The sequence below is a fragment of the Bos grunniens genome, chromosome 2 (assembly GCF_055505025.1).
Source record: "Bos grunniens cultivar Pamir isolate PY7600 chromosome 2, Bosgru_T2T1.0, whole genome shotgun sequence".
Classification (NCBI taxonomy): domain Eukaryota; kingdom Metazoa; phylum Chordata; class Mammalia; order Artiodactyla; family Bovidae; genus Bos; species Bos grunniens.
The window spans coordinates 86,515,719-87,640,018 of NC_141166.1; the positions used below are offsets into that span (position 1 = coordinate 86,515,719).

At 37.0% G+C, this 1,124,300-nt stretch overlaps 2 long non-coding RNA genes, 1 other non-coding gene and 2 pseudogenes across 45 annotated transcripts; 3 read left to right on the forward strand and 2 right to left on the reverse strand.

The window, feature by feature from the left end:
- The first annotated feature begins 55,255 nt into the window (after positions 1 to 55,255).
- LOC147378298 (uncharacterized) lies at positions 55,256 to 208,290 on the forward strand. 2 transcript variants are annotated; one of them, XR_015145866.1, is made up of 3 exons: positions 55,256 to 55,507; positions 191,359 to 191,468; positions 207,099 to 208,290. It is a non-coding gene; the product is annotated as an uncharacterized LOC147378298 (long non-coding RNA). The 2 variants fall into 2 exon arrangements; XR_015145865.1 differs by lacking the exons at positions 191,359 to 191,468; positions 207,099 to 208,290 and adding exons at positions 106,060 to 106,213; positions 117,404 to 119,188.
- LOC147378299 (uncharacterized) lies at positions 207,262 to 884,768 on the reverse strand. 42 transcript variants are annotated; one of them, XR_015145843.1, is made up of 10 exons: positions 883,910 to 884,768; positions 861,012 to 861,107; positions 848,930 to 849,019; positions 797,141 to 797,193; positions 716,363 to 716,508; positions 538,124 to 538,208; positions 356,727 to 356,835; positions 276,872 to 276,931; positions 221,858 to 222,009; positions 207,262 to 207,387 (listed from the first exon to the last, which is right to left on the reverse strand). It is a non-coding gene; the product is annotated as an uncharacterized LOC147378299 (long non-coding RNA). The 42 variants fall into 42 exon arrangements; XR_015145811.1 differs by lacking the exon at positions 848,930 to 849,019 and adding an exon at positions 815,876 to 816,142 and having other exon boundaries at positions 883,910 to 884,763; XR_015145817.1 differs by lacking the exon at positions 848,930 to 849,019 and having other exon boundaries at positions 883,910 to 884,763.
- On the forward strand, positions 392,072 to 397,317 carry LOC147378300 (mitochondrial adenyl nucleotide antiporter SLC25A23 pseudogene; annotated as a pseudogene).
- LOC147378301 (U6 spliceosomal RNA) lies at positions 560,246 to 560,352 on the reverse strand. Its single transcript, XR_015153670.1, has one exon. It is a non-coding gene; the product is annotated as a U6 spliceosomal RNA (small nuclear RNA).
- On the forward strand, positions 675,845 to 676,264 carry LOC147378302 (small nuclear ribonucleoprotein Sm D1 pseudogene; annotated as a pseudogene).
- Positions 884,769 to 1,124,300: the final 239,532 nt, after the last annotated feature.

Genomic DNA, 1,124,300 nt, shown 5'->3' on the forward strand with positions numbered 1-1,124,300 from the left:
TGTTAGATTCTAGAACAACTTACTCTGAAGGTCTGATGGATTTCTCAAGAACCCACAATGGAAAGCTAAAGGGTAGGAATTGTGGTGATGTATGTTGGAAAAAATCAGATTTTATTGAACTATCGACTCTCCAGTCTCTAATACTCACTGCCTTGCCTGCTATGAAACATGGGCAAGATGCCTTCCATGCATTCACAGTTTTTTTTTTTTTTTTAACAGAGCACAGTGACCTCTCATAAACTAGAAAAAAAAGTTAAATATAAACTTATTCCAGGTGAGAATACCAGATGAAACACTGGAAAATATTCTCTGTCACCTGTCCCTTTGGCTAGGTAATGTATCATCCAATGAAACATAGTATGAAGGAATAATTACAGTTATTAATGTATACCATCAGATACCTTTTCTTAGAGCTTAAAGAAAACACTGAGACTCAGTGTATGAAAATGTAACATGTAAGTCTCAGGAAGAAGTTTTCTGTTTTGTTCACTCTAGAACATCATGCTTCAGAAAAAGGGGTACTTTTTCTATCACATGGATTTCAAAAATGCACTGAGATTAGAACTCAAAGACTCTGAAGTACATGTTTGAAAAGAAAGGGCTAGAGTTTACACCTGAGTGACCATTCCTGAGTTTGCATTCCTGAGTGATCATTGTATTTGCAGAGATCAATTTGCATTCAGCGGTGTACCTGAAAATCTTAATTCCATGTAGAATAGAATTATGAAACTGAGACTATGTACAGTCTTGTTATTCTGCACAATTTCACAATTATGTATAATTACATATATGTCTTTGGGCAGGAAGCATCTTTATTTTTTACCCTGAAGTATGTTATTTTGAGGGGAAAGTTGTGCATCAGTGATAAGATAAAAATATGTCCTTTCCAGGCACTGAAAATGGCAGGAAAAAAGTACTTGCTGTGACTGGTTTAATTACTGATTTTAAGAAGAAAGCTCAAAAATATATAATACACATCTTGAATATAACAAAGCTATTATTTTCTGGACATGGTATGAATGTTTTTAGCTTCAGGATGAGCTCTCAGTATTGCTTAGGACTCTATGGTATGAATCACATTCACTTTTCTTTTTTAAATCTTTACCATCACTAAACTATATCCTTCACCCATTGGAAAAAGTAAGTTAGTTATGTATTATAAAAATTAGATCACAGAATACGAAGAGATGTATTCAGTACTAAATAGAACTAAATAGCATATTTAGTTCATTCTTTTCATCTTCTTATGGTCTTACTACTTTCACAAGATGTCCATATACTAAAAGTATTGTACCGTCTAATTCAAATTGACAAAAATGTAGTTAAAAGATTACAAGATCTCTCAATATAGCCATTTTCATGACAATTACTTGCTAATTGTGATTTTTATCATTGTACTATATTTTATCACCAAATCTTGAAAACAATAATGATATGCCTCTTCATTTAATATTTCATACTGCATTGAAAGTTGGTTTTTGTGGAGAAGTCCATTCTTCGTCAAAATATCTATTCTCTTATTATTTTCCCCATTATCACCTTAATCTAGCCTCACTGCATTCTGGACTCACCGGGTCCAAAGCCCTTACTCTAGCTATTCCCTGGGCCTGGGACACTGTTGCTCCAAAGGTATCCACTTGTCTTCTCTCTCACCTCCTTCAAGGCTTTGCTTGTGTCCATGAGGACTGCCTTGAAACTCTGATATCTACATGCTACACAAACCATTTGTTATCCCTATTACTCTGTTCTGCTATTTTATAGCACTTACCACTTTTTGATGGTCTCAGTAACCTATTAATACTTATTCATTATATATATAATTTGTTGTCTGTCTTCTTTAAGTATTTTTCAAGGGTCATAAATTCTGTCTGTCTGCTATATCCTACAGACTTGATGTATCCATGTATCTATAGATTGTTTCTAAGCAAATTATACATGTTCAATAATGTGTTAATTGATTAGTTACCAAAGAGTTTTAATTAAGAGATAAATTTGCCTTGCTGAGAAAAAGTTCAGAGTGATAAAAGAAATTAACTGGATTTGGACACTAACAAATGGCCCAAGCTATCAACAGGCCAGATGTAGGGACCTTTGTGAAACACCAAAAATCAAGTAACCCTGCTCTCTTATTTAATAATTAATACTATTTATAATTATACTATGATTTAACATCATACATGTGCATGCATGCTAAGTCATTTTAGTCATGTCTGACTCTTTGCAGCCTTATGGACTGTAGCCTTCTAGGCTCCTCTAGGGAATCTTAGGATTCTCCAGGCAAGAACACTGGAGTAGGTTGCCATGCATTCCTCCAGGGGATCTTCCCTATACAGGGACTGAATCCATGTCTCTCCTGCATTGATAGGTGTATGTGTGTGTGTGTGTGTTTTACCACTAGTGCCTCCTGGGAAGCCCTTTAACATCATGCTTTATTTTAACAAGTTTACATCATGATATCTGTTTTGTAATTTAGATAAAATGGGTACTGGGTGTTGTTTTTGGGTTTTTTGTTTTTTTGTTTTTGTTTTTGTTTTTTTTTGCCAAACATCTATTAAATGGTTTGCATATGCTAAATTGTTGAGAAACCTTAGCCTACTGCATATAAGAAAAAGCCCTATGAGATGCTGTTAGAAAATAAACTGTAGACAAGGTTGTAGACAGAAATGCTTTTAAATAATCAGTAAGAATTCATGAGAATCAGCTTCAGAAGTAACACCAAGGAGGTGGCTGAGATGATAAAAAGTTATAGTTATTTCCCAAACTCCTAGTCTAACAGGTATTGCAATGGTTTCCCATACAATTTGAACAAATACATGATCTTTTGCACTTCTTTTTGCTTAATCATGTTTATATTCATTAGAAAAGACCCTGATGCTAGGAAAAATTGAAGGCAAAATGAGAAGAGGGTGGCAGAGGATGAGATGATTAGATAGCATCACTGACTCAATTGCCATGAATTTGACCAAACTCCTATTCATTAGAAAAGACCCTGATGCTGGGAAAAATTGAAGGCAAAAGAATAAGAGGGTAGCAGAGGATGAGATCATTAGATAGTTTTTTCACAGACCCAGTGAACATTAATTTGAGCAAACTCCAGGAAACAGTGAAGGACAGGGAAGCCTGGCATACTGTAGTCCATGGGATTGCAGAGTCAGACACAACTTAGTGACTGAATAACAATAACAATTTATATTCCAGGGTTATTAAAAAATAACATGGATGGGTGTAACAGATAAAATGAAAAATATTGGCAATAAAAGACCATATGTAATATTAGACAAAGAAAGAGATACCAATGCCAATATACAGACAAAATCATTCCATTTTGATTGAACTCAGCATCTGACAATCTTTTATACAAACAAACTAAGCAGACGTCTACTACTACAAGATGTATTTGACCTAACTTTCACTCTACTCATGTTAACATATCAATCTGTATTCATCCATCAGATAATTATTATTCAGTTCAGTTCAATTGCTCAGTCGTGTCTGACTCTTTGCAACCCCATGAACCACAGCAGGCCAGGCCTCCCTGTCCATCACCAACTCCCGGAGTCCACCCAAACCCATGTCCATTGAATTGGTAATGCCATCCAACCATCTCATCCTCTGTTGTCCCCTTCTCCTCCTGCCCTCAATCTTTCCCAGCATCAGGGTCTTTTCAAGTGAGTCAGTGCTTCGCATGAGGTGGCCAAAGTATTGGAGTTTCAGCTTCAACATCAGTCCTTCCAATGAACACCCAGGACTGATCTCCTTTAGAATGGACTGGTTGGTTCTCCTTGCAGTCCAAGGGGACTCTCAAGAGTCTTCTCCAACATCACAGTTCAAAAGCATCAATTCTTCTGCACTCAGCTTTCTTTATAGTCCAACTCTCACATCCATACATGACCACTGGAAAAACAATACCTTGCAAAAGATAAACACAATGACTGTAAAGCACAGGTACATAGGGTGTGTGGTGAGAGTGGGAGTGAATGTGGCGAAGGGTCACAAGAAATATGTGGAAGAGACAGCTAGGAAATAAAGGAGATAAGCATTATGTGTCCAGGATAGAAGATGTGAGTAGGCTTAGAAATATACAGGGAAATCTGAGCCTCTGTTCTAAGAAGACCAGGCCTAACTGAGTGACATACCAGAGTTTAAGGCCCCAAAGAGAAATCCTAAACTGATAAGAAAAGCTGTGAAATGATCTATGCCAGATCCGAGATTCATAGCACTGCAAGAATGTAGAGAAACAGGGTTGGTTAATACTCTTGACTTCCAGATCGTCTTTACTTCAACTTGTTATTCCTTCCTAAGTTTTCCACTCTCATCCTTTAAAGATAAGTGAAAATAGCAATCTTGATGGTACAAAGTGAACAAATGGCTCATAAAGAAATAACACCAACGCTATTGGTAAACTGGAGACTTGTTGTATAACAGGGCTGCTGTTCTGGTAGTTTGGGTGAAAATAATAGTTTATTTGCATGTTTGTTGACTGAGATGACAAGTTCTTATGTTAACTAAAAGAATGATTAATTTTTTTAATTGGGTAAGAATTAAACAATTATACATTCCTGCTATGTGCTTGGCACTGTCCCATTCACTGTGAAATGTATCTTATTTCATCCTCTCAACAAATATGAGAGGGAAATTTTATTAAAACCAATTACAGAGGAAGCAAGTGAATCTCAGAGAGGTTAAGTCACCTTTCTAAAACATATAAAAGCTTTCATAAATTACACTGTAGTGTTAATTCATTGGAAAATTATCCTGCGAAACTATGTTAAAGGAAAGAAAGCCACATTTAAAAGTTTCATTGATTCTTGAACAACAGACTGGTTCCAAATAGGAAAAGGAGTACGTCAAGGCTATATATTATCACCCTGCTTATTTAACTTATATGCAGAGTACATCATGAGAAACGCTGGACTGGAAGAAGCACAAGCTGGAATCAAGATTGCCGGGAGAAATATCAATAACCTCAGATATGCAGATGACACCACCCTTATGGCAGAAAGTGAAGAGGAACTAAAAACCCTCTTGATAAAAGTGAAAGAGGAGATTGAAAAAGTTGGCTTACAGCTCAACATTCAGAAAACAAAGATCATGGCATCTGGTCCCATCACTTCATGGGAAATAGATGGGGAAACAGTGGAAACAGTGTCAGACTTTATTTTGGGGGGCTCCAAAATCACTGCAGATGGTGACTGCAGCCATGAAATTAAAAGATGCTTACTCCTTGGAAGAAAAGTTATGACCAACCTAGATAGCATATTCAAAAGCAGAGACATTACTTTGCCAACAAAGGTCCATCTAGTCAAGGCTATGGTTTTTCCAGTGGTCACGTATGGATGTGAGAGTTGGACTGTGAAGAAAGCTGAGCGCCGAAGATTTGATGCTTTTGAACTGTGGTGTTGGAGAAGACTCTTGAGAGTCCCTTGGACTGCAAGGAGATCCAACCAGTCCATTCTGAAGGAGATCAGCCCTGGGATTTCTTTGGAAGGAATGATGCTAAAGCTGAAACTCCAGTACTTTGGCCACCTCATGTGAAGAGTTGACTCATTGGAAAAGACTCTGATGCTGGGAGGGATTGGGGCCAGGAGGAGAAGGGGACGACAGAGGATGAGATGGCAGGATGGCATCACAGACTCAATGGACGTGAGTCTGAGTGAACTCCGGGAGTTGGTGATGGACAGGGAGGCCTGGCGTGCTGCGATTCATGGGGTCGCAAAGAGTTGGACACAACTGAGCGACTAAACTGAACTGAACTGACTGACTTACATTATATGAATCCAGACATTTCTCACAAGTCCATGAAAAGAGAGTTTTCTCCTCATTCTTTTTGTTTGTTTGTTTTTGGTATAAATGTTACTTTCTCAGGCCTTCATGAAAAATAAATGCTCGAAGTCATTTATCATGAGGGGAATGCTAATCAAAACCACAATGAGATACCACCTGACGTATGTCAAAATAGCTCTCGTACAAAAGAAAAGAAGTAACAAGTGTTGGTGAGAATATGGAGAGAAGGAAACCCTTATGCACTGTTGGTGAGAATTTAAATTGGTGCAGACACTATGGAAAACAGGGTGGAGTTTCCTCAAAAAATTAATAATAGAACTACCATGTAATCCAACAATTCCTTATTTAGATATTTATCCAAAATGAACAAAAACACTAATTTGAAAAGATGCATGCACTCCAGTGTTTATTGCTGCATAATTTACACAGTCAAGATATGGAAGTGTCCATCAATAGATGAATGGATAAAGAAAATGTGATACATATACACACACACAACAGAATGCAACTCAGCCATACAAAAGAATGAAATCTTGCCATTTGCAACAAGAGGATATTATGCAAAATGAAATAAATCAGACAGAGAAAGATAACATACTGTATGTTTTCATTCATATATAGAATATATGAAAAAAAAACACAGGAAAAATATAACAAAATAGAAACAGAGGAAAAACTAGTGGTTGCCAAAGGTGGGATATGGGAGAACAGGTAAAATAGCTGTAAAGGATTAAGACGTACGGACAGCAGTTATAAAATAAATAAGTCACAGGGAAGCAATATACAGCACATAATGTAATGAATAATAATGTAATAACTTTAGTGCATTATGTATAAAACAATTGAGTCACTCACTGTGTTGTATACCTGAGACTAATATAATAAGTCAAATATATTTCAATAATTGAAAAAAAGACTGGGTTAGCTAACATGTTTTACACTCCCACAGTATATCTACTTTTCCTTTGTAAAAGAGACCACTTTAGTAATTATACAATCACATCATATTGGTTGATTATCTAACCTTCTCTCACCACACAGCTTCATAAAGCCAGAGACTAGACCTATTTTATTAGTTTATTCCCAGAATTTTCTAGAAACTCAAACTTTACAGAAGGAAAGAAAGGGAGAAGTTTCTACTGTATGCGTCAAGACCATATTCTAGTCTAATCAATTGAATTATCTGGGGAACTAGGCAAGTTGCCCCCTGACATTATCAAATTTATCTGCTGTGCAGTAGCTTCTCTCCTCAGTGCTCTATTACAGTTCAAGGCCCACATAATAGATACTTCGACGTCAAAGAGAAAGATTAGCACGCGTTATTGTTGTTTGGTCTCTAAGTCATGCCTGCCTCTTCAAGACTGCATGGACTGGGGCCACCCCGGCTCCTCTATCCATGAGGTTCTCGCAGCAAGAATGTTGAAGTGGGTTGCCATTTCTTCTCAAAGCATGCATGGTAAATGAATATAATTTAATGTTATTTGTTTATTTCCCCCAAAGTATCCTGTAAATTCTTATATTTATTTTTGAGTACATAAGAAAGTAAAAAAAGAGAACACACATTAGAAATTGAATTCTGTTCATGCACACACATGTGTGTGTGGGTAAATTATATCTTCTTCCCATTTCTACTATATTGTATAGAATAGTAGCTAAAAGATGTATAGCCAAACTACCTGGGCACTATAATGGAATTATAGTGCCATTATTTACAAACTGGGTTACCTTGGGCAAGTTACGTATGCTTTCTTTGTCTCAGTTTTCTTTAATTTTATCAGTTAAGTTGCTCTAGCCTTGACTATTATAGTGATTATTTCAAATAAAAACTAGAAATAGAATAAGTGATGATTTGAAGAAGACCAGAGCATCTTAGCTCCAAAGACTGTAAAAATACCTTGTTATCATCTTCCACTGCACAAGTAAAAATACCTAACTCTAAATTGAATTATAGTGTGGAATGCTGAGATAAAGTAGGATCAGGAATAAAAATACATCTCAATATGTAAAAAAATGCATTTTTATTATCTTTGCTTTTTCAAAACTCAGCCTAAAACTTCAAGAAGAACAAGAGAAATTAAAACTTTTCTTTGTCAAAACTAAGAGACATCTTTAACCATTTAGCCAGGTCCATTTCATGACAGAGTGTGGAAAATGGTAAATGCCTTAGCAGAGTGGGAGAAAGTCATACCTAAGTACTGCAATGGCACCCACTCCAGTACTGTTGCCCGGAAAATCCCATGGATGGAGGAGCCTGGTAGGCTGCAGTCCATGGGGTCGCTAAGAGTCAGACACGACTGAAGTGACTTAGCAGCAGCAGCAAGTACAGCAAAGGGGGGTTCCAAATGGGCAAGTTTTCTCAGTTTGCAGATCTCTACACAGTGTTGGAAGTAATGGGAAAGAATTAGTCTTCCAGTTAAGTTCTTGGACTAAACTGGATCCTTTTGAAAAGTTTTCAGGACAGGCACAGAAAAGTCTTTGGTCCATGGCTAATTTTGTCCCACCACTGATGTGATGTTGTGAAGATTCTACTTGTCTCATTTCTCACAAAATTTTTACCATGATAGCTTGCGAGATCATGACCCATTTCTTGACCAGATGTGTCTGCTCCATTCTGGTGGTTCTTTTTCTGTAGATTCTTCTCACACAGTTATAGATCAGTACTGAGTAAAAAGCACATGGAGACTCTTCTGTAGAATGTGATAATATGAAAAATTCACTACTGTAGGAATTAGACAAAAAGTGTCTCATAATATAAAAAAGGATACATAAAATCCCTTTGATCATAATTTAAGATGTATATTTAGCCTCCAAGAATGATTTTCTGGTTCTTATTCAAAGGCCTTAATACCATACAAGAGAAAAAGAATCAGCTAGCATTTGAATTTTTATCAATAATAAATTGTTCATCCATCAGAAACCTAAGCAAATATCTACTTCCAAATTAATACTTACTTAGATTTGATTTTTTTAGTTAACTATTATGCTAGAAAACTGTGATGTGATTGTGCTAAAAACTGGGTTTTTGCATATGAGTGCATATGTGTAATTTTTCTAACTGCATTCAAGAAGAAAATACCTCTTTTCCAATGAATATACAATACAATGAATATACAATACAATGAATATACAATAATTCATTGGACTACAGGAATTTCTCAACATCTCAACAATGCTAGCTGATATTACTGAGCTCTTACTATGTGCCAAGAACTTTACACATATTATTGTGTTGTGCTGAAAGATAATTGATGCAAAGTATTTCGTTTTATTTCTCAGCCTGTCAATTTCTAAATGTCAATGGGAAAGTTTTCTTAAAGTTTTCCAAACCTTTTTTTACTTATCTATAAAGTAGGGAGAATGACACCAAAAGAATCTGCTCAGAAACAAGACGTGAAAATTCTTCTAAAAACCTAAGATACAGTATTATCTTTGAAAACATGCCATCATGACATTTGCATATTTCTTTTGATATTCACATTATATGCAATAATTTTTTCTTTAATAACATGTTCTATAATATATATGTTTATTTGCATATGTGTATGTATTTCTTATGTTTTTATATACATGTGCTTAGTCACTCAGTCATGTCCAACTCTTTGTGACTCCATGGATTGTATGTAGCAGGCTCCTCTGTCCATGGGGATTCTCCAGGCAAGTATACTGGAGTGGGTTGCCATATCCTCCTCCAGGAGATCTTCCCAACCTAGGGATTGTACCCAGTCTCCCACATTACAGGCAGATTCTTTACCCATCTGAGCCTCCAGGGAGGCTCTTTATATACATATGCATGTATGAATATATATACTCACATTATGTACATATAAGTGTGCACACATACACACAAACATACATATTTCTTAGCATATACATCCAACTAATTTTCAAGAATAGAAAACAGTGACTAGTCTCTTCACTAAGACTAACCTATATGTAAACTCCTCTTTTAATATCTAAATAGCCTGGATATTATATTATTGATAGTTGTATCAGAATTTATTAATTCAGTTAATGGGAGAGTAGATTCCATTTTAATATGACACAATCGTAATTCATCCTTTTTCAATTACTGATTTCCCCTTGTTCCAGTCTTCCAAACTCATACTGAAAAAACATGGTTTATCTGAATTAAAAAGAATTCACAATTTTTCAAACGTCTCTTGAGTGCCAGCAGTAGAATGACAGAGTCTCTTGCATGGCTCAAAAAATTACCTTAAATTCCAAGATCAACCCCCATGAGTTTAATTTTATCAAAAAATAGATGCCTTGTCAAATGCACCCCAACCAACATAATCAGTATCTTTCAAAGTATGTTTGACATTGAGAAGGACTGAAAAACAACATAGGAGTCAGAGAAGCAGACATCGATGGCCTGTCAAGTTTTTTGTAGGCATCATGCTATTATCAAGGCACATCAGGATAAAATAAAATGACCTAGCTGACCACAGGCTTACAAATGTCTTGGGAAGGAAGGAAAAACGGTGAATCAAAAGGTAGCTTTGTTGCATGTCCCCCCAGGCCTTCTTATTGACAGGAATGACAATGGTCCCAAGATGCACCATTATCTATGACCAGCAAGCAGACATCAAATACTCCTGAGCTGTATCTGTCAGAATAGAAAATTCTGCTTAAAACAGACAAGCTTGTTACATTTTGTTCAGCTAAGGTTTGTCAAAAGCCAGGGTCACTTGGATGTGCCCTGCCCTGAAGGAAAATTGTAAAGCCAGAGAAGTACATGATTCCTCAATGTTTCTTCTGCGAGGAGACTTTGAGTCTGCTTGACCAAAATGTTTTGAAAGTCAAGTCATGACTCAAAGGAAGTGGAAAGCAAAGTTAATAGTTTGTCTTTTAACTATTTAGGAATGAGGTTCACATGCTAAACAGGCAGAGTTTAAAAAGATTCCTACATTTAGAGAATTTCTGTGCTATGCTATGTGTGATTTGTTATTTCAAACTCAAAAGAGAAAATTCTACTCTTACTGAAATGAGAGAGAACAAGTTAATGTGTTCAGGCCAAACATTTTATGCTGTGGCATTATGGAGCTTATTACAGTCTGAAATATTTACATTGGTAAGAGATTCCTCTAATTTGCTTCTTTTTGACTAAAGAGAGATTTTTATATACAAATGTCCAGCCTCTGACACTTAAGTAAACTCACTAACTTGGGGAAACATCTGTTAACCACTCATAAGAAAATGCAAGTTGAGAATACTTCTTTAATTGACTCCTTAAAAAATTAACACAAACTTTTTTCCTCTTTTAACAAATTTGAGGGTGAACATGTAGCCATCACACAGACTCTGAACAAAGAGATGTTTTCCTCCCCTCCCCTCCCTTACCTTTTTCTTTCCTTCCCCCTTTAACTACATCTTTTCCTCTCCTCCCTTCTTCTTGTCTTTTTTTTGTTTCCCTTCTAAATTTATAGTTTAGCACTTTTCCTGGGCCCCAAAACAAGTTCAATTATGATCAAGCTTGTTGTAAGTGGCCTGGTTCTAAAGAATATTATCGCATGTTATAATTCCTAAACTTGAGTAAATTTTTGTTTTAAAAAATTTACAAACCAATGGTAATGATTATTTTATTTTACCAAAATGATATTTTTGTAAAAAAAAATCTGATTTGTCACCTTTAGAAATTGAGAGATTTCACACAATAACTTTAATTTTCAGAATATTAGAAAAGCTAGTAATTAGGCAGTACTGAGCTTGAATTTCTGCCTAGCAATACTCTGAAACACAAGTCGGTGAGAACGTGACAAGAAGGGACCTGTGATCTCTGGTGCATCACAGTTCTCACCAGGTTTACTTCTCTCAGTTACCTATAGAGGTTTGAGTTGTGAATTCTGCTCAAAATCAATTAAGAAATTAAACTGATCAGTTATATTCTACATTCTACATGCCTGTGTTCCCAGTGAATTTGAGGTTCGCGATGTTTCGCTGCAGAAAGAACTCAGTGACAAAGATAAGATAAGAAGTGAATTTATTTGGAGAGAAACATATTCCACAAACAGAATGTGGGCCATTGCAGAAGGCAAGAGGTCCCAGAATATAGCAAAGTGAGTTTTTATGGGCTGGGTAATTTCCTAAACTAATGAGTAGGAGGGTTATTCCAATTATTTGAGGGGAAAAGTTGGAGACTTCCAGGAGTTGGGCCACTGCCCACTTTTGGCCTTTTATGATTAACCTCAGAACTGTCTTGGCACTGATGGATTTGTCATTTAGTGCACTATTATATTACAGTGAGCATATAATGAGGCTCAAGGTCTACTGGAAGTCAAATATTCCATCATTTTGGACCTCGTTGGTTCTAACCAGTCTTTGTCATGTCCTAGGCCTGTATCTTTTTTTTTTTTTTGGCTGTGCTGGGTCTTCATTGCTGCATGAAGGTTTTCTCTAGTTGCTGTGAGCAGGGAGCTGCTCTTTGCTTCATTGCACAGTCTTCTCTGTGTGGAGGCTTCTCTTGTTGCAGAGCATAGGCTCTATGCACCCAGGCTTCAGAAGTTGTAGTCCACAGGCTTAGTTGCCCCACAGTCTTCCTGGTCCAGGAATTAAACTTGTGTTTCCTGCATTGGCTGGCAGATTCTCAACCATTGTATCATATATGCTGTGAAGCTGAGAAGCTATATCAATCTTTTAAAGGTTGTACTCTGCCACCTTCCCTCCTGTTTCAACTGTACAGTTCTCCTTAGAAACTCATAGGTCAGAATTTAAGTATCTAATTCTTTAGTAAATGGAAATGATATTTCTATGACTGTACTGTGAACTTTTTCAGGATCTAGATTATATTTTAGACCTGGTTAAGCATCTGCCTTCAAGTCAGGAGACCCAGGCTGGATCTCTGGGTTGGGAAGATCCCCTGGAGAAGGAAATGGCAACAGACTCCAGTACTCTTGCCTGGAAAATTCCATGGACGGAGGAGCCTGGTAGGCTACAGTCCATAGAGTCGCAAAGAATCAGACACGACTGAGCGACTTCACTTTACTATTTATATTCATGCAACAGTGCACAATGTAAAATGGGGATTCAATGCTGGACATGGAACAGCAGACTGGTTTCAAGTAGAGAAAGAAGTATGTCAAGGCTTATACTGTCACCTTGCTTATTTAACTTATATGCAGAGTACATCATGAGAAAATACAGACTGGATGAAGCACAAGCTGGAATCAAGATTGCAGGGAAAATATCAATAACTTCAGATATGAAGATGACACCACATTTATGGCAGAAAGTGAAGAGGAACTAAAGAGCCTCTTGATGAAAGTAAAAGAGGAGAGTGAAAAAGTTGGCTTAAAACTCAACATTCATAAAACTAAGATCATGGCATCTGGTCCCATCTCTTCATGGCAAATAGATGGGGAAAAAATGAAACAGTGACAGACTTTATTTTCTTGGGCTCCAAAATCACTGTGCATGATGACTACAGCCGTGAAATTAAAAGACACTTGCTCCTTGGGAGAAAAGCTATGGCAAACCTGGACAGAGTATTAAAATGCAGAGACATCACTTTGCTGACTAAGTCTATTAGTCAAAGGTATGTTTTTTTTTTCAGTAGTTATGTACAGATGTGAGAATTGAGCTATAAAGAAGGCTGAACACTAAAGAATTGATGCTTTCGAATTGTGGTGCTAGAGAAAACTCTCAAGAGTCCCTTGGACAGCAAGGAGATCAAACCAGTCAATCCTATAAGAAATCAACCCTGAATATCCATTGGAAGAAATGATGCTGAAACTGAAGCTCCAATACTTTGGCCTCCTGGTGTGAAAAGCTGACTCCTTGGGAAAGACCCTGATGCTGGGAAAGATTGAAAGCAGGAGAAAGGGATGACAGAGAATGAGATGGTTGGATGGCATCACTGACTCAATGGACATGAGTTTGAGCAAACCCTGGGAGATAGCAAAGGACAAGGAAGCCTCGCCTACTACAGGTCATGGGGTCACAGAGTTGGATATGACTTAGTGACTGAAGAGTACAGAAGAGGGATATCACAAACTAAAAAAGCTTTCAGTCAATTTTCAAGTGGAACTTAGAAGTACTGGCCAACTAGAAGAGGAATTTAGTTGATATTGTAAATGTGGACTGACAGAACAGAGGCTATCACAAATGGAGGATATTATCAATGGATGCCAACACATGATGATAGCCAAGATCAAGACAGCCCAGCCACCAGGGAACTGAAGGCAATGTGGATGGAGAAAGTCATCCAAAGCCATGGCCCTTTGCTCAATGCAACTGATAGGTAAGCTTCTAGAAATTTACACTGTCCATAGGGAGAAGAGAGGAAAAAGATAGTAGAGAGAAAAATGTTGTATTGATTGAGTTTAAAATCTGAATACATTGAGCCTAATGATAGCAGTAATTTTGTAATATTGAATAAAAATAGAGAATTTTCAGGTGCTAATTGAAAAGGAAATATCAAGAAAATTTTTATTTGTATTAAAAAAAGTTGTAAGGGGGAAAATGTATAAATCAGGAGTTTAGAATTGATATATACACACTACTATATATAAAATACTATATATAAAATACTCTTGCCTGGAGAACCCCATGGAGGGAGGAGCCTGGTAGGCTAAAGTCCATGGGGTCGCAAAGAGTCGGACACGACTGAGCGATTATTGCTGATTATTGCTATATATAAAATAGATAACTAATAAGAATATACTGTATATCACAGGGAACTCTACTCAATACTCTGTAATGACCTATGTGGGAATAGAATCTAAAAAAGAGTGGGGAGATTTTATATAGAATATAAAGAGAGATTTTATATATGAATATATATGAATTTTGCTGTACAGTAGAAACTAATACAACATTGTAAATCAACTATATTCTAATAAAAATTAATTAAAAATATAAAACATGAGGATAATAAAAAATAAACATGATACTTCTGTTTATACTTGTGTGTATACTGTTGCAACCACACAATTTAAAGTGACTACATACACTTCTAAGTATAGTTAAGGGTTTAAAGTGTTTTAGTGGGTCATTTAGAATTATAAATAGTAAATATTTGGTAGGAAAAACAATACTTTTTACTAACGAATAATCCACCCTACATTATTTTTATTTAATTAATAGTCTGTGCTATGTTTTATCATTATGCATGATTGCAAAGTTATAATGCTTTAATATGACTATTTATATATTCCATTTTTATTTATAATGTTTTACAGGAAACAAAGCAACTTCCACTAAGAAAACAGCTATCTCTCTGTTTTGTATTGGGTTTATTTTATTTAAACATTTACATAAATTGAACTTAAGCTTAGACTCAATCACTTACAAACTATGCCTTGAGAAAGCTGATTAAAATGTTAGGACAGCCTTGATTCTTTAGTTCATGAGATAAGGATAAATCTATTTGCCTTAGTTAAATTTCTACACAGTTTCAAAAGACATCATTAGACATACATGACCTAAGAACTACTTCAGTTGAAGATGAGTATAATTTTAACAATGCTGCTGCTGCTGCTAAGTCGCTTCAGTCGTGTCTGACTCTGTGCGATCCTGTGGACTGCAGCCTACCAGGCTTCTCTGTCCATGGGATTCTCCAGGCAAGAACGCTGGAGTGGGCTGCCATTTCCTTCTCCAATGCATAAAAGTGGAAAGTGAAAATGAAGTCGCTCAGTTGTGTCCGACTCTTAGCGATCCCATGGACTGCAACCTACCAGGCTCCTCCATCCATGGGATTTTCCAGGCAACAGGACTGGAGTGGGGTGCCATTGTCTTCAATTTTAACAATGACTACTCTCTAATTCTTAAAAAAAAAGAAAAGAAAAAACCCTAAACTTTCATTGGATACCTAAGATTAGGGAAACCTCAGAATGGGAATTAACTTTCTAAGTCTTGGTCAGTTCAGATAGGCTTTGTTGATGTATGGCAAAACCAATACAATATTGTAAAGTAATTAGCCTCCAATTAAAATTAAAAAAAAAAAAAAAAAGAATCTCCAGAGGAGGCTACAGAAGTACTTGTGCACTGAGAATCTTCAGGAATTACTTTCAATTTTAGTTCAGGCTATACCTACCCATTTTGCCTGTTACGTTCAGTCTATGAAATGGTAATAGCTAAAATTTTTTATAGATACTGAAGTTTGTCATAGAAGTTTTATAGATAGTAAGTTTGTCATAGAACTGTCATTGAAATAAAAAATTAAATATAAAACATCCAGCAACTTGACAGCAATATTTTCATGGTAGAGTCTGAACTGAGATCTTAGTCATTATCATTGTGTATGCAGAAGAGTAATTCTTTTCCTCTTTCCCATTCCCACTTTCAATGAGCCAAAAGAAGACATATGCTATTGCAAAAATTCATTTGAATACCAGAAAGTTAAATCAAAGTTTATCTATTAATATTATCTTCTATTATGTGCAGATCTTACAAACTTGTAGGAGGATGTGCATGAGAAACTGATAAAGTTGAAAGTGTGACAAGACGGGTTACGGAAAAAGTTGGGTTGTATGAAAGTCATTTAGTGACTGTTCTGGGCACTTAATCACTGTGCCTTTATTTCTACGTCTCTGGTATAAGCCTTGTTTAAACAAACCAGAACCAGGAAATGATGATTCTCATGTCAGCTGCCACCAGCCAGAGGTACTCTGGGAAACAATAATTCTACTTTTCATTGGTGGGAAAAGAAAATAAGTGTAGAATTATAATCACTATAAACCACTGTAACTGTGGTCCCTGACCTAGTTTTTCCAAGATATATGAAGTCCTTTATCTCCATTTTCTACTATTTGGTTTGAATTTTATCCATTGAGTAGTTTGCTGAAATTCAATGACTATAAACATTGTTCTAAAGGAAGAGAACTTATTTAAAGTGCAAATTAAAACAATTTTTGAGTTTTAGAGTTAAATTGAAAGATGCCATTAATCTTCCAATGGAGTAGGTTTTAGTAGAAGGCACTAATGAAATTTTTCATACTGTAATTCATCTGTATTTTTTCCATTAAAAAATAAGATATTCTAAAGCTTAGATGTAAGCATTCCAAGATCCTCTTAGTTTGGAAAAAAAATAATTAAAAAGAATATTGGCTCCTGGGACATTGTATTCCTGATATTTGATATACAGCTATAAATGAAGCAGTAGGAGATTATATAAATAAGAGAAATTTGATCTCATAAGACATCTAAAAATGTGCAATAAAAGTTCTTGCCTTTATATTGGATTCTGCAAATCATTTATTGAAAGTATTTATTAAGTGCCTGTTATATATCAAGGTGGTCTGGTATTCTCATCTCTTTCAGAATTTTCCACAGTTTATGGTGAGCCACACAGTCAAAGGCTTTGGCATAGTCAATAAAGGAGAAATAGATGTTTTTTTCTGGAACTCTCTTGCTTTTTCCATGATCCAGCGGATGTTGGCAATTTGATTTCTGGTTCCTCTGCCTTTTCTAAACCAGCTTGAACATCTGGAAGTTCACAGTTCACATATTGCTGAAGCCTGGCTTGGAGAATTTTGAGCATCACTTGACTAGTGTATGAGATGAGTGCAATTGTGCGGTAGTTTGAGCATTCTTTGGCATTGCCTTTCTTTGGGATTGGAATGAAAACCGACCTTTTCCAGTCCTGTGGCCACTGCTGAGTTTTCCAAATTTGCTGGCATATTGAGTGCAGCACTTTCACAGCATCATCTTTCAGGATTTGAAATAGCTCCAGTGGAATTCCATCACCTTCACTAGCTTTGATAATAGTGATGCTTTCTAAGGCCCACTTGACTTCACCTTCCAGGATGTCTGGCTCTAGGTGAGTGATCACACCATCATGATTATCTGGTTCATGATCTTTTTTGTACAGTTCTTCTGTGTATTCTTGCCACCTGTTCTTAATATCTTCTGCTTCTGTTAGGTCTATACCCTTTCTGTCCTTTATCAAGTCCATCTTTGCATGAAATGTTCCCTTGGTATCTCTGATTTTCTTGAAGGGATCTCTAGTCTTTCCCATTCTGTTATTTTCCTCTATTTCTTTGCACTGATCACTGAGGAAGGCTTTCTTATCTCTCTTTGCTATTCTTTGGAACTCTGCATTCAGATGCTTATATCTTTACTTTTCTCCTTTGCTTTTTGCTTCTCTTCTTTTCATAGCTATTTGTAAGGCCTCCTCCGACAGCTGTTTTGCTTTTTTGCATTTCTATTCCATGGGGATGGTCTTGATCCCTGTTTCCTGTACAATGTCACAAACCTCCGTCCATAGTTCATCAGACACTCTATCCATGAGATCTAGTCCCTTAAATCTATTTCTTAAATCCACTGTATAATCATAAGGGATTTGATTTAGGTCATACCTGAATGGTCTAGTGGTTTTCCTCACTTTCTTCAATTTAAGTCTGAATTTAGCAATTTCATGATCTGAGCCACAGTCAGCTCCCAGTCTTGTTTTTGCTGACTGTATAGAGCTTCTCCATCTTTGGCTGCAAAGAATATAATCAGTCTGATTTTGGTGTTGACCATCTGGTGATGTCCATGTGTAGAGTCTTCTCTTGTGTTCTTGGAAGAGGGTGTTTGCTATGACCAGTGTGTTCTCTTGGCAAAATTCTATTATCCTTTCCCCTGCTTCATTCTGTATTCCAAGGCCAAATTTGCCTGTTACTCCAGGTGTTTCTTGACTTCCTACTTTTGCATTTCAGTCCCCTATAATGAACAGGACATCTTTTTGGGGAGTTAGTTCTAGGTCTTGTAGGTCTTCATAGAACTGTTCAACTTCAGCTTCTTCAGCATTACTGGTTGGGGCATAGGCTTGGATTTCTATGATATTGAATCGTTTGCCTTGGAAACAAACAGAGAGCATTCTGTCGTTTTTGAGATTGCATCCAAGTACTGAATTTCAGACTATTTTGTTGACCTTTTTAGCTACTCCATGGTCAGGAAACAACAGTTAGAACTGGACATGGAACAACAAGCTGGTTCCAAATAGGAAAAGGAGTACGTCAAGGCTGTATATTGTCACCCTGCTTATTTAACTTCTATGCAGAGTACATCATGAGAAATGCTGGGCTGGAAGAAGCACAAGCTGGAATCAAGATTGCTGGGAGAAATATCAATAACCTCAGATATGCAGATGACACCACCCTTATGGCAGAAAGTGAAGAGGAACTAAAAAGCCTCTTGATGAAAGTGAAAGAGGAGAGTGAAAAAGTTGGCTTAAAGCTCAACATTCAGAAAACAAAGATCATGGCATCTTGTCCCATCACTTCATGGGAAATAGATGGGGAAACAGTGGAAATAGTGTCAGACTTTATTTTGGGGGGCTCCAAAATCACTTCAGATGGTGATTGCAGCCATGAAATTAAAAGATGCTTACTCCTTGGAAGAAAAGTTATGACCAACCTAGATAGCATATTTAAAAGCAGAGACATTACTTTGCCAACAAAGGTCCATCTAGTCAAGGCTATGGTTTTTCCAGTGGTCATGTATGGATGTGAGAATTGGACTGTGAAGAAAGCTGGGCACAGAAGAATTGATGCTTTTGAACTGTGGTGTTGGAGAAGACTCTTGAGAGTCCCTTGGACTACAAGGAGATCCAACCAGTCCATTCTGAAGGAGATCAGTCCTGGGTGTTCTTTGGAAGGACAGATGCTGAGCCTGAAATCCAATACTTTGGCCACCTGATGCGAAGACTTAACTCATTGGAAAAGACCCTGATGCGGAGAGGGATTGGGGGCAGGAGGAGAAGGGGACGACGGAGGATGAGATGGTTGGATGGCATCACCGACTCAATGGACATGAGTTTGAATAAACTCCGGGAGTTGGTGATGGACAGGGAGGCCTGGTGTGCTGCGATTCATGGGGTCACAAAGCATCGGACATGACTTAGCGACTGACCTGAACTGAACTGAACTGATATATCAAGGAATATTTTAGAACTTTATTTCACAGAAAAATTGCATTAGCCTGAGTTCTGTTCAGAAATCAGAACCTGAGACAAGCACTTGAGTGCAGCCTGTTTATTTCAGAAAGAGATCCTAAGGAAGAAAGTAGAGTGAATACAAGATTCAGTTCAGTTCAGTTCATTTCAGTCGCTCAGTCGTGTCTGACTCTTTGCGACCCCATGAGTCGCAGCACGCCAGGCCTCCCTGTCTATCACCAACTCCCAGGGTTTACTCAAACTCGTGTCCATCGAGTCGGTGATGCCATCCAGTGTTGGGAACTGTGTTAGGCGTTACTGACAAAATGGAGCCACGGCCCCAGACCCCTCTCCTCATTCCGCAGGCACAGTCCAGGGATGAAGGAGTTAGGCCTTAATTCTGACTTGTCTTTTCCTCTCCTCAGCTGAGTTGACTGAAGAGGAATATTAAGGTGCTTATTATTCTTGAGAGGAGCATGAGAAGGCACAAAGCCTTCTGCAGCTGTGCTCAGAAAATAATTCATAAAGTTAATTGACATTTGTTCAAGGACTTTTACAGAAGAGTGTTCCAGGATGAGCACATAGGCCGTAACTTGAGGCCATGGGAGGGATTGCTATCTGAAGCCTATTTGTGAGGAGAATGTTTATGGCAAAGGAGTTTACTGAATTTAGGGCTTAGAAATAATTAAAACAGTTAGAAGTTAAAGATTTAAGGAATGTCGTAAAATTAGCATATTTTACTATAGCTTATAGAAGTTAGGAATTTTTAGAGACACTATAGCTAGAAGCCTTTTTAAGAGAGAGTGAGTTGAGGATGTTAGGGGCAAATAGGATTTAGGAAGATTAGTAGTTAACTGAGGAATGTAGCATGAGTTACAATGTAATCACAAGTTAACTATAGGACACATTAGAGGAGGTAGATAATAGATGATAAGGCTGATTCTGAGAGAATCACTGAAGCAGGAACTCTGTTTGAAGAGCAACAATGATTTATGGAGATAATAAATCTGGGTGAGGGGGAACTGAAAATGTCAAACCTCTGACCTAATGTTTTTGTAAAAATATAAAAGAGAATCTTAAACTTGAAATAAATAGGCAGTCCAAAAGAAAACTGAGAGGCTGTCTCATTGCCGACACCATTCATCTCTTCAGGTTGAATCCCTGGCTGCTGGAGCTGGACTCCGGCAATCCAGCCATCTCATCCTCTGTCATCCCCTTCTCCTCCTGCCCCCAATCCCTCCCAGCATCAGGGTCTTTACCAACAATAACGGGCAAATGTGGTTTGCTGATTCAGTGCACACTTTGAGGCACTGCATGGAATATGATTTAATGGAATCTGGCAGTGGCTGTATCAAGAATTGCAACACCCTGAGGCTGTTCTTTAGGGGATAGGTTTGAGGAACAGGCAGGGATGCTCTCCTGGGATTAATTCTACACATCTTGCTGCTGGCAGAAGGAACAACCACCTCAAGAGAATGGAACAACAAGTCTCGGTTGCTTCAGCGTAGGATCTTGGCACACGTTGGATTTGGACTTCAGGTTTCTGCACCTGAAACTGAGGTATCTGCCCCCAGCCTTTGACTATTCAGCCTGAAGGTGATATATTTTCAGCCCTTGCAAGAGCAGTCCACACCCTACTGCATCCTATTCTGGCCTCAGGTCATCTTACCTCTGCCCAGCCTTTGGGCCAGAGCCATGTCTCCCACAGCTGGTAGAGGCCATGGGGGTATGAGATGGCACTGCACAGTGAGTTAGAGAAGGAGCAGAGCCTTGCCAAGAATTGTGGTTTGCTTGGCAGGTGGCGGTCTTCCTGCCAAAGGTCCTCTCACTACAAAATTTTACGTATCATTTCCCTTTCATGTGTAATGCTTTTCACTTTCTAGTTAATCTATACTCATCTTTTCAGATTGAAATTCAATTATCAGTTCCCTGGAGAAGCCTTGACATCCAGGATTGGGTCAGTTCCTCCTTGCATATGCTCTGACAATGCGGGACATACACATCTTATTCTAGCACCACATTCAAGTATAGATTTACAGTAGTCCCCTCCCCCCCCCCCCAAAAAAAAACTGCATTTTTTCAGTTCAGTTCAGTTCAGTCACTCAGTCCTGTCAGACTCACTTTGACCTCATGGACTGCAGCACACCAGGCTTCCGTGTCCATCACCAACTCCTGGAGCTTACTCAAACTCATGTCCATCACGTTGGTGATGCCATCCAACAATCTCATCCTCTGTCATCCCCTTCTCCTCCTGCCTTCAATCTTTCCCAGCATCAGGGTCTTTTCCAGAATCAGGGTCTTTTCCAGAATCAGTTCTTTGCATCAGGTAGACAAGTATTGGCGTTTCAACTTCAGCATCAGTCCTTCCAATGAATATTGAGGACTGATTTTTTCTAGGATGGACTGGTTTGATTTCCTTGCAGTCCAAGGGACTCTCAAGAGTCTTCTCCAATACCACAGTTCAAAAGCATCGATTTTTTGGCACTCAGCCTTCTTAATAGTCCAACTCTCACATCCATACATGACTACTGGAAAAACCATAGCTTTGACTAGATGGACCTTTGTTGGCAAAGTAATGTCTCTGCTTTTTAATATGCTATCTAGGTTGGTCATAACTTTTCTTCCAAGGGGCAAGCGTCTTTTAATGTCATGGCTTCAATCACCATCTGCAGTGACTTTGGAGCCCCAAAATTAAACTCTCTTACTGTTTCCACTGTTTCCCCATCTATTTGCCATGAAGTGATGGGCTGGATGTCATGATCTTAGTTTTCTGAATGTTGAGTTTTAAGCCAACTTTTTCACTATCCTCTTTCACTTTCATCAAGGGGTTCTTTAGTTCTTCTTCGCTTTCTGCCATAAGTGTGGTGTCATCTGCATATCTGAGGTTATTGACATTTCTCCCAGCAATCATGATTCCAGCTTGTGCTTCATCCAGCCCAGGATTTCTCATGATGTACTCTGAATATAAGTTAAATAAGCAGAGTAACAATATGTAGCTTTGACATACTCCTTTCCCAATTTGGAACCAATCTGTTGTTCCATGTCCAGTTCTAAGTGTTGCTTCCTGACCTGCATACAGATTTCTAGGAGGCAGGTAAAGCAGATAAGATAAGGTGGTCTGGTATTCCCATCTCTTTTGTTTGTTGTGATCTACACCGTCAAAGGCTTTGGTGTAGTCAATAAAGCAAAAGTAGATGTTTTTCTGGAAGTCTCTTGCTTTTTTGATGATCCAGTGGATGTTGGCAATTTGATCATATATAATATATAATGTTTGCACAATGTGTGCATATATGATATATAATGTGTACATGATCAGCAGTGTCTGTTGACCCCGTGGGCTCTCACCCTCTGGGGTTCTCTATCTGTGGGATTCTCCAGGCAAAAATACTGGAGTGGGTTGCCATGCCCTACTCCAGGGGATCTTCCCAACATAGGGATCAGATACCTATCTCTTGTGTCTCCTGCATTGGCAGGCAGATTCTTTGCTACTGCACTATCATGTGTAATCAACCTTGGTCTAAAAGTACTAAATGAAAGCTTCCAGAAACAAACAACTCATAAATTTTATTTCGTGGGCCATTTTGTGTAGTGTAATGAAATTTTGCACCATCCTGCTCCAACCTGCCTAGGATCCACAACTACTGACACTGTCTGCTGCTGACACTCAACCACGGACATCGTCATGAGTCAACGATCCAGGATTATCCAAAGCTGATGACCCTTCTTCAGATTTATTACCAAATGATCAATTAGCTTAACCCTAAGTCACCATGTCTAAGTCATTCACCTTACTTCATCTCATCACATAAACATTGTATCATCTCATGTTATCCCAAGAAGCAGAAGAGTTAGTATAATATATTTTGAGAGAGAGCAAGAGATCAATATATAAAACTTTTATTACAGGATAATTATGATTATTCTTTATGTTATCAGTTATTGTTAATCTCATACCATGCATAATTTATAAACTAAACTTTATTGTGGCTATGTATGTATAGGAATAATGTAGTGTATACAGGGCTCAGTACTATCTGAGTTTTCACGCTTTCACTGGGTGTCTTGGCTTGTATCCCCTGAGGATAAGGGGGGATTGCTGTACATTTCAGAGAAGGCAATGACACCCCACTCCAGTAGTCTTGCCTGGAAAATCCCATGGACGGAGAAGCCTGGTGGGCTGCAATCTATGGGGTCACTAAGAGTCGGGCATGACTGAGTGACTTCACTTTCACTTTTCCCTTTCATGCATTGGAGAAGGAAATGGCAACCCACTCCAGTGTTCTTGTCTGGAGAATCCCAGGGATGGGGGAGCCTCGTGGGCTGCCGTCTCTGGGGGCGCACAGAGTCGGACACGACTGAAGCGACTCAGCAGCAGCAGCAGCAGCTGTACATTTATTTATAGAACCATTTGATTAATTTCTGCCTCCACTATAATACAATAAGCTTCCTAAAATCAGGGATTCCTGACATGTTTTACTCATTCTTATATTCCCAGCACAGTACAAGGCACATAATAGGTACACAGAAATATTGATTGAATAAATGAAAGCATAGGCTAAATGAACGGAAGTGGGAAGTGAGATGTGGGTATGAATTTTGATAAAAATGAATGTATAACTGAGTATGTCTTGATGCTATTTTAAGATTACTCACATTTTTAAAGTAATCCTTAATTAAGTATTAGTTATTAGCATGTTTCCATATTTATAACATGTGCTGGGATGAGAAAAGGCACGTATATTCAGTTGTTTGAATTTTGTGAAAATTTCATCTTTCCTTGAGCTGAAATTTTTCTTGTATCCTTTTCTGACTCTATTGTCTTCTTGCCCTCCCCACCTTATGCATATTTCAAGAAAGAGCTAAAACCTATCTTCTTCATGATGCTTATTACAATATTCAATCGATATTAATTAATAGATTACTATGCTCAAACCCCTAGGTATTGTTAATGTATGTTTAATTATCTTTGCTCACTAATTTCACAGGTAAAATATTCACAACACTAATGGATCTACACAACTACCAGCAGGAAGCCAACTGGATGATTAACAACACATGTAGTCATTTTTCCACTCCCAACAAATAGTTTTGCTAGTGGCAGAATATCTGGATTTCAAATATAATAATAACTGTGTTCCTTGCCTACATTACTTCAGTGACAAAATATATTGTTAAAGTGACTAATTACTTTACAATTTTTATATTGCTCACCTGTAGTCTATGACACCTTGAATTTTTTTCCTAAATTCTATGCAAGAATCAAAATTTTAAATTATAAGTTCAGCATCAACAGCTGATATGTCAGAGCTGTATCACAAAGTCAACAAAGAAAAAAAAAGTTTGATTAAATTAACTAAATTTATTAAATTGTTGAATTGTTATGAACAGTATCTATGTCTCTTCAAATATATCTTATAAATTTTAATAGGATATAAGAACTTAATTTCATGTCATATTTCACCTACTCTCCCTCCTGCTGCTTTTTTTTATGGCATGAAACATTTTTCTCTGTCAGGTGTCTAAGAAGTAGCATTGAATAATACTTGTCTCTCCTTTCTCATTAGTCAAGGACCATAGATATCTTATTAAAAGAATAAATAAAGGGGTTTTTTAAAAGCAAATAAGGCATGAAAAATCAGTAACAGAATATTTTTGTTGTTAGTATTTCTTTTATCTTTATACTCTTAGAAATAGAATTGAGTATAACATCTCAACTTTATAGTTCAAAGGTATTTTGTTATTTTTATTCTTGTCATTTCTGATAAAAATATTTTTATTATAATGAAACAGACCCAATGAAAATATAAAGAAATGAAAAAATGGACTTTACCAAAACAAAAGTTCATATAAATCAAAAGCTATAGTAAAGAACCATAGGCTATTTAATAAACTGAAAGTAAAAAAGGGTTTTATGAGTGTATGTGTGTGAATACTTGTATGTTTTAGGAGGCATTGCACAGTGTATCAAGGAAAGTTTATGAGTACAACATCAAAGTAAAAATTAAGAAAATCTTTTCAGTCTGAGATAATGAAATGAACACAGGTTTCGGTGAGAAATATGTAAATCTTTATATAGACTAAGGCATTTACTTTATTCATGTTTTTCTTCTCTATAAATTGAAGACAATAAAATCTTCCCTTCTAACCTGGATAGTTACTGAGGATTCAGTTAAAAAAAAAATTAAATATCACTGGTGAAATACTTTTTAAATAGGAGGGACATTTGGCACACTAACTATGTGATGTGTTAAATAGTAGAACCAAGTGCTACTATTACTAATATAGTTAGCATTTATAGAAAGCTAGATTTATCTACTCACTAAGCCAGTCACACATATTATTTCATTTAATCCATACAACAACCTTATGGTATACTTACTATTATGTTCCAATGTTTCAAGTTAAGGAAATTGTGATTAAAGAATTAAATTAGGGTTCAGGATGGGGAACGCGGGTATACCTGTGGCGGATTCATTTCGATATTTGGCAAAACTAATACAATATTGTAAAGTTTAAAAATAAAATAAAATTTAAAAAATAAAAAAATAAATAAATAATGTCATGAGAATATAATCAGCCAAGTACAGACTGTAAGAAATTCTCTAGTGTAAATGATCCATGTATTCCATAAATAAATTTAAATGTTCCATAAATAAATGAAAAATTAAGGAATAGAACTGTTAAAGACTCAGGAGACACATCCACCAAATGCAATATGTGGATTTTGTTTGTATCCTGCTATAAATAAATCATTTGTAAAAAGAAAAAAAAAAGAATTAAATTATTTACTCAAGGTCACTTAAGAAGAATTGATGCTTTTGAACTGTGGTATTGGAGAAGACTCTTGAGAGTCCCTTGGAATGCAAGGAGATCCAACCAGTCCATCCTAAAGGAGATCAGTCCTGGGTGTTCATTGGAAGGACTGATGTTGAAGCTGAAACTCCAATACTTTGGCCACCTGATGCGAAGAGCTGAATCATTTGAAAAGACCCTGAAGCTGGGAAAGATTGAGGGCAGGAGGAGAAGGGGATGACAGAGAATGGGATGATTGGATGGCATCACCGACTCAACGGACATGGGTTTGGGTGGACTCCGGAAGTTGGTGATGGACAGGGAGGCCTGGCCTGCTGCGATTCATGGGGTTGCAAAAAGTCAGACGCGACTGAGCGACTGAACTGAACTGAACTTAAGAACAAAGTCAGAGTTACCCCATGACCCAGAGACCTGCAAGCCTAAACTCTTTAACTTCAGTCTTAGCTGCTTCTTTTTTGAACTCATGATATTCTTAAATTTATTCATGACATACATGTTAGAAATGAATGCTGTGTTTGGTACAGCTTATGCTTAGCTCTTCAAAAGAGATTTTGTTGTTGTTGTTAAATATTGTATTTTAAAATCACCATATGAGTAGATAAAAATACAGTTTTGATAATGGACTGGACAGAGACTAGAGGGTGGCCTAAGTGAACAAGTCAAGGATTGCTAGCAAAATTGTAGAAGATGATTTCTCTTAGAGTTTTCTAATGTGCTATATTATGGCATGTGATCAAGAGGCCAGACCTTCAGGCAGTAGCTTTTAAAGTGCAAATTTATACAGTCATATGGGATACCCTTCCCTTTGGCTCAGATGGTAAGGAATCCGCCTGCAATGTGGAAGATGTGGGTTTGATCCCTGGGTTGGGAATCCTCTGGAGGAGAGCTTGGCAACCCACTCCAGTATTCTTGCCTGGAGAATTGCCATGGACAGAGGAGCATGGTGGGCTGCAGTCTATGGGGTCACAAAGAGTCAGACACGACTGAGCAGTTAAGCACACACAGGGTGGGATTACTGGGCTTTCCAGGCGACACTAGTGGTAAAGAATCTGCCTGCCAAAGCAGTAGATTTAAGAGGTGCAGGTTTGATCCCTGGTCAGGAAGATCGCCTGGAGGTGAGCAAGGCAACCCACTCCAGTATTCTTGCCTGGAGAATTCCATGGACAGAGGAGCCTGGTGGGCTACAGTCCATAAGATTGCAGGATTGGACATGACTGAAGCAACTTAGCACAGCATGGGGTTTATAGTTCGTGTCCCACTGGCCACCATCTCCAGGTGTCCTCTGGGCAGCAATTCCCAACACTGGGGCTCCAGATGAGTGTGCAAGATCCTGTCTGGGAGACACGCACAAGATATAGGCAGAGGGAGAGTTGCAAAGCCGATGTGGACTTGCTGCCTGCTGGAAGTACATCCACGTCTATAAGGCCCTAGATATGTGCTTCTCGGGCTAAAGCTCCAGGACCAGCAAAGGCACCTCCCTGGCAGTGAGCCTAGGAACATCTCAGACCGCTGTCTGTGCCCTGCCCAAGGTGAGAACCTGTCCAGAACCCTCTCACAGATTGCTGCATTCCTGTGGGACCCAGAGACGCAAACCCTGCTGGCCACAGAGGGAGTGGACCCAGCAGCCACAAACACCCAATGCCAGAATGTATAAAAGCTCGGATCACAGCCCAGCCCCTGGAGGCAGCAGAAAGAGAGAGAAGATGGTGGCTGCCAGGCTCCCCCAGGAGAGCGCCAGCAGGCCCCCAATGTCCTCACCACCAACACTCCAAGCAAGCAACTGGGCCTTTCCCACACCAGGTTGGGGCACCCTGGATCAACCTGGGCATTGGAGCCGGTGAGTCTCTCCCAGCAAACCCTTTAGGATCCCATGTACCTGAACCACCTGTGGCTTGTGGACAGAACCTTGTTGGTTTTGAAAGTTAGATGTTTTGGGGGCCCATCTCACTCAGGTGCAGATCTTAAAAGTGGAGGGTACCCAATGTGGGGTTCAAATTTTTTGCTGCTCAGCCTGTGGGTCTCCACAGAGGAGTGGGGCAGGTGAGAGTGTTGGGGTTTAAGGCAAGATTGTGTCCCATTCTCTTTTATCCACTTGGATGTGGACATTCTGTCTCTCGAGGCTAGGAGTGGCTTCAGAAGAAGTTGTTCCACAGGTAGCTGTAGACTTGGTGTGTCTGTGGGAGGGGGTGATCTCAGGGTCCTCTTAGGTTACCAACTTGAACTGGAAGCTTCAGCTTATTGCTTATTTTTCTCTTATTTTAATAATCAGTGAGGACCTCCCAGCGCTCTCATTCATGGTGTGCAGATTAACCCTCTGGCACTTCCATATTGTATTGTAATTATTTGTGTACCTATCTTTTTCCTGCACTAGACTGTGAATACATGAAAAACAGTGCTGAAACCTCACCCATTTTGTATCCCCAGAACATAGCTTTATGCCAAGTTCCTAAAAAAGAATAGTAAATACTGGCTTAATGACTGGTTGAACACATTTCCATTTATTGTTTTAATCAAAACCACATCATCTGTAAGTAATAATGATTATCAAAATGCATTGGGTAACTCAAATATGCATCACATTCTTATAAACATTTGCTTGTCAAAAGAAAAAAAATTGAACACATTTCATCCTACTCTCAAAACAAAATATTACTTTAAAAAGTCCCAATACTTGGGGCTGCCTTTGATTCATATTACTTATTTTATTCAGAGAATTAATGGATATATCTGTGACAATGATTCATCATAGTACATAATATTTCTTTAAACCACTTAGTGTTGTGTTTCCCAATGTCAGATATGGATCTATTTATTTGTTGAATCCTTATAACAATCCTATGAAAAAGTCACTTCAGCTATTATCCCTGTTTCATACTCAGCAACTTGCCTAGGACTTGAGGTACTTGGAGTGGAGGTACCAGCATCTGAAGTCTGCAATCTGGTCCTTAGATCTATATTTTTAACTATCACACTATCATTTCTCTGTTTCACGGGGTCTGTATTTCACTTGGCATTCACAGAGCTCCAGGTTTTCTTCTAATATTTTTTGAGATTCCTTTTTCCACAAAAACTTTCCCTCCTTTTGTGGGCATTTTAAAAATAAGGTTCATTGGCATATAATTTACAGTTAGTAAAATTTATCCTGTCTCAATGTCCATTTCAATGAGTTTTGACAGATGTATACAGTTGTGTAATCACTGCCACAAACAAGATAAGGAACATTTCCATCATTCCTTAAATTTCCCTCAAGCCCCTTTGCAGTCAATCCCCAACCCCATCCTCAGGCTTGAAAACCACTGATCTGATGTGTCCCTATACTTTGTTTTTTCCAAAATACCTTATTAATGTCATTAGTACTTCCTTTCCCTATTAGTCTTGGCACCGTTGTCAAAAATGATTTGATGATATATGTGAGGATTATTTCTGGCTTCTCTTTACTATTATACTGGCCTATATATCTGTCCATATGCCAGTATAATATTGCATTGATTACACACTGTAGTTTTGTAGTAAGTTTTGAAATCAGGACGTGCGATACCTCCAGTTTTGTTTTTCAAAATTGTTTTGGCTGAGACCCCTTGAGATTCTGTATGAATATCAAAATGTGTTTTTCTATCTCTGAAAGAAAACAACATGAGAATTTCAGTAAGGGTTGCATTGAGTGTATAGATACTCTGGGTAGTGTTGACATCTTAATAATATTAATTCTTCTAATACCAAAACAGAAAAAGTCTTTATATCGATGACTTTAGTTCTTTGAGCAACATTGTGCAGTTTTAAGAGTCTTTTGTTTCTTGTCTCCTTGTTAAGTTTATTCCTAAGTATTTTTTGATGCTATTTTAAGTGGAAATCTGCTTTTCTGAATCTCCTCATATTATTCATCACTAGTGTAAATGCAACTGATTTTTGTTTGTTGAGTTTGTTGTTGCTGTTCAGTTGTTCAGTCGCTCAGTGGTGTCCAACTCTTTATGACCCCATGGACTACAGCATACCAGGCTCCCCTGTCCTTCACTATCTCCCAGAGTTTGCTCAAACTCATGTCCATTGAGTTGATGATGCCATCCAACAATCTAATCCTCTGTTCCCCTCTTCTCCTGCCCTCAATCTTTCCCAGCATCAGGGTCTCTTTTGATGAGTCAGTTCTTGTCAGGTGGCCAAAGCATTGGAGCTTCAGCTTCTGCATCAGTCCTTCCAATGAACATTCAGGATTGATTTGATCTTCTTACTGTCTAGGGGACTCTCAAAGAGTCCTCTAGAACCACAATTCAAAAGCATCAATTCTTCAGCACTCAGCCTGCTTTATGGTCCAACTATCACATCCATACATGACTACTGGAAAAACCATAGCTTTGACTACACTGACCTTTGTCAACACAGTGGTGTCTCTGCTTTTTAATATGCTGTCTAGGTTTCTTAGAGCTTTTCTTCCAAGGAACAAGTGTCTTTTAATTTCATGGCTGCAGTCACCATCTGCAGTGATTTTGGCTCCCAAGAAAATAAAATCTGTCACTGCTTCCACTTTTCTCCTTCTATTTGCATAAAGTGATGGGACTGGATGGCCATGATCTTCATTTTTTGAATGTTGATTTTTAAGTCAGCTTTTTTGCTCTCCTCTTTCACCCTCATCAAGAGGCTCTTTAGTTCCTCTTCACTTTCTGTCATTAAAGTGGTATCATCTGTATATCTGAGGTTGTTGATATTTCTCCCAGCAATCTTGATTCCAGTTTGTGCTTCATCCAGCCCAGCATTTCTCATGATGTGCTCTGCATACAAGTTAAATAAGCAGGGTGACAATATACAGCCTTGATGTACTCCTTTCCCATTTCTGAACCAGTCCATTGTTCCATGTCCAGTTCTAACTGTTACTTCTTTACCTGCATCCAGGATTCTCAGGAGATAGATAAGATGGTCTGATATTTGCATCTCTGTTAAGAATTTTCCACAGTTTGTTGTGATTCACATAGCCAAAGACTTTAGCATTGTCAGTGAAGCAGAAATAGATATTTTTCTGGAATTTCCTTGCTTTCTCTATGATCCAGTAAATGTTGGCAATTTGATCCCTAGTTTCTCTGCCTTTTCTAAATCCAGCTGGTATGTCTGGTAGTCTTCGGTTCACATACTGTTGAAGCCTAGCTTGAAGGGTTTTGAGCATGACCTTGCTCGCATGTGAAATGAATGCAATAGCATGATAGTTCGAACACTCTTTGGCATAGCCTTTGTTTGAGGCTGGAATGAAAACTGACTTTTTCCAGTTTTATTGAGTGGCCATTGCTGTTTTCCAAATTTCCCTGCCTATTGAGTGCAGCACTTTAAGAGCATCATCTTTTAGCATTTGAAATAGTTCAGCTAGAATTCCATCACCTCCACTAGCTTTGTTCATAGTAATGCTTCCTGAGGCCCACTTGACTTCATAGTCCAGGATGTCTGACTCTAGGTGAGTGACCACATTATCGTGGTTATCCGTATCATTAAGATTATTATTATTTTATTATTATTTTTTGTATAGTTCTTCCGTGTATTCCTGCCATGTCTTCTTAATCTCTTCTGCTCCCGTTACGTCCTTGCCATTTCTGTCCTTTATTGTATTGAGTTTAGTATTGTGCAACTTTTCTGAATTCATTTATTAGCTCTAATTTGTGTGTGTGCGTTGGTGGAGTCAGAGAAAGCAATGGCACCCCACTCCAGTACTCTTGCCTAGAAAGTCCCATGGATGGAGGAGCCTGGCAGGCTGCAGTCCATGGGGTCGCTAGAATCCGACATGACTCAGCGACTTCACTTTCACTTTTCCCTTTCATGCATTGGAGAAGGAAATGGCAACCCACTCCAGTGTTCTTGCCTGGAGAATCCCAGGGACGGGGAAGCCTGGTGGGCTGCCGTCTATGGGGTCACACAGAGTGGGGCACGACTGAAGTGACTTAGCAGTAGCAGCAGCAGTTGGGGAGGTGGTGTTTAAGTATATAAAATCATATCATCTGTGAGGAGAGATAATTTTACTTCTTTGTAGTTTGAAATTCTCATTTCTTTTTCTGGCCTAACTTTTCTGCCTAGTACTTCTAGTACTACATTGAATAGAAGTGTTAAAACTGAGCATCCTTGTCTTGTTCTTGATCCTAAAAGAAAAGTTTTTAGTGTTTAAGAATTCACTATTAATCTAAGATGTTTTGTTCCAGCCCACTTATATATTCCTCCACTGTCTGCCAAAGATTAAAGAGTCCGTCTGTCCCACCTCTCCTCAGAAAGTCTTCTCACCTTTTGGAGTTCAGTTCTGCTGGTTATTTTACAACCTCTGAAAACATAACAATTTTGTAGATTATTTGACCTTTTCTCCTCTGTATATGATAAGAGACACTTTTGAAACTTTCCGTACCCTACTTGGAAGTAGAATCCCGTCTCTTTTTTTTTTGTTTGTTTTATGCTGAAAATTATCCAAATTGCAGTTGATTTAATTTTAGACTCAAACCTGTGCTTGGTGTTAGCAGCATATCAAAGGTTGGAAGAACCATACTTTTCTGGGCTTTATTATTCTATTTCATTCAACATTCAATCAGAGTTATTTTCTCCCCTCTTCTGAGCCTTGTTCTTTTAAAGCTAATCTCAACCAAAAATAAACTGGAGATAGAGGTAATGTAAAAATTATATTTTTTGTTTGCCTTCTCTGCCTAATTCTAATTATTTCCCTGATAGAAGATGCTCAGTTTTGCCTTACTGGGTTTTAAATGGGATATAGACTGTAGTAAAATGGTCTTTTGGTTCTATATCTTAACTCATAATGGGAAAATACTTGAGTTGAAATTAATTGAAGCAGTTTTTGAACTCTTTATTTTCTTATTAGAAAGAACATCAGAAACAGCACTAGAAGTTTAATATAAGATTAGTCACTAAATAATTTACTACTTTTTAGAAACATGAGTACATGTTACAATATAAAATTAAATCATTGTATACATAGTTCCATTTGACTGCTTGTGTGCCTCAGGGTTTTCAGTTGCTTTGACACTATTATGATTCACTTTCTTGCTCTAACTAAATTTAAGCACATACAGTGTAAACATCCTCTGGACAGCTAATTTAATAAAGAGTTTGGATTTTTTTAAGACAGAACACAACTATGAGGACATGACTTGGCTTAATGCGAACACCATCTACATATGTAGATATATACTACCCTATGGACTTTATCATAGAATATAAGTAAACAATCACATAGAAATTAAAGCAAGGCGTTGTTTAGGCCTAAAGGATTAAAATAATAAATCTTGATTTCCCTTTATTATAGTCTAAATACATTAATTTTTATTATCTAAACTTATCCCTCCCCTTAAAGAGTAAAGTAGAGCAAAAGTCACAATCAATTCAGTTTTACTCTTTGGGTAATTTTTTTTTTTCTGACAAAGATTTCCTGACTTTCTATATTATGTGAGTCAACCCTCTGTTAGATATTGGAAATTTGACTATGAACCCATCAGCGTAGTGCCTGACTCCTAAGCTTCATTGTGAGGTGTAATTAAACAAGAAATTAATATAAATTTAGATGGTATTGAATCAGAAGATGGAGAAAGGTTTTCGTAGGTGACAACATGGTAATTTATTTTAAGGCTTTTGGAAAAATCATATTAGTGTTTGACAAATTTGCAGACTTGCTATTATGTTTACAGCAGTGCACATCACATGGAAAACACACAAAAATATTTATAGAATGAAAATGCAGTGCTATAGATTTGCTGGAGGTCAGTTGACCTAAAAGTTCTCTTCAGTCATTAAATAAGATGCTTTTGCTGCAACATTTACCTTCATTTAGTAAATATGACCTTGTTCCTAGACTGTAGAATAAGTCAAATGAAGATACTCTTTAGGCATCTTTCCCAGCTTTACATTTGAGACAGAGGAGCCACTGGGAGTTTTGCAAGGCATTAATGAACGGTGAAAAATTCTGTGGTAAGTCCTTTGACCTCTGCACTCTCTTTCAAGAGTCTAATAACAAAGCAGAATTACTTAGGATAAGAAGGTAATCACTTAGATGTAGTAGGAAATCCATGATGTTTGTAACTATAGCATAACAAAGAACTAGAGAACTCAAAATAGGATTGCAATAATAAAATCTAGATTTTCTGTTAAACATATACATCATTTACTGATTTTCAAAGTGTGTGATCCATGAAACACTGTCAGTCTTAGAAATCACATGATGAGGTTTCCAGCTGGCTTATTGTGTTCAGAAGAAAATAAAAATCAGTAATTGTTTTGTTTATACACATTTTATAAATTTGAAAATCTAGAGTGATTTTCATTTTCATGGAAACTCTTATGTGTTAAAATACTTACTTTAATTTTAACATTTCATATTAGCTACTTAGTGTGTCTCAACTAAAAAAACATTTCCTTAACATTTTATTTGTTGCAGTTTTAAATTTGCATTTTGTTATTCTTTTGTGCTTTATTTTGTCTGTAATTCATTTAAATAGATCAAAAATTTAAAAGTGATTCAAGGCAAAGAGTAATTAATTTTATAAGTACTTGAAAACTGAATTTTGTTAGAAAGCTGATCAGTTTGCTTCTCATTGACTTTAAGGCCAATATATAACAAAATCAAATTCACATAATAGTGACAAAAAGTCATAAAAGATTTTGCAGTGTTTTAAATAAAATAGAGGGTATAACTAAAACTATTTTAGAAAATTAACACCAAGTAAAAAATTCATAATTGATTAGCTTTACCTCACAAGAAAAAAAAATCACACAGCTAAAAAGATCATCCAACATTATCAATGAGATGTGAAAATTCACACTAAAGCTGAAAAAAAATCAAGCCATTGTTAATTTTTAAATCAGATTATTGTAGTAGACACTGTGATATCAATGTCTTTTAATAGAGATTACCAATTATTATCAATTCAACTATTTGTTTTTAGCAGTTTGATTTGTAGGAGAATTAATTTTCTGATGTTCAATCTGTCTATGAGGAAAAAAGCTCATCTACTTTTGTGGAGTACATCAGACAATTATACTACAAAAGAAATATAATTTGGTTTACAGTTATTTTCAGAGCTACATAGACTGAGAAAGGTGTCGGGTTCATCAATGAAGGAATAGCAGCCATGGACATACCTTAATATCAACACACATTCTGTTTTTGCTTTGTTTTTAATAATGCATTGAGGTGAAATTCACATAACGTAAATAGCCATTTAATAGTGAAAAATTCAGTGGCATCTGGTACTTTCAGATAGTTGTATATACATCATTTCCATCTAGTTTCAAAACATTTTTCTTACTCTCAAATCCTTCATCTATTAAGTAATAACACCCCTCCGCCCTCCATCTCTTACAACCATTAAATCTGTTTTCTGTTTCTCTGGTTTTATCATTCTTGATATAACATAACTGGAATAGTATGATATATGAACTTTTGTGTTTGGCTTTCTTCATTTAGCAAAATATTTTGGAGGTTCATTCATGTTGCAGCATAAATCAGTACTTCATTCCATTTTATGGCCAGATAAATTTCCATTGTATGTATGTACTACATGTGTTTATCCATTGATTGACATTTGGACTATTTGGACTACATGCTGTGAATGTGCCATGTACATATTTAAATACCTGTTTCAGTTCTTTTATGTAAATACTCAGAAGTGAAATTGAAGTGGAATTATGGGGTCATACTGTGATTCTAATTTTTTTGAGGATCTGCCAAACTATTTTCCAAAGTAGCTGAACCATTTGGCATTTTTGCTAGCAATGTGCCAGAGTTCCATTGCTCATTTTATAATTTTAATATAGCTATCCTATATATAGTATGTGTAAAGTGGTATTTAATTGTGGTTTTGATTTGCATCCAGTATTCCTATCTGGGAAATCCCATAGACAGAGGAGCCTAGCAGGCTACAGTCCATGGAGTCACAGAAGAGTCAGATGTGAGTGACTTAATGACTAAACACAACAGCAATGCTTAATTAGCTGAGCATCTTTTCATGTGTTTGTTGGAGATTTGTATCTCATCTTTGGGGAAATGTCTCTTCAAGACTGTTGCCTGTGTTTTAATTGATATGTTTAATTTTTTGTTGTTGAGTTGGAGGAATTCTTTATATATTCTGGATTATAGACTATTATCAGATATATAATTTGCCAATATCTTTTCCCATTCTGTAGGCTGAATGAGTTCTGAGTGAGGCAAAAGAGAGGCATTAATGCTTTTGCCTTAATCATTCAGGTAGCCCCCAAACAAGTTAGAACCAATCTATACAGTAATTTGCAAATAAGCTCTGTTCAGCTGCCTCTAGAATCAGGGACCAGGGCACCTTAGTCTAAATGGGGCTTCCTTCAATTAAATTTCATAAAACCTGAAATATAATAGGTAACAAATACAGTTTTAGTGAATTAGGTTAATGTTATCACTGCTATCTTTCCATCAAATCCTGCATATAATGCCTCTGATTTTCTTGACAGCCTGTATTTTGCCTCATCTCCACATCTGTAACCAAGAACACCATTATTCTGAGCCTAAACTACTACAATATTTTTATGACTGGAAACTTGACTCACTAGATCCGTTCACTATACAACTGTTAAAATTATTCTTTTTATAACACACTCTAATCTTTTTTTAAACCATTGAGTATGTCTTCTTTTCTCCTAGGATAAAGTACAACACTCAATATTCTCAATTGATCTTGTAATAAACCTGGATTAAATCACCTAACCTTCTTCTTTGTTAGCTTTAACTTTACTCTCTTTTGGTTTTTGGCCAAACTAACAGACAAAAGCCAAGCTACACTAGGCTTATTACACTTCTGGAAATTGACAAGCTTTTTCTGGTTTCACCAGAACCATTGTATACATAGCCATGCAATGTAGTGTACTACATAACTCTGGGAAGAGTACCAGGTAAATAGAACTTCTACAGCCAATACCTACCTGGGTCCTTGCCCTAGAGTTGTGTGTGTGTGGCAGTGATAACCTACCACATGTTAAATTCTCTGTATGATGTTTCCATGCACCCTTTTCTCTTTATTTAAGTGTCTCCACTCATTCCTCAACTCTTAACTTAAGTGTGACTCACTCAAGTGCTTGATAACATTCTTTTGAATAAATGAACTAATAGTCACGGATATAGAAATTTCCAGTTAATGAAACTCCTGTCATGAATACAATTTAATAAGCTCTTCTCAACAACTTTACATGACTATATACAATTATAATTTTATTCTCATTTATAAATGAAAAATTGAAGTTGAATAAGTTTGTAATATCTCACATCACTGACAGTAGGGAAAGGTACCAAATGCATAATCATTAAGTGTTCCAATTTTAAACAGTTAATTTTTTCCCACCAAGCCAAGATGCTCTTTCATTGTTATATGTGTGTGATATATATATCACATATATATATATATCACATATATATATCACATATATATATATCACATATATATATCACATATATATATATATCACATATATATATATATATGTGATATGTGGCAGTTTGTAAGATTATTGTTTCCCAAACAGAATTATATGTTTTTTTGAGAATATGCATCATGCCATTTTTAATTTAATGGTGGTAATTCTGTTTAATGTCTTAATCTTAGTAATAGCATTGTGTAATAACATAGAATGCAATTCAAAACAAATTTCTTCTATCAATATTTTAGATTGTTTAACTTAAAAACATTGCAACAATCTAATGTGATGAACTTTGAAATGATAAAGTAATATAGCATATACAAAAATAATGTCTTAAAATATTATATAGAAATTTATGCATATTTTTAGTAGTCAGACTTTTAAACGTATAACCAATGCAAATAAGTTTCATTGACTTATTTACTGACAGCCAAAGCTTTTTGTTCATGTTATATGTTGTATGAGTTGTTTTGATGGGTTTATGGAATATTATTTAGAAAACTAGCCCATGGCCTCAATTCATGTGAGGTTATCACCAAAGTATCATTCCACCATCGTTAAGAGTGTAGTTTGTATTTTCTAGTAGTGGTTATTGGCTTCCCTCATGGCTCAGACGGTAAGCCTGTGATGTGGGAGACCTGGGTTTAACACCTGGGTTGGGAAGATGCCCTGGAGAAAGGACTGACAGCCCATTCCAGTATTCTTGCCTGGAGAATCTTATGGACAGAGGAGCCTGGAGGGCTGCAGTGGCAAAGAGTCAGACACGACTAAGTGACTCACACGCATATACAATGAATTATTTAAATGTAAAGCATTGAAATTCTGAAAATACATGACCATATAAGAAAACTAAGTCCCTTCTCATGAACACTCTAAACTTGTTACATCAGTAGTTGAACTACTAGATCTAGCATTTTTAGCAAAACTGGATTTTCTACCTTCTATTTAGGTTATTGGTTTTCAAGAATTTGCACTGTGATATATGCAGAGAATTCAAGAAGTGGCACTCTCTTCTGGTCACCCAACTTTCATGTTTAGAGTTCACTAGGAAATTTAGTCTTTCTGTGTAAACCACAGCGCCTTAGTAAAGGCATCCTGAAGTTGTTTCCTCAGTTTCTTTGCATCTAAGATTTCCACCGATTTCTCTCCTTCTGAAACAACCATGTTCTAACTGATTCCCCTATTCATATCACTGCTGACTTCTTATCTCTATATTACAAACATTAAAAATAAAAAGGCTCATCAAATTGCTTATCACCTATTTTAGTTCTGCCAGGAAAAAAAAATGCTTTATTTTGATAGAACAATATACAGTATCTGTGGTAGAATACAAAAAAACAGAATTCACTGGTTTAATATAAAGTTCTCAGATATTTAATCAAGCATCTAGATAAAAAATACTCTCACTGACTAACAAAGACAAGAGTCTGATTACCTATCTTTGAGGAAAAGAGAAAATTATTTGGTGTGTTTCACTATTGTACCTGTCACACACTTTTAATTAAAAATGTATTGACGCATGACTAAACTGTGAAAAACAGACCCATTTTAGTTCAATGGAAGTAATGTACATGTAGCCCAGTAGAATAAGTCCATGTAATTATAGCAAGATAGCTCAGGCACAGCAAGCCTCTCACACCTCAATCTCAAAGCAGATGTAAATGTCAGGCACCAAATATCACAAATCTGTGTGGACTCAGCATCAGTGATTTTACTAATCTAGTCTAAATACCTATGATGAAGTCATTTTGCTAATCTATGGCAAATTAAATATGTGTAGAAGTGAATGTTGAATAATGAGTAACTTTCCTTTTATTCACCACTAGTATTGCATATCAGAATTCACTGAACTCAGGGCTGAAACTAAATGCATATTTCAAATAGTAGTAGATATGTGTTACCATGAGTTTGGAACCTGGACCTAAAATACTTTTTATATTAACTGATTTTTTTTAAAGTAATTTACCCACAAAAACTTAACACAATCAAGCTGAAGAAATGGAAATCAGAGACTAAGGTCTGAGGTACTGTCCTTCATTGAGTAGTCTTGAAATAGTCACTAATGGCAAGATGTTTTAGAAATCTCAGAAACCATAACCCAGTAAAGAAAACCATAAAATAAAAAATCATACCAATTTGATAGTTCTTTCCATTTTTAAATCAAATCCAACAGTTGCATATTTAATGATGGATTAACATAATTAATTAGGCCAGTAATCACTAATTCACCATTCTCTATAAGATCCACTATCCATGTGTTATAGTAAACACTGGGGAAAAGATGAAAATGCTTTATTTATTTCTTCAGCGGAAAGTCTTCACATTGGGCACTTCCACAGATGGTATCTCAGTTAATCCTAAGGACACATTTGAGAAGTAGGAATTGTTTTACTGATGAGATAAACTGCCACTTTGATAAATGAACCGAATTTTTCATCACACCTAGTGAGCGACAGATTCAAACTTCTTATCCTCTCAAAGCAAAATCTGGTTTCTTTCTCACCATTGTGATTTATTGCTACTCCTCCATTCAAGTAAATTAACAGTTTTAAAAATGGAGTTATCTTTAAGAAAGCTCACTAACTTATGTGACCCTAATATACTCCATGTATTTGCATACTTTACCTTATTTTATTATCTTAAGGCTTTAGAGTTAATAATGCAATCTGCATCTTACAATAAGGAAGTGGGCTGAAAGAAATTATGTGTGTCATTCAAAATTACTAATATGGGAGACTTATTTCAAATTCAGGTGTCCCTAGTTCTCGAAGTCCTGTGTTTTTTTGTTTTGTTTTGTTTTTTTGTTTTTTTGGATTTAATGTATAGAAATGGCTTAAGTGGGAGGTAAAGATGAGCATCCTACCATTCAGATTTTGGGAGTTGAAGTTTAGGTTGAATTATTTAGACTTGGACAACTAACTGAAGATTTTTATTCCTTGGCCTCTCATTATAAAGACCCAGGATAATTATAGGCATATATCTGGCAGCAACATAAAACTTGATTTAAAAGGGAAAAGAACTGACATGGAGTAATGAAGTAAAAATATCTGATGGCCTGAGAAATTGTGCAGTGGAGAAGTGAAAGCTGTGGCATGGGGTGATTGTTAGGGAGGTATGATGGATTGGATCATTCTGATACCTGTTTAATGGCTGAGTGAATGTTTCAACCCTCACTGAAAAGACACTGACATGACAATATGGCACTGAGAATAAAAAGTAGGAGTAAAAGAGTAAAATAAAAACATCAGTTTGAGCATAAAGAACTTAAGAGTCTTTATCTTCTGTGGGAACATGGGATTTGATGAATGAAAAAGAGGTCAGAGCAAGATATAAAGACCAATGAGTATGATTCCATTTGCTCAAATGTGAGAGCTCAAGCTATTGTAAGATAAGGGATGAGAAGGATAGATACGGACTTGGCTTTGGGAAAGATCACTTTTTTTGGAAGAAAGAGCAGTTCCATTAGTGTTCATACTCTCAGTAGAGAATCAAGAAAGGCAATATTAAGAATATCAAGAGATGAGAAAGTTTCATTTCAAACAAACAATGAGAGAGCTCTTATTTTATGCCAGGTTGCTGTCTTATCTTGAGGAACCAGGAATTACAAGGAACTTGTCTTCTCTTCCATAAAAGCATATAGGTTGATGGAAGTAAAAAAAAACACTTAACTTGATGGGATACTGTATGGTAGACTTCTTGAAACATTGCCATTTTGAAGGGAGCAACTGGAAGTGCCTCCTTTTTCAAGCCCTCAGACTTCCAACATGATCATTTTTCCTAGTATCACAGATATAAAATGTTCTCTGCATTCCCTTTATTAAATCATTTATTATTAATTTATCTGTTTTTTAATTAAGCATATAGTTACCAGTAAAGTACATGTTAGATATTATGTAGAATCATAAAAAGTAAAGAGAGAGAAATGCCTGGCCTCATGGAGGACAGAATAACTCTTTCTCATAATGTGTGCCAAGGGAGAAAAGGATGGCAGATCCGTGCTATTTTGTAACCTAATGACATGAAAATGCCGTGCTGTGCTGTGCTTAGTCGCTCAGTCGTGTCCGACTATTTGCAACCCCACAGACTGTGGCCTATGGCAGACATGGCAGACTCCTCTGTCCATGGGGATTCTCCAGGCCAGAATACTGGAGTGGGTTGCCTTGCCCTCTTCCAGGGGATCTTCCTAACCCAGAGATCGAACCCAGGTCTCCTGCATTGCAGGCAGATTCTTTACCATCTGAGCCACCAAAGAAGTAGTGATTTGGAAGATGTCACTGTATTTCTTATTTCTTTTCACTGTCAGACTTCAGTCAAGCTCAGTAGGGTCTTATTTTTCCTCTGAGTCTGCCAAGCATAATTCTTTAGCTGTGGTTTCACTGTTTTGGGACAGTGGAAATTTTATTCATCCAGACATTCACTTGTAATATGCTACAATTTGCCCTCAAACTATGTGTCTTCCATCTAAGAGTCTCTGCTCATTTTTATGGAAGGCAAGATAAAAGAGTGAGATTATTCCTCTAGTAATACGATATATTGAACAGATTAAGCAGCCATTTTCTCATTCATTTCCCTAAACTCAGAGCTCCTAGAAGAATTAAAGGGTTTTTGTTTGGTTGTTTTAAAGGATAAAGTAAAATACTTGGCTTTCTACTGAAAGCATACTCATGAATCTCTAGAAAAATGTAATATAAAAGAGATATGAGTAAAAATTTCCAAACTGATGTTATTATGGTTATTATACTCACTGATTTGTGTAGTCTCTCTTAGAAACAATTATTTTGGAAGAGGTTTTATTAACAAATTGCAACTTCAAACTAACATCATCATAGTAACCAGGTTTTCCAGCTGGAGAATTTGGATCAGGGTGGGTTTCTTTTCTTTCTTTCTTTTTCTTTTTTTTTTAATTATTTATTTGGCTGTGCTGGGTCTTAGTTGAGGCTCTCAGGATTGTCAGCCTTTGTTGTGGCATGCAGGATGTTTAGTTGTGGCATGCAGATTCTTAGTTGTGGCATGTGGGATCTAATTTCTTGTCCGGGGATCAAACCTGGGCCCCTTGTATTTGGAGCATAGAGTCTTAGCCACTGGACTACCAGGGACATCCTGAATCAGCATGGCTTTCTTAGAGTACCAGTGGAATTAAAGGATGGTGCTAGCCCTTTTTGGATGTGAATTGCTTCTCCAAGTACACATGGAACCACTTTTTTTTGTAACCTCTGTGACCAATATTACTCATTTTCACTTATACAAATTACTCAGTAAAAGGGAAACAGCATGTATGAATAGTGAACTTTCAGTGTAGTGTACTGGAAGAGATTTATTGCTGAGGAGAGTTGAGTTCTAGGAATGCTGAGAGCCAGAGGGCAATGCAGATGCAGGCAGAAGGATTCAATCACAGTTTCAGGTGCCTTCCGTCATGAATCTGTTGATGACTGGGGCATCCCTGTAGAAACCGTCTGTTCGACATCTTGAGAGAACATGTGGCATTCAGAGGGACATGCTTAGGATAGGAAGTGTTATTGAACAGCCCCTTTCTTCCTTACTCTTTCATTAATTTCTCACTGCTACTGTTTCAAAAGCTACAGGTTCACTTGGCCACCCCAGCCAATTTTCAACATGCTGGCATTTTGGAAACATTCAAAGATCTCTAAACCAACCTATAGGTAGTTTTGCACTAATGTAGATCCAAACAAATCCTTAAGCAGTATTCCTTTAGTCTCATGAAAACAATTACACACTATAATATATAAAATAGATACCTAGCAAGGATGTACCATACAGTATAGGGAACTCTACTCAGTAATCTGTAATGAGCTATATGGGAACAGAATCTTAAAAAGAGTGGATATATGTATATTACTATGTATAACTGATTCACTTTGCTGTACAGCAGAAAGTAACACAATATTGTAAATCAACTATACTCCAATAAAAATCTTTAAAAAAAAAAAAAAAAGAATCCAACGAGTTGTTTGGCATGTTTGTAATCCAATGTTCAGGTTGGGTTTAATTTTAAAAATTATTTAAAAATACAGAAAACTTTACATGGATCATTATAAAGCTCACTATGTGCATGTGTTTGTAAAGAGATGTTAGGAAGCATGTTAAGAACTTCATGAGTTCTGCTTCCCAAGATATTTCATTCCCAATGTTGCCCTAGTAGAAAGCAAAATGTAAACTTCATAGGCTGCTTCATTTAGGAATCATGAATCAAAAAAATAAAAGACTTAAAGCAAATTTTAATTATGAAGAAAAATTAGAAACATACATATAAAGATATAATATACTTAATGTAGTTATCGTTTCAGTTCAATTCAGTCACTCAGTCGTGTCCAACTTTTTGCAAACACATGGACTGCAGCATGCCGGGCTTCCTTATCCATCACCAACTCCCAGAGCTTGCTCAAACTCATGTTCATCAAGTTGGTAATGCCATCCAACTATCTCATCCTCTATCTTATAGTTAAATAATTATATAATGTATATATATGTCATATAGTTATATAATGTAGTATGGTTATATAATTATAGTTCTCAATTTTAGTAAACATGGATGCTAATACATATGATATATAAACATATACAGTGTAAATATATAGCATGTAATTGCTATTGAGTTTACTTGTCATATTGAAATTTCAGCTTATTTAATCATAATCGGTGGTCATGAAATGTGTAGTATAATTTTAAATACCTGCTGATATGTATTTCTTAAGACTAACTATTTCTATTTCATGCAAAACATGGCTTTTTGGCTTTTTGGCCATTGGCCATTGGCCACCAGGGGCTTCCCTGGTGACTCAGAGGATAAAGCGTCTGCCAGCAATGCAGGAGACCCGGGTTCAATACCTGGGTTGGGAAGATCCCCTGGAGAAGGAAATGGCAACCCACTCCAGTATTCTTGCCTGGAGAATCCCATGGACAGAGGAGCCTGGCGGGCTATATTCCATGGGGTCGCAAAGAGTCGGACACGACTGAACGACTTCACCTTCACTTTCTTTCACTTTCGGGAATTCTTAAACAGTATTTACAGAATATTTATACTGATACTTTCCACTTATCTTGAACAGATCAGAGGCTTTATTGCAATTCCTTGAGAAAATAATACATATTTTCATGTTTCCTTCATTAAACATAGTAAATTATTTCATTCTTTTTTTTAAAAAAGCTGTCAACTTATCAGTGAACTTTAAATTTATGTTTTTCCCTATTTTTGTCAGGTGTGAGTCGAAAACAAACAATTTGAGACAGTTCTCCAATTACTCATTTAGAACAAACACAAAAAATATAGTGTGAGCAATTTATTGTTGACTTTCCTTAGTTTAAAGCAATCTCTGTGTTTGTATCTAACACTTGCCTCCCCATCTTTACCTATTACTTGTTCAAATAGTGGTGAATTGGAAGTATGGTCTTTTGATATGCTAATCACTTTTTCTTAAGAGTATAAACTTTACAAAGAGGCTATGACCATACATAGTCAGAATTTATCACCTACAACAAAGTACAAATGGAACTAAACCTTGAATTTTTAACTTTGAAGTGCAAAATCTTCAAACTCATTTATTAATTTCAGGGTCCCCACAGTTTCTGTCCCGTTAATGAGATCAAATTCTCCGTGGTTCAGATCTTGCTCAAAATTGAAAAACTTTATGGTGCTAACAGGTTTGGGCATATGTAAATGTGTTCTCCAGTTGTCAGCCTGTTTTTCCATCTTACTTTAGGAATAACTCACTATTTCCACAAGCTTCTATGACTTTCTTGTTTCTGTCTCTTCTCACTTGTTACCCAGAACAAATCCATCCTGCTGCAATGGGTAAAACATTCTTTATCTGTCTCAAAACAGCTTTCCCTATTATTTACATTTTCAAATCTTTTTCTAAACACATCCGTGCATCCACTCAGCTGTTTTCAAAAAGATGTACATCAGGGACACCTTCATTGAACTAGCAATGGTAGCAGTAAACGTCTTGCTCGTCAGAGAATTTGCAAGTTCAAAACCTCATGGTATACTTGGAGAGTTTATAAGTTTTCAATATCCCATACTGTACATTTATCAAAAATGAATTTCATCTGCTACTGGGCTGCCCAATTCTCCGGTATGATTAGAACCATCTGGAGCATCTCCCAAACCTCATTAGCTTTTAACTAACCCAAATAGTTTAGTGTCGTCAGAATATTTCACCATCTCTCTGTTTATGTTGTCTTCTTCATCACTAGTAAAGACACACCGACAGACATAAGTCCCAACACCAAAAGCCACGATTCCAACCTTCAGCTTCTCACAGTGAAGAATATGCATCTATTATTGATCTTTGTTCTAATCTCTTAATCATCTCCCACAAAACACATATGTATTCTAATTCATTACCATGACATCTCCTATAGATTAGTGAGAACTAGACAATTAGTATGATGGTAAAGAAGCAGCATTTTATTTCGTACCAAAATTTTGGTAATTAGAAATCAGGAAACTAAGGACACAGTGGAAAAAGAAAGAGAAAATTTGGAAAATATTTAACAAATAATACTTGTTAGTACTTCACACGGAGAAGGCAATGGCACCCCACTCCAGTACTCTTGCCTGGAAAATCCCATGGACGGAGGAGCCTGGTAGGCTGCAGTCCATGGGATCGCTGCCAGTCAGACACGACTGAGCGACTTCACTTTCACTTTTCACTTTCATGCATTGGAGAAGGAAATGGCAACCCACTCCACTATTCTTGCCTGGAGAATCCCAGGGACAGGGGAGCCTGGTGGGCTGCCGTCTCTGGGGTCGCACAGAGTCGGACACGACTGAAGCGACTTAGCAGCAGCAGCAGCAGTACTTCACAAGGTCAAGTCTTCTCGCCTCTAATAGCAAGGCCTTCTGTAAGAACTTTAAGATTCTGCTTAGTTATGACTTTGCTTTTGGAATAGATTAAGTCATCTAAACTGTGTTTATATTTCTTTTAGTATGCAGTTGACAGCTGACCCTTGAACCATGCAGGGTACCAGCTCTCTGTGCAGTCAGAAATCCATATGTAACTCTTTTTTTTTTTTTTCCGGCCAGAGTACATAGCATTCAGAATCTTAGTTTTCCAACCAGTGATTGAACTCATGCCCCTTGCAGTGGAAGTATGGAGTCTAAACCACTGGATTTCTAGGGAAGTCCAAAATTCCATGTGTAACTTTATAGTTGACCCTCTGTACCTGCAGTCCAAATCTGAGTGTTCAGCCAATTATGGGTTGTGTAGTACATTAGTTGATTTATTAAAGATATCTATGTATATAACTAGATCCAAGCAGTTCAAACTAATGTCATTCAAGTGTCAACTGTATCTGTGGTAATGTTAGCCCAAGATGTCATTATATTAGCTATTAAATCATTATGAAATATGTAAACTATTAAACAGAATGTAATAGTGTAATTACATTATTATCAAATGAATAACACATCTGTATCACTAGTATAACATAAAGGGGGTCATGAATGAGTAACTATTTAAATCAACACAATTTCATTGAGCTCAGAAAGGATAACATTTCTCACTTAATTTACATAAATATTTTGGTTCTTTTATTTTCCATAATTTATTTGAAAAAATAGAAAATTGTTATAGTTTTCATTGTGTTTACAGAGGACCTTATATTGTCACTTTTATTTCTTTTTTTCCATAATCGTCATTTTCAGTGATTGGCAGATATAAACAGGTATTTTAAATTATTTGTAACTTCACCTGCAGCATTTGGTTGTGTTAGGATTCATTCTCCTTTTTAAAAATAGTTTTTAATTATTTTTTATAGGAATATAGTTGATCTACAATGTTTATTATCACCTTTCTTAGATTATATTTTTCTGTATTTTAGGAAAAGCATAACTTACTAGTGACAGCAAAGTTTTGCAAAATTTTGTATCAATCCAATATATGTGTGTGTATATATATATATATATGTGTGTGTGTGTGTGTGTGTAATAGTTATATGTAATATTCAACAGTGACAGTTCACACATTTTGGATAACACGTCTCTATGGAATACAGTCTATATGATCATCCCTGTCTAATGTAAAAATCTAAAAATCAAATGCTTAAATGCCTGTTCCCTTTTTATATTCCAGTCAGTAAACTATTTTGTACTAAGAATGAAAATATTCCATACTCCATTGAACATATTCTTTCCTGCCGCTCATTATTTACTACATCATATGTTTTAGAAGTGATGTTTAACCATAATGTAAAAACATTCATAGATAAAAGATTTAAGTACTTTGTGAATTAGTAACCACATACATTTAATAATTGGTTAACAACATGATTTTGCTTTTTAAACAAGTATCATTTAGAAAAAAAACAAGAAAAAAAGTAAAACTGAACATCAAAACCAGCAATGCCTTAGGAGAAGATTTCCTTGTTTAGAAGTCTAAATATAGTTTAGTTGGATTTACAAAAGGAAAGTTTTGAAAGTGCTAATAACATGCCACTTATTGGCATGCACAGTTTAGTCGGATTTTTTCATTTTCATATGCATTCTAATTTCCAGCACATCCAATATGCACTGCTAACTGATTGTCTTTAACTCCTTCATTATAAATCTCTGTAATTAAAAAAGTCAACCTTTACAATGATTAATTTCAATTAATTTAATTTAATCAATGCTTTTGAACTGAAGGATTTAGAATCCCAAAAAAACAACTTTACAGACTACTTCTGATAGTGATGAGTATTATAATAATGAATGCTTAATTATTTGTTTTCCCACCTCTCATATTTCCAAAACTGTATGTTGTAGCACTTGCTCTTCCTGTTGAGTGTGCTTTGTTACTTGTCTTTGACTAGATGGAAGCCACTTCATCATCTAGATAAGCAGTATCTCCTGTATATTATAAAGAAATTGTCTTTCCTTCCAGAAAAATACCATAGGTGACTAAAATTGCATGATTTACCTTTTAAAGTAGCATATTTGAATTGAATTTCCTGTGGTCAAGTCTCTTAACTTGTTAAATAGTGATGATAATAATTCATGCATTATGGTATTATCAGGGTTTTGTGAGGATTAGATAAGAATGCATACATATATGTGTATGTATATATATATACACACATCTATACAAACACACACACACATGTATAAACACATCTTTCCTAGTTTTTACCCTTGGCTTGCTATATATTTTCTTTTCAGGGAGCTTTATTCAAGCAGAAAACTTAGTAATGAGATACAGAGAATTTGATATCAGTTTCCATTTTCTTCTCTTCCCACAAGGTAAAACGTCAATGCTGCTGCTGCTAAGTTGCTTCAGTCCTGTCCGACCCTGTGTGACCCCATAGATGGCAGCCCACCAGGCTCCTCTAGCCATGGAATTCTCTAGGCAAGAGTTCTGGAGTGGGTTACCATTTACTTCTCCAAAACATTAATATTTTACCATAATTTTTTTTTTCTCCTGTAGCAATGTTTGAAAATATGGGTAAAATTACTGAGGGAGATCTTAGTTGACTGGAATCCAGTTAACCAAAATCTACATCAACAAAACTTTCGTGCCCTTTATTTCTAATGTTGCTATGAGTAAGACTCGTAATAATATACAAAATATCCTGGTCTCTTTCATAATGTATATATTCAGCTCAATTATCTATATCTTCTTCATACTAAATGGTGAATATTAGAAAAGTTTGATTACATATAGCTTATGTAGTTGATATGTTAGGAAAAATATATATATATAATATAATGGCAGGGATTATTTTTTATTTTTATTTTTGATAAATAGTATCTTTAAATACATTTTCTAAAAATTCAGTTGACCACATCTTTTTTCTTTACATCTGGTTAGTAGCTTATTTGTTGATGCTATCCATGTAATTTTAACTGTGTTAGAAATGAATCTTTACCAACTAATGCAAGCAGCTGGATTTTCTAGAACTTGAAGTCCTTATTTTTCCTCATTAGTGAAAAAAAAAATGTTAAAGCCACCCACTATTTTGCATTTGCTTGGTAAATTTATGCTTTTATTCCCACTAGGGATTATCTAAATATAATTTTTATTCTTTTTTACCTCAACTTTAATATGGAAATATTTCCAACTCCAGAATAGTACTCTTTTCATAGGTTCACCAACTGTTAATATTTTATAACATTTGTTGAAACATTTGAAAATTAAAGACATGTAGCTATTTTATCCTTCAGTATTCAAGCATACATCTCTTAAGAATAATAGTATTTTTCTATGTGAAATTTTCACACTAAGGAAAGTTACGTTAATACATGATCATTTCTAATGTATGGTCAACATTAAAAATTTCCCAATTGTCCAATAATGCTTTTTTCAGCTTTGTTCTCCTCCTCCTCCCTCTTCTTTTACCCCTCCCCCTTCTTCTCCTTCTTCAGTCAAGAATCAAAAAGTATGTCATTTAAAAAAAACAATTGTCATTTCTTTCATGTTAGAAACTGAAGAAGTGTTCAAAAAGCAGTTAATGATGTTAAAGGACATAGAAGTCATCTAGAAAGGACTTTCTTTCATTGTTTCATTAAGACAACTGGTCATAAAATAAATATTTCCAGAAATTGATTATAATATGTTGGTTTAGCAAAGGATCTATGAACCCTTCAGTTCAGTTCAGTCACTCAGTTGTGTCCGACTCTTTGAGACCCCATGAACCGCAGCACGCCGGGCTTCCCTGTCCATCACCAACTCCCAGAGTCCACCCAAACCCATGTACATTGAGTCAGTGATGCCATCCAGCCAACTCATTTTCAGTCGTCCCCTTCTCCTCCTGCTCTCAATCTTTCCCAGCATCAGGGTCTTTTCAAATGAGTCAGCTCTTTGCATCAGGTGGCCAAAGTATTGGAGTTTCAGCTTCAACATCAGTCCTTCCAATGAACACCCAGGACTGATCTCCTTTAGGATGGATTGGTTGGATCTCCTTGCAGTCCAAGGGACTCTCAAGAGTCTTCTCCAACACCACAGTTCAAAAGCATCAATTCTTCAGTGCTTAGCTTTCTGTATAGTCCACCTCTCACATCCATACATGACTACTGGAAAAACCGTAGCCTTGACTAGACAGACCTTTGTTGACAAAGTAATGTCTCTGCTTTTGAATATACTATCCAGGTTGGTGATAACTTTCCTTCCAAGGAGTAAGCGTCTTTTAATTTCGTGGCTGCAGTCACCATCTGCGGTGATTTTGGAGCCCCAAAAAATAAAGTCAGCCACTGTTTCCTGATCTATTTTCATGGCAAATAGATGGGGAAACAGTGGAAACGGTGTTAGACTTTATTTTGGGGGGCTACAAAGTCACTGCAGATGGTGACTGCAGCCATGAAATTAAAAGACACTTATTCCTTGGAAGGAAAGTTATGACCAACCTGGATAGTATATTCAAAAGCAGAGACATTACTTTGCCAACAAAGGTTCATCTAGTCAAGGCTATCGTTTTTCCTGTGGTCATGTATGGGCGTGAGATTTGGACTATGAAGAAGGCTGAGCGCCAAAGAATTGATGCTTTTGAACTGTGGTGTTGGAGAAGACTCTTGAGAGTCCCCTGGACTGCAAGGAGATCCAACCAGTCCATTCTGAAGGAGATCTGCCCTGGGATTTCTTTGGAAGGAATGATGCTAAAGCTGAAACTCCAGTACTTTGGCCACCTCATGCGAAGAGTTGACTCATTGGAAAAGACTCTGATGCTGGGAAGAATTGGGGGCAGGAGGAGAAGGGGATGACAGAGGATGAGATGGGTGGATGGCATCACTGACTCGATGGACGTGAGTCTGAGTGAACTCCGGGAGTTGGTGATGGACAGGGAGGCCTGGCGTGCTGCGATTCATGGGGTCGCAAAGAGTTGGACACGACTGAGTGATTGAACTGAACTGAACTGAACTGAACTGAACTGATGGGACCGGATGCCATGATATTAGTTTTCTGAATGTTGAGTTTTAAGCCAACTTTTTCACTCTCCTCTTTCACTTTCATCAAGAGGCTCTTTAGTTCCTCTTCATTTTCTGCCATAAGAGTGGTGTAATTTGCATATCTGAGTTTATTGATATTTCTCCAGGTAATCTTGATTCCAGCTTGTGCTTCTTCCAGCCCAGCGTTTCTCATGATGTACTCTGCATATAAGTTAAATATGCAGGGTGACAATATACAGCCTTGACATACTCCTTTTCCTATTTGGAAGCAGTCTGTTGTTCCATTTCAAGTTCTAACTGTGGTTTCCTGACCTGTACTGACACTAAAATCATTAAAATGTATGACTTGAGGTGGGAGCTTTCCTAACAGAATACTGCCTACTCATATATGTGGAAGAAATAATAGATATCAAAAACCATCACCTTACCACAAATAGAGAATTGAAAACTGTAATTGAAAATTGCAAATGGATGCCAAAATTTTTGGTAAGCCAATGGATCCCAAAACTGTTGGTAAAAGACTATTGGAGAACAGAATATTCAAACAATACTGTAATCTGTATAACCCCACAGATTACTTGCTATACAAAAAGAAAAAAGAATAAGTCAGTGGAGAAATTTTGTGGATTACCTGAGCCAAATGATTCAACTTACTAACAACAATAATAGGATAAACTGACTTCATATGCCCTCTGATGTGAAAGGACATAACCACAACTTTATAAGAGATTCATGAAAGAACATCAATCTATTTGGCAATTTACACTAGCATAACAGAGTCCAATAAGTTTATCAGAGATGGTACAACCTGCTGATTTAATTTATTACAGTCACTTTGTTTTGATGTCACATATATGTTGTCTTGACTCATAACTAAAGAGAAAACCTCTCTCTAGTTAAATATCTGACTCTGATTGAAAGGTTTAGTAAAATATCAGGAAATTTCTGAATTTGCATATGTTTCCTATGGAAAGGAATCCAGGTGTGACTCAAATTTTGAATTTCTCTGAATTTTTGTTTTCTTAAAGCCTCAAACACATAATAAAGTTAGCAAGTTAGATGGTTTTTGAAATCAGTTTTCTATACAGAAAAGAATAGAATCTTATGATTTTGAATCCTAAGCAATGGATAAGTGATAGGATGCTTACCGATTTGTTTTATCATGCCTGGCTATTTGCGTATTAACTTTTAACATGATAACATGATACTTGAAAAATAAATTGGTATAATAGATATGTCTCCTTGCTTTTAAAACACATTGACTGGAGACAACTATAATCACATAATACACATTTACTACATGAAGAAAAATGACACAGTTTCAGAATAGTCATCAAAGCATTTAAATTTTGACTTCATCCGCCTTTAAAGGACTTACTTTGTATGTACTCTTTTGTTTTAATTGGAAAAAAAATAATAAAGTCTCTCCTTTCACAGGCTGCCACAGTACTTTGGCAACTTAAAAACAAAACAAAAAATTTTTCATGGCAAAAAGACCATGTAACCCCATGAAAACGAGGGTTTATGATGGCCTTCAGCAACAGTACTATGCATGGCGCCTCTATAATTTTATTTGATCCAGCAAAAACAGCTTAAGTTATATAATGGACATTCCCTTCAAATGTCCTTTTTTTGTAGGCTTGCACATGTATTGTTTTATATATGCCAATGTCAGGCTTTGTGATACAGTACTGCCAAAAATACTCTTTGATGAATGCTAATAAATTCAAATGCCTGATATTACCCTGTAGTTTTTAAGGTTGGGGGTGAGAAAGAACAAAAGCCAAGTCTAAATAAATTATAGTCTACATTTGAAATTGAAATTTGGGCCAAGAACTCAAGGCTTCAAAAGATGGAATCTGTCCAGTGGAATACCTTTTTCTCCCCCGTCGATGTTAATCAATGGGACCGCTTAAAATAAAAGTCTTTATAGCACATACCAGCAAATATGGGATCATATGTTATAATACAATAATCTGTATAGTTAATGGACATGGGGAATTTAGCAAAATTCCATGACATGCTGGGATTTATGTTATAGCCATGTTTCTTACAAATGAAACTTGTAGTACATGATCTTGATTCTGAAATATCCATTCATTTTGGCAACAGAATTCTATCAAGGCTTTGGTCTTAATGAAGAGGGTGGAATTTTTCTATTCTCTATTTTCTGTCAGTTATTTATAAAAAATTATTATAAATTATTATTCAAGTGAAAAGCCACATGCTACATCACAAGTAACATGGTAAGCAACTACTGTTACTCTCCTCAGAGCATTTCATTTCAAAAGTCTGACTTTTTTCCCCCTATTTTATTTTAAGCAATTTATTTGAGCAAAAATCCATCTGAGTCAGGCAGCATACAATCTAACAGATAGAAAAGAGCTCTGAAGAGCTGAACAAAATGAGTTTCTGCAGGCAAAGGAGAGTGGGAACAAAGATGTTATAGAACGCAAAAAAAGTAGGTTGGATACTGTCCTTTAGGGGATTGCAAGGGTGTCTCAGACAGATTACCTAATCAATACTGATCAGGTGGTTCTTGATTTAAGAATCTGGTTTAAGATTCCATTTCCTGGAGAGCTGAAACTAATATTTAAGTCTAGGATGGTTACATGTGGCTTAGTATAGGCTTCCCGGGTGGTGCTGGTGATAAAGAACCTGCCTGCTACTGCAGGAGATGGAAGAGATGCAGGTTTGATACCTGGGTCGGAAAGATCCCCTGGAGGAGGATATGGTAACCCCCTCCAGTATTCTTGCCTGGAGAATCTCATGGACAGAGGAGCCTAGTGGGCTATGGTCCCTAGGGTCACAAAGAGTTGGGCATGACTGAATCGACTTAGTACGGTTTAGTATAAGTGTCTCCATATTAGACCTATTGTTTTGTTTTGAACATATTCTATTAATTTTCCTCAAAAACTTCATGATTACCCCACCAAGTAACAAGTTACCAGAAAGAATTAGGTTGATGAATACAGCTGTCTAGGGTGGTTTTCTTTTACTGCTGCAGATCTCTTTTCGTAACAGTCTGTTCCTTTAAATGAAAGGACCAAACGGGTGTTATTTGGGAGTTGGTCTGGGTGTGAGTGAAACACAGGGGGAGCCAGGATGTGGACCCCCACAACTGGCAAAAGCTTTCCTAATCTCCAGGGAGAATACTTGAGTTTATTCCTGGGTAAAGCTGCCTTTGACATTTTTGTTCCAAGTGTATATATTTTTTCAGCATCTGATAATAAAGTTCAGAGTTTCCTTAAGCTTTGCTCTTTTATCTTGGGCTTGACAGCCCACACTAGTTTGTTACTTAGACAAACCAATCACTTTCTTTTGAGTTTGGTTCTCAAGTTTTATTTTAAAAAGCTTTTCTCTACAGAATAGGGAGAGGCAGTACCCACACGACCAGCTGTGATGAATAAAGGTTAGTTAGTAGGTAACCTACTGATGGGCCTGAGGAATGGGGAGAGGCAACACCCAGGTGGCCAACTGCCATGGATAAAGGTTGTTAAGTAGTTTACCTGTCCGTGGGCTTGAGGTCCACACCTGCATATTATATTGGTGGTGTCTCTGCTTCAGTTTGTGCCCAGCTCTTTGAGGAAAAGCCATGCTTTCCTCTGCTCTCTTGGGTGTTTCCTCTGTTTTTTCTTTCTCCCTAAGTCTGTTTCTCAGTATTTTGTACTGTAGTTTTTTCTGTTTCATGTTTTCCAACCATGTTATGATTTTTCTGCTTACATTTATGTTTTCTTTTTGCTCTTTCATCCGGACTTTAAGAGATATGGAAGGTAAGCAAACATACCGTTTGTCTTTCTTTAGTTCACAGTGTTTATATGGTAGTTTTATTAGAGAAAAAAATCAAATGAAAACAAGAGAAACATGTCAGTCATGCCAGCACAGTTTTGCAAAGTGCTAATAAACTGTTTTAGACTTTATAGCAGCGGTCCCCAACTTTTTAGGCACTAAACACCAGTTTTGTGGAAGATAATTTTCTCATGGACTGGGTGGCAGGGGGGAGGGGGGGTAGTTTCAGGATGATTCAAGTGCATTATATTTATTGTGCACTTTATGTCTATTGTTACATCGACTCCACCTCACATCATCAGGCACTAGATCCAGAAAGTTGGGGACCCCTGATTTCAACAAATATTTAGCTACTAGAACCTTGTGAAATAAGAGTCATTATCTCAACTTTAGAGATGAGGAAACAAAAATTTAGAATAATTGAGTTACTTGGCCTCATCTAGTAACGGACTGCTGGGAGCCAGCATGGGAGTTCCCACCCACAGCAAAGGTCATGCAGAGAGGCCTGATATGCAAAGGTGAGTCAGGACTCGAGGGGCCCCCTCCCCGGACCTGCCTGAGCATCTACCCCAAAACCAGAGTCTGTCTGTTTTACTGCTTCATGACTTTCACCAACTCCTCTGACAGTCACTGGGGGCTATCCCCGACCACCTTTTCTCTGAAGGAAATCAACTTAGAGCTCTAGCTAATTAGCCTCCTGGGCATAATAGGAGTCTTTCAATCCAAACCCCTCAGATGGCTCTCTAACTTGCCTGACAGGTTTACCCGGACTCCTACAGCTACTCGTACAATTGTTTACAGTTTCAAACCGCGAGAGGCACGGGAAGCTTAAGATATTCAAATAGTATAGAGCCTCTCGGAGAGTTAGAAATTGTTAGAACTAGTAGAAGATTTCATTGTTGAGCCAATGCTTGCTGCCAAGTTTCCACATCCCCTGTATTGTATCCTTGGAAGTGTATTAATTAATATAGTTGGTACATAGAAAAAAGAAGTAGTGGCCTTGGTGCTAACAACTTTAGACCCTTAAGGTAATAAATTCTTTCCTTGTTGTAAACCCACTGCACCTCTGCCCTATAGGAATGCAACTTTATCTAACACCTTCGGAGGATGGCGCCAAACTTTAAAATAATTACTCTTAGAGAAAATAAGTCTTATGGTTGACAAACCTTTATCAGAGTCATAAAATGTTAACAGGCCTTCTGGCCAGAAGATGATGTAAATCACCTAAACCATTTGTATACGATAAGTTTGCAGAAAAGAAAGTCTGGTCTCGATAAGGATCAAAGACTGCTGACTTTGCATGATTTCACACCCCCTATTATCCTCTATGCACAATTTAAGGTATATAAGCTCCCTTTGAAAATAAGGCTACGGGCCTTGCTCAAAGCTTGGTCTCCCCATGTCGTTCTTTCTTGTTTCCTTTTCCTCCTTTTCTCTTCTGATCTTCCTTCAGGCCAAAATAAACGGAGTGCGGAGGTCCTCTGAGACCACTTACTGGCCTGGGCTTCTAAGACCCACTCGAGAAGGTGCCCAAGGTGGGGCACCTTCAGCGATTCGAGAGAGCGCCTGCAGCCTCCATGGTCAGAGCAAACCTGGTGTCACAGGTTATATTGACTTTTCGCGTAAACCAGTTATAATGAGCCTCTAAAATCTTTGCTTTGCTATTCTAATCGCCGACGCCGTCATTCTGAGGGAACCCCTGGATCCCACCGGGCTGGACCCCGGTAATGGACAAGCTGGGAGTTGGCCTCTCATGACTCAAAAGGCAAAAGTTTATAATAAATGTGATAAAAACATTACAATATATTAGATGGATTAAAAATAAGAATATATTTTACTTGGAAATATACTGTTTTATTTTTTAAAGTATTTTTAATTGAAGTATAGTTGCTTTACACGGAGAAGGTAATGGCACCCCACTCCAGTACTCTTGCTTGGAAAATCCCATGGATGGAGGAGCCTGGCAGGCTGCAGTCCATGGGGTTGCTAGAGTTGGACACGACTGAGCGACTTCTCTTTCACTTTCATGAATTGGAGAAGGAAATGGCAACCTTCTCCAGTGTTCTTGCCTGGAGAATCCCAGGGACGGGGGAGCCTGGTGGGCTGCCGTCTATGGGGTCACATAGAGTCGGACACAACTGAGGTGACTTAGCAGCAGCAGCAGTTGCTTTACAATGTTGTGTTAATCTCTGCTCTACAACATAGTGACTAAGTTATACACATATATGCATTGTTTTTTATATTCCTTTTCATTATGGTTTATCCCAGGATACTGAATATAGTTCCCTGTCCTATACAGTAGGACCTTATTGTTTATCTGTTCTATATGTAATGGTTTGCAATGGCTAACCTCAAATTCCCAGTCCATGTATCTCCCACACCTAGCTCCTCCTTGGCAACCAGTCTTTTTTCTATATCTGTGCATCTGTTTTTTGTTTCATAGATAAGTTAACTTGTGCCATATATAAGTGATATTGCATGGTATTTGTCTTTCTCTTACTGGCTTTTCTTAGTGTGATAATCTCTAGTTGCATCCATGTTGCTGCAGTTGGGATTATTTTGTTCCTTTTTATGGCTGGGTAGTATTCCATTATATATAGTATTCCATTGTATATATGGGTCACATCTTTATCCATTCATTTGTTGATGGACATATGAGTTGTTTCCAAGTCTTGGCTATTGAGAATAGTGCTTCTATGAATATAGGGGTGCATGTATTTATTTTTAATTATATAGTTTTCTCTGGATGTATGCCCAGGAGTGGGATTGCTGGATAAAATGGTGGCTCCCCCATACTGTTCTCCATAATAGCTGTGCCAGTTTACATTCCCACCAAGAAGAATTCCCTTTTCTGCACACCTTCTCCAGCATGTGTTTGTAGATTTCTTGATGACGGCCATTCTGACTGGTGTGAAGTGATACCTCATTAAAGTTTTGATTTGCATTTCTCTAATAATTAGCAATGTTGAACATCTCTTCATGTGCCTACTGACCATGTGTATGTCATCTTTGGAGAATTGTCTTTTTAGGTCTTCTTTACATTTTTCAATTGGGTTGTTCCTTTTTTGTTGAGTTGTATGAGCTGTTTGTATATTTTGGAAATTGAGCCCTTATCAGTCACATCATTTGCAAATATTTTCTGCATTTCCATTGATTGTCCACTTTATTTCATTTTGTTTATGGCTTCCTTCGCTGTGCAAAAGCAAAGTTTAATTATATCCCATTTGTTTATTTTTGTTTTTATTTATGTTGCCTTGGGAGACTGACAGTATAATTTATGTCAGAATGTTTTGCCTATGATCTCTTCTAGGAGTTTAATGATGTCATGTCTTATGTTTAAGTCTTTAAGGCATTTTGAGTTTATTTTTGTGCAAGATATGAGAGTGTGTTCTAACTTCACTGATTTACATGCAGCTGTCCAGCTTTCCCAGCACCACTTGCTGAAGAGACTGTCTTTTCTCTATTGTGTATTCTTGCCTCATTTGTCAGAGATTAACTGACCATAAGTGTGTGAGTTGATGTCTGGGCTCTGTATTCCATTGATCCATGTGTCTGTATTTATGCCAATACCATGCTATTTTGATTACTCTACTGGGTTGTGTATCATAGCACAAGCATAGCATTTATTGTTTCTTATTTTTCTAGCCATTTGCCTTTGTTTATTTTATGTTTTCTCTATTTTCTTTTTTCTGTGCTGGCTAAGACATTTTGTACATAGTTGAATAAAAGTGGTAATAGAGGTGATCTTACTTTAGAGGAAGTGCTTCAAATATTTTCAGTTGAATAGTATTTACTATGATTTTTGATAGCTGTCTCTAATGAATTACTTTGCTAACAGATTTAATGATAAAGAGTGGAATATTATAGAACACAATTTCTGCTTTTAAAAATTTATCCTTTGGTAGTTATCATATTATTTCTCCTCTTTTAATCATGTTATGTGGCAAATTATCATTGATTTTTCTGATGTTAAGCCAACCTTTAAATTCTGAGGTAAATCACTTGCTCATGGTTGAAACCTTTTTACACCATAGGATGTGGCTTCTGAGTACATGACTTTTGATCTATATTCACAGCAAGATTGGACTCTGGCTTAGTTTTCTCACATACTCATTGTCTGGATTTAAAATTAAGGTTATACTACTTTAGTGGAAATGATTGTGAAGTAGTCTAACTTGTTGCATATAACTGAACTTACCTGTTATTGAAATTGTCTAGAATTTGTCTATGAAATCATTTGAATCTGAGTTTTTCCCATCAGTTCAGTTCAGTCACTCAGTCGTGTCTGACTCTTTGCGACCCCATGAATCACAGCATGCCAGGCCTCTCTGTCCATCACCAACTCCCGGAGTTCACTCAGACTCACGTCCATCGAGTCAGTGATGCCATCCAGCCATCTCATCCTCTGTCGTCCCCTTCTCCTCCTGGCCCCAATCCCTCCCAGCATCAGAGTCTTTTCCAATGAGTCAACTCTTCACATGAGGTGGCCAAAGTACTGGAGTTTCAGCTTTAGCATCATTCCTTGGTCTTTTAAATTACTAGTTCTCTTTCTTAACTAGTTGTAAGAGGGTTGTGGGTATTTTTAAAGAATATATTAGCTTTAGTAAATTTTAGTATCCTATGTATTTATTCATTTTATCTATGTGTTCAGAATAAATTTACTAATAATATTCTTTACTGCAATTATTATAATACATTCCCATTTTGAGATCTTAAGATTATTTTTGCCTTTTTTTCTATACTCATATATATACAAACTTGCTTGTTTTTGATCCTCTATGCTTTTTTCTGTTTTACTTTCTAGTGTTATCTTTATTTTACCTTACTTATTCTTAGAGTTATAAGTTTATTTTTCTGTGTTTTTATTTTCCTCACTACTCAAATAGAATGTTAGCTCATTTAATTTTCATTTACTTATCTTCTAATTCATATGTTTAAGCTATAAAGTTCCATTAATATCTCTTTTGCTTGATTTCCCAAATTCATATACAGCAATTACATAATAATTTGTTACTAAGCACTTATGTTGAATGCAGTCCTAAATATTTCTTAGAAAATACTTGCCATGACGCTATCATAAATGATTTTGATTCCTGTTTCATTTTACAAATGTTCAGTGTTAGTATCTAAAAATAGTTGATTTTTCTTTATTGGCTCTATATCCTTGTATCAAAATATTTTAGTCTTATGGTCTTATTTTTGTATGTGAAGTACTGGAAAATATATTACAAAATGTGTGGAGATTTTTTAATTTGTATTTTAATAACTTCCAACTTAATTGCATTTTGTATCTTTGTGTTTTTTTTCAATTAATGTTGAGGACTGATACATGGTCATTTTATATAAGTATTCTACACATACTCGAGGTGAATGTGTGATCTTTAATATTGTACACAACAGTATTATTTTTTATTTCACTGCCCACTTCATTGCCAATATACATATTCTATTAATAAGTTCTTCAGATATCTTTTTCAGTTCTCTAATTCTCTTTTGAGTTTTGTCTAATTTATTATATATTTCCATCAATACATTTTGAATTTATATATATGCTTTTTAAAAATTTAGTCTGCCTAGTCATTCCTAAAAATTTCCTATTGCCTTAACTGCCAATAAATTTTTTTAACATTATATAATTTCAATTCTATATTGTGAATTTAATCATATTAATATCAAATTGAAGTGGAGGAATATATGTGTCTGTATTTCTGCTTTTGCTAACTCTAGCTCATATGTCTGGCGACTTCTTATATTTTCTTGACTTTTTATCTATAATCATCTTAGTCTGACTTAACAAGATTTTTCTATCATCTTGTCCAAGACATATTATCTAATGCAGATTACTGCATATCAAGAGCAGTTTCCCTTACAGCAACTATATTTCTTCTTCTTGCTCCTAGATATTTTGTGGGTACATAGTTGAATCTGTTTTTACAGGATATCCTTGAGATGTTCCCTCTTGATTATAATCCCAGCAATATATTTAAGATATAAAATTTATCTAGACCTAGTAATTTTGCACAAGGAGATACTAGGGTGTCTTGTTTGCCATATTGCCAGAAACAGAGGACTCTATATACATGCACACACGTATATATATATATATATATTAAGATTCACACATTTAATTTAATCATATTTCTATAGTATGCTACCCCAATACTTTGTAATGCTCATGTGTAATGCTACATTATTTCTGTTTTCACCACAGTATCTCCTTATGTTAGTTATTCTGTAATTATGTGTTTATTTAAATTTATTATTATAGCCTACTATGGAAGTGTATTTTTATCTCATAGTGAAGCATTGTGATTTAAATTAATCTGTTACAAAATTGTGAAAGGTAATTTTTGTACCATATAAACTTTCTTTAAAGGAAGGCTACTCTATTCACTTCTGTATGTCCTGGCTGTTGTGTGCTGCTAAGTTGCTTCAGTCGTGTCCGACTCTATGCAACCCCATAGACAGCAGCCCACCAGGCTCCCCTGTCCCTGGGATTCTCTAGGCAAGAACACTGGAGTAGGTTACCGTTTCCTTCTCCAATGCGTGAAAGTGAAGTCACTCAGTCAAGTCTGACTCTTTGCAACCCCATGGACTGCAGCCTACCAGGCTCCTCCGTCCATGGGATTTTCCAGGCAAGAGGACTGGAGTGGGGTGCCATTGCCTTCTCTGGCTGTTGTGTAGGAGCCATCTAATAAATGTGTATTGAACTAATTTAAAGGTATACAGGAAGGAAAGAAAAGAAAGTATGGAGGAAGGTTGTGGCATAGTCCTCAAATAAATAAAAGTCCTTATTTCATACAATATATGTTATATAGTGAAATGTCTAAGAGTGTCAATTGCTCAGATACAAAAGTTAAAATGACCTGAGAGCATAATGACCTCTCTATTGTGTGTGTATTAATTTTATTGCACAATGAATCATAGTTCTCTTTGGATCTATTGTGGGTTATGTAGGTTGCAAGAAGGTGAAAGATTATATAGTTGAAAATATGAGTAAGGATTCGAAAAATTCTTATTAAAAATTGCTATGTCCCCTGGTTATTAGTAAATCCACATAGAATGATGTTATAGTGGTAGAAAAAGTAGTAAATAGCCATGCCTCTATTTTTCATGAATCTACATCCCATCATTTGTAATTCTAATCTCTTTATTCTCCTTAATTATTCATTATATTCAAAGTTGATAAATAATAGTTGATGATTTGTTTTACTAAATTGCATGTGTCATATCATTTAGGGATTAATTCCTGTAAATCATATACAAGTAGAATAAGAATGTTGAGAATCTTCAAAATATTAAACAATAACACACTTAGCCTATGTCTGTTAAACTAAAACAGAATTTTAAAATTTCTTCAATGCCAAAGGTCAGTTTAACATTTTTTGGGTGATGATGTAACCTTATTCCAGTGCTCACAAAATTATTTTACCAGGTATCAAGTCCTGGCCAATTCTACAATTATGTTGGAGTGTGTCCTGATATATTGTTATTGACTCATATATCTGTTGGTTGACAGTTCTGTACACTTAGCTGGGATCCACCCTACTTTAAATCTAGATAAATCTTGTCAGTGGATTAAGAAATTCCAGATTTTTAAAAGCCCAGATGAAAAGAGGCACTAAATAGATGAGTAAATGATACACAGTAGATAAACTCTGGCATTTCTTTGATGTCTGTAATAATCTATTTCTAAAGTCGTATTCTAAATTATATGCTTTTTGAAGGTAGACACAATTCCTAGTGGAATAATAAGCAATCAATCACTAACAGTGCAATTTTAATTCAGTTCAGGCATAATTTACTATCCTATATACTGTTGCATCAACTAAGAAACACTAACAAATTTGCTTTTAAAGAACATTTTGTTTGTTACCTCCCCCAAAATTATAACTTTATGATCATTAGTCTTAAATATATCTTTCAATATTTTTATTAGAAAGTCTTTTTTAAATGCCAGTAATAAAGACCTACATTTGTAAACTATTTTTCAGCATTTACTAACCTCATTTATTCCTCAATATCAACTCTGTGAGTTGGACTGACATAAGCAACCATTGCTTTGCTAAGGTTACCGACACTTAGAAAAGTTCAATATGTCCAAAGTTGTAGAGCCCTAAAGAGAGAGTGACTTTATTTCAGGGCTTATGATCCTAATCCCCTACACCTTCCACTACAACATGCTTATTACATTTCTCTTATAACCCTCAAGAGCATACATCAGACTACTGCTTATATTTTTTGATCAGGAGTACCCTAATCAAAGTACATATGGCTCATCTTTGGTCTTCCCTGGTGGCTCGGTGGTAAAGAATCTGCCTGCCAACACAGGGGACACCAGTTCCACCCGTGAGTGAGGAAGATCTCCTGGAGAAGAAAATGGCAACTCACCCCAGGATTTTTCCCTGGAGAATTCAATGGACAAGAGGAGCTTGGTGGGCTACAGTCCATGGGATTGCAAAAGAGTTGGATATGACTTAGTGACCAAACAACAACAATGGCTCATCTTTATGATAATCATTATTTAAATATTTTTCAGAAAATCTGTTTTTAATATTTTAAAACCAATTCATTTATAGATTTTTTCCAAGTACACCCACTATATTTATTACTACATTAGAAAATTTATTTCTATAGTCCTACTATCATAACAATTAAGAGTTCAAATGTTTATAAAAAGCATTTATAAAACAATATATCTTCAGTTTTCTCTCTTCTTCTAAGACAAAATTGAGTGATTTCTTCACTGAGTTACAAAATCTGGGGAGAAAATACTGTTTTCCATTCTGTCTTTTTAATTTTTTTTCAAGCATTTGGCTCTAGAGGCTTTTCTGGAATTTTGTTTCTATGGAAGCACTTTGGATCATAATTTATGAGGTAGGTTGAATCAAATAATAATGTATGCCATTTATACTTTATCATACTCACATAGCTTTATGGGTGTGTACCTTAGAGGCACAGAGGCAAATTTTTATTAACACATGTTTATACATAATTGACCGATTGAAAAGTGGTAAGAAGTAATGGCTGTGATTTACATAGACTAAGAAATGTCTTAGAGCACCTCACCCTGTCTGGAGCCCCCACTGTGACAGATGAGACAGTGCCTGTGGGGGATGACAGCATGCTATTTATGGCATTTCCTTCTGAGACAATTAAGTAACATATGCCAAGACCATAGGGATTATCTTTGAGCTACACAGAATGTAACTCTATCTGAAGAGAAATATAATATTTTGCAAATTTGACAAACCATAAGAAAGCTTAAATTGATTCACCCATTTTAATAACTGCAATAACTTTTTTGTGCCTTAATAAGATTTATTTCCTGATAAGGGTATGTTATAAAAGATTAACATGGTATATACATGTATTATTCAGAAAATATGGCATCTTTACTTTGTTAGTGTACAATGTTCATAATGAACTTTTACACAGGCTACTTATTTAACAGCTGCTTTCCCTTCCTATGTTCAAGCTAAACCAAATAGAAAAGTTGGTTCTCTATAGATATAAAAACTTTCTTGTTGTTTATTGCAGTATTATTCAGCATGCTAAAATGGAAATGACACTGTAAAAGATACTTGGGAAAGACAGTGGGTTGACGGGGGCTCATGAAGGGTAAGGAAGGGAGAATTTAGACATCAGGGTGGATACTACTGTTGTAACATTGTCTTTGGTGATGTCTTTGAAGCTGACTCAATGCAGTGCTGAGTAGTGCAGTGCAGTTCATTGAGTATAATTACATGGTCTAGGGCTTCCCAGGCGGTGCTACTGGGAAAGAAAAAATCCACCCACCAGTGCAGGAGATGCAAGAGACACGGTTTTGATCCCTGGGTTGGGAAGATCTCTTGGAGTAGGAAATGCCAGTCCACTCCAGTATTCTTGCCTGAAAAATTCCATGAGCAGAGGAGCCTGGCGGGCTATACAGTTCACGGGGCCACAAAGAGTTGGACATGACTGAGCACACACACACAGACAGGCACTTTAGGTTTATTGTTCCCATTTTTTTATTGAAGTCATTCAGTCCTATGCAGATCTATCTAAAAATTCAGGTTCCAGTGTAACATTAGAAGGAACACAGTAGACAATGCTAGGAATAAAAGGTGGTTAATTAAGGATTAGTAAAGTAATTTGGGATTACACATCTCCACAGCCCAGCTCATATCCTTGGTATAATAAGTAAGTCAAGAAATATTTGTTAGGTGGATAAACAAAAAGAATTTTTCTGTATTTTCACACTTCTTGTCCCACTCAACTTGATTTATGATCTTCATTTCTCCTTGTGTTCCTGAATTTCATGCTGTATTCTATAGGTACAATGACTTTCTATCCTAAAGTAAGGTGTACTGTGAGTAATTAATTTAACTATGACCTAGTTTTAAAAGACTTCTATAAAGACCAGTTTCTAGCAATTGTAAAAGGAGAAGTAGAAAGAGGGAGAGGAAGGAAAACTGGATACAGAAAAAGCAATTTTAATGGACTTTAATACTTTCCTGGCTCCGCAAAAGTTATTATTTGGTCTCTCAAATGGTAACACAATTTAGTAGAGTTACTTTATAGCAGCTTTGGACCCATAAGGATACATAGACTACATTACTCCTTCTGATACTACAGTGACATAGCATTACTATTTAGCCAACTTAACAGCTGAGAGGTCATGAAATTGGTAGTAAGACGATCATAATGTCAGATTCAAATATTGGGCCCATAGACCTTACAGTGAGGTCTGCTAGATGCCTAAGATTTTGACATGTAAGTCTATCTTATATAATGCTTTCATGTTGATAAGTTAGTTTAGAGATATCTTGTTTAATCTCTGTTCCAGTATTTTTGGAGAGCAATTTATGTTAGAATTTATTCAGGTCCTAAAATTTCTCAAAGAACAAAAAAGAAAATTTCCATTTTGATGTTCAAAAACTCACCTTGTATACATTCCTTTTTCCTCCCTTCCTCTTCTTTCCTTTATTCTGTCTTTTGTTTTTCTCTCCTTCTTTCTACAGATGCTTATTGAGTTTCTTCTATGATCCAGAAACTGTAGTAAACATTGCTGTCTTTCATTGGGTTTTTCCTGGTTTCCTTAAACTATACTTTAGAATCATAGCACTCTTTTGGCTCCACAGTTCTAAACATTTTTATGTAAAGGATTAAGGCAAAGTAGCATGAAAAATATTTATTGGCTAAGCTTTATCCTCAATGATTTTTCACCTTATTCCATCTTCTAGGTGGGTTAGGAATGAGAGATAAAGCAGAGGCAGATTAGCTATATTATTCTATGAATTATCTAATATTAACCTACAACACCTATAGTGAAAGAAAAATAGAAGGTTGACTATACTAAAGTCATATTTCTTGAAAATGGATATGTTGAGTAGTTAGAGAACATTGTTGTACTCATTACAGGGGTGTGAACAAGGATCTTTTACAAATGCTCATATATTAGCCACATAAGTGTGTTTCCATCAATTATTTCTAATTATATGCACTTCTTCCAGTTAAAAAAAGCTGACGATGTAGTTTTGTAACATAGGGTTTTATTGTCTCAGCATTTTTACTCTTTATTTTTACTTTTCAGTGGGAATTTTCCTTATTTCCAATAATTACTCTTACGTTAACAAGAATAGAAGTGAAGTGAAGAAGTGAAGTCACTCAGTCGTGTCCAACTCTTTGCAACCCCCTGGACTGTAGCCCACCAGCTCCTCTGTCTATGGGATTCTCCAGGCAAAAATACTGGAGTGGGTTGCCATTTTCTTCTCCAGGGAATCTTCCCGACCCAGGGATTGAACCCAGGTCTCCAGTACTGCAGGCAGATGCTTTAACCTCTGAGCTACCAGGAACCCCTTAACAAGAATAGACTTCCTAAAAAACAAAGACCCAGTAAAGAGGCTAGATATAATACTTCAGAATTCTTTAGATTACAAAGAACAGACAGTAAGTGTAAGTATTTACTGGAAGGGTATTAGGGGTTCTCAAGATTGTTCAGAGTCAGGAGAAACCACTCAGGAAAAAGCAACTTCAAAGGCTGTGAACTGGAAAATTCAGCCATCAATATAATTTGGAAGATCTAGATCAGAACAAAGAGGCTTATGATCCAGCAATCCCACTGCTGGGCATACACACTGAGGAAACCAGAAGGGAAAGAGACACGTGTACCCCAATGTTCATCGCATCACTGTTTATAATAGCCAGGACATGGAAGCAACCTACATGTCCATCAGCAGATGAATGGATAAGAAAGCTGTGGTACATATACACAATGGAGTATTACTCAGCCATTAAAAATAATACATTTGAATCAGTTCTAATGAGGTGGATGAAACTGGAGCCTATTATACAGAGTGAAGTAACCCAGAAAGAAAAACACCAATACAGTATACTAATGCATATGTATGGAATTTAGAAAGATGGTAACAATAACCCTGTGTATGAGACAGCAAAAGAGACACTGATGTATAGAACAGTCTTTTGGACTCTGTAGGAGAGGGAGAGGGTGGGATGATTTGGGAGAATGGCATTGAAACATGTATAATATCATGTATGAAACGAGTCGCCAGTCCAGGTTTGATGCATGATACTGGATGCTTGGGGCTGGTGCACTGGGACGACCCAGAGGAATGGTACGGGGAGGGAGGAGGGGGTTCAGGATGGGGAACATGTGTATACCTGTGGCAGATTCATGTTGATATATGGCAAAACCAATACAATATTGTAAAGTTTAAAAAAAAAAAAAGAACAAAGAGACTTCTATTAATTTATCAACCTTTGTCTTTGAGTCGTTTGCTTGACACACAAAACCCAACTTGGGACATTCAGTTGGCTGATCATGGACCAGTGGTTAGTGTCCTGGCTACCAGCAGTGAGCTATAGGAGGATTTCAGCTTCTAAAGAGGGAAGAAGAACATTGCCTCCAGCCTACAACGGTAGGAAATAGGGGCAGTGACAATCCCTAAAAGAGAAAGGACGGATAACAAAAAGGACTACTTAGAAACTATTAAAAATATTAATATCTTGCAGTGACAGGAAGTTTACTGTAATTTACAGAGTGAAGCTAGAAGAGATAGGTAAGGGAACTGTGGAAGATTGTAGAGATCAGAGATTGCTGAGATCATAGCATCCTAATTCATAGTCTTGGAGCTAGTGGGAACTGAAATGCCATTCACAGTACTAATTTCATTGATTAATCAGTTGTTCAAGATGAAATGATTTAAAATTGTCACTAGAGTGTTTCAAAACAAGACTTCAGTCCAGTTTTTTGGCATCTCTTTTAAAGTTTATTCACATTTCTCCACAATATCAGACTCACCATGATGTAAAGAACCACACCCAGAGTCTCTCCTCACTCAGTCAGTGTTGCTAATGTATCTGTGGTCTTATTTGTTGAATCTTCAAGAATTCTTTTAAAGCAGTGTCTAAAAGGAGAATTGCTGATTGTAATCAATACAATTCTAACGGACTATTTACAATGGTCAGGTTTACACACAAACCCAAGCATTAATCATGTTGATTAACTGACCATTTAATAACATGATATTATATTATTGCTTAAAATCAGACTCATGCTTTTCAGCAGATATGTTGTAATTACATTTTTGGGGGGTATTAAAAAACATTATCTCTTTTACAGTCTTTCTTTATTCCTCTATATAGACATAATCTTCTGGAAATGTCTTATTTTGTTTCTAGTGTGTGTAAGCTTGAGGCGAAGAAGTATGCCTTATGTCTGTATATTTGCATTTCTTTCCCTCTCTCTTTTTATACAACATGTAAGCAAATTACCCAGCACTCCTTTCTACCTCAACTATAAATTAGAGAAAGATGGTTAGACATTGATAAGAATTCCATCAAAACCCCCAATGGAAATGGAAAACAGATATTGGACACTCCTGGAAAGCTAGAAAAGTTCCAGCATTGTAAAATAAAGGGAAAATTTGTATTGTTTGGTAAAATTCTTCATTTTTGACCTCTTATTTGGCCAAAATTTTAAAACATTAAAAATATATGATGTGGAGAAAACATAGCCTCTCCTACTGTTTTAGAACATGCATATTGCTATAACCAATTCAGAAGGAAAATTACTAAAATTAAAAGTTATTATAAATATGCTTCTTCAACTCAGCAAATCCATTTCAACCAATTTATCCTATAGAAATTCTGACATCAGTGCACAAAGATAAAAAAATTAAGGAGACTCACTGAGACATTGTTCAGTTCAGTCTCTCAGTCATGTCCAACACTTTGTGACCCATGGACTGCAGCATGCCAGGCATCCCTGTCCATCACCAACTCCTGGAGTTTATCCAAATTCATGGCCATTGGGTTGGTGATGCCATCCAACCATCTCATCTTCTGTCATCCTCTTCTTCTACTACCTTCAATCTTTCCCAGCATTAGGGTCTTTTCAAATGAGTCAGGTCTTTGCATCAGGTGGCCAAAGAATTGGAGTTGTAGCTTCAGCATCAGTCCTTCCAATGAATATTCAGGACAGATTTCTTTGGGATGGATGGGTTGGATCTCCTTGAAGTTCAAGGGACTCTCAAGAGTCTTCTCCAACACCACAGTTCAAAAGCAACAATTCTTCATCACTCAGCCTTCTTTATAGTCCAACTCTCACATCCATACATGATGACTGGAGAAACCATAGCTTTGACTAGATGGACCTTTGTTGCCAAAGTAATGTCTCTGCTTTTTAATATGCTGTCTAGATTGGTCATAGCTTTTCTTCCAAGGACTAAGCGTCTTTTACTTTCATGGCTGTAATCACCATCTACAACGATTTTGGAGCCCCCAAAAATAAAGTCTGTCACTATTTTCACTCTTTCTCTATTTATCACGAAGTGATGGGACCAGATGCCATGATCTTAGTTTTCTGGATGTTGAGTATCAAGCCAACTTTTTCACTCTCCTCTTCATCAAGAGGCTTTTAGTTCTTCATTCTGTACCATAAGGGTAGTGTCATCTGCATATCTGAAGTTATTTATATTTCTCCCAGCAATCTTGATTCCAGCTTGTGCTTCATCCAGCCCAGCATTTCTCATGATGTTCTCTGCATATAAGCTAAATAAGCAGGGTAACAATGTACAGCCTTGACGTACTCCTTTCCCAATTTGGAACCAGTCTATTGTTCCATTTCCCATTCTAACTGTTGCTTCCTGACCTGTGTACAGATTTTTCAAGAGGCACATCATGTAGACTGGTATTCCCATCTCTTTAAGAATTTTCCAGAGTTTGTTGTGGTCCACACCATCAAAGGCTTGGCATAGTCAATAAAGCAAAGGTAGATGCTTTTCCGGAAATCTCTTGCTTTTTTGATGATCCAACAGATGTTGGCAATTTAATCTCTGGTTCCTCTGACTTTTCTAAAACCAGCTTGAACATCTGGAAGTTAATGACTTATGTACTGTAGAAGCCTGGCTTGGAGAATTTTGAACTTATTTTACTAGTGTGTGAGATGAGTGCAACTGTGTAGTAGTTTGAGCATTCTTTGGCATTGCCTTTCTTTGGGATTGGAGAGAAAGTTGACCTTTTTCAGTCCTGTGGCCAATGCTGAGTTTTCCAAATTTGCTGGCATATTGAGTGCAGCACTTTAAAAGCACCATCTCTTAGGATTTAAAATAGCTCAAGTGGAATCCCATCACCTAAATTAGCTTTCTTCATAGTGATGCTTCCTAAGGCCCACTTGAATTCACATTCCAGGATGTCTGGCTCTAGGTTGATGATCACACCATCATGATTATCCATGGTGGTCCACTGGAGAAAGGAATGGCAAGATCATGAAGATCTTTTTTGTACAGTTCTTCTGTGTATTCTTGTCACCTCTTTTTAATAGCTTCTGCTTCTGTTAGGTCCATACCATTTCTGTCCTTTTTGTGCCCATATTTGCCTGAAATCTTCCCTTGGTATTTCTAATTTTCTTGAGATCTCTAGACATTCCCATTCTATTGTTTTCTTCTATTTCTTTGCATTGCTCGCTGAGGAAGCCTTTCTTATCTCTCCTTGCTATTCTTTGGAACTTTGCATTCAAATGGATATATCTTTCCTTTTCACCTTTGCCTTTTGCTTCTGTTCTATTCACAGCTATTTGTAAGGCCTCCTCAGACAACCATTTTGCCTTTTTGCATTTTTTTCCCTTGTGGATTTTCTCAATCCCTGCCTCCTGTACAATGTCACAAACCTCCGTCCATAGTTCTTCAGGCACTCTGTCTCTCAGATCTAATCCCTTGAATCTATTTCTCACTTCCACTGTATCATCATAAGGGATTTGATTTAGTTCATACCTGAATGGTCTAGTGGTTTTCCCTACTTTCTTCAATGCCGGGGACCAGCCCCGGCTGATCCAGGGTAATCGAAGCGGGGACGGCGTCAGCGACCTATTTATTTAAATATTTTATCAAAGATATAAAGAGTAATAGAATGAGGATAGCTCAGTGAGGAAATTCAGTGGAGAAAAGAGGCTGAATAATTCAGCCAGAAGGTGAGAGAAAGAACGACATGGGGAGACCAAGTTTCGGTGAACAACGCCCGCACTTTATTTTCCAAAGTAGTTTTTATACCTTAAGTTATGCATAGAGGATAATGGGGGAAGGGGTAGAGTCATGCAGTAAGCCAGGCTTTCTTCCTGCAAACTTATCATATGCAAAAGTTTAGGTGATTTGCATCATCTTCTGGCCCGAAGGCCTTTTCCTCTAAAGGTGATTATTATAATGTCAGGCGCCAGCCTCCAAAAAGCATTAGATAAAGTTGCATTCCTACAGAGCAAAGGTGTGGTGGGCTATAACAAGAAAAAGAATTAACTCAAGGGTCCCAGGTTACAAACATTAAAGCTACTATTTACGCCAATTATATTAATCAATACACTGCCAGGGACACAGCAGGTAAGGGATATGGAGACTTAGCAGCAAATATTGGCCCAACAAGTGAAAATCCCTTCACCAATACAATTTCTAATCAATCTTTTGACTGCTCAAAGGAATCTGTATTTAGACAGTTTAGTACATCTCATGCCTCTCACAGTTTGGAGGCTCTGAGCAATCACATGTGGCCGGAAAAACCTATTCAGGCAGGCTAGAGGGCTTCCAAGGGAGTTTGTAGGTTGAAACACTGTCACACCCAGGAATTATTAACTGGAGCTGTAATTTAACTCTTTTTTCAGAGAGAGGTAGTGGGGGACAGCCCCCCGTAAAGTCAGAGGTGTAGGTGAAAGCACAAAGCAGAAAGTAGGCAGACTCTGGTTTTGGGGGTAGATTGCTCGAGAATTTCAAGGGAGACTCCTAAGGCTTGATCCCGCCTTTGCGTATGCCAAGCCTCCTTCCTCATGACCTTTGCCAGGGGCGGAGCTCGCTTCCCGCACTTCAATTTAAGCCTGAGTTTGGCAATAAGAAGTTCATGATCTGAGCCACAGTCACCTCCCAGTCTTGTTTTTGCTGACTTTATAGAACTTCTCCATCTTGAGCTACAAAGTATATAATCAATCTAATTTCAATATTGACCATCTGGTGTTGTTCATATGTAGAATCTACTCTTGTGTTGTTGGAAGACGGTGTTTGCTATGACCAGGGCATTCACTCGGAAAACCTCTATTATCCTTTGCCCTGTTTCATTCTGTAATCCAAGGCTAATTTGCCTGTTACTCGAGGTATTTCTTGACTCCCTACTTTTGCATTCCAGTCCCCTATAATGAAAAGGACATCTCTTTTGGTTTTTAGTCTTAGATGGTCTTTCAGGTCTTCCTAGAACCATTCAACTTCAGCTTCTTCAGCATTACTGGTTGGTGTATAGACTTGGATTACTGTGATATTGAATGGTTTGCCTTGGAAACAAACAGAGTTAATTCTGTCTTTGAGATTGAATCCAGGTACTGCATTTTGGACTCTTTTGTTGACTATGATGGCTATTCCGTTTCTTCTAAGGGTTTCTTGACCACAGTAGTAGATATAATGGTCACCTGAGTTAAATTCACCCATTCCAGTCCATTTTATTTTGCTGATTCCTAAAATGTCGACGTTTACTCTTGCCCTCTCCTGTTTGACCACTTCAAATTTGCCTTGAATCATGGTCCTAACATTCCAGGTTCCTATGCAATATTGCTCTTTACTTCCATCACCAGTCACATCCACAATTGGGTGTTGTTTTTGCTTTGGCTCCTTCTCTTCATTCTTTCTAGAATTATTTCTCCACTGATCTCTAGTAACATATTGGGCACCTACCAACCTGGGGAGTTCATCTTTCAGTGTCCTATCTTTTTGCCTTTTCATATTGTTCATGGGGTTCTCAAGGCAAAAACACCGAAGTGGTTTGCCATTCCTTTCTCCAGTGGACCACGTTTTATCAGAACTCTCCACCATTACCTGTCTGTCTTGTGTGGCCCTACACGGCATGGCTCATAGTTTCTTTTTTAGTAAAGTTAAAAATGGGAAACAATACAAATGTCCAGGAATAAAGTAATAGGTTGATGAATGTGGTATATCCTCAAAATAATATGCAGCTTATAAAAGAAAATGGATATATCTCAATGTACTTATTTGGAAAGGTTACCAAAATACATTGTAAAATAAAAACACACCTTGGTGGCTCAGATGGTAAAGAATCTGTCTGCAATGCAGAAGACACATGTTTGATCCCTGAGATGGAAAGACCCCCTGGAGAAGGGAATGACACTCCACTCCAGTATTCTTTTCTATAGAATTCCATGTACAGAGGAGCCTGATGGGCTACAGTTCATGTGGGCTCAAAGAGTCGGACATGGCTGAGCAACTAACACACTACTGTACACCAGACTAACACACACACCAGCATATATATAACTAGATAAAATCTATCTCTATTCTGCTTTATTGACTATGCCAAAGACTTTGACTGTGTGGATCACAATAAACTGTGGAAAATTCTGAAAGAGATGGGAATACCAGACCACCTGACCTGCCTCTTGAGAAACCTATATGCAGGTCAGGAAGCAACAATTAAAACTGGACATAAAACAACAGACTGGTTCCAAATAGGAAAAGGAGTACGTCAAGGCTGTATATTGTCACCCTGTTTATTTAACTTAAATGCAGAGAACATCATGAGAAACGCTGGGCTGGAAGAAACACAAGCTGGAATCAAGTTTGCTGGGAGAAATGTCAATAACCTCAGATATGCAGATGACACCATCCTTATGGCAGAAAATGAAGAGGAACATGACACCACCCTTATGGCAGAGAGTGAAAGAGGAGGGTGAAAAAGCTGGCTTAAAGCTCAACATTCAGAAAACGAAGATCATGGTATCTGGTCCCATCACTTCATGGCAAATAGATGGGGAAACAGTGTCAGACTTTATTTTTTTGGGCTCCAAAATCACTGCAGATGGTGATTGCAGCCATGAAATTAAAAGATACTTACTCCTTGGAAGAAAAGTTATGACCAACCTAGATAGCATATTGAAAAGCAGAGACATTATTTTGCCAACAAAGGTCCGTCTAGTCAAGGCTATAGTTTTTCCAGTGGTTATGTATAGATGTGAGAGTTGGACTGTGAAGAAAGCTGAGCGCCGAAGAATTGATACTTTTCAACTGTGGTTTTGGAGAAGACTCTTGAGAGTCCCTTGGACTGCAAGGAGATCCACCCAGTCCATTCTGAAGGAGATCAGCCCTGTGTGTTCTTTGGAAGGAATGATGCTAAAGCTGAAACTCCAGTACTTTGGCCACCTCATGTGAAGAGTTGACTCATTGGAAAAGACTCTGATGCTGGGAGAGATTGGGGGCAGGAGGAAAAGGGGACCATGGAAGATGAGATAGCTGGATGGCATCACCGACTCGATGGACATGAGTTTGAGTGAACTCTGGGAGTTGGTGATAGACAGGGAGGCCTGGCATTCTGCTATTGTTGGGGTCTCAAAGAGTCAGACACGACTGAGTGACTGAACTGAACTGAACTGTTTTTAATTTATGGCATTACCCTTATGATCAGAAAAGTTTAAAAACCAAAAAGTCATAGATTATCCCTTTTCCGTTTATAAAGTCACAGACGCATGTAAAGTGGAAAAATCAGATTACAAGACAATAAGCTTAATGTGTTTCTAATTTTGTTAAATATAGGCTTATTTAGAAAAAAAAGATTAGCAAAGTATAATAAAAATTTAACAATGTTTATTCCTAAAGGGAATATGTGACTTTATGCTTCCTTATATTAAAAAAAAAAAACAAATTCTCCCATGTACCTGTGTTGCCTTCATAATCAGAAAAAGACATAATAGCACATCAACTTATAAATAGCTTAGCTATTACTGTTTTATGAAAAGATTTTGATTTCAATTAATTGTAAATCACACCAAAATTTTAGAGAAAATTTGAGGACCTTGCCACAATATAAAAATATATTTTATCAAATATTTTATTTACAATATACAGGAGACAATTTATGTAAAACAAGACAGTCTAAACATCAGATATAAGTTAAGGTACATAAATTTAGATCATTAGTATGTTCAAGAAACTTGAAAACCATACTCAGCAATTTGGCAAAGAAGTTATTCTCATTTTTTATGGAGAAATGGAGGAGTGACAATGTAAACTTAGAATTAGATGGTGAAGTGAATAAAGATGATCTCAGAAAACAAATTTGTACATATATGCCTGTATCACTCACACATATAGCAGTAATGTCAGTATTGTTCTAAGCACATTATAAACATTGAGTTATTTCATTCTTATAACAATCTTAGGAGTAAGGTATCATTAGAATCCCTATTTTAATTTATGAGGAATCTTAGGCAGAGAGATTAATTTCTGAAGGTCAGGATATCTACTCTATACAAAGAAGTTTTAGTCAGAGACTTTGGTGAAACTTGATACCCCAGATTTCTTCATGTGACTATGATGCTTCACAGAATCTTCACTTCGGTCGCTTAAGTGATCCACCAGCTCCTTTTAAGTCCCATAACACAAGCTGATCTGTAAGATGAGAAGCTTTCTAACATAACAATTCTGAAGATCCTACCACCCTGAGCTCTAATCCTAATATAACTTCCCTTATTTAATTCAAGTTTCTGTAATATATGGATTATAAAGTTGAGTAAACACTTTAAGTACTGTGTCTAATGGTATGCACCCAAGTCAGCCCCACTCAGGGGATAAAGATTCCATCTGATATAGCTCCTTTCAATTGCTTTTTTTGTTGTTGTTGTTGTTTCTCCTGTTAAATTCTGGCACTTCTTTTCTTCAGTGTTTAGTGCTACATTTTCTCAGCCACAGGTTTTTAGTTAGAGATTTGCTTGGATAAGTCTTTAAAATATTCATTAATAAGCTGTTTGTTTCTCATATGCATACATTTTTGAAATCATATGTAGAACATTCAAAGATGAAAAGATAACTTCAAATTAATGATTTTTCTAATGATAACACTTCTATGACCATGGAATGTTTTAGTATAAAATGCTTTTCCTGGCATTCCATAAAAACTGCCACACAAGCAAATCTTGATTATATTCTCAAAGGAATCTCATTTCATAATTTTTAATTCCTAGCAGTTATAACATGAATATATGTCAAAGAGGAAATGTCTAACATTTATTCAGATGCAGGTATATTGAAATGAAGTCATGAGATTTAGACTATGTCTGATAAATTCTTTCTCACCTGCATTTGTATTTACTAACTCTTCCCTCATCCCTAATCTCTGCAAAACACACATATTTTATTAATGAACTAAAAAGTACTTGGTTTGAAACCTACTTCCCTTTCATACAGGCTATGTAGTATTAGGCAAGTTCTTTAACTTCTCTGTGCTTCAGTTCCCAACTATAAAAAAGGAATAATAACCCTCCAAAAGATGCTTGTAAGGATTGAATAACTTAATACAGATAAAATACTTAGAGTACTTTGCACATAAAAGACCTATTGTGTTTAGTTATTGTCATTTTATAAAGATTAAACCAGGTATGTTGTAGTTTAATGCCATCCCATAAAACATTTATTTTTAATGATAGATTTAATCATAAAATCAATACATGTTCATTATTAAAGACATAAAAATACACAGGGAATATAAAATTTCCTCTAGTTACATGCATATATGACCCGTATCATGTATAAACATGTAACTGCTGTATGTATTTTCTAAGTAAATACAGCTCTAAGGAGATTTGGTCCAACTTTATAAACTGAGCACTGGCATGTACTTCCCCTTCTTTTATGTTTTTTTGTCCCCAAATATCTCAAAATAATTGAAAAAATGCATTTATATTTAATAATCTAGAGAAATGTGTGACAAGAGCTATTATGGTGAGTTATTATAAATAGAAATAAAAAGGGTTGAAAACATAGAAGAAAAGCACAGCCCTCTACACAGTATACACAGAAAACCTATTGAGAATGAGGGACTATAAGCAAAAAAAATAAACATAAGACATCAACAGATATATAGAAAAAGATAAATCATGAAGTAGAGGAATTGCTTTAAATTCTGTATACAGAAGAATATACAGACTATACCTCTAAAGTCCTGATGCTATCACTAACCAAAGGAGCAGCATTTGATCCTGAGACCTGTATGGACAAAGTGAATTACTTCTCAGGTGGTGAGAGAGAAGCTTTGGTCACAGTCCATGAACAGAAAGCCCTACGAAGGACAGACATACTTGACTTCTTCCAATATCAAGCCAAGACATGGTCACTTTAGAATCTGAGGAAATCTTAAGTGCTAGTTATGTTCGCATCTAAGAATGCTAAAGCAAAACCTGTAGGTCACGATGCCAACACCATCCTTACAAGGAGCCTGTAAGCATCCATCTCATTTATGATGTGGAATGTTATTCAGTCAGGAAGTCATGTCTGACTCGTTCTGACTCTATGAACTGCAGCATTACAGGCTTCCCTGTCTTTCACTATCTCCCTGAGTTTGCTCAAACTTGTGTCCATTGAGGCAGTGATGCCATCAAAATATCTCGCCTGCTGTCATTCCTTTCTTCTCCTGCTTTCAATCTTTCCCAGCACCAGGGTCTTTTCTAATGAGTTGGCTCTTCACATCAGGTGGCCAAAGTATTGGAGCTTCAGCATCAGTCCTTCCAATGAATATTCAGAACTGATTTCCTTTAGGATTGATGGGTTTGATCTCCTTGCAGTCCAAGGGACTCTCAAGAGTCTTCTCCAACACCACAGTTCAAAAGCACCAATTCTTCGGCACTCAGCCTTTTTATGGTCCAATTCTCACAACCATACATGACTATTGGAAAAACCATAGCTTTGACTATATGGATCTTGTTGGCAAATAATGTATCTGCTTTTCAATATGCTGTCTAGGTTGGTCATAGCTTTTCTTCCAAGGAGCAAGCATCTTTTAATTTCATGGCTGCAGTCACCATCAGCAGTGATTTTAGAGCTTCCAAAAATAAAGTCTGTCACTTTTTCCGTTGTTTTGTTATTTGCTATGAAGTGATGAGATTGGATACCATGATCTTCATTTTTTGAATGTTGAGTTTTAAGCCAGAATTTTTACTCTCATCTTTCACCTTCATCAAGAGGATCTATAGTTCCTCTTTGTTTTCTGCCCTAACGGTGGTGTCATCTTCATATCTGAGGTTATTGACATTTCTCCCAGCAATCTTGATTCCAACTTGTGTTTCATCCAGCCTGGCATTTCTCATAAGGTACTGTGCATATAAGCTAAATAAGCAGGGTGACAATATGCAGCCATGGTGTACTCCTTTCCCAATTTTGAACCAGTCCGTTGTTCCATGTCTGATTCTAATTGTTGCTTCTTTACCTGCATACAGATTTCTCCAGAGGCAGGGTAGATGATCTTGTATTCCCAAATCTTTAATAATTTTCCACAGTTTGTTGTGACCCTCAAAAGTCAAAGGCTTTAGCACAGTCCATGAAGCAGAAGTAGATTTTTTTTTTCTTCTGGAATTCTCTTGCTTTTTGTATTGTTCAACAGATGTTGGAAATTTAATCTCTAGTTCCTCTGCCTTTTTTAAATCCAGGTTGAAAATCTGGAAGTTCTCAGTTGACGTACTATTGAAGCCTAGCCTGGAGAATTTTGACCATTACTTTGCTAGTATGTGAGAAGAGTGCAGTTGTGCTGTAGTTTGAACATTCTTTGGCATTGTTCCTCTTTTGGATTGGAATTAAACCTGACCTTTTCCAGTCCTGTGACTACTGCTGAGTTTTCCAATTTTACTGGCATATTGAGTGCAGCACTTTCACAGCATCATCTTTTAGGATTTGAAATAGCTCAGCTGGGATTCCATCACCTTCACTAGCTTTGCTCATAGTGATGCTTCCTAATGTCCACTTGACTCCAGGATATCTGGCTCTAGGTGAGTGATCACATCATCATGGTTATCTGAGTCATCTTTTTTGTATAGTTCTGTGTATTCTTGCCACCTCTTCTTAATATCTTCTGCTTCTGTTAGGTCCATACTGTTTCTGTCCTTTATTGTAACCATCTTTGCATAAAATATTCCCTTGGAATTCACTGAAGTGATCTCCAGTCTTTCCCATTCTGTCCTTTCCCTCTATTTCTTTGCATTGATCACTTAGGAAGGTTTTCTCATCTCTCCTTGCTATTCTTTGGAACACTGCATTCAGATGGATATATCTTTCCCTTTCTCCTTTGCTTTTCACTTCTCCTATCTCAGCTATTTGTAAGGCCTACTCAGACAACCATTTTGCCTTTTCACATTTCTTTTTCTTGGGGATGATCTTGATCACTGCCTCCTGTACAGTGTCACAAACCTCCACCCATACTTCTTCAGGCACTCTGTCTATCAGATCTGATCCCTTGAATCTATTCATCACCTCCTCTGTAAAATTGTAAGGGATTTGATTTAGGTCATATCTGAATGGCCTAGTGGTTTTCACTACTTTCTTCAATTTTAAGTCTGAATTTTGCAATAAGGAGTTCATGATCTGCACCACAGTCAGCTGTTCTCGTTTTCGCTGACTGTATTGAACTTCTCCATCTTCAACTGCAAAGAATATAATCAATCTGATTTTGGTATTGACCATCTGGTGATATCTATGTGTAGTGTCATCACTTGTGTTGTTGGAAGAAGATGTTTGCTATGACCAGTTGTGTTTTCTTGGCAAAACTGTGTCAGCCTTTGCCCTTCTTCATTTTATACTTAAAGGCCAAACTTGCCTGTTTCTCCAGGTATCTCTTGACTTACTACTTTTACTTTTGCATTTCAGTCCCCTATGATGAAAAGGATATCTTTTTTTGGTGTTAGTTCTAGGACGTTTCATATGTCTTCATAAACTCATTCAACTTCAACTTCTTCGGCATTAGTAGTTGGGGCATAGACTTTGATTACCGTGATATTGAATGGTTTGCCTTGGTAACAAATCAAGAACAAGCTATCATTTTTGAGATCACAAACTAGTACTGCATTTCAGGCTCTTTTGTTGACTATGAAGGCTACTCCATTCTTTCTAAGGGATTCTTGCCCTCAGTAGTAGATATAAAGGCCATTTGAATTAAATTCCTCCATTCCTTTTCATTTTGGTTCACTGATTCCTAAAATGTCAGTGTTCATTCTTGCCACCTCCTGTTTGACCACTTCCAGTTCACCTTGATTCATGGAACTAACATTCCAGGTTCCTTTGCAATATGGTTCTTTACAGCATCAGACTTTACTTCCACCATTAGACACAACCACAACTGGGCATTGTTTCTGCTTTGGCTCAGCCTCTTCATTCTTTCTATAGTTATTTCTTCACTCTTCCCCAATAGTATATTGGAGAGCTACCAACCTGGTGTGCTCATCTTTCAGCATCATATCTTTTTTGCCTTTTCATACTGTTCACAAGATTATCAAAGCAAGAATAGTGAAGTGGTTTTTGCCATTCCCTTCTCCAGTGGACCACATTTTGTCAGGCCCTAACTAGCAGGGACGTGTCCTTTAATCACTCCATGTAGCTGAATGACATGCCCAGAGTCCTGGTTGTCCCTCTGCTGGCCCTTGTTGAGCATGTAAACCTTCACTGGCTGTCAGGTGTCAGTCAATGTGCAGCTTGGGATGGAGCCAACCTCACTGCCAGAGTGGCTGGGAAAAGGGTACGGGGGAGGTTGAAACCGATGTTGGTGGACACCCAGGAGCACAGGGCACCCTGGTCTCCCTGCTACCATTGGTGGCCCTGGAGCCTATCCACTGCCCAGGGGTAGAAGTGCCCCTCCAGCCTCACTGCTGCTGCTGGCCACCCTGGAGCTGATTCATTTATGGCATAATCCATTTTGGATCACCTTAATAAACCTTAAAGGAAATCGACTTGAAATACCTATGATAACCAGTTGAGTTTATCATTCATAACTGTAAGTATTGTTGACTGTTGACTTAAAAGATTGCACAACGTGAGTGTTTCAAGTTAAGTTTTATTGGAGGAAAAGTGAGGAGTTCAGCCTGAGAGATAGCACCTTAGATAGCTCTGAGAAACTGCTCCAAAGAGGCAAGGGGAAGATCAGTATACATGTGATTTTGCTAAAGAGGAAGTACATGCAATATGCAATAAGTACATCATTTTTGCAGAAGGTTTCTGTTTTTCTCCTGAAAATTTCTGCTAGGCATGAGGAATAGTTGTCACCATAATGGATTTTCATGCTTTTCTAGATATGAGGAGATACAAGAATTGGGCTCATAAAATTGGCTCCTGAAAATATCTACCTGAAGACCTGTTGTGCCAGTTCTCCCACCCCAACCACAGAGTGTCTCATTTCTGCTCTCCACCTTATACTCCTTTCAGGAGGTGGTTTAAAATCAGCAGCAACTGTAGCAGCACATGATTTAATCCTTGTAGATGGCAAGTGCCAATTTGTGGTTGACACAGCTCCCTCGTGATCATAAATTAGATCATGTTTTGGGAGGCATTTTATGATCATTTTGTCCCATTGTGCTAAGAAGACTTTTTCGTAGTTCTGGCAAAGATTTTGATGATAGGCCACTCAATGTGCTATTACTAGACCAGGTTATATCAACAGCAACCAAAGGGCTCTGGACCACCTGTTTTATTAATCTGTATGTTTCAGAATAAATTTCCTCTTGTTGTATCTTTCCATATCTAGAGTTACACTATTACAACCATTGATCTCATATGAAATTATATATTTTGTAAGAGGTTCAGTCACACATTTGGTAATGTAAGAAACAACAATCTTGTAAAACAGACAAAGTACAAATAGAAATGCTGGCAGTGTTATTAAAGTCATAAGTAAGAATTAAGCTAAGAACTTCCATTATATGCAGCCCAGTATATCCACAGGTTGTTTATTTTAGTCTCTTCTGTACCAATCTTTATTTTTCAGGGAAATCATATTAATATATTAGCACTGTTCATAAGGCTCTGAGCCCAGTTTCCTAGTGTTGGCTAGGCTGGTTATCCTTAGTATAATTTAATTGTTCCCAAGATAAAGGGGGCTTTAAAGCTTAAATTATCAGAGACTGGTATTAACCACATAAATCCATCCCATAATTGTGGGAGGTTTTATTCATATGCTGAATTTTTGTTGTTGCTCTGAGTACTGTAGAGGAAAATTCACATTTATGGCCTGGGCTAGAGCAGGTATTATTAATTGGCCACATGAGAGGATCCTGTCTAGTAACATCAAGACTAGCCTGAGGAAGACTGATTTTTCCTTCTTCTAAAGTAAATTTCCTAAAGAACATCCAATTATAGCCTTGGAGTGGAGAAATCCACCAAAGTAATCTAGAAGTACTGAGCATAGGTAATTAGCCAGAAATCCAACAATTGGATTAATTTTTAAAACTAGCATAGGAACATGCCCATGATAGACAAACAATTAATTTATATACAAAGCTCCAAAAAGTCAAGAAAATATTATAAATGATCAAATGAGTCAGGTCCAGAATCTTGGGCTACCTGTCTACTTCTAATGGTTGTCATCTTCTCCTCCTAGTGTAAGTGTAGTTTCTCCTCTGTTTGAGCATTATTTTAAGGTGATTTTAGGTCAGCAGTCTCTCAAAGACAAGTCTGGTGTAGGGACCTTTGGAAGTAGGAATTAATCCAAGAGTCAGTTTCCCTTCAGTTTGACTGTGCCTAAGATAGTTAAGAATGAGTACTTGATAAAGGTCCATCCATCCAGATTGGAGATAGTCCTTTAAAGTATGTCTTTTCCACTATAAATGATCTCCTGGTTGTAGATCATGGGACATTTGATTTTTACTCAAAGATAGATTACTGAGATAAGCTTCAGAAACAAACTTAGTGTCCTTTAATAATTCAGTTAAACTTTACATTAGCATAACAGCAAGGAACTATCTGGGAAGTGAGTCAGTACAGATTTCCATTAACAAAACTTAGATTTAGCATTTATTGAAACATAATCTTTGCTCTCTAAAATTATCCTAATTTCTACCAAATATATCCAAATTAAGACTAATTTGTTTGTAAAATATGTCTAATCTTTAAAAATTTGGCCTGATAATTTATATAACTGATCATATAGGCTTTTTGCTTTGCTGAAACTTTTAAAAGGAGTCTCAGACTAAACTTTTAAAAGACCTCTCAAGGCTAGGGAAGTCATGCCAAAGACTTATTACAGATTTCACCTTATAGATACAGGTGAATTCCTCCCTCTTAAAATCCCCAAAATACTTTGAGCTTTCTGTACCTTTTAGTGAGTTCCCTTCCTGATTTATCTGATAAAGCTGCTGAGAACTTGAGTTTGCAATCTCTAGAGGGATCAAATAGAAGGAAAAGGTAAATGTTTTAGTTCTGCTTCAGTTCAGTTCAGTCCAGTCGCTCAGTCATGTCTGAACCTCTGGGACCCCATGGACTGCAGCATGCCAGGCTTCCCTGTCCATAACCAACTCCCAGAGCTTACTCAAACTCAGGTCTATTGCGTCGGTGATGCCATCCAACCATCTCTTCCTCTGTTGTCCCCTTCTCTTCCTGCCTTCAGTCTTTCCCAGCATCAGGGTCTTTTCCAACGAGTAAGTTCTTTGCATCAGGTGGCCAAAGTATTGGAGTTTCAGCTTCAACATCAGTCCTTCCAACGAATATTCAGGACTTCCTTTAGGATGGACTGGTTGGATCTTCTTGCAGTCCAAGGACTCTCAGTTCTGCTTACAAAAATATAATTTACTAAATAATTGTACATCATAATTAGTTTGAGGGAAAGGTTTTCCTTATACCTGGAAAACACAGATATAAACCAATACTTTTTCAAATGGAAAACACATTTAAACCAATAATTTTTCAAATTCATAAAGAATTATAACCATATTCAACATTTCACTTGGTTTTATGTAATGCTTTTGCAACAGTTTATGAAGCCATCAAGTTTCTTACTGCTAAGTGTTCTGCTAAGTCACTTCAGTCGTGTCTTTAATTTCTTACCCAGTTCAACATTATGTTCTGAAAGTCAGAAACATATTTACCCAAAAGTTCTTCTTGTTAATCTTCTTGAAGAAGCATTTTTGCAAGGGCATTAAAATAAAGCTATAACTGTCTATAATGACAAGCCTTTAAGAAGGCAGATTTAAATCTGATTACAATGCAACTGACAAAGAAACTTGGTTACTGCTGTGTCACACAACACTAAGATAATATCTAGAATTATGACATAACATTTTACCAGAACATGTCAGGTTTTTAGGAATTTTATATAATTTCTAAACTGTCATTACTAAGCATTTACTTTGTAATATACTTGAGAAGATTATTGCTCAGTTGACAATACTTCCCAAGTAAGTTAATATACCAAATTAACCTAATTAATAACTCTTTGAGGGATGTTTCAGGGGACTTTTGAAGCATCTCAAAGTTAGCTAGAGATCAAATGACCTCATTAAATTTTGATTTAGGAAGTTTTGTCAATAAATATCAAAAAGGTTTAGAACACCCAGTCACATAGGATCATAGGTCACTGTGAAACAATATTCACTTAGCCAAGTAACAATAAAAGATTTCAAAGGCAAATATAAAGCAGATCACTTAAAAGGTAAAGAACTTAAAATCTGTTATCAAAGGTGGTTCAACATCTAGAAAACTTTTCCACAAACCTTTTAATCACTTTCTATATCCAATATTTTCCATTCAGAAACAGTCACTTGTAAGTCAGATCTACTCCCTTTCCCTTAATAAAATACAATTACATTCCTTATGCCTTCTTTACTGAAAACACACATCCTACTTTCCTTAAGTAACTGTGCATTGTCCTTTATATTAGCATTCTGTAGATTGGTGATCATAAATACCAGTGATAATTTCTAGAAACATTTTCTCATAGAGAACATCTCAGAATGGCACCAAACATGTTAATAGTCCAAAATATCTAGTTTCTCTGTAAGAGGAAGCCAGTGTTCAGTAATTAATCTTTCATTATCTTACTATATTTGGGAGTGACCTAACTCTTCAATAAACTTCCGTCACTTAATTTCTCACAGCCCTAAAAATTCAAGTTACCAAAATCCGGAGAGATTATTTTAGATAGACATTCCTAAGCATAATTATTCTTAATAGAGTTTATCTAAAAGCTCTTATCTTATTTACATTTTCTTTCCTTAAAAGTTTCTTCACATCAAGTTACTTTCTTTGCTGACAAATTAGTAACAGTTATAACAAGGTTTTGTTTAATTTATATTAAACCTAGGCACAATGAAAATATTATGCATAATGTTGATGACTCTAAGGCATGCCTATATTAATTAGATCAACAAACTTAAACATTAATACCAGGTATTAATTTAATATTGAATATTTCTCAGTTTATGTGAACCTGAAATTAATTCTGTCCTGTATTTTTTTGATAATTTATATAAACACTTAATTTCCTTTTATCCAACTATAATAAAAGTTCACTTACAAATTAATTTTTGGTATTGCCATTCAAAGGTAAAAAACAAAGATAATACACATGTAAACATATACATACACAATGAGAAATCTCATAGTTTCATTTTTTAAACTTTCATTTTCTAAATGAATCAGCACAGTATAAAACTTACTAGTTGTAAATAACACTTCTAATAAGAAAAACTTTTAAATGCTTTATTCTCTGTTTTTTTCTCAGTTTCAGGTATCAGAGATGGTCTAGATAAGTGATTCTGAGAGCTCTGGTCTCAAGGCACAGGAATAACTTATTCCCTCAGGATCTGAATTCTGAAGATTTTATTTTTTCAAGCTAGTTTTCTCTACTGATTGGAAATTAAGCGGGGGCGCTGGGGAGAAGGCAATGACACCCCACTCCAGTACTCTTGCCTGGAAAATCCCATGGATGGAGGAGCCTGGTAGGCTGCAGTCCATGGGGTCACAAAGAGTCGGACACGACTGAGTGACTTCACTTTCACTTTTCACTTTCATGCATTGGAGAAGGAAATGGCAACCCACTCCAGTGTTCTTGCCTGGAGAACCCCAGGGACAGGGGAGCCTGGTAGGCTGCCGTCTATGGGGTCGCACAGAGTCGGACGCGACTGAAGTGACAGCAGCAGCAGCTGGGGGCTGAGGTAAACTTCAACCGGCATTGTGTACTTTACTGGTACAATTTGAAAGTTCATAATTTTTGTAGATTCCTCCTTTTTTATTTTTAATGATTGTGAAAAGTCAATCAGCCAGTGTAACAAGGGTTTTGTATATAAATCTGACCAGCCTGATTGTCTTTTGACTAAAGTAGCATCTTCTACGGAGAAGGCAATGGCACCCCACTCCAGTACTCTTGCCTGGAAAATCCCATGGATGGAGGAGCCTGGAAGGCTGCAGTCCATGGGGTCGCTGAGAGTCGGATACGACTGAGCAACTTCACTTTCACTTTTCACTTTCATGCACTGGAGAAGGAAATGGCAACCCACTCCAGTGTTCTTGCCTGGAGAATCCCAGGGAAGGGGGAGCCTGGTGGGCTGCTCTCTATGGGGTCGCACAGAGTCGGACACGACTGAAGCGACTTAGCAGCAGCAGCAGCAGCATCTTCTAAAAAGATAGTGGTGGTTGAGCTGCTAAGTCGGGTCCAACTCTTGCCATCCTGTGGACTGTAGCCTGCCAGGCTCCTCTGTCCATGGGATTCTCTAGGCAGGAATACTTGAGTGGGTTGCCATTTCCTTCTCCAGGAGATCTTCCCAACCCAGGAATCAAACCCAGGTCTCCTGCATTGCAGGCAGATGATTTACCAACTGAGCTATGAGGGAAGCCTTCTAAAATGAAAGGTTTGGGGTGTGGGGGGGGTACTTTTAAGAAATATTCTGGCTTGACACATGAATCATTCTCTAACCACCAAAATGATCCTTTAGTTGACTGACTGGATCATTTTGGTGGTTAGAGAATGATTCATGTGTCAAGCCAGAATATTTCTTAAAAGTTTTTTCAAATCTTTCATAATAGTCCAGAATTGATTCATCTGATCTTTGCTTGCAGTGTTGAATCTTTGGCCTATGTTTTTAGAAAAAGCTCTGGGATAAATTTGAGTAATTTCTGAGCTAATTCCTTGCATTCATTGTAAACCTGTGGAGTATGTGATTCAAAATGAATTAAGAGGTGTTTTCATCCTACTTTCTCTATTCATTCCCTTGCTTTTCTTTGAGAAACTGATAGCTGTTCTCCTTGACACAGATCTGAAAACCCGGGCTTGTGGGAGTAGATGGAACTCAAATTCCTTAGCCAAGTCCCAATGAACCCTGACTTGGCTGAAAATATTCCTTAGCCAAGGCTCTAAGTTCTGCTCAGGTCCTGGGTGTATACATAAGCAATAAAGGTGGTTCACTTCTCCCTGTAATAGATTTTTCCTTAAAGGGAACAACTATAATTACTTCTGATTTTTTATCCTTCTGTCCTGGGGAAAGCAGTAGTAAGAGGCAAAGGAGTTGGAAAAGAAAAAAGAGATAGTGTCTGGGCCAGGCAATTCAGATAAAAGAGGATATGTTGGAGGAGCAGAGAGAATCAGAATCAGAGTGCTAGCAGCCTCTTTTAGTTCTGATATAGCTTCAAGAAGTTACACTATTATTGCCTCATTTAGTTGTTTCTAGATACAAATCAATGTAAGCTTTTCATTCAGTCTGTTAGATCTTATGGCCGTTTTTTTCTAACTGTGCACACAAAAATATTAATTTTGGATATCGAAAAACCCCAGTTGGTATTTTAGATTGGTATACTTGATATTCTTTAGTATAATTTCCCCAGTTAAGTAGGTACTTGCAAGTATGAGTTTTGTACATACATAATCCTGGCTAGGATGTTATTTTGAGACTGGCTTTCTGATGCCTTTTGTTTCTGTTTGAAAGGCTCTATTTCCTGTTTTAAATTGAATTTGTCAGGGATAAAATTAACTAGTGAAGTTGTGTGGTGGTCCAGTGTGCTGCTTGGGAACTTAACTCCTCTAGGCAACACCCTAGAGTTGTTTCGGATCTCTTATGTATCTCGGTTTCTCCCCTTGGGTTGGTAGTCTAAGCCCATGTGGATGCTTGGAACATTGAATGGCCATATCGTCTCTGTGACACCTGGATGAGAAAGTGTTTTAATTAATGAGTTGGTTTCCCTATGAGGACTCTGCCTCCACCACTCCCATAAATTTCCCAGTTGTCCAAGAAAACCATAACTGGCCAGGAGGAGTCTTGTCCCTTTTCTTCAGAGCAAAGCTCTCATATACCTTAACTTTTATCCCAACAAATTCTATTAAAGCAGCTGAACTGAGGAAAAGCATCACATCAGCCTCTTACTTAACCACTCAGCACAGACCAGTCAGTCTCCTACACCTGAGCAAACCCTGATATCTTTCAGCCAGCCTCCCACCACTCCAGTATCTTTCACCTGGGTGGGTATTCCCCTATATCATTAAACTGAACCCCATCCAATATCTTTCTACTGGGTGGATATTCCCAGGTAGCTTTCAACTTCTCCTTTTTCACCCCCTACACCCAATACTTTCAACTGGGAGAAGACAAGTTCCTGCTATACACCACAAAATACAACTCAGGATCATCAACTAATATGGAAGATACAAGAATCAGGAAAGACTTACCCAATTCATCTGGACTCTTCAAGGAGGAAGATGGGTGAAGGGGGCTTCTGGTGCCAACACTCTGGTTTCACTTAGAATTTGGGTGAAGGAGAGAAGTCCATTCTGGGTCCCTTCTTCATGGTCGTCATAAAGCTGTCGTCTTGAAAAAAAAAAAAAAGCACTATATTAGATTTGAAAGTTGTTTTATTGGGGCAAAAAGAGCACTTCAGCCCTGGAGACAGCACCTCAGATACCTCTTAGAATCTGCTCCAAAATGCAGGGGGCAAGGTCAGCATATGTGATTTTGGTGAAACGGGAGTATGTGTAGTCAAGCACATATTTTTTTTTTTTTTTTGCAGAATGTTTCTGCTAGTCATGAGGAGCAGTTGTCACCATGAAGGATTTTCTAGATATGAGGAGATAGAAGAACTGGGTTCATAAATTCAGCCCTTGAAAATATCTGAAGACTTGTTCTGCCAGTTTTTCCCCAAGCAAAATGTGCCTCATTTCTGCTCTCCACCCTGAACTCTTTTCAGGGGGTATTGAAAATCAGCAGTTATAGCAGTACATAATTTAACCCTTGTGAATGTAGATGGCAAGTGCCAATTTGTAGCTGACAATTTGATAGAAACAAATCTCTTAGAGAAGGACCGAAATGAGGATATAAAATAACAATATGTGCATCAGGAAATATGTAATAATTAAAATGGGGGAAGGGTGCTATGAAAAGGAAGTGTTTAGAAAGCAAGGAAATTACTAGAAAATAAAAATTAAAATCTAAATCATACAGTGAACCTACTTGACAACAGAAATCTTTGTATTGAAAAGGTTTCTTAAGTGCTGTACAAGCTGAATTTAAGTATGTACTTAGACATCTGAAATTTCTAAAATTACTAAAAGCTCTCAAATAGAAAAGAGAAACAAAGTTTAGACCTCTTATGAAGTAGAAAAGGGACAACAGTATCTCAAAATAAGACAGGATCCTATGGCAAAAGCCACAGGCCTGATTGAAGTTTAATCAAAAGAAAAGGGAAAAATAAAAAAAAATTATATCAAGATAATAATAAAGCATTTTCTTCTAAATATATCTGAAATAACTGTTTAGGATACATTGAAGCAATGTGAAAATTACATACAAAGAAATAATGCATGAAATTCAAGAAACAAAACAGATGTGCAGGTAAAGTACTAAATGATTTTTGCATTTACAACAAAATGATTTCACATTTACAAATAAATGATTATTTCTGCCACAGATGAGGCAAATAAATGTGCCACAAATAAAACTTACTTTTACTATATAAAGAGTTTCCTAAAAGCAACAAAAGATAATCCAATATATATATATTTTTAAATGGTTAATATAGCAATTTACTTGATAAAAAATTAAAATGGCAATATATAAATGAATATATATTAAAATTCAATAGTAACATTTATGCAAACAAAAACTAATTTCATATTATTCCATTAAAACTGACAAAAAATTTATATATGTGACAGTATCCAATTTTAGGCAATGTGGTGGGAGAAAAAAATAAGATTTTCAAAATATCCATTAGTATTCAAAAAACACATATCCTTGAACCCAGGAACTATACTTCTATGTATCTACCTCAAGAAGTATACATGTATGTACCAGGATATTAATTTCTGTATTGATTTCAATAACCAAGCATTATATGCCACCTAATCATCTAACAAGTTGAATTTAAGCATTTACCAAGTTAAATTAATGGTTTCATTAATAGAATTGAATAATAAACTTAAGCTAAAGATAGATTTTCATATGCTGAAGTGAAAATAACCTGAAACTGTCATTGAATAAATAAAAACTATTTGAAATTGATTATCCTATGATGTCATGTAAAATGAGAAACAGAGCTATTGTTTTAAATATACCTAGACACCTTCAACTAGGAATTCAAATCACTTTGCAACAGAAAACATAAATAACATTTGCTTAAGCAAGAGAGGATATTATTATTCATTATTTTGTCACATAGAATGAAATGCAGAAATAATCATTCAGTATTACAGCAATTAACAGCAAGAGTCCAGCTTTTTAGTTTTTTGTTTTGTTTTCCCTTCTGTTTTTAATAAAACTGTTCTGCTTTGAAATCACACTACTATGACAGAAGTGAAATCTCTTGTTATTTTTTTATTAGTTTATTTTCATTGGAGACTAATTAAAATATTGTAGCGGCTTTCACCATACATCAACATGCGTCAGCCATGGGTGTACACATGTCCCTCATCCTGAACCCCCTTCCCACCTCCCTCCCCATTCCATCCCTCAGGGTCATCCCAGTGCACCGGCCCTGAGCACCCTGTCTCATGCGTCAAACCTGGATTGGCGATCTATTTCACATATGGTAATATACATGTTACAATGCTATTGTCTCAAATCATCCCACCCTCAGAGTGGGATCTTCTCCCACAGAGTCCATAAGTCTGTTCTTCATCTCTGTGTTTCTTTTGCTGTCTTGCATATAGGGTCGTCGTTACCATCTTTCTAAATTCCATATATATGCATTAGTATACCATATTGGTGTTTTTCTTTCTGACTTACTTCACTCTGTATAACAGGCTCCAGTTTCATCCATCTCATTAGAACTGATTCAAATGCATTCCTTTTAATAGCTGAGTAATATTCCATTGTGTATATGTACCACAGCTTTGTTATCCATTCATCTGCCAATGGACACCTAGGTTGCTTCCATGTCCTAGCTATTGTAAACAGTGCTGCGATGAACATTGGGGTGCATGTGTCTCTTTCAATTCTGGTTTCCTCGGTTGTATGCCCAACAGTGGGATTTCTGGGTTGTATCATAGTTCTATTTCCAGTTTTTTAAGGAATCTCCACACTGTTCTCCATAGTGGCTGTGTTCCACTGGATGGCTCTTGTTGCATTTGCAAAACTGGCTGCTACCAGCACCCCTCCTCTTAACACCTTGACTAGTCTAGACAGGAAAAAGGGAAAGAGGAGGGGTAGAGTAGAGTAGAGCATGCCTCCCTGGGTGTGCCCAACTTTAAGAAGTTTCCCAAAGCCCAACAGAAGGACTTCTATTTCATAGACCAGAGGATGTCACACTCCTGTCTGCAAGGAAGCTGTAGGAAGACATTTTTTCCTCTGTCTTGAGAGATTGAATAGGAATAGCTAACCTATTCCTATGTGGAGACAATGCCATGTCTCCACACACTTTTTTCCTCTGTCTTGAGAGATTGAATAGGAATAGTTAACCTATTCCTATGTGGAGACAATGCCATGTCTCCAGACACTTTTTTTTTCATTGTCACCAAGAACTGTATTGAACAATGTATTCACCATTTTGTTCCACTGTCTTTTGGCTTCTTTCAGGCAGTTTCATAATTTTATCTTCCCAAAACTTACCTTTTTGAGCAAAGAACTGTTCCAGGTGCCTTTTACAGTACTCCAGGGAATTGAATTTTTTTTCCATTAAGAGAATTTTGTAAAGGCCAAAATAAATGGAATTCCGAAGGTACAATATCTAGTGAATATGGAAGATGAATCAGAACTTCCCAGCCAAGCTGTAACAATTTTTGCCTGGCCAACAAACACACGGTTTTGTAGTATCTTGATGGAAGATTATGCATTTTCTGTTGACTTATTCCTGATGCTTTTCGAGTGTTACTTTCAGTTGGCATAATTGGGAGCAGTGCTTGTTGGAATTAATCTTTTGGATTTCCAGAAGGAGATCATAATAGAGAACTCCCTTTCAATCCCATCATATATACACCAGCACCCTCTTCGGATGAAGACCAGACTTTGGTGTAGTTGGTGGTGGTTCATTTCACTTGCTTCACAGTTTTATCCATTCCACATTACTGTACAATATCCACTTTTCATTGTCCATCACAATTTGTTTTAGAAACAGAATGCTTTCATTACATTTCAGTAGAGAATCACACACAGAAACACAGTTAAGAAGGTTTCTTTCACTTATGTGGAAGCCAAATATTACCACGATTAACATAACCAAGCTGGTGCAAATGACTTTCAATACTCAATTTAGATATTTTGAGTATGTTGGCTATCTCCTCTGTGGTATGATGTTAATTGTTCTCAGTGTCTGAATTTGATTGCTCTCAACCACAATTGGTCTCCCTGACCATGGAGAATTATCCAGTGAGAAAATCCCCAGGACAAAACTTCACAGAGCACTTTTGACACATTCGATCAGTGACAGTAGCTTTTCCATACCCTGCACCAATCTTTCTTCGCATTTTAGCTGCATTTTTACTTTTCTTAAAATAATAAAGCATAATATGCTAAAAATGTTGATTTTTTTCTCATCTTCATATTAAAATGGCTATATAAAAATTGAACAATTTTGCTGTTTTTTTAAAATGCACTCTTATATGACAGCTGTCACAATACAATCTAAAAGTTGTTTCAAATGAAGTTAAAAAGAGCTAAGCACTATTAGAGCCATCTTATGAGAAAGCCCAAAAAGCCTTTTGGCCAATCCAATATATATGAAAGAAAAAAAAAAAAAAGTAGAAAATAAAGGTCTGGGTGGTGCTAACAAACAACATCAGTTACTTCTGGACAAACATCGAGTTGTTGGCGTTAGGGGTCAGAGGATGGGAAATGTCAAGACATCAAGAAAAAGTACTTTAACTTTTTACTCTATATCTTTGAAAAATTTTGAAACAGGTTTTTGTTTTGCTTACATAAAATGAAAATAGTTATTCATATTATGAGAAAATTTGAAGGCTATAGAAAAATCTAGAGGCAATTAAAATCCCACAAAATCCACTGCATCTCTACCAACTCTTTTATGTATAATTTTAACATTCATCATAGGTCTGAGTGCATACTTGTAATGTGCACATTAGCTTTCATTCATAACCACTGCATAGCCTTTTGAAAGAACATAATATATTTGGACTTAAAAATATTCACAACCTAAAAATTGAGGGTTATGTACTATTTGGTAGAATTTTTAGGACTTTGAGCCTGGGAGGCAGCATCTGAAGTAACCTTGAGACAGCTACTCTGAGGAGAAGAGTGGGTGAGGCAGGTTATGTAGAAGTTTTGCAACAAAGGGAAGGTAGTCTGAATGTCAAAAGATGATTGTTAATTAAAGGAAAGCCAGTTATCTCCAGAAATTTAATGCTTTTCTATGTATGGGAAGATGCAACAGTCTGGGCTCATGAAATTATTCCTTTGATATGCATCTCAGGTAAGTGGGGCCAGTATTCCATATTTTCACATCCTGCATTTCCTCAGGCCTCTACATAGTGCGTGGCTGCATTCTGATGGCTGCTAGGTGGCAGGTAGTCTTTTCTTTCCTGAGTTTCCTCAGGACTCACTGGCTGCAATCCCTGATGACTCTGACATCTTTATTTACTGATATGCAGGAAATACTCCATTTTTCATATATCAAGGCAAGTAATCTTGATACCAGGCAATCTTGATACCAGGTAATCTTTCCCAATTAAAAAAAAAGCCTCTATATTCAATGATTTTTAAAGATTTTCAAGTTCCCTGAAATAAGTCATTATGTTACTCTAAGCAATTTGCTTTGGTGGGAGGGATAGATGATACTCATCTGTTTGGTAATTCCATATATAATGCCTCAACTGTGTAAACAGGTAATTTGTAGTCAATAGTTTAATAACTTGGGACTACAATAAATAATTTAAAAGCTAAATCTCATGAAATTAGAATGTAAGACATTCATTATTTAAAAAGTATTTTGAAGTTAAATTTTAAACTTTAAACACGTGTACACCCGTGGCGGATGCGTGTTGATGTGTGGCAAAACCAATACAATATTGTAAAGTAAAAAAATTTTTTAAAAAGTTTAATTTTATATAAGCTGAAAGGAATAAATGGAAGAAATTTTAATTTATATTGTTATGGACAGTTGTGATCACTTTAGTGTAATTTGTTAAAACCAACATTGGGGTATTTTTCTCCACCCTGGTCTACTCATTGGGGCCAGTATATAGACTGAAGGTGTGATGGTTAAAATATAGCAAGGTATTACAAAGTCAGTGTAGACCATTTTCTTTATTCTCTCCTATCTTTGTTCTCTCAAAACTATCTACTAAAATTTATTTTGTTGACTAAAAAAATGCACAATATGAGAGTTGCCAGTTAAGTTTTATTTGGGGCAAAATGAGAACTGAAGCCTGGGTGACTGCAGATAGCTCTGAGAAACCACTCCAGAGAGGTAGGGGGGACTGTCGGTGTATATGTGATTTTGGTGAAGGGGGAGTACATGCAATTAAGTACATGCAATTTGCAGAAGGCTTCTGTTAGTGTCTTGAAGGTTTCTGCTAGTCATGAGGAGCAGTGGTCACCATGAAGGATTCGATTGGTTTTCTAAATATGAGATACAAGAATTAGGCTTATAAAATTGGCTCCTTAAAATAACTATCTGAGACCTGTTCTGCCAGCTTTCCTACCCTAAGCACAGAGTGCCTCACTTCTGCTCTCCATCCTGAACTGCTTTCAGGGGGTGTTGAAAATTAGCAGCAATTTAGCAGCATATGATTTAATCCTTTTAGAGGTAGATGGCAAGTGCCAATTTGTAGTTGACAATTTCTAAATGTTTCTTTTTCTCTTAAGCTAGCCAGTCGTTAAGACTTCTAAAAACTTCATTTAAATAAGAGATGTGAGAGTAGAACTGGAAAGATGTACTAAAACTATCAAATTTCCATCTATCATTCTACCTATTCCACCCCACCTAAGCCTCAGTAAGTAACAAATGGAGTATTAGAGCTCAGCACAAGATTTGTCTTTCTACTATTAACCTAAGAGATGAGGGTGAGCTTAAAGCCAAGAGAATTTGAAGAGACCACATAATGTGTGCAATTTTTCTTCTGGCCATGTGTAGAGGTATGAACCCTCTAGGATTTGGTTAATAAGGAATAGGTATAAATAATAACTGTGTGATCAATTCTTGGCAGAATGAGACAGTAGGCACTTGATACACCTTAGATTAATATGTTCATTAACTTAAGTTTTATTATAGATGTTAGCTTTTTGATTCTTGAGATCAGAGATATGTGTATATGTGTCTGGGTCTGTGTTATGTTTATACAGGAGGGACATAGGAACCTAAGCCATTTCTTCCTACTGTGGTCAAACAAACAACCCACCAAAACCTAGTGATTCAATAGAATTGGAAAATATTTACCACATATTAACCTACTAATAAAAACTTTGCCTATATTTGCATAGAATCTCCTAAACTTAACAACAAATATTTTCATTCACATGACTGCATTTAATTGATATACACAGAAATAGTAAAGATTCTGATAGACTGTCACTATTGTTTTCATTCTGGACTTTAATAATAATGGAATCATTATAGTTCCATGGGGTGGAATCGTTATAGTGCCATGAGGTAGAACATTCCTGAAAAGATATTTGCAAGTGTTTTTATTAGGGGAAATTTTAACTGCCATAGAAATATAAAGTATAAAATTCTTGATAAGAAATAATATATATTTTAACAAAGTATTGATAAATTGAGTTATCATCTGTTCAATATTTTGAAGAGGCATGTGGGAGGTAAAAACATATCATCTTTTTCTTTATCTGATTATTGTATCATTTATGATTTTTAAAATTTACCCAGTAACTTAATGAATCAGAAAAACATTACCAAAAGTGAATTCATTTTTTATCTTTTAAACCTGGATGATGTCTTCAGTATGTATTGTAAATATTGAGTTAATGGTTTTTATCTCACAGGTGAGAAAATGACATACTTTGCCAATACTGTATTTTTAACATGAGTTCAGTTACATCAATATTATTATAATTAATGATTACATCATGCTTTAGAAGGGAAGTACAGAGAAGGTTGGTATTAACATGCACAGCACACCATTGTGATATCAATACTCATTTTACTGTTCAGATTTTTTTTAAGCTAATAGCTGTCAAAAATACCCATTATAGGCTAGTCTATAATTTGTAGAAGTCAAGTAATACATTTTTTCTGAAGGTATAATGGATGCTCCATGGAGCAATTATTTTAGAAAGACAACTTCATCTCAGCTGTCTCATGCCAGCAGAACTATTTAAGAGCCTGAGATGCATAATTCAACATGGAAGGGCTGTCAGAGTTGAGAATACCTTTAAATTATAAAAAGTTAGCACCACAAGTCAGTTATAATTATAATGAAAATGTAGTTTTCTGTCATTTTATCATGGCAAACATCTCTCAAGAAGCAATTTTGCATGTTAAAATATTTTGGCAAAGTGACTTTTGATTCCAAAGGGATACAGATTATCTAGCTTTATACCTGAATATTTTTCTTACAAATTGTTTAACAGGCTGTACTGCTAAGATGGCAAACATAAGAGTATTATTAAAATCCCACTGGAAAATCTCAGGGAAACCATAGACTATAGTAACCCACTCAGGCAGGTTGGTTATGCACAAAAAATATATTATTTTAATAGCAATATATGACAGGCAGTTCCTCATCTGACATCCAATTATTTTACTTGGCAAATATCTGAATATAAAAATGGCTGTCATTTAGATAGTTTTCTTTCCTAACAAGTATTTTCATGATTAAAAATTAAATTGAAAGAGTAATAATTCAAGATCTTCCTGGATTCTTAGATTCATTGCCTTTGATGATATACCTAGCACTCTCTCTTGAGAAGGCGACGGCACCCCACTCCAGTACTCTTGCCTGGAAAATCCCATGGACGGAGGAGCCTGGTAGGCTGCAGTCCATGGGGTCGCTAAGAGTCAGACACGACTGAGCAACTCCACTTTCACTTTTCACTTTCATGCATTGGAGAAGGAAATGGCAACCCATTCCAGTGTTCTTTCCTGGAGAATCCCAGGGACGGTGGAGCCTGGTGGCTGCCGTCTTATGGGGTCACACAGAGTCGGACACCACTGAAGCGAGTTAGCAGTAGTAGAAGTAGCAGTAGCACTCTCTCTCTCTCCAGATGGTAGCTCTTGAACTCATTTTGTTATAAAAAACTTTTATTATTGTGGGAGATTAAAAGAAAGTGTATATAAGTATTTTGTTTAGTTGCTAAGTCGTGTCCAACTTTTTAGTGACCCCATGGACAGTAGTCTGACAGACTCCTCTGTACATGGGATTGCCCAGGCAATAATACTGAAGTGGGTTGCCATTTCTCCAGGGGATCTTCCCAGCCCAGGAATCAAACCCACATCTACTGCATTGGTAGGCAGATTCTTTACCAATGAGCCACCTAGGATGCTATCTATCTATCTATATATATATAGGACTGAACAACAACTATGTTGTTCAATCATCCAGTCGTGTCTAACTCCTTGAGACCCCATGAACTGCAGCATGCCAAGCCTCCCTGTCCTTCACAATCTCCTGGAGTTTTCCCAAGTTCATGTTCATTACCATCCAGCCATCTCATTCTCTGACACCCTCTTCTCCTTCTGCCTCCATCTTTTACATATAATATATATACATATATATTTAAATTATATGTATATATATTTTAAAAATAAACTACAGATTAACATAATAGCATAATCAAACTACAAGTCTGTCAATTCCAAGAAATAAAATATTCACATGAACTCAGAATTCACAGTTGTATTCTATTATTTTGAGCCAGAGTTATACTGAGCACTGAATTTTGCAAATTGCCAATACAAATTGTTCTCTAGGACAATGAGCATATTAAATTTTTATTATCATTCTTCTCATATTGATATATATGCTGCTGAAGCAAGTACAGTCATTCTTCTCATATTGGCATGATGGTAAATATATTTTCCAAATATATAGTTTTAATAAACTTTGCTTGATTCATTTCCAAAAATGAGTAGACTGATAAATTAATTTTCTACTGTATGCATCACCTTTTCCATTTTATGCTTTAAACTAAAATGAAGAAAATTGTATATTATCATTGAAAATGTTAAATTGTCTTTAAAATAAAAAAAATACAGGAGTAAAGTCCATGGGCTTCCCTGATGCTTCAGATGGTAAATAATCCACCTGCAATGGAGAAGACCTGGGTTCAATCCCTGGGTTGGGAAGATCCCCTGGAGGAGGGCATAGCAACCCATTCTAGTATTCTTGCCTGGAGAATCCCAATGGACAAAGAGCCTGGTGGAATACAGTCCATGGGGTCACAGAGTGAGACACGTTGATTTACAGTTTACAATGTTTTGGGTGTACAGTAAAGTGAATCACTTCTACACATACATATATTCAGTCTTTTTTGGATTCTTTTCCCTTATAGGCCATTACAGAGTATTGAGTAGATTTCCCTCTGCTATACAGTAGGTCTTTATTCCTTCTGTATTTTATACCTAGTAGTGTGTATATGTTAATCCCAATCTCCAAATTTATCCCTCTCCCTCTTTCCCCCTGGTAACCATATATTTAAATTGTCCAATTTTAATAAAACCAAGTCAAAGACAGTTATTTCCAATTAAAATGGATTGAGGAAAATGGATAAAACTCAAACTTTATTGTATTTTTAATTCCACAATTATTCCTTGAGTGCCTAATATGTCTGAGCTGTTCTTCTAGCCACTGCAGATCTAACAGTAAAAACTAGACAGAAAAATTCTTTTTATCATATGGTTTACATTACTCATCTAAAAGAAAAAGAGAAAATCCAGTTAGCTTTTCTAAACACAAGTCAGAGATAATTGATATATTTAATATATGTAGCTTACATTATTTTAGCATAACACTTCTCTACTTTCAGAAATGAAGGCATAATTCAGTGGAACAAGAGAGTCTTATTAATGTTCTTATTTTAAGAGTTTTAACAAAATAGTTACCCTAACACACATAAAACCCTTGAAAGTAAGGGCAAAATGATCTACTGAAAGAAGTGGGGGACAAGAAAGAAAGAGAGAAATACGTATTGTATACTCATACTTGTTGCTTTAACTTTTATTATATCCTTTAAACCACACATATCACTGAGGATTGTAATCTCCATGTTTTTAGTTAAAAACTGAGAAGCATAGGGTTAAGCAACATTCTCAAAAGTTTGTAATAAAAGATAATTACATCAGGTATTTCTAACTCTCCAATTTCTATCAAATTATTTTTAGAAAGTTTTCACAGATAAAGCAAAGTGAAATGATATTTAAAGATACATTAATTCATTCCCCTGCCTCTAGAGAGAATCTACCATTCCTAAGGAAAATGAGTGCTCCAGAACACTTTATAAACTATTTCAATATTATTTTTGGTCACATCTGGAATATGTCTTTTTCTATTTTTTGTTGAATTTTTGCTTACACAAACACACCCCTTGAAAAATGTATCATCAAGGACTTGTTAATTTTGAAACGCCAGTCTTTTCCCCTAGTCCTCTACTTTGTGTCTTGTAAGTCAAGATAATACATACTTGCAATTAGTAACAAATTTTTCCATATTAAGATATAGAAAAAGGCATAAATAGTGCATTCTTCTTTTCCTGAATGATACAGTCTTATAGATATTGTAATGCATTGATTTCTTATCATTACCAGAATTAAATGTATTTTGATGAAAAATTGAACATGGTAACTATTATATTATTGTATCATAGAGGCAGTCATTATCTAGAAAATAAGAAAAAATGAATCTTAGTAACGTGCTACACATATGATTGCTTCTAGTACAATGCTTAAATTAATTCTGAGCAAATTCCTAATTTTATTTTAGTTCAACCAGATCACAAGTCATAGAGAAGTAGAATATAAAACTTAACCAAGATTTTATTTGATTCATTTTGACTGAATCATGAACTGCTATAATGCATGAAATTTCTGAAAATCTCAACTGCTTTAAAAGGAAATTTAATAATTTATCTTTGATCATTGTGAATAAATCAATGCATTTCAGAACTGACATAGTAATATTCAAAGTTCTACTTATATAATAGTGGTGTGAAAATAATTTAAAAAGAATAGGGAGAAAGAGGAGTGGAAAAGAAGAAAATGGAGATAGGGTAACAGAAAGAGAAATAGATAAAAACCAAGTAAAAAGTTAAAGGAATTTAGAGAGGGGTACATATGAGGCGGGAAAAGGAAAGAATATGTGTGTGTTCAGCAAATTGGAAAACTAAATAGGCAAAGTTCTCAATTTAATCTTTAGATTTACCTTTGTGTTCTTCTCTAATATAACAGTTCAAATGGAGACTTAAAATTAATGCTATAAATACAGCCTTTTAATACAGTGTTACATTGTGCAGATTATCACATTAGGTCTTTCTAATGAGTCAACAAAATTTTTCCATTGCCCTCTAATACTCTAAAATTAAGAAATTTAATAATAATTAATAATAAATATATGCATTTTAGTGGAGAAAGAGTTGTACAACTTTTATGATGCCAGCTTTGCATTTAGCTTAAACTGTGAGGCAGCAATGTTTGTGGTATGAGATCTTGGTAATAGTATTTCTCCTTTAGAGAATGGAGAGACATTTTGAAGTTGACTCATAGTCACATTAACTACAGGGACAGAGCTTTTGGTCCAGGCGTAAGATTCAGCATCACATTGATAATGTGATTTTTCTGTCTCCTCCTTTCTCTCTCCAACTCTAACTCTGCCTTTCTATCTCTGCCACTCTGGATCTGTCTCTCCCATTCTTTCAGACTTTAAAATTACTAAAATAAAATCTAACCATTAAATTCAATAGAATTAAGTATTTACATTTACTATTCTGTGTCTGAAACTATTAAGTGTAGCTATAAATAATTTTTTATCCTGCTTCACTTGTGAAATTTGTTTTAATGCTATAAGTACGTAGCTAAATTAACCTTAAAACGTGTTTTGCCACAGTTATTTAGTATTGTGGATGCTATATATTGTAGTATTTAAAATGCCAAATGATAAAAATAATAGACATATTATTGATAAGAAAGTAATATTTAATCACAGAAAACTCAAAAATGTTAAAAACTAGCTGATTAGTACCTTGTTTTGGATGACCTACCTGTTAATTATCATAAAGCATTGCCCTCCTATGACCTTATCATTGTACTCTGATATAGTTTTCTGTTAATGTACATACCTGCAAAGTTTATTTTTTCCCAAGAATAATTTTTGAATTTTATGAATCTCCAAAATAACACAGTCAAGAGTAAAATCTGGAAAACATACAGAAGTATCTCTAAGTCATTTGATACCCCACTAATCTCCCAAATGTAATAATATAGTTCTCTAATTGAGTTTTCTATGCAAATGTCATGTGTGGAGATGGGCTTATGCATCTATTATATATCTAAGAGTTTTTTTTTTTTTTAAGTAGAATTCTGAACTGCATAGATAAAAACCATGAAAATAATACTTGTTCAATATCAGCATTTGAATGGGAAGAAGCAGAAATGGTGTTTTATTGTTAAATGGAAAACACTGAGAAGAATTAATACTCAAACCAAGTTTAAAGTGTAGTCAACAAATAGGGCATAATGTGGATGGTAACAGATACAAACCTTGGATTCTTAGTTTTCTGTTTTGGTGGTGGTGGTGGTGGTTGATTTAAAGATATCATTTTGTAAATGAAGCAGATGTGGCAAATGTTCTTTGTTGTTCTTCATGTTCATTATATCCCAGAATTTTCCCAGGCTCAGTATGATGTTTAGAACTTTCTCCCCTCCCATATTCCACTTTCTTTGCTTCTCCCTATCTAAATATACTTCATTAGTCCACATAACTTTTTAATATGAACTGTAACAAAGGCTACAGATATCTGACTCCTTTGTAGCCTGAGGGCTGGTAAAACAGTTTTGTGGGCTGAGTTGAGGGAGCAGACCCATCAAAAGAGAACTGTATGCCAAGCTAATGTTCTAAAATCAGTAGTTTTAACCTGAGTTTCATTTTATTAGACTGATTTAAAGCCAGATCCCATCCCAGCCAGCTCCAGTCTTTCCCTTTCTTTCCCTTTTCAGAGAGCCTTTATGATCTAAAAAACGTCTTGGTCCAATATTCGTGAATTCTATTAGTGAAGGCATTCTTGCACTTATGTCAAGTTATACTGCATATAAATGGAGGATAAAAGGATTACCAGATTATAAATCAAATGAGAGTTTCTGGCAATATAAATCTCAGCTATGTCAGACTCATGTGTTAATGGAATTGCAGAATTCCATTGGCCAGTAAGAATTTAAACTTTGTGTTAGAGACCTTGCTAAGTTTTCACAGGAGTGCCTCAGTAAAGCACTAAAAGGTAAAATGGGAGGTTTGCAAGCAAATTTGTATCAAGTCTTAAAACTGTTTTTTAAGATAGTGCCAAAAATATTATTGGCATTTGAAAATGTATTATAACATCCATATTATACAATTCTAAGACTTGGTCCTTATCAGCACTTAAATCACTCAAATAAATGCAGCCAAACTGTGTTAAATGCAAAATAGATAATATATTTAACTTTGAGATAAATGATGTGATTTGACCAATGGATTAGAATCCAATAAGATAGCGTCTGGGTCAGTGAAATGACAAAACTACTTATATTCAACCTAATCAAGCAATTCAGTCAAATAACTCTGGTGAAATGTGTGTTTATGATTATGCATTTTTTATAAACTCATAAGTGAAAAATCAGCTAGTTGGAATTAACATGGGTTAAACAATTGTGTTTGGTTACATAGTAATTAGCTTTATCTGTGTGTGTGTGTATGTATATATAATATGACATGCATGGGAATATTAACTTGGCTCATTAAAAGTATTATTTAATAGGTGGTGGTTATATATGGGAATGGAATTTTAGGTCATGAAAGCATTCTTTTACATGGTAACTTTAAAACATCAATATAGTTTAGATGTATTCTGTATGCTGAGTAGTGATTCCTTCATGAGAATTTGAGCATCAAGAAATGAACATAGAAATGTATCAAGTGTGGAGTTATAAAGCATTATAAGGTATCAGGTCTGCCTATGAAAAGGGAGGGGCAGATGACTAAGATTGCCTTCAATAGGCATTGAAAGAATTATTCTTTCCATGTAAGCAGTGATGGTCAGAAACAGTGTTTCTTCTACTCAGCTTTTTCATCTGGATTTCCTCTGTGGCTAAGCATGTGACAGACTATTGTTGATTAGCAAGAGGTTAGTCCATATTTTTTTCATTTTGTCTTAAAATATTTCTGCTTTTATCTTCCCTCTGATTCTTGATGCTAGACAGAATGGAGAGGTCCCATGTCATAAGTCTGGCCAAGATGTACAATATAGACCAGATCTTTCAGTGCTTAAGAACGGTATCACTGTTGTCAAAAATTCATTTATCTCAGAATCTTTGCTGACTCTTTGCCTCACAATATTCTGTAATTTTTTTTAAGCTTGTTTTAAAATCTGGGCAGAAAGCATTCATTACTTTACGTCCTACAATGAGTTGTGGATGTAAAATGCTTTCAAAGAAGGGACTCCCTCTGACTTAGTGTTCTTCTACATTATCCTAAGTCCCAGAAGACCATTCCTCCAAAGGTGGATGTTTCAAAATGGTTTCTGTAAACACAATGAATGAATAAATATAGATTATATTTTAGCAGTCTTTAAATGCAACTTTTGGTATGGACTTTCAGAGTATACCAGACATTGAAATTGGGGAAAATATTGTAAGCCAAGGAAAAAAGACTAAGCAACAGCATAGCATGGTGGTAGGTGCCAAATTATGGAAGACTGTAGTATGTGATGGAGAAGACAATGGCACCCCACTCCAGTACTCTTGCCTGGAAAATCCAATGGACAGGGTCGGACATGACTGAGCGACTTCACTTTCACTTTTCACTTTCATGCATTGGAGAAGGAAATGGCAACCCACTCCAGTGATCTTGCCTGGAGAATCCCAGGGACGGGGGAGCCTGGTGGGCTGCCGTCTCTGGGGTCACACAGAGTCGGACACGACTGAAGTGACTTAGCAGCAGCAGTAGTATGTGAAGGAACCATCATGTGGATGGAACAGAAAGGGATATGTTACAGTTTGTAGTTTACTGAGCTGAATCTGGAAATGATGTAAAATGGACAACTGAGGAACTTGACTCAGAAAGAGCAATCTGGCAGTTATTGCAAGAATTACAAAAAAAAAAAAAAAAAAAGCCTGACAGTTGGAGTGCAGATGCAAAGCAGATTTTGAAATTAAGAGGAACTGAGAGTGATGCTTTCACTGTTGTTTTATACTGTTGTTTGTCTGTTGGTGTGAGAATGCACCTGACAGATTTTTGAGGAAGAGCAGAAGATAAAGCTGGAGCGCAAAATCTGTGTGATACCTGAGACTTTCAAAGCTCTAGAGAGAGAGATGCAGGCTTTTACTTCTGATTTAGATAGAAACTTGGAGGGAGCTTTGAAACACATTGAAATGGAGGGCGAACTGGGGTTTAGGAAGATGACTCTGTGGGCAGGTTATGTGTAACAGAGTGAAACTGAGTAGGACCCTGTGGAGCCTTCCTGGGGGCAGAAACCCAGTGTCCACCTTACCTTATTTGTTTAAAAATAAAAACAAAAAGCAAAAACTTTGGCCTCCTAGGCCTTCCCTGAGTTCCAAAGAGCCAAGAAACAAAAACAGTCAAGCGGCATATAAATAGTTGTTTAGCTATAAACCCAAAGAGCCTTTTGTTCCTCCTCAAGGGCTATAGATAATATTCTGAGCCTTATCCTTGAGTTGTTTTACAGATACCAGAACCTCACCAGATGGAAGAAAACAACTACATGCTAATCACAAGCACAGCGCTAAACCCCAGACTAGTTGGAATTAGAAAATAGATGATGATGTATCACTCTGTTACCTCCCACCAACCAATCAGAAGAACATCTGTGAGCTGATCAGGTATCTTGTCTTAAATATCCTTTCCTGGAAGCCATCAGGGAATTCAGGTCTTTTAAGCATGAGCTATTGTTCTCTTTACCTGGCCTCATGTTGGGCACTTTGCGAAAAATGCTGTACTTTCCTTCATCACAACCCAGTATCAGTAGATTGACTTTGTTCTGAGTCCCCTGAGTAGGTTCAAGTTTGGTTCGGTAACAAGAGCTGAAAAATGGAGTAAGGGATGGCAAAGGCAGTCCTGATCCTGAAAAACAAAGGGCAAGATTACAAATGGAAGTAAAATTTTTTAAAAATTATAATAGTTCTAATAATAAATATCAGAAATTGATTTTATGTATGCCAAGCACTCTGCTGAGTGTTACTACTCATGCTGATTATATAATTTCTTTCTTCTTATAGTCCTCTGAGGTAGGTACTATTGTCCCATTTTATTAGCTATAAAACTAAAATAGAAAATGAGTATCTTGCCTAGGATCACAATACCAGCAACAGAGACCTGACTAGTCTGTCCTTTCATTTGTTAGTTTTTCAAAATCACCACACTACTATTCCTACTTTAAAAAATCCAAATTACCATGTTTATAGTTGTATATTGGGTACTGCTGGAACAGTTTAATATGCTGGTTCACAGCCTTTTCAAGTGAATACTGAAACCAACCTCCATACTCGGTAGGTGGCAGGTTTAATAAGCATGAAAACCTGCTTATGAGATTTGGCTTGGGTAGGTGTAAGACTGGTAGATTTTCTCACCTGCCCACCAAATCTTACAGGTTTATATAGAGGCAGTAACTGAGTTCAGTCAGGTATACCACCCAGATGGTCTCAAGAAAATATTGCTCACTCAGTGTACATTCCAAGCACAAAGGAGGGAGTCAGGAAATTTTGAGGACCAGATTTAGTTCTTGGCTTAACTGGTGGTCACGTCCTCATTACTTCCTGCAACACTCCATGTGTTGACTGGCTTTTATAATCTTTATAGTTCGTCCTCTTTTGCAATACATCCTGCGTGGTAAGCAAGTGGTTTCACTAGCATGGAGATGGCTCACTTGGTGGCTATATGGCTGCATTGGACACAGATGCCTCAGCAACAATGCAAAGCATTAATTGTAAGCACGTGTAAGAGAAACCAAAGATTGGGATGATACTTTTAAAATTAGTGACACCTTTTTTTTTTTTTTTTTTTTTTTACCAAGAGCCCCATGAGCCAAACCGTTTATTTACTAAATCCCCTAGACTTGGGCCTAAGATCATTGAGTGTTCACTTGTGTTTTTATGTGATTTAATAAAGATAACACATTAACAGACTCATCAGGTATGAACAACACAACATTTAATTGGCATAATGTTTCAGATGGCTCCTTTTGAAGCACAATAATGTCCAAGGCCATTTTATTTTGGAGGAAAGCTTTCCTTTTTAATTAGAGACATTCCAGTGTTTAAGAACCAGAGAAGGCAATGGCGCCCCACTCCAGTACTCTTACCTGGAAAATCCCATGGATGGAGGAGCCTCTGGGCTGCAGTCCACGGAGTTGCTAAGAGTTGGACACGACTCAGCAACTTCACTTTCACTTTTCACTTTCATGCATTGGAGAAGGAAATGGCAACCCACTCCAGTGTTCTTGCCTGGAGAATCCTAGGGACCCGGGAGCCTGGTAGGCTGCCCTCTATGGGGTTGCACAGAGTCGGACACGACTGAAGCGACTTAGCAGCAGCAGTGTTTAAGAACAGGCTTTGTTGGCCATCATTTAAGCCTTTTTGGGTGAATTTATAAGGGCTAGCATGTCCTCCATGTGAATGGAGGGAACAAAGATGGCAGCCGAATGGTTGTACCTGTGGAAAAATGAATGTGCCTACCTGGCCATGAGGAGAAAGAAATTGTCAGCTTTTGGAACTTGGCTTGGTTGTATGTACCGTGCATGTTGGTGATGGTGGGGGAACCAGCACTGCCAGGCAGGAGGCAATGGGTTGGAGGCAGGATATACCAGGCCAAAATGTCTTGTCCTCTCTTTTAATGATGTGTATTCTACTCCACGTCTAATGTGTTTTGATAGGTCCAACCTGTAGCAGGACAGTGGTATCCTAGTGGAGATTGAATGGTTTCCTTCTCATCCAGGGGTGCCAAGTACTTCATCCATCCTGGCAGTGTAAATTTCAGTAGATAATTCCTTTTCTAGGCATAATGGAATGTGGTATTCTCAGCAGCATAATATGTTGGTCTTTGGTGAAAGTCAGTACAAGTCAGTGAAAGTCAGCTATTTTCCATGATTTTTATATTTTATGGTATTGGGTTCCTCAGCAGAGTCTTCAGTCCGCCATATGGGGCAACAGACCTTATTGGTTGATCATTCAAATGTATTAAAGCCTGACAGTACTTTAGTCTACCCTGTTGAGGTGATTTTTACCTGTTAGTGATTTAATCTGCTGTTTTAATATTGTATTCTGTTTTCCCTATCAATTCTGCCTTTTTCAGATTATAGGAGAGATGGAACCTCTATTTAATGTCATGGCATTTTGGTTTGTTTGTTTTGTCCAGTCTTGCATATCATGACTTTTGAAGTGTGACACTCAATCACTTCCATTTGATGAGAGTATACAAACATGATTCTCCACCTAATACCCTAAAAATGGCAGCCTGGTTTGTACAGTGACAGGGTAAATAAATCTTGGGCTAGGTCAGATTTTGAATTGTACAAGCAAACCAGGTTATATTTAGAACCTTCATTCAGAATGAGTGGGTTGGTATAGTCAGTTTGCCAACTTTTCACTGGTTGGGAATTCCAATGAATGGGCCCAGGTTCCTTTGGAAGTTGCCTTGGGTGTTGTTTAGAACACTCAGGATAGGGAATTCCCTGGTGGTCCAATGGTTATGACTTTGCACTGGGGTCTTGAGTTCAATCCCTGGTCAGGGAACTCTCCCACATGGCTGGAAAAAAAACCCACATACAGAGGTCATATTGTTACTGCATTAACCAATTCGCATATTTTCAGGATAATCTGGCATGTTTGGCAATATGCCATCCTACTGGGTGCTGAGGTGGTTATTAGCTTATGTACCCAAGTTGTTGTCTCCACTGAAGTGTCAGTTGCTAGGACATCAGCTTCCTGGTGGCCAGGGGGTGTCAGTGTCAGGATAGGGAAAACTGAGGCGTGCTCAGACTGTTGCTAACCTAAATGTACCCCATACATCCTGACTCCATAAGAGCCCAATCATGAATCACCTACCCCTTGGCTTCCCATTGTCCCAGCCATAGTGTTAATCTTTTTACAATGGCCCAACTGTTAGTGTAAAGGCTTATGAGTGATCTTCAGCCAAATTGCTCTGAGTTCAGCCTATTTGTTGCTGTGGTGTATGTTCCTTCCTGAGAGGTTCCACCTGGAGGAGTACTGTATATGCTGTTAGGAATTGTTGCTCTGGGGGGTTTATTGGATTTTTGTCCCCTTTCAGAGCTGGGAACAAAAGTCCTAGACTATCTCCCCTTCTGTTGTCTCTGCCACAGTGCCCGACTCATACCTTCCAGAGTCACAGACATACCTAACTCAAATGGGAGCCTGCACTCGGGGTGCAGTGTTTTTGCCTTCTTGGAGTGGCTTGCTGCTTTGATGTTTGGCCCCATATGTCCTTTTTCTTTATCAGGCAGTATAAGGAATGAAGGGTCTCCCTGGTGGTTCAGATGGTAGAGAATCCGCCTGCAGTGTTAGAGACCTGAGTTTGATCCCTGGGTTGGGAAGATCCCCTAGAGGAGGGCATGCAACCCACTCCAGTATTTTTGCCTGGAGAATCCCCATGGACAGAGAAGCCTGGTGGGTACAGTTCAGGTGGTCACAAAGAGTTGGACATGACTGAGAGACTAAGCACAGCATGTAAGGAATGGAGACAGTGTCAGGTGGAGAATAAAATGATTTCTGAAACTTAGGGCAGTGCCTGGGCCTTGAATTTTCTGTGGTTTCACCACCCATCTTCTCCACTGAAGGTGTTCTAGTAAAGTCTGCATAACTTGCTTCAGAGGCAAGTCTTTTAATTTTTTAACTGCTTTTTTTTTTTCCCCCAACTTTTTCAGTATGTTTTTATTATTATTATTTATATATTTATTTTTGTCTGTCCTGGGTTGTCATTGCTGCATGCAGGCTTTCTCTAGTTGCGTGGGCTTCTCATTGCTGTATCTTCTCTTGTTGCAGAGCTGAACTCTAGGGTGCGAGGGCTTCAGTAGTTCTGGTGTATAAGGCTCAGTAATTGTGACTCATGGGCTCTGGAGCATGGGCTCAGTAGTTGTGGCAGATGGTTTAGTTGCCCCGTGGCTTGTGGGATCTTCCTGGACTAGGGATCAAACCTGTTTCCCCTGCATTGGCAGTCAAATTCTTAACGATTGGACCACCAGGGAAGTTTGGGGCAAGTTTTTACATGTTAACATTATATCATCAAGTTTACTGATGTGGTGAAGGAGAACAGAGACAGGTCGCAGGTCACTACCCCATGATATCTAGTGTGGCTGGGCAGGTAACCTGGGGAAGCACTTGAAAGGCCCATTGTTGCCCCTCCAGAGAGAAGGGAAATTTATCTTGTGACTCAGGGTCCAGGGGTGTACTGAAAAGATACTTGTTCAGTCCAGTACAGCATAGTACACTCCTGGGACCATGGCCAAGGTATCTAAGATGGTGGCAATGTTGAGTACAGATGTATGGATGGTGGAGGGTACTACCTTGTTCAGTTCTTGGGAGTCTACTGTTAATATGTCATGAGCCATCTGGTTTTGTTTTTCTTTTTTCTTTAACCAACTGTTGGAAGCACAATGGGAAGGGCATACAATACCCACTTAGTGCAATTCTTAGTTTCTCCTATTTCTTTATCCCACCCAGACATTTATATTACTTGAGAGCTACCGTTCTTCACAAGGGCAGCAGGCTTGCTTGTTCCCAGCTGATGTTCCCTCACAGTACTGGTTTGATTACTTTAACCTGGAGTTCAAAGTCACTGATAGAGGTTCATAGGATATTAATGCCAGTATGTTCTATGGTACTGGAGAGATTTATAAACCTCATATTTTTGGTGGAGATTGGGATAAACCCCCAACTTGCAGTGTCAAAAGGACCTTCTGGCTCTAGCTGTTTGCCCTCCATAACCATCAGTGTTGCTGAGGGGGCTAGAAAACTCTTGAGTGTTACCATGTATTAGGGACTACTCAGCTCCAGTGTCAACCAGTCATCATCTTTTGTGAATTTCTGGAGGACCTGTGAATACTGTGTTCAACATGAGATCTCTGATTGCCTCTAGTGGGCCTTACCTAGAGACAGTCTTGGCCTGTATCCTATACCCAGGGAAAAGGGGAGTGCCCATACTGCATAAGACTGTATACTTGAGGCCTCTGGTTAATAGGGCAGATGGGGAACTCTAAACTACTCTTCTGGTTCTAAAACATTTCTTAAGTTGACCAGCACAGCACTGGGTTTCAGCCTGTCTGTTCAGGTGGAATCCCCACAGCAATAAGGTCAAGCCATGTTTGCTTTTGCATTATTTTTACTGGACCCTTTATAGCCTATTATGGTTCCTTGGCTTCCTGAGCTCCTTCCCTCTCTCTCCCACAGCTCATTCCTGTTTCCAGGATTTATTGGTTTTCCCCAGATCAACAAAGGATTACCCACCATCATAAATATCTTTTCTTAGAACTGGGCTCAGCATGGATATCAGCACCCCACCCCATATCAGGTGTTGGGAGTAGCCTGGAGCATCTTAACTTTCATCTCTGTAGTGAATGTGGCTCAACCAGGGTCTTCAAAGATGGGGTATAATTTGCCTGTTTCATTCCCAATGCTGTAAGGATTTGTTGTACCTTCTCTAGATTTTCAGAGTCCCACACCCAGGGAGATTCCCTTCATTGGGCAAAGCCTCTCTTTAGAAAAGGCTAATGCAATCTACCAGGAAGCGAATGTCTTGAATCCCCTGATCTCCGTAAACTCTGTCAGAGGGTAGGGTGTGATGTTACTTTTTTATTTTTTTTTGCCTCCTGCCTGGTTACAGAAATGTCATTGTCCACTGTGTCTCATAGCCACACTAACTGTGCCTGGATACTTTCCCTGGCCTTTTGTTACAACTTGGCACCAATGTCCATAGCTCAGCTAAGTATATTCTGTCATCATGAATATTTCCTCAGCTGGGGGATGCCTGGCTAGCTCAGGATGTGATTTTGCTTTTCTTTGTATAAGTTGTTGGGTGGCATGCGGCATTTTTGTCCATTTCATCAATCAACATAATAACATTTTATTCTTTTTCATCAACACTCTTTTAAGGATTCTATCTCAAGTCCCTATTAGGCTTTGTCACAAGCACTCTGACCTTAATTCAAGGCAGCAAGCACTGACCTAGTTTTGCAAAATGGCACACTAAGGTCTGTCTTATCTGCAAGCTAGCAAATAATGGGCAAAAAGAAGGTCCTTTTCCAAGCTTAGCTTTTCAACATTTTAATTTGAGTTCAGCCTCTTCTTGGTCTTTGGTGGCAGGTGGAACGCCCACAATAGAGGCCAACCAACTGTGCAGCCATTTGTTGATCTTTTTGGTCACAATGCACTGTGCATCATCCTCAAATAAGTACATTAAACCAGCCGGTGTTCTCAGGGTATCCCCAAATCATGCAGTGCTCCACAAGCATCTAACAAGTGGTGCACCCCTCCCAACATAGAGATTGATTGCCCGCTCGGCATTTCCTGGAGCATGCCTCTTTCCTAAAGCCCATTTCTTTGGTCTCCTGGTTGTCTCCTCCATTGTTGTTTTTCAACATTATCAGGAACTTCCTGGCTGAAATCTGAAACCAGCCTCCATCCTTGAAGGCCAAGCACAAACCAAGAAAGAGGCAGACAATTCTAGACTGGTAGGTGGCAGGTTTAATAAGCACCGCGACTCTGAGGTCTACCCATGTTCTAACATGTTTGAGTAACATTCTATTGTATAAAGATCCACATTAAGTGTATCCATTCATTAGCCAATGGACATTTGGGTTCTTTACACATTTTGGCTATACTGGGAACATTTGTGTACAGCTTTTTTGTGCGGACATATTTTCAATTTTATGAAAATAATACCTATGAGTGGAAATGCTGGGTTATATGATAAACTGTGTTCAAAATTTTCAGGAACTGCAAAACTGTATTCTAATTGGTTGCACTGCTTTACATTCTCAGCAATATATGATAATTCTACTTTTTCTGTTTCTTTGCCAGTATTGCTATTATGTTTTTTGATCCAAGAAATCTTAGTAGGTTTGAAGCATTATCCCATGGTGGTATTAATTTGCAATTTCCTAACAACTAATGATATTGAGCACCTTTTTAGTGATTATTGATCATTTTTAGATTTTCTTTGGAAACAAATAATTATTCAAACACCTGACCCATTTTTGAATTAGGTTATTTCTTTTTTATAATTAAATCATAAAGTTGCTTTATGTGTCTGGACACAAGTTCACTGTCAGATATGTTCTTTATAAATATTTTTTCCCTATGGGTTGTTTTTTTACTTCCTTGGTGGCATCCTTGAAGTACAAAGGGCTTTTTTAAATTGATAAAGTCCACCTTGTCAATATTCTCTTTTATCACTTGTGTTTTTGGTGTCACATCTAAGAAATTGTTGCCTAGCGCAAGGTCACAAAGATTTACTCCTGTTTTCTGTTTGTTTATTTTTTGTCTTATTTATGACATTTATAGTTTTAGCTCTTACATTTAGGCCTGTGATCTACTTTGAATTAATTTTTCAGTATGATGAGAGATAGGGAGAAAGCTTATTTTTTTTTTTTTAAGTTTGTGCTCACAACCTGCTAAAAATGTCAGTGACTTTATGATAAAATGTAAGTATGTTACTTTATTCAAGGGCAAGACTTAAAACAACTAAGTTCCCTAAGGAATGTGTCCTTAAATGTGTACAGTGACCCAGGAATGTGATACTACCCAGAATAAGATTACCCTAAATATTTGATAAAGTGGTTGCAAGACCCAGGAATCCAACATTTTAATGAGAACCCTGTGCAAATAATATGGTATCCCCAAAACCCAATTTAAGTGAATAAATTCTAGTGAATAGTGGGAATTTTAAGTTACTTTGGATATCATTTCTTGAAAAACTTGATAAGAAGGGCTTTAGACATCCTAGCCTTGAGGATTAAGTTTTACAAAAAAAAAAAAACACTTGAAATACACCAAGTGTACCCTCTGACCCCTGAAGCCACTTGCCTTCAGTGGCTATACAGCAAGATTGTAAGCACTGTCATTTTTCCTACACAATAACAGTGTAGGAGCTATTCTGGCTCAGGATCATAGGGAAAATAATTTTAGAAAAAAATGTTCCCAGAGAACTGCAGAACATGCCAGCACAATGTACATTATTTTCATGAAAAAATTCTTTTGGTCAATCCAATTCTGTCATTGAAATGCAATTTTACTATCCAAATATTATGTATTCTAGAGGTTTCCTTGCCATTTCCCACTATTCCCCCGACCTCTTTTTCACTATATGGTCTTAATCAAAGACAACATGCTGAGAAGAACTGTCTTGACAATTGCCATTAGTCTAAAATATGCATGCTATGGATCTCATGCAAAGCAAGTTTATTACTATAACTAACTGCATTTGAGGGATGGGTATGAAAAGGGAAGCAGTCTCCAGAAAGCCCCCTCCCCAAAACAAAGTGGTAACAGCATAAATATGAAATTGGGGAAGAAACTTTCATTTATTCAAAAATGTACGATGTAAGTAAAGACAGATGCTGGCCTAAGGGCTGAGCAGGTGTGATCCTGTGGTGTACTTTGCCAGTTGTAGGATTAGACAATTGTTAAACTCTTTCTTCACTGTGAACAGTTTATGTGGAAACTGAGTAGGATTTTGGTTCTGAAATTTATCCATTATTTTTAGCCAAAAAATGTAAATGTGAAGAGACAAAGCTGACAATTTTTGTCTGTCTCACAGCAGTTATTTTAAAAATATATAATTATTTGAAACTTGAAAACAGCAGAGTACAGGAAATTGTCATCAAACTGTGAGTTATACTTTTCTTGCAACTCACAAGGCCAAATAATATCAGATGTTGAAAACCCCAGAATAAAAGTAAAGGGGAAATCAGTGGATTTCTTTTTGGCTAAGTCTCAGGATGATAAATCTAAGACAGTGTTTCTCAAAATCACACTGTATGATTTTTAGGAAAATATCTGACAGTTCAGATGGTACTTGAAAGAGAAAATAAATGAAAAATATTCCTAGGAAACAGAAAAGGACAAATATAAAATAGACTCAAGGGCAACCTGAAATTATTGCCTTCTGATTTTCTTCAAAACAATACTGTTTTTTTTTTTTTTTTTTTTTTGCTGATTATTATAAGAAATAAATGTCAATGAGACAATATGGCAGAAGTTGATTCTGCTAGGGTGGTAAAAATGTGAAGGATATTTTGTCTCTGAAATGTTGGCTGAGAGTTTATAAATATGGTTTCTGGACAGATTAGAAACAAATAAGCTTCAGTGTAAGATGTTTCAAGGGATGTTTTATGCTTTCTGGATCTATGAACAATCAGCTATTTAATTGAAAGAAAAAAAAAAAAAAAGTGCAAGTCACTCAGTCATGTCCGACTCTGTGATCCCATGGACTGTAACCTCCCAGGTTCCTCAGTCCATGGGATGCTCCAGGCCAGAATACTGGAGGGGGTAATGGTTCCCTTCTCCAGGGGATCTTCCAAACCCAGCAATCAAACCCAGGTCTCCCACATTGCAGGTGGATTCTTTACCATCTGAGCCACCAGGGAAGCCCAAGAATGCTGGTGTGGGTAGCCTATCCCTTTTCCACGTGATCTTCCGGACCCAGGAATTGAACCAGGGCCTCCTGCATTGCAGGAGGATTCTTTGCCAACTAAGCTACCCATGTACTATTTTGGGGGAGGAGAGGAAAAATCAGGTCTTTAATTCTACTTTTATATTTATTTTAAAAAAAGGAATGAGAAATCCCCTTGAGTGTTGTAATATGTACAAAATATTTCCAACAAAAGGGTTTTGGTGTCTGCTTATCAACTTGTGCTACACGTCAGGATATCCTATTTGAAATAATAAGAATGCATTGAGAAGACATTACCCTAAGCAAGCCGAGTGAGGGGAGTGGAAGAAGAAGGTAGCACAGAAGATATTAAATTATATTTCCTCAGTCATTGCCAGTTATATATTCAATTTCCACATCAATGTTTACTATATCATCAGAACAATGTATTATATCAATAATTCTAGGATGGTTGGTACAGTCATAGTAATATCACTCTGATGTCATCTTAGACTCTGGCAAAGAGCCACATGTGCATGAAAGTTTAGCTATCCTGAGAAACAGTTCTTGTATTTTTTTAGTTAATGATTAATATTAAGCCAAACTAAAGAAACAACTCATTTGAAGAAGTGGAGGTCATTTTCCAACTATTACTTCATAGTGTACACTGGCATTGTGCCAGGGAGACAGAAGGGAAAGTCCTGTAATAAAGTATGTTTTAATAAATTATTAATTTTTCATAGCCAGGCTAAAGATTTAGAAGGAGGATGGCATTTTCTAACTAGGGCACAGGCTTATTGAGGTTAAAACTCTTTTTCTTTTGCCCAACATTGCAATATGGATGAGCTTTAGCTCTAGCTTATCGTAACTGCACTGCACAATCAATATTTAAATCCTGAAAGATCAGCAATAATGGATGCAAACTGAACAGATCAATATTTAGCCTTTTGTGGACTATAACGTTTATCTTAGCCCCAATTACTCTATGGCATAGGGGTTGATTTTTTTAATGTCCTGGGTGCTTGGCATCTCACTAATATTATTTTAAAAGTTAAAGAATACACTGTGAGACACCTGTAAAGAGAAGTATTGATAAAAATTATTCTAAGTAGGTTAATTTTTTCAAATCACTTGATAATGATAAATTTCAATTGTGACATATATGTTGGATTTTTTTTTTAATTTATGAGGGAGTAGATAATTTAAAATTCATAAACAGATATTTCCTTGGAATGTTCCTCAGCAGTATTGCATGACCACTTGAGAGATGTTTGGCCAGCTTATCTTTTTATAATAAAAACTAATTATGAATCTGACAAAATATTATCACAGTAACATTAAAATATTTTTTAATTTATTCAGATATCACAGTATAATCAATTATGATAATTTGCCTCTGATGTTTTATAAAGGGTTTCAAGGAAATCAAGATTCTGGGAAAAAATACACACTCTTTAGAAATGGCAATTTCAGTTTATGACTCCTATGATAAGAAGTTAAGTGCTCATAAACCTGAGCTCTGTTCCCAAAAATGCTCAACCCTATGTAATGCTATGCTATGCTCAACCCTATGTTGGAGAAGACTCTTGAAAGTCCTTTGGACAGCAAGGAGATCTAACCAGTCCATCCTAAAGGAAATCAGTCCTGAATATTCATTGGAAGAACTGATTTTGAAGCTGAAACTCCAATACTTTGGCCACCTGATGCAAAGAACTGACTTATTTGAAAAGACCCTGATGCTGGAAAAGATTGAAGGTGTGAGAAGAAGGGGATGACAGAAGATTAGATGGTTGGATGGCATCACTGACTCAATGGACATGAGTTTGAGTAAGCTCCAGGAATTGGTGATGGACAGGGAAGCCTGGCGTGCTGCAGTCCATGGGGTCATAAACAGTTGGACACGACTGAGCAACTGAACTGAACTGATGTAATGCTAACAACAAAAACTGTACCTTTAGCAACTAAATAAATTAGAACGTTTACTCTTTAGAAGTACACAGTAGTAGTCCTTTTTCTCTTTTTTTGTAGAACTCCTGTTTTTATAGTCTGTGGTATGTGTGTTGCCTCAGAATTATAAAGCGAAGAACTAAAACTTCTATTTGCAGTAGGAACACTGCAGTTGATTACTACTTAAAACTTGACAAAATACAAAAAGCAACTGCTTGAGGGATCTGAAAAGTAAATAACAACAAGAAAATTAGGAAAGATGTTAAATCTTGAAGAACAACTAATGTTGTCTTTTTTGTGTTTTGCATTTTTTTTCTTTATCTTCCCACTGTCTGATACAGTAAACTGGATGATGGATACCATCAACAAAATCTCCTATAACCCATCTTTCTGACAACATCTTCAAGAAAAAAACCACCTGTGAGCTCAATAAAATAGGGATAATTTATTTCTCCTTTTTGAAATTTTCCTAGCGCTGCTGCAAAACCAGCCCCATTGCAGACCTACAATACTGCAGAGCCAAAGTGGCACAGATACCTAGAGATGAGAAAAACACTTAGTCCTCTGGATTTAGGAACAAAGGAGTCCTTTTATACAAAGAGTGTGGGAGAATTTTCATATTTTTTTCTATCTCTTCTGTCTTTACCTTGCTCCAGGAATAGGCCCAGATATATGGCACTGCACAAGAACATGAGAGGCCAAGAGACTGAGAGAATCTTACCATTTTTGTCCAGAGCAACCAAAAACAATACCACCCAAAACAAACAAAATGTCAGTCCACAAAAGCTGCAGAGTGTCACGGATATCCCATAGAAGAGTCCTAAATTCATACCCCTTGAGTGTGTGCAGAACATACCCAAGAAGCACAGCCAAGGGTTTGAAAAGTGAACTACCATACAAACCACACTATTTGGAGTAAGACCCTACAGTTGGGTCCCAGTTCATCCTCTGAGTTGCTCATATAAAAGGTATACTCAACATAGTAAACACTTCGAAAACTTAACTTATGTTAGAATCATGACCTGTAGAGGACAGTCTCACTTGCATTCTGTACATGAGTTGATTGCCTATTAAAATAAAAGTCAGTTGTCCCCTTGACTTTAAGAAGACCCAATTCCTGTTTTTCTTATGGAAAGGCATTTTATTGTATTAATAAATATGGCAGTTTGTACATGTCAATCCCAAACTGCCAACCCATCCCTCCCCCTACCTTCCCCCTAGTAACCATGAGTTTGTTCTCTCAGTCTGTGAGTTTGTTTCTGTTTTGTAAATAAGTTCATTTGTATCATTTTTTAGATTCCACAAATAAGCGATTTCATATGGTATTTGTCTTTGTCTGACTTATTTCACTTAATATGATCTCCAGGTTTGTCCATGTTGCTGAAAATCGCAGTATTTTTTTAATGGCTGAGTAATATTTCATTCTATATATGTATCACATCTTTATCCACCCATCTGTCAATGGATATTTAGGTGGCTTCCACGTCTTGGCTATTGTAAATAGTACTGCAGTGAACACTGAAGTGACTGTATCCCTTCAAGCCATGTTTTTCTTCAGATAATGTTCCCAAGGATGAGTGGGACTGCTGGATCATATGGTAGCTCTATCTTTAGTTCTTTAAGGAATCTCCATACTGTTCTCCACAGTAGCTGTACCAATTTACATTCCTGTCAACAGAGCAGAAGAGTTTCCTTTATTCCACCATGTCCAGCATTTATTGCTTGCAGATTTTTTTGATGATGCCATTCTGACTTATGAGAGGTCATATCTCATTGTAATTTTGATTTGCATTTCTGTAATAATGATGTCATGTATCTTTTGATGTGCTTCTTGGCCATCTGTATGAAGAAGACCCAATTTCTTACAGTATAGCTTCCGAATGTCCAGGAAACAATCCAACTTACCCAAAATATCCAAACCCAGGACAATATGACCAAGAATTAGGAAAGTTGGACCAGTTATTAAAGGAAAAGACAGTCTATTAAAGAGAATCCTGAGATGATACAGATGTTGCAAGTACTGCCTTACGACTTCAAAGAAGTTATTATAATCATGCTTATGCTGTTGCTGCTGCTGCTAAGTCGCTTCAGTCGTGTCTGACTCTGTTGTGACCCGATAGACGGCAGTCCACCAGGCTCCCCTGTCCCTGGGATTCTCCAGGCAAGAACACTGGAGTGGGTTGCCATTTCCTTCTCCAATGCATCAAAGTGAAAAGTGAAAGTAAAGTCACTCAGTCATGTCCGACTCTTAGCGACCCCATGAACTGCAGCCTACCAGGCTCCTCCTTCCATAGGATTTTTCCAGGCAAGAGTACTCGAGTGGGGTGCCATTGCCGTCTCTGAATCATGCTCATGAGGTAAATACAAACATTATTGAAATTGACTGAGAGATTAGACACTCTAATTAGAGAAATAGAAAGCATAAAACAGAAGCAAATAAAGAATTTAGAAATAAATATCTGAAATTAAAAAATTATTAGATGAGCTCAATATAAGACTGAAGAGAAGAGGGAGTAAAGAAGAAAGAGACAGTAAAAATGAAGACAGAACCATAGACAGTATTCAGTGGGAACAAAAATTAAAAAAAAAAACTGAACAAAGCCTTAGACACTTGTGAAATAATACTTATATATTTAATATTTTTGTTTTTGGAATTCCTGAAAGAGGAGAATGAATTACGTAAAGCATACTTGAAGAAACAGTAGTTGAAAGTATCCCAAATTTGGTGAAAGGCATACATTTAGTTTCAGAAAAGTCAATAAACTCCAAATCCATGGCAATCTTAAAAGTATCATTATTTGTAGAGAAAGCCAGAATAAAAGAAATACTAAACTGACTTAAAAAGGAGAAATAGAGAAGTCCAGAATTATATTTGAAGATATCAGCACTCCTCTGTAATTGAGAGAGCAGATATAAACTAATCAAGGATACAAAAAAAATCTTAATACCATCCACTAACTAGAACAGAGGTTAACAAACTGTGGCTTACCAAGAAAATCTGGCCTACCACCTTTTTTTGGCCTGGTCCCTGAGTAAAGAATTTTTTTTTAATACCTACAAAATGTCTTCAATATTATCCCTTAGTCTGGATATTGTAAAATATTTACTACTTTTCACTGTAATAAAAAGCATGCCAATCTCTGAACTAGAAATCAATTGATATTTATAGAACACTCTACTCAGCAACTGCAGAACCGATACTATTGCACATGTTCATGGAATATATCCTAAGATAGACCATATTTTGGACCATAAACCAAACGTTAAAAAAATCTAAAAGTATTTGTAGATTGTATAGGAAATTATACAATGTATGTTTTCTGATAATGTCAGGCCTAACATAGAAATTGTCAACAGGAAAATAGCTGGATAATCCCCAAATAGGTTGAAATTAAACACTTTACTTCAGTATAAATAATGATGATAAATGTGAGTCACAAAGAAAAATAAAACATATTTTTTTACTAGAATTACTACACATTAAAATGTATGGAATGCAGCTAAAGTAGTTCTAAAAGGGAAATTTATAGCAATAAATATTTGTATTAAAATAATAAAGATCTTAATAATCAGAGCTTCTGCCTTGAGAAACTTGAAAAAGAGTAACAAATAAAAACCAAGCAAAAGAAAATAAAAAAGAACAAAAATAGTTACATAAAAACAAAACTGAATCAGTGGAGACAATAGATGGTTCTGAGATAGTATCAAGAAATGTATAACCACTTCCTAGTCTGACCAAAATAAGACTGAAATTAACAATAGTATCAATAAAAGAGGGCATTACTACAGAAGGTAAACATATAAAAGGTGAAAGCCTCCTGAGAAATCTGTATGCAGGTCAAGAAGCAACAGTTAGAACTGTACGTGGAACAATGACTGGTTCCAAATCAGGAAAGGAGTACGTCAAGGCTGTATATTATCACCCTGCTTATTTAACTTATATGCAGAGTACATCATGAGAAATGCCAGGCTGGATGAAGCACAAGCTGGAATCAAGATTGCCGGGAGAAATATCAATAACCTCAGATATGCAGATGACACCACCCTTATGGCAGAAAGTGAAGAAGAACTAAAGAGCCTCTTGATGAAAGTGAAACAGTAGGGTTAAAAAGTTTGTTTAAAACTCAACATTCAGAAAACTAAGATATGGCATCTGGTCCCATCATTTCATGTTAAATAGATGGGGAAACAAGGGAAACAGTGAGAGACTTTATTTTTTCAGGCTCCAAAATCACCGCAGATGGTGGCTGCAGCCATGAAATTAAAAGATGTTTGTTCCTTGGAAGGAAGCTATGACCAACCAAGACAGCATATTAAAAAGCAGAGACATTACTTTGCCAACAAAGGTCCATTTGGTCAAGGTATGGTTTTTCCAGTAGTCATGTATGGATGTGAGAGTTGGAGTATAAAGAAAGCTGAGTGCTGAAGAATTGATGCTTTTGAACTGTGGTGTTGGAAAAGACTCTTGAGAGCCCCTTGGGCTGCAAGGAGATCCAACCAGTCAATCGTAAAGGAAATCAGTCCTTAATATTCATTGAAAGGACTGATGCTGAAGCTGAAACTCCAACACTTTGGCAACTTGATGGGAAGAACCGACTCGTTGGAAAAGACCCTGATACTGGGAAAGGTTGAAGGCAGGAGGAGAAGGGCATGACAAAGGATGAGATGGTTGCATGGCATCTCCAACCCAATGCACATGAGTTTGAGCAAGCTCTGAGAGTTGGTGATGGACAGGGAAGCCTGGTGTGGTGCAGTCCATTGAATTGCAAAGAGTTGGACATGATTGTGTGACTGAACAGAACTGACTGATGAATGATTTTTGAAAGAAATTAAAAATCTAAATATTTGCCAAAAAACCCATGTCTGTAGATCAGAAGACTTAATGTTTAAAGTGGCAGTATTATGCAAATTGGTCTACAGATTTAATGCAGTATCTATTGAAATTCCAGATTTCTGTTTTATAGAAACTGACAAGATGATCCTAAAACTCTTATTGGAAAGCGTGGAACCCAGAAAGCAAAAATTTGAACAAGAATAGAGTTGGAGGACTCACACTTCCCAAATTAAAATTTTGTGTGAAGACACAGTAGTGAAAACAATGTGGTGATGTGATGGCATAAGGGTAGATAGATATATACATCAATAGATCAGAACTGAGAGCCAGAAATAAGCCTTCGCATTTATCATAAATTGATTTTGACACATATGCCAAGACAATTTAATTGGGAAAGAACAATCTTCAGAAATTAAGCTGGGTATCCACATACAAAAGGATGAAGCTTAACTATACACACAAATTAATTCTAAATGGAACATACATTTAAATATAAGACCTAAAGCCACGATGTCTTGGAAGAAGATGTAACAAAATTTGTGTCCTCGTGTAAATCAAAATTTTCGCCTAGAGACACCAAAAGCACAAAGGACAAAAGAAAAATACAGAAAAATTAAACTTCATTATAATTGTTATTATTATTATTTTGTTCCAGAAGATACCATTAAGAAAGGAGAAAGACAATGAAAGAAAATACCTGGGTATTTTACATATATGTATCTGATGAAATTTGTAGCTGAAATAAAGAGCTCTGATAAATAAATAATAAGACAAAAGAAAAATATCTCCTTTTTAAAAAGGACAAATATTTAAATATATATTTATCTAGAGAATATATATAAAAAGTACATGAAAGATGCTTTACATCATTAACCATAGGGAAATGCAAATCAAACTACAATAAAATCACTATACACCCAGTAGGATTGTTATAGTAAAACACTCAGAAACAAACCAGTTTTTCGTAAGGATATGGAGAAACTGGAACCATCATACAATGCTGACTTGACTATAAAATGAGGCAACTCCTTTGGAAAACATTTTGACAGTCCTTAAAATATTAAAGATAATGTTACAATTGGGTGATAAAAATGTCCTAAAACTTATTGATGAATTGTTGCATAACTCTAGAAATACACTGAACATCAGTGAATTATACATCTTAATCCATAATTTGTATCTATGTGCATTATATATTAATAATGTTCTTGTATAAAGAAATATGGGCTTCCCTCATAGCTCCATTGGTAAAGAATCTTCCTGCAATGCAGGAGACGTGAGTTCAATTCCTGGGTCGGAAAGATCCCCTGGAGAAGGAAATGGCAATCCACTCCAGTATTCTTGCTTGAAAAATCCCATGGACAGAGGAACCTTGCAGGCTACAGTCCATGGGGTTGCAAGAGTTGAACATGACTTAGCAAATAAACCACCATAAAGAAATATACACAGTTTGCATAGAAGTTACATTTCTAATCACTAAGCCATGAATACAACCCAAATATCCTGGAATTAGGGAATATATCCTTTCTCCTGGGGCCTGGTGCACACAGGGTTCTGTTTGTGCCCTCCAAGAGTCTGTTTCCCCAGTGCTGTGTAAGGTCTGGCGGCTCTATTGTGGGTTAATGAGGACCTCCTCCAAGAGGGCTTATGCTATACTTGGTCTACTGTGCCCAGAGCCCATGCCCCTGCAACAGTCCACTGATGACCCATACCTCCTCAGGAGACACCCAAACACAGTTATGTCTCAGTCTTTGTGGGGTCTCTGGGTCCTCAAACAAGTTATGTTTGAGCCCTCTGAGCATTTCTGGTGGGTATTGGGTTTGATTCTAAATGTGAATTTGCCCCTCCTACCATCTTGCTGGGGCTTCTCCTTTGCCCTTGGATGTGAGGGATCTCCTTCAAGTCACTCCAGCATCACACAGCCGCTGCTCCAGTGACCCCACAAGAGACTGACCCCGACTTGCCCATGAGTGTCCAGGAGTCTCTGGCAGAGGCAAGGGTCAGCAGTGGCCTACTGCAAGGTTGGGGGCACTCAGTGTAGCAGTGCATGTATGGGACATTTTGAAGGAGATCATCATTATTTTCATTACCTTCCCAAGAGTTTGGCCTCAGGTCAAATAAAAGGGAGGGAACACAGCCCCACCCTTCAGCAGAAAATTGAATTAAAGATTTACTGAGCATGGCCCATCAGAACAAGACCCATTTCCACCTGTCAGTCTCTCCCCTCAGGAAGCTTCCATAAGCCTCTTTCCTTTTCCATCAGAGGGCAGATAGACTGAAAACCACAATCACAGAAAACTAACCAATCTGATCACATGAACCACAGCCTTGTCTAACTCAATTAAGTAGGGCAACCCAAGACATGTAGGGTCATGGTAGAGAGTTCTGAGAAAACATGGTCTACTGGAGAAGAGAATGGGAAGCCACTTCAGTATTCTTGCCTTGAGAACCCCATGAACAGTATGAAAAGGCAAAAGGATAGGACACTGAAAGATGAACTCCCCAGGTCGGTAGGTGCCCAATATGCTACTGGAGATCAGTAGAGAAATAATTCCAGAAAGAAAGAAGAGACAGAGCCAAAGCAAAAACAACACCTGGCTGTGTATGTGATGGGTGATGGAAGTAAAGTCCGATGCTGTAAAGAGCAATACTGCATAGGAACCTGGAATGTTAGGTCCATAAATCAAGGCAAATTGGAAGCAGTCAAACAGGAGGTGGCAAGAGTGGACATCGACATTTTAGGAATCAGTGAACTAAAATGGACTGGAATGGGTGAATTTATATTACCATTGTATCTACTACTGTGAGCAAGAATCCTTTAGAAGAAATGGAGTACCCATCATAGTCAACAAAAGAGTCTGAAATGCAGTATTTGGATGCAATTTCAAAAACAGAATGAACTCTGTTCATTTCCAAGGCAAACCATTCAATATCACAGTAATCCAAGTCTATGCCCCGACCAGTAATACTGAAGAAGGTGAAGTTCAACGGTTATATGAAGACCTACAAGACCTTTTAGAACTAACACCCAAAAAAGATGTCCTTTTCATTATAGAGGACTGGAATGCCAAAGTAGGAAGTCAAGAAATACTTGGAGTAACAGGCAAATTTGGCCTTGGGGTACAGAATGAAGCAGGGCAAAGGCTAACAGAGTTTTGCTAGGAGAACACACTGGTCATAGCAAATACCCTCTTCCAACAACACAAGAGAAGACTCTTCACATGGACATCACCAGATGGCCAACACCGAAATCAGATTGATTATATTCTTTGCAGCCAAAGATGGAGAAGTTCTATACAGTCAGCAAAAACAAGACCAGGAGCTGACTGTGGCTCAAACCATGACCTCCTTATTTCCAAATTCAGGCTTAAATTGAAGAAAGTAGGGAAAACCACTAGACCATTCATGTATGACCTAAATCAAATCCTTTACAATTATACAGTGGAAGAGACAAATAGATTCAAGGGATTAGATGTGATAGAGTGCCCGATGAACTATGGATGGAGGTTCCTGACATTCTACAAGAGGCAGATATCAAGACCATACCCAAGAAAAAGAAATGCAAAAAGGCAAAATGGTTGTCCGAGCAGGCCTTACAAATAGCTATGTAAAGAAGAGAAGTGAAAGGCAAAGGAGAAAAGGAAAGATGTACTCATTTGAATATATAGTTCCAAGGAATAGCAATAAGAGAAAAGAAAACCTTACTTAGTGATCAGTGCAAAGAAATAGAGGAGAACAATAACATTGGAAAGACTAGAGACCTTCTCAAGAAAATTAGAGATACCAAGGGAATATTTCATGCAAAGATGGGCTCAATAAAGGACAGAAGTGGTATATGGACCTAACAGAAGCATAAGATATTAAGAAGAGGTGGCAAGAATACACAGAAGAACTGTACAAAAAAGATCTTCATGACACAGATAATCACAGTGGTGTTATCACTCACCTAGAGCCAGACATCCTGGAATGTGAAGTCAAGTGTCCTTAGGAAGCATCACTATGAAGACAGCTAGTGGAGGTGATGGAATTCCAGTTGAGCTATTTCAAATCCTAAAAGATGATGCTTTCAATATGCCAGCAAATTTGGACAACTCAGCAGTGGCCCCAGGAATGGAAAAGGTCAGGTTTCATTACAATCCAAAGAAAGGCAATGCCAAAGAATGCTTATATTACCACACAAATATATGCATCTCACATGCTAGCAAAGTAATGCTAAAAATTCTCCAAGCCAGGCTTCAACAATATGTGAACTGTTAACTTGCAGATGTTCAAGCTAGATTTAGCAAAGGCAGAGGAACCAGAGATCAAATTGCCCACATCTTCTGGATCATTGAAAAAGCAAGAGAGTTCCAGAAAAACATCTATTTCTGTTTTATTGACTATGCCAAGCCTTTGACTGTGTGGATTACAACAAACTGTGGAAAATTCTTAAAGAGATGGGAATACCAGACCACCTGACCTGCCTCCTGAGAAATCTGTATGCAGGTCAAGAAGGAACAGTTAGAACTGGACATGGAACAACAGACTGGTTCCAAATCAGGAAAGGAGTAAGTCAAGGCTGCATATTGTCATCCTGCTTATTTAACTTACATGCAGAGTACATCATGAGAAATGCTGGACTGAATGAAGCACCAGCTAGAATCAAGAAATGCTGGGAGAAATATCAGTAACCTTATAAATGCAGATGACACCACCCTTATGGCAGAAAGCAAAGAACTGAAGAGCCTCTTGATGAAAGTGAAAGAGGAGAGTGAAAAAGTTGGTTTAAAACTCAGCATTCAGAAAACTAAGATCATGATATCTAGTCCCATCTCCTCATGGCAAATTGATGGGGAGATCGTGGAAACAGTGACAGACTTTATTTTGGGGGGCCTCCAAATTCACTGCAGATGGTGGCTGCAGCCATGAAATTAAAAGACATTTGCTCCTTGGAAGAAAAGTTATCACCAACCTAGACCACATATTAAAAAGCAGAGACATTAAAAAAAATAAAAAATAAAAAGCAGAGACATTACTTTGCTAACAGAGGTCTGTCTAGTCAAGGCTATGGTTTTTCTAGTAGTCATGCATGGATGTGAGAGTTGGACTATAGAGAAAGCTGAGCACCAAAGAATTGATGCTTTTGAACTGTGGTACTGGAGAAGATTCTTGAGATTCTCTTGAACGGCAAGGAGATCAGACCAGTCCATCCTAAAGGAGATCAGTCCTGAATATTCATTGGAAGGACTGGTGTTGAAGCTGAAACTCCAATATTTTGGCCACCTGATGCAAAGAACCAACTCATTTAAAAGATCCTGATGCTGGGAAAGATTGAAGGTGGGAGGAGAAGGGGACAACAGAGGATTAGATGGCTGGATGGCATTATGATCAATGGACATGAGTTTGTCAAACTTCAGGAGTTGGTGATGGGACAGGGATGCCTGGCGTGCTGCAGTTCATTGAATCGCAAAGAGCTGGACACAGCTGAGCTACTGAATTGAACTGAGGGAATATATAAATATGGAAAATTGACAAAAATAGAAAGGAAGTAACTATTGATACATGCAACCATATGGATGAATCTCAAAATATTATACAAGATACAAGTCAATCTCAAAAGTCATCATACTGTATGAATTGATTTATTTGACCCTCTTGAAAAGATAAAGCTACATCAATGGAGAATAAATTAGTGGCTACAAGGGTTATAAATCAAGTAAAGTTTTGACTGCAAAAGTGTAGCATGAGGGATTTTGGGAAAGGTTATGGAATTCCTCTGGAGAAGGCAATGGCACCCCACTCCAGTACTCTTGCCTGGAAAATCCCATGGACGGAGGAGCCTGGTTGGCTGCAGTCCATGGGGTCGCGAAGAGTTGGACACAACTGAATGCCTTCACTTTCACTTTTCACTTTCATGCATTGGAGAAGGAAATGGCAACCCATTCCAGTGTTCTTGCCTGGAGAATCCCAGGGACAGGGGACCCTGGTGGGCTGCCATCAATGGGGTCACAGAGAGTTGAACACGACTGAAGAGACTTAGCAGCAGCAGCAGCAACAGCATTCAGATGTTACCACAATAGATACCAGATTCCTAAGCCTTATGCATATTGTCCTTCTATAAAGTGTCTTTTCTCATTTGTTCAGGGGGAAAAAATGCCCATGGAGCAAGTGGTAGAGTAATTAAAGGTTCCATGGACAGGAACTCCAAAATCAATAACAAAATCTGTAATTTTGATAAGTCATCTGAAGAGATTTTCAAAGAAATCAAGTGACCTGACTCTGCCTGAGTGCTTCTCTGTCCAACAAATTGATACAAATATTCAATGAAAAAACAAACATCTATTGATGTGATGCTAAGGTCATTAAATATACCCTCTTTTTAAAAATTAAATGTTTATACTGGAGTATAGTTGATTTACAGTTGTTTGTTTAAGGTTTATAGCAAAGTGATTCAGATATATATAGATATATATAGATATATATATGCTGCTGTTGCTGCTAAGTCGCTTCAGTCCTGTCCGACTCTGTGCGACCCCATAGAGGGCAGCCCACCAGGCTCCTCTGTCCATGGGATTCTCCAGGCAAGAACACTGGAGTGGGTTGCCATTTCCTTCTCCAGTGCATGAAAGTGAAAAGTCAAAGTGAAGTCGCTCAGTTGTGTCTGACTCTTAGCGACCCCATGGACTGCAGCCTACCAGGCTCCTCTGTCCATGGGATTTTCCAGGCAAGAGTACTGGAGTAGGGTGCCATATATACACACACATATATCCATTCTTTTTCAGATTATTTTCCCATATAAATTATTATAGAATATTGAGTAGAATTCCCTATGCTATGTAGTAGGTCCTTTTTGGTTATCTATAAATTCGTGTGTGTATATGTTAATTCCAAACTCCTAATTTATCCCCTCCCCTCACCAATGTTTGCCCTTTGGTAATCATAAGTTTCTTTTTCAAAGATTGCGAGCTTTTTTCTGTTTTGTAAATACATTCATTCATGTCATATTTTAGATTCCACATATAATGATACATGGTATTTTCTTTCTGTGTCTCATTTACTTCACTTAGCATGATAATCTCTTGGTTCATCCATATCACTGCAAATGATGTTCTTTCTTTCTTCTTCTTCTTCTTCTTTTTTTTTTTTTTTTACAGCAGAGAATGTTCCATTGTATATATGTACCAAATCTTTCTCCATTCCTGTATTGATGAACACTGAAGTTGTGGCTGTGTGTTGGCTATTGAACACTGAGCTACATATATCTTTTTGAATTATGGTTTGTCTCCAGATATATGCCCAGAGTGATATTGTTGGATCATATGGTAGTTCAATTTTTAAAGAGGAACCTCAATACTGTTCCTTGTACTGGTTGTACTAGTTTACATTCCCACCAATAGTGTATGAGGTTCCCTTTTTTCCAGACTCTCAAATATTTGTGAATTTTTGATCATGGACATTCTGACTGGTGTGAGGTGATAGCTCAAAGTAGTTTTGATTTACATTTCTCTAATGATTAGCTGGAGAAGACACTTGTGAGTCCCTTGGACTGCAAGGAGATCCAACCAGTCCATCCTAAAGGAAACCAGTCCTGGATGTTCATTGGAAGGACTGATGCTGAGGCTGAAACTCCAATAATTTGGCCACCTCATGCAAAGAGTTGACTCATTGGAAAAGACCCTGATGCTGGGAGAGATTGGGGGCAGGAGGAAAAGGGGAGGACAAAGGATGAGATGGCTGGATGGCATCACTGACTCGATGGACGTGAGTTTGGGTGAACTCTGGGAGTTGGTGATGGACAGGGACCCCCTTCATGGGGTCACAAAGAGTCGGACACTACTGAGTGACTGAACTGAACTGAATGATTAGTGATGTTAAGTATCTTTTCATGTGTGTCTTGGCCATCTGTATGTTTTATTTAGGGAAATGTATATTTAGATTTTTTCCCATTTTTTTGATTTGGTTGTTTTTGAGTATTGGACTGCATGAGGTGTTTGTATATCTTGAAGAGTAATCCCCTGTCAGTCACTTCAATTGCAACCATTTTGGTGTTTGTTTGATTTGCTTATGGTTTCTGTTGTCATGCAAAAGATTTTAAGTTTAATTAGGTCCCACTTGTTTATCTTGTTTTTATTTTCACTACTTGAGAAGGTGGACACAAACATATCAATATAATTGCTGCTATTTATGTCAGACTGTTCTCCCTGTATTTTATCGTATCCAGTCTTACATTTAGATCTCTAATCCAATTTGAGTTTATTTTTGTGTGTAGTGTTAAAAATGTTCTAATTTCATTCTTTTACACGTAGCTGTCCAGTTTTCCCAGCACCACTTATTGAAGAGACTGTCCTTCCTCGATTGTATGTTCTTGTCTCCTTTGTTCATATTGTTGTTAAGTTCCTAAGTCATATCTGACTCTGTGACTGCATGGACTATAGCACACCAGACTCCTCAGTCCTCTGCTATCTTCCTGAGTTTCCTAAAATTAATTTCCATTGAGTTGGTGAGGTTGTCTAACCATCTCATTCTCTGCCGACCTCTTATCCATTTGCTTTTAATTTTTCCCAGGATCAGAGTCTTTTCCATTGAGTTGGCTCTTAACATCAGGTGACCAAAGTATTGGAGCTTCAGCTTCAGCATCAGTCTTCCAATGAATATACAGGGTTGATTTCCTTTAGGATCCACTAATATGATCTCTTTGCAGTCCAAGGGACTCTCAAGAATCTTCTTCACGAACACAACTTGAAATCAACAGTTCTTCAGTTCTCAGCCTTATTTATGTTCCAACTCTCACGTACTTACATGAATACTAGAAAACCTATAGCTTGGACCATATGAATCTTTGTTGACAAAGTGATGTCTCTGCTTTTAAACAGGCTGTCTCAATTCAGTTCAGTCACTCAGTCGTATCTGACTCTTTGCAACCCCATGAATCCCAGCACGCCATGCCTCCCCGTCCATCACCAACACCTGGAGTTCACTCAGACTCATGCCATCGAGTCAGTGATGCCATCCAGCCATCTCATCCTCTGTCGTCCCCTTCTCTTCCTGCCCCCAATCTCTCCCAGCATCAGAGTATTTTCCAATAAGTCAACTCTTCTCATGAGGTGGCCAAAGTACTGGAGTTTCAGCTTTAGCATCATTCCTTCCAAAGAAATCCAGGGCTGGTCTCCTTCAGAATGGACTGGTTGGATCTCCTTGCAGTCCAAGGGAATCTCAAGAGTCTTCTCCAACACCACAATTCAAAAGCATCCATTCTTTGGCGCTCAGCTTTCTTCACAGTCCAACTCTCACATCCATACATGACCACTGGAAAAACCATAGCCTTGACTAGATGGACCTTTGTTGGCAAAGTAATGTCTCTGCTTTTGAATATGCTATCTAGGTTGGTCATAACTTTTCTTCCAAGGAGTAAGCATCTTTTGATTTCATGGCTGCAGTCACCATCTGCAGTGATTTTGGAGCCCAAAAAAATAAAGTCTGACACTGTTTCCACTGTTTCCCCATCTATTTCCGGTGAAGTGATGGGACCGAATGCCATGATCTTTGTTTTCTGAATGTTGAGCTTTAAGCCAACTTTTTCACTCTCCACTTTCACTTTCATCAAGAGGCTTTTTAGTTCCCCTTCGCTTTCTGCCATAAGGATGGTGTCATCTGCATATCTGAGGTTATTGATATTTCTTCCAGCAATCTTGATTCCAGCTTGTGCTTCTTCCAGCCCAGCTTTTCTCATGATGTACTCTGCATAGAACTTAAATAAGCAGGGTGACAATATGCAGCCTTGACGTACTCCTTTCCTGATTTGGAACCAGTCTGTTGTTCCATGTCCAATTCTAACTGTTGCTTCTTGACCTGCATATATGTTTCTCAAGAGGCAGGTCAGGTGATCTGGTATTCCCATCTCTTTCAGAATTTTCCACAGTTTATTGTGATCCACAAGTCAAAGGCTTTGGCATAGTCAATAAAGCAGAAATAGATGTTTTTCTGGAACTCTCTTGCTTTTTCGATGATCCAGTGGATGTTGGCAATTTGATCTCTGGTTCCTCTGCCTTTTCTAAAACCAGCTTGAACATCTGGAAGTTCATGGTTCACGTATTGCTGAAGCCTGGCTTGGAGAATTTTGAGCATTACATTACCAGCATGTGAGATGAGTGCAATTATGCAGTAGTTTGAGCATTCTTTGGCATTGCCTTTCTTTGGGATTGGAATGAAAACTGACCTTTTCCAGTCTTGTGGCCACTGCTGAGTTTTCCAAATTTGCTGGCATATTTAGTGCAGCACTTTCACAGCATCATCATTCACGATTTGAAACAGCTCAACTGGAATTCCATCACCTCCACTAGCTTTGTTCATAGTGGTGCTTTCTAAGGCCCACTTGACTTCACATTCCAGGATGTCTGGCTCTAGGTCAGTGATCACACCATCGTGATTATCTGGATCATGAAGATCTTATACAGCTCTTCTGTGTATTCTTACTACCTCTTATTAATATGTTCTGCTTCTGTTAGGTCCATACAATTTCTGTCCTTTATCGAGCCCATCTTTGCATGAAATGTTCCCTTGGTATCTCTAATTTTCTTAAAGAGATCACTAGTCTTTCCCATTCTGTTGTTTTCCTCTATTTCTTTGCATTGATCACTGAGGAAGCTTTTTTATCTCTCCTTGCTATTCTTTGGAACTCTGCATTCAGATGCTTATATCTTTCCTTTTCTCCTTTGCTTTTCGCTTCTCTTCTTTTCACAGCTATTTGTAAGGCCTCCCCAGACAGCCATTTTGCTTTTTTGCATTTCTTTTCCATGGGGATGGTCTTGATCCCTGTCTCCTGTACAATGTCATGAACCTCCGTCCATAGTTCATCAGGCACTCTATCAGATCTAGTCCCTTAAATATATTTCTCACTTCCACTGTATATTCATAAGAGATTTGGTTTAGGTCATACCTGAATGGTCTAGTGGTTTTCCCTACTTTCTTCAATTTCAGTCTGAATTTGGCAATAAGGAGTTCATGATCTGAGCCACAGTCAGCTCCTGGTCTCGTTTTTGTGACTGTATAGCGCTTCTCCATCTTTGGCTGCAAAGAATATAATCAGTCTGATTTCGGTGTTGACCATCTGGTGATGTCCATGTTTAGAGTCTTCTTTTGTGTTGTTAGAAGAGTGTGTTTGCTATGACCAGTGCATTTTCTTGGCAAAACTCTATTAGTCTTTGCCCTGCTTCATTCCATATTCCCAGGCCAAATTTACCTGTTAATCCAGGTGTTTCTTGACTTCCTTTGCATTTCAGTCCCCTATAATGAAAATGACATCTTTCTTTGGGGTGTTAGTTCTAAAAGTTCTTGTAGGTCTTCATAGAACTGTTCAACTTCAGCTTCTTTTCGTTACTGGTTGGGGCATAGACTTGGATTACTGTGATATTGAATGATTTGCCTTGGAAAGGAACAGAGATCATTCTGTTGTTTTTCAGGTCACATCCAAGTACTGCATTTTGGACTATTTTGTTGACCATGATGGCTACTCCATTTCTTCTAAGGGATTCCTGCCCACAGTAGTAGATATAGTGGTCATCTGAGTTAAATTCACCCATCCCGGTCCATTTTAGTTCACTGATTAAAGGATGAGATGGCTGGATGGCATCACTGACTCGATGGACATGAGTCTGAGTGAACCGCGGGAGTTGGTGATGGACAGGGAGGCCTGACGTGCTGCGATTCATAGGGTTGCAAAGAGTCGGACACAACTGAGCGACTGAACTGAACTGATTCCTAGGATGTCGATGTTCACTCTTGCCATCTCCTGTTTGACCACTTCCAATTTGCCTTGATTCATGGACCTGACATTCCAGGTTCCTATGCAATATTGCTCTTTACAGCATCGGACCTTGCTTCTATCACCAGTCACATCCACAGCTGGGTATTGTTTTTGCTTTGGCTCCATCCTTTCATTCTTTCTGGAGTTATTTCTCCACTGATCTCCAGTAGCATATTGGAGATATGACCTACTGACCTGGGGAGTTCCTCTTTCAGTATCCTATCATTTTGCCTTTTCATACTGTTCATGGGGTTCTCAAGGCAAGAATACTGAGGGTATTGCCGTTTGCCGTTTGCCGTTCCCTTCTCCAGTGGACCACATTGTGTCAGACCTCTCCACCATGCCCATCCGTCTTGTGTAGCCCACAGAGCATGGCTTAGTTTCATTGAGCTAGACAAGGCTGTGGTCCTAGTGTGATTAGATTGACTAGTTTTCTGTGATTATGGTTTCAGTGTGTCTGCCCTCTGATGCCCTCTTGCAACACCTACTGTCTTACTTGGGTTTCTCTTACCTTGGATGTGGGGTATCTCTTCATGGCTGCTCCAGCAAAGCACAGCCGCTGCTCCTTACCTTGGAGGAGGGGTATGTCCTCACCGCCGCCCCTCCGGACCTTGAACGTGGAATAGCTCCTCTAGGCCCTCCAGCACCCTAGCAGCCACCGCTCCTTGGACATGGGGTAGCTCTCTCGGCTGCTCCTGCGCTGTCGCAGCCTGGCACTCTCAGCCGCCGCCCCTGACCTCGGACGCAGGGTAGCTCCTCTGGGCCTCTGCCCCTGACCTCAGACATGGGGTAGCTTCTCCTGGCTGCCACCCCTGACCTCGGAGGTGGGGTAGCTCCTCTTGGCCACTCTCTGTGTGCCGTTGCAGCCGCCCACGCTCTGGGTTTGTCACAGATCAAGTGTTGTTTGATTTCATGGCCGTGGTCACCCACCATCCACAGTGATTTTGGAGCCCAAGAAAATAAAATGTGTCACTTCTTCCACTTTTCCTCCATCTATTTCCTATGAAGTGACAGGACAAGATACTATGATCTTAGTTTTTTGAATGTTGAGTTTCAAGCCAGTTTTCTTACTCTGCTCTTTCACCTTCTTTAAGAGGTTCTTAAATTCATTTCACTTTTTGCTATTAGTGTGGTATCTGCATATATGAGGTTGTTGATAGTTCTAGCAATCTTGATTCTATCTTGTTATTCATCCAGCCCAGCATTTTACATGATGTATTCTGTATGTAAGTTAAATAAGCAGTATACAGCCTTGTCATACTCCTTTGCCAAATTTGAACCAGTCAGTTATTCCATGTCCAGGTCTAACTGTTGCTTCTTGACCTGCATACAGGTTTGTTAGGAAACAGTGGTTTGGTACTCCCATCTCTTTAAGAATTACAGATATGCTCATTTCAAACACTAGCAAAGAAATGCTCAAAATTCTCCAAACTAGGCTTCAACAGTATGTGAACTGAGAACTTCCAGATGTACAAGCTGGATTTAGAAAAGGAAGGGGAGCCAGAGATTAAATTGGCAACATCTGTTGGATCAAAGAAAATTCCAGAAAAGGAAATTTCTGCAAGGAAATTCCAGAAAAATATCTTCTACTGCTTCATGCTGCTGCTGCTGCTGCTGCTAAGTCACTTCAGGTGTGTCCGACTCTGTTACACCCCATAGACGGCAGCCCACCAGGCTTCCTTGTCCCTGGGATTCTCCAGGCAAGAACACTGGAGTGGGTTGCCATTTCCTTCTCCAATGCATGAGAGTGAAAAGTGAAAGTGAAGTCGCTCAGTCGTGTCCAACTCTAGCGACCCCATGGACTGCAGCCTACCAGGCTCCTCCGTCCATGGGATTTTCTAGGCAAAATTACTGGGGTGTCATTGCCTTCTCCGTCTACTGCTTCATGGACTATGCTAAAGCTTTTGACTGTGTGGATAACACAAACTGTGGAAAATTCTTTAAGAGATGGGAGTACCAGGCCAGCTTACCTGCCTCCTGGGAAACCTGTATGCAGGTCAAGAAACAACAGTTAGAACCAGACATGGAACAATGGACTGGTTCCGAATTGGGAAAGGAGTGCATCAAGGTATTGTCACCTTGCTTATTTTACTTATATGCAGGGTACATCAGGCGAAATGCCAGACTGGATGAAGCACAAGCTGGAATCAAGATTGCTGGGAGGAATATCAATAACCTCAGATATGCAGATGACACCACCCTTATGGCAGAAAGTGAAGAAGAACAGAAGAGTATCTTAATTAAAGTGAAAGAGAGTTAAAATTTTGACTTAAAACTCAATATTCAGAAAACTAAGATCATGGCATCTGGTCCCATCTCTTCATGGCAAATAGATAGGGAAACAATGGAAACAGTGGCAGACTTTATTTTCTTTGGCTCCAAAATCACTGCAGATGGTGACTATGGCCATGAAATTATGACACTTGCTCCTAGGAAGAAAAGCTATGACAAACCTATACATCATATTAAAAAGCACAGACATTAGTTTGCCAACAAAGTTCCATCTAGTCAAAGCTATGAGTTTTCCAGTAATCATGTATGGATGTGCAAGTTGGACCATAAAAAGGCTGAGTGTTAAGGAATTGATGCTTTTGAACTGTGGTGTTGGAGAAGACTTTTGAGAGTCCCTTGGACTGCAAGTAGATAAAACCTAATCCTAATGGGTTAATCCTAATGGAAATAGGTCCTGAATATTCATTGGAGGGACTGATGCTGAAGCTGAAACTCCAATACTTTGGCCACCTGATGTGAAGAACTGATGCATTAGAAAAGACCCTGGTGCTGGGAAAGATTGAAGGCAGGAGGAGAAGAGGATGACAGAGGACTCGGTGGCTGGATGGTATCACCGACTTGATGAACATTAATTTGAGCAAGCTCTGGGAGATCATGAAGTATAAGGGAGCCAAGTGCTGTAGTCTATGGGCTCACAAAGTTGAACAGGACTGACTGACTGAACAATAACTACAACAGTTTGTTGTGATCACATAGCCAAAGGCTTTGGGAGAGTCAATGAAGCAAAATTAGATGCTTTTCTGGAATTCCCTTGCTTTCTCTGTGATCCAGTGGATGTTGGTAATTTGATGTCTGCTGCTTCTGCCTTTTCTAAACCCAGTTTCTATATCTGGAAGTTCTCAGTTCATGTACTGTTGAAGTCTGGCTTGAAGGATTTTGAGCATTACTTTGCTAGAATGTGAAATGAGTAGAGTTGTATGGTAGTTTAAACATTCTTCGGCATTGGAACAAAGAGTGACATTTTCCAGTCCTTTGGCCACTGTTGAGTTTTCCAGATATGCTGGTATATTGAGAGCAGCAGTTCAAAAGCATCTTCTTTTAGGATTTGAAATAGCTCAACTGAAATTCCATCACCTCCACTAGCTTTGTTCATAGTAATGCTTCCTATGGCCCACTTATCTTCCACACTCCAGGATGTCTGGCTCTAGGTGAGTGGCCACCCCACTGTGATTATCCAAGCCATTATACTTTTTAATTTAATTCTTCTGTGTATTCTTGCCACCTCTTCTCAATCTCTTCTGTTTCTGTTAGGTCCTTGCCATTTCTGTCCTTTATTGTGCCCATCTTTGTATGAAATGTTTCCTTAGTATCTCCAATTTTCTTGAAGAGATCTCTAGTCCTTCCCATTCTTTCCCTCTATTTCTTTGCATTCTTCTTTTAAGAAGGGCCTCTTATCTCTCCTTGCTGTTCTCTGGAACTCTGCATTCAGTTGATATATCTTTCCTTTTCTCCTTTGCCTTTTGCTTCTCTTCTTTCCTCAGCTATATTTCTAAAGCTTCCTCAGACAACCACTTTGCATTCTTGCATTTCTTTTTCTTTGGGATGGTTTTGGTCAATGCCTCGTTTACAATGTTATGAACCTTTGTCCATAGTTCTTCTGGCACTCTATCAGATCTAATCCCTTGAATCTATTAATCACCTCCATCATATAATTACAACGGCTTTGATTTAGGTCACACCTGAATGGCCTAATGGTTTTCCCTACTTTCTTCCATCTGAGTGCTGCAATAAGGAGCTGTTGATCTGAGCTACAGTCAGCTCCAGGTCTTGTTTTTACAATCCTTGAGGTTTAAAGAGTCAGACATGACTGAGCGACTGAACAAGTCATCTCTTGGGTTAGTGGAAAAGGGTGTTTTCCATGACCAGTGTGTTTTCTTGTCCAAACTTTGGTAGCTTTTGCCCTGCTTCATTTTGTACTCTAAAGACGAACTTGCCTGTTATTCCAGGTATCTCTTCCTAATTTTGCATTTTCCCTAAAATTGCATTCTAATTGCAAAAAAAAAAAAAAGAGAGAGAAGGAAAAGAAAAGTACATCTCTTATTGGTGTTAGTTCTAGAAGGTGTTTTAGATCTTCATAGAACCGGTCAACTTCAGCTTCTTTGGCATCAGTGGTTTGGGTATAGAATTGGATTGCTGTGATGTTGAATGATTTGCCTTGGAAACAGACCAAGATCATTCCGTAATTTATGAGGCTGCACCCAAAACTGCATTTTGGACTCTCTTGTTGACTATGAGGGCCACTCTATTTCTTCTATGGGATTCTTGCTCACAGTAGTTAATATAATGGTCATCTGAATTAAATTTGCCCATTCCCATCCATTTTAGTTCATTGATACCTAAAATGTCAGTGTTCAGTCTTGCCATCTTCTGCTTGACCATGACCAATTTACCTTGTTTCATGTACCTTAACATTACAGGTTCCTATGTAATATTTGTCTTTACAGTATCAGACTTTACCTTCACCACCAGACATATCCACAGTTGAGCATTGTTTCCATTTGGCCAGCTGCTTCATTCTTTCTGGAGCTACATTCTTCCTTACTAATTGCCTCTGCTCTTCCCCATTAGCATATTGGACAACCTTCCAACCTGGAGGAGCTCATCTTATGGTGTCAGATTTTTTGCCTTTTCATACTATTCGTGGCATTCTAGAGGCAAGAATACTGGAGTGGGTTTCCATTTCCTCCTGCAGTGGACTAGATGATGTCAAAACTCTTCCCTATGACCCGGGCATATTGGATGACCCTGCATGGCATGGCTCAAAGCTTCAATGAGTTACACAAGCCCCTTGGTCATGGTGTATGGTCCTTTTAATGTATTGCTGGATTCTGTTTGGCAACATTTTATGGAGAATTTTGCATTTGTATTCATAGTAATATTGGCCTGTACTTTACTTTTCTTGTGATATCTTTATCTAGTTCTGATATCAGTGTGATCATGGCATCATAGAATGAGTTTGGGAATGTTCCTTCCTCTGCAATTATTATTATTTTTTTTTTTTGGTAAGAGTTTCTGAAGGATAAGTGTTAACTCTACTCTAAATATTTAATAGAATTCACTTGTGAAGCCATTCTGTCCTGGAGGGGTTTTTTGGTCTTTTTTGGGGAAGTTGTTTTACAGTTTTAATTTTACTACTTGTTTTTAGTCTGTTCATATTTTCTGTTTATTCCTTGTTCAGTCATGGAAGGTTGTATCTTTATAAGAATTTGTCCATTTCTTTTGTGTTGTCCATTTTATTGGCATATAGTTGCTTATAGAATTTTGTCTCAATCCTTTGTATTTTGCAACGTCCACTGTAAATTTTCCTTTTTCTAATATGTTTGATTTGAGCCCTCTCTCTGTTTTTCTTGAATCTGGCTAAAGTTTTATTAGTTTTGTTTATCCTTTCAAAGTACCAGCTTTTAGTTTGATCTATTTTTTTCATCTGTACTTCATTTATTTCTTCTATGATCTTCATGAATATTTTTTTTCTTTCTACTTACTTTGCATTTTGTTCTTTCTCTAGTTGCTTTAGGTGTAAGGTTAGCTCGTTTATTTGAGAAGTTTTCTTGTTTCCTAAGGTAAGATTTTATTTGCTATAAACTTCTCTCTGAAAACTGCTAAATACCATAGATTTTGGGTCATCCTGTTTTAGTTTTCATTTTTCTTTAGTTACTGTATATCCTTTTTGATTTCTTCAATAATCTATTGGGCTTTAGTATCATATTATTTAGTCTCCACTTGTGTGTGTGTGTGTGACAGTTTTATTCCTTTAGTTATTTCTAATCTGATAGCATCATGGTTGGGAAAGTTGTTTGATATTATTTCAGTTTTCTTAAATTTGCCCATGTTTGACTTGTGGCCCAGCATGTGATCTATACTGGATAGTGTTCCTTGTGACTTGAAAAGAGAGTGTATTCTGCTGCTTTAAGATGGAATGCTCTATAAATATTAATAAATCCCATCATCTAATGTATCATTTAAAGCTATATTTCCTTATTGATTTTCTGTCTGATCTTCCCATTGATGAAGTCCCCAACTATTATTATGTTACTGTTGATTTCCTCTTTTATGGGTGTTACTAATAACATTTGTCTTATGTGTTGAGGTGCTCCTATGTTGGGTATGTATATATTTACATTTGTTATATCTTCTTCTTGAATTGATCATTTGATCATTATATAATGTCTTTCCTTCTCTCTTATAATAATCTTTATTTTAATGTCTATTTTTATATGAGAATTGCTACTCCTTCTATTTGAATACAATAACTTTTTCTATCCCCTTATTTTTAGTCTCTTTGTGCCCCTAGATCTGAAGTTGGTCTCTTGAAGATAGCATGTCTGGTTTTTGTATCCCTTTACAAGTCTATGTCTTTTGGTGGGACCATTTATTCCATTTACCTTTAAGGTAACTATTGGTATGTATGATCTTTTTGGAATTTTGGTAATTGTTTTGGATTCATTTTTGTAGGCCTTTTTCCTCTTTTGTTCACTTCTCTTTTGATTTGATGACTATCTTCAGTGTTGGGTTTGGATTGCTTTTTCATTTTTGTGTGATTGTAGATTCTATTGTAGATTGTTGGTTTGTGTCTCCCATGAGGTTTTTGACATAGCAGTCTATACATGTATACATATACACACACATAAAATGTATATGTACATGTATACATACTTATACATATATACACATACATACCACACACAAGATTAAGTTATTGGTCTCTTATCTTCCAGTGTGTTTCAAATATCTTGTGTATCTAATACTCTCCTCTTATGATGACTGGTTTTCATATCATATTTGTGTGTCATTTCCTACCTTTACTGTATGTATGTCTTTACTGGTGAACTTTTTTCCATTTATAATTTTCTTGTTTCTAGTTGTGGCCTTTTCTGTCTAGATAAGTTCCTTTAGGATTTATTGTAAAGCTGGTTTGGTGGTTCTAAATTTTCCTAGCTTTTGCTTGTCTGTAAAGCTTTTGATTTTTCCATTAAATCTGAATGAGAGTTTTGCTGGGTAGAGTATTCTTTATTGTAAGTTTTCCCCTTTCATCACTTTAAATATGTCAGCCACTCTGTTCTGGCCTGCAGAGTTTATGTTGAAAAAAGTTATCTGATAACCTCAAAGTGATTCCCTTGTATGCTATCTTTTACTTTCCCCCTGTTGCTATTGATATTTTCTCTTTGTCTTTAATGCTTTTGAACTGTGGTGTTGGATAAGACTCTTGAGAGTTCCTTGGACTGTGAGAGATCCAACCAGTCTATTCTAAAGGAGATCAGTCCTGAATATTCATTGAAAGGACTGATGTTGAAGCTGATATTCCAATACTTTGGCCACCTGATGCAAAGAGCTGACTCATTGAAAAGACCTTGATGTTAGGAAAGATTGAAGGCAGGAGGAGAAAGGGATGACAGAGGATGAGATGGTTGGATGACATCACTGACTCAATAGACATGAGTTTGAGTAAACTCCAGGAGTTGGTGATGGACAGGGAGTTCTGGCATGCTGCAGTCCATGGGGATGCAAAGAGTTGAACATGACTGAACAACTGAACTAAAGCCTGTTCCTTCTTGTGTTTATCCTATCTTTGACTCTCTGCTTCCTGAAATTGAGTGTTTCCTTTTTGATGTTAGGGAAGTTTTCAGTTATTATCTCTTCAAATATTTTCTTAGGCTCTTTATTTCTTCTTCTGCTACCTTGTATTGTAAGTGTTGGAATATTTAATGTAGTCCAGAGGCCTCTTAGACTGTTCTCATTTCTTTTCATTCTTTTTTTCTTTATTCTCTTCTGTGGCAGTAATTTTCACCAGTCTTTCTTCCAGCTCACTTACTCATTCTTCTGCCTCATTTATTTTGTTATTGATTCTGTCTAGTGTATTTTTCACTTCAGTTATTGTATTATTCATCTCTGCTTTTTCTTAAAAATCTTCTAGTTCTTTGTTCAATATTTCTTGTATCTTCTTGGTCTGTGCCTCCATTCTTTTTTCAAGATCTTGGATCATCTTTACCATCATTATTCTGAATTATTTTTCAAGCAGGTTTCCTGTCTCCACTTTACTTAGTATTATTCTGGGATTTTACCTTTCCCTTTCTCTGGAACATATTTCTCTGCTGTCTAATTTTGTCTAAATTTCTATGTCTTTGTTAGAAATGGAAAGTTATCTGGGCTTTGTTCTGCATGCTGCATGATTTCTGCCTCTGTTTTGATCTTACCTTATGTTCAGGATTTTTTGAAATTGTACAAATTTTACTTCATAGATTGGGATGCACTCTGCATTGTTTATGAATATTTCTAAGATTATCTTCCTAAGCCATAAGGGAAAAAAATTCTTATTCATAAATATTTAATCTCATAATCTGTATAGATTGTCAGTCAAAAGTTCTTTAAAAGAAACTGGCACATATACTAGCTTTTCATTCTAGATGTTTATACAAGCACAAATTACTATAGTTGAATTGATTACACAGTTTTCCTTAATTACTTAAATAATAGTAACCACTATATCAAACTATATCCTTCTGTTGACTTACCAGTAGTAAGAAGAGATAGTCTCTGTCAACAAAAATTAATGTTTTCAATCATTCAGGGGAAAAAAAAAAATCTGATTCTGTCGTCTGTTAGGCTGAATTGAATGTAGTTTATTTTGATTGTTCATTTACATAAGCCCCTTGTTTCCAGGATAATTTAACCTCTAATTGGACTCAATGTTTGTTGTATTTTTATCTGACATAGAAATATTCAGAATAAATGAGGATCTTAATCAAAGGTGAAGAGAGCAATTGAAAACTTCAGAACTGATATTTATGAGAAGTTTCTGACTTGTGATATTTACCATTCTATTTTCACACTTTTAATCTAATCTAATCCTGACTGAAAAAAATACCAATTGCATATTTTTGAAGACTAAGTACACTGAAATCAAACAAATGCTTATGGGAAAGGTGAATGTTTGTTTTCTTCCACCAAATAAAGTCATTCACATTTTGTCAGCAACATCTTTTTCACTTTGGGGTTTGTATTTAATTTTTCAGCAAGCTTATTTTTGTGTCATTAATGGGCCACTAGCATAAAGTGAAACCCAGTAATTGGTAGCCTTCTTAAATAAGAGAGATGATGCATTTTAAGGAAACAAATTTGAAAAAATAATTCTGAATTTCTTATTACTTTATGGCTTGTAATTTTAAAGGCTTATTTTTAAATATAATTTATCACCAACAAAAATGCTATAAAATGTTCTTGAAGAATTATTATTATTCATTTAATGCTAATTAGATGAGCAGTGCTCTCTCTGTATTCATTTGGTATATTGCAGATCTTTCAAACTTAACTCTCACTTTCTAATATTCTAGTAATTTAACCATGAGTCAATCCATACATTCTTTTTATTTGCCAAAAGAACATAGCTCTTTATCTCCAATAAAAGAAGACTAGTTTCATTTACATACCTTGCCATTGGATTTTACTGGTCATAATTATTTTGTTATGCCTAAATTTGAATTTAGGCATAACATTTATTTTGTGGTAATTTGAAATTTCTCATGCAGTGTAACATCCAAGTATATCATTGATCCTAAGGGAAAATCTTTAATTGTCTTAAAATATACACCTAGTTCATTTAAATGAGAGATATGGACTATTTAAAAAAATGAGCTTGTCTTTAAGACTAAATACTTATTCTTTCTCTGTAGTTACTAAAACCAGGTGAAATCAATTCTCAGAACTTAGTACATTCTCTTTTCTCCTTCAGCAACATATCTAAACGTGTCACCATATTTTATTTTGTGTTTACTCCATAAATTGCCAAAGATATCTCTAACTACCTGAATATCTGAGGCAAAAGGAAGTTATGATTAAGTATGTTTCTCTTATAATGATCAATTCCTACAGAGTCCCTGTTGCCTCAGCTTACTGATGATCATCATTTACATTCTGTTACACATTAGGATTTCCCATTGGGGTAATTCACATTAGGGTTACTGAAAGACTTTCTTGTCTGTATCTCTGAGAGTTCTGTGGTTAGAGAATGTTATGAATCTCTCTCTCCATTGATTACTCCCTTTGTGGTCTAAGCTGGAAATTTTTTGAAACTTGAGAATGTTTCATTCCACAAACCACAACTGTCATTTAAGTAGAATAAATAGGAACCATAAAAATGAGCATTGAGATTTTCTTGAATGTATCTCAGAGTCTGGTTCTTAATATGCTTGTTAGTTTCTTTTAATTTTCTGGACCTTAATAACTTGAAACTCATATACCAGTGAAAATATTAGCAGCATGAAGAAATATTGACTGTGATAAGGTAATTGAAAAGTTGGTGTCTTTTTTGTGTAAGAATATTATATTCCTTATGATGACCTTGATTATCAATATATTTGGCTTATGTAGTTATCCTGTAGTGTATAACAAAACCAGAATTCTGTTCTATATCTCCATCCTCTTTAATTGTCAGAGAGAAATGTAGGCTCAAGTTTCAATTCTTCAAGTTTGAGAACTGTTATGTATTATTTTTAATTTGAGCTACAGTTCATATTACCTTAAGCAATATTCTTTAAGGATATAAGAGGTTTGAGAGACTGCTGGAATGTCTTCCTTGAAACTCTGAAACTTTCTCTATTTCTTTCTCTCCGAAACAAAATCCTTTATCACATTTTCCCAATTAATTATAAAAGTTAAAAATTAAATCTTACTTTTGTCCCCCACATTAATCCTAAGTAGATCAGTTATTTTGTCCATATTAATGGAAGCATAGCACTAGTGTGATTTAATTTCAAACTTTTATAATTATAGCTAAAATTAAATTTTGCCATGGATGAATTGTCCATGTCTTAGATGAAAGCCGACTAGGAGGATTAGCAATTGGACCTCCAGCATGACTTATGTTATCTTTGATAATTAATTAAAATCAATGTGTAGAGGCCTATATTTGGAAATTTAAGGAGTTTCCAAGCAGAGATTTTCAGATTCCCTCAGAAGTTTGGTGTAAGGGGTTCAAGAGGAAGTAGTACTTGGAGGAAACTCCAAAAGATTATAAAATAGTATGGTGAAACCTCAGTCCTTATTCTGCTTACTGAGTTACACAGGATTAAGTGTACTGCACTGGTGTGGTGTACTGCAGAAATCTCATAAAATTGACAGGAATGATTTTTCTTGTTCTTATGGCTAAACAATTGAGAAAACACTGTCAGGAGTAAGGAGGTTGCATAATTTATTCTTAAATTTGAGCTTGTATAGAGAATTACAGGAAAATGGGGAGGAGCCTCATTAATATTCAAGAATCCGTCTAAGAAGGCAAATACAAAAACACATTTCTGGTTAAACCTTAAAACATAAATGTTTTAATTCTAATGCCAAAGTAGAGAAGGGTACAAGTAGTTAAAGAATGTGGATGCCTACTAGCAAAACAGGATATTATTTTAAAAGCAATGCCCAGAGAAAGTTTTTAAAACATTCAAAGAAAAAGATCTTTTAAATTCCCAAAGCAGTAATCAGAGCAAACATTAACAAGTCCAGTGACCTAAGCAACTGAAAGGTTTTCCTGGATTTTTGCTTTTTTATAAAAGCCATACCAGATCTCAGTGCTTTATATAAAAGTGTTACAGTATTAATAAGTCCAGCAGAGCATCTGTTTTCTGTTCCCTGGCAGCCCTGTTTCCAAGTCCAGGGTTGTACTAAAAATGGCAGCTCCACCTTTTTCAGCCAGCTCTGACATGTTCATACGTGTGTCTCCCTTGAAGTGACAGAACCTGTAATGTGGACAAATGTACTCTCATGCTTTTTACCCCAGCATCTGTCCAGTCTTGTAGTACATCCACATCCTGATTGTATCTTTTTAAAAAATCATTAATTAACTTGGCTGCATTGGGTCTTAGTTGCAGCACGCAGACTCTTTCATTGCATTGCACAGACTCTCCAGTCGTGGCACGCAGACTTCAATAGTTGCGGTACCTGGGCTTAGTTGCTTTGTGGAATGTGGGATATTCGCTCCTCGACCAAGGATTGAACCTTTGTCCCCTGAACTGTGGGCCAAATTTTTAACCACCAGACCACCAGGGATGTCCCTGATGATTTCTTAAAAGAGAATGTTTTTGACACTTATAATGAGAAATTGAATGTTTTTTTTTTTCATAAATAGACTATGAATGGCAAAAAGTGTATGACATGCCTTGCCTACAATCTCATAGTAGTGGTGTTTGTGTGGGGAAGGGATAGGGTAAACCTTTATTTTGCTTATTATATCTTAAAACATATTGACTTACTATAGATTTGATGGATTTATTTCCTTCAACTTCTCTCTTAATATTTTCTTAATGTTTAACTCTGATCATTTGTTTTCAGAGTGGCTGAACCACCCTCTACTACCAGGCAGGCTAGCCTTGAGTTTAACCTGATAAACAGGTAAAATGTAATACATTCTACTTCTAAAGCCAGTATTCTGTTAGTTCGGACTTACATTAGGAAGCTTGTCCTGCACTCTTTTGCCTGAGCTTGTGCTCATGTCCATGCTTTCCTTTTTCTCTCAGTTCTGTGACAGTCATAGCCTCAGCCCACTTCCAGGCACTACAGTCTCATCCGCTTTTCATTCATAGCATTTTATGCCATAGTTCTTCAAAAAGAAATTTTATTTTGAATTGCTCTGCAGCCATTCTTGTACTGTTGAGTTAATATGTAATGTTGGCATTTAGTAAGCTTTCCAAATATGTTTAGTTCATCTGTACACCTAGACTATAATGTGTACAATATGCATTTCTATATCCTGCCCATCTTTCCCTTGCCTTCTCCTGTGATACACTAGGACAGTATCTGCACTGCAGTGGTTGCTCAGTATGTTTCTGTTAATTCATATTTTGGTTGCCACTTCTAAGTAGGAAGATCGAATCTAATTTCTCCTTTATGATGGCTCAAATGTTTTAAACAATTTGATCAGAACTAGCAGATATATGACCAAGGAGAATTGAGGGATTGAAAGCTGAAAAAATATTCTGTTGTGGAGGGGTAACTGAGTTAGTGTCTGCCGCTATTTTGTCTGAGTGGATGATGATTCAGTGATCATCTGTCATTCTCGGAAAATCGGTTCATTCATTTTTGTCCTAGAATGTAGTAATAACATAATAGCTTCAATAACATTTCTTTTACCAAAGAAGAAGCAACATGTTAAAAGCCAAATTCACAGTAGAGAGACCATGGCCTTCCATAATTATCATCATCTACAGTGTGATCTAAATTATCAATATTACCACTATTAGGCCACTAATAATCAACAGTTCATAGTCACAAATTTCCTTTTACAGAACAGCATGTCAGACATGTGTTAAAACAGCATGTCATTGCCTCTGCATATTTTTATTAACCTCCTTATTGACCTGATATCTGTCTTTTGCTTCCAGACATAACATAAGGAGGCACTCTGAACTCTGTTCTGAGAGTTGCAAGGCTCACCACCCTGTTAGGCAGCAGTGTATGTCTTGAGAACCTATGCCTATCAGCCAGTTGAATCTCACTTTAGGTTTTATGTCTTATGGTTAGAATTTCACTCAAAAGTCACTGAATGCACTAGAAAAATTACTTTGTTTCCTCTGACTCTAGCAGAAGCAATAATCTAGAACACTGTGAAGAGGCTATGACTAGCCCCTGAGCTTAACAGTTGTAAATAACAAATGACCAGGCTGGCTGTTATGACAGTGTCCAACCCTGAAAGCCCACAGGCTCTCACATTCTTTGTCTGTACAGTTTTACTTGGAGCACACATCTTCTTTTCATTTGTAAGACAGCATTGACTTTATGCTTGTCTTTGAGTCCACAATCCCCTTGGTCATACTAACCAGTCGAATGCACTTTCCCAAGTGCTTCTTCTTTTTTAGGTTTTTCTCTACCTTTTCCAGAGGTTTCTAAATGCTCTTAGATAGGAATGGATTCTACCATGAAGCTTTCATTTACTTTCAAACTTTAGCTCTTATGCTTTTGCTGTCAGTAAGCGAATGTTATATCTATATTTTCAAGTGACCTGTGGAATTTTAAGTATCTGAATAAAATTCCTGAGTAGGAGTATCATTTTTAGCATTGTCTCAGTATATGACCACTCTCTAATGTTTGCCCAGAAATGTATTTAATAAGTGATACCTTTCTGTTCTGTTCTAACTCTGTTACTTCTTCTTTTAACCCACTGAATATTCCCTGAGTCCAAAGGGGCATTCACAGGTTTCCCCTCAGTTATTCAAATTGTATCACAGCTATAGACTGTTTATGTCCATGCACCTGACAGTCTCCCTTCTCTCCATTTCCCAGGCAGCTTCTTCCTTTATGAACCACAGTGTGCCCCCAGATAATGGAAAGTAAAAGGTCAGGGTAAAACCTCCAGACAAAATGTGCAAAGATTTTTGTGGTTTAATGCAATTGTCTACATTCTGCATCCCTAAGACTTATCACAGCTTTGGGATGATGTCAGAAATGGGATGAGACAGAGAAAAACTATAAGCTTCCAAATATAGACACAAAATATTTGGCAGCCATTATCACACTTATTCTGCACCAGTAATTATCACTCTTGTTTAGAGAGCTACTGGGCAAAGAAACATCTGCTTTGTGTCAGGAAGGTGAACACCAGATGTAGGACAACTTTCTGAGTTAAATACAGTGGGAAGGATGGGGGAATATATTATACTTAAAGGTGACAATATCCTCTCTTGGTGAGATAATATAATCATTTTTTTCTAATCATAGGAATTTGGGCAGGGATATAAAATATTTAATAGGAGAAGGATTTTCTAAATTGTATGGATTTTTAGGAGGAACAAGTTTAATAATAAAAGGAGTGCTAACTTAAAACACTTCTATTTGTATATAGTTTATGCAGTATGATATCACCTGATGTGAAAAATTTCTTGGATTTGGTTCAGTTCAGTTCAGTCACTCAGTCGTGTCTGACTCCTTGTGACCCCATGAATTGCAGCATGCCAGGCCTCCCTGTCCATCAACAACTCCTGGAGTTCACTCAAACTCATGTTCATCGAGTCAGTGATGCCATCCAGCCATCTCATCCTCTGTTGTCCCCTTCTCCTCCTGCCCCCAATCCCTCCCAGCATCAGGATCTTTTCCAATGAGTCAACTCTTCACATGAGGTGGCCAAAGTATTGGAGTTTCAGCCTCAGCATCAGTCCTTCCAATGAACACCCAGGACTGATCTCCTTTAGGATGGACTGGTTGGATCTCCTTACAGCCCAAGGGACTCTCAAGGGACTTCCAACACCACAGTTGAAAAGCATTAATTCTTCGGTGCTCAGCTTTCTTCACAGTCCAACTCTCACATCCACACATGACCACTGGAAAAACCATAGCCTTGACTAGATGGACCTTTGTTGGCAAAGTAATGTCTCTGCTTTTTAATATGCTCTCTAGGTTGGTCATAACTTTCCTTCCAAGGAGTAAGCGTCTTTTAATTTCATGGCTGCAATCACCATCTGCAGTGATTTTGGAGCCCCCCAAAATAAAGTCTGACACTGTTTCCACTGTTTCCCCATCTATTTCCCATGAAGTGATGGGACCAGAAGCATGTAATACTGACTCCTTTTGAAACTCTCCTATGGGAGAGGGCCTTGGGACTGTTTAAAAAGATACATATGTACTATGTAAGTCTCATCACAACTTTAAGGAGATGAGTACTGCATTTTAAAGAAGATGAAAATTAAATGGGGGTATGTAGGTAATTCATTTAAGATCACAAAGTTAGTAAGGTGGAGTAAGCCCAGTGCTTTCCCTCGAGCTAATACAATCACACCTTGTGATTTAAAGCTGGCTAACAGCTGTCTGTTTTCAGTTTAACTAGGGTATTAACATATTTTATGTGATTTTTTTGGATTAAAATCTTATAGATAAAACAATACACTTACTTTGGTGCTGACATGGAATTAGATCTTTTATTTCCTCTGCACAGTCTAGGAAGTGTGAAGAGACAGGAAGAGATTTCCCCATGCACTGTTATTAGGTGCACTGTCTTTGGAGACCAATAAAGTTTTTTATGTTTTCTCCAGAGAAGACATAATGCTGCAGGATTTTCAGTTTGAACCATCCACGCACAGAAGAAAAAAACAATGGTTTCCATCTGTATAAACTAGATGACAAACAACTAGAATCATTGGAAACTAGGTACTTCCTAGGTTTAAATCACTGAAAAAGTAAGATTCTGTCAAGTCTTGATAAAGTGTCTTTAAAAAAGCAAATACATAAAGTGTCTTTAAAAATAACAAATACAGTAACCTCTGAAGAGAATTATGTTAGAGGAAGCTCAACAAGGTAGAATCCATACAAAGCCTGAAATCTTAAACCAGGAATGTGTCTTCTGTTGGTTGACAAATACACTGAAAGTTGAGGACACTTTTTTTTTACACTTGCTAAACCTATACGATGTGAGTGTATATATACATCTCAGTTGTATGGTTTTAGCTGAATTTTTAGCCTTTTTGATTTTTCTCCATATTCTGTCTAGATGGATAATGGGTCTGGGTGTGGGTGTGTGGGTGGTCCTAAAGGACCTGAGGGTACACACAGGTTTCAGTGATAGATTTAAATGGCCATGAATTTACATTGACCTTACCGTGTTCCTGTTTATCCTGAAGGGCACATACCATTTTCCCCTTTTGGTGCCTTGATTAATGACTCTTCACTCCTTTGCTGTAGTTTCTCTTAACTTCCCTGTTGATAAGTATGTTTCAACTGAAAGCAGTGTGTCACCCTAGAGTTGGGGTCACTTCCTGTTGGTCTTAGTTACTTGGAATTGCCAGCCCCATGGGTTTAGTTTTTACAGTGCTACAGATATTTCATCTCAGTGATGTAGTCCCTGTGACTGGGCCATGTTGTCTATTATTTTAGATTGAGTGGCTTGTGTTTCCTTTTTTGTATGGTACTTGAGTAACATTGTATGACTGCTGACCCTAAAGAAAATGAGATATGCCTCCCACAGGACAAGAACTGAGCACCAAAACGTCTAAATAATGTTTAAATAGAAGTCAGTACACTAACTCTGGCTTGTAAATTTTCGTGTACTTTCTAAGTTCCCAAACTTAATTTTCCTGACATGCCCCTTGTGCCAGTTTCATTTGTATTCAGTCTTGAAAACTATATGATTTTTAAGTACTTTGTCCCTTTTAAGCATTCGGGGGCACAGATCTGATTTTATCACAGAGTTGACACCACTCTAAAAATTTAAAGCTCAAAGTAAGACTCTAGCCTGGCCAGTCAAGTACTTGGTTGCAGCTGTTTTCCTCATGCATAGCAGAAGCATCACATCCCTCAGGTAAAGCTTGAGGTTTCTGTTATTTTTCATAATCTGATAAAATGAAAATGAACTGCAAGGTCCTGTTCCTTGTATTATCAAATAAAGTTTTTGAAGTAACTTGAGAATAACAAAGATGGCCTGCACTTGCCTATGGAATGCCTCTTTTCCACCCTGCACCCCTCCCTTTCTCCCCTCTATGGAATATGTAAGAAAGCAAATCTCCATTGTGCAATTCGTAACATTTTTTTCCCATGATGCAGTCTATCATTATTTAGATGACTAAAAGCTTTAATTATTTACTTTTGGGAGTCCCTGAAACCCATGTCATTGCAAATACTGAAGAATTTTCTGGGAAAGGTTTGAAACACTTCCAGTTAAACTCTTGAGTTAATATCTCAAGAAGGAAAAAAAAATAATGTTTCTACCACATATTTTATTAAACCCTTTAGGTCCTTTTACAAGAGAGGAAATACCAATTAACATATAATTTAGCAGAACAAAATATTATCCCATTTCAACCAGTACCCACTTCCTTGAAGTTTATTCAAGCATTAATAACCATTTAATGCAATTTAACTACACTGAGGTATCCATTACATTAATATAATATATCCATCAGGAAATTAGAGTTTTGTTTCCATGAATTTTGTATTACAAGAAGGTCTTTATAATTTTAATCTGCATTTGATGATGCTTAATTTCAACTCCTCAGTCTCTGTTACAGTGTGAGATGATCAAAATGTTCCTAATGTTAAGATTACAATTCCTTGATTTATTGAGCCACAAAGCACAAATGATTTGTGAATGTGTGTATATGTGTGTGTGTGCGTGTGTATATGAGTGAGAGTTGCTTAGTTGTGTCCAACTCTCTGCGACTGTAGCCTGCCAGGCTCCTCTGTCCATGAAATTCTCTAGCCAAGAATATTGGAGATTCCCTTCTCCATGGGATCTTCCTGACCCAGGGATTGAATCTGGGTCTCTTGCATTGCAGGCAGATTCTTTACTATCTGAGCCAGAGAAGATACACACACACACACATCTCATATTTAAGGATTTAGCTATTTAGATGTGCAGGGTTATCAAATCTCATTAGGAATGTAAGAAAGTGACTATATTTTTGAGAACGGATCATTTACAGTGATCCTTTTAAAGCATACATATTGTGATGATGTCCATAAAGTATCATCTTCATGATCTGGTGTCCTATACAGTGTTTTCAAAAGATGTTATATTATCTATTTGGACAGCTACATCAGTAGATATGCTATTTTATGCTTTAGCTCAGAAAGTATCTGATCATGGAACTTTAGCTATTAAAACACTTCAATTTGCAAGAAAAATGTAATCATATGATAGCATATGTTAGAATATTAGATATTTATTGGACTTGATAAGTATTTCATTGGCTATCTTTAAGTGCTTAAAGAGCTAAAAGAAAAAACTTAATAATAGCAACTTGACTACATAGTGTCAAGATCAGAAAACAGGGCTCTCAGTGTCCAGGTTAAAGCATTTCCTACAAACTAGTAAGCTCTTGTATGGACCAAGAATAAACATGTACAAATAACAATGGAAGACTCAAGACACAAATTCGTGTTTTGGAGTGTCTCTGCTTTTAGGTTGGGAGGACTGAAAGGATAGTCCATCAGACTTCCTGAACCCTTTGCAATCTCTCTCCATACCACAACAGCACAGAAACAAGTTATTGGATTGGATTGGTCAAAACATTTGTTTGGGTTTTTTCATAACATCTTATGGGAAAACCCAAAGAACTTTATGGGCCAATCCAATACATTGTCAATCAATCACTCTGTCTCCATATAGAAAGGTTTGTGAACCCAGGTGAATCATAATTGTCCTCTCAAGTAAAATTTGAATCTTTACATGAGGATTTTTAATCTTTTTGCCTAAATATTATAACCCACTATTCACTTTTCTGTGATCACATAACATTAGCTTAAATGGTGTCTGTGAAGAGAAGAATTTGAAAGTAATTTTCTGGAAGGAAAAATAAAAGAGTGGGGGTAAACTCCTAGCAAAAAATAAAAATGTAAGGAGGGGACTCTTAAAGGCTCGGTAAGTGAGTTTCTGAGGTCATAATTTGGTTAATTGAAGAAAGAGTTCCTGTTGCTGAGAAGGTCATAAATGTGTTTACTGGGAGAAAGTGAATATAAAGCCAGGCAAATATTCTACAAATTTCAGCACTAACCAGATGAAACAATCTGATCTCTTTATCTGTTCCAAATTTGAAACTTTAAGAAGCAGAATAATTTCCTAGTTTGCCTGCCTTCATTTCCTAATTGATTCAGTTCAGGAGGTTACTCATAAACACTGTTCTGAGTGCTAGAAGGCAAACAAGTGTAAAAAAGATAAATGTATTTTCCCAGTGATTTTAGCTAGTCCATTTGAATAAGTGTTATATGTCCTAAGCTATCTCTTCCTACTCCATCTTTGTTATCTATATGCCTTATAATGAAATAAAATGACGTAATAAACATACGTTGCTTGGCTCTATTCATCTTACTGATCCAACAGTTAGAGTAAGGTCTTTAAGGAGTAATGCCCCAGCGAGAATAGATCAATAGCTTTAAATTCAATGAGTAGGGCTTCCATCCTAGAGGACAAGTACCAAGGACAGAAGAGAATTAAAGGAAGGCAGCCAAGTATTTGCTTTAGCAGAGAAATGGATCCTTGAATGGACTTCTGATGGAAGGTGAGTCTAATCTCTTTTCATCATTCTTTCCCTACTGGGTTACATTTTCTTTCCTTGCTTCCTTTTTTTTTTTTTTTTTGCTACACTCAGATCTAGCTTCAGTTAGATAAGCATAGAATTCCTCTTCTTATTGTTCTTTTTTCTAAATCTGTATTTATCAAAACTATAAGCAGATGTTCATATTCATTCATTCAGTAAACCTTTTTTAGGCACCTACTATGTGATAAACATTGTGCTTTGTGTTTATATTCTGGCTCTGGCACCTCTTCTTGGTCTCCCCATCTGCCTCATGGCTTCCCTCCATCCTGGGGATGCACTAAGATGCTGATGCTTAATACTCCCCATGTAAACTCCTTGTCCAGACATCCAGGCTCTCAGGGGCTGTGCATGACCCAGAATACCCATTTCCAAAATTATTCTTCACACTGTATCAAACTTCTCAGTTGTACAGAAGTTAATCTTGCTGCTGCTGCTGCTAAGTCTCTTCAGTCGTGTCCGACTCTGTGCGACCCCATGGACTGCAGCCTACCAGGCTTCTCCGTCCATGGGATTCTCCAGGCAAGAATACTGCAGTGGGTTGCCATTCCCTTCTCCAGGGGATCTTCCTGACCCAGGGATTGAATCTGGATCTCCTGCACTGCAGGCAGATTCTTTACCATCTGAGCCACCAGGGAAGCCCTAAATGCTACAAATCCTTGTTTATCTTTTCATGTTTTGGCAAGTGGTATCTTAGTTCCCCAACAAGGGATTGCATCCAAGTTTCGTGCATTGGAAGCATGGAGTCTTAACCACTGGACCACCAGGGAAATCCCTCTGTGATTCTATTTCTGTTTTATAAGTTTATCTATACCATTTTTTTAGATTCCACATGTAAATAATACCATATACTATCTGTCTTTCTCTGTCTGACTTACTTTATTCAACATGACAATCTCTGGGCCCATCCTAGAGGATGCTGCAAATGGCATTATTTCATTCTTTTTTTTATGGGCAATTAATATTCCATGGTGTGTGTGTGTGTGTGTGTGTGTGTGTACACTACATCTTCCTTATCCACTCCTTGGTTGATGGATATTTATATTGTTTGCATATCCTGGCTGTTGTAAATAGTGCTGCAAATGAACACTGGAGTGTATGTATCTTTTTGAATTACGGTTTTCTTTGGATATGTGCCCAGGAGTGGCATTGCTGGATTATTCTTTTACTTTTTTAGTACTTTATCAACCAAGGGATTTTTGCAGAAACTAAAGCCTATGGCCAATGATTTGTTATGTAAGTTAATATTGAAACACCCATGTCTGAGTAAATATCAGCAACTTTTTCTGCTAATGATGTATTTATTTGAAACTTTGTACATGTCTGACTAAAGTATCTAATATTTTGTTGGAGTGTGATAGGCCCTATAGCAGGCACCTCTGTGCAGGGGGTAAAAAACATCTATTATAAATACACTGTGTTTCACTGGGCCTTCCCCTGGAAGAGTAGACTCTACTTTCTGGTGGAATTTATTTTAGTCCTATAGGGATTATTTCCTCTGGAATATGTTCCAGTATTTTACCTGGTGGATCTATAAAGATCCTACAAAGGATCTTGTAGGCAACAAGGTTGACCTTTGTAGGTGGCTCTTTTAGAAATGCCACAAGGACCAAGTGCAGGACTAACAAACTACATTCATTAGAATGGTCGGTTTCACATTCGCTAGCTGTTGCTTGTAAGTAATTTTATTCTGTGCATGTAATGCTACAATAAATTGTAAATGCATTGAATAAACTGCAGTTACTCAAGTAAAAACTCATTTTCTTATATCATTTTTGAGTTTTTCAGAAGATATTGGAGATTGCCAGAAATTGATTGGATCAATCCTTTCACATATTTATTATACTCTAATATACAAGTGGGCTTAGTTACCTGATGGCCAGTCCTCCTGTCTTCCTCTCCTGTAGATGCTATGGAGGCATCACAAATAGTTTTCATCATGCAGAATAGCCTCTTATCTTTCCGTATAAGAATCACTTCTCCCTTCCTTAAGAATGTCATTTCTCCCCTCTGTAGATTTTTAGATTTTTCTTTTAGTGTGTTTGGTAAACCATGGTTCTCTTATAGTCCCACAAACTCCGCTTTTATTTTTCAACAATATTTCAGATGCGGACATACTGTTGTAATAATCGTCTTGATAAATATGATATTGTGAATGAAGATAAGGTTGTAGGACCAGTAAAATTGTTTCTTGCACTTTCTTTCCTTCACCTTTGTAAATCTCAAGATGGCATATGTATCCAGTTTCACTTTTGCTAATCATCCAGACCAAAATTCTGTATTTTGTAAGTTTTCCAGGATTGTAGGTTTTGTATCTGAGTCACCCTTGCCAGTTTTATCATTGCCTCATCAAGTGATAGCTCTTGTTTGGGTAAATAGGTCAATAGAAATTTTGGTAGAAAATTATCCAAAAAAGGGTAACTTTTGAAATACTATCTGCAGGAAATGGAATTTTTCAGTCATCACTAAAGTGAAGAAATGTCATTATTTGTTCAAAACTTATCATAATCTTTGGAAAAATAGATGTTTCAAGTAAGGGATCAGTTCACCAATATTCTTTCAAGTGTGACTTTCTTATTGTCCTATAAAAAGTATTAATCCATGAAACTTCACATCACCATTGGTTATATCATCCACTTTAAAGCCTTATCATATTTTTATATGATCTTTCATTCTGTTGGTGATGCAAGTTTGTTTGAGAAGTGCCACCTCCAAAAAGTCAATACCAAAAATTAATTCTATTATTTCACTAACACTTTGTGGGTTATTAAATTCAGTGGTTACATTTGACACACCTGTAAAGCCTTCTAATTTTCATGAAATGTTGTCCTCAATCTACTCTTATGTAGAAGCAAAAGGGCATTCTCCAGTAGCATGGGTTTCATTTTCACTTTTAATATCAGAATCAATCACTACATTTTTTCTTGTTTTCTTCATTTAATATTCAGATTGTCTGAATTAAACTATGTTTCGAAGAACTTTCATCTTCTGAGACACTAGTGTACATGTCACTTAGACAATCAGAGAGAGCATCTGCATAAAATTCACCAAAAAAATCTTCCTCATCCAAAATTGAAAAATTTATGGTAATAGACTTGTGTTTATAATTTATGCAGTGTTGGAACAAAAACCTAATGGGGAAAAATTGTGAATGATAACTACAATCACAAATTGTATAATGATGTTTATATTGATGCTTATGTTGATGAGTTTTAAGCTCTAACAGCTTTGCACAGTGATGTTAATTGTGTCACTTTCTAAAAATGTATTGATCCATCTCTAGTCAGTAACATTTGCGTAACGAAAGACATACTATGTCTGTGGTCAACAATGTGTTAAAGAAACTCCTCCATACTGTTCTCAGTAATGGTTGTACCATTTAGATTCCCATCAACAGTGTAGGAGGATTCTCTTTTCTCCGCAACCTCTCCAGAATTTGCTGTTTGTAGATTTTTTTGATCATGGACATTCTAATATTTGTCAGCGACCTCATTGTAGTTTTGATTTGCATTTCTCTAATAATTAGTGATGTTGAGTATCTTTTATGTGCTTTTTGGCCATCTGTATGTCTTCTTTGGGAAAATGTCTATTCAGATCTTCCACTTATTTTTTGATTAGGTTTGTGTTTTTGATACTTAGCTGCGTGATGTGTTTGTATATTTTGGAGATTAATCCCTTGTCGATTGCTTCATTTACAAATATTTTCTCCCAATCTGAGGGTTGTCTTTTTTTTTTTTTTAATGCTTTGTTTTGCAGAAACTTTTATGTTTAGTTAAATATCATTTATTTATTTTTGTTTTTATTTTCATCAATCTATGAAGTGGATCATAAAAGATTTTGCTGTAATTTATGTCAGAGTATTCTATGTAGGTTTTCCTCTAAGAGTTTTATAGTATCTCTTACATTTAGCCCTGTAATCCATTTTGAGTTTACTTTTTGTATATGGTATTAGAGAGTGTTCTAATTTCATTCTTTTACATGTAATCGTCTAATTTTCTAAGCACTAAGCCTGTTTTTCCTCCATTGTGTATTCTTGCCGCATTTGCCATAGATGAATTCACCATAGTGTGTGAGTTTATTTCTGGACTTTCTATCTTGTTTCATTGATCTGTACATCTGTTTTTGTGCCAGTACCATACTGATTTCATGACAGTAAATTTCTGGTATAGTCTGAGTCATGAACCCTGATTCCTCCAGCTCCCTTTTTCTTTCTTAGGAATGCTTTGGCTACTTGGGGTCCATAGTGATTACATACAAGTTTTAAATTCTTTTTTCTAGTTCTGTGAAAAATGCCATACTTAATTTGATAGTGATTACATAGAATCTGTAGATTGCCTTGGGTAGTATAGTCATTTAGACAGTATTGGCTCTTCCCATCCAAGAACATGCTATATCCATCCATCTGTTTGTGTCTTTGAATTCTTCATCAACATCTTATAATTTTCACAGTACAGGTCTTTTGTCTGCTTAGATAGGTTTATTCCTAGGTATTTTATTCTTTATGATGTTATGGTAAATGGGATTATATTCCTGATTTCTGATCATTTGTTAGTGTATAGAAATGAAATAGATTCTATGTATTAATTTTGTATTCTGAAACCTTGCAAAACTCATTGATGAATTTTGGGATTTCCTATGTGTAGTATCATGCCATCTTCAAGCAGTTAGTTTTACTCTTTGTTTTCCAACTTGGGTTCCTTTTCTTTCTTATTCTTCTCTGATTGCCATGGCTAGGACTTCCAGAATTATGTTGAATAAGAGTGGCAAGAGTAGACATCCTTGTCTTGTTCCTCCTCTTACAGGAAATGCTTTCAGCTTTTCACTGTTGAGAACAATGTTAGCTGTGGGTTTGTCATATGTGGCCTTTATTAACTTGAGGTAAATCCCCACTCAAGAGGCAGATCAGGTGGTCTGGTATTCCCATCTCTTTCAGAATTTTCCACAGTTTATTGTGAGCCACACAGTCAAAGGCTTTGGCATAGTCAATAAAGCAGAAATAGATGATTTTCTGGAACTCTCTTGCTTTTTCCATGATCCAGCGGATGTTGGCAATTTGATCTCTGGTTCCTCTGCCTTTTCTAAAACCAGCTTGAACATCAGGAAGTTCATGGTTCACATATTGCTGAAGCCTGGCTTGGAGAATTTTGAGCATTTCTTTACTAACGTGTGAGATGAGTGCAATTGTGCGGTAGTTTGAGCATTCTTTGGCATTGCCTTTCATTGAGATTGGAATGAAAACGGAGCTTTTCCAGTCCTGTGGCCACTGCTGAGTTTTCCAAATTTGCTGGCATATTGAGTGCAGCACTTTCACAGTATCATCCTTCAGGATTTGAAACAGCTCAACTGGAATTCCATCACCTCCACTAGCTTTGTTCGTAGTGATGCTTTCTAATGCCCACTTGACTTCACATTCCAGGATGTCTGGCTCTAGATCAGTGATCACACCAGCACGATTATCTGGGTTGTGAAGATCTTTTTTGTACAGTTCTTCTGTGTATTCTTGCCATCTCTTCTTAATATCTTCTGCTTCTCTTAGGTCCATACCATTTCTGTCCTTTATCGAGCCCATCTTTACATGAAATATTCCCTTGGTATCTCTAATTTTCTTAAAGAGATCTCTAGTCTTCCCATTCTGTTGTTTTCCTCTATTTCTTTGCATTGATCGCTAAAGAAGGCTTTCTTATCTCTTCTTGCTATTCTTTGGAACTCTGCATTCAGATGCTTATATCATTTGTTTTTTCCTTTGCTTTTCGCTTCTCTTCTTTTCACAGCTATTTGTAAGGCCTCCCCAGACAGCCATTTTGCTTTTTTGCATTTCTTTTCCATGGGGATGATCTTGATCCCTGTCTCCTATACAATGTCATGAGCCTCATTCCATAGTTCATCAGGCATTCTATCTATCAGATCTAGTCCCTTAAATCTATTTCTCACTTCCACTGTATAATTATAAGGGATTTGATTTAGGTCATACCTGAATGGTCTAGTGGTTTTCCCTACTTTATTCAATTTAAGTCTGAATTTGTCAATAAGGAGTTCATGATCTGAGCCACAGTCAGCTCCCGGTCTTGTTTTTTCCTGAGTGTATAGAGCTTCTCCATCTTTGGCTGCAAAGAATATAATCAATCTGATTTCGGTGTTGACCATCTGGTGATGTCCATGTGAAGAGTCTTCTCTTGTGTTGGTGGAAGAGGGTGTTTGTTATGACCAGTGCGTTTCTTGGCAAAACTCTATTAGTCTTTGCCCTGCTTCTTCATTCTGTACCCCAAGGCCAAATTTGCCTGTTACTCCAGGTGTTTCTTGACTTCCTACTTTTGCATTCCAGTCCCCTATAATGAAAAGGACATCTTTCTTTGGGGTGTTAGTTCTAAAAGGTCTTGTAGGTCTTCATAGAACCATTCAACTTCAGCTTCTTCAGCATTACTGGTTGGGGCATAGACTTGGATTACTGTGATATTGAATGGTTTGCCTTGGAAACGAACACAGATCATTCTGTCGCTTTTGAGATTGCATCCAAATACTGCATTTCAGACTCTTTTGTTGACCATGATGGCTACTCCATTTCTTCTGAGGGATTCCTGCCCGCAGTAGTAGATATAATGGTCATCTGAGTTAAATTCACCCATTCCAGTCCATTTCAGTTTGCTGATTCCTAGAATGTCGACATTCACTCTTGCCATCTCTTGTTTGACCACTTCCAATTTGCCTTGATTCATGGACCTGACATTCCAGGTTCCTATGCAATATTGCTCTTTACAGCATCAGACCTTGCTTCTATCACCAGTCACATCCACAGCTGAGTATTGTTTTTGCTTTGGCTTCATCCTTTCATTCTTTCTGGAGTTATTTCTCCACTGGTCTCCAGTAGCATATTGGGCACCTACTGACCTGGGGAGTTCCTCTTTCAGTGTCCTATCATTTTGCCTTTTCATACTGTTCATCGGGTTCTCAAGGCAAGAGTACTGAAGTGGTTTGCCATCCCCTTCTCCAGTGGACCACATTCTGTCAGATCTCTCCACCATGACACACCCATCTTGGGTTGCCCCATGGGCATGGCTTAGTTTCATTGAGTTAGACAAGGTTGTGGTCCTAGTGTGATTAGATTGACTAGTTTTATGTGAGTATGGTTTCAGTGTGTCTGCCCTCTGATGCCCTCTTGCAATACCTACCATCTTACTTGGGTTTCTCTTACCTTGGATGTGGGGTATCTCTTCACGGCTGCTCCAGCAAAGCACAGCCGCTGCTCCTTACCTTGGACAGGGGTATCTCCTCACCTCCGCCCTTCCTGACCTTCAGTGTGGGATAGATCCTCTAGGCCCTCCTGCTCCCACTTAGCCATGGCTCCTTGGGCATGGCCTTGGTTCTCCTGGCCGCTGCCCCTGGCCTCGGGCTTGAGGGCATGGGGTAGGTCCTCCCAGCCGCAGCCCCTGACCTCAGACGCGGGGTAGCTCCTCTAGGACGCCCCACCCCCACCCCCCGACCTTGGACGCGGGGTAGCTCCTCTCATCTGTTCCTGCGCCGTCGCAGCCTGGCACTCTCAGCCAGACCTTGGACGTGGTGTACCCCCCTGACCTTGGATGTGGGGTAGCTCCTCTCGGCCGCGCTTAGTGCGCCGGTCACAGCCGCCTGCAGACATGGAACAACAGACTGGTTCCCAATAGGAAAAGGAGTTCGTCAAGGCTGTATATTGTCACCCTGCTTATTTAACTTTTATGCAGAGTACATAATGAGAAACGCTGGGCTGGAAGTGGTACAAGCTGGAATCAAGATTGCCCGGAGAAATCTCAATGACCTCAGATATGCAGATGACACCACCCTTATGGCAGAAAGTGAAGAGGAACTAAAAAGCCTCTTGATGAAAGTGAAAGTGGAGAATGAAAAAGTTGGCTTAAAGCTCAACATTCAGAAAACAAAGATCATGGCATTCGGTCCCATCACTTCACCGGAAATAGATGGGGAAACAGTGGAAACAGTGTCAGACTTTATTTTGGGAAGCTTCAAAATACTACAGATGGTGACTGCAGCCATGAAATTAAAAGACGCTTACTCCTTGGAAGGAGTATGACCAACCTAGATAGCATATTCAAAAGCAGAGACATTACCTTGCCAACAAAGGTCCGTCTAGTCAAGGCTATGGTTTTTCCTGTGGTCATGTATGGATGTGAGAGTTGGACTGTGAAGAAGGCTGAGCACCAAAGAATTGATGCTTTTGAACTGTGGTGTTGGAGAAGACTCTTGAGAGTCCCTTGGACTGCAAGGAGATCCAACCGGTCCATTCTAAAGGAGATCAGCCCTGGGATTTCTTTGGAAGGAATGATGCTAAAGCTGAAACTCCAGTACTTTGGCCACCTCATGAGAAGAGTTGACCCATTGGAAAAGACTCTGATGCTGGGAGGGATTGTGGGCAGGAGGAAAAGGGGGCGAGAGAGGATGAGATGGCTGGATGGCATCACTGACTCAATGGATGTGAGTCTGGGTGAACTCCGGGAGTTGGTGATGGACAGGGAGTCCTGGCATGCTGCGATTCATGGGGTCGCAAAGAGTCGGACACGACTGAGTGACTGAACTGAACTGAAATCCCCTCTATGTCCACTTTCTGGGGAATTTCTTTTTTCTTTCTTTTTTTTTTAATCATAACTGGATGTAAATTTGGTCAAAACCTTTTTATGTATCTATTGAGATGATCATATGCTTTTTATTTTTTCAGTTTGTTAATGTGGTTTATCACTTGAATGATTAGCAGATATTGAAAAATCATTTCATTCGTGATTAAATCCTTTATGACCCTTTTACATGCTGCTGGTTTTGGTGTGCTAGTATTTTGTTTAGGATTTTGTATCAATGTATCAATGTTCATCATTTGGTTTGTAATTTTCTTTTTTTGTGGTATCTTTGTCTGGTCTTGGGATGAGGGTGATGGTAGCCTCATTGAATGAGCTTGAGAGTGTTCCTTCCTCTGTAGTTATTTTGGAAGAGTTTCTGAAGGATAGGTGTTGACTGTTTTCTAAATGTTTCATAGAATTTCCCTGTGAAGCCATATGGTCCTGGACTTTTGTTTGTTGAAAGTTTTATAATCACTGTTTCAATTGCAGTACTTGTGATTGGTCAGTTCATATTTTCTGTTTTTTATTTCTTCCTGGTTCAATCTTGAGAGAGTGTATCTTTCTAAGAATTCTTCCATTGATTCTAGGTTGTCCATTTTATTGGCATATAGTTGCATGTAGTAAATAGTCTCTTATGATCCTTTGTAGTTCTATGATGGTCATTGTGAATTCTCCTTTTCATTTCTAATTTTATTGATTTCTCTCCCTGTTTTTCTTGATGATAAAGGTTCATCAGTTTTGTTTATTTTCTCAAATACCAGATTTTAGTTAAATCTCTTTTGTTTTCTTCATTTCTATTTCATATATTTCTAGCCTGATCTTTGTGATTTCTTCCCTTTATTTACTTTTGGTTTTGTTTTTTCTTCATGTATTTGCTTTAGATGTAAGGATACGTTGTTTTTGGGGGGGTTTTCTTATTTCCTGAGGTAAGATTGTATTGCTATAAACTTCTTTTAGAACTGATTTTGCTGTGTCCAATAGGTTTTGGATTGCTGTGTTTTAGTTGTCATTTGTCTCTAGGCATTTTTTTTTTTTTTTCATTTTTGCTTTCTTCAGTGATCCATTGGTTATTTAGTAACATATTGTTTAGCCTCCACATGTTTGGATTTTTTAAAGTTTTTTTTTTCTGTGTATTTCTCATAGTGTTATGGTTAAAAATGATGTTTGATATGATTTCAATTTCCTTAAATTTACTGAGGATTGATTGATGGCCCAAGATGTGCTCTGTCTTGGAGAATGTTCCATGTGCACTTGAGAAGTAAGTGTATTCTGCACTTTTCAAATGGAATGTTCTAAAATATCAATTAAGTCCATCTTGTCTAATATGTCATTTAAGGCTTGTGTTTCCTTGGTGATTTTCTATCTGGATGATTTATCCATTGGTGTAAGTGTGGTGCTAAAACCCCCACTATTACTGTGTTCCTGTTGATTTCTCCTTCTATGGATGTTAGCATTTGCCTTATATAATAAGGTGCTCCTATGTTGGGTGCATATATATATTTGACTTATATCTTCTTCTTAGATTCATCATTATATAATGTCCTCCCATGTTTCTTGTAACCGTGTTTAAAGTCTATTTTGTTTGATAATGAATATTGTTACTTCAGCTAACTTTTGATTTGCATTTGCATGTAATAGCTTCTTCCATCCCCTCACTTTCAGCCTATAAATGTCCCTATATCTGAAGTGGATCTCTTGTAGACAGCATATGGGTCTTATTTTTATACTCATTCAGCCAGTCTGTGTCTTTTGCTTGGGGCATTTAATCCATTATATTTAAGGTAATTATTGATATTTATGCTCATAGTATCATTTTCTTGTTTTGGATTTGTTTTTGTAGGTCTTTTATTTTTATTCCTCTTTTGTTCACTTCTTATGATTTGGTAAATATTTTTAGTGTTGTGTTTTGCTTTTTTGCTTTGGATTGTTTTGCTTTTTTCTGTGTATCTATTGTGGATTTTTGTTTTGCATTTTCCCATGACATTTTGATACAGTAGTGTGTGTGTGTATATAGATACATGTATATGTGTGTATATACATACACACACATATATAAAACTAGTGTTAATCACTCAGTTGTGTCTGATTCTTTGCAACCTTATGGACTGAGGTCTGCCTGACTCCTCTGTCCATAAAATTCTCTAGGCAAGAATACTGAAATGTATAGCCATTCCCTTTTCCAGGGGATTTTCCCAACCCAGGAATCAATCCTGGGTCTCCTGCATTACAGGCGAATCCGTATGTATGTATATATATGCAGGTAAATTCTTATGTATATACACATGCATATATATATATATATATATATATATATACACACACACACACACACATACACACACACATATATATACAAGATTATTTTAATTTGGTGACCTCTCATTTCCAATGCATTTCCAATATCCTGCATTTGCACTGTCCTCACAATTGGTGGTTTTGGTATCATATTTGTGTTTGGATGAGTTCCTACTTTTACACCATATTTGCCTTTACACGTGAGCTTTTCCATTCATAATTATCTTGTTTCTAGTTGTGACCATTTCTTTTCCACCTAGGGAAGTTCCTTTAGCATTTTTTGCAGAGCTGGTCTGGTGGTGCTAAATTCTCTTACCTTTTGCTTATTTGTAAAGCTTTTGGTATCAGCACTGAATCTGCATGAGAATCTTGCTGGGTGGAGCTTTCTTGATCATAGGTTCTTCCCTTTTGTCACTTTAAATATATCATGCCATTCCCTTCTGGCCTGCAGACTTTCTGCTGAAAAATTTAGCTGATAACCTTATGGGAATCCCCTTGTATGTTATGTATTGCTTTTAATATTTTCTCTGTCTTTAGTATTTTCAATTTGATTAACATATGTCTCTTTGTTTTTCCTTGTGTTTATCCTGTCTGGGACTCTCTGCACTTTCTGGACTTATATTGCCTATCTCCTATCCATTTACTTTTTGTGTGTGTGTGGATTTTTAATCTTGTTTCTTCCTCTAGAACATGCTTATCTTTCATCTCATTTTTTCTCACTTTCTATATTTGTGGTGTCCTATCTGTAGGCTTCAGGATTATAGCTCCTCTTGCTTTTGGTGTCTGCCCCTAGTGGGAGAGCTTAGTCCTGGGGCTTGTGCAGGCTACCTTATTGAAAGTACTGGTGCCTACCCACTGTCTCATTGTGGTTTATTTGCCATAAATGTAAAATACCTGTTTTAGTAGGTTCTAGTCTTTTTTTTTTTGTCAATGGTAGTTCAGCAGTTAGTTGTGATTTTGGTGTTTTCATGAGACGAGATGAACTCAAGTCATTCTACTCCAACATCTTGTCTGAAATTGAAGGGCTGCTTTTAATTTGGATGCTTGCTGCTTCTTTCCTCAGTGTGTACTGGCTGTGATCCCCTTGATATGGACTATGCAGGTGTGACAGCCTCTGTGCTCCTAGGATGGCAGTGGCAGCACTTCATACTTGCTCGCAGGTCTCTAAGGGGCCACTGTGGCCCACACACTGTTGAACCAGTGCGGGCAGTGCTTTGTGCCTACTCATGGGTCTCTTGCTAGTGGTGGCCCATGCCTACCTCTGGAGCCAACGATAGCTCCTGTAAGCAGTGTCATGTTTCATGAAAGTGCTTATAGGAAATGGAGCTCTTACATCCCACCTCTCTTCACGTGCCCCACGATAATAACACCTTGCCTCTCTAGTGGGCTTAGGTTTCTTCTGAGTTCACTTTCAGTTGCCATAATACAGCCTCTTCAGTCTGTCTCCATACAGTGAACCCCAGTCCTCTCCCTGGATCTGACCTCTGAAGGCTGCACCTTTAGCATGCAGCTATACCCATACCAATGAGTGGGGATTGCAGTGCAGTGGTGCCATCCTACATTGTGGGTTACTCTCCATTTTGCCTTCTGCAAACTGGTTGCCGTACTGTCCTTCTAGGCCCTGAAGCTCCCTCTTTGTCCAGGCTGACCTCCCTGCTGCTAAGGTGACTTGCCAGCATGCAGGAACTTATCCTCCTCCATAGCTCCTTCTCTGGAGTGCAAGTAAAATCCTGATACACCTCTTTTTCTTTTTCCTTTTGTCCTACCTAGTTACATGGAGGTTTCCTTGTCCTTTGGAAAGACTTTGGTCTTCTGCCAGCATTCAGTAGATCTTCTATGTGAATTGTTCCACTTGTACATGTATTTTTAATGTTTTTGTGGAGAAGGCAAACTGCACATTCTACTCCTCTGCCATCTTGATTGTGGGCCTAAAATAGACTCAGCTATTAAGTCATTTTTACAAAACAATAACTTTTATTTATTGAAGTATAGTTGATTACATTGTGTGCCAATTTGTGCTACACAGCAAAGTGACTCAGTTATACAAATACATATATCTATATATCTATATGTATGTATACATATATATTCTTTTCCATTATGGTTTATCCCAGGAGATTTTATACTATTCCCTGTGCTATGAAGTAGGATTTTGTTGTTTATCCATTCTAAATATGATAATTTGCATCTATCTACCCCAAACAATCTGTCCACTCCTCTCTTTCACCCCTCCCTCTTGGCAACCACATTTCTGATATCCATCTGTAGGTCTATTTCAGTTTTTAGGTAGGTTCATTGTGCCATATTTTAGATTCCACATATAAGTGATATCACATGGTATTTGCCTTTCTCTTTCTTACTTCACTTTGTAAAATAATCTTTAGTTGCATCCATGATGCTCCAAATGGCATTGTTTCATTCTTTCTTATGGTTGAGTAGTAGTCCATTGTATATATGGACCACATCTGCTTTATCCATTCTCCTGTCAATGGACATTTAGGTTGCTTACATGTCCTGCCTGTTGTAGATAGTGCTACTCTGAACATAGAGGTACATGCCTCTTTTTTAATTAGAGTTTTTACAGGGTATATGCCCAGGCGTGGAATTGCTGGATCATATAGCAGTTCTATTTTTAGTTTTCTGAGGACCCTCCATAATTTATCCATACTGGCTGCAGCAACTCACATTCCTACCAACAGTGTAAGATGGTTCCATTTTCTCTACACTCTCTCTAGCATTTGTTTTTTGTAGATCATATAATTATGGCTATTCTGACCAGACTTAAATTGAAGAATGTAGAGGAAAATCACTAGACCATCCAAGTATGACATAAATCAAATCCTTTATGATTATACAGTGGAAGTGACAAATAGATTTAAGGGACTAGATCTGATAGAGTGCCTGATGAACTATGGACAGACGTTCATGACATTGTATAGGAGACAGGGATCAAGACCATCCCCAAGAAAAAGAAATACAAAAAGCAAAATGGCTATCAGAGGAGGCCTTACAAATAGCTGTGAAAAGAAGGGAAGTGAAAAGCAAAGGAGAAAAGGAAAGATATACCCATTTGAATGCAGAGTTCTGAAGAATAACAGGGAGAGATAAGAAAGCCATCCTCAGTGATCAGTGCAAGAAATAGAGGAAAACTATAGAATGGGAAAGACTAGAGATCTCTTCAATAAAATTAGAGATACCAAGGGAACATTTCATGCAAAGATGGGCTCGATAAAGGACAGAAATGGTGTGGACCTAACAGAAGCAGAAGATATTAAGAAGAGGTGGCAAGAATACACAGAAGAACTATACAAAAAAGATCTTCACAACCCAGATAATCACGATGGTGTGATCACTCACCTAGAGCCAGACATTCTGGAATGTGGAATCAAGTGGGCCTTAGGAGGCATCACTGCAAAGAAAGCTATTGGAAGTGATGGAATTCCAGTTAAGCTATTTCAAAGCCTAAGAGATGATGCTGTGAAAGTGCTGCACTCAATATGCCAGCAAATTAGGAAAACTCGGCAGTGGCCACAGGACTGGAAGAGGTCAGTTTTCATTTCAATCCCAAAGAAAGGCAATGTCAAAGAATGCTCAAACTAACGCAAATTGCACTCATCTCACAAACTATGGAAAATTCCTCACGAGATGGGAATACCAGACCACCTGACCTGAGTCTTAAGAAATCTGTATGCAGGTCAGGAAAAAACAGTTAGAACTGAACATGTAACAACAGACTTGTTCCAGATAGGAAAAAGAGTAAGTCAAGGCTGTACATTGTCACCTTGCTTATTTAACTTCTATGCAGAGTACGCGATGAGAAACACTGGGCTGGATGAAACACAAGCTGGAATCAAGATTGCTTGGAGAAATATCAATAACCTCAGATATGCAGATGACAAAACCTTTATGGCAGAAAGCAAAGAAGAACTAAAGATCCTCTTGATGAAAGTGAAAGAGGAGAGTGAAAAAGTTGACTTAAACCTCAACATTCAGAAAATGAAGATCATGGCATCCGGTCCCATCACTTCATGGGAAATAGATGGGGAAACAGTGGAAACAATGGCTGATTTTATTTTGGGGGCTCCAAAATCACTGTAGATGGTAACTGTAGCCATGAAATTAAAGGATGTTTATTCCTTGGAAGAAAAGTTATGATCAACCTAGACAGCATATTAAAAAGCAGAGACATTACTTCGCCAACAAAGATCCATCTAGTCAAGGCTATGTGGTTTTTCCGGTAGTCACATATGGATGTGAAAGTTGGACTATAAAGAAAGCTGAGTGCCAAAGAATGATGCTTTTGAACTATGGTGTTGGAGAAGACACTTGAGAGTCCCTTGGACTGCAAGGAGATCAAACCGGTCAATCCTAAAGGAAATCAGTCCTGAATATTCATTGGAAGGACTGATGTTGAAGCTGAAACTCCAATACTTTGGCCACCTGATGCAATGAACAGACTCATTTGTAAAGACCCTGATGTTGGGAAAGATTAAAGGTGGTAGGAGAAGGGGACAACAGAGGATGAGGTGGTTGGATTGCATCACAGACTCAATGGACATGAGTTTGAATAAACTCCAGGAGTCTGTGATGGACAGGGAGGCCTGGCATACTGCAGTCTATGGGGTTGCAAAGAGTCAGACTTGACGGAGTGTCTGAACTGAACTGATCTGACCAGTGTGAGGTGATACCTCGTTGTACTTTTGATTTGCATTTCTCTAATAATTAGTGATAAGTATCTTTTCATGTGTCTAGTGACCAAATATATATGTTTTGGAGAAATGTCTATCAATAAATTCTGCCCACTTTTCAGTTGAATTTGTTTTTTGTTGCATTGCATGAGCTGTTTGTATATTTTGGAATTTAAGCCCTTATCCATCACAACATTTGCAAATATTTTCTCCCATTCTGTAGGTTCTCTCTCTCTTTTTTAAATGATTTCCTTTGCTGTGCAGTAGCTTGTAAGTTTGATTATGTCCCATTAGTTTATTTTTGTTTTTATTTCGATTGCTTTGGGAGACTGACCTAAGAAAACATTGGTATGATTTATGTCAGAGAATGTTTTGCCTGTGTTCTCGTCCAGTTTTATGGTGTCATGTCTTGTATTTACATTTTGAAGCTATTTTGGATATTTTTAATGCATGATGTGAGAGAGTGTCCTAACTTCTTTGGTTTACATGCAACTGTCCAACTTTACTAGCAAGCACCACTTGCTGAAGAGACTATCTTTTTTCCACTAGGTATTCTTGACTTCTTTGTTGAAATTTAAATGACTGTAAGTGTGTGCATTTATTTCTGGGCTATCTATTCTGTTCTGTTGATCTGTATGTCTGTTTTTGTACCAATACTACACTGTTTTTATTACCATAGCTTTGTAGTGTTGTCTGAAGTATGAGAGGGTTATGCTTTCTGCTTTGTTCTTTTTCTTCAGGATTGCTTTGGCAATTATGGGTCTTTTATTGTTCCATATAATTTTAGAATATTTGTTCTAGTTCTGTGAAATACATTATGGGTAATTTGATAGGGATCACATTGGCTCTGTAGATTCCTTTGAGTAGTATGACCATTCACAATATTAATTCTTTCAATACAAAAGTATAGGCTATCTTTCCCTTTCTTTGCTACTGCTGCTGCTAAGTCGCCTCAGTCGTGTCCAACTCTGAGCAACCGAATAGACGGCAGCCCACCAGGCTCCCCTGGGATTCTCCAGGCAAGAACACTGGAGTGGGTTCCCATTTCCTTCTCCAATGTATAAAAGTGAAAAGTGAAAGTGGAGTCGCTCAGTCATGTCCCACTCTTTGTGACCCCGTGGACTGCAGCCTACCAGGCTCCTCCATCCATGGGATTTTCCAGGCAAGAGTACTGGAGTGGGTTCCCATTGCCTTCTCTGACTTCTTTGAATCTTCTTTAATTTCCTTTATCAATGTTTTATAGTTCTCAGCATGTAAATCTTTCATTTCCTTGGTCAGGTTTATCCCTAAGTATTTTATTTTTGCTGCAATTTTAAAGATTTTTTTTTTTTTTACATTCCCTTTCTGATATTTCATTGTTTGTGTAAAGTAATGTAACCAATTTCTGAGTGTTAATCTTGTATCCTGCTACTTTTCTGAATTCATTTATTAGATCTAATCGTTTTTATCCTGCTACTTTGCTGAACTTATTTATTAGACCTAATAGTTTTTGTGTGGAATTTTTAGAGTTTTCTATATATAGTATCATGCCATCTGCCTATAATGACAATTTAACCTTTTTCTTTCCAATATGTATAACTTTTATTTATTTTTCTTTCTTATGGCTGTGATTAGGACTTCCAATACTATATTAATAGAAGAGATGAGAGTAAGCATCCTTGTCTTACTTCAGATTTTAGCAGGAATACTTTTAGCTTTTCACTGTTGCATATTATATTCAAGGTGAGTTTGTCATAAGTGGCTTTATTATGTTGAGATATGTTCCCTCTATATCCTTGTATATCTAACTCTTTGGTAAGAGTTCTTATCATGAATAGATATAGAATCTTGTCAAATGACTTTTTGCACCTATTGAGATAATCATGTGGTTTTTGTCTTTTGCATATGTGGTTTATTGCATTGATTGATTTGCATATAAAATATTTTTTTCTCTGAATGTTTAAACTGTATCCAGAATTGTGGATGATACTGTCAGCAAATTAGCCCACAACATATGAAAGATATTATTATTATAATATCCAATTTCTAGGATTCAAAGATAGAACTTCAGAGATATAAATAGCTTAACCTTGTTTATAGTCTTATAAAATGCATAATATAAAGACTCATATCTGTATCAAACCAATTCTACAGCTTGTGTGCTTTCTATTAAGCCATACAAACTTGGATAATTTGATGGCTGTGGCTATGGAAAGTTAGGTCCTGTCTTTATTCTAATACATTTTTTATTCAGTGTAAATCATGAGTGCACATACAAGCAAGTTTTTCTTTATGAAATTGCAAATAAAAAAACACTAATGCAGAATATATTTTCTATCACTGGAAATCACTTTGAACATCCGTTCAGTTCAGTCGTGCCCAACTCTTTGTGACCTCCATGGAATACAGCACACAGGGCTTCCTGTTCCAACACCAACTCACAGAGATTGCACAAACTCATGTCCTTCAAGTCAGTGATGCATTCCAACCATCCCATCTACTGCCATCCCCTTCTTTTGCCTTTAGTCTTTCCCAGAATCAGGGTCTTTTCCAATGAGTAAGGTCATCGCATCAGGTGGCCAAAGTGTTGGAGCTTCAATTTCAGCATCAGTTTTTCCAATGAATACTCAGGACTGATTTCCTTTAGGATTGACTGGTTGGATCTCCCTGAAGTCCAAGGGACTCTCAAGAGTTTTCTCCAACACCACAGTTCAAAAGCATAAATTCTTTGGTGCTCAGCTTTCTTTATGGTCCAAATCTCACATCCATACATGACTACTACAACAACCATAGCTTTGACTATGGGGACCTTTGTTGGTAAAGTAATGTCTCTGCTTTTTAGTATGCTGTCTAGGTTTGTTATTGCTTTTCCTCAAGGAGCAAGCATCTTTTAATTTCATGGCTGCAGTCATCATCTGCAGTGATTTTGGAGCCCAAGGAAATAAAGTTTGTCACTGTTTCCATTTTTTCCCCATCTATTTGCCATGAAGTGATGGGTCCAGATGCCATGATCTTCATTTTTTGACTGTTGAATTTTAAGCCAACTTTTTCACTCTCCTGTTTCACCTTCTTCAAGAGGCTCTTTAGTTTTTCTTCACTTTCTGCCATAAGGGTGGTATCATCTGCATATCTGAGGTGACTGATAGTCCTCATCAGGTGACTGGATCCAGCTTGTGCTTCATCCAGTCTGGCATTTCCCATGATGATGTACTCTGCATAAGGAGACAATATATAGCCTTGATGTACTCCTTTCCTAATTTGGAACCTGTCCATTGTTCCATGTCTGGTTCTAATTGTTGCTTCTCGACATGCATATAGATTTCTCAAGAGGCAGGTGAGGTGGTCTGGTATTCCCATCTCTTTAAGAATTTTTCATAGTTTGTTGTTATCCACACAGTCAAAGGCTTTGGCATAATCAATAAAGTAGAAGTAGATGCTTTTCTGGAATTCTCGTGCTTTTTTTGATGATCCAACAGATGTTGGCAATTTGATCTCTGGATTTCTATGCCTTTTCTAAATTCAGCTTGAACATCTAGAAGTTCTTGGTTCACATACTGTTGAAACCTAGCTTGGAGAATTTTGATTATTACTTTGCTAATATGTGAGATGAGTGCAATTGTGTGGTAGTTGGAACATTCTTTGGCACCACCTTTCTTTGGGATTGGAATGAAAACTGACCTTTTCCAGTCCTGTGGCCACTGCTGAGTTTTCCAAATTTGCTGGCATATTGAGTGCAGCAGTTTAATAGCATTATCTTTGAGAATTTGAAATAGCTCAATTGGAATTCCATCACCTCAACTAGCTTTCTTTGTAGTGATGCTTCCTAAGGCCCACTCAACTTCACACTCCAGGATGCCTGGTTCTAGATGAGTGATCACACCATCGTGATTATTTGGGTCATGAAGATCTTTTTTCTATAATTCTTCTGTGTTTTCTTGCTACCTCTTCTTAAGAATAGAATATAATCAATCTAATTTTGGTATTGACTGGAGATGTCCACATGTAGATTCATCTTTTATGTTATTGGAATAGGGTGTGCACTATGATAAGTGCATTCTCTTGGCAAAACTGTTATCCTTTGTCCTTCATTTTGTACTCCAAGGCCAAACTTGCCTGTTATTCCAGGTATCTCTACTTCCTACTTTTGCATTCCAGTCCCCTATCATGAAAAGGACATCTTTTTTTGGTGTTTGTTCTAGAAGGTTTGTAAATCATCATAGAACTATTCAACTTCAGCTTCTTCAGCATTAGTGGTTGGGACATAGACTTGGGTTACTGTAATATTTAATGGTTTGCCTTGGAAACGAACAGTGATCATTCTGTTGTTTTTTAGATTTCACCCAAGTACTACATTTCAGACTCGTGTTGACTATGAAGGCTACTCCATTTCTTCTAAGGGATTCTTGCCCATGGGAGTAGATACAATGGTCATCTGAATTAAATTCACCCATTCTGGTCCATTTTAGTTCACTGACTAGTAAAATATCTATGTTCACTCTTGTCATCTCCTGTTTTACCACTTCCAATTTATCTTGATTCATGGACCGAACATTCCTGCTTCTTATGCAAAACCGTTCTTTACGTTATCGTACTTTACTTGCATTACCAGTCACATCCACAACTGGGTGATTTTTTTGCTTTGACTCAGCCTCTTCACTCATTCTGTAGCTATTTCTCCACTCATTTCCAGTAGCAAATTTGGCACCTACCGACGTAGGGGGGGGGTCGTCTTTCAGTGTCATATCTTTTTGCCTTTTCTTACTGTTCATGGGGTTCTCAAGGCAAGAATATTGAAGTGGTTTGCCATTCCCTTCCCCAGTGTACCACGTTTTGTCAAAACTCCCCACTGTTACCCATTCATCTTAGGTGGCCCTACATGTCGTGGCTCCTAGTTTCAATGAGTTAGTCAAGGCTGTGATCTGTAATTGCAGTTTCCATTCTGTCTGCCCTCTGATGGATAAGATTAAGAGGCTTGTGAAAGCTTCCTGATGGGAGGGACCAGTGATGGGTGAATCTGGGTCTTGCTCTGATGGGCAGGGACATGCTCAATTTTCTGTTGCTGGGTGGGGCTGTGTTTCTGGCCTGAGGCCAAACTATGGAGGGTTAAAAGGACTTATGCCAGGACTTATTTAACTTATATGCAGAGTATATCATGAGAAATACTGGGCTGGAAGAAGCACAAGCTGGAATCAAGATTGCCGGGAGAAATATCAATAACCTCAGATATTCAGATGATGTCACCCTTATGACAGAAAGTGAAGAGGAACTAAAAAGCCTCTTGATGAAAGTGAAAGTGGAGAGTGAAAAAGTTGGCTTAAAGCTCAACATTTGGAAAACGAAGATCATGGCATCTGATCCCATCACTTCATGGGAAATAGATGGGGAAACAGTGGAAATAGTGTCAGACTTTATTTTGGAGGGCTCCAAAATCACTGCAGATGGTGACTGCAGCCATGAAATTAAAAGACGCTTACTCCTTGGAAGGAAAGTTATGACCAACCTAGATAGCATATTCAAAAGCAGAGACATTACTTTGCCAACAAAGGTCCGTCTAGTCAAGGCTGTGGTTTTTCCAGTAGTCATGTATGGATGTGAGAGTTGGACTGTGAAGAAAGCTGAGCACTGAAGAACTGATGCTTTTGAATTGTGGTGTTGGAGAAGACTCTTGAGAGTCCCTTGGACTGCAAGGAGATCCAACCAGTCCTTTCTGAAGGAGATCAGCCCTGGGATTTCTTTGGACAGAATGATGCTAAAGCTGAAACTCCAGTACTTTGGCCACCTCATGCAAAGAGTTGACTCATTGGAAAAGACTCTGATGCTGGGAGGGATTGGGGGCAGGAGGAGAAGGGGACGACAGAGGATGAGATGGCTGGATGGTATCACCGACTCGATGGACGTGAGTCTGAGTGAACTCCGGGAGTTGGTGATGGACAGGGAGGCCTAGCATGCTACAGTTCATGGGGACCCAAAGAGCCGGACATGACTGAGCGACTGAACTGAACTGAACTGAACTAACCTTCAAAGTCAAGTTCCCTGCAGGTTCTTAGTCCCTTTGCCGGACCCCCAGGTTGGAAAATCTGTTGTGGGCCCTAGAACTTTTGCAACAGTGCAAGAACATCTTTGGTGTCATTGTTCTTCAGTTTGTGGTTTGTCTGCTCAGTGGCTTTATGGTGGGGCTCACATGCTGCACCTCCCAGGCCCTCTGCAGCCAGAACCCCTGTCCCAAGGGCAGGCCACTGATGATCCATGCCTCCACAGGGGATGCTCAGATACTTGAATGTAGGTCTGGCTCAGTCACTTGTGGGGTCCCTGGGGTCTGTGCACACAAGGTTTTGTTTGAGCCCTCCGAGCATCTCTGGTGGGGGTATGTTGTTTGATTCTAAACTCAATATTGCCCCTCCAGCCATCTTGTTGGGGCTTCTCCTTTGCCCTTAGACCTGGGGTATCTTTTTTTGATGGGATCCAACATTCTCCTGTCAATGGTTGTTCAGCAGTTAGTTGCAATTTTGGAGTTCTCACAGGAGAAGATGAGCACATGTCCTTCTACTCCGCCATCTTCTGTCAGATCCATTTTGAATACAGGTGTTGGGATTTATGCTTTTTAATGAAAATATTAGTGAGAGGAGGTTTATAATTTTCTAGAACATTATTTAGTAAATGATTTTTTACTATTTAGTAAATGAGTCAGTGCATATCTTCTAATTATATTTATTGATGATAAAGAATTTAGGTGACAAAATTCTAATGAAAAGATTATCATAACTCACAGTGGCCAGGTATAGACCATTTTGTAATATGTCTAGCTTGAAAATAATCATCTATGGCAAAAACAATTGCCCTCATGATTTGATGGAAGCAAGCACGTCAAGTGGAAAAGTAATCTTAGAAATGCAGAGATACTATCTATTCATACTTCCCCTGCTCTTTCATTGTGTGCATTTGTTCTGTAGGCTTTAGCAACTTTTACTAATTACCTTTACTACTTAGACAACTCCCCACCTTTTCAGTGCATTTTACAACTGTGCTGTTAATACTGTATCTCATTACTGTTCTCTGCTTCCTACTTCTTGTTTCAACTAGTTAATCAGTTCCTAGGGGATATAGGCTCTGTCTTATCCATGTTAATCCAGTGTAGCCCACAGTTTCCACAGTGCTGAACAAAACACATGCAACTAGTATTTATCTAATAAAAAGATTTCTAGCCCTAGTAAAACCTGTGGGCATATGGACTCTCTGGTGCACTTTAGTGAGAATATAAATTGACAGAACCTTTCTGGAGGGTAATTTTTATTATGTATCAAAATATAAATGTCCAAGCCTTTCAATTTAGAGATCCTTCCCTGGAAAACTTTTCTTAGAGCTTGTGAATCATTTGCCCCTTACCACCACCCCTTATTTCCCACTTCACCATATTTTCAGTTGGCTAACTCCTGTTATAGTTTCTATATCTCCACCTCAAAGCATATCCTATGAAAAGCTCCCCCTGTTCTTAAAAATATTAAATGCCTTATTTTGGATTACCAGAGACCCCAGCATATCTCCAACTAGCTTTTATTTACACAAATGTTGTATCCTGATGCTCAAGAATGTCTGCCAAATTGTATATACTTAGGAAGTGTCCATTAAATAGACTGAGTAAATGAATGAATAAATTGCTGTGTTTGGACCCATAATGTTGAAATTATTTGTAAGCATTTAAAAATTACATCATTAAAATTTACCAGCCACCATAATAATATTTTTTCATAGTAGAATGTCCTCATTTCCTTAAATAATTATCAAAACACAAAAGCAAAGAGAAACCTAATTTTATATTCTCTTTCTATAGTTCCTGCATTTAGGAATGATCTATAAGCTTACTGTAAGCCTCCTCTCAGAAAGTATGATATGGAGCTCTATTAAATAGAAGGTATACACATCTGGGCACTCCATTAAGGAGAATTTTAGAAACTAAGAATGAACTACCCTGTAAGCTCTGAGTTTGTTATATCCATATTCTATTATAGTCCAAATTATCTTCAATTTATTCCTCAAGAACAGTGTATAGTAGCATGACCAAGGAAAGACTTCTCTTGGATCATTCCAGCAAAAAAATAAATTCTACCCCCTTTATCTTACTGAAAATCCTATAATAACTAGTTCTTTCATAAATATGCAATAAAGATAAGGGAGGAAAACAGCTATATAAGAGGAAGTTCATTTTGTCCATTCAATTTGCTATACATATTGAAAAAGGATCAGTTATTTCTATTTTTGCATAAAAGGAATCCAAGATTTGATGTTGCAGTACATTAGTCTGTCAGTCCTCATATACACATGTACATTTATGTGTAGTTTTCAAGCAAAAAATTATACTCATTTCATCTAATCATTAGCCAATACATTTAAATGACTTCAGATATATCCAAACTCAGTATTCATTTCATGCAACAACCTCAGTTCAGTTGCTCAGTCGTGTCTGACTCTTTGCGACCCCATGGACTGCAGCACGCCAGGCCTCCCTGTCTATCACCAACTTCTGGAGTTTACGCAAACTCATGTCCATTGAGTTCGTGATGCCATCCAACCATTCCATCCTCTGTCGTCCCCTTTTCCTCCTGCCTTCAATCTTTCTCAGTATCAGGGTCTTTTCAAATGAGTCACCTCTTCACATCAGGTGGCCAAAGTATTGGAATTTCAGCTTCAACATCAGTCCTTCCAATGAACATTCAGGACTGATTTCTTTTAGGATGGACTGGTTGGATCTCCTTGGAGTCCAAGGGACTCTCAAGAGTCTTCTCCAACACCACAGTTCAAAAGCATCAATTCTTCGATGCTCAGCTTTCTTTATGCAACAACCGAAATACACACAAAGAAATGAATTACAGAGAGAATTTTTGTGTGTCTTCTGCAAGGACTGAACATAAGCACCTGACAGAGCCAGCAGTGGAAATTACCTCTTTTCACTCGGCCCAAGACTCCCAGCCACCTTCAAATCACCTCCTATTTCAATCTGTGTATTACTTTAAAATGTTGTTAATGACATTTTGCACCCTAAACTGTAAACATCAACCCGGTAATTACTATCCTTGAATTCATTCTGCAAAAAGCTCATAAGTTGAAAAATAATATTTTACAATATTCATTATATCTATTTGCCAAAAGTAGCACACAACAGTAACACACACACAGAGAACTAAACCAAGGCTAATAACCATTCCTGTCTTAAAGAAAGAAAACTAAAAAAATACATCAGTGATTTGGCAGGCAAATATTTCCTATAATTCTCTCATGGCATACCCTCCCTTCCTTGGTGAGATTAATTGTATGACAAATGACATGAGATGGCCTTATGAAATTTCGTCTGGAGCAATTTTTACTGCTAATGGAAATTATAAATAATATGTGCCTTTCGTCAACTGCATTCTTCCGTAATCTAATTGTATCAAGCTAATGAGACCTGGGTTAGGAAATATTCTGAGGTTCCCATGCCCTAGGTCAGGGAATGCTGAAAACATCTCTGAGCAGATGTGCTCAGTCTCACACGGATGGCAGCTGGAGCACTTGGTCACTCCACAGAGCGCTGGCTGCTGTGTGGGGGCCGGTGCACTTGACCTTGTTCCTAGAGGTAAAGATCTTTTCTGTTGGTTAGCTGCAAAACCAAGGAGAGAAGGACAGCAGAAGGAAGTAAAAGTCTTTTCTTTACCCGCTTTCCTCCCACCTTTTTTTTTCATTAATGGCGTAGAAGTTTCTCTTCCTTTTCTTCCCAGGGAAATGGCTTTAAATGATGCCTTTTCAGAAACTCTCACATTTGTTAGTATCCGCCTGTGTTGAAGGTGGCCAGAGGGCCAGGGAAGGGTTGAATGAGAATGAAACCACCTCTTTTCACCATTTCTCCAAATCAATATTGTTTACTCCACATTTACAAAGGTTGATGTGATACCACTCCAGGCTGTTATAGACTTAAGCTGCTTCAAAGATGATTTTATATTATGATTGGATGAGAGATGTTTAAACAAAAAATTCTAACATACTCCAAAAGTGGCAAATGCTATGACCATTCCCTCCCAACCTTGAAGTTAGGAACTGTGGATGACAAAGCTGAGATATAATTACCTATGTCCTCTGATGATGTCATGAGAGGGCAAGATGACCTTAGGAGTCTATTGTAATATTTTGGTCAATCTCCAAAACCTAATAGGAAGGAGATTTGTTTCCCCTCAGTTACTCATAAGTTTTAGGGGAAAAAAAATGTCCATTTTAATGCAGCTGGAAAATATTTTTATTTTATCTTTGTCTATTTTTTTTAACCAAAGTTCTATGAACCCCACTCCCCTATTCTTCCCCAATTCCATAAACCGTGTGAGTACACACACACACACACACACACACACACCCACACCCACAATCTGTGCTTCCTATTTTCCCTTGACCCAAGGGACCACTGATTCCATAGCATCACACCACAAAAGAATTGTTCTCTCAGAAAGCCTCCTGAGGTTTCATTTAGGATGTTTCAAATGTCCCAAGAATGAGGCGGCTCACTGGTTTTCTGAGGATGCGATCGGTTCTCACGGTGAGCATTCTCCCCTCTCATGTTTTACTCAGATGGCTTCCTGTTGGTCCTTCGTGCTGTCCATTTGCATCCTGCCAAAGGATTCTTCCTCTCCTGAGGCGTTTACATCTTTCACATATTTGGAGACTCTTATCATGCTCCTCTTACCAATCACTTAGCCAAAATATACATTACCCTGTGCTCTTTTAATCTTTCCACATAAATCAAGGCCTTGGTCTCCTAATCATTTTGTTGTTCTTCTATGAAGTCACTCCAATTTGGCTTTGTGTTCTGCCGTGACAAAAACGGAAGACAGATTTCCCTGCTTATACTCAATTCTGTCATGTTGAGACACCGTCACCTTCTGCTCCTTAATGCGAAGCTCTTTTATATGCCAACAAACTCAACACTCCTCTCATATTGCTGGATTATGTAGCCGTTACATCCTTTTCTCCCTGGAGATCTAATCTGGTGGGAACCTTGAAGTGGTTTATGATGTTATTTTTGAACAATAATGGTAGTAGAAATTACACTTCTTTTGATAAAGACAGCAGAAGCAGGCCTCCATGTCCCCACCCCATATTTCCCAAGCATTTATTAGATCTATGGATTTTTCACATTTTTCCAAGGAGTTTCCGTTAAGAATAAAACCACACATGGAAATTCCTAGGCCCCAAAAGGAAAAATTTTAGAAGAGGAAAGCAGAAGTTTATAATGAAAATACCTCTTACAACTTTACCAAATATGCTTTGATATAGGCACAGAATCAAAAGTAGTTTATTTTATAAGCCCTAGCTAAATTTCAGAAACAAAACCAAATGAAACTTGAATACTTACGAAGTTCTTTGGAAGCATTTTCTTGCAAAAGTGTATCAGATGGCTGCTTTTAACTTTGTGTCATTCAGTGATAATCCTACAGCTTCCTGATTGGCTAAGGTATTTGGAACTGACTGGCCTTTGAATCACTTTTTGTGCTGAAGGCGGGTGTGGATGTTAATCCTTGGGTTATTAACACCTTATATATGTTAGTTCAGAGATCTGGGGTGTGCCTGTGTTTGCACTGCCAACACGCATAGCATTTCTTGGAAATTCAGAGGTTTTGTTTTCTGACGGTTTGATTTGAAATATTTTCCACACAAGCATTTTCACTCTCACTCAGAGTAATCACTTCTTTGGAATTTGGTTTTATTTTAATTCTTCTTTTCTGAACTCATTGATTAGCTGCGATATGTACCAGCTGGAAAGTCAGAAGACGATGTATGAGATTTGCTTAATAGATCTCTGGAGATGATACATTGGGTAAAATAAGTGCATCGCCCTTTCATCTCTATATTAATCCTGATTCCTAATATTTATCTACAAGAATATTTACATTCTTATGAAATTTATAGACTCCTAACTTGATTCTCCTGATAAATCTAGAACTTTCCTTTTCTATTTACATTAGAACACTGAGTAAATTATCTTTCTCATCTTCAGCATTTGACCCAGGTAGCTCAGCTGGTAAAGAATCTGCCTGCAATGCAGGAGACCCCAGTTCAATTCCTGGGTCGGAAGATCCCCTGGAGAAGGGATAGGCTATCCACTCCCGTATTCTTGGACTTCCCTGGTGGCTCAGGTGGTAAAGAATCTGCCTGCAATGAGGAAGACCTGAGTTCAGTCCCTGGGTTGGGAAGATCCCCTGGAGGAGGGCATGGCAGCCCACTCCAGTATTCTTGCCTGGAGAATCTTATGGACAGTGGAGCTTGGCGGGCTACAGTCTATAGGGTTGCAAAGAGTCACTGTTAAGCACAGCCACCTTCTAGGTCATCATTAGTTCAGTTGCTCAGTCGTGTCCAACTCTTTGGACCCCATGGACTATAGCACACCAGGCTTTCCTGTCCATCACCAACTCCAGGAGCCTATTCAAATTCATGTCCATCATGTCAGTGATGCATTGGGTAAAGTGATATATTGTGATATATGATATACTTATATATACATAAAGTGATATATATCCAACCATTTCATCCCTTCTCCTCCAGCCTTCAATCTTTCCCAGCATCAGGGTCTTTTCCAATGAGTCAGTTCTTTGCACCAGGTGGCCAAAGTACTGGAGTTTCAGCTTTAGCATCAGTCCTTCCTAGGTCTTCATACCTTTAATCAAAATATTTTAGGTAAGAAAAAAAAATATATATGTATGTACAAATGTATTCCTTAGTTTGATACTTTCTTATATATGTTTCTGTATGTCTGAATATATATACATATATATACACACACATAGTCTTGTTTTTGTGTCATATGTATGTATATTAATGTATAATTCTTATTTCTCACCAGAATATATGTTCAAAAGCATAATGGTTTAAAATTCTTACCTATTTTGCCCATCACTTTTCAAAAAAACAAATTACTGTGAAAACAGTGTATTAAAAAAACTAAGGTAGTCGAACACATTAGAGAAAATGTTGATCTTGGAATTTTCACTGGCATATTTGCTTTTTATCATGTAGATCAGTTTTATAACACCAAAGGAAATAATACCAAAAAAAGAAATCAAAACCTCAAATCTTCCTTGCAGCAAGGTAGTAAACCCAAGCATTTAGTTCCTAAGGCAATGTTTAATGCCATCAAGCCTTTGTAGTTGCTATTTGCTGTTCCTTCTACCTGAAATATGCTTCCCTCAGACATATGCATGACATCACTTTTGCTTCCATCACATTTTTTAAAATCCTCCTTTCTTCCTTTTTGACCAATCAATCTAAAATTGCAGCATTCATTCAAGGAATTTCTATCTACTATCTGTGCTTCATTTATTTTCCCTATCATTTATTAACATTGAACATGCCAGATGTTTCACATTTTCATCCTGCTCTTTTCCCCTCAACTCTTCTGCTGAAATGTAAATTTGTAAAGGCAAGCATTCTTGTCTCATTGTCATATCTTCAGAAACTACAGTAGGTATTGTTATATCTTCAGCCTAAATGTAGGCATTTAATGAATAAATTAAAATTCCAACAGAACCAAAGTAGAAAGTATCTTGCAGTTTATTATAACAAACTGATATTTGAAATATACCTTCCTAATAAATCAGAATTCAAAATGAGGTAAATGTAATTGAAATAGCAGGGTTGAATTAATGTGTAATAGGAAATTTTTACATCCTATTTATGTTTGCATACATAAACATGCACATACATGTATTCAACTTGCAAATATATCATTAACTTCTAAGTGATGTTGTATTAGAGACATGCAGTTCACCCTTAACGCCATCTCCACCAAGGTTCTATACGATATAAAATAGAGAAGAGTACTGGTTTAATTAGGAGACCTTTCAAAGAAGTAGTGTTTTCCAAGTTCTCCCTGTGCTTCAAGGACTAAATGAACTCATGTTTCTTCCATAAAACTACTGCTAATTGTTCTAGTCCATACACATCACTCCCATTTTTGCATTTATATTTCTAGTTTAATAGTTTTTGAGAATTGTCTTGCACCCTAGTGCTGGAAAGACACAGCTAGGGAGATAATGTCATGAGATAGTCTTATTTAATCCAATTTTGCCATGATCATTAAAAAAATAAAAAATCTCACCTCCAACTCACTTCCTCTGTCCTTTTTTTTTTTTCTCTTTTGTCTTGTACATACTACTATCCAACCACATATTTTACTTATTTATCCTATTTGCTGGTATCTCTTCTACTGCAATTCCATAGCATAGAGGAAAAGGTTAGGCACGCGGGAAGTACTCTGCCTTTCTTTGACATCATCTAAGAAAATAAGTGGATTCCTGTATCTGTTTGAATCCATTAAAAAAAGACAAACCATTCTGAGGAGCTAAAACAAAGGAAATTAAAGGCTGGTTATTTGTTACATCGGGATTTGGAAGAGGCTACATAGGCAACCAGGGTAAGAGAGAAGCCACTCAGATTTTATTGAACCAAAAACAGTGATTTTCTGATCATGAGGAAGAAATTTCTGTAGGCTTACAGTTTTACAGGGAAATTAACAGGAAGTGATGATGAAGAATCCATTTTTTTCCTTTGGCTACACTTTACACTTTATTATTATTTATTTTTAATGTATTAAAACACTTACTATGTTCCCAGAAGACATAAGAGACATGGGTTCAATCTCTGGGAAGATCCTCTGGAGAAGGAAATGGCTACCCATTCCAGTATTCTTGCCTAGAGAATCCCCATGGACAGGGGAGCCTGGCGGGCTACAGTCCATAGGGTCACAAAGAGTTGGACATGACTGAAGTGACTTAGCATGCACACACTATGTATAATATCATGTCATCTGCCAACAGTGACAGCTTTTCTTCTTTTCCAAAATTTTAGATTTCTTTTTCTTTTTTAAATTATTTTTATTGGAATATAGTTGATTTATAATGATGTGTTTCTACTGTACAGCAAAGTGAATCAGCTACGTGAGTGAAAGTCACTCAGTCTTGTCCAGCTCTTTGTGACCCCGTGGACTGTAGCCCACCAGGCTTCTCTATCCATGGAATTTTCCAGGCTAGAATAGTAGAGTGGGTAGCCATTTCCTATTCCAGGGGATCTTCCCAACCCAGGGATCAAACCCCAGGTCTCCCACATTGCAGGTGGATTCTTTACCATCTGAGCCACCAGGGAATCAGCTATATGTATACACATATTTCCTCTGTTTTGGATTACCTTCCCATTCAGGTCACTGCAGAACATTGAGTAGAGTTCCAAGAGCTGTACTGTAGGTTCTCATTAGTAATCTATTGGGTCAACCAAATGTTCATATCGGTTTTTCTTTAACACCTTATGGAAAAACCCAAATGAACTTTTTGGCCAACCCAATATTTTACCTATAGTATCAGTGGTGTATATATGGCAATCCCAATCTCTCAATTCATCCCACCCCACACAGTTCCCCTTTGGTGTCCATACATTTGGTCTCTACATCTGTGTCTCTATTTCTGCTTTGCAAATAAGATCATCTGTACCATTTTTCTAGATTCTACATATATGCATTAATGATATATTTCTCTGACTTACTTCACTCTGTATGACCACCTCTAGTTCCATCCACATCTCTACGAATAACTCAGTTTTCTTTCATATTATGGCTGAGTAACATCCCATTGTACATGTGTACCGCATCTTCTTTATCCATTTCTTTGTTGATGGATAATTAGATTCCTTCCATGTCCTGGCTGTTGGAAATAGTACTGCAATGACTACTGAGGTACGTGTGTCTTTTTGGATTATGGTTTTCTCTGTGTATATGCCCAGTAGTGAGATTACTGGGTCATATAGTAGTTCTACTTTTAGACTTTTAAGGAACTTCCACACTGTTCTCCCTGGTGACTGTATCAAGTTACATTCCCACCAACTAGACAAGAGGGTTCCCTTTTCTCCACACCCTCTCCAGTATTTACTGTTTATGGACTTCTTGATAATGGCCATTCTCACTGGTATGAGGCAACATCTCATTATGGTTTTGACTGGATTTTTATTATTTTTAATATTGAACTGCATGAGCTGCTTGTATATTTTGGCTATTCTCTCTCTCTTTTTTAAATTGATTTATTTTTGGCTCTGATGAGCCTTCATTGCTGCATGGGCTTTTTCTAGTTGTGGTGCCTGGGTTCTCACTGCAGTGACTTCTCTTGTCGTGGAACGTAGTCTCTACAGTGCAGGGTCAGTGTTGTGGAGCATGGGATTAGTTGCCCCATGGTGTTGAACCCATGGCCCCTGCACTGGCAAACAGATTCCTAACCACTGGAGCACCAGGGAAATCCTGGATATTAATTCTTGAAGGTTGCTTCATTTGTAACTATTTTCTCCCCTTTGGTGGTTTGCTTTGTTTATGGTTTCCTTTGCTGTGCAAAAGCTTTTAAGTTTAATTAGATTTCATTTGTTTATTTTTGTTTTTATTTACTTCATTTGAGGAGGTGGATCAAAAAAGATCTTACGATTTATATCAGAGTGTTCTGCCTATGTTTCCTTCTAAGAGTTTTATAGTATCCTCCATTACATTTAGGTTTGATCCATTTTGAGATTATTTTTGTGTATGATGTTAGAGAATGTTCTGATTTTTGTTTTTTTTTTAAACAAAGGAAAACAACCTTTCTTTTTAGGTGACAAATCTATAATATAAAGAAAAGATAAGATACCATTCTTAATAATTCACTTGCTACATGTGCAATATGGAACATTTGAGTAGAAAATGATAATTGCCCCTCCATTCTCTTTAAGTGTCCAAGAATCTATATGCACTGAGGGGCAGTCAGTACAATCAGGGAGTCATTGAGAATAAGGTATTCTATGAGGTTTTAAAGTGTATTAATGACATTCCAATACACTGCCTTCTTAGTTAAGAGGAAAAATGTTTTCCTCTCACTTCTTCAGTAAATTGAGAGTTATTTTTAAAGTTCTCTCCATATTTAATTCTGAGAAAATAGACTCAACATTTTAGATTCAACTTTGACCAGTTAGATACATTTAAAGTAAAGAAGGATGGAAGAAAAGAAAACAAAAAAAAAGAAGGGAAGGAAGAAGAGAAGGGAAGGATGAAGTAGGAAGAAAATGAAAATGGAGGCTTGGAAGTTAGGATATAAGAAGGGGGAATAAGCAAGAGAAAGAGATGAAATAAGTAAGGAAAAATCTTTAAATAAAAAGTGATTACTAAATCAAAGATCAGATTTCACCTAACATTACAACAAATACAAATCTTATTCTAAACATCATATTGCCTTTGTTCCTTTTAGGAAGTCTTGATTTGAAGATCTGGCAGATTCTGATTAAGAAGACTATTTTATTCAAACTTTACTTTGGCTTTACACTATTAGCCAATATAGCCAATATGAAGGCTCTTTATTTGAAAAAAAACAAACAAACCCTAATAAAGTCATTGTGGTAGTTAGTAACACTAAGGATGCTATTGAGACCTTTATTAACTACATTAGAACATACTATTTTTATGAAAACCTTCTGAAGGAATTTCTTGACTTTGCAATAACAAGGTAAGATATATATATTTTTCTTTTTCTTCAAATATACTAAATCATATAAATAATGATATCACCTTTTTTTTGTTCTTTCTTTTTGTAGCTGTCCAGTTTTCCCAATACCGTTTACTGGAGAGACTATATTTTCTCCATTGTATAGTCTTGTCTACTTTGCCATAGATTAATTGACCATAAGTGCGTGGGTTTATTTTTGAGATTTCTATCCTGATCTATATTTCTGCTTTTCTGCCAGTATCATACTGATTTGATGATTGTAGATTTGTAGAATGTGAGCATGATTCCTCCAGCTCTGTTCTGTTTTCTTGAGATTGCTTTGGCTATTTGGAGTCTTCTGTGTTTCTATAAATTTTAAGATTTTTGTTCTAGTTCTGTAATAAAAAAAAGAAAGAAAAAAATGCCATTGGTAATTCAATAGGGATTGCATTGAATCTGTAGATTGCCTTGGGTAGTATAGTCATTTTGACAATACTGATTTTTCCAGTTGAAGAACATGGTATAGCTTTCCATCTGCTTGTATCATCTTCAATTTCTTTTATCAGTATCTTACATTTTTCAGTGTACAAGTCTTTTGCCTCTTTAGGTAACTTTAGTACTAGGTATTTTATTCTTTTTGATGTGACAGAAAATGGAATTGTTTCCTTAATTTCCTTTTCTGAATCTATTGTTACTGTATAGAAATGCAATAGATTTCTATATTAATTTTGTATCCTGCAAATTTACAAAATTCATTGAGCAAGTCTAGTATTTTTCTGGTAGCATGTTTTTGGGGTTTTTTATGTATATTATCATAATCTGCAAACAGTGACAATTTAATTTCTTTCCCAATTTGGATTCCTTTTATTTTTCTTCTTATTGCTGTCACTAGGACTTTCAGAACTATGTTGAATAAAAGTGGCAAGAGTTGACACTTGTCTTCTTTGTGATCTTAGAGGAAATATTTTCAACTTTTCACCATTGAGTATGATGTTAGTTGTATGTTTGTCATGTATGGCCTTTATTGAGTTGAGGTATGTTCCTTCCTTGTTTGTCTACTTTCTGGAGGATGTTTATCATAAATGGGTGTTAAATTTTGTCAAAAGCTCTATATGCATTTCTGCACCATTTCATTAGTGTCCTTTGTAACTTTTTTTTATTTTCAATTTTATTGACTTGAGCCCTCTGTCTTTTTTCTTGATGAGTCTGGCTAAAGGCTTATCAATTTTGTTCGCTTTTCAAAGAATCAGCTTGAATTTCACTGATTTTTTTTTTCCATTGTTATCTTTATCTCTATATCATTTATTTCTGCCCTGATCTTTACCATTTCTTCCCTTATGCTGACTTTGGTTTTGTTTTTCTTCTTTCTCTAGTTGCTTTAGATGTAAGGGTAGATTGTTTGAGGTAAGATTATATTGCTATAAACTTCTCTATTAGAATAGCTCACACTAATGAATATCTGCCAGAACTGCTGCCACTAGCATCTTTGTCCCCAGAATGAGGCACAGCTATCTCCACAGGAGATCCTACAATACTGGAAGGTAGTATACAGTCTCTTATGACATCCCTGCTTTTATCCCTGGGTCCTGGTGCACATGAGACCTTGTGTGTGACCTCCAAAAGTGGAGTTTCTGTTTCTCCAAGTCTGATGGAAATCCTGCAGTCAAACCCTGCTAGCCTTCAAATCCAGATTCTCTGGGGGCTCCTCTTCCCATTACCAGACCCCCAGGCTGGGAAGCCTTTTGCTGGGTTCAGACTGATGAGTCCTGTTGGAGGACTTCTTTGGTATAATTATTTTCCAGTTTGTGGGTCACCTAAACAATGGATATGGGACTTGATTTTTTTGCTACCATTTGACCCAACAATCCTACTCCTGAGCACGTATCTAGAGATAACTATAATTTGAAAAGATTATGCACCCAATGTTCATTGCACTGCTGTTTACAATAGCCAACACAGGGAAACAACCTAAATATCCATCAACAGAGGAATGGACAAAGAAGGTGTGGTACATATATGCAAGGGAATATTCCTAAGCCATAAAAATGAGATAACGCCATTTGCAGCAACACAGATGGACCTAGAAATTGTCATACTAAATGAAGTAAGTCTGACAGTGGAAGACATATCATGTGATCTCTCTCATAAGTGGAATCTAACTTGAAAAAGTGATAAAACTGAACTTACTTACAAAATAGAAACAGATGTACAATTATCAAAAACAAACTTTTGGTTACCAGAGGGGAAATTTGGGAGAGTGGATAAATCAGGATCTTGGGATGAATACACAACACCTCTGTATATAAGATAGATGGCCAACAAGGACCTATTTTGTAGCACAGATAACTCTACTCAATGATCTATGATGACCTATATGAGAAAAGTTTCTAAAAAAGAATGAATGTATGCGTGTGTATGTATATATTGAAACATTTTGCTATATACCTGAAACTAATACAACATTGTAAATCAGCTATACTCCAATAAAATTAAATATTAAATAAATTATTTTATGTGGGATGCTCAAGTCTCAGTAGGGGCCTAGTCTAGGTAGGTAGAATGTGGGGTCTCCAGAAATGCTATCAGGGTACAGTTGGAGCTCTTAGAGTGCACTTTGTTACTGTGGGTGTGTGTGGACAGTAGGTATATTTGAAGGACAAAGAGAAGATGGATTGAGGTACCCTGAGCACTAGAGGTGGCTCAGAAAGTGAAAGAATCAGGCCCCAGGCCCTGGAAGCACTATCATACTTCTCAGAAAAAGCCAGATCTCACAGGATGTACAGGGGTTGCACATACTACATATAAAAACATAAACCCCAATGATGGGGGATGCCTCACCCTCTGCACCCACCCTATTACCTGCTTAGAGAACTTGAGGCTGGGTTAGGTCTTTGGAAGGATTCTGGCCCAGAGGCTATAGAATCCTCTGGTGGAGGATTCTCTGGAGGCTATATCCCCTCTGGCAGGGGAGGGTCCACCTGAGGCCAGAATGGGGCCTTAGCAACAACAGAAGGTGTCCCTCCACCCCTACCCTTGAGGGACAAGGGACCCTGCAGGTCACTGGAACTCATGGTCGCATTCACATGGAGGAAGCTGAAACCATTTGTGACTCTGCTGGTAAGCAATGAACCACAGATGGGTCAATGCTACTGGGAGGGATACGTTTAAGGTCAGAGAAATGAAGTCACTCTGCTTTCCACACTCCTGCCTTCCAACCTTTCAGCAGGCCTGCCACTTGTGAAACCTAGTCAAAAGTTAGCTAAGAAAGGTACCCTACAGGAGTCAGGCCCCACTGAAGACAGAACAGAGCAGAGCAGAGCACAGGGGTGTGGTGGATGCCTCTCAGGGCTGGCAGGCCTGGCAACTGAAAATGCCTAGTAAGAAAATTCTTCTAACAGAACACATTTTTGAACATTTAATTCAATAAAGCTTCCCACCTCTCCCTGCCTTTTTTTCTAGGATTCTGGATAGTGGGACCAGTGTGTATTTTAAGTATGAAACAGTGATTCAAATATGAAAAAGGCTTTAGAAGGAATTCTCTGGTACATGAAGAAGCTTGATTCAAAAAGGTAAGGTTGTGGCAGTAGAAGAAAGGAAATACTTTTGGAAAATTATCAGAGGATAATTTAGAAATTGGGATTAAGAAAGAAATGTCCTATGGTTTATATTCTCATTTTTTTGCCAGCCCAACAATACCCAGGGAACAAATTTGTTTTAATTGGTAGTTATGTTTTCTATGTAAGATAAACAAGGAATAAGCAGAAAGTGATTGCACTCATTCAAGTTTTTAGGTGAATTAGAAATAAAAACGAAATGTTCTTTCTGCTATCCTGAGAAGAAAATGCCCTTCAAATAGAGAGAGATCTGGAAAAAACTGTATCAAATAAGAAGCCTCTGTAAATATAGAAGCTCAGTTGGTATTTTTCAAGCTGCTTAATGCTGCTGACTGGACATCTTTACATGACAAACACCAGATGGAAAAATCAGTTGAGAGTCACAAGCTGAAGATGACTTCATTATAAAATGATCATTTACTCATAATTATCCAGAAAAGCCCAAAACCCTACAGTGCTTTTGTAATAACATTTGTGTTACCAAAATATAGCAAGAGTATACTTTTGCTAAAAGTTTACATTCTAATCTGTGAGAGAAACTTAATTATTCTAATATGATAAACACATAAAATGCTTGTCTAATTTTAAAATTGGAATTTCAATTTCCAGTAACACATTTCCCCATTTATAGTTGTTCTCCTAAACTGCTGTTTACAAAAATACTGTAATAACGTAGCTTTTCTGATTAACCAAACAACTGATGATCAAGAAGACAAAGTGACTGGCTTAGTCTCATCCTATGTAAACAAAAAGCTTATTTTTTTTCTCTATAGCTGTACATAACAATAAGATGCTTTTAATAAGTTTTAAAGACCTAGACCCAAAATCAATTTAGCAAATGCCTCTTCCAGTGACCACACATCATGACATGTTTGCATTGCTATTTGGTGATAAACAAAATAAAAAGATCTATCAATGAAACTTAAATAAGGGAGATTGGTTGCAAAAACTGCAACATTCTAAACTTTAGTACTATACAGTCAACAGTTTGAAACAGCTCTTCCAACTAAACATAGTTGGATTGTTTCTCCAGAGAGGAAAAATTAATAGCTAAAAATCATGACCTTTCACTTTTGACATAAATTCTAAGAAGTGAAATGCAATTGGAAAACTGGTAAAACCTTAAATTATTGCCATAGAGCAGAATAATAACCATAGATCTACAGTAACTAAATATATACACCCAATCTCGGGTCACACATTTCCTCTCAAGCTTATATTATAGCTGACCCAGTGAATGTACCGTTCCATGTTTTTATTCCAACTGTACTGCTGCAAAATAAAACCTCAGTTGCTGACTCCCTAGATAATGCAAATTGTATATATGTATGATTTCCAGAGAAAATAAACCTTAATAAGTATAGAAAATTTGTTTTATCTGACATTTTAATAGCCTGTACTTAGAAGTTACTTTGCACAGGCATTACTTCAAAATATTACAATTCCAAATCTTGAGGAACAGATATTGATGGCTTCCACTATATGTTTGATAAAATTAGAAAATTATCACAAAATGTTGGCATATATATAAGTTTTTTGAAAGAGAAATATGTATCTTTTGTTATAGACCATGACTTTTAGCAACAATTTATCACATTATCACTACTAAAAGTACAAATGAATTTATAGCTTAATTATAATACAACATAATATGATCATATCATTTATAATCCATTTATGATTATAATAAAATATCAGACATATGCAAATACCAGAAACAAGTCAAATCAGTAACTTTTTAATTACCTTCAACCATGCTTCTGATAAAGGAATAATTAAATTAATACCTGTATACCAAATGAGTTTGCAATAAAGAGTTAATGGCCCTTTTCACTACAATGTAAAAATGTAAATCCAAATAGTATTCAGTGACACAGAAGAGCTCATCAGGCTGCACTCTTCATAGCCCTTTAAGAATAAGAGCTATAATGTTATAAATTCAGGAGGAAAAGGATATCCCAGGATGAGAGAACTGATGAGTAACAAGCCAATATACTGATGCATTAATAAAAAACCTTCCTGTAAAAATGAAACATACTTTTTCATAAATTCCATAATCTTGGCTAAACATTTTATATGAAAATTGTCTTTAGCTTCCAAAACAGAGGGGAAATACACACACACACACACTCATTTAGTTCATCTTTATGATCTTCATATTCTAGTCCTGTAACATGCTTCAGCCTTTGAACTTCAAATATCACATCCATTCATTGGTTATGGGCATGTCATCACATCTGTTTATTGGCTATAGGCATGTCTCAGTTTTAAAATTAAAAGAAAATATTAAAGGAGAATTTCTATTTGTTGGCCTTCTCTTAAATTTTATTATTTTATTTGCAAGAGATTTAAGATGCCATAATTCTCTTAGGAAGAGAAATATATCATTAATTTTAAATGTGCATGTTATTAATAAATTATTTCAAGATAATGAGCTGTTATTAACCTGAGTATTTAACTCTCTATTCTTAACTTTCAAGATGATATACTTGAAAATAGACAATTTTCTCCTTCTGAAGCCTATATTTAAAAAATGACACAACATGCACAAAATGAATAAATGCAGAGAACCAAAGAGGACATGTGGATATCATCATAGACATTTCAGTGAGGTTTTGGAAGACCAAAAACAGAGGGAAGTGTGTAAGTCAAAAAATAGAGTAGAATTTACTAGGAGAAGTTTCCTATCTCTGAGAGATGAGTCAACTTTGCCATGAGACCACTGAAATGTCTTTGGGCTCAGAGGTGATTAGATGGAGGGAGAAAGAAGTAACTCTGGGAGAAAGCAATCATTTAAGGGTCAATTTGAAATGGTTGTGCTAAGTTGCACTGAGTCTCCTTACACAGAGCCTAGATAGTCCAGAATTTGTCTTTTGGGGAAACAACAGCAGCATGCTTTTTACTAAAGCAGTTAAATGAGATATCTGGTGGGAGGTACAGTAAGAAACTAATGGGGATATTGAAACCTTGAATAAAGCTCTAATTGTTTTGATGTGTGACATGTAGCTCACACCTTGCTTGGTAAATCTACGTAGATACCAGGTGTTGCTAATGGTAAAGAATCTGCCTGTCAAAGCAGGGATGCAAGAGATGTGGGTTCGATCCCTGAGTCAGGAAGATCCCCTGGAGGAGGGCATGGCAACTGACTCCACTATTCTTGCCTGCAGAATCCCATGGACAGAGGAGCCTGACAGGCCACAGTCCATTTGGCTGCATAGAGTCAAACACAGTTGAAGTGACTTAGCACACATGCACCTTACTCAAATGCACAAGTACTACAGTCTATTCATGGGAGGAGCATAAATAGAACCATTTGTACATTTATAAATTTGCCAAAGAAAACCATATGTGCTAACCATTCTTTGTTCTTAAGTGTGAAAATTAAGATCCTCAGATCTGAAAAAATTAAGAGCCTCAATGAGAAATACCAAGATAAACATAAAAGCTGACTGTGGAGGAAAGAAGATAACAAGTAAGAAAAACATCTGAGGATAAATGTGCTTAGGTGATTAGATTTAAATTTGACACAATAGAAAGAAGAGGAAAAAGAGGAGGAGGGGTTCTGTCCCAGTATGTAGAGTAGAAAGATTAACAAAAACTATGAGGAAAAAATACAGAGTTCTAGAAAAAGAAAATTAGGAGGAAAGCAGGGGAGGAATTATTCAATATCAGAAGGATAAAGGGAGAGAGAATATGAACTAAAGTTAGAAGTCTAGAGTTAATGATTCAACAAATGCCCAATATCCAATGAAATATATTTTCTTCAACTATCTTTGTGAAAAATGTAAAAATGCCAAGGATAAAGTTACTGTAGGTTTCCAAAGAAATGAAACAACTTATTTAAATAAATCAAACTGAGACTGAAATAGAAAATGTCAAATGACCTAACTGACCACTTAAAAGAGTTAGAAAAGGAGAGGGCAAAAAACACATAAAGTCAGCAGAAGGAAGGAAATAATAAAGATCAGAGTAAATCAGAGATTTAAAAAACGGGTAAAAAATCAATAAAACCAAGAACTGGTTCTTTGAAAGGTAAACAAGATTGACTGACAAATCTCTGACTAGACTCGCCAAGAAGAAAAGAGAGAAAACACAAATAAACAAAATAAGAAATGAAAAGGAGACATAACAACCAAATACTGCAGAAACACAAAAAATAAATAAGGGAATACTATGAACAATTATATGGCAACAAATTCACAATTTAGAAGAATGGACAAGCTTCTAGAAACATCATATGTGTGTTAGTTGCTCAGTCATGTTCAACTCTTTGCAACCCCAAGGACTGTAGCCCATCAGACTTCTCTGTCCATGGAATTCTCCAGGCAAGAATTCTGGAGTGGGTTGCTGTTCCCTTCTCCAGGGGATATTCCCAACCCAAGGATCAAACCCAGGTCTCCTGCATTGCAGGCAGATTCTTTACCATCTGAGCCACCAGGGAAGCCCCAGAAACATACAGTCAAACAAAATCAAATCAAGTAGAAATAGATAATTTAAATAAACTTATCACTAAAAATGAAATCAGATCAGATCAGATCAGTTGCTCAGTCGTGTCCGACTCTTTGGGACCCCGTGAATTGCAGCATGTCAGGCCTCCCTCTCCATCACCAACTCCTGGAGTTCACTCAAACTCATGTGCATCGAGTCAGTGATGCCATCCAGCTATCTCATCCTCTGTCGTCCCCTTCTCCTCCTGCCCCCAATCCCTCCCAGCATCAGAGTCTTTCCCAATGAGTCAACTCTTCGCATGAGGTGGCCAAAGTACTGGAGTTTCAGCTTTAGCATCATTCCTTCCAAAGCAATCCCAGGGCTGATCTCCTTCAGAATGGACTGGTTGGATCTCCTTGCAGTCCAAGGGACTCTCAAGAATCTCCTCCAATCTGTAATTTAAAACTTCCCTACAAACAAAAGTCTAGGACTAGGTTTCATAGGTGAATTCTACCAAATATACAAAGAAGAACTTATACTTATCCTTAATTCTCTAATAGATTATAAAGAAGGGAACACACTCAAAGACATTCTCTGAAGCCAGCATCACCCTGATATCAAAACCAGACAAAGGCACTATCAAAAAAGAAAATTATAAGTCAGTAGCTGTGATAAATATAGATGCAGAAATTCTCAACAAAATATTAGCAAAGAAATTTAACAACACATAAAAAGAATCATACACCATGATTAAACAGGATTTATCTCAGGGATGCAGTAATTATTCAATATCTGTAAGATGAAAGCACAATCTATGGAATAAGAGAAAATATTTGAAAAATTTTTGACTGATAGGGCTATACAAATAGCTCATACGACTCAATGAATAAAAACTAACCTAATTGAAATATGGGCAGAAGACCTAAATAAGCATTTCTCCAAAGAAATACAAATGGCCAAGAGGCATGTCAAAAAATGCTCACTATCATTAATTATTAGAGAAGGCAAATCAAAGCTACAAATGAGCTACCATCATGCACTGGCCATCATTAACAACTCTACAAATAACAAATGCTGGAGAAAGAGTGAATAAAAGGGAACTCTCCTACACTATTGGTGGGAATATAAGTTGGTACAGACCCTATAGAAAACTGTATGGAGGTTCCTAAGAAAACTAAAAATAGAATAACCTTATAATCTAGAAAACCTACTCCTGGGCATACATCCAGAAAAAAACTCTAGTTCAAAGAGATACATGTACCCTATGTTCATAGCAGCTTTATTCATAATAGCTAAGACGTAAGCATATTTTAATTTCATGGCTGCAGTCACCATCTGTAGTGATTTTGGAGCCCCAAAAAATAAAGTCTGACACTGTTTCCCCATCTATTTGCCATGAAGTAATGGGACTGGATGCCATGATCTTCGTTTTCTGAATGTTGAGCTTTAAGCCAACTTCTTCACTCTCCTCTTTCACTTTCATCAAGAGGCTCTTTAGTTCTTCTTCACTTTCTGCCATAAGGGTGGTGTCATCTGCATATCTGAGGTTACTGATATTTTCCCGGAAATCTTGATTCCAGCTTGTGCTTCTTTCAGCCCGGCATTTCTCATGATGTACTCTGCATAGTAGTTAAATAAGCAGGGGGACGATATACAGCCTTGACATACTCCTTTTCCTATTTGGAGCGTCTGTTGTTCTGTGTCCAGTTCTAACTATTCCTTCCTGACCTGCATACAGGTTTCTCAGGAGGCAGGTCAGGTGGTCTGGTATTCCCATCTCTTTCAGAATTTTCCACAGTTCATTGTGATCCACACAGTCAAAGGCTGTTCAAATGCTTGGAAGCATGGTTGAAGTGGTTAAATTTTTCACCAATGTCTACTTGCATAATTTGTAACATTTTTTTAGCAAAACTAAGGAACTTATTACATTAGTTGAAATGATTTCACTGTGCAAACTTTGCTTGTCAGTTGACAGAGAAGATTCTGATGATTCTCAAGATTTATGATGATTTCCAAGACATTTAATCTGTTAATTAAAGAGGATTTGGGAGACAGATGGGCCAACTTGGCCTAACTGGTTCAAAATGCACTGCTTTAAAAACTGCTAAATACGGAATTGAGTAAATATAAACATTCTCCACATTGAGCACAAGGCCCATGTGTGGTCCTTGGATCAGGAACATAGTGTCAAGTCAATGGAGCAAATTTTCATAAAGTAAAATATAGAAACTTTATACTATATATATATATATATAAACAGTTAACAAAAGTTAGCTATTGACCCATGTTCTTGATGTACTATTAACTGCTTTAAGCCAGTAATCAGTCTGAACTGGATCCATATAAGCGGTTTTAAGAACTGATCTAACTATGATATTTGGTCAGATACATTGGTCTAGTACATGACAGTGAGTGTTACTGATTCCTTTCAATCTCTCCTGATTTCACCAGTGGTTATAAGAAATGAGATTCATGTGTTAACCATAATATAAATAAATACACACACACACACATATATATATATTTGTAAACATGAAAAAGGTCCTGTTAATCTACTGCAATGACTAGAATCCACACATGACTCTTGAGAACTTATAAAGTAGAGGCTAGTACTCTTGCCTGGAAAATCCCACGGATGGAGGAGCCTGGTAGGCTGCAGTCCATGGGGTCGCTAAGAGTCGGACACGACTGAGCAACTTCACTTTCACTTTTCACTTTCATGCATTGGAGAAGGAAATGGCAACCCACTCCAGTGTTCTTGCCTGGAGAATCCCAGGGATGGAGGAACCTGGTGGGCTGCCATCTATGGGGTCACACAGAGTCAGACACGAATGAAGTGACTTAGCAGCAGCAGCAGCAGTTGCCTAAAAACTGGTGTTCTCCAGAGCAGACCTGCTCATTGCACTTTTGTACTATTTAAAGTATGATAGAAAAATTTTAATCTAATGGTATATTTGAAAAAGGAAAGACATTTAAAAACATGAATTGAGCCCTTATAGAATTTAATTTTTTGGATGATTCTATCAATACAAAGAAATACAGGAAAATAACAGAATGGGAAAGACTAGAGACCTCTTCAAGAAAATTAGAAATACCAAGGGAACATTTCATGGAAAGATGGGCTTGATAAAGGACAGAAATGGTATGGATCTAACAGAAGTAGAAGATATTAAGAAGAGGTGGCAAGAATACACAGAAGAACTGTACAAAAAAGATCTTTACGACCCAGATAATCACGATGGTATGATCACTCACCTAGAGCCAGATATTCTGGAATGTGGAGTCAAGTGGGCCTTATAAAGCATCACTATGAACAAAGCTAGTGGAGGTGATGGAATTCCAGTTGAGCTATTTCAAATCCTGAAAGATGATGCTATGAAAGTGCTGCACTCAACATGCCAGCAAATTTGGAAAATGCAGCAGTGGCCGCAGGACTGGAAAAGGTCAGTTTTCATTGCAATCCCAAAGAAAGGCAATGCCAAAGAATGCTCAAACTACTACACAACTGCACTCATCTCACATGCTAGTAAAGTAATGCTCAAAATTCTCCAAGCAAGGCTTTAGCAATACGTGAACCATGAATTTCCAGATGTTCAAGCTGGTTTTAGAAAAGGCAGAGGAACCAGAGATCAAATTGCCAACATCCACTGGATCATTGAAAAAGCAAGAGAGTTCTAGAAAAACATCTATTTCTGCTTTATTGACTGTGCCAAAGCCTTTGACAGCATGGATCACAATAAACTGTGGAAAATTCTGAAAGAGATGGGAATATCAGACCACCTGACCTGCCACTTGAGAAACCTATATGCAGGTCAGGAAGCAGCAGTTAGAACTGGACATGGAACAACAGACTGGTTCCAAAGAGGAAAAGGAGTATGTCAAGGCTGTATATTGTCACCCTGCTTATTTAACTTCTATGCAGAGCACATCATGAGAAACACTGGGCTGGAAGAAGCACAAGCTGGAATCAAGATTGCCGGGAGAAATATCAATAACCTCAGATATGCAGATGACACCACCCATATGGTAGAAGGTGAAGAGGAACTAAAAAGTCTCGATGAAAGTGAAAGAGGAGAGTGAAGAAATTGGCTTAAAGCTCAACTTTCAGAACACTTAGATCATAGCATCTGGTCCCATCACTTCAAGGGAAATAGATGGGGAAACAGTGGAAACAGTGTCAGACTTTATTTTTGAAGGCTCCAAAATCACTGCAGATGGTGACTGCAGCCATGAAATTAAAAGATGCTTACTCCTTGGAAGGAAAGTTATGACCAACCTAGATAGCATATTGAAAAGCAGAGACATTACTTTGCCAACAAAGGTCCATCTAGTCAATGCTATGGTTTTTCCAGTGAAAGTTGGACTATAAAGAAAGCTGAGTGCCAAAGCATTGATGCTTTTGAACTGTGGTGCTGGAGAAGACTCTTGAGAGTCCCTTGAACTGCAAGGAGATCCAACCAGTCCATTCTAAAGGAGACCAGTCCTGGGTGTTCATTGGAAGGACAGATGCTGAGGCTGAAATCCAATAATTTGGCCACCTCATGTGAAGAGTTGACTCATTGGAAAAGACTCTGATGCTGGGAGGGATTGGGGACAGGAGGAGAAGGGGACAACAGAAGATGAGATGGATGGATGGCATCACTGACTGGATGCACATGAGTTTGGGTGAACTTTGGGAGTTGGTGATGGACAGGGAGGCCTGGTGTGCTGCGATTCATGGGGTCACAAAGAGTCGGACATGACTGAGCAACTGAATTGAACTGAACTGATACTTATCCTGATGTAAAGATGCTAGCAGACCATTTCAGACAAGAAGGATTTTCAAATACAGTTTCTTCTTTTTCGAATCTGTACAGTGCTTTTGAGATAAAGCTTGTAAGGCAGATATTATAACTAGAATTCCAGTTTAGAAATGCAAACTAAGATGTTTGTAAAGATGTTAGCAGACCATTTCAGACAAGGATTTTCAAATACAGTTTCTTCTTTTTTCAAATCTGTACAGTTCTTTGGAGATAAAGCTTGTGAGGCAGATATTATAACTAGAATGCCAGTTTAGAAATGCAAACTAAATTGAGTAACAAGAAGTTATCTGACCACTCTCATGTATGGTAATCTATCATTAAATACCTGGACATCTGAGTCAGGGTTATAAAATAGGAGGAATTATAAAAATGGTCTACAGTTTGCTAAGGAGATTGCAATGCACTTTGAGTGCTTCATCTCATTTAGTCCTGTGCACAAATTCCTGAGGCGAATGGTTTTGAGTATTTCACATATCAGGGGAAAAGGCCACAGACTGGTAAGTGACCACAGACTGGTAAGTGGCTTACCCAGGCCACACTCAGAGAGTGAGTGTCTGAAACAAGATTTGAACTGAGGTTTTCTGGCTAGAGTACATAGTCTTTCCTTAGTCTCTCTCTGCTTCCAGAAATAGAATTTCGAGAATGTACCGGAAACATAATTTCCCAGCATCAGTCTTTTCCAGTGAGTCGGTTCTTCACATCAGGTGGCCAAAGTATTGGAGTTTCAGCTTTAGCATCAGTCCTTCCAATGAATATTCAGGACTGATTTCCTTTATGATTGACTGGTTGGATCTCCTTGCAGTCCAAGGGACTCAAGTGCCTTCTACAACACCACATTTCAGAAGCATCAATTCTTCAAGGCTCAGCTTTCTTTATAGTCCAACTCTCACATTCATACATGACTACTGGAAAAACCGTACCTTTGACTAGATGGACCTTTGTTGATAAAGTAATGTATCTGCTTTTTAACTGTCTAGGTTGGTCATACTCTTGCCTGGAAAATCCCATACATGGAGGAGCCTGGTAGGCTGCAGTCCATGGGGTCGCAAAGAGTCAGACACGACTGAACGACTTCACTTTCACTTTTCACTTTCATGCATTGGAGAAGGAAATGGCAACACACTCCAGTGTTCGTGCTTGGAGAATCCCAGGGACGGGGGAGCCTGGTGGGCTGCCGTCTCTGGGATCACACAGAGTCAGACACGACTGAAGCAGCAGGTTGGTCATAGCTTTTCTTCTAAGGAGAAAGCCTCTAATTTTCTGTCCCCTTAATTTTATTTTTCTTTACAGCACTTTATAGTATTTACACTGATATACTGTATCTTATTCTGCCTTTTTTTAAAAAATGTGTAGTCCCACTAGAGTGTAAACTCCATAAGAACATGGATTGTGTCTGTTTTGTTCACAGATATATTGTGAACATGACATGAGACAGTCATGAGACACTCAGTGGACATTTAGCTGGTGCTGGAAAAACATATTCTGAATGTATAAAAGATTTTATCTTATGTTACCACTTGGATATAAAATAGTTACTTTTACAAAGAGAGCTCAACCTGGTGCTCCGTGACAACCTAGATGGGTGGGATGGAGTGGAAAGCAGGAGGGAGATTCAAGAGGATGGGAACATATATGTACCTATGGCTGATTCATGTTGATGTATGGCAGAAACCAATACAACCTTGTCAAACAATTATCCTCCAATTTTAGGAACAAAAAAAGAAATAGTTATTTTTACACTTGAATAGCCATGGACAGTACCTTTAAAACAAACCAGATGTTGATGCTAAGTAGAAATGGTTGGGAGAAAGTGGAAGGTTCCCCACAATGTGTATAACTTTGGGAAAGAAATACTTGAAGATTATACCCAACAAAGGCTTACAGAGGGAGCAGAAGGTAAACCAATATTTTACAATACAATATTTTAAAATATTAAGTAAATGAGAGTCACTCAGCTGTGTCCAACTCTGCAACCCCATGGACTATACAGTCCATGGAATTCTCCAGGCCAGAGTACCAATGTGGGTAATGTTCCCTTCTCCAGGGGATCTTCCCAACTCAGAGATCAAACCCAAGTCTCCTGCATTGCAGGCAGATTCTCTATATAAAGGTGGACCATTTATTCTAAAGTCTCATGTCTTTGTACATTGTGGCTATAGTAACCAGCAACGTAATCTTGCATTATCATCTCGATGTACAAATGTATTTCAGTTCTCTATACTACTACAAGAGGGATCTACCTCAGCACCAGCCTAATATTAAATGTGTCAGTTTCCTTCCTGTTACCTACTCTTAGATTTTGCTGCATTTTACACTTAATATTAAAAGTTTCTTAGAATATGCTCTTACAATGGAAAACTATATTCTATGCAATTTTTCTTTGCACTGGTGTTTTAAATGTTATAATACTGAAAATACATTGAAAGCCTATGCTAGCATATAAGCACAGGCTGCAAAGTTTTGTTTTTCAAAGATGTATTATACAGCAATGGTACATGGAGGACATAATTTCTCACACAGTACAGACTTAAGGAGTTGAAAGAATAGTGCTTTACGGTGGGGCTTCGAGTAGTGTAAACGTAACTAAGATTACTATTTATTTCACTTGCCCAATTTGATCAACTGGTGAAATTTACTAGCTGATCATAGAGCTAAGAGGGTAATAATGATTATTAACAGCAACAAGGGAGTTTCAGAGAAACTAAACAAAATGAAATACACTTTAATTTGATGTTGCTCTAGAGTCTGGAAAAGTAAGTAGTATATATTTATGCTGGCTAAAAAATGAGCCAAAACACCACAACCTTCAGTCAATTGCATTATAAAATAGAATGTATATAGTTACATTAAGATGGTAGTACATGCCACTTACATGCTACTTAAAATCTCACATTGTTACATGGTACCACAATCCATAGCCTTACAGCAAAACAACTAAATGTAAATAACTAAAATCTCCAAGAGTCAAGATGAAGAATTATGTGGTGAAACTCATGAGCACCTGTATTTTGTCACCCCAAAAGTTACAATTCCATTCCTACTTCTAGGGCTGGAAGCAAGTAGCTATGGATTAGACAACACTGTGTGAATGAGTTTCTTCTGCTAGAGTCATATGTCTCATCTTATAACCAATATGTCAATGTACACAGGAAAGTCAAACTACCTGGGTCTAATTCCTGAACTCAGGATTTACTACAATTAATTGTGTCACTTTGAGGAAACAAAAGAACATTTTTGGACCTTGGTTTATTATTTGTAGGAAAGAGAACATAACAGTTCCTGCTGCCTTGGGTTGCTGTGAAAATTAAGTAACAAAATCTTTGAAAAGTTCTAAATTCTTACCTTGCAGTGTAGTCACTGTAGTAAGCACTCAAAAACTGTTAAATGTTTTTATTCATACCCAAGGCAACATATTCTCAGAGCATTATCACTAAGTTGTATGCTCAACAAATCTGCTTTGTTCCTAATACCTTTGTCCTATTATATAGAAACATGCTTGGAAACTCCAAAAACATTCCATGCTAGGTTTACACCAAATTTAGTTTATATGGGCATTCTTTTTCATATATCTTTTTTAGAATTACTAGTTTTATTGCCCTATACATCTTGCTGACCTATTGTAGAACGTAGAGTGACAAAATTTTAGATGAATGAAAAATTCCAATTTTAGACACTTTTGGTAAGCATCCATCTATAACTAAGACCTGTTTAAGTGGGATATAACCAATCCTTACAGAAGTACTTTTTAAAATTTTTGGTAAACATTTCTCATCTACTCTGTTTCCATTGCTATGGCCATGTTTCCATCTCACTCTTTCTCTGTTCATTCCTTTCAATTCACATATTAACTGAAAACAAATATTACTATATGGCACCCCACTCCAGTACTCTTGACTGGCAAATCCCATGGACAGAGGAGCCTGGTAGACTGCAGTCCATGGGGTTGCTAAGAGTCAGACAGGACTGAGTGACTTCACTTTCACTTTTATGCATTGGACAAGGAAATGGCAACCCGCTCCAGTGTTCTTGCCTGGAGAATCCCAGGGATGGGGGAGCCTGGTGGGCTGCCGTCTATAGGGTCACACAGAGTCGGACATGACTGAAGCGACTTAGCAGCAGCAGCAGCAACCCATAATTAAGACAATTCAGTAACTGCCCATTGATCTAAAGATAAGCACTGTAAGACCTTTCAGGTCTATCTCCTTCCAGTTGCTTTGGCTTCTGGAAACAGGATCACCACTGCTTCCTGCTCTCAGCCTTGCTTGCTCCCCTTCAATCCCTCCAGCCCACTGTGACTTTCCTGCCACCAGATTGTGCAAGTGCTCTTTATTTCTGATTTCTCTCAGAGCTCTTTTCTTCCTCTTCTACAACGTCATATTCCATAAAGCAAGCAGTGGCAACACTCTCTGTCTCTCCTATATATGTATTGTGTGTGTGTGTATAATTGCATCTTGAAAAGAATTAAATACCCCTCCCTAATTAAACTGTAAGCTTCATGAGGGCAGAAACTGTATCTGTCTTTGTGCTGCTTTTTTTTAAAATATAAATTTATTTATTTTAATTGGAGGTTAATTACTTTACAATATTGTATTGGTTTTTTTATATTCAGTGTATGACATAATCCCTGGCATACACTAAGAAAACTATGTTGAATGTCCAATAATATCTGATAATATACATATAATACAATATATGTATTGAATATCTGATAATATTATATCTGATAATATATAGCATGCTGTGCTTAGTCACACAGTCATGTCCGACTCTTTGTGACCCCATGAACTGTAGCCCACCAGGCTCCTCTGTCCATGGGGATTCTCCAGGCAAAAATATTGGAGTAGGTTGCCATGCCCTCCTCCAGAGGATTTTTCCAACCCAGGGATCGAACCCAGGTTTCCCACATTGCAGGCAGATTCTCTACTGTCTGAGCCACCAGGGAAGCCCAAGAATACCGGAGTAGGTAACCTATCCCTTCTCCAGGGGATCGTCCTGACCCAGAGATCGAACCAGGTCTCCTGATTTGCAGGCAGATCTTTACTACCTGAGCTAACAGGGAAGCCCAGTGAAAGTGTTAGTCACTCAGTTGAGTCTGACTCTTTGAGACCTCTATGGACTGTAGCCCACCAGGCTCCTCTGTCCATGGAATTCTCCAAATTACTGGTGTGGGTTGCCATTTCCTTCTCCAAGATAGTAGGATAGCTGCTTTTTTTTTTTTTTTTACATGAAATGTGAACACCTCCAAATGCCTTTTAAATACCTTCACTTAGGAATTCCTTGATCAGAATATATATGTAGTTTACTTTTATTTACTCTACATCAGCTAAATAACATCTTTCATATAGCAGATTTTATTAGATGCCTTAATTATTTTCCAAATAACATGGGGTAAATCCCCATGTTATTTGGAAAATAATTAAGGCAGCTAATTTGCTTATTTAAAGCAAATCAAAACTCAGTGCACAGTTAATTTTGATAAATACACTGCAAATTTGAAGTGGTTTATTTTTGCCACAACCGCACAACTTTTCAAACTACACATATTCCAGAAAATTTTCCTTACCAAGTTCCTTATAGCTGTAAAATTACATTGCCATTTCCCTGGTCAATTAAAATTTTGAACATTAAGTACTTTTTTTTTTTTACTCTTTGTTTTGAATTTGTTTTTAATTTAGCCTCATATTCAGTCAATAGTTATGTTCAAACATGATTTCTTTTCATCACTACTTCATTACTTTATAGATGTTCAACACTAAGGACACAGATATGTCTTCCTCCCACAAGAGATATTCTCTGCCCTTTACAATTCTCATTTCAGTCTCCTGAAAGTTCAGAGCACAAATCTCATTCCATTATATGTTATTATCTTTACAAAAATTTCCCTCTTTTATCAACCATTGATACCCATCGTCATAATATAGACTTGTTATTACCATTAGAACCCATCTGCAATATAAATTTTAAGCACCCAGCCCTAAAACCATCACATCCTATGTCTTAGCTATATCCCATTAATATCCTTTTCCAACAGTTGTTCCACCTCACTGGGAACTAAACGCCATGAATCCCACCAATTTCTCATGGGCAATCACCTTGCTTCTGTGTTTATTTCCTACCTCCCTCTATTAAATTCCACCATTTGCCATTGTAATTTATCCTGAGAATCTGAGAATATACTCTTGTCTTAATCTTCCTCATAGTACTCATCTGGGAAAACCTCAAACCTGATTAAACTCAAACATCTGCTAAGTCTGTGTGTGGTAAAGAGATCCCCATGTTCTTCCCTTTCTTTGAGAGAAGCTGAGTGGTTTGCTTGCCCAACAGAAGTGTCATTTTTCTGTTCTTCTGAGACCAGGCCACAGGACACCTTGCATCTTTCCCCAAGATTTCTTGGAATACTTGCTCTTGGAAACCAGCTACCAAGCTGTGAGAAAGCCCAAGTGATCCTGTAGAAAAGCTTACGTGGAGAGGAACTACTGATCCAGCAATATTGGTCCACTGGGATCCTGGCGGGAGTCACCCACTTCCCAGTCTTGAGTAAGCCACTTTGGCAATGGGTCCTCCACACCACGTGAACTACCAAAGCTGATGCTGCACGAAGCAGAGATGAGCCATACTTTCTGAGCTCTGCTTAAAATTCACATCTGTGAGCAAAATAATCATTGTTGCAATTTTAAGCCATTAAGTATTGAAGTGGTTTGTTCAGTACTAATCAATAACCAGAATATCTGGCCTGCATTCATGCAGATTAACACCACTAGAGAAAAAAGCACAATCATGCTGACTAGCTTTGATTTAAATCTTGCTCACAAAACTGAAGCAGCTTTTAAGCCTTTCCAGCAGTAACACTGCATTGCCTTATCCACTTACTTTTTTAAAAGAATATCACCTATGTGCTTACTTTCTTACTTTCTTAAAAGAATGTATCTTATATTTTCCTCTCTCCTCAAACCTGAAAAACTTTTATTTTCCTTCATTTGCTAACCTCGTTTCCTGTTTTCTGATAAAGAAAAAGCAGTTGGCATGTAATTTGCACAACTTCCTATCATCGCTTCTACCTCCTAGTTGCTTATAGAACAAAATTATTTTCTTTCTATTAATATTCCCACTCCTTCTCAGTCTGCTTTTTTGTCCTACCGCTTCTCCCTTTACTTGTATCTTTAGAATTCCTCAAGGGCAAATCCATGGACTCCTCCATCTCTACTCATACTCACTCTCTTGGTGTCCCCATTCAGTCTTATGGCTTTAAATACCACTGAAATGACACCACTTAATGTATAGACATAACTCAAAGATACTGTGGGGTTTGATTCAGATCATGGAAATAAGGCAAATGTTGCAATAAAGGAAAGCACACAGATTTTTGGTTGCACAGTAATTATAAAAATTACGCTTATACTATACTGTAGTTTATTAAGTGGGCATAAACATTATGACTAAAAATGTATATACCTTAATTAAAAGATAATTTACTGCTAAAAAATGCTAACAATTATTTGACTCGTCCCCAAGTCACAATCTTTTTTTCTGGTAAAGGATATTGCCTCAATATTGATGGCTACTGATTGATTAGGGTGGTAGTAGTAGCTGAAGGTTCGGAGAAGACAATGGCACCCCACTCCAGTACTCTTGCCTGGAAAATCCCATGGATGGAGGAGCCTGGTGGGCTGTAGTCCATGGGGTCGCTAAGAGTTGGACACAACTGAGCAACTTCCTTTTCACTTTTCACTTTCATGCATTGGAGAAGGAAATGGCAACCCACTCCAATGTTCTTGCCTGGAGAATCCCAGGGACGGGGAAGCCTGGTGGGCTTCTGTCTATGGGGTCGCACAGAGTCGGAAACGACTGAAGCGACTTAGCAGCAGTAGCAGCAGCAGCTGAAGGTTGGGGTGATTGTGGCAATTTGTTAAAGCAACAATGAAGTTTGCCAAATCTTCATTTCATGAACAATTTCTGCATAGCATGCAATGCTGTTTGATAGCATTTTATACACAGAAGAACGTCCTTCAAAGTTGGAGTCAATCAGGTCCCATTTGTTTATTTTTGCTTTTATTTCCAATATTCTGGGAGGTGGGTCATAGAGGATCCTGCTGTGATGTATGTCGGAGAGTGTTTTGCCTATGTTCTCCTCTAGGAGTTTTATAGTTTCTGGTCTTACGTTTAGATCTTTAATCCATTTTGAGTTTATTTTTGTGTATGGTGTTAGAAAGTGGTCCAGTTTCATTCTTTTACAAGTGGTTGACCAGATTTCCCAGCACCACTTGTTAAAGAGATTGTCTTTAATCCATTGTATATTCTTGCCTCCTTTGTCGAAGATAAGGTGTCTATATGTGCGTGGATTTATCTCTGGGCTTTCTATTTTATTCCATTGATCAATATTTCTGTCTTTGTGCCAGTACCATACTGTCTTGATAACTGTGGCTTTGTAGTAGAGCCTGAAGTCAGGTAGGTTGATTCCTCCAGTTCCATTCTTCTTTCTCAAGATCGCTTTGGCTATTCGAGGTTTTTTGTATTTCCATACAAATTGTGAAATTATTTGTTCTAGCTCTGTGAAGAATACTGTTGGTAGCTTGATAGGGATTGCGTTGAATCTATAAATTGCTTTGGGTAGTATACTCATTTTCACTATATTGATTCTTCCAATCCATGAACATGGTATATTTCTCCATCTATTAGTGTCCTCTTTGATTTCTTTCACCAGTGTTTTATAGTTTTCTATATATAGGTCTTTAGTTTCTTTAGGTAGATATATTCCTAAGTATTTTATTCTTTCCGTTGCAATGGTGAATGGAATTGTTTCCTTAATTTCTCTTTCTGTTTTCTCATTATTAGTGTATAGGAATGCAAGGGATTTCTGTGTGTTGATTTTATATCCTGCAACTTTACTGTAGTCATTGATTATTTCTAGTAATTTTCTGGTGGACTCTTTAGGGTTTTCTATGTAGAGGATCATGTCATCTGCAAATAGTGAGAGTTTTACTTAAAAGCTTCTGCACATCAAAGGAAACTATTAGCAAGGTGAAAAGACAGCCTTCAGAATGGGAGAAAATAATAGCAAATGAAGCAACTGACAAACAACTAATCTCAAAAATATACAAGCAACTCCTACAGCTCAACTCCAGAAAAATAAACGACCCAATCAAAAAATGGGCCAAAGAACTAAATAGACATTTCTCCAAAAAAGACATACAGATGGCTAACAAACACATGAAAAGATGCTCAACATCACTCATTATCAGAGAAATGCAAATCAAAACCACTATGAGGTACCATTTCACACCAGTCAGAATGGCTGCGATCCAAAAGTCTACAAATAATAAATGCTGGAGAGGGTGTGGAGAAAAGGGAACCCTCCTACACTGTTGGTGGGAATGCAAACTAGTACAGCCACTATGGAGAACAGTGTGGAGATTCCTTAAAAAACTGGAAATAGAACTGCCTTATGATCCAGCAATCCCACTGCTAGGCATACACACTGAGGAAACCAGAAGGGAAAGAGACACGTGTACCCCAATGTTCATCGCAGCACTGTTTATAATAGCCAGGACATGGAAGCAACCTAGATGTCCATCAGCAGATGAATGGATAAGAAAGCTGTGGTACATATACACAATGGAGTATTACTCAGCCATTAAAAAGAATACATTTGAATCAGTTCTAATGAGGTGGATGAAACTGGAGCCTATTATACAGAGTGAAGTAAGCCAGAAGGAAAAACATAAATACAGTATACTAACGCATATATATGGAATTTAGAAAGATGGTAATAATAACCCGGTGTACGAGACAGCAAAAGAGACACTGATGTATAGAACAGTCTTATGGACTCTGTGGGAGAGGGAGAGGGTGGGAAGATTTGGGAGAATGGCAATGAAACATGTAAAATATCATGTAGGAAACGAGTTGCCAGTCCAGGTTCGATGCATGATGCTGGATGCTTGGGGCTGGTGCACTGGGACGGCCCAGAGGGATGGTATGGGGAGGGAGGAGGAAGGAGGGTTCGGGGTGGGGAACACATGTATACCTGTGGCGGATTCATTTTGATATTTGGCAAAACTAATACAATTATGTAAAGTTTAAAAATAAAATAAAATTGGAAGAATAAAAAAAAAAAAAAGTTGGAGTCAATCCTCTCAAACCTTCTCTCTGCTTAAGCAACTGTTTATGTAATAGTCTAAACTATTTGCTGTCATTTCAACAGTCTTCACAGCATCTTCACCAGGAAAAGTTTCCATCTCAAGAAACCAATTGCTTTGCTTATTCATAAAAAGCAATCCCTAATCTATTCAAGTTTTAACATGATACTGTAGCAATTCAGTCACTTTTTCAGGCTCCATTTCTAGTTCTAGTTTCTTGCCATTTCTAACACATCTGCAGTTAATTCCTCTGCTGAAGTCTTGAACCCTTCAAAGTCATGCATGAGGACTGGAATTAACTGCTTTCAAACTCCTGTTAATATTGATACTGTCACCTCTTACCATGAATAACAAATGTTCTTTATGGCAGCTAGAATGATGATTCCTAGAATTTTTTCAGTTTACTTTGCCCAGATCTACCAGAGGAATCACTAGTTATGACAACATAAATACAAAATGTATTTATTAAATAATAAGACTTGAAAGTAAAAATTACTCATTGACCCATGGGTTGCAAAATGGGTGTTTTGTTAGCAGGCATGAAAACAACATTAATTTCATTAAGCATCTTCAGCAGACGTCCTGAGTGTCCAGGTTTATTGTCAAAAAGGAGTCATACTTTGAAAGCAATTATTTTTTTCTGAGCAGTAGGTCTCAATAATGGGCTTAAAATATTAAGCAAATCATGCTGTCAACAGATACTGTCATTCAAACTTTGCTGTTCCACTTATAGACTACAGGCAGAGTAGATTTAGCATAATTCTTAAGGGCCCTAGAATTTTCAAATATCCTACAAACCATGCTTCAACCTAGTCACCAGTGCATTAGCCACTAATAAGAAAGTCAATCTTTCCTTTGAAGTTTTGAAGCTCAGCATTGACATCTCCTTTCTGGCTATGAAAATCCTAGATAGCATCTTCCAATAGAAGGATATTTTGTCTGCATTGAAAACCTGTTGTTTACTATAGCCACCTTTGTTAATGGTCTTAACTGGAACTTCTGGATACCTTGCTGTGGTTTCTTCATCAGCACTTGCTGTTTCACCTTGCAATTTGATGTTATAGAGACAGTTTATTTCCTTAAACTTCAGGAACCAACCTCTGCTAGTTTCAACCTTTTCTTATATAGTTCCCTCAACTCTCTCAAACTTTGTAGAATTGAAGAGAACTAAGGCCTTGCTTTGGGTTATGCTGTGACTTAAGGGATGGTTGTGGCTGGTTTGATATTCTATCTAGACCACTAAAACTTTCTGCATAGCAATAGTAAAGCTATTTATCTTATGATTTGTGTGCTCACTGGAGTAGCACTTTTGATTTCCTTCAGGAAATTTTCCTTTATATGCACAACTTGACTGTTTGGCACAAGAAGCCTAGCTTTTGGCCTGTTGCAGCTTTTGACATGCCTTCCTAATTAAGCTTAATCATTTCTAGCTTTTGATTTAAAATGAGAGATATATTACCCTTCCTTGTACTTGAACACTTAGAGACCATTATAGGATTATTGTAATGAGCCTAATTTCAATATTCTTGTATCTCAGAAATAGGGAGGCCTAAGGAGAGGGAACTCAATGGTCAGTGGAATAGTCAGAACACACACATTTATCAGTTAAATTTGCTGTCTTATATGGGCATGGTTCATGGTGCTCCCAAACAATTATAACAGTAACGTCAGCATAACAAATATAATAATAATGAAAAAATCTGAAATATTGCAAGAATTACAAAAATGTGACACTGAGATAGGAAGTAAGCACATGCTATTAGAAAAAAAATGGTCCTGATAGATTTGCTGTAGGCAGGGTTGCCACAAGCCTTCAATTCCTACAAAAATCCAATGTCTGTGAAGTGCAATAAAGCAAAGTTCAATAAAAGGAGGTGTGCCTGTTTATCTCCAACCCTGATCTTTCCCCTAAATACCAGCCTATTGAAATATATGCACGATATTTACTTTACATCTTCACTTTGATGGAAAACCCACAGCTAAAACTTAACACGCCTCAGATTAAACTCTTCATAATATGCCTCTCAAAAGCTTGTCCACCAGCTTTTCCTATCTCAGTCAACCTCAAATTCTCATTTCTTCGGGTCTACCTATCAACCTTGCCATTATCTTTGAGTCTGCTCTTTCTTTCCTGTCCAATAACAAATCCAGCAATGAATACTATCAACTTGATCATAAAAACAGATCCAGATCTGCCATGTCTGTATCTACAGCTATGACTCTCTAAGATACCATCATTGGTCTCTGTGTTTCCTATGTTAGGCTGTCGGTAGGGGGTTGGGAGAAAGGCAAGGTTTTTCTCAACACAACAGGCCATGAAATCATAAAAACTGTGGAGTTAGATCATATCAGATCAGATCATCAGATCCCTCTTCTTAGCAATACCTTCCAGAGACTCCCTAACTTAGTAAAACCCAAAGTCCTAAAATGTCCAAAGAGTCTCGTGATCTAGCCCCTTCTGAATCATATCCCACTTAGACTTCCTTTCACCCACTCAAGTCTAGTTATTATGTTCACCTTGTTTTTCCAGAATTTCCAAGTTCTACATCTTGAGTTTTTGTGTTTGCTATTTTCTGCCCAACCTAGAATCTTTTACTTGCTATTGGTTTCCTCACATTCTTCAAGTCTTTTTCAAATGTAAATTCCTAATCACCCTATTGAAAATCAAAACATCCTCTGTCCTGTTCTCCGTGGTAGCCTTTATAGGTTAGTTTTCTCCATAAACCCTATCCCCATGTGGTAGGGGACATTCAGTTTTTCATCCTACCAACTCCCTACAATGCAAACACCATCATCTGTTTAGTCTGTTTTATAAACTGTGAAATCCCCATCATGCAGAGCAGTACAGTTGCACAAAAATATCTGCTTAATAAAAGAATGTACATGCATCAGTCTTACCTTCCTCCTAATTACAAATCCAGCTCCATGTGGATCGGTCCCGTGCCACCTGGTTCACCAGTTACCCTCATGCTATCACACACACTTTTAAGGATATGGTAGTTACCAACTGAAGGCAGAATTCCAGAGAATAGCAAGGAGAGATAAGAAGCCCTTCTTAACTGAAGGATGCAAAGAAATAGAGGGGGGAAAAATAGAATGGGAAAGACTAGAGATCGCTTCAAGAAAACTAGAGATATCAAAGTAATGTTTCATGCAAGGATGGGCACAATAAAAGACAGAAATGGTAAGGATCTGTCAGGCGAGTATATGTTCTTCAGTTTTTGTCTCATCACAACAAAGATTTGGAGTGACGGACATTAAAGCCCCTCAACATGTCACAGCTCTCGGGTCTTGGACAAACCGTGTTATAGCTCTCAGGTCTCGAATGGACCATGTTATAGCTCTTAGACAAATCAGTGTTACAGCTCAGTGTTACAGCTCTATTTTATTTAGAAGATGGCAGGAAAATCCATCTTTGAGGTGTGAGGGCACGTCAATCCAATGATGCAAAGAGAAGAACGCCCCAGCGTGCAGGAGAGAGAGAGAGAGCTAGGTTTGGCTCCTCTTTTTATATGTCTATCTCTCCCTGGGCCTGTCCTATGTAAATTGGGCCAGCCAGGAGTGTTGTTTGTTTTACCTGAGGTCCTCACTCTGGTCCCCGGACCTTTGTTCTATTTTCAGGAGCTTTTCCCTTCCTTGTCTTTTAGCCACCGCCATTTTGGACTCCTTTTCCCTATTTTACCTACCTAACAGATCTAACAGAAGCAGAAGAGATTAAGAAGAGGTAGCAAGAAGACACAGAAGAATGTACAAGAAAGGTCTTAATTACCTGGATAACCACAATGGTTATCCTGGAGTATGAAATCAAGTGGGCCTTAGGAAGAATTACTATGAACAAAGTCAGTGGAGGTGATGGAATTCCAGTTGAGCTATTTAAAATCCTAAAAGATGATGCTATTAAAATGCTGCACTCAGTATGTCAGCAAGGCCACAGGACTGGAAAGTGTCAGTTTTCATTTCAATCCCAAAGAAGGGCAATCCAAAGAATGTTCAAATTATGGTACAATAGTGCTCATGTCACATGTTAGCAAAATTATGCTCCAAGTCCTTCAAACTATGCATCAGTAGTACATAAACCAGGAACTTCCAGATGAACAAGCTGGGTTTAGAATAGGCAGAAGAACCAGAGATCAAATTGCAAACATTTGTTAGGTCATGGATGATAGCTACGGAATTCCAGAAAAACATCTACTTATGAATTGAATACACTAAAGCCTTTGACTGTATGGATCACACAAACTGTGGAAAATTCTTAAAGAAATGGGAGTACCAGACCACCTTACCTATCTCCTAAGAAACCTGTATGTGAGTCAAGAAACCACAGTTAGAACCAGACACAGAACAACTGACTGGTTCAAAATTGGGAAAGGAGTACGACAAGGCAATATGTTGTCACCCTGCTTATTTAACTTCTATGCTGAGTACATCATGAAAGATGCTGGGCTGGATGAATTCCAAGCTGGAGTCAAGACTTCCAGGAGAAATATCAACAACATCAGATATGCAGATAATAATACTTTGCTGACAGAAATCCAAGAGAAACTAAAGAGCCTCTTGATGAGGGTAAAATAAGAGAATGAAAGGCTGGTTTGTAATGCAACATTAAAAAAACTAAGATCATGTCATCCTGTCTCATCACTTCATGGCAAATAGAGGAAACAAATGAAAGTAGTGACAGATTTCATTTTCTTGAGCTCTAAAATCACTACAGACAGTGATTGCAGCCATGAAATTAAAAGACACTTGCTCCTTGGAAGGAAGACATTGAGAAACCTAGAAAGGATATTGAAAAGCACAGACATCACTTTGCCTACAAAGGCCTGTATAGTCAAAGCTATGATTTTTCTAGTAGTCATAGACTTGGGCCATAGAGAAAGCTGAGCACAGAGGAATTGATGTTTTTGAATTGTGGTGCTGGAGAAGACTCTTGAGAGTCCCTTGGACAGCAAGGATATCAAGCCAGTCAATCCTAAAGAAAATCAACTCTGAATATCCATTGCAAGAACTGATGCTGAAGCTCCAAGACTTTGGCCACCTTATGTGAAGAGCCGACTCACTGAAAAAGACCCTGATGTTGAGAAAGATTGAAGACGGGAGGAGAAGGGGATGACAGAGGATGAGATGGTTAGATAGCATAAATGACTCAATTGACTATGCTAAAGCCTTTGACTCTCTGGATCACAACAAACTGTGGAAAATTCTTAAAGAGATGAGAATATCAGACCACCTTATCTGCCTCCTGAGAAATCTATAATCAGATCAAGAAGCAACAGTTAGATCTGAACATGGTACAATGGACTGGTTCCAAATTGGGAAAGGAGTACATCAAGGCTGTATACTGTCACCCTGCTTGTTTAACTTATATGGAGAGTTCATCAGGCAAAATGCCAGGCTGGATGAAGCACAAGCTGGAATCAAGATTGCTGGGAAAGATATCAATAACCTCAGATATGCAGATGACACCACCCTTTTGGCAGAAAGAGAAGAGGAACTAAAGAGCCTCTTGAAGGTGAAACAAGAGAGTGAAAAAGCTTGTTTAAAACTCAACATTCAAAAAACAAAGATCATGGCATCTGGTCCCATCATTTCATGGCAAATACATGGGGAAAAAAACAGAAACAGTGACAGACTTTATTTTCTTGGGCTTCAAAATCACTGCAGATGGTGACTGCAGCCATGAAATTAAAAAATGCTTCTTTCTGGGAAAAAAAGCTATGACCAACCTAGACAGTTTATTAAAAAGCAGAGACATTATTTTGCCAACAAAGTCCATATATTCAAAGCTATGGAGAAGGCAATGGCACCCCACTCCAGTACCCTTGCCTGGAAAATCCCATGGACGGAGGAGCCTGGTAGGCTGCAGTCCATGTGGTTGCGAAGTGTCAGACATGACTGAGCAATTTCACTTTCACTTTTCACTTTCATGGATTGGAGAAGGAAATGGCAACCCACTCCAGTGTTCTTGCCTGGAGAATCCCAGGGACGGCAGAGCCTGGTGGGCTGCCATCTACGGGGTTGCGCACAGTCGGACACGACTTAGCAGCAGCAGCAGCATGGTTTTTCCTATAGTCATGTATGGATATAAGAGTTGGACCATAAAGAAAGCTGAGCACCAAAGAATTGATGCTTTTGAACTGTGGTGTTGGAGAAGACTTTTGAAAGTTCCCTGGACTGCAAGGACATCAAACCAGTCAATCCTAAAGGAAATCAGTGTTGAATATTCATTGGAAAGACTGATGCTGAAGCTCCAATACTTTGGCCAGCTGACGTGAAGCACTAACTCATTAGAAAAGACCCTGATGCTGGGGAAAATTGAAGGCAGGAGGAGAAGGGGACAACAGATAAGATGGCTGGATGGCATCACCAACTTGAAGGACATGAGTTTGAGAAAGCTCTGGGAGCTGGTGATGGACCAGGAAGCCTTGTGTGCTACAGTCCATGGAGTCAGAAAGAGTTGGACACAACTGAGTGACTGAACTAAACTGAACTGACTCAATGGAGACGGATTTGAGCAAATTCTTGGAGAAAGTGGAGGACAGAAGATATGACTTCCCTGGTGGCTCAGATGGTAAAGCGTCTGCCTACAATGCGAGAGACCTCGGTTCAATCCCTAGGTTGGGAGGATCTCCTGGAGAAGGAAATGGCCACTCACTCCAGTATTCTTGCCTGGAAAATCCCATGGACAGAGGAGCCTGGTAGCTACAGTCCATGGGGTCAAAAGAGTTGGACACGACTGAGTGACTTCTCTTTCTTTTCTTTCACAGCCTGTGGAGTTACAAAGAGTTTGACAAGATTTAGCAACCGAACAAAAAGTTTTATAGAAACACTTGATGAGTGATTGCAATCAAACAAAATTAGTAGAAAATTATTAGGGCCTACAGGATGCTATTAGTAGGCTTAAAAACATTTATTGCTGCATCAATGCTCATTTCCAAAGAAATTATTATCCAAATTACAAAATATGCTGGCTGATAACATTTCTCAAACACAAGACTACTGTGAATATACAGTTACGATTTCAAAAATCAAAAATTTATGTTTTACTAAAACAATGTGAGATTATGTCATTTGAATTATTGAGACTTAGTTCTTTGACAACATAAAAATACTGGGTAATTTTTATACATATGAAAATCATCTGTCTCATTTGTTTCTAAAACTTTCCATCAGTTGACTTTCAGATTTTGAATTCTATAGTAAATTATAATCCAAAACTTATTTCTCACTAGGGACCTATCAAATAATAGGTGGTGTAGAAGTAGAATTGAGTATTCATAGATACTTTGTGTTTCTAGAGGAATTTTAAAATTCCCAGTGTTCGGGTTTTGGGCAAATATTATTCTGCATGCCCACTCTCCTGTAGAGGCAGAGAATGGATGTGACGGAAAGAGTGGAGTTTGGCAGATTACTGAAAGCTTGGTCTGAGATAACAGAAGTAATTAGTATTACTACTAAGTGCTAACATTTAACTCATAAACACAGACATATTTGTCATTGTGTGTTATTTTGTTTTGCTGTAGTGTTAAAGCACCTGATATGTCTCAATTAATGCTTACTACAACATAGAAGAAAATATTATTCTATGAAATCCACAGATGAAGTAACTGAAGCCCAGAGAGTTAATGTACCTTACTCAAAATCACAGAAAATAGCAAATGGCTAGGTTGGAATATAAATCTAGGGAGTATGACTCCAGAGATAGTGATCTGATATATTATACAGTGTTGTTCCTCTGATAGTAAATACAGAACACAACACACCTCACACACACACACACACACAGAGAAATATATAAATCTACAGTCATCAAAATAGTATAGTATTGGCACAAAAACATAAATAGGGGTCAGTGGAGCAGAACAGAAAGCCCAGAAATAAACCCACACACCTATGGTCAATTAATCTACAGCAAAGGAGGCTAGACTATACAATGAGGAAAAGGTAGTCTCTTCAATAAATGGTGCTCAGAAACTGGACAGCTACAAATAGAAAAAAAATGAAACTAGAACATTCTTTAACACCATACACAAAAATAAACACAAAATGAATTACAGACCTAAATGTAAGGCTGAATACTATAAAAGTTTTAGAGGAAAACGTAGGCAGAACACTATTTGACACAAGTCACAGAAGTATCCTTTTCAATCCATCTTCCAGAGTAATGGAAATAAAGATAAACAAATGAGACCTAACTCAACAACAACAACAACAAAACTTTTGTACAGCAAAGAAAACCACAAGTAAAACAATAAGACAACCCACAGAATGTGATAAAACATTCACAAAGTAACAGACAAGGGATTAGTCTCCAATATTTACCAACAGCTCATGTAGCTCAATATCAAAAAAAAAAAAAAAAAATCAAACAACTCAATAAAATAATGGACAGAAGATCTAAATTGACATTTCTCCAAAGAAATATAGATAGCCAAGAGGCACAGGAAATGATGCTCAGCATCACTAATTACTAAAGAAATGCAAATTAAAACTACAATGAGATATCACCTCACACCAGTCTAAATGGCCATCATCAAAAAATCTACAAAAAATAAATGCTGGAGAGGGTGTAGAGAAAAGGCAACCAAGGTAATCTCCATACATTCTTGGTGGGAATGTAAATTTGTATAGCTCTCATGGAATACAGTATGGAGGTTTCTTTAAACAAACTAAAAATAGAGCTACCTTATGATCTAGCAATCCCATTCCTACTTACATGTCCAGAAAAAAACATGATCTGAAAGGATACTTGCACCCTAGTGTTCATTTTATCACTGTTTACAATAGTCAAGACATGAAGGCAACCTAAATGTCCACCGACAGATGAATGGGTAAAGAAGATGTGGTACATACAGTGTGGAATACTACTCAGCCATTAAAAATATTAACCATTAATATGGATGAAATAATGCCATTTGCAGCAGCATGAATTGACATGGAGATTATAATACTTAGTGAAGTAAGTCAGGAAGAGAAAGACATATGATATCATTTTTATGTGGAATCCAAAAAATGATACAAACAAACTTATTTACAAAACAGAAATAGACTCACAGCCTTAGAGAATGAACTTACATTTGCCAGAGGGGAAGGGTGGGAAAGAGGGATAGATTGGGAGTTTGGTATTAACAGTACACACTGTTATATTTTAAATGTATGTAATCAACAAGATCCTACTGTATATCACAGAGAATTCTGCTCAGTGTTATGTGGTAGCTTGGATAGGAATGGAATATGTATGGCTGAGTCCCTTTGCTGTCCACCTGAATTTTATACTCCAATATAAAATAAAAAGTTAAAAAAATAGTTAACAAATAACGACCTACTGTAAAATTTTTCTAAATATATAGTTTCTAGAAATAAAAATTATATTTATGCATATTTGTTCTAACTGCAGAGTTATTGGCATTTAAGAAGGCACAAATGGTACAGAAATGGCCTATGATGCAGGATAACTTCTATCCATGTTAACTATCCACTGCATGATGGAGTTTTCCCTTCATTCATCATCAGAATTGACAGCCCTCTCACATTTACAAATGCTCCTGGGATGGAAAATGCAACCCCAAGGATGGGAACGAGCTCATTTCTCCTTTCCCTATCAAGAAATTTCCCAAGTGAAATGTACAAGCTGATGTTAGTCTGCATAATTCTTAAAAGCTATGACAAGCAAAGATTTCCCACATAAATAGTACTCAATGTTAAATACGCCTTACATTTGGGAATTTCTGGTATTCTCTACTGAGTTTAGGGATATGATTTAGGTCATATGTGAATGGTCTAGTGGTTTTCCTCACTTTCTTCAATTTAAGTCTGAATTTGGCAATAAGGAGCTTGTGATCTGAGCCACAGTCAGCTCCCGGTCTTGTTTTTGCTGACTGTATAGAGCTTCTCCATCTTCCACTGCGAAGAATATAATCAATCTCATTTCGGTGTTGACCATCTGGTGATGTCCAAGTGTAGTCTTCTCTTGTGTTGTTGGAAGAGGGTGTTTGCTATGACCAGTGCATTCTCTTGGCAAAACTCTATTAGTCTTTGCCCTGCTTCATTCTGTACCCCAAGGCCAAATTTGCCTGTTACTCCAGGTGTTTCTTGACTTCCTACTTTTCCATTCCAGTCCCCTATAATGAAAAGGATATCTTTTTTGGGTGTTGGTTCTAAAAGGTCCTGTAGGTCTTCATAGAACCGTTCAACTTCAGCTTCTTCAGCGTTACTGGTTGGGGCATAGACTTGGATCACTGTGATATTGAATGGTTTGCCTTGGAAACGAACAGAAATCATTCTGTCGTTTTTGAGATTGCATCCAAGTACTGCATTTCGGACTCTTTTGTTGACCATGATGGCTACTCCATTTCTTCTAAGGGATTCCTGCCCACAGTAGTAGATGTAATGGTCATCTGAGTTAAATTCACCCATTCCAGTCCATCTTAGTTGGCTGATTCCTAAAATGTTGACGTTCACTCTTGCCATCTCCTGTTTGACCACTTCCAATTTGCCTTGATTCATGGACCTGACATTCCAGGTTCCTATGCAATATTGCCATTTACAGCATTGGACCTTGCTTCTATCACCTGTCACATCCACAGCTGAGTATTGTTTTTGCTTTGGCTCCATCCCTTCATTCTTTCTGGAGTTATTTCTCCACTGATCTCCAGTAGCATACTGGGCACCTACCAACCTGGCGAGTTCATCTTTCAGTGTCCTATCTTTTTGCCTTTTCATACTGTTCATGCGGTTCTCAAGGCAAGAATACTGAAGTGGTTTGCCGTTCCCTTCTCCAGTGGACCACATTCTGTCAGACCTCTCCACCATGACCTGTCCATCTTGGGTGGCCCCACGGGGCATGGCTTAGTTTCATTGAGTTACATAACCTGTGGTCCATGTGATCAGATTGCCTAGTTGTCTGTGACTGTGGTGTCAGTCTGTCTGCCCTCTGATGCCCTCTTCTCAGCACCTACCCTCTTACTTGGGTTTCTCTTACCTTGGATGTGGGATATGTCTTCACAGCTTCAGCAAAGCACAGCCACAGCTCCTTAGCTTGGACGTGGGGTAGCTCCTCTTTTCTGCCGCCCCTGAACTTGAATGTTTGGTATTTCCTCTCAGCTGCTGTGTGCCGTCGCAAGGCCACTGCTCCTGCAGCCATTTTAGAAAAGGCAGAGGAACCAGAGATCAAATTGCCAACATTCTCTGGATCATCAAAATAGCAAGAGAGTTCCAGAAAAACATCTATTTTGCTTTATTGACTATGCCAAAGCCTTTGACTGTGTGGATCACAATAAACTGTGGAAAATTCTGAAAGAGATGGGAATACCAGACCACCTGACCTGCCTCTTGAGAAACCTGTAATCAGGTCAGGAAGCAACAGTTAGAACTGGACATGGAACAACAGACTGGTTCCAAATAGGAAAAGGAGGATGTTAAGGCTGTATATTGTCACCCTGCTTATTTAACTAATATGCAGAGTACATCATGAGAAACATTGGGCTGGGAGGAAGCACAAGCTGGAATCAAGATTGCTGGGAGAAATATCAATAACCTCAGATATGCAGATGACACCATTCTTATGGTGAAGAAGAACTAAAAAGCCTCTTGATGAAAGTGAAAGAGGAGAGTGAAAAAGTTGGCTTAAAGCTCAACACTCAGAAAACTAAGATCATGGCATCTGGTCCCATCACTTCATGGCAAATAGATGGGGATACAGTGAAAACAGTGGCTGACTTTATTTTTCTGGGCTCCAAAATCACTGCAGATGGTGATTGCAGCCATGAAATTAAAAGACACTCTTTGGAAGGAAAGTTATGACCAACCTACACAGCATATTAAAAAACAGAGATGTTACTTTATCTACCAAGGTCCGTCTAGTCAAGGCTATGGTTTTTCCAGTAGTCATGTATGGTTTTGAGAGTTTGACTATAAAGAAAGCTGAGCGCCAAAGAATTGATGCTTTTGAACTGTGGTGTTGGAGAAGACTCTTGAGACTCCCTTGGACTGCGAGGAGATCCAACCAGTTCATCCTAAAGGTGATCCGTCCTGGGTATTCATTGGAAGGAGTGATGTTGAAGCTGAAACTCCAATACTTTGGCCACCTGATTTGAAGGGCTGACTCATTTGAAAAGCCCCTGATGCTTGGAAAGATTGAAGGCAAGAGGAGAAGGGAACAGCAGAGAATGAGATGGTTGGATGGCATCACTGACTCAACGGACATGAGTTTGGGTAAACTCCGGCAGTTGGTGATGGACAGGGAGGCCTGGCGTGCTACAGTTCATGGGGTCGCAAAGAGTCGGACACAACTGAGCGACTGGATTGAACTGAACTGAACTACTGAGTTTATTAGACAGTAGTTCATTACACTCTCTTCCCTTCTATTTGTAGTAAGGTGTAAACATAAGATGAGGATTGTCCTTTCATGAATTTCATACATATAATACACTATCTATCCTTGCATCTACTATAAATCCATATTTCGTATGAAAACTTTCTATAATCCATCATCCCCCTACCAAAAAATGAAACAGCTTATTAGAATAAAGAATAGAAGTATATTTGCAATTAAGCATCAGTTCAATTAAGTGAGTGAGTTCTGGAAAGAAATATAGTTAACAAACACCTCAAACAGTGCGTAAAACCAATTGGGTTGATAGTTCTTACCACCTTGGTGTCTCATTCCAAGATTTACAATGACATAGGCCCCCTTTTTAGCAAATTAAACCTTATGTCACAGCTTCAAATTAAATCCAAACCTCTTCTTTCCCTACAGAAGAAACAAATTGGCCCCACATGCCAGTAGTTGAGGGGGGCTGATAGGAAACAGAGTAAAATGAGAACTCCCTAACCTAGAAGGCGTCAGATGGCCAAGTCAACTGGGATAAACAGTCAAGCCCACTTAAGGTTTCACATTAAAAGACTGGTAAAATATAGAGAATTTAAATATAAGAATTTTTCATACCACATAAAACTGACCGGGTGCCAAAACTCTACATTTCTGTGCTGTGCAAGCACTTTATGGGGAATGTGCTTTTTATTCCATTTTTACATGTTTGTTATGGGTCTGTTTTGCAAAGATTGCTCCAAGCCTAGGTAATAAAAATAAAAAATGCACACAAATGGCCATGATTAACGCACAGAACAATCTATGCTTCTATATGTATGAAATGCATAATATTCCTGTCTGGATATTTCAATGCAGCAAAATATGTGGAGGTCACTCAACATTTCACAAATTTATTGTAACAGAAGATCATGCTGTGGAATTATCCCAGAATCCTAGCACACAAAGATCTTAGTTTTGTATGCTTATTTTGCCTATAAAATACTATGAATCTCTTTCTCATGAATGTTGCTTGGTATTAATGTCTATATCAAGGATAAACAGGAATTGCTTCCATAGGAATCTGAGAATATGACACACGAATGAAAGATTTTTAAATGTATTGCTAGATTATTATCTTAAAATGAGTTGTAGTATACTGATCACTATGCAAATAAAACACTGATTTTAGAGGACATTGATTACCAAATATGTGTGATGCTTTCCAATGAAACTGGAACAAAATCTGGTTCAAAATACTCTGTAACCAGTGGGTAAAGTGGTGAATTTCTGGATTAGTCATTTTTTGTAGAGGGTTTTATTTTCAGGATGTACTTCAAAATACGAGTGTGTGTTTTATCACCATTAAGATAGTAGAGTTGTTGTTTAGTTGCTTAAGTCATGCCCAACTTTTATGCAACTCCATAGTCCATAGCCCACCAGGCTCCTCTGTCCATGGGATTTCCCAGGCAAGAATACTGGAGTGGGTTGTCATTTCCTTCTCCAGAGGATCTTCCCAACCCAGGGATCAGACTTACATCTCCTGCGTTGCATGCAGATTGTTTACCACTGAGTCACCTGGGAAGCCCTAGATAGTTGAGAGATCATGTAAGCACTTTATGAAAAACTTGAGGTAGACAAAAGTAAACAGTTTAAAGCAACTTGCCACAGGTATGTTTGTCCAAATTAGGTACTGCAGAAGTCTAAGAAACTGTCATACATTTGTATTTTCATCATACCTTTGTATGTCTACTAAGTATCTCATGGAAAAGCTGCTTTTTTGTGTGTGTGTGCACATAGGTAGCACTGAGGCTAGAGAAGGCAGGCATTTCAGAAGTGAGGTAAATATCCTTATAATGTCTAAATGCATCATAAGTAGATGAAATCAGAGAACACAGATTATTTTTTGTTCTCTTGCTTTTACATGGCATGCTTAAAAAAATCTAAACATATTTTTTTCAAAATTGAAATTTCATGGCAATGTACACACACACACAAACACAAATGGCATTTTGGGATTTAAGCTAAATTATAAGAAACTAGTATCTAAAAGTGAGAGTTTAGGAAACAAGATATAGAAAAGAAAAAGGGTTTCAGCATATTATAAACATATATTCCTACTCAGTTTCTTCATTCAGATACTTTTGGCTTTCATTTGTAATTAAATTCCAGGTTTAGTTTATCACAGCTCCATAAACTGACAGTGTATTAAAAAGACCATGCCATTTGCCAATTTATTTGCAGTTATTTGGTTTGGAGTTACACATGGATTGCTATAAAGCTTTATCTCTTTGTGTTAGAGTATGGTCTAAATTCAACTTCTGTTTTACAAACTCTTGGACGGAAGCAATGTTGGATGGAAACCCCACACTGGGTTTCTTTTACTAAAGAAGTTTCATTTTTAACAGATAAGTAGTAAGATATTTGGAGACAATAAATGAAACTTGATTCATCTCAAATCATGCAATTTCATGACAACACACACACACACACACGCATACCATTTTAGGACAGATATTTTAATGACGATATTTTTGTTGTGGTCCACCATTAACATCAGCAACAAAGAAGTTACGCTTTGGGTTTGCATCAATTCTGAATCATTCCTGAATAAGTTACCCCACAATTTCTTTCAGTCATTGCAGGGAATCCTGTGATTGAAACTGTCAGGAGTTCTGTGAATGATTATTTTCTGTGGCTCCATATCACTGTACCCGCTAAGCCAATTTTTTGTTCTTAATATTGAATCAGATCTTTTACATGTGAACCAAAACTTCTTTAAAGCCAATTTTTTTATTTCTAGTATTGAATCAGATCTTTTACATGTGAACCAAAACTGCTTTATATCCATTTCAGTATAGTCCATAAGTTGAAATGAGAAAAAATTTGCTGCCCTAGTTTCTTTTCTATATTTTAGCTGGATAAGTTCTTCTAAAAACTTTCTTCCTTATAGAGAAAGTAGAAAGAATCACATAGCAGAGAATGAACTCTTTACTTTCCAATTAATTGGGTAGAAAATGTAGAGGCTGTGTCCTAGTAATATTAAGAACAGGACATCAAGAGAAAAACAAAAATTGTGAAGTTATGAATGAAATGCATTGTCTGCTGTTTCAGCTGGTTTTCTTCTGGCTGTTCTTCCAAAGCATAAAATTGCCATGTCCCACCAATACAATGCACTGGCAGAGAAAGGACTAGTTCAGTAAATCTTAATTTTGGAACAGATTCTCGTTTGACAACTGCATTATTTCAGGTCATGTTAGTTCTATCACAGAAAGTGAAGCAAAAAGCTGCTTCAAATCAGACACAGACTCTTAGATTTTTTAGTATTGCCAAAAGTCTGTGACTTCTAACTAGACATCATCTGCTTGCTTTCACAGGGTAGTGAGTGATTGCCTACTTAGACTCTATGGATCTGGGAGGGAGTCCTCTAGGAATATAAAACTCATTTAGGTTTGCATTCGTTGTTTGAAGGACATAAAAAGAATATTTTTTCAGAACAATGACAAAAATTGTCTTCCTCTATAAGACCTCAGGAATTAAAATATTTGTTGAGTGTGAATTCTGGTGGACATTTTCTGAAGAAGGCATATCTGTGAAGTAAAAATTTGCATAGAATTTTTCCTGAGACTAGTTGTTTTAGAAGAAACTTCAAACTTCATTGTTATTCATTAGTTCACTAAGATATGTTTTATTTTTTTAATTACTTACATTTGGTTTCTTTGTATAAAGCAGCAAAGCTAATATTGTCAACAAAAGACTAAAAAGAAATGCAATTTATGAATACTATGCAATATATGTAGAATAAGTCTCTATTATTTCTATGAGATAATCTTCATGATTTAACTATAATATTATGCATATATGTATATTTAAAATTTTTTAGTATTCATTCATTCATTCATTTATTTGCTGGTCTGCACTGGGTCTTAACTAAGTTGTGGCATGTCGTATCTAGTTCTCTGACCAGGGAATGAAACTGGGCCCCCTGTATTGGGAGTGCATAGTCTAAGCCAAAAGGACCCCCAGGGAAGTCCTTGTCAGAAATATGTTATAAATTGACATATCAATTGTTATGCTTCCCTGGTGGCTCAGCTGGTAAAGAATCTGCCTGCAATGCAGGAGACCTGGGTTTGATCCCTGGGTTGGGAAGATCCCTTGGAGAAGGGAATGGCAACCCACCCCAGTATTCTGGCCTGGAGAATTCCATGGACTCTATCCATGGGGTCACAAAGAGTCAGACATGAATGAGTGACTTTCACTTTCACTGTCCTTTCATTTTTCATCAGTTATTATAACTGCAAATATAATTTTCCACATATAAAATCTTGGTAATAGGTAACATTCAATAATTTTTCATTATTATCACAATACTTTTTATATATTCTAGTAAATGTTCTACTTTAAAATACATGCACTATATTCCCCAGTTGACAGAGCCCAGGGGATGGTTTAAGAGCTAGTGAGATTTCCACAGCCCCAGCTTGAGGAGTAAAGGGGACAAGGTGGCCACTAGATCTCAGAGCTGGGAGTGTTATGTGGAAAGGATATCTGCCTAGACCTGCTGACCTAAGGGTAGAGAACTGTATCAGCCATGGTGCCAGTGAAATACATTTCATGATCACACTCTTGCCCCACTGGCATGGGCTGACCTCACCTCAAGCCAAAGGGCAGGGAACCTATTAATGTTGTGTGTATGGTCCACTGTCTTCAGCCTTAAAGTAGAGGGGAGAAAAGAAAAGATGGATCAGGAGGAACAAAGACACAAAGAATTGTTTGTTTTAGACTCATAGACATTTATATTCATGGATGTTTTAAGATCACTGAGAGTGACTGTTTCTTTTAATGTACCTATCTGAGGTTGATACGGATGCTTATTTTCAGGTAGAACATGCTACATACAGATACACTTCTGAGAAATTTACATTCATATTACTCTTAAATCTTCAGTCACTAAGTCACACCCGAATGTTTGCGACCCCATGGACTGCAGCACACCAGGCTTCCCTGTCCTTCACCATCTCCCAGAGTTTGCTCAAACTCATGTCCATTGTGTAGCCATGTTTACTTATCCCCATTTTCATTATCCCCATTTGGCAGACAAAGAAATTGAAGCAGGTAGGTCAGATTTCCCAGCTAGGCTGTCCAGTTAGAATGCTTAACTCTTAGATAATAAAGTCCAGTCTATGCTGTGTAGTAGTTGTGAAAGCTCTGTGATTATTGCATTGACCTAAGTAGATCAGGATTCAACATACTAGCTGCACTTTTATTCACTATTAAATATACCTACATATGTTAACACAGTATTAATAATACATAAAAAAACAATATACTTTTATTCAGTAAAAGTATTAATTGTTTTTTTATATCAGAATTTTCACTGGCTAATGCAATTAAAGACTGAAGACATACAAAGTTCAATGACATATTTATAGGAGAGATATTTAATTTTATTGCAACTATTAGCTTTAGTTATAACTGGGAGTATGTAAAATCACTGCATGGGACATTATTATATTAAACTGCAGTGTTTACCTGAAATTCAAATGTACCTGGATTTTTATTTGCTAACTCTGGCAACTTGAAGATGAATAGAAGTCTAACCCTTGGAAAATGTGGGGAAAAAACACTCTAGGCAGAGTGAATATGAGCAAAGAGACCTGCACATAAAAGTGTAGTTGTAGGTATACACTGAAGTATGTATTCAGAGAAGAAGCAGTTTGGTTCAGTGAGGCCAGTTCATGATGTCCACTAGAGGGAAGATGGGAAAATGTGACTGTAAATATGGTTTGAGGTCAGATAATCTAATAATTACACCTTGTCAAAAGGAATCAATATGAATCACACAGAGATTTTTAACTAGTGACAGGCCAAGATCATCTTTGCATTTTTAGAACCATAATATGGACAGAGTGTTAAAGGAATAACCAAAGTAAAAGGGGGAAGACATTTTAGAAGGTTCTTGGAATCATCCAGAAAAGAGATGTAAACAGCCTAAATTGCAGTGTAATGAAAAGAAATATTTATTCTTTATATAAAACATGACGAAAGACTTTCTCCTTTTTAGTATTTCTCCCCCACAGTTTTGTTCACATAATGCCTTATAAGTTCTTGTCTGTTTCTTGGGAATTGGCCTCTAGTGACTATTGTGACCCCTGAATTTTCTTGGAACCATGAAGGAGAAGACAAATGATCCCTGGATAATTGCACTGGCCAAGACACTTAGTGAGTGCCATCTACTTGAAAGACTATCCAGGGGCTACCACAGAAAAACAGGAATCTAAACAATGATCAAATCTGTCAGCAGAGTTTTGTCTCTGCGATTTTATTTTAACTTTTAAAATGACTTCTTATAAATGCATTCTGTAAAAGCTATTTCACTCTCATCAAGTATACCAAAATCAATTCCTCATTATGTCCACCACATGCCTTCTTGAATGGTCAGAAAATAAAAGTGAAGTGAAGGGTACATCTGACTCTTTGTGACACCATGGACTTATGGAATTCTCCAGGCCAGATTCCTGAAGTGGGTAGCCTTTCCCTTCTCCAGGAGATCTTCCCAAGCCAGGGATCAAACCCAGGTATCCCACATTACAGGTGGATTCTTTACCATCTGAGCCACTAGGGAAGTCCAAGAATACTGGTGTGGGTAGCTTATCCCTTCTCCAGGGAATCTTCCTGACCTAGGAATTGAACTGGGGTCTCCAGCATTGCAGGTGGATTCTTTACCAGCTGAACTACCAGGGAAGCCCATACATAAAAAAAAGGATTAAATATCAAGTTGATCATAATAAAAATACTTCTAGAAAGAAATCCTTCACATGAAATGGAGGTGGTTTTCTGTATTTTCATTTTCAGTGAAGTAATCATTCATGCAAAACACATGCTCCTTTTTAATTTCCTATACCAGTGGTTCCCAACCTTTTCAGCACCAGGGATTGGTATTGTGAAGACAATTTTTTCTACCAGTTGGGGGTGGGGGGAGTGGTTTCAGGATGATTCAAGTACATTACATTTGTTGTGCACTTTATTCTATTATTATTACATTAGTTCCACCTCAGATCATTAGGCATCAGGTCCCAGAGGCTGGGGACTCCTGACCTACACAAAGTATGATTTCTTAAAAAAATCATACTTTGATGCAAAATACAGAAGTTATTAAAAAAAACTTTACATACTTACTTCACATAATATTGTTTCACTATTGTTCTGTTTTAAAAAGAATCAGAAATCAATGAAGGTCTTAGTTTTATTTCATGGCATAACAAAACAAGAATCAATGTGAAAACAAATGGATCAAAAGTACCAAATAATACTAATAAAAGCTGCATTCAGTCAATAATGGGACCAAGAGAGTTTGTGTACTGAGAGCAAGTAGAAAGAAGAAGAGTTTATATCCCATTTACACAAGAGAATTAGCTGAGCTTTAACTCTGCATAACCGAAGTCAGTTCAGTGACCTTTACACCTTGTTGAATATATGAATGTTTCCCGCAAGAAAAAAAAGTCCATAGTCCACAGAGACAAAGATCTGTCCATTCATTAAAACAAACAAAACAGGAACATATTTTTATATGATTCCATTAAAAATAATACCTTGTTCTAGCCTGTGAAGTACCCATCTCTGTATATGATGCATAAAAACAGTAAGGATGGATTCAATACTAACTACGCGATGCTTACTTTCCTTCAATGATAATTGTCTTAATGTCTGTTTTAATCAGTATTAACTACGAGCAATAACATGCTTTTAATTATGTTTTAAACGAGTCCTTTATTGGGCTGTTTAGGGAAGCAAATTAGTCAAAAGGAGCTGTTAATCAAAAACGTGTTACTGGCACAAAATAAATGTTCATTTAAGGAGCCATTTGAAATAAACCTGGCTCATTGCCTCTGACAACCTGCAAGGACAGCAGGGCCTCCTGAGGATAACTCCTTCAGTACTTGCCTGGATACGCCTTGCTGCTCAGAAGTTATAAGGAGAAACATTAAGCAATTTAGGTCATTCATCAGCTAACTTTTACTACTGTACTCAAGAAAATGAGCCTCCTAGGAACTTCACAGCAGATCTATTCGTTCATTAGCTAAGTAATATTGAGAGAGATGTTCCTGTCACTGCGAATGGAGAAATCTATTGCACTGAATTTTACTGGTATCCCTTTTGTCTATGAGCTGTCTTTGCAAATTCCAAGGTATTTAGGTTGAAAAACTAGCATAATTATCTCTGAACATTTTTCGTATATATTCATTTCCTTTTATTGAACGATCTCTGGCCGGAATGTACCACTGGGCAAGATTATATATTTTATGTGACTCTCCAGCCTTAATACTGGGCTTTCTCACCATTATCCTCTATTAGCAAGATGCAAATTGTTATGCAACTTTGGAAAAGATCTCAGAGCAATTGTTTTGATGGTTTAATTCCTCAATTTTAAAATAACTTAAAACTATGTGATGTTAACTAAACTATGTGATGTTAACTAACAAAATGATCTGTGGAGATCATTTTGCAATGTATACAGATGCTGAATTATTGTATTTTACACTTGAAACTGTTATATCTCAATTAAAGCTAAATAAAAAGTATTTGAAAAATAAAATAAAAAGTATTTGAAAAAATATGCCATTTTGCACTGAAAAAGTTAATTTTAAAGTTTATGTATGTTTATGTGTTGGCTAGTCCACTTGCCCTGAGGAATTTTGTTTACAATTTACTATTTTATCCTCCATATTTGAAGGTTAAGACTACTAAAAAGTACATGTGTACACTAATATATTTAAAATAGATAACCAACGAAGACCTACTGTATAGCACAGGGAACTCTGCTTAATATTATGTAACAACCTAAATGGGAAAAGAATTTGAAAAAGAATGGATACATGTATTTGTATAACTGAGTCACTTTATACACCTGAAAGTATCATAACATTAATCAACTATAATAGGAAATAAAAAGTTAAAAAATAACTAATAACAGTTAACATAATCTATTGAGTGCTATACTTCTTGAAAATGTTAAAAACATAATTAAAAATGAAAGCTTAAAAAAATCTAAAAATGCAAATAATGACAACAAAAACAACTACTAAAAATTAGATTCCCTCAGTGAGTATTTTTCCAACATATTATATTTTTGGAAATCCAATCTTCAAAGTAGAACTACTCCTTTTTGAAAAGCTTAACTAGGTATGTGGCCACTACAGTGATCTTTGTACAGCTTTAGCTCACCGAGATGGAGAAGGCAATGGCAGCCCACTCCAGTACTCTTGCCTGTTAAATCCCATGGATGGAGGAGCCTGGTAGGCTGCAGTCCATGGGGTCGCTAAGAGTCGGACACGACTGAGCGACTTCACTCTCACTTTTCACTTTCCTGCCTTGGAGAAGGAAATGGCAACCCACTTCAGTGTTCTTGCCTGGAGAATCCCAGGGACGGGGGAGCCTCGTGGGCTGCCGTGTATGGGGTCACACAGAGTCGGACACAACTGAAGTGACTTAGCAGCAGCAGCAGCTCACCGAGAGGCTTGGCATGCAATGAGCAAGAATAAATGTGTTGAATGTTTTCAACACATCCATAAATCAAGCACCTACTATATGTCAGACATTGAGTAAGTATGAAGAATTCATAAGGAAAGTCTAAGACATAGCAAGCTCGTCTCACTGAGCTGTACAGTCTCATGTAGGGTTTAACAGTCTCCTTTCTCAATATACAGCACTAATTCAATATAGCATTAAGCAAGCTGAACAATACTGTCTGAGGGTGACACTGTGGTATCTATTTATCACTTCCTGGTTTTCTAGAAAGTGTTGACATATTCATAGACTTTCCACCATGCACTTTTTCTTTTGTCTCTTTCTTTTTTTTTTTAATGTGTGTGTATGTGTGTGTGTTGTTTTTCTGGTTTGATATTCAGTATTTAAGTGAATGGAGTCAAACAAGAGTGGATGTTCTCTTATACCCCCAGATGTGGCCCAGTTTGCTGACTGGAGAGGGAAGGCTGGGAGTCTGGTGTGCAGATAAAAGCTTGGTTGGTATCCCAACATGGTTCCGTTTAAGGAATATAAAGCATAAGGTAGATTTTGTTCTTTTTTTCATTCAGAAAGGTAGTAGCAATCTAAGGCAAAGATACTCCAAAATGATTCTAGGGCATTAAGATGTAGTCTGATCAAAAGATGGAGCCTGAAATGCTTAACCTCTCTGAAGTGATTTTCCCAGTCAGATGAGGAGGCCAAAAATTAAATAAATAAGAAAATTAACCTGAAAAAAGCAAAGGCAGTCAAGTCAAGACATCCTAAGGTCTGTTTTGCTTGCTCCAGAAATGATATGAATGACAAGGAGAATCACTAACAGTGTCTTCAAAGTACATCATAGTTGTAAAGAATGAAGTTTTTCATATTGACAGTCAGACCCCAGAGGCTTAATGAATATGAACTGGCCTGCAGGGGTCAGGTGCAGAGGTCAGGGGTGGAGTAGGGTCACTGTAAACCTGGATGAAGTTTTGCTTCCATAAATATTAGAAATGAGAAAAATCCTTGAGACGTCTTGAATGGTTTATTATTACCTTACACCCTGGCTGTTCCCAGAAAAATAATGACTCACATTAGTAGAGCCCATGCTGTGTGCCATTTTGGTGCAAAGTACTTTATAAACATTATCTCATTTAATTTTCTCTCTGGGTAGCTCCTATTTTTGTCCTCAGATTAAAGTGATGGAACTGGTACTTTAAAAGATTAAGTGATTTCTCAGTCATGCCTCAGAGATAGGACTTGAACCCAGGTCTCACAGGCAAATTCATAGCTTGGAGACCAGCCAAAGGAAGCTGCCAGACCTGTATCAGCCTGTGACATGAGTTTGTAATAAGCTTTGATTGTTTTATTCTAGTGAGATGTTGTGGTTTTTCTGACTGGAACACAGCCTATCTTATCCTGGATAATGTAGAAACTTTCACCAGGTCAAGTCACATGTACAATATCCTCTTTAGTATTTGTGAATTGAATGGCTGAGTAGATAAATGAGTAAATAAATATAGGCACCTACCAGGATTTTAAATCTTTATTATCTAATATATCGGATAAATTTGGACTTCCCTTGTGGCTCAGACTATAAAGAGTCTGCCTACAGTGTGAGACAACTGGATTCAATCCCTGGGTTGGGAAGATCTCCTGGAGAAGGAAATGGAAACCCACTCCAGTATTCTTGCCTGGAAAATCCCATGGAGAAAGGAACCTGGTAGGCTATAGTCCATGGGGTCTCAGAGTCCAATACAACTGAATGACTTCACTTTCACTTTCTTTGGCTAAATTTAATTATCACAGCAACCCTGGAGGTGCACCAGGCTTCTCCGTCCATGGGATTTTCCAGGCGAGAGTACTGGAGTGGGTTGCCATTTCCTTCTCCAGGGGATCTTCCTGACCAGGGACCAAACCCAGGTCTCCTGCATTGCAGGCAGACGCTTTACCCTCTGAGCCACCAGGGAAGGCCAAACTAGTCCAGACTCTGTCCTATAGAGACTTTTTCTGGTGTCTTGACCATATATTACTTTCTAATGCCTAACATCTACACAACATTTCTTCCTGACCCTGGAATCAAACCGGGGTCTCCCGCATTGCAGGTGGATTCTTTACCAACTGAGCTGTGAGGGAAGCCCCATAAAAATCCAATGATGCAAACTTTACTGTTTCTTTTTGTTTTGTTATTACTGGTGTAGAAACCGAGGCTTTGGTATGTTAAGTAACTGATTAAAGATCACATAATTGTTAAATATCAAAGCCTAATTTTAAATGCATAAATTTTTATCCAAATTATTTTTTGTTAATTTTTTGCACTATTAGAGCCTTTTCCAATTGTAGCACTTGATAATCTGAACACCCTAGAGAATAAATGAAGCAAAGGTTCTCTTTTTCAAGCCTGGTCTCCATTTATTAACTTGCTAATGTTGCAATGTGAATTTGAGTGATTTAAAAATCATTTCTGTATATAATGGACAATTAATATATTGGAGGATTATATACTTAATCTGTATCATAACAGTTATCTTAATGAAAATATATATTCCAATTTAAGTTATGTCTATTTAAATCATGCTCGCTATTGACTAATTGCTGTCATAAATGAGGTACTCCTATCATAAGATGTTTTTTTAATAGTAGAACTCATTTCAAACTGTTTTCCCAGAAGACTGTATTCAGATGTGAAAGGAGGGCAGAGAACTCATGTCAGACCAGTGAGAAAAGGGAGAAAATACCATAAAAACTCTTTTAACACCCTCTTGTTTTCACTGGTCCCAATTCTGACTTGTACATGCCTCCCTCTCTCATAGCTATCAAAAATGTTGGAGAGTAAACCATCTATGAACAGGGAGAAATGGAAAGCTGAGCTATTTTACTGGTACTTTGTAGCTGCTCAATTAATACTAGGAATTGACTCATTATAACAGAGAGAGTTAAAAATGGAAGGTATGGTTTATCATGGGTAAACCGAGAAATACTGCTTTGATTGATTCACACTAAATTCTATCATTGCATATCCAGTTGGAAAATGTCTTTATTAAACATTAGAATTTTAATTCAGCATTAAGAATATCTCAATTTTACTATATATACAAACCCTTTAGAATATCTCAGCCAAATATCTTAATAAAATTTATATGTACTCACAGTACCTTACTATAAGTTATTTAATTTTGATTTTTATGAAAGACCCACAAACATATAAACTAAAATGCCATTTTAAATGTTATCTTTTATTTAATAATTAAGAACTGATTGCTTTGGGGGATGAATACTTGAATATATCAATAATAATGTTAGGGTTGTGTTAGAAGTGGATCTCTGCATGATGATGGAGACTAGCCACTTAACTTTTCAAATGACCATCTTCCTCATTAAGTGATCATTTCGTTGCACAAACCACAATAAGAGATTACTTCTGACCCCACTCCATAACTGAAAAATTTTCCAGTTAATGATACAACCACAGTCTGCCTGTTTTAGACTATTAGAGCTGCAGAAATGTGATCTTTGCAATATAAAGTAATTACTAAACTCCCTGTCTATATCATCTGGCACATTTATTTCAATTAGCACTGATGGTAACTTTCTTCTGGCTTTAAATTTCTATCAAACTCTCCTTTTATTTGTTGTGGATATAGAGTCAAACAATTTTCACTGGAATAAGACAGGAAACCAATGACTAGATCTAGGCATATCTTAAATCAGAACCACCTAGCATCCATTTTTATAGCCAAGTTGAAACAAAACCTTATTTGAGAGTTTTTAATCATAAAATAACATCTTTAGTTTTCTTTTTTTTTTTTCAACCAAGTGAACTTTCTTTTCTTTTCTTTTTTACATTTAATTTAATTTTATTTTATTTTTAAACTTTACAATATTGTATTAGTTTTGCCAAATATCAAAATGAATCCGCCACAGGTATACATGTGTTCCCCATTAGTTTTCAAGGTTAGTTGTTTTGGCCCTTCTGTATGTCACTCTGAATGGAACCAGATTTTGTAGAAATTTGTTTGTGAAAATCATATACAGAACATTTGTTTCAGGCTGAGAAACTAATGTTTAAAATCTTAATGGTATAACTTGAATCATTTTTTAAAAAGTAAACATCCATGGTTTTGATGCCCTAAGAAACTAAATTTAACTTTCAGGTTTAGAGCTGTTTCAGGGATTTTCAAAGAGGGTGGTATTGCCCTAAAGGGGTAATAATTACTTGTCTGGGGATTGGGAAAAGCTCATTTTTTGATGTATAAAGTACAGATATACATACAGTATATAATGGACAGTATATACACTAGAATGTCATGGGAGGATTAGATAAAGATGTGTAAAGGCTTCTAAGGAAAGCAATAATAAACATGAAGCTGAGAAACACTGTGCTATTCTAATACATTTGAAGGTCAGAAGAAAAGTCAACATATAATATAATTTATAGAACAATTCAGAGACATTTTTAGAACTATTCAGTCTCTAGTTGCTGTATTTTATAAATGAAGACAACCATTACTTCAGCCTCTTTCATTTTAAACCAGTTTTTACATGTTACATTCCACGAACAGAAACCAACCAGCTATAAACTATCCATAAATATCTTATTTTCTCCTATAGTACTTGGAGATGTTTTTCTCCTATAGTAAGTGAGATGTTTGTTGTTATTTAGTTGCTAAGTCATGTCCAACTCTTTTATGACCCCATGGACTGCGACCCAACAGGCTCCTCTATCCATGGGATTCTCCAGGCAAGAATACTCCAGTGGGTCGCCATTTCCTTCTCCAGGGGAATCTTCCTGACCCAGGGATCAAAACCTCATCTCCTGCATTGGCAGGAGGATTCTTTACCATTGAGTCATCAGGGAGCCAAGTGAAATGTTTAGCCACTGTGAAATGTTTTGCTCTATCCTAGATACTCTTTTAATTGAGATGTAATTGGCATATTGTGTAATTTTAAGGTATACAGCATGTTAATTTAATGCATGTATGTGTTGCAATAGGATTACCACTGCATAACACCTCTATTATGTCACACAATTATCATTTCTTTCTTGTGGCAAGAAAAATTAAGATCTAGTCTCTTAGCAACTTTGAAGTTCCTAATACAGTATTGTTGACCATAACCACTATGCTGTGCATTAGATCTTCAGGACTATTTTATCTGCTAGTTACAAGTTTATACCCTTAAATATCTCCCCAATCCCTGACCCTCAGGCTCTGGTGACCACCATTCTATTTTTTGTTTTTACTAAAGCAGCTTTTTAAAACTCTCTACCTTTTAATGATAGTTTAGAATTTATAGGCTTTTTTCCGTCACCACCCTTTTCCCTAGATGGGTTACTTATTGACCCCAAATAAACACAACACAGATGCACTTATGGGTACCACTATTCTCTAGCCAGGTGAGATCACTGATTCACTATTCAGTTTAAAGTGATGTGCTTACATGGCCATCAATCTTTCTAATCTTTCCCTCACATCTTTCCAATTCTTAGGCAATAGACCTATGCTTGCTTATTTCACAAAGTCAAATATCAAAATAAAAAATAAAAATATGAAAATTATTCTTAAGTGTCATGGAGACTTATTACCACTAACTCTATCTTTTATTTACTTACTTCACAATGTAAAATAAAGTTTCTATCACATCTCACAACAACATCTCTAGGACTAAAAATATCAAACAAGGAAAATAAAACCTTGTATGTCACTTTGGAAAGGTTACCAATACTTATGCTAAGTCCAGGGATGAAATAGCTTAAATTTTACTCTAAAATTGTAAAAAGCAACATCAAGAATGTCTTATTTTATGGTAATATAAACAGTACAAATAGTAACACAAATATATATGCTGTAATTGATCACGTATAATTTCTATTAAAGTTAAGGACTGAGTAATTATGGGAAATACCTTGAGTTCATCACATCAAAAACATTTACAGTATTCTCATAACAATGCTGATTTGAGGAAATACTACATTGGGGTTGGGGGTGATTCAGAATAAATACCCTAGGGTTTCTAGTCTAAGTCCATATTTAAAATATCTAAAAGTAGATTGGTTGTGGATAAAATAGTATTTTAACTCACAAAAACTTTAAAAGAACAGATTAAATGACTACTAACTGTATGCATGTAACATATAATAACTATGTTAATAGAATAATATTAAATAGAGTAATCAAGTCCAAAAATAATGAGAGTTCTCAATCTAATATGCTTATACCTATTGTTGCATGAAAAAGTAAAAAAAAAAGATTTTTTTTAGACTTTTTAACGTATATTATCAGACTAGGATATGCCATACAGTCATAGATTGAGAAACATGCTCTATTTTTAACCTTTTATATCTATAATACACCATACATAAATATATAATTAACAAATAGGTAATATAATGCTATTTAAAAAGGAGCAATAAATAGTATATCTGAACAATAAAAAATAAAGATGAAATGATTGAGAGAATTCAGTGTCTTAAAAACTGACATGTTCATAGGTTAGTGTGTTTTTTCAAATATCAAATCATATACATGAAATAGTTTAAAAATCTGAAATATAAAATGCATCGTTATCTCTGGACTTTTTAGAAAACAATTTCAAAAAGATGCATATAAAATATTTTGCACCACTTTATGTAGCAAAGCATAAAGTATTTAAAAGTTAAGATAGATAACCAACAAGGACCTACTGTATAGCACAGGGAATTCTCAATATTCTGTGACAACCTATATGCGCAAAGAATCTAAAAAATAATGAATATATGTATATGTATAACTGAATCACTTTGCTGTACATTTGAAACTAATACAATATTGTAAATCAACTATACTCCAATAAAATCAAAATTAAAAAAATAAATAAAAGTTGGGAGAGGAAAGCTATTGATAAGATCAAAAACTTGGCAAGAAAGCAAGAAAATACTTTCTATGAGGTTCAACCTCATTTCATGATAGGCAGTATAATTTCATGACTGTAGTTTTTATAAACACATCCACTCTTTAGAGTTATAATATTGTAGTATCTCCTTTAAAAGAAAAAAATGACATGACAAAATGCTAAGTGACTTCTGGTGTCTTTTGAACTCATTTTCTTCAAACATTCATTACTTACTCTAGGCCAGGTAATCAGGTTCAAGAACTGATGTAGGTGTCAAAGGAGGACAAGAAATAACAATAGAAATCAAAATATCCATGAGTAGTTGTTCTGGGCAAAAGTGTCTCTTTTTCATTATTAAATTCATGTGACTGAATTTTCATGAATGATTTTGTATATGTTAAGGGAAACTGATTAAAGGGAATCTCAATGGAACCGTTAATGATAGCATAAGATTTGGTAAGACTTGAACACCATCCATAGTGTTTTAATGACTTAAATGCCAGAATTGCTCCCACAGTTTGTACTGTCTAATTAGTTATCAGCAATGACTTCAGACAGTGTACAGGGTATTAAGGAAGGACATCAGATCAGTAGGAATATATCTATTACACATATTGATTGAATAAGCAATTTATAATATACCAGAAAAACTACTTTGTATTTGCAAATTTTATTCTTTTGAATAATATTAGAAAATTAAATTGGAAAAATAAAGTGTTAACTTGATAAAAGTACCAGCATACATTCTAGGCTTTATAAAGCACTAATACCTCAAACAGCATTTAATGTAAAACTAAAAAGTATTTCAAGGGATGATTTCTTAAATTATTACATGATACAACTAGTACTCCAAAATTATTCAGGGAAGAGATTTTTAGGGGAAAAAAAACACCATAATAAAAATAAAGCCTCATGTTTCTATGTATCATTAATAATTTAGTTGTTATCATAATCCTAGAATCATATATATCATAATTTTTTAAATTTCTATGGATACACATGATAAGCTGACCAATGCTTTACAGTCCCTGGTTATAGTAAATACTATCAAAATACTTCAACTGTTAAATAATATTATGAATAGGCTCATTAGAAAACTGACTCATCATGTTATAGATCATAGCCATGTCATCTAGAAGCTAGGAAGAGTTTACTCCAACCATAGTGGTGCCATATTGGATTACATAATACTTAGTAAATTTTTCTGCCTAGCACTATTTTCACTTTGTATATAAACTATATTCTAGGTCTTGTTACCATTACATTATCTCATATAAATATTAGGACTAGATATATTCAACAAGATCTCTTTTACTGAATAGCATAATTTTTCAATCAAAACTTAATCACAATTCTGTTTGTTTTAATTAAATAAACTAATGAAAAACTAATTTATTGGGAAGAGATACTGCTTATTTTATTTACCTTGGTTTGAAATGTAATTTCTTATGTTTCTAGTTAAACTTTTAAAGAAAAAAAAAGGTATTAGGGAAAGAGGATAAAGTAAAAGTTAGTTTCTAATACACTAAAGATAAAAATCAAGGTTATCATTCATCATATCTAGTTTAAATTTTGTGAAAACTGAAAAGAATTGTATTTTCATTATAGCAATCTCCATTATTATCCATCTTTAGCTGTACTTAGGTCAAGATGAAAGCCACTCTAATATAATTATAGTTAACCCTTGAAAAATGTGTTTGAACTGTGAAGGTCCACTTATGAACAGTTTTTTTTTTTTTCCAATAAATATATTAGGAAATTTGTGGAAGATTTGTGACAATTGGAAAAAAACTCACAGATGAAACTGTGTAGCCTAGAAACATCAAAAAAGAAACTTAGAAAAAAATTAGGTATGTCATGAATGCATAAAACATATTAAGATACTAGTCTCTTTTATTATTTGCTACCATAAAATAGACACAAGTATATTATAAAATGTTAAACTTTATCAAAACTTAAGGCACACATTTGCAAGTCATCCACGGCACCATTTGCAGTCCCAGAGAAATGTAAAGGTTAATTGTACTGTGGTTATAATTCTGTAGCCATCTCCTGCTGCTATTGCTGCTATTGTTCAAGTGTTGTGAATATCCACTTAAAATGTCTTGTGACTCTCATCATCTCAATGTGACCAGCTTGTTTCTCCAGTAAATTGAATATCCTATTAAAAAGCGATCTCTCTTGGTCCTCGTGTATTTTTCACTGTGTTTAGTGCAATACCATAAACCGCGAATAATGCTACAGGGCCCACACAAATTGCCACTAGTGATGCTGGAAGTGCTTTCATGAAGCAGAGAGAAGTCATGACACTACAAAGAGAAGCCGAACTGTTTGATATGTACCACAAATAGAGGCCTGAAGCTGTGGTTGCCAGTCATAACAAGAAAAATGAAACCAGAGTGAGGACCATTGTAAAAAATAAGAATAATAAATACATAAAAGAAACCCAGGACTCCATGACTGTAGCTATGCCAGCAGGCATGAAAATCTTGCACTTCCTGCAAAATACTTTTTTATCTCACATTGAGAATGTTGCTCTTATATGGATGCAAATTGCTTAAGAAAGTCATACCTATACACTCAAATATGATTTGAGAAAAAGCAAAGTAAAAAAAGGTCAGTTTTCATTCCAATCCCAAAGAAAGGCAATGCCAAAGAATGCTCAAACTACCGCACAATTGCACTCATCCCACACACTAGTAAAGTAATGCTTAAAATTCTCCAAACCACGCTTCAGCAATACGTGAACCGTGAACTTCCTGATGTTCAAGCTGGTTTTAGAAAAGGCAGAGGAACCAGAGATCAAATTGCCAACATCTGCTGGATCATGGAAAAAGCAAGAGAGTTCCAGAAAAAATATCTATTCTGCTTTGTTGACTATGCCGAAGCCTTTGACTGTGTGGATCACAATAAACTGTGGAAAATTCTGAAAGAGATGGGAATACCAGACCACCTGACCTGTCTCTTGAGAAACATGTATGCAGGTCAGGAAGCAACAGTTAGAACTGGACATGGAACAACAGACTGGTTCCAAATAGGAAAAGGAGTTCGTCAAGGCTGTATATTGTCACCCTGCTTATTTAACCTATATGCAGAATATATCATGAGAAACACTGGGCTGGAAGAAGCACAAGCTGGAATCAAGATTGCCGGGAGAAATATCAATAACCTCAGATATGCAGATGACACCACCCTTATGGCAGAAAGTGAAGAGGAACTAAAAAGCCTCTTGGTGAAAGTGAAAGTGGAGAATGAAGAAGTTGGCTTAAAGCTCAACATTCAGAAAATGAAGATCATGGCATCTGGTCCCATCACTTCAAGGGAAATAGATGGGGAAACAGTGGAAACAGTGTCAGACTTTATTTTTTTGGGCTCCAAAATCACTTCAGATGGTGACTGCAGCCATGAAATTAAAAGACGCTTACTCCTTGGATGGAAAGTTATGACCAACCTAGAGAGCATATTCAAAAGCAGAGATATTACTTGACCAACAAGGTCCGTCTAGTCAAGGCTATGGTTTTTTCCAGTGGTCATGTATGGATGTGAGAGTTGGACTGTGATGGAACAGCTGACTGACTCAAAATTAGGAAAGGAGTATGACAAGGCTGTGTATTGTCACCCTGTTTATTTAACTTATATGCAAAGTTCAGTTCAGTTTAGTCACTCAGTCATGTCAAACTCTTTGTGACCCCACGAACTGCAGCACGCCAGGCTTCCCTGTCCATTGCCAGGAGTAAACTCCCAGAGTTTACTCAAACTCATGTCCATTGCTACAGTCATCCAACCATCTCATCCTCTGTCATTCCCTTCTCCTCCTGCCCTCAATCTTTCCCAGCATCAGGGTCTTTTCAAATGAATCAGTTTTTTGCATCAGTGGCCATAGTATTGGAGCTTCAGCTTCAGCATCAGTCCTTCCAATGAATATTCAGGATTGATTTCCTTTAGGATGGACTGGTTGGATCTCCTTGCAGTTCAAGGGACTCTCAAGAGTCTTCTCCAACACCACAGTTCAAAAGCATCCATTCTTCAGTGCTCAGCTTCTTTTTAGTGCAACTCTCACATCCATACATGACTACTGGAAAAACCATAGCTCTGATCAGACAGAACTTCGTTAGCAAAGTAATGTGTCTGGTTTTTAATATGCTGTCTAGGTTGGTCAAAACTTTTCTTCCAAGGAGCAAATGTCTTTTAATTTCATGGCTGCAGTTCACAATCTGCAGTGATTTTGGAGCCCCCCAAAAATAAAGTCTGTTACTCTTTCCACTGTTTTCCCATCTATTTGCCATGAAGTGATGGGACCAGATGCCATGATCTTCGTTTTCTGAATGTTGAGTTTAAAGCCAACTTTTTCATTCTCCTCTTTCACTTTCATCAAGAGGCTCTTTAGTTATTCTTCACTTTCTGCCATAAGGGTGGTGTCATCTGCATCTGAGGTTATTGATATTTCTCCCAGCAATCTTGATTCCAGCTAGAACTTCATCCAGCCCAGCATTTCTCGTAAAATGCAGAGTACATGATATGCAGAGTACATGATGTGAAATGCCAGGTTGGCTGAGTTACAAGCTGTAAGCAAGATTTCCAGGAGAAATATCAACAACCTTAGATGTGCAAATGATACCACTCTAATGGCAGAAAGCAAAGAGGAACTAAAGAGCCTCTGGATGAAGGTGAAAGAGGAGACTGAAAAAACTGAATTAAAACTCAGTATTAAAAAAAAAAGTAAGATCATCACATCTGGTCCCCTCACTTCATGGCAAATAAAAGGGGAAAAATACTGGAGTGGGTCGCCGTTCCCTTTTCTAGGGGATTTCCCCAACCCAGGGATCGAACCCAGGTCTCCCACATTGCAGGTGGATTCTTTTCCAGCTGAGCCACAGGAGAAGCCCAAGAATACTGGAGTGCATAGCCTATCCTTTCTCCAGAGGATCTTCCCAACACAGGAATCGATCTGGAGTCTCCTGCATTGCAGGTGGATTCTTTACCAACTGAGCTATCAAGCTATGACAAACCTAGACACTGTATTAAAAAGCGAAGACAGCACTTTGCTAACAAAAATATGCATAGTCAAAACTATGGTCTTTCCAGTAGTCATGTATGGATGTGATAGATGGACCATAAGGAAGTGAGAACACCGAAGAATTGATGCTTTTGAACTGCAGTGCTGGAGAAGACACTAGAGAGTTCCTTGGGCAGAAAGGAGATCAAGTCAATCAATCCCAAAGGAAATAAATCCTGAATATTCATTGGAAGGACTGAAGCTGAAGCTTCAATACTTTGGTCACCTGATACAAAGAGCCAACCCTTTGCAAAAGACCCTGATGCTGGGAAATATTGAGGGCAGGAGAAGGATGTGACCGAGGATGAGATGGTTCAATGGCATCATCGACTCAACGTACATTAGTTTGAGCAAACTCTGGGAGACAGTGAAGGACAGGGAAGTTTGATGTGCTGCAGTCCATGCGGTTGCAAAGAGTTGGACATGATTGAGTGACTGAACACCACCACCACACAGTAACTTATGAAAATGACTGCTAATGCGATGGAACATCACAAAAGTCTCTAAGGATTACAACAATGGCATCTTCAGTACTGTAACATAAAAGGTTGTGAAAGCCAGTAAGCCCTAAATAATAAATTCTTGATGGAGAAGTGTCCAGATGTATGTGACTTCAAAGTATTTACGACAGAACCAAATAAGGAAATCATGAAAGATACTGTGTTTATGCCAAAAAGGTGGTGGAGTCGTGGTGAAGAGTTTCAAGATATGCATCTTGAACAAATTCTAGAGCTAACCTTCACTACAATAACACACTAGAGGAATTAACAGATGACTTGATGGATTTGAGTGCTTCTGATTCAGTGCCAAATGATGAAGAAGAAGATGTAGAAGAAGTAGTGCCAGACAGCAAATTGACACTGGATAATCTAGCAGAAGCCTATTATTCAAGGCTGCTTTTCACTTCTTTTATGCCATGAACTCTTCTATGATGAGAGCACTGAAACTAAAGCAAAAGGTAGAAGGAGGATTGGTGCCATAAATAAATACTTTTAGAGAAATGAAGAAGCAAAAATGTCAGATAGAAATTATGATGTACAGTTATAACAAGTGTGCCTGCCTCTGACCCCTCCCTTTATACCTGCTCCACCTCTTCCACTTCTGAGACAGCAAGACCAACCCCTCTTCTTCCTCCTTCTCAGCCAGTTCAATGAGAGGACGAGCAGGATGGACACCTTTAGGATGATTTCCACCTAAATTATTATTTACTAATAATCATCATGCTTAAAGTTAATAAACTTATCTGTTATGTATACGTGTTGTCTGTATGAAAATCTAATAACTACATGAGAGGTTTTTTTGCCACCATTATCATCAACATTGTCCAAGTATTCATTGTGTGCAAGACTTGTACTGAAGTGGCTAGCCTATCCTTACAGACATAAAAAGAGTAATAGTTAATATAAAATTAATAATGTCTTAGTTTTCTTACTGTGTAATACTTTGCTTTCAAAGAATTACGTGATTATGCAGTATACCTCTCTCTGTCTCCTAATTGGAGAAGCTGAGTATCAGACTATCATCACAAGTAGTTTCTAAAAATGTAACAATGTTTCCAATACTGTATTATGAGTACAACTGTAATACTGTATGTCATAAAATTCTTATTATGATTCATTCACTAGTGTACAGGCTAGGGTAGCATGAAGTCATGATATGATTTTACTAGGCTATCATAAAACAATCATATTGCTGCTTCTTTGCTCTCAATAAACTAATCAATAAACTATTTTACCTGTAAATAAATAAAATTTTTTTCACATTATCTTTTAACTTTTGATGTCTAGTGTTAGCAATACGTATAACATCTACAATGTTTGGTATCATGTAAGGAGGGGCCTGGTAGGCGGCAGTCCATGGGGTCGCTAGGAGTCGGATACAACTAAGCGACTTCACTTTCACTTTTCACTTTCATGCATTGGAGAAGGAAATGGAAACCCACTCCAGTGTTCTTTCCTGGAGAATCCCAGGGACAGGGAGCCTGGTGGGCTGCCGTCTATGGGGTCGCACAGAGTTGGACGCGACTGAAGCGACTTAGCAGCAGTAGCAGCAGCAGCAGGGCAATATTGATGTAAATACTAATGTACAGACCATTCACCTTGTAAACAGACAACATAAATTTATGGTATGTATAAATACAATGTAGTACTATAACTTTATTTTCTCTTTATTATGGTTTTATTAATAGCAACAAAGCTAGTGGAGGTGATGGCATTCCAGTTGAGCTATTCCAAATCCTGAAAGATGATGCTGTGAAAGGGCTGCACTCAATATGCCAGCAAATTTGGAAAACTCAGCAGTGGCCACAGGACTGGAAAAGGTCAGTTTTCATTCCAATCCCAAAGAAAGGCAATGCCAAAGAATGCTCAAACTACCGCACAATTGCACTCATCTCACACGCTAGTAAAGTAATGCTCAAAGTTCTCCAAGCCAGGCTTCAGCAATATGTGAACCGTGAACTTCCTGATGTTCAAGCTGGTTTTAGAAAAGGCAGAGGAACCAGAGATCAAATTGCCAACATCCGCTGGATCATGGAAAAAGCAAGAGAGTTCCAGAAAAAATATCTATTTCTGCTTTATTGACTATGCCAAAGCCTTTGACTGTGTGGATCACAATAAACTGTGGAAAATTCTGAAAGAGATGGGAATACCAGAACACCTGATCTGCCTCTTGAGAAATTTGTACGCAGGTCAGGAAGCAACAGTTAGAACTGGACATGGAACAACAGACTGGTTCCAAATAGGAAAAGGAGTTCGTCAAGGCTGTATATTGTCACCCTGTTTATTTAACTTATATGCAGAGTACATCATGAGAAACGCTGGACTAGAAGAAATACAAGCTGAAATCAAGATTGCCGGGAGAAATATCAATAACCTCAGATATGCAGATGACACCACCCTTATGGCAGAAAGTGAAGAGGAATTCAAAAGCCTCTTGATGAAAGTGAAAGTGGAGAGTGAAAAAGTTGGCTTAAAGCTCAACATTCAGAAAACAAAGATCATGGCATCCAGTCCCACCACTTCATGGGAAATAGACGGGGAAACAGTGGAAACAGTGTCAGACTTTATTTTTCTGGGCTCCAAAATCACTACAGATGGTGACTGCAGCCATGAAATTAAAAGATGCTTACTCCTTGGAAGGAAAGTTATGACAAACCTAGATAGCATATTCAAAAGCAGAGACATTACTTTGCCAACAAAGGTTCGTCTAGTCAAGGCTATGGTTTTTCCTGTGGTCATGTATGGATGTGAGAGTTGGACTGTGAAGAAGGCTAAGCGCCGAAAAACTGATGCTTTTGAACTGTGGTGTTGGAGAAGACTCTTGAGAGTCCCTTGGACTGCAAGGAGATCCAACCAGTCCATTCTGAAAGAGATCAGCCCTGGGATTTCTTTGGAAGGAATAATACTAAAGCTGAAACTCCAGTACTTTGGCCACCTCATGCGAAGAGTTGACTCATTGGAAAAGACTCTGATGCTGGGAGGGATTGGGGGCAGGAGGAGAAGGGAACGACAGAGGATGAGATGGCTGGATGGCATCACTGACTTGATGGACGTGAGTCTCAGTGAACTCTAGGAGTTGGTGATGGACAGGGAGGCCTGGCGTGCTGTGATTCATGGGGTCGCAAAGAGTCGGACACTACTGAGCGACTGATCTGATCTGATTATAACAATAGAGTATATAATATACAAAATTTGTGTTAACCCACAGTATATGCTATTGTGTAAGGCTTCCAGTCAACAGTGGGCTATTAGTAGTTATTTTAAGGGAGTCAAGTTATATGTGGATTTTTAACTGTGCAAGAGGTCATCACCCATAACCCCTGCATTATTCAAGGGTCATTTGTACTTTGATTACATCATGCTTTCACACTTTTTAAGACACCAATTTCTTTATTTAAAAAATAAATATCTGGCTTGAATTATGCTTTTATGTCCTTTTTGTGCTAAAAAGTCTATATTCATGCAAACTTTGTACAGTCTTTAAATGCAAGATAGTCACCTGAAAATTGGCATTTACTTCATACACAGCATTGAGAAGATTTCAAAAATCTACCAAAACCGTAATATCAAGAATGGAATAGCAGAGACAACAGACAAAAGAGCTTGATTAATTTTTGGAAGACTTAAAGCAGATGGCATATTACTATAGAATAAAATAGAGATGAGAAAGCTGAACTCCATAAAAGAGAAGACAATATAGCAAAGATGAAAATGTGACAACTGGAAAGAAATGTATTTTCTTGAGAAGCAGTGACCTAATCTTTTAAGGTAGGAGACACTTGAACATGTTTAATTATCATTGACAAGCATCCAACTTCAAGAGTATGCCCAAATAATCAGAAGCAAATTGAAGACCATTTGAGATTAGTGTTAAAGATGTTTGTGGTGACGTTAATATGTTCTGTTATACAAATTTCTCCACTTATGCATAGATTCTCAGAAATGAGTGCAGAGAAAAGAGATAGCAGGTTTCATCCAGGTTTGAATTTTCACTGAAGAAATGTGAAATTGGTTACTGGTGGAATGTTCTTAAAAAGATGGATCGTGAGACCAAAATGGATAAGATACACAGATAAAAAGAAAGAGTGGTGGATTTGAACAAGTAAAGGCTTAATTTTAACTGGAGGTTTTGCATGTGTCATTAAAGAATATAGTTACAGAGCAACTGAAAATACAGCTGAGAAGGTTCCATGACATTTTCAATGACGTATGAAGGGAAAATAGTGAGTTTCAAACAAGCAACAATTTAGAAATGGTGCCTTAGCTTTTCCTTGCTAAAAAACTCATTTGATGTCCTCCAGAACATTACACAAGGAATATCTGGAAGTTATTTTGGTAGTTTCCATGAAAAAAATTGAACTCACACACATATACAAAAGGAAAAGAAATTCCAGACTATTGGTTTGGCCATAGATGTGAAATGTAGCCAATATAAACGAGAACAGGAAGCCAGGGGACTCTCAGTTGAATGATTCCATGAAGAAAGAGAAAACAAAAAAATATGCAGTTAAGAATCTGGACTTTCTGGACTTTCCTCGTGGTCCAGTGGTTGAGAGTCTACCTGCCGATGCAGGGGTCATAGGTTCATACCTTGGTCAGGGAAGATGCCACAGGCCACAGAGCAACTAAGCCCATGTACCACCACTACTGAGCCTGTGCTCTGGAGCCTGTGCTCCACAACCAGAGAAACCCTTACTCTCAGCAACTAGAGAAAGCCCACAAACAGCAGCAAAGACTAAGCACAACCACAAATAAATTAATTAAAAAAAATTTAAGAATCCGGACATTCTTAGTTCAATAATGAGGAGGACAACTTTCTTATCTTAAAAATTACAAAATAATTAAAATTACAGTCAAAAGAGTTGTTCAAGATGAATCAAATATGAATCAGATGGAAATATTATACCATTTTAAAACTTTAACATACTACTTATTTCTTCACTGAATAATATGTAGAGCAATAATAACATGCATAATGCAAGTTTTCAATCTCTACAAACTTAAACAGTAACAAAATAATCTGTATGGTATAAAATTTGACACTGTAAAGTTTTATACTAAAATATGTCTGGGAATAAAGAGAATATAGGGAGAGAGATGAAATTATAGTAGAAAATTTTTTAAAATAGAGGTTTGAATTATGACCTAAAATATAGATATAGTTACTAGAAAATTAAAAATAATAACAGAAAAGCAAACATGAAGTAAAAGAGTAATGAAAATGGGAAGTAACATATTCCACTAATCTTTCATGTAGATAATTGATAACATTTATCAACTAAAATTCAGAGATAAGAGAATATTTAGAATTAGTTTTATAACTGACAGAAGAACTAAAACCAGAAAATACTTAAAGCTTTTAACATTTTGGTCACATGAGAGGAGACAAGCTGTGACAAACAATACTATATTCAATTAATAGCTTTTTAATTCTTAGAGGAAAACAGGCAGAACACTCTTTGACATAAATCACAACAAAATCCTTTTTGACCCACCTCCTAGGGTAATGAAAATAAAAACAAAAATAAATAAATAAATGGGGCCTAATTAAACTTAAACCTTTTACATAGCAAGACTTGTTTACATAAACAAGACTAAAGAATACTGAGAATGGGAGAAAGTATTTGCAAAAGAAGCAACTGACAAGGGATTAATCTCCAAAATATACAAACAGCACATATAGCTCAATATCATAAAACAAAAACACACAACCCAAACAAAAAATGAGCAGAAGACCTAAATAGACATTTTGCCAAAGAAGACATACAATGGCCAACAAATATGTGAAAAGATGCTCAACCTCACTAATAACCAGAGAAATGCAAATCAAACTACAATGATGTATCAACTCACACAAACCAGAATGACCATCATCAAAAAAAGCTACCAACAGGGCTTCCCTAGTGGTTCATTGGTAAAGATTCCGCTGCCAAAGCAGGGGACACAGGTTCAATCCCTGATCGGGAAAGATCCCACATGCCACAGAGCAATGAAGCTCATGTACCACAACTATTGAGCCTGTACCCCAGAGACCAGGAGCTGCAACTGAAGCCCACAGGCCCTAGGGCCCACACTTGGCAATAAGAGAAGCCACTGCAATGAGAAGCCTGCATACTGCAACTAGGGAGTAGCCCATTCTTGCAGAAACTAGAGAAAAACCTGCAGGGTAATGAAGATCCAGTACAACCAAAAACAAAAATAAATGAAATAAATAAATAAATAATTTAAATCTATAAACATTAAATGCTGGAGAAAGTATGGAGAAAGGGGAATCCTCTTACACTGTTGGTGTGAATATAAATTTATTCAGCCACTATGGAGACAGTATGGAGTTTCCTTAAAAAACTAAATAGAAATACCATATGATCCAGCAATCCCAGTCCCAGAGAAAACCATAATTCAAAAAGACATATGCACCCAATCTTCATTGCAGCACTATTTACAAAAAGCAGGACATGGCAGCAACCTAAATGTACATCAACAGAGAAACAGATAAAGGAGATATGGTACACATATATAGTAGAATATTACTCAGCCCTAAAAAGAATGAAATTGTGCCATTTGCAGAGATGCGGATGGACTTAAGAGACTATCATACAGAGTGAAGCAAGTCAGAAAAACAAATATCATAGATTATCATATATGCATATATGTGGAATCGAGAAAAATGGTACAGATGATCTTATTTGCAAAGCAGAAATAGAGGCACAAATGTAGAGAGCAAATATATGGATACTAAGGGGGAAAGCTGTGGGGATGAATTGGGAGATTTAGATTTACATACACTATTGATACTATGCATAAAATAGGCAATTAATAAGAACCCGCATAGTACAGGGAATTCTACTCAGTGCTCTGTGGTGACCTAAATGGGAAGGACATTTAAAACAGAGGGGATATATGCAAACATAGAGCTGTTTCATTTTGCTGTGTAACAGAAACTAACACAACATTGTAAAGCAACTATACTCCAAAAAAAGTTAATTTAGAAAAAGAAAATAGTAGTCATTCCTCCACCAAACTATGCCTTGGACAATGCTTACTCTCTTCTAATGACACTCAATAAAAATTAGTATGTACCACTTTAAAAGTTAATATCATTTTTTGTCTTTGTGGATTTGTTTATAATCTATTTGTATATATTTTAGTATAATGATGACATAATCTTTATTTCCTGGTTCCTTAAAATATTTTGATTCTATTTTACATTTATTAAAAGACATTTTCTGTGAGACATTCCCATGAAGACCATCTAAAAGTCAGAGGCAGGAAGGCAGGAAATGGAATGACTGAGTAATTTCTCAATGGTTTAAGTTATGCTAAAGCTCCACATTCTCTCAAAATTGTCCATTTTACTTCAGATACAATTCAAGGTGTAAAACTATGTTCCATAAATCTATAAGGTACTGTGTAGTAATAGCTTTTGAGATTGTGCTCTATAGTAGGCTCATTCAGAAAATTACAATTAACTTTTATGCTGGAAATTTCCAAATTCCATCTTTAGGAATATATATGCATATATACGTGTGTGTGTGTGTGTGTGTGTGTGTGTGTGTGTGGAGGGGGAGAGGGAAGAGAATGGGAGAGAGAATGATTTTAAGAAATTGGTTCATGCCATTGTAGACTAGAAGTCAAAAATCGATGGAGACCAGTTGATGCTGCTTGAATTATTGGAGGTCTGGAGGCAGAATTCTTTCTTACTCAGGGGATTTCAGTTTAACACCTTCAACTGATTGGAAAAGGCCCACCCACATTAAGGAGAGTGATCTGCTTTACAATGTACACTGATAAATTGATAATCCCAGCTACAAAATGTCTTCACAGTGACATCTAAAATAATTGCTTGACCAACTGGGTACCATGGACTAGGCAAGTTGACACATAAAGTTAACCATCACAATGGCAGCTATATATGGCCTACTTTAATTTTCAAATTACCATTTAAAATGTATGCTGAGTCACTTAAATTATGTCTGACTCTTTGTGATTCCATGAACTGTAGCCCACCAGGCTCCTCTGTTCATGGAATTCTGAACAATACTGGAGTGGGTTGACATGTCCTTCTCCAGGGGATCTTCCTGACCCAGTAATCAAACCCTCATCTCTTAGGTCTCCTGCATTGGCAGGCGGGTTCTTTACAACTAGCATCACCTGGGAAGCCCATTTAAAATATCCAGCATAAAAGTCAAAAGCTCAAAGATAACTGAATCATTGCAAATAGGATATTTAATTTTAACAACTACCAGAGACAGTACTAAAATACAACAAACATTCAAGTTACATAAGACTTGCTCTTGGATCTCCAAGAAATTTATTTTTCTCCATCTCCCAAAATTGTATTAGCTGGCTTCTAAAGTATTCTGGATAAATCTGTAAGGGTTGTTTCAATATGAACAAACTGAACAAATGAAAATTTGTTCCACTTTTTATTTCTTATGAATCACTTTTATAAGATTCCCATTTTTGATTTCTCAATCTCTATTTCTAATCTGTGTGAAAAATTACCATAAAAACATGTCCTCAGATCAAGTCTATCTTTTGACTTCATCTCTTCTCATATAATGCCACCTTAAAATGTATGAAAGGCTGAGGAGGCTTTACAAATGGCTATGAAAAGAAGAGAAGGAAAAGGCAGAGGAGAAAAGGAAAGAGATAATCATCTGAATGCAGAGTTCCAAAGAATAGCAGGGAGAGATAAGAAAGCCTTCCTCAGGATCAATGCAAAGAAATAGAGGAAAAACAATAGAATGGGAAAGACTAGAGAGCTCTTCAAGAAAATTAGAGATACCAAGGGAACTTTTCATACAAGGATGGGCACAATAAAGGACAGAAATGGTATGGATCTAACTGAAGCAGAAAATATTAAGAAGAGGTGGCAAAAGAAGAAATATACAAAAAGATCTTCATGACCCACATAATCACGATGGTGTGATCATCAACCAAGACCCAGACATTCTGGAATGTGAAGTCAAGAAGGCCTTAGGAAGCATCACTGCAAACAAAGGTAGTAGAGGTGATGGAATTCCAGTTGAGCTATTTCCAGTCCTAAAAGATGGGGCTGTGAAAGTGCTACACTTAAAATGCCAGCAAATTTGGAAAACTCAGCAGTGGCCACAGGGCTGGAAAAGGTCAGTTTTCATTCCAATCCCAAAGAAAGGTAATGTCAAAGAATGCTCAAACTACCACACAATTGCACTCATCTCACACGCTAGCAATGTAATGCTCAAAATTCTCCAAGTGAGGCTTCAACAGTACATGAACCACGAACTTCTAGTTCAAGCTCGACTTAGAAAAGGCTGAGGAACCAGAGATCAAATTGCCAACATCTGCTGGATCATGGAAAAAGCAAGAGAGTTCCAGAAAAACATCTACTTCTGCTTTATTGACTATGCCAAAGTCTTCAACTGTGTGGATCACCACAAACTTGGAAAATTCTTCAAGAGATGGGGATACCAGACCACCTGACTTGCCTCCTGAGAAAACTGTATACAGGTCAAGAAGCAACAGTAGAACTGGACACGGAACAACAGACTGGTTTCAAGTTGGGGAAGGAGTACGTCTAGGCTGTATATTGTCATCCTGCTTATTTAACTTATATGCAGAGTACATCATGAGAAGCGCTGGACTGGAAGAAGCACAAGCTGGAATCAAGATTGCTGGGAGAAATATCAATAACCTCAGTTACACAGATGACACCACCCTTATGGCAGAAAGTGAAGAAGAACTAAAGAGCCTCTTGATGAAAGTGAAAAAGGAGACTGAAAAAGTTGGCTTAAAGCTCAACATTCAGAAAATGAAGATCATGGCATCCGGTCCCATCACTTCATGGCAAATTGATGGGGAAAGAGTGAAAACAGTGACAGACTTTATTTTGGGGGCTCCAAAGTCACTGTGAATGGTGGCTGCAGCCATGAAATTAAAAGATGCTAGCTCCTTGGTAGAGAAGTTATGACCAACCTAGACAGCAAATTAAAAAGCAGAGACATTACTTTGCCAACAGAGGTCTGTCTATTCAAAGCTATGGTTTTTTCAGTAGTCATGTATGGATGTGAGTGTTGGACTATAAACAAAGCTGATTGACAAAGAATTGATGCTTTTGAACTGTGGTTTTGGAGACGACTCTTGAAAGTCCCTTGGACAGCAAGGAGATCCAACCAGTCCATCCCAAAGGAAATCAGTCCTGAATATTCATTGGAAAGACTGATGCTGAAGCTGAAACTCTAGTACTTTGGCCATCTGATGCAAAGGACTGACTCCTTTGAAAAGTCAAATGATGCTAGGAAAGATTGAAGGTGGGAGGAAAAGGGGATGACAGAGGATGAGATGATTGGATGGCATCACCAATTCAATGGACATGAGTTTGAGTAAATTCCGGGAGTTGGAGATGGACAAGGAAGCCTGGAGTGCTGACGACCACAGGGTCACAAAGAATCAGACATGACTGAGCAATTGAACTGAACTGAAAATGTATGTACTTAAACCAAAATATTTCTAATATAGCTTTACTAACACATTGTTCTAACATACATTGTACAAATAAATTTTCGCTATGAAAATTTTACTTATTAATGTGAAATGAGCAAAACTGTTCCAGTAATAAGTGACCTTTGTTTTCTGTTCATTTTATAGTAAGATCAGCAAAAAATTCCCACTTACCTGCTAGCTTTGTTTTATGTTCTAACACTGAAGCAGTGTTTCATTAAAGACTCTGAATTATTTACTTTTCTTCATTGTTGATTTCTTTGTACACTTAAATGGCTGCCATGTTCATATTCTGGCTCAAGGGAATATGAGTTTTAGCAGAGTTAACTGAAGAAGAATATATGTCCATGTAGCCAATGCATGCACATTCTTTTTGTGTATATTTATATATGTATGAATGAAACACATGCTCAATTATACTTATAATTTACTTAACTACTTTTTCCAGCCTGTATCAGAAGATACATGTAATCTATCTGTGTGCACACATTTGTGAAAAAGTCCACATTCATTGTTCCAATGATACCAGAAAATATGAAATGAGTATGTAAATCTGTGTGAAGAGAAAAGGTGTAACATCAGTTTCCTAATATAGGTATGATATAACTTGTGAGATAAAATTATTCAGTGATACATTTATAAAGGGTGGAAGTTTATACACAAAATGAATGAAAGCATTCATTTGAAGGCCGAAGATTTAGAATAAAATTTGCATGATCATATATGGAGTTAGTGGTAGAACTGAAATTACAGGTATGTTTTCTTGGAGGTTAGTTTAGACCTACATCCTCGTTCTACTGAGACTCAATTTTCATATTATACTTCATACTTGGTAGATTCCTTGTATAAAGAGATTTAGAATAATTCTGAAAGAACTTGGGGAACAAAACAAAGTTTCCCTAAGAAGAGACAGGTTTTTGGTTTTAAAAATAAGAAGCAGAACTCTAGCTACAAAAGTGTTCAGGAAATATAGTTTTCAAATTTCTAAGTCTATGTGGTATAGAAAGGCATCTTAGAAAGTGTATGGAATAGAATGTGTCAATAATTGCTACGTCTAATCTTTTAGTTGCTCAAATTCCATGCACATCCCTCTACTTAAACATCAAAAGAGAAACAGTACAAATAACTGGTTTTACCCAATATGCATAATTATCTAATTATGAAAACACACTTAACCTTTTATCAGTAGAAGAAGAGGCCCATAATACCCAAAACACATAAAATTTTATCCATCTCTATGTGAGATTCAGTATTCTTCTATACATCCTACATTATTATTTTGTATTATAATATGCAGATAATTTTAGGAAAAGACACTATCAACTAGATGAGCTCTGATTAAAAAAAAAACAAATTGGCAAGATATATGAGACATTATTAATAGAAACTGGTGATAATACTTGAGGCATAACTAACAGAAAACATCTAAGTGGACAGATTAAAACAAATCATTTGTTTATGTAGTGTGTTCCACCGTATCACAAAAACAACACTACATTTTCTGACTTACAAAACAATAATACTATCTATTGTACTGAGCAATAGTCAGCTCTTTTTTAAGAGACATGAAGTTTGTAGTTCTACAGCCAAAAACTTAGTCTACAGTCAGAAATTCATTAAAAGGCTGTAAGTGATATGACTGGTTAACAAATATAACTTATATGGATTTCAAGTTCTGGATAAAACTTTCAGGAGTGATTTAATAATTACAATTTTCAAGTAGACAAAGGGCTGTCATGAAGAACATGGTGACCAGGTGTTTTGTGAAAATATATTATAGGACATGGATTTTTTATAAATACGTAACACAATTAAAGATGTTTAAACAATTTCCTGATTGTTTAAACAATGAGTTGAGCTTCATCAGTTATATGAAGAAATTAGTAATGGTGATATGTGTTATATTTTGACTTCAGTGAAGAGAGATGATTCTTCTGAGCTCTTCAAAAATGGAAGAGAAACTTGGTGAGGTGGTATAAACATGATTTGCTGCAGAGTGGTATGACAGATACCTGCTCATAGCCCTTTTGACTTCAGGATTGTGCCATACTTTAATAACATTATGTCTCAAGTAATGCTTTTCAAAGATCTCAAATGGAAATTGAACTTAGTATGAATTCAGGCAAGGTATTAAAGTTTCTAAGTCTCAGGTTTTTCATCTATAAAATGAAGAGACTGAGCTAGACTAGAATTCTCAAAATGTGTCCTGTTTCTCACCAGACTGAGGCATGCCACACAGCCAAATAAGCAAAGTTCTCAGATCCTCTCCCTTACTTTCACAGGCTGATACTTGCTGCTGGAAAAACTGATGTCTGAATTTCGCTTGAGCAAAGACCGCCATGTTCCATTCTAGAAGCAGTCAAGTACAGTGAAATGAGTCCTGACTTCAATTACAGTCACGAGTTCAAATGTGCTTTCAATGGCCTGAAACGGGGAGAGACTGAACCTCTCTAAATCTTGGTGTCCTTGCCTAAAGATATTCATGATAGTGTCTCTTGATGGCAAAATGATGTGCAAACAGAATCTCTTTATTTCCAGCTTTACACTCTATGATGCATCTTTTTTGCTTTTCTATCTGAAAAATTGCTAACATTTTTCTCAAATGTGCCAAGAAGATGTAGTTTTAGTCAATTTTTTAGTCTACTGAGAAGAAATTTAAAAAAATGAAAAGAAAAAAGGAATGTAACCCATTCAATGATTACAAGACTTGGAAAAATTATTTTAGTTGGTGTAAGAGTATATACCCAAAAATGTTAGAACATCTTTAAACACACTGAAGTATTTTGAGGCCATCTTAAATACAATGCAAAGAAAACCTTTGAATTAGCTATTGCAAACATTTATTCAATTGCAATGCAGTTATTATATGTATTACATTACTATTTTATATCTGTGTTTATGCATATATATGTACACATATGTATGCTTCCTTATTATCTTTTACTTTATTTCCCTAATTATTGCTAACTTGCTTAAAATCCTAGACCTCAGCTTTTAAATACCTGAAACAAAAAATAAGTAGACAGAGAAAAATGTATGTTATTGGCAAAAGTGGAAACCCTAGAAGATCTCTGCTCATGCATTCTCTGTGTTATGTTTCTATCTCAAATCAGCTCTTAATCACTAATTTTGTTTCACTAGAAAGTTATTCTGCAGCCTACTGAAGACTGAGTGAGCCCAGAGCAGTGAATGCATCCTCAAACATGAACTGACACTGCAGCGATTTCAAAGTTCTGATCACTCCAAGCATTTTATAGAAAACAAAACCATTCTGAATAACTCCAAAGGATCATCATAAAAAACAGAGTCCAATGGGTTTTTTTCTTTGTTTGTTTCCATGGGGATAGATATTTAACAGAAAATTATGGAGGGCTGAATGAGACAGAATTCCTCTCAAATGTCTCAGTTTACAGGAAGCATAATGGAACCCAGGGTCCTTAGGACAATATACATTGAAATATTTGAGTATCTGTTGACTTGGAATTGAACTATGGTTTTATCTCCCCTATAGGCCACTTCACTTTTGCAGATTGCTGGACTAGGTTTTTTTGTGAATATGTAATAAATATTCTATTTTTTAGTTTTATTTTTGAAGACTGAGTGTAGACAGATTTCATTAAAAATATATGACATAAGACAATTTTAACAGAATAATCTCATTTCTATGTGTTTCCTACCTGGATTTTGACAAGGAAAACTGATGTGAAAGTATTTGCAAATTCTTGCTGACAGTTCAGCTAAGTCATTTCCATGGGAAACAGTACGGAGATTCCTCAAAAAATTAAAAATAGAACTACCAAAGTATCCACCTATTGCCACTTCTAGGTATTTATCTGAAGAATATGAACACTTAGCATGTATGCATGTATGAACACACTAACTCAAAAATATATATGCACCCATATGTTCACTGCAGCATTAACAATAACCAAGACATGGAAACAACTTTAATGTCTGATGATGGATGAATGAATAAATATATATATATACACACACACACATACAAAATGGAATACTACAAAGCCAAAAAAATAAAATAAAAAGGGACATCTTGCCATTTGCAACAACATAAATGGACCTTAAGGGTATTATACTAAGTGAAATGTTAGGTAGAGAAAGACTAATACCATGTGATTTCACTTATATGTGGAACTTAAAAAAATTACATAAATAAACAAAAACAAAATCACAGATATAGAGAACAGATTAGTTCTAACCAGAAAGGAAGGGAGTTAGGGGTTTGGGTGAAGGGGGTCAGTTGTTTGGGTGATGGAAGATAAACTTATAGTGGTGATAACTTTGAAGTATAAACAAATATCAAAATATGTTATAAACTTGAAGCTTGTATAATATTATTATCTAATTTAGCCTCTTTTTTTTAAAAAGGTCACCTTCCTACAACCACGTCAAATTTACTAAACCATGTATTCCTCCTTTCAGCACTGGAAAGCTCAGAACTGGGTATATGTTAAGTGCTTAAAAACATAATTGCTGAGAATATAAGTAATTATTTTGTCAAAACTTTATTTTTCCTTGTAAAGCATTTGAAGCTGATTTTACTGTATAAAAAATATACAGTATATTATATATATATATAAAAACATCAAAAAAGTAATTTGAAATAGAAAAAAGGAGAGAAACCATGCATAAAGTTGTTTGTTTAAAAAAGTAGTGCACTTTTTATTATTTGACTGTCAGGATTTTTTTCACATGCCTATTTCCAGCATTGAAGCAATATTTTGTATTTCTAGTTTCTCATGTTGTGATATAAGAATAATGATTTCTATTATTATCATTTAAATTAATGTATATTAGTTCATTTTTATTATGCTATTGGTGATTACAAGGTTTTCTATTTCACCATTTCAAAGAATATTGCAGTGTATAGGTGTGTCCTTAGTTTTTCCCATTTTTACTGGTTTCCCATTTGATATATTTACAGAAGTGGAATAATTAGGTTAAAATTCTATAAGTTTAATTATATAATTACTGAATTATTTCAAAAATATTACATGATTCATCAGCAAAGTATGGAAGTTCCAATTTCATAGCAACTTCACAAATATCAGAAATAATAAACTTTTCTAACGTAGTTTTTAAAATCTTTTTTCAAAATTTATTTTTAATTGGAGGATAATTGCTTTACAATATTGTGTTGGTTTCTGCCATACATGGACATGAATTAACTGTAGGCATACATACATGCCCTCCCTCTTGAACCTCCCTTCTACCTCCCATCCTAATCCGTCCCTCTAGGCTGTCACAGAGCACCAGTTTGAGCTCCCTGGATCATATAGTAAATTTCCATGGCAACCTATTTTACATATGATAATGTATATGTTTCCATATACATTCTACTCTCAATCTGTTGCACCCTCTCCTCTAACTGTATTGTCTATGTCTGCATCTCCATTGCTGCTCTACAAAGAGGTTCATCGGTACTTACTTTATAGATTCCATATATATGTGTTAATATATGATATTTTTTTCTCTTTCTGATTTACTTCACTCTATATAATAGTCTTTAGGTTCATAGAACTGACTCAAATGTGTCCTTTTTTATGCCCACATAATATTCCATCATGCACATGTACCATAGATTCTTTATCTATTCATCTATTGATGGACATTTAAGTTGATTTCAGGTCCTGGTTATTGTAAATAGTGCTAAAATGAACATTGGGATGTGTGTGTCTTTTTGAATTAGAGTTATGTCTGTATGTAAGCCCAGGAGTAGGGTTTCTACCTCATACAGTAATTCTATTTTCAGTTTTCTAAAATTAAAAAAAAAGTACTTTGTTATTTTAACTGCATTTCTAAGATTACTATAGAAGTGGAAATTTTGTTGTTATGAGTTATACTTTATGATAATTCCTATGAGTGAGTAATGTGTACATTAGAAAACAGTAAAAATTAATGGTTCATGGTAAGAGTTTGGCATGTATTACCTCATTTAATTTTTAAACAACCCTATAAGATTAGCATTTTTAAAAACTCATTTTAATAAATAGATATGGACACTTAGGGAGGTAAAGTCACATAGTTCATAAGTATTGTACCTAAAGTAATTCAAAATTATCCAGTTGTCTAGAGTGAAGACATGCAAATTAAATGAGACTTCTTAAATCCTGGTGGAGTCCTAGAGGTCTGCCAGCTTGACTTGTATTGTTGTTGTTGTATTTGGCTTGTTAGTTGTGTTGATTTAAAATCCCTGAACACTATACAATCATTTCTTGAAACTGATATGTCACTTGATATTTTAAAGAGACCATAATACAAAATTCTCTTTATTTTTATAAGCAATACTAGAATAATCTATAGTGAAGAAAAATGGGATGGTTGAAGGTCAAAATCAACATAATTATAAGTTTTTAGCTGAGAAACAAGCTGGTAAGTGATTGGCTCAAATTTGAGTAAGTAGCAGAGCTGTGACATTTTGTTACCTTACATTTCCTTGTACTGTCTTACTATTAATTTTTATTTGCATGGAAATGTTTGCTTTGAGGATGGTAAACATAATGCCAGAGTCCTTTCTTTATAGTAGGAATTAAATCTTATAATCTCTTTCAAGCAAGGTTTAAAATTCCTACTATTCTAAAGCCTCACCTGTACATTAAATCCTCATGCAAAGACAGAATGTGAGAGTATAGTACATGTGTCCAAGAATACAATTAACCCCATCCCTATTTGTATTAAAAGATTTTATTATTTTGCAGACAAAGATTGTTTGAGGCATACTATGCTCATCTTGAATTATTCATGAACTATCATTATTTATTCATTAGTTCCTGAGAAATCTTGCTCAGTCCAAGTACCTATACTCTTTTGTTTCATATTTGAAGTGTGTTAGGATAATAGCTTTATATGAGATGTACAGTATTAAAAGGCAGCTTCTAACCATTTAACTAGCACAGACATTTAGAGACAGAACAACTCATTGGTAAAGAATATGTAAGAAAATTAAGATATGGGGTGAAAGTCAGAAACAAAGTCAAATCATTTTTCAATAATAAGCAATTGTTCAAATGCTTGTGTCTCACGAGTAGTAGTACTTATTCAGAATCTAAAATCTGAGTCTCTGGAACGACTCAAGAACTGAAAGAACTCAAAACACTACTTTAAGACAATGAGACTATTCAAAAGCCTTAGCTTAGGACATATCTAAATTCTTTCAAATAATGCTTTATCAACCTGTTGATTTGAGAGTAGCAAATCAGGAGTTTTATGAATGGATGATATACCTAGAAGTGGTCTATGTGAATGATGAATTGCGTGGTGAGAAGGAAGAGGATAAAAACATGAAAAACAAGGTGGGAGGGGGCTCATAAAGGTGTTTATAAATTAGAAGATACCCTTGATTAAGGGAATAAGGAAGGACTTAATGATTCACACAAAACTAAGCAAATGAGATTACAGAAGGAATAACCATATCACATATTTTCCAAACTAGCTCCTCTAGGACAAAACACCGGAGAAGGCAATGGCACCCCATTCCACCACTCTTGCCTGGGAAATCCCATGGACGGAGGAGCCTGGTGGGCTGCAGTCCATGAGGTCGCTAAGAGTCGGACACGACTGAGCGACTTCACTTTCACTTTTCACTTTCATGCATTGGAGAAGGAAATGGCAACCCACTCCAGTGTTCTTGCCTGGAGAATCCCAGGGACAGAGGAGCCTGGTGGGCTTCCGTCTGTGGAGTTGCACAGAGTCGGACACGACTGATGTGACTTAGCAGCAACAGCAGGAGGACAAAACACATAAACTAAGACTGTACTGAAGACAGGAGGAGAAGGGGATGACAGAGGATGAGATGGCTGGATGGCATCACCAACTTGATGGACATGAATTTGAGCAGGCTCCAGGAGTTCATGTTGGACAGGGAAGCCTGGCGTGCTGCAGTCCATAGGGTTGCAGAGTCGAACATGACTGAGAGACTGAACTGAACTGAAGACTGTAATGAGTAATTCAGGGAATGCCATTATCCTAAATGAGAGGACACAAATGAATACTTATAAAGAAGGGTATTATCTATTTATCATGATCTTTTGTGATACTGAGAAATAATGCTAAATAGAGTACATTTAAAGTAAAAAAGTCTGAGAAAGGATATATGTGAAATGACTGAAGAAACTAAAAACATACAGCTTAGCAACTTACCACAAGACTAATTTTTAAGTACTTGTAGGCATATCACATTTTCTATGACTAAGACTTACTTTACCTAGCTGCACAGAATAGAACTAGAACCAAAATATGAGTAATGAAGTGAAGTGGCTCAGTTGTGTCTGACTCTTTGCGACCCCATGGACTGTAGCCTACCAGGCTCCTCCATCCAGGGGATTTTTCCAGGCAATAGTACTGGAGTGGGTTGCCATTTCTTTCTCTAGGGGATCTTCCCGACCCAGGGATTGAACCCGGGTCTCTCGCACTGTAGACAGACGCTTTACTGTCTGAGCCACCAGGGTAAGCACCACTTACTGCTGCTGCTGCTAAGTCACTTCAGTCGTGTCCAACTCTGTGCGACCCATAGACAGCAGCCCACCAGGCTTCCCTGTCCCTGGGATTCTCCAGGCAAGAATACTGGAGTGGGTTGCAATTTCCTTCTCCAATGCATGTAAGTAAAAAGTGAAAGTGAAGTCGCTCAGTCGTGTCTGACTCTTAGCGACCCCACGGACTGCAGCCTAACAGGCTCCTCCATCCATGGATTTTCCAGGCAAGAGTACTGGAGTGGGGGTACCATTGCCTTCTCTGAGGGAAGTATTATGGGTATAAAAAAGAGTTTATGAAATGGTGTCATGTTTTAGAGAGTTTGGTTTACCTACATTGGGATCACATCTGTTAATTATTTTGAGGATCTTGTTGTTCAAGTCACTAATTTATGTCTGACTTTTTGTGACCCCATTAATTGCAGCACACATTTCTTTACTTCACTATACTTCACTATATCCCGGAGTGTGATATCCTCCCTGTCCTTTGCTATCTCCTGGAGTGTGTTCAAACTCATGTCCATTGAGTTGGTGATGCAATCCAACCATTTCATCCTCTGTCATGCCCTTCTCCTCCTGCCCTCAATCTTTCTGAGGATCTGGGTCTTTTCCAACAAACCAGTTCTTTGCATCAGGTGGTCAAAATATTGGAACTTCAGCTTCAGCATCAATTTTTCCCAATAAATATTCAGGACTGATTTCCTTTAGGACTGACTGGTTTAATCTCCTTGCTGTCTAAGGAACTCTCAAGAGTCTTCTCTATCACCACAGTTAAAAGCATCAACTCTTTGGTGCTCAGCCTTCTTTATGGTCTGACCCACACATTAATACATGACTAATGGGAAAACCATAGCTTTGACTAGATGGACTTACGTTGGCAAAGAGATGTCTCTGCTTTTTAAGCATAGCTGTTCTTCCAAGGAACAAGCATCTTTTACTTTCATGGCTACACTGTCCTCAATGATTTTGAAGTCCAAGAAAATAAAATCCGTCACTGACTTCACTTTTTCCCCCTCTATTTGCCATGAAGGAATGGGACCGGATGCCATGATCTTTGCTTTCTGAATGTTGAGTTTTAAGCCAACTTTTCATTCTCCTCCTTCACCTTCATCAAGAGGCTCTTCAGTTTCTCTTTGCTTTCTGCCATTAGAATCGTATCATCTGCATATCTGAGTTTATTGATATTTCTCTGGCAATCTTGATTCCAGCTTATGCTTTATCCAGCCTGGCGTTTCACATGATGTACTTTCCATATAAGTTAGATAAGTAGGGTGACAATATATAGCCTTGATGTACTCCTTTCCCAATTTGGAACCAGTCCATTGTTTCATGTCCAGTTGTGGCTGTTGCTGTGTGTCCTGCATAGTGGTTTCTCAGGATACAGGTCAGGTGGTCTGGTATTCCCATCTCTTCAAGAATTTTCCACAGTTTGTTGTGATCCACAGTCAAAGTTTTTAGTGTAATCAATGAAGCAGTAGTAGATGTTTTTCTGGAATTCTCTTAGTTTTTCTATGACCCAACAGATATTGGCAATTTGATCACTGGACCTTTCCTTTTTATAAATCTAGCTTGTACATCTGGAAGTTCTTGGTTCACTTACTGTTGAAGCCTAGCTTGAAGGATTTTTAGCATTATCTTGATAGCATGTGAAATGAGTCCAATTGTATTGTAGGACAATTTGAACATTCTTTGGCATTGCCTTTCTTTGGGATTGCAAGGAAAACACATATTTCAGTCCTGTGGCCATTCTTGTTTTCCAAATTTGCTGTCATATTGAGTGCAGCACTTTACCAGCATCATCTTTTAGGTTTGAAATAGCCCAGCTGTAATTCCATCATTTCTACTAGCTTTGTTCTTAATAATGCTTCCTAAAGCATTATATTTGACATCACACACCAGTATGTCTGGCTCTAGAAGAGTGACCATGCCAGCATGGTCATCTGGGTCATTAAGACCTTTTTCATACAATTCTTCTGTGTATTCTTGTCACCTCTTTTTAATATCTTCTGCTTCCTTTAGGTCCTTAAGGATTCTGTCCTTTATTGTGCCCATCTTTGCAATAAATTTTCCCTTGGTATCTCTAATTTTCTTGAAGAGATCTCTAGTCTTCCCATTCTATTGTTTTTCTCTATTTCTTTGCATTGATCACTTAGGACAACTTTTTTATCTCTCCTTGCTATTTTTCGGAACTCTGCATTCAGATGAGTATATCTTTCCTTTTGTACTTTGCCTTTAGCTTCTCTTCTTTTCTTTTTGCATTTCTTTTTCTTGAGGATGATTTTGGTTACCCCCTCCTGTACAATGTTACAAAGTTCCATCCATATTTCTCCAGGTACTCTTATCACATCTACTTCTTTGAATCTATTTGTCACTTCCACTGTATATTCATAAAGAATTTGATTTAGATCAATCCTAAATTATCTAGTGGCTTTCCCTATTTTGTTCAATTTAAGTCTAAATTTTGCAACAAGGAGCTCCTGATCTGACCTTAGAGAGTTATTTCAGTGTCTCAGCTTTCTCAAGCTAAGGAATGACTTCTCTAAGATTATGCATGTAGCTTTCCCAGCTTCCTGACTGCTGGTTATGTAGTGAATATTGTTACATAAAGAGTAGTAGGTAGAGTATTAACCCCATTCTTGATTAACAAGAATGTTAATGTCTCAGAATGTCTCAGGGAGGTCTCTTTCTCTGATTTCAGTTATCACACCTCTTTAAAACTGTACATACTACTCTTCTTTTCACATGTTATCCTACCTGTATATACATAGTCAGGTGATATAGCTGGATATCTGCATAAAGCCTGAGTAAGGAACAGATGTTAAAACAAGGAAAAGGAAATAACATGAAACAAAGTAATCTAGTTTTTAGAAATGTGGATATAAGTTCAGCTTGGAATCCTACACTAGGAAATTCATGACCTGCCTTTATTGGGCAAGTGCCATCTTCAGCAAGACTATGTCATCTTTTTTTTTTTGGCTGGACAGCAATAAGAACAGGTAGAAACAGCTTCTGAGGGCACTTTTTAAGTGGGAAAGAGACTTCTACAGTATTTTTCAACATAGGTAGGTGCTAACTTGTTTTAGGGAAGGGTGGACTATTCTTGCAAACCTGCGGAATACAGGAAGGTTGCAGAGTCAATATCCTCAGGGATATCCAAACTTGTACCTCCACACCGTATTATAGGATATCAGATTTCTCTCACCCTTCACTTAACAGATCTGCTATGCTGAATAATCAAATGTCTCTAGAGCACTTCAGCTCTTACAGTTAGGTGTTCAGTCTGCTGCTCATTTATGTCAGTCTTTCCATTTTGGGGATAATGCCTTCTGTGACTCATATATTAACTGCTTGTTGAGAGGTCTCAGTCTTTCATTGCTCTCTGCAAGGCTTCAATACATTATACCAGTAACCAGCTCACTCTGCTGTCTTTGAGGGCATTGTTACTCCCACGTTTTTCAACGTTAAATAACTTTATACCTGCCACTGTATTCCCTCTATGAAGAAAATTTCCCAGATTACTGTTGGTGAAATTTTAAGCAATTGAAGGACCACATTTCTCTAGTTAATATGCATGCATGCCTTGCCTATCAACCAAAATGCTGCCCTGCCTGTGAATGAGTCATTTCCAAACCCAATCTTGTAGACTTTTTTCTCAGACTGTCCCAGTAGCAGTGCCATTTTTGTTATATCGAGGTCTCTAAGAAGCAGACATCAAGATGGGATTACACTCACATGCATTTCAATAGAAGAACTGTCTGTCAAAGAAAACAAGGATGAAGCAAAGACTGATCCTGAGTGAAGGAGAGGGAGAAGGAAGGTTTGATGAGAGCATCATATAATGCCAGGAAGTTTAAGAATGGTTTGGCAAGAATTTCAGGAGGGTTCAGGATGGGGAACACATGTATACCTATGGCAGATTCATTTTGATATATGGCAAAACCAATACAATATTGTAAAGTTAAATAAAATAAAATTTTAAAAAATGAAAAGAAAAAAGAATTTCAGGGAGAGTTTGAGACAAAGTTCACCATCAGAGGAGCCTCCAGTTTCCAAGACTGATCCAGTGTTATGATTGTATGATTGCATCTCTGCTACACTATTCATTGGTTGGTAAGAACTTGTGCCCTATGTGAAGCTTGGACTTGTTACAAATGAGGAAATAAATTTCAGAGTGCAACAACTAAACCTTTAGACAGTAATGTTCCCTGGAAGTTACAAGTCTGTAGGTATACTCATGGAGACTCAATATAAGGTATCAGAGTCTAACAATTTTATTTTTTTTAATTGATCAGTTTGGGTTTATCATAAAAATATGAACCTATTTAAAATCTGGGGCTTCCCACGTGGCGTTAGTGGTAAAGAACCTGCCTGCCAATGCAGGAGAGTTAAGAGACACAGGTTTGATCCTTGGGTCAATCAGATTTTAGAAAAGCAAGAAAAGAATTTGTTCCACCATTATTTAGTATAACAAACACTAAGAACAAAGAAAGTGAATATATATGGAAAGAAATAATTATATGTCATTATTCATAAAAGATAAAATCCTCTATATAGATTATCAGAATAGTAAGAAAACAGTAGTTTTCTATTAGGCCTATAGTGAAAAATTAAAAATGCTCCTTCAGACATAAAATAATTAGAAATTTTAATTTAAATGCATGCAGAATTTTAAAAATAATTAAAATATAAATAAGAAATAAATATTGGAAAAATATTCTGGAATTTTATATTAAAAATTTTACACTTATTGAAAGGTATGAAGACCTGCAGAGGAAAACTGTGTTCATTAATGAGACTATTTCATATTTTTTAATTTCCTCAAATTAATCTCTAAATTCAATGTAATTCCAACCAAAATTACAATGAAAAATTTTTGTAAACTAATTTTAAATTCTATAAAAAATAATAGGGTTATGAACCAATGAAACAATGTTTGAAGGAAAATAAAAGGTAAATTTTCTCCATAAGTTACTAACAAATTTATACAAGTATAGTATGAAGAGAATTTGTGTAGAGATACATAAATGGATCAATGAATCAGAACTGAACATTATACATATGTAGAAAGTTTAAAAATGAGCAGTTTTCTGCTTCTGGCTTAAAAAATAGTGCCAGGGACTGGATTTATTCTCTTTGCCTAAAACAACCATAACACTTAAAAATACGTGAGAAAACAACTTTTAGACATTAGGCAGTGCAGGAAATGACCACTGAGAAAGAGGAAACAAGATGAGCCTTTTGATTGTTCAAACTTACTGCCTGGAGAAAATATGTAAGTTATAGAGGCAGTAAAAAAAAGAAAACAAAAAACCCTAGTAGATACTAGAAGTCTCCCTGAGTTGGAGAAATAAAGTTGTGAGTCCAAAGGGACTAAAGCAGTCTGAGTCTATAGATCAGAGGATCAGAAAGGAGAAACTTACAAAAGATAAAGTTCTATAGGTCTGTAAAAGGTCATTCTCAAGACTTCAACTGAGCACTGATTAGAATTTCTGAATAGAAATTTCCTGAGGTCCCCAAAATATTTAACTAAAAACACTAGAGGGAAAACACCCTGGAACTGACTAGGAATAGTTGTTTGTTTCTTTGTTTTTTCCACCAATGAAGATGGAAAAACCTTATAATTCATGAAAAACTGGGGGTTCCACTTCAGTATATGGCTTAAGAGTAGGTCAAATTTAGCCCAAGACTATTTCCTTGATGATCCCAGGAGTAAACTTAAATGAAAGAACTTGAAAGGAGCAAAATATTCAGATAACTTAGCTGCACACCAAATAAAAAAAAAAAGTAATAATTGTAGGAATATGAAAATACTCAGTACCCAGCAAGGTAAAGTCCACATGTTTGAAATCAAATAAAACTTTTCCAGGTATTCAAAGAAATAAAACAATATGATCCATAATAAAGAGAAAAATTATTCAATAGAAATTATTAGCCAAAAGCATTAAAACAAAAATATGAATTCTATACTCCAAATGATCAATAAGTTAAAGATTGATCATGTTAAATTTAGAAATACAAGATACAGAAAATAGGTGCATTCTCAGTCACTCAGTCGTTTCCGACTCTTTGCGACCTCATGGATTGTAGCCCACCAGGTTTGTCTGTCCATGGGGATTCTCCAGGAAAGAATTCTGGAGTGGGTTGCCATGCCCTCCTCCAGGGGATCTTCCCAACCAAGGGCTCAAACCCAGGTCTCCCTCATTGCAGGTGGATTCTTTACCATCTGAGCCACCAAAGCTACAACTAAATCAAATTTCTAGAGGTAAAAAATAAATAACAGAGTAAAAAACAAACAAACAAAAATCAGAGAATAACAGTAGATTAGACTTGTAAACGGAGAAGGCAATGGTACCCTACTCCAGTACTCTTGCCTGGAAAATCCTATGGACAGAGAAGCCTGGTAGGTTGCAGTCCATGGGGTCACTAAGAGTTGGACACGACTGAGCGATTTCACTTTCACTTTCCACTTTCATGCACTGGAGAAGGAAATGGCAACCCACTCCAGTGTTCTTGCCTGGAGAATCCCAGGGACAGAGGAGCCTGGTGGGCTGCCGTCTATGGGGTTGCACAGAGTCAGACACGCCTGAAGTGACTTAGCAGCAGCAGCAGACTTGTAAGAGAACAGATTTGTGAACCTGAAGATAAAGCATGGAAAGTGTCCAAAATGAAACACAGATAAAAAGGACTGAAAGTAAATGAACACATCATAGTGAGCTGTGGGACAACTTCAAGCAGCCTAATATACATATAATTGGCTTCCCAGAGTATAAAATAGAAATTGGGAAACAGAAAAAAGTATATAAAGTAGTTGTTGATGGGCAAAACAGATAAAGATGGTCTTCAGAATGAGATTATGAAGGGACATGAAGAATTTGGAGGTGACTGGTTCTTTTTCTTGACTGTAGTGATGATTTTATGAGTGCATATATATGTAAAAACTGATCAGTTTATATAATTTAAACATGTGCATTGTGTTACATTTCCTTAAAATCTTAATAAAACTGAAAACTTAGTGGGCAATACATGGTCTAACGATTCTTGGAGAGCTTGTCATAAGGAAAATAAAGATTTACTTACTGTCTTAAATACTATACAAAAATAAATACTAGATCTAACATTTAAGATTTAAAAGTAAAAATCAAAGCATCAAGAACAAATGTCTTTAGGACTACAAGATATAGGTGAATTTTGTAATAAACCTAAACTGAAAGCCATAAGATTGATACAGTGAGTTATATGACATTAAGATAGCCCATGGATCAAATGACTTCACAAAAAGGTAAAATGACAGATTATACAAAAACTATTTACAATCCAGAGGACTGATGTATAGAAGACAAATTCTGTCTTCTGACAAATAAGACAAAGAAAACTTATTAGAAAAATGATAAAATATTAAATAGTTGATACATAGAAGAAATTACATTTACAATAAACATAAAACACCCTGCAACCTCACTACTAATCAAGGACTTGTAAGCAGAAATGACACTGAGAAGGAATTTGTGCTTTCAACAATTTTTAAACAAAAGTTAAAAAAAATCCTGATGTCACACACCGTGAAAAGAATTTAGGAAAACTGTAACTGACAATATTGGACACTGTTAGGGAGAATGCAAATTGCTTAAGCAGTTGTAAAGCAATTTGTTCTTATCTAGCATAGTCAAAAATTTATAATAGTTACACTTTAACCTAGACAGCATATTAAAAAGCAAAGACATTACTTTGCCAACAAAAGTCCGTCTAGTGAAGGCTATGGTTTTTCTAGTAGTCATGTATGGATGTGAGAGGTAGACTCTAAAGAAAGCTGAGCACTGAAGAATTGATGCTTTTGAACTGTGGTGTTGAAGAAGACTCTTGAGAGTCCCTTAGACTGCATGGAGATCCAACCAGTCCATCCTAAAGGACATCAGTGCTGAATGTTCATTGCAAGGACTGATGTTGAAGCTGAAACTCCAATACTTTGGCCACGTGATGTGAAGAGCTGACTCATTTGAAAAGACCCTGACACTGGGAAAGATTGAGGGCAGGAGGAGAAGGGGACAACAGAGGATGAGATGGTTGGATGGCATCACTGACTCAATGAACAGGAGTTTGAGTAAACTCTGCAAGTTGGTGATGGACAGGGAGGCCTGGTGTGCTGCGGTTATTGGGGTCGCAAAGAGTCGGACACGACTGAGCGACTGAACTGAAGACTTTAACTAGAAATTCCACACTTAGTCATACACCATAGAGAAAATCTTGTGCATTAATTACCAAAAGACACTTAAGAATGCTACTACAGTAATATTTAGAATAGAAAAAAATTATAAAAACTCAATGTCCATCAGCAAAAATATGGATTTTAAAGTTGAGTTTATATATACAAAAAAATGTTAAATGATAGTCAAAATAGGTGAAGTAGTTATGTATATTGGAGAAGGTGATGGCACCCCACTCCAGTACTCTTGCCTGGCAAATTCCATGGACGGAGGAGCCTGGTAGGCTGCAGATGGGGTCGTGAAGAGTTGGACATGACTGAGTGACTTCACTTTGACTTTTCACTTTCATGCACTGGAGAAAGAAATGGCAACCCACTCCAGTGTTCTTGCCTGGAGAATCCCAGGGACGGGGGAGCCTAGTGGGCTGCTGTCTATGGGGTCGCACAGAGTCGGACATGACTGATGTGATTTAGCAGCGGCAGCAGCAGCAGCAGCAGTTATGTATATAGATGAAGAAGTCTCAAAGACATAACAATGAGTTCTGATAAACAAGCAACATATGGCTATGTAAGCAAAATAACAAATAGTTTTTTGTTGCTGTTGTTTGTTTTTTTTTTTTCCATTTTCCTTTTACTTTTTAAAAGAATTTTGTTGGGTATAGAATTTTGAATTGACAGCTTTTTTCATGTTGGTACTTTAAATATCAATTTACTGTCATTGGGTTTGCATAATTTCTAAGGAGATTTCAGCTGTATTTATTTTTCATTTTCTGACTGCTTGCAAGATGTTCCTTTTATCTTTTCTTTTTTAAATGATTTGAAAATGTGAATATTATATGATATATATGTGCATTTTCCTTTTTTTTAAATTCTATTTTATTTTTAAACTTTACAAGATTGTACTAGTTTTGCCAAATATCGAAATGAATCTGCCACAGGTATACATGTGTTCCCCATCCTGAACCCTCCTCCCTTCTCCCTCCCCATACAATCCCTCTGGGTCGTCCCAGTGCACCAGCCCCAAGCATCCTGTATCGTGCATCGAACCTGGACTGGCAACTCGTTTCATATATGATATTATACATGTTTCAGTGCCATTCTCCCAAATCTTGCCACCCTCTCCCTCTCAAACAGAGTCTGTAAGACTGTTCTATACATCAGTGTCTCTTTTGCTGTCTCATACACAGGGTTATTGTTACCATCTTTCTAAATTCCATATATATGCGTTAGTATACTGTATTGGTGTTTTTCTTTCTGGCTTACTTCACTCTGTATAATAGGCTCCAGTTTCATCCACCTCATTAGAACTGATTCAAATGTATTCTTTTTAATGGCTGAGTAATACTCCATTGTGTATATGTACCACAGCTTTCTTATCCATTCATCTGCTGATGGACATCTAGGTTGCTTCCATGTCCTGGCTATTATAAACAGTGCTGCGATGAACATTGGGGTACACGTGTCTCTTTCCCTTCTGGTTTCCTCAGTGTGTATGCCAAGCAGTGGGATTGCTGGATCATAAGGCAGTTCTATTTCCAGTTTTTTAAGGAATCTCCACACTGTTCTCCATAGTGGCTGTACTAGTTTGCATTCCCACCAACAGTGTAAGAGAGTTCCCTTTTCTCCACACCCTCTCCAGCATTTATTGCTTGTAGACTTTTGGATCGCAGCCATTCTGACTGATGTGAAATGGTACTTCATAGTGGTTTTGATTTGCATTTCTCTGATAATGAGTGATGTTGAGCATCTTTTCATGTGTTTGTTAGCCATCTGTATGTCTTCTTTGGAGAAATGTCTATTTAGTTCTTTGGCCCATTTTTTGATTGGGTCATTTATTTTTCTGGAGTTGAGCTGTAGGAGTTGCTTGTATATTTTTGAGATTAGTTGTTTGTCAGTTACTTCATTTGCTATTATTTTCTCCCATTCTGAAGGCTGCCTTTTCATCTTGCTAATAGTTTCCTTTGATGTGCAGAAGCTTTTAATTAGGTCCCATTTGTTTATTTTTGCTTTTATTTCCAATATTCTGGGAGGTGGGTCATAGAGGATCTTGCTATGATGTATGTCAGAGAGTGTTTTGCCTATGTTCTCGTCTAGGAGTTTTATAGTTTCTGGTCTTACGTTTAGATCTTTAATCCATTTTGAGTTTATTTTTGTGTATGGTGTTAGAAAGTGGTCTAGTTTCATTCTTTTACAAGTGGTTGACCAGATTTCCCAGCACCACTTGTTAAAGAGATTGTCTTTAATCCATTGTATATGCCTGCCTCCTTTGTCAAAGATAAGGTGTCCATATGTGCATGGATTTATCTCTGGGCTTTCTATTTTGTTCCATTGATCTATATTTCTGTCCTTGTGCCAGTACCATACTGTCTTGATAACTGTGGCTTTGTAGTAGAGCCTGAGGTTTCTCTGAGCTTCTTGGTTCTGTGTTTTAATACCTTTCATTATTATTGAATATTTATCAGCTACTATTTCTCAAACCTTTCTTCTTTCATATTCTTTCATTTCCTCATGACGCTCTAATCACATATGTTAGAATATCTGATATTGTATTATAACTAAGTAGGCTTTTGTTTGTTTCATCTCATTTTTGGATAATCCATTTTGTTTTTTCTTTATTCTTTGTGACTACATTTTGATAATTTTATTGGTTAACTTTCAATTTTGATTTCTTTCTTCAGATGTTTTGAGGATGAGCTCTTTGAAATCATGTTTCACTTCTCTTGCCTTTTTCTTCCATTTCTATTGTTTTTATTAAACCCTTTTTCTAGTCTTAATCTCTCTGTACAAATTCTCCATTTGTTCCTTCATATTGCCTATATTTTCTATGGAATCTTTAACATACCACTCATGGTTATTCAGTTAATGAATATCTGGATAATGTTGGCATGACTTTACAACATTGTTCACAGTGGGTAAGTTTTTTAAAAAAATTTCTTTTTTTGTCTTGTAACTTTAAATGTTAATGATAGTGTATTCAAAAAGTATAGAATGAAAAAATAGTATTTGAGCCTGCTGTGGGCATATCTCTTCTTCTATCAGGTTGTTAGTATGGGGTTTTCACTGGTTTGCTAATGAATCTATCTTTGTATCTATGTGTCTGTCTATCTGTTTATGTACCTATCTATATGTCTGTCTGTCTGTCTGTCTATCTTGCTGTGATACCTTCAGTACACATCAAGCTTCAAATTTATTTAGTGTGAGATTCTATTGGTTGAACTTAGAGCGATGGCTCCAGAGTCAGAAGGATTTTCTGATTGTCCTTGCTATATCCTCAGGTTTCACCCTTACCTACATGCTGTGCCACAAATGTGGTCTCCCTGCTCTCTTGCCCCTCCTCTGTTGATACATTTTGCTACTGCTAGTTACTAGATAGATTACTCAGCTGATGTAAGAGTCAGGAGCTTTTATCTGTTACTCTCATTCAATCTCAGTCTTAGGCAGGCCATGTGTTCTTATGCTTCAAAAGGATGTTTATTTTTTTTGTTTAATATACAACATAATAATACATGCTGTTTGTTGACAAATACATATATTTTGATTTATATAGCCATAGGTGAGATGGATTAATACCAAGTATAGGATTATGGTATACTTTTGCAGAAAGAGTATTGAGGATAAATATGAAAAAGGAATACAGAAATATCAATAAATAATATATGTATTGTTTCCTAAGCTAGTTAATCATTATAAGAACATTTTGTAATATTATTTTTATGTTTATTTTATGTGATTATTACACACACACAATTTATGTTTAATAAAATAAAAATCCCTAACTTAGCTTGAAATTTTAATCTGATTAGTTTTATTTTTCCTTTCTGCAATGATAGCCACCCATTATGCACAGACACAATTCTTCTTTATCAAGACCACTCAGATTTTTGTAATGTGACAATTAGTAGAATGTAAGTTTAAAAAATATTTTAATCATATGCAAGAAGAATTATTTCTCTACAAATACTTACAATTGTATTAAACTGAGTTCTATTAATTGGGTAGGAGTCATAATCACCACACACACACAAAAAGGGAATCTATGACTAGTTGAAAGTACCATTTGGAATACAAAAACTAGACCAATCTAAAGGATATATATATTTGAAGAAGAATGGCCTTTAAAATCAGCCTTAGCCAGGTTAAACTCTCATATAACCCCTTGCTAGTTGCATCAACTTGGGCAAGGTAAATAACTCTCAGCTCTTTTTTCCTCAAATGTAAAAATGTAGATAATATGCCTACCTTGGCAGAGGGATTAAACAAACAGGGCACATACTGTGCTTATATATATATTTTTTACTTCGTACAGAAGAAAAATAAGTATTCTTGTAAATAAGAATAACTACTTCTATGATTTTAGACGGTTACATTCCTTCTATGCACCAGTTTCCTTTTTTCAACTAACCATAATAGCATTTTCCACCCACGTACAAAATTAGAAAATAAGGGTAAAATAAGATAACATACAAAACTTGCTCAGAAAAGGTATGATACTATAAAAAATTAAGTTATTATAGTGCTTTCATGTTTACTTTCTTTCAGACAAATTAGTACCAGAAGGGAAAAGTACTAACATGAGTAAGATTAAAGACTTACCATTCTTCGGTGATGAAGCAAGCACATAAAAACATGTTTATTAGTCCAAAGGAAACAGAGCTGTGAACAAAAATTTTAAAAATTGATAATAGCACACAAATCAGAAAAATAGCAAAGTAGCATCTATTTGGGATTTTATTGCTTTTCTTGGCTTTTATTTTTAATATCATGATTTTAGTTTTTGTGAACAGCATTCATATGTTTTTCACTTGGATGACAGTATGATATATAAATAGATCTATAATAAATATAAACCATGGATCAGACAATCATGTGTTATGGAACTGTGAAATACTTTCTGGGTTGCTCAAAAATATGGCAAACTTTACTTTCTTGTGCATCAGAAAAAGTTTTGACTGTATGGAGTCAGTAATAGATTTATTTTAGAAGTAGCATGAATGTACATCCTCCAAATTTTTAATAAACTAATACTTAACAAAATTTGTGATAATTTTCCACTGTATTTCCATTATATTTAGTCCAAACAATATTTAAATTTATCCCATAGACTTTTTTTCTTTTTTCCTACCTAAAAGACTGAAATTATTCTTACAAATCCAAATTAGTGTGTTTATAGAATTTACAGGGCTTCCTTGGTGGCTCAGACAGTGAAGCATCCACCTGTAAAGCAGGAGACCGAGGTTTGTTCCCTAGGTTGAGAAGATCCCCTGGGGAAGGAAATGGCAACCCGCTCCAGTATCTTGCCTGGGAGATCCCTTGAACAGAGGACTGTGGTGGGCTACAGTCCATGGGGTCACAAAGAGTCGGACACGACTGACTAACACACACAGAATTTACATAGTTTGTCTGCTTTGATTTGATGTTTGGCAGTTGTCCACAAGTAGCTATTCTGACTAATCGCAATTCTATTCCATCCAAGATTTATAACAGTAGTGCTGAAAGTGTTTTATGAGGCACATAGAATTGTTTTCCTTTTTCTTAAAGTTGAAAAAAATCAAGACACAATTGTGATTTCACAAGATGATAGCACTGGTCATAACATGAGCTCATAGTTTCTCCTAAATGCAAACAATACATGTAATGACTGACTTGGGTACCATTTTTTAAAGAAGAGATAACATTTGATTGAACCTTGGATCAGATTTCGAACCTATCTGACTTATTCCACTGCAGAAAAAACCTGACTCTTGAGGGGAAGAATTTAGTTTAATTATCTACATAAGTAAGTCAGGGGAAATTTATTATGAAAAATTCAAACCTGTTTCTGAAGTTCACCATGAGGCTATAGTTCTAACAGGAAGAAAGCATTAGTGACTTGAAGATCAACTTACTTAGTTATCACTTATAGTGGGAATGTGAGCTGAAAGTTGAGACATTTTGTTAGCCTTTCAACAAAATAACTGAGGTGCTGGCTTTTTGACCCTATTTAGGTACCCACGGATGGAAAGAAGAAAAAAGATTTCAAATCAGAGCCCCAATATGTGATTTTTTATTTCTTCTTTCCCTTTCTGGTTCATAGCCCTCAGGCATCAAAAGCATAAGGTACCTTGGCCTCTTCTTTTCACAGTTTGAAAGTCAGTAAAGCTTTCAACAATCTTTTGTCCTTAATGGCTTTCTTTTCCATATATATTATATATAATTTTTTCCCAAGGCCCAAAGCAGCCATTAAAAGTCACCATCATCTATCCAGTTACAGAAGCATCACAGAAAAGAGCCAAAGAGAACTATTAGTCATTGGCATATAGCCAGGAATTCAAATCTGATTTTCTGCATCTATTTCTTAAATTTAAGAGAAAATGTCCCAAAGTAATTGCAGCTTAAGGGAAACTCTCAAGCCATGTCATATATGTATGTACAAGGAGAGAAAGAAATACATGTGAAGTGGATTAAAACTACCTTGGTTCTCATAGTTTAAGACCCTTCAACAAAGAGAATGAAATTGCGAGCTCCTTTGTCCTTTCATACTAAAGTTTCACAGTATTGTAGGGTTTGTGTGCATCCGCCACATAATAGGTTAAGTCCAATGATTTGAAGTAAATTCTTTAGCAAACTTCAAGTTGGTAAACAGAAGTTCCTTTAAATTAAAATGCAGTAATCTATACCATCCCTGGAAAATGAGATGAAATGCACTAAGGTTGACAAAGGGTTCCTTAAATATTCCTCAGATTTCCTAAAGATCCATGGTTCTGCAACAAACTTACCTCTATTTCCTGTCAAATTTTTGCTAGTTTTTGCTTAGTGCTGACTTTTATTCCCTCACAGTATGCATCATTTGGACTCCTTGTATCTGATGTCCATTTCTTCAAGTATCATATGCCAGACATGATCTTTTACATTTTATTTTCTTGTATGTGTGTGTGTATATATATATGTATGTGTATGTATGTTGTATTGGCTCTTCCACAACCTACCAAGTATAAAACTATCTTTAACATAAGAGAAATAAGGTATTTCAAAACTCTGGGCATTGATAGATATTTTCCATGTTTTAAAAATAGTGTGATCACATTATTTGTTATAAGAAAAATAATTAATTCTAAGCTAGGTATTTCTATATTAAAGATCAGTTATTTCCCAAGTGATCAGTGATGGTCTGTACCAGAAGATCTCTGGCCGTCCAATCCTCTGAGGATGGAACAATTTTCAGCCCATTTATACCAGCATCTAATCTGATGGTCAGTATATTTTTTCATACCAATTGTTCAATATTGTGATTAATCTCTTAGAAATGGCTATATCTCTCAACAATTCACAATTCTGGGGCAGCTATGGAAACTACTAGTACATTATTTTCTGTTCCAAATAGTCTTAGTGCATTTGCCTCTGGTGGATATGACGTGATGGAAGTAAAGTCCGATGCTGTAAAGAACAATATTGCAATGGAACCTAGAATGTTAGGTCCATGAATCAAGGTAAATTGGAAGTGGTCAAACAGGAGATGGCAAGAGTGAACATTCACATTTTAGGAATCAGTGAACTAAAATGGACTGGAATGAGCAAATTTAATTCAGTATCTACTACTGTGAGCAAGAATCCCATAGAAGAAATGGAGCAGCCCTCATAGTCAACCTAAGAATCCAAAATGCAGTAATTGGGTGCAATCTCAAAAATGACAGGATGATCTCTGTTTGCAAGACAAATCAATCAATATCACAGTAATCAAAGTCTATGACCCAATCACTAAGGCCAAAGAAGCTGAAGTTGAAGAATTCTAAGATGAATGACAAGACCCATCAGAACTAACACCAAAAAAAAAAAAAGATGTCCTTTTCATCATAGGGGGCTGGCATGCAAAATTAGGAAGTCAAGAGATCCCTGGAGTAACAGGCAAGTTTGGCCTTGGAGTACAAAATGAAGCAGGACAAAGGCTAACAGAGTTTTGCCAAGAGAACACACTGGTCATAGCAAACACCCTCTTCCAACAACACAAGAGAATACTCTATACACAGACATCACCAGATGGTCAATACCAAAATCAGACTGATTATACTCTTCACAGTGGAAGATGGAGAAGCTCTATACAGTCAGCAGAAAAAAGACTGGGAGCTGACTGTGGCTCAGATAACAAACTCCTTATTGCACAATTCAGACTTAAATTGAAGAAACTAGGGAAAACCACTAGACCATTCAGGAATGACCTAAATCAAATCCCTTATAATTATACAGTGGGAGTGACAGATGGATTCAGGGTTGAGATCTGATATAGTGCCTGATGAACTATGAACAGAGGTTCATGACATTGTACATGAGGCAGTGATCAAGAACATCCCAAGAAGAAAAAATGCAAAAAAGCAAAATGGTTGTCTAAGCAGGCCTTACAAAGAGCTGAGAAAAGAAGAGAAGCTAAAGGCAAAAGAGAAAAGGAAAGATATACCCATTTGAATGCAGAGTTTCAAAGAATAGCAAGGAGAGATAAGAAAGCCTTCCTCAGTGATCAATGCAAAGAAATAGAGGAAAACAATAGAATGGGAAACACTAGAGATCTCTTCAAGAAAATTAGAGATACCAAGGGAACATTTTATGCAAGATGGGCACAATAAAGGACAGAAATGGGATGGACTGAACAGAAGCAGATGATATTAAGAAGAGGTGGCAAGAATACACAGAACTATACTCAAAAAGATCTTAATGACCCAGATAACCATGACAGTGTGATCACTCACCTAGAGCCAGGCATCTTGGAATGCAAAGTCAACTGGGCCATGAGAAACATCACTACAAACAAAGCTAGTGGAGGTGACGGAATTCCAGCTGAGTTGTTTCAAATCCTCATATATGATGCTGTAAAAGTGCTGCACTCAATATGCCAGCAAATTTGGAAAACTCAACAGTGGCCACAGGACTAGAAAAGGTCGGTTTTCATTCCAATCCCACAGAAAGGCAATACCAAAGAATGTTCAAACATCTGCACAACTGCACTCATCTCACACACTAGCAAAGTGATACTCAAAATTCTCCAGGTGAGGCTTCAACAATACATAAACTGAGAATTTCCAGATGTTCAAGCTGGATTTAGAAAAGGCAGAGGAGCCAGAGATCAAATTACCAACACCTGTTGGATCATCGAAAAAGCAAGAGAGTTCCGGAAAAACATCTCCTTCTGCTTCTCTGCTACTCTGCTTCTCTACGACCAAGCCTTTGACTGTGTGGATCACAACAGACTGTGGAAAATTCTGAAAGAGATGGGAATACCAGACCACCTGACTTGCCTCCTGAGAAATCTGTATGTAGGTCAAAAAGCAACAATTAGAACCGGTTATGGAACAACAGACTGGTTCCAATTTGGGAAAGGAGTAGGTCAAGCCTGTATATTGTCGCCCTGCTTATTTCACTTATATTCACAGTACATCATGCAAAATACTGGGCTGGATGAAACATAAGCTGGAATCAAGGCTGCCGGGAGAAATAGAAATAACATATTATATGCAGATGACACCACACTTACGGCAGAAAGAGAAGAGGAACTGAACATCCTGTTGATGAAAGTGAAAGACAAGAGTGAAATGCTGGCTTAAAACTCAGTATTCTAAAAACTAAGAATATGGTATCTGGTCCCAACATTTCACAGAAAATAGATAGGGAAACAATGGAAACAGTGACAGACTTTATTTCCTTGGGCTCCAAAATCACTGCAGATGGTGATTGCAGCCATGAAATTAAAAAATGCTTGCTCCTTGAAAGCAATGCTATGACCAACCTAGACAGCATATTAAAAAGCAGAGACATTATGTTGCTGACAAAGGTCTGCCTAGTTAAAGCTATAGTTTTTCCAGTAGTCATGTATGGATGTGAAAGTTGAACCATAAAGAAAGCTATGTGCCAAATAATTCATGTTTTTGATCTGTGGTGTTGGAGAAGACTCTTGAGATTTCCTTGGACAGCTAAGAGATCTAACCAGACCATCCTAAAGGAAATCAGTCCTGAATATTCATTGGAAGGACTGATGCTGAAGCTGAAGCTCCAATACTTTGCCCACCTGATTTGAAGAATTGACATGTTGGAAAAGACCCTGAGGCTGGGAAAGATTGAAGGCAGGAGGAGAAGGGGATGACAGAGGATGAGATGGTTGGATGACATCACCGACTGGATGGACATGAGTTTGAGCAATATCTGGGAGTTGGTGATGGACAGGGAACTCAGGCATGTTGGAGTCCACGGGGTCACAAAGATCAGACATGACTGAGCGACTGAACTGAACTGACTCAGAAGTTCTGTTAGTGGACAGAGTCCCAACCTGGGGGTTTTATTCAGTGTTTCATCCAGATGGTGACATTCGAGAACAATTGGTAAATATCACAAAAGAGAGAAGAAAAGGGACAGAACATTATTAAATAGACTAATTTTAAAATTTATCCCTGAAATAGTTTCAAAATTTTATACTCCAGAAAATATAACTTAATTATTACAATCAGGCTCAGCTACTCATGTCTCCCCACATGATATCTGAGACATATGAAAGACTGCTAGTTTAATGGCAATCTGGCCTCTTGGCTGAGCTACAACCTTAGAGGTCACTCTGCAAGATTTTCATATTCTAGCTAACAGGTTTTATTCTTCTTGCATGATGTTAGTGTTGGGTTTCCAGTAGAATAAACTACAAGATTTTTAAAGAATAACAAAACTCCATATGTAGTGTAGGAATTTTTTTCTCAACTACTTTCTTATCATTAAATGTATGCTTGAACCTACTACAAAATATCCAATTACTATATTGTATGTAGTAGTGGAGCTTTAGTTGTTAAGTTGTGTCCAACTCTTGCAACATATCTGAAACTCATATATTACTGTATATCAACTATGCTTCAGTTAAAAAATATGTATATCATTGAAAATATAAATATTTCTTAAAGTATTTATTTAATTGAAAATACTTCATTACATGAAATGACCTTCCATTTACAGAATATTTTCACATAATGAATCTATCATTTGACAATAAAAAGGCAGGAGACCAATTTGATGAACACAAATCCTTGCATACAGAATGATGTTAAAGCTTATTTTTCCTTAGAAATTATGGCTAAAAGTAAACCTTTCTACTCTATTTAAGAAGCCATTGCAATAAGTTGTTAAACTTAACTGTTTTCTGTAAAGATCTCATTTAAATTTTTTAAAATAATTGTCAAAAATGAAATAAACCCAAATTATTATGTAGAACAAATATACTAAGGCTAAGAAATATCTCATCAAAGTCTGAATTTATGTTTTTCTCAGATGTGTGGGATATCTCCAATCTGTGTATTTCATTGCTTTCCAAAAGCTATATGATAAATTTAAAGACTGAAGAAACTAAATTCTAGTGTTATTGTTTTACATGACCTATTTCAGGCACATACTTTTAAGTGAATGAGCTTGAGGTATGGTGAAAACAAATTAGAACAATTTCCTGAACCCAACATTTTCTTATATTCCAACCCGTTATAAAGTTAATGTCTTCTTAGGGAACTGGAGTTCAAATAGTGGGTTAAAAGTTCACAGAAGGAACAAAGTTCAGGGGAAAAATGAAAGGCAATCCAAAGAAGAATGAAGAAGAGAAGGTGAAATATAAAAGTCTAAAAGGAAAGAATGTTCTGAAATACATTACATACAGTTAGAACAAGATTAAAATTCTCCAAAAAGAAAGGAAAATGGGGTCATTTGCCATTGTTATTCATGGCAAGCACTACTGAGGCTGCTTAGCTAAATATGAAAAACTATTATTTTTATTCAAATACCCTCTCGTGTTAACATGAATAGTCACCTCTCCTTAAAAACATTTTAAAATTAATTATATCAGTTCATTCAATTAAGGGGGTGCACTGACCATTTATTTCTTTGATTTGAAAGAGGATAGGGTGAAAATAAAACACTATAATTTCTAACTATTCTTTACACAGAAAAATACACGAGTTTAGAAAATGTAAATTAATAACCTACATTTTAAACTCTACAATTAGCTCTCAGTACACTCCCTCCGCCTTAACTAGGAATGGTTTCATTGATTGTTCTCCTGGGCTGATACTGGCTGCTCCTTTTTGGTTTTTCCTGATGATGGATCTTGATTTCCTGATGGAGTGAAGCATGATGCCATGAGTACTGAATTAAGCCTTGTGTCAGACTTAGCTGTGTCCAAATCTAGTCAAAGAAAATCAGCAACATGTGAGGAAGAGTTCTAAACTGTTGCAAGTAATTTGGAAAAACAATTCATATTTCATATATCCAGATCAGTTAACTTCTTTAAAAGTGTGGTTGTACATTTTTTCCAATTATCTTGCTATTATTCAAATATTCTGGTGCTTTCTTAAGGAATATGTCCTATGCATTTTCTTAAGATGAAATTAATTCCAGAAACTCTAGTCTAAGTGAATTGTGGTAATAAGCATTATTTTTATTTATTTATTTTTAAATAAAGAGACTAATATTCCACGAGACTAAAATCTGTGAATTCTCTGCCTTATAATGCTGAGCAACTGGGGCCAAAACAGCTATATGACAGATGAAGAGAAAAAGAAAAAGTGATAAATGAGATCTAAAGATATTTACAAACGAAGTTATAGCATTTTTGTTAATCTGTACTTATACAAATATACTTAAAATATTTATATTGCAGGTTAACCCTGTCCTAACTTCGTAAAATTTGTATATCTTTAAAAAAATCATTGCTATTTCATAGGCACACCTATTAATATTTAAGAGTCAACTTGATAGGGATTTTAAATGTATATATTGTATCCAGAAGGTAAAAATAACTTAAATTCTCATGAATTAAAATAAAGCAACCTGATTAATATTTTCCCTCCTACATAGTATATGCTGCTGCTGCTGCTAAGTCGCTTCAGTCCTGTCCGACTCTGTGCGACCCCAGGGACGGCAGCCCACCAGGCTCCTCTGTCCCTGGGATTCTCCAGGCAAGAACACTGGAGTGGGTTGCCATTTCCTTCTCCAATGCATGAAAGTGAAAAGTCAAAGTGAAGTCGCTCAGTTGTGTCTGACACTTCGTGACCCCATGGACTACAGCCTACCAGGCTCCTCCGTCCATGGGATTTTCCAGGCAAGAGTACTGGAGTGGGTGCCATTGTATATACCATTTGTTTAAAATTCAGGTCAATAACTTTTTTCCTCAGAACACAATGAATCTAATTTTAAAGTACCATTTTTTACCTAACTTCTGTGAACAACTTCCAATATTACTCCTGCCCACTATAGATCCAGGGAGATTGCAAAGATACAATCCTGGGAGTATCCTTTGAATTTTTGATTAAAAAAAAAAAAGTATAATAGTTTATATATTATCTCAGCCTCTCTTATCCACTTTTCTTATAAAGCAGCAGTTGCTGGGATTATATTTATGCATTTTAAGGAAAATTAGGTACTGAAATTTTTGTTCCTTAACTCTGATAGATTGGTTTACTATCTTCAAATCTTCTTAGTGGATCCTCAATAAATACTGACCCGAAGTAAATTAAATTTCAGCACATGGAATAATGTGTTTTCAGCAAAAAAACAAAAACAAAAAACTGTAAATTTCAAGAGGGCACTGCTTATAATGAAGTACACTATGTAGTCTTAAAGCAATAAGTATAATATGGCAGATTTTCATCAAGGTATGAAGGAAACAGTGAAATTTGTTACTAAACTTTTTAAGTTCAAATCTAGGAAGATTTTAGTTCAAGGACACCAAGTCATTCAGAAACAACCCTGGACATCAGCACATACAAAATAACCCATATGTCACCCAGAAAACAGTCACAGATTTCTAATATTTTATGATCAATAGATGTTATGTTTTAACTGCATGCATGCTCAGTCCAACACTGAGATCTATGGATTATAGCCTGCCACGCTCCTCTGTCCATGGAATTTTTCAAGAAAAGAGTACTGGAGTGGGTTGCCATTTCCTTCTCCAGAGGATCTTCCTGACCCAGGGATAGAACCCATGTCTCTTGTGTCTCCTACATTGCAGGCAGATCCTTTACCACCTGGGAAGCCTTATGTTTTAATTAATTGTGTAGAATTTTCAGAATATCACTTTTTGGAAGTTTTACAGAATACAATATGCAGACCACAGACACTAGGAAAAATTATGCATTAAACAACTCTTTTCATTGCTAGAAATTTATTATGAATGAAAAATAATGTTTACCTACACCCATAAGTTTATTGGTTATTTTCCTGGTTATCTGCAAACTAATTATTATTATAACAGAGATGGCCTTCTATCCCTCAATTCTCCAAATAGCCAGAAATCTGGTCTTTGTAAGACAGAAAAATAAAACACATGGCAGACATTAGGGAGGAAGGTGAGATTCATTAAAAATGGTTATTTACAGGCATGAGTAAGTGTGCCCTAGAACTCATACCCTTGTGATTTGGGGGGTGACAGGGTCCCCCCCCCCCAAATAAATGCATTCATTTAAATTGCAAAGAAGATTAGCCTCTATCTACCTTACTCTGCCTGATAGAATTGTCTACTGCTTAGAAGAATCCATGTACGTACAACCAATATTTATTTCTGATGTGCTGAGAGATGGGGAATTACAAAACTTGTCCCAGATGAAAGCAATTTTCAAGACATTTAAACTCAGTGTTAAATTCTTTATATGTGACTGTCTATAACAACCTGAGTGTTTCATCCTGTCAACAAGGTTAAATAATTTTTTCTCTTTTTTAGCCTTTCAAGTTTTCAGTTTATTTAGTCAATAAAATGACATTTAGAAGCAGTATAAGAATTACAATAATTTTATGTAACATCATTATTAGATTTTAAATTTTATGTTAAAGTAAACTAGGTAAGAAAAATATTTATTTTCAGAATAATTGAAGTATCCCAGTAATTGTTAAAACATTTTTTTCTAAGGATATATATTAAACAAGTGAAAGTTTAGTATTCTGTGAAGAATAATAAGCTAGACATTGACCACATTAAAAATACAGTATGTTTAATATTGTCCTGGAGGTCTCTGAGCAATCCCACTGCTAGGCATACACACTGAGGAAACCAGAAGGGAAAGAGACATGTGTACCCCAATGTTCATCGCAGCACTGTTTATAATAGCCAGGACATGGAAGCAACCTAGATGCCCATCAGCAGATGAATGGATAAGAAAGCTGTGGTACATATACACAATGGAGTATTACTCAGCCATTAAAAAGAATACATTTGAATCAGTTCTAATGAGGTGGATGAAACTGGAGCCTATTATACAGAGTGAAGTAAGCCAGAAGGAAAAACATAAATACAGTATACTAACGCATATATATGGAATTTAGAAAGATGGTAACAATAACTCTGTATACGAGACAGCAAAAGAGACACTGATGTATAGAACAGTCTTATGGACTCTGTGGGAGAGGGAGAGGGTGGGAAGATTTGGGAGAATGGCATTGAAACATGTAAAATATCATGTAGGAAACGAGTTGCCAGTCCAGGTTCGATGCACGATGCTGGATGCTTGGGGCTGGTGCACTGGACGGCCCAGGTATGGGGAGGGAGGAGGGAGGAGGGTTCGGGATGGGGAACACATATATACCTGTGGCGGATTCATTTTGATATTTGGCAAAACTAATACAATTATGTAAAGTTTAAAAATAAAATAAAATTAGAAAAAAAAAAATACAGTATGATTTGTTTCAAAGAACTTTTTCTTCAGTTTACTTAATTACCTGAATATCTATAAATGTTTTTGGAGATGTGAGATTAACTGGATATATACAGACTAAAATAAAAACGTGCGCTGCTTGAAAATAAAGAAGGAAGAAGTTAACATGCCTTGTCTCTTATTTAGCAATTTATCTTGAATACTTATCTACAAGTGATGGCCAGTATCATTCATCAGTTTTTCAGCAGGTACACCAACTTCAGATTCTCAGTTTTGACAGATAAATTTATAAAACTTAAAAAAAAGAAAGAGGAGTATATGGACTTTCATTTAATAGATTAGAATTCTATGCAGCTAGTTCACATTAATTTGGAGAGAGATTCATTTGTGAAATATGTTGTCATGGGTTTTAAATGAAAAGTTTGAGGATGGAGAGTAAAGATTAAAATAGATCTCATATTTTACACTAAATGAAAGACATGTTTCCTACTTATAGGCTACTATTAATTTCCTTATTCCTGATATACCCAAGGAAACTACAGTCTAAAGGAATGTTTTAAAAACTTCTATATCCAATGCAAATGCAGTGCAGTAAGCTGAACACTCAGTGAAAGGAAAGCTCACACCCACAAATATCGCTGAAACTCCAGTTAGTCAAGGAATCAAAGAAATCAAAGCATTTATACAGATTTTATTGCAAATAAATCACTTTATCATGTACTCAAATGCAGGCATGATTTTTGATAGAGATTGTTTTTGATCCTCTGTAGGTTTTTGTAGAGTATCTCCTGCCCTCTTTAGTTCAGTTTTTATAACTACATTTAAGAAAGAGATCTAATTCTACAGCATAATTCTGACTTCAGCTTTTTGTATTGCTTGGTGAAAATAGGTCATTATTTGCCATTTCTGGCAGGAACTGTTAACAGGAAACAGGACAGGAAATGATACAATGATTCCAGAATTGTATATTTCCCCTATGCCCTGGTGTTTGGGGAATGACCCTATAGTTAACCAGGAAATTGTGTGGTGGTACTGAACCTCACTCATATTATTGAACTTTTTTGTTCCTTGATCCTCTTTACTTAAAAGAACAAATTAAAATTCTAGGACCAATAGATAAAGAAACCTTAACAAAGAAAATATTTGTCTGTTAGATTATATTAATATGTTTCTAGATTTTTGAGCAGACAATTCAAAGCCAACATTAATATCCAGTTAGCTAACAAAAATATAGCATATAAACCACCTAAATATTAAAACAACAAACTTCTAAATGCTTTAATATTTATGGAGCTTATTTTCTCATGAAAATGCAACTTTGATGCCATTTATTATTAAATACTTAGTTTTTTTTTTACAGTTAGATCTTTGCATTTAAAAACTGCTTTATAAGATGTGTGCTTTTATATGCCACAAAATGATAAATTATATTAATATGTGTCCATTGTTATTTTTTCTCAAAGATAGACAATATCTCCTAGTAGAAATATACCCAATAAAAATTACATACCTAAAACTCACACAAAAACATGGGCACAGAGGTACCTATTAATAATATAAACTTCTCCATTTAAAATTGTATGCAAATGCAGTGCCAAATAAATTACATTTAGTTTTTGTGTAAAGTTACTTTATATCTTTAAAAATAGATATTTAATTCAAGACCTCAACTAAGATAATTAATTGCTGAGCAGACTCTTTCACAGGAAGTCGGAGGTTCACAGTGTGATTTAAACCTTTTTTGTTACTCCAGTGTGGGTGGAATTAAACCCTTTAATATTTTAGAACACTTAACTATTTTATTTACACTCTTTAATCGTTAACTTCAACCTGTTTTAAATTTATGTCACTGGAGGATTGAGAATAACAAAGCTGTACAAATTTAACAATTAGTCTTACTATGTAATTGCTCAGAATAAACATCTTGATTAGTCAAATCACTATTAAATTTTAATCAATGTGAGTGGGTGTTTCTATTTTTGATTGGGGATTTCACATGGATTTCCTAAGTAATTCCATTTGTCTGTGAAGTTGAGACGTTCCTTCTCTTCATATTATGCCTAATGGATTGTATCTCAATCTTAAATAATGTACTGTTAGTGTGTAGTTAAGACATTTTTCTGTCATATGAGCTTTCTCTTTATAATGTTAATGACACAAATTTTTCTTTTCTAAATATTTATTTTCTGTTGATTTCTAAACAAGGTATATATAAAAATGTTACTAATTGTTTTAATAACATTTTCAAGAAATATAATTTAATTTCATGCAAATATTATGTGTTATTTTAGGTTAAACAATGACTTCTAAAAAAATAACTGCTAAGTATGTGGAAGATGAGCATTTATTTTTAAAGAAAATATGACATGATTTCACCCACACAAAATATAATGTCAGAAGTTAAGAGTTACTGTCTAACAATTCCTAAAATTCAGAAAACAAGTAATTTTTTGCCAGGAAGATTTACTCTATTAAACAGGCGAATGACTGTAGTTTTGTTTTTTGTTTAGTTTGTATACCTTCCTTTCAGAAACAACCAATTAATACAAAATAACATTTTTTGTGTGTGTTTAATATGCTGCAGACTTCCTTTCTATGGATTTCTCAAATGAATGCTTGTGAAGTCTTCAGGTGATTTGAGATGAATAACATTTCCCATATATTGTCTTATGCCATCATTTGAGAGCATTATCCCTGCGTTATTATCAGTGTTCAGCACTACTTCATCTCTTTTAGCATTCTCTGCTAATTCAATATAGTCTACCAGGGGATAGGTACAATGGCTTTTGGAGTAACAGGTTCTATTAGAAATGCAATCAATTCTGTGAAACAAGTTTTTTTGTTTTTTCCCCAGAAATATATTTAGTTAAAAGACTGAAATAAAATCACACACCCACAAACATTGCATTGATGAAAATGAATAAAATATTTTTCCAAAGACAGGAATCATATTTTCTAAATGTAGTCTTTGTGTTTTCTTGCCTTTTATAACCCAACCAGTTCCAAATATGGTATTACTTTGGAACATATCAGAATAAAGCACTGTTGAAATGACATTCTATTCTTTTCATGCTCAATGTACAGTTTGTGTTATACAATTTCCGTTTAGTATGTTTTCCTTAATTAAATAACTATTCTACTTTTTGAGAAGCTACAAACTGAATGTAAGTCTTCAGACAAATATACTTTTACTGTAATTTACCATAACATTTGAATGGGAACAAAAGAAATCTGTTTTTACAGTAATGATGACAAAATTATGAAATTATATTACTTACTAAAGTTATGGATAAGTTTACATGTTCCTTTGCTTTTCTTTGGATCATTAAATGGTTAATCCTAACAAGCATGGGGGAAGGAAAAGAAATTAACTAAAGTAAGGCCCTTGTGCTACAATGACACTTGCTCTATGCTCTTACAGAGAAAAAACATGATGATAAAACAGCACAAAGTGGAGTGTTATGAATTTTATTAATGACTAGGAGACAGTGTGCAAAACATCAAAGGTCTGTGGAAAAGATTAATGACCCCGTGTGAGACTGTTTAATTACCTCCAGCTAATTAGATTCTTGACCAAATTTTTAATATCTGCATTCCTTCTACAGCCTAATTGAGATTCCACATTATTTATCAATCTTTCAAAAAGCCCTTAGTGGACTGCTTTTTTAGTTTTTCCCTTTGCACTTTGACTCCATTTATGGTCAATTATTAAATAAATAGCAAAGTAACTATTCACCACAAATTGTATATGTGGAACACTTTATGCCTGTTTATTTTGACTAGGAGACTATCATTGGCATCTTTTATACATAATGAAGCACTCCAACTAATAAACTGACTAACTCCATTGTAAACAACGTGGATAATATTTTTGTTATCTGGGCTGTGCTCAGGAACTCCTCATGTGGTTTCTGTAAATTAGCCTTTGCAATAGTCAGTAATCCTTATTTCAGTTTACCTTAGCCCAGAGACCCATGGAATGTTATCACACCAACTAGACAGAACAACTCAATTTTTCTTCCTTCCTTTTTTTTTTCCTTTTTTGGTAAATTCAGATTGCCTTTTAGTGTTCAGAAAGTCTTAATTGCAGAACAGTTTGCATTAATAAATATCAAGCTGTTCCTTTTGAAATGATGGAATCCCAAATATATTTATAATATAGTATATTGCATTTTATATATAGCTACATCACATACCATCTCTGAAAGAAGCAGTTGATATAGTACCTCAATGGAAGGAAAGGGCACTATTTTGAACACCTACCAGTAACCCAGAAAATACTGATGACTTGGATTGTCTTTAACACACACTGAGTAAAGCAAGAAGTCCAAACTCAACAAAGGCCAGCTGAACTATCTTTGTATAGACAACAGCTTTGTCTGAATGATTCATAAATCTTAACTTTTAAATTCATTTATTTTTAATATAATAAATTTATTAACATGACAGAACATATATTACTCTATCATTTGTCCACTTGTAGAACCAAGGGGAGGGGGTGGAATCTATTGGGATACAAACACAGAAAATGTCAACTCAAGACACATAAATCTAAAAATGTGATTCTATTGAGGGATTTCAGGTAAATTGCATCTCGGACCATAAAACCTAGAAAACATACATTGGGCTTCACAAAGTTCAACAAATTTTCAACTATTAATAATAATCATCTTCTATGTTTTTTTAGTATTATTCTTGTGTTCCTCATTTCATCCAATATTTGTGAGCCATCGATTCATCCAACATTTATAAAGAGGACAGGGTGATTTTCACTGTTTCATGGGAGTTGTAATTTTATATCACATTTAGGCATGGCCAGAAGAGTCATTCACCTCTTTTGTTGTTGTTGTTCACATTTAGTGCTCACAAAGTCCACTGTGCCCAGTGTTTCACTTACGCATACCATTGATCATCTTTAAAACTAAAAAACAAACCAGACAAGATGATTTCTAAAGTCACTTCCACTTCTAAAATTCTATGATTTCAAAAGATTGTCTTATCACTTCAACTCAGATACTTTCTTCCAGTGTAGTACTGAGTTCACACCAAACGCCAGTCTAGAATCCCTATAAATAACTTCATGTTAGCCTGCCTATACTCATGCCTGATTCATATTTAAAGTGAAGGTGAAAGTCACTCAGTTGTGTCCAACTCTTTGCAACCCCATGGACTATACAGTCCATGGAATTCTCCAGGCTGGAATACTGGAGTGGGTAGCCTTTCCCTTCTCTAGGGAAGCCCATCTTTAAGTTAATATTAATAATAGTAAGAGGAGTACTAACTCCCTATGAAATCTCATGGAAATGAAAACCAAAGCAAAGCCTATTATGCACCCCCAGGGAGAGGGAACTCAGGAATAGTGATGAGATTTGGGGAAGTACAAGGGGGATAGAATACATGAGAGAAATAGCATGGTGACTCAGACAGTAAAGAATCTGCCTGCAGTTCAGGAGCTGCTGCTGCTGCTACTAAGTCGCTTCACTCGTGTCCGACTCTGTGCAATCCCATAGACGGCAGCCCACAGGGCTCCCCCATCCCTGGGATTCTCCAGGCAAGAACACTGGAGTGGGTTGCCATTTCCTTCTCCAGTGCATGAAAGTGAAAATGAAAGTGAAGTTGCTCAGTCGTGTCTGACCCTCAGTGACTCCATGGACTGCAGCCTTCCAGGCTCCTCCATCCATGCGATTTTCCAGGCTAGAGTACTGGAGTGGTGTGCCATTGCCTTCTCCGGCAGTTCAGGAGACCTGGGTTCAATTCCTGGATAGGGAAGATCCCCTGGAGAAAGGAATGGCTACCCGATCCAGTATTCTTGCCTGGAGAATTCCATTTACAGGGGAGCCTGGCAGGCTACAGTCCATGGGTTCTCAGTTAGACATGACTGAGCAACTAACAAGGATGATAAGATACATAACCAAAATAGTGTAAGGCAAGGCTATAAGATCTGAAATCTTCAAAAGCGCTATAAGAGCTGAAATCAGCTCCAGACCCATAAATGAACAGAGAGAAGGTCAAAAATTTACATCAGTTAAGTCTCTGAACTCCAAGACTTCCTCACCCCAAGTCATGAATACCTGGACTTAGCATAAGGACTCTATACTCTGGCAAAAGTCAAACAAGGAAAAAAAAAAAAAAATCTGTTAATGGCAATAATAGCTCTGGGAGGGACAAATCCTTCACCTTATCAGTCATTTCCACCCATAACAAAATTATATTTCCAGATTTTTTCCCCAGAGAAAGTTTCAATCACAGAGAGGCAGCATAAAGAGATTGCCACCTAGATTCAAAACATGAGAAGGGAAGCAAGAGAGAAAGTACAAGAAGCACCAATGTAAACCTTGATTTTTTCTTTATCTTAAGAAGTTTGACTAAGACAGATCCCAGGACTTCCTCACAGGAGCCTCTGGACACAGTCACAGGATAGGAAAGGAATATAAATATGCTATGCCTTAGGCAACTTCCTAAGTTTTTATCATACTAATCAGATGATCTAGTCAGGATATTCCAAAAGGTTTTAGACCAATAGAGAAACCTCAGTAGAGCACTACCTTATTAGTTAATAGAATTCATTCACCCTCTTAGTCCACACTTTAACCCATTTACTCATTGTCTTAAATAAGCATGTTGTATCATCTATGTATGTAATGCCATGTAATGGTAACTAAACATGGCTTCTGTCTTCCAGGAGTCTGCAATCTAGTACCATCTTATGTGAACAAATCTGGGGGCAGTCTATGCAAAAATGCATCCCAGAAATTTCAGAAAATCTTATTTATGTTTTTGTTACTGAGTTCACATTGAAGACTGAGGCTGAGATTCCTATACTTTTATTTATTTATTTTACATCCTATACTTTTAAAATCAAGGCAAAAGGCACCTGGCTAGCAACAAAATTCAGATTACTTGGACATGACAATGAAAATAAAGGTCCCCTTTCCTTAATCCTACACCCATCTGGAAAAAGCCTATGGAGGACTTCATAACTAAACCAGAGATCATCTAAGCTAACTTTCAGATCATTATGGGAACCCATTTTACAGCATCCTTCAAAGGCTTTCCTTCAGAGCCTTACTTCCCAAGAGTCAGGCCACTTCAAGTTACATTTTAACACATATTAGTTATAATGCTACCATTTATGCTTATTTACTCTGTGGCAATTATTTAAGCAAACACTCTAAATTTCTCCATATAATTGTTATAATTGCAAATTCTTATAATTATGTTCTCAAAAGCTGCAGGACTAATCTGGGAATAATTTTTCACTATTAGTTTTCTAGCTGCCGCACTTTTGCTCCACATTAAGTCATTCAATAAATTTTTGGAAATAACAGTAAATTTTGGTGAGGATTAGAATGAAACTCTTAGCAATAAGGCATTTCTTTTCAACCATTGAGTGCAAATTAAAAAGGGAAACAACAGTAAGACCACATAAGTATGAAATTTCAGGAAACAAGTACTCGTATACACTTCAATATAAAGTTCATATTAAGTAATTACTTAATATAAGACAAGAGTCTGAAAATTTCTATGTCCTTTGGTCCAATATTTCCCATTGGTACAATTCAATAAGAAGGAAAAAGGGATGAGGATGATGAAAGGTATTCAAACTGATATTAAAATTACGAAGATACTTATTCCTAAATAGTGCAATGGCCTATTACAAAGTTAAAAAGAATGAAAAGTTTAATAATGATGAGAAATTGTTCTAGCTATAATTTTTTTTAAGTTTTTACTTTGTATTAGGGTATAGCTGATTAACAATGTTGTGACAGTTTCAGGTGAACAGCAAAGGGACTTAGCCATGCATGTACATGTATCCATTTTCCCCCAGACTCCCCTCCCACCCAGGCGGTCACATAAAAATGAGCAAAGTTCCATGTGCTATACAGTGGGTCCATGGTGATCCATTTTAAATATAGCACTGTGTACATGTTCATCCCAAATTAGTTATAAGTAGAAAAAGATGCATATAAGTTAATAAGTAACTATGATTCAATATGTTAAAAATACACATAGAATATACTTATCTATATATTTCATTTTTAAGGGAAAAAAAAAGTTTTGAAAGGACATAGAGCCACTCCTTTACTTAAAAATAACTTGCATCTTGTTATGTGCTTTTAATTCATGGGAAAATCTGTAATTAACATTTACTAGCTCTGAAATCGGAGAAGGCAATGGCAACCCACTCCAGTACTCTTGCCTGGAAAATCCCATGGATGGAGGAGCCTGGTAGGCTGCAGTCTATGGGGTCGCTAGGAGTCAGACATGACTGAGCGACTTCACTTTCACTTTTCCCTTTCATGAATTGGAGAAGGAAATGGCAACCCACTCCAGTGTTCTTGCCTAGAGAATCCCAGGGACAGCGGAGCCTGGTGGGCTGCCGTCTATGGAGTTGCACAAAGTCGGACATGACTAAAGCAACTTAGCAGCAGCAGCGGCAGTTCTGAAATTAAAATTTAGCAATATTTATTTTTCCAGGATAAGTTTTTGTAATGTTCTGTATACATAAAATACATATTTATGAGTAGAAAAATTAAAATACATAGACATTAACTGGGAAAGATAAAAGATAAAATGTTATGGGTTTCTTTATATTTTTATATTTGCAAATTACCTAACATAACTGTATATTATTTTATAATTAAAAAAACAAAATCAATTTTAATTAGGATGAAATTATCCAAATAAACATGCCAAATAGAATTATAAATAAAAATGTAAGTTCAGGAAATAATAGACAGGAAAAACCTTCAGATAAAGCACATATCCACTATTACTTGAAATATAATGCTGACATGAAATAAGCATTTTTCTGATACTGTTATGTATTACTTTTTAAAATGTCTTATCATTAAGTTTTGTGCTACTAAAATGTCAGTCAATCAAATGTGGAAAGATGAGCTTATACATTCATGAAGCAGTCAAACAATTTTAGATCTTTCTTTTTTCAGATTTGCTAGAATTGACATCACATTGAATGTAAATTACTCATAAAATAGAAAGCATTCTATTAATTTAAACTGCTCTTGGTCATGCCTGTTCAACTTACCAACTGTTCCTATATTTTCCCTAAGATATATGTAAAAAAATAAAACGAACCCTTGCAATAGTAGATATTAAGCGACTAATGTTGTTAACATTACTAGTAAAGGATTCAAAGGAAGGTGTGTGTGTGTGTGTGAGAGTGTGTAACATTCCAGGTTTTCTGGTTGTTAGATTAACTGTTTGTTAGATTACAAGGAATGAGTCTTCAGTTCTATAATAGAAAGAACACAAAACCTTAATCAATAAACTTGATAAAATGCATGTCAGTTATTTTAGACAATTTGCCCTCCAGTTTAGATAATTGTTGCTACCTGTAGCCTAAACCATTAACCTCTCAACCTCAGTAAATGGAGATTTCCTAGCAAAAAACCACACTGCCAAAAGGAAACCACATTTCTAACAGGAGAGAGAGGGTAGTTTGTTAATCAAAAGTCTGTACCACAGTGAATTTGATAGTTAAAATTGAGTTGGCATTTTTTATTTTCTTTCAAAAAGAGCTTCTTGTAACTCCTCAATAGACTCTCCTTATCCCCAGCCATGAAAAACAGCAGTGTTTCCAACTTTTCACCTTTCAACCAATGTGTCCCTGTAGTATTCACAGTACTAATGAAAGAGATTCTTGACAATGTCACTACGGACCACCCCAGAAGTGGACTTCTGCCAATGTAAACCATTATTACAGTACTGACCGCTCATCTCTTGCTGTGCGGTCATTCAGAAACTTCCCCTGCTTCCCTATTGCTCACACAGTGTCTAAAGAGTGACATCCTCCCTTGAACCATAGACACTGAGGCCAGCTCCCTGCTACTGATTCCCTTCCAGATCGCTATGGACAACATCCACACTTTGATGCTACTGAATGGACTTTCATTCTCTTGGGGGAGGAAATCAAAGAGCATTCAAAGAAAAAACAACTTGGCGATGACAAAGAAATGTCTACAAACTGATGCAGCCTTTGCTTTGGAATTTTCCTCACATCCCAAGCTTATAACAAGCAATGAAGCTCCTTGAGCATAATTATTTAATAATAAAAACACCAAATAATGTAAAAGCTATATTTTTGCCAGTATCACATTTAACTTCTGGGGATGAAAATGACTTGGATACAAATTTAGCCTACAGTTACTGACATGAGAGTGTTTAAATGATACAAATTATGAGACATGGGGACTATTACACTCTATCAAATAATGGTGACTTGTTACACACAATTTGTGCAGAGTGCACAGGAAGTTTAGGTTGCTATAGGTTTGGAAATTGCTATGAAAGGATAAGGGATAAGCATTTGGTGTTGCTAAGGGACAATACTCCTAATCATGTTCTCCCTAAAATAACTACCAAGTATCAGATATTTTCATATACACTACCAGATATGCCAGTTTTCCCTTATAGAGTTAAAGAAAAATATACCCTCAGTCTTTAATAAAAGTGCCTTCCCCCTTTGCCAGATTGGAGAACTTAGTCTCCCATGTCCCTGTCTTACACCTTTGTCTTTTGATTTCTTGCCTTTACTAACTGATAGTACAATGCCAAGAATGAAGGGTTAGTTGTGTCCTTTACTCATTTGCCAACAGATCAACTTGGTTTAGGCTCAGCAGCAACTTATGTTTCATTTGCAGTGGATAATCACTATGGCGTTGTATGGAAAGAGTCCCTTAAGAATATATCATCAGAAAAAGAAAAATACTTTGTCCTTGTTCTCATGAAAATAAATCGTGATCTAGACAAAGATAAATTAAAAACGTAAGGAAAATAAGACGGGGTAGATGTTGATATAAATTATGAATAATTATTTCTGTCTAAATTTGGAGAAGAATTTACAGGGGAGCTGAAACCAAAAGTAGGGGTTTAATGAATAATTATCAGATTGCCAATGGAGGATTTGGAAGGTGAGTTTCAGTGTGGAAGGATGGCCAACAGCACCTATTAACGTACAAACCCATGGAGGGAAAGTCAGGCCAGCTTTAGTTGGAATTGATTCAGTGATGTTTTAGTAAATGGTTAACAACCAGTTCTTTGGAAACAAGCAAAAAATGTGATTTCAGTGAGTACAAAGTTGGGAAAAGACACACACTCTTTCCTATCATGAGCCAAGAATGAGCCAGCTCTAGCACAATACTAAAGCTGGGTAATATGGGAGCTCCCCAGTCATCTAACAGGCTTCCCCGGTGGCTCAATGGTAAAGAATCTGCCTGCCAATGCAGAAGATACAGGTTTGATCCTTGGGTCGGGAAGATCCCCTGTAGAATGAAATGGTGACCCACTCTAGCATTCTCGTCTAGGATATCCCATGGACAGAGGAGCCTCACCGGCTATAGTCCATGGGGTCACAAAGAGTCGAACAAGACTTAGCAACTAAACTACAAAGCAACAATCTTTTTTTATGCAGAAGGTATAAATATAACTGAGCATTGATATAAACAGTTAAATTTCACCAAGTAAAAAATTGTAAATTTTTAGATTTTATATGTTTTGTTTTAATTGTGTCCTTTTGGTAGGAAGGAGTCTCCTTCAATGTCAGTTTTGTCACTTTTCCTTTTACAACTTGGCTTCTCTTTAACAATATTTGTATTCTTCTCCGGACTGAAGAAAAGACAGTCAAGCTTGTTAAGATATTATGATAAGTAAGTGTCACTAGGACCTCATTGAGGTCAAAAGATTTACAACGCATGACTAAAAGGCAGTGGTTTCTGATATCTTTGCAAGGTCAAGCCTTATTTCTAGATTCAGGACTATGATTTGAAGGGTTAAGGTGTCCTGAATATTAATCCCCTGATGGCTAGAGTTATAATATATGGATAGAAATATCATAAAAAAGTAGGCTACTTTTCTGGTTTAAGCTGCAAAACATCAGTGAGTACGTTCATGTTAGAAAGAAGCAAAGTGAATAATAAAAATGTCTGCTATTATATTATTAATAGAAAAAAAATGCTAGTGAATAATGTTGGCTTATTTAAGTAAATTGCTCATCTTATTTATGCAGGAACCCCAAGCTAAGTCTTTATAGTGTCTAGCAGGTCCTATAAATGGATGCAACAGGACCATGCAAAGTATAGCAGAAGTAAAACAGAGTATCAGGGCCTGGACAGACTAGAGAAGGAGCAGCTACCACTCATGCATTGTGTCATGGAATACAGGCCCCTTTAAGAAAAACTGAGATTTCATGTAAAATTTCCTGATTCTTAAAGGTTGGCAAGTAATTCGTATTTTAAACACACTGTGTGGGCCAAACAAAACATGTCAGCAGGCAGGATTTTGCCTGTTAGCCACCAACTCGAGACCTTTGCTTTCATTCATTCTAAACAGTGCAATGTGGTTTGTATTATGTGGTATTGGCAGGCAGGTAGTATGTGGGGCTAACGTGCCTGGATTTATTTTACTTATTAATTACTTTATATCCTGCCTTGTTCCCAGATGTATTTGAGATAGTTATTTAAAAAATCATGCAATAATATGATAAAGTAATTGAGGTGAAGGGAAAAAGACTAAAATCATAAGAAGAATTCTAGGGAGAGGTAATATAAAGAAACAAAGGACATAAAGTTATTTTGTCCTTAATTTTAAAATTAAGAAAAATCAATAAAAGAAATTATGTAAGATGAGATAACAATGCTTCACTAAGCTTCATAGCACCCACAGTGAAGAGTGAAAAAACAATTTTTATAAAATTTATTTCCATGATGTGTGAGATAAACTATGCTAGATAATCAAGAGAAATGGAGCTTTACAAAGAAGTGAGGTCAGGAAAAAAAAAAAAAAATACTGCAAGGATCTTCATATTTTCCAGCAATAGAAGAACCTTTCCTCTCACACAAATGGTCTGGCCACCTCCTCTCTAGAAACTCTTAGCAGTGAAGTGACAAACTACACTAGAAACACAATATTCACACGTGATTTTTAGGGGCCCTTGTCAAAACATAATATTTCCTTCTTCTTGTTCATAGATAAGCCCTCAAAAAGGAAACATCTCCTGCCCCTATTGACAGATTCACCCATCCCAAACATTAGTAAACTTTTGGTCAAAACTTTAGTTAAAATCAGGAAATTTTTAAAATTAAATTCCATTTGATATTTATTTATATCCATATAAATTTTATATCAATATAAATCCATATTTATTATTATATTTAATATATTCACTTGATGTATTAAACACTGTCAACTATGGTGCTAGATACTTGGTAGCTTACAAAATTGAATAAAAACTTTTTAAAAAGTAGCCTGATGGGGAACACATGTATACCTGTGGTGGATTCATTTCAATATTTGGCAAAACTAATACAATATTGTAAAGTTTAAAAATAAAATAAGATTTAAAAAAAAGAAAAAAAAAGTAGCCTGCTTTTAATGGGTTTCCTATCTAACAAAGAAAACAAACCGGTTTTCAAATAATTATAAGATGCTATGCTAAGTAGTATTTAAAATATATACAAAACACAGAGGTAAGAGAAAGAAGAACAAGATTCTTTCTTAGAGCATGAGAAAAGGTTCCCATGAATATATAGAGAAAATCCCTTAATATCATTTTGAATGATGATTAAAAGATTGCACGTATCTTTGGAAAGGGGAAGTAGTCTCCTGAAGATATGCAAAAATATTTTATTTTTAGCCCAGAGAGTCTTTTCCACCAGTCTCTTTCTAAGGTGTTCACATCATTGGCAGTATCTCATTTTCAGTGATACTTACATGTCTGCATTAAACAAAGCATTCTGATCCCTTCTTTTTTCACTTCCTATGTGTGTCCATATGACTCACAACTGCTGCCCCACATTTAAGTATTCTATTAATTCCAACCAGCTACCATCCCTCTAGTATACATGTAGTTCCAACGAAACTGGAATTTTCTATTCTGATTCCCATATCCTATCCCCTATGGCTTCAAGTTCCTGGCACATGTGGCAGCCATACTCTCTGATATGCTCCAATATCTTGGAAACTTAGACCTGTTGTAACTGTCAATTCACAATTACCTTTCTGGTTGGATTTCCTGGCTGTTTTGATCAGATCCACTGACTGTCTTTTGTTCTCTTCTTACGTTTTTAATTGTTGGGCATTTTTCCCTTACCGATTATACTATTCCTTCTTTATGGTGAAACAAACTCTCTTTTAGTTCATTTAAAGGTCCCTAACTTCATGAGAGGGCTTCCTTGGTGGCTCAGCAGTAAAGAATCTGCCTACAATGCAGGAGACACCGGTTTGATCTCTCGGTTGGAAAGATTCCCTGGAGAAGGAAATAGTAACCCACTCCAGTATTCTTGCCTGGGAAATCCCATGGACAGGGGAGCCTGGTGGGCTACAGTCCATAGGGTCTCAAAAGAGTCAAACACAATTGAGTGACTACACAACAACTTCATGAGAATCCCATTACTTCTTTTCAAATCCTTTCACTTGCCCAATGTGATAGACCTTACTCGTCCTTGAGAAAAATGGCATTAGTTTTTCAGAGAACCTTATAATTTAACTAAACAACTCTGATTTTCCAAAATAGAATGGATTCCAGACACTCTGCTGTTTTAATACACCTGGTCTTCCCACTCTTACTCTGTAGTATAGATGCTACTTACGGACGAAAATGGTCTTAGGAAGAAAAGATTTTCTTAGTGCTCAATTGCATTTAGTGCTCAAATGTATTCATTGCTTTAAAATGCCCAATTGCATTTTAGCTCTATATCCTAAGACAGGGAAATTAGATTTAGCAAAAAAGTACTAGAAATACATCTGTGATTATCTACATATATTAGTTTCTCTTTACATACATACTCAAATCAATAGAGGGAAAAAAAAACATTAGAAGAGAACAGCAGACAAGTATTAGTAGACCAGATAAATAAGTAAATTCAAAGTTTAGGCAGGCCCTAATGTTCAAAAGAATAAAAAGACAATTCTAAAAGTACAAGTTTAATTCTATGATCTCCATTTTTGAGAAACCAAGGTGGTTAATACTTTAAAATTTGGTTATGTACTTTGTTCTCAATAAGAGGGACAAATCTCATAGGTAGGTGTTTTTGAACACAAAGAGACAGAACCTTCTAGGAACTGATATATATTAATTTTTGTCAGGGTCAGCGGTCTAAACTTAATGGGAGTATCTTCCTTCAAACTCAAAACTTATACAGAAGCAGCATGCTTTAATGAATGATAGTACATATTAAAGTTATTAATTTTCACATCTCCTGATTCAAATTTGTGTTCCCCCCTTATACATTGTTTCTAGCTGTCCATTAGTGCACTACAGAACTTTGTCCTGGAATAAAGTTTCCAAATAGAAAATTTCCAAAGAGGAGGAGGAAGGTTGTCAGAAATATTGGGGTCAGGGGGAGAATGGGTAATTTCTCCTACCTCAAAGGGAGAGATCAAGAGAGGAAGAATCAGGAAGTTAGGAGTTGCAAAAAAATGTAAAACTCTTAAATTATAGAGGAACAAGATTTCTCATCAAGTGTTGAATAATAGAACAGTGGAGATGTGAAAGAATTCAAACAAAACTAGGTATTCAGTATTTTTTGATAGCTATTTCACTTTTACTAAGAATTCATTTTCATGCCCTCTACAAAATCATTTATTGCTATCAATGTCAATGTGAGACATTTCCCTATGGAGCAAGAACCCAAGAGGATCATAATCTTTGAGACACCTACTCTCCATGGTCTCAGTTCCTTGATTTTCACCCTCTTGCTGAATAAGTAGAAATACCCGTGCTATTGTTCCAATAACTTCAAAAGGGGGAAGAGGAGCAGGGGGCAAAAAAAAAAAAAAAAAAGATGCTGAGTCAGAGTTAGGAGAGACATGTATGAGGGTTTTATTAACCTGAGATTTTCCATTTTTTTTAATTGGTTAAAAATAAACCCATTAATTTTTGTCTCTAAGAACATCTTTACTTAATAACAGAGTTAGCAAAACTGCACTGAGAGAAACAAAAAGAAATAAACTTGGTTTTCCTTTTACCATACAATTATTGTCCTGTTAAATGTAAATTTTATCCCTATTTGAGACATGCAATTTAAATTGTGACCAAAAATATTATAAGCATGCTGACTACTTCTAATTAAATCAGGTGACCTTATTTTAATGAAGGGAGAATTTGGAGGCAATACCAGTTGTAGTAACAAGCTGATGACTTGCTTTTCATAGTCAACATATCATTAGCATTTGGACCCTAGAAAGAGAGTAATTATTTTTTTTAATAAACTTTTAAAATTAAAGATGATGTATACATAACATAGTCCACCCCCAAGTTTCTTTCTTTCTTTAAGTGCTATTTGAAATAGACATAGACTAAACAAATTAAAATGTGCAAAAACACACCTGGCCCTTATCTGACCAACAGCTAAACCTTGGTGTAAGAACTGCATAAACTTATCAGCTGCTTCTTTTGCACAGTTAGCATTGTCTTCTGGGTTTATTTTTTAAGACTTAGGTCTGCATGGTAACCACTTAAACATTTAAGGCTTTGTTCAGCTTTATGGAATAAAATATAAATTGTTTACTAAATCAGGGTATGGAGAGAAGAGCTAAATTCTCTTACTTTTAATATTTCTCTTTGATATCTGCCCTTCTGGACAGAAAATTCAAGCAACAGTTCCCAGCAAACATATGGGAAAACCCATTGGAAATATTGTAAGGTAAATTAATAATGGCAGATGCCAGCACGTCTAGAGGTTGTTTATGCTGAAGAGTCCTGCATTCTTTATGTTTTGAAATTATTCTGTTGTAACCATTTTCAGATTCGTTTAGTTTGGCAATGTATTCTCCTCTCTAAAGGTGTCTGCATTTATTTGACTACAGAAAATATTTACTTTAGTAAAGGGCAGCTTAACCTTTGTTTAAATTCGAGGTGAGTTAAAGGTCACTGTAATTATTTGCTGTATTATTTGTGTCAGATTTGAATTACTATGAATACAGCCCATGCATTGCCCTTTATTATGAAATAAGCTAAAAGAAACTCAACTTCTGCATCCAGCCAGCATATTTTATGGAACCAATCAGTGTTGCAGAACATTTTCAAGGTTCTCTCTTGGACTGTGATTGACTGAAAGTGCTTGAGGTTAAGGTCCTTTCCCAGAGGGAGGGAAGGAGACGATTTAACATGGCAGCTCAATCCCCTCCCCCACTCCCAGCTATGTTTTTGATGGCTAGCAGCCAGAATATGGACAGAGTAGGGTTCAAGGCTATTAGTGAAAAACTGCAAGCAGTCACATTGGAAAAAATATATAGACAGGGCACTAGAAGGGTTGAACTGCTGAGCAGAGGATGATTTCAGAACAGATACACAGGAACCCTCAGTTTTCACTGAGTGAAAATTCAAAGTTAAAACACGAATATTCAGATAAGAAAAGTCAATAGGAAATATGGAGAAAATGATGGAAAAGTTTTGAACTCCAATAGGTTAAGGCATAAAAGTGTGAGCCTTCATTTTTTGTCTTTACCATTCAATTATGAGATAAAATAATATAACATAACATGGTGACCCCACCTTTAAACACACACCCACATCAACCAAAGATATTTTTGCATAATTCTGATGACAAATATCAAAGTTCAAATAGCAACTGAACTACAGTCATAGGTAGAGTTTGTTTACTCGGCAGGATGCAGAATGGGATGGAGATAGGTAGCACATTCAAAATGTGAAAAGAATGGGGTTTATACTTTCAGATTAATCACAAATTGCAAGTACAGAATATCTTTAATTTCTTCATATAAAGATAATACTACTCATTTGTTCTATGTTCTAAGACTAACCGCTGTATAGGAATACTTCCTATGTATACAGAGGAAGTGCCTATAACATGCAAACATTCAATAAATAATAGGTTGGTGCAAGCATAATTGTGGTTTCAGACCATGAGTTTTAATTAATTTTAACTAGGCTCAATCACATCTTTATTAATCAAAACAGGAACCATTACAATAAACACATTTTTGCCAACAAGAAATAAGTTGGTTATTCCAGTAGCATGAAAATCCATACTTCAGGATTCTACTAACTCTTGGAAAGCATTTTCCTACTCCTGCCAGTTGTGAAAGCATTTCCCCTGCAAAAAGTTGTTTAGATTTTGGAAGACGTGGTAGTCAGTAGGCAAGATGTCAGGTGACTATGGCAGATGAGGCAAACACTGCAGCCCAATTCATTCAAATTTAGAAGCATTGGTTGTGCAATGTGTGATGGGGCACTGTTGTGAAGAACTGGGCCCTTTCTGTTGACCAATGCCTGCTGCAGACATGCAGGTTTTGGTACATCTCATTGATTTGCTGAGCACACTTCTCAGATGTAATGGTTTTGCTTCACTAGGATTCAGAAAGCTGTAGTGATCAGACCAGCAACGGACCACCACAGTGACCATGAACTTTGGTGCAAGTTTGACTGGAGAACTGCTTTGGCGCTTCTTCTTGGCCCAACCACTGATCTGGCCATTGCCAGTTGTCATATACAATCCACTTTTCATCAAACACCACAATCTGATCAAGAAATGGTTCATTGTTGTGTAGAATAAAAAAAGATACTTCAAGAAGATGATTTTTTGATTTTTCAGTCAGCTTATGAGGCTCCTACTTATCGAGCTTTTTCACCTTTCCAGTTTTCTTCAAATGCAGAATGACCATAGTGTGGTTGTCATTGGACATGTAGTTGTAAGAGGATCAGCATGTACAATGTAAGTGTACATTAGACATGTACACTTCTCATGTAGCTGTAAAAGGATCAGCTTCAACGATTGCTTTCCATTGGTCACTGTCAACTTCTTACAGATGCGCAGGCCACTGCACTCCTCATCGTCAAGGCTCTTGTCTCCTCTGCAAAATCTCTTGAACCACCACTGAACTATAAATTCATTAATGGTTCTTGGGCCAACTGTATTGTTTATGTTGCAAGCTATCTCCACTACTTTACAACACATTTTGAAATGGAATAAGAAAAATCATTCAAATTTGCTTTTGTCTAACACAATATCCCTAGTCTAAAATGTATAAAACAAACAGCAAGTGATAAGTCATTAGCAAAAAGAAACAAAAAGTGAGAAATGTGCATTAAAATGATGTATAACATAACTACATTTATTTAAGAATGTATTCCAATATCAAAGAGCATGCAAAAACTGCAATTAATTTGCAACAACCTATAATTAGCTATTATTTATATTCACTATTATTATTATTACTTAAATACTTAGAACAGAAAACATACCTAGAGCAAACATAAACGTTTGACACAAGCTAAAGTGAAGTTGTGAAACTGAAGCCAACTTCATACCTCTATAGCAAAGGCATTCAGTATTGATAAGACATGGTGAAAAGTGTCTTTCAGGATAACCTACATAATTACAGCAGTATGGTAACAAAAAATGGAGACAATAGGGTCAGAGCAGGAAGAAAAGATGCCAAATATTCAAAAGCATCTGTAAGTGTTGGTGATGACACTGATTATCCTGCAATAGCTAGCCAGGATTTTATTTCACTTCCAGGGTAGATCCTCTGTATTCAGTTATAGTCAGAAATTCTGCCTTTTAGATTCTTCATTTACTGCTTCTTAGCACAATAAATAAAGTCTGTAAAACTAAATTAACTGTCATTTGTAGTGCATGTGGCTTTCAAAGAGACTGTTTTGAGTATTTTTTTTAACATACCATAATAGTTATCCCTTCTAAATGTATAATTCAGTAATTTTTAGTAAATTTACAGAGCTGTGCAACCCTTCCCTCAATCCAAACATTTTCAAGGCTTTATTGAGAAGCAATCCTCCTACCATATAAATCCATTCACTTAAATTTTACTGTTTAATTTTTTTTAGCAGATTCATAGAAAGTGTTTTGCTAGTATGAGGACAATCTAATTTTAGAACACTTTCATCATCTTAAAAAGAAACTGGACCCATATTAGTTACTCCCCAGTTCAGTTCAGTCCCTCAGTTGTGTCTGACTTTTTGCGACCCCATGAATCGCAGCACGTCAGGCCTCCCTGTCCATCACCAACTCCCGGAGTTCACCCAGACTCACGTCCATTGAGTCAGTGATGCCATCCAGCCATCGCATCCTCTGTCGTCCCCTTCTCCTCCTGCCCCCAATCCCTCCCAAAATCAGAGTCTTTTCCAATGAGTCAACTCTTTGCATGAGGTGGCCAAAGTACTGGAGTTTCAGCTTTAGCATCATTCCTTCCAAAGAAATCCCAGGGCTGATTTCCTTCAGAATGGACTGGCTGGATCTCCTTGCAGTCCAAGGGACTCTCAAGAGTCTTCTCCAACACCACAGTTCAAAAGCATCAATTCTTCGGGGCTCAGCTTTCTTCACAGTCCAACTCTCACATCCATACATGACTACTGGAAAAATCATAGCCTTGGCTAGATGGACCTTTGTTGGCAAAGTAGTGTTTCTGCTTTTCAATATGCTATCTAGGTTGGTCATAACTTTCCTTCCAAGGAGTGAGCATCTTTTAATTTCATGGCTGCAGTCACCATCTGAAGTGATTTTGGAGCCCCCCAAAATAAAGTCTGACACTGTTTCCACTGTTTCCCCATCTATTTCCCATGAAGTGATGGGACCAGATGCCATGATCTTACTTTCTGAATGTTGAGCTTTAAGCCAAATTTTTCACTCTGCTCTTTCACTTTCACCAAGAGGCTTTTTAGTTCCTCTTCACTTTCTGCCATTAGGGGGGGTGTCATCTGCATATCTGAGGTTATTGATATTTCTCCCAGCAATCTTGATTTCAGCTTATGCTTCTTCCAGCCCAGCGTTTCTCATGATGTACTCTCCGTATGTTAAATAAGAAGGGTGACAATATACAGCCTTGACGTACTCCTTTTCCTATTTGGAACCAGTCTGTTGTTCCATGTCTAGTTCTGTCTGTTGCGTCCTGACCTGCATATAGGTTTCTCAAGAGGCAGATTAGGTGCTCTGATATTCCCATCTCTTTCAGAATTTTCCACAGTTTATTGTGAGCCACACAGTCAAAAGCTTTGGCATAGTCAATAAAGCAGAAATAGATGTTTTTATGGAACTCTCTTGCTTTTTCGACAATCCAGCAGATGTTGGCAATTTGATCTCTGGTTCCTCTGCCTTTTCTAAAACCAGCTTGAACATCTGGAAGTTCACAGTTCATGTACTGCTGAAGCCTGGCTTGGAGAATTTTGAGCATTGCTTTACTAGCATGTGAGATGAGTGCAATTGTGCGGTAGTTTGAGCATTCTTTGGCATTGCCTTTCTTTTGGAATGGAATGAAAACCGACCTTTTCCAGTCCTGTGGCCACTGCTGAGTTCTCCAAATTTGCTGGCACATTGAGTGCAGCACTTTCACAGCATCATCTTTCAGGATTTGAAATAGCTCAACTGGAATTTCATCACCTCCACTAGCTTTGTTCGTAGTCATGCTTTCTAAGGCCCACTTGACTTCACATTCCAGGATGTCTGGCTCTAGGTCAGTGATCACACCGTTGTGATTATCTGGGTCGTGTAGATCTTTTTTGTATAGTTCTTCTGTGTATTCTTGCCATCTCTTCTTAATATCTTCTGCTTCTGTTAGGTCCATACCATTTCTGTCCTTTATCGGGCCCATCTTTGCATGAAATGTTCCCTCGGTATCTCTGATTTTCTTGAAGAGATCTCTAGTCTTTCCCATTCTGTTCCTTTCCTCTATTTCTTTGCATTGATCGCTGAGGAAGGCTTTCTTATCTCTTCTTGCTATTCTTTGGAACTCTGCATTCAGATGCTTATATCTTTCCTTTTCTCCTTTGCTTTTCGCTTCTCTTCTTTTCACAGCTATTTGTAAGGCCTCCCCAGAAAGCCATTTTGCTTTTTTGCATTTCTTTTCCATGGGGATGGTCTTGATCCCTGTCTCCTGTACAATGTCATGAACCTCAGTCCATAGTTCATCAGGCACTCTATCTATCAGATCTAGTCCCTTAAATCTACTTCTCATTTCCACTGTATAATCATAAGGGATTTGATTTAGGTCATACCTGAATGGTCTAGTGGTTTTCCCTACTTTATTCAATTTAAGTCTGAATTTGGCAATAAGGAGTTCATGATCTGAGCCACAGTCAGCTCCCGGTCTTGTTTTTTCCTGAGTGTATAGAGCTTCTCCATCTTTGGCTGCAAAGAATATAATCAATCTGATTTCGGTGTTGACCATCTGGTGATGTCCGTGTGTAGAGTTACTCCCCATTTCTGCCAATTCCCATTCTCCTTTACTACTAAGGTGCTTTCTGTCTCTACAGATTTGAAAATTATGGACATTTCATTGTATATAGATAGAATCACATAGTATGTAGTCTTTGTGACTGACTTCTTTCATTTAGTATGTTTTCAAAGTTTATCCATATTTATCAGTACTCCATTTCTTTTTATTGGCTGCTGCTGCAGCTAAGTTGCTTCAGTCGTGTACGACTCTGTGCGACCCCATAGACGGCAGCCCACCAGGCTCCCCCATCCCTGGGATTCTCCAGGCAAGAACACTGGAGTTGGCTGCCATTTCCTTCTCCAATGCATGAAAGGGAAAAGTGAAAGTGAAGTCGCTCAGTCGTGTCCCACTCTTAGCGACCCCATGGACTGCAGCCTACCAGGCTCCTCCGTCCATGGGATTTTCCAGGCAAGAGTACTGGAGTGGGTTGCCATTGCTTTCTCCATTTATTGGCTAGTATTATTCAATTGAATTAATATATTACTTTTTGTTTATCTGTTCATCAGTTAATGAATATTTAGGTTATTTGCACTTTTGGCTATTAAGAATATTGCTGCTAGCTCTGTCCTCTGTGGCGACATAGATGGGTGGAATTTGGGCAGGATGTTCTACAAGGGAGGGAATATATGTATACATATAGCTGATTCAATTCCTTGTACAACAGAAACACAATATTGTAAAGCAACTATACTCCAATAAAAATAAATTAATTAGTTAAAAAAAGAGTACTGCTGCTATGAACTTTCAAGTATAAAATTTTGTGTGAACGTATGGTTTCATTTTTCTTACGTAGATACCCATAAGTGGAATTGCTAGGTCATGAGGCAAATCTATGTTTAATATGTTAAGAAATGATAAAATTGTTTTCTGTAGCATTTACACCATTTTACATTCCTATGAGTTGTATACGAGTTTTCCAATTTCTCCTGTCAATACTAATTTCTTTGTTTTCATCCATTTTTAATAATAACCTTTCCAGTGGGTGTGAAGTAGTATCTCACTGTAGTTTTGATTTGTACTTCTTTAAAGAGTAATGATGTTGAACAAGTTTTTATGTCCTTATTGGCCATTTATACATCTTCTTTTGGGAAATGTATATTCAAATACTTCACCCATTTTTAAATTGGATTGTTTGTCTTTTTAATGATGAATTTATATATTTTTGTATTATTTAATGGATATATGGTTTGCCAACATTTTCTTTCAATTTCTAGATTGTCCTTTCACTTTTTGACAGTGTCCTATGATAAAAGTTTTTAATTTTGAAGAATTTATCTTTTCTTCTGTTGCTTGTGTTTTTGAGGTCATATCTGAAAAAAAAAATTGCCTATTTAAGGTCATGAAAATTTATACCAATGTTTTCTCCTTAGAGTTGTATACTCTTAGCCCTTACTATTTATATCTATGATTCATTTTGGATTAATTTTTATATGGTGCTTAAGAAGTCCAACTTCATTATTTGCATGTTTATAGCTAGTTGGGCCAGCATCATTTGTTGAAAATATTATTCCCTCCTCACAGCCACTCACACAGTGAATTGTCTTGGCATCTTTATTGACAGTTATTGAATAATGAATGTAACTATTTATTTCTGGACTTCTATTCAGTGTTATCAATCTATACGTTGATTCTTGTGTGACTACCAGATCATTTGGATAACTGTAGACTGTAGCAAGTTTTGAAACTGGGAAGTGAAAATCTCCAACACTTCTTATTTTTAAAGATTATTTTACTATGCTGAATACATTGAATTGCTATTTGAAGTTTATGAACAGATTATCAAATTGTGGGGGAAAAAAATCTGGGATTTAGATAGGGATTGTATTAAATCCTTTCTCAATTTTGGATGTATTTGCAATCTTTTCAATATTGACTCTTCAAATCCATTACATGGAATGTTTCCATTTATTTAACTCTTAATTTCCATCTTTAATTATTGTTTTTTGACTATGTTTTATACTTTTTCACAGAATAGAAAGTTAAATCATTCTTAATTTTTTTCTTTCTCATGTTATTTTAAATGAAATTGTTTTCTTACTTTTATTTTTGGGTTATACATTGCAAGTATATACAATTAGTTTTTGTTATTGATCCTAAACTCTGTATTTGGGCTGAACATGTTTACTAGTCCTAGAATTTTAAGTGGATTCCTTAAATATTTCTATCTACAAAATTATGTAATATATACAAAGGTAGTTTTACTTCATCCTTTTCAAGGATATCTGCACATCTTTTATTTCATTTTGTTGCCTAACAGGCTTGAAGAGAACCATTAATACAATACTGAATAGAACTGGTGAGAGTGGACATCATTGTTTTCCCCTTATTTGGGGTGCAAAGTGTTCAGTCTTGATTAATTATGATATTAGCTGTGGAGTTTTTGTACATGTCCTTATTAATTTGAAAGTTTCCTTCTTTACTTAGTTTGTTAATTGTTTTTATCATCCAAAGGGTGTTAGCAAAATCATGTAATTTTTGTCTTTTTATTTGTTGATAATTTGTATAACACTGACTAATTTTCATATTGATCCAGTCTTGCTTTCCTGGATAAATCTCATTTGATAATAATGTATAGTCCCTTTTATTTGTTGCTAGAGTTGATATGATAGTGTTGTGTTAAGGAATTTTTGTGTCTAGTCATAAGCAACACAGTCTCTCATAAGAGATACAGGGATGCAGTCATAAGAGATACATAAGCTATGACAAACCTAGACAACATATTAAAAGTAGAGATATTACTTTACTGACAAAGATTCCCATAGTCAAAGCTATGATTTTTCCAGTAGTCATGTATGAATGTGAGAGTTGGACCATAATAGAAAGCTGAGAACCAAAGAATTGATGCTTTCGAACTGTGGTGTTTGAAAACACTCTTGAGAGTCCCTTGGACTGCAAGGAGATCAAATCCATCAATCCTAAAGGAAATCAGTTCTGCATATTCATTGGAAGGACTGATGCTGAAGCTCCAATACTTTGGCCACCTGATGTGAAGAACTGACTTATTGGGAAAGACCCTGATGGTGGGAAAGATTGAAGGCAGGAGGAGAAGGGAATGACAGAGGATGAGATGATTGGATGGTGTCACCGACTTGATGGACATGAGTTTGAGCATTCTCCGAGAGTTGGTGATGGATAGGGAAACCTGGCATGCTGCAGTCCATGGGGTTGCAAAGAGTTGGACATGATTGAATGGATAAGAAATATTGGTCTGTAGCTTTCTTGTCATTTCTTTAGTTTTGATATCAGAGAAAAAATGACTTCTTAGAATGAGCTGAGGTATGTACTCTCTTTTATCATTTGGAAGAGTTTATAAAGAAAATGGTAGAATTCACCAGTAAAACCATCAACCTGGCCTTTCTTTGAAGTTTCTTAAAATTACTAATTCAATTTCTTTACTTTTTATAGATCTATTCTTATTTTTTTCTTGAGTTTATTTCAGTGGTTTGTGCATTTTTATAAACTTGTTCTTTTCATTAAATTATCACAAGTGATGATGGTTTCTCATTCATTCCTGATTTTATTAATTGAATTCTCTCCTCTGTCTTTCTCTCAGTCTGCCTAGCTTAAGATTTACTAGTTTTATGAATATTCTTAAGGAACCAAATTTTGGATTTTTTTATTCTTTATTTTGTTAATTTTCTGATCTAGTTTTCATTATTTTCCTTATTTTTCTTTATATAGATTTGGTTTTATCTTCTTTACCTATTATATTAAAATGAAACATTCTTGATTTTATTTCTTTCATTATCTATTTATTGTTTTTTATATGAATATTTACAGCATAAATTTCCCTATAAATCATGCTTTACCTGAGTCCCAAAAGTTTTTATACATTATGTCTTCCTTTATGTTCATTTCAAAGTAGTTTCTAATGCTCTTTGTGATCTCTTCTTCAACTATTTAGTTATTTAGGAGCACATTTTTTAAGCATTACATATATGTGAATTTCCCCAAATTTTTTCTGTTATTGAACTCTAATTCATTCCATTATGGTCAGAGGACATATGCTATATAATTGAAATAATTTTAAACCCATTAAGGCTTGTTGTGTAGCCTAGTATATATTCTGTTCTGGAGAAGATATGCCCTTGAGAAAAAGTTGTATTGTGCTGTTTTGGTGAAGAGTGTTCCCCAGATGTCCATTCTCTTGTTAATCTGCTGCCTAGTTGTTCTATCCATTTCTAAAAATGTAACATTAAAATGTCCAACTAGTATTGCTGAATTATTTTTTCTAATTTCAGTTTTGTCAATTTTTGTTTCAAGTATTTTGAGGCTCTGTTGTTAGCTTTGTATAAGTTTGCAATTGTTATATATCTCTTACGGATTGACAACTTTCATTATAAGTCCCTCATTATCTCTAGAATATATATAAAATCTATTTTGTCTGATGTTGGAGTATAGCCTCTCCAACTTTCTTAGGTTTACTATTTGAAATTTTTTTTCCATTTGTTTTCTTTCAATTTATTTGTATCTCTGAATCTTAGTATGTCTGCTATACACAGCTGAGAGTTGGATGCTTGACTTACAGTTCATAATCTTTTATTGGATGTTTACATTTAATGTTATTATAGATATTTACATTTGCAAATTAACTTTTCCTTTTTAGTATGCTTCATGTTTCTTTATTTTTGCTGTTGTTATTGCTTCTCAAATTTCAGAACTCTCTTATTTTTAAATTTCTTTCTCTTTTTAATAGTTTTTATTTGATGAGATATGGGGATCATATCCTTTTTTAATTCTTTAAACATGTTTTCCTGCATTTTGCCAACATATTTATAACATTTGCTTTGAAATTATCTAATTTGCATATTTTCAAGGGTATTTTCTATTGATCAAGATTTTCCTCTATATGTATCACACTTTCCTGTTTCTTTACATTTTTGTTTTTTTTTTAAATTTCTATTTTGGGCAATTATATAACCTAAACCAACTGTGGCTAGTGATCCACTATTCCACATCAGTGTGTAATCTCTAACATTTCACCTCAGAAGGAAAACTGAGAATCTGTTTAGTCATCTAAGCATGACAATGGTTTTAGCAGGAATCTCTTGCCCCTGTCCCCACCTCTTCTTAAAGTTTTGTGTCTGTTATTGGCATCGTACCCAGAGCCTAATGTCCACTAATGGTTGACTGATTGTTCCACTGTTTTTGATAATGCCCTGATACAGAATTGCTTCATGATCAGATCCATCAAATTTGGGATCCTTTCAAGATGTACTACTGAGTATGGCTCTTATTGGCTATCTTTTTCTCTGGTAATTTGTGGTAAACTTCTCACTGATTCCTGGTTTAGTTTGTTGCTCTAATAAAAGCTAAGAGTCCTCTCTTAATTGCTTATCATATTCTCTATTATTTTTAACAACATACTTAGATCTGAACTTTCCCACACTTTGCTTAGTCTGGTGGAATAATTTGGTTTTTGTTGTTGTTGTTTTAAATAAAACACATAGAAAGTCAGGCAAGAAATTATCATGGGAAGTTACAATCCAGGAGGAGGTAATGACAATGTGATCAGTGTAAAACAATGTTTCCTGCCTCAAATACCAACTTGGTTTGTGAGAAAACTCTAGATTTGACAGGTTTCAGAAAGAGTCTGCCAATCTGCATATTTAAATCAGTGTCCCAGTAGATAATGAATGATATAATCAAAGTATTCAATTTTAAGTACTATGGAATTGGGGAAAAAGTTGAAGATGAAAGAGCTAGATTCAAACATCTATAAGATATGTAAAGGAAAAGAAAAAGTGAGTTAAAAAAGATTCATTTCTAAGAAGACAAGAAAATTGTAAAATGTAGCTAATTATACTTCACCAATGGTTAACCAGCTCTGGAACTCAGAGACTTAAATCACTGGACTGATTTAAGATAACTTGAATTAAACAATGGATTCTAAGTTAAGCTAAATCACAAAGTGTTAGATCTATTAAAAAACAACAACAAATCAGGAATATCATCATTAACCAAGAAACAGGATGTAAGGAACCTGAATTTTGGAAGGTAAATCAACGATCAAAAGATCAGTCTGACAGTAGAAACAAATAATGATGTTAACATAATAGACAAACCAAATAACAGTTCCACATATGAGTTGTTAAACTTAGAAATACAGAAATCAGTGGGAGTTCAAACAGCACAAAAACCTTCAGAATTTTAAAATTGTATGGGCTTTAGATGTTGCTGAATTGTCTCAATATATATGTAATTATATTTATTTAATACTCAATAAATATTTTTTCAGTGGCTACTATGACCAGGTACTAAACTACGAGCTTGAACTATGTCAGTGAACAAAATAAATGAAGGTCTCTTCTACCATGGATTTTAAACCTAAGGTACAGGAAAATACAATGAATTCTGAGCTAATTCTTAGCACCTAAAAAGGTATAGCCCTAAGATTATGAATGTTAATTCACTGTCCTAATATCAGTGAGAATAGATAGATTAAAAAAAAAAGTCATAGAAGTGATACTGGATAAAAGTGGTGAGAATTAAGTCATTTAGAAACTCAAATATTAAGTTAAATAAAGGACTACAAGGAAGAATAATTCAGAACTAAACTAAAATTATTTGCTTCTAGTCACTGTTAGACTGACAATAATAGGTCAAGATCACTTCCTCAATTACATATGAATTAAATGAATAATGGGCCATAGGAGAGAGGCACAACCTCTTGAAAACAAGACAAAATATAAATTCTGTTTTGGCACTCAAAAGTATTTCTACACATAAGAATTGAAGCTTTGTTTTGTTTTAAATTAAAAGGTACTTGAGAAGCCCTGGGAAATGATGATAATTATCTTAATATTTATTGAATAACTACTGTATGTCATACCTTTTTGCCTTTTCATACAGTTCATGGGGTTCTCAAGGCGAGAATGCTGAAGTGGTTCACCATTCCCTTCTCCAGTGGACCATGTATTGTCAGAACACTCTACCATGACCTGCCTGTCTTGGGTGGTCCTATACAGCATGGCTCATAGTTTAATTAAGTTACACAAGCTGTGGTCCATGAAATCATTTTGGTTATTTTTCTGTGATTGTGGTTTTCATTCTCTTCCCTCTGATGGATGATGGTAAGAGGTTTGTGCAAGCATCCTGATTGGAGGGACTGGCTGTGGGGAAAACTGGGGCTTGCTCTGGTGGGCAGGGCCATGCTCAGTAAATCTTTAATTCAATTTTCTGCTGATGGATGGGCCTGTGTTCCCACCTTGTAGTTTGGCCTAATGCCAAAATATGGTAGGGGTAATGGCAGTAATGGTGACCTCTTCCAAAAGGACTTATGCCAGCATGCCGTACCTAACAGACTGCTGCTGTCAGTGCCTCTAACCTGGTGGTAGGCCACGGCTGACCCACACCTCCACTGGAGACTCCCAAACACTCACAGGCAGGTCTGGTTCAGTCTCTTGTAGGGTCACTGCTCCTTTCTCCTGGGTTCTTGGGCACACAGGTTTAGTTTTTGCGCCCCAAGAAAGCAACAGTGCAAACAACAGTGCAAAGACAGAGTGGAACATAATAGAACGGGAGAGTAGAGATCTCTTCAAGAAAATTAGAGATACCAAGGGAATATTTCATGGAAAGATGGACACAATAAATGACAGAAATGGTACGGACCTAACAGAAGCAAAAAGATTAAGAGGTGGCAAGAATACACAGAGAACTAGAAAAAAAAAAAACACCTTAATGATCCAGATAACCATGATGGTGTGATCACTCACCTAGAGCCAGACATCCTGGAGTGTGAAGTTGGGCCATAGGAAACATCAAGACAAACAAAGCTAGTGGAGGTGATGGAATTCCAGCTGAGCTATTTCAAATCCTAAAAGATGATGCTGTGAAAGTGTTGCACTCAATATGCCAGCAAATTTGGAAAACTCAGCAGTGGCCACAGGACTGGAAAAGGTTAGTTTTCATTCCGTTCCCAAAGAAGGGCAATGCCAAAGAATGTTCAAACTAATGCATAATTGCACTCATTTCACATGCCAGCAAGGTCATGCTCAAAATCCTCCAAGCTAGTCTTCAACAGTACATGAACTGAGGACTTCCAGATGTACAAGTAAGATTTAGAAAATGCAGAGGAACCAGAGATCAAATTGCCAACATCCACTGGATCATAGAAAAAGCAAGAGTTCTAGAAAAACGTCTGCTTCACTGACTATGCCAAAGCCTTTGACTGTCTGGTCACAACAAATTGTGAAAAATTCTTAAAGAGATGGGAATATCAGACCATCTTATCTGCCTCCTGAGAAATATCTATGCAGGTCAAGAAGCAGTAGTAAGAACAAGACATGGAACAATAGATTGGTTCAAACTTGGGAAGGAGTACGTCAAGACTATATATTGTCACCCTGCTTGCTTAACATATATGCAGAGTACATCACACAAAATGCTGGGCTGGATGAAGCTCATGCTGGAATCAAGATTGCAGGGAGAAATATGAAGAACCTCAGATATGCAGGTGACACCATCCTAAAGGCAGTAAATGAAAAGGAATTAAAGAGCCTCTTGATGAAGGTGAAAGAAGAGAGTGAAAAAGCTGGCTTAAAATTCAACATTCAAAAAAACAAAATCATGTCATCTGGTCACATCATTCCGTGGCATATAAGGAAAAAATGGAAACAGTGACAGACTTTATATTCTTGGGTTCCAAAATCACTGCCAACAGTGACTGCAGCCATGAAATTAAAAGACACTTGCTCCTTGGAAGAATAGCTGTGACAAACCTAGACAGTGTATTCAAAAGCTGAGACATCACTTTACCGACAAAGGTCCATATAGTCAAAGCTATAGTTTTTCCAGTATAGATGTGAGGGTCAGACCATAAAATAGGCTGAGCATCAAAGAATTGATGCTTTTTAATTGGGGTGCTGGAGAAGACTTTTGAGAGTCCCTTGGACAGCAAGGAGATCAAACCAGTCAATCCCAAAGGAAATCAACCCCGATTACTCATTGGAAGGACTGGTGCTGAAGCTGAAGCTCCAATACTTTGGCAAAATGATGCAAAGAGATGACTCACTGGAAAAGACCCTGATGCTGGGAAAGATTGAAGGCAAAACAGCACGGGGCAACAGAGGATAAGGTGGTTGGATACCATCATTGACTCAATAGACATGAGTTTAAACAAACTCTGGGAAATAGTGAAGGAGAGGGAAGCCTGACATGCTGCAATCCATAGGGTTACAAAGAGTTGGTTGGATAGGCCTGAGTGATTGAACAACAACAACAACTGTATGTCAAGTACAGTGATCCAGACTATACAAATTATACCCTATTTAATTATTACCCTCAAACATGCTATGGAAGAGCATATCTCTACCAGTGGGAAAGTTGCAATTTCATTTCTCCACAGTTATACATAGTCAATGTAGAGGTGGGATTGGCTTTACAGCTCTTCTGGCTTAACCTCTTCCTCAACCTAACCATTGGTTTTTGTGTCCTCGTTGTTCAGTCATATTCAGTTCTTTGCAATGCCATGGACTGTAGCCTGCCAGGCTCCTCTGTCCTTGGGATTTTCCAAGAAAAAATACTGGAATGGGTTGCCATTTCCTCCTCCAGGGTATCCTTCATGCCTGAACCCATAACTCTTGTTTCTCCTGCATTGGCAGGCAGATTCTTAACCACTGAGCCACTGGGGAAGCCTATTCTAACCATCACTACACTTAAATCTATGGAACAAATTATTCTATACTCAGCAGTAGAAAGAAAATGGAATATTTAAAGGATAGAAAGTCAACAAACAAAAATACCAAATCCTTTAAGAAAAATTATTGGGTTTATGTAAAATGACAGAAAGGTTATTGTCCATCTTAGTAAGTGCATGAACACACAGAATATGAGCAGTTTATAGAAATAGTCCTGTGATTTCCTCAAGAGTGAATTAATATTAATTCAAATGTTTAATAATTACAACCTTCAAACTTCCTTATATATCTTATTATACAAAGAAAATGAGAAAGATCTACTTTTATCTCATACTGAAAAATATTCATAACTGATTTATAATGATTAAACATCCACTGGCTTAAGTAAGGCAGATTTCAGATTCCTGAGTCTGAAATCCTTTAGGACCAGTCAATTCTAAAGGAAATCAATCCTGAAAACTCATTGGAAGGACTGATGCTAGAGCTGAAGCTCTAATACTACACAGTTGTCCTGGGTGGGAATGGGATAAAATGCCCACTGAGATAATGGCTGCCTCCTGGTTGAATCTGCCCTTTATAATTTTATTGTCTATGTAAATATGAATTTGAGAGAATGTTTCTGGTTTAGTGCTTGCCATTTATAGAAGGCAGCATTGTACTAAGTAACTGATTGTCCCCATAATAATGCCAAAACAAAAAAATCATACTTAAGGGATGAAGAGAAGGCCATAGGGGAATATGTTAGAATGAGCTAATGGCATTCCTACATCAGTATCTCAGATTCAAGTGATTGCTTAATAGTCAATAGTCAAATAATACTTCTGCCCTGTTAAATTTTAAAATATAGAAGTAAAGAGTAAATTTGCCTCAATGTATTATGGTAGTGGAAATGCGGACCCAAATGGATAAAAAATAAGTCTCCTCTCCTCTCCTCTCCTCAGAAGAGGTCATGGCACATGACAAATATGCTCATCTTTTGCAACATAGCTAAGCAAATGCTTAACTACAGTATGGTTTCTCATACTGTATATCCAGGTTTGTTAAAATAACAATAACAACAAAAAGCAATTCTGCATTATGGATTGGAATTCAGGGTAAAGAATATAAAATAAACATGTTGAAAGCTTTTAGCAGATGGAAACCCATTTTAAATTTATAAGGATGCCCAACTGGTATAAAGGAAGCAAAAATGATAAACTCGAGAGACCCAGATGTTGTTTTATAGCCAATCTAGTGAAGGGAAAATAACCCAGCTTACTTTATAACTGGGGGAAAAAAAGGCAGGGAGGGGGAACTGATAATATTATATAAGTCTTTATCAAATTATTTCTCTAGTGTATAAAAAGGTTGTTTAGTGCCAGGAGATATAATAGGATACACAGGAATCTGTTAGCTAAGCAAATTATTAGCCCTTCAAATACACTCAGTTTGAGAAGTCTGGTGAACTAGAAAAAAGGTCAAAAGGTTATACCAAAAACAAATTATGTCTTAAAACCAATCTCAAACATTTACAGCGCTGCTTAACAGCTCTTTTTTCCACTTATTAAAATTAACAAAAGAGGCCTGCAGGCCGCAGACTTTAAATCAATTTGTCCAGCCTTAAGGAAATGGGTTGCTCCTTGGAAGAAAAGTTATGACCAACCTACACAGCATATTAAAAAGCAGAGACATTACTTTGCCAACAAAGGTCCAACTAGTCAAAGCTGTGGTTTTTCCAGTAGTCATGTATGGATTTGAGAGATGGACTATAAAGGAAGCTGAGTGCCAAAAAGTTGATGATTTTGAACTGTGGTATTGGAGAAGACTTTTGAGAGTCCCTTGGACTTCAAAGAGATCCAACCAGTCCAGCCTAAAAGAGATCAGTCTTGAATATTCACTGGAAGGACTGATGCTGAAGCTGAAACTCCAATATTTTGGCCACCTGATGTAAAGAACTGACTCATTTGAAAAGACCCTGATGCTGGCAAAGATTGAAGGCTGGAGGAGAAGGGGACGACAGAGGTGAGATGGTTGGATGGCATCACTGACTCGATGGACATGAGTTTGAGTAAGCTCTGGGAGGTGGTAATGGCCAAGGAGGCCTGGCGTGCTGCAGTCCATGGGGTCTCAAAGAGTCGGACATAACTGAGGGACTGAACTGAACTGAACTGAAGGAAATGGGACAAGGTAAAATGAGAAAATGAGTCAAAATTCAACTTATATATCAGCAATAATGCCAAGCACTTCTTCCTAGACTTCTAGAGTCGAAGTTGCCAGCTTCCATATCTGTATTTATGTTATAGCAGTTATTTCAGACATTAGAATTATAAAAACAAAACTAATTGAGAACAGCAAGGAATCTGGAAATGAGGATAGCCTGGAAATTCAGGGCCCATTTTCAAAGTTGCTCGGAGTAAATCAGATGGTTGCCTGTCTAACAGTCTTAGCCTTCTCCGGCTACTCCCATTTTTCCTTGCCCAATCAATGAAGACAAACAGAGGCCAATAAAAAGACACAACCATTCTATATTTCTATTCACCTTTGATTGGATAGACATTTTGAGCCCTCGCCCTAAGGCTCTCTCTGCCTGTAACAACTCTTTTTACCTTCTTAACCAGCTATCATCTTAGAGAAAGTATTTTCTGGACTCCACAGATTCTGCTGCACATTCCCATTCCAGATATTTCCAGTGCTATCCCATTATATGAAAATTAATCATTTATATCAGTTTTTAGAAATATCATGGCAATGTCTTAAGGGTCAGGAACTGTGCCTTATTATCTTTGTACTCCTAGGTACCAGTACTTGGCATATTAAAAGGCTTTGATAAATATTTAGTGGGCTGAATTAAAGTTCAGTATAGTCTTTGGGGAAAGAAAAAACCCTATAGGAAAGCTTAGATGAATCAGAAAGACATTTCTAAGAGGCTAATGTGAATTTGTACTTGCTTGATTGGAAACATTTTCGTTGTTGACAAGATGGACAGCATTAGAGGATTCATATTCAGCACCAATGATCACACAGTTACTGTTGCTTTGGACTACCTTTTATTTTGATAAAACCAAATTTTTCAAATAAAAATGCACTTTAATTGCATAAGGAATCAATTTAATCTATATGTGAATATTTTCTAATTTACAATTTATAGAAACATTTCAAAATATGGCTACCAAACATAAAGGTATATCTCTCTAAAACTAGTTATTTTTCAGTAGTTAGACGTAAAGGATTTTTTTAGTTGTAAAAACATGTTTTATCTACCCCTCCCTTTAGAAAAATCCATAGATTAATCAATTTTCTTTTTAAAAGAATGTTATAATATCAACATGGAAAATTTTTAAATAAAATGTTGCTGTTAAAATACCCTAGAGGAATTACTTTCTTCAATAATAAAATCTGTTTTAGTCATAGTTCATAGTATTTACTTTGTGTGCACAATCTCTCAGTTGTGTCTGATTCTTTGAGATTCCATGGACTGTAACCTGCCAGGCTTCTCTGTCCATGGAATTTTACAGGCAATAATACTAGAGTGGGTTGACGTGGCTTACTCCGGGGGATTTCCCCAACTCAGGGATAGAACCAGCAACTCCTGCATCTCCTTATTACCAGGTGGATTATATTATATTAGCAGGTGGATTCTTTATCACGGCACCACCTGGGAAGCCCCTATTTACTTTGCAAAGATTGCTATAAATCCAGTGACTCTGGCATTTGATACTCACATTGTGAGTATTATACAGGACTCAAGGATCTTATCATTGGTTTCAAAGCTAATGGAAAATAGTGATTTTGTGCTTAACTGTAAATTTTTTTGTAATAATCACAATTGCATGTTTCCATCTATCCAGACTTGGAAGATATAAACTTAATGAATTTATATCCTGTTTCCTTCACAAATCAATTTTGCTCCTGAATTTTAACATGCTATTCCTAAAACTATTAGCTGTGTATCTGCTTTATGGGATGTTCCTACATAAGCTGGCTGTTCATCAATTTGGTGTCCATACATTTCTTTGAAAGCTATATTATAATTAGAGTTTAGGTTAATACTACTCAGTAACCATAAAACAGACATAAAATAATTATAACTCATTTAGTGAAATTAGAAAAGGAGCAATTATTAGACTCCCATTGTGAAGCTTTGCTGTGAGGGATAGATAATCTATCTGCAAGATGTACTTTAAGAACACCATTTTCAAAGAAATAAACTAGATAGATTACTGCTTTGTCTTTGTGCACTTGAGGCAGAAGTGGTGGAACTGAAAACTTGTGTTGATATGTGAGTTTCCCGAACTTTCCTAAATGTAGACAGGCAAATTAAAAAAAAAAATTCTACGATGGTAAATGCTTAACACAGATTTCTGCTCATCCTAATATTTGTGAGGCTCAGAAATTACATGTCTCAGAGGCTGTAAATATGTTATATAAATTAATTTTTACTTGTAAATTACATTTCTCATAAATTGATAAAACACACACAGACACACACACACACACTTTTTTAAATAGTCTAAGGCACTCAAACCCTGTCTGAAAACCTTAATGATCAGTCTTTTTTGTGTGTGTGTGTGTTCTCCAGAGTGATTGATTTGCTTTAGTGCTAAGGGAAGTGTATTGAGCTTTACAATTTGCTTTATTATTCAATCATCCACCCCCTGGCAAAGGTATATTCATCCATGCAGAGAAAAATGAGAGGAAAAGATGTCTAAGCTTTGCTGTGCATGTCATTTCATTAAAACATGTTTTATCTAAATAGTTTTACAGTGATACTAGACTTCCAATGTCCAAGAAAGAAATATATATATTCAATATGCATATATATCCATATGTGTATATATGTGACAGAGAAAATAATCCATTTAATAAATGACAATGTTTTATGGCAAATGAATCAGACAGATCTAGTAAATCTGTACATTTCATTTCTTTCCATCATTACTGAAAAGATTGCCTGGTCGCAAGATCTCTAGGCTGGATAAAATGACACATTCAATGAAATGAAAGAACTTAGTGACATAGCTACACCAACCCCAGGTGACAACAAGAGGAAACATAAAATCTCTTGGCATTGGCTTTAAAGAAAGCAAGATGAAGGTCTATTCTTTCTTGTTATCCTTAATGATCTATTAATATTTACCTTATATTAAAATATTATAAAATCTAATGTATAATACTGTAAAATCTAATATATAATGTAAAACAAAAATAAATCGATACATTTTGCAGTTGTTAAGGTATTAGAGAGAAAAAGCAAAAAAAAAATGCATTCACTGTTAAAATGTTGAGTCTATCACTAATTTTAATATGTATAAATTGTAACTTATGTTTTGATTCTTGTTCAATGAAAGTAGACAAACATCCAAAGAATTATCTCTGACAGCTTTGAACAAAAAGAAAGAACAGGTTTTCTTCTGAGAGTATTTTTCTGTCATTTAAGCCGTTTACATGTTTCTTTACTTTTACCTTTCTTGCTTGCTTTCTGACCACTAGGGATCCAGTGTTAGCACAGGGTCACTGGGGTTCTGTCCAGCTCTAGACAGATGTTGCTACAGTCAGGGTTTTATGATGACAGAATGAGATTTCCAGAATGCACTGGTGATTTCTGTGACAATTGTTAAGCTTGTCATTTAGAAGAAATAAAAAGCAAGTCATTGATTACTTTCAACACTCACTACTTTTTCTTGGAGTATGTGAAATGCTTTTCCTTTTCCCATCCAAAAAAATGCTGCAGTTAGACAGCAGCCCCCCAAAATAGGCCACAATATTCATAGTCCAAGACTCTCAGGCATCAAAATCTACATTAAGCCAAAAGACTTTTAAGATGAGTTTGGTCTTGCTAGACAAGTAAGGGGAATTAATTGAAAGAAAATGCAAAATTAAAAGCAAATGATGAATTTGGCTAATTTCTTCCTCTTCCAATGTTCCAGTATATTCCTCTGGCCATTCTCCAGGAACATTGCTTGAACTAACAGCTATGAATTCTAGGTTTCCAGTAAAGTACGGAGGTTTTTTTTTTTTTTTTCTTTCTTTTTAAGAAAATGTATCTGATGAACAGTTGTCTCAAAGATTTAGAGGATTCATTTCAGTTTTTAATAATCCCATGCGGCTTTAAAATATTTTAATACTTTCTCTCAACATGTTTCCCACTATACAGCTGTGAAATTAGTAGGACAATTGAAATGGGAAGAACAGTGCTCTAATTTTCCTGTATCACAAGTATTTTTAGGGATCAGGTAAGAATTTAATAGCAATAAAAATTATTATGCCACGTGTATAATAGATTGGTAATGTAATCAAATTGATCAACGCTTTATTAAAATAAATAATTTGTCTGATTTCTTTGATTTTAAAAATTAAAATCACTACTTATCTGTATTTGAAATGCCAAGTCAATTTATTCAAAAACATCAAACAGATTAAGTGTGTAAGGTACAGCATAGCATTATGAAAATAATTCATCTCTCACAGACTGTTTTATGTTGCTATGGATGTTTTCCCTGACACATTTCTCTTACATAAATAAAATAAATGATGTTTTAATATTGATAAAATTTAATTGTCAGGTGGAGAGGAGTTTAAAAAAAGGAGGAGAGAGGGGATTATATTGATCATCCAAATAGATTTATTAATAACCTCATATAAATCAGTGCAAAAAACCTTTAGTAAGATATCTAAATTTAACTCATACATGTTTCAGGCATTAACAAGAAAAAAAGAAAGGGCAAGCTAGATATTAGAAAAATCAGACTAACAACAAAAAGTTTTATGAAATATCTAAAAGATGATTCTTACTACAGATACGGCATATGTGAACTCTCACTCTACCCATCATTTAAATGATATTAAAAATGAAGAAGTATTAACTTCCTTCTGAAAATGAAAACAATCTTCAAAGAGTTCTATATTGGGGGCAAGCTGTTTTGAAAATTAATATAAGTGGACCTTTCCAAACTTTAGGTAATTTAAATATTTCCAATTTAAAGTTAAGAATATGAATATTTATATGAAAAATTTTTATCTAAAGATTTTAAACATGAAACTGTAATTTTTATGCTGCTTTGATTACATGTTCAAATACAGTGCTTCTCCCTCAGTATAATAACAATTTAAAATATTTTACAGATTGTATCTATAATACTTATTTAGTGTATGATTTATTTATAATCAACTTAACTTTAAGGCACATAGGTGTTCCTTTTAACTATTCATGAAATTTATATGGAAAAATAATGTTTATATGTAATATGTATTTCTAATGAATATAGAACAAAACAATAGAGTCTTAACATACTCTCAACATATTTTGAAATGCTGGTGTTTGTCTTCAGAAAAATCTGAAAGATTTGAGCATAGAACAATCTTAGTGTTTGTTGTAAATATGTGAGAACTGTGCTCTGGATATTTTAACTGTGATCCTAACATGATAAAATAGTCATGGCCTTCTGTCCCTTCCCTCTATTTTCAGACACTTTAGAGCACTCTGGTGCCCTTCAACCTCAACCTGATCTTTTGAAATACTTTTTGTTAATTGTTTTATTTTCATGATTTTGGTCATTTTTACTCTCCATTACACCTCAATAAAATATTTTGAGATATTTTAAGATGAAAAATAAAGCAAACTCATGAGGAAATCTGCAAGAGTAAGGTGTAAAAGTTAGCATGATTTTAAAGTCCCAACCCTTGGATGTCCTTTCAAATCATTAGGAATAACAGCAAGAATACAAATCTAAACCATGCCATGCTTGAAACCAAGCAATATGCTCATTCTTTTGGTGTTAGTGTAAAGACATTTCCTTCTCCAAAAACAGTGCTATTTTCTAGTTTACTTAGTCAAAGTAAAACATGAGACTGGAGTCAAAACTGACCAAGATGTAACTTTAGTCATGAGATGCAAACAAGGCTCCAACAGCATACATTTACCAGTTTAGAAAGCCACATTTTCTATCAGAATAAACTTGGATAAGAATTTAAAATTTAGGAGTTAACCTAAATATAAAACTAAAAGTTTACTCTGGTTAAAACACAAACAAATGAAGATTTTTTTTTACCCACACATCATGAAGATAATACAAACATAACGAAAAATATAGTTAAATTTGTGCACTTGTGGTGAGGCAATGATTTTTTTTTCTTCTGTCCAAGTATGACATTAATTATTTGAATTCAAGTCAGGTCCATAGAAAATTAAAGAAGAGATAGTGAGGTTGGGACTGAAGGAGACATATAAGAAGGGAGCAAAAGAAAAGAGAAAAACTGATAATAAGAGAGATGAAGCAGAAAACGAAACAAAATTTAGCGTTGCTGTACTTTTGTTATATGTTGATTGGTTGGTCAGGTAAACTCTTTTGTTACATATGACTCAGAATGTTAACACTTGTCTTTATAGGATGATAATTCTGATGATATTCAACTAACATCTTTCTCTAAATCAAATTTGCAAACTGTTTACCTTACCATATTCTTTCTATAACCTCTCTCAATTTTTATAGCAGTAAATTAGCACAGACACCAGTAACAGAAGGAGGCTCTCCAAAAAAAATGAAGACATCTGTCTTTTTGAAGAGGGACAGAGAGTCAACAGGAGGAATGGAGGGGAGGGAAAAAAAGATTCCCTTATATAGGCAGAGCAAAGGGAGAGGCTGAAGTGATTGTGACTTTAATTTATTGAAAGCCAGGGTGGTTACTGTTGCATCAATACTATTACGGGACAGCTAGAAACATTAGGTAGCACGTCATATACACACAAACTTTCCAAGATAAGAAAAGTACTGAAGAAAATCCTTTGGTACAAATGTAGAAACCACTGTATATCTTAAAATTACCACGAATTACATGAATTCTATCCAGATTAAAAAACCAGACAAAAACTAGACATTCAGCACTGATAAAATTCCAACAATGTGTTTATGCTAAAAACCAAGTGTTAGGCAGTAGGTAAAACAACTCAGTAAAATTAGCACTGATTGGCAATGTCCAAAAATACTCTGAGCAATAGAATTTCTTTTTTATCATCACATAAAATTCACTTGTAAGATCTAAATATTTATGAAAGTTTGTTGTAGTAGAAACTGTCTTAGATAATAACAGAGTTCAAAGACTTAAAGTGAAAAAGGGCTTTGAAAATCACAGGGCCCATCTTCAATATTTTACATATGAGAAAACCAAGATCCAGTGAAATTAAACTTTCTTAACTAGAAATTTCTTCACCACTGGTATAGATTGTATTTGTAAACAGATATATAAGATGAGAAAGATCTAAAGGGAAGACATCGATATAGATGGGAATGTAGTTACAAATATCACATCTACAACTATATTAACATATCTATATTGTAGCTTTATCTATCTAACTATCTATTTACCTATATGTGTGTGTGCCCAGTCACTCAGTCATATCCAACTCTTTGCAGCCCCATGGACTGTAGCCCTCCAAGCTCCTCTGTCCGTGGGATTTTCTAGGAAAAAATACTGGAGTGAGTTGCCATTACCTACTCCAATTTACCTGTTGGATCTATTATAAAGTTCTTTTAAATATAGTAATATTAGTTTTTCTAATGAAAAGTTTCTAATTATGTTATAACCCACGACTTTTTTCAAAGAAGCTACTTAACCTGTTATGTTTCTTAAATTTTTTTCTATGTCATGATTCCTGAAAGTTAAAATAGCCCTCCTTTGAAATAATTCACCTCAGTCTCTTAAAAATGTTTTATAAGAGTGAATCAGGTGAAAATCTTATCAGTTGTAAGTGTTACTTGTTTTCCTTTTTCCAAATAATTTCTGTATACATATTATATTTTATATCCCAATATCTCCAATCCACTCAAAATTAAAAAAAAATATTCAGAGTGTTTCTTTTAAACTTGAGTTAATGTATTTGAAACATTGGATAGTCTTCCACGTCAAGAATATATTCATCAGGTTACTAGAGAGAGGACTGACTTCCAGTTTTCTGATATTATTCACATTACTTCTAACTTCTGCAATACTTGATCCAATCAATATTCTCTCTTACCTTTTACCTATTAACATCAATAGGACTTTTCTTTTTTACTCTCTTGGTACTCACTGATATTTTGTGCATAATGATGCCTAAATTTAATTGAGATGTAAGTTTCTCTTTATTATGAGACTCTGTGATACCTTCAGCACTTTTAATTCTAGAGTAAAAATTTCTCTATTACCCCTTCAAAATCCTTTATCTATTAAACTACTAGACAAGCCATCTTTAAGAGAAAGACTAATTAGGACTTGGAAATTATGTTAATTTCAGTCAATCAGTTCAGTTGCTCACTTGTGTTCAACTCTTTGCGATCTCATGCATTGCAGCATGCCAGGCAGGCTTCACTGTCCATCACCAACTCCCGGAGCTTGCTCAAACTTGTGGTCATTGAGTAAGTGATGCCATCCAAACATCTCATCTCCTGTCATCCCCTTCTCCTCTTGGCTTCAGTCTTTCCTAGCATCAGGGTCTTTTCTAATCAGTCAGTTCTTTGCATCAGTGGACAAAGTATTGGAGTTTCAGCTTCAGCACCAGTCCTTCCAATGAATATTCAGGACTGATTTCCTTTAGGATAGACTGGTTGGATCTCCTTGCAGTCTAAGGGACTCTCAAGCATTTTCTCCAACACCACACTTCAAAAGCGTCAATTCTTTGGCATTCCGCTTTCTTTATAGTCCAACTCTCATGTTCATACCTGACTGCTAGAAAAGCCATAGCTTTGACTAGACAGACCTTTGTTAGCAAATTAATGTTTCTGCATTTTAATAAGCTGGCTATGTTTGTCATAACTTTTCTTCAAAGGAGTGTTTTTTAATTTCACAGCTGCAGTCACCATCTGAAGTGATTTTGGAGCCCAAGAAAATCAAGTCTGTCACTCTTTCCATTGTTTCCCCATCTCTTTGTAATGAAGTGATGGGACTGGATGCCATGATCTTCATTTTTTGAATGCTGAGTTTTAAGTCACTCTCCTCTTTCACTTTCATCAAGAGCTCTTTAGTTCCTATTCCCTTTGTGCCGTAAGGGTGGTGTCATCTCCATATCTGAGGTTATTGATATTTCTCCTGGAATTCTTGATTCCAGCTTTAGCTTTATCCAACCTGGCATTTAGTATCTGCATGTAAGTTAAATAAGCAAGGTGACAATATACACCCTTGCATACTCCTTTCCCAATTTCAAACCTGTCCATTGTTCCATGTCTGGTTCTAATTGTTACTTCTTTACCTGCATACAGATATCTTGGGAGGCAGGTAAGGTGGTCTGGTATTCCCATCTCTTTCAGAATTTTCCACAGTTTGCTATGATCCACCCATTCAAAGATTTTAGCATAGTCAATGAAGCAGAAGTAGATATTTTTCTGGAATTCTCTTGCTTTTTCAGTGATCCAATGGATGTTGACAATTTGATCACTGGTTCCTCTGTCTTTTCTAAATCCAGCTTGAAAATCTGGAAGTTCTCAGTTCATGTATTGTTGAAGCCTAGCTGGGAGAATTTTGAGCATTACTTTGCTAGCGCGTGAGATGAGTGCAATTGTGTAGTAGTTTGAGCATTCTTTGGCATTGCCTTCCTTTCGGATTGGAATGAAAACTGACATTTTATAGTCCTGTGGCCACTGCTGAGTTTTCCAAATTCGCTGGCATACTGAATGTAGCACAGCATCATCTTTTTGGATTTGAAGTAGCTCAGTTGGAATTCCATCACCTCCACTAGCTTTGTTTGTAGTGATGTTTCCTACAGCCCACTTGACTTCACACTCCAGGATGTCTGGCTCTAGGTGAGTGATCACACCATCGTGGTTATCTGGGTCATGAAAATATTTTTTGTATAGTTTTTCTGCATTCTTGCCACCTCTTAATATCTAGCTTCTGTTAGGTCCATATCATTTCTGTTCTTTATTGTGCCCAACTTTGCATGAAATGTTCCCTTGGTATCTCTAATTGTCTTGAAGAGATCTCTAGTCTTTCCCATGCTATTATTTTTCTCTATTTCTTTGCACTGATCACTGACGAAGCTTTTCTTATCTCTCCTTGCTATTCATTGGGCTCTGTTCAAATGGGAATATCTTTCCTTTTCTCCTTTTCCTTTCACTTTTGTTCTTTCCTCAGCTATTTGTAAGGCCTCCTCAGACAACCATTTTGCCTTTTTGCATTTCTTTTTCTTCAGATGGTTTTGATCACCACCGCCCATACAATGCTACAAACCTCTGTTCATAGTTTTTCATGCACTCTATCAGATCTAATGCCTTCAATCTATTTGTCACTTCCACCATATAATAATAAAGGATTTTATTTACAATATACAGATGTTAATGTATCTTTTGTATTTTAGAAAAATCCTTTATTTTTTTTCTTCTAGCTTTGTTGAGAAAAAATTGACAAATAGCACTGTATAGTTAAAGGTGTAAAGCATAATTATTTGATTTATATACACCACAAAATAATTACCACAGTAAGTTTGGTAAGCAACCATCATCTCATACAGATTGAAAATGAAAGATACACACACACACACACACACAATAAATGCAGTAATGAATAATCTAAACATTGATCTTTGGTGGTCTAGTTTTTACTAGAAAAATCTTTGGCTTGAGGATGATGTTATGTCCTCTCATGCTAGACCATATTTTGAAACCTACACCACTTCCTTTAATCTGTCTAGTTAACTGGATCTTAGGGAGTCACTCTGGCAAAATGTTCTTTTCTATTTCTTCATTAGAATCACCAGTTCCTCAAATATTTTACCTGGAGACAAAACTTGCAGTAAAATGGACCTTCTGGATAGAATCTGAAGATACTATTCTAGTATTGTATTTACTAGAGTATAATTGACATATATATACTACCATGTGTAAAATAGACAGCTAATGGGAACCTGCTATAAAGCACAAAAAGGTCGGCTCAGTGCTCAGCATTCTGTGTCTTTTGCGCCACAGAAGTTTTGGGTATCCACAATTCTTCCTCCACCATTTGGACAAAATTACCCTAAGGATGAATATAAATAAGCATGGGTACAATTCTTAGTGTCTTCAGTTGTGTTTCATAAAAGACAGGGATTCAGCACACATATGCTTTGGGGGAATGTTCATCAGAAAAAACTTGTAAGGAAGAGAGGAAAGCAATGTATAGGAGGGAATAGGGGAGAGGATATCATTTCTGATAAAGTTAAGCCTTGACATGCACACGGTGATAAGGCTTTCCAGATAATTGTTTCATATTTTAGTAAGGATATCTCAGGTATTTGTTGCCCATATAAATTCCTATGGGAAGCCCTGTGGCTCAGTGGTAAAGAATCCACCTGCCAATGCAATAGTCATAGGAGACGCAGATTCGATACCTGTGTTGGGAATATCCCCTGGAGAAGGAAATGGCTATCCACTCCAGTATTCCAGCCTCTAACAGTATGTGAACTTTCAGATGTTCAAGCTGGATTTAGAAAAGGCAGAAGAACCAGAGATCAAATTGCCAACATCCTTTGGATCACTGAAAAAGCAAGGAGGTTCCAGAAAAAAACATCTACTTCTGCTTTATTAACTACACCAAAGCCTTTGACTGTGTGGATCACAACAAACTGGAAAATTCTTAAAGAGATGGGAATACCAGACCACCTGACCTGCCTCCTGAGAAATCTGTATGTACGTCAAGAAGCAATAGTTAGAGCTGAACATGGAACAACAGACTGGTTCAAAATTGGAAAGGAGTATGTCAAGGTTGTATATTGTCACCCTGCTTATTTAACTTATATGCAGAGTATATCATGTCAAATGCCAGGCTGGAAGAAGCACAAGCTGGAATCAAGATTGCCAGGAGAAATATCAATAACCTCGGATATGCAGAGGATACCACCCTTGTGGCAGAAAGTGAAGAAGAACTAAAGAGCCTCTTGATGAAAGTGAAAGACAAGAGTGAAAAAGCTGGATTAAAACTCAACATTCAAAAAACTCAGATCATGGCATCTGGTCCCATCACTTCATGGCAAATAAATGAAGAAACAATGGAAACAGTGACAAACTTTATTTTCTTGGGCTCCAAAATCACTGCAGATGGTGACTGCCACCATAAAATTAAAAGACACTTGCTCCTTGGAAGAAAAGCTTATGACCAACCTAGATAGCATATTGAAAAGTGGAGACATTACTTTGCCAACAAAGGTCTGTCTAGTCAAAGCTATGGCTTTCCCAGTAGTCATGTATGGATGTGACAGTTGGACTATAAAGAAAGCTGAGTACCAAAGAAATGATGCTTTTGAACTGTGGTGTTGGAGAAGACTTTTGAGAGTCCCTTGGACTGCAAATCAACCCAGTCAATCATAAAGGAAATCAACCCTGAATATTCATTGGAAGGACTGATGCTGAAGCTGAAATTCCAATACTTTGTCCACTGATGCAAAGAACTGACTGATTAGAAAATACCCTGATGCTAGAAAAGATTGAAGGTGGGAGGAAAAGGGGGCAACATGGGAGGAAATGGTTGAATGGCATCATGTGCCTGATGGCCATGAGTTTGAGCAAGCTTCAGGAATTGATGATGGACTGGGAAGCCTGACGTGCTGCAGTCCATGGGGTCGCAAACAGCCAAACTGGACTGAGCAACTGAACTGAAACAGTAAACAATATTTATTATCTCGGAGTTTCTGTAGATCAAGAATTTGGGTAAAATTTAGCTGAATGCCTCCTACCCAAGGTCCCTCATAGGCTGCAAGCTAAGTGCCAGATATGGTCATAGCAGTCTCAAGGCTCAACTGGGAAAGGATCTGCTATGGTCTGAAGGTCTGTGTCCCTCCAGATTCACATGTTGAAGTCCTACTCCCCCAAGTGAGATAATTATTAGTATGCTGGGGGCTTTGAGAGATGATTAGGTCATGAGAATGAAGCTCACATGAATGGGATGATTGCTCTTTTAAGAGACTTCACAGAGTTTCCCAGCACCTTCTGTCATGTGGGGATAGAAGAAGTGTGAGACCCAGAAGACGATCTCTCCCATCTTGAGTTTACAGCTTCTAGAACTGGTATCGTAGGCAATACTTTTTTGGTGCTCCTTATCAGCTATCTGGTCTGTGGTATTTTGTTATAATAGCTTGAACAGACTAAGACAGGCACTGCTTCAAACTCTCTTACATGGTTGTTTGCGGAATTTAGTTTCCACAGCCTGTTGGATGGAGAGCTTCAGTTCCTTATATGCTATTGGCCAGAGGCTAGCTTCAGCTTGTTGCTATATGAGACTTCTCCATTAGTGAAGGGTCACAATATATCAGGCTGAAATGGGGAATGAGAGAGAGAGAAAGAGAGAATAAGAGAGATAGACAGAGAGGGGACAGAAAGGAAAAACATACAGTCTTGTATCCTAATCATTGAATAACATCCTATCATTTATACCACATTCTATGCATTTGTACCTTTTGTGTGCAAACTACATTTCCTCCTTCCTCCTCAAATTTGTAAAAGTTTTATCCCTTGCAGTAGCATCTTGAAGTTTAATCACTTATATTAGTTCCCAGTGTGGATGAGGCACCTCAAGAATAGATCCTGAAGTATAACTCCTACAGGATAATACCACTTAATCAGATCTATGAAATTAATGATAAAGGCTATCTGCTCCACTGTCTTTCACCATACAATAGTGGGACATGGATAGAATAACTGCTGGAAAAGAGCATTAGTACAGGAAAAAATAAAGGAACAGCTTTCTTCTTGGTACCATATGTAACAATTAGTTCAAAACAGATCACAGACATAAATGCAATTGGCAAAATACAGAAATTCCAGAAGGAAACAAAGTAGAAAATCCTAATATTATTCTGCTATGGAAAGATTGTTTAGGTACATACATTTACATTTCTTATATTTGCAAGTGAAAGTTGCTTAGGCATGTCCGACTCTTTATAACCCCATGAACTATATAGTCTGTGGAATTCTCCAGGCCAGAATACTGGAGTGGGTAGCTGTTCCCTTCTCCAGGGGATCTTCCCAACACAGGAATCAAACCCAGGTCTCCCACATTGCATTGAAGGAGGACTCTTTACCAGCTGAGCCAAAAGGGAAGCATATAGTCTGTGGAATTCTCCAGGCCAGAATACTGGAGTGAGTAGCTTAATCCCTTCTCCAGCGGATCTTCCCCACCCAGGATTTGAACCAGGATCTCCTGCATTGCAGGCGGATTCTTTACCAACTGAGCTATCAGGAAAGCCACATATATATATATATATATTCAAATATATATATAGACATGGATATATATGTAAATATATATGTGTATTCTTTACTAACTGAGCTATCAGGAAAGCTATATATATATATGGTTTTTCCTGTGGTCATGTATGGATGTGAGAGTTGGACTGTGAAGGAGGCTGAGCACCGAAGAATTGATGCTTTTGAACTGTGGTGTTGGAGAAGACTCTTGAGTCCCTTGGACTGCAAGGAGAACCAACCAGTCCATTCTGAGGGAGATCAACCCTGGGATTTCCTTTTTTTTTTTTTACTTTATTTTTATTTTTATTTTATTTTTAAACTTTACAATATTGTATTAGTTTTGCCAAATATCGAAATGAATCCGCCACAGGTATACCTGTGTTCCCCATCCTGAACCCTCCTCCCTCCTCCCTCCTCCCTCCCCATACCCTCCCTCTGGGTCGTCCCAGTGCACCAGCCCCAAGCATCCAGTATCGTGCATTGAACCTGGACTGGCGACTCGTTTCATACATGATATTATACATATTTCAATGCCATTCTCCCAAATCTCCCCACCCTCTCCCTCTCCCAGAGTCCATAAGACTAACTGGAACCTATTATACAGAGTGAAGTAAGCCAGAAAGAAAAACACCAATACAGTATACTAAAGCATATATATGGAATTTAGAAAGATGGTAACAACCCTGGGATTTCTTTGGAAGGAATACTTTGGCCACCTCATGCAAAGAGTTGACTCATTGGAAAAGACTCATGCTGGGAGGGATTGGGGGAAGGAGGAGAAGAGGACGACAGAGGATGAGATGACTGAATGGCATCACTGACTCGATGGATGTGAGTCTCAGTGAACTCCGGGAGTTGGTGATGGACCGGGAGGCCTGGCGTGCTGCGATTCATGGGGTCGCAAAGAGTCGGACACAAGTGAGCGACTGATCTGATCTGATGCAAATACATATAAAGACATGCATATAACTTTATACATACATATATATATATGAATACAGATTAAATTTTATCAAAGTAAGAAACTTCATACTCACAAAGATACTGTTACAAAAAGGTAAATCCAAGCTATAGACAGGGAGATAAATTTTTATAACGTATATATCTGATGAAAGACATGGTATGCAGAATATTCAAAGAATTTTTACAACTCAAGTAATAGTCAGAGTCCAATAAGAAAGGCAAAAAATTTGATATTTCACTTAAAAACATTAATAGACATTAGGGAAATGCAAATTAAAACCACTACATACTAACTGGCTATAATTAAATGGAAAATATCAAGCGTTAGTGAAGATGTTGAGCAAGTAGAACTTGCTTGCAGTGCTAGTGGGTCCTGTCAAATAATACAGCTCTGCTGGAAAACCGTTTGTCAATTTCTTATGAAGCAAACATATACTTACACACAACAGAGTAATTTCACCCCTATATATCTAGGCAAATGAAATAAAAACTGGCCTACCCAAATATCTATATGTCAATAACAGCTGGAAACAGCCTACATGCCCTTAACCCTCTCCTCAAGGTCTGGAAATGTGTGTCCTGATACAGTGACTTCATTCATAATTACCAAATCTACAAAAATGACAAACGTCTGTCAACTCAAGTAAAATAAATAAAATGTTTTTCAGAAACATTAATGAACTATGGATATATGTAACAATATGGATGAATCTACAAAGACTTAAGCTGAGTGAAAGAAGGCATGCACAAAAGACTGCATGCTCTATGATCCCAATTATCCTGTATTTCCATTGTGGAATAGGCACAAATATAGGAAGGGGACTTAATGTCTGCCAGGGTCTGATAGTAGAAGGAAGTCATTGACAGAAAAATCCACAGGGAAACTTTTGGAGGTGCTGGGAATATTCTACATACTATATTATGGTTTTGGTGGTGATTATATATTTAAATTGTACTTTCAATATATTTGACTTAAAAAAAGGAAAAGATATCTCACTGAGAGCTCCCACTATGAGAAGGATACAATAGATTGTGATGGGAATGCTCTCCCTTAAAGACTTTTTAAAAGCTGAATGTATTTCAAAAAAATATTTTTAAAGACATGAACTTATAAAGAAACTGTGGCGGATTCATTTTGATTTTTGGCAAAACTAATACAATTATGTAAAGTTTAAAAATAAAATAAAATTTAAAAAAATTAAAAAAAAAAAAGAAACAAAAGTACCAGAAAGTAGAGAAAGTCTTCAAGGGGACTTCATGTTCACCAGATATTTTTTCACTTGAAGCATTTACTAAATTGTGGGCATTTTCTAGTCAAATTTGATGGTATAGCTTACCTTCATCTTACATACTTTGTTGGGATAAAGAGAAATCAGTTAAAATCTCTTTTTTTTCTTTTCTTTATTGGAGGATAATTGCTTTATAATATTGTGTTGATTTCTGCCATACATCAACATGAACCAGTCACAGATATCAAGCACCATATGAGTAACAATTTTAAAATTTGAGAGGTCTTATCACTAAGCTAGTGTTTTCTAAAGCACACTGCAGAATTTCAAAACTGCAGAAAGATTGGGAGCTATTTAAAAGTTTCTAAAAAGCAGCAAAAAGACATTCTAGAGTCTTATAGACTGTATTGAATTGGGAAATTCTAGAGGGTAAATCTCAGTTTGCTGTAATCCCATTAGGATAAAGGAAAAGAGAAAGAAAGGAACAAAAACAATGGCTTTCAATCAAATCTCAAGGCTGGCAGGGCCAAGAAACAAAGCAAAGATAGAATGAGTCAGTAAAACTACAACCAAGTTCTCCAACAAATCAGTCATGATTTCATTGAGGTTTCAGCCCTTTCCTATCTGTCTAGCATAGGGAAGAACATCCTCAGATGGAATAACAACATATTGAACTTCTGTGTTTCCTTTATGCATAATATCTGGCATGCAATGAAAATATTATATACTAGATCTGAGAAGAGGAAAAGACTTAAGCAAAAAAATAAAGAAAAAACTGTCGGAAGACATTTAACAGAATACATAGATAACAGAATTTGCAAGCAAATATTTTAAATATTCGACTATTGTTTAAGAAAATACAGAGTCAATACAAAAAAAAATAAGTAAAGAGAAAGAAATTTCATCAGAATATTGAAACATAAGAACACAAAAACTTTCCATAATTGAAAAATAAAATCCTGGAATTTAGAATTAAATGGATGGTTTGAATAGCAGACTGCAAGTAGAAAAACACAAGTTTTGTAACCTGAAAGAGAAGTCAATAGGAAATACAAAATATTATGCAGAGAAAGAAGAAAGTATGAAAAAGAAAAAACAGAGCATGTAAGTCATGTTTCAAAAAATGTTTAAAAATTTTAATATACCTATAATGAGAATCATAGAAGAAGATGAGAAAGAGAATGGGGCAAAATATTTGCAGAGACAATAGCACAGAATTTCAAATCTCCTGGCAGATGCCCATTTAGAGATTTGTGAAGATTAACAAAATCTATGGATAAATACCAAGAAAGCCATACCAAGAAAATGACAGAAAAATATTTTTTTGAAAAAATCTTAAAAACAACTAGAGAAATACTGCTGCTGCTGCTGCTAAGTCGTTTCAGTCATGTTTGACTCGGTGCGACCCCAGAGATGACAGCCCACCAGGCTTCCCCATCCCTGGGATTCTCCAGGCAAGAACACTGGAGTGGGTTGCCATTTCCTTCTCCAATGCATGAAAGTGAAAAGTGAAAGGGAAGTCGCTCAGATCACGAAGTCGCTTCGCAATCCCATGGACTGCAGCCTACTAGGCTCCTCTGTTCATGGGATTTTCCAGGCAAGAGTAGTGGAGTAGGGTGCCATTGCCTTCTCCAGAGAAATACTACATTATCTTAATAGGTGCAACAAGACAGAGAGATGACTAATCAACATAAATTATGAAAAGTAAAACAATGGAATGACATTTTACAGCTCACCAGGAAAAAATGCTAACCTAGATACCCAAGATATTCTTGTGAAAGAGAAGGTAAACAGAGTCAATTTCTGACAAATAGATAATTTACCACCATCAGTGTTTTACTAAAAGAAAGACTAAATTAATTTCTTCAAAAAGGCAAAGGTCCTAAACAGAAACATAAAAATGGGGGAAGAAAAGAAGGATTTTTTAAGAAGTAAAAATGGGTTTAAATATAATTAGAGATTATACAAAAAAATAACTGTAATGCTATACGTGATTTTAATTATAACTAAAACTCAAATGCATGGCCACAATGTAGTATATTGGGAATTTGAGGAAGATAATATTTTGATATTCTAGCAGTATTTTATAGATAAAGAAACTATTTTGATAATGAAAATAAATACTAAATGTTGTTACCAATAGTAACCACTAAGAGAATAATTAAATAGTTAGAATGATATAATTAAAGAAAAAATAAGAAAAAAATGTTGGTGAATCAGGAAGAAGGTGAACAATCCCGAAGTGAAAATTAAATGAGTCACAAAATGACTAGTATGATTGTGGATACATATATAAATAACAACTTAAATATAAATAGGCTAATCACTTTAAGTAAAATTCTTGGATTTTTAAATCTACTTAAAAATATGAATATACATTTAATTTGCTTAGGGCAAGAGGAAGTTTGAAAGTGAAAGGACAAAGAGCATACATATATTAACCAAAGGAAACTTTGTACAGTTCTACTAATATCAGTTGAGCAGTTATATGATGACCTACAAGATCTTCTAGTACCAAAACTTCTAACACCAAAAAAGATGTCTGTTTCATGACAGGGGACTGGGATGCAAAAGTAGGAAGTCAAGAGCTCCCTGGAATAACAGGCAAGTTTAGCCTTAGAGTACAAAATGAAGCAGTTCAAAGGCTAACAGTGTTGCCAAGAGAATGCATTGTCATAGCAAACACAGTCTTCCAACAACACAAGAGACAACTTGACACATGGACATCACCAGATAGTCAATACCAAAATCAGATAGATTACATACTTTGCAGTGGAAGATGGAGAGGCTCTATACAATTAGCTAAAACAAGACTGAGAGTTGATGGTGGCTCAGATCATGGACTCCTTATTGCAAAATTCAGACTTAAACTGAAGAACATAGGTAAAACACTAGACCATTCAGGTATGACCTAAATCTAATCCCTTATGATTATACAATGGAAGTGACAAATAGATTCAAGGGATTAGATCTGACACAGTGCTTGAAGAACTATGGATGCAGGTTCATAACATTATATAGGAGGCGGTGATCAAAACCATATCCAAGAAAAAAATAACAAAAGGCAAAATGGTTGTCCGAGGAGCCCTTCAGAGAAGGCAATGGCACCCCACTCCAGTACTCTTGCCTGGAAAATCCCATGGACGGAAGAGCCTGGTAGGCTGCAGTCCATGGGGTCACGAAGTGTCAGACACAACTGAGCAACTTCACTTTGACTTTTCACTTTCATGCATTGGAGAAGGAAATTGCAACCCACTCCAGTATACTTGCCTGGAGAATCCCAGGGATGGGGGAGCCTGATAGGCTGCTGTCTCTGGGGTCACACAGAGTCGGACACAACTGAAGCGACTTAGCAGCCGTAGCAGTAGCAGTAGCAGAGGAGCCCTTACAAATAGCTGAGGAAAGAAGAGACACAAAAGGCAAAGGAGAAAAGGAAAGATACACACATCTGAATGCAGAGTTCCAAAGAATAGCAATGAGAGATAAGAAAGCCTTCCTAAGTGATCAATGCAAAGAAATGGAGGGAAACAACAGAATGGGAAGACTAGAGATCTCTTTAAGAAAATTAGAGATACCAAGAGAACAGTTCATGCAAAGATGGGCAGAATAAAGGACATAAATGGTATGGACCTAACAGAAGCAGAAGATTTTAAGAAGAGTTGGCAAAAATACACAGAAGAACTACATAAAAAAGATCTTAATGACCACAACGGTGGGATCACTTACCTAGATCACTTACCTAGAACCAGACATCCTGAAGTGCAAAGTCAAATCGGCCTTAGGAAACATTACTATGAACAAAGCTAGTGGACATGATGGAATTCCAGCTGAGCTATTTCAAATCCTAAAAGGTGATCCTGTGAAAGTGCTGCACTCAGTATGCCAGCAAATTTGGAAAACTCAGCAGTGGCCACAGGACTGGAAAAGTTCAGTTTTCATTCCAATCCCAAAGAAAAGCAATGACAAAGAATGCTCAAACTACCACACAATTGCCGTCATCTCACATGCTAGCAAAGTAATGCTCAAAATTCTCCAAGTTAGGCTTCAACAATACATGAACCAAGAACTTCCAGATGTCAAGCTGGATTTAGAAAGGGCAAAGGAACCAGAGATCAAATTTCTATGATCCAACATAAGTTGGATCATAGAAAAAGCAAGAGAATTCCAGAAAAACTTCTGTTTCATTGACTACACTAAAGCCTTTGATTGTGTGGATCACAACAAACTGTGGAAAATTCTTAAAGAGATGAGAATACCAAACCACCTTACCTGTCTCTTGAGAAATCTGAATGTAGGTCAAGAAGCAACAGTTAGAACTGGACATGGAAAAATGAACAGGTTCCAATTTGGGAAAGGAGTACGTCAGGGATGTATATTATTGCCCTGCTTATTTAACTCATATGCAGAGTACATCATTCAAAATGCCAGGCTGATTGAAGTGCAAGCTGGAATCAAGATTGCTGGGAAAAATATCAATAACCTAAGATACGCAGATGACACTACCATTATGGGAGAAAGAGAAAAGGAACTAAGAAACCTTGATGAAAGTGAAAGAGAGAGGAGAGTGAAAAAGCTGGCTTAAAACAACATTCAGGAAACAAAGATCATGACATCCAGTCCTATCACTTCATGGCAAATAAATGGGGAAACAATGGAAACAGTGACAAACTTTATTTTCTTGGGCTCCAAAATCATTGCTGACAGTGTCTGCAGCCATGAAATTAAAAGACCCTTGCTCCTTGGAAGAAAAGCTATGACCAACCCATACAGTGTATTAAAAAGCAGAAACATCACTTTGCCAACAAACTCCATATACTCAAAGCTATGGTTTTTCCTGTAGTCATGTATGGATATGAGAGCTGGACTATAAAGAAAGCTGAGCGCTGAAGAATTGATGCTTTTGAAGCGTGGTGTTGGAGAAGACTTTTGAGTCCCTTGGACTGCAAGGAGAACAACGCTGTCAATTGTAAAGGAAATCAACCCTTCCTTCCAATATTCATTGGAAGGACTGATGCTGAAGCTCCAATACTTTGGCCACCTGATGCAAAAAATGATTCATTAGAAAAGCCCCTGCTGCTGGAAAAGATTGAAGGCTGGAGGAAAAAGGGACGACAGAGGATGAGATAGTTGGATGGCATCACTGACTCAATGGACATGAGTATGAGCGAGCTCCAAGAGTTGGTGATGGACAGGGAAGCCTGGTGTCCTACAGTTCCATGGGGTTGTAAAGAGTCGGACATGACTGAGTGACTGAACTGAACTAATAACAGAAATCAAATTAATTACATCCTTTGTGGCCAAAGATGGAGAAGCTGTATATAGTCAGCAAAAACAAGACCTGAAGCTGATTGTGACTCAGATCATTAGCTTCTGTTAGCAACATTCATACTTAAACTAAAATGAGCAGCCAAATAGAAAGGAGAGACAAGAAGGACTTCTTCAATGAACAGTGCATAAAACTAAAAGAAAACAACAGAAGGGGAAAGACTAGAGATTGCTTCAGGAAAATTGGAAATATCAAAGGAACATTCCCCCTCAAAATGGACTCAATAAAGGACAGAAACAGTAGCAACTGATAGATTCTGAAGAGATCAAGCAGAGATGGAAAGAATACACAGAAGAACTGTTCAAAAAAGAACTCAATGAACCTGATAACCATGATAGTGCGGTCAGTCACCCAGAGCCAGACTTTCTGGAATGTGAAGTCAACTGGGCCTTAGGAAGCACTGCTGTCAATAAAGCTAGTGGATGCAATGGAATTCCAATAGAGCTATTGAAAACCCTAAAGGATGATGCCAGCAAAGTGTTGCACTCAATATGTCAGCAAATCTGGAAGACCCAACAGTGGCCACAGGACTGGAAAAGGTCAATCCTCATCCCAATTCCCAAGAAGAACAGTACTAAAGAAGGTTCTAAACATCAGACAATTGCACTCATCTCCCTTGCTAATAAGGTTATACTTAAAATCTTGCATGTTAGGCTTCAGGATTACATGAACCAAGAGCATCCAGATGTCTAAACTGGATTTAGAAAAGGTAGAGGAACCAGAGATCAACTTGCAACATTCACTGGATCATGGAGATAGCAAGGCAATTCCAGAAAGATACATCTACCTCTGTTTCATTGACTATGCTAAAGCCTTTGACAGTGTGGATCATAACAAACTATGGAAAGCTCTTAAAGAGATGGGAATACCAGACATCTTACCTGTCTCCTAAGAAACCTGTAAATGGGTCAAGAAGGAACAGTTAGAACCCTGTATGGAGCAATTGATTGGTTCAGGATTGAGAAAGGAGTACTACAGGGCTGTCTGTTGTCACCCTGTTTGTTTAACATTATGCCGAGCACATTATGAGGTTTTAGCTAGTGGACAAATACACACATGAAAAGGGAAAAAAAAAAAAAAAAGAAATACTATAACAATTGGAAGGGAAGAAATTAAAATTTCCAGCTTAGGAATGAAATGATTTTGTACCTAGGACATTTAAAAAAAATCTTACAGAAAAACCTATAGAATAAATCTGTGAATCTCATAGTTTTCCTATATACATGATTAATTTAAAAAAATGTACCTCTATACATGAACAAGCAAATTAAAAATAAAATTCTTTAAAATAATAACAACTATATTAGAATCAAAACCATTGCAACCTACCAAAAGTTGTGTTTTATTCCTGTATACTAAAGATACAAAACATTATTTAGATCAAATTTTTAAAGAAAAATTGTAAAAATGAAGCCCCATATAATGAGTATAGATTGGAATGGAAGACCCAATGCGTAAAAATGTCGTTTTGTGTCAGATTAATCTATGATTTCAATCCAATTTTTCTCATATATAATTGAGCATTTTCATGGAAATTAAAACTGACCCATAAATCCATATGAAAATACAAAAGGCCAAGAATAGAAAGGCAATGTTATAGAAGATGAATAAAGCCAGAAATTTTTCACTACCAGCTATCAAGCATTAATGAAAACTTTAGTAACTAATATTAATTAATATAGCAGGGTTTTAGCAAAAGGAAAAAAAAAAAAACAGCTAGTGAAATAGAATAAGAAGGCCAGAAACATATGAATATATATCCAGTCACTTGATTTATGACAAAGGTGGCATGCAATTTAGTGGAGATAAGATGGTATTTTCTCAGTAAATGAAACTAATTATTTATCCATATGGGAAAAAATGAATTTAGACCCTTTCTTACAGCAAATACACATAGATATTCCATATAGATTGTATTGAATATTTCTTAATGGGAATATAAAGCAATTAGATTTTAATCAAAAACACAGAAGAACATCTTCATGACTTTGGGGTAAACAGAGAATTTTTAGCCAAACTCCAAAATGCTAACCATAAAATATTAATTGAAATATATTTAAGAATTTATGTTAATCAAAAGCATTAAAGAGATACATGAATTTGAAGAATGTATCTGCAAAATGTATATCTTACTAGAGAGGTGTTAAATCATGTGCAAAAGATATAAAAGACTAAAAATTTATAAGAAAATAAAGCTCATCTTTTTTTTAAAAAAAAAGAGCTAATGGCTTCAACACTTAATGAAAGAAATACTTCCATATCCAGTAAAAGTAAGAAAAAGTATTAAATTTCATTACTGTTGAAATGTTAAATAAAACTAATGTATCACTATCTACCCACCAGGATGGCTGAAATTAAAAAGATAGAAAATGCTGTGTGTTACCAAAAATGTGGATCAACTGAAAATTCTGATAAACTGCTGTGGGAAACACATTAGCAGAGGCTGCATAACAGTGACATCATCTACTTTAGCTAACCAAACATACTGTAGGATTTAGTTTATCAGTCCACTTGCGCTGTCGTCATGAAACAGTCCGGATGGCTTGAAACAATAGAAACTGTTTTCCTCACAGTTCTGGAGACTAACAGTCCAAGGTCAAGTTGCTAATAGGTGTCTGGTGAAAGTTTCCTTCTGGACTGCAGAGACCTGCCTTCTTGCTTTGTGCTCACATGGCCTTTCTTTGCATGTGGAGACACAGAAAGGTGTAAAGGAATAGCGTTCTCTGGCGACTCATGTAAGGATATTAATCCTTTTGGATCAAGGCCTCACCTTATGACCTCACTTAACCTCAGTAACTCTTAGAGGCCCCGTCTCCAAATACAGTCTCACTGGGGGTGAGGATAGGGCTTCAGCATATAAATTTGAGGGGGAGATACCTAGGAGGCACAAGTGGTAAAGAATCCCCCTGCCAAAGCAGGAGATGCAAGAGACACAGGTTTGATCCCTGGGTCTAGAAGATCTCCTGGAGAAGGAAGTGGCAACTCACTCCAGTATTTCTTGCCTAGAAAATTCCATGAACAGAGGAGCCTGGAGGGCTGCAGTCCATGGGGGTCACAAAGAGTCAGACATGACTGAGTATGCACACACCATACCATACAAACTTTTAGCCTCTAACATTCTGCCCCCCAGATTCATCTTTTTCACATGTGAGTTATATTAATTTCATAACAATTGCTCTAAAATTCTTGACTCATTGCAGCATCAACTCTAAAGTCTAGAGTCTCATTTAAGATGACATCATGGGTTAGACTTGAGATCCAATTCATCTTGAGGCAAAATCCCACTGTAGTTGTGACTTTGTCAAACCAGGCAAGTTATGTACTTCCAAAATGCAATAATGCAAAAGGCACAGACAGTCTCATTCTAAAAGGGAGAAGTTGTGAGGAAAATGGACTCTAAGTATCAGTAGGTCTAAAATGTAGCAAGGCAATTCCATCAGATCTTAAGGCTCCAGAATAATCCCCTTTGGTTGGATGCCCCCACCTTCCATGCCCCACCTCAACAGGAAGATGGGGGTCAAGCCCACATGGCTCTATGGAAAAGATATCACTCATGTGATAAGATTATGTTATATAACACAAATGAAGAAATTTTCCAGTGAAGTAAGTCCTCTCATCAGTTTACTTCAAGTTAATAAAAAGTTAGAATATTAAGTCTGAAAGTGAAAGTTGCTCATTCATGTCCGAATCTTTGTGACCCCATGGACTATACAGTCCATGGAATTCTGCAGGCCAGAATACTGGAGTGGGTAGCCTTTCCCTTCTCCAGGGAACCTTCCCAACCCAGGGATTGAATGCAGGTCTCCAGTCTGAGGAAGATCCAATTAGATGAGCCCTTGTAAAGATCTAGTGGTCAGAGTCAGGAAGAAGTCAGAGAGATTTCACATGTCAGATGTGCTCTCCTGTTGGCCTTAATGAAGAAAACAGTCACATTTTGATGAGAGTCACATGCTAGAGAACAGTGAGCACCTGTGCAGAGCTGCGAGCTTCAGTCCTATAACTGCAATAATTGAATCTTGGCAACAAGATTGGGCTTGAGCTTGGAAGAGGACTCCAAGCCTCAGAGGAGATCACAGCCTTAAATGACACCAAAATTGCATCCCGGTGAAAACCTGAGCAAAGGACCCAGTTCACCAACAGCAGGAATCCTGACCACGGAAATTTTGTTCTAATTTAGCAGATTGTAACTTGTGTTCCTTTAGGCTCCAAAAGGTGTAATAATTTGGGGCACAGCAATAGCAAACAAATACAAATGACTTTCCACATATCTTATTAATAAAGAGATGAAATCTGTTATAAGATGCATGCATATTTTCTAAAATCCCAATACTGTTATGTACAAATATATATATATATATATATATAAATTCATGAAAACAGACTTGCAACACATAAATTTTAAATGCATTATTTATTCCATTAAGAGTAAGTAGGCGGACTTAACGGAGAAGGCAATGGCACCCCACTCCAGTACTCTTGCCTGGAAAATCCCATGGACAGAGGAGCCTGGTAGGCTGCAGTCCATGGGGTTGCTAAGAGTTGGACACGATTGAGCAACTTCACTTTCACTCTTCACTTTCATGCATTGGAGAAGGAAATGGCAACCCACTCTAGTGTTCTTGCCTGGAGAATCCCAGGGACGGGGGAGCCTGGTGGGCTGCCGTCTATGAGGTCGCACAGAGTCAGACACCACTGAAGCGACTTAGCAGCAGCACCAGCAGCAGGTGGACTTAAAGTGTTGACATGGCTTTCCACCCTGCCTAACATAATAGCTTAACTTAAATAGTACAATGAAATTCATTCAAATATCAGGATTCAGAAGAAAGCCATTGCTTATTCTAATGACTAACCAAACAAACAACAACAGCAAATAGTGATAACTGTGTACATTTTATCAGCACTTCATGACCCTAGTAGATTCCCTAAAACATTGCAACAACATTCAAAAAAGCAAACTTTACTCTTGTTAACAATTTGTTCTCTAATTTTTATTAATGCATTTTTCTAGAAATAATTAATGGTATCAAATTTATAGTGATTAACTATTTCTTAATGCAATTTCAAAAAAGATTAAGTGAATGGAATGATTCTTCTGAAATGAATCTGGTAGCTGCTATTATTAAAGTCACCTAAAAATTCACACTTCCAGTAAGTAAAATCTTGTCATAAAATGTTCAAAGGTTTTTTAAAGAAATAGGAAACAAAGTTTGTATTCTTGTGGTACAAACTATAAGTAAGGGTGGCAAGAGTCAGAATATTAGCCTTTCAAAAATATGTATATTTTCTAGATAAATTATTTCATACACAAATTATCAATTCATGATACACACTCCAAAAAGTAAAGCTTGACAAAATACTCCTGTTTGTAGAAATTATAAAAAGTAAGTTGAAGCCATATAGAGATCAGAATTCTTTAAAAGAATAAGAAACACCAGTAATAAACTTGAAGCTTAATTTTAAAACTTTCCCCAGCACAGATTAGATGGATAACCTAAAGCTAAACTATGTCCTTTTTTACTTTTAGACCTTAATTCTGAAATGTGAGCTCATCAAAAATACTTATCTGGTTCTAATAAGAAAAACCTTTTTTACCCTATGTCTAAGTGTTATTATCATGGGGAAGAGCCTCATGGGCTTGTGTGTAGTGTGTGAACCTGTAGCACCTGGGCACTTGGTAGGAATGCAGGCTCCCAGGCAGACTCGTGAATCAAAATATGTGTTTCTACAAAATCCCTAGTAGCTATGCACACTTTGAAGCAGAAGCTCACAATCCTGGTTGTAGGTTAGAACCACCAGGAATCTAAACCACAAAACCAAACGAACTAAAACCAAAATATAAACAAACAACAGGAGACAGAAAACAACAACAAAACACCTAACTAATGATCAAGTCATTAGTTAATGAATGTTAATTAAACTACAGGTTCACTTATCTAGCATTGGATTCTGGGCATCTAGATATTTTAAATTTCTGCCAGATGATTCTAATGGTTAGAAGAGTTGTGAATCAATGTTCACAACCCACTAGTTAGAGAACCCAGCTGTGTTCATGCACATTTCTCTCTAGACAATGGATTTCTGCATCTGAGTCACAGTGAAGATTAGGCCTTCTTACTTTATGGACAGCCCAGATACCAACTGCCTGTTTGAACTTCAAATAGTAAGTTCCCTGGGGCTCACCTTTGATCTATTTTTTTGGTCCATCCAAAAATAAATTATCGCATATCCTTGAAATTAACTGCTATTCTGGAATATAATTATATACTTCCAGTCACTACCTACACCGTGGATTTTTTCTCACTATCTATAAAGGAAAAAGGAGAAGGCAATGGCACCCCACTCCAGTTCTCTTGCCTGGAAAATCCCATGGACAGTGGAGCCTGGTAGGCTGCAGTCCATGGGGTCGCTTGGAGTCAGACACAACTGAGCGACTTCACTTTCACTTTTCACTTTCATGCATTGGAGAAGGAAATGGCAACCCACTCCAGTGTTCTTGCCTGGAAGATATCAGGGACGAGGGAGCCTGGTGGGCTGCTGTCTATGGGATTGCACAGAGTCAGACACCACTGAAGCGACTTAGCAGCAGCAGCAGACCAAATCGCCTGCCTATCCTTCAGCACCTAGCTCAGATATTTATTCCATGTACTAGAAAATGGTTTTACTTTTCCTCTTCTGTGTTTTTGTTTTCTTTTACTATCTTAAATTGCTCAGTATAGGTTATTTATCAGTCATATTGTTTCTTACTATACATGCCTTAATCTCTCCAGCAAAAGTGCCATTGCTATTATTGGTTTGGAATCCAATGCCTAATCATGAAAATCAATCATTCTTCCCTAATCATCAATGAATAAAACACTTTATAATATTTTTTAAAATAGTTTCTCTAGTGAATCCCATTCTTCTAGTTTTCTGCAAGTGTTTATTCCATACCTGTAAGAAAAAGAAACACACTGTATACACTCCAAAAGTAGAATGTTTTGTTTCTATTTCAGAATAATTTGGGCAAACGTGTGATCAGAGGGCCTGCCCTAAGATACTGGATGATTGCATATAGTGCCATATATTGGTCCATATTTGGGGAACAATAACAGGAAGACCACACCATTTCAATAAGTCAAATGTTAGGGCTGACTTAAACTGAAGATAAATGAACCTACATAAGCAATGAGAAGGTGTCTTTTACTTACAAGAGGCTCCAAAGACAGGCATTGATGATAGAGAGTCAGCAAGATAAATAAATCATCCTGCCTACCTTTTAGAAGTACCTAATTTAGTGAGTAAGACCCATAAAAAAATACTCAGTAACTTAAGATAACTTAGGGCAGCAAAACTATATTGTATGGAAAGTAAACACAAACTTTGGCAAACATCTCTATGCAAAATAAAAGGTTTAGATTAGGAACTGAACAACAAATCCCACTAATGAACTTTTCCCTACAAAACTCAAAAGCCTTGTGGTTTATGGCACATTAGCATAAAACGGAGAATATTTGCACGGTAATCAAAATTTTAACACTGGTATTTGTGAACCTATTGTAGTTTAAAAGAGAGGTTCTAGTTCAGATTGCCTGGATTTGATAAATCCACCACTTATTAGCTGTGTATCCACAGTTAAGTTTCTTAACTTATCTGCACCTAAATTTCCTCATCTGTAAAATAGATATATCTATAAAATAGCCACTTATTGGTATTGTTTTAAAGTTAAATGAATTAACATACTTAAAGAGCTTAGAATTATACATGGCATAAAACAAGGGCTATAAAAATATTTGATATTTATCATTGCAATTATTTAGTAGAAATAATGAGTACCAATATTACTATAGAATTCTTTTTCCCACAATCCCCCTTTTTGGTAATCTCTTATGAATTATTTTCCTATTAACATTAAAAACTACTAACACTCCTAAATAATATTAAAATACTGTTTCTCTAAGCAAATAATAGCACAATGAAATTATATTATTTACATTAAAGTTGAATTTCTGTAAAAATTTCATAATTATACTTGCTGAATAGTCTAGCACAGGACTGGTATCACAATGTACAGAAACCTGAGAAGAAAGTGTGAATGAATTGACTGCTCAGAAACATAAATATATGAACATAAAACCAATATAAATAGGAAAATGCTTTAGAAAGTTTAGGGTTTATTATTTCAAAAGATCAGGCTCAACAATAGAGAAGACCAGACTGGTGGTAGTATTTTTTGGCATAATAGAATAAAGGGAAAAAATTCTCATAATTTATCCATGCAGATCTTGCCCTTTCTGACACCTTAAAAGCCTCTGACAATTTTTCCTAATGTGCATTCTTGTGTAATGTTGCAATAGTACAATCTGAATCTTTAGATTTGATGACCAATATTTTATCCTAGTTTTCTTTGTGTCAAGTTCAGTATGGTAGATGAGCTAACCTCATTATATGCTGCATTATCAAAAGGTGAAAATAGAAGGCTGCTTCACAAAATCCATGAGCTTTTGAAATGCCAAAGATGAATTGTGTGGATAACTCGTAAAGCAAGGGTATCTTAACATTAGCTGAGACTGTTTTGGAGAAAACAGATGATAGTGAAAGAATCCATCCCCTGGTCAAGAAAATGGTTGCGCTTTAATACACTAATAAACGTGTTTTTAAATAAATATTAATGTGTTCATTAATATTGATGGCAGTGAGTGTTGTATGAAAGTTGAAAGAATGAAAGCTTTGCTTTGAGACTACACTTAAACATTCTCCCATGTGTCTTATATTGTGGAATTAAGAAACCATTGGCTATATCTTGATTTTGACCTCTTTTTTATTACTTTGCCTTATCATGCTTCCAAACTATTCCTGGTAATGCCTAGCTGTTTTCCTTAATATCTCAGTGGCAAATGCCTTTGCTATCCTTTCACACCCTTGTCAAACAAAAGTGGGAAAAGAAGAAAAAAAGATTTTAAAATATTCACGTACCACTCAGCTTTTCCAAGGTGATCCCTTTGAAGCTTAGCACCTTTAAAGTAACCAAAATCTACTGCTTAACTCCAGTTACATATTGGTTATGTGCCAGATGAGGCCCTACTTTGCTTTTCATGTCCACGTTACAGGATTGAGGCTGCAGAAGCAGCTGCACCCTGAGACATACGGCTCCCATAGCAGAAGAAAATGAGAGAGTCTGATTCACTTAATGGCTCCACTCAGATATGGAGTCAGCATTTCAACCTTTATCCCATTGACCAGATTAAATCAGATGGCTGTGTCTCATATCAATGGGTGAAAGATGGAAATGCCACCCAAGGACATTCACCTTCACTCATATGGCAATAGGAAGATATCTCAATCTCTTATGATGGGAAGCCAATAATTAGGAACAATAATACAACCTATTATATCTCACCCTTTTAATTATATGGCATTCATTCCTTTCTATCTCCATACAAAATAAACACATTCTACCCCAAAGAAGACATCTCAAAAAATCTCAACCAACCATGAAATTAGACTCCAGTCCAGGGTCCATGCTTATCTCTACATCATAACTGCGACTTCTCTTAAATTAGAGCTGTGTGAACCACAAAGACAAGTTATTTCCTCCATGCACACCAACTATTTAGTAGCAGAACAGGAGTGTATTGATCTCAATAAACATTGTGCTAGAAAAGGAGAATGGGAAGCATAAAATAACTGGTACATAAGAAGCCTGAAATTATTTCAGAAACATTTTGAGAGCTCACCTACTCTGGGGATAGGGAACCTTCCAGGATCAGCCCTCAGTTCTCCTGCATGATGATATCACCAAGTTCTCTTGGTTACAGTTCCACCTCAAAAAGGTAGAAAAAGATCCTTTCTTTTTCAACCTCCTTTGACACATCTAAAGAAAGTATTAAATTGCATACCCTCTCTGGAGGCTAACTAGCATTAACAGGTGTATCTTGCCCATAGAAGGTTGGGAGATCAAGTTCTCTTTAATTCTTATATTTTTGTTTTGGTATGTTTTGCCATATTTTGGATTATGGTCCAGTCAAGGAGTTCTTTCAGCCTCTAGAATATTTATGTATATGATCTTAATAAGCTCCATGTTCCACTAAAGATGTGTATGATTCCTTATGAGATGCACCTTTTTCTCCCTAGACTTTACTGTCAATACCTTGAGACTATTAAGCTTCAGCAGAGAACCTGTTGATTTGCTGTTTTTTGTCTTTTCTGTAAGCCACCTTGTCCAAATGGATAGATTTTATGAAAGCCAATTTAATCCCTTTATGGAGCTGGATCATAAAGAAGATCAAGTGCCGAAGAATTGATATTTTTGAATTGTGGTGCTGGAGAAGACTCTTGAGAGTCCCTTGGACAGCAAGGAGTTCAAACCAGTCAATCCTAAAGGAAATCAACCCTGAATACTCATTGGAAGGACTGATGCTGAAGCTGGAGCTCCAATACTTTGGCCACATGATTGGAGCCAACACATTGGAAAAGACCTTGATGCTGGGAAAGATTGAGGGCAGGAGGAGAAGGGGGCAACAGAGGATGAGATGGCTGGGTGGCATCACTGACTCAATGGACGTGAGTTTGAGCAAACTTAGGGAGATTGTGGAGGACAGGAATACAGCCAGCATGCTGCAGTTTATGGGATAGCAAAGAGTTGGAGAGGACTTAGTGTCTGAACAACAACATGGAGTTTAACTACAGCAAGTCACCAACTTTCTTAATTTGATCTTTGCCCTAGGCCAAACATATCGTTGTTATTCAAAGCATTTTTCAACTTTATATTTACTAGTTGAAGAAAATAAAACTGTAGCATCTTCAGAACCTGCAAATCTCTTTCATTATCCTTATATCTTAGTTGTCTAAGCTCTTTCTTTTAATAACTTTTTTTAATGCTGCTAAAAGCAACCAAGTAACTTCGTCACACTTTGTTTATCAACCTCTTCATCTAAAATTGCAAGTTAATTGTTATGATTATTGGGGGTAAAGATAGGGATAAGGGATAGTTAGGGAGTTTGGGATGGACATGTACACACTGCTGTACTTAAAAGGAATAACCAACAAGGACCTCTTGTTTAGCACGTGAAACTCTACTCAACGTTATATGGCAGGCTAGATGGGAAGGGAGTCTGGGGGAGAATGAATACATGTATATATATGGCTGAGTCCACTGTTTACCTGAAACTATTGCAACATTGTTATTTGGCTATACCTGAAAACAAAATAAAAAAATAAAATTGCAAATTTGTTAATATATTATCTGTCTTTCAAGTTATTGCATGAGACAGATTTACCAAATATACCACCACTCCACAAAGTTCCTTCTTTTTCCAGTCTCTTTTAAGAGTTTCTGCACTTCTAACCCTATAGCCCTGAAGCCAAAGCCACGTATTTTAGGAATCTTGCCATGGCTACATCCTGTCTATAGGTACCAATTTTTATATCAGTTATCTCTTTCTAGTAAGAGAAAACCAAACCAAACATGGTTAACAATGGAAAGATTGTGTGCTTGCATTGCATCGAATTCAGAAATCATCTCTGCTTCATTTGTCTTTCTTAAGAAAAGTCTAGGATGAAAGGAGCCATGTGAAGGAGTCACAGAGGCAGAAGGAACTGTCACCGTTATAGGCTTTGCCCCTCTCATGGCAGAAAGAAAATGAGATAACCTAATAGTTCTTAAAGCTTCAGCTCAGACACAATGCATGCCAATTCTGGTCACATTCAATTGGCTAAACTATTAATAAGTCACATGACCAAATCCCCCAAACGGTCCTTTTTGTTTAGATATAAGCAACTAATTTCAAATAGTAGTACAATCTATCATAGCTCATTGTTTCAAAATTATGTGAAACAGTGTTGACACTGGATCCTAAATTTCCAGGCAGGGTGAGTATGTGTATTTATATAATAAATAATATCAACCCTTTAAAAATATTACAATCAAGTTAAAAGCTTAATAAAAACATATTCTTATGTTTGTGAGGAAAAATCAATAATTAAAAAAACCCAACAAATTGTGAAATCAAATACAAAACCTGAGTGCTAGGTGATATTCTTGAAAGGGAATCAGTCATCATCTCACTTGCAATAGATTAAGTTTTATCATTATCATGTAAATATGCAGACATATATACAGTTGAAACTGTACAACTCTCTTTCAAAAAAAAAGAGAGACTCATTCAGAATGAACAAATTTAAAAACTCTGCACCTTTGGTGACAAAGTATGTGTGGATCTTGCATTTGGGGATTTAGTAATTAAATGATACATATAGAAGACTAAGAATTGATAAATAAAAAACATATTTTTCCTACAGAAAACCTTAAAAAATTCAAAATGTTCCAGATGTTTAAAAAAAATGCATATATTGTGTCTCCCAAACAGATGTGCCATAGACAGAGCATTCAGATCTGGATTAAATGAATCTTGTCCTAAGTAAAGGAACTGCAGAACTCTCGTTCCTGTACCAGCTGCCTCAGCCGTTAACAATATTAGCAGCTAATGGAAAAGGTGACTTAGATGCCTGAGCATGGGCGGAGCACCTGTGGGGTTTACTCCACTCTTGATAACCACCACTAAATATAGTCTTCACATATTTAACATAAACTGAATGTAGAATGCAACAAAAGAGCACACTCAATTATATCAAATTAGCATCTGAGTATATGTAATCACAGAGTTTAGACCAGAGTTATTAAGCTGTCCTTTGTAGCACAGTGACAACCATTGAGAATGATCCCACAGTATAACGTAAGGGGTTTTATGAATGCACAGTGGCATCCTTTATAATGTTTGGATGCTGACACTGGATTTTTACAGAATATTTCCACATATGCAGGCCTGCAAGGAAAGAATAGGCTTCATCTTTTCTAGAGTCCTTTCTGATAATTTAAAATGTTGCCGTCTGACAAAGTTTGTATTCTTAGGACAATTTTAGATTTAGAGGAATAGAAGCATCAATGGAGATGAAATTCACACCACCTGCATCTTCAAAGACAATAACAACAACAACACTCTAAAGATTCCAAAGTTAAAGTATTGGTAACCTCCACCAATTTTCCCCAAATGCCAAACAAAAAACTACATTTCAGGACAAAGGTAGCAGAAAGAGAAGGTATGTGACCACGAAGTCTGATTTGCTCTTTCAACCAACGAATGAAATAAATAGCTGCAACATTTAAGTGATGCTCCTCAAGGATGTCAAAATTCTCACCTGGACAGAGGCCCAATTCTAAACTCATTCACAGATTAAAGGAATTGATGGTTCCTCCTTCATCTTTAATAGGGTACAAAGGAAAGCCATGGCCAAGGGCTGCGAAACCCACCTGACATATTGATACTGATGATACATGCATTGTTCTTTTCTCTGCAGATTAGCCTCTTCTTTACAAAACTGCAAGTGCCTTGGGAGCTAAAGGCATTTTTCCAACATTGCTGCAAGACAGAAAAAACTTTGGAATCAGGCAAACTTGGCTCTGCATTTTGGCTCTTCCATTTACCAGTTATGACTTTTCTAGTTTCCTCCTCTGTGAATCGGATACAATCATTGTGTTGGATGTCTTTTTTCCCATTCTTACTCCACCTGTCTTTGCCCTCTGGGGCTGATCTTAAAGACTTGAATGTGGTCCTTTCCCTCTGGCTTCTGGTTACCTTTAACCACTGGGTCTTAGAGGTTGAGTGGCAGAGGGAAGTGCATGAGGAGTGCTTCATAGGGTCAAGAGGCCTGGTATATTTTGGCACCTGAAAGGTGTGTACCTCCACAACAGCCCTTTCTCTGTCTTTAAATTTGTCAACCACTCTCTCCTCTCATGGGCTTCCCTGGTGGCTCAGACTGTAAAGAATCTGCCTGCAATAAGGGAGACCTGGATTCAATCCCTGGGTTGTGAAAATCCCCTAGAGAAGGGAAAGGCTATCTACTCCAGTATTCTGGCCTGGAGAATTCCATGGACAGAGGAGTCTGGCAAGCTACAGTCCATGGGGTCACAAAGCGTCGGACACTACTGAGCCACTTTCACTTTTCTCTCGTCTCTAAAGACTAAGGATGGCAGAGCCACCCATGCCCTTGCAGAGTTTGGATTACCTAAATTCTGCCTGACCCTTTGAATTAATCTCTGTGTTAATTAATTGAATAATTTTAATTTAAATGTGGCATGTTTCCTTTGAAGATGCTGATAGAGCATTACATTCCTCCTGAGATCTTTTAAAGATACTAAATATTTGTATATGTTTTATCCTTAATACCTAGGACAATTATTGACATACATTGATTAATTTTTAATGAATCAGTTAATTAATCAATTAAACCAAGATTGGATAACATAGTTTGGTTTCAGAAATACCAGTAAAATATATATGCTAATGATGGATCCAAAGAACACGGATTTTCCTCCTAAAAAAATAATCATCTGCATGTATCCAATACATGCTTCACATCAAGAAGATTATCTATAGATTCTTAGATGAGCCATAAAGTCCAAGGTCTTTGTCATCTCTGTTTAATAAAATAGTCCAGAATTACTTGTGCAAAATTTACTAGAGAGTATTCTGCCTTTATTTAGAAAACTTACCAAAAGTAATAGAACATTATCAACATCAGTATTGAAAGTTCAAGTTCATATGGACAACCTGTGACTGATTCTCATAAACTTTGAGATCTGTGATATTTTATCCCAGTTTTAACTTAAGAGTCAGAGAACTTTGTCATTGCCATATTTAACTTCTAGTTTGAAAACCTTTTCTCAATTTCAAAAAATTACAAATTTGTTTCTACTCTGTTGTTTCCCTGGATAACCAGAGTTATTACATGATTTCTATCTTATCTTAATATCCTATAGTAGATGCTATGTTAGCTTACTATCAAAAAATTGACTAAGTGAAGTAAGCCAGACAGAAAAGATAAATATCATATGATATCACTTATATATGGAATCTTAAAAAGAATGATACAGATGAACTTATATACAAAACAGAAACAGATCATAGACATAGATAACAAACTTATGGCTACTAAAGCAGGAAGGGGTTAGAGAAATAAATTAGGAATTTTGGATTAATATATATAAAATAGATAACCAACAAGGACTTACTGTATAGCACAGATAACTATACTTGCTATTTTGCAATAATCTATAGGGAACAGAATCTGAAAAAGAATATATATATATATATACATATCACTTTGCTGTACATGTAAAACCAAAACATTATAAATCAACTACACTTGAAAAAAATAAGTAAGTAAATTGAAAAATAAAGAAAACTGAGAGTTGAGTATTGGAACTTCAGTTTTCAGTTTTTAGTATTGGAACTTTAGTTTTTAAAATTTATGTATAATAAAAACTCTTCTGTTAAAAGTAATCCAAATTTTTCACAAGACTTATAGCTCATTCTTTTTTTGTCATTCTGTAACTGCAAATGCATTATAGAAAAGTCAGTAAGATGATCCCTTTTTCTAATATATTTCATTATCTATTTTATAAGTCATTACATGGAAAAATTTTGTCCTAAAAAACCTTAAAGTCAAAGTGAGATATTAAAAACCCAAATAAATTATAAAATAATTACTTAAGTTATTTTTTAAAAGAAGTGATATCCTTAACTAATCATAAGATGACTTGGATCACAGATAAAAATTTTAGATAAATTCTATGTGAAAATATTTCATGACCACATATGAACTGAAAAAATCACTGAGATAATTGACTTGAGCTGAAAAAATTGAAATTTTATGTGTCAATAGACAGACCAATATTTAATACATAAATTTTGCCTTTCATTGATGGAGACCTCCACCTTCAGTATTGATATGTTCCCTTTTGTATGAAAACATGGTATCCATTGCTTGAAAGTTGGATGAAGTTCTTAAAAACAGAAGACATTTAATTCTATAAAAGCAACATCTCTTTAGCAGCACCTAGTCTTTCAAAATTTAAGAAAATATTCGAATTCGTCATATTATAATTGATGATCATTTTCATTGTTTATCAGCAATATGAGTCAATTTTTTTCTGATTATACCCCTTAGAACTTTAACTGAATCTCTGGGACAAAGTATCACCAATGAATTGTATAGAATCCACCAATCAATTTTTATTAATTTCTGGGTCGACTTTCTTGATAGTCTTTCACATTAGAAGAAACGAGCACTTTAAAACCATATACAGTGTTAAGAATATACAGTTGAAGAGGAAACAGTCTCTGTTTTTTAGGAGTAGATGACTTTATGCAGAAAAATTAAAGCAATCTCTATGATATAGGGCATGTGCTAATAAACGTATTAATTTTTTAATGGTGGCAGCAAATAAATTTTAATATTTGTTTTGAGAGAATAACATATTCAGGAGATGGCAGAGTTAAAGAGTCAATAGTTTTTCAAAAAAGTGAGATGCTTTACTGGAAAGGAAAATACAATAATCAAAGTCATAGAAGCTAAAAAATGTGTAGTATTAGAGAAACTCAACAAGCATTTGTTATTTACAGAATGTGTAATAGTAAAGTGGCAGAAATGTAGAACATTTGGTAAGGACTTTCAAAGGTTCACTAAAGAATTTTAATGTTATTTTCTAGGCAATAGGAAGTCATTTGAAGATTTTTGAGCGGAGAAGAAACAAAAGGCAAGTTCACAGAAAATATCACTAAGAAGAAAATTTATTAGAAGAGTATATTCAGTTCAGTTCAGTCACACAGTCATGTCCGACTCTTTGCGACCCCATGAACCACAGCATGCCAGGCCTCCCTGTCTATCACCAACTCCCAGAGCTTACCCAAACTCATGTCCATTGAGTCAGTGATGCCACCCAACCATCTCATCCTCTGTTGTTCCCTTCTCCTCCTGTCCTCAATCTTTCCCAGGATCAGGGTCTTTTCAAATGAGTGGAAAAGTAAACTCCTATAATAAATAGATCCCATAATACTGGCTCAAACACAGTAACATTTTCTTTCTTTTTCCTGTAACAGCACAGGGCAGGCATTCCTGATAGAGCTGAGGAATGGGAGAGGCTCTGCCACATTCACAGACACAGCCTATAGTGGCTCTTCCATCTTCAACAGGTGTCTTTCAAAGACAGAATAATCATCTCTTTCCATCTCCAGGGAAGGGGGAAGGGAAAGCAAGAATCAGAATGCAAAGGAATTTATATGGAAACAGATATGATAGTGGCAGGCATTGCACCTACAAGTATTCCATCCTAGAGTCACATCATCATGTGGCCTGTTTAACTAAAGAGGAGGCTGAAAATTCAGTTGTGTGGCTGGGCAGTTCCATCCCTGGGGCAAACCATGGAAGAAAAAGAGCGCAGATTATCCTGAACAACCAACAGGTGGCATTACAGATAATGTAATACTAGCATTCAGCTGTTAATACTAACAACTCTGCTTTTTACAGTAAAGTGAGCAAAAAGGGGCTTCCCACCTCTTTGGTGATTTCTTTTGATTTCTCTTATCCAATCGTTTTGTCAATAAAATTATCAACACTGCTTTCAATCTCAACTCTCCTGTACCCTCCACATTCCACCCAATCTCATGGTTAGAATAAAACTATACTGGCAATGATTTTTTTGGATATGACACTAGAAGCATAGCCAACAAGAACAAAAACAATCAAAATAATCAAAAATCTAAAAAGCCAGTGTGGAAAAATTAAAAACTGTATTTGTAAAATCTAATTGAAGAGAAAAACTTTGCAATTAGACACTCATTTCAAAGCTTAAATAATATTATTGTATTTACAAATATAACAAATTTTATTATTGTGCAAAATTATCCTGTATTCCCCTAAAAGGGTTATACATTGCAACCCATTCTAGCTGTTTGTAGAATATTCTTGTGGTTTGCCACATGGATATGGCATGGATATCAGGCTTACTCTGTGACTTTCTCTGATTAATAAAATATGAGGTGATTAGACAGAAGGATTTAAGAGTCCTATTAAGGAGTCCTGGGTTCGATCCCTGGGTTGGGAAGATCCCCTGGATAAGAAATAAACTACCCACTTTAGTATTCCTGGGCTTCCCTTATGGCTCTACTGGTAAAGAATCCACCTGCAATGAGGGAGACTTGGGTGTGATCCCTGAGTTAGGAAGATCCCCTGGAGAAGGAAAAGGCTACCCACTCTTTTGGCCAGAGAATTCCACGGACTGTTATAGTCCATGGGGTCACAAAGATTTGGACGGGACTGAGTGACTTTCACTTTCTTTTTTTCATATTGACATGTAAATTTTGCAATGTGAATCTCCTCATGGAAATAACCCAAACTTAAGATATCACTCTTTTGCTGAATAAACATCTCATTGACATAACATTACTATGATACATATTAAATAGAACAGAGATAGTTGATGACAGAAAAACATAAAAGATTTCTCAAAGGAAAGCACAGAAAGCATTCCTCATTATTTCTATTCTTTTTCAAATTCTACCGGCCTTAAAGATGAACCAAAGTCTGAATTTACTGTACCCTTGTCATTTACAGCCTGCCAGGGCTCTTCATATGCTGGTTTAATTGTGGTTTATTTTTCCCAGTGACTTAGCATTGCAGCATCATCGTTAGTTCGATTCACTGACTTTTTTTCTCCCTATTTTTCGTATCTCACCCTGTGTTAAGTATAACACAGACTCTACCAAATCTTTTCCCTCTGCAAATAGTTTGCAGCTCAGTCCCACTCAGGAATGGTTATTTTCGTGATCCTTGTAGTTTCTTCATCTTGTTTCTCATTAATTTCCTATCACTGACTCTTTTTGGTTTTCCTGCAGCAAATTAAGAAATGCAATGAAAATTATTTACTTCATGATTCTGCAAAGGAATACAGACTATCAGTCAACTTACTGTTATGGATGACTACTTCTTTTGAAAGAGGATAAATATCACTTTATCTGAAAGCATTTGAAAATATCACAAAACATCTAAAATACTCAGAACAATATAAGCAATATCTATGAATGAGAAGGTGCTATTAAATAAATCAGTAGCAGATATTTTTCAGATGGGGCATAGTACACAAGCTTATTATCTTATTGGAAGTCCTTTGCAGTTAATTACGGAGAAGGGAATGGGACCCCATTCCAGTACTCTTGCCTGGAAAATCCCATGGACGGTGGAGCCTGGTAGGCTGCAGTCCATGGGGTCGCTGAGAGTCGGACACGACTGAGCGACTTCACTTTCACTTTTCCCTTTCATGCATCAGAGAAGGAAATGGCAACCCACTCCAGTGTTCTTTCCTGGAGAATCCCAGGGACGGGGGAGCCTGGTGGGCTGCCGTCTATGGGGTCACACAGAGTCGGACACGACTGAAGCGACTTAGCAGCAGCAGCAGCAGCAGCAGCACTTAATTAATCTCATTTTAATGATCTTCAATTATCATTCTATCAAAGTCTATATGCTTTCTACTTAGGCACACTTTGCTAAGTGATAACACATTTATTGTTTTTGCCAAAATAATAAGACTTATACATTTAAAAATATATTTCTATAATAATGTATACGAAATAAAATTATATGGCTAAATACATATTCTTAAAAGAATTTTGGAATAGTACATATGAGAATGTTAAAAAGTGGCTGTGTTTGTAGAAAAGTTATATTTTATGCTTGTTTATATTTTCCAATATATTCTATAACAACTTTTACTTGTATGCAAAAATGTGCTTCTGATATTGCACTAACACAAGTTTGTTTTATCTCAGTTTATAACATTTGAGGAGTGTTGCTGTCCTACAACTATGTTTTATAAAATTTGTGTTTTACAACAATTTATGTTTTACAAGTCCTCATCATATTCCCTAAATGTTAAAACAGATTATTAGAAAAAAAAATGAAAGAAAGTTTTTTTCCCCCTTAACTTGGCAAGATTTGAGTTCTACCTAAATAATTATGCAAACAAAGAGGTTTCATTCACAACTTCTAAAACCGGACTTTTGAGGTAAGTCTTAACTGGTAAAAATAATATTTCATCCATAATCTAGATACTCCATTCCAGATTAATATATCCACCATCAATAATTTACCTTATTTACGTAAATAGTTCTATAATGCCCGTTGATAATTATCAACTCTTGCTTTTCTCTAGAGTATAATTTTTCACTAATTTTGTCACAGATCTAGTGATAAAACCTGATTATTTAGTTACAAATTGTTCAATATTCTAAGAAGCCTAAATCTTTTAACAATTTAATAATTATGCTAGCAACATGAGTTCACCATCAGTGTCATCTAAGCAACATTCTGTATTAAAAGCTTTAGCTCCCATTTTATTCTGGACAAGTAGAATATTACAGATGGGTTAATCCCTCTTCTTTGTGTATCATGTTAACTCCAATTGCTAATTTAAAAGAATAAAAGCTAACTGTCAGAAGTCATTATTTATACCCACTAATAGGGAGCAAAGTTTTATTTACCCTTTGAAATTATACAGACTTCCTTGAGAAGTCACACACGTGCACACACGCACGCACACACACACACAATCAAAAGAACGTGTCTCCCCCTGAAAATCTTATCTGATAATAAACTTTCCTAATATTTTCCTGCTAAAGATTAATAAACTTCTCTTGAAACTTATATCTAATTTATGTGACTTTAAGGGTCATGCTTTAATAACAATGATGAAACACGATTATTACTTCCTAATGCTGAAATTACAGTTTTTACATTGTAAATTTTTCCTGCTATGCGCCCTGTGGCACTAACATCTTTATCACTCCATGTGTTTCTAGTTTTAAAACCTTTACCCCTGCTGTTTGAAAAATATTTCTCATTTTCGTCCCCTATGGAGTACAGCAATCCCTAAAGGCAAAGCCATTACTGATTCCTCTGCCTCTCCCAAACACGTATTGAGATCACCAGTGCTGCTCCCACTGCCTCATTGGCTTTTGGTAAAGTATGCAAATGAGATGTTCAAAATACACACTTTTTGCAACTGTGCAAGTTCATACTGATTTATAAAATGGGCAAGCTATTAAAGTGACTGAAAATGTCAGCAAGATTTATGCATGGGTGACAAATTGTATTGGAAATGTTCATTTTTAACATGCTGCCCTAGGTTTTTTTTTTTTTTTTTAAAACAACTTAGATATTCCCTGTGATACATTTGTTTTAAGGCCATTTTTTCCCTCCCCAAACATACTTTTGACAGTGACTTTTTGACTGGAAAAATAAACAACGCTACTTCACAATCACACAATTGTATTTTACCACAGAGAGCAGTATTTGCAAGATAGAATAAATTTCCTTTTGACACCCATTTTCCCCACGTACCATTAGTTCACTATGGTTAAATAGTTTCCCTTTATAACAGATAACTTGAATTGCATACATAAATATTTCATCACTGAGATATAAAATTATGTAACTATCAAAAGAATTACCCAGTTACCTCTGAGGAAAATATTTCATTCATATTAAAATGCACAACCTAGGGAACAAAAGATAGGAGTGACAACTGGCATATGTCTTCTGGAGTTTATGATTCCATCTTTGGAAAATTTCATGTGAAAAATGGGCTAAGCAATATTCACATGGCTTTTCTCTGTTATTTGTGACTCTGTTCCAGTATTCTCCAGCTCTGTTTAGGATTTAACCAGGCAGATGCGGCATTCTTGTCAACCCAAGTGTGGTCTTTGGTCAGAGGTCTTGATATTTTATACCTCTGAATGACAGGCATTCATTCACTAAATGAAGCAAAGGAACAGAAAACATAATAATAAAGCCAGCTTACACAACACTGTTAAGAAATGAACTAGACCATACTGGCAGACTGCAAGACATATATACAAACAGAAAAATCATAAGTGTGATACAGCACTATAACAGAGGAATGGACTATAAAAGTCAAATGCAGTAAACGAAGAACTATCTATGATTAATTTTACAAAGAGCAGATCCTGTCAACAGTATTATGTAGTCTTTCTAGCTGGAAAAGTTTTGTATTAGAATTCTAATTCTACTTTTTATATTCAGATCAGTTTGTACCAATACTATTATTGCAACTGATTTTCCTAATTAGTTCATTAAGTTGCATAACAATTGGTTTACAACTAACAACTCTTCTCAATGTTAAAATGGTGAAGATAAAATTGATTTAAAACCCACTTCTGATCATTCATTCTTGCACGTCCGCACGTCCTGGTGTTTGATGAAGCCCTCCGTCTATGGCTGCCAGCCCCTCTGCCCCGTTTTCACGGAACTGCCATGGCTGTTTTTGCTTATTAAAAAGAGTTAGCATTCTGCACTGTACTGAAAAAATCCAAATGCTCTTAAAAAGAAAAAGAAACAACAAAAAACCATCTGCTTTTCATCAAGGGGCGCCATCTTATAGCTTAGACTAAAATGAAGGTTTTAAGATAAAGAAATAGAAGTTATGAATATGCAAAGATTTCTGAGGTAAAGATGCAGCTAGAAAACACTTGGAGAAATTATATATATATATATATATATATATATATATATATATATATATATGTCATTCTTTCTCCTAAAAAACTATTTCACTTTAATAAAATAAGTGCCAGTTGTCAGACATTATTGTTCAAATATTTTCTGCTTAATGGAGGTAAATAATGTTTTATGTTAATGCTGAAATAACTTCATGTTTCCCCCTAGATTTTTAACTTTGCTTCCATGACTATTAGACTCCATCAGTCTCTTTACAATAGTTGACTTTGCCTTCAAGTTATTATCAAGAAACATACATTCTTGATTGACAGTCGTTCCCACAGAAACAGCTTTACCCCAGAGGATACAAGTGGGAACAGTCAAAAAAGAGGAACAAAGAGTACATTTAAGAACATCTGGTATAACATTGAGAAAATCTGTCTATAAGACAAGCAAAGTCCATCTCCCTCCCTCATCCCTGCACTGAGATGCATTAGAGGAGTAATTTATGACAAGTGGTTCAATCAGAAATTTAACTCATAAAGCCTACAGTTAACAGGAAAAAAAGAAAGAAAGAAACACATATACTTGCTCATATATGCATATGTGTATAAAATATGACTATATGGATATGTTTAACAAGAGATTATTCTACAATCTCATTTGAGTTCGTTGTCATCCTTAGAGATTAAATAGAACAACATGAAATAAAAACTCTATGACACATGTTGAGTATAAAAGGGGGCTTCTGACTTTGCATTCAAGCTATTAATTACATCATCTAATACAGTTGGAAATGTCACTATTTTACTCACTGTGTTGACTCCCCATCCAGAAGGCTCATATTGATTTATTTCCCTAGTAATCACTTTTTATTTGCAGAGTTAGCTTTACTAAATCAAAAACAAACTGGTCTAGTTGAGGAAATACTAACTGAGCATCTAATAAATTGACCTAGGCTGTGGGAACACATGATTAAAAAGGCAGGCTTCCCACTTCTGAGATAGTAATGTGTAACAATGAATAGACTGCCTAGGCCATCACTTAAGATAAAGTTCCACTGCCAAAATGTTACTGCTAAGTGGCTTCAGTCGTATCCTACTCTGTGCGACCCCATAGATGGCAGCCCACCAGGCTCCACCGCCCCTGGGATTTTCCAGGCAAGTACACTGGAGTGGGCTGCCATTTCCTTCTCCAATGCAGGAAAGTGAAAAGTGAAATGAAGTCACTCAGTCATGTCAGACTCTTCCTGACCCCATGGACTGCAGCCCACCAGGCTCCTCTGTCCATGGGATTTTCCAGGCAAGAGTACTGGAGTGGGGTGCCATTGCCTTATCCTACTGCCAAAATAGCCACTGTTTATTAGGGGGTGAAATAGTAAGGGAGCTTACCAAGAGTTAGAGCTTTGGTGCTATCCTTTTCATATCCAAGTGTAGTCTTTTGTATAAACTGGGGGATCTCTAATGAAAAAATCTATTTTATATTTAGACTTCATATTTTTTTTCGTGTAACAAACTTCTACAGCTTATTCTCTAGCGATAGAGGCAAATTTTTAATTTCTGTATAAACTATTCCCAGATAAACAGGCCTTTTAACTAAGTCTCGCCCCCTAACACTTATATCATTCTCATTTATCTTTTGAAATCTCAGCCTTGATGTTATTGGATAGTAAAAAGGCTGCAACGGGACCCCTGTCAAAAGACAATTTTCTTCCTTGAATGATAAGCAATGGAACATGTAAGAACAAAAAGCCAACTGATTAATGGCATGCAATTCATCTACAATTATCTTGCCCATGTTACACAGTCATTGTATAGATTGGACTAGATCATTAAATTATGTGACAGCAATCAGCCATCTAACTTTAAAAGAGGTGGGAAGAGCCAATTTAAAAACTTAATATCTCAGGATGATACAGTAGCCTGAGAAAACCAGCCAATTTAGAGAAAATTACCATATGTACCAACCAGAATGATAGATGTGAGCCTTAGCTAAGCATTTGTCCCTGAACTGATGATGTTTGGAATTCAGTAAAGAACTCTGTGCTTCTTCAATATGTGTTCTATAATCACAGTGGTCCAGGGCAGCAAACACTTATAAGAATACAGACTTCAGGAGGATATATGTTTTCATGATAACTCTCTACTCTCTACAACTTTGCTGGGAATTTAGAATCATATTCTGAGATGTGAAGATCAAGATTGTCTAGTGTTTTTCCAAGCTCAATGCTTAGTTGTGCCTCTTATGTATTGTGTCTTTATTTGATATATGTACATATTAGATACACATTCTACAAAATCCATAGCATGAGGTTCTTTTTCAAAATGGGATCAAGGGGCTTCCCTTGGCTTAGTTGTGAAGAATTCACCTGCCAATGCAAGAGACAAGGGTTCAGTCCCTGATCTGGGTAGATCCCACATGCTATGGAGCAATTGAGCCCATCTGCCACAAATATTGAGTCTGTGCTCAGAAGCTACAACTACTGAGCCCATGTGCAGCAACTTATGAAGCCTTTGTATGCTAGAGTCCATGCTCTGCAACAAGAGAAGTCCTCACAATGGAAAGCCTGTGCATCGCAGAAGAGAGTAGCCTTCACTCTTCACAACTGGAGAAATAGCCTATGCAGTAATGAAGACCCAGCATAGCCAAATACATAAATAACAAGATAAGATCAAGAATTTTAAATAACAGTAGTAAGGTCCAAAGTGAATTGGATGGGGAACACATGTATACCTGTGGTGGATTCATTTTGATATTTGGCAAAACTAATACAATTATGTAAAGTTTAAAAATTAAATAAAATTTTAAAAAAATAATGTAACTATTTATTGGCTGGTGCCTCAGATGGTAAAGCATCTGCCTAAAATGCAGGAGACCCGGGTTCAATCCTTGGGTTGGGAAGATCCCCTGGAAAAGGAAATGTCAACCTGCTCCAGCATTCTTGCCTGAAAAATCTCATGGTTGGAGGAGTCTGATAGGTTACAGTCCATGGGGTCGCAAAGAGTCGAACACGGATAAGTGACTTCACTTTCACTTTTTCACTTTCATTTATTGGCAGACAGCAGATATGACAGTAGTCAAGTGAAATGTTAAGCAAGTAAAATATATGTACCCCATCTCATTCTTTCACATAAAAAACATTATCGAAAGCATAACGTTGTGCCAGACATCATAGTAGGTACTAGGGATTCAGAAAAATGGGGACCTAACAGACCTCAGAAACCAGGGGGGAGACAGAATCTGTCATTTCAGTTGACTCGGATAAATGCTTCACCATGGAAAAGAGCATAGTGGGAGCACCATGATGAAGGGAGCAAACTGCAGGGAAATCTAGCATAAGTTACCTTGACAAAGAATGCCATCGTGTCACATGAAGTATTATAAAAAAGTTCTTGCTAGGTTACAACAGTACGTGAGCCAAGAACTTCCGGATGTATAAGCTGGATTTACAAAAGGCAGAGGAACCAGAGATTAAATTGCCAACATCTGTTGGATCACAGAAAAAGCAAGGAAATTCCAGAAAAACATCTACTTCTGCTTCAACGACTAAGCTAAAGCCTTTGACTATGTGGATCACAACAAACTGCAGAAAATTCTTAGAGATGGGAATACCAGACCACCTTACCTGTCTCCTGAGAAACCTGTATACAGGTCAAGAAGCAACAGTTAGAACTGAACGTAGAAGAACAGACTGGTTCAAAATTGGGAAAGGAGTAGGTTGAGGCTGTATATTGTCACCCTGCTCATTTAACTTATATACAGAGTACACTGAACAAAACGCCAGGCTGGACGAAGCTCAGGCTGGAATCAAGATTGTAGGGAGAAATGTCAAGTACCTCAGATGTGCAGATGATACCACTCTAATGGCAGAAAGTGAAGAGTAACTAAAGAGCCTCTTGATGAAGGTGAAAGAGAAGAGTGAAAAAGCTGGCTTAAAACTCAGCATTCAAAAAACTGAGATCATGGCATCTGGTCCCATCACTTCATGGCAAATAGATGGGGAAAAAGTAGAAACAGTTACAGACTTTATTTTTGGGGGCTCCAAAATCATTGCAGACAGTGACAACAGCCATGAAATTAAAAGATGCTTGCTCCTTGAAAGAAAAGCCATGACCAACCTAGACAGCATATTAAAAAGCAGAGCCATCACTTTGCCAACAAAGATCTGTATTGTCAAAGCCATGGTTTTTACAGCAATCATGAATAGATGTGAGAGTTGGACCATAAACAAGGCTGAGTGCCAAAGAATTAATGCTTTCAAACTGTGAGTCTGGAGAAGACTCTTGAGAGTCCCTTGGACAGCAAGGAGATTAAACCAGTCAAACCTAAAAGAAATCAGTCCTGAATATTCATTGGAAGGACTGATGCTGAAGCTGGAGCTCCAATGATTTGGCCACCTGATGCAAACAGCCAATTTATTGGAAAAGATGCTTATACTGGGAAAGATTGAGGGCAGGAACAGAAGGAAGTGATAGAGGATGAGATGGTTGTATGGCATCATTTGTACAATGGACAGGAGCTTGAGCAAACTCCAGGAGATAGTGAAGGACAGGGAAGCCTGGCACGCTGCAATCCATGGGGTCACAGAGACTGACATAACTTAGTGAATTCACAACAAGATTCCATAGAGTAAAACAGGATATACTTCAATACATACTGTCATAGTCAGCCCAAGCTGCCGTAACAAAACTGGATGTTTTAAATAACAGAATTTATTGAGTTGACCAAAAACTCTGTTTGGGGTTTCCCAAAAGACATTATGGAGACCCCCAACCAAACTTTTTGCCAGATTACTATTTCTCACAGTACTAGAGGCTGGAAAGTTCAAGATCAAGGTAATGGATAATTTGGTTCCCTATTTCTGACTTACAGATGGATAATTTTTCACTGTTTCTTCACACAGTAGAGAGAGAGATAGAGTAAAAGCTAGCTCTGGTCTTTCTCTGTCCACTTCTGAGGATACTAATTCCATTGAGGGAGGCCCTTCTCTTATGATTTCATCTGGTGTGGGAGAAGGCAATGGCACCCCACTCCAGTACTCTTGCCTGGAAAATCTCATGGACGGAAGAGCCTGGTAGGCTGTAGTCCATGGGGTCACTAAGAGTTGGACACAACTGAGGGACTTCACTTTCACTTTTCACTTTCATGCATTGGAGAAGGAAATGGCAACCCACTCCAGTGTTCTTGCCTGGAGAATCCCAGGGACGGGGGAACCTGGTGGGCTGCCGTCTATGGGGTTGCACAGAGTCAGACATGACTGAAGCGACTTAGCAGCAGCAGCAGCAGTGCCATCTGTATCATATTGGGGGCTAGGGCTTCAACATGCACATTTTAGGGAGATGAAACCATTCAGTTCTTAACATTCGGTTTGTGTCATCTCACACAAACCTATCTTGTTTATATTAATGTATGATTATTTCTGTATATGTAAAATGACTACTTTTCCTTTGCTTCAAACATGCACTTGAATCTATTTTGAATGTCCACCATGAAATTATTACACTGAATTAATGGATGTCATAGAACTTCATGAGCAGTTTTTCAGGGTCAGCAAGTATTTGAGATTCCCACTGAGGCAGACATAAGTGCCCCAAGACCATCCAGACTGATGGCCAGTTTCTGCTTTATCCTGGTGAAAGCACATTGATTATTATGTGGTGTGAGTGGGACTTGAGCAAATGTGACTTTAAGTGGTATAATTTTATTCTGAATCACTTTGACAGTCTAAAGGAGAGACTTATATATTATGATATTTTTTCTTCTTTTACATTGAGAAAAAAATCTCTTTTTCTGCCTTGTGAGAATAAGTAGTTGATAACTGATTCAAAAATCACAGATGCTCTTTTTTCTATAATTGAAGAGAACCTCAAATCTAGAAGACAAACCAAATACAATAAGAAGATAACCCTATGAGTTTGTGGATGGTTCGCATTTGGGGCTGCACAGTAAGGGACACTTGTGGTCACCCATCTTTCTTTGAGTTTCATTGTTAAAACCTGTGTATCTTTATGTAGACACGCTCATGAAATAATTTAAGTAATCCATGAGACTGTGAGCCTAATATACTCCCATTTGTACCTACTGCTTTTTAATAAATTACATGGGGTGAATTTTTGGTCTAATCATAACACTGATAATAATGGTACTAATATTGTTCACAATTTATTAAGTCTTCATGTGTCAGTTATTTTTCTAAGTTTTTTTTATCACAATTATCTCACTTAGTTCTAACACTAATCTTATTTATTCTACTGAGGCACAGGTGAGCCAAGCAATTCACCTAAGGTCATAGACGTAAAAAGAGGAAAAAGTTTGAATTGGACACAGGCAATCTGATATCACAGTTAATTCCCAACTATTGAGCCACAGTAGGTGATGTACTTAGTTACTCAGTCATGTCTGACTCTTTGTGACCCAACAGATTGTAGCCTGCCAGGCTCCTCTGTCCACGGGGATTTTCCAGGCAAGAATACTAGAGTGGGTTGCCATGCTCTCCTCCAAGAGATCTACCCAACCCAGGAGATCTACCCAGCCCAGGTATCAAACCCAGGTCACCTACATTCCAGGAAAATTCTTTACCTTCTGAGCCACCAGGGAAGCCCATGAATACTGGAGTGGGTAGTCCATCCCTTCTCCAGGGGATCATCCCAACCCAGGAATCTAACTGAAGTCTCCTGCATTGCAGGAGGATTCTTTACCAGCTGAGCTACCAGGGAAGCCCAATGTAGGTTATAACTAACTCAAAATCATAGTTTTTTTTTTCTTTTTTTTTTAATGGAAAAGAATCAAGATTTACAAAACACACCAAACACAGTATGAAAATAACTCTATGAATCTTTGGATGATGCTCAAGCCATTACACAAAGTCTAAAGCTTTTACAATTTTGAGAATCCTCTTTAAGAAGGAAGCAAAATTAAGAATGCACATATATTTGCTTAGAATGAGAAAACACACCAAAATATCATTTTTAAAGCAGTTAAATAGAGTAATCATCACAAATACTTGAAAAATAATAATTGTATCAATTGGCTACCTGGTCCATCTCTAAAATCTTTTTCCCCTCCAATTTTTGTTCGTATATTCTTTGGCTCTTCATAGAACTATAATATCTTAATATTATCATTTATTATACAATGAAAAGATAATAAAATCTCCCTTATAGTATATCTGATTTTTTTTTTCTATATTGGTAGTTTAGAAGAGTTATTTTCAGGATCACAGGTCATTATTGATAAAAGTATGTGAACTATTAGCACTGTTGTCAAATTTGGGGAAACTTCTGTGAGATTCTTCTTTTTATTTATGAGCTGTAAATTTGAGAAAAAATTTTCACAATATAGCTTCTAATGTAGGAGATTCTGAACCTTGTTTCTCTTCCACCACAGACAGGTATCCTTCCAGTGCCAGGGCAGCACTGACCATGACCATTTTGCTATATGACCTCTGAACCCACACCTTTGGGACTTGATGAGTGGGGAGTAGGCACAGTGGATGAGACGCACACCTGGTGGCCATTCCCCACCAGGACGAATAGCAGAAACCAAACACACGAGTGTGCTATAGTAAGATTTAGCAAAGAAAACAGGGGGTGGCCAGTGAAGCTTGTAATTCATATGAATAGATAATTTTTTGGACATACTTACAACTGAATTATCTATTCATTATCTGAAATTAAAATTTACCTAATGTATTGAATTCTATCTGGAAATTCTGAAAAAGTGGTCGTGAAACACACAAACCTAACCCATTAAACTGAAATTAACGTATCACCAACTTAACTTCCCCTGAGTAAGAGCCCCAAACAGGATATGACTGCTGTAATACCATTTGATAAAGAGGGAGGGTCATACAGAGGAAATTGGAAGGAAAATAGGCAGGAGTTTTACCAAGTGTGGTTAAATCAACTAAACTACTTTTATAACTTTTGATCATAAACACAAATATAGGACCATATAAGCATGTTGTCAGAGCCCGTACCAGTACCAAGGATCCATGCAAGTGAAGAGCCCAAAAGCTTAGGTTAATTAATTTCAAAGTCAACCTGCCTCAGTTCATTGGATCTAAAAACAACTGTTATCCATGTCCATGTTCAATGACTATGCACTGAAACTACCCAGAAAATTCTACCAACTCAGCCTCTGAATTCTGAATTCTTTACACTCTGAACATTCATATATTCATATCATTGTACAGTACCTCGTGCTTAATTGATTATAACCAACGGCTTGGTTATTTTCTGTTTCCCAGCTAGTTATCAGCATTATCTCTCTCTCTTTCTCTCTCTGTCTATTCTATCTGCTACATGTTTTCACAACTAGATTTTATGTTCATGCAATGTATTGTGAAGGCTCCCCTTCTTCCCTCTTCTTACATGTTTTCTGAAAAAGTTAGTGAAAGGGTTAGTTGCTCAGTCATGTCTAACTCTTTGTGACCCCATGGACTATAGCCCTCCAGGCTCCTCTCTCCATGGGATTCTCCAGGCAAGAATATTGAAGTGGGTAGCCCTTACCTTTTTCAGGGGATCTTTCTGACCCAGGGACTGAACCTGGGTCTTCTGTATTGCAGGCAGATTCTTTACCATCTGAGCCACCATGGAAACCCCATATGCTTTCTACGGTTGCTCAAATAAGACTTAAATGATCAGAAAGGAAAAGAAATTAGTATAAGAATACATTGTGCAGTTTTTGTATAATTAGGGAGTAGTATAATAAAAGGCCATGGCTTCTTGTTTAGGAATATTGTTAGATATCTGTGTAGGTGATGAGCCCATCAGTCTGTGATCTTGGCGAGAGGCAATATAAAGACAGAATAGAATGATTCTACATTAGCGTAGGAAAAATCAGCCCAAGACAGAAAGAGTGTGATGATGAAAGAAGAAGATATACACAAGAACCAGGTATGAATGGAGAGTCTGAGTTTTTACATGAAGAGGTCAATGTAAGAGAGAAACAATCAGTGCAATGATTTCCAAGATGGGAAATGGTAATATATGTTTAGGTGTCACAATGCTTAATATTGAATTTTAAGAATTTGTTTTACCTCACTCAATTATAGTAACTCTTTCCTATTTAACATTCTTCAGTCAACATCAAGTACAAACAGTAAATTTAAGTTAGTGGTACATTAGTATATATATAGAGAGAGAGTGGGAAGGCAATGGCACCCCACTCCAGTACTCTTGCCTGGAAAATCCCATGGAAGGAAGAACCTGGTAGGCTGCAGTCCATGGGGTCGCTAAGAGTCTGGCACAACTGAGCCACTTCACTTTTACTTTTCATTTTCCTGCATTGGAGAAGGAAATGGCAACCCACTCCAGTGTTCTTGCCTGGAGAATCCCAGGGACGGGGGAGCCTGGTCGGCTGCTGTCTATGGGGTCGCACAGAGTCGGACACGACTGAAGCGACTTAGCAGCAGCAGCAGCAACAGTATATAGAGGGTGGGTAGTCTATTATAGGGCAAGTTAGCAAAATAAGAAAAACCTGATTTAATTGTAAAGTTGGTATATTCTCTGAAGCAGGCTAGATTTTGGACTCATAATGATTGAAATGTATAATATTTGAAATGTTGATCTGGAGTCAAAGTTTTTGAATATTTTTTAAAAAGAAAACTGGGTGCAAAGAGGTCATGAAGACATTTTCAAGTGGTCAACCCACCTCAGTTTACTGGATCTAAGAACAGCAGCTGTCAGTCTAGGCTGGACTTAGCAACTGTCCATTCTCCTTCCTACCTGCTCCAGCCTTTATCTTGTCCTTTATCCCTCATCCATCAATAACTTGAGTAGAGCAAAAATAACAAGGTATTTGCTAGCTGCATATGACTTCCAGCCATGTCTTCCACACAGTACATTCTTCTCCCAACCCTGCTCAGTATCTTCGGTTTCCTCACTGCCCTTTATTTATAGAACTTCCAGCTACATGCCCACCACAAGTAAAATGTCAGACAATGGAAAACATATCTCTCTGCAGCCCTTTGGCTGTAACATTAAAAAGAAAGCACCTTTAATTTATCATGTCTTCCTTGAGTGCCCACAGCTATTTCACTTTGTAGAGGCCTAAATCCTTGTATGGAGGGCTTGGAGCAAGGTGGCAAGATTATAAAATGAAGGGGTTGCACAGGGTGATCTCTGAGATCCCTTCCAGCTCTAGAATTCTGTACTGCTGTGACTCCAACCTCCACAGAGAAATACTCAGTTGAGTGCAGAAGGGGACAGCATGCTTTACCGGTATTCTGTATTAAGGCCAAGACCACCTGGCAGTCTGCATGCATGATTTCTGGCTAAATATTTTCAACCTAAGCTGCAATATACACTATATTATAATAATTCTAAAGATAAAGTGAAATTTATAGAAAAGTTAATTGTAATATTTAGTATCTATCCTTACCCTTGCTTGAGGGCTTTTAATTGAAGAGGTAAGGGCTAGTGTAAAAGGGAGATATGGAAGGGCTTCCTAAAAGCATTATGTGTAAAAAAGAACTTGAAAAAAATAAATATATTCCAAAGAGTAATTTTATATTTATTGCACTTAATTTAACAAATTATTGCAGGAAACACATAGACAGCATTTTCCCAGTAAAATTATTATACTTAAATGAACTTTTGACAATGTATTAATTACAAGGACATGACCACATTTATTCTGCTGATCCAGTAATTACACACATTAAAGAAATATTTATCCACAAACCATGCAGTGTACTTTAAAACAGCATTTATTGCCAAATTACATTTCCTGAATATCTGTGCCTTATTTCCAGTTACTAGCAATTTTTATTTTAATTTTAAGAGGAAGAAAGTGACAAGAAATTTGAAAAATACTGTATAAATAAATGCTTACTGATGTGAAAAGATTGAAATGTAGATGATTTTAATCATAGACCTCAGAAAGTAATTGTGAGGCACCTAAATTCATGTGTTTTAGACAGAAAGATAAGAACAATCACAGTATGTCAAGGTTCTTCTTTTTTCCCTATCTTTATAATGAATAAAAACATACCATAAACTTAAAACCAAAATGACTTCACACTAGATAATAATAGGAGGAAAATTAATATAAATGGTATCTGTCTGAAAGATGCAAATACACAGTTTATTTCAGAAAGCTTGAAAACTTCCATGAAATACTAGCAGTCATCTCCAATGCAATCAGCATAGTTCTACCTCTGTAACAATTCTCAGAAACTAACATGCTCCCTTTCACTCTGGATGTTATAAAAAGTAGCTGAAGAGAGAAAGATGTTCCTTCTCTAAGGTCTCACAGCTGGTGAGAGGCTGAGTAAAAATCTGAATTGAAGAACTAGCACACTCAACTTAACCAAAGATTACTTTTGCCCCCAGTGGCACATTTTATTAGACTTACCAAATAATAGAAACCAATTTCTATAGCAGGGCATTCAAAGCTCTAGTAGGAAATTAATTTCCTCATGTCTCTAGATGAGCACAGCATCTCCAGTGCTTTAACTGAGCATCCCAAACACAGCTCTTTGAGATTTTAAGCCATTCAGTTTTCTGGAAAAAAGTGCAGAACCTATCTTGAAGTTATGTTTCTTGTAAAAGGAGAACCTACATTATTTTCTAGTTCCTTTTTCCAGGTGAAAAAGGAGGAAATCTTACTAAAAGCTTAGCACATAGTGTGAAAAGTAATAACGATAATACTAATGATAATAATAAAAGGGAACAACTGGAATTCTATTTTGTGAATGTCTTCTTTGAACTAACATTTTACACATGTTAGGTCATATAATGCAATTTCTTAAAATGAGATTAACAGCAAAATATGCATCTAAATAAGATTTAAAGTAGTATAATGCATGTCATGACCTGATTAGATAGAGGGAATCCTTAAACCACAAAAACTACAATATATTGTTTTTTCCCCCACATTTAAACTTTCAGAAAATAAAATACATAATCAAATTGATGTATATACTTAATGTGTCAGTGTCTCCACTCCTAAAATCTCTATAGCAACTGCCAAAAGCAAGTAGCACATCTTAATACTGATAAAGTTAAGAGCTCTTCCTCAAACATTGAAAAGAGACAAGCATGCATAATTTTAGATGATGGGAATCATCATTTGAAATTACTAACCTTTAGACATAATGTGCCGGACTCTGTCAATGTACACAAATCTATCACCTTATTGGTTTGTAGTGGGACTGCATCAGAACATGGCAAAAGACAGAGTAAATACGAATGAGATGATTAAAAGGCCTATACCCAGCAGGACATCTTGGTTTTGATTATCTTTCTGCTCTGGGAGCACAGGTAAATTTGGGCTAGATGATCTTTAAAGTGTTTCTTAGCTCTAAATCCAACAAAGATATTTCATAAATTATAAAATATTGCTTAAATATAAGTATGCCTATCTTTTAAAAACTGACTTTTAGAGATATATGTTAAGAATAGCATTTGCTTTAAGCTGTATAGACAATTCTTGCATAAAATTTAATGTTTTATTAAAACACAGAAGTATGCACTTATAATTGCATGCCTTAAAAATACTTGTAGGTGTAAAACAGAAAGATTGTGCTTGCTTTGGGGAGAACAAAGTAGGGGAACAGAGAATAAAAGTAATATGACTCTCATGTCCGGAACTCTATTTATAAAGATTAGAACACTCTCACACATACCCACCACCACCAAATAAAATGAGAATGTCCTCACTGTATTTTTGCCTAAGCTACTATATAATCCTTTACCACTGTTGGCAGTGACTGAGAAATAATATGCATTAAAGAGTGTTAGATCAAATAGATAAATGTAGGTATGGCTAAAAAGGCAAATGAAAGATTAATACAAATTATGTTCATTTATTTTTAAATGCTTCATTTTAATAGCCTACTTTCTGCAAAATTATGCACAAATGAACACTCAGGGAAAAAGCAAAAGTTTAAAAGATGTTTTAGACTACTTCTTCTTCACATAACGAATTATACATGTATTGTTCCTGAATCACAACTACCAGTATTTTTGGCTTCCAAAGCACTTTGTGAAAAATTCAGTGATAAATGCTTGGTGCTGACTTCACACACCAAAGCCTTCACCATCAGCCCAAAATCTATTTCTGTGGGTTTTGTGGTTATAGCAGTTAGGCTTCCACATCTGGCTGTGTCTCAAGAATCAGAGAATCTGGCCACCAGAAAACATAATTCCTTGTTATATAATGCTTTGTGCAATTAGTTTAGGAAGATGTGCTTCTCTTTCAAAAATAAGAATGTGTTAAGTCTTAGAGTTCTCAATCAAGGAGAACTCTCTCAATCCTCCTTTCTATCCCTCATTTCTCATCAACCATCAAAATCAAAGTGAGTGCATTCCAAGAACAACAGAGTTTAAAAAGAAGAAACTGGTCACTAAACACATGTATATGCAACATCAGACATAAAAAGAAAGCATGCAAAATAAAATATGATAAAATGCTAGTTCTTGAAAAAAGAAACACTATGAAATGCCAGGGTTAATTTTTTGTCTAAAATCTACAGTCTATGCCATGCTGACTGGTAGAACTCTAAATCCAACAACAATTGATCTGATTTATTATACAAAAACTGTTTTGAAAACTGTTCTGGAAATTCTAATTACAGAAACAAACCATAAAATATAAAGAAGCAGAAATACTAGAGAAAATGATGTGTTGTGTTTTATTTTATTTTTTTAAGAAACTTCTCCACATTAACAGTAACTAGTAACTAGTAACAGTAACTAGTTAGATGGCAATAGCAAGGAAAATAAAATAAAAGCTAAAATGGCAAAATTTAATGAATTATTCTAGGAATAATTTTTAACAAAGTTTGATTAGAGTCAATATATTTTTAAAAAGTAAGCTTCTGTAAAATCACCAACAAATATATTTTAATAGAAAATAAAATCCAGATTTTTCCAAATCTTAGAAAAATAAATATATAAAAATAACAATTCTCAAGATTTATAGGCTCAATATGATAGAAATTAAAATCTTAATGGGCCAATATTGTGGATCTTGACAAGGTAATTCTAAAATCCACATGAAAGAAAATAAAAAGTGTGTATGGTGGGAGCACATTTCAATGTAAAGAGATGAACATCCTCTACAGTTCCGGAGATTACAACTGTGAAGTAATAAATTAAGAATCAAAAGACAAACGGTTTGCCTTTATGCCCTAAAGAATGGTAAAGTGCAGTCAGCTTCTTACACTTGAAAAACTGGACACTCAAAATGAAAAGGCCCAGATATAAGTGCTACCAAGAGAGGTATCTACTTTCCTTCCAACTATTCTCTTTATTAAATAAATGAACTTTGAATTTCATAACAATTTTATAAAAATAATAATAATAAATACATACCTAAACTGAGAGAAAAGAAATACCTGCCAGTTTAGAGTAGTTATGGAAAGGAAGATTATAGATTAGATTACCTCCAGTCCCATCATTTCACGGGAAATAGATAGGGAAACAGTGGAAACAGTGTCAGACTTTATTTTTCTGGGCTCCAAAATCACTGCAGATGGTGACTGCAGCCAGAAAATTAAAAGACGCTTACTCCTTGGAAGGAAAGTTATGACCAACCTAGATAGCATATTGAAAAACAGAGACATTACTTTGCCAACAAAGGTTCGTCTAGTCAAGGCTATGGTTTTTCCTGTGGTCATGTATGGATGTGAGAGTTGGACTGTGAAGAAGGCTGAGCGCCAAAGAATTGATGCTTTTGAACTGTGATGTTGGAGAAGACTCTTGAGAGTCCCTTGGACTGCAAGGAGATCCAACCAGTCCATTCTGAAGGAGATCAGCCCTGGGATTTCTTTGGAAGGAATGATGCTAAAGCTGAAACTCCAGTACTTTGGCCACCTCATGTGAAGAGTTGACTCATTGGAAAAGACTCTGATGCTGGGAGGGATTGGGGGCAAGAGGAGAAGGGACGACAGAGGATGAGATGGCTGGATGGCATCACTGACTTGATGGACGTGAGTCTGAGTGAACTCTGGGAGTTGGTGATGGACAGGGAGGCCTGGCGTGCTGTGATTCATGGGGTCGCAAAGAGTTGGACATGACTGAGCGACTGATTTGATTTGATCTGATGTTCTTTTTATATATACTCTTGTATTTTACAAATATTTTCCAATGATTAGGTACCTTTTTACTTAAAAAAAAGAAAAAAAAAAAGTTTCCTTGAAAAATTCCCTTTCTAAACTTAACCCATTCACCTAACCTGACCATGCGCTATAACTAGAAGAAAAGCATTCACCAGTCATAACATGAAAGTGAAAGTGAAAGTCATTCAGTTGCATCTGACTCTTTGAGATCCCATGGACTGTAGCCTTCCAGGCTCCTCTGTCCATGGAATTCTCCAGAACAGAATACAGGAGTGGGTAACCTTTCCCTTCTCCAGAGGAATTCCAAGCCCAGGGATTGAACCCAGGTCTCCCTCTTTGTAGACAGATTCTTAACCAGCTGAGGCACACATACTAATCCCAAGATAAAGATTTTGTTTAAAATCGTAGCCTTTGGCATTCTAAGAATTGTGATATGATCCCACACTGATATGATGTAGCAAAGTCCTAACAAGTTCTGTGATTATGGGAAATTTATGAATTCTTCTGAATTTCTGCACTTTCATCTTTAAAATGGTGTGATCATGCAGTCACTAATTCATTTCTAACCGAGTATGAACTTAATTTTTTAAATACCTTTTCTTAAATACCTATTATCAGGATTTTTCTGACAATGATGATGCTAAAGATGACGATGAAAATTAAGCTTTACTGAGCATTTACTATGGGTCAAATGGTGGCTTCCCTGATGGCTCACACAGTAAAGAATGTGCCTGAAATACAGGAGACCTGGTTCAATTCCTGAGTTGGGAAGATGCCGTGGAGAAGGGATTCGCTATCCACTCCAGTATTGTTGCCTGGAGAATCCATGGAGAGAGAAGCCTGGTGGGCTACAGTCATTGGGTCACAAAGAGTCCAACACGACTGACTAACACTTTCACTTTCATGTGTCAAATACAGTTCTAAGCAATTTTACCAAGTTAACTCATTTAATAATCTCAACAATTGTTTTATAGATTGGGAAACGCAGGCATAATTTCCTCTGTCCCAAGGAGTTTTTTCTTCAGCACCTAAACTCAGAGAAAGGCTGTAAGCAATGATATTGTCTTGGAGTTGCATCAGGTTTTCTGACTCTCCATGGTACTTGAACATAATCAAGATAACAGAGAAGCTTATTCATTGATTCACTTTTAGTGAATTGCAAATACACCCCCTATTAAGTGAATTTCCTGAGTCTATTCTTTTAACTAAATAATCTAAATAGCTAAATATTTTCTGAGTAAGAGAATACTGAAACATCATTCATTGAGCATAATTTTAAGTTTATATATTACTTCTATGTATTACAGAGAGACTAGAGCTTTCGGTCAGGATAATGTAAGTGCTATATTTGACACATTTAGAAGGTGAGAACTGGATGTGTGCAGCGGAGAGGTATGATGCCTGTGCTCATGGGTTCTGCTCATCTGCTAAAATGCTGTCATTTGCCAGGCATTTTCACGTATCTGTGCCCTGATTGTGAAATAACAGTTACTTACTGTGGTTAAAGGTAATAATTTTTTTGTATACTACCATAACAACTTGACTTATAAAACTAGAAACAACACATGGGGCTCATCAATAGTTAAGTAGGTAAACACATTATATGTCCAGCTCTTTCAACCCTGTGGGCTGTAGCCCAACTGGCTTCTCTGTCCATGGGACTTTTCAGACAAGTATACTGGAGTAGGTTGCCATTTCCTCCTCCAGGAGATCTTCCTGACCCAGGGACGGAATCCACATCCCCTGCGTCTCCTGCATTGCCAGGCAGATTGTTTACCACTGGAGCCACCTGGGAAGCTCAAACAAATTGTGGTATATCCAGATAATATAATACTGCTACAAAAAGAACAAAGTACTGATTACAGAATAACATGAATAAATCTTAAAATCATTATGCTTTAATCTGGGAAAAGTACATATTGTATGTTTCCTTTCCAGATAAAATTCTAGAAAATACAAACAAATCTACAGTGAAAGAAAGCAGATCAGTAGCTATCCCCCATCTGGAAATGGGAATGGAAGGCAGGATGGATTACAAAAAGCCTCAAGAAAACTTTGGCGGTGGTGGAGGGGGTGGGTGATAGAAGTCTCTGTTATTGTTGTGATGGTGTTATGGTTAAATACCTATACCCATAATTAATTTAATTAGTTGAAGTTATACTAAGAGCAATAAAAACCAAGACATCAAACTGTGTATGTGCGAGTGCTTTTGTTTTTCAAGAAAAAAGAAGTGTTTTGGCCTAAAGCAGCAGTTGTCAATCTTTTTGGTCTCTGGACCAAAATTATTAAAATTCTCTAAGGATGCCAAATAGCTTTTGTTTATGGGAATTATAATTTTCAATATTTAACTAATTGGATGTTAAAATGGAAAATTAACATTTGTATTTATTGAATTATGATAACAATGATTAACACATTGTCTGTTAACATAAAACATCGTGATACTATTTTGAAAATACTTTTGAACTCTCAGACCCAAGCGAGAACCACTGTCCTCAAATAAAAAGTCAGTTAGTTTTACACTATGAAAAAGACTAATGAAAGAGAAAGCTTGGGAAGCAAATTTTATTTGCAGTGGAATATAATACCTAAGTCTGTAAAGTGAGGAAAGGTGTTAAATAAAAGTCTGTCAAATTTCACTTAATCTCATTAGAATTACTTTCTAGGTTTACTGACTAATGCCTTTGACTACTTTGTGAAATATTATTTTTTTACCTGCTTCACCTGATTTCCTCAGCAGAGATTTCATGTTTTACCAAACACTTTTCTTATGCTTCATGTTGAATTAATTATGCTTTGATATTAAAGAAAAAAGAAAAAAAATTTTTTCTTACATATGAAAGACCTAGGGTTCTTTATACTTACATTACCTTCCACGTGTATTGTTAAATGCTTTCTTCTCACTGTGCTTAAATAGGCATCTTTAGGCATGGATGATCCTTTCTTAATAAGTGTCAAATTCTTTCTTCTGATAAATATTTTGAGTTTGTCTTCTCAATATCAAATTTCAAATATGTTAAAGGAATAAAAGGAAAGTCTCAGCATAACTTTAATATGTAAAACGAACTTTGAAATTTCCCAGAGAAATGCTAGATAGAATTAGATTTCTTTACTATGCTAGTATTGTAAATTATTATATGGGAAAATCTGTCCAATTAGGAGAAACAAGATCTTCCTTTGTTAAATGTGTGTAGATAAATTAATGCACATATTTCAGAATTTGTATGCCACCATAGGAATTCCCTGGAGATGTATCAATGCTATTGCTGACCATACTATGTTTTACCTGCAGAAACACTCATCAAAATTCTTCTAAATTATTCTCTACCTCGAAAGAGAAATGTGATCTTTTCCATATTGATATTTTGGGTTATATTATTAAATAAATCACAGCCATTAAATCTATCATTTAAAATGAGATTTTATTTTAATTTAGAGTTTACCTAAACTTTAATTTAGAGTTTACCAGAGGGCTTTAATATAATCTTCAACCAAGGACAGTCTCAAAGCCTGTGGGAAATTACTGTTCCAGGTACTTTGAACTTTTGATACTTTAAACTCTCAAATACAAGCTTCTGAACTCACATCAGCTATAAAACTTCCATACTGTACTAGTGGACTGAGACAGACTTTCAGAACTCATTTTAGTCCAAAAGCCAAAGGGCTTTATGAAAACAGACTCTTAACCAAAGATCCAATAAGTGAAGACTCAATTAGATAGGACTGAATGAGCTGATGAGGGACATTTGATTATGATTATTTGTCTGAATGTGGTTGATATGGTTTCATTGTCATATTTATCTGGATTTAAAAAGCTGTATTTTCTCTTTCTACTTAACTTGAATGCATAATTATGTTTTTAAAAACTACAATAAAATATTTAAAAATCATGTCTGATTCTAATTCCTAGAATCTCTTACTAAATCTTCTTACTTTTTATTACTTTGGCAAATATTTATTGGGGATCAATAAGAATCTGTCTTCCATTTATCATGATTTATCATGACACAATTTGGGGAATCAATTGCATAACCAAGACCTTATCTGGAGTATTGTATTTGACAATTTAGTTCAGTTCAGTTGCTCAGTCATGTCTGATTCTTGTGACCCCATGGACTGCAGCACACCAGGCTTCCCTGTCCATCACCAACTCCCAGAGCTTACTCAAACTCATGTCCATCGAGTTGGTGATGCCATCCAACCATCTCATCCTCTGTCATCCCCTTCTCCTCCCACCTTCAATCTTTCCCAGCATCAGGGTCTTTTCAAATGAGTCAGCTCTTCACATCAGGTGGCCAAAGTATTGGAGTTTCAGCTTCAGCATCAGTCCTTCCAATGAATATTCAGGACTGATTTCATTTAGGGTGGACTGATTGGATCTCCTTGCAGTCCAAGGGACTTTAATTATGTTGATTAACTCAAGTAGGATAGGTACTTTTTAAGAAAAAAAAAATCGTTTATGTCTGGAGTCAATGTCAAATAAGACGTTAGGAAAATTGGCCTGGTACCTGGCTTACCAGGTCCCAGCCTTACAGGAATTAAGAAAGTCATGTAGGACATGAAAATTAGTAAATTTGCTGACATAGCAAAGGGAGGCATTCATCAAAATTTACATGTATGGCTAGAGAAATCTGGTGGAGTTTCTTAGACTTAGTATTATTCCCTTGGGAGAGTAAATTATACAGGCTTTCAAAAATCTGATCTAAGATCCCTTATGAAAACTTTCAAAGAGAATTTACTTTATGACTTCAGTAATCTCAATATCTGAATGTTATTACTAGGAGAAGTAAGCTTTGAGATTTTATGATCATGATGGAGGAGTTGATTGAGGAAAATGGTGAGACTTGGAAAGAGGCATAAAAGATCACTGGAAGTCATGACCAGAGCACCACTCTAGATTATCTACACTTTTCATTATATTTGAGCCATTTCACAGTTTAATAAGTTGTAGAACACATATTATAATGCAAATGGTTCTTGTCCATAGAAATACAAACATATTTCATCCAGTAGAATACAACTGATTGTTGCCCTGTGGATACTGATCACCTTTACCTAATTTTATAAACTCATCTCAGCATTCTTCATTGCCTGCCTCTCTCCATAAATACACATGTGCAAACAGCTAAACACACAACACTCACAACACAACACACACTCAAACACACACATGTAGAGGTAAGTATGGGTTTCCCAGGTAGCACTAGTGGTAAAGAAACTGCCTACCAATGCAGGAGACTTAAGAGAGGCATGTTCCATATCTGGGTTACAGTTCACTATGTTGTGCTGAGCTTAGTTACTCAGTCATGTCTGACTCTTTGTGACCCCATGGACTGCAGCCTGCCAGGCTCCTCTGTCCATAGGGATTCTCCAGGCAAGAATACTGGAGTGGGTTGCCGTGCCCTCCTCCAGGAATCTTCTCTACCCAGGGATCGAACCCAGGTCTCCCACATTGCAGGCGGATTCTTTACCATCTGAGCCACCAAGGGAAGCCCAAGAATACTAGAGTGTGTAGCCTATCCCTTCTCCAAGGGAACTTCCCCACTCAGGAAGCAAACCAGGGTGTCCTGCATTGCACTTGGATTCTTTATCAGCTGAGCTACCAAGGAAGCCTTGGCTACAGTTCATGGAGTCTCAAAGAGTAGGAGAAGACTGAGACAACTAGTACATGCAGCACGTAGGTGTGTATATATACATGTGTGTTTGGTGTGTTCTTTGAAATCTCTTTTGAACTAGTTACAGTATCTTACTAATGTCTCCATTAGTTAATTAATTAACTAAAATCTTGGGTATTTAACCATTAAAAACATCTATAACAAGAACTTTAGAGTCTATTTATCCAGATGAGAATAGGAAGCAGAAGAAAATAAGATATATTCCAGAAGATAAAATAACATGTGTAAAATCCCTGTAGTAGGAGAGAGCAACACCTATTCAAGAAACTGGAAGAAGGGTAGGTGTATGAGACAGACAGTAAAAGATAAGGCTGGATGGAGTAGGTAGGATCCTAGCCTGTTGGAAACTGAAGCCCATATTTAAGACCCATGCCTATTTTTATCTCAAAAGAAACAAGGTAAATCCATTTAAATCCATTAAAGTGATATGAGATCAACAAAGAAAGGGAGAGAATGAGTAGGAAAAATGTGTGAAGATGATCAAATAACAATGTACAACATGGTGACTATAGTTATTAATACTGCTAAGAAAGTAGATCTTAAAATTTCTCATCACAGGGAAAAGTTGTAACTATGTAGGGTGTTGGATACGAATGTTAACTGGTCTTACTGTGCTTATCATTTTACTATATATACAAATAGCAAATCATATTGCATACCTGAAACCAATACAGTGCTGTATGTCAATTACATTTCAATAAAAAACTTTGAAAACTATTGACATTAATTTCTCCAGTTTTGATATTCATATATTTAAATTAGCTTTATAATATAATACACTAAGTGAGGAATATTCTATAATTTAAAATATATATGGAATATACATTTAATTTACTTTTAGATGTGCATTTGAGTCATTGATAGAGTAGGAAGGAAAAGGAAGAAAAGAGAGATGGAAACATTTGGTAAATTACCAATAACAGGCAGCATTTAGTGGGGATTTTTTTTTTTTTTAAGAAAAAGGATTGAATTAGAGTTACAGGCTATTGCCATCAGCCAGCAGGAAAAAAAAAAAAAAAATTGAGGTTCAGCAGAAAGATGTGGATTGTCTTATTATTTTCTAAGGATCATGTGTGTGGATTGGGGGTATGGTGTTGACATTAGTGGGACTTTCAGTCAGTCAAAGAGATATAAAACAGGCTCCAGTTTCATGTAATTGAAGGAAGTGGGGCTGGGAAAGTTGTGTTTCTAAGTCATGACCACAGCATTACCCATCCCAAAGGACCTTGAAATAGAGCTGCAGCTGCCAGCTTCACTCACCTCCAGCACCAACACTTTGAATCATTTCTGAAAATAAATATTCAAGAACTCACAAATGTATTTGTTTAGAAAGATAAATTTTAAACAAGATTTCACCTCCTAGATACAGAAAATACTCTCATTCCAATTTCTAGTATCTCTATGCAAGAGACTACCTTGGCATTTATAGTGTTCCCTAGTAGAGATTAGGGCTGAAAAGATTACATTTATTCAGCTGGGAGGATGGCAATGAAAGTAAGAGATAATATTTAAACTGACTTGCTTCATGTTTTGAGTATTTTTAAAAATTGTCTTTTAAAGAGTTTTGCAATACCCTTTTTATGAAAAACATATTATCATAGCCATATATTGCTTAATACTTAGAAAAGGCAAAGGTGTAACTGAGAAGGACCTTAAGGGGGTCTTCCCAGGACAGGCCTTCCCCACATTCTCTGCTTTAGCTCCTCTCTGAAGTACCCAGATTATAGTATGTGATGCAAATTTCTTGAGTTGTTTTGCAGCCTTGAACTCCCGGCCCCACTGGAAGATGTTAATGACTTGATGACCCTGAATACATAGCCCCAGTCTTCCTGGAGCCTAAGGACTGAGAATGCTAACCCCTGTGACACCTCACTGCGACCTCACCACCAGCCAATCAGAGAATTGTGCACAAGCTGATCATAGACCCTGTGACCCACCTCCCCTCACCTGACTTCTAAAAGTGCCACGCAGGGGAAATCTGTTCAGGCTTTGGTTCAGGAAGATTCTACATGCGGCGGAATAACAAAGCCTGTCAGCCACAACTACTAATTCTGTGCTCCAGAGTTCAGGAGCTGCAACGACTGAAGCCCACATGCCCTAGAGCCCTTGCTGGGCAACGTGAGAAACTACCACGATGGGAAGCCTGCACCCCGCACCTAGAGAAAGCTCCTGCATAGCAACAAAGACCCAGTGCAGCCAAAAAAAAAAAGGACTTTGCTGAAACCCTTTGGGGAGTTCATGACTTTTTAGGGCAAGAGTCACCCATTTCCTTGCATGGCCTGCAATTAACTTTCTCTGCTCCAAACGTCAGTATTTCAGTTTGTTTAGTCTCTCTGTGCATCTGGCACATGAACTTGCCTTAACAAAAATAACTTTATAATTGAGAAATCTAGCATCACCTGAAATCATTCAGTCTCCCTGATAATGGGACAAACATATTTCTCTCCATGGTTGAAGGACTGAGAAGTACACAATATCTAAGAATGCATTATCCAACCAAAATCCAAAATTCCTATTTGTAACTAGAATCTAATCATGAGGAAACACTCAGATAATCCAAATTGAGAGAAAGTGGGCTTAGAGACTTAAAAAATCAGTGTTATTAATTTGGAAATGAAATTATTATTTATATACTCTGTGCTCAGTCATGTCTCTTTGTGACCCTAGGGACTGTAGCCTGCCAAGGTCCTCTGTCTGTGGAATTTTCCAGGCAAGCTTCCTGGAGTGGGCTGCCATTTACTCCTCCAGGGGATCTTCCCAAACTAGGGATCGAACCCATGTCTATTGCATTGGCAGGTGGATTCTTTACCACTAGTGCCATATAGCAATCCCATTGGAAAATGCTGGGAATCAATAAATGCTGTGTATGATCCTTGATTGCTTTTTGGAATAAAAACAAAGTAAAAAACTGAAAATACAAAGAAACAATTAAAAAAAGTTACAAAGGATATTATTATTGTGATGGGGAAAATTAAATATGGGATCCATTTTAGATAATAAGATCAATTTTAAATTTCTAGAGTATTTTAACGTGTGAGTATGTAGAAGAATATTCTTATTCTGGGAGATGGATGCATCCTAAGGTATTTTAGTTATAACACAATAGAGTTAAAGGAATATGGATATGAGCAAATGTTAAGAATTGAAGAATTTTGGTGAAGAGTTTGCACAGTTTATTGTACCATTCTTTCAACTTTCCTGTAGGTTTGAAACTTCTCAAATACTAACTTGGGAAAATAATTTAAAAATAAAAACCCATTGTATTTTTAGTGCATGGTGGTTGTGGTTTAGTCACTAAGTTGCATCGTGTCCAACACTTATGACCCCATGGACTGTAGCCCGCCAAGCTTCTCTGTCCATGGGATATTCCAGGCAAGAATACTGGAGTGGGTAGTCATTTCTTTCTCCAAGGGATCTTCACAACTCAGGGATTGAACCCAGGTCTCCTGCATTGCAAGTGATTTTTTTTTTTTTTTAAACCACCTGAGCTAGGAGGGAAGTCATTTTAGTGCATAGATGTTCTCAAATAGAAATCAGTGTTAGGTGATTTTATTTGGTTTTGCATGCTAAGTCGCTTCAGTCAACCTCTTTGTGACCCAATGGGCTGTAGCAACACCAGGATCCTCTGTCCATGGGATTCTCTAGGCAAGAATACTGGAGTGGGTTGCCATGCTCTCCTTCTAGGAATCTTCCCGACCCAGGAACCGAACCCGTACCTTTTAAGTTTCCTGCATTGTCAGGTGGGTTCTTTACCACTAGCACCACCTGGGAAGCTCTATGTGGTTTTAGGTACACTGTTTAATCTAAAATCTTATCCGAAAGTTAGATATTCTTTTCTTTACAGATGAAGAAAAAAAAAAAAAAACCTCAAAGGAAGCACGAGTTATTCAGTAAAAAGGCTGCTCTTTGACAATTATCCTTACGACTACTTCTTCAACCTCTCCCAAGATCCAACTTAGAGAAGTTTTTATTCAAGAATTGCAGTTCTGAAAACTACTGATTCTCAAAGAAAAATAATTTGATTTCAGTTCTAAATCTTCTAATTCCTGATCCATCATTTTTATTATTTTAAAAAAGTATTCTTTAAGCCATTTTTACATAAGCAATAAATATCTTTTTCTTAGCATCTGCCTCAGTTCCTCCTAAAATTTCTAACAATCTGTTTCCTAGTATATGAGTCTATGTATATACTCACTCATATGAGTGAGTATACTCATACTAAAATAATATTTTTCCTCAATATCATTTTTCTTAAACTCTACTTCATATATCCTAGTGAGTTTCTCTACTAAAATATCAAATAACTCTCTTTTCAGTTTAAACTTCTCAGTGGCCTACCTAATTGATTTCTCAAATGCAGCTAACAGCCATGTAACCTCTGGTGTCCACCCTGCAGTTATTATTGTGTTATCTATATAGGCCTTCCCTAGGGGGCTGCTCCACCGCTGCTAACATTAGACTCCACCATTCTCTTTCCCAAAGATTTGCTGCACAGACTCACGGGCACTGCAGAAATCAGCACTGTGCAGCCCGCTGGCAGCATGCCTTGTAGCTGCTGTATCTTACCATTTTGTAAATACTATTATAAAGTTAATGTATGTATGATCATCAGGTTTTTTTGTTCGTTTGTTTTTCTTTTTTTTTTTTTTTTTTTTTACTATTTTCAGCATATCACTAGCATTTGCGTCTGTTTCTTCCTTTTTTTTAATTCTTTTGAACTTATTTTGAGAGCAGTTTCTGAAATACAAAGCAGATAGAACACAAATAATTTTCTAAATGTCCTTTGCCCCTCTTTTTCTTTTTTTGGTAGAGATTCAGCTTGAACATAATTTTAGATTTCAAGGAGATCTGCACTCATCTGAAGGCTGGGTCAAATGGGCTCTTTATAGTCAGTTTGGATGGACTGTTTGAATCATGGGTATAGGGACATGGAGGGAAAGAGAGTGGAACTGGTGCAAAAAACAAGATGACTGTGTTCACCAAGAGTGCTTCATAGAGAAATAATATGGCCTCATCCCTGTCTCCACTGGCCTATCTCCTGTTCACTCAGGCCTGACTCTTCAGGAAAGAGTAGAATAAATGAATAAATCTCATTACTCTATCACTCTCATGGACTCTGAGAGCACTGTCTCACCACTGGTGGAAGTCTTATGGCTAAAGCAAGTACGGTAATTGCAGATGGCTGAGGTACAGATGCCTGCAGCAGCTAGGCTGGCAATGGCAGTGATCTCTCTAGGACCAACACTACAGAAAATGTGAGTTATTGGCAAAGGTACCCAAGATTCTGGCCTTAGGCAACGGCAGCCTTCACTTGGCTTCTGCGAGTTTAAGCAGTACACTGGAAACCTAGGCAGACACTGGTGTGATCCCTTTAGTTAATAGGAAGCAGCATCATAATGAGCCACCAGAGGAAAATAGGAGAAGATTTATATTCCACAATTAGGAGCTAGTTCCTAATATGATGTCCCTGTGGAAATCCCAATAATCAGTTTAGAGACAGTTAGAACTTCTAGGGTTCCTACACATGAGTGGAACTTGGGGAAGGTCAGACAGAGAAATACGATGGTTGGCTCTCTCATTCTACAGTTACCTCAAGTAGAGCACTGGTAGGTATAAATGTTAAGGTTTCCTTTACCAGAAAAGAAAAATATATGTATTTTCATGGGTGCCTGACACCACACTATCTTAGGTTGTAATGTCTTTTGACCAATAATTGGAATCACATCTTTCCTGTGGAGAAATTCTTAGAAATACTACAAAATAGAAAGCAATCAGCAGTCATCTGCTATCTTAAAGATTTGAGAGTAAGTCAGAAGAAAATATTGAACTCAGTAGGAGTGATGAAATTTATTATGAAATGATTAATTTAGTTTTAGATACACCAATTATACTATTACCATGGTATTTATTAACATAGCACAGTGATTAGGCAATTGAGGTAGAGGCCAAGGAAGTGCTACTGGAAAGGAAGGAAAGATCCCTTTCCAGTATCTACAGCTGGGAGAAGAGATATTGTTACTGAAATAATAATTTTATAATTCTGTATGCTTCCCTGGTGGCTCAGATGGTAAAGAATCTGTCTGCAATTAAGGAGAACTAGGTTCAGGCCCTGGGTCAGGAAGATCCCCTGGAGAAGGGAATGGCACCCCACTCAGGTATTTTTGCCTAGAGAATTCCATGGACAGAGGAGCCTGGCAGGCTACAGTCCATGGAGTAGCAAAGAGTTGGACACGACTGAATGATTAACACTTTCACTTTCATGACACAAATTATTCTTAGCTATGTATTTACTCTTTGCTAGTTTTCTCTCAACTTTCTTTCTTAAGTTCCATATCTTTCAACTTTTTTTTAATTAGTTTGATGGAATACCAGTTTTAGAATTTCTTTCAGGCACAGCTTTAGGCAGAGAAATTTTCTGAATCTTCACTTTTCTGGAAAATGCTTTGCCATGTTATTTTAATGCCAGTTTGACTATATATAAGATCCTAAGTTTGAGAGAAAATAATTTTCTCTCAAGACTTTGAAGATATTGACATTAAGAATGATTTTCTGACTCTCCTTTATTTATTCAGATTTAATCTCACTTATGCATATTTCCCACATAAGAAAATAGGAGATACAGTGGACTCTTTCTTTGAGAGAGATATATATATATATATATATATAAATATATATAAACTTTCTGTAACTTCCTTGGCCCTCCTCCACCATCCCTTTACTTTGAATGGTAGATACTAACAGAAAAACCATATCAAAATTCTCAGAAATGTTAAAGAAACTTGGAAGCTATGTCAAAACAGAATGGCATTGAAACATGTATAATATCATATATGAAAAAAAAAAAAGTTCTGGAAATGAAAGTGAAAATCGCTCAGTCATGTCCAACTCTTTGTGACCCCACAGTCTATACAATCCATGGAATTCTCCAGGCCAGAATACTGGAGTGGGTAACCTTTCCCTTCTCCAGAGTATCCTCCAAATCCAGGGATCAAACCCAAGTCTCCCTCCTTGCAGGCAGATTCTTTACCAGCTGGGCCACAAGGGAAGCCCAAGAATACTGGAGTGGGTAGCCTTAAAAAAAAAAAAAAATGACTGTTAAAGCTATAAAAAGTACTGTCTTATTGGGATGAGGGATTGGGAAGAACAGAGCCAAATGTTAAATCATAGGACAATCCCACAGGTGGAAATAAAAGAGCTTTTCTTTTGTACATGTGATAGCTCATGGTCTTTTTCTCCTCTATTCTATGGACATAGTGACACTCACATTTGCCTGATCAGGTAAAGAATCATCTGTAATAAGTGATGCACTGTGTTTGTTTCTCCAGCAACTCATTTTCTCTATAGAAGCTTTCAATCTCAACTTTGATGATTTATTTATGGTACAAAAGTTTATTTTACTATGATACTCTAGAAGCTTTACACATGTAAGTAATATAATGATTCATGTTTTAAATATTTTTCTCAAACTATTAGAGGTATCTGTCACTTAGAACTATATGCAGAAAGCAACTTTTGAATTTAAATATTATCAAATATCTATATTTGTTCATTTTTAAAATTTATATTGTTTTTGCTATAATACATGTTGAGTATAGAAACAGTTAAAAAAAAAAAAAAAGATCTAAACAAGAGGAAAATACCAATCTCTGGTATTCTATTATCCAGAAATAGGTGCTACAGTATTTTGGTTTGTATAATTTCCATTATTTCTCTAAACCTAATGTAGTAAGTTTTGAAGACAGGATGCTTATTTCATGGCAGTGTGTTTTAAAACTGCATTTGAAATCATGTTTTCCTTTATGTTCTGTTCACTTCCCTAAATCTAATTTTAGTTTTGGGTAAATGAGTTTTATAGTATAGTATTATATAAGAAAAGGGATTTTTTATCTCATCTACTCTGAATCCAATTTACATCAGGAAACTCTACCCTATATACCGTTTCCATAGGGTAGAGGAGGAAAAGGTTCATCCGCTATTAACACATGGACAAGGAACACTTCTTTTTCAGATGCTTCTCTGCTTATATGCCCTGGATGTGGCAGTTACTAAGTTTCTCTGTGTCCTTGCTTCTTATAGCATGCCCCTAAAATGGAACCCCAATAGCATGGAAATCACTTGCTGCTACTGCTAAGTCCCTTCAGTTGTGTCCGACTCTGTGAGACCCCATAGACGGCAGCCCACCAGGCTCCCCCGTCCCTGGGATTCTCCAGGCAAGAACACTGGAGTGGGTGGCCAATTCTTTCTCCAATGCATGAAAGTGAAAGGTGAAAGTGAAGTCCCTCAGTTGTATCCGACTCTTATCGACCCCATGGACTGCAGCCTAACAGGCTCCTCCATCCATGGGATTTTCCAAGCAAGAGTACTGGAGTAGGGTGCCATTGCCTTCTCCAGGAAATCACTTGAGGTCTTGTTAAAACTGCAGAAGTGAAGTGACGACAGTAAAGTGAAGTCGCTCACTTAAATCTGACTCTTTGTGACCCCATGGACTGTAGTTTGCCAGGCTCCTCCATACACAGGATTTCCCAGGCAAGAGTATTGGAGTGGATTGCCATTTCCTTCTCCAGAGGATCTCCTGGATCACCTGGATCTCCCACATTGCAGGCAGACTCTTTAACATCTAGGCTGCCAGGGAGCTAGATGCTTCACTGCTTATATGTCTTGGATGTGGCAGTGATTAAGTTTCTCTATGTCCTTGCATGGCCCAAGGATGGAACCCCAATAGCACAGGAATCACTTGAGGTCTTGTTAAAACTGAAGAATCTGGGCTTAAATATTATAGAGAGACATAACCAGGACTTTCTATTTAACAGTAACTCAAGGTGATCTTTGGAGAAGGCAATGGCACCCCACTCCAGTACTCTTGCCTGGAAAATCCCATGGACGGAGGAGCCTGGTAGGCTGCAGTCCATGGGGTCGCTAAGAGTCAGACACGATTGAGCAACTTCACTTTGACTTTTTACTTTCATGTATTGGAGAAGGAAATGGCAACCCACTCCAGTGTTCTTGCCTGGAGAATCCCAGGGACGGGGGTGCCTGGTGGGCTGCACAGAGTCGGAAATGACTGAAGCGACTTAGCAGCAGCAGCAGCAGCAAGATGATTTTTAAACTGGAGTTCTGAGAAGCTGTTTTTCAGCCATAGCTTCCATCAGGCCTTTCTTTCTGGAGGCTCTAGCTTTCCCTAAGCTCTGAAAACACCAGTCCTCCCTTGCCTCTTCACCTCAGGGATAGCAATGGTTTCTCATTCTCATTACTCCCTTCCTGTTCCCATTCTTTGTGAATTTCTTTAACTTCACTTATACCACTGTAAATATCTCCTTCAATAAAGTCTCCTTTTAAATTTTGGTTTTCTCTGGGTATACGCCCAGAAGTGAGATTGATGGGTCATATGATAATTCAATTTTCACTTTTTAAGGAACCTCTGTAAAAGCACTATTTACAGTGGAAGCAACCTAAATGTCCATCAAATGAATGGATAAAGGAGATATGTGTGTGTGTGTGTGTGTGTGTGTGTGTGTGTGTGTGTGTACAGTCACTGCCTTCTACAAGTGCCAGGGCCCAGCAGGCAGCGCTGAAGCTGGCAGGGCCCCAGGAGAGGGAGGGGAGGAGAAGCCGTCAAGCAGCGGCTGAGGCCACCGCTGAGCCTCCCTTCCCCTCTGTGGCTAGGCGCCATGTAGGGAGGGGTAGGGAGAGGCGTCAGGGCTGGGGTCTTCTTTTCAAGGAGCTGGACAGTAATGAGCATGATCGCGTGGACATCCGCAAGTTGCTCCAGGGACTGGCCTGCCTGGGCTGGGGCCACCAGGACCACAGCGGCCAACAGGGCATCTCCCCTGAGGGTGACGCTGACCCAGATGATGGCCTTGACCTAGAGGAGTTTATCCTCTACCTGCAGGAGCAGGGACAACGCCTTCTACTTCTGTTCCAGTCTGGACCGCAATCAGGATGGCCATTTCAACATCTCTGAGATCCAGCAGAGTTTCCCAGCCCTGAGCATTTCCATTTAGCTGGAGCAGAGAAAATCCTGCACAGCATAGACACGCGATAGCACCATGCCCATTGACTGGCAGGAGTGGCGTGACCAGTTCCTGTTGCATTCACTGGAGAATGTAGAAGACGTGCTGTATTTCTGGAAGCATTCCATGGTCCTGGATATTGGCGAGTGCCTGACCATCCCGGATGAGTTATTGGAGCAGGAGAAGCTGACTGGGGAGTGGTGGAAGCAGCTGGTGGCGGACGCAGTGGCAGGTGCCATGCCCTGTAGAGGCACAGCCCCTCTGGACCATCTCAAGGTCTTCATGCAGATCCACACCTCCAAGAGCAACCGGCCGAACATCCTGGGGGGCCTCCGGAAGGAGCATGATCCAAGAGAGGGGCGTGCGCTCCCTGTGGTGTGGCAACGGATTAACGTGCTCAAGATTGCACCTGAGTCGGACATCAAATTCATGGCCTATGAGCAGATCAAGTGAGCCATCCAGGGGCAACAGCAGACACTGCACGTGCAAGAGCACCTTGTGGCCGGCTCCCTGGCTGGCGCCACATCCCAAACCATCATCTACCCCATGGAGGTGCTGAAGACGCGGCTGACCTTTTGCTTGATGGGCCAGCAAAAGAGGCTGCTGGACTGTGAGTGGCCGGTTCTGGAGTGAGAGGGGCTCCTCGCCTTCTACAATAGCTTACCTGCCCAACAGGTTCTGGGCATCATCCCCTATGTGGGCATCGACCTGGCCATCTAAGAGGAGACCCGCGTTCAATCCCTGAATCAGGAAGATCCCTTGGAGAAGGAAATGGCAACCCACTCCAGTATTCTCTCCTGGAGAATTCCATGGACAAAGGAGCCTGTCAGGCTACAGTTCATGACGTCACAAAAGGCTGTGACACAACCGAACAACTGACACACACACACACATATGCACACAACAGAGTATCACTCAACCATTAAAGAATGAAACTGGGTCATTTGTAGACGTGGATAGACCTAGAGAGTGTCATATAAAATAAAATATGTCAGAAAGAGAAAAACAAATATTGTATATTAACGCATATGTGCAGATTCTAGAAAAAATTGTACCAATGAACCTGTTTGTGAGGTAGAAATAGAGACATGGATGTAGAGAACAACATGGACACTAAGTGGGGAAAGGATGTTTGGGATAATTTGGGAAATTGGGATTGACATATATACATTAATATGTATAAAAAAGATACAACTTGAGAGCCTGTTCTATAGCACAAGGAACTCTCCTTAGTACTCTGTAGTGACCTAAATGGAATGAAATCCAAAAAAGTGGTGATATATGACACATATAACTGATTAACTTTGTTGTACAGCAGAAACTAACACAACATTATAAAGCAAAGAAACCCCAATAAAAAAAAGTCTCTTTAAAACCCCAGAAGTGGGTGCTTTTTGTTTCCTTCCAGGAACCTGGCTGATCACCTCCAAATAACTGGTCTTGGCAGTTGGGAGTTTCTCTCATTATTTCTGAGGTTTTAAAATTCTGAATGCATAGAACTTCATTTTGTCCATTCTGTCACACTTAGTCTCACACACTTGACTGAGTTTTTTTGAAGTCTAATGTGGCTTGGTTGGTTTCTCTCTAGCTTTTGTTACTTCCAAGTCAGCATGGAATTACTCCTTGTGGACTGAAATTCTATATAGTTTAGACATTCCCCTTCAGGAGGACTTTCTGGTGGATAAGTTAAAATTTACCATGCATATTTTTTGTTTTGATAAAATATCCTACTTGATTCTCATAATAAACTCACATTGTAAATACTGTTAAAGATGAGAAAACTGACAAAGGGATTACATAACTTTTCTAAGATCACACAACTGGTATCTGGCACAGCTTTCTGATTTCAGAGGCCATTCTCTCAACAGCATTATTGTCTGCTTATTTTTCTGCTGACTACTTACAGAAAAATTTGCTCTGATGAAGTCTGCTAATATTTGAGCAAAGATACTATTGTTCATCTTTGAAAATATACTAGATTTCTAATCATTCTAATAGTTTGAGCTATTAAACCCTATTCACGAACGTCACATTCACAGCCAGGCATTCATTCTGCTGGAGGTCTATTCTCTCTTCAGTGGATGTACACTCTGCTCAGGACAACAAAGGCAATTCTAGATAGCCAAAAATGTGACTATAGATCAAACCAAATTTGTCCCCAGAAACTATGTCCTTGGCATGTCCTCAGGATATGAGAGGATTCTGGAATCTCAAGGTAACCTCATAACTCATTCAATTATTCTTGCCTTTCCATCTATTTGCCTGAAGTCTTCTGTTAGAGGACCACCTCTTCTGGATGCTCACAAGGTCATTGCATTTTTATAATTCTGACAGTCTGGCAATCTCATGTTTACTAAGGTAGGACTAGGTTAAAGACTTTTAGGTGATTGGAAGATTATTATTTTTTCCTCTGTCTGTGGAATTTTCCAGGCAAGAATACTGAGGCCAACTGCCATTTCCTTCTCCAGGGGATCTTCTTGACCCAGGGATTGAATCAGAGTCTCTTGTGCCTCCTGCACTATTTGAAATAGTCTTAGGGTCTGAGAACAGCCAGAAGCAGTACTAGATTGCATGAGCCTGTTGTTATTATCATGTTTAACCATAAACACCAATAAAAGGGGGTTTAATTAATTAACACCAAAGATATCACCCTTTCACATATTCATGGGATTCATTATTCATTGAAAGGACTGATGCTAAAGTTGAAGCTCCAATACTCTGGCCACCTGATGAGAAGAGCCAACTCATTGAAATAGACTCTGAAGCTGGTAAAGATTGAGGGCAGGAGGAGAAGGGAGTGACAGAGAATGAGATGGTTGGAAGGCATCACCAACTCAATGGATATGAGTTTGAAAAAGCTCCGGGAGATAGTGAAGGACAGGGAAGCCTGGGATGCTGCAATTCATGAGGTCACAAAGAGTTGGACATGACTGAGAGATTTAACAACAACAACAAAAAATATCACCTAAGGAGACATCTTGATTGATCCAGTTTAAAGCAGAACACTTTGTACTTTTTCACTGCTACTGCTAAGTCACTTCAGTTGTGTCTGACTCTGTGCGACCCCATAGATGGCCGCCCACCAGGCTCCCCCATCCCTGAGATTCTCCAGACAAGAACACTGGAGTGGGTTGCCATTTCCTTCTCCAATGCATGAAAGTGAAAAGTGAAAGTGAAGTCACTCAGTCATGTCCGACTCTTCTCGACCCCATGGACTGCAGCCCACCAGGCTCCTCCGTCCATGGGATTTTCCAGGTGAGAGTACTGGAGTGGGGTGCCATTGCCTTCTCCAAGTACTTTTTCACATTTTGATATAAAATGTTTGAATTTCTTTTGGGTGCCAGAAACTATGCAAAGTGCTTTCATATGGATTTTCATATTTAGAACTAATCACAACTTGTGAAGTAGATAGTATTATTTTACAAATGTGAGAATTGAGGTTTTCTATTTTATAGGTCCAGTATATAATTATTATTTTTTAAGTAGATAAGTTAAGATTTTTAGTTGGAGCTTGAATATCAAATTCTCAAAATGCCCAGGAATTGCTTTCTTCTCTAAAGCTCTAGATGTGTTTCCAATGAGCAGCCATGTTTAAAAACAACTGGATTTTGTGATGGACTTTTACTTTTATCTAGTTTGTTTCACTTTTTCTATTTCATATTCATTTCACTTAGTTTTGTTTTCCAATTTCTCCATCTTGTTTTTTTTTGTTGTTGTTGTTGTTGTTCTTTCTTAAGCCTTTATGAAGCATAGCAAAAAAGCTTTTGTGTGTATGTGTGTATATGCATATATATATATATATATATATAGCATGTATAATATATGTTAGAAAATTTATAAATTTTTCCTAGCTAAAATATTTATGACATTTTGATCCCACTTGTTTGACTTAGTGTGAATAGACAGCTAGATTTCTAATTTATATTTACTGAAAACTTTGATATACTTCCATGTATTTTGGCATCTAATATTACTGTTGAAAGTCTAGAAAATTTATTCTTAGTGATTTAAAAAAATTTGAATGAAGCTTGAAACTTCTAATACAATTCTGAGAATATAAGGAAATACTATGTTGTAAAAAAAAAAATAGGAAATTTATAAGTGATACAGTATTATTAACCAAAGAACAGATTTTACACACATTTCACACAATTTTATGCAAGGAAATTGAGGTTTTCTAATGCAAAACTGGTATTGTGGTGTTGGAAAAGACTCTTCAGAATCCCTTGGACTGCAAGGAGATCAAACCAGTCAATCAATCAATCCTAAAGGAAATCAATCCTGAATATTCATTGGAAGGACTGATGTTGAAGTTAAAGATCCAATACTTTGGCCACCTGATGCGAAAAACTGACTGGTAAAGAACCTGATGCTGGGAAACATTGAAGGGAGGAGGAGAAGGGGACGACAAAGGATGAGATGGTTGGATGGCATCACCAACTCAGTGGACATGAGTTCGAGCAAGCTCCAGGACTTGATGATTGACAGGGAAGCCTGGTGTGCTGCAGTCCATGGGGTCACAAAGAGTCGGACACAACTGAGCAACTAAACTGACTGAATGCAAAAGTATAGGGCCTATCTTACAGAAAAAGAATTTAAAAGTTAGTGCAACGATATAGACAAACAGGAACTCCAATATACTTCTACTAACTGTAAATGTGCAGCCAATAGAAAGAACTGTTTACTAATATTCAGGGAAGTTGACCATGCCCTTACCCTAGTGGGCTTCCCTTGTGGCTCAGCTGGTAAAGAATCTGCTTGCAACATGGGAGACCTGGGTTTGATCCCTGGGTTGGGAAGATCCCCTGGAGAAGGGAAAGGCTACCCACTCCAGTATTCTGGCCTGGAGAATTCATGGACTGTATCGTCCATGAGGTGGCAAAGACTCAGACACAACTGAGTGACTTTCACTTAACCTAGTATCTGAAAAGTCCACTACTATTCTGAGAAACTCCTCAACATCCACCCATGAACGGGAATGTTCATTGCATTCTCTGCTATAATCATGGTTAAATGAAAATGATTTCAAGGCTCAACAAAAGGAACATACAATATGTCATGCTTACATTCAGATGCTATAGGTACTTTATGATACCCTTTGTTCCGAGTCTGACACTTCAAAAACTTTAACATATATTGCTTGTATCTAACTGTATATATGTTGTTGTTGTTCCATCACTAAGTCGTGTCTGACTCATTGTGACTCCATGGACTTCAGCAGACCATGGCTTCCTTTCCTTCACTATATATGTAGTAAAATATTAAAATATTGAATATAGGGTGGTGTTTTCCTCTGAGGGGAGAGGAAGAAGAAGAAACATATAATGACTATATAACTGGATTTCACCCTCATTATTAGAGTTGGATGCTGATTTCTCATATGTTCTTTTAAGTTAGTTTATATTCTCTGATTTTATTATAAAAGAAAAGTAGTACAAAGTGTCAAAAGTGAGAAAGTATATAATAATTGGATACTACTAAAAAATATCATGCACACATACAAACAAACACAGATAAAGTGGGGAAATCTGAAAAACTGTGAACTGTACCAATATCTATCTCCCAGTTACAGTGTGTTACTATAAATTCGTAAGATGCTACCATTGGGGGAAACTAGGTAAATATTTGGGCTTCCTTGGTGGCTTGAACTGTAAAGAATTTGCCTGCAATGCAGCAGCCCTGGGTTCAGGATCTTCTTATTTAATCTCTTACAAATGCATGTGAATTATATCAATAACTATTTCAATTTAAAATAAAAATAATTAAAAATTAAAAATATGATGCTTCTCAAGTATGCCTAAAATAAAATTGGCTTTCATTAAAATTCAAAGAATTTTAAAACTTTATAAGGATGAAGAAAATCTGCCACAACTGTCAATCACAAAACTGTTTGATTTAATTTCCAAGTTGATTTTTTTTCTAATACTGAGTAGCACCTTGGCCCATGTATATAGTGTGTGCTAGGCTTGCCTATAAAAAACAAAATGGTAAAATGTATAGAAAAATCACAGAAAAATAATTTTTTCTGTCTTCTGGGAATTACAAATGTGAACTTGAACATTCCTTATTAAATAAATGAAAAGGAACACATATTAGCTCTCATTCTACATCAGATCAGATCAGTCACTCAGTCGTGTCCAACTCTTTGCGACCCCATGAATTGCAGCATGCCAGGCCTCCCTGTTCATCACCAACTCCCGGAGTTCACTCAGACTCACATCCATCGAGTCAGTGATGCCATCCAGCCATCTCATCCTCTGTTGTCCCTTCTCCTCTTGCCCCCAATCCCTCCCAGCATCAGAGTCTTTTCCAATGAGTCAACTCCTCGCATGAGGTGGCCAAAGTACTGGAGTTTCAGCTTTAGCATCATTCCTTCCAAAGAAATCCCAGGGCTGATCTCCTTCAGAATGGACTGGTTGGATCTCCTTGCAGTCCAAGGGACTCTCAAGAGTCTTCTCCAACACCACAAAAGCATCAATTCTTCGGCGCTCAGTCTTCTTCATAGTCCAACTCTCACATCCATACATACCACAGGAAAAACCATAGCCTTGACTAGACGAACCTTTGTTGGCAAAGTAATGTCCCTGCTTTTCAATATGCTATCTAGGTTGGTCATAACTTTCCTTCCAAGGAGTAAGCGTCTTTTAATTTCATGGCTGCAGTCACCATCTGCAGTGATTTTGGAGCCCAGAAAAATAAAGTCTGACACTGTTTCCACTGTTTCCCCATCTATTTCCCATGAAGTGATGGGGCCGGATGCCATGATCTTTGTTTTCTGAATGTTGAAATACCACTTTGTCAATAATATTATGATTTACAATGAGTTTGCACCAAATAACTTTAATAGCAAAACTGAAAACCGAACTGACTATTTCAAGCCTGGTCATGTGCCAAGTCCTAATAATCTTTGGAGCCTGTGGAAAAGCAGAATCCCAGTAGGCTCAAAATTTCTGAATTGAAATCCCTTACGATTGGGAAGAAGAATCTACATTTACATGAAATTTTAATATACAATTTCTGTGCAATAAAACTTCAGAACTACTAGTTTTAACATTTGCATATTCTTGCTGGTTGTTACCTTTTACAGAATTAATCAACTGTGTCTGCACGTCATATATGGGTTGCACTTTTAAACTATAGAGTCCATTCCCTTTTAATCTGATAGGTTATTTTGTATCTAACTGGGCATGAGTAAGTACTTGTGTGTAGCCAAGTGAGATCATCAATGCTACTATGTAGATCCTAGGTGAGCTTAAGAACAATTAAAGGGACAACAGAATTAGCAGAAAGAAAAAAACAGTCCACTGCATTGTTTCCCATCTTTGTGAAAAAGCATTTTTTTCACATGAAAGAATGCAATCTTTCATTTGCATTACTAAAAGTAATTTGTGCATGTAAAAATATATTTGGTGTTATATATGAGAGTAGAGAAACTCATAATTTTGTTCCTAGCAATGTCTGGTTGCTGGTAAGGCTCAATGAGCACTTTTTTTTTTTTTTTTTCCCCACTAAATGAATGGGATCCCTGAAGCACAACATACCATGTAGACAAAACCTGGGAGATATTTTCTGAAGTACTTTTTAACTAGGCTTTAGAATAATTAGGCTTTCCTACAGGCAACCACACTGATCATCTGAGGTAGGTGTCTAATTTCAGTGTCTTTACACATCCTCAACCTATCTTGAGCTCACCTGATTTTAACCTACATCCAGCGCTGCCTTGCTGGGCTAATGGAGAGTCATGTGGGACACACCAGGGGGTAGTTAAATATGCTTGTTCTTGATGCCTCTCTCATTGTTCAATTACCTGATTCTTGGAAGTTACAGCTCATGGAATCTTGGACCTGGGCACACCAGGGCACTTGATCAAACACAGATTCTTAGACCCAGAAGTCACATTTCAGCTGTAGCTCAGAATGAAGATCTGCCAAGCTCCTGGGATGATTTAGCACAGAAGATTTTAAATAGCTTCAGGAAATGCAAAACTTTCTGTCAATTTGAATGGTTCCTGTCACTTTTTTAGAACACCTGGCACTCTTATATTTAAATTACAGTTCCAATTTTAATTTGAAGGAAACTAACAATAAGCCCCTTTCTGCTTCTATAGTACTTTAGGTCTGGCTTTCCTTTAATTTTCTGAGAAGGCAGATTTGGGAAATGAAATTAGCAATGCAAGGTGAACCTAGTGTGAATTTTACTGAAGATTATGCAAATACAGGAAATTATAATTCTATCAGGATGTCATTACATGTGTCTACTTAGACACACATTTTCTGCTATGTTTAAGTTAAACAAAACACTAAATGACTATGTAGTATGACATCTCATTAATATGTTTCCATTCACATCTGTGCCTTTAGTATAAAAAAAACTGACTGCTTCAGTGATAAGAGATTAGGTCCTTTAATTAGAAACAAATGATAAATCACGGTTAACCCCATGTGATGCTTTCTAAAACTTCCATCAAATATTCCTCTTAAAACATTATTAAACACAAGTTCCCCAGATCTACTTCCTAGAAAGTGCCATTTAACAAAACCCAGGCAGGATGTTAATACTGGGGCCGAATTACAGGTTGCCAAAGCATTTCCTGTGAGGGGATTGACAGGGGATCATTTTGTTATGGGGCCACCTCCAGTGTGTTGTGACAACCACTCATTACACCTCTGCGCACAGCACTCAGCTGTAGGTTCTACAAGATGCAAATAGCTCCAAATGGGTTCAATTTAGAGCGAGTGGATAATGTATCATTCACTTCACTAAGGTAGAAGCTTTTAATTTTCCAAGAACAAGGAAGAGAAGAACACTGCAGTTGCTGGAAATAAACATTTAGTTAACCAACTATGCCTGAGAAATGGAGTCACAATAGCAATATCTGTTACATTATAAATAAAAACAGTTTACCTGCATTGTTTCCCCTTGGCCTAAACCAAAACACCAAGTGGTCAAGTGAGCATCACCTCTCAATATATATAATTATCCACTTAAGAGCTCCATGTCAAAAACTAGTAACCTCTAAGTCATGGTAGGTTTTTTGCTTACAAAAGGAACTGCTTACAAAGCTACTATGGCTAATTATAATAATATTCAAAAAGTGTTTAAAATGCATTTTGATATGGAAAAAAGTACCACAGTAAGCTTTTCACAGTTAGACTTTAATATTTTAGTGTGCTAGCTTTTCTACCCCTCTGTGATTTTACTCCCACTGTTCTATTACTGATTTCAGTAAGTGTTGCTAACAATGGAATGCTGCAAACTCCCTACTACCAGCTATTTACACAAGAGAGTTATGCTAATATGGATTGGAAAAGTCAATAAGCCCATTTAAGATTCCTGTGTTTAACAAAGCCACAGGAGAAGCCAGGGACCTACAAAACAGGCTCATGTGAAAAGATGGCTGTTTTCTGCTATGAGTACATTAATGAACAGAACTCTCTCTGCTCTAAATCATCAGCATCTCTCTGGTCATGATTACTAAAATCCTCTGAATGTTAATGTTCTTTTGTTTTAAGCTAAAAATTAATTATCCACTAGAAATCAACTGAGGTGTGCCTATATTTGATCTATGTGAAAGTGATAATGAATTTATCTAAAAATTTTTGAACTGAAAACAATTTCTTTAACCTATTCAGGATGTAGAACACTTATAAAAGTAATGATTCTTAAAGTTGTTTTTCTCTTCTTGAAAATTAAGCTTTAAAGATTACTTTTCCAGTAGAAAAAGCATGCACATTATGTATATTTGCAAACAGACATATAGAACCATTACAGTTACTGTTTATACGTTGAAGACCTTTAATGTACTTTGTAAAAATTATATATATATATATATATATATATATATGCTTATAGACATATAGACATATGTGTCCATCTCAGAGAGAGAAGTCCATTTTGGATTTGATCCCAGGAATCACTGGTAGGAGACAGTAAAAGTGGCATACGGAAGAGAAGGCAGTCATTAAAGTTGGAATGATCAAGCAAGTTGTTTACTTCTGCTGAGGAAATCTGGGGGTCTGTATAATATGCACCATAGAGTCACACATCAATGTGGCAAAGGAACCTAGCATTTATAGAGTTATTTCCATCAGTCATTGGCTGAGTGCTGTTCCTAGGGCATGTATAATAACTATCTAACACTTAGGTGGTTTAATTAAAATAAAACTCAAGGAACAGGTAATGCTGGGTTTATATTACCATCTCTTCCTTTATAGTAACTTATTTCCTCCCTTTGGGCTGCTACAACAAAATACTATAGACTGAGTGGCTTAGGAACAACAGAAATTCATTACTCAGAGTTCTGGAGGCTGGAAAGTCCAAGATCAAGGCACTGACAGCTGAGGGCCTGATACTGGTCCATAGATAGTTCACTACTTGCTGTGACCTCACACGGTGGAAGGAGCAAGGGAGCTCTCTGGGGCATCATATAAAGGTTTCTCCTAGGAGCTTCACCCCCCTGACCTAATCATCTCTAAGACCCATCTCCTAATACCAACAGCTTGATGATTGGGATTTCAACAGAGGAATTTTGAGGTGTCACAAACATTCAGTCTATAGTATCAGTGGAAGGCAAAATTCTTAGTTGGTCATGCTGCTTTTTGGACCGAGATTATATTTCCTAGTCACCCCTGACCAAGTTTCATTTAATGAGATATAATCAGAAGTGTTTGTGCAACTTCTAAGCACTGATCTTAACAGTGAAAAAAAATTATCTTTTTTCAATATAGACCTAAAGGCTAGAGTTCTAGCAGTCATTTTGGACAATGAGGGTAAAGTTCTGTGTTAATGAGAACTGAGTTCTAAAAAATTTGTCTCCAGACTTTACATGTGAAAGAAATACAATTATATCCTGTTTAGAAATATTATCTTTGGATTTTCTGTTACATGCAGCTGAACCTAATGTCAACCATTACAGTTACTAAACCTATAATATACTTTGTCCAAATTTCATGAAATATATATATATTTAATGTAAATAGCAATAATAATGAAACATATTAAGAAATAGAACGCATTGGATAGGAATGCTCATTATAAAAAAATATCAGTTTTCCCTATTTTAACCTATAGATCATGTACAATTTCAAAGAAAATTCAGGAGTTTTTTTTTTTTTAGCTTTATAGATGTTTTTCTAAATTTAATATATAAGAGAAAACCACAAGAGTACCCAAGACACTCTTGAAAAGGGAAGCTCCACTTAGCAGATTTCAAGAATTCTATAAAAATATATTAATTAAGAATGTTCAACATTAATATGGGTTTAGAGAATTGTACAAAAGAGCTACATTATAAACTTGTGCACTATAAATGTATACATCAATATTTGTATATATGTGCACACATGTGTTCATATGCACACGTGTTCATATGCACACATGTGTTCATATGCACACATATGTAATAAGGTTGCAATTGGAGATCAAAGTTGGAACTGATGCAAAAATGGAAAAACACAAATGAACTCCTACCTTAAAAGATGCTAGTTCAGATGAACCAACTTAAAATGTAAAAGTACTATTTCAAATATTTAGATAAATAATGTATTTATGTCCTGAGCTAAGGAATCATTTCTCAAGGAAGATCAAAGAACCCCAAAACTATAGAACTAAATTTGTACAAATTGTACTTTAATCAATGTGAGAATTGGACTATAAAGAAAGCTGAGCAATGAAGAATTGATGCTTTTGAACTGTGGTGTTGGAGAAGACTCTTGAGAGTCCCTTGGACTGCAGGAGATCCAACCAGTCCATCCTAAAGGAGATCAGTCCTGAATATTCATTGGAAGAACTGATGCTGAAGCTAAGACTCCAATACTTTTGCCACCTGATGCGAAGGATTCATTGGAAAAGACCCTGATACTAGGAGAGACTGAAGGCGAGAGGAGAAGGGGACACAGGATGAGATGGTTGGATGGCTTCACTGACTTGATGGACATGAGTTTGATAAGATCCAGGAGTTTTCATGGACAGGGAAACCTGGCATGCTGCAGTCCATGGGGTAGTAAAGAGTTGGACATGACTGAGCAACTGAACTGAACTGAAAATTACACATCTGTTTATCAAATTTTATATATATTTAAAAAAATGAGAAGATATTTGGACTACCAAACAATAATGGTTAGTATTCAGGTTAATTTTCCATATTAAAAAGAGATTCTACTCACTAGAAAACTTGGCAAAAATATAAAATTACATTTCATAGAAACCAAAAAATCAATAAATATATGAAAAGATGCTTAATTCCATTAGTAATCAGAGTTAGGCAAATTAAAACTTCAATAATAAACTGTTTCAAATTATCACACTGTCAAAATTTTAAATGATCCCAGTCAAATTTTATACACTCTAAGTGGAAGTATAAATTGGGACTACTACTTCAGAAAACAATTTGCAAAACTTACAGACATTTCTGTAATAGCAAAATATGAGGGGTGAACCACTGACAGGATAATAAATAATTGTTGGTATATTCGTATACTATAATATTATAGAGAAAGAAAAAAGAAATATAATGATATGCCACAACATGTATGAATCTCAAAATATAATATTGAGCAAAGAGAAATAGCAGAATAATACAATATAATATGTAAGATCTTGTGTATCTTTGGCTCTGAATTAATGTGAACATGTATGGCATAAAAGCTCACAAGATTCAGGTTGACCTAAAGATTCTTAGCACCAAAAAGCAAACAAATCTCCCCAAATCAAACTAGAAATAATTCAAGTTATCACTAGACAGGATTGTTAAAACCTCACTGAAAAATTCAAACACTGGTTAGAGTCTTCAGAAGAATTTTCCACTATTGGCTAAATTAGTCCCAGAATTGGAGAAGGCAATGGCACCCCACTCCAGTACTCTTGCCTGGAAAATCTCATGGACGGAGGAGCTTGGTAGGCTGCAGTCCATGGGGTCGCTAAGAGTCGGACACGACTGAGCAACTTCACTTTCACGCATTGGAGAAGGAAATGGCAACCCACTCCAGTGTTCTTGCCTGGAGAATCCCAGGGACGAGGGAGCCTGGTGGGCTGCTGTCTATGGGGTCGCACAGAGTCAGAGACGACTGAAGTGACTCAGCAGCAGCAGTCCCAGAATAAATGTTTCACTGTCTTTTCTATAATAAATTTTTAAAAAAGGAGCCTCAAAAGGATAAAATTGATCTGTTAGTAAGTTAACTGCATGCCAGAACAAAGTCTAACATTCTTAAAGAAATGATACAAGTTTTAGCACTGGACAAATGAAATTTCAGAGAGTCTGGCATCCAAAATATATTTCTAGGCATATGAAGTTAAGAAAATAATCCAATTAATAGAAATATACTTGGAATTTGTGGAAAGAATAGAATTAGAAGATAAAATTTTAACCATCATAAAGGTAATGTAAAGGACAACATGGATATAATGAGGTGAGTGAATAAAAATACAAAAACTAAACTGAAACTTCTTGAGATGAAAATAAATATATTAAATGGAAAATACATTGGATAGGATTAACAGATAATTAGATTCTGCAGAAGGTATGAAGAGTTATTTGAATTTGAAGACACCCTAATAGAAATTATTCAAAATAAAGCACAGAGGAAAACAAACACTGAAAAATAATAAATAGCATATTAGTAACCTGTTGGACTCTACTGGTTTTCTATTGTTTCCATACAAATTACCACAAACTAAGTGGCTTAACCAACAAGAATTTGTTATGGTACAACTCTGTGGGTTAGAAGTCCAACATAGGACTTACTGGGCTACAATCAAGGTATAGGCAGGATTACATTCCTTCCAAAAATTTAGAGTAGAATCTATTTCCTTGTCTTTACAGTTTCTAGAGGCTACCCACATTTCTTGGCTCACAGCTTTTTTTCCATTTTTAAGTCAACAACAGTAAATTGAATCCTCATATCCCTTTGACCCTCTAATGGCCATCGCTCTTTCTGTTATCATAATTAGAGAAGGCTCTTTGCTTTTAAGGGCCTATGTGATACTGGACCCACCCAGATAATCCAGGAAAATATTTCCATCTTAATGTCCTTAACATTGTCGCATCTGTAAAATCCTTTTTGTAAGGGACATGTTCACAGACTCCAGAGATAAAGATATATGAATGGCAGGGAAGCATAATTCTGAGAACCATAAAAACCAAAAACAAAATCATCTAATACATGAGTAAATATGATTTCAGGAGGAAGGATGGGAAACCATATATTTAGAGAAATCATTAAGAATGTTTCCAAATATGACAAAAACTATAAATCTACATATGCAAAAATATCATCAAAATTCATATAGAATAAATACCTAAAGGCATAAGAAAATCAAATTCCTACATACCAATGAAAGGAGTAAATCTTAAAAGTATTCAGAGGAAAAAATGACAGAGTATGCACACAGAACAAAGATAAAACAACAGCAGTCTTGTTTTCTGAAACTATGTCTGCCTAAAGGTAATGGAGGAACATATTTAAGCACTGTGAGAGGGTCAATTCCTAGGCAGGTTGATAAGAAGTCCTGGGGTCCCCAAGGAGAGAGAGGTCTGGAAGTTTCAAGGAGGAGGAAAGGACAAATTCCACCACCACCCCCACCACCACCCCCTGCTCTATATTAAGGCCATCCCCATGGAAAAGAAATGCAAAAAAAGCAAAATGGCTGTCTGGGGAGGCCTTTCAAATAGCTGTGAAAAGAAGAGAAGCAAAAAGCAAAGGAGAAAAAGAAAGATATAAGCATCTGAATGCAGAGTTCCAAAGAATAGCAAGAAGAGATAAGAAAGCCTTCCTCAGCGAACAAAGAAATAGAGGAAAACAAAAAAATGGAAAAGATTAGATATCCCTTCAAGAAAATTAGAGAGACCAAGGGAACATTTCATGCAAAGATGGGCTCGATAAAGGACAGAAATGGTATGGACCTAACAGAAGCAGAAGATATTAAGAAGACGTGGCAAGAATACACAGAACTGTACAAAAAAGAGCTTCACGACCAAGATAATCATGATGGTGTGATCACTCACCTAGAGCCAGACATCCTGGAATGTGAAGTCAAGTGGGCCTTAGAAAGCATCACTACAAACAAAGCTAGGAAAGAAATTCCAGTTGAGCTATTTCAAATCCTGAAAGATGATCCTGTGAAAGTGTTGCACTCAATATGCCAGCAAATTTGGAAAACTCAGCAGTGGCCGCAGGACTGGAAAAGGTCAGTTTTCATCCCAATCCCAAAGAAAGACAATGCCAAAGAACGCTCAAACTACCACACAATTGCACTCATCTCACACGCTAGTAAAGTAATGCTCAAAATTCTCCAAGCCAGGCTTCAGCAATACGTGAACTGTGAACTTCCAGATGTTCAAGCTGGTTTTAGAAAAGGCAGAGGAACCAGAGATCAAATTGCCAATATCCGCTGGATCATCAAAAAAGCAAGAGTTCCAGAAAAACATCTATTTCTGCTTTATTGACTATGCCAAAGCCTTTGACTATGTGGATCACAATAAACTGTGGAAAATTCTGAAAGAGATGGGAATACCAGACCACCTGACCTGCCTCTTGAGAACCTGTACGCAGGTCAGGAAGCAACAGTTAGAACTGGACATGGAACAACAGACTGGTTCCAAATAGGAAAAGGAGTACATCAAGGCTGTATATTGTTACCCTGCTTATTTTACTTATATGCAGAGAACATCATGAGAAATGCTGTTCTGGATGAAGCACAAGCTGGAATCAAGATTGCTGGGAGAAATATCAATAACCTCAGATATGCAGATGACACCACCCTTATGGCAGAAAGTGAAGAGAAACTAAAAAGCCTCTTGATGAAAGTGAAAGTGGAGAGTGAAAAAGTTGCCTTAAAACTCAACATTCAGAAAACGAAGATCATGGCATCTGGTCCCATCACTTCATGGCAAATAGATGGGGAAACAGTGGAAACAGTGTCAAACTTTATTTTCTTGGGCTCCAAAATCACTGCAGATGGTGATTGCAGCCATGAAATTAAAAGACGCTTACTCTTTGGAAGAAAAGTTATGACCAACCTAGATAACATATTCAAAAGCAGAGACATTACTTTGTCAACAAAGGTCCGTCTAGTCAAGGCTATGGTTTTTCCAGTGGTCATGTATGGATGTGAGAGTTGGACTGTGAAGAATGCTGAGCACCAAAGAATTGATGCTTTTGAACTGTGGTGTTGGAGAAGACTCTTGCGTGTCCCTTGGACTGCAAGGAGATCCAACCCGTCCATTCTAAAGGAGATCAGCCTGGGATTTCTTTGGAAGGAATGATGCTAAAGCTGAAACTCCAGTACTTTGGCCACCTCATAGGAAGAGTTGACTCATTGGAAAAGACTCTGATGCTGGGAGGGATTGGGAGCAGGAAGAAAAGGGGATAACAGAGGATGAGATGGCTGGATGGCATCACCGACTTGATGGACGTTGAGTCTGGGTGAACACTGGGAGTTGGTGATGGACAGGGAGGCCTGGTGTGCTGCGAATCATGGGGTCGCAAAGAGCCAGACAGGACTGAGGGACTGAACTGAACTGAACTGAACATTCCTTAGTCTCAGTCACATAAAATGTTTTTATATTTAAGCCTGGAACTGATGATTACATAGCATACAACTCAGTTTAAACTCTGTACTAGTGATTATATAACAACAATGTAATCTGCTTGAGGACAGTTTCTCCTTCCTTAAAACCTTGTGGTTAATCCTGTTATCTTAAAATGTAAATTATGGGAGTGAGTCTAGTAAGATCTTTACAACCTCCAGATGTTCTTTTGATTCACTGTAATATCTAATTAAAAGTATATAACTCCCTTGCTAACACTAGCTAATAGGGCACTCTTTCTGCCTGCTTCTGATGTCAGAAGCTTATCTCTTTTATACTTTAATAAAACTTTATTACACAAAAGCTCTGAGCCCTGGATTGAATTTTTCTCCTCCAGAGGCCAAGAATCCCAGCGTCTTTGTTGGTTCAGCAACAACCTTTCAATTGGAGGGAGAGTGGCATGAATGAATATAAACCTTGAATTTTATACTTAGCAAAATATCAAGAGTGAAAGAAATCTTTTCAGAAGATAAAAGTTGAGAGAACTCACCATCAGCTAACTAAACTACAAGACATGTTAAAGGAAATTCTTCAGGCAAAAGGAAACCGATACCAGATGGACATTAGATCTACATAAAGCAATAATGAGGGCCACACGTGGTAAATAAGTTGTAACATGTACAATTTTGTTCTCTCATTTTAATATCTGTGAAAGATAGTAAACTATTTAAAAAATAGCAAGGTATTTTGAGCTTCATAACATCTAGAGGTAAACTGTATGACAAAAAAGCACAAGGGATAAGAGAAATAAAAATGAAGTGTATGTTAAAAGAGCTTACATTCTGTGTGGATTGGTATAATAAGAGTTATTGTTGTCATTAAGTCATGTCTGACTCTTTTGTGTCCCCGTAGACTGCAGCCATCAGGCTCTTCGGTCCATGAAATTTCCAGGCAATATACTGGAGTAGATTGCCATTTCCTTATTCAATGATAATAGTTAAAATGAACTAAAAGTTAAGAATTTCTCATTAAATCTAAGGCAACTACTAAAATTATAAGAGTCATAGATAATATTCCAATAGTGCAGATAAAATGTAATCACAAACCATTCAAATAATCCAAACATAGGCAGGAAAAAGAAGAAAAACATATTGTATATATATAAATTAAATGGCAAATGGTTATTTAAATGCAACATTTGCATTAAATGCAGATGATTTAAATATTCCAAATAATGAACAGAAATGTTTAGATTGTATAAAAAAGTGAGACTAGGCTATAAGCAAAGTTTATACAAAATGTACACAAAGACTTGCTTTAAATATAAAACAATGTTAAAAAAAAATATATTGAAAATGACATACCACACAAATTCTTAGTCAAAAGAAAGGTGAAAACTCCATAATAATATTAGAAACAGAAACTAAGATGGCTGAATTCATCATGGACTCAATGGACATGAGTTTGAACAAACTCTGGGAGATAGTGAAGGACAGGGAAGCCTGGAATACTGCAGTCCATGGGAAAGCAAAGTCAGACATGACTGAGCAACTGAACAACAACAACAATATTAGAAAAATAAGCTTTAAGTAAAAAAAAATTAACAAAAATAAAAGACCTAGTGTAATGAAAAATGGGTAAATTCACCAAAATGGCATAACCATTCCCCATGTTTATGTACCTAGTATCAGAGTAATAAGGTAGAATCAGAGTCATAAAGCAAAAATGGACAGAACTAACAAAAGGGAAAAAAAAGAAAATACATTAACCATTATGGTTTAAGATTTTAGCACTTCTTTTCCAGTAATTGGTAGAACATATTGTCAAAAAAAAAAAAAAAAAAAAGCAGTAATAGAGAAATCTTGTACAACATATCAACCAATTTGACCTAATTGGCATTGCAGAACACTAGACTCATACAGCAGAATACACATCACTAACAAGTAAACATAAAATATTGACAAAATAAACCATATTCTGGGCCATAAAGCAAAGCATATAGTGCATGCTCCTTCAAACACACCAGAAACAAACAAAAAACCCAACTTACTATCAATTAAATAAAGATTTCATGACAACCACAAATATATGGCAATTATATAACACACTTCTAAACAAATAAAAAAATCACGGGTCAAAGAGGAAATTAAAAAGAAATTAAATATAAATAGTTTAAAAAATATCAAACAATTAGTTTGCTAGGTCTGTCTTAAGTACCAAAGACTGGGTGGCTTAAACAATAGATATTCATTTTCTCACAGTCCTGGGGTCTAGAAGTCTGAGATCAATGAGTTGACAGGGGTGTTTCAAGGGGTCTATCTCCTTGGCTTATAGATGGCTATTTTTATATTCACATACTCTTCCTTCTGTGCATGTCCTCCATTCTGGCACCAATTACATGTCCTACAATTCAACACAATTACATCACTACCTGGAGAGATAATGTCAGATACCACAAGTTAAAGGCTCAATCTTATAAGACTCTTCCTGGCCACCCCAGACACTAAATCCCTGTGCTTCTGAAAGACTGGCTACAGATTGGAATTTCCATCATCCCTCTTCTTGCTGCTGCTGCTGCTAAGTCACTTCAGTCGTGTCCGACTCTGTGTGACCCCATAGACAGCAGCCCACCAGGCTCCCTCGTCCCTGGGATTCTCCAGGCAAGAACACTGGAGTGGGTTGCCATTTCCTTCTCCAATGCATGAAGGTGAAACGTGAAAGTGAAGTCGCTCAGTCATGTCTGACTCTTAGCGACCCCATGGATTGCAGCCTACCAGGCTCCTCTGTCCATGGGGTTTTCCAGGCAAGAGTACTGGAGTGGGGTGCCATTGCCTTCTCCAATCCCTCTCCTTAGGGAATTTGCTAATTTGCTAGATCTAATTTGCTAGATCTGCTCACAGAGCTCAGAGAAGCATTTTAGTTACTAGCTTACTGGTTTGTTTTAAATGAATATGGGCTTCCCTGGTGGTTCAGTGGCAAAGAATCCACTTGCAATTCATGAGCCACAGCAGCTGTGGGTTCAATTCCTGGGTAGGGAAGATCCCCTGGAGGAGTTTATGGCATCCCACTCCAGTATTCTTGCCTGGAGAATCACATGGACAGAGGAGCCTGGTGGGCTACAGTCCACAGGGTCACAAAGTGTCAGACATGACTGACAGGACTTAGCACTCACACATGTATAAATGAATATATCTTGCAAACACTCCGATGGAAAAGATACATAGGACAAAGTACAAGGAAATGGTGAGGAGCGTCTATGCTCCTTGTGAGTATGTCACTCTTTCAGAATCTCCATGAACTCACCAGCCTGTAAGTTCTCTGAACCCCGTCTTTTGGGGGGTTTATGGAGGCTTCATTATATAGGCATGATTGATTATATCATTGATCATTGGTAATTGAACTCAATCTCCAGCTGGTTTCCCTTCCCTGGAACTCAAAGGTGTTGGACTGACAGTGCTAACACTCAAATGAGACTGTTGGCTCCCCTAGCAACCAGACCCTGACCTTAAAAGTTTCCAAAAGTCATCGTGTTAACAACAAAAGGCAACTTTATTGCTCACATCCTAGGCAATCCCAAGGGTATTAAGAGCTCTGTGCCAGGACAGGATGGAAATCACTTATACATTCTTAGTATAAATCATAGTATCACAATGTCTGTGTCTAAATTTCCTCTTTTTATAAAAATATCAGTCATATTGGATTGCTGTTGCTTTGGTTTAGTTGCCAAGTCATGTCCAACTTTTTTTTGTGACACCATAGACTGTAGCATGCCAGGCTTCTCTGTCCATGGGATTTCCCATGCAAGAATACTGGAGTGGGTTATCATTTCCTTCTACAGGGTATCTTCCCAGCCCAGGAACTAAACTCACAATCTCCTGCATTGCAGGCAAATTTTTTATCACTGAACACCTGGATTAGAGCCCACCTAATGATACCATTTTATCTTCAGTTCAGTTCAGTTGCTCAGTTGTGTCCGACTCTTTGGACCCCATGAATTACAGCACGCCAGGCCTCCCTGTCCATCACCAACTCCCGGAGTTCACTCAAACTCACGTCCATCGAGTCGGTGATGCCATCCAGCCATCTCATCCTCTGTTGTCCCCTTCTCCTCCTGCCCCCAATCCCTCCCAGCATCAGAATGTTTTCCAATGAGTCAACTCTTCGCATGAGGTGGCCAAAGTACTGGAGTTTCAGCTTTAGCATCATTCCTTCCAAAGAACACCCAGTGCTGATCTCCTTCAGAATGGACGGGTTGGATCTCCTTGCATTCCAAGGGACTCTCAAGAGTCTTCTCCAACACCACAGTTCAAAAGCATCAATTCTTCAGTGCTCAGCTTTCTTCACAGTCCAACTCTCACATCCATACATGACCACTGGAAAAACCATAGCCTTGATTAGATGAACCTTTGTTGGCAAAGTAATGTCTCTGCTTTGGAATATGCTATCTAGGTTGGTCATAACTTTTCTTCCAAGGAGTAAGCGTCTTTTAATTTCATGGCTGCATTCATCATCTGCAGCGATTTTGGAGCCCAAGAAAATAAAGTCTGACACTGTTTCCACTGTTTCCCCATCTATTTGCCATGAAGTGATGGGACCAGATGCCATGATCTTTGTTTTCTGAATGTTGAGCTTTAAGCCACCTTTTTCACTTTCCTCTTTTATTTTCATCAAGAGTCTTTTAGGTCCTCTTCACTTTCTGCCATAAGGGTGGTGTCATCTGCATATCTGAGGTTATTGATATTTCTCCTGGAAATCTTGATTCCAGCTTGATTCCAGATTTTTGTGATATTCCTAAAAAATATTAATTTTGTAGGGATGGAAGGAGGAACACATTTCAGCTTATAATACAACTCTTTTATAAAAAAGAAAATTGTCTTAAACATTGATCTGAGCTTCTATTTTCAGAAATTAGTGGGGGAAGAGCATATCAAAAGCAAATAAGAAGAGGGAAGAAAATAATAAGGGTAAGCATAGAAATTAACACAACTGAAAACAGAAACCAACTAAACCAATGAAACAGAAGTCTGAATATTTTAGGAAATCAGTGAAATTGATAAGCCTCTATCCAGGTGGATAAATTAAAAAGAGAGAAAGACAACAAAACATCAGGAATGAAAGATCTGACATCATTTCAGATTCTGCAGAATTTCAAAAGATATTAAGAAACTAGCATAAAATTTTATACAATAAATTTGACAACTTATATGAAACGGAAAATTCTTGAAAGACACAAATGATCAAACCTCGTTAAAGAAGAAACAAAATTTGAATAGCCCTATATCAATAAAGATTGAAGTCAGAAGGAGAAGAGGATGACAGGATGAGAGGGTTGGATGGCATCACCAATTCCATGGACATGAACTTGGGCAAATTCCGGGAGATGGTGAGAGATAGGGAAGCTTGGCATGCTGCAGTCCATGGGGTCATGAAGAGTTGGACACAACTTGGTGAATGAACAACAACAACAAAATCAATAATGAAATTGAATTTCTAGTTCTAAATCTTATTACAAAGAAACTACCTGGCTTAGATAACTATGCTGGTGAATTCTACAAAGAAAGAAAGTTAAGTCGCTCAGTCGTGTCCAACTCTTCGTGACCCCGTGGACTGGAGCCTACCAGGCTTCTCTGTCCATGGGATTTTCCAGGCAAGAGTACTGGAGTGGGTTGAATTCTACAAAGATAAAAGGTAATGATAATAGTCATACTACACAAATTCTTCCTGAAGACAGAAGTGAGAACACTTCAAACTTGATTTTATGAGACTATCAATACAACTATTCTAAATCAGGGAAATAACTCACAAATAAAGGAAATTATAGATCAATATTCCTGATGAATATGGATGCAAATATTTTAACACAATTATCATAATAAAATCCAGAAATATATATTTAAAAGTATAATATATAACAATGAGAAATCAGGTTTTATTCCAGGAATCCAAAAATTATCACTACAATTTATTAGAACAAAAGTGTAGAACAATAGATGCAAAAGCAAGGATTTGACTAAATAAACAATTTGTTAATAAATAAAAATTCCTCAGCAAACAAGATGTGGAAAGAAATATCTTCAAACTGATGAAAGGTATCTCTGAAAACTTAATAAAATGAAGAGTGAATGAATTAATTAGTACTTTCTTCATAAGAACAAGAATAAGGCAAAGATGTTTTTACTTCTACCACTTCCATTCACAATTGACTTGAAATTCCTAGCATGTGCAACAGGACAAGAAAAATAAAAAGACTAAAAATGAAAAGAAAGAGTAAAACTTTATTTATAGATGACAATAATTGCTATAGAATGTAGTACAGAATCTACAAAAAGATATTAGTCTGTTTAGAAAGTCATTTCATTTCATATAAGGGCTTTTCATATAAGGGCATTTCATATAAGTCATTTCATATAAGGGCTTCTCTGGTGGCTCAGAGCTTAAAGTGTCTCCCTGCAATGTGGGAGACCTGGGTTAGATCCCTGGGTTGGGAAGATCCCCTGGAAAAGGAAAAGGCAACCCACTCCAGTATTCTTGGAGAATGCCTGGAGAATTCCATGGAGGGAGGAGTCTGGTAGGCTACAGACCATGGGGTTGCAGAGTCAGATACAACTGAGCTACTTCACTTTCACTTTCATGTAAGTTCAGTATGCAAATGTCAACTATATCCCTATGTCCTAGCAGTGAACAAATGGCAAATTAAATAAATTAGAAAATTTCTACGATAGCACATAAAACCAGGTTTAACTTAAAGATGGATTTAACAAAATATACAAAAGCCATACACAGAAAATTCCAAAATGCAACTGAGAGGTATCATTGAAAAAGCAAGAGAGTTTCAGAAAAACATCTATTTCTGCTTTATTGACTATGCCAAAGCCTTTGACTATGTGGATCACAATAAACTGTGGAAAATTCTGAAAGAGATGGGAATACAAGACCACCTGACCTGCCTCTTGAGAAACCTGCATGCAGGTCAGGAAGCAACAGTTAGAATTGGACATGGAACAACAGACTGGTTCCAAATAGGAAAAGGAGTATGTCAAGGCTGTATATTGTCACCCTGCTTATTTAACTTATATGCAGAGTATATCATGAGAAACGCTGGGCTGGAAGAAGCACAAGCTGGAATCAAGATTGCCCAGAGAAATATCAATAACCTCAGATATGCAGACGACACCACCCTTATGGCAGAAAGTGAAGAACTAAAGAGCCTCTTGATAAAAGTGAAAGAGGAGAGTGAAAAAGTTGGCTTAAAGCTCAACATTCAGAAAACGAAGATCATGGCATCTGGTCCCATCACTTCATGGCAAATATATTGGAAAACAGTGGAAACAGTGTCAGAGTTTATTTTTCTGGGTTCCAAAATCACTGCAGATGGTGACTGCAGCCATGAAATAAGAAGACACTTGCTCCTTGGAAGAAAAGTTATGATCAACATAGACAGCATATTAAAAAGCAGAGACATTACTTTGCCAACAAAGGTCCATCTAGTCAAAGCTGTGGTTTTCCAGTAGTCAGGTATGGATATGAGAGTTGGACTATAAAGAAAGCTGAGTGCCAAAGAATTGGTGCTTTTGAACTGTGGTGTTGGAGAAGACTCTTGAGAGTCCCTTGGACTGCAAGGAGATCCAACCAGTTCACTCTAAAGGGATCAGTCCTGGGTGTTCATTGGAAGGACTGATGCTGAAGCTGAAACTCCAATACTTTGGCCACCTGATGTGAAGAGCTGACTCATTTGAAAAGACCCTGATACTGGGAAAGATTGAGGGCAGGAGGAGAAGGGGACGACAGAGGATGAGATGGCTGGATGGCATCACCGACTAATGGACATGAGTTTGGGTAGACTCTGGGAGTTGGTGATGCACAGGGAGGCCTGGCGTGCTGCATTCATGGACTTGCAAAGAGTCAGACACAACTGAGCAACTGAAGTGAACTGAACTGAAATATTTGGAGAAATACCATGTGTATATGAATGACAATACTGGCTATTATGATGATGCCATATTTTTGAAAGCTCAACCTATGTTCAGTATGACAAATTGTTAGGAAATATATATCAAAATCACAACAAGTTACCATTTCACTCTCAAAAGAATGGCCATTAAAAAGAAAAGTGTAGGAAATAAGCATGGCAAGGATGTGGAGAAAGTGTAACCCTTCTACACTGCTGGTGGGAATGTAAAATGATATAGACACTATGGAAAACAACAGAATGATTCTTTAAAATGTTAAACACAGAATTACTGTGCAATCCAGCAGTTCTCAGTACACATGCAAAAGAGTTGAAAGAACTCAAGCAAATATTTTTACATCTAGCACAAATAGATGTACAAATAGTACAAAATATTTTGACTAGTGTATCATTATTCACACTAGTCAAAAGTTGGAAACTACTCAAAAGTTCAACAGATGAATAAATAAAGCGTGGTTTATAATACAATGGAATATTATTCTGCCTTAAAAGGATATAAAATTCTGACACATTCTGTAACATGGATGAATCCTGACACATTATTCTAAATGAAACAGGTCTAACACAAAAGTGCAAGTATCTCATAATTCCAGTTACATGAGGTACCTACAACAGTCAAATTTACAGAGGCAGAAAGAACAGTGGTTGCCAGAGGCTAGATGTGGGAAGAACAGAGAATTATTGTTAAATGACACAATTTCAACTTGGCCAGATGAGAAAGTTCTGGAGGCAGATGGTGATGATAGTTGTACCACAATGTGAACATACTTAATGTCACTGAACCAAACACCTAAAATGCTGAAAATGGTAAATTTTATGATTGTATTTCTTAACTACCATAAAAGTATCAGTCTTAGACTTAAGACAATTCCAGTCATATCCATGTATTATCTTTAGGTAGAAATTGAAAAGCTTATTCTAAAATTAGCATGAAAATTCAAAATATAGAGTAGTCAAAATAATTTCAATAAAGATGAATAAATTTGGAGTATGTGATTTATAGACTTACTATAAAGTTACAATAATCAGTTGCTTCAGTCGTGTCCAGCTCTTTGTAAACCTATGGACTGTAGCCTACTGGGTTTCTCTGTCCATGGGATTCTCCAGGCCAGAAATACTGGAGTGGGTTGCCATACCCTCCTCCTAGGGGATACTCCTGACTCAGGGATCAAACCTGCATCTCTTACATCTCCTGCATTTGCAGGTGGAGTCTTTACTAGCACTACCTGGGGAGCCCCTACAATAATGAAGTTAAGGTGGTATTGGTATCAAGATAAACATATAAATCATTGAAATGGAAGAGAATCTAGATATAAATTTCCAGCAAAGAAGGCAGGTAATTCAAAGAAAAAGGAAAATTAAGGGAGCATGAAAGACATGAATGCCTATACAAAAGATATAAATAAATCTTGACCCTTACCTTGAACCATGTAAAAAAATTACCTCAAAATGGGTCATTTTTATATCTAAACAAAAATACTAAACCTGTATAACTTCTATAAGAAAACTAGGAAGAATATCTTATAACTTTAAAGAAACCAAATATTTTTAAGATGTAGAATATTAACCATAAAACAAAAAAGACAAATATGACTTTCTCAAAAGTAAAAACTGCTCTTTGAAAGGTATTATTTAGGACATGAGAAGGCAAGGAAAAGACTGGGGGAAAATATTTGCAGAACACATTTCTAATAAATGACTTCTATCCTGCAATATATAAAGAACTCTTAAAACTCAGTAATAAAAAGATAAACAACATGAGTAATAAATGCAATGTGCAAAAGATTTGAAATTTACAAAGGAGTATATAAACTGTACATAAACATCATAAAATATGTTTAATATAATTTCTAGTTGATAAAATGAAAATAAAAGACTACTAAGACAATAATAATGGTTGGCAAGAATTCAGAGTTATGATACTTTCGCCAATTGCTGATGGGAAAGAAAAATGGTATAGTCTTTTTAAAAAACAGTTTTGTACTTTCAGTTTTTTTAATGTTATTCATATATTTATGGCTTCCCTGGTGACTCAGATGATAAAGGATTAGCCTGTAACACAGGAAACCTGGATTTGGTTCCTTGGTCAGGAAGATCCCCTAGAGGAGGGAATAGCAATCAGCTCCAGTATTCTTGCCTGGAGAACTCCATAGACAGAGGAGCCTGAGTACAGTCCACAAGTCACAAAGAGTCAGTCAAGACCAAGCGACTAACCACACACAATCATATATTTATCAAGCTTTTCATCAAACCCACTTCTAGGTATTTTTTACTCAAGAGGAATAAAAATATATGTCCATATAAAAAGTAGTATGCAAATACTCATAGCATCTTTATTTATGACAACCAAACATTTACAACAACCAAAGTGTCTATCAACTGAAAGGAAAATAGAAAAATGAATTATAGTATATCCATACAATGAAATACTACAGACACTTTAAAAAATGAGCTACTGATAAATACAAATGGATGAATCTCAGAAATGCTGCTCCTGCTGCTAAGTTGCTTCAGTCGTGTCCGACTCTGTGTGACCCCAGAGACGGCAGCCCACCAGGCTCCCCCGTCCCTGGGATTCTCCAGGCAAGAACACTGGAGTGGGTTGCCATTTTCTTCTCCAATGAATGAAAGTGAAAAGTGAAAGGGAAGTCGCTCAGTCGTGTCCGACCCTCAGTGACCCCATGGATTGCAGCCTTCCAGGCTTCTCCATCCATGGGATTTTCCAGGCAAGAGTACTGGAGTGGGGTGCCATTGCCTTCTCCATCAGAAATGTTACAGTAAACAAAAGGAGTTAAGGATGAAAGACTATATACTATACTAGTTCACACATATGATATTCTGCTGCTGTTGCTGCTGCTGCTGCTGCTAAGTCTCTTCAGTGGTATCTGACTCTGTGCGACCCCATAGACGGCAGCCCACCAGGCTCCCCTGTCCCTGGGATTCTCCAGGCAAGAACACTGGAGTGGGTTGCCATTTCCTTCTTCAATGCATGAAAGTGAAAAGTCAAAGTGAAGTCGCTCAGTCGTGTCTGACTCCTAGCGACCCCATGGACTGCAGCCTACCAGGCTCCTCTGTCCATGGGATTTTCCAGGCAAGAGTACTGGAGTATGATATTCTAGATATAGCAAAACTAGAATGACAGAAAGTTGATCAAAGGTTGCCAGGGTCTATGGTGGAAGCAGAGGATTGTTGGCAAAGATGCTCAGGGAAACTTTTCATGGTTAAGGATAAATTCTTCATCTTGACATAGTGATTATTGAATATATTAATACTAATTCAAATTCAAAAAACTATAAACAAGTTGATAAGCTTTTATTATATATAAAACATGCCTTCATAAAGGTGATTAAAAAGTAGACATTTTGTTGCATTTGAACACAGATATCTAATAAAATTAGGACAGATGCAGGGTATTAACACAAAAGCAGAATAGAGGTAACTGGAATGGAACAGGGAGAAACAAGTTCTTCAGAAATCTTGGTAGTTTTCTATTTATGCATCTAGGAACTAGGTACATTTAAACTCATTTATGTGTTTATTCTAAATATTATGCTGCATGGATGTGCTATATATATTCTTTTGTACATTTGATATATTTAACAGTGAGAAACAACAAATAGGGAACTAAAAATAAAATTAAAAAAAGATGAAATAACCTAGGGATGGATTACATGACAAAAGGTCAGTATTCAAGAAACAAATTGTCAGGAAGAGAGCAATACCTCCAAAAGGTGTTTTAGTGGGAAGCACAGTATGGCAAACGCAAACTTCTCTTAGAAAATTGAATTTTAGGATGTTTCCTTGAATTCTGTTTCTAGGAGTATGGAAGAGGAAAGAGGAAGTACAAATCTTACAGAGGTTGCCAGCTGTAAAAAGGGAAAGTAACATACCCCAGGAAAAATACCCAAGACTTTTTGCTTATTCAGAAAATCAGAGGTATAAAAGAGAAATGTATCATAAATCTATAAATCAGCCTGACTACATATATGTAAATATGTTTTATAAAAATTCAGGTTACTATAATTTTGAAGTGTCTGAAATTCATTTTACAATTGCCTGCTTTAGAGTTTTCTTTCTTCCCACCTACAGAAGAATGTATATGTGAATAGAATTTTAAAAAATTCTAGGAATATTAGGAATATGCATGTCTCAAAAACTCAAAGTTATTCATTCAATACATTTCATTTATAACATTTAATGACAATTATCAAAAACATCCAGGTGTAAAAATCTTCAGACCTTTCTGTCTATATTATAGATGATTATTCTACTAAAAATGAAAAGACAGAAAATAAAAACAAAGTCAAAAAATAAAACTATTCAATGATATCACATAGATGAAAAATGTCAAAGCTTTCACAGACCCATTTAGAATGATTGCTTAGAGTTCTGTTTTGAGAGACTCTGGTTCAAGTCTGCATTTAGGAATAAAATTTCTTATTAATAGGTTAAGCATATCTACCCTTGGTGGAGAAAGAGAAAGAGTATTGCATCTGCCAAGCATTATCATCCTTATTTTTGGCAATTATATGACTAAAATCAAATAGCTTAAAAGTAATCATTTAACAAACTCTCCCTAGTTATCCCCTACTTCCATAAAGGAATGTATCCAATTAAATCATAACCAGTAACTTGATGAAAGTTATGACTTTCTTCCTCTCTCTCTCCCTCCTTTCTTCTTTCCTCTTTCCTTCCTTCTTTTTGTCCTTCTCTCCTCTTTCCTTCCTTTCTTTCATTTGTTCATTCACTTAACAATTATTTACAGTACTATGAGGGAGATTGGATTCGGAGATGTATTGGCCTAGCTGACGTGAAGCTTAGAGTGGATATGTTAATAAAATAAACAGCTAAACAAGCAAATGCAACAGAAAAGCAATCTCAAACTGTGATTAGTATTGTGATGGAAAAATGTAAAGGACAGAGATGTAGAATAATGGGGTAGACCCCTCCAGATGGGACTTGAGTGTGAGAAGTAGCCGGAGGAAGTACTACTCCAGTCAGGAGGAATGGTCCCTGTGAAGATCCCATGAAGGGAAGTAATTGGAGGTTGGAGCAATGTAAAGGAGGACAGTGTGATGACGAGATTGTATAAATTTCAGGTTTTTATGCAACTTTTGTAATTTTGGATGGAATGTTGAACTTCTTATGAGTCTCAGTTTCATCACATATAAATTGAGAACAAGGTACTCCTGCTGCTGCTGCTAAATCACTTCAGTCTGTCCGACTCTGTGAGACCCCATAGATGGCAGCCCACCAGGCTCTCCCGTCCTCAAAGATTCCTTGAGGTTAAAAAATAAAATGTCTTGTATACTACTAAATAGTCTATCATCTCTAAATAAACTTATCTAGTAAAAACATAGTCATTGCATGTACACCTGTGGCTGATTCATGTCAATGTATGGCAAAAATTGCCACAATATTATAAAGTAATTAGCCTCCAATTAAAATAAATAAGTTAATTTAAAAAACATAGTCATTGCAGAAGGATTCCATAAAATAATGGAAATTTGGTATAGATGTTTTTCTTGAAGGGAGCGGTGTGTACTTTAAGGAAATTCAGAACATGTAGAAAGGAAATACATTGTTTTTGTCACAGTGAAAATAAGAACCGAATTGAAAAACATTCTTATTTGCCACCCAACCAAACCAAGTTTAAGAATGTGAGGAACAAAATTAGTAATTAAATGACATAGAATTTGGGAATATATTCTCTCATAATCAGAGTAAAAATGAATGCTATAAAAGTATTTGGAACAGAATATGAAAATCAAGCTCTAGAATTTTACTCAAGTGGTCTTACCTGCCACAGTTTATCAGTCCAGCAAATGGGTATAAGCAAATGTATATCTCTTCTTTAGAAAATAATTTGTAACTGTTTTTTTTATTATTATGATTAAGAGTTTGACATTTCCACTGGATTCAGGATAGAAGGGGTGGGTCATTAGCTTTTCTGCCTCAAGGAAAGAGATCTCAGCATGCCACCAACAAAGCTCAAACAGTATTAATAAGGTCATCAATTACCTCGGCCTGGATATACTTTGAAACCCTGGGAGGTGAAACCCACAAAAAGATAAATTACCTTTCTAAGGGATTTAGCAACACCATCATGGAAGACATGGGTTTGAGTGTTTGTCCAGTATGTCTAGGAAAATGTCTCAGAAGAATTAGATAATGAAAACCAACACCCCATCCTCTGAGAAATGAAATTGCTTAAATGTCTTTAATTGCTACTTATTTCTTGGACACCAAAACAAGATTTATTCCTTTTGATATGTATTTTAAAAAATTAATTTGCTTATTTAGGTTGCCTTTATTGATATATAAATAGGTATAACCTGCATGCTAAATACACATGCAAGCACAATTTTAAGGCAAAACAAACAAAACAACTTTTAGAGATACATATAATAAGAAAAATTAAATTCATTAAAACAACAAATTAAAAAACCATCTTCATGAGCCACTACCCTAAGACATAAGCCCTTGGAGACAGACAAATTTAAATAAGTGGGCTATACACTCTGTCCTCCAACTCCTCCAGGACAGGGCAGTCAGAATATTCCATAAGGGTTTGTCAAGAAGGCCAGTTCCCTGAGGATGTACTTTGGCCAGTGGGATTTGTCCTCAGCTAATTAGTTGAGAGGTGGTGATTTCCCAGGGGGCATCATTGGTCTACACACAAACTTTCAATACTTAACCACTTACATTTACCACTTACATTTCCTTGACTGCACACGTAAATGATTTACTTATCCTTTGCATCAATAATCTCTCTCCTTGGAGGGCTGCTTGGTTTCAATTCTGCCTCATATAGCTAACCTCAAAGGACCAGGGACTTGCTGGTAAATATGCAGAGATTCAGTGGAACCTATTGTTGCTGGCTTGTGAGAGTAGAAGAGGAAAGTTTCAGGAATTTTCAAGCTAATTGTTAGACAGCACCATTATTAACTAATAAACATTTACTTAAAGTATATCATATAAAAACAAAAGAATACACACAATTCATCAATTGCTAATTATTTCACTACATTTCACTATTATCTAAATTCTTGAGATTATTTACATCTATTTTATCTGTATGGTGGAAATACTCTAAAATGATGTGCTACTATGCACGTCTTACCAGCTCTGTGTTCAGTGATGTCATATTAATAGCTTATAATTGACTGAGGTGGGTATATTTACATGACAAAAATCAGCTAACATTGCGAAAGAGAGCCCCTATCCTTCATCCCCTTCACCATAGCCTCTTGTTAAAGATTTACCAGCAACATAACTACTTTGCACATTAACTTATGCAGGACAGAACATCAAAAGATTTTAAACACTCCCTGTGACAGCAACACTGACATGTCACTACAAGGTCGTGTGAAACCTCTATCAAGCAAACATGGATGAAGAGTTGACGAGTAGAGAGATCTAGTGTATACAGAGAGCTTGCTCCACTTACATCATCTTCATTAAGCTTCCCTACAATCAGAGGTCAATATTCCCATTCTACAAATGCATAGATTGCAGTTTATAAAGGCTTATAATACTCTGAAGATCATCCAGCTGAGAAATGGCAGAGCCTGGTCCTCAAGCAAGCAAACTTCTTGAGCAATAACTCTTTTCCACATGCCACTCACAAAAGTTCAGGGTACTAGCCTCTCATCAAAGTTCAAAACCTAGGAAATCAGTAACCTAAAATCCTCATTCTACCTTAGAGAATTTGAACACTTGTGTATGTATGCATCTGAAAAGTCAGCAGGGGGCAGACATCATGTGTCCCTCTCAGGAAAGAAAAACAAATTAAGTAATGAGCAAACACTGAAAGCTTCTGAACACAGAAGAGAAATACTAAAGACTTCACCTTTGAATATATTCTGTTACTCAGAGGATTAAATGACAGTAAAAACAATTGTACAGAACTATTGCTATGCAAAAGGGTTTGATAAAAACTTTGCATGCATTTGTAATTTTTCATTTTCCTCCTAAGGCTTTATCATACCTGCTATAAACAAAAGAAAATTGTTCATATTGAAATAGTGCTGAAAATCCCATTCCCCAGGGAGCTGGTACTAATGCCTATCCTTTACTCTTTACAGAATAAGTATGTAGCAAGCGTTCATGCTAAATGCCAACGTACTTGGAAACTGACATGTTGATTATCATCTTTGGATATTATTCATTTTATTTATCTTTGAAACTACAAACAAGCAGGCTCAGTCTATAAATATTATCTCCATTGGAGAGCTCCTGCTAATAAAAAAAATCTACATCTTTTTGGCTACCAAATTCACTGAAACTTGTTGTAAATATACAGTACTCATTATAATAACATTTTTTCAGTACACACCAAAGACTGTTGGGAAGAAGGAAGAGGCAGTATGGGGAGGGGAGTGGATAGGGTAAACCAGTGGAAAGATGCAATTAGAGCTGTGTTGGCTTGGCAAAGTCCCACTGAACAGCAAGCTGGGATTCTTTTTGCCAAACCACTCCAGGCTCCTGAGGGGCGGGGTATGTCCCATGTCTGTTAAGAGGGCTTCATTCCAATAAGTAAAGGGAATCACTAGGAGGGAAATAAAGATGTAAAAGGAATTACCAAACCAAAAACCAAAGTGCAAGTACACACACAGGCATGACACACACAAACTTGGGTAGAAAACACACTCAGTGGGAAATACTTGGCCTCACAGGGAATATTACCTTGACTTTGTGTGCCCCATTTAGGGTAGGTGCAAGTTAAGAAATCATCAAAAATTAGTAACCTGAGATAATGTACACTGAGTTTAAAAGTTGGAAGCACTCAATTGGTATTTTAGTACTCTGTGGTTCCAGCTAGGATTATGGTTCAAAAAGATAGGTTTTCATAATTAGTTGTATGATTGTTTTAGCATGCTCATGGGGGCTCGCTAAATTGTATTTTGAAAAATACATATGCCCAAAATGAAGTAGAAAGGTCAATTTTTACCATTACAATGGCAATATCATCTTTGTCAAAATTGTCATCATCACTATCACCATCATCATCAAGAACATCATCATCATTATCGTCACTAGCAATTACTGAATGTTACTAAGCCAGAAAAAAATGTGGTGTGACATGTGCCTGATTTTTGTTTGCATGTTTGCTTTTTAGGGGAGGTAGAAGTTTTACTCAAGGTGAGGAATGGAGCCCCACTGAACCGGCACAGGGATTGGTCTCAATTTTGTCTACACATTACAGGCGCCATTTCCCATTTAAGATAGCTTGTTTTTTAGCAGCTACATTAAGGAAATAAAAAGAATGGTGAAGAAAATTTGTTGGATTTTGTATTTACTAGCATATGCAACTGAGGCATTTCCCTTAACTTCCCCTTAATGGTACCCAGAAGTCCACTGTACCTTTTCCAAGGGAGTGGCAGGTCTGATTCTTTTTCATTTTTGTTCTGCAACTTGAGTCACAAAGTAAGATGTAATTATTCTGTTATTGACACCATTAGATAAGAGAGAATCAAGAGTAGGAACTCTAGTAATAGCACAATAGAAAGTTTTCTTAAGGCATTTTTTCATATTATGAAACACAATAGGCATGGAAATGAAAAATATATACCTTATATAATAAAGATTTATGATTAGTCACTAAATTATATTAATAATTACAATGAAAATGATTTATTAGTCTTAAGACATAGAGACCATCTAACCAAAACAGTTAAGCATAACATATGTGTGCACAGAGATAGGAGGGAGTTGCAGATGTGATTGTTCAGAAGTTTTGATTTTGTTTTTAACAAAAACTGCACTGGTTTCAGCTAGCATTTTAGTGAACAAGGCTTGGATTCATCAGTGTCCTTAACTGGTAAATGAGTTCTCTAAGTGAATGTTCTTGATGCCCTGACCAAGTGATATTTTTAGATGTTAGTCTGATGCATTGATTAGAATTTCCCTTCTTCAAACTCATTGTAAACCCTCTACTTACTTCTCCCTTGTCAGTGGGTGTTTCTCATCTCCTCCCACAACCTCATCATGTGCACATACCATCTTCATGCGTTGAAATGCTGTTCACTGAACTTGCTCATGATCAACACTTCCAAACAACCCTTGCCTCTGCCTAGGCCTTATAAATATTCACTGGAAAGCTGAATTAAAGAATGTCAAAGATGTACACAAATAATGCATGTGAAAATAATTAAGGATTCAGGAATAGAGGAAGGACATAGGGAGTTATGATTAATTCATGGAATATTATTCCATCACTAATCTTATTAACATCTTCAGTGAAAGACACACCTGAGGGAGATGCTGTAGTCAGAAGTCTAAGAAATTTTAGAATCTAGCTGGAGAAACAATGTATATTTATGTATATTTATATTAAGAAGACATACTGGATAAAATATTACTTAAAGAAAAATTAAGAATACATGTATCTCTTTTTTTCTATGCTTATATCCTTTTCCATTTCACTCTAATGCATTTGTTTACTTAATTGTGGTTAATGTCCACTTTATCAAAGTCAACCACATAAGTATAAGAATAGTAACGATATCACTGTTAAAATTAACATTTGACTAGTTATCCAAATGACATCATTGCTTTTTTTTTATCATATAATATCATGATGATGGTGGATGATAACTTTCATTTTGGAAATAGATATCTAACAAATTATAGGTCAATAAACAAATTATTTGGTTCATTTCTTTTGCTCATAAAATTTCCTGAAACAATTATTTTCTCCTTTTGTAGGAGTGATATGAATCATAGACTCAAATATAAAATGATGACTTTACCTAATCTAACATTCACATTTTACATATGAAAACCTGAAATCAGCAAAGTGACAAGAGGACTTATACAAGGTTACAGAAGGGGTGAAACAAAAGTTAGAACCTAGAGTTCTCAATTTCCAAGTGAATATTCTTTGAATATGTTTAAAGCATTTTAGAATTGAATTCAGTATAATATATATACATATGACTGCAACTAAATCATCTCAGGGTCTTTCACAAACTATCTATTTTGGTCCTATCATTAAGATAAAGCACTAATTTGATGAATTTTCATCCATGTTTTAATCTCTTAAGTCAAATATGATCTTCTTTGGGGAAGGATATTAATATAACAGAGTTTGACATAAAAGGGATGACAGCAGGCAGGAAGTCCACAGTTCCTCACAACCTACTTCTCAGAGATTATGTTCTTATCCTCAGGCCTTCTGCATGGGAGCTGGGCTAGAGAATTCAGTTATTTTGGCCTCAACAGATTTGATCATAAGTGGACATTTAAGGAAAAAAATGTTTTACTGACTAGGTGGAATGAATTGTATCTTTTAATTGATAGTTTAAACTGAGATGATGGTCATGTTCCGGACTTCTGAGGTCCTGCGGAGTTGAACAGAGAGATGGCACCATATATTCATTAACTCAGCAAGTGTTTACTGAGAGCCTGCTATGTACTAGGTACTCTTTGAAGTAAATGGGACACATCAGCATATAAAAGAGAGAAAGATCCAACTCTTTGGAGCTTGTGATCTAGTGGGAGAGACAGATAATAAAATAAAACCTTATTTTTCTGGGCTCCAAAATCACTGCAGATAGTGATTGCAGCCATGAAATTAAAAGACGCTTACTCCTTGGAAGGAAAGTTATGACCAACCTAGAGAGCATATTAAAAAGCGGAGACATTACTTTGTCAACAAAGGTCTATCTAGTCAAGGCTATGGTTTTTCCAGTAGTCATGTATGGATGTGAGAGTTGGACTATAAAGAAAGCTGAGTGCAGAATTGATGCTTTTGAACTGTGGTGTTGGAGAAGACTCTTGAGAGTTCCTTGGACTGCAAGGAGATCCAACCAGTCCATCCTAAAGGAGGTCAGTCCTGGGTGTTCATTGGAAAGACTGACGTTGAAGCTGAAACTCCAATACGTTGGCCACCTGATGCGAAGTGCTGACTCATTTAAAAGCCCCTGATGCTGGGAAAGATTGATGGCAGGAGAAGAAGGGGACAACAGAGGATGAGATGGTTGGATGGCATCACCGACTCAATGGACATGGGTTTGGGTGGACTCTGGGAGTTGGTGATGGACAGGGAGGCCTGGCATGCTGTGGTTCAAGGGGTTGCAAAGAGTTGGACATGACTGAGCGACTGAACTGAACTGAACTGAAGATATGATGAAATAAAGTGATAAATCCTATGAAACAAAGAAAATACAAACTGAATAAAGGGTGGCATAATTGCTGAGTCACAGTTTTAATTTGAAAAGGTGACATAGGAACCAAGACTTTGAAGGATATAAGAAAGTTTTACCCAAGAAAATACATAACGGAAAAAGCTTCAGGCAGAAGGAACTTCCAACAGTAAAAGTCAGGCTGGCATGTCCCAGGAATACCAGCAAGGAGGCCATGGTACCCCAAGTAGAGAAAGCAAGCAGGCAATTGCAATGACAAGACAGGGAGGAAATAGAGGACTTGAGTGTCTAAGACATTCTGTGTAGAATGATGACAAAATATTTCTCAAAGAAGTCAAGAGTGTAAGACTGAAGAAAAACATTTGGAAAAAAAGGAAAATGGAATTGATGTGCAAAGAGAAGTTGAGACGTTGTAAATTAAAGAGGGGAAGTTACTATGAGTCTTGGCAACATTTTCCATAACGTGCATCTTTTAGATTATCCACTATTCTAGTAAACCTCTTTATTTACCAGCATTATCTAGAGACAATTTGCAGCAAAACATCTTGGATTACATGACTTTGTAGTTGTTGTTTAGCTACTAAATTGTTTACCACACTTTTGTGACCTCATGGACTGTAACTTGTCAGGCTCCTGTCCGTGGGGTTTCCCAGGCAAGAATATTAGAATAGGTTGCCATTTCCTTCTAGTTTTAAACAAATATGCCAGAAACAGTTATGTTGGAGTGGATTTTCCACAATCAGTAAATATATATCAAGGTAACATTTTGTATCAAGACAAAAACCTAGAATGACATTCATGTGACTATTCCTTGAATTTTCAAAATAGAGGTAACATATCTTGAATATATATTTTAAAAGTAAAACTTTAAAACTATTTTTCAATGTTAAATTTGGATGGACCATTAACATGAGAGATATGACTGCTTAATGTAAAATAATTATGTATATTAAAATAAGTTTCTGCAATAATACAAATATATTTATGACACAGGCTATAATCTTGACAAAGAAAATAAATTTAGGTAGCTCTGATCCAGAATGCTGGATGGTATTTTTGAAGCTAATGATGATGTAGGAGTTATAATAGGACAAAATGACTTAAAATCTGCATTAATGCTGAAACAATAAAAATAAACACTGGAAAAATCTTAAATCCTCTAAAAGAAATATGAGCCACAGAAATAGTTGCCTTCTGAGAAAAAGGTAAGCAATAAAAGAGAAAAAGAGTTAACTTAGTTAATTGAGTCATTATTTATCTTTCTTCAAAATGACAAATTGGGACTAAATTGTTTTTAAGATCCTGTCTGGTACAGGTATCTATGTGATACCTAAGCATAGTTACCAACTGACTCACCAAAACCTTACATGAAAGTTCTTTTCTAGAACAACCATTATCAAATAGGTAAAGTCTCAAAGAACAGAAAATGGATAGAATCCTGGGGTTAGGACATAATGCTTGAGTGAAAGAGCATTTGAAATACTTGAAGAGCCTAAATACCTCAGCCACTTAGATGACATTCTGATGTGCCACCAAGGAATCTCAGCCTACTGTGTTTAAAGAAAAATGACTGAAAACCATGATTTTTGTTTTTATAGTCCATAGAATTTTTTTAAAATTTAAAGGGACTTAAAGATGGCTGCAGTCCATGAGGTTGCTGAGCGACTTCCCTTTCACTTTTCACTTTCATGCATTGGAGAAGGAAATAGCAACCCACTCCAGTATTCTTGCCTGGAGAATCCCAGGGACAGGGGAGCCTGGTGGGCTGCCATCTATGGGGTCGCACAGAGTCGGACACGACTGAAGGGATGACAGCAGCAGCAGCAGCAGCAGCAGCAAAGATCAGATCAGATCAGATCAGTCGCTCAGTTGTGTCCGATTCTCTGCGACCCCATGAATCACAGCACGCCAGGCCTCCCTGTCCATCACCAATTCCCGGAGTTCACTGAGACTCAACGTAGAGTAAAAACAAGATAACCATAAAACTCTCACTATAAAAAAGAAATCAGTAACTCAGAGAGACTGTTTAAGACTCATGCATACAGTTATGAATTCTTGTCTCCTGACAGTTGAGATGTGAACTCTGTCTCCTGACATTCACTGCAGGATTACCTTCTCTAAACCCACACAGCAATTCCTTAGCTTCAGAGCACACACCTCCCACAAATCCTGATCTCCAAGTACAAATAACCTTTAGCCATGTTTCTGCTCTCTGTAGTTTATACTAAAAAGTTTTCAATGTAAAGGATGGTGAAAAGTATACATTTTAAAATTGGAATTCATTGATTAAAATTATGAAATATAAAATTGCCAAGGTCATAGAAGTAGTCACAGATAAACGAGACACATATTAGCTATAATCCCTTCTTGAGTCTTGGCTTCAAATGAAGGGAGTTCCCCCTAAAATATTGAGAGACTGCTCAGGGATAGAATTTTGAAACCTCCCATCCTTTTTGGGCTGGGAAATTTGCATGTACAATTACTACATTTACATGCCTAATTACCCCACAGGAAGGCACATATGCCAATTGGCATTTGAAAATGTGTTAACTGCACACACAGAAGGGTGGCCCTTTAAAATGTTGGCCCTAGGAATCTAATCATTAAGAATGGGTCCTGTGAGTCAGAGTGGGGAGAAAAGATGGTCCATTTTGCAACAATCTGAGCATTTCCAGTCTGGAAGCACACAAAAATTGACTGATATACAAGTAGATGAAAAATTGAGTTTTCAGAAAGTACTCTGGTAACAAGCAGAATCCACAGGGAACGTATTTCAGGCATTAGCTAATTGGATTAGCTGTGGTGTTTTCTGTGGATCCTAAGGAATTCATAAGCTATAGATTAAAATAATCAAACAACTCTGGTCACAGAGGTAAAGAAGCTTTTTTTCTTATGCTAGTGAGCACTCAGCCCTGTGAACTACAAGTATATTCAGCCCTCTACTTCCTCTAAAGCAGATGGAATATATTCCATGGAGTTTGGAGTCTATGTCTTTTTTTTCCTGCCTTTTGTAAACAAAAGTCCTTGGAGAAAACAAATCATAATTTTGAATCCTTCACTGTGGTAGAACAAAGATGGCCTGTTCTCCCAGAACTGAGTAATTTCCTCTCTTCAGGAAACAATGGGTGTAATCGGTTTCCTTGCTTCCCAAGCCATTTCCTCAGCTCAGGATACCCCCATTTAGCAGTCTTCTCTCTCTGCCATGCAAAAATGAGGATTTGAAGATTCCTGCAGGGCCAGATGCCACCCATGGAAACATACCAAAGATTATGAATCACTAGATCCCTTAGGATATAAGAGTAAAACAAGTTGGAGCCTGAACTTCAAAAATTATATGGGCTGGTGTCCAAAAATACCTGATTCTAAACACTCTCAAATTCCACAGTGGGGAGTTTATTTTGGACTCTTCTGATATGATTCAGAAGCCTATCTAGATAGTTTTTGAATTTGCCTAGGCAAGTCACAGACACAATGAATCAACTAAATCATTGAAAATAAAAAAGGGAGAAACTGAATGGTATTTCAATACTCCTTGCCTTTGAAATACTCAGTGTATTACATAGATAAAATTATATATAAATGTTATTATGTTATAAAAAATATATTTAAAAAGTCACCACCTTTTTGTTGTGATTTTATGTAAACTTTCTATCCTCCTAGAAACCAAAGGTATGTCTTTTCAGATAAAGACACAAAAGTATTGGGTTGGCCAAAAAGTTTGTTCAGGCTTTTTCGTAAGATCTAACAGAAAAACTCAAACTTTTGGCCAACCCAATGCTATACGACCCACATAATCAAATCTTATTTACCTATCTACATTAATTAAACTATAGTAAGTAAACTTAAAGGTAATCAGAATGCTGTTTTTCTAATTTTAAGTACTGCCTGATTTATCTCCAGACAACAACAAGATCTGAAACAAGCACTGAATGCACAAATACTTCCTTTAGCACTCTTACACAAGGGCATAATGGAATGTTGACAACACTGTTCTGGGAATGTAGAGATCTAAAGTCTAAGAAAACCCTGATGGCTAACATTGTGCCTTATTTCAATCCATGTTCAACTCAAAGTCAGTGAACACTTTTTTTTTTTTTTTTTTACCACTTGTGTCCCATGTGTGAATCTCCACTGAGAGATGTTTTCCTGACCACCATATGGAAAGCAATCTCCCTGACTCTATGTTCTTATTATCACTACATCTAGTTCAAGTCTTCCCAGTACTTTTCTTGTTCTCAAATCACCTTTTTATTTTCATCATTTTGTATCATCCAAATCACAAGAAAGTAAGTATCATAAGAATAAAAGGAAAACTAATATGTATTTCTGTAACATCCTCATCACATAGAACCAAATCTGAAACATTTTATTTACTCCATGAATATCTATTCAATGACTCCACTGACCATCTAATATGTTCCAAGTATTTTTAAAAGCATTAGCTCATCAAATCCTGAACAAAAAATACTAAATGGAAAATTTCAGAAATAAACAATTCATAAATTTTAAACTGTATGCCATTCTTTGTGTACACCATACCCTCCTTTCCACCCTGGATGTGAGTTCTATTTTTGGCCAGTATTTCCCACGCATTAGTCACTTTGTAGACTTTTCAGTTTTCTATGGTATCACTAGGCTTCCCAGGTGGCTCGGTGGTAAAGAATCTGCCTGCCAGCACAGGAGACATGGGTTTGATCCCTATGTTGGAAAGATCCCCTGGAGTAGGAAATGGCAACCCACTCCAGTATTCTTGCCTGGAGAATCCCATGGACAGAGCATCCTGGTGGGCTATTGCCCATGGGGTCTCAAAGAGTCAGACTGAACTAAGCAACTGAGCATACATACATCCTATGGTATCACAGTTCTTATGTTCAAGTCACCTTTATTTTACTTAATACTCTTCACAAAGCACAAGAATAGTGATATCAGCCATTTGGAAATGAAAAGAAAAGCCATAAACTGCTTCCTCTGAGTGAAAAAGTGAAAGTTCTCAACTTAATTAAAAAAAAAAAAATGTATGCTGAGATGGCTAAGACTCATGGTAAGAACAAACCTTTCATCTGTAAAATTGTGAAGAAAGGGAAAAACCTGTTCTAGTTTTGCTATTGTACATCAACCCACAAAGGTTATGGCCACAGTGCATGGTAAGTGCTTAGTTAAGATGGAAGAGGCATTAAATTTGTACAAGTTACTTTGAGAGAGAAAGATCACATTCTCATAACTTTTATTACAGTGATCATTATAATTGTTCTACTTTATCATTAGTTATTGTTGTTAAACTGTATAGGGGGAAAAACTATATACATATAGGGTTAAGTACTGGAGAAGGAAATGGTAACCCACTCCAGGACTTTTGCCTGGAAAATCCCATGGACAGAGGAGCCTGGTAGGCTGCAGTCCGTGGGGTTGCTGAGGGTTGGACACAACTGAGCGACTTCAGTTTCACTTTTCACTTTCATGCATTGGAGAAGGAAATGGCAACCCACTCCAGTGTTCTTGCCTGGAGAATCTCGGGGATGGGGGAGCCTGGTGGGCTGCCGTCTATGGGGTCGCACAGAGTCGGACATGACTGAAGTGACTTAGCAGCAGCAGCAGGGTTAAGTACTATCCAAAATTTCAGGCATTTACTGGATGTCTTGCAAAGTATCCCTTGCACATGAGTGGGGACTACTGTACTGTAAAAGGAGGCTGGGGCTCTAAGGTTCTAAGGTGAGCATTGTGTCCAAACTGGCATAGCTAAGAAATAGGGGAGTTGGATTTGGTTCTCAGACCTGTCCTACTACAAAGACTGTTTCTTTCCATTACATGCTGCTGCCTCTATTCTGATCTGTGTCAAGATATTGAAGGTAACCCTAGATAAATAATTACTTTTGGCCAAGTATTAGTTATTTACCTAAAAAAGGCTTTGGACTAGACATTCTTTTAAACTCTCGGATAACTGCCAAACTCCATGACTTTATTATTCCTATTTTTTCCATGATCACTTTCATACATTTATTTTCTAAGGGACAAACATACCTAGTCAAAGTGCAACACATACTTTGTTTTCAAAATGAATTAAACTGAAAGTACTTTAATATAAAAACTCTCTCACTGCATTAAATGTTGTCAGTTCTGAACTATTCTTCTAAACATGATTAAAATAAAAAATTTGATCAAAACAAGCAGACTAAGAAGAGAGGTCATGATTCTGAGAGGTTCACCATCAAACTTTTAAGGAAAACTCTTTCTGAAATTATATGAGTGTCAGAGCCTTTTTTTTTTTTTTTTGGTCCTCTCAGATGAATTTTAGTTGATATCAAACGTAATCCTAGAAGAGCTGTACTATTTTCTTCATTTTTCAAGTATGTTTTTGCCAATGCTGTTTGATCTTTTAATGACTCCAGTTTTTTAAAGAATAGTTAAACTTAAAAAATAAAAATCTCAGTTCTTTTGAGAATTCTATTTGCTGAAAAGAGCTACCAAAATGCAAATCAATTTGCCCTCTTGACTTTAGTTAAACTCTTGTGTAAAGGAAATATACAAATTTCAGTATAATTCATTATACTCTATGAAGTCTGGAACAAAGTTTTTCAAAGTGAATTAGAAGCAATTATTGATTTTAAAAAGCTTACTTTATCCAACAGTTTTCTCTCTCTTGCTCATTTCCTTATGTAAAAGAATTTAACCAAAGAAAGTCAGCATTCTAATTCAATTTCTCCTCCAAAGTATGTAATTTTATTTCGTCATAATGGCTGCTTTTATTTCCAGGGTCAGATTTTATTTAAATTTCAGTCCATTAGGAACAAAAACTTGCCATTTTCTGATAAACAAAATCAGCAGGGGAGCCTCTTCAAACGAGAAATGTATTTCCATCGACCTTTGTTTTATTTGATCTAAATGACAGGTATACACCACTTTTCCTGTGTTTACTTTTAAAGATTCTGAAAAAATGGGGGTGACATTTTTAACAACAAAACTAGCAATCACCCTAGTAGTCCTGTGACAGGCAGATGGAAGAAATGATAAAAAGATGTAATCCATTGCTTTAGACCACCAAAGAGGCCTAATATGAGTCATTAGCAGAAAACCGTTAATTTTCTTTTTTCCCTATTCTGACTGTTGTTTGTAGAAGTGTTCAACCTCTTAGGAATTGGAACATTTAACTGTTTCTTGCAATTTTGCAAGAGGGAGACCAAAGCATTAACAGAAGGGAATTAAGGAATATGTTATTATACAGTTTAAGAAAACTGAGTCATCTAGGTAACATTTTAGAGGCTCTTAGATTGAGCTTGATAATAGCTAATAAAAAGAATGAACACCAGTAAAGCACATTAAAGATCATAAAGGATTTTCACAAGTAGTATATCATTTCCTATAAAACCTCATAAAAATTATGAGTCTCAGATAGTCAATCATGTTAAAATAGAGAACTAGAATCCAGGTATTTTGATTCCAAATTTAAGACCTTCATAATCCATACAGACTAATCAAAAATATGATATTTTTGTCTAATAAGGCTGCAGGCAATCACTTCCCCCAAGTGTTTACTCTGCAAAACATCTGTGTTCTAGGATACTAAATTTGTCAATTACAGGGGAAAGGGAAGGATATATAGATATAGATATTTAGATAGATAGATAAGATGTATATAGATATATATTATGCCATGCTTCAAGTTATAATAATCAAGGAAACTTTGACTCTGCAGTTCTCTAAGACTAAAGTTAAAAAAAAAACTCTTGATTAATGAATGCTATACCAGAATCTCTGCTCTTGTGCACCACTCTCATCCGACCCCGTATCAATACAGATAGTACAGCTATAGATAGATACAGAACAACAGATAAATACATTTATATATGTATACACTTTATATATATTTATAGAGTTACATATAGAGATATATGGCATGCTGCTGTTCAAGGTGTCACAGAGTCACATATGACTTAGCTACTAAACAACTATATATGTGGTGTGTATATATATATATATATATACTGTAAATCTACACACGTTATATATTTATATATTAATGTTTATACATATGTATATGAATGTATGTGTTAGTTTTTTTCACATTCAGAAAATTCATAGATTTATTGTGAACTGGCTTTTTTGTAACCAATTTTGAATATGTGAGTGTTTTCTAGTCACCCTGACATGACAGGTAATTAGTAACAAATACACTTCAAAACATGGTAAATCTTAGTGCTTTTTCAGTCAATAAAATTGTGTCAATTAGTGTCAATGTTTGATTTAAGCATGCTTATTTTAAAAACAAATACAGTAGTTAGCCAAGTCTTTTTTATAATCACATGAATCTCATTTAAAACCATGGTTTTAAATGTGAATATATGAAGGTAACTTCTGTGAGATAACAAATCATTGGTTTAACTATGTACATCAAGATACTGAATATCATGGACATTATAAAAACTCATTCTCTATAGTGTATTACTGGATTTCTCAAAAGATCAAATCCAGCCTCTTTATATCTTTAAGATAGTAGATCAAATAACTTATTCCCATACCTAAGATTGCTTCTTAATATGTATAGCATTTTTTTCTCATTTTATTTATATTCAGAGATGATGCAGAGAATAGAGATGTCTTGTTTCTTGAGGTCAGAATAGGACAAAATGAAACTTTTGTAGAGCATTGTACAGGATTTATCCAATTTGCAACTCTCTTTATCAGAGTCATCTTGTCATCAAAGAGATTATGAAAATTTACATCAAGCATCTAACGTTTGATTTCTACTACCTTTTCCATAGTACATACAGATAGCACTTAAAATATGAATATATGCAACATTAATCATTTAGAGGGAGGTGTGGATGAAATCATGATCTTTTTTCAGTTCCATATGCTCCGATTGTTTTAAAAATCAGTTCAATATTCTATAATAAGTCAGACCACTGCAACTTTTGAGTGATAAAACATTGTTTTGAAACAGAATGTGAAAGGCAACTGGATGGAAAAATAAACTTTCTCTTGAAGGTTTATAATATGTTGTAAACAGGATAAAAGTGGAATCCTTAAAATAAGCTGAAAATAATTTAGAATACAGCATTAAGTATCTAGAAACACTCATAGATGATCACTTCACAACAGAGTCTAAGGGAATTCAGGGACTTGTGAGAATCTACATAGTTTTGCCTTTAATGGTACAAAATATATTCTTGCTAGAAAGACTGCCATAGTTAGGGTAAATACAAAATAATTACTCTTTTGTATTCTATTGCATCTGAATATCCTATTTTACTATCTGGGCCATAGAACTAGATGTGTGTGTATGTGTGTGTGCACGCGCACGCCCGCGTGCACACGTCTGCACTTGTTTAGATCAATAATCAAAACTATATGAGGACCATTTCTGATATTTCTAAATAATTTGAAAGGATGATGTGGTTTCACTAAAAAGGCTTCCCACAGGTAAGTCTGTAATATTTTTTTAATGTAGAGAAAAGTAAACCAAAGCAATTATAAGCATATACAGCTGACCTTTGAACAACAGGAGTTTGAACTGCAAAAATGAATGTGTTAGTCACTCAACATGGACTGTAGCCTGCCAAGTTCCTCTGTCTATGGAATTCTCCAGACAAGAATACTGGAGTAGGTAGCCATTCCCTTCTTCAGGGGATCTTCCCCAGCCAGGGATCGAACACTTGTCTTCTGCACTGTCCGTCGATTCTTTACCATCTGAACCACCAGGGAACCCCTTGAACTGCAAGGGTCTACCTATATGCAGGTGTTTTTCCCACTGATTAGTGCTACAATATGATACAATCAATGATCAGTTGAACCTGAAGATGAAGAATCACAGTCCAGAATAGAAGACTGACTGTAAAGTTATTCATTGATTTTAACTATGCGCAGAGGATCAGTGCCCCTAATCCTCACATTGTTTAAGAGTCAACTGTATTTTCAAAGAAAAAAAAAAAATATTGCAAACAATACAACCCAGTGGTGCGCGAGCAGGTACCATTTTGCCACTTTCCCCACCCCACCCCCACTCAAAAACATGGCATTGTTGGGGGTTTTTTGCTTGCCACTCATACAAACTGCTACTTGAATCTAGTGGGTGGAGACTAGAGAGCTCACTAAACATTCTACAGTGCACAGGACAGCCCTCCACAACAAAGAATTATCTGACCACAAATATCATCAGTGGCTGAGGCTGAGAAACTTTGCCCTAAACAAAGATTACTGGTGAGGTAAATATTTAGTTTAACACAAAAATTGTCCACACAGAAATTAAGGTGTCTTGGGAAAAAATGCATCAGTGGAGTAGAACATACACACACACATATATCACCACCCAAACAAAATACCAATGAGTACTGCCTATCAAACTCAGGACAAGAATGAAGTTAGATGGAGTATATCTAAGACTAGGAGATATCAGTGAGCCCTTACTTAACCCATGCAATGATCAGAATGCCTTATTGTATTAGCCAAAGTGAAGAGTTGAGCTTTAAACAACAACATTTTCTCTGCTAGATATCAGGGAGTCTACATACTTTAGCTTATTATTTTCCCTACCTCAAATAGGAAATGCCTTCCATTCTGGGTGCACTTTGTCGCTGCCATTCACACTTTAGGGTTTTTAATGCAATATGATAGATTTATTTTTAAATGCTTTGAGTTTGCTTTTCAATTTAATGATTTGTTACATTATTTACAGGCTAATTTAGTGAACCTACATAAGATTAATTGCATGGTCTTTTAGGACACGTGGCAAATCATTAAAAAGTGATAAAACCAGGCAACTGAAAAACAAATGGCTTGTGACATATGAATGGAATCCCCAGAACTGTTTATTAATGCATGTTTTGGTGAGACTTGTTGTAAAATTCAAAACAATACTAGCTCAAAATTGAACTTAAATTGTACAATATTTGAAAGTAAGAGATCTGGATAATTTAATAAACCAAAACAGAGTAATTAGCTATTTTTGTAAGTAGGAAAAAAAAAAACCTCTGATATACAAATTAAAAAAAATACTAGTCTTTAACTCATATTTCTTAAAAGAAATAATTGACAGAACTATCTTAAGGGAACTAATTTTTAATTTGAAAATAACAAAATTCTGGCAAGTGTACTTTTTATCCAACTTGTGCTTCCACATCTAGATAAGGTCCATGTTATTAAAAATGAAGGTTGTTTGTAAAAAAGTTAGATTCCACAAGAAATGCTTTGAGCGAAAGAAGGGGTATTTGTTTCATATGGTTAGGTCATCCTGTTTTCTATGTAAATATGGGGAATTTCTTTGGGTAAACTTCTGGCATGCTTTGGGTAATTATTTGGATTGCTGTGCTAGGGTAGGAAGAATAAAATGTCTTAATCTATATGTTTAAAAACTGATGCTGCATTGCCAGTTTTATGTTCAAACTTGTTTGAAGTAGTATATTTAACACACATTTCCTAAACCTTTTCAAAGCGTCTAACAGCTGTGACATAGAGTGACTAACCATCCCAGTATGCCTAAGACTGAGGGACTAACAGGAATGCCAGACAAAACCAGGTCGGTACTGAGCAGCAGCACTGACTGGTCACCCTAGTTTGAGATTTCTTAGTAACTAAATATTATAGACAATTCCTGGCATCATGGTAACTGAAGTTGATTGGAATTAGATATGAAGCCAGTGAGATACAAGGACTATAAGATAGATTAGCTATGTGCTCTAGGAGGGTGTATTAGTAAGAGTTCTCTTGAGAAACAGAACCAGTAGGAGATATAGATGTAAATCTATATAGATAAGGATGATATAGGTACAGGTAAGATAAGATTTTTTTTTAATAGAAATTTGTTCATGCAGACAGTCTGTTGTCTGCAAGGTGGAGACCAGAAAATCAGTGGCATAATTTAGTCTGAAGGCTGTAATTAGGAAGCTGATGATTTAAGTCCCAGTCTGAATCCCAAAGCTCTGGAAACAGAAGCACTGACAATTGACATGTGAGGGCAGGAGAAGATGAATGATGGCTCAGAGAGAGTGAATTCACTCTTTCTCCACCTTTTTGTTCCATTCAGGCCCCTCAGTGGATTGGATGGGTTAGATGATACCCACCCGCATTGGACTGCACTTCTTTACTCAGACTACTGATTCAGAGGTATGGGAAGCCTAAAGTGGCAAGGCGACAGTCTTAACTTTCAGTTCAATGGAATCATTGCTGTGTATTCTGGTGGAAGCACTCCTATCTCTAGTATTAAGATTTCTAAGCCAGCAGACCATAAGGTTGAGCCAACAGAGAGCAAAAATTGTGCCAGTGGATCACTAGTGATAATCGTGAGTAGGACCACTCATTTCCAACCCTTGACGCCTAGACCCATGAATCCAGGCTATTGCAGAAAGAATCCAGGCTATTGGATGCTGATTCAGGTCACACATAGCTTTTGATGGAGTTTACTCCCTGCTTTGGTCTGCATTCTCAAGCAACCTAACTCAGGGAAGACCAGGCCCTGCATGCTAGGGCCCACTACCAGTCTCACCCAGTCCTTGATGGTTTCACACTCTGTTGAACTTTCTCTTAAAGTTCCTTTCAGTGTTCCTTTATCATTGTTATTGATTATGGATTTCCTTCAGGTATTTACACATACTGATAAAGGTGAGTCTTTTTAAACTTTGTCTACCAATTCCCTTGGATTGCCAGGAGATCCAACCAGTCCATTCTGAAGGAGACCAGCCCTGGGATTTCTTTGGAAGGATGATGCTAAAGCTGAAACTCCAGTACTTTGGCCACCTCATGCGAGGAGTTGACTCATTGGAAAAGAGTCTGATGCTGGGAGGGATTGGGGGCAGGAGGAGAAGGGGACAACAGAGGATGAGATGGCTGGATGGCATCACTGACTCGATGGATGTGAGTCTGAGTGAACTCCGGGAGTTGGTGATGAACAGGGAGGCCTGGCATGCTGCGATTTATGGGGTTGCAAAGAGTCAGACACGACTAAGCGACTGAAGTGAACTGACCAATTCAAACAGGGCTTCTCAGGTGGCTCAGTGCTAAAGAATCCACCTGCCATTGAACCTGTGGGTTCAATCCCTGAATTGGGAAGATCTCCTAGAGAAGAAAATGGCAACCCACTCCAGTTTCTTGCCCAGAGAATCCCACGGACAGAGGAGCATGGTAGCTACAGTCCATGGGGTCACAAAGAGTTGGATATATCTTAGTGACTAAAACAACAACCAATCTAAATGCTCATCTCTTCTGAAAACATCCTCAGAGATATACCTAGAGATAATGTTTTACCAGCTATGTGGGCATTCACAGCCCAGTCAATCTTACACATGAAATGTGTATTCTTATCTAGATTCTGTTCTTATACATTATAAAGGCTAAATGGCAGACCTAAAGGGCTTCCCTGGTGGCTCAGACAATAAAGAATCCAACTGTAATGCAAGAGACCTGGGTTTGATCCCTGGGTCAGGAAGATCCTCTGGAGAAGGGAATGGCTACCCACTCCAGTGTTCTTGCCTGGAAAACTTCATGGACATAGGATCCTGGTGGGCTATAGCTCACACAGTCACAAAGAGTCAGACACAACTGAGCAACTAATACACACATTAATATTTGAACTGCAGCCTAGGTTAGTTAGATAACTTTCCTTAGCCTGTGCTCTTCTCACAGATGACAGCTATAAAGTTGATGCAAAGTGTCTCCCCCGAATCCAATGAGTGCTATATTTCTTTCTTAGATGTAGGGTACATGAGGTTCAGCAATTTATTTTTCCCTTTGTCGCAGGAATTCCAATATGACCTAGCCCACTAGATTCAAGAATTCTCACAAAAGTGGCATGCCCCTTAATTCTCATATGATTTATCCCCCACTCTATGGTGCAGAAATGTCTCACTAAGGCATCAAAGGCATGTGCAACTTACTGCCAACCAGCTCCTATCAACATGATAGCACATATTATATTGATATCATGCCATTCACAGCAAAAGCCTCAAGGTCTCTAAGAAATAAACCATGGACCAGATGCACAGTTGAAAAGATAATGAAGGTGTATTGCTGTCTTTACCAGGAGAAAACAAACGCTGTTCTCAGGTGGGAGCCAATGTAGGGATTTTGACACTTGCTAAGAATGTGTGCTTGCTAAGTAGCTTCAGTCATGTCTGACTCTGTGCAACCCTACAGACTATAGCCTGCTAGACTCCTCTGTCCATGGGATTCTCCAGGCAAGAATACTGGATTGGTTTGCCATGCCCTCCTCCAGGGATATTCTGAGCTCAGGATCGAACCCATGTCTCTTACGTCTCCTGCATTGGCAGGTGGGTTCTTTACCACTAGTGCCACCTGGGAAGCCCCAGTAGTTACTCATATAACACAAGAACAAGAGTAATAACCATGGGGATTTAATTGACTCACTGTGAGACAAACCCAGGCCAGACATTCATTTGTTATGCTCATTTTCCCTGTAGATAGCCATTCCAACTGCTATACTGTGGTTATGTTGTGGATCTACAAAGATCATAACAGTTTAGGGAGAGAACCCAACAATCACAGAAAGATAGTGGTGCTTTACTGTCCTTGGTGCATAGGCAAACTGGTAAATGTCTTCAACTTTGTTATTTGGGGATCCTTTCTCATGGGAAATTGATCTTGCCTTAATATAAAGTGCTTTGTCTTTTAAATCACTTAGATCTAAGAAATGGGACTTGGATGTGGTTTGCTACTGTGATTTAAGTCAGGCATCTGGTCACCAGATTTAGAGTTCTTCTGTTACACTGACTAAATTGTACCTTAAGTAGCTGCCTTTTTCTTCATGTATTCAAGGTAAGTTAACCATTACTAAAGATACATGAGTCAAGCAATTCTGTTACTACTTTGCTTGGCTACCTGTTGGGCAACTTCACCTGGCCTCTGACACTTAAGTCTTGTTACCCTCAGATGCCATCATTTTCACTGAAATCAGGACTCTTATCAATATCTACATTTCCTATTTTCACTGGTAGCCTGAATAGACCAAGCACTTTTCAGGAATATCAATGCTCCACTTCTCATTGCTTTGGTGAAAGGAATGTCTTCTAGGTCCTTTAAGGGTACACAGTGATTAGGGAGCAGTGAAATGAACACACATGGTAAATCTGCTCAAAGTTATTCCCATAATTCTGTCTACATCATACCAATGGATTTCAGGTATGTCAATTTCATTCATCACAGGTCACCTTTGAAAATCAGTTTTCATACAAACTCACATTCTGAATCCATAGCACTAAGTTCAGTCCAACCTAAGAGTATATCTTCCTTATCTAGCAATTTCCTTCTGTACATATTCACTCATTTTGTTCTGAAATAAATGAGCATATTTTTTCAATTCTTTTGGTGAAGATACTTTTATTCCAAAATTTGACTTGGTAATTAGACTTTTTACAAGCATGGTACCAAATGTAGGTACAGATCTAGAGGCAGATAAGAGTGGAGGAGTGTTGGTGTTGTGCTAGTTTAGTTGCTAAGTTGTATTCAACTCTTGTGACCCCATGGACTGCAGCCTGCCAGGCTCCTATGTCCTTGGGATTCTTCAGGCAAGAATACTGGAGTGGATTGCCATTTCCTTCTCCAGGGGATCTTCCCGATCCAGGAATCAAACCCAGGTCTCTGGCATTGCAGGCAGATTCTTTACCAGGTGAGGGAAGCCCAGAGGTCTAGAGGCAAATAAGAGTGGAGGGGTGTAGTATAGGAGAATTGGTAGCTTATTAGGTACACTCACGTGAAATCAGCATTAGGTATTCATGTACAGTGGACCAACTTCATTAGAAGAGGAGAACATGAGAGGTTTGCTGGCACAGAAACTTCAGTCAAGTTTCAGGTTTGGTATACATTTAGTTGTCTGAATTCTGCCACTCTAATTCTTGGGATACCTCTCGTTCCAAGTACTATGCTTTATTTTACCATAAGAAATTTGATGAGTGAATTTAGTCTATATGTCTTCAGTAACCGGTAAAATCAGACTTTGTGTCCAATTTTTGACTGTATTAATTCTGGGAAAACAAGATATGAAAAGTTATCATAAAGAGAAAAGCTGGGTTTCCTATTATTTTCTAAACCCAATAATTTAAAGGTGTGATTTAGTTGCTAAGCCATGTCTGAATCTTGAGACCCTGTGGACTGTAGCCCACCAGGCTCCTCTATTCATGGGATTCTCCAGGCAAGAATACTGGAGTGGGTAGCCATTTCCTTCTCCAGGGGATCTTCCTAAGCCAGGCATCAAACCTGCGCTTCCTGCATTGGCAGGTGATTCTTTACCTCTGAGCCACCAGGGACGCTCCTAATGCATATTGACTGTACCTAATATGACAAAAGAATGGTATTCCATGAATGTGGAGTTCTAGCAATAAACATGTAAAAGGTTTTCTATATTATGTTCTAATATATGTATATATTTCCATGTGTTGCTAAAAGAAACCCAACTAGCTAATCACCCTTTAAATTGTAGGTTCTGTCTTAAAATTATTCTTATATCCATCCACAGATTCAATGTATTCCCACAGAGCTTTTTCAAAATGCAAAAACAATCACTGGCCTAGAAAAAATATAGAAAATATGAAAGAGGAAAATATCAAAGATCAGAGTACACACAGATAGTGAAGTAATTAAGAAGCATAGTCATGGAAAGCCAAAGCCAACATTTTGTTAAACAGCAAGAAAAACATGTAAATTACACAAATATCTGACAGAAGTCCTGCTTCCACAATCATCATATTTTAAAATGTAGCACAACTATTCATGGACAAAGGCATTTCCCAGACTTTTTCAATAGTACAAATCGGAACAGAGAGGCCGATGAACTGTGTAGTGACACAGGTGGTACATGACTAGCCAGGCTCCGAATCCAGGTGATTTTACATCAGACACCAGACACCACCCACATTACCACTGCAGGCAGATTTGTTTGATTATATTTCTCAGATATTGTGCGTGTGTTTAATTAATTGAAAGTGGAAGCGAAGTGAAAGTCACTCAGTCATGTCTGACTCTTTGCAATCCCTCGGACTGTAGCCTACCAGGCTTCTCTGTCCTTGGAATTTTCCAGGTCAGAATACTGGAGTGGGTAGCCGTTCCCTTCTCCAAGGGATCTTCCTGACCCAGGAATCAAACCAGGATCTCCTGCATTGCAAGAGGATTCTTTACTAACTGAACTACCAGGGAAACCCAATTAATTGAAGGTTTCTGCCAGTCCTGAGTTGATCAAGTCTATTGGTGCCATGTTTTTCAACAATTTCCTCACTTGTTGCCTTTATGTCACACTTTGGTAAATCTTTTGTATTTCAAACTCTCCAGCAGACAAAAGAAGGCTCAGATGATGGCTAGCACTTATTAGAATAATGCATTTTAAATTTTTATTTATTTAAATTAACTTTAATTTAATTACTTTACTATTTTGTATATAATGCTATTGCAAACTTAATAGGTTATAGTATAGTATAAACATGGCTGTTATATCCACTGAGAAGCCAAAAACCATGTGTGAAGCGCTTTACTGTGATACTTAGTTGTGATGGTCTGGAACTGAAACCCAGCATCTCTGAGGTTTGCCTGTATACTACTTCCTCTGCAGGATTATGTTATACATGTGTAAGGGTACGCATAGTATTCAAAGGACATTTGTGAGCACTTAAGAAAAATATGGTAATTTTCTAACACTTTTTGAAATTATTTTCCTTTCAGCACCTTTCCTCATCACCTAAATTATAATTTCATATGTTGTACCCTCATCTTCTATATTTTACAAAGTATCAAAGACTACTTTAATCCTCCTGCTTGAAACCATTCAATTAGTTCTATTTGGTATCAAAATAAAATTCAAATGCCCACCTTTAAAGCTCTGTATCAAAAGTCATCAATCTATAGTCCCTTGGACAAATCTAATTTGCTGTCCCATTCTGTAAATAAAGTTTTATCGGAACAGAGCCATGCTTATCTGTATATGCATTGTCTAGGACTGCTTTCCACTATAGATTGATCAAGTAGTTATGACAGAGACCCCAGGTCTTCAAAAGGCTGAAATGTTTACTATTTTGCTCTTTACAGGAAATGTTTTCTGACAATTACTCTATATTATTTATATTATTGATACTGAAACTCCAATACTTTGGCCACCTGATGTGAAGTGCCAACTCATTGGAAAAGACCCTGATGCTGGGAAAGATTGAGGGCAGGAGGAGAAGGGAATGACAGAGGATGGGATGGTTGGATGGCATCACCGACTCAATGTACATGAGTTTGAGCAAACTCTGGGAGATAGACAGGGATACCTGGTGTGCTGCGGTCCATGGGGTTGGAAAGAGTCAGACACGACTTAGCGATTGAACAATACCAATCAGCCATCGGCTTATTTTCCCAACCCATCCTTCACTTACTAAGTTCCATTCATGTTTGTATTCTTACCATCAGAAGCAACTATTCCCCCTCCTTGAATGTGTTAGTCCCACCATTTAAAATGAGCCAGAGTCTTGCATGACTACTTTTCTCTTTAGCTTGTAGTCATTTTTCCAAAGGAATCTTTGTTGAATTGCTCTTCTAGTCTCTCAGTCTTTGTTGCCTTCACAGCATTTGTTATAACTTGCAGCCACCTTACAATTGCTAACATCTTGATATTATTTGATCAAATATCTATCAATCTGTCCATTAATTAATCTACCTTATTTTTTAACGTTTATTTTGAAATGATTATTAATTTACAGGGATTTGAGAAAGATGCAGTGAGGCCCTGTGTGGTTTTTACCTACTTTCTCAATTGTTACATATTATATAACTATAGTAAAATATCAAAACCATGGCATTGTACAATGTGTATATAGTTCTATGCCACTTTACAAGTGTAGAGTCAGGTAACCACCACTGACATCAGGATACAGAACTATTCAATCACCACAAAGCTCTACCTCATGATAACCCTTTATAGTCACACCTAGCCCCTTACTCTTCCCTACAACATCTCTAACTGTTGACAACCAGTAACCTGTTCTCCATTTCTATAATTTTTAATATACCATAATTTTTGATGCATGTTTATTTTGATCTATCTCCTCTACCAGATATTATGCTCTAAAATAGTAGGAATGTAGCTGTATTATTTTCCCTGTTTTGCTCTTTCTTCTCTACTCTTTAGAATCCAAAATTGGTCTCTTTTGAAGTTTTCTGATAGATTAATTCCAATGTCCTATTTAAAACTAGGGGTGGTTTTCTTTATTTCCTTTTTTCTTTTTTTTCAGCTGCTGCTACTGCTGCTAAGTCACTTCAGTCGTGTCCGACTCTGTGTGACCCCTTAGACGGCAGCCCACTAGGCTCCCCCGTCCCTGGGATTCTCCAGGCAAGAACACTGGAGTGGGTTGCCATTTCCTTCTCCAATGCATGAAAGTGAAAAGTGAAAGGGAAGTTGCTCGGTCGTGTCCGACTCTTCACGACCCCATGGACTGCAGCCCACCAGGCTCCTTCATCCATGGGATTTTTCCAGGCAAGAGTACTGGAGTGGGGTGCCATTGCCTTCTCCTTCTTTCTTTCCAGAGGGACTTTCAATTCAGGGTCCTGACAAAATTTTAATAGTGGTTATTTTTATTAATAAACATTCTATTATACACTAGCAATAGGCAGTGAACATTTAACTATCATGTCAATCAATGTACTAAAATATATACCATGAATGAACATAAAAGTTAAGGGGGCAGCTGTTTCAATATGCAGAGAATCACACTGCTTTATAAGAAACCTATCAAGTTACAGTGTTTTGGAAGTATTATTTATTTGTAAAACTTGCATACTTTGCGAATAGCTATGTAAAATTAACAGCTGGATGGAGTTTTAGAATCATTTACCAACCAGTCTTGTCTCAAACAATTGCTCCAAATGCATTGACTTGATTTTTAAAAGAGCTGCTGACAACTGTGTGAAGACCTTGAAAAGCATTTTATTCAAAAACAATTCTCTTAGGACTGCATATGATTTCTGTGTTTATTTTATCTGTCTTTTATTGACAGTGTATTTTCGATTCAATTGTTACTTCAGAAATATTTACCAACTCGTGAAAAAATGATTTGCATCACAGCAACCTCTTTAGCTGTTAAGACTTCATCTGCCTTGCTACTTAGTTGTCTCTTGACATCATCTTTTGTGTCTGAAATCAGGGCCATTTGAAATTGGAATGATTGTAACATCATATGCGGTAAAGAATTGGAGAAGGATGCCAATTGTGTTTCACCATCCATTACTTCTATTTCTAGTCTATATGCATTTATAAAGCGCCCATTGCTTTAACCTAAGGATCATTTACAAATTGTATAAGCATCTTTATTTTCCTTAAGAATTCTTGTGCCAAAACTGAAGTTCTAATAAGCAGTTGGATTATAGGCAAGGTCATTTTCTTTTTTAGCAAAACAGGACACAAAAATCTCAAAGTAACTTTTAATCCTTGGCAAAAATAATCATTTTATCTAACTTAAATAATAAAGGAAAAACAAAATACTTTGCATATAAACATATATATATATATATTTCAAGAAAACAATAACATTTTACTTTGCACCTAATTTCACTGAGGCAACTTTGACAAATATTGACACATTAACAAAATTTTTCACTTAGTAAGAACTATGACAAGAGAATGTCTGCAAGTCAGATTCATCATAACTTGATGAAAAGAGCTTAAGTATAAAGTAGGACTGTGTATAAGCCATACCTAAAGGAGATATTATACAGCAAATTTCATTGTCACCTATTAATCATTTATAATAAAAGCAAAAGCATTATAAAATATGTATTAAACACCATTAGGTAACGTTGCTATTACCATTTCTTTTGAATATACAATTAAGTCTTAGGAAGATTTATAAGCCCTATTATTTTCTCCCAATGTGTTTCTAATAAAATCTCATATTGTTTCAGATGAAATATCTGGAAGAGAAATGTCTGGAAGTTTCTAAAGCTAAAGAGAGAAATGAGTGAGAAAAATAACAACTGAAAACTGAATGATATGTCCAAAAAATGTTTCTGAACTGACACCTTATTCAAATATTTTGGCCAATTCTTGTTTAAATATCTATATAAATCTATTGCTTAGTAGTGGTTTTTCAATATAACTTGTGTTTTATCTAATGATGTAGAGGTAAATAAAATTTTCAGAGGCAGAAATAAATGATTTAAAACTCTCATATTTGTCACAAATTTTAGCTTATTACTGACTTCTAACTTGGAATACTAAAGTATGGGTTTGGGGATCATCAAGATACAGTTCAATATCCACTCCAATATTTTCTAGTTAAGTGATAGTGGCCAAATTGCTGATCCACTCTGAGCCATAGTTTTCTTATGAGTAAAATAGGAATATTAAACTGTGCTTTGTAGAAATGATTGATACTTAGATGGAATGACAATATATATATTTACAAATACTAGATGCTCAATAAAATTTCTTTATTTTTCACATACCCTTTATCATTATAACATTATTCTCTGGATGTTTTCCCATCTCTACTTCTTTAATGTTAATATTCCTGAGAATTTTTTAAACCTGTTTTTTACTCATTCTTTTTTTTTAGAAAATTTCATGTTTCCATGATTTCATTACCATTAAATTCCTAAGTGGGCTTCCCTGGTGACTCAGTACTAAAGACTCTGCCTGTAATTCAGGAGATGTGAGTTCGATCCCTGGGTTGGGAAGATCCCCTGGAGAAGGAAATAGCAGCATATGCAAATATTCTTGCTTGAAAAATCCCATGGACAGAGGAGACTGGCAGCTACAGTCCATGGGGTTGCAGAAGAATTGGATACAATTTAGCAACTAAACAATAACAAAGGCCTAAGTTTTCCAAACACAAACATCTCTCTCCCAATACCACCTCTCTCCTAATCTTTACCTCCAACTATCATCTCTAAATGTCAGAAGGCACCTCAAAATTATCATATCCCAACATTCAGAAAATTAAGATTATGGAATCTGGTCCCATCACTTCATGGCAAATAGATGGGGAAACAGTGGAAACAGTGGCTGACTTTATTTTTCTGGGCTTCAAAATCACTGCAGATGGTGATTACAGTCATGAAATTAGAAGATGCTTACTCCTTGGAAGGAAATTTATGACCAACCTAGACAGCATATTAAAAAGCAGAGACATGACTTTGTCAACAAATGTTCATCTAGTCAAGGCTATGGTTTTTCCAGTAGTCATATAAGGATGTGAGAGTTGGACTATAAAGAAAGCTGAGCGCAGAAGAATCGATGCTTTTGAACTGTGGTGTTTGAGAAGACTCTTGAGAGTCCCTTGGACTGCAAGGAGATCCAACCAGTCCACCCTAAAGGAAATCAGTCCTGCATGTTCATTGGAAGGACTGATGTTGAAGCTGAAACTCCAATACTTTGGCCACCTGATGCGAAGAGCTGACTCATTTGTAAATACCCCGATGCTGGGAAAGATTGATGGCAGGAGGAGAAGGGGACGGTAGAGGATGAGATGGTTGGATGGCATCACCGACTCAATGGTTATGAGTTTGGGTAAACTCCGGGAGTTGGTAATGGACAGGGAGGCCTAGCGTGCTGCGGTTCATGGTGTTGCAAAGAGTCGGACACGACTGAGCTACTGAACTGAACTGAACTGAACTGAAGGCACAGTATTGGTTAGATTGTCACTCCCCAAACCTGCTCTTCTCTCTCTAGTCTGCATCTCATGTGGAAGCACCAAAAACATTTCAGGAACGCTCTCCTCTTTGTCCCCTCTTCACTCAATTACCAGTTTGTCCCAATCCCATCTCTGATTATTTTATACAGCCCCGCCTCGGTGTCACAATTTTAATCTACCTCTGCACCCATAATATACTTCCTCTGAACTAGTCATCATAAATGTTTACCTGATTTTTACTCCTTTAACAATGTGTTTCTGTAATCTGCAGAGGAAAATTGAAATGCAGAAGATCACATGTAGTTTCTCTCTCATCTTCATTTGAGAATACCCTATGGACTGAAATCTGCCATATGCTCTTCTATTTCATTAAACATATTGCTCCCATTACTTTGCAGATTATAAGCCCTATTCATTCTTCCAAAATAACTGAAGTATGAAGTATTTTCTATTTCAGAAAGCCTTCGTGATATCTCACAAGCAAAATTATTTTTACTTTTCTTTGTTCTTTAATAGTGGTTTTGACAAATTCAGATTACTGCCCTTTTCCAATCATACTCTATGCATGTGTTTATAGTTTTATGCAGACAATAAATACTATGTTTTCCCATTACCTGGCAAGCTCCTTGAAGTCATGGATCTCATTAACTTGTGAATTACCTTTGTAAACTTTACTCTGGAAAAATAAGAATAACTTATCATGTTGATATACTGAGTGAATGAATGAATGATGAATGAATTATGTATTATCCTGTTATTCTGACACATAGAGGTACAAAATAATGGTTGGTTGACTTTGATTAAAATAAAATACCATAGAGCTTCTACTGCTTCATTGCTCAGTCTTGTCAAACTTTGCGAACCTATGGATTGTAGCCCACCAGGCTCTTCTGTTCATGGAATTCTCCAGGTGAGAATACTGGAGTGGGTAGCCATTCCTTTCTCCAGGGTATCTTCCTGACCAAGCAATCAAACCCAGGTCTCCTGCATTGCAGATGGATTCTTTACGTTCTGAGCCACCAGGGAAGTTCTAAGATATCATGGATAAGATTATTAGGGAGAAATCTAGAAGCTTCTTATTGTGCACAGAGTTTTATGTCCTAGGTGCTGATTTCTGCTTATTTTTCAATGTGTATTTAAGACGTAGTGATATGTTATAAGCCTGTATTTGGGTAATAAATAATTGATTATCCCTAGAAAACCTGGCATCTGTCTCAGAACTACATGTTTCAAAATATTTATAAAATAATCAATATGTTAATTTATATATGTTACATTTATTGATCTCAAGATAGCCTTCTAAACTTGTTTAGAGTATTCATCTTGTGAATTTTTATACATCAATACTTTTCAACTCAAATATTGTATGCAAGCAAACTTTGGAATCTCACATCATTAAGGAAAACAGAAAAATTCCCAGCAGCTACAGAGCTCCAATGCTTAACACTTCTTTCTGCAGCCCACAACTCCTCATATGCTGGCTTTCCGGAAAGAGCTCCAAAAAGCATGACTCTCAAACAAAATGAATAGATGAGCCATTCACTGCTCTAAGGGACCTTCATCTATAACAGATGCTCAGCGATTTCAGGAGCAAGAAATTGCAGTGAGAGGGATAGGCATTTTTAGTCCATTAACTTATCTGGTCATGAGTTAAGTGTGTATCCTTATTATTTTTTATACAAAGTCTTTCTCTGTGCTTTAACTTCTATTTCCTCTTGTACCAAGTGGCAGTCCAAAGCCTTCAATTGAATCTATATTAATCTAGTTTGTTTATGAGAAGATAAGTGCCCTGCAGACATCCATAAATGCATTCAAACATGTCCTGGATAATTTTATTTTCATTATTTCAAAAATATTGACACTTGGTTTTTATTTATGACCTTGATTTTTTCTCAAATATGGATGAATTCTATGAGAACATGACAAACACGTAGGATAACTTGTGCATTATCAAGTAGGACATAGAAACATTGAAAACATTCAGGGGGAAAAAAGTAATCTATTACAAATTACTTACAGCTCTGGGAAAGACAGAACATTAAAAATATTCTTTTATGATATGAATTTTTATTTTATTAGTTAATCCTTTACAATAAATTTGCTTTCTCTTTATACAAATTTCAGAATTCTCTGTATTCATTTTAATGAATAGTGTTTATGAAATGGCATTTACTGTGATCTAGATTTGATGCCTTAGGGATACAAACAAAAAATCTCCAGCTGCGAAGAGCTTGTATAATATTTAGTGTTGATAACAATTAGATAAATAAAGTAGAAAGGATTTTTTTGCTAGCAATAAATGCTACCTACAAATTAGTGTCAGTATAGTCATATAAAGATTTCCCTATATTTTCCAATTCTAACATAAAACTTTTAATATGCTTTCACTGAATTTTTCCTAATTTTCCAAACACTGTGAGTTTTACTCTATGTTCCTTACTTCTCTCTGTGATTCTTCAGCCACTACAGCCTATCTTTGTCTAACAGTTTCTCTATCTAAATGATTTGTGTTCCACTGGCAGTTCTGTACTAAAGAAAGTGATATATCCTGATGAAGCCATTAAGCACGGTACTACAGACATTAAGGGGATGATATAGGCATGATTTCAATCATGCAAAAGGGAACTACCCTAGTTCTGAGAAGGAAAGCACCAGAGAGCTTAACCCACTCTCGTCTACATTTTCATTTCATTAGATTCAGATCTGGGGATGTCAGAACAAATTAACGGTTATTCCCCCCACAAGGCAATCACTGTAAGTGTCATCACTAGCTGCACGGTGAGCACCCACAGGGAGAAGGGTCAGGACTCGGAATATACAGCATACTGGAGAGGCCCAAAGAACAAATTGAGGATGAATGGGTTGATAGTACGGAAAATATGTTTTTAAAAAAATGTTGATCTTTTCACTCTGTGCTGTCACGAAAATTTCCTTTAAAAATCGCTGTTATATGAAAGTCAAAATATTGTTCCCAAACTCTCTTCCCTGAATTATATTTAAGAATCTGTTTAATTATCCACACACTTAAAATACCCTAATATTCAATTTTCTTAGGAATATCACAGTCAGTTGCTTTGTGCAATAGATTCTTAAAAGGAATATGCATTTTTGATAAATCAAGGTTTCAAGGAAAGACCAAAGTCTATGAGGAAATGTGTTTCCCAAATGCAAAATTAGAATAATTATATTTTGAGTGAAGTGAGTGAAAGTCATTCAGTTATGTCCAATTTTTTGTGACCCCACGGACTGTAGTCTACCAGGCTCCTCTGTCCATGGAATTCTTCAGGCAAGAATATTGGAGTGGGTTGCCATTTCCTTCTCTAGGGATTCTTCCCAACTCAGGGATCGAACCTAGGTCTTCTGCATTATAAGCATATTCTTTACTATCTGAGCCACCAGGGAAGGACCAGTGTGAAATAATAGTATTAAAGGCACTTCATTTGTATTATCTCTTTTGCTAAGATTTTGTTTTTCTCACTGACATACTCCTAGATTACACAGTAGATGTTATATGTACCATTTAACATAAATGATATCAAATTAAGTTCTATAAACCATATAATACTTTGATAAATGATTAATAAACCCTGTCTAACAAATCAGAGATGTCTTTAAAGTTGGTTACTCCAAAATGAAAAAAAATAATTGCTTTAATGTCTTTAGCAAATACTTACTAGTATTTTACTAATATCTGTTTTTCATAATGACAAATCCTAGATAATAGAATGTGTATCTTTTAACCATTAAACAATTGTAAGTATTTGAAATTAAAATCATGCCAAAATGTAAAATTCACTTACCTTCTTAATGGTAATTTAAACTAGGTGAACACTGAGCCACAGACTTCCATAACAAATCTCCTATTTTTTCTTTGAAAAAATACTGAAATACATTTTAGTCTTTTATTGGTGCCCTGGGTTCATATTAATAATGCCAATTATTTAACTGAGCTGCATTAGCATGAAGACCCCAGGGCTTGTGGGCTATGAAGGTCCATGTCCCTCTACCTAAAATCACACTGAATTGCTCAGCTTTCAAGATCTGAGGGCCTGCTTTTCTTAGATTATTTTCCCATCTCTTCCTTCTCATCATATGGAAAACTTTTAGTTTTTATTGCCATTTCTGCTCCAGATAAAAGTATGTCTGCTTTGTGTAATTATTAATCTAAATTAATGCGATCTTGAGAAGCAAAACCAACCTCTTTAGAATTATATGTAAACTAAGCATATATAGACCTTTGAGTGAGGTTCTTTAGGTCTTCTATTTTAGATATATAGATATGGTGAAATTGCTTTGAACCAATCATTTTGTGCTTGTGTATGTGTGTGTGATACATTACTAATTTAACTTAATAAAAAAAGAGAGGTCATTATTTAGAAACACGGGAATCAGAAATATGAATTATAATTAAAAATCTATCCAAATTGAAAGCAGCACTAAATTTGGACAATTGGTTGATAGGTCCGACTTATTTTCATATTTACTCTTTTGAAATTATTAGCTTTTTTTTTGATAGGTGATATTCCTTATATAGGTGAGATAAATTTACTTGTGCTTGCTGCCAAATTAAATAATTATTTTTTGAGAGAAGAGGACAACATAGGGAATAGGCTCCTTTGTAATGAACTTAAACCCTAATTGTAGAATGGGGAACTACATAAGTGAAAACTAGAATAATGACAGAATGACACCATGATGAGCTTTGTTTTGGATTCCATGTGTGGGGATTTCCTATTAAAAGTGTGATCTGTGGCCTAGCAGTGTCTGGTTCACTTGACAACTTATCAGAAATGCAGACTGGTAGGCCCACCCTACATCTATCAGAATTTGCACTTTTATAGGATTCCCAGGTTGGTCACATGTACAATAATATTGGGGAGATATTTTCATAGTAGATCATTTATATCTATTCTGATTGTGAATACTTCCCCACTACATGGCAGATGCCATGCTAACTGCAGGAGAAACACACAAAGGAGTACACACCATAAGAGGCCCCGGATCTCAAAACTCATATAGGGGTGATGATATCTAAGCACAGGAAGTACACACCTAGGGAGACTATTTGGTAGATAGGAAAGGAAAGATTTAGACACATGATCTAAATATCCCAGGGGTAAATTCTTTTATTTTTTTTGGGGGGGGGAAGGTAAATTCTTAATAGTCTACTAGGTTTAAACTCTTTTCTCTGAGGATAGAGCTCTTATCATAGTTAATATATATCCTACTGAAGTTCCAGTCCATCTGTCTAAATTCTACCAGTTTTTCAAGGCTATTTATGGTCCTTCTCCTCTTTGAGATCTTCCTTAGGCATGTTGGAAGAGATTCTCGTTACTTAGAAGCCCCAAAGCAAAATTCTATCTGGCCTGGACCACATTTTTGATATTGATTTTCTTTATCACAGTGCTAGGTAGGGTTAATTGCTTGTATAGGATTGACTAAATATGCTTATGTGTATCTAATCCTACAGCATAAACCAGATAGCAAGATTTTTCCTGGAAGTAGCCACAGTATATGATTCTTTGCATCACTGTCAGTTTTTAACACAGTGTCTATCTAACAAAGGCTTGAATAAAAAAGCTGAGAAGAACATGTAATAAAGGACAGTATGAGAAAACAGACACCTGGAACTGGAGGCTACAATGAATGAGAGGGGTTTCAATAATTCTTTATTTTGTGCAGCTGTGCTTAAGGATATTAATAATCACAATATTCAGAGTGCTTTGGAGAATAAGGCTGTGGAGGGAGAACATAGCTGTTGAAAGCAACCGTGGAAGCATTCAGCGCTAAATGTACTTTTTATACCTCTGTTATTGACCTGCTTTTCTTCTCATCCATCCCGAAGTGAACACTTATTTGCTACTCTGGACATTCCCTGTATGCTTTGGCATCAATCTTTGGCATTCACTGGTATTTCAGAAAGGGAATCCTTCTCAAAATCAATTTGAGAACAATTAAGAAGAATCCTGGACAGTGCAGCTTGAACTCGAGTGATTACTGTGATTTTCTAAAGGGAGAGTGGTCAGGCTCTTAGCTAGCCTGGCTTATGGGCCAGATGAGGTGGAGAGAGACCAAGACTAAGTAGGATGAAGGGTATATTTCTTGACAGCAAGACCTCATTCAGCATACCCCTTCCCTGCAGTGGGAACAGGAAAGCATGCAAGCTTAATAACTTCATCCTCCAGAAACAAAAATGAAGTATGTCAGAAAATTTCCTGTTAAATCTAGTTGAATTCTCATTGTTCACATCTTTGTGGACTGTAGTAAAGGCAGTACAATTTTTTATCTTGTTTGACTTTGTGATGTAAGGAGTCAGATTCTGATTCAGACACATTCAAGGTTGGACAAATTCCTGTCTTCTACTCTAGCCAGCACTTAAGTATGCATGGTTAGCACCTGGGGAGTGTATGAAAAAGGCAACCCTTTGGTCCCAAGTGTCAGTCATCAAAATTTCCTAGGTGTAAAACAAAGTGTAGACATGAACTTTAAATGGGAACTGCTTGTCATCCTGCATTGGAGAAAGGCTATCTTATCTGTGTTACAAATGAACGAAGTCAAAAAACATGATTTTAGCTGCTAGCCAACTCTTTAGAAATCAGGTTAGTTTCTTTCTAAATGCTTATTTTTCCTTTCACAACTTTCTCCCTTTTTCCATTACTCCTGAATTGAGCAGCAAAGAAAGTAAAATACACAAATATTCAATCTGTTGATGTGAATTCAAAAACAATTTACTACAAAGGATACCCATATGGTCCAGTTCCCCAGCAGTCCCCGTTTATGCTATCTGTCCCAGCAATGCATTTTCTATCATTCTCAAAGGATCCAAGTTTGAAGAATAATCACATGATTATCCTAATCCTATAGTAACAACTACAAGTGAGGGGCATGGAAAGTGTATTTGTAGCTATACAATTCTAATTTTTCCTTCTCAAAGTGTTTCTTAGGAAAAGATCATAAATGTCATTCAAAAAGTGTTTTTTTTTTTAAATGAGGGATTATATAACTTTTAAAAGGGTTATGGTCTCCAAAATGTATTCTTAATAATAAATTCTCCACTATGATCCTTTTGGAGGGGCTTTAGGAAAACTATCTAATGTCGACAACTAGGATAAAAAAATCTAATGTCAATAAAATGTCAAAACATAAATCTAAAAATAATTTAATTTAAAATAAATGAAACCATCATTTATATAATTCCATTAGGTTTTTCTGCCAGACCCTAATTCAAAAAGTGTAAATTATTAACCACATTACATTGTATTCAGTTCTTCATTTTTCACTAATAGGTGGCTGCCTAAATTTCTACAGTTGCTATAATTTTTCTTGAGAATTTATAGAATTTTAATATTTGATTACATGAAAAAATACTCACTAGTGTTTTTGTTTTTTTTTTTTTAATCCTACGTTTTCACTCAGCCTATTCAACTACTAAAAGTAAATTTGTTAGAAGCATACAAGCAGCCAGAGAAAGCAAGCAACTCTGCTGGAGCTGCTACAAAACCCAACAGAGAAAACTGGAAATCTCTTGCAGGATCTTCATCTTCCACACCTCAAAATGAACAGGGAAACAGACTAGCACTATGAATGTGTACCTTTTCCTCCTAGAAATTCAGGGACCTGCCACGCAACACTGCTGTGATTCTAATTTTACTTAAGAATTTCTAGCAATCCTTGTGCTAGCCTTTCTACCTGCCAGCCTACCTATTTATTTTCACTCCAAATTCACTTACCAAGGATACTGAATATGTCTATCCACTGTCAGGCAAGCCCTTAGGCCTTGGTTCCCCCATTTAAGCTGACTTCATTCCTCTACCCCTTAGCATGAAATCTCATCTTAATCAAATGCCTGAATCTGGCCATCACTCTTCCACTCTGGAATGGAGATTTAAACAAGGTGATACCTGCTAAGAAAATTCTTTTTCTAGAAAATAAAATGTGTTCTTAGAATAGAAGAGGCTAGTTCACTCTGTCTCTAGCACCTCAGTCTCATTGATTTCCAACATTGAAGAATCAGAGTTCATCTGAAGAACAGCTGTCCTCATCCTGCTTTCAGATTCCTCATCCACCTCTTCATCCTGAACACAGAGATGCTACCCTGTGGCCTATATTCAGTCTCAGATTACACTCAAGGATCTCTGGGCTCAAACTCCTACTTGCAGGATGCTGAATCTTAATTTGACTTCCATGCATCACCAGCTTCTTGGACTAAGGACCACACTTAGTTCCACAGGGAACAATGCTGTCATTGCTTCAGGCTTGGATTTTAACTCAATCCACTGATTGTTTTGATTAAAATGCTCAAACCACCTTCTGGAATCTAAACTTCACTGCTGTTTGGTTTAAAGATTATACATACTTGTGGAAATTCCATAATTTCTATAAAAACTTATACCAATTTCTCTCCATAATATTTAAACGTATTGAGTTGAATGTTCCAAGTTTCACCCATATCGGTTAAAATGATAAGATAGAATTCTGTTCAGCCTCATCTTCTGATCAAAGCTTGAGGCAAGTGTAAAAAGGAAAATGAAAAACTATAAAAGGGCTTCTTGAGCAGCCTTGATAAATAGACAAATTAATCTATTTAAAATCCCTGTCATATTTTTAGATCATTAGTTTCCTTGACATGTTAAGTGCTCAATGTAAAGATCCAATGTTAATCTGAATACCACAAGACAAATCAAATGAAAAATCAAAACTGGGAGGGAAGGAAGAAAGGTCATAACATTCTTAAGCAGAAGTTTCTAAAAATATTTTAACAAAAACCTGTTTGAATCTTAAGAATGAATAATATTTCAAACTCATTCATGTTTCATGAAAAACTTTCAGTTGGCCCTGAAAATAATTTTCAGGCAAGTATGAATTGTCAACTGATCATTCTATATGGACTACTAAATTCTGATAATAATATCCATAAGAATCTGTTTAAAAGAGGTGTCAAGAATACACAGAAGAACTATACAAAAAAGATCTTAATGACCCAGATAACCACAACGGTATGATCCCTCATCTAGAGCCAGACATCCTGGAGTCTGAAGTCAGGAAGATCATATGAAGCATCACTACGAACATGGCTAGTGGAGGTGATGGAATTCCAGCTGAGCTAATTCAAGTCCTAAAAGATGATGTTGTTAAGTGCTGCACTCAATACTCCAGCAAATTTGGAAAATTCAGCAGTGGCCAAAGTACTGGAAAAGGTCAGTTGTCTTTCCAATCCCAAAGAAAGGAAGTGACAAAGAATGCTCAAACTATTGCACAATCACACTCATCTCACACGTTAGCAAAGTAGTGCTCAAAATTCTCCAAACCAGGCTTCAACAGTACATGAACCAAGAACTTCCAGATGTTCAAGCTGGATTTAGAAAAGGCAGAGAAACCAAGAGATCAAATTGCCAACATCCATTGGATCATAGAAAAAGTAAGAGAATTCCAGAAAAATATCTACTTCTGCTTTATTGACTACACCAAAGCCTTTGACTGTGTGGATCACAACAAACTGTGGAAAATTCTTAAAGGATAGGAAAACCAGACCACCTTTTCTGCCCCCTGAGAAATCTTCATGCAGGTCAAGAAGCAGTTAGAACTGGATGTGGAACAACAGATTGGTTCCAAATTGAGAAAGGAGTACATCAAGGCTGTATATTGTCACCCTGCTTACTTAACTTATATGCAGAGTACATCATCCAAAATACTTGACTGGATGAGGCACAGGCTGGAATCAAGATTGCCAGGAGAAATATCAATAACCTCAGAATGCAGATGATACCACCCTTGTGGCAGAAAGCAAAGAGGAACTGAAGAGTCTCTTGATCAAAGTGAAAGAGATGAGTGAAAAAGCTGGATTAAAACTCAACATTGAAAAAACTAAAATCATGGCATCCAGTCCCATCATTTCATGGCAAATAGATGGGGAAACAATGGAAAGAGCGACAGACTTTATTTTTCTGGGCTCCAAAATCACTGCAGATAGTGATTGCAGCCATGAAATTAAAAGACACTTACTCCTTGAAAGGAAAGTTATGACCAACCTAGACAGCATACTAAAAAGCAGAGACATTACTTTGCCAACAAAGGTCTGTCTAGTCAAGGCTATGGTTTTTCCAGTAGTCATCTATGATGTGAGAGCTGTACTATAAAGAAAGCTGAGCACCGAAGAATTGATGCTTTTGAACTGTGGTGTTGGAGAAGACTCTTGAGCATCCCTTGGACTATAAGGAGATCCAACCAGTCAATCCTAAAGGGAATCACTCCTGAATATTCATTGGAAGAACTGATGCTGGAGCTGAAGCTCCAATACTTTGGCCACCCAATGCGAAGAGCTGACTCATTTGAAAAGACCCTGATGGTGGGAAAGATTGAGGGCAGGAGGAGAAGGGGACGACAGAGGATGAGATGGTTGGATGGCATCACTGACTCAATGGACATGAGTTTGAGCAAGCTCTGTGAGTCAGTGATGGATAGGGAAGCCTGGCATGCTGCAATCCATGGGCTCACAAAGAGTCAGAAATGACCGAACAACTGAACTGCACTGAATTGAGTGTGATTATACAAATGATATATCAGGGCTACCATTAAATTTGTGTTAGTTCTCAAAACTGCGGTATTCTATAGCATGCACAACCTTGAAACCTACTTCCAAGTGTTCTGTGGATGTATTTACAAGCAAAAAATTAGAGCAACTGAGTGAGTACCTAGAAAGCTTACGTATGGTGAGAGGTTAAGGTGTAAGAAACCTTATAACACATTGTCTGTGGAAGCAGAGAGTGAGAGAAGAGAGAAATGAAAAGTCACTAATCATGTTTAATAAAATACCTCAATGTTCATTGTAGCACTATCTACAATAGCCAGGACATAGAAGCAACCCAAATGTCCATCAGTGGAGGAATGGGTAAAGAAGATGTGGTAAATATGAATCAATGTTAGAGAGACATTTACATTTTTTATTTCATTTCACCTTTGTGAATCATCTATCCTCCACATATGAAGAAAATGAGCCTTAGAGAGACCCTGTGTTTCACTCATAGAGCTGGAATGAGTCAGGCCAGAGACTTGTAATCTAGCTTTACGTGTAATATCTAGGTAACTCATTAGTTAAGCATTTCATTACATACATTTGCATTACTTCATTTACTTGGGGTCTTTGATGCTTGGGAATCTAAGCAGAACAATATTAATAGGTATGTGTACCAGTGCCTATTAGAAACAACAAAAATAATAATAAAATGAGCAAGTGGTGGGATACAAATCAAAGGAAATGTACAAAAGCTAAATCAGAAGAGAAGTATCAGAATTTGCACTCTAATGTATTACATTTAAATATACTAGTTGAGTTTAGTGTAACACTTTCAAAATACCTATTCTAATTCAGGCAAACCTCAGTGACTATGGCTACTAAAAATGTTTTAAAAGTAAAACACTAGACCTTACAATTCTGATCTCTTGTATTCAACCTTGAATTCTACTTTTGTAGGATTTATTCTGTGATTTTAAATATAGTATAATAACCCAGGTTTTTGTTAGGGGACAAATTTATGGAAAAATACTTTTACAGCAGCACTCTCTGACAGGGCTTTCTGCAATAGTGGAAATGTTCTATATTTGCATTGTTTATATTTGGCTACTGAACACTTGATAGATGGTTAGTAGAATGGAGGGATGGATTTTCTAATCTTATTTAACAAATTTCATTGAAATAACCACATGGGGCAAGTGGATACCATATTGGACATTTATGTCTAGAGCCTTGCTACTCAGTGATCTGAGGACCAGAAGCACCACCATCACCAGGAAGCCTGTTAGAAAAGCAGAATCAGGAGGGCGTTGAAATAGAGTATGGAAGAAATGGAAGAACAAGTTCTCCAGCTGATTCTAAGACACTTTTAAAGTGTGAAAATAAGTGATCTGATAGTATTGTCTATGCTACACAATTTCAAAATTTAATAGAGAAAATATTAGCATAAATCACGATATTCCTTTTAAGGGTAAACAGTCTGTGACTATATTATAAATAAAATATCACTATCAACTTCACAACACTAGGCAATAAATTGATTTCCAAATATCCAGATGTATGGCACTGTTTCCAAAACATAAATCCCCACCCACCCTTCATATGAAAATTTGCCTCCAAATGTCTGGCATCTTGTAGGTGCTAGCTAGTATCTCCTTCAGACTAACTTGCTCACTGTATACTTGCAAATTTCCATGATGATCTGCAAAGAAAAACAAGTGCTGTTTTTCCAAGATGCTTCCTATTAGAAGAGGCGATTAAACTTATTAAGGGAAAGTGGTCACCAAAGTATAGAGTGTTGTGCTTCTCTGCTTTTGCCATTTCCTACACAACAGAAACCTCAACTCCCCAGGGATTAAGTATTAGCAGTCTGAAAATGAATAGCAGATTATTTCCATCTAAACCACATCTTTTCCCTCAATGTATTAGTTTGGAGGATTTTAGACACAGAAATCTATAAAGTAGACAATTTGTAATATATTATCTCCAACAGTCCATTGGCAAACAAATAATACTTCTATACCACTTTCATTAATCTGCTAACATAGATTGTTTATTCAGTCAGTCTATCTTACTTCGGGTGGCAGGGGAAACCAAGTGTGCTTCTAATAAAGGTGGAAGTGAGCGAGGAAGCAGTGAAGTTCGAAGGATGGTAGCTACATGACTGGGAAGTGTGCGTGTACCTTGGAGAATGATGAATCATGGGTGAGATCCGTGAAAGACTCAGCCATAGAGATGAGTTGACTGCACACTTGCAGTCACACACTCAGCTGACCTCCAGAGTTGCCTGTGAGTCTTTCTGTTTCCCTTCTGTCAGCTTTTCCCATTCACCACAGGTAAATTCAGAGTTTTAACTCTCTCAAGCTCCTTTCCCCAGGATCACTGCTATCCTACTCTTTAGAAATCATTAGGTAAAAATTCCTAATTTTCCCACCCTTGTCTGGCTTCTTCCCTCTTCCTTTTCTGCATCTGTTATTCCCATAGTGGCTTCTCATAGGAGCATTTCCTTAATAAATCACTTGCATATTAACCTTCTTCTCAAGGTCAGCTTCTAGGGACCACAGACTAACACAAATGCAGCTAGAGACCTTTGCAAATGGTTACCTCCTCTGCCAGAAAACTCTTCCCCTCAGGTTTTGTCCTTCAGATAATTTCTTAGCTTGCAAGTCTTACTTAACATCACTTTAAATATTAAGGATTTCCCTAACTACCTTATTATCAAACACTCTACTTTTTTTTCAAAATTTTTTATAATTAATATATTTTTTTTTAATTTTATGAGGACAGTTAATATATGAAACCACAGCAGATAGTTCAGTACAATAGTGTTGTCATCTCTGGGCCCAATGTTGCCGTTAGATCTCTAGAACTTATTCATCCTGAATAACTGAAACTTTATACTCACTGATCAACAACTCCTCACTCACCCCTTCCCCGGCCTCTGGCAGCCACCATTCTACTCTGTTTCAAAAAGTTGGACTATTTTAGATATCTCATATAAATGGAATAAGACACAGTGCTTGTCTTTCTGTGACTGGCTTATTTCATTTAATATAATGAACTCAAGTTTCATCCAAATCGTTGCATATACCAGGATTTTTAAACAATACCTGAGTTCCTCAAAAAGTTCAAAACAGACTACCATTTGATCCAGCAATCCCACTTCTGAATATTTACCAAAAGATCTGAAATTATACCTCAAAATGATATTAGCACCCCTACAATCATTGCAGCCTTTATGATAGCCGAGATGTAGAAATAACCTAAATCTCCATTGGTGGATGACTAAAGAGAAAGTGGTATATGCATACAATGGAATATCATTCAACCTGACTGATTTTTCCATAGGTTGTAATTACTTTTGGTCTATTTACATTTCTTTTAGTGTCAGTCTTTCACATTAGATACAATTTCCATGAGGGTAGGCACTATATTGCTTTATTCATTCCATCTTGCACAAAATAAGCATTCAAATATTTACCGACTGGATAAATTTAAGACTTCAAATTTTACAGGAAAGAAATACAAGCTGAATTCATAATTCCTAAAGAAAATTGCTGCACAAATCATAAAACTTTTTGATGCCAAAGTAGCCCCCAGATCTCTCTCCCCATTCTCTAGTGGGCATAACCAATACAAGGTACTTACATAAAGGTGACCGTTTCAACATATGCTCACCTAACTCTGCATTTCTGTACAATGAATATGGTATAGTAACGAAGTTTTCTCAATTATTGTCCATGCTAAATTTATCAAGTGACTGATTGGAAAATAAATCTTTTAAAATTTCATATACTTTTTTGATTTTTAAGAGTGGTAATCTGCCTATCTGTTGTGATGGGCCGCTTTTCCCTCAGATTATAATTTCAGGGGAAAAGAGCAATTAATTATTGGCTTTAAATTAAGGGAAAAATATAATTTCTCTTGTAGATTCTTTTAATAAAGGAGAAAAAAAGACTAAGTCAATTTTAAAATTTAGTGTCAGATAATAGCATATGTCATCTTGTGGGTGCCTAATGAAGCACCTTAGCTAGGAAATGTAAGAAGTAAATAATGAAACAGACAACAGAAAATCAAAGGATAATGAAGTATTCCCCACATAAACAATTTTTGGTAGCTTTCTAAGTAATATACAATTTATATTCATATGTATTTCAATAACCTATTTCACCTCTTGTCCCTTACAGAGAAGATGTATTGAATATGTTTCTACTAAACAAGTTATTTTTCATTTCTTGTGAAGTCTAGTCTGTTCTTGTCTTTGCCCTGCCTCTTTTTATTTTTTTCTTTTAAACATTTACTCCAGGCAACTCAAATTTTTAAACAAGTACTTACAACTTCTAAATTTTCCCTCTAATACCATTGCTTATATCTATTTCTAGATCACATTCATGTTGTAGGTAGATTGATTCTAAGTATTAAATATAGCTTTCAGTGCATTCTTCAAAACTATATTTATACAAGAACAAAGACATATTGTACCAAAGACCTTTCAGATTCTCATTGTTTTCTGCAATACAGATGCTTGAAGTGTCTATATTGCAACTTTTATCTTCCCATTAACAAGAAACTTCTGGAAATTGATGTGGAAATTCTACATAAGCATATTACATATATTAAAGCATATATTATATATATTAAACAAGTTATATGTATATACACACATACACATATCAAGCTAAAGTTTTTAATAGGGAACCAAATAATAATTGATGGTACAAGTGTCAATTTTTATATCTCAATATAAGAGTTCATTTCCTTTGCTGATGATGATCTAACATAAAACAATATATTAAGTTTTTAATTAGATTAGAAAATATATTCAAAATCACCTCAAAAGGATATACAGTATTAAATTGCATTAAATATGTTGCTTTCCTACATCTTCTAACCATCAATTTTAGAAAATAAAGCTTATTAATAGTTGAATAATTTTTATTATAAAACCTAATATGATATGAATCACCACTCTGGATCAAATACAATGATCCACCTAGCCTAGTAACTTACTCTAATTACTATCACCACATCTGACCTATGTTACATACTCAATTGATATTAACTAAAATGTTAAAATGTTTCATAGACCACTGGGGAAAAAAACACACAAAACTGTCCTTTATAAGATGTATCATGATTCTTTGGGTTGCAAGTAAACTGAAAAGATTAAAACATGACTGAGATAGGCAGTGATTTATTAGACCACATCACCTAAATCAAGAAGAGCTGGGTTCAATGAAATCATCAGGTCATTGACTCCTTTCATTTTTTGACTCTGACTTCTTCCATGATGTATCATTCTCAAACTTAATGTGGCAGAAAGATGGATAATAACAGCTCTAGGCATATAATATACTAGGTTCAAATCCAGTGAAGGAAGAAAGGAAGGAAGGGAGGGAGGGAGGGAAAAAAACATGTCTTTTTTCCAACAGTCAAAACCATTCGCATTCAATCTATTTTATTTTCTACTCTCAGCCACGAAGGAGTACCCCTCCTGTCATAAACTATACAATTGGACAAAACATATGAAATAATTATTTATAGGAGTTTTAATAGAAGGAGTGCAGGATTATGATTTCTTAGAGAAGGGAAATAAGTAGGGGCAGCCCCACAACTGCTCTTGCTTTCCACATTGTGACACTTTCTGGTCCATGGCATGGAGGACAGGGAAACCCAACACATTAGTATCCAGGAGGTGAGAAAACAAAGAGATCAGAGTTTAAGGTTACTGAGGTGGCAGGGTTTTATGACACAGTGTACTTCAAAGAAGGGAGCTCTGGTGAAAAGGAACTCCAGAAATCTGCAAAGTCTGCCCTTAAAACATGGCTAAATACTGTCTGACATTAGGGCAAAATTCCACAAGAACAACCAAAGAATCACTATTGGTGAAAGAAATGCCACTGGATAATGAACAACTTCCATGACATCATGAGGTGAATAACTAATGAGTTCACACATGCTTGGAAACATTTAGTTTCAAAGGCCAAAGGAAGAGATCTTCTTATATACTCTAGGACCTGCAGTAGAGACCCTGGAAAAGTCACATCTTAGAAGGAGGATAATTTAGTCCAAAGAGAAATCTAGTCTGGATGAACTATAATAAAAAAAAAGAAGAAACCTCAAAATGATCAGGCTAATCTGCAAATAAGTTTACCATATGCTGTAATAACATTCAACACTTCATTAAGGAGGACAACCCAAACAAGTAATAATATAGAATCTATAATATCCAACATCAAATAAAAATATAAAAAAGATATAGATATAAAAGAATATAGATATAAAAAGAGGAAAATATGACAACTAGGTGGAAAAATCAATTGATGAACAAAACTGTAAATGTCAGAGATGACAAAGCTAGAACAAAAGGGTTTTAAAATGTTTGTTATAAATATATACAAAGAGTCAAAATTAAATATTAACATAATAAATGAGAAAATAGCAAATACAAATAGAGAAACATAAAGTATTTACAAAGAATAAATGGAAATTCTAAAACTTCATAGTAAACTATAATGAAAATGTCACTGGATCAGCTTTACACTAAGTTTGATCACAGAATAAAGAGTGGATACATTTAAATAAAATATAAAGATAACCATCCAAACTTAAGAAGGGATAATAAAGAGGCTGAAAAAATTAGCAATGTAAGCCAGTTTAAAAACTCATGTGACTGAACCATTAGAGGAGATGAAAAAAAGAGTTAAAGAATAAAGCATATTTTAAAAGGTAATGGTTGAAAATTTCTGGATATGATTTAAAAAAAACCCATAAATCCACAAGCCCAAAAGACATAATGAATGCAACAGGGATAGTCATGAAGAATAATGTACCAAAAAAAATTTGAAAATCAATAAAAAGGAAGAAAAATCTTTTATATAATATTCACTAGATTGTTTCTTAGTTAGATTCCACATATAAATGATATCATATAGAACTTGTCTAAAAAATAAAACAAGCTAGTAAATATTAAAAAAAGTATAGCAAATAAACTAGTGGTTATCAGTAAGATGACGGAAGCGGGGAGAGGCAATATGAGGGTAGGAAATTAAGCGGTGCAAACTACTATGTATAAATAAGCTACATGTATATATTATACAACACAGAGAATGCGGCCAATATTTTATAATAACTATAAATGGAATATAACTTTTAAATATTGTTAATCATTATGTTGTACATCTGAAATTATATAATACTGTATATTTACTATACATCAATTAAAAAAACACGCAATACAAAAAGGAAGCTGTAAAAGCAGACAATAAATAAAAGACACATAGCTTACAGGGGAACAACAATGAGAAAATCAGAGTTTTCCTCAGAGACATACAAGCTAGACAAAAATAGAATGTCAACTTTAAGGTGCTGAAGGAAAAACATATGACTCTAAATTTGACAAGAAAGAAAACACTTCAAATAAGAACAATTATCTAGACAAACAAAAACTGAAACCATGAGTCCCCAGCAGCTGAATACAATATGATATGCTAAAAATAGGATTTCAAAGAAAGAAAGAATTCTAGACAGAAGTCTGAGACAACTTAAAGAAATGAAAAGAAAAAATAGATGACTAAGCTGAAAGACAATAAATTTTCCCTCTAGTTCCTTAAGTTCTTTCAAAGCTAACTGACTGTTGAGAGCAAAAATAACACTACTCTATGATGTTTACAACAAATCAAGAAGGAAAATGTATAATGTGATAGGACAAAGAAGGGAAGGGAGAAACGGTAGAATATTATTAGGAGGGCAAACACAAGGACACTTCAAAAAAGAATATTTATATACATGGCCACAAGAAATAGTGCCGAATATCATTAGTCATCAAGGGATATGCAAATTAAAATCACAATGAGTTTTATTATATTTGCACCAGAATGGCTAAAATTAAAGAGTGACACCACACCACATGCTGGTGAGGATTGGGAGCATAAGATAACATCAACTCTTGAAATTTGTATAGCTTTTTCTTGTAATCATTTTCTTGTAATTTTCTTGTAATCATACACCTGTCCTAGCAATTCCACTATGTGTCTCCCCAACATAAAGGAAAACACACATTCACAAAAATATTGTAAAGGAATCAGTTCAGTTCAGTTGCTCAGTCGTGTCCGACTCTGCGACCCCATGAATCGCAGCATGTCAGGCCTCCCTGTCCATCACCAACTCCCGGAGTTCACTCAAACTCATGTCTATCGAGTCCGTGATGCCATCCAGCCATCTCATCCTCTGTTGTCCCCTTCTCCTCCTGCCCCCAACCCCTCTCAGCATCAGGGTCTTTTCCAATGGGTCAACTCTTCGCATGAGGTGGCCAGTGTATTGGAGTTTCCGCTTCAGCATCAGTCCTTGGAATGACCACCCAGGACTGATCTTTAGAATGGACTGGTTGGATCTCCTTGCAGTCCAACGATTCTCAAAACCACAGTTCAAAAGCATCAATTCTTTGGTGCTCAGCTTTCTTCATAGTCCAACTCTCACATCCATACATGACCACTGGAAAAACCATAGCCTTGACTAGACGGACTTTTGTTGACAAAGTAATGTCTCTGCTTTTCAGTATGCTATCTAGGTTGATCATAACTTTCCTTCCAAGGAGTAAGCATCTTTTAATTTCATGGCTGCAATCACCACCTGCAGTGATTTTGGAGCCCAAAAAAATAAAGTCTGACACTGTTTCCACTGTTTCCCCATCTATTTGCCATGAAGTGATGGGACTAGATGCCATGATCTTCGTTTTCTGAATGTTGAGCTTTAAGCCAACTTTTTCACTCTTCACTTTCGTTTTCATCAAGAGGCTTTTTACTTCCTCTTCACCTTCTGCCATAAGGGTGGTGTCATCTGCATATCTGAGATTATTGATATTTCTCCCGGCAATCTTGATTCCAGCTTGTGCTTCTTCCACCCCAGCATTTCTCATGATGTACTTTGCATATGAGTTAAATAAGCAGGGTGACAATATACAGCCTTGATGTACTCCTTTTCCTATTTGGAACCAGTTTGTTGTTCCATGTCCAGTTCTAACTGTTGCTTCCTGACCTGCATATAGGTTTCTCAAGAGGCAGGTCAGGTGGTCTGGTATTCCCGTCTCTGAGAATTTTCCACAGTTTATTGTGATCCACACAGTCAAAGTCTTTGGCATAGGCAATAAAGCAGAAATAGATGTTTTTTGGAACTCTCTTGCTTTATCAATGATACAGTGAATGTTGGCAATTTGATCTCTGGTTCCTCTGCCTTTCCTAAAACCAGCTTGAACATCTGGAAGTTCACAGTTCACATGCTGCTGAAGCCTGGCTTGGAGCATTTTGAGCATTACTTGACTAGCGTGTGAGATGAGTGCAATTGAGCGGTAGTTTGAGTATTCTTTGGCATTGCCTTTCTTTGGGATTGGGATGAAAACTGACCTTTTCCAGTCCTGTGGCCACTGCTGAGTTTTCCCAATTTGCTGGCATATTGAGTGCAGCACTTTCACAGCATCATCTTTCAGGATTTGAAATAGCTCAAAGGATTAGTATAGCTGTATTTGATCTCAAAGGATCAAATAGCTGTAAAAGCTTAAAAGTTTATAAAAGCCACAGACAAGAAACGACTTGGATGTCCCTCAAGAGAAATAAGCAATATTTGATCTATACTCAGCAAAAAAAAAAAAAAGAAAAGGAAAGAAAGAAATTGTTAAAACACGCAATACCATAGATGAAACACAAAAATGGTATCATGAGTAAAAGAAGACAGAGAGTAAATAAAGTGTAACTTCATTTATCTGATAAACTAGAATTATATTAACTATTATGTGATGATCTAGATGACTTAGAAACTTGTCAGAATTGTTATTTGGAGAAGACAAAGAACATTAATCCACTGATGAACTGAGAAAAACGGTTGCCTCTTTTGAGGACTTGAATGGATTGACTAGAAAACACAAAAGGCATTTTTCTGGATGATAAAACATTCCATATTTTGATGACAGTATGAAATAAATGGTATATGTAATCTCTCTCTCTACTTTCTCCTCTTCTCCTCCTTTTATAAAAAGGAAGACCAAATTTGACTCCATTTTGGACCTATTTCTTTTACTTTACCCTTTGTACTTTGTTGCTTTGCTATAAGTTCATCATTAAAGGTAAATTGTTTATAGCTTAAATCATACATAATGGTTCTAATTTCAACTGTATGCTAGGTATTTTTCCTAAGTGCTTTTAGGACTGCCATGTTTCACAGGAAACACTATTCACATTTTATTCTATGTATTTGATATTCTACCTAAATAAAATATTCATTGTGACCTTGGAGTCTTCTAACTCACTGGCCTTGATGAAAGCTGTATAGAACTTCTCATTTAATCCTTAGTACAAACCTATGAGTTGGATAGTACTATTGCCTCTCACTGGCTTTCCAGGTGGCGCTAGTGGTGAAGAAACTGCCTGCCAATACAAGAGACGCCAGAGATGTGGGCTCTATCCCTGGGTCAGGAAGATCCTCTGGAGGAGGGCATGGCAACCCCCTCCAGTATTCTTGCCATAGGGTCACAAAGAGTCGGACATGACTGAAGTGGCTTAGCACAGCAGAGCACATCACATTGCCTTTCACTGGAGAAACTGAGGCACAGCCAGGTTAAGTAAATGTCCATGATAATCCAATAACAAGTAGAGTAAAAATGTGAACTTGGTAGTCTGATTCTGGAACTCTTAACTTCTAGTCAATACTACCTCCCTCATGAATTATTATGAATAAATAGGTGTGTTCACTTTCACTCTGCACATATTCTCCTTATCTACATTTAACCAATCTCATGTTTATTTGCCTCTCAATTCTCCATCTGTGTCATTTCTAACTTTAGGGAGAAGAATATACATGAAAAATAATGTTACTTAATTATTTCAGGAATAGATTTCTTAGCAAGGGCTGAAGTGCAACTTTACAGGTTTTTCAGAATTAATACCAATTTTATTTTCTACTTTTGAAAGTTAGTTTATCCCAACAGAACAACAACATGCCTGGCAGTGTTGCACCTCTTCAAGACTGTGCTTTATCCTTTTAGTACAGAGAAGGTGAGGATCAGGAATCTTATAACAGTCAACCATCTAAATTCCCAGATATTTACCTAAACAAATTTCTTATTAAAAATAAGCCAAGCTGGCCAATTTATTGACAGGGGATGATAGGGGACAGAAAAGTGCACAGTCTTCTTGTCCAAGAAGGACACAGGAAGACAACAGAGCAATTCAATTGTTTGCAAACATATTAAAAATTTTGTTGTAATAATGCTAGATGTTTCCTACAGAAAGTGTATTAGCACTCTAAAGGAATAGCTGGATTCTACCTTTGCATTGAACTCCATGTCTCATCCTGTGTAATGTTGAGAATGAAACAGGGCATCAGTGAGGGCATAAAAAGATCCAGGAGAGAAGACATACAGCTAACTTCTTCCATAAATTAGACTACTTTATGGTAAATGTCTTGTTACAAATATTAGAGATACCAGATTGGATTGTAGCTGGACCAAGAGAGGTTCCCCGCCCCACACAGGTTTAAATTAAAGATGGGAAGTTAATAACTTCTACCCGTTCCACTCCTCTGCTTTTCATAAACCAAAAAGGGAAGAAGAAAGTCTATGATTAATAAAATTAATTAATAATTTTAATAAAATTAAAACCAGCTTTGGTTTCCATTTATTTTTGTAATATCATAATTGGCCCAGGAAGTCCTTGTATATTTGAAATTTTGTGAACACCTACACATGTTCATTTCCTATGGAGAGAGGGCATATATTTGAACAGATTCAAGAAATTTTTATCTCAAACAATTTAGGAAAATCTGTATAAATTAAACAAAACTTTAAAGCAAAACAGGATATATCACCATCTAGGAATATTACTTCCACTATCACACTTGCTTTTCTCTACCACAGAGAGAATTAAGTATTTTTTCTACATATTTGATAGCAATTTGTTCATAACTTTATTATAAAAGTTATTATAATTTATTTTTAGTTAGTTCATGGAGTTGCTATCTGCTAGGTTTTCCCATCATATTCAACTCTTAAAGAAAAGGAGGTCTGCATTATTTATTACCTAAATCAGTGTCTAGCACAGAGTTGGCCTCCAAATCTGTCAGTTTATTAAAGGTACTTCATTTAAATAGTCAATATTTTTTAATAAACATTTTTATGAGCTATTAAGAATCAGAATACCTTCCTTCCATTAGGATGCCATTATGAGTCTGTAGGGCACTTCCAATGAAAGGAAACAAATTTTATCAACACTGTGGGCCATAAATAGCACTGTTAGCTGACATACATTATAAGAAAGAAGTCCATTTCATCAAATCTCTTGCTTTGTGAATTATCAAACCCTACTGAGGGTGGATTGCTTCAGGGAAGCCCTCACTCAGTTTATAGTCTAATTGAAACTCTTTTTGTTTTCCTTTATACTATGCCCTCTGCATACTATCCTAGTATTTCCTGGATCCTAATTTTAGGTCTTGTTTGATAGACTCTTCTCTACTCAGTCCTTCAGGTTTAATCCTAAGCTTCTTTTTACATTCTAGGTAATACTGTCTAATTCCTTGACTGTAATTACTATCTACAAGCTGACAACTCTCAAACTTACAGTCTTAACCTTAACCTTTTTCTTCAGTGCTAAGTTTCCACTGCCATTGATTTATAACTTACTCCCAGAACTGCTTCTCCTCCTGTGTCCCTTGACTCAATATTTCCTCCATGACATAGTATCTTATTGAAACCAGACATGGGAGTCATTCTTGAATTCTCCATCACCCTCACCTCCCCCACTCAACAGGTCAAAATTGAATGTTGATCTTCCTCACAATGAGTTTGTTGCTTCTCCTTTACCATTAGCATGACCTGAATACTTTCCTTCAAGATTTCTTTAGGAAAACATTAGGAAACAATCTTAAATTATTCTCTTTCTCTCTGATACATAACTAATTTTTACTAAATCCTATCAACATTAGCTTTAGAATTTATTCTGAATTTGTTTAGTTACTTTCACCTCTGCTAATCCTACCCTAATCAGAACACATCATTTTTCCTCATATAATTCCCCCACAATCTATTCTATGCATATTAATCAAAACTTCTTAAAGAAAAAAAAAATTCTTAAAGAATTGAACACATCCACCTAAAGAAAGAATAAACAGGAAAACATTTTAAGCAGAAGAGAAAGCATACACTAGAATCTAAATTGGCAAAAATGTTCATATTTTTTCAGAACAGAAGATGGGAAAATGTTGGTGTGCAGTAAAAAGTGGAAAAAATGACTGAAGATAAAGCAAGTAATGAGATGAGGGGCCAATTTGCACAGAGAATTGTACAATCACAACCTTATTTATCACCTTAAAATCTCATTCTTGTTACTAGGAAAAATATGGATTATTAATGAGGAAAGAGCAAGAAATTAAGTGGAATTAGTTAACAGGTACTTTGGCCATGTGATGCGAAGAACTCATTGGAAAAGACCCTGATGCTGGGAAACATTGAAGGCAAGAGGAGAAGGGGATGACAGAGGATGAGATGGTTAGATGGAATCACTGATGTAATGGACATGAATTTTAATAAGCTCTGGGAGTTGGTCATGGACAGGAAGTCTGATGTGTTGTAGTCCATAGGGTTCCAAAGAGTTGGACACAACTGAGTGACTGAATTGACCTGAACTGAAGAGATGATGATATCAAAGACAAGGTTATGGATGTTTAAATGAGGAAAAGTGCTGGAATTTAGAAATATTGTGGGGACTGAATAGGGTTGTGTGGTGGATTGAATATAAGCTTTTAGGAACAACAAAGAATGACTATTATAGTCCTGGCTTGAGAGACTGGGAGAATATTAGTGCCATTCTTGGAAGAAGAGATGGAGGAAAAGATTTCAAGTGGGAAAATTACAAATCAATGTTTCAGGGTTGAACACTTTAAAGTTGAGATACTACGAGACATTCAGTTGAAAAGTCATAAAAGTGAAGAGTGAATGAGTTTCCTTCCACTTTCCACAGCCCTCTGGTACAATCCTACTACTAGATAAACAGAAGAACTAAAAAATGTTCTGGTTAGGTTCTGAGCATACGCAGAGATGACATACAGAGCTTGGAGGTAATTATCAAGATAACATATAGTTAACAACCAAAATCCAAAGCTCTAATTGCCTTTCTTAGAAAATAAACCTTCCAATTAAGTAATGGAAATTAATGCATGGTGAATGTTTTTAAGTTAACAATCTAGTAAACAAAACTGACACAGTCAACTATAAGGCAAGAAAAAATGATCATTCTAAAAACACAATGCTTCAGTTGGATAATATGGAAGGCCAATAATATGTTCAGGGTATTTCTGATCTACCCAAGATACGGCCTAGCTCCTCTTAGAACATGATAATGTAGATAATAACAAGAGGTTTTCATCAAGATTGAGGATTCTGGGGCCTAGATAAGAACAAATAAGTTATTTATTTTAAGCAACTGAAAATAATACAAGCAGTATTGAACGAGAGGTGAAGTATTACACTTGAGGGAACTTGGAGATCAGAACCAGTTAAATAATAACATATATTACACTTAGGAGGAGAGACGAAATCACAAACAGAAGAATAAAGTTTGTATCCAGAAAGAAGGAGAAATCATAGCAAATACTCTGTACAGATCACATGAAAGGCAGTAGGATGTTGGCTATCATAGCTTTGACACATACTTTCCCTGCTCCCCAGCAGTCATGGCCATTTGTGGGGCTACAGAAAGCTGGAAAAAATAAAATAAAGTCTGTGCATAGTAATTTGGGACCATCCATTAACTAAATAATACCCATACCCTTCCTCAAGCTCATCTCAAGGGCATACGTTTTGGAACTTCCCTGTTGGTTCAATGGTAAAGACTCTGCTCCCATGCAGAGATCTGATCTCTGGTCAGAAACTAAGATACCCTATGCTGTGCAGTGTGACCTAAACAAGTAACTAGAAGCTCTTTATAAAGAAACCAAAGGGATGTATTTTGATCAGGGTCTATGCTTTATGTGATTAAAGAACTTTTAAAATTATATGCAAGAGAGAAACAAAAGTTCTAATCTAACAGAGCTGCTGCTGCTGCTAAGTCACTTCAGTCGTGTCCGACTCTGTGCGACCCCATAGACAGCAGCCGGTCAGGCTCCCCTGTCCCTGGGATTCTCCAGGCAAGAACACTGGAGTGGGTTGCCATTTCCTTCTCCAATGCATGAAAGTGAAAAGTGAAAGGGAAGTCGCTCAGTCGTGTCCGACTCTTTACGACCCCATGGACTGCAGCCTACCAGGCTCCTCTGTCCATGGGATTTTCCAAGCAAGAGTACTGGAGTGGGGTGCCATTGCTGCAGGAGGATGTCATAAAATAGTGAGATTAATGAGTTTCACTTCTTACAGACTATTAGAATCAATTGGGAGTCTTTTAAAACACATGAGTACTTTGGTTTGATCAAAACAGAATCTGAGTAAATCAGTTTGAGACATCCCACTTTGTTTAAAAACTCCTAAGGGGAAAGTTCATAGCAATACAAGCACACCTCAAGAAACAAGAAAAAAGTCAAATGAATAACCTAACTCTACACCTAAAGCAACTAGAAAAGGAAGAAATGAAGAACCCCAGGGTTAGTAGAAGGAAAGAAATCTTAAAAATTAGAGCAGAAATAAATGCAAAAGAAACAAAAGAGACCATAGCAAAAATCAACAAAACCAAAAGCTGGTTCTTTGAAAGGATAAATAAAATTGACAAACCATTAGCCAGACTCATCAAGAAACAAAGGGAGAAAAATCAAATCAATAAAATTAGAAATGAAAATGGAGAGACCACAACAGACAACACAGAAATACAAAGGATCATAAGAGACTACTATCAACAATTATATGCCAATAAAACGGACAACGTGGAAGAAATGGACAAATTCTTAGAAAAGTACAACTTCCCAAAACTCGACCAGGAAGAAATAGAAAATCTTAACAGACCCATCACAAGCATGGAAATTGAAACTGTAATCAAAAATCTTCCAGCAAACAAAAGCCCAGGTCCAGACGGCTTCACAGCTGAATTCTACCAAAAATTTAGAGAAGAGCTAACACCTATCCTGCTCAAACTCTTCCAAAAAATTGCAGAGGAAGGTAAACTTCCAAACTCATTCTATGAGGCCACCATCACCCTAATACCAAAACCTGACAAAGATCCCACAAAAAAAAGAAAACTACAGGCCAATATCACTGATGAACATAGATGTAAAAACTCCTGAAATGAATTAATGAAACAAAAGAAGAGTCTATGCAGATTTCTGGACATTTAAGATGTTTTGAAATAATGTAATTCAAACACCTTACAAGAAATGGTGGTGTAAGAATTTTTAAGTGTTCTTTCTTGCCTGCTGTCCTGCTATGCAGTGCTTAGTTGCTCAATCGTGCCTAATTCTTTGCAATCCCATGGACTATAGCCCACAGGCTCCTCTGTCCATGGAGTTCTCCAGGTAAGAATACAGGAGCAGGTTGCCATGCCCTCCTCTGGGGGATCTTCCTTCTTGCCTGCATTATGTACTATTTTTAATTTTGGAGTTAAATATCTACAGTCTTAACACATGTTAACCCCGGTCGTTCAGTTGCTCAGTCATGTCCAACTCTGTGACCCCATGGACTGCAGCATGCCAGGCTTCCCTTTCCATCACTCTCTCCCAGAGTTTGCTCAAATTCATGTCGATTGAGTCAATGATGCCATCCAATCATCTCATCCTCTGTCACCCCCCTTCTCCTACTGCTCTCAATCTTTCCCAGATTCAAGGTCTTTTCCAATGAGTTGGCCCTTCGCATCAGGTTGCCAAAGTATTGGAACTTCAGCTTCAGCAACAGTCCTTCCAATGAATAATCAGGGTTGATTTCCTTTAGGACTTACTGGTTTGATCTCTTTGCTCAAGGGAGTCTCAAGAGTCTTTTCCAACACCACAATTCAAAAGCATCAATTCTTTGGCTCTCAGACATCTTTATGGTCCAACTCTCACATCTGTATATTACTATAAGAAAACCATAGCTTTGACTATATGGATCTTTGTCAACAAAGTGATGTCTCTGCTTTTTAATACACTGTCTAGGTTTGTCATAGCTTTTCTTTCAAGAAGCAAACATCTTTTAATTTCATGGCTGTAGTCACTGTCCCCAGTGATTTTGGAGCCTACCTCAGGAACAGGGGCACTGGCAGCAGCTGTCCTGGGCGGGGCATGTTAGCATAAGTCCTCTTGAAGGTTACCATTAACCCCATCATGGAGTCTGTAAACTCTAGGACTGGGTGGCCTCAGGCCAAACAATTAGCAGAGAGGGAGCACAGCCTCACTCATCAGCAGACAATTGGATTGAAGGTTTACTGAGCATGGCCCTGCCTACCAGAGCAAGATAAAAATTTTCCCCACAACCAGTCCCTCCCATCAGGAAGCTTGCACAAACCTCTTATCCTTATCCATCAGAGGGCAAATAGAATAAGCAAGCAGCACAATCACACAGCCTCCAGAAAGAAAACCACAATCACAGAAATCTAACCAAAATGATCACATGGATCACAGTCTTGTGTAACTCAATGAATCTACAAGCTATGCCATGCAGTGCTCCCCCCAAGACGGATGGGTCATGGTGGAGAGTTCTGATAAAATGTGGTCTACTGGAGAAGGGAATGGCAAACCACTCCAGTGTTCTTGCCTCAAGACCCCCCTGAACAATATATAAAGGTAAAAAGGCATGACCCCAGAAGATGAGCCCACTAGGTTGTTAGTGTCCAGTATGCTAAGGAAGAGCAGAGAATTAGCTCCAGAAAGAATGAAGAGGCTGGGCCAAAGCAGAAATGAGGCTCAGTTGTGGATGTGTCTGGTTGTGACAGTAAAGTCTGATTCTGTAAAGAAAAATATTGGATAGGAATGTTAGGTCCATGAATCAAGGTAAATTAGATGTGGTCAAGCAGGAGATGGCAAGAGTAAATATCAACATTTTAGGAATCAGTGAACTAAAATGAAATGGGAATGGGCAAACTTAATTCATATGACCACTATATCTACTACTGTGGGCAAGGATCCTCAGAAGAAATGGAGTAGCCCTCAGTTAACAAGAGAGTCCAAAGCAGTACTTGGGTGCAATCTCAAAAACAACAGAATGACCTATGTTAATTTCCAAGGCAAACTTCAGTATCACAGTAATCCAAGTCTATATCCCAACCACTAATGCTAAAGAAGCTGAAATCAAATGGTTCTGTGAAGACCTACAAGACCTCCTAGAACTAACACCAAAAAAAAAAAAAAAAAAAGATGTCCTTTTCATCATAGGAGATTGGAATATGAAAATAGGAAGTCAAGAGATACCTAGAGTTACAGGCAAGTTTGGCCTTGGAGTACAAAATGAAGCAGGGCAAAGGCTAATAAGAGTTGAGCCAAGAAAACACACTGGTCATAGCAAACACTCTTCCAACAACACAAGAGATGACTGTACACATGGACATCACCAGATGGTCAATTCTGAAATCAGAAATCAATATATTCTTTGCAGCTGAAGATGGAGAAGCTCTATACAGTCAGCAAAAACAAGACTGGGAGCTGACTGTGGCTCAGATCATGAGCTCCTTATTGCAAAATTTGGGCTTAAAACTGAATAAAGTTAACCCCAGAGGTTTATTTTAGTGTTTCAGCTGCATGATCTGCAGGATACAAGTCAGGTTAAATGGGACTATAAATGAATATACACAGATTCTAAATCCCAGATTTAGGTTGTGAGCAAGGGATGAAGGAAATGAAGTTCTTTTCTTCTACCTATTCTTCTTGTCTCCTTTTCCCAATGTGACATAGACAAGAGGTTGGAAATGTTATAACTTGACCAAGAGGAACAGAAAAGCCTGAGTAGAGTACAAAAAGCACAAATAAAAATTGATTTTATATTGAAGACACTATTAAAAGACTGTCTAACATAAGGGTTCCCAAAAGCAATGTAAAAATTAAAATTATTAGATGTGCACTTAACTTTCCAAAAATGGGTGACTGAAAAAGAAATTTTAAGATTAAATAAAATGAAGTAATATAGAATTAGCAGAATCTTCAGAGACAGATTCTTTTACAAAGAATAAGGCATAATTAAGAGAAAAATTCCAGTTCACTTTGATGATCCAGAGCTTCGGGTAAATTTCTTCTTTTAATGAAAGAGAGGAATAAACCCCCACTGCTTTAGGTATTTGCAGGTCACAAGTGTATGATCATGAGCACAGATGTGCCGAAAGTTAAAAAAAAATAGTTGACAGATTACTTTTTTTTTCCAATTGTCATGTACACACAGAAATGATTAAACAGAATGTCACTAGACATATCCTCTCTATGGCCAAATGCAATATTTTTATTCAAAAAAGAAATTGGGGGAATCTGAATAATACAGACTTAGAGAAAGGTTATGGCACCTATATATTCATTTGAAGAGTTAATACTGTGCCCGGGATTTTGCAGGATTTGGAGGGACTATGCATGCTAAGTCACTTCAGTCATGTCCAGCTGCTTGTGACCCTATGGCCTGTGTAACACACCAGACTCCTTTGTCCATGGGATTCTCCAGGCAAGAATACTGGAGTATTAGTGGCCATTTCCTTCTCCAGGTGATCTTCCCAACCCAGGGAGTGAACCTGCATCTCTTGTCTCCTGCAAGAGGGTTATTTACCACTAGCGCCACCAGAAAAGCCCAAAATTACACTGAGCAGAACATAATTAACAGCTAATGTATATGATATAGAGACTACCATAATTTCCACATTTAAGAGAATATGATTGACCAAATATTTAAAGATATGTAATGCTGGAATTTACTATTTTAGCCAGCAGTAAAGTTCCAGGTTAGCATGAACCTGAAGAGAAATACAGTGGACTGCTCATGATACTCTCTGACCATTTGGAGTACACAGCAGACATTTGGTCATGGCAAAAATTCTTTACATTTGGTCCTGTCAAAAACTGCTTGTCACACTGCTATATTTAAAATGAATCACCAACAAGGACCTACTGTATAGCACATGGAACTCTGCTCAATGTTATGCAGCAGCCTGGATTGGAGGGTGGTTTGGTCAGAATGATACATGTATATGTAAGGCTGAGTCCCTTTGCTGTTCACCTGAAACTATCACAGCATTGTTAACGGCTATACCCCAACACAAAGTAAAAAAGTATAAAAGAAAACAAAACAAAACACTTGTCATGGACCAAATGTGCTCATGGATATTTTGATAGGACTAAATTTCAAGGACTTTTTGGCGTGGACCAAATATCTTATGGATGTTTTGGAAAAGATGAAATGTGCTATGAGACATAATAAAACTAGTGTCCTTGTGTTCTAGCTATCTTGGAATTGATGCTACTTTCTTAAGTGTTCTATTCTGTGCTGTTCACTCATTTCCCCCTACTTTTTCAAGACAAAAGTGTAACCTCTATTCAAAAAAGTTTCTAATGTGTCATGTGATCAATAGAGAAGTACCTTCGTTTTTAAAATTAGACTAAGGCTATTTTCCTTTTACTGTTGTATAAACAGGGAATTGAAGGGTAAAATAGTTAAAACTTAATGCTATAGTGCTAATGTGGCTTTTAAATCACGTCAGCTGCAATCACTGCATTATAATTAACAATTTATTGAACCAGCAATAAAATGAACATCACATTACTTCTTAAAGCAGCAGAATAAAATGGCTAATAAATAGCATAAGCCAGACAAATTGCAGAGTAATAGAAATTTTCTTAAGATTTATGGTGTGCAGAAAGATGGATGTGCTATTAGTAGGAGCTCCAATACTTGACAAAATTCTTTTACAAAGACATTGTTACCATGCATGTCAGAGTTCACAAGTCTAAGTGGTTTATCCAAATTTTAGCTCTCTGCTATTACACTGGAAAATACTCATTACAAGGTTTTGAAACTGCAAGCAATGTGTACATTTGCCAACATTCAAACTGCTACTGCCAAAAAGATAGTAAAATATTTTATAAACTGTCAAATAACAAGTCTGCTAGCTTAATTTGAGTCTATTTTATACTATACAGACTGTAAAAACTATTACATTGATTCACTTCCTGCAGAACTTTTAAAGAACAGAGAACAGCCCATATACAGGGTAAACAAAATAACTGACTTTTATCTTTTGAAACCCCCTGACAATGTCATACTTCTGTTGGGGAAGCATCTTTGTTTTCCTGAAATACAATCACAAACCCCTTAACAATCAGCCATAATACAGGAATCTATGAAATCAAGTGAGATCATAGAAATAGTCAAATTAGAATCATGTTCCATGTCTCACCAATACAAAGAGATACTGATGAGGAAATAAGATACTTTCATTGTTTCAGGTGATAATATGAAGTATGAAGCTTTGTTTCTTACGTGGAGTCTTAAATTCATAATTTAGAATAAAATGAAATCTTTTATTTTGTGGCAATATCCAGTAACAATTAACAATACCATTTAAGGAATTTCTTTTTTACGTTTTAATTTAAAAATTAGTAGTAGTAGTCAGGGCAGTAGGAAGCAGGTTCAACTACCTACTAAAAATATGGAGAGAGTTGGTTTCCTAGATTCCTGTCACTAATTAGTCTGTTCAATAATGAGGATCAATTTTTCATATATAAAGTGAATATATTTATCAAATATCCCAGATCAAAATCCACATACTTAAAGTGAAATGTATGAGCAGTACACACAGCACATAGCAATATTTGTCCTAACTACTTGCTACAGATGATTGCTGTCAAACTGCATAACAGTTTCTAATAATGTGTTCCTGTTAACAGCAGAGAGAAAACTCTGATTTGCTCATCTTATTACATTATAATACATAGGCAATTGTATGAGTTAAGGTAAGAGGGCTGATACCGATAAAGAGGAAAATATAATACAATGATAAAATTAAACAGAAAAAATCACTCCACATTCAGAAAACGAACTGAACTCAAATGTGATATACCAAAGCTCCCACCAACTTCATATTTTTTCCAGTTAGATTCTTGGAACAAAGGCCTAATTGTTTGCCTTGTAGCTTTTCTTGATCCTGAGATCTATGGCTTATATGAGTCACTCACAAGATACTTCAATGAATGAATATTTATGAGACAATCCTCTTCAGGCTTTCCATACTTTGGCATGTCTTATGAGCAGAGGCACCAAGTATCTTTCCTCCAAACCGTTTTCACAGAGAGCGGCTCCTGTAGCTGTGATGGACTGGCATGCTTAGTATTCAGTATAAAAGATAAAGTTTGCTAAGCTCAAGGTTCTTCTTCTGTATTGCAACTAAGTGCATATTTTACATCTGGGCCTCTTTACATTTTCCTGTGGAAATCTGTAATCAGGAAACATGTACAAGAAAATTCTGATGGTCTCAGTTCAGTTCAGTTCAGTGGCTCAGTCGTGTCCGACTCTTTGCGACCCCATGAATCGCAGCACGCCAGGCCTCCCTGTCCATCAACAACTCCCGGAGTTCACTCAGACTCACGTCCATTGAGTCAGTGATGCCATCCAGCCATCTCATCCTCTGTCGTCCCCTTCTCCTCCTGCCCCCAATCCCTCTCAGCATCAGAGTCTTTTCCAACGAGTCAACTCTTCTCATGAGGTGGCCAAAGTACTGGAGTTTCAGCTTTAGCATCATTCCTTCCAAAGAAATCCCAGGACTGATCTCCTTCAGAATGGACTGGTTGGATCTCCTTGCAGTCCAAGGGACTCTCAAGAGTCTTCTCCAACACCACAGTTCAAAAGCATCAATTTTTCAGCACTCAGCCTTCTTCAGAGTCCAACTTTCACATCCAAACATGACCACTGGAAAAACCATAGCCTTGACTAGACGTACCATTGTTGACAAAGTAATGTCTCTGCTTTTGAATATGCTATCTAGGTTGGTCATAACTTTTCTTCCAAGGAGTAAGCACCTTTTAATTTCATGGCTGCAATCACCATCTGCAGTGATTTTGGAGCCCCCCAAAATTAAGTCTGACACTGTTTCCACTGTTTCCCCATCTATTTGCCACGAAGTGATGGGACTAGATGCCATGATCTTCGTTTCTGAATGTTGAGCTTTAAGCCAACTTTTTCACTCTCCACTTTCACCTTCATCAAGAGGCTTTTTAGTTCCACTTCACTTTCTGCCATAAGGGTGGTGTCATCTGCAAATCTGAGGTGATTGATATTTCTCCCGGCAATCTTGATTCCAGCTTGTGTTTCTTCCAGTCCAGCGTTTCTCATGATGTATTCTGCGTATAAGTTAAATAAGCAGGGTGACAATATTCAGCCTTGATGTACTCCTTTTCCTATTTGGAACCAGTCTGTTGTCCCATGTCCAGTTCTAACTGTTGCTTCCTGACCTGCATACACATTTCTCAAGAGGCAGGTCAGGTGGTCTGGTATTCCCATCTCTTTCAGAATTTTCCACAGTTAATTGTGATCCACACAGTCAAAGGCTTTGGCATAGTCAATAAAGCAGAAATAGATGTTTTTCTGGAACGACCTTGCTTTTTCCATGATCCAGCGGATGTTGGCAATTTGATCTCTGGTTCCTCTGCCTTTTCTAAAACCAGCTTGAACATCAGGAAGTTCAACTGCTATTTCTTTAAGGAGTTAACTGTCTCCTATCGCTAAATCAGGCACCTCATATCCTTTGCCAGTAACCATGAAACTGTCATAGCCTAAACTGTTAACTTATAATAAGGTAAAAAATCTTAAATCTTTCACAATTGTTGACAATTTCAAAGAGCAGACAAATTAAAATATTTTAGTGCAAATCAGTCCTTACTTAAGGTCCCTACCTTAAGGTCCTTAACTTGCTTACAATTGTAGGTTAGAAGAGTAAACTGTACAAATGGAAATAATACAAAGAGAAAAACACACCCCAGGTGACCTACAAATGCTGCAAGATTGTCAGAAGAGGAAAATATCATATATAGAGCAGTCAGAGGGGCTCCAGAAAAGGGGTGTTAAGTTCAAACTCAAAAGATGTGCAGGATTTTGAAAGATGGCTATAAAGGAGGGGGGGGTAAAATGCCATTCCCTCTAAGCACATGCATGTGAGAAAATTTCCGATAGGAGAATCTGAAAATGTTGGCAATGGCAGGATGTCTCACTGGCTGAAGAGTAGTTAGAAAGAGCGGGTTAAGAGGTTTGGAAATACAGGTAAGGTGGTATATGTAAACAGTAAGAAGAGTTTAAACTGTTTTCAGCAAATTTTGGAAATAATAAGTTTCAAATATGACATGTATCGTTACTTTTTTTAATATAAGATTAGAGAAATATGTAGTTTAGGTACTACAGTGCTAGGAAATCAAGATTAAACTCATGTCTTTTATGTGAAGGTCTACTAATCTATACCAGAAATCTTTAATTTAATTTAATTTAATTTTTTCTTTTCTAACCACACAACTCAGTTCTAAATAAAATGTTAGTAATTAACATAGTAAAAGCTACTGCTTCTCTGATAGAAATAGGAAAGTATGACAGACTCACACACAGTCTTTTCTCTCCACCTTCCACATGACTTTTTGACATCTGAGGTACTTATAAAGAACCTTAGGGTTTTCAGTATACAATTTTAAAATCACTAAGGATACATACTAGGATTTGTCCTAGGATGTGGTTTTGGCCTAAAACATCATGGCAATAAGTTCAGCACATAACATTCATACCAAAACACGTGTTTTAAACCTTGTCCATGGACCTATCTGCCCAGCACAGCTAAGTAAAACAAGGAAAGGCACAACTACATGCAAACACATACACCCAGCCGTTCCGTGGCGGTCCACTGGCTAAGATTCTGCACTCCCAAGGCTGGGCCCTAGATTCGACTCTGGATCAGGGAACTGGATCCCACATGTCACACCTAAACATCCTGCATGCTGCAATTAAGACCCAGTGCAGCCAAATAAATTAAATGCTAAAAAGAAACAGGCTTAATTTGACTTTACACCAACTCTCTAAAATAATGAGTAAATAAATGCATACATCCATGCTAGACTATAACCCTTTTTCTGCTCACTTAAATGTACTAAATAGCCATAACTAAAATGATTTCAAAGAATCTGAGAACTATTGGGATATTCTAAAGTAAATTGATAATGCCCACATATACTTCCCTACATTCTAGATCTATTTTTATTTAGTGTGTAATAATCAATTTTTCAGCAACTTGGAAGTTATATATTAATTCATTGATATCAGTTAAACTCAGTACACTAAATACTAGAGAATTTAACTTCCTAAATTATTCACTTCAACTATTTTGAAAAATAAAATGGCTATTGCATCTTCTACTCAATATTTAAAGGGAATTTTCATTTTGTTTTTTCACTCTTTATTTTGAGATCCAAGCACTACTACTTACTGTTTTCTATCAGACAACATTTGGTAGAGATTTTCTTTGCTAATTAGATTTATCACTTAAATTTCTGATAAAATTTCAAAGCCAGGATATATAAGAGAAACCTACAAAATACAAAAAGGTAAAGTCAACTATGAGATGGTTATTATGATTCTTCTTTTATATTGAAAAACAATTTTAATTATACAAAATGGAGGAATGCAATCATAATCAAATCCCCAAATCTAAGATTTACAATATAATGAGTATAATAATAACGATTCCTACACTTCTAATAAAATCGACAATAGACCTAAGAAACATATTAGTATATTAATACATATCAGATGTTCATCTTAAACTATTAACTCCAAATCAAACTCAGTCATATACTCCCTCAGGGAGTCAGCTACATTGATTTTGCAAATATTAGCTGCTGTTTACCAAAAAGAAAAGGTTTCCTATTTAGGTTGCCTAGCAAAAGACCTTGAAAAATGGGGGAAAAAAAACTCCCCCTATACATAAACACACACACACACACCCTTTCTAATAGTTGGGACAGTTTAGGACAGAGTTTCTCCCCCAGGTTCTTTCACTGATATTTTATGACCCTGATGCTGCTAGGCTTTTCAAAGCTTCACATATTCCAAAACTTCTAATAACATCATTCCCCATTCCCCAGAATAGGGCTATGGTTTACCTGAGAGGGACCAACCCTCCTTATTTGTCTGGGAACAAGGTCATTCCTGGAACAGGGATCTTCAGTACTAACAGCAGGAAAGTCCTGAATAAACTAGAACTACTTGGTAGCATTACTTTTAGACAGAACCCAAAAGCAGCCTCTGGGATACTTAATAAGGCCTAGAGATACATCCATCATGCCAGGAATAACTTTCGTAAATCACCATTTCTATTAAATATTCTGAAAAACTTTCATCTGTTTTCTGCATCTGTTAATACGTTTCTTGTTCAAGAAGTCGCTGATCTTCCTTTTTCACGGATCCTCCTACTTCCAGCTTTCATTTTGCCCAAGTTAGTCCTTTTACGTATTTCTTTCCAGCTTCTAGGAGCTTTCTTGTCATTTGCAAAAATTGTATATTTAGGAAAGCATCTAACAGACTCATTTATAATAAGATTTGTCTGCTCACACATAATCTAATATCTTTCCTAGGAAACACTGAATTTTAAGAGGGAAACCTGATCCCTGGATAAACATGGAAACTCCAATTATACAATTTCACATATAAGAAAACCAAGTATGTTACACTCTTTATTTCCCTGTCCTGACTTTATCAAGTATTCCCATATCGAGGCCCCTTGATTTTCCCTATTTCCCCAAGATACCCCAATCATCAGGCCAACCTAGGCCTTGTTGCTACTATTTAAAGAGAAATCAAAGTCCATTCCTTTGTTTAATCCCCAATGTAGCAAGGCTTATTGCTTTGTTCTCCTTGTTCAGCTGACCCTACTGTGATGCCCCATTGCAGACTTTTGCTGTCCCACATAGTGCTCTAAATGACAATTGACAAATCACACTCATTTGCCTTTTTGGAATTCTCATGAGGAACTGTCTGTGCCCATGTGCTGAAACCCAGTTCACAGGACTGTTACCTAAGGCATATTCATGTTCTCATAACTGATATATTCTTTTCAAAGAGCACATGTCTGCTCATCTTAGTATTCTTTGATATGAATTCTTACCCTAAATACCAGGGCCAATTTTCAAACTTGGGTTTTGTGGACAGATTAAAGAAAATGTTGAATATCAGGTGCTCTTAAGTACCACAAACTTGTATTACCAAATCATGTTTAAGAAACCTCTTATATCACTTTGAACGATTTGGACCAACCAATTATCAGAGTTGTAAAAAAAAATCCTTGAGTTTTATAAGCCAAGCTTAAGGTGTTCCAATGATGAGTTAAACTCCCATCAGTCAGATGTGGATCCTTTCAACTAACTCTAGAAGTATATCTGTTACAAGGATGAAAGACACATTACATGATCTATGTCAATAACTCACGTTTCTGTGCCCATGCAGACTTCATTAATCAATCACAGGACACTAAACTGTTGGGTTTAGATAAGGTCTTAGAGTCGTTTTGTCCATGACTCTCCAGGCAGCCACTATAAATCAAGTAAACTTGGCAACTAAGACAAAACCTATCTGCCATTCTCAATCTAGTGGCATGCTTCACCTTTCTAATGACCTGCCCTACTGTGAATAAATTATTATACCAGGCTAGTGGCTTTAATGGCTCCCTCAATGATGTATCTAAGGATGGAGATATTTCTCCAAAAGTTGCATGCCTACCCTTTTATGAATCCCAAATATTTTCTAAACTCTCTCTTCTACCTTTCACTTTTAATCATCCGACTTACGCAGTGTCACACTTCTGACCAGTTAGGCTTTACCCAAACAGCCTTTATGCCAATTCTATCAGAAGGAGAAATCACCCAGATGGTTTATCTGGATATAAATGTAACTTTTCCTCAAGCCCACCTCCTGGATTTGTCCTTTAGCTTCTTACTCTATAGAACAGAGGGAAGTTAACAGCTTTCCATCAAGTTTGACACACTCCAGGGGAAAAAAACACCAGACTGGTTGTTAATGATGATGAGGAAGAGAGATCAGATGAATGCCAGAATAGGCCAAAGTGGCACTATTCAGGTAACCATATTCACATACTAATAGGGCTGTTGAGCTATTTCAAATCCTGGAAGATGATGCTGTGAAAGTGCTGCACTCAATATGTCAGCAAATTTGGAAAACTCAGCAGTGGCCACAGGACTGGAAAAGGTCAGTTTTTATTCCAATCCCAAAGAAAGACAATGCCAAGGAATGCTCAAACTACTGCATGATTGCACTCATCTCACACACTAGTAAAGTAATGCTCAAAATTCTCCAAGCCAGGCTTCAGCAATACGTGAACTGTGAACTTCCAGACGTTCAAGCTGGTTTTAGAAAAGGCAGAGGAACCAGAGATCAAATTGCCAACATCCGCTGGATCATCAAAAAAGCAAGAGAGTTCCAGGCAAACATCTATTTCTGCTTTATTGACTATGCCAAAGCCTTTGACTGTGTGGATCACAATAAACTGTGGAAAAATCTGAAAGAGATGGGAATACCACACCACCTGACCTGCCTCCTAAGAAATCTGTATACAGATCAGGAAGCAACAGTTAGAACTGGACATGGAACAACAGACTGGTTCCAAATAGGAAAAGGAGGACGTCAAGGCTGTATATTGTCACCCTGTTTATTTAACTTATATGCAGAGGACATCATGAGAAATGCTGGGGTGGAAGAAGCACAAGCTGGAATCAAGATTGCCGGGAGAAATATCAATAAACTCAGATATGCAGATGACACCACCCTTATGGCAGAAAGTGAAGAGGAACTAAAAAGCCTCTTGAGGAAAGTGAAAGAGAAGAGTGAAAAAGTTGGCTTAAAGTTCAACATTCAGAAAACTAAGATCATGACATCTGGTTCCATCACTTGGGGCTCCAAAATCACTGCAATGGTGATTGTAGCCATGAAAGTTATGACCAATCTAGATAGCATATTGAAAAGCAGAGACATTACTTTGTCAAAAAGGTCCGTCTAGTCAAGGCTATGGTTTTTCCAGTGGTCATATATGGATGTGAGAGTTGGACTGTGAAGAAAGCTGAGTGCCAGAGAATTGATGCTTTTTAACTGTGTTGTTGGAGAAGACTCTTGAGTGTCCTTGGACTGCAAGGAGATCCAACCAGTCCATCCTAAAGGATACCAGTCCTGGGTGTTCATTGGAAGGACTGATGCTGAGGCTGAAACTCCAGTACTTTGGCCACCTCATGCGAAGTGTTGACTCATTGGAAAACGCTCTGATGCTGAGAGGGATTGGGGGCAGGAGGAGAAGGGGACAACAGAGGATGAGATGGCTGGATGGCATCACTGACTCGATGGACGTGAATCTCGGTGAACTCCGGGAGTTGGTGATGGACAGGGAGGCCTGGCGTGCTGCGGTTCATGGGGTCGCAAAGAGTCGGACATGACTGAGCAACTGAACTGAACTGAACTGAAGGCTAATATCGATGCCTCTCATTAAAAGTCTTATTTTACAAAGCTTCTTAGATCATGTGGGGGGTGTGTGTGTGTATATATATGTATCCACACATGTACACATGGCCATTTATATTACAAAAATATGTACTCTAGAACTCCTTGCACTAAAATCACAATTCTATTTATATATCATTCTAAATTCATAATTTTAAAAATATATACACTACATAAAGTAAAATACCAATGACATGTCAAGATAATTACACATGTTTTGAACCAGGTATCCCCCTTCTATGTCTCTGTAGTTGAAAAGAATGATGTGAGGTCATTGTCCAAAAGGAGTTTCAATCAAGAGTTTTAATTTTATATTTAAGCTAACAAGCCTCCCGGTGTTTTTTATTTTAAAACATTTCCTGTTGTATATTTGAGTACTGTGATCCAGGTTGATCTGTCTCCTGAGACCTTCATAACACACTTCATATGTGTGATTCTACTAACCAATTCATCTTCCATTAATAGCTCCTTTCACAAGTCTAGTCCAACTAACATCACTTTTTACTGGCTATATTCCAAAACTCAATAGATAATATTTCTTTCCTCCATTGTGTTAAATAATAAATATGATTCATAAGTGATTTTGATGAACCCTCTAGACATATCTTTGGGGAAATTGCAAGTTTAATATCCATTCATAAGGTGGCTGGTATGACTGGCCAGTAGACTTTCTTTTTCTCTTATGTTTAATAAATAATTTGTTATGCATTCTGCCTGATGACCACCTCACACATGTAGATGTACAAAAAGGGAGGTCTTTGTAATTTGCTTTCCTCTTTTTGTGCTAAGCTGTATATCATCAAATGGTGTGAGGCTTACATTAAAAAACAAACAAAACTCAGCAAGTTTATGATTCTGTATGAATGCTGAGAAAACCTGCATAAGCAGAAATTGTTTGCTTGTGAGTGAGCAAGCAACTTCAGTATTCTTCAGACTTATCTCAGGTCAATAGAATCCAAGTACATCAGGAAGCCAGATGTGCTTAGATGATCAAGAAGATGAGGAAATGAGGAGTGTCCCATGTAGCCTTCAAACAATGGAGCCCTATAACCTCTTGAATCCAGAATCTAGGAAGTGGCCCAGAGAAAGCTAATCCAGATGAAAATGACATATTTACTTTGTAATCTTTACATTTTACTACTTTTAGATGACATATTAGAAAATAAGGTAAGAACACAGGGAAGCAGTTATTTTTCAGTTTGGGATTCCTTCTGGAATGCTCCTGAATTTTAAGCAAAAATCCCCAAGGAAAACATGATAAATTTACCAGATTAACACATTTTCTAAAACTGTAAGCATAATTAGTTGTTCAAAATCATTTGTCTAACTGATAGGCAACATGACATGGCTGAAAGTAAACTGAGAATTGAAGCAGAAGCTTGGTTCTGTTCAGTAGACTAATTGTTCTAGGTCAGGCTGACCAGAATTTGACTATCGAATTTGCTTTTATTTTTTCTTCTTTTCTTCTTTTCCTTAACTGTGTAAACATAACATAGCCAACATTTTATTTTTATCTATAAATATCAGAAGTAAATGTGATGATGTAAGTTAAGCATCTAGTTCTCTACATGATATATTTCAGGTTCACTACAAATGTTAGTTTCCTTTCTTTCTCTTATGTCTCCTTTTCTATAAACCACTTCATCTCTCTGAACCTATTTATTTACCTAAAAAAAAAAAAACAGTAAAGATTTAACTTAGATGACCTCATTATTCCTATATTTGAAATTCAGTAATTCTATGATGTAGAACTTTGAAGCAATGTGATTCATTTAAGCAGTGGTTGTACCACACAAATAAAACCAGTGTGTTGTGAGAGACGAGAAATGATGAACTAAAGAACGCGTAGATTGGCCTACAAACAGTAAAACTTTTAAAACTTTGACATGGTGTATCTAGCAAACAGAACTTACTCTTGGCTCAAGTATATTTTTTGGATCAAAATTTCCAATATCAAATCTAAAGCTATTAAATATTGATCTCAGTTATCTTATCAGTATCTCAGGTTTTTGACAGGACTGATAGAGAATGGGTCAATCATAAAATTAGGTCAAACTAATTAGTTACTGTCTGTGTTAGAATTTTTCGTGGAAATCAGTGGGAAAATATAGGTTTGAAATTACCCAGATCAGCCCAGAGAAAGACAGGAGAGCTGGGAAGACAAGATAAGAACAGAACCCATCAGTGTTTCTAGCTACACTGTGTTTCAGCTGTGAAGAAATGACCTCTCAGCATTCCTCTGAGAATCATGCCTTTATGGTGGACTGGTTTAGTTTTGTTTCCCGCCTCTCTGCCATGAATATGTCTGAGAAACTGCAGAAAAAGAATGCAAAATAACACCTATATTTAGACACACTCCCACACAGACTCTAAGGCTTAATATTTCACTGAACACTACATAGAAAGACTGAATTAATATCCGTAACTCTTCCACATCACTCATACTTCAAAGTTCTGTTGTTATAGATTTCTTTGGCCTATAAAGTTGCAAAATTAGCTAATGACAGTAATCTTTCTTTAACACTCAATTGTACTTCTTAAAAAAAAAAATTCATTAGATTTATTTCTCTTTTGACTCTCTATATTCACAGAATTTTCATTGATGTTGCAATAAATGCCAAATTTCTATCCAATAAAAACAAAATGTGAGCAATTTTTAGAACAATTATTTATAATCCAATTCTAAGTATCATAAGATAATCATAAGATCAAAATCACTTATGATCTAGTCTATTTTCAACTCTGTAACTAACCAGTTAGGTCATATTGCACAAATAATTTAACTTCTCTGACTCTCATTTAGTCTTTGTAAAATGTGGGGTTGGTAGAAGTGACTTTGAAGCTTATTGAGTTCTTATATTTTGTGATTCTTAAAGAAATATATCCCCAAATTGATCATTGGCAGAGCCCCCAAATTTTACAGACAGCAACTAGACAAAACTAAGGAAGGTTAAGACATTGATAAGCATGAGAAAGTGTTAGTCCCTCAGTCATGTTCGAGAACTTGACCCTTCATAGATTTGCATCTTCACACTACGCAGATATTATAATATTCATTTTCATTTTTTTAAATGGAAGTCAGAAATATTAAAATATAACTTAAATTGGAAAAAGTATATTTCTAGAATAATATAGTTTAAGTGTTATCAGAGATTATTAGTCGGTGAAGGTACAGAATTGGTTTTTTGCCCTTGATCTTTAAATATCAATTTAAAAATTATACAGGAAGCTTGGGGTTGGTGCACTGGGATGATCCAGAGGGATGGTATGGGGAGGGAGGTAGGAGGGGGGTTCAGGATGGGGAACACGTGTACACCCGTGGCGGATGCATGTTGATGTATGGCAAAACCAATACAATATTGTAAAATTAAAAAAAAATTAATAATAATGAAAATAAAATAAAATGAAAAAAAAAATTATTTAGCCTTGACTACCAAAATAAGTCTCAAGACTAAGGAACATTTAGAAAAATATCATTAATAATAAGGCCTACACTATAATACAAATAGAATGAAATATAAATTCTTACAAATTAAGTCATTTCTTAAGACCATTTTATTATTCTGTATTTTTAAGCTAATGTGAAACAGTAGTAATAACAAACAACGTTGAACAATCTGTTTTCTCTATTATCCTGAGGTCAAATTTCTAAAAAGGGATGAAACAGACTCTAAAATTCTAGCACTTCTAAGGAATAATCTAGAACTGCTTAGCAAACCTCTATGTGGAATTTTATGTTTTTTAGTAATTAAAGCATTGTTTTAAATATACATATCAATTTTTGAACATCAGTGTTTTCTTACTGAATCAGACCTTGTTTTAGATATGTAAACAAAACTCTTAAGTGTAATTTCAAGGAACATATTCATGAATTCATTGATTCATTTAACAAGCATTTACTGAGCATTGGAGGAGGGCAGGGCAACCCATTCCAGTATTCTTGCCTAGAGAATTCCATGGACAGAAGAGCCTGGTGGGTTAGTCAATAGGGTTGCAAAGAGTCAGATATGACTGAAGGCATTTGGCACATGTTACCCTTCACAGCATTAGGTGTGATAACATCCTTGATTTTTCTTAAATTATTGCCCATGAGATTTATAATGTTTTACAAGGAGAGTGCCCTGACAGTGCCCAAAGAGCAATTCATTCTTTCTAAAGAATGATGTTTAAATGACCCTCCCTTTGCCACAGCTCAGATGAGAATTCTAATAAACTGGCAGAGAGAATGGAGCAGCAAACAGTGATGTATCCTAGGATAAAAGGAGACAGCCAAAACAGTTCTCAATTGTCTCTCATTTGTAATGGAGGAAGTCACAATTTTGCACAGAATATTAAAAGAAGGCAAACATGGCATAGAAATCAATCCATTAAAGACCTAGTAATAAAAGATTGTTCTTTAGCAAGTGAATAAGCAAAGCCTAGCCTATTTTCTGAGATTAGTAATAAGGTTCTTAATGCAAGAAGCAGGTATTGCAGCCCAAATGCCATAGAATGACATAAAGATCATTTAGATTATACCCTGGCATATTCTTTTTCTTAGATGATCTTTAGTAATGACAAAGTGGGAATTTATAAGAGAATAAAAATGAATGAATACATGTATATATAAATATGAACTGAAGAAGAGTTTAGGGTCTGTTTTTCTCAAATTATAATTATGTCAACCTCATAAAGTTCCATATTATAGCAATTCTCATGACCTTATAGGCTCATCTGCAAGCCATTTTTAAATTATTATACTCAATATTTTGGTGCCATGAATGAGTAAGTCAAAGGTATAGTACTTCCTACTGAATCCTACAAGTTGGGAAGGAACATTTTCTGGTAACATTAAGGTAACATTTTATGGCATTTGGATGGATGAAGCCAAGAAGTCTAAATCCTATTCTTCCAATCAATCCTCCTAAATGGAAGTTGCTTCTAGGCCTATACACTTGAAAAAACCATAGAAAATTGATAGAGGTATTTTTTATTTTATTATTAGCCTGGCCAAGGCCTGATGATTATTACTCATCTACTGTCCCAAAACCCAAACAAGAGGCCTTCTCTCAACTTAATGAACTGCATAAAGCAAGAGAAAGAAGGAAGAAGGCCTTTGAAATAAATTGATAATACCTGCTAGTTATTATAGTCTACTTGATATCTTACAATATCATTCTCCTCTGGTGATGGGACAAAGGAGTTGAATTCTTTTTTTTTTTTTTTCCTTACTAAAGAGATATATTTATATAGTGATATATTTTAACTAGTATTCAGCTAGATAGCAAAATCATACAAAATAATACATTGTGATATCCTGCTCACATTCTAGTAAATTTTGAAAATTTAGTTACGTTATTATTAATCTACTTTATTAAATCCCTTATATATCTTATAATGGGCTTCCCTCATGGCTCAGATGGTAAAGAATATGCCTGCTATGCATGAGACCCAGGTTTGATCCCTGGGTTTGGAAGATCCCCTGGAGATCTTTCTCCCCTGGGAAAGGGACTGGCTACCCACTCCAGTATTCTTGCTTGGAGAATCCCAAGGAGAGAGGAATTATAATTAAAATAGATAGAGCAGGGGATGCAAGTTGAAATGACCAGACAAGTAATAGAGAATGAGAAGTCTGGGAAAAGCTTGCCAATTTCTTGCCATATTCAAAGAGGACACACCATTACTCAGCTTCAGCCAATTGCTCTCATGTGAAAATATATGCCGAATATTTTCATAACCTTTCACTTTTAGCAGAATCTATAAATCAGTGCATTTTATGTAAGAATCCTATGTTTACAAATATGAACCTAAACACTGTACATGTGAAACAGAACTATAAACAATATATTTAATTTTTTGTTCTCAGGCTCCAAGATAAATAAATCTGATGGTATAACTGGAAGTTTTGTTTTATTTTGTTTTGTACAAATTTCTCATGTGAGTCCAATGAGACCATAATTAGGATTCATAGTTTTAAGGACTTTAGAAGAAATGCAAGGCATCTGCCCTGAACTCATACTTGATACTCCATAGAAAATACGAAGTGAATGGATATCAAAATGTTAGGACACATGCAACCTGTAGTATCACATTATATCACTATGTTTAGCATAGACAAAACTTAGGAATTCAGAGTGAGAAATAATCAGGAATGTCTGCTTGGACTACAGGAAGTTGGGTAGATTTTGTAGGGCTATTTGCATGTGGATATGTGAGATGCAAGCGAAAGAAACTGTCATGTTAAAAAAAACAATATGGCTGAGAGTTTTTGAGCATAACTAGATAATAATATATTTTAAAAAGTAATAAGAAAATCAATCCAGGTGAAGAAAATCTTGTTTGATAGTTTATAGACCTTGAAACTCAGACAATGGTTTAATTATATTAAAAAAGAAAGAAAGGAAACACAGGCCAAAAAAGGAAAAACAGGCCAAAATGGAGTCACTTGCGCTAAGCTCAACATCAGCAAGCCGAGGCTTAATACATGACCTAATTGCCAACAATTTCAATCTGAAAATATCTGGGAAGCACTACTGAGGTAATCTGTCTGACAGACCCCCACCCTTCCTCAAAGAAGGTGACCTTGCCTGAAACAATCCTCTGTTTGCTAAAATAACTTTCTTGATTTGCCTCCTTCTGTCTAAATCTTCCATTTTGTACAGCTCCCTGGAGTTCCTTTCCATATGCCAGACAGGATACTGCCCCATTCATGAATCATTAAATAAAGTAAATTAGATCTTCAAACTTAGTGAATTTTTTTTCTGTTAACAATTATATGGTATAAGGTAGACTTTAAGGACAAATTCCCACAATGATATGTTTGAAAATTATTCTAGTTTGCAGTCTAGTCAGACAATATAGACATCAATAATGATAATGAAAGTATCAGAGGAAACCCAAACCTGAACACACTTCTGATTATGGGGGCTTCTGCAAATTATCTAATCTCTGTAAATCTTAAAGTTCTATCTGTAAAATAGAACTATCTAATTCAAAGTTCTTATTGTATGCATTAGATGTACATTGCATTAGAACCATCACTGTGCCAATGCTGCTGCTTCTTGCTAAGTCATGTCCGACTCTTTGCAACCCTATGGACTGTAGCCCACCACACTCCTCTGTCCATGGGATTCCCCAGGCAAGAATTACTGGAGTAGGTTGCCATTTCCTTTTCCAGGGGATCTTTCCAACCCAGGGATCAAACCCACGTATCCTGCTTGGCAGGTAGATTCTTTACCACTGAGCCACTGGGAAGCCCATAACCATGTCAGCAAAAGCTCACTAAGGGCACCTATTATTCTAGACATATTATGTTAAGTGATACATGCTGCATCAATGTCTGAGAGTGTCAACAATTTCTTATTGAAAAAACAACCTAGTTCAACTGCCTAGATGGCAAAAAATGAAAGAACAAAAAAGACACTGAGTCATTAATAGTGTCTTAATGTAGGAGATTCTAGCTTTGAAGCATTTTTTCATCTTAAGAGAAAACTAAATTAGCCTATGTTGAAGCTTCTAGATATATTTCACAAAATTTCTTCATAAATAATGTCTTAGATCTCTTTTGGAAGAATTTACATTATATTAATTACCTTGAGTTTAAATATAAAGACATTCCATTTACTGTTGATTTTTTTCAATGCTTTGGTCAATTATGCCTGGTTTGCTATTTTCTTACAAGTTATAGAAATATGCTGAACTCCTTCCAAAGAAATCCAAGGGCTGATCTCCTTCAGAATGGACTGGTTGGATCTCCTTGCAGTCCAAGGGACTCTCAAGAGTCTTCTCTAACAGCACAGTTCAAAAGCATCAATTCTTCGGCGCTCAGCCTTCTTCACAGTCCAACTCTCACATCCATACATGACCACAGGAAAAACCATAGCCTTGACTAGACGAACCTTTGTTGGCAAAGTAATGTCTCTGCTTTTGAATATGCTGTCTAGGTTGGTCATAACTTTCCTTCCAAGGAGTAAGCGTCTTTTAATTTCATGGCTGCAGTCACCATCTGTAGTGATTTTGGAGCCCAGAAAAATAAAGTCTGACACTGTTTCCACTGTTTCCCCATCTATTTCCCATGAAGTGGTGGGACTGGATGCCATGATCTTCATTTTCTGAATGTTGAGCTTTAAGCCAACTTTTTCACTCTCCACTTTCACTTTCATCAAGAAGCTTTTGAGTTGCCCTTCACTTTCTGCCGTAAGGGTAGTGTCATCTGCATATCTGAGGTTATTGATATTTCTCCCGGCAATCTTGATTCCAGCTTGTGTTTCTTCCAGTCCAGTGTTTCTCATGATGTACTCTGCATACAAGTTAAATAAACAGGGTGACAATATACAGCCTTGACGAACTCCTTTTCCTATTTGGAACCAGTCTGTTGTTCCATGTCCAGTTCTAACTGTTGCTTCCTGACCTGCATACAAATTTCTCAAGAGGCAGATCAGGTGGTCTGGTATTCCCATCTCTTTCAGAATTTTCCACAGTTTATTGTGAATGATGCTAAAGCTGAAACTCCAGTACTTTGGCCACCTCATGAGAAGAGCTGACTCACTGCAAAAGACTCTGATGCTGGGAGGGATTGGGTGCAGGAGGAGAAGAGGACAACAGAGGATGAGATGGCTGGATGGCATCACTGACTCGATGGACATGAGTCTCAGTGAACTCCAGGAATTGGTGATGGACAGGGAGGCCTGGTGTGCTGCGATTCATGGGGTCGCAAAGAGTCGGACAGACCGAGCGACTGATCTGATCTGATCTGTAATTGTAGGTCATACTAAAGTGGTATGCAACTGATTACTATTAATATCTCTGTTTTTCATATACACAGAATTTATTTCCATCTGTGAAATCTACTCTTCCCCTTCAGTTTCAGTTCAGTTCAGTTCAGTCACTCAGTCATATCTGATTCTTTGCAACCCCGTGAATCGCAGCACACAAGGCCTCCCTGTCCATCACCAACTACTGGAGTTCACCCAAACTCATGTGCATCGAGTCGGTGATGCCATCCAGCCATCTCATCCTCTGTCTTCCCCTTCTCCTCCTGTCCCCAATCCCTCCCAGTATCAGAATGTTTTCCAATAAGTCAACTCTTCTTATGAGGTGGCCAAAATCCTGAAGTTTCAGCCTCAGCCTCAGTCCTTCCAATGAACACCTAGGACTGGTCTCATTTAGGATGGACTGGTTGGATCTCCTTGCAGTCGAAGGGACTCTCAAGAGTCTTCTCCAGCACCACAGTTCAAAAGCATAAATTCTTCGGTGCTCAGCTTTCCTTGCAGTCCAACTCTCACATCCATACATGACCATTGGAAAAACCATAGCCTTGACTAGACAGACCTTTGTTGGCAAAGTAATACCTCTGCTTTCTAATAAGCTATCTAGGTTGGTCATAACTTTCCTTCCAAGGAATAAGCGCCTTTTTATTTCATGGCTGCAATCACCATCTGCAGTGATTTTGGACCCCCCAAAAATAAAGTCTGACAGTTTCCACTGTTTCCCCATCTATTTCCCATGAAGTGATGGGACCAGATGTCATGATCTTAGTTTTCTGCTTACTGTATCAGAAAAATTATCCCCAAACTTGAAAAAAGGCAACACGTATATATGGACACATATACCCCATGTGTTTCTCTGGCATCATAATCTTGATTTTTTATTTTATTTATTTTTCATAAGGTGCAGGTAGCAAAGATGGAAGTTTTTCCTGATATCTGTAATATTTTCTTTATAAGTTGAGTTGAAAACCCATATATATCCATAGCCCAGATATATCCATAGGACAGTCCCTTACTTCATGAGGGTTTCTCCTCAACGTGGAGATTTCTTGAACCACCCTATATTTGTTAAGTAGCCCCGCCACAGCATTTCTTACCTCCTTACTTTGTTCTATTTTTATAAATTCATCTTTTAAAAACAATTCTTCCTTTCCAAGTCCTTTAGTTTTTATCATCTCTTATTTGGTAGTATTTCATTTTCAAGTCACATTTTTCCAAGAAGAAGGGGTATTGTCTCCCTCGAGTTTTCTATTATTGAAAACATCTGAGGATTGCTTTCCATTTGAACAACATCTGGCTAGTACAACATACAGGGAAGCATAACACATTCTAGGATTTTTGGGTTTTGGTCTCTTGTGTCTCTTATATCTATTTTTTTCCCCCAACCAGTATCCAGTTTAATTTTTCGTTTTCGTCATTTTTGTTTTTTAAATACCAGTGACTCTCAAACTCTAATATACATATGAATCTTACAAAGTATGGATTTGGTAGGTCTGAGGTGCAGTCTGAGATCTGCATTACTAATGAGCTCCTAAGTCATTTCACTTTTTGAAAATTCAATTTAACAACAGCAGCAAAAAAGCAGTTCACCCATTTCTCCCAGCCTCCACCCCTCCCCTATGGCAACTACCAATCTGTTCTCTGTATCTATGAGCTCAGTTTACATAGATGTAAATACAGGTATAGACACAGATTCCATACATAAGAGAGATCATGCAGTGTTTTATTTTCCGACATTTCACTTAGCGTAATGCCCTTGAGGTCCTTCCATGTTGTTGCAATGGCAGCATGTCACTCTTTTTGTGGTTAAATAATATTCCATTAATATATTCCAACCCAATTATACATAATTATATATTTCAGTTATATATAATTTTGGTGTTTATATATATATAAACCCCACAATTTTCTTTTCCATTCATCAACTGATGACACCTAGATTGTTTTCCTATTTTGGCTATTGTAAATAATGCTGCAATTAATAGGGAGGTGCATATATTTTTTGAATTAATATTTTTGTTTCCTTTGGATAAACACCTAGAACTGGTATTGCAGGATCATCAGTAGTTCTAGTTTTCAAGTTTTCAGGAATTGTTTTCCATAGTGGCTGTGTCAATTTACATATGCTCAACAGTACAAGAGAATCCCCCTTCCTCTACACCTTTGCCAACACTTATACCTAGACATTTTAATACTAGTCATTCTAACAGGTTTGAGGTAGTATCTTAAATGTTTTGATTTGCACTTAAAGCTCAACATTCAGAAAACGAAGATCATGGCATCCGGTCCCATCACTTCATGGCAAATAGATGGGGAAACAGTGGAAACAGTGTCAGACTTTATCTTTTTGGGCTCCAAAATCACTGCAGATGCTGACTGCAGCCATGAAATTAAGACGCTTACTCCTTGGAAGAAAAGTTATGACCAACCTAGATAGCATACTGAAAAGCAGAGACATTACTTTGCCAACAAAGGTCCATCTAGTCAAGGCTATGGTTTTTCCAGTGGTCATGTATGGATGCGAGAGTTGGACCGTGAAGAAAGCTGAGTGCCGAAGAATTGATGCTTTTGAACTGTGGTGTTGGAGAAGACTCTTGAGAGTCCCTTGGACTACTAGGAGATCCAACCAGTCCATTCTGAAGGAGATCAGCCCTGGGTGTTCTTTGGAAGGAATGATGCTAAAGCCGAAACTCCAGTACTTTGGCCACCTCATGCGAAGAGTTGACTCATTGGAAAACATTCTGATGCTGGGAGGGATTGGGGGCAGGAGGAAAAGGGGATGACAGAGGATGAGATGGCTGGATGGCATCACTGACTCGATGGACGTGAGTTTGAATGAACTCCAGGAGATGATGACGGACAGGGAGGCCTGGCATGCTGTGATTCATGGGGTCGCAAGGAGTCGGGCATGGCTGAGCGACTGAACTGAACTGAAGTGATGAATAGTATAGACCATTTTTTCATGTACCTGTTTGTCTTCTTTGGAAAAATATCTATTCAGATCTGGTCATTTTATACTAGGTCTTTTCTTTTTTGTATTAAGTTCTATAAGTTCTTTATGTATTTTAGGTATTCGTCTATTATCAGCTATATAATTTGCAAAGATTTTCTCCCATTCAATATACTTCCTTTTCATTTTCTTGATAGTCTTTTTAATTTCAGGTCTTATATTCAAGCCTTTAATCCATTTTGAGTTAATTGTGTATGGTGTAAGATAATATTCTAGTTGCATTCTTTTTCATGTGACTGTCCAGTGTACCCAAACACTATTTATAGAACACTTTCATTGTATCATTATATAGTATTGGTTCCTTTGTAGTAAATTAAATGACCATCTATGTATGGATTTATTTTTGAGTTCTCTTTTCTGTTCCATTGATCTTTGTGTCTGCATTTATGCCAATACCATGCTCTTTTAATTACTATTACTTTGTATTATATTTTAAAGTGAGGGAGTATGATGCCTCCAGCTTTGTTCTTTTCAAGATTTCCTTGGCTATTTAAGGGCTCTTATTCCATAAAAATTTTAATACTTTTCTTCTGTGAAAAATGTCCCATTGGAATTTTGATAGAGATTGCACTGAATTTGTAGATCGGTCTGGGTACCACAGACATTTTAACAATGTTAATTCTTCTAATCCAGGAATGTTGAATATTTTCCCATTTATTTGTGTTTTCTTCAGTTTCTTTCATTCATGTCATTTATTTTCCAATTTACAGGTTCTTTGCCTTCTACAGGTTAAATTTTTTCTTAGTATTATATTCTTTTTGATGCAACTGTAAATCAGATTATTTGACTTTGTATTGACTGCCTATTTTATGATTCTTTATGGGCAGAAGTCAACTTGTGTATTGTTATCTAATTCATGCCTGGTGAAACAGGAAACCCCAAAGTTATAATTCCCTGGAAGACATTAGCCAGTTTTATATATAATCTGCAAATGTATTATAGCATTACTTTATATCTGACTGCTCAAATAGTTCTTGAACTAGTTTCAACAGTTTACTGGTTCCTTCATTAATTACGAGTTGAATAAAATCTTTGCCACATACTGTTTCTATATTTGCACAGGTCAAGTCATGGTTTTTGGCCTTTTGAAAATCTGCCTTTAACACTTGTACATCTTCATTACGATGACACTGAAGTCAAGATCTGCAGTTCTCTGCTCTTTTTCAATATCACAGAAAAAAATTTGTCATTGTAACTCCTCTTGAAGCTCAGAGAATTAAGGTTGTGAGGAATTCAAGCAGTCAAATAAATAATAAATATAGTATAAGGCTGCAAAGATACTCTAGCCGGAAAAATCTCATCAACTTATTTTTCTCAAACAAGAGTTATATAAAAGCACAGATTCTGTTATCCAGTTGGCTACCTCCATTCCCATTTTTTTTCCTCTCCAGTGCTATGGACTCTAAATACTAAAAGTCTAGAAGTCATCTTTCTTAATTATCAATTATATCTCAGTGTACAGCTGTTCAAATGTATCTAATTATTTTCAACTAAAAAAGCTATGTTTTCTCAAACTTCTAGATTAATTAAGAGCATCCCCAAATCATTCAATCTAGAAAATATCTCAGCCACATTTGTTCATGAAGAAAATATTTATAGAGTACAAATATGTACAGTGCGATATCTTGTGTTCTATATATATATATTGGCATTAAAAATAGAAATAGATATCCAAAAAATGCTACATATATTCTTGCTATCTACTAATTATTAAAATAAGCATTTTGAGGAAAATACTCAAGACACTAAAATAAAATAGCAATAATTCATGATAGGAAAATAATTTAGGTAAGATAAATCACTCTCTGAGGAGAGAACATATGAATGGAAAACTAAAGTATAAGAAGAAACTTGGGAAGAACATTTTCTCAGTTCTGGGAAAACTGGAGTTTGACTGAAAACTGTATAATGCTTGACATGATGGGAGATGGGTGGATTAAAGCAAAATATTGCTAGGTGGGTAAAGAAGTCTATTAGGTGTGTGTATGGATGCCATACGACTTTAAAAAGCAGTTTATCAGAAAACAACTTTATGAAAATCACCAGTGTCTATGACATGGTTCAGGGTGACAGGGATATGAATAATGAATTCAAAATATATATGATATATTTTATTTCAGATCTCATGCTATGTATAGTCTACTCTAAATAAAACATATCAAAATTCTAGATGTTCAATGATCAAAGCCAAGCAAATAGGAAATGACAAAATTTAGGCAAACAACAAAATTAGCAGGTAAGTATTTATCTCCATTTTACCAATAATGAATAATGTTAAATACAGTTCTTAAGATTGCACACCTAATGAGTGGCGGAGCTGAAGTCAGAATCCAGATGAATCTGATTCCAAATCAGTCCTATGTGCTATGCCATGTTCTTTCCCTAGATCTCACACTTCTCTATGAAATGGATTTATCCATACCAAAGAAAACAACTGAAGCTATTGAAATTCTTAAAAGATAAAATTATGGTATCTCCTACACATTTTTGTGGAATCAAAGGAAGTTTGTAGTTAGACAATGTGAATGATTGCAGATGGCCCCATGCCTGCAGAATTGCTACTCTCATATGTGGTCAGTGCTAGGCATCTAAGTTCATGAAAAGTAAGAATGACTACAGTTGGCACCTCAGGTTTCCAGGATCATGGCCATGATTTTGTTCTATAATTTTGCTCATCTTTTGCTCTAAAAACTTATTTTAACTCAGAGCAGAAAGTATCAGGATTAAAGAAAGTGAAGACTATTGATACAGGAACGGTGGTCTATAGATAGTGAAAGGAAGCTTCTTTAAAATTCAGAGTCCAGATCTTCTGAATTAGAATCTGCATTTTTAGAACTCTTCAGATAATTAGTATGTATGTTCAAGTTTGTCAAAGATGAATTTAGAGATCAGGAAATGGCCTAGTTGCATTCAATATACAAGCTGCCTTCCCCCCGCCCCTGCCCCCCACAAGTCTTCTCTCTGAGATATCACTTACTAACCTCATTTGTAAGGCTAACCTTGATTATAACATTCCTTTGAGAGAGACAGTACACTAATTATTCAAACTGTAAAAATAAAATACAGAATTTAAGGAATACTTCATTTTCATAAGAGAAATACATGAAGCAAACAGGAAAAAAAAATCAATTCTGTGGTTTATCAAATAGTATATTGCCTAGCTGTAAATTTTTTCTACTTTGCACATTTATTTTCCCTAAAATTCACCTTTATATTAAAATTAACCTAAGCATAGGTTAAAATAGAGAGTTTCCTCATTTGGGCCAGCAAAAAAATTTAAAAAAGCAAGAATTTCCCTTTGATCACTGGTGTATCAGTTCAAATCTATAACTAAAAATTAGCTAAGAGATCATAAAAGATTATTATTTTATTTCAACATTTTCTACATCATTGTATTTTCAGAGTAGAATGGAATGTAAATACAACCTCATTTAATTTTGTCATTCAAACCATATTTTTCCCTCAAGACCATGAAAAAAAAATCAACTTTCCACATAATTATCTGTAAAACGATATGCTCATTTAAAAGGACATATAAAGTGTGTGACTTTTTGGCAGAGATTGCCTAAGTGCCTAAATAATGAGATGGGGAGAATAAAATTTCCTATTTGCTCCCCACAATATTGATTTCATACAAGCTGTTTTCAAATGTAGTGTTTCCTGGGAATCAACCTGCAAAATGTATAGAATTATGTATTTGTTCTTTAGCTCTTTAATTTATGTAAATAAAGCATCCTGCTGCTTTTAGCTTTACACAACTTAGCCGACTTTTGTTCATCTTAGAGGTGCATATAAATGTAGGAGACATCACAATTTTACTCAATTCATGGCAGGCTATGATTGCTGGGGGAAAATACTTTGTTAAACCGAATTGGTTGTTTAAAGTAATCAAACCAACTAAATTCCTAGAATATTCCATGAGAGTAAAATTGTTTTCTCGTCTGCACTGTGAACCTATTCAGTAAGGCCATTTTCTTATCAAACTATAAATTTGGGAATACAATATTGTATTTTAACATGGTACTATGAGCATTTTAATTCTGTTAGGAGCAAAATAATGATAAACATGGATAATAGTAATAATAATAATCCCTTTCCCTAAAGAGTCCTAGAAGTCCTAATTTACTGACTGGTAGCTACTTCCACTAAGTAGAAATACAGTAATTTAATAATCTTACCATAGCAGTTTTCACTAAAGAAAATTAACTAATTCATTATTGCTTATAATTTGCTGAGGCATAGCTGCCATATTTGTAAAATCAGCAGGTTCTGAAAAAAATACAAGTTTTTAAATGAATGTTCAATTTTCCCCAAACACATAAATGATACAATTACTTAGCTCCCTCTAGTGCCAATTTCTAATATAAACTTAATTGTAATAACAGTATTCACCATGCAATTTGGGAACAAATTAAAATTTTAGTAGGCAATAATTAACAAACTTTCAAACGTTTAGTAGATTGATATCAGAAATGAGCAAGATTTGGCTGATGATATCGTCATAGGTAGGCTCATGGCTGGTGTTAAAATGATAGTATTTCTTTGCATAATTTACTTTATATGTTTCAATCAAAAACAAATACACAGAGAGTAGTAAAGGAATGTTGATAAGATAAAATGCTGCTTACAATGGGATATCTTTGTACACCTCAATTCAGCTGTAATAATCTCATTTAATTTGTGCGTTGTAATCATCATTTTAAAAAACTAAAAAATACAAGAAGAAAGACACCTCAATGTTTCTATGAAGGTATATAGGAATAAGACAATTTGCAATTATACATGGAAACAGAGTAGGTATATGATACGAATTTTTAAAAATTCTAATAATCGAAATATCAGATTTAATAAAATGACACAAATATTTCCTTAAGGATTTTTCTTAGACTGAAGCATATAAATGAAAATTTTTATTTCTAGGGAAAAGAACATATATGCCTTTTAATAGGTAAATCACATTGTAATGAGTACATTTGAAGACAATGACACAATTTAGAGGAAGAAAACAAATAGTCATAAATAGAATTTCATTCAATAATAATTTCCAATAAAACTAATGAGTTTTACATGGAAACCACAATTTTCACCACAGCTTATGTATTTATATGTTTATCTTTTACTATAGCATAAGGGCTATGATGGACAAGAGCAAGGATTCTGGAATCAAATGATATGTGTTTGATAAACAGAATTCCTAACTGTAAGTATGTGTAAAATGCAGATATTGCTTCCAATTACTAGAGTTGTTACAAAAATTATAACGGATACTTTATATGTGAAACATGCAACTGAACAATGGCCACTAATAATTTTTTTTCAACAGTTGTAAGAAAACATGTTCACAGAATAAAAATAATTTATAATTGAGCTATAGTTGTGGTCACTAAGAACATAAACTTCTCTCTTAATTGCTTAGAACTTTCTAAGAATTAGCATTTTAAAAACTCTCTGATTTTTATTTAAACAAATATTCTTTGTCCTAATAAAAAGAGGAAATTTTTGTTAGAATATTTTTTGATATTTTAACACTAAAATAGGTAAATAAAAATGACAAGATGTCTTTTTTCTAAGTTGAGTGTAGTAGAGTTGCTGCAGAAAAGATTTTGAAAAATGTTTTTAATTACCTGCAGTTTCCTTTGAGTTTGCAAACTCAATGAAGAACATTTTAGATATATTTTTAAATATTTCAGAAATTAGAATAAATAAGTAAACCTATGGTATTATGCCTACAGCTTTCTAAAACATTTTTATTTCTAAATCTTAACAGATAAAGCCTAGTAACTATCTATTCCAATGTAATTATATGAATAATATTTTAGAATCTCATGTTTCCTCCACATCCTTGACTCAGTGAAAAAGATGCAAGTTTCCAGAAAGGTGAGGTTTTTCTTCTTGCTTGCTGGAAAACTAGAGAGTAACTTTCTCTATGTATTTTCAAAGAGGTAGTTATTTTCTTATTTGCTGTTTAGTTGCTAAGTCATGTGCAACTCTTTTATGACCCCATGGACTGTAGACTACCACACTTCTCTGTCCATAGGATCTTCTAGGCAATGATACTCAAGTGGGCTTCCATTTCCTTCTCCAGAGGATCTTTCTGACCTAGGGATCGAACCCATGTCTCCTGCATTGCAGGAAGATTCTTTACTGCTGAGCCACTAGGGAAGCTCATTATTTTCTTACTTATTTGTAGCTATAATCCCTTGACCCATGTCCACTGTTTCTGTTCCTCCCTCCCTTTGTTTTTATACAATAGGATATGGGGAGTGCCTATCAAGAGTGAAACTAAATCTACATTCCCTTGTTTAGAACTGGAAACACAAGTTAGGTTTATTTTCCAGTGGAAAGCTGAAATGTGATCTATAAAAGCTGATATATACACATACACACTCTTGGAAAATTTAACTCCGAGAAGAACCACCAACTCTCTTCAGACTCAAGTACATTGAATATTGAATGTACAAACTCCTAGCAGAAAAAAAATTGATTCATGAGTAAAAACAAAACAAAACATATTTAACATAAGAACAATCTCTTACATTATTTTTGATTTTTAGTCTTAAGAAATTTCAGATCACTTAATGTTGAAAATGAATCATTTAATGTTGAAACTGAAGAAAATACAAAGACCCACAGTGAAAAAACAAGGTCATGTCTTTGGTCAGAGGACTTTAGGAGAATTAACTAGTGGGAAGATAAATCCATGGGTATCTACAGTAAACAAGATTACTGAACTCTCTATCTCAGCAGAAAGTCAGGTAGGGATAGACCAGACATCAATAGCTAATGAAGTGACTGCATTTATTCAGAATCAACCCTTAACCAAGTTTCACTTTTCTTAGTCCACCCACCTTGTATATATAGTTTGGTGCTGCTGCTGCTGCTGCAAAGTCGCTTCGGTAGTATCCGACTCTGTGCGACCCCATAGACAGCAGCCCACCAGGCTCCCCCATCCCTGGGATTCTCCAGGCAAGAACACTGGAGTGGGTTGCCATTTCCTTCTCCACTGCATGAAGTAAAAAGTGAAAGTGAAGTCGCTCAGTCGTGTCCGACTCTTAGTGACCCCATGGACTGCAGCCCACCAGGCTCCTCCGCCAATGGGATTTTCCAGGCAAGAGTGCTGGAGTGGGGTGCCATTGCCTTCACCAATATATAGTATGGTTTTGACTATAATCAGAACCTTTCCAAAAAAAAAAAAGTACATTTCACTTTCATTTACAAATATGAGCCACAAGTTTAGAGTTATCCTTATTATGCAGTAAGTTATTGCCCAGGAAACAAACCTACTCACTGAATGTTTAGAGGGAAAATTATATATTTTCTGGAATAGTAAAGATAAATTTCATTTCACATTTCCATTTTTCTTTTGAGGCCTCTATTATTGAAAAGATAGTTAAGTGTTCTGTATATAAATAAGAATTATGTTTTAAAAACATATTTGGGGAGCCCATTTTCACAGTTTTACTTTTGTCTCTGGCTCAAGCTTACATCACAAGAAGTTGAATGAAACAGAATATGGTTACTCATTTATAGCTGGATTATAAACTAATAATAACAACAGCAATAATGAAAGCAGTAAAAACAGCTTTTCTGCTCATGTTCTCAGAGTTTTCCTTGTATTAATTTATTTAGTCTTCCCAATTAGGAGAAGGCAATGGCAGCCCACTCCAGTACTCTTGCCTGGAGAATCCCATGGATGGAGAAGCCTGGTGGGATGCAGTCCATGGGGTCGCTAAGAGTCGGACTCGACTGAGCGACTTCACTTTCACTTTTCACTTTAATGCGTTGGAGAAGGAAAGGGCAACCCAGTCCAGTGTTCTTGCCTGGAGAATCCCAGGGATGGAGGAGCCTGGTGGGCTGCTGTCTATGGGGTCACACAGAGTCAGACATGACTGAAGCGACTTAACAGCAGCAGCAGTCTTCCCAATTACTAAGGATTTAGGCATTATTATCATCATCTATTTTACAAATAGGGAAAATGAGTCATTCAATCAAGTCTGCAGTCAATAAGCAGAAGAGGAAAGTTGTCAAGAACTTAAGCAATATGATTTCAGAAATGGAGCCTTAATAAAAAAAAAAAAAAGAAATGGAGCCTTAAGCTGAGTGAGCAATGTTCTAACCATGACATAAAGGGCCTGATTAACAACAGAACAATAATACAAATTGACATTTCTTTGACAATTAACAGTTTCAGAGAGATATCAATCTTTTTATCTCATTGATTCTCCCACATAACTATTAGACAAATACATGTCATATCACTTCTCTTAAAAATGAAGAAACAAGAGGTCCTGTAACTTTCATAAATCACACTCTTAAAAGTTCTGAGTAGGATAAACAACAAAGGTGTTTCTACTCTTAATCATTAATAGTTCACCCTTGCAATCATAAAATTGTGTTTTTTGAAATCTACTTTTAAACAAAACTTCAAATCAAATGTTTAACATTTAAATCCTAGTCAAACCCCATAAACCAAATGTTTTCAACATATAATACTTATGTCTGTCCATAATAGTACCCTTTCTAAAGTTACCCCAAAGCAAGATACAGTAAAGAAATTTCCTTCTGAGTCTATGATGTCATGTAATTTTTTCGCATCACAAGCACAACATCCAAAACACATCTTTCTCTAAAATGCTTTCTGAGTAGTATAAAAGTTGACCTAGGTAACAAAACAATGATCTTACTATCAACTAACTGTATTTCCTGTGCTTCCAATGAGCTTACCTAATGAATTGGTAGAAATTGGAACTTAGCTGTTTTATGGCCAAATTATACCTATAATTTCCAAAACATGTACTTTTTTTTTTTCAATACAGCAACAACACTTGCTGCTATGTACAAATGATTAGCTACAAACCAACCTACTATAGAATATCAAAATGTATTTGCCCAACAAAGAACTAATGGGAATTATGCAGATTATGTTTCTTTCTCCAATGAAATCAACCAAGCTTCACATCAATAGTAAAGTGAAATATAACTGATATATGAAACAATATATACACAGAGACATAACCAAATGTATTTCTGGTTATTTTTAGACATTTTTTAATGTAATTATTTGGTAATGAACTGAAATAGCATTTGGTGGGTACCTGAACAGGCTGAAATATTAGTCAACTAAGAATATTATTGTGATATTTCATATCAAAACACATATTTATAATTATAATGTAGATTGTACATGTTAACAGAAACCAATTTTTAATAATACTTTTCATAATTAGACTTTTATTCTGTAACTTTCTTCTAAGTGTTATTCTGCTGATAACAAAGAACTCAGAAAAGTAAGAAAGCAATGCACTTGTTTGATCAACTTAGGGAAGCAAAGTGAATTAATTAAATTTTCTCATTCTGTAATACTAACCACTAAATAAAAATCTACTTTAAAATTACTTCTTTAGAAATTGTGTGATTGAACAATTCATTATAAAGATAACTGATAGTAAATGTCTCTCCTCTGTAGACAACTTTATTCAAAAAAGGAATGAAGAGATTAGACATTCCTTTTCTCCCAACCATCATCTTTTTGGAACATCATATGGATCATATGTAATAAAGTATCTGTTTTCACTCTAAGCAACTGCAAAGGAAAGAAAAAGCATCATTTGAGACTGAAGATCTTCAGCATACATTTACATTTAGATTAGATAACTAAAGTAGATATGTGTTTCTATTGTTAAAGCTTTAGGATATATTTGCAGATATCAAAACAAACACCTAATCATTTTGCTGGAAAAAAACAACAAAACAACAATAGCTAGACATTGCCCAAATCATAAAGTCCCTTGCACAAACTCTGAGAACTGTCTTGTCAAGATAATCTGTCCTTATGCAACAGCAGGGAAAAACAGATGGGCAGTACCATGTTTTTAAATGCCTATAGGTTTGGATTATGTTTGAAAATGAAATTGTTTCTAGAAAAAAGTGACAGGATAATTTCATTGAATGTCTTTATGACCATTTATTTAATAGCAGAAAGAAAATTAACTATTCCCCATCAAGTAAACAAAAAGGGTTATAAGATCAAAACAGCAGAGACTACTAGTCTTTTCCTATTATAAAATCATGAAAATAAATGGGTATAGTGCAAAGGGTTGCTTTTTACAATTAGAAAGACAGAGGACACAAAAGATAACAGAGCAGTGCCTTCTGAAAATATAACAAATAATTTTATTTATTGGCAAATAGTTGTTTATTGTAATTTCCTCCTCTGAACTATATTGAGTAATTTTTTGCTTGTATTTGATACTGAATTCTCCACATTACCTGTACAAATTTGCCTAACTAATATTACATTTAAAAGAATTTGGAAATCTAAGAATTAACTAATTATAAATCACCAACCTGGAAGTTTACAGTTGATTAGTAAGCTTGCGAGTGCACTATGAGGTTCTATTACATCTCACTAATCACCAAAATAATTCATTTGATTGTGAACGATTCACTCCAGCAACAGGAAGTCTTATACTTGTTGTGCAGGACAACTTAGATCGTTTAAATACATTCTTAATAATAAAGGCTGACTTCTGACTAGTTTCTACAAACCAATTTATTGAGTACCAATTGCTACATCAGTGTATTGGCTCTTCAATTTAAACTCTTTAAGCAAAAAGTATTCTTTGGTTTAAGCCAACCCACAGAGGGACAAATCGGCCAGATGGCCATGGTGCCGATTCGGCAAATACTAAACTGCTTACTGGAATGAGTCAACTGCAGAACTGATTAATTGATCTAGTCACATATTCAAAACTTTTGCTTCTTATCCCATTAAAAGTAGCACTAATGAGCCGTGGCTATGACCTTCCAGTGAGAAGCCACAAGTTCCACAACCCCTCAATATTTACCACCCAAATTTAATCTTTTTAATGGACACCTTAAAAGGGATCTGATAGAAAATACTAAGAGCTGCTCAGATACTAAAACACTTAGGGAGGCTTTGATTAATGTTGCATGATTAATCAATTGATTAATATAGTTTTCAATACAGATGTTAGGACATTGTCTACTTTAATCAACCATTCTGAAAATAGTGAAGATAAATGCCATACTTTTGTGTCTGCTTAAAAAAAAATCCTTTCTTTAAAGGTTGTTAATTATGACATAAGCCTTATTTACCACAGTCAAATTTTATCTAATGTTGACATTTTTATACATAGGAACCATTAATGAGATAAGTGGGATCCTTTTGGCAAAGTCATATTTTAATCTCTTTAAAAATAATTTACTTAGCCAATTTATGGACATTTTCCTTAATGAGAACTTATTTTAGAATGACACCGCAAAATGCATTAAAATCTTAAAGTTTTATTATTATTTTCCAAGACTGTTTGTAATTTGTGATGATGCTTTCCACCATACTAAAACTGAAATCTTTATTCCAGTCAAAAATAATCACCCTGTAATTACTGTGACAAACTGCCCAAGCTGTATCATCGTGGCCATTTCAACTAATGATATTGTATTAGAATGCCTAGCAATAGACTTCAAATGGAAAATATAATTATGTGCATTAGTTTGTCTAAGCATTTATAAGATCACATATCCATCAGTTTTCAGGTCTCATAAAGAAAACCATACATCACTGTCACTGTGAGTTTTGTTATTGAAAGCACAGGCCTTTTCAAACTGAGCTGAAGATGTGTATCTTAAATTCCACTTGTTTTGTGGATCACTAAAGTCCCTGTAAGTTAAACCAGCATAATTGAGAAGAGCTTTTCCTCTGGTGATGGAGGAACTCTGTAGCATAGACTCCTTCACACTCTGGCCAAATGGAAGTTTAGCCAACCCAAGACAGCTTAATCTAGCTTTTCTACACCTCTTAAATCTGTGGGAGTCAGATTTGGCATAAAAACCTGTGGAAAGGCTTTTGGGAAAAGTATCAAATTAAGGTTTTATACTGTTAGCTCTACTGACCTAAAAGAAATTAGGAGGGGGAAAAAAATCATACAAAAAGAGATGTAAGTGTGAGTTTGGTGGTGAAGAGAAACAATTTCAATGAATAATGTGCGATAAACTTAAATGTCTTTATAATGAATGATAGTATTAAAAATATTGTTAATTAATTTATTGGACTGGAAATATGGCCCTAACTCTGCATACAAAGTTAGCAATTTGGGAAAGTTGCGCAGACTCTTTATCTCATAGTTTTCTCTTTTGTAAAATGAAAAGATAGGTGGTTCCCTTGATCCTCTCTTGTTTCAGGTTACTAAATGATATGAGTCAAGGCTCAATTTAGAAAATATTTTTTCTGTTAGCTCAAATGAAAATATGCATCCTGATTGCATAAAATAATCTATCAACAGGTATATGACATTCGTCTCCTACCAGGAATAGTTAAATTATAAAATATTAAACCTTCATATGTTCAAATTAGAATGGCTTAACTTCTTATGCTGAGTGTTCATCATCTGTAGTAAGTGTTAATTTGCATGTGATTGCTGCTGCAGAAAAGGCAATAGCACCCCACTCCAGTACTCTTGCCTGGAAAATCCCATGGATAGAGGAGCCTAGTAGGCTGCAGTCCATGGGGTCACTAAGAGTCAGACACGACTGAGCGACTTCACATTCACTTTTCACTTTCATGCATTGGAGAAGGAAATGGCAACCCACTCCAGTGTTCTTGCCTCGAGAATCCCAGGGACGGGGGAGCCTGGTGGGCTGCCGTCTATGGGATCGCAACAGAGTCAGACACGACTGAAGCAACTTAGCAGCAGCAGCAGCTGCCTTGATAGCTCACCAGGTAAAGAATCCACCTGCAATGTGGGAGACCTGGATTTGATCCCTGGGTTGGGAAGATCCCCTGGAGAAAGGAAAATCTACCCACTCCAGTATTTAGGCCTGGAGAATTCCATGAACTGTATAGTCCATGGGGTCACAAACAGTGGAACATGACTGAAAAAATTTCACTTCACACTTCCTCTTGAAATGTGTCACCTGTGCATGGTGCTGAAAATGTGCTCAAATATATTCCAGTATCTTTAAATCAGACTTCTACTAGATCTAAAATGAGAAAACTCACCACTGTATCATATAAATCTAGTAGAAATGAGTTTCTTAGTACTACCAGTATTTAGCTAACCTCAGATATGCAGATGACACCACCCTTATGGCAGAAAGTGAAGAAGAACTAAAGAGCCTCTTGATGAAAGTGAAAGAGGAGAGTAAAAAGTTGGCTTAAGCTCAACATTCAGAAAACTAAGATCATGGCATCTGGTCCCATCACTTCATGGCAAATACATGGGGAAACAGTGAAAACAGTGGCTGACTTTATTTGGGGGGGCTCCAAAATCACTGTAGATGGTGACTGTAGCCATGAAATTAAAAGATGCTCACTCCTTGGAAGGAAAGTTATGACCAACCAAGACAGCATATTAAAAAGCAGAGACATTACTTTGTCAACAAAGGTCCATCTAGTCAAGGTTATGGTTTTTCCAGTAGTCATGTATGAATGTGAGAAGTTGGACTATAAAGAAAGCTGAGCGCCAAAGAATTGATGCTTTTGAACTGTGGTGTTAGAGAAGACTCTTTAGAGTCCTTTGGACTGCAAGGAGATCCAACCAGTATATCTCTAAAGGAGATCAGTCCTGGGTGTTCATTGGAAGGACTATGTTGAAGCTGAAACTCCAACACTTTGGCCACCTGGTGCGAAGAACTGACTCATTTGAAAAGACCCTGATGCTGGGAAAGATTGAGGGCAGGAGGAGAAGGGGATGACAGAGGACAAGATGGTTGGATGGCATCACCGACTCATTGGACATGAGTTTGGGTAAACTCTGGGATTTGGTGATGGACAGGGAGGTCTGGCATGCTGCAGTTCATGAGGTTGCAAAGAGTCGGACACGACTGAGCAACTGAACTGAGACTGACTTAATTTATTGCAGGTACTGTCCTTGGTATTGTTGGAAGTTTACAGCATCCTTAGTCTATATCCACTAGATCCTGGTAGCACCCCTCATTACCCACAGTCATGAAAATAAAAAATGTCTCCAGACTTTGCCAAATGTTCCTGAAGGGAAAAATCTCCCCTGATTAAGAACCACTCTCCTGTTTGATAAACAACTAGACGAAAGCAAAGCAAAATGACCTTAAGCCATAAATACATGGATTCTGACATAATTCTAGGGTCATTTATTTTATTTCACCACTTTATACAAAAGCATATGAAAAGGTTTAAGTAATACAATTATTTTGTGGCAGAAACTTTTTTTTTTTTCCTAATTGTTGGTTCTTGGGATATTCTTTAAATCTTGTCTCTAAGAAAAATTTTAAGTAGGAGTAATTACACAATTTAAATCTAACTGGGAAGAAAAGGTCAGTGTCAAAGAAGACCAAAGATTATTAAATAAGTTAAGATCTGTTCTATCCATGAGAAGGCAGAATTCCTTTTTTTTTTTTTTTTTAAAGCCAATTGACTTTCATGATTACTCAGCTCAGTTAATTAAGGTCCTTATGACCTCATGTATATTTGTGACAGTTGCCAGTTGTTATAAACATATATACATATATGCTTATACTTCACATGCTTTACATCAACACATCATCATTAGAAGTTAGGTAATACCCTTCATATTCTATAGATTAGAAAACTTAGGCTTAGAAAGATCAATACTGCTATTAAACAGTGAAACTAATATTAAAATCTAGGTTTTCTAACTCAGTAACCTGGGATCTTAATCTTATTGTTCTCCTCTAGTTTATTTTTTTAAATGCTGCTGTGATTTTCTACAAATATTAATTATACCTATTCAGTAAGTGAAAATATGAGTCAACTTGGTTTACTTCAGCTGTTTTCATGGCAAGAGCCAAGAAATAAATGGTTTTACAATCTTCTTTTTAGGTATCATGATCTGCTTTAATTCATGAGTAGAAAGTAATAAAGAAAAATTAGATCGTTTTTACTCTTGAGGCCATCCACCAGTTCAGAGTCTATAAAAATGATGCTAAACTCTGTGAAATATTGTAGCATTGAAGCTATTATTATTAAATTCCCAGATGCCAAGATTTCATTTGGCATTTCCCCGAGGTATTTACTCAAAGCTTCATTTTTGACTTCATGAGATCTGGCAGAGTTGTGGGCCACACAGAACATGACTATCCTCTTAAAACTCCATGTCAAAGAATTGTGTCTACCATTGTGGAAGGATATTTCTTTAATAGGAAATGTCACTATTCCTTTGACAATCTCATGCTATATAAACATTAAATAACACTTACCAAAATCCAGTATGTACTGTACTATTTCCATGTTCTGCACTGTATACATTTGTCTATGCTTTCAACTCAAAAGTTGAGCGATATTGCTTGCTGTAGATTGGTGCCAGCATAGATTTAAGCCATCCAAACAAGACTGTGAATTTGAACTGACAGAGAGTAAATGATTTGCATCTGGCATAACTGATGGTGGTGTCAAAACCTTGGAAGATAATTTATTGGTAAACATATTCCTCTGGATACCTAGCCACACATGCCCTATTTCCTATCAAAGGATGGAGCCAGATCATTGCCAGAACAATGTAGAATATGTTATAGAGATAATTCAAGAGATTATTTTGCTGTTACAGAAAACAGGGATGGAGAAACATGGTAGTTTCCCTCATTGATAAAACAAGATAATTTTTCATCCTTCATTGCAGAAATTAAACTTCATGTGAAAATGCCTTTCTGACAACTGTGGGGTTGATGAACTAGTAAGAAAAATCACAAACAGCATGCTTAAAAAGTCTAATCTACAATTCCAATATGTAATTTGTGGAAAAAAAAATACTTGGATCAAATCAGGACTAAAAAATGACAATGAAAGAATAGAGCTTTAAGGCCTTAAAACATATGCTTGAAATACACACACCTCTTGAAAGAAATAGCTGTAACTCCTGATACTGTGCTCAATTCATGATAAGCTTCCAAACCTACCAATAGTTTTATGTTAGTAGCCCTTTGGGATATACAAGCTCAATGGAACCATATATTTTAATCTTTCTATTTCAGTTCTTAAGGAATTTACATGTTCTCATCTGATATTTGCAAATGGTATTTTCTTTAAATGATCATAGAACCAAATTGAATTAAGCATTCCATTAAAGAATATGACCTATATATAGGGAATCAATTTCAAAACAATTCAAATTAAATATATCATCTTACTTTTAAAATACATGCATCATAATTTAATGTTTCTTTGATCATGTAGTTGACCTTACAGGATCTTGTGGCTTAATTTTAAAAAAAAAAGCAATTAAGCACCTCTTCTGGTTTAGACTCTGTGCTAAGTAATAGACATGACTTAAAGATGATAAAGATATGCTTTCTTTCTCTATCTAGCTCATGGTCCAAACAGAACATATTAGAAATTTACTTTAAAGAGAATTATGATAGTTTAACATAATATTCAAATGGATAAGGGCAGAGATTCAGCCTGGGTCATTTCAAAGAATGCTTCACTGTTAAGGTGAAGATCAAGATGATCATGATGGACTGAGCATTTGTATCCTTCCAAAATGTATATGTTGAACTTGAACATATGAAGATAGTCTATAATGTGACATTATTTTCAAGGATCACATGTGTACGGCTGGAATCAATTGGTTATTATGATGAAATTGTAAACAATGATGAGGTAACTTTCTAATGTGGTTATAATTAGAGATGGCATCTATAAGGACATAATTAAGGTTAAGTGGGGCTTCCCTGGTAGCTCAGATGGTAAAGAATCCGATTGCAATGAGGGAGACCTGGGTTCAATCCCTGGGTTGGGAAGATCCCCTGGAGGAGGGCACAGCCATTCACTCCAGTATTCTTGCCTAGAGAATCCCCATGGACAGAGGAGCCTGGCAGGCTACAGTCCATGGGGTCACAAAGAGTAGGGAACAACTGAGCATACAAGGTTAAATGAGATCACAAGGCTGGAGCCCTGATTCTATAGGATTAGTGCCCTTTTAGGAAAAAACACCAGAAATCTTGTCTGTTTTTTTCTTTTCTCTCTTTGGCACACAAAGGAGAGATCCTACAAGGACATAATGAGATGGTGTCTGCCTACAAGTCAAGAGAAGAGGCCTCATATGAAACCAACCTTGCTGACACTTTCATCCTGACTTCTCAGCCTCCAGAAATATGGAAAAACTAATTTTCTTTGTTTTACACCAACTAACCTGTGGGATTTTGTTACAGCAACCAGAGTGGACTAAAGTAATATGTCACATGCAATCTGAAGGATGAGTCAAAATTTATCTCCACAGAGAGAATACCAAATGGAATTAGAAACCAGCAGATGGGGAGAAGAACCATATGGAGAATGGAGAAAAGATAAAGAATGAACTAAGGACCAGGAGCAAGCTGAGCAGAAGAGCCCTAGGAAACAACGCAGGGCCACATACACATACTTAGAGATAGAAAGTGCGGAACATCACATGTAGTTTTTTTTTTTTCCTGAGTTAAGGCAGGCAGGGTTAAATAGATGAAGAAAATTATAAAGGTTTGGCATATTTGTCATGAAGAAAGAAAACGTAAACTGAACACAAATCAATGACAGTTAAATGGCATTATTAAGATAGGCTGAGGTCACAAACAGGCTAATAAGGACCAAGTAGATTCTGGTAGTGGCAGTGGTAGTGGTGGTATTTTTCATGTGGAACCAAAGTACGGAAAGCAGAAGATTGGACTGGCCAGGTATGGAAGACAGGGCAGGGCGGCTGTGGCAGAACCAGGAAGTGGGGTTGCTGACACAGCAGAAAGAGGACTGCTGTCTAACACAGTAACTTGGGGAGAAGAAAACTGAAGTAAAGAAAGGGAAAGTTTAGAGAGAGGTTGGAAAAAAATATGAAAGCAGAAATTTGGATAAAGGGGAGAATGAGAGATATCATTTTATAGAACTGAGAGCCACAGAGAAATTATGAATAAGAATTTAACTTGATTATGGCAGAGACTAGTGAGCTCTTCATCACACCAGTTGCTTTTTCCTTTTGAACGTAACAGGGAAGAGCAAAACCCAACTCCATGCTGGATCTGTTCCTTTCACCCTTACTTTTCACGGTTTCTATTATTGTAATCCCTGAAAGGATGCTATCTATATCTGTAAGCGAATATAATGGCCTGTCTTGAGGAACCTGTCGCTCTGTCTGAATGTTAAAGTTCCTTTGTTCAGCTCACAGGGAGACATTCTGACCCTGCCCACCTGTGAATAGCTTCAGAAAAGAAGAAATTACCACATCCCCTCCCCAAACCTGGCCAAGCAAGAGATATTTTGCAAGACTAATTGCCTTTTTATTTTACTTCCTCATCTCCTCCCCGTCCCTGTCCTATAAAAGAAACTGGCATCCAGACCGCATAAGATGGTACCCGAGGGCCCTAGCCCGCCTACCATCTTCTCAGACTCCTGGCTTTCCAATTAAAATTGCCATTTCTTGCCTCAGTATCTCATCTCCTGATTATTGGCCTATTGTGTGGCAGGCAGACCAAGCTTGGATTCAGTAACATGATTATGGTACACATGTTAATTCTCATCTGACCAGTGTAGTATGGTACAGAATGATATAAGCAACATCCAAGAATGGCACACCCCTATAATGTGATTCTCGCATTCTTTGCCTTGCCATGGTGACCTTGGAAACCATGTGTTGAAGACACAGCAGCACACACTGGAAGGAGCTGCAGAGCCACTTGAAGACTGGAAAACTTCTTTTGATCAATGTTTCTGTAATTAATACAGGAAGAAATACATATTTGATATAGTCAATGGATTTCACTTGCAAATACCATAAGAATACTTTTCAATTTCTACAATAGAAATACTATAAGTTGATTTCTCATGTACTCTAGTGATGCCATGACTAAACACAGCTCATCTGGGGATTGCTACCTATATGATGCTTTCTTATAGGAGATCTTTGGGAGGTTTGAAAGAGGGTAACTCTAGGATGACTGTGAACTGTTTAACCAGGTGTAATGACAAATACTTATAGATTTTTACTCAGAATGCACACACATCTTCCTAAAACAGTCTCCACCTTCCAGGCATCCCTCCAAACCAGGATGGGAGCTAAATTGTGAGTATAGAAGTAGGGACTGAATGAGAAAGAAGTTCTGAGGAGAGATTTATTTATTCAGCTCCACTACTAGCTGCTTCCAGGTAGAATTTCTCCCCTTTCTGTTCTCAGCAGGCCTTTGAGTGACATCAACAAAGCCACTGTGTTAAAAACAAACAAACAAAAACTGCAATAGTCTCACAACCATTCTTCCTTTCAGCCTCTTAAATGGTTTTCTAAGGGTATTTTACAGCTTGTTCTTCCAGATAAAAGGGTAGAACTTTTTTTTTAAGCAGCCTCTAAAGCTCCATCCTTTCTCTTTTACACTTAGGAGACAAAGAATGTTTGTCAATGCTAATGGAGTATCTTTGCATAAACAGAGGAAGAAGTAGTAAAAGGCCTTGTTTATTAACTTCAGAAGTGGTCAAAGTAAGTTTTTACCTCTGCCTCTTCTCATCGTGCTAAACTCTATATTACGCTCTTCCCAACTTTCCACATTCTCCTAAGGAAATGAGAGGGGTTGACCTTCAGCCAGAAGATTATTTGTGAACTTTGGGAGGAAGACAAATTCTGCTGACTAGGGGCCAACAGGCCAGAGCTGAAGATGACAGTGTGCTTTGAAAACAACTGTGCTTTAGAGCCCCTTGGATCCAAGTTATTCACCTAGGTCTACTGTTTAAGAGCTGCTGCCTTAGACAAGCTAGTGTTCTTCCCTGAATTAACATTTGTCCTCTCTAAATTGTGCAAAAATAATACCCCTTTCACTTATTTACTGTAAGAATTAAAGTTCAAAAACATAAACAGTGTGCAGAGCCTAATAAGGAAATTACTGAAAAGAGAACAACTTTATTAGCTAACCAACACAGATATTTAAGCACCCTAGTCTAGGACATCAGTTTCTTTAAGTTAGCAGGAAAGTGTTAAGGAAACAGAGTGATGGCATATGGACATTCTCTGTACTATCTTCATGACTTTTCAGTACATCTAAATATGTTCATTCCCCTGTCCAGTGGCTCAATGGTAAAGAATCCAACTGTCAGTGCAGGAGGCATGGGTTCGTCCTTGGTCCAGGATATCCCACGTGCCATGGTGCAACTAAGCCCATGCACCACAACTATTGAGCCTGTGCTCTAAAGCCTGGGAACCTCAACTACTGAAGGGCTCATGTTCTAGAGCCTGTGCTCTGCAACAAGAGACGCCATTGCAATAAGAAGTCTGCATACCACACTAAAAGTAGTCCCCTGCTCAGAACAAGAGAAAAGTCCATGCAGCAACAAGGACCCAGCACAGCCAAAATATAAATAAATAAAATTAAATATATACCCTCCAATGCATAATAATATATTTGTTGTCCATGCAGTTTGCCAAAATAACTTACTGCTAAATGTGGAAACTGAAGTTAAAATTTTGCTAAGACTTAAGCACAATGCCTCACAGTCAGGCCCAGACAAGCTGGAAACAACCTGTTTGGGTGATGGTAGGGGGAGGTATAGGGGGAAATCTCTAGAATTTACTACCAATCCAACATTCTTTTATCTGAAACTTTTCTGACCAGAGGACCAGATGTGTTTTCAATCTCAGAGTTTTTCAAATTTTAGAATGGAATTGCAAAGCATTCTCTATACAGTCTGGAGCAGCACCTTGCAATTGACCATATTCTTGATTCTGCAGTGAAATTATGAATATTCAGGTAAATGAGTTAAAGAAAATAAATAGCCTCACTTTAGATCAAGTCAGTATCTACTATCCAATGGGCATTTATTTCAGTTTTTAGAGCTTTCAGGACTTGGGTTTCTCAGATAACGAATAATGGGTATATTTACTAAGAAAAATCCCTAATTTACCACTAACCAACCTTTGCTTCTTTCCTTACCCAGTGCCCCACATACAATTTATCAGGCAAGTGACTTTCACCTTGGCAGCAGCAAAGAAATGTACTCTATTTACAAATTTTTATAAAGGAAAACATGAAACATTGAAACAAAACTGGTTCTTTGTGCCATTATGACACTTTTGTGCCTTCTGTCTTTCTAGGATTAATTACCCATCTCCCTCCCTTGCATCTACTTTCTAGATATGTCACAGATGTAGTCAAGCTTCTCTTGCTATAATGAAGAGGAAAAACAAACATACAAAAAAAGGTCACTATATTTTTCTGAAATTAGACTTTCATTGGAGATCATTTTATTTCCCTAACCATTAAAAAATAATGCTTTCTATTCTCAATTTTTTCTTTCTTTGATTTTTGATCTCTCAGTTAAAATTGGTGAGCCAAATGAATATTTCAATTTGAATAATTTTAAAATGTTTGATTCCTGCCTTCTTTATAGATAAAATTAATTTTGAAATAGCATTATTGAAACCAGGCATTCCTTCTAAACTAAGAATTCCAGATGTTTTTAGTTGCTGCCTATGACATTTCCACAATCAGAATAAATTGTGTTTCCAGAGTAATGTAATAGATAGAAGTGCTGAATAAATCTCGTGCAGTTGAGATGACAAAATTAACATGCTGATGACATTTTAATGTTTCAATATAATCAAGGGGGCATGGATCATGCCTCCACCAGTTCTAATATAATTCTATTCTTTAATCTTTTTCCAAGACAAAATAAAATATAGATAGATTTCAGAAAGTATATAAGCAGAGTGTGCTTCAGTCTTCAGGCAAGCTGTTTAGGATGCATCCGAAATGCTATTTAGATTCAGCTTTGCCAGTAGATATTTTACCAAAGCAATTGAGTTATATATAAAAATCCTGGATTGAGAACAAATATTTTGTTGTTCTCTTTCTGAAGGTTGCTGTTGATGCTTCTGCTACAATTGCTGTTTTATAATTTGGCAGAAAATTTGCTGATTTAAACAGCAAAATCAATATATTGTGTTATTGGATACAACAAAAAACTGCTATGCACCTAATCTCACAAAAATATGTAAACAAATAAACAAATTCATACATAAACTTCTTAGATTCAAAATAAGAAAAAAAGAGAACTGGTAATTATAAAAATATGAAAAACACTTTTTTTCTAACAGTGTAATGCAAAAACTGATGGTCATGTTCAACTCTTTGTGTCCTCATGAAGTGCCAGGCTCCTCTGTCCATGTAATTCTCTAATACGGTAGCAAGAATACTGGAGTGGGTAGCCATTCCCATCTCCAGGGGATCTTCCTGACCCAGGGAGTGAACGCAGGTCTCCTGCATTGCAGGCAGATTCTTTACCATCTGAACCACCAGGGAACTTAACTCTTAAAGTTCAGTTTATACCTGGAGGAAACAATAACCTGACTATGTAAGTGGGTTGAAGATCTGTGTTGAAAGTTGAAAACTTGGATAGTCCTTGCCCAGTGGCAATGAAGAGGAGAAGACAAGACAAGGAGATGAAGTGATGGTGGTACTTCTTTTAGTACTTCTTTCCGCATCCTCTCCTGAAAAGGGTGGTGATGCCAGGCTAAATGAAAACAACAACCAATGATGACCTTGCCCAGAATCAGGTGTAGATGGAAATGGATGACACAAGGTAAGGTTACTTGGACACTCATTGTGTTCTACCATAAAACAAAGAATGAAGATTTATTGCTAAATAGTAGTTTTCAATCTAATACTTGATTGCAAACCTCTTTATTTTTCAGGCAAAATCTCATTCAGAGACATATATTAAACTGATAAGAGAAGAACTGCCTGAGTGGAGCAGGGGCATAACGGTTGTCCCCGATGTGTTTTCCTGCTGCTGCTGCTGCTAAGTCGCTTCAGTCGTGTCCGACTCTGTGCAACCCCATAGACGGCAGCCCACCAGGCTACCCCGTCCCTGGGGTTCTTCAGGCAAGAACACTGGAGTGGGTTGCCATTTCCTTCTCCAATGCATGAAAGTGAAGAGTCAAAGTGAAGTTGCTCAGTCGTGTCCGACTCTTAGCGACCCCATGGACTGCAGCCCACCAGGCTCCTCTGTCCATGGGATTTTTCAGGCAAGAGTACTGGAGTGGGGTGCCATTGCCTTCTCCTGTGTTTTCCTAGAGAACAATATGACACTTGCCACTACAGATTCACCTACAAGCATGGAGGAGGCATATTTTCCCCAAGATTGTATTTCCAATGTATTTTTCTATTTCAGTCACTGCAACAAACTGATCTCTCTGAGATATTTATTGAAGTACATACAATTTTTTTTAGTACTTCCACTTTTCTTGCTTCTACCTCAATTCAGAGGATGACCAAAAAGTCACTTATGCCAGGCCTGTGATCAACCTGTTTTCCATGTGTTTTCTGTGTCAGAGTGGATTATTTCAGCTGCAACTAAAATAAATCCTACTCAGAGTGGTTTTACTAATAAGCATATTGATTATTCCTGCCCTCACATTAGAGCATGTCCAAGCAGGACAGGTAGAATTATTTATAGATGTCATCAGTAGACTTAATTATCCCATCTCTCTGGCTTATTATCCCATGACTACTTTTCCTTAGTGGTCCTAGAATGGCTGACAAAAGTAATTGGGGCTTCTCTAGTTCAATTAAAAACATTGTAATTGGGGCTTTTCTTCCTTTAGCAAGGAAGAAAAAAAGAAAGAGAAAGGAGGACAGGACAAAGGAGGAGGAGACACAAGGGAGGGAGAGAGAGCGGAGAAAGAGAAAAAGGAGGAGTAAGAAGAAGAAAAGAAGAGATGAAGGAGGAAAAGAAGGCAGGAAGAGAGGGAGGGAGGGAGGGAGAGAACCAGTCTCCAATGATGGGATATAAATCTTACTTAGTCTCATTACTCCAATCTTAGAACAATTAACAACTGGCAAGAGAAGACCAGAGACAATTGGCTGAGGGAGAGGAATCGGGCATTTTGTGAGAATATCTGTGATTCTACCCTCTCTGAAGTCTGTCCCAACTGAAGTCTGTTCCACAACCTAAATCTAATAGATAATAGACTATCTATTATCTAATAGATAATCCATGGTCTAATAGAAAAATCCATGCTCAACTACCAAGATAAGAACTCAGACAGGCTGAACACTAAAACTGAACAACAGCTCTGACAGCAGAGACCGGGTTAACATGGCTTTTCTTTTTTTTCTGTTTCAGGGGGCTTCATGAAAGTTTATTAATCATCATTCAAAACAGTGTGCTTTAAATGTCACATACAAGGAATCCTAGTATGCAATGTACAACTGTGTTCATTTCTCTCACTCTTTCTCTCTCTCTGTGTGTCTCTTTCCCCTGAGATACCTTGAACAAATGAGTGCATTCATACTTTGAACTTCACAGTAAAGAGCTGAAAAATTTCCAGAATGTATTGTTTTACACTAATAACTTAGCACCTATCCCAGGCAGCTACAAAAGAACTCCAAGCTGCTGGCTGCTTTAGAAGATTGATGGCTCTAAAAACTTGCCATAAGCTAAGATCTGAGGTCCTTTGGTGGTCAAGTGATGTCTCCCTTCCAATCTTGCTTATTGAATTTGAAAACTCCATAGCTTTATCTATTAGGGAAGCTGCCAAATAAGAGAACTGTTACAGAAATGAGTTGGAAGAAAATAATGAAAAAAATTAAAATAAAGATACATGTAAGCTAATTTTCAGTTCAGTTCAGTTCAGTCACTCAGTCATGTCCAACTCTTTGTGACCCCATGAATTGCAGCATGCCAGGCCTCCCTGTCCATCACCATCTCCCAGAGTTCACATTTTCAGTTCAACACATTGACAAAAACTACATATATTTTTACTAAAAAATGGGCTAGGGTCTGTTTTATAAAATTTTTAACCTCAGAATACTTCAAACCACTGTTGCAATCTACTTTAATTTCACTAAGAAAAAAGAAGTAATTCAAAGCAATTTGAGATTATTTCAATAATAACGGTACAACTGTTCACCTTTTTTTTTTTTTTTTTTCCATTAAAAAGTGAGTTATTAGTGCATTTCTGCTCTTAGGGTAAACTCGAGTAGAATTTGTGGTAGGGACAGAATTTCTTATGGTTACTGCAATTCTATAGGGCACTTTCAAATATACTCCCAAACTGTTTAACACTCCCACTGCATAAAACCGTATAGATCTCTGGTATTTCTCAAGCTTCTGTGTCATATAAAATCAATTTATGTGTGTATGCTTTCTACTACCTGATAGTTTAGGGATTAATTATAAACAATTTTAAAATAATAATTTATAAAACTGGTAACATAAGGCCAAGGTAATACATGGCTCTTCTGATAAAATATAAGGCCTAATCAAAACAAAATGCAGAAATTCCTGGATGGCTGCCCCACAATAATATTTTACAGTAGACCTTTTAGAGATATGTTGATAGGAGAGTGAAAAAATATTTCAATAGACACATCCCTTAAATTATGCCACTTAAGCACTTATCTACAGTATCTACATATTAGTCTAGTTTACAAAATAAGATTTCAAGATTATTGCCTTCAATTCATTTTTAGATCTCTTATCCAGAAAGCATTTCAAATACTGGAGGGAGTATTCGATTGAGGGGGTCTCTTTAGTCTCATACTGGAAGCAAGATTTTGGCCAAAGTACTTGAAAATTTTAAGCTGTTTCCTTGTTAAATGGAATTAATGATCCCAGGAAGGTCTTACTGTGTGAATTAAGCAAGACAATAAGTAGAAAATTCAAATAGAAACATGCCTAAAGAGACAAAGAGGTAAGAGCATGTAGAGAAATTTGAGTTGTGGTTTCAGTCAGGAAAGAGATATTAGACACATACTGGGATATTTAGAGAAGGGTTTAGGTGGTACCCAGCCACAATGATCTTTGCCTCACAGTATTCTTGGGCTTGTGTAGTTAGCTCTCATACTGAGCAGATGTATTGTTCATTGAATCTAACATGAGACTGTAGAAATGGCAGTGTAACTTCTGAGACTAGGTCATGGGACACTGTGCCTTCCATCTTGCTTCTCTTGGATTATCGCCTCTGGGGAAACCAGCTGCCATGGTGGGAGGATACTCAGGCCACCTTATGGAGAGTTCCATGTGGCAAGGATCTGAGATCTCTTGACAACAACCAGGATAAACTTGCCAGCCATTTGAGTGAGTCATTTTGTAAACAGATCTTCCAGATCTAGTCAGGCCTTCAGATGACTACAGTCCCTGCAAATACCATGATTGAAAGCTCACAAGAGACCCCGAACAAGGACTACTGGTCAAGAATTGTGGAGAGTCTAAGATTTTACCCTAATTGCCCATTAACATATCAGTCTGCCTCATTTTCATGGATATTTGCAGTTGAAGAAGACTCAAGATTCCTGAGTCAGAAACAGAGCATTATTATAAAGAGCAGGAACAATAATCACAATATTAATATTTTCTTTACTGGTTTGAATTTTAATTCCCATAAAGCAGTGGGAACAAGGCCAGGTGGAACCTACATATAAGAGGACTGCATTATCTGGCAGGAATCTGAATTTAGGAAAAGACTATTTTATTATGGGCAGTAAGGATGTCTATTCTTTGCTTAAGTGATGAAGAATATTTGTCTTCCAAGGCAGGTCACTCTACAAATGTACTTGAAAAGAGAGCTCACAGTAAAGGCAATCGTGACTTTCTCTCAATAAAACAGAAATATGAGGGAACCACAGAAAACTGTCTTTCAAATCTACCCAGCTAAACTACTCTTGAACCTAACTATAGAAACTGTGAAATAAAAACTTGTTTATTACTGTCCTAAGCTTAGAAATTTTGAGGTAATTTGTTACATGTTAAGAGATAACAAATATAATTGGTTTACAGAAGAGGTAAAACAATTGAATATCAGTAATTATCAAGTAATAACTAAAACTGCTAAGTGCAAGCTGGAATCAAGATAACACTTATGGCAGAAAGCAAAGAAAAACTAAAGGGCCTCTTGATGAAAGTGAAAGAGGAGAGTGAAATAGCTGGCTTAAAATTCAACATTCAGAAAACTAAGATCATGGTATCTGGTCCCATCAGTTCATGGCAAATAGATGGGGAAACAATGGGAACAGTGACAGACTTTATTTTGGGAGGATCCAAAATCACTTCAGATGGTAACTGCAGCCATGAAATTTAAAAATGCTTGTTCCTTGGAAGAAAAGTTATGACCAACCTAGACAGCATATTAAAAAGCAGAGACATTGCCAACAAAGGTCCGTCTAGGCAAAGCAATGGTTTTTCCAGTAGTCATGTATGGATGTGAGAGTTGGACTATAAAGAAAGCTGAGCATTGAAGAATTGATGCTTTTGAACTGTGGTGTTGGAGAAGACCCCTGAGAGTCCCTTGGACTGCAAGGAGATTCAACCAGTCCATCCTAAAGGAAATTGGTCCTGAATATTCATTGGAAGGACTGATGCTGAAGCTGAAACTCCAAAACTTTGACCACCTGATGCAAAGAACTGACTCATTTGAAAAGAGCCTGATGCTGGGAAATATTGAAGGAAGGAGGAGAAGGGGACGACGGAGGATGAGATAGTTGGATGGCATCACCGATGGACAGGATTTTGAGTAAGCTCTGGGAGCTGGTGACGGACAGGGAAGCCTGGCATGCTGCAGTCCATGGGGTCACAAAGAGTCTGAGACGACTGAGCAACTGAACTGAACCGAACTGAAGGAATATTAAGGGACTCTAGGAGTAGCAGCGGTAGCACTTTTACCACACCAAAAACTAAAGAGATGATGGAGGAAAAGCTCGCTGGAGTAAGTAGAAAGCAAGAATTACATAGATAAGGCCATCGTTCATTGAGCAAAAACTTAGCTAAGGCAGGGGACCTCCTATGCAGTTCATCCAGAAATAAACACCCTAACCTGTCTGTTTATTTCTCATTCTCCCACTGACTAAAAACAAATAGAAAGAAGAATGGAAGCCCTGTTGATGTCATTCATACAGGTGGACTCCCCAGACAGAGAAGAGTGGACAGTGAACCTGGGGAGCAAACAGAAAATATCTGGTATAATTTGGCAAACAGAGCTCACACATGCCTCTTCTAACAGGGAAAGTTTCTACTCAGTAATAAACAGCTGTTACATGGTTATTCTGTTAGAAATGCAGGAATCTGAGAAGATTCACTGAAGGAAGGAGGTGGAGGGAGGGACCTGAACCACAAGAAAAATGGGTAAGCAACTGCATGGAGACACTGTCTAGGTGAGCAGGTGAAAGCCTTCCTGCTTAAACTCATGGCAGTCAAGCTCACACTTGCCCACTTGGGTTTTCCTGGGGGTCAGAGCTAAATATGGAGATAGATTCTCTGAACCCAAATTTTTTACTAAGTTTCAAATCTTCTCCCTAGCCACAACTTGTAGATAATTAATACTCTTTTGCCTGTTGTAACTGGATGCCAGCACCTGATATTAACTTGTGGTATAGGTAAAGTGCTTTGTATGTTATCACTCAGACCATAAAATAAAGTGAAACACTGTGAATCCTATTTACAAAAAGACCACCAGTCAACTATAAAAGTCATTGTAAGCAATCAATGACTTTGCATGATTTCTAGGAATTCAACCACACTGAATTTTTAACTTGTGTTTAAATTTAATCTAGACTTACTTGTATCTACAATTCATATTCAGGTTCAATGGGGATGATAGATTCATTAAATCTACCAAAATTTACTAAATTTTTATAAGATATACTAAGACTTATTTACAAAATAGAAGCCATATAATTCTCTATGAAACAAACAAATGGTTTTATAATTCTGGCCAGCAATTTAGAAAATATATAACTCCATACATAAAAAGGAGATAATACTTTTCATGTAAAATAGGCTTCAATAAAAAGACTCTTAGATTAAGATAATAATAAGTAAACAAAAGGACATTTTAACTAATATTAGCAATTCAAAGAACAAACCAAAACAATAAGTACAAAAAATGGTCAATACACTCAAAGTCTGCTGCTGAGTCACTTCAGTCGTGTCCAGCTCTGTGCGACACCATAGATGGCAGCCCACCAGGCTCCCCCTGGGATTCTCCAGGCAAGAACACTGGAGTGGGTTGCCATTTCCTTCTCCAATGCATGAAAGTAAAAAGTGAAAGTGAAGTCGCTCAGTCGTGTCCGACCCTCAGCAACCCCATAGACTGCAGCTTTCCAGGCTCCTCCATCCATGGGATTTTCCAGGCAAGAGTACTGGGGTGGGGTGCCATTGCCTTCTCCGACACTTAAAGTCAAATACATACAATAAAGAAAAGACAAAAACTTCAATTAAATAAACTCTTGGTTGGACTCTATAGTGATACAAACTTTCTAGAAGGCTCTTTGGTGCTGTGCACTAAGAATTTCTTAAAAGATTATTTAATTTGAAGTAAAACTCCATTGACAGAAATTTATTTTAAGGAAATAATCAGAGATCTGAGAAAAGATTTATACAGAAAGATGCATGTCTAAGAATTATTTTATATTAGCAAAAATTTTTGGAAACATATCAAAGACCAGTTAAAAATGATATATCATATTCTCATACACCCATAATTCTGAATAACATTTACCCATTAAAATGAGATATTCAAACAGATTTTTATAATTTGGAGATGTCCTTACAACATAATAATGAAATCAAAATAGAGACAAAATTGTATGCAATATGATTGCAAGTAGATTAATTATTTATATATATATGACTGAAAGGAAATATGCCAAAATATAAATATTAATTAGAAGAGGATATCAATGTTGAGAAGGATTATAAGTGATATTATTTTGCTCTTTGTACTTACTTTATTTCCCAGTCTTTCCAGTAATTATGAATACTAACTTTTAAAATGCCCTTTTTCCTTATTTAAAAGTCCACATGAGCAAATATTGGCCAAGTAAATAACATAAATACACAGTCTAATACCTTCTGCATACTGTCAAAACAACATTCTCCTACCCTACTATTAATAAATGGTTTTTATAACAAAAATTATTATGTACTTTTTAATGACTATTTCTAAAAGTCATCAATCATATCTGTGACTTTTCACCATACAAAAGAATATATACATTGAATTCAGGCCAAGTGATAACTAAATTGTGTTTTAGAGTAATAGTTCATGCCAGGTAACTGACGTTTTAGAATGAAAATTCAGGGAATTCAAATTGACAGCTTTCACTATAATTGTACCTTGGCATTTTCTTCCCTGTGAGTATATTGGCCCTTCAGGTCCAGCTTAAACAAAAGCTGAAGAATGTATAATTATCAAAGGGAAGGGCCTGTAGGCAGCACCCTGGGAGAAAGAAGGAAATAAACATGTTTGTCTTAGACAATTTCTCCGTACATCTTTGTTTCTTTGATGAAATGATAGAAATATATTTTTATTTTATATAACAAATGCAATAAAATATGAAGATTGCAGAAACCTTGACTTTCTGTTTAATAATCTTGTTGTTGTTTTTCAGTTGCTAAGTTGTGTCCAGCTCTTTATGACCCCATGAACTGCAGTGTGCCAGACTTCCCGGTCCTTCTCTAACTCCTGGAGTTTGCTCAAACTCATGTCCATTGAGTCAGTGATGCCATCCAACTGCCTCATCCTGTCGCTTCCTTCTGCTGTTAGTCATCTTAGCTTTTTATAAATCTCTAAACACTAGTCATGGTAAACTTTTCATAATACTCAACAAAAAACTACTTGAAAGCGTTCATATCAATTATTTGAGGAATATTTCCTATTTTGTATATTTGATCTACTCATAACACAAAACATAGTTTGATCAACTCTTACCTGAATTGTTTCAATAGATTCTTAACTGATGTCTCATTCCTTGCTTTGTTTCATTTCTTTTCTACATTGACTTCAAGATTACTTGCTGAAAAATAAAAGCAAAAATAAAACAAACATGAATTATGTTTTCCTTACCCTTAAAATTCCTTAATTTTGACATTCAAATTTCCTCTTCAGCTGAGCTCTTTCCCATTTTCTGTACATGCCATGAATATTCCTACCTCCACAAGTTTCTATCTGCTCTCCATTCATATCCCCCCTGGAATTGGCAGGGCTCTGGCTATACTTTCAATGTCAGTCACACTTGGCTCGTTTTTCCATATTTTCCACTCCTCATTCTGTTTTGCCCTTTAGATTGCAGGCAGTTAAGATACTTTTTACTCAGTTCTTTATATTGCAGGATTTTCCATAGTGTTTTTTATTAATTGCTGAATGTACAAAAGACCAGTTGTTACCAAATTCAAACATCTAAAACTATTTCAAATGTGTGTGTTTATCACTACCTGTATGATGCTCCATGTGTCTTGATTCCAGACCATCCCTTTCCCCTGTATCACTGGTACCAACGTGGTATTTATGATGCTACTGTCTTTTCCCATAAGCTTATGATTCTAGCACCTTCTAAGTATGATGCCAGATACTCTAAATATGACTTTATAAAACTATATTAACTGATGGACATTTAAAAAATAATTTCTATGCACCAATTCTTTCAAAGTTGGACTAAAGGAATTGAAAGATAATCATTCTTCATAAATCTCTCTTTTATTTTTTTGTAACAAATAATTACTGTGCAACACCTACGTTCCAGGCATTGTGCTAGGCACCCGGGACATAGTGATCGACAAGGCAGATGCAGTCTTGTGATGGGCCTCTCAGCCATGAGAGAAAGATTTACAGAAAGACTTTACTTCTCATTCATTGCAACTGTGCTAACTTCTAGGAAGAAGCAGATTCTCTTATGGTTGGTTTACTTGAAAAATCTACCAAATTGGGGTAGTTAAGAAAGGCCTTCAAAGAAAGCTCAGGTTTAAGCTGAGATTTACAGGATGAACAATAATCAATGCAATAAAAGTCAAGCAGGAACTATTCCAGCTAGAAAGAACAAAAGCCCCAAGGCCTTTGTAGCAGAATGTGCAAAGGCCTGAAGGTTGGAAAAGACACTAAGAAACAAAAAAATGGCTGATATGGTTAGACTACAAAGAGGGAAAAGGATTTATCCAAGAAAAATACCTCCCTGGGAGTTACTCTATTACTGCTTTTACTGAAGAATAATGGATGCAGTAAAAACCAAGAGGTGTAGCCTAGTGACTAATTTCAGCTGACTTCCACTTCCTTAGCATGATGAATGAGAACTGAGACTTCAGATAGGACATCTCCACATTTCCATATGCTTGACTAATTCTGTGCCAAGTTACTAGACAAGAAGTGGGTGGGGATAGCTTTCAGATATGAATCTTCCATCTTGATTAAAAGACCTTGTTAATAGATACTTAACAAAGCACCCATAGCAATGGACTTAGAATCCTTCATTTGAAATTTCAAATTATTTTCATTAAAAATGGAAGCAGTAGAAAGAAAAAAACTGCAAAGTCAGAGAATTATAAGAGAACCTTAAAAGAGAAGAAGCACTGCAAAATTTAAAATCCAAGCAAGTATTAGCCACCATGGAAATAAGAATGTAACTAAGGCAAACTAAATTTGATTAAAGGATATCTTTTTTTCCTCTTTTTTCCTTACTTGTTTCCTAGTAATCATTTATTTCTGTCACTTTTTAAAAATAAATTCCAGAGTTGTTCATCTTTAAAAGTTTATAAGTATACTAAAATTGGTTTTGCAAAATACATGATGGGAAAGGCTTCAAAGATATATAGAAAAATGTGCATCATTAAAAGATGCACAATATAGAATGTCCTGTTGAAAAGTGAAAGTAGAAGTCATTCAGTTGTGTCCGATTCTTTGTGACCCCAAGGACTATACTGTCCATGGAATTCTCCAGGCCAGAATACTGGAGTGGGTAGCCTTTCCCTTCTCCAGGGGATCTTCCCAATCCAGGGATCAAACCCAGGTCTCCCACAATACTGGTGGATTTTTTACCAGCTGAGCCACAAGGGAAGCCCAAGAATACTGGTGTGAGTAGCCTATCCCTTCTCCAGATGATCTTCCCAAACCAGGAATTGAACCGGGGTCTCCTTCAATGCAGGTGGATTCTTTACCAATTGAGTTATCATAAAACTCATAATAGTTTACATATTTTTACATATAGTTTACATATGTTTACATATAGAAACAATACAATGTAAACAATAGTTTACATATAGAAAGGATGCTTTTTCAAACATATAATTGCTTTTCCATTGAAGTTCCCTTTGATAAATAATTATCCACTTAGCTATCTTTAAAGCACAAACAAAAATCTTAAAGCCCAAACAAAAATCTTAAAGCCATAAATTTTCCTGTATTACATATACATTAACATGTTTGAGGACTCGTTCTTTAATTCATTATTTTGATCCTTTCCAGATCAGATCAGTCACTCAGTCGTGTCCAAGTCTTTGCGACCCCACAAAATGCAGCACGCCAGGCCTCCCTGTCCATCACCAACTCCCGGAGTTCACTCAAACTCACGTCCATCGAGTCAGTGATGCCATCCAGCCATCTCATCCTCTGTTGTCCCCTTCTCCTCCTGCCCCCAATCCCTCCCAGCATCAGAGTCTTTTCCAATTAGTCAACTCTTCACAATGAGGTGGCCAAAGTACTGGAGTTTCAGCTTTAGCATCATTCCTTCCAAAGAAATCCCAGGGCTGATCTCCTTCAGAATGGACAGGTTGGATCTCCTTGCAGTCCAAGGGACTCTCAAGAGTCTTCTCCAACACCACAGTTCAAAAGCATCAATTCTTCGGCGCTCAGCCTTCTTCACAGTCCAACTCTCACATCCATACATGACCACAGGAAAAACCATAGCCTTGACTAGACGAACCTTTGTTGGCAAAGTAATGTCTCTGCTTTTGAATATGCTATTCCAGATAGAATATCCTTTTTAAGAGAGAAAATATAGTCAAGACTAATAATACTCGCTCTCTATTTTTAAAATGTTAATCTTGCAAATAGTTACTGCAACAACATTGACTTTACATAATTTATAGCAATATCATACATGTATATTTGTTGGGTTATATAAAAGTTGCAGATCAGTGAACACCCAAATTGATAACAAGTATCCTTCTGTGTGAAGAGGACTGAGAGAGGATGGAGACACTGTGCTCTAGAAAAAACTCTCCTGTGATATCCTTAAGCTTGCCTGAAACTCCAAGCATATTTGGATAAATCAGGGTCCAGTCATCCAGAGGGTTACCCAGGTTATACCTAACTGGAACACCTCATTAATAACTATGAACTGAGCAACTAGCAATACACTTATTTGATTTTTGTTCACCTCTCTTTCTGTAAGACTTTGTTAGTGTTCCTACACATATAAAACTTGAAATACACAGGTAAGGCCAGGGAAATTCACATATGATGAAAAGTGAGGAGGAAGGGGAAAGCCAAAGCAAAAAAGGGAGGAATGGAAGAAGCAATGGGATGAATAAATTATGGCTAGAAAGACAATGATAAAATATAGCCATGAGGAAGATAAGGAAATGAAGACAGGAAAGTGTGGGGAAATGAAATATAGCTGTTGAATCAGAAGTTCAATTAAATGTATTTCAATGAATAGTCTTCCATTGTCTTCTAGCTCCAAATCAGTCAAATTCACAATAATTTAACTAAAAAAGGGAGATTTTATGGGGCTTAATAAAGTTTTACATATTTTGACCATACTATAACTTTCCAAGGCAGCATCTAAGCAAGTGATATTACATTTATAATACTCAGAAATAATATTGATACAATTCAAATTCACATGTATCATTTAAAATGCACTATAGTTTTTTTGGAAAAAATGATGGCTGTAATAGAAATATTCAAGATAATTCATATTTCCACACTTCAGTCTTCTTTCTCAGAGTCTTTCTCCCTATGCTAAATTATAATATATTGAACATTTTTATAACATTGGTATCTAGAGATCTATTTGTCCCTTCAAGTTACATTTTTTTTTAAAAGTTCAAGAGTAGATTATATCACAAGTTTTAAGATTAGAGTCTAGGTTTTAACTAAAGTAATAATTCCAGAGTTCTTTGATATGAATGAAATTCTTTTCCACCTAAATTGAAATGGGTCGGTATTTAGACAAAGCAAAACAAAAACAGGATCAAACTAAAAATGCAGACTTCAGCTTCTCACAATATTTTCCGACTACACTCTGAGGGATGTGTCTCTAGCACTACTATGTAAATTTAAAAGACAATGTGGGATATATTTTATTTTTGGTGCAAGAACTCCTAAGAAAATCAGAAACAAGTTACTACTTACTACATGGTGATAAGTATGTGAGTCAAGTTCAGCATCCTCTTAGCTTCCAGCCACCCTCATCAACTTCAGATGCAAGTACCACTGCCAAAGTCCCTTCATGGCTGCTATTATGTGTTCCCTATAATTTAATATCTTTTGTACACTGGTTAGACACTGCTTAACACAAATATCTATACATAGTCTAGGGAAGGGACCACAGAATTCAGGGTCAAGCTGCTAATACTACTAAGTACTGCTAATCACTCTGAATATAAAGGTCTGAATTCTGGATTCTAAACCATTGCCAGAATAAATTTATTCTGGGAACAAGTCTCAGAGATATTCTAATATCACCACACTGTGGTTATATGAATAGTTCTGAAGTCGACAGTGGTCACATACTTCTGATTTCCTTTTCAAAATTATGTATAAAATTCAATATATATTGTTCATATATGTGCATATACATTTATGAATATTTATAACAGTATATATTTAAAATCACTTCTGAAAGCGAGATGACCTTGTTGTTGCAGGATACAGCTTTCCTGCAATTTATATATATTAAATCATTATAAATGACTTCTATTCTAGGATAAGGTACACTTTGTTTTGTAACATTTATTGCTAATTTCATTCTTCATATCCCACTCATTAAATATTATTTGTAGCATAAAACACTAGGTGTTTTAGGGAATATAAAGCAACCTCTTTTTATCTTCAAATTCAGCATAAAGTAATTGGGTAAATAAGACTTATGTGAGCTATTTCAGCTATTGTATATATTCATTCATCCAATAACATTTATTCAGTTATAACTCTCCTTTGTATGTGATTTGATGCTAAGGACAAATATAGAGAAAGGTAATATTTACTAAATCTTACTGTGAATGTGTTTTATATGAATTCATTTACCTACTCCTTACAACCATGCTATGAGACTGGTACAATTTTATATTCTGTCATTTTTTTTTTGTAGATCAGAAAATAAGGCATACAATGGTGAAATGCCTAGGCCTGAATCCCTTAGGCAGTAAATAGTGAAGCTGGGTTTCAAACTCAGGAAGTCTTTTCTAAAATCTATACCTTTAGTGACTATTCTTCCCCCTCACCCCCAAATACAAGTTAAGAGGGGACAATAACAGGCCTTCAAAGTTGTGACCTAGTTGGAATTCTGTATCTGCAAATCTAAATAAAGCTACACCTACTTAAGGTAGGAAGTAAACAGTTTCAGAACAGCATAAACACAACTGAATTAGAGAGTGATGTATAGCAGGGGTCCCCAGCCTCTAGGATCTAATGTCTGATGATCTGAAGTGCAGCTGATGGAGTCATAATAGAAATAAAGTGCACAATAAATGTGATGTGCTTGTATGTGTGCTTGCACAGTTGTGTCCAACTCTTTGAGACCCCCATAGACTGTAGACTGCCAGGTTCCTCTGTCTATGGAATTTTCCAGGCAAGAATATTGGAGTGCATTTCCATTTCCTCCCCCAGGGTCTCTTCCCAACCCAGGGATTGAACCTGCGTCTCGTGTCTCCTGCATTGGCAGGTGGATTCTTTACCAACTGTCCCACCTGGGAAACTTGTAATGCACTTGAATCATCCCCAAACCCTCCCCTCATTGAGCCCAGTCCGTATAAAAATTGTCTTCCATGAAACTGGTCCCTGGTGCCAAAAATGTTGGGAACCACTGAAGCATAGTATAGATGGCCCGTGGATTTCTTCAGAACTTGAAAAAAAAACTATTTCTGGGATTAAAACTTGAATTTAGAAGGAAACACCTAAATGTCTAATCCGAGAGGGCAAAACTGTCCCAAAAGTCAAATAAAGGGACACTGTGGCCTAGAAGCCATCCGCACACCCAACAGAACCAGCTGGACTTGTACCTACCGGTAGGGCAAAATTCCTGGGCTGAAAATGAATACTTATGCCCACCAAATTAACTGAACCCACTATTCCTTGCTCACTAGCCTTCTGAGCTGTTGTTTTTACTGGCAAAGTTTGTCACAATTCAAGGACGTATACACTAATCATTAGAGAGCTATAAGTGGATAAATCATGAAAGACTTAGAGAGTAACATTCTAAACTTTGTGTCTTCAGCAAAGCATTTAATTTTGATTTACTAATAGAGTCATTGCATGTTAATTGAACAGTACTATTAGGTATATACAGATATGAGTTAAGTATATGTCACTTAAAATACTTACATTGAGGACACACATTAATGGTTTCACTATTGGCTTATAGCAGGTGTTATTAATGCATCCTGAGACCAAGGCCATTTGCAGATACAACTGTTTGTGTAAAGTTCCAGTGCAGAAAAGGAGTTATGATCTGATCTGAGATCATTTAATGTTCCCCTTTCCTCAATAAGTCAAGGGTTCAGTCTTATGTTGGTGAAACTCCCCTCTTTCTCTAGCCTCTTATAATTCTTATATAGTGTAACTTTATTTTATAATTAAGTGTTTCATGTACTTTGAGAAATTTTCATCTACTACCTTTAACACGGAAAAACAAATACTAGATCTTAAGAATTCACTCATTTATGACTTGGAAAAGGAAGTTCTAGATTTCTGGTATAGCCAGGAAGAAGCCAGTCTCTGGTAGGGTAGCTAAGCAGTTGAATTTTCCTTTTAAACCCAGGACTCAAACTGAAATTCTCCCCAATTACAGTTTATTATAATTTACAGCTATTAAAAATCATATTGCAAAGTAATATTTAACAAAAAGTAGGCTTTATATAGGGCTTTCCCGGTTGCTTAGAGGTTAAAGCATCTGCCTGGAATGCGGAAGACCTGGGTTCGATCCCTGGGTCGGGAAGATCCCCTAGAGAAGGAAATGGCAACCCAGTCCAGTACTCTTGCCTGGAGAAAACCATGGAGGGAGGAGCCTGGTAGGCTACAGTCCATGGGGTTGCAAGCTTTATATATATATATATATATAATTTTACTAAGGATCTATATACATATATATGAAAAAATTACCTAAAACTTTTATGCCACATATTAACAATTATATTTTCATATCACAATTACTAGTGACTTTTATCCCAGCTTGGTCCTTTGGTATTTTAAAAGATTTTGTTTTGAGTAGGAAGTATACTTTTATTTCACTGAAATATTATTCTCAAAGACCTATTAACTTGTTCTCATTTATCTGTATTATTTGTTATGTATTGTACATAGAATTACTGACTTGCAATCTCTGACTTATTTATTCCTTCATATCATCCTCCACCAGTCTGAAGGGATAAATAAGCTAGTATCAAGGTGCTCTTAGCAGAGTTTTTTCTAATTACAGACTTGAATCCATCAGTTTAGTGGTCATCACTATATTAAAATAGTCAAAATTGATCAGAAAAAAAGAAATTAGTATGTATTCTGTATTAAGAAAGTATTTTTGTGAAACTTTTTCCTATTTTACATGTAAAATATGTTGGTATGGGTGGTAAGATGTATTTCTTACCATGGGACCAGATAAGGAAAGTTTGAAAACTACTGCGCTAAACCTATGAAAACAGAAACAGAAGTACAGAAGGATGAAAACAAATTGCTGTAGAGTTCACCTAGGCGCAAAGTGGCAGTATCATGTGCTACTGTCCAGCAGTCACCTTGCTCATGCTGCCATAGGGTCACTGTATAAAGCAAAGAACAGCAGCTAGCTACAGTAGATGTACCCCGTATTTCAGAACTTTTATCCTTATCACTCAACAGAATTCCCTAATGTGGCAAATATGGAGTGCTTTAGAGGAAAAATAAGGAAAATATAATGATTTTCATAATTAACTTGATTATTTTAATAAACATTTTTCTAGTCTCTATAAAAAACCATGATACCAAAAACCTACACTTTGCCTCCATTAGTATCAATTAGTAATATAGTCTTTTCTCAATTATTTCATTGCCTACCACGCATGTATCTAAAATTAAAATCCAGTATGCTGTGCCATTCTCATTAAATGCCGTACATCTAATCTGCTGCACTTGAGCTAGTGAAGGATATTGTTTTGGAAAGGTAATTAGCAATATTATTTCCTACAACATTCTATCTGCTACAGTAGAGAGTTTTAGAAGAAACCAGCAAATATTCTAATTGAACTATTTATTTGACATAAGCATTTGCACTGATACCGTTAATTACTGTCGACTTTAACTGGTCAATTAAAACTGTAAAAAGGATGGCCAGTGTGAAAGCAGTGTTTTTAAAATGTTGTCTCCTCATCATTTAACTCCAATAACTTAATAGTATCACTTTCACCAAGTGAATCAAATGCTTCCAAATGCACGTATCTTTCTTAAAATATATTAAAAAAAAGTAATAGTCTGTGTCATACGGTGACAAGTACAGTTCAAAGTGCTATTATCACTGTTCTCATGGTGATAATTAATCCTTTAGTCATTATCATAATGAGAACCCATGTTCAGAAAACGCTGATTGAAAAATTCAGATATCAAATACAAGTCATTCATTGCCTATCAGCCAAATTGATTCTTACACTTATGGCAGATTAGCACAGAGCCTTCTAAATAATTTATCTAGCCTACTCCAAACTTTTCTAGCCTTCTTATGTTTCACTTCATGATTTTTTAAAAGGCCTGTTCTAACATGAAGTACCAGCGTTACAACTTTTATTTCTTAATCTGTGATAGAACTTTCATCCTAATCAGAATCATTTCCTGATTTTGTTTTTAATATGGTCTGTACTTCATTTCTTAACTGAAATAATTGGAATAAGTTTGCAACTATCTATGGTAAATTAAGTCTAAAAACTTTCAATTGTTTAAGTATAACTTTGTCAACTTCAAAAGAACTAGTAGTCATTTTCACATTGCCCAATGAAAACCACAAGCAAAGTCAATATTTCAAAGGAATCTAACCTCGACTTCATCTAGAAGGATACAGGTACAGAATAAGACGCTGTTTTATTCCAATGTGCAAAACCTCTAAGCATCAAACATTATTAAGTGTGAAATAGTTTTAAATGAATGCTTTCTGATTTTTAGGGCCTGCTGGACATTTCCACAAGGATGTTGTATACTAGCCTGAGGATACACTCAAGTGCCCCAGTTATATCCTAACCCTGTTTGCCTTCGTATTTCATTTCCCCCAAAATTCTTCAATTTCAAAACCTGAGTGTTATATTGAAATTCATTTTTGCCTTTGGCAATCATACCAAATTGGCATGCACGAGAGCATGCACACACACGCACATACACACACACACACACAGTAATCAGGTTACACTATGGCATCCCTTGACCCTTGTTCCTAAGATTCCACTGTGTCATGGGCAGAATAAGAGTAAGAAACAGAGAAAGAGTATGGATTCAGAGTGCAGCACTAATAAGACTAAAATATGGGTGGCTTAGGGCAAGGGGAGGTCATGTTCACAAAAAATTTTCAAACTTTTTCAAAGGAAATTTTATATAACTTTAACCATACAAGTAGTAGTATACCAATAGGACCATTCTAAAAAGAAAAGAAAAAGGAAAAGAAAAAACAAGGTGAAAAAATAAAATTTTTGATCCAGTTATACTTCCAGAGTCAAAGAGAAAGAAAAATTCTGTGGTGTGGTTGACCGATGACTCCAGCATTAGAAATTGTGTGTGTGTGCCAAGTTGCTTAGTTGTGTCCAGCTGTTTGCAATGATATGGACTGTAACCCACCAACCTCCTCTGTCCCTGATATTCTCCAGGCAAGAATACTGGAGTGGATTGCCATGCCCTTCTCCAGGGGCTCTTCCCAATCCAAGGACTGAACCCATGTCTCTTAGATCTCCTACATTGGCAGACGGGTTCTTTACCACTAGTGCCATGTGGGAAGCATCGTAAATCATTGTTGGAAGATTTCATGTTCTTAAGTTTACAATCCTATAAAGATCTCCCTGTATTAACTAAAATTATGATTATCCTATGCCAAAATAACAGCAATATCACCAGTTCAGATAAAGCATCATTCACAGGAATTAAGGACTGAGATCATTGCTTCTCTCTGGGCCATTTCCTTAGGGATATCTTTACAAATCAAAGACTTGTTCAATACGCCTGTTTATTATCACAATCTAATAGTGTTCTGTGTCAGCTTGTGGATTAAGACTGTTATAAATTGCATTTATTATCTTTAATCAAGTTGCCTATGTTATTGATTACTTAATGGTAAAACCTATTTCCTGACTTACATGGGATATTTAAAATCAAGGTTGAAAAAAGTTATTGCTTTCTCAAATATGCTTACTCAACAATGCTGACCTAATTTCTGACCATCCGTAACATTAGAATTTTGAATGTGTGGAAATAAGAATTTGAGAGGGATTCTCTACAAGTTAATAGCAACTTTTCATATTCTAAAGATTCCTTAGTTCTCTATTCTAGCTGTCTTTTGCACATACTCATACATTAATATGGGACAATTTTGACAGTCCTTTGGCGAGGCAATTGGGAACTGGCCATTCTATCTCTTGGGTCAATAAATTGTGCCCAAAACATCCTGTCTAATTCAGCTAATGGATACTTAAAATATGTAGAGCTGAGAAGACTGTCAAATTGGACAGCTGGGGAATCATTATGTACTACTATCATAACTAATCAAAAGTCTGGAAGTGGGGCTCAAATTATTGTCTGCTATTATTTAGATGACTATCTTCCTCTGCTACTATAAAAAAATGCAGACCACATTTCTGCTCTTTATCCAAATAATGTCTTACTCACCTCTGGACATTTTCATAGGCTACTCCCTAAACTGACAATATCTAATGTTCTTTTTTTACTTTACTTGCTCCTTTTCCTTCCAGTGACTTCCCTTGAGCTATTTGACTTGATTTTCTCTTAAAACATTATACCCTATATTTCTGAAGGGCATGGACATACTTAGCATACTCTTACAGGGAGTCAGTGAAATTCTCCTAATACCTCTTAGTGCAAAAAATAATGAACAATGTGTAGGATGACCATAATTAGCACAAATAAATAGATGAGTTGGTGAATGTATAGTGCTTTTACTCGTTTTCTCTCTTTTTATTCTGCCCTCTTTCTTTCCATTTCTCTCTTAGTCTTTCTTCTAAATTAGTTAGCCCTAAAGCCTCTTCGGAGAAGGTGATGGCACCCCACTCCAGTACTCTTGCCTGGAAAATCCCATGGACGGAGGAGCCTGGTAGGCTGCAGTCCATGGGGTCGTGAAGAATAGGACACGACTGAGCGACTTCCTTTTCACTTTTCACTTTCATGCATTGGAGAAGGAAATGGCAACCTACTCCAGTGTTCTTGCCTGGAGAATCCCAGGGACGGGGGAGCCTAGTGGGCTGCTGTCTATGGGGTCACACAGAGTCGGACACGACTGAAGTGACTTAGCAATAGCAAAGCCTCTTAGTGCAGCATAACAACTTACTAGTGAGTGAATGGAGAAGAGATGTGTCAGTTGTGATCCAGAAGAGGTTGTGGCTGCCTAAGTAGAGTAAGGAAAGCATCCACATGGAGGGACAGTCTAATTGAGTGGCTAGATATCAAGGAAGGTAGACTTATAGAACATAAGCTCATCATTGAATACTGAAGCTCAAGCTGAGTCAACAGAGTTTCCATGGCAGGCAGTGAGTGCAATGCAGACAGTAGTTTGTGTACCTACAGTGGTTTAATCAAATAAGTATTTTGAGGATAATAGGAGGCAGGTTTCTCATTGTAGAAGTGATTTACAAATATGGAATTACAAATGTGCAAACAGTGTTTACAAATATGTAAATAGTGACTTACAAATATGGAAAAGTAAAACAGTTAGAGAAAACCCTGTGGTAATAGATTGGAACTGAAGTCATTGGTGGGAATACACATATACACATGCATGTCTGTATGTGCACACACACATATATATATGCCATATGATAGATAGGTATTTGTAGACAATATAGATGCAAATCTAAGAGATATATCTTGGGTATATATATATAATAGGAATCAACATAGTGTATATGAAACTCATACACAAACATTCTTTAGCTTCCTCCACTGAAGGGCCTGAGAACACTGATACCCCAAAAGCAACAAGGAATTACAGAGTAACCAAATCTTGGCTTTTAAATATTACTCACTATTGGAAAAAGCCAGAGCTCCTTGGAAAAAATGGCTGTTTCCAATACTGGATCAGGGAAAGTATGAGATAAGACAAGAAATCTTAGTCTGCAAAAAAACAAAAAAAGAAGTGCTCAAATAATGATGGGACACAGAAACTAGTTTGAAGAGCTCCCACTAGATAAGCCAAGATAAGTGATAGTGGATAATTAGAAGCCATTGAATCAAACAGTAAACAATGAGTCCAAACAGATACTAATAAAGGAACAAACAAATAAATAAGGAGCATACACATACTTTGAAAATACTTCTTCACAAAACAAGTGTTTTCACTCCCAAAGATAAAAATGGTAAAGAGGACTTGCAAGATTTGTAAAGACTCCTCTGAATGATTGTATAAAATCATTGGTGAAATGCATGATGTACACTTACAGTAGCAATTCTGGCAACACTACTTTGGTCAAGTAATAAAGTGAATAGCATAAGCAATGGGACAAACAGGAAAAAAGGTGATCGAGTTGATAGAAAGTAGTGATAAAACATAGCCTTGATACTTTGATATTTCTTTCGGTGATACATAATCTGGTATAATCACGAAAGCCAATACAAGTTGAAAACATTTAGCAAAACAAATAGTTTATCATCTTCAAAAGATCATCAAGGTCAAAGGTTGATGAACTGTTTTAGGCTATAGGCAACCAAGGAAATATAATAACTATGTTTCTTGATTCTAAACTGGATCCTCTGAGAAGTAGCAGTGATATACCAGTGTTAAATTCCTGATTTTGATTGGCCATGTAGGAAACAAATACTAAAATACTTAGGGGTGAAGAGACATCAGGGCATCAATGTACACTCAGTTGCCACAGAAACAACCAAAATGTTACATGTGTCATACTTACAACTTTTCTATAAGCTTGTAATTAAATAATTATATTGAAAAAATTAAATAACTAAACATTATGTTAGGGAGTTGAAGATAATCAAACAATGATTATATCAGTTTCCTAGCACTATTCAGTCTTATAATGTATGCCACTGCCAACCTGTGTGCTATATTGCACTGAAAAACTAGTTTGCCAATACAAGTTGTATTTGCCAATACAATACAAGTAATAGTTCTCCTGCTACCTATCTACTCTGTGATACATATTCATGGCTCTACTGCTTAAAAGAGTTGATAGCTATAGTTGAGTAGGTCATGGTTTGTTCATAGTTGGATTATAACTAACCTACCTTGGTTTGTCTTTTTTTCTGTGAAAGAGAAAAGTTTCGACAAAGAGGTTTCTTCTAAAAAGAAGATTCAGAAACTTTGGAACAACTCTCAGTGCACAAACACAAAACATGCAATTCACCAATGCACAGAGGAAGCACACTGATTTTTTTAGAATTCAGAGAATTCTTTCCAAATCTAGGAAGTTCTCTGTGATATTTTCTAGAAAATATCTGCATAGGTCATTTAAAATTATTTCTTACAAAGAAATCAAACACAATAAACAAATCCTCTAAGCTTATAAAATATGCTGAAAATGTTCTAAGAAGCTTGTTTCAGTTGTAGCATATAGATCAGGTAATGTTTCCACTCTATTCTCTCTACTAATCCTAACTTTACTGTTTACAATTCTTTCTCTTATTTATCTTGTTCAAAACTCTGATTCAACCAAGGTTCAAACTGACTAGAATTTACATACACAGGAAAAATAATATTAATTTCCTTTTGGGACATCACATAATCTCATGGTATAACTAAAAAACAAAATCTTAATAGCTAACTGCATTATGTGTCTTTCCTCAAATAAAAATATAGCCAAATTTAAACATATATATATATATATATATACACATATATATATATGTCATGTATTATCCTACTCCAATGCGTGAAAGTGAAGTCGCTCAGTCGTGTCCGGCTCTTAGCGACCCCATGGACTGCAGCCTACCAGGCTCCTCCGCCCATGGGATTTTCCAGACAAGAGTACTGGAGTGGGGTGCCATTGCCTTCTCCCATTATATAAATACTATACATGAAATGCCAAAACCTGCTGAGACTAGGATAGCCTTCTCTGCTATGCATTACATTTCTCACCTTGAAACTAGTCAGATAACATAGTTTGATAGGTTCAAGAATGGAACAAAGTTTTCTGTCTGTTAGGCCTGTTGCTTATTTTAAGTTAAACATCTTTAGTATTCTAATTTTTTCACTGCAATTGCTATGGGTTGAGGAAGGATTTACAAGCTTAAAACTATTTCTCAGGGCTAATTTAGAGTCAGTTTCAGTTGTTTCCTCACCCCCACCCCCACCTCCTGCATTATCTCTTCTCATTTCCATGGGCTATTTTTTCTAAGATACTGTGTAATATTAAATTACAATAATAGCAATCAAAGTCATGGGGAGCAAAAGGATTTTCGATTGCAGTCCATGCTTGGCTCTCAGTAGCATGGCAGAAAGAGAGCCTGAAAAGCACAACAATTCAGAGAACCTGCCAGCAGACCCCACTGTCCTTTCAGCTTCTAATGACAATGAAGTACTCCCATGATTAAAATTTAAAGGCTTCCCAGTAACCAAGTAATTTGCCCAAAACTCCTTATCTAGCACTCACCAAGAAGACTCTGATTTTAATATACTATTAATCAAGCTCCAGCCAAGTTTACCACTGATACTTTCAATTACAGAGAGACTAGCTTCGTCATTCTCAGTATGTATAGATGTGGGGAAGTTTTTTGTTTTTTGTTTTTTTTTGCTGATTAGTCAGTTATCCCGCAATGAAATAAACTGCAAACTTTATTTAGACACACATTACTAAGACATTAGTTGTAGATTTGCTAACAACAAACCAAAGCATTATAAACTATTTTTAAACTATTAATCATTTATAAGAATGATTACAAGTCTGAGTTCCTTGCTGTTCACTGCTAACAATGAGTTATTAGTATTTTAAAACCTGTGCTCATTAAAAAACATGCTGAAATAGGCTTTACAGTAGAAAATTCAACTAAGGGATTTATTTCAAGAAAATCATAATGGGTAAATGCAAATATGTCCGTTTCAGTGTTGCTCATAACACCAAACTTTTAGAGCAATATAAATATTTAAAATAGAAAATTGATTATATAAATTATGAATCATCCTTCCAAATAACTGAATAATATAAAAGTATATTTAGAAAACTTTTCTAATATGAGAAATATTTTTATTATAGTGAATGGAAAAAAAAGACAGTTTGTTTTGTTAAAACATATGTAAGTACAAAAAGAAAAAAAAAACAGAACTAAGTATACATCACTCAGTGACTGACAATAAATAATCACCTATATATGACCAGCCCTTATTTTTGATGATTATGAATCACACTTATTTCCTTATTTCTGCATTCTTAACAACAAATACACATTGTTTCATAGCTAGGTAAATGATATTAATTAATCTCATTTTACAGTTAAGAATGTACCAACATAGCCAAGGAAAAATGGAAATATGTTGTTCTATCTTTTATCATAACAAACATTACACCAAGTCACATAAGTGTTCACAAAAATAAGATCTGAACAGGTATTGTGTAACAGCTGATGTTTGTGACAATAATGTAGATTATGCACACATGCAGCTTAGTGAATTGTGAAGATGATCATTATGTTGGTAAATTCTGTAAAAAAATTATAATTTTGTTTATTTATTTTTTCCATTCAATTTTTGATGTTCTGTATGAGATAATTATTTTTTAATAACATTAATGCCAAGGAATTTTACTATAGATCGTACATAAAATACAGGATAACTCTATACAGTAACTACATGGCAGTAGCATTTGCTAGTGAAAATATGATGAAATTAAAAATTGGTTGAAGCAGCATAGCTTGATTTAGAAAAGTTCATAATTGCATATTACCTTATATTATGTTAGTGTAAACTAAATTTTGATTATTTCCATTGACAGTGATCCATACAGTAATATGAGAGAAAAATTTTCCATAAAGAGTTTTAGCCAAAGAAATGAACATATAATTCTGGAAGCATACAATCTTATTATTACTTCTATGCTAATTTGGAAAAACTAATGTTTTTACAAAACCAGTATTTTTTAGGTAGAAGTTATTTATTTGTATGTTACTAATAATAGCTTAAATTTTGCATAAGATTTTACAAAGCTCTTTTACGCAAATTATCGCAACTGAATCTCAAAATAAACACTGAACTTCATATTAATAACTATTTTATAAATGAGAAAATTGTTCATCAGCTAGTATGTGAGAAAATGTTCAACTTTAACAATGAGAGGTTAGCAAATAAGAGGGACTTCCCAGGTGGCTCAGTGCTAAAGAATCCACCTGCCAATGCATGAAACATGGGTTTGATGCCTGGATCAGGAAGATTCCCTGGAGAAGGAAATGGCAACCCGCTCTAGTATGCTTGCCTGAAAAAATCCCATGGACAGAGGAATCAGGGAGAGAGGGCTGGGGGTGGGCTACATTTCATGGGGAGTTGGACAAGACTTAGCGACTAAACAAAAACAAGCAAATAAGAACACATCGCTTTTAATTTTAACCCATAATATTAAAGATTTTGTTATTGTTTTGATGCTAATACTTAATACTGTTAGAGATGTGGTAATATAAGTTTTTGTTCATATCTAGGGAAAAGTACAATTGTTTTGGAAAATAATGAACCCTGTAAAATTTCAATATATTCACACCAAAATAATCCCACTTTTGAAAACCAGGCCTAAAGAATTCAACAGAAATAAAGGAAGGGTTGATGAGTAAAGATGTCCACTGCTTTATTATTTATAATTAAAAGAAAAGAATACAACTTATTATGTATGAGCATTAAAACCATAAATGTATTAAAATTATATCAGCAACAATTTTAATAATAGCAAGCCCACTTTTCATGTTATAGAATATTTTGCTATTTATAACATGGTGCTATGTTAAAAAAATATGTAGAACAAAGGTGAAATAAGAGGAATAATATTAACTGCAGTTATTCTGCAAAAGTGATAGGGAACGTGATTTTTACAATATTTCTACTTTGTTGTAGCTTTTAGATTTTCAACTGTAAGAAGAGACTTGTTTAAAACTGTGGGTTTTTTTCTGATTGTGTTTTAAAACTGTAAATCATCTAAATATTCACTGAACTTATTTCTACATGGAGTTGATTTGTTACTATTTAATCACTCCAAAATAATTTACTATCAAGATGACTGAGACCAAAAAAAAAAGGGGTTAAAATAAGATTTTCTATAAAGAATTTAAAATATTTAAAATATTTGATTTAAATTTTTAATTTTTTTCATAATTGTTAGATTTATAGAAATCATATTTGGAAAAATTGAAAGTTCATTATGGAGCAAAAAACTGACAAATAACCATTTTGAAGTTTTAGACATTAATGATGATTTTAATTTGTGTGTACAATGTGCGTAAGTTGTGCATACAATGGTTTATTACCCATTAGTTGCCACTAACTGGGATTTTAGAAATATTCTGCAGTAGGCGATTCATTAGTCCTACTGCAAGTAGACTCACTTCTAAGGTCTATTTAGGCTGAGACAGGCAGCTAAATGAATTTTATTTCCTTTTCAAAGTTATAGTCTGAGATAAATAATTTTCTTTCATAAATAATAAGTAGGAAATACAATGACCCATTTTAAACAAATATAAATATACTTTTCATGTAAGCATTTACACATGTATTTAAAACATGTAAATGTATAGCTGTCAAATTCCTTAACATTAAGGAAACACCATGAAAGATTTCTTGGACCCTTTCTAACTATTCCTATAGAAAGTAAAGAAATTCTTATTTTTCTGTGAGCTTTTGTTTGAAATTATAGCAATACACAAACACCTGTATGTAAATGTAGGTGAAAATTCCCTTAGTTTCAGTGATTAAAAATGTCAAAAATAAAAGATTAGAATGAAATGGAAAACTTAAAATTAAATATACTTTGGGCCACTTCCAAGGAAATGAATTGCAAATTTTACAAGTATTATTTTTATTTTTATTCCTTTAAGAAAGTGGTAACTTCACCTAAACAACAACAAAAAATAGATCTCTGTCATTTCTTAGGTAATTTAATTGTGTATCTTACACTTAAAGTCTGTTTAATCCAGTTATTTCTTGAAAATTTAATAACTAGGTATTTAAATATTTAAAAATATTCTTCATCTCTAACTTCTCAGGTTAGTAGATTATTAGAAAGCACCAAAAGAGGCTATAAATATGTTTTCTATCTACCTTATATAATAATTACACAAACATGAACCCAAACAATAAGTAAGTAGAAATGAGGAACTGTGACCTGAGAAACATTAAAATTTAGTTCTTTATTTTCTATTTCATAATGAAAACTCCTTTCTGATTTTGCATATAGACTCGATTAAGACATATTCAATTTGGATATTTCACAAAAATTTGAATCCCCATATGAACTGAACCTTTGCTAGTATACAGGTTTATTCTTTGTGAAGAAGAATTTTCAAGTTTGTTTTAGAGTGCTAAGTAAATCTTACAATAGAATATTTAAGCAATTGTCTACAGTCTAAAATAACATTGAGCTTCACTCTGCATTACCTTCCCACAAAATGCTCAGCATTAACCAATTCTTTTCTGTCAACTAGCAATTTTTGGCAGATCCCTTTTGCATGATTCATGAAGGACCAGTAAAAGGCTAATTGTTCAAATTAATTTGCGTAAATGACTAAGCAAGAGATAACAAAATTACATCTGCACTTGTTTGGCAAAGATTCAATAGCAGAGGCCCTGTACTGCCAGCTGCTTCCAGACAACACTCTTGCAGAAATTAAAAGCTACAAATATTAATTAATACACTTTTTTGGTACGTTAATTTGCACTGAAAGGTTCCGGAGTGCAAAACTGCTGAGAAGATGAACCATGATAATTAGAATTAATGGGATGGATGCATGTTTTTTGCAGCTGAAGTTTTAAAAACCCATGAATGGAACTGGGAACTTGAAACTGACATTCCCATAAATCTCTATGATAATGCAGCTATTAGTATTAGAAGGATTAAGTACTATGGCTCCAGAGTTATCCATCACATGACATGTTATATCCCATCTGTCATTGCAGTAGCTAAGACATGATAGTCGTCCTTGAGGAGGCTGTATGAAAAGCTTTGGGAATTCTAGAAATTGTAGTGATGACTGTCAGACTACAAAACGAATAGCTCAAATCTCTGACTTCCAAACAGAAATAATGGCCAGCCTTCTGTATTTGTTAGCTTAGTACTTTGCAAATACCCTAACTTTCATATCTATATTTAAGTTTAGTTACGCAATCTGAATTATAGACAGGTTGGACTGGGAAAAAAAGTAGTAAAATATCACAGATTTTATCTTTAACTCATGTATAACTTTCAGGACTGAGTTCCCTGTAGAATAGTTTTTACTGATTGCAGTATTAATTTTACATAGTATGTCTTAAGAAAATCTTGCTGTTGACATACTAGTAAATATGCTGAAATCATTCTTGATGTAAAGTGACTACGAAGGAAAAATTCAATGCATAGTCAACACTGGGCCTTCAGTTTTTTCTATTGATTTAAAAAGTTTCTAGTTCAATAGTTGGCAATTAAAATAGAGTATCATTTTCAAGATAGAAGTTTACAAATATTGCTAATGTATGCTACATTGCTAGACACCTAAATGGAGAAATTTACTCTTTTCTACTTAAAAAATATAAAAATGGAATTTGCATTAAATTGTATTTTTTTTCCTCAAGAAATGCCTGATTGCATTATTATACCTACAGTCTCAAAGGTGTTAATACCCAAGTTTAAAGTCAAGGCTTTGGTTTCTATTATAGTGGATATGTAAACATTGCCAGAAAACAGTGCTTGAAATTGCTGACAGTCATTTACTGTCCTTGGAAAAATATTTCTATTCTTCCTTGATAACCGTTTACAAAAGGACACTGATGTAACAACAGGCAGAAAAAAGTGTCCAGAAGTGGAGAACAAGAATGAAGAATCAGAACCCTGAGAACCCCGGGGTAAACTTTGCCTAGCTCAGGGCTTGTGTTTCTTTTGAAGAATGATAAAGAACACGAGCAATTTATTCAGGGGGATGAAAGGTCATGCCTTAATGTAATAGTTTAAGTACTCGGTCACTCTTTGCCATAAAGGGAGTACAGATTTGACTTTATAGAGAATGTCTTAATGACAAGGCTGATGAAACCAGATGAAACACCTTCAAGTACAGAATTAGAGGATGTTGTTTGGGGGATAAAGTGAAACTCAGTTATTTGCTTTCTCTAAATCAGAATAAAAATATTTCAAGTATTTTTCCCCCAGCAGAGGAGTTTATAACTATAAAACTAGTTTATTCAGTTATACTAATATATTTTTGTAAATTCTTTAAATGAGTAGCTGATAGCAGAATAAAAGCTTTTTGTTATTTGTTAGAATGGAGAAGGCAACATGTCAAAATATTTGTCTACTTAATTGATAAAATCGATGCAATGACTCTAGAATGCGACCACATGGTGCCAATTTATACTGCCCACTGTCGGTTATTTCCAATATTTCTACTGGTTGAGACATATTAATAGAAATATGCCCTCTCCACAGACCTTTATTACCCATCAGGATTCCTGTCTTATGCCAAATCTTTCACAAAATGTAAACATGGTTTTACATACTTACTTGGAAATGCAATAGGATTTGTTCTACACAAAAATAGTTTTTTTAAGACTTTTGGTGGTACACTTAAGATTGTTAAAATGTGTGCTGTTTTCTAATTTCAGAATCAAATGTATATTTTTAAAGGACTTCATAAATTTATCAGTTTGTGTAAAGTTAAGATGCAGTTCTATCCTTAATACTCATAGTTGATTTGAGCCTATTAAAGTACTTGGTAGAGTAGTTCAAGCATCTCATCACAGGGCACACAATATTTCCTTCAACTGGTAATAAGTTTCTACACATATATGTAATTTCAGAACTATAGTGCATAGGCTCTGTTACTTCACAGACAAGCTTTGCACAGTGCTTAATAAGTTACTGTTTTATTAGTTTAGAATTATTGATGCTTGTTGAAACATGACATTACCTGGAAAAATGTTACTTACTTCTATTACTAACTTAAGTAATAAATATTTTAGGACATAGCATGTATCATATGCAATAACACCCCAATTTGAAGAGATACCTATGACACAGAAAAATACCCACAAATATACAAAGAAAGCAAGTGCCATGTAGATACATTATTTCCTTTGAGCAAAGTAACAAAAGCTGAGAGAAAATATCTCTACAACAGAATAAATATAATTTAAAAAATTAAAGTCAGTATTTTTAAATGATCAAATTCCTATTATTAGTATCCAATTTCCATTTTATTTTTAATATCCCATGACAAAAAAATTCATAAGTAAACTTAGGGAAACTTTTCTCTCAAAAATCTTAGAGGTACAACAGTTTTCCTGAGTTCAGTTTTCATATTACAGTTTCATAAATAAAATAAAACATATATACACAGCTTGACCCCACTTGAAAGCTCAAAGGTACACAGATGAAGAGCAGGAAGGCTGGACACTAAACCCCAGAGCTACTTTGGTTCTCTCTTTTCCTTTGTCTTTTTTCTTCCCTGCTCATGATCTGAGTCCCTCTCTTTGCAGGCAGCAGGAGCAAGCCTGTCATCTCAGAAAAATACAGAAGACTCACGAAGTTGCATGTCATTCTTGTACAAGGAACCACACTCATTTTCTCTGTATCATTGCAACTGGCCATTAGTAACTGAGAGGGCAGTTTCTAAACACCTTTAAAACTGAGTCAAATTAAATATCGCATTTAAAACAGAATTCCCATGAAAGCTTCTGACTTTCCTGGATCTGGCTTCTTTGTTCTTTATCTGCTTCTCGGATCTACAAGCTAGCTGAAGTTGTTTTTTCTTTGTTTTCATTTATGGTTTCAGTTACTTATAATTCTAAAAAATAGTAACTAATACACACAGCACTATATTCCCTGGAGTCAGCAACATAAAGCGATTCTCCAAGTTAAAATCTTGGCTTCAAAATAAGAAACATGATCCTTACAACCAATTCTAAGAGCAAAAATAATCATTTCCTGTCAAATTTATCTTCTTAAATGAATAAAAATGCCCACTTTGCTTTGTATAAATATCCTAGGACCAAAATCATGTCAATAAAAGGTGGCGTTTTTGAATACAAGTTGCATCAAGTTTTATTACATGCATTTAGTTAAAATTTTCAGCTGACTAAAAACTAAAATTTATTTCAAGATCCCAGTAACACTTGACTCACTCTTTTGCCCACCTTTACCTCAGAGTTGGTATGAAAGTTTCATTTTTCTTGCTAGAATTTTCAAGCCAACATCAAGATAATGCTATCTCTAGGATGTGATTTTATGATTCCTAAATTCTTTATTGCATTTTCTATGGTATATTGTGAAATGTACTTGGATTAAGCAAAGTCAGTGTCCCATAAGATTTATCATATACACCCCTATAAATGATATCCTAAAAAATAAAGACTCCATTATCCCATTAGTGAATAGGAAAAAAAATATTGTAACCATTAGGAAGTCAAATGCTACCTTTGTGATTGAGGCAATGAAGGTACTTTTTGATGGAGAGCATCTGTCACAAGAGACCATTTCTTTATGTGAAAAACATATAGAATCTACACGGAAGGAAGTTCTTTACTCATAAAAAGGCTGGAAAGAGTATAAACTATTTATGAGTCAATTTCTTGAATCCTTATTGTTTCAGTTTCTTAAATCAAGTTACTGAAATTGGTATTTATAAATAAAAAGATAATCACTAAGGCTATCACAGTGAACTTCCCTACAGCTCAAATGGTAAAGAATCTACCTGCAATGCAGGAGACCAGGGTTCCATCCCTAGTTCAGGAAGATCCTCCGGTATTCTTGCCTAGAGAATCCCATGGCCAGAGAAGCCTGAAGGGCTACAGTCTGTGGGGTTGCAAAGAGTCGGACACGACTGAGTGGTTAACACACACGCACACACACACAAACAAGGCTATCACTGCATGGAAGAAAATGTTTGACATGGTTATGTACAAATTGTATAGCATATTAAGAATTCTGATATTATGTGAAGAAGGGGCATTTTAATGCCTACTAGTTTCTTAGAAAATAGTCTAGTGAAATGATTTAAAATAAGAAGCTTTAAAATTTTCCAAAAACACCTGCCTTTGGCAACTGTTCCTTTTAAGTTCAATTTACAAAAGAAAAATGAATGAATCCTGTTTACCACTTGCTGGTAATAACTCACACTAATCTTACCAAGGAATTATCTGTTACCAGGTTTCTAATAATCTTAGGTTTTTGTCATCCTAACTCCTTTCAAAGCAAAATTTTCATTCTTTCAAAGAACATTTGAGTAAAATTCCTTTGGAGACTGCATTTCTTATTCATAATCCCAAATAACAGCATACCAGAGTAACAGCAGCCACCTAAAAACTTACCACATGTCTGGACACTGATTACCCTTATTCAGAGAAATATAATTAAGATCAAATATAGGTTTCTAAAACCAGGTGGCAAAATGGAAAAGTTGTTTTTCTGGGAGCGGGACTCCTCCAGTGGTTGTTGGGTGATCTTATAAGTCATTTAATTCCCTTAAGCTCAGTATAGGGCTTCCTAGGTAGTTCAGTGGTAAAGAATCTGCCTGCCAATGCAGGAGACACAGGTTTGAACCCTGGGTCAGGAAGATCCCCTGCAGAAGGAAATGGCAACCCACTCCAGTATTCTTGCCTGGACAGTTCCATAGACAGAGGAGCATGGTGGGCCAGAGTTCATAAGTCACAAGGAGTCAGACACGACTTAGTGACTGAACACACACACACACATACACACAAGCTCAGTACATGAACCCAACATATGGGACCACGGATACTGTATATTCTAACTGTATAATCTAAGATCAGTGTAATTAAGAGTGAAAGTTGAGTTTATCCATTTGAAAGAAAAGACAAACACACCAAGCTACACACTGTAGTGTGCCGCTCCATCTACTGGGATAAATAATTTCATTTACATACTGTTTGCTCTTGATTTAGAAGTGAAGGTGGGACTCAAAGAAGCAAATCCAGTGAATAAGTATGCACCCATGTTTTATTTATTTTAACATGCATTAACTATAGTGGTGGCTGACTTTTCCTTTTTGGGCTACAAAAGAGACTTTACACTGAACTGCTTCCATAAGAGACTCTGATACGGTTTATATTTTTATCATTTGGAAAGCTCTCAGAAGTTTGAAATCACAGATTGTTAATGAATGGGAGGAAAGTAAGCAATCTTATATTTTTTTAAAAATGCAGTATGTGGACAATTAAAAGGGGTAATAAAGAAGAATAAAGGTAAGGAAAGCAAAAATGAGGGAAAGTAATAGGACTTTCAGTTACTGCATAACATTCAATTAGATATTTTTAATACAGTTTTTTTTCCCCTAAAGTACAAATAGGTTAAAAAGAACAACTTATTGTTCATATTTATTGATTCTTTTTTTCCCCTCTACATTGGTCCACCATCTTTCAAGGAAAAATAATATATCACTGCCCAAAAGCCAGGGTCTGGCTTTCTCAACAATATTTAAGTCTGGAGATGGTTGCATATTTGTCACATTTAGTCCATTTCTAAGCCTCTTGTAGAAATATAAACAGATATCCCTGAACAAAGCCTTAGCAAGATAAGACTGTGATTCAAATTGTCCTTTTTATTCTACACCCTCTTGTGAGTAGAACTAGCCAGAAGCAATGCAAGCTGGGATTAAGGGGCATGACCAGCTGTCCAATGAAGTCAGACTCTTTGAAACTAGTGGTATTCTCTCTGAGAAGTCATTGAAATAAACAATACATTTATCCTTGCTTCAGCTCAAGGAATGGGAAAACATCCATATTGAGAAGTGAGAAAAAACTACGAACTGGTTTTTAAAAAATAAAAGAGATATTCTGGTAATGGCAAAGGAATAAGCTAAGAGGTTTTAAAGATGTATAGTAAATGTTTTGGTAGTATATTATTATATAGTTTTATTTGATTTGTTTTTCAATTCCTCTAGTCTATCTGTGCTTCCAGGGATGAAGTGATGATGACCATTTATATAAATTCGATTTAAATTTATATGAATTGTAAGATGCTTAATAGCACAGATATTCTAGTAAACAAATAGCATTATATTAGTCTGCTCGGCTGCTAAATAGAACAAAACACTACAGAATGGATGGTTTAAATAACACTAATTTACTTTCTCACAACTGTGGAGGCTGAGAATTGAAGATCAAGGTGCTGGCATGGTTGGTTTTCTTTTCATACCTCTTTCCTTGGCTTGAATGGCCTTCTCAAGGTGTCCACACAGGATCTTCCCTCTATGCACACACATCCCTGAGGTCTCTTCCTCTTTAAAAAGACACCAGCCTATCAGATTAAGGCCAGCCTATCAAATTAGGGCCTCTTATTCATTCTTTCATTCAGCCTTAATTATCTCATTTAGGACCATATCTCAAAATATAGTCATATTGGGAGTTGAGTTTTTAACATCTGAATTTTGTAGGGACACAGTCCAATCCACAAAAAACATTCAGTAACTGTAGGACATTTTTTATGTAATATCTTATTATTATTACTTATTCATCTATCTATAAGATAAGCATCGCTAAGATTTAAGTTTTAATTTCCCTTTTAATGGAATTAATGTAACTATATTTATCAGGGCATTTTTAGAGAATATATTAGAAAAAAATTAAATTCCAAATAAGACATTGATCAAACCAATAATTTTAAGAAAGTCAAGAACACTGTCTACTTTGGTGCACTATAGAAATGCCTCACCAATCCAACCAAGCCACACTGACATGCGGGTATAACTTTCTTCTAGAGCAATACCTTTGAAGGAAAAGACCACAATACAAACATATAAATATCAGAAAAATTACCAGAAGTTCAGAAATAGACAAAAGATTACTAGGTATTCTTTTTTGCCAATACCAATACAAATACCAATACAAATTTGGTATTTTTCAGTTTTCAAACTATGTACAAATAGAGGTTAACTCATAGATTTTTGTCAGGTAGAAATGTGAGTAATTTCTGTCCAGTGAAAGAAATAACCCCCAAAAGTTATAATTTATTGTCATGTAAGATACTACCCAGTTTTATATCTAACCCAAGAATCTTACCCTAATATTTCTTTTTAAAATTAACTCTGTACCTATTCCTTATAAAATGCCATTTGAACTGATTAAACTTGACCATTTAATCACTAATTCATTAATGAGTTAAATAGACTCTTTGACAAATGTTCATTTGATATTTGCCTCAGGGGTATAAATTTATCTTCCTGAAAATAATACTTAAACATAACCAATAAACATGTATTCATTTATTAAATATCCTATGCTGACGTATTTAATAAACAGTCTAATCTGTAAACTGAATCCTTAATAGGAATTATGTGTGTGTGTGTGTGTGTGTGTTCAGTCAGGTTTGACTCTTTGTAACCCCATGGACTGTAGCCCACCAGGCTCCTCTGTTCATGGGATCTTTCCCACTGTAAAGTCTTTCTTAACTATGGATTTAGACAGAATTAGATGCTTCTGAGTCTCTATGCCATTCTTTTAATTGCACATTTCATATATATATATCATTTTATTATTATATTTCCTCTATTCCATGTGCTCAATAAAGAGATTATATTTAAAATTCAACTAGAGTTTGGCATCTATATTATATAAGTAAAATGGGATAAAATATATTTGATTGACCACCCAAAGTCAATTAACTGATGAACTTGAAATAAAAACTTGAGTATGCTCAAAATTAAAAGGACTTTATGGAATACATTAATGTATTTAAGTTGGCTTAAAGCTCAACATTCAGAAAACGAAGATCATGGCATCTGGTCCCATCACCTCATGGCAAATAGATGGGAAACATTTGAAACAGTGAGTCTTTATTTTGGGGGGCTCCAAAATCACTACAGATGGTGATTGCAGCCATGAAATTAAAAGACACTTACCCCCTGGAAGGAAAGTTATGACCAACATAGACAGCATATTAAAAACCAGAGATATTACTTTGCCGACAAAGGTCTCTCTAGTTAAGGCTATGGTTTTTCCAGTAGTCATGTATGGATGTGAGAGTTGGACTATAAAGAGAGCTGAGTTCCGAAGAATTGATACTTTTAAACTGTGATGTTGGAGAAGACTCTTGAAAGTCCCTTGGACTGCAAGGATATCCAACTAGTCCATCCTAAAGGAGATCAGTCCTGGGTGTTCATTGGAAGGACTGAAGCTAAAGCTGAAACTCCAATACTTTGGCCATCTGATGTGAAGAGCTGACTCATTGGAAAAGACCCTGATGCTGGGAAAGATTGAGGGCAGGAGGAGAAAGGGACAACAGAGGATGACATTGTTGGATAGCATCACTGACTTGATGGACATGAGTTCAGATAAACTCCGGGAGCTGATGATGGACAGGAAGGCCTGGCATGCTGCAGCTCATGGGGTTGCAAAGAGTCGGACATGACTGAGTGACTGAACTGAGCTGAACTATGGAATGTATCTACAAACAAAAAGCGGATCTATAAGCAAAAACATTAATAAATGAATCATCAAAAATGTTCCCCAAATAACTGCTTATCCAACAGAATTCAATCATTTTTTTCAAGTTTTATTGGGAGTATAGATATAATCTTAGACTGAATTAGCCTGAATCAATCTAAACTCTGTACCTTAAAGGAGTTATTATTATGATGTAGACTTCTCTGTTGTCACATCACAACTATGATTTTTTAAAGCATTTATTTTTAAATCACAGTGACTTCTTATAGTTATTAGCATATAAAAGTAATGGAAATATTTAAAATATCCCTATAACATTGAGTTTTATTTCAAAAGAATATTTTGTTGTACATTTAAATACCTGATAATAAGGCATATAATGAAGAGCCTGGTAGACCTTTTACTTTGACAAAAACAACTAAAAATGGCTATAAAATCTGAAGGAAACACTGAAAGTTGACCTCTGAAGGGGATGCAGAATCCATTTTATTTTTAAACTGATGCTGAAGGTGTGTCAAAATATTTATAATATCCACAATAAAGAGTCAAAAACATGGCTGGAAGATTTCTCAGACTTGAAGTAAACATTTAGCTTAGTGACTCTACTTATTTTGTGTGATGGGGTTGAAACCAATGTAGAGAAAGGGTCTTTTAATTTTCCTTTACACCTATTAATTGCTATTTTAAACTATGAAAAATCACAGCTAAACTATACAAAAAAGTATTTTTACCTGCCAGTCTAGTTTAGGGAAACCCCAAAGGCCTCCTTCCTAAACATGAAATAACACACACAAAAAGTTAATTTTTTAGTGTTTCAAAAAGAATAGCTCATCTCAACCATATCGCAGTCTATCCGATCTGATCTCCTTCTAACATAAACTAAAATATAAGTTTTTCTCATACCTCAGCAAGGGAGTATTTTAAGAACAGACATGTGAGATAAAAAATGTCAATAATATATTTATTCCTTGTAGTAAGATGTAGCCTTTGCAATCCAATAAATCAATTAGGAAACAGATTATACAATTTAGGTTTTCTGAATGTCTTCTTTTCTAAACTTTATAAAAGCTTGTTTTTAGAGCCTTAGTAGTTATTTTATTCAGATGGAATTAAGTCTTTTCTTTTTCTGTGATGTACTTTTTCTGTTAATTCTCATTATATGTTTATATCTTATTTTAAATGATACATCTTTTCACTTTTCTTAGAAATCAATCTCAGGAAAGATACTCTGGTATAACTGCTACTAAAAGATGTAGACAATTTATTCCTTATTGGAATAAAATATCTATCAACAATTAGCAACTGTTACCAATCTTATCCAAGATGTCAGTCAAAAAGTTTATTCCCTAGTCAAGAAAATACTTTATTATTTATTGGCACTTAAATATTCTGGTGTTTCAAAGGCTTTGGTTGCTGTCTCCTCATAATATTTCAGCCTTTAAGCTGCTTCCCTGCCTCACTGAGTTCACATAAGATACATCTGAAAGCTTTAGTACAAATTTACTTCGAATAAAGTCTTCAATTCATTTTCATGGCACCAAAAAGACAGCTTTAATAACTGCAATGACAAATAAACTGGAAATCATTCCAGGCCTTTTCACTTAACTGACAAGTAGAACACTCTCATAATGAGCCGCAGGTTTTACGTTTTCTCTTTGACCATAATAGCTTCATTTAAGAGCGTCAGACCCTGACACTTCATCATTTATCTACATTATTTCTCATCTTCTTTCAAATAAATTATGGAATACTAGACTGAGCACATAAAAACAAAGTGACTTGTTATCAGTAAACAGCAAGATAAATTGTCCAGAAGTTCCTCATTTAGTTCCCTTTAAATTTAAGGGCAAGTTATTGGGTGCACCTTTTTTAACTTCCAATGTTTGCATTTTTACAGCCATCTTATTTCTCTTGCCACTGGCCTCTGTGCACTCATCCAGAGCCTGATGTGGAAGGCATAAAGTAATCCCATTATCCCAAGGTTGGCCGCTAAAGTACAAATAGGCAGAAGAGGAGAAAATCAAATAAAAAACTTGGAAAGAGATTTCTCCACATCTGTAAAACACCCTATCCATAATACATCTTGTCATACTAGGAAATGTGACACTTCCAAAGTAATGAACAGTGCAACTGTAACTCTTTTAGCCCTTGGAAATATAGCACCGATTTTAAATGGATGGGCGAATGCCATCTCCTCTCATCAAATCAGCCCCATCCTTTTAAGTGTATAGAATGGGAGAAGATAAAATCACTATCAGATTGTATTTCTTTTTAAAACTGTTGAGCAAGTTTATAGAAATCCTCACATCTCTTATTTCCTATTTGTTTGGTATTAAGTTTCAAAGACTTACAGAATCATATCAGATTAATAAGTACAAAACTCAGTATTTAAAAGCATGAAAGCATCAATATTGTAAGTATGGTACATATTGAAGTCTTGGATGTATGCTGTATTTATCAGTGAGGAATGTGTAGTGTCATGGGGTGATTGTGTACTAACAAATTTTCAATGACTTGAGCTATTCTGAAAATAGCTCACAATAAGCATAGTATTTTTGTTAGGCTTTTCCTAGCTATTCCAATTAATTTGATCATAAGATCTTTGAGATTTAATAACAAATTATACAGAAACTGATTCACAGATGACATAACATTTATAGACCCCCTATTCTGAGCTATAGCTTGAATAAGAGAATTATAAGTGAAAGGGTATGTTTTATTATTTGTCCTCAAAGAACTGACAAAAAGGTTTTTCATTTAACTTTAGAATGCTATTTAACTTCTGAGATTCTACAGTGGCAAAAATAATTTAAGGAGTTAATTTATATTTCTCTATATTTATCCAATGAGGAGGGCATGGCAACCAACTCCAGCATTCTTGCCCAGAGAATCCCTTGGACTGAGGAGCCTGGTGGGCTACAGTCCAGTTGGGCTACCACAGCAGACTCAGACACAACGAAACAAATTAGCACATATACATGCATATTTATCTACTGAGGGACTATTCCAAGTTCTAGCTCCTGAAAATACAGTAAAATAATATGGTCTCTGGCTCCTTCTATGTAATCCAATCCTGAAGATGTTCCAGAAGAGGCTGCTGAATCTCTCATCCAGTCAAAATCATAGAGAGGTTGGCAGATCAGTTGGGGGCAAAAGAAGATAATTAGTGCAGTGCATGGGTAGGGGAGTGACAGAGAGGTGCAGGTAGAGGTAATGAGAACAAAAAGCAGAAGAACCTGGAGTGGAAACAGTGCTGTTGTTGTTCAGTCGCTAAGTCATGTCCAACTCTTTGCAACCCCGTGAGTCACAACACGCCAGTCTGCTCTGTCCATCACCGACTCCCTAACTTTGCTCAAACTCATGCCCATTGAGTCAGTGATACCATCCAACCATCTCATCTTCTGTTGCCTGCTTCTAGACTGATAGACATTATTGGGTTTTCTGTTTGTTTGTTTGTTTTTTAAGAAAGCGAAAGAAAACAGGTACGGTGCTGGCTAGGAGAGAAAGGAAGGGGAGGAATACATTTGAATCAGTTCTAATGAGGTGGATGAAACGGGAGCCTATTATACAGAGTGAAGTAAGCCAGAAGGAAAAACATAAATACAGTATACTAACGCATATATATGGAATTTAGAAAGATGGTAACAATAACCCGGTGTACGAGACAGCAAAAGAGACACTGATGTATAGAACAGTCTTATGGACTCTGTGGGAGAGGGAGAGGGTGGGAAGATTTGGGAGAATGGCAATGAAACATGTAAAATATCATGTAGGAAACGAGTTGCCAGTCCAGGTTCGATACACGATGCTGGATGCTTGGGGCTGGTGCACTGGGATGGCCCAGAGGGATGGTATGGGGAGGGAGGAGGGAGGAGGGTTCGGGATGGGGAACACATGTATACCTGGGGCAGATTCATTTTGATATTTGACAAAACTAATACAATTATGTAAAGTTTAAAAATAAAATAAAATTAGAAAAAAAAATAAATAAAATAAAAATAACAGAGTCTGGGTAAATGGACAAATTATCCCATGACAGTTCCTTGACATGACTCTACCCTCTAAAGTCACCAAGGGAAACAAAGGTCAGGAACCCAGTAAAGGTGACTAATACCCCAAGGCAATATACACTTACAAGAAAAGCAAAAAAGACATCTTGAGAGCTCCACAGATATAAGAGAAAGATAACAAACTCCAAACCTACAGAAGGAAGTTGATTCAACAAGCATTTAAGTGTGGTCAAATAGCAAAGGTAGATACTGTAAACATGAAATAGCAACATAAAATAGTAAAACAAAACAGCCGTATCAAGTTGTTATGGGTGTGAAAATATCACAGTTAAAATAGACAACTCAATAAATAGTTCAAATAGGTAAGTATTACCTATTAAACTGAAGAGCTAGTCAGTGAAATGGGACATAATATGAATCTCATTCAGAAGGATTTGAAGGGGAGAGTGGTAATCAAAGAATGAAGATAGAGGTGGAAGAGACAAGTTGCATGTCTTAAAAATCCTATAAAACAGGTGGCAGGCAGCATTTAATAAATTATTGGTATCAGTTCAGTTCAGTTCAGTCGCTCAGTCGTGTCTGACTCTTTGTGACCCCATGAATCGCAGCACGCCAGGCCTCCTTGTCCATCACCAACTCTCGGATTTCACTCAAACTTATGTCCATCGAGTCGGTGATGCCATCCAGCCATCTCGTCCTCTGTCGTCCCCTTTTCCTCCTGCCCCCAATCCCTCCCAGCATCAGAGTTTTTTCCAACGAGTCAACTCTTCGTGTGAGGTGGCCAAAATAGTGGAGTTTCAGCTTTAGCATCATTCCTTTCAAGGAACACCCAGGGCTGATCTCCTTTAGAATGGACTGGTTGGATCTCCTTGCAGTCCAAGGGACTCTCAAGAGTCTTCTCCCACACCACAGGTCAAAAGCATCAATTCTTCGGTGCTCAGCTTTCTTCACAAATCCACACAAATGCACACATATACCTCCATAATAATAGTTACAACTGAGATATAAAGTTCAAAGAAATGAATGAAAAATGGAAACAAAAATTATATCAAGTAATACTCTTGCAACTTAATATACTTAGAATGTTGAGAAATTTGTTTAAACAAAGTTAATAATCCTACCAGCCCCATGTTTGTGAGGTTACAATTCATATTGTACTTATGTTTTCAGCCTGAAGAGTAATGCCTGGCTCTAAGTGTTTAAATATTATAGATTTAAATTCCTCCTAAAGCAGCATTATAGATGAATTGGTATTGTTATCAAAGAATTAACTCCATTTTTGTTTGTGCCAAAATTATAGAAACTAAATTTGTCTAGTTGCATACTTTAAAATCATCTTAATGAAATAATTTATTCCCAATGATTATATAAATGATAACTTTTGGGGGCCAGCTCCTTTCTTCTAGGAACAAAATCTATGAAAATAAAATCTGATTATGTATAAATTGCTTGCATAATTCAGTAAGTTGAATAAAAATATTTCCACATATGAGAGGCACAGATGGAGATCATCTAAGAGAGCAAGATCCAGGACTCCTGGAATATTTTCCAGGTAAGTTAAAACCTAAGCAAATCTTAAGAGTAAATATATATTCATAAATTGGAAGGCTTAATACTGTTAAGACTAAATGAAACAGAATAGAGTCCAGAATGTTTATTGATTTCCATCAAAGGGTTAAGGTAATAAAAAGAGGGAAAAAATTTAACTTAAAAAAAAGATCCTTGAAAAAGTAGGTAAATATATAGCAAAACAAAATCTTTGATTCATACCTCATACCATGCAAAAACCTTAATTATAAATAGGTCATAGACACAAATATAAAAGCAAAAATATAAAACTTATTTTTAAAAGAATACTTGGGAGAGTTAGAGACTCAATAAAAGGAAAAATAAAGATAAATTGAACTTTATTAAAATTAAAAACTTCTCCCTATGAACACACTTGGAGGATATATATATAATACATATATATATATATATATATGTATATATATAGACAGATTTAGACCATGTAAATAACTATTTATTCATGATAAGCAACAAAAAGTAACCAATAAAAATGGGTAAAATCCATTGCTGTTGCTAAAAGAAAGATAAATTACTAGTTAATAAGCATAAGCAAAGTGTTTAACATTGTAGTAATCAGAGAAATATAAATTAAAATGACAATGAGTTTCCACTATCATACCCTCAGTTCAGTTCAGTCACTCAGCCGTGTCCGACTCTTTGCGACCCCATGAATCGCAGCACGCCAGGCCTCCTTGTCTATCACCAACTCCCGGAGTTCACCCAAGCTCACATCCATCAAGTCGGTGATGCCATCCAGCCATCTCATCCTGTCATCCCCTTCTCCTCCTGCCCCCATTCCCTCCCAGCATCTGTCTTTTCCAATGAGTCAACTCTTCGTGTGAGGTGGCCAAAGTACTGGAGTTTCAGCTTTAGCATCATTCCTTCCAAAACACCCAGGACTGATCTCCTTTAGAATGGACTGCTTCGATCTCTTGCAGTCCAAGGGACTCTCAAGAATCTTCTCCAACACCACAGTTCAAAAGTATCAATTCTTCGGTGCTCAGCTTTCTTCACAGTCCAACTCTCACATCCATACATGACCACTGCAAAAACCATAGCCTTGACTAGACGGACCTTTGTTGCCAAAGTAATGTCTCTGCTTTTGAATATGCTATCTAGGTTGGTCATAACTTTCCTTCCAAGGAGTAAGCGTCTTTTAATTTTATGGCTGCAATCACCATCTGCAGCGATTTTGGAGCCCAAAAAAATAAATTCTGACACTGTTTTCACTGTTCCCCCATCTATTTCCCATGAAGTGATGGGACTGGATGCCATGATCTTCGTTTTCTGAATGTTGAGCTTTAAGCCAACTTTTTCACTCTCCTCTTTCACTTTCATCAAGAGGCTCTTTAGTTCTTCACTTTCTGCCACAAGGGTCGTGTCATCTGTATATCTGGGGTTATTGATATTTCTCCCGGCAATCTTGATTCCAGTTTGTGCTTCCTCCAGCCCAGCATTTCTCATGATGTACTCTGCATATAAGTTAAATAAGCAGGGTGACAATATACAGCCTTGACGTACTCTGTTTCCTATTTAGAACCAGTCTGTTGTTCCATGTCCAGTTCTAACTGTTGCTTCCTGACCTGCATACAGGTTTCTCAAGAGGCAGGTCAGGTGGTCTGGTATGCCTTTCTCTTTCAGAATTTTCCACAATTTATTGTGATCCACACAGTCAAAGGCTTTGGCATAGTCAATAAAGCAAAATAGATGTTTTTCTGGAACTCTCTTGCTTTTTTGATGATCCAGCAGATGTTGGCAATTTGATCTCTGGTTCCTCTGCTTTTTCCTAAAACCAGCTTGAACATCTGGAAGTTCATGGTTAATGTATTGCATAATTAATTTATAGTTTCTGAAATAAGGATTATTTATGAAGTAGATGAAATGACTGAAAGTGGATGTGAAGGAAATTTCTGAGATGACAGAAAATAGGTTATATCTTGTTCGTTGTTGTACCAAGGTGTACACAATTTGTCAACAGTCATTGAACTGTATACCACATGAAGATTCAGCCTCTACAGTAAAAAATACTAACAACCTTCTTCACAATTTGGTGGTGATCTCATGGGATGGGTTTAAAAACAGACTGTATATACCAGAAAACAGGATTAATGAACTCAACAAAGAACATCCAAACTGAAGAACAGAGAGAAAAATGAATGAAAATAAAAGAGTAGGTGAAACTCAACCTCAAGATCAGACAAATTTCAGATTCCTAAAACAAGAAGAAAAGGATAATGGCACAGAAAAAAAAAAAAGAATAATCCATGGACTCAAGAATGTCATTGAATTCCATGAGATAATTTCAAAGAAAACTACTCACTTGCTAATGACAATTTGTCAATTGCTAATAATCAAATATAAACAATAAAATAGCCAGCAGGCAGAAGCAAAACAGTACTTGCACTGAAGTCACATCCTAATGGCTGAATGTCAACCAAAATTAGGCAGCTATAAGACAATGGACTAAATATTTAAAGTATGAAAAGGGGAGGGGGCATTATTAATCTAGAAGTATATATTCACTGGAAATATGATTTTAATATGATGGTTAAATAAAGAAGTTTTCAGGCCAAATCAACAAAAGACTTTGTACCCCTCACACTTGCACTCTACAAAATACTAAACAGATTGCGTCACAATGAAGAAACGAGCCCTCAGGTGGATGCTCAAATCTTTAGCTTGTAATAAAGATCAGGAAATGATAAATATATAAGTAAATATAAATGAATGTTAGCTATTTAAAATTACAGTGTGGATCAAGTTCTATCAGGAAACGTAAAACACTCAGCAATTTGAACATAAATAATTTGAATATAAATTAATACATATTAATATAAAGAATTAGTAATTTGTAAGAGATGGTTTAATTACTAAAAAAGGTTAAGAGACCTTTAAACAACATAGGAATAGTAAATGGGAGAATTTTTACCCCAAAGGCTGAGGAAGACTACCAAAGGAAGAAATGCACTTGGAAGACCTCTTGCTAGCCAACCACCACCATGAAGCTGAGATTCAGACCTTGCTGAAGGGGGAAATACTATGGCCTACTGGAAGGTAAGGAAGTTCCCTGGATGTTTGCAGAAAGAGATGGTCCATACCCAGTGGATTGTGATTGATTAGCAGGAAGTCATTTGATTTCTAGTGAAACTATGAAGCTTGAAAATCACCGGACTTTATCCCATATGCTGAGAGCTCTGCCATCAAAAGCAAAAAGAATAGCACAGCAGAATCAGAAAGAGAAGCCCAGTGCCTTGCTCTGTGGTGCAGTGGGTGTCTCAGCCCTTTTACTACAATATATAATATTGAGCCAACTGGCAAAGGAGAAATGTTTTCAGGGCCCATCTCCAGTATCACCAGCAGCTTCCCTGGTGGCTCAGACTGTAAAGAAACTGCCTCAATGCAGGAGACGCAGGTTAGAACCCTGGGGGAAGTTCCCCTGGAGGCGGAAATGGCAACCCACTCCAGTATTCTCGCCTGGAGAATTCCATGGAGAGAGGAGCCTGGTGGGCTACAGTCCATGGGTCTCAAAAAGTAGCACAATTGTGAATAACACAATTTCCAGTATTACCAAGCAGGGCAATGCAGGATAGATTTAAAGATGACAGGTAAATTTATAACTGGCATATAATATAACAATATTTTGTAAGCTATAAAATATTTGACTAATATAGCATAAAGTTTTGGGGAGGATAAACAAATTTATGTGAGGTACTTGTTTTCTTGGAGAAATGGTCAAATCATAAATTAGACTGCAGCTTCTTAGAGGTGCATATTGTCATGCTAAAATAATTAGACAAGGTATAACAGGAGTTTTTTTTTTTAGAGCTCAACAAATAATAAGGATTTTGCGTCATTGTTGTTTATTATAATAAAAATGAAAATAATTCCAGAAATAAGGAAAATTAACTTGGTTTATTTATAAAACTGAATATAGTCACATCCTTTAAAAAAAGAAATTGTAAATGAATATCCACTTACAACAAATGTTCATTATTTGCAGTCTAGTGATAAAAGTAGGGTTAAAAATTGTAAATACTACCTTCTAATAGCTACATTATTGAGTACTTGTGGTGTACCAGTCACTCTGCTGCATGAGCTCATTTAATCCTACTGGCAGCCCCATGAGATATTATCTCCATTACATTATAATCTCATTTTCATAAATATACTCACACATACATAGCTAGGAAAAAAATGTGCTAAATTTGATTCTGATTGGTTAGATAATCAGTAGTTTTAAGTTAACCTCTGCTTTTGAATATTTTCTATTTCTCTCCACAGTAAACATATATTAATCTTCTAAAAATAAAAAGTTAAATACTAATTAAGCATTTAAAATTTTATATGTATGATCTAACCACAATTATTTGCTGCAGACAGTGGACAAATTAACTTATAAATTCAGACATATGCATAAAGATCATAAAACCAAGCACGCTTTATAATCTGTAGTTACACAGTTTCAGCTTCTTTTGATTTGTGAAAAGAATCTGTACAGAAATAGATTTCTTTTCATAATGACTCTACAATTAACAAGAGGAAGTTTGTTCCATTACACTGAATCTGAAAACTACACACATTTACTTTCAAGGAATTAATTAAGGTCTCATAACTTGATCTTTTAATTTAGGTACATCGACATAAGGTGCCCACAGATGGTCCACTCAGTTGATCCATGGTTGGAACTACAGGACATATATTATATGTGAAAACAAGGGGGAAAGTGACATCAATATTCTACTAGCAAAAGATAGCACTCTTTAAAAAACAGTTCTATATAAAATTAATCAAAGAGGAGCAGAGAGACTAGTAAGCAAGATAAGCGAAACTTTTATGCAAGATGTATATCATTTATTTTCTATCACTCCCAACTGTCTAATAAAATCCTTGAAAATCAAACATTTTGAGACTTAGTGGATAAATAAATAAACCAACCCATGAAATTTAAGTGACTATAATATGAAGAACAATTAAGAAGTTTGGTAAAGGTGTATCGCTGAAGTTCTGAGATGTAATTTCAAGGGAGTCTTCCAGAGGAGGTAAGATTTCATCTGGAAAACCTCTATATGTTCTGATGTTCCAAAGATGATAAATACATCCAGAGTTTCAGAGAGGGCATAGATTTATATGCCAAAGCTTCTACGTGATGAAAGATACGAGAGATTTTACAAGGAAAGGCAGCACCTCAAAAAAGCCCAGGCTCAACAACAGGATTGGAAAGCTTTAGACTTCTATTCTCAGTTCACATTCAGGACTTAACTATACTCACCTTGGTTCACTTCTGTCTTATTCATGCATGACTACCCAGCCAACTCCAGTTTCACTAGACAGAAAACTCTTTTGAGAAACATGGATCATAAACATCTTTGCTTTCTTCATATTCCAATTTGAAATGTCTAGCAGGCTACTTGCTGACAATAGGCATTAAATAAGTACTAATGGATTCTGCAGATGATTGAGGCTTCCCTTTTTGTAGTATATAATATAAGAATATGCAGGACAGTATTCATGAACACAATGTATTGATTCTAATACCTAATATAACAACATTAAAGCTCTATTTCATCCAAAATACAGATATATGCAATAATTTATTGAAGTGAAGTGAAGTTGCTAAGTCGTGTCTGACTTTGCCACCCCATGGACTGTAGCCTACAAGACTCCTCTCTCCATGGAATTTTCCAGGTAAGCATACTGGAGTGGGTTACCATTTCCTTCTCCAGGGGATCTTCCCAACCCAGGGATCAAACCCAGGTCTCCCACATTGCAGGCAGACACTTTACCATCTGAGCCAGAAAATATTTTTTTTTCTAGCTTTATTAAGATGTTATTGACATATATCACTGTGTAAATTTAAGGTGTACAAAATGAAGTTTTGATACACTTGTATACTGTGAAAGCCTTACCACAATAAGGTGAATCAACATATTCTTCACTTCACATAGTTACTATTTTGTTGTTATTGTTATGGTGAGAACATTTAATAGCTACTCTCACACCAACTTTCAAGTACATAATACTGTATTATCAACTATAGTCAGCATGAATTTAGTCACCAAGAATTTATCCCTCTTACAAGTGGAAGTTTGTACCCTCTGACCATCATTTCCTCACCATCACTCCTCCTCTATCGCCAGCCTCTGGCAACTACCAATCTATGCTTCTGTGAATTCAGTGCTTTTTTTTTTTTTTTTTAACATTTCACATATAAATGAGATTACACAGTTTATTTGTCTTTATGTGTCTGGTTTGATTGACTCAGAATAACACCCTCAAGGTCCATCCATGTAGTCACCAGTGACACAATTTATCTTTTATCCATTGAGAGATAGGTAGGTTGTTACCATGTGTTGGCTGTTGGGAATATACTGCAATGAACGTTTGTGTGCAGCTAACTCCTTAAGGTAGTGATTTCACTTCTGCTGGATAAACACTCAGAAGTTGGATCGCTACATCCTATGGTAGTTATATTTTTAACTCTTTAAGGGACCTCCATCCTGTTTTCTACAGTGGCTGTGTTGATGGCTGTCCTATCAACAATGCATATGGTCTCCCATTTTTCCATATCCTTGCCAACACTTGTTATCTCTTCTTTTGATAATAACCATCTGGCAGGTGTGAAGTGATATCTTATTGTGGTTTTGATTTGCATTTCCCTGATGATTACTGATTTGGGGCATTTTTACATAACTGTTGACCTTTTTTTTGACCTCTTTGGAAAATTATTTTTACAGGTTGTTTGCCCATTTTTAAATCAGATTATTTTTCCCGTTGAAGTGTATAATTTCCTTATTAATTTTGGATATTAATCTCTTATCAGATGTGTGGTTTATAGATATTACCTTCTACGCTATAGGCTGCCTTTTCATGTTGTTGATTATTTTATTGTACAGAAGCTTTTCAATTGGATGTAGTCCCACTTGTCAGTTTTTGTTTGTGTTCCTTGTGTTTTTGTGTCATATCCAAAAATCCTTGCCACAACCAATTTCTAGGAACCTTTACTCTAGGTTTTCTTCTAGAAGTTTTATGTTTTCAGGCTTTAAATTTAAGTTCTTATTCCATTTCAGGTTAATTTTTGTAAGTGGGGTAAGTTAGGGATCCAACAAAATATTGTTTTACATAGAAGATTTTCTGATATCTTCTTCTAAATTATACTCTAATATGTGACCATAACTGGATCCACATAATATAAATGTGTTAGAAATCCATTATAGCCTTATGCTTGACTCAAAATAATAACTTATATAATACTATTTATATATTTTAAAAATCTTGGTTGAGAAGGAAAACCAAATATTCAATTTATTGCTTATTTTCTCAATTCTATTTGTCTAAAAAAATCTTCATATTTTAATAATTTTTCATTTTAAAAATGTACATTGTAGGTGTAAATATTCAGCAGCCTTAAAAACATTGGACTATTAATTTCTTTCATTACATTAAAAATTCTTTACTCTTATTTCCATTAATTGTTTAGAAGTCGTCTATCATTTATTTTTGTTTTTCCATGTAACTAATCCTTCCTTTTTTTAATTTCTTTTTTCCTCTGAATGGTTTTAAGATTTTATCTTTGTCTTTTGTTTTCAGTAGTTTTTCCTATGAAAATCTAACTGAGTTTCTGTTAGAATCTTCCTTAGGATTTAGCGTGATCCCTTGAATCTATGAATTGGTTTTCAATAAGTTTTAGAAAATTGTCAGCTATCATCACTTGAATGTGGACTCCAAATAAAAGTATACTATGTCTAATGATTGTAACATCTATGTTTCTTACTCTTTTTTCTATATTGTTTATCTTTTTGTCTCTCCATAATACACTACTTATATTTCCTTCTGATCTCTTTTAAATTCTCCAATTCTCTTTTATTTACATCTACTCTTTTGTTAAACTACCCATACACTTCTTTACCCTATCTTTTACAATTTACAGTTCTAGAATTCATATTTGTTTAAGCCTTCTGTCTTTTTGTCATTTTACATTCTCTGTTAACTTGTGCTTTATAAAATAACTTTTAACATAATAAGTGTTGGTTTTTCAGTCTATATGTGATAGCTCCAACATCAATAACTCCTATAGCTCTCTATTTCCTTCTCTGTTGTGCTGATTCTCATTGATATTTTATTTTCTCTTTGGTTATCTTCGAGTTGATACATTACACTGTATTTGATAACTTATCTGTAGACATAATTTGAAGTCTAGGTTCTTGCTTTCCTCTAGTTAGATACCTGGGGGGAAATGACATCCAGAATAACTAAATTCAACTTGAGCAGGAATTTTCTGGGCCACTTAAACAACTAGTAGATGGGCTAACAGTTTCCCTGATGGTTTGGTGGTAAAGAATCCACCTGCCAATGAAGAGACACAGTCCCTGATATTTATTCAAATAGGTTGAAAACATGTACACACAAAAATCTGCAGTTGAATTTTTATGGCAGCTTCTTTCATAATTGCCCAAATTTAGAAGCTACCAAGATGTCCTATGGGCTTCTGAGGTGGTGCTAGTGGTAAAGAACCTACCTGTCAATGCAAGAGACATAAGAAGCATGTTCGATCTTTGGGTCAGGAAGACCCCCTGGAAGAGGAAATGGCAACCCACTCCAGTATTCTTGACTGGGAAATCCCATGGACAGAGCAGCCTGGAGGGCTACAGTCCATGGAATCGCAAAAGAGTTGGACAACTTAGCAACAACAACAACAAAGATGAGCTAAAACATTATGAGGCCTAATTTGCTTCCAGTTCACTTTTATTTCTAGGTGGAGTCATCCTGTACCAATTTAAAGATAAAGGATATACCAGAGTCAGTGTCATTGTGAGCTTGCTATTCTAAACTGGCTCCTGGCCATGAAAGAATCAAAGGAACTACTCAGTCTTCAGTCACCTCTTTGGGAATTTGCACAGGTCCCCAGGGGAAAAGCACCCTAATTCTATAGACTTTCACTTCCTCTAGGATCTTAAGCTGAAAACACTTCATAACTTTTAGCTCTCTGATGCCACTTCCCAGGTGGCACAAGTGGTAAAGAACACACCTGCCAATGCAAAAGACATGTAAAAGACGAGATGCAGGTTTGATCCTTAGGTTGGGAAGATCCCTGGAGGAGGAAATGGCAATCCACTCCAGTATTGTTGCCTGGAGAATCCATGGACAGAGGAACCTGACGGGCTATAGTCCTTGGGATTACAGAAGAGTTGGACAGGACTGAAGTGACTTAGTAACCTTGAGGCAGATGCTTCTAGCAACTACCAACACCCCTCCACACCCGCCCCATCCAGTTTTATTGTTCTCAGAGAGAAGGCTGCTCAGTTTTTACCTAATTTATCACTTTGAGATGGGGAAGACTCTACACAGAATTTTAAGGACATATACTTCAGTTTCTTCTGAAAGAAGAATTTTAAGGATGTACTTGGGTTTCTTCCCTGGTGGCTCAGTCAGTAAAGAATCTGCCTGCAGTGCAGGACATCTGGGCTCAATCCCTGGCTCAGGAAGATCCCCTGGAGAAGGAAATGGCAACCAACTCTAGTATCCTTGCCTAAAAATTCCTGTGGACAAAAGAGCCTGGCAGGCTATAGTGCATGGGGTCACAAGAGTCAGACCTGACTTAGTGACTAAACCACCACCACAAATACTTAAGTAGTTGACAGCAGCAAAAATGCAACAAAGGACAACTAAAAGTTTATGAGCAAAATGTAGGAATTTGAATTAATTGGTGAAAGACATTTAGTTGTTAGTGATAGACTATAACAAGCAAACATATTAAGAAACAAAAAAACATTGATTTTTTTTTTTTTTAACTGACTGTGCAGGCTTCTGAGGACTTAAGAAATTGCAACTCATTTCTGAGGCACTAATATAAACATTATTTCTCCCTGCCAGAGTAATATGTTCTGGTTAGAAATGTGAGTGCCATGCTTACACCAAGAAGCTTTCAAGACCACATTTTCAGTCATTCATTAACCTTAAATATGACTTCCTTCTTAGGCTCATGAATGACACGAGGTTGACTTTCATGGAAAAGAGAATTTAGTTGCTAAGACTTGCTAATTTTAGTGGATAAACACAACTTGTAAAAACATAAGTCTTATTTCTTTTGACTTAAACAGAAAATACAGGAAAATATGGCACTGCTTAGCTTTTTAACTTCAAAATTGTTGTATTTAGATTTAGGAACCAAATATCTAGCAATTGTTAAATACATTCTGAGACACTGTATAATAGTTCCAAGGTTTGAATCATCCAATTGTGTAAGATAATCACATTAAACAAATGATTATCAAATTTTTTATTTTTACCCTGTCTGGATAGCTTTCTATGGAGACCAAAATCATTGTCTAGTTTTGTATATTTTTTGTGTTTTGAGGTAAAAACATATCCATACATATAAATGTCTTTAATATAAATGAAATATAAATTAGCTATTGTTTTAATTTATAATTCAAGTTCAAAACAACACACATGTTAATGTACATTGAGATAAAAAAATTGTAAAGATACACCAGTTTATAAGTAGTGTACGCTGCAATGTATGAGAGATTTTTTTCCTATTGATACCACCTAAACAGTTATTCTTTGGCAATGCCAAAGAATGCTCAAATTACCACACAATTGCACTCATCTCACATGCTAGTAAAGTAATGCTCAAAATTCTCCAAGCCAGGCTTCAGCAATACATGAACCGTGAACTTCCAGATGTTCAAGCTGGTTTTAGAAAAGGCAGAGGAACCAGAGATCAAATTGCCAACATCCGCTGGATCATGGAAAAAGCAAGAGAATTCCAGAAAAACATCTATTTCTGCTTTATTGACTATGCCAAAGCCTTTGACTGCATGGATCATAATAAACTGTGGACAATTCTGAAAGAGATGGGAATACCAGACCACCTGACCTGCCTCTTGAGAAACCTGTATGCAGGTCAGGAAGCAACAGTTAGAACCGGACATGGAACAACAGACTGGTTCCAAATAGGAAAAGGAGTACGTCAAGGCTGTATATTGTCACCCTGCTTATTTAACTTCTATGCAGAGTACATCATGAGAAACGCTGGGCTGGAAGAAGCACAAGTTGGAATCAAGATTGCCTGGAGAAATATCAATAACCTCAGATATGCAGACGACACCACCCTTAAGGCAGAAAGTGAAGAGGAACTCAAAAGCCTCTTGATGAAAGTGAAAGTGGAGAGTGAAAAAGTTGGCTTAAAGCTCAACATTCAGAAAACGAAGATCATGGCATCCGGTCCCATTACCTCATGGGAAATAGATGGGGAAACAGTGGACAGTGTCAGATTTTATTTTTTTGGGCTCCAAAATCACTGCAGATGGTGACTGCAGCCAGGAAATTAAAAGATGCTTACTCCTTGGAAGGAAAATTATGACCAACTTAGATAGCATATTGAAAAGCAGAAACATTACTTTGCCAACAAAGGTCTGTCTAGTCAAGGCTATGGTTTTTCCTGTTGTCATGTATGGATGTGAGAGTTGGACTGTGAAGAAGGCTGAGTGCTGAAGAATTGATGCTTTGGAACTGTTGGAGAAGACTCTTGAGAGTCCCTTGGACTGCAAGGAGATCCAATCAGTCCATTCTGAAGGAGATCAGCCCTGGGATTTCTTTGGAAGGAATGATGCTAAAGCTGAAACTCCAGTACTTTGGCCACCTCATGAGAAGAGCTGACTCATTGGAAAAGACTCTGATGCTGGGAGGGATTGGGGGCTGGAGGAAAAGGGGATGACAGAGGATGAGATGGCTGGATGGCATCATTGACTCGATGGACCTGAGTCTGAGTGAACTCCAGGAGTTGGTGATGGACAGGGAGGCCTGGCGTGCTGCGATTCATGGGGTTGCAAAGAGTTGGACACGACTGACTGAGTGACTGAACTGAACTGAACTGAAACTGTTATAGGTTTCATTTCAGAATGTAGATACATTTTGAGATTTCTTGAAAAGGCATCAAAAAACAAATGAACACATATCTGTTTAAGTGAATGAAAATGAAAGTCGTTGTCATGTCCGACTCTTTGCAATCCCATGGATGATACAGTCTATGGAATTCTCCAGGCCAGAATACTGGTGTGGGTAGCTTTTCCTTTCTCCAGGGAATCTTCCCAAACCAGGGATCGAACCCAGATCTCCCACATTGCAGGCAGATTCCTTACCAGCTGAGTGATAAGGGAAGCCCATATGTATTTAAACAATGAAATAAAACCTGGATCTCACATAAGAAAGTTTAAATGTGCAAAAAAAACACTTAAATGTAGATTGCTTTTGAATGTTCATTATGTATCTACATTATAGTAATTTTTTTATTAAAATATCTATTCATTATTTCAAGCAGGAAGAATCATCTATTTGTGAATTAGCTTTTCATTTGAATATCTCTGTAAAAAGATATTTAAAAGTTAATTTTGACTATCTCTCATCTACAATGTAGATATAAGTATAAATCCTTAAAATAGTGCCTTTATATATGTATCTTTTAAGAAAATGTATCCAGGCATGCAAGGTTTTAAAGTAAATGAACAGAAGAATTTTGTAAGTGAATTACAAGTTACATTAAAGGAGAGTACTTAGTTATGAATATATTAAATCAATTCACTAGTTCTACTCTTTATGACTGAAATTATGTAATGTTCAGCTCTGTGTGTCTGTTTTACTTGATTGATATCCAAATGAATGTTGCATTGATTATATATTATCCTTTCTAATCCTCTTAAATCTAAAAGCAAAATAACACATAAAATTTCTATGTCTCAGGAGTACCTTGGGGTGTGTAATATTTTCAATTAAATTTGGTAAACACAAACATTTTTAAGAGGTCTTTTTTTAATTACTATAAGTTATGCAAGAGTTTAACATGAGCAGTAAAAAGAAATGTAATCAAGCAATGGTGTTATAAAAATCTAGGCAAGCATTATATCCCATAGCTGACATATTTCTATTGCCCCCTTTTTTTTTGAAACTGTAGTTTGAGCTGATACATCAAAACAATGGATGAACTGTATGGGTCTGTCTTTGAAATGATGAGTTAGAGAACATTGCAAGAATTCTTGCCAAATCATAGTACCATTATTAATTCAAGCATGATGAAATTGTTCATTTTAACTATAATCATGTAATTCATCAAAATACTACTAGAGCATATCATTCTCAACTATTACACTGATAAAGCACCTTACTGTAACACCAGCACATGCAGAGAATTATTTTTTATATTGTCTTATCCCAGAAAAATAATTGTTTTGAATCTGGGCAGGCCTTGTCTAATATTTTGATAAAAGGAAAATTTCAACATGTTTTCATGTACTGACTTGAATGCAGTTGTTTTGCATTTGAATAACTTCATCTATTAAGCTTTAAAATAGGTCAGGGTGTCTAGAACTGAAGTGGTATATTTCCTACATGTCAATTTTTTCATTCTCCGTGATGAGTACAGAACAAAATGAGATGGTAAATAAGCAAGCATCCCTTTAATTCACAAATCAAGAAGATCATGCAAACCTACAATCTCATCACTCAACAACTTTTTCTTGGAAGTTCCATTTGCCATCAAAGACTACAAACTTTTCAAAAAGTGTGTTGGAAATCAAACTACACTGGACAAAACTCTCTTTATGATCATTTATTCAAAAGAGCAGAGTAGGGCACAAAAAAGATCAGTTAGTAAAATGATTGTACTTTATAGTCCACTAAGATACCCAACTTTTGTGTATTGCTCATAGGATTGTTTATTTCATAAAATGAGAACAATTAACTACCACTGAAACAATACTGTAATGTGTAATAATACTCACTTATTTGTATGTTGTACTTGAGCACTGGAATATATATATATGAAAATGTTCTTGCTTCCTTCCTTAAGATTGAATTAGCTGCATCAAAGGGCCAGGCATAGAGAACAATGTCATCAGAACAGAGTTAAACACTGGAAGAAACTTTAGTTGCTATTTGTGCCACTGGATCTATCAATCATTTCATTGTATGTTTCTTTTGTCTTGTTTTTAGGTTGTATGCTTGTAAATTAGTGTTCTTCATCTGGGACATCTTATAGCCTTGGAAATCTTCAGCTCCATAGATCCAAGGAAGATGAATTCTACAACTGACAACATTGTCCTTGCCCTCATCACTCCTTTTCACATCACACTTAAGGGTACTCTCTTTTTTGGGTCCTGGAGCTTCATGATAAATATCTTCCAATATCAAAAATTATGACCAAAGTTTACAAAGTGTGAAAATTAAACTTACAAATTGAAATATTAGGACTAAAATTAAACAGCCCAAGTGCATGTTACTCAGCAACAAAACCACTGTCCATATCTGTGATCCGCCCGGTATTTTCTTCTCAAGATTGATTACTGACCAGGAATCTACTACTCATTTCTCATAAAATATGTACTGTCTTGGAAGTAATATTCAGTTCAGTTCAGTCACTCAGTTGTGTCCGACTCTTTGCGACCCCATGAACTGCAGCACGCCAGGCCTCCCTGTCCATCACCAACTCCTGGAGTCCACCCAAACCCATGTCCATTGAGTCGGTGATGCCATCCAACCATCTCATCCTCTGTTATCCCCTTCTCTTCCTGCCCTCAATCTTTCCCAGCATCAGGGTCTTTTCAAATGAGTCAGCTCTTCACATCAGGTGGCCAAAGTATTGGAGTTTCAGCTTCAACGTCAGTCCTTCCAATGAACACCCAGGACTGATCTCCTTTAGGATGGACTGGTTGGATCTCCTTTCAGTCCAAGGAACTCTCAAGAGTCTTCTCCAACACCACAGTTCAAAAGCATCAATTCAAGCATCAACCCCACCTGGTTCATGGGGTCTCGAGTCGGACACAACTGAGCGACTGAACTGAACTGAAAAGAAGTAGGAACACGTGTACACCCATGGTGGATGAATGTTGATGTATGGCAAAACCAATACAATATTGTAAAGTAAAAAAAAATAATAATAATAAAAAATTTAAAAAAAAGAGAAAAAGAAAAGAAGTATTACTGTAAGCTTAATTCGAAACTTTTGCTCTAGTCAATTGTCAGTGTTAGCAATTAAACTATTTGAAAAAAAAAGATCTATTCTATATTTGAAAAACTTGCCTACTCTTATCCTATGAATATTGTTCTTATTTTGTTCAAGATTATCAGCCTGGACTTTTGTAGACTTTCTTTATTTACCTATCGATCTATCCATGGACTGATCAATAATTTCTGGAATTTAACAAAGCACAAACAATTTTCTTATCAATTTGTCTAAGTATACAGTTAAAAAGATCTCATGTGGCTCCAGTTTAACTACACTGTGAATTTCCAGATTCTCCATTTTGAAGCTAACTTAAATAGACTGAAATCTGTAATTCATTTACCCTTGACAAAGCATGACTCCATATGGCCATGGTGAAAATGTTCACCACAAAGGATTGTAAAAAATGAAATATTTTATTCAAAACCAGTAATTTGGCCATTTCCATGCATGGTGAGTGACCTAAGTATTGAGATTTCCTTTTCAATAATTGGGAGAAAAAAAAACAGGAAAATGTGAAAACTATTTGACTATAGGATATGATACAAAATAACCTCAAATCATGGCCTAGTTTATTGTTTCTAAGGGCATTATGCACTGCCTATTTTACCTGTAGAAAAGAGAAAGCATTTTGCTAAACCATTACTAAAAGTTTCTATTCCATTGAGATATTTCCTTAAAGTGAGTTTTCCTATGTAATAACTAAATTTATTTCTATGACCTTTGCATGTAAAAGATGCATCAGTATGCATCTTCTGACTACAGTAAAATTTCAGAATTCTCATCCCAGAATTCTTATTGGTTTATGGTATTTTTATCTTTCTTTTCTCACTCCCAATTAAGGCACATATGTTTCCATAATTTTGAATTAGCAAAAGAGTATTAGCAGTTAACAAAAAAGAATACCTTGTGTGAAAAGATATTTTAAAGGAGACACACATTTTTATCACTATCTCAGGCCACAATACAGAAGACCTTAAGTCTCTAAATATTGCTATTTGTTTTCTTTATGAAATTTGGATGAGGGTGTTCTCTTATATACTACAGTATCTATTACTGTGAAATGTTTAGTACCAGATGCAATCCATTGGCCCTCTGATTTTTCACATAATAGAAAAGAGTATAATATAATAGTAATAATATTTCAAATACACACAAAGAATAAAATTAACTTTTATTAGCATATGGAGGTTTGCTCCATTGGCTAATCATCTGTGAACCAGAAAAATTAGCACAATTTACTAAGCCCCTGGCAGGTATCCTTCTACCCTTATGAGTTAAGGCATTTTCTGCTCATTAAAAGAAGGTGTAAGAGCTTTCTAAGGGCCATTATCTATTTTTAAAAATTCATTTTCCTGAAAATAAATTTTTTTTTCAGTTCTGTCTGGTAAGACAGACAACATTCCTGTCCCTGGGATGTTCACATTCTATTGAGGAGCCAGAAAATTATCAAGTAATCACGTAAATAGGATAATTTCCAGATACTCCTTAAGTGTGCTGAAGGAACTAAACCAAGTGATATGATAAAGAAGCAGTAGTGAAGACTTCTTTGCATATGTTTACATGTGATATGTTAGCTAAGAGGTGATAGATATGAAGCTACTTTTTGTGTAAGGACTAAAGATGCGGAAACAGAGGCTGACTTTATTTTGGGGGGCTCCAAAATCACAGCAGATGCTGATTGCAGCCATGAAATTAAAAGATGCTTACTCCTTGGAAAGAAAGTTATGACCAACCTAGACAGCTTATTAAAAAGCAGAGACATTTCTTTGTCAGCAAAGGCCCATCTAGTCGAGGCTATGGTTTTTCCGGTAGTCATGTATGGATGTGAGAGGTGGACTATAAAGAAAGCTGAGCACCGAAGAATTGATGCTTTTGATCTGTGGTGTTGGAGAAGACTCTTGAGAGTCACTTGGACTGCAAGGAGATCCAACCAGTCCATCCTAAAGGAGAACAGTCCTGGGTGTTCATTGGAAGGACTGATGTTGAAGCTGAAACTCTATTACTTTGGCCACCTGATTCGAAGGACTGACTCATTGGAAAAGACCCTGATGCTGGGAAAGATTGAGGGCAGGAGGAGAAGGGGATGGCAGAGGATGAGATGGCTGGATGGCATCACTGACTCAATGGACATGAGTTTGGGTGGACTCCAGGAGTTGGTGATGGACAGGGAGGCCTGGCGTGCTGCAATTCATGGGGTCGCAGAGTCGGACACGACTGGGTGACTAAAGTGAACTGAACTGAACTGAATAAACCACAACCTATTTTCTCCAAGGAGCCAGGGGACTCTGGCCTTACTAGGTCAATAAATAAGGAATATGTCTATGAGGAACAGCACTGACAAATTTGAGAAATCTGATAATGGTTATTGTCCATCCTCAACCCAGATTATTGTCCATCTCCAACCCCCTTAAGAGATGCCACCATTGAATTAGAATGCTGTATAGAATTGGATAAGGTGGAAGAACTTAAGCAACAAGGGAGTGGTAAATGAAACTAAGTAAACAGCAAGTCATCAATCATCTTAAAAAACAGATAACTTACTTATAAAAGAGAAAGAGATGCACAGACTTAGAAAATGAACTTATAGTGGCCAGGGGGAATAGTTAGGGACTGTGGGAAGATCATGTGCACACTGCTATACTTAAAATGGATAGCCACCAAAGACCTATTATTTAGCACATGGAACTCTGCTCGATGTTATATGCCAGCTTGGATGGGAAGGGTTTTGGGCAAAAATGGATACATCAAGTGTATTGCTGAGTCCCTTTTCTGTTCACCTGAACTACCACAACATTGTTAATTCGCTATATTCTATTATAAAATGTTTTTGGTACTAAAAAATTAAAATTAAAATTTTTAAGTAAAATAAAATGAAGAACACAGAGGAAAAAAAAATAGAAGCAACAGTATTTTGACCAAAGAGATCTGTAACAATGGCTAATATACCCTGATGTTCTGAAGGTTAATATTGATGGATACCCAATAGGATATTCTCGACTTGAATATTAATAAACATAATCTTAATTATAGTAGAAAAGCTGGTGAAGAGAAGGCTCACCTCAAACTAAAATCATGGTCTTATTTCAGTTCTCAGATTTAAGTCACTCCTCATATCTGATTAAAGCCTACTGATTAAAGGGAGGTTGGGATTCCCCTTGAGGAGATTCTGCAATGCAAGGGCAAGATATAAAGACAGAACTTTAATGTTTCCCCAAGAAATTTGAATCTATTTAACAGGGAAACTGTGCACTATAGAAATGGGAATAAACAGACTTGTTAAGGACTTTTAGACACAGATTCTAAGCCGATATAATAGAAGACAACCTGAAATAACATCAACGCTGTTTCTTTTATCTGGGGCTACATGAATGGTGGATTGAGTCCACCTCCTATTGATTTCCATGGGTACTCAGACCAACTGAACTATCAGGGAAGCCACTCAGACCCACGTAGTAGTTATATCTTTAGTCCCTATGCATTCCATCACTCAGAAGCAGCTGCCTGATGGAAGAAAGCAATAGAATACAGAATATTGTGTTTAAAGTTCAGTTTCCCTGCTCAAATGCCTCTGCCAGCACCATCCAAGGTCTTAATTCATTGTTATGGTATCACATACAGTACTGCCTCAGACTCAGAGCTCCTTTTACTACACAAGCATATAAGGAGAGAATTGTGGTTTTTGCCCCAACAATGTACACAGCCACCCTGATATAATAGTGGAATTATATATTGAAGGCTCAGCTGCCAGCTCAAGAACAAATCCTTACAAGACTGAGTGGCAGCCCCATATGACAAGGTCTACACGCTTAACCACTAGCCCATTACTCAACAGGTAGAACATAGAAGAACAAAGAATCTCAAGTAGGAATGTCTCTTTTCATCACTACCCTAAGGGACACACTTGTGGAATTTATATTGTTAACAACAACCTTACGCTCTGTTTTAGAGGGTCTTTAGTTTCCAGAGTCTAGGGGGAGTTGATACACATTTCTGTTGTGTTACATCAAACAAACTGATTAGAACTAGAAGCTATAACTACAGTATATACTTTGGGCTCTTCAAACAATTTGACATGTGAGCAAATAAAAGTGCTGTTGTACTTGTGGGGGTAATTAATCCTGACAACAAAGAGGATATAGTAACAACTACACAGTGGGCATGGGGAAGAGTATGTTTGGAACCCATATAGCTATTGGAGGATCTTGGATATTTCCATGCCAAGAGACTGATTGGATGATGTAGTTGCTTAGTCATTAAATCGTGCCCAACTCTTTTTATGACTCCAGACTGTAGCCTGCCAGATTTCTCTGTCCATAGGATTTCCTACGCAAGAATGCTAGAGTAGGTTGCCATTTCCTTCTCCAGAGGATCTTCCTGACTCAGAGACTGAACTCAAATCTCCTGCATTGGCAGGCAAATCCTTTACTACTGAGCCACCAGGGAAGCCCAGTTGAATGACAGTGTTACTTATTTAGGTGGACAGCACTAAAAGAGGAACAGGTTTGGGTAGAAGGGTCAGAAACAAAATTGTTGTTTAAAATAAATGATAGCAATCAAACACAATATCAAGTGGGTAGTTGAAAACAAACTGTAAATAAAAATCTGGAGTTCAGAGGAGAATGCCGATGTAGAGAAGTACACATTTAAATGATATATAAATGTCATTCAGGGTGAAAGAAAGTCATTAGATTATGATATACTACCTTAGTATATACTAACCTGATAGTAGTCTATACTAACTAACCTGGTAGTCTATGCTAACCTGCTAGTATAGACAGAAGAGAAAGAAGACAAGGCCTAAACCATTGGGTGATTCTAAAATAGGAGGTTGGTAGAAGGTGACAAGATCATAGGACTTTAAGGATACAGCCAACAATGGCAAGTACACTACAATGAGAAGTTATGGGTCCAACTGTATAGAATACTCCTAAGAGGTCAGGCAAGTTTAAGCATACTGGATTTGACCACATGAAGGTTGTTGATGAATTCTTTAGGAATGTTTTCCATAGAGTGATGGTTATGAAACAAGATAGAAAGGGCTTGGTTAGTGAATGAGAAGCAAATAAATGGAGGCTGTGAGAGTGAACAATTATTTCAACATGTTTATTTCAACAGGTTTTACCTCAAAAGGAATGGAGAAATGAGATGGTAGCTAGAGAACGATGCAAGCTTCAAGGTTTTTTTTTTTTTTTTTTTGGTATGGGCAAACACACTTTACTAAAGTGTGTTTAGTATACTCAAAAAATGATTATGGCAAGGGAGGTGGCAGTGTAGGGAGAGCAAGAAAGGAACTGATAATGGAAGAGAGGGCCACTGAAAGCATAGAATGCATGGGATTCAGAGTAACACTAAGAATCCAAATATTATAGAGATAGGCTTCTAGCGAGAATATGAGATAATCTGTTTCTGATTGTTTCTATTTTCTCAATCAGGTGTGACCGACTAAAGGGAAAAGTGGGAAAATTTTGGCAAGAAAGAGGAAAGTACAATTTTCTCTGGGTAGGAAAAATGATCTTGCCTCAGCAATGCAAGGAAATTAGGTATATGGTACCCATTTAAGGCTTATCCATGACTAGCCTTTGGCCAATACTTCTGGTGTCCATTGTGACACTGATCCATATGTGACTGTTTTACTGGTTGATGAGAAAGAAAATAGTTGCTTTGTAGAGTGATTTCCATCCTAAAAATTTCAGTTGTTCTGATGGAGATATGGAGAAATGGGTTTACAATTGGGCTCGGCCTGAGTATAGAGTGGTAAAAGTGAAGTAAATTTTTTTTAGGGTATTTTCAGGTAAGTAGTCATGATAATTGGCCATAGACTCAAAGGTAGTAAGATAAGAAATATGGAAGGAGCTATATGTTGACAGAAAATGGGGGAAAAAGATGCAGGTAAAAGGTATGGAATTATTAAAAGTTGCTATAGCAGGAGTATTAAAGTAAGGAAGTAGAAAAATAAGATATGGTGGTCAGAAAATAAAGTATTTGAAATCAAGATTTTTCTGGTAATGTAGTTATCTGTGATGATAGGGTTTAGAGTAGGATAACTGAAATGAACAGATGAGTATAGCTGAAACAACCAGTGTGATTTTACAGACAAGGAAATTCAAGACCCAGAGGCAAGGTGGTATGAGAAAGATCAAGATGGATGGTATTGAGAAGGACAAAGAGTAGAAATGGAATAAAAAAGAATTACCATTCTTTTTTAAAAACAAAATGGCAGCCATAAAGAGCACAGACGGTAAAGATGATGATATGAGCATCAGTGAAACTGAAGCTGCTCTTCCTGATGCATGTCTTGTGGTGTCTGAGAAGGAATTAGGAGAAAGGGCAATGGGAAACCTGAAGGTACATACTTAGCATGACCTTATATCTTGCTAGCTTGGCACTATCGAGGGTCATGCATATTACACCAGGATAACTATTAGCAGAATCCACTTTTACTTTAAAAACTGTCCTAAATCACACAATATATTATTTGGTCACTCTACATCTACTACATTTTGAACTCCTCTTTCATATGTTCCTCAAAATATTTGTCCAGACTCATCTTTACCTTATGCTCTACAGAAATCAGAGGTCTTCACACTTGTACTCCTCTATCCTGGCTATTCAGACAGGTGAATGCTTGCATTGTTTCTGAATTCTCTCACTGACCAAAATAGGAACTGACTACACAATGACTCCCAAATTTCCATAGGCTAACTGGTATAGGTTTGGTTTATAGGGAGAAACTCCAGTTCAGAACATCTGAAGCAGCTGCTGGGGAACTTACCTACTTTAAAATGTCCTGATATGATTCACAAATCCGACCAAGTTTGAACAGCAGCCATTTCTGATTTTAACAAGCAAAGGAAAGTATGTGTACACCTGTGAGTGTCTATGCATGCGTGTACTGTTAAAAGTCACAGGAATTTCCCTTTGACCAAACGCCACATCACAGTTGCATTCTCTAAGCCCTCACTAAAAAATCCTAAAATTGAATAGGTAGGATTTATAAGATACCTTACACTCTTAGGGCATATTCCAAGCCTGGCCTCCTTAAATTCCCTTTGACAAATAAACCCAGTTATTCCAATGAGACTGCAAGACCCTTTAGGTTCTTTAAAATCCTGGAAAACATTTTGTTCTGAACCTTGCACAGAGCATTTAATAAATAGATAGATAATTGATTGAATTTCTGATTAGATTATACGGAACTGAGCCTTCTGTCAATATTTCTCTAGCCCTTGGACTTCAGTGGGGTTCACAAGGCTGTTTTCCTATGTACTGCTGAATAACACCTGTCTTTTGACACTATAAAGTGGGATTTATGATTCATTCTTAGGACTAGAATTTTCATCTGTGACTGCTTAGTCTCCAAAAAGGAGAGTGTGTTCACCAGTTAATTTCTGAGTATTTTCTTTCTGTTGGCAATTTATTAAATTAGTAAGGAACTCAAAGTCGATACGTATGTCCCTTTATTTTTTCCAAGCAGGATACAACTTTTTAATAAAAGATCCAAAATAAAAGACAGTTTTATAAATGCTGCACATTCATTTATTTAATAAAAATTCACTGGATATGAAATCAAATGCAGTATCATCCATTTGGACTGTATCTAATTTTGGCTTGCATTGTAGATAACACAGTAAATGTAATTTGTCATCATAAACGTATTATTATTTAATCATATGAAAGTTTTGGTTTATCTTGAGCAAACTTTATAGTGGTTTTAATACACAGGAGCCATTCCTGACAGATATGATGAAATAGATTTATCACTCTTGACAAATTATATTGCAAAATGTCCTCTCATGACTGCCCACAATGGAAACCGCACTGCCATATTCAACAGGAATGTCACCTGTGATTCTGATTTTATGACCTTGTTCACTGGCAGTCTAAAACTGCTTTTCTGTGGGACTATGGTATACTTGGAAATGTGAGATGGTTATAAGAATAATTGTATGAATGAAGGAAACCTGTAGCCCTTTAAATCAAACTAAGTAGTGTTTTATTAAAGTGCTCAGCAAATCAATCTAAATTCAAGGGTAATAACATCCTAATCAGGTGGTAGAAAAAATAATAGGTTGTCATGCATGAGAAAAAATAGGCAATCATGGAATGTTTTCTTTAATTAGGTCGTGTAAAGTGGAGGAACTGAGTAGGAACTGGCAAGACATTCATCATGAGCAAGGTGGGAAATTATTTAGATGACAAAGGAAGGAAAATTGCATGTGATATGTTTAGATTTGACTGGACAGAAAATTAAACCTTTTTTTTTTTTTAAAGTATATGTACTATTTTGCTGGTGATAACTATTGACAGGTGTGGGATTTTTCAAAGCAAAATTTAGCCAGTTAGTTATCTAGTTTGCGAAATCCACATATATTAATTGTTTTCTAATGATTTTCATTTCAGTGGGGCTCTGGGGCTCTGAATGTGGTCCTCTGGCATTCTTACTGCAAAACTGTCTCTCACCTCATGTGGAATTTGGCTGCTAATAAACTTGAGTTTGACTATTAAGCACTTCTCATTTTCTCGTTAAACTGAAAGGAGTAATTAATGATTAATACTATCTGAGATAGTTAGTACACTTCTCTGTACAGGGAAACTGTTACAAATGACAACATCAGTAGACAGATTTCTTATTAGACACTGTCACCTTCACAACTAAGATTATTAAATATGTCTTTTTTTAAAGCCTTAATTTGGGGACTGTAATGACATGATTTCAAATATTTGCAGTATTCTGACAACCACCTCATATAAAATTATGTTTGCCAAATGAAATCTGAGAACTCAGCCTTCACCACTCCAAAACATCATTAAACAATAGAAACATTACTGGTCCTTATCCCTCCACTAAATAAATTCATTTCTATGTCCCTAATGATGCAGCACAGCGCATGAGCACCTATGTGTGGCACTCCAGCATTGCCTTTTATGTCAATCAACCATGCAGAGGGAACACATATATACTAAGGAAAAGTTTGGTAAGGTTTAGTTTCCACGAATTGCAATCATGATGTTTCTAAGTTGTGCGTGTGTGCTAAGTTACTTCAGTAGTGTCTGACTCTTTGCGACTCTATGGATTGTAGCCCACTAGGTCCCCTGTCCATGGGATTCTCCAGGCAAGAATACTGGATTGGGTTGTCATGCCCTTCTCCAGGAGATCCTCCCAACCCAGGGATTAAAGCCATGTCTCTTATGTCTCCTGCATTGGTAGTAAGGTTCTTTACCACTAGTGCCACCTGGAAAGCTCCTGTTTATATGTTGCTAATGCTAATGCTAATGCTAAGTCGCTTCAGTCGTGTCGGACTCTGTGCGACCCCATAGACGGAGGCTCCGCCATCCCTGGGATTCTCCAGGCAAGAATACTGGAGTGGGTTGCCATTTCCTTCTCCAATGCATGAAAGAGAAAAGTGAAAGTGAAGTCGCTCAGTCGTGTCTGACTCTTAGCGACCCCATGGACTGCAGCCTTCCAGGCTCCTCTGTCCATGGATTTTCCAGGCAAGAGTACTGGAGTGGGGTGCCATTGCCTTCTCCAGTTTATAAGTTAAGAGGTATCAAATACTAGCAAGTACAGCTAAGACATCTATGGACACAATCTCATTTGTTAAGTTCAGATTGACCTGAGAATCTTTTTTAAGCAGACACTGCTGGTGCCCTGCCCAAATCTCCCTGACCCACTTCAGAGGTCAGCTTAGACTTCGGTGGACAGTTCCAGTACTTACTTTCATCCAGTGGCTTTCTACCTCCAGCACCTATTTCTAAGAAGTCTGTTTTACTAGTGTGTGGGGTAAAAGAAAGCTGAGTACCGAAAAATTGATGCTTTTGAACCGTGGTGTTGGAGAAGACTCTTGAGAGTCACTTGGACTGCAAGGACATCCAACCAGTCCATCCTAGAGCAGAGCAGTCCTGGGTGTTCATTAGAAGGACTGATGTTGAAGCTGAAACTCCAATACTTTGGCCACCTGATATGAAGAACTGACTCACTGGAAAAGACCCTGATGCTGGGAATGATTGAAGGTAGGAGGAGAAGGGGACAACAGAGGATGAGATGGTTGGATGGCATCACTGACTCTATGGACATGAGTTTGAGTAGTTCCAGAAGTTGGTGATGGAGAGGGAAGCCTGGCATGCTACAGTCCATAGCGTCACAGAGTCAGACAAGACTGAGTGACTGAACAGAAATGGGGTAAGAGACAGTGCCAAGTGTTAAAAACCCAAGAGCATGTCAGAGAAGCAACCCTCACACACTGAATGATGAAAGTGGTGTTAACACCTAAACTCCTTACCCCTCATAATGACAGATCTGAGTCACATTCTGCACAGTGTTTTAAGGCGTCTCCAGGAGGACTGAGTCCCAGTGGCCCAAAGCAATAATTTCACATTAACTTAGCCACTGCTACCTTTTCTCCTTTCACTTTCTCATTTAATCTGCCCAATAAGATACTCATCTCTGGGTCTACTTTGGAGTGACTTCTCAACACAGTACTCCGGATAGAGATTACCAGTCACCACTGTTGCCTATGAGATGGGAATTCTCTGGCAATCCAGCCTTGGGAACTGGCAACACTAAATCTTGACTTCTGCTGCCACAGCAATAAACAAAGCATTGCTCTATTAGTTTACTTCCTTCTACTCTTAACTGGTCATTTCTCTATAATTACAAGACCAAATTATTTTGAGCCTTTTCTTTTGGCTAGGCATATCCCCAATTATTCCACTTACGAATTAGATGAAAGGTACCTTATAAAGTTTCACATGACCTTTCATAGGTAAATCCCTGCTTAAAAAAAAAAACAAAAAAAAAAAACCTCAGAGAATAAATTCTCAGAAGGACAAATTTCCCACAACTTTAAATAGGAAAAATGTTATTATTTTTCAATTCAAAAACTGGCATCCATTTTTTAATAACTGGAAATTCTATATAAATGGACATAGTTACTTTAAAGTTCAATATCATACATTCTATTAATTATATATGTTGTTTATCTGTTTTTGTTAAGCACTTTTATGCCTACTATGAATTGTATACTTGAGATTATGCTGAAACATAAAATGAAGACTACATTTATCATCATCAAAAAAATCTACAAACAATAAATGCTGGAGAATGTGTGGAGAAAAGGAAACTCTCTTGCACTGTTGGTGGAAATGTAAATTGACACAACAACTGAGAACAATAAGGATGTTCCTTAAAAAACTAAAAACAGAACTACAGTTTGACCCAGTAATCCCACTACTGGGTATATACCCTGAGAAAATCACAGTTCAAAGAGACACATGCGCCCCAGTGTTCACTGTAGCACTATTTACCATAGCCAGGACTTGGAAGCAACCTAAATGTCCTTTGACAGATGAACGGATAAAGAAGATGTGATACATATATGCAGTGGAATATTATTTAGCCATAAGAAGGAATGGAATTGGGTCATTTGTAGAGACGCGGATAAACCTAGAGTCTGTTATACAGGGTGAAGTCAGAAAGAGAAAAACAAGTATCATATTTATACACATATGCGGAGTCTAGAGAAATGGTACAGATGAACCTGTTTGCAGGGAAGGAAAAGAAATGCTAATGTAGAGAAAGGATGTGTGGACCCTGTGGTGGGGTAGGGGGCTAAGAGGTGGAATCAGCTGGGAGACTGGGATTGACATATATACACTACATACATAAAACAGGTTGCTATTGGGAACCTGCTGGGTAGTGCAGGGAGCTCAGCTTGGTGCCCTGTGATGACCTAGAGCATGGCATGGATGGGATAGGGGGAAGTGGGAGAGAAGTCCAAGAGGAAGGGATATATGTATACATATAGCTGATTCACTTCACTGTGCAGCAGATACTAACAACACTGTAAAGCAAAAACACCTCACTTATAAAAAAACAAACACAGAGATCAGTAAATATAACATAAATTAATAAAATAATGCATTTTGACTGATATAATGTAAAAACTTATTATTTACTAGACTAGCAAAACAGAGTAATCTGAGAGGACTTTGAAACAAAAGACATATCTTTAAAAATGAATTACGTCACAATGTTTCACGAGAAATCCACATAGGCTCTTTAAGATGTAAAGAAATCACTCATAAGCCCAAGGTAAAGAGGGAAAGTTCCATGTACAGTTGGATTTTGGTAAACAATATTTACATATCTGGGGGGGTGGTGCTTTAACTCCAAGATGGGCAGGCTTTCCTGAAACCCACTAATACAGTATAGCTATTTTTGTTTTCCACAACATCTGGCCCTGGTTCTTAAAATTTGGATTCCATCAGAATCACCCAGGAAATTTTTAGAAATGCACATTACTAACCGTAGTCCCAGAAATTTTCACTAATTACATCTGGGTAGGGCCCAGTAAACTGAGTTTCTCTAAGAATTCCATGTGATTCTGAAATGGGAAGTTCACAGATTACATTTTGATAAAATCTAGTCTATTTGGTACCTAATAAATTCTTGTTGAATCTAAATTTAAATGCTCCAACATACTGAATATAAATAATTTTTACCTTGCTTAAGAAGGAAGCCATAATAAAATTAAGATGAATATATTACATAATTTTCCATGATTACACTAAGCTATTGACTGACCATCAGTGAATATAAGAACAATTAAACTACTTCCTGAGGAGCAGATTCTAATTAGCCTACCTGAGATGTGTGCAGACAATTTAAATTGCCTGGTTTGGTCCCAGGAACGTGTACTGCATTCCATTACCATCAAGTAATATTAAATGAAGCTCATACTTGCGTAGCTTTCATATTTCCATGTGCTGCCTGACTGAATGTTAGCCTGAGCTCCATGAGGTCTGTTTGATTTAGTGGTTCAACAAGCCCGCCAAAGAGGTCCTATTGCCTCTCTTCCACCCATGAAGAACCAACCTACAAATCACTTGTCAACAACTTTGATCTACCTTGTTTCAGGTGGTTTACTCTCTGTCTATTATTTCTGCTAAGAGACCCGTGAAAATTAAATACAGACCTTGCTGATGCTTGACTGACCTGGTGCTCCATCATAACAGGAGTGTAATAGCAATAAATCATTTCAACTTTAATCTATTGTTATTGATGAATGTACAATTATTTGTCATCTAATATGCTGAAAATGATGACCAAAAAAAATAGATCAACTTTTTTTCTTCTTCCAAGTGCGGCATTGATGGATTGTATCCCTAAGCTGTTATTACACTTATAATGTACTCCTCGGTACTGACAGCACAGCTAGTTTTTTAATCATTCCATAGTAATCAACTTAAGACAACATAGCAAGACTCATAACTCATGTTCTTTTCTTTTTTGGCAGTGATGGGAAATGAAAATGTTTTTATTCTTTTGATATAATTCTTACCTGACTAGGCTGAAGATTGCTTTAAAATTGTAAATAAATGGCTGTTTATTGAGCTGGAACTGAAACGTGACATATTAAAATGTCTCTTTCTAAAGGGGGGAAAATTATTTAGGCTTGAGTGGAATGAGACAGCAAAAAAAAAAAACAAAAAAACATTTTTTTGTTGTTTTAACTGATTCATTGCTCAGTTGATACATTAGGGAAATATTTTAATAAACTCAATGTCATGGACAAAAATGCTTTGGGGAAAAATGACAATGTTAAAATGAGAAACAATAATTGCCCTGAAAACACTATTCTACTATCTTCCTATAGGATCCTTTCCATTTATGCTTCAGTTATTAGCTCAGGTGACTGGTAATTTGTGTGATGAAACACACAGATTAGAAAGAAAAAAGTGATTTCATCAACAATAGACTCAAGATAAAGTTTCCTCTTAAACCAACAAAATATACATAGCTAAGTAGAAAGCTCATAATCTTGAGGCCAAAATGAATTAGCTTAAATCCCTCTCATAACTTGTTCTTATGACATGAAGAAGTATTCTTGAAAATTCATGCTTAACATTAACCTAAATCTCTGCTGCTCCCATCTATTCATAGGAATGATTTCCCCACAACTAAGAAAAAGAATACAAAGTAGCACTGCCTGGTCTAAATGAACAAACTCTTGATTCTAATATAGGGCCTGGCTTTTTATGTACTTAACTCAGGATCTGGTTCAAAACACAACCACATTCTTAGATTACAAAAGATAAACAGTTGGGATATATTGTAACTAAGGAACAGATAATGACAACTAAATAAAATCTAATGAATCTACATCATGAGAAACGCTGGGCTGGATGAAGCACAAGCTGAAATCAAGACTGCTGGGAGAAGTATCAATAGGCTCAGATATGCAGATGATACACCCTTATGGCAGGAAGCAAAGAGGAACAAAAGAGCCTCTTGATGAAAGTTTTAAAGAGGTGAGTGAAAAAGTTGGCTTAAAGCTCAACATTGAGAAAACTAAGATCATGGCATTCGGTCCCATCACTTCATGACAAATAGATGGGGAAAGAGTGGAACCAGTGACAGACTTTATTTTTTGGGGCTCCAAAATCACAGCAGATGGTGACTGCAGCCATGAAATTAAAAGGCGCTTACTCCTTGGAAGGAAAGTTATGACTAACCTAGACAGCATATTAAAAAGCAGAGACATTACTTTGCCAACAAAGGTCTGTCTAGTTAAGGCTATGGTTTTTCCAGTAGTCATGTATGGATGTGAGAGTTGGACTATAAGGAAAGCTGAGTGCCCAAGAATTGATGCTTTTGAATTGTAGTGTTGGAGAAGACTCTCAAGAGTCCATTGGACTGCAAGGAGCTCCAACCAGTCCATCCTAAAGAAAAACAGTCCTGAATATTCATTGGAAGGACTGATGCTGAAGCTGAAACTCCAATACTTTGGCCACCTGATGTGAAGAGCTGACTCATTTGAAAAGACCCTGATGCTGGGAAAGATTGATGGTGGAAGGAGAAGGGGACGACAGAGGATGAGATGGCTGGATGCATCACCGACTCAATGAACATGAGTTTGAGTGAACTCCGGGAGTTGGTGATGGACAGGGAGGCCTGGTGTGCTGCAGTCCATGAGGTCGCAAAGAGTCAGACATGACTGAGCAACTCAACTGAACTCAAATGAATCTAGTGAAACTGAATATGTAGTCTATAGATCAATAGTACCAATAGGACCCTGGAAAGTTGTGACAATGCAAATGTGTAGGCCTCAGCTCCCTGAATGTGGATCTCTGGGCATGGGGGTCAGGGATTCATTTAACAAAGTCTCCACTGGGCCTGATAAATAAGGAATTTGGGAAGCTTGAATTGAATAAGTCTTTTTTCTCTTTGTGTTACTTATTACCAACAAAATGATCCAAGACAGATACATGGCAGAAACCTGCTTCTACTGTAGACCAGCATCACTAGGTAATGGAGGGTATGCCTCTAAATCTGCATCTTGGCTTAAGGTTCTCTATAATGTGACCCAGGGAAAGTCATTTACCTTGGATCTTCCTCAGTTTTTCCTTCAATAAAATAGAAATAAGAATAGCACCAACTCCCATAATATTGTTGAAAAAAACAATTATTTGACAGATGTGAAAGACTTAGTATCAAGCATATAATAGATACTCAATAAATATTAGCTATTAATATTATTCTTCACCCACCATTCTTAAATTGCTGTTGCTGCTGCTAAGTCACTTCAGTCGTGTCCGACTCTGTGTGACCCCATAGATGGCAGCCCACCAAGTTCTGCAATCCCTGGGATTCTCCAGGCAAGAACACTGGAGTGGGATGCCATTTCCTTCTCCAATGCATGAAAGTGAAAAGTGAAAGTGAAGTCACTCAGTCATGTCTGACTCTTCGCGACCCCATGGACTGTAGCCCCCCAGGTTTAGGCTTGTCAAATTTCTGACTTTCACAAAACAAAAACTGGCATGACATTCCAAGATTCGGATCATTCGTACATGTTGGTTTTCCACATCACTCAAAGGGCACGATATTCTAGTCTTAACCTAGTCATCTGTTTTGCCTTTCTCTGATATACCTGTTCAGTCTAAAACGCTACCTCTGTTGAAGCAAAATGATAAGGGTTTTAGGAGGTAAGCTTTATAGTGACTTGCTGCCATTAATCTACCTTTGGGGCAAACCCAGGCATGTAGTTAAATTCAGCCTCGTGAATCATAAGCTCCCATGTCTTATACTCACAATGTGTGAAGGGGAGCAGAACTGAACAGAAGATTGAATGTTCTCAGAGGAAGTGGAAGTTTCTAACCTGTCAAAACAGAGAAAAGCTGTTTTCTGCAATTGTAGGAGACAACCAAGGTCTCTCATGATAGGGAAGATTTCACAATAGATCACATTCATTAAATAACAGTCATACCTGACTGTTCTTTTATCACCCCATGATAAATGTATAGCATGGTGTAGAATCAATGGCTTTCGGAAGTTATATTAATCATCCTGCAACATTAAATGTTAATTTGCTTTATTCTTTAATAGGCCTTTCTCTTTAATCATTGTCAATTCCATGATTATTCTTTGTGATGTTCCTACTTTGTGGATGGCAAGGACTTGTTTCTGGCACACTTTTAGCGACAGCATAGAAGATGAAACTTGTCTCATGTTTTAACCAAAAAAAAAAAAAATCATATTCCTTCTGTAATCCTAATAGATTATTGTAATGTTGCAATTATTTGTAATATTCTTGGAACTGTATTTTTCAACTGTCAAAACATCAAGCACACTTCCAAATGATTTTCTGTGTCTCTTCCCAGCTCCGTTTTACAATTATTTATGCTAAGTTTTCTCCTAGTCTTGGAATCCTTTGTAAGATTAAGTAATAATTTGCAAATGGATTCCTTTTGACATGTTCTTCCCATACTGATAATATCTTTATTTATCTGACTTCATTAATATAAGCCACACTACTCAGCTTATTATTCAGAAATTTATTAAGATGAAGATCACTGAGAACAACTTGAAAAAAATGCTGTTCATTGCAGTTTTTTCCTGGCACCATTCTTTTAAATGAAAGTCTTTAAATATACAAATAAATATTATGTTTAGAAGGTTAACGAACAGAGACTGTAGGACATTTTCTCTTTCCAATGTCGATATATAATTGCACGATGGTTTTGTTTCAAATAAACTCATTTGGAAACGTAAATTTCTAAAATTTTACTTGATAAAGAATAAACTCAGAATTTCTTTATCTTTCATTTTCAGTATAACAGAAAATATGTCAGGCTAGTAGAAGAAGCATTCAATATAAAAACAGACATCAAGTAACATGACTTTTATCCAGGATAAATTATTGGTTATTTGCCTACATGCTCTTATATCTGGTCTATTCTTAAACTTTTAAATTTTGTTCTTTAGTGATCAAAACAGAAAATGAAGAAACTTAAGTATTAGTAAGTTATCAGATACGATATATATCAATTTATATAAGGATGATGAGGAGTCAGTGAAAGTAAAGGGACTGAGTGCTTAAATAGGTGTTCCTAAATTGTTGGATCCTTACTGAATTTCACCAATGTTTTGGTAATATGCAAAATCTAAATTATTTCCCCCAATTTTCAAAATATTAGAAGTACCATCAGAACACTAAAATTCTTAGTCTTTATAGCCTTCTGCAGAATTCACTCTGTAAACTCTTAATTCACAAAATAACAATAATTTATTGAGAATTTGTTGGAGAAGACTCTTGAGAGTCCCTTGGACTACAAGGAGATCCAACCAGTCCATCCTAAAGGAGATCAGTCCTGAGTGTTCATTGGAAGGACTGATGTTGAAGCTGAAATTCCAATACTTTGGCCACCTGTTGCAAAGAACCGACTCATCTGAAAAGTCCCTGATGTTCAGAAAGATTGAAGGCAGGACGAGAAGGGGATGACAGAGGATGAGATGGTTGGATGGCATCACCGACTCAATGGGCATGAGTTTGAGTAAACTCCAGGAATTGGTGATGGACAGGGAGGCCTGGCGTGCTGCAGTCCATAGGGTCACAAAGAGTTGGATACGACTGAGAGACTGAACTGAACTGAACTGATTGAGAATTTATTTTCTCTGTGTCAGGTGCTCTTCTGAGTGCTTCTTACCAATTTGACACAAATACTCTCAATTAGTATAGCTAGAAATTAATGTTTGTGATATGAATAATTTCCCCATTGTTATTAAGAGGCCTAAAGTGAATTAACAGATGAGATATATGTGTTTCAATGGCTACTGCACTGAAGACAGTATTTGTATGCCAAATACTAAAAGTACTTTTCTACATATGCCAAGCACCCTTGCAGTTAAACTGAGGCCAAATGTCTATCTCTAGTTACTGGACTACGAATTGAGGTGAAGAGTGTAGCTTCTCACCAAGGCAGATAAGGAAGTGCTTCTTTTTGTTAAGGCTAGTTTGGAGACATGTTTCCGATGCTGAAATTACAAAAGTGTAGACACCCACTTGCATTAGTTTCCTAGGGTTGACCTAACAAAGTACTGCAAAACCAAGTGACTTAAAGAACAGCCATTCATTATTGCATGGTTCTTGTGGCCAGAACTCTGTAATCAAGACATCAGGAAGGCTGTGCTCTCTCTGGAGGTTCCAGAGAAGAACTGGGTTTCTACCTCCTTCTAGCTTTTGGTAGTTTCAGACATCCCTTGGCTTGTAAATAGCCATTTTCCCTGTGTTTCTTCACACTGACCACCCTCTGTGTGTACCTGTTTCTGTGCCCAAATTTTGCCATTTTATAACAGCACTGTTAAATTGTACAAGGGCCCACTCTAATGATTTCATCTTAAATTCACTGCATCTGCAAAGACCCTATTTTGAAGTAAGGTCACATTCTTGAGTACTAGGGCTTCAGGTTTCAACATTTTTTTTTTTGCAGGGACACAATTAAACCTTTTGAACTACTCAACCTGCATTACACATGAAACCAAGAAATCAATCTTTAACATTTCAGCACACTGAGATATAAGGATTTTTTTTTTAATATACCATAGGATAGCTTCTGTTCTTATCTTATACTATATTGACTTATTCTATGCTATAATACTAAGATCATGACACTTGGTCCCATCACCTCATGGCAAATAGAGGGGGAAAAGGTGGAAAGAGTGACATATTTTATTTTCTTGGGCTCCAAAATCACTGCAGATGGTGACTGCAGCCATGAAATTAAAAGATGTTTGCACTTGGAAGAAAAGCTATGACAAACCTAGACAGCATATTAAAAAGCGGAGACATCATTTTACCAACAAAATCTGTATAGTCAAAGCTATGGTTTTCACAGTAGTCATGTATAGATGTGACAGTTGGACCATAAAGAAGGCTGAGCACTGAAGAATTAATGCTTTTGAACTGACGCTGAAGCTGAAGCTCCAATATTTTGACCACTTGATGCAAAGAGCTGATTCACTGGAAAAGATCCTGATGCTGGGAAAAACTGAGGGCAAGAGGAGAAGAGGCAACAGAGGATAAGATGGTTGGATGGCATCACTGACTCAATGAACATGATTTTGAGCAAACTCAGGGAAAGAGTGAAGGACAGGGAACCCTGGCATGCTGCAGTTCATGGGGTTGCAGAGAGTCAGATACAACTTGGCAACTGACAACAATACCACCTCTGAACAATTTTCCTTTTCAGCATTTCTATTCTAATATAATGGCTGCTTGACCCAGTTGAATAAAACTATCTATGGGCAAAATAACAAATTCTGATGCATAACCTTAGTTAAACCCCACATCACTCTAAAACACCTGTCCTGTTTATTTGTTACACACTTTACCATTTTCCTCACTGACTATTATTGGTCAATATCCCGTTAAGACTCATAAGCAACCCTAATTTGTTTTCTTTCTATTTCTTAAGAAAATGGCAGTCACAATGATTAAGTGAACCCTATACTTCTGTGAAATGTCTATTAGAATAATCAGCATGAACATAATGCCCTAAATTTATGCATGGAACTACAAGATTCTCAATAATATGGCTCCAGCCTACTCCATACCTCTCTCTTTATAACAGATAAGGCAGACATACAAAATGATGGGAAACATTTCATAGGAAGATTTTTCAGATTCCTATGCCTTTATTCATGCTGTTTTCTACATATAATTGATCCACTTTCACCCCCTCCCAGCTCTTCTATATGTATGCCTTAAAGAAAAAAGAAAAAAAAAAACAAAAAACCCCTCACATATAGTTAAGGAGTCAGCTTTGACGTATTCCCTAATCCTTTTAGGTAGAAATTGGCAATTAGTTAGAGTAGCCCTTTGTTTCTTTAATAAACTTCCTTGTAACATCAGAAAACTGGTATGTTCACATACTTAGTCCAGTGACTATGTTCTTGATCAGTAATGATTTATGGATCGCATCCTTCCATCTCAAGGTACTACTTTCCTTGTTGGCACAGGCAAATGTTAAAGAAAAAGAATAGATGGCACATTGATATAAGAAAATGCAGCCCTTTTATGGGAAAACAACTTTTTGGACAACTCTGTGTTAGCGGTCAATTAACTCTTCTTCACGTGGTACCTAAGTACTTACAGCCCTCACTGCCCCTTACACATCATTTCTTTTATAGGATCTGTTGTACTGAATTACATTATGCATTATTTTTTTCATGATTTTTTCTCCAAATAGATTCTGAATTTATTGTGAGAATACATAAAGCTCTGATAATTGCGTTTTCTCAGAGTCCAGAATTTTACCTGGTACAGGGAAGGAAAAAATAAGTGTATATTTCACTTATTTACTGATGAAGCAAATTTGTTAATTTCTGCTACTATTATTACCTTCATTGTCCTGATTTATGGTATCATACAATCATATATGATCAAAAGCTATCAGATGTATTGGTAATATCTGCTTATTTTTCCTAGCTCTGAAAGGTAGTTGGCTATATTCATAGCTAAGCTTTTTAACTAGGCCTAAAACCGTTAATCAACATCTAACATTGCTAGAGGCATCTAATTGCTCAAGGATTCAAGTAATAGAATGTGGAAACATATTTTATATTAGTAAAGTCTCATAACATCCAATTTGGTTTTTACTATTTCCAATGTTTTGAAACTCAGTGTTATTTCTAGGAAGTTTATATGATAATGAATTTCTCCTATTTTATTTATTGCTCAGAATTGTTTGGGCTACGGCATTCACACTGATCATGAAAAAACTAAAACCAACAAACTACGTGGGGAACTAAACAGGAAGAAGGAAAGTCTGAATATGCAGCTGCATGGAACTGCACATATTAAAATTTATTTTAAAATTTTATGATTGGTTTCAATTTTATTATGTATAGTTCCACATTTTTATTTGTTTCCACATGTGTTAGCTAAAATGAATTGTTGTAATTAGTATAAATTGCTGTATAAGAGAAATAAAGAAGTTAAAGCTATCTTGAGGCCACTATAGCTCAAAATTTGGTCAGGAATGTCCCAATTCCTCTTCACCACATGCCATCATTGTTACACACTTACTGAACAGAATTTTTAAAGAAACCCAACAGCAAAGTCAATAACATTACTTCGGGATTACAAATCTCATCACAAAATTGTATCAAGCAGCATATCTGTTGTCATTAAACCAATAATATCGAAATATTTGCAAACAGTTGTTTTATAAATTTGAATTATAGCTGCCCAAATTCTGTATTCCTCAAAAAAACTCAACAACTCGTCTTTTTTATAATGCTCTAAGTGCCTGAAATCCCAATATAAACTCCATAATCACTTACACATATATGCAAACAAAAGGCAAATGTGGCTTTTCAAGCCACAAATTCTGATGGGTGAAATATAACTTAGTTTTGTATATTATTAAATTCATTTTAATTTTCAGACTCTTTTCTCACTATGGTAGAAAAATCAGTTAGTTAACATTAGATAAACTTGATCACTCTAGTATTTTTTTTTTTCAGTCATTTCAAGTTTAAATTCAGGCAATCAAGATTTCTCTTTTTCTCTCTCTCACTCTCCCCTTTCCATGGGCTGGATAACTTAGGTATCCATGCTTAAACTTATCATGACCTCAAGAGGAAAAGTCTGATGAAGGGTTAGTTTCTGTCTGTGATGGCCCTGCTGAGTTCTAATCTTGTCCTTCCATCCCAGATATCATGGCTCTTCCACACTGCCAACTGCTTTACTGGACACAGTTTCCACTGGCCACCAATTACATAACCCAATCTGATATTTTCTAGCATCCTGGCCAGCTCATTTGAACTCTTTCTCATGCCCTGCAAATGCTGTATTCTTCTCCACTTAATGTGCAATGTAAAAATTCCGTCACTTACTGTCTCAGTCATCCATATAGGAAGTGGATCACACAGCCCTTATAGTTTCACAGTCCACAAAACTACCATGGTGTTTTTTCACACCCCTAATTCAGCCTGGAATTCTGAGCACAGAGTTCCCATTTATAGACCCTCATTCTATGCTTACAAATTCTCAGCAGTTAAACCTGTCTTAGATTTAAACCCAATCATCATCATTATTTATTTGATAAATGTACTTTTGTTACAATTTAAGCGAAACAAAACTTCCCAGGTGGTGCTAGTGGTAAAGGAGATACAAGAGATGTGGGTTCAATCCCTGGGTTGGAAGATCACCTGGAGAAGGAAATAGCACCCCACTCCAGTATTCTTGCCTGGAAAATCCCATGGACAGAGGAGCCTGGCAGGCTACAGTCCATAGGATCACAAAGAGTCGGACATGACCTTGACAGGCATGCATACCTCTGGTCAGTGTTGGGTAGCATCTTCCCTTTGCAAGCTGAACTATCAGCACTCTCATTGTTCTTTTGGTTTGATCAGCGTGATAGCCTTTCACTGGATATGTTACTTCATGCCTGTCAAGGTAACCCAAGAAATCTTGTCTGCCTCAAATACTATACCACCAGGCCTCTCCACACTTGGACCACACAACTGGTTATTCCTATACTTATTTAGACTCATCTAAGGTGATGGCACCCCACTCTTGTATTCTTGCCTGGAAAATCCCATGGACAGAGGAGCCTGGTGGGCTGCAGTCCATGGGGTCGCTAAGAGTCAGACACGACTGAGTGACTTCACTTTCACTTTTCACTTTCATGCATTGAAAAAGGAAATGGCAACCCACTCCAGTGTTCTTGCCTGGAGAATCCCAGGGACGGCGGAGCCTGGTGGGCTGCCATCTCTGGGGTCGCACAGAGTCGGACACGACTGAAGCGACTTAGCAGCAGCAGCAGCAGCAAATAGTATTCTGACAGCTTACCTTAAATTGTACAAGTAATGTACTGGTAGACACTCATACACTTTATTGTATATGAATACATCAGCATATTTTGTGCACCACACTCTCAAGAGTTTTACTTTCTATTTGATGTCAGAATACTTACAAGAAAGACTTTTTTCTGTGTCTACAAGACTGAAAATATAGTGAATTTACTTACGAAAGTGACTTCTTACATGGGGTCCCAATGTCCTTTCCTCAAAATTCTACAGTATGCACATTCCTGATCTATAGTATCTACTAGTATAAACACTGTGTAAATTTTTTAAGTGACCACTTGAAGTAGAGTTGCTCAATGATAACGGATCTTTGACTATAATTCTGGTGTATTTACCCAATTTACTGCAAAACTTGGCTGTTATTGGCTGTTTATAAATATTTACCCAAGGTTTATTGTTACTTGGTCTTCCCTGGGAGATCAGATGGTAAAGAATATGCCTATAATGCAGGAGACTCAGGGTTCAATCTCTGGGTCAAGAAGATATCCTGGAGAAGGGAATGGCTACCCACTCCAGTATTCTTGCCTGGACAATTCCATGGACAAAGGAGCCTGGCAGGCTACAGTCCATAGCGTCACAAAGAGTTGGAAACAACTGCGTGATTAACACTTTAACACTATTGTTTAGCACAAAAATGTCCAAAACATTTAACTGTGCTTAACTTGTTTCTGTAAGTGAGACTCTATTTGCTGGGGAAGCATAGTCAAACACAGACCAAGAGCACCTCACAGAGGAGAGTAATCTGACAACTAGCAAAGCAAAAAAGTTAGGGTGACAGAGAAAGCCTGGGAATCTCTGTACCTGTGTAAGTACTGTGCATAAGTACCTCATACTCAACTAGCACCAGGCAGCAGCCAGTTATTATTGATTCCACACAGCTGAATCACACAGACTTCACTCTCTCTGGGACTTAGCCAGAAACAAGGTTTATTAAGCCTTAGATCACTTTATCATCAAGGTTAACTCCTCACTCTAAGGGCCATTAAGAGCGCTTTATTATTAGTTTGTAATTTTGTATGTTTTAAGTGGAATGACATTATTTTGCCCAAGTGAATAAAATGAAGTACAGTAATTGTAATTGCTATTGCCAGACTCCATAGTGAGCCTCACAGGATTTTCCAAAAGTAAAATGACAATGCATCATCACCAACCTGGCGACCATCCCGGCACGATGATTTCTGGCACATTTCCAACATTTTTCAACAATTCTTGGGTGTCCCCGCATAAGATATATGGCATGTCAAAGTCTAGATTCATTACCTTTCCTCTTTTTTTTCCCTTCTGTACAAGATAATCCTTCATCATTGACTCATTTTTTAAAGGAGTCCTCCAGTTAAAAATATATCAAGATCTTACCACCAGATTTCTTGACACTGTCTCATTATTACAGAAAAGAGTATGTTCGAGGAAACTAATGGGTAGTATAATGGCCACATGACAAAGCACGGCACTATACACACAAGATGGATAGCATTGACATAAGATGATAAACTGGAGTACCTGAACATTCATGGGGATTAAACTGTATTCAGTTAAGAAAAGCGCAATGGAGAATTAAGGAGAACCAACATTATAGAAAATCTGAATATAACAAATTCTTTATGCCTTAGGCCAACATTACCTGGATCCTTTCCTGAGAATCTCATCATGTGATGCTCGTTCTTTTGCCCATTCCCCTGTCTATTCTCTTGCTTCATATCTGTCCATACACATGCAGTACTCATAAGAGACTCATGAAAAGACACACTTGTAACCAGCCACCCTGACCTCCCTCAGTCTGGCTACTTTTGTACACGACCAGGGTTTTGCTCTGCTAATACCCTCCACTTAAAACTTTCCTTTCCTTACTCTTTGCTCTACTAATTTAAGACCAGAGTAGATCTGGTTCTTCCAGAAACATTTGATTTGCAGTGAAAAAGAAACTGAACTGGAACTAACAAGTCATATTGTGGATGCCACGTGAGACAAGCCACTTCTCACAGAACTACGGTACAGCCCAGTGATTAGGAAATAGTCTTGATGAGGCTTTCACAGATGAAGTTCCAGTTCCCTCGCACATGGTGATGAGATTTGAATATGGCCTTACCCAAACTCTGCTAACACTCAGCTGGGTGATCTGTTGCATCTACCTGTGGGGTTGGTATCAATAAATAAACAAGCTTCATACAAGTAACATTTAGAAATTATTTTCAGAACAGGCATGGAAACTTTCTTCATCATTCTCCATAATCCTCAAAGAGAATGTTGAAGAATTCTAAATGTCCTTAATTTGAACATGTCCTCCCCTGGAGAAGGGCATGGCAACCCACTCCAGTATTCTTGCCTAGAAAATCTCATGGACAGAGGACGCTCACGGGCTATAGTGCATAGGGACGCAAAGAGTCAGACATGACTAAAGCGACTTACTACACACACCACACAAAACTACTGATATTTATGAAATATTTACTGAAATCTTCAAACAACAACAACCTGAAAACACTAACTTGTGTCCATTTTGTTTGATTTAAAGTACACTGTGCTTTCAGAATTTCAGAGTTAAACATATCATGTAATATATCTAGATAGCCTCTTGGTAATATACATGAAGAAAATAAGCCTAGGTAGGTTTACTAAATTATTTAATTAAGGATACATTTCAAAAGCAATATGACCTTTAAAGGGGTCCATATATACTAAGCAGACAGAAATTAGACTCCAGAGGCAATTATATAGTTGATTAACCATGGTTAGTCTCTGTACCACCATATTAAATATTCTTACCCTAGTTTATCTTCTTTTAAAATACATAATAATTGTATTTCATAGGATTATTTGAGAGATACATAAAATATCAGAGACTCATAGATCAGTAACTAGCATAGAACAGGCCACCAAATAACTTTTCTCTTTTTACTTAACTCATATTTAGTTGAATTTATGATACGATTCTGGAGAAGGCAATGGCAAGCCACTCTAGTACTCTTGCCTGGAAACTCCCATGGATGGAGGAACCCGGTAGGCTGCAGTCCATGGGGTCGCTACGAGTCAGACACAACTGAGCAACTTCACTTTCATTTTTCACTTTCATGCATTGGAGAAGGAAATGGCAACCCACTCCAGTGTTCTTACCTGGAGAGTCCCAGGGATCGGGGAGCCTGGTGGGCTGCTGTCTATGGGGTCACACAGAGTCGGACACAACTGAAGCGCCTTCAGCAGCAGCAGCAGCATGATACTCTTCATCTCTTTAATGCATTAGATAAATGTACACCATATACTGGGTTTCTCTGGTAGCTCAGTTGGTAAAAAAAAAAAATCCTCCTCCAATGGATCTGGATTTGAGACCTGGGTTTGATCCCTGGGTCAGGATGATCCCCTGGAGAAGGAAATGGTAACCAAGTACAGTTCTTGTCTGGTAAAGCCCATGGACAGAGGAGCATGGCCAACTATAGTCCATCAGGTTGCAACGGCCAGATGTGACTTAGCAACTAAATCACCACCATACCATATACCACTCTTTATTTACTTTTATATTACAGTTGAAAATGTGGAATATTATTTTAGAGGTATGCATGTACATGTTTTAGATACATGTTATGTTCGCTTCTGTACCTTACTGTTCTCTTACCAATAACAAATTATTTCAAAACCTCATGGTTATACACAACAATTATTTTTTTAACTCTTATAGTTTCTCTGAGACAGATATTCAAACAGGTATAACAGAGATGGCTTATGTCTGCATTATGATGTCTAAGGCCTCCGCTGTCTAATAACTAGGAAATGAATCAGAGACATTACTTTTGATGAAATAATGTCATCATCACATTGGGGCAGTCATTTTTGGAAAACCCCATTTGCAGGAAAAGAAAATGAGCATTTACATTTCAGCAGATATTGCCAAATTGTTCAACAAATGGCTTTACAATTTATGCTTTAAATGGCAGTTATAAGTAAGTAAACATTTGACTTTTTAATGTTAAAATATATATATTTTTTTAAATGACAGTTATCCTGAGCCATTTATCTCAACCAAGACAAAGAAACAGAGTTTGTATTCAATTAATTAGAATATTCCTAGTGCTGTTTGTAACAAAGCTCTCAAAACAAGGCTCTCAAAATATAGATAGGTTACTTAACATTTTTATGCTTCAGTTTACTTGTAAAATTGAGATAATTAATACAATCTTCCTCAAAATATTGTTATAAAAATGAAAACAAACTAAAATGTTATATCCACAGTCCCCATTATAAGTAAGTAATGCTTAAAATTAACACTATATATTCATTTTATAACAATAATCAATCTTATGGTCTTCTCTGGTGGCTCATATGGTAAAGAATCCGCCTGCAATGCTGGAGAATTTGGTTCAATCCCTGGGTTGGGAAGATCCCCTAGAGGAGGGCATGGCAAACCACTCCAGTGTTCTTGTCTGGAAAATCCCAATGGATTTGCCTGTCGGGCTATAGTTTATGGGGTCACAAAGAGTCAGACAACTGAGCAACTCAGCACAGACATCAATTTTATAATTATTCTCACTGTTTTTTTTTTCACACCTTTCCATTTCCCCATGCAAACTTTAAAAAAAGCTTTTATCACTCTTCCTTTCAACTGCTTTTAAATCTGCAACATTGTATAATCTGATTTTAGCACTATAAATATTTTACAAAGGATAATTTTACTAAGAACATTAGCAACCACTCATTTTCTAAATTAAAAACCAGTGTTTAGATTTTACAGTAGCTCTGTTAGCTACTTTTGACACTAGTCGTTTACCTTTCTTTTTAATGTATACATATGTATGTATTTATATGTGTACACATGTTTACTCCTTCAAGAAGTATAAAAGACAGTTAAATTCACTTTCTTAAACCAGGAGGTTAAAATTAACATTTAAATATAAAATAATACTTGAAGACTATTAGAATTGTACATGAATTATTTATGTACAATGTTATCATTACTTGATATTAAAATGAGAATAAAGTAATTTATTGCTCATGGCATAATCCAAAGAAACCAAAGGACAATGGAGTGACATCTTCAGTGCTAAACAAATTAGAACAATCAACGCAAAAATCTCTACCGGGCAAAATTATCTTAAAAAAAAAAATAAGAATCCAAAAACTTCTGAGAAGAAAAGTAAAAGAGAGAGAGAGAGTGCATTGCCAGAACTTGCGTAACAAGAGATTGTTTAAAGTAGTTGTTAAGATAAAAGTATAATACTAGGTAGAAATGTGTAACTGGACACAAAAAAAAATGGGAAGTATGAGAAAAGGAATAAATGGCATTTATATAAAGCTATTTTTCTTATTTTAATTGTTTTAAAAAAGCAAAAATAGAACCAATGGTATTGCATATGTGTTACATATATTACAAAGTCTAGTTCATGACATACCTATAAAGGAGGGAAAGGAGAAAAAAGGAGAATATTGCTTTAAGGTATTTTCACAACACATGAGGCAATATGATGGTATATAAATATATAATCTGATCAACTAAAAATAAATATTTTAAATTATAAGGTAACCACTTTTTTAAAAAACTGAAACAAATTTAGTAAGGCCATAGTGGAAACACAATGGAATCAAAAATACAACATTAAGTTTTAAAGTAAGGCAAGAAAATAAAGGACAAAAAGAAACAAAACATAATAACAAATGAAAAATAACAGGATGGTAGGTTTTAATCTGGCATATTAATAAGCACACTATATGTAAACAGTCTAAATATATCAGTAAAATATAGAGATTGCTAGATTGTATACTAAACTAAGGCACACTGCATGTCTTCTACACGAAACAAACTTTAAAAATAAGGATGTATATAAATTGAAAGAAAAAGAGTGGAAAATATACATACTGTGCAAAAACTAGTCAAAAGGAAGCTGGGAGAGCTGTATTAATATTGGATAAAAATATTCAGAACAAGAAATGTTACCACAGAAACACTAAATGATAATAAAGAGGTCAGTTCAGTCAGTTCAGTCACTAAGTCGTGTCCAACTTTTTGCAACCCCATGAATGCCGCACGCCAGGCCTCCCTGTCCATCACCAACTCCCGGAGTTCACTCAGACTCATGTCCTTCGAGTCAGTGATGCCATCCAGCCATCTCATCCTCTGTTGTCCCCTTCTCCTCCTGCCGCCAATCCCTCCCAGAATCAGAGTCTTTTCCAATGAGTCAACTCTTTGCATTAGTTGGCCAAAGTACTGGAGTTTCAGCTTTAGCATCAATCCTTCCAAAGAAATGCCAGAGCTGATCTCCTTCAGAATGGACTGGTTGGATCTCCTTGCAGTCCAAGGGACTCTCAAGAGTCTTCTCCAACACCACAGTTCAAAAGCGTCAGTTCTTCGGTGCTCAGCCTTCTTCACAGTCGAACTCTCACATCCATACATGACCACTGGAAAAACCATAGCCTTGACTAGACGGACCTTCATTGACAAAGTAATGTCTCTGCTTTTGAATATGCTATCTAGGTTGGTCATAACTTTCCTTCCAAGGAGTAAGTGTCTTTTAATTTCATGGCTGCAGTCATCATCTGAAGTGATTTTGGAGCCCAAAAAAATAAAGTCTGACACTGTTTCCACTGTTTCCCCATCTATTTCCCAGGAAGTGATGGGACCAGATACCATGATCTTCGTTTTCTGAATGTTGAGCTTTAAGCCAACTTTTTCACTCTCCTCTTTCACTTACATCAAGAGGCTTTTTAGTTCCTCTTCACTTTCTGCCATAAGGTGGTGTCATATGTATATCTGAGGTTATTGATATTTCTCCCGGCAATCTTGATTCTAGCTTGTGCTTCTTCCAGCCCAGCATTTCTCATGATGTACTCTGCATAGAAGTTAAATGAGCAGGGTGACAATATACAGCCTTGATGTACTCCTTTTCCTATTTGGAAACAGTCTGTTGTTCCATGTCCAGTTCTAACTATTGCTTCCTGACCAGCATACAAATTTCTCAAGAGGCAGGTCAGGTGGTCCGGTATTCCCGTCTCTTTGAGAATTTTCCACAGTTTATTGTGATCCACACAGTCAGTCTTTGGCATAGTCAATACAGCAGAAATAGATGTTTTTCTGGAACTTTCTTCCTTTTTCCATAATCCAGCAGATGTTGGCAATTTGATCTCTGGTTCTTCTGCCTTTTCTAAAACCAGCTTGTACATCTGGAAGTTCACGGTTTACGTATTGCTGAAGCCTGGCTTGGAGAATTTTGAGCATTACTTTACTAGCCTGTGAGATGAGTGCAATTGTGCAGTAGTTTGATTATACAGTAAAAGTGAGAAATAGACTTAAGGGCCTAGATCTGATACATAGAGTGCCTGATGAACTATGGACTGAGGTTCATGACATTGTACAGGAGACAGGGATCAAGACCATTCCCATGGAAAAGAAATGCAAAAAAGCAAAATGGCTGTTTGGGGAAGACTTACAAATAGCTGTGAAAAGAAGAGAAGAGAAAAGCAAAGGAGAAAAGGAAAGATATAAGCATCTGAATGCAGAGTTCCAAAGAATAGCAAGAAGAGACAAGAAAGCCTTCCTCAGCGATCAATGCAAAGAAATAGAGGAAAACAATAGAATGGGAAAGACTAAAGATCTCTTCAACATAATTAGAGATACCAAGGGGACATTTCATGCAAAGATGGGCTCGATAAAGGACAGAAATGGTATGGACCTAATAGAAGCAGAAGATATTAAGAAGAGGTGGCAAGAATACACAGAAGAATTGTACAAAAAAGATTTTCATAACCCAGATAATCACGGTGGTGTGATCACTCACCTAGAGCCAGACATCCTGGAATGTGAAGTCAAGTGGGCCTTAGGAAGCATCACTACGAACAAAGCTAGTGGAGGTGATGGAATTCCAGTTGAGCTATTTCAAATCCTGAAAGATGATGCTGTGAAAGTGCTGCACTCAATATGCCAGCAAATTGAGAAAACTCAGCAGTGGCCACAGGACTGGAAAAGGTCAGTTTTCATTCCAATCCCAAAGAAAGGCAATGCCAAAGTATGCTCAAACTACCACACAATTATACTCATCTCACATGATAGTAAAGTAATGCTCAAAGAGGTCAGTTAGCTAAGAGGAAAATTAATCCTTAATGCATAATACCTTTCTTTAGAGCTTCAAAATACATTAGACAAAAAATGATAAGACTGAAATGAGAATTAGATAAATACACAAATTCAGTTGGAGATTTCAACATTCCCTCTCAGTAAATAATACAGCAAAATAAGAACAAAAATCGACAGAATTCAAAGGAATAACAATTCTACAGTAATAGTTGGAGATGTCAGTACTGTACTTTCAGTAATGGACAGAATGTATACAGAGAGATCAACAAGACAATTTGAACAACATTACAAACCAACTAGATCTAACAGTCACAATTGCTATACTCTACCCAATAACAGGAAAGGATAGTACACATTTTTCTCAAACACATGAGAGACATTCTTCTGGACATATCATGTGTTAGGCCACAAAACGCTTCTCAACATAAAAAAACTGAAATCATAAAAATATCTCATCTAATCATAATGAAATAAAACTAGAAATCAATAGCAGACAAAAAATTGGAATACTAAAAAATATGTGGAAATTAAACAACACATTCCTAAAATAACAATGAGTCAAAGAAGAAATTGAAAGGAAGATTAGCAAATACTTTGTGACAAATGAAAACGAAGGCCCAACATACCAAAAGGTATTACTGCAGAGAAATGTTTAGTGGCATAGAAAAACAGTGCTTAGACGTAAACTTATAGTTGTAAAGGCCAACATATAAAAACGAAAATCTAAAATCAGCAGCTCAAACTTCACATCTAAGTGATCTAGAAAAAGAAGATCAAACTAAACCCAGAGCCAGCAAAAGGAAGGATTACATTGGAAAACTTGCAGCTCGTATGTTGTTAAGAATATACCAATTATGACATGCTGAATGATGAGGCTCAAGCCACCTGAATAAGGGTGGCATGTAGCTTCCTTGGCATCCAAGTTTCAACTTTGGAAAAGTGAAAACCCAGGACTCGTTTTGAATGAAGGTACAGTTTCAACACACTCACAAAAGGAAAATAAAGTCATAGTTACTTACAAATACAACAACAGGGTCCCAGTGAGTGAGCAACCCAGTTTAGACCCTTTGACCCAGTTAGCTGGCTAGCAGGACATAACAGAAAAGAGAGCAAGCAACTATTACTATAAAGTAGTTGGGGAAGTGGTTACAAACTTTTCATGGGCTCAAATCTAAGTGGTTATTTTAAAAGTTTCCTCAAGAAAACCAAGGTAAGAACTTGGGCTGGGAATCCTAAACTTAAGTCCTAATCTAAATGTCCAATTCTAATCTAAATTGTCATACTGTAAAATGACTAATTCATGGCTTTTTCCACCATAATGATATAATAAAGATTAGAGCATATATAAACAAATGAAGGAAAACAATATAATCAATAAAACGGAAAGCTTGTTCTTTCACAAGATCAACCAAGTTTTAGCTAGACTGATTAATAAAATTTTAGCTAGATTCAGTTGCTAAACATTTACCTAGACTGATTAATAAAAAGAGATACAAATAAATTAAATTAGAAATGAAAGTAGGCTCTTTCCTACTGACTTTCAGAAAGAGAAAAGATTATGAGAATACTATGAACAATTATATGCAAATAAATGCTATAACCTGTATTAAATAGACAAATTCTTAGAAACACTCAAACCACTGAAATGAATTTCAAGAAGAAATAAAAATCAGAATAGGGAATGGCCTGGTGGTGCAGGGGCTAGGACTTTGCACTCTCACTGCTGAGGGCCCAGGTTCAACCCCTGACACAGAACTGAAATCCTACAAGCTTTGCAGTGTGACTAAAAGAAAAAAAAAAGTCATAGTAAATTTACAATGAAGAGACTGAGATGGAAAAAAATATTACATTTAAATGGAAATCAGAAGAAAGCTGGAGAGGTAATACACATGTCAGACAAAGCAGACTTCAAAATAAAGACTGTTACAGGACACAAGGAAGGACACTACATACTTATCAAGGAATCAATCCAAGAAGAATATATAATAACTGCAAATACATATACTCCCAATATAGGAGCAGCTCAATAGTGGCAGACTTTAACATTTCACTTACACCAATGGGTAGACTGTCTAGACAGAAAATTAATAAGGAAATACAAGGCTTAAATGACACATTAGAATAAATAAAATGAATTGGAACTTACAGGACATTCCATCTGAAAGCAGCAGAATACACTTTCTTCTCAAGTGCACAGGGAATATTCTCCAGGATATTGTTTAAGCACTTTTTCTTGCCACAGTGTTTTGAGATTAGAAATCAATTACAGGGGGAAAAAACACAAACACATGGATGCTAAACAATATGTTACTAAATAACCAATGGATCACTGAAGAAATCAACAAAGAAATTAAAAATTATTTAGAGAAAAATGACAATGAAAACGTGATGATCCAAAACTTACAGGATTCAGCAAAAGTAATTCTGAGGGAAGTTTATAGCAATAAACTTTATGACAAGAAACAAGAAAAATCTCAAATAAATAACTCAACCTTACACCTGAAGAAACTAGAGAAAGAAGAAACAAAACTCAAAGCTAGTAAAAAGAAATAAATCATAAAGATCAAAACAGAAATAAATGAAATAGGGATGAAGAAAATAATAGCAAAGATCAATAAAACTAAAAGGTGGTTCTTTGAGAAGATAAACAAAAATAACAAAACTTTAACCAGACATATCAAGGAAAAAAGGAGAGAATTCAAGAGATTGTTACCGGCTACTCTGTGCCAATAAAATGGACAACGTAGAAGAAATGGACAAATTCGTAGAAAGGTGCAACTTTCCAATACAGAACCAGGAAGAACTAGAAAATATGAACAGACCAATCCCAAGTAATGAAACTGAAACTGTAATTAAAAATCTTCCACGATCTTCCAAGAAACAAAAGTCCCGGATGAGATGGTGTCACGGGCAAATTCTATCAAACATAGAGAAGAGCTAACACCTATCCTTCTCAAACTCTTCCAAAAAATTACAGAGAAAGGAACACTCCCAAGGTCATTCTACAAGGCCACCATCAGCCTGATACCAAAACCAGACAAAGATATTACAAGAAAAGAAAATTACAGACCAATATCACTGATGAATGTATACACAAAAATCCGCAACAATATACTATTTCAAATGGAATCCAATAACACATGAAAAGGATCATGCACCATGATCAAGTGGGATTTATCCCAGGGATGCAAGGATTCTTTAATATATGCAAATCACTCAGTGTGATAAACCATATTAACAAATTGAAGAATAAAAACTATGTGTTTATCTCAATAGATGCAGAAGAGCTTTTGACAAAATTCAATACCCTTTTATGATAAAAATACTCCAGAAAGTGGGTATACTGTGAACTTACCTCAACATAATAAAGGCTATATACAACAAACCCTTAGCAAACATCATTCTCGATGGTCAAAAACTGAAAGCATTTCCTCTAAGATTAGGGACAAGACAAGGATGTCCATTCTCACCACTATTGTACAACACAGTTTTGTAAGTCGTAGCTATGGCAATCAGAGAGGAAAAAGAAATAGAAGGAAGCCAAACTGGATAAGAGAAGTAAAACCGTCACTGTCTGCAGATGATGATGATACTATACATAGAAAATTTTCAAAAATGTCACCAGAAAAATATTGGTGCTAATCAATGAATTTGGTAAAGTTGCAGGACACAAAATAAGTACACATAAATTTCTTGCAATCCTATACACTAAAACTGAAAGATCAGAAAGAGAAATCAGGGAAACAATCCCACTTACCATCACAACAAAAATAACAAAATACCTAGGAATAAACCTACATAAATTGGCAAAAGACCTTTGGTGAAAGAAATCAAAGATGACACAGAGGCATGGAGAGATATAACATGTTCTTGGATTAGAAGAATCAAAATTGTGAAAATTATTATAATACCCAAAGGAATCTACAGACTCAATGTAATTTCTATCAAATTACCAAAGGCATTTTTCACATAATTAGAACAACAAAAAAATTTACAATATATGTGAAAACACAAAAGACCCTGAAGGCCAAAGTATTCTTGAGAAAGAAAAAAGGAGCTGGAGGAATCAGGCTCCTTGACTTCAGACTATACTACAAAGCTACAGTAATCAAAACAATATGGTACTAGCACAAAAACAAAATATAGATCAATGGAACAGAATAGAAAGTCCAGAAATAAACCCACACACCTGTGATCACCCAACCTATGACCAGAGACAAGAATATACAAAGGAGACAAGAATATACAATGGAAAAGTGACAATCACTTTAATAAGTGATGCTGGGAAAACTGGACAGCTACACAGAAAAGAATGAAATTAAAAAATACACAAAAATAAACCCAAAATGTATTAAAGACTTATATGTAAGGCTGGCCACTATAAAACTTATAGAGGAAAACATAGGATGAACACTCTATGACATACATCACAGCAAGACCTTTTTCAATCTGTCTCCTAGAGTAGTGAAAATAAAAACAAAAATAAACAAATGGGATCCAATTAAACTTAAAAGCTTTTGCACAGCAAAGGAAACCACACACACACAAAAAAATACCACCCTCAGAATGGAAGAAAATACTTGCAAACTAAGCAACGGACAAGGGATTAATCTCTAAAATACACAAATAGCACATATAGCTCAATATCAAGAAAACCAACAATCCAATCAATTAAGGGGAGAAGATCTAGACAGATATTTCTCCAAAGAAGAAATACAAATGGACAAAATGCACATGAAAAGATGTTCAACATAACTAATTACTAGGGAAATGCAACTCAAATCTACAATGAGGTATCATGTCACATCATTCAGAATGGCTATCACCGAAAAGTCTACAAACAACAAATGCTGGAGAGGGTGTTGAGAAAATGGAACCCTTCTATGCTGTTGGTGGGAATTTAAAATGGTAGAGTCACTATGGAGAATGGTATGGAGATTCCTTAGAAAACTAAAAATAGAACTACCATATGACCCAGCAACCCCACTCCTAGGTATGTATCCAGAGAAAACAAAAATTGGAAAAGATCCATGCACTCCAGTGTTCACTGCACCACTATTTACAATAGCCAGGACATGGAAGCAACCGATATGTACATCAACACTGGAATGGAGAAAAAGGATGTGGTATATATCAATATACGATGGAATATTACCCAGTCATAAAAAGAACAAAATAATGCCATTTTCAGCAATGTGGATGGACTTGGAGATACAATACTAAGTAAAGTAAGGCAGACACAAAAAGACAAATAGCATATGGTATTGCTTATATGTGGAATCTCACATAGTACAAATGAACTTATTTTAAAAACCAGAAGTAGAGTCAGAGATGTAGAAAACAACCATGGTTACCAGGGAATGGGAGAGGGGATAAACTGGGAGACTGGCATTCTTATGTGTAAAAGAGATGACTAATAAAAACCTAATGCATAGCATAGGGAACTTTACACAATCCTCTGTAATAGCCTGTATGGGAAAATAATCTAAAAGAGAGTAGATATATTCATATATATGACTGGTTCACTATGCTGTACACTTGAAACTAACACAATATTGTAAATCAACTATATTCCAATAAAAATTTTTAAAAATAGATTGATTCAATAATCAAAAAACAAAACAAAACTTTCTAACAAAGAAAAGCCCATGACCTGATGGCTTCAATGGCAAATTCTACTAAACATTTAAAGAATTAATTAAGACCAATTCTTCTAAACTCTTCCAAAGGAGAAGGGGAGGGAAGACTTTCTTACTCATTCTATGATGCCATCATTACCTAATGCTAAAGTCAGATACAGATATCATAAGAAAAGAAATGTACTGGCCAACATACTGTATGGACACAGATGGAAAATTTCTCAACAAAATGTTAGCAAACTAAATACAACAGCATGCTAAAGGAGTATAGACCAGAGCAAAGTAGAATTTATCTTAGGAAAGTAAGAGTGGTTGAACATATGAAAACCAATCAATGTAATACACCACATAAATACAATGAAGAAAAAACAGGATCATCTTGATTAATGCAGAAAAAAGACAACACCTTTCATAATACAATACTCAGAATATTAGGAATAAAAGGAAACTTCTTCAAATTGATAGAGGGCATTTATAAAAACTGAGAGCTAATAGTACACTTAGTAGTGAATTAAAGAATGACAGTTTTCCACCCTAAGATTAAGAATAACAGAAGGATGCTCCCCATGTCACAGTTACTAAACTTTGCACTGGACGATCTAACAAGAGCAAATAGGCAATAGAAAGTAACAGAAGACATTCAAGCTGGTGGAAAAAAAGTAAAACTATCCTTCACAGATGGCATAATATATATAGAAAATCCCAAAGAGTCCATAAAACTGCTATCAGAACTAACAAATGGTTCTAGCAATGTCTCAAGGTACAGGATCGATGTGCATTAAACAACCTGAAAAGGAAATTAAGAAAATAAGTCCATTATAAGAGCATAAAAATGAAATTATTTCCAAATAATTCCAGAGGCCAGTATTACCCTGATTCAGAAGCCAAAGGCATTACAAGAAAGAAAATCACTGATAAATATACCTCATGGACAAAACTGCATAAATATTCAGGATTCAACAACTAAAAACAAACAAACAAATAAACAAACATCCAACAACATATCAAAAAAAATACATCAAGGTCAAATGTGGTTTATCTCTGGAATACAAGGTTAATTTAACATTAGAAATCATGCTCATTCAACATACTCATTCATTGGATTGCCATTCCCTTCTCCAGGGGTCTTCCCAACCCAGGGATTGAATCCAGGTCTCCTACATTGCAAGCAGACTCTTTACCATCTCAGCCACTAGAGAAAACTAGTCAACATATTACCAACCTAAAACATGACCTACCCAACACAAACACTAACATAAACATGATCATCTTAGTATAAGCATTCAACAAAATGCAGCATCCATTCCTGAAAAAACCTTTGAGCAAAGAAGGGAGAGTATCCTAATACTGATATATGGCATCTAGAAAAAACCTACAACTAACAGCATGTTTAATATTTTAAAGACTGAATGTTTAATTCTACTATCAGGAAGAAGAAAATGATGTCTACCATCACTACTTTTCAACATTCTAGTGGAATTTCTAACCAATGCAATAACAAAGAGAAATAATTAATTAAAAAATAATTTAGTATCTGTGTGCTAACAACAAACAACTTAAAATTTAAATAGAAATTACCATTACAATAGATTAAAAATTATAACATATGCAGAGATAAATCTGGCTGGAAATGTACAAAGTCTATATGTACTGAAAACTGTAAAATTTTACTGAAAGAAAAATTTTAGAAGACCCGAGACCCAAAACAAACTTATTCATTAGTCAGAAGACAAACTTTTTTAACGAGTCAGTTCAGTTCAGTTCAGTCGCTCAGTTCTGTCCGACTCTTTGTGACCCCATGAACTGCAGCACGCCAGGCCTCCCTGTCCATCACCAACTCCCAGAGTTCACTCAAACTCATGTCCATTAAGTCGGTGATGCCATCCAGCCATCTCATTCTCTGTTGTCCCCTTCTCCTCCTGCCCCCAATCCCTCCCAGCATCAGGGTCTTTTCCAATGAGTCAACTCTTCACATGAGGTGGCCAAAGCACTGGAGTTTCAGCTTTAGCATCATTCCTTCCAAAGAACACCCAGGACTGATCTCCTTTAGAATGAATGGACTGGTTGGATCTCCTTGCAGTCCAAGGGACTCTCAAGAGTCTTCTCCACCACCACAGTTCAAAAGCATCAATTCTTCTGTGCTCAGCTTTCTTCACAGTCCAACTCTCACATCTGTACATGACTTTACTGGAAAAACCATAGCCTTGACTAGACGGACCTTTGTTGGCAAAGTAATGTCTCTGTGTTTGAATATGCTATCTAGGTTGGTCATAACTTTCCTTCCAAGGAGTAAGCATCTTTTAATTTCATGGCTGCAATCACCATCTGTCAGTTCTGTCCAAATTGATGTATGGTTTCAACATAATTTCAAGAAATATTCCAGAAGGATTTCTTTGCAGAAAGTGACAAGTTGACCTTAAAATTCATACCTGTTGTAACTTCATTAAATTAACACTCATTAAGTAAATTATTTAACCAAAGAGCACAAGAAATTGAAATAGAAGAGCTTATTATTCACAGGTCTTGGACTCACAGGTAAATGCCATACCTTAAGGGGCCACGTTGGAGACATCAAGGCATTATCTAGGGAAAGACAAAGGCAGAACCTAAGGCAAATGTCTTTATCAGGGTCCATGAGTGGAGTTCTCTGATATTCCTAGGCTAAGGCCAGATTGGTCATTCAAACCAAAAAGAGAAGGGCTTTTGTAAACTTCTCAGGAAGAGGAAGGTCTTCAGTCCATAGACCTGTGAGCAGTAAGTCAATTATACTTCAGTAATAAAAAGAAAAATTAGAATAATTTCTATTTGCATGGCTAAATGTAAAAACATGCATGCCAAGGAAATATAAAGCAATAATCTTTTAATTCCCATGTAGTCTAGAGAAACAGAAATAATTGTTTCTAGAAAATGAAAAAGGAAGCATCCACGTGGAAAAGAAAAATGAGAACTGGAGAGAGAGGATTTTTATGTGTATTCTGTGCTTTCCAGTTTTTCATTTTAGCCTGCTTCTGAGACCTGTCTGCAAGCATCCCCACAAATTCCAAGACACACTCTTTTCCTGCAGCACATCTTCATTACTAAGTCACATACTCACATTCAGTTGTCTGTTTAAGCTGGCATGAATAGGTTTCTGTTACTTGCAGCCCCAATTACACAATTAATATAATAACTATCCTATAACCCAGTATACTTGAAGCTGCACAGTCTTTTTTTTTTTCTCCTATAGGTAGACCTATGGGGGAAGGTAAAGCATAAGTTTTTTGTTTGCTGAAATGTGTAAGCAGCACAATATAAGTTATCTAAACTGAACCATTAATAGTATCAGAATCACATAGCCTTATGCTTTAATGTCATAATAGCGAGGACTTGCCAATGGGATTGTAGTACTTGAATGTACTTCAAGTCCATTTCTTAGGCTCTCTCTTCTGGATGGTGCTTGGAATAATACTTACTTCTAAGATATCTCTTTGTGAATAATTATCCTGTATTCATGACTCATCTATGCCCATTTTGACAAAATTTCTTTTTAATATAGCAATATATTCTATAAAGTTTTGAGTTGAATCTTACAGGTGACTCTGCTCATCTCTTTCTTCATCTAATGTTGATTTTAAAACTACTACTTGGAGAGAGGAAAAGAATATTTTTAGGTTCTTCAGAGACACCCGGCCATTATTCCTAATTACTGATGGCAATAATCATATTACTAGTAGCATCTGTTGTCAGAAATAACTTTGAAAACTTTGTGAAATTATAAACTGAAAGCTTTATTCAAATGTGAAATTTTGTTATTGATAGAATAATCAAAATTATGTTTTAACATGTATCTTGGCCTCTGCATTATATGACCCTTCTTATAAGAAATGTAAATATCTTTTTTCTTTAGTCTTCCCATATCATTTAGAGCTAGAGGCTAAAAGATATTAGCCTGAAATACACATGGATAACTCACATCAATAATAAACAGGAGTCATACTATCTTATTCTGTACTACTGAGCCTATAAATGATGTGTAGTCTGACACAGGTTCAGAAAAAGGGTAGAGCAGAAGTTATTCCACAAAGGATGGATGGAAACATAGACAGAATATTAACAGCCATTCAAAACTTAGGTAGGTAGGTTACAGTCCTTGGAGTCACAAACAGTCGGTTACGACACAAAGTAAAATAGTGGTGGATAATTTGAGAATTAAAAGCCAGCTATCAGTCATCAGAGGTTCAAAAACACAAGTGGGAATAAGAAATACACCTGCTTTAGAGGTCAAGAGAAGGCAGCCTGTCAGTAACCCAGAGATGCACGCAAACCATTGGGAAGCATCAAGAAACCTCAACGACAGTCTGAAACTGAGAGGATATTTGACCAAGTTATAAACTTCATGGATTTCCAAACAGGGTAGAAACTGTTCCTTCTCCAAGAGTTAAAAATTAAACTAGTCTGCAGAGTCAAAAACATAAAAATTAAAGTTTATTCTGCAGGATATGTTTTGTTTGGGGAAATCATACCGGAGTCAGTCGTGGCCTCCGATCCTCTGCCATTTACTGACTGTGTGACCTCGGGAATAAAATCGATTTTGTCTGTTTCCTTATTTGTAAAATAGAGTATTAACCACACATACTTCATAAGGTTGGTATGATGATTAAATAAGTTAAAACTGGAGGCATTTCGACATATGTGTTATCAGACTCCATGTCAAGCAATTTTCATGGATGCTGCTGAACTCTACCAAATTCCATATAAAATCCATTTCAAACCTTAACAGTAACCAATTTATAGTTGGAATTTGAAAAATCCTTTTATCCAACACATTTATTGTGAGCATGCTGAATTTCAGGTATCAAAGTAGATACTACAGATAGATAAGCCAACCACCTAATGAAGGCAGAGGTTGACAACAGATGCAAAATTAAGTCATGCAGGTATTGTACACTCTTCTCTCCTCAGTAGATGATCACTCAGTAATTTTCAACCAACACTGTGAGTCGTTATTAAATACATAACACTGTTTATTGGGCACTGAGTAAAGCCACAGAGAAGGTCAAAATATGGCCTTAGACTTCAAGGGACATAAAATTTAATGTGAAACATAATTACCAATCTTAAACTATATTAAGTAGGGATGTATAAAATCATTGACTTGAAGATGTCAGAGGGAGAAAAAATCACGAAAATGGAACACAGAGTATAGTTCCCAATCACATAATAACAAACAGAACAGTTATGTTTTATTTGTTATTTCATTGTGAATCTAAGTAATATTTGGCTTGAACCAAGAATTTCTTGCCTAAACAGAGTCCAAAACCCATCAGACTGTAAATCCCTCTCACTATTCACAGTTTACAGATCAATATACTGTAACTGAGACAAGTTCTTCCCTCTTTCTATGCCTGTGAATGTCTTTGACATTAACTTCTCCCAGTATTCTGTTTTACAGGGTTTCCTGAAACAGTTTTTCAAAAATTAAGAGACGTTATCCATGGTACTAGAGAAGGAAATGGCAACCCACTCCAGTATTCTTGCCTGGGAAATCCCATGGACAGAGGAGCCTGGTAAACAATAGTCCATGAGATGGCAAAGAGTCAGACACGATGTAGACACTCAAAAACAACAACAACCCATGTATTCTGTACTCTACCTTCACTTTGACCTTTATTCAGATTCCAAATTTGTTCTAAATAGAATGGAACAAAAAAGAATAGAACAAAAAATCTCCTTATTCTTCATTTTTCATCTCTTCTTGCCACAATACCAATCCTATAATCCTCAGTTTTGTAACAAACTCAGAGGAAAGCTCTGTTCAAGCAACAGTGGAAAACTGGTAGAGCAAAAATGAAGAATTCCACTGTGAAAAACAGAAATCTTTTAATGCATGGCAAGAGACAAAAGTGGGTACAGCTATGTAGAGTTTTAGAAGATTATCACTTGACAAATCAAAATGAGAGTATGTGGGCTTTGGAATCAGGTACATCTAAATTTAAGTTATAGATTGTCCAAATAATCTAGAACCAGGCAATTTATTTAACCTCTAATTGAACCTCGGGAATTCCCTGGTGGCTTAGACAGTAAAGAATTCAACTGCAATGTAGGAGACCTGGGTTCGATCCCTGGATTGGGAAGATCCCCTGGAGGAGGGCATGGCAACGCACTCCAGAATTCTTGGAGAAAGAAATGGCAGCCCCCTCCAGTATTCTTGCCTGGAAAATCCCATGGAGGGAGGAGCCTGGCAGGCTACAGTCCAAGGGGTCACAAAAAGTCGGACGTGACCTGAGCTAACGCTTTCACTTTCAATGAACCTCAGGAAATGTGGATAATAATACCTAAATAATATATCAATATGATGTTTAATATAGTAAATCAATAATTATATAGGAAATACATTTTAAAAAATAGATTCTAGTTTCATATTTGGAAAGGACTCATGCGAAGAGTTGACTCATTGGAAAAGACTCCGATGCTGGGAGGGATTGGGGGCAGGAGGAGAAGGGGCGACAGAGAATGAGATGGCTGGATGGCATCACTGACTCGATGGACGTGAGTCTGGGTGAACTCCGGGAGTTGGTGATGGACAGGGAGGCCTGGCGTGCTGCGATTCATGGGGTCGCAAAGAGTCGGACACGACTGAGCGACTGAACTGAACTGAACTGAACTGAATAGTTATCCATCTTATTTTACATAATATCCATCTTATTTTACATACGTGGATACTACAAGTTTTATTCAGCAAGCACTTGCTCATAAACCATTTTTCTTATTGCACTGAGTTATAATTTAGGGCACAGTACAAAGTGTCTTCAAGTAAAAGATCCCCAAAATAGCTAAGGTTGCCTGACTGGAGCAAAGGCTTCCTTTCCCCAAAAATCTGAGTCAGACTTATCAGGGGGATCACCAGGTGCTAACCACCAGCATTCTCAGCTAATTTCCTCTACAGCTGGAACTCTCATTAAAATGATCTGCAAGCTAAGTGCTATCTTTTTATATCCTATATCCAAGGCTGTTCTCACTCATGTACCAAAAGAATGTTGAAGAGCAGGGGGGCTGGGTTCCCTCCTGGAGGATTATTCCACTGAGTATCCAGCAGTGCCAGAGCTCCAATTTGTCTTTCTTTTGGATTAAGAGGCAACAAGAGACCATTTGCCTCTCTTTAACTGGCCGTTGAATTGTATTTTCCCAATAAAGCTACTTACCCACGTTACATGACATTATAATATTTGCTTTTGCTGACTTTGCCATATGCATGGATAATAAGGTATGGCTTCTTTACTAATTAAAATATTTAGATGACATAATCTATAATATGTATTAAAGACATTAACACATTCTACACAGAAAAAAAAATACTCAGCATTTTAATTTCTCAGAAAAAGCAATGCTTGATTTTTATACAGAATCTCAGGGTCCCTTGGTAATAAAATAAGTAGCAAACAACTTGCTGTGGGAGCCGGGGATGAATAAACTATATGTGAACATGGCCAGCATCTCTGCCTAGATAATTTAGATACAATTTAGAAATGATAGGGCTCATCCTAGTACTCAGTATCATGGAAATCCTTGTGACCTAATAATGCCTGCTGGTACTGGAAGAGTGGCATTGCTACATTTCAAGTCCTGCTCAAAGCAGTAGCTTGGGCAAAGGTATATCTTTTACTACACTTCACAATTCTTTTACATTCCACCCTTCTCCATCTCCCCATAGACATAGCAATTGCTGAAATAATCCATATCTTATAAGAAGCAAGAATTTATGAGAAGACATGAGAAGAACAGGTCTTTGAGCAAAACCTTTCCTATAATTTGGAGTTATTTGCCCTTATGAATTTCTATCAGGTGGTTTCATTATCTTTTTGTGGAAACTTGATGTTTTGTAATCTATAGCACTTCCTCCTCAGTCCTGGAAAGTCTTGAACTGAATTCAACCATGTCCACCCAAACATTCAGTATCCTAAAAAAGGAAAACGATAGAAGTATATTGAATTCCATATCCCAGATCTCTCTAACCAATATTAGAAAGGTTTCTCTTGGTTGCTTCAATCCATAGATTAAAAATAATTCACAATGTTAGATGACTTATAAAGTCACTGCCTAAAATGAGAAGAAAGGAATGCAGATATTACCTGGCTAAAATCTATATCTCCATTGAACAATTAATCAGAACATTTTTTTTTAGGGGAGAGCATCCCTTTATCTTATAAAGAAAAAAATGAGAATAAGAGGATTGGACAGAAAACTCCACTGAAAAGGAATCATGTATCTAAATGAAAAGCTAAATGTATGTAAATCCTATACAAAAACATAGGAGTTAATTCTTCATGACCTAGGATTAGGCAGTATTTATTCAACAACAAAAACAAAATAAATTAATTAAACTCTATCAAAATTAAAAATTTTTGTGCTTAAAAGGACACCATCAGAAAGTGAAAAAAACAACCCAGAGAATGGGAGAAAATACTTGCAAATGATATATCTGAAAATGGAATTGTATCAAGAACTGGTAAAGGTAAGTTTTCATTCCAATCTTAAAGAAGGGCAATGACAAAAAATGTTCAAACTACCAGTCAGTTGCACTCATCTCATGTGCTAGTAAGATTATTCTCAAAATTCTTCAAGGTAGGCTTCAGCAGTATGTGAACAGAGAACTTCCAGATGTACATGCTGAGTTTAGAAAGGCAGAGGAACCAGAGATCTAAAAGCCAACATTCTTTGGATCATAGAGAAAGCAAGGGAATTCCAGGAAAAACATCTACTTCTGTTTCATTGACTATGCTAAGTCTTTGACTGTGTGGATCACAACAAACTGGAAAATTCTTAAAGAGATGGGAATACCAGACTACGTTACCTGTCTCCTAAGAAATCTGTATGTGGGTCAAGAAACAACAGTTAGAAACCTACACGGAACAACTGACTGGTTCAAAATTGAGAAAGGAGTAAGACAAAGCTGTATATTGTCATCCCGTTCATTTAACTTATATGCCAAGTACACCATGTGAACTGCTGAGCTGGATGAATCACAAACTGGAGTAAGACTGCTAGGAGAAATATCAACACCCTGAGATATGCAGATAATACCACTCTAATGGCAGAGAGTAAAGAGGACCTAAAGAGACTCTGGATGAAGGTGAAAGTATAGTGAAAGAGCTGACTTAAAACTCAACACTCAAGAAACTAAGATCATGACATGTAGTCCTAAGTGCCTGTGCTTAGTCACCAGTCATGTCCCACTCTTTGCAACTCCATTAACTGTAGCCCGCCAGGCTCCTCTGTCCATGGGGATTCTTCAGGCAAGAATATTAGATTTGGCTGACATGCCCTCCTCCAGGGGATCTTCCCAACCCAGGGACTGAACCCAGGTCTCCCACATTGCAGGCAGATTCTTTACCATCTGAGCCACGAGGGAAGCCCAAGAATACTGGAGTGGGTAGCTCTCCCTTCTCCAGGGTCACTTCCCAGCCCAGGAATCAAAACAGGGTCTCCTGCACTGCAGGCATATTCTTTACCAGTTGAGTTACCAAAGAAGCCTCTTTAGTCCCACGACTTTATGGTAAATAGAAGGGAAAAAAATAGAAACAGTGATAGATTTTATTTTCTTGGGCTCCCAAATCACTGTGGGCAGTGACTGCAGTCATGAAATTAAAGATGCTTGCTACTTGGAAGGGAAGCTATGACAAGCCTAGACAGCGTATTAAAAAGCAGAGACATCACTTTGCTGACAAAGGCCCATCTCGTCAAAGCTGTGGTCTTTCGAGTAGTCATGTATGGATGTGAGAACTGGACAATAAGGAATGCTGAGAGCCAAATAATTCATATTTTCAAATTGTGGTGCTAGAGAAGACTCTTGAGAGTCCTTTGGACTGCAAGGAGATCAAATCTCAAACCAGTCAATCCTGAAGAAAATCAATCCTGAATACTCATTAAAGAGACTGATATTGAAGCTGAAGCTTCACAGGTTTGGCAACCTGATGCAAATAGCCAATTCATTGGAAAAGACCCTGATGCTGGGAAAAATTGAAGGTGAAAAGAGAAGGGGCAGCAGAGATTAGATATCATCATTGACTCAGTGATCATGAGTTGAGCATACTATGAGACAGTGGAAGACAGGGGTGCCTGGTGTGCTGTAGTCCATGGGGTCACAAAGAGTCAGACATGACTGAGTGACTAAACAACGACAATCAAGTATATATAAAGAGCTCTGACAAAACAACAATACAAATAACTACTCAATTGAAAATGAACAATCTGGATAAATATTTCTCCAAAGAAAATATACAAATGGACAGTAAATACATGAAGAAGTGCTATCATTAGCCATTAGGAAAATATAAATCAAAACCACAATGAGGTAACACTTCACATGTATTTACTAGGATAGTTATAATCAAAAAGGTGGGTAACAACAGGTGTTGGCAAAGTTATAGAGAAATTGGACTCCTATTGTTGATGGTAAAATGTTTCAACTGCTTAGAAAAACTATTTGGCAGTTCATTAAAAATGTTAAATGCAAAGTTATAAAACAGACCAGCAATTCTACACTCAATATATAACCAAGAAATGAAAAGACGAGTGTACAGTCACTCTAAAATTTGGGCACAAATGTTTATAGAAGCATTATTTATAATAGATTAAAAAGTATAAGCATCTCAGATATCTATGAACTGATAAATACACAAATAAAATCTGGCATATACATATATTGTAATATTCAGCTATAAAAATAATGAAGTGCTGATAACATACTACATTCATATTTACGATATGAATAAACCTTTTAAACATTATGCTAAATGAAAGAAGCCCATCAGTCACAAGGAACAATGAATTACATGATTCCATTCCAGAGGCAAATGTAGAAAAACAGAAAATATATTAGAGATTGATCGAGTCTAAAGGGTGGTACAGAAATAGGAAGTGACTGCTAATAGATGTAGGATTTATTTAGGGGATGGTGAAAGTGTTCTGAAATTGGTTGTGGTAACGGTTGTACAACTTTGTGAATATAATTTTAAAAAACATGAAATTGATCACTTTAAAAATGCAAATTATAGTTTTAAAATTACATCATAATAAATGTTTAAAAATAGTCCAGGAGATGTCGTTTGCATAAGTGACCAACAACAATCTTACTATTAAATGTGAAGTCAGAACAGAAAGCAGAGTCCAGTTTCTAAGAAGAAACCAAAGTGGTCTAATCTCTCGAATTTGACCTCAGTATTGCTAAACTATTCAGAAGTAACAGAGCTTGAGCAGATGAGGCAGGTTTCAGAGATGATATGTCCAGAATTGGACAGCAGGTCAATATGATCAGCAGATTAACATAATCTTTGTTTGAAGAACTTTAACTACCCTAGACCAAAAATAATTCCCAGATATCTTCCTGTTATGTTCTAGAATAAAATGCAGAAAACCAAAGGGCTTTAAAATTACTTAATTCAGTTAAATAATAGAAGAGCAGAGCAGTCATGCCACTAGAGTTGGATAAATTCACCACTGAAAGTGACAACATGTAGATAAAGCTCAATAGACTTATGCCAATGCATATGCCAATATAAAAGGGAAGCAGATTTTTTTAAATGATCTCCAGTCAGGAGATCATTTTTTTATGATCTCTAGACATTGCTAACAGTGTAGAGAAGGTCACTGGCTGTCACTCTGTGACTCTTAGATGATGGTCATGACTATTATTAAATTCATTTTAACAGTAAGGGGCTCAGAGGGAGTGTGCAAGCATTTGATATAGATACATGTAGAAAGATACCAAGTTGACAGTTATGGAGATGTTTGATGTGCAAAATTAAAAAAAAAATTATCTGTCCTGTAAAGTAATTTATATTATATTGTATAGTATTGTACTTTTTAAGACCTGATTCAAAAGTTAATAGTTACATATTTTCATTACATCAATTACTTGGAAATAAAGGGAATGATTTAAAATATATATTTACATACATATGCCATCAGGAAGTGTATTGAAATGAGCTAATTAAGTGAATACTAATGGAAACTGATTATAAACACTGAAGAAATTATCAAATAGAGCTTCATCAGGAGAATATATACTCAATCTAAAAAGAAAATCTTACTTTTGTTATTAAGCTGTTGGCAAGATTTTAGCATAGCTATTTCACAAGAGAAATTTGATTATTATTCCTTGTTACATTTTAAAAGAGGACCTGTTTAAAGATACAGACTACCTAAATCAGAGTTATTTTTACTCAATTATATGCACTTTTTCTTGGGGGAATTTCAGTAGGCTTTTCAAAAGTAACTTCATTCACTGGGCCCACAGACAACGTAACCAGTTTTCTTTAGCAATTTTCATTTTTCTTAAAACCATGACCCATTTGATATCTTAAAAACAGCAACATTAATTTTAATTTGTCATATTGTAGGATATAAATTGACTAAATGTTAATAGCATTCTTTTTGAGTAATCAGTTCTACATGATTAACCTAAAAATTACCAAAACATTGTTTACTCTTCATTTGTATCTGAAGAAAGAAAACCATGAAGAGTCAGACAGAGTTGGATTAATTTACTTTCTGATTTGTATTAAAACTTGCCACAATGATTCATAATCATTTTACTCGATATTTATCCTGACAAAATAGCTTAATTTTGAAGGCAGCTCATTGGAAAATAATTCAAGGCCAAAGGTATTTTACTTCATAACTATATACAATTAAGTTGCATGGAAAATACCATTCTAATTTTTCTTGCCTCTTCTTCATTGAATAAAAAACGGGCAAAATACAATCTTGTGAGCACTCTCCTTGGAAGACTTTTTTTTTTTTTTTAATAAAATCAAAGTAGGTAGCTTGTGGTTTTAACACCATCTAGCGGGCTTCCTTTGTGACAGCAAGTGAAAACTAGAGACAAAAAGGCAGGACACAGACCATAGAACTGTCGTAACTGAAACTTCCCAGGATTTTCTTTTGAAAGTAATTTAATCTACTGAGGGGGTCAAACTAAAGAAGACACTGAGTTTGTGTTCCAGTTAAAAGAAAAAAAAATATTAATCCCTCTTCTCTTCTTAAAAATGAAGAAACTGAGACATGATCACACAAATACTTTTCTCTCTCATTTACAGTTATTTTGAAAATGCAGAAACATCAAGGTCATATACATATATAAATATATATATATACACACATATATACATATACATATATAAATATATATATATATATAAATTATTTCATCTGATTGATAAGTGTCATTTATAACTTTATGCTACTTCTGTCTTGGGTATTCGTTTGAAAAAGGTGTATGGATTCATTACATATTCTAATGTATTGTCTATAGATTATAAGATAAAGTCAAGCATGTATCTGCTGATACTTTTTAAGTTGACCTGTCTTTACACTTAGAAATGCCTCTTAATTATAGGCTTCCCTGGTGGCTCAGATGGTAAAGACTCTCCTGCAATGCAGGATCCCTTGGTCAGGAAGATCCCCTGGAGAAGGAAATAGCAACCCACTCCAGTAATCTTGCCTGGAGAATTCCATGGACAGAGGAGCCTGGCAGGTTACAATACATGGGGTTGCAAAGAGTCAGGCATGACTGAGCAACTATCACTCACTTATACATACACACACACACACACACACACACACACACACATATACACATATATACATATTTCCCTGGAGAAGGCAATGGCACCTCACTCCAGTACGCTTGCCTGGAAAATCCCATGGATGGAGGAGCCTGGTGGGCTGCAGTCCATGGGGTCGCTAAGAGTCGGACACGACTGAGCGACTTCACTTTCACTTTTCACTTTCATGCATTGGAGAAGGAAATGGCAACCCACTCCAGTGTTCTTGCCTGGAGAATCCCAGGGACGGGGGAGTCTGGTGGGCCGCTGTCTGTGGGTTCACACAGAGTTGGAAATGACTGAAGTGACTTAGCAGCAGCAGCAGCAGCGTACATATTTCCCATTCTAATGAAATAATTTTCCCTCATACTACAGATGAACTTCTGGATATTGAATTCAATAATGTTTTAAAAGTATCATTCTTACTAACTTTAAAATATATTTGATACTTTGTAAGTGGCAAAATTTTTTAAAAAATATTTCCTGTTTCCACAAAAAATATGCTTTTCTGAATCTTTTTAATGTATATCAAATGAATGAATAAATGAAGTTTAGTCATTTAAGAGATTATTCATTAAGAGATTCTTAATCTCACCCAAGTTCTCAAAGGTAGAAAGGGGCAGGGATGAGGGTCAAATCCAAATTTACTAACTCTAAATACAAGTTTCATCTGATGATAGCACAACCAACATTTTAGTGGGAAAAGAGAAGACTCAAGGGTTTTTAATTTCATAGGAGGATCTCTTTAAAATGAATCCAAACAAAGAATAAGAGTTTAATAGGTCAGAGGAGGTATGGAGATGCTATAGACTGAATGTTTATACACTCCCAGTGTTGAAATCTAACCCCTGATATGAAGGAGTAGAGTATCTTTTTTACAGGTAACACACCAGAAAACTCTTGAATAGTTCTACTTCAGCCCACCCAAGGGCTTTCTTTACTATTTTCTGTGTGTGCCTTCCCCTGAAAACATACGGGCTTGCATTCTGTCACCAACAATATCTAGACTGTTTGAAGCCTATGAAAGTCTAATATTCTACTGGTCTAATATGGTAATAAGACAGAAGCACAAGATGATTCACAGTCTTTATGCCTTGTATTATGTTTTGAGCATGCTATTTGGTTAATTCTCTAATACTAACAAGAAGAAATCTACTCAGGGCCCTAAAGAGGAAGGAAAAATATCAGTTATCAAACATCAGTTATCAAAAACAAGTCACCTCAAATGGAAGGCATACTGAGCATAGTGGTCAATTAGTTCTGCTCACTCTGAAATTGTTCAAAGGGAAATAACTATTAGAGGTATGAAGTGACAGTATAAAGCCTGGTATAAACTAAGGTTATCTTAAGTTAATATTTAGCTACTTTTAAGTCCTCCTGAATAATGTTTATTCCTTAAACTTAATTTTCTTATTGTTCTCTATAAAGAGTTACTTAAAAATGTGGTGCCTAAAAAGGAGAAAAATTTGTCTCATATCAACCCATTTTCTAGTCCTTTAAAACATTCAATCAGGAAAGGATTCAGAAAAGGTGATTTTTTAAAATGAATCCAAACAAAGAATGAGTTTAATAGGTCAGAGGAGGTATGGAGGTACTATAGACTGAATGTTTATATACTCCCAGTGTTGAAATCTAACCCCCAATATGACAGTATTTGTAGGTGGGGCCTTTGAGAGGTTGTTAGGTCCTGGGGTTGGGGTCCTCATGAATGAGATTAGTGCCTTTACAAATGAGATGCCAGAGAGATCCCTGAGCTCTTCCACCATGTGAAAACATAGCAAAAAGACAGTCATCTGTGAACCAGAAATATACTAAATCTGCTGACACCAGGATCTTGGACTTCCAGCCTCCAGGACTGTGAGAAATAAATTTCGGTTGTTTGCATGTCACCCAGTCTATGAAATTTTGTTACAGCAGCCCAAATAGAAATTGGAGACCTGAAAAATATGTGAAATTTGCAAAGCTCACTGTTTTGATGCAAAGTACATCAGACAACATTGAGGTTTTGTTTATAGAAAAGATATGAATCATATGGTAGAAATATAGGTTATAGCCAGGATAGGAGGTGGAATATAAGAAAGCAGAAGGATTTTGAAAAGATATCTATAGGTAATTGTCCCTCAGTAAGAGTGTGACATGATCTTAGAAGATATATTTCAGGAAAATTTAGAGAAAATTGATTTGCATGGAGCTATTGCAGAAGGAAAGACATCAAAGGAACAGAACACTGTTACAATCAGTTGTCTAAGTACAATAAGTCTAGTATAAGCAGGTCATAAGTGAGAATAGGGAAAGTCTTTGGGAATGAAATGATGCATATGAGATCTACGGTAAAAAATGAGAAATCAAAAGAGATTGACAACTCTTCCTGAAAATGACAGGTGAAGGGGAGGGAGGAGCAAAAGTGTTCAAGCCAAGGATGAATGGCAGAAAGAAAATTACAGTTAGCAAAACTTGGAATGTCAGAAGTCAAAGAAAGTATTGGAAGAAAAAAAAAGACAAAGATAGAATAATACTTCTTAACCCTGAGATACCCTTTGGACACCCATTTGGAAATGTTCTATAGGATTTGGAATTTTAGAATTATATTACAGGAAAGAGATCATGGATTATAGTGAATGACTTCTTTAAGGGAAAAGAGTAGAAGGATTTAAATAAAGAACAAAAAGAAAATGACCCAGCAAAGAAACTGCTTAGAAAGTTCAGTGAAATTAGAAAACATTCAAAGTAGTACCAGTAGGGAAGTCCCCTTTTTCAAAACATGAACCAGTGACTATTTCAGCAATATAATTAGATCTTCATGATCAAAATTTAAATTCTAAAACTGTCAATTATCTTTCATTAAAACCTGTAAGTAACTGGGACAGTTTAATTAAAAAAACAAAAACACTGAAAGAAAATGTAGCTTTATTTTAGCAATGATTCTTACCAAGATTAGTTCCCTTAGGATTCTAGCTATTCTTGAGCTGTAAGTAACTTACATAGTACAAAAAAAAAAAAAAAACAGAAAACTATATACTCTATCAATAAAGGAAATATATTTAAAGACACTGGATGCTTGGGGCTGGTGCACTGGGATGACCCAGAGGGATGGTATGGGGAGGGAGGAGGGATCAGGATGGGGAACACATGTATACCTGTGGTGGATTCATTTAGATATTTGGCAAAACCAATACAATAGTGTAAAGTTTAAAAATAAAATGAAAAAAAAAAAAAAGAAAAAAGTTCCTAACTTAAAAAAAAAAAAGAAATATATTTGGCTTTTAAAGACTTTTTAATTATATTGTACCCAAAACAAAAGTTTTCAGGAGCAAAATCAACTTCTTGCATTCTAGAAAAGTAATCATATTTTAAAGGTCATGTTTTCTCTCAGATTTACTGAAACATTCCACCAGTGTCATAATATTCTTTAAGTGCTGTGGCCAATGTACCAGGCACATTACAAATATTATTTTATATTTTAGGATATCATGTAAATATAATATTTTTTAATAAATTTTTGCCTAGGTATCATGTTCTTGTTCATTCACTCACTAAAAAATATTTTTTGAGCACTTAGGATGTATCAGTGAATAAACAGAGAAACATCTTTGCCCTCTCATTAAATATGGTTGCAGTTCAGATTACGATGTTGAACCCAACTATAACTTGACCCTATGACATGTGGAGCATTTGCTGTTAAATTTATCAATGCATTTATGCTCCGTATGTGTAAAAATCATCCTCCCCCGCCCTCAGGAAATCTATGTCTTTCAAGTGTGAGGGAAATGAAATGACCTTTACTCCTGTCTACTTTAATAATGCTTGTATTGTTAATTATCAATAAAATGTTCCATGTCCCACTCTTCAAAAACAAACATACTTATACTGTAACTTAGATTACAACAAAAGATAAAAGACAGACAAAATTCCAAACAACTGACCACTGAGAGTGCATGCCTGAACTTTGTCCTTCCTGGAGGGACCATAGATTTTGCACTTAATTAAGTAGTGACTGAGCAATGGATTAGTGTTCTCAATGATTTTCTGATTTAGTTGACTAACTGAAAATTTCCACAGGGCAGAGCACAATTTACTTGTGTGCCCCAATTAGCACTGCTAACTGGGGCACAAAATTGGCATAAAATTGGACCCTGATTTTGTATTAGCCACCATTCAGGGAATGGCAAATAGCCAGAAGACTCAAAAGGAAGCCCTTAGAATCCTTCCTTTTCTTATTTGTTAAACCATACAGTGGTCCAGTTTTATTTTTATAGGAAAGTTTACAGTTTATGGTCTACTGTGGATTATCAAAAGGAGTGTGATTAATTAAGAGGGGCATGAGGATTGAAAGCCTAACTCTGAGAGATATAAGGGCAACCAAGGCACTGGAAATTCTTTTCTATAAGTTCTTCAGTACAAAGCTGAATCTCAATAGCAACTTTTTTTGTAGACAGATATCCATTAAAATGCTGGAAGTAATTTGTACCTGACAAAGAAAACTTGTGTCATATCTCCGTAGATTATTTGTTTGTAAGGTTCATGTAGCCACAATCACATTTTCTATCTGCGCATCACAGGTTTTCTATGTCATTTGTATAGTCTTTCAGAGGCCCAAAGAGCCACATTTAAAGACAAGACTTTTTAACACATCTGTTTGCCATTTGAAAGCCCAACATTTTCTTTAGTCTAAAACTGCATTTTCCTGCTCTTTATTCATTTAATAATAGGCTTCAGTACAAACACATAGTAATGTTACCAAAAGGGCAAGTGCAGTAAGTAGCCTTATGAAGGAAAGTCTGCCAGCTTTTCCTAATGCAAATTGGGAATCTTGTTAAAATATGATTGTCCACAGGACCTTTACTGAATGAAAACATCTCTTCTTCAGAAACCTATCTTGGGAAAAGAAACAATTAAAATGAAAAGGCAATCTACAGAATTAGAAAAAATATTTACACATATATATTTGTGTATAAGTGTGTGTGTGTGTATAATAAGGAGTTAACATTTAAAATATATAAGGAACTCAATAACAGAAAAGCAAATGATCCAATTAAAAATGAGAGAAAGGACCTGAACAGACATTTCCCTAAGAAGACATACAAATGATCAACAAGGACACAAAAACATGCTCAATGTCACTAATCATCTGGAAAACAGAAATTAAGTCCACAGTGATATATCACCTCACATCTGTTGCTGCTGCTAAGTCACTTCAGTCATGTCCGACTCTGTGCAACCCCACAGACGGCAGCCCACCAGGCTCCCCTGTCCCTGGGATTCTCCAGGCAAGAATACTGAAGTGGGTTGCCATTTCCTTCTCCAATGCATGAAGGTGAAAAGTGAAAGTGAAGTAGCTCAGTCCTGTCCGACTCTGAGCGACCCCATGGACTGCAGCCTACAGGGCTTCTTCATCCATGGGACTTTCCAGGCAAGAGTACTGGAGTGGGGTGCCATCGCCTTCTCCGTCACATCCGTTAGAATACTTTTTATCAAACAGACAGCAGATAATAAGTGCTGGTGATGATGCAGAGAAAAGTGAACTCTTGTGCACTAACTGTATGAATGTAAGTTGGTACAACCACTATGGAAAACAACATGTAAATTCCTCAAAAAGTTAAAAATAGAACTACCATATAAACCAATAAGCCTACTTCTAAATAACGTATCTGAAGGATATGAAATCAGTATCTTGAAGAGGTATCTACAGTCCCATTCATTGAAACTTTATTTACAATGAAAGACATGGAATAACTTAAATGCTGATAGATAAATGGATAAAGAAAATATAATGAAGTATTATTCAGCCATAATAAAGAAAAAAATACTAAGATTTGTGACTTCATGGATAGACTGTGGGAGTTTTTTGGTAAATGAAATAAATCAAATAATTAAAGACAAGAACTGTATGATTTTATATGTGGAATCCATAAAAGTTGAACTCACAGAAGTATGAAGTAGAACAGTGGTTTTCAGGAGCTGGGTGTTGGGGGAAATGAGGAGATGTTACTCAAGGAGTACAAATTTCTAGCTATATGGGGAATAAGTTCTGGAGATCTAATGTACAGCATGCTTCTGCTGCTGCTGCTAAATCGCTTCAGTCATGTCTGACTCTGTGCGACCTCATAGACGGCAGCCCACCAGGCTCCCCCGTCCCTTGGATTCTCCAGGCAAGAACACTGGAGTGGGTTGCCATTTCCTTCTCCAATGCATGAAAGTGAAAAGTTAAAGTGAAGTTGCTCAGTCGTGTCTGACTCTTGGCGACCCCTTGGACTACAGCCCACCAGGCTCCTCCGTCCAAATAACAAAACTGTATTGTATACGTGAAAGCTGCTATGAGAGCAGATATTAAATGCATTTGCCATAAACAACAAAAATCTTAATTATATGTAATAAAGGATGTGTAAACTAACATTTTTTTGTTAAATATTTCATAATATATACAAATCATCCCATTGTAAACTTTAAACTTACACAATATTGTATACCAATTCTATTTTTTATTCATTTTTTTAAACCTAAAGCTGCTCAAAAATATTAATTAAAAAATACAACTGTATCATAAAATATATTGTACATGTCCTTTCAATTTTCCATGAAACTTGTTTTTTACAGAATTAGTAAAAGGGAGCCTCTGATTCAACAAGTCCATAAAATGTTCACATAACTACTCAGAGTGAAAGACGAAGAGATAGATTCATGATCTTTCTTCACTCAAAGAATCCCTATATCCTTTACTCTTAAGCCATTCCATCTGAAATGATTAAAACAAAAACTGAAATCTTATGCACAATGAGCTGTAAATACAGCCAGTCATCACATGTATGACAAGAAAATGTGTATAAGTGATGTCTGTATGCATTTGCAGACATCAGTGTTGCATACACAGAATTTTGATTTGAAATTCCCATCTATTAAAAATACAACAATTCAGGAATAAGGACTAGCTATATCCATATGCAAAAACATATATACATACAAACACATATACAAGCTTACAAATACAAAAATTCACACTGTCAATGTCTTTGAACTCAATTTTCCACAGGTGATTTTATCTGAATTCCAACTATATACATGAAAATGGTAGAACTGAAGCTTTCTCAGCTTTTTCTGAGGTGGGATAATATCAATGTCTACTTAACTTTGATCATGAAGCCCTAGGAAAGGGATCATGTCATCTCCCCTATTGAAAATAATTGTAGGAATTTTATCAGTACCTCCCTCAAATAACAATTAACAATAATAATAATGGTAATGTGAGAGCCAGTTTGAGCTGTAATGATACCCTAGATGAAATAAAAATCTGCCATCCTCTCTATCACTACATCCAGCCAGCTTGCTAATCAAATACTGGCAGAATGAACTAGAGTTTAAATAGCATCATTATTATGATTTAAATGTAAGTTCTTGTGAAAGACTGACAACCTTGGAAAGTAAAGTCATCCATTTATCCACAAAATAGGCAGAGCACTTGAAGGGACAATACTTGCTTCCCCTCCACTGACCTGCCAAGCAGTTTGAACTCTTTTCCAAAAGACCACATCTGGTGAGAAGAGAGTCTTAACCATTAGGGAGCAGATGCCCACATCATCATAACTAAAATAATAGTGCTGGCAAATTGGAGTCATAAAGATCCCTATGTGTTGTTCTAAGAAGACCCGCAAACGTTCAGGCCACTGCAGGTGTCAAGAAACTGGTAAATCATACTCCCTGTCTTGGGAAATTTGCATATGATAGAATGTGATTAAAGATGGGAGGTTTATATCAGCCTTCATTCCATCTCCACATGTTACTGTGTGAGAGACTTTGAGAATCTATTATTCTATAGGGGCTTGGTGGGAAAGATCATTGTAATCAATGAGCCTTTCTCTACTCTCTACATACCAGTCTACTCACCTTCTTCTCTACATCTCAAAAGTCATAAGCAAGTTCAAGTACTGATAATCAAATTTTCATTACACTTTCTCTAAGGTATCAACTAACATCATCCTACACTGTCATGTTCATTGCAGACTTCCTTTGAGTTCTCATGCTACTCCATAATTATTTTAAAGCCTTTTATTTTTTGTCTGAATCAGCAATCTCAGAAAGGAGAGTCTCTTTTATTGGGACAAATACCACCTATATATAAAAGACAAATTCTGTTTCTGAGCCCTTTGAGATAGATAGCTCATATTGCACGTTCTTTATTTGGATTAGTTCATTCAGTTCTCAAAATCCCATTTTACTGATGAGACAAATGAGGTCACTGCAGACAGATTGAGGAGATCAAAATACAGAGATAGTAGTCATGTTCTTCTTCCTACTCCTCAACATTTTAAGCAGTATACCACCAAGTCCACAAGATGGCCAATATTATATGAATTGTCATCAAATTCCATTTGAATCAAAATCAGGTTCAAGGGAAACGGATTTTTTACCCATGAGGGTAACTATGTCCATAGGCAGAATCTCACCTTGTACTATTTGGCTTCTCTAAATCCACTGCAGACATGTATTTGATAAATAAGTAAAATCTAGGGAGAATGCCTTAAAAATCATTATTAAAAAAATATTTCATATCTAGAAATACTATTGACATACAACAATAAAATTAGGGTGGGATAAGTCAGAAAGAATCTTCCACATACACACACACAAAAACATGCTAAGTTCCATGTATCAATAATACCTTGTTCCCTCTGCCCTCAGTTCAGTTCAGTTCAGTCGCTCAGTCATATTCGACTCTTTGTGACCCCATGAACCGCAGCACACCAGGCCTCCCTGTCCATCACCAACTCCTGGAGTTTACCCAAACTCATGTCCATTGAGTTGGTGATGCCATCTAACCATCTCATTCTCTATCATCCCCTTCTCCTCCTGCCCTCAATCTTTCCCAGCATCAGGGTCTTTTCTAATGAGTCAGCTCTTTGCATGAGGTGGCCAAATTATTGGAGTTTCAGCTTCAACATCAGTCCTTCCAACGAACACCCAGGACTGATTTCCTTTAGGGTGGACTGGTTGGATCTCCTAGCAGTCCAAGCGACTCTCAAGAGTCTTCAACACCACAATTCAAAAGCATCAATTCTTTGGCACTCAGCTTTCTTCACAGACCAACTCTCACATCCATACATGACCACTGGAAAAACCATAGCCTTGACTAAATGGACCTTCATTGACAAAGTAATGTCTCTGCTTTTTAACATGCTGTCTAGGTTGGTCATAATTTTCCTTTCAAGGAGTAAGCGTCTCTTAATTTTATGGCTGCAATCACCATCTGCAGTGATTTTGGAGCCCAAAAAGATAAAGTCAGCCACTCTTTCCACTGTTTTCCCATCTAATCGCCATGAAGTGATGGGAACGGATGCCATGATCTTCATTTTCTGAATGTTGAGCTTTAAGCCAACTCTCCACTTTCACTTTCGTCAAGAGGCTCTTTAGTTCCTCCTCACTTTCTGCCATAAGGGTGGTGTTATCTGAGGTTATTGATATTTCTTCCGGCATTCTTGATTCCAGCTTGTGCTTCCTCCAGCCCAGCATTTCTCATAATGTGCTCTGCATATAAGTTAAATAAGCAGGGTGACAATATACAGCCTTGATGTACTCCTTTTCCTATTTGGAACCAACCTGTTGTTCCATGTCCAGTTCTAACTGTTGCTTCCTGACCTGCATACAGGTTTCTCAAGAGGCACGTTAGGAGGTCTAGTATTCCCATCTCTTTCAGAATTTTCCATAGCTTGCTGTGATCCACACAGTCAAAGGCTTTGGCATAGTCAATAAAGCAGAAATAGATGTTTTTCTAGAACTCTCTTGCTTTTTCGATGATCCAGCGGATGTTGGCAATTTGATCTCTGGTTCCTCTGCCTTTTCTAAAACCAGCTTGAACATCTGGAAGTTCACAGTTCACATATTTCTGAAGCCTGGCTTGGAGGATTTTGAGAATTACTTTACTAGTGTGTGAGATGGGTGCCAATTGTGTGGTAGTTTGAGCATTCTTTGGCATTGCCTTTATTTGGGATTGGAATGAATACTGACCTTTTCCAGTCCTGTGGCCACTGCTGAGTCTTCCAAATTTGCTAGCATATTGAGTGCAGCACTTTCACAGCATCATCTTCCAGGATTTGAAATAGCTCAACTGGAATTCCATCACCTCCACTAGCTTTGTTCGTAGTGATGCTTCCTAAGGCCCACTTGAGTTCACATCCCATGATGTCTGGCTCTAGGTGAGTGTGAGTGATCACACCATCGTGATTATCTGGGTCGTTAAGATCATTTTTGCCCAGTTCTTCTGTGTATTGTAGCCACCTCTTTTTAATATCTTCTGCTTATGTTAGGTCCATTCCATTTCTTTCCTTTATTGAGCCCATCATTGCATGAATCATTCCCTTAGTATTTCTAATTTTCTTGAAGAGAGCTCTAGTCTTTCCCATTCTATTGTTTTCCTCTATTTCTTTGCACTGATCGCTGTGGAAGGCTTTATTATCTCTCCTTGATATTCTCTGGAACTCGGCAATTTGAATGGGTATATCTTTCCTTTTCTCCTTTGCTTTTCACTTTTCTTCTTTTCACAGCTATTCGGAAAGCCTCCTCAGGCAGCCATTTTGCTTTTTTGCATTTCTGTTTCTTTGGGAAGCTCTTGATCACTGTCTCCTATACAAGGTCACAAACTTCCATCCATAGTTCATCAGGCATTCTATCTATCAGATCTAGTCCCTTAAATCTATTTCTCACTTCCACTGTATAATCATAAGGGATTTGTTTTAGGTCATACCTGAATGGTCTAGTGGTTTTCCCCACTTTCTTCAATTTAAGTCTGAATTTGGTAATAAGGAGTTCATGATCTGAGCCACAGTCAGCTCCTGGTCTTGTTTTTGCTGACTATATAGAGCTTCTCCATCTTTGGCTGTAAAGAATATAATCAATCTGATTTCAGTGTTGACCATCTGGTGAACTCCATGTGTAGAGTCTCCTCTTGTGTTGTTGGAAGAGAGTGTTTGCTATGACCAGTGTGTTTTCTTGACAAAACTCTATTAGCCTTTGCCCTGCTTCATTCTGTATTCCAAGGCCAAATTTGCCTGTTACTCCAGGTATTTCTTGACTTCCTACTTTTGCATTCCAGTCCCCTATAATGAAAAGGACATCTTTTTTGGGTGTTAGTCCTAAAAGGTCTTGTAGGTCTTCATAGAACCATTCAACTTCAGCTTCTTCAGTGTTACTGGTCGGGCCATAGATTTGGATTACTGTGATATTGAGTGGTTTGCCTTGGAAATGAACAGAGATCATTCTGTCATTTTTGAGATTGCATCCAAGTACTGAATTTTGGACTCTTTTGTTGACCATGATGGCTAGTCCATTTCTTCTAAGGGATTCCTGCCCACAGTAGTAGATATAATGCTCATCTGAGTTAAATTCACCCATTCCAGTCCACCTTAGTTTGCTGATTCCTAGAATGTCAACGTTTACTCTTGCCATCTCCTGTTTGACCACTTCCAATTTGCCTTGATTCATGGATCTAACATTCCAGGTTCCTATGCAATATTGCCATTTACAGCATTGGACTTGCTTCTATCACCAGTCACATCCACAACTGGGTATTGTTTTTGCTTTGGCTCCATCCCTTCATTCTTCCTGGAGTTATTTCTCCAGTGATCTCCAGTAGCATATTGGGCACCTACCCACCTGAAGAGTTCCTCTTTCAGTATCCTATCATTTTGCCTTTTCATACTGTTCATGGGGTTCTCAAGGCAAGAATACTGATGTGGTTTGCCATTCCCTTCTCCAGTGGACCACATTCTGTCAGACCTCTCCACATGACTCATCCATTTTCGGTAGCCCCACAGGGCATGGCTTAGTTTCATTGAGTTAGACAAGGCTGTGGTCTGTGTGATCAGATTGGGTAGTTGTCTGTGATTATGGTTTCAGTTTGTGTGCCCTCTGATGCCTTCTCTCAGTGCCTGCCATCCTACTTGGGTTTCTCTTACCTTGGATGTGGGGTAGCTCCTCTTGGCCACTCCTGCGCAGTCTGGCAGCTGCCACTTCTTTATTAACTAGTCTTTTATTAACTACCTTTAGCCTCTTCAACCAAAAACAAAACAAACTTCACCAATGTTGCTATCAAAACACACATACACCTAAAATCAGGAAGTGATAGTTCAGACAAAATTTTTAACATTAAATGTTATAAGTGGCTCTAATCAATAAATTTTCTCATAGAGGGAGGTGAAATAAATGTCATCACTTAACCAAAAATTACCATGGCAAATATTGCTAATCGACTGAACTGGTCTTTCCTTTCAAACTGTTATAGGGTGTTAGAGTCATTCTTAACAAACTCTCCATGCCACAACATCTGGAATTGAACTGTAAAATTAATTTCATTTCTTATATTTCTTGTGAAAATACTGTATCAATTTAACTATTAGTGCCAAAGGAATTAGTATATAATCCCCAAATACAGAAGAAAAATGACATATGTATTTTATTCTGCTGTGCCTCTTTTCAAATCATCTGTCACAATTAACTATGTGGCATATTGTTCTGGGCAGAGGGCTCAACAGTAACCCTCATAGAACTCTACTTTTAATTCACATGGTTTTAAAAGGGTTTATTTAGACTTTGCTACCATGTTCAGCTACTAATCAGCCTTTATTTTACTTTTTGTGTGTTTTCTTTGCTACTTTTCCCTTTGTAGGAGGAAAAAAATGTTAATTCTCATTGAATAAATTTGGCCAGCTTTAATTTTCAAGAAATAAGCTCCCTTCTGGAGATGTACCTTAAAAGGAAGCAGAAGAAAACTTAGGAAACTGAGCTCTAGAAACAGTCTACTTATAACTGCAGAGAAGCAAGGAGGATGCTTGTACTGCAAAGATTCTGTGGGCATCACAAATGCCTAAGTATCTTCAAAACCAGCCTTTAATGAAAGAAGGAAATATGCAAACATGAAAACACAACTATTTCCCATAGGGATCAAAAGAGAAACATCTCAAAATTCAACTCATATTTGTTGAAAATTGTACATATTGTGAATGGAAAACAAGTTGAGAATGGCCTTTATCTTAAACCTCAGACTTGAATCTAAATTCTGCCCTCATGTCATCAGACCCACTATTATCTTGCCAAGAATTATATTACTTTCATTTGGTGCTGGATTAGTTTTAAGCAAAGAAATTACATAGAATCAATTATTGTTCTCAGAGGCTTTTTATTTACACTTAATAACCTTGAAAACTGGAATGAAAATTTTCTATATTAAAAACTTTGATTTTTTTGTTTCCTCTCCATATGAAGCTAAACACATTTTTGTATCCTAACTGACAATAAACTTGGTGAAAACTGGTTAATCAGGAGAGGAGCTTATAGCATAGTTAAATGACTGAGGAAGTGGTTGTGACACTGATATAGAGTCCCAACATCTATTAAATCAGCAATCTCCTTTCTCCCACCTTTCCCTTTAAACTTTAATCACATTGCATTGGGAGAAAATTTAGGGTGAATAGTATTTTTCTTTATTTTCAATCAATTTTAAATCCTTGATAGGAAGCTTAATTCTGTTGATAATTTTCTTATTTAAAGAATTTTAGAGACAAAGACTTACAAGATATCTCATGAATCCTCTCATTTTACAACTTAAGAAACAGAAATAAAGAAGATGAGGGTTTTCAACAATGCCATGCAATTAAATGGATGTCTGACACCAGATTCCCATTCCAGCATAATTTTTAACAATTCCTATTATCACTGAAATATTTTGTCTTCTTTTCCTCGTGAGTTTATTGACTTATCTTCTAATAATTTTTTTTTCCTTCTCCCTTCCCAGTCGGAGAAGGCAATGGCACCCTACTCAAGTACTCTTGCCTGGAAAGTCCCATGGATGGAGGAGCCCGGTAGGCTGCAGTCCATGGAATCGCTAGTAGTCAGACACGACTGAGCGACTTCACTTTCACTTTTCACTTTCGTGCATTAGAGAAGGAAATGGCAACCCACTCCAGTGTTCTTGCCTGAAGAACCCCAGGGACGGGGGAGCCTGGTGGGCTGCTGTCTATGGGGTCGCAGAGAGTCGGACACGACTGAAGCAACTTAGCAGCAGCAGCAGCCCTTCCTAGTACCTGTATGAAAGAGCTTCCAGGCATATATATAGTCATTCACTCATTAAATGGAATCTTTATGGAATATGGCATTCCAGATTGTGAGGACTGAAAAATAAAACATAGCCATGAGAACAATATGTTCTTTAGAGATATCACATAATTTTAAACTAATGCAACATTAACAGAGCCATTGGTTGTCAAGAGAAAATTACCATTAATCTAGACCTAAACATATTAATCAGTTTTCATAGTAGGGAAGACTTGAGAAGAAATGTAGGTACCTTGTAGTACAGTCAATCCAGGTACTTTTGGCTCTGACAAAACTATGGGGGACCTGCTTAGACCTTCTTAAGTAACAGAAGTACCAAGGGGATAAGAAGGATTCTCCACTCCATCCTCAGTGTGCAGTGAATTTGACTTTACCCTAGATATCTCTACTTCAGAGCCCACCTAGAGCAAGAAGAAAACTGTTTACTCAAGCTGTTTACCAAGCTTCAGAAGTTCTAACCAAAGGCACTAATGTTCCCTAATGGCCTCATTTTTAGAACCAACTTCATCTTTCCTCTCAAACCTCAGTTCTCTTTTTATTATATCTTAAATAAGTCACATCTGATGGCCTTCAAACTTTTTGGAACAGACTTTTTCTAGTTATGGATATTTACTTATTTATCAGATAACTTAATCATAAATTATTATTCTAATAATGACTTGTGCATAATTAGAATGTATACAAAATTCAGACACCTTTTAAGGGTGAAATAAGATAAACAATATTTATACTTTGTATTTTAATTTTTTGTTAAAAGTACCAAAAGCTTTGTGTCCTCACAAAAATATTGTCAACCTATTTTAGTGAAATAATGTGGTTGAATTCACTATATTATTTGTGAAAATATTTTTAACACTTTAATGAGATACAATTCTTGATTCAGTTTATTTCAATCACTGATTTTAATGGTTCTCATAGGTTAAAAGTGTATCTTGCAGGAATATATAGACAGAATTGGAATGTCCATATTTTAATTTCTACTTATATCCATCTTTTCAATCTTAACTACCAATTATGCAAAGGTTATATGTTTAAAATTATCTAGTAAATTTCCACTGTCCTTGATGTCAGCCCATTTTTTCCTTACTATTTGTAAATTATAGCATATTGATAAAATCCATTCAATATTCATTGAGCTTTTCACTTGGTGTGTTTTAAAATATTGTAAGTTTCCAAGTATTGAACAGAAAGTGAAAGTGAAAGTGAAAGTTGCTCAGTTATTTCCAACTCTTTGCAACTCCATGGACTATACAGTCCATGGAAATCTCTGGGCCAGAAAACTGGAGTGGGTAGACTTTCCCTTCTCCAGGGGATCTTCCCAACCCAAGGATGGAACTGGGCTCTCCTGCATTGCAGGTAGATTCTTTACCAACTGAGCCATCAGCAAAGCCCTTTAGAAAAAAGTCACTCAGTAGCGTCTGACTCTTTTTGACCCCATGGACTACATAGTCCATGGAATTCTCCAGGCCAGAATACTGAAGTGGGTAGCCTTCCCCTTCTCCAGGGGACCTTCCCAACCCATGGATTGAGCCCAGGTTCCCACAGTGCAGGCGGATTCTTTGCCAGCTGAGCCATAAGGGAAGCCTATCATAATAACTAATAGTAATTGAAAAATTCCCAATATCAGGCAGTCTCTTAAATTTTTCTATCCTGCAATTTTGTGAAATAGGTCCCATTTCTTATCTCTATTCAAACATGAAGATATATTTATAAGAGATTTGATAGGTGAAGCAATTTCCACAGCATGTTCGAACAACTTTCAACATTATCAGGAATTTTTCAGAAAATTGTACTTTCTCAGTCATGTACTGTCTCTTGAAAGAACAGCAAAACATAAGGGAAAGTGTGTATGTGTTTTAAAAATACCTACTGTATACTATAGACTGTATACTGTATACTGTAGACCTGCAAGACCTTTTAGAACTAACACCCAAAAAAGACGTCCTTTTCATTATACGGGACTGGAATGCAAATGTAGGAAGTCAAGACACACCTGGAATAACAGGCAAATTTGGCCTTGGAATACAGAATGAAGCAGGGCAAAGGCTAATAGAGTTTCGCCAAGAAAATGCACTGGTCATAGCAAACACACTCTTCCAACAACACAAGAGAAGACTCTACACATGGAGTTCACCAGATGGTCAACACTGAAATCAAACTGATTATATTCTTTGCAGCCAAAGATAGAGAAGCTCTATATAGTCAGCAAAAACAAGACCAGGAGCTGACTGTGGCTCAGATCATGAACTCCCTATTACCAAATTCAGACTTAAATTGATGAAAGTAGGGAAAACCACTAGACCATTCAGGTATGACCTAAATCAAATCCCTTATGATTATACAGTGGAAGTGAGAAATAGATTTAAGGGCCTAGATCTGATAGATAGAGTGCCTAATGAACTATGGACTGAGGTTCGTGACATTGTACAGGAGACAGGGATCAAGACCATGCCCCAGAAAAAGAAATGCAAAAAAGCAAAATGGTTATCTGGGGAGGTCTTACAAATAGCTGTGAAAAGAAGAGAAGTGAAAAGCAAAGGAGAAAAGGAAGGATATAAGCATCTGAATGCAGAGTTCCAAAGAATAGCAAGAGGAGATAAGAAAGCCTTCCTCAGTGATCAATGCAAGGAAATAGAGGAAAACAACAGAATGAGAAAGACTAGAGATCTCATCAAGAAAATTAGAGATACCAAGGGAACATTTCATGCAGAGATGGGCTCGATAAAGGACAGAAAAGGTATGGACCTAACAGAAACCGAGGATATTAAGAAGAGGTGGCAGAATACACAGAAGAACTGTACAAAAAAGAACTTCAAGACCCAGACAATCACGATGGTGTGATCACTCACACTCACCTAGAGCCAGACATCCTGGAATATGAAGTCAAGTGGGCCTTAGAAAGCATCACTACAAATAAAGCTAGTGGAGGTGATGGAATTCCAATTGAGCTATTTCAAATCTGGAAAGACGATGCTGTGAAAGTGCTGCACTCAATATGCCAGCAAATTTGGAAAACTCAGCAGTGGCCACAGGACTAGAAAAGGTCAGTTTTCATTCCAATCCCAAAGAAAGCCAATGCCAAAGAATGCTCAAACTATGACACAATTGCACTCATCACACACTAGTAAAGTAATGCTCAAAATTCTCCAAGCCAGGCTTCAGCAATACATGAACCGTGAACTTCAAGATGTTCAAGCTGGTTTTAGAAAAGGCAGAGGAACCAGAGATCAAATTGCCAGCATCTGCTGGATGATGGAAAAAGGAAGAAAGTTCCAGAAAAACATCTATTTCTGCTTTATTGACTATGCCAAAGCCTTTGACTGTGTGGATCACAATAAACTGTGGAAAATTCTGAAAGAGATGGGAATACCAGACCACCTGATCTGCCTCTTGAGAAATCTATATGCAGGGCAGGAAGCAACAGTTAGAACTGGACATGGAACAACAGACTGGTTCCAAATAGGAAAAGGAGTATGTCAAGGCTGTATATTGTCACACTGCTTATTTAACTTCTATGCAGAGTACATCATGAGAAACGCTGGGCTGGAAGAAGCACAAGCTGGAATCAAGATTGCTGGGAGAAATATCAATAACCTCAGATATGCAGATGGCACCACCCTTATGGCAGAAAGTGAAGAGGAACTCAAAAGCCTCTTGATGAAAGTGAAAGCGGAGAGTGAAGAAGTTGGCCTAAAGCTCAACATTCAGAAAACGAAGATCATGCCATCTGGTCCTATCACTTCATGGGAAATAGATGGGGAAACAGTGGAAACAGTGTCAGACTTTATTTTGGGGAGCTCCAAAATCACTGCAGATGGTGACTGCAGCCATGAAATTAAAAGACCTTTACTCCTTGAAAGGAAAGTTATGACCCACCTAGGTAGCATATTCAAAAGCACAGATATTACTTTGCCAACAAAGGTCCATCTAGTCAAGACCATGGTTTTTCCAGTGGTCATGTATGGATGTGAGAGTTGGACTGTGAAGAAAGCTGAGCGCCAAAGAATTGATGCTTTTGAACTGTGGTGTTGGAGAAGACTCCTGAGAGTCCCTTGGACTGGAAGGAGATCCAACCAGTCCATTCTAAAGGAGATCTGCCCTGAGATTTCTTTGGAAGGAATGATGCTAAAGCTGAAACTCCAGTACTTTGGCTACCTCGTGCGAAGAATTAACTCATTGGAAAAGACTCTGATGCTGGAAGGGATTGGGGGCAGGAGGAGAAGGGGACGACAGAGGATGAGATGGCTGGATGGCATCACTGACTCGATGGACGTGAGTCTGAGTGAACTCTGGGAGTTGGTAATTGACAGGGAGGCCTGGCATGCTGTGATTCATGGAGTCGCAAAGAGTCGGACATGACTGAGTGACTGAACTGAACTGAACTGATACTATAGTACAGAAAAGTATCTATCTTTCCAGAAAATTACAGCAAATTTGGTATATTTTTTTCTCTACGAAATTGAATATTAGCTTTGAAAACACTGCTACATACTTGGTCATAAAACAATGAATTTCCATGTATAATACAGTTTTTCATGGTCACTCTCAATCTCTTCACATAGATAAGAAAGATTTTATCAAAAACATACCAAATACATAACATTGGCACACGAGAATTGCAAATGATTGCAATACAGTGAGAGCAAACCAGAGAAAGAAGGAGCCACCATCAAGACTACTTCCTGCTCCTCCCTTTCTGGATCTAGAGACAGATTTCTAACACACCAATCCAGTGACAGGCCTTATAGATATGCTGAGCTTTTTTTTTTTTTTCCTATTTTTAGATTCAAATGAATAAAATAAATGCTTTAGTGATTTATCTTTATATTTTATCATACGCTCGCCCCAGCATTTTGAGCTACCCAAGGTGGACTTGCCCTGCACTTGTCCTACCACTGGAGGCGGAAATGTGTTGCTAACATCTATAGTGGATGCTGCGAAGAACTCTAGAACCACATAATCTTTTCTGGAGTCACTAGAGGTTTGCTGAGTCCAGAGTCAATTTCCATCCCCTCAGAATTGCCATGTAATGGAAATTAAACAGCTCACATAGAATTACACTGAAAACCAGCCTTCTATTTGCAGAGATAAAATGAGAGGGGGAATGGTTGGGGAACGATAAGCCCCCTCATCTCATCTTGTGTTAGGATCTAGGGCATTTTGAAAGAAGATTAGACTGAAAATGCATGGCACTCTTTTCTCTGGGAATAAAAATGAATACTGGAAAGATCTATATTTCGAGATGCAAGTATCCCCCCACTTTTATAGTGACATAGAAGAGCTACAGGATCTCGGCAACTTCATTTTATCTATTATACCTCCATTTCCTAAACTATAGATTGGAGGTGTTAGTTGTAGCTCAGTGGTTTTCAAAGTTTATTTGGCCAGCAAAGCCTTTTATTACATGACATCCTAGGTGGCATAATAAACACAGATAAGAATGAGAGCCTCAAGCACCTCTTTCCTCTCCTATACAGCAACTTGCAACAAGGTCACACTGGGGAACCTGAAAGTGTCAAAGAATACAATTTGAAAAACACCAAATGTGGTCTCAAGGGCCCTCTGTATCTCTAAGACACTATGATCGATGAGTCAGGAAACTTAATTCAGCTTTATACCATCTCCTTGCCTCAAGAGATGATGACTCAACATTATAACATGGAAAATTTATGTAACTCTGTCACTTAAAGGCAGAAAAATTTTAGTCCAGACAATTCTATTGAAATATTTTTATCCACATGGAGTTTATCCTCAACAAGCTCACTGAGGTTATTAACTAGACCCTTTGTACTCAAGCATTCCTAAATAAGTGAAGTCACTATTCATTAACCTTCCCTTTTCTTGTTAAATAGCAGCATTAGAAATCATCAATAGATGAGTGCTCAGACTACACTTCTCTTGATGTGTATTCTTATTTTTGCCTTGCTTTTTGAGGTCAGCAAACAAGCCAAAAGCCCAGGAAGGCAAAGAGGCAATGGGGACATAGCTATATAAAGAAAGCTTTCATTAACCTTGCTGACCCCCCATAATTTCAAATGTCAGCAGCTAATCAGAGACTCAACTGACATCATCAATGGTTGGAGAAGAGAGAAATCCTGTGGGATCAATCTTTTCTCTTAGTCTAAAATATATATTTATAACGCCATAGGGTTACTTTGCTCTGAAGTGATGGTGGGAAAATTTCCCTCTACTATTGAAATACATGCTTCTAATGCTGAAGTTAATCATTAATTTTGATGGAACAGTAAAAACATTCATTTAAATGTCACAATCTGACTATTTTATTGGCTTCTCTTCTACTAAATTCTCTCATGGCATTTTGACAACATGGGCAGCTGTAATGTTTGGCTCACTAATCCAGAAAAGAAAAGGTAAGTTAAACTATATATATTTTTTCTTACAAAGGATTTCTGTCTCTGAATTGTATTCATTTCAATGGGAAAAAATACAGAATAAAGTATTTTTTGTTTGTTTTTCTAAAAACTTTTCATTTTATATTGGAGTATAGCCAATTAATAATGTTGTGATAATTTCAGATGAACAGCAAAGGGACTCAGCCATGCATATACATGTATCCATTCTGACCAAACCCCCTTCCATCCAGGCTACCACATAACTGAGCAGAGTTTCTTGTGCTATCAGTTCAGTTCAGTTGCTCAGTCGTGTCTGACTTTTCATGACCCCATGGACTGCAACACACCAGGCCTCCCTGTTCATCACCAACTCCTGGAGTTTACTCACACTTATGTCCATTGAGTTGGTGATGCCATCGATCACTCAGATATTGTGTACCCCAGTTTACTCCATGACATGGTTTTGTTCTTATAAATCTGAAAGTTTTGGCTTAATTTCTTCATATATATCAGACTATAAAGTATTCACCATGCTATTAATTTACTGAAAAAAAGGTCAGTTTAACAGAAAAAAAAATTATTGAAATTAATAATATAATTTACAATATACTCTTGGTATACTTGGAAAAGATAGATTTTACTTCTCCCAGACAACTGTTACAAGCTTAGCGATTTATAGAAACATTTTGAGATAGAACTTGGATGCCCTCAACATTAAAAGACTATTTTAGGGACCAACTTATGAACAATATCCACTTTCCAAGGTTTAACTTAATTTTATTTTTACTTAAGTGAGTGCTATGCATTTTATTTATAATGTGGTCAACTTAAGAGCAAAAAAATAGAGGCTTGGAGCATAGTGCTGATTACCAGAAGCCTTTGCTTTACCATGAATATATCTAATTGTCTCCTATTTCTACATTTTGAGTATCTATACAGGAAAGGCTGCAATCAACCTAAACATCACAGTAAAAGCTAACCAAAAGCTTTTAAGTAGCTAAAAGCTAACTATTTTCTGCTAGTGTATACCATTATAGCTGGTATATAGCAGGAATTTTCTTTTTTTAGTAAATGAATGAATAAATGCATCTGTTTATCCAAATAAGATGCATGAAAACAAAATCTGCCATTTGCTCATGTCCTATTTCCCAAAGATGACTTCCTACAGCATTTATGTATTAACCATTCTCTTTTCTGTTCAATCTCTGAAATCTTAAAATTCAATTAAAATGTCTTAGTTTTATGTTTTCTAAGCTAGCAGTTATTACTCCTTTTCTGGCTAATGTTGGCATTAATTTCTGCCATAATTCATTCTGTCTTCAAAATACCATTGAGAAAGACTCTTATATCCCTTCATTACCCACAACTTATTTGAGCATTAAAATTTCTTAAATTATCCTTTAGTGCTGTTGTGCTGGTGACTCTCATAAGTTTGTAAACAAATACATTTGTTCTCTATATGTTTGTGCTTTGCCTTCTAAACAGAGTGAATATGAACCTAAAATCTTTATCGTATTCTCAACAGGCTTTGATGATACAATTAAAATACAAAGTAACCAGAAGTTAAATTATCAATGAGTCATTTATTTTGCATTTTTATTTTAAAGAATACTTAAGAGAATTGTGATGAATTAGCAGTGACAAACTACTTCTTGCAAGCTGATTTTGTGTGGAGAGTTTAATTAAACATTGCAGCTGTTTATCTCTATGGTGATTAAATTTTCATATGTAAATTACATGTATTAAGATCAAGATACTTATGTAAATGTCACTTGCCTTAATGTTCTGTGTTACTGTTATTAACATCTAACCATCAGTTTATAATCTTCTTGTATTGCAATTTATTGGCATGGCTACATTGTTAAGACAATTAGCTTCAGATTACAAGAACAAACAAGTTTATTTTGTTTTTTTATCTACAGTCTAAAGTTTATCACACAGTCTAAATATATTTAGAGAAAAGCAAACTCTATGCTAGAGTAGGAAATGGCAACCCACTCCAGTATTCTTGCCTGGAGAATCCCATGGACAGAGAAGCCTGCCAGGCTACAGTCCATGGGGTTGGAAAGAGTTGAACATGACTGAAACAACTTAGCCCCCACACAAAATCTAAAGCATTTAGCAAGGAAGAGCACCTGTCTACTTCCAAATTCCATTCCTTAAAGAATGCATTCTATATATTATATAAATGTATATAAATATATGATTAAGAAAAATAGCAACAAATAAAAACTAATGTTTTTTCAGGAAATGTAGAGCATGTAGACAGTGGCAACAAATATAGCATAGAATATATTTTGGAGTTGCTGTGTGGGTATATCAATACTTTAGAAAAAGGAAATCACTTCAAATCCTCTCTATGTAAAGTATCTGCTCAGTTTTAACTTTCAGATTAGTTCTTTACCCACCAGGCAGAGGAAAGGGAATTTTAAAGAAAAGTTGCTAAGAAAATCTTCAAATAACAATGATGATCTTCACATGCTCAACATAGCTCCCACATCTACATCAGCACACTGTTTAAACCATTAGAAATTTGATCTCTAAGTGGAATAAAGAGAGTAGCTTAACAAGTGAAAGTCACTCAAAGTGTCATTGGCAATTAAAAATTGTTCTTTGCAGATACTAGAGATGAGTGAACTGAAGAATGTGTCACCTCTGTGGAAATATTTGTACTGTCTTATTATCCACATTTAGATTCTTCCTACTATAGTATATTAGGCTCTATCATTATATCTGAATTAAAACATATAATCTCTTCTATATGGTTCCAATGACATTGATAAATGAATTTAAAAATGAAAACAAAATAATTTTTTCACCTTTACTTGATGAGTACAGCTATTTACAGCAATGGTCCCCAAACTGTCTAAATGATGACCTCCTTAAAATCATCCTAATATATGCATATTTTCATATATTATAAATGTTTTCCACTTAGTATGTTATGTATTGGCAAAGCTTTATTTTCTGTATGTAATATATAATCCAAATAGATAGAAGTTCTAATATTTTCTTCTCACATTACATCAGATCATTGTGGCTATTCACTTGGGTGAGTACTCCAAATATTTTAGTTCAGAGGGTTAGTATATAAGCAACTTCAGGTCTTATTAGAGCTGTGTAACATTTCCCTGCTACTGACTTTACCAACTCTTGCATCTATATTTTAGGCATAGTATGTTTACAAATTATAAGAGTATAGGAATGAAGAGAAGTGATAGGTTTAGAGAAATAACTCCAGAAAGAATGAAGGGATGGAGCCAAAGCAAAAAGAGTACCCAGTTGTGAATGGGAATGGTGATGGAAGCAAGGTTCAATGCTGTAAAGAGCAATATTGCATAGGAATCTGGAATGTTAGGTCCAGGAATCAAGGCAAATTGGAAGTGGTCAAACAGGAGATGACAAGAGTGAGCATCGAGATTCTAAGAATCAGTGAACTAAGATGGACTGGACTGTGTGATTTTAACTCAGATGACCATTATATCTACTACTGTGGGCAAGAATCCCTTAGAAGAAATGGAGTAGCCATCATGGTCAACAAAAGAGTCCGAAATGTAAAATGACAGAATGATCTGTTTGTTTCCAAGGCAAACCACTCAACATAATGGTAATCCAAGTTCTATGCCTCAACCAGTAACACTGAAGAAGCTGAAGTTGAATGGTTCTATGAAGACCTACAAGACCTTCTAAAACTAACACCCAAAAAAGATGTCCTTTTCATTATAGGGGACTGAAATGCAAAAGTAGGAAGTCAAGAAACACCTGGAGTAACATGCAAATTTGGCCTCGGAGTACAGAATGAAGTAGGGCAAAGGCTAATACAGTTCTTCCAAGAGAACGCACTGGTTATAGCAAACACCCTCTTCCAACAACACAAGAGAAGACTCTACACATGGAGTTCACCAGATGGTCAACACTGAAATAAGATTGATTATATTCTTTGCAGTCAAAGATGGAGAAGCTCTATACAGTCAGCAAAAACAAGACCAGGAGCTGACTTTGGCTTGGATCATGAAATCCTTATTGGCAAATTCAGACTGAAATTGAAGAAAGTGAGGAAAACCACTAGACCATTCAGATATGACCCAAATCAAATCCCTTATGACTATACAGTGGAAGTGAGAAATAGATTTAAGGGACTAGATTTGATAGATAGAGTGCCTGATGAACTATGGATGGAGGTTTGTGACATTGTACAGGAGACAGGAATCAAGACAATGCCCCAGAAAAAGAAATGCAAAAAGCAAAATGTCTGTCTGAGGAAGCCTTACAAATATCTGTGAAAAGAAGGGAAGCAAAAAGCAAAGAAGAAAAGAAAAGATATACCCATTTGAATGCTGAGTTCCAGAGAATAGCAAGGAGAGATAAAGCCTTCCTCAATGATCAGTGCAAAGAAATAGAGGGAAACAATAGAATGGGAAAGACCAGAGATCTCTTCAAGAAAATTAGAGATACCAAGGGAACATTTCATGAAAATATGGGCTCAATAAAGGACCGAAATGGTAGGGACCTAACAGAAGCAGAAGATATTAAGAGGTGGCAAGAATGCACAGAAGAACTGTACGAAAAAGATCTTCATGACCAAGATAATCACGATGGTGTGGTCACTCACCTAGAGCCAGACATCCTGGAATGTGCAGTCAAGTGGGCCTTAGAAAGCATCACTATGAACAAAGTTGGTGGAGGAGATGGAATTCCAGGTGAGCTATTTCAAATCCTGAAAGATGACACTGTGAAAGTGCTGCACTCAATATGCCAGCAAATTTGGAAAACTCAGCAGTGGCCACAAGACTGGAAAATTTCAGTTTTCAATCCAATCCCAAAGAAAGTGAAAGTGAAGGCGCTCAGACATGTCCAACTCTTTGCAACCCTGTGGACTGTAGCCCACCAAGCTCCTCCATCCATGGGATTCTCCAGGCAAGAATACTGGAGTAGGTTGCCATTTCCTTCTCCAGGGTATCTCACGGACCAAGGGATCGAACTCAGGTCTCCCACATTGCAGGCAGAGGCTTTAACCTCTGAGCCACCAGGGCAGACCCCAAAGAAAGACAATGCCAAAGAATGCACAAACTACTGCACAATTGCACTCATCTCACACGCTAGTAAAGTAATGCTCAAAATTCTCCAAGCCAGACTTCAGAAATACATGAACCATGAACTTCCAGATTTTCCAGCTGGTTTTAGAAAAGGCAGAGGAACCAGAGATCAAATTGCCAACATCTGCTGGATCATCGAAAAAGCAAGACAGTTCCAGAAAAACATCTATTTCTGCTTTATTGACTATGCCAAAGCCTTTGACTGTGTGGATCACAATAAACTGTGGAAAATTCTGAAAGAGATGGGAATACCAGACCACCTGACCTGCCTCTTGAGAAACCTGTATGCAGATCAGGAAGCAACAGTTAGAACCGGACATGGAACAACAGACTGGTTCCAAATAGGAAAAGGAGTACGTCAAGGCTGTATATTGTCACCTTGCTTATTTAACTTATATGCAGAGTACATCATGAGAAACGCTGGGCTGGAAGAAGCACAAGCTGGAATCAAGACTGCCGGGAGAAATATCAATAACTTCAGATATGCAGATGACACCACCCTTATGGCAGAAAGTGAAGAACTAAAGAGCCTCTTGATGAAAGTGAAAGAGGAGAGTGAAAAAGTTGGCTTAGAGCTCAACATTCAGAAAACGAAGATCATGGCATCCAGTCCCATCACTTCATGGGAAATAGATGGGGAAACAGTGGAAACAGTGGCAGACTTTATCTTTTTTGGACTCCAAAATCACTGCAGATGGTGATTGAAGCCATGGAAAAGACGCTTACTCCTTGGAAGGAAAATTATGACCAATCTAGACAGCATATGAAAAAACAGCGACATTACTTTGCCAACAAAGTCCTTCTTGCCAAGGCTACGGTTTTTCCCGTAGTCATGTATGGATGTGAGAGTTGGACTGTGAAGAAAGCTGAGCACTGAAGAATTGATGCTTTTGAACTGTGGTGTTGGAGAAGACTCTTGAGAGTGTCTTGGACTGCAAGGAGATCCAGGCAGTTCATCCTAAAGGAGATCAGTCCTGGGTGCTCATTGGAGGGACTGATGTTGAAGCTGAAACTCCAATACTTTGGCTAGCTGATGTGAAGAGCTGACTCATTTGAAAAGACCCTGAGACTGGGAAAAATTGAGGGCAGGAGGAGAGGGGATGACAGAGAATGAGATGGTTGGATGGCATCACCGACTCCATGGACATGGGTTTGGTTGGACTCCGGGAGTTGGTGATGGACAGGGAGGCCTGGTGTGCTGCGGTTCATGGCGTTGCAAAATGTCACACATGACTGAGAGACTAAACTGATACATCTACATTCTCCTCTTAAAGGAGACTTAAAGAAAAAATCAACATCACAATTTAAGAGTGATTCTGAACTTCTCTAATATGACACTAAGAATTTTTCAAAAGATCATATGTCTATTTTATTTGCATTGGTCTAGATTATTTGAAGTACTGATAAATGTTTGTCAGAATACTGCTGAATATTTAGTTCCTATCACTCCTCACACCACTCTCAACTAATTTATTTTCTCTCTCTCTCTCTTTTTTTTGGCTAATCATAATTTTTTTCACAGTACTGGAAATTGAGAAACCAAGATCAAGGTGCCAGCAGATTTAGTTCTTGGTGAGGCCCATATTCCTGACTTGTAGAGAGCTGTCTTCTGTTTCATCTTTACATGCTGCTGAGTTCTGATCTCTCTTCCTCTTTTTATAAGTGTACTAACCCAATCACATGGGCTTCCCTTGTGGCTCAGCTGATTAAAAAGTCCACCTGCAATGTAGGAGACCTGGGTTTGATCCCTGGGTTGGGAAGATCCCCTGGAGAAGGGAACAGCTACTCCAGTATTCTGGCCTGGATATCTATGGACTCTCCATGGGGTCGAAGAGTCAGACACGACTGAGCAACTTTTACTTTAACTAATCCCATCACAGGGACCCCATTCCTGTCATGCTTCATAGCTATATACTTATCCCCAAACTCAACTGAATTGCATACACTAAAACGCTTCACCTTTTTACACATCAATCATACCTCAATAAAATATTTTTATAAAAATGACTCAGGGAAAAACATCCATGATGTGTCTAAAAAAGGCAAGTAAACAAAGGCTTTGGGAATCTGGCCGTCTGTGATTTTATATGTATGTGCATATGTAAATATGGTACAGTTTAATAGTATTATAAAATTGCATCTCTAAACAAAGAACCCTCTGAGACATGGTGGGATGTGGTGGGGAGAGGACAAAAAGGTTATGTGTGGTATTACATAAGCTAAAAGAACAGAGTGTTTCAAGATACAGAAAGTGATCCTGTCAAAAGAAGATTGAAGAGTACGCATCAGCTTAGCAACACAAAGGTCACTGGTGGCTTTGATAACGTGGTTGAGATCAACACTAGGTTGGACAAGGAGTAACTAGAGGTACATAAGTGGAAATTGTCAGTCTTTCTAAATCATAAGACATTTGAAAACCAAATGGAAGAGAAAGATAAGGCAATAAATGGAAAGTAGCATGAGATTCTGGGAAAGATTTGTTTCTGGTTTTTTTGGATGGGAATGATACAAATGTGCATCCATTACAACATAATTTTACTGTGAGACTGTTACGAACTGGATCTTTGCTTTCCCTCAAAGCTCATAATTTTGAAGCCCTAACCCTCAATGTCATGATATTTAGACATAGGGCTTGTGTGACCTTTAACTCCTGCCTGAATACATTCAAACTGTTTCCTTACATTTTTGTCCAGTTTTATAGCTTTTCTTATGCTGTGAAGGTTAGTCCTTAACCATTTATTACATCACGGAGGAACACAGTCTCCTGATGTTGTGTCATCAATTTCTAAACTCAAATGTATTAACATTTTCCATGATAGTTTTAGATTTGCCTATTTATTCAAATAATTTGCCTCTTTAACCAAATTATTTTGTTAGGTTTGATTTCATATATTTTGAGGATATATTATTACTCTGCATACAGCTTCAGAAAAAAATATATTCTATTTGTGAATTAATTTTATTTACCCTATCCCTCAGAGATTGTTTTATTTTGCTTTGATTTTACTCAAGTCTATTTTATCTGGTATGCACAGAGCTACTCTAGGTCCTTTGTAATTAATGTTCACAGGTATAAATCCCTCAACTCTTCAACTTTACATTTTTCTGGCAACATTAATAGTTCAAGTCTTTGAGATACTACAATGATTTCTGAGAAACTGAGGCTGGTTGTGGCAGGGGTTGAGGACAGGCATAATGTTTACAAGAATTGAAGGGGAAGCAGAGTATGGTAAGAGAGGAGATCCCTGGAGCCACAAAGACAGGCTCTCAAACCTTGTCTTGATCAGGTACCAACAAATGGCCTGGGGAAATTCACTTAACCTCCTTGTATCTCATTTTTCTTGATCAGTAAATGAGTGAGTAATAGTAGCAGTACAACCTATTTTGGTTATTATAAGAATTAAATTAATTTATAAAACATGCAGAACTGAGTCAGAAAAATAATAAGCGTTATGTGTTTGTTAAATAAAAACAGGGATTAGACATCATAAGGGAGGGACAAGAGGGTTAGGTCTTCGTCTTTCAAAGACAATATAACTAGATTTTATTTCACCCACCTGAGAATATTTTGCTTTCCCAAGTAAATTTAATTTGATCATACTTTTTGTTATTATTTTTATTATATATTTGAATTTAATAGGAACAATTTCATGATGCCTCCTTTTTTCATCTACTGATTCAGAAGTTACCCATTCTATTTTTAAGTATTTTCCTGGATATTTACTGGATTCTCTATGAGTTACCACATTTCTACATATCCTTTAAGCAGAGCCTAACTTACCAAGGATGTTTGTATAGCAGACAGCCTATGAAGATATACTGTCTCTTTTTGGAACAGGTAGCAGGTTTGTTCTCTGTCCACTATAATTAACATGCTGTCTTCCTCTGGAGTGTCAGACTGGCTTCCTGTCCACTATCAAGATTCAGTTTCTCTAAGCTCGGAGTTCCTTAGCTGTGGACAAGATCCTCTGCCACACATGCAGCATCTACCTGGTCCCTCCATATCATCTTCAAGGGACTCAGGGCAAAAGTGCCCTGATGCAAACATAAAGCTCAAGCTATTGGCTGCACTTTGAGTAAAGAAGTCCTTGGCTTCTCACTCAGGAGTCTCATGTCTTTTTCCAGCATCTGCAAAACAGAATCTGACAGGATTAGGGTAGAACAAGAGAGTAAATCATCTAACTGCAGAGTCAGATAGTATCTTCAAATTTGGTATTTTGTTCACCATGGGGTTTCTGCATTCATTTTCTATCTTTTAAAATACTGTTTTAAAATATTACTTTATCTTGATTGCTCAAGAGTTTTCAGCACCTCCATAAACTTTTTTTGCCCAAAGTGAATGTCATGTTCCCTCACTGTAGTTCCAGAACTTGTGAGTCAAGAAGCCCCCATAGGAGAAATAAGTGCTATCAGCAGTGATGAACAGAGATTCTGGTGAGTAGAAAACATTAGAAATTGATCCAGCTTTGGCTCTGAGCAGCTGCCCAACCACTCAAAACTGAAAATAAATGTCTCCTACCTACCCGGGTGGTGATGTGCTCTCCCCTCCCCACCTGGATAGCTCCCAACACTTTTAGTCTGACCTCAGCTGCTTTAAGGGGAAAGATTTAATAGTAGCACTAAGAGTGCCTTGTCCCCAAAGAACAAAAGTCATCCACATGTATCATAGTATAGTGAAGAGATGTGGAGGAGAGGAATCATTCAAACATGTAGCTTTATTTGTAACAGCTTCTCAAGTTAAAATCTTATCCAGTTTCTCAGGGTAGTGTATGCCCAGAATCAGCTAATGCAGTTTGAGCAGAGTTCACTGTAGGGAAGGGAACCTAATGTAAGCTTGTAGATGAGAATCAACCCCAAAGAGCTAATTCAACGTATTATTGCTGTGGCTTCAACAATTAAATATAAAACCATTGTTAATATTTACATGCTTGTAAGCAGCAGAGGGGACCATCCTGATTGAAACTGCCACTGGCAGACTTGTGCTAGAACCTTTGGGATTCCACAGTAACAATACCTCTTTGAGCCATAAATCTCCATCACTGTCACTGATGATTTGACCAACTGGAAAACCTACCAAATGCAGGGAGCTTCCATGAGAAGGCAACACTTTGGATGTCAGACTTGCTATCCTCTTTATGTGGCTCAGCTAATAGTTTGCCACTGGGCATTTGTGGAAACTGAACGTGTGACACATGGAAATCTGTCATTCTCCATTCTGATTTCCTATTTTGGGCTGTATCAAATGGACTCAACAACTAACAAGGTAGGGAGGACCTAATTAGCCACATTTATCAAAGGGAAATTGCTTATTCAAGTGCATAACCAGTCCTGCCCCAACACCATCTTGGCTCTACATGGAAAACTAGCAACTGTCCTTTGGGAAAAAACTTCATCCTTCACTCTGCAATAGGCTCTTGATTCACAAATGTTCTCCTAAATACCTGTGACATAACCTACATTGATGCTTTAGCTAAATGGAAAGCCAATGTGTGGACTGGGCAACCTCCTATCTCATTGCCAGACATGGAGAATAGAAGCAGGTGTGGTCACGCCCAGCAGTCAGAACTCAAGGCTGTTAGAGTTCTGTTCTTCACTTTAGAAATTTTACAGCTATATTGACTTGGATTATTGCAAATAGTCTGGCTCTTTGATTAGTCACTTGGAAAACTAGACTGTCAGATTAAAACTATTCTTCTTTGAGTCCACAAACTATAGAGAAACACATTTCAGTTGCTGTCAGACTATTTGGGTCACTTACATGGACATGGTAGAAAAGATCCATTCTCTAATGGCACCCCACTCCAGTACTTTTGCCTAGAAAATCCCATGGATGGAGGAGGCTGGTAGGCTGCAATCCATGGGGTCACTAGAATCGGACATGACTGAGTGACTTCACTTTCACTTTTCACTTTCATGCATTGGAGAAGGAAATGGCAACCCACTCCAGTGTTCTTGCCTGGAGAATCCCAGGGACGGGGAAGCCTGGTGGGCTGCCATCGATGGGGTCGCATGGAGTTGGACACGACTGAAGCGACTTAGCAGCAGCAGCAGCAGCAGAATCAAGCTGCTGGCTGAGTCTGCACTCCCTAGACTGTTGCCATTTCTTCCCAGAACCACTGTATAAGAATGGCAACATAGCCACTATCACACACAGGGTATAAAGTAAAGGACTCTATGATTTCTGAAGCTGAGGCTGTCACTCATATTTTTCAAGTTACCATGATGGTATTATAGTCTAATTAGTTAACTCTGGCAATACAACTACGACCCATGAAATTAATTTTTGCTATATTTTCATCTCTCATTTGCATTTTCATCAGATTATTTTTGCATTCACTCATCTTTTGTAATGAAACAATAATGAGCTGACACTGAAAGTTTTTAATGGACATGACACTCTCCCTACCATCCATGTGAATCTGGTATACTTGAGAACTGTATGGCATCCTCAAAAATGAACTCAAGACTGAGATAGAGTCAAAAAATTTCTGACTCTATCTCCCTAACCTCCTCTTGCACTACAAATTCACAAGACACTTAGGTCAAGAAAAAGATCATAGCCTCTCAGCCACTTCCTGGTCAAAAATCAGGACAAAGGAATAGGGAGTCATTTAGATCTATGTTGACAATTTGGGATTTCAAACTGAATATTCCAGAGCATGATGCTTCTTTTCTCTCCTGTCAGAAATGCCTGTTCAGATTACTTGATGCTGTCTATAGGTAGCAACACAGCCAAAAAAGAGTCTAGGAAATGCTAACTTAATTCTAGTTTAGCCATTTGGATTTTCCATTGGACTGAAATGGTCTTAGATCATAAGAATAATGACCACTGATTTGAGTACATTACTCACCATGTACCCCATCACTAGTTCATGAAGGCCATAGTAGAGTAAAACATCAATCCAAAAACTTACTAAGAAAGCCATCTGGCTTTCAAGTGTAGGTTGAGATGGTGTAAGAGGTGCATCCAGCTGTTTGTGGGCATGGTCAAGGTTTACACTGCAGTGGACCACATCCCACTGCTTGCTAGTAAATATAAAATGCTTCATGACATGAACTGAGTAAATTTTTTCTCAGTATTAGTTAGATTAATCAGAGTAGTCAATGGCATGGTGTATTCAGGGAAAATGTTCTGCTGTATAGACATGAAGCATGTATACTCTGGAAGACAACTCTTTCTGCATCTCTCACACTCCACACATTCTGTGCATAGAGGTGACTTCTATCTTTGCTCCAGATTATCTTTTCAAGGCTATTTGTAAAACAAGCAGTATTAGGATATGTAGTGAATCCTTCTGGAGCATTGGGGCAGGCATACTAACTGTAGTCTAGTAAAGATAATGTATCCTCCAAAGCAAAGGGCAGGCAGATTTACAGCCCTATTATAAAATAAACAGGGTACATCTAGGTAGGTGGGTTTAGTAGGTCAGTCGTGTCCGACTCTTGCAACCACATGGACTGTAGCCTGCCAGGCTCCTCTGTCCATGGGATTCTCCAGGCCAGAATACTGGAGTGGGTTGCCATTTCCTCCTCCAGGGGATCTCTCTGACCCAGGGATTGAACTGAGTGTCCTGCGTTGCTGGCAGACTCTTTACTGACTGAACCACCAGGGTAGGGCCCATCTTCGTTATGCAATTCAGTATGCATACAAATGTCATCTGATTCTCATCATGTTGCCCTATGAGAAATGGGTCTCATGAATCCATGATATATATTCCTGATGCACTGTCAACTACTGTTACTATGAGTAATAAAGAATCCTTTATATCTGACCCAGAAATGTCTTCTGCCAGCTCCATGATACTGCAGCAAGCTAACTTGTTAGCTTGCAAATCAGGTAAAAATTTAGAACTTTCAGAGTCTTTGAAAGTAATCCTGAGAGCAACCATTAAAACCTATGCAAACTGGTATAGCTAAAAATCCTAAAGAGGATCTAAAATTAAATTTTTCAAAAGATAAAATATTCTAAAAAGAAGTCAGAAAAGTAGGAATAGAAAAATAAGGAAATAAAATGAAGGGAATAAGCAGGAAATACATGATAAAATGATAGAATCAAATACAATACCTAATATTGCCTTAAATGTTATATAGAAAACACTCTACATTAAAAAAAATAGAAAAAAAATGTCAGCATCAATAACAAGCAAGATCCAAAGACATATTGTATATTAGAATGTTTCTTGGCTTTTCATGCTCTGTTCACTTGCACAGCAATATTGAGATCATTTGCCAAATTCTATTAATCGATCTATTAGGATTTTATCATTACTCTGTTGCTTTATCAGTTCAGTTAGTTCACTCAGTTGTGTTCGACTTTTTGCGACCCCATGCACTGAAGCACGCCAGGCTTCCCTGTCGTTCACCAACTCCCAGAGCTTGTTCAAACTCAGTTAATGCTATTTTTACAATATTGAGTCTTTCCAACAATAAGTGGAAATTGCTCCATTTATTTTTATTTTTTCATATTTTTAAATAAAACATAATTTACAAAACCTGTAAATATGCTGTCTACAAGAGACCCACTTTAGATTAAGGACACATACGAACTGAAAGTGAAGAGATAGGAAAAAATATCCCATGAAACTGAAAATCAACAGAAAGTTGGAATAGCAATACTCATATAAAAAATAGACTCTAAAATAAAGACTGCAACAAGAGACAAGGAAGGATACTACATAAAGATCAAGGGATCGATCTAAGAAGAAGATATAACAATTGTAAATATATATGTACCCAACACAGGAGCACCTCAATATATAAATCAAATAATTAACTGCCATAATAGGGGAAGTTGACAATAACACAACAATAGTGAGGGACTTTAACAGCCTAGTTAAACCAATGGATAAATCATCCAGACAGAAAATTAATAAGGAAACAAAAGTCTAAAATGACACATTAGACCAGATAAACTCAGTTGATATCTATAGGATATTCCATGCAACAGCAGCAGAATATACTTTCTTCTCAAGTGTTCATTGAATGCACTTGGAACATTCTCCAGGATAGATCACATCGTGGGTTACAAATCAAGCCTCAGTAAATTTTAGAAAACTGAAATCATATCAAGCATCTTTTCCAACCTCAAAGCTATAACATGAGAAATTACAGGGAAAAAAAAGAAGTAAAAAGCATAAACACATGGAGACTAATCAATATGTTACTAAACAGCCAATGAATCATTGAAGAAATCAAGGAGGAATTAAAAAAATACCTGGAGACAATGACAATAAAAACACATTGACCCAAAACCTATGGGGTGCAGCAAAAGCAGTTCTAAGAGGGAAGTTGATAGCAATACAATCTTACCTAAAGATTCAAGAAAAATTTCAAATAAGTTACCTAACCTTACACCTAAAGCAACTAGAGAAAGAAGAATAAAACCCAAAGTTAGTAGAGGGAAAAAATAATAAAGATAAGAGTGGAAATAAACAGAGTCAAAATAGAAAACAATAGAAAAGATCGATAAAACTAAAAGTTCATTCTTAGAGAAGATAAACAAAATAGATAAACCTTTAGCCAAACTCATCAAGAAAAAAAGGGGAGGGCCTAAATCAATAACATCAGAAATGAAAAGGGAGAGGCTACAACTGACACCACAGAAATACAAAGAATTATAAGAGATTTCTACAAGCACCTATCCACCAACCAAATGAACAGCCTGAAAAAAATGGACAAATTCTTAGAAACATACAACCTTCCAAGACTGAACCAGGAAGTAACAGAAAATACGAACAGACAAATCACCAGTACTGAGACTGAAACTGTGATTAAAAACTTCCAAAAATAAAAGTTCAGGACCAGATTGCTTCACAGGTGAATTCTATCTTTCATGTTTTTAAATAAAACATAATTTATATTACAAATACCTTCTACTTTTGTTAGGTTTATTATTCAGTTTTTTATATTTTTTGCTAAATATAAACATGACATTTTTGTGGAAAGATTCAGTTTCTAACAATGTTTTTGGTGTATAATGATACTCTACAAGTAATTTTTCCCCAGTTTTCCTCTATAACAATTCTTAATTGCTTAGTTACACTGATAATATCTGAATATAATGGCAATATAGTCCCTTCTTTTGTAGTCTTATACTTTTATTTTATTCTTCTCTTAATCAGCTGTCTATAAGCCCTCCAATATAAAAGCTGTAACAACCATGATTTTAAATATTCTTCTCTTATCCCTCAATAAATCATGACTGTTATTTCTTTTTGATTATCAAAAAGGAGATGTATTGCCAAATTTGGATCACAAATTTCAAAAAAATTTTCTATATATTACCAGAATTTAATTAAAAACCATTTATGGATATTTACATATATCAAATATTTTTCATCAGCCATTTATAGAATAATATATATTTTCTCTTTTAATTTTTAAGTGAATCACTTTGAAATATTTCAAATATTGAAATTTCTTATTTCCTTGGGGAATATAACCCACTTCGCTATAATGTATTTTTACATACATTGTTGGATTTTATTTACATTTTTGTCTCTATTCAGAAATCACGTTGCCTATGTCTTTCTTTGTCACAATTATTTTAAGACAACAGCCTTTTGTAATTATTTTTGAGTACTTTTCTTTCTATTCTCATGAAAATTGATATAAATAACTATTTATTTCCTAGAGGTTTAATGAATCTTAATTTCAAAATTATCTGGGTTTGGTGTTTTGTGGGTACACGTCTGAGTAGGGTGGATTGTGGATTACAACCTAACGATTATGTTCTTTAATTGAGAAATATGTATTTATATTTTCAGTTTCTTCAGAATCATATTTTATTAAATTTTGCTGTTTTCTGAAAATTGCTTACTTGGTCTGAATTTTAAAATATTTAAAATATTTTTGATATATTTGGTCTAAATTTTCAACTACTTAAATTATGAAATTATGTATGATATTTTACTTTGACTATAAAACATCTGCCATAATTACACCTCCTGTCTAATTCCTTCCATATGTATATATGCTTTCTCTAATTTACAGGATCCGTTTAGGCAGAAGTCTTTTTTATTAGGTTTTTCAAACACCCAAATTACAGCATGCCACACATGTCATTCTTCTTTTTTTAATATGATAAAATTTTATATGTATATTCTTATTTTCCTTTTTAATATCCTGGTAAGACTTTTTCTTTAGATGTCCAGTGTCTACTTTTTAAAATAATTTCATTATTGTTTTAGAATTTTGGAAAAATTTCAGGTTTAATACAGAGGCTACAAAACCCATTTTCCCCAATTGTTAATATGTTACATTATTATGACACATTTTGATTAATTAATTTTAGAAACAATTTTGATAACTTAATATTAACTTAAATCCGTACTTTCTTTAGACATCATTAGTTTTTCCCTAAAATTAATTTTCTGTTTTAGAATCCCAATCACAGTACATTACACTAGTCATCATATCTTAGTCTCCTCTGAACTCCGCCAGTTACTCAGATTTTCCTTGGTTTTGATGATGTTGACAGTTTTAAGATATACCCGGGGACAGTGGAGCCTGGTGGGCTGCCATCTATGGGGTTGCACAGAGTAGGACACGACTGAAGCAACTTAGCAGCAGCAGCAGACATGCATTTTATAGAATTTTCCTCAATTTCAGATTTCTTTTTTCATTGGTAGATTAGGGTAACATTCTCATCATATCACATCAAGGATATACTGAATGAACATGAATTATTATTGATGATGCTATCTTGATTACCTTGCTGAGATAGTGTTTGTCAAGTTTCTTTTTTTCCCCCTTTTCCATTCTATACTTTTTGGATGAAAGTCACTGTGTACATTCCACGGTTAAGGGCTGGGAAGTCATGCACCAGTTTCTTAAAGGAGAAATACTTACATAGTTGTTTGCAATTGTTCTGCACAGGAGACTTGTCTATTATCCTCCATTAATTTCTTTATTCAATCATCTATGTATATCATCTGTTTGGGTACATGAATATTTTCCATATTTGGGTTATAATTTAACAGTACTTACTTTATTTGCTTAAAGCTGTTTCAGCTTTGGCTAATGGAATCTCTTTCCGTTGACTTATGTGTCCTTTTGACGGATACCATTTTGCTTTTTAAACACCTTATTTTCTGGAACTACAAGATGCTATAGGCTCACACTGTGTGTGTGTTCTCCCTGCTCGACCCTAAATTCAGCCACTTCTCCAAGGAGCTCTGGTTCCTTCCACTGGAGAATGGTTGTTGTTGTTTAGTCACTAAGTCATGTCCTTCTGTTTTTGCAACCCCATGGACCATAGCACACCAGGCTTCATTGTCCATGGGATTTCCCAGGCAAGAATACTGAAGACGGTTACTATTTTCTTCTCCAGGGAATCTACCGACCCAGGGGTGGATCCTGTGTTTCCTTAATTGCAGGCATATTCTTTATCCCTAAGCCACCAGGGAAGAAGTCAATGGAAATGGTATTAGAAGCCAAATGCAATGTCTTATTTTTTTATTTCTCTTAGAAAGGATTCTAAACTTATACATTTTCAATTATTTTTCCCAGCTAAATGTATTTGAGTCATATTCTACCTTCTGAGAGACTGCTTTATCAATTTTAAACTTTTTATATAGAGTATTTTTATTATCACTAGGTTCTAAATACTCTCTGATAGAAATCAAAAGCTAGAGCCAAATATCCTGCAGTGTGAAGTCAAGTGGGCCTTAGGAAGCATCACTATGAACAAAGCTAGCGGAGGTGATGGAATTCCAGCTGAGCTATTTCAAATCCTAAAAGATGATACTGTTAAAGTGCTACACTCAGTATGCAGGGAAATTTGGAAAACTCAGCAATGGCCACAGGACAGGAAAAAGTCAGTTTTTACTCCAATCCCAAAGAAAGGCAATGCTAAAGAATGTTCAAATTACCATACAATTGCACTCATTTCACATGCTTCAAGATTATGGTCAAAATCTTTCAAGATAGGCTTCAACAGTACATGAACCAAGAATTTGCAGATGTACAAGCTGGACTTAGGAAAGGCAGAGGAACCAGAAATCAAATTGTCTACATCCACTGGATCATAGAAAAAGAAAGGAAATTCCAGAAAAATATCTACTTCTGCTTCATTGACTGTACTAAAGCATTTAACTGATTCATACGCCCAACCTCAACTCTTGGTGGTCGGATTTCATGTACTATCGGCCGAAATGGTGACGGCGCCGCTAGGATGAAGCTCGTGTGATTTTTGACGAAATTGAGTCATGAAACTGTAACCATTGAATTAAAGAATGGAACACAGGTCCATGGAACAATCACAGGTGTAGATGTCAGTATGAACACACATCTTAAAGCAGTGAAAATGACCCTGAAGAACAGAGAACCTGTACAGCTGGAAACACTGAGTATTCAAGGAAATAACATTCGGTATTTTATTCTGCCAGACAGCTTACCTCTGGATACACTACTCGTGGATGTGGAACCAAAGGTGAAGTCTAAGAAAAGGGAAGCTGTTGCAGGAAGAGGCCGAGGCCAAGGAAGAGGACGAGGACGAGGCCAAGGAAGAGGACGTGGCCGAGGACGAGGCAGAGGAAGAGGGGGTCCTAGGCGATAATGTCTCTCAAGACTACTATTTCAAAGTAGTGGGGCAGGAAGACCCATATGTGACAGAGGAAGACTATGACGCCAAGGCAGAAGAATGTGAAGTCCTAAGCGATAATGTTGCTGGAGCTTACTGTTTCACAGGGCTGGATGTTCAAGTTTTTTGTACAGGGTTTGTTTGTTTGTAGCAGTTTTTAAACATAAATGTAACACACACACAAAATAAATAAAGCATTTAACTGTGTGGATCACAACAAACTGGAAAAATCTTAAAGAGACTGGAATACCAGACCACTTTACCTGTCTCCTGAGAAGCCTGTAGGCAGGACAAGAAGCAACAGTTAGAACTGGACATGGAACAACAGACTGGTTCAAAATCAGTAAAGAAGTAGGCCAAGGCTGTATATTGTCACCCTGCTTATTTAACTTCTATGCAGAGTACATCATGCAAAATGCTGGGCTGGATGATTCACAAGCTGGAATCAAGATTGCTGGGAAAACTAACAAAACCCTCAGATATGCAAATGATACCACTTTAATGGCAGAAAGCAAAGAGGATCTAAAGAGTCTCTTGATGAAACAGAGGAAAGTGAAAAAGCTGACTTAAAACTCAACATTCAAAAAACAAAAAGCATGGCATCCAGTCCCATCACTTCATGGCAAATAGAAGGGGAAACAGTGGAAACAGTGACAGATTTTATATTCTTGGGCTCCAAAATCACTGCATATGGTGACCGTGGCCATGAAATTAAAAGACGCTTACTCCTTGGAAGAAAAGCTATGACCAACCTAGAAGCATATTAAAGAGCAGAGATATCACTTTGACAACAAAGGTACATAGAGTCAAAAGCTATGGCTTTCCCAGTAGTAATGTATGGATGTGAGAGCTGGACCATAAAGAAAGCTGAGCACCAGAAAACTGATGCTTTCAAACTGTTGTGCTAGAGAAGACTCTTGAGAGTCCCTTGAACAATAAGGAAATCAAACCAGTCAATCCTAAAAGAAGTCAACCCTGAATATTCATTGGAAGGACTGATGCTAAAGCTGAAGCTCCAATACTCTGGCCACCTGATGTGAAGAGCCGACTCATTGAAAAAGACCCTGATGCTGGGAATAACTGAGTACAAGAGGAGAAGGGGGTGACAGGGGATAAGGTGGTTCGATGTCATGACTGACTCAATGGCATGAGTTTGAGCAAACTCTGGGAGATAATAAAGGACAAGGAAGCTTGGCATGGTATAGTTCATGAGATTGCTAAGAGTCAGGGATGACTTAGCAACTGAACAACACTAATCAATCAGAATATATTATCTGATAAGTTATTTTCAAAGTAGATTTAAACATGTTCTGAAATGTTAGTGCTTTAATTTTCTTTTTTCTCTCCTAATTTATTGTGTCATGGTTAGAGAATGACATTTTCATTGTGAAAAATTAAATATTCGTTGAGATTTGCTTTGTGGCCTACTTTTAAATACTTTTGTTTTACAAATACCAACTTTTCATTGGAAACATGTACATAGAAATACTGAATCAGTATTTCACCCTGGTGAACATTCTTTTCTTTTTTGTTGTGCATTACAGTACAAAAAACATCTTCACTACCAAGATAATCAAGATGGAGTGATCACTCACCTAGAGCCAGACATCCTGGAATGTGAAGTCAAGTGGGTCTTAGAAAGCATCACTATGAACAAAGCTAGTGGAGGTGATGAAATTCCAGTGGAGCTATTTCAAATCCTGAAAGATGATGCTATGAAAGCACTGCACTCAATATGCCAGCAAATTGGGAAAACTCAGCAGTGGCCACAGGACTGGAAAAGGTCAGTTTTCATTCCAGTCCCAAAGAAGGCAATGCCAAAGAATGCTCAAACTACCACACATTTGCACTCATCTCACACGCTAGTAAAGTAATGCTCAAAACTCTCCAAGCCAGGCTTCAGCAGTACATGAACCGTGAACTTCAAGATGTTCAAGCTGGTTTTAGAAAAGGCAGAGGAACCAGAGATCAATTGCCAACATCCGCTGGATCATCGAAAAAGCAAGAGAGTTCCAGAAAAACATCTATTTCTGCTTTATTGACTATGCCAAAGCCTTTGACTGTGTGGATCACAATAAACTGTGGAAAATTCTGAAAGAGATGGGAATACCAGACCACCTGACCTGCCTCTTGAGAAACCTACATGCAGATCAGGAAGCAACAGTTAGAATTAGACATGGAACAACAGACTGGTTCCAAATAGGAAAAGGAGTACGTCAAGGCTGTATATTGTCACCCTGCTTATTTAACTTCTATGCAGAGTACATCATGAGAAACGCTGGGCTGGAAGAAGCACAAGCTGGAATCAAGATTGCCGGGAGAAATATCAATAACCTCAGATATGCAGATGGCACCACCCTTATGGCAGAAAGTGAAGAGGAACAAAAAAGCCTCTTGATGAAAGTGGAAAATGAGAGTGAAAAAGTTGGCTTAAAGCTCAACATTCAGAAAACAAAGATCATGGCATCTGGTCCTGCCACTTCATGGGAAATATTTGGGGAAACAGTGGAGACAGTGTCAGACTTTGTTTTGGGGGGCTCCAAAATCAATGCAGATGGTGATTGCAGCCATGAAATTAAAAGACGCTTACTCCTTGGAAGGAAAGTTATGACCAACCCAGATAGCATATTCAAAAGCAGAGACATTACTTTGCCAACAAAGGTCCATCTAGTCAAGGCTATGGTTTTTCCAGTGGTCATGTATGGATGTGAGAGTTGGTCTGTGAAGAAAGCTGAGCGCTGAAGAACTGATGCTTTTGAACTGTGGTGTTGGAAAAGACTCTTGAGAGTCCCTTGGACTGGAAGGAGATCCAACCAGTCAATTCTAAAGGAGATCAGTCCTGGGTGTTCTTTGAAAGGACTGATGTTAAAGCTGAAACTCCAATACTTTGGCCACCTCATGCAAAGAGTTGACTCATTGGAAAAGACTGATGCTGGGAGGGATTGGGGGCAAGAGGAGAAGGGGACGACGGAGGATGAGATGGCTGGATGGCATCACCGACTCCATGGACGTGAGTCTGAGTGAACTCCGGGAGTTGGTGATGGACAGGGAGGCCTGGCGTGCTGCGATTCATGGGGTTGCAAAGAGTTGGACACGACTGAGCGACTGAACTGAACTGACAGTTCAAATATTGATTTTACTTAAAGGTGTAGTTTTGTTAGTTTATCTCCCTGATTCTTTTCTAAACATAAAACAGAAATTTTATTATTTATTTTGAAATTCTGTGAATTTAAAACAAAACAGATTTACTGCTACTATGTTTATGGTAATTCTTTAATTATGAATTTAGTTACAACTAAATAAAATTTTCTGTATTATACTTGCCGTGCTTCTTCTTGCTCATTTTTCCATTTCCCAGCTTTTATTTATTATTGAAATATTAGTTTACTCTCTCCCCAGTAGTTTGTAAGTTCTGCAGTATATTTATGTCCTTTTCATGCTTAATTTTAAATTTTAACATGAATATTTAACTTAGTCTAAAGTTAGTAAAGATCCCTAAATCTTGCTGAGCAATATTTATACTGTTTTTAAGCTGGTTACTTTATTCTCTCTTATATCTGTTCTCTAAAGTTTTGTGACCAATTTTATACTCTCCAAAGGAGTTGCTACTTCTATTACAAATTCTAATTCAATGTATAATATGCTTATTAAATCAAAGTTGTTCAGAAACACTATTTTTTTATGTTTCTGAATTATATCTTTCCAACATACATGTAATTCTGATAATTCCTTGATTTTAGTCCCCCTTTCTCTCTAGTCTTTCCCACTGGAATGCTACAGATCCATGTTGGACCTTTGGGTTATAGCTCCCATGAATTTTAATATATCTGCTTAATTTTAATTTCTACAAATTTCATTTCTAGAATCCAAGGTTAGTTTCATGTCTTTCTATTTTCCTTAATTTCATTTCTAGACTCAAGATAATTTTTTGTTATGTTTTTTTGATATTATTTTATTATTATTTGTAGATGTCTTTATATCTCAGTCACATAAAACTTACCAGTTTTATTATCTTTCACATGTTGTATCACTATGAATAATCAGCTGTACATCTTGCTGGAAAAATCTAACTCATATTGGTTGGTTCTCTCTTGGAACACTACACATGTTTGTAAGGTTATGTCTCTGCTTATTTTGTTAGTTATGTCAAATGACTCAACTGTATCACCAGCATGAGACGATTTTTAAAAAATATTATTTTGGGTGATTCATGGACAAACAGGTATGGTGAATACAAGCATACCTCAGAGAGATTGAGTTTCAGTTCCAGATGACCACAATAACACAATATTACAATAAAACAAGTCACACAATTTTTTTGATTTCCCAGTGTACACACATTTTGTTTATACAATACTATAGTCCTTTAACTGTGCGATAGCATTATGTCTAAAAAAAAAAAAGTATATACCTTAATTAAGAACTACTAATTGCTAAAAAACAAAATCTAATATTATCCAAGCCTTAATGGAACTGTAATCTTTTTGCAATAGTAACGTCAAAGATCACTGATTACAGATCACCATGACAAATATGATCATCATGAAAAAGTTTGAAATGCTCTAAGAATTACCAAAATGTGACATGGAAACACAAAGTGGACAAATACTGTTGGAAGAGTGGAACTGATAGATTTGCTTACTGCAGAGCTGCCACAAACCTTCAAAACACATTATCTGTGAAGTGCAAAAAGCAAATCATAACAAAATAAGATATGCCTATATTTAATATTTGAAGCCTATACACTGTGAAGTCAATGACTGTGTACTTTCCTACCTTGACAATAAAAAGTTTTTTTTTTCTACCTAGAAACCAGGATATTTATCATTTGACAATTTCCTTTGAACACCTCAGATTTATGCAACACTATCTTGCCTGGAGAATCCCAGGGATGGCGGAGCCTGGTGGGCTGCCATCTATGGTGTCGCACAGAGTCGGACACGACTGAAGCAACTTAGCAGCAGCATGCATTCCATCTCCCTATTTTTACAGGCCCAGGATTTTGTTTTCTCTCCTTCTAGGCACATTTAAAACATATCTTAGTAGCTGTAAACTTTAAAATAAAAATAATGCAGATCAACTAATTCCAATAAAGAAGAAATAACCAGAGTAAAGCAACACTACCATGCCCTCTTAAATACCCCCTTCCCCAGATTCTTTCCACAGTACATTTAATCATGGCAACAGTCTTATGAGGTAATATTCATTAAAACCAATCATGAGATATGGAAATCAAGTCTCAGAGATGTTAATGAAGTAGAAACAATAATAGACCTGAAATTTGAAACAATATCTAATTATGAAGTTGGTCATTTTAAACTATTCTAAATTTCAGAAAGTATTCTGACATAGGAAAAACAAATGAGTATTATCTGTAAAACTTAACAGAATTTGGATTATCTAAACAAGGAATTTCAGTACTTTAGGAGCATAGTGGAGGAAATGAAACTTGGTAAACATAACCTGGAAAACTATTTTACTTGTGTATTTTCCGGATTAGGAAATTAAAACTATTATAAAGCTCAAGATTATAGTTCTTTTTTATTTTCATGACAATTATTTTTAGCAAATAAAGAATATTTAGCATTCTCTTTTCTGGTCTTACTGTGGTTAATCTTTGTATCTTCCTTATATAATTCTGATATTTTCTTTTCTCCTCATGGCTTTATAAGACATTTTGGTACTGTAACATTTTGTTAGGTGTAATAACATCTAATTCTAGATTTAAATAATCCCTTTCACCAGAACTCTTAAGAAAATAATCTGTTGGTCTTCTCATAATTGTACCTTTCCTGGAGTTTCAATCAATATAAACTGCTTACATTATTTATAATTTAAATATTTCAAACTAATGACATTTGTCTCTTTCACATTTTTGTATGTAGATACCATTACATCGATAATGTTGCATTAATGGATGAAAAACTCCTTCATTATGTAATGCACCTTTATTCTAGAATGTTGGCTGGATTCATTCTATTACTTGTCTTACTCTTGATTTTCAAATAAAGATTATTAATTTTTGTTCATATCCTTATTTCAGAAAAAAAAATGGTTACTAAAGTATCTCTAACAATGAAATAGATAAATCAATAAAAATAAACTACTTCTCTACAGTGAAAAATAAGATACGGTAGTAGTTCTTCAACATACATACATTGTTTTGTTTTACAAATTTACTTAACAAAATTAAGTATCTAATATCTACAAAGACATAATATGTAAAATACCCAGCATGACTTTACTTTAAACTAATAATTTTCTATAACTCATGGTTCTGACAACCAATTTTTTTTTCTTAATTGATTCATACAGTCTCTTGCTGCATTTTTTGCTTTACTATATTATATACTACACATCATTAAATGTGGTAAAGGGCCCATAGATGTCACCTCTACAAAATATATCTTCCAAGCCTTGTCAGTCTATTACTAGAAACTAATTGGCTTTGTGACATGAACAAGGCAAATGAACGACACCATGTTGCTTTGTGAGACTGACTGAAGTCAGAATTAATCTGAGTCATTTGTGTAGCTCAGTTCTGTGTGTGTATCTTCACAATTCATGCCCATTATAGCAAGACTGATATGAATTAAGCACCAAAGATAGGAGACTTGTTATCAGTGGAAATGCTATTCTTAGAATCACGTATCTCAGTAATTAGTAATAATAAGAAATGTTCTTTTAAAAAAATCACATACACACACTTGTTTATGCATGTGTGTATATAATACTTAAAAGAATTCCCATATTTTCCTATTGCTATCCTGGAACTTCTGGTTTTCAAATATTTATATATAGAATATTTGCACTGATTTGTATATTCTCCAATGGAAAGAAAACTTAGTTGGTCTGCATTGTTTCATTTCTCACAGGCTTATTTTATTAATTTCTCTGCTGGTTGTTGGAAACTATAACAATGAAAAATAGAAAGAGTTAGTCACTTGCAGATTCTCAGCAATTACCAGAAGTTAATTAGAATTATTAAGATAACAAACACGCACCCATAATGTTCTTGTTGATAAATTTTAACTACATGTAATAAGGAAATCCAAGACTGAGCCAATCTCATAAATTGTTTTATGCTATGTTAATGCTTTCTTTGGCTGGTCAAATTAAATATTGATAGACTGTTCTCTCAGAAAGGGTTAGACAAAGACATTATATTTACCTCAAAGCCTAAATTCTAAAATACAGCCTTATAGAAGCAGCAAGTTGAATCAGTTTAACACTAAAAATGAGCATAATTATTTATTCCCCATTCTGTTCTCATTTGATAAAGAAACAATAATACAGGACTGAGACCACACTGGGTTGTCAGTCATTTCTCATGCTATAAGTGTCAGTAAATATTCTAATAACATATTTAGTTGTCTTTCCAAGCAAATAAGCAAAGTGAAATTTTAATGATAATTAAAAATAACTGAAGTCAAATTATTGTTTTTCCTGAGCATACATTTTATTCTCAACATTGTGTTATGTCACTGAGAGATTTCCAAGGATGTACATGATAAGTTTACTTTCTCCAAGAAGCTTAGAAATGCAAGGACCATCAGAATAACATACCTTAAATAATTTATAGTATACACTGTAAACACATATTAATAATCTGTTTCATTGGCTCTCAAATAAGAAACTATTTTATTATGAGAAACTTTTGTAATAAGAATGATATATAAACATAGATTCTAGATTATGTTTAATTTTTATGAGTATACCCAAGTATTTCTGAAAACATCAATGTGCAATGTATTATTACCATGCTAAAGAAAGAATTATTGCTTCATACACCACCAAGCAAACAAATACATTAATAAAGGCACATTAAGTGAGAAAGTAACTGAATATGTGAATGAATTTTTTCCTAGTATCTATATTTGAATAAAAAAGTTTCAACTCTTCATGTTATTTGTCTATTTCTCTTGTATATTATTGTTCTTTGAACTACTATTCCACTTTCTTGTAATTTCAAAGCTGAATCAGCATTTTAAACCTCACCCAGTTTGTAGAACTTGGTTATGACAGACCTAGGAAACTAGTATGGTTACTAATTTTTATATCATGCATCTTTACTTTTTGGCAAGCTAGTTTAAGACTACAAGAAAAGAGGTGATAATTTATCTCTACCTGAGATTGCTCAAAGAGCTATGACTAAGTTAAAAATCAGCTTAATTAATGATTTTCATCATCACCTCCACCATCGTTGTCATTTTACCTATATGGCAATTTTTAGCTGGAAGGAAATTTGTGATGCTTAAGCTTTACAAATCTCCCATATAAAATCTTAAGTAGGCTTGGAATTCAAGAATTTCTCTTAGTATCTGTGAATCAGACTATACTCTGCTTCATCCTATAGATTTAGATGTTTACTATTTATTTTATAGTTTTGAATCTGCATATTGAGTTTAGGAAAAGGTAATAGAGTCCCAAAAAACTGAAGACTGGAATTTGTCATGTTTTTTCCGTTGTTTATGTGGTCATGTTTTTTCCCTTGTTTTCCTCAGGTCTACTAAGATGTGTATAGGGAAGCTCTAGATAGAGTAATAATAGGGGAAAGAAACAAATCACTATCTCCTACTCTGACCGTCTCTAGTCAAAATTGATCTTTACTTCACACTTGCAACATCATAGGTATTTTATCAGCCTTGTCTCTCATTCTTCTATGGGGATATGTGGTCATGTCTATGAAAATAGGGAGAGGAAGGTTATTTGGGTAGGCAAGGAAACAGGTTTTAAAAATAGCATCAGAACATAAATGTAAGGATGAGACCAGAAATAAAGAGGGAAACATGCATGTGTGCCAGTCCCTCCAGTTGTGTCCCAATCTTTGTGAACCTACAGACTGTAGACTGCCAGGCTCTTCTGTCCATGGAATTTTTCAGGCAAGAATACTGGGGTGGGTTGCCATGCCTTCCTCCAGGGGAATCTTCCTGACCTAGGGATCGAACCCATGTCCTGCATCTCCTGCATGGCAGGTGGATTCTTTACCCTACTGAGCCACATAGCCTGATACTCCCTTACCTTTCACCTTCTCCCTCCCATTGTCAGGTCTTATCTTTAGTCTAGGATTGAAGGTATCAACACCCCACTGTTTAAGAGGACTTCAGACTTTCCCTTGAACCAACCTTTAACAGTAAGAGAATTAGGTAGCCATTAAGGGCTAATGGCCAGTATTTCCACTAAGCTCGTTGGTGGCTTAAAATTTTGAGATTTTTAAAACTATCCTCTTTATCTCCATATGAGTAAACTGTATTGAATTTATTTTATATGAGTTGATAAAGTTCAATAAAACGGAAGTATTTATTAGTACATACTATGGGCCCTCCAAAGCTCTGAAGTACTGGGACCACAACAAAGAACAAGATACAATCTGTACCTTTCAAGTGCTTTAAATACAGAAAAGAAGACATCAACTAAAACAATTCTAATTGAATAACTGTCTGGATAAAGATATTGTTAGATAACTGGGAAAGAAATATCTGAAGGAGGAAGAGAGTTGCTTTTATTTGTAATAAGTCCTATATTGGAAGGAAATGTACATTTGAATGGACTGTAGTAGATGGCAAGACAAGTAGAAGCATTCCAGGAAAAAGCAAGGCAGAGCATCTAGGGAGAAAAAAAGCATAAAAAGATACTCTGAGGTTAAAACGAGACACTCTATATGAGGAACAAAAATCATTCTCAAAGCAGTTCAGAATTAAAGACTCAGGAAAGATGAGTGTCAATAGTTAAGGTGGGATCAGATAGATAAGACAGACAAATTGAAGAGTCCAACTTGATAAAGAACAGTAAAAGGTTAGAAAACCACTGTTTTCTCAGAATAGTCTCTCCAAATTGGGTGAGAAGGTTTAGAGAAAACAAAGGCTCGAATAGTCTAGGGGAATACTCAAAACATTAGAAATCACAGAGATAAAGAATGCCAAAAAGATAGTGTGATCATTAATGCAAATAGCAAGGAAAGAATTAATGTGATAAAACCTAAATTGAAATATTTTAATTGTCTAGAAGAAAATATGTTGATTTTTATTTTAAGTATAAAGAGAATAAGTATTAGATTTCAGAATAAAAAGAAAGTATTGCTAGGGTAGAAGTAAAAAGATGTAATTTCTAAAGAATTTGGAACAGTTGGTGGGGGGCAGTCCTAAGATGGCAGAGGAATAGGAGACCACTTTCTCCCCCACAAATTCATTGAAAGATCATTTGAACGCTGAGAAAATTCCACAAAACAACTTCTGAATGCTGGCAGAGGACACCAGGCACCTAGAAAGGCAGCCCATTCTCTTCAAAAGGAGGTAGGACAAAATGTAAAAGATAAAAAGAGACAAAAGAGTTAGGGACGGAGACCCGTCCCAGGGAGGGAGTCATGAAGGAGAAGTTTCCAAACTCCAGGAAACCCACTCACCAGTGGGTCTGTAGGGAGTTTTGGAATCTCAGAGGACAACATAACCGGGAGGAAAAAAAAAAAACCAGCTTATACCCTACTTAAACCTACTGCTGTTGCTGCTGCTAAGTCGCTTCAGTCGTGTCCGACTCTGTGTGACCCCATAGACGGCAGCCCACCAGGCTCCCCATTCCTGGGATTCTCCAGGCAAGAACACTGGAGTGGGTTGCCATTTCCTTCTTCAATGCATGCAAGTGAAAAGTGCAAGTGAAGTCGCTCAGTCGTGTCCGACTCTTAGCGACCCCATGGACTGCAGCCCACCAGGCTCCTCCGTCCATAGGATTTTCTAGGCAAAAGTGCTGGAGTGGGGTGCCACCCTACTTAAACCCCAGTAGATTACACAGCTAACCACAACTCCTAGCAGAGAAGTATCCCAGATGCTTGCATTGGTCAGTGGTGAGCCAGGGCTAAATGGGGAGGTGTGGGCTGCAGGCTTAGGGTGGGCTTGAATGCCCTGAGAACAATCTGAGAGCTAACGTGAGATATCTCTCTGGAATAGCCAGAGAGAGAGAGAGAAAAAAAAGAGAGAAAGAGAGAGAAATTTCCTGCAAAAAGCTCTAAGCCACAGTTTGGCCCGCTCATAGAACAAAAGGTTGAGTGAATACCAGAGGAGAGCTAGCCCACTGCGGACTGGCCCATTCCCCCACCAGAGACAGAGAGGCAGGCAGGCGACAGCCAGAGCCGGAACATAAGGGGCAATCTCGGCCCCAGAGACGGCATCCTCCACCAAACTGTGAGCAGGTTCCCAGTTGCTAACCAAGTCTTCCTACAATCCTGGATGGGTGACATCCGCCAGAAGGATTGCAGAGAGCAGCTCCCCAGAGGAGACACAGGGCACACCTGAGACAGCACTTTCCCTGCACACCCAGGAAACCGAGGGGCTGGGACCTGGGAGGTGATAAGATGCACTGCCCAACTGGGAGAGTACGCTCACCAAGCACCTGGTTGCCTGAGCTGCTCAGACCTGGGAAGGGCACAAAACGCAGGCCCAGCTGAGTCTGTGCCTTTGTGAAGTACCTGAGAACCTGAACCTGAGCAGCTTAGACCTGAGAAGTGCATCCAACCCAGGGCTCACATTAGACAGTTCCCCTGCAGAGTAACCTGGAGCCTGAGCAGTGTAGACCGGGAAAGCACACACGCTGTGAGTGGGGCAAACCCAGTGTGGCCCAGACATTGAGAGCACTCCCCACACACACCAGTGATATTTGTTTGCAGTGTTCCTCCCTCCCCACAGCACAGTTGAACAAGTGAGCCTAAATAAGTGACCACTTTCGTGCCGTTGTGTCAGGGCTGAAATTAGACACTGAAGAGACTTGCAAACAGAGGAAGCCAAAATAAAGAAAGGAGAGGCAACCACTTTGGAAGTGACAAGTACAACAGATTAAAACCCCATAGTTAGCACTGACTATATTGGAAAGGGCCTATAGACCTTGAGACGAAGTATAAGCTGAAATAAGGAACTATCTGAAACTAAACTGACCCCATACTGCCCTCAACAGCTCCAGAGAAATTCCTAGATATATTTTACTAGTATCATTTTTTAATTTTTTTTAATTTTTAAGTTCATTACTCCTTTAATTTTCATTTTTATAACCTACTATTAACTTGCAAAAAACACACTATTTTTAAAGCAAATTTCATATATATTTTTTTTTCTAATTTTTGTGATATTGTTGGTTTTTTAATATTGTATTTTTGAGAGTCTAACCTCTATTCTAGATTTTTAATCTCTGCCTTTTGTTATTTGTTATCAATTTTGTACCTTTAAGAATCCAATCTGCAGTACCCATTCTTACTTAGGAGTGTGATTACTGGTCTGATTGCTCTCTCCTGCTTTTGACTCTCCTTTTTCTCCCGCAGGTCACCTCTATCTCCTCCCCGCCTCTTCTCTTCTCTACCCAACTCTGTGAATCTCTTTGGGTGTTCCGGGCTGTGGAGAACACGTAGGGAACTGATTAGTAGCTAGATCTTTCTCTCTCCTTTTGACTCCCCCTCTTTCCTCCTGGTCACCTCTATCTCCTTCCTCTCTCTTCTCTTCTCTATGTAACTCTGTGAAACTCTCTGAGTGTTCCAGACTGTGGAGAGCACATAGGGAATTGACTACTGGCTAGACTGCTCTCTCCCCTTTTGATTCCCCCTCTTCTCCCCCTGGTCACCTCTATCTCCCTCCTCCCTCTTCTCTTCCCCATGTAACTCTGTGAACCTCTCTGGGTGTCCCTCACTGTGGAGAATCTGTTCACCATTAACCTAGATGTTTTATCATCAGTGCTGTATGGATAGAGAAGTCTTGAGGCTACTGTAAGAATAAGACTGAAAGCCAGAAGTAGGAGGCTTAAATTCAAAATTTGAGAACACCAGAAAACTCCTGACTCCAGGGAACATCATTCCATAAGAGCTCATCAAAAGCCTCCATACCTACACGGAAACCAAGCTCCACCCAAGAGCCAACAAGTTTCAGAGAAAGATATACCAAGCTAATTCTCCAACAACGCAGGAACATAACCTTGAGCATTAAAATACAGGTTGCCAAAAGTCACACCAAACCCATAGACACCTCAAAACTCACTACTGAACACTTCATTGTACAGAGAGAAGAGATCCAGCTCCACCAACCAGAACACCGATACAAGCTTCCCTAACCAGGAAACCTTGAGAAGCCACTCGTCCAACCCCACCCACAGGGAGGAACCTCCACAACAAAGAAAAGCCACAAACTTCCAGCATACAGAAAGGCCACCTCAAACACAGCAATCTAAACAAGATGAAAAGGCAGAGAAATATTCAGCAAGTAAATGAATATGATAAATGCCCACCAGACAAAACAAAAGAGGAGATAGGGAGTCTACCTGAAAAAGAATTCAGAATAATGATAGTAAAAATGATCCAAAATCTTGAAAACAAAATGGAGTTACTGGTAAATAGTCTGGAGACAAGGACTGAGAAGATTCAAGAAATGTTTAACAAGGACCTATAAGAAATAAAAAAGAATCAATCAATAACGCTGCTGCTGCTGCTGCTGCTGCTGCTAAGTTGCTTCAGTTGTGTCTGACTCTGTGAGACCCCCATAGACGGCAGCCCACCAGGCTCCCCCGTCCCTGGGATTCTCCAGGCAAGAACACTGGAGTGGGTTGCCACTTCCTTCTCCAATGCATGAAAGTGAAAAGTGAAAGTGAAGTCGCTCAGTCGTGTCCAACTCTTAACGATCCCATGGACTGCAGCCTACCAGGCTCCTCCGTCCATGGGATTTTCCAGGCAAGAAGAGTACTGGAGTGGCTTGCCATTGCCTTCTCCGAATCAATAATGAATAATGCAATAAGTGAGTTCAAAAACACTCTAGAGGGAACCAACAATAGAATAACTGAAGCAGAAGATAGGATAAGTGAGGTAGAAGATAGAATGGTGGAAATAAATGAAGTAGAGAGGAAAAAAGAAAAAAGAATTAAAAGAAATGAGGACAACCTGAGAGACCTCTGGGACAATGTCAAATGCCCCAACATTCGAATCATAGGAGTTCCAGAGACAAAAAGAAAGACCATGAGAAAATACTTGAGGAGATAATAGTTGAAAACTTTCCTAAAAACATATGAATCAAATTAATGAAGATCAAACACAAAGAACAAATATTAAAAGCAGCAAGGAAAAAACAACAAATAACCCACAAGGAGATCCCCATAAGGATAATAGCCGATATTTCAATAGAAACTCTTCAGGCCAGAAGGGAATGGCTGCTGCTGCTGCTGCTAAATTGTTTCAGCCATGTCTGACTCTTAGCAACCCCATGGACTGTAGCACACCAGGCTCCTCCATCCATGGGATTTTCCAGTCAAGAATACTGGAGTGGGGTGCCATTGCCTTCTCCAGAAGGGAATGGCAGGACATACTTAAAGTGATGAAAGAGGAAAACCTACAACCCAGATTACTGTACTGAGGAAGGATCTCATTCAAATATTAAGGAAAAATCAAAAGCTTTGCAGACAAGCAAAAGCTGAGAGTATTAAGTACCAACAAATCAGCTCTTCAACAAATGATAAAGGATCTTCTCTAGACAGGAAACACAGAAAAGGTGTATAAACTCGAACCCAAAACAGCAAAATAAATGGCAATGGGGTTATACTTATAAATAATTACCTTAAATGTAAATGGGTTGAATGCCCCAACCAAAAGACAAAGACTGGCTGAATGGATACAAAAACAAAACCCCTATATATGCCGTCTACAGAGACCCACCTCAAAACAAGCAACACATACAGACTGAAAGTGAAGGGCTGGAAAAAGATATTCCATGCAAATGGAGACCAAAAGAAAGCAGGAGTGGAATTTTGATATCAGAGAAAATAGACTTTGAAAAAGAGGCTATGAAAAGAGACAAAGAAGGACACTCCATAATGATGAAAGGATCAATCCAAAAGAAGATATAACAATTTTAAATATATATGCCCTCAACATAAGAGTACCACAATATGTAAAGCAAATGCTAACAAGTATGAAAAGGGAAATTAACAGTGGCACAATAATAGTGGGAGACTTTAATACCCCACTCACACCTATGGATAGATCAACTAAACAGAAAATTAACAAGGAGACACAAACTTTAAACGATATAATGGACCAGTTAGACCTAGTTGATATCTATAGACTATTTCACCCCAACAATGAATTTCACTGTTTTCTCAAGTACACATGGAACCTTCTCCAGGATAGATCACATCCTGAGCCATAAATCTAGCCTTGGTAAGTTCAAAAAAATCTGAAATCACTCCAAGCATCTTTTCTGATCACAATGCAGTAAGATTAGATGTCAATTATGGGAAAAAACTATTAAAAACACCAACATATGGAGGCTGAGTAATATTCCATTGTGTATATGTACCAGAGTTTTCTTATCCATTTGTTTCTCCAAAGAAGACATACAGATGGCTAACAAACACGTGAAAAGATGCTCAACATCACTTAGGCTGCCGTCTCTGGGGTTGCACAGAGTTGGACACGACTGAAGCGACTTAGCAGCAGCAGCAGCAGGCCTCCCTGTCCGTCACCAACTCCCGGAGTTTACCCAACTCACATCCATCGAGTCAGTGATGCCATCCAGCCATCTCATCCTCTGTCGTCCCCTTCTCCTCCTGCCCCCAATCCCTCCCAGCATCAGAGTCTTTTCCAATGAGTCAACTCTTCACATGAGGTGGCCAAAGTACTGGAGTTTCAGCTTTAGCATCAGTCCTTCCAAAGAACACCCAGGACTGATCTCCTTTACAATAGACTGGTTGGATCTCCTTGCAGTCCAAGGAACTCTCAAGAGTCTTCTCCAACACCACAATTCAAAAGCATCAATTCTTCAGCGCTCAGCTTTCTTCACAGTCCAACTCTCACATCCATACATGACTACTGGAAAAACCATAGCCTTGACTAGATGGACCTTTGTTGGCAAAGTAATGTCTCTGCTTTTGAATATGCTATCTAGGTTGGTCATAACTTTCCTTCCAAGGAGTAAGCATCTTTTAATTTCATGGCTGCAGTCACCATCTGCAGTGATTTTGGAGCCCCCAAAAATAAAGTCTGACACTGTTTCCACTGTTTTCCCATCTATTTCCCATAAACTCATTATCAGAGAAATGCAAATCAAAACCACAATGAGGTACCATCTCACGCTGGTCAGAATGGCTACTATCAAAAAGTCTACAAACAATAAATGCTGGAGAGGGTGTGGAGAAAATGGAACCTTCTTACACTGTTGGTCTGAGTGCAAAATAGTACAACCACTGTGGAGAACAGTGTGGAGATTCCTTAAAAAAACTGGAAATAGAACTGCCATACAACCTACTAATCCCACTGCTGGGCATACACACCAAGGAAACAAGAATTGAAAGAGACACATGTACCCCAATGTTCATTGCAGCACTGTTTACAATAGCCAAGACATGGAAGCAACCTAGATGTCCATTGGCCCATGAATGGATAAGAAAGCTGTGGTACATATACATAATGGAATATTACTCAGCTATTGAAAGGAATACATTTGAATCCGTTCTAATGAGGTGGATGAAACTGGAGCCTATTATACAGCATGAAGTAAGTCAGAAAGAAAAACACCAATACAGTATATTAACGTATATACATGGAATTTAGAAAGATGGCAACGATGATCCTATGTGAGAGATAGCAAAAGAGACACATGTAAAGAACAGACTTTTGGACTCTGTGGGAAAGGTGAGGATGGAATGATGTGAGAGGATAACACTGAAACATGTATATTATCATATGTGAAATAGATTGCCAGTCCAGGTTTGATGCATAATACAAGGTGCTCAGGGCTGGTGCATCGGGATGACCCTGAGGGATGGGATGGGGAGGGAAGTGGGAGGGGGGTTCAGGATGGGAAACACATGTACACCCATGACTGATTCATGTTAATGTATAGCAAAAACCACTACAATATTGTAAAGTAATTAGCCTCCAATTAAAATTAGTTAAAAAAAATAAATTAAAAAAAAAGAATTTGAAACACTGTAAGAGACAGAGAAATGAGAACAAGAAATATTTGAACAAATAATGGCTATAAATCTTTCAAAATTCATGACAGAAGATGAGCAAACCTAGAAAGATCAGAGAACAAGAAGTCATTCAAAGAGAAGGAAAATGATAAAATTTTAAAACTCAGATGTAAAAAAAAAAAATATTAGAAAAGATATAAATGAAAGCAAAATTTAACTTTTTAGTTTCCTTATTTCTATTAATAACTGCTTGAATAGATAATTGTTATGTATTATATAATTATTTAAAATATTTTAATACTTTAAAATTAATAATTAGTCACTTGAATAATGATAACATTTGTTTGGGGTTATACCTTAGCTTCTGGATAAGTGAAATAGATAACAGCAATATTATAAGGAATAAGAAGAATGAAAGAGAATTCTAATTATTTCTACTACCTGTGAAGGGATAAAGTGTTATTTGAAAATGGACAGAGATTTTAATAGCATTCTACACACAGGGAATATAGCCAGCATTTTATAATAACTTTAAATGGAGTATAACCTATACAAAATATAAATCACTATGTTGTATGCTTGAAACTAATACAACATTGTAAATCAGCTATATATCAAAAATAATAAAATTAAATTTTAAAAATGCATTCTATAAAGTCTATGGTAATTACTAAAAAGACAAATTAAAGAAAAGTATGTTGTATGTGTGCTCACTCAGTTGTGTCCAACTTTAGTAATATTGAAAGAGGGGAGAAAGAATCATATACAAAATTGCTCAATTTAAATCATAGAAAATAGAAAAAGGGAAAGAAACAAAGAACAAGTAAAATAATAGGAAAGTTATACTAGTCCAGCTATACCAATAATCATGTTAAATGTGAGTAGTCTAAATACAGGAATACAAAGACTGATGAAATGGTTAAAAAAAAAAAGTATGATGCAACTATATGTTGCTTACAAGAAACCCAATATAAAGACATAGAAAAAAATTAAAAGGATAGATAAAGGTATGCCATGCTAACACTAATCAAAACAAAGATGTGGTAGCTATATTTATCTCAAACAAAGCAGACTTTAAAACAAGGAAAGAGGGGCATTAGCTAAAGAAAATGGGTGATCATTTCTCCAAACAGACACATCTTTAATGAGTATGTACTTAAAAACAGAGCATCAAAATAGATGAGGCAGAAAAATGTTAGAACTGCTAGGAAAATATTAAAAATTCCATTATTATAATGGAGATTTCACAAACATCTTTATCAGGAATTGATGGGTACAACAATAGAAGTAAAGATATAGCTTAACTGTATCATACCACCCCTCAATAGGATATAAGAGGGCATGGCAACCCACTCCATTATTCTTACCTGGAGAATCCCCATGGACAGAGGAGCTTGGCAGGCTACAGTGAATGGGATTGCAAAGAGTTGGAGATGACTGAACAACTAAGCACAAACACAAAGATATATAGATAGGCTTCCCTGGTAGCTCAGCTGGTTAAGAATCCATCTGTAATGCAGGAGACCCTGGTTTGACTCCTGGGTCAAGAAGATCCCCTAGAGAAAAGATAGGCTACCCACTCCAGTATTCGTGGGCTTCCCTGGTGGCTCAGATGGCAAACAACCCACCTGCACTGTGGGAGACCTGGGTTGGAAAGATCCTTTGGAGAAGGGCATGGCAAACCACTCCAGTATTCTTGCCTGGAGAATCCCCAAGGACAGAGGAGCCTGGCGGGCTACAGTTCATGGGGTCGCAAAGAATTGGACACAACTGAGTGACTGAGCACACAAGGTATATAGACCACTTCAAACAGCAGCAGAATATACATTCTCCTCAAGGTCATATGAACTGAACGACTGTCTGCCATATCAGTTAACACAGGCTGTCGCAGCCATCAAGTCCCCACATTACAAAGCTGCCCCAACCCCGAGGAGCCTTGAGGGAACTCAGGCTGGAAAAAAAGAATGCCAACTTCTACAGTCACCTCAACATTTCACCCTGAGGAGACTCAGGATGAGAAAACACAAGGTACTGGCCATAGATAGCTGAAGTGCATATCAAAGGAAGGGTTTCAGTAAACACAGACTCTTGCATCTTTCTACATATAGCAAAATGCTAAATTCTTTAATTTGAGATAACTGCTTTTTTTTTACAACAGTAATCTTTTGATGTTCCGATCACCTGGACTTTTGTTGTAAAAACTCTTACATATCCTGGCTCTTCAGAACAGTTATCTGAGATGCTGTGTCTGGGGCTTGAAGTCCTCAGAATATCTGCTGAATAAAAATAAAACTCTCGGCATTTTTTTTTCAGTTGATAGTCACATGAAATATTTACCAAGACAGACCACATTCTCAGCCATAAAGCACATCTCTGAACAAATTTTGCATAGGGGCATCATACTACATATACTCTCAGATCAAAATGGAATTAAACTAGAAATCAATATCATAATGATAGCTGGAAAATTACAAAACATTTAGAGATTATTCAACATACTTCTACATAACACACTGGATAAGAAAAAGTCTTAAAAGAATATGAAAAATATTTTGAACTAAATGAAATGAAAATGAAAATTCAACTTATCATAATCTGTGGGATACAACAAACACCCTGCTTAAAAGAAATACACATTTTATAAATAAGACATAAAATCAGTAATCTAAAATGCCACCTTAGGAAACTAGAGAAAGAAAAATATTATAAATATGCAGATAGAAAAAGAAAGGAAATAATAAAATTTTGGTGTAGAAATCAATGAAATTAAAAATAGAATATATATATATATATATATATATATATATATATGTATGTATGTATAAATTTTAACAGCTAGTTTGTTGGAAAGTTCAATAAAATTGATAAAACCCTAGCCGGGCTAACCAAAGGGAACAGAGAAGACAGAAATCACTAATAGCAGAATTTAAAGAGAGGTGATCACTGCTGATCCATGAACATTAAAATCACAATACAGGAATATTATGAACTACTCTATTTCTACAAATCTGATAACTTATATGAAATGAACCAATTCTTTGAAAGACCCAATCTACCAAAATTCACACAAGGATACATAGATCATCTAAATAGGCCTATATCTACTATAAAAAATTAGATCAATAATTAATAACCTTCCCAAATAGAAAGCATCAGACCCATAAGGTTTTTAGTGAATTCTCCTAAACATCTAAAAAGGAAATAACACCAATTCTTTACACTCTTTTTCAGAAAATGGAAGTAGAGGAACACTTCTTAACTCATTGCATGAGGCCAGAATTATCATAGTATCAAAACCAGATAAGACATTACAAGAAAGGAAAACTACAGATTGTTATCAGCCATTAATATAGATATTAACAATCTTCAACAAAATATTAGTAAATAAAATCTAAAATTGCACAAAACAATTTTGATTTATTAGTTCAGAAAACCCCAAGTAGGGTAAATACAAACAAATCACATAGTCACATATGAGTTAAACTGCTAAATAGTAAACTGCTAACTAGTAAAGGGGTTGTTGAAGCAACCAGGGAATATAAAAGTCATTACCTAGGGATAAATTTAATTATGAGATGAATTTTCAACAGTCCCTATGAAAATCAGGAAACAGTATTTTATGTTTTAAGTTTAAAAAAAAATACCTTGCCAACATATAAACTTATGTTGAATTATTCTTCAAAATGGAAGGCCAAATAAAGACATTTTCACACTCATATACACACACATATTTGCACACACATCATATCACCAGAATGCTTAAATTGTAAGGAATATTGATAGGAATTCTTCAGGCTATAGAAAATTATTCCAGATGGAATCACTGAAATGTAGGAAGGAATTAAGAGTATAAGAAATGCTACTATATAAGAAACCATTGACTCTCTAGAAATTTTCTGAGAGCCAGAAAAAGTTAGAAATAAGGATTACAAATTAGATCCAGGGTTATGTAAAAGAACTAAAGAAAAATATATAAATAAATTCTAACACAGTCTTAATCTAACCTTGACAGAATCAATAGTCTGGCAATAATTTGATACAATTGCCAGAAGAAAACTGAACACCTAAAGTAAAAGAACATATTCCAGATTCACTGTAAAATAACATCTACACTGATCAGAATATACTTTTAAAAATTCCTAGACACATAGCAAGAAATAGACTCATAATCAATAGAAATATTAATTAATAAAAAGAGACTTTAAGGTGACACAAATGTTTTGAATTAACAAGTAAGTACACTAGGAAAGCAGAGCCCTATATGATTTGTCAGTCTTGGCACTATTGACATGTTGGTTTCTTTCCAGTGAATTGTAGGATTTTCAGCATCATCTCTAGCTTGTATTAACCGGATGACAATAATGACTCCGTGGCTCAAGTTGTAACACCTCCAAATACTTCAGACATTACCAACTGCTCTCTGGGAGCAGGTGGATTCTCCTAGTTTTAAGACCACTGCTACATACTGCAAATAAAGTGATTACCAGGATGTATAAAGTGAAAAAAAGCAAGCTGAAGAATAACATGAATCGAATATTCCCTTCTTTGTAAGAAAGAAGAGGATATAAAATTATACATATTTGAATATACTGGAAAGATAATATCAAAACTTATTATGATGTTTACTCTAGAGAGAGAAAGGGAATGAGTTATCAGAGACAGGAATAGAAAGTGTGACTTCTCCGAATATAATTTTCTTCATAGTTTTAACACTGGTAATGAAAGTATTTTATATTTTCAAAAATATAATTACATAAAATGCATAAACTTTTAAAATGGAAGTGAACAAATTTAATCATATATCAGAAAGAGGAATTATTTCAAGTGACTTTACAGCACAGTATTTTGACTATATTTTGCCTGGAGGAATATAGGTTGTAAGCAAAAATGGGCCTATAAAACATCTTAACGTTTATCTTCTAGTCTAATTGTAAATATTAGTAGTAGTAGTATCATTTTGAAATCAATTTATAGTATTATAGGTTGGAGAAGGAACTGGAAACCCACTCCAGTATTCTTGCCTGGAGAATCCCAAGGACAGAGGAGCCTAGAGGGTTAGAGTCCATGGGGTTGCAAAGAGTCAGACACAACTGAGTGACTAGCACACACATAATATTATAGGATAATGAAAAGAAGGTATCTAATTTTCACTCTGAAAAATCACAAATAAAAGGAAATCATTAAACATTAAGCTCATCTTTACTTTTACAAACACTGTTTCAAGGTAACTGATAAGTCCTCATTGAAGACAGACAGTTTTAGCCAAAGAATTCTAGCTAACATATGTTGACTAAATTATACAACTATAAAATCAACATTTTGCCACCCTAATAAAATAATAATGCAGTTCAAAATTACCAACAGTTGAAAATTAGATGAGAAGTTGATGGAAAGTTTTACAATATGGAAATCAGTCTTAAATAGTTGAATATGAAGCTCAAGTTTCTGGCATTAAATTCCATGTATAGAGCATGGTAAACACCACCAGCAAAAGTTCAATAACACTACAGAAATAAACAGATATATCCAAAATGTAAAATATTCTACCAAAAAACTAAATGAATTCATTACAGTTTCAGGATTTTAAAAAAAAATCACTATACAAAATCAGTTATGCTTCTGTACTCTAACAACAAACTATCTGAAAAATAAAGAAAATAATCCCATTTACAACAACAAAAAGAATAAAATATTTATGGGTGTGTGTGCTAAGTCATTTCAGTCATGTCTGACTATTTGCAACCCTATGGACTGTAGCTCTCCAGGCTCCTCTGTGCATGGGATTCTTCAGGCAAGAAAGCTGGAGAGGGTAGCCATTCCCTTCTTCAAGGGAATCTTCCCACCCCAGGGGTCAAACCCGCTTCTCTTTAATCTCCTGCATTGGCAGGGGGCTTCTTTACCACTAGTGCTACCTGGAAAGCCCAAAATATTTAGCAAATTTATCCAAAGTGGTGAAAGATTTATACCCTGGAAAATATGAAACACTGATGAAAGAAAATCGAAGTAGACACAAATAAATGAAAAAAAGGCCCCATGTTAACAACTTAGAAGATTTAATATTGCTAAAAATGTCTATACTACCCAAAGTGATGTACATGTTCAATACAATCACTATTAAAATTCCAGTGATATTTTCCACACAAATAGAAAAAAATCCTAAAATTTATATGGAACCACACACACACACACGCACACACACAACAACAACAATAAATTAAAACCATCTTGAGAAACAACAAAGCTGGAAGCAGCACATTTCCTAACATCAAACTATATTACAAAAAGCCATACTAATCAAAATAGTGCAGTACTGGCATAAAAACAGACTCATAGACCAATGGAACAGACTAGAAAGCTCAGAAATAAATCCATGCATTATGGCCAACTGAACTTTGATGGGGCTTGCCTGGTGCATCAGTGGAAAAGAACTTGCCTGCCAGTGCTGGAGATGTGACTTTAATTCCTAGGTTGGAAATATCCCCTGGTGAAGGAAATGGCAACCCACTCTAGTATTCTTGCCTGGGAAATACCATGGACAGAGGAGCCTGGCAGGCTACAGTCCATGGGGTTGCAAAGAATCATATATGACTGACTGAACAACAATAACAAAACTTTGTCAAGGGCATGATTAATATACAATTAAGAAATAATAGTATTTTCAATAAACAGTGTTGGAAAAACTGGAAATCTACTTGTAAAAGGATGAAATCAGACCCTTATCTTACACCACTCACAAACACTAACTCAACATGAATTAGACTTAAATGTAACATAATCTATAGATTGGGAGATAATATTTGCAAACTATACTTCTGATAAAGTTTTAAAATCCAAAATAGTTAAAACCTTCTACAACTCAATAGAAAAAACTCAAGAATAATCCAATTTTTTAATGGACAAAAGATCTGAACAGACCTTTTTCTAGAGAAGACATACAAATAGTCAACAGGCGTTTGTAAAGCTGGTCAATATCACTAATCATCAGAGAAATACTAATGAAAAGCACAATGAGGTATCACCTCATATCTGTCAGTATAACTATTATCATCAATAAGTCAAGAGATAATTGTTGGCAAGGATGTGGAGAAAAGGGAACCCTTGTACACTTTTGGTTTGGTAAGTACATAAGTGGGTGCAATCACCATGTACAAAAATTCCTTAACAAATTAAAAATAGAACTAACATATGACCTAGCCATCCCACTTCTGAGTATATATCCAAAGGTAGTGAAATCAGTATCTTTAAGAAACATCTGCATTCCCATGTTCATTGCAGCATTAGTCACAATAGACAAAATATGGAGAAAATCTAAATGTCACCTGACAGGTAAATGGATAAAGAAAATGTTATATGTATAATTCTGCCATAACAAAGAAGGAATCCTGTCACTTGTAAAAACATGGATGAACCTAGAGAACCTTATGCTAAGTAAAATAAGCCAGATATAAAAGGACAAACATTATATGATCTACACATGGCATCTAAAAAATGTTGAAATAATAGAGCCAAAGAATAGATAGTCGTTACTGGGGGTAGAGGATGGGGAAAGGGGAGAGATGTTTGTCAAAAGGTATTAACTTTCAGTTATAAGTTCTGAGATCTAATGTATAGCATGGTGATTATAGTTTAAACTACTCTGTTGTATACTTGAAATTTTCTATGACAGTAAACAGTGGCTGACTTTATTTTTGGAGGCTGCAAAATCACTGCAGATGGTGACTGCAGCCATGAAATTAAAGGACACTTGCTCCTTGGAAGAAAAGTTATGACCAACCTAGACAGCATATTAAAAAGCAGAGACATTATTTTGTCAACAAAGTTCTGTCTAGTCAAGGCTATGGTTTTTTCAGTGGTCATGTATGGATGTGACAGTTAGACCATAAAGAAAGCTGAGCGCAAAAGAATTGATGCTTTTGAACTGTGGTGTTGGAGAAGACTCTTGACAGTCCCTTGGACTGCAAGGAGATCCAACCAGTCCATCCTAAAGGAAATCAGTCCTGAATATTCATTGGAAGGACCGTTGCTGAAGCTGAAACTGCAATACTTTGGCCACCTGATGCGAAGAACTGACTCATTTGAAAAGACCCTGATGTTGGGAAACATTGAAGGCAGGAGGAGAAGGGGACGACAGAGGATGAGATGATTGGATGGCATCACTGACTCAATGGACCTGAGTTTGAGTAAACTCTGGGAGTTGGTGATGGACAGGGAGCCCTGGCATGCTGCAGTCCATGGGGTCACAAGGAGTCGGACACGACTGAGCGACTGAACTGAACTTAACTGAACCTGACACAGCTTTTACATCTTTGTCTGCTATGCCACACCTTTGATTATTTTAGCAGAGATTAACTTGTCACCTTCCCATTAACAGAGCTGTCAGAAATTTCACCTTTGGTATTATCTACTCTAGTATTTCAACATGTCTGATTATCATCATTATTAATAATTATAATTTTGTAGAATTTTATAATTTTAAGTCACAACACTATTCATTCAGCAAACATTTACTGTGTCTGGTACTTGCTAGACACTGTTGTAGGCACTGGGGCATGAAACAGTAAAAATTACAGTCCCTGCTCTAATAGAGTACAGTATCTCAGGCTACTGAAGAAAGCAAAGGAAGGATGTAATCTCAATGGTATCTAATAGCAATGACACCTTGAAACAAGGATTAATGACATCTTTAGTCCTACAAGATATCCAGTTACCAACAAAAGTTATATGAAATTCCAACATTCAACAATTTGATCTAGAAAGTGTCATTTTCACGTTTCAACCTACCGATTTTCTCTGACTTTTCTTTTTTTAGAAATGAAGTAGTATTTTGAGGTCATTTGTTTAATTCATTCCTTTCACAGATGATGAAACTGTAGACCAGAAAAATAATGACGTAGAGTCATAAAGCTAGTGAATCAGAAGTAGAAATTAGATATTTGGCATAAATTAAATCAAGGGTTCCCTTTATTTATTGGTAATATAAAGGAAGAACTAGATGAGACAAAAAATAATATATCCTAGAATTGCCATAACTTATAACTCCCAATATTTCCAATATATTATATTTCCCAATATAACTCCCAACATACTGATTCTTAGATCTAGTGCTCAAAGCTGAAGAAAAAGAAACTGAATAACACATACAATGTGTGTGTGTGTTTGTATGTGTGATTGCATGAACCTACATGTATAGGGGGTTGGGAGGAAGGGGTATTTTTGTGTAAGCTTTATCAGGATGCTGTAGGTGAATAGTGTCTAATCACAGAAAGTGCATCGAGGGAGAAGAGGACAGCAGGTAAACACAGCATGTTTGAAAATTGGAAATAGCCAGTTATAGGTACAACGTGCCGCCATAGATGCTACATAACAAGAAATGATAATAACACTGCTGCTGCTGCTGCTAAGTCGCTTCAGTCGTATCCGACTCTGTGCGACCCCATAGATGGCAGCCCATTAGGTTCCTCTGTCCCTGGGACTCTCCAGGCAAGAACACTGGAGTGGGTTGCCATTTCCTTCTCCAATGCATGAAAGTGAAAAGTGAAAGTGAAGTCGCTCAGTTGTGTCCAACTCCTAGCAACCCCATGGACAGCAGCCTACCAGGTTCCTCTATCCATGGGATTTTCCAGGCAAGAGTAGTGGAGTGGGGTGCCATTGCCTTCTCTGGATACATAACACAGTTGAAGTAATTACTGAGTAACAAAATTTTAAGAATTAAGGAATCCACATTCAGATGGCATTAAGTTGTGTGTGTGTGTGTGTTTGGCCATGCCACATGGCTTCCAGGATCTTAGTTCCCTAACCAGGGATTGAACCCATGCCCCCTGTAATGGAAGCACAGATTTCTCATGGGAATTCCCATTTGGTTGTTTCCTTTTCTTAAATCAAATCTTTCCAGCAAAGTCCAGCAGTCATCTCTTACAACCACCCCCAGCATCAACAGGCTGCTGGAGAACATAAGTTTGCAAAGGCTGTAAATGTGACTGTGCTCCATGTCCTTATGGTTTGTATAAGTTACATATGAAAGCAAAAAGCTAGAGACATAGAAATATAGTTGATTAAGATGATAGTTTAAATGCTATTCTTTGAGTACTTGCATGTACAATAACTCAGAATTCTGAAAATTATAAGTTCAAATGCAGATACTGCCAGCCTAAAATGAATCATGCTGCTCAGAATATTGTCCTTTATATGTGAGAGAGAAGGTCAATTGGTGAACAGCCAGCTAGACTGTATCTCCTTTTGTAAGCAAAGCTGCATAGCTAACTATGGCCCCAAGTTGTAGCTATAACTAGTTGTTTCCAGTTTTCAAACATGCTTATGTTTATATTAAATGTTTCATAATACTAACATAATTTTTAAAAGTAAGTTTACTTTTTCTCAAGAAATACTCTTTACTCTAAAAAATTCTAAGTAAAGACCCCTGCCACTTAGAAAGTTATTTTAAATCTCTTTTATTATTGAATTAGAATCAATTAATTCAACAGTTTATTAAATAGCAAGTGTGGAGGAGCATTACGTGGGATGTTGGCAATGCAAAAGTAAATGAGAGACATGAATCCCTGCTTCCCACATATCCACAGACAGTTTCAGACTATGGTTCTCCTTCTTATTAGGAAGGTTTTATGGTAGGTAGATGCTAATGCACAGATTAGAAGGTATTATTTTGCTTCATTCTTCTTTAAAGTGTATGTGATATGTGAGATTAATAGTATTAATTCATTTTATAGATAAGAAATCAAGTAATTATTTTAAAGAACAGCAAGCTCTTGCTCCTGGCAAAGTCAGGAGAAGAGAGGTACCTTAAAACCCAGTTCATGCTATATTGAGTTAATCAGTTTAACATGTCTGTCTGTTTCATTCATCTTATTTCTGTTTAGTCTATATTTTCTTGATGGTCCACAATCAGTAATCAGGTAATTATAAAATTGAAAAAAAATAAAAATTCTAAATATAACATACATTAGAAATTTAGAAAGTGAAAATTTTGTTATATAATGCTAGAAAGAAATTTCAGTGACCAGAAGATTGGGGTTCCAGCATTAACTAAAAAACTGGATTTATTCAAATCTATAGATTTATAAATGTCAGTCTCCTTATATATAAAAATAGGGAGAGACGTACCTGCTTTAGGGCAGTTTTAATAGCCAAATTTGTCTTGTAGCTAAAATATTTGTTTTAAAGGAGAAGTTTAAATTTGCATACATTGTTATAAACTAAGTATGAATTTGAGTATATATCTTATGAACGGCATAAAGTTATGTTTTAACTCAAGTTGAAGATATTTTTTCTTTTAATTTATAAGCTCATAATTTTTACATTTTTGTGAAAATCGATATATTCATCTTTATTTGTTGCTTTAACTCATAGGTTTTTTTGCTCCCATATTGCTTTTTAAATTTTTTATATGATGCTGCCGGTTTTTTATTTGATCTTTTACATAATTTTATATTAAAAGTAATATAATGGCACCTTTTGGGCCCCCAACAGTATCTTCACTCATAGCTCTTAATTTCCATTCTCCTATTTGTCTGGGTTATGTCTTCCAGTAAACTTTTTTTTTAGAAGAACAAATGGCCTGTAAAACCTCTGAGCCTTACATATTTGAAAATGTCTCTTTCCCTTGCTTTGTTATATAGCTTATACGCTTTGTAGCTAAAAAGCTCTTCCACTTGTTCCGTAAATTTTCTTGTTCTTGGTCATTATTAAGTTTTTTATTCTAATACTTGACTGATCATTTGTCTTGTGGATTCAAATCCTTAATAAACCTTTTCTCTAGATCCTTAGAGTATCTTCTCTATGATTACCTTGACTGGTATAATTTTCTTAGGATTCCTTATGATTTTTCTTGATTTGTCTTCTCTAATTATGAGTATTTCCATTCTTTGCTAGTCTAACAAGCTTTAAGATTCTGCCAAGTCATTATTTTTCTTTTAAATTTATTTCCTTGTTTCTTGTAGTTTTTCAGTTTTTGAAATTGCTTTCATTCTTCAAATGCTATTATGACTCCAGACTTTGTCATTTAAAATTGGTGTTTCCTCTAGTAAATTATCTATTCTCTTTTCCTACTTGTATCACACTGTCTCCACACTTTTTTCATTTTCCCTGTAATCGATTGCCCTAAGTTCCATGCTATTCTTCAGTGTTTTCTATTATCACTACTACTACTCCTCTCACTACTACCACTATTATTCAAACTAATATCTTACTCATCTTGTTAGTAAAAATGTAAATTGACCTATTTTTTTAGAGTGTAATTAATGCTCAAACTACCACACAATTGCACTCATCTCACATGCTAGTTAAGTAATACTCAAAATTCTCCAAGCCAGACTTCAGCAGTACGTGAACTGTGAACTTCCAGATGTTAAAGCCAGTTTTAGAAAAGAGGAATCAGAGATCAAATTGCCAACATCTGTTGGATCATCAAAAAAGCAAAAGAGTTTCAGAAAAACATCTATTTCTGCTTTATTGACTATGCCAAAGCCTTTGACTGTGTGGATCACAATAAACTGTGGAAAAATCTGAAAGAGATGGGAATGCCAGACTACCTGACCTGCCTCTTGAGAAACCTGCATGCAGGTCAGGAAGCAACAATTAGAAATGGACATGGAACAATAGACTGGCTCCAAATAGGAAACGGAGTACGTCAAGGCTGCATATTGTCACCCTGCTTATTTAACTTCTATGCAGAGTACATCATGAGAAACGCTGGGCTGGAAGAAGCACAAGCTGGAATCAAGATTGCCAGGAGAAATATCAATAACCTCAGATATGCAGATGACACCACCCTTATGGCAGAAAGTGAAGGGGAACAAAAAAGCCTCTTAATGAAAGTGAAAGAGGAAAGTGAAAAAGTTGGCTTAAAGCTCAACATTCAGAAAACGAAGATCATGGCATCTGGTCCCATCACTTCATGGGAAATAGATGGTGAAACAGTGGAAACAGTGTCAGACTTTATTTTTGGGGCTCCAAAATCACTGCAGATGGTGACTGCAGCCATGAAATTAAAAGACACTTACTCCTTGCAAGAAAAGTTATGACCAACCTCGATAGCATATTGAAAAGCAGAGACATTACTTTGCCAACAAAGTTCCGTCTAGTCAAGGCTATGGTTTTCCCATTAGTCATGTATGGATGCTTTTGAACTGTGGTGTTGGAGAAGACTCTTGTGAGTCCCCTGGACCGCAAGGAGATCCTACCAGTCCATTCTAAAGGAGATCAGCCCTTTTTTTTTTTTTAATTTTTAAACTTTACATAATTGTATTAGTTTTGCCAAATATCAAAATGAATCCATCACAGGTATACATGTGCTCCCCATCCTGAATCCTCAGCCCTGGGTATTCTTTGGAAGGAATGATGCTAAAGCTGAAACTCCAGTACTTTGGCTACCTCATGCAAAGAGTTGACTCATTGGAAAAGACTCTGATGCTGAGAGGGATTGGGGGCAGGAGGAAAAGGGGAAGACAGAGGATGAGATGGCTGGATGGCATCACCAACTCGATGGACTGAGTTTGAGTGAACTCCGGGAGATGGTGATGGACAGGGAGGCCTGGCGTGCTGTGATTCACGGGGTGGCAAAGAGTCGGACACGACTGAGCAACTGAACTGAACTGATGTGTATATGTTTTCTCTATGTAAAACATAATAGTTTGTAAAGATATTTTTCACAAGCATAAAAATACTGGATTCACATAAATCAAGATGGTAAAAACCGTTATTGCAAGAAAGTATGTAAAGATATTGCTGGTGACATGCCATTTCATTTTTATACATCTACTATACTATTTACAATGAGCACATGTGTTTTACTTACATTAAAAATAATATTAATAAAAACAAATCTATATTGTAGAATTATCAAAAAACTTTATGGATTATGTTACATTTGTCAAATGGAAAATATCCAACAGAAATAATGAATTTGAATGCTTATAAAACCCTTGAAAAAGTAACATTTTTAAAAGAAAGATACAATTTTTGAGAAGTTAGTGTTGAATCAAATCAGATTAACCTCAGGGCATGTTCAGAGAAGGGAGATATATATTAATATATATTAAGTGGATTGCCTTCCTTACATAATAGTCATGCCAATTTTGGCACTGGAATGGCAAGCTTTTAATTTTAATTGATTGTCAATTTCTTTGTAAGCACCTGTAAGTATTCCCTTACATTATAATAAGTTTTAATTAAGCCATCATACTTGACTGCAATTTTTTGATGTTTATTAGAGTTAATATTATTCTTTTGGCAAGGGATACTACTTTTGTTTATTAGACAGCCTAGCATTCCACAAACACAGCAGTACCGTGAGCTGGATATTTGTCTTCTATGGCAATGTTTCTCATCTAAAAGACTTTGTGCTGAAGTTCAGGGGTGCTTTCATTTGCAGAAAAAGGTATTTTGTTGTTGCTTATGAGTCATTTAATGTTCATTCAAAAATTTCCCTAATGCCTAGAATACTTTAGATATTTCACTTATGACTTTGAAACAGAGTTAAATTTGCCTCATGGTTCTGGAAAACCACTGAACTAATAGAATATTGTGTTTGGGTGCTGATGAGCCTGTGACCCCAGAAGCTTAAGTTGGTGCACATTCACTATGACTTAACAGAAGCATTGAGACAGGTTTCTTGAATCAATAGAAAAAGCCACAATTGGGGTACCTGAAAATTCGCAACGAGAAGATAACAGCTTTGCAAGGTAACACCTTTGTCGTTAGGCCTAAAAGAAAAGAAAATGGCTCCTCTAAAAACTCTTCAGAAACAAAATGATATAGTGGGGTGGTCATATAGTTACCAGCAATTGTTTTCCTGTGGTTGCTTAAGATAGAAAAGAAAATCTCGGAATATTTTTAGCATCCTGTTACCACATGAGGGTGCTCTCTCCCCAAATATGTATCTGTAACGTAAGCAGGCCTTAGCCAGGGAGGAAAGTTGTTTTGTTGTTTCCTTCCATATGCATTTTGAAAGTTGTGAAAGGATTTTTCAGAATAAACATGTGTGAGGAAAAGAAAAAAAGCCTAGACCTAAACACAAATAGACATATGCTCTATACAAACCTATACAGTATGAATCAGGCATACAAAACAATGACTTTAATTTTAAAATACGGATCTATATAACGGTTACAGTTTGAGTAAACTCTGGGAGTTGGTGATGGACAGGGAGCCTGGCGTGCTGCAGCCCATGGGGTCACAAAGAGTCGGACACGACTGAGCGACTGAACTGAACTGAGTGATAGCAAAGCAGGATCCGTGGACCACCTAAAACATAATGGCAGGGGGAGGGCAAGTGTATGCGCTCATTAAATAAGCATGACTGTATTACCTGACCTATAGATTACAAATATCTGGAGGCCAGGCCCAAAATGTAAATCTATATTTACATTTTGCATCTTGGGTAATTCTCATGTATCTTAAAGTTGAAAAAGCATTCATGATATCATTTTTAAATGATTACTATTGTAAACACTACATATATGTGAAATATAAATCTAATAAAGTAGATAATTCTGTGACCAATATCATCAATGCTTAGAAACAGTTCAGTCAAGAGGGAATTCATTCTGAAAAACAAGTAAAAATTCTCAACCAACATTCTCACAACCTTTACAGATATAATAAATATAATATCTGCTCTCTGAGACAAAGAGAACCTGAACTTTACTCATCTTGCAAGTCCATTGATTTTTTTTTCCTCTTTCCTTTTGACCTAGTTGAGTAAATAAAAGATAACTCCATGTTTCAGCATGTAAACTTCACACCTATAAGATTAACCGATACTTGTCATTTTCAGAAAATGGTCTGAGGTTTAAGAACTAATTTATAAAGTAGATATTTGTGTTATAAGATAGAATTGTAGTTATAATTGTATTTTCTGTGGAAAATGAATTTATATCAGAGAAAAAGAAAAACTTGGGTTTAGCAATAAGTAATGGTTGGCAGAAATGTTTATCAGCATGGTCAACTCTTGATCTTTTAAAGACCCGAAGTTATGGTTATCATCCAAAAGCCTGACCATACATGGAATTTCATGTCAAAGAGGAAAAAGTACTAGAAAGAGACAGGATGTAGTATTTGGGGTCCAGCCTCAGGAAAAGGTTAATGAGTATTACATCCAATTAAGTGATCTCTATGATCAAATTAATGTCCATAGAAATAAAATAAGATATATATGTGCATATATAAATGTATATAATTTTATATAAATCTAGTCATATATATATCTTCACTACAGCTACTCACATATACATATTTGTGTATAGAACTATGCTTATTGGTATTATAGAACATTAGAACTCAGATGGAATCTACCAACTACACCTTTCATCCAGCGCACATCTTATGTTATAATTTTCTAAATAGTTAACCATCTGTGGCCTATGCTTGAGTGCTCCCTAGAAAAGGAAGTTCCCTACTAACCCTTAAGAATCACACTATTTTAAATAGTAGTTATATAGAATATTAATGTTAGTAACTCATTAATATTCTGAATCTATTCATAGTTATTTCTTTCATCTAACATCTCAAAAATATAACGTATGTTAATTGGGTTTAACTCTACCAATTTGCTGCTATATTTACAATCCCTAAATTATTATTTTTTTAATTTTAACACTATCTGTTAAAATTGATGTTTTTTGAGTGCCTTCTTCAAAGACATAAATGCAAAATAAAGTTTGTGATTGTGCAGAAGACAGGATTTTTATCTCTCTTACTCTGGACTTCATTCCTATAAGCCAAGAGGTTTTCCTTTCTAGATGTCTCAGCAATGATGAACATTTTACTTGGATAGGTAAGTTCATCTTTTTCACAGTAGCTTTATTTAGTCATTCTTTAGTTTGTTCCCACAGGCAGACATCCACTCAAAAGTAATTTCTGCACATCTACTATGAAAGTGAAAGTGAAGTCGCTCAGTCGTGTCCGACTCTTTGCGACCCCATGGCCTGTAGCCTATCAGGCTCCTCCGTGCATGGGATTTTCCAGGCAAGAGTGCTGGAGTGCATTGCCATTTCCTTCTCCAGGGGATCTTCCCGACCCAGGAATCGAACCCGGGTCTCCCACATTGCGGGCAGACGCTTTACCGTCTGAGCCACCAGGGAAGCACATCTATTGTATGTCAGCACTATTCTAAAAGAAAGAAAGAAAACTGAACAAAACAGGCAGAAGTCCTTGACAGTGTGGAGTTTTAATTTCAGAGGGGAAGATAAGTAACAATAATAATAAATATCTGTTATATTGTAATGTAGAAAGTAACACATGTCATGGAGAAAAGGTAAGTATGAAGGCAAGTTTGGGATTAGGGAAAATCGAAAATTTTTAAATATAAGAATTAGGACAGTCTCACTGAGAAAATAACATCCGTGAATAAAAAACGTGAAGGCTATGAGGGAGTGAACAACAAAGGTATCTTAGAGAAAAGCATTGTAGGCGGAGTACAAGGCCTCTGAGACAATAGTGGGTCTGAAGTGTTAAAGGAACAGTGAGGGGACAATGTAGGGACAAAGAATCATGTTAGGTAGTTGGTGGTTTAGTCACTCAGTCGTGTTTGACATCTGTGACTCCATGAACTATAGCCCACTAGGTCCTCTCTCCATGGGATTTCCCAGGCAAGAATACTGGAGAGGGTTGCCATTTCTTCCTCCAGGGGATCTTCCTGACCCATGGGTCAAACCCACGCGTCCTGTGTCTTCTGCATTGCAGGCAGAGTCTTTACCATTGCACCCCACTGCAAAAGGGGATAGGAGAGACTTGTACGTTTTAGAGACTTCAGAATTCTGAGTGAAGGGGTTTTATTAGAGGATTTTGAGCTAAGTGACAAGCTTCTATTTAAAAGGATTAACCTGACTCCAGAGTTCAAAGTACACAGGATGTAGCATGGGTGAAAATAGGATGAGAGGAGGCTACTAAAATATCCAGATGAGAGATAACAATAGATGGGATCAGGGTGGCATAATTGAGTTGTTGAAAACCTAGGAATTCTGGAAATCTCAGACACATTTTTCTGATTGATTACATCTGGAATGTCAGAAAAAGTCAAGTCAAGGATGACTTTAATCTTTTGTCTTAATCTACAGAAGAACTGCTGCAGTACCGTTCATTAAGATGTGGAAGGTTGAGCATGTTTGGAAGAAAAAATTAGGAACTCAGCTTATGTATTAGGTATCTGCTGGGAATTCAAGAGAGGAATGCCTACCCAAGTATGCTACTGGATATATTAATATGGGGCTCAGAGATAGATCTAGACTTGAGATTTAAAATTAGAGAAATCCCCAGACATGAGGTAGTCAAAGTTACCAGTAAATGATCCTTCATACTAGGTGGAAGTGAAATAGGCAGCACAGACACAGAAGCTCTCAAATGCTAAGAGATAGGGAGATGATTACCCAGAAAAATAGACCAAGCTGTGGTTTGCAAAGTAGGAGGAAATCAAGGCAGAGGGGTGGGGGGGGGAGGGGAGGAGCAGGAATGGTGAGGGGGCTGTTTCCTGAAACCAGAAGGCATTTCAAGGAGGAAGTGCATCAGCATACGTAGTTTTCTTTTAGCTGAACACAGGGGCATTCGCTGCTAACCACCTTGTTCAATTTAACCCAGAATTCTAGGCTGTCAAGTTAATTTGAATCTTGAGTCTAAAATCCACAACTTCTCAAAGAATGCAAGTGAATGCCCTTAAAAAACTTTTTCCATTAAACATCACCTTAAAAGAAAGCCCTCTTAACTCTAGTTAGAGTCATCAAATCTGTTCAAATTTTAATTTTGACACTGCATATACTAACTTTTCCTCCAAGCTTTGTGTCACCTTAATAAGCTTGCCTTCTATGAGTTCATTCATTCAAGTCATTGATAAAAACATAAAACATGACACATCTCAACATATAATCTTCTGATTTCATGAAATGCCTCAAGAAATCCCTCCTAAGTTGTCATCTATTTAGTAATTATATTTTAAGTAGAGTTATTGACTCAGCAATAAATCCACTTAATTGTTCTAAAAAGCATAGTATTTTTGAACTTAAAGAGACCTTAAAGATCAGCTAGGCAAATCACTATCAGGAAAGACAATAAATGTCTTGAGGTTAACTTCTTTTGATATACTGGTCTAATTAATAGATATTTTTTCCTTATTTGTTCTTCTTATAAGTTGACTCATTATGAAACTATTTTCTTAAGTATTCCTAAACCACTGGAATCCACTGGGGATCCTCTATATATTATAATTAAAACCATCCAAAGGTTAGTAAGTGCCCTTGTATATAGTTACCAGGACATTTCTTTTACCAGGTCTTTCTCATGGAAATCCATCTGTCTATAATCTCAATTGTTGTCAAGGGCAATTGCTTTTTTTCTTTTTTAATTTCATTCCATGTGTAAATACTTCCATTTCTTTAGAATGAAATGTATATGGGCTGGTGTGCTTAACCAAATCTAGGGAAATTTAGATAATCTTTTTAAACACTTCCAATTTCCTGTGATTTAATTCAGTGGGTGCTGGCTGTTTACTTGTTTGTGGTTTTGCATTTTCAATTTGAAATCTATCATCCTTAAATTTTGCTTTTGTCACTGTCATTTGTAAAAATTTTACTATCTATATATTAGTATTGTCCAGTACAACTTTCTGCAATGATAAAAATATTCTCCATTTATGTGGAACGATAGCTTCAAATACAATTAGAAATGTAACTAACACAACTGAGGAAGCAAATTTTCATTTTTATTTGATTGTAATGAAATTAATTTTAAATAGTTACATATGTCTAGTGGTTACTTCATTAAACAGTGCAGATCTATGCTAATTTTGTTCCATCTTTGAATGTAGTTCAGTAAGTCTCTTAAGTTAGTTATAATAATTCAAGGACACAAATCTTGGTGGGTTTAAGACAGGACCTATACACCCAAAAGTTAAAGGTATTACTGGTAGCTCAGACAGTGAAGAATCTGCCTGCAATGCAGGAGACCTAGGTTTGACCCCAGGGTTGAGAACATCCTCTAGAGAAGGACATGGCTACCCACTCCAGTATTCTTGCCTGGAGAATTCCAGGGACATGAGCCTGGTGGGCTACACTCCATGGAGTTGCAAAAAGTTGGACATGACTGAGTGACTTCAGACCAGACAGATCAGATAAATAAGTGAAGGAGTCTAGTAGTGACTGTGGGAGACTAAAACATATATAATCATTCTAGAAAACAATAGTCGCTACTCCATCAAAAGAGCCAATGATTCAGCCAGTTGTAGTTAGGCTAAGATGCAAGAGGGCTTCCCTGGTGGCTCAGAGGTTAAAGAGTCTGCCCGCAGTGCGGGAGACCTGGGTTTGATCCCTGGGTTGGGAAAATCCCCTGGAGAAGGAAATGGCAACCCACTCCAGTACTCTTACCTGGAGAATCCCGTGGATGGAGGACCCTGGTGGGCTACAGTCCACGGGGTCGCAATAAGTCAGACACGACTGAACAACTTCACTCACTAAGATGCAAAATCAGAATTGTCAGACCTAATTTTCAAGAAAAGCACAAATCCAAATTTTAATTATAATTTCCCAAATTTCAACATTCAGAAAACTAAGATCATGGCATCCAGTCCCATCACTTCATGGGAAATAGATGGGGAAATAGTGGAAACAATGGCTGACTTTATTTTTCTGGGCTCCAAAATCACTGCAGATGGTGATTGCAGCCATGAAATTAAAAGACGCTTACTCTTTGGAAGGAAAGTTATGACCAACCTAGATAGCATATTGAAAAGCAGAGACATTATTTTGCCAACAAAGGTCCGTCTAGTCAAGGCTATGGTTTTTCCAGTGGTCATGTATGGATGTGAGAGTTGGACTGTGAAGAAAGCCAAACTCCGAAGAATTGATGGTTTTGAACTATGGTGTTGGAGAAGACTCTTGAGAGTCCCTTGGCCTGCAGGGAGATCCAACCAGTCCATCCTAAAGGAGATCAGTCCTGGGTGTTCATTGGAAGGACTGATGTTGAAGCTGAAACTCCAATACTTTGGTCACCTGATGTGAAGAGCTGACTCATTTGAAAAGACCCTGATGTTGGGAAAGATTGAGGGCAGGGGGAGAAGGGGACAACAGAGGATGAGATGGCTGGATGGCATCACCGACTCAATGGACATGGGTTTGGGTAGAGTCCGGGAGTTGGTGATAGATAGGGAGGCCTGGCGTGCTGTGGTTCATGGGATTGCAGAGTCAGACACAACTAAGCGACTGAACTGAACTGAATGTGTTGACAATATATTCAAATGTTTATTAAATATTACATATATCAAATAAGACATGCCTAGAAGCTGCCTGTTTGTGATAAATTATCTGACATCTTTACAGTACCCTAATAGGTACAGTCTATGCATGAGTGCCCATCCTGATCATGTGCCCTATTTCTGTTTCTTATTACTAATAATAGGATTCACTAATCTAAGATCTCTGCAACCTCACTCATTCATTTCAGAAGACTTCCACTTTATCACTTAACAACAGTTTCTGATAAGGATCTCATAAGAACTCTTTAAAATAGTCAATAAGATGTAAAACTTAATAACAGCTCTCAATCCTGATAGATTTCTCTAATATGATGTGAGGCTCTGAGTGTTAGCCACAATGTTATCAGTCTTGCAAGTCTTCATCTCCAAGTTCCATGATAAATTCAGAATTTAATTTCAGAAATTTGACTCACAGAGAACAAGTATGTATGTAGCAATTATTTTCTTACAACACACAAGGCATACATATATGAGGATTTGTTTTAAGTATTCCTAGGGAACGTTATCAACAAACAAAAATGAAAGAGAAACTAAATTAAAGGCATGTATGACTTCACCTGCTTAATTACTATTTGCTTAATAACCCACCTTATGCATGAACTCTCTTCAACATAATCCTATAATTACTTTGCAAACAATCATAAAACAACTATGTTCACAGAAATGCAGCAGGCACTAAGGAGGAGTACTGGGAAATGTAAAATACTGTTCCTGACCTCTAGGAGATAAAATGTTGAGAGAGAATCTAACACAAAAGCATCAAGGAGCACATGAACAAGAGTACATAATGTGGCCCACAAAATACATGTGAGCCAAGAAGCTTTATATTTCATTTGTCACTTATCTAATAAAAGTAATGGGATTTTCTTATAATAATGGGCAAAATGTTGGCCAAATACCTTTCACCAAAAGGCAGATACCAAACTACAACACAAATGCTTAAAGTGTAAAAACACGAACACTCTGTGTAAAATTTTTATAAACCCCTAGAACAACTGGTAAGTTAAAGCAATTACTAGAATTGTAACATGTAGTTTCCTTCACATATTAAGTGTAAATTAAGTCTCTAAATTTCTTTGCTCAAAACAAAATAGAAAATTTTAAATATGAAAAATCTTCTTATAAATATGGGAGAAAAAAAGTGTGCACACTCTCTACTTAAAATCTCTCCAAATATATCATCTCTATTAAAATATCCATTTTGACTTGCAGTTTATTTGCTTTTACCCAAGACAATCTCTCTGAGCCTATTTTCTCATCCTATAAAATAAAACCAAAAGGATACATGATCTCTAATGCCCTATCCTAGATTTGCTACTGCCATCCTAAAATTCTCCTCAAAACTGAATTTAGTGTGCTTCTTGGGAAAAAGTTAGTTCTATATTGGCACTGTGAAGGAAGACAGTGTTATCACTCAAAATGTCTTTGGCTTTATTTTCTCAATGGTTAAAAGTCTACTGGCAGGAGACAAGGGCACAATTCTGCAAATGCTACTAACACTTACACTTAATTCAAATTGCTCACTTGTTATTTCAAATAGTGTTTGGAAGTATATGTCACTTAACAATATCAGACCACCTTATCTGCCTCCTGAAAAACCTGTATGCAGGTCAAGCAACAGTTAGAACTGGACACAGAACAACAGACTGGTTCCAAATTGGGAAAGGAGTACATCAAGGATGTATATCATCACCCTGCTTATTTAGCTTATATGCAGAGTACATCATGCAAAATGCTGGGTTGGATGAAGCATAAGCTGGAATCAAGATTGCTGGGAGAAATATCAATAACCTCAGACATGCAGATGATACCACTCTTATGACAGAAAGCAAAGAGAAACTAAAAAGCCTCTTGATTAAGTTCAAAGAGGAAAGAGGAAAATGAAAAGTTGGCTTAAAACTTACCATTCAAAAAACTAAGATCATGACATATGGTCCTGTCACTTGCAAATAGATGGGGAAACAATGGAAACAGTGACAGACATTATTTCCTTGGGCTCCAAAATTACTCCAGAAGGTGAGTGCAGCCACGGAATTAAAAGACACTTGCTCTGTGGAAGAAAGGCCAAGACAAACTTAGACAGTGTATTAAAAAGTAACGACATTACTTTGCTGCCAAAGGTCCATATAGTCAAAGCTATGGTTTTTCCAGGAGTCATGCATGGATGTGAGAATTGGACCATAAAGAAGGCTGAGAGCTGAAGAATTGATGCTTTCAAACTGTGGTGTTGGAGAAGACTCTTGAAGGTCCTTTGGACTGCAAGGAGATCAAACTAGTCAATCCTAAAGGAAATAAAACATGAATATTCATTGGAAGGACTGATGCTGAAGCTGAAGCTCCAGTACTCTGGCCACCTGATGTGAAGAGCCAACTGACCAGAAAAGACCCTGATGCTCAGAAAGATTGAGGGCAGAAGGGGATGACTGAGGACAAGATGGTTGGATGGCATCACTGACTCGATGGACATGAGTTTGAGCAAGCTCCGGGAGATGGTGAAGGACAGGGAAGCCTGGTGTGCTGCAGTCCATGGGTTCGCAAAGATTCAGACATGACTGAGCAACTGAACAATAACAAATATAATGCATCTACCTTCACTCTACTTAATACTTAACCTAAAATAGGAAAACATCTCACCAGTGTATAACACCCAAAACATATTACAAAAAAGCTCACATTTTCCCTTCCCTGAAACCATTATATCTTCTAGTTCACTGAGAAAGGGGAAGTCTCAAGTTCAAGAAACAGAATGACGACATGGATTTGGTCACTGAATCTTTATTTTCAAGATAAATTCCATTATATTTAATTCAAAAAGTAACTACTACTGGCAAATCTCTTGAAAATCACCAATTTCGTCACCTCCTAAAATAAGTTTTATTTCTACATGGGTATATACCATAAAAAGCAAGAGAATTCTTTGAATAAGTCACTTCACCGTTCATACAAGGTGGCCCTTTCTAAAGACTATACTGTTTTGCTTGGCTTATTATTTTAATAAATAAATTTTAAATAGAGTCTTACTAAGGAAATTGATGGTAGAATCAATATTTATTATAGCACTGTACTTTAATTAGACTGATCATGTAGAAACTGTTAAAATAACAGTATTTTAATACCATCCTAGATTAAAGTGTTTTTCATTATAATTGTACTTTCTTGGTAAAATAAATGACAAAAGATAGTACTGCAGTGTACTAAATTATTTCATGATAAAGTGATATTTGGGTGTTTCAGCTCTTTTATTTTTGAGTCTTTAAGATTTTTATATACTACTACCATTAATGTAGGTTAGAAGATACACTATGAAAAGTACCTATCAGTTCTGCAAACTCCTGAAAAATTTCAGTGTAACTCTTACTTTACTTTCAACTCTATTCTAAGAGTGTCCTTACAAGTAAATGAACCTCAGAACTCCACCAAGGTGATTTGCCCAGGAATGGAATTTCTATGTCAAGGCAGCATTTTGTTACCTAAATTTTTACTCTCAAGATTAACTCCAGAAGAGTCAGTAACAAATAAATACTGGTGGTGATTTTCTTGAAATGACTCTTGAGTCTTCTTGACATAAGAGTTACACCAGAAATGTATTATATTTTGTAACTCATTCACTTAATTAGATGCTCTCTCTCTCTGAATTTGGAATATAAGACACACAAAGTAGGAGCTATGTAATGCAATGAACAAAATTGAATATGTACAAAAAGAGAAGGCAATAAATAGGATCTCTAAAACAATGAAACCCTACACAAGCCATAAGTAAGCAGTTATCTTAAATAAAGATATATGATGACAAGGGAAAAGAAGTAAGACATTAGTTTCCAAGAATAAGAAGTTGAAACTTAAGTAATTTGACTCATCAAAAAGATGAGACTCTAGAGTAGTGAAGAGTGGACTCTACTGAGGTAGTTGCCCAAGATGCTTTGCATTTAAATACTTCATTTCTCAAGAAGAATGACTACATAATTTGTTTTAAATTGTGTGTCAATATTTCATGGAGTCTAATAAAACAGTTTACTTTTATTTTTTAATTCTATGTCCATCTTATAAACATTTCCAGTCACCTAAGCTAACTTTAGTAGATTTCTGTTCTTTGTCACCACCTGCGTGTCTTAAATTTCCTCTCCATTTTCATCCTTCTTAATCCTTCTTGGGAATCAAATGTTATTTCTTGAAGTGATTTTATATTAATAATTTACATTATTGCTGTCATGATCCTATTTTTAAACACATAACAATATAAATTTGTGGGCTAATTTTATGTTTACACATTGATAAATCTCCTTAAGTAATGCATATCTGTTAGATATTTCTTTGATAATATTTTGAGTGATTTTTTTTTCATCATAGGTAATTAACCTCATTACCAACTAAAGTAATTGTATGCCCAATAACAACCGTTCACCAAATACCTGGATTTGTATTTCCCTACCTGGTTGTGATTTTTTTTCTGCTAATATTCACATCTTTCAGGTAAACAATCATTTGTTTTCGTATTAATTCATTCTTTCTGTATTTAAAAAATGCTTAGTATATACAAGGGGCTGAAACACAGGAAGAAAAATGGTTTGTCATGAACTTTCTTTGCCCAATAGTGGTTCCCTGTATTTTATTACTGCTAAGACAGCGATACAAAATGTATTTTAAAATTTAGGAGTTTGGCTATGGTTTTTCCTGTGGTCATGTATGGATGTGAGAGTTGGACTGTGAAGAAGGCTGAAAGCCGAAGAACTGATGCTTTTGAACTGTGGTGTTGGAGAAGAATCTTGAGAGTCCCTTGGACTGCAAGGAGATCCAACCAGTCCATTCTGAAGGAGATCAGTCCTGGGTGTTCTTTGGAGGGAATGATGCTAAAGCTGAACTTTGGCCACCTCATGTGAAGAGCTGACTCATTGGAAAAGACTCTGATGCTGGGAGAGATTGGGGGTAGGAGGAGAAGGGGACGACAGAGGATGAGACGGCTGGATGGCATCACTGACTCGATGAACAGGAGTCTGGGTGAACTCCAGGAGTCGGTGATGCACAGGGAGGCCTGGCGTGCTGCGATTCATGGGGTCGCAAAGAGTCGGACACGACTGAGCGACTGAACTGAACTGAACTGAAAGTAGACTTTTCACAACATATGTGTATCTAATTCATAATTTAGCTTTTGGGAGAAGAGGGAAAAAGAAAATAAAATATATTGGCTGATTCCATGTAATCCTAAAGTTCCCTAATCTCTTAGACTTATGTTTTTACCTCCAGATCTATCTAGAAATATGAAAATTGGAAAAATAGAGATACTTAAATAGGAAAAGGTTGTAGAACCAACAGGTTGACTATTAATGAGGGGTTATCCAAAATTGTCTTTACACATTTTAATAACAGAAATCAGAATGTAAACCTTAAAAAATAAGTTTATCTCTTTCTTTTTCTCCTCACTTCAAGCTCTGTATTGAAGGCAATGGCACCCCACTCCAGTACTCTTGCCTGGCAAATCCCATGGACGGAATAGCCTGGTAGGCTGCAGTCCATGGTGGGGTCGCTGAGGGTCGGACACGACTGAGCGACTTCACTTTCTCTTTTCACTTTTATGCGTTGGAGAAGGCAATGGCAACCCACTCCAGTGTTCTTGCCTGGAGAATCCCAGGAACAGGGGAGCCTGGTGGGCTTCCGTCTATGGGGTTGCACCGAGTCGTGAAGCGACTTAGCAGCAGCAGCAATAAAAGAAATGCAAATAAAAACAACATAGAGATCCCATTTCCAGCCAATAAAATTGGCACTAATCAATAACATGTGTCATTAGCATAAGGGAATCGGCATTCTGATACATTGTGGTGGGGTGTAAAATGTCACTGCTCCTCTATCAGAAATCTCAAAACACATTTGTTATTTCTTCCAACAATTCTACTTCTAGGAATTTTTCCTAATTATTTGCCTTTTCAATAAAACATCTAGAATCTAGTAGTTAAACTGAGTAAATAAATGGCTGCAAATTTTGCTGGTATTTTTGAAATGTGAATTTTGTAGAGAAACAGCTTTAACTGGTGAGCATGCTTTGGTATGATAAAATGTGATTTCTGAAGTAGTGATTGCATATGGTAACTTTACATTTTTTTTAGCATTTTTCCCTGAGCATCATCTCTGTAACAATGGTTATAACCTTAATAAGGAATTCCACTAGTCTACCATAAGAAGACTCAAAATTCTCTATGTTGGCTGGTAATGATCATTGACTTCAGTGAACTAAGAAATTTCTGAAAGTTTATAGCAGTCTTATTTACAAACACCCAAAATGAAAAACATCTTGATATTTCCATCAAGTAAATCAAATAAATTATGGTATATTCAAAGGATAGAATATAACACAAAAGTAAAACTACAGTACCTAAAAATGAATGAATCTCCCAAAAATTAACTTAAAGGAAATTAATCAGATATGTACACATAGAAATACATACTGTATTCTGTATATACACTTTTTTAAATTGGCAAAACTAATCTGTGTTCTTAAAATCAGGATAGTGTACAGTATTATAAAGTAATTAGCCTCCAATTAAAATAAATAAACTTATATTAAAAAATCAGCATAGTAATTAAGAGAGTGATAATATACCAATGACACAAAATTCCTACAGTTAAAGCACAGAAATTCAGTCTCAATATCCAGAGTTTTCCAAAGCCAAATTGATATACTAAACATTTGAACAGATATTTAGTTGACAAATATCTGTATCTGGGGATTTGATTATACCTCTGAGAGAACACAAAAACTTAGCAAGTGGCACTTAGACTCACACAGTCAATTTCTAGATCTTCGATGAAAATATGCCCCTGTAATTTCCTAATGATCAGAACACCAGAATCACTCCCCCTCCTCCTAATATTTGGTCTTTGACCCCAGTTCCTGACACAAAGCTCCTAAATCTCTTGATATTTCTTGGCTAATAGGTGTATCTTTTGTTCTAATGAAATAACTCTTGGTGGGCTCCTAGTTGGCTTGGAGCTTTTAATCCCTTTCTTCAGAGTAGGCCTGGAAATTGAGCTGGTGAACAATAAAGCCTATGTGATAAAGCCACAATAAAATTTTTGACAGTAGAAGTTTTGGAGAGTTTCTCAGTTCTTGAACACATCTACATGCTAGGAGGGGTACATAATCCAACATCCTGGGGCCAGAAGCTTCTGTGCCTGGGACCTGGTCCTATGTCTCTCTTCATCTGGGTGTTCATCTGTATTCTTTATCATATCTTTTATTAAATATCAAACTGGTAAAGGACATGAGTTTGAGCAAGCTCTGGGAGTTGGTGATGAAAAGGGAAGTTGGGTGTTCTGCAGTCCATGGGGTTGCAGAGTCAGACTTGACTGAGCAACTGAACTGAACTGAAACATAAGAAACCGTTTCTTTGAGTACTGTGAGCCATTCTAGCATATCATGGAATCCAAGGAGAAGTCTGATGAGACCCTCCAATTTGTAGCCAATGTGGACAGAAGTTGTAGGTAACCTGGGCCCTCCCTCTTAAGATTGGCATCTGAAATGGGGGGCAGTCTCATGGTACTGAGGCCGTAACCTGTGGGGTCTACAGTAACTCTGGTTAGTATTAGAATTGGGTGAATTTGTAGGATACCCAGATGGTATCACAGAAAATTGCTTGATGTGGGGAAAAACCCACATATCTGGTGTCAGCAGTATTGTGAATGTGATGGTAGTATGAGAGCAAAGGAGAAACACATAGCAGGGAGAAGGGAGTTTTTCCTATTCACTGGCTAAAAGAACTTGTTGTATACCTTAAAATTGATTTGAGTAAATATTAAATTACTAGAGTAATTAGATTCTACTGGATACACTTAAAGAATATGGCATTTTTATTCTAAATATTGCTAATTGCTGTATACCATTTCATTTTTGCAAGTATTTAAACATGATAAAAAATAAGGTGCCAATTTAAGATGTACAAAGGGATAAATAATTTGTAAATTTATGAAAATAGTTCCTCTATCGTCTATCACTAAATTCAGAGGGAATAAAGTTTCAGCAGGTATGTTAAAAAAAATTTTGTTTCCTTTAGAATTTCCTTCACAAATTTTTAATGTTTTCATTATTACCCTCAGATTATTTTTATAAGACATAATACAAAAAGAATTTATATATAATCTGCAAAAATGTTATGAGACTTGTTATTTATGCAAAGATCCTCTTGACATAAACTTTTTATTGAATGCTAAAGGTATTTTCTTCATTAAATACATTCTAAGTTCCCCTTTGATAAGACTATCAAAGTCAACTAATTAAGGTCATCTTGTTTTTCTTTATGACTTGCTTGTTAGAAAGCTCAGTGCTAAATTTAGTGCTTAACTTTTCAGTATAATAATTTCCTCCTTTATTCACTTTTTGACTTTGTATTTTCTAATTTTTATTTAATATTTTGGGGTCTATCTCTTATTTTAATCTAACTTAAATCTCTTTGAAGTAAATTGCTGCATTGCACAGTGGTAAGAACACACATTTTGGTGTCAGAACTTCTCTGTCCAAACCACAGTATGACCACCTAGTATAGAAGACCTTGGGCAAGTGTAAGATTGCTGTGCTTCAGTTTACTCTCTGGTAAAAGGAAATGATAAGAATACCTAATTCAGAGAGTTGGTATGGGAATCAAATCAATTATTCATTATAAAGCACTTAGAACAGTGCCTGACACATAGTAAGTGCTATTTAAGTGTTTCTTATATAAATATTTGACAAATAATAAACAGGGAGGACTTGAATCCTCTTTGTGAAGGTCTGAAGATCACATATCATATTTCATCATCATGAACTGAGTTCCAGGGTTTCCCTGGTAGCTCAGATGGTAAAGCGTCTGCCTACAATGAGGGAGACCCAGGTTCGATCCAGGGGTCGGGAAGATCCCCTGGAGAAGGAAATGGCAACCCATTCCAGTACTCTTGCCTGAAAAATCCCATGGACTGTGGAACCTGGCAGGCTACAGTCCATAGGGTCACCCAGAGTCAGACACGACAGAGCGTCTTCACTTGAACTGAGTGCCAACTATTTAAACTTTTTTTTTCTTTAGAAGTCTAATAATATGAGAAAAATTATAACCTCTGCAATCAAGAAGCTTTTAATATTAAGTTTATATCAACGGGCTGGAAGGATCCAATGGAGAAGGAAATGGCAACCCACCCAGTGTTCTTGACTGAGAAAGCCTAAAGACAGAGGAGCCTGGTGGGCTACAGTCCATGTTGCAAAAGGGTCGAACATGACTTATTGACTACACAACAAACAATGCATATCAATGTTATAGCATGACAACTTGAATTAAAAGTAGTCAGTACTAAGCAATATAATTTCCATCTCTAGCCAATTAACTAAAATTTTTAGTGTAAATGCTGTGAGTTGTTCCCATATTCATGAATAACCCTATGAGAAAATAATGAGAAAGAGTCTCCTCTTTATTGTGCTTTCTGCCAGGTAGGCTACAACTCTCTATAAGTGTAACTTAGTACTAAGCTTTCCAAATTATCATTCATACTTAATCTACAGAGAAATTGGGACTGTCTCTAAAGTGTCAGATTTTAGCTAGAACTCCAAGTAGAGAATAAGAGATGTAATACACCCTTATGTTCTAAAGCAAAGTAATAAAACACTTACTTAACATCTGTCAAGGTATCTGGACCCCTAAGAGTCAATATGAAAGATAACAAAATTTAAAATGAAAACATTTGAAAGGAATTCCTAGCAAGGCAGAATGCTTTAACTCTTCTCCCCTTTCTGGGAGAAGAAGATGCATGGTCTTCCATCCTCATTTTAAGTCAAGTGATGGACATCCCAAGAGAACTACTTATTAGGATTAGGGTGAGGGTGCTTATAAGAAAGGGAAAGGCACCTAATTCCCCAGCAAGAGGCTCATGAGAGGCCATTCTGTCTCTGTCATCTAGATGGGGTAAGGAGAGGAAGAGAGCTCAAGAATACTTTAGGAGCAAACAACAACATAGAGGATGTGCTTATAATTAATACTGAAAGGTCTAAAAGCAGAAAGCTGGTGAAAGGGCTATCTGCTTGGCAGGATAAAAAATGAGTCAAAAGTTATGTGAACTGTCCCAGGGTTTGGTGAGACACAGATGCACGAGTTTCCAGTGGGCCATGTGTACAATTGCAAAAGGAAGCAAGCATAAAGCACCCTTAATGGACTCTATCAAAGACAGAGCTCAGTCAGGGGAAAAGAACACCAATGGTGCATGAAGACCTCACAGGGAATCTCCCCCAAAACTACACGCTTATTCCAGGTTTCAAATATCTTCCATAATCATCATGATTAAAGACAGAAAATGTCAACCAACAGAAAGCCACAGAGAGGATCAGTGAGGTTCAAACTCTTTGCTCCTCTTTCTCTAATCATTCCTCCCCACTTTTGGCCCCAATCCTAGAAAGAGAGAATATGAAGATGGGAAGGGAAGAGTAGGTTGAGGAAAGTGATGGGTTTCGGGGAGAATGGATTCATGTGTATGAACAGTCCCTTCACTGTTCACCTGAAACTATCACAACATTGTTAATCGGCTATAATCTGATACAAAAGGAAAAGTTTAAAGTTTGGGGAAAAAAGAGGAGACCACCCTCTTCCCACCATGGCTCACTAGTGGGTTGTTTGGTTTTTGTTTTTGTTTTTTTAATTAGACACAGATCATGCCTAAACTAATGAGAGGAAAAAGTTTTTAATTGGATGTGAAATGGAAATTTTAATTTAAACTAGACTGGGCATTTTAATAACTAGAAGTGAAATTATTCTTACAGTCAAAGGAGAGAGTAATGATATGGGATCTTTTTGAAATGCCAAAGACAGGCAGGGGAAATTTGATAGAACTTGTTGCAATGCTCAGTGAGGAGAAAAATAAAGGAATTTCCTCTTTGTACTTACTTTGAGTTCAGTCTGGCCAACGTACTCTGTAGACAAGGTCACGTTACTCATGTCTCAAAGACCAATGACAATGCATTCCCCTGGACAGCTCTTCACAGTTTATGATATGAAAAGTATAGAAAATATGACTTCGGCTTAAACTTTTATAGTATCAAGGCCCACTAATATGAGGCATTTATTCCTTAAGATTTGCCTAGAAATAAAACAAGCCACCCATACAACTTCCCATTAACAATTAAATATTCTGTGATAAGTCCTCTTCACACCCTCCACCAAATTTTGCAAAGTGAAAAAAGAATTTAGCCTTATGTTAATTGTATAAGCCTATCTAATAATTTAAAAAACTATAATGAATTCTGTCAATCATATGAAAAATGACCTCTTTCTGATAAAAAATATTTTATTCAAATTCTTACATTAACTAAGCTATAAAATAAGTTTGGCTTTAGGTCTCTGTTCCTTCAGTCTCTTTTCTGATTTCATGTTCTCCATTTATATTAAGGTAATTTTTTGTTTGTTTTTATTTTTATTCTGTTTTTCCTAAAATTTTTTTTATTTCAACAACCTACCAGCCTAGACACACATTGCTCACCAGTATTCTACATTCCTCTCTTTCTAAGACCTCAAATTGTAGAATCTCCTCATCTCACTGAGTCACAGCTACTGAATTGGGGCTTTTAGTTCTTATCAAAAATTCTAAATGTTTCCTGTATTCTGAACTCCTAAATTCATCCCATCTTTTATCATTTCCCTTGACTTATTTTTAAACAAACTCTGGCATTAATATCAAAAATATACATCAATGTGCATTCACTTCTACTGAAGAATTTTACCATTTCAAATATTCTTTGCCAATCCCTAGGTCTCAGCTCCTACAATCTGCATTCTCTGTTCTGTCTCTGGGGTGGCTGATTGTTAATGGAATAACCACATAACTATATAATGAGATGCACTACAAACCCAAGCTCCCTCATCTCAACTTGGTGCTCATTGCTGAATGATGTCCATATGCTTTATTCGCTGCTTATACTAAAACAAATTTATAAGAATGCCTATTTCAGACTTTTTCCCACTAGTCTTAGTTTATAAACACAACCTTCACTCTTTCATGGTAAGCACATGATGTCACACTCTGCTTTTCTAAGTAGAAATCCTAAATCCAATGTGAAGTATCTCCGTAACTTTATGGGAACTTCCTTTCTTTCTTTCTTTCAATTTTTGAAGGAGAATCTCCCTCCAAGTCTCCTTCTGACCAAATTTCCTCCCATCACTTGTCATTTTGGTGGCTTCTCTTATACTTAAATATAGTGAAAGTAAAAGTGTTGGTCACTCAGTTGTGTCTAACTCTTGGCAACACAATGGACTGTAGTTCTCCACGTTCCTCTCTGTCTATGGAATTCTCAAGGCAAGAATACTGAAATGGGTTGCCATTTCCTCCTCTAGGGCATCTTCCAGGCTCAGGGATAGAACCCAAGTCTCCTGCATTGCATGTAGATTCTTTACCATCTGAGCCACCAGGAAAGCCCTTATATTTAAATGTAAGACTTGCTCTATTCATTGTTTTATTCTCTTGTTCTTCATTTTCTTCTTTGACTTTCCTAAAACAAATGATGGCTCTATATTGCCTCAAGCTATTCTGTTCTTTGGCTTTTCATAATTTTGAAATCTTCACAAATTATTCACTTGAACAGCTTCTAATTCCCCTTCAAGTATACCACAAAAAATAGCAATCTAGTTCCGAAACTTGGCAATCTAACAAAGTATTTCTTCGAAGTTCAATAATGACAGCTTAATCTTTTCATCCCCTGACTTCTCACAGTTTTTTGGTCTTTGCCTGCTTTGGGTTGAATGGTCTCCCCTCAAATGACATGCTAAAATCCTAACACCTCAGAATGTGAGCTTATTAGGAAATAAAATTTTTACAGAGGTAATCAAGTTAAATTGAGGGTAGGCCTTAGTCTACTATGACTGGTTCCTTATAAAAAGGAGAAGGAGCCCTGGTGGCTCAGATGGTAAAGAATCTGCCTGCAATGCTGGGGACCTGGGTTCTATCCCTGGGTATGGATGCTCCCCTGGAGAAGGGCATGGAAACCCACTCCAGTATTCTTGCCTGGGAAATCCCATGGGCAGAGGAGTCTGGCAGGCTACAGTCCATGGGGTCGCAAAGAGTTGGACACAACTGAGCAACTAACACTTTCACTTTGGACATAGGGGAAGGTACATACACAGGGAGGATGATGCCCAGGGAAAAGATGGCCTTGTGACAAGGGATTCCTGCAAACATCACAAGCCAGAAGAGGAAAGGAAGAATTTTCCCTTAGAGGCATCAAAAGACAGTACTGGTCCCACCAAAACCTGATTTCAGACTTCTAGTCTCTGAGTCTGGGCAAGGGGGAGCGGGGAGGGGAAGAATTTCTATTTGTTTGGAGTCATTTGGTTCTTGGTACATTGTACAGCAGCCCCAGGACACTAATACAGTACCTCCCTCAGCAGTCTATACTGTGGACCAACCTGCTTTAAAATCCTCTTCAATCTTTGATTTCAAAGTCATTATGACAATCTGACCCTTTCCCCAATTCTCAACTACACTCTATTCTCTTATTACTCCTGAGATGTCTTCTATTTTTCTTGCTCTCAAATTTCTTACTCTAAAATTCACTGCTTTCTAAAATATTGAAAGTGAAAGTGAAGTTGCTCAGTCATGTCTGACTCTTTGCAACCCCATGGACTGTAGCCTACCAGGCTCCTCTGTCCATGGGATTTTCCAGGCAAGAATACTGGAGTGGGTTTCCATTTCCTTCTCCAGGAGATCTTCCCCAACCCAGGGATCGAACCTGGGTCTCCTGCATTGTAGGCAGACGCTTTACCGTCTGAGCCTAATATTACCCATTTGATTATCTATCTCAAATTTTTATTATTCATGCAGCCTTTCCTTAATATGCCATCCAAAAAGGATCAAACTCTTCTTGGTAAAATATTTTGTTTTTCATCTCTCTGCCATCATTCACATTTTATATCTCTTCTCTAAGTATAGTTATATTTATTACTTATTCTAAACCACAGATCAAACTTTTTTTAAGGTACAAAGACTAAATATTTTAGGCTTTGCAAACCATATAGCAGCTTAGCCAGCTACTCAACTGCACTGCTGTGCAAAAGCAGCATAGAGGCACAAGAGATGCCAGAAAAACCTTATTTACAAAAACTAGGCAGTCATCCACCTGACCATAGTTTACCAAACTCTGTTCTAAGTGATATAGGTACTAAACACAGAAGTTATTTTTTACTCTTTTATGTATTACCTGAAAGATTTCTAGCATTTGTCCTCCATACTGCAAAAGATCTAGAATAAAACTGACACAAATATTTGCATGTACCTCCCAATTCCCTTTCTCTGTATATCAGAATCTAAAATTTTAAGAACAAGACGCATAAAGAAATGTAAAACCAACCAGTTTATAATCTAGACAGATGAATGTGGGTTTTCAAGAACGCTAAATACCATTTAAAGCTTAGGTGGCCCTCACTCTCTTTAAAATACAAGAGTTTATAATAAAAAGAGCTTATATTTTTCTTGAGACATAAAAGAAGTTTCTTAAAATATATGAATAGTACAAGACAACACTAGGTGATACCAGTTCAGTTCAGTCACTCAGTCGTGTCTGACTCTTACAATCCCATTGATTGCAGCATGTCAGGCTACCCTGTCCATCACCAACTCCTGGAGTTTGCTCAAACTTATGTCCATTAGTCAGAGATGCCATCCAACCATCTCATCCTCTGTCGTCCCCTTCTCCTCCTGCCTTCAATCTTTCCCAGCATCAGGGTCTTCTCCAGTGAGTCAGTTCTTCGCATCAGGTGGCCAAAGTATTGGAGCTTCAGCTTCAACGTCAGTCCTTTCAATGAATATTCAGGACTGATTTCCTTTAGAATTGACTGGTTTGATATCCTTGCAGTCCAAGGGACCCTCAAGAGTCTTCTCCAACATCATAGTTCAAAAGCATCAATTCTTTGGCCCTCAGCTTTCTTTATAGTCCAACCCTCACATCCATACATGACTACTGGAAAAACCATAGCTTTGACCAGATGGACCTTTGTCAGCATACAAGTTCCATAATTATTCTAAGAGGAAGTAAATGTCAAGGAATAGAGTATTGAATAAAATCATAAGAGAGTGGATCATGTGTAAATTATCTACTGTTTTACATTACTGTTATTTATTGTTGTATAAGAAGCCATCCCCAGACTTAGTAGCTTAAAACAACGGTCTATTCATTCTCATGATTCTGTGGGTTGACTGGGAAATTCTTCTGCCGGTTTCATCTGAATTCACAGATGAGACTGCTTTCAAAATAGAGGACTAATTGACCAAGAAGGACCAAGGAGTTGGTGCTGCTTGTCTTCCAAGGCACTTTGGTCCTTCTCCACTTGGCCCTCATACTCTAAAACAGACTAGCCTCTTCACAGCATGCAGTTCCCAGGGCTCCAAGAGCACAAGCATATAAACTGCAAGGCTTCTTTAGGCATGGCTTCAGAATACATTCACGATCACTTCTGTTGCATCCTACCACTCAAGGCAATTCACAAGGCCAGTTGTGATACTAGAGATGAAGAAACAGGCTCCATCTCTTAGAGGAAGGAGAGACAATCATATTGTGGAGGAGTGTGGTTACAAGGACGTGTGATTCACTGAGGTCATTACTATAATACTCCGTAACAAGATCCCTAAAGGGAGGCATATTTGACTGCCATTGGGATGTCGCATAGAGAAGTAGTGGGAGAAAAAAGCAGGAAAATTAGACAAAGATAAAATAGTAGAAACTGGCAAGTGTCAAGCTAGGGATTTCATATGTAACCTATTAAATGGCTATTCAAGCAGAGAAGTCTTCCTCCTTCACAAATAATTCATATTATGAAAAAGAAGTCTTCTCTTTGTTTATTTATTAACAAGGGTTAGGGTAGGAGGGGCAAAATGATGATATCTGTCTTCACTAAAAGGACATGACCTTAAATCACAGCATACAGTAGAAATTTCTAGTTGAGATAACATCCTGATGATGAGTATGTAAGTCCGAAGTTACTGAAAGATGTTGAAAGACTTCTTTAAAATTAATCAAAACACGATTTTTTTCATTTACTTGTGATGCCTTTAGCCCATCACAAACCTCAGGAGCATGAGTCTATCATTTGGGAAAAAAGAACGAAAGGGCTTCATAATTTTCAAGATCTTCTTGTGAAATTTTCAGATATTCCTTGCCCTACCCTTATTTCTATTTATTTGACCTTCCATCTTGAAGCTGACAGAAGAAACGAAATAATCTTTCCTTTACTTCACTTTCTATTGTGGACCACCTTTCTAACAATATGTTTAATTCAAACTATCTGGTGTAGATATTCAAACACTCATGGGCAATAGCTTTGTTCTATATGACTCATAAATAATAAATTGCACTGGAGAATGTAGCATAAAGATTAGGAATTCCTGTTTAAGATAATAGCCAGAGCATGCTGTGAATCAACCACTTGGTCTGCTCTTTTTAATCTCTAATTTTACACAAAAGCAGTTTGTCCAATTTAAGTGGCTACTATGGGGAAAAGTTCAAAGTTGTATAATTCAGTGGCTGCTAAGAAAAGAAAAACAAAAGCAAAATCCTGGGTTGGGAAGATGCCCTGGAGAAGAGAAAGGCTACCCACTCCAGTATTCTGGCCTGGAGAATTCCATGAACTAGTCCATGGGGTTGCAAAGAGTTGGACATGACTGAGTGACTTTCACAAGAAAAAAAGAAAATGTCTCCCTGTTTCACACTACATATAAGTGTACTACTGCTTTGAGACAGAAAAGGACCTGATATATTTTTAACTTATTGAAGCTACATGTCAACAATTCAGATATCCTTTTTGAATGGTTATACCAGATTATATACATAAACTCCTGTAGATCACCCCAGGCTCTCTAAACACAGTTTTCTGAGCAGTAAACAGCACCAACAGTGAAAGGATCTGTTGACATTCCTTGCTAGTTGCCACAGGGATAAAACCAAACTGAAAACCTCAAAATACAAAAGACCACAGATATTAACACTTGAACCACTCAGTCTGAATTCAAGACAGACCTACTTCTCTAACCTTCCAGGTGTTCTCAATATGTCTGAATCCTAGTATATGTAACAACACAGAACTATATGTATATGTACAGGGGAATTGGAAAGTTAGCAAGGCTGTCATAAAATGAGGCTATAACTTTCTATTGATTCAGATTAAAGACCTATATTTTTTGGTTCAGTTTTCATGTGGATGTGAAATGAAACTTGTTTACAAAGATTATGCATGCTTTTGGGGCTGTATTTATATACACTTTGTATATATGCTGAAGCAGGATTTACCAAGGAAATACATCCTTGGTTTTTCTGTTTTATTTAATCTATCACAAAGGTACAAAGGAAAAACGCTTGCCCAGCTCATTGCACAGCATGATGCCTTAGAGGCAAAACATTTGAAGCTCATATTATGCTTCTTTTTTATAAGGTAACTAATAAAGCTGGATATTACCTGGCTCCTCTGATAATCCACAATGCTAGAAAACAGAATCATGATATTTAAACAATGCTGAAATTCAGGAGGGGAATAGTGAAATAAAATGAAGGCCATGCAATTATATGATCTAATATCTACTAGGTGTTAAAACCAAAAAAATCTTAAGAAAAGCTTAACAAATTTACCTTGCAAAATACAGTGGAATGAGTAACTTATATAAGACATTAATTAATTTTCCTTCAGCTATCATGCTTAAAAAAAACAGATGTCATTAATCACACATTTTTAATTCCATTAAACTTGTGTCTAAATCAATCTTTTCTTCTAAACTTCAATATCTTGAATGTCATAGAAAGTCAAGTGACAGATTGCTCTGTTTCATTCAGGAGTCAATCTACGAAGCTACATGTGAGAATTTTAGGATTGTGTTGGTTGATCATGTACACATATATATTTATAAGCACTTTCTGGAGTCACATAACTCATGTAGAACACAAAGCTGCAAAAATGAGCTAATTTAAGGACCTTTACCAGGACACACTGTAAGAGAATTTAAAGTCACCATGGCAACAACTTGCCAACCCTTAACAACCTCAAAGATGAATATTTACTCAATCCACTAGATACCTGATATGCCTTCATTGTTGCCAAGGCAGGCAGTTCCTATTTGCCAGTTACATCATACACGCTGCGACTTCTTCAGTTTCTCACATCTCTGTGCTTTGCCCTCATCAACCAAAGTACCCCCTTTTCCTTGCCAAACATTGAAGCATTTCTTTTTGTTTTCTCAGTTCTAGTTTCTGTGCTGCATTACTCTGTGGACTTATTACTCCTCTCTATCCATCTTTAAGGCATAAATTCTTAGTTTATTAAAATAATTGTAATAGTTAAATTTGTTGAGTATTCATACTGTTTTATAGAGTATGCTTATTTTTCACCTTATGTTATTTTGTTTAATTTTCATAACAAACCTGTGAAGCCAACAGTGGCTGGAACCCTGACTCTGTCACTTATTAGTTGTATACTCATGGATAAGCCACTCTATCTCTCTGTGCTTCATTTTATCTGCCATCTGAAAATGAGAGTCATATGCCTACTTGATGGGATTATCATGAGAATTAAGTGAGTTAATACATGTAAATCTCTCAGAAGAATATCTGGCATATAATAATAGCCAGCATATACCAAGAGCATGATAGTATCTCCAGTATATAGGAGGAAATGGGTTGGGAGACATCAGGCAGTTTGCCAAGATCTTATCACTAGAAAGGGGTGGAGATGTTTCAAATGCTGCTAAGTTTCAAACACTTCTAAATCTTGGTGCCTTCTAAACTCTGTTGCAAGTCTTCTATTGGGAACACATTTTTATGGTAATTTCTAGTTTATAAAACTCCTTCATATATTTGTCTAATTTGATCTTCACAACTCCTACAGATAGTACCAGCCCTACTTTATTTTTTTCTTTTTTGTGAAGAAACCGAGACTTGGAGAGAGTATAGGCCTTAAACCTGGTCTCATGGACTTGGTTCAAATTCTGTTACAACATTTAAGAAGCAAAGAGAAATAAATGAATAAATTAGTTAATTTCATTAACTTATCTTTGCCTCATTTCATCATCTGTATAACAGGAATCATGTACCTACATCACAGAGTTGTTATAACAATTAAATTAATCTGTGTAAAGTTCTCAGCATAGTGTCTGGCACACAATAAGAATTAATTAATTACAGGCACTGGGCAGAGGCATGAAAGAAACAGGAGAAAGTGACTTAAAAAACAAAAAAAAACAAAATATTGTTCTATATTCAACAGATTACCTCCTGAGAAACCTGTATGCAGGACAAGAAGCAACAGTTAGAACATGGCACAACAGACAGGTTCAAAGTTGAGAAAGGAGTACATCAAGGCTGTATATTGTCACTCTGCTTATTTAACTTATATGCTGAGTACATCATGTGAAATGCAAGAATGGGTGAAGTTCAAGCCAAAATCAAGATAGCTGGGAGAAATATCAACAATTTCAGACATGCAGATGATACAACCCTAATAGCAGAAAGCGAAGAGGAACTAAAGAGCCTCCTGATGAAAATGAAAGTGGAGAGTGAAGAAGCTGGCTTAAAACTTAGCATTCAAAAAACTAAGATCGTGGCCCATGAAGTGATCCTGCCCCATCACTTCATGGCAAATAGATAGGAAATAAATGGAAACAGTGACAAACTTTATTTTCTTGGTCTCCAAAATCACTGCGGATGCGACTGCAGCCATGAAATTAAAATACGCTTGCTCCCTGGAAGGAAAGCTATGACAAACCTAGACATGTTTTAAAAATCAGAGATACCACCTTGCCAAAAAAGGTCTGCATATACTCAAAGCTATGATTTTTTCCCATAATCATGTACTGTTGTGAGAACTATACCATAAAGAAGGTGCTCAGAATTGATGTTTTTGAACTGTGGTGCCAGAGAAGACTCTTGAAAGTCCCCTGGACTGCAAGGAGATCAAACCAGTCAATCCTAAAGGAAATCAGTCCTGAATATTCATTGGAAGGACTGATAATGAAGCTGAAGCTCCAATACTTTGGCCACCTGATGCGAAGAGCTGACTCACTGGAAAAGACCCTGATGCTGGGAAAGATTGAGGGCAAGAGGATAAGAGGGAGACAGAGGATGAGATGGTTGGATGGCATCACTGACTCAATGGACATTGTGCTCTGCTCTCCCAGAGAAAACTCTGGGAGACAGTGAAGGACAGGGAAGCCTAGCATCTGCATGCAGTTCATGGAGTTTCAAAGAGTCGGATACAATTTAGCAACTGAACAACAACAAATGTCTAGAAAGGGAATTAGCCTCATTGCTTTATCCTTCACAATTTGATCTGCAATTCATCCAGAATCTATTTCTGCATATGATATGAGGCAGAAATAAAAATTTACTTTTTCCTGTGTGGCCATCCAACTGCTGCTGCTGCTGCTAAGTCGTTTTAGTCGTGTCCGACTCTGTGTGACCCCATAGAGGGCAGCCCACCAGGCTCCCCCGTCCCTGGGATTCTCCAGGCAAGAACACTGGAGTGGGTTGCCATTTCCTTCTCCAATGCATGAAAGTGAAAGTGAAGTTGCTCAGTCATGTCTGACTCTTAGCGACCTCATGGACTGTAGCCCACCAGGCTCCTCCGTCCATGGGATTTTCCAGGCAAGAGTACTGGAGTGGGGTGCCATTGCCTTCTCCGGCCATCCAACTAACCTAACATCAATTATTGAACACACCATCCCAACCCTCCTATTCTGAAATTAATTCATTGTCACCAATTTAGTATCTCATATACATAGGTCTATTTCTGGAACTTTACTTCCTGCTTGCTATTTGTTTATCCTTCGGCCAATATCTTGCTATGTAATTTAGGGCAGATTTATAAAAGGTTCTGATGTCTGACAAAAGTAAGTCCTCTAGTTTTGTCATCTTCTTCAATATTGAATATTTTTTGCAATTTGTATTTCCATAATAAATTTTATAATCAACTTGTTAATTTTTGATATAATCTTCCTGATATTTTTATCGGCCGGTCATTGAATTTGATGACACCTCTACAATACTGAGTTTTCCAATCCATGAAAACTACATTAACAAAATGGTATATCCTTGCATTTATTTAAGTTCTCATTTTTCTCAAAATTGCTTTGTGACTTTATGTTTACTAGATTCATCCGTAGTTATTTTATTTTTTGTGTATAGTATTGCATTTTTTTAAAATCTATTTTATTGACAGGAGACAGAAGAAATATAATTTTATATCTAGACTTGTATCCAGTAAAATTACAAATTTTACATATTAAAATTATTCTTACAAGTTATTTTACAGTTTTCGACTCAGGATATCATCTGCTAATTATGACTATTTTATTTTTCTCTCTCATTCTCCATTACAAAGGAAACATTTGCAATTTTAACCATTTATTTAATGTTTGTGGTTGGTTTTTTTGTAGCTACAATTAACAGATTAATGAAGCTTCCTTCTATTCCTAATTTGCTCACTTCTCTTAGCAAATACTGTAGAGTTTAGTAAACAGATCTTTCATATATTTGTTTAAATTCATAAGTAATTGTATTTTTATATTAGTATAAATGGCATTGCTTTATAAAATTTCAATTTTCATTTGTTTGTTCCTAATCTACTAGTACTACGACGACGATGACGACGACGTCACTTCAGTCGTGTCTGACTCTGTATGACCCCATAGATGGCAGCTCATCAGGCTCCTCTGTCCCTGGGATTCTCCAGGCAAGAACACTGGAGTGGGCTGCCATTTCCTTCTCCAAGGCATGAAAGTGAAAAGTGAAAGTGAAGTCGCTCAGTCGTGTCCAACTCAGCGACCCCACAGACTGCAGCCTACCAGGCTCCTCCGTCCATAGGATTTTCCAGGCAAGAGTACTGGAGTGGGGTGCCATTGCCTTCTCCTAATCTACAGAAACACAATTAATTCATATATATTGACCTTAAATTCATTTATTGTTTTCTAGACCTTTCTGGGTAGATTTCTTAGAAGTTTAGAAAATTATTTCATCTGCAAATAAAAGACAGCTTTACTTTTTTGTGTGCTTAGTCATAGAGTTTTCTTGGTAGGACAGTTTTAAACTCTGAATTAGATTTCTTTAGTTGAATTCTTGAGTCTCTGCAAAGATTGCCTCTGTCTCTTCAAGTCCTTGAGAATGCTGGTTTGTTTGAGCCCACTCCCACTGCTTCCAGTCATAACTTGTGCAACTTATGTCTCTTTTCTTCAGAATCACAGTGTTATCTACTGTTCGATATGTGAAACCCATTATAATTTTAATCTTTGTTACCCCTATCTTGAAGCAGAGATATCAAGTACTCCTATATTATCATATGTACTATTTAAAAAAAAAAATAGTTCCTGTACTTAATCTCTCTTCCAAAACCACAATATCACACTGGCTTAAAACAAATCCCTTAAACATTATTTGTTTTCAAACTAAATTTATATAAAGTATCATCTTCTCATCTAACATTGTGTAATTATTTCATTCTTAACTATAAAAATGACTCCATGGTATTACCAGTGGATAGCCTGATACAAAACTTTGTTATTCAATTTTGAGGGGTTTTGTATATGTAAATTTGGCATTCACATACTGTTTCCAAGGCTTATTATCCTTGCATTTCCAGTAACAGTGTAGGTAAAAATGATCTCTAAAAATACCAGTGTTTTTCTTCTTTGGGAGTAATTGACTTCAATAAAGTAATAGTTATTATTTGGTCAAAATATTGATATGTCACTGGATGAAAAATATTTCCTCTTTAGTCTTCTATTCCTCTGATACCAGTAAAGGTGTCATCTATGATGTAGACTGGATGAAAATTAGGACCATAATTTGGATTGAAAATTATAGCTAGCAATAGTGAGTCTTTGTTGACTTTATATTTTTCTTTATAATTTTCACTGGGTCTTTTATGATATAAAGTCTTCATCATAAAGGTTTATTTTTTTTTAAATCAATACCTAGCAAGAAATATAAATCTCCCTGTTCTCCACTGATGTCACCAGTTCTCAGAACAAAGTTCAGCAAAATTTAAGAAAAACTATGTTCATCTTGGCTTCTTTAAACAAAATATACATATATTAGCATAGATAATTGTGGAAATAAAAGATTATATAGGCTGATATCCAAATCAAGTATGTGTTATGTTTTGGAGAATAAAAGCTGTTTAAAAGTCATAACATCTCAGTTCCAGACCTAAGATTACTTCGAATAGGTTGTTTGACATAGAGGGCAATAAAACCTCAGTGATTCTAAGAGGAAAATTTTGTTTTGTGATGGTTAAATAATAGATCTTAAAAGACACTTTAAAAATTATAAAGAAAAATATAAAATGAATAAAGACTCAACACTGCTAACTATAATTTTCAATGCAAATTATGGCCCTAATTTTCATTCAATCTATGTCACAGATATAAGAATAATGTAAGTATTATCTAGTCATTATAGACAGAGAAGTTAAAATATGCTGCAATTCAGAAAAAAAGGGCTTGAATGCTATCTGTGTACTTTAGAAGAGAGAATATAAAGACAGCACCCTCATTATTGACTTAGAGTGATGAAAATATGAGAAAAACTCAGGTGTGTCTTTGATGCCTGCCCAAACATATCTGATGCTTCCTGAGCAAGCACAAAATTAGAAGTATTTTAAGTAAATGGTATATGTAGCAATTGCAATTCATTCTCATCAAACATCAACTAAAATAAACATTAAATATGAAACTTCAAATATGTATACTAAAATCAATATATAAGCAAGTGAAGTCTCTAGATAAAGTTAAAAGACATTTTTCATACTGAACTTTACAGCTTTTGAAACCATACTTTTCCATTTTATCAGCACTTTCTTGAATAAAAGAATTCCATTTTTCAGGGACCATGCTGTCAGTAGAAAAGAGAGAGCACACAAAAATGGGGTCACAACAGTAAAACTCAGGCCCTGAACCAGTTCTAGGCCCTTTCATTTAAGATCCATGAGATCCTTCCTTAGTAAAGACAAGTTAAATGAGATCACAGAGTCTCCTACTTCAATACATAATAAAATAGAAAAATCAAGAGGATTCAGACAAAATTTACTGATAGCACTATCTACAGAAGGAAGCACAATCTCCAGACATATTCTTTGAATACGGCTGGCCAAAAGGAAAAAGGAGAGGTGCTAGTGTATTTAAGCAGAGTTAATTTTGATTACCCCTACTCACAGTAATAGTGGCAGGAAAAGGAGGTGAATTGATAAAATCCTGCCTATTCATACAGAACCTAGTTTTGAGGAAACAAAATAGAGATATAAAAGGAGCCAGAGGAAGTAAATTATTGAATCTGAGGAATAATGTCAAGTATGATGAATACATTTCATTAGACGGGGGAGTTTCCAAAGGGTTTATCAATTTTATCTTTATAGATGGAAAGAAAAATAAGATCATGTCAAAAATTTTCATAAACATAAAAAGATAACTCTTCAGGAGTGTGTTAGTTTTTAAATATGTCCATAAATTCTTGTTTATTCTTTCTCCTTGAGTTATCTACACCTGTCCCACCACTGACTCTTGTGCATTCATAAGGGGAAGATTGTTTTTTTTTGTTAATTCACAGATCTTCAACTCAGAAGACACTATCCATGGGAAACTTTACCTAAAGTGGGCTTCGTCCATATCCCAGCCTAATTTAGATGACAACAACTTGTACTTTAAACTGAGGGTATGAAGGAATGAAAATTTGGGGGGTCTTGTAGAATGTAAGTGCATTTTGCATGTGAGAAAAATATAAATATTACTTGGAGTTCAGAAGCCTGACTATGGTGGTTCTAAATTATGTACACAAATAAATAGATTCTCTTCCATTTATAGAGTATCACTGTCCCTTGAGTGTGGGCTATTGATAATAATTTGCATTCAGTGAATAGACTCTGGAAAAAATGATGGTGTATCACTTTCTAGTGTAGGTCAGAGAGGTGTCATGGCTTCCATAATGTTCTTTTTCAGATTGCCACATGGAGAAAGCTACCTTCAATGAAGTGAGGACACTCCAACAGTCTGTGCAAATGCCCATGTAGTATAAATCTTGAGTTCCCTTTCCAAGGGTCAGCCAGGAACTGAGGCCTCTTGCCAAAATCACATAAGTGAGTTCAAAAACTGATTCTATAGCACCAGTCAAGACTTGGCTGCTCACCAGTCTGAGTATAGAATTTAATAATTCTTTTGAGCATTGGCAAAGTACTTAGAAAGCTTTTGCCTTACTAGAAGGATAAAATTAGCCATAAACATTATGCTGTTACTACTTATCAGTGCTTAAAAGCCATACCTGAGGACTCAAACTGATTTCAATTAATTTAACTGTGTTCCAAAACAAAGCTCAAGAATACAGATAAAAGTGCAAAAATAGAAGCCAACAATGTAAAACTGATGGTGTCTAGAATCTAATAAAATTATTAGACATCCAAAGAAGCAGCTGTCTATAGTCTATAACAAGGAAAAATCATAACTGAAATAATTAAAAGACATCAATGACAGATTTAGTATACAAGGACATTAAAGCAGTCATTATAACCGTATTTGATAAGTTTAAGAAGTTAGGAAATGGATTAAACATGCTAAATACAGATCAAAAAAAAAAAAAACCCCATATCAAACTTTTAGTGTTGAAAACTATAATTTATTTTCATGATGCTCTTGAAACTTTGAAGAAAAACTGTTAATATACACATTGATTTGGGTGTTAAGCTTTCGGGGGGGCACATGTTGAATGCCACATGTTTTTCAAGAGTACCCACAAAATAATACCACATACAGTTGGTTTTAATATAAAGAAAACAGTAATCTTAATCAACTGATTAAGAAAATGATTTGAGCATCAACAAAAATTTCATGATTGCTTGTGTGCAATTTCATCCATGTGAAACCAGGCAAAACAGGAACTCAGCTACATGATAATCCACAAATCACAAACACAGATATGCACATTCAAATCCACCAACTATCTATGACATCTAAAATGAAAAAATACAGTAGACAGGATTGAAAGCCAATAAGATGTTGCAAAAGAAATACTAGAGAACTTGAAAATACATGAATAAAACATACATAAAACAAAACCCAGAAACAAAAAGAATGAAAAATTGAAAAGAGAATCAGTTCTATGAGACAACAGCAAGTGATCTAATCTACATGTGAAAGGAAATCCTTAAGAAGACAAGACAGAGAAAAAAATGTATCCACAGGAAAAAAAGCTCAAATATATCCCCCAAATTTGGTGAAAATAATAAACCCACAGATTCAAAATACTCAACAAAACTCAAGCAAAAGAAATATGGAAAAAGAAACTATACCAAAACACATAAAACCAATGATAAAAGAACAATCTTACATTGACAGAAAAAGACATGTGTACAGAAGAACAAAGGTAAGAATGAGAGATGTCTTCTTACCAGAAACAATCTAATCTTGAAAACAGTGGAGAAACATCTTTAAAGGACAAATGTAAATGTCAATCTAGAATTATTTATCCAGCAAAAAAATATATTTCCAGTCAAATGTGAAACATTTTTCAAAATGCAAAAGCAGTACAGACGAAATCTTGAGATGAGCTTGAGATACATAGAAAGATAATCTTGGATTATCCAAGAGGGCCCCAAGTTATCAGAAGGGTTTTTATAAGTAAAGGAGGAAGGCAGTAGAGTGAAAGTGTCAGACTGATGCAGTATAAGAAAGTCTTGATCAACTATTGCTGAATTCAAAGTGCACTGTGATACGAGTGTGCCAGCCTTTAGGATCTGGAAAAGACAAGGAAATAGATTATTCCCTTGAGTTTCCAAAAGAAACACAGGCCTGCTAATTCCAGCATTTTAGCTTAATGAGACTTATTTCTGGACTCCTCACCTTCATAACTGTAACATAATAAATATATCTGTGCTGCTTAAAGTTATTAAGTCTATGATAATTAGTTAAGCAGCCATTAGAAACTAATACAATAAGCAATAGAAATGCACTGGGGGTTTATAACACATGCCAAAGTAAAAGTGTAAAATATAGCACAAATGCTGGAAGGGAGACATGAAAACATTCTACTGCTAATTTCTTATATCTGAAGTGATATTACATCACTCAAAGTAGACTGTGATAATTAAAATATAGATAATACAAATCCAAAAATAACTACTAGAATAATATAATAAGGAAATACCTAAAAAACAAAAATGCTCAATATAAATGGAGAAAAAAAAAGAGAGAAACAAAGAACAGATGAAACAAATAGACCACACTTTGCTACTGTAGCAAAATCTAGTCTATACTGATTAACACATCGGTTAAACCATCATTTAAGCATAAAACAACATATATTGTCACATAAGCATGAAACTGTAATCTTATATGATTTAGTCATTTAGAAAAGCTTTTTGAAATAAACTCTAACAACTTAGAGATGAATTAAAATAAATTCAATTGGAGACAGTATTACAAAAACATTGAAAGTCACTCAGTCATGTCCAACTCTTTGGGACCCCATGGACTGTAGCCCACCAGGGTCCTCTGTCCCTGAAATTCTCCAGGCAAGAATACTGGAATGGGTAGCCATTCCCTTCTCCAGAACTTCCCAACTAAGGGATCGAACCCAGGGTCTCCTGCATTGCAGGCAGATTCTTTACTAAGTCACCATTAGGGCTCTAAATAAGAAATAGTGCCCTAGAATACCAATATTAAAAGTCTCAAGTTCGAAATAAGAAAAAAAAATCAATAAACAGAGCTGTGGAAATAGAAATATATGTAACTGAAAATGTCTTCATTTTTTCAACAGTGGGAGTTAAACTATACTACACATGAGGTATATTGTGTTTGGCTTTAAAAATGAATTTCTGTGTTTATAATCTTTTTAATATAACAAAATTTAGGTGTTTTTTAATTGCTAATAAATTCTTACATTTTCATACCTAATTATTTTTACATGTTAAATTTAGTTTAATATTAGTTTATTAAAATAACAGTAAAATGTCAAAACCTCAGAGACTTGACTATCCATTTACCTCTCTTGTTACATATATACACATACATTTAAGAGAATGGTCTATACTAAGAGTTTTACATCTTCTAATGAACATAAGAGATACGTAATATAATGTATTTCCAACAGAGATCACTGGGTCTTAGGTATCAGATAAGTTGCCCAAGGTCACAGAGGGGAGTGGCACCATGTATATTGCAATGAGCATCTCTCTTGTCATGAATTAGATGAATAAAGACAGCCTGTCTGGGGAGGCCTTACAAATAGCTATGAAAAGAAGAGAACTGAAAAGCAAAGGAGAAAAGGAAAGATATAAGCATCTGAATGCAGAGTTCCAAAGAATAGCAAGGAGAGATAAGAAAGGCTTCCTCAGCGATCAATGCAAGGAAATAGAGGAAAACAACAGAATGGGAAATACTAGAGATCTCTTCAAGAAAATTAGAGATACCAAGGGAACATTTCATGCAAAGATGGGCTCGATAAAGGACAGAAATGGTATGCACCTAACAGAAGCAGACAATATTAAGAAGAGGTGGCAAGAATACACAGAAGAACTGTACAAAAAAGAACTTCAAGACCCAGATAATTACGATGGTGTGGTCACTCACCTAGAGTCAGACATCCTGGAATGTGAAGTCAAGTGGGCCTTAGAAAGCATCACTACGAACAAAGCTAGTGGAGGTGATGGAATTCCAGTTGAGCTATTTCAAATCCTAAAAGATGACACTGTGAAAGTGCTGCACTCAATATGCCAGCAAATTTGGAAAACTCAGCAGTGGCCACAGGATTGGAAAAGGTCAGTGTTCATTCCAATCCCAAAGAAACGCAATGCCAAAGAATGCTCAAACTACCACACAATTGCACACATCTCACATGCTAGTAAAGTAATGCTCAAAATTCTCCCAGCCAGGCTTCAGCAGTACATGAACCGTGAACTTCCAGATGTTCAAGTTGGTTTTAGAAAAGGCAGAGGAACCAGAGATCAAATTGCCCACATCCGCTGGATCATCGAAAAAGCAAGAGAGTTCCAGAAAAACATATATTTCTGTTTTATTGACTATTTCAAAGCTTTTGACTGTGTGGCTCACAACAAACTGTGGAAAATTCTGAAAGAGATGGGAATATCAGACCACCTGACCTGCCTCTTGAGAAATCTATATGCAGGTCAGGAAGCAATAGTTAGAACTGGACATGGAACAACAGACTGGTTCCAAATAGGAAAAGGAGTATGTCAAGGCTGTATATTGTCATCCTGCTTATTTAACTTATATGCAGAGTACATCATAAGAAATGCCGGGCTGGAAGAAGCACAAGCTGGAATCAAGATTGCTGGGAGAAATATCAATAACCTCAGATATGCAGATAACACCACCCTTATGGCAGAAAGTAAAGAGGAACTAAAAAGCCTCTTGATGAAGGTGAAAGAGGAGAGTGAAAAAGTTGGCTTAAAGCTCAACATTCAGAAAACGAAGATCATGGCATCTGGTCCCATCACTTCATGGCAAATAGATGGGGAAACAGTGGAAACAGTGTCAGACTGTCTTTGGGGGGGCTCCAAAATCACTGCAGATGGTGATTGCAGCCATGAAATTAAAAGATGCTTACTCTTTGGAAGGGAAGTTATGACCAACCTAGATAGCATATTCTAAAGAAGAGACATTACTTTGCCAACAAAGGTCTGTCTAGTCAAGGCTATGATTTTTCCAGTGGTCGTGTATGGATGTGAGAGTTGAATTGTGAAGAAAGCTGAGTGCTAAAGAATGGATGCTTTTGAACTGTGGTGTTAGAGAAGACTCTTGAGAGTCCCTTGGACTGCAAGGAGATCCAAGCAGTCCATCTTAAAGGAGATCAGTCCTGGGTGTTCTTTAGAACGAATGATGCTAAAGCTGAAACTCCAATACTTTGGCCACCTCATGTGAAGAGTTGACTCATTGGAAAAGACTCTGATGCTGGGAGGGATTGGGGGCAGGAGGAGAAGGGGATGACAGAGGATGAGATGGCTGCATGGCATCACCGACTCCATGGACATGAGTTTGGGTGAACTCCGGGAGTTGGTGATGGACAGGGAGGCCTGGCGTGCTGCAATTTATGGGGTCGCAAAGAGTCAGACACAACTGAGTGACTGAACTGAACTGAACTGAACTGAACTAAAGCACCAGAAGTGGAAACTGTGAGGGTTTTGCATCCAGGAGAAAGCAACTAACCAGAAGATAAAGAATCAAGAAGAAACTGAGGGTTACATTTTATGTGGGGGAAAAATTAATTTTTGTTCCATTAAGAGATGTCATTGCATCGAAGTGTTATTTGTTAAACTTACATTACAAACCACCCCACACACAATAAATGTCATATAGTAGACACTCAGAAAAAGTTTCCTGGGTTAAAACAACAGAATTTTAATTTCACTTTCTGTATAAGTACATAGAACTTCTAAATTGTTAATGCAAAATGTCTTTACTCAAGTCTAATAAGGAAAAAGGAAATTAAAATATTGCCTATGTATTCAGTGTAAAACAAGCAGGCAGATATTGTACAATCTAATGCATGGCTTTGTAACACCTTTTCTATAAAAGAAATCACTTGATGTAAACTTGAAAAAAGAATTCACTGGCAGTATTTGACAAAGGAAAGCTGACTTTTTTCTTTTTTAATAACAATTCACACCTACAGTGAAAACCTTTCCAAATAAGTAAATCAGGTATCCACTCTAATCTCAAGTAAAAGAAAAAAAATCACTCTAAGCTAAAATTAATATGTTACAAATTTATCCATAGTTTTACATGCATATAATATACACATATATACACACTCTGACACACATAATCTGAAAGAAATATATTTGCTGTGTAAAACCCTAAAGTAAAAGGCCTTATCTGCTTCTTCGTCCCTTCATGTACCATAAATATCCACAGTTGGGGCTATTTCTTACATATTTTCTAAGTTTAGATATAGAATTTGTTCCCTTATTTCCTGACCTTTTCAAGATAAACAAATGTGTCACAGCTTCTTTGCAGAATCTAGTACTCACATCCATATTTAGGAACTTAACCTGTGCCAACTTAGCTTTTCTTAGAGAGTCAGATTCCCTATGGATAGCGTAGGCAGTCTTCAGTGGCTGTGGGTAACTGAAAGCAGAAGTTTTACTTCCCTTACCCTCACTAGCAGGGAGAATGTTAGAGTGAAAGCAACTTCAGGGCCAGTTTTTCACACATGTAAACACTTTAAAGGCACAAAATATACATAATATATACATAAACTCTATGTAGTTCCCACATTTGACCTTATTCTATAAGCTCAAAGGCAGGTGTGAAACTACACTAAAGAAACAATAAGGTCACCTTCAAATTACACTAGGAGATAGATCCTCTTTTAAGTGAGTAGAATAGGATAGAACTGAGTTTTTATCTAGAGCCCTTCTCTAAAGATTCCCATTTGCCCAGATTCACATAACCTAGTCACAAAGGCTTATGTCCTGGTACAACAGGTCTAATTAACATCAGACATTAACTCCAACATTCATTTGACAATTGAAAAATTGATTTCAATATACCCTGTTAACTATGTACATCTCAAAGACAAATTCAGTGATGTTTGTGGCTTTTGTTTTAGCTACTTCTAGAATGCAGATGCTTAATCAGGATACTTCAAATGCTAACAAACTGCACCTTGACAGCCTAGCCTCAAATATTCTAAAGAATATATAAAGATAGATGTCTCAACCAATGATCAGTGGCCATGGACATTTCACAGGTGTGATTCCTCCATAACCCATGAGTGTTTGGGAGGCTCTTGCCAGACTACCATTAAGAAACTCAAGCCTCAAGGTCCTGCTATGACCAGAAGTTTGATGGGTGGCTTATCTGTGTCACACTTGCCCTGTCTGTGTCATGGTCCCCATCACAGCCAGGTGCTTCTGATGAATTCTCTTGATGAAGCACTTCTCTGATCTCTGCATCAGCCCCACTCCCAGTGACCTCTCCCCAGAACCTCCTAGGCCTAACTATTCCAAGCATGTCTTTGAAGGAGGAGCTCAAATCTTAGCTTTTCTGAAGTCAGAGCCAGGATACTTTCTTTCACTGTCTTCCCACAAATTCCTATTATTACCTCCTGACTTTTAATACCAAAGACCTCTTGCTTACAAATTTATTGGACAGTGAAGCTTTATTGCAAAAAGGGTTAATGTATTTAAAAAGCAGAACAGCTTTAATTACAATTTTTCCCCCAACCAAAATCTTACACTTTTTAGTCAGTTTCTAATTTTTAATCCTTAAATGGCATAAGCTGTTTATTCCCTTTTTCCTAAATAGCAGAAAGTGCTACCAAAAGAGACCCAGATTTTGAAAGGACAGTGAATTGTTCACCCTTTGTGAGCAGAAAATACTAAATGTGCCTCAATGGAGAGAGCTTTTCCTAAAGTTGAGAAACAGAATTCCTGTGAGACCTCTGTTTTGAGTAGAGAAAAGCACAAGTTTATTTCTGAAGTCATTTTCTACTTTGTGATGTAAATGTTTTTAGCTTATATGCTGGGGTATCTTGCCTAAAAGACTAGTTTATAAACTGTACGAAATTAACTCTATATATAATTAGTATAAGAATACACAATATAGACTTGGAACCTTAGGAAGAAGTACAGTTGTTCTGTGCTTTGTTTTTCACAAAAATGCATTCAATATAATTTATTGAAATCATATTTGATGTGTTAGATTCTGTTGTAGAAACTAGATATTCAATGGTGAACAGAGTGACCTGGCTTATGGAGTTTACCCTGGAATTACTCCAACCACACATTGTTCTGTAAATTTTTTTCTTCCTATTAAAAACACATAATGTTAGAGAAAAATTCCAATAATTTGTGCAGATACTTTGCCCTTCAGAAGGGGAGCTTAAGTCATCCCCAACCCCTCTTGATCATGGGTTGCATGTAGTAATTTGATCCCTAACAATAGACTTTGGAAAAGGGAAAAACAAAACTTGACAGTGAAGAGACCTCAAAAACACTACTTCAGCTTGTGATCAAGTTTAACTTCACCAAGGAGTCATGTTGATACTGTGAGGCCTTGATTAATATGATTAAGAGAAGCACGTTAATTCAGTAGTCTTCCTCCCATAATCTAAGTCTAACCATAAGAAAATAATAGGACAAATTCCAATTGAAGGGCATTCTACAAAATATCTGACCAGTACTACTCAAAACTGCCAAAGTCCTCAAAAACAGAATTCAGAAAAACTGTCACAGCTAAGGCTCAGTGGTAAAGAAACCACCTGTTGCAGTCTTTTACAGACCGGGACCTGGGGACTGCAGTCAAAAAAAAGAAAGAGAGAAAAAGCAATATCCCTCAGGTTATGCGGAAAACCAATAAAGCCCATACACAGGACTTGTAACGCTCATGAAGGCACAGGGAATCTTGAAAGTCCTAGTGAGAAAGTGAGCTCGGTAGGTTTCCATGCTCCAAAGAATTAGCCGGAGACAGAAATAAGGACACGGGGGAACCAAGTCTCTAGTGGAACAAGGGTATTTTATTAGCAGAAATGCATGCTTATATACCTTCAGTAAAATGATCACTCAGCCATTAAAAAGAATGAAATTCCACTAGTTGCAACAAAATGGATAGTCTTATTAAGTACAAGTTCGCTGAAGAGAGTCACTTGAAGATAATCCAAGCAGGTGCTCTTTATCATGATCTCAGTCCTGAGAACTGTGTGCAGCTCTACTTATTCCTGTATTCCAGGAACTGATAAGGGACAGAGAGTCCTTGAGAAATGGCACACAAAGGAAGAAAATACAACATATTGGATCCCTTAAAGTTGAACATCCCCTGACAATTCCCCCTTTTTTATTTTTTCATAATTGGGGGTGACTGTAGATTACGTTTGTGAAAAAGGCCCTGTTATGAGTTCCTTCAGTTCAGTTCAGTTCAGTTCAGTTCAGTCGCTCAGTCGTGTCCAACTCCTTGCGACCCCATGAATTGCAGCACGCCGGGCCTCCCTGTCCATCACCAACTCCCGGAGTTCACTCAGACTCACGTCCATTGAGTCAGTGATGCCATCCAGCCATCTCATCCTCTGTCGTCCCCTACTCCTCCCTTCCCCAATCCCTCCCAGCATCAGAGTCTTTTCCAATGGGTCAACTCTTCACATGAGGTGGCCAAAGTACTGGAGTTTCAGCTTTAGCATCATTCCTTCCAAAGAAATCCCACGGCTGATCTCCTTCAGAATGGACTGGTTGGATCTCCTTGCAGTCCAAGGGACTCTCAAGAGTCTTCTCCAACACCACAATTCAAAAGCATCAATTTTTTGGCGCTCAGCCTTCTTTACAGTCCAACTCTCACATCCATACATGACCACAGGAAAAACCATAGCCTTGACTAGACAAACCTTTGTTGGCAAAGTAATGTCTCTGCTTTAGAATATGCTATCTAGGTTGGTCATAACTTTCCTTCCAAGGAGTAAGCGTCTTTTAATTTCAAGAGTAGCCTCCAATTTCTCTTTTATAAGGGGCCACTGCTGTCCAAATAGGCTTGTCATTCTTCCAAGTTATTTTAATAATTGCATTGTTTGTCAAATGAGCAGTGACTTCTAGGAAAAATGTGGAATATGTATTTGAGCTTGCCACTGCATAAGTAAATCTCTTCCTATTAAATTAAGGGGTGCATCTATCACATAAGGTTATAATGTTGCCAGTTAGCCTTCTGGTCCCTCACAAGGATAAATTTGAGTACTTTGATAGACTTCTTGTATTTTTGTTTGAGAAATTCCTATAATTTGGTAAGAAATTCTCTGTATAGGCCAAGATTTGGGCCATAAATATTTGGAAATAGTAGTAATATCGGATACAGTATCAAGGAGACCAGAAAATCTTTTGCCATTAATTTTGATATATATATTTGGTCATGCATTTTCAGATACTATTGATGTCCATAAGGATTGTTTTTGATCTGTATTGCCAAATCCACCTGTCTGTATGCCATTAGAGGAGTTAATAGAAATGTAAGGTAAAAGGAGTAGTTGGGCAAAGGAATACGTCAAGGCTGTATATTGTAACCCTGCTTATTTAACTTCTATGCAGAGTACATCATGCAAAATGCCAGGCTTGATTAAACACTAGCTGAAATCAAGATTTTGGGAGAAATATCAATAATCTCAGATACGCAGATGACACCACCCTTATGACAGAAAGTGAAGAGAAACTAAAGAGCCTCTTGATGAAAGTGAAAGAGGAGAGTGAAAAGGCTGACTTAAAACTTAACGTACAAAAAACAAAGATCATGGCATCCAGTCCCATCACTTCATGGCAAATAGATAGGGAAACAATGGAAACGGTGACAGACTTTATTTTCTTGGTCTCTAAAATCACTGCTTATGGTGACTGAAGCTATGAAATTTAAGACACTTGCTCCTTGGAAGAAAAGCTATGACACACCTGGACAGCACATTAAAAAATGGAGACATTACTTTGCCAACAAAGGTCTGTCTAGTTAAAGCTATGGTTTTTCCAATAATCATGTATGGATGTGAGTGTTGAACCAAAAAGAAAGCTGAGTGCTGAAGAACTGATGCTTTTGAACTGTGGTGTTGGAGAATACTCTTGAGCATCCCTTGGACTGCAAGGAGATTCAACCAGTCCATCCTAAAAGAAATCAGTCCTGAATATTCATTGGAAGGACTGATGCTGAAGCCAAAGCTCCAACACTTTGGCTACCTGATGCGAAGAACTGACTCATTTCAAAAGACCCTGATGCTGGCAAATATTGAAGGCAGGAGAAGGGGACAACAGAGGATGAGATTGTGGATGACATCATGGACTTAATAAACATGAGTTTGAGCAAGCTCTGGGAGTTGTTGATGGACAGGGTAGCCTGGCTTGCTGCAGTCCATGGGGTTACAAAGAGTTGGACATGACTGAGTGACTTTCACTTTCACTTTTTTGTGGCTTAAACAACTAATATCTATCTCTCATAGTTTTTGAGACTGGGAAGTCCAAGGTCAAGGCACTGAAAAACTTAATGTCTGGTGAGGATCCACTTTGTGGTTCATAGATGGGCATCTTCTCACCATGTCCTCAAATGGTACCACGAGTGAAGGAGCTCCTGAGGTATCTTTATAAGGTACTAATCCTATCACAGCAGTTTGCCCTCAGGGCCTAATCACCTCCCAAAGGTCCCAACTCCTATTACCATCACACTGGTGGTTAAGTTGCAACATAGGAATTTGGAGAACCCAAACATTAAATCTGTAACTTTGTGAAGTTTACATTTCAGGTTTTTTTCTTGGTTTTGTTTTGGTTTTTTATTTTTTTAATTCCTGAAATTATGCTTGAAGTTTGTTCTGGGAGGTAATGTAGTTACTTTGAAACAATTTAATATATTTGCATCTCCCTTTTTTTCTTATTTAGGCAGGACTGGAGAAGGCAATGGCAACCCACTCCAGTACTCTTGCCTGGAAAATCCCATGGACAGAAGAGCCTGGTAGGCTGCAGTCCATGCGGTCGCCAAAAGTTGGACAGGACTGAGAGACTTCACTTTCACTTTTCACTTTCATGCTTTGGAGAAGGAAATGGCAACCCACTCCAGTGTTCTTGCCTGGAGAATCCCAGGAACGGGGGAGCCTGGTGGGCTGCCGTCTCTGGGGTTGCACAGAGTCGGACACGACTGAAGCAACTTAGCAGCAGAAGTAGCAGAGTAGCATTTAGTTTTAAATTAATTTTCCTAGGACTGAAGTAATACCATCTTGATACCATAACCAATCCTTCACACATTATGAGGCTTTCTGCTTTGTTGGAAACAGTCATTTTTCTTGGTCTGTGAGACCTTCAGCTACTCTTTCTTCTCATACTTTGAAAAGTGAAAGGGATAGTTGCTTCAGTCATGTCCAACTCTTTGAGACCCCATGGACTACAGCCCACCAAGCTCCTCTGCCCATGGAATTCTCCAGGCAAGAATACTGGAGTGAGTTGCCACACCTTCCTCCAGTGAATCTTCCCAACCCAGGTATCCAGCCCTCATCTCTTACATCACCTGCATTGGCAGGTGGGTTCTTTTTCCACTGGTGCCATGTGGGAAGCCCTTAATATTTTGTATCCTAAAATCAAGAAGTATCCCCCAACACATTCATTGATCAGTGCTCTGCTGTATATATTGGAGGATCGCATGAAAATGAGCTTTCTCTTTGCATCTCTCTCCTATCTGATGCTCTTCTCTGTGATCTCTTGCTGACTTGGCTTCCCTGGAATCATAGTAAAGTCTCCTCAACTTAACAAAGCCACTGCACTTTATTTAGGTCTGTTTCCCCTATGCTTTGGCTTGGAAACTTTCTCCAGGCAGTGAATCGTTTAGTCAGAGGGTATACCTCATTGGTTTCCATCTCTCAGAAAAAGACTGACCTTTGACAGGTGTACAATGTCTTGAGTGCTGCTGCTTCTTATATATTATTCAAATGTTATTGTTGTTTCAGGTGACAGGGTAAACCCCAATCCATTTTACTCCAACTTGAGCAGAATCAAATCTCTCCTTAACTTTTGATTGCACACTAGACATTGTAGATTAAAAAAAAAAAAAAATTGTAGTCTCCAGAGGAAGTTACTTTCCCCAAAAATAAATTTTCCTTTGGCAAGAAGAAAGAGTAGCAGCCCATCACTTTGATGCTGTTGAGGATGGGGATTAAGCTTAATGAGAACTGGTACACTTTATTTTTTTCCCCATTGTTCTAAGGCATAGTATTTCTGAGGTTTCAAAGAAAACCTGGATGTTTTTACCAAACCCCTCTAACTTGGTAGGATATGAACTCCAAAATATCTATGTATGTCTAGAAGCTGCTAAAGTCGTTGTGCCACTCTTCAGCCTCCAAGATTTACTTTTCTTCTGAGTTCTTTACAGCATAATCCTATGTATGCAGTGGGAGTCAGCTAACTACTTGAATGAAATTTTATGCAGATTTTGAGATTACCCTCTCTATGGCTTCCTCTGATATTTTTCTTCTCAGTTTTCAGTCCCTGACAAACTCCAACATTGCTCTCTGTTTCCTCAGCCCAGTGAGACTGCTGCTTACTACAGGATTCATCTGTACCCAGAGGATTTGAGAGATATCCTCACTGGAAGAGTTTAGTATCTACTGAACTTACCTAGTATTTTCCCCTTCTTTCAAGGATCAGACCCTTTTTTAACGTATCCTCCCTGTTTTAGTTGTTCTACAATGCCTTCAAATGCTCGCCTTTTACATTTTGTCCAGCTTTAACCATTGTTATTGGCAGGAGGTTTAGTCTGTTCCTCTGCCATGACAACAACCAGTACTCTTTCTGATATTTGGAAAGCTTTTAAAAATATCAATACTTGGGCCTCACTCCAGACTAATTAAATCAGAATATCTGCAAGTAGAGTCCAAGCATTTGTGTTTTTAATTCTTTCCAATGATTAAAATATGCATAGAGATCTGAGAACCACTGGTCTAGGTTGACTAGTACTGACAGCTGGCTTAGATTCCTTTAATCCAAATAAAAATCCCTGTGGTCCAAGGCTTAGAAACAAATTTTATTGTAAGAGTTTTAGTAAGTGGATAAAGAGCTCCAAGTCTTGAGGAGCAGGAGGAATTCCTTACAGAAGCATTCCTTCTCTCTCTTTAGCTCCAGTGCATTGGTGGCAATTCTACAGAAGCTCATTCCCTTTATTTACACTGAGCTGGACTCAGGATAGGCACCACAGCTGTCACTGAGAGGAGTAACTGGCAGAACTTTTTCCCACCCCTTTAATTTACTCTCAGACTTTCCCACTGCTCCCTTAAAATTCTAACACATGTTCCATCTGATATCAGACTATTTCAGAGTTCTGACCAGAAAATATACTCTCTAGATTTTTTTTTTTAACTACATCAGATTTCAGGTTTCTTGAAAATTGAGAGGTCGGAATTCCAAGCAATGCTTTGGCTTTATTACTTCCAAAATGTTCCTTAATATTAAAGTTTCCTTAATATTAAAGATGGAATTCTTAGTAGTTTTATATCACATTTATAAATTTACTCTTAATATTATATTTCTTGTGCAATTATAATAAGTGTGAGGTTGAATATGAAAAATGATAACTTGGAAGTTATAAAACAAAATATTTGGTTTAGGTCAGATGCACAATTTTTATTTCCATTGAGTTTATAGTATTTCCTCTGCCTCTCCTCAAATCTTAGGGGGAAAAAAAACCAAAACAGGTCAAAGTGGTTAATAGTTTTGAGCAAAGAGTCATGTCAAATAATTTAATACATTTTAATGGTTAAGTCACAAATGCTCCATTGGATCATAGAAACAGCAAAAGAATTCCAAAGAAACATCTACTTCTGCTTCATTGACTACACTAAAGCCTTTGACTGTGTGGATCACAACAAACTATGTTAAATTATTAAAGTGATGGGAATACCAGAGCACCTTACCTGCCTCCTGTGAAGGCTGTATACAGATCAAGAGGCAACAGTTAGAACTGGACATGGAACAATGGACTAGTTTCAAATTGGGAAAGGAGTACATCAAGGCTGTATACTGTCACCTTGCCTATTTAACTTATATGTAGAGCACATCATGCAAAATGCTAGGCTGGATGAAACACAAGCTGGAATCAAGATTGCAGGAGAAATATCAATAACCTCAGATATCCAGATGACACCACCCTTATGGCGGAAAGTGAAGAGAAACTAAAGAGCCTCTTGATGAAAGTGAAAGAGGGGAGTAAGCCGGGTTAAAACTCAACATTCAAAAAACGAAGATCATGGCATCTGGTTCCTTCACTTCACGGCAAGTGGATAGGGAAACAATGGAAACAGTGACAGGCTTTATTTTCTTAGGCTCCAACATCACTTCACATGGTGACTGCAGCCATGAAATTAAAAGACATTTGCTCCTTGGAAAAAAAGCTAACACAATGTGTTTAAAAAGGTCTGTATAGTCAAGCTATGGTCTTCCCAGTAGTCATGTATGGATGTGAATGTTGGACCATAAACAAGGCTAAGTGCTAAAGAATTACTGCTTTTGAATTGTGGTGCTGGAGAAGACCCTTGAGAGTCCCTTGGACTGCAAGGAGGTCAAACCAGTCAATCCTAAAGGAAATCAACCCTGAATATTCATTGGAAGGATTGATGTTGAAGCTGAAGCTCCAATTTTTTGGCCACCTGATGTGAAGAGCCAACTCATTAGAAAAGATTGAAGGCAAGAGGAGAAGGGGCCATCAGAGGACAAGATTGTTGGATGGTATCACCTACTCAACGAACATGAGTTTGAGCAAGTTCTGGGAGAGGGTGAAGGACAGGAAAGCCTGGCATTCTATAGTCCACAGGGTCACAAAGAGTCAGACACAACTGAGGGACTGAACAACAACATAAATGTTTAGGAATACTTCATGCTATTTTGCCAACTTCCTTCTACCAAACTATCTTACTGGGGATAGCCATGTTTTGCCTTACTCTGAAATATCCATTAGATTATCTACTTTATGTGTGACACAAGAAGGCACAGTTTAAAACTTACAGTTTTCTCTTAGCAGAAAGACAAAATCTAAATGCCTCACTGTTAAGTCACTGGCTACTCTTTAATTATTACATTCTGAATTATATGTCTTTATTGGCATTAAGGAACCATGATCTTTGGAGAACACTTCATCTTCTATGAACAGCAGTAAGCCAAAATGCTAGAATTCCCACTTACAGTTCTTAATAAATCATAACTCAATGCTGAAAAGCTTAGTCCTAATAAATATATTTCCTTTTTCATCATTCATATGATTGGCTTAACTTTTTTATATCCTTGTCTCCTTAAAATATAGCTTTATCTTAACTAAGACAATGACTGCTGATTCATCCACTCCATTCCAATTTATATTGCAAAAGCCCAGAAACTTATCAAAAGCAAAAATTTGAGGGAAAAGCCAGAAAGAGGTCATGAAGAAAATAAGATTTAAAAAGATAAACCTATGATGAAATTATAGAAGAAATTCAAAATTATTTAGAAGATAATTCTATTAAAGTTTGGTGACTTCCAACTATTTGAAATATAATTGCAAGGTCATGGATATCCTATACTCCATCTTCACTGAAAACTAAACAGGAAAAAAAATTTTTTTTAAATGAGCCCATAGAGACTTCTACTAGACAAAGGGTATTATCTCTGTTCATTAAGTAATTAGCAAATTAATGATACTTCAAGTTATTCAACATCTGCAGATATTATCAAAGGGGTCTGCAGAAAAATCCTTGCCAGAGCTCCTTTGGCCAAGGGTATCTCAGGTGCCTCTAATGGTTGTTTTAGAAACATTCATGAAACTACCTCTTAAAGACCTTTTCTACTGTGTAAGATAAGTGCTTCATGACTTACAGAGGATGACCTATGTTTAAAAGGAACTTCAATAACACCTGCTGTGCTTAAACCACATTTAGCTGAGAGAAAGTAGAGAGGAAATAGGACTAAAAGGAGAAGAGATAAAAAAGGAAGAAATTTTAAAAGAAAGAAACAAGTAGGGAGGGTGGGAAAGAGAAAATCAGGTCCCAGGCATCACAATCTCTAAATCTGCTGTTTCAGGCACAGACATGGCTCTAAATGAATAGCTATGGCCCTGTCTAATGGATATATTTTAAAACCCCTCAGGGATTTTTTCCTTTCTAATTAAAACACACTTTGATTTTTTTGTAGGCAAAAAAACTCCTTGAGATAAACTCTAAGAAAAAGTGTGGTAAGTCTCTGGAACCTCTTTATCTGAGAAGCCTGACAAATTAAATTTCCACCATCACCAGTCACAAATTGGATGAAATCAGACTATTTGAATCAATGGTGCCAATAAACAGGACCCCTTTGCACTGACTCTCCTGGGATCGTTATACATATATACATATATATATATATATCTATAGCTAAATGCTCTGCAGAGCATTTAGCAATATGTGCTGTCATTCCAATGAAGATAAGAATGATCATTTAAAAAGATGAAACGTTTCTAGCCCAGGGTAATATGTCGAAACTAAAATGCATAAGCATGAGATCAAGCCATGGAAATGTTGTGCCTGCTTCAATAGTGAAAATGATGGATGATGACAAGAGAATTCAAAAGAAAAATAAAGAGTTTATACCAATTTAGAAAGTACCACAGGACACTTGAAGCAGCTAAATTGTGTCCTCTAATCAATATAATAAAATGCCATCAATAAACTAAGTGAGCACCAGCCCTCACAAGATATAAGGCTTATAAGCTAAACCCATAAATCATTTCAAACTCTACAAAGGGCACTTCCCTCAAGAAGCTGAGTATGTGTATTTATTGTAGACATAAGCCTATTCTCCCACCAAAGCTTGATAAAATCTTTCCATCGTTTGACCAAATATAATTTTATTGCTTGTTTTAAATGTAGAGGAAATTTCAGTAAGAGTGGCCCTAGACAGACATCTAAGGCAGTCCATAGGATAAATTAAATGCAATTTAGAAAACAAAAACCACTTGAAATAGTTCCCAAGTAAGGTAGTCATATATGTAATATTTCACACAGCAGATAAAAAGGATTTTATTAGATTGAGTCAAGTCTCAGTTGTGGAAATGCAGTTTGATATGAAAACTTATGAACTCTAATGTAAAAGGTTTCTGTATCTCATTAGTAGAACTCTGGCATGTTAAATCTTCAGTGAAATTTTAAAAAATTAACACAAAAATAAAAACAAAAAATTTTTCTTTGGGAAAGAAAATTAGATTCAGTGTTAGGAGGCTGGGAGTCTCATGCTGCTCTACAATGACTTAAAAACATGGTCTGCATTGGGTCATGCCACCATTCTAAGCTTTAGTCTTCATACAAAAAATGAGAAGGGTGGCATTGTATTTCTTCCAGCTGAGATTAAAAATCACATTTAAATCCATGGTGTTAATAGAACAGCAGAACATGCATAGTCAATTCACCATGGTATACCTGATGTTGCTAGAATCTTAGAAGACTGGGGAGGCAACACAGCAAAGGTGATGCTAAGAGCTGAGAAATTTAAATGCAAGGTTATCCTATCACTTCATAAATTTCTATTCTTATGATTCCATGTATATATTATATAAACTCTCCCCAGTATTGTTTCCTCCCTTGCCACCATCACTGCCATTTAAAGGTTTTAATTTCCTTCCATATTTATTTTTGGCTTTATATTTCCTTCCATATTTATTTATTATGGCTCCATTTATGTCATGAAGGTGAATTAGGATGTATCCTCTATAAAAGGAGATATCCTCTAAAGCTGTAACTGTTCCTTCTCTAAGACATACAGTTGGCCAGAGGAATCACACTGGATTTTCTTTCAGGAAGATCCTAGGGATTTCAGGCTTTGAATGCAGACTTTGAAAAGCAACTTAGAATCCACTAAAAGGTTTTTATGCATTTTGGAGTCAAGCAAGGAATCAATCTGATTCATAGGCTTATTGGTCATGTGACTTTGCTAAAAAAATTTGACTCCCAGTTTTATCATGTATAAAATCTATTGGCTTGGCCTACAAGTTCATTTGGGGAAACAAAAATATAAAATGTCTACTTTACAGAATTACTGTACTTAGTTAATTTTGTAATATATTGTGTTTACTCAATACTTGTTAGTCTCCTAAACCCAAGACAATACCTACTTATAATTTTAAGAACAACCTTAAAGAACCTAAGTTTATGGGAGTGAAGTCAGTCAGTTCTTAGCACTGCCAAATAATTTCATAGCTTTCTGTGGAAAATTCTGTGGATAGTCAAAAGGAAGTTCAACTGAAGCGGCCTTGGAGACTCAGCAAAACCCATCCCTCCTCCTGGAAACCAACTAGAGGTAGACTCAGGAGAGCTGTCTTGAAGCAAAGAACAGTTTGCTACATGTACCCACGGCATTTTGAGAGGCCATCTTCTACAAATCTAAACTAAGTCAAACTGTTTGAGAGGTATAATTCATTACCGTTTTAAAAAAAAAAATCAACTTTTGATGCAATCGGTTCAAATTACCACAAACTGCCTATTCTTCCATTTGAGTTAACATCAATTCAGAGACTAACAGGATGCTTACTTTCAAATTTACAAGTTAACTTTGATCAAAGGTATTTGTCTTTAGAATATAAAAAAAGGAGTTGGCTTCTTCTCCTCTAAAATGTATGAAATCGTATCAAAATCAATGTACCAACAGCTAGCTCTATTCATCAAATTTTTTATGTCAAGATTCAGTCACTTCACTTTTAAGTCAGAGGAGGGACTTATACAAGGCATGTTCCAACAGGCTGAAGCTAATACAAACATCTGAAGCTATCTGAAATTCCATCGTGCAGATGCTCATTCTGATGACTGACATAAAGTGAGTAGTCCTGAAAAATTACTTTCATAATTGAAAAGACATTACAAAGAATGTGCCATGCATACACCAGGAAAACACTCAAGTTACATGGGAGACCGGGGAGAGAATGTTTAGTACCCAATAATTGTATCTCAACTATTTTCAGATAGGATCACATCTTGTGCTTAAGATGTCTAAAAACACTCAACCTTAGGATGTGCTATCATCTTTCCAGGGCTTCCCAGATGGCTCAGTGTTAAAGAATCTTCTTGCCAATGCAGGAGACATGGGTTCAATCTCTGGTCCAGGAAGATCCCTGGGAGAAGGAAATGGTAACACATTCCAGTCTTCTTGCCTGGAAAATCCCATGGACTGACAAGCCTGGTGGGCTATAGTATATAGGGCTGCAAAAGAGTTGGACGTGATATAGCGACTGACTAAGCAACAACAACAACTAGCTTTCCCACATATTAAGGATGAGGATGCATTTTTTCCTGCCATCAAATGCCACACAAGCAATTCTTCAGCCAGAAAGTAGTTAATTTTAACTGCATTATTGTTTATTTGCTAAGATTTATCTGTATTGATCATGTTGTTTTAACAAATGTATTTTTTATATTACATTTTATTTCCACGTAGAAGAAAAACAATTCATATTCAACATTACACAGTATTGTCTCATACTGCACACAAAATAGGCCCACATAAGAGTTTGTTAAATGACACATAATTAGGTAATTAGTATTTTTCATACTTTATATTCTGCATAAATCCTTGGCAGATGTTATGTATGTGTTTAAATATATCTTACTGATATTTGGGGGAATTGGTTAAGGTTTTTGGATGGACTAAGGATAAATTGTTTTCCTATTTGAAAAAAAATACAAAATTCAACAGTTTCAGGAACAGAATAGACTCTGATGATCTAGCTTTCTCAGATCATTGTGGTTAACATTAGCCAAAGACTTCTCTAGATATAATAATAAAATTATTTTCTTAACAATACTAAATTATTTGAGTAGAGAAAGGAACCAAATTCCAGAAAAATATCTATCTCTGTTTCATCAACTATGCTAAAGCCTTTGACTGTGTGGATCATGAAAAACTGTGGAAAACTTTTAGAGAGATGAGAATACCAGACCATCTTACCTATCTCCTGAGAAACCTGTATATGGGTCTAAAAGCAACAGTTTGAACCCTTATGGATCAACTGATTGGTTCAAGATTGAGAAAGGAGTACAACAGGGCTATCTGCTGTTACCCTGTTTGTTTAACCTATATGCTGAGCACATCATGAGAAATGCTGGGCTGGATGAGTTACAAGCTAGAATTAAAACAGATGGGAGAAACATCAACAACCTCAGATACACAGATGATACCATTCTAATGGCAGAAAATGAAGATGAACTAAAGAGCCTCTTGATGAGGGTGGAGGCAGCTTAAGACTAAATATTAAATATTATATATTTAATATTTAAATATTAAATATTAGACTTAAGAGCCAGCTTAAGACTAAATATTAAAAAAAAAAAAACTAAGATCATGGCATCTGGCCCCATTAATTCATGGCAAATAGAAGAGGAAACGAGGGAAGTAGTGACAGATTTTCTCTTCTTGGGCTCCAAAATCACTGCAGGCTGTGACTGCAACCATACAATCAGAAGATGATTGCTTCTTGTCAGGAAAGCAATGACAAATCTAGACAGTGTGTTGAAAAGCAGAGACATTACTCTGCTGACAAAGGTCCATATAGTCAAAGCTATGGTCTTACCAGTGATCACATATGGCAGTGAGAGCTGTACCATAAAGAAGGCAGAATGCTGAAGAATTGATGCCTTTGAACTGTGGTGCTGCAGAAGACTACTGAGAGTCCGTTGAGCAGTAAGGAGCTCAAACCAGTCAATCTTAAGGGAGATCAACCCAAATCTTCACTGGAAGGACTGATGCTGAAGTTGAAGCTCCAGTATTTTGGTCATCTGATGTGAACAGATGACTCATTGGAAAAGTCCCTGATGCTGGGAAAGACTGAAGGCAGGAGAAGAGGGCATCGGAGGATGAGATGGCTGGAAAGCATCACTGATGCAATGAACATGAACTTGGGCAAACTCCAGGAGATAGTGAGGGACAGGGAGGCCTGGCATGCTGCAATCCATGGGTTCACAAAGAGTCAGACACAATTGGGCAAATGAACAACAGTTGCTATTCATATAAGAATGAAAAAAGCTCTTGATTCTTTCAAATGCCACCACCATATTTAATGTATTTTAGGAATGAGTTCCACTCCAGTACACTTGCCTGGAAAAATCTCATGGATGGAGGAGCCTGGTGGGCTCCAGTCCATGGGGTTGCTAAGAGTCAGAGACGACTGAGCAACTTCATTTTTCACTTTTCACTTTCATGCATTGGAGAAGGAAATGGCAACCCACTCCAGTGTTCTTGCCGGGAGAATCCCAGGGACAGCAGAGCCTGGTGGGTTGCAGTCTAAGGGGTTGCACAGAGTCAGACAAGACTGATGCAACTTAGCAGCAGCAGCAGGAGCAGAAATGAGTTATGTAAAACATTGTATAACAGTGGATATTTTCAGTAAAATAATTTCAGAGCAACTATCTTCAATGCCTGCAAAACATACCTGGAGACCCTTTGATGGAGTGCTTAGCTACTAAATAAAGTATATGTGACATCTAGTGTGAAAATCCTTTAATAGCACACACAAAACAAAGTAGAAGTCTAGAGATACAAATCACAAAGCATGTGTTCATCTATTGCATAACCTACTAGTAGAATTTTTGGTATGATAAAGTCATGAATTCTATTTATTTTGACTATTTCTACTAATATCTTTAATAGGCACTTTTATGATAATCTCTTAATGTAATGACTACCTCTAATAAAGCATGCTGCTGCTAAGTAACTTCAGTTGTGTCCGACTCTGTGTGACCCCATAGACGGCAGCCCACCAGGCTCCCCTGTCCCTGGGATTCTCCAGGCAAGAACACTGGATTGGGTTACCATTTCCTTCTCCAATGCATGAAAGTGAAAAGTGAAAGTGAAGTCGCTCAGTCGTGTCCAACTCTTCGCAACCCCATGGACTGCAGCCCACCAGGCTCCTCCATCCATGGGATTTTCCAGGCAAGAGTACTGGACTGGGATGCCATGGCCTTCTCCGCTAATAAAGCATATTATAAATTAAATATTTTGTGAACATATATGCTAATACAGCAGGATCCATTAATTTGCTAACCTATAACTGTACAACAGAGTAGCTTAAATTTACAAATACTACTGGTATAATAACTTCTCATTCTTTTGTATCACTTCAGATGTCTTTGGCTGCAAGTAAAAGAAAAGCTTAATACAAATTATTTCAAATAGTAAAGAAATATGTTTTATTTTAAGAATGTGAAAACATTAAACATTTTCCATAAGCCTTTCACTCACTTAATTGGCCAAAACTGTAGAATATCTCTAAAAAGAGATTCTCAAAGTGTCACCATCAGCAACAGTAGGAACTTGTTAGAAATTAATTTTTCCAACCTCACAGAACCCTATTAAATCAAAAACTCTGGGGCTCAATTCAGTTCTGTTCGGTCTCTCAGTCGTGTCCAACTCTTTACAACCCCATGAACCGCAGCACGCCAGGCCACCCTATCCATCACCAACTCCCGGAATTCACTCAAACTCACGTCCTTCGAATCAGTGATGCCATCCAGCCACCTCATCCTCTGTCGTCCCCTTCTCCTCCTGTCTTTTCCAATGAGTCAACACTTCACATGAGGTGGCCAAAGTATTGGAGTTTCAGCTTCAACATCAGTCCTTCCAATGAACACCCAGGACTGTCTCCTTTAACATGGACTGATTGGATCTCCTTGCAGTCCAAGGGACTCTCAAGAGCCTTCTCCAACACCACAGTTCAAAAGCATCAATTCTTTGGCGCTCAGCTTTCTTCACAGTCCGACTCTCACATCCATACATGACCACAGGAAAAACCATAGCCTTGACTAGATGGATCTTTGTTGACAAAGTAATGTCTCTGCTTTTGAATATGCTGTCTAGGTTGGTCATAACTTTCCTTCCAAGGAGTGTCTTTTAATTTCATGGCTGCAGTCACCATCTGCAGTCATTTTGGAGCCCAAAATATAAAGTCTGACACTGTTTCCACTGTTTCCCCATCTATTTCCCAGGAAGTGATGGGACCAGATGCCATGATCTTCGTTTTCTGAATGTTGAGCTGTAAGACAACTTTTTCACTCTCCACTTTCACTTTCATCAAGAGGCTTTTTAGTTCCTCTTCACTTTCTGCCATAAGGGTAGTGTCATCTGCATATCTGAGGTTATTGATATTTCTCCCGGAAATCTTGATTCCAGCTTTTGCTTCTTCCAGCCCAGCGTTTCTCATGATGTACTCTGCATAGAAGTTAAATAAGCAGGGTGACAATATACAGTCTTGACGTGCTCCTTTTCCTATTTGGAACCAGTCTGTTGTTCCATGTCCAGTTCTAACTGTTGCTTCCTGACCTGCATACAGGTTTCTCAAGAGGCAGGTCAGGTGGTCTGGTATTCCCATCTCTTTCAGAATTTTCCACAGTTTATTGTGATCCACACAGTCAAAGGCTTTGGCATAGCCAATAAAGCAGAAATAGATGTTTTTCTGGAACTCTCTTGCTTTTTCCATATCCAGCGGATGTTGGCAATTTGATCTCTGGTTCCTCTGCCTTTTCTAAAACCAGCTTGAACATCTGGAAGTTCTATGAAGCGACAATTTGCACTTTAACAAGCTCTCCAGGAGATTTTAACACACAGTAACGTGCAGAGCATTTCCATCAACCAATCACGGAAAATGAAAAGTTACTACAATTTGTTTAAACTACCTGAATACATAGCCTGGAGTGTAGGATAAGAGCCTTTCCTGAGAGATAACTGAATACAAAACAAAACAGTATTCTGTTAGCAAAGGGGATATCAGAGGATGGGTGTGTGGAAGGGCGAGTGAATAAATGTTGAAAAACTAACCCTTTCACATTCCTTTGTTATGGAACAGTAAATGCAACTCAGAAAGACCTTGAGCTGTTGAATTCAAACAGTTTGGAAATAAAATTCCTACCTCTGGTGGATAATGACAACTTATTTCATATCTAGGCACCTTGATTTCATCTTAAAATTAGAAGAGCAATGCATTTCTCAAGGAGATTTTTTGACTGGGACATAGGAAACAATAAACAAACTGTAACTTCCAGTCACACTTTCATTAGAGCTTTTAATGGAAAAATTAGCACTTTTGTGCTTTATTTTTAATTCCATTTCTGACTACCCAGTTTAGATGTATTAGCAAGAATGCTTGAAATTGTGTTTCTTTATTATTTTTTTGTACAATAAATGTCCTACTTAAAAACATATAGGATATTCCTTCTGCAAAGGGGTTTTTACTTTTATTAAATGCTGGTTACGTAATGGATTGGACACTAGATTTTAACAGACTTTTGTTTGAATATTTGGAACAGGAACATTTTACTAAGTATAGACTATTTTCCAACACTGTATCAAGAACATTAGTTATTAAGGTCATCAGATTCAGCAAATAAAAATGCAAGGCACGCAGTTAATTTTTAATTTTAAATAAGCAAAAAAATTTTTAGTGTAAGCACAGGCTCACCTAGGAAATACTGCAGGTTTGGTTCCAAACCATCATAATAAAGCAAGTATTTCAATAGGGTAAGCCACACTGGCTTCCCAAAACTTATAAAAGTTATGTTTATACCATACTGTGGTCTATTAAGTGTACAATAGAATTATGTCAGGAAAAAAACAATTCAAACATTACATTACATTATAAAGTTTATTGCTAAAAATGCTATCAACTAAACCTTCAGTAAGTTGTAATGCTTCTACTGGTGGAGGGTCTTGTCTTGATTTTAATGGCTGTTAACTGATTGGGGCAGTGGTTGCTGAAGGCTGGAGTGGCTATAGGGATTTCTTAAATAAGACAATAATGAAGTTTGCCACACTGGGGTGGTTCTTCCTTTTCAAAATGATTCTCTGTAGTATACACTGCTATTCAATAGCATTTTACCCACAACAGAGCTTCTTTCAAAACTGGAGTCAATCTTCTCAAACCCTGCTGCTGCTTTATCAATTAAATCTTTAAGGTCATTTCAACAGTCTTCACAGAATCTCTACTAGGAGTAGATTCCATGTCAAGCAACCACTTTCTTTACTCATCCATGAGAAGCAACTCCTCATCAGTTTGTTGCTCTGGCACACCACACTGGCAGTTACTTCATCTACTGAAGTGTTGAATCTCTCAATCTACCAATGACAGCTGGAATCAAGTGCTTCCAAACCGCTGTGAATTTTTTATCATTTTGACCTTTTCCCATGAATTATCAATAAAAATGCTTTTAATGGCATCTAGCATAGTAGCTTTTCCAGAAAATTTTTAATTTACTTTGCCCAGATCCATCAGAGGAGTCAGTAGTTATGGCAGCTCTAGCCGCAAATAGTAAGACTTGAAAGTCAAAATTACCCCATGAGTCATGGACTGCAGAATCGATGTTGTGTTGGCAAATCATAAAAACACAGTTAAATCTCCATCATAGTTCTTGGGTGACCAGGCACATTATGAATGTGGAGTAACATTTGGAAAGGAATCTTCTCTTTTGAGCAGTAAGTCTCAACTGTGGGCTTAAAATATTCAGTAAACCATGTTGTAAACAGATGAGCTGTCATCCAGGCTCTGTCATTCCATTTAGAGAGCACAAGCAGAATAGATTTGGCATAACGCTTAACGGCCCTAAGATTTTCAAAATGGTAAATGAGCGCTGGCTTAAACTTCAAGTCACCAGCTGCATTAGCCCCTTATAAGAGAGTCAGCCTGTCTTTTGAAGCCAGGCATTGACCTCTCTTCTCTAGCTGTGAAAATCCTAGACAGCATTTTCTTCCAGTAGAAGCCTGTTTCACACGCACTGGAAATCTGTTGTTTAGTGTGTGCGTGCTCAGTCGTGTCTGACTCTTTGCAACCCCATGGACTGTTGCCCACTGGGCTCCTCTGTCCATAGTATTTTTCAGGCAAAAATACTGGAGTGGGTCACCAGTTGTTTGGTGTAGTCACCATAATTAATCATCTTAGCCAGATCCTCTGGATACTCTCCTGTAGCTTTTACACCAGCACTTGCTGTTTCACCTTGCACTTTGATGTTATAGAGACAGCTTCTTTCCTTAAATCTGAACCAGCCTCTTATGGCTTCAAATCTTTTCCTGCAACTTCTTCACTTCTCTCCTCCTTTGTAGAACTGAAGAGAGTTAGTGCCTTGCTAATTCTCCTCAATTTAAGAATTTAAGGGAATGTTGTACTGGTTTGATCTTCTATCAGACCAGACCACTGAAACTTCCTCCATATTATTAATAATGCTGTTTTGCTTTCTTGTTGTTCAGGTGTCCACTGGAGTAGCACTTTTTTTTTTTAGAGTAGCACTTTTAATTTCCTTCAATACCTTGTCCTCTGCATTAACAACTTGCCTAACTATTCAGCATAAGAGGCATAGTTTTGACAATCTTGCCTTTCAACATGCCTTCCTCACTAAGCTTAATCATGTCCAGCTTTTGACTTAAAGTGAGAGACCTGCAATTATACTTTTCACTTCCAATCCCAAAGAAAGGCAATGCCAAAGAATGCTCAAACTACCACACAATTGCACTCATCTCACACACTAGTAAAGCAGTGCTCAAAATTCTCCAAGCCAGGCTTCAGCAATACGTGAACTGTGAACTTCCTGATGTTCAAGCTGGTTTTAAAAAGGCAGAGGAACCAGAGATCAAATTGCCAACATCTGCTGGATCATGGAAAAAGCAAGAGAGTTCCAGAAAAACATCTATTTCTGCTTTATTGACTATGCCAAAGCCTTTGACTGTGTGGATCACAATAAACTGTGGAAAATTCTGAAAGAGATGGGAATACCAGACCACCTGACCTGCCTCTTGAGAAACCTGTATGCAGTCAGGAAGCAACAGTTAGAACTGGACATGGAACAACAGACTGGTTCCAAATAGGAAAAGGAGTTCGTCAAGGCTGTATATTGTCACCCTGCTTATTTAACCTCTATGCAGAGTACATCATGAGAAACACTGGGCTGGAAGAAGCAAAAGCTGGAATCAAGATTTCCGGGAGAAATATCAATAACCTCAGATATGCAGATGACACTACCCTTACGGTAGAAAGTGAAGAGGAACTAAAAAGCCTCTTGATGAAAGTGAAAGTGGAGAGTGAAAAAGCTGGCTTAAAGCTCAACATTCACAAAACGAAGATCATGGCATCTGGTCCCATTACTTTATGGGAAATAGATGGGGAAACAGTGGAAACAGTGTCAGGCTTTATTTTTTTGGGCTCCAAAATGACTGCAGATGGTGACTGCAGCCATGAAATTAAAAGACACTCCTTGGAAGGAAAGTTATGACCAACCTAGACAGCATATTGAAAAGCAGAGACATTACTTTGTCAACAAAGATCCATCTAGTCAAGGCTATGGTTTTTCCTGTGGTCATGTATGGATGTGAGAGTTGGACTGTGAAGAAGGCTGATCACCGAAGAATTGATGCTTTTGAACTGTGGTGTTGGAGAAGACTCTTGAGAGTCCCTTGGACTGCAAGGACATCCAACCAGTCCATTCTGAAGGAGATCAGCCCTGGGATTTCTTTGGAAGGAATGATGCTAAAGCTGAAACTCCAGTACTTTGGCCACCTCATGCAAAGAGTTGACTCGTTGGAAAAGACTCTGATGCTGAGAGGGATTGGGGGCAGGAGGAGAAGGGGACGACAGAGGATGAGATGGCTGGATGGCATCACTGACTCGATGGACGTGAGTTTGAGTGAACTCCGGGAGTTGGTGATGGACAGGGAGGCCTGGCATGCTGCGATTCATGGGGTCTCAAAGAGTCGGACACAACTGAGCGACTGAACTGAACTAAACTGAATATTTAGAGACCATTGTAGGGTTATGAATTGGCCTGATTTAAATATTGTTGTGTCTCAGGGAATAGGAAAGCCCAAGGAGAGCAATAAAGGTGAGAGAACAGCCAGTGAGTGGAGCAGTCAGACCACACGTGTGATTTATGGATTAAGTTCACTGTCTTATATGGGCATGGTTTGTGATGCCCCAAAACATGCCCCAACAGTAACATCAAGGACCACAGATCACCATAACAATCATGCTAATAAGGAAAAGGTCTGAAATATTATGAGAAGTTTCAAAATGTGACTCAGAGACATAAGGTGAGTAAATGTTGTGGAAAAACCGGCACCGATAGACTTAAGATTGATACAATTTTCAATTTGTAAAAAACACAATAGCTATGAAGCACAATAAAGCAAAGGACATTAAAACAAGGTAAGTCTGTATATCCCAAATCTTAAATGAAATGTATTTACAATTTAAAAAATCATTGTTAATCTGAAATTCAAGTATAATGGATGTTCTGTATTTTTATCTTGAACCCTGCTTGCATTTCCGCTTCTCTATGGCATGGCCCCACTGCTGAGATAAGCTATGGGAAGCAATTCAGAAGATTTATTAGTAAGTGTAATCCTCTCACAATCATAAGCACAAAGAGTGTCACTACATTGACATTTGGTTTACTCAGCTGTGAAATTAGGCTATTGGACTAAAGGATAGCTGAAGTCCCTTTTTTTCTCAACATCTAATGTGTGGAAAGTTTCACTGCACTTCTGGGACCATAGGAAAAATTAGATGAGGCATTATTTTAAAAGCTATAAAGTTCTATACAAATATTGCTAATGGTGATGATAGAGCAGCTTATTATTTTAAATTGTATGTCTGACTATTAAGCTATTCAAATCCTTCTTATATATTTATGCTTTGTTAAACATTCTCCCTCACCAAATATTGCCACACGAGAAGTCAATATAAGTGATACCTCTGAATTTATTGTACCTTTATTGCCTATGGATATTTGTAAGTTAGCCCTTGAGAAAGTTTTCTACATTAGAATTCCTCTTAATTTAAAAGTGAAAGTATTAGTCACTCAAGTTGTGTCCGACTCTGTGACCCCAACCAGGCTCCTCTGTCCATGGGATTCTCCAGGGAAGAATACTGGAATGGGTTGCCATGTGCTCCTCCAGAGGATCTTTCCAACCCAGGGATCGAACCCATGTCTCTTGCATTGTAGGCAGATTCTTTACCATCTGAGCCACCAGGGACAGAGTAAGCTACATTTATCCATTACCAACAAATCTACTAAATCTATAATATAAAATACATGTTGAACAAATTGCCTTTCTGTAAAACTGTTTTCAAGGAATAAATAATACATGGTACATAAATAAACAAGAGTAGCTGAATAATCAACTTTTATTAGTTACTTTTATCAAGAGATATATTCTAACAACAATATAATTATGTTGATATATTAAGCTATTTCTTAATATATAAGTGAAATTGTTTTCCTCTATTTATGTTAAAACTTATTTTGATAATATGGTATAAATTGCATGTTTTTCATCTTTCTACTCCTTTAGTAATGTTTACTAAAGCAATGGAATAAAAATAAATTTTACATAATGAAACAAGTATCTGTGTGTATATTTTGTATACTACAAAGACAATTAAGAATAAACAGCTTAGTAAACATAAGGCACAAAAATTATACATAGTTAAAAGACACATGAGCATTCCATGTCTATTCTGGCCATGTGATCTTTAAAAAAATTCACCACACATCTTAATATTCAAAAAACAGCCTTATTTTATTAATATTTTAAGTATCAAATTTCTTCAGTGTTACAAATTGGTTATGTTTCTAAAGCTCATTCACGCCTGCCAACTCCTGGCAAAATAAGGTAAGTGATATAATGCTTATGTATAATAATACTTGATTAAAGAAAACCTTTGGTTGAATACAAGTAATTAAACAAAACAGAAAACAGAAATAAGAAATTGATTTCAGTTTATAATGTACATTTAAGAAAATAGATTTAATTAAAGAGGATAAATTAAGGTGTAAGATTATGAATTAGATTTTATGTTAGACTTATTGATAAATGTATTCATTTAGTTTAATTATGAAATTGCTATTTTTAAAGTCAATGTTATCAAATATCAGTAATTTCATGGGATTCATATTAATGGAATGACTGTCAAATGCCTTTTAATTTGAAACTAGTTCTTTAATTTTATTCCAGATATATAATTTATAGTTTCATACATAAAGATGCTTACTGCAGAAAAATATGATTAAATAATGCGAAGCAGTTTTAATATCCTTTAGGAGGAACATAGTTAAGAAATTTATAGTTCATATATGGGAAAAGAAAGTTAAAACAGAGTCAATATATGTGTATGTATTACTGATTCACTTTGCTAGTACATCTGAAATTAACAAATCAACTATATTCCAATAAAATTTTTTTTTAAATGAAGACTAGAAATCCCCCTTACCAAAAAAAGAGGGAAAACTATAGTTCATATATACTATGGAATATTATTCAGTACTTGAAATTATTTTTATATAATTTTTATAATACTTTACAAGTGAAAGTCTAAAAAAAGAGAAGCAAAACTACATATCCAATACAATCTTAACTGCTACATAATGCATACATCAAAGTATCATCAGTGGACTATGACATTTTCCTGTGTGTCCCAGATTTTGTGCTATAAACATCTGAACATTTTTTATGATGGATTTTTTTTAAATCCATTTTTAAAGCTATGATTCGTCTCCTCTCCGATGGAACACTGACAGAAGTGACCATGTGGTAATCCGACATGGAGGCTTTGCACATTTCTTTTATCTTATTTGTACTTTGGCCTCTACCATGAAGACAGATGCTCCTTAGGATCTCTCCCTGCAGCTTAGGTCTCACGTTGAGAAAACATGCAGAGCAAACCTAAACCTGCACAGCCTGGAACAGAGCAACCACAGCTGACCTGAAGATCCATGGGTAAAAAGATAAATATTTATTGCTGTAAGCCACCAATATTTAGGGCTTAATGTTATTGGATCATTATTATGTTATAGATTAATACAGGAGAAAGAGTAGCACTATTAAAGTTGAGGTTGTCTATTAGACTTTGCAAGTGGGAAGGTGGTATGTAGTTAGATCTATGAGTCCTGCCTCGTCTCCAGGAAACATGCACCACCAACCTCTCTGGTAGCCAAGGCCTCAGATATGGCCTCTACTCAGGATTTCCCTACACCTCCCTTGGCCTTCTCCCAGCTCTCTCAGCCTTTCAACGTTCTCAGCTTTCATTGCCTATTCACTTTTCATCCTTCTTCCTGGACCACCTGCTTTCTCTATATTATACAGGAGTTGAGGGTCAGGTGGCATGCTCTTCTAGTGCCATGCTGGGTGAGATTTCTCTTAAGAAGTTTTCAGGTTTCTTGAGCTATAGCTGGAAAGTGAAGCAGAGGCCATTTTATGCCTCCACAGAAGCCCCTGGGGTTTTACCTCTAGGATTGAGCATGCATGGTGATTTTTATTCCTAAAACTCTTCATTCCATTTGCTTACTGGAATTGTAATTGGGGTTGCAAACCCATATTTATACAGCTACTACTTTTATAATCAATACATTCTAAAAGTCGCCAAGATGCTGAACCTTACAGTCAAACAACACTGGGCACACAAATAAAGCTTGTTTTAGATATATAACCATTGTGTGCTTTAAATTGCAAAGACTTTTAAAATTTAAAGTCAATGACTTAGTTATATATATATATATAAAACTAAGTCATTAACTTTAAATTTATGTTTAAATTTATAAATACATATATATATGTATATATATATATATATACACACACACACATATATATTTAAATTGTATCGTCTTGCTAAGTGTTATGGTCACTTACAGAGGCAGTTGGACTCTCACTCAAACTTTGGTTCTGATGTTTAGACTGAATGTCACACTTACATCCAGAGAGTTTAAGAAGGTTTAGAGCTTACATAATGATGGAATCTCAGAACCTCATTTGAAATGGTTTGTGAGAGCCAAGGAAAAGAGACTAGGCACGTAGGCTTTCTTACCATCTGGTCCAGATGTGGGTGATTAGCTGATCTGGCAAAAGGGAAGAGGGAGGGGTGAAGATTAAAAGCTATTAGGAAATATTTTAAAAGGGCTTCAGCCTTCTCATTACACTGAGGCAAGCATGCAGAAAGGTCTGGAAGCAAAGTGGGAGCAGTGACAATGGGGACAGAGGGAAGGAATTTCTTACTATCACCTTAACATCTCAAATTGCTGTTTTACTTGGTCAGTGATAGCCTTTTTCCTTTAAATTAATCAATACAGCAGATATTAGGAAAATGAAAAAAAATGGAAAAAAGAAGAAGGAAGCTAACATTGTTTGAGATTGTTCAGTTCAGTTCAGTTCAGTTCAGTCGCTAAGTCGTGTTCGACTCTTTGGGACCCCATGAATCGCAGCACGCCAGGCCTCCCTGTCCACCACCAAGTCCTGGAGTTCACCCAAACTCACATCCATCAAGTCAGTGATGCCATCCAGCCATCTCATCCTCTGTCGTCCCCTTCTCCTCCTGCCCCCAATCCCTCCCAACATCAGAGTCTTTTCCAATGAGTCAACTCTTCGCATCAGGTGGCCAAAGTACTGGAGTTTCAGCTTTAGCATCATTCCTTCCAAAGAAATCCCAGGGCTCATCTCCTTTAGAATGGACTGGTTGGATCTCCTTGCAGTCCAAGGGACTCTCAAGAATCTTCTCCAACACCACAGTTCAAAAGCATCAATTCTTTGGCGCTCAGCCTTCTTCACAGTCCAACTCTCACATCCATACATGACCACAGGAAAAACCATAGCCTTGACTAGACGGACCTTTGTTGGCAAAGTAATGTCTCTGCTTTTCAATATGCTATCTATGTGGGTCATAACTTTCCCTCCAAGGAGTAAGCATCTTTTAATTTCATGGCTGCAATCACCATCTGCAGTCATTTTGGAGCCCAAAAAAAAAATAAAGCCTGACACTGTTTCCACTGTTTCCCCATCTATTTCCCATGAAGTGATGGGACCAGATGCCATGATCTTCGTTTTCTGAATGTTGAGCTTTAAGCCAACTTTTTCACTCTCCTCTTTCACTTTCATCAAGAGGCTTTTCAGTTCCTCTTCACTTTCTGCCATAAGGATGGTGTCACCTGCATATCTGAGATTATTGATATTCCCGGCAATCTTGATTCCAGCTTGTGCTTCTTCCAGCCCAGTGTTTCTCATGATGTACTCTGCATAGAGGTTAAATGAGCAGGGTGACAATATACAGCCTTGATGTACTCCTTTTCCTATTTGGAACCAGTCTGTTGTTCCATGTCCAGTTCTAACTGTTGCTTCCTGACCTGCATACAGGTTTCTCAAGAGGCAGGTCAGGTGGTCTGGTATTCCCATCTCTTGAAGAATTTTCCACAGTTTATTGTGATCCACACAGTCAAAGGCTTTGGCATAGTCAATAAAGCAGAAATAGATGTTTTTCTGGTACTCTCTTGCTTTTTTGATGATCCAGCGGATGTTGGCAATTTGATCTCTGGTTCCTCTGCCTTTTCTAAAACTAGCTTGAACATCTGGAAGTTCACAGTTCACATATTGCTGAAGCCTGGCTTGGAGAATTTTGAGCATTGCTTTACTAGTGTGTGAGATGAGTGCAATTGTGCAGTAGTTTGAGCATTCTTTGGCATTGCCTTTCTTTGGGATTGGAATGAAAACTGACCTTTTCCAATCCTGTGGCCACTGCTGAGTTTTCCAAATTTGCTGGCATATTGAGTGCAGCACTTTCACAGCATCATCTTTTAGGATTTGAAATAGCTCAACTGGAATTCCATCACCTCCACTAGTTTTTTTTTCAGTGATGCTTTCTAAGGCCTACTTGACTTCACATTCCAGGATGTCTGGCTTCAGGTGAGTGATTACACCATCGTGATTATCTTGGTCATGAAGATCTTTTTTGTACAGTTCTTCTGTGTATTCCTGCTACCTCTTCTTAATATTGTCTGCTTCTGTTAGGTGCATACCATTTCTGTCCTTTATTGAGCCCATCTTTGCATGAAATGTTCCCTTGGTATCTCTAATTTTCTTGAAGAAATCTCTAGTATTTCCCATTCTGTTGTATTCCTCTATTTCCTTGCATTGATCGCTGAGGAAGGCTTTCTTATCTCTTCTCGCTATTCTTTTCAACTCTGCATTCAGATGCGTATATCTTTCCTTTTCTCCTTTGCTTTTCGCTTCTCTTCTTTTCACAGCTATTTGTAAGGCCTCCTCAGACAGCCATTTTGCTTTTTTGCATTTCTTTTCCATGGGGATGGTCTTGATCCCTGTCTCCTATACAATGTCACGAATCTCCATCCATAGTTTATCAGGCACTCTATCTATCAGATCTAGTCCCTTAAATCTATTTCTCATTTCCAGTGTATAATCATAAGGGATTTGGTTTAGGTCATACCTGAATGGTCTAGTGGTTTTCCCTACTTTCTTCAATTTCAGTCTGAATTTGGCAAAAAAGGAGTTCATGATCTGAGCTACAGTCAGCTCCTGGTCTTGTTTTTGTTGACTGTATAGAGCTTGAGATTGTAATATAATCCAAATGTAGCAACATACATGTCAAGAAATTTATTGAGATATTTATACTTTGCTCTAAAATAATTTACATGTTTTTCTCTTCAACTAACATGGTTATCATTTTTTTTGCATAAATTTGTCCAAATTTGTATGAAAAGTCCCAAAGAAGAGTTGTATGCAAACAATATTCTTTTCCTAGATTTTGCTTTTCAAGTCTAAATTATCAAGATCACCCTAAATCATATCTATAAAATAACAGAGAGAGGTGTATACCCTATGAGGTGCTCAGAGTCAGAAGAAGAGAGGCAAGTCTTCTGGGAGAAGAAGGAAAATAAGAATTATGACATTGGGAAAGAGGCTGGAGATGCTCAAATGTCTACATACCATCACCAAAAATATGTTGGTATTCCAACAGCTCAGTATTTGCAGGTCTTCTTACCAAATCATGACTTGCTATAAATTTAACAAACTTAAAATTACAATAAATATAACAATCTCGTTTTACAGATAAAGGAACTGAGACACAGAGACTATACAAGCTGCCCAAATTAATGTGATTAGTAAGAGTTAGTACTGACATTAAAATTTAATCTGTCTGACATCAAAGATTTTGCCTTTTGCCTTAAACTATGATACCACACAGTAAATTTTTTCTTTTCTTTTTTTTAATGTTACTGGCAAGACATAAAAGAGTTTAAAAAGAGGATTAAAGTGAAAGCATAATGTTATATTAAGGGGAGCAATGGTCTAAAGGAGAAAGAGCTAATCTTAAATGGCAAAGGCAAAGGAAATTCAGTGAAAGCGGGACTGCTGTTTTGTTTTTTCTCTACTTCTGCCCAAGAGGGGTGCCCAGGCAGGATATAGACTGGAGGATGGACTTGCCCTGGGGACTCAAAAGACCAGAATTACATGGTAAATCTGAAAACCTGGAGAAGAAAGAGCCAAGGAATGAATAAAAGTTGGGTTTTGGTCAAGCAGACAACTCAGGGATACGGAAAACAAAAGTATGGAGCCAGCCCCTGAGGAGAAAAGGGTACAAAACCAACGGGACAGGATGGTAGCAATAATTGGAATAAATCAAGGAGTCAAAGACAAGGGAATAAAACTTCTAAACATAAATCAGGTCAATCACTCAGACAAATATATTTCTATTGCTGTCTATTGTCCTTATGACAAAATTCAAATTTCTTATTTTGGTATAGACAGCCCTTTAGGAGCCAACCCAGTGTATTTCTACATCCTTATTTCTGTCCAATCTGCCCTTACTCTTGCATCTACTTTTCTTTCATTGGTTATACTTTGTCCTGGATTTCACAGTTGCTATTTCTGTCATACAGCTCCCTAATCTAAGTTCTACCTTTTCATCAATTATAATAAAAATTGCTCACTTAATCAACTGCTCAGTGCTTTCCAGATGTTATGAAAAGAATTTAATGCATTATATCAGCCTTTGAAGATTGGTAGTTTTTGTATGTTATGGATAAGGAAAGAGATTCAAAGAGGTCAAGTACATGGCCCATAAGTTACAGAGAATGGATTTAATCTGGACCCTCCTGACTCACAAGCCCTTAAATTCATGATAAACCTATTAATGCAGCTTTTAAAGCACAAAATGCTGGGGTCGTTTAATCACTAAAGTATTCCTAACTCTTCTGTAAACCCATGGACTGTAGCTTGCCAGGCTCCTCTGTCCATGGGATTTCCCAGACGATACTAGAGTGGGTTGCCATTCCTTCTCCACAGGATCTTCTGGATCCAGGGGTTGAACCCACATCTCCTGCATTGGCAGGTGGATTCTTTACCACTAAGCCACCAGGGAAGACCAAATCACAAAATAAACTACCTATTCTGAGTAAGAAAACATGAAAACACAATCATCTTCAAGTTGGAGGGTGTGTCTCTCAAGAGCAAAAGCACTAAGCAAACACAGTTCATTTCATCTTTAGAGATTGCCATTCAGATTGCGGAACAAATCTTCAAACCCATGTTCTGAACCCATAGATTGCCTCCAAAAAATTTCCCCTAGGTATCTTAGGAAAGACTTTCCTTTTGTCCATGACCATAATAAAGGAGACTTCTTGTCTACCCTTGGGTGCAGACATTTCATTTTCTAATTTAAATAATGAAATAACTATTTAAATACAGGTATTAGAAGACCATTAAAATTGAGTGATATAAGTCATGCTTTTCTGTTAAAGAGCTATTAAGTTATATATGGAAGTATTCTAGTGTGCCAGATGTTACACTAAAGAGTATGCAAATGCAAACTTTGACGATATCAACAAGCCTCTGAAGAGGCACCTAAAGCACAGGAAGAGAGCCAAATTTTCAATGGTATTGTAATTATTAATAGTGTTTCTAAGACTTCTCATCATGGGATACTACACTCTCTCTTAAAAAGAAATTTTAAAAGCATAATTTAATATTGGGTTCCAAAATAGTTTTCATTTGATCAATGGTTAAATTTTGAATTGTAAATTTCTCTTGAACTTAATTTCAAATTAGATCTCTCCTGGTCATCCTCCCCTGCACTATGCCCCAAAAGTAATTAATGTTTATAGAATCATGTAATTTTTAATATTCATTTACTTAAAAGTCCTTTGTTTTAAATACTGGAAAAACAAGTCCCAGCAGTCGTTATGGGAGAAGTTAAAAGTATAGCCAGGGGCCAGTACCATACTGCTTTAATTACTGTAACTTTATAGTACAGTTTGAAACCAGAGAGAGAGTATGATACATCCAGTGTTGTTCTTCTTATTCAAAATTGTTATAACTATCTGGTATTTTAAAATCATTTGTTTTAGTTCTATTAAAAATGCCATTGGGTATTTAGATAGATGCTACATTGAATCTGGAAGTTCACAGTTCATGTATTGCTGAAGCCTGGCTTGGAAAATTTGGGCATTACTTTGCTAGTGTGTGAGATGAATGCAACTGTCTGATAGTTTGAGCATTCTTTGGCATTGCCTTTCTTTAGGATTGGAATGAAAACTAACCTTTTCCAGTCCTGTGGCCACTGCTGTGTTTTCCTTTGGTATTGCCTTTCTTTGGGATTGGAATGAAAACTAACCTTTTCCAGTCCTGTGGCCACTGCTGTGTTTTCCAAATTTGCTGGCATATTGAGTGCAGCACTTTCACAGCATCATCTTTTAGGATTTGAAATAGCTCAACTGGAATTCCATCACCTCCACTAGTTTTTTTTCAGTGATGCTTTCTAAGGCCCACTTGACTTCACACCCCAGGATGTCTGGCTCTAGCTGAGTGATCACACCATCATGATTATCTCGGTCATTAAGATCTTTTTTGTATAGTTCTTCTGTGTATTCCTTGCACCTTGTCTTAATATTTTCTGCTTCTGTTAGGTCCATACCATTTCTGTCCTTTATTGTGCCATCTTTGTGTGGAATATTCCCTTGATATCTCTAATTTTCTTGAAGAGATCTCTAGTCTTTCCAATTCTATTGTTTTCTTCTATTTCTTTGCATTGACACTGAGGAAGGCTTTCTTATCTCTCCTTGCTATTCTTTGGAACTCTGCATTCAAATGTGTATATCTTTCATTTTCTCCTTTGCCTTTTACTTCTTTTCTTTCCTCAGCTATTTGTAAGGGCTCCTCAGACAACCATTTTGCCTTTTTGCATTTATTTTCCTTGGGGATGATCTTGATCACTGCCTCTTGTCCAATGTCACAAATCTCTGTCAATGGTTCTTCAAGATGTTCAAGCTGGATTTAGAAACAGCAGAGGGACCAGAGATCAAATTGCCAACAACAGTTGGATCATCAAAAAAGCAAGAGAGTTTCAGAAAACATCTACTTTTTCTTTATTGACTATGCCAATGCCTTTGACTGTGTGGATCACAACAAACTGTGGAAAATTCTTCCAGAGATGGGAATATCAGACCACCTGACTGGCCTCCTGAGAAATCTGTACACAGGCCAGCAAGCAACAGTTAGAAACAGACATAGAAAAAACAGACTGGCAAATTGGGAAAGGATTATGGCAAGGCTATATATTGTCACCCTGCTTATTTAACTTATATGCAGAGTACATCATGTGAAATACTGGGTTGGATGAAGCACAACTGGAATAAAGATTCCTGTGACAAATATCAATCACCTCAGATATGCAGATGACACCACCCTTATGGTAGAAAGCGAAGAGAAACTGAAGAGTCTCTTGACAAAAGTGAAAGAGAAGAGTGAAAAATTTGGCTTAAAACTCAACATTCAGAGAACTAAGATCATGGCATCCAGCCCCATCACTTCATGGCAAATAGATGGAGAAACACTGGAAACTGACAGACTAATATTTTGGGGCTCCAAAATCACTGCAGATGGTGACTGCATTGATGAAATTAAAAGATGCTTGCTCCTTGGAAGAAAAGCTATGACCAACCTAGACAACATATTAAAAAGGAGAGACATTACTTTGCCAACAAAGGTCTGTCTAGTCAATGCTATGGTTTTTACAGGGGTCATGTATGGATGTGAGAGTTGGACTATAAAGAAAGCTGAGTCCATGGAATTCTCCAGGCCAGAATACTGGAGTGGGTAGTCTTTCTCTTCTCCAGGGGATCTTCCAACCCAGGGATCAAACCCAGGTCTTCTGCATTACAGGCAGATGCTTTAACAGCTGAGCCACAAGGGAAGCCCAAGAATACTGGAGTGGGTAGCCTATCCCGTCTCCAGCAGATCTTCCTGACTCAGAAGTCGAACCAGGGTCTCCTGCCTGCGTGGTAGGTGGATTCTTTAACAACCAAGCTATGAGGGAAGCTCTAATTATATTAAATTATATCATATTATATTATATATAGTATACTACAGTATATAAATGCAATGTAATATTATACACAAGGTAATAATATATACAATGCAATATGTAATGTGTAATAATATACACAATGTAATGATATAATGCAATTATAGTTATATAATATATTGCATCACATTATATTATATATAGTATTTAATATATATACAATGTAATATGTAATTTAATAATATACACAATGTAATAATTTAATTATAGTATATTATATATATATAAAATGCGTATATTATATATACACAATATAATATTACTCAGGGATAAAAATGAATGAAATCTTGCCATTTGCCACAACATGAATGACCAAAAGGATTTTATGTTAACTAAGTAAGAGAAAGACATATACCATACAATTTCATTTATATGTAGAATCTGAAAAACAAAACAAATAAAAATAATAAACCAAAACAGAGTCCTAGATACAGAGAACAAGCAGTTGCCAGAGGAGAGGGACATAGAGTAATAAGATAAATTAAAATAAGAGGTACAAGCTTCCATCTACAAAATAAATAAGTCATTAGTATGAAGCGTACAATGTGGGAAATATAGTCAATAATTATGTTACATCATTGAATGGTGACAGATGGTAATCAGACTTATCATAGCGATCATTTTGAAATGTACAAAAATACCAAATCACTACATTGTGCACTAATAACCAAAACAGTGTTGTAGGTCGATGAATTCACATCTATATAAGAGGATGAATGGTCACAAAACTTATTATGGTAATCATTTCATGATGTATGTAAGTCAAGTCATTATACTAAATGCTTGAAACTTATACAGAGCTGTGTATCAGTTGCTGCTGCTGCTAAGTCGCTTCAGTCGTGTCCGACTCTGTGCGACCCCATAGACAGAAGCCCACCAGGCTCCTCCATCCCTGGGATTCTCAAGGCAAGAACACTGGAGTGGGTTGCCATTTCTTTCTCCAATGTGTGAAAGTGAAAAGTGAAAGTGAAGTCACTCAGTCGTGTCTGACTCTTAGCGACCCAATGGACTGCAGCCTACCAGGCTCCTCCGTCCATGGGATTTAGCCACCGCCATTTTGGACTCCTTTTTCCTATTCTACCTACTTAACATTCCCCCCTCAAGAATTCCCAGTTCTTTGGGAATAGGGGCATCGAGGTCTTTCTGGCTACTTCCTGCTGAACTGGGACGGCGAGGGGTATCAGTTACTTTTCAGTAAAACTGGAAGAAACAATATAAAGTACAAATTATATTTTAACAAAAAAATAAAGTATAAATGAGGGTAGAACCAAAATTTCCTCATCCTCATCTACTACATTAAGCCACTAAGTACTAAGGGAGGATAAGCTAGCCTGATTTCCTACACTGGGTAACGTTCATTTAAATGAAACTATAAACAGCCCTCAAATTGCTAGGATCTGAATTAGACACAATAGATAATAAACAGTATAAATTTTGCCACTCCCTGCTGAAAATATAAATGGTTATACACAAGCATGTGTAATTTAGGCAAACAGGCTATCAGTTTCTACATGGCATATTTTCCTTATGCAGCCAAGGGTGACAAATTGACACATAGTAAATAGGATCAGTGTTAGTGAGTTGTTAAGCACTGCTGTTTATTTTTTTCCTTTTTGTTGATAGTGTAACAGTTCAATGCCTAGATGATGCTCTAATACTGGAATGCAAGCAGCAATTAACAAGCTGAAACTGAATCACATATAAACAAGCTTGAGCTTGTATTTTCATGAAAATACTGACAATTTTTTTTATGTTTAACTCTTTCTATTTTTTTTTATGCCTCATCACCCAGGCCTTCTTACCCCTCCTACAGATCTAGTACCTAGATTCACCTCTCTCAAAAGAGGCATGGTTTTCTTCTTTGAAGGAAAACATAAGTATAGGTGGCATTAGTTAAGTGCTACTATTTAACCCATTGGGCTTCCCTGGTGGCTCAGCTGGTAAAGAATCTGCCTGCAATGCAGGAGACCTGGGTTCGATCCCTGGGTTGGAAAGATCCCCTGGAGAAGGGAAAGGCTAACCACTCCAGTATTCTGGCCTGGAGAACTTCATGGACTGTACAGTCCATGGGGTAGCAAAGAGTTGGACACACAACTGTGGACTTTCACTTTCATTGTTTCAGTACAATTGTGATAACTAGTACATAAATTAAGCTACTTTCCTTCATGGATTACCTTTACTCTTTCTTGTATTTTATATGCTCAAATATAATTCCACAGATCAGATCAGATCAGATCAGTCGCTCAGTCGTGTCTGACTCTTTGCAACTCCATGAAATCCACAAAATACTGTTTTATTTGGCTTTATTCTCTACCAGTTTGAGAAATTACAATATAATTTTTCACTGCCATGCAATATCATGTGACTAATTCATGCCCTGCTTCATGACGCCTATCAGTGCATCATAGTAGCTAACAAGAACCTGTGACATAGTTTACTGGAGAAGGTTAAAAGAGCTCATGTCTACTCTGACTTGACAATCTAAATTACTATTGTTTTTCCCTGAGAGTGCTGCTCAAACTTTAATGTATCTAAGAATTGTGTGAAAAAAGTGATAGTTGCCCATGGACTGTAGCCAGAAAGGCACTTCTGTCCAAGGAATCTCCATGCCCTCCTCCAGGGGATCTTCCCAACCCAGGGATCAAACCGGAGTCTCTTATATCTCCTTGCATTGGCAGGTGGGTTCTTTACCATTAGCTCCACCTGGGAAGCCCTGAGGGCTAGTTAAAATGCAGATTTCTGGGTCCTATATCTTGAGGTTCTGATTCAGGAATTCCTGGCCTGAGGCCCAAGGTTTTTGCATTTCTAACAAGCCCCCAGATGAAGTGAATACAGCCTACTACCCTGTGTGGCTTCTACCTTCATTCTCCTGGAAGAGCCATTCAGATGTCCTTTTAACATACAAAACAAATGGACACTAAAATCCACCCTTGCATGTTATAAAAAGGGATATCCACCATTTAGCTCACATCATTAAGTCTGTTCAATAAAATATGACATTTAGGAAATGGTAGCATAGTAGTTTCCACCAAACATATCACACAATGATGCCCTCCCCCTTCAACTATGCCTCCTTGCTTAAAATCCGCATACTCATACAAGAGAAAACAATGATTTTTGCAGGAAACAAACCACTAGAAGAGCTTCATCTGTATTAAAACAGACATGTATCTGTGGATTCCCAGTGTTAACTATAACTGCCCCCAAAGCTGCATTGACTCAACTCCTCATTTCTAACATTTTAAAGACGGAGTTGATAGGTTTATGGACAAATCTATAGGCTACAGAACAGCAAGAATAAATAACAAATAAAATATAAAAATATCTATATGCCAGTCAAGTGCATGAGCATTTCAGAGAGAAGGAATTTAAGTGCCATGGCTTAGGGAATGCCTCAGTTTTCCTAGGGAAAGATGATAATAAAGTATCAGTTCTGTCCATTTCTAATCTAGGAAGAGATTAAGGAGAAGCTGAAGCTTTCTGGGTGAGCTTAACAAGAGAGGGATGACTAATGTTGAGGAAAGAAATATATTCTCTGCTTTAGAAAAAGAACTCATTTGTTTTGACAATGCCCATCTACCAGTAAGTAAGCTGAACAATTGATGCTTTCAAACTGTGGTGCTAGAGAAGACCCTGGAGAGTCCCTTGGACAGCAAGGAGGTCAAAACAATCTATCATAAAGGAAATTAACCCTGAACGTTCACTGGAAGGACTGATGCTGAAGCTCCAATACTTTGGCCACCTGATGCAAACAGCCAGTTCATCATGGTCAAGACCCTGATGCTGGCAAAGATTGAGGGCATGAAGACAAGAATGAGATGGTTGGATGGCATGACTGACTCAATGGACATGAATTTGAGCAAACTCTGGGAGATAGTGAAGGAAAGGGGAGCTTGGGGAGCTTGGGAACCTGCAATCCATGGGGTCACAAAGTCAGACATGAACAACAACAATCTATCAGTAAACCATTTTTCAGGACACACCTGATATATGCATGTTTACTTATTTTGAAATATTTGTGCTTACCATTATAACATTATTATATATAAATATTGCAAAACACAAATGAAAGTACATTTTTGAAAACTGAGCTAAAGATGAAATAAACATGCTTAAATGTCATACTTAGAAAATGGTTTATCATTAGCAATCCTACATATAAATTCATATTTAAATGGAATTATTGACAATTTCAACTTTTTGAAAGATAATGTGTCAGTGCAATGGAATAATTATTTTTGTAGCCTCTTAATGTGGTCCAATGTCCATATCAGGAGTAGACGAAACATTAGCTGTGCCAGCTTCTCCCATTTGCCTATGCTTGCATATTATATTGGGCTTCCTAGGTGGCACTAGCAGTAAAGAACCCACCTGTCAATGCAGGAGACATACAAAATAGGGGTTCAATCCCTGGATTGGGAAGATCCTGTGGAGGAGGTGACAGCAACCTGCTCCAGTATTCTTGCCTGGAGAATCCCATGGACAGAGGAGCCTGGAGAGCTATAGGTCATGGGGCCTCAAAGAGTCGGACACAACTGAAGTGACTTGCATGCCCGCATGCATATTATATCATATTCATTTGTATTCCTTTGTCAGAGTCTTTTTTAAGCTTTCCCTTTAAAGCCCTAGATAGAAATTATCTCTTCTTTTCTCCAGCTTGCTTCCTTATCACTCCTGGTATGTGCATCACTCTTTATTCAGTGATCAGTTACACTGCATATTCTGGAGCATCTTTTATTCCTTATTCTTCTCCTTACCTACTATAGTATCTTAGCCATAGAAAGTGATAATAATTATTTATTTATTAATGAGTTGATACAGGGAGAAAACACATCTTTCAAGGAAAGCATACTAAGGAACAGAAGAAGCTCTTCATTTTCAGTTAGGAATCCAACCTACTGTATTTCTTCTTTTATACATAAAGTCTTTAATTACAATTAATTTTCAGCGATAATCACAAAAGAGTGTTTTTCTATGAACCTCCTTGCCATGCCAACAGGATGATTACTCATATTCCACAAGAAATCTGGCACATCACATTACTTTCACTTATTTTTATACCGTGTAAATTGTCTCACATCTGATAAGTCGGCAACAGAACTCCTCCCTAGAGATGGACTAAAATAATTCAGGAGGAGGCAAATGTCTTTAAATCTAAAAAATTTCAGAACATATCTGCTTTGAATGTTATAGAGAGAGGATAATAAATGTACATTAGCTGGTCTCTTTAACCAGTGTTGCAATATATATCTATAATTCTTGTGGTTCATGAAAGCACTGATTTTTTTTTTACATAAATGTATTGAGAATACTAATTCTGCCAGTAGAAAATGTCAACTATTTCTCAAAACATCCCTAACATCACAATCTAGGAAACTTTAATAGAAGTGAAATATTTTAAAATGTTGAAAAAAATACTTAAAATGACTTACGTTGACTCTTGGAAAGTATCAGGAGAAACAATGAATTTATGTAAGCAACATGGCCAAAAGCAAGCAAAGTATTTATTTTAAAAAAATCACAGGGAAAGTACATGTGTCAACTCTTTCCTCTGAAAAATCTTGTATTATGAATGATTGGGCTGGTAGGTTTATTATACAATTTTCAGTTAAAAGAAAGTAGCAAAATTATTTTCCATTTCATAGTTAATTTAGACACACAAACTTAAAGTTCTTCAAAAATGCTTTATGATAGTTTTGTTGAGGACAGCGTGGGACTTTACTTACTTGAAATTCACCTACAATGGTGGTCAAATAGCCACAGATGTCACTTAGAAGTTTTACTGAGGCCTATTAACATTTATTTCTCTTTCACATGCAAGTATTTTCCATTTTTAGCAGATCTGTGGATACACAAAGGCATTCAGTGCAGCATGCACGTCTAAATCCAATTTATATTTAATTTGGAAAAAAACTGAAAAGATTTTATACTCTCCATTTTTAATGCCATCCTAATGAAGAATCAACATATCAGGTATCTGAAAACCCAACTGCTAATATAGGTTGGGAGTAAGATATGACATAATTTATGTTTGCTCTAGATAGCATCTGATGCCAGTGGTTGTGGAGATTAAGGCAGGAGCTCATGAGATCACCAAGGTCCCTGACCTTGGTGCTGTACTGGTAAAGAAGCATGATACAAAGAGATGAATGAAGGACTTTATCCATAGGAATCCTGAATATTCTGGAAAACAAGGACTGGTAGAAGATCAAAGATGTCATGCAACAAGATATGATTCTTTAATTCTAACACCTGCATATAATAACAGATCCTAAATAACACTCAATTGTAATACATACTAAGATTCTAGAGTCTTTTTATTTGGACCCTTAACATCCCTAATGCTCCCAGACAGAATCAAGCAAACTCCTTGGAATTCTGAATGACCCTGAGTTATGTGAGAAAGATACAGTCCCTAGAAGAGATAAAAACCACCAAAGTGTCTGTCTGAGCATGCTAGGAGGCAAAACACAAAGATATAAATCTAAAGACATAACCCTGCCCTTTAAGAGAGTTCCATAATCTACAAGTAGATACCCACATATCATACACTGTGCCATTACATAAAGTAACAGACAAGGGCAGATGACATATTTCTTTAAACCTTCAATCTCAATCTTTTAATTTACTGACAACAATTGTGCTTCTCTTAGAGGAATCACTGATAAGAAACTATCTTAATTATTTGGATAGGCATGTTTAAATGCTGAACTCAGTACCCACATACTCGTGAATACATACAATAGAAGAAAAAATAATCAAAGGTTTTCTTATTTTTTAGAAAGAATATGAAAATGTGAGCAAAGTCTTCACAGAGGATATTTCCAGCCTATTATTATTTCTAGTTAGCTTGGTGTTATCTTTGAAACTCCTCACTTAATCTTGGAAAGCACTTTTTAGAGCTTTAAAACCTATCTGGAATTAACTCAGAAAAGAAAAAGAAAAAAAAAAAAAAAAAAACCCCACAACATCTCCAAAGGAAAGATTTTTATTGTGGGAAAATACAGATAAAATCAAAAATCATAAAACTTATCTTACTGATAAGCATTTCAGTTGTCAACCATACGGCAACTTCTGCCTACATTCAAATGAGATCCCTGACAGCTTCTATGGGGCATACATGAAAAAACTAAGTCATTTGTTCCCCATCCCTGCTAAGAGAACAGCAACTGTGGGATCTCAGGAAGAGGAAAGCTAAGAAGAGCCATAGTAGAGGCAGACCAAATCCAAGAAAGAGAAAGCTTAATTTTCCAATAACCTATTGTGGCTAATATTCACACTGTAATCCCTAGGCCAGCAGCATCAACACTACCTGATGTGCTAGGCAGAAAAATGAACCCACAATAATGCCTATATCACAATCCCTGAAACCTGTGATTATGTTGCCTTACATTAGGGGTCCCCAGCCTCTGGGATCTAATGCCTGAGGGCCTGAAGTGGCATTAATGTAATAATGATAGAAATAAAGTGCACTATAAATGTAATGCACTTGAATCATCCCAAAGTGAAGTGAAAGTGAAGTCGCTCAGTCGTGTCCGACTCTTAGCGACTGCGTGGACTGCAGCCCACCAGACTCCACCGTCCATGGGATTTTCCAGGCAAGAGTACTGGAGTGGGGTGCCATTGCCTTCTCCAAATCATCCCAAAACCATCCCCCTAATCTTAGTCCAAGGAAAAACCATCTTCCACAAAACCATTCCCTGGTACCAAACAGGTTGGGGACAACTGCTACTTGGCAAAAGAGATTGTTGATTAAGATATGATTAAGTTAAGGGTCTTGAGGTGGGAAGATTATGTTAGATTATCTAGATAGATCCAATGTAATCACAGGGTTTTATAAATGAAAAAGGCACAAGAGAGTCATGGGTCAGAATCAGAAAGAAACATGAATATGGTGGAAGACGTTACAGGCTAAGCAATGCAGACAACATCTAGAAACAGCAGATAACAAGGATGTTTTCCCCTAGAGCTTCCAGAAAAATACCTTGATTTTAACACATACAGATCAGATTCTGACTGCTGACCTCTAGAATTAGAAGTTAATATATTCACTTTGATGGTTTTATATCACTAAAGATCAAAGTAAAGTGTCATAGCAGTCATAGGAAACTAAAATATTTTGGAATGTCTTAGCAATGTGAATTGTGAAGAACTCTCCAAAGCTTATTAAATAAAAAACTTAGAGGAGGGATAGCTGTTTTACCAAGCCCTCCAGGTCATTCTGTATACCCTAAACATTGAGCACAGTTAGAACCAGTCATGGAACAACAGACTGGTTCAAAATTGGGAAAGGAGTACATCAAGGCTGTGTATTGTCACACTGCTTATTTAATTTATATGCAGAGTACATCATGTGAAATGTGGGGCTGGATGAAGCACAAGCTGGAATCAAGATTGCTGGGAGAAATATCGATAACCTCAGGCATGTAGATGACACCACCCTAAGGGCAGAAAGTGAGGAGGAACTAATGAACCTCTAGATGAAGGTGAAAGAGGAGAGTGAAAAAGCTGGTTTAAAACTCAACATTAAAAAAAAAAAGATTGTGGCATCTGGTCCCATCATTTCATGGCAAATAGATGGGGAAACACTGCAAATAGTGACAGACTTTATTTTCTTGGGCTTCAAAATCACTGCAGATGGTGACTGCAGCCATGAAATTGAAAGATGTTTGCTCCTTGGAAGAAAAGCTATGACAAACCTAGACAGCATATTAAAAAGCAGAGACATTACTTTGCCAACAAAGGCCCATCTAGTCAAAAACTACTGGTTTTCCAGTAGTCATGCATAGATGTGAGAGTTGGACTATAAAGAATTCTGAGCACTGAAGAATGAATGTTTTTGAACTGTGGTGTGGGAAAAGACTCTTGAGACTCCCTTGGACAGCAAGGAGATCAAACCAGTCAATCCTAAAGGAAATCAGCCCTGAATATTCATTGAAAGGAGTGATGCTGAAGCTGAATCTCCAATAGTTTGGCCACCTGATGTGAAAAAATGACTCATAGGAAAAGACCCTGATGCTGGGAAAAATTGAAGGCAGGAGGAAAAGCGGATGACAAGAAGATGAAATGGTTGGATGGCATCACTGACTCAATGGACATGAGTTTTGAGTATGCTCCAGGAGATGGTGAAGGATAGGAAAGCCTGGCATTCTGCAGTCCATGGGGTCACAAAGAGTCAGACACAACTGAGTGACTGAACAACGAGACATTGAGAACTATTATTCTATACCAAACCCTCTTACACGCTGAACTTTGCCTAAATACACAATAAACAATATGCATTTTGGACTTCCCAGGTGGCACCAGTGGTAAAGAACCCACCTGCCAAAGCAGGAGATGTAAGTGACATGGGTTCGAGCTCTGGGTCAGGAAGATCCCCTAGAAAAGGGCATGGCAACCCATTTCAGAATTCTTGCCTGGAGAACCCCATGAAGAGAGGGGCCTGGTGGGCTACAGTCCATAGGATCAACATAACTGAGTGACTTAGCAGGGACCCAATATGTATTTCTTGAAGACCTCTTTAATAAAGTTGGAAATATCAAAAGAACATTTCATCCAAAGATGGGCACAATAAAGGACAGACATGGTAAAGATCTAATAGAAACTGAAGAGATCCAGGAAAGATGGAAAGAATACAAAGAACTGTACAAAAAAGATCTTAATGACCCAGATAACCATGATGGTATGGTTACTCACCCAGAGCCAGACATTCTAGAGTGTGAAGTTGAATGGGCCTTATGAAGCATTGCTGTCAATAAAGCTAATGAAGGCAATGGAATTCCAGCAGAGCTATTTAAAATCTTAAAACATGGGATGCTATCAAAGTGCTGCACTCAATATGTCAGCAAATTTGGGAAATACAGCAGTGGCCACTGTACTGAAAAAGGTCAATCCTCATCCCATTTCCCAAGAATGGCAGTACTAAAGAATGTTCAAACTACTGGACAATTGCACTCATCTCCCATGCCAGTAAGGTTATGCTCAAAATCATGCATGTTAAGCTTCAGCATTACATGCATGGAGAATTTCCAAATGTTCAAGCTGGGTTTAGAAAAGACAGAGGAACCAGCGATCCAATTGCCAACATTTGCTGGATCATAGAGAAAGCAAGGGAATTCCAGAAAAAACATCTATCTCTGCTTCATCAACTCTGCTAAAACCTTTGACTGTGTGGATCTTAACAAACTGTGGAAAACTCTTAAAGAGATGGGAATACCAGACCACCTTACCTGTCTCCTGAGAAACCTGTATGTGAGTCAAAAAGCAACAGTAAGAACCCTGTATGAATAACTGACTGGTTCAGGACTGAGAAAGGAGTTTGACAAGGCTGTCTATTGTCATCCTACTTATTTAACTTATATGCAGAGTACATCATGAGAAATGCCAGGCTGGATGAGTTACAAGCTGGAATCAAGATTGCTGGGAGCAATATCAACTACCTCAGAAATGCAAATGATACCACTCTAATGGCAGAAAGTGAAAAGGAGCTAAAGAACCTCTTGATGAGGGTGAAGGAAGAGAGTAAAAAAATAGGCTTAAAACTATGTATTAAATAAACTAAGATCATGGCACCCAGTCCCATCTCTTCATGGCAAATAGAAGGGGAAAAGATGGATGCAGTGACAGATTTCCTCTTCTTAGGCTCTGAAGTCACTGTGAATGGTGACTGAAGCCATGAAATTAGAAGATGATTCCTTCTTGTCAGGAAAGCTATGACAAACCTAGACTGTGTTAAAAAGCAAAGGCATCACTTAGCTGACAAAGGTCCATATGGTCAAGGCTATGGTCTTTTCAGTAGTCACATACATTTGTGAAAGCTGGACCATAAAGAAGGCAGAGCACCGAAGAAGTGATGCTTTCAAACTATCTGGAGAAGACTCTTGAGAGCCCCTTGGACAGCTAGGAGATCAAACCAGTCAGTCTTAAAGGAAATCAGTCCTGAATATTCATTGGAAGGACTGATGCTGAAGCTGAAGCTCCAATACATTGGCCACCTGGTGCAAAAAGCCTTGGATTTTGAAAAGTCCCTTTTCATTGGAAAAGATCCTGATTTTGGCAAAGATTGAAGGCAGAAGGAGAAAAGGGTGTCAGAAGATGAGACAGTTGGATGGCATCACTGACTCAATGGACATGAACTTGAGCAAACCCCAGGAGATAGTGAAGGACAGGGAAGACTGGCATGTTGCAGTCCATGGGGTTGTGAAGAGTCGGTCAAGTCTTCGTGACTGAACAACAATATGCATTTTAATATCAAGCCATATCATACTGAAGCAATTAGTCACAAAATGAACCATAAAATTATGATTAATTGGTATGCATTGTTTATCTATTGCTATATAATAAATTACCACAAACAGCAGCTTGAAACAACACATTTATCTTACAGTTTTTATGGGTCAGGAATTTGGGCATATCCTAACTGAGTCCTCTGCTTCAGTCTCTCTCACAAGGCTGCAGTCAGAGAATCAAGCAAGGCTGACAGCTTATATAGAGGCTCAGATAGAGAAATATTTAACTCTAAAATCATATGACATTAGCAGATTTTCCTTGGTTCCTAGTAGGTCTCATTTTCTGGCCACCTGGGATAGACCCAAAGGGTAGGCTGCTACATCAAAGCCAGCAAGTAAATCTCTTTGTATACTATCCAGCCACTGACCACAGACAATAGCTATCAAGATGGAAGTTAGATTTTTTTAAATTTTAAATGAAACAAAGATTATTTTTAATGATAAAAAGGTACAATTCACAAAGCAGAGAGACATCATAAACTACTAGCCACTTTAACAACAAAGAAACAAAGATACATAAAGCAAAAGTCATTAGAAATATAAGTGAAAAGAAAAAATATATAATCATAGTGAGACATATTAACATTTCTCTGAGAATATTTTATCACGTTCAGGAAAAGTAAGATATAATCATCTTGAATTATGTCATTAATAATTTAAATATAAGAGATTTATATTTAATTAATTTATATTAATCATATGCTACACAAATATATTTAAAATTTTGTATCTCATATGTTGTTACTAGATGTCCATAGGACGTTTAGAAAAACTGGCAAAAAGATAAACATTACAAAATTTCAAAAAGTAGAATTCTTTGTGTGTGTGTGTGATTCAGTTATACATACAAACATATATTATTTTTGAAAGTATTTTCCATCATAGGTTATTATAAGATATTGACTATAGTTCCCTGGCTATACAGTAAATTTTTGTTGCTTGTTGCATATCTACTTTTTAAAATTATAAATCTAGCATTCTATTCATACCAAGTCAAAGAAGTGAAATTAAAATATCACAAATTTTTTAGTTAGGCAAAAATTCTTAAGTTTACTTATATATATATATTATACATATTACTTATATATATGTATACAAAAGTTTTTCTTCTATGCTTGATAAAGGCTTGAAAAAGAATCTCAAATAATTCAATATTTTACTAGTCTCCTTAACATTACCAACTCTTCTTCTTCCTGCTTTTAGAGATTATTTTAGGAAAATTTGTGTCAGAATAAAAAATTCCTGCTGTTCTTCCAGCAGCTACATCCCTTTTCTTCCTTGGACCTTCTCTTAGGACTCGGACCTGAAAGTCATCCCTCAAGATACTATGCTATGTCATTTGCGCTTGACCCCATATCATCAGTATATGCTTTGGTGTTAAAAATATCAGCAATAAATGTAACAGGTCTCATGTAAATAAATACATGTATAAATCAAAATATTTATCATCAAGATGAATCTTGTTATACAAAGAATCACATTCAGTAATAACATTTGACTCAATCAAATGAGCCATTACTTAATGAAACACCCTAGTCATTGAGAGTAAACATTTTTAGATTGGTGTGTATTTTCATATGGGACCTCTTCGTTCTCTCGGATTCATATCCTTAAACATTTCCAAACGCTGATAGAATCATTCGTCTTGTATGTAAACCATCTGAATTCTTATTTTCCCCCATTTATATTTCCTCTATATATTTAGTAGTAGCTTTAAAATGCATATAGTTTAGATTGAAATTGAGGTCATGTGCATAAATCATTTTTTAAAAGATAGAGGCACCACCCTTACAGGCTTTATAACTCCCTATCACCTTTGGAAAACCATCCAAGCTTCTCTACCTTTTCTAAATCTTGAAGGTTTACTCTATCTAGAATGCTATCTGAAGATTTCTGTTTGTGGCTTTGGAGGGGGAAGGAGGAAAGGCTGGATTATCCTTGAAGTCTCCTGGTTCCCTAAATACAGGCTGATGTGTGGTCATCAGGTACTTTCTAGACCTTGTAAAGCACAGCATAAATCACATGGTATTCTCAGTCAGCCCATCTACTGAGGTCATGTTTGGAAATCAGGATACAAAGGTTAGTCTCTTGATAGATGCCTAAATATTTGTTGGAAGGACTGATGCTGAAGTTGAAGCTCCAATACTTTGGCCACCTGATGTGAAGAGCTGACTCACTGGAAAAGACCCTGATGCTGGGAAAGATTGAGGGCAAGAGGAGAAGGGGGCAACAGAGGATGAGATGGTTGGAGGGCATCACTGACTCAATGGACATGAATTTGAGCAAACTCTGGGAGATAACGGAGGACAGGGAAACCTGGCATACTGCAGTCCATGGGGTTGCAAAGAGTTGTACACAACTTAGCAACTGAACAACAAGACAGCACAGAAGGGCTTATATCCTGTGTGTATTATGTAAGAGAGGGATGCAGCCCCTTCACCAGGTTGTTCAGTAGGAGAACTGCTTAATTGGTGACTGATTGTAATATTTATGACCTTTTCTCTAGATATTTTGTTTAATACTGGGGCAGAGTTGCCTCCTCCTTGGTCAACAGTCCTGAAATGGTGCTCATGTACCGTATTATTAGAGACCGAGGCAAACTCCCAAACATCACATATTCTAAGAATATTTCTAAGAGTTCTCCACTGGGCAGCATAACTATCAGAAATAAACACACATGTAAATTAGTGTATTCCTCTTTAGCTGAAAAGTTGATGACATTTGGACCTTTGAAAGAGAGAAACAAACCAGATTATTCTCTTCTTTTGATACGAGATATAGCAATCAATTTAACTCCATTAAAAAAATCAAACCTTTTTGATTTAAATGAGTAAAAGTAGGATCACATCTTAACTGCTCTCTGGAAAATTATTTTTATATTATGTGGCAATTATGCTTGGTGGAGAGATTAATTTATAGCATGACGCTTTTAATAGCAGCAGTTAATTTGATCATTAAAACAGGACACAGAGTCAAAACCAAACTACAGAATTGGAAGTTCTTATTTTAGGCATTTCATGCCAAATGAAATACAAAGATCACCTAGAGGAAAAATGCTATAGTCTTACTGCATGCTTTAGTTTTTATAATATAAAAAATCACTGGAAGTTAAAATGATTCCAGCACTTTGCAATTAAGCGAGAAACTTTAGAGAAATGAGTTGTTGGAAAGGAAATACAACTGTAACTATTTATACCCTCTATAATATTGGCACTTCTTTTTCAAATGACAGGACATGTAACACAAGTCAGTCTTCCTCACACAGAAATAAAAACCAAATTGAAATTGTATAACAAGCCTGGCAATATGAAAGCAGTGGGACAGTACACATTTTCCTTCTTCTAGGAGAACAAGTTATAAAGAACTTCAGAGAATGCAGTTCTAGGAACAAAATACTGTAAAACACACACACACGTGCATGCGCATGCACACACAAAAGGCTGAAATGTCTCACAATCCCTGTCCCAGAGGATGTCTAGAATTTTCTCCAATTCTGCTTTCTTACTACTTCTCTGAGGTCCTGTATTATATGCCATGGTAGGAAATGTTTTAGTCTCTGTGACTTGCCACCATAAATTTTATTTCTAATCTGTCCCTCATGTAATATGTTCTACAACTGTTCTTCATGTACTCTTCCTTCCAAGATCCTAGATAAAGAAGCAGCCCTGTCTAGATATTACAATTCCCAACACAGAGAGAAAATAGAAAAGTATCATCTTGCAGTTATGGTTAAGTTCTCTTCTTGAAAGCAGAACATACCACTTCCAAAGCAAGTCATTGGGCCAAGCCTGATGGCCATAGCACATGGATGCAGAATCCAGCAAGAAGGGAACATATTGAAAAATAATCAAACTTATTACAGATCATCACACTCAAATAAATAACTTGATATCAACAGTGATCAGTTTTTGGAGAAATGAGCTAAGTTGTTGGGATTTAGGGAATTTTTTTTTTTTTAATTTTCTTAAGTGATCCACTCAGACTTTCTTTGATTATGACTAAGAGAAGAATTTTAGTTGAGAGTTTAGATCTTAAGTATTCTTCCTACATAGGAACACCTCCATCTTCATCAGAGTGCAGGGTACATTCTAGCAAAAGTAAGTCAGCTCCTCTTGGCTCATTTTCATGACATATATTTTTATTACCAAAGTTTTACTATGATAGTAATATGTGGTCATGATAAAAAAAATTCTAATAGCAAAAGTAAGCAACACAGCAAAATTTTAAAAGCCCACTACATCCCTTAGTCCCACTCTGCACTCTTTGCAGATAGTTCTCAAAATCATTCTAGACATTGTTCATGCATATACTCTTTGTTTCCTCATTTGAAAACTAAGAATAATAATATCACCACAAATGATTTTTGTATCCAATGACTTAAAAAATGTGAAACTTTTAGCAGAGTACCTTACACATAGTAAATTGTTACAATCATTACTTTTGCCAAGCACTGCTCTAAGTGCTTTGCAGGTATTTATTTACCCACACATTCACATCCACACACACTCACATGAACTCCAGCACCAAATCACCCTCCACCATCAAGGACACATGCACTTTAATTACTATTTAAAATATCATCTTAAAATAGTTTACCATGTTAACTCAAATACATCTCACTCATTTTTCAAAGGCTACATCTCACTCATTTTTCATTTTCAGAGACTTCCTTGGTGGCTCAGATGGTAAAGCATCTGCCTACAATGCGGGAGACCTGGGTTCGATCCCTGGGTTGGGAAGATCCTCTGGAGAAGGAAATGGCAACCCACTACAGTATTCTTGCCTGAAAAATCCCATGGACAGAGGAGCATGGTAGGCTGCAGTCCATGTGGTCGCAAAGAGTCAGACATGACTGAGTGACTTCACTCATTCATGAGGTATCCCACTAAATGGGTTGCGCTAGATTTATTTAACCAAAAACCTTTCTTAAGGATTTTCTCTTTTTCCATTATAAAAACACAGAAATAAACATGCTTGTGCTATAGTGTCAGTTCTTAGAAATCAAATCACTCAATCAAATCTACACACTTTTAATTTTGAGTGATTTTTGCCAAGTTTTCCCTGAGATGGTCACTGAGGCTTTTAACAAAGCCCTGATTCTGATTGGATTGCACTTTCCTCCCTCATTGAATAATTTCATGTATGTATGATTTACTTTGGCTAATAACATGAAACTAGTAGAAATATTATAACATGCTACATATTTCACTACAACCCACCTTTCCCTCACCACAGTAAAAGAAAAAGTTCAAATAGCAACTCCTTCATCAGTTTGTTCATTTAGTGAGGACAGAACAGAGGAGAGCTCATCTGAGAAGGGTATGTAGCATAGAAATAACCCTTCCAGTTTTAAGTCCCAAAGAGTTCAAGATGGTTTGTTTTCATAAACAAATTTGTCAAAATAGCAGTAACTATTACAATAGAATTGCTCTTTATAAAGAAATCACAAATTTTTTTTACACTTGGATTCATATTCAGGAAAAATCAAATTGTAAACAGTTGACTGTTCTAGGAAGTAGAAGATAGGTATTAAAAGGTATATCTGACAAAAGTATGCTCCAAAATGAATAGATTATTGTTAAAATTAGTCAAAATATAATAGTTCCTTCTCTGTGATTATTTAAATTTTAAAGAAAACAATTCTCTTGATAAGTTACAAAGGATAGTTTTACGGTTGATGTTTATTTTTCACATGATATTCACTGCATATCATAAAACAGACAAATACTTGTCACTTAAATCTATGTAGGCATATAAAAATCAACTATAAAATTTGACTGGAGTGCCATAATCATTAATGGAACTACAGTCTGGATTCCATTTTCTGAATATGTGGGACAACATTATATACCAATTCTTCCAGTCATATTTATGATATGCTACTTTCTATGTATCCTTCCTAGACAGAACCTTGTAAACCCAAAGGTGATGTGCTATGTATACTGCAGGACAAATTGAGAGAACTCTCAGAGTGCTTCACTGTTTTCCCATCTGAATTTAACTGCCCCCATTCAACACTTCCTTATCTGAGTGGAGAAGACCCAACTGCATATATGTTAGGTCCAGACAGAATTCCAGTAGCAGCTGATTTTTCTTAAACAGAAGCATATTGCTTTGTGCCTTAGATAATTTCACCATTCCTGATTTTTTCCTAAGATTACTTATGATCTCCTTGAGTGCTAGACAGACTTCTCTGCCCTCCAGAGGTAGGCAGCTTGATCCTTTCAATGACACCATCTGTCTCATGTCCCCACCAAAGGACAAGAGCTAGTTACCCTTCATGTACCTTTCAGAACATTTCTGAACAAGTTTTGTTGGGCACTTCTAGGCATTTTGGTTCAACTTTTAAAACTGTTAATTGTTGTCATAGCTCCTTTCCATTACAGCTGAGAGATTAGATGGATGAATTTTTTGAACAAATAAGGATATTGTCTAGATATTGCCCTGAGGAATGCTGTGCTAAGTCACTTCAGTCGTGTCTGACTGTGTGTGACCCCCATAGACGGCAGCCTATCAGGGTCCCCTGTCCCTGGGATTCTCCAGGCAAGAACACTGGAGTGGGTTGCCATTTCCTTCTCCAATGCATGAAAGTGAAAAGTGAAAGTGAAGTTGCTCAGTTGTGTCCGACTCTGTGCGACCCTATGGACTGCTGCCTACCAGGCTCCTCCGTCCATGGGATTTTCCAGGCAAGAGTACTGAAGTGGGGTGCCATTGCCTTCTCCAGGACAATGTTAATCTGCTGGTTGGGCTGAGGCGAGAAGGGAAGCATACCTTAAAGAGTCTCTGCTGACACCACCATCTCATTCAGCTCCTCGGATTCCGTGCTGAAAAAGAAAAGTTTAAATTTTGTTAAAATTCAAATTGGATACTCAAGGAAAAAAAGTCTTACGTTCTAACATACATGAAGCTATATGTTATATATATATATATATATAATGATGTTAAAGATTTTATGTTGAAATACTTTTCATTGTAAGGTTGAACTCATCAATTTTTAGTTTCAAATTCTTATATTCTTTACTGAATGTCAAAAAAAGGCCAGAGAACACATATGAGTGAGAATTTGTAAATCATATGCAACTTTATTTTAGGACTATATTTAGTTCTTGCTAGAAAAAAAGTTAAAAGTTATCCCATACAATTTGGTTTACAAAAAAATAACCATATAATATGGTAGGCTTTACAAAAAAACTGCTGTAGTAATTGTTTCCTTTTTGTATTAAGCATCAATTTTTCTTGTACATCTTAAATTTAAGTGGGTATATTAACAATTCCTGTAATTTATATACCTAGTCATATCTGTTTCTCTCAAATGTATAATGGATTATATTAACACTATTCTAAAGTAAGTGTTGGCTTGCTAAATATTGCATCAGGGGCTATAAGAAAAATACGAATATACCAATATATTGGTTTTATAATACCAACTCTCAAAATTATTGTTAAGTTTCTTAGTATTATAATGGTATACTTTGATAAATCAATTAGAAATTAGAGTTGTCTTCTATTTAAAGTAAGCAAAGGCCAATTTGCATATATATATATATATATTTGCTTGTTTTGTGGTAAAATTCTTATTGAAGCTATCTAATATAAGAGGAAAGGAATACTTTTTATCATCTATATTTTATGTGTGTGTAAACAATAAAGGAATATTGTGCTTTTAATTTGCAAACTTAAAAATTCAAAATCATCTCAAAATTATTTTATTCTTTACGAAAAATAAGAGAATAAGCATTTATTCACAAGTAAATACATTACAGATTTTAAATAGTTCTTGAGAGGTACGCTGTGATTATACTCTTCAACTTAATGAATGTGTGCCCTTGGTATTATTCTGTACCTTGAACTTTGAATTCTTTGAACATTTTCAATTAAATTCTATATTTCATTTGTGGAAGAACTATCTATAAAAACATGAAAGGTAAAAAGAAAACTTAGTTATGACTGGAGAAATTGAGAGCTAAAGTAGTGAAACAACTAAAAGCTGAGTTTGTTGTTGTTGTTTAGTTGCTAAGTCACATCCTACTCTGTGATCCCATGGACTAGTAGTCTCCTAGGCTCCTCTACCATGGGATTTTCCAGGCAAGAAGACTGGAGTGGGTTGTAATTTCCTACACTGCTAAATGCTAAATCACTTCAGTCGTGTCCAACTCTGTGCGACCCCATAGACAGCAGCCCCCCACCCCATCCCTGGGATTTTCCAGGCAAGAACACTGGAGTAGGTTGCCATTTCCTTCTCCAAGGCATGAAAGTGAAAAGTGAAAGTGAAGTCGCTGTCGTATCCGACTCTTAGCGACCCCATGGACTGCAGCCCACCAGGCTCCTCCATCCATGGAATTTTCTAGGCAAGAGTACTGGAGTGGGGTGCCACTGCCTTCTCCAAATTTCCTACATTAATTTATAACAATTTCTGTGTATAGCAACAGGTCTTTGGGCTTCCATTTTTGTGGGTTTGTGTGTGTTTTCTTGAAACAAATAGTTTGGCTCCCAAAGTAATCTAAAAATTTCTGTTAAAATGGCATTGGGTTAGAAGTTCTAGAAATCTGTTCACAAGCAACTTTCTATTAAAAGCCAAAGAATATAAAAAAAGTAATCATTACATAAATTTGCAATCTCTATTATAAAATACTATTTGTTTTGCTAATTTCCCCATAGGGTTAAAACACACTTGGGTTAATTAGTTATCTGATGCTTTTACTTCTGCTATCACACTACTGAAGAAAAAAAAAATCCTACAATCTCACATGTTCATTCAACTTTAAAACCTATGGCCATAATTTCACGGAGAAGGCAATGGCACCCCACTCCAGTACCCTTGCCTGGAAAATCCCATGGACGGAGGAGCCTGGTAGGCTGCTGTCCTTGGGGTCGCTACGAGTCAGACACGACTAAGCGACTTCACTTTCACTTTTCACTTTCATGCATTGCAGAAGGAAATGGCAACCCACTCCAGTGTTCTTGCCTGGAGAATCCCAAGGACGGGGAAGCCTGGTGGGCTGCTGTCTATGGGGTCGCACAGAGTCGGACAGGACTGAAGCGACTTAGCAGCAGTAGCAGCAGCCACAATTTCAACTGGACTTTCACACCTGCCTGATAATCCTTCTGGTTCTCTTAGTCAACTCTTCTTTCTAATTTTCAAAAACACTGTTGAAAACTTCCACCTTACCACCTTTCTCAACATTATCAGAAAAGTTCCTCAAAAATCATGGGATATATTAGAAAGATTTGAGGATTTCTACCATATATGATATGAGGGCTGAAACCATTATTTGAATGTTTCAGCATAGCCTCAGCAGGTTGGAGAGCTCAAAGATGACCTAACAGCTAACAACTAGGTACAACACTAACATGCCAGATGAACATATCCCTGTTCCATTGCCCTCGTCATTTTCATAACTGTACAAAAAGTAAAAGAGAGTTCTCACAGCCATTAAAATAAGGTCAGTTATCTTACAACCTTGGAGGGGGATTAGTAATCAGTCATTCAACAAATATTGAGTGCCTGCTTCTATATGTTACATGTGAAGTTTCTCAGACAAAGTAAGTTTAATTTTCACTGTAGGAGGAAAAAGATAGCTATAAGGTTGTATTATATAACTAACACTTCTATACAGTATACTCTTTTACAGAGTTAATAGCATTGACCTAGCTAAGCATCTATATCTCTTTTCATCATGGCTAGTTTTTGAAGAAAGTGGCTCCAACAAATTTTCCCTACTTTAGTAATTGCTATCACAATGCGGCATATCCATATGTCCTTCAGCATTCACGGGGATTGGTTCCAAGAACCCCTTCAGGTACCAAACTTCAGGGACACTCAAGTCCCTTAGATGAAATTCTGTAGTATTTGCATCCTCCCATATAATTTAAATCATCTCCATATTATTTATTCTTGTTGTTCAGTCGCCAAGTCATAGCCAATACCTTGTCACCTCAGAACTGCAGCACGCCAGGCCTCCCTATCCTTCACCATCTACTGGAGTTTGCCCACATTCATATCCCTTGCATTGGTGATGCCATCCAGCCATCTCATCCTCTAATGCCCTCTTCTTCTTCTGCCCTCAATCTTTCCCAGCATAATGGACTTTTCCAATGAGTTGGCTGTTCACATCAGGTGGCCAAAATACTGGAGCTTCAGCTTCAGCATCAGTCCTTCCAATGAGTATTCAGGGTTGATTTCCTTAAGATTGACTGGTGTGATTCCCTTGCTGTCCAAGGCACCAATTATTTGGCACTCTGCCTTCTATACGATCTAGCTCTCACAACCGTACATGACCACTGGGAAGACCATAGTCTTGACTACATGGACCTTTGTCGGCAGAGTGATGTCTCTGCTTTTCAACACACTGTCTATGTTTGTCATAGCTTTTCTACCAAGAAGCAATCGTCTTCTGATTTCATGGCTTCAGTCACCAACCACAGTGATTTTAGAGTCCAAGAAGAGGAAATTTGTCGGTTTCCAACTTTTCCCCTCCTTTTTGCCATGAAGTAATAGAGCTGGATGTCATGATCTTAGTTTTTCTAATATTCAGTTTTAAACTGGCTTTTTCACTCTCCTCTTTGGAGGCTCAGACACTATTACTCATAATACCTAATAAAGTGTAAACGCTATGCAAATACTTGCAATTACAATTAACCCTTGAACAATGCAAGGGTTAAGGGTGCTGAACTTTTCTCAGTCAAAAATTCTCATACGACTTTAGAGTCAGCCATGCATATCTGTGGTTCTACATCCATATATCAAACCAACCACAGATTATCCATACTATAGTATGTTTTATTGAAAAAATCTGGATATAAATTGACCTGTGCATTTCAAACCTATGTTGATCAAGGGTCAACTGTACAATGCAAATGCTATTTAATTAGTTGCCAGTTCAGTTCAGTTCAGTCACTCAGTCATGTTCGATTCCTTGCGACCCCATGAATCGCAGCACGCCAGGCCTCCCTGTACATCACCAACTCCCGGAGTTCACTCAGACTCACGTCCATTGAGTCAGTGATGCCATCCAGCCATCTCATCCTCTGTCATCCCCTTCTCCTCTTGCCCCCAATCCCTCCCAGCATCAGAGTCTTTTCCAGTGAGTCAACTCTTTGCATGAGGTGGCCAAAGTACTGGAGTTTCAGCTTTAGCATTATTCCTTCCAAAGAAATCCCAGGGCTGATCTCCTTCAGAATGGACTGATTGGATCTCCTTGCAGTCCAAGGGACTCTCAAGAGTCTTCTCCAACACCACAGTTCAAAGGCATCAATTCTTCGGCACTCAGCCTTCTTCACAGTCCAACTCTCACATTCATACATGACCACAGGAAAAACCATAGCCTTGACTAGATGAACCTTTGTTGGCAAAGTAATGTCTCTGCTTTTGAATATGCTATCGAGGTTGGTCATAACTTTCCTTCCAAGGAGTAAGTGTCTTTTAATTTCATGGCTGCAGTCACCATCTGCAGTGATTTTTGGAGCCCCCAAAAATAAAGTCTGACACTGTTTCCCCATCTATTTCCCATGAAGTGATGGGACCGGATGCCATGATCTTCGTTTTCTGAATGTTGAGCTTTAAGCCAACTTTTTCACTCTCCACTTTCACTTTCATCAATAGGCTTTTTAGTTCCTCTTCATTTTCTGCCATAAGGGTGGTGTCATCTGCATATCTGAGGTTATTGATATTTCTCCTGGCAATCTTGATTCCAGCTTGTGTTTCTTCCAGTCCAGCATTTCTCATGATGTACTCTGCATAGAAGTTAAATAAGCAGGGTGACAATATACAGCCTTGACACCAGTATGTGGCAAATTCAAGTTTTGCTTTTGGGACATTTTTATAATTTTTTTTTCAAATATTTTCAATACATGGTTGGTTGAATCTATAGATGAAGAACCAACACTTATGGGAATCAGACCATATGTGGCATGAAATTAATTGCTACCCTAGATTAGGCTGGAGACTACTGTCAATCATATAAATAATTACCACAGCAATTTTTTTAAATGTCTAAGACATTATATGGCTAAACAAGTATATTTGAATACAGGTCCCCTTTGAGAGATTGCTCATAAACCGCCTGGTGCTGGGAGTGTCAAATCAATCTGATTAAATCCTCTTACAGAGCTGTAATACAGGATGAATCACTCAGCTCAGGATGCTTCTTCAAAGAACAGCAAATGACTCTCCTAATATGTTTTTATATAGATTATTGCACCCCTGTTTCTGTGTGACAGGTGGACAAGATTCTTGCAAAAACTTCTATCACTATAAGAAATCATGACACTCTTGTAGAGTGTTGGGAAAACTGATCAGCAATTAGGTCAAATATCACCAAATTAACTATTAAATAATTGACCATGATAAATTGAGTAGTAGTTAATTTATGTTATATAAAATATATAATAAAGGAAACTTTTTTAAGCCCTCTCACCTCATCCTGAGCCAATCCTACCCATGTATCTTCTAAGCAAAAATGTTAAATGAAGGATATTTTTATGTAGGAAATTCACCTCAGCAAAATTCAAGAACCTCAATAATCAAACGTAGACTTCACTCTCCATAGATTATAAAAAGAGAACTAAGTTATATATTTTACATGTTGAGTTCTTCAGAAAACTTGTACCTCATGAGACAAGAACAGTCACTGAGCTAGTCAAAAGGAAGTGTGTGGGAAAACAGGGCACTTTAGACATGTTCACCACTGAGATGAGATTTACAGAGACTTAGCTGAGTGTCCCTTCCAACAATAGGCTAAGCAGTGCTAACAATGATTACAAAGTGGGTGAAGTATCAGAAGCTACTCCAAAGTCAAGTCCACAGGTCTGGATCCAACCTGTTGATGTTGTTCAGAGATGGAGACAGGCAGGCAGGCAAGAGTCAGATTGGGAGATGACAACTCCTTATCCCAGTCTAATGAAACAAGTGGACTACTGAGGGGTATCAGGAGTAGGTTAGTAATAGATACGGGGGTAAGTGAGCTGTGTGGTAAGAAAATCAGAATAAATTCCTAAAGAAACAGAAAAGTTTGGTGAGGCTACAGCCATCCTTTTTTGGAAGGAATAATAATTACTTTGTTGTGTTTCTTGAGAAAACAATAATTGTAACAAAATTTACTGATAGTAAGATACAGGTACAGGGTGTCTGAGGGAACCAAAGCTGGCACCAAGTATACCTCTGGCCAGTGTTGGGCAGCAGGTCCCTTTGCAAGCTGACCTGTCAGTAATCCCATTGCTCTTTTGCTGTGATCAATGGGATAGCCTTTCACTGGATATGTCAGTTCATGCTATTCATGCTAAGTCACCAGTTGTGTCTACTTCTTTGCGACCCTATGGACTGTGGCCTATCAGGCTCCTCTGTCCATGGGATTCTCCAGGCAAGAATACTGGAGTGGGTTGTCATATCCTCCTCCAGGGGATCTTCCTGAACCAGGGATCAAACCCGCGTCTCATGCTTTGGCAGGTGGGTTCTTTACCATCAATACTAATGCCATCGTATTGTACATTGCGTATTTCTCCTACTCTCTATATTTATATTCTTTACAATGTGACTTTGCAGCTTTTCACATCAAGAGCTTGAGTCCATATTCCCTTCTCCTAAATCTTGACTGGCCTGGTAACTTGTTTGGGGCAGGAAAAGGCAACAGAAGTGATGGTGTGCCAGTTCAGTCCAAGGTCTCAAGTGCCGTACTTGCCTCTCTCTGTTCTTTCTCTTGGAACCCTGAGCAGCCACTATGAGAACAATCACAGGCTACCCACTGGATGATGAAAGAACACATGGAACCTAGATGAGCAGCTTCAACAAAAGCCATTCGAGACTAAACAGCCCCCTGCTGACCTGGGAGTTGCCTACAGATGTAAGCTGCGAAGCCCAGCCCATGCTAATGACCAGCAGAACTATCTTTAAAAAAATTTAAATGATTATTATTTTAAGCCAGTAAGTTTTGTAATTTTTTTCTCCATGAGAAAAGCTAACTGATGCAGAAGTAATTGGTTCCTAGAATTGAGGTGCTGCCATGACAAAAATCTAAAATAAGCACCATTGGCAGTGAGCACCGAGCAGAGGCTGGAAAAAATGGCAAACAAACTCTTAGCAAATGCTGGGGGAAAAAATAAAGCAAATTGTTATTGAAGGTTAGAAAAAATGGCGATCTATGCTTTTTAGAATAAAATAATTGGCAAAAGAGCTGCCTACAGGAACTTGAAAGATGGTGAATGTATATAATTAACTTTTGATTTTGGCTAAAGAGATCTCCACAGAATGTTGAAATGTCAGCTGGTTGGTCCTAGCTGCATGTACGTACAGGAAGAAAGAAATGGGCTAAATAAAGACCTGGCCAATTTGCAAGAAGAATTTTGAAGGAATAGAGAGGGGACAAAATTTTCTGGGATATAAAGGAATTTGTTTTTTATCTTTAGTCTTCCCAGCCAGTAAAAATTCTCAAAGTAAAATGAGGCCTGAGGAAAAAGATCTATTCAAGAGTGTAGCTCCAAAACCCTTTCTTGAGATATCTGAAAGAATATGTTGTCAAATAGACTCTCTCAAATAGACAAAACTGCTCCTCACATTCTTAAGAGTGTGCTTTCACAAAAGTCCAATTCCAAAGAGACATAAACAAGTCTATTTGGAGATGCACAAGTCTTAGAGACAATCAAGGGTAAGGTTTTTAACAAATGGAATAAGCACAAATCAAACTCATACTAAGTCCATATGACTTGGATATATAAAAGCAACATTGTCTCATCGAGAATGATTTTGCTCAAATTGCAAAAAACCCTCTGGACTCCAACTTTACAGTCAGGAAGCTGGCTAAGAAAATTCTTCAAAAGGCTAAGGAAGAAAATCGTAAAGGAAAGATGTTCTAGAGGACAGCGCCAGGAGCCCAGAGGGTAGATCCGAGAGCCATGAAAAACAAATGGGGGACCTACTCCCAAGGAACACTGTTGTTGTTTACTCACTAAGTCTTGCCCAACTCTTTGCAACCCATGGACTGCAGCATGCTAGGCTTCCCCCCAAAAAGATGTCCTTATCATCATAGGGATTGGAATGCAAAAGTAGTAAGTCATCAGATACCTGGAGTAATAGGCAAGCTTGGCCCTGGAGTACAAAATGAATCAGGGCAAAGGCTAACAGAGTTTTGCCAAGAGAGCACACTGGTCATTGCAAACACCCAAGGAAAATAATTTTGCCTTAATCAAAGAATATTCATTATTCCAAGTTAAGGGAGCCTGATGACTTTCCCACCTAGATTTTAAAAGTGCAATTGGCCAGTCACTGCTATGCACCTCTCATTTTTTGTTCTTTTGGAATGGCAGATCTATTGAACTTACCCTATTCCTGTATCAATTTATATCAGATGTGTGTAAGACAGATTATTTCATTTTATGAGTCTCTGTATCAGGGAAATTCACATATGTTTCATCTGAATTTTACATCGATAATTTACATCCTAGAATTTAAGTTTGATAGTATAGTTCCATGGTCTGACTTCTAGACATACTCAGATAAGGAAGAATATATGTTGCATGGGGAGGGATATGAAAATTGTAGCCAGAAGGCAAATTGGCAGATTCCAAAACTGGTAATAATCCATCATTCTTCCTTCTAATCTATGTCATTGGCAATGTGACTATTGAGATACAATGAGAGCTAACTTTGGGCACATTATTAATCTTTTCTCAGCTTTTCTTCCTCACTTAAAAAATGTTGGAAAAAAAAAAAGAGTACCTACCTTTTATGTTAAGCACTTAGGGTAACATATATACATATATGTACATATTGTGTGTGTGTATATATATATATATAAATACATATATATCCATCCATATATATACACACATGCATGCATATATACATATAAGTATAATATATATATTTATTGTACACAATATGTAGCATATATTATATATATACATATATATGCAATAAATTCTCAATATGTATGCAATAAATTCTCAATATGTGTACAATAAATGCTCAATCCATATCAATTTACCCTTAGTGCGTCTAAGGAGAAAGCAATGGGTCTTCACCAATATTATAGCAATTAACCTTGTTATGCACCTGTGATTAGGTCACTGTGCTTGGTACTTCATATGTTATGTTTAATCCTTATAACAAAACTCTAAGTAGTTATTTTGACTTCCTTTTTACATATAAGAAAACCAAATATAATGATGTCGATTGTTGTTGTCTAGTCACTAAGTCATGTCCAACTCTTTTGCAACCCCATGGACTGTAGCCCTCCAGGCTCCTCTGACCAGGGGATTTCCCAGGCAAGAATACTGAAATGGGTTGTGATTTCCTTCTCCAGGAAGGAAAATCTTCTCAGGGATCTTCCTGACCCAGGAATCAAACCCACATCTGCTGCACTGCAGGCAGATTCTTTACCACTGAGCCACCAGGGAAGCCCAAAGATGTTGATTAACTACATCCAAATCTATGATCAAGACAGTCATCAAGCCAAGGTTTGAAAGTCATTCTGAATCTTTCTACTATACCATGACCTCTGTGGTAGACTGAACAATGGTCCCAATTCTCTCCCCTGTGCTGTTAACACTCACGCATTCCTTTATGATGGCCTTATGGTAGGTGGCAGAGAAGGCAATGGCACCTCACTCCAGTACTCTTGCCTGGAAAATCCCATGGATGGAGGAGCCTGGTAGGCTGCAGTCCATGGGGTCGCTAAGAGTCAGACACGACTGAGTGACTTCACTTTCTCTTTTCACTTTCATGCATGGAGAAGGAAATGGCAACCCACTCCAGTGTTCTTGCCTGGAGAGTCCCAGGAACGGGGAAGCCTGGTGGGCTGCCGTCTATGGGGTCACACAGAGTCGGACACAACTGAAATGACTTAGCATAGCATGGCATATGGTAGCTGGAATTATCCCTAAACTTTGATGTTGGCCATGTGGTTTGTTTTGGCCAGTGACTGATAGATGTGACATGAGTAGAAGCTTGAAATATGATTAGACACTTCTGGTTGTCCTCTTATGCTCCTGTCATAGCCATGGGAAGAAGATGCCCAGCTAGCTGCTCCCCCTCCAGCTGAGTACTCTAAATGAGGTAAATGGAGCAGAGTTGCCTTGCCTCACAGACATAGACAATTACAAATAATTCACAGGCTACCAGAATGTGCTTTCTTACATGAGCAAGAAGTACTGAGTTTTGTTTGCCATGGAGATTTTTGTTATTGCATGTCACCTAGCAAAATCTGACTGCTACAGCTTTCTAGAGTCTTCAAATGTTGAATTATATAGCAACAACAAAATATTTCACAGACTGAAATGTTCTATAACTTGATAAGTGAATTTATCATAAGAAGAAGATAAGTGGATTTCAACCAGAAATGGGGGAAACAGCTCTTTCAATATGTAAGGTAATATTTTAATCTCAAATTTGAGCTTAAGAAATCTATGCACAGATATCCTGCATGAAATTTAACCCTAGTTTTGAGTTATAAAATTTACTTATATAGGGAGGGATTGATTCAGTGGATGGATATGAGGTTTTCAACCCCCACACTTTTCAAATAGAGTTTTGGTACTTCACTGGCTCCTGGGAGATAACCTCTAAGCCTTTGAAAATTCTGCCTCAAAGAGTGTCTTCATTTATCTAGTGCCTTCAGCTAAGCTAGGTAGTTATGCTAACAATGTAACTTATGTTGGGGGCTTTGGATCACATGGTATTGGTTTGACATTCAGAGGGACTGGAGAGTAAGGTCAACCACATGGGCACTCCATGTCTACATAACCAACCCCAAATTTAAAAAAAAAAATCTAGACATCAAGTCTTGGGTGTACTTCCTGGCTTAAGAAAACCCATATGTGTTGTCACATAGTGTTGCTGGAAGAATTAGATGCTGTGGGACTCCAAGTTGGTGTGAGAGACTCCTAGAGACTTCTAGGAAGGCCAACTAGAAGCTTCAGTCAGTCAGTTCAGTTGCTCAGTCATGTCCGACTCTTTGCGACCCCATGAATTGCAGCATGCCAGGCCTCCCTGTCCATCACCAATTCCCGGAGTTCACTCAAACTCAAGTCCATCGAGTCAGTGATGCCATCCAGCCATCTCATCCTCTGTCATCCCCTTTTCCTCCAGCCCCCAATCCCTCCCAGCATCAGAGTGTTTTCCAACGAGTCAACTCTTTGCATGAGGTGGCCAAAGTACTGGAGTTTCAACTTTAGCATCATTCCTTCCAAAGAACATCCACGACTGATCTCCTTTAGAATGGACTGGTTGGATCTCCTTGTAGCTTACACCTAGTCTATCCTGGATTCTGCCCTACATGGCTTTCACCTTCGTTGATACTAATCTGTATCCTTTCACTTTAATAAACCCTAACAGATTTCAGAGATCCATGAGCTCTCCTTGGAAATCCCTGAAACTGAAGGTGGTCTTCAGGATCCCTATCAATACTATTGGCCTCATACATTCTTAAAACCTGATTACTTGCCAGACAAAGAAAAGAGAGCAAATGTATCATGAAGGCATGTCGCTAAATCCCTAGTGAAGGGTGTCGCAATATCTCTAGGAAATCCCTCCAAGTATCCAGAACTCTCTTGGTAGTCAAGGTCCCCTTTTTCTTTTAAAATATTGGTTCTGAGGAAAGTATACTTCTGGATTAGATAAAGACTTTCCCAGGATTGGACAGCCTCTGGTATAACATTAGAAATATCTGGTTCTCTGAGTACTGTGAAACCTGAGTCATCTAAACATAGTGAACCTGTTTAATTTCCTAAAATGAGACCAATATTTGAATAGCGTTTGCATTCTAAAACATTTGATCACTCAATATTTGATATATAGGACAATCCAATGAAGACAAAACTGAGTCACTGAGTCACATTACATGCCAGGGATGGGGAGTGTGACAGGTAGCTTTCTTTTTGGGAAAAAGTCCAAATCTCTAGATCAAAAGGTGCCTCATCTGAGGGCTTATAAGTCAGAAATGAAAGATTATGAACTCAAAATTTTATATTCTTCTGGAAAGTAGAAGACTGGAGAGGAAGGCTCTCAAAATTATAATGGCATAATTATTTCCAGCAGAGAATTATACACATAACAAAACTATAAAGACAGCTGGGAAAAACAGTATGTGTCAGAAACTACATGTGGCCTTTAAAGCCTAAAATATTTACTATCTGATCTTTTGCAGAAAGAGTTTGCCAACCTCTGTTTTAGAACAGTGCTTTATCTTTGCCAAGGGTGGAAGGGGTGATGACTAGAATGTAGCATAAGGGGGCTTCTAAAGTTCTAATATTCTGTTTCTTCATATGAGGATTAGTTGCATTAGTGCTCAGTAAGGACTTCCCTGGTAAAGTGTCTGCCTACAGTGCGGGAGACCTGGGTTCAATCCCTGGGTCGGGAAGCTCTCCTGGAGAAGGCAGTGGCACCCCACTCCAGTATTCTTGCCTGGAAAACCCCATGGACAGAGGAGCCTGGTAGGCTACAGTCCAGGGAGCCACAAAGACTCAGACACAACTGAACGACTTCACTTTCTTTCTTTCAGTGCTCAGTAAAACAAATTCATCCAGCCGTACACCTATGTTGTATGTGTTTTATATATGAATACTACATTTCAATAAAAAGTTTGGGGGTATGTAAATGTGTGTGTGTGTATACCCCTAGTGAAGGGTGCTGCAACATCTCCCTTTATGATACATTTGCTCTCTTTTCTTTGCCTGACAAGTGTGTTTATACACACACACACACACTATATTGTTGTTTAGCCGCTAAATCGTGTCCAGCTCTTTGCGACCCCATGGACTGCAGCACGCCAGGCTTCCCTGTCTTTCATTAACTCCTGGAGTTTGCTCACATTCATGTCCACTGAGTCAAGGATGCCATCCAACTATCTCATCCTTTGCTGTCCCTTCTCCTCCTACCGTCAGTCTTTCCTAGCACCAGGGTCTTTATCCAATGTGTTGACTTTTCACATCAGGTGGCCCAAGCATTGCAGCTTTAGCTCCAGTAACCGTCCTTTCAATGAATATTAAGGACTGATTTCCTTTAGGATTGATTAGTTTGATCTCCTTGTAGTCCAAAGAACTCTCAAGAGTCTTCTCCAGTATCACAATTCAAACGCATCAGTTCTTCAGTGCTCAGCCTTCCTTATGGTTGTTAACTCTCATAGGCGCACATACCTAACTACTGAAAAAAAACATACCTTTGACTATATGGACTTTTGTCAGCAAAGTGATGTCTCTGCTTTTTAATATGCTGTCTAGCAGAGACATTTTCAATTAAAAAGTTTGTGGGTATATAAATGTGTATTTATATGTACACACACACACACACACACACACATATATACAATGACCACCTTTACAACTGCTTTATTCTATACCACCTGAGTCTTTCACTTGGATTATTACAATAGCTTCCTGTAGATTCTTTACTCCCTAGAGTTTATTCTCCCCAGAGCAGCAAGATAACTCAACCAATCTGTTCAAAAGCTTTCTGTGGCTCCTTATATCTCTCCAAGCAAATTCTGAAGAGCTTGCTTATGACCTACAAGGTTCTTTATGACCTGTGACTTCTCTGCATCCTTGATCTCTCCTCCTATTATTCCTCCCCTGTTCATTTCAATCTAGTCTGAAGTTCATTTCTATCTAGTCCTTGGCTGTCCTTACAAACACCAAGTAGAACATACTTCCACATCAAGTGCTTTGTATATACTGTTTTCTCAACCTGTAATTCTCTTTCCACAGATATTTTAATGGCTCACTTTCTCACTTTATTTTGGTCTCTATTCAAACATCACTTTATTAAAGGGGATGAACAGGAAAAATCCTATTCATCTGCACAGTTACATTATTTCTCTTTATCCTGCTTTATTTTTTTAATAGAACTTACTTCTACTATACATATTATATTTGTACATCACCTGCTCATTCCCATTAGAATGTAAATGGCATATTTGTGACTTAATCAGTTTTGTTCACTGCTTACCTCAATACTTAGAATACTGCCTAAGACTTAATAGGTGATCAGTAAACATCTATTTAATGAAGTGTAAATTTGGATGTTGTCATGGAGTGAGGATCCCTATAAACAGTAAGAAAACTTAGAGGTTTCGATATTTTTTTTTTTCACTAGTTAGATACCCTGCCTCTGTAGATGATAGATCCCTCCTACATAGATACGAGGCTTTTGCAAAACAATAACCCTGGTTCAGACTTCGTTTCTGCCAGTTCCTAGCTTGGTGACCGCAGTAAGCCTCAGTTTCTTAGGCTATAAACTGGAGATAACTGAAGCAGCTACTCCATGATGTTGTTCAAAGAATCCTATGAGCAAATCCATATAAAGCACTTGGCTTAGACTTGGCACAAGTAAGCACTAAATATATACCAACTTTGTCATTATCATTATTAGGATTATTCTAATATTAACTGAAAAGTCAATTTAAGATGGAAGATAAGGAGGCAGAGGATACTTGCTAACACATTCATATTCTAGGCTGAATCAGCTGAAGTAAACTGAGGTCAGTTCTGGAGAAGGGGTGGAATTGAAAGGAAATGAAGAGGAATAATTAGCAGAGATCAGTGGAAGTTTGAGGAAAGGAATGAAGTAGAGTAGAAGGAGGCCATCCAGGAAAAACAAACTTTAGCTAACAAAGTATAGAAAGAACTACTAGCAAGGGGGTTCAGAAAGCTGTCACCAAGTACTGGCACAACCATACCAGAGTGAAAGAAAGAAGCTGACCTGGCTAGGCACGGAAGTTAAAAAAAAAAAATGCCTTTGTGGATTAACTGAGTCAATATTTTGTTGTTTATTCTTAAAGATAGTTGCTCAGTACTTCTTAATTCTGGACAATGAGAAGAGGGTTGAAAAAGACAAAGGGACAAGGGGAGCTCCCCCTACTGTTGACCAAATTCTGCAATTAGTAGATTTTACCACAATCTTAATGTATTCCATTTTCCAAGCAAATTTATTAACAACTGTCAAAAAATGAATTAAAGTTGCTGAATGGATATAGATGTCCATGATATATGTAGAATTTATAATTTACTAATAATTTAATTTAAAACAATTAGTTGTTTTAAGGATGTAGAAAATTAATATATCAAGGAACACTCAATTTTTCTAAAACGATGTTTCATTTACCTATTTCAAAGCTTCTATCTTCCTTGAACTTACTAATATTTAAGAATAAAGTTAATGTTGGAGAAAATTAAAGGGGAAAATCTTACTTTCCATAAAGTCAGAAATAAAAATAATGACAATAAAAGTAAAATATTGTGATTTTACAGTGTGTGAGATACCCAATAAAGTATACTTTTAAAAAAACCTGAAAAAAATTTGCCTCTTACTACCATGTAATATATTCCACTTATGTACTAAAAATACACCTGTTTAAATTATAGATTTTTACATAGAGATATTATTTCAGCATCATAAATGCTGAATTCCCCAATTGTCATTCAGTTATTGAATACTTCTAAATAAAAAGGGCCAATTAACTAACATGGAACTCACTCTCTTCTCAAAGTAATTTTCCATCCTATTAGTTTTATATCACAAGTGATACAGAAAATGCTTCAAACACTATATATCATTCCCCAGTATAGCTTATAAAAACTCAACCTAAGAGAAATTACTCAAAGCTTGGTTAATTTGTTACTTATTTGAAAACCAGAATGTATTTTCCAGTTTAACTACAGGCTACGTTGTATGCAAACTCCTTTCAAATATAGTTGATTTGACAAAAAATAAAACAAAAAACAAACTTGCAATGCTCTCTTCTGAAATAAAATGTGAAATCTGAAGCTAGTGAATTCATCTATAAAAGCTTGAGGATCTATCCAAACACATAACAGCAATCTCAAAAGCTATTGTTTGAGTTTTCCAACTGCATTAGTGACTAATTCACATGGCATGTGACATTGTGGAATCAATAGTCTCATCTGTCCCATGTTTTTTCATATTCTGGAGGAGTAAATTTGATATTTCAACCATAACTCATTCTTATGAGAAAGTGTAATACTATTCATGCCTGCCTGTCTTACACACACAGATCCATAGACACACACACAGCTGTATGTACATGTAACTAATTATATTAAGGAATATGTCTGGGAAAAGGTCCATTTCATGCAAAGAAAAAGATCAAAGCCACCCTATCAATAGCAAAATAGCTTATCAGCTTACCTGGATTTATCATCACTGGTTGTTATCATAAAACCATTGCACAGATAACCATTTTCCCAACACAAATAGCATATTCACCAACCAAAACATCTTTAGTCCAAAGTAAAACTGAACAGATCTTTCAAGAAAATCTGCAACATAGTCTAGGCTTGTGACCCCTAAAGAGTGCAGCAACTGATAGTCAGGGTTACTGAGCAAGAAGCTTAAGGTTTCTGAGTTTTCATCAGAAATACACATACCTATCACACTAACACATTGTGAAGAAAACTAGAAAAGAGTTCCACATGAGTTTGCCCTGATAATTGAAAATGCTATAAAAAAGTATATTTTAGCAAAGAATTGAATACTGTACTGTCTGATCTACTCATGTGAATTTGTACATTCTCATCTGAAATTAAATCTGCCATTAATTCACTGGACTGATATGAAGATTAGAAAACTTTGGTTATATATATCATAATACATAGCTTATTTACTGAAACCTCAGGGTACATTCCTGTTATGAGGCAACATGGTATTTACAGATATTTAAACAGGATCCTTAATTGCCTGTTTCCATGAATAGTTAGCCTTAAGTATTCACATAGACAGGAAGGAAGAAAATTTATATATTAGCCTATATGAATTAAATTGAGCTACAGGGAAATTCAAGAGGAATTTTTTTACTTGTCAGTCACCACCAGAGTAGTTATTAGGCCTGCTTATATTTTAGGTATAGACTTTAGATTTATCTTAAAATTTAGATAATGCTCTGGTTCCTGATACAGTCTGCTTCCAAGGTTAGGCAAATGAATGTCATTATATTTGATTTAACAGAAAAATAGGGTGTCCATTTGTTTTGTTGCTCTTTTTGTTTTAGGTGAACCTGACATGATATCTAAAAAGGCTTAGTTGTATATGAAAATAATCAGAAAGCCTCAGATGAAAATGTCATGCCTTATCTCCATCAGTTATTTCATACTCACTGGATAGCATTAGATGATCTGTAACAGCTCAGGTGGGGAACAGTATATGGAAAGAAACTTCATCTCTACTGCCCATCACTAACTAATCTGGGTTTTTCATTCATCCCACTCCACTTGTGAACATAAAATGTTCAGGAATGTTAAAAACACCTATGAGCAAAAGTGGTGTTCCTCAACACTGCTCCTTACTTCCTGCCTGTGCATCTATAGTTTTATTATATCAATTCAAATATGAATGGTCAGTCTTGCTATTTATCTTTTATAATTCACTCTGCTTTATGAGTTGTGAATTAAAATCTAGAGAATTTTACCTAAAAAAGTGTCACCAATTGCCAAGAAACCCAAATCTCCACAATGAAGTTGAAGAAAAACAGATAATTTGTGAAACATAATCAATAACCAAAAACAAATGTCTAAGATAAAAATTCAAATTGTAATTGTATCTGTCTCACTTCTTACTGTATGTTTTAAATGCACGTGATGTTGCATACCGGAGAAGGCAATGGCACCCCACTCCAGTGTTCTTGCCTGGAGAATCCCAGGGACAGGGGAGCCTCGTGGGCCGCCGTCTATGCGGTTGCACAGAGTCGGACACGACTGAAGCGACTTAGCAGCAGCAGCAGCAGCAGATGTTGCATACATGCAATTTTGTCCAATTACTAAAGTTCTGAAACTCTGTGTTATCAAATTGATAAATGAACTTTAATGAGCAGGATTATTTTGATGACTAAATAAACAAATGCATGTAAATCTCAAAGAAAAACTAATACCTAAGTTTTGGGGGGAAAACTCCAAAATAAAACCAAAAATGGGAAGCCAGGAGACAAATGAGTCTATGCAGAATTTTGCAAGTTTTTAATAACTCTAAAATTGTTGATCACACAAACATGGAACTCTCCAAAACAGCAAAAGAGGTTCTAGGAGCTTTTATACTTTTACATGAAAACATATTTCAACAGAGAGCCTTTCATATCAATCAAGGTTGGAAGTCAACTATACTTTAAAAAAGAGGAAATATGCAAAAAAGAAAAATCCAAAGTAATTAGAATAAGTTTTTAAATAATAGCATACTTATTATTTGTATTCTTATACTTGACAGTAACCTGTTGGATTAATTTTTTATCACAGTATATTCTATGCTACATTTATGCTCAGGAAAATGACACTGATATATATAACCTTCCTTGAGAATTAAGTTTCTGTAACTTTCATTTAAAGGTATCTCAAGCTTTTGCTGCTTAGGTGTTTTATGACTTTAGTTTTATGACTTCACTTTGTTAAAATATTATGTTATTATTTATACTATAATAAAAGACAGAATATTAAGATTAAAAATTTATGACAGACTATCTTCTAATCACTTTTGATACATAAGATTTAAGTAATATATAGACCACAAAGTAAACAAACCTTCTTAAGGACAATATCCGGAGAAGGCAATGGCACCCCACTCCAGTACTCTTGCCTGGAAAATTCCATGGACGGAGGAGCCTGGTAGTCTGCAGTCCATGGGGTCGCTAAGAGTCAGACACAACTGAGCGACTTCACTTTCAATTTTCACTTTCATGCATTGCAGAAGGAAATGACAACCCACTCCAGTGTTCTTGCCTGGAGAATCCCAGGGATGGTGGAGCCTGATGGGCTGCCGTCTATGGGGTTGCACAGAGTCGGACACAACTGAAGCAATTTAGCAGCAGCAGCAGCAGCAGCAAGGACAATATCAATACATTAGAAACCATGAACGATTCACATCCTTAGTAACTTAAAAACACTTTGAGAGGGCTCAGGAGAAATTAGTTTAGGACCAAAATAAAGATATCATTTCATGACCATATTCACAGATGGTAATGAGTTGATAACCATTTTCAAGAATGAAAGCAGGTTCTATGAATATAAGACAAAAATACTAACAAATAAGTAAACAAACGGGATAGATTATTCATGCAACATCCACCCCTGAATTTTTTACCTTACAAGTGAGATATTTTATTGACAAGGCTTAAACACAGTAACATTCTCTTAAGGAAAATCATAGAAGGTATTTCATAATTGGAGGAAATCTTTAAGCAAAAAAAAAAAAATATTTCAGCATCAAATTTTGTTAAGGTTGAATTCTGGAAACATTCTGAAGGTAAATAGTTTTCTTCTAAAAATACATAGGAAACATGAACTTATGGTAAAGATTAACTAATACTAATGAAAGTTTTTCTCTTAAATCCCCAAATAAATTCTTATTTTGAACACTTATCAAGATAATTTAAGAAAGAGGTATCAAACATTTCATTTGTGATGTTCAGGAAGCAAAGTCATTCATTAGAGTGGGCCAGGTCAATAGTCTTAATTATAAGAGATGTATATAAAATGTATAAAAGGCTCCTAGGGTATCCAAATCACCACAAATGAATTGTTGAAACGTGTCTGATTTTCAGCATGTCTTAACCCCAGTGCTTATTTCCATTTTCTCTCTCAGGCAGGGAGCTGGCTGTAACCCATGCTTTTCACAACCACAAGTTCTTTATCCCTAAATAACGGAATCCTCAAGAGAGCAGCAGACAGCCAAAGAAGACAATTTATTTAGAGAACTATTATGTGAGGAAGAAAACAAGTTGCCATTTCCAATTTGGAACTTAATTAGGGAGACAATAGCCTCCTGACTGATGCGCTGTGTTCCCTTTGGATATTTATGTGGGACAGTAATTGGAGTGTATTTTCCTGTTTCATTTCACATTGTCTAGGAAAGGGTTTCTCATGCTCCATGGCTTCCTAGTTAGATTCAGAAGAAAACATCTTGCAGCTACTGTCCTGTGCCATGGCCACACGCCTCTAGACATTGTCAGCTGGTGAAACTTTTCCTTTTAATTCTGCCAAATAGCTGAGATAACAGAACTGTTAGAAGGAAAAGGTGGCACCACGGGACTTAGGAGATTGAGGGCTTTGCATCACTGAGAAACATTGAGAAAGTCACTCTTTAAAAAAAACTGAAATAAATATCCCAAAATTCAATTGATGTGAGTATATGTACATAAATATACAAGACAGGAGAGGTTTTAGAGACAGAGGTTGAACATCAAATGTCGTATTGACAGTTTATTCAATCTAGGTCTAAGTAGCATCATGGTGGGTCATGTGACCCTTGACAAGATCAAGAAAGAAATGTTATCTTTAAGGAGTTGTCTTGCAGATGCTGGGAGAATGTTGTTCTTGGCTAAGCAGTTGTTCCTGCCAATGAGGAGGTTTGCTTGTGCCTAATGCAGATACACCATGCCCAAGACAGTATCAAATAAAAGGTAGTACTGAGACCCATTCGCTTCTCCAGGGGATCTTCCTGACCCAGGGATCAAACCTGGGTCTCCTGCATTGCAGGCAGATTCTTTACTGTCTGAGCCACTAGCATGTCCATCAAATAAAAGATAGTACTTAGACCCACTACACTTCCAAAGAGATCCTTTCAAGTGTGGATGGAGTTAGCTACCTCCATACACATACAGAGAGAATCAATTTTTCTTTTCTCTTGCCTATGAACTGTTCAACTACTCACATGGGAAAAAATTCATAGGCTCTCGTCACATTGTCCAAGTGATAGGCAGTGGGGTAAGGGGAGAGACATATTTATTATTTACTATGAAGTAATCACTAAGAAATTTCTCTGATTTCATTTATACTGAGAATAAATTTTAAATAAAAACCCAATGTATATATTGAACAGCTACTTTGATGCACTGATCAAACCTTACTACAAGTTTATGAAGTAGTTATTATCCTGTTTTTATAAGCTAAAATTTGAATTGAAAACTTAGTATTTAAAGCAAGTAATATAGCTATTAATAATTGTATTGACCCTTTGTTCATGTCCTTATTTATTTCACAGAAGTATATTTTTCCTAGATATGTCAGCCTCAATCTAACACACCCTGGTTTTGAAGAATTAGGAATACTTTGGATTATCTGTAATAGTGTCAATTTTTCAAAACAGTTTGAAAAGTGACTTCGGTATATCTATAAGCACCTAAAACAGAGCTAGGCATATGCCTACATTCAACAGACTGGTTTAGATCACGCTTGTAAAAGTATCAGGAGAGAAAACTGCTGATCAGCAGCACTGCCAGATATTATGTAGACAAATCACCACCATGGCTAATTTGCTAGTCCTCCATGCCCCATAATATGGAATGCGATGAAAGTTTATGAAAAGTTTTATGCTATATAATAAACCATGACATAATCAGAAATATACTAAACCAGTTCAGTCTCCTTCTATTTTCTTAACCGCATGAAATGCTAAGATCATGTTCTAATAAATTTTGCTTTCTGAGTGTTTGACAAGTTGCAGATTTAAAACTTGATTTTATATATATATATATATATAATTTTTTCATATTTAATATTGGATACATTATTCAGAATGGGACATGGCTACAATAGTAAAACACCCCAAGTCTCAGCTGCTTCACACTGTAAAAGTCTTTTTTAAAATACTTTTTTCACTTTATTGAATTATTTGATATATTACTGTATAGAGTCTACAACATGCTGATTTGATACACTTAAATAATTCAGTATGATTGCCATTGTAGCAGCAGCTAGCACTTTTGTCATTTTATGTAGTTATTTCTTTTTTTGTGGTGGGAACAATTTAGATCGAGTCTCTTAGAAAGTTTGATGTCTATAACACAATATTGTTGTCTATCCTATATATACTTTTCTCTTTCCAACACATTATATGCCTATCAGAGCTCTGGTAGAGGCTCTGTTACTCATGATCCTCATTCCAAGATTCAGGCTCATGGAGCAGCTGGTGTTTGTAATATTTCCAGTAGCCATGGGAGAGAGAGCGAGCATGGCAAACCATACAGTGGCTCTCAGAGCTACAACCAGTGTCACATATACCATATCTCTGCTCATGTTTCATCGTTCAAAACCAGTCACATAACCATATCTATTATAAACAAAGGAGAAATACCACACCACCACTTACTCAGATGGACCAGAAATATTTGATAAAGAACTCTAAAACTCATCTTTTGATAAAGAAGAAAAAGCCTGCTTCACTCTCTTCCCTGCATGTAAATATACTCACCCTCCCCAAAGCAAACAATCCATGTAGTCACATCTTCAAGCTTAATATACAGAACCTCTAGATAATCCCTGCTGCCTTTTCATCAAAGCCAGTTCAAATCCCTCTTGATCAATATGAAGTAAAAAGACAAGCCTACTACATTACTTTCTATCATATGGTATGTTCATACTTTGACCCTATAATTTGGTCTTTAAGTTACAGGATGTTAAAGAGGGATTCCACTAGTCCAGTAAAGGAATGAATATCTAAAGATATTCTAGAGATAGATATGGTGACATGTGGGACTTTGTGTCTCCCACACACACACACTTTATATAGAGAAGGTGATCAGAGCTTCCATCATATGAGGGGTATGTGTGTTTATGTCATGTGAACACCATGTTTAGTTGCTGGTGGTGGTAATCAGAATTTAAAATGTGGGTAGAAGAATGTGGTGGGATGCTGAGATGAGATACGGTTGGACAATGCTGGATTAACTGCTGTTAAGTCAATTATCACTATCACCCCCTTTGATGGTCTTCTCTTCATTGCAGAAGAGACTAGCATCACATTCCCCAGAATCCTTCCAGAACACTTTCCTGTGGAGTTAGAATCTATCACTGACAGTCACCCATGTGAGCTTTGGAAAATAAAAGGGAAGAACATACAATTATTTAGTACAGGCAGTTGCAGTCAGACACATGAGCAGGTATCAGTTATGAAGTTTGCAAGCATTTTAGGGTGAACTTTTGCAAAGTCTGCACTTCGGTGCTCATGGCAGCTGGCATAGCTGATAAGGCCCCTTGGGAGTCACTCTAACTTTATTGAAACTGTCTGAGACAAACATAGGGCACGTCTCAGAGGTACCTGAGTTCTGCAGTGGCTCCAACACAAGCTCCTAAGATCCACCACTTCCATTCTGCTACTAAGCAAGCTAGTGGCAGCTTACTGCCTTTCTCTTTTCTGGTGTCCCACAACTGTAGATGCCTCTGATTCTATGTATTATCAAAGACAGGTCGACCAGTTCTTGTTTTTCTAAACAAATACTGACTGACACCTGAGTAACACTGAACATCCTGTGGAAGACATTTGACATCAACCACAGATGGCACAGGAGTGGCCGAGAGGAGCTTCCCCACGTCAAAGGAGCAGCAGCTGCGCTTTGCTGGAGCAGCCGTGAAAAGATACACCACGTCCAAGGTAATAGAAACCCAAGTAAGATGGTAGGTGCTGAGAGAGGGCATCAGAAGGCACACAGACTGAAACCACAATCACAGATAAGTAGCCAATCTGATCACATGGACTACAGCCTTGTCGAACTCAATGAAACTAAGCCATGCCATGTGGGGCCACCCAAGACGGATGGGCCATGGTGGAAACGTCGGACAGAATGTGGTCCACTGGAGAAGGGCACGGCAAACCACTTCAGCATTCTTGCCTTGAGAACCCCATGAACAGTATGAAAAGGCAAAATGATAGGATACTGAAAGAGGAACTCCCCAGGTCGGTAGGTGCCCAATATGCTACTGGAGATGAGTGGAGAAATAACTCCAGAAAGAACAAAGGGATGAAGCCAAAGCAGAAACAACATCCAGCTGTGGATGGGACTGGTGATAGAAGCAAGGTCCGATGCTGTAAAGAGCAATATTGCATAGGAACCTGGAATGTTAGGTCCATAAATCAAAGCAAATTGGAAGTGGTCCAACAGGAGATGGCAAGAGTGAATGTCGACATTCTAGGAATCAGCGAACTAAGATGGACTGGAATGGGTGTATTTAACTCAGATGACCATTATATCTACTACTGTGGGCAGGAATGCCTTAGAAGAAAAGGAGCAGCCATCATAGTCAACAAAAGAGTATGAAATGGAGTACTTGGATGCAATCTCAAAAACAACAGAATGATCTCTGTTCGTTTCCAAGGCAAACCATTCAATATCACAGTAATCCAAGTCAATGCCCTGACCAGGAATGCTGAAGAAGCTGAAGTTGTATGGTTCTATGAAGACCTACAAGACCTTCTAAAACTAACACCCAAAAAAGATGTCTTTTTCATTATAGGGGACTGGAATGCAAAAGTAGGAATTCAAGAAACACCTGGAGTAACAGGCAAATTTGGCCTTGGAGTACAGAATGAAGCAGGGCAAAGGCTAATAGAGTTCTGCCAAGAGAACACACTGGTCAGAGCAAACACCCTCTTCCAACAACACAAGAGAAGATTCTACACATGGACATCACCAGATGGTCAACACTGAAATCAGACTGATTATATTCTTTACAGCCAAAGATGGAGAAGCTCTATACCGTCAGCAAAAACAAGACTGGGTACTGACTGTGGCTCAGATCATGAACTCCTTATTGCCAAATTCAGACTTAAATTGAAGAAAGTGGGGAAAACGACTAGACTATTCAGGTATGACCTAAATCAAATCCCTTATGACTATACAGTGGAAGTGAGAAATAGATTTAAGGGACTAGATCTGATAGACAGAGTGCCTGATGAACTATGGACAGAGGTTTGTGACATTGTACAGAGACAGTGATCAAGACCATCCCCAAGAAAAAGAAATGCAAAAAAGCAAAATGGTTGTCTGAGAAGGCCTTATAAATAGCTGTAAAAAGAAGAAAAGTCAAAAGCAAAGGAGAAGAGGAAAGATATACCCATTTGAATGCAGAGTTCCAAAGAATAGCCAGAAGAGATAGGAAAACCTTCCTCAGTGATCAATGCAAAGAAATAGAGGAAAACAATAGAATGGGAAAGACTAGAGATCTCTTCAAGAAAATGAGAGATACCAAGGGAACATTTCATGCAAAGATAGGCTCGATAAAGGATAGAAATGGAATGGACCTAACAGAAGCAGAAGATATTAAGATGAGGTGGCAACAATACACAGAAGAACTAGACAAACATGATCTTCATGACCCAGATAATCATGATGGTGTGATCACTCACCTAGAGCCAAAAATCCTGGGATGTGAAGTCAAGGCAGCCTTTGGAAGCATTACTACGAACAAAGCTAGTGGAGGTGTTGGAATTCCAGTTGAGCTATTTCAAATCCTAAAAGTTGATGCTGTGAAAGTGCTGTACTCAATATGTCAGCAAACTTGGAAAACTCAGCAGTGGCCACAGGACTGGAAAAGGTCAGTTTGCATTCAACTCACAAAGAAAGGCAATGCCAAAGAATGCACAAACTACCACACAATTGCACTCATCTCACATGCTAGTAAAGTAATGCTCAAAATTCTCCAAGCCAGGCTTCAGCAATACATGAACCATGAACTTCCAGATGTTCAAGCTGGTTTTAGAAAAGGCAGAGGAACCAGAGATCAAATTTTCAACATGTGCTGGATCATCGAAAAAGCAAGGGATTTTCAGAAAAACCTCTATTTCTGCTTTACTGACTATGCCAAAGCCTTTGACTGTGTGGATCACAATAAACTGTGGAAAATTCTAAAGGAGGTGGGAATACCAGACCACCTGACCTGCCTCATTTGAAAGCTGTATGCAGGTCAGGAAGCAACAGTTAGAACTGGACATGGAACAACAGGCTGGTTCCAAATAGGAAAAGTAGTACGTTGAGACTGTATATTGTCACCCTGATTATTTAACTTATATGCAGAATACATCATGAGAAAGCACAAGCTGGAGAAAGCACAAGCTGGAGGAAGCACAAGCTGGAATAGATTGCTGGGAGAAATATCAATAACCTCAGATATGCAGATGCACCACTCTTATGACAGAAAGGGAAGAAGAACTAAAGAGCCCCTTGATGAAAGTGAAAGAGGAGAGTGAAAAAGTTTGCTTAAAGCTCAACATTCAGAAAACAAAGATCATGGCATCTGGTCCCATCACTTCATGGCAATTAGATGGAGAAACAGTGGAAACAGTGGCTGACTTTATTTTGCGAGGCTAAAAATCACTGCAGATGGTGATTGTAGCCATGAAATTAAAAGACGCTTACTCCTTGGAAGGAAAGTTATGACCAACCTAGACAGCATATTCAAAAGCAGAGACATTACCTTCTCAACAGAGGTCCATTTAGTCAAGGCTATGATTTTTCCAGTAGTCATGTATGGATGTGAGAGTTGGACTATAAAGAAAGCTGAGCACCCAAGAATTGATTTTTTTGAAATGTGATATTGGAGAAGACTCTTGAGAGTCCCTTAGACTCCAAAGAGATCCAACCAGTCCATCCTAGCGGGGGGATCAGTCCTGGGTGTTCATTGGAAGGACTGATTGTTGAAGCTGTAACTCCAGTACTTTGGCCACCTGATGCGAAGAGCTGACTCATTTGAAAAGACCCTGATGCTGGGAAAGATTGAGGGCAGGAGGAGAAGGGGATGACAGAGGATGAAATGGTTGGATGGCATCACTGACTCAATGGACATGGGTTTGGGTAGACTCCGGCAGTTGGTGATGGATAGGGAGGCCTGGCGTGCTGTGGTTTGTGGGTTCGCAGAGTTGAAGACGATTGAGTCACTGAACTGAACTGAACAGATTATACTGCATGGCTGTTCAAGAAGTATATCTATTTTTTAATATTTAAATAGCTAAAGGAAGATTTATAAACATTATAATAATAAATAATTATACATTTTGTTCATATTGTTATTAATTTTAAGATAAAATTATTAATTGTATTACATTGCCAGGAAAAATATTCTTAGGAAATCAACCTAAAATTTCCCACTGAATCTTCATAAACTCACAAGAAACAAATGGGTAGATTTATTTTCATTGCTTTTAATTTTAATTCATATGAAGTACAAGCAGAAATAATTTTTTAATTACTTAAATTATAATTTTTTATTCAAACCAAATAAAGTCTGTTAGTAATGATACGAAATTCCACTTTCAAGCATAAGGAATTATAGATGAGAGATATGTAGAGTTTCAAATTACCTATCATCTTTCACAAGTGACATTTCTGAAACTCTAACAAGTAGCTCCCACCCCTAACAGACCATCACATCCCTATTTAGTTTCTTATTTGTCTCTGTCAGTCTGATCCATGGGTTTAGTCCCCAAGTCATCAAAATGAGACTTGGCATTGATCACTGAAATTTATGATACTTTGAAAGATCACACCTGATTAATGGTACAGCCACACTTTATGTATTTTCATAGCCATACTCATTCACAGTCAGTGCTAGGAGCATGTTGAGATTGTGGGAGGACTTTTAGATAAACTGGAGATTGGCATAAATCCTGGCATCTCTACTTCTGTACAATTTAAAAGCTGCTGCATTTCTTAAAGGAGTGTCAAAGATTTGAAGTTATGTTTCACCCAGTAGATGTTTCACTTCGGCCTAATCCTGCAGTCTAAAAGTTAACTTTTGAAATGTTTTGAAATCATTAGACATCTAAAAGTTTAAAAACTGGCACTCTTTTATAGACTAAGTCTGATTCACCTATCCCACACTTTGGCTCCTTTTCTTCCTCTTAGAGCTCCATTTTAATAGATTAGCATCCTTGAGACTTGGTTTCCTCATGTGCAAAATAGAGGTGCATCTTTCAGAAGGTTGTTCTAAGAATAAATGAGATAGTCATTTTCTAAGAGTAAATGAAACAGCCCAGTGCTAGACATTTAGTAGCTATTAATAAATCTTACCTATGAATTTGCTTATTAAGTATCCTATAATATATACACCAAATAAAGAATAAAATGATTCAAGTATAATCAAAGGTCATCAAACCATTTTCTAACTTCCTTGTCTCAATTCCAGATTTTTTTTTTTAATCTGCTTAAGAATCCATATTATTTCACGGCTTTCTTATTGCATCAGTAAATCGGGAGTTAAGTGATCACATGCACAACTCTCCTGGGTGGTCTTTCTGGCCCCCACAACCTAAAGTTGGACTACACTTTGCTCAGTCTAGCACATCTAAGATCACAATCCAGGGTGGTATGCCCCTAGGCAAATGAATGCAAAAACCACAACATCTAATGAGGAGCAAAGTAAAAATCAATTAAGTGAATGTGAACAAAATTCTTGGAAGTGATATCCACATTCCTTGAAATCCCTTTTTTATCAATATTGGTTCCCACATTTATGTGTCTAGTTGAAGTTTTCTTTCTTTAAACTATTGCTTTCCAGAGTAGTATAGAGACCTCCCAAGCATCTTACGTGTGGGAAATTTGAGGTCTGTGCCTACCTGTCTTCTCACTGCATTCCAAAAAATATGAGCTCACCCTCCCCAGCTTTCAGGAGCTTTTGAAGTTCTCTTCATGTATCCTGTCATGCTATTAAATTGTTTTTCCATGTTATTTTCCTTAAATAAACTATATTGTTTTGCCTGTAAGACTGCCAAAGCATAAAGGAATGTTTTTAACAAATTTCAAAGATCCTTATTTTCATCAAAAAGAAATAACTTCAAGTCCTTCTAAAGTTTACAAACTTGAAAAACCTGAGGTGGGAACAGCACCTGCTATGATGTCTAACTTCCACACCTGGAATATTTATTTTAAGGCATCCTTTTCCTGTTCATATCAAAGGTTTGCTTTTTTCCATAATTAATTTTTGAACCTTATCACCTGACTTATTTTTCATGAGAGAAAACAGGTTACCAGACCCTGTGGATAAAAACATCTTACAGTAAAGGGAAACAGATGGTAATTCAAAGTGGCATTTACATGGATACTATGGGCAAGCAAAAGCAAAACATTTCGGATTCATGACTGATCTCAATTAACTTGATGAAGGCGAAAAATGCAAATGACTGGAGATAAAGAGATTTTCTAAACTGAGGGCCAGGACAAGGTTAGAATCCTATCCTTCTTCTAAAATGTATATATTAAATGAGTAGTAATTTTCTTCAACTTATGTAAGTAAAGTAGAAGTGCTGCTTCAGTTTTGTTCTGCCTTTTGTCAGTGATCACAGATCCCATCCCTGAAAACAGAGCCTGCACATATTTAGCACTGTTTAGTAGATAGGTTATTATCTGAAACTTTTCCAATAGGAGTTATTATGGGAGACAAAAAATAAAGTATGAATTTAGAGTTCAGACAGACCTGTGTTCTAATTCTATATATTAACTGTGCTATGCCTGATGTCTACAAACCTCATTTTCTTCACCTTAAAATTAAAAAATGAAATGAAAATAATGATCATTATTTCACAGATATTTAGAGTTGGGATTTTTAAGACAAAGGAAATAATAAAGGTTATTTTCCTTCTATCAGCCTTTCTTAGCTTCTCACCCTTTCCTTATGCTGATTTGTCTGTTACTTTATCCCCTGACTTTATCATTTAGATATTTTATAATTGACTGCAGCCATGAAATTAGAAGACAACTGCTTCTTGGCAGGTAAGCTATGGCAAAACTACACAGTGTATTAAAAAGCAGAGAAATCACTTTGCTGGCAAAAGTCCATATAGTGAAGGCCATGGTCTTTCCAGTAGTCATGTAAGGATGTGAGAGCTGGACCAGAAACAAGGCAGAGAGCCCAAAAATTGATGCTATTGAACTGTGGGGTTGGAGAATACTCTTGAGAGTCCCTTGGACTGCAAGGAGATCAAACCAGTTAACCTTGAAAAGTAAATCTACCCTGAATACTCATTGGAAGGAGTGATGCTGAAGGTGAAGCTCCAATACTTTCACCAACTGATGTGAACAGCCAACTCATTGGAAAAGACTTTGATGCTGGGAAAGATTGAAGGCAGAAGGAGATGAGGGTGACAAAGGATCAGATAGTTGGATGGCATCACTGATTCAGTGGACATGAACTTGGGCAAACTCCACGATATGGTGAGGAACAGGGAGGCCTGGCATGCTGCCATCCCTGAGGCTGCAAAGAGTCGGATATGACTTGGCAACTGAACAACAATCCTCAAAACAGTCCTCTGAAGTATGTAACTTTATCTCCATTTTCAAAGGAGGAAATGGAAGTTTACAGAGTTACATCAAATTAGACTCTAATCAGGAAAATAAATACCACTCTTAGTATTCCCAAGAGAGGGAATTTAAACTTGGGAATTATTTACAAAGTTATGGAAAAGCAGAAAAAGCTCTCAGAGGTAGCTGAGGGAACCCAGAAATTAGCCCCACGAAAAAGGAAAGACTCTCCCCTCAAGGTTGGCAGTCAACAGGAAAGACACTCTGCATCAGGGCCATCCTGTGCAAACTCCCTTTACTCCCTCTTAAGCTGTTAAGAAGGAACTAAAGTCTCTTAGAATTTGCAGCCACTGCTGAAGGTACTGCTGAAGTCAGACTGGATTAGGTACAGTTCCATTCCTGAGTTCAAGTGGCCATTAAGCAGAATATTCAAGATTCATCTCCAGATCCTTCTGACTCCTTTTTATGAAATGAATAAAATTTCACATGTGAAAAATTTTATAAATTATAATTCACAATAGATATTTAAGGTACAAATACAATTTTAGATTAAACATAAATCTTGGAATTTCCTTTAAAAAGAAATCAGAAAGAATCTTTGGAACTTACAGTGAGAATGTTTTCAACACTTCTTGGAGTGATTCCATCTACTCTAATGGCTTTAAGTGAAAACCAGGCCTTTACTAAAGGTTTTTTGGATTAAAGTGAGTCTAATGGGTTTTTGCCATAGTTTTCATTATGTTATCTTCTCAACCAATGAATTTGACCATGAACTTGCATTTCAAAACACAAAATCAGAAGACTAGAGGAAATACAGAGTAAGATAGCAGGCTGAGTAGATCTTTTTTGTTTAGTCTTATTATCTGTGGTTGAATTAAATTTTTGAAAAAAAAAAAATAAAGTAGAAGTGTTTGAAGTGATAGACAGTAAGACTGAACTCCTGAAATATAGTTCACAACTACCTCATTTCCTAAACTAAAATCCTGGGATAATAAATAAAAGGATTTGCAATGAAAGATTGTCAATCCAGTGTGTATCAATTATTCATATATCTCAATTGGCAATGATAACAGCAAATGTGTTCAATGAGTAGTCTTTATTCCTGCAAAGCAGGAAATGCATAATGGATAGAAAAATAAAGAACTCACTTTTCAATATTCAAAACTATGCAGCATTAGAATGTTTATATGTAGATAAACTTTTTCAAGTATTTGTTGAAATTGCTGACCAAAATATCCCAAACTGCAGTTGAACTTCTGCCAGCAATAAAGGGCTGTGCTTCAACTCCATTTCACAGTTTTTGGGTTTCATAGCCTTTAGGCAAGCACAATTCATACTCGTTACTATGCTTGGAAAGATCCATTTCAAGAACAGTTATACAAACAGAGAAACTAGTACACATTGTCCTAAAATGCTATTGTGTTTAAAAACAAAAAAAAAAGACTCTGATTTTTTAAAGTACTATATCATACACCATTTGGGATTTGCATATGAGAAATTTCAAAGCATTGTATCTACAAGATTTGAAACCCTGTAAGTGTTAATATTTTCAAGCATCTGATGTTTAACTAACTTCTCACATTTTTCCAACTAATCTGTGAATAAGAAAGAATATTTTTTCTATATACTTTGTAAATGATGAAAGCAACTGGATTTTGTATAGAAGGCAAGTAGTTGTTTGACTGAGCTATGAATAAAAAATAGATAAAACTAGAAAAAATAAATAGTCCCTTTCACTTATAAATGCAATGGACCAAGAGTTATAATCATGTGAAGTATGATGGCAAAATCTCAATGAAGTAATTTCTCTCCATTGGAAATAATAGGTATGAGTTTCTTCACAACAACTTGACTAAAATATTATTGTTGACATTAAGAAATTCTAGATCTAGATATATAGACAGTTCACCTTGAAAGAATAAAGATTAAAAGACAAAATTGATAGAAAAATCCCTGTGTTCAGAACATTACAGAGAAGAAAAAAATACAATTGGGTTAGGCATAACATACTGTAGGGCCTATAAAATACAAAGTAAGATAAAATTAACTTCTTCCTTGTCAAGGAAGATGATACCAAAAAGCAAAGAACATACAAAAGAATATAATTATTGCAATGCAAATCAACAAGTCCATTACCAGTAACACTGTTTCATTATATAATTTTGCAGGTAAAAGCCAACGTGGGTTTTCAAGTGATGGGAAAAAATCACTGTAAGTAAACCTTCAGTTGTAAAAGAGTATTGGGTGGGGATGATTTTATTCGATGAAACTTTTTTCACTAAGTGCTTGCCCTTATACTTACTTTAAGATTGGCATCTCCTTCCCCTCCCATCTGTATGGCCAATGTGAGTCTTATCCAGTAATTCAAGGTCACCTCTAGTACACAATTCCTTCCCCAGTCTGGGGCATGTGACCATCTTCTTTCTAATTGCAGGTGTAGTGTGTTCTTATTCTACTTACTGTATGTCTCTCCACCTATATAGTAAATCCATATAAAGCAGGAACCATTTTGAAAAACTCAATATATAACATAAGACATGGCACATGAATGTTTACTAATTAACCATGTCAATACTCTGTTTATAGAAGAGACTGATAAAGAATGAAATTTTCTAACTTGCCAGACTCTGTTCTACAAATTTTAGTTGATAAGTTTTGTTGCATTTCAGACTAAATTTTAAAATACTGACTGTTCATGTTAGGAAAAACCCAGCCTCTAGATTTTTTCTTAATAAGAAAACCAAAGTCTATTATCTTTTTCAGTTGTTCGATTTTATATAACTGAGTAGACATCAAGTTTTAATGAAAAATTATATTTTATGTATGGTTTAAAAACTGAATATATCATAATGCTAGAATAAATCCCCTAAAAATGAAAAGCAAAAGGAGACTGCATTGAAAGAAAAATATTCTAATCCTTTACATGTTATAATGATTATTTACTTCTCAAGTTTGAAATTCTAACTTTAAATCTACAGACTTCTCAGTATCTGAGAGCGCCTGATGAATTAATTGTTTTCTTGAAGAACGTTCTTTTGACTACTGAGGATAATAATGCTTAGTTTGTTCAATTCCTTGTGACTCCATCATCTGTAATGCATCATCACAATGTCACCTTGCCTGTCAGGCTCAGCGAAGGAGGGATGAGCATAGGCACTTAACTGCTTTCTCTCTTGCTGGAACTGGCAGCTATTATTAAGAGTTAGTACACATGGGCACAATAAGCCAGAGATGTCTTAGCTTCAGCATATATGCCGAACCTGAAAAAAGTAACTTTGATCTTCAATTCTGCCAACCTGACATCCTTCACAGGCATAATGTTCCCTAAAAATTTCAAAACAAAACCCTCCCATCTGGGATTACTGTCATAATTTCTGTATCTTGCTGGCTTCAAAAGACTGAATCCTTTAACATGCTATTTCAGTTATTTTAAAAATAAGAGGATAGAGACTTGGGATGATTGCCCCACATAGAAACTCAGCTGGACAACGATAAAGCATCTGAATTTTAATAAGGAAGTATCCACGCTTTGCAGAACCACAGAATATCCATTCAGAATATAAGAAAAAGAGAACATTTCCCGTGAGATGTCTCTATAAACTAGCTATTTAGCTAATTAAAGCCTGATGAGAACTAGTTTTCACATAGATTTTGGTTAAGGTTTTACTTGAAGCTTAGAGTTTGTACACCTAATTCTTACTGTGTCATAAGTATACTTGCTCAATGGATTAAAAAGTATATAGAGTTTGGGGGAAAAATGTGACCATCACATCCAAAACCTCAGAATCTATGTCCTAGTAATAACAGAAATTAGCCACGCCTTCACATTTATATATGTCTATGTAGATAAATACCATTAATCAATATGTAACTATAATAATTTTATGACTGATCTCTGTTAGGCAATCCTGTAAATGAAATGGTTCACTTAAGAAGAAGAAAAGATTTGGAAGAGAATTGAGGGGAAAAGAACACTGGAAAGATACCAGGGCAAATAGTCTGAAGATCATGGTTCCAGTCCCAGCTTGATGAGTAACTGATTGACTTTTGATTTTAGTTAAGACACATAACCTTCTGGATCTATCTCCTCATGATAAAATGAAGATGATCATTATAGTCTAGATTTCATATACTTTGACTTGGTGCTAATGAGAAATGTGAGAAAGGTATTTCTCTGTTTATTCCAAAAATCAGTGAACACTAAAGCAGGCAGAAGTGCTCTAGAGTTAAAATACTTGTCTAAATATAAACTATGAACCAGTCACTTCCTCACTGGGTAAGTTGGTAACTTAGAACTCTACACATCAGCCAAATAGGGATAACAATTTCAGCTTCCCAGGGTTGTTTTCTAAGCATAAATAAGAGAATGAACATAAAAAAAGCATAGTATGGTACTAAGTAATAGGAATACTTCAATGAATCTTAGCAACTACTTATAGTAATACCAATGGTAGACAAAGACAGTAGTAGCAGCAGAACCCCAAAGTTAGTCACATTAAGGAGAGAGAATGCCTCTTAGGTTAACAAAACTTAGTCAGAATCTGATTGAATATAGGATCATAATTCAAAAAAGCAGATGTTATCTCAAAGCAAGATTATTCAGCAACAGAAGCACAGATACAGAACAGCCACTGAGAAAGCATGGGCACTGACTAGGTAAGCACTTTCAATGTGGGAAAGTTGTAGCTGACACATGTTGAGTCTAGGTCCATCAGACAAGTATGTTTTGATCAAAGGAAGCGACATATAGAGTTATGAGGTCCTGATGACATTAAAACTCAAAAAAATTGTTAAAACAATACTTCTTGTTGTGATTCCAAAATATTCAAACAAGTGTCTGATAATTTTTCTTTTCAGGTATTTATCTATATAGAGAGAAAATATAACAATCAGGCCAACAAAAGAATTCTTTTTTCCTTCTGTTTAACATATTACTTACTGTGAATCAACAAGCTAACATTCTGGACTTCTACTTCAGTCATTGTGACTATGACACAGCAAGAGACTGCACCTGAGTTCAATCAAGACATCACCACCAAAATGTAGAACTAGTTTACATCATAAAGCCAAACTAGCCTGTATTAAATTCATTTAAGTACCGCTTTGAAAATATTTTACCACTTTCTTTTGACTCCCAAACCTCTTTAAGTGTCATTTTTTCCTAATACAATTCAATCATATAATCCATTAGCCTATGAACTGAAATATAGGCTTATACCTCATTTTAAACACTTAAAAATGCTGAATAAAATATTAACAATTAAACAAAAGAAAAAAATTATAACTGACCTTGATAGGAAAAGAATGATTCTGAGTCAGAAGAGCAAAGCACATAAGACAAATAAGAGATTTAAAATATGGGGGAAATACAATATTAAAATAAGCCCAACATAAAAGGAGTAGGACGTTATTACATGGACAGGGGAAAAGGACATGGTCTTGATACCAGAAAAGCCATAGAGTTGGAACTCTAGTACCTAAATGAGAATTGGACCCTAGGAAATCTTCTCTTAATGAAAACAGAATTATAGAAATTATATCCTCAGGTCCATAAAAGTCCTAAGTCTGTGTGTCTGACTATGATTCCATACATATTTATAAGTTCTCACAGATATATTTACACATATTTATATATGTTTATACATAAAAAGATTACAAATATGGTTATTAAAACTAAGAGCTTGTTTAAATAGTTTAACATCAAATAAATTTTCATTCAAGAAGAATATGTAAACTGGAAAATAGATAAAACTATATTATGTAGGAAGCAAAAGAGAAATAATTTGTAGAGAATATAAAATAACAATTGAGAAGGCTTAAATGAGAGGATCTAATTTATATTGCATAAAAGTTTCAAGGGAAGAGAATATAGTTAATTGGAGATAAACATATTTCAAAGAAATAAAAACTAACAAGCTTCCAGGTGAAAGACTTGAATTAAATAACTAAAATGAGTCCTGATTCTAATAAAAAAAAAAATCAGAACATAGATACATTTTATGGTGAAAATGAATATATATATATGCATATATTGTATATGTCTTTAAATATATATATATACTGAAAGACAGGTAAAAGTTCTAGAAGAAAATAAGGTTTTAAAGAAAAAAACCATTACTTAAAAAATAATTAAAATCTTATAAAAGGTTATTTCTCTGTAAAAGTTTAAGATGATAGTGAAAAAATACCTTCAAAATGTTGGGAATAAATAAGATTAATCTAAAATTCTAAATTCCAATGAAATAATATCAAATATTAATGAAAATAGAGGTAGTTAAGAGAGAAAGTGAGAGCATTTACTTGTGAATGTTTACTCAGATTATGATTGAAAGGTAGGGGTAAACTTATTAAATGTAAACATTAAGACAATATGGCATGTTAAAATTTTAAGGTCAATCACTAAAAAAAAAAATGAAAAAGAAAATTCCATACAAGTAGAATTTGAAAGGGAGGAATAAACTAATAATCCAACAAAAGGTAAAAAGGTGGGAAAAAAATCAAGAAAAGCATGTAGTCAAAAGAAGCACAAAGTAACAGAGGTCAGTCCATATATAGCAGCAATTATGGGAAATCTGTATCAGGTTCAACCCAAAGACTGAAAGACAGATTCTCAAATTAACAAGAACAGAAATTCAATTATAATCTGACCATAAGACTAGTCAAGATAGACTAGTGATACAATAATTCTATAATCTCAGTGGCTTAAAGAAACAAATTGCTATTTCTCTCATGAGTTTTAAATATAGTAGTTATCTATTCTCTATCTATAAGACACAATCACCACACCAGAGATCAGTATGGCCCATTGGCCATGCCAGATCAACTGAAATGAGGCTGGAAAAACTAGAGATGATATTCATTACTTTTTGAACACTCTCCCTTTCATTTCATTGTACAGGAAGCAGTGACCAAAACCATCCCAAAGAAAAAGAAATGCAAGAAGACAAAGTGGTTGTCTGAGGAAGCTTACAAATAGCTGAGAGAAGAAGAGAAGCGAAAGGCAAGAGAGAAAGAGAAAGATATAAGCAACTGAATGTAGAGTTTCACAGAATAGTAAAGACAGATAAAAGGATCTTCTTAAATGAACAGTGAATAGAATGAATGAATAGAATGAGGAAGACTAGGGATCTCTTCAAGAAAATCAGAACTATCAAGGGAATATTTCATGCAAGGATGGGAAAATAAAGGTCAGAAATGGTATGGACCTTAACAGAAGCAGAACAGATAAAGAAGAGGTGGCAATAATACACAGAAGAACTACACAAAAAAGGTTTTAATGATCCAGATAACCACAGCGGCGTGGTCACTAACCTAGAGCCTGACATCCTGGAGTGTGAAGTCAAGTGGGCCTTAGGTATCATTACTATGAACAAAGATAGTGGAGGTGATGGCATGCCAGCTGAGGTATTTCAATTCCTAAAAGATGACACTGTTAAAGTGCTGCACTATGTCAGCAAGTTTGGAAAACTCAGCAAACTCAGTTACAGGACTGGAAAAAGTCAGTTTCCAGTTCAATCACAAAGAAAGGAAATGCCGAAGAATGTTAAAACTATCATACGATAGCACTCATTTTACATGTTAGCAAGGTTATGCTCAAAATCCTTGAAGCTAGACTTCAGCAGTACATGAAAAACTTGTAGATATACAAGCTAGGTTTCAAAATGACAGAGGAACCAGAGATCAAATTGCAAACATTTGCTGGATCATGGAAAAAGCAAGAAAGCTCCAGAAAAGAATCAACTTCTGCTTCACTGATTATACTAAAGCCTTTGACTGCGTGGATCACAACAAACTGGAAAATTCTTAAAGAGATCAGAATACCAGACCACTTTACCTGTATCTTGAAAAACCTGTGTGCAGGTCAAGAAGCAACACTTAGAACCAGACATGGAACAACAGACTGGTTCAAAATTGGGACAGGAATATGTCAAGGCTGTATATTGTCACCCCACTTATTTAACTTCTATGCAGAGTATATCATGCAAAATGCCAGGGTAGATGAATCACAAGCTGGAATCAAGATTGCTAGGATAAACATCAACAACCTCAGATATACAGATGATACCAATCTAATGGCAAAAAGTGAAGAGCAATTAAAGAGCCTCTTGATGAGGGTGAAAGAGGAGAGTGAAAAAGCTGGCTTGAAACTCAACATTCGAAAATGAAGATCATGGCATCCAGTCCCATGACTTCATGGGAAACAGATGGAGAAAAAGGAAACAGTGACAGATTTCATTTTCTTGGTCTCCAAAATCACTGTGGATGTTGACTATAGCCATGAAATTCAAAGACACCTTTGCCTTGGAAGAAAAGTTTTGACAAGCCTAGACAGCATGTTAAAAAGCAGAAATACTTTGTTGACAAAGGTCTGTATATAGTCAAAGAATATGGTTTTCCAGTAGTTATGTACAGATGTGAGAGATGGATCATAAGGAAGGCTGATGCCCAAAGAATTATTGCTTTCCAAATGTGGTGCTGGAGAAGAGTCCTGAGAGTCTCTTGGACTGCAAGGATATAAAAACCGTCAATACTAAAGGAAACCAACCCTGAACATTTATTGGAAAGATTGCTGCTAAAGTTCCAAGATTTTGGCCATCTGAGGCACAGTCAACTCATCGGAAAAGACCCTGATGCTGAGAAAGACTGAAGGCAAAAGGAGAAGGGGTAACAGAGGATGAGATGATTAGATAACATCACCAACTCAATGGACATGAATTTGAGCAAACTGAGAGGTAGTGGAGGACAGAGGAGTCTGGCATGCTGCAGTCCAAGGGGTCACAAAGAGAGTCGGACACAACTTAGTAACTGAATAACTACAACAGCCCTCTCACATACATTTACATGTATCAATAACTCAGTAATATTGTAAGAGAGACATAGAAAAACATACAACTGGCAAATATTAACCAAGAGAAAAGAAATATACTCATTTAATAACTATGAAATTCACTTTCAATTAGAAGAAATCACTCTCAGATAAAAGCAACAATTTACTAGGAAGATATAATAAACCTTTGCATGTATTTAACAAGACAGTCTCAAAATACATATAGATAACATAGAAATGTAAGAAAAACTCAGTAAATCCAGTAACAGGTTAAATACATCTCTCTCAGATAAGTATTAGTAATTATATACACCTAAATTATGCATATTTTATGTATAATAAAAAGGTTTTATTTGAAAGACAAAACATACAGCACAAATGACACAATAAAAAATATGATCTAACAGATGTGAATTTATACATGAGACCACATTTATAGACTATACACTTTTCCCAAACATACCTAAAAGTTACAAAAATTGCCTATGTTCTATCTCATGAAACAAGTCTAAGCAAACCCAAACCAAATTCCTGATCGGACCAAATTCTCTTGCCAAAACACAATGGAATTAGAATTTAGAAGTACATGTACAAATACATTTGAACATTTAAATCATATTTGTAAATATTTCTTTGGTCAAATCACAATGGAAATCAGAAAATAGAATTGAACAATAATTACAATGAATCAAAACTTGTTGGATATAGTTAGCTTAGAATTTCAAGTTTTCAAGAGATATATTTATGATCTAATTACTGGATTAAAAATATGAACACAAAAATGTGAAGAGAGCAAGCCCAAAGAAAGTAGAAGAATTTAAAGAATTAGTAGAAAATATCAGTAAAACTTAGAGACGGATATAGCAATCCACTCCAGGACAGAGGAGCCTGGTGGGTTACTGTCCATGGGGACGCAAAGAATCAGACACAACTGAGCATGCACACATCAGTAAAACCAAGAGAAGTCTTTGAAAAAACACAAGTAAAAGAATGATTTAGAAAGGAGGTAATCCAAGATGGCAGTGGAACTTTCCTTGTCCCACAGACACAAATCTGTGTGTCTACACAACTAACGGAACAGTTTCCTCATCACAGAGGATAAAGGTGCCACATCCAGACAGTTAAGAGAAAAAGAAATGTGATCTCACTCAAAACTCCACCCCCAACCTATAATCGAGAAGGATCTCATGTATATGGAGCTTCTCCCTGAGGAGTAAGGGGGTTGTGCCCCATATCATGGACCCCAGTCCCTGGGTCTTGCACCAGAGACAAGCTCTCGAAACAACTGGCTTTAAAACCCAATAGGGCTTGCAGGCAGAAGAACCTGGGATAATAAGAAACAGAGATTCTGCTCTTAAACGGACTTCATGCTGTCTCATTCACCCTGGGATTCAGCACAGAAACAGCTGTTTAGGAAGAACCTCAACCATATGTGAAGAAGAATTATTTGCTAGTCTAAGAGCATCTGCTAAAACATCAGAACCTGCTGGGACTCTCTCCAGGATGGAAGTGATGGCACGTGCCATTTTTGTCTTCTCCATATATTTTGCTAGCACGGCCACTAGCAGGCACCACCATTTTAATACTCTCCTTCTAGCTTGTTAGAGCCAATGGGTGTGCCCCACCCTCATGCCACTCCCACAGCTCTGTTAAAGCCAGCTGCCCAGTGCCATGGCCCTGAGTCAATGCAGTGTCCCCCCACGCCCAGTCAGCCAGCAAATGCAGCCCACAAAGGGGATGCCCCTTAAACACCTGGCTCTGGACGCCAGAAGTACAGCTTTTCTGTGTACCATGGATATGAAACAAAAAGACAGTTCTTGACACCATCAAAAACTGGGCCCTATCAAGAGAAAAATAACAGGCTGCTTGGGCAGTCATAAAGGTTCAAGAGACAACCAAGAGCTGGGGAAAGGGTAAATGAGAAAGCTCATCCCCTACACAAGGTCACTCTCTGAAGGCCAGGAGAGAGAGCACTTTCATGTAATACATAATAATAAACACAGAGAACCAAGCAAAATCAGGTGACAGAAGAGTATATTTGAAACAAAACCAAGATAATCCACCCCCAAAATAAAAATGTTTATGAAATAAATAAGTTGCCTAATGAAGAGTTTAAAATAATAGTCATAAAGATGCTCACTAACTTGAATGAAGAATGGATGAACACAGCAAGAAATTAAACAGAGACTGAGAATATAAAAAATTAGCAAACAGAAGCCACAGAGCTGAAGAATATAACTGACTGAAAATTATACTAGATGGGATCAGCAGCAGAATAGATGAAGCAAAAGAACAAATCAGTGACCTGAAAGACTGGATAGTAGATCTCATCCAAACAGAGCAACAAAAAGCAAAAAAAAATTTAAAGGTTAAGATAGCTTAAGGGACCTATGAGACAACATCAAGCAGAATAACATTTGCATTTTAGGGATTCCAGAAAAAGAAAAGAAAATGGGGCAGAAAACTGATTCGAAGAAATAATGGCTGAAAATTTACCTAACCTAGAGAAGGAAAACAGACATCCAGACTCAGCAAGCCAGGAAAGTTCCAGACAAGAAGAAGCCAAAGAGATGCACACCAAGAGACACTGTAATTAAAATGGAAAAAGTTAGAAAGAAAGAGAAAAATCTAAAAGCAGCAAGAGAAAACAACTTGTAACATATAAGGGAGCCACCAAGAACAGCAGCAAATTTCTCAGCAGAAAAATGCAGGCCAGAAAGGAGTGGTGTGGATAGATTCAAAGTGTTATAGAGAAAAAGAAAGCCCACCAAAAACACTCTACTTGGCAAGCTTAACATTCAGAAATTAAAAAAGAAATAAAGAACTTCCAAACAAACAAAAGGTAAGGACGTTGGTCACCACTAAATCAACCATACAGAAAATATTAAAAAAAATTTTTTAACTGAAAAGGCCCTAAGTAGTAACAAGAAAACACAGAAAGTTAAAAATTTCACTAGTCAATGTAAATATACAGTAAGGTAATGTATCAATCACATTAAAGCTAGCATGAAGGTTAAAAGATAAAAGTAGTAAAAAAATAACTATAACTATGATAATTAGATAATGGATAAACAAAATAAAAAGATGAAAATGTGACATCAAAACATAAAACATGTTGGGGGTAAAAATATAGAGTTAGAGTACATTCAAACTTAACCTGGTATCAACATAAAATAGATAAGCACCAGCTGTTACATGTGAGCTTCATAATAACTGAAAAGTAAAAAATCTATACTAGATACAAGCCTATCAGAGATATGACAGGTTTAGTTCTACACCACAGCAATAAAGAAAATATCACAATAAAGTCAGTTAAGTGAGTTAACACACATTTTTTGTTTTCCCAGTATACACAAAGTTGTAGTTACACTATAGTCTATCAAGTGTGCAATAGTATCATGTCTAAGAAAAGAATACCCATACCTTAATGTAACTTATTATTGACCAGGGGATTTTTGCAGAAACTAAAACTAAACCTATGGTCAGTGATTTTTATTTTAGCCAGCCAAAATCTAATTCTCTTATTTTGCTAACACTTTGTGGGTTATTATGTTCAATAATTACACCTGATATGCCCGTAGTGTTCTTAGGACCAAGAGTTTCATTTTCACTTTCTGTATCAGAATCACTAAGGTTTTCTGCCTTTTTATTGGTCTAATATTCATGTCATCAGAATCAGAACTATATTCTAAAGAACTGTCATCTTCTGAGACCCTAGTATATATGTCACTCAATGAGAGAAAGTATCTGCATAAAATTCACCAAAAATTTCTTCCTTACTCAAAATTTCATTTTTGAAACTTTTATAGTAATAAACTTGTATTTATAATATATACAAGATGGAAATACTCTCAACATAATTACCTGACTGAATTCATTAATACAATAAAAGGATTATATGCTATTTCAAATAAAATTTATCCCAAGGATGCTAGGATGGTTTAATATCTTTATATCAATGTGACAAGTCACATAAACAAAATGAAAGATAAAAATCATTTAATAATCTCAACAGATGCACCAAAACCTTTCAACACACTTCAACTTTATCATTAAAAACTCTCAACAAAGTGAGTATAAGAAGGAGTGTGTCTCCATTTAATAAAGGCCACATACAGCAAGCCCACAACTAATATCATCCTCAGTGGTGAAAAGTTGGAATTATTTCTTTTATTATCAGAACAAGAAAAGTAATACTTGTTACTTTTATTCAGCATAGTGTTGGAAATTCTAGCCACAGCAAACAGGCAGGAAAAAAGTCATACAATTTGAAAAGGAAAAAGTAAAAGTATCACTATTTGTGGACAAAATTATTTATATATAGAAAATCCTAAATTATTGGGCTTCCCTGGTGGCTCAGATGGTAAAGAATCTCCTTGCAATGCAGAAGAACTGGGTTTGATCTCTGGGTAAGGAAGAACCCCTGGAGAAGGGAATGGCTTCTCATTCTAGTATTCTTACCTGGAGAATTCTATAAGAATCCACCAAAAGACTATTAGAAATAATAAACAAAAGTAGCAAAGTTTCAGGGCAAAAAAATCAATGTACAATAATCAGCTGCATTTTTATACACTAAAAGTGAACCACCAGAACAAAAGGTAAGAAAAATTCCCATTTACAGTTGATCAAAAACAATACCCAGGAATAAATTTATCCCAGGAGGAGAAAGCTCTATACACTGAAAATTACAAGATACTGATGAAAGAAACTGAAGCAAGCACAAATAAATGGAAACATAGTCTGTACTCCCAGACTGGATGAAATAATTGTTATTATGTCCATATTACCCAAAGCAACCTACAGGCTCAATGGCATTTTTCACAGAAATAAAATTTTTAAAGTTCTAAAATTTGAATGTATCCACAAAAGATCTCAAATATCCAAAATAATTTTGGAAAAGAGGGACAAAACTGGAGGCATGATGCACCTGGATTTCAAATTATACGACAAAGCTACAGTAATCAAAACAGTATGGTAATGGCACAAAAAAAGATACCCACACAGATCAATGAAACAGAGTAGAGAGCCCAGAAATAACCCTTTATGTACATGGTCAACTAGGGAGGAAAGAATATACAGTGGGGGAAGCACAGTCTCTTTAATAAATGATGTTGGGAAAACTAGACAGCCATAAGCAAAAGAAAGACTATACCATAGACAAAAATAAATTACTTTCCAAACAGTAATTTAGGGATCATGGCTAACTTGATTTTGAAGTGCTGCTGTCTCAATATGTATATTACATCACTCAGCAGAGAAAATGAGAGGTACTGAATCCATATCTATCCTTAAGGGCCTTGAGTGGCTCATAGCTATCTAGTCATAAATAGTCACCCTGTCATGCTTAATTCTAAGAGGAATGAAAGGTCTTCCCACCCACTAGAAAGGAGATTCAGATAGAGTGAGCACTTGTCTTTTATGTCACGTCTACATGCCACAAATGTGCCTAGAGTTGAACAAATAGTTACAGAGAGAACATCCGTGTACCAACAATGTGAAGAACTCTTCCCATAGCGTCAAAGAGTCCAGGATACTCTTCCCAATCTCAAGATTCTACTTCTTCCATGGGGTGACCAAGGTCCTAAGGGGTAGTCTCAAAATATGTGAATTGACTTCAAAGTTATGATTCAAAGAAAACAAATTAGTGTTAAACTCAATTAAAATTAACCAAGTTATTTCCTCGGATCAGATCAGTCGCTCAGTCATGTCAAACTCTTTGTGACCCCATGAATCGCAGCTCGCCAGGCCTCCCTGTCCATCACCAACTCCCGGAGTTCACTGAAACTCACGTCCATCGAGTCAGTGATGCCATCCAGCCATCTCATCCTCTGTCGTCCCCTTCTCCTCTTGCCCCCAATCCCTCCCAGCATCAGAGTCTTTTCCAATGAGTCAACTCTTCGCATTAGGTGGCCAAAGTACTGGAGTTTCAGCTTTAGCATCATTCCTTCCAAAGAAATCCCAGGGCTGATCTCCTTCAGAATGGACTGGTTGGATGTCCTTGCAGTCCAAGGGACTCTAAAGAGTCTTCTCCAACACCACAGTTCAAAAGCATCAATTCTTTGGTGCTCAGCCCTCTTTACAGTCCAACTCTCACATCCATACATGACCATAGGAAAAATCATAGCCTTGACTAGACGAACTTTGTTGGCAAAGTAATGTCTCTGCTTTTGAATATGCTATCTAGGTTGGTCATAACTTTCCTTCCAAGGAGTAAACGTCTATTAATTTCATGGCTGCAATCTCCATCTGCAGTGATTTTGGAGCCCCCCAAAATAAAGTTTGACACTGTTTCCACTGTTTCCCCATCTATTTCCCATGAAGTGATGGGACCGGATGCCATGATCTTCATTTTCTGAATGTTGAGCTTTAAGCTAACTTTTTCACTCTCCACTTTCACTTTCTTCAAGAGGCTTTTGAGTTCCTCTTCACTTTCTGCCATAACGGTGGTGTCATCTGCATATCTGAGGTTATTGATATTTCTCCTGGCAATCTTGATTCCAGCTTGAGTTTCTTCCAGTCCAGCGTTTCTCATGATGTACTCTGCATAGAAGTTAAATAAACAGGGTGGCAATATACAGCCTTGATGTACTCCTTTTCCTATTTGGAACCAATCTGTTGTTCCATGTCCAGTTCTAACTGTTGCTTCCTGACCTGCATATAGGTTTCTCAAGAGGCAGGTCAGGTGGTCTGGTATTCCCATCTCCTTCCGAATTTTCCACAGTTTATTGTTATCCACGCAGTCAAAGGCTTTGGCATAGTCAATAAAGCAGAAATAGATATTTTTCTGGAACTCTCTTGCTTTTACGATGATCCAGCGGATGTTGGCAATTTGATCTCTGGTTCTTCTGCCTTTTCTAAAACCAGCTTGAACATCAGGAAGTTCACGGTTCACATATTGCTGAAGCCTGGCTTAGAGAATTTTGAGCATTACTTTACTAGCGTATGAGATGAATACAATTGTGTGGTAGTTTGAGCATTCTTTGGCATTGCCTTTCTTTGGGATTGGGATGAAAACTGATCTTTTCCAGTCCTGTAGCCACTGCTGAGTTTTCCAAATGTGCTGGCCTATTGAGTGCAGCACTTTCACAGCATCTTTCAGGATTTGAAATAGCTCAACTGGAATTCTATCACCTCCACTAGCTTTGTTCATAGTGATGCTTTCTAAGGCCCACTTGACTTCACATTCCAGGATGTCTGGCTCTAGGTCAGTGATCACACCATCGTGATTATCTGGGTCGTGAAGATATTTTTTTATATAGTTCTTCTGTGTATTCTTGCCATCTCCTCTTAATATCTTCTGCTTCTGTTAGGTCCATACCATTTCTGTCCTTTATCGAGCCCATCTTTGCATGAAATGTTCCTTTGGTATCTCTAGTTTTCTTGAAGAGATCTCTAGTCTTTCTCATTCTGTTGTTTTCCTCTATTTCTTTGCATTGATCGCTGAGGAAGGCTTTCTTATCTCTTCTTGCTATTCTTTGGAACTCTGCATTCAGATGATTATATCTTTCCTTTTCTCCTTTGCTTTTCACTTTTCTTCTTTTCACAGCTATTTGTAAGGCCTCCCCAGACAGCCATTTTGTTTTTCTGCATTTCTTTTCCATGGGGATGGTCTTGATCCCTGTCTCCTGTACAATGTCACGAACCTCTGTCCATAGTTCATCAGGCACTCTATCTATCAGATATAGGCCCTTTAATCTATTTCTCACGTCCACTGTATAATCATAAGGGATTTGATTTAGGTCATACCTGAATGGTCTAGTGGTTTTCCCTACTTTCTTCAATTTAAGTCTGAATTTGGCAATAAGGAGTTCATGGTCTGAGCCACAGTCAGCTCCTGGTCTTGTTTTTGCTGACTGTATAGAGCTTCTCCATCTTTGGCTGCAAAGAATATAATCAATCTGATTTTGGTGTTGACCATCTGGTGATGTCCATGTGTAGAGTCTTCTCTTGTCTTGTTGGAAGAGGGTGTTTGTTATGACCAGTGCATTTTCTTGGCAAAACTATATTAGTTTTGCCCTGCTTCATTCCGTATTCCAAGGCCAAATTTGCCTGTTACTCCAGGTGTTTCTTACCTTCCTACTTTGGCATTCCAGTCCCCCAAAGCAAAAAGAATACCCAGCTGTGGATGTGACTGGTGATAGAAGCAAGGTCCAATGTTGTAAAGAGCAATATTGCGTAGGAACCTGGAATGTCAGGTCCATGAATCAAGGCAAATTGGAAGTGGTCAAACAAGAGATGGCAAGAGTGAATGTCAACATTCTAGGAATCAGTGAACTGAAATGGACTGGAATGGGTGAATTTAACTCAGATGACCTTTATATCTACTACTGCGGGCAGGAATCCCTCAGCAGAAATGGAGTAGCCATCATGGTCAACAAAAGATTCTGAAATGCAGTACTTGGATGCAATCTCAAAAAGGACAGAATGATCTCTGTTCGTTTCCAAGGCAAACCATTCAATATCACAGTAATCCAAGTCCACGCCCCAACCAGTAATGCTGAAGAAGCTGAAGTTGAACAGTTCTATGAAGACCTACAAGACCTTTTAGAACTAACACCCAAAAAAAAAAAAAAAGTTATTTCCTAAATTGCTATAAAATTTCAGTTTTTTTTCATTACTAAACAAATATGCCACCAAAATTTCTTATTGGCATTTAATATACTATTGTTTTACAAACCACGTTTCAGTTTATATTTGAGATTATAATATTATAGCTTAAAACATGAACCTTATCAAAGTACACCATAAAATTCTGACAATAACTGGATTATTTCTGCATTTTGTTTTAATTAGAATAGAAATATATGTGTAAAATCCAGATGGAAAATGTATGTAAAATCGGGTAAAACTTACATGGTGATTATTTAGAAATTATGTATATTTATGTCTTTTTCTTTCTCTTTTTTCAAGTTGCTTAAACAGTCTAAATTTAGATTTACAGTGTGTTTAAATGAACTCCCCATTATCTAAAGACAGTACCCAAAAATGAAAAGATAAATGATTATCTTATTACTCTCAGAGAAACATTGAAGAGGGCACTAAGTGTTTAGATGGATGTGAGAGTTGGACTGTGAAGAAGGCTGAGCGCCGAAGAATTGATGCCTTTGAACTGTGGTGTTGGAGAAGACTCTTGAGAGTCCCTTGGACTGCAAGGAGATTCAACCAGTCCATTCTGAAGGAGATCAGCCCTGGGATTTCTTTGGAAGGAATGATGCTAAAGCTGAAACTCCAGTACTTTGGCCACCTCATGTGAAGAGTTGACTCATTGGAAAAGACTCAGATGCTGGGAGGGACTGGGGGCAGGAGGAGAAGGGGACGACAGAGGATGAGATGGCTGGATGGCATCACCGACTTGATGGCAGTGAGTCTGAGTGAACTCTGGGAGTTGGTGATGGACAGGGAGGCCTGGTGTGCTGAGATTCATGGGGTCCCAAAGAGTCAGACATGAACTGAACTGAACTGAAGAAAAAAGTATTGATAAAAATAAGTTGAGACACTGTTTCAAATTTCTCCTTTAATAATTTATTTTTATGAACTAAGACTCACTTTACTTGTCTATTGCTGGTTGGTATTCCTCAGCTATTAGCCTTCTCTGGAAATTGCCCTTGCCTGGAGAAAGCTATCCTGTCCATCTCACACTTCTTGGGTCAGTCATCATCCCAAAACTTGTCCAAATGAGAGTATCAGGTCCAGGCCCTTGGCTCAACTGGACAACTCTCAAGGGCCATCTCAGCTTCACAGTCTCGACTGTAATTCTCTATCTGCCAATTCTGTTCCTCCCCCGTTCCTTGCATAGGAATTGCTCTAATGTTGCACCCCCTAATAAACTTCCTGAATGCCCATCTTTCAGAGTCTGCTTCCCAAGGGATTCAACTTGGAATATCCATTCAAAACTGGCAACATTTATACACACACACACATACGCACATGCACAATTTATTTTAGTACCATAAAAATTCTGTCAGAAAAATTTAATGCTTACCTTGAAAAAAATCTGTGTGTTAATGAAAGGGCCAGTTTAGTATATGGTGGGAAGAAAGCTAAACTATGGCTAGATAATTGTGATTAGCTGATATACGTTACTATTTTTACTAACCTAATGTTTTATTTATTTAAATAAACTCATTAATAGAATTTGGCAAGATAAAAGAGAGATTAAAAACACAATTGGCCTAAGGAACAGAAGAATAAATGTAAACACATTAAGCTAGACTGTTTTGCCATGTTAATTAAGAAAGAACCCATTAGTTAAAATAACTACTTCCTATTGAGAAATTTTGTTGGTTAATTTTGTATAGTATGCCTATTCTGTGTATTTTTTGTTGTTGTTTATCTCTGTAAGTTAAAATGAATAAGATCTTGTGAGAGAGTATCAAAGGATATCGAGAAATTGTTCTAAAACACATTTGCTCAAATATAACTAAGCCATCTTTTCAGGTGAGAAAAAAAGCCTATAAAGATCTTCAGTGCCATTAGTCTCCATATGATGTCTAATTCCATGTTTATTTCCCAAGATGGATAGTACTTAAATTGATATCATTAATGACAGTTTCTTTCTGTAGAAATCTTTCTTGAATTTTGGAAGGTAAATAAAATTAACCTGAAAAGGTTTCTAATTCTGCTTTAGTCTGGCTGGTTGTGTGGACTTGGAACCGGCAAAAGGTGAGAAGCCTGGTGGTGAAAGACATGGGAGCAATTCTATAGAAGTTTGGGGTAGTAAGAGTAAAACAGCTTAGTAAAGGGCTAGTGCAGCTGATCAGAATGCACACAGGCCTGGAGTCACTCAAACACCCAACTCTGACTAAAGACAGGAAGAAAGGTGAATGAGTAAACAACTGTCCTCTTGGCTGACTAGAATTAGTTTGCTTTATTGTTATGATTTTTGATTACTGGTCAACTAGAAAAATATGTGTCTCTCCATATCACTGCAGCCAGCTTGATCTCACAGTGGGGAATAAAGAAAGATTATCTACAAATCTGATTGGATTACAAATCCCTGAGTTCAACTCTGCCAGTATGGCTATCTCTCTTCACTGAACACCCTTGCTTCAGGAAAACCATGTGGGTGTCAGAGAAGCCACAAGATAAGCTCTGCACACTACTCCACAGCTGTTGTCAGTGGTGCAGAGGAAAGACAGAGAGCATGCCCATTAGGGAGGAGATGCACAGCATGTTTTACCAGCATAAAAGAACTGCTTTTCATTTCCTGCTGTGCTGACCCTTACACCTCTTCTCCTGCTGCTTCACAGTCATTTTCATTTTACACAGTCTTTTCTGCTGAGGTCAATATTAGAATTTTATTTTTACTTAAAAATCCTGAAAATAATTTTAAAAATTGAGCAATGAAATTTATGAATATGAAGCCTATAAAAAACTATGTATTGATTCCTAGTCTCTTTTCTTCTTGGTATTATTAATCCACAGGTTATTCCAGTTCATAGTGTAAATCAGTGAAGAATCTATGAGGGTTAATTTTATGTCAGACTGGCCAGTGTCAGACTGGCTGGGCCTCAGTGCCCAGATGTTTAATCAAACACTATTCTGTATGTTTCTATGAAGGTAGTTTTTTGAGATTGACATTTATGTCAATGGATTTGGCATGGGCAATTTATCCTTCAAAGTATATACAATTGACCTTTGGACAACGAAGGGGTTAAGGGCTCCAGCTCTCCACAAAGTCAGAAATCAATTTATAACTTGTACTTGGCCCTCCATACATGTGAGGGCCATATCCTGGGATTCCTCCATATCCTGGGATTCAACTAACCTTGGGTCCTATAGTACTGTACTACTAAAAATAAATCCATATATAAGTGTACCCACACAGTTCAAATCCATGTTGCTCAAGGATCAGCTATGCAATTCAGAAGGTAATCTGCTCTTCTCAAACTGGCCTTTCCCAATTAACTGAACACCTTAATACAACAAATACAACAAAATATACAACAAAAAGTACAACCTGTCTCAAACAAGTAATGGAGCCAGTAGACTACATTGGAACTCAAACTACAACATTTTCCTGAGTTTCTAGTCTGCTGGTCTACCCTGAAGATTTTTAGCATTCCATAATCACGTGAATCAATTTCTTAAACTATTCATCTCTCTCTTTCCCTCTTGCCACAGGCATGCCTTTGTGTGCATGCACATGCATGCACACACACACACACACTTCCTACTAGTAGTTCTGTTTCTCTGGGAAACTCAAATACAGAATCCAAATTCAGTCTCAGTTACCTTGAAATTAAATATCTTCTCACCAATATCCTCTTTCATGGAATAAGTACAGGTGGGGTATTTGAAAAGAGCTATGTATAGAAATTCTGATTCTAGACTGGTATCTCTGCAAGATAACAGCAGATAGTAACTGAACAGTTACAAAGATGTGCATCACAAAGAAAAGCATCCCTCAATATGTTAAAAACAATTACATTGATGCTTTTTAAAAAGCTTTATCTTTTTCAGTTAGAAAAATAGTTCAAAAAGGAATTAATAAAAATCTCACTGTTAATCTCCAAATTTAATTATTTTTAAGTTCCTAAACTCTTCAAATTCTTATCTCGTTATATTTAATATGACAAAACTTTTAAAATCAGAACCTGTAAATTGCTCTAAATATACATTTCTTATACATTGGGCAGTTCCCCTTTATCAGTATGATAGGTGGTCTATTTGCAAATCTGCTAGTTTCCCCATAGTTGTCATAATATAATAAAATTAATGTTGGCTATTATATTCTAAAGTTACCTGTCGAATTAATTCAAGGTGATTCCAGGCTCCCAAAATAATTAATCAACACAGGGATTTATGCCCATGTCCTTCTACATGAATTTATGTCTGTAAAATAAAGTAGTTATGAGAGTTATTACTAAGAAATCATGTATAATAATAAATACAAATATTCCATTTTTTTTCTTAATCTGCAATTCTCAAAACCTTTGAGTTTTTTTTTTTTGTATTTATTATTATACATGACATGGGCATTATGATAGTTGATTTTATGTGTCAACTTGGTTAGGCTCTATGGTGCCCAGTTGTTTGATCAAACATTAGTCTAAAGGTCCTTCAGATGGGATAACTTTTACAATCAACTGACATTAAGTACAGCAGATTACTCTCCATAATGTGGGTGGGCCTCATTCAGTTGAAGGCTTTAAAAGCAAAGACTGAAATTTTCCAGAGAAAAAAGATAATTCCTCAAGACTGCAACATGGAAACCCTAACTGAATTTCTAGAGTACCAGCCTACCCTACGAATTTCAGACATATCAGTCTCCACAACTACATGAGCCAATAGTTCCATTGGTTTCCATTGGTTCAGTTTCTCTGGAGAACGCTGAAACACATATAAACAATTCTAAAGTATAAAATCTAATATCCACCTTTTACATTAGTTTCAGATTTGAAAAACCCATGAAGATTTCATTTGTTTTACTTTTTTGGCCAATGACTTTGAAGTATGCACTCCCTTAGGTGATGGAATTCCAATGGAGCTATTTCAAATCCTAAAAGATGATGCTGTGAAAGTGCTGCACTCAATATGCCAGCAAATCTGGAAAACTCAGCAGTGGCCACAGGACTGGAAATTGTCATCTTTCATCCCAATCCCAAAGAAAGGCAAGGCCAAAGAATGTTCAAACTACTGCACAATGGCACTCATCTCACACACTAGCAAAGTAATGCTCAAAATCCTCCAAACCAGGCTTCAACAGTACATGAACCATGAATTTCTAGATGTTCAAGCTGGATTTAGAAAAGGCAGAGGAACCAGAAATTAAGTTTCCAACATCTTCTATATCATCAAAAAAGCAAGAGAGTTCCAGAAAAATATCTACTTTTGCTTTATTGACTACACCAAAGCCTTTAACTGTGTGGATCACAACAAACTGTGGAAAATTCTTCAAAAGATGGGAATACCAGACCACCTGACCTGCCTCTTGAGAAATCTGTATGTATGTCAAGAAGAAACAGTTAGAACTGGACATGAAAAAACAGACTGCTTCCAAATCAGGAAAGGTGTGTGTCAAGGCTGTATATTGTCACCCTGCTTATTTAACTTATATGTAGAGTACATCATAAGAAATATTGGGCTGGGTGAAGCAGAAACTGGAATTAAGATTGCCAGGAGCCATATCAATAACCTCAAATACACAGATGACACCACCCTTATGGCAGAAAGCCAAGAAAATTAGAGTCTCTTGATGAAAGTGAAAGAGCAGAGTGAAAATGTTGGCTTAAAACAACAGAAAACAAGATCTTGGTATCTGGTTCCATCACTACATGGCAAATAGATGGGGAAACAGTGGAAACAATGACAGACTTTATTTCGGGGGGCTCCAAAATCACTGCAGATGGTGATTGCAGCCATGAAATAAAAAGATGCTCGCTCCTGGGAAGAAAAGCTTTGACCACCAACGTAGACAGCATATTAAAAAGCAAAGACATTACTTTACCAACAAAGGTTGATCTAGTCAGTTTAGTTCATTTCAGTTGCAGAGTCATGTCCAACTCTTTGCAACCCCATGAACCGCAGCACACCAGGCCTCCCTGTCTATCACCAACTACCAGAGTCCACCCAAACTCATGTCCATTGAGTTGGTGACGCCATCCAACCATCTCATCCTCTGTCGTCCCCTCCTGCCCTCAGTCTTTCCCAACATCAGGATCTTTTCAAATGAGTCAGCTCTTTGCATCAGGTGGCCAAAGTACTGGAGTTTCAGCTTCAACATCAGTCCTTCCAATGAACACCCAGGATTGATCTCCTTTAGGATGGACTGGTTGGATCTCCTTGCAGTCTGAGGGACTCTCAAGAGTCTTTTCCAATACTATAGTTCAAAAGCATCAATTCTTTGGTGCTCAGCTTTATTCACAGTCCAACTCTCACATCCATACATAACCACTGGAAAAACCATAGCCTTGACTAGATGGACCTTTTTGGGGAAAGTAAAGTCTCTGCTTTTTAATATGCTGTCTAGGTTGGTCATAACTTTCCTTCCAAGGAGTAAGCGTCTTTTAATTTCATGGCTGCCATCACCATCTGCAGTGCTATGGTGGAAAAGACTCATTGGAAAAGACCCTGATGCTAGGAAAGATTGAAGGCAAGAGGAGAAGAGGATGACAGAGTATGAGATGGTTGGATGGCATCACCAACATGATGGACTTGAGTTTGAGCAAGCTTCAGGAGTTGGTGATGGACAGGGAAGACTGGCATGCTGCAGTCCACGGGGTTGCAAAGAGTTGGACACGACTGAACAACTGAACTGAACTGATGCACTCCCTTACTCATAATTGGTAGTCTTAAAATATAGTAGATACTTTTTTGGTCTATTTTTTTTTTCCTACAAAAAAACACCCTGTTATTGGATAAGCAGATTATTTTTTATTTATTTTACTCCAAAGAGGAGTGATTCTGATTTATAGTTGGCTTCAATTTGTCTTTGAAATTATTTGGAAGGACAAACACTTGGACATGATATCATTCTATTAAATAAAAACCAAGGCATAAGTGTGAAAGATATAATCATAATCCATGTTTCACATAGACTAAAACAAAGCCAGGTTACAATCCTGAGAATAGTGAATTTGAAAAGAATTTCCTAAGAACTCAACCTAAAATGTCTTTCCATCTATATTTTATCTATGTCAAATAGATTAAGTATTAAATTCACATATTCATTATTTTCACCATAATGTTTATGTTAGGCAACATAACATCCCTCTCAATGAAGCTCCCCTCATAATCCCAGAAACTTCTGAGAAGTTACGTGATTCCATGCTCAGTCAGTCAGTCATGGATGATTCTTTGCGACGCCATGAATTGTGTAGCCCACTAGGTTCCTCTGTCCTTGGGATTTTCCAGGCAAGAATACTGGAGTGGGTTGCCATTCCTTCTCCAGGGGATCTTCCCAGCCCAGGGATCAAACAACGTCTCTTTTGTCTCCTGCACTGACAGGCAGATTCTTTATCGCTGAGCCATCTGGGAAGCCCTGAGTTGTTCCTTACGCGGCAAAAACAGACTTCACAAACATGATTAAGATATTTAGATGAAAAGAGTACTCTAAGTTATCCAGATGGGCTCAATGTAATCACAGAGGTCCTTACATATAAAAGAAGGAGAAAAAAGATTGAGAGGCAAAGGAGGAGATGTAACAATGGAAACAGAGGTCAAAGTAACATTGCCACATGCCTAGGATTGTGGGCAGTCTCTTTAGAAGCTGGAAAAGACAAAGAACATCATGTCCCCTAGAATATGGAGAAGACATGCAGCTCTGCTGATACCTTGATTTTAGGATTACAAGATCCATTTTGAACTCCTGAACTATAGGATAATATATGATATTTAAGCCACTAAGTTTGTGATAAATTTGCTAAGCAATAGAAAACTGATACACCTTTTCCTAGACAGGTCAAAACTTCTATATCTGTCTTAAACCTGTGATAAAGGGTATCTATGATTCCGTATTTATATAATTACCTCAAGGATAATTTTGTAAAAGATAACTATGTATTAACCGATTTGTGTATTAGTTGTTTTGCTGTATATTCTCATCACAAATATTCTGCATTTGAAAAACTAATCATCAACATATTAATTGCTAATTTGCTTGCTTCTCTTTTCACAGCTGCATTCATGAGCACAGAGACTGTGACTGCTGTTCACAGCTACATCCTTAGCACAAGCTCAATGCCTGCCATAAAGTACATGCTAAATAATCTTCAGTATGAATACTTCTTGCTTTATCCCTAAAGAATATGAGGGGAGTTGGAGCATATATATATATATTTTTAAGTAAATAATGATCTTGGAAAAGAAAGGCTGAGAAACAATCTGGTCAGTGTCCAAAACAGCCTACTCTTAATGTGAGTAATTTCTGCTCACCTAACTTAGAAGTTATCCTTCTCACACTGTTATATGTTATTAGAATTGTATACTATTAGTATTCAGCATAAGTTATTTAACTTTTCTGAAATGGACTCCTTATCTGTAAAATAAGGATAAATGAAATAACAGCATGATTCTAGACTTCCTAGAATCTGTGTTATAGATGAAGGGAAGAAGTTTTAATGTAAGGAAACAAATGATAATCACACTTGGATCATTATACAACAATTGTTCTTACTGAACATATAAAGAAATCAGCACCACTCCCGGAAAACTACAAACACCATATACATGTGTACGTGTGTGTGTGTATCAGATCAGATCAGTCGCTCAGTTGTGTCCGACTCTTTGCGACCCCATGAATCGCGGCACACCAGGCCTCCCTGTCCATCACCAACTCCCGGAGTTCACTGAGACTCACGTCCATCAAGTCAGTGATGCCACCCAGCCATCTCATTCTCTGTCATCCCCTTCTCCTCCTGCCCCCAATCCCTCCCAGCATCAGACTCTTTTCCAAGGAGTCAACTCTTCGCATGAGGTGGCCAAAGTACTAGAGTTTCAGCTTTAGCATCATTCCTTCCAAAGAAATCCCTACACGCATATATACATGAATAAAAGCCATTGTCTCTATTATCATAATTAATATTTTATTATCTTATTATTTTCCCAAGACTATCAACACTAAAAGCTCGACTATACCCACGACAATAATAGCAATTTTAGGTGCCTCTTATGGATACTCTTATATTACTTTACAGTTACCTAGAAAACGAAAATGTCATTGCTATTTAATACACCATTTGCACTCTGACCATTCTCATCTTCAAAAGCTGCAAGGCAGACAACATTCATTGCTATCCATGTACAACCACCTCAACTCAGTTATCAGGTGAGTGTGTAACAGCTATGTATTTCTCCTCATATGTATTCATGCAGCCCTTACTGGGTACACATAAGAGCTTAAAAGGAAACCACATTCCAGGCCCATAGGCCCAGACAGGCCTAGAGTAATCAAGTCTCACAAACAAGCAATCATGGCAGACATGATTTCCAGTTTTCCTCTCTCAAACTATTTGAGGCATCAGTGGTGTGATAGATGGGCTTATTGATATCAAATAAATTATATATGTATATTATGGTGAATTCTTAGTTATATAAATGATATAACCTCTAGAAAAAAGTTCAGAACTTCCATTTCCCCTTCTTTGACACATAACTTAATACTGAAGAAGAAGCTAATTGCTTCTCCACTGCTCAACAACTGCTGTGATGAAGGACACTGAGAAACAATGTATTTAGTTATTTCAGTAAGTGTTACATTTTAAAAAAAGATCCAATGGGCATCATAGAATTCTCAGCTTTAATCATGGGACTGGTTTTTTCCAGGACCTTTCCCAAGAACCTAAGAAAATTAAAACTGAGCTGATGAACAACAACTTCTCTAGCAACAGTGTTTTCAATTTTTTTAAACCACAAGCTCATAACCAGAAAAATCATAAACAGATTTTATCATAGCCAGAAAAATATCATCCTCAAATGGCTTCATTCATACTCTGAATTCATTAACAACAAACCATATCAAATGTCTAATTTTGCTTCATTTATTAAATGAATAGAGGTGGTGATTTTTGAAAGACAATTTTAGTTAGTATTAAAATGAACTATATACCTAATACAGACAATACTCACTAAGGGTACACTACTTCTCTATAATGATTTAATTTTTAATTTTATCATTTTTCTTTTTATCATAAAATTTTAAAGCTATATAAAGTGAGATATTCAATATGATAAGGAATTAGAATCCTCTCTCATATTTTACCCTTCCTGTTTTTGAAATACTCAAAAATACCTATATTTACTATAGCTTTGTTTCCCTAGATTTAGAAAATATTTTATAGGAAGGAGAGAAAAACTACCATTTCCTTTACACTTAATATTTATCTAAGAACATCCATGTTTACTCATATTCTTTCATTTCATCCTTGCAATTACACTTTCACAGAAGTACATGAGAAGTAAAGTAATTCACCTCCCTAATGAAATACTATACCAAGATTCAAATGATCAAAATCGACTATTCCCAAGACTTCAGAGAAAAGACCAGGGCAAGATGAAAATATGTAGCCAAGAGAGAGAGCTGTCAAGTCTGAATTGTCTATTAATCTCCCTCAAAGCTCTGAATCAAGGTTTGTTCACCAGCACTAGACCTTCTGAGAAAGCAGCTGTCCATTCTAAGAAAGGACAGGATGCAGCAGATGGGGTCCTCTGATGAGCAGCTACTCCACAGTGACAGTTTGCAGCCATCATCCTAGACAGCTCAGATTACTCAGTCTGTCCACACGCTGGGTCATTGTCAAGTGAAAGAAGACTACAAGGAAGGAAGTATTCAGACATGCTTACCCAAAGAAGGCAGCTCTCCTGTGAAAGTTGGAGCTCAGGCCCCATGAAGACAGGCTCTGATTAGCAGGAGAGAGCCCCAATTTCCTTCCTGAAGAAGGGGTGTTACTCAGATACCATTTTGTTATTTATATTCTCCAGTTTCTTGAGTCTACAAAACCATTTTGATGTGGCTTTTTGCCACATTTATAGCACAGAGCAGGTTGGCTGTCCTCTGTTCCTCTTTGATGTCCTTTCCTATGTGGCAGTTCCATTTCCTCCTGACTCAAATGTGCTTCCTTTCTCTGGGTAGGAAGTCACAGGATGCCACTGACTCAACCCCAGAAGAATGTGTGCTTTGGGTTGTTTTGCCAGCAGTGGGCAAAGGCGGAGTGAAAGAAGGGAGGAAAGGAAGAGGTAGGGCACTCATTACTGGCTCAGCTTCTCTACTTCCCTCAGAAGCTACATGACCCTGGGCAAATCATGCTGGTATCTCCAACTCTGCTTTTGTACAAAATGAGAGGGGAGGACATGATAAGGTTATACCTCCAAAGCAGAGGTGGCTCACATAATGGAATTCCAGAAGTCTCTTACAAACTAAAGTCTAAAACTGTTTCCTGTGTTCCAAGATCCTTGTTGATCATCTTATGTATAGTATCTCTATTCCTCACAAAACCCTACACAATAGGTCTCACTAGCCATGTTGCACAGAGAAAAACTCTCAGAAGAAGTTTGCATAAATTGCCATCATGGAGCTGAAGATTTTAGTCCTTGGTCTACATAAATCCCAACCTTGTGTTCTTTCCTTTGAGCTCTGCTGCTCTCAGGTCTATGATTTATACTATGTGTGATCAACACTCCCCCTAATCCTTGCAGGCTGAAAGCAGTCGACCATGTTTCATGAGCAATAGTCTTTGATGGTTGAGTATGCACAAGAGGAATTTTGTGTGCAATTAAAATTACAACAAAGTTAATCAGACACATATTTAATGATATGTATAGCAGCTATTGTGCTACACATCATTAGGCATAAATGGTAAGCTGTTCATATGAACGAAAATAATTAGTTTTACACTGCTGAAGCAAGCATGACTATACTCAGACAGGAATTAAGATGGGATGGAAAATGTTGGAAGAAAAATAATTGTTTCCACTTATTAATTTATTAGTAATATCCAAGCCCTGTGCTAGGTGTCTTATATGCATTATGCCATTTAATCCTCTTATTAACAATATGAGAAAGATACTGTTAGTAATAAATACAGATGGGAAGACTGAGGCCTAGAGAGGTTAACAAATTGTGCCAGTAGTGACTGGGATGACAGATTACCAGGAGGTAACCTAAAGGTCCTCCTTTATACATGGGTGTCCCACAGCCACTTCAAAATGGAATAACCAATCCTTCCTCTTGCTCATTTTGCTAAATTTGCTCTAACTGTGAAGCACTGTTTTGTTTTCAACTAATTTGGCCTTAGAATAACAGTTAATTATGCCTAAATTACTAACTGTAATATATAAGCAACTCTTCAATGTCCTAGTTCAAAAGACAAAAGTCCATGGACTTTTCATCAGGAGGGAGAACACTGGGAAATGTTATCAGTTAGGACAGGCTAGTTTGTCCTGAGGTTTTGGTAACAAGCCAAACCAAAATTTCAGTGGCTTGAGAATCATGGATTATATTGCCAGTCCATCACCAGATAGAGGCTGAGAGCACAGTCTCTAAATAGACCAGTACTGACCATATCAGTAGAAGAAAGAACGGACTGCAAAACCTCTGCTCTTTCCTTCTCTACATTTCACAAATGAAGTGCAGGGTCACCCAAAAGCCATTTTTCCATCAGAGCTCCAGGACTTTAGCAGAAAAAGAAGAGGTTTCCTTAGTGATTAAAATAGAGAACCATAAAGGGAAAGTGCAAAGAAACCTTCACTAGCCTTAAAGATTTACTTGAAATTCACTTTCTCTGACATGAAAGGTAAATTCAGGTATCACAGATCTCTGGTCCATTCCCTCTCCTGTCTCTACCATGTCTTCCCCTCCGCTGCCTAGAACCTTGAGACTAAGCAAACAGAGAATGCTGATATATCCTGCTGATCTATATTTTAGTGCCTTGGGTGGCCTCTAGCATAATAATAGAATCTACAGAAAGCCCCCTACATAAGAAACTTCAAGTTGCAAACTTTCAAAGGCATAAACATACTTTCACCTGCCCAATCATGTAAGTTCATTCATGTGTCTGGTGCACATGGTCACAGGCTTGTGTGCATCACATGCAAGTGGTCGTGGCCTTGTGTATGTTCCTGTGCAGCACTGTAAGAGTTCAGTAGTACAGTATCTCTAGCTCAAGCTCAGGATGTCCCAAGCAAGCGTAAAAGCAGCAGTGATGTAGCTAGTACTGAGAAGCACCAGCTGTTGTGTTGTTACTATCGTACTTTTCAAGATACTGTAAGAGTAAAAATGTTTTACTTTTTTAGTTTATTTTAAGTGTTATTTGTGTAGAAAGTATCATAAACCTATTACAGTATAGTGTTACTAAATACATAGCCAATTGTGTTAGTTGGGTATCTAGGCTAACTTTTTTTGTGTACTATGTGCTCAGTCGCTCCAGTCATGTCCAACTCTTTGCAATTCTATGGACTGTAGCCCGCCAGGCTCCTTTGTCCATGGGGATGCTCCAGGCAAGAATGCTGGAGTGGGTTGCCATGCCCTCCTCCAGGGGATCTTCCCAACCCAGGGATCGAACCCATGCCTCTTATGTCTCCTGCACTGGCAGGCGGGTTCTTTACCACTAGTGCCAAATTTTATGTTTATGAACATGCTCTTGGAATGGAACTCACTCATATGTAGGGGACTTAATTTAGTGGTGGAAAATTATCTACAGGTTTGTGAAAACCATGTGTGCCCTGTGATATTTCCAATCACAATGTTTGGCTTAAACCAATGTGGAAAGACAGAGAACTAGACGGTCCATGATAGGTATAAACTCTGACCTGATTAATGTGGTGCATGTGTGTGTGTGCCCGGTTGCTCAGTCATGTCCGACTCTTTTCAACCCCATGGGCTGTGTATCCCACCAGGCCCCTCTGTCCTCCATGGGATTTTCTAGGCAAGAATATTGGAGTGGGTAGCCATTTCCTCCTCCAGGGGATCTTGCCAACCCAGGGATCGAACCCGTGTCTCTTATGTCTCCAGCATCGGCAGGTGGTTCTTTACCACTGCACCCCTTGGGAAGCTCCAGTTGAGTGCATGCATGGATACAAATACCTAAGTACCAAGGGGCCATGAATTTATATGGCAATGTTATTGGACTAATAAAATACTTATTAAGCTTAATACCAAGAAGAATAAGCATCAGGAACCAATTTTCTTTCTGGTCAATCAGCAGTATTTAGAATATGTGTACTGAACACTGCACAACACAGAGGGAGTGGTTCTTAATCAGAAATTTGAGAACTTAAGGTTTCTATCCCCATTAGGTGATATGACATTTCTGAACCTCAGTTTCTTAATAAAACAGTAAGAATAAATGAAGATATCTGAAATCCTTAGTAACCAGAAGCCAGTGTTGTTTCCTCCTCAGGCTTAAGTTACATTGCAAAACCGTCCCTTAATTTTGGTATGTGAAAGCATCCAGGAAGAGGATGAGGAATGGTGGGAGCAGAGAGAAATACTGATGCTCTCATGCTGATACAGAATTTCAGAATTAAATGAGAATATAATGAAGATGGTTTTGTATCACAAAGATCCAACTGACAGAATTCATGTATGCAGAACTGAGTTAAGATGCTTTAAATGTCCCTATAAAAGTTGGGTCAGATGGATGGGTTTGGCTTCAATTTCCTACAAACTGCTTTTCTTTGACCAGGGAGGATGGTTTCAGACTGTAGTTAGAGACAGAGTCGCTGAGACTACTAGGCGCAGGCTCTCCTGACACTGTGGAAGTCTGCCTTCTCTGGTACTGATATATGGGGCCTTTTCTGCTTGAGCCAAGGTCCTTGATATCACGTGGTCTCTCTTTTACCTTCCTCTCCTTGCTTTACTCCAAATTCATGTATTTTCTTTTACCCTCCTGTCCAAGTTTCTAGCACAAAGCTCTTTCTGGCCAATTCTGTTTCCATTCCTGTGTACCATCATCCTGACCACTGGCAGTGAAGTGTGACCATACAGATTTCCTTATGGCCAGCTCAAAATATCAATTCTGCTGAGTCAGATTTCCCAGCCCTAAAACGTTCCAAGCTTAGGAGACCTGAAACCATGGTGGCAAGTGAGACTGGGAACAGCTGGACAAGCTGTTCAAGCACTAATCATGTTTATGCATGGAGGAAAACAGATGGAAGGAGAAAGAGTCCTGAAGAGAGTTGGTGGGGCAAGGACCAAGTCTACTGAAATGAGTTGTAGATATGTAGATGGGAAGCTTGGTTCCATGGTCTACTGTGGAATAACTTGCCGCGCTTATGCAAGATGTTTGAGATCAGAATTTCAATTTAATAATCAGAAAAATTAAGATTTAAAAAACTTACTTCTCAGGGTTAAGATTAAAAGATACAATCAATTTGAAATTATCTATCTTTATTGCTACTATAATTACTATTCTCACTGAGCATATATCTCATTGTCTAACTCTTTAAAATGGAAAGAGTAGAATACTTTCAGTCATAGGTAACTTTCAACGTCTGACATTGACAAGAAAAAAGCAAAAAACTTTCCCAAGGAAAAAATGCTCATATTACAAGGCACAGCACACAATTTCAGGAGCACACAGCCCTTTTAAGGCCAATTGTGGATTTCCAGAATGAAATAAAACAAACAAACAAAAAATACCCAAAGATATAAAAAGTTTAAGTAGGAAACTCCTGGAAAATTCTCTTTAATCACTATGTCTTTATTGCATGATTTATTCCATAGAACATCTACTTATTGCTCATTTCTAACTATTAAAATTTGGAAATCTTCCACAAAATAAATAACAGACAATTAAGTAAGAGTATGGTTGATGGAAGAATAAGATTTGTCTTGATTATTTATTTCTATGGAAATTGTTTGGAAAGCCACATGGCAGAAGCATAGTATTTTTGAAGATACTCCCATCAAGTAAAAATTTATGTGTATGTATGTGTATGTGTGTGTGTGTGTGTGTGTGCATGTAGAAAAAAGATCATTAAGATTATATATAATATATACATATATAAATATATGTATATATATGTGTGTGTGTTTAGAGAGAGGGATATGAAATGTCTAATATGAAACTACCTTACTTGGGCTGAACCTAGAATTCATAAGGAAACTTTGAATTACCATCTTTATATTTATTCCCTCCAGGTATTAAGAAAGCATCATTTGACAGCCAGAAATGCTTTTATTTTCATTGTCTAGAGATAATGAATTGTTTCATAAGTTTTCTGCTCTACTGTCAGAATTATGATACTGGAAATATTTATTTAATTCATTAGATATTTGTCAATCATACACTATGCTAGAAACAGATTAATAGGGACAGAGTAAAACATGAGACAAGCATGTGAAGGAATGAACTGCATTTGAAAGGTAGAATATAAGAGTAGTACGTACCTTTGCTGTACAGAAGTGGGGGTACCTGACACTGCCTGAAAGGGATCAAGGCATTGCTGCCTAAGAAGATGACCTGGAACACAGACATTTGTTATCCTATAAAGACAGAGCAAAAGGGAAGGAAGTTAAAGTCTTTCATAGGGGGAGATTATGTAATAAACAACAGAATTTGGGAAGTACTAGGAGAAGGCAATGGCAACCCACTCCAATACTCTTGCCTGGAAAATCCCATGGATGGAAGAGCCTGGTAGGCTGCAGTCCATGGGGTCGCTAGGAGTCAGACACGACTGAGTGACTTCACTTTCACTTTTCACTTTTCACTTTCATACATTGGAGAAGGACATAGCAACCCACTCCAGTGTTCTTGCCTGGAGAATCCTAGGGACAGGGGAGCCTGGTGGGCTGCCGTCTATGGGGTCGCACAGAGTCAGACACAACTGAAGCGACTTAGCAGCAGCAGCAGCAGGTGAAATAGGTGGAGAAGGCAATGGCACCCCACTCCAGTACTCCTGCCTGGAAAATCCCATGGACAGAGGAGCCTGGAAGGCTGCAGTCCATGGGGTCGCTGAGGGTCGGACATGACTGAGCGACTTCACTTTCACTTTTCACTTTCATGCATTGGAGAAGGAAGTGGCAACCTACTCTAGTGTTCTTGCCTGGAGAATCCCAGGGACGGGGGAGCCTGGTGGGCTGCCGTCTCCGGGGTCGCACAGAGTTGTACACGACTGAAGCGACTTAGCAGCAGCACCAGCAGGTGAAATAGGCAGTGCAATGAAGCTTAGAGTTCTTTCACTTCAAAAAGAGAATTGAATGACTAGCTTTTTATCTTTCTTATTGTATAGCTGCAGAAAGAGCACTTGCTTCTTTAGTTCCTCACCTTGTCTATAATCCTATTCTAAATGAAATAGAACCTCTTTTCTTATGTATCTCTTTGGTTTTATCTCTTTGCTTCTATAATGAACCTTATTGTTAAGACTGGTAATAAATATCTAGTGATAGTCTTCCAATTAATTCATTTAATGAATATTCATTGAACATCTATTTCATGGTGGTTTCTATCTATAATGGTAATCTTTTCCAAGACCCTTTTATTTTTTCTTCAATGACTACATTTCTTTGTGATTCCAGTTCCTCCATATTCTGGGAAATAATTCTCCAAATACTTCTCTATTACTCTAATATCAACGCCACTATCCCTCCAGCTAAAATCGGTGACACTTTGTCTCCTGGTTTCTCCATCTCTACATCAGTACTCCTGTTAAGAACTTACTTCCCTCATCACATTGACATATGCCAAGCTTTGCCTTCATTAAGTCTCTCTTTTCTAACAAGGATGCTTTCCAGAACAACTCAACCAAAAATAACTTTCCCTTTCAAACATACCACCTTGAATCTTAATTACTACTCAAATATTTTCTCATCTTTCCAGCTAGATCTTAGTTATCTTAGGAATTAGAACCCATCTTACAATTCTTTTTGGTAGTCAATGTAGTCAATGGAAAAGGAAATGGCAACCCACTCCAGTGTTCTTGCCTGGAGAATCTCAGGGACAGGGGAGCCTTGTGGGCTGCCGGGTAACACACAGTTGGAGACCACTGAAGCGACTTAGCAGCAGCAGTAGTCAATGTAGTCATGGTAGTCATGACTGCCTCATGATAGTCAATGTAGTACTTGCACGCTCTACTTCACTTTTAATAAATAAATGGTTTAAATTGTAGACTGAATCTACACATTCATTTCTAGCAGAGTTGCTTTAATGGCATGAATAAATATTGAAATACTTTTCAGATCAGATCAGTCACTCGGTCGTGTCCGACTCTTTGCGACCCCATGAATCGCAGCACACCAGGCCTCCCTGTCCATCACCAACTCCCGGAGTTCACTCAGACTCACATCCATCGAGTCAGTGATGCCATCCAGCCATCTCATCCTCTGTCGTCCCCTTCTCCTCCTGCCCCCAATCCCTCCCAGCATCAGAGTCTTTTCCAATGAGTCAACTCTTCGCATGAGGTAGCCAAAGTACTGGAGTTTCAGCTTTAGCATTATTCCTTCCAAAGAAATCCCAGGGCTGATCTCCTTCAGAATGGACTGGTCGGATCTCCTTGCAGTCCAAGGGATTCTCAAGAGTCTTCTCCAACACCACAGTTCAAAAGCATCAATTCTTCGGCGCTCAGCCTTCTTCACAGTCCAAATCTCACATCCATACATGACCACAGGAAAAACCATAGCCTTGACTAGACGAACTTTGTTGGCAAAGTAATGTCTCTGCTTTTGAATATGCTATCTAGGTTGGTCATAACTTTCCTTCCAAGGAGTAAGCGTCTTTTCATTTCATGGCTGCAGTCACCATCTGCAGTCATTTTGGAGCCCAGAAAAATAAAGTCTGACACTGTTTCCACTGTTTCCCCATCTATTTCCCATGAAGTGATGGGACCAGATGCCATGATCTTCGTTTTCTGAATGTTGAGCTTTAAGCCAACTTTTTCATTCTCCACTTCACCTTCATCAGGAGGCTTTTTAGTTCCTCTTCACTTTCTGCCATAACGGTAGTGTCATCTGCATATCTGAGGTTATTGAGATTTCTCCCAGCAATCGTGATTCCAGTTTGTGTTTCTTCCAGTCCAGCGTTTCTCATGATGTACTCTGCATAGAAGTTAAATAAATAGGGTGACAATATACAGCCTTGACGAACTCCTTTTCCTATTTGGAACCAGTCTGTTGTTCCATGTCCAGTTCGAACTGTTGCCTCCTGGCCTGCATACAGATTTCTCAAGAGGCAGATCAGGTGGTCTGGTATTCCATTTCTTTCAGAATTTTCCACAGTTTATTGTGATCCACACAGTCAAAGGCTTTGGCATAGTCAATAAAGCAGAAATAGATATTTTTCTGGAACTCCCTTGCTTTTACGATGATCCAGCGGATGTGGGCAATTTGATCTCTGGTTCCTCTGCCTTTTCTAAAACCAGCTTGAACATCTGGAAGTTCACGGTTCATGTATTGCTGAAGCCTGGCTTGGAGAATTTTGAGCATTACTTTACTAGCGTGTGAGATGAGTGCAATTGTACGGTAGTTTGAGCACTCATTGGCATTGTGTTTCTTTGGGATTGCAATGAAAACTGACCTTTTCCAGTCCTGTGGCCACTGCTGAGTTTTCCAAATGTGCTGGCATATTGAATCCAGCACTTTCACAGCATCATCTTTCAGGATTTGAAATAGCTCAACTGGAATTCCATCACCTCCACTAGCTTTGTTCGTAGTGATGCTTTCTAAGGCCCACTTGACTTCACATTCCAGGATATCTGGCTCTAGGTCAGTGATCACACCATTGTGATTATCTGGGTCATGAAGATCTTTTTTATACAGTTCTTCTGTATATTCTTGCCATCTCTTCTTAATATCTTCTGCTTCTGTTAGGTCCATACCATTTCTGTCCTTTATCGAGCCCATCTTTGCATGAAATGTTCCCTTGGTATCTCCGATTTTCTTGAAGAGATCTCTAGTCTTTCTCATTCTGTTGTTTTCCTCTATTTCTTTGCATTGATTGCTAAAGAAGGTTTTCTTATCTCTTCTTGCTATTCTTTGGAACTCTGCATTCAGATGTTTATATCTTTCCTTTTCTCCTTTGCTTTTCGCTTCTCTTCTTATCACAGCTATTTGTAAGGCCTCCCCAGACATCCATTTTGCTTTTTTGCATTTCTTTTCCATGGGGATGGCCTTGATCCCTGTCTCCTGTACAATGTCACAAACCTCATTCCATAGCTCATCAGGCACTCTATCAGATCTAGGCCCTTTAATCTATTTCTCACTTCCACTGTATAATCATAAGGGATTTGATTTAGGTCATACCTGAATGGTCTAGTGGTTTTCCCTACTTTCTTCAATTTCAGTCTGAATTTGGCAATAAGGAGTTCATGGTCTGAGCCACAGTCAGCTCCTGGTCTTGTTTTTGCTGACTGTATAGAGCTTCTCCATCTTTGGCTGCAAAGAATATAATCAATCTGATTTTGGTGTTGACCATCTGGTGATGTCCATGTATAGAGTTTTCTCTTGTGTTGTTGGAAGAGGGTGTTTGTTATGACCAGTGCATTTTCTTGGCAAAACTCTATTAGTCTTTTCCCTGCTTCATTCCGTATTCCAAGGCCAAATTTGCCTGTTACTCCAGGTGTTTCTTGACTTCCTACTTTGCATTCCAGTTCCCTATAATGAAAAGGACATCTTTTTTGGGTGTTAGTTCTAAAAGGTCTTGTAGGTCTCATAGAACCATTCAACTTCAGCTCCTTCAGCGTTACTGGTTGGGGCATAGACTTGGATTACTGTGATATTGAATGGTTTGCTTTGGAAACGAACAGAGATCATTCTGTCGTTTTTGAGGTTGCATCCAAGTACTGCATTTTGGACTCTTTTGTTGACCATGATGGCCACTCCATTTCTTCTGAGGGATTCCTGTCCACAGTAGTAGATGTAATGGTCATCTGAGTTAAATTCACCCATTCCAGTCCATTTCAGTTCACTGATTCCTAGAATGTCGACATTCACTCCTGCCATCTCTTGTTTGACCACTTCTAATTTGCTTTGATTCATGGACCTGACATTCCAGGTTCCTATGCAGTATTGCTCTTTACAGCATTGGACCTTGCTTCTATCACCAGTCATATCCACAGCTTTAGATTAGACTAAAAAGATATGGAAGGTCAATGCTTAGACCCAGAATGGCTTGATCATTCTTTTACCACTTTTTTCTGAATTATAAGTTTCAAAATGATGTTCAAGATTTCAAGCATGAACCTATCTGAATTTTATTTCTTCTGCATAATTATAGCTTTGCCAGAACCCTTATATTTCCCATTTCTAGACTTCAGCACATTATTACTAATATAAAGAAATTTTCATCTCCAGAGTACACTGCTCCCCTCTGCCCTTGAGAGTGTCTGTTTGCACTATATAAAAATCAGCAAAGAAGTTCTTACTGTTATGTTTTTCTATCTGCTGCAGGAAGAATTGGCACCTAAGGCTATGTCTACATTATTTATACCACTTTGATAGATTAAATCTTAACTGTACCGTAGAGCTTTTAAAGACATGTCTGTAAATGTTTTAGGATTCCACAGGTGTTCATCCTGACTACAAACAAAGACTCCTTTTTGTGGTTGAAAAACAAAATTAAAATGTAACAGTGTCCTGCAAGCCAGGGTTTCTGCTTAAAACAAGTCCTTGACTGGACATGTCAGATAGATTTGTTACTCTTGACACATTTTTGGAGTTCAACAAAGTAACCTACATCAATGGAAACATTTCTGTGATCCTATACTTCTAAAATTAATCTCTCTGATAGTGACATTTCATAAAGGAACTTATAATGTTGGTATTCTACCAATATGACAATATCCTAAAGGACTTTTATCCTGAAATGTCCCCAAGCAATAAAATATTCTTAAAACTGTTCCTTTCTTTTCTCTGTACTGTTACCAACTTTATAGTACAATTCTGACATGTTATTAAAGACAAGAGCTTTAGTTTTAGAAATTATTGTTCACAGGGCCTCTGAGGATTTTTTTCTTCTGTTTATAACTCAAGGGTCTGATTCTATTCTCTGAGATTCAGGACTTGTTAGAGTTTCCTTTCAAAGTAGGTGGTAATTTCATGACTTTTCCCTGAAAATAATTATAATCACCTTTGATTCAGTGAAAGGTAAACATTCTCAGCTAGCTAAGGTCCACATCAGTGCAGAGCACTGATTTACTCAAAATTACAGAAGCTGCGAGATAAGTCACTGAAATACTTAACAAAGGATAAGGAAAAGCATAATGATAATTATAAGGTATAAAGATTGTAATCATGTTTTCCTCAATAAGATAACTGAACTCTAATTGAATTTTAATTTTTCAGGTGCCACATTTTCTAAGTACAAGCTCAGTTATATCCTGAATTCAACCTTTTTCTTTGATCTTCCTTTGTTTTTCAACTTTTCCATCTCTTTTCCTAGGATATTACTATGGAAATTTCCCACCCCAGCGAAGAGAGAAACAAGATGAATGTTTAGGAATGCTTATGAATGCTGAATTTGAAAAATAGGGAGGAAAGACATATCTAAATAAAGACAAGTTTTAAAAATGTTTATCAGTGTTCCTTTTGGATTCATACTAGACCTTCTTCACATTCCTCCATTTTTTCTAAGTGCCATACTTAAGCTTTCTAAATCAGATAATCAGAGCTGTCAAACACAATAGATATTATTTCACTGTATCATCAGAGATCAAAAAATCATCGACTCCATAGTCAGGAGAACGGCCAAGCTAATTTGGGATCAAACAATTTCCATTCTGACTCCAAATCTAACACTCCTATATGGGCTTCAGAGGGTGCTATGCATTCTGCCCCAGATCAGGAGATTTTGAAATATCAGCAGTATCTCATTTTTCAACTATTAATTTCTTTTTAACTATGCCAATGTAGATATTAGGTTGTTTGATGACCTATTTATGCTGTCTAATAGAGAAAATAGTAGCTACATGTGACTATTTACATTTGATTAATTAAATTTTAGAATAAAAAATTCAGTTTCTCAATTGCACCAGCCAAGTATCAAGTGTTCAAAAGCCACAAATGACTGACAACTACTGGACTAGACATCTCAGATGTGGAACATTAACATCAGAGACTGAAAATTAAAGCTGGAAATTAATAAACTTTAACTGCTATTTGTTTAAGAATAATATTGATAATTAGAAAATATTTTTAAATATGTTTAATATGAATATTAAACATCACAAATAATGAATCAAAATTGTAAATACTCTTAAACAAAGGGAAACATATAGTATTAAGTGAGAGTATCAGAAAGTAATTAAATGAAGAGAATCCAGAAAATTATAAGCATATTAAAAAAAAGAAAAATAGTGTAAAATCAGAAATTCACAAGTAGAAAATAAATCCACAATATAATCAAAGCCAAAAATTGACTCTTTGAAAATATTAATAAAATTGATAACCAGCTAGCATGAGATTAAACAAGAAGAAAGGATAACAAAACAAATGACAATGTCAGGAATAAAAGAGGACATCAGCAGAGATCCTATAGGTATTTTTAAAGGAGATATAATCAAATTTATGCCAAAAAATAACAATTTCAGCTTATAATTTACCAAAAATTGATGGAGACATTATAAATCTGAACATTCTACATCTAACAAAGAAACTGAGGTATTTAAAATTTTCTCACAAACAAAAGCCGTGGCCTAAATAGCTTCAACAGCAAACTCTACCAAATTTTAAAAATATCTCTAATGTTTGTCTGAAACAAAAGAAGAGAGAACTTCTCCAACTTTCTATGAGGCTAGCATAATTTTGATACCAAAACCTGACAAAGATATTATAGGGAAGAAAAATTAGAGAACAATTTCTCTCACGGAGACAAAAATACTTTATAAAATATTAACATATGTAATCCAGATGTACATTAAAAGGATAATTTCCAAATTACTACAATCTTATAGATCTAGGTTGGCTTAACATTTGAAAATCAATCTATATGTTTTATCACATAAATAGAAATTAAACTGAAAGTCACAGATCATCTCAATTGATAAAAATTTGTTTGATTAAATTCAACTCTTATTAATGATAAAATTATATTCAACATTTCTTGGAGTTTCTAGCAAGTGTGATACAGAAAAAAAAATTGGAAAGGAAGAAATAAAAGTGATACTCAGATCAACTGGAACTCTCATTTACTTCTGATCAGAGTAAAAGTTAGTGCAAACCCTTTGAAAAACTCTTTGGAAAAAAGAGAAGTTACAACTGATACCACAAAAATACAAAGGATCATAAGAGACTACTACAAGCAACTATATGCCAACAAAATGGATGATCTGAATAAATGGAAAAATTCTTAGAAAGTTTATAATCTCCTAAGACTGAACCAAGAAGAAACAGAAAATATGAACAGACCAATTACAACTATTGAAATTGAACTGAATTTAAAAATTCCCAACAAACCAAACTCCAATATAAAAGAGATTCACAAGGGAATTCTATCAAACATCTAGAGAAGAGTTAATACCTATTTGTCTGAAACTATTTCAAAAAATTCCAAAGGCAAGAACACTTCTGTACTCATTCTATGAGTCCACCACCACCCTGATAACAAAACCAGACAGATATCACAAAAAAGGAGAATTACAGCCTTGTATCACTGATGAACATAGATACAAAAATCCTCTACAAAAGAATAGCAAAGCAAATCCAAAAAGTTGAATTTATCCCAGGGATGCACGGATTTTTCCACATCCACAAATCAGTGTGATATACAACATCAACAAAATGAAGAATCCTAAAGAAAATCCTTAAGACACTGCCAGAAAACTACTAGAGCTCAATGAATTTGGTAAAGTTGCTGGATACAAAGTTAATACAGAGAAATCTGTTGCATTTCTATCAATCAATGGAATAGTATAAAAAGTCCAGAAATACACTCACACACCTATGACAAAGGAGGCAAGAATATACAATGGAGAAAAGATAGTCTCTTCAGTAAGTGGTGCAGGGAAAACTGAACAACTACATGTGAAAGGAATAAAATTAAAATGTTCTCTAATACTCAGAATGGATTAAAGGTCTAACTGTAAGACCAAATACTATAAAACTCTCAAAGGAAAACATAGGCAAAACACTCTTTGACATCAATTGCAGGAGTATTTTTTTTGGATAAATTTCCTAGAGCAATGGAAATAAAAACAAAAATAATCAAATAGAACCTAATTAAACTTAAAGCTTTTGCACAGCAAAGGAAACCATAAACCAAAAGGCAATCTACAGAATGGAAGAAAATATTTGCAAATGATGCAACCAACAAGGTGTTAACTTCCAAAATATATGAACAGCTCATACACTCAATATCTAAAAAAAAATAAATAAACTAATAAAAAATGGGCAGAAGATCTCAATAGACACTCTTCAAAGAAGACATACAGATGGCCAAAGGCACACAGAAAGATATTCAATATAGCTCATTATTAGAGAAATGCAAATCAAAACCACAATGAGGTATCATTTCACCATGGACAGAATGACCATCATCAAAACATCTACAAATAATAAATGCTGGAGAAGAGTATGGAGAAAAAGTCACCCACTTACGCTTTGGTGAGAATGTAAATTGGTATGGCTACTATGGAGAATAGTATGGAGTTTTCCTTAAAAAACTAAAAATAGAGTGACCATATGATCCACCAAGCCCGCTTCTGGGCATCTATGGAAAGAAAACTAATTCAAAATATACATGCACTCCAGTGTTCATTGCAGCACTATTTACAATAGCCAAGACATGGAAGCAACTTAAATGTCCACTGACAGATGAATTGGTAAAGATGCCGTACATACACATACACACACACACATATCCACAAAATGTAATACTGCTGCAGCTGCTGCTAAGTCGCTTCAGTCGTGTCCGACTCTGTGCAGCCCCATAGACGGCAGCCCACCAGGCTCCCCCGTCCCTGGGATTCTCCAGGCAAGAACACTGGAGTGGGTTGCCATGTCCTCCAATGCATGAAACTGAAAAGTGAAAGTGAAGTCGCTCAGTCGTGTCCGACTCTTAGCAACCCCATGGACTACTCAGCCATAAATAAGAATGCAATCATGCCATTTTCAGCAGAATAGATGGGCCTAGAGATTAACATACTGACTCAAGCCAGAGACAAATATCATATGATATTGTTTATATGAGGAATTTTTAAAAGATATAAATGAACTTACTTACAAAACAGAAATACACCCATAGACACACAAAACAAACTTAGAGTTATTTGCTATGAGAAAAGCAGGGGAGAGATAAATTAGGGCTTTAGGATTAATATATATACACTACTTTACATAAAGTAGATAACCAACAAGGACCTACTGCATACCTCAGAAAACTATACTCAATATTCTGTAATAACCTATAAGGGAAAAGAATCTGAAAAAGCACATACACACATCTATTTCTACAGATATGCCTGAATCAGTTTGATGTACACCAGAAACTAATATATTTTCAATCAACTATAGCTTAATAAAAAATTAATGTAAAAAAATTGAAAATCAATCCATGTTTTAAAACATAAATAGAAAACAAGGTGAAAAATCATATCTCCAGTAGATGAAGAAAATTTGTCTGATAAAATTCAACTCTGATTCATGATAAAAAGTTATATTTGACACTTCTCAGTTGTGCTAGAACTCTAGCAAGTGCTATAAAACATGAAAAAAAATGGAAAGGAAGAAATAAAGGTGATATTATTTCAGATCAACTGGAACTCTCATTTACTTCTGGTCACAATATAAGTTGTTACCATAGAACTCTTTTAAAACTCTTTGGAAATACCCACCAAAACTAAATAAACGGAGACCATGCAACTGAACAATTCTATCCCTTCTAGTTATACTCCCAATAGATTCTCCAAATGACATTTATAAGAATGTTTATAGAATACATGTTTAATAGTAATACCTGGACAATTGCTCAATTGTTCATGAATTAATAAATTGTGGTATAGTCACATAATGGAATACTAAATAATAACGAGAACAAACAAATGGCAATGGCATAGCAAAACGGATGGCTCTCAAAACAATGGAAAATGAAAGAATATATACACGAAGGGTACATACTATATAATTCTAGACACATACAGCTTAAAAACCTGCAAAATTAACCTATTAGAAAACAATATGTTACCATCAGGGTGAAGGTGAACGGACAATTACAAAGGTTAAAGCAAACTTAAAAGAGAAACCTCGTAGATGGCACCTTAACTAAATGATCAAAGTTTACCAAATAATAACATTATGTTGCCTCTTGATATGACTTATTAAAAATGAATATGTCACTTCTGTATTCTTTCACCAAAAATGCAAAGCCTAAAACTAATGTTAAGGAAACATTAAGTAAACTGTAAGGGATATTCTACAAAATGCTGTAAAAAAAAAAAAAAAAAAGTTAATTAGAAAAAAAAAAAAAGGCTGGGTGAGGAAATATTAGATACAGCAAAATGAGAAGAAAGATGACTACTAAATATTATGCATTGAACACTGGATCAGGGGATTATAGAATGGGCTGTAAAGGACATTTTGGGAACAATTAATAATTTATATGTGACTATGGATTAGATAATAATGTATCAAATTAAAATGCTAATTTTTATAATATATTTTTATCTGAGAGAAGGTCCATTTTCCTAAGACATACATACTGAAATATTTAGGGGAAAGTAAATATGTTTCTAACACATATTAGAAAAAATATTCCTGTATGCACATATATTTGCACAAATTTGTACTCGTAGCTCAGTTGGTAAAGAATCTGCCTGCAATGCAGGAGACCCAGGTTCAAAACCTGGGTCAGGAAGATCTCCTGGAGAAGGGAATGGCAACCCACTCCAGTATTCTTGCCTGGAGTACCCCATGGACAGAGGAGCCTGGCAGGCTGCAGTCCATGGGGTTGCAAGAGTTGGACATGATTTAGCAACTAAACCACCACCATACAGAGAAAATGATGAAGAAAATGAGGAAAATATAAATGATTTTTAAATCTGGGTAAAACAATATAGCGGGAGTTTCTTGGATTATTTTCAACTCTCCTGTCAATTTGATACATCAAATAAAAAAGATTGAGGGGTGTAGAGCTTTATTAATCTTCTGCAGGTTCCTGTGGATGGGGAAATCAGGTTTCAGAGAATTTTTAAAGGGCCAGAAAAGTGACCATTCAGGATACAATTATGATAATGTTAAAGAAGGCCAACTCATGTTAACCAAGCTCCTAAGACACTGATACATCAACTAGAATGCCAGTTTATTAACAACAGCAACAACAAATGATACTGCTAAATGGGATGTAAGACTTGCATGAGCATAGCTGTTACATTTTTCTTCTTGGCAGATACAGATGGAAAATCAATTATCAGAGGACTGCTTTGTGAGCACGGTTCAGAGCACGCAGAGTGGATGAGCACATCAGGTGCTTAATATTCAGGTACTGAAAAGTCTGATGCATCTGTTTCTACAAACATTCTTTTTAACAAGGAGACATTTTACTTCTAAACTGCTTTTCTTTTTGCCTAGAGTTAACTACACATTACACTTGATGATACAATTAAACTCAGTGTCAGGACAGTTACTTAAATCTAGCCTACAGAATATATATATATATGGCTCTTGTCCAGTCTGGAAAATCAGGACTTATTTTCATGGTTGCTAAGAATGCCCCCATATTTTTTTTATTAACACAAGTAGAAGAAACAAAGTCAAATGTGAAAGCTTGAACTGATGAGTTTTTTGGCAGGACATTTTCACTAAATATAGAATTCTGGGCTGACATTTTCTTCCCATACTTTAATGTTGGGGGCCAGAGTGAGGTACTCCGCCCATGACAAAGGTCATGAGGAAGGAGGCTCGACATACGCAAAGGCGGGATCGAGCCTCAGGAGTCCCCCTGGAACTCTTCGAGCATCTACCCCCATAACCAGAGCCTGCCTACTTTACTACTTTGTGCTCACCTACACCTCTGACTTTACGGGGGACTGTCCCCCACCACCTCTTTCGGAGAAGGAGTTGACTTAGAGCTCCAGTTAATAAAAACTCCTGGGTGTGACAAGAGTGTTTTAACCTACAAACTCCTCTGAAGGTTCTCTGGCCTGCCTGACAGGCTTGTCCAGCCACATGTGATCACTCACAGCCTCCCAACCGTGAGAGGCACGAGATGCTTTAAACCTTCTAAAAACAGGTTCCTTAGAAAAGTTAGAAAACTATTAGTATAAGTATAATGGGCTGATTAGAAATTGTATTGGTGAAGGGTTTTTCATTTGTTGAGCCAATGTTTGTTGCTAAGTCTCCACATCCCCTGCCCTTACACACATTAATGAATATATAGAAGAAATAAGTATTAACCTTTGATATTAATCACGTTAGACCTTAGGCTAAGTAAATTCTTTCCTTAACTAAAACCCACTACACCCTCACCCTATAGGAATATAACTTTATTTGGGTGGTGTCTGTTTTAAGAATAATCACTCCTGGAGAAATAAGTGTCCTGGTTGACTGACCGTTGTCACAAGGAGAGGGTCATAAATTGTCAGCAGGCCCCCCTGGCCAGAAGATGATGTAACACCCCTAAGACCTCTGCATACATTTGTATGAAGCACCTGACTTTGATAAAAGTCAGGACTGCTGACCCCGCATGACTTTTGCATAACATCTCAGTGTATAAAAGTAGACCATGGAAAATAAAGAATTGGGATCAGTTTCTCGAAATACTGGTCTCCCCATGTCGCTCTCTCTCTTACTCTGGTTGAGTCTCCATCTGGAGCACGGAACCCGCCATGCTTACTAATTATGCCTGGGCTTCTAAGATCCGACCAGGGAGGCCTCAGTGTCTCCTCTCCTTCGGGAGAACGGAAGGACACCTGCGGCCTATGTAAGTGGTGCAAACTTCTTGTCTTGAAGTTTTATTGGTCTCCCACGTAAACCAAGCTACTCAGCCTCTTTTCTCCACTGAATTTTCCTACTGAGCTATCCTTATTCTATTACTCTTTATATCTTTAATTAATATCTAATTGAAGCTATTGTATCCTGACCCTCGCCGACGCCGTCCCCGCTTCGAATACCCTGGATCAGCCGGGGCAGGACCCTGGCACTTTAAAACTTTAGTCTGTCTTCTGATATTCATTGTTTCTGAAGATTTGTCAGCCATCTTTACCATTGGTTTTGCTCTGTATATAAAGTATTGTTCTATGCTCCTTTCAAGATAATCTTTTTATTTAAATCACATCTAGTAATACATTAAGTAAATTGTTCTTGCAACTTACAGTAAATATACTAAGTCAAGAATCTCTCTAAAAATTCCATTAATATGACTCCCATATTTGTATTAGATACAAGTAATTCTAAAAATATTTTAGGTCACCTATATACCAAAGTCACAGAACATTTAAGACATATTCTATATTTAAATAGCCAATATGGTAACAGTATTCCTTTTGTGAGAATGCACAACTGAACTGTTGGTTGTACAAACCTTAGATATGTACCCGATAGACACTGATGCTCATCAGCAGCATACAATCAAATTACAGACTCAGATATCTAGCTGGAATTGTGGAAAATTCAAATATGTAAGTGATATAGGAGACACTACAAATTGCTAACACAATGTTTAGCCTACATGTTACAAACATCAGTACGCATGTGAAGTTGCCAGACAGACACTTATGGTATTGTATTAAAAATCCTGCTGCTTAGTAATATCTGAGTTTCTGCCTATATTTTGAACTCCAAGTAGGATGTAACTGTTCCTAACCAAAAGGGTTTTTTTCTTTCTATTCTATTCCTATTCTATTGATTTACACCAATACCATAATTACTCATTGATGAAATTTGATAGTAACTCTTGAAACTAACCAGTATAAGCTCAAGTTTCTGGCTTTCCTATCTGTAAACAAGGTATACCACTACATCACTTATATTTTATTCCATTTCTGTCAGCATGGTCTATTTTTTTTTTTCATTGTACAGGTCTTTTAAATATGCCAACACAGAATTCTACATTTAGTGAAAATATTTTGCAAAAAAAAAAAGAAAACTTATTTCAAACTTTCACCTTTGACTTTGTTAAATAATGTGTTCTCAGGTCTTTCATGTTTTTCTACCAAAAATGGTATGTCATTTCTTGGCTTTTAAGGTTTCTTTGAACTTGTTTAATTTTTACTCAAGTGTAATTTGAACCTTTTAATATCCTACAGAAGCCCTTAATTGACCAAATCTCTTGATTCTATACGATGGAAACTCCCCACTTTGTGTGGCTCTGGAAATTATTTGACTTACAATTCCTCTATATTTGTTGTCTCACAAGGTTTCACACACATCCATCACCATTCAGCAAGAGATTGAAGGCAAGTCTATGAATATTTCAAGAACCTTTTCTTTTCATGGTTTCTAACTCTTTGGACTGCAAGGAGATCCAATCAATACATCCTAAAGGAAATCAGGAAGGACTGATGTTGCAGCTGACACTCCAATATTTTGGCACCTGATACAAAGAGCTGACTCATTTGAAAAGACCCTGATGCTGGGAAAGATTGAAAGCAGGAGGAGAAGGGGACAACAGAGGATGAGATGGTTGGATGGCATCACTAACTCAATGGACTTGAGTTTGAGTAAACTCCAGGAGTTGGTGATGGACAAGGAGGCCTGGCGTGCTCCAGTCCATGGGGTCACAGAGTAGGACAGGACTGAGTGAATGAACTGAACTTTTTGATACTGTTATGCAAATTCAAGCTGATTCAACCTCTTCAAATTCCTGTCTCTCTACCTCCTGAACTGGCCCCCTTGCTTTGATTCTGAAAGTAATTCCATCTAGAAAGCCAGAAATACCTCACGTTTCCTTCTCTTAGAGCTCACAGTTCTGTATAGTCTGTTGTCCAGCATCGAAAATCAGTTCTTGTGTGTTTTGTCTAATTTTCTAGTTGTTTCTAGTGGTGAGGCAGGACTAATGCTACTTAGCTCATCAGAGCAGAAATAGAATTCTAAAAAATGTTAATATATGTAAAAATATTAATTCTATATAACCTAGGATCTTTCAAGCTCCAGAGAGATTATAAACTTTTCTCAATTACTCAGCCCCATGGAAAGAAATAATAAATTATATGATTGAATCTTCAACATTTAAGACTTTTTACTTCACTACCAACAGCTGATATTTTTTCCTCACTACCACTTACTTGATTTTCCTGGCCTATTCTTTCTTGATGGTGTCTTTCAAACCTATTAAATTCCTTTTCCACCCTCACTTTAAACATAGTCATCTTGGGCAACTGCCATGATCTCCTAACTGTTGTTCTTAACTCACATTCTGCTTTCACCATATAAAAAGTAATTTCAAAATTGTAATTTTTTTGGCATTCTTCAAATACCACTTTCATCTTAGCATTAGCACATTCAATCTAATCAACAAGCTAGACTGGCTTTGTGGGCTACTATTGGGTTGGCAGAGTACATCATGTAAAATGCTGGTCTGGATGAAGCACAAGCTGGAATCAAGATTCCAGGAGAAATATCAACAACCTTAGATATGCAGATGATACCATACTAATGGCAGAAAGTGAAGAGGAACTAAAGAGCCTCTTGATGAAAGTGAAAGAGGAGAGTGAGAAAGCTGGCTTAAAACTCAACATTCAAAAAACTAAGATCATAGCATCCAGTCCCATCACTTCATGGCAAATAGATGGGGAAACAATGGAAACTGAGAGACTTTATTTTCTTGGGCTCCAAAATCACTGCAGATGGTGACTACAGCCATGAAATAAAAAGACAATTGCTCCTTAGAAGAAAAGCTATGACCAACCTAGACAGCATATTAAAAAGCAGAGACATTACTTGGCCAACAAAGGTCCATCTAGTCAAAGCTATGGTTTTTCCTGTAGTCATGTATGGATGTGAGAGTTGGACCATAAAGAAAAGTGTTGGAGAAGACTCTTGAGAGTCCCTTGGACTGCAAAGAGATCAAACCAGTCAATCCTAAAGGAAATCAGTCCTGAATATTCATTGGAAGGACTGATGCTGAAGCTGAAACTCCAATACTTTGGCCACTTGATGAGAAGAACTGACTCATTGCAAAAGACCCTGCTGCTGGAAAAGACTGAAGGCAGGAGGAGAAGGGGATGACAGAGGATGACATGGTTGGATGGCATCACTAACCCAATGGACATGAGTTTGAGCAAGCTCCAGGAGTTGGTGATGGACAGGGAAGACTGGCCTGCTGTAGTCCAAGGGGTTGCAAAGAGTCGGACATGACTGAGCAAGTGAACTGAACTGAACTGACTGGGTTGGCCAAAAGGTTTGTTTGGGTTTTTCTGTAACATCTTATGGAAAACCTCAAGTGAACTTTTTGGCCAACCCAATATTTCAAACATCATCTGCCTATCCCATCACAGAATGTGGATATGTAGAGCACAATTTAGCAAACAGGACTAGCAATCATTTACTCCAGTTATTCATTCAGTGTTCCCAATATACCAAGTACTTTGTTATACACTGGAGATCCAAAACTAAGAATTTGGCAGGGGACCCAAATAAATCAATATTTTATTTATAGTGATAGTATAAAGATAAAAATATTCAAAGTTTTACCACCCTATATGTAATCTTCTGTGAAAGCTTCCTAGCATTAATGGCTATGCTCAATCTTAAAATATGATTAGTAGTGGAAAGGGCATCACAGGCAGTGAAAATAGCAAGAGAACAGGGACACAGAAGGGAGATAGAGCATGACGTAAGTGGCAACTGCAGACAGTTTATGTATATCATGAGAGTTAAGTCAAAGGCATGGGGCAAAGATATAGCCAGAGTATAGCCAGGAGAATGTTAACAGAACCAATTATTTACTATATTTCAAAGCTTGGATTTTTAACAACCTGCTAAAGGAAGTTTAATCAAGGGAGTGATGTATTCAGATTTCTGTTTTAGAAAAAGAGATTCTGGATATTTTATTAAAGATTAATTTCATGGAACAAGGGGGGAAGCAGGTCAGTTTTTAAGTGCGAGTCTAAGCAAGTGATGCAAAGTCTGAACTCTGCTAGTTGCAATGACGATAAAGAGGAAAGAATGATGGAACACAACACTGTGTAATGATTTGTAGGACATGAGGGGTGAAGGTATAACTGAAGTATCTAGGGTGCCTTCCTTTCTAGATTTAGTAGCAACTGACTGGATAATTGTATCATCTACATCAGATGACACAATTAACACAAAAAGAAGAGCATACTGAAGGGTGGTTTAAAAATTGATTAGTTCAAGTTTGTTTATCTGGACTGCTGAGGCACCTATGAGATACCCAGGTGAAAACGTCTCCAGGGTGATTAGATATAAACCCAAAGTATATTTATAAAAACTTAAAAAAACTATCATCCACAGAGTAGGCGGCTGAAACCATGAGAGAGTAAAATGCCCAAGAGACAATGTGTGAAATGAAAGAGAAAAGCATCAGCATTCAGAGATCAGGCAAAGGCGTGACAGCACAATGTTTCAGTTGAGGTGAAAATATCTTAGCTGTAAAACCTCATTCGTTTATCACTGTGCATTCTCCTGAGCTAAGGGATATAAAATATGTACTTAAGGTGGCCCTATATTGGCTTTATCCCACCATGTCACAGGTAGCTGATCCACTGATGCCCTTGAAAACTTGGGGACTTGAGGTGTACTTCTAATTATTTCAATTTTACACTCATTATTCATCCCTAAAACTGCAAAATTCTTGTCTCAGATTCTTACTGCTACTGCTAAGTCGCTTCAGTCGTGTCTGACTCTGTGTGACCCCATAGATGGCAGCCCACCAGGCTCCCCCGTCACTGGGATTCTCCAGGCAAGAACACTGGAGTGGGTTGCCATTTCCTTCTCCAATGCATGAAAGTGAAAAGTGAAAGGGAAGTCGCTCAGTCGTGTCCGACTCTTCGCGACACCATGGACTGCAGCCTTCCAGGCTCCTGCGTCCATGGGATTTTCCAGGCAAGAGTACTGGAGTGGGGTGCCATCGCCTTCTCCGCTCAGATTCTTAGTGGTCTGTTTAAATGCCCCCTCTCATGATTTGATGTGGAGTGGGAACACTCCACAGTCTTTCCTCTTGGGAAAAGATGTGACTCAAAACTTGGTGAGGACTTGGAGATGTTCAATTGATTCTTGTCCTCCTTTGAAATTGATTCTTACCTCCTTTATCATGTAGTATATAATTTTTCTTAGTACCTGTTGTAACAGCTGCTATAACATCAAAGTACACATCTGTCTTTCCCAGAAAAGCATGAGTTCCTAAATGAGAAGAGTGAATTGTTTTGTTTTGTACCCCCAGTTTTTAGCACAAGGTAAGAAAACTGAGAAAACAGTAGTGATAAAATGAGCAACTGATAAATTGAGCATCTAGGAGTGAAGCAATGGCATATGAATAGAGTATGACATCCGGTATCCTGTTTGGTAGATTCAAAACCCCCCATTGGTGAAAAAGCATTTTTATTATTTAGGGCAGAGAGACTGTATCTCTCAAATTCAGAGTTTAAATTGTGTTAATAGATATGTATCTTTTAATTCAATGTTTGAAGCTGAAATGGATGGATCCCTAAGGAAAACCTCAAAATGTAACCAAGCAGGACCCTATGTGGCCTTCCCCCATATCTTCTACTTTAGCTTTTGGGCTTCCCAGGTGGCTTAGTGGTTAAGAATCCAGCTGCCAATGCAAGAGACTCGGATTCAATTCCTGGGTCGGGAAGATCCCCTGGAGAAGGAAATGGCAACCTGCTCCAGTATTCTTGTCTGGGAAATCCCATGGACAGAGGAACCTGGTGGGTTACAGTCCATGGGGTTGCAAAGAGTGGGCCATGAATGAGTGACTCGGCACAGAAGTACCCAGACAATAGTATTTGATGCAAATTTCCTGAATTGTTTTGCAGATGTGAAACTCCCTCCCCCATACACACACCAAATGGAAGATATTAACTACTTGATGATCAAGAACATCTAGCCTCAGGCCTCCTGCAAGCCTAAGAACTGATATAATTAACCCCTGTGACATTGTCCTGTTCCCTCATTAGCCAATCAGAGAACTGAGCAGGATCTGATCCTGTACCCTGTGACTCTCCCCCCCCCCCCCGCCCCCACCCCGCCCCGCCTCACCTTTTAAAACGCTTTGCCAAAACCCTTCAGTTTGTTTGGCCTCACTGTGAGTCTGGCACACAAACTTGCATTAACAAAAACTCAGATTTATGAATGGACATTACAAAAAGGGATATGAGCTCAGAGTTGAAAAGGGTGATGGTAGTAATTATACTAGATGAAAAAAATTCATTTGCTTTTCAAGGCATAATTCCAAGAGTCCCTCTTGAATATAGGTTTTTGTTTTCCTATAAAAGGAGATCTTTACAGATTCTTGAGTAAAATTTTTTCAAACAAATCCTTATCTAGGTATCTAGAATCTATCTTTAAATAAATGCTTTGAAATACTGGACCATGTCGAGGGAAAAATATTAGGCAGTACAAGCCTTACTTAGTGAACAAGTAAACAAATGTTATTCCTAAATTCAATTCCCTTCTAAACTTCTAGACTACCACAGACAAGAATGCAGTCTGCTTTTTCACAACTAAACCCTGAAATAATGATATCTTATTCAAGAGACCAACATAGTTCATTTTTCATTCTGATGGGTATCTCATTTATTAAGCACAGAATTCGCAGTGCTCCAGTGCCAAGAATTACTAAGCAACAGAACATATGTAGGCGGATGTGGTGTTTGCATATTCACACAATATGACATTTACACCAAGATCAGAAGTATATTATTGCTGAAAGAGGGTAACAGTAACCGAACAAGAGGTAGTAATATTCTTTTATTTTATAAGATACCATTCACAGAAGTTAACTCCATGATCTTAACAAATAACCCTCTCCTAGAGAACACAAGTGAATCCAGAGGCACATTCACATCTCCCCACATTTAGTTTCTCCTAAATGCTAGAAAGGAAAACATACTGTTTGAAGCAATTTTTGTGCCTTCTATAGTATAACACCTAGTACGGTGTGAATATGGGAACTGCCTATCAGCCTGAGCAGAATACTAACTGTTTTACAGCACCAACATTAGGAAATAATTCTGTTCTACTCAAGACATTTCCCTAGGGACCCAAAACTTGGCAACTTTCTCTGATAGGCAGCTAATTCTGTTCCCATGCTGTCTCTCTGCCGAATACAGGAACCAAAGGTGAAGAGAAGGTTCAATGTCTGGGTAAAAGTGACTATTTCCTCACGGGGGGTGGGGGGAAATAAATGCCCAATGCCAGACAATATGTGCATCAGCCCAGTTCAAACTGATGAGTGGTGTAAAGCAGTGACCTCAAAGCCGTGTCCCTTTGAGGCAACCACCCACATGCCCATTTCAGTTTCACAACTTTTAACACAATTAAAATACAGACTAAGTGAATGAGGGAAAGTTTTCTAAGGAAAATCCCCAGAGCAGTCAACAAAATGGGTCACTCTGTAAGTATTATCAATAATTGTTAGTGAAACATAATATACAGGTTAAAATTCTAAGTTTAACAATAGGTATGTGTGTGTGCTAATTGGCTTCAGTCATATCCGATTTTTGCAACCCCATGGACTGTAGCCCGCCAGGCTCCTCTATCCATGAATTCTCCAGGCAAGAATACTGGAGTGGGTTGCCATGCCCTCCTCCAGGGAATCTTCCTGAACCTAGGGGTCGAACCCACATTCCTTATATCTCCAGCATTGGCAGGTAGGTTCTTTACTACTAGCACACACTTGGGAAGCCCAACAATAGGTATACATTTCCTTAAAACATCGAATGTTCCTTCATCTTCTTTTTTAATGTCCTCAGTTGATACTTTTCATGGTTTCTTGATGGACATCATTAGATTTCTAGAGAGAACAGTTTCCCCTTTTTGTGGCAGTATTTTGCTACAATGATTCATCCACTAAACTTGCTTTTAAAAGGTTGTTGGGACTTCCGGGGTTGTCCAGTAGTTAAGAATCCACCCGCCAATCCAGGGACAAGGGTTGGATCCATGGACCAGGAAGATCCCATAGGCCACAGGGCAACTAAACTCACACACCACAAGTACTGTGCCCTACCGTTGGTGCTCCACAAGAGAGGACACTGTAGTGAGAAGCCCTCACACCACAATGAAGAATAGGCCCCACTCACTGCAACTAGAGAAAGCCCGCACGGAGCAACAGAGACCCACTGAAGCCAAAAAAAAAAAAATTTTTAATTAAAAAAAAAAAAGTTAAATGTTCTTGGAAGAAATACAACCCTCCTCCCTACCTACCCAGTGAACAGATTTTTATCATGACTTTATAATTTGCTTAAAGATTTAAATATGCCGGCTACATCTCTTGAGGGATCATTCCCTGTTCATAACCCTCAGAGAAACTGCAGGTAACTATTGAGGGCAGCTAGGAAAGCAAGCTTTTTTCCTGTGCAAGGAAGATTTGATGTTCATTATAAGCATGTTACTATCCTGTTAGTACACTAGGCCCTAAACTGCAGTTTACAAAATGAATAAGAAAATAAAAACCTAGCAACAATCTCTGACAATTTTTTTTTTCAAAGCTCTGTATGTTTTCAAATCACAATAGTCTGTTGACAACACCCCTATCTGTAGAGATTTCCATCAGTATGGCAGGAATATGGTAGCTATCATCACATGGAAAGCTGAATAGTTACTGGAATTTGTTAGAATGAAGCTCCTTATAAATATTTTCACCACGTGCTCCTTGTTATTTGAATTGATTTCTACAGTTGGGAATAGTGGACCTATAGAAGGATCTCTCATCTCTCCAGAATTGAGATGGACTTTACAAAATTTTATCGCTTCCCAGGTGGCACAGTGGTAAAGAATCCTCCTGCCAATGTAGAGCAAGCAGAAGATGTGGGTTCCATACCTGGGTTGGGAAGATCCCCTGGAGTGGAAAATGACAACCCACTCAAATATTCTTGCCTGGAAAATCCCATGGACAGAAGGAGCCTGGCGGGTTGCAATCCATGGGGTCGCAAAGAGTCAGACACAACTGAGCACATACCACAGTTCTTATCATATAAAAATGTTCAATATATATGAATTTGCTTTTCAGATTATTTTTAAGTAGTAAACGGAACAAATTTCAAATAAAGACCCCCCCACCCCCAGCTAGAAAGGGAAGAGAGTCAAAGTATAATTAAACTACTCTTAGAAAAATGTTTCTATTTTCCAGTTAAATCTCCAGAAATGTTCAATAAAATGATGATATATAATAATACAGGCCCTCAGTTCCCCTAAATAAAGAGTACAAATAAATAAGTAAAAAGGGCCATTTGCGACAAACTTACCTGGACCGCTTATTTCTGGAAAAGCTTCAGCAGAGATTTCCTTAGTAGAAGTTGCAAAGATGAGGCCTAAGTGTCTGCATTTTTAACAAGCATCATACCAACATCTTGACAACAACAAGCTACCATTTTGGTTCACCTTAAATTTTGGAAAACACTTGCTAAAAACTTGGAAACCAGAAATTAATCTTATCACTTAAATTATTCTAATACTAATCACTTGAATTTAGATTCACTAGCCCTTCTGTATCTTTACCGGCTGCAGTAGGGGAGAGAACTTCCTTGTTACTCAGGTCTCCTACTTGGGGAAGAGCAGCCTGATTTTTTTTCCTTCTCCAACCAGCGAAAACCTCATTCAGGAAACTCTCTCCCCAGGAGCCACCTTTCCTTGAAGCTCTGGCATTGCCAGCTCACTTGCAACTTGTTAGAAATGCAAATTACTGAGCCCCTCTGCTGACCTCCAGAATCAGAAACTGTGGAGCTGGGCCTAACAACCTTTGGTTAAAGGAGTCTTCCAGCTGTTACCAAGTGGGCCGATTTTTGAGCACTGCTACATAAGTACTTAGTAGGAGACAATGTATCTATCTATATTAATTCCCGTGTCATCTCTCACAGACTACCTTTGCATTTTTACAAAGGCCTTCCAAGCTGAAGTAAGCAGTAAACAATTAGAGAGGAGTTCAGGAACCACAGAAACTAAAAGGGAGCTACTCTGGATCTCAGCTTTTAAATGAATTTGTGCTTGAAAGCACCGCCAAGAGAAATAGGCTTCAACCCTTATTTACATTGAAATCACATTGGTGTTCTGACTTTGTTTCTGATTTTACCTTAAAATAATGTAATTTCTGGGGCAGGGAATGCCCCAGGTGAATCTAATAAGGGTCTCCTAAATCCATCCTCTCACACTTTAGCCCACATGAGAATCACATGGAAGGATTGTTACACTGTGAGGACAGCCTCCCTCACCCCACCCCCAGGTTCGGAGTCAATAGGTCTAGGGTAGGGCAGAGAATCTGCATTTCTAAACACTGTTTTGGGGCTGGTTCTAGGAGCAAAATCTGAGAACTGCTGTAGTGACCCCAGCGATCAGTTCTATTTGCATGAAGCAGAACAATAGGTAGTGAGTCTAGGCCAGAATATTTTGAAATGTAGTCAGGGTAATATTTAACTTCACAAATTTGCAAGTTGTCTCATTCACTCCTGCACTCCTGCAACAAATGCGGCTACAGTTTCTCACGGCCTCCACTATCTCTTTTTTTTACTCTTCAGCCAGATTTTCTATAAGCACAATAAATATTGAGGTCAAAACAAAATTCAATTTAATAGTGTAACATCTCACTTTTTCCAAGGCAACTTTACCTAATACCTTCACCTTAAAAGTAAAAGAGTTCCCTGGAAAGCAAAATAGATCAATAGGGAAAAGGTGTCCAAAATGGCGGTGGCCCCCGAAAATAGAACAAAGGAAGGTCTGAGGACCAGAGTGAAGACCTCAGGTAGAACAAACAGCACTCCTGGCTAAGCCCAATTTGCATAGGGTAGGCCCATGGGGAGGAAAAAACATATAAAAGAAGGAGCCAAAGCGCGCTCGCTAGCTCGCTATAACACTGATTTGTCTAAGAGCTATAACAGGGTTTGTCCAAGACCCGAGAGCTGTGTTGTGCCAAGGGCTTTACTGTCAGTTGCTCCAAATCTTTGTTGTGACAAGACAGAACCGAAGAGAATACGCTCACCTGACACTACGAAGTACAGAATCCATGCAATCAAGAGAATTTGCTTTGCACACAGCCAGAGCACTCAGATTCTTACTCTGAGTCAGAGTACTCGTTTCAAATTATAGTTGGATTGATAATCCACTTTATTGGCTTGTAGCAGATTGAAATCAGAAAGTTGCAGGCTGAACAATTAATACCAGAAGCAAGACATGAAAGCTAATAGTTTAAAATTAGAAACAAAAAAATGATAAAAAGCAAACAGAAGAATTTAAGATGTGAAGAACTTGAGGACACTTCAATTTAAATGATCCTTTAAAGTAGTACTGAATTTGTTATGGGCTTCCCAGGTGGCACGGTGGTAAAGAATCTGCCTGCTAATGCAGGAGACACAAAGAGAAGAGACGTGGGTTTGATCCCTGGGTTGGGAAGATCCCCTGGAATAGGAAATGGCTACCCGCTCCAGTATTCTTGCCTGAAAAATTCCAAGGACGGAGCAGCCAGGCAGGGTACCTGTCCATGGGTTCGTAAAGAGTCAGACACCACTGAGTGACTGAGAGCACTCTCACACACACACATACACACACACACACACACAGTGTAATTGTAGCCCCTGAAGAGGCATGAAACAAGATGAGTATTTAAAACTTCTTTCCACAAACCCTCATTTATTGCTGGTAGGAATGCTTCATTGTAGCTATAATCAAGAAGTTTTTATTAAAACCACAGTGAAAGACATTCCTACCAGAGTGGCTAAAATTAAAAAGACTGACAATACCAGATGAAGGCAAGGTTGTGAAGCTATTGGAATTCTCATATCTGGTGGACATATCATTTGCTATACTCATTTGGAAAACTGGTTAGCCTTCTGTGCTAAGATTTAACATATTTATAGTCTGTAATATTATGTGGCTAAAATTTCATTGAGAGAAAATATTCCATGGTTATATGGTGTTGATGGTTGCACAATTCTATGATTATACTAAAAATCACTGAATTATACACTTTAAAAGAGTGAATTTTATGGCATGTGAATTTTATGGTATCTCAAGCTGTTATTAAGAACAAAGAAATAAAGTAATACTGAATTCCTAACAAAAACAGGTGAATTTCATGCAAATATAAGCAGCTGGATGGAAATGTATCAGGAGAGAAGCTGCTTGAGGGCAAGAAGAACACCCTCAACTCATGGGATACATTAACTACTGGTTAGGCACAGTTCTGGTGCTTTTCTGTGAAGTAAAATAATCTAATGTTTATATCACTCCTGTGGAGGAGTCACAATTATCTTTATGCTCACTTCATAGATAATAAGCCATGGAGAGATGAAGTAATGTACTCCGGATCACATGGCTGAAAGTGCAGAGAGGATACATGAACCTCTCTGAGAGGGCCATGCCCCAGAGTCCAGGTACCTGACTGCACACTCCCTACCTCCATCCTATCATAGCAGTTTGCTATTAACTACTCATCATCCTGAATAGGGCAGTAACCATGGACTGTGTTTGGAAAGGGGGTGGGGTGGAGGGGGGTACAGGAGACTGGTTAATTATTTTCTATTTTAAAAAAGTATTATACATTAAAGAAGACAATGACTGATTCAAAGAGGAGCCTTAAACGCAACTGGAAGAATACGTGGCCTCTTACATTCTTTAGCTGTTGACCAAATCAGTCTTTACCTTACAATTTTAGCAGTTCTACACACACAAAATGTATCCCAGGAAAAAATCATTTCCAAAAACTTTGTTAATAGTTTTTGAATCTATCTTTTCAGAAACATTGCAAAACAAATTAAAAGATTGCTTTTAAAATTTTCGTTAGAGACATCTAGAGCCAAATAAATACATAGCCATTGTGATTGTCAGCCAACAGCATGCAGACTCCATGGGAAATAAAATAACCATCCAAAGAACACAGGCTTCTGTTTGTTGAATTAAAAGAACAGTTCTATTAGCTCTGTGGCAGAGAAAATTAATAAACATTTGGTCCTGCTCTAACATCCAGCCAGTGGAAAGTCACTTTACAAAGCCTGCAGCATTTCTAACAATATATTTTTAAACTTTTGTTTGGCAAATTAAATGTGAACATTCCAATCGTCAGGACAAATTTCAGTTAGCTTCAAAAAATAAAGTTACAATTAATTAAAAGTTAAGAATTCTGCTGACAATTCTTTAAATTCTTTAAATTTCTAAGAGTGGATGATTTTCAATGAGTATGGGAGGAAAAAAGTCATCTGTGGGGAAACTACTCTTATTTGGAGAAAATGAGATTCCTAATGGACTATCAAGAGAAATGAGAGTTAGATGGCTTAGTTTAACCTATGATTCAGATTTCTCTGAAAGTCCTCATATCTATCCAGTTCATCTTACTGTCCCAAGTGAATGAGACTAATCTTTTGATTATTGCTTAGTGTCATTTATGTGAAAATAAACCCTTGATTTTTCTAGTGAGGCACTTCTTGGAAAATTATTCTGGTCAAAGTTTTCTCTGCCATTCTCCATGCTTAAAGCATTTTTTAAAGTGCCATAGAAAAATCTAAAGACGCTTTCCTGAGGAAAGTTTGTACTATCCCTTTAGTTTACTCTTACTTAAGAATGATTTCCTTCTAGGTGAGAATACTGCTTCGGCTTCTCCTTAACATAATGACAATTCTACCTAATAATTGGTCTTCTAGTCTTCAAAGTGTATGGAACTATAATAAGCCAGTATCACAAGATAATAGAACGTAAGACGTTACAATGATTTTGACTGATAACACGTGAGTTTTAAGCTTTCTAGGGAGGAGATTTCTTATCTTTTAACATATATTATTCATAAGAAGCCTATATATGTGAAGTTCATTGGCTTAATTTCTCATAAAAATTCACCTTCCATAAATTATACCCTTAAATGCTCTTGTATTCATTTAATCCCCTTACTTAAAAAAGTCACAGGACAATCACTTCTATATTTATTTTAAAATGACTACAGAGAGAAGTATTCATTGCATTACTCTGTACCTCTGACATAAAATCCAAAATGATAAGTTTTTTCCTTAAAACCAGTTCTTTATTAAGGAATTTGAATCTTCCCATATTTCTCTTTTTGCCACAGTCATTAGGAAACTAAGAGGCAAAACTAATGTGCAGTAATAGCAAATACATGAGACGAGATGGTTGGAAGGCATCACTGACTCAATGGACATGAGTTTGAGCAACCTCTGGGAGATGGTGAAAGACAGAGAAGCCTGGCCTAGAGTCCAGGGAGTGACAAAGAGTCAGACACGACTGAGCGACTGAACAGAAAATGATCAGAACACTAATTCGTGTCCTTGATATTGACTTAGTTATTGTTACTTACTTTTGGCATTTATGTCTTTAGGTCTTCTCAAAAGGGTTTTAAAAAGTTAGAATCAGTAATTTTTTTTTTTATCATTTAGGTAAAGTTACATGTAGAATGTTTCTAATGTTTTACATGTCAAGTTACTTTAGCTATTATGATGGACCTTGAAAAATGCATTTTTCTTTGTCACATTTCTTTTCATTTTTCCCCCTAAGAGTATAATCAATAAACAAGCCCTCACTATCAATCTGAAAAATATATAGTTATATTTCATCTTCAAAGCTAAACACCTCCTATGATGAATTACAGTCATTAGCAAGATCCTTGTACGGAAACTTCAAACCCCTCGGAAATGACTGAGCAGCTGACAGGAAAGGTGGGCGGGGGCAGAAGAGTTTCTGTTGCCATTACTTTCTGCTTCTCAAATATATATATTTCTGAACCTATGCAGTTCTGCTTGACACCCATCAATGTAAGCTTTTTAAAAGTTTCCAACATTTTTGTGGCTGCTGTTTGATTTCCAAATGAGGCAAGAGGTCAAGACTTCTCTTTCCACCTCCTGCTTTTCCCCAGTACCCAAGGCAGGATACTTCTCCAACACAACCTTATCATCCATGGGTGGAAACTTCTCATCCATGAGAAGTTAACACCATAAGGATGTATTTTATATTCACATACATATTTTATTTTATGAGAAACTATCTCATCCAAATTTAGGTTTTAATGAAATCAATGGCCAGGGTTTAGAAGGGAAGCAAGATGAAATGCTGGTCTACCACCACACCACAATGGATAAGATAAGAAACTCCATATTGGTTCCAATTTTCCACATTGGTTTCAACCAGAGACCTCAAAATTTCTAGCAATAGAAACAGGGTTAGGCAATATACAGAAGCATTAAACTCTGGTTTCCTGATCATCGAATTATCCAAAACTTTTAAGTGCTCTCCTGCTTGGAAAAAAAATCATTCTAATTTCAATCCTTTCTCCATGAAAGAATTTTCCTCTAGCTAACTTATCACCTTTCCCAATCTTTATTTCTAACTCTCTTTCTTCTCATTCAGTCATTTTAAAACATGATGAACATGAGAGTCACAACTGAGGGTTTAGTAAACAGTTTGTTGGGCCCATTCCCAGAACTTTTGATTCAGTAGATCCAATGTGATACCTGAGAATTTCTGATACCACACTTTGAGAATTATTGCTAAGGACTAGAATGACTGGTCATAGCAAACACTCTCTTCCAACACAAGAGACAGCTCTGCACATGGAAATCATCAGATGCTCAATACCAAAATAAGATTGATTATATTCTTTGCAGCCAAAGATGGAGAAGCTCTATAAAGTCAGCAAAAACAAGACTAGGAGCTGACTGTGGCTCAGATCATGAACTCCTTACTGCCAAATTCAGACTGAAATTGAAGACAGTAAATAAAACCACTAGGCCATTCAGGTATGACATAAATCAAATTTCTTATGATTATACAGTGGAAGTGACACATGGATTAGATCTGATAGACAGAGTGCCTGTAGAAATATGGTCAGAGGCTCGTGACATTGTACAGAATGTGGTAACCAAAACCATCCCCAAGAAAAGGAAATGCAAAAAGGCAAAATGGTTGACTGAGGAGGCCTTAAAAATAGCTGAGAAAAGAGAAGCAAAAGGCAAAGGAGAAAAGGAAAGATATAGCCATCTGAATGCAGAGTTCCAAAGAATAGCAAGGAGAGATAAGAAAACCTTCCTCAGCGATCAATGCAAAGAAACAGAGGAAAACAATAGAATGGGAAAGACTAGAGATCTCTTCAAGAAAATTAGAGATACCAAGGGAACATTTCATGCAAAGATGGGTACAATAAAGAACAAAAAGAGTATGGACCTAACAGAAGCAGAAGATATTAAGATGAGGTGGCAAGAATACACTGAAGAATTATACAAAAAAGTTCTTCATCACCCATATAACCATGAAAGTGTTATCACTCAATTAGAGCCAGATATCCAGGAGTATGACGTCAAGTGGGCCTTAGGAAGCATCACTACCAACAAAGCTAATGGAGGTGATGGCCCTCCAGCTGAGCTATTTCATATCCTAAAAGATGATGCTATGAAGGTATTCCATTCAGCATGCCAGAAATCTGGAAAACTCAGCAGTGGCCACAGGACTGGAAAAGGTCAGTTTTCATCCCAATCCTAAAGGAAGGCCATGCCAAAGAATGTTCAAACTACTGCACAACTGCACTCATCTCACATGCTACAAAGGAATGCTCAAAATTTTCCAAGCTAGGCTTCAACAGTATGTGAACTGAGAACTTCCGGATGTTCAAGATGGATTTAGAAAAGGCAGAGGAACCAGAGATCAAACAGCCAACATCTGTTGGATCATAGAGAAAGCAAGAGAATTTCAGAAAAACATCTACTTCTGCCTCATTGACTACACTAAAGCCTTTGTGTGGATCACAACAGACTGTGGAAAATTCTTAAAGAGAAGAGAATACCAGACCATCTCACCTGCCTCCTGAGAAACCTGTGTACAGTTCAAGAAGCAACATTTAGAACCAGATATGGAAAACATATTGGTTCCAATTTGGGAAAGGATTATGGCAAGGCTGTATATTGTCACCCTGCTTATTTAACTTAAACACAGAGAACATTATGTGAAATCCTGGGCTCCATGAAGCACAAGCTGGAATCAAGACTGCTGGGAGAAATATCAATAACTTCAGATATGCAGATGACACCACCCTTATGGCAGAAAGTGAAGAGGAACTAAAGAACCTGTTGATGAGGATGAAAGAGGAGAGTGAAAAAGCTGGCTTAAAACTTAATATTCAAAAAACTAAGATCATGGCATCTGGTCCCATCACTTCATGGCAAATAGATGGGGAAACAATGGAAACAGTGACAGATTTTATTTTCTTGGACTCCAAAATCACTGTAGATGATGACTGAACCATGAAACTAAAAGACACTTGCTTCTTGGAAGAAAAGCAATAACAAACCTAGACAGCATATTGAAAAGCACAAACATCACTCTGCCAACAAAGGTCCATATAGTCAAAGCTATGATTTTTCCAGTAGTCAAGTATGGATGTGAGAGTTGGACCATAAAGAAGGCTAAGCACTGAAGAATTATGTTTTTTAACTGTGGTGTTGGAGAACACTCTTGAGAGTCCCTTGGACTGCAAGGAGATCCAACCAGTCAATCCTAAAGGAAATCAATTCTGAATATTCATTGGAAGAACTGATGCTGAAGCTGAAACTCGAATACTTTGACCACCTGATGCAAAGAACTGACTCACTGGAAAAGACCCTGATGCTGGGAAAGATTGAGGGCAGGAGGAGAAGGGGACGACAGAGGATAACATGGTTGGCTGGCATCACCTCCTTGATGGACATGAGTTTGACCAAGCTCCAGGAGATGAAGGACAGGGAAGTCTATGCTGCTGCCGTCCATGAAGTCACAAAGAGTCAGACACAGCTGAGCGACTGAACAACAACAGTAACAAAAACAACCCAAATCCATCACAGAGAAGACAAATTCCCACCTGACTTTTAGAGGATCAATTCATATGACTTTACCTGCAGTAAGAGGTGACAATTCACTGTTTTTCACCCAATTTTGGCCAATTTGATCATTTTCAATATATGGCACAGGTTTGCCAGATGGGCAGATCATATCCAAAGACTCTACCAAGTTTTTAGGTCTTGCTATTCTCCTGCCATGTTCAGGCTTCCTTTCCAGCGTTAGTTTCTCCGGTAATTCTTTAGATAAAATTCTTTAACAGGATCTCTCTCTCTCATCTGTCACTAACCAGTATCTTAGTCTCTCTTTCCATAGCTATCTCCCTTGACTCCTTTACCAAACTAAAGGAGGTAACAATATTATTCAATGTCAGAAGAATTTATTTCAAACAAAATGATTCTGCATGAGCTGGTGTCATGTAAGCATATAAAATAGTGAAAGATGGAGCTTCCCCAGTGGTCTAGTGGCTAAGACTCTCTGCTCCCAATTAGGTGGGCCTGGGCTTGATCCCTGATCAGGGAACTAGATCCTACATGCTGCAACTAAGGATCTTGTATGCCACAACTAAAAGATCCTGCATGACACAACTAAGGCTCTATGCACCCAAATAAATTGAAAAAATAATTTTAGTAAAATATTGAAAGGCAAGTGCCACATTTTCCGATATGGGACTGGAAAAGACAAAGGTAAACTTTGTTTATCAATACATCTCTTTTTCCTTATTGGTAAATAAGTTTTTGCACTTTTCCTTTTATTCTTTTGAATATTTTATTCACAATTTCAACACTGAGCCCAAATTCAAATCTAGAAGAGTCAAACACAGGTAGAATCTTCTGAAACACATATCTACGGAAGACACATGGTGTATGTTCATGGTATGAAGTATGTTATTGAGTCTGGGGTGAGAGGAAAAGGGGAGCATTTATGGATAGATGTATTATGCAAAAGCAATGACACATGGCGAGGTAAGATAACTGTCATAGAAAGATTAAAAACAAGTGTGCTATGGAAGGCCCAAGAAGAGAAAAATCACTTCTGACTTGAAATGTATTAGGGAGAATATAGTAGTTAGTGCTTGAGATGGTTCTTCCATAGGAGACAGAACAATTCTAAATCTGTAAGGAAGAAACAGAGTCAGAGGGAATGTACTCTCAAACCATCGTTTCAGTGATTCAGTCGCCATTCCTAACATTGTGGACATAGTGTTTTTCAAAGACAGGATTTTGGATCAGACGATTTGAGTCCAAGTCCGTAGAATAATATCAGATCAGATCGTGTCTGACTCCTTGCGACCCCATGAATCGCAGCACGCCAGGCCTCCCTGTCCATCACCAACTCCCGGAGTTCACTCAGACTCACGTCCATCGAGTCAGTGATGCCATCCAGCCATCTCATCCTCTGTTGTCCCCTTCTCCTCCTGCCCCTAATCCCTCCCAGCATCAGAGTCTTTTCCAATGAGTCAACTCTTCGCATGAGGTGGCCAAAGTACTGGAGTTTCAGCTTTAGCATTATTCCTTCCAAAGAAATCCCAGGGCTGATCTCCTTCAGAATGGACTGGTTGGATCTCCTTGCAGTCCAAGGGACTCTCAAGAGCCTTCTCCAACACCACAGTTCAAAAGCATCAATTCTTCGGCGCTCAGCCTTCTTCACAGTCCAACTCTCACATCCATACATGACCACTGGAAAAACCATAGCCTTGACTAGCCGGACCTTTGTTGGCAAAGTACTGTCTCTGCTTTTGAATATGCTATCTAGGTTGGTCATAACTTTCCTTCCAAGGAGTAAGCGTCTTTTAATTTCATGGCTGCAGTCACCATCTGTAGTGATTTTGGAGCCCAGAAAAATAAAGTCTGACACTGTTCCCACTGTTTCCCCATCTATTTCCCATGAAGTGATGGGACCGGATGCCATGATCTTCATTTTCTGAATGTTGAGCTTTAATATAGTGTCATTAATAATAAAAATAAGGGACTTTCTTGGTGGTCTGGTGGTTAAGGCTCCACACTTCCACTGCAGGGGACACAGGTTTGATCTGTGTGACTGACCAACAAATGCATAAATGATAAAATACCAGGAACTGACAGTAATAAAAAGTAGACTTAAAAAATAATAATAATTAACTTTCATAGGTGTAATACATATATATGAATGGAGTTTTGCAATCTACAAAGCTCTATACAAAAGTCTTTAAAAGTTGCAGTACATTATTTGGGCTGTCCAGTTTTGACGTGCACTTTCAGAATAGACCACTCATCGTGGTCCTGCAATTAGAATCTAGAGGCTCAGTTGTCTTTCAGCTCAAGAATTCATGTGATGAGGATCACACTACACTAAGAACAGACTCTTATCCTCCGGCCATAGCACACAGCAGTTGGCTCTGAGCAATTCATACCTAAGAGGCAACATAAAAGAGGAAATAAAACAAACCACTTCATATTTTTAGGTCTTCTGCTTCTGGCAGCTACCCTAACTTATGCTTTGATCCTCCAAAGTCTTTCTGAACTTTCAACCCTTATGGAATTCATGGGTTGGATTTATTGCTTGCTTGAACAGTCACAGCCACCATTTTCTTTACAGAACTCCCTAACTCTCCAGACTGAGTCTAACTTACCCAGCTATGGCCAACTTCCTTCCACAGGCTTAGATTTCTAGATTTCACTCTTAGTCAACTCTGCTGCATGATAACTTCCTTTATTTCCCATCTTCAAACTGGCAGTTTATGATCATTCTCTTGGGGAAAAAAAAAAATTGATACTTTGTTCTACAAGCTCTAGGTGTAATTACATACATATTTTTACAAGAGAAGGATTATGCAAGCACACTCTCCAAATCTATTATCAGTATACAATTTAAAGTAAAAGACATCAAGGCAACTCAGATCACAAATGTTAGGTCACTTAAGTGAGGTGAATATTAAGTTATCAAAAAAACAACTGCTCGTTTGGCAATGCCAAATTAACAGGAAATTCAGTCCAAGGCTTCAAAAGCAAGAGCTGTTTAGCAAGTTGGAATAAAATCAACTAAAAACTGGATGGAACGGCTTGAAATTAGAAAAACCAGCTGATACCAAAGACCTGAAAAGGAAGTAGGATCAAGATGATTATGAAAACAGATGATTTTTTGGTGTGGCTCATCTGCTATTAATGAGCTGTTTAAACTCATCTGTCATGTCTCCACTGGATCAATTCAACAGCAGCCCTCCTTGCCTATGATTTTAGCTTTTCTGAACCCTGTAGCCAGAGACATCTTTGTAAATGCAAATCTGATCATGCATTTCCTGGATTAAATCCCTTTAGAGGTACTTTATCACTTTCAGGACTGAAGCCAAGATTCTTAGTTTGGTCCACAAAACTCTTCATGATATGATACCTGCTTCTCTCTTACACCTCATGATTGTATGTGTCCAATGTGATGATAATCAGCCAGAGATGTTTTGATAATAATTATCTTATTATTATAAGATAATAACAGGTCTAATATCAAATGTTTAATAGATGCCAGTTATTGTTATGCTTTCTAGCCTACAGTCACACAAGATCTGTAATTGTTGAGCCATCCATACACTAACAACGTGCACACATCTAAGATCTGTTCTCTGCCTTACTAATACATTTTGACACTTAATCTAGAATTTGTCTTCTTCAGGATGTCTCTTAAGGGAAAGAAGCTGCCCACTCTTGTTCCCACAAGCTCACTCTGTAGAGAACATTCAAAATATTATCTCTGTGGAGGACAATCAAAAGCTGATTTGCATGTATGTTCCTTCATTGAGTCTAGAGCTATTTAAGGTCAGTACCCTTTCCTGCCTCTGCAAAGCCTCAGTGTCTACCAACTGCTGAGTTCTTGGTAAAAGTAATAAATTGAAAATTGGATGAATATGTGGTCAGAGAACTGATAGATGCCAACAGCAATCTAACCTTAAAATAGGAAGGAAATATGAATCCAAATGTCTTTCTCCTCCCCCTCTCAGACTTTATTAGTATTTCCATGAGAAATCCCCAAATGTCTTTTTTTTCACAGTTTGAAAGGCATATCAGGTTTATAGTCTATATATGTTGGCAGAAGCCATGACTACTCAAGTTTAAACCGGTCTAGATAGTAGAAATTATAGGTAGACTTTGGGGGACAGGACTCTCAATAATGCAAGGGGAGATAATTCACATAATGACAATCTCATGGGACCACCTCCTATAAGTCAAGGTATAACTAACATGACACATAAAATGTCTAAGTTTCATACTATTTTTTGCCTTTCCTTATCAGCAAATTAAAATATGAATTTAGTAGCTGCAACAATGACTTAACTGTACTGCATTCATTTTTACAGGCTTACAGTCAAAACCTTTTGACACCAATACTCAAATTTATGGAAATTTAAATCCCCAGAGTACTTTTTTGATCTGCTCTGAGCACCAGCTAGAATTCCAAATTTTGTTGGTATGTCTGAGAAGTACCTAATCTCCTTAGGGGAGGGACTAAGGTTAAACTACGAGGACTGTGAAAATTTGCAAATCATTCATTGGCAAGCATTTCCCTATTATTTCTTAGAGGAAAAAAACACAGAGGAGGACAAAAAAGAGTATAGGTAACACATTTTACATCTGTGTGATGTGATTAGGGGACACTTGCAGAAAAGAGGCCAGTAGCAGCAGCATCACCATTGGCCCAGGAAACAACATGATGGGAACAAACAGAAATCAGCAGCTGGTGAACAGAATGTGTCTGCACGTGGCATGGGACAGGAGATGTCTGACGGACATCATAAAAACAGCATCTGAAAACTCGTTTCTCAATCTTTCTCATCCCAACCAATGAACCAAATTAACAAGACCAGGATGATCAGGCCTGCCACTGCATTAATAGTTGGGAGAAAAAAAAAAATCCATTTGGGTTAAATGATTGGACTGGAACAGCTCTCCGCTTCACTACCAAAAAGCCAATAATATTTCATATGGGAGACTCATACGTTCATTTATCTTAGAAACATTTATTGAGCACTTATTATTTACCAGGCACTATACATGGCAAAAAGCCTCTTGATGAAGGTGAAAGAGGAGAGTGAAAAAGTTGGCTTAAACCTCAACATTCAGAAAACGAAGATCATGGCATCTGGTCCCATCACTTCATGGGAAATAGATGGGGAAACAGTGTCAGACTTTATTTTTTGGGCTCCAAAATCACTGCAGATGGTGACTACAGCCATGAAATGAAAAGACGCTTACTCCTTGGAAGGAAAGTTATGACCAACCTAGACAGCATATTCAAAAGCAGAGACATTACTTTGCCAACAAAGGTCCGGCTAGTCAAGGCTATGGTTTTTCCCGTGGTCATGTATGGATGTGAGAGTTGGACTGTGAAGAAAGCTGAGCGCCGAAGGATTGATGCTTTTGAACTGTGGTGTTGGAGAAGACTCTTGAGAGTCCCTTGGACTGCAAGGAGATCCGAGCAGTCCATTCTACAGGAGATCAGCCCTGGGATTTCTTTGGAAGGAATGATGCTAAAGCTGAAACTCCAGTACTTTGGCCACCTCATGCGAAGAGTTGACTCATGGAAAAGACTCTGATGGTGGGAGGGATTGGGGGCAGGAGGAGAAGGGGACGACAGAGAATGAGATGGCTGGATGGCATCACCAACTCGATGGACATGAGTTTGGGTGGACTCCAGGAGTTGGTGATGGACAGGGAGGCCTGGCGTGCTGCGATTCATGGGGTCGAAAAGAGTTGGACACGACTGAGCGACTAAACTGAACTGAACTGATACATAGCAGTAGCTGCAGTCCATGTGGGGCATATTCCCTGGTTGCTCAGATGGTAAAGAGTCCACCTGCAATATGGAAGACCTGAGTTCAATCCCTGGGTTGGGAAGATCCCCCAGAGGAGGGCATGGCCACCCACTCCAGTATTCTTGCCTGGAGAATCTCCATTGACAGAGGAGCCTGGTGGGCTACAGTTCACCAGGGGTCACAAAGAGTTGGACACAGCTGAGAGACTAAGCACATATATGGCAGTAAAAACAAAGATGAATAAAATATAATCTTATCTTCTAGTAAGTTAGGCTTGGAGAGGATACTAATATGGAAACACATAAGTGAAATACAGTCTCCCATAAATGATATTATAGAAAGACAAGTGAGTATGGAGCAAAGAAGAAAATGATTATTATAATTGGCTACTGTTGTTGTTGTTTAGTTGCTCAGTCAGGTATGTCTCTTTGAGGCCCCATGGGCTACAGCATGCCATGCTTCCCTGTCCTGATATTGATAGTATTTACATAGACTTTCTTTCTTTTTTTTTTAATTTATTTATTTTAATTGGAGGCTAATTACTTTACAATATTGTAGTGGTTTTTGCCATACATTGACATGAATCAGCCATGGGTGTACATGTGTTCCCCATCCTGAACCCTCCTCCCACCTGCCTCCCCATCCCATCCCTCTGGGTCATCCCAGTGCACCAGCCCTGAGCACCCTGTCTCATGCATCGAACCTGGACTGGCAATGTCTTTCACATATGATATTATATATGCTTCAATGCTATTCTCTCAAATCATCCCACCCTCACCTTCTCCCACAAAGTCCAAAAATCTGTTCTTTGGATCTGTGTCTCTTTTGCTATCTTGCATATAGGGTCATTGTTACCATCTTTCTAAATTCCATATATATGCATTAATATACTGTATTGATGTTTTTCTTTCTGACTTACTTCACTCTGTATAATAGGCTCCAGTTTCATCCACCTCATTAGAACTAATTCAAATGCATTCTTTTTAGTAGCTGAGTAATATTCCATTGTGTATATGCACCATGGCTTTCTTATGCATTCATCTGCTGATGGACACCTAGGTTGCTTCCACGTCCTAGCTGTTGTAAACAGTGCTGTGATGAACACTGGGGTACACGTGTCTCTTTCAATTCTGGTTTCCTTGGTGTATATGCCCAGAAGTAAGATTGCTGGGTCATATGGCAGTTCTATTTCCAGTTTTTAAGGAATCTCCACACTGTTCTCCATAGTGGCTGTACTAGTTTGCATTCCCACCAACAGTGTAAGAGGGTTCCGTTTTCTCCACACCCTCTCCAGCATTTATTATTTATAGACTTTTTGATAGCAGCCATTCTGACCAGCATGAGATGGTACCTCATTGTGGTTTTGATTTGCATTTCTCTGATAATGAGTGATGTTGAGCATCTTTTCATGTGTTTGTTAGCCATCTTTACATAGATTTTCTACAGGAGGTGAGCCTATGGGTCTTGGTAGGTGAGTGACAATCTTTAAATGATATAGAATAAGCCATGAAAGCAAATATCGGGAGATATTAAAAACAAACAAGAAACTGAGTTCAAAACAGCTTCCATTTATCCCACATCTAATTTCCAGTGATTTCTCAAGTTCTCAGACTATTATTAAATCAGTCTCTTTTTCCCACCTAAATTCTGAGGCACAAAAGTCACAACCTTGGCATGAAATATATAAAATAAGCTTTAAAACATTCCAAATAAATCTAATGCTTTTTTGAATTAACACATGTAATGTTTTATATAAGCTTAGATTTCAGTCTCTCTTAGATATTTTATGCTTATTTATGAGGTTGGGCTATTACTTTCTAGCTATTCATGTGATACTATTCTGACCCTTCCAATACCACAGTAAGCCTAGAATATATGAGCCACAGTTTCAGTCACTTTCTAACCCTTCCAAAAGCTTGTTCAGTTCTATGTACACTGTAGAAACTCATTAATGAATGAATGGAGTTTAAATGAATGAAAGAACTATGCATAGAATGAATTAATGAACCAAGAAATGTGTAGGGGGAAAATCAAGGTCCAAATAAAGGGAAAGAGGCCCAGGACAGCTTCTTTCTAAACAGTTGGCAGAATGATTAATAAAAAGAACTGTAAATACCTTCAATTTGTCCCCCATGAAAACCAGTCTTGAAAAATTGTCTTCCTGCACATTATAATCTCTATCTTAAAGATCTGCCTTCAGACAAGCAAAGCAGTCGTAATATCTCCCCCATATGCATTTTTAAGAATATATCCACCCCCTGCCTTTAACCATTTTAGGTGTTGTCTGCTTTCTACATGATCACTAGAATGAAAACCTTGATTTCTACATATCCAAATTAAACTGTAACCCAAACTGGCCTGGAGAGAGAGAAAAGAAAACAGGCCAGTCACAACAGAATACTATCCACAAATGATATTCTGGGAAAGATATTCAACTATCTCACATCAAAAAGGGTTAGTTTCCTAATACATAAAGAGCTCCCAAGACTCAGTACAAAATAAGACTAACATCCTAATAGGAAAATAAACAGGGAAGTCTTGTTCTTCCTTCCTTTTTTCCTATATTTCCTAGCTTTGTCTATTGAGAGGACCTAAAAGCAGTGATCCTGAGTAATAAAGAGGTCAAGTGTCTTCCAGTTCTTGGTTTCTAAATGCCATTTTATACTAAAAGAACCAAAGCTCTTTGGAGAAAGGATTCATTCTGGGATTATGACAGGAAAAATGTAAGATGATCCTGCAACATCTTTTTGAATCTAATAGTAATTAAATACCCAAAGAATGTTGGGAAAATGTCAAAAAAAATACAACAGTCAGCATGAAAGGCTTCCACTGGCCAAGTATGGAATGATTTGAGCATCTAAATAAATAACTGTAGTAGTAATCCCTTAATTAAAATGAAAACTCAGGAATTCAAACTGCTATAAACACTATAGTAGACTTGTCTTATATCAACTTGACTAATCTGTGACTACATGTCCCAGAATTCCCTTTCCTCAGAGTTCTGAGTTGTCATGACCTGGAAGTGATATTGTCCTAGATTTGAAAGATGGAAGTAAACGAGCAGCAGTATTCCTTTATGACTAGAAAGTCAGTCGGAGGAACAAGATGCTGTTGCAGCCCACTCTACATTGTTACTTATCTTGTCTTCTTAGGTGGGAGCACCCACTAGATCTTTGGCCTCAGTCCCACTGATGCCTAGCCAGATGCATGTGTAGCTCCATAGTGAAGGACACTGGCCTCTCCTGCAGGACACTCCATAATCCAACTTAGAGGTGATGACAGACTCAAGTGAACTCCATTCTATCTTCACTAGTTCCAGCCCTTGCTTCCCTCACTTCATATCCACTGGCCCTCCATGACTGCCTGCCCAGTGCAAGTCCAAGTGCAACTCTAGACACAGAAACAAAACTCACAAAACTGTGTAATCAGCTCTCATTTCTGCATCTAATGATATCCCTATAATAAGTTCTTTGTTCTTCCTGCTCAAATCCAGATTGATAAAAATACGTGCATGAATGAATGAGAAAAAAGAGCTCTGTGGCTTAGTGAAAATCTCAAAGTATCTCCCCACAAGATACTTAATTGTTTATTAATTAATGATCATAAATACTTATCAAATGACTTTACAGTGAACAAGGCTGGATAAAATGTGCTACCCAAGTACAGAAATTGAATATCATCAGTAATGAACCAAATTGACATTGAATATCTTCTGATATGATAAAAGATAAATACAGTAACATCTTGAGGTAATCCTGCTGAAAATGAGAAAATATCAGCAAATTCAAATTAAGGGACATTTTTGCAAGTAGCTAGCCTATAACTTTCAAAAAAGTCAGGTCATGAAAGACAGGGAGACAGAGAAACTGTCCAGCTTGAAATTGATTAAAGAGACATGACAATCAAATACAATTCAGGACACTGTGTGGATATCAGGAATAATTTGAATAGAGTCTGAAGATTAAATGATTATTATAAAATTAAGTTAATTTCTTGATTTCATATTATGACTCAGTAGGAAAATGCCTATTCTCAAATAATTCAACAACATAGTGATATATTGTTGCTGTTGTTTTTTAGATGCAAAGTCATGTCTGACTCTTTTGAGATCCCACGAACTGTAGCCTGCCAGGCTTCTCTGTCCATAGCATTTCCCAGGTAAGGATACTGGGGCGGGTTGCCTTTTCCTTTTCCAGGGAATTTTCCTGACCCAAGGCTTGAACTCAAATCTCCTGGTTGTTAGGTGGGTTCTTTACCAGTGAACCACCAGGGAAGCCCATAGTGATATATATATGTGTGTATATATATATATATATGTTTGCTTATATTCACACATATCTTATATTTATCAATTAATGTTTACACACACATGGAGAAAGGATGAAGGAGGAAAGGAATGAAAACCTACTATGCTAAAATATTAACCATTTGAAAATATGAGTAAAAAAATACAGGAGCTCTAGTTTTCATACTGTTTTTGCAAATTTTCTATAAATTTAAAATCATTTCAAAATAAAATAGCAATATATATATATATATCATAGGAGAAGGTTAGAAATAGATACAGAAATAGAAATAAAATTATTCACTTCAAAATATTCATAACCCCACTCATATTTAGAAAAATGCATTAAAATATCTCACCACTCAGATACAATAGGATAAAAAAAGGACTGTCGATCAATTTTTTGGTAAAGATATGGGATAGTAAAATGAGCTAGATATCTCCTGTTTATGATTCTCTACCCTGCTGTATCGGAGAAGGCAATGGCACCCCACTCCAGTACTCTTGCCTGGAAAATCCCATGGACGGAGGAGCCTGGTAGGCTGCAGTCCGTGGGGTCGCTAAGAGTCGGACCCAACTGAGTGACTTCACTTTCACTTTTCACTTTCATGCATTGGAGAAGGAAATGGCAACCCAATCCGGTGTTCTTGCCTGGAGAATCCCAGGGACAGCGGAGCCTGGTGGGCTGCCATCTATGGGGTCACACAGAGTCGGACACGACTGAAGCGACTTAGCAGCAGCAGCAGCAGCAACCCTGCTCTATCGGAGAAGGAAATGGCAGCCCAGTCCAATACTCTTGCCTGGAAAATCCTATGGATGGAGGAGCCTGGTAGACTGCAGTCCACGGGGTTGCAAAGAGTCAGACATGACTGAGCGACTTCACTTCACTCACTGCATACTTTATCACTGGAGAAGAAAATGGCAACCCACTCCAGTATTCTTGCCTAGAGAATCCCATGGAGAGGAGCCTGGAGGGCCGTGGTCCATGGGGTCGCAGAGAGTTGGACACGACTGAAGCAACTAGCATGAGCACCCTGCTCTATACCTAAAGAAAATGAGAGAGGGTCTCATTTTCCCTCTGGCCATCTGTCAAGTTTAGACAATGAATATCAACAGCAAGACATGAGAAAGAGGGATGAGAGTGAGGTCTGAATATTCATCCTCCAGACTTCCTCTCCCAGGGTTTGCTTCTGGCTGGCTACTTCCTGAACCAAAGATCACAGGACACTTAAGGAGGTCCTTCTCACGTGTCCTCTTCTCTGTCTTTGGTATCAGTAAGTGGGCTCAACTCTTGCCCTTTCAGGTATACCGGCAATAATCCCACTCCTTTATTAGCTCTGAGATATTACAGCATGCCTTGGGAGTTCTCTGTATCCTGCTCATATTTTGTAAACAACTTATCTACCCAATTGATCTATCTATTTCCTGCTGGGATCCTAAGAATACACTGACATCCTCAAGAGTTCTATTTGCACTGATACGGTACAACTTCGGCTAAGGGAAACTATGTAATATCTATCAAAATTATAAATACACAGATCCATTGGCCCAGCACTTTCACATATACATACTCATTTTATATATATAGCACCACATTATGATATGACAAATACTCATTGTAGCTTGGTTTGTAACATAAGATATTGGAAACTCTCTCTAAATATCCATCATTAGGAGACAGTCCAAATGGAATGTTGTGTAGTCACTTAAAGAATGAGATAACTCTTCATATGTGACAAGGAATGATCTTCAAGAAAAAAAAAAGTTTAGAATTGTATATTAGTATTGCTTACATTTGTGTAAAATATGTGTATACATGTGTGTGTGATTTATATATGTGCAAGCACAATAGACACAATCACCATATGTACATGTGCTTGCATGTACTACATATGCAGGCATTATCAGAAAGGATGGTAAAGCGACTATCAACAGTGGCTATGACTAGGAAAAACTGAACGGCAGGGGGTGGCATGAGAAGTGCCAAAGGTGAAAAACTATTCAACTTTCTTTGAATCTTTGAGTTTTATATTATGTACACATGTTATCTATTAACAAAACAACTACAATTGAATTTTTCCTGCAGAGTGCCAGGGTGGACTTCTTTTAATTTCCCATTGGCTCAGCAAGTAAAGAACTTGCCTGCAATGCAGGAGTCATAGGATCTGTAGGCTCAATATCTGGGTCAGGAAGATTCCCTAGAGTAGGAAATGGCAACCCACTCCAGTATTCTTGCCTGAAAAATCCCATGGACAGAGGAGCCAGGTGGGCTAGAGTCCAAAGGGTCACAAAGAGTCAAGACACAAAAGTACAGCATAGCACAGTGAAAGAAGAAATCACACAATCAGGTGAAGTCACCGTGTGTGCTAAGTCACTTCAGTCATGTCCGGCGCTTTTGCAACTCTGTGGCTGCTGCTGCTACTGCTGCTAAGTCGCTTCAGTCGTGTCCGACTCTGTGCGACCCCATAGACGGCAGCCCACCAGGCTCCCCCGTCCCTGGGATTTTCCAGACAAGAACACTGGAGTGGGTTGCCATTTCCTTCTCCAATGCATGAAAGTGAAAAGTGAAAGTGAAGTCGCTCAGTTGTGTCCGACTCTTCGTGACCCTACGGACTGCAGCCTACCAGGCTCCTCCGTCCATGGGATTTTCCAGGCAAGAGTACTGGAGTGGGGTGTCATTGCCTTCTCTGCAACTCTGTGGACCATAGCCCAATAGACTCCTCTGTCTGTGGGATTCTCCAAGCAAGAATACTGGAGTGGGTTGCCATGTCCTTCTCCAGGGGATCTTCCTGACCCAGGGATTGAACCTGAGTCTTCTATTTTGCAGGCAGTTTCTTTACCATCTGAGCCACCAGGGAAGCTCAAACTTCAGTCAGATTGTGAAGTCTTTGACCAACTTCAACTCAGATTGTTTAAAGAAGAGAAATGCTGAGGTCTCAAAAATATGAATCTCTAGATAAGGGGTTGAAGTTGACTACTTGTGATGGGGCTGTGGAAATGAATCAGTCATGAGGCAGGTACCTCTTAGTACAGCTTGGTAATACAATGCTGACTTTTTAACATGTGCATTGCATAATTCAAGTATAGCTCAGTATATCTTTGTTTTTGTGGAAGTCACAAGTGAGGTAGGAAAGGAGGGACAAAAAATCTAATATATGGAACACTGAACTAAGAGATATTTAAAGTCTAGAAGATGGTAGTCATAGCACGATCTAGGGAAAACCATCCATTCAAGACAGGACACAAACTGATAGCAGGGATTGAGGAAGTAGGAAAGGTATGACGGGGAATAGTTAGAAATAAGAGGAAGGTCAGTTTTCTCAGTGGGAGAGGCTGGCATGAGCAAGGCAATGTGGCAGTCCCAGAATTGAGCAGAATGATATTCCAGCAAGGCTTTAACGTAGCAGGCAAAGGGAGCAGGGGCAGTAGGTAGTGCCTCATAGACACCCAAGTCTAACAAGGAATGCCCTCTAATGGTAGTGTAACCACATTGCAGGCCCCTACTGTCCTCTGTATGTATTGCTTGGTTGAGCAAAGAACAATAACACAAACAAGAAAAATTGGGGCGGGCCTGGGTCCAGTTCTCGCAAAGATGGGCACAATAAAAGACAGAAGTCGTATGGACCTAACAGAAGCAGAAGATATTAAGAAGAGGTGGCAAGAACACAGAAGAACTGTACAAAAAAATATCTTCATGACCCAGATAATCACAATGGTGTGATTCCCTCACCTAGAGCCAGACATCCTGAAATATGAAGTAAAGTGGGCCTTAGGAAGCATCACAATGAACAAAATTATTGGAGGTAATGGAATTCCAGTTGAGCTATTTCAAATCCTAAAAGATGATGCTGTTAAAGTGCTACATTCAATATGCAAGAAATCTGGTGAGCTGCAGTCCGTGGGGTCACAAAGAGTCGGACATGACTGAGTGACTGAACTGAACTGGGTCCAGAGATTGGTTGCATTGGTAATTCCAGAAAAGGGACTATAAACAAAAACCTATGAAATGTATCTGCAGATGATAACTGGATGGGATGTAAACTGCATCTGGCAGTATGGGTAGAATATTGACAAGGAAGACATGCAGGATATTGTCCAGAACCAACAAGTAGAATGTTTATCATTGCTAACTGCTCTGAAAATGTTCATTCTATGTAGTAAAGAGTTTATATTCTTATTTTTTTTGAAGTTTCTCCTTTCTCTTCCCTGAATTTCTTTTAAACACTTGTTTTTCTACCTTTTGGATACCATCAAAGATCTAACCGATCAGAAAGACATTACTGTAAAACTTTATTATTCTTGTGTCAGAAAACAAAATGATTGTTGCGGTTATGATCAAAACTAGGCATAGTTATGGAAGGATATGGACTTCCCTGGTGGCTCAGATGGTGAAGCGTCTGCCTGCAATACGGGAGACCCAGGTTCGATCCCTGGGTTGGGAAGATCTCCTGGAGAAGGAAATGGCAACCCACTCCAGTATTCCTGACTGGAGAATCCCAAGGACGGAGGAGCCTGGTAGGCTACAGTCCATGGGGTCGCAAAGAGTCGGACACGACTGAGCGACTTCACTTCACTTTATGCAACAAATAGGGACTCTCTAAAAAGAAGCATTTTCCCCTCTGAGTTCTTTCTGTAAATAATTACAAAGTTCATTTAAAGATTGCTTTTATGTTACTTTCTCTAAGTCTTGAGAAGATAAACATAAATATACCTGAAGAAGTACAATATTTAAGTCCACTGATATTTTATGAGTGGCCAAGAAATTAAATGATTTTTTCAGATAAAAGAGAAAACCTACAAAGTAAATTAAAATTACAACTTAATGCCCTGGAAGGTATATTACTTATGTAAAGCCATGTGCACGCATGCATGTGGGCTAAGTCACTCAGTCACGTCTGACTCTTTGCAACCCTGTGAACTGTAGCCCACCAGGCTCCTCTGTCCATGGGATTTTCTCGGCAAGAATACTGGAGTGGGTTGCCATGCCCTCAACAGGGGGATTTTTCCCACTCAGGGATTGAACCCAGGTCTCCTGTAGCTCCTGCATTGCAAGCAGATTCTTTCCCACTGAGCCACCAGGGAAGGCCATGCAAAGCCAGGAGGGAGCCAAATCTACCTGACCACCACAGCCTGCAGATGTCCTTACTACATTTTCTTGTTCCAGACCCTAAAATATGAAACAAATTTAATATTCAGTTTGAACACTTTAAATAAAGAGATAGGGATCTTGTCATCCACACACACACACACACCTCTTTTTTTTTTTTCACATATGCACTTTTTTTTTTCACATGCTTTTCCACTCTATTTCCTGATTTCCAAATGGTGCCTTTGTTGGAAATATTGTTATGATTACCTGGAATTCTGGAACCTGCCAGTAGAGTAAAAGCAAACGCTAGGTCTCAGAGGAACTGTACTCAAAGCAGAGGTGTTAAAAATAACCTTGGTGTCTTATCTTAGCTTTCTCCCTTTCATTTATAGCTATATCCCGAAAACCTGCTGCCTAAAAGGATGTAACAGTTCAAAACCTACCAAAGCTTCAGCAAAAACTGCATTTTGATCTGTGAGTGCCACCCTCTTTAAAAAAAAAAAAAAAATTTTATAGGCTTATTTTCCTCGTGACAGTTTCATTGCATTTGTTGGGTTGTAAACCATGTAAAATTCAGCAATAAAATGACTGCAATCTGTACAAGTAATAGCAAGCATGTCTCATAAACAAGATAAGTTGTGCCTTGCCAATATTGCTACACTTCATAAATATGAACTCAAGTCTGTTTTGTGTTTTCTAGATCAGTAGCATAGTTTTATTTTAATTAAACACAACATATAAAATATTCATTTATGAAACAAACATCATTGTTTTTAAAAGATTATATTAAATTAAATTATACTGCTCTTGCCATAAAGCCATGCACAAAAGAACCATTTTGAATTTTAAGTGGATTGATACAGTTCAAGTGTCCATCAATAAAAACTATATTAGGAACACAGTAATGCTACCATGAATAAATGAGCTATTTATATTTCCTGATAATGTAAGTGCTTATGTGAACTCATTCCAATTTCTAAACACTAGGCATTTCAGCTATGGAGGTAATTAAGAAACTATAATATCTACAAAGGAAAGGTAAATGCTGCCAGTGTCATTTCATACAGCAGATTTTAGCATTTCACTTTATCAGTGACATAATTTTCTATTATATTTTATTAGATTAGATCCAGATAACTTTAATAAACCAAATGAAGAGCTCTTGAAGGTGATTCCTATACAAGATCTTGCTGTGTAAGGAAAGAGCATAGACTTAGAAATGAAGAGATTTGAGTTTTGTTCTTACACTGATACTGAACAGCTATGAATTGGCTGTCTCTTTGAAATCAAAGGCAATCATGCATACTAATTTTCTAACTTGCAGATTCCATCATTATCTCCCAAACAGGAATGGAAGCAGGTTTTGTGGGGTCTGATTTATATGAACTAGAAGACCTTTTAAAAGAAAGAGTATATAATTACAAATACAAAAATAGGCATGAAGGTATATGTTTACTTTGAATGAAACAAGAAGTCACAGTAAATAAGAAATCACAGTAAAGATCTCTTTTGAGATACTTCTACATAAGTTAGCAGAAATGCTTATATAGATATGCTTCTTACCCCTACCCCCACGAATTTACTGCAAATTCCTGCGCTTGAAGGGCCAAGGCTTCAGCCTCATTAAACTAACAGTAAACCTGCCATTGCTCCCAAATGATCAGAAAACCTTATCACACATTGTGAGTTACTCAGAAAGAATGTTCCAAATTCTACTTTTAGGATTGTCCTATCTGCTCCATGAAAGTTAACACAACCCATTATTTTCACAGTTCCTTCTCAAAACCCACAGTACTTACAATCTACATCATATAACATATAATCTACAAATGTGTCTTAGAATGTCCACCAGTGTTTCAGACATTATCTTCCCAATGCAAAGTAAATGAGGCTGTAAATTTTCCTGTTATGACCCACTGTAAATAAGAAGGGTAGTTTTTACAACCAAGTACACTGACTTAAAAACTAGTTGATGAATTTTTCAGCTAAAAGAAAATCTGTTATGTATTGATGGTATAGAATATTTTTAACTTAAATCTCATCTTCTCAACTCATACCTTTCAGGTATATTTCAACTTTTCATTTCTATGAAGACAAAAATTGCAAAATGTTATCCTGCATTGAAGTCATAGAAAACTGAAACTGTGGAAATAATGTTTTGCCTTATTATGCTATAATGAATTGAGATGCTTTTAGGTGCTAAGTAAATATTTCCTTTAGAGTACACCACTTTGAGAATAGCTGTTTCAGGCATTCCGTTATGTGTCTCATTTACACAAAAAACAATTAACTCACACTTCATGTGAAAATGTGAAACTTCAGGCTTCCTTGGTGGCTCAGTGGTAAAGAATCCACCTGCCAATGCAGGAGACATGGGTTTGATCCCTGGTCCAGGAAGATCCCACATGCCATAGAGCAATTAAACCCATGTACTACAACTATTGAGCCTGTGCTCTAGAGTCCAGGAATTGCAACTACTGAGCCCATTTGCCATAGCTACTGAAATCTGCACACCCTTGAGACCGTGCTCTGCAACAAGAGAAGCCACTGCAATGAGAAGTCTGCACACAACTAGAGAAGGCCTATAGAACAACAAAGCCCCAGCACAGCCAAATAAATGAATAAACAAAAAAAAAATTTTTTTAAATGTGAAACTTTGCAGAATCCCTGTTTCGGACCAACAGAAACCTTAGACAAAATAACTGGTTGGTATACATCACTAAATTCTGAGATAATGTTTTACAGAACCATAATATTTCCATTTGGACACTATCACATTTCATCCTTTCTGGTCAGTCTCTTCCTCATCTTCAGAGATACTAGAAATGGAGTTGAATAGAACTGCAAATTGGTACACTGGGAGACATTAGAGAGTTAACATTGCATCTTGAGATGTAAAATATTAATAATGTTAACAAAGCAAGACCTGTAAGCTGTGCAAGCAGTACAAGAGGGGTGGAGAGGTGGGAAGGAAGATACAATTTTATCTGTTGATTCAAATAACAAATATTCAACTAAGACAAGGGAAGCAAAAAATAGATTTAATTATCTTTGTTTATCTGGTTCCTCTATGAGGATTAGCTTTCCAGGTAAATGGGAAGAATCCAAAGGAACACATCAATTGGGTTAGCCTAATCATGTTAAAGTATGTGTGTATCCACCTGCATGCACACAAATACATATACACACACACACACAGAGAGAGAAGAAAACCTATCAACCTAATGTGCTTGTAAAATACATGAGAAAAAACTGGGAAATTGTTTATAAAAATATGGAAAGGTTAATAATTTTTCTATATAAAGAACATTACATACTAATGAAAAAACCTAGGGAAAAATAACTAAAGGATGTGAATGCATCAGTTCAGTTCAGTTCAGTCGCTTAGTCATGTCTGACTCTTAGCGACCCCATGAATCGCAGCACACCAGGCCTCCCTGTCCATCACCAACTCCCGGAGTTCACTCAAACTCACATTCATTGAGTCGGTGATGCCATCCAGCCATCTCATCCTCTGTCGTCCCCTTCTCCTCCTGCCCCCAATCCCTCCCAGCATCAGTCTTTTCCAATGAGTCAACTCTTTGCATGAGGTGGCCAAAGTACTGGAGTTTCAGCTATAGCATCAGTCCTTCCAATGAACACCCAGGACTGATCTCCTTTAGGATGGACTGGTTGGATCTCCTTGCAGTCCAAGGGACTCTCAAGAGTCTTCTCCAACACCACAGTTCAAAAGCATCAATTCTTCGGCACTCAGCTTTCTTCACAGTCCAGCTCTCACATCCATACATGACCACTGCAAAAACCATAGCCTTGATTAGATGGACCTGTGTTGGCAAAGTAATGTCTCTGCTTTGGAATATGTTATCTACGTTGATTATAACTTTTCTTCCATGGAGTAAGCGTCTTTTAATTTCATGGCAGCAATAACCATCTGCAGTGATTTTGGAGCCCAAAAAAATAAAGTCTGACACTGTTTTCACTGTTTCCCCATCTATTTCCCATGAAGTGATGGGACCAGATGTCATGATCTTAGTTTTCTGAATGTTGAGCTTTAAGCCAAATTTTCACTCTCCTCTTTCATTTTCATCAAGAGGCTTTTTAGTTCCTCTTCACTTTCTGCCGTAAGGGTGGTGTCATCTGCATATCTGAGGTTACTGAGATTTCTCCTCGCAATCTTCATTCCAGCTTGTGCTTCTTCCAGCCCAGCGTTTCTCAGGATGTACTCTGCATATATGTTAAATAAGCAGGATGACAATATAGCCTTGATGTATTCCTTTTCCTATTTGGAACCAGTGTGTTGTTCCATGTCCAGTTCTAACTGTTGCTTCCTGACCTGCATATAGCTTTCTCAAGAGGCAGATCAGGTGGTCTGGTATTCCCATCTGTTTCAGAATTTTCCACAGTTTCTTGTGATCCACACAGTCAAAGGCTTTGGCATAGTCAATAAAGCAGAAATAGATGTTTTTCTGGAACTCTCTTGCTTTTTCCATGATCCAGCGGATGTTGGCAATTTGATCTCTGGTTCCTCTGCCTTTTCTAAAACCAGCCTGAACATCTGGAAGTTCACAGTTCATGTATTGCTGAAGCCTGGCTTGGAGAATTTTGAGCATTACTTTACTTTGGCCACCTCATGCAAAGAGTTGACTCATTGGAAAAGACTCTGATGCTGGGAGGGGTTGGAGGCAGGAGGAGAAGGGGACAGCAGAGGATGAGATGGCTGGATGGCATCCCTGACTCGATGGACGTGAGTCTGAGTGAACTCCGGGAGTTGGTGATGGACAGGGAGGCCTGGCGTGCTGGGATTCATGGGGTCGCAAAGAGTCGGACACGACTGAGCAACTGATCTGATCTGATATGATCTGATTACTAGCATGTGAAATGAGTTCAATTGTGTGGTTGTTTGAGCATTCTTTCACATTTCCTTTCTTTGGGATTGGAATGAAAACTGACCTTTTTCAGTCCTGTGGCCACTGCTGAGTTTTCCAAATTTGCTGGCATATTGAGCGCAGCACTTTCACAGCATCATCTTTCATTCCAAATAGCAAGAACACATATGCACACAAATACACACATATAATTCACCCTCACTAATGAAGGCAAATCAAAATAAAGAGAAGAAAAAAGTAATGCAGTGATGGGGCAGCTCTCTCCTATAATAATGGCAGGAGCAAAAAGGGCTAAATATTTCTAGAAAACCAAGTAATTTGAAAATATTCCTTGAATATGCCTATAACTTTGGGCAAGTGATAACACTTTCAGGAATCAAGATGAGGGTGAAGGAAAAAAGCATTCATTGAAGAATTTATAAGTGTATCCATACTATGTAGAAAGCTGGCAGGGCCAAGGACCTTCCTGCTGGTTTTCCAGGGGCCGTCCTGATGCTCAGGCCACAGCATCAGAGGAGCCGTTCATGTGAGCTGACTGCAAGCAAGGTAGGATGACTAGACCTAGAAATGTGAACACTGGAAGAACAGATATCTTTAAGCCCAACAATTGAATAATGAAGGGATAAAATTCCCCCAATAAATCTTTCTCTTCTCTCCTCTGGGTCCAAAGATTTTGAATATTTTAATGACAATATGAATTTATACCAAAAAAGTCCTCCAGTTCAACATCTAAAGAAAGATTTTTTTCCCTTAAATATCACCCAGGGGGTGAGTGAGAAGATCCAAGGAGACTGCACCCACTCAGATTTGGAAGAATATTGCACTTGAATAAATCTCTTGTCTTTCAAGCACAAGTAAACAGGAAAACATGAACCATAGCAATAGGGACCTCTAAAGCACCAACAAACTGGAGGGAATAGAAAAGCTTTTTTTTTCTTATAAAATAAACTTTTGTATGATAAAATTATAAATTCAGTAAAAAATACTTAGAATATAGATAAATGTAAAAGAAAGTAAACTTCATCATCTGTACCACACCAGAAAATTATCTGTTACCACTTTTAGGAATATCAGAAGCCTTGAACAGATTAACTTTTTAAAAACATATATATACATTGTGGTCTCAAATTCTTTTTAAAAAAGAAAGATTATATAAAAAGTAAACATAATATAAAATATTTATAAATGAAGAGGTAATCAAATATCAGGAGATATAAAAAGTAAAGCTTAAAATAAATTAAAAACCCAAGTAAAAGAAAAGAGAAACTAGTATTTGAAATGGAATTTCAAGCACTAAAATCAGGCTCAAGCATGCATAAACTTTTCTTACAAATATATAGTATTAAATTAAAAACCTTTACGTAATACAATGACAAAAACAAATAAACAAAAAGAATTAATAGACATGACAGAAATAGCTGGCCAAGACGGAGCAAATGGGACCAGATTTACCTTTTCACATGAAGCAACAATAATAAGAAAAAAGCCAAACAACATATATGGCAAGACTCTTTACAATGGAAATGAAAGTGGTGTGATGTCTGAGAAATGGGACTCTCTCAGAGATGAATATCACAATTGCTGTTTGCTGTCCTGACAAAATTTTCAGACTGAAGCACAAAAGGGGAGAATCTAGGCTAAACTCAGCAGGTTCCCTGAGCTGAGAAGGTGAAGCTGAAAGTCCAAGGAGACTGAGATGGGCACAATTCACAAGACAGGGTATTGAAGAGGAGAGCGCTGCACACAGACAAAATTTCAGAGACTTGTGAGTTGTCCTCTATAAGTACCCAACAAAGTTTTGATCAATGTAGCATGTGAAAAAACTACCAAAAGGCTGGGGAGAGAAACACCTAAAATAATTAGAGGGAATAATACCTGTCCAGGAATTGAGCCTATTCCAGTTAATCTGGAAAAGTTCACAATTCACTAGATGCTTGATCATGTACTCACAAGGGTTTTATATCAATAGTGATCAATAGTGGGGATTTAGTTCTTAAGTAACACTGCTCTGACCCTATCTAAATAATGTTAAAAAGCAATATTGGAAAGGATAGAAATATTTTAAGTAGCTTAACTGTATCTAAGAACAGAGTTCAATAATTTTTACAGGAATGCAAAAATACAATGTACCCAAAAGATGAAATTAACAATAAAATCTACTCTGCAAACCAAAACAATGGCATTAAAACAAGTAGGGAAATACACACAATAAAGAGAAAATTTAAGTGAAACAATATAGACTGACACAGATATTAGATTTACCAGACAAGAATAATTTAAAAATTATTATAACTACATTTAATTTGTCTAAAAAGTAGAGAGCTAGAATACAAACACATCAAAAACTACAGTATGTGAGATGAAAACTTTAATATGTGAGATTAAAAATATACTGGATGAGAACTCATTTTATAAGTCTGACATCATCCTAATCCCAAATTCAGAAAAAGACATCATGAAAAAAGAGAGTTACAGGCCTGTATCGCTGATGAACATGGATGTAAGAAACCTTAACAAATATTAGGAAACCAAATTCCACAATACTTTAAAAGAATCATGCACCATGATTAAGTGCGATTTATCCCAGGAATGCAAGAATGGTACAATATCTGCTAACCAATCAATCAGTATGATATACCACATAAACAAGTTGAAGAATAAATATCATATAATCATCTCAATAGATGCAAAACAAGCTTTTGACAAAATTTAACATCTATTTATAATAAAAACTCTCCATAAACATTTGCCATAAAATTGTACATTTAACTGCAATTAGAATAAAGAGAAAACAGTGCTGAAGAAGACTCTTAAGAGTTCCTTGGAAGCAGGGAGATCAAACCAGTCAAGGCAACCCTGAATAATCATTGGAAGGATGGATGCTGAAGCCGAAGCTCCAATACTTTGACCGTCTGAAATGAAGAGCCAACTCACTGGAGAAGAACCTGATGCTGAGAAGGATTGAGGGCAAGAGCAGAAGTGGGTGACAGAGGGTGAGATGGTTAGATGACATCACAGAATCATTGCACATGAGTTTGAGAAAACTCTGGGAGATAGTGAAGGACAGGAAAGCTTGGTGCAGTCCATGGGGTTGCAAAGAGTCAGACATGACTTAGCAACTAAAGAGCAACAAAACAAAATAAAAACACTCATACATTTTGTACAAAGAGAAGAATAGAAAAATGAAAGAATTTATGGCCAACATAGTGGAGGAAAATGAGAAGAAAAAATAGGAAATAGCAAAGAAGCATAAGAACCGTGACATCACTAAACCAAGAAAACAGAAATAAAACATGCACATCTGATATGGGCAGTAATCAGCAGTAATCATAAGTGAATTCATTTCCCTTAGTGAAAGAGATTCATATTCTCTTTAAAAGTACAGGAGTTAGATTCTACCGATATAGGATGTACATAAAATAAAGTGGTGGTAGTAGTTTAGTCAGTAAGTCCTGTTTGATTCTTGTGACCCCATGGACTGTAGTTTGCTAGGCTTCTCTGTCCATGGGATTCTCCAGGCAAGAATAATGCAGTGGGTTGCCATTTCCTTCTCCATAAAATAAAGTAGCTCAGATTATTTAAAGGAAAGACATGCAATGAAAAAGAAAATTAAATTTTATCATGTGAAATTTGAATTCAGTCACAAAACAGAAATAAATATATAAATGATTGTTTTAATAATAAGGTGTATAATCGGCATCAAAGAAAATTATCAAGTGTTATATATCAAATACCATAGAAAAGATTGTGAGAGTATGAAATAATGATGACACAAGGGAAAAGCAGAATGAGAAGGAAAACAACAACAACAAAAAAGGATAACAAGAAAGAAAAAGGAAACTAAAAAGAGAAAAAAGAGGAAGAAGGAAAAGAATAGGAGGAAAAAGTAAGGCAGACAGAATGAATGTATCAATAGTTGAAAAATACAATAACAACAAATGTCTAAACTATTTCCATCTTGTCCCAACAAGCAGAAAGTGACAGAAACAGGAAAGAGAAAATGAATTATTGATATAATTAATAAAGTTGAATGATTAGATTAAAATTTACCCAAAAAAGAATATGCCTTTTACTTAGCATCATAGAATAATCACAGATATTTTCCTAAGTATAAAGAAGACATTCTTCTCAAAAACAGAATAAAACAGTTCATGTTCTCCCAGCACAATACAATGAGTCTAAAAATCAATAATCGTGTTACTATTTTAACATACATTTTTCATTCACAAAATAAATATTCTCTGAGCATCTTCCATGGAGCATCCACTATAAGGACTCTGCTGTTAACAGTATTTAAAACATTCTACACATGGATATCACCAGATGGTCAACACTGAAATCAGATTGATTATATTTTTTGCAGCCAAAGATGGAGAAGCTCTATACAGTCAGCAAAAACAAGACCGGGAGCTGACTGTGGCTCAGATCATGAACTTCTTATTGCCAAATTCAGACTGAAATTGAAGAAAGTAGGGAAAACCACTAGACCATTCAGGTATGACCTAAATCAAATCCCTTATGATTATACAGTGGAAGTGAGACATATATTTAAGGGACTACATCTGATAGAGTGCCTGATGAACTATGGACGGAGGTTCGTGACATTGTACAGGAGACAGGGATCAAGACCATCCCCATTGAAAAGAAATGCAAAAAAGCAAAATGGCTGTCTGAGGAGGCCTTACAAATAGCTGTGAAAAGAAGAAAAGTGAAAAGCAAAGGAGAAAAGGAAAGATATAAGCATCTGAATGCAGAGTTCCAAAGAATAGAAAGGAGAGATAAGAAAGCCTTCCTCAGCAATCAATGCAAAGTAATAGAGGAAAACAACAGAATGGGAAAGACTAGAGATCTCTTCAAGAAAATTAGAGATGCCAAGGGAACATTTCATGCAAAGATGGGCTCGATAAAGGACAGAAATGATATGAACTTAACAGAAGTAGAAGATACTAAGAAGAGGTGGCAAGAATACACAGAAGAACTGTAAAAAAAAAGATCTTCACCACCAAGATAATCACGATGGTGTGATCACTCACCTAGAGCCAGACATCCTGGAATGTGAAGTCAAGTGGGCCTTAGAAAGCATCACTACAAACAAAGCTAGTGGAGGTGATGGAATTCCAGTTGAGCTATTTCAAATCCTGAAAGATGATGCTGTGAAAGTGCTGCACTCAATAGGCCAGCAAATTTGGAAAACTCAGCAGTGGCCACAGAACTGGAAAAGGTCAGTTTTCATCCCAATCCCAAAGAAAGGCAATGCCAAAGAATGCTCAAACAACCACACAATTACACTCATCTCACATGCTAGTAAGTTAATGCTCAAAATTCTCTAAGCCAGGCTTCAGCAATACATGAACCATGAAGTTCCAGATGTTCAGGCTGGTTTTAGAAAAGGCAGAGGAACCAGAGATCAAATTGCCAACATCCGCTGGATCATGGAAAAAGCAAGAGAGTTCCAGAAAAACATCTATTTCTGCTTTATTGACTATGCCAAAGCCTTTGACTGTGTGGATCACAAGAAACTGTGGAAAATTCTGAAAGAGATGGGAATACCAGACCACCTGACCTGTCTCTTGAGAAACCTACATGCAGGTCAGGAAACGACAGTTAGAACTGGACATGGAACAGGCTGGTTCCAAATAGGAAAAGGAGTACGTCAAGGCTATATTGTCACCCGGCTTATTTAACTTATATGCAGAGTACATCATGAGAAGCACTGGTCTGGAAGAAGCACAGGCTGGAATCAAGATTGCTGGGAGAAATACCAATAACCTCAGATATGCAGATGATACCACCCTTACGGCAGAAAGTGAAGAGGAACTAAAAAGCCTATTGATGAAAGTGAAAGAGGAGAGTGAAAAAGTTGGCTTAAAGCTCAACATTCAGAAAACTAAGATCATGACATCTGGTCCCATCACTTCATGGGAAATAGATGGGGAAACAGTGGAAACAGCAGCAGAGTTTATTTTTGGGGGCTCCAAAATCACTGCAGATGGAGATTGCAGCCATGAAATTAAAAGACGCTTACTCCTTGGAAGGAAAGTTATGACCAACCTAGATAGCATATTCAAAAGCAGAGACATTACTTTGCCAATAAAGGTCCGTCTAGTCAAGGCTATGGTTTTTCCAGTGGTCATGTATGGATGTGAGAGTTGGACTATGAAGAAAGCTGAGTGCTGAAGAATTGATGCTTTTGAACTGTGGTGTTGGAGAAGACTCTGAGAGTCTCTTGGACTGCAAGGAGATCCAACCAGTCCATCCTAAAGGAGATCAGTCCTGGGTGTTCATTGGAAGGACTGATGCTAAAGCTGAAATCCAGTACTTTAGCCACCTCATGCGAAGAGTTGACTCAGTGGAAAAGACTCTGATGCTGGGAGGGAATGGGGACAGGAGGAAAAGGGGACGACAGAGGATGAGATGGTTGGATGGCATAACCAACTCGATGGACATGAGTTTGAGTGAACTCCAGGAGTTGGTGATGGACAGGGAGGCCTGGTGTGCTGCAGTTCATGGGGTCACAAAGAGTCGGACACGACTGAACGACTGAACTGAACTGAACAGGGAAGAAGAAAACAATACACACACAAATAAATATGTATAATTATTGAATTTTCTCTTTTGCTTTTCTGAATATGTGGCCCTTGCCCAGAATGCACCCCTCAAAAAACAATCAACCTTCAGGCTCCACTGGTTGCCTTGAATGTCATTTAATTGTTTCTATTCTTTTATCCCTTCTGCAGGTGTCCCAATCCCTCAGCAGTTTAACAACTCGGCTTGTGGAAATCAGTTCACAGATTTCACCTGAAATAATAGAATTTATTTCTTTCTATCATTAATGTTTTGATGGAGACAAAAGAAGGTACATTTAGGGCAAGAAAAATAAAAACTATGCACTCTACTTCCAGAAATGGAAACTGAGAGCTTACAAAGGAACTCCAAGTTGGGCTCTTGTGTAAATATTCTTTTTTCTGGGTTTTGGTCTAGAGAAAAGGAGGTTAGCATGGTGCACACCAAGGGCAGTGGAAGCTCTTACTCCAACTTGTTCTATTTCACTCTGGGAAGAGACTGTAACAGTCTGGCCACAGATATGTCATCATGTGCCCAGCGAGGTCAAAAAGAAGATGCTCCTGAGGTTCAGCTCTTCCTGGTGGCCCTCTGTTCCTATGTGCTATAAAGAAAACTCAGATCACGGCTTGAGGATCTTATCAAAGAGGCTGCTATACAGTGCGCAAGGTAACTCTGAGCAAAGACTGTCAAATGATGACCCAAGCTTGACATGGAAGTCATAGGCCAACTGGAAAGTACCCAGCATCATCAAGTAGACCAACTCAAACAGGCAGTGGTCCTGGGAGCATTGCCTGAACTAAAATTATAGTGCATGAGATACAAATTCCTAGCCTTCAGTAGGAGTTTTAATTAGGACCTACCCCCTCAAATTCATCGCTAGAGAAATTCACACAAAATTTCTTTTCTTTTTTTTTTTTTTTTTAATTTCAGAGATCCGTATGAGCAAGTGTGTGGGCATACTCAGTCGTGTCCAACTCTTTGCGACCTCATGGACTGTAGTCCACCAGGCTCCTCTCTCCATGGAATTTTCTAGGCAAGAGGACTAAAGTGGGTTGCCATTTCCTTCTTCAGGGGATCTTCCTGACCCAGGGATCAAACCTGCATCTCCTGCATTGGCAGGTGGATTCTTTATTGCTGAGCCATCTGGGAAGTCCAGGAGCAAAAGTCTCTACAAACAATCCCTTCCTTTTGGTCTACACAGCTGTTTTCTATAGGCAGATATTGCACTGGAGAGAGGTTATTTGGTATTGCCTGAAAAGAGTGAAAAAATCCAAATTGACTGGTAATGTGACTGTGCAAAGCTAAAACAAGTGAGTGAATACTATAGCAAGAGTGAGAGAGAACTCATGTTAACAATGTTAGTCACCGCTTTCAATTGAATGTGTTAATGTTCTTAGATACAAAAATTATGGTGCATGGTTGGAGACTGGTTTTGCAATTGAAATCAAAGAATAAATTTATTCTGAAAATCTGGCAAGTAGAACTATGGTTGTTATACTATCTTTTGGTTATAAATGACTCCATAAAGTTTCTCCAACACGTAACATGTTTATACGATCACAAAATTATCCAGTGAACTAGTTATATGAGCTTACCAAAAAGAAAGAATAACAAAGAAAAATAAACAAAGAAAGGTATTTGCCTGAGTATCAGTGCAATAGCAGGGAGGTAAGCCATAGGCATAAACTGCAAGCATTCACAATTCATATTAAAATGACTTATGGTCTCACTAATAATTTTTATTATTACTTATTTCCATAATTATAATGCAGCTAGATCATATAATAACATTGTCAATAAACCGTCACTAAAGACCAAAGGGAGATGAACTCCTCTATTAGATAATATCAAATGGTAAAATATATTGGATTTAAATTGTTTTTCTTTCACTAAATTAATGAATCTCTATCAGTGAATGAAAATGCTTATCCATTTCTAAAATGTATAATCGTGGTTGAATGGTTAAAATAATAAACCTATAATATCATTTGGGATTTCCTAGTATCAATTTAAATCATGCTGATTACAAGGTTTATCAGTATCCAGCACACACTAGGTACTCTAATAAAGAAAATTAATATCTTGTAATTGCATAGTTTTTTAAAAATTATAAAGCACTTTCACATATCACATTTCCCTAGATCTTTCTAACAACCTTATGCTGTTGTAAAATGAAATGAGCCCTTCACACTGCAAGCATGTGAAGGTTTAAGTTAAAAAATCAGTCTATAAAAAATGCCATTTATGATAGAAATGTAAACAGGTTCTGCAAATTGGTAATTGTTCTAGGTGGCTGATGACTCTGACACATAAACTAACATACACATGACTCTCCTAAAATGAGAGGTTAAATTGAAGTAGCTGAGCATATGAATAAATAAATAAATCATACTGAATTTTCATACTGAAGTTTTAATGAATCTAAACACAGAACTTCTCTCTCATAATAAAGATCATTGATATTCCATATACTCTATCATTTCATGGTCACAGCCCATATGACCAAATTACATGCAAGAATGAATGAGCTGGATCATACTCACCATAATTACAATTTAACACACTTGGAAGACTGTACAGGACAACTCATATAGAATTAAAGTAGTTACAGAGTAACTGTATATTTTAGTAGAGAAAATGCATATGGTATGAGCTAAAAAAAGAAATGCCCAATCACAATCAGAAATTTGAATTTGATGCTTGGGGCTGGTGCAGTGGGATGACCCAGAGGGAAGGTACGGAGAGGGAGGTGGGAGTGGGGTTCAGAATGGGGAACACGTGTACACCCATGGCGGATTCATGTTGATGTATGGCAAAACCAATACAATATTGTAAAGTAATTAACCTCCAATTAAAATAAATAAATTTATATTAAAAAATAAAATAAAATAACAGTTCCTCTTGTTCTGTGGTTCTCATGTTATTGGTGAATTATTTGGCCTCAAAGCATGGTTGAATGCGATCCTGAGGATAAATTTTCCTGACTCCAAGCCCTTTGACCTTCTCACTGACCCATCCCTACTTCTCATAAGATGTATTAAATCCCATTTTGGATGCAGTATTCATCTTCAACTCTCTTATGTTTTTAGTCAGACAGCTAAGGTCTGATAATGTTTTGAATTCTGTTTCCTATAACCTTCTGACAATGTTGTGTAGTCCATTGATTTTTTTTCTTCTTTTGGAAGTGGGAGAGCTTTTAAAATGCCATTTAGATAACAAAAATGATACTATGTTTACAAAGTTTGCCTTATAGAACTCATTTCTTCAAATTGTGAAAGAATGCAACAGATTTGAAATATCTCTATTACCATCTCATTTCAGCATTAGCATTCTATGATTTTAAAGCATTTTAAATTGCTTTATCTAAATTAATACTCACTAAAATATGACTTCAATTTTAAAAACATATTTTAAAGAAAGGTTAAAAAATTGAAGTCATTTCACTAGTGCATAAAATATTAGTAAATATCTAATTTCTGTCTTTTTTTCATGAAACAATTTTAGAAAGAAGTGTCTGTTCCCCCACACCCTCACTGGAAGAATGGAAGGATAAAAGCAATGCAGTGAGGAGTGAACAGAATATTAGATTTAGCTTATTTTAAAATTACATGATAGAAATTGTACGACCTTTCAATGTTAATTTCTTTAAACATGACTATCCAAATAGCAATTACAAAGTCTTTACTCTTATGCCAGACTATGTCAATTATTGTGGTAGACTCAGATACGGCCTTTCCTTCAAAGACTTCATCAGCTAACACAAAAAATATTAATAGATATGTTAACAAATGTGATTATTCCATGGGATAGGAACATTTTTAAGGAAAATATGTGACATGTAACACAGTATGAATATACCAGAGCTATCTGTTAACTCATCTTCAGTTCAGAAGACAATTTTCACTGAGGAGCTAACTTTGAATCTTGAAGAAGGCACAGCACAGGGAGCTCAGCTGGTGCTCTGTGGTGACCTAGATAGGTGGGATGGTGGGGAGGGTGGGCGCAAAGTCCAAGAGGGAGGAGATGTATGTATGCATACAGCTGGTTCACTACACTGTACAGCAGAAACTAACACAACATTGTAAAGCAACTGTATCTCAATTAGAAAAAACTATTCACCAAACAGAATAAAGCCTAAGAGTACTTAAATATAATTATACAGGTTTGTGATTCAAGACAGAAAAGTTGTGTCTTGAAGACACATAGTTGTGTAAATCAGCAACCATAGGGCTTGATATAATGTTGTTATTTTCCCCCCAAGAATTTCATGGAAAAAACAAACTCAGATGCTGTTCCTAGCTTGAAGCCCTCCAACATGTTCTCTTTATGATTTGTACTTTGGTTTGATTTTTAAACAATAATAATAATACCTAAAACAGAAAAAAGCTCCCTGAGTAGTATATAAATTAGTCATTAATTCTTTTGTAGTGACTACTTAATTCTATTCAAAACACAGGCATATTGCTTTTGAAAACAATAATATTCCTAAAAACACAGTTTAAATAACAAAATATATAAATAAATGAAATCTGTTGGAGTTTCTCTAATTTTTAAAGGTCAATGTTCTAAAGGTAGGTTAAAAATAAACTTATCAACTTCAGAAATCTTAAATACTATCTCCCATAATCAACCCTTGTTGATGTGTTCATTATGAAGTATCAGTTGACAGTGAATTGATAGCAGTGAATATTATCATACTGAAAAGTTATAAGCTCTACTTTTTTAAAATAACATTTCCTGTTGGATCTATTAATTTTTCAATCAACACATTTATATTTCATTGTACAGTAGGTAGTGATCTACTGTATTAGTAAATTATTATAATTTTGATGGTTTGATTAAGTTTATATTTCTTGTTAATAAGAGGTATGAGTATGACCAACAAAGTAAACATCTAAATGACTCTATAATCTAGTGACCAATGGGTTAAATAAGCAGTTTTTATAAAGACACACTAACCAGTCAACCATTATGTTTAGAAACAAGAAACAGAAAGTAATGAGATTATTAAAGGTATCTATTTGTTTTAGACTTAGCCCATGCAAAAGAAATGTGAAATGAATGGCTGGCAGAGGTAATGAGGTTGCCTATCTTGAGAAACCTATATGCAGGTCAGGAAGCAACAGTTAGAACTGGACATGGAACAACAGACTGGTTCCAAATAGGAAAAGGAGTACGTCAGGCTGTATATTGTCACCCTGCTTATTTAACTTATATGCAGAGTACATCATGAGAAACGCTGGACTGGAAGAAGCACAAGCTGGAATCAAGAATACCAGGAGAAATATCAATAAGCTCAGATATGCAGATGACACCACCCTTATGGCAGAAAGTGAAGAGGGACTAAAGAGCCTCTTGATGAAAGTGAAAGAGGAGAGTTAAAAAGTTGGCTTAAAGCTCAACATTCAGAAAACTTAGATCATGGCATCTGGTCCCATCACTTCATGGGAAATAGATGGGGAAACAGCGAAAACAGTGGCAGACTTTATTTTTGGGGGCTCCAAAATCACTGCAGATGGTGACTGAAGACATGAAATTAAAAGACACTTAGTCCTTGGAAGGAAAGTTATAATCAACGTAGATAACATATTCCATAGCAGAGACATTACTTTGCCAACAAAGGTCCATCTAATCAAGGCTATGGTTTTTCCAGTGGTCATGTATGGATGTGAGAGTTGGACTCTGAAGAAAGCTGAGAGCCGAAGAATTGATGCTTTTGAACTGTGGTGTTGGAGAAGACTCTCGAGAGTCCCTTGGACTTCAAGGAGATCCAAGCAGTCCATTCTAAAGGAGATCAGCCCTGGGTGTTCTTTGGAAGGAATAATGCTAAAGCTGAAACTCCAATACTTTGGCCACCTCAGGCGAAGAGTTGACTCATTGGAAAAGACTCTGATGCTGGGAGGGATTGGGGGCAGGAGGAAAAGGGGACGACGGAGGATGAGATGGCTGGATGGCATCACCGACTTGATGGATATGAGTTTGAGTGAACTCCGGGAGTTGGTGATGGACAGGGAGGCCTGGCGTGCTGCGATTCATGGGGTCGCAAAGAGTCGGACACGACTGAGCGACTGAACTGAACTGATGACTGAGGATATTAAGACTGGACAAGACAATAGGCTTGCTAAAGTCAAAGACCAAATCAATCTATAATTCAACAATAAAAGATCATATGTCAAAATATTACAGGTGGCAAAAGCTTTGTGTTCCTCTATAAGTAATATCAGTTTTCCCTTTTCTGCCAGCTTTGAAGATTTCCTTTTCTTCACTGGATTTGGGCACTTGATTATCATGTGTCTTGGTGTAGTTGTCTTTATGTTTTGTACCCTTAGAGTTTATTCATCTTCTTGGATCTGTGAGTTTATTATTTTTACCAAATTAGAAAAAAATGACTATTATACATTCAAATATTTTCTCTGCCTCCTTCCCTCCATCAGAGACTCTAATTCCATATATATCAGGCTTGATATATACTTGAAACTGTCCACAGCTCACTGATGATCTGCTCATGTATTTGTTGTGGTTGTACTTTTTAATTTCCTCTCTGTGTTCCTTTGTTAATCACTTCTATTGCCACAATTTCAAGTTCACTCATCTTTTCTTCCTCAATGTCTAATCAACTGTTAATCCTACTCAGTGTATTTCCTATCTTATACATTGTATTTTTCCATCTCTAGATGTTTGATTTGGGTGCTTTTTCACATCTACCATGTCTCTACATATTTTTAAATATACAGAATAGTTATAACAGTGTTCCATGTCCTTTTCTGCTAATTCTATCATCTGTGTCAGTTCAGGGTTCACTGTGATGTGTTAATTCTCCTTATTTAGGCATCTTATATTTCTGCAGCTTTGTGTATCTGGTACACATCTTGCTGGATGATGAACAGAGAGGTCACAGAAGATACTTGGAAAAATATAGAGCACTTTGCTCTATAAGCTTATTGGTTATCTTAGATAAGTATTCTCAATGGAATTCAATAGACATATACCTCAGATATATTAATAAGAAGATAATGGCAACAACATGCCCTTGTGTTCAATCCATATTTTATGTGTTCAATCATAATTTATCTAACAAATACTTTCAAACACATATTTTATTTATATCCCTTTTTCACTATTAACAAATAACATAATTCTGAACTTCCTTGTGCATCTTGATGATTTCCCTAAATTCATAGTTGAGGTAGTTTAAATTCAAAGATAATGAACATTATAAAGGCTTTGAATACATGTTGCCAATCTCTCCTCTTCCCATGCAGATTAATTTAGAATATTTTGAAAATATTTATGTAGTGATAAGATTTAAATGAAATAAAAATTATTTTCTTGAATTTTTAGTTAACCTGGGGGTATCCATCTAAACAATCCATTTCTATATAGTCATTTGAAACAATAATTCCTATTTAAAACACTTATACACTGGAATAGAATCATATTTTTTTCAATTTTTGTGTGGAAAAAGTATTGGGAAAAAATGATGATTTAATCACATTGTTTGTTATTTTAATTGAGTCGATTTACCATGCATCCCTTACTGAATGAGAGTAAGCTCTAAGCAAAACATATGCATTCTGAATTATCCAAGTTACTAGATAAACCCGCAATTAAAACTACTTGACTAGAGAAGAATATAATATAGTATTATCATGGTAAAAACATCTTTTGTGTTTATTTACATCTCACAGTACATATAACAATCAAAGTTATAGCCAAAACGCCTCAGTGCCTAACACACTGCTTGGCACTTAATGGGTATTCAATAAATATTTGTTGAATGAATTAACCTGTTCAGGAGAAAATAAAATAGATCACCATCACATTCCCTCTTGTGGATGAAGAGCCTGTTTTGCAAGCTAGTCCAAAAATCAATAGTAAAATAATTACCTTAGGATTTTAATAAATTTGAAAATAAACTTTAAAAGTCTAAATTAGGTTTTGTATCAGTTTCTTTGACTCTAAAGTGTAATACTTTGCTTTCTAAAATGAACCTAAAAAAACATTTTTTTTTTCACCAGAAAAGCCAAGTATTCTTTAGACACCAGGTGTGTGTGTGCTCTGTCACTAAGTTGTGTCCAACTGTTTTGCAACCCCAAGGACTGTAGCCCTCTAGGTTCCTCTGTCCATGGGATTTTCCAGGCAAGAATACTAGAGTGGGTTGCCATTCCCTTCTAGACACCATAGTATATCTTTAATGCATAGTTACAGAATAAATGCGGTTCCCAGTAATACCCACAATTTCATCTCACCTATTACAAATGTTCATCCAACATAAGCATTTTTTAGACTGGTCAAAATCAACACCTCTATTAAACAGCATTTTCCTTCAGTCAATATTTTTTCTCATTCAAACATTTACTTTCAGCAATTCTAAAACTCCAGAGATCTAAATATAGGCAACCTCAACTTGAAAAAATTCACAGCTAAAACTAACATATACTCTATGCCAATCTGTGCACCAGCTGTGGATTAAAATGTGCTGAAAAGCAGAACATTTTGTCTCTCTTCAATGATCAAATAGTCGCCTGCAGCATATACAGCTCTCCATTTAATGGGAGGAGGGTGGTGTGGCAGGAGAGGGAAAAGAATCTAGATAATTTTGTTTAGAGGTGTCCAGAGGTGCTGAAAACTACTTAATTTATTGTTATCACCTGGATCTTTAAACAAAAACCTCTGAGTGCAGGGAGAGCAGAGCTAGACGAGTTAGATTCTTGGAAGGAGAGTATCCTTCTGACTTCTTTGAATTACTTTCAGATTTGCTTCCTGTTTATTTTCTGGCAAACACTAAAAAATATGTGCCCAAGTGAGGTAGTAACTGCACATTTCCAAGTTAAAATGACAGATTTATTACAGGGACAAGCATTAGCCAAAGAGTTTATTTATTATTTTAAGTCTCTTGAAAAATGTGCATGCATTTTTATATGAACATAGTATTTACCAATGTGAATTCTTCTAATATTTGCAGCATAAAATTGCTCAATCTTTTTTTCTAGAATCCCATAGATACCAAATTCTTTACTTATTCATTCATTTTAAATGACCTCCAAAACTGTACAGGGATTATCTAGCGTGGGATGTCTTACTTAAAGAGACTGGATGTTAACATGACCTGCTTAATAGATCAACTGAAGCATAGTATCAAAAAGAAAAGGAAAAAATTCTTAGAATTTTTATAAATTCATGCTGAATATTTATCCAGTATTTTTCAGAATGGTCATAGTCTACTAGAGACTTTTGTCTGGTGGCAGAACAATTTGTTTTACTTATTTAGCTCTTAAAATGTAAGCTCTGCTGTCTTCTAACTACTTGGCAAAACAGAATATTTGCAATCCTAATCAGAATTTGTTTCATCCCATGTTAATGAACTATAACTTAAATGCTTCACCATAATTTTATAAAGACAAAGTACACGAATCTTAATTAGATTGCTAAATTTGGAATAATTATTCACCGAGAGTCAAAATGAAAATCTTACACTAAATGAAAAACATATTTAAGGAAAAATATTTGTACATATGTGTGTCAAATTAAAACATGTAGAATTTTTATCTTTAGATAATGTATATTTTTAAAAATAGAACTATTGAAAAACAAAGCAATATAAGTTACATCTTTATTATTATTATTTTAACAGGATTTTATATTTTAAAAATACTCAGTTTTACTATCTCATTTTGAACTTTACATCTACACTTTGAGATACAAAAGACAGATACTATTATACTTAATTTCTAGATAAGAGGACAGATATAGAAATGAAGTGATTTTACAAGTCTTAAAGCCAATTTTATTGTATTCTTTTTCATTTTTTTTTTACTTCAAAATGATATACGCATGCATACTCACATCTACTGAATTACAAAAGATAGTCAAATAAAAATTAGACTCAAATTTTGCATGTTTCTTAAAGGGATAAGAAAGCAAAAATTGCTATATGCATTAAAATAAAATAACATAGGCAATCAGTTCAACTAAAGTCATAGCATGGGGAAAAAGTGGGAAGAATTCATAGATGATTAGAATTTTAAAAGTGGTTGTTGTCTTTCTTTCCTCCCAGTACACACACACACAGCCCTAATCAGGAATCTAAATGTGAATTTCACTAAAACAAGGCCACAACAAGGAAGTTAAAAGCAATATGGTATAGGTTAAGAACCACTTCATTATAATCAGCCCATTTCAGTTGACCTTTTAGGCATGATCAGAGGTTTTATCACAGAATTTCATAGTATCCCCCTTACCCACACCAGGCAACTTATATTCTCTATCCTTGACTAATTTACAAAAGGATACATTATTAAATATGCCATGTCACAGCTACCATTTATGCTTCCATTTAGGCTAGTCTTTTGTTGAAGCCAGTACATAACACTCATCTTAATGGAATCATATCCAAAAAAGATCAGACTTTCTTTTAAATTCAACATCAAAACCCCTCTGGAATAACTAGTTACAATGTTTTCTTCATTTGAGTTTCAAGTATCACCTAATCAGAAATCAGAGATAAACATTACTCATCCCAGAGAATTTGCTCTGAAAATAAAAGTGGCCAAGTGTTGAGCTCAGTTAAATAGTAGCCTATATTACCTAGGGTTATGAATGTCCCAGGTGCCCTCACATTTTTTGTCTAACAACACCTCATGGCGTCTTAAATGCCCAGTAGATCTAAGATTCTAAAGGTCACTGAAGAAATGCCAATGTTATCCGCATACACATTAACATATCTAACGCATCCAGTGTTTATCAGCTATCAACACCTCAACTTGGATTCAAGTAATCAGTTAAATCAGTCACCTAGCAGGCGACCTGAGAGAACAAAATATAGGACTTGTACATTTTAGTTAAGAGGAAAAACGTGACAAACCAGAGTTAGGAAAGGTAGGCATAATTTGGAAAATAAGGTGAAGGGCAACCAGAGGTTTCAGGGAGGGACTACACCCTGGGGGAATAAATCACTCTCTTTGCTTTGTCCAGCTTCATGAAAAACTGCAGGTCTACATTCATCCTTGGTTCTAAGCCAGCCATTGCAATTTATGCAATAAACCGACAGATTCAATATTTGGTTTCTCAAATGTTCATGAAATCCCAGCATCTAGTCCACCATATATATGCACAGGAGCCTACGGAGCTGCCATGGAGCTGTTTCCACATCAAGGTTTCCAACACGTGGTGTATCGGGGGAGGGAGGAGCATTGCCAAAATGTGATACCTGCCTTAGTTTTCCTGCAAATTCTTTTGTCTTTGAACAAAGCTGAAGCTCAGGTGTATTATGTCCACCACCACTGAATGCTGGGTAAAGAGAAAACAGGAGAGGAACACCTTCATCATTACATACTGTGAGAAGCAAGAAGTTTGACCTGAGAGGGGAAAGGTAGAGTCTTGAGCAAGAAGTGGGTAATTGGTGCCTTCCAGCCAGAGGAGGCACCAGTCTATACTTCAAAGAAGATCCAGGAAATTTACTCCCCTGAACGAAAAACAGAAATATGAGATGAGTTACCTGCACAGCCTGATTTATTTAGATTTATTCTTCCTGGAGGAGTCTTTTTTTTTTCTTCCCAATATATATATTTTTTCTTTTCTATAAGTAATTCATGTTAACTAGAGATGACTTGGAAAACATACAGATGAAACTATACATCACCTGAGATTCTACCACCTGGAGATAATCACTAATAACATCTTCGTGTATTTCTTCACAATCTGTTCCTTTCCTCTGCATATATAGGTGTAGATAAAAATACAAAAATAGAGATATTTTGCCTCATAAGGTACATATGGTTGTTTAACCCTTTTTTATCCCTCAATTATTTTCTATGAATATTTTCCTAGTCACTCAGATTCTGTAACATGATTTAAAGGCTACTGGGGTCAGGTATGGTGTATAGTGAGCTGCCTATGGGTGCTCATGACCCAAGAAACTCATGGGCAAATTGATATTGCCCAATCCTCACCACTCTCCTCCTTTGAATATTGGAACACTCAGAGTCTTGACTCTTAGCCAAGATGAGCTGCCCTGAGCCAAGTCCCCAGTGTGACACCACCTGACGCTGTATTACACAGCCTACACTTCCCTCAAGCCTACAACACTGAACCTACCTGGTAAAAAAGGAAACATTTGCTCCACTGAACACAATCTCTGAATGCTTGCCTTGGACTGCCTGACCAGCTGTGCCAAAGTCAAGAACTTTGGCAGCCCCATTTCTTCAGCCCCACCTGGTCCTGTTTTCCACCCTGCCTGTCCTCATGGGTGAAATACCAGCACATCCTCTTTCCAAGTCTGTTTTTATGATGAGAAGTGTACAGAGGGAGTATATATAAAAATGAGCTGTCATGCATTATATTATCTTGTCTGGTGATCTCTGTACTGTTAAGTAGGTTTTAGTCTGGCAGTACCTGATGTAGATCTCACAAAGAGAGGGAATCTTCTTTGGCCTTTTTGAATATTCATTCAATATTCATTATTAATATTATTTTTAATTTTGCTGCTCCAGCAGGCCCTTGCCTCAGGGATCAAGGTTCACTGCCCTGGCTCTCCTACTCCTGTACACACAGAGTCCAGCATCCAATGTCCTTGGAGTGATCCTCTATGAGTGGTTTTGAACTAGGTTTTCTCGACATGTGATAGACATGCCTGGGTGATGGGCAAGGGGATGCCTGTTTCCTGGGAGGAGAGGATCTCTGTGCATACCTGGAGTTAGGCATGCCCTGCTGGGCTAGCATGATAGCCTCCTGGTGGGACTGCTGGGGACTGGCTAGGAGAGGCTTTGCAGCACCACCCAGTCAAATATTTTTTGAAGTATAGTTGATTTACAATGTTGTGTTGGGCTTCCCTGGTGGAACAGTGGTAAAGATTCCACGTGCAATGCAGGAGACACAGGTTTGAGCCCTGGGTCAGGAAGATCCCCTGGAGGAGGGCATGGTAACCCACTCCAGTATTCTTGCTTGGAGAATCCCATGAACAGAGGAGCCTGTTGGGCTACAGTCCATAGGGTTGCAAAGAGACACAGCTGAAGCGACTGAGCATGCATGCACATCCTGTTAGTTGCAGGTGTACAGCACAGTGATTCATGTTTGTATATGGCTTCCCAGTGGCTCAGCTGGTAAAGAACCCACCTATCAATGCAGGACACACAGAGATGCAGGTTTGATCCCTGGGTTGGGAAGATCCCCTGGAGAAGGAAATAGCAACCTACTCCAGGATTCTTATCTGGAAAATTCCATGGACAGAGGAGCCTGGCAGGCTACAGTCCATGGAGTCCCAAAGAGCTAGACAGGACTAAGCATGCACACACGTGCACACACACATATGATGTATGTACATTATATATATACACACACTTTTCAGCTTACAGGGAATACTTCCTTTCCTTGAATCTCAAAGATTTAAATTCTTCTCCTTCCATTTTCTGCAGCACCTGACACATTACAGGCTAGGATCCTTAGGATTTTACCACTTCTGTCCCACATGCCCTTCAGCCCCACCAATGTCCAGTGTATATTCCTTCTCATTAAAATATGTCTATTGCCACCTACCTCAAAATACTTAAATTTTTGCAGTGAATGAGTTAAAGGATGAAACATGATAAAATGCAAATTTTTTCCAGTCTGCAGCAGTTCAATACATAAATTATGTCTTTGATCCTGGCAACTCTTCAGCAACTAAAAAGATGTTTGAAATAGGAAAACAGGAAATGCCACAGAGAAATGTGTCTCTTTGTTTTTTTGGAAAAAAACCTTCCCAGCAGAGGCAGCACAGTAGTGAAATATGCCAGTTTAAGAGTCACCAAACCTTGGAACTGAATTCCTGCTTCTGCCACTTGCTTGGCATAGCAAAGTACTTAACCACACTAAGCCTCAATTTCCTCATCATGAAATGAGAGTACAGGACATCACTCAGTATAACTCTAAGAATTAGAAGTAACATATGTAAAGCATTTAGCACAGTGCCCTCACACAGTGACACTGGGTTACAGGGCTATTGTTATCAGTACTTCACAACTTTGTGTTGTATGAATTTTCATCCCGATTGTATTTATACATTATCCTCATATTATGCTCACCATACTAAGAGAAGTTAAATAACTTGTCCAGATTAGAATCAAGGTGAGAGCTTAACTCCAAAACTGTTCTTGACTGTGTTCTGGAGCCCTGGGAGGACTCAAATACAGAATAGCATCTTAGCAGTTTCCATAAACAATGTAAGGCCATCCAAAGGGACACTTGGCAGATGGAACAATATTTGGTACCAGGATGTGGCTCAAAAGGAAGAACCAAGGCAAAGTGAGGGCTGGGAGCACTGACACAGCTACAACTGCAGTAACTCAGGGACGTGTAAGCTTAAGGAGCCACAGGCAAGAGAGTAGGAAGGATAAGGAAGGTGGGCGGAACCCAGCAGATTAGGGGCTTGTGAGAAGAAATTACTATAGGAGATCCCAAAAGAGGATCCATATGCAGCAAATACTGATGAAGGGACCTAATTCAGACCACATTTCAAAAATATTTTACTTTTTTATGTTGGGAAAGACATTTTATTTTATTAAACATTTATTTATTTGACACAGGTCAGGAATCTTTTCCTGGATGGAAAGGATTGGCACAAGAGAAAATTGTAGTGCTCCAACCGGGAGATTGAGCTCCAGCCAGAAGTAAACAGCAGGATGCACAGCAAACCCAAGCTTTTGGATCAAGCCAGCATGGGGGCAGGAAAGAGAAGAGAAGGAAGGTTAGGGTGTACAGCCTCACAGGGAAGGCTCCTGCAGCTTTGGTCATAGGTTTCTTTGTAGCAAAGAAATTGAGGAGCAGCAGGGAAGCCTGACAAATGGGACTAGATCAATCCTTTGCTGAGAGTCTTAATTCTAAGCCTCTTCAGGTAGAGGGAGTGAGGCAATTGGTATGTTTTCTAATGTAGTCAAGAATCCTTCAGGAACAGGCAGGAGATGGAGTCTGCATTTGAAGACTTAATTGCATATCTCCAGAAGTGTTGCAGAAAACAACAGTAGGGAAAATGAGGCCCAGATTGGACGCCCAACCTCATTCAGCATAAGTAGAAATGCTTAAAAATAGATTTTCAAATAAGGACGTAGATTTTCAAATAAGCACCTCTAGCCCTAAATAGAGAGATGATCTCTGGAAAGGTCTTTTAGCCTAAGATGAATATTCACAAGTGATGTTAGCAGAGGGTCCATTCCCCATAGCACAAGGTACTGAACCCCAAGAGAGTAAGAAACAAATGCAAGACACTACATGTTAGAGCTTAAAGTCTAGATCAGGAGTTATGAGGCATATACATTCATCTTGAGTATTCAGACTTTAGATGTTAGTATAATTATTATAGGAAGTCAGTTAGAGCAAGAATATGAAGAATCCTGCACTAACTTACTGCTGAGACTTCAAGGTACTCAGCTGACTTCAGCATGGATTCGTCTCCTGACAGAGACAATACTCTGAAGACAGAGCAAAACACAGAGGATAGGAGGTGGGTATCCTTGGCAGGGTGAAGAATTACACATCCAATAAAGATTTATAAATAAATTGTGGAAAAATAATTGCATGTCTAGGTGTGCAGGGTGACCAAGAGTGGAACCAAGTGTCTCTATATAATGTTTAGTAAGAGAGTGGGATCACTAGATGACAATATCATGGATGTTTTAGGGTATTAAATTACCTTAGATATTGAGGTTTTCCATCCATATGGTTGTTCCTGCCTCTCATCCTCTTGCCTGCTACTCCCTTTTCCATGATGGATTATGGTTATTGAAGACTTTGACATAGCAGACTACCCACCTCAGCTCTCCCAAGAGGGTCCATAATGATTATGATAATAATGCCATCTATGCCAACAATAGCCTCTGTTACTAATAGTGAAGCATCTATTTCTACTACCACTACTTGCCATTATTATTCCTAATGTCATTAACAACACTACTATGTGTCACTACTACTCATACTGTTATTATGATTACTACTATTATTATTAACAGTACAACTGTTAACCACTATTATTCTCTACTATGATTAGCTTGAAGTAAGTATCTTTTATGTGCCAGACAATATTTATAGTCTATTTAAATATAATCCTCTCCATTTATTTAATGGCATTATAATATAAATAATATCATCAACATTTAACATTTAAGGTGGTTAAGTGGCTTGGCCGAAACCATCCAGCTATTAAACATTTGAAACAGATTCCAATCCAGATCTTAGAGATTTCAAAATTTACTCTGTATCTACTCCACCATGGCCATCTCCCATCTCTCCCACGGGAGAGCATCTTAAATTGTGCATTTTAACTGTGTTTACATTTTAATATGATACTTCTATGAAAGCTCATTTACAATTATTTATATTTTAAAATATTTAGAAAATTACAGGAAGCACAGGACAAAAACTTCTTTTTTCTGAGTCACTTGAGAATAATTTGTCCTCCTGATGCTCCAATATCCTTTCTATGAATCCTTTCAAACTAGTTTCTGGATCTTCTTGACATGATCCAATGATTCTGTGACCTTGGTTTGACACTTAAGGGTATTTTTCCTCATAACCAATACAATGATCAAAATAAGAAAGCTAACATTGATATGTTACGATCATTTAATCCTTAAATCCCATTCACGTTCTGCTAATTGTTCCTATTATGTCCTTTATAAAAAAAATAAATTAGCTCAGAATTACATGTTGCATTTAGCTATCATATCTATTTATTCTTCTTCACACTAGAATTGCTCCTCAGTTCTTCCTTAATTTTTATGACCTTGATGCTTTTAAAAAGCAGTTATTTTGTAAAATATCCCTTAGTTGAGGTTTGTCTGATGTTTCCTCATGATCAGACTCAGGTTGTGTTTTTTTGATGGGAATATCACAAGTGTGATGCTATGGTTTCCTAACTGGCTCTTATTAGGTGGCCCACAACTTATATTTATCCTATGACTGATGATGTTCACTTTGATCACTGACTGAAGTAGTACATACCAGGATTTTCCTTAATAAAGTAAATTTTCCTAGCCCCTCTTGTAATTAATAAACACTTTACAGGGAGATATTTTAAAATCATGTAAATTTCCTTTTTTTCATCAAACTTTTATTTATGATTTCCTAACATACTGAATGGGAGAAGGCAATGGCACCCCACTCCAGTACTCTTGCCTGGAAAATCCCATGGACGGAGGAGCCTGGTAGGCTGCAGTCTGTGGGGTCGCTAAGAGTCGGACACGACTGAGCGACTTCACTTTCACTTTTCACTTTCATGCATTGGAGGAGGAAATGGCAACCCACTCCAGTGTTCTTGCCTGGAGAATCCCAGGGACGGCGGGGCCTGGTGGGCTGCCGTCAATGGGGTCGCACAGAATCGGACACGACTGAAGCGACTTAGCAGCAGCAACATACTGAATAAGTTCCATTCTGTTACTGTCATTATCCATTTTGATGCTGAAATTAATCCCAATTTGTCTAGTGGGAATCCTTTCAAACTAGTTTCTGGATCTTCTTGACATGATCCAATTATTCTGTGACCTTTGGTTTGTTTGTTCCTGGAACAAGTAAGATTTTTCCAAGCTGATGTATTCTCTGCCTCAGTTCTTAAATCAAATACTTATCTAACAAGGCTTGGTTTCTTTCACTGGAGAAGGACAGTAAGAATCCATGATCTGAGCACTAGGTCCATTCATTGATGATAAAGTTTTGCTGCTCCCAGGCCTCTCAGTAGAGAGAGCTAGTGAAGGTATGTATGAGTGTGTATATGCTTGTGTGTATGTACTTAATTTACATTTATATCTATTTCCTTATGTATCTGTATGCATTAAAACTTCAGGCCCCTTTCTAGTTTTATTCCTTTCCACATTTGTAGTTCTCTTTTGATACCTGGATGGCTTTATCCTTAACATAGTTACTTATTTGATCAACCCCCTCAATATAACCAGTCTTCCATCTCCAGTCTTACACTGATGCCCTCCTCACCTTACTTAGACTCTGACTCATACTAGGCTGCTCCCATGATCTGTGCAAAAGACACCTTTCCTCTCTCAATCTCTGATATTCCCAGTGAAACAACTTATTCAAGTATGAATAAACACACCTATAACTTTAAATAATTATGATCTACATTTTTCAGTACTTTAGAAATAGTTGACTTCAGCAGTTTTATATTTAGCTTCCATTAAAGAATGATTCTTCACTGTGATACATAATCAATTATGTTTGCTTGGGGAAGGGCTTGGCCCTGAGGCCTAAATTCTGCCTGTAGCCTCTTGGTGTAGAGCCCAGCAAGCTAAGAATGGTGATTTTTTTTCCTCACATTTTTCAAGAGATGGAACATATATTAGATATATATGTCCATGTCTATATCTATGTTGTTCACTCACTCAGTTGTGTCTGACTCTTTGCGACCCCATAGACTGCAGCACACCAGGCTTTCCTGTCCTTCATTATCTTCCTGAGTTTGCTCAAACTCATGTCCATTGAGTTGGTGGTACCATCCAACCATCTTGTCCTCTGTAATCCCCTTCTCCTCCTGCCTTCAATCTTTCCCAGTATCAGGGTCTTTTCTAATGAGCCAGCTCTTCCAATCACGTTTCCAAAGTATTGGAGCTTCAGCTTCAGCATCAGTCCTTCCAATGAAGATTCAGGGTTGATTTCCTTTAGGATGGACTGGTTTGATCTCTATCTCTATTTATCTACCTAGCTACCTATCTATCTATATTTCCATACGTGACCTGGAAATCCATAAGTATTTACTATCTGGTTCTTTACCAAAAAATGTTTGCCAACCCAGACCTTGGATTTCTGAGTGCTCTGTCCACTTGGCCAACTCATTTACCTGGTGGTAGTGACATACCACTTCCCAGATAGTGCTAGTGGTAAAAACCTGCCTGCCAATACAGGAGATGTAAGAGACACAGGTTTGATCCCTGGGTCAGGAAGATCCCTGGGAGAAGAAAATGGCGATCCACTCCAGTATTCTTGCCTGGATAATCCCACAGACAGAGGAGCCTGGCAGGCTACAGTCGATAGAGTCACAAAGAGTTCTGTAGATAGAAGTCTTACTGGGCTAACATCAAGGTGTCAGCAGAGCTAAACTCTTTCTGGAACTCTAGGGGATTAACTGTTTTCTCAGCGACATAAAATGAAATGTTTCTGAACTGCTTAAAAACTCAAGGACTCTAAGTAAGTTGCAAAGAACCACTGAAATTGCTCTCTCACCAAAACAGAGATAATGAACAACTTAAAAAATCATCAGTGAGAAAAGGATAGTTCTAAGGATAAAATCTAAGTCACCCTACTCCTTGTCTTAGATTAAACTTGCTAAGCTCCATTAGCCCCTGATTTGCATGGCCATTAACAGAAGGCTGGCCTCCAACACTATTTATTTCAATCAACATCCTCTTATGTAAACTCCTAATGCTTGATTATATGAGTTTGTACAAGTACTGAATTAATTGAGTATAACCCATAATTCAAATTCAACATTAAGTCCATTTTGAACTAAAATATGATTGATTGTGAGAATTGTGGAACCCTGGAACTAGAGTATATCAACAGAACAGGGTCATTATTTTTGAGTTACATGCCAAATATTAACAGAGTGGGAGGATCAAATTGCCACCTTTGGCCTAATACATATGGTATCCACTTATTTATAAACCTTGTGTATTTGGTTTACTGCTTTTTATTAGAAACCCATAAGCCTGGTTTCTTAAAGGCAAAACTGTATTGTCTGGATGGAGAAAAGGAAATCTTATTTGTATTCAAACAAAAATAAAGAGGAAGGTACAGAAACAGTTCCACAGTCCTGCTAACAAAGGCATGCTTCACACACTGTCCTTTCTTCACTGACACAAGACAAAGAAAAGCTGTGCTCAGCATTTTGTTTATCAATTTAAGTGCATCAATTCTATTTTTCACATATTGGGACCTCTTTGCCTTAAAAAAAGGAAAAGAAGAAATCTCTCCTTTCAAAAAAAGGTTTTAAATAGCTGCAGTCTGTTTGTTTGTTTGTTTTTTTAAATTTCCAATTTCCTTTCGTACCCAAGCAGTGCCCCAGACAGAGGTACATAAAGAAAAGATAACATGAGCAGGGGAAAGGAACAACAAAATATAGACAATTTTCACGGTGCCACGAATTCATATTCTACTATTAGTTTATATCCTTACTTAACAGTTTGGGCTAAAATGTGAGTTCCGGTGTGATGCTGGTACTAATTGCCTTGAATAATTCATGCTTTATCACTCTCTGGGGCCTTTCTGGAGCCAGGCTTCTGGAAGCCATATTTGGTACTTCAGAACACACAACTGATGATTCTCAAGGCTACAAACTATACAGTGAGATGCAGGTTTTTGATTCAGTAAGCTGGGAATGCCAGGACAGAGGAGAAACTGGAGAACAGTACCCAGTCCAAGAAACCGGCTGGTGCTCAGTGCATCTCATATACTCTAAGACTGGAATCTTACCTGGATTGGTGGATTGTGGCTGTTCATGCTCTTTAACAAGGCTAAAGAAAGCCCTCATTGCAATTTTTGCCTTCTTTGGCCCAGGAGAAAAATTCTGAAGTTGCTGATGACTTGAAATAGGTCCTGGAGAGAATAAAGAAAGAAAATTAGAAATATATATGTATATTTTAAAAATACCTCACTCAACTGCCTTGTCTGCGTAATAACAGTGAACATGACTGTCACTCTGAAGACATATTAGCTCATTTAGGTAATTAGTGTGAGCAGCATGTTTCCCTACTTATTACATTCAATTATAGGGTTCTCACTTTGTCATTACTGGAGTGTCTTAATGTGACTTGTAATTAGTGTAATTACAATCCAATGTTAATTATATCTGCCACTTAGACATAATTTTATATAGTAATGGTCTCTAATCTCAATAACCTTATTATGTTGTTTATTCAAACAGGAATTAAGTCTTCTTTCATGCGTCAAATATGGAGATTACAAAAAAGTACTGCTTGTGTCATTTTGGTAGTTATGACAAGGGAATCTCTGAAATAGCAAAATCATATTTGAGACAATGTCTGCATGTGCAAACAATTACAGCAGTTCCTCCCTGTTTCCAGAAATATGCCTATGTATCTCCAAATAACTGTGTGCAGAGGCAGTTTGAGCCTTGACTTGAATTCTGGGAAGAACTAATGTGTATATATTTAGAAGCCTATTGCAGTGGTTTGGTTTATTAGTATACCAAATACACCCATGGCTGACCATTTCATGGACCATTGCTCTGAGTAACTAGCCATTGTATATAATATAATAATATCACCTCACATTTGAAGAGCATATTATCTTTTAAAGTGCTTTTAAATATATCATTTTAGTTAATCTCAAAAACAACTTTGTGGGAGTAGCAATGGTAGGTATCAGATTATTTCAATAGATTGGGAAAAAAAATAAAGATCATGTTTACTTAGTAAGAGTAGAGCTGCTAATCAAAAGGCAATTTAGAAAAGCAGCTAATAGCATGAACTCCAGAGTTAGTTTTCTAGGTTTTAAATCCCAGCAACTCCACTTAGAAGTTCAACACCCTTGAGCTACTTAGCTCCTCAATCCCTCAGTTTCCTCTTCTATATAACAGAAATAACAACAGTCTCTCCTCTAGAGGGTGGTTACAAGGATTAAATGGGCAAAATAGAAAAAACCTAAAACGGTTCTTGGCACAAACTAAAAACTAAGTAAACATAGGCTGGTATTATTGTTATTCTCATGAGCACTCTCATCTCTAGATTTGTGACCTACAGTTTTTTTCCCATAAACCACATCATTTCATTATAGATTTTCTTATGCTAACTACTAATTAAAGGTTTGATCTACACACTGTACGGTTTTGTGTACATACAGTATATTCATTGAGAAATAGATAACCCTGACCTGGGCTTCCCTGGTGCCTTAAACAGTAAAGAATTCGCCTGCAATGCAGGAGACCTGAGTTCGATACCTGGGTTGGGAGGATCCCCTGAAAGAGGGCATGGTAACCCACTCCAGTATTCTTGCCTGGAGAATCCCCAGAGACAGAGGAGCCTGGCGGGCTACAGTCCATGGGGCCACAAAGAGCTGGCCATGACTGAGCAACTAAGCATACACACATACAGCCCTGACGCAGTACTATTTAATAAAGCTGAAATAAGAATCCTTCAGCTAACTCAGCTGTTATAAGAATACAATATTATGAAATTCCTTGGGGAAGATTCAGTAGTTTTATTGCTCTATACAAGTATCAACTTCATATCTCTGACATGCTCAGAGTGGTACTTCTTATGACTCTAGAATTTTATGAATCTTCAAAAACTTAACAGGGTCAAATGCAATAGCAACTGTGAAGTATTCTTTACATGAACACCTACAAAAATGTTAGCTTTATTTATTTAATAAACCTAGTATCTGTATTTTTAAAAGAAATATTCACTCAGAATATTACAAGTTACAAATTTGCCTGTGGAGTGCTTTCATTTCCCTTAAGCTCAGGTTATTTTCCTAATTTTCCAGAAACAAATAGCTTGCATGCCAAGTTTTGAAATGATTTGGCCTCTTTGGATGTATGATCCCTTCTCTGACAAAGCTGGCGAAAAAAGGATATTCCCATAATCTTTGCAGTAATAAACAAGATGGTTTTGCTGCTAACGTCTCTCAATTGACAACATCAAAGCACCAATATACAATATATGGCTATGATTTTTTAGACCATTTTCAAAGCTCTCAGGTAGGGGAAATATTAGCTCTTGAAGTGTGCTCTGAGTTCAGAGAAAGCTAGGCCTGCTGGAGTTTATAGCAATATAAACACAACCAGTTGGGAAATCTTTGGAATGTGCACTGCTGCCAGAGAACTAGTCATTAAATATTAACTAGCAATTCTTCTGACTTTTTGTTTTATTTATAATTATTTACATGCAGTGTTGGGACATTTTCTCTGAATAGACAAAGAACACAGAAAGATGTCAATTTCTCCATCTTTCAATTCTTGCAGTAAATACAATGACCCAGGTTTAAGCTTCAGTTAAATCTGTGGATGAATTCCCTCTTCTAGACCAAGCTTTTGCAATGAAGCATCTGGTTTTAATGTTCTCAACTGCACAAAGATGGCAGCTATTTCAAGCTGCACTTGGGTTACAGCTCTCAAGCCCTCCAGCTGCTGGCCATGCTCCAAATTGGACAATGATATCCTTCAGACTGCTTCTCCTATGGTCCCAGTTCCCTCCACTGTTGTCTGGAAGCATTTTTTCAGAATATTGCTGGGGAGTGGCAAAAGATATGGCAGCAGCAATCCGATCAGGAAACTCCCACATTGAGGGTGGGAGGCCAAGGTAGGAAATGCTAGTGGTCAGAAGTTAGTTCAGTTCAGTTCAGTTCAGTCACTCAGTCATGTCCAACTCTTTGTGACCCCATGAATCACAGCACGCCAGGCCTTCCTGTCCATCACCAACTCCCGGAGTTCACTCAAACTCACGTCCATCGAGTCGGTGATGCCATCCAGCCATCTCATCCTCTGTCGTCCCCTTTTCTTCCTGCCCCCAATCCCTCCCAGCATCAGAGTCTTTTCCAATGAGTCAACTCTTCGCATGAGGTGGCCAAAGTACTGGAGTTTCAGCTTTAGCATCAGTCCTTCCAAAGAACACCCAGGGCTGATCTCCTTTAGAATGGACTGGTTGGATCTCCTTGCAGTCCAAGGAACTCTCAAGAATCTTCTCCAACACCACAGTTCAAAAGCATCAATTCTTCAGCGCTCAGCCTTCTTCACAGTCCAACTCTCACATCCATACATCATACTTCAATTCTTGATCCCAGAATTAGCTAACTTTGTTACTTTAACTGGTCACTTGACCACCTTACATCTTATTTTTCCCATCTTAAATTAGTACCCCACCCAATAATTTTCCTGATAGTCTATGAGGATAAAACACATAATTACATCATATCTATTGAACACAGTATGTTCCTAGAAATAAATATGAATTACTAATAATGATGATGATTTCATAGGTGAAGGAGCTATCTAAGAAGCCAAAACAATGTTTGTTTAAACTGAGGGCAAGTTTTTACATCAATAGACATTTTAAGAACAGGTACCATAGGGCTTTGGGATTGAAAAGTACTGGGTTCAAATCCAGACCCCACTACCCCCCAGCTGTATGACCTTGGGCTAGTTACTCAACCTCATTAAGACATAATCTCTTTATCTGTAAAGTAGTGACAATAAGCATTTGTGAGGGCTATTGTGAGGATTGTATGAAGTAATGAATGTAATGCATCATCAGGTTCTGGACTCAAAGCATGGCAACTGTTATTACTAGAGTAGGCCATGATGAAGAGCATCAGTTTTATGTTACTTGCAACAGGAAACAACTGGAAGGTTTTAAAATACGATATGTTTTATGTTTTCAGAAGATCACTCTGCTTTGAAGAAAATGGAGTATAGAATGGTAAGAGGCTACCCAGGGAAAACCACTGGAGGACTATTGTCCAGATAAAGGAAAACAATACATAATGTGGATTTTTGCACTGGAAATGGTGATAGGTAAAATAATTCAGGTCATCAAACCAACTCTCTGATGGACTGGATGTGGGATGTGAGAGGAAAGAATCCAGGTTTTGAGCCTGAAGGTTGAGTAGATGATGGTATGTTGGAGCAGATACTGTGGTATGCTGCCCAAATCTTCTCCCCCTTCATTCAGGAAAGGCACTCGTTCCTTTAGCCTCTAGGAGTATTAACTGCTGGTTGTTCATAGCCAAGTCCTTCCCCAGAAATCACTTTCTAATGAAAGCAATAGCTTTGTCCAAAATTGAAAATCCTCTTTAGAGACAGCCCCTATCCAAAACATGGTTGATAATGGCCTAACAAGACCAGGCCCCATTAAAATATGGGATAAAATTCAGAACAATTCTAAAATGTTGCCCCAGCTATAGTGCTCCCTATAACACATTTGGAGCCTTTGTCTAATGCAGCTCAGCTTCTCTCACTGCTGCATCTTACTTCTTACTCCTTTACTGGTGTTGTTCCAGAAAGTTCTCCCAACACAAATCTCTGCCTCAGAGTCTGTTTTAAGTATCCAGTCTAAGATAATTTGGGTTTGTTGTGGTCCTTACAAACAAAATCTAAAATGGGATTTTGGATCTGAATCATTTACTAGCAGGCTGGGGATGAGAACCCTGACACTGATAGACGTTGATAGCTAATGTGGCATACTATAGTGGTGCAACTGTTAAAATTATTACAGATGATAACTGGGATGAAATACTGGTAGAAGGAAGTGCACTGGTTGGTACACTAGCTCATGTAACTGAGAGGTTCCGGACTGTGGCTTTGGATGGCTCTTTCTGGAAATTGTCAATTAACTGAACAAGCTAATGAAAGTTTGAGGTTGACTGATTACCAACTTAAACACACACACACACCAACACACACACACACACAATTTAGAAGACATTTTTGGCAGAATGTAAAGAGAAAATCAACTAAAGTTGAAAGGCAGAAAGGGTGAATATTAAACCCATAACTAGAGTGGAAGATTAGCAGAGCTCCAGAGATGAAAATCTGGTCACCATAATCTAAGTTCTGATCTGAGAGTTAGGAGGAAACTATCCTGGTTAATGTACTCAAAAATCTTGAATTCCCAGGCTTCCCTGCAAAAGTGGTCTCTCCCTGCTGTTAAAGCAATGTGTTCCTTCTTGCTTAAGAATCATACAAAGGTATTTATCTTGCAAGACAAGGGAGGAGAAGGCAAGGAAAAAGGAGAGGGAGAAAGGACAAGGGGGAAGAAGAAAGTAGTGCATGATAAAAGACCTCTAGGACCTAACCAGCATATCCCAGCAAAAATGGATAAAGTATACATAGAAATAGACTCTGAGAAGGCTGGGGGGCAGGGGATACGGAGTGCTGCAGGATATAAAACTGGAAAAAGGAAAATTTATTGATACGGAAGCACTATCCTATGATGATAAGATTTAATACCATATTCATATTATTCAAGGTTCAATGAGAAACAGAAGCAATAGAAATGCCTATCTACTACACACATACATTTTCACATCTATATCTATATCTATATATACCAAGATATAGATACAGATGTTGATGTCTTTTTTATTTTTTAAAAAAAGAATTGCCTTACACAATGATTGGGGCTGGTAACATGTATCTGAATTCATAGGGGAGGCAATCAGGAAGGGAAGCTGCGGCTGCTGCTGTCGCTTCAGTCATGTCCGACTCTGTGTGACCCCATAGACGGCAGCCCGCCATGCTCCCCTGTCCCTGGGATTCTCCAGGCAAGAACACTGGAATGAGTTGCCATTTCCTTCTGCAATGCATGAAAGTGAAAAGTGAAAGTGAAGTCGCTCAGTCATGTCTGACTCGTAACGACCGCAAGGACTGCAATCTACCAGGCTCCTTCGTCCGTGGGATTTTCCAGGCAAGAGTATTGGAGTGGGTTGCCATTGCCTTCTCTGCAGGAAAGGAAGAGTAAGAACAAAATGAAACTCTACCAGCACAGGTCCAAACTGTCATCCATAATTATTTCTCTCTATGGAAGCTTCAGCCCTGCTTTACAGGTCTTCCAAGTGAATAGTTTCCCTTACTTAAAGCTTCAGTTCAGTTCAGTTCAGTTGCTCAGTCATGTCCGACTCTTTGCGACCCCATGAATTGCAGCATGCCAGACCTCCCTGTCCGTCACCAACTCCCGGAGTTCACTCAAACTCAGGTCCATTGAGTCAGTGATGCCATCCAGCCATCTCATCCTTTGTCGTCGTCCCCTTCTCCTCCTGCCCCCAATCCCTCCCAGCATCAGAGTCTTTTCCAATGAGTCAACTCTTCACATGAGGTAGCCAAAGTATTGGAGTTTCAGCTTTAGCATTATTTCTTCCAATGAATACCCAGGACTGATCTCCTTTAGAATGGACTGGTTGGATCTCCTTGCAGTCTAAGGGACTCTCAAGAGTCTTCTCCAACACCACAGTTCAAAAGCATCAATTCTTCGGCGCTCAGCTTTCTTCACAGTCCAACTCTCACATCCATACATGACCACTGGAAAAACCATAGCCTTGACTAGATGGACCTTTGTTGGCAAAGTAATGTCTCTGCTTTTGAATATGTTATCTAGGTTGGTCATTACTTTCCTTCCAAGGAATAAGCGTCTTTTCATTTCATGGCTGCAATCACCATCTGAACTTTAATTGCATCAGCAAAATGACTTCACAGTAACATCTAGACTAGTGTTAACTGAATAACAGGGAACTATAGCACAACCAAGTTTACACATCAGAAAACTCATAACCAATTGGTTTCTTAGATATGACACCAAAAACACAAGCAATGAAATAAAAAGTGAGAAAAATTCAACCTCATTAAAATGAATAACTATAGTGTTTCAAATGATGCCAGCAAATATGCAAAAGACAACCCACAAAATGAAAGAAAATATCACAAATCAAATATTGCAAAAGCAACTTGTATCAAGAATCTGTAAAGAATTCTTAAAATTTAACAATAAAAGAAAACCCAATCTCAAATAGCTCAATCTCTAGTCAGGGAACTAAGATCCCACATGCCTCATGGCATGACCAAAATAAATAAATAAAAAGTTTAAAATGGGCAAAATACCTAATATTTTGAGTATTTTTGAGGATGATATACAAAGATTGAAGCAATTGTACAATATGTTTATTTTACCCATTAGTATCCTAGTTCATTGTCATCATTGTTTTCTTCATTGTAGTCTTTTGCTATAAGAAAAACTTTCACTTTCCCCTGGATACTTATTGCCCATCCTCAGTTTGTGAGGGGTTCACCCTACCCCTCATTCCAACTATCTCAGCCAGAAACATCAAAGAGCACCATGAAATTTTACCATTCTTAGATTAGCTAGCTAGGATGTTATACACTTTGGAAATAACCAATGATCAGAAATGTCAACTCATCAGTATCTTGCAAACCTTGAATCTCACCTTGTTTCTGTGAAATTCTTCTCTTCCCCATTCAGGTCAGAAATATTAAAAAACAAAACAAAACAAAACAGAAAGAACCCCAAATCACATTTCATGACATCATTCTCTTCCTTTGTGATCTTTTCTCCTAGTCCAATGAGAGTTTTTGTCTTTCTACCCTGCTCAATCAATCATTCTTCTAGTAAACTTCCTCTTTCAGGTAAATTAAAGTGTTGTCTTCTCTTTCTAGATGCTGATTGTTTTCCAAATGTCCTGCTTATCTCTCTTTTTTTGTGTGTGCTTATCTCTTAAATAAATACAAATATATATAAAATATAAATAATTGACAAGGACCTACTGTATAGTCAGGGAGCTCTATTCAGTATTCTGCAATACTCTAAATGGGAAAAGAATCTGAAAAAAAAAAGGATATGTGTGTGTGTGTGTGTGTGTGTGTGTGTGTATCTGAATCACTTTGCTGTACACCTGAAACTAAAACAACATTGTAAATCAACTATACTCCAGTATAAAATAAAACTTAAAAAAAAAAAAAAGTCAAAAGCACTATGTCTTAGTCTGCACTTAGAAACTTAAGCAAGTCACATAATCCTTTTTTTTCCTGCACACTAACATTAGAGACCATATCTACCCAGACTACCTCACAGAAGGAATTAAGATAATTTGTGTGTAATTGCTTTGAAATGTAAAGTACCATATAGGGTGAGGCATTAAGTCAAATAACAGTATGACACACCTTATCACAAAATGCCCATCATTGAAAAAGACAAGTGTTTAAGAATTCAGGGTCAGAGAAGGTTACAGAGGATGTGGGACTGCTAGAAACGTAGTATTTAGATGGGCAGTGGTTGGGCATTGGACAGGGATAGGAAGTGGGGTAAAAACCTACTGTATAAAATGCCCTCTCCCCACACACATGCTCTTACTTAGTAGTACAGAAGAATTGTAAACAGAAGAAGCATAAATCACGGTTGCAAATGAGGATGAGGATCAAATGTGGATAGCAAAGTCATACAAGTCACATAAGGAACACACACACATAACACACAGAAATATATATCATAGTACAAACTTGAGAATAGACAAGCAAAATGAGAAGAACCATCGTCCATAATCTTACCTTGCAGAGTAAACCTAAGATAATTTTGTCTTACATCCTTCTGGACATGCTTGTTTATATGAAAGACTTTCTTCATAACCTTTGATTTACTGTATATATCTTCATATGTTGTGGTATCAGGTAGATAGACAGTAGAGACAGAATAAATGTTTACTGAACTGAGTGGAAATTTTCTGACTCATTTCTGTATGAACTTTGGTAAAATGTTTTGACTTTTCTCTCTTTAAATTGAAGTTTGAAATGATTTGGATTTTCTCTTAGGGTTTATTTTGCTAAGCTAAATCATTGAAGTAACATCTACTTTGCATTGTATCAACTCTCCTTCTGATTATATTGATGCTGTGGTTGAAATCCAGTCATTTGTATTGACTTTAAATAATTATATATTGTTCCATTCAAATTTCTCTAGAGTACAGATTACTTCATGATTAATCTAGGGAATCAGGCAGCTACAGGTCAATTCCTTGTGTGGGTAGAAATCTAATGGGTGTTTTCTTATTTTTTTCTTACTTAATAAGCAAATATGAAGCTAAGACTTTTGGAAAACTTATAAAGTTTAATAAAAAAGTTAAAAACTTTTATAATTATAACATGAATCAAGGCAAATTGGAATTGGTCAAACAAGAGATGGCAAGAATGAACGTTGACATTTTAGGAATCAGCAAACTAAGATGGACTGGAATGGGTGAATTTAACTCAGATGACCATTATAAATACTACTATGGACAAGAATCCCTTGGAAGAAATGGAATAGCCATCATTGTCAACAAAAGTCTGAAATGCAGTGCTTGGATGCAATCTCAAAAATGACAGAATGATCTCTGTTCATTTCCAAGGCAAACCATTCAATATCATGGTAATCCAAGTCTATGACCCAACCAATAATGCTGAAAAAGCTGAAGCTGAAGGGTTCTATGAAGATCTACAAGACCTTTTAGAACTAACACCCAAAAAAGATATCCTTTTCATTAAAGGGGAATGGAATGCAAAAGTAGGAAGTCAAGAAACATCTGGAGTAACAGGCAAATATGGCCTTGGAGTACAGAATGAAGCAGAACAAAGGTTCATAGAATTTTGCCAAGAGAATACACTGGTCATAGCAAACACCCTCTCCCAAAAACACAAGAGAAGACTCTACACATGGACATCACCAGATGGTCAACACCAAAATCAGACTGATTATATTCTTTGCAGCCAAAGATGGAGAAGTTCTATACATTCAATGAAAACAAGACCAGGAGCTGACTGTGGCTCAGATCATAAACTCCTTATTGCCAAATTCAGACTTAAATTGAAGAAAGTAGGGAAAACCACCGGAGCAGGTGATGGCACCCCACTCCACTACTCTTGCCCGGAAAATCCCATGGGTGGAGGAGCCTGGTAGGCTACAGTCCATAGGATCACGAAGAGTTGGACATGACTGAGCGACTTCACTTTCACTTTTCACTTTCATGCACTGGAGAAGGAAATGGCAACCCACTCCAGTGTTCTTGCCTGGAGAATCCCAGGGACAGGGGAGCCCGTTGGGCTGCCATCCATGGGGTCACACAGAGTCGGACACAACTGAAGGGACTTAGCAGCAGGGAAAACCACTGCACCATTCAGGTATAACCTAAATCAAATTCCTTATGATTATACAGTGGAAGTGGGAAATAGATTTAAGGGACTATATCTGATAGATAGAGTGCCTGAAGAACTATGGATGGAGGTTTGTGACATTGTACAGGAGACAGGGATCAAGACCATCCTCAAGAAAAAGAAATGCAAAAAAGCAAAATGGCTGTCTGAGAGAGGCCTTACAAATAGCTGAGAAAAGAAGAGAAGCAAAAAGCAAAGGAGAAAAGGAAAGACATACCCATTTCAATGCAGAGTTCCAAAGAATAGCAAGGACAGATAAGAAAGTCTTCCTCAGTGATCAGTGCAAACAATAGAGGAAAACAATAGAATGGCAAAGACCAGACATTACTTCAAGAAAATTAGAGATACCAAGGAAACAGTTCATGCAAAGATGGGCACAATAAAGGACAGAAATGATATGGACCTAACAGAAGCAGAAAATATTAAGAAGAGGTGGCAACAATACACAGAAGAACTGTACAAAAATGGTCTTCATGGCCCAGATAATCACAATGGTGTGATCACTTACCTAGAGACAGACATCCTAGAATGTGAAGTCCAGTGGCTTTAGGAAGCATCACTATGAACAAAGCTAGTGGAGGTGATGGAATTCCAGTTGAGCTATTTCAAATCCTAAAAGACGATGCTGAGAAAGTGCTGCACACAATTGCCAGCAAATTTGGAAAACTCAGCAGTGGCTACAGGACTGGAAAATCTTAGTTTTCATCCCAATCCCAAAGAAAGGCAATGCCAAAGAATGCTCAAACTACCTTATAATTGCAATCATTTCACATGCTAGCAAAATGATGCTCAAAATTCTACAAGCCAGTCTTCAACAAAAGGTGAACCATGAAATTCCAGAAGTTCAAGTTGGTTTTAGAAAAGGCAGAAGAAACAGAGATCAAATATCCAACATCCGCTGGGTCATCAAAAAGCAAGAGAATTCCAGAAAAACATCTATTCCTGCTTTATTGACTATGCCAAAGCCTTTGACTGTGTGGATCACAACAAACTCTGGAAAATTCGAAAACAGATGGGAATACCAGACCACCTGACCTGCCTCTTGAGAAATCTGTATGCAGGTCAAAAAGCAACAGTTAGAACTGGACATGGAGAAACAGACTGGTTCCAAATAGGGAAAGGGGTATGTCAAGGTTGTATACTGTCACCCTGCTTATTTAACATCTATGCAGAGTACATCATGAGAAACGCTGGGCTGGAAGCACAAGCTGAAATCAGAATTGCTGGGAGAAATATCAATAACCTCAGATATGCAGATGACACCACCCTTATGGCAGAAAGTGAAGAAGAACTAAAGAGCCTCTTGATGAAAATGAAAGAAGAGAGTGAAAAAGTTGGCTTAAAGCTCAATATTCAGAAAACTAAGATCATGGCATCTGGTCCCATCACTTCATGGCAAATAGATGGAGAGACAGTGGAAACAGTAGCTGATTTATTGGGGGGATCCAAAATTACTGCAGATGGTGACCGCAATCATGAAATTAAAAGACGTTTACTCCTTGGAAGAAAAGTTATGAGCAACCTAGACAGCATATTCAAAAGTAGAGACATTACTTTGCCAACAAAGGTCCATCTAGTCAAGGCTATGGTTTTTCCAGTAGTCATGTATGGATGTGAGAGTTGGACTATAAAGAAAGCTGAGCACTGAAGAATTGATGCTTTTGAACTGTGGTGTTTGCAAAGACTTTTGAGAGTCTCTTGGACTGCAAGGAGATCCAACCTGTCCATCATAAGGGAGATCAGTCCTGGGTGTTCATTGGAAGGACTGATGTTGAATCTGAAACTCCAATACTTTGGCCACATGACGCAAAGAACTGAGTCATTTGAAAAGACCCTGTGCTGGGAAAGATTGAAGGTGGGAGGAGAAGGGGATGACAGAATGAGATGATTGGATGGCATCACTGACTCAATGGACATGAGTTTGGGTAAACCCTGGGAGTTGTTGATGGACAGGGAGGCCTGGCGTGCTGCAGTCCATGGGGTCACAAAAAGTTGGACACAACTGAGCGACTGAACTGAACTGAACTGAACTCAAAAGAAGGACTTCCCTGGTGGCTCAGATGGTAAACCGTCTGCCTACAATGCGGTAGACCTGGGTTGATCCCTGGGTCAGGAAGATCCTCTGGAAAAGGAAATGGCAACCCACTCCAGTACTCTTGCCTGGAAAATCCCATCAAGGGAGGAGCCTGGAAGGCTGCAGTCCATTGGGTCACATAGAGTCGGACACAACTGAGCGACTTCACTTTCACTTTTCGCTTTCAACTACAAAACAATCATATTAACAGATATAAGTGGAATAAAATGCATTTTAGACTTGAAAAAGTACAAATTTCTATAAAACATGTTTTCCTCTCAAGGCAGTAACAGAATAGTCAGTGGGTTCAAAATTAAAACATTGGGTTGAATTAACTTATTTTCATATCTGGCATTGGCATTTAGATACATACATATATATATATATATATACACACATATAGATAGACAAATACAAATATGGATACAGATATCTGTCTATGTATATTTAACAACTTCATTTCATTAAGTCCCTCTCCTAGAGTACCAAATATGGGCTTCTGAAAGTCATAGGTCTTCACCTGTTGGTTTGACTGGTATATTCAGATTAGCCTTTATATTAGAAAATAATAGGAAAGCAACTACTTCAAAAAGATAATAAATAAGAATAGCTTATTCTTTCCACAGTGCTTGAATTTCTTGGAGTCACGTGTGAAAAATGCAAAGATTTACCCACCCAAAATAGACCTCTAATTCAGATTATGAAGAGATACTGAGAAATGGTACTTCTGGGACCTTCTGAAATCTCAGCATTGAGGCAGCTGCCTTTTCTTTCAACCACAAAACTGACCACAAAAAATTGCATTTCATTTCAGATAGACTCCAGAATAATCAAGCATCACTAGAACAAATTAAGAATTCTGCTTTCATTTTTCTACTTAGGCAGAATCAATCCTACGGTGGCTGAAGGCACAGTTCCATGAGTATCACATTTCACAAATCTTTTTATAAGCTTAAACAAAGTTAAAATGAATATTAGGACCATCCTAGAAGGGGAAAGAAAAAACATATAAAACAAAATTTTAGGAATATTTAGTGGGGGAAAACAACTGTCTCAGTTTAGTTCAGTCACTCAGTCGTGTCCAACTCTTTGTGACCCCATGCATTGCAGCACGCCAGGCCTCCCAGTCCATCACCAACTCCTGGAGTTCACTCAAACTCATATCCATCGAGTCGGTGATGCCATCCAGCCATCTCATCCTCTGTCGTCCCCTTCTCCTCCTGCCCCTAATCCCTCTCAGCATCAGAGTCTTTTCCAATGAGTCAACTCTTCGCATGAGGTGGCCAAAGTACTGGAGTTTCAGCTTTAGCATCAGTCCTTCCAAAGAACATCCAGGACTGATCCTTTTTAGGGTGGACTGGTTGGATCTCCTTGCAGTCCAAGGGACTCTCAAGAGTCTTCTCCAACACCACAGTTCAAAAGCATCAATTCTTCGGCGCTCAGCTTTCTTCACAGTCCAACTCTCACATCCATACATGACCACTGGAAAAACCATAGCCTTGACTAGACGGATCTATGTTGGCAAAGTAATGTCTCTGCTTTTGAATATGCTATCCAGTTTGGTCATAACTTTCCTTCCAAGGAGTAAGCGTCTTTTAATTTCATGGCTGCAATCACCATCTACAGTGATTTTGAAGCCCAAAAAAATAAAGTCTGACACTGTTTCCACTGTTTCCCAATGTATTTCCCATGAAACACATTGAATACATGAAGTGATGGGACCGGATGCCATGATCTTCGTTTTCTGAATGTTGAGCTTTAAGCCAACTTGTTCACTCTCCACTTTCACTTTCATCAAGAGGTTTTTTAGTTCCTCTCCACTTTCTGCCATAAGGGTGGTGTCATCTGCATATCTGAGGTTATTGATATTTCTCCCTGCAATCTTGATTCCAGCTTGTGCTTCTTCTAGTCCAGCATTTCTCATGAGGTACTCTGCATATAAGTTGAATAAGCAGGGTGACAATATACAGCCTTGACATACTCCTTTTCCTGTTTGGAAACAGTCTGTTGTTCCATGTCCAGTTCTAACTGTTGCTTCCTGACCTGCATGTAGGTTTCTCAAGAGGCAGGTCAGGTGGTCTGGTATTCCCATCTCTTTCAGAATTTTCCACAGTTTATTGTGATCCACACAGTCAAAGGCTTTGGCATAGTCAATAAAGCAGAAATAGATGTTTTTCTGGAACTCTCTTGCTTTTTCCATGATCCAGCAGATGTTGGCAATTTGATCTCTGGTTCTTCTGCCTTTTCTAAAACCAGCTTGAACATCTGGAAGTTCACAGTTCATGTACTGCTGAAGCCTGGCTGGGAGAATTTTGAGCATTAAGTTACTAGCATGTGAGATGAGTGCAATTGTGCAGTAGTTTGAGCATTCTTTGGCATTGCCTTTCTTTGGGATTGGGATGAAAACTGATCTTTTCCAGTCCTGTGGCCACTGCTTTTTCCAAATTTGCTGGCATATTGAGTGCAGCACTTTCACAGCATCATCTTTCAGGATTTGAAATAGTTCAACTGGAATTTCATCACTTCCACTAGCTTTGTTCGTAGTGATGCTTTCTAAGGGCCACTTGACTTCACATTCCAGGATGTCTGGCTCTAGGTGAGTGATCACACCATCGTGATTATCTTGGTGGTGAAGATCTTTTTTTTTTTTTTTTTTTTTTTACAGTTCTTTTGTGTATCCTGCCACATCTTCTTAGTATCTTCTGCTTCTGTTAGGTCCATATCATTTCTGTCCTTTGTCTAGCCCATCTTTGCATGAAATGTTCCCTTGGCATCTCTAATTTTCTTGTAGAGATCTCTAGTCTTTCCCGTTCTGTTATTTTCCTCTATTTCTTTGCACTGATCGCTAAGGATGGCTTTCTTATCTGTCCTTGCTATTCTTTGGAACTCTGCATTGAAATGGGTATGTCTTTCCTTTCTCTTTTGCTTTTTGCTTCTCTTCTTTTCACAGCTATTTGTAAGGCCTCATCAGACAGCCATTTTGCTTTTTTGCATTTCTTTTCCATGGGGATGGTCTTGATCCCTGTCTCCTGTACAATGTCACGAACCTCTGTCCATAGTTCATCAGGCACTCTATCCTGTACAATGTCACAAACCTCTGTCCATAGTTCATCAGGCACTCTATCTATCAGATCTAGGCCCTTAAATCTATTTCCCACTTCCACTGTATAATCATAAGGGATTTGATTTAGGTCATACCTGAATGATCTAGTGGTTTTCCCTACTTTCTTCAATTTAAGTCTGAATTTGGCAATAAGGAGTTCATGATCTGAGCTATAGTCAACTCCCAGTCTTGTTTTTGCTGACTATATAGAGCTTCTCCATCTTTGGCTTCAAAGAATATAATCAATCTGATTTTGGTGTTGACCATCTGGTGATATCCATGTGTAGAGTCTTCTCTTGTGTTGTTGGAAGAGGGTGTTTGCTATGACCAGTGCATTCTCTTGGCAAAACTCTACTAGCCTTTGCCCTGCTTCATTCCATATTCCAAGGCCAAATTTGCCTGTACCCCAGGTGTTTCTTGACTTCCTACTTTTGCATTCCAGTCCCCTATAATGAAAAGGATATCTTTTTTGGGTTCGTTCTAAAAGGTCTTGTAGGTCTTCATAGAACCACTCAACTTCAGCCTCTTCAGCGTTACTAGTTGGAGCATAGCATGATTTCCTGAGGTTACTAAGCCAGTTATGCACATATGTATATAAGAGTACATGCAGATGCATAAGGGTAGAAGTGATACACATAACAGCTTAAACTCTGTTCCATCACAAAGTGATAGGCAGGTTTCTTTTTCACACTGTAACTGCCTATTGTAGTCCTTACTAATCCATAGCAATCAAAGTATACATTATCTTTCCATCCCTGAAAAGCAGTAGGTCAGTGAAAATATTCCAATTCACTGCACTATGAGGAAGCTCCAACTTCCCAAGAGAGGAAACAGTATTGATAATAATGATATCTAGTGTCTTCTTGCACTGTGAAAAGTGAAATTGAAGTCGCTCAGTCGTGTCCGACTCTTTGAGAGCCCATGGACTGTAGCCTACCACCTCCTTCCATCAATGGGATTTTCCAGGGAAGAGTACTGAAGTGGGTTGCCATTTCCTTCTTCAGAGGATCTTCCTGACCCAGGGATTGAACCCAGGTCTCCCGCATTGTAGGCAGATGCTTTACAAGTGTTAATAGATGACATCTCTTTTCATTCTCCCAGTAATGCTATGCAACAGATAATAATATCATCCTCACTTTAGAGATGGCAAGACTATGGACCAGACCATTTAAATAACATGGACAGGGTCACAAAGCTAGAAATGGTAGAAATAAGACCAAAACCAAGCTTTTAAGTGCTATGCAGAATTGTCTCTGTTGACAAGAGAAGGTAAACAAATCTCTATTATGAAATATCCTTAAGGAACATGGATGGCCTCACCTTCAAAATAATCAGAATACTTTTTAAAATTCTGAGCAAAAAATGAACCACATTATGATGGAAAGTACTGCATTTTGCTCACCACCAGTGTATTAATTTTGTCAGCTAAATTCAAGAACTGGAGTTATACATATGAAAAGTGCTAAATGAGTATCTCCAAATACTTTTGAATCAATGGTTTCCAAATTAAAAACCGTAAGGATTATGGCTTAATATGAACTTTAACTGTTTCCCCTTTCTTCCTTCCTTCAGCCAAAAAAGAAAAAAAAAAAAATTATCAAATATCTTTTAAATTCAGACACTGTTACTTACCTGGGCTGCTTCAATAAACAAATCAAGATGTCTGATCTTTAAGATTATAACCCAGTGGAAAGACAAGAGAATAAAAAGCAATTTCAATTGTGTATAAAAAGATTTGATAAGCTCTAAATATGGATAAATAAGCCCAGTGTTTAGGAGGCATTTCCTGATTCAAGCTTTTTGTAGGGGAGACCACAGGAAAATTTATGTTGAAGGTTATTTCCAACTTGAGACCCAACGATAATGACAAGTTAACTAACTGATGTGAAAATATGAGGATGGCTAAATAAATCAGAGATCTATGACATAAAAATCAGTTAGAGAAAGCAAACTCTCAATGGAAAACCAGCAATACATATAAACAGGTAGTCTTCAGAATAAGTCTAAATAGACAATAAATATATAACACAAATGCATATCCTGGCTCATAATTAAAGAAATGAAAATAAAAACAAATGTACAACCATATTTCAAACATCAGATCAGCAAAATGTACAGTTTGATGATGATGCTTGCAAACCCCACATATTTTGAGCAAGAATATGAAATTTTAAGGAATACAATAAGGCAATACTTATGAAAACTATAAATTAAAAATGAAGGCACCCTACCCTTTCACTCCTAAGAAATTAATGCACAAGCTACACTTACAGAATTTATTCAAATGTGTATTCAAAAACGTCATTAAAATATGTTTGTAATGGCTAAACCTAAAAATAACAAAAGTACATATCAATATTCTGGTTTAATAAGTGTTGACAAGTCTACTTTTTATGGGTTGAATTGTGTCCTCCTCTAAAATTCACATATTGAAGCCTTAACCACCAGTACCTCAGAATGTGACAATAGGAAATTTTAAGGGCTACTTAAGCTAAAATGAGATCATTAGGGTGGGCCCTAAACCAATATAACTGGTGTCCTTATTAAAAGGGGTTAGGACACAGACAACACAGATAGAGGAACCAACGTGAAGACATAGCAAAAGGGTAGTTATCTGTAAGCCAACAGTGGAGATCTCTGCCAACAGAGGTCAGAATTCTTAAAACAAATTGGAGGAAGGGCATCCATGGAGCTGAGACTTAGAGCTCTGAGGAGGAAGCCCCTTTAGGTTGATACTGGTGCTTCTAAGCTATGAGGAAGAACCTTGTAGATCTGAGACACAGAACCACGGTCACATTTGCATTAGGCAATGTAGGCACAGTGCCTAGACCCAAAATACTTTCAGGGAACCATGAAAATGTTTTGATTTGTTTTAAAATAAGAGTGAATTTTTAGGTTAATGGAAATATTTTTTATAGATAACAGTAATATATTTTTATGAATGCCATCAGAAAATACAGTTTTAAAAAGTTGTTAACGTTAAAAGCGATCTCCAAAGGCATAAAGGCATAAGGGCCCAGAGCCCACAAAATTATAATGTGATCCTTCCTGAATTTCTAAGAAGTACCTGCCTGAGGTTGTACTTGTGTGTCTAAGTGGGTAGAAATGCGTCAGTTTTGGGTGTGCTGGCAAACTGAAAATTGTGAACTCAACTGCTGCAACTGAAATTAACTGTTACTATCAAAAGACAGAAGTGATGCTGGAGAGAGAGACGGGACAGAAAGCAAACAGGAATAGGAATCGAAGGAAATAGCAATAGAAAGAAAACAACACACTTCATCCTCCAGGTTTCTGTTCTCCTTCTACTACCCCCATTGGCAGAGTCAGGGAAAGAGGTGGGGCAGCACATGGAAAAGAAAACATGGTTTGTGGAGTTCTAGGCCTAGCATCATTCGATGCACGACACTGGATGCTTGGGGCTAGTGCACTGGGACGACCCAGAGGGATGGTATGGGGAGGGAGGAGGGAGGAGGGTTCAGGATGGGGAACACATGTATACCTGTGATGGATTCATTTTGATATTTGGCAAAACTAATACAATTATGTAAAGTTTAAAAATTAAATAAAATTTAAAAAAAGTATAGAAGAATAGGTCTGAAATGGAGAGGCAATAAATTATTGGCACATTCATATGATGGAGTAATATACAACCTGTTAACAAGAATTAGATGATTCTGAGTGTTAATATAGGCAACAGAGATTTGGGAGAATAGCGGTGAAACATGTATAATATCATGTATGAAACGAGTAAAAAAAAAATATATATATATATATATTATAACATACTAAATATAAATGCACACTAGTATTGAGAATAGGATAATATATAATGGTAAATATAGATAGATAATTAGATAAATATTTCAATTCCTCACCCTGGAAGAAACTCAAAACTTTAAGTGGTGTTTAAATTTAGGGAGTTTGAATAAATTGAGAATGGAAGCTGTCATTTTTTATTGTTTTTGTATCATGTGAAATTTTCTTTATAGACACTTGTAGCTTCATTAGTTCTCTTTAATATCAACAGATGTTATTTGGATAGTTGGATTACACCCCTTTCTAGCTCTTTTTAAAATCATGTGCATCAAAAATTAATAATTACTGCTTAATGATGATAAAGTTCTAAAAAACATTTTTTAGGAATCTTTCAGAGAGATATCTCTATTTGGTCTTCTCTTTGATTTCATCTCCCATCATTCTCTTTATATTATGCATCAAATAAACTGAATTCCTTTCTGTTTAAAAAAAAAATGTCTCTATCTCCTCCTACCAGTCCCTTCTTATAGCTAACTCCAGCTATTCCCATTATTTAAGTTAATACTATTTCCCTGGTGGCTCAGACGGTAAAGTGTCTGCCTGCAATGTGGGAGACCCGGGTTCAATCCCTGGGTTGGGAAGATCCCCTGGAGAAGGAAATGGCAACCCACTCCAGTACTCTTGCCTGGAAAATTCCATGGACTGAGGAGCCTGGCAGGCTACAGTCCATGGGGTCACAAAGAGTCAGACACGACTAAGCGACTTCACGTTCTTTTCTCAAGAAAACTTCCATGAGTTCTTGTTTAATTCATTTATCTAATATGTGTTTTCAATGTCCCTGAACTTTTTCTTGTAACAGTCACTACGCTTCTATTTTTTAAATAACAGTTTTCTTTATTAGACTTCAAGAAGCACTGTGAGGGCAGGGCTGTAACTTCTTGGTTCACCTAGAAAATTTACTGGCTCTCAATAAATAATGGAGTGGGTTTTAGATAGAAGAATGGATGTATGGAAGCCTGAATATATAACTGCAAGTTGTTTATCACTTAGTTAAGAACTTATGTAGCTTTTTAAGGACTAAAGGAAAATGTCTGCAAAACTATAAAATAATGTTAGCTGTAGGGCTAAGTTAATTATAGTAAATATAAATGGATAAGAGTAATTAACTATCTTGAAATCAACTTAGGGAAAGGGAAACTACATAAAAACTGAGTTTTAATGAAATTCAAATAAAACCAGTGTATAAACTCTAAAAGATTTACAAATACACTGCAGATTTTTTAAACTTGTAATGTATCCAAGGAAAGAATGAATTTAAGTTTAAAAGATGGTCTCCAAGGATTTTAGAGGGAAAAAAATGAGTGAGTTGAAAAGGAAGGGTATCTATATTCACCCAGAACTGTCCAAAGGAGAACATGTAGGGAATATACTTGAGTTCAGATCACACCAGGTTGAGGGGTAGGGATGATTCATAAGACTTTTCACCTTAAATTAATTATCTTTAATATATATCCAACTTTATTTCACTATAGTAAACAATATTTTGATTATATTTATGACCCAGACCCATAACACCAGAAATTATATACTCTGTAAAGAAGACTTTGATTATATACATTAATCATTAGAAAGGTATATTATATTATTATATTTTAACAAATAGTAAACTTTAATTTCTGCATTAATTTATAATGATAAATTGGATAGCATAAATCAGTTCTCCAAACTTTGCTAACTTTAGGTATATTAACCAAATGTAGTTTCTGTATTACAAAACTGAGGCCCAAACCCCAGTTCTTGATTTTCTGTGTGTTCTACCTGAATAATGAACCAAACAATCTTCCTGAACTACATTTAATTAAGCAAACATTTACTGAATATGTACTGTTTTTCAATTACTGTGCTGGAATTGAGAGGAATATAGATGAAAAAGACAGTGCTACTGTCCTTGAATAGTTTACAATCTGATTGATTACATGGACACATACAAGCACTACTTTAATTTCATATAATGTATAAAAAAGAGGGGAACATAACTCAACCCACTTAGGTTTAGGGAAGTCTTCTTGAAGAAAAGAACAGTTAACCCTAGACCTATGTGGTTAAATTATTCAACAAAGACTTTAAAGTGGCTTTTTTTTTTAAATTTTATTTTTAAACTTTACATAATTGTATTAGTTTTGCCAAATATCAAAATGAATCCATCACAGGTATACATGTGTTCCCCATCCTGAACCCTCCTCCCTCCTCCCTCCCCATACCATCCCTCTGGGTCATCCCAGTGCACTAGCCCCAAGCACCCAGTATTGTGCATCGAACCTGGACTGGCATCTCGTTTCATACATGATATTTTACATGTTTCAATGCCATTCTCCCAAATCTTCCCACCCTCTCCCTCTCCCACAGAGTCCATAAGACTGTTCTATACATCAGTGTCTCTTTTGCTGTCTCGTACACAGGGTTATTGTTATCATCTTTAAATGATGCTCAATGAAGTAAAGAAAAATATGCTCATAATGAGTAAACAGATAAGAAACATCTACAAAGAAATAGGAAATATGAAAAAGAACCAAACGGAAAACTTAGAACCAAAACATACACTATCTGAAATAAAAGATTCAATCAATCGGCTTAGTAACAGGTTAGAGACTGCAGAGTAAAGAGTTAATGAAACTTGAATACAGATCAAGATATGTGATCTGAATAAGAGAACAAATTTTTAAAAGAGTATAATTTAACAGAATGAGAAATTAAGGAAACAATTCCATTCACCATTGCAACAGAAAGAATAAAATACTTAGGAATATATCTACCTAAAGAAACTAAAGACCTATATATATAAAACTATAAAACACTGGTGAAAGAAATCAAAGAGGACACTAATAGATGGAGAAATATACCATGTTCATGGATTGGAAGAATCAATATAGTGAAAATGAGTATACTACCCAAAGCAATTTATAGAATCAGTGCAATCCCTATCAAGCTACCAACAGTATTCTTCACAGAGCTAGAACAAATAATTTCACAATTTGTATGGAAATGCAAAAAACTTCTAATAGCCAAAGCTATCTTGAGAAAGAAGAATGGAACTGGAGGAATCAACCTACCTGACTTCAGGCTCTACTACAAAGCCACAGTTACCAAGACAGTATGGTACTGGCACAAAGACAGAAATATAGATCAATGGAACAAAATAGAAAGCCCAGAGATAAATCCACGCACATATGGACACCTTATCTTTGACAAAGGAGGCAAGAATATACAATGGATTAAAGACAATCTCTTTAACAAGTGGTGCTGGGAAAACTGGTCAACCACTTGTAAAAGAATGAAACTAGAACACTTTCTAACACCATACACAAAAATAAACTCAAAATGGATTAAAGCTCTAAACGTAAGACCAGAAACTATAAAACTCCTAGAGGAGAACATAGGCAAAACACTCTCTGACATACATCACAGCAGGATCCTCTATGACCCACCTCCCAGAATATTGGAAATAAAAGCAAAAATAAACAAATTGGACCTAATTAAACTTAAAAGCTTCTGCACAACAAAGGAAACTATTAGCAAGGTGAAAAGGCAGCCTTCAGAATGGGAGAAATTAATAGCAAATGAAGCAACTGACAAACAACTAATCTCAAAAATATACAAGCAACTCCTACAGCTCAACTCCAGGAAAATAAATGACCCAATCAAAAAATGGGCCAAAGAACTAAACAGACATTTCTCCAAAGAAGACATACAGATGGCTAACAAACACACGAAAAGATGCTCAACATCACTCATTATCAGAGAAATGCAAATCAAAACCACTATGAGGTACCATTTCACGCCAGTCAGAATGGCTGCGATCCAAAAGTCTACAAGCAATAAATGCTGGAGAGGGGGTGGAGAAAAGGGAACCCTCTGACACTGTTGGTGAGAATGCAAACTAGTACAGCCACTATAGAGAACAGTGTGGAGATTCCTTAAAAAACTGGAAATAGAAGTGCCTTATGATCCAGCAATCCCACTGCTTGGCATACACACTGAGGAAACCAGAAGGGAAAGAGACACGTGTACCCCAATGTTCATCGCAGCACTGTTTATAATAGCCAGGACATGGAAGCAACCTAGATGTCCATCAGCAGATGAATGGATAAGAAAGCTGTGGTACATATACACAATGGAGTATTACTCAGCCATTAAAAAGAATACATATGAATCAGTTCTAATGAGGTGGATGAAACTGGAGCCTATTATACAGAGTGAAGTAAGCCAGAAAGAAAAACACCAATACAGTATACTAAGACATATATATGGAATTTAGAAAGATGGTAACAATAACCCTGTGTACGAGACAGCAAAAGAGACACTGATGTATAGAACAGTCTTATGGACTCTGTGGGAGAGGGAGAGGGTGGGGAGATTTGGGAGAATGGCATTGAAACATGTATAATATCATGTATGAAACGAGTCGCCAGTCCAGGTTTGATGCACGATACTGGATGCTTGGGGCTGGTGCACTGGGACGACCCAGAGAGATGGTATGGGGAGGGAGGAAGGAGGAGGATTCAGGATGGGGAACACATATATACCTGTGGCAGATTCATTTCAATATTTGGCAAAATGAATACAATATTTTAAAGTTTAAAAATAAAATAAAAATTAAAAAAAAGAGTATAATTTAATTACCTATGGAAAAAAATCAAATAGTCTGACACTGTAAGCAATTTCTCAAAAAAGATGAGAAAGAAAATGACAGAAAAATTCTTGAAGAAATAAAGGTGAAATACTCTCCAAACTTGGTAAGAAAGCAAAGTTATAAATTCAAACACAATAAATTTGAAGTAAGTCTCCCTCAGTTCAGTTCAGTTGCTCAGTCGTGTCCGACTCTTTGCGACTCCATGAATTACAGCATGCCAGGCCTCCCTGTCCATCACCAACTCCTGGAGTTCACTCAAACTCATGTCCATTGAGTCGGTGATGCCGTGCAGCCATCTCATCCTCTGTCATCCCCTTCTCTTCCTGCCCTCAATCCCTCCCAGCATCAGAGTCTTTTCCAATGAGTCAACTCTTCCCGTGAGGTGGCCAAAGTATTGGAGTTTCAGCTTTAGCATCAGTCCTTCCAAAGAACACCCAGGACTGATCCCCTTTAGGATGGACTGGTTGGATCTCCTTGCAGTCCAAGGGACTCTCAAGAGTCTTCTCCAACACCACAGTTCAAAAGCATCAATTCTTCGGTGCTCAGCTTTCTTCACAGTCCAGCTCTTACATCCATACATGACCACTGGAAAGATCATAGCCTTGACTAGACAGACCTTTGCTGGCAAAGTAATGTCTCTGCTTTTCAATATGCTATCTAGGTTGGTCATCACTTTCCTTCCAAGGAGTGTCTTTTAATTTCATGGCTGCAATCACCATCTACAGTGATTTTGGAGCCCCCCAAAATAAAGTCTGACACTGTTTCCCCATCTATTTCCCATGAAGTGATGGGACCAGGTGCCATGATCTTCGTTTTCTGAATGTTGACCTTTAACCCAACTTTTTAACTCTGCTCTTTCACTTTCATCAAGAGGCTTTTTAGTTCCTCTTCACTTTCTGCCATAAGGGTGGTATCATCTGCATATCTGAGGTTATTGATATTTCTCCCAGCAATCTTGATTCCAGCTTGTGCTTCATCCAGCCCAGCATTTCTCATGATGTACTCTGCATAGAAGTTAAACAAGCAGGGTGACAATATACAGCCTTGACGTACTCCCTAGGCACATAATAATATAATTTCTGAAACCTAACAGTAAATGAATGAATTAATATAAATATTATACATATATGTATATTTTAAAGCTGCCAGATAGAAATGACTTATTATGTACAGAAGAACAATGATTAAACTGACTGGTAACTTCTCCAAAGTGTAGGACCATAATTAAGGCAAGAGCTAAAAAGTCCCCTTTGAAACTGGTAACATGAGATTCAAGAGAGGCTTCATTGAAAAAAATTTCATGCACAGTAGCACTAAGAAGTTAAAGTATAGTTAATTAAACATTGCTTGTTTCTTTTAAAAGATATACATACAGTAATTGAAAACAGAATTATGTAAGTACCATAATTTGAAACTTGAAAGAGACTGAAGAAAGGCTATTTAAAGCCTTTCAACATTTTCAACACTTATTCACTTTCAACACTCTTCTATTTCTTCCATATAAACAATTATATTACTGAAATTCAATAGCCACAACTGCCACATAAATGCGACTTCCATTACCTAGACTCTAACAAAGATACAACTACTAATCTTACTTGTCAGTTGCTAAAAAGTGACCAGTTGGACTAAGTAATTCAATGTGATGTATTACCCCAAAACTGCATTAGAAAAAGCAGATAAAGTTCTTCTGGTGTAGTGAGAGACATTATGAAGAAATTAGCAGTGAAGAGGAAACTCTTATCCCTTATTATTGTTGAAATGGCTCAGGATTTTTCCTATCCAACAATTGTCAATGAATTCACACTTATTTACCTAACCTTTATATTAACGAAAATGTTTTGTAGGAGGGTGATAAGGGGAGATCAAATAGCTAGAGATCTAAGTTTTACATTTTTTAGCTGGCATTTTCATTTGTGCTGTAATGAAAATCCTATTTGGAGGTTTAAACAGAAATAGAGATCCACCATTTCCTTTTTATTTTTTTATACCAAAAGATAATAACACATTAAATATATTTTGAGAAACCAAAGATTTATTAAAAAAAAAACTTATTACACAAGATTAAGCTAATTATTTAGCTATAGAATATAATATTATGGAAGATAGTGATAGGCATAGGATAGCTAATATTTCAATTAATGTGTAGCATATATTATTGTGTTTAATGATGGAACAATTAAAATAAATGCCAATACCAAAGCTATATTGAAAATGTTAAATTGTCAAAACTTCCATTGGCTCAGTTACTTTAGAAGTTGTGAGTTACAGAAGAGTTGATGGTTTTGTTACTATTTATACTTTGACTTTTCACTTTCATGGTTTGGAGAAGGAAATGGCAACCCACTCCAATGTTCTTGCCTGGAGAATTCCAGGGATGGGGGAGCCTGGTGGGGTCGCACAGAGTTGGCCACGACTGAAGCAACTTAGCAGCAGCAGCAGCAGCAGCAGAATAGCATCTCAGATATATTAATATTTACTGCTTTCCTTGGCCATTTAAAGATTTTGCACTTCCAAATATTCTTCATAGGATGACCACACATTTTTAATCTAACAAACTATTATTTATATTTCAAAATGAGAAAAACTGAAATATAACAAAGTTGAAGAAACTATCCTTCATCAGAAAGAAAATACACAAACATATAGCAAAGATGAATTAGAAAGCAAATCTAAAAGTGATTACATGCAACCACTGTATTATAGAACTACACAATGGTAAACTAAAATCACTTTATTAAAAGCATGAATTGAGCATGGATATTTTTGTTTTTTAGAAAAGTAGGATGGAGAATGGTATTTCGTATTTTTAATTAGAGCTCTTTCATGACATTTTATTTACTAAACAACACATACTTTTGGGATCACATAAAACAAAACCAAATTTTAATCCATATAACCATTTTCTAAATGTTAATGGTGATGTATGCTTGTGGATAAAAATCAACCCATAAAATTACAAATGATTTGTTCATTGATTGGTCCTAATACATTCAAAGTAACATCTGTTTAGCAATAGAAAAGTTAAATAATAACCTTAATAACTATGATACTTTTTAAAAACCTAGATGGCCTTATTGAAACAGCATCCAAATTAGTTCTCAATTATTTTAATAGTTATCAGTAATTAAAAAATTTTTTTTATTTTTTAATATAATTTTTATTTTATTTTGGATATAGTTGATTTACAATGTTGTACTAGTTTCAGGAGTACAGGAAAGTGATTCAATGTGTACTCTCCAAGAGTTGAGTCTCTTATTTCCCCTAGTCCTGTTCTATTCAGTTCAGTTCAGGCGCTCAGTCATGTCCGACTCTTCGCAGCCCCATGAAACTCAGCACGCCAGCCCTCTTTGTCCATCACCAACTCCTGGAGTTTAACCAAACTCACGTTCATTGAGTCGGTGATGCCATCCAGCCATCTCATCCTCTGTCATCCCCTTCTCTTCCTGCCCTCAATCTTTCCCAGCATCAGGGTCTTTTCAAATGATTCACCTCTGCATCAGGTGGCCAAAGTATTGGAGTTTCAGCTTCAACGTTAGTCCTTCCAATGAACACCCAGGACTCATGCCTTTAGGATGGACTGGTTGGATCTCCTTGAAGTCCAAGGGACTCTCTAGAATCTTCTCCAACACCACAGTTCAAAAGCATCAACTCTTCAGCGCTCAGCTTTCTTTATAGTCCAACTGTCACATCCATACATGACTATTGGGAAAACCATAGCCTCAACTAGATGGACCTTTGCTGACAAAGTAATGTCTCTGCTTTTTAATATGCTGTCTAGGTTGCTCATAACTTTCCTTCCAAGGAGTAAGCGTCTTTTAATTTCATGCCTGCAATCACCATCTGCAGTGATTTTGGAACCCCAAAAGATAAAGTCAGCCACTGTTTCCCCATCTATTTCCCCTGAAGTGATGGGACCAGATGCCATGATCTTACTTTTCTGAATGTTGAGCTTTAAGCCAACATTTTTACTCTCCTCTTTCACTTTCATCAAGATGCTGTTTAGTGTTTCACTTTCTGCCATAAGGGTGGTGTCATCTCATATCTGAGGTTATTGATATTTCTCCCGGTAATCCTGATTCCAGCTTGTGCTTCTTCCAGCCCAGTGTTTCTCATGATGTACTCCGCATATAAGTTAAATAAGCAGGGTGACAATATACAGCCTTGACGTACTCCTTTTCCTATTTGAAACCAGTCTGTTGTTCCATGTCCAGTTCTAACTGTTGCTTCCTCACCTGCATACAGGTTTCCCAGGAGGCAGGTCAGGTGGTCTGGTATTCCCATCTCTGTCAGAATTTTCCAGAGTTTGTTGTGATCCACACAGTCAAAGACTTTGGCATAGTCAATAAAGCAGAAATAGATGTTTTTCTGGAACTCTCTTGCTTTTTCGATGATCCAGCGGATGTTGGCAATTTGATCTCTGCCTTTTCTAAATCCAGCTTGAACATCTGGAAGTTCATGGTTCATGTATTGCTGAAGACTGGCTTGGAGAATTTTGAGCGTTACTTTACTACCATGTGAGATGAGTGCAATTGCACAGTAGTTTGAGCATTCTTTGGCATTGCCTTTCTTTGGGATTGGAATGAAAACTGACCTTTTCCAGTCCTGTGGCCACTGCTGAGTTTTCCAAATTTGCTGACATATTGAGTGCAGCACTTTCACAGCAGTGAAAGTTGGGCTCCTGTAAGCAAACCTGTCTGGCCTTCAAAGCCATATGCTCTGGGGTTGCTCCTCCCAGTGCCAGGTGCTGAGGCTTGGGGGCCTGACTTAGGGCTTGGAACTCTTGTGGGAGAACCTCTGCAACATAATCATTTTCTAGCTTGTGGGTCATCCACCCAGTGGGTATGGGATTTGATTTATATTGTGAAAGTGCCCTCCTATCACCTATGCCTTCTTTGTCGCTGGGTGTAGGATATATTTATTGGTAGGTTCCAGTCTTTTTTGTCAATGATCATTCAGCAGTTAGTTGTGATTCTAGTGTTTTCATGTCAAGTCCTCTACTCTTCCATCTTTTCCCTTCCAAGTATATTTAAATTACCTTTTAACAGAGATGTAACTAATCATAAATTCATGTGCCTAATGCACAGTGAGGCCAACAATTTCAAAACATCTGTGTTTGGAGCAGAGAAATAGATTATCAGTAAATTTTAAAATACTTAAATTTGTTGCGATTCTTAATTATATTTACCTATCCTTGTAAGATTTCAGGAGGCCTATTGATACCCAATAATGGTTTAAATCAGAGAGAAGGCAAAGTAAAAGGTTTATTATACCTGATTCAATCAGAAAATAGAATCAAACAGAAATTTGAACAGAGAAATTTAAAATAAGGAATTATTAACAGGAGATTAGAAGAATAAAGAATTGTCTAGAAAGAGTTAAAGAGAAATATAAAGAATACAGGAATAATAGATATAGGTAACAGCCACTACTCTTAGTCCTAGGGCTGAGACAGAATCACCAAGTAGCTCCTGCCTAAGTGACTCCATGCCTGCCTGACTAGAGATGAGGTCAAGACCTTTCTGGAATGGGCATGGCTGTTGGGACCTTGCTGGTGGAGCTTGCTGGAAACCTGCCCTCTAAATCGGAGAGGAAGCCATCCTCAGGGTGGTACTGCATTTCAGACCTCAGTGTGAAGTCGTGTAAGAGTTAATCAGTTAAGGGACAACTTTATTAACAATCTTGTGGTGATTTAAATGACAAAAGAAAATAAATGTGAATGTCAGTAAGCGCAATTAAAAGTGTGCTATATTTACTAAGCATTAGTGTGACTGGCATGTCTACCATGTAGTAATTGACCTAATTCATCATCTCATTTTGACTTGACACTCAGGTTCTAACCTCTGCAAATTTTCATTCTAAGCAGAAGAGGCAGAACCAGACTAGTGAAGAGTGATGTCAGAGTTCACTATCTAGGACCTCTTAGCCTTGTTCAATCAGTGTTTACCCGTGGATCCAGCCTGACACCCCTTAAATCATCTTATAAGGTTATATTCCATCAGTGTTCCCATAATTCCAGGGCAAGAGAGTTCCCTACTAAAATTAGGGACAAATGCTTGGTGTATTTGAGCTAACAAGGTACTGACTTTTAGCCTGTGACAATTGACCATCATAATGTACCTATTGGAATGCCCTGAGCACAACATTTTAGAGGAAGCCAGGGTAAATTGGATTCTTAATGGTGCATTTAACAAAAGTCAGTCAATAGAGGTTAACATAATTCTCAGTGTGCACTTTTAAATTGCAAACAGTTTTAGAGTGACCATTTCTATAACAGACTGGACTGACACGCCACAAAATGAGCTTTTGGCCTTCCTAGCAGATGGGCCTCCTTTGGTTTTGATCCTGAATACAGCATTAGCTGAAAATGCATTCAGTTCAGAATAGAATGGCAGGGTTTTTTTTTTTTTTTTTTTTTGTGGAAGAGCTGGCTTATTGTTTGATTCAAACAAAGAAGCTTTTATCTGGTGAGTGACTTGTCATCTTATGTCGATGTAAGCTATGTAAAGAATGACTTTTCATTAAAGCAAGTTTAGCATATTTGCAATTGTCTTGGTCAGATGGGAAAGTTTCTGGCTGAAATAGTGGAATTATATCCTGCGGTTTATGCAATCCACAAATTGATTCTATGTGGGAAAGCAAAAATAATAATAACAACAAAAGGAGCTTTTTCCACTTGGCTCCACAGAAAAACTCTGCCAAGCAGCAATTTTGGGGCACACTGAAGAAAATCCATTCCCTGTACAAGTGGCAGAATTTGCCAAGTTATATGGAGACTGTATACATATAGAGTCTCAAATTCCTGAATCTGGCTCACTCTGGATTAAAAATATAATTGTTAAGTCATCCAGCCTTTTGTACTTTCTTATATAGTATTATATGTATAATCCTCGTTAAATCTTCCAGTGCTGCTTCCATCACCCCACTCTGAAGATACTCCTTGCAAATAAATTTTATACCATTTTCCCAAGCTTCAAACTATCTTGTATGCACAGTTTCTATGGTGCCTAACTCTCCTATGGTTTGTGTGCATGTGTGTTCAGTCACTCAGTCGTGTCTGACTCTTTGTGACCCCACAGACTATATAGCTCACTACACCAAGCTCCTCTGTCCATGGAATTTTCCAGAAGAAGAATACTGGAATGGGTTGCCATTTCCTACACCAACTCTCCTGCTTATTACTAACAATATATCCTTCTTTTGGTCAAGAACTTCTAAGCTGAACAAATAAATTGGAGAGGGTCTGACATGTGGTAGTACAGCCCAGTGGACAAAAGTTAGAACTTTCTCAGACACAGCAGTAATACCCTTCCTTGACCATCTGAGAATTCTACAAAATTCTCAGTATTTCTTGTCCTGTATGTACTTCTTCACCATTGGTGACAGTGAGAAATGAGGGAAGCTGTTACAAAGATCATTCCAACTTGACCAATGTTACCATTTTGTATTATTCTAACATGTCAAACAGTTCTCCTAAGGGCCGTGGGGATACAGAGAGGACCCACCAGAACCATCCTAAAAAACATGCATCTCCTTTATTGTTAGCCTATGAGGACTAGGGGCCCAGAGATAACCTGATTCTTGCCTGGGACCTCAAGAACCTCCATCCTCTCAAGCAGCTCAATCAGCCACAGATATATGTTTATTGGGTGCCACACATTTCACTTACACTTGATTTTGAACAGCAGAACACCAGGAGTCATGAGGTGAAAAACAGAAAGATGGTTGGAGGAATATGGTCAACTATGATGTGGTTTTTCCATGAAATTATCTTCAAGATCTAACTTTGTTTTCTGAGCCTCTCAAAAAATTTATACTTTTTACAATGTTATAGAACACAAGAATGTTGTACCCATTATATAATTTATTTCTTTTATATTTCCTATTTTATATTATTTCAGTTCCAATTTTTTTCCTTCCTCAGATCCAAACACTGTGTTTGGAATTTATGATGAAAGACACATATTTTCATTTCCCTGATGCCAGGAAAGATCAAAGGGAGGAAAAGAGGGCATCAGAGGATGAAATGTCTGGACGGCATCACTGATGCAATGAACATGAACTCCGGCAAACTCCAGGAGATGGTGAAGGACAGGGAGGCCTGGTGCACTGCAGTCCATGGGGTCACAAAGAGTCAACATGACCGGGAAACTAAACAACAACGTCAGTTCAGTTCAGTTCAGTTCAGTCGCTCAGTCATGTCCGCCTCTTTGCAATCCCATGAATCACAGCATGCCAGGCCTCCCTGTCCATCGCCAACTCCCGGAGTTCACTCAGACTCACGTGCATCGAGTCAGTGATGCCATCCAGCCATCTCATCCTCCGTCGTCCCCTTCTCCTCCTGCCCCTAATCCCTCCCAGCATCAGAGTCTTTTCCAATGAGTCAACTCTTTGCATGAGGTGGCCAAAGTACTGGAGTTTCAGCTTTAGCATCATTCCTTCCAAAGAAATCCCAGGGCTGATCTCCTTCAGAATGCACTGGTTGGATCCCCCTGCAGTCGAGGGACTCTCAAGAGTCTTCTCCAACTCCACAGTTCAAAAGCATCAGTTCTTCAAGGCTCAGCTTTCTTCACAGTCCAACTCTCACATCCCTACATGACCACTGGAAAAACCATAGCATTGACTAGATGGACCTTTGTTGGCAAAGTAATATCTCTGCTTTTGAATATGCTATCTAGGTTGGTCATAACTTTCCTTCCAAGGAGTAAGCATCTTTTAATTTCATGGCTGCATTACCATCTGCAGTGATTTTGGAGACCAAAAAATAAAGTCTGCCACTGTTTCCACTGTTTTCCCATGTATTTCCCATGAAGTGATGGGACCAGATGCCATGATCTTAGTTTTCTGAATGTTGAGCTTTAAGCCAACTTTCTCACTCTCCACTTTCACTTTCATCAAGAGGCTTTTTAGTTCACTTTCTGCCATAAGGGTGGTGTCATCTGCATATCTGAGGTTATTGATATTTCTTCCAGCAATCTTTATTCCAGCTTGTGCTTCATCCAGCCCAGCGTTTCTCATGATGTACTTTGCACATAAGTTAAATAAGCAGGGTGATAATATATGGCTTTGATGTACTCCTTTCCCTATTTGGAACCAGTCGGTTGTTCCATGCCCAGTTCTAACTATTGCTTCCTGACTTGCATATAGGTTTCTCAAGAGGCAGGTCAGGTGGTCTGGTATTCCCATCTCTTTCAGTATTTTCCACAGTTTATTATGATCCACACAGTCAAAGGCTTTGGCATAGTCAGTACAGAAGAAATAGATGTTTTTCTGGAACTGTCTTGCTTTTTCCATGATCCAGCAGATGTTGGCAATTTGATCTCTGGTTCCTCTGCCTTTTCTAAAACCAGCTTGAACATCTGGAAGTTCACGGTTCATGTACTGCTGAAGCCTGGCTGGGAGAATTTTGAGCGTTACTTTACTAGCATGTGAGATGAGTGCAATTGTGTGGTAGTTTGAACATTCTTTCACATTGCTTTTCTTTGGGATTGGAATGAAAACTGACCTTTTCCAGTCCTGTGGCCACTGCTGAATTTTCCAAATTTGCTGGCATATTGAGTGCAGCACCTTCACAGCATCATCTTAAAGGATTTGAAGTAGCTCAACTGGAATTCCATCACCTCCACTAGCTTTGTTCATAGTGATGCTTTCTAAGGCCCACTTGACTTCACATTCTAGGATGTCTGGCTGTAGGTGAATGATCACACCATCGTGATTATCTTGGTCATGAAGATCTTCTTGTATAGTTCTTCTGTGTATTCTTTCCACCTCTTCTTAATATCTTCTACTTTTGTTAGGTCCATACCATTTCTGTTCTTTATCGAGCCCATCTTTGCATGAAATGTTCCCTTCACATCTCTAACTTTCTTGAAGAGATCTCTAGTCTTTCCCATTCTGTCATTTTCCTCTACTTCTTTGCATTGATCGTGGAGGAAGGCTTTCTTATCTCTTCTTGCTATTCTTTGGAACTCTGCATTGAAATGGGTATGTCTTTCCTTTACTTTTTTGCTTTTCACTTCTCTTCTTTTCACAGCTATTTGTAAGGCCTCATCAGACAGCCATTTTGCTTTTTTGCATTTCTTTTCCATGGGGATGGTCTTGATCCCTGTCTCCTGTACAATGTCACGAACCTCCGTCCATAGTTCATCAGGCACTCTATCAGATCTAGTCCCTTAAATATATGTCTCACTTCCACTGTATAATCATAAGGGATTTGATTTAGGTCATACCTGAATGGTCTAGTGGTTTTCCCTACTTTCTTCAATTTCAGTCTGAATTTGGCAATAAGAAGTTCATGATCTGAGCCACAGTCAGCTCCTGGTCTTGTTTTTGTTGACTGTATAGAGCTTCTCAATCTTTGGCTGCAAAGAATATAATCAATCTGATTTTGGTGTTGACCATCTGGTGATATCCATGTGTAGAGTCTTCTCTTGTGTTGTTGGAAGAGGGTGTTTGCTATGACCAGTGCGTTTTCTTGGCAAAACTCTATTAGTCTTTTCCCTGCTTCATTCCGTATTCCAAGGCCAAATTTGCCTGTTACTCCAGGTGTTTCTTGACTTCCTACTTTTGCATTCCAGTCCCCTATAATGAAAAGGACATCTTTTTCGGGTGTTAGTTCTAAAAGGTCTTGGAGGTCTTCATAGAACCGTTCAACTTCAGCTTCTTCAGCGTTACTGGTTGAGGCATAGACTTGGATTACTGTAATATTGAATGGTTTGCCTTGGAAACGAACAGAGATCATTCTGTCGTTTTTGAGATTGCATCCAAGTACTGCATTTCGGACTTTTTTGTTGACCATGATGGCCACTCAATTTCTTCTAAGGGATTCCTGCCCACAGTAGTAGATATAATGGTCATCTGAGTTAAATTTACCCATTCCAGTCCATTTTAGCTCGCTGACTCCTAGAATGTCGACATTCACTCTTGCCATCTCTTGTTTGACCACTTCCAATTTGCCTTGATTCATGGACACAACATTCCAGGTTCCTATGCAATATTGCTCTTTACAGCATTGGACCTTGCTTCTAAAACCAGTCACATCCAGAACTGTGTATTGTTTTTGCTTTGGCTCCATCCCTTTATTCTTTCTGGAGTTATTTCTCCACTAATCTCCAGTAGCATATTGGGCACCTACTGACCTGGGAAGTTTCTCTTTCAGTATCCTATCATTTTGCCTTTTCATACTGTTCATGGGGTTCTCAAGGCAAGAATACTGAAGTCGTTTGCCATTCCCTTCTCCAGTGGACCACATTCTGTCAGACCTCTCCACCATGACCTGCCTGTCTTGGGTGGCCCCACAGGGCATGGCTTAGTTTCATTGAGTTAGACCAGGCTGTGGTCCTAGTGTAATTAGATTGACTAGTTTTCCCTGATTGTGGTTTCATTGTTCTGCCCTCTGATGCCCTCTTGCAACACCTACAATCTTACTTGGGTTTCTCTTACCTTGGACTTGGGGTATCTCTTCACGGCTGCTCCAGCAAAGCACAGCTGCTGCTCCTTACCTTGGATGAGAGCTATCTCCACACTGCCGCCCCTCCTGACCTTGAACGTGGAATAGCTCCTGTAGGCCCTCCTGCGCCCGCGCAGCCACCGCTCCTTGGACATAGGGTTGTTCCTTTCCGGCTGCCTCCCCTGGCCTTGGGCGTGGGGTTGCTCCTCTCTGCCGTTCCTGCACCGTCGCAGCCTTGCACTCTCAGCCGCTACCCCTGACCTTGGACGTGGGGTAGCTCCTCTCGCTCGCACTTGTGCACCATCAACAACGGATTATACAACAAATAATACAACATACTATATAACAAATTATATAAGAACAACAAGCTATAATATGGAATGATCACATTTACCTTGCATCTTTCTTTTCCTCATGTTAAGCTACTAGCCTGAATAGATGTCTTGTCCCAGAAATAGAAAGATTCTCTGAAAGAGACAAGTTCTAGACATTTCCCTCTACTCCTTTTAATATTTATCTGTAATCATGTCTCATTCTCACATTGTGATCATAAACTCAGTATACTAATTCATTCCCTCAAACTATTTTTCTAACCTAAAGTGTTTTAATGTAATTAAAACATACCTAGATTCATAATATTCATCAAAGAAGTAGATTTTTGAGGTGAACATCAGCAGCTATTAACAACAGCTGGAAACTGAAGAGAGTTGAAGTAAAGGGAGTTTCTTAGACTTAAAACACTGGATTATACAACATACTACAAATCTATTAATACCTGCACTGCTGTATAACTAATGCATATTTATTTTTATCTTTCATAAATTACTTCGACCTCTATGGTAAGAATATCTTTTTCTAGGATAGATCCACAAAAATCAAAGTCCTTTAACCAGGACAGAGTGAATTAGTATACACATTTTAAACTCTGTTTCTTCTAGATCAATGGTTCTCATATTTAGGATTCGTCAGAATCACTGGGACAGATTGTTAAAACACAGATTTCTGGATTCTATTCCTAGAGTTTCTAATTAAGTAGATCTGGGATAGAACCTCAGAATTTACAGTTCTAACTAGTTCCCAGATGATGATCATGCTGGTTTAAGGTTCAAAGTTTGAAAACTACTCATCTTGTATGTAAGCCAAAAACAAAAGGGATTATGAGCAAAACATTTAATGATATTATATTTGGTATGTTCAAATTCTAATGACTGTGATAAAATTTTGCATAGTTTAGTGATTTGTGTACTTGAATGACAAACAGAAACTTAAACCACATAGTAGATTCAAATTTCATTGTTAACTAAAATTATAAATTGTTCTGGGTAGTCTTAGATCTCTGCACACAATTTCCCAGGAAAATCATCAGAAATTTCTCCCTATTTTTCTATAGAGTACTCTCTATAAGGTGATTATTTATTAAATATTTTCTAATGCCTTGTGTTCTGTTTGAATTTGCCAACATAAGCCTTTTTTATTAGAAGGAATCCTGGTTACATGAGTGATTGTGAAATCACTTGTAAATGATGACCTGTTTTTATGCTAGCTGTCAGCTATAATACTCTTAAGATAACACAGGCCCCTAAAAGGGAAAGAGACTGAAGGCAATTGGGCAGTCAGTTACTCATCCTTGCACACCCTCGTCCCACTCTGAAATTGTACATCCGAGACATACTCCTCTAACACAGATCTCAAATGGTAGGTCTCTTACTTGTCAGTTCAGTGCCTTCTTGAGGTTTTATAAAATTCTTATCCCAATCTTTGTAATCATGCCTCCCAAATATGATCCTCAGAACTCATAAGGTAATTGCTACAGAGGTCCCCATTGTTCAATCTAAGGAGAGTAGAATTAGAGTTTCCAAATACTTTACTCTTTTGTGAGAGCAGTCTCTAAATTTGCAAAGGGAAATTTCAACCAGAATGATTTTCATTCTATATAAAATTGAGGAAAAATAAATCTCATCCCATTTTTCAATTACTAATTATAATACTTTTAAAATATATCATTGATCAAATAACATGCCACATTAGGATCATATTAAAACTTTTTTAAAAGTATGAGATAATTCATGTGATTGTGTCAGATGAATAGATAAAGTTATCACATATAGTGAGGAACTGCTAATATCTGCCTTTGTGCAAGTGAATGTAAAATATGCAGCACTCATGTTAATTAATCTTTATTTGGGGGATATTTAAAGATAGATATTTATTTGAGGAAAACTTGAAAAATGTAGAAAAGCATAGGGAGGAAAAACAAATTGTCCACCAGTTCCATTTAGAGATGAATATGCACTTTATACAAAGATATAAAAAGAACTAGGTTAAAGAGTCTAGAAGAGAATATTTTACTGGAGAAAGTTGCTGAGTTCTAGGTTATCTTCCTCCTAAAGGAAAGGAAAAGAGGTGCCCCTTCTATCATAATAAGTGAGAGGCCTTTGGAAGGACCTTGGAACATTTGACACGTATTTCCTGAAATATGAATGAACTCAGGGACTGTTGTTTGAACCTCACCTAAGAAAAGTAAATGCAGAAGTTTGTGTCCAGAGGTAAAAAAAGGTAACAGTGGGAGCAACAATATTCTACATGATATGGTAAGGATACACAGTGGCCCAAGTGGATACTGCAGGAAAGAACTGTGCTAGAGATATCTTGGTGGAATCTCCACAATAAGAAGCTATGAGAGGTACCATTGGGGTAGGAGCTGGGAGGATACTACTGTGTCCATATCTGAGAACTACACTACCCAGAGATCCCCAGGGTCAACATCCAGTGAACACCAAACAAGTTACAAAAAAGAGACTGCTTTGAACATCGACTAATCTCAAAGTATGTCAATGCCAAATCATAAAAATCTCTATAAAGTAATTTTTGCTCCTCATTTCTCCCTTTCCCAAATCCTAGATGGATTTGAGAAGTCTTGGCTTAGGAGATAGGAGGAGGAATGTTGAAGGAGAGAGCAGATCACTGTTTCCCACCAGAAATCTCTAGAGTCAGCATGTCAGAAGAGACGCATCTTTAAATGTAGTTCAGAGTTTTGACTGTGGAAATGGTTATTTCAATTATTAAAATTAAATTGCAACTAAAAAGTGAAAAAAGGATATTTTATTATCAGAATGTGACCATAAAAATTATGAACTACTCCTGGATTTCATCCAAGGGATAGGGGAAAACTAGCTTACATAGAGAAAAAGGAAAATGTTGCTTTCTTTTAATCCCTTTGGAGTCTTGCTCTTTTAGTATAATGATAACATACTATATTCCAGTATACAGTTGTACAAAAATATACTTAACTAACCTCCTAATTTGTTTCTATTGCATCATCCTTTCTTGAAAATTACTATAACTCAGACCCTATTTCCTTTCTCTTCTTAATTTCAATGTCTTATCACATTGATAGCCAAGAAATTCTTTCTTGTTTAAAAAAAAAAAGACTAAAAATTTTATTCAGATAGTGCCTGAAACATAAATGTAATAGCTGATCAGTAAAGACATGTATGAGTAAATGAATAGACAACAGCCCATTTCTTCATGCTTTCTCATCATAGGATAGAACTAACAAAGAGAAACAAAATCTTTTCATTATTGCCTAATTTTTAAATTATCACTCAGTTATTCTTCATTTTAGAATCCTTTCACTCAAACATACAAAAAATTAAAGTATGAGCTATTTTCTAGGGATTCTAGAAGTATAATCAGTACTCTGCCATAGCTATGTGATGAGATAGCACAGGAAGAAGCTTTCATTACTAAAAGATAATTTTAAAAAATCTAAAACAGGAGTGGAGGAGGGGGGTTAAACTTAAAAAAAGTAAGAACAGGTTAACAGTACTAGTTTCTAGACTAAAACAGATGAGGGGTCATGGCCACGGTGAGACACTTAGGTAGGTGCCATGAAAAGGCACAGCTGAACAAAGAAAGTACTTAAAGTCTTAGGTTATCCTAGAGTCAAAGAGCCAATAGGTATGAAGGAAGAAATGAGGCATGGGAACTAGAGTGAATAAGAGTTATGTTTAGGTGTATGTGTGTGAACGCAATCATGTTTGACTCTGCGACACCCTGGACTGTAGCCCGCCAGGCTCCTCTGTCTGTGGGATTTTTCAGGCAAGAATACTGTTATGGGGTGGGGTGTGGTGCTACTTCCTTCTCCAGGAGATCTTCCCAGCCCAGGGATCAAACCCAACTCTCTTGAGTCTCTTGCACTGGAAGGCAGATTCTTTACCACTGCACCACCCGGGAAGCCCATGGCTAGGGGTATTATGAATCAATTCTCTTTGAGGATCCAGGACTGAACTCTCATGACAATGACATTGGCAATCTCAAATTCTATAAGAATGGTTGTCTGACACTCCAACCTTTTCTGAGGATGCCAAGAAGCAAGCATATAAGTTATGTGGGGATTCAGTCCTCCCTTTGTCCCTATACATTTGCAAAATCTGTTTAAAAATAAGTTCAGCGTAGACAGCAAGTAGGGACTGAAGCAGAGGGAGATGACAGCCCCAAGTGTGAAAGCGTAATAGCAAGAACAGGGAGGAGGTAAATAGTCACACACCAAGAACAAACTGCCTTGGCAGTACCTTTTCCTTAGCCTTCCAGGCCAGAACATCCTTAAGCTCTACTCCCACCACTCTTCACACAGAGCCAGATATTCCCAAACTGAAGAATTTGCCTGATTGTCCAGTCCAGGTGATCAATTTACAGTTCCTAAGAGACAACTGTTGCTACAAAATCATGCCAATCTGGAAAGAGTCACTGATAACCCTTTAGGATATATGAATAGAAAGTTATTGCAGCCAAATCTGAATCATTTCCAACAGTTTGACTTTGTTTCTTGAATTACAAAGGGAATTTTATGACACTGGCAGGCACAGAGCTTTCTCTAGCATTCTAAGCTTCTTCCTGTCTTTCTTGTTCCCACACGTTAAATCAGCAGTGCATGACTTACAATTTGACTTGCTTCCTTTTTTGCAAAGTCGTCAGAACTTGACTCCATTCATGAGTGACCTTTCTCCTCCCTCTCAGATGCTGATTTGGGCAACATTCAGATCAGTTTTATTTCATCTTGAGAGATAAAAATTTGGTTGCCTCAGGAGTGGGAGAACTTAATGACTGTTTCAGTAAAGCATTTACCAAGTCAGTATTCAAAGTCATCTGAAATAGTTGGCACAGTTTAAAAATAAGTGGCATTACTTTAATAAATTGGGAGAGAATAAGACTGTCCCATTGTGCCTAGCAAATGTTCAACATTATATTCTCTTAGAAACTAACAATATAATGTTTGTTTTATTCAGCATTATGTATTGTTTCTTAAAAACAGATCTTGAGTTGAATTGTACAAGTAAATTGAGAAAATCTCTATTCATATATTTATGCACACACACTTATATGTAAATTTACATGAAAAATTATATTTAAAAAATAGATGCTGCTTTTTAGATTTAATCATCTGGCCAACCTGCAAATAGATAACCATGCCTCAAAATAACCAGGTTTCATATGCCTGTGAGGGCTTTCCTGGTGGCTCAGTTGATAAAGAATTTGCCTGCAATGCAGGAAACTCAAGAGATGTGGGTTCAATCCCTGATTCAGGAAGATCCCCTGCAGAAGGAAATGGCAACCCACTCCAGTATTCTTACCTGGAGAATCCCATGGAAAGAAGAGCCTGGTGGACTACAGTCAATTGTGTCTCAAGAGTCAAACAGAATTTAGCAACTAAACCACCACTACCACCATATATCTGTAATGAGTATACAAAACAAAACAATAGAAGAAAATTTAAAAAAAAGTGACTCAGAAGAAACAGGATAGTAGATTGTTAAGAGCTTAGTTTTGGATTCAAAGGAAACTCTGCCTCATACAAATAAGTTTCTAACTTCTCTAATTTTCAGATGTAAAATATATCCTCTAGATGTAAAATCAAAATGATAATAGCAGGGTTAACCAGTGTGACAATTAAATGAAGGCTTCCAAAATGTTTAGCAAGTAACTGGCAATTAGTGAATACTTAATAAATGTTAGTTTTCACTAACTAACTGATGGACTGATCAAGGTTATAACTCTACTAAGATTTAGACTTTGAAAAGTTAAATTAGGCCATACGTTAGAGTTCTGAACACAGGCTACTTACTCATCTATATATCCAATATAGATCAGTCTTTATTTGGTCTATAGTTTCTAAGTTACTCATTTTTCTTCTTGGTTATGTTTATTGGACATCAGTATTTCCATGAGCTTCTGCAATTCAGATAGGATGCTATCTTTGACATACACAAGTCACACTGCACAAAAGAGGAATAGTATTATACAGAAAGCATCGTCTTCGTCATATAAGTAAGTATGTGTGTGTGCACATCTGCACACACATGTAAGCACACAATAAAGACAGGGGAGGTCCACAAGGAGTGATACTGATTGCTAGAATTTTATTTGTCACTGCAATACTGTAACGTGTTTTACAATTAACAATGGCTTAAATGACTAACATATCTGATGCCATAATGCATACGTTATTTGGTTCCTTGTACTGAGAGAAGATACAAAATAGGTTAGGGGATAGTGATCAGCCAAGAGAAGTGAGAGGAGTGAGGAGCTGTTCTCCTCTGAATATCTCTGTCTTTGGAAGCTTGTCAACAGTGGGGTAAATTTTCTTGAATATTTTGTTTGTGTAATACAGATTTTAAGGTCAGCACACTCTCAAGAACCCACATCAATGGCATTGCTTATATGTTACATCAGAATTTTCAAAGACTTTTAGTTGTCCTGAAGAACAGGTAACATAGACCAAGATTATCCCTTAAACCTGCTAGCATGATAAGACAAACAGTAGGTAAATCAGAGAGAACTACCACTTCCGATTTTTCCATGGAGGTCTGGGCATTGCCTGCTCTTCTACTTGCGTCTATCACTGGCCCCTGCTCCAAAAAGAAAAACCCGATAATCTGGTTGGTAGACACCTGAGGCAGTGGTTGGGCTACATTTTACAAATATGTAAGATTACTCTGCCTTAGAGTCAATAATCCATGTTCCTGCTGTCTTTGGATTCCTATGTCCAGTGCAGTATACATGAACATATGGGTGGTTACAGGGGCAGAAATACTGTTTTATTCCTTCTTGTTCATCTTTAAGCTGATGAGTAAATGGACTCAGGTGTGTCCAATCATAGGTATCTCTCTTTCTACAGACAGTCTTGAATATAAGAATCCCAAAATTGAGAACAAGAAAAAGTCTCTATTAAGGTTTTTGAACCCAAGCGACATTCTGTTAAAGTTAGCAGAAAGCCTTGCCTTGGACAAGATGAAGGGGAAGGTAGAATGGGGATAAAGAGAGTGTATAACACATTTCCTTAGTCATTGCTGAAACAGTAATTTGCTTTCCATGCAACTATTGTCCTTTAATTATGCAGTTTCCTTTATAAAAATTTTAAAAAGAGACAGGATGAATAGTAGGGTTAGAATAAATTTTACCTTGGTCCTTTAACATGGGTAAAGATATCCAGAAAGTTCTCTAAAAATGTGATGATACAGACTGAAGCTGAACTTCATAATTAATAGAATGCTAGGGTTGCAAAAATATATAAACACACATCAGATCAGATCAGTCGCTCAGTCGTGTCCGACTCTTTGCGACCCCATGAATCGCAGCATGCCAGGCCTCCCTGTCCATCACCAACTCCCGGAGTTCACCCAGACTCACGTCCATCGAGTAAGTGATGCCATCCAGCCATCTCATCCTCTGTCATCCCCTTCTCCTCCTGCCCCCAATCCCTCCCAGCATCAGAGTCTTTTCCAATGAGTCAACTCTTCACATGAGGTGGCCAAAGTACTGGAGTTTCAGCTTTAGCATCATTCCTTCCAAAGAAATCCCAGGGCTGATCTTCTTCAGAATGGACTGGTTGGATCTCCTTGCAGTCCAAGGGACTCTCAAGAGTCTTCTCCAACACCACAGTTCAAAAGCATCAATTCTTCGGCTCTCAGCTTTCTTCAGAGTCCAACTCTCACATCCATACATGACCACAGGAAAAACCATAGCCTTGACTAGACGAACTTTTGTTGGCAAAGTAATGTCTCTGCTTTTGAATATGCTATCTAGGTTGGTCATAACTTTCCTTCCAAGGAGTAAGCGTCTTTTAATTTCATGGCTGCAGTCACCATCATGCACTACACCATCATGTAGTGATTTTGGAGCCCAGAAAAATAAAGTCTGACACTGTTTCCACTGTTTCCCCATCTATTTCCCATAAAGTGGTGGGACCGGATGCCATGATCTTCGTTTTCTGAATGTTGAGCTTTAAGCCATAAAATGCTATGAATATATATTCATACACACATATATGCATATACATATAGTGTTCTGTGTATATATGCATATAAATGAATATTATTTATAACTGAGATTAACTATAGGTCAATTAAAGTAATGTTACATATAGAAATTAAGGACAATAAAGTTAAAATCCCTGCAATATTGATGGTTATTTTGTGATCATCTATTGATTTTAGACATTGTGTGTAACTTGCAACCATCATTTACATTTCAGAAATTCTCAACAATACATTGTGAAAAAATAAGCAGTGTGGATTTTCCCAAATATTTATTCAGTTCTCATCCATTGTTCTAGCTTCATGTGGATATACTCATTGAATTATTAGGCTTTCCTTCAAGAACCATTTTTTATATTTATTCATACTTTGCATTATTCCAAAAAGGATATGAAGAAACAGAATATCATGACTAGAATACCATCCAAGAGGAAGTTGCTGGTCCTGAGATTGATTAATTTGCCTTTCTCTAAAATAAATGTATTTTAGAAGATTAGAAATTTAAAAATATGTCCATCTTCCAAAATTAGAAGAAAATGGAATTGAACAGTGATACTTTCACTTAATCACTTAATAGTCATTCAATTAACTTTTATTTAATTCTGACCATGTAGATACATGGCATTATAAAATTGATGTGATGTCTAAAATATTTCATTTAATGTCTCACTTGGTCCTCCAAACTTTGAGTGCATTATCTGAAGAAAATGATCACTCTCCCCCATTTGATATTAGCAAAACTCCAAGCTTAAAAAATAACTGACTAATTTGTGAAATCACAAACTCTTGTTCAGCAGTATAGATTTTTTCCAATCTCCATCTCATATTCTCTCAAAACTATAGGAACTGCCCCTACTATGTTCTCTCTCCCATATGAGATCTATTTATAAAAAATATTTTCCTATCATACTTGATCAACAGTGGAAAATAATTTACTTTGCAAAAATTTGTTTAATTTTCTATCACCTAAACCCCTAGGTTGCTAGGGTGATGGCCTCTTCCAAGAAACTTTTCACAAATTTCACATGACTCTGCTTTTTTCAAGATGTCTCAGTTCAACTATCATCAGATTTGGTAGAATGGAATGACCTTCAGCAAGTAAAATAGCTCACTAGTTATTGTAACCTTCAGTGCTTTTTGCCTATCTCAGCCTTAAACCTTTCTTGGAAGGTAAGATTTTTCTCAGTTTGGGAACATGCAAACTTCTAAAAAGAAAGCAATTGACAGAACTTGTGAAGAAAAGAAACAATGCCTGAAGTTCTTTAAGGATGGGAGCCTGTGTCTCAATTACTTCCTTTCTCTCTCTGAGAAACAGAAATATAAAACCCAAAAAAAAAAAAAAAATCTACCTCTTCACCAAGCCAAACAGCAGTGAAAAAGAATTGTTTGGGAAAAGTTAAACTAATAGTTAAAACAATTGATAGGTAAAGATATTTTTTTAGAGAACATCTGATTGATAAAAATTGTGAGGTTGGGAGATCAAAAAATTAGGATCGGCCATACAATGGAGCAGTCACATAAAGCTGCCGAAGAGAGACAAAAAACTACTTAGAATTAGCCACAGTTAGGGTAATTGCATGCCCCAATTTTCCTGGAACAGTACTAGTTTAAACCTTAAAACTGGCATAATTAATAATTATACACTGTTTACCCTCAACGTTGCCCTTGCTCAGGTAAAATATTATATATGTGGCCACCCTCATCAAACAGGATGAAGCAATTTTATTCCAAAGTGTTGCAAAAGAAAAAAAAGAAAGAACAGAGGGCAAACAAAGCGAGTGTCTCCAAAGATGAGGGACATGCCATTCTCTTTATAATAGTTCATTACAAAAAGGCACAGGCAATGGCCTCAACCAATGTATGTTTATTTATAAAATTGAGTAACAACCCACAAAACCGTTTTGAATTACTTAGTGGAAATCAAAATCTTTCATCACAGAAATAAAAAAAAGCAGAGAAGGGGAGATAAAATTGGCAACGTCCTCTGAAACTCAAGCTGAAAACCATGTTTCAGCAAAGGAAACACAGAATCCTTAACCAATGCCATGGCACACGAGAGCCTTTCCACATGCCAGACAAACCATTCTAGCAAGAATCCTAGTCCAAACTGGGATTGTGAGTATATTTGTATTTTCTCTACTTTAAGAGAAGACTAGCAGAATTTTTCTTGTAAATGTAGGGATGCATAATCACATGTTGTTTTACATAAACATGTATTCCAATTTACATAAATTTGCATCACATTTTCTCCCCAAACTAGCTCTGAATATGTAAGACAAATTAATCTGTGCTCTCTAATATAATTGTATTCAAATATGAGAACCAGGGGCTACCACAGGAGGTAGGCTTACCAGACATGGCAATGGCATGTCTCCAAAACTCTTTACTGAAAAGAGATGATGGTTATAGGTTAGGTAAAACTTGGGTATTTCCAGAAATTAATTAGAAACATTGAACAAACTGTTGATGAAATAATCCCAAATTGGAACAAGTAGATGGAATACTTGGTATGACTTATTAAGGATTAACATTAGTTTGCTTATTTGACAACTTCTTCATGGCCCTGTTCAGTTCCAGTTCTTCAAGTTTGTTGTTCAAGAATGAGAGGTTTTAAAATAAAAAGAAAGAATTGTTTTCAATTTGTATTTTAACAAAAGGATACAGAAAATAATAAAGAAGTGGCATTGTTTAATTTCTGACTACCAATAAAATATTTCAGGACTGGTTCTTTTTTCTTATTATTCAATGTAAATAACAAAAAGAGAGAAGTAATCTTTTCCTTCCTGTCTTTCATAAACTACTGCTATTTGGTAAACAATTATTTCTCTGCTTAAGATAGTCCAAGAGTGTGGCTTGTTTTCTAAGTGTGTTTTAAAAATGGGATTTCTTTTCATGAACATGAGATGCACAGTGAAGTCTTCTGTAACCCTCAACTGAAAACCTTTCATGTTCCACACAGGCGCAGGCTTCCTAGTTCCTTAGATTAGATCCATAGTTGGAAACAAAGGTATCTTAATACAAAAAAGAAACTTCCTTCAGGAGAGAGAAAAAGTGAGAAAATGATGAGGCTGAAGTTTGTGAACCACTCCAAAGGCGGCAGAGTTTATAAAGTATCTCATTAACACATAAATCATATTGTTTAGTCAATAGCTTCCAATAGTTCCTCATTACCTCAAAATAAAACCCAAACTTATTAGGACCTACAAGAGTCTACACACTCTGGCCTCTAGTTTCAGCCCTGGTCTCATTGCAGTCTTCCTATCTTTTATTCCACTTCCTCACCTGCAGCCTTCTTGCTGGGCTTTAAACTTTCCAAGCAGGTTTCTTTGTGCCTCAGGACCTTTGCTCTGGTTTTCAATGCTACCATGCCTTTGGGACGAGCAAGACTGGATGGTTCAAGGTAAAAGAACATTAAGCTCTCTATTCTTACCAAGGTTTAGCCATTTTCCTTGAATGAATCATTCTGACTGTCTGCCTTTGGTTAATTTTCAGAGTTCTGAGAAAGTTTATTTGACAATTTGTTTCAGTGTTCTTGTTGCTCTATGGAAAAATAATTATTTTTTTTGGAAATCCTTACTTTGCCATTTTGGAAATGCTTTTCTAGATATTCTTCTTTAGAATTCATTAAAAATTAGTAAGTAACAAAGTGTGGCCATGTCTAACTCTTTGCAGCCCCATGTCCTGTAGCCCTCCAGGCTCCTCTGTCCATAGGACTCTCAGGCAAGAAAACTAGAGTGGGTTTGCCATTCCCTTCTCCAGGGGATCTTCCCAACCCAGACATTGAACCTGGGTCTCCTACATTGCAGGTAGATTCTTTACCATCTGAGCCACCAGGGAAGTCCAATAAATGATAGGTTGTTAACAATTAGTTGAATGTGATTTCTGAAGCTGTTGTAGTAGAGTTTTTGTACTTTATTTAATATTAAACTATAAAATTTAAGTTTCTCTAGATAGATTAGGTTAAATTTATTTATTTGACAAATACATATTGGGTCACTGTCATGTTTAAGTCACATTCTAGGCACTGGAGATCTGTCAGGAAAAAGGGAGTGAAGTCTTAGTGGAATGGGCAGTAAACTCACATGAGAAAAGGTAATTCCAGACTGTCTATGACAGACACGTTTTAGATTTCGGTAACACAAATAGGCTGAAAGTAGAAAGATAGGAAATTGTATACTATGTAAACAGTATCCAAAAGACAGTTGTAGTGGTTATACTAATATGAGATTAATTAGACTTTAAGGCAAAAAACTAGAGACAAAGAAGGACTTTTTGTTCCTGATAAAAGGGTCAATCTATCTGGAATACTTAATATTTTTGAAGATATGTATATGTCCATATATATATATATATCAGATCAGATCAGATCAGATCAGTCACTCAGTCGTGTCCGACTCTTTGCGACCCCATGAATCGCAGCATGCCAGGCCTCCCTGTCCATCACCAACTCCCGGAGTTCACCCAGACTCACGACCATCGAGTCAGTGATGCCATCCAGCCATCTCATCCTCTGTCGTCCTCTTCTCCTCTTGCCCCCAATCCCTCCCAGCATCAGAGTCTTTTCCAGTGAGTCAACTCTTCGCATGAGGTGGCCAAAGTACTGGAGTTTCAGCTTTAGCATCATTCCTTCCAAAGAAATCCCAGGGCTGATCTCCTTCAAAATGGACTGGTTGGATCTCCTTGCAGTCCAAGGGACTCTCAAGAGTCTTCTCCAACACCACAGTTCAAAAGCATCAATTTTATATATATATATATATATATATATATATATGCTGCTAAGTCGCTTCAGTCGTGTCCGATTCTGTGCGACCCCATAGATGGCAGCCCACCAGGCTCCCCCATCCCTGGGATTCTCCAGGCAAGAACACGAGTGGGTTGCCATTTCCTTCTCCAATACATGAAAGTGGAGTTGCTCAGTCGTGTCCGACTCGTAGTGACCCCATGGACTGCAGCCTACCAGGCTCCTCCGTCTATGGGATTTTCCAAACAGAGCTAACAGAGCTCCAAAATATATCAACAGAGCTCCAAAATATATGAAGAAAATCTCACATAACTGAAGGGAGAAATAGGCCATTCAAAAATGATAGTTGGAGGCTCCATTATCTTCTTTTAATAATGGGTAGAAACATTAGGGAGAAAATCAACAAAATGTCAGAAATCTTGAATGACACTATAAATCAACAGGACCTGATGGACATTGATAGTACAGATATTCTCACCCACCAACAACAGAATATTTATTCTTTTAAGTCATGGGATATTCCCCAGGATAGGACATATAATAGGCAAAAAAGTAAGCCTCAAAAATTTAATAGTATTAGAATAGTACAATTTATAACAGAAGAAAGTCTGGAGAATTTCTGTTTAGAAAATTGGTATTTTTTTTGTTTGTTTCAGAACATTTGTTATACTATGTTATTTATGTTAACAGGTAATAGATTTGTTATTGTTAGTTTAAAATGAATTAATAAATATACATTTTAAATTATTCTGTTTTAATTATTATATTATTATATAATAATTATTCTGTTTGAATTATTCTGTTTTAATTTCTAATACAGTGACTATTAATATCTATCAGTAGCACTTAAATAAAAGTTCTTTGGGAGTCCTCAAGAATTTTAAAGAGGTTTCTGTTATCACAAAGTTTGATAAGCCTTGCTTTAGACTGATAATTTGATAGATATGTTCAGGATCCAACACAATGATCACTACACTACAACATTCAAGCAACTAATTACAGAGGTTACCTTGGAGGGAAGAGAGAGGGTCCTGTCAGAAAGAGCTTCATCATTCTCTATACTTCTACTCCTCTACAATTATAGAAGTGAGAGATAACAATTTATGTTACGGAGTTAAAAGGAGTACATTGCCTTGGAACATAGAGAATGTATGTGATGGAGAGAAGGAAAATAAGGAAAAAGATGTATGCTGAAAGCATCTGTCTTTCAGGAAAGATAGGGCATATTCAAAAATCTATAATAGAAGGGAATAATAAGTGCATAAAAAAGTTGTCAACTAAGTGCTATTCAGAGAGAGAGAGATCACTTTATTGTCAGCTGGAAGTCAAACTCATTACAACATTCCCTCTTGAGATGCACAACTGATCCCACTGAAATATTATTAACAATTTCAGCAGTTTCAAAATATGTACCCTCTCATGTAATCTGTGGATATTATTCAGCTCTTTCAAAATGAAAACTCTAAGGCTGAAGGTATTTTTAGTCTCGGCAAGTGAACAGAATTTATGAATGTGCAGTTCTATACCCAGAAAGCAATTGCCATGAGTTAGAAAAGGAAAAAAAAAAAAAAAACTTCAAATAAAGCAATGCATTTCCCCCAACTCCCATTTCCAACTCTTTGGGTTTAGGAATACCTAACCCTTACCATTTTCTAATCTTCAGCAGGGATCTCATACCTAACAGCTGCTATTTAGGTAACCCCTTATGCTATGAAATTCAAACCCTCATTTTATCTCCTTTCCCTACAGCAAAAATTGCAATATCTCACACCCAAGCTCCAGCTGTCAGATTCAAACACCATTTCTATTTCAATGGCTAGAATAATCCCTTGCTCCCTTGTTTTCATTGAACAAGAATGTGCCAGCTTCAAAAAAAAGGAACAGGGAAAAGGCATTTGTCTAAACTCAAATACTCAAAGGGACAAAACAGCTTGAAGAAATATGATGCTTTGTAACAGGCATTTTGCATTTGAAGCACACTTTTTCTTTTCTTTCTTTTTAAAGTACATATATACACTCACAAATGTATAAATATAGATAGAAGGACATGAGACTCTGTAGACTTTTCTTTTTCAGAAAGCACTATATAAGTCAGAGAAGATATACACACATATCAATGCCAAGAAACTAGACAATGTGAGCTTATCTATGGCAACTATTCTTAAGTAAAATTTTCTTTTTAAATGAGAGAGAAAAAAAATGGTAAGTTCTCAGTCTTTCTTATCTTTTGTGATACTGGCAACCTCTATCATGGTAGTTGTTGTTTAATATTTACAGTTAGAAACCCAAATTCCAAAGCAGCCTTGAAACCAAGGTGCCCGTAGTGTTAGTTAAAATAAGCAACCCCTGAAGGCATCATTTCAAAATGGACACACAGATGCAATCTCAGCTGTCCCTAGCCTGAATGAGCAGAGTCAAATGATCTTTGCTGGTAGAACAGAAACTCTGAAAGAGTTTGAAGTCTGATTCTGCATGAAGGAATACATGAAGAGAAAGGTGCGTGTTTCCTAAGATCTGTGGTCCTGATATAACTGTCTGAAATCAACAATGACCTGCCAGTAGTGACAAAGCACAGAAAGCTGAAGGAAAAAATTAAGAATTCTCAGGCTTAAAAAGCAGAATTTTAAAATTAAGCAAACAACATGAAAACCATAGTTATCTAATAAGTTCTTCTCTCAAGATGACTTTTATCAACTTCATTTCTCAATTTCCTACTGTCTCTGGCCTTATTCATTCCTGGTCACGGAACCATTCCCTTCTGGCTCTCTGACTGGCCTGACTTAAATGTCCCAGTCCACTGAACAACCTTTGTTTTCTCTTCCCACCACTTCTTTGTTCTAAAAGCTTTCCCTGGCTTCCTGTTACTTCAATCCAATCATTAGTCTTTCATAACTGAGTTGTTTTAGCTAAACCAAACTCAGGTTTTAAAAGCTCTCGAAAAACTGAGGCTGTCTCCTCACCCACCATTCCTCCCCAAGGCATTCTCTCACTGTGATCCCAGCACACCAAGCTCATCCTCAGCTGAGCGTGTTAAGAACTCTACTCAATACTCTATGCATGTGTGTCTGTGTGCATGCCCTCAGTTGCATCTGACATCCATGGACTGTAGCTCACCAGGCTCCTCTGTTCATGGAATTTTCCAGGCAAGAGTACTACAGTGGGTTGACATTTCCTACCCTAGGGGATCTTCCCGACCCAGGGATTAAATCCGCATCTCTTAAGTCTCCTGCCTTGGCAGGTGAAACTCAGTCCTCTGTGGTGACCCAAATGGGAAGGAAATCCAAAAAAGAGGGGATATATGTATATATAAAGGTGATTCACTTGGTATAACAGAAACACAACATCATAAAGCAACTATACTGGAATAAAATTTTTCAAAAATAAATAAAATGAAACAAAAAAGAAGCTAGAGTCATTTTCCTTCACTAAATTCTGCTCTCTTTCCATCAAGCCAAATCATGCCCAGCTTCCAAGTTCTATTCAATGGCCATGAGGCACATCCTGATAGCATCAATCCTCGTTTATTTCCCTGACATCTGGAGGGATATTTCATTATCTTATAGATAAGAACAAATCAGCTTCAGTACCAAATAATTAGGTTAATAATAAGGAACTGTTTTCTAAATGTAATATCTTAGATATTGAATTAAGACCTGAAGGAGTCTGAATCATTCAAAAAGCAATTATCACATTACTCTTAAAAACAAAGTGGTAACAAACACAGGAAAAAATGTATCTAAAAGATAATAATAATCATTTCTGCCATTCCAAGTACCAAACAAACATTACATTATCTCTCCTTCCCCTGAAAAATGTTGTCTTCTTATAAAAAATATTTACTAATTAGAAACTTTTTTAAAAAATGAGAAAAGAACTATATTAGGCTCTGTAATTTCTTTCCTTTACAATGGAAAACTTTACCTTCATTAGAACACAGAATGAATCTTAACTTCTAAAACTTAAAACTTTAAGCTAAATGAAAAACAGCTAATGTTTTTGCTCTAAGGTAGCTTGCCAACTTTAGAAAAATATTTTCAATTCTTCAAACAGATGGCAAAGCCACCTTTAAAATATATTAAGCATGCTAAAATAGATACAAACTGATAGCTCTACTCCTGATAAATGCTGCTGTGGACAACCGAATGCCTCCCTTTCTGTTTTAGTAATAAATCACTTTCCTGACTTGAGTTAGTAATGAGATTTTTAATCATGTGGATTGAACATATCCTCCAGTTAATAAAAAACGTATCACCTCCTTTTTATCTTTAATAAAAGATTTGTACACTGCTCAAATGATTGGTATTACATTTTTAAAGAACCTGAGATTGATGTTTTTCAATTCTCCTTTCCATTTTTCTGGGCTTTTATAATTCAAAGGTAATATGCTCTGCAATTAATAATTCATAAGGTAATTTTAAGGCTTTTATTCAGAAATCTCTTCCCTATTGACTTTAGAATGTGTCATAAAAATGCAGGTATTAATATCTTGGCAATTCTGAGCCCTAAACAGATGAGGTCCTTGAATTTAAACAACTCAAGATTGCTGCTTCAAAAATCAGGAGATGTAATTTTGAACCTTAAAGTACAGAAAAGACAAATATCTTTTTAAAGTGCTATTTACACCATTATATTTCTTGCAACTGACAATTAACCATGACACATTTGTCTTATTCATATAATTGTCAGGATTTATTTATTTATTTATTTTTTAGCATGAGGATTATTTTGAGGAATAAATCAAGGGCAAACAGTTCTGTTTCAAAAAATTTTTTTTTCCTAGCTACAGCTTTAAATGTGCATTTAAGCATCTGGAATCTCTAAAAGATTCATTCAAAGATACTTTTTACCTGAAGGTAAAGCTTTGTCTCTCTCATTATTTTTCAGCCAGAACAAAGTAATATGTAAGAGGAAAGGAACACAGGAAAACAATCTAATTTTTTTTTTCCTTTTCTAAACATTTCCCTGCATACTGTTTTGGAAATTTATTTGGTGAGGGGGTATAAGGGTGTCACTTATCCTACATTAGGAAGTGATTCTTACAAGGACACACATGAGAGTCTGCCAGCATTTCCCATCCAGTAAATTTCAGTCTATTTTCATAAAACTGCAGGGCATCAAATAAGGATGATTATGCATGGCAAAGTGCACTGCGAATATAAAGCAGCACAGAAATGTGGGGTTATCATCATCTGCCAAATACCTCACAGTAGCCTCATGGAAGCTTGGCTGGGTAACAGATGGAAAATTATGAACCCATCACTACTGATTAAAAAACAATCAATGTACAACGGACACTGAATAAGCAATGACCCAATCGTCTTTAAAAAAAATAACGGCGACAAATAAGTAACACATTACTATCTCTTCACTAGTTTGTTAACAAGATCAGTTGTGAACTCACCCCTGTGTTTCTTGAGCAATACCCAAGACTTGGAATACATAAGGCTCGACTGGTGTTAGTTTTAAAAAAACAGTATCTGAGATAGAGAAAGCAAGAGCTGACCCACTAGAAGATGCTAAGAAAGTACTTGGAGTCTGTTCATACAAAAGAAAACAGACCCTATCCCCTCCTAATCCAGATACAGTGAAAATAGTTTAGATAAAACCCATAAATCTGAGTCATTCTTCTACTGTTACAAAATATGGCTAGTAATCAGTTTCTTTCCTTAAACAAAGCTTGAAACCAGTGTAAATCAAAATTTATATGCAAGGAGGAAGTTGAGGAGCTGAAAAAGTCTTTTTCTGCCTAAAACTGAAGATCTAAGATGTATGATACTTAGATCAAGGAACTTAATTAGAGACTTAACTGTTTAAGGTACATGACTAACCTTGAAATATTATCCATCCAAAGGAGGCACCATTCTTTACTTTTGATTTAGACTTGGTATGATAGGACAAGCAAATAAAAATTATGTGCTACAGCAAATTACAGGATATTAAAAAATCCATGTCACAAAACTTTCAGCTACATTTCTTGAAGAGTCATTTTTATTCTCATTCATTCATTCAAGATGGCATAGACTGTGATCGAATTTCCCATACACAGCAAAATAAGCTCTATGTCTTCAGGAGATTTGCAGACACATTCAAGTGAGACACACAGATGAAGACATATGTGTCCTAGGGGGTAACACATGATAGAAACATATAATAAAGGCCACCAAGAAAAGAGGTCCCTTCTTGGGGAAATGAGATGGTATGTTGGGTGTTCAGGAAATTTTACAGTAATGTGAGCATTTAACGATGAGCAGGCATTCATTGAGTGGCTATGAACATGAAGAAAGCCATTTTAGGCATATGGAGGAGCATGAACAAAGGCAGCAGAGTGAAAAGTATGGTTGAGTGATGGCTGAAGTGTAGGGAGTTGGCAGGTTGGAGGAGGTTTTGTAAGGAGGAAAAATTCTGGAGAGGTCACCAGATCATGAATTAAAGTTAACATTTTCATAAATCTTGAATTTTGTTTGTGAGCAATTTTGAGTCATTAAGGAGTTCAGCAGGGAAGTTTCATGACTGGTTTTCCATTTTAGCAAGATTGCCTGGAAACAGCATGTAGTTGACTGGGGAGGCAGATTCTCGGAAACAATGAGAAGATTCTGGAAATAGTCAAAGTGGTGGTTAACAAAGCTAACCTAAAGCACAAGCAATAGCGAAGAATACACAAGGAGGTAATACATAAAACAATACTAGACTTGTGGTGGAATTAAGGAAAAGGTGTGATTTAAGGATAAATTTCTAATTCATTCTTTTGTAACTAGAGGTTACCAAATGATGCTGTTCACAGAAATGGGATTATAGGAAGAAGTGTAGTTTTGGATTTTAGGGATAATTTCAATTTTGCTTTTATATATAATATTTGACTTCCTCAGGCCAAGGTGTAAAAGTCCAGGAGACAGTTTGAATTGACAGGTCTGGAGCCCAGGGGTTGAGCTTAATGGATTCAGGACTCATGTGAGAAACAGCTGATGCCTTAAGAATGAATGAGATACCGATGGGGAGTATTCTTTGCATCAGAATCAGCTAAATTTATAATTAAAGTATAAAATTAAAAGATGCTTACTCCTTGGAAGGAAAGTTATGACCAACCTACACAGCATATTAAAAATCAGAGATATTACTTTGCCAACAAAGGTCTGTCTAGTCAAGGATATGGTTTTTCCAGTGGTCATGTACGGATGTGAGAGTTGGACTATAAAGAAAGCTGAGTGCTGAAAAATTGATGCTTTCAAACTGTGGTGTTGGAGAAGACTCTTGAGAGTCCCTTGGACTGCAAGGAGCTCCAACCAGTCCATCCTAGGAGAGATCAGTCCTGCGTGTTCATTGGAAGGACTGGTGTTGAAGGTGAAACTCCAATATTTTGGCCACCTGATGTGAAGAGCTGAATCATTTGAAAAGACCCTGATGCTGGGAAAGATTGAGGGCAGGAGGAGAAGGGGATGGCAGAGGATGAGATGGTTGGATAGCATCACCAACTCAATGGACATGAGTTTGGGTAAACTCTGGGAGTTGTTGATGGACAGGGAGGCCTGGCGTGCTGAGGTTCATGGGTTCGCAAAGAGTCAGACACGACTGAGTGACTGAACTGAACTGAAGACAGCATATTAAAAAGAAGAGGCATTAATTTGCCAACAAAGGTCCATCTAGTCAAAGCTATGGTTTTTCCAGTAGTCATGTATGGATGTGAGAGTTGGACTATAAAGAAACCTAAGCACCTAAGAATTGATGCTTTTGAACTGCGATGTTGAAGACTCTTGGACTGTTGGATGTTGAGTCCTTTGGACTGAAAGGATATCCAACCAGTCTATCCTAAAGGAAATCATTCCTTAATATTCATTGGAAGGACTGATGCTGAAGCTGAAACTCCAATATTTTGGCCACTTGATGCGAAGAACTAACTCACTGAAGCCTCTGATGCTTGGAAAGATGAAGGCAGGAGGAGAAGGGGATGACAAAGGATGAGGTGGTTGGATGGCATCAGTGACTCAATGGACATGAGTTTGAGTAAATTCCAGGAGTTGGTGATGGACAGGGAGGCCTGGCGTGATGCAGTCCATGGGGTTGCAAAGAGTCAGACAGGACTGAGTGACTGAACTGAACTGAACTGATAGATTTCTAGGCCTTTTCTCAAATTTATTGGATCAGAATCTTGGGTTTGGGTCCTCAACTCTGTATTGCAACAAAATTTTCAGGATATTCTCTTGACTAATGAAAGTTGAAAGTGGAGACTTTACTTCTTTTCTTTTGTTCACTGCTGAATCTCCAATTCCTTTAAAGAATGCCTGATCCATAGCAGTTTCTCATAAATACTTGCTCAGTGAAAGAAAAAAGAAAAGAGCTAAGAATATTTCAAAGACTTCTTACTTCCTACTTATTTCTTAAATAAATAATTTATCTTTTACATTGTAGAAATATATTTCTAAAGGCTTAGGAATTTTGTTCCATGTACCCTATTCACTAAAAATGTAAGCATTGTTTTTTCATCTTTCTCTAATATTATATGTGGAAATTGGAATGGTGGAAAACCCCTTCATGGAGCTATTTAAAGTTAATGCACTATTTTTACTTCTTAATGGCTTAATACTTGAAGATACAAAAATGATCATGAAAGCTTAAAATTCCTTTTAAGGTTATAGTTATCATTTGCATAATTTTTTCTATTCTGTATCTTATATTCACTCTTCATCCTCTATGTGTGTGCGTGTGCACTCAGTTGTGTTTGACTCTTTGTGACCCCACAGACTGTAGCACACCAGGCTCCTCTGTCCATGGAATTTTCCAGGCAAGAATACTGGAGTGGGTTGCCATTTTCTCCTTCAGGGGGTCTTCCCAACTCAAAGATCGAACCTGTGTCTCTTTCATCTCCTGCATTGACAGATGGATTTTTTTTTTAACCACTGCTCCATCTGGAGAGGCCTGCATCCTCTATGTCCTATATTAAAAAAAAAATCACCTACATTATTTCTTAAAACTTCAGTTGCTAACCTCATTGCCCCTAACTGCAGTCTCCAAATTTCAACTCCATTTTTTCTCTTCTTATAACATCGCTTTTCATCTGATTCCTTTTCTCTGGCTGATTTTCTTTTCTTCTCGTTTCAAATGCCCACCTGCTTTTTCTGCTCTTGAACTCAAATGGGTTGTTAGCAAAGAGATGAGAGACCTTTGTAGCTGCTGGAGGAGAGTTCTGAAGCGGTGTGGATTGTCTGGCTTCAGTCTACAGGTCACCTCAGACCAGCAGGAGAAGAAATTAGATCTTCTATCTCATGCATAGAGGCATTTTGTCTGCAAGCCAGCACCCCAGTGATAGCATAGACACAGACTAGGGACATGCTGAAAACTCTCAACGTTCCTACTTCATGTTCAGTGGACACAAAGAGAAAAGAGACTCACTTTTGAAAGATAACATAACCTTCTGGAAAAGTAAATCAAACTCAGAATCCTCCCAGGCCCCAGGTAACTCATTTTCCAAGCATCATCCTGGCCAGGCTGCTTGACCCTACTTATTTGGTGGGAGTCCTTGGGGGCATCTCCTCTGATTGTCTCCAGCTGCAGTATAATGGCCAGCTGTCTTCTCAGCCTCTGATCAGGACCTTCCAAAGGTCTAGTCAGAAACTCCTGGTGAGTGGTATATGGTATCAGAGGCCTGAGTGTGCTTCAATTTGTCACAGTACTGATTAAGTGGATACATAACAGATGGCGTCTTGTTTTAGATGGAGTGAGTAGGTGAGAAATTGTCTGGCTACACTGAATTTTTTTATTAAAAAAAAAAAGAATGGGAAAAATAATCTGCAGCTGGTATGTAATTTTTACCCCATAAGCAAAGTTCTTTCATTCAGTCATAAAATCCAAGAGAATCAACCTCAAACTCTCAGTTTGGGGCAGAATGTGATTTTCTGTCACATGAAGTCAGGGTTAGCAAATTATTCTTTTAAAATATTGTTTTAAGTAATGCTGTTTATTTTTTCTTTGAGACTGACAACAGCAGAATAAGGGAATTATTTATGAAGGACTTCCCAAAGTGAGGTCCCCAGACCAGCATCATCATTATTACTTGAGAAACTGTTAGAATTGCAACATTTCAGGTTCCCCACCAGACCCACTGAATTTAAAACTCTGGGGTGGGGAGGGAGATGCTGCTGCTGCTGTTGCTAAGTCGCTTCAGTCGTGTCCGACTCTGTGCGACCCCATAGACGGCAGCCCACCAGGCTCCCCTGTCCCTGGGATTCTCCAGGCAAGAACACTGGAGTGGGTTGCCATTTCCTTCTCCAATGCAAGAAAGTGAAAATTGAAAGTGAAGTCGCCCAGTCGTGTCCAACTCTTCGCGACCCCATGGACTGCAGCACTATAGGCTTCCCTGTCCTTCACCAACTAACTCTTAGAGCTTGCTCAAACTCATGTCCATTGAGTCGGTGATGCCATCCAACCATCTCATCCTGTGTCGTCCCCTTCTCCTGCTTTCAGTCTTTCCCAGCATCAGAGTCTTTTCTAATGAGTTAGTTCGCATCAGATGGCCAAACTATTAGAGTTTCAGGTTCAGCATCAGTTCTTCAAAAAATATTCAGGACTGATTTTCTTTAGGATGGACTGGTTGGATCTCCTTGCAGTCCAAAGGACTCTCAAGAGTCTTCTCCAACATCACAGTTAAAAAGCATCAATTCTTCAGCACTCAGCTTTCTTTATAGTCCAACTGTCACATACATGATTACTGGAAAAACCATAGCTTTGACAAGACAGACCTTTGTTGGTAAAGTAATGTCTCTGCTTTTTAATATGCTGTCTAGGTTAGTCATAGCTTTTCTTCCAAAGAGCAAGCATCTTTTTATTTCATGGCTGTAGTCACCACCTGCAGTGATTTTGGAGCCCAGAAAAATAAACTCTGTCACTGTTTCCAGTGTTTATTTGCTGTGAAGTGATGGAACCAGATGCCATGACCTTAGTTTTCTGAATGTTCAGTTTTAAGCCAACTTTTTCACTCTTCTCTTTCACTTTCATCAAGAGGCTCTTTAGTCCCTCTTTGCTTTCTTCCATAAGGGTGGTGTCATTGGTGTATCTGAGGTTATTGATATTTCTCCCTGCAATCTTTATTCCAACTTTTGCTTCATCCAGTCCAGTTAAATAAGCAGGGTGACAATATAGCCTGATTTGGAACCAGTCTGTTGTTCCATGTCCAGTTCTAACTGTTGTTTCCTAACCTGCATATAGTTTTCTCAGGAGGCAGGTAAGGTGGTCTGGTATTCCCATCTCTAAGAATTTTCCACAGGTTGTTGTGATCCACACAATCAAAGGCTTTGGTGTAGTCAATAAAGCAGAAGTAGATGTTTTTCTGGAACTCTCTTACTTTCTCGATGATCCAGCGGATGTTGGTAATTTGATCTCTGGTTTCTCTGCCTTTTCTGAATCCAGCTTGAACATCTGGAAGTTCACAGTTCAAGTACTGTTGAATCCTGGCTTGGAGAATTTTGAGCATTACTTTGCTAGCATGTGAGATGAGTGCAAGTGTGCAGTAGTTTGATTCTAATGCACATTAAAGTTTAAAAACCTCTGTCTTTGAATACTGAAAACTAGCATGTGTGTGTGTATGGTCACTTGCAACTGACTCTTTGCAACCTCGTGGACTGTAGTCTGCCAGGTTCCTCTGTCCACAAAATTTTCCAGGCAAGAATACTAGAGCAGGTTGCTGTTTCCTACTCTGGCAGATGCAGATCTTCCCGACCCAGGGATTGAACTCAGGTCTCCTGTGTCTCCAGCAATGGCAGGTGGATTCTTTACCACTGCATCACCTAGGAAGCCCTGAAAAATAACTTACTGTACTGATAAAAGAGCTGTTAATTAAAAACGAACACTTTCAGCATCACTTCCCATATCAGTAACATTTTTTTTAACATGTATCAAAGGTTTATATAGCATGAGGAAACAAAAGCACAGAGAGGGGAAGGAATTTGCCTGAGCTTACCCAGTTGGCAGGTTGCAAAGTTGGGATTTAGACCCAGAAAGTTGAGTTCCATAGTTCATGTCTACAAGCGCTGCTTTAGGCTTGTAGTGGTGCTCAGGAAGCTGACTCCATATCCAGATTTAGAAGTGGGATATATGGCTTATATACAAGTTTGCCCTCTCCAAAATTTCCATACCAGCCACCCTCTCCAAAATGTTAATACATTTATGCCAATAAAATAAAATCAAACAAAAAGCAGTGTACATCCATCATAGCATACCTCCATCATTTTCTAAAGATATTATCCATTGGCAATGACTGCCCAGATCCATTAATTTGTCAGGGAAAATAGTGATATTCTAATTTTATCATTACTTCTTTATTTAATAGAATAGTGTTATAAACAGAAATTTTCATCAACTCTTTGGTTTCTTTCAAGTATTACAGTTCTTACAGAAAATGCAGAATAGTGATTATTTAGGTTTTCAAAATGATGAGTTTGTTCCCTAGTGTCCTCAAATATAACCTAGTTTTTCAAGTACCAATACAAACTCCTGATATATATGGAGTTTCCCTGGTGGCTCAGACCATAAAGGATCTGTCTGAAACGCAGGAGACCCAGGTTCGACCCCTGGTTAGGGGAGATCCCCTGGAGAAGGAATGGCAACCCACTCCAATATTCTTGCCTGGAGAATTCCACAGGCAGAGAGCCTGGTAGCCTACAATCCATGGGGTCTCAGAGTCAAACATGACTGAGTGACTAACCCTTTCACACACTTTATGATACACATGCACATACACATATACATAAATGTATATGTGTGTGTATATATATATATATATATACATATTTTTTTTAAGTTGTTCAACCCATGGCAGTTTTATTCAAATTGTTACACACATTTTTCCATTTTTGTTGCATGGGAGCTTTTCAAATTAGCTCCTAGTATTTTTGACATAAATCAACCAGTCTTTGAAAGCAGCTCAGTTTTTTGCAATAGCAAAATATTCCAGAGTCATCGTATAAATTCCCTGTCCAAAACTCTGAAACACCTGTTTCTCCAAAGAGTCTTGATTCCTTTTAGTGAGAAAAGGCATTTAGAGACCATAATCTGAGCACTAGAAATGCTATTGCTGTTGGGTTGGTCATTGGTTTCAGGCCTTTTTGGTGGACAGAGTTGGGAAATATTTTTTAAGAAAACATACGTCGTGAGTTCATATGGTTGCTTCAGAATTTTTTAACTTAACCTTACCAAACTTCAGTCTGAATCTCTATCCAAACAACCCCAAAATTTGAGTTCTTCAGACACCAATGTAATTATTTATTTGATTAATTCATAATATATACCCAACAGACTCAGAATAACACCAATGTTATTAATTAAAAAGTCATTACTGAAAACAGTTTAGTATTATTTTTAAGTTCTTTTGGCCTAAGGGTATTATCCCACTAGGAATACTCAACCAGATTAACGCATTATAAGATAATATAGGGAATATTCTGTTTCTGAACTGTCCAGAAATATAGCCATTAGCAAAATGTGGCTATTCAAAGTATAATTTAAATTAAATAGATAAAACCTAAAACTTAGTGAAACTAGGCATATTTCAAGTGCTCAATAGCCACAGGTGGCTAGAGGTTACCATATACATCAATGCAGTTGGTGGGCATTTTCATCAGAGAGAAGGTTATATAGAGGTTCTATTGGGGAGCAAGGGCTACTAGCTACATGGTTAAAGTCATTTATTATTTTTTAATTTGTAGAAATCTATTTCATATTTATCTTGTTTTGTTATTAAATGAACACTTACATAATTCCAAAGACCATTCTACAAACAAGATATGCTCAAGGAAGTCTAGTTTGTCTTTCTTTCCCCTCTAACCTATTCTCTTCCTTAATAATTTTTTTTTGGTTTATCTTTCCATTGGCCTTACTTTAATGTAAACATGTATTCATACATATACATATATAATTATAATTCCCCTTTTTGACAAATGGTCACATACTAATTATTATTTAATTAAACAGGATTTTTTTCCATTACTTCCAATATAAAGGATGCAGAATATTATAACCATTTATTCTTTAAAGTAAATCAATGCTAAATTGCCATAGTAATATTTTTTTTTCTTTTTAATCTTCCTATAGGAATAAAGAGACCAATGAGACACTAAGTCCCAAGACAGCTTAAGAGTTGTGGGGCAATTTTTAACAGAATAATTTAAAGCTCAAGTTTATGATAAAAGTAAGTTCTGACTATCCCAAGTGGTGAACCAAAGGGTGCCATGTGTGTTGGAACACAGGGATGACCAGTCTAGCCTGAAATGATGCCAGAGAGTGGCACTAACTTGCTCTCCAATATGAAAAAAAATCAAATCCATTGGATTGGTTGCCAGCAAATGGAATTCTTTTTAAAGGGTGGAACATGTTCATATTTCCTTAGTTTTTGTCAACAACTTAACAGCTGTGTTCCAAATGGACTGAAGTTGAGCCAAAATATTGTCTGGCAGCCCTGAAAACAGAATCTGACAATAATTGATTTTCAGAGCATTCACAGTATGAATCCCGACATTCCACAGTCTGGAGAAATTAGAGAGACGAGGGGGAGGTGAACATAGATCTTTATTTTCTTAATACTGTAGATGTTACATGACCAAAGAAAATTTGAATAAGAGATTATCCCCATCATTGTGCTCCATTTATTCAGACAGAGTAAAATATCTATGAGACAAGTAAAAAAATACAATGTCTTTATATCTGGACATTTTCTACTGCTCTAGCAGGTGGCATGGCTACCACTGTGCCACTGCTTTTATGGGTAACCCAAGACAGTATGCATATAAGCATGATTTTCCCGTATGGAAATTTTAAAAGACCAGTCTTATACCTAATACTGAGGAAGATATGGAATGCAACTCTCACAAGTTCTTGGAAACCTGTGATTATTCCAAGGAGAAAAAATGACATGTAAAGTACTGAAAATATCTCTCTTTTTTTTTTTTTTTTAAACTTTACATAATTGTACTAGTTTTGCCAAATATCAAAATGAATCCGCCACAGGTACTCTCCAGAGTTTTTTGAAAGGCATTGAGAAATAAAATGTCAGTGATATTGTTTAGCAATTCAGTGTGAGGAAGAGGGTATGCAGTTAAGACAACCTCAGAAAAGTGTTAATCGCTCAGTTGTGTCTGACTCTTTGTGACCCACTAGGTTCCTCTTTCCATGGAATTCTTCAGGTAAGAATACTGGAGTGGGCTGCCATTCCCTTCTCCAGGGGATCTTCCTAACCCAGGGATCAAACCTGTGTCTCCTGCATTGGCAGGCAGATTCTTTACCATCTGAGCCACCAAGGAACACTCCCATAAATCCTGTCAATGCCCACTTCCCATTCTAAATTTTGTTAGAGAGCAAGTCAGTTGACTGAATGTACTTGAATTTCTACTTTAAATACATACCCAGATCTCAATTTAAAAAACAACAGCAAAAATGTTTGTCTACTAAAAAAAATAAATAAATAAAAAATAGAATCTCATATTCTTAGTAAACAACTTGGGACAAAAGTAATTAATCATTGTGGCCTCTGGTTTTAAAATTTTAAACTTTTCCCAAATGTTCAGACACAGCTACATGCAAATACTTTCACTCTGCCTTACTTGCTCACCATAAATATTTACCTTCTTAAAAAAAAATTCCCTATATAAATGTGAATGAGATTAAAAGTTTTAACCCTATATGTTAACCATTTGAACTCTGTTGACTCATTAGCTAATATTCAATTAACTTGGAAAACCCTAAGTTGAATCTCCTATTCATATTTTTAACATTAATGAGGATCAGCTAATGGGGGGGAAATTGTTTTATTGCTAAAAAGGTATAAATCTCCAGTGAAACAATTGTGCATTGCAAATGTGCAATCACAGAGACTAACAAACTGACTAATAATAGTCTAATAGACTAGCTGACAAAAAAAAAAAAAAAGTAAAAGAAATTTCAAAGGTCATCTTGTTCAATCTTCTCCCTCAGAAAGGGCGACTAAGGCTCTGAGAGTTTATATGTCTCAGAAACAACTTTCTAGCACATTATCGGCAAAATCTAACTGGAAATGTGTGTTCCTACCTACCTGCCAGGGCTATTCTCTCCCATAACTTCAGGTGTATTATCAATGAACAGGTACCAGGTTTCTTCAAGTTCAAAATAAGCTCCATAAATGATCACCCTAATGAAGGTGTTCTCTGCCAGGATCACATCCTTTTTCTGATTCACATTTCCTGACCTGGTGAGCACCGACTCTCACTACTGGCATCTCATAGATCTGGGACAGTTTAGATGACCTGGGCTGGAGGTGGCACGTTCACAGAGCTTTGGCTCCATGGACCTTTGAAGGGCTTAGATCTCAGGCATATAACTTTGCTTGCTGTAGCCAAAAAATGTGTTTTTCTCCAATCAACATTCAGGAAAAGTTTGCCTTTGATTTACGTTTTTCCTCTGAACCTTTTGTTCATCCACTCCATATTTAATCATTATTTAACTTTCATTTAACATTTTCTGTAATAACCTAACTGAGAAAATTGAAAAACAACAGATACATGTGGATGTACAACTGAATCACTTTGCTGTATACCGGAAACTAACACAACATTGTTAATCAGTTATACTCTAATATAAACTATTTTTTAAAAGTTTATGTGGTGAAAATATGGAGAAAATTCAGTATCTTAAGCACTTAACTTGCTAAGACATATATTGTATGTAAATCATGGCAAATTATGTATATATGCTCAAAATTTCAGAGAAATGATTACTTTTTCCTTTCACCATTAAAAAATTATCACAAAAACAAACAGACAAAAAAAATAATTTCAATGTTTCACTTTACCACATACCACTCAGATATTTCACAGAATATGATTTCACTTAAATATTTAGAAACAACAGCAATAAGCCCAGTAGCAATCATAACATTTGAGCACTTATTGCATGTCAGACAACTCACAGATTTTGTCATTTAATCCTTAGAACATCTCTTAAAGACACACTATAAGGTAGGTATTACTAAAACTGATTTTATAGATGAAGAAACAATCTTAGAGAGTGTTAGCAATTTTTCCAAGGGAAGTGGAAGAGGCAGGACTCTCTGACTCCAAAGTGCTACTCCTAATCACTACTCTATGCTGGCTCCAGATTTGTAAGTACCATCTTACCATTTCATGTCCTACAGCTGGATCACAGTTTATTAGCCAAGAAATAAGAAAGTAAGGCTATAATAGAGCATCTTTAAAAAGGAAACAAGTTAATAATTACTACAATAATTATACATAACATTTTAAAGGAATCTCACCCTCTTTGGATAACTTAAGATCTTTTAACTATTCTTAAGCAGAAAACATATAGCTTATTATAATCCATATTTCATGTACCCTCCCCCCATTTAATTCTCTTAACTCCCCATTCAATACCTCATGCCTTTTCTCTTTTCTAGCATTATCTCCCACAACATGGTCTTTACCAAACTACCGTAACATAATTTCTTGACCTTCTTTCATGTTTTAGGTTCCTCTAGTTTACTTTCCTTAAGCATGTCTTCTAATATTAGGAGTCTAAATTCCTGGCCATTGTTGACAGAAACTTTCAGATAATGTGTTTCTTCTACAAAAACAAACAAACAAACAAAACAGAAAAGTTATAAATTTAAAAAGCAGCTGGAAGAGTTTTACTGAAATAAAAAATTGTAAACCAACATCTTATTGGTTACTCAGACATTTCCCTTCCTTCTAGTTTTCCTTTCCTGTGTCTACTTTCTCCCCATTGAAGGCAAAAATTCAAATAATGCACAGCTTATTCAAACTGAACAGATAATAAATGTCTTCCAGAAATTTTAACTACCCTCAAACTTCCATTAAAGGATAATGAAATGTTCTTTGTTCTATTGTTGCTTTGAAAAGTGAAAATGAAGTCGCTCAATTGTGTCTAATTTTGGTTACCCCATGGACTGCAGCCTGCCAGGCTCTGCTGTCCTTGAGGATTCTCCAGGCAAGAATACTGGAGTAGGTTGCCATTTACTTCTCCACGAGATCTTCCTGACCCAGGGATCGAACCTGGATCACCCGCCTTGTAGGCAGACTACCCTCTGAACCCTACCAAGAAGGGGTAGATGCTAATCAACTTCTTGAAGTAACATATCTTAGAATTTTGAAATCTTACCTCAGATCACCTCTATCTTGAATTTTTCTCCAGGAAGCTGGACTGTAATGTGTTATTATTCTCAGGAATGAGTAATCCTCACTCCTTGGTATTTTCAGTCAAAACTATCTCAGGCTTTGTGGGCTTTTTTTTGTCTTTTTGTTTTATTTTTGATAGGTTATTTTATCATCTCTATACAAAGTTTTATATCACTATTAATATCATGCCTTCCCTTCCAAAGCCCTGAACTCTAGCAACTGCTACACAGACATCAATTCTTATAGTAGCTTGAGGTACACAAGACCAGAATAAATAGGAAAATGGAGAGACTCTTGAAGTCACCTGTAAAAATCGGTCAACTAGAGACCAAATCTATTAGATTGGTGCAAAAGTAATTGTGATTTTGGACTGTGAATTTTACATCATTATAACTAGGTTCAAACACATCTTTATTAATCAAAAGAGGAACCATTACAATCAAAACATTTTTGCCCACAAGAAATGTTTGTTTATTCTTGTAGTGTAAAAATCCATGCTTTGGGATTTAAGAAACTCTTGGAAAGGATTTTCTGCCTCCTGCCAGTTGTGGAAGCATTTTCCCTGCAAAAAGTTGTCAAGACTATTGAAAAAGTGGTAGTTGGTTGGGAAGAGGTCAGGTGAATATGGCAGATGAGGCAAAACTTCTTAGCCCAATTTGTTCAACTTTTGAAGCATTGGTTGTGCAACATGCAGTTGGAGGTTGTCACGAAGAAGAACTGAGTCCTTTCTGTTGAACATTGCTGGCTGCAAGGTGTTAGAGGTTTTGGTTCATCTCATTGATTTGCTGAGCATACTTCTCAGGTGTACTGGTTTCACTGGGATTCAGAAAGCAGTAATAGATCAGACTGGCAGCAGATCACCAAATAGTGACTATGACTTTTTTTTTTTTTTGGTGCAAATTTAGCTTTGAGAAGTGCTTTGGAGCTACTTCTCAGTCCAACCACTGAGCTAGTCTTTGCTGACTGTCATATATAATTCACTTTTCGTCACACATCACAATCTGATTTGAGAAATGGTTCATTGTTGTTGTATAGAATAAGAGAAAATGACACTTTGAAACAACTTTAAAAAAGAATTTTGTCAGCTCATGAGGCACCACTTATCAAGCTTTTTCATCTTTCCAATTTGCTTCAAATGCAGAATGACCATAGAATGGTAGACACTGAGTTTTTCAGCAACTTGTGGTGTAGTTTTAAGAGGACCAGCTTCAGTGATATCTCTCAATTGGTTGTTGTCACCTTCCAATAGCTGGTTACTATGCTCCTCATCTTCAAAGATCTCATCTCCTTTGCAAAACTTCTCAAAGCACCACTGTACTGTACGTTCATTAGCAGTTCCTAGGCCAAATGTGTTGTTGATGTTGCCAGTTGTCTCTGCTGCTTTATGACCCATTTTGAACTTGCAGAAGAAAATCAAATCACTTGAATTTTCTGTCTAACATCATTTCTATAGTGCACAATAAATATAAAATAAACGGCAAGTAATAAGTCATAACAAAAAAACAAAGTGAGAAATATGCATTAAAATGGTGTTTAACAAAATATTTTAGAATATATTCCAATATCAAATGGCAAATTTCAACAATGCAAAAACCAGAATTATGTTTGCACCAATCTAATACATTCTGAGTCACATGCAGTTTTCTCTTCTCAAAGAGACAACACAACTCTCAGGGGGAAAAAAAAGAACAAGAAAGGCTCAGAAAAGGCCAACAAACTCTTAAATCCACTGACATAAAATTATAAACAAATGAAACTGAGTGTGATCGCCAAGTACAAGTCATCATTTCAAGAGTACCAAATCCCCTTGATTCTAAACAAATGAATGTGATCATACTAAGAGATACGGTGGGGGCAAAATCAGCTAAGCCAAATGAATGAGAACAGTGCCAAGAGCCTTTAAGAAATCAGAAAAAAGAGTTCAAGAATCAATCCTGGCAACATAACAGAGAGAGGACGTAAAGACTCCAAATGTGAGAAATATGCTCTGACCACCTGTAAGAACACATGCTGCACTGTTCTGGGAGGAAATGTAGGATTTTGTCATTCTATGGCAAACAGAGGCCCTGAAAGACAGTATCTTCAAAGTAGAGGGTTGGGTCCTCAAAACACAGAGAAAGCAGGAATCCAGGTGCCTGATTTGCATGAGGCTGAAGGAAAAGGAAAGAATGTATGTCTTGTTCAAGTAGGTTTTAATACCAACATTTGGCTTGGGCTCCTTTTACTGGGCTGTTCCATTAACTGTCCTTCAGTGTAGGGGTGATAGCCTAAGATGAAAGAACAATGAAGTTCAAGTTCATTTATGCAGCCCCCTCTGTCTGCAGACGGCAGAAAGCAATTATGTATCTTGAAAATGAACAAATGGGATTGAGTCAGATTGTTGAATTGCCAGGAAAGCAAGAGGAAAAACTAAATCTATTGTTTTATTTCATGGAATGGCAGGCTTACAGATTTTTTTTAATATATTAATTTTAATTAAAAAAAACTCAAAATCCTTTAGATTATCATTTATGATAAAAATTAACAAGAATACAGGAATCAGATTATATTATGAGAAATATTTAAAGGAACAGTGTAGGTAGTTTGCCTTACTTTATCTAGACATCAAGAATTAAAAACATTATGAAACTCCTCAAGTTTATATTTAAATACAAATAAAAAGTTAGATGAACAGGTGATAGAAAATAGATATAAAATTTACAGAATGATCTGTCTGAAGTGAATCATGAAAGGATTTTAAGATCCCATCTCTGCCATTAACAAAACATACCGACCGCTTTCCAGAAATATAAACAGAGCTCTTAGAATGAGAGAGGAAAATTTAAAATTTTCAGGAAAAGACACTTTGGAGTCAGTTCTGGCCATGTTTGTAGATACTCAAATCCACCTATACCAGTTAATATCATGGGTCAGGGAGGAGTCCTATATTTAACCTTTTTCAAAGCTGAGATGAGTAAGGCCTGGTGTGCTCAGCTGTTGAAATACGAGCAAGGGTGCCCGCTTCACAGGAAGCTTTAACCTAACAGCAAGTCCAGAACCCACCTGTCCTATCTGAGTGCTCTCCGCCTGTGGATCTTGGCACCTCCCTCCAAAGTAAGTGTTTGTTTTTTGTTTGTTAAACAAATCAATCAAGGGATGGATTTTAACCCAATCAGGGCATGGTAATCGAAGATAAAGCCAAAGCTTGGTTACTATGTAACAGGAAAGGAAAAGAAAATAAGGTAACATAGTGTAGTACATGGATCCTAGTCTTTGGAATTTGTAAATGTTACCTTATGCGCAAAAGGGACTTTGGAAACATCATTAAATTAAAAATCTTGAGATATGATTATTCTGGATTTATCCAGATGGGCCTTAAATGTAATCTGAAGTATCCTAAATGAGGGAAACAGAAAAAGGCAATATGACAAGGAAGCAAGTTACACAGCTGGCTTTGTGAACAGAGGAAGGGGTCCTGAGCAGAGGATTCAGACAGCCTCCAGAAACTGGGTGAGGCCAGCAATGCAATCTGTCTTAAAGCCTCCTGCAGCAATCAGCTCTGCCTCCAGTTTGACTTTAGCCCACTGAAACTGATTTTGGATTTCTGTCCTCCAAAACCATAGGAGAATATATTATTGCTATTGAAGCCACTAGATCTGTGATCATGTGTTACAGCAGCGCCAGGGGAAAAATTGTGCATTGTGATGAAGAGCATTGTCTCTAGTGGGCAAGGATATCTAAAACAGGAAACTCTCTCTGACTTGTTGACCTTGGGACTGGATTTAATTTCCAGAAGCTTCAATTTCCTCATGTTCCAAGCAATTAATGAGATGATTCATGGCAGTTTAAGCACAGATTATGACACAGAATGTACACAAATAGGAGCTAATATTATTAGTAAGGAAAGGAACTGAATATTGTTGAATCCAACTAAGTCCCAAGCACTTTTGATCTCCTATCTCATTTAAATCTCATGACAATCCTGGAAGCAAGTCTGTGTGTTCTACATATTTTACAGATTAGCAACTGAGATTTAGGTTCAGACTGAATCATTTAACTATCCATCTATTTTTATTCCCCAAGATTCACTTTCTCTCTACTGATACTCTGATAATAAAATCCTTCACAAAAAATTTTTCTTCACACTAAAGCAAGTTCAAGATGAATGTACCAAAATGCAGTTTATGAGAAGAGGGCCCATCAGGAATCTGGCATATCCAGGTCATTATCCTGTCCTCTGTGACAAATTAGTCTGACTTCTCTGTGCCTCAGTTTCTTCATAGGTAAAAATAAATTACTTGAAAGATTAATGATGAAATAAGCATCTGACTTTTTTGTACTTTTTAAACAGATATAATAGTAGAATTTTTAATCAACTATTTTTCTCCCTCAAAATCTTTAGATTCACCAGCACTTATCTGCCAACTTGATTTTGCAGAATAAAAAAGACTATCAACTCCAATTGAATTGTAACATTTTTGATTGAAATGTAACTATATTATTTCAATAAGATAACAGAATTTCCATCCTAATCTTAAAATCAGTAACAGTCTTTTTTCTTTGAAAAGAATGGTATTCCCTGGTATTTTAGTAAACAAAGTGAAAGTCTCTATGATGGTCACAATGACATTTTAGAGGATAGCAAGTTAATTGTATAAAAGTGTACAATTGTATAAAAGTTTATTCAATTAGGGCTTCCCTGGTGGCTCAGCTGTAAGGAATCCACATGACAATGCAAGAGATGCTGGTTCAATCCCTGATTCGGGAAGATCCCACGTGCCTTGGATCAACTAAACCCGTGAGCCACAACTATTGAGCCTGTGCTCCAGAGCCTGGGAACCTCAACTACTGAGCCCACGTGCCCTGGACCCCGTGCTCTGCAACAAGAAAAGCCACTACAGTGAGAAGCAATGCACCGCTACTAAAGAGCAGCCTTACGCAGCGTTGAAGACCAGCATAGCCAAAAAGAAATATAGATAAATAAATACAATTATTTAAAAAAACAAATTTATTCAATTAAACTCATAGACTTACCAGAGCCATGTCTGTTTCTATGGGGGCACAGAAATACTTGTAGAATATGAATCCTGGTTTGTTCATAATTAGACCCTCAACATAGACACATTTCATATGTTCAGAATATCCTCTACCATGGCAACAGAGACTATTCAGACTCTCCCTACTTTCTAAGGATGCTGAAGGGTTTAATCTCTACTAACAGCAAAGTGGCCTAAGATCAGAGGACAGATTTGGCAGCCTGGATCTAAACATGACTAGAATTCACTTCTAATTTCAAACTGCTTTGTTTTCATTGTCTTCTTACTCAATTTGCTTTATGCTCCATTGGCAGGGTGTTAGTGACTACATGACATTGCAGAAATCTGTTTTAAAGATGAAAAACTGAAGAGAGGCGAGATGACTTCTCTCACCTCAGCTGGCCACCTGCAGAACAAATATTAGAACATAGCAATTTCAAATCTTACACCCACTCTTTTCTTTCCACACCATCTGCAAACTACAGCAACCTTTATTCAAAGGCAGCAAAGTACAGGTGTTTGGATAATATGCTGCCTGTAACCTAAAATTTCATGCTTATGAAAACTGTCATGGCTGGTTACACAGAGGAAGTAGTACTTGCTTTTCCATTTTATTAAAGAGGTCAGTCCAGTTTCTTTTTAATATAGAAGAAAGTAAATGATCCTCAAAAGTATTCCATAACTTGTAGGTCTTGAAAGGAATCATGGATCAATGAAGAGGCACTGATCTAGAAATCAATCCTGTCTCTGTGATTACTCAGTTGAGCAACCTTTTTCTAGACACTTCTCTGAACTGTAGTCTCATTTATAAAATAAAATCTACTCCACAGGGTTATTTTTAAAGTCAAATAAAAATGAAAACACTAGTTAATAACACCTTTTTTACTATGGTGGGTTAGGCATTTTGCTGTTTATAAATTTCATTTTCACAATTACCCTAAAAGGTATATTCTTTTCTCATTCTCATTTTATTCATTAAAAATTAACCTTGAGTGCTTCAGTCATTTGCCTAAGGTCACACAGGTAATTTCAAGTCCTCTTCACCAGTATATGTAAGCACTTTTAAAAACATGTAGCACTATAAAATATAAAAAAAACACATTCTTCGGGATTATCCCTAAGACAGCTACAGAAGATAAGCTGATATACATGTCTATTGCTGGAGCTACCTCTGGGATAGCGAATGGGAACAAGTGCTGGCTTTCCCTTCCTTCCTGTTCCTATGCTGTCAGCAGCTTAGGGATGAATGAAGACAGCTGATGAGAAAGTCAATGTGTTAGCTAGTAGGAGATGGTAAGCTCTTGAGGGAGAGACTGTGATGTATCTCTGTTATATTCTCTGCTTAGTTTTGCATACTGAGTGTCTCACCAATGCACTGCTCAGAACTAAATTATGAATGTATGCCTAGCAGCACAGATTTGGGGTTTTTCTATAGGCAACCTACCCTTAATACTATGAACTATCACTCAGACAATATGTAGCCAACAAAATGTGTATGTCAAACTCTGCTTCTACTTCTTCCAGGGCACAACTAGGCCAGACTTTCCAACTTCCCCTACAGTTATGTGGGGGCCTGAGACTTGGATCTGGCCAATAATAGGAACAAAAGGGAGCTATATATATCTTCAGGCCTGGCTGCCCAAACTTCACAAGCAACTCTGTTTCTTTTCCTGCCAGGTAGGGGCAGAGAGTCCAGCAGTGAATTCCAAAAACCTAAGATATGTAGGCATCCTAGATGGAAGGACTGTGGGTCCATAAAACAGGATACCTCCTCACTACCACCATCACCAAATCACATTGATCCAGACTGTGTGACAAATAAACTTTCAGTTTATTTAGTCACTGAGATTTCTGCCCAGCTTTATTGAGATATGATTAACAAATACAAATTGTATATATTTAAGATATACCATGTGATGTTTTGATATATGTGCACATTGTGAAATGATTTCTACAATCAAAATAATTAACATATAGATCACTTCATATAATTACCGTTGTGTATGTGTGTGGTGAGAAAATTTAAGATCTATTCTGCTAGTAAATTGCAAGTATACACAGTATTGTTAACTACAGTCACTATGCTGTACATTAGATCCCCAGAACTTATTCATGTTATAACTGAAAGCTTATACCCATTTTCCCCTCACTATATCCTCTAGCAACCACCATTCTACCCTCTGCTTTCATAAGTTCAACTTGTTTAGATTCCACATATAAGTGAGATCATGTAGTATTTTTCTTTCTGTATCTGGCTTATTTCACTTAGCACAATGTCCTCCAGGTTCATCCCATATTGTCACATATCATATAATTTCCTTTTTTAAGACTGAATTATATATGTATATTTCTTTATCCATTCATTCATCAACAGACATGTAGATTGTTTCCATATCTTGGCTATTGAATAGCACTGAACCTAAGAGTACTGATATCTCTTTAAGATATTAAAATGATTTCCTTTAGATAGATAGCCAGAAGTAGGATTGCTGGATCATATGGTAGTTCTAATTTTAATTTTTTGAGGACTGTTTTCCATAGTGGCTGTGTAACCTTCCCAGGCTTCCTGGAACAAGCCTTCCCCCATACGCTCTACTTCAGCTCCTCTATGAAGTACACAGATAATAATATTTGATGCAACTTTCTTGAGTTGTTTTGCAGATGTGAAAACCCCTAGCCAATGGAAGAACTACTTGATGAACATAAGCACAAAACCCCAGGCTTCCTGGAGCCTAAGGACTGCTGCCTCACTGTGAGCCAATCAGAATTGTGCACAAATTGATCACGTACCCTGCAACCCCCCTCACCTGCCCTTTTTTTTATTGCAATATAGTTGCTTTACAATTTTGTGTTAGTTTCTGCTGTATGGAAAAATGAATACATATACATGTACATGTATCCCCTCTTTTTCTTGGATTTTCTTCCCATTTAAGACACCACAGAGCACTGAGTAGAGTTCCATGTGCTATACAGTAGGTTCTCATTAGTTACCTATTTTACATACAGGATCAATAGTGTATATATGTCAATCCCAATCTCCCAGTTTATGGCATCTCCACCTTTCCCCTTGGTATCCATGTATTTGTTCTCTACATCTCTGTCTCTATTTCTGCTTTGAAAGTAAGACCATCTATACCATTTTTTTTTTCAGAATTCACATATATGCATTAATATGCAGTATTTCTTTTTCTTTTTCTGATTTACTTCACTCTGTATGACACTCTCTAGGTCAGTCCATCCACATCTCTACAAATGTACCAATTTTGTTTCACTTTATGGCTGAGTAATAGTCCATTGTATATCACCTACCCTTTAAAAATGCTTTGCGGAAACCCTTTGAGGAGCTCAAGGCTTTTCAGGGCATGAGCCATCTCATCTCTGCATGGCCTTGTAATAAAACTTTCTCTGCTCCAAACTCCATTTCAGTTTGTTTGGCCTTACTGTGCATTGGCACATGAACTTGCATTAAATGCTGCACCAATTTATATTCTGACCCATGGCATATAAGGTTTCCCTTTTCTTCACAGCCTTGCCAACATTTGTTATCTTTGACTTTTTGATAATGACCATCATAACAAGAGGACTTCCCTTGTGGCTCAGACAGTAAAACGTCTGCCTACAATGCGGGAGACCTGGGCTCAATTCCTGGGTCAGGAAGATCTCCTGGAGAAGGAAATGGCAACCCACTTCTGCATTCTTGCCTGGAAAATCCCATTGACAGAGGAGCCTGGTAGGCTACAGTCCATGGGGTCGCAAAGAGTTGGACACAGCTGAGTGACTTCACTTTCTTTTCTTTTTTTCTTTTATCCTAACAAGCGAAGGGTGCTGTATTTCATTGGTCACTTATATGTTTTTTTTGGAAGAATGTCTATTCAGGTCCGATGCCCATTTTTTTAATTGGTTACTTAATTTTTTGCTGTTAGGTTGTATGAGTTCCTTCTATATTTTCAGTATTAATCCCTTAACAGATACATAATTTGTAAATATTTCTCTCAGTCCCTAGACTGTTTTTTAAATTTTTGATTGTTTCCTTTGTTGTGCAGAAACTTTTTAGTTTGATACGGTCCTATTAAATTTATTTTCACTTTTTTTGCCTGTGTTTTTGGCATCACATCTAAACACTGCCACTAAGATTTTTGGAGCCATTGTTACAGCAGTTTGCCTACCCTTCTTTTTTTCATACACTCCCAGACTGCATTCATGTGACTTACTGTCCCCATTCATTTCCTATTGTTATTGTTTACCTTAATACAATTCCACATGTTTAAAAATATTTAGAATAAGGAGGAGAGCAAAGAGAACATCCTAGGCCTCAGAAATTCTACCATGGAAGCTCATGAAACAAGCACTACTTGTTATGATTTCTGATGTTCTTTCACACAAGAGCTCAGGTGACAGCACTTGGAAACTTCTTGGTCTAGAAATATTTACATGTTTATAAAGAGAGACTACAAAGTTGACACTTCCACCTAGGCACCGAATATTGAGGAGATATACAAAATCAAACTTAAATATCAGTATTAAAATTCACCTTTTTATTTATCTTTTTTTTTACTTTTTGCATATAAAAAGACTTGGCCTGCCAGAGCCTATGATTCCTTTGGGCAGGACTTTAGTTAAAAAGATAACCTGGATTTAAACCTGATAGTTTGGGAAGGGATGTGACAAGATCTTTTAAATATTTTAAGCAACTGTACATAAATCCCTGGCACAGGGAAGACTGTATTTCTTTCTATCCCTTATGATGTTTTATGTTTGCTCTTCTAATAATTTCTGTGATATTTCCCAGTTGTCAAATGTCCCTGATTGCCAGTGATTAAGACTAAATGAGAAGATCGCACTCCTCCCCCAGGTGGTTGTTAGGAAACATCTGAATCATAGTGATTTGTTTGGTGAACTCTCCCTAGCAATCTTGGGTTTGCATAAATAAACATTCAATACACACCACACTAATACATTTATTTGCACTGTGGGTTTTTGATCGAAAGCATCCACTTTCTTTATGGTTTAGCGAATCATAAGCATGTTTGGAAACACAAGAGCTTGGATTTCAAGATTCATGGTTTTATACATATTAAATAAAGCAAATGTGAGCTACTGGAGAATGTGGGCATTTGAACTGCATGTATGTGAGGACAACATAATTCTTAATGATGACATTGGTCATATTTGAATGACTAGGGAGATATTCAGATGGTTCATATTTTTTGATCCTATTAAAACATAAAGACAAAACCAGAAAAAGTGTTCCATGAAGTGACTAAGATGTACCACCATGAGGAAAATAAAGGGGTCACAATGTAAGGCTGTGTTTCTCACTGTACCTGGCACAAGGGAAGGGGCCCTACAATGATTTACTTAGTTAAGTAATAACACAGAATTCAAAATTCTAGCAAAATATGTAACTAAAACTTTCTGGGATCCTTGAGGTAGACTAAAATAATGTTTTTACTATTTTTCAGATAATTGTATTAACAAAAACATACCATGCCTGTATATTTCTGCATTAGTATTTCCCTCTTCCTGTAATATCAACGTCCTTTATTTTTCAGGTGAGTCATTTCTCAATCTTCAAGTCTTGCTTCGGCAATCACCTTCCTGCTGTCACCCTGGCATAGACTCCTCTGACCCTTACAGCTGGAACCAAATATCCTTTGTCTGCCTCCCAAGTACACTCTATTAAATCTAATATATTTATTTAATGACTTTTAAAAAGCCAGAGTTCCTTGAGAGCAGGTATTTGGCATTGTCACCTTTGCATCCTCAGAAGCTAAAAAGAAGTTTTATACTTACTGGGTACTCAATAAAGTTTTGATATCTCCATGAAACATTTCTCAGAATATAATTTGTGAACACCTGGGAGTTTCATAGTCCTTTCAGAGGGTCTATGAGCTCAAAACTATTTTTATATTACTAAGGAGTCATTTCCCTTTCTCACTGTGTCGACTTTTGCACTGATAGAGCAAAAATAATGATGGGCAAAATGATTGGGGTCAGAGTATAAATAAAGTCAATAGCAACAAACACTATTACTAGTCGTTGTATTCTTCTCTGCTAAACACTTGCAGTAAATATAATGCCAGTTCTACTTAGGAATGTCCCTGAGGAAGCAGTAAAAAAATATTAATTTTATTAAATTTTGACCTTCAAGACGCATCTATATATGATGAAATGGCACAGATAGATCAAACATACTTCTGCTGAATTCTTCAGTCCAGTGATTTTCTCAAGGAAAAACCCTTGTATGGTTGAGTTGTAAGTTGAACTAGCTACTTTTTCCCTAGAAAGAACTACTGACAGGTAAACTATAGTTATTCAGATTGGGAATTTGGCCGAGATTTTCACATAATTGAATAGAGTAAGCCTGCTACTTTACACTGGAGAAGGCAGTGGCACCCCACTCCAGTACTCTTGCCTGGAAAATCCCATGGACGGAGGAGCCTGGTAGGCTGCAGTCCATGGGGTCGCACAGAGTCGGACACGACTGAGCGACTTCACTTTCACTTTTCACTTTCATGCATGGGAGAAGGAAATGGCAACCCACTCCAGTGTTCTTGTCTGGAGAATCCCAGAGACAGGGGAGCCTGGTGGGCTGCGGTCTATGGGGTCGCACAGAGTCGGACACGACTGAAGCGACTTAGCAGCAGCAGCTACTTAACATAAAACAACTGACTATATGTTGCAAGAGATAAAATTCAAAATTTCAAGTAAATTTTAGAATTTTCAAAAACTCCTATTTCTCATTTTGTATTTGACAGTTCTTCAGTGCTTAAACTTTCCTGATAAGATGGGGGTGATACTTACCAATGTGAATTTAGATAGTCTATTATAAAATATGTCAACATTTAGATACTTGCTTATTAGTTCTAGCTTCCTCAAAAGCAGGTGCTAAAATGAGATTAGACATTCAAAGTTACTGAAAATACCTCTGAAGGATAGACAGAGAGCCAGAGAAGGAAAGGAAAGCCTTCAGACTACAGGTCTGACACTTTTGAAGGTGAGAGGAAAGAACATGGATGGGGTAGGGAGAGCTTCAGACTACAGTGCATCCCAGGAATGTTCCTGCCAAGCCATGAGCAAGTGATGGATCCAAAGCCAGCAGTTTAAGGATGTCTATAATTTGCAGGGATGGAACAACTTTACTAATTTTGTTACGCTCATTCCTTAGCTGAGACTAGCAATCAGAAGCATGACTTTTGTACAAATGTTGTTGTAGACATCCAGAAGGGCAGTAGCAGATGCTTATATTTCACTTATATTTCCTGCAGTAGGAGATCTAAGCTGTACATTTTCATGCTCATAAGAATCTGCATGGCAAGTAACTGGACATTTTCCAAACAACCAATGCATATTTTTACACAATCATGCATGGATGAAATATTCACCAACACTGAGTACAAAGGCTCACTGATGTGAACTATGGTTTTGGATTCCATGCTGCAACAAATTTAAGTAATAGTATTTTAAAAAAGACCATTTGTCTGGGTTTGATATAGTATCAAAGAATAGCCATAATCATCTGGCTATTACTCAAAATGAAAAGACTATTAATTATTTTATTGTCTAACCACATTTAGGTGTGTGGCCAGATTTTCTTCATATACTCTACTTCAATGAAAAGAACATATCTCAACAAACTGAATGAGAAACAGATATGAGAATACTGATATTGTCTATTAAGCCAGATATTAATGAGATCTGCAAAAATGTAAGACAATGCCATTTTCTCATTAATTATTTTCCTGGAACATACTTTTTATTAAAGTGCATTATGTAGCTTAGCCTGTGATAGATTCATTATTATTATTGTTTAAATAAATTAATCAACATTTTGAAAGTTTTTCACTTTTAATTTCTAATACAACAAATGTAAATGGATATTACTCACATTATAAAAAGCTCTTTGAGGTCCTCAGTAATTTATGAGTACGTAGTAGACCTGACAGAAAAATGTTTGAGGACCACAGCATTAAGGAGCCATTACATTCAGATGTGAGTGGTAAAATAAAGTCAGCATACCAAAGAAGGCAAAGAACACAGTGATCAAGAGAGTGGCTCTAGAGTCAGAAAACTGGAATTTGGATTTTAGCTTCAATATTTACTAAAGCGTGTCTTGGGACAAGTGAATGAAGCTCGTGAGCCTCTATATCTTCATATGTGAGCAGATAGTAATATCTACTTCATAGCACTGTTACAAAGATTAAACCAGATAAAATACACTCATTTTAATGGAGGTAAGTCAGCAAAAGCTTGAGAAAATTTAGTCTCTTTTAGTTATTATGGATAATGTTATTCCACTGCTAGTAATTTTCTCCATTAGAATGCAAAATAAACACTTGTTTAGCTTTCCTCTTCAGCAGTATATATTAAACAATTCTAGTATGTCCTACATCAGAAACATCTAAAGTGTTTATTTAAAATGGAGAAACTAAGTATCAGGTTAATTCAAGTTTTTTTTTTATCAAATTTTGCTGGAAGAACTAAATATCTGTATCTGTATGTAAAATAAATGAATCTCAGCCTTCTATCTTATTACACACACACATGCATACCACACACAAATTCAAATTTATCAGAGTCCTGAACTATAAATCTCTTAGAAATAATATAAAATATCTTTGCAATTTCATCAATGAAAGGTTTCTTGAAACAATCCTCCAAAAGTATTATCTATAAAAAAATTAATAAATTAAACTCAAAACTAAAAAGCAACTTTTTAAAATGATAAGATCAGGATGGGGAACAAGTGTACACCCATGGCGGATGCATGATGATGTATGGCAAAACCAATACAATATTGTAAAGTAAAAAAAAAATAATAATAATAATTAAAAAATAAAAAAGAGAAAAAAATGATAAGCTACAGTTTGGGAAAAACATTTATAACACACATATTTCATAAAAAAACAAAATATATTAAAGGATTCAAAACTCAACAATGAAAAGTCAAAGAACCTCATTAAAATGTTTAAGAGATCTGAACAGACAACTCAATGGAGAAGAAATTACAAATAAATGATCATTAAACATATAAATGTCATGCTTGATATTTTTAAATTAATTATTTTTAAAATATAAGAGCACCAAATGTTGGTGAGGATATGGGGCAACTGGAACTCTCCTGCATAACTGTTAAGAGTTAAAAATGGTGTACCCATTTTGGAGAAGAGTCTGTTGGTGTCTTAAAAATTTAAACCTACATCTATCCTATGAGCAAATTTCCCTCTTTTGAGTAACCAAGAGAAACAAAAACTTATATTCACAAAAAGAAAATTTTAAGAATATTTATAGTAGACTAATTCACAGTAGCCAAAAAGAAAACAACTTAAATGTCTATCAAAACAAAAATAATAAAAAATGTGGATTATTCAAACAGTGGGATTTAGGTAGCAAATTTATTTTATTTATATTTGATTATTAATTTATTTTTAATATAAAAAATTGAAGTATAGTTGATTTACAATGTTGTGTTGATTTCTGGTGTATGACAAAGTGATTCAGTGGTTTATTTCCAAGGCAAACCATTCAACATTACAGTAATCCAAGTCTATGCCCCAATCTTGGATGTCAAAGAAGCTGAAGTTGACTGGTTCTATGAAGCCCTACAACACCATCTTGAACTAACAGCAAAAAAGATGTTGGTGTTAGCTCTTCTGTCAGAGGGAAAGACCAGGCAGGGAAGGGTCAAAAGCCAGCCATCAGCTTCAGCCTCAGAGTGAGTTGCCAGGATCACTCAGGCTGAACATCTAGAGGGCAGTCCTAGGCCAAACAAATGTGAGGTGATGCTGGACTTTTCTAAACAAGTCCATTAAGCAAGGAGCTTTGTAGAGCAAATTGGACCATTGTTCCCAGAATGCCTGGCTCTACGCCCAGACTCAGCCCTCCACTTAAGCAAATGGGTGTAATTCCATTTTCACAAAACCTCTTCCCACAAATCTAACACAAGGGCCCCCCTGACACCAGGTGTTAAATCGGGTGAAGTGAAGGGTTCCACAGCCCCTAGTCAGATCTCTGCAAAGAAAGCCACGTTATTGGCAGATAGTGAAAACAATGATAGCCTATAAAATCTGAACATGTTTTTGTCACATTTCCTATTGAAAGGCAATTGTGCAGTCTCCAAATATTAAGATCCAAGATTCTGTACAGCTTCAATTAAGAGCTGAGTCACTTGTTCCATTGCTCACATGTTCTAAATGGCAAAGCTCCACTGAGAATAACAAAATTGTATTTTATCATGGGTAGCAGAGTCAATAGTTGTCAAAAAGTTTTGGGAGCCTATTCTATGTCAGGTATCTATGATGCAATGTATGTGAATGATCACACCTAATGTTTGTAGCAAACCAATAATAAGGCAGAAACTATGCAATTACCACTTTACAGATGTGAAAACTGAGGCTAAGAAAAGTTAAGTAATAGATTCAATGTAATCAAGGTAAGAAATAGCCAAGCCATATTAAAACCCAAGTGGCTTTACCCCATTAGTCTTTCATTTCTTCAACAAATTTATCCGTTGAATAAATGTGTATTAGACACCTGTTATATTTCAAATTACTTTAGGTGCTGGAAATATAACAATAACTCAGACAAATCCCCTACCCTCATGGTGTTCACAAACAAGTGCAGAAGACAGAAAATTAATGAATAAAAATATTTCTAATATAAGAAACAATGTTAACGGATCAAAGTGCTAATGTGTTTTGGGTCCAGCTTAGCTTAGACAGAATAGTCTCATGAAGCCTCATTTCAGAGGCATCTTTGTGATGAGACCAGATCAAGGTGGGAGGGTAGCCAGACATCTGAACATTTGCAAGGATGAAATGCTTATAGTGAAGGCTTGTCGCATTAAAGAAATAGGAAGAAGGCAAATGGGACTAAAGAAGTAAGCTAAGAGAGGACTGGTGGGAAATGTAGAGAAAAACGTTCACAAGGGCATATTTTGTAGAGCCCTGTGGCACATTTTACTCTGAGGTTGATTAGGAGCCTTGGAAGGTTTTGAGCTTGGGAGGGGATGGTCAGCCTGCTGTGATGAGAACAGATTTCGGAGAGGGCTCAGTGAGAAAGGGAGGAGGGAGAGCAGTCAGCAGACCCCTGAAAGACCTCAAACTAGAATGTGGTGGTAACAGAGGTGATGAGAAGTGATCGAATTCAGGATAGGCTTTAGAGACAGAGCCCAGGGACTTGCTCAAAGGTTGAATTTTGATATGAGTCAAGAATAACAGTGATGTTTTTTAACTATTATAGTGTACCCGCTCCATGAACTCACCAAAAGCGCATGAATAGGCTTATTTCCACCTTCCAGGAAATGGGAATGAGAGTCAAGAGACAGACCCTCCCTGCTGCTGCTGCTGCTCCTAAGTCGCTTCAGTCGTGTCCGACTCTGTGCGACCCCATAGACGGCAGCCCATCAAGCTCCGCTGTCCCTGGGATTCTCCAGGCAAGAACACTGGAGTGGGTTGCCATTTCCTTCTCCAATGCATGAAAGTGAAAGTGAAGATGCTCAGTCATGTCCGACTCTTAGCAACCCCATGGACCGCAGCCTACCAGGCCCCTCTGTCCACGGGATTTTCCAGGCAAGAGTACTGGAGTGGGGTGCCATTGCCTTCTCCAAGACCCTCCCTAGAGATGTGCAAACTGTCTCTAGAAAAGCCAATAAATTAACAGTGTTCCTAGCAGTTGTGTCTTCTCATGGTGACAGGAAAACTGAAGGTTGTGATAGTGCAAGGAAAGCTACACCATGTGTTGGAAGAACTAGGCTCCAGTTCTGACCCAACCACTTAAGGAGGGTGTGACCCCAGCTAGATGCCTGAGCCCTCTGATTTCATTTACTTTAACTATGACGTGGGCATAAAACTACTGTCCTAAATACTCATGAGGTCTTTATGAAGAACAAATGAAATAAAGTAGATGAAAGTATCCTAAAAACTCTAAAGTGTAGAATACTGAAGTACATAAGAATTCTTACTTTCCAGATTTAGCAGGTCTCTGTATTGTTGGTAGTAAAGTTAACTTTTTTCCATATACAATGTATCTGAAATTGAGACTTGTCTGAGAGCTGGAAGACTGGCCTTTCAGCTATAGAAAGAAACCCTCCATACTCATGTTTTTCCATGTACATGTAACTTTATCTTCATTTCCAAGCCAGGTCAATTGCTCTGTGCTCTTGGTAGCATGCAGCTATTTTGCTTATATGAAAAATATGGTTGGAAAATTAAAAATAAATAATAGAAATTGTTGTGAAAAGGAAGATAGAATAAATGAAATTTAAAATGTTTGAGCTTTAAAAGCAAAGTCAGAAGTTTAGATCAATTTGAGGAATTACAGCCTTCACAGTAAAACAAAATAAAACATTGGAGCTAGAAAATTTCACAGTGAGAACATATTAGCCAGTTCAGGGGAATGCCCACTCAAGCAGGAATCTGAGTGTTTCCTGAGTATGAAGCCAAACTCAGAAGCTAAGCCCATTAAGATATCAGATATGACCCTTTCCACTTCGCAAGTAACTGACATTCATAGCAAGTCCCAGGAAGTCCACACCAGCACATAAGCAAAGTCAAGTGGAGTGACTTCCTTTTCCATAATTCCTCGTGGTGTGCACTTCATCTTAGAACTGCACTATACAAACAGTTGTCTACAAATTTGGAGTTTGTTAGTATAGTTATCTTAAAATTTAAAGGACTGGACATAACCATCTTGGTCCCTGCACTTTTAAACTTACTGTTTCTATCTGAAAAATTGTGTGAAGAAGTTAACTGGCAGAGAAAAAAAGGAGTGATTTTACTAGCTGCTATTGAAACAAACAGAAGAGGACCAAAGAAAAAGTCTCTGATCTAGGAAACACAACATACAAACAACCTTTCTATGCTTCCTACTTCCGTGTGCGCTGCTCAGTTCTTCTCATCTCCTACACTACCCCACTAGTTCTCACCTCCTCATTGCCTTCCTGCTCAGGTCACTGCCGTTAAATTGAACCATGCATTTTCCAGGCTAACACACACACACACACACACACACACACACACACAATATAGGTGTCGCTGTATCAAGAAGTGAGGAAAGGAGCTTTGGATCTTCAAATGTTTTGGTTTCAGGAAGGAAAGAAAAAGATGAGCAGCTTACTCTAAAGACAAAGACCCACAGATAAGAGTGTGGCAGAGAGTGCTAACAGCCACGCTTGTCACATGTTCCTCCACATTTCCGACTCCCCTGCAGTTAGATTGGACAAGGTAAGGGAGAGTGACCAGGCAAAATGGGCAGAGAATCTGTACGTCGTATGTCTTGTCTACCTCTGGAACAGCGAGCTCAGTCTAGAACTGAAGGACTGACCTGACGGAGCCACCTGATTCTCCTCTTGGAGAAGAGCTGCCCAACTTCCTCAGGACTTTGTGTGAACAGAAATAAACTTTTATCATGCAAATCCATCAAGATTTGGGACCTCTTTGTTTCAGTCAGTACTGTTAATTACTCCTAAACACAAGGCTTTTAATGACAAATTTTATGGTGTCTTGAGGTATGAGAGCCAGAACCAGCAGCTGAAGCACATGAATCTATACCACAAACACAAATAAAAAGCCAAGGTGTAATACACAGATTGAGTTACACAGATTGAATTACAAGTTAGCCAGCTTCTATGATGCTTTCCATGGCCCCACAAATCAAGAACTCCTTCAACTGCTGTAACTGCATCATTTCATCTGAATTTATATATTTTGGTCAGTAAGAGTCTTGGGAAAAAAAAAAAAAAAAACACTTGCAGGGAAATCATTAGTTTTCCATGCCTCAGTGTGATTGAGTTGGTTCTGGTTGATTTTTTCTTAGCACCTATCTGAAAGTAAATATACTGAGAAAAATGGAAACAGAGGAAATGAAGGAAGTACATCATTCAAAACAGCATGGAAATGGTGGATGAGGTGACTCAATACAAGTGTCTTAGGGCAGGTTAAGGGTGTACTAGGACTGCCAGGTATTACTGAGTGGAGGGAAGGATAACAGAGAGGATTTGTAGAAGGAAGGTCAGGGTAAATCTCACAGGTTTCAAATTTTCACTTAGGGCCATTCTTAGGAAATGGGAAAAGCCATTCTTCTTCTTGACATTATAAATGACATTCTTGACATTCTAAATGTCAAGCTTCCTTATTCCTATTCCCAGGTGGTCGAACAATGCATGTTGCAGTTCATGCCCATAGCATGAATTAACTAAAATTCTGTGGTTTGACCTGACACCATTATCCCTAATCAACACACTGTTTCTATGACAGATGTTTTCCAAATTTCAAACAAATGGTTCTGGAATATAAACTGTTTGTAAACTCTGAGATTGTTCATGCATGATATCAATCCATATACTTCCTTACCACCATCACGAATAAATGATCTGCCTTCATTGCAAATCTCTTTGGATGTCCTTTTGAAAGTTTATCATTTTCTTCCTTCTTTGGGTTGTCCTTAGAATGTTTTTTAACCTGATTTCGCGATTGCGCTTTAAAACGTAAGTTCTAGAAAGAGACATGATAGAAGAAATGGCCTGTGCCATGAGTCAGAAAGTTACACAGGTTAACAAAGAAATCAAATAGTAATACCTAGCAGATACCTAATGGGGAAGGAAAAGCTAATCCTTGACAAGAGGAACAGTCATCAAGCAGAATCTAGTGTGAAAATTCTTTGGGAACGTTCCAGGAGAAGTCAAGAAATTGTCACACCCTGAGGCAGCATACAGATGTCTGGGACTTGAGAAGCAAGAGGACTGCACATGAAAACACCTGGGAAACACTTTATCTTCTGTGGCTGCTCCACCAGAATCACCAGAAAGAGCTGCTTTCTGTGACTAAAGTCAAATTCAGTCAAAAATATAAAGGAATGTTGCAGGAGATGGCAGGGTTGACACAAGGACCCCCGTTTTCAAAACGTTTAAACCCATCGCACTGCTATACTCATGCTGCAACCACAGGAAAAGCTTCTTCTCCTTATGGGCAGGAATACAAGTTTTTAAATGAACAATACACACCTTTGAGAGAGCCCCTAAAACCTACAGCCCACTGTGTTTCTAAGCTCCAGGCTTCTATGAATAAAATCAGGCCTGGCCCTGAACAAAGTCAGAAGATTCTGCTCTTCCAACACATCTTTCTAACGCTGCTGCTGCTGCTGCTAAGTCGCTTCAGTCGTGTCTGACTCTGTGTGACCCCAGAGAGAGCAGCCCACCAGGCTCCCCCGTGCCTGGGATTCTCCAGGCAAGAACACTGGAGTGGGTTGCCATTTCCTTCTCCAATGCATGCAAGTGAAAAGTGAAAGTGAAATCACTCAGTCGTGTCTGACTCTTAGCGACCCCATGGACTGCAGCCTACCAGGCTCCTCCGTCCATGGGATTTTCCAGGCAAGAGTACTGGAGTGGGGTGCCGTTACCTGCTTTTGACCCTGACACAGCACACTAACTACTTCTCTAATTTAACTGTGAGATATCATTAAATGTCTCCAGTCATCCAAGGTTTCCACTGAAACAACTGACAATATTTGGGTAAAATTTGCCACATATAGTCTAACATGGACTATGCACTGAAAGAGCCATCCAAAGAAGATTATCAAACCAAGTTTTACAATTGCCCTGTGAGTGAACTTGTGTTCCCGAAACCTGACACTTGACTGAGTTCTTTATTTACCAGTTTCAACTTCTTCCCTGGATTATAGTTTTAAGAACAATTCAGGAAAGACTTCAGGGCTTTCCTTTGTGTCCAAGTCTCTTCAAAATAAGCCTTCTCTTTCAAGCGTGACACTGATGAGGCAACTATTAATGTCTTTCTGTACTGCTCTTAGAAATAAAACTTTCACATATCTGGTCTCATTTATTCAGAATGTTAGTTTTTGACAAGTTATTGTGGAAATGAGTTACTCAAATATTTGCATTGATTCAGTTGAAATCCATACATCTTCTGAATGTTATTTTAGTTAAACTAATTAGATAGGCATTAACTGCTTGCAGTATATAAAGAACTGATTTGGGAGAGTGGGTAATATAAAGAAAGTATTAGCTCATCTATGCCCTAAAGTGACAGACTTTATTTTGGGGGGCTCCAAAATCAATGCAGATAGTGACTGCAGCCATGAAATTAAAAGATGCTTGTTCCTTGAAATAAAAGTTATGACCAACCTAGACAGCATATTAAAAAGCAGAAACATTATTTTGCCAACAAAGGTCCATCTAGTCGAAGCTATGGTTTTTCCAGTAGTCATTTATGAATGTGAGAGTTGGACTATAAAGAAAGCTGAGCGCTAAAGAATTGATGCTTTTGAACTGTGGTGTTGGAGAAGACTCTTGAGAGTCCCTTGGATTGCAAGGAGATCTAACCAGTCCATCCTAAAGGAAATCAGTCCTGAATATTCACTGGAAGGACTGATGCTGAAGCTGAAACTCCAATATTTTGGCCACCTGATGTGAAGAACTGACTCATTAGAAAAGACTCTGATGCTGGGAAATATTGAAAGCTGGAGAAGGGGACTACAGAGGATGAGATGGTTGGGTAGTGTCACCGACTCAATGCACATGAGTTTGAGTAATCTCTAGGAGTTGGTAATGGACAGGGAGGCCTGGAGTACTGTAGTTTATGGGATCGCAAAGAGTCGGACACGACTGAGTGACTGAACTGCACTGATGCCCTAAAGTAATTTATATTTGGGGTGAGCAGACTAAGCAAAAAGTTTACCAACACAGAACAGCCTGTGTTGGCCAACATATTCCAAAAAATATCTGTTGAATGAGTGAACAAAGAACTGTTTGAATGCACAACCCAAATAACAGGGAGAGCAAACAAGTACCTAAGATCTTGCTATTACAGCCTGAGAAAATCATGTTATCTGGAATTATGAAAGTGCATTCCCCTTTCAGAGCACCCCCTTTTTAGCCTAAGAAATAACTGGCTATGTCTATATGTAAAGACTTGAAATTGAATGTAGGGAAATCATGTTTCTCCTTCTTTATCCCAGTTCTCCATCCTACATCTATGCCATCTGCTGAACAAGGCCTTTGGAACCTCACTATCCCAGATTACTTTTGGTTCCAGAGAAATCTCTTTGTAGTGCATCAGAAAACTGTGACTATAACTTGAAGACTAAATAAAATACTTGAGTCCCCTACTTACTTACAATGGTTCAATTTAGGATTTTTTGACTTTACAATGGTGCAAAACTGATACACATTCAGTAGAAACCATACTCTAAATTTTGACTTTTGATCTTTTCCTGGGCTAACAATATATCTTAGGGAAATAAAACTTGCTACCCCAAAATGTGTATCTGGCATGTCAATTATTTTGAGAAAAAGAGTCAAGGTGCAAAAGACTCATTCCAATAAAGTTCTCCTGTATGCATCCTCTAATTTCTTCATGTTATTTTGTCATTGAAATGCTTTGCATTATTTCTTTCCGAGTGTTTATGATTTTTTGTTGTTGTTGTACAGGTTTTGAGCCTGATGAACTGTTACCTTCAAACAAGTTAAGAGGTCTTATTCTCCATTGACTTTCTGATACTTCTTCCAAAATCCATTAGTCCTATTTCTAAATCAGTCCTCAAAACCAATGAATAGTCTTTGGAGTCTAACCCAAAGTCTTGGAACCAAGATGTCTACCACCTGCTCTTTGCGACCCCATGGACTGTCACCTACCAGGCTCCTCCCTCCATGTGATTCTCCAGGCAAGAGTACTGGAGTGGGTTGCCATTTCCTTCTCCAGGGGATCTTCCTGACCCAGGGATCGAACTCAGGTATCCTGCATTCCAGGCAGACGCTTTAACCTCTGAGCCACCAGGGAGTTGTGGGTACCACATAATTGGACTGACCATCAAATGTCTGTTGATGAATCACCATGATGATATAATGGTTCCATGGGAAGTTTCTATAGCTCTTCTCTTCTAGATTTTTTCATGTGCTCTGAGATCCTTAAGAAAATCAATTTAACACACTTAACATATTAAGCTCGGAGAAGGCGATGGCACCCCACTCCAGTACTCTTGCCCAGAAAATCCCATGGACGGAGGGGCCTGGTGGGCTGCAGTCCATGGGGTCGCTAAGAGTCGGACATGACTGAGCGACTTCACTTTCATTTTTTCACTTTCATGCATTGGAGAAGGAAATGGCAACCCACTCCAGTGTTCTTGCCTGGAGAATCCCAGGGGCAGGAGAGCCTGGTGGGCTGACATCTGTGGGGTCACAGAGAGTCGGACATGACTGAAGTGACTTAGCAGGAGCAGCAACATATTAAGCTAAGCCTGCCCATATGATTTGAAATTTCCATAAACCAGAAAATAGCTTTTAGACTTTAGAGGTATGCAGATTAAAACTTCACACATTTTGAGCTGTAAAGATTAAGTGGTCACATTACTTCTTGGAGTCTTCAACAAGTGAGGAATGTTGATTCAAACTGTGCCCTTAGGGAAAGAGAGTTAGATTGGATGCAGCAAGTGCCACCCTGGGCAAAGCTACTAAGACACATCCAATGAATTTGACATGTACAGAGCCCTGTGGCCTCTCTCTCTGGGAACCTTAAACATTGAGCATTGGGAGAATATTTGGCATCAGAGAGTATACTTCACCAGACCCTCTTGTGTGGACAAGTTAATTAATGACTTATCTGCTTAAATCTTCACCCCACTCTGGGGAAAAAAAAATAAAACAAAAACAAAAAAGTAGTGAGGATGAAGGAGTTTAAGATACTTTTATTATTCTCTTACTTTCCCAATCTGTAGACTAAGAGGTGATGAAACAGGGCCCAGAAACAATTTGAGTGTGTAGAATTGTAGGAACCACCTGATTTCTCAAATTTATAGGGATACCATGCTTACCCTAAAAGGAATATAATATTATATAATATATAAGAAAATATCAGACTCTATTTAAACATAAATACATCCATACAAACAATAAGACACTGTCAATTTTGTGAATGCTATTATAATGACAATAAATGTATTTTAAGATATTTTGAATAGAATGGATGGATAAGAGTAATTGAAGATCTTTACTGAGTATCTCCTTTGATCCAGAATCTCAGAGGGAGAGAGAGTGAACTGACTTTGGGGACGAAGAAGGGAGAAATAAGAAATTCACTCGGGTGTATGTAGAGACAAATCAACAAAAGCCACCAAATTGAGAAGTGGGGTTGTACACATAGGTAAGAAAGAATTTTTGTTTTTAAGTTTAAAATAGAAAGTTTAACCAAGCACTGCTTGGTTCTTGGTAGGAAGTAAGGTAGGAGAACAGAGATATTACCTGTGTTCATGAACTTGGTTTATGACATACAGCTAAAAGCTGAGTCTATCAATTGGAATTCATTCTGTCAGTGCTGGAAATGGACTATTATACTTATGTGTTGTCTCAAAAATTTGCAAAAAAATTCTACCAAGCTAAGCAACACATTGCAGAAAATGTGACAAAACAAACAATATGATTTGCTTTCTTTGTATTCATACTATACTGGCTACCTTACTCTGTTTCCTACTGTTTACCATTTAAATAAAATTTGTAGGTTGATTCAGCTGAGAGAAATCAAATGAAAAAGTAGCATGCTTTTTAAAGCTCATAGTCTTATTTTATGGACTAGCATTTATTTATTAGGGACATTTCACTTTTTTAAAAAAGGTTATTCTTGGGGGGGGGGGTGGAAATAATAATTATGAGAGAAAATATTTTTTGCAAGGAGTACGAAATTTAAAATCTTCAGAGCTAGATCTGTAAGACTCGACATAACTTAGAATGGGAAAAAATAAAACTGTGTTAATGCAATAGGAAATCTTATAGTAAACATCTCTGGAAAAGCAAAATGGGGGTAAGAGACAAAGATCAAACTGCAGCCTGGTGAGGGCACAAGGTCATTCTAACATTGCATTCTGCACCACCCACCCCGCCAACACACACACATAGGCACTGTCAAATTCGGTTAGAAAGAAAGACTCCACCATTATAATTTTAAAAAATCCAGACTTCCAGTGGTAAAATTCTGAGTTATTTTTCCATGGTTGTTGTTACAAAGAGACAAGCAATATATAAAAGAAGCAAAAAAATTGACCACACCTAACTTATCCAGTTGGAGAAGGAAATGGCACCCCACTCCAGTACTCTTGCCTGGAAAATCCCATGGATGGAGGAGCCTGGTAGGCTGCAGTCCATGGGGTCGCTAAGAGTCAGACATGACTGAGAGACTTCACTTTCACTTTTCACTTTCATGCACTGGAGAAGGAAATGGCAACCCACTCCAGTGTTCTTGTCTGGAGAATCCCAGAGACAGGGGAGCCTGGTGGGCTGCCATCTATGGGGTCACACAGAGTTGGACATGACCGAAGTGACTTAGCAGTAGCAGCAGCAACTTATCCAGTTGCCTGCTTATCCAACTGCCTCAAAAGTGGTTTCCTTGGGACAGAAACAACTGGTTGACAAAGTACAGCACAAACTTCAACATAAAAATAGATCAATTTAGGTGGTATCCTGTCAGTAACCAATCAATTTGCCCCACATTTAAAGTAAGTGGACTAGATATTTTTTGTCAATATGGAGATGATTACAAATGCTTTTTCTTAACAAAGGTATTGTCATGTTTTCTATATGATCCCTGCTAAATTGCTATGCTATGCTATGTTAAGTCACTTCAGTCGTGTCCGACTCTGTGCGACCCCACAGACGGCAGCCCACCAGGCTCCCCCGTCCCTGGGATTCTCCAGGCAAGAACACTGGAGTGGGTTGCCATTTCCTTCTCCAATGCATGAAAGTGAAAAGTGAAAGTGAAGTCACTCAGTCGTGTCCGACTCTTAGCGACCCCATGGACTGCAGCCTACCAGGCTCCTCCATCCATGGGATTTTCCAGGCAACAGTACTGAAGTGGGGTGCCACTGCCTTCTCCGGCTAAATTGCTATAAAGTATTGCTAAAGAATAGAGAAGGAAATGGCAACCCACTCCAGTATTCTTGCCTGGAAAATCTCACTGACAGAGAAGCCTGGTGGGCTACAGTCCCATGGGGGTCACAAAAGAACTGGACACAACTTAGTGACTAAACAACAACAGTAACTGTTAAATAAAGAGGTACTAAGGTAAGGACTTGTGATATTTCTACAAAGAATCATGGAGTAAACTATTAAATGTCTGAGAGAAAATCAATCAGACCTATATAGAAATATGTAACATAGAAATAAATGTGGGAATTAAGACTGAAACAAAGAACCAGTTTATCCCCCTACAATTCCCCAATCTACTGGAAGATGAATAATTGAACTTTCATTTCAAAACCAGGACATCTTCTTATTATGTTATTAAAATATTATTTTAGAGTATGGCAAAATTTGTGGTTTCATTCTTATTTCAACTCTTCCCCCCTTTGGCTAAAAACTTTAAAAACAGAGCTAGTTATGTTTGTGAGATTGAGGAAGTGTTACAATAACATGTACACTCACTGATTGGAACTACTGTAATCAGAATAAAAAGATGGCCAAACTAGCAAGCTATTGGTAATGTCAAGTTAAAAGAGACAAGAGAAGGCCAGTCTGTAGTTTAACTATAAAGGTTCACATATATTAAAAAGAAAATAGTGGGCAATATCATTGCTGTGGTTTCTAGTAATCTTAAATATAGAACATGAAAAAGAGCAATGGAGATTTGAGAAATGATATACTTTTCTTTGGATTCAATAATTACACTTATTAATTTACACACTTTAATAAAATATTGTATTAATAAGTCAACTATACTTCAATTTTTCAAACGGGAAAGAGTAACATGGAAACTTACATTACCATATGTAAAATAGATAGCCAACAGGAATTTGCTGTATGGCTCAGAAAACTCAAACAGGAGCTCTGTATCAACCTGGGCGAGGGGGATGGGGCAGGAGATGAGAGGGAGGTTCAAAAGGGAGGGGATATATGTATACCTATGGCTGATCCATGTTGAGGTCTGACAGAAAAAACAAAAGTCTGTAAAGCAATTATACTTCAATTAAAAAATAAATAAATGAAAATTAAAAGGGAAAGAAAAAGTCTCTAGCTAAAAATGTATATATTCAAGTATTTTAAGTGAATGAACAATCACCTTAGAAATATCTTTGATAATCTATGACATAGAGGCTCTTAGGTTGTGGGGGTGCTTACTGAAACAAAGGGCCACATATATAAATACTTACAAAGATCTGATAAGTAGAAATATAAAAAATATATAAGATACAGGGCTCTATAATTAACAAACAGTATGACTTTGGGAAACTTATTTAACCATTCAGTGACTCAGTTTCCTAGTCTGTAAGATGGGGGAACTTTTGCTTTACAAGTTTCTTATGAGGATCAAATGAGTTTATATATATATAGTAGTTAGAATAGAGTCTCATACACTGTAGGCTCTATATAGGGTGGGTTTATTTTTGTTATGATGACAACATGGAGAAGAGAGTTTATATATCCTAGAAGTTTGATTAGACAGAGCTGAGTCAATTCAACATGGGCTAAAAGGAGAGGAAGAAAGTGGACAGTGAGGAGTCAGAAAGGATATTATAGGCACTGAGAACAGCTTTTGTCAGATGCAAAAGTGAAAGGTATAAAGCCCTGGTAAATTTTATTTGCAGAGCTAAAATGAGGGGAAAGTGAAGCTCTGATATGAGATTATGCAAAAAAGCTTAGGGCTAGATCATGAAAGGCCATGCAAGCCAACTAAGGCACTTATATCACATCTTGCGTGGATGATGGAGAGACACTAAATATGTCTAATCAGGGAAATGACGTGATCAAAATGGATTTATTTCTGGAAATGAAAAGATTGATTTTAGAACATCTTAACTGGAAGATATTGAAAGGCCATATGTCTATGACTATTTCTGAAGTTAAATGACTATTAAAGGTTAATGTATAAATAAAAAATTAATTCACCAAGTTAGCTTCTTATCAATAAATAATAATTTAATGCCTTTATCTAAGTGCTTTCTATAGCAAGAATCTATGGTGAATGATCCCAGGAACCACCGTGACCATAGTTTTGTTCAAATCTAATGAAAAGATTTAGTAAAATAGAATCTATATGAAAAATAGCAATGTGGACCAAATACTGAGCAGAGTGCTCAATAATAAAATTTATAGGCCATTCACCAAATGTATATCTAAACTATTTTCAGGGGAAGTAAACCACAGCCATGTCATCTTGCATTGACATAATACTGTATAAGCTACTTCCAATGCCACTCCTTTTCTTATTAGTGATAAAATTTCCATCTTATTGGAGACACTGGACATTTTATTCACTGAGAAAACACTTTTAACTTGCTTGCTATATGCAGACACTACTCTAATTGCTTTATAAATTTTTGCTCTTTTAATCCTCAAAACCTTGTGAGGTAGATGTTTTTAACCCCATTGTATATACTAGGAAACTGAGCCATAGGCATGTTGCAAAGTTCACAATATAGAGCCAAAATGTGAACCCAGGTAACCTGGATTGCAAGTCTGTGTTCTTAATTGCTCCATTTACTCTCACATATGGAAATTTTTTATTCTGGGTGGAATCTAGATAACTTTGACTATTCAACAAAGACAACATTTCACACTTATCCTAGCACTATTCTAGCACTGCTAATGATGTTATAAGATGAAAATCATTCAAATTGTTTACAGATTTCAAAGCTGAGTGAGGTTGTTTCTAAGTTGTCTCTTCCGTTTGCTTCTTTATAAGCAAAGAGACTGCTCGCTGACTTGAGATGAACACTCTTCACTCTTCCTTCTTCTTTATGTCCTGGCCCCTTCTCTGCTCTGCAGTAATTCTGCTGAAGAAACGACCCTTCCTCTCCTTGGGTAAGTAAGATGTAATTAATGGGAAGCCTGTTTCTACAGTGCTTATGGTGGACCTTGCTTTCTTATGACTCCACTGCTCTCTCTGTGTTGATATCTAAAGGACTCTCAGGTTTAATCTGCCCTGGATGAAATGCCCACCTCCAAACAGAAGATAGGGAGACAGTACTTCATAAACAAACCACAAGCCAACCCAGGCTCCCTGTGCAGAAAAGAGCTACATATAAATAAATATAATAGACAAAGGAAGGAATGAAATAAAAAAAAAAAAGAAGGAAGGAAGAAGGGAAGAACGGAGAGAGACAGGATGATGGGAGGGAGAATATATCCCCCTGCTTGCAGAGATTGTGTAAAAATGCATAGTCGTGACTGACTATGCAACCATGAGTTTGAGCAAGCTCTGGGATTTGGTGCTGGACAGGGAAGCCTGGTGTGCTGTAGTCCATGGGATAGCAAAGAGTTGGACATGACTGAGCGACTGAACTGAACTGATGCAGCCCTGAGACGAAAACGCCAATCTGTTCCTAGAGCCAGTCTCATGACTGCTAGAGAGCCTGAACAGGATCCTTATATAGAGAGTTCTCACTGAGAGATAATCCTGCTTCTTGGCCACATTCAAGTAGGAAGCAGAAGACCAGAGCCAGATGCTGCTGCCTTAGAAGGGCCCTATGGGAAAATCAGTTCTCTAAGGGCCTCAGACATAAATGGCTATGGATATTACAAGAAAATGATTTTCTACTGGCCTACTGGCAGCCAGCACAGATGGCAAATGATGAGCTTTGGTAATTGTCTTACCCACTGTAGGAGTCCTAGTTTGCCCTTCAAGAAAATTTTCAGGGAACCCTAATTAGACTATGCAAACTGCCTCAAGGTGGCAACTGTCAATGGCCTGGGAGGAGTCTGTGTAAATGAGACAAGACCAGAGTTTGTAAATATTCTTACAAACGTCATAAACAGTAAGTTGAGAGCAGTGCTGAGGCTTGCCATCATTAGCACCCTTTTTCCTTTACAAACTTTTAGGTGCAAATATTGCACAAAAGAGGCCCATAAAAATCTCCTCAATAGGCCCCAGGTATATTGCATATCACTAACAATAATTACTGTAACTGCTGTAATCTGAGTTCACAGAAATGGCAGGAGCATTTTTTAATTACTTTATCAATGGTTTCAGAGAATTTATTCCAGTGCAGAGACCCCAAATTCAATAGAGAAGAAGCTTCCATGTTAGCTAGATCTGCAAAAATACAGCAACATCCGATGCAGTGGTCCAAAATTATTCTCCTGTGCAGCCATGTTTAATCAGGGGAAATGTAGCCAGAGTAGATGACATCACTGCTTATCAGGCTAATAACTGTGACTTCACCCAATTTAAACACACTGAAGACACTAGTTGCAGAGGAGAGGTATTTTGTAGTACATCTAATTGGCTATTGACAGGTTGAAAAGCTTGAAGTCCTAGTTCTAATATGCCCTTAAATAAAGCAGTTAGTGAGAGCAGCTCTTCTCAAATTATTGTAATCCTGAAGGGTTCTGAACCTATCTAACACTTTCTTTAGGAGAAGCACAAAGTCTACTTCCATTTTTATCCAGTTAACTGATATGATGACCTTCTCTACAGAGTGGAAAGACTGTTGAGATTACCATAGTGATGTGAAATGAAAGTTGCTCAGTCGTGTCCGACTCTTTGCAATTCCATGGACTATACAGTCCATGGACTTCTCCAGGCTAGAATACTGAAGTGGGTAGACTTTCCCTTCTCCAGGGGATCTTTCCAACCCAGGGATCGAACCCAGGTCTCCTGCATTGCAGGCAGACTCTTTACCAGCTGAGCCATAAGGGAAGGGTTTATCATATGAAAGATGGAAATATAGATAGCTCTCTTATTGAGTGTTATGTTTGCTGAGAGAGGTCATGTTTTTCTAGTATCTTTCATGGTGAAGTTCTTAGTGTCTACATTTACACTTCAAAGGGAAGGGGTATGAGGAGAAGAGGGGAAGGGCAGAGAGAAAGAGGGAGGGAGGGAAAGAGAGGAACTATATTTAATGTGCATGAAGACAGAGCACTGAGCAGTCAAAAAGAAGAGTGTGCATGTGTGTGTGTATTTATTGGGACAATCTAATTCTGCTTAAGTATCTGATTGATTTCATCTAAAATTCTTGTCTGAACACTTCTGAAATTATATTTATACCTATACAACCAAAGTAAAAAGGAGAAATTACCTAAGACCCCAATGTACTCAATATCTATAATTAAATTTTACACATAGCTTTTATAAAATTCTAACCTTATCATCCTCATCATTCTCTATCATGACCCAGTAGAAAACAAACAAAAAATTACAAGGAATTCAAACATTAAGATAAATTTTAGCTACATTCAGAAAGTGTCTAAGAAAGGGTGGAAGAGAGAAAAAGAAAAGGAAATAGCACAAATAGCATTTTAAAAGGAATTTATAAAGCTATTTCTTTTTGGAGACTATTTTATATGATACCAGAATAAAAACAGAGAGCACAAATTCCTTTTTTAACGTTTTGCCCTAAAGAGAATATTACAAAGTCTTTTCTCACCAATGTTTGTAGGATGTTTGAGAGTATTAGAGACCTGAAATATAATATCAGTGTTTGATCTTTGATCTCAGTTTCTTGGGCTTCGTCAGGCTATTTCTCGCAGGGATTAACGACAACAACAACAAAAAAGTCCTGGATCTCCTTGGGCAGAAATACTTTTGAACAGGAAATAATATACCAGAAAGCAATGCATTCAGAAACATTAGACATACTGTAAGAAGTCTCTTTGCTATATTCTTTCTTGCAAGGTCACATCCACTTAACATTTAGAGAAGGAAGAGCTTGCACTTGAGCATTCATAGATCATAGTGCATTTTAAACTTCCTGAATTAGAACCAAGAATAGTCAGGCAAACATAATTTATTCCATTTCTGATTAAGCAATTACTTTCTAAATATGGTAAGAAGAACTCTCTGCATTGGTCATCCATAGAGCAAAAAGTGGAAAGAAAGTTGATTTTAAAAATGCATGTTTTTCAAGAGAATGTAAAGACGGCCACAAACTGGTAGAAAAGATTTGTAAAGGATACATCTCATAAAGAACTATTATCCAGAATATATAAAAAACTCTTAAAAATTAACAATAAGATACCAAACAACCCAATAAAAGTGAGCAAAGTATCTTGACACCTCACTGAAGAAGGTATACAGATTGCAAGTAAGTGCATGAAAATATATTCAACATCATGTCATTAGCAAATTGCAAATTAACAGTGAAATACCACTACACATCTATTAGAAGGACCAAAACACTGATGGTGTCAAATGTTGGCGAGGACATATAGCAACAGGAACTCTCATTCACTGCTGGTGAGAATGCAAAATTGTACAGCCACTTTGGAAGACAAAAATAAGCATGCTCTTAGCATACAATCCTGCAATTATCCTCCCTGATTTACTGCCAAAGAGTTGAAAACTTATGTCCACACCAAAATCTTCACATAATGGCTTAGAACAACTTTGTTACTGCTACTGCTACTGCTAAGTCACTTCAGTCGTGTCCGACTCTGAGCGACCCCACAGATGGCAGCCCACCAGGCTCCCCTGTCCCTGGGATTCTCCAGCCAAGAACACTGGAGTGGGTTGCCATTTCCTTCTCCAATGCACGAAAGTGAAAAGTGAAAGTGAAGTCGCTCAGTCGCGCCCGACTCTTAGCGACCCCATGGACTGCAGCCTACCAGGCTCCTCTGTTGGTGGGATTTTCCAGGCAAGAAGAGTACTGGAGTGGGGTGCCATTGCCTTCTCCATAAATGTGAACAAGTACATGTAAATTAAGTGCTTTCTTCAATCCAACCTTAATTTTGTAACACTTTGTTTCTTATTTTTAACCATTACAAGAGAAGGGGAGTGGAGAGATCCCTTCAACCTCAAGGCTGACCCCTGTACAGGTGAAACAGACCTGTCCACAGATTCTCCTTCAGGCTCAGGATTATTATTCCACTAGAGATTACTAACCTCACCAGCTTCTATAAATTAGACACATTAGCAAGCAATAGTATAGCATCAGTGTTGGTGATTTTGAGCAATGCTGCCTTGACTTTGAACCTCTTCGTTGCTTTCTAGCTCACAGAAAAGTGTGTATATGAATTGACTTCACTATGACCAGAGGAGACAAGATAGACAGATGAATTATTGACAATAAGGGTATTTGGGGTGAAATATTCCTCTAACTACCCTTTATAATAGAATAATTCTATATTTGTTTACTTGCCGAAATCACCTTAACATACATTGTTGTTTTTGTTGTTTGTAATTTCCTCTTATGTTCTAATTAGTTACACGGTAATTTAGTCAGGACACAGATACTTTGGAAACATATGGGACAAAAGGGGCTGGAGAGAAATTCAGAGGTTATTGTGACTTAGTTGAAATTGATGGTCAAATAGTTTTGATCATCCAAAAGACAATTTATGATGTCCCTGGTACTAGGAATTTAGTAGCTGAGAATAACTTAACATTTCATTACCATTTTTATTGCCATTTTGGAAAACACATCATGAACTCAAAACAGCCAGTCAACCACATTTATTGAGCATCACAGCATAAAGAGCCTAGCATTTGATGGTGTGGGGAGAATACAGAAGAAGCGGCTGTTCATGTATCCAAAATCTGCCTTGCAGATGCTTATCATCTTATGATAATTTGAGACTCCAACAAAGATGAGTATGATCTCCTCCAAAAGGAGGCTATCAGTATTTAAAAGGACCAAAATAGCTAATGTCATCTCACTAAGATGAAGAGCAGGCTATGGAACCATGCATACAGAACCATATAAATAAGATGTATAGGTTACACCATAATGTTAATGGTTGCTATCTGTAATAGTTGAATTACAGGTGATGTCGGCTCTCTATGTGCCTTTCTGAAAGTTTTCAATATTGAGCACGCATACTGTCTTGATAAGGAAAAGATATTTTATGTTTAAAATAAAAGGGGGAGGAGAGTTATTGCTATGAATCAAAAATATATACAAGTTTTAGTGATTTGATAAATCTCAGAAAAATTCTTCTCAGTGAAACAATATTAGAAAAAATAATAATTGGAGAGAGTTGTAGGAGACAGAAGAGATAAATATCTTTCCTTTCCTCTAAGTAGCATGAATATGAAATTGCCACAGACTTACCAGATGCCTGGGTTTGACTAATTCTTTGGTCAGCAAACCGAAGGATTAATTATAATTTGAGCCAGAAGGGGGCAGCAAGGAGCTATTCATGGGGGAAGATATATATATATATATATACACACATATATATATATATATATATATAGAAAGGGGAGGTAGTGATAAGGTCAGCCAGCGATTATACAGAATAAGGGCAAAACCAAACATGGCCATGAGAGGGAACTGATGGGGCCAGACGTCACTCCAGCAGCCGAGAGAACTAAAAACCTTCAGGGCAGCATCGGCCAAAGCTGAATTCTGTGGCAGGTTTAGGTACCAAGACAGAAACATCTAAAAAGAGGGAATAAATGTCTAAAAAGATTGCTTCATGAGGTGGTATCTAGAGCAGGAACCAAATCATTATTGTTTCAAGTGTCAGGAGCCAGTGAGGCCGCATGAAAACATCTGATGAACAGAGATCTGAATGAAGCCTCCAGATTGGCAAGCACACAACCCCGTCCTGACGCCTCTCAGACTGCGTGCCCAGAGAATCACGTGATACACGGGTGGAGCATGGAGCACGTAGTTGACCTGTTTGTGAACCGGGACCGAATTTAAAGGCACAGTCCACATCCGGCCATACCAGCCACACTCACAAAATAAATCCTCCTGATAGTCAGCCATGGAACTGATTTTGAATCTGGTTTAATTCTAAACCTTTCCCTAGTACTCAGTATTTTCATTGGGAGCTAGTAATACATCAAATTTGCATTAGATAGAACATTCATTTTTTTATTACCCCAACCTGGAGAGGCGTTAGCCCTCTTTTTCTTCCTTTCCCTTGTTCCCTGCTGAGATTAGAGGCAGTGTTGTCCATAGTTTGGAGCGCAGAGCTAGAATTCAAATCATAGTATTTTCGAGTGCAAATCCTAACCTTAAAACTGTTGCATAATTTCTCTAAGTCCTAGTGTCCCTACCTTAAAAACAATCCAAATATCAAAAGTCAGTTCAGCTCAGTTGCTCAGTTGTTTCTGACTCTTTGTGACCCCATGGACTGTGGTGACGAACAAATGATATAGTCAATTTATATAAAGCGTTTTGTGAGGTGCCCAGAACAGTGTAGGTGTTTGATAAAAGTGGGCCATATTTTTCCATCCTTGGCTATGTACCCCAACAAACTAACAAAACCTAAAGTAGTGTCTTCATGAGACTCATTAAAAGACAGGCTGTCAGTCTTCCCACCCCTCTATTTTTCCTAGGACATGTTTTAAGTATTTATAATTGCTATTGAGATTGGTGATAATTTCCATTTCACAAATTGGCTTTTCTTACAACTATGCTCAAAGTCCTCTTTAAATGGTTCTTAAATGTATTAATTATGCAAAATTTCTCATGTAACATCTAAAAAGGCTAAATTTCAAATGATTTCAGGGTAAAAGGAGGGCCAAATATTGAATAAAGGGCCTCTCCCAACCAGTGATATCAAGATGCTTATTTGAAACTAGGTCATGAGCCTGCCCAAAGAAAGGAAGCCCTGAAACATCTCTGAAGCCAACAGGCAGATGTTTCTTTATGAAAAAGGCAGAATCCACCATGGGGAATTGGGCTAAATGTAGGACTGATAGAATACTCTGAAACTATATTTTCTTGCCTTTAACAAAATTACTGAACCCCTTGGGGTCCTTTGGCTATAAATTTGATGCTGCTGACAAGAATATCAAATCTACCTGTAAAAATAGTGTAAGTGCAGAGTAATGGTTATATAGCACTTTGGAAATAAGTCTAAACACCTTCTAGAATGTTCTTCAGTCAAGAATAAAAATGCATTTTGTAAAAGCTCAAATGTGCATTCTGCTGTGAAAATAAAGCCTCTGGGTCAATTTAGTATCACCGACAAAACTACAGCTGCAATATGAGTAGTTAAAAGAACAATTTGGACTTACTCAAATATGTGCCCTTAGAAGGCAATAAATAACTTTATCATTTTGACAGGTAAGTCACCTGAGGTGCTTTAAACAGAAATAGGACACTGTCTTTGTGAGTGAATGCTTTCATCTGAAGACTTCTCTTCTTATTGCTACAATACTACCTTGAATTCAAGTGACATTTGTTTTCTAAAAATATAAAAGAGCTCCCATTTCCTCGTCTTTGTCTGCACTAATGTCCAAGGAGTTTTTCTTACATGAAACCAGCAAGACCTATGCCTCCACAAATTATCATGACTCAGTAACAGGAAAAAGTAGGGGAAATGAACTCTGAAGTCAACATCAATGTCCATAAAAAAAACTGCAATAACGCATTCAGGACTTTGCTAAGAAACAAGCAGAAACATCTTTCCCCCTCACTCCACATCGTCCTCTCTTCTGGGGCCACTGGAGGAACACTGTGCCGTAGGTAACATGAGGTCACCAGGGACAATTTCACTGAACACAGAATAGAACTACTAATATCCGTAGACTATCTCATATCCTTTCCAAGCAGTTTCACATATATTATCACACACATCAAAAGTTATTTTCTGCTTTTGCAATGAAGGAAACTCAGATAGAGAGAAGCTAAATGTCTAGTGCCCTGTTATGCTATCCTGTTCATTCATGTCAACTCATAGACAGAAGCATCCAGCCAATGGTCACAGACATCATTCAACAGACATTTGCAGGTTGGAAATGGGAAATCTGAAAGTAATTGAAACTGGACAGTGTTCTCATTCCTACAGGGTTTCTGAGGAACCTTGATATTTAAGAGCAAGGGCCAAAGATAGAATGACATTTAACCAGGCAACAAAGTGTTTGTGAAGCCTTGACCTAACTGTATTTCTGGACTTTCTGTGCTAAGGAGGACCAGCTCCATTTTTATTCCTACGAATTCTTTCTCTTGTAAAGTGGGTGTGTTTGATGACAGTGTAATTGATGATATAGATGACAAGATATGAAGTTTACATGGTATTTTTCTAAAATATTTGTGTCACTTTGTTCCTAACAGAAATATCCCATGTCTTTTGCACAGAACATCAAATTTGATACAGAAAACAGGTGGCAAAAACAAGTTAGTTAGGAGGATTGCAGGAGAACTCAGCAACATTATCTGCCAGTGACCACAGTTATGTCAAAATTAGCATTTTAAGTATTCATTTCCCCTCAGATATGCCAAATATCCAATATGATTTGAATATGGATGATATTAGCTACTTAAAACGGAATCTCAAAAGCATTCTAATGGTGAGAACCAAGAAGAAGCTTTTGGAGCACAGTATTGTCCAATTTGTAAAAACTACTGTAGAGACATTTTGCTTACGAATCTACTTTGGTGGGGACCCTTTTGGTCACATCACATTCCATCAATTCAAATAAAATGAGGGCTGGCAGCATTCCAAAAAGTAGTGACACTGCACCCAGCTTTTATTTAGAAGTGGTACCTCAGGGCTCCTTAAAATATTTTCTCAGAAAATCCACCTCATCATTCAGCTTCATGTTCTGGTTAAGCTCCAGAACACAGGAGATCTTTGAGGTGCTTATGCATACCCTGCTCTTTCTTGTCTCTCCGTGTGTGTTTTCCTAAGCTCCTCCATGGAACTGCTGCCTGGCATCCAGTTGTTTGATGAGCTGACATTAGCCCCTCATAGAAGCACCCTAGATAACAGCCTGCAGAGTCACAAGTAAATGTAAGTTCTTAATACAACTTCCCTAGTGGTAAATAATCTCCCCAGCTTCCCAGGACCTTTCCCTTATATTCAGAGCTTACTAAAACTGCTGCTCTTTGGTTTGAATTGACCAGTCTGGCCTTAGCCTGGTAGCCCCAAGGCCCTCCACCCATGGACCCTAATAAAGGCACGTGGCCCAGCCCTGCTGATCTCTCTGCCTGCATCCTGCCTTGATCTCCCTATGTGGCCACCTGAAGCAGAACATGGACCATTTTTTGTGCTCTTGTACAGAACAGTGGCTCAGCCTCACTTGTGTGTGTGTGTGTGTGTGTGTGTTAGTCGCTCAGTCGTGTCCAACTGTCTGTAACCCCTGAACTATAACCCACCAGGCTCCTCTGTCCATGGCATTCTCCAGGCAAGAATACTGGAGTGGGTTGGCATTCCCTTCTCCAAGGGATCTTCCTGATCCAGGGAATGAGCCCGCATTCCTGGCAGATTCTTTACCATCTGAGCCACCAAGGAAGCCCCAACCTCTACTTAACAATGTTAATTTAACAAGGTCAGGACGCTCTTCTTTTGCTTAATAAGTTCTTTTTGCCAGAAATGTCTTTCTTCTGCTTGCTTCTAAATTCATTATCTTCAGTCATCTTGTCTGAAAACAGATTCTGAATTGTGAAGAGGAAGTTTACTGGGGAGTGCCTCTGCAGGAAAGTTAAGATAGGAGGATGGGGCAGAGAGGGATAGGACTGAACAACAGAAGCCTCAGAGGATCCCAGGGCAAGCTCTGGAGCTAAAATGGACCTTTAGCACTTTCCTGCCCTGAAGAAAGGGGGCTGGGCTTTTAATTATCCCCCATTAGCAAATTAGGGGATGCCAGAGTCTCCATGAGAGGGCATGACCTTGACCCAGGCAGCTGTCTTTTGACGGAGGCGATGGCTCCCACCGTTTCCAGCACTGAAAGAGTGCCTCCGCATGCACTACACCTGGCCACTTATTACCCATTCTTTATGGCACTCAGGCATTGCATCCTCCGAAAAATCAAGAAGGCTTTGCAAACATTCCCCAGGCTCTAGATAAGACAAACACCCTGAGTGATCCCGTAAGCCTTCTACCTACCGCTACCATTCTTACTCTGTCACACCACAATTATCTGCAGATTTCTCTGCCTCCCTCATTAAAATGTGGGCTTTGAGCTTCAGGATCTTTCCTTGCTTACCTTAGTATCTTATACTACCCAACATGTAACCTAACACATAGCAGGTGCTCCATATATGTGGATGAATAAATAAATATGTGCTTGAGTCCTTTGTTCATCTAATGAACAGTTTAGGGCACAGGACACCTGTAGTTTAGGGCACAAATGGGATGTCCAATGGTTGTGAGATGCATTAACATGGGAAGTTTTGAGAGTGCTAAAATATGTCAATATTTACTTTTTAAAAAACAAAGGAAAACACATTCAAGGTAATGTCTATAATAACATGGATTTCAATCATTTGCATGTCAATATTTTCCCATGAAAGGGCTTCTTGGTGGCTCAGACAGTAAAGAATCTGCCTGCAATGCAGGAGACCTGGGTTCGATCCCTGGCTCAGAAAGATCCTCTGGGGAAAGGAATGGCAACCCACTCCAATATTCTTGCCTGAAGAATTCCATGTACTGAGGAGACTGGCGAGCAACAGTCCATGTGGTTGCAAAGAGTTAGACATGACTGAGTGACTATCACTTCACATGTTCCCTTGAGCGGGAGGAAAAAGAGTGAGTTTCCATCTACAGAAGTAGGGAACACATAATACCAAATCCTAGTCCATCTATTCTATAGCCACTAATAAACAGCCTCTAATAGTTTTGGGGATTTCAAACGACTCATGAAGCTTTAGTTTTCCCTAAAAATCCTACATGTTTCCTGGAAGTCTACTGTGACTGTTAACATTCACTTCCCTTCCTATCACAGTGAAGAATCCAGAAGTGTAAAGAGTACTGTTCTACGAGAACCTCAATTTTAGCCAATAGTTTCAACAATCTACAGTTTTAAAGTCTTCATAGAAGCACAGCAGTTTTAATTCCTCATTATACCTTTGCCCCCACCTGATGCATATGTTACCAGGCAAGAAAAACAAAACAGGCAATGACTTCACCATGAGGGAAAGAGGAGCAAGCTATTCCAGGCACTCAAGAATATAGGACTTTTTCATTTTCCCAAAGAAACACAGAGACAGAGGGAGAAAGGATGAGATGAAGTTGTAGTCTTTCTCCAAAACAAATACTCGGAGGTGAAGATGCCCTGGAGTAGGAAATGGCAACCCACCCCAGTATTCTTATTTAGAGAATTCCATGAACAGAGGAGCCTCGTGGGCTAAAAATACAATCCACGTGGTCACAAGGAGTCGGACACAACTGAGCAACTCACACATACTTATAGGAAACGTGGTCTGCAGGGAAAATTAATTTTGAGGAAAGGAGTGCTTTGCTCATAATATATTGCAAGCACTCTCCTGACTGAGCTTCCAGCTGCTCCTGGGTCATTTGGCTAATGGCATATACCTCATCTCCTGCTAAGTGGGCAGTGACAATTCTAGTTAGTTCTTCCTCAACTGACTGTTTAGACCAAAGAAGAGACAGAATTATCTAATTATGGATGTTTAAAGGCATTATTAAGTGCTTTGCTTTTCTACCAAAAAAACAGAGGAGAGTTTTCACGTGGGACTAATAAGATCGAGTTTTGTTTCTGGCTCTGCAGTAACTCACTGTGGTGTGAGGAAGTTCTTTCATGTCCAGTTTTCTTACCAGGAAAATTTGAGGGCTGGACAGCTTGGGTTTTAACATCATCTTTAGGTTCTATGACTTCAGAGGGACTGTGATAAGACAGTTCTGAGACCTTGGAGCCAAACGGCCTGAGCTCAGATGGAAATGCACCTCTCCCAGCTGTGTGAACTTGGGCAAGTCATCCCACCACTGGGCCCACTTTCTTCATTGCAAAAGATGATATTATCTATCTCACTGATATATGAAATGTCTCAACATATATACAGAATATAAATGCTTCTTAACCTATTATAACTGCTATGTAATAATTACTTATTAACTAGCAACCTATAAAGAACATTATAGTAACTTAGATTTGTTTTCGCTACGGGTCAAACCAGAAGTGGTTCTTTTTTTTTTACTGTAATATAAAAAGTCAACAAATCATGTCCTTGCTCTGGGTACTCAGACTGTAAAAAAGAATTTACCAAATGTGGATTGCACCTACATATTCTCTGAAGAGTCTGCTTAGAGTCTCCAGAATTACGTTCACTTGTGGATTCCACAGTTGCCCTCCTCTGCCACAATCTAGGTCCTCCTTTCAGGTGAATGACTTAAGAAATTGCCCTTTTCAGCTTGTTTTTTTCCTAAGAAATTGCCCATTTCCACCTGGACCATTCCAAATATGTTAATAAATTTCAAAGGCTGCTTGATTACATGTAAGAGATCAAGATATCTATGTTATAAAATTTTTCCTAGTCCCTTAAAAACATGAATAGTGAAAAATTACCAGAAAATGTCTAGAATTCCTAGATTGTAGCCTTTACCTATCACAGACCCAGCATATGTAGAACTCATATTGCTGGAAGAACTGCACAATCTACAGTAGCCAGTCGTTAGCAGGGCTGCCAGAGAGCAACGTGTTCCCTTCTGAAATTACACGCTTATTGCTCATGTTGTTTTATTTGTTCTAAAGGTTAAACTTTTGCTGCCCTTAAAATATTGTATGTCATTTTTGAAAATCATATTAAAAATGCTGAATTCAGGGTTTTATTTCCATATAACTTACTAGTTGGAAGGAGAAAGAGTCATTCTTTACATTTTGTTCTCTCAGTGGAAAGAGATCATTTAGAAACAATAGCATCTACTTTTCTAAACAAGGGAGTTATTTCCATCCTGGGGCTCATATGTCTGAGAATAAGCCAAACATTTAATGGCTTTTTTTTTTTTACTGAGCCAAGAACCATTTAAAGTGTGTTCTAAAACCAAAGGACAGGAGAAAGGAGTAAAAGAGAATTTTAGCAACTGACTTTGACTAGAAAGGAAAAATTTAAAATGCTCCAACTGTGGCCTTTTGGAAGTTATTTCAAATCTACCCAAACAGCAAATGTTTTTCAGGTGACATGTAAGGACCTGTTGAATTCAGAATTTATCCAAATCACCCTCAGGGCCAAAATGAACAGGTAGACTCGTTTCAACTTGTCCTTCTTGTGAGCGTTTCTGAAAATATACCTTCAGAAATAATGACATATTTTAGCACCATCCTTCCTTTTTCTGAAACTATTAAGTTATTATAAGCTAAGTACATATTCTCTGAATTAATAATATACTATTTTCAAAGTCAACAGTCTTGTTAATTTGCATGAGTTTCTGTTTTCCTTTGGAACACACACACACTGGCTGTTCCCTAGCACTCTCTTGCAGATGAATCTTCTTATCATGCTTACTATAGAACTGGAGATGCCACAGCCCTACTGCAAGGGAAAGAAAGCTGCTCTTATTCCAGGAGTGGGGTGGTAGGCAGCTATTGGAGCATGTCTTCAGGTATTTCTGCTTTTGTGAATACTAATTTTCAGCTGGGGCACAGTTCATTCTGCAACACCCCTCATCCCTTCCCTGGAAAATTGAGAATGATATTTTATGTCAAGACCATATGAGCCACACCATTATAATATAGAATCATGGGGTATTAATGCTGGAAAGAATTGCTGATACTCTAGCTCATATGTCTAATTTTATAGATAAGAAAACTGAGGTGTAAATAGACTAAATATTTTGTAGCTTAATAAAGAATAAGATCTGGAACTCAGGTCTCCTGACATTCTCTCCTGTGACATCTCTCCCAAACATCTCTCCTGACATTCTCATTGTGTCATCTTGCAACTCAGAAAATGTATTTGTTAAACAGTTTAATTATGTCTCAAATCTAATTTTTCTCTTTTTCCAAGTAAAGCCAGCTTTCTATCAATATGTCTAATGTGAGTAATCCATTAGCTATGGTTATTCTGTCTCCCTAATACAGTGATCCTCAACCTTTTTGGCACCAGGGACTGATTTTGTGGAAGACAGTTTTTCCACAGCTGGGATGATTCAAGCACACTACATGTATTGTGGACTTTAATCTAATGCCACTACTGATCTGACAGGAGGTAGCAGTCCATGGCCCGGAGGTTGGGGACCCTTGCCCTAATGGACAGAACTATAAGAAGGGGTAGTTTTATGTTTTATTTCCATCATTTGATTTAAATGTGACTCTACCAGTTGGTATCATGATCTGGTAGTACAGAATGTCAATGGAGAATTAATATCTCTTTGAATAACTTTTAATTTTAGGATTTGATGAAATGGATACAGGAAGTCTGTTTGGGGAGATTAATGAAGTAAAGCAGAGTCTCCAGTATCCACTGAGTTTATCAAAATGAAGTGGTCATGTGGATCAGAAAACAGAGGTGCAGATGTATATCAGAAACTGGAAACAGGCATCAAAACATTAAGACAGACAAAATGAAAGCACTACCTTTCTAATTTTTTTTTCTCCCTGTGAGGAAAATGCTGGTCAATCCCAGAGCTCAGTGACAGTCCCTGTCTGTTGTCCAAATTTTTTGAAAATTTGGGCTTCCCCGGTGGCTCAGATGGTAAAGAATCTGCCTGCAATGCAGGAGACCCAGGTTCCCTGGGTTGGAAAGTTCCCTTGGAGGAAGGAAATGGCGATCAACTCTAGTATTCTTGCTTGGATAATTCCATGGACAGAGGACCCTGGCTGGCTACAGTCCATGGCATCTCAAAGAGTCAGACAGTACTGAGCAGCTAACATTTTCACTTTCACTTTCTCAGAAAACCTTATCTGGTCATATGCACTCTCCCAAATTCCAACCCCAAATCTAGAAGTGTTATAAGGATATAAGGAACTGTCAGGAGCTTTGTAGATCAGTTTCTCTGCTTGTTGGAAGCAAAAATAGCATCTTAAAGAAACACTCAGGTGGTGAAGTGGGGGCAGCAGAGTTTAGGGAAAGTGAGAAGAGAGTCTGGAGTCTGTCTCTTCTCTGATGACCAGGGCTGTTTGGGAACCTGACCCTTCTTGTTGCCGCCTCTGTCTGATACTTTAGCACCTGGAATTGAGGGGAGTCCTGTCTTCCTCTTCAGACATGCATTTAAGACCTGTTTTCTGCCTCAGCCCTTTCTCAGCTGATTGCTTGCATGCCAACCCCTCTTTTCTCATATCACACTGGAGACTTTACCAGTTACATTAGACTCCAACTTCATGTGCTCTTGTTGTCTAAATCCTACCCGTCATGCAACTGAACTAAAACAGTCATTTATTTGTTTGGAATTGAGTTCTAAAGTTGTCAAACTCCCCCTAAGACTGCTGTTCCTTCCCATGTCCACGTTTACCCCAGACTCCTCTCCTCTCCAAATTACCTTTCATACTCAGAGTGCCGTGAGCCAGTATGTTAACACCAGGTGAGAATCTGGAGACAGAAAACTGGCTTCACTTCCAGCTTTCACAGATGTGGTTATATTCATCACGGGTGAAGATAACAACCTCTCTTAGAAAAGCCGGCTATTGGCTAAAACTCTACTTTTTTCCTCACCTCTTGAGAGCTATCTGATATGTTTAGACCAATGTCTTCAAAACGGGGCACAAGCACAACACTGGGTGTGAAGGCAATATTAAGACTTCCGTTTGTATCTACTTTTATTTCTTCCTTTTTGTTATCTGCTCTTACAAACACTAAACAAGGTACATAGATTAGTACAGTAGTATCTGTGTATAATTTATAAATAGATAAGATTTTCACTGATAGAAGCATATGACCAAAACTTCTGTAGACTGCTACCTTATTGGAGCAAGCACTTGGTAACCCAGAGTAAGTAGTCAATAAATTATACTAGAGTGATTTATTAATAGATGGCTAAAGCAAATGAAACGACTACTGTGCTCTGGGGCATGAAAAGCCTTTCTTCATCTATCAGTCCCACTTGTACCCAGTTCATTTTTAGTATCATCACTCCTAAAAGTGTTCAGGTAGAAGGAATTTTGTCTTCTAGAGAAAGTTATGTCAGTAGATTGGCAATGCATGGGATATAAAGTAACATAGATGAAACTAACGAAAAAGTCAAATTTTGTTGGCAAAAGTCTCAGTGAGATCTGAGGTGAGCCTTGGGGTGTATTTCAATTGATTTAAAGGGACGTTAGTTTTCCTGTCTCAGAATTACTAAGAAAGTCCACACTCAGTCACCTTTTTTGTTGGAAAGAAGAAATCTCCTCAGTATAGCTTATTCCTTGACATAAGGTTTTGAAATATTTAGTTTCACTTAGAAGTATCCAAATGAATTTAAGGGTAAACAGTCTAGGATTTAAATGAAGCCTAAACTGACAGGTTGATTGTCTTATGTAGCTGCGAGCTAGAACCTTTGAAGTTATCACATGCATGTTCTGTACTCAGTGAAGAGTATTCTTGTGGGATTCATGTAAGTGACCTGATTTCGACAATAAATTACAAAACAAAGATAATGTAAAATAATTAATGCAAGGTAAAATACCTTGTAAAGTATAAATAATGTAATAGCAATGCAAAATAATCTAGAATTTGCCTGAGGACTATATTTGAAGCACAAAATCTGTAAGGGCTAATCGAGTGACTCTTTATGATCAGCCACACCACTTTAACTCAATATGGAATTGTTGCTATCCTTTCATCATTTGAACCAGAGTAGCTAATTTTATTTTGATAAACAACTATTCCGTGAGAAATAGAACTTAATAACAGATTTCTATGGAAAACTCATGTATTTTCAAGGAAATTGGATTCTGGAGAAACACAGATGTCTGCAAAAACTTTCCTGTAAGGACTTGGGAAAGTTCTTTGGAAAATACTTCACCTTCAGAACTACTGGTGGTAATCCTATTATGGAGTTCCTACTATGTGTTAAGCTTTGTCCTAGGAGCTTTAATTAACTTTTCATTAGTCCTTCAAATAATCCCGCAGAATTGAAAACTGAGACTTTGAGAGATTAAAGGCTTGCTAAAGGACACAAAGCTTGGAAGTTGTGATGCTAGATTTTAAAGGTAGGCCCATCTCATTCCAAATCCTCTGCTCTTTAAAACTATCTCACTTATTGACAATTTTTTAGTTATTCAAAGTCTAAGAACTACTATAATAATGTATGTACTTTGTCCCATATGTCTGTTATGAATCGGGGCATTTCTAAGGTGAAAAAGGGGAGCAGAGAGTGAGAAGCACATGTGAAGAGATGTAACATTGCACTAACATTCTCCTTTTATCCATAGCCTAAAATTGCTTCTCAAGGTAGTAAAATATTCAAAGCGAAGATTTTCCCAAAATATTTGGTGGTAGCATTGCAGTGAGAAATACTGGCAGAATATGAATGATAGATATGAAAACATCCAGTGAAAAGAAAATAATTCTGAACCTCTCATGAAGGGTGATCTTTGGAGGATAGGAGAAGGTGGTGATTATCTGCCTTTACCATAGTAAACAAAGGAACCTTGGACTCTCAGTGCCTGGGAAAAGAGAGAGACCATCTGAGTGATCAAGCCTGTTGGAGAGAAACTCTGAGAGAGGAGTCAAAATCCAGAGAGTAAAAGAAAAAGAGTAAGAAGTGTGGTTGGGAAGGATGGTGAGGTTTGAGAAGAGCAAGCTCTGAGAAGCTGAGATGAAAAATGTCTTAGACAAAGCCAGTCCTCTACAAGAAGACCACTTCTCGTGTGCTGACTCTCAAATTTGTAGCCAATCTCAGTATAAATGGAAAGTAAGGGCAATATCCCATCTTCTGCCTGCTCAAGTGTGGCACATGACCTCTGCAGCCACTCAGAAGCCCTGCCAGGACTTTAGAACTTTCAATTCAGTTCACTTCAGTTCAGTCACTCAGTTGTGTCAGAATTTTTGTGACTTCATGGAGTGCAGCACGCCAGGCCTCCCTGTCCATCACCAACCCCCAGAGTCTAACAAAACTCATGTCCATTGAGTCCGTGATGCCATCCAACCATCTGATCCTCTATCATTCCCCTTCTCCTCCTGCCTTGAATCTTTCCCAGAATCAGGGTCTTTGCCAAGGAGTCAGTTCTTTGCCATCAGGTGACCAAAATTTTGTAGTTTCAGCTTCAGCATCAGTCCTTCTAATGAATATTCAGTGCTGATTTCCTTTAGGATTGACTGGTTGGATCGCCTTGCAGTCCAAGAGACTCTCAAGTGTCTTATCCAACACCACAGCTCAAAAGCATCAATTCTTCGGTGCTCAGCTTTCTTTATAGTCCAACTCTCACATCCATCCATGACTACTGGAAAAACCATTGCTTTAACTAAACAGACTTTTGTTGGCAAAGTAATGTTTCTGCTTTTTAATATGCTGTCTCAGTTCAGTTCAGTTGTAACTCTATGGACTGCAGCACACCAGGTCTCCCTGTCCATTGCCAACTCCTGGAGGTTATTCAAACTCATGTCCATTGAGTTAGTGATGCCATCCAACCATCTCATCCTCTGTCATCCCCTTATCCTCTCACCTTCAAACTTTCCCAGCATCAGGGTCTTTTCAAATGAGTTGGTTCTTTGCATCAGGTAGCCAAAGTATTGGAGTTCAGCTTCAGCATCAGTCCTTCCAATGAATATTTGGGACTTATTTCCTTTAGGATGGACTGGCTGGATCTCCTTGCAGTCCAAGGGACTCTCAAGAGTCTTCACCAATACCACGGTTCAAAAGTTTCAATTCTTTGGCTCTCAGCATTCTTTATAGTCCAACTGTCACATCCATACACGACTACTGGAGAAATAGCTTTGACTAGACAGACCTTTTTTGGGAAAGTAATGTCTTTGCTTTTTAATATGCTGTCTATGTTGGTCATAGCTTTTCTCCCAAAAGCAAGTGTCTTTTTATTTCATGGCGGTAGTCACCATCTGCAGTGATTTTGGAGGTCCCCAAAATGAAATCTGTCACTATTTCCATTTTCTCATCTTTGCCATGAAGTGATGAGACCAGATGCCATGATCTTTGGTTTTTGAATGTTGAGTTTTAAGCCAACTTTTGCACGCTCCTCTTTCACTTTCAAGAGGCTCTTTAGTTCTTCTTCACTTTCTGCCATAAGGGTGGTGTCACCTTTAGATTTTTAGGGAGTGACAAAAATGAATGGGATCAGGTGGAGATTACTCACAGTAGTTGCAATGTAATACATTCTCCAAGGGCCCATGGAGCCATCAGTGGTATCCTTCAACGGATCAGGTTTGTGGCAGAGATCTGCCTGTATCTGCCTCCTTTAGTTCCTGCCAATCCTGGCTCTATAGCCTTGACACTGATACCCTTCCAATAAATTCTTTAGCCAGAATTTGTTTCTGTTGCTTGCAGTAAGAACCGTAATTATTACACACTGGAATGGATGTATGTAATGCATGGTGAAAATGATGCCTGGAAGATGTAAAATGAAAGTTTATACTGAGAAATATTTGGAATAAGTTGGATGAGGAATGAATTGTATCCCAAAGCACTTTTTGAACAAAAGTCATCTGAAGACTGTCGGGGGAATAAAAATGAGCAAGACAGAGCACTGCCAAGGATACCACTGAAACTAGGGGAATACAGGTTATCTTTTATATGTGCACAAAGAGTCTGCACCAACTTAAATGTGGAAAGCAGAGGAGCTCCTTTTCTTTGTGCATTCCAATGATCCTCTGGGGTCATCACTAGTGGCTCTGTCGATACCTTATCATACTCTTCCTTATCTTCTCTATATACATGAACAGTCAGTCTCAAGCTTTCCAATGTGACTGAAATCTATACAGATCTGGAGACATGGAGACTGAAACCAGCCTAAAGTTAATCCTGCTACTTTCTAAGCATCATTCACAACATGTTCCAGTGAAGACTATCTTGGGAAATTACCATAGTCATATTGACTCTGTAGAAATCCATAACTCAGCTCCCCAAAATAAGAACACACAACTGAATTCTATAATTAATCCACATTGTGGCAGTTTGTGAATTGTAAGTTATAAACTCACTGTTGAGTACAGCAGTCCTGCTGTTCCCAGAATGTTAATTTTCATGGCTCCATCCCTATAGCAACCTTTCCATTGCTAAGTGCCCATATTCTTCACAACCAAGGCTTGCTTGGCAGTGTTAAACTTTGTAAACCAGTGTTTCATTTGCCCTCAGAAACACTCTTAAGGTTAACATGAATTGCATTTGAAGATCAGGAAATTGGAGCTCAGGGATACTAAGTGACATTCAACATCACACAGTCAGTAAATTGCAATTTCAGGAAAGAAATGCACCATGTTTTTAAATGGAGCTTAATGATATTGTTAAAGGACATTTGTTTTTATATAGATCTCTGTGTTATGATTACTGTCTTTTTAAGACAAGTATAAAGCATCATTTTCATAGGTGGGGTATTTCATAGGTGGGGTCCTGCTGACTAAAAATACCCTTATAGAAGAATGAAAGATCACTGCTACTAATGTATTGCTTTGGGTTAAGCATTTGTCTCACCCTTTGCCTACCCTCTTTTAAAATGCAAATGTCACTGGAAGAATAACACATCATACCAATGGTTTTTATCCTTTTGCTCCTTTTAATATCTAGTTAAGTCAACAACAGCAAAAAAACAAGGATGACTACAAAAAAAAGCCAAAGGTCATGAGAAGATGCTTAAGGGTGAAAGAGAAAGGAGATAAGAAGACAAGCATATGCTCTTCAGTTTCCTGGATCACGAGGGGGCTTCCTCGCTCTCTGCATCTCCCTGTCCACGTGCCCCGTCTCAGGACCAGAATTAGCTATTGAGATGCCAGGGCCATGCTTGTCCTAGCGCTCATCTTCCCTGCTGAAAGTGCAGCTCTTAATTCTGGGGCAGATAAGAGTAGAGGCGGATGACCAACCTCACAAATGTTTTTCCCAGGGTGTTTCCCTGACACTGATTAAGCAAAGGTGTGGAGTGGTCCCATCCATCTCTATAGTCCTCCACAGGGATCTCTTAAAACTACTACAGAAAATCAGATATGGCTGACTCACAGGTATTATCCTCAGAAAATTCTTTCAGCAACCTACCAAGACATAATTCCCTATTTTACAAAGTAATGAATGCACAAAGTATATAGGAGTCCTTACTCTTCTGCAATGCTGAAACCCAGAGGTGAGGCGACTTTGACTGGAGCTCTGAAAGAGGTTCAGCCTCTCTTAGGTGATGACCTTTGAACATCAGAACCTCTGAGTTCCCAGTTGGCTGCTGCTCTTACCTCTATAGTATCTTAAATATTCAAGTGAATCCCCCCTCTGGAAAACTCACATCAGGCATTCATTGAAATGAGTAAGACTTGCACGCTCTTAAGATAGCTTTTACGACATAGAGGTCTCTAGTATGAGTTTATTAATATTAGGCCACTTTGTGTTTTGCAAAATATTAGAAATTAGAAAATATTAGTTTATTAAATATTAGAAATTAGAAAATATTAGTTTATTAAAATATTAGATATTAGGCCACTTTGAATTTTGCAAACTCCTCTATTTTTTCCCCTTTGACCACTATATTAAAGGGGACAAAGATTTTTGCTTTTGTTTTTCTTATAATCCTGGAAAACTTCTGTTATTTATTTAATAATTTAAATTCATTTAAAAATTTAAATTTATTTAAAGAGAAAAATAATCTGGACCTTGATTGAAAATTATTAGAAAAAAATATTAGAAAATAATTTAAAGCTTTGTATTTTCAACTAATTTAGATAAAAATTGTGAGAAAGATACATTCCCCAAATATGAAGATAAACAATAAAAGTATAAAAACTATTAGCCAAACAGGCTGAAAAGTGAAAAATCGAAATACATCTAATTATTTTTTATTAATGTAAAAGTAAAAATGATACCATATTTAGAATTTTTTTGTAAAATTATTTAATCAGTGTTCTGAGGCTCCAGTACTGTTGGCCAGTGGAACTGGAGCAATGCCTTCCTAACATCTATTAGCACTGTAGCTCGGATCCTTAGCTAATCCTGAGTATTGATTCTCAATTACTGATTTACACAGCAGATTTTCCCAGAGTCCCAGAAGGAGAAAGACCATGGCTCAGGACTTCATGGAGATATGTGTGTGTACAGAAATACATGTCCAGTGGAGCGGCTGCTTGGATGGAGGTTAGATTGCAGATAAAGAATAATGGGCTCCTGAGAAGGGGTATACCTTAGAGGGAAAGGAGTAGGGACATATGAATTAAAAATAGGCTCCCAGGATGAGGGAGATAGAAGAGTACAATTTCTGAGACCCCCATGTTTTTGTTGTTGTTATTTAGTCACTAAGTCATGTCCTACTCTTTGGAACAGACTATAGCCCACCAGGCTCCTCTGTCCATGGGATTCTCCAGGCAAGAGTACTAGAGTGGGTTGCTATTTCCTTCTCCAGGGGATCTTCCTAACCCAGGGATTGGACCCTTGTCTCCTGCATTGGAAGGCAGATTTCTTTACCACTGAGCCACCAGGAAAGCCTGCAGTTTCTGAGACCCTCATGTAGCTTAAAAGAACCCATCACAATCCTGTCACCTGGGAGTGTCAATTGAACCTTTGGGAAAAAAGTGTGTGTGTGTGTGTGTGTCTCCTATAAAACAGTGTCACTAAAGAGCTATAGGACTTTGCAATCCAGACACTGAGGGACACTCCTTACTAAGAAAAAAGGCAGAAGTGCAAAATGGCCTGCTTGCATTGTAAAAACATGCTGTGTCAGCAAACTGTTGACCGATCTCTTGTAAATTTTGTCATCAAGATGGCAGGAGATAACCCCAAAGGTGAACCACCTTTCCATAAAGGAAGGTGGCAGGAAGAGGCAGCCTTAGCTACTATCAGCAGCACAGCAGAGGACTTTGATATGTAACCAAGGGTAACAGGTTTGAGCCACTCAGAGTCCTGGCTTCTGCAACCCAGCCTCCAGGAGGACGGCTCGGCTCCCACTTGCGAGCAAGTGGAGAAAGGCAAGTGAGAAAACACAGAGAACTGTCTTGTAGACACAGGTTTCAAGCTCTGGAGGTTTGACAATTTTGCAGGGAAAAACTACAAGAAAGAATCAGAGAGCTTCTTAGTAATGCAAGTGAGGTTTGGAAACCATCATCATTTGGAATATAAGTGTAAATGTGGCCTCATTGATACAGATACTCTTTAGGCCTATAACCTAGCAGCTACTCAATAATCTTATTTTCTAGTTTTTCCCACTGCCCTACTATTTAGGAAAGTCAAAGAGAGATTGATACAACTCAGTGAATTATACAATTCAGTTATACAAATCACAAATTATCCAAAACAGTTTTTCTTTTTTAGAAACCATTTTTTACAAAGTGGTCCTTTCATTCTGTTATAAATGTTTATTCATTTGTGTTGCAGTGTTTCTGTGGAGTGGCTGCCACTTCTAATAGAAGGTCTTTGAGATTAGAACATTTAATGTGACTTGGTTCATATCAATACTTAACACTTTTGGGTCTGATCCTTTTGAAAATGTGATGAAATATATGAATAGTCTTCTCAGAAAGACACGTGGATATATAACCCTAGAGTATGCCAGCTTCTAATTCCCTTCAACACTTCCTCTCCTCCATCATCTCTCATACCTACAGTCCCTCCCTTGAACCCTTGGAAAATCTTCCTGACACCAGCCTCCCTGCTTTCTCTACCTCTTTCACCAACCCCCTTCTCCAGGGAATCTTCCTGACCCAGGGTTCAAACCCAGGTCTCCCTCATTGCAGTCAGATTCTTTACCATCTGAGCCACCAGGGAAGCCTGCAAAGAAATTGAAGTGACTTAAAGATGTACAACCATCGTTAGGCACCATGTTAACTGCTGAGGCTGTAAGGAGAAAGATAATTTGGTCTCTGCCCCCAAGTGGCATGATAATCTAATAGGAATTATATCAAGTAAAAAGACAATTGTGTGAACCCATAAAAGGTGCCTCGAACCCTGCCTTGGGGCATCAAGAAAGTCTTCCTAAAAGAAGCATATTTAAATTGAGAGTGAACCAAGTAGACTCAATCTCTGGAAAGGGGAGTTTGAAGCAGAGAACACTGATTGAAAGTGTTTAACCTGAAATCCAGCCTGTGAAACAAGACTATACAGGATAGTGGAGAGGGGAAACAGATGTGGGTCAAATCAAGGTTCTTTAATCATTGGCTAATATTTAAAAGCCACTTGCATTTAAAACTTGTGATAGTCATAAGATTGGCTCAGTATGTGGGACAGATGGCACAGAGCAGACATTCAGTACATCTTTGTTGAACTAATATAAGAAGGAATAGAGAAAGGAGATTTCTTTTTCTGGATAGTTTATTTGCAAGCACTTTGGGGTAGTATGCAATGAGGGAAAATTTTCCAATTCTTGTAGATTTCCCTGTAGAGCTTTATGATTTTGCTTAAAATATTAAAAACTCCATGACTCAAATTGTAAGTATTCATTTAGATTCTGATACCAATGACAAGTTATGTCTAAATTATCGACAGCCTTGGGTTATCTATTCTGTTCTTTGGACCTCCTGCCTTCATTAATGAGTATATTTAGAAGTTGATAATGAGAATCATCTGTATGGTTAAAAAGTCTCTGAGAGAAGCAGAACCTTTCATTCCAAAAAATACTCAAAATATCAAACCACAACATATTTCAGGATGATCATGAGGGGAATACTGTCTATTGGAGAAAAGTGCAGTACTCAGGATTCATGTTATCTATAATTGGCTAGTTGCTTAGCCTTAAGGAAATGATCTATGTCTTATGGTTTTGAGAAAGCCTCACTCTTTTCTAACAATGTATTTTTTATTCTACTCTTTTACTCAATGATGCAAGAATTTATAGTCCTCAGAAATATGTGTGTATATTCCACAACTGGAGTCTCTTACCCATTGCCTTATTATTCTACACTAGAATTGTTATGGGAAAATCACAAAGGTGTGTGCATGCATGCTAAGTCACTTCAGTTGGGTCCAACTCTTTGCTACTCTATGGACTATAGCCCACCAGACCCCTCTGTCCATGGGATTCTCCAGGCAAGAATAACTGAGTGGGTTGCTATTCCTTCCTCCAGGGGATCTTCCTGATGCAGGGATCAAACCCGCACTCTAATGTCTCCTGCATTGGCAGGCTGGTTCTTTACCACTAGCACCTCCTGGGAAGCCCATGAAGATGTATAAGCTTTATTAATTTGAAAGCTAAGATCTTTCTGAGCAGGTAGCACTATAATTGTACAGTTTCTTTTTCTTACTCTTTGGATTAGAAATTCATCACTTTGAGAGAACACTGGTAGGTAAAAGACCCCCATAGAATGACAGTAACACTAAATAAAGACACTGGGTTTATTGCACAACTTGTAATATGAAGAAGGTCCAGACATAATCCAGACCTAGATTCTCATGTTATTTTGCCCAGTACAAAGCTTTTCCCCAATGGCTACCTTATTGTTTAAGGGCTCATTATGGGGAGAGTATTTACAGCCAATGCTCTGCCTAAATCAGAGCAGTATACATACTAAATTCTCATATCGAGACCCAGAAATACATAACCTTCCACTTTTCTTAACCTTAGTGTCCTCATTAGGGAATTTTGGAAAAGAAAACAAGTCTTTGTGTCTTTGTTCTACCACTTACTGATTATGTACTCTTAAAAATGTCATTTAATATGTCTTATTAACCCAATTTTACTGAGGCATATGCTAACACCTACCTCACAGGGTTGTAAGAATGAACAAAATAAAATTAAGTGTTTCAAAAGTAGTCATGTAAGGTTTTATCAGATAGTCCCCTCTGCTGAGGCAAGAACGTGTAAACACGCTTCCAAATGAACAACAAGGGGTTGAAATTTTTATACTGGCTCCTTCCATTTCCCAGAATATACACACTCAACATATGTTTATTCTTCCATTCAACAAATATGTATTAACTGTGCATTTGTAATTTTTTAATTATTGGGGATAGTGTGGCACTCAAGTCACATTTTGGGGGACCAACAGATACAGAGAGTGAGCCAAGCATTAACATGACATCAAAGGTCAATTTGTACATCATTTTCATTAGTTTAAGTCTTTCAAGCCACACGTTGAGCCCAAATTCTGAATTAACTGAACTGCCAGAACTGTATGCCATCCCAGGAATGTCTCATAGAGTAGCACTGTTCTGTAAAAATAACTTTGTCTTATATTTTTAAAAAAAAACCTGAAAGATCCTGGAATGCCATTTCTTTCCAAAAGAGTAGCCATATTTGAATTTTCTTAGCAGCTTGCTGAGAGAGTGCAAAGCTAACAAGAATCAAAACAGACTCTTTACATAGTTTGTTTGGGTCTAGAGGAAATCTGTCCATGAGCTTTTGTGATGGGGCCAACATGTCAGCATATGCCTGACTACAGTGAGTTTATCTTTCAATTGATTTAGTCCATTCTGAGGAATAAAGATGATGCAAGAGTGTGGCACATAACCAAGCTCATTCTCTTTTCATTGACAGAGGTGCTAGAAATGTCTTTATTCTTGTGGATCACTTGATCAGAGTCAGAGACTATGTTTAAATTCCTATGATAGTTATTTTTTTCTGCTTTAAGATTCTGTTAACATATGATATAATGTTTGCAACAGTAATGGTCATCAACAGCAAAGAGATAGTGGATCCATGTTTCTGCTGCCTTGCGGTGTACATGCAATTTCCTGGAATGTATGTTCTATTAATGGAGTTTGAAATAAGGCTTTCACCTTCTGAAAATGCTTGAAATTGAGCTACAATGGTAGTGGATATGTTTTTGCGGTATTCTCACAAATAATTCAGTCTTGGATATTCTAAGAAAATGTTGTCCTCTATTCAACATCTCTGTTTCTTTGAAGTTGGCTGGTATATGTGAATACCAAGGGTAAAAACTGAGGTTAAGTTGAGATCATGCACCTGAGTAGCAGTCACCTCAGGCTTCTCTTTTCTCCAGGTTATTTGCACAGTTTCTCCAGGTTGTTTGCTCAAGCCGCAGAGCTCTAGAGAACAAGACAGCAGGTGCCGAAGAAGTACAGCCCACAGCTGACTCGAGAGCGGCTGTGCCCACCGCCTTGTTGTCATATAGCAACATGTGAAGCACTGCCAGGACCCCCGAAACACACGGGGTTAGAGGGAGCTGCGGTCTCACAGAAGCAATAGAGACATGTTAAGGTACTGAAATGCCAGTGCAGTGTGGTATAAATGCCAATCTTATTCTTATCCACAGGCTGGTGAAACCTGGTGGCATATGGTTATACATAAAACCAACAAATATTACTTGAGAACCTAATATGCCCAAGGTGTACACACACACACACACACACACACACACACACACAAACACACACACATTCAGTTAAATGTAAAAGACATTTATATAACAAGGTTTACTGATTATGTAAGAATTTTTAAATAACAGGAATTAAGGGTCTAACAAATTCAGACATGCTAATCTTGTTTCTGGTTAAACATCTACTGAATGATGTTAGGCCTCTGAATAAAACATTAAAAACCTAGGTTTTAATTCTGGCTTTTCTTAACTTTGCTTAAATATGATTGTTTTTTCTATTCATATTTGGAACATACTTTAGCTATAGAATAAAATAACTCTGGAAGATGAAGGCTGAAGAAAACCTAACCAGCCTGACCTTAATTATCAGGAAACAAAACATATGCCAAGTCCATTGCTATCAACACAATTCCCTCTTCCTTTCTCCTCTGTTGTCTCCAAACAAATGCTATGTCTGGTCATCAAGATCAAGGAAGTCAATTATCAAGTGGCAGAACCTTAGTAACTGTTCTCCCTTAGCTCCTGGAAACTCTGAACTCTGTTCCATGCCCTCTGCTTACTTGATCCCAAAGATGATCCTCCCATATCTTCTGTATTCGTAAGTCACATTGGCTATCAGCTTTGCCCTGACATATCTCTGGTTTCTTCTTCTTTTTATTCTAATAGTCTTTTGTCTCTCAAATACTCAAGTAAAAAGAGCCTTGTACCAATAAGGGGTAGAAAACAACAAAATGTGTTCAAGACCTCTACAAAGCTGAATGTGGCTGGCTCATGACCATACAGAGATTTACACAGACAGGATTGGAGAAATGGGGCTTAGTTAGATAAAACCTTAGATTTCAGTGGTGAAAATTTTGAATTTTTACCCCAAGCATAATACAATATCAATGTAAAGTGTTTTGTTAGTTGCTCAATTTGTGTCCAACTCTTTGGGACCCCATGGACTATAGCCCACCAGGTTCCTCTGTTCTTGGGATTTCCAGGCAAGAATACTGGAGTGGGTTGCCATTCCTTTCTCCAGGGAATCTTCCCAACCCAGGGATCAACCCGAGTCTCCTGCATTGCTGGCAGATCCTTTACTGTCTGAGCCACCAGGGAAGACTATCAACGTAAAATGGGAGGTGTAAACAACAGATGCTGAACATTCATGAAGGAAAAAGGTAATTATGAGTTGTGTTAGGGAAGATTTGCAGAGAAAAGAGCCTTTAAAAGAGGGCAAAATATGCATGGCTCAAAAGGAGGCAGGGAGGTCTTGTATGTAAATGTAATGTCTAGATGATGCTAAGTTGGTGTTTCTGGTTGGAAAGTGTGTTTGAGGGGAGTGGTAAAGGATAGGTGTGGAATACTGGAGTGGAGTCATACTATGAAAGGCTTTAAGTTTAGACTGATTAATTTATGCTTTATCCTATAGAACCACCCTTTTCCTATGCCTTATTTGTCTCCCAGAATCAGCTTTGGGTCCTATTTTCTGTCTTTATTCATCCACATCATGGTGAAGGGGTACCTCCATCTGTTATAAGTCTTTGTCAGTTTCTTCATAAGGCAGATGGTCTATTTCTGTTTCTAGACTTTTCCAGATCTCCTTGAGGTTTTCATCCTTTATCCCTGGGGATTTATTGCTGGTGCATCAACAAATATCATGTGTTAGATGAGTTTAGAGGATGAGTTTTAATAGATTTATTCACCAAGGAGCCACGCTAACACATTAACCAATGTCATCCTCTGTTCATAAGATACAATGGCTAAGAGGAAGGTCAACACAATTTAAGTTGGGATTAGGTCAAACTTTTTATTGATTGTCCTTGGATTTTTTTATGGATTTGTTTTTCTTCCCTGCAATGATTTCATTATTCAATTTATCCTTTTGCATGAACCAAAAGACAAAGAAAGTTATTAGATGTGTCCCATTTTCCCAGCACCACTTACATGGAAAGATACTCAACCTCATTTAGAGATATTTTGCAAATCAAAACTACAATGATGTATTACCTCACACCAGTCAGAATAGCCATCATCAAAAAGTCTACAAACAATAAGTGCTTGAGAGAGTGTGGAGAAAAGGGAACACTCATGCACTGTTGGTGGCAATGTAAATTGCCACAATGTAAATTGATACAGCCACTATGAAGAACAGTACGGAGGTTCCTTAAAAAACTAAAAATAGAATTACTAGCAACCCCATCCTGGGCATATACCCAGAGAAAACCACAATTCCAAAAGATGGATGCACCTCAGTGTTTTTAGCAGCACTATTTACAATAACCAGGACATGGAAGCAACCTAAATGCCCATCAACAGAGGAATGGATAAAGAAGATGTGGTATATATATATACAGTGGAATATTACTTAGCCATTAAAAGGGAAAAGATTGGGTCATTAGTAGAGCCTTGGATGGATCTAGAGAGTGTCATACAGAGTGAAGTAAGTCAGAAAGAGAAAAACAAATATTATGTATTAATATGTACATGTGGAATCAAGAAAATTGAAATAGATGATCTTATTCACAAAGCAGAAACAGAGACACAGATGTAAAGAACAAATGTATGGATACCAAGGCAGAAAGGGAGATGAGAGTTTTGGGAGACTGGAATTGACATAGATATACTGCTGACACTATTTATAAATAACAGCATACTGTATAGCACAGGGAACTCCACTTCAAGCTCTATGGTAACCTGAATGGGAAGGAAATCCAAAAAAGGAAAGGATGTATATTTGTGTATGGCTGAGTCACTTTGCTGTACAATAGAAACTAACATAACATTGTAAAGCAACTATACTCCAATAAAAATTAATTTTAAAAAGATATTAGATGTGTCCCATTTTGTAGCTGAGTTTGGCTACCTGATGCATAGAGCTGACTCATTGGCAAAGCCCCTGAGGCTGGGAAAGATTGAGGGCATGAAGGAGAAGCGGGCAACAGAAGATGAGATGGTTGGATGGCATCACCGACTCAGTGGACATGAATTTGAGTACACTTGGTAGACAGTGAAGGACAGGGAAGCCTGGTGTGCTGTAGTCCATGGTGTCACGTAGATTTAGACATGACTGAGTGACTGAACAGCAACAATAAGCTGAGTCTTGAGAACAAACTATATGCCTGCTCGCTTTTTTCAGACAATCTCAAGCCTTTCCTTCACTGATAGTTTCAGATGGACATGGACCTAAGAAAGACTAGGAGGAAAAAAAGGAATGGGAAAAGGGGAGTTTAAAATCTATGCTCATTTAAAACAGAGAATACCATCTTTGAGAAAAGACGAAAACTTATTTTTTTTTTTTTAAAGCTTAGACTCTTTCTTCTTTTCGGAGTTCAATAAGATATCCACTTGTTTCTTCTCAAGTCTTCAAGAAGTCTGCCTCAAACATACCACTAAAGAACTGAGTATTCTCCCTAAATACTATAATACTGTTTTAAAAACTAAGAAAAGTACATCTTTATTAGAGAATAATATTTTTAAAGCAGATCAAAAGATTGGCCTAGAGCCCTAACAACTTGCCTCTTTAATACTTCTCAGAGCTGATCTTTATCTCATTTCATATTCATTATGAGAATTTTGTCTTTTTCATTTAGAAAATTTTTGTTGGAATGAATGCTGACTTTCAGTTAAAAGGGAATAAAATGCTGTCAAAACAGTCACATAGCCCTTCCTTTGTCATTTTCATACTTGCTGAAAAAAGGATCAGAGAGTCCACGTGACTGTGTGCACGTATGCGCATACACACACTTCTCCTTTTGTGTCCCTCATACTCATAATCTACAGAAGTTTATATAACACTTTACAGAGCTCGAGAGTTAGTCTCTTCTCAGTAACCGGATTCTACTGAGGAGGACATAAGAAGACAAAAATCAAAGGACAAAAATGAAAAGACTTAACTGCAAAACATTGAATTTATAAACACTAGCTTAAAGACATACATGAAACTATGTGTTCTGAATGAAAATCAGTCACATTTTGAGTACCTTAATGTAGCCAAATTTCTTGGTCACCAAAAATTTGTCAGAATGTCTCCCAGAAAAAATTTTAATTCATTGATTTTCCAGGCAAATATTTGTAAATGTCTAGACAAACTGAGCGACTGCACTTTCACTTCTCACTTTCATGCACTGGAGAAGCAAATGGCAACCCACTCCAGTGTTCTTGCCTTGAGAATCCCAGAGACGGGCGAGCCTGGTGGGCTGCCACCTATGGGGTCTCACGGGGTCGGACACAACTGAAGCGACTTAGCAGCAGCAGGAGCAGCAGATAAACCTTTAGGGGAGTGAAATGAGATTTTTTTCTTAACAAAGCAAAATTTCAGTCTCACCTTTGCCAGACTCTCATCTCTTTGTCTCTTATGTGTCTTTCCATTCTGGCTTCTACCAGAATGTTTGAGAGGTAGATCTTGGTTTGAATCTGAAGTCTTATTTGTTAGGTTTTTAATTGTGTGTTTGTGTGTGTGTGTATGTGTGACAGAGAGTTGAAATGAAGGAAGTAAATTGGTTTAATACTTTTCTGTTGCTAGCAAAGACAAAATCCACATGGGAAGGGTGGGCTGAAGCTGCCATGAACTACCACAGAAATTTGCTCTTGATTTAATTTTAACATATACAATCCCTGGATATATTTGAAATGAAGATGCGTTGGGCATCTGGGCAACTAAAGTATTTTGTAATACTGTTCTTTTACAATGTCTTGCACTCTATTTTATCTTACAGGGTATTTACCCCTGCAGAATAGATTACTGACACCCAAGTACAAACAGCTAAACTATTACACCCTCCAAGAAGCAAAGCCAGCAGAGAGAAAATGTCCTTGCTCTTGTCACAGTACATTTTTAGAACTAAGCAGCTGATTTTATTTTCTAATGAAAAAAATCTGTGAGTAAATTTTAATTGTGCTGTGAGGGAAAAAATCCATTTGCAATTGAATCCAATTACAACTCATTTGTGATTAAGATTTGGTATTTAATATTGATGGGTTTATATTGTTTGCTTACTGCTATCTATGGAGAATTCAGTATGAACAATATATTGAACACAAAATATATAAATGCCTATTGTTTCTTTAATCAATAAATATTGGATTGGATTTATATGATAAACATAAAGGAATCATTTGTTAAGAGCATTTTAAATTAAAAAAAACATGAATATGGATAAATGAAAAGCACCAGAGTTCCTGTCTAATGAAACTCCATAGGAAGACATTACGTAGCATTTAATATACAGACTGCAAAGGAAAAAAATCAGGTTACCTTTAGATAACAGACCTCTCCAATTCCCAAATTTCCTCTTGGCAAAACATGTAAAGAAAGATAATTTTCCATGTGATCTGTCGGAAATTAGACTTGACAACAGATGTTTGATTTAATAGCTAAGCAGTTCACTGCTCAACTTTGAACTATATCACAGATAAACAAAAGTTTGTTGTCTCAGTCCTTCCTGTACCTTTTTTATTCCAAGGTAATGGCCTCACAGGATGGGAGAATCTACCTTTGGCTTTGGAAGTTGCACTTGGCTTGCATAAAGGAGGGAAAATAAGGCAAAATAACAAACACACACAACCACAATGGATAACAAAGGGGAATAATTAAGTAAATTATAGTCTACCTACATAAGCAAAATCATAAAGACATGAATATATCCAAAATATGCTAAAACACTTAAAAATGAAAAGGAACACATTTATATTGTAATTTTAAGTGATAGAAGGTAGAATGGCACAATTATAAATACATTAAAAGACACATAGCATACTGAAAAGAAATGTACCAAAAATTTTAATGATTTTTTAATCTAGTTTGGGAACTGTAATTTCTTCTTTATACTTTTGAAATTTCCCAATTTGTATAATGGGAACGTATTATTTCTAAAACTGAGAAAATACACAGTGTTATGTGAATAAAAGTAAACTCATACTTTCCTCTGTGCAAAACAAGGGGCCACCAGAATCTGAGGGAAAAAAATGGCACCCAGGTGCCCATTTATTATAAACCATTTCCTTGCAAATCTAAAAAATAGTGAAAGCCAAAGGAGGAGAGAATCAGGCTAATTAAGATACTGTTCCAACAAAGCTGAAGCCATAGATATTGCATTCCCTCAACAACACCAGCGTGTTTTCCTGGCCAAAGTTCATTCCATAGGAATTGCTTCACTCCACTCAAGTGTTTCAGCCAATCCCTAGTGTCTATGATTCAACTGAGAGAAATGGCCTATTCCAATTCTCTTCCCAGTAACCTCCAGCACTTAGGCCTTCAAATCAGATCACTCACTCTTGGGAACAATCTTCCCATAATATTTTGGCATTTAAGATATGTTAGAATGAATGGACAGGGAAGCCTGGCGTGCTGCACTCCATGGGGTCACAAAGAGTCAGACACGACTGAGCAACTGAACTGAATTAAACTGAGAATGAATGGATTTACACATCTCAACTGAACTCCCAATATTGAACTCCCAATACTGAACTTCTTGAGGGTACACTGCACAAAATATGATATTTTTTCAAGTCTCATTAAAATATATATATTTTTCATTCTATTAACAGGGTTTTAGAGCAGAAAAGTTGTTTTTGTGTGACTGTTTCTTAGACAAGGCATAGGATCTGGGTTCTCACCTGGCTGATGGAGCTTGGGGAAAGGCTAGATTTCGTCTTTAAAAACTGGGGACATATAGAACAGAGTGGGATAGGCTTGTGTGGAGAAAACCAATATTTTCTATTCATATATTGGGGGAGCTTAATATCTGCACTGCAAAGAGCTTAAGGTAGAACCTGAGTTCAGGTGTACTAGTTCTAAGAGACTAAAACAAGATGAAGTTGAGATTAATGCAAAAATATTTCATAGAGGAAATAGTTCTAGTTAAGCAGCATTACAGGGTCATAATTTCAGAGTATCTGATATCCTGGGTAGTATTTATGAGATAGCAAGAGTGACAAGGCAGGCAAGATTAAAGAGTTGGAATGTATAATGTGCAGTATAGGGACCATTTAAGAAAATCCTAAGTAGCTTGTACTTAAATACACTCATTTCTAAATATATTCTTCAAAATGTGTCCAAGTGTCTCATTTAAGTGTCAAAGGGAAAGATTAATGATTTAACTTTATCTAGACTACTTGACTACTAACTCAATACACTACCAAGTAAGCAATACTAAGTCTCATACAAAGATCAACACAAACATAAGAATTATTTTAGTATTAACTCATCAATTTCTACACCTTCTAAGATCGTAAGGCATTGCCATCAGTGAATCCTAACTTCCATATAGGTGGATTAATATCAGTATATAACAAATAAAATGTGATATGCAATTTATTTATTGACCATCAAAGGTCCCAAAGACAATATAATGAAACAGAAATAAATGGTATCTTATTTATTCATTTGCCTCTCATTTTTTGAAAACTTATGTTAAACTTGATGTTGAGGCATAATAGAAGATTGCCAAGGAAATAAGATATAGTTCTTGCCTTTAAGAAAATTGAAACTTAAAGGATAAGAAATGAATGTGAAATATTTTAATAATGAAAATAGTAATGGTCAGATTAGTCCCTTCAGCTGAAATAGTCTCACCATCATCATTCTTTCTTCCTTCACTGTCTGATGAAGCACACCCTTTCATTGCCACTCCAGCTAAAAACTGCATACACCATGCAAAAGGGAGCATCCAGAAAGTATATTCAACCCTTGCTAGCTTTGTTATCACTCTAGAATCTCTACCTGCTTCTTATAATGTACAAAGGAATAGCCCTTCTGACAACTTGAATCCTTGAATAAACATAATATTTTCCTACATTTATTACAAGATGTCCCTGGTGGCTCAGTTGGTAAAGAATCTGCCTGCAATGCAGAAGACCTGGGTTGATCCCTGGGTTGGAAAGATCCCCTAGAGAAAGGAATGGCTACCCACTCCAGTATTCTCACCTCAAGAATTCCATAGAGGGAGAAGCCTGGCAACTACAGTCCATGGGGTCGCAAAGAGTTGGACATAACTGAGTAACTAACACTAATGCATTAGATCTACTGCCCAGTACTGTGCTAAGTACTTAATACGCATTGCACTATGAGTATTTCTCGAACTAAGGACCCAGTTTTGTGACAGAAAAAATTAACTGATGAAGAAGCTATGAGATATTTTGATCTGATAAGATGCTAATCTGCTGTCAAAGGTACTGTTTGAAAGTGTAAGGATCAGATGTTTGCCTGCCCAAAGGTTGGTTAAAGAGGTCCCTCCAGGTTCTGGGAGTCTGAGAGACCCACAGAGTTATGTCTACAGAAATATTTCAGAATAGTGAGGTTGAGCTGCAGAGTCTGAAAAGTGGAGGGAAAGAGCTGGAAAAAACCCTCACATCTGAAACATTTTTAGGGGGAAAAGCACATCACTGTCTGGTTGGTTCATTCATATCCAATATCCTTATATTATTCATCATTCTTTATAGTTTCTTCATGTGGGAAGGGAGGTAGGAGGGGGTTTCAGGATGGAGGGGACACATGTATACCTATGGCTGATTCATATTGATATATGGCAAAAACTATCACAATATTGTAATTATCCTCCAATTAAAATAAATACATTTTTAAAAAAAGAATTGACTCCTATTCAATTCCTTTTCTTTATTTGCTCAAGAAATCTAAAAATGTGTTGATAATCACATTAATACACCTTTCAAAAGCTGAAGTCCACTTTTCATTCATTTGTGTGTGCTTGTCTCCCCACCCAAGAGCTGGGAGTAATAGCAACTGTGGTTTGACAAAATTGGACAGCTGCCTTTATCCGAGGGCTGTACAGGCGACAGTCTGACTCCAGATTCAGTGCATTTTAGACTTAGAGTTACTTGGCTAGAAATGAGAGAAAGATTATATAATATTTGTGATTTGATATTTCCAATTACCATATAGAGTTAAACCTATGCATATTAATTAAAATATGAGAGCACTCCTTTCTCAAAGGATTTGTATCCCAAATGATTCCAGTAACTGTGGGACTTTATGATTATGTTCTCATTGTGTTGCCTTGGATTATGATAAACTAGCAATTGCAAATGGTAGGGCTTAGGTCTAGGTCATATATGGACCACAGGTATATTCAGGGATGCTGAACAAGTGTTCAAGAAATAAGGAATCTACATAAGAGTACAGATTTCTGACTTCTGTTGGACATTCTTAGTGGACAACAATCAGCTGTTCCAAGTAGCACTTACTCCATTAGACACAGAGTGTGATTTCCACTTTGCCACAAGTGTTCAGTCCCCACTGAACTTAACCATGCCTTTTCCACCTTTCCTTTAAATTACCTCCTTTTCTATGTCTGCATTTGAGTTTACAATTCTAAGCATAAGCTCTGATATGAAATTCATGAAATTCATGGTTTTTGAAAGTGGTAAACACCTTGAAAATAAATGACATTGTACCTGTAGCATAAATGTGAAAGATAAATATAGCACTAACTTGCAGATGAACACTTAATTAAAGAAATAAAACCTGGAATATTCTTTATCTTGGTTTGGCAAATCATACATGAGTAAACACCATTGTTTGCGCTATGAATGGACACATTGTATTTTTATTCATTTGTATGTTGAAATAGTAATACCCTGGGCATATTTGAATTGTGTATACGATAAAACTGAGGGCCAATTTCCCAAAGTCATTACAATAAGAGGCTGGTATTTGATCTATTAAGTTTCTATAGCTTTCATCTATTTTGCATTGATCTGTGCTGAAGAACTTCAAAGTGTTGTCCTTCAAAAGAAGCTGCAGTTTGCATTGTTTCCATTAGATGGCGCAGAAGATTTTTAAGGTCCCAAACAAACAGGCGCATTGGCGAATTCTGTGTCATCAGCTATGAGTAAACACCAGCAGATTCAGTCCCACCACACTTAATTTAAAATATTTCAAGGGAGGAGTTATTTTGTAACTCATAAACTATTTTTCCATAAATACTTTAATAAGATATGAGACCATTTCCTTTGCAATCCAAGTTTGTTGTTCCTTGGTTATAGCCCTATTCCTTATCAAACTTGTGAAAAATTATACCAAGTATTGCAAAAGATATGGGATAGAAAAAAAAAAAAAGAAGAAGGTCACTTTTACACAACATGGAGCAAGGGTCAAATCTGAAGCCCATGAGATATTAACAAACATTTCTAAAAATTTTGTCATTGTCTATAATTACCAGAATATGCTGTTAGACCATTTATGGTCATTTTTGTCCAATCACCCTTTGAGTTTTCCCACTAACATTTTTTTTCCTTTTGATAATTTAGGATATAAAATGGTTTTCAATACTTTGGATAAACTTGGACTTAGTCACATCTAAGTTCTTTTATTATTCCAAGTGCCAATTATTCTATTATACTTCCTCATTTGTGACTTCCAGAGTTTCTTGGGGTTCTGGAGGATTTGAGCATTGCTTTATTTTAGAGTCCAGAGTAAAGTGTCCCACATTTATTTTATTGGTAATTTAACTGAGCACTGCACTTGATTATGGTCCATATGTAGAGAAAGAGTTTGAACTTGAACCATTAAGATGCCTGATGACTTAGCTTGGATATCCTTAATTCTTCCCTTCACATGTGTTGAAAGACTTAGGGAAGTCCCACGAGACTCCATGCACTGGCCAACAGGCAAGCCCTATGTTTTATATAAACAGGAAGAACATTTTTCTACCAGATTAGAGGCTCAGCATACTCGAACCAAAAATCTGTTGAGCCAGGAGTGTAACTACACGATATTTGTATACTGCCCTTACTGTCTCATGCCCCATAATTAGCACAATCTCTTCTTCAAGTGGCTCATTTCCATTATTCTCTTCTATACAGCTGTCTAAACATTTATGTTTCAAAGTCAGGCCCATCTTGGAAAATCACAGCTTAAACTTATCATAGAGTCATGGTGATAATGCTGAACACTGGGCTGCTTTGACCATCTCTCCATGGAGATATGAGCAGAGACAGCAAAATAGATTATGAGGAACTAATGGCAGAGGGGCTACATTTAATTCCATGTCCTTTCCATTCCCCTTGAGGTAGCTTTCTGGTGACAAAGAATGTAATTTTTTATATAATATGTAGCCCCATTTCAATAGAAATGGAACGGCTCTAAGGTGAATTGAGGACTCAAGGTAAAATCTGCACACCTTGAAAAACAGTACAGTGAACAATGCATCATTGTTTCAGAGAATGTCTTGGAAACAGAACAATTAGAAATAGGAGGATTGTGAGCTCAACTGAAGTGGCTCACATAAAATTGGAAAAGCAGAGGGAGCAAACTCCATGAGGCCACAGTGTGAACCTGTGGATATTAGGACTCTTATGATGGCGCTAATGGCAGGCTTCACTTAGCACAATTAGCATAGCTGATCAATTTGAAATAATTAAAACATAAACCTTAAAGAAATAAAACTAGATTAGGAGACTCTTAGGACATTCTTGCTAAGCACTAGACAAGGGCATCAGAAGATCTAAGTTCAGTCCTTATTCTTACTTAGTTAAAATTCATCTCACTAAAGCTTCCTTTTATTGATTCTATTTTTAGTCTCATAGGCACACAGTATGGTGGGTTTTCTGCCCTTTAGAAAGGAATCAGCACTTCTTTGTTGTTATTTTCATTCCTTCAGATCCATAACACACACAAACACACACACCTTTAAATCCTAAACTTGCATGGCATGGGTATTCTGCATTAATCTTTCTAAAATTCTTTGGTCTTTTATTTATTTTTTTATTTTATAAATGCTTGATCATTGTAATTGCATACTCTAGAGCACACACACTTGTTCAAATTTGAATAACACATGTTCACTTCCAAGTAATAAAAGCTGTGAACTTGTTGATATGACAATAGTACTAATATCAATCCAATAAAAATATAATATTTCAAAAAAATAAAAATAATGACTTAAAGAAATGAGTAAAAGGCAAAAGCCAGGAATACCAATATAATAAGAAATGGAAAGTTTGAAATTAAATGACTATTTGGTTTTAGAATCAAATAGCTTATATTTACTTTTAATAATTTTATTATTATTCATTCAAATCTGAAAAGAAGGGATTTGGTTGGATCAAAAGCAGATATACCTGTATAACTTCTATTCTAAATTCTTTTGCAGATTCTACTCTTTTTCAAATCTGAGTAGATAAAATAAGTGTGGAAAGAGAAATTGGGGAGAAAAGCTAACCTTTATTTTGAATGGTGAAAGTTTTTTTGGATGTGAAAGGCACTATTTTCAACCCAGTTTGAGTTTGATTTATGCTACAGATTGTCTTGTCCAATACCGGCTATAAGTTTGGACTGATGTTGCCATTACTTCTGATCTCAGTTTGGAGCCTGTGGAAAGGTGAAAAGGAGCTCGACAAAAACTCTGGTTCTCAGAGAAGAGCAAAGTTAAATGGTCCACACAGAGACTGAAAAACCTGACCCTGGAGTTAATGACAACATCAGTTTTTTTTTTTTTTTCTCCACTATATATTAAAGAAAATCTCTCTGTCCTGAGAAATACCTGTCATATGAGTTACAAATGGGTGTTCTGGAAGACAGAAAAAGATTCCATGAGTTCAGAAATCTGTGGATACATTATACCCCTCTTTGAAATTCACAATCTACATTAACACAGTAAGTATTCTGAGGAAAGCTGTTCCAAAGAATCCTGGTTAAGAGAAATGTTTCCAGACTTAATTGGCCAATATCAATATCTAAGAGGATATTTGAGCATATTAGCTTGAGGGAGAAATAGAAGATGTTAAAATGATAGTATTGAAAATTAATGACAGAAAGAATGTTTTCAACCCCTCAGTTGTAAACAGGTTCTAAGGAAAAGTCTACTTTCCTCCCACCAGTTCTAATCTCCCATTAGGCATTACATAGGAGAGCATAAGAAATTACCACAAAATAAGGGAAACCAATTTGGCTATCATCTATGGACCCTGACAAATGATTTCATTTGTGAAAAAAAAATCACAAATCAGCTATCTGTCACAGGCTAAAGTATGAAAAATATTTTATTATAAAAACTGAATTTCATCTCCAACTTCTTAAATTCTCCTATTTTCATACTTTATATCTCTTTCTGTGGGTCTCCACCACCATTATCCATTGTTAAACTTCATAGGAAAGGAAGGTGTAACTGCCATTAAACCCTAATGCAGAGAAATCTGCACTTATACATTAACCCTTTTACAAATTATTGCAAAGTAAAATTTTCTATCCATATTAAAGGAATTTTAGGAGGCCATTAAAGCTTGCAGAAGGGTCTTGAATTAAACAATTACAAAATATATGGGTTTACTACAAATCTTATTTTTATTTTACAATTTCCTCTTATAAAATGATTTCTTATGCTTTTTTTTAATCTAAAAAAATGGATTTATTTCATGGTTAAGGATTTTCAGGGTGGAGTGTGTACAGTTTATATATGTAAATACACATACTCTCATGAAGTAATATTGACAATAAATGAACAAATGAATAAATAGATTTTACCTACTGAGAAAACTTGCCTACACAAGCTTTGGCAGTTCTGTTCAAATATGTGTGTGAGTGACACAGATTTCTCAATTCACCTCACCCTATTGCTCCAGGGCAAATTTTCAGGTGGATGTGCAACAGGAGACCAAGATTAAGATTTGTTTTGATTTTCAGCTAGCACTAGTATACTTGAAATTTTTCATTAATTTTTTTTTTTTGCAAAATTTACTCAGAGTGTATGAGGAAGAAATATTAATACCTCAGATGGAAAGACATATGCAGGACAAAGACAAGGACAGAGGATTAAGTGAATGGCCTGGAACATAAAACACTACAAATAGAAGTACAGTGCCCAAATGAGACATTTTCCCAATAGTTTATTCCCTGTAATGATTCACCTTTATCTCTCATCGACTTTCTCTGAATAATCACAAGAGAACCATAAAGAAAAAAGGTATGTTACTTAGAAACAAAAAGCGTGATCAAAGGGAGAATTCAGATACTGAAAAGAAGGAGCAAAAGAAACAATGTGAAGTGCTCACTGTCCCACAGCATCGTCTGCTCCGAAAGCTGCACTCAGGGAGATTGCAGCCTGGACTCACACCTGGGAGGAGCAAGGTGGGAAAGGCTACGTGTAGGCTGAGCTAGCCCTGGGCATCACTGTGAAGTGGGAGCTTTGCATTTTTTACTCCTGTCTTTCAATGCAAAAAACAGAAAACCCTATTAAGACAACCTCCATTAAAAAAAAAAAAAAAACGGGAATTTACTGGTTGATCTAACTGGAACCTAGGGCCAGAACAGACCTCATTCAGAAGCCAGACAGGGCTCAGAAGGCTATTTTGTAGTTCTGTTGCCTTCACTCCACATCCTTGATGTTGGCTCTAATTTCTGATATATTCTCACTACGTTGTCCCAAGATGGCTGCCAGCAAGGGCTTGGTTGTGTGCTTCCTTCTTTGGGTCTGTGGAGGAAGGGGAAAATCTACGTGTTATCGTTTCTTAGCAAAATCCTCTTGGTTCACTTTGATAGTACCAACTTAGAACACAAACCGCTTAGAACACAAATTACTGAAGGAGGGCAATGTAACGTAATTGCCCTCTGACTGACTACTGTCTGTGTTATGTACCTATCCCTAAATCATTTACCAAGATCGTAAGAAAGGCTTGCTCAGATTATCCTAATGCAATTAAGGTCCACCTCTGGAAGTAGGAATGAGTTCAGTCCTACCCAAATGACTAACAATCAGGGCAAGGTGTGTGCATATGTGATTGTGTGTGTATGGGTGTATGTGTGTGTTGGGGGTGGAACATTGCTGAGAAAAACATAGACTCTATGCCAGGAAGGATGAGACACAGTATCAGACAGCAATCCAGGCAGGCTGCCCAATATAACACTCCCTTTGTAGATCCTAAATCCTTGACTCTAGGTATTGAGCCAGAATCCCATTTAATGAGGACCTAAATTCAGTTAGCCCCTTGATTCATATGAATTGACTTAACTCAGAAATCTCAGAACTCGCTTGAAGGCCTACTTACAGAAACATTTTTTAAGGAAAAAAAAACTTATTTGAATACTTATATGCCTATATAAGCATATATATTTTGAAGTAGAAAATGGCACCCCATTCCACTATTCTTACCTGGAAAATTCTATGGACAGAGGACCCTGGTGAGCTATAGTCCGTCAAGTCTCAAAGAATCAGACATGACTGAGCACACATGCATGATATATACAATATATATACTTAGGATGTGTTCATGGATAATGCAGTATATAGTATCTAAATGTAAATGAATAGTGAGTTATAACATGGTCAGTATAAATGCAACATAATAAACTCATTAAAATCAAAAGTATTAGTGCTTTACTGCTGTCTTAACAAATCACCACAATCTCAGCAGCTTAAAACACTGGCCATTTATTAGCACATAGACCCTACAGGCCAGATTTATGGCATGGCACAACTAGACTCTCTGTTTAAGATCTCATTAGCACAAAATCAGAGCATGATCTGAGGTTGTTTTTCACGTGACGCTCAGGATTGGCTTCCAAGCTCATTGGTTGTTGACAGAATCCAGTTCCTTGTGATTATAGGAATGACATTGCCATTTCCTCGACATGTGACTTCCTTCATCTTGAAGCTAATGGGGTTCACTGAATCCCTCTAATGCCTTGAATCTCTGTGCTTTCCTCTTCTGCTCTTAAAGGCTTGTGTGATCATGTTACGTCCACTTGGATAACACAGTAAAATCTCCCATTTTAAAGTCAACTATTTAGTAAACTGCTTTATTGACTATGCCAAAGCCTTTGAATGTGTGGATCACAATAAACTGTGGAAAATTCTGAAAGAGATGGGCATACCAGACCACCTGACCTGCCTCTTGAGAAACATGTATGCAGGTCAGGAAGCAACAGTTAGAACTGGACATGGAACAACAGGCTGGTTCCAAATAGGAAAAGGAGTACGTCAAGGCTATATATTGTCACCCTGCTTATTTAACTTATATGCAGAGTACATTATGAGAAACACTGGGCTGGAAGAAGCACAAGCTGGAATTAAGATTTCTGGGAGAAATATCAATAACCTCAGATATGCAGATGACACCACCCTTATGGCAGAAAGTGAAGAAGAACTAAAGAGCCTCTTGATGAAAGTGAAAGAGGAGAGTGAAAAAGTTGGCTTAAAGCTCAACATTCAGAAAAGTAAGATCATGGCATCCAGTCCCATCACTTCATGGGAAATAGATGGGGAAACAGTGGAAACAGTGGCTGACTTTATTTTGGGGGGCTCCAAAATCACTGCAGATGGTGATTGCAGCCATGAAATTAAAAGACACTTACTTCTTGGAAGGAAAGTTATGAGCAACCCAAACAGCATATTAAAAAGCAGAGACATTACTTTGTCAACAAAGGTCCATCTAGTGAAGGCTATGGTTTTTCCAGTAGTCATGTATGGATGTGAAAGTTGGACTATAAAGAAAGCTAAGCACCAAAGAATTGATGCGTTTGAACTGTGGTGTTGGAGAAGACTCTTGAGAGTCACTTGGACTGCAAGGAGATCCAACCAGTCCATCCTAAAGGAGATCAGTCCTGAGTGTTCATTGGAAGAACTGATGTTGAAGCTGAAACTCCAATACTTTGGCCGCCTGATGCAAAGAGCTGACTCACTTGAAAAGACCCTGATGCTGGGAAAGATTGAGGGCAGGAAGAGAAGGGGATGACAGAGGATGAGATGGTTTGATGGCATCACCGACTTGATGGACATGAGTTTGGGTAAACTCTGGGAGTTGGTGATGGACAGGTGGGCCTGGCATGCTGAGGTTCATGGGATCACAAAGAGTCAGACACTACTGAGTGACTGAACTGAACTGAACTGATTTAGCAAACTTAATTATGTTTGCAAGCATCCATTGGCCATGTAATACAACCACAGGTACAACAACAGAGAGTGAAGACAAGAAGGGGTCAAAATTCTGACTCCCACACTGGATGTTTCATTTTCCACATTGGAAGTGAAATTAAGTGAAAGTTGAGGAAGCACACATAGGGAGGAATCTAAGGGTGGGTTCTTCAGCTTTCGCATTTTGGTGAAAAACATCCTTATATCTACTGATATATGTAGATACATATGTAAATTACAGAAAGATAAAAGGTGCTGAGACTTTTCATTTGTTATGATTTAGACTTCTTAAAATCTCTGTTCTGCAGACTAGGAATCAGTAATAAGGACAACTTTGAAAGAAACTGCCTGCATTTATCTTGTGTTTCTTTTTTGTCAGACAGTACAAAGAAATTAAGGTTTTTCTTCTTTGCTATACATATAATACTCAGAAGTGAAAGCTTAATTAACTTGTCAGAATTGTGGCATCTCTTTTCTTGAACTGCTGTATCCACCTTCCCAAAAGATTTGAAAAAGGAAGAATAAACCTCCCAAACACCTTAGCTGGAGGAATGCATATCCACAGCAATCTTGCCCTCTAATATGGCTTCCTGTCATTACAGGTGGTGTTTTCATCCATCTGGGTGAACACACACTTTCACATTTGTCAAGAAATGTCTATGGTGCAAGAACACCAATTGTTTCATAAGATAGGGCCCATCAGGTTACAGAGAGGAAGCAAAGCAGAGCAGCTAATTACCATGTACCAAATTCGTCTTTTTCAGTAAGACAAAAAAAAAAAAAAAATTAAATTAAGAGAAGCAAAGTAGTTGACAACTCCACTGTTGCCTGTAAGTTAATTTTCACTTTCTCACAGCTGACTTTTTAGTATTCTACTGTCTCAGAAAATGATGTTCCCAGAAACACCTCAAATATCAGACCAGATTCTCTCAGTGTGTAAGCTTTCCTCTGGGTCTAAATTATTTACCTTTGAAAGCTGCATAAACTCCTTTCAGAGGCTAAGAGACAGAGTATAAATTGTTTCTTTCACTTACCATGGGTAATTCTAGGGATTTGAGTTACTTCTCTAATGAAAAAGATTGACAACATTTTTTTTCAATCTTTGACATTCACTTTCTTAAACCTCCCATTGACCCACATCAGAACTTAGCTTTTCTAGGCACTGCTTCTCTGATACAACCCCATATCTCTCTGGTTACTCTAGAAAGGACTTAACTTTTCCCAGTACTTATGCTGAGTTATTTGGTATGTCATCTGTGCCAGCGGGTTCCATCTTCCCAACTGAACCACAATGCGCACAGGAACAGAGACCACACTTGATATTACTAATGGCTCTCAGTTAATATTATTGATGTGATCATAAGTCTGACATCATTAAAAAAGTTAATAGTCTGACAACTTCAAAATCTCTGCCATACCTGAGTCTAGTTCTGATGCTCGCTCTGCATTTCATACTGTTTTTGTCTTTTGATTTGTTTTATAAATTTTTCCTGGTAACTGAACATAATGTGCCAGGTAAAAGCAACTGCTTTAGAAAGGTCCTTGGTAATGTAGTGGTGAGTTAGGAGGGACGGGAGGCATTCTGTAGGCTGACGAATAGGCTTCGGTCTTTCGGCACTCCACTTCCGGACTGTGGAGTTCACCTGTGCTTCTCAGTCTTCTCTGCCCCCTCCCAGGTGGGTCAGGATGGCTACAGTTGGCTGAAGTTGAATATTTCCTTCTCCTTGGGTCACTTAGACTCTGATAAAACTCTAGTACATTGGTCTCTGGTTAACTGTTATTAATAGTTTCTCCCGAGGGCAGACTTCATTAAGTAGAAAAGAGAAAGTATTCTGGAGTATTTCAAAATCGTTTCTTTCCGCTCCACGGTAGGAATCCTGAGAGGATTTCTCTCTGCGAGAACTTGGTCAAGCTTCTGGGGGTAACATTCACAACAGTGTGAGAGTCTCTGATGACTGATTCCCCCAGGACTTTTTAGCTTTAAGACTTGCCAACTCTGAGCCTCCAGCAATTCATCAATTACAGTTCAAGTCTTTCTTCTCAGGACACTGGACCCTGCTCCGGTAGGATGTGATTCTCTATATTTACCTGTTTCTCCAATTTGGGGTTGCAGGGAGGGGGGTGTGGAGGGTGGGAAGTGGTTTGCCCTGTGACCCCAGTTCTCTCATGAATCTAAAACATCTAAAAAGAATTATTTATTTTGCACTGTATCCAGTCTTTTACTTGTTAGGACAGAGTGTCAACTTCCATTTTGTTACATGCTGGACTGGAAACCACAAGTCCTCAGCTTCTAGTTTTTAGCTTTTGACTTAAACATTTACCACATGTCAGGTGCTGTTCTAAGAGTTTTACAAATATTCAGTCATTTAATCTCCCTACTAACCCTTTGAGACAGTTAATGTTATTATCAGGTAGTATTACTACAGGTGAGAGTCACAGAAGTCATAGGACTAGTAGGGGTGGAGCTGGGATTCTACATACTTTACTCACAAGAGATAAAATCAACAAGTTATAGTTTCTAAGTATAGTTTCTCTCTGCAATGAACTAAAGAAAAATACTTCCTCATCATGAATTCATATCTTTTGAGTATCTACTGGCTTTGAGTTGCTCTTACATATTCTCTTGGCTTTTACTTTTGTAACAGGAAACAAACCTTAAATGTTCGATCTATTTCTTTAGGCCTAACTCTTGTACTCTAGTGCCTATACTTACAGAGAAGGCAATGGCACCCCACTCCAGTACTCTTGCTTGGAAAATTCCATGGATGGAGGAGCCTGGTGGGCTGCAGTCCATGGGGTCGCTAAGAGTCGGACACGACTGAGCGACTTCACTTTCACTTTTCACTTTCATGCATTGGAGAAGGAAATGGCAACCCACTCCAGTGTTCTTGCCTGGAGAATCCCAGGGACGGCAGGGCCTGGTGGGCTGCTGTCTCTGGGGTCACACAGAGTCGGACACGACTGAAGTGACTTAGTAGCAGCAGCAACCTATACTTAGTCATGCTGGCTTTGCACCTTTGTAAAAGAATGTTGCCTATAGCCTAAAATATACATGATAGCCTATTCTCAAGGCTCTGACCTTTAAAGATACAACACTTTTCCATTCATGTAGGAATAAAAAGTTGCAGAACAGAAAATAACAGTGATCTTGTCAGAAGTTACAGGAACACTGTGACCAGAACTAAGCAGGCAGCTGCAAGAACAAAGGATTCTTGTACCAATAAGTTTGTAACAACCAGCCATGCCGTCTCCCCTCTTAGTATAAAAGATGCCTGAATTCTAAGATGGTTCCTTGGGATGCTAATTCACCATCTTCTTGCTTTGCTGGCTTTTTGAATAAAATCACTATTTCTTGCCCCAACAACTTGTCTTTCAGTTTATTGGCCTGGCATGTGGCAAGCAGTATGAGCTTGAACTCGGTAACAATTTTTCCAGGTAAACCATGGTCAACCTTGTTTGCAAGCTTTATCACTCATCTTCCAGACTGTTCAGTGAGCCTACACGCTCCTTTAGGAACCAAACTCTCATGTAACAATGACTTACTTGCTTGTCTGGCTTTGAACTAGGAGGCGGGGTGAGGTGGGGCTTTGTGGTTTATCACATGTGTAAGATAAGATACCTCTTTCCAAAGAATAGTTTCTTAGAGAGTTATATCATCATTTCAGATGCAGGCAGATAAAATACGTCTTAAAAAGAGAAACAAAGTGAGTGTCAAAAACCTGGTCAAAAGAGATGTCTTGGCAGGAAAAATATTAGTTAATTTATAAATTCATTTTGGTTTAAATATCAACTATGATAAAAGAAACTCCTGGCTAACTTAAGAAGAACCACCTTCTGCAGAAGCTCTTCCATGCACAAACAGGTTAGATTGTAAAAAGCTTTCTGTAATTTCATGTGTCAGAACGTCCCCAAGAGCTACTATACTGAGATAGCTTACTATCTGTTGGTGGAATGCAAAAGTTGACACTTTTTTCCCTCTTAAATTTTAGCTTGTCATTTATTTATGTATGCTTTTAAATGAAAGTTCCATAAGTAGAGGGGTTTCATTATTATGACTGAAAGTGTCAACATAAATAAATATTTACCACTGTAATCATTTACCTTTGCCACAACAATACTGCATAATAAGCAAACAAACCTCACAGGCATCTGACAGAATTTAGTTTGCTCAGCTATCTGTCAGTTACCTGGGTGCTTCTAAACTGGCTTATCTGAGCTGAACTTGTTTGTGTGACTGTGATCAGTTTTCAGTCTGGTGAGGTGCTGGCCTGTCTAGAAGTCCTCAGTTGGAATGACTTAGCTTTGTTCTTCTTGGTCTCTCATCCTAGAGCAGGCAGGCCTGGGCTGATTCTCAAGGTGGATGCAAAAGTCTCGGAGAAAGAACAGAAACATATATGGCTTCTTGAGGCATATAGACAGAACAGGAATATCATCATTTCTGCCACATTCTGTTAGTCAAAGAAAACTATACCACCATCTTTGCTAAGGCCATTTCAGGTTGAAGAGGTAGAGAAAGTGATTCCATCTTCTAGTGAGAGGAGCTGCAAAGTCACTTTGCCAGGGGTGAAGCTATGAGAGTGAGGGGAATAATTGTGTTTATTTGTTACCAAGTCCAAACTTCTACCATTTGCTGCATGACAGGCCAATAAATTGAGAAGAGTTGTTGGGGTAAGGAACAGTGACTTTATTCAAAAAGCCAGCAGACCAAGAAGATGTTGAACTAGTATCCCAAAGAACCATCTTAGAATTCAGGCATCTTTTATACTAAAAAGGGAGAGTGTGTAGCTAGTTGTTGCAAGCTTCTTGGTGTCAGAATCCTTTGCTCTTATAGTTGCCTGCTTAGATCTGTTCACAGTGTTCCAGTAAACACAACTGGAACACAACTGTCTTGTTCCAACAAGACAACTGTTATTTTCTGTTCTGCAACTTTTTATTGCTACATGCGTGGAAAATTGTACCTACAAAGGTCAGAGCTTTGAGAATGAGCTATCATGTACGTTTTAGGCTGCAGGCAACATGCTTTTACAGAGGTGCAAAACCAGCGTGACTCAGTACAGGCACAAGATTTAGAACTAAAGGAATAGGTCCAATATGGAGTCTTCTCTGTTACACATTTCTGCAGTTTTTCTGCCATACCAATCTCATGAGTAATATTTCAACATGCTTGAAGCAATTCAAATACATTTATCTATACTATATCAGATATAATAAACAGATTCAATTCAAGCAAATAATTTGTGGGAACTAGAGGAAAAAAACATAAAAAATATGCTAGTGTGTCTTGTTTGGTAGACAACACTAGCATCATTTGGTTTCTTTTCCAAATTTGAATAACTTTCGAAATCTCATGAAGTTCAACAAAGACTTCTTACATAAAAGAAAAATACATCTGTTTGTGTCTTGCTTATTTGTTTTTGAAGCTACTGTAGCAACATTGTGATGGAGAGAAAAGAAAATAATGTTTTCTTAGAAGGCACTTTTTATTATTTTTTCTAAGCAAACCTAATAATACATAAGTCCATTTTAATTTTAGTGAGCCCTTGCACTAAACATAGAGTCTTATCTGTCTTTAAATTCCAGGGCTACTTTATGTAATTTCAAGCTCACACACCCCTATTCCTTTTACCCTGTTGAGAAATTCTATTCCCTGTTCTCATTATGAAAGGTGCATAAAAATCTGAAATTACTGAGTCCCACATTTATTTCTACACATGTAACTAATTAGATCTGGCTTAAAAGGAAAAAAAAAATTAGTACATCAAGGTAATGGGCTGGAAATATTTTATCCAGACATTTTCTGACCATGTGAATATTTAGGATCAAGCTAGTTTTGAGACAGCATTTTTTGTTGCTAACAAACATGCTCCCTGAAGAAGAATACCTTTCACTGGAGACTAAGCATAGTCACACTTATGAGAAATTGAGAAAGACATAATCTTTCAAGTCACTGGGGCTCTCATTTAGTACTACAAAGTAACTTATGAAGCCAGTGTTGCCTTTAAAATGTCAGCATGGTGCCATATGGTCTTATATAGAACCCTGCCCTTGTAAACAAGAATGAAATGTGACCTAGCCACACTGGGTATGTTCCTTAAGAATAGTGTTTCATCTCAGATTCCCAATAAAAAGTTCCTTTAGGGAAATGAGTGTAAGCAGAAAGTACCTTTCTTTAAAATATACTATAGTAAAAAGCTTTTGCATGCAAGGCAAGTAGAGAGTTATGCCAGTTAGACAAAGACTCTGAGAAAGAGAATTCACATTGGCTCAGGTGATCTCCTGCTTTCAGCTCACCTACTTTTAACTCCTAAGATATATATGCAAAATAAAGGACAGTGATGAATCACCCACATTAGTAGAGTCCCTCTAGGGAAGAATTCTAACTTTTTTCTAAAACAGCGGGAGAAATAAATAACAACTCAAGAGGTGACCAGCATAGTCTGACTCGTTTCTTCCTGTTGCCTTGATAACAGTCTCAAAAAGCTAACAGCCTGTACTATATGATAGGGGAGCCTGGTGGTCAAGCACAAGTTGGAGCCTCTTTCAATGACTCATTTTGAGACTGAAAAATTCACTAATCGCCTCAACTCAGGAATACCTAAGGAAGGCAATGAGGACCCCTCTACCTACCTCAGAGGCACTCGTGTGTGTGTGTGTGTGTGTGTGTGTGTGTGTTAGTCACTCAGTTGTGTCTGACTCTTTGTGACCCCATGCACTGTAGCCCTGCCAGTCTCCTCTCTCCATGGGATTCTCCAAGCAAGAGTACTGGAGTGGGTTGCCATTCCCTTCTCCGGGGGATCTTCATGACCCTGCGCTTGAACCCAGGTCTCTTGCACTGCAGGCAGATTCTCTACCATCTGAGCCACCAGGGAAGCCCCTGGATGAACTCTATAACCATGAAATAAAAAATAAATATTTAAATGTTACTAAAGGTGCTGTGAAATTTTAAAGATCATTGTAATCATTAGATGGAGGTGGGGGAGGGTGCAGAAAAGTGCAGAAGAAACAGCACTGGATTAGAAACCAGGTGACCTGATTTCTAATTTCAGTTCTGCTTCAAACTAGCTGGATATCCTTGGGCAAGTCATTCACATTCTGAGCTATAGTATCCTCACTGGACAACCACATGAGATTGTGGCAAGATCAAAATGAAAAACTGGGAAACTAGAGTAAATAAGGCAGTTTTTGCCCTGGAGGAGTTCACCTCCAGTGGGAGAGATGGAGATGTAAAGAGATGAAGATGATAAAAGTAATGGATTATAGAGGACACTATGCACTGTGCTTGGAGAGGAGGGAGGAAGAATGATTCATGTTGCCTTGAGGGGCTTTAGGTGAGCTCCACAGAGAAGGTAACATTTTAGCTGGATCTTGAAGGATGAGTAGGTGTTTCCCAGACAGCAAGAAGGGAAGAGATAGGAGACAGGGCTGGAAAGGTTGAGCTGTGAAGGACTTTTCATGGCATGCTGTTTATACAAAGGGACAGGTGACAGCACAAATATCTTGATTGCATGGCGTCGTTGGCTACAGATGTGACATTGTTAATGGATCGTTTCTAAGTCTGCCTTTTTATTCACACATGTGAATGGTACAAGCAACATTTTAGGGTTATCCTGGCTATAAGTTCTGGAGCCTTATCTTCTTTCTTTAATGGATTGTCTGTCTTCTGCTTGCATAGTTTCCATGTCCTAATAGCAAAACATAAAACCCTAAGGTCTATATGTGTGTGTGAGATCAGTAGGAGATAAGGATGGGCTCTAAAGAACTCTAAAACAGTGTTCAGCATCTTGTGGTTCTTGTTATTAAACAGCTCTGATCCTCAGCTCCAGTTATGAGTTGTGTTAAGATCTTACCCCCTCAACTCCTTTATCTGATTTCTTATGACCAGGTCCTTATCCTGATTATCTGTAATAAGCACTTCATAGCCCTTTTGGAATTTGGGGGTATTTCTTATTCCTTATTAGCCACTTTGATCCAAAAGCTTGTCTTCTGCTGATGGACATCCTCAAAAACATCCACTGAGTCATCTGACTAAATGCTAATTGCTGAATATTAATCTCTCTAAGATTTCTGCTGCTGGTCATTACTATGCTCCATCTGCGTGTGACATCAATCTTGCACTTTCTGTTGGACCTCTGTGACCTGGACTGCTTATTGATGATCTGTTGGTGCATTGCTCAAATATTGTCCTACTTTCTACCTGGACTTTGTTCTTATACCTCCAGGTGGGCTTATCCTTGTGGCCCGCTTCACTCTACCAGCCAGGTCTGCTTCCAGGTCTCTCTGGCCCCTGCAGTGCTACCTTCCTCCTTTCCAGTTAGCCATGGCCTGCCAGGCCAGGACACAAGCTATCTCATACACTGTGTAGCAAAAATATAAACAAAAATATCTCATAATGGTAAGAAGTCTTCCAAACTCAGGCACTCAAGACCTCTAATAAAACTGAAAATATACCCCAAAAGGAAAATTGGTATAAATAATTACTACCACAAATACACCTGCCAATACATTTGTACTATTTTAGTTTTTCTGTCATAGTTAATCCATCACCTACCGAGGCTTTGAGGACAAGAAATACAGAATAACACCTAATGAGGGGCCTGTAATTATCTTGCAAGGTAAAGGTCATGATATTTCACAAAGGTAGAAACTGAGACAGAAGCTAATTTGTCCAAGGAAAGCAACCAGTTAGTAAGTAAAAATACCTTAATCTACACCCCTTCCTCCATTTAGTCTTTGATTTGTGCATCTAACAACTTTTACTGATGGCCATATGAATCATCACTACAGCAGAGTAAAATAAACAACTCAGTGGAAGGCATCACTGCTCCTGTTATCCCTGAAGAATTTCTTCTTGATCTTGTCTTTCTGTAGTTTCTGGTCTCATGCTATGTTTCTAAGGAAGCTCTATTCTCTAAACTCTTCCTCATGCCCTCTTCTTTCTTTCAGAGTAGCTGAGCCCTCAATTCAGTGATCCTTTATAGGTAGGTTGGTTCCAGTAGAAATGTCAGAAAGCATGAGAAGAAAGTGAGAAATGCTTTCAGCACAGAACATGCTGAGACCATAGGTTACATGTTGTGGAGGTTGGGTAGGGATATTGGTGAAGATAAGGAAAGGTAAGCAAATTGCACACATTTCACAACTATGTTAGAATCAGTATCCCACTATCTGGCAGTGCGAATGGATAAATGAATAACAAACCTGACTTAGGGGCACTGTGCAAAAGGAAGGAGAGGATACTAGATCAGATACTGTCATTAGAATAATCTAGATGGATGCGAACAAAGAATAATGTAAGCTGTTTTTCAATATATCTTCCCAGTTAAACCCTACACTGATCTGAACTTCTGGGTTGTGAACCACACTTTGCCTGCTTGGTGTCACTAAAGATTACAAAGTCATTCTGTGTGGAGCTGTTATAATGTGAATCTCATCTTTAGGGCCTCCTCCTCCTTGCCTTTGGTCCTTTAATTTCCCATCACCATATTTTAAGCTCTATTGCCACCCCCAGAAGCTCCCTCTGCACTCCCACCTCAGCCTTGGCGGAGTATCTTATCTTATCCATCAAGCATATATGCGCAAACTGCATCAAAGTACCTCCATTCATCCCCATTAGACTCATCGTGTATTTTGCCACCTCTAACTCAAAGAAAGTCTTGTCTCTAATCCTTTCCAAGGCAAACATTCCCATGTGTACTCAAGATTTCAGTCCCTCCATATCTGAAAAGTTAATTTTTAATAAATCCCTTTTGTAGTTTCATTCTTCTCCTCTCCAACCATTCATTCTCCTCAACCAGCATATTCAGGTGTCTTTCACTCCCAAAACAATTTCTTCATTTTTTGTTTCATTTTTGGCACTCATGATCTCCTTTCACTTCCCAATGGCAGTAATTTTTTGAAAGACTAATTGACATTCTCAGCCTTTAATTCATTATTTTCCATTTATTCCTCAGCTTAGGTTCTGTTTCCACTATTGTGCTATTAAAGTTGCTGTGATGATGTCATCAAGCTGAAACTCAGGTAGGCTCTCAGGCCTGCTTGAATCTTGGAAGCACAAAGCTGGAGAAGACAGGGAGCTCACTTCTGAGACTGGACTAGTAGGATTAGGGAAGTAACCCAGACACAAACACAAACAATGAGCAACACTGGATAACATTTAGAGTAAAATGAACTGTAAGATGGGAAATTATACATATATTTATATAATATTCTTGAAGAAGTTAAATAAAATTCAAAAATATGTTCAACGCTTTGAGTGAGTAAAGTTCTCTAAAAGCTATTCATGAAGTTTGAAATATCTATATATATACATAATAGAAGACAATATACATCTAGAAAAGACTAGAAGATATTCACCAAGATGTTAACTTTGATAGCCTTTTTGTGTGTGAAATTGTGAGTGACCCTGTTTTCATGTTTATAAATTGTTATTATTTTTAAGTGTTTTAACAATTTTTTTTTCCAGAGATACAGTTTGTAAAGGAAATATCATTCTTAACCTTTCCAACTTTTCATTTTTTAAATAGTCAAATTTTCACTGTAAGCATCTTTTCTTCTTGCTTTAAGCCTGTGGTTCACAGCTATGTTCATAGATATGTGCAGATGTTTGCATAAGAATGCTCACAGTTCTTACAAAAAAAGAAAAACAAAAAACTGATTCTGGACTCCACCCCTCCCGCCAGAGATTCTGGTTCTTTAGATCTTCCATTCCAGGGATCTGCTCATTTTAATAATTTCTTCTATTGGTTCTGATGCAGGAGATCATCCCTGTATCAGACTAGACGCATCTGCTGCTGCTGCTGCTAAGTCGCTTCAGTCGTATCCGATTCTGTGTGACCCCATAGACGGCAGCCCACCAGGCCCTGCCGTCCCTGGGATTCTCCAGGCAAGAACACTGGAGTGGGTTGCCATTTCCTTCTCCAATGCATGAAAGTGAAAAGTGAAAGTGAAGTCGCTCAGTCGTGTCTGACTCTTAGCGACCCCATGGACTGCAGCCTACCAGGCTCCTCTGCCCATGGGATTTTCCACGCAGGAGTACTGGAGTGTAGTGCCATTGCCTTCTCTGCTAGACGCATCATGGGATGTCAATTATTCTTCTCAGTATACAATATTAGCTTTTGTTCCCTTAAGGTAGAAGTCCAGCAAAAATACGTAGTGGTAATAAGGCAGAATAGCTCTCTTCTTTGTAGCTCTTGGAGCCACTGACCATATTCTAAGAACAGAACCTTAAGAAGACCAAGATCCAATTAAGGGGTCAATCAGAAGCCTAGTCCTAAGTCGAAGAATTAAACCAAGAATTACACCTAATATACCAAGTGGCTAATGCAAAGCTATTGTTCAGATTCAGGATGGAAGATTATCATCCCGACACTTCAAGTACAAAATTAGAGGTGCTTGAGCAGCTAAGACAGCTAATGAATAAAAAATAGAGAACACCAATAGTCAGAGGGAGTAGATCTACAGAAATTCTCAAACTTCATATTGAGCAATGACGGTGCTTTTATTAATCTCCTGTGGATACCAGGAGAAGGGTAAGTACAAAATTCCTGAACTATTTATCTGAGCTCTAATCCACATTTCCAGATACCAATGAAATACTGACAGCTGATTATCACACAGGCATCAGGGACTCAAATTTTCCAAATCCAAACTCATTACTTTTCCTGCTAATCAGATACTGTTTTAATCTCTTTCTCCATTGAAAATGTCACTCTCCACCCATTGGCCCCAGTAACAAGTCTTTATCATCCTGTACTTCTCCTTTGATTGCAAAACCTCATCTTCTGGTTTCACCATAAGCAGTGTGATATTGGTTATGTTGTGCATCAAATAGAGAATTGACAGCATCTAGCTTAGCACCTGGACAAAGTATGCATTTTAATATCCACATCTTTGCATATATGATATTACCTGTTAAGGGATCTTTTCCTAATTGACCTTTTAGGTAACTTTTTCAGAAGACCCAACTTAAACACTATTATGCATTCTAAGATCTCACCATATAAGTCTATTTTAGTATTTAAACTTCACTAGTTATAGTTACTTATTTGTCTTTCTACCATTTGGATCAAGAGAAACAGACTGCACACTATAAGGGCCTAAGTGACATTCATCAAGGTGTAACAGATATTCCCCCAAACCATTTTAACCTGGGATTGTATGCAAGGATCCAATAATCACAAATCTGACTTTGTAACTAGACTTCTTTGGAACTTTAGACCTCTTCCAAGGCCTCTTATCTGATTTTAGGGTGTGTGCATGACCTCAAAAGCAGCCCACAACAGGCAGACAATATCTATTTTATATTCAATTTCTTGGCCCACCCAGCTACTGAGGGACTGCCCAGACATGCTACACTCATTACACTGCTGCTGCTGCTGCTAAGTCGCTTCAGTCGTGTCCAACTCTGCACGACCCCATAGACGGCAGTCCACCAGGCTCTGCCAATGCCGTTTCTCCACAACTGCCTCACCGAAGCTGACATCTGTTGTCTTTATCTGAAACCCTGACTAATCTTCTAGTAATAGAAATCCTTTTTCTAGCTCAGAATCCATTCTTGTGGTAGCAAAGATTTGCTAATCAAAATTCTCTATTATTGTTTCATTCTCAGGAAGTACTCAGGAAATAGTATATGAACCATGCCAAGCAAATCAGAGCCTCTGCTGGGACTGCTCTAAACGGGAAGGCTGTGATTCTGGGGCTGGTTACCATCTCACCTGCCACATAAAAATGGCATACTTGCCAAGTAAAGTTACACAAATCAGTAGAGCTTAGAGAATAAGCTAGAGCCCTTGAAACTTGTCATGTGAGCCAGTAAGTTTCACTGTGGCTCAAATTTGAGTAGGATTTCTATTATTTGTAACTATAAGAGTTCCAATGCCTTCTAATACTATTTTTACCATGGAATCTAGACTGCTTGTTACTTGAGCAAGTGACATCTGTGCATTGCCTGGACTGAGCCCCTGGGATGCCTCATCCCCTGCCCTGCCATTGCAGATGTGTCATTCTACTCCCATAACTTCTTACTACCTAAAATCTCATCTGTAATTCCTAAGCCTTAGCCCCTAGTTGTCCACCACAGCCTGGTGTTCTGCACTAAGTTATTTTGCTTCAGCTTCGAAAGAATGAATGAAGATCTCTTTCTTAACCCCTTTTCAGAGGCAAGAAAACTTTTTTCTATAAAGGGCAAGGTGATAAATATTTTTGTATATTATAATAATAGTATCTTTGCTGGCCACACTCACATCTGTTGTAACTATTCAGTTCTAACATTATGAACATAGACAATATAAAATGAATGAACATTCTGTGTTCCAATACAACTTTATTTATGAACACAGAAATTTGTCTTTCATGTAAGTTTCATGTGTTACAAGTTTTTTTTTTAATTAGTTCTCTGAAGTTTTTCAACTAATTGAAAGTGAAAATCATTCTTAACTTGCAATCTGTATATAGATTGTAGATTGCCTACAGAGTACCCCGACCAGTTCCCTCAAATAATTTCTCCCCCTTCCTAGGCCCATCCAACTCTCTACTAGAATTCAATCAACAAATTCAAACTATTTGAAATGATTCCCAAACCTATCTATCCAATATACTAGCCCAGGTTTGTTATATGAGAGATCATTCAACACAAGTCTGTTAGATGACTGGATGAAGAAAAGCTGGTGGAAGAAATGACAAAATTAGAAGGGAAAATTCCTCATTCTTTCTTAAATTAAACAAGTTTTTAACATAATATCTTTTTCCTAGCATAATTTCATCAGAAAGTGAAAAGACCATGCAGAATCGTACTTTTGGAGGACACCCAAAGCTGTCATCTCAGTCAGGGGAAGGATTCTCCTAGTGAGCCAGTTAAAAGAGCCAAGTTGAATGCTACAGGAAAAGATTGGCCAGCTGGACCCCTGTACTTTGAATGTGGACTCTGAGAATTCACTGTGGAGAAGGGGAGAAGGGTTCTAAACTGGCAGCATATTCGGGGTTGAGTGAATCCAGACACGAGGCTGAAAAATGACTAATTTATCATTTTCAATTAATTTAAAGTTTTCTGATATTCAAACATTTTCATATTTAACAAATCGATTTCCCTGTGGAGTTTAAGCATTCTCGTAGGAAATGAAGTAATTTTTCAAATTTAAGTTCAAATATCTTGTGTTTTAATGTAATAAAGACAAAATGATATGTTATTGCCAAGAAGGAGAAAAAGCCATGAGTTCCATCCCAAACATCCCAGTCCCCGGCCACCCTGTCAACCCGCTGCATCTACCAGACTCCTGTTTCAGACAGACTATGTGGCTGCACATACATGCTAACCTCTAAGGGTATCTGGTTTATTAAACAATTACAGCTCTAAGAGTCTGGAAAAACCACATCTGGCACACAAGAGTGAGAGTCTTGGGACTGACCGCATTAACAAAGGTGGAAAATCACTACTTTCAGTGTGTGTGAAAGTCAGAGGACCCCAGGCACATGGCCTTGGACATTCTCATATTCTGATCTCACCTTGATTCCTCCCTGGCTTTTCATCTATTTTCCTCTCTGCCTCTTTCTCTCACTTCCAGATTCTTCCTCCTTCAAACAACAAAACAAACAATTGACTTTTTACATTCCAATTCACTCAAATTGAAAGGATTTGGAAACTTTTCTTCCAATGCATCAGGCAAGCAACCAGCTTTCTGCAAATAAACCCTCTAGCCCAGGTGTCCACTGCCACATAACCATTCACCTGTACTACATGCCAGGAAGGTACAGTTCTTGGTGCTTAGGAAATGCCATTGGCAGACATTTGACCCCCATGAGCTTTATTCCCCATTACTACTCCTGTGAATATGTTATATTACATGGCAAAAGGGACTTTGCAGATGCAGTTAAGGGTACTAGTCAATTGACCTTAAAATAGGGAGATTGTTTTAGATTACCCAAGTAGGCCTGATGTAATCACATGAGCTCTTAAAAGCAGAAGTAAGGGTAAAAGGAAAAGTCAGAGTGATTTGAAGCATACAAAGGACACAATATGCCATTACAGGTTGAAAGATGAAGAACCACATCCAAAAAGAGTTGCAAGAGGCCTTTGGGATTTTAGGATCTGAAAGCAAGCACTCTGGTCAACAGTCAGCAAAGGATGGGGACCTCAGCTCTTCAACTACAAGGAGCTGAATTCTGCCAACAAGGTAACTGAGCTTGGAAGTGAATTCTTCCCTAGGGCCCCTGGGTAAAAACCCAGGCTGGCCAATACCTTGATGTCAGCCTTGTGAAACCCTAGGCAGAAAACCCAGTTGAACCATGCCAGACTTCTGACCTACAGAGAACTGTGAGCTGATAAATTTGCACCATTTTAAGTCACTACACTTGTTGGCAGTTTGTTACTCAGCAGTAGAACTAACACAGGAAGCATCAGTGAACAAGATGGGGAGACAGCTCTGCTGCATCAAGTAAAGATAATGAACAATACACATGACTAAAAACTAAATGATATAGTACACTAGCAGTTGTAAGCACCAGGAAAGCAAGCAAATATAGGAATGATGTAGGTAAGTGGTAACATAAGAAAAAGTAAAATGAAGAAATAATGTAGGAAAATGTAGACAAGAGGAATCAGAATGCTGTTTGGTTGGAGTGGTGCAGATGACAGTTGAATTAACAGGCGGTCAGAGCCTCACTGAGGAAGTAGTGTTTGAGTGAAGAGATGAAGAAGGTGAGACACCGAGTCAAACAAACGCTTGGATTGGTAGAACAGTACAGTTAAGTGTCCTAAAGCAGGGCAGGGCTGGTCAGGCTCCAGAAATGGCTAAGGAGGTGATGCTTTGGGGCAGACTTGTCAAGGGAAGAGCAGTAGGAGGCAGATCAGAGAGGTGACAGAAAGCTACATCACATGGGGCTTTGTTGACCTGTCTGAGTCTTTGATTTTACTCTGAGAAAAATGAGAGAGTCATTGCAGTGTTTTGAGCAGAAGCAAGACATGAGGCTCACCAAGAGTCTCAAGGTAAAATAAGGATAAGGGACTGCAAACCAGCAGAAGGCAAATGCAGTATCCAGGTGATAATGATTACTCTTTGGACCTGGATAGTAGCAATGAATATTGTGAGAAAAGGTCTGTATGTATCTTGAAGATAGAGCCAACAGGATTTCACACTGAATTGGATGTGTGGCTATGAGAAAAAAATAAGACTTTAGAATGACTACAAGATTTTTAGACTGAGTAACTGAAAGGATGTTACCATCATCTGAGATGAGAAAGATTATAGGTAAAGAAAATTTTATGGGAAAGGAGAGAGTCTTAGACATTTAAGACTTAACATGACAGTCTTAGACATGTTAAGTTTGAGGTGTCTTATATGTTAAACATGTAAGTGGAGAGTTTGATTAAGCAGTTGTATAAACTCAGTCTGCAGCTCATGAGAGAGCTCCAGACTGAACTGGTAATTGGAGAATCACCAGCATATAGATGATGTTTGAAAACACTGGCATGAATAAGGCCATCAAGGCTATGATTCAATAAAAGAACAGAATCTAGAATGGAATTATGAAATTCCCTAATGTTAAGAAGGCTGTGAGAAGAGAAGATAAACTTACAAAGGTGACCTAGAAGAAGTTACATCATAAACATAAACCTCATACATTTCCCTTACACCCTTGGCATAAATTCTTCTTTTCAATATCATTCCCACTTCATCCCTTCCCAGCATCCAAATTCAAGTGATGGAAAAGCAACACTTCAAAATCCCCAGTATGCAAATTGTATGAGTAAGGGACATCTGGAAAAAGTTATTCTTAGTTAAGCCCTATCAATCAATTTAGTGTCTTCAAGAACATATTATATGTTATTTTTTGGCCATTGGTCTTCATGTTAATCCCGACTATCTTTACCTTTCATTTCCAAAACTCCAAAATGGTATTTGCTTATACTAATCTTCACATACATTGTCAGAATCCCTCCATTCTCTTCATTTATTGAATCTTTTCTTGCCACTAGATTAAAGTCTCCTTGAGAACTGAAACTGTGTTGGCTATTTCTTACAACCTCATAGTTGATAACAAGAATTTCACTGTATTTGCTGAACACATAGATATGAGTTTATCTTCTTTCTGTTTCCACATATCTAATTTGCAAGAATTAATTAATTGAATCTGGGTAAACTGCCTGCCAATGACAGGTTGGAATGATGAAAGTTAACTCTGTTTCTCTTGTGTTAGATTTAAGAATTGAGCTCATATATGAGCCAAATTGGAGAAGGCAATGGCATCCCACTCCAGTACTCTTGCCTGGAAAATCCCATGGACAGAGGAGCCTGGAATGCTGCAGTCCATGGGGTCGCTGAGGGTCAGACACGACTGAGTGACTTCACTTTCACTTTTCACTTTCATGCATTGGAGAAGGAAATAGCAACCCACTCCAGTGTTCTTGCCAGGGACAGGGGAGCCTGGTGGGCTGCCGTCTATGGGGTTGCACAGAGTCGGACACGACTGAAGCGAAGCAGCAGCAGCAGCAGCAGCATGAGCTAAATGCTTTCAAACCTAGCTCAAAATATTTCCATGGGTCTCAGATACTATGAAAATGACAGCAATGGCAGAATGCTTTAACTGAAAGAGAAGGTGAGAGAAAAATCCTAACAACACTGTCTCTCATCTGCACCCCATCTAATGCATTCTGAGCCTTCATTATGATGGTCACTCATCTAGAGAATTTTTCTGGTTTTCACATATCACAGGCAAATATAATAACTATCCTAATGTAGCTATTCAATCTTTGTGAAATTCATTGCAAGGAGCAAATTATACCTGGAAAACTTTTGGACTAGAGATTTATTACTAGATTTTGTTGGGGAGAGCTGGTTGAATTCCCCAAGAAGCAGACCCAAGATAAGGAGGTAAGTATAAGGAATTAATGTAAGAGTTTATCCTGGGTAGAGGGAAATAGACATACAAGCCAGTGGAAGGGAAAGAAACCAATAAATGATGTGTTCTAAAGTTGGTTATTGCTATGGCATCTGCCATCCAGTCTTACCAGGGAATTCTAGGAGACAGTGAAAAGCATGACTCTAAGATATCCTAATAGATAATACTGAAAGTTGATGCTGTGAAAGTGCTGCACTCAATATGCCAGCAAATTTAGAAAACTCAGCAGTGGCCACGGGACTGGAAAAGGTCAGTTTGCATTCCAATCCCAAAGAAAGGCAATGCCAAAGAATGATCAAACTACCACACAATTGCACTCATCTCACACGCTAGTAAAGTAATGCTCAAAATTCTCCAATGCAGACTTCAGCAATACGTTAACTGCGAACTTCCATATGTTCAAGCTGGTTTTAGAAAAGGCAGAGGAACCAGAGATCAAATTGCCAACATCCGCTGGATCATGGAAAAAGGAAGAGAGTTCCAGAAAAACATCTATTTTTGCTTTATTGACTATGCCAAAGCTTTTGACTGTGTGGATCACAATAAACTGGAAAATTCTGAAAGAGATGGGAATACCAGACCACCTGACCTGCCTCTTGAGAAACCTGTATGCAGGTCAGGAAGCAACAGTTAGAACTGGACATGGAACAAGAGACTGGTTCCAAATAGGAAAAGGAGTACGTCAAGGCTGTATATTGTCACCCTGCTTATTTAACTTCTATGCAGAGTACATCATGAGAAATGCTGGGCTGGAAGAAGCACAAGCTGGAATCAAGATTGCTGGGAGAAATATCAATAACCTCAGATATGCAGATGACACCACCCTTAAGGCAGAGAGTGAAGAGGAACTAAAAAGCCTCTTGATGAAAGTGAAAGAGGAGAGTGAAAAAGCTGGCTTAAAGCTCAACATTCAGAAAACTAAGATCATGGCATCCAGTCCCATCACTTCATGGCAAATAGATGGGGAAACAGTGGCTGACTTTATTTTTTTGGGCTCCAAAATCACTGCAGATGGTGATTGCAGCCATGAAATTAAAAGATGCTTACTCCTTGGAAGGAAGGTTATGACCAATTTATATAGCATATTGAAAAGCAGAGACATTACTTTGCCAACAAAGGTTCGTCTAGTCAAGGCTATGGTTTTTCCTGTGGTCATGTATGGATGTGAGAGTTGGACAGTGAAGAACACTGAGCGCCGAAGAATTGATGCTTTTGAACTGTGGTGTTGAAGAAGACTCTTGAGAGTCCCTTGGCCTGCAAGGAGATCCAACCAGTCCATCCTAAAGGAGATCAGTCCTGGATATTCACTGGAAGGACTGATGTTGAAGCTGAAACTCCAGTAATTTGGCCACCTCATGCGAAGAGTTGACACATTGGAAAAGACCCTGATGCTGGGAGGGATTGGGGGCAGGAGGAGAAGGGGACGACAGAGGATGAGATGGCTGGATGGCATCACTGACTTGATGGAGATGAGTTTGAGTGAACTTCGGGAGTTAGTGATAGACAGGGAGGCCTGGCGTGCTGTGATTCATGGGGTCGCAAAGAGTTGGCCATGACTGAGCGACTGAACTGAACTGATCTGAAGATATCCTAATAGAGGACAGAGGGAGCTGAGGTATATATCCACCAGTTCCTCTCTCATCATTGGTCAAGTGATATTTCCAGAGGCACTTACTGCACCTCACTGCCTGCCTGCCCTATCTGTCAGTCAGGCCAAAAGAAAGTCCCTGGGTGAAGGTAAAGGTACATCCCATAGTATGCTGTCAGCATGTTGCTGCAATAGTGAGAATGCTGAAGGAATGTGAGTGAGACACAAAGAACATCCACTACACTAGTCCTAGAATACTTGTGTGCATGCAACCTCACTTTTTCTTTTTTTTATAGACAGGGTATCTATTATTTTATATCTGTGCTATATCTTTTCTCTCTGAAACTACTGGGGCTGTCAGTCACAGACTCTTCCTCCTCTATAAAACCCTGGGCCAGTGAGGTTCTCAGAGTAACTCAACATGCTGGACATAGTGATTATTTCAAGGTATATAACTGAAAAAAAAAAGGCCAGTAAGTGTCCTAGAGGACTGATACACAGGTTGGTAGAGAGGCTCCCAAGTAAGGATGCTACTTGAAAGGGCTAGATTAACCCAGTGCTGCTTTTGGCCTTACTGTCTGCACTTAGAGACAAATCGCTTAAGAATGAAGCCAACACAAAGGAGGAAAAAAAAGATGGAGTGAGACAGAGCCTTAGTGACACTACCTGTGTATCCCAGATCCATCTCTGTCTAAACCAAATCCTAATCCTGGGATTTTGTAGTTTCCTGAGGCAATGAATATTCATTCTCTCTCCCTATCTCAAGTTTTAAAAATTTCTTTGCCTTACACTAGTTTGAGTTGGTATTCAGTCATGTGCATCCTTAAGTCCCAACAAATATGAATTTTATAATTTGGGCAAATGGATACTATTGTTAAATATTGTTTGTCTGAGTAATACCCAAGTTATATGCAAGAACATTAAACAATTAGGGGTGGAGATTAATCAGTACGTTGTTTGCATCAGTCTTTTCTGTACATTTTTATACATTCAGAAAATATTTATTGGAGGTGGAAACAAAATGCACTAATGCATATTGACTCTCTAGTAAGATTTAATATTCATTCATATTCTATGTTGTATAATCCTTGAAGAGATTTAAACCTTGTTTTCCCTTAGTCCCACAGCTAATAAATTTCAGAGGGTAAGAACTGAACCCAGTTTCCTTGATTTCTCATTTTTTACAGCACTTTTCTACTGGTTACCTAGGTTTAAGCCAAGTACTATGGGAAAGGGAGCTATAGTAATATAAATGAGGAAGCCCCTGACTACAAGGTGAATAAAGCAAACATACTGACAAATGGTCTCAAAAAGTATATAATTGACTGTCTGCGGCTTTATGGACTATATGTAGCGCACCAGGCTCCTCTGTCCATGAAACTCTCCGGGCAAGAATACTGGAGTGGGTAGCCATTCCCTTCTCCAGGAGATCTTCCTGACCCACCGGTCAAACCCAGGTTTCTTGCATTGCAAGCAGATTCTTTACTGTCTGAGCCACCAAGGAAGCCCCAGTATATAATCCATGTCAGTGCCATGTCAATGTATGAATGAAGATCTCCAGAAGAGAGGTAGCTGGGAAAGGTTGTGTGATGGGAGTGCCATGTAAGCAGGATTTTAGTGAGAAGACAAGGTGGATATTCTAGATGGAGAAGGTATCACAGAAGCACAGAGATTATTCAAACTACACATCGTATAGTGGCTCTTAGAGAACAGTTGGCAAAAGGATAAAGTAATATAGTCAGATAGTATTTCCTGAACTTTATTCAGCTGAAAAACATCCTTACAATTGTTTTTCACATCTGTAGGCTACCTGTACTATCACTTAATAATTTAAATAAAAATAACTCTGAATCAACTCATTTGTTTTTGTTAAATTAAACAATAGTATCTGTAAAATCATGACTTGTTCTATATTTCTTAAAATAGTTATTGAAATAAATATATAATAATCAAAGTAGATTAGCCATCATCTAAAATTATCTCTCATACTGGTTTGGTGGTAAATTCAAGTGATTCAGAAGCAAACTGACTTGGTCTCTATCTGAACTTGGCCCTTTAACTTTGATCTCAAGCACTGAACTTTTCTGGTGTTTTGTTTCCTCATTTGGAATGCTGTGAAGTTTAAATAAAATAATGTATGTGGGACTCACAATAAAATGATACATTGTTTATACCCCTTCTCTTATTCCCTTTCCTACCCAGATGCTTGGGTAGGTACTTTGTTTTGCTGAACCACAGAAAAACAAAACAAAACAAAACAAAAAATAAACTGAGAATGAATGGGCAAACAGAAGTTTTCTAACTATTTAAAGAAACTATCACAACATTGTCAGTTGGCTATACCCCAATACAAAATGTTTTTGGTGTTAAAAAATAATAAAAAATAAAATTAAATAAAAAAGGAAAGGATGAGTCAGTGCTTGCAAAAAAAGAAACTTTGGGACAAAACAAAGACACTTAGCATTCAGGGGTCATTTGACTATGTGCATTCCATGTAACTTTACAGTCTCTATGAACACAGCTCCAATAACAGTTGTATTATTTGTTGATATTTTTAGAGTGTATTATAGGGTGAGAAAAAAACATAAAAGTTGACTGAGATTTACCTAAGAAGAAACATATAAGAGGCTGCTGGTGGCATTGTTGAAGGAGATCAACAAAAAGAGAAAAATGCATTGATAGGAGTAATCAAGATGGGTTGGAAGGACAAGACACTTGAGAGAAAGAAAAAAGTATAAAATCTATTAGCTCAGACAGTGATAATAGTCTTAGCTGTGGACAAGCAAATAAATAAAAATGGGGGTGGAGCGTAATATGAGAACAAATGAAAATAACAAGTTGCTGTCAAGCTTTGTCCAGTTGATTCTTATACTCTAGGCTTAGAGTCAAAAAAGAAAAGAGAAGCCAAAAAAAAAAAAAAACAAGATGGTAACACTTTCATGAGAGTCATGAACAGTATTGACCAAACAATCTAAAAAATTGAGTTTCTGTACTGTTTTTGAGAGCTTATTTTATCTGATGTTTGAAAAGTTGAACCAACCCCATTTCCATTTCCTTTATCTAAACTACTATTGATTCATATTTCCCACTGGTGATATGGACATGCCTCAGGGTCAACTGAAACATAAGAATGAGAAGTAAATAAACTAAAGTGCACTAGCTTTCTACTCTTCCAATTGCGTTCATGCCTGGTAAGATAGGCAGTGCTGTGTTTAGGATTATTCTTTGAAAATTAGTTCGGTTTGAGACAAGTCAGTTTAGAATCAGGGCTCCATTTGGCTTTCCTTTATTTCAGTAATGGAAATCCTACAAAACGTGTTGACAAACTTTGGGAAATTGTCCCTAAAACCTTGGTGAATAATAAATGCCAAGCTTGACCAGCTGATGTGGAGTGACTCATTATGAATTATGATGAAGTAAAGTGTGTCACATTAGACTACGAAATGCATAAGAGCAAATCTGATTAAATTATCGTAAGTGATGACTGAACTTAACTAAGCCATCTGACTCATGGGTGCTAATGAGTGATAAAACCTCCCACACCAGGAGTTCTCAAACTCATACTAGGCCTGCTGTTGAAACCAGTACCATTGGGGCTTCCCCAGACACACGCTTATCTACAGAGTCAAGGGAGGAAAGTGATTTCTTCAGTCATATCTTTTCCATATCATTAACTGTTTAGCATTTCAGCAGTTTACTACCTGTTTACTTGCAGAGTCAAGCGGAGAGGTTTTTTTCATATACTCTGAGCATTTGTAACCATCCATTCACTTTCAGATTTGAAAATGCTTACATTTTCAGACTTGTTTTACTGGCACAAAGGTCAAAGAACGGGCATTAATCTAAAGTGTTAGCTTGAGTATTTTGGAACTTGGTTGAACTTAATGAACTGAATGTATATTCACATTTTCTTTGAAGAAAAGACAATGGGAATAGAAGGAAAATATCGTATCAATTCAAACTCAAATTCCATTCACTGCATCTCAGCGGCTCAAATAAATGCTTATAAGTAATGCATTTCAATATTTGTGATGATTTCTCCAGGTTTATGGCATAAAATAGATGCTTATATCATTAAACTAGATCATTGTTATATTATACATAGTGATAAAAACAAAGATATGAATTCACAACAAGGCGATAAAGAGATCTAGAAATTTAGTAAGAAAGGCACACATGTTGAATGTTTATGATATCCCATACCCTGTGCCATTTCATTCATCATGTACTGTTAAACACTGCAATACACTGTTATAAAGTATTTTATTCCCTTTTTCATAAAAGAGAAAACTGAGGATCAAAAAATCAAATAACTGGTAAAGTTTTCATAGATTGTAGCAAAGCTAGGACTGAAGTTCAAGTTTGCCTGCCAAATTCACATTCATTTTATAATTGTCAGAATAGAAAAAGCAAATATCACAATAAGTACATTGAGCAGAAATAATACAGAAAACAAACACTTCATTACAGAATCCACTTTATAAACTGGAAACATCTTCTAAATAATGTGTTTCTTCCAACAATACATTTTAGAATTATTTCATTTTAAATGTGAAATTAGAAATTCAGACCACCAGCAAGCAAAGAATGTCATCCTTTAAATATGTATATATATCATAAATGAGGTTTGTAAGATGCCACAGAATGACATAATCCAGTCTAGAACATCTTTGTCTTAATTTTGTCTTTTCAAATGTGAAGCTTAATTTTTCTTCACCTTGGGTTTTATTTAAAGGACAACTAGCCTCTGATAATGTTTAGTTCCATGCTAAGTAGCATTTGTTTTTAATGTCCATTTACAAGAAAGACTAAAATCAGACTAATTCTGTGGAGGAGACAAATAACATCTCTCCTTTAAAGAAGGCAAAAAAAAAAAAAAAATCCCAGAGTCTGGAAATAGTTATTGTTGTCTCTAACTGCAAGTGTAGTTTATTACACACTTCAGGAGGACAAATTCTTAAAAGGCATATGAAGAACAGGTGAAGCTTTTTAATATCATTATTTACTGTGGACTCAAAGAAACATGCAGTTCATGAGGGGTTATTGGAGCCAGTTACAGAATTCCAAACGAAGCTCTATGAACAGCTTTCTAATTGAATCTCAAAAGACTGTAATTGTGTTCCACTCTGTAGTCAGCCTCCATTCCATGTGGCTACAGTCGGTTGTAGGTAATCAGATTACTCATGGGTTACTGCCTGCAGCCTGCAGGAGAGTGCCAAGAGTAAGAAGGCAACGTGTTGTAGGGTTAATGAAGCTTAATATGGTGCCAATATCACACTGAGCCATTGCCTACAGAGTGAGAAAGGATTATATCCCATGTTAATATGCCATTTGACCCGTGCCAAAGAAGCAGTCTAAATCACTGAATAAGTATGTAAGTCACCACTGAGAAGTGTTTGCCATGCCAGCTCTCATTGCTGTGAAAACAAGTTGTTCCCTGCTTGTGAATTTTAACTTTGGTGCTCTTTAAAGTACAGTTTCAACATTGGCTCCCAACATCCCTGGGAAGGCCATACAGACAGACAAGATTCTCTAGATTGTAGCCAATGCAAGAAAATGTACATGCTTTTCTTCAGTTTGAACTAAACTTCTCTGGAGAATAAATCTAAGGTCAGTGTACTGCAATTTCCCAACATCCATCAGTGATTTCATCTCTCCAAATCTGCCTCTAAACAAAGGTGTTTAGGCCCTCATGGGCCTTGGGATTCTTACTGCTAGTTAAATTTTTGGTCAGATGATATCCCAATTTGTGGAACGAAGAAAACTCAGAGAATTGATAGGGAAAATAGCGAAATTCGTCAGTTTATATTGTGAACGCTCAACCTTATAACAATAGGACAATTTAACCAACACTCCATTTCCTCATTTCCATTATGCTCTTCACATGGTGGGATGAGAATGAAGTGACTCTCACTGGTATAAGGCTATTAGAGAATATTGGTTGTGTTCTTAAATTCATAAATATTTAGGATTAAAAACCAACGTCTGAGGAGAACAAGATGGCGGAGGAGTAGATGGACGTGGCATACATCTCTCTCCACAGATATATCGGGACTACACCTTCAGACACAGAAATGCATGCAGAACACCAGCTGAGAGCAGACAGGAGTACCTGACCAGCAGAAAAGAATATATAGACCCACGCAAAACTTGGTAGGGCAAAGGAACTAGGGGGGAAAACAGGAGTCTTAGTAGGACTGCACCTGCCCTTGAGGGTGGGGGAACTGAAGCAGGGGTCCAATCCCCACATCAGGGCAATTGTCTGAGTCAGAGGAGAAACATTTAAGATGGAGAGTGAAACAGCTGATCTGTTGCAGCCTAAATGGAACGAGAATCAGACAGTCCTTGCCACAGCCATACATACCCTGGACAGGGATGTAGATTCCCTGGAAGGTGCAGTGCCTGGGAGCTGGAGTCTAGGGATTGTGGAGCAATCCCAGGGCGAGGGCTGATGTTGACTGCAGAGAGACAGATCGAGGGGATGTGAGGGAGGAGACTGTGGTGGGAAATGCCTGTGGAGGAAAGCCAGGCAGCCATGGAAGCAAGGCGATACTGCTGAGTGATGTGTTTTGGGTGGAGCCATCACCATAGCCTCTCTCCCACTATATGCCATCATTGGCAGCTGAACAATAGAGAAGCTGGCCCATCAAATGCCTGACGCATTGAACTATAGCATAGGATCCAACCCAGGGTGCTCCTTTAAGTGCCTGATGTGATGATCTACAGAGTAGGACCCCAGCCAGGGGGGCCTCCTCTATGTGTCTGATGCACCAAACAACAGAGAAGGACCCCAGGCAAGGGAGACCTCCAAGAGGCTAAATGGGCAGAGCTACAGAGAAAGATTGGCCAAAGAGGCCTTCTGATCATGAGTTACAAGAGGCTTGAAAAAAGACTCTGATGGGCCATAACTCCTGTGGCGAAGGCAGTCAGCTGTCGCTGCACACTTGGCACCACCACGGTCCCTGCAAGGCAAGCAGCTACACCACTTTCATACTCAACTCTCACTGGGGCAGAGTTGCCACAGGCAAAAAAAGTCTTGCATCTATGTGTGCAGGATCACTTCATTAGTGTCCGACTCTTTGTGACCCTGTAGACTGTGGCCTGCTAGGCTTCTCTGTCAGGGAAGGGGGTTTTCCAGGAAAGAATACTGGAGCATATTGGCCAATACTGGTTGCCATACCCTTCTAGAGCACTATATTTTCTGCTGCCCTAGCTGCCAACTCCCCTGAGTACCTGGTGCTGCCGGAACCCCTGCAACCCAAGCAGCTGCACCACCTCCGCACTTGGACCTTACAAGGGCAAACCCAAGTCTTCCAGGGCAGCCTCAGGAGCAAACCCCAGTGGACAACCCACATGAAGAGGTGGAAATAAAACCATAATTGAAACCCAGGGGCAGTGTGACTAAGGAAGAAGACCCAAAACCTTCCCACCAGCTGTACAAGCTGCAGATTAAATCCACCTGATCAACTAGGCAGATTCTGTGTCTACGAAATATATAAAAGGTCACTGAGAGCTCCCACAAAAGAAAGTGCACTAGTTCTGATAGCTGTGGACATTGGAGGCAAGAATATACGGGAGTAGGACCAGATTAGAATCTGAGCCACCCCCCACAACAGGTCCAGAGATCAGCACAGTGCTGGAGGGCATCCTAGGGAGGTGAAGTGGACTGGGACTTCAGCGAGGGAAAGGACTTTGATAGCAGTGACTCAGGAAAAACATTTATTATTCTTATGTTTTGATTTGTTCTGTAGATTCTTTTGGATTTTTTTCTCCCCCCCACCCTTTTTCTTCCCTCCTCTGTTGTAGTTGTCAATTTTATTGAAACTATGAAATCTAATTAAGCTTTAGAGCTTTTATTTCCCCTCAGTCACATTTTTTTATTGTTGTTATAAACCTCTGCCTCTATGTTGGGCTTTTGCAGTTCCGGGGTGTTTTTTTTCTTTTCTTTTTTTTCTCTCTCTCTTTTTTTAAATTTTCACTTTTTAAACCTATTATATGTTTTCTACATTTATTCCTTTGTTTGCCTTTCCTACTATTCTTTTCCAATTGCAGTTAATCTTTAATGTATATATCTCTTCTTCATCTGCCTCTATTTAACTTTGCATAACCATTCTTTCTTTCTTATATTTCTTTCCTTTCCTTTCAAGATATTTATTAATTTTGTTTTCATTGCTTTATTCCCCACTTGGCAGCTTGCTTTAGTTTTGTTTTCCACTTTGTGCTTTAGTTAGACTGTTCTCAACTGGTAAATATAATTTTGGATTTCCTGTGTTCATCAGGTCAATCTATTGTACTTTATTTTTCTTGAACTCTATTGTCTTTGCTCATGGATGTATATGTATACATGTATATTCCATTATTTTAATTATCATTTGCCTGATTTTGTAACTGCCATTTGTCTAGGGTTCATCTTTGGTTTCTCATTTTGGGATATTTGTTTTAATCTCACTTAATGCCATAACAAACCACTTGTGGAATCTTCATTCCTGACCAGAGATAAAGCCTTTGGAGTGGGAGCACTGATTCCAAGACCCTAGACTACCAGAGAACTAACCCTAGGGGGTATAAAATAGTGAAAACTCACACAAAGGGAACGATTGGAATACAATGCCAGTAGCAACCTGGGCAGGATGCCTCTTCTTAACAACAAATAAAACAAAAATACAAACCCAATCATCAGCAGACAGGATCAGCAACTCACTGGGCCTTGCCCATCAGAGGAAAAACAAACAAACAAACAAAAACTCAGCACAAATCTCACCCTAAACAAAGCTTACACAAACCACTGGACCAACCTTAGGAGGGAAGAAAACAAAAGGAAGAAAGAATTCAAACTTGAAGCCTGGCAAAGGGAGACCTAAAACACAATAAGTTAAAAAGAAAAGAAAAGGCAGAGAAATACTACACAAATAAAGGAATGAACTAGAAACACAGAAGTCCAAATAAATGAAGAGGAAATAGGCACACTACCTGAAAAAGAATTCATAGTAATGATAGTAAAGATGATCAAAAACCTTGAAGACAAAATGGAGAAAATGCAAGAATCAATTAACAAAAACCTAGAAGAATTAAAGAATAAACACAGAGAGACAAACAACACAATTACTGAAATTAAAAGTACTCTAGAGATAAAGTATTAGGAATAGGAATCAATAGTAGAATATCTGAAGCAGAAGAACAAATCAATGATCTGGAAGATAAAATGGTGGAAATAACTTCTGAAGAGCAGAATAAAGTGACAAGAATGAAAAGAACTTAAGACAGTCTCAGAGACCTCTGGGACAATATCAAATGCAACAACATTTGAATTATAGGGGTCCCTGAAGAAGAAGAGAAAAAGAAAGGGCATGAGAAAATTCTTGAAGAGATTATAGTTGAAAATTTCCCCAACATGGAAAAGGAAATAGTGAATCAAGTCCAAGATGCACAAAGAGTCCCATACAGGATAAACCCAAGGAGAAACATGCCAAGACACACACTAATCAAACTAACAAAGACTAAACACAAAGAAAGAATATTAAAAGCAGCAAGGGAAAAGCAGCAACTAACATACAAGGGAAATCCCCTACACTTAACAGCTGATCTTTCAACAGAAACTCTGCAGGCCAGAAAGGAATGGCAGGATATACTTAAAGTACTGAAAGGGAAAAATCAACAACTAAGATTACTGTACCCAGCAAGGATCATCCATCATTCAAAATTGATGGAGAAATGAAAAAGCTTTTCAGACAAGCAAAAGTTAAGAGAATTCAGTACCACCAAACCAGCTTTACAACAAATGTTAAAGGGGCATATACAGTCAAGAAATACAAGAGAAGGAAAAGGATCTGCAAAATCAACTCCAAACAATTTAAAAAGTGACAATAGAATAAATATATCAATAATTACTTTAAATGTAAATGAATTAAATGCTCTAACCAAAAGACAGACTGGCTGAATGAATACAGAAACAAGACTCATACATATGCTGTCTACAAGAAACACACTTTAGTCCTCAAGACACATATACTGAAAGTGAGAGGATGGGAAAATATATTCCATGCAAATGGGAAGTAAAAGAAAGCTGGAGTAGCAATCCTATATCTGACAAAATAGACCTTAAATAAAGAAGATTAAAAGAAATAAGGAAAGACACTACATAATGATCCAGGAATCAATCCAAGATGAACAGATAACAATTGAAACAATCTATGCACCCAACATAGAAGCAGCTCAATATATAAGACAAACACTAACAGACATGAAAGGAGAAATTCCTGGTAACAAATATAGTAGAAGACTTTAGCACTCTACCCACTCTATCCACTCTATTCAATGGACAGATCACCAAAACAGAAAAGTAATAAGGAAACACAAGTCTTACATGATACATTAGATGAGATGGATCTCATTGATATTTTCAGGACATTCCATCCAAATGCAAAAGAATACACTTTCTTCTCAAGTGCACATGGAACATTTTCCAGGATAGACCACATCTTGGGTCACAAATCAAACTTCAGTAAGTTTAAGAGAATTGAAATCATATTAAGCATCTTCTCTGATCACAACACTATGAGACTAGATATCAATTATAGAATAAAACTGTAAGAAACACAAACATGTTTCTAAATAATCAATGGGTTACTGAAGAAATCAAAAATGAAATGAAAAAAATTCTAGATACAAATGACAATGAAAACGTGACATCTCAAAACCTATGAAATGCAGCAAAAACAGTCCTAAGAGGGAAGTGTATAGCAATATACACTACCTCAAGCAATCCTACCTCAAGAAACAAGAAAAACTTTTAATAGACTACCTAATTTCACACCTAAAATAACTGGAAAAAGAACAACAAAGAACCCCCAAAATTAGTATAAGGAAAGAAACCATAAATATCGGAGCAGAAATAACTGAAAAAGAAATGAAAGAAACAATAGTACAGATTGATAAAACTAAAAGATGGTTCTTTGAGAAGATAAACAAAACTGACAAACCTTTAGCCAGACTCATTAAGAAAAAAATAGAAGAATCAAATCAACAAAATTAAAAATGAAAAAGGAGAGGTTACAATAGACAATGCAGAAATACAAAGGATTTTAAGAGACTATTATGAACAACTATATGGCAATAAAATGGATAACTTGGAAGAAATGGACAGATTCTTAGAAAAGTTCAATCTTCCAAGACTGAACCAGGAAGAAATAGAAATTATGAACAACCCAATTACAAGCACTGAAATTGAAGCCATGATCAAAAATCTCCCCAAACACAAAAGCCCAGGACCAGATGGCTTCACAAGAGAACTCCAGGAAACATTTGAATAAGACCTAATGCCTTATCTTTCTAAAACTCTTTGAAAAAAATTGCAGAGGAAGGAACACTTCCAAATTCATTCTACTAGGCCACCATCACCCTGATACCAAAACCAGACAAAGACAACACATAAAAAAGAAAACTATAGGCCAATATCACTGATGAACATAGATGCAAAAATCCTCAACAAAATTTTAGCAAATAGAATTCAGCAACACATCAAAAAGCTCATACACCATGATCAAGTTGGGTTTATTCCAGGAATGCAAAGATTCTTCAATATACACAAATCTATCAATGTGATACACCATATTAACAAATTAAAAGATAAAAATCATATGATCATCTTAATAGATGCAGAAAAAGCCTTTGACAAAATTCAGCACCCATTTATGATTAAAACCCTTCAAAAAATGGGCATAGAAGGAACCTACTTCACCGTAGTAAGGGCCATATATGATAAGCCTACAGCAAATATTATTCTCAATGGTGAAAAACGGAAAGCATTCCCCCTAAGATCAGGAACAAGACAAGGGTGCCAACTTTCACCATTATTATTCAACATAGTTCTGGAAGTCCTAGCTTTAGCAATCAGAGAAGGAAAAGAAATAAAAGGAATCCAGACGGGAAAAGAAGAAATAAAGCTCTCACTGTTGGCAGATGACATGATACTGTCCATAGAAAACCCTAAAGATAGTATCAGAAAATTACTAGAGCTAATCAGTGAATTTAGCAAGTTGCAGGACACAAAATCAATACACAGAAATCACTTGCATTTCTATATACTAACAATGAAAAATCAGAAAGAGAAATTAAAGAATCAATCCTATTCACCCTTTGCAACAAAAAGAATTAAATATCTCAGAATAAACTTACCTAAGGAGACAAAAGAACTGTACACAGAAAATTATAAGACACTGATGAAAAAAATCAAAGACAACATTAACAGATAGAGAGATATTCCATGTTTCTGGTTAGGAAGAATCAATACTGTGAAAATGACTATACTATGAAACACAACCTACAGATTCAATGCAATCCTTATCAAATTACCAATGGCATTTTTCACAGAACTAGAACCAAAAAATTCACAATTCATATGGAAACACAAAAGACCCTGAAAAGCCAAAGCAGTCTTGAGAAAGAAGAATGGAGCTGGAGGAATCAACCTTTCTGACTTCAGATCATATTACAAAGCTACAGTCATCAAGACAATATGATATTGGCACAAAAACAGAAATATAGGTCAATAGAACAAGATAGAAAGCCCAGAATTAAAACTATGCATCTATGGGTACCTTATTTTTGACAAAAGAGGCAAGAATACACAATGGGGCAAAAACAGCCTCTTCAATAAATGGTTCTGAGAAAACTGGACAGTTGAAGAGGAACTCAAAAGCCTCTTGATGAAAGTGAAAGTGGAGAGTGAAAAAGTTGGCTTAAAGCTCAACATTCAGAAAACGAAGATCATGGCATCCGGTCCCACCACTTCATGGGAAATAGATGGGGAAACAGTGGAAACAGTGTCAGACTTTATTTTTCTGGGCTCCAAAATAGCTACAGATGGTGACTGCAGTCATGAAATTAAAAGAAGCTTACTCCTTGGAAGGAAAGTTATGACCAACCTAGATAGCATATTCAAAAGCAGAGACATGACTTTGCCAACAAAGGTTCGTCTAGTCAAGGCTATGGTTTTTCCTGTGGTCATGTATGGATGTGAGAGTTGGACTGTGAAGAAGGCTGAGCATCAAAGAATTGATGCTTTTGAACTGTGGTGTTGGAGAAGACTCTTGAGAGTCCCTTGGACTGCAAGGAGATCCAACCAGTCCATTCTCAAGGAGATCAGCCCTGGGATTTCTTTGGAAGGAATGATGCTTAAGCTGAAACTCCAGTACTTTGGCCACCTCATGGGAAGAGTTGACTCATTAGAAAAGACTCTGATGCTGGGAGGGATTGGTGGCAGGAGGAGAAGGGGACAACAGAGGATGAGATGGCTGGATGGCATCACTGACTCGATGGACGTGAGTCTGGGTGAACTCTGGGAGTTGGTGATGGACAGGGAGGCCTGGCGTGCTGCAGTTCATGGGGTCACAAAGAGTCGGACACGACTGAATGACTGATCTGATCTGATGTGTAAAAAGAATGAAATTAGAACACTTCCTGACACCATACACGAAGATAAACTCAAAATGGAATAAAGACCTAAATGTAAGACCAGAAACTAAAACTCTTAGAGGAAAACATAGGCAGAACAGCCAGTGACATAAATCAAAGCAAGATCCTCTAAGACCCACCTCCTAGAGTAACGGAAATACAAATGAAAGTAAACAAGTGGGACCTGATTAAACTTAAAAGCTTTAGCACAGCAAAGGAAATTATAAGCAAGGTGAAAAGACAACCCACGGAATGGGAGGAAATAATAGCAAATGAAACAACTGACAAAGGATTCATTTCCAAATTATACAAGCAGCTCATACAATTCAATACCAGGGGGGAAAAAAAAAAGCCAATCAAAAAGTGGGAAAAAAGACTTAAACAGACATTTCTCCAAAAAAGACATACTGATGGCTAACAAACACATGAAAAAATGCTCAACATCACTCATTAATCAGTTCAGTTCAGTCACTCAGTTGTGTCCGACTCTTTGCAACCCCATGAATTGCAGCCTGCCAGGTCTCCCTGTTCATCACCAACTCCCAGAGTTCACTCGAACTCACATCCACTGGGTAGGTGATGCCATCCAGCCATCTCATCCTCTGTCGTCCCCTTCTCCTCCTGCCACCAATCCCTCCCAGCATCAGAGTCTTTTCCAATGAGTCAATTCTTCGCATGAGGTGGCCAAAGCACTGGAGTTTCAGCTTTAGCATCATTTCTCCCAAAGAAATCCCAGGGCTGATCTCCTTCAGAATGGACTGGTTGGATCTCCTTGCAGTCCAAGGGACTCTCAAGAGTCTTCTCCAACACCACAGTTCAAAAGCATCAATTCTTTGGCGCTCAGCCTTCTTCGCAGTCCGACTCTCACATCCATATATGACCACAGGAAAAACCATAGCCTTGACTAGATGGACATTTGTTGGCAAAGTAATGTCTCTGCTTTTGAATATGCTATCTAGGTTGGTCATAACTTTCCTTCCAAGAAGTAAGCGTCTTTTAATTTCCTAGCTGCAATCACCATCTGCAGTGATTTTGGAGCCCAAAAATTATTAGAGAAATGCAAATCAAAATTACTCTTACACTGGTCAGAAAGTCCCTCATCAAAAAGTCTACAAACAATAAATGCTGGAAAGGTTGTGGAGAAAAGGGAACACTCTTGCACTGTTGGTGGGAATGTAAATTGATACAGCCCCTATGGAAGATGGTATGGAGATTCCTTAAAAAACTAGGAACAAATCCACCATATGAGCCAGCAATCCCACTCCTAGGCATACACCCTGAAGAAACCAAAATTAAAAGAGAGGCATGTATCCCATTGTTCATTGCAGCACTATTTACAATAGCTAGAACATGGAAGCAACCTAGATGTCCATCAACACATGAATGGATAAAGAAGTTGTGGTATATATACACAATGGAAAAGTACTCAGCCATAAAAGGGAACGCATTTGAGTCAGTCTAAGGAGGTGGATGAAGCTAGAACCTAGTATACAGAGTGAAGTGAGTCAGGATGAAAAAGATAAATACTGAATTCTAATGCATGTATATGGAATCTACAACATTTACAGGGCAACAGTGGAGAAACAGCCATAGAGAATAGACTTATGGACATGGGGAATGGGGAGGAGAGGGTGAGATGTATGGAAAGAGTAACATGGAAACTTACATTTAGTTCAGTTCAGCTCAGTTTCTCAGTAGTGTCCGACTCTTTGTGACCCCATGAACTGCAGCAGGCCAGGCCTCCCTGTCCATCACCAACTTCTGGAGTCCACGCAAACCCATGTCCATTGAGTCAGTGATGCCATCCAACCATCTCATCCTCTGTCATCCCCTTCTCCTCCTGCCCTCAATCCCTCTCAGCATCAGGGTCTTTTCAAGTGAGTCACCTCTTAGCATCAGGTGGCCAAAGTATTGGAGTTTCAGCTTCAACATCAGTCCTTCCAATGAACACTCAGGACTGAACTCCTTTAGGATGGACTGGTTGGATCTCCTTGCAGCCCAAGGGACTCTCAAGAGTCTTCTCCAACACCACAGTTCAAAAGCATCAATTCTTTGGCACTCAGCTTTCTTTATAGTCCAACTCTCACATCCATACATGACCACTGGAAAAACCATAACCTTGACTAGATGGATGTTTGTTGGCAAAGTAATGTCTCTGCTTTTGAATATGCTGTCTAGGTTGCTCATAACTTTCCTTCCAAGGAGTAAGTGTCTTTTAATTTCATGGCTGCAATCACCTTCTGCAGTGATTTTGGAGCCCAGAAAAATAAAGTCACTCTTTCTCCATCTATTTGCCATGAAGTGATGGGACCGGATGCCATGATCTTAGTTTTCTGAATGTTGAGTTTTAAGCCAACTTCTTCACTCTCCTCTTTCACTTTCATCAAGAGGCTCTTTAGTTTTTCTTTGCTTTCTGCCATAAGAGTGGTGACATCTGCATATATGAGGTTATTGATATTTCTCCCAGCAATCTTGATTCCAGCTTGTGCTTCTTCCAGCCCAGCATTTCTCATGATGTACTCTGCATATAAGTTAAACAAGCAGGGTGACAATATACAGCCTTGAAGTTCTCTTTTTCCTATTTGGGACCAGTCTGTTGTTCCATGTCCAGTTCTAACTGTTGCTTCCTGGCCTGCATACATAGTTCTCCAGAGGCTGGTCAGGTGGTCTGGTATTCGTATCTCTTTCAGAATTTTCCAGAGTTTATTGTTATCCACACAGTCAAAGGCTTTGGCATAGTCAATAAAGCAGAAATAGATGTTTTTCTGGGACTCTCTTGCTTTTTCCATGACCCAGCAAATGTTGGCTATTTGATCTCTGGTTCCTCTACCTTTTCTAAAACCAGCTTGAACATCTGGAAGTTCACAGTTCATGTATTGCTGAAGTCTGGCTTGGAGAATTTTGAGCATTACTTTACTAGCGTGTGACATGAGTGCAATTGTTCAGTAGATTGAGCATTCTTTGGCATTGCCTTTCTTTGGAAACTTACATTACCATATGTAAAATAGATAGCCAACGGGAATTTTCTGTATGGGTCGGGAAGCTCAAACAGGGGCTCTGTATCAATGTAGACGGGTGGGATGGGGAGGGAGATGGAAGGGAGGTTCAAGAGGGAGGGGAATATATATATACCTATGGGTAATTTATGTTGAGGTTTCACAGAAAACAGAAAAATTCTGTAAAGCAATTATCCTTCAATAAAAAAAAAAAAAACTAACATCAGAAAAATCTATATGATTTTCCACATGTTGTTAGGTCACTTAAAAATTATTTTAATTCCTAGTTAGAGAAGCAAGGAATTAATTCAAGTTAAGCATACTCCAGAGCAGTGATGTAGTATTTTGTTAATATTTTCTTCTTGCAGTCCATGTGTTTGCTGTTTGAATAGGAAATGCATGTAAAGGGTGCAAACTCCAAAAGATACAAAAGCAAATACAGCTCCCATTTCTTACAGTAACCAATTGCTCCTATATCTTATCAGAAATATTCCATTAGTATACTTGCATTATCCACCTTTGTATTTAGTAATTATGAATCTACCTAGATATGCTTGTATATATATGTGGTGGTGGTTCAGTTGTTAAGTCGTGTCTGACTCTTGCGACCCCATGGACTGTAGCCTGCCAGCCTCCTCTGTCCGTAGGGATTCTCTAGGAAAGAATACTGGAGTGGATTGCCAGTTCCTTCCCCAGGGAATTTTCCCAACCCAGGAATCAAACCCAGGTCTCTCTCTCTCTCTCTCTCTCTCTCTCTATATATATATATATATATATACACATACACACACACATACAAATCCATGCACACACACACACACACATACAAATCCATGCACACACACACACACACACACATCATATTTTTGAGGAGTTTACATTTGCAGAGATTTACAGTTCGTTTTAAAATGAGATATAAGTTAAAGGACAAAAAACTTAAATGTATAATTTGATGGTATTTTACATAATACATGGTCACATAACTAGATTATTTCCACAACCTCACAAGGTCCCTTTTGTCACCTATCAAAAACTTTATATTAGTAAGAACAATATCACATACACATTTTTGGACCCATGTTCTTTTATTTGACATTATGATTGTGAAATTTACCTCTACTCTTGGGTGAACAGTAGATCATTCTTTTTGGAGATTTTATTTTTTAGATTTAGCAAAATTTACAAGAAGGTATAGAAATTTCCTATATATTCTGGCCCTGTGCATGCACATCATCCTCTATTATCAGTGTCCCCTACCAGAGTCATACATTTGTTACAGTTGATGAACTGATACATCAATCATAATTACCCAAATAGTCTATAGTTCACATTAGTGAAGTGAGTGAAAGTCAGTCAGTCATGTCCAACTCTTTGCAAGCCAATGGACTATACAGTCCATGGAATTCTCCAGGCCAGAATACTGGCGTGGGTAGCCTTTCTCTTCTCCAGGGGGTCTTCCCAACCCAGGGATTGAACCCAGGTCTCCCACATTGCAGGCAGATTCTTTACCAGCTGAGCCACAGGGGAAGTCCAAGAATACTGGAGTGGGTAGCCTATCCCTTCTCTAGCAGATCTTCCTGACCCAGGAATGGAACTGGGGTCTCCTGTATTGCAGGAAGATTCTTTACCAACTGAGCTATCTGGGAAGCCCCTGTTTACATTAGGGAATTCATTCATTTTTTCATCTGATACTCCATTGTACCTAAAGAAAGTATCACAAAATAAAACAAATCACACAAATGTTTTGGCTTCCCAGTGCATATAAAAATTATGTTTATACTACACTGTAGTCTGCTAAGTGTACAATAGCATTATGTATTAAAATGTGCATACCTTAATTAAAAATGCTTTATTACTAAAAAAATGCTACCCATCATATGAGCCTCCAGTGGGTTGTAAATTTTTTTGCTGATGAAGAGTTTCACTTCAGTGTTGATGTTTGCAGACTGATAAGTGTAGTGATTGCTGAAGGTTGGAGTTCGTGTGGCAGTTTCTTAAAATAAGACAATGAAGTGTGCCACATTGACTGACTGACTTTTATGAACAATTTCTCTGCAGCATACAATCCTGTTCAATAGACTTTTATCCACTATGGAATTCCTTTCAAAACTGAGTTAATCCTCTCAAACCATGCTGCTGCTTTATAAACTAAGTTTATGTAATATTTTACATAATTTGTTTTTTTTACAAATTTATTGTGGTATAATAATCTGTACATTACTTTGCCAACAAAGGTCCATATAGTCAAAGCTATAGTTTGAGAGATGCACCATAAAAAAAGCTGAGTTCCAAAGAATTGATGCTTTTGAACTGTGGTGTTGGAGAAGACTCTTGATAGTCTCTTGGACATCAAGGAGATCCAGTCAGTCAATTCTAAAGGAAATCAGTCCTGAATATTCATTGGAAGGACTGATGCTGAAGCTGAAGTTCCAATACTTTGACCACCTGATGCAAAGAACTGACTCTTTGGAAAAGACCCTGATGCTGGGCAAGACTGAAGGCACGAAAAGGGGATGACAGTGGGTGAGGTGGTTGGATAACATCACCAACTTGATGGACATGAATTTGAGCAAGCTCTGAAAGTTGGTAATGGACAGGGAAGCCTGGTGTGTTGCCCTCCATGGGACTGCAGAGTCAGACACAACTGAGCAACTGAACTGAACTGAATATATACATCTAAAATGTTCAATTTGATAGGCTTTGACATGTGTTTAATTGTGAAGTAATTACTACAATGTAGATAACAAACATGTCCATCACCCCCACAAGTTTCCTCATACTGATGTAATCTATCCTTCCCTCCCTCCACCCTCAGGTAACCACTGATATACTTTCTCTCACTATAGGTTAGTTTACAATTTCTAGAATTTTATATAAATGGAATCATAGAATATTTACTCTTTCATGTTTGGCTTCTTTCACTCAACACAGTTACTTTAAGATACTACATGTAATAACAGTTCTTATTTTCTAAATTGGGGTAGAGTTGCTTTACAGTGTGGGATCAATTTCTGCTGTACAATGAAGTGAATCAGCTATATGTGAACACGCATGCCCTCTCTCTTGGATCTTCCTCCCACCCCACTCCCATCCTACCCATCTAGGTCTCCAAGAGCACTGAGGTGAGCTCCCTGCATTATACAGTAGGTTCCCACTAGCTATCTGTTTTAAAAATGGCAGTACACATAGTGTTTCACAGTATTCCATAGCTTGTTGAACAACTCACTTGTTGATGAATATATGGGTTATTTCTAGTGTTGATTATTATAAATAAAGGTGCTATAAAAAATGAGAAAAAAGTCTTTGTGTGGATATTAGCTCATGTTTATTTTGGGTAAATACCTAGGAATAGAATGACAAGGTTGTATAGTAGGTGTAAGCTTACATTTTTTTTTAAACTGCCAATATATTCTCTAAAGTGGTTATATCATTTTATATTCCAAGTGATGTGTATGAATTCTAGCAGCACAGTGGTGCCAACACTTAATATGATCAGTATTTTTTAAAAAATTTAGCCATTACAGTTGGTATTAAGGAATATCTCAATGGAATTTAATTTGCACTCCCTAACAGTTAGAACTGGACATGGAACAACAGACTGGTTCCAAATAGGAAAAGGAGTATGTCAAGGCTGTATATTGTCACCCTGCTTATTTAACTTATATGCAGAGTACATCATGAGAAACACTGGACTGGAAGAAACACAAGCTGGAATCAAGATTGCTGGGAGAAATATCAATAACCTCAGATATGCAGATGACACCACCCTTATGGCAGAAAGTGAAGAGGAACTAAAAAGCCTCTTGATGAAAGTGAAAGAGGAGAGTGAAAAAGTTGGCTTAAAGCTCAACATTCAGAAAACGAAGATCATGGCATCTGGTCCCATCACTTCATGGGAAATAGATGGGGAAACAGTGGAAACAGTGTCAGACTTTATTTTTGGGGGCTCCAAAATCACTGCAGATGGTGACTGCAGCCATGAATTTAAAAGACGCTTACTCCTTGGAAGGAAAGTCATGACCAACCTAGATAGCATATTCAAAAGCAGAGACATTACTTTGCCAACAAAGGTTCATCTAGTCAAGGCTATGGTTTTTCCTGTGGTCATGTATGGATGTGAGAGTTGGACTGTGAAGAAGGCTGAGCGCCGAAGAATTGATGCTTTTGAACTGTTGTGTTGGAGAAGACTCTTGCAAGTCCTCTGGACTGCAAGGAGATCCAACCAGTCCATTCTGAAGGAGATCAGCCCTGGGATTTCTTTGGAGGGAATGATGCTGAAGCTGAAACTCTAGTACTTGGCCACCTCATGTGAAGAGTTGACTCATTGGAAAAGACCCTGATGCTGGGAGGGATTGGGGGCAGGAGGAGAAGGGGACAACAAAGAATGAGATGGCTAGATGGCATCACTGACTCAATGGACGTGGGTCTGAGTGAACTCTGGGAGTTGGTGATGGACAGGGAGACCAGGTGTGCTGCGATTCATGGGGTCGCAAATAGTAGGACATGACTGAGCAACTGAACTGAACTGAGCGGAATTTCAATTGGTGTAGAACATTTGTTTCATATGCTCATCTCCTATATGCATATTTTCTTTCCGTGAAATGGCTATTCAACTATTTTGTCCATTTTAAGTGGGGCTATTCGTTGTCTTATAAGAATTGTTTGCAAATTCTACATACAAGTCCTTTGTCAGATACATGATTTGCAAAATTTTATTTTAGTCAGCTGCCTGCTCTTAACAGTGGCTTTAGAAGAATAAAAGTTTTACTCTTGCTAAAGAGCAACTTATTGATTTTATTCTTTAATAGTTCATGCTTTTGTGTTCTATTTAAGAATTCTTAAAATTCTCCAATTTTACATTGGATGGAGATTTAGGAGGGAGAGGACATATATTTGTCCCCTATTAATGTGTTAGAAATTCAGGAGGGAGGGGACATATGTATGCCTATGTCCAATTCATGTTGATGTATGGCAAAAGCCATTACAATATTGTTGAGTAATTATCCTCCAATTAAAATAAATAAATTAGAAAAATCAAATGATGGTGTATGTGTAAGTTTATTTTGGACATCCCATTCAGTTCCAATAATCCATTCTTGGTCACCATAGCTTTATAAGTCTGAAATCAGATATTCTGTGTTATCTGATTTTGTTCTTTTTCAAAGGCCTTTTGGCTATTTTAGGTTTTCTGTACTTCTATACAAATTTTAGAATCAGTTTGATAATTTCTACAAAAAAAGAGAGCCATATTTGATTTTGTTTGCTATTGTAATGAATCTATAAATACATTTGGGTAAAATTGTCATGATAACAATATTAACTTTTCATCAGTTAACAAAGTATTTGTTGTTGGTGTTTAGTTGCTCAGTAGTGTCCTACTTTGTGTGACCCCAAAGACTGCAGCATGCCAGACTTCCCTGTCCTTCACTGTCCATTGTCCCTCATGTCCATTGAGTCTCATTCTCTTGCCCCCTTCTCAGGTCCTCAGTCTTTCTTAGCATCAGTGTCTTTTCCAATGAGTTGGTTGGTTCTTCACATCAAAGTATATATTTTTACTAATTTAGTCATATTTAATTCTCTCAGAAACATTTTGTAATTCTTAGTGCAGAAGGTTTTTTACATCTTTTGCCAGATTTATACCTAAGTATTTCATATTCTGGTGGGCTACAGTCCATGGGGTTGCAAAAGAGTTGGACATGACTTAGTGACTCAGTTCAGTTCAGTTCAGTTCAGTCGCTCAGTCGTGTCCGACTCTTTGCAACCCCATGAATTGCAGCACACCAGGCCTCCCTGTCCATCACCATCTCCTGGAATTCACTCAAACTCACTTCCATTGAGTCAGTGATGCCATCCAGCCATCTCATCCTCTGTTGTCCCCTTCTCCTCTTGCCCCCAATCCCTCCCAGCATCAGAGTCTTTTCCAATGAGTTCACATGAGGTGGCCAAAGTACTGGAGCTTCAGCTTTAGCATCATTCCTTCCAAAGAATACCCAGGACTGATCGCCTTTAGAATGGACTGGTTGGATCTCCTTGCAGTCCAAGGGACTCTCAAGAGTCTTCTCCAACACCACAGTTCAAAAGCATCAATTCTTCAGTGCTCAGCTTCCTTCACAGTCCAACTCTCACATCCATACATGACTACTGGAAAAACCATAGCCTTGCCTAGGCGGACCTTTGTTGGCAAGGTAATGTCTCTGCTTTTTAATATGCCATCTAGGTTGGTCATAACTTTCCTTCCAAGGAGTAAGTGTCTTTTAATTTCATGGCTGCAATCACCATCTTCAATGATTTTGGACTTAGTGACTAAACAACAAAAATTTCATATTCTTGTATTCCCAGGGTGGTTCGGTGGTAAAGAATCTGCCTGCCAATGCAGGAGTAATGGATTCAATCCTTGGGTCAGGAAGATCCCCTGGAGAAGGAAATTACAACCCATTCCAGTATTCTTCCCTGGGAAATACCATGGACAGAGGAGCAGAGCAGGCTACAGTCCATGGGATCACAAGAGTCAGACACGACTTAGTAACTTCACAACAATTCATTTTTTAAAGTTTTATATAAGAGTATAGTTGATTAACAATGTATTAGATTCAGGTGTACAACAAAGTGATTAAGTTATACATGTAATCTATTCTTTTTCAAATTATGCTCCCATTTAGGTTATTACTTCCTGGAGAAGGAAATGGCAACCCACTCCAGTACTCTTGCCTGAAGAATCCCATGGACAGAGAAGCCTGGTAGGCTACAGTCCATGGGGTCGCAAAGAGCTGGACATGACTGAGCGACTTTACTTCACTTCACTTTTAGGTTATTACAGAATATTGAGCAGAATTCCCAGTGCTGTACAGTAAGTCTTTGTTGGTTATCTATTTTAAATATAGCAGTGTGTCAATCCCAAGCTTCTCAACTATCTCTCCCTATCCTTCCCCTCTGGTTCAGTTCAGTTCAGTCACTCAGTTATGTGCAACTCTTTGCAACCCCATGGACTGAAGCACACCAGGATCCCCTCTGGTAATTCTAAGTTGTTTTTGATGATACTATCAATGGTATTTTTTATTTCAATTTCTGATTGCTTGTAAGCAGTATGAAGAAAACTAATTGATTTTTCCATAATGGCCTTGTATTCTATAACTCCTCTAACCTTATTAATTTACTAGCTTTCTAGGTACATTCCACTAGATTAAATTCATAGACTACTATGTCATCTGAGTATAAAGACTGCTTTATTACCTCCTTTACATTCTGGATGCCTTTTATTTCTTTTTCTTGCCTTATTATGCCAGATAAACCCTCCAGAGCACAGTTGTGAATGGAAGTGGTGAGAGTGGGCAAGTTTGCCATTTTCCTGATCTTAGAGGGGAAATGTTGTTTTCAACACTAATAATGATGTTAGCCGGAGAAGGCAATGGCACCCCACTCCAGTACTCCTGCCTGGAAAATCCCATGGATGGAGGAGCCTGGTAGGCTGCAGTCCATGGGGTCGCTAAGAATCAGACACGACTGAGCGAATTCACTTTCACTTTTCACTTTCATGCATTAGAGAAGGAAATGGCATCCCACTCCAGTGTTCTTGCCTGGAGAATCCCAAGGACGGGGGAGCCTGGTGGGCTGCCATCTATGGGGTCACACAGAGTCAGACACAACTGAAGTGACTTAGCAGTAGCAGCAATGATGTTAGTTGTAGATTTTTCACAGGTGATCTTTATCAGGTTGAGGAGATTCCTTCCTATATCTGGTTTTCTGATATGTATTTATTTAATGAATGGATGTTGGATAAATCATATTTGGAATAAACCATTTTTGGTCATGATATATTATCATTTTTATATCTTGTGGGATTTGACTGGCTAAAACTCTGTTAAGAATTTATTCATTTATGCCAATGAGGGATACTGGTCTATAGTTTTCCTTTCTTGTTAGATCATTTCTTTTCTGTTGTTTGTTCATTGGTTGGTTTTTATCAAGGAAATACTGAAGTCATAAAAGAGTTGGGAAGAATTTCTTCCGTTTTCTGAAATTGTATAGAATTGGTATCATTTCCTTATTAAATATTTAGTATCAGTCACCAGAAAGGTAATCTAGGTTTGGAATATTACTGTGAAAATACCTTTACCTGAAAATTTATTTATTTTAACAGGTATGGAGCTATTCAGATTTTCTTTTTTTTCTTTTTTGAGTGAGCTTGGCTATATGTGTCCTTCAAAATATGCATCCATTTCATCTAAGTTACTAAATTTATAAGCATAAATTTCTTCATATTTTCCTATTATTTTTAAAATTTCTATAGAATCTAGTAGAGGCTATCATTTTCCTATCTGTGAGTGTGGAAATTTTTGTCTTTTTTCCTGATCAATCTGGCTAGGGCTTTATCAATTTTTTGATCCTTCTAAAAAATAGTTTGTGATGTTACTAGTTTTTTTTTCTTAATTTTTTTTATTAAAGTATAATTGCTTTACAGAATTTTTTTGTTTTCTGTCAAACCTCAACATGAATCACCCATAGGTATACATATATTCCCCTCCCCCTTGAACCTCCCTTCCATCTCCCTCCCCATCCCACCCCACTAGATTGATACAGAGCCCCTGTTTGAGCTTCCTGAGCCATACAGCAAATTCCCGTTGGCTATCTATTTTACATATGGTAATGTAAGTTCCCATGTTACTCTTTCTATACATCTCATCCTCTCCTCCCCTCTCCCCATGTCCATAAGTCTATTCTCTATGTCTGTTTCTCCATTGCTGCCCCGTAAATAAATTCTTCAGTACCATTTTCCTAGATTCCATGTATGTGTGTTAAATTACGATATTTATCTTTTCTCTCTGACTCACTTCACTCTGTATAATAGGTTCTAGGTTCATCCACCTCATTGGAACTAACTCAAATGTGTTCCTTTTTATGGCTGATTAATATTCCATTGTGTATATGTACCACAACTTCTTTATCCATTCATCTGTCAATGGACATCTAGGATGCTTCCATGTTCTAGCTATTGTAAATAGTGCTGCAATGAACAATGGGATACATGAGTCTTTTTCAATTTCAGTTTCTTCAGGGTATATGCATAGGAGTGGGATTACTGGGTCATATGGTGGTTTTATTCCTATTTTTTTTTTTAAGGAATCTCCATACCATCTAACATAGTGATTTTTTACCACACCTTAAATCTCAGTGCTTCTAATTGGGTTGTTTATAATTTCAATTTCTTCCTGGCTCAGTCTTGGAAGATTGGACTTTTCTAAGAATCTGTCCATTTTTTCCAGATTATCCATTTTATTGCCAGATAGTTGTTTTTAATAGTCTCTTATAATCCTTTATATTTCTGCATTGTTTGTTGTAACTTCTCCTTTTCCATTTCTAATTTTGTTGATTTGATTCTTCTCTCTCTTTTTATTGATGAGTCTCATTAAATGTTTGTCAATTTTGTTCATCTTCTCAAAGAACCAGCTTATAGATTTATTTATCTTTACTATTGTCTTTCATTTCTTTTTCAGTTATTTCTGCTCTAATTTTTATGATTTCTTTCCTTATACTAATTTTGTTGTTGTTGTTGTTGTTCTTTCCAGTTGTTTTAGGTGTGAAATTAGGTTGTCTATTCAATG